The 1,103,468-nt window shown below is 32.7% G+C and overlaps 47 protein-coding genes, 1 long non-coding RNA gene and 8 other non-coding genes across 139 annotated transcripts; 30 read left to right on the plus strand and 26 right to left on the minus strand.

Annotated features, from left to right (window-relative positions):
- Positions 1-5,865: 5,865 nt before the first annotated feature.
- Trnac-gca (transfer RNA cysteine (anticodon GCA)) lies at positions 5,866-5,937 on the minus strand. The gene has a single exon. It is a non-coding gene; the product is annotated as a tRNA-Cys (tRNA).
- Positions 5,938-12,909: 6,972 nt separating this feature from the next.
- Positions 12,910-13,030, minus strand: LOC140673656 (U5 spliceosomal RNA). The gene has a single exon (XR_012048083.1). It is a non-coding gene; the product is annotated as a U5 spliceosomal RNA (small nuclear RNA).
- A 521-nt stretch (positions 13,031-13,551) lies between these two features.
- Trnaa-agc (transfer RNA alanine (anticodon AGC)) lies at positions 13,552-13,624 on the plus strand. The gene has a single exon. It is a non-coding gene; the product is annotated as a tRNA-Ala (tRNA).
- Positions 13,625-13,916: 292 nt separating this feature from the next.
- Positions 13,917-13,990, plus strand: Trnat-agu (transfer RNA threonine (anticodon AGU)). The gene has a single exon. It is a non-coding gene; the product is annotated as a tRNA-Thr (tRNA).
- A 4,330-nt stretch (positions 13,991-18,320) lies between these two features.
- On the minus strand, positions 18,321-18,392 carry Trnap-agg (transfer RNA proline (anticodon AGG)). The gene has a single exon. It is a non-coding gene; the product is annotated as a tRNA-Pro (tRNA).
- A 617-nt stretch (positions 18,393-19,009) lies between these two features.
- On the plus strand, positions 19,010-19,081 carry Trnap-cgg (transfer RNA proline (anticodon CGG)). The gene has a single exon. It is a non-coding gene; the product is annotated as a tRNA-Pro (tRNA).
- Positions 19,082-19,579: 498 nt separating this feature from the next.
- Positions 19,580-24,257, plus strand: LOC140673607 (aromatic-L-amino-acid decarboxylase). Of its 2 annotated transcripts, none has more exons than XM_072906667.1 (9): positions 19,580-19,780; positions 20,734-20,978; positions 21,445-21,678; positions 22,102-22,231; positions 22,380-22,640; positions 22,861-22,978; positions 23,336-23,426; positions 23,524-23,724; positions 23,918-24,257. In XM_072906667.1, the coding sequence occupies exons 2-9, from the start codon at positions 20,778-20,780 to the stop codon at positions 24,215-24,217; spliced, it is 1,536 nt and encodes a 511-aa protein (XP_072762768.1). In that variant the 5' UTR covers positions 19,580-19,780; positions 20,734-20,777; the 3' UTR covers positions 24,218-24,257. The 2 variants fall into 2 exon arrangements, with proteins under 2 accessions (XP_072762768.1, XP_072762767.1); XM_072906666.1 differs by having other exon boundaries at positions 20,741-20,978.
- A 783-nt stretch (positions 24,258-25,040) lies between these two features.
- On the plus strand, positions 25,041-28,276 carry LOC140673530 (spermine oxidase). The gene is made up of 7 exons (XM_072906501.1): positions 25,041-25,093; positions 25,332-25,553; positions 25,735-26,085; positions 26,694-26,885; positions 27,154-27,479; positions 27,601-27,879; positions 28,082-28,276. Exons 1-7 carry the CDS (start codon positions 25,041-25,043, stop codon positions 28,252-28,254), a joined length of 1,596 nt encoding a protein of 531 aa, XP_072762602.1. The 3' UTR covers positions 28,255-28,276.
- A 590-nt stretch (positions 28,277-28,866) lies between these two features.
- Positions 28,867-32,577, plus strand: Fsn (F-box synaptic protein). Its single transcript, XM_072906728.1, has 4 exons — positions 28,867-29,355; positions 29,854-30,127; positions 30,289-30,379; positions 30,613-32,577. The coding sequence occupies exons 1-4, from the start codon at positions 29,051-29,053 to the stop codon at positions 30,705-30,707; spliced, it is 765 nt and encodes a 254-aa protein (XP_072762829.1). The 5' UTR covers positions 28,867-29,050; the 3' UTR covers positions 30,708-32,577.
- Positions 32,578-32,730: 153 nt separating this feature from the next.
- LOC140673639 (transmembrane protein 164) lies at positions 32,731-39,499 on the minus strand. Of its 3 annotated transcripts, none has more exons than XM_072906726.1 (7): positions 39,341-39,499; positions 38,341-38,685; positions 38,117-38,233; positions 37,907-37,985; positions 37,660-37,760; positions 37,260-37,588; positions 32,731-37,000 (listed from the first exon to the last, which is right to left on the minus strand). In XM_072906726.1, the coding sequence occupies exons 2-6, from the start codon at positions 38,656-38,658 to the stop codon at positions 37,304-37,306; spliced, it is 900 nt and encodes a 299-aa protein (XP_072762827.1). In that variant the 5' UTR covers positions 38,659-38,685; positions 39,341-39,499; the 3' UTR covers positions 32,731-37,000; positions 37,260-37,303. The 3 variants fall into 3 exon arrangements, with proteins under 3 accessions (XP_072762827.1, XP_072762826.1, XP_072762828.1); XM_072906725.1 differs by lacking the exon at positions 39,341-39,499 and adding an exon at positions 39,120-39,278; XM_072906727.1 differs by lacking the exon at positions 39,341-39,499 and adding an exon at positions 38,840-39,072.
- A 615-nt stretch (positions 39,500-40,114) lies between these two features.
- On the plus strand, positions 40,115-240,494 carry Ss (aryl hydrocarbon receptor spineless). Of its 7 annotated transcripts, XM_072906722.1 has the most exons (14): positions 40,115-40,508; positions 40,587-40,629; positions 41,342-41,570; positions 95,521-95,596; positions 133,864-134,054; positions 194,360-194,478; positions 211,334-211,423; positions 229,644-229,853; positions 232,296-232,590; positions 232,808-232,949; positions 233,015-233,482; positions 233,652-234,599; positions 235,521-235,813; positions 236,295-240,494. In XM_072906722.1, exons 6-13 carry the CDS (start codon positions 194,365-194,367, stop codon positions 235,747-235,749), a joined length of 2,496 nt encoding a protein of 831 aa, XP_072762823.1. In that variant the 5' UTR covers positions 40,115-40,508; positions 40,587-40,629; positions 41,342-41,570; positions 95,521-95,596; positions 133,864-134,054; positions 194,360-194,364; the 3' UTR covers positions 235,750-235,813; positions 236,295-240,494. The 7 variants fall into 7 exon arrangements, with proteins under 7 accessions (XP_072762823.1, XP_072762820.1, XP_072762818.1 ...); XM_072906723.1 differs by lacking the exons at positions 40,115-40,508; positions 40,587-40,629; positions 41,342-41,570 and adding an exon at positions 70,363-70,660; XM_072906719.1 differs by lacking the exons at positions 40,115-40,508; positions 40,587-40,629; positions 41,342-41,570; positions 95,521-95,596 and adding an exon at positions 70,360-70,660 and having other exon boundaries at positions 233,652-234,516.
- Trnad-guc (transfer RNA aspartic acid (anticodon GUC)) lies at positions 97,345-97,416 on the plus strand. Its single transcript has one exon. It is a non-coding gene; the product is annotated as a tRNA-Asp (tRNA).
- Trnam-cau (transfer RNA methionine (anticodon CAU)) lies at positions 228,480-228,551 on the minus strand. The gene has a single exon. It is a non-coding gene; the product is annotated as a tRNA-Met (tRNA).
- A 3,565-nt stretch (positions 240,495-244,059) lies between the features above and the next one.
- Rpi12 (RNA polymerase I subunit RpI12) lies at positions 244,060-247,744 on the plus strand. The gene is made up of 4 exons (XM_072906265.1): positions 244,060-244,362; positions 244,617-244,833; positions 245,025-245,050; positions 246,513-247,744. Exons 1-3 carry the CDS (start codon positions 244,227-244,229, stop codon positions 245,047-245,049), a joined length of 378 nt encoding a protein of 125 aa, XP_072762366.1. The 5' UTR covers positions 244,060-244,226; the 3' UTR covers position 245,050; positions 246,513-247,744.
- LOC140673344 (venom dipeptidyl peptidase 4) lies at positions 245,339-574,396 on the minus strand. 16 transcript variants are annotated; one of them, XM_072906243.1, is made up of 17 exons: positions 574,101-574,396; positions 571,749-572,051; positions 384,172-384,216; positions 358,402-358,621; positions 330,861-330,955; positions 325,600-325,674; positions 297,360-297,412; positions 290,214-290,413; positions 280,086-280,255; positions 276,706-276,945; positions 275,764-275,999; positions 265,690-265,912; positions 258,753-258,940; positions 254,852-255,046; positions 250,021-250,181; positions 248,751-248,962; positions 245,339-248,616 (listed from the first exon to the last, which is right to left on the minus strand). In XM_072906243.1, exons 2-17 carry the CDS (start codon positions 571,923-571,925, stop codon positions 248,518-248,520), a joined length of 2,589 nt encoding a protein of 862 aa, XP_072762344.1. In that variant the 5' UTR covers positions 571,926-572,051; positions 574,101-574,396; the 3' UTR covers positions 245,339-248,517. The 16 variants fall into 16 exon arrangements, with proteins under 16 accessions (XP_072762344.1, XP_072762348.1, XP_072762347.1 ...); XM_072906247.1 differs by lacking the exons at positions 571,749-572,051; positions 574,101-574,396 and adding exons at positions 535,846-536,034; positions 547,264-547,490; XM_072906246.1 differs by lacking the exons at positions 571,749-572,051; positions 574,101-574,396 and adding exons at positions 535,846-536,064; positions 547,264-547,490.
- Positions 556,067-578,018, plus strand: LOC140673345 (transcription termination factor, mitochondrial-like). Of its 5 annotated transcripts, none has more exons than XM_072906264.1 (6): positions 556,067-556,070; positions 575,640-576,228; positions 576,470-576,566; positions 576,649-576,802; positions 577,081-577,410; positions 577,566-578,015. In XM_072906264.1, the coding sequence occupies exons 2-6, from the start codon at positions 575,644-575,646 to the stop codon at positions 577,927-577,929; spliced, it is 1,530 nt and encodes a 509-aa protein (XP_072762365.1). In that variant the 5' UTR covers positions 556,067-556,070; positions 575,640-575,643; the 3' UTR covers positions 577,930-578,015. The 5 variants fall into 5 exon arrangements, with proteins under 5 accessions (XP_072762365.1, XP_072762364.1, XP_072762361.1 ...); XM_072906263.1 differs by lacking the exon at positions 556,067-556,070 and adding an exon at positions 575,259-575,349; XM_072906260.1 differs by lacking the exon at positions 556,067-556,070 and adding an exon at positions 575,267-575,319 and having other exon boundaries at positions 577,566-578,018.
- Positions 578,019-578,205: 187 nt separating this feature from the next.
- LOC140673343 (putative ATP-dependent RNA helicase TDRD12) lies at positions 578,206-584,300 on the minus strand. 4 transcript variants are annotated; one of them, XM_072906240.1, is made up of 21 exons: positions 584,100-584,299; positions 583,810-583,843; positions 583,664-583,738; positions 583,466-583,550; positions 583,182-583,369; positions 582,769-583,052; positions 582,476-582,681; positions 582,177-582,336; positions 582,018-582,102; positions 581,737-581,901; positions 581,407-581,565; positions 581,158-581,310; positions 580,849-581,092; positions 580,557-580,700; positions 580,225-580,406; positions 579,925-580,050; positions 579,702-579,850; positions 579,459-579,632; positions 579,156-579,330; positions 578,735-578,914; positions 578,206-578,660 (listed from the first exon to the last, which is right to left on the minus strand). In XM_072906240.1, exons 3-21 carry the CDS (start codon positions 583,736-583,738, stop codon positions 578,436-578,438), a joined length of 3,159 nt encoding a protein of 1,052 aa, XP_072762341.1. In that variant the 5' UTR covers positions 583,810-583,843; positions 584,100-584,299; the 3' UTR covers positions 578,206-578,435. The 4 variants fall into 4 exon arrangements, with proteins under 4 accessions (XP_072762341.1, XP_072762342.1, XP_072762340.1 ...); XM_072906241.1 differs by lacking the exon at positions 583,810-583,843 and having other exon boundaries at positions 584,100-584,300; XM_072906239.1 differs by lacking the exon at positions 583,810-583,843 and having other exon boundaries at positions 583,664-583,809.
- A 579-nt stretch (positions 584,301-584,879) lies between these two features.
- Positions 584,880-603,977, minus strand: LOC140673051 (C-type lectin 5). Its single transcript, XM_072905641.1, has 5 exons — positions 603,756-603,977; positions 590,253-590,353; positions 589,539-589,733; positions 586,242-586,447; positions 584,880-585,389 (listed from the first exon to the last, which is right to left on the minus strand). Exons 2-5 carry the CDS (start codon positions 590,341-590,343, stop codon positions 585,231-585,233), a joined length of 651 nt encoding a protein of 216 aa, XP_072761742.1. The 5' UTR covers positions 590,344-590,353; positions 603,756-603,977; the 3' UTR covers positions 584,880-585,230.
- A 3,069-nt stretch (positions 603,978-607,046) lies between these two features.
- Positions 607,047-613,759, plus strand: LOC140673045 (uncharacterized). The gene is made up of 4 exons (XM_072905621.1): positions 607,047-607,825; positions 608,448-608,617; positions 608,983-609,123; positions 611,432-613,759. Exons 1-4 carry the CDS (start codon positions 607,588-607,590, stop codon positions 612,407-612,409), a joined length of 1,527 nt encoding a protein of 508 aa, XP_072761722.1. The 5' UTR covers positions 607,047-607,587; the 3' UTR covers positions 612,410-613,759.
- LOC140673049 (TAR DNA-binding protein 43-like) lies at positions 612,298-619,925 on the plus strand. Of its 2 annotated transcripts, none has more exons than XM_072905638.1 (2): positions 612,298-612,430; positions 614,433-619,925. In XM_072905638.1, the coding sequence occupies exon 2, from the start codon at positions 614,439-614,441 to the stop codon at positions 615,291-615,293; it is 855 nt and encodes a 284-aa protein (XP_072761739.1). In that variant the 5' UTR covers positions 612,298-612,430; positions 614,433-614,438; the 3' UTR covers positions 615,294-619,925. The 2 variants fall into 2 exon arrangements, with proteins under 2 accessions (XP_072761739.1, XP_072761738.1); XM_072905637.1 differs by lacking the exon at positions 612,298-612,430 and adding an exon at positions 614,295-614,362.
- Positions 619,926-623,152: 3,227 nt separating this feature from the next.
- Positions 623,153-636,449, plus strand: Pcx (pecanex). 2 transcript variants are annotated; one of them, XM_072905618.1, is made up of 16 exons: positions 623,153-623,886; positions 624,221-624,467; positions 624,857-625,135; positions 625,219-625,571; positions 625,720-625,863; positions 626,000-626,247; positions 626,399-626,658; positions 626,798-626,866; positions 627,111-630,412; positions 630,490-630,951; positions 631,348-631,492; positions 631,714-631,972; positions 632,049-632,402; positions 632,513-632,625; positions 633,135-633,409; positions 633,698-636,449. In XM_072905618.1, exons 1-16 carry the CDS (start codon positions 623,734-623,736, stop codon positions 633,977-633,979), a joined length of 6,945 nt encoding a protein of 2,314 aa, XP_072761719.1. In that variant the 5' UTR covers positions 623,153-623,733; the 3' UTR covers positions 633,980-636,449. The 2 variants fall into 2 exon arrangements, with proteins under 2 accessions (XP_072761719.1, XP_072761720.1); XM_072905619.1 differs by lacking the exon at positions 626,798-626,866 and having other exon boundaries at positions 623,154-623,886.
- Positions 636,450-639,075: 2,626 nt separating this feature from the next.
- On the plus strand, positions 639,076-646,373 carry Syngr (synaptogyrin). Its single transcript, XM_072905645.1, is given in 8 exon segments — positions 639,076-639,467; positions 639,836-639,917; positions 639,983-640,211; positions 641,362-641,490; positions 642,367-642,593; positions 642,751-642,898; positions 643,037-643,365; positions 643,666-646,373. Coding segments are annotated over 7 exon segments (1,167 nt in total). The 5' UTR covers positions 639,076-639,316; the 3' UTR covers positions 643,238-643,365; positions 643,666-646,373.
- Positions 646,374-646,686: 313 nt separating this feature from the next.
- LOC140673046 (CCA tRNA nucleotidyltransferase 1, mitochondrial) lies at positions 646,687-648,817 on the minus strand. 3 transcript variants are annotated; one of them, XM_072905624.1, is made up of 4 exons: positions 648,733-648,749; positions 648,565-648,630; positions 647,693-648,303; positions 646,687-647,530 (listed from the first exon to the last, which is right to left on the minus strand). In XM_072905624.1, the coding sequence occupies exons 2-4, from the start codon at positions 648,580-648,582 to the stop codon at positions 646,774-646,776; spliced, it is 1,386 nt and encodes a 461-aa protein (XP_072761725.1). In that variant the 5' UTR covers positions 648,583-648,630; positions 648,733-648,749; the 3' UTR covers positions 646,687-646,773. The 3 variants fall into 3 exon arrangements, with proteins under 3 accessions (XP_072761725.1, XP_072761726.1, XP_072761723.1); XM_072905625.1 differs by lacking the exon at positions 648,565-648,630 and having other exon boundaries at positions 648,733-648,817; XM_072905622.1 differs by lacking the exon at positions 648,733-648,749 and having other exon boundaries at positions 648,486-648,664.
- Positions 648,818-649,090: 273 nt separating this feature from the next.
- Positions 649,091-663,404, minus strand: Phrf1 (PHD and ring finger domains 1). Its single transcript, XM_072905617.1, has 14 exons — positions 662,519-663,404; positions 662,024-662,201; positions 661,724-661,798; positions 661,563-661,629; positions 661,111-661,472; positions 660,654-660,881; positions 659,890-660,420; positions 658,551-658,795; positions 652,571-658,184; positions 652,005-652,458; positions 651,770-651,867; positions 651,553-651,681; positions 651,315-651,436; positions 649,091-651,138 (listed from the first exon to the last, which is right to left on the minus strand). The coding sequence occupies exons 2-14, from the start codon at positions 662,153-662,155 to the stop codon at positions 651,120-651,122; spliced, it is 8,076 nt and encodes a 2,691-aa protein (XP_072761718.1). The 5' UTR covers positions 662,156-662,201; positions 662,519-663,404; the 3' UTR covers positions 649,091-651,119.
- A 589-nt stretch (positions 663,405-663,993) lies between these two features.
- Rps13 (ribosomal protein S13) lies at positions 663,994-665,676 on the plus strand. Its single transcript, XM_072905643.1, has 3 exons — positions 663,994-664,134; positions 664,890-665,017; positions 665,294-665,676. Exons 1-3 carry the CDS (start codon positions 664,112-664,114, stop codon positions 665,596-665,598), a joined length of 456 nt encoding a protein of 151 aa, XP_072761744.1. The 5' UTR covers positions 663,994-664,111; the 3' UTR covers positions 665,599-665,676.
- A 656-nt stretch (positions 665,677-666,332) lies between these two features.
- On the plus strand, positions 666,333-678,462 carry Exp (expansion). Of its 8 annotated transcripts, XM_072905629.1 has the most exons (11): positions 666,333-666,713; positions 667,022-667,781; positions 669,746-670,111; positions 674,916-675,046; positions 675,169-675,326; positions 675,595-675,826; positions 676,407-676,605; positions 676,947-677,185; positions 677,275-677,371; positions 677,682-677,915; positions 678,259-678,462. In XM_072905629.1, the coding sequence occupies exons 4-11, from the start codon at positions 674,936-674,938 to the stop codon at positions 678,372-678,374; spliced, it is 1,386 nt and encodes a 461-aa protein (XP_072761730.1). In that variant the 5' UTR covers positions 666,333-666,713; positions 667,022-667,781; positions 669,746-670,111; positions 674,916-674,935; the 3' UTR covers positions 678,375-678,462. The 8 variants fall into 8 exon arrangements, with proteins under 8 accessions (XP_072761730.1, XP_072761729.1, XP_072761737.1 ...); XM_072905628.1 differs by lacking the exon at positions 669,746-670,111; XM_072905636.1 differs by lacking the exon at positions 669,746-670,111 and having other exon boundaries at positions 678,272-678,462.
- A 571-nt stretch (positions 678,463-679,033) lies between these two features.
- LOC140673047 (probable peptidoglycan muropeptide transporter SLC46) lies at positions 679,034-681,942 on the plus strand. Of its 2 annotated transcripts, XM_072905627.1 has the most exons (7): positions 679,034-679,450; positions 679,518-679,583; positions 679,640-679,900; positions 680,216-680,562; positions 680,697-680,973; positions 681,050-681,232; positions 681,412-681,942. In XM_072905627.1, the coding sequence occupies exons 2-7, from the start codon at positions 679,553-679,555 to the stop codon at positions 681,654-681,656; spliced, it is 1,344 nt and encodes a 447-aa protein (XP_072761728.1). In that variant the 5' UTR covers positions 679,034-679,450; positions 679,518-679,552; the 3' UTR covers positions 681,657-681,942. The 2 variants fall into 2 exon arrangements, with proteins under 2 accessions (XP_072761728.1, XP_072761727.1); XM_072905626.1 differs by having other exon boundaries at positions 679,035-679,583.
- On the minus strand, positions 681,086-683,204 carry Sptr (Sepiapterin reductase). 2 transcript variants are annotated; one of them, XM_072905640.1, is made up of 4 exons: positions 682,970-683,204; positions 682,577-682,890; positions 682,219-682,468; positions 681,086-681,217 (listed from the first exon to the last, which is right to left on the minus strand). In XM_072905640.1, the coding sequence occupies exons 1-3, from the start codon at positions 683,202-683,204 to the stop codon at positions 682,226-682,228; spliced, it is 792 nt and encodes a 263-aa protein (XP_072761741.1). In that variant the 3' UTR covers positions 681,086-681,217; positions 682,219-682,225. The 2 variants fall into 2 exon arrangements, with proteins under 2 accessions (XP_072761741.1, XP_072761740.1); XM_072905639.1 differs by lacking the exon at positions 681,086-681,217 and having other exon boundaries at positions 681,996-682,468.
- Positions 683,205-683,248: 44 nt separating this feature from the next.
- On the minus strand, positions 683,249-685,146 carry LOC140673053 (uncharacterized). The gene is made up of 3 exons (XM_072905644.1): positions 684,796-685,146; positions 684,041-684,219; positions 683,249-683,382 (listed from the first exon to the last, which is right to left on the minus strand). The coding sequence occupies exons 1-3, from the start codon at positions 684,938-684,940 to the stop codon at positions 683,284-683,286; spliced, it is 423 nt and encodes a 140-aa protein (XP_072761745.1). The 5' UTR covers positions 684,941-685,146; the 3' UTR covers positions 683,249-683,283.
- Positions 685,147-685,660: 514 nt separating this feature from the next.
- Positions 685,661-692,810, minus strand: LOC140673044 (vesicle-fusing ATPase 1). The gene is made up of 10 exons (XM_072905620.1): positions 692,533-692,810; positions 692,215-692,303; positions 691,718-691,942; positions 690,941-691,568; positions 690,348-690,572; positions 689,771-690,070; positions 689,121-689,411; positions 688,810-688,994; positions 688,564-688,722; positions 685,661-688,379 (listed from the first exon to the last, which is right to left on the minus strand). Exons 1-10 carry the CDS (start codon positions 692,542-692,544, stop codon positions 688,262-688,264), a joined length of 2,232 nt encoding a protein of 743 aa, XP_072761721.1. The 5' UTR covers positions 692,545-692,810; the 3' UTR covers positions 685,661-688,261.
- A 632-nt stretch (positions 692,811-693,442) lies between these two features.
- Positions 693,443-701,532, plus strand: Ints1 (integrator complex subunit 1). The gene is made up of 14 exons (XM_072905773.1): positions 693,443-693,648; positions 693,816-694,004; positions 694,100-694,581; positions 694,656-695,945; positions 696,025-696,200; positions 696,273-696,425; positions 696,523-697,200; positions 697,263-699,059; positions 699,160-699,474; positions 699,569-700,034; positions 700,280-700,404; positions 700,499-700,689; positions 700,966-701,238; positions 701,332-701,532. Exons 2-14 carry the CDS (start codon positions 693,836-693,838, stop codon positions 701,445-701,447), a joined length of 6,231 nt encoding a protein of 2,076 aa, XP_072761874.1. The 5' UTR covers positions 693,443-693,648; positions 693,816-693,835; the 3' UTR covers positions 701,448-701,532.
- Positions 701,533-701,598: 66 nt separating this feature from the next.
- Positions 701,599-703,560, minus strand: LOC140673116 (nuclear RNA export factor 1). Its single transcript, XM_072905774.1, has 2 exons — positions 703,404-703,560; positions 701,599-703,240 (listed from the first exon to the last, which is right to left on the minus strand). The coding sequence occupies exon 2, from the start codon at positions 703,232-703,234 to the stop codon at positions 701,621-701,623; it is 1,614 nt and encodes a 537-aa protein (XP_072761875.1). The 5' UTR covers positions 703,235-703,240; positions 703,404-703,560; the 3' UTR covers positions 701,599-701,620.
- Positions 703,561-703,823: 263 nt separating this feature from the next.
- On the plus strand, positions 703,824-704,825 carry Pfdn1 (prefoldin subunit 1). Its single transcript, XM_072905699.1, has 2 exons — positions 703,824-703,927; positions 704,197-704,825. Exon 2 carries the CDS (start codon positions 704,215-704,217, stop codon positions 704,593-704,595), a length of 381 nt encoding a protein of 126 aa, XP_072761800.1. The 5' UTR covers positions 703,824-703,927; positions 704,197-704,214; the 3' UTR covers positions 704,596-704,825.
- Positions 704,826-705,269: 444 nt separating this feature from the next.
- Positions 705,270-707,061, plus strand: Scox (Synthesis of cytochrome c oxidase). The gene is made up of 4 exons (XM_072905688.1): positions 705,270-705,424; positions 705,822-706,188; positions 706,324-706,529; positions 706,600-707,061. The coding sequence occupies exons 1-4, from the start codon at positions 705,359-705,361 to the stop codon at positions 706,780-706,782; spliced, it is 822 nt and encodes a 273-aa protein (XP_072761789.1). The 5' UTR covers positions 705,270-705,358; the 3' UTR covers positions 706,783-707,061.
- An 841-nt stretch (positions 707,062-707,902) lies between these two features.
- On the minus strand, positions 707,903-747,189 carry LOC140673064 (secretin receptor). Of its 6 annotated transcripts, none has more exons than XM_072905667.1 (13): positions 747,046-747,189; positions 729,975-730,061; positions 721,741-721,834; positions 718,651-718,757; positions 714,109-714,264; positions 712,677-712,777; positions 711,916-712,265; positions 710,964-711,094; positions 710,789-710,874; positions 710,476-710,620; positions 709,517-709,796; positions 708,658-708,821; positions 707,903-708,307 (listed from the first exon to the last, which is right to left on the minus strand). In XM_072905667.1, exons 2-13 carry the CDS (start codon positions 729,984-729,986, stop codon positions 708,185-708,187), a joined length of 1,749 nt encoding a protein of 582 aa, XP_072761768.1. In that variant the 5' UTR covers positions 729,987-730,061; positions 747,046-747,189; the 3' UTR covers positions 707,903-708,184. The 6 variants fall into 6 exon arrangements, with proteins under 6 accessions (XP_072761768.1, XP_072761766.1, XP_072761767.1 ...); XM_072905665.1 differs by having other exon boundaries at positions 747,032-747,186; XM_072905666.1 differs by lacking the exon at positions 747,046-747,189 and adding an exon at positions 736,965-737,167.
- Positions 715,805-725,979, plus strand: LOC140673073 (uncharacterized). Its single transcript, XR_012047995.1, has 4 exons — positions 715,805-716,245; positions 716,737-717,396; positions 721,488-721,592; positions 722,834-725,979. It is a non-coding gene; the product is annotated as an uncharacterized lncRNA (long non-coding RNA).
- Positions 747,190-751,822: 4,633 nt separating the features above from the next.
- Positions 751,823-761,332, minus strand: LOC140673159 (uncharacterized). 2 transcript variants are annotated; one of them, XM_072905863.1, is made up of 6 exons: positions 761,039-761,332; positions 757,318-757,383; positions 755,136-755,201; positions 754,910-755,072; positions 754,091-754,442; positions 751,823-752,644 (listed from the first exon to the last, which is right to left on the minus strand). In XM_072905863.1, exons 1-6 carry the CDS (start codon positions 761,208-761,210, stop codon positions 752,462-752,464), a joined length of 1,002 nt encoding a protein of 333 aa, XP_072761964.1. In that variant the 5' UTR covers positions 761,211-761,332; the 3' UTR covers positions 751,823-752,461. The 2 variants fall into 2 exon arrangements, with proteins under 2 accessions (XP_072761964.1, XP_072761965.1); XM_072905864.1 differs by lacking the exon at positions 757,318-757,383 and having other exon boundaries at positions 751,829-752,644; positions 761,039-761,330.
- Positions 761,333-768,695: 7,363 nt separating this feature from the next.
- LOC140673065 (probable peptidoglycan muropeptide transporter SLC46) lies at positions 768,696-777,701 on the minus strand. Of its 13 annotated transcripts, none has more exons than XM_072905681.1 (9): positions 777,432-777,700; positions 775,260-775,489; positions 773,459-773,698; positions 771,699-772,050; positions 770,595-770,990; positions 770,063-770,200; positions 769,824-769,907; positions 769,386-769,542; positions 768,697-769,239 (listed from the first exon to the last, which is right to left on the minus strand). In XM_072905681.1, exons 2-9 carry the CDS (start codon positions 775,302-775,304, stop codon positions 769,113-769,115), a joined length of 1,539 nt encoding a protein of 512 aa, XP_072761782.1. In that variant the 5' UTR covers positions 775,305-775,489; positions 777,432-777,700; the 3' UTR covers positions 768,697-769,112. The 13 variants fall into 13 exon arrangements, with proteins under 13 accessions (XP_072761783.1, XP_072761782.1, XP_072761781.1 ...); XM_072905680.1 differs by having other exon boundaries at positions 777,422-777,700; XM_072905676.1 differs by having other exon boundaries at positions 775,260-775,511; positions 777,422-777,700.
- A 2,448-nt stretch (positions 777,702-780,149) lies between these two features.
- LOC140673062 (adenylate cyclase type 5) lies at positions 780,150-876,629 on the minus strand. Of its 3 annotated transcripts, none has more exons than XM_072905660.1 (23): positions 874,599-876,629; positions 856,021-856,181; positions 844,577-844,843; positions 841,504-841,662; positions 833,743-833,953; positions 832,363-832,718; positions 807,155-807,304; positions 801,667-801,788; positions 800,922-801,014; positions 796,465-796,611; positions 795,226-795,384; positions 794,649-794,897; positions 794,053-794,212; positions 793,272-793,369; positions 791,918-792,002; positions 791,418-791,534; positions 790,694-790,831; positions 789,892-790,130; positions 789,288-789,426; positions 787,907-788,126; positions 787,239-787,387; positions 786,285-786,617; positions 780,152-784,464 (listed from the first exon to the last, which is right to left on the minus strand). In XM_072905660.1, exons 2-22 carry the CDS (start codon positions 856,084-856,086, stop codon positions 786,288-786,290), a joined length of 3,654 nt encoding a protein of 1,217 aa, XP_072761761.1. In that variant the 5' UTR covers positions 856,087-856,181; positions 874,599-876,629; the 3' UTR covers positions 780,152-784,464; positions 786,285-786,287. The 3 variants fall into 3 exon arrangements, with proteins under 3 accessions (XP_072761762.1, XP_072761761.1, XP_072761760.1); XM_072905659.1 differs by having other exon boundaries at positions 794,053-794,215; XM_072905661.1 differs by lacking the exons at positions 832,363-832,718; positions 833,743-833,953 and having other exon boundaries at positions 780,150-784,464; positions 794,053-794,215.
- LOC140673067 (uncharacterized) lies at positions 798,373-888,469 on the plus strand. 4 transcript variants are annotated; one of them, XM_072905685.1, is made up of 8 exons: positions 809,183-809,542; positions 810,281-810,381; positions 883,825-884,134; positions 884,724-884,999; positions 885,377-885,612; positions 886,045-886,311; positions 886,684-886,939; positions 887,400-888,469. In XM_072905685.1, the coding sequence occupies exons 3-8, from the start codon at positions 883,876-883,878 to the stop codon at positions 887,573-887,575; spliced, it is 1,470 nt and encodes a 489-aa protein (XP_072761786.1). In that variant the 5' UTR covers positions 809,183-809,542; positions 810,281-810,381; positions 883,825-883,875; the 3' UTR covers positions 887,576-888,469. The 4 variants fall into 4 exon arrangements, with proteins under 4 accessions (XP_072761785.1, XP_072761786.1, XP_072761788.1 ...); XM_072905686.1 differs by lacking the exons at positions 809,183-809,542; positions 810,281-810,381 and adding an exon at positions 882,049-882,180 and having other exon boundaries at positions 887,400-887,612; positions 887,776-888,469; XM_072905684.1 differs by lacking the exons at positions 809,183-809,542; positions 810,281-810,381 and adding an exon at positions 798,373-798,480.
- Positions 888,470-892,636: 4,167 nt separating this feature from the next.
- On the minus strand, positions 892,637-895,653 carry LOC140673070 (arylalkylamine N-acetyltransferase 1). Of its 6 annotated transcripts, none has more exons than XM_072905697.1 (4): positions 895,317-895,653; positions 894,267-894,557; positions 893,793-893,891; positions 892,637-893,230 (listed from the first exon to the last, which is right to left on the minus strand). In XM_072905697.1, the coding sequence occupies exons 2-4, from the start codon at positions 894,525-894,527 to the stop codon at positions 892,850-892,852; spliced, it is 741 nt and encodes a 246-aa protein (XP_072761798.1). In that variant the 5' UTR covers positions 894,528-894,557; positions 895,317-895,653; the 3' UTR covers positions 892,637-892,849. The 6 variants fall into 6 exon arrangements, with proteins under 6 accessions (XP_072761798.1, XP_072761797.1, XP_072761794.1 ...); XM_072905696.1 differs by lacking the exon at positions 895,317-895,653 and adding an exon at positions 895,115-895,295; XM_072905693.1 differs by lacking the exon at positions 895,317-895,653 and adding an exon at positions 895,115-895,295 and having other exon boundaries at positions 894,267-894,752.
- A 385-nt stretch (positions 895,654-896,038) lies between these two features.
- On the minus strand, positions 896,039-906,026 carry LOC140673069 (uncharacterized). 2 transcript variants are annotated; one of them, XM_072905692.1, is made up of 3 exons: positions 905,714-906,026; positions 898,033-898,321; positions 896,039-897,895 (listed from the first exon to the last, which is right to left on the minus strand). In XM_072905692.1, the coding sequence occupies exons 2-3, from the start codon at positions 898,303-898,305 to the stop codon at positions 897,401-897,403; spliced, it is 768 nt and encodes a 255-aa protein (XP_072761793.1). In that variant the 5' UTR covers positions 898,306-898,321; positions 905,714-906,026; the 3' UTR covers positions 896,039-897,400. The 2 variants fall into 2 exon arrangements, with proteins under 2 accessions (XP_072761793.1, XP_072761792.1); XM_072905691.1 differs by lacking the exon at positions 905,714-906,026 and adding an exon at positions 899,199-899,352.
- Positions 906,027-906,317: 291 nt separating this feature from the next.
- On the plus strand, positions 906,318-920,230 carry Alh (coiled coil domain containing protein Alhambra). Its single transcript, XM_072905662.1, has 14 exons — positions 906,318-907,042; positions 907,121-907,200; positions 907,311-907,475; positions 907,597-907,794; positions 907,868-908,551; positions 909,877-910,211; positions 911,518-911,967; positions 912,064-912,247; positions 912,333-912,534; positions 912,825-912,977; positions 913,060-913,321; positions 913,392-913,514; positions 913,614-913,766; positions 914,481-920,230. Exons 1-13 carry the CDS (start codon positions 906,934-906,936, stop codon positions 913,762-913,764), a joined length of 3,096 nt encoding a protein of 1,031 aa, XP_072761763.1. The 5' UTR covers positions 906,318-906,933; the 3' UTR covers positions 913,765-913,766; positions 914,481-920,230.
- Positions 920,231-924,896: 4,666 nt separating this feature from the next.
- Positions 924,897-930,657, minus strand: Fer1 (48 related 1). 2 transcript variants are annotated; one of them, XM_072906234.1, is made up of 3 exons: positions 928,589-930,657; positions 927,812-928,131; positions 924,897-926,836 (listed from the first exon to the last, which is right to left on the minus strand). In XM_072906234.1, exons 1-3 carry the CDS (start codon positions 928,867-928,869, stop codon positions 926,697-926,699), a joined length of 741 nt encoding a protein of 246 aa, XP_072762335.1. In that variant the 5' UTR covers positions 928,870-930,657; the 3' UTR covers positions 924,897-926,696. The 2 variants fall into 2 exon arrangements, with proteins under 2 accessions (XP_072762335.1, XP_072762334.1); XM_072906233.1 differs by having other exon boundaries at positions 924,898-926,836; positions 927,809-928,131; positions 928,589-930,655.
- A 9,836-nt stretch (positions 930,658-940,493) lies between these two features.
- Rngo (DNA damage inducible 1 homolog rngo) lies at positions 940,494-944,436 on the plus strand. Its single transcript, XM_072906545.1, is given in 7 exon segments — positions 940,494-941,043; positions 941,433-941,508; positions 941,510-941,646; positions 941,727-941,981; positions 942,385-942,690; positions 942,829-942,948; positions 943,267-944,436. Coding segments are annotated over 7 exon segments (1,377 nt in total). The 5' UTR covers positions 940,494-940,778; the 3' UTR covers positions 943,485-944,436.
- A 495-nt stretch (positions 944,437-944,931) lies between these two features.
- On the minus strand, positions 944,932-947,141 carry LOC140673552 (inositol 2-dehydrogenase). Its single transcript, XM_072906547.1, has 4 exons — positions 946,982-947,141; positions 946,302-946,547; positions 945,722-946,103; positions 944,932-945,574 (listed from the first exon to the last, which is right to left on the minus strand). The coding sequence occupies exons 1-4, from the start codon at positions 947,062-947,064 to the stop codon at positions 945,116-945,118; spliced, it is 1,170 nt and encodes a 389-aa protein (XP_072762648.1). The 5' UTR covers positions 947,065-947,141; the 3' UTR covers positions 944,932-945,115.
- A 1,791-nt stretch (positions 947,142-948,932) lies between these two features.
- Positions 948,933-952,457, minus strand: LOC140673176 (uncharacterized). Of its 2 annotated transcripts, XM_072905897.1 has the most exons (5): positions 952,308-952,457; positions 951,334-951,581; positions 950,395-950,540; positions 949,577-949,695; positions 948,933-949,088 (listed from the first exon to the last, which is right to left on the minus strand). In XM_072905897.1, the coding sequence occupies exons 1-5, from the start codon at positions 952,363-952,365 to the stop codon at positions 949,084-949,086; spliced, it is 576 nt and encodes a 191-aa protein (XP_072761998.1). In that variant the 5' UTR covers positions 952,366-952,457; the 3' UTR covers positions 948,933-949,083. The 2 variants fall into 2 exon arrangements, with proteins under 2 accessions (XP_072761998.1, XP_072761997.1); XM_072905896.1 differs by lacking the exon at positions 948,933-949,088 and having other exon boundaries at positions 949,400-949,695.
- Positions 952,458-953,497: 1,040 nt separating this feature from the next.
- On the plus strand, positions 953,498-959,503 carry LOC140673286 (uncharacterized). Of its 6 annotated transcripts, XM_072906163.1 has the most exons (7): positions 953,498-954,003; positions 954,290-956,526; positions 956,669-956,887; positions 957,487-957,924; positions 958,398-958,603; positions 958,717-958,876; positions 959,279-959,496. In XM_072906163.1, exons 3-7 carry the CDS (start codon positions 956,677-956,679, stop codon positions 959,410-959,412), a joined length of 1,149 nt encoding a protein of 382 aa, XP_072762264.1. In that variant the 5' UTR covers positions 953,498-954,003; positions 954,290-956,526; positions 956,669-956,676; the 3' UTR covers positions 959,413-959,496. The 6 variants fall into 6 exon arrangements, with proteins under 6 accessions (XP_072762264.1, XP_072762263.1, XP_072762266.1 ...); XM_072906162.1 differs by lacking the exon at positions 954,290-956,526; XM_072906165.1 differs by lacking the exon at positions 954,290-956,526 and having other exon boundaries at positions 953,498-953,931.
- A 1,348-nt stretch (positions 959,504-960,851) lies between these two features.
- Echs1 (Enoyl-CoA hydratase, short chain 1) lies at positions 960,852-965,227 on the plus strand. Its single transcript, XM_072906551.1, has 7 exons — positions 960,852-961,017; positions 962,499-962,705; positions 962,856-962,980; positions 963,050-963,254; positions 963,527-963,646; positions 963,765-963,832; positions 963,939-965,227. Exons 1-7 carry the CDS (start codon positions 960,918-960,920, stop codon positions 964,002-964,004), a joined length of 891 nt encoding a protein of 296 aa, XP_072762652.1. The 5' UTR covers positions 960,852-960,917; the 3' UTR covers positions 964,005-965,227.
- Positions 965,228-966,890: 1,663 nt separating this feature from the next.
- On the minus strand, positions 966,891-1,001,380 carry LOC140673546 (uncharacterized). 2 transcript variants are annotated; one of them, XM_072906538.1, is made up of 9 exons: positions 1,001,098-1,001,380; positions 1,000,562-1,000,854; positions 999,148-1,000,184; positions 998,290-998,498; positions 997,310-997,794; positions 996,657-996,951; positions 995,964-996,136; positions 994,918-995,049; positions 966,891-967,030 (listed from the first exon to the last, which is right to left on the minus strand). In XM_072906538.1, the coding sequence occupies exons 2-8, from the start codon at positions 1,000,658-1,000,660 to the stop codon at positions 995,008-995,010; spliced, it is 2,340 nt and encodes a 779-aa protein (XP_072762639.1). In that variant the 5' UTR covers positions 1,000,661-1,000,854; positions 1,001,098-1,001,380; the 3' UTR covers positions 966,891-967,030; positions 994,918-995,007. The 2 variants fall into 2 exon arrangements, with proteins under 2 accessions (XP_072762639.1, XP_072762640.1); XM_072906539.1 differs by lacking the exon at positions 966,891-967,030 and having other exon boundaries at positions 994,928-995,049; positions 995,938-996,136.
- Positions 1,001,381-1,001,465: 85 nt separating this feature from the next.
- On the plus strand, positions 1,001,466-1,007,033 carry Calr (calreticulin). Its single transcript, XM_072906542.1, has 8 exons — positions 1,001,466-1,001,688; positions 1,003,426-1,003,530; positions 1,003,619-1,003,822; positions 1,004,549-1,004,700; positions 1,004,994-1,005,260; positions 1,005,338-1,005,574; positions 1,005,711-1,005,905; positions 1,006,102-1,007,033. The coding sequence occupies exons 1-8, from the start codon at positions 1,001,481-1,001,483 to the stop codon at positions 1,006,117-1,006,119; spliced, it is 1,386 nt and encodes a 461-aa protein (XP_072762643.1). The 5' UTR covers positions 1,001,466-1,001,480; the 3' UTR covers positions 1,006,120-1,007,033.
- A 63-nt stretch (positions 1,007,034-1,007,096) lies between these two features.
- Positions 1,007,097-1,011,029, minus strand: LOC140673548 (E3 ubiquitin-protein ligase TRIM23). Its single transcript, XM_072906541.1, has 6 exons — positions 1,010,457-1,011,029; positions 1,009,646-1,010,206; positions 1,009,466-1,009,574; positions 1,008,926-1,009,299; positions 1,008,143-1,008,511; positions 1,007,097-1,007,939 (listed from the first exon to the last, which is right to left on the minus strand). The coding sequence occupies exons 1-6, from the start codon at positions 1,010,523-1,010,525 to the stop codon at positions 1,007,781-1,007,783; spliced, it is 1,641 nt and encodes a 546-aa protein (XP_072762642.1). The 5' UTR covers positions 1,010,526-1,011,029; the 3' UTR covers positions 1,007,097-1,007,780.
- Positions 1,011,030-1,012,081: 1,052 nt separating this feature from the next.
- Gem2 (Gemin 2) lies at positions 1,012,082-1,014,625 on the plus strand. Its single transcript, XM_072906553.1, has 5 exons — positions 1,012,082-1,012,519; positions 1,012,825-1,012,909; positions 1,012,975-1,013,133; positions 1,013,243-1,013,521; positions 1,014,435-1,014,625. The coding sequence occupies exons 1-5, from the start codon at positions 1,012,413-1,012,415 to the stop codon at positions 1,014,543-1,014,545; spliced, it is 741 nt and encodes a 246-aa protein (XP_072762654.1). The 5' UTR covers positions 1,012,082-1,012,412; the 3' UTR covers positions 1,014,546-1,014,625.
- On the minus strand, positions 1,014,172-1,016,137 carry LOC140673556 (ubiquitin-like protein 4A). Its single transcript, XM_072906554.1, has 3 exons — positions 1,015,603-1,016,137; positions 1,015,185-1,015,290; positions 1,014,172-1,015,107 (listed from the first exon to the last, which is right to left on the minus strand). Exons 1-3 carry the CDS (start codon positions 1,015,648-1,015,650, stop codon positions 1,014,806-1,014,808), a joined length of 456 nt encoding a protein of 151 aa, XP_072762655.1. The 5' UTR covers positions 1,015,651-1,016,137; the 3' UTR covers positions 1,014,172-1,014,805.
- A 544-nt stretch (positions 1,016,138-1,016,681) lies between these two features.
- Dlt (codanin-1 like protein dlt) lies at positions 1,016,682-1,020,914 on the plus strand. The gene is made up of 11 exons (XM_072906537.1): positions 1,016,682-1,016,787; positions 1,016,876-1,017,271; positions 1,017,352-1,017,656; positions 1,017,739-1,018,015; positions 1,018,097-1,018,257; positions 1,018,348-1,018,938; positions 1,019,080-1,019,307; positions 1,019,386-1,019,748; positions 1,019,924-1,020,089; positions 1,020,154-1,020,422; positions 1,020,517-1,020,914. Exons 3-11 carry the CDS (start codon positions 1,017,366-1,017,368, stop codon positions 1,020,664-1,020,666), a joined length of 2,496 nt encoding a protein of 831 aa, XP_072762638.1. The 5' UTR covers positions 1,016,682-1,016,787; positions 1,016,876-1,017,271; positions 1,017,352-1,017,365; the 3' UTR covers positions 1,020,667-1,020,914.
- A 165-nt stretch (positions 1,020,915-1,021,079) lies between these two features.
- Positions 1,021,080-1,094,459, plus strand: LOC140673553 (latrophilin-like protein LAT-2). 3 transcript variants are annotated; one of them, XM_072906548.1, is made up of 11 exons: positions 1,021,080-1,021,097; positions 1,021,465-1,021,661; positions 1,021,864-1,022,094; positions 1,024,067-1,024,402; positions 1,029,130-1,029,330; positions 1,065,126-1,065,231; positions 1,086,555-1,086,814; positions 1,090,850-1,090,951; positions 1,091,283-1,091,469; positions 1,093,220-1,093,306; positions 1,094,253-1,094,459. In XM_072906548.1, the coding sequence occupies exons 5-11, from the start codon at positions 1,029,152-1,029,154 to the stop codon at positions 1,094,307-1,094,309; spliced, it is 978 nt and encodes a 325-aa protein (XP_072762649.1). In that variant the 5' UTR covers positions 1,021,080-1,021,097; positions 1,021,465-1,021,661; positions 1,021,864-1,022,094; positions 1,024,067-1,024,402; positions 1,029,130-1,029,151; the 3' UTR covers positions 1,094,310-1,094,459. The 3 variants fall into 3 exon arrangements, with proteins under 3 accessions (XP_072762649.1, XP_072762651.1, XP_072762650.1); XM_072906550.1 differs by having other exon boundaries at positions 1,021,081-1,021,097; positions 1,091,283-1,091,367; XM_072906549.1 differs by lacking the exons at positions 1,021,080-1,021,097; positions 1,021,465-1,021,661; positions 1,021,864-1,022,094 and adding an exon at positions 1,023,341-1,023,644.
- The last annotated feature ends 9,009 nt before the right edge of the window (positions 1,094,460-1,103,468 follow it).

The raw sequence follows: 1,103,468 nt of genomic DNA on the forward strand, positions 1-1,103,468 counted from the left end.
CTCTAACTGTCTAAATATATTGTTTCTTTAATATATCCTCTCATCGTTACTGTCGTGAAAAATATTATCCTTATACGCTAAACAAAATTTCGAGAACTATGTACAAGTCTTTCTTCCACTCGCTCACGCAATCATAAAATATTGGTAGTAGTTATATAATTGTACTACCATGTAATAGAACGCACCTTTTGATACATAATTCGTAACGTCTTCGAGATTTCTTGCTCGTGGTATCCGAGAAAGAGGCCTTTTGATTAACGCACTCAATCCGTCGGTGCGTTATTTGACTTTTTAACTGACGCGAGTCCTGTTTATGCGCGCCGAACTGCTCCGGGCGAACTTTCAGCGAAGATCAAAGGAAACTAGCGCGACTAAGGAACAGATTAAAGGTACAGCCGCGAGGGCTCCGTCTCTTCTCAACGCTTTAGCGAAAACTCTCTCTCTCTCTCTCTCTCTCTTACGATGCTTTCTTTATTAAAAGCTAATAACCGACTGCCGGAGTCTCCCGCGCGACCGCGATTTCATTAATTCCATCTTTAATATTACAGAGACCGAACGATTCGCCGCGCGCCAGGTTGGAGGTCGTTAGATCGGCGTCGAAATAATGTAATCGTTAATCAGACATTGTGTGTGCTCTGTAAAGTGACGCCATATTGTATTCCCTTTGACATTCATATCAAGCAATTCTCTCGTTGGCATCCGCGAATCTCCGCATTACGATTGCAGACAAATTTGGCAAGCTTTGATTGCTAGCCGCGTTAAGTTTTCAATTGTGACGTCTATCTCAAAGCGATGTGATATTCCCAGTTCTACGGTGTTTCGTCATTAGTACGTTTTAGATCAATTTAATATTAAAGAAGAGAGAGATGGCAATTATATAACAAAATAATGTTATAAAAATTATTGTAACATATATAAAGCTTAAAATTTATGCATTTTATCGATTTATAACGCAATGTTTTCTGCTTTAAAAAAAATAGATGCTGTTGACATAATCTGTTTTTTTCACGAACCAAGATTGAACGCAACTGTTCACCGTCTTGTTTCCGATATTATGCAATATATCTTATTTTCATCGATGGAAAATGTATACATGTAACTTAAATAGCAGTCACAGACACGTACAACAGCTTATAATTAATTAGAATGCTAGATGTCTAATAAACAGAAAACGAGATAAAATCGTGCCCTTTCGACGTCTTCTTATTCATTGCAATTGTAAATGAATAAAAGTTTACATATAATAATACTCGATATGGATTTTTATTACACTAGATATTTCAATAATAAAACAATCTCAATATTACTGTAATTGAGGAGGAACAACATTGTTTGAGATTACTAACTAATCAGCTCTTTCTTTTATTGCATTAACATTTAAGAGAGAATTTAATACATACGTTTTACTCTTTTCTATTTTCTGCCATTATTCTAAATTATGTAAAAAAATAAAATAGAGTTTTAAGAGCAACCATATCTAGCAAACGATAAATAAAACGAAAAGCATTGATAAAAATTACGAAATCTCTATTTTATATCTTTATTTCACGAAACGAATTACTTTCACTTTGCATCTATTTTCATAGATTACGCAAATATATCCGATATAAACACAGTGATATGCATGATAATTATTTACATTCCATTACATTCAACTGAAAAACGAGGACTGAGATTGTTGTTTCATAAAAATCTCAGTCTGTATTTCAACAAATCTAATATTTATTTGAATCAACCGAAAGAAATCAAGGCAATTTTTTCCTCTTTCTTATCTACATTTATGGATAAAAAAGTCCCTTATCAACCAGTCTTAAGAACTTTTTAATTGAGAGAACAATTTCGTTGAGCAAGTCTGCGTGTACTCTACTTCGACGAAACTTTCGGAAGTTTTATAAACCGTTATCTTTTATCACCGTGGTTCGGCAACTTTCTTAAACCTCTGCCGCGCACGCTGCAGGTCAGCATTTTTAACCCGCAAGACATAAAGTTAAATATTCACTTCTCATGAAAGCGTCGTAAAGGGCCACGGTTTCTCTCTTGCGGAAGACCAACGGGAAAAACGGAATTCATTTACCTTGCCGGCATTTCGCAGAAGCGGAGTTTTCTCGTGGACGGATGTAATCGCTCCGGCAAATACAGCTCTTTCACTCTCGGCACTCGGAAAACTACCACACTATTTCGTCGAATCTAACAAAAAAAGAAAAATCTTTACAAAGTCGGTTGGGAGAGAAATATTTATATAATTCAATTCTTCTGGGAAATTATTTTTTTTCGTCATTAATGAACGGCGTAACGCATAATTCCTTTATATTTGTCTTAATTTTACATTGAATGATGCATTAAATTACATTTTTAAGATCTTAATTTTGGAAATAAATTTTAATAGAGAAACAAGTTTAATTTTTTTGTTCTTTTTTTTTTTTTTTTACTTAAATATGAAAATTTTGCGTGACAAATAATGAATTAAGTTCTGTCAAATTTTTGCCCTAAGAAATAATTATTATATAATTTTTGAAGTATCGAATACAAATAGTAGAAACAAAATGATCAAGCATGGCGCCAAGGCGAGAAAAGTTATACACTTTGAGTAACATGAACAAACCAATTAACTGGTTAAGCGACCAAACCCCCATGAAATTCAATTGTCTTCGCCCCATGCGTCTCGCCCCGGCTAACCGCCCTTATATTTTCATCCCTCGACACGAAGACCGTGCCCCGAAGAGTCTAACGGCCGTACAGGCTCGCTATTATGGTGTCAATTAAATTAGATCACTAGCTAGCTAGGGGTAGCTTAACTGATACGATGTCAGCTCTGCACGGGGTTGTACCCGCACAAAGTATGTCGTTAAAAATGAAATGTAAATACTCGCACAGTTAAATACCATATTAATATGATATATAAAACATTAATTTTTGTATATTTTAAAAGGAGGGCACACTCGCACAAAATGCACAATATAAATTCATTTATATAATAATTTATGTTATAAATAAAAATAAACTCAATCTATGTATCGCGCGCTTAATATAATTTATTATTAATATTGACTCTTATTTATTTTCGATTATTGCGATGTTTGTAAACTGACGTTATTTAATTTTTAACTGTATTTATTTAATATTATATAATGCGTAAAATCATAAATATGTGTGTAATGAAAAAAGCAATATATAATTAATTAAACTAAAGGTGTATATATTTATTCAGATAATATAATATTATTATATTAATTCATGCTGTATCAGTAAATCTTCAAACAAATATATCGTTGCATATGTTTTGTACCAGCGATAAATAAAAAGTACATCCAATATAACGTGATATACACTATTAGTATAATGTTCAATAAATTAAAAATTTTATCTTATGTCATTTATATGTAAAATGTAATTAAGTCTCAAATTAAGGAAATTAATAAAAAAAACTTTATTTGTTTAATTTTTTAATTATTTATATAACTTGTGCAAATTGTAACCTATTTAATAAAAAGTAAATTTTCTCCAAAATATTATTTGATATTCTGTTTCTATGTTTTTCTCATGTTTTTTTTTTTATATATGTACATATGAAATATTAAACTCAAGTCTAAAGAATGTGTCATATAGAGATCCGGGCGAGAACGAGATCGAATTAAGAGCGAGAAACTTGTCGAGCGCAATAGTAAGTCATATTTTACAAATCACTTGACTATGTTTATGAATAATTTAAACGTTCAACCCCCCTGGATAACGGACGAGGGTAAAACTGACGATCCTCCGAGGACAAAACGCAGAAGCCCCTCAGGGACATGGACCCTTTGTTACTGCCAGGTCGCTAGCTACAGCAAGGATGCCAGTGTTTGATCCTACACTACGTGGTAAGCCACGGAGGATCATCGTCCGTATTGATCTCTATTCTACAATTCTCACTCCACTGCTTCTCGAGCAGGAAATTTAGAAACGAACTACGTAATAAAGTAAATATATCCCTCACTAAAAAGATCTAATTCTTCTGATTCTGATTTATATAACTGGAAAATTAAATATGTTATAAGACAAAATATAAATTAATTAGATGCATTAAAAAATAAATAAATAAATAAATGACAATGCAGAATAATTAAACTAATTAGAAGAGATAATTTTAACTTTGTTGACACATTTGAGGTTTTATATCTAAGTAAATATTCTAATACGAACTATATAATATTTAGTATAAAATGTTCACGTAACCAATTATGACATTAGTAATTATGTTGAAAAAAGCTTTTGAGGAAAGTTTTAACATTTTGCAATATTAACTCTGCAATGTTATATTCATTTAATTTTTCAAAAAAACCGTTTTAGATGTATAAATGCTTTACGCTCGAATTTTTCGAGACAATGAAATAAAATAATTGCACGTCTTTAAATTGAAAGCTATCTAAATCAATAGCTTTTTATTTTATTCATAATAAGATCGCGCTGCACGAGAGTCGATCCTGTGACTCATGCAATTGCTGGAAAAGCATTGAACCCGATTACGGTGTTGATCCCTAAACCTCGCGAATACAAAAGGGCCGTATTCAGGATCGAACTGACTATCATTGCTAACGATAATGGTGGATTAGCACGATCCCATCTGTCATTTGACTTATGCAATCCCGAGTTTCTTCGGGATCCGTTACCGCTGCATTGTCAACATTGTGAATTAAACCAGATCCGATCATGCATGATCGAAAGATTGTTACTACATTGTTACGTACCGCGTTAATATTTGTAGATTTCGATACATAACTGTAAAAATATTTTTTCTAATCTAAACTAATTTTTAGAGTGTTAGCCCTGTGAAAAGAAGCGAGAAGAGAATGTAACCCCTCTCTCGTAAACATGTTTAAAATTAAAATAAATATACGTTCAAATGATTCAGCGCATGGATTTTACGCATTATAATATTCCTTAAATAAGGGACGTAGGTATTCCGGAAACTCGTACGGTGTCAAGATAGAGGAGATTTATCTCGGATATACATTTCATTTGGCGGCTTGCCAATTGGCCTGATCGCCCCAAGCGAGCACTGCGGGCATTTCACGGATTCGGAGAATATTTAGTGGGGTTTTACGGATTTAACACTCGCCGTCAAAGCAGGTGGTTCGTACATCGAACATTCATCTTCCGCGGTCGGCAGTCTTGCGGATTAACCGATGGCTCTCTATTCTCTTGTCAGATCTTTATGGTGGTATATGCCATGTTATCGCGCTTTTCCTCCATGGCTCTTTCAACATTTTCCTGTATTACTTCTTTCAGAAATTAGGGGAATTCGTGAACTTTATATTTAACTATTTTAATGATATATATCTGTATTTTTCGAACACGATCGCATCTTGTCGTCTTTTGACGAATATTATATCGATCGATTGGATAAATATTTAAAAAATTTGCTGAATCATCAGCTACAAAAGAACATGAATATATGTTACATAATCTTATACATCATAATTATTATTCCTCCTGATTCTAATAAACCTTCAATGCAATCGATTGATTGATAATTTCGGTTAAAAAAATAAGATGCAAATATTCTTCAAAAAAGTCACTAAATTCATTATCCAAACCACTCACTTTCTAAAGATTTAGATTTAAATTGATAATCTACTGTCAAACAGCTTTTCTTTAGTTTGTTCAATAAAATTCAGATTAGAGCTTCTCTACTATCTTAAAATATATTGTAATATCGCCTGAGAAGCGATTCATTATAATTTTCTTAGGCAACACTTGTGATAAAGTTTTAGATAAAGTTAACTAGATTCTCTGTCTGTTAATAGAATGCATTCGGATATATCATTGCGGTCTAGAAAAATACAATAAATCTAAAAAAAATTTCAAAGTAGCCAAAAATAGATCTTGAGGGGGCACCCGGGTTTGAACCGGGGACCTCTCGATCTGCAGTCGAATGCTCTACCACTGAGCTATACCCCCAATTGAGAATACGTGCTTTGCTTGCATACTTCTACTTCTACTGTATTTTCAAGAAATCACTTTTAATTTTACTGGTTATATTTGACAAACATGATACAAGAGTCCTATTTTTTCGAGAAAACGATAATTATAATAAAAATATTGGAAACAATGGTAAATATTCAAATAAATCACCCGATCAATTTTTTATTATATATACTCATATTGTTTTTATATTTCGATTGCTTATTATTGCACGATTTGACGTACTATGTGTGCACGAAATTCGGTGAAAAATACGAAGTAAACTAAGACATTGTACTAACATTGTGCTAACACACTAATATTGAAATATGTACATTCAAATATGTATTTATATAACAATTTAATTTTTTTACATATAATACAATATGTATTTCGTAACACTTTCAATTATATAAATAAAAAAAAAGGAGAAATAATTCCGATACACTAAACACTGATCGAGATAATAACATTTTTGTTATAAGTGCATAAATCTTAAAGTATATATATCCTTAAAGATAAATGCATCTTGAAATATTCGTATCTCTAGATTCTCTGCACTGAATAATATCCCCTAAAATAATAGGTACTCTTCTAGTATAGTGCAAAAACGGTCTTTGTTGTCATACAAATAGTTATGAGAGCTACCTCCCCTCTACCCCGCGAGCATGGATGGCGACAGGTAGAGTAATATACTGCGGACCACCTAGTGGCTTCATGACTTTGCCATATGTCAGCGTGACTAAGGCACACATGGTCGAGATCATTGCATGTCAGGCTTCCCGAGTGTGCCGATAAAATTGTCCCATTTTCCAATAGAACGCGATATCTCAAAGTATAAATCTTCAAATTAGTTTATGCATATTTAAAAAAAAAAGTTAAAGATATGCAACTAGATTTAATTTATATTAATTTATATATTTTTATCAATAATTTTTTGATCAATATTTTTTATTTCTGCGATTATTTATAACTCAAAATATATTTGTCATGATATTTTCAGTTAAAAAAATATCGACTCTAAGTTTGTCAGAATCTATTATTAAAATTAAGATCACACAATGCGTTTTGTTGTTAAATAGAATTATTAAAATATATTTTTCTTTAAATTTGTGCGTATTTGTATTTTTGGTAAATTATATTGTAAATATATATTTAAAAATTGACGAAATTTTAATTACTTCTTTGAGATTTGTTTGTACATATAGTTATACAAATAACGGCAAAAAGTTACATTATAAATGACGAACATTCTTGAGAATACATTATTTTGGATAATAGATTTGCTGATAAGTTATTAATTCAAGTAGATTGTCGCTGTGCAAAATTTTCATTAGTTTCCTTGCATAATGTATATTAGATTTCGACAAAACTTTGACGGCTAGTCAATAATTCGAAAGCTTTCTATTATGAATAACATACAGTAGAAAATGATGTTTTACAATATCTTATCAATTAGTAGAAATTACAGTGATTATATGGAAAAAAAATAAAAATCTATATCAAACATATTGAAAGTATGCTTTTTCTGATATATCAATAAATTAACGTTTATATTTCAATGTAAATTATTTCTATTTTTCAGAAAAAAAGCTAAAATTATTTCACATTTATATATATAAAAGCGGATGCAGTTTTTTCTTATTATCTGTTTTACGTAATATCTGTCAATCATATGACTATTATTATGTCACTGCATCTTATTATCTTACAATAAACAAACTCGCGTCTGATATATTTTACGGTGTTTTTAAATCGAAAAACAGCTTAGTTAGCAGCACATTTTTCAATGCTTGCTGGCTTAACGAGAAAAATAAAACGGGTAACGTCGAAGTCGGTCTATGCAACCTTCCGTTCAGTTTGCGAATTAATCCATCAAAACGGTCACGATATATAACTCATCCCTGCCTTGTTTTGTTCCGCGCCTGCCCGCCTCTAAAGTCCGAGAGTGAAGTCGATTGCACATTACGTATAAATACACCGACGAGAGCGGTGTTACGAAAATTTTATTCATTCTTACGCATCTATATAGACAGACAAGATAATACTTACACGTAGTTCCTAGAAGCAGGCAAGCTTTCTTCTACACAACGTTATAATAATTGATTATTTTTTCTGCTGTTACTTTAATAATTGATATAGATAAAGAAATTATTAAACGATTGAAAAATTGTTTTCTATTTATGATGAGATCGGAAAGATATAAACTTCAAAACAAAATTTGTAGAAAAATTACTATTTTTCTACGACAGGCAAAAGAGAAGAGAAACGTAAAAATTCGATTATGAAAGAAAGTTTGTTGTGTCAAAGATAATACATATCTACAATTATCAACGTATCGCGTAATTCACGATTGCAATTCTGTTATAGATAAACTTACTCATAATAATAACTTTTTTAATTCTAATTATCATGTCGCTAGAGGACGAAATATCGTGATTCTTTTAACGATTTTTTTACATGTTATTGTAAAATAAAAATTATTGATCTTGAATTATTACACAGATACTAATATTCTTAAATTTTTTTCAATAGCATTTGAATGAATAAATAAACGATCAAATTTTATTTTAACATCTTTAACATTTCATTTGTTAGTTAATGAATCAACCATTGGAAAAGATATTTAAATCATATTTTCGTTTTCAATAGAAATAGAACAAATGTCATCAAAGCATCTTTTGCTATTAAAAGCGTCGAAATTAGGTTGTCGTCGATCAAATTATTTATAAATGTAGACGTGTACATATCCACATATGTACATAAAACAAACTAAAAATTTTATATCTATATTTGACTGAAAAATCGTGTATATATTTAATTTAAAAAGTATATTTTGTAATAAATTTCTTTAATATATTAATACATGTATTAATACATGTATTTATTAGTAAAATTTTTAATTAATTAAATATGAAATGTATGCATAAAAATGACGATATGTGTAATGTATATAGAATTACATTTCTTATTAATTTATTGGAATGTTAGATTCTGAGATTATAAATAAACAAATACAATCAATCTATATTTTTTTATTTGAATTATTTTCGGAACTGTTAACAAGAGAACTAACAAAAATCATAATCGCTAATAATATCAATTTATTAAATCAATCAAGGAAAAGCCAATGATTGCTGTATTCGTCACATTATATATATTCGAAACTATTTAAAATAACCAGAGAACTCTTTCCCTCGCGTAATTCTTACGATATATCTATCTGGCATCAAACCAACTGGCACCATTAACCTAAATGTATATGTCGTCCATTATGACGCGAGTATCTAGATAAATTAATCACGAATTTCTCTTGCACAGCCCCTTCGGTTCTATCGACCTCGAAATTCCGCAATTCGATAATTCAGAATTCAATCAAAGATTTATGCATCACTAGAAGGTCTCTTTTTAGTGTATTATTAGCGTACCTTTTCATTAGTGTCACATGTTTTTAGAATTTTGTCTGATTAATTTACCTCATTGTGTACAAAAAATACTGTATACTTGTCATACTGTACAAAAAATATACTATTGTGATGAAAACATTAATCGCGATAGTAATCACTTAATTAATAAAAAATAACAGAAACTTTTTTTTTCGAAAAAGTAAAAGATTTTTTCCAAATTATTATTGTTGTTTCTAATTATTACATATATAATTATATAAAGAATAATTAGGGTAAACTAGAGTATGATGGTCTTTTTTAGTCATTAATCGATATTTATAATATCGATCATCTTTGATAATGACTAAAAAAGCGCACTATGTAGCGATTATTAGAAAATATGCAGCCTATGGCCATCATACCCTAGTTTACCCTAATTTGTTAAGAATCTAAACATATATGAATTTTATAAAAAAAAAAAAATATTTTTTTGCGTAAATTAAGAAAACATTTTCATAAATATATGTAAATGCAGACAATGTTGTATTCGCCAGTTGTATTTAAGAATTTATTGCAAATGCATTTGGATCACGAAGAAATACGCGCGAAATTCGCATAAAGAATTTTTTTCCTGGGACGAATTAAATTAGCACAATTTCTTTTTTTTTTTTTTTTTTTTTTTTTTCATGAAGCTTCCACTAGGCATTTTAACGCGCGACACATGCTCACATGTCCATTATGCAAACATGCGAATGTTACTTTATATGTATTCGCAATTACTTTACACGTAACTGCAATGTATGTTTAAGTGCATACCACACAGGGATCGTGCCATATACTTGGTGGTTTAAAAAAAGATGAGAATCAGTGTAATGAGATTTAATAAAACAAAACTTGAAGTTTTTTAGCGCAAAATGCCGCTACTTAAAAATTTTTATTTTATGTTACTTTTTTATCTTTTAAATTTTAATTTCATTTATTGTTGAATTACTGGTAATTGAAAAAAGACTCGACTTACATGCATGCATATTATCCATATTAAAACTGTGTTAAATATTATACAATTTCAATGAGTTCAATTTTTTATACTGTAGAGAAAATATTACATATAAATTATTACATTTTTTAATAAAAGGCCGATTAAAATATTTACTAGAAATCGAGATTAAATCTTTTTAGGCAATAAAAATCTGACATTTAACATGAACATGTGAAGTCATCAAGATTATATCGGATGAAATGATTCCCATCTTTTTCAGACCACCCTGTGTACATCTTGCGCACATAATGCACACGCTGCAGGTGCCGCGATATGCACCGTCCACGATCGCGCCTGCGGACGCATCGCGGCCCACGTATGTACATACGCATCGCGAGGTTCTCGCGCAGCCGTGTGTTTTTCGTGTGGGTGCAGTGTCGGTGAGAGAGTACTGCGTACATACACACCAAGTAGTATAGGATCAATATAAGCGATGACACAGCGAGAGCTCATCTTTAAGCCACGCCCATGAACGCGCCGTGGACGAATGTTGGCACAATCCCGGCGGTGTGTGGCCAATCGACGTCACGCATCGATTTTTCGCGCCTTTTTCCCTTTTTTTTCGCGAAAGTGAACTTCTTCGCGAGGCTGACGAAGGCAAAGGCGAGAGCGTAAAGGAAAGAATATATGGAGAGGGATAGGAAGGAGCGCGTAGACGAAGGCTTAAAGGGCGAACGTTAGGGAATAGAGAGGGTGCGATGAGAGAGAAGCGACGGAGGGAGATGAAAGGGATGGAGCAGCGATGGTAGTTGAGGGAAAGGATGAGGGAATATTGGGGAAAGGAGAGAGAGGAGAGAAGGCGGAGGATCGATGAGGACAGGGTGACTCTTCCATGCCAGGGGTAAACGAACCTCCATTTCATCTACCCTTCGCGCCGTTATCGGCTGTCCCTTTTTTTCAATAGAGGGAGACCCCTGCTGTTAAGAACATCGAGCACATCCTCGTGCGTATCTTTCTAACCAAACATTCGCGCGATTTTCGTTCAGAGTTGTATGTACTTGTATATCAACGATGAATCGTGTGTCTCAACTTTTTAGGAAAACAAAAGCTCTGCCCTTTACGTATTCATCAATTAATTCGCTTATGATTGCATTATTATTGCAGTATCATCTTTCAAGACGTTGAACTACGTTTCAAAATGGAGAAAAAAACGTTATCTCGCACGCGCAATTCTACTTTATACATTTTTGGCCGTTTCTATATCTCGAGGCAATAAAGATTAATGAAATGATAAATGTGGAAATAAATAACTAAAAATACCTTCAAGCAAAGAAGACATAGCTCCTACAAAATACATATTTCTGACAAAAACAACCGCGTGCCTCGCTACTGTGGACCAACTAATTTGATACTGTGAACTGTGAACGGTGAACTGCGCTTTTTGAAAGAGTAACCGAAATTTGTATGAAAAAATTGATACACTACTGCCATCTAGTAGTACGCAAAATAACTACATCACACTGGTATACCGATCGGTTGGGCAGAGAATAATACTACTGACGAGATATCTCGTCGGTTAATTAATATTCATATATATATATTACAATCCTCTGTCTTACGTTATATTTCGTTTAATCCAATATTAAATCATAATAAAACATATGCAAGTTACGATTAATCCTTTAGCTGCTATATACATATAGAAGGCTATATATGGCTGAAAATATTAATCTCATTCATTAAAAATGTGTGTATGCAATCAGTAATATTGGCTCGAGACATTTATATTTTTACTAAACTATGCAATATTTTTACTGTTTACATTTCACCCATCAATAATTATTACCGAATATAATATATAAAAAAATAATTTTTATATACGAATACGATACATCCCATGCATCTCAGCAACTGTGACTTGCGATATAATAATAATCTCTTGTTCCACATGTAGAGAACGATTATTTGAAAAGCGTGAGCTAAAGGGTTAGGAAAGAATCTGTCATTAACTATTAATTTTATATCTATACATAGCAAAAAATATCTTATCTCTACAGTACTCTGTAAATATTTATAAGTTTTAATAAAAATTTAGTTTTCCCACAGGAGTTCTGCATATATATTTACTAAACTTTTCATTTCAATATAATGTTTAGTTATCATGAACAATTCAAGATTGCTATTAATGTGTGTTAATAAAAATAATAATTATACTTTTTTATATATAAAATCAAAATTTATAAAAGTATTTGCACATTCTCTTTGTCACTTTATCCGCCTCACTATGGTACTACGAACTAATAAAGTACAGAGAATTTGCTATATAAACAGCTTAGAAATTTATGAAATAAAAATATTATTCGTACAAATTTCGGTTACTCTTTCAAGAAGCAATCAAACTATCAAATTGATACACAGTAGCGAGACACAGTTGTTTCCATCAGAAATATATATTTCGTAGCAGCTATGTCTTTATTTAGAGATATTTTCAATTATTTATTTGAAAAGTGAGGGGAACCAGCATAGATGAATTTCTTTCTTCAGACTTTTTAGTACTTTTAGAAGGAAATCCATGGGAATTTCTTATGTTTGAAATTATCTTACGACCCAACTTGCGTTGGGCACACAAAAAATTAGTCTATAGACTCATCAATTGTTCCCCTCCACGGAAATCTTTAGTAAAAGGCGAAAGATTTATGCGTGAATTGAAGGGAAACCAGAGTACCGACTTACTCTCTGGATCAATTCTTTATACAACGTTTAGGAGATTCTACTCACGAGAAACGTAGCCATCTAGTGATCAACGTGAACATTACTGATGACGTAACATAGAAGCACATGGCGTTTGACCGTTTGCCTCCCCGTTTAGCGCGTATCCAAGTACTTTCTGTCTTTCTCTTACTAATAGTCTCCACAATTATTTTAAAAATATATGTATCTAATATATATATGAATAAATACTTTCCTTTCGTGTGTATGATTTTTTTTTAATAAATATAAAATTAAATAAAAATTTTTATTTCCTTCTCATTATGCTCTGCGTAAACTTGCCGCAATTTCTTGATTTTAAATCACTTTTTTGAGCTATTTACTAATATGATTTTTAGATATTCAAATATTTATGTAAATATATTGTTATGTATATATAGTTTAATCTTTATTATCTTTATATTTGACAAAAGTATCATGTATTGAATGTCTATGCTAATGTATCTTTATACATAAGATTCAGGAGATATCGTCGAAGGGGGCGTAGCTCAGATGGTAGAGCGCTCGCTTAGCATGCGAGAGGTACCGGGATCGATACCCGGCGCCTCCAAACCTTTATTTTATTTTTGCTTCCGTCACGCATAATAAATTACTACACAAGAGAAAAAAACAAGAACGATAAAAAAAATATTTCTTGAATTTAATTTTAATAATACATTTATAACGATATTTTTAAAAATAATTATATCAATTATTTTTACTAGAAAGTAATGCAATAGAAAGTTCAAGATATTTTGATACTTAAATATATATATAATCAGTTACAGATTTAAAAGTACAAATTATGTAAATATTCTGTTGTACACCTTATCTACTTATTAGTATTACCCTATTACCACGTAGGCGCCGTGGCTTAGTTGGTTAAAGCGCCTGTCTAGTAAACAGGAGATCGAGGGTTCGAATCCCTCCGGGGCCTCATCCGCACTGTATGGTTGCGGAGTTTATTTTTTATTTTTGAAAAAACATTAGTTTATATAACTTTTTAAAATAATTTGGTTTAACACAATAAAGAAAATATTAAATTAAATATTAAATGTAATAGGAATTAAATATTAAATATAAAGAATAAGAAAGAAAGATATATCTCTCTCTCTCTCTCTCTCTCTTTCTTTTTCTCATATAATTTATTATAATTAATTTGCATTGTATATTTGTTATAATTAGCTTTAATATAAGAAGGATTTTTTACTATAATTTTTATAGCAGCATAATATTTAGATGCATAATGCTCTATAATGTATAATATTAATACATATATTGTATACTGAATTATATAGAATATAACATAATTACAAATCATTATTATTATTATTAACAGGTTTTAGACAACTGCAAACTGTCGTCTCATTCTTAATTAGAATCCATATGTTCAATGTATTTTTCCTTTTGAGTTCTTAAATTATTATGGATTTTTTTCTGGAAGAAAATGCTTTACGCACCCCCCTGACTGACGAAAGAGTGTGAGACTCCTTGTTCATAAAAAGAGCGATATACCTAATTAAAAATCCCCGTTTCTCAAAGTTCATTTTTTTAGGAGAAGCCTTATATTTTGCAATACATTTATATATGCAAATATATATTATATGTGATACATAGAATTTATTATATTACAAATATATATTACAAAATATAATACAAAATATATGATAAAATACTTTACAAAAGAGTACGTTACAAAACATATTGCAAAATAAATATTGTATAATTAATTCTATGTCACATAGAAATTAATATGTTACACATAGAATTAATTATATTTAAATATGTATATATTACAGTGTATATGATACAAAATTTAATATGAAATTGTATCTTATTGTTAGAATATAATACTAATAAAGAGAAATTATTCTATGATTTAAAATTGTCTATGATTTATAAAAATGAATCTATAATTTAAATCAGAGTCCATCATGCGACTATCTTACCGTTCGAGGATTAAAGCAACGAATTTATCTATAATTTACATCTAGAAAAATATCAACACAAATCCGTTACTTTAAAATAAAAGCTTTTTGTTACTCATCGACACTGATATGCAACAGCGAAGTTATCGACATTGCAGCTACATTGTCTGTAACATACAAATATAAAATCCAAATTATAGCAACCTTTAAAGTAATTAATATTCAAGAAATTATTATTATTGTACTCATCAAATTTTATTATATCGATGAGTACAAAAATAAACAGATATATATGTAAGTATAAAATAATTTTATAAATTAAAAAAAATATATTTTTTAAATAAAAACTTTTATAAAATTTATATAAAAGTTTTGCTCTTCGAATCATTCTTGTTAATATCACTAAAATAAATAAACCGAAATAATTTGTATACGCGATTTGTAATAATTAATAAACAAATAATAAGACTTACCCGGGGGGTGCTCCGCCGATGCAGGATGCCTCTTCTAGGCCTCCGCCTCCTCCCCCTCTCAGATTGTCAAGGTCGTCAGGATTTATTGTTTTACACGCGCGATATATTTTTTTTAAATTTGTTTAAACCGAACAAAAGTAAAAACGCACGATAGTTTGGACGGCACTCCCGCATTTTTACGCGCGATACTTTGACGGCACTCCCAGTTTTCGGAACGATCGAAAATCCCATTTCATTCCGCACGAGAATCATACTTGGAGTCGACAGATCGAGTACGATTAAACTCCGAACAAGAGTTAAATCCAAAGCGGAAGAAGACGAAAGATCAAAGGAATCGATCGTGAATGGGGTTCGCTCGATTCTCGTTCGTGCAGATCCGCATCTCAGACCAACTCAAACTCATTAGGTACGATTTCGGATGAGCATATGTGTCTATCATACAGACAGTCCACATGATACATCATAGGGCTGGTAGACGGATTAATAGGAAACAATTTGAACATTTATCAAATGGATCGGACATCTTTACCGAACGTAAATCATGAGCCTAAATCCTCCAGTCGACGTCCTCAATGCGATACGTATTGCTGGTAGATGGTGCAAGAAAAGGGACTCATTCACCTCAGCCGGGATACTGAGACGTGTAAACGTTGTTGCCGAAATAGTAAGAAATAGTGATTGAAAAAACGCCGACAACTGACATCGATTTGACGCCTTTTTTTCAATCAATCATTTTTCACTGGAAAGCAACGCTGAGAAAATTCCATTTAGTCGGCATTCAAATATGATTCTCGACAACAATTTCGTGATCGAATATAGAATATTATATGAACCTAACGCGAAAATGCGTCCGCGATCGCGATTGCGAGATGAAGCCGATACAATAGAACGCTATAAGGCCATCAAGATCGAATGTTATATCATTATTTTATTTAAGTATTTCGAAATCGCTTTAGACATATTTAAACATTAAGATTTATCGCGTAGTATAATATGTATGTATTTATTATGACGAGAAAGAGAGCGTGTCGATTAAAATATTTTATGTGCTTTTTTTATATACGTGTATTTTATAACTGCGATTCATACGCTTTAATGTTACCGCTCGGAATCGATTTTTCATGTACTTTAGCGCATTTTTGCGCGTACTAAAATGCGTATGTATTATTGTTGCAAGAAATGTTTACGGGGTGCTTTAATTCGAGATGACCGACCGTGAGTCTGCGACGCACGTGTCAGAGTCGGAGTGCCGCGTGCCACGTGCGTACGCTACGCTACGCCCGCCGGAGCTAGAATGAATGGACGTCAGACGTCACGCGTCACGTCGCGCTAATCTCTCCCCTCTCTTACCACGCAACGCAGCAACGTCAAGGTCAAGCAGAAGAGGGAATGTGCTCTTTTATCTCGCAAAAACAATGACAAATACGGACTATACTACGTGACAAAATTTGACACATTAAAATATGTACATCAAATGATTCTAAAATATGTAAAATTCTTAGCTTAAATAATATTCGATACATTTAAGGTGTTTTAAATACCTGAAACGCGATTACAAAATATAATGCATAAAGTATTTTAATCAAAACAATATTATGATTTACTATACATATATTAATATTATAATTTACTATAACTGTACAACGATTTTCTTTTTTTGTTGCATTCCTTATAATGAATACATCATAATGAAAATTGTATCAGTAATGTAAATGATTATTTGTGAAAAATAAATATTTCTATTAGGGGCAGCTGTATATATATTTATTAGACGTAACTAAATGTAAATTAATAGTGAAAAATTTCACCATTTTTCTTTTTACTATATTAATTATTTATAATATATATTCTGTATGATTGAATTTTTATTATAATTTCTACATATATAAATTATTTATTTAAAATGTATACAAAAATTTAAAAATAAAGAACATATAAATAATTGGAAAAGAAGATAAAAGATAAAAATCTTTTTTTCTTATTCTTTAACAAAAATATCATATTCTCACTCTGTATTTTTATATCTTTATTATAGCCCAAGATATAATTCCAAATAAATCAAGGTACACAATTATTATTTTCTTATTGATAGTTATTTAACAGAAAATTTTAAATAGTCACATAAGCAAGTTCTTAAACAGAAAATTTGAAAGTATCACAAGATACAACATCTTCCTCTGCTTTCTATTTGTATTTGTAGTGCTCTCTTACTTTCCATTTGTGTCAGACTAATATAAATTAATATTTTAGCTCTTAAATATTATGTAATTTATAATTGATCACAATGTAAATATTTAACTTTAAAATTGTTATTAAGAAAAATATAAATATATTCAATTAAATATAATAAATATACAAAATTAAATATAATAATAAGTTATATATAATAAGCTTTTCTATTATTAAAATAATAAAAGGCAAATATAAAGTGCTAAAGAGCCATATCCTAGAGATTTATACTAAATTCATATATTAATACGTTAAATACATATAAAATGAAAACATATGTTTTGGCACATTGATTTTAGAATTTATATATTAATATATTAAATGCATAAATAAAAACACACGTTTTAACTATCGGGACATTTACAATTATTTTGTCATTTTGCGTTTTAAAGGTATATTAGTTTCCTCAAATAGTTGACAGCATACAAATACGATATATATATAAATATTTTATATTTATTATTTTAATTTTGCTTGATCGTTATATAAAAGAGTAAACAGTTACATAATATGATACTATTACATATTTTAGAAGCTAAAAATAATTTATAAACTTTAATCATAAAATATTATATCTTTAATCGCAAAATTAAAAGCCACGATAGTTATGAGAAATCGTGTGGATTAGCAAAAATTTGGGCTCGTCCGGGATTTGAACCCGGGACCTCTCGCACCCTAAGCGAGAATCATACCCCTAGACCAACGAGCCATTGATGATTTTTGTTACTTTCATAACGATGGTCATCCTGGAGTTTCAAAAGTGACTTGTTTATTCATTACTCATGTAGTATAAAAAAAATATAAAAAGATTAAAATATTCTAGATTTATTTGTAAACTTATGAAAACTTGTTAAAAGTCTCTTGTTTATTATTAAGTAAAAAACAAAAAATGCATTATCATATATTTAATACAACATAAAATCTTATTATTTTTATAAAATGTGTGCTTCTCTTTCAAGAGTTTTAAAATAAAAATATCAAATAGCTACATACGAGCATAAGAGAGAACAGAAAATCTTTATAATAAAAAAGAAGAGGACTTAGCCAAAAGAAAAAAAATTATGCAGATTCATGAACGTTTATAACGAACAGTTAAAGGACAGAATATAAATAATGAAAATGTTGCACAATGGCAGACCGAGTATAAAATATTCGACAAAGTAAATCAAATACAAATTAAGAAGCCAACGTCATAATGCGTAATTTTAAATGCAGTTAAATATCTCGGTACTAGATTCAAGATTTCTTTATATATTAATTTTTTTATAAGTAAATATTGTGATATAGCGACCATGTCGAGGATCAAAAAGAAAAAAATTTTCACGAGGCTCGTTGGTCTAGGGGTATGATTCTCGCTTCGGGTGCGAGAGGTCCCGGGTTCAAATCCCGGACGAGCCCAAAGTCCTTATTTTTTGCACTATTCGATGTTTTTTTTTGATTTTTATTAAAAATCGATACCTACGCCAGATTACTTTGGCTATCATAGTTTCGAAAACAAAATGTATCTTGCTTACATTATTCAATAAATTTTGATAAAACAAGTCTATATAATTATGCGCAATAAATAATCGCTGACTACAATTATATAGACATCATATATAAATAGCATTATTAAAAAAAAACAACAAATCAAATATTATCATCAAATATATGATAATTAGTTAACTAATAATAATTAAATTACAATACTGCTATTTGCATATGTATATAAAAGAACGGTTCAATTAGAGGAATATATTAATTGGCAAGAGATTATTTTCAGAGCACTAGAAAAGAATTGCTTTCGCGGTTAGCACAGATCAATATTTCGTGATTATGGAGAAAGCAAGTGAAAGTTTTCTCAGTGGCGGTATTTAACGTGAGGGGACAGTATCTGACTGAAAAAGCTTCTGAATCATCGATCGGTTCGCACATCTGTATGAAATATCGTACGGATTCATCAATTATATTTGAAGCATCGCGTGTCAATCGTGTTCAATTCAACAATGAAATACGAATTTGAGTGACAAATTATTGCTTAAACGACAATGTTTATGAAAGTGTTACTCATATACAAGAAATTTTTATTGTGCCGTGCGACATACTTGTAAATCATAGGTACGAGTATAACATAAATTATATAAAATTATATAAAGGTGAACGTGTCTCAACAAACATTAAAGCGAAAATATTTGCCTTAAAATAATAAAAAGAACGAAGCAAAGTTTTAACAAAAGATTTTCACGTTCTTTGAAAAAAAAATATTTTTCTTAGGAAATCTTTCTATAAAAAATTTTGTATACTTATACATTAAATTTTATATAAAAAAAACCTATAAAAGTAATTGTGCATTTATTTGTCGATATCTCCTGTAATTATCTATTTACAAAACTAGGGACAATTTAAATTGAAAAGAGAGATGTTTATATCTAATGTGACAATATATTGAAAATTTTAAAACTATTTGCGTACATCGTAATAAATGTAAAGTTTAAGCCAAAGTGAAGTAATATTAATTATAAATTGATAAAATTATTCGTCACCAGTGACGAAATGATTAGGTGTTATCATTGATCGATCAAACTGGTTTAATTAAGCTTTATACTTCATTAGAAATTTGATAAGCTTAACAATTGACGACGTTTCGACCTTTGGTTTAGGTTTTTATCAAGTTTTTAACGACACGTGTCGTTCAAGACTTGATAAGAACTTAAACCAAAGGTCGAAACGTCGTCGATTGTTAAGCTTATCAAACTTCTAATAAAGTATAATTAAAGCTTAATTAAACCAGTTTGGTCGGTCAATAATAACACCCAATTGATTATAAAGCAACAGTGATAATATTTATTTGTCCTACTTTAACTATAATTGATATCTTAATATAGTGTTAAGTAAATCGTTTACGCTCTGCCTATATCACATTCTGTGATTACATTTTACATATAAATTTATTTATTATTTACTTAAAATTTTAATGACAAGAAATAAATAAAAAGCTAAAACTCAGTTATTTTACTCAATTGTTTTCATGTTAAAATTAAATTGAAATAAAAATTTTTTCAACTCTCGAGCTTACAGAGAATTTTATATTACGTGATTCTGCAATTTATAAAATATGGACATATCAGAATTTGTGGAGTTTGCTAAGGCAACAATCGACTTTGTTGCCGATTACAATGAGACTTTGAGAAATAGAAACGTACTGCCCAATGTGGAACCGGGTTATCTCAGTAAATTATTACCAGAACAAGCACCTGAAAAATCTGAAAAATGGCAAGAAGTCCTTGAAGATGTGGAACAATATATTATGCCAGGAGTAAGTCTATAATATTTTTTTATAATATAAACGCACAATGGTACATTTAAATACATATAAAACTGTATTAGTAAAAACATTTTTCTTTAGTTGTAATACTTATAATTAATTAGAAAGAATTAGCTTCTTTTAATATATTTGTATAAATAAAAATAAGAGTCAATATAAAATTTAATAAATTTAAGACAACTACTGTTATCTTTTATTCACTTTCGTGCTTTTTTCAAATTAAATACCATATATTAAATTTGTTCTTTCTTTTTATCTTTTTACAGTTATAATCAGTCATAATCTAATTTTTCTAAGTCTAATCAATAAATTTTATATATTTTACTAAATTTATCTATATATTTTACTAAATAATAATTTTTTATCAAAATAATATATGAAATTTATTTCTTTTGATATTTTGCATTGTAATGAGAAACAAAAGAACAAACTTTATTATTTCTATCAATATGTGCAGATAACACATTGGAATTCACCGTATTTTCATGCATATTTTCCAACGGGTAATTCTTATCCGGCTATCGTGGCCGAGATTTTGAGCAGCGCGATTGGTTGTATCGGCTTCAGCTGGATAGCATCACCAGCCTGTACCGAACTCGAAGTTATAACGTGTAATTGGCTTGGTAAATTGTTAGGATTACCTAATGAATTTTTGAACCACAGCAATGAAACAGGAGGAGGAGTCATACAGGTAATTAACATACAGAGTGCATATAGATTAATTCTTAGTGCATATTGAGATTAAGAAAATAAAAAATGTACCAGAATCTAAAACGGAAACTTGTTGTTTTATAATTTCTAAATCAATAAGTTATATATTCAGATTGAAGTAGATTAAATTCAAATTAATTTAATAATTTTTTAATAACTATAACATAATTTATCTAATTTTCTTAAAAATATTTGCCATGTTTTAATAGTTAAATATTTTAATAGAAAACATTATAACATAAAAATATAACATAAAAATTATAAAATGTTTTTGGATGACTTATAATATTTTTTACTAACTTTTGATATATACTGTAACAAAAATATTACAATAGTTGATTGAACATGTATATTTGATACACATTTGTGAATAATTATTTTATTAAGTTTATTAATTTTACAGGGATCTGCAAGTGAATGTACGTTTATATGTCTATTGGCTGCGAAAGAGTACACAACGCGACAAATGAAAACTCTTCATCCAGAAATGAGCGAGGATCTCATTAAATCTAAATTAGTGGCATATACTTCTAGTAAATATTCTTCCATTTATTTTTTATTTTTGCAATTTAATTGAATTATTTTTTGTTGAGCATTTATATTTTAATCTTATCAATTTATTATTAAGTAATTGTAATTTAATTTCAATTTATTCAAATGTATTACTTTGCAAAATTATAGATCAGTCGAATTCTTCAGTAGAGAAGGCAGGACTTTTAGGCTCAATGCTAATAAGGCTCTTGCCAGTGGATAATAAGTGCTCTCTACGTGGTGAAACTTTGAAGAAAGCGATTCAGGAGGATTCGGAGAAAGGCCTTATTCCGTGTTACGTCGTCGCTACTTTAGGAACTACTAGCACTTGTGCCTTTGATAATCTTGATGAGATAGGACCTATATGCAAAGAACATAACATCTGGTTGCATGTTGATGCTGCTTACGCAGGCGAGTGTCAATGTTTCAATTTTTTTCTTATTAACTTTATATCTCTATTTCATATTCGATACAATACATTACAATTATTTTAAATTATTGTCAAAATATTATTAATAAAAAAAATTAAGTTTGGTTTTTTCAGTTAATTATTAATTATGATTAGTTGTTTTTACTGATTACAAAAAAATGATATTTTCACAATAGTCTCTCATTAATTATATTGATACAGGTGCAGCATTTATTTGTCCGGAATTTCGTTATTTAATGTCCGGCGTTGAGTATGCAGATTCTTTCAACGTAAATGCACATAAGTGGTTACTTGTCAATTTTGATGCTTCGGTAATGTGGTATGTATTACATTATATTGTTAATTAATTATTTATATAACTTAATATGTACATATCTAAAAAAGTCTTTTTAAATTTTTATATTAAGTGTCTTTTATACTTTTTCCTTAATAAATAAATTATTAATCTTTAATCTTCAGTTAAATGTACATAGACTTTAATAGAAATTTAATTCAAGAAATTGTTTATGTATGTAATATTTATAATTGAGACTTATAAACAACATCATTTGTACAAATTTTTAAATTGTGAAAAAAGCAGATTTAAATTAAAATACAAAAATTTAGATTAAGTATTTTAATTAGATATCCTACGTCATAAAGTAATATTTATTATTCTATTTTTTATTGCTTTTAGGGTAAAAGACTCGAGACGACTTGTAGAAGCATTCAGTGTTAACAGAATATATCTTGCTCATGATAAAGAAGGACTCGCACCTGATTATCGAGTAAGATTTACATATGTATTGATTATAATATTCTTTATTCGATCATTTTTTACAGTGTAATATAAATATCTTTCATTTTTATAATTTTCGAATATAGAATTGGCAGATACCTTTGGGTCGGCGATTTCGTTCGTTGAAATTATGGTTTGTCATGCGCATTTATGGAGTGGAAGGACTTCAGAAGCACATTAGAAACACCATAAGATTAACGCAGCTTTTTGAGAAATATATTAGATCGGATGATAGATTCGAAATTGTTACCGAAGTAGTTATGGGTCTCGTTTGTTTCCGTATTAAGGTATGTTATTGTATTTTAATCATTTATTTTTTTTTAATTTATGAATAAAAATTATTTTAAAATTGATCCATTTTTTGAAAATTAATTATACATGATAGTTAAATATCGTTCTTAATTAACTTATAATTTTTATAGTAAACTTCTGAATTATTACCAAAATTTATGATAAAAAGACAGATTACTCTTCTTTTAGGGTGACGACAGTTTGACAATGAAACTCTTAGATCGTCTACAGGCTAGAAGACAAGTTTATCTCATCGCCAGCACGTATCAAGATAAGCTTATTGCCAGATTTGTTGTATGCAGTCGATTATGTAAAGAAGAAGACATCGCTTTCTCATGGCACGAAATAAAAAGTCAGACAAGCGAAATTTTACGAGGCGAATTTTATAAAGAATCGGTCGAGAGCATCGCGAAATCGTCGGATGATATTGCAACAAGAATAGAAAATCTAAACTTGACGACAAAGAAAATTTCGCAAAAAATATCATAATTAATTTCAAGAATTTTGCTTAAAAATTTCAGCTCAGAAACTTGCATATTTTTATTTCAGATCTATTATAACGCTTTGTAATGTTATTCTATGTGTCTGTAGATTTTATCAATTCTAAAATAGTATTTTAAAAGTAATGATTGTAATATTTTAATAAAGTATAATATATATATAAAAATATATGGACATCTTGCAAAAATCTAACATATACACCTCTTACTAAGTAATCATATAAACATAAAAATTAATTAACACTACTATGAATAAAACTTTAGAAATTGAAAAAATACGGTCGAAAATATTGAAAAATTATAAAAATTAATAATAGACTAGATCTCTGTTTCGAGAATCGATTTTTCGTATGTCAAAGATATATCTAGATCTCGAGATTCCGGCTTTTTGATAAAGATGGTGATAGCATCTCACAAAATATAAAAAATACTATTAATATTTTTGCGCAAACATCAATATTGCAAAAAACATCGCAATTTTTCGTATTTTTTACGAAAACCTAATAAAAATTGTACTCAACTGTTAAAATGTAACTGAATATTCTGATTTACTAAAACTTATATAATTACTACAAATAATATTATTATATGATACTCATTAAAACTATTTTATATCTCGATTTTATTATTTCGATTATCGAATCATGGAAAATGATAACAACAGTAGACGGTCAGAGTGACCGAAGTTCTTTGTTTGTAAATGACATGTCTTTTTTATAGCAGTCCGCCTTTACATTTTAGTGTAAATTTAAAAATTAAATATCAGTTTATTTGGATAAATCCATTGATTTTAATAATTTACAATCAATGAAATGCTTTCGCGATCCAGGGTATCATCCTGGAAGTTGCAACGATTTCTCACAAGGTATGCAAAATGATATTGATATAATATCAAACGAAACAGACCTTTCTCTGCAAATCGTACTCATATCTTATTAAAATGTATTGCTAATTTTGTGTTTTCGAAAATCTGTGGCGTTAATTAAATAAAATTGAATTTTATTATTTTCATTATTTAAAAAGTACTATTAATTAAACTAAGTAATACTTATAAAATATTTGCAAATTAATTATTAATATTATAAGAAAACCTCACGTTGCAGATTATTCTCATCGGACAAAGGCGAAGGAGGTAAAAAGGATATTTTAAAATGTACAAGACCTGCAAAATTGGAAACATGTCAGCTGGATCCCTGTATGATAGATCCATGCAAACCAGAGCCAAGTATAGTTATCATAGGCGCTGGTATGGCCGGATTATCAGCAGCGCATCGATTGGCTCAATGTGGCTTTCACAATTTTACAGTTGTAGAAGCGACAGATAGGTAGAAACTAAAAATTAATATTAGACATTAAATTAAAAATATATACACATAGTGTGCGTGTAACCGTTTTAATACATTCTGTTAATTTATTTTAATGTTAAAATATAATGAACTTATCGTGAGATCATGTTTTTGTTGTTTTGCTTTTACGAGAATTGGTTGAATTTATTTTTAATTTCAGACCAGGTGGTCGAATTCATTCTTGCTGGTTGGGTGACGTGGTAGCGGAAATGGGTGCCACATGGATCGAGGGTGGTTGCGTGGCAAACCCGGTGTTTACTTTGGCGGCGCAAGAAGGTCTTTTGAAGTCACCGCTTTCCAGACCGGATCCTAGCCGCGGACTCTTTTGCACAAGTGATGGCAGAGCTATCGATCTTCCGGTCAGCATCACAGCATATCACACTTTCCGACAAATCGAGCAGCAAGCGGCGGCTCTTTTCGCCCTCGGCTGCGGTCGTGCCCACGGTACGTTGCTGAATTTTATGGGCATGAGAATTCAACAGGAGCTGAACAACTTCCCGGAGGAGCAACGGTACAGTTGTCCAGGTCACTCGCAAGCTTTTTAAGCAGCGATGTAAAGATTTTAATAGGGTAATCAGACGAGAAAAGTTTTTTTTTTTTTTTATTAATTGATTAGAAAGTATTCGATGTTATAGAATGTTAATTTAGATTTTATAAACTTTTCAAACTTTTTTTTAATAAAAATATTAATAAAATTATATAGCTGTAATTTATTTTAAATATCTTCATGCAACTAAAAAATATAATCAAGTATAGAAATTATATATTATTATTTACTCGTACAATAATTGCTGATTACTTAATATGTAATATAATAATAATATCTAAATTAAGTGTCTAAAATTAATAGATTTTATTGTTTTAGAAACATATAAATAAAATTAAAATCATGTATCTATTTATATTTTTTTATCATATGTAAACCTTTATTTTTTATGAAATTGTTTGCATTTTTGTGTTTTAATGACGAAAATGAATTTAATACAATCTTGCAAACCTTGTATATATATATATATATATATATATATATATATATATGTTACACATCGCTGCATAATTGATTATGATTCGATTACGTTTTCTTCTAAAATTACAATGTAGACGACTTTTGACTTGCAGATATGATGCTGCAAGGGTGATGTACGGTTTGACAAATTGCGTGAGGTGTCGATGCGGAGATGACCTTTCACTCGTTTCAGCCGATCAATTCGGCAGCTATATCGAGATTCCTGGTGGCAATATTAGAGTGCCTTTAGGATACGTGGGAGTGCTAGCTCCCCTGCTTCGAGATTTACCTAGTTGTTGCATCAAGTTCGTATAAAATATTTGCACTTGCATGTCTGATCCTTTGTTTCACCAAAGTGCGTCTATATATTTTACGAAGAGAAACATATCATAAAATTTAAAAGATTCGATAAAAAGCTTGACTATTCGAATACACAATATTTTAAAATGTCACGCTTTAATATATATCCTACAAAAAAAAAAAAACAAACAGATAAACTTTTATGTAAAAACAATAGCTTTGCAGAGATGTAAGTTTCTAAAGTTTTTTTCTTAAAGAAAGATGTTTTTTAAGGTATTGCAAACCGGTTAGTTGCATTCGATGGGGTACAGTGAATGAAGCATGTCCCCGGGCCATTGTAAAATGCCGCGACGGCGAGGAATTAGCCGCTGATTATGTCATTGTGACCATTTCGCTCGGTGTTCTGAAGCATCAGCACGCGAAATTGTTTTTACCCGGATTACCCGCTGAGAAGGTCGAAGCGATTAACAAGCTCGGCTATGGGCACGTTAACAAAATTTTCCTCGAATACGCGAGGCCCTTCTGGGTTTGGCGCGAGGGTAGCATCAATTTAGCTTGGTCCGCTGAAGAGTTGGCAGATAGATGCGATTGGGCGAAAGGTTGCTTCTTGTTGAATATTTGATTACAGTCATACCTGGAGAGCTTAAAGAGAAATATAAATCAGTAAATGATTAGAATCATTAACGAATCAGTAATTTATATATTCCACGATGAGTTTAGGTGTGGTGAATGTAGAAGAATTGCCGAATTCTCAGCATGTGTTATGTGCCTGGGTGTGTGGACGCGAAGCGATGGACATGGAATTATGTTCCGACGAAGAAGTGGTGGAGTCGATGACGACGCTTCTTCGTCAATTCACCGGTGATCCCACGTTACCTTATCCAGCCAATATCCTTAGGACCAAGTGGTGCATGGATCAATACTTTGCTGGAGCTTACAGTTACATGGCGATGGACAGCACCATTGGTCATCAATGTGATCTGGCTAGTCCATTACCAGGTAAATTTCAAAGCTTCACTCGCAAACATCTAGCTAAACAATTTTGCTGTATACGGTCTTAATATTTTGATCGCGATATATTAATATATATAATTTTTAATTTAATTTTTTATTTAATTTTGAACTGAACAATCATCAAATATTATTAATAATTTCAATTGTGACAGTTTTCTTCAACATCTCGTCATACCATGATTTCTAGACTCGTGCGAATCGGTACCTCCCATACTCTTATTCGCGGGCGAGGCTACTATACCAGGACATTATAGTACCGTGCATGGTGCAAGACTCAGCGGTATTCGCGAAGCGGAAAGGATTATTCAATTGACAAAACGGCTTGGTGGTCCACCAAAAAAAGTACCCATTAAGTCGTGATTTCGACCAGAAAAAATATATATGTGAAGGCTATTTTTGTTATACAAACACGTTACAAATAACCGAATATATACATTTTGTGAATCATGTTTATTTTGTATAGATATCCTCTTATAAATTGTGAAATATATTTAATTCGAATATTCGTGGATTATTTTTTTATTTGCTGGAATAAAACTGCTGTTAATTTTGGGTATATCAGCATAAATTCAAATTTTTTTTTTTTTTTTTTTTCGTTATCAAGAATAAATTTCTGTGGATTTATTCTTATGTCAAAGATAAGAAAGTTTTTTTTTAATATAATATTAACAGCGTTTAAATTTTTGGAAATAAAAAATACATAATTTTGAAAAAAAAAAAAAAAATAAAATAATGACTAAACAAGAAGACACAATTATTATTATTTTCGAGTCACAAATTAAAATTACTGCTAAAATAAAAAAAATTTAAATAACTTTTTATTAATCTTTTAATTTTAATTTGTATATTATTCGATATAATACGATTTCGATATATTTTCTAGAATCGAAGTATCGGGCATGCGTGTGTAGTAGGATGTAGTACGGAAATCTTATCCGTAGGGTAAAGCAACGTGGTAAAGTAATTAAATTGATCAATCAGGATAAAGGGAGCAAAGATTTCTTTATCCTGATTGGTCAGTTAGAATTGCTATTCCACCTCAGGGGTAGCATTTCCGAACGCATTCTTACATGCGCGCATAGTTTGTGACGTAAGAGCAGTGTTTTCTGTGTGCATGTATATGTTTATGCTTCTCTCCTAAAACAGACCCGGCAAAATGGACGATATAGCACTGCGAGCACCTGATCATGTTTTAGAAGTGATATTCTCATATCTGGATCTGCACACGTTAAGAAATTGCTCGCTAGTGTGCAAACGATGGTACCAGTTTCTCAATGACGAGAACAACGACGTGTGGCGGATGCACTGTATAAGAAAATTGGCGCAAGAGGCACTCAGTTCCGATTTGTTATCGTCGGTACCTACGTACAAATCGAAGCTCCGTGCGTTTTATCACGCGTGGAATCCGAACGATTGTTCGCGAAATATTTATATCAAATCCAACGGATTCACCCTGCACAGGTTGGTCCAGCGACGTTCTTATCGTATCTTATCGTGCCGTTAATCGTCAAAAACGCGACGAGTCCGCATCTCCAATGTTTTTTATATTTGCATTTTTGGCAAATATATTGAAAACAATCTTGAATCGACTGTAATTTAATATTATCTTATATATAAATATAAATTGCGTGTTAATTACAGTACTAGATATATAAAAAAAATTGTTAATCTGTGAACTTTCTTTTGTGTAAAATGTAGTTAGATTTTACTCAAGAAAAGGAGTTGGAAATATTTTTACAATATCTCTTATTTGTAACTGATTTTTGCAAGTATATAATATAAATTGCTAGTATATATATATATATATATATATATATATATATATATATATATATACATAATACAATTTCTTGTAAAAACTGTAGTAAAAATTATAATAATATATATAATAGAAGCTTCAAAGTAATCTGAGAAATATGATACCCAAAATGTCTCGCACCAGTTGCTATATCATTACAGAAACCCTGTGGCGCAAAGTACAGATGCTTGTAGAGGCAAAATAGGTTTTCGACATGGACGTCATGCTTGGGAAGTTATCTGGGAAGGACCTTTAGGAACGGTAGCGGTAATAGGAATAGCCACTAAAGAAGCACCTTTATTATGCCACGGATATGTAGCATTACTTGGTTCTGACGAACATTCCTGGGGTTGGAATCTTGTTGATAATCACTTATTACATAATGGAGATCCGCAGGGAAATTATCCTTTACTCAACAATGCTCCAAAATATCAGGTATTTTTATTTACACATATATGCAAATTTATATAAGTAAATTTTATTTTATTTTAATTCTAATCTTATTGTATTTTTACATTTTACATTATTATATACATCAATCTTTTTCACAATATAAAAGCAAATCTCTTTTAAAAATATTTCTAATTAATTTACAGGTTGGAGAGAGGATTAGAGTAATTTTAGATTGTGATGATAATACATTGTCTTTCGAGAAGAATTATGAATTTCTGGGTGTAGCGTTTAGAGGTATGGGTTTTTAATTAGATGTGTGATTTTCAACCTATTTATTTTTTACACATTTATTTTTCAATATTTTTCTGCAGATTGATTATATATAATTTATTACTACTATTATTATTCTATTACTGTTCACAGTTTGAGATAATTATTTTCTCTCTTTTTACTTTTTTTCACCAATATTTAATTTTTATCCTTAAAATAGAAATATATGCATTTTTATAAATTATTTTAATAAACAGGGTTACCAGATAAGAGATTATATCCATCAGTGTCGGCAGTTTATGGAAATACAGAAGTGTCCATGGTATACTTAGGACCACCATTAGATGGCTAACACATTATATTTGAGAAAAACATATCCTCAAAAAGCTCACAATTGAGGCTGTACAATGCATTCTTAATGCCAAGTTTTCTGCACTATATCGACATTGTCTACGTTTAAGTAGAACAGAGCACACGACTATAAACTGTACAATATTCTTTACAGAGAATGTGTGCCTGCTAGATTACTTGGTCAATAATTGTAAATAATAGGCATTTTATTTTATTTTGATTGCAAAGTTTATCATCTAGTACATACAATGGCTTAGCTTGTTAAACAGTCAAACTAAGTGATTTTTATTACTATATGTATGTCCACACATGGAGGCTTTAAGTGATATTAGTTCTTAAATAATTTTTTGTATGAAAATACTTATAATTCTTAAATAATTGTTTGAGAGTAATACTTACTAAACGGTAATATTTACTGAAACTTTTTATTAAATGATGCCATTGTATGAATATCGCTATAACTAAAATTTGGGAGTTATCAATTATCTTTGATATACATGTGTGTATATATGAGTAATATATTTATTCTATTTAATACCTCCATGCAAAGTATTATTTATTATTATTTATATTTAATTATGTAGAAAGATGCAAGGTACAATATTTTAATAATTTTTTATTTTTAAAAACATTTTGTTTTTAATGTTATTGCCATGAAAATTTATAGACATTCCAATTTTTTTTTTTTTTTTTTGCATATCTCTATTAATCTCAGGACACTCGTTATAACTTTGCAACCTTTCATTTTTTATTGCTAGACAGTAAGAACAAATAAACTCATTGTATTCTTCCAGAATGCTCATATTCTTTTTGATATACTTGTATAACAGTGTATTAGTATATTGTGAATGGGATATCATTAGCAACAAAAAAATAAAATTTTTCTATTTTTCTGTAAAAATTAACGTATATTTTGTTTGATTTAATTATGATTGATTGTCTACATATTTATATAAAGCTAATAGGAAGAATTTTTACTATTAATTCTGTATTTTCTTTATATTATAATATAACCAAATCAGAAAAGATTATCAAGAGCAATTCACATAATAGTATACAGGGTGTCCCACTTAAAGTGTTCATTGAGTATAGCTATATTATTTTTTGTACAAGAACAAATTGCGAAAAATAGTTATGTAACGTATTAAAATTAAATAGAGAACGGATTCTCAGGCAAGGCCTCATAATAAGCACACTAAAAATTATTCGTCCTAAGTAGAAAATTAGATTTTTTTTTTGGAACAAAATGAATGTGAATCTCCAAACCTTCATATAACAATACATACTACTTTAATGATTTCTCTTGAAGAGAAATACGAAAAATGAAAAAGAAAACATTCAATAATTATATAGCATTGTTTAATATGCAATGCATTTTTCCTCGTATTTTAAACTTTTAACTTGCATATTGCATTAATGCGATTTTATTTAGACTTTAAATCATATTAGGCTCTATGTTGCCAGTGAACCTCATTTTAATACCTCATGTATATGCTGTATAAATTTTTATGCCACTATTGTGGATAAATGAATGCACAAGAGAAATATTTATTGCAAAATTTTAAAAGCTGTCCTTTTCATTCGTCGTCTAGAAAATGTTTATAGATATAAATATGAAAGATTGTATATTACAATCTGTGTTAAGTCTGTATTTATAAATAATGTGCTGTTTTTAATATAAAAGATTGAATACCAATGAGATTAGAATGAGCTAGGTATGATCAGTAAGAATTATTTATAATGTACATATTTATTATGGTGATTGCGTTTGCTGTATGTAGTGTTCGTGAATTAGTTTTTCTAAACTTTTGTACAGAATCGTGTACATAGCGATTATAAATATTTGGGAAATAAACTTTATTTCATATGTACTTATAAGGTTTTATTTATTAAGTTCATCAAAAGCTTTACTTCTTCCATTCTTATCTCCTAAATGTTCTATTGTATTTTGATAACTAATCTGTTATTATAAAGATTATATATTCTAAATCTTAATGTATATAGAAAAAAGTTACGCAGCTAAATCCAGGCAATTCCTTTATTCATTTTATCCAAAATTTTACAATATGTTCACAACTCGAACGCAAATGACAATATTACATATTACTTATCTCTTTGTCAGATATCTCTCCGAACAGTACCTGGCTATTAACTAGTGAATTCGAGAATTCACAATGGCACTACATCAAGAGAGAGAGAGAGAGAGTTTGCCTTTTTATAAATATCGAAATAAAAGCTTTCCTCCACCTGTTACATATCTCAGCAATTACGAATTTTTTCAGATTTTTTTTTTTTTAAATACGCATGTATATATGGAATAATCGTTATTTTTATTACATTTTTATTACGAACTCGGCTAAACGTCCTATTGAAACAGAATAGCGATAATAGTTTTGTTTGGGCTTTCGAAATTTGCATTGCGCCGTAAAAGTTCCGCTTTATTCGAATATAATTAAATAATCGTGAAACATAAAATACATTATTCCACAAATAGTATTCGACTTTACCGATATTATTTACAAGTTGTATGTTCTATGATAAGAGTAAGAAGTATAATTGCGTATTTTTTTTTTTGTACAGCATATATAAAGGCAACACGCGCGCGAAGTATATACGATATATAAAATCGTGAACAATTTACATACTGGCGACGCATTTTGCACAAGTCAGACACATTCGTACAATACTGTCAGTACAATACAAATGAGGCTGAAACTGACGGGAACTTTATTCTCGATTATAATTGCAAGAAATACAATCTAAATTACTGTATCAATAAATAGATGTACTTGCAAACATTCTAAAATTTAGTAAATAACATATACATATATATACATACACAGAGTATTCCACCGTCTTCTAATTTCTGCATTAGTACATAATATAACATACAGTCATTTAATCACAAAATTAATGTATAGGAATTGAAAGTAGATTATATTGCAAAAATAAAAGACATAAAAATTAGCTGCCAATTTTCAAATCGATAAAACTTTTATAATTTATAAAATAATTTTACCAAATTATACATTGTTATATTCATTTAATCTGTATTTAACATGATCTATAGCTTTTAATTTACAAGATAAAAGGAGATAACTGCTTATGTGGGATATCCTGTGAATGTGTGTGTGTGTGTGTGCGTGCGTGCGTGTATTTGTGTGTGTGTTGCATATTACAGATTATTATACATGTGAAATTATTCTTAAAACAATACAAACTGTACAAACAACGAAACTGCAAACCTATTTTATCGTATACGTGTTAAGAAAATATTGCTTGGTTCTTAAAAGAATATTGCCATTATATCAAATGCACTAAAAACTCATTAAGTAAAAGAATACACAATCACATTTTTGTCTTCTAAGTAGTAATAGTAATATCTAATAGAATTTTTATTGGCGGCATTATATCTATGTAATTTATTTTATTCAAGGAATTAAACTTTGGATACGAAATACCTGAATCTACTATACATATTTTACATTATATAACTTTTTCTTAATTTAATTTCCTATTATATTTGTTTGATGTACAATAATTATATTAAAAGAAGCTGTACACAAATGAGGTATATTCTAATGAGGTATTCTAATAAGCATGTGCAAAAAGAATTTTTTTCACACAATTTATTTTAATATAGTCTATAGTTAGACAAACACATTGGAGAAACAGATAAATTAAATAAAAAATTAAGTTAAAATATATATCAATTAAATAACAAAAATTTCGTAAAAAATTAGGAATGTTAACAAAACATATTTACTTATGTAAATATATATTAGTTATGGTTAATTATATCTTCATTCCAACTTTATATATTATTTTTCATGTATGCAAATTTTTTTCTACCATTATATTGAATTTTAAGCAATAAGTAATATTATATTTTGCAATATAAAGTTTTTGAATCTTTTTCGTATGTCCATATATATATATATTATCCATGTATCTTCACATTGTTATATAGTTTAGTATTGTGTAAAAAATACTCGACTAATTAACTTCTGATTAATAAATAAAAATAGTATTAAATTCAAATATTATATTATATTGCTTTTTGGAAATTTGATATAATTTACATGCAAAAATTCTTCCATTTAAAAGATTTGCAATTCATTAACAATCGTATTAATTTAAATACTAATCCGTTTACAATGACATCTTTTTTCAAAACAACAATTTACATGTACGAACAATTTTAATACAAAATAAAAATAACATAATATGAAAAAATATTCTTTGTTCTATATACTATATCTAAAAAATAATCTTACTATGTAATAATTTGCGAAATATTAATATACATATCTAATGCAAGAATTGGAACATTCTCGTGCAAGAATTATCATCCTATTTTTAGTTTAAAGATTAATGCCATTTGTGATATATTATACTGTGTGGTAAATGTAGTAATATCCTAAAAAGACTTTTACATAATTAAACTCATATTCAGATTATAAAATGTCATGTTGTTTTTACGTTGCTTATTTAAGTCAATATTATATTTTATTCTCTATTGTTCTCTAACATTATTATTATTATTAATATCATTTTTAATATTATAACATAAACTCTGTGCTATATCAAGCTATACTTGTCAAAAAATAACATTATTTCTTTAATGGCAGCTTACTGAAATTATGGAACTTTGCATTTTTATCTAATCCTATGAGATTCTATATAACATAGGCCGTTTCTATATCTGCGGCAATGTTCTCAAAACTGACTGTTATACAAACATCATTTCATATATGAAAGATGTTTTATTTGAAAGCATATAAAATATAGATGATATATTTCACATTTTTATGCGTGTAAAAGCATTATTCAAAATAGTTTTTAATTTCTGTCTAGCTTAAAAGATTAATTTATAATTTGCATATTAACTATATATCTTTATTTTATATCTGTACTTTATTCCTACTTTCTTTATTGCATTATGTGTACCATACATTCTGCAAAAAGCACATTCTAAAATTTTCTCACTATGTTACATTAGTGCAAATCTATTTCTACATATGAGAACGCGTATAGTAAAAGATCAAATCGTAGGAACTGTTATATAAAAATATTTTTATATACATGATCAGTTTAGCAAATAGAGAGTTATGGATTTATTAAAATAAAAGCATTGTATATGCGCCACACAAATTGTTTTGCCAACTCTTTATAAGACCTTTGGATTATTATTATTATTATTATCATCATTATTATTATTATTGTTATATGTATGTATATATAATCAAACCTAAAAACGATTTCTGTTGCAAAATACTTATGCTACATTATATATTTTTAAACTGTAAAAGTTTAGGAGATTTCACTATTTGCCTTCCTCAGTATAGGCAGTATTAGTTATAAACCTTCATGATCAATAATAATCATTCAAAGTTTTGATAGTTTAGAGACAATGTTTAAACAACACTGTTTGTCTTAAAACGTGAAATACAAATAATTATGATAACTTTTAAAAATACTTGCAAAACCATAACAAGATTGAAAGAAAAAAGCAAAAATAAAAATTAATGTATTACATTATTTATATATTTTAATAATACAACATTAATAATGTTGATTATTTTATTTTTAAATAAAATTTATATAAAATTTCTTCTGTTTATTTATTATGTGTGTGTTGTCAGGGCAAATGTTAAGCTATCTTAACGCATCTCGGATCATGTTACTAAGAAGGTTCACCATGAAATCCCAAACTTTTGCCTACCTGTTATATATAATATATAAATATAATATTGCAGTTTCGTTATTTGTTTTTTCTTGATTTCACACAACAAAACTGAATATAAAAATGCAAGATTTATGATGCATTTTTACCTAATAAAAGATAGAATAATTATATTTTTATGATTGCCTATTTATGATTAGCTACATATGATTAGCATTTTGTTACTGAACGTCAGCTTAAGCCTCATACTATCTCTGAGAATCTTAATCTATGCACAGCACTAGGCATGATATAAGCATTTGGACAGAAATTTATATTTCAAATTGACTATTTATCGATCGGTATCTGGTGGACTAGTTAAATTAATATAATCAACGTTTGTACCAAGATCAAGTTGTCTCTTTGGTATTTTTCCTATATTGAGATTTCTCAAGTTTGTTCAATGAAAAAAAATCTAGAGTGAGAATATATTAATTATTGTTTATGTGTTTACCGTATAATGAAAAGATAAACTTATAAAAGTTAATTTTCCCCTTCCTTTGTTAGTAACTTTTGTATAGACGTTGCTTAAAGATGTCACTAACAGATATAATTATAAATGCGTTTGCCTGCAAAGAAGAAAAATAATATTTCTATCTAATATTTCTATGTATCTCTATATTTAATATCCCTATGTAATATCCCTCTACATAAAAACTAATATCGATTAATAATGCAATGTATATTGTAATATGAGAATATATCACAAAATTATAAATATTATTGTATCACATTTAAAATATTATAATAAATATATATATATATATATATATATATATATATATATATATATATATATATATATATGTACTTATAAGTAATACTTACTCAACCAAGATGAAGTCACCTTTTATATAATTCCCACTATCAAACTAATCAAAATGTGTATGGCCATTTCCTGAAGTATTGGAATCTTCGTGTAACTTCTCGTTCTGTTCATTTGTACAATTCTTCTTTGGAATTGTGCATTCTAACGTTGGCTTAACTCTAGTTAGTGGAAATTTTGTTAAGAAAAAGTTGGATCCATAACTAAACAGTTTACAGAGTGTAGGGCATAATATTGATTGATGGGTTATTGCCCATAATCGATAATTTTGACCTTCAAATGGATCCAAAACAGCTGCGCACAACATGTGACTAAGATTTACTTGTACAGGCTACAAAAGGGAAAAAAATTATAAAAAGAGTTAAGTCTATAATATTCAACTAATAAGTCTGATAAACAAACCAAGGCAACACTTTGAAGGATCCAAAAGTGATATCCTGCATTAAGGCCAAAACTGAGGATTGACCAACTCATATCAGAGAAAGGCTCAATGTTATATACACCTATTATATAATCAGAATAATAAAATTTGATGTTTAAAATTCTTGCTCTTATAAAATAGGAGGAAAATGAAATGTGATTTAGATAGATGACTATAAATGAATAGACTCTACTGTTATGTTGTTTGTATTTAAATATAGACAATTACCTCCAATCCTCAACAAGTAATATGGTATTACTAGCATCAAACCATGTTGAATATAATACATTGATTTGTCTGCAAATATCTAAAAAAAAAAAAAAAAAGAAAAATTTTTTGATTATTTAAAATTTAATGTTGCATAATGTTAATATATATATATATATATATATTTAAAATTTAATGTTTAATGCCTAATGTTAATATATTACAGCTTACAATTCTAGATTCTGTTTCTGGGAACAGATATGCCAGTACTGGTCCATTCAATAGATTCAAATGTATCCTGAAGATAGCAGTGACTGTTGGGCTAGGATCGGCAGCCAGTAGATACAACTATATCGCAACAGAAGAAATGTATTGATATAAAAATTTAATTTAACATTCAGTAAGGAGCATCAAATTATTTTAACGCTTAAATTGAAACAGTAAATCAATCTTACCTGTAGCGCCGTTGTAATATGACATGGATTTAACAAATATATAACGGTCCTGCTAGTAAACTTAAAACCAATCTCCATTCCCAGAACTAATGACATTATAATTAGCAAAACTCGCCTGCCCACACGATCTTCACCAACATAGGCCAATTTCTTTGGCAATGTTATATGTTTTAGGCCCCATACGATGCAGGATATAATAAATACTGATATAAACAGTGTTTCTATTATTCTTCGCTTCAGAGTCAAATAATTTGCGCATTCTGGACCAACGTTGCGTGGTATAGAGCCGTTTATACCATCATATGCCCACTCAAACATTGTCTTAAATTAATTTCTTCTTTGGAACTGAAACAACACAAGCTATTCTGTAGCTCAATATTTTCTGATGATCAAATGTGATGATCAACAATGATAAGCATAACAAGCGTGACAAACGTAATAAAAGTGACATGACAGGAAGAGATACAAAAATATCCCCGACGAAGTTTGTTAACAATACCTGGTATTATCATTGCATCATAAATATTTATTCATTGTTACTTATTTTTCTATATTTACATCTTTCTTACTCATATATTATATAACGTAAAAAAAAAAAAAAAAAAAAAAAAGAGAACACACGAGTGTTACGAGATCATTTAATCGAACGACAATTAATATTAATAAGATCGGCTAAGGTTAAATGTGTTAACGAAAGCTTTCTCTCCAAGTATCACGCTTTATTATTGATTTCGCTGCTAAATTGTTAATCATTTGACACATGTATAATCGTGATATACCTAAAATAAAAAAGTTCAGAAAAAAGATCGTCCGCCGAGACGCGACCCGTACTTGCGACGTGTCCACACAATATATCAAAAACAATGACAACTACAACGGACTTTAGTCGCGGGTCGCGGGTCGCGGTATTCGAAACCTCCCCCTCTGAACTAATTTAAACCGATCAATTGGCCGATACCGTCGGTAAATAGTAAAATATTCCGCGAGTAAACTGACTAACCTAAGAAATTCGTCGTCAGTCCTACAGATAACAGCACGTGCATTAAATCGCGGCAAAAATGCAGCCAAACTATATGGCTAGGATTACGTTTCACTTGGCGAACTCAACACTAGCGAACATCTGTCTTTGTTCAACTGTCAACGAACGACGAGGATGAAATGATCCCGCGAGCATCGCGATCGTCAAGTGGAACGTAGGAGGTAGTCGCGCATGCCTGCCATCTTGATTACGTCACGTTACGTCACGTCACGTGATATTCGAAAAGTGATATCGTCGCGAGTCCCGCGCTCGTAGAGTGCTTTTGTACGCATTTTCCATGCCGATATCGCGTCAATCGTGACAATATCGGGCATATCGGGAGCAACGAGTGGAGTGTTAATGACAGTAGTGACATTTCGTATCGTATATTGTTGTCATAGTTCGTATCGATGCCAAAATCAGTCAAGTCCGGTTCAATAACCTTAAACGCAATTAGCCGGTACGAAGTGCATGTACGCATCTTACGTCATACTACTCATTCCGAGTGGCCATTGCCGCGAATATGTCGACGTGCAGTGCTTTTTCTTTCGTCGATCTGTGTTTGCCGCACATTTCGTCGATCGACATCGCGTCTCCTGTATTTGCGACCATATACCGGGAGCGACGAATAAATTACGCGGAATCGTCATGTTGCTTGTATGTATGTACATTACATCGGTTTTATCGGTTCGTATTGATATTAAAATTACTGAAAAATCTAGTTGGATTATTCCTAAGTGCAACGGTACGAGATGGTACAAAATATGTATGTATGTACGTACATACATGGCGTACATACAATGCGCCACCCTCAAGTAATCACGCACATATCACGTGATGCTGAAAAAGTGACGTAGCCGTGACGTAATTTTTCAAATCGCCAATTTCTCTAACGTTCGCGCCCGTTTACTCTCGTCGCGTCGGTCCTTTTTCTTCCGGGTATTTTATCCATCGCGATCGTACGTATTTCGCGTATATATGATGAAGTATCGGAAGTCGCGAGTGTATCAATTGCGGGAGTGTCGTGTTTCGTATTATTTGTCGTCGTCGCTTGTCGATTAACGTTGAAATTAGTATAATTTAGTTCGATTAACCTTCAGTGCAGTGAATACCATGGACCGCCATTATCGCTATTCATCCAATATATAAAGTATGTAATATTCACATCAATTTATAGTATTCTCGATATCAATTTCTTTATATTAATTTATTTTATTATGTTTTACAGGTGCAATGACCTACAATTAAACCAAATTTCTACCAAATTATTGGTAAGTTACCATTAAAAAATTTATCAATATATATATATATATGTATATTGATAAATTTTATTTATTTTATTTATGATATATATATATTTTTTTTTGTTGCATATATACTTAATGTGCTCCCTCTCTCACCTATACACACACACAATTAGAAAACAATTTATATATATAAAATGTAATAAATAATAATAAAATTTAAAAGAATGTTATCATCGCAAACATAAAATATAATAGAAAAATAAAATAGAAAAGTTTGAAATGTAAACTATTGTAAACTAAAGCTTTCACACACACACACAGTTACAAACAAGTGATATAATATAAAAATTAAAGATAAATAGTAAGCTAAATACCTTATCACTAATATATACTCAAATTTTATCATCAGAATAAAATACCAGATTTTTAACGCTTCTTCCAATTTGTATTTACAATTTTATTTTTGTTTATTTTGCAATTATTATTTAATCGATTATTATTATTTAGTTATTATTTACAAGCATGCACAGATTAATTATTTAATTAATCTTTTCATGCTTGTAATAGCTATGTAATAGATTATAAATATTAAATTGTATATGTTATAATAATACATTCACAATAATCATATTAAACTGAAAAAATATAATTGATTATTTAAATAAAAAGAAATAAAAGAAAAAACATAATAAACAGAAAATGCAATATTTTAATTATATTTTGTCCTTTTTTATAGTAATTGCAGCAAGAATCTGAAAAAATAAGACATCATGGTGAAATGGAGTGATGATGATGAAATGAAGAAACAAAAGGTTTAAATAACTGCATAAGACATCATGGTGAAATGGAGTGATGATGATGAAATGAAGAAACAAAAGGTTTAAATAACTGCATAAGACATCATGGTGAAATGGAGTGATGATGATGAAATGAAGAAACAAAAGGTTTAAATAACTGCATAAATCGTAAGTTTTTGTTAAAAATTAATATTATATAAACCAAACTAGACAAACTAAACGATTTTGTGTACTATATCTTGCAGTTCTACTCCAATTTTTAATACAGATACTACATTTTGGCAGTGTAATTTTAAATATCAGTTACTGCAACTGACTACTACCATTGATGTAATAAAAATAAGATAATACATTATATAATACATCAATTTTGTAAGGAGAACTTTTATGGTAATATCCTTTTTATTTAATTTAATATTTATGTGTGCTGTGAAAGAGCATATATATAACACTATCAAATAATACAAACTATTTATATGAAATTGGAACAAAAGATATCGTATAACAATCGTTTTGTTTAAAAATGATTTAAATAAATAATATCCTGTAACTGTGATGACTTTAAAATCTAATTTATCAACATGTTATCATAATGTGTAACATTTACACAACTATATAATATTTCTTGTTTATTCCATATACATATATGTTTAATATCATTAATATTGTATATTTCATACACATAATATTTATATAAATTTGAACATTTTGCCATTTCGCTTATATGCTATTTCTTGCATAAAATTTTACATAGCTATTACAATCGTGAGTCGCTATAATAACTCAATAAATTATATTTTAAAATATGAGCTCCGACGGTATAATTTCTTTATTATAATTAATTTCTATAGTTGATATTTTTCTTATGAAGATAAAAAATGCATGTATATACTTCTCGTAATGGAGAAGAATGCGCTAAATTTATATCCCGGTACGCCTCCGATTCTTATTCCTAGAATTTCACGACTTTAGTCTTGAAGACTCTTATCTCGTTAAAGAATATACTTCAATTATGAAAACAATTATAGAAAAAAAACTGTTTTTGCAAGCAACAGTGTACATTTTTTATAACAATATTCTTTATTTATTGCCTTAGAGATAAAATTCTCTTCCCACTTTCAAATAAAATTATATTTTAATATTATTGGAAAAAATTAAATAAAAATAGTAAATTTAGTAAAGCATGCTTTATACTTGAAACATTCTTTACACAAATAGAGATTGTAAGTTATTTTTTATCTAAAATAGTGCATGAATGGCATTTTAAAGTATTTTGATTATTATGTTCGATTATTAAATGTTATATTTTTCAAATACCTTTAACTCTTTGTTATTATTATATAAATGATTTCTTTATATTTAAGATTCACTCGTTACAGATATTATTTTTACATAGATTATTTTCCTATTACATAGATCTTGAGATTTTCTTTATATGTTTATGTAGCTTTAGAAAAATGTTAATATTATTAATATCGTCAATATTTATTCGCACGAATTTAATATTAATTATGGTCATGTGATTTCTCTAAAAATTTATTAAACGCATTTATTATAATATGAAACAAGCTTTTAATAAACAGCAGACATAAAATTTCATATTGTCACGTTCGTTATGTGAGTCTATTTCTCAATTGTGATCAATTCACCGATCAATCCATTTTTGCACAACGTCATCCGTTATACATCAAACATCATTTGCGCGGAGGACAGTACAAAATTAAAGAGGGCGAAAGAGGTCACAAGATTATTTATTTCTTTTGTCTCACAATTTTTCCCTCGAAATACCAAAGTCCGTCGAATATAGAAAAAGAGAAAAAAAGCGGATCGATAGACGTACGCAACGAGCGTCGTCGAATGAGTCAGATTTCCAGGGAGAGAGTCCTGGCCATCGTTGAGTACAAATACACACACACACACACACACACAAGTATATATTTGCACATACGAACATCCGTATATACATATACACATAATAAACGTATTCACACAAGAGAGTAAGCGGTAAGCGCAAAGGCGGAGCGCGCGGCATCAGCGCTGCGGGATGCGCGTCGCGAGCGGTCGAACGTGTCATGTGTGCGCACCGCAAAGTGAGCAGCTTGGCACTTGCAGTTGCAGGCTTTAGGCCTGAATAAGGGGAGGAGCCTCGTGCATTGCCTCGCGCGCAATTATCCCCATTCTCCTTTTGCGGCTTCCATTCCTGCCTCCGCGCGCTCTCGCGTCTCCCCCGTATCCTGTCTCTACATATCGTATATATACATATATCGCGGAACGGCCGCGCGACGCCATCTTGGTCGCGTGTGTGCGCTCGCGTTCGTGTTTTCTCGATTTTTTCTCTTTTTTCTTTTTTTTTTCTTAAGTTTTTTCCATCGAACCCGCACTTTCGCAGCCTGTCGGGGGTCGCCAGGGTCGCCTTGGATCGCCGCTACCAACGATTCGCGTTAACCATCCTTCGGAACGGAGAACATCGAAGGGGTGTTGCTCGAGATGGCTTCTGTGATGTTAGGATAGCATCAGTTTTTCACAATTATTCTCGAAGCTTGATATTGATTGATATTAGAATCGATCTTTTCGGATTTTTAGAGCATTTTTTTTTTTTTTTTTTTTTAAGTATCTTCAGACTACTCTCATTATTGAATCCATTTCGAATAATATACGAGATCTATTGAATCTTCTCTGTATACAATTTAATCGAAATCGATTATTGTATTTTTAGAAAGATGTCAAGTACAAATAAATTAACAAAGCGTTGTAACTAGCAACTGAATATTTTATACTATTGATTTCATTTGCGTTATATATATATATATATATATATATATATTAGGTATAATGTTGGACGCCAATTTGGCAAATACTATTTGTCGCGTTTATGAAAACTTTTGGAAGATGATCCCCTCATTGACGCGTAAAGCGCGAACGAAGTATTTTTACACCGATATCGTCTCGCGAATTGTTATTTCAACACAGAGATAAAGGACCGAGATACTAACACGCGAGGAAAGAAAATATTGTAATTTCACCGCGAGTCCCCGTAATTGCCGGTATTTATTGCGCCTGCGATGGATTATCGTCGACGCGTTATTCAGTCGATGGGTCGTTACAGCACCGAATCGATAGCCGTGGACGCGTGATTAACAGGCTGGCGGATTTACTGTTACGACACTGTCGTTTTAACAGGAGGGAACGAGAAAAGCCGGTAATAAAGTCCGCGGCACGCGGTTTAGCATAATAAAAACGTGTTGCGCGTCCGGCGTTGCGACGAACGAATGCCGATATTTCGTGCGCGTGATACTTGTATCGTGCGACCGATAAAAATTTTTCAACATCGCGCGACACATACATACGTGGGAATATGCAGTTGTTACGTTTTCCACCCCCGTTATCGATATTCGAAAGTGCTATTAAACGGGCTGACAGTTATCGATACCGCGGATCGGCCCGACCGGCCGTGCATTATTAAGCATTGTTAACTTTATACACTTGTGACATATACACCGCGGATATTATCACGATTTAAGCACACGCGGAATATACCGCCGCCAACTATACACGTATATATATACATACATACATCGCGCACGTGTACTTAAATTGCCGAGTGTAAAGTAGGCGAGTGCGGGTTTGTGGAGCTTTGCGCTTTAGACACCAGCTATCTTGATTCGCGATATGAAAAAAAATGAACCTTTTTTATGCATTGGCGGTGAAGCTAAATAAAAAAAAAAGAGCGTACGTCGCGACACAAAGTTTCCCAGATGCTAATCCGTTCTCGCGCGCAACCTTCCAACTCGTAAATTGCGGTCGCCAGATACATATATACATACGTATATACATATATATATATATATATATATATATATATATGTTCTCGTTCGGTAATCGGAGAAACATGAAAAACGCGTCCACACACACACACACACACACACACACACACACGGTGATATCGGTCGCGTATAGGTTCGTTGATAACGATAACGAATCGTCGGAAAAATAAGTGTTGACATACTATATAGCTGCCGCTTCACTCTCATGGCAAAATGTGCGAGATATATATGCAAAAGAAAATTTAGTTACATTTCTTAACAATAATTATTTATAGGTAACCTGTAGCTTATAATAATTAATTTCCTGAAAATTTTGTTATAATAGAATATCTTCTAATCTAAACAATTGGAAATAGCTTGATCTTTCTACTCCATAAATGTTCTATAAAACAAATTTAAATATCAATAGTACAACATAAATAGTATTTTGAGCCGTACGTTTTCTTTATTGAGAAATTTTTAATTTGCACACTATCAAACATAAATGTAGAAATTAATTGTAGACTTTTTCGATTAAAAAAAATACGAATATACTGATATCTGCGGCACAGAAAATAGTGATTTGTGTTATAAAAAATTGTTAATTATATACACATGTAATTTTCTCTACTGGCTTTGAAAGTCTTCTTTTCACGATCAACTTTATACGCGCTTAGTATTATTACAAGTAATTGTCATTTCAACATGGCGGACTATAATTGGCCATCTCTTAATGCCGGTTTATGAGATAAAGTAACGACTTGCCGACAAAATGTAGTAATAGGATAAATTACATTAACTTTCCATCCCGCGCGCGTATATCTCCGTGCTATTGTTTCGGAATACTGCGTTATTTTTCTAATATAATTTTTAAATTGTTATATTTCTCTTTTTATTGCTCGTACAACATTTATTTTTCATGACACATAATAGATTATTAAGCGAAACAAAATTGCGTATAATTATCACAGAACCAAAGTTTTGATAATCGATAGAGTTAAATTTTTTTCTTTTTGCGTGTTTTTATTGCATTATTTATAATAGTGTACACTTGGATTAATTTTTGGTAAATTTAAAATAATTAAAAAAATTATTCAAAGAATACATGAAATAATTAAAAATTTTTTTATAATAAAAATTTATTGTTAGTAATACATACTGTTTTTCTCGGTTACAATAAGGATATGTATTTTGCTAGATGGCTCTTCACTTCTAGCTGCAAAAGCGGAAATAAACGATTTTAACGCAGCCATATCTTCATCAGAAGGCTACGTTAAAATTTTTCACATGATGCTTTTTTTATGAACCGACACTTAATAACTAATTATCTCGTGGTACGTGCGTGATTATAGTATGCCTTCGTAAATTACAGGATGTTGTGGAAGTGATCCGTACAAATTCTTCTAGTTTTCAATAAAAATTAAAAGGATTAATAAAAAACGAAGGAATTTCAAAATTATGCCAACCTATATATTTTTCTCGTTATTATGTTAACAATGCAAAAAGAAATTCGCGATTGTTGTTTACCGATATTCGCGATAGTGAAATCGCAATGAAAAGTACAGTGAGGCAAATTTCTCAGACAATTATGGCCTCCTTATGAAATGTTTCATATATGAAAGAAGCCGGATGACCACGCATTTCGAGGCGTCATGCTTACGTGATCAACATTTTCTTTTACTTTATGTAATGTAAATCTCGCAGTCATTTCAAGCGATTGTTAATATCATCAGACACCGTGTAATTATGGGTTTAAAAACATATGAAACTACACAACACAATAAATTTCTTAACGATTTTATATGACCTATTTTTGATTTGCAAACAAATTTATACGTATAATAGCAGCAAAATTTTTTAAATTAAAAAAAGTAGAATATAGTAAAATTATAAAAATACCAATAAACAGTAAATTTTTTCAGAACACTTTGAATTGATTTTTCAACTAATATGAAATTATTAAATTTATTAATATTATTAAACTGTTTAAAAAATGTTTGACGTTTTGTTATTGTTTAATTTTAAAACTTAACTTTCCACGTTACGTTTTTAATAGTGAAATAGTGACATCAGGCTTTGAGCATTCTTCAAGAAATAATTTTGACATTAACGAATGATAGAATAAACATCTCTGAAAGATTTCGTGTAAGTTGTGTGATTGATGCATATTCAGTAGAGAGAAATTGATCAGTACACGGTACCTGTTGGCTTTTGACGTTAATTCCCGTTGCCAACTTGTCATCGCACAGGTAGTTGAACTCCTTGACGACGGAGGCTGTCTGGTCACGCAGAGGTTACGTTTTGTTGTACAACGACAGTTCTGCACGGATCTCGCACCATAAAGCGTGAACTTGCCTAACACCAGTAATTGTTTTAATACAATTTATAAAATATAAATATTGAAGACACGAATTACTCGTTTTCACATGCGCGTACATACATATAAATATGTCTGATATTAATAATCATAAGCTTAATTAATCGTAATGATAGATATAATTAGATTATACTATGCTAGCTTTGTTTTTCTTACAAAATTTTAATAATTGAAATACGTATTTTAGCATGAAACATATTTCAATAGAAGTAAATTATAAAATAAGTACAGCCATTATTTATCACTTGCAAACAAGAATTTTTTGCTGTGTAAATACGATGCCGCGCTATTCTCGGAAATTGTTGCATAAATGCATTATTTATCATTGGCAGAGTACAAGAAATAACGTTAAAAACAGCTATAGCCAGTTACATAATTTTCGTAGCTTTTCTTCCACACAACATTCAATTTTAATAATTGACGCAGCAAATATCAAAACATTTAACTCTTCTAGTGTGAAATCTCTATACGCTAAAAAATTAATTTAAGTTTAATATAATTAATAAACTTTATTACATGCAGAATATTTATTGTATGAAAGACTCAATGAAACAGAGAGTGTTAAATCTGTTTTATTCAGCGCTATGTCTCGTATTTAATTTTCTGTCTTTCTTTTTCATTTGCGTAGTGTGCAAAAAATAAACAGATGCAATTAAAGAGAAAAAAATGGTTATTTCTGTAATAGAGATTCATGCAATTTTTATATAACAGTCGTCTCTGCCGCGGATACAATTGTCGTTATTTTCCATTATTCGGTGCTCCGGTGAAGAGTAAAATGGCGAACGCGGTCGGACAGGCGTAGCCTGTGAGACTTTCCTCGAATAAGTGGCTAACCTAATTATCGGCGGGTAATTTGACGTTGGGCGATGATGGCGATCGCGTGTAGGGATATTTACGCCCCGAAACAAAACCCAAAAAAGCGAGTAGATGCGAGTAATTTCAGAGTAATTGCTCGTCCATCGGGCCTAGGAGCGGCGATCCTTCGGCGATCTATCGACCATTTCTCTCCACATTGAGGGAGAATAAGCGTGTTCCTTCTGGCTAGCGTGAGGCCCATCCCAGCTACCGGCATCCACGGATTGGAATAATTTTCGACGGCGGTGGCGGCTGCCTGATTCTAAACGTCAGGACGAGAAGAGCGCGTCTCGATCCCGGTCGTCGTCGCCATGTTTTATTCATCGAAAAATCATGGAAAATAACGGCATTACCGAGGTAAAGACGATTCGAATGAGCGGCCGCTGATGCAATTTAAATATGTTCTTGTCGGACGGTCACTGTTATTTTCTCAGGCTGCAAATCACTTTTAATATTCTGAAAATCGTCGGGTAGTCAGAGCGATTACATGCGCAATTTTGTATTCCTACGAAGTAACCCGCGAAGTGACTCGAGATACTCATAATAAGAACTCGACTCGAGCCTCATGATACTCATAATAAGAAGAACAATCTTTCATCTCTCTAAGTTTGAAAAAATTTTTATCTAAAAGTTATGTCATCTGCCTGTACTGATCAATTCTATAAGCGACAGATTATTTGACATATAAATGAATAATATGTCTTTTTTCAGTAAAATGTTATACAGGATGGAAGCATCTCGTATTAATTCAGATTCTTTACAGACACTCTCTCTGTAATATATTCTAATCATAAAATAAATTATTATATTGCCAGGCGTAAGATCATAACGATGAAGAAACATACAGATGTCATGTGTTTATGGATTATGCGCTTGCGCGTGTTTTAAGTGTTTAATTGCGATAAGAATAGGTGCACATCACGCAATAGTTCGTTTCGAACGTGGCTTTAATCGTATCACACACTAATTACTTATATATTCGCCCTACATTTGAAAAATTATCCGTCATCTTGCATATTGTAACATATATTTAACTACTCTCTGTGTATTTGAAATAATAATTGTTCATAGATTTGCACAGCAAGTTACTGTATTTAATAGGTAAAAAAGTATCTCAAAAAATTTGATGAAATTGTCAGATACACATTTCATAGTTATTATCTTTGCAATTTTTGACAATATTTTCTAAACGTCTTTACATTCCTTTTTGATCTTTTAAACATAGTAGAAAAAAATGAAATAGAAAATAATATGACAGTTTTTTACAAATATAAAATAATTATTTTAAAGTGAATGCGCATACAAATCTTTTTAAATCGATCTTACATCACTTATAATAACAAACGCACAATATACGTAACTCCGAAGACTGAATCTCTTTGAGAACTAGGGCAGCATGATATCCGTGACATCAGTTATTAAACGTTAAAGCCTTTTCCAGCTATTAAAAGAACTCGGTTAATAATTAGTGAATTAATGATAATTATTAGCGCGTGCAAGAGTGGATACGGACAGTTCCATGTGAGTTTTCCCAGACAATGAATCGAAGACTTTCTTGTTATGTCACATATGTGCGACAAAAATGCGGTGCAATTCACAATATCTCAAGCATTCGTACCAACTAAATAAAAGGGACATGACTTTGTGTGAGCATAGCATTTATTTCTTTTATAATATAATACTGTTTTTTTATTTTTTATTTAAAAACATTTTAAATACATTATATATGCGTATGACGCGTCTTGGAAACCGACGGCAACCTGCTAGCCGTCGGATTCTCGGAGGGTTAAAAATATAATAAAGATTACTTACATGTACATTATAAATTATATGACATGTATGGCATGCATATTGACAGCTCTAGCGAAAACAGCAAACTTTTGTAATTATTTTTTATTAAATTGTATTGTCATTATTATCAAATCTAACGATATACATATATTATATATTGTAATTTTTTTATATATTCTATAGATTACATCAGAATTGTAAAAAAAATCTTTCAAAATCGTAATATAATCAGTAAAACTCTGGAATTAGATATAACATAAAAAATCATAAAAAAATTTCATAAATGTTCCTGCAAAACGTTATAGATGCCATTAAATCCTTTTATGGAAAGATATGCTTTAAGACATAAAAAGCGAAAGATGTTAGAATTACGTATCTCTTAGAATTTTAAAATAAAAATATTTTATTGCTTAACAGAGCAATAATATGTAAAACCTCGATGTTACTATGTCATATAAATTTTACATTTACTGCTCTGCACGAGAAATTTTCTGCATCTTTTTTTCACAACCCTTCTCATCGATAAGTCATCAGGGTAGCGTGTACCATCTGTACAATGCACAATGTTTGCTTTACACTTGAGTTTACACAGTCAGTATACTGTAATTAAGTGCCAGTATACATGTCAGATACGCGCTGAAATCGATAGGACATGTTTAAGAGATTAATGTTAGCGCAAAATACATTTTTTCAGTAACTTTTTAATAATTCTATCATATATTGTTTAATTTTATCGTTAATTACGAAAAAATAAGAAAATACATTAATATCAAATAATTTCTTCGGTATTATATAATTGCTACCATAAACTAGTAACAAAAAATGATAACAAATTATATTTTTGTTGTGCGATAGATAATATCTAAAAAAGATGTTAAATATCTAGTTAAAAATCTAGTTATTTGTGCTTATTTTCACATGTAAACATTAAGATCTTACAATAGGAAATAATTAAATTTAAAAAAATTATATTGATTTCTATGCAGTTTGAATTTAGCTTCTAAATTCATGAAGCCTATTAATAGACTATTATGTGTATTTGTAATTTTCTATTATATTTATAGCAATTTATAATTTTTATTTACCGATATAACAACCAAACATTTTTGTACTCTTTGATGTAAAAAAGTAAACCTTAACTTTTCTTTTGCAAACTATTTGCAAAATAATCTTATTTTATAAGAAAAAAGATACAGTGATTCAAAGAATCACTGTAATGCTTATTCAACGCAAATGTACATCACTTTATAAATTTCAAGATGGAAGAATACGTTTTAAAAGTTATTTATATTGATAAGTTTTTGATCTTTCCTTTTGTCTCTTAGTTTTTAATATGACATGATACACACACACACACACACACACACACACACACAATTTGTCTCCTCAATTTATTGTCTTTTTATATAAGAGTGAGCGCAATTTAGCTGACGTAAATTCCAGTATGATTCTTTTGCCCATGTTCGCTTTAGAGCTAATATCGCGTGCTTCATGTGCATGCGCTTCGAGATAACGCTATCAATGAGGTACATTGCGGTACTGCCATTGATATCATAGAAATTAATAGGTGCCACGAAGAAATCTTTTGAAGGAGATTGCGTTCCAGAAATTTTTAACATTGTGAAAAGCAATCCTTATGCAAATTTATGGAAATTTAACAACTAAATATATTAAATCATGTATTTATATCACTTTCTCTTGAAATTTTCAATGTCATTAAAATACATTGAATAACTTTCATCTCTGTCGAGAGAAAACCCAGCTGGATAAATATAGTATATAGTAACTAATAAAAAATGCGCGTCAACTCTTAATTATTAATGCACGACTTCTAATTGGTTTATTAATTTTCAAATAACTGGGCATTTAATGCTGTTGGTATTATTTATCAAAATCTTGACTTATTTGTGTCTGTCTCATTATTGCGTTAAATTGAAAAAATAATAAAATCTTGTATTTCCTCCTATCTTCTGTTCGATAAAGCGATAACAGCTAGACATCCCGTGTAATAATATACTTTATTTATATTTTGAACATAATATGAATTAAAGTCGATGTAAAGGGTGTCTGATCGAAGCGCTCTGGTGATTTTTACGTTAGTGCATCTCCTTTTTTTCTCAACACAATGTCGGCAAGCTAAATTAAATATTTAAATGGACGAGCGGGAGGATTGCGTATCGTGCTTCGCAAGATGGCCTTCATATTGCCGCGCTTGCAAAGATCCTTTCATCCCGGGTATAACTCATTATACTTGCCGTCAATTTATTCATTATCGCACCTCCGCTCTGCAATTCCTTTACTTCGCCGTCTTGGTCATTCGGCTCGAAAACGACGCTATTCTCGGCAGATTTTTCTTACGTGCATGCATATATATATATGGAGGTTCCATGGTCGTTTAACACAATTCCACACACGGGAAACTGACAATAGACGCGTAAAGTGGCTGTGTACATATGTTACATGCTTTCGTAATCGCACAGCGATGAAGTTACCCTCTATATTCTACACAACAAAGTTAATAAATATTTTTAAATTGAACATATTGAAATACTCTGGAATATCGAAATTTACTTCTAATATTATTAATTTACATATACAATGTTTTTACAAGCTTTTATATCCAATTAATATCATAAAAATAGAATTTTAATTCCACTTTAAAATTTAATAAGATAATAGAAACATTTTATAAAATTATTATCTTTACAGTATTTATCTGATCTTTTTATATAAAACAAATGTAAAAACGTGCGCAAGCAATGTGCTATGTATATCTAAAATTGATATAAATCATAAATTTATACAAAACATTTCAACATTTTCGTATGTAATATTACAATGTGTATTAGATGAGTTTTTTTAAATTAATACAAGTAGAATTTTCTCTATTAGTGCCAGGTGTCAATTAAGCATATAACGTAGCTTTCTATTAAATATATCTTAACAAAAAAAAATCGCTTTTAACAGAAGAATACAGAAAAATATACGTAGAATGCAAATCTACGTATGTTTGTTGTATCTGTGTGTGTAATCATAAATTACATAGAAAGTACTTTCGATAGCAATTAATATTTTTTATTTGATCTAACATAAATGCATACGTGAAAGCAAATGCAATCTATAATCATACAAAACTATGAATACATATAATTTTTCACGAAATAATAAAAATATACAACTACTAAAAAGTGTAAGACTTTGAATCTTTATAGTGCATAAATAAAAATAACCCAAATAATGCTATAAAAAATGTGAAATTTAATTAGCTAACATTTGCTTAATATAAATTACAACTACTCTTTTTACGACGATTTACAATTCAATTCTAAAAATAATGATATAATTAAGACTCTACTACACAGACTCTAATATATATTTATCAGTAAATTTGTAGTACAATATCACACGCTCACCATCGTGAAAATTTGCTTGAATAATTTGCCGTAGCGACATCCAAGAATTACACATCAATCAATCAAATGTCTTGTAGAATGAATATTTATTTTAATAGGCAAAAATTCAATGGTATCTCTAGTTTTCGCGAGGAGGAAATTTCTACGTTTAAAGATTAACGCACTTTCTACGCGTAAATTTCGGACAAAATTTTCATTCGCTTTGCGCGTACGTACGTTTGTGGCCGTCACGTTGAAAGCGATTTCCTTGTCAAGACGAAGCGACGGGTCGAACGAAAATCCGAAGCCTTAATAAGCGCCGTGGGCGCACTGTGTTCTCTTATACATCAGGACACCGTCCGTCGTTGGCGCTGCGCTTTATTGGGCCTCCCCGAAATACAAAACAGTCCGACCACGACGGACAGACTTCCCTGGAAGGAAACATAGGAGGCATTATATAGCGCGTCCCGACTCCTTTATATGCTGAAATTGGGTTGTTAAAGAATTACGCCGAATTCCGTGGTCCCATTCCGCGCAATCATTCCGTAGAAGCGCTTCTTTCAGGTCAGTTTCGCGGCCCCCGCTTCCATTCCTCTTCTCTTCGCCTTTTCGATCAATGGTCTCTAAGCTATCGTAGTGTGCCTTTTGTGATATTATTTCAAGGAGAAGAATTAATTGATATGGTGGGAAGACCATCATTTTGAATATAGCAATATAAAGTATTTCATAACAATAGTTTGATAACATATTCTGAAGGTTAAAATTAAAGTTTACATTATAACGTTACTTTAATATAACACGCAAAAATGCCGAGATTACTTTCAAATTACAAATGATCCAAACTGATCAATGATAGACTCGTACTCTCTGAGACCTGCGTAATTTCTTTTATCGCGTATCAATCTGTCATTTGATATTAAAATTTATTTTTTTTAAATTATTAAAATCAATTTTAGCTTATATAATTTTTATAGCTCTATTAAATATAAACTTTCTTTAGAATTTTCGTTCTGAAGAAAATTAAGAATTTAATCTAAACAAATGTTTAATAATAAGTATAAATGCGCAGAAATTGGAACGTAAATTATTGATTTTCCTTTATGCTATTTCAACTGTCGATGCTTTTCACGCTTTTGATATGCGTTGTTGCACACTTTGGATATCAGCGAAAAAGTAAAAACCCAGAAGCGTAATTTATAATGCAAATATTTTTAATATTATTCCATCCTTGACATTTATGAATCGGATCCGCTTGCGATTATGTTCTTCGATAATCATCGGTATACCGGAGTAATTTACTGTAAATAGCGAGTCGCGAAGTTTGAAAAATGCTGGTATCGATCAGAGGGACGCGAAACGTGCATTACACGTTTGACGTATCGTGTCTCGTGTTGTCCCGGCACTGCACAACTTTCATCGCGATATCGTAAATTCGTTGGAACACAACGGCTTTTATTAAACTTTAGAACATGATTTACGCGGGACGACTGATTGCAGACTTAAATTACAATTACAAGTATAACGTCTACCTCTTGCGTCCTTTAATAGGTTGTTGAAAAATCAAAATATTATCATTCTTCAAAAGAAAGAATGATAATAATATTTTGATTTTTTAACGACCTATTAAAGAACGCAAGAGGTAGATGTTATATAATACTTGTAATCCAGCAAAGATTCTGGATACACGAATTAAATTATATATACTGACATTTTTTTTCTTAACACTAGTATTGTAACTAAATTAATACGTGTATGTACATTTATTTTATTTAAGTTTATTATATCTAATTTAAAAAAAGGCTTATTTTTCCGATTCTTATTTTAATTTATATTTACACATTTTATTTTATTATCATGAAATATTTTACGTAAAAAAATAATGTCACTCTAGCTCTCGTTTTACTTTCAATATGTGAAACACGTACATTTCAAAAGAAAAACATGAACATGAAAATATATGTTTGCTTTTACTAAGAAAAAGGTCTCGTGTGGTGAGGGCAGCGAGATTTCATCAGCTGGAAAGGAAGCCACACTAAATACTTTAATTATTGCAGCCAGGTTGCAGACGCAGCCATCTTGAGCATGTGTCGGCACTGTGATGGATACTTCCGATCATTATACGAGCGTATTCTTTAACGTACAATATTCTCGACATCTTGTTAAGAACATCAAAAATTTCAGCAAGATTGCAACATTCTTTAATGAATCTTAGACATTGTAAGAATCACACATGCGCCTACATGTGCTCTATTATTTTATTATCGCAAAACTTTATCTTATCCGGTCTCACAACGAGTTCTTACCGTCTACAGTCTTCGAATTGCAGCTCTATTTTATTTTAATTTGAAAACCGAATATATATATATTTATTTTAAATTTAAACAATATTATAATTTTTATATAACAATTATTATTATTATTATAAATCAAACAATTATATACCTGAAATAGGAAAGTTGAAAAATCGACATTTACCGACACAATGCATGTCAGATCGAATAAAATGTTCGTCACATGTTACGTTCTTCTTTCCGGGCGTATCAAACTTTCGCAATCGCGAATCCTTTCCACGAGAGCAACGCGCTACACTTTAATTCTCTGTCTCAAGGACGACGATCCTGTTACCATCTTCCCGCATTCAAAGCGTTTGTCTAACAATTATTAAATTATTCCCGCGCCATCCTTCCGGGAATGTGGTCGGTTCTCGGTTAAGCAAGTAGTAACAGTCAGTCCCCGCCATCGTGCGCGACTGACGACAATTTCCAGGGACCCCTTTGTTTCTTCCGACATGCGTTGTCGACTTCGAGAGTCATTTCTTCAGGTCTGATAATACTTTCCAATCATAGGATAATCTCTCCGTCTTAAAAAAAAAACAATGTGAGGAGGGATAAAGGAAGAAGAAGACGCGCGGTCTTTCGCGGTGCACGGAGCGATGGAAAGAGGGGGAGGAAATCGGGAGAAAGAACGCGGTTGAAAAAACGAGGGTAGGAGTTGGGTCGAGATGCCCGAGTAGATCGGGACAGAACCCGGCTGATATCGGGGTGGCAAGGGGGATGGAAAGGGAGAGGAAGAACGTTGTCCTGGCAGACCTGGCTGTCAATCAACCGCGGGCTAGACTACCAATTTCTTCGCTCATAATTTCTGATAATTTCTCCGGACCGAGCGAACTGGCGCGACCAGCCTCGTTCCTCTCTCTTTCTTTCTCTCTCTTCCTTTCTTTTCTCCGCGCGCTCCACGTCTCCTCGGCCACGAAAATCATCATAAGAAGGTAATTGCACCGATCACGTACCAGCGGCTTGTATTTATCCTTGTTTCATTATAATAACAATGTAACGCGCGCCGCGCGGCCCGCTGGAAGCCGGGGATAATCATCGGTTCGACACACACACACACACACACACACACACACACACATGCACACGTACACATATACCGTCGCGATACCAAGCCTGGTATGCCTGTACTTTTGCAGCTCTGCTACGTACGTTCCAGACTAATTAGACAAACGTAACACGGGTAGGTAGGTAGGTAGGTAGAAACTGTGGGGCTGCGTCTCATTCGCCATCTCAGCTCTCTTTTCTATTCGCTTCGCTAGTCATGAGTAAGAACGACTGTTTTCTCGATAGTGAAAAGATAACGTTCCACGTAGATCAAGTATTGCGCAAGGCATTTACGAAAACGCATTTTCGATATCTGTAAACTTAAATATTGTAAATATTGGAATTTACATGATTGAAATTAGAATAATTTTATTTAATAAAGCAAGATCTCGCTTATGAAAAATATATCTGAAAAAGAGAAGAAACTCGGTTAATATCCCTATTTTTTATAAAAATTTTTATTACGTGTACACTGCATAAGATTGCATGTTTCGAAAGAAGTAAAATAATATCTGTGACTATGTTTAATGTTCAGTCATTAGTAGACGCATTAATTGCGTATATTTCTTAGTTACTTTGAAAGAATCGCGTTGCTTTTTATCACTCTGCCACTTGCGCGAAGTTCAATATACCCTGACTATTCAATATTGGCCTCAATAATAGCAGAAGAACGACGAAACCTGTCGGCGATCATTGTCGTTAATTTGAAAGACTTTGTGGTGGCAAAGTTCAATGCTCCGTGTGACATAACGCTTGTCTTTGACTTTGGCTTGTCAAGCGGTACGTTAGATCTTTGGAGATTGAGATTATGATCGTTCTATTTCGTATTGCTATTGGCAGTTTATTCACGCATTTAATTACACACAGTAGGAAGGTCTCTCACATTGCACATCAAGAATTTTGAATTGTATAAGATATATATAATTGTAATATGTAATTGTAAATTACTATATATATATATTTTTTTGTACTTGTAATATGATTAAACTGCACAAAAAAATATCTAAAAGTTTATGTCGATTCAATATAAAAAATAGCATGAGATATTCTTTCTAAATATGAGATATATTTCTTTCAATCGCATGTAGAATTAGAAAATAATATATTATTTTTATTCTAAATCGATGAAAGAATTTTGACTAAAATTAATTTCTTATCTTTAATCGTGTGATTAATAAAAAAGTAAATTATTAAAATAATAAATGCAATAGTGATGATAATTAATTAACTATACGTGAACCATTGTAATAAAAATGCAAATTATTTTCGTCGCGTTTTATTATTTATAATTTATATTTATAACATAATGGTCTAACACTTACTTTGTTTCTTCTACATTTGCATAATATAAAAATGTGGTCGTTTTCTAGCGAGATCGTTCATTTATTATTCGTATTTAATTAGGCATGAAAATTATCACACGCTATTATTTACAATGTAAAATGAAAAATTGTTCGACCTATGCAATCTCTTGCAAAATATTATATTTTTTATATATTAATATCTAGTATGTTTATTAGTTCATCTCTATTAAAATCAATGTAAAGATTTATAATAGCAGTTTTCTCAGGGTGTCAACTTTCTGGAAAAACATAGAAAAGTTAGGATTATATTTAGAGGAATATTCAGGAATTTCTTTTGTATGTGGAAAAATTCAGGAAGTCTTTTAATTTTATTGAGATTAGAGAATTTTTGCGAAAATTCTTTTTTTTTCTTTTGTAATTTTGCTTTTCATCTTGTAACAGTCAACCGCGTGTGTGAAGCTGGCATCTCACTTCGTGAAAACTCATTAATTGAGTTAAGAGTTGAGTTTTGGCTTTATTTTCAATAATTCTAGAAATTATAATTGATTAAATATTTCTTGATATGTAGATTAAACAAATAACGCTGGCCATTAAAGGAATAAGCCGGGACAAACTGAAACGCCAGGGTCCACGCTGCATCTCATTTTTATCCTTCGACAATTTTTTTAGCATTCTTGCCCAGTTTTAAGCACTTGAGAGTGTTGCAATTAATTTTACAAAACGTTTTACGCGTAAAAATTATTAGAATATTATATTAGATAATTTATATAAATTAGATCGCCCGAGACACTGGACGTAAGTGAGATTCATGTTATACTGGCGTTTCGATATGTAATTTGTTTAATAAATATTCTAACAAGTGATTGTAGGACGACACAAAAAAATAACAAAATCTCATCTCGATATTTATACGTATTCTTTTTATTTGGAATTTTCAACAAAAATACCTGGAAAATCAGAGAATTTTCAGGGAATTTTTTTACAAAATTTGAGCAGCCACCCTGTGTTCTGAAACATTCTACTATAGTTAACAATGCTTTAATAATAATATTTTAATGATTTTAAAATAATTAAGGAAAGCACCTCGAAATTCATTTTAACTTTAATAGAATAATTACAAAATATTATGTCCTTTATCTCTTTATATTATATAACAAAATACATAAATATATAAAATACACAATATGGAAATAAAATACACAATTTTAAGAGTATATAATTTTATCTGATGATTGCTTTAAAGGCATATCTGTAAAAGCATTTCATCAAAAAATTATTTTAGAATGACATTTACGACATATTTACGATACTATTATAATAAAATAATTTAAAATTTATTTTTTTAAATAAATATTCTTTTAGAAATCAATTTTACTCTACTTCTATTCTCAAGCAAAGAATTTTGTCTCTGTTAGGAGATAGTAATTTTGTGCGACGATATATTGATATCGATAGAGTTAGAGTTAACAATTTTGTCACAACGTGCTCGGTAGCAGTTCGTTGTCAATTCAGTGGGACGTCGCGTTTCTTTCGACGCTTCGGGAGTGCGGGGGCTGTCTGATCGCAGCGGAAAAAGCGTTTTCATGGCGCATCGCGCATTACACGGCAGCGCCGTTTGTAAATGACACGCGCACGCGATGCATGTCGTGGAACTGCGAGTCCGAAGCCACGTAGTCGGGATGGCAATCTTGTAATATTCTCTGCGCGACGGGACCAAATAAAAGTAAGGGCGAATTCATATACACGCAGGCCGCGGCGTTGTTTGCATTAATTTGTACGCGGGTCGCGGAAAGAACGCGAAGAGGACCGAGGTTCTTCCATCCGAAAGAGAACGAGGAGCCGGCTTTTGCGGTGGAGTAACTAGTCGTTACTTTGAGACTTAACGGACAGGTTGTTTATGCATGTTCAAAAATTGACGGTCGAGAAACGATGCGTCACGAAGGTTCCGAACCATCGAATTTTCGTCAAGATATCCTTTTCGTTTTTAGACGCGTTCTGCGAGACTGGTTTGGGGCGAGAGGTCGAGAAGACTTGATTTCTTTAATGCTTTCTTGAGAAAAAAATGTAGTTTTACGCGTCTCTGAAACGGAAGAATCTTTTACACATCGCACATCGTGCAAATAATCGCATTATTAAAATAGTTCAATTCTATTGAAAGTTTTTTTGAATTTATAGAAAAAGAAAAGAAAAAAAAAAAGTATATATATAATTTTACTTTATTTTTTACTTATATCCAGGAATTATTTATATTTTTAATAAAAGAAACGTAATTAATCTAATAATTAAAGCTAAAATTAGATTAGGTATAAATTCTCAAATTCACAGATTATATTATTTTGTATTTAACACACATCTGGAATAAATTATCAACCATTTTAGCTCCGAATGTGACTAGTTGAAAAATACTGTGTAACATCTACGAACTTTTTTATCTATAGACACTTTAAAACTAATAACTTTAGCGATAAGCGAACAAGTTGACAGTCAAGTCAAGCAAGTCAATATTATTGAGATTATTTCGCACTTTTTCCATGCAAAAAAAAAAAAAATAAATGACAATTTTCATTGTTTATAAGAATATAGATATTGATGCTATTATCCTTATCTTTGAAGCTCTAAGTGGTTGCTCGCTTCGGTTATCTAAAGCTGGCCCCGCTGATAATATTATGTAAAAAAAAGCCGTGGTGCGCGCGATCGCGTACCGCCTCCCAGTTGGGGTTACCCCTGGGCAGGTAGTGTAGAAGTAATTATTCATAGCACGCAATTACGAGCAGTGCGCGGCCGTGTCGCGCGGGTGCAGCGACGGTATCGCTGCATCAATTGCGGGCGTTAGTCGCGACCCTGATTGCGGGCTCACGTTTCAAAACAATGATTTATCTAATTAAGCCTCACTTTTGCATTGTTAGCCGCGCTTTCGTTATTGTACGCTCGCCCATTATCCCAGCGCGCCCATTACTTCCGAGACACGAAATAGCGATAGACGACCGCAACTTTTCCCCTACGATCGCGATTTTCTCTTCTCTCTTTTTACTTTTCTTTTTCGTAAATCGCGCGTGATCGTACCTTTGCCACGATGACGCGAGGAAAAAGTTTCGCGGAAAACCACGTACGGAAATCACCCGTTTCTATCCACATCTGCGGAAACCGTGTGCAATCATGGCATCCACCTCTTGATTTCGTGGAATTTCAAAGCGATTTCTTTGATCGCTGCGATTACGAGAGCTAATGACAAGCGCGACATAAAAATTACTGATATATATATATATATATATATAAAACAGCGAATTTTTATTTTCATGATAAATTCATTGACTTAATTTATAATTAGTTTCTCTTGAATCAAACTATCAATATTTTGACGGTTTTTAAATTATTCATATATTAAGTATCTGAGACACAAAATCTTTTTTTCGATTAAATAATTTTTAATTACCGAGACGTTTAATGTGAAAATAGTTTGTGATAATTTTTCCTGAATTTATAAATATATTCGCAAAAGAACTCCACATTATAAAATATTTTTGTTTTTGAAAATATTATTAAAAAGAAAAAAAATTAAATAATCAAGGAGAAAATTTGCAATAAGAAATTTTTATCACTTCTTTTTGGACACTTTCATATATAAGAATGATAAGAATGATAAGAAAAGTTATACGTATTAAATTGTGACAGGTGTAAGGCCTACCGGCAGATATTCTTTCTCATTATATACTGAAGGGATAGTCGAAGGACTCGCCGATAGATGGCGAATGTATCACAAAAGAGATGTTTTGTTATGCAACAATTCCTAGGAACTATATTTTATATTTTAAAATTTGAAAATATTTAAATATTGTGACGGATAATTTTTATTTTCTACGTTAACATAGGTTGAATATATATGTATATACAGATTGAATACCCTATAATAAAATTTACGATTTTTTAATTTTATTAAATTTTATTTTTATGAGATTTTAATGTATGTATATGTAATGTAGTATGTTAGCGTGTTTCTTCGTTTTTCCACAAAATTCCTTTGCGCAAGTAAGATGTAAATAACATTATGCTATACGGCTTGTATAATAAGTACTGCGCGATGTGTGCAAATGACTCTCGACTCATGTAATCCTCACGATAGATTAATTTTTGCATCGATAAATGTCGAACAGCTATCTATCAGATCCAATGTCCAAAGGAACATCAACATAAAGATCACGTGTCGTAAATGTCGTGCATAAATGTTATTCTCGCGAAAAAATGCATGTTCAACATGTGACGCAATATATTAGCGAGACGGAAAATTTCTATTATAATATTTATAAGAGATGAATTTAGCAAAAATATAGCATAAATAGGCAATTAACAAATTCTGCGAATGTTTTTGAATTCTATTCTTTTATACTATTAAGCGAATTTTTTAAGTCAATCATAAATTGTTATTCTTGAAAGCAAGATTTATATTATTCTGCAAATATTACTAGTTCTATTTTGAGAAATCTACAATGCATTAAAATTAGTGCTTAATGAAATCTGCTTCTCATTATATTTGCATATAATGATGGTATCTAATATTTCACAGCAAGGGCAAATGTGAATTATACGTACGTTACAAGTAAATTTCCACTGTGTGTGCTGTCATAATTCTTATAACAATGAAATAATACGTAAGCTAGCTTCTCACAGTTTTTCCGTGGCAAAGAAAATCTGGAAAAGTTCTTACTTCATGTGCTAATTTCTAGAGATATAATAATTCTGTGGATTTGAATGTGTATGTGAAAATTAACATTTTGTTTATGCTAGAATCAAAAAGGAAATATTTTGGTGATTTATAGTCTCGTACAATACTTGCTACATAAAACTTAAAAAAAAAGATATATATATATATATATATATATATACATATATTATAATAATTATGAATTTTAATATATCTCTCTAAAAAAAAAGAAAAATTCAAAACAGTTGATATTTTTTATAATTAAATTCGATAATTTTTTCCATCTAAATCTTTTTTAATTATTGGAAATAATTTTTTTTAGCAAATAAGGAATGATCTTTCTTTGGTAAAATCGATAATTTTTATATTTTATTAACACGAAACAAATTCAATTTTTTTAGCAGTTTAGATGGTGATAATGATTTAATGAATTTTTTTTAAATAATTTCAAGTCAACATACTTTTTTTGTTGTTGCAAAATCATCTATAATTATAACTAGGAGAGAGGTGACAATGACAACACGCATTGCGTATGTTTAATTTCTCACGCAATTTTCTTTTTTTTGCTTGAAATCTTGCTGGAAAAATCTCTATAACCTCTTATTGCTTTTTATGACATACCTTGACTTCTTTGAATGCAATTTTATCAACGTAATATATGAAACAGACTTGAAAAATACTTTTCCATTAGTGACGAATAAACAGTACAATTTATTTTATGAAGACACGAATTTCTTCGATGAATAGACTAAAATATACTAAATGTGTATTAAAATATTGTTTAAAAAATTATTTTTTAAAAATATCCTTTACATTTTTTATGCTTGACACTAATTATACATACAAAACATAATAATTAAGTTTTTTATTTGCTCTAGAATGACATGATGTTATTTAGTATATTTACAATATCTATATCTTATTTTAACGTAACTCTTGAATTAAAATTATAATTTATTATAATTTTTAATTTATTAAACTATATATTATTAACAATATATTAACAGTATATATCTCTTCTTGCGATTAAAAATTCAAGCTTTAATAAGATTAAAACATATTCTTTTTTCTCATTTTATATTTTTCATATATTTTTTTAGCATAATTAAATTCATAGCTTATCTTCCTCTTTTTTATTTTAACGACACTTGTAAATAATCATTAAGAAATTATTAGGGAATAAAAATTAAGATTGGTTTTAATGATAAATCTGTTGAAATTCTTTAGATGATGTACGTGATGAAAAGTTAGTTGTCAAAAAATAATACACACACACACACACACACACACACACACACACACACACACACACACACACACACATTACAAGTATGATAAAGATAGATATGAGATCTGAAACAAGTATTGAAGCTAAAAACAGAAATGCGATAAAAATATCCCTCTTTAATTCTCCAGTAATCATGTGTCTTTTCAGTCGCGTCGTCGACTTGCTTAGTACCAAGTAACACTTTTATAAAATATAAAATTGTTCGATAAAGTCACAAATATTATTCAATATTTTAGAAATTTTTAATAGCTTTTAATTATTTAATATCTTATAAATAATTAATTATTTTTATCGGAGTTTTTTTATTCATTCAAAACTATTTCAAACTCATAAGAGTAAATAAAAATGCATCGCTTGGATTATTTCAAAGCTTACCGAATTTTTATGCACATATCTATATCAAAAAAATAACGCGTTAGTTTCACAATTAAGGGATATCGGTGTGTATATAAGCGTACTCCGAGAGACGAAAGTAAAAGTTGTCAGATCTCTCGTATCTTCGGTGAAAAAAAGTAAACAAGCTACGTGTGCCCGAATTCGCGTGACGCGAACGAAAGAGAGGAGAGAGACAGGACATGACGGGACGCGCGTGGACGGGAAAAGGACGCGAGACGAAGGGCACCTAGGAGAGGAGGCGAGTAGTCAGCTGTACGGAGGAAAAAGAGTGCTGCTGTCGGCTTCTCGCGTGTGTAAGAAAGACCTGGTGACGCGGTAGCGTCCGCATAGCGTTCTGGGGCCGCATGCGTGAAATGAGTTCTTAACGCGAAAGAGATTTTTCGCGTAAAAAAAGGTGTGTAATATGTTATTAAAACAGTACACTGGGTATTTGTTACTCGGTAATAGGCAAGTTGAAGACGCGACTCTGAAAAGGCAGATTGCTACCGGAAGATCCGAGGAGGATATTCTTATTGGGTATCTTTCATTAGCGTTAAACATAATCTGTAATTCTAAATTTTATTTATTTAATATATAAAAATCTCATGTACACATATACCCAAGCGGCAATATAAATTAGGAATTAAATTAACTGCATTATGTGCATTAAGAATTCAATCTGTTAAATACAAAATGTTATAAATATTTAAAAATATTGATTAAATTAAATAAGTTAGAAATTGTCATGGTATATTGCAGATAATTATTGATATGAATGGTGAACAATTTAATAATAATAAAATTAATATTCTAACTCACACTATTATAGGATTAGTGGTTGAGATTTACTTTGCTATACATTATATAACATTTTTTATTTATTTAATGCAGCATAGCTGTTCAAATATAGAATACATTGTGTTATAATTATGTAAAATAACATTGTTATTAACTATCTGAAGATTTCAAATCTTAACAGGAAAAAAATTCAAATATTATAAGTTAAAAAAAGTCATCTCTTTCTCTTCTTCTAACTCAAAGAATAATTTGCACGTACTGTAATTACATACGTGATGCAAGCGGCAACTCGTGCCTCCTTAACTCGCACCATCCGCCGGTCGGAGAACGACGCAAATACAAAATACGGATTTTATAAAGGAACTAAAGATGCGAAGGAATAAAATTATTCGTTTTTCGATAAAATATTATCGTCATTTCTCGTATCGATAAACTAAAATTTTATTTAGTGATTTGTCAATACTTTTCGTCGATACTTTCCCTCTCTCTCTTTCTTTTCTTTCCTTCTGGAAAAAACTTTTGAAAAATAAATCTTTCTATAACATCGCAACAATAACTATTCGTGTATCATCGCCTGATAACATAGAATATCGCCAGCAACCGCAATGTGTGTTGCGTGTCACCCAAGCGTTTCGATCACCGACAAACTCGTTTTCGGGCATATAACCGGCTTGTCGATATCAGTTTACGATGTACGCCGAAGTGCATGAGAAATCGCCTTCGTCGCGGCCTCCGTGAGACACCGTTGATCTTCCTTTGATCGCGTAATGTTGCTATACAATCGATATCGCGCTGTCGTTTCGTAGCCACGGTGATATCGCGATCATGTCTCGCGATCAGATAACGTTCACGAAGAGCCCGGCTCTTCAGATAAGAGGAAACATGACGCTGGACGAGTGTGTATGTATATGGTACATATATGCGTTTCGCCCATCATGACAGAACAAGCGGAATCGGCAACGATCGCGGAACATTATTGTTCCGGTTCGACTTATCGTGCGCGGCCAGCAATTTGTTGTATTTTGTGGTCTGCAATTGGATTACAAAACGCGTGCAATCGATTCGCGCTCGTGTCATGCTGCGACTGTTTAAAGAAAACGCGTTATTATATTACGTGCTTACGGATGCGATTTTGAAAAGAGTTAAATAGAGTGAATTTTCGATTAAAATGTTCGTTCTAATTTCACACAATACCAGTGTATTCGAAACAGAGTTTCTTAACATTTGTAATCAATGTTTTGCGAATATAACTAAGATAAGATGTTTTCTAAACATCCTCTCTTAAATGGAATCAATAATAGTGGCTTCAGTTTTAAATGTAGCATTGAAAGTAGTAAAATGTCATCGACAAATAAGAAGAATCAATTAAAGATAGTGCGACGGATTTTTTATTGAAATCTTATTGTCATAATCATCAGTGAAGCATAAGATGAAAAATAAAGCGTGAATATTTTTACTGATTCAATTTAAGAAAATAGGTTTATCAATGCTTTATATCAAAATTATAAAATATATAAGAAATAATAATTGTAGAGGGATGGTAAAAATATATTGTGGACATTTATTTAATCTGTTGATGCGAGTGTATGTCAGTTTTTAATCGATATTAATTTTGAAATAATAACGACATTGTGAAGTAGCATAATAATAGTAAATAATCACACAATAAACGTTTTATTAATTACGTTGAATAATTTTCTTGAATAGTAACCCACATGAGAAAAAAAAAAGAGAAAAAACTGGATAAAAATTATATTTATTCTCATACATTGTAGTGCACTACAATAAGAGCAGACTCGTTATTACTTCTTTTACATTTGACATTTTTGTTATAATAACAGCATTTTATTAATCATTTATATTTATATAACATTATTTTTATTTCTATTAATAAAAGATGGTCGCGTTTGTATATGACAAAAGTTAGAATTAAAATTTCATATCTTTTATCATTGATTTTTACTATTATCAAAAACTTGCAAGTTATAAAAATGAGAACAAAGAGTTATTACGGAGCAAATAAAAAAAATTAAGATTATAGCATATTTGAATTTATATTGCTCACTGATATTAATTTAGATTATCAAATTGAATTTCTAATAAAATCACAACTGACATTTAGTTTTATTCCATTAAGATTTAAATTTCAGTTATGCGAAGCAGTCTGTAAATATTTTTTTTTTTTCGTGAGAGAGATTTTAAATAATTTTTAAACGGATATAAAAAATAGAGAATAGAAAAAATATGAGAAGTATATATACATGTATATATTTATTTATTTAGAAAGAATTATATTTTGCACATCATGTTGATTCTACATGTATATATGTGGTGTATAGTCTTTTATGAGTTCTATACATCTTAAATTAAGAAGATTGCTTCTAGAAATATGTATAATATTTTAAAATATTATTGCTATTTTATAACCGATTGTACTAAACCATTTTATCGTTGTTATTACTTCAAACGTATTATTTTTGTGCTGTTTTTGTTTTTCTGTATTCACGCGTACTAGTTTGTAAATATGATTAATATTCAATTAGATTTTAATAATCAATTCGACAATGCACGTGTTCTCTTGCACACGCATATGTACACGAATTTACGTCTTCTCTGAATTTCTTAATGGTTATTATTTTATCTTTATTACTTCGTGTAAAGCGCAAGTTTCTTTATTGCTCTTCATTCTCTAATATGAGATAATACTGAATTTTATTTCGTACAAAGAATAAATGACAACGTGTAACCTTGACCTTGTCTCGTACGGAAAACGCGCGCGTGTTAGACGCAATGAATGAGTGTTTTTACATTAAGTAAAATTATTACAACGTTAAAATGTCGCATCTCCAAAGTCGAAAAAGATATCATACATATAATTCAAAATACATGTACAAGTACATATAATTCAGAAATTTATATTGTAAGTAAAAATGTGATCCATGCGATATATATATATATATACATAAGTTTTTGTAAATTATTATCACTTATCATTTTCTATTTTATAAAAAAATATTTGCCTGTTTCGAGAAAATGTCTCAACGTTGTTTTTATTCTCGGCGAACATATCGTATCATTTGTAGCTGAAACATAAAGAAATATAAATTATTTTAATATCCGGTACAGTGGAATGCGATTGCGTCTCCGAGAGGAGATAGGCTGACGTCCGAGTTCGCGAACTCGGCACAAGGTAGAGGACGCGCGGTCGCGGAGGAAGAAGGAAGAGTAGGTGGAATCTCGAGAGGCGCGCGCGATGGTATCGTTCACTTTGTGTTTCTACGGTATGGTTAGACTGGTAGCGCCATGCTGGCGGCGCGATTGGTCCCCTCGTCTCTCTCGTGGGCGTGGCATGTGGGGGTGGGGGATTAGAGAGGTGATCTTGCGTCACAGTGCGTAGAAGCCCGACGGTCGGTCGACCTACGGTTACTCCTTTGTGCCGAACCCACCACCACTTGGCCCGTTCGCCTCCACTCTCTCTCCGATCTATGCCACACTCTCCTGACTTATGCTACGCCCGACAGACCCGCCAGTACACGACACGCTTCTATGAGGCGAGCACCGCATCGTCCGCGCTCGATCCACTACCTACCTATTCGAATCTGTCAACGCACGAGGATTCCGCCACCTACCTGCCAAGTGCATCGCGTTCGATTCGGGTTCTCCAACCTCGTCGTCGAGCAATAGCATGATAGAATAGATCGACAGATCTGGGATGATCTTCGTGTGTCAATCGACTCTGACGAACCGTGAGGGTGAAGAACGCGATCAGGGTAGGGGAACAGGCTTTCTCTCTCCCGTTCGCGACAAATAGACAGGAAGGGAGGGATTGACTCCGATCGCATTGGAGGGAGGGAAAGACGCGCGGATTAGTTTCGCGCACACGTGACGTGACCGCATCGGGAGGTTTGATGTGATAAGCGTCTCGGTTCTCAACGCTGGATGCCTCAAGTGTCTTAGGCAGATATATCGCGAGATACTGCGTACGCAACGACGCAAGTGACATTAATCTCGAGTGGTATCGGATATCGAGAGGATTACCGTTGGTGATCGTCGGGACAATAAGAGTGAAATTTATTTGGATCTGCAGTGAGGATAACACAACGCGTGAACCATCCGGGATTATCGGAGCGAGTTTCCATCTTCCGATAATTATACGTCATTATTGCTCAAGTATTTTGAAACTGTGTAATTGTTGCTACTTCTCAAACGTTATGACGTGCATTGTGTTAATATCATTGACTCCGATTACCATAAACCGAGGAAGTGAATGACTTGCGATTGCGATCTTGTCAATGGCGCGCCGCGATTCTTCAGTGACAGTGAACACGTGGATAATAACGACGTGAAAAGATGGATTTATTCGATGTACAGTGTATCGCGAATCTCACGTTAATGTCGAGAATTATATCAACGAGTCGACCGCCAAGTCGGACCGACCATGAGGCTCTTCCGACGACGCTAGGTGACGTCTCATGAAATTTAGAAGAAAGGGGCACGTTATACCGAAGGTGAATTTTGCAATAGTGTTTCTCATATAATCTATTTCATTCGCGATTTTACGGCAGTACGCTAATGTCGCTGATAACGTTCTGATTCGTCAAAACGACCTTCACATAGGACATTGCATCAGTGATCGCTCGACGTCGCTTGACAGGGTGAATTCGCGGACAGCTGTCGCAGCTGCCGCGTAGTAATCGGCGTACGGCGGTGTCATCAGGAGCAAGTGCCTCGCCGACGCGCCAACAGCTGGTTGGTAGTGGCACCGACAGTGACAGAGGATGACGTAGCGTCGTCGCTAGAGGCAAGGGGCGTCACGGTCTGCACGGTGTACGCGCTGGACAGAGCCGCCTCGGCGGGGCTGGGGGTGGTCGGGGGTGGTGGTAGTGGTGGTGTCGCCGGTATCGGTGGCGGCGGTGGAGGCGGGGGCGGTGGTACACCAGGGATCACGGGGATCTGTGGACCGCCGACCGCGTCCCACGCACCGACGGATTACGTGACGGCGGCATGTTATCCCCCGGGAACGCAGCTCACCCTGACCGCCACTCACCCTCAGCCCCACGTCGTTGATCCCGCGATGACGCCCACCTCGGCGCCGGTGCCGACTCCGACGTCGGCGTCGGGCCCCAACAACCCCGTCGCCATGAGCCAGCTGGGGACCGTCTACGCCACCAAGAGACGGCGTCGGAACGGAAAAAGGTACGAATCCGTTAAATCAATATATGACAGTCGGAACGAAAACGATCGATGTTATTTTGCGACTCGAAAGGATAGCCATTTGCAGGATTCTCTCGATCTTTTCATTCCTGAGTTCCTTGCGGAACGATACAAGCTATTCTCATTTTTCCAAGTATTAAGATGCAGTGAAAATATAATAAATGTGTGTGTATGTATATATATATACAGGATTAAGAATGCATTTAAAAACTAATTGGTATATTTAAATTTAAATTTGTAATATAACACAAGAAGGAATTTTTGATAACGAAAAAAATACCTATCTTATAAATATAAAATATAGAAATTAATATAGATGTACGGTGATTTTTTTTGACACTGCATTTTGTATAATAGAAACGTATAAGTTTAATCAAATAAAATTGAATCAGATACAATATGTTGCATATTTGTAACGTAACAATTATAAACATAGTTGAAAATAACTATTAGCCAAGTAAATACGGAAACACACGATATAATTAAAAATAGATAATATATTTCTTTTAATAGAAATATAAAAATAATCTTTTACGCACAGTATTGAAACGTTCTATTCTTTATCACAAATTGATATAATGATTTTACCGTGATATGTAACATCATAGCTTGCAAAATTTTCAAAGTTGATTTTGTTAACATGATTCTCATGATTTAATCGATGAGCATTCTTTACGCACTTATCAAATGCAGAAATAAAAAGCAGAGGATTAGCTGAAAGGTTTCAAAGTGTCACAGTTTGAAACGCACATACGAGTAATACCTATGTCTAATTCATGCGTCTGAAGCTCGCATTAATGGGAATGAAGTCGAGTGTTCGCACATAAAGTTGCACGTTTGTTCGTAATATTGACAACTGATTTACAAATATATTTTCGGTTCATTCAGCTAGATATTCTTGCGCGAACTGCTTGAATGCACTTTCACGTGCACACGTATAATGCATTTTTAGATTTGTATTATTAACCAATTATATATATCTGATCTATTATCACAAATTTTTATTCAATTACATGGTCTCAATTTACTGTCTTTTGCTACATGAAATGTCTTACAACATATTCCCTTACTTTGGTGATTGATGATGGTTGATCCATTATTATCGTATCCTATTTGAATTATAATTATATTTAAATTAGCATTAAAGCTTATTTCTTTTTTTATTTTATGTTGGTAAAAATGAAAAAGTAATAAAATTTTAATTTTAATCTTATCATTTATTTGACTAGCATGTGCCAAATTTTAGATGTATATTTAAAATTATATTATATCTTAAAATTTTAAATAATGGATCTATTTAAGTAGATTAAGATTTTAAATAGTTTTTTAATTTTACCCAATCTTTCTTTCTTAAGTTTTCTTTAATTTTTTAATTATTTTTAAAAATGTTTTAAGATATATATTTTGAAATAAAAATAAAAATGAGATTATGTACTGCGTATAAAATAACATTTTAATTGAAAAAGAAATAATATTGAATATCGCGATGAAAGAGAGAGAGAGAGAGAGAGAGAGAGAGAGAGAGAGAGAGAGAGAGAGAGAGAGAAAGAAGGCAGGTTTTGAGAGTACAGTAATAGATGCGCAAATCACAAAAGATCGTCGTTAGGTTCACAATGTTACGACTGATGACCGACAAAATTGCAGGTGCATGGGTCGCACAAAATGTTTCCTATGCATATATAGCGAATTAGATAGAAGCCCGCACATCATTTGTGATTTGTCAGAGAGATACGGTTATTTATTAACAATGATAGCCGGAATAAAACGGTCGCGTGTTTGTTTGTTCTGAAGAGCACGTGTATCGAATTATTTTTCTAACATCAACCAAACACATGATGCTTCTTCTTTGTGTCGTCTGTCTCACGCCAATTTAGTTTTTCTAGATGTGGTTGCATCATGATTATCCAAATATAACTTTTTAATCCAATGAAAACTCTTATATCTGCGCGTCTAGATACATGCATTCATGATTGATCGTGAAATCATATGAATCGACAATTATTTGTTTTGCAGTATTATTATACAATATTTTTATGTACAATTTAATTTAAAGGTAATTTTTTTCGGTTGAAAACGCATCAAGTTACAGATGTTAAAAGTCATAATTATAATATTAGAACAATAATGGAACGCGTCGTTAAAAATATTCTATAATGAAAGAATATATCAAAATTTGTAATTTATTTAAAAATTTTTTTTTATATTATGCTGATAGTAGTCGGAGTGGTTGAATTAGATTGATGGCCTAAAAGTTTCGTTACTTTTAATCAAGCTCGCGTGCGTTAATGGAATTAAGATTGGTAGTACTTACATAGGAATCCAGTTCTGCTGTTGTTCCGTAATTCGGTAGCTTGATCCCTTTGAAAAGTAATGCATGTTAGTAAATTTGCATAAGATGAGACAAATACTTAATCTTACATGGAACTCTATTTTTAAAATACTTATACGTTTATTATTATTGAATATTAAGGAATTTAAAAATGCATAATTTTCTAATGACAAACGTTTTCTATTTTTTTTTTACGTATCAAATTTAATTTTTTGCAAACGCCGACTAATTAATGAGATTTTTTTTTAAGTATGATTTTTTTATATTTTAATAATTCTTAATATCTCGATTTTCATGAGCTTTTCTAAAGAATCGCGTCATCAGTTTATATTAAAAAGCAGCAAGCATATTGCATCCGTATTTTATTGCGTTAGTCGAGCGTCGGGGAATTTTTTCATCGCGGCTGCGCGTCTTACTCGGGCGCTGTTTGAGAAATTAAAGCAATCTGCAGCAATCTGGTAAGCTCTTAATCCTCTCGCGACGATCCCGTATGCTCCAGGTGCTTCTTCCTTTTCGCTCGCAAGCACGCGACCCGATATGTACGTAAGTGCGTGTGGGTGTGGATGAGTGTGTGCGTGCGTGTGTGCGTGCGTGCAAATCGCGAAAGGGGTTGCTGAGTCGTATACACGGCGTGTTCAATGCATCACGAAAGGAAGATGCACCCAGAGTAGTCGGCCGCTAAGCTGACAGAGACGAAGCGGCTTCGGCTGATTGCGCAGAAGCGGAAGACTAGAATCTGCCGGAGTCAAAATCTCTCTTCGAATCGTCGCATCTTCCGCAACCTTGTTAATTTCTCTCCCTGAAATGTGATGGATCGCGATTGTACAAAACGGCGACGCGTTGCGTCGTGCTGCGCTTCCAAGTGCAGAGTAACTTCGCGACTCGCCGAGATTCAAGGCAAACGTGTGCGAAGGCTAGCCACTGATACGTATACAGGGTAGCCCATTAACTTCAACCGCTTCATACGCATCTGTATTATGGGTCCATTTGAATGTCTTCATAAAGTATCGCGAGGCAGAAGGCGTGATTTATCTATTGAATTAATTTTCGAAGGTCGTTTCTCTCTCGGAACTGTTCGGAATTTTTATTGACTTTGCATTCCTTTTCACTCGCGGAAAATATAATTTATATCGCAAACGTTGAAAAAAATAGCGATTACTATTTTATAAACTTTTGCGAATTTAGAAAAAATCATAGATATTTGGGCAGTTTTTTTTTTATTTAGAAAATCGAATATTTAATAAGTGTAATACTTTTTAAGAAGAACGCGGGTATTATATAATAGTATGTGATAATAAAATATGTGTTTTATTTTGAAGTATAACGAATGCTACGTCTTGAAATTACATAAATATCAGTGATTAATTTTATTTTAACAGTGTAGCTCTATTGACATATAGTTTAATTAAACAGTTACATTTTGCGAAAATATATTTGACGCATTTTTAATCGTAAACACATTCTTATCATAAATTTGTGTCAATTGTGCTGCGGTTTCTATAATTGACGATGTACTAAACGATCCCTCGTTATTACAACTCTAATGTATCCGAGATGTAGAGCATTAGTAACCATTATAAAGTTTAATAATCACGTTAGTATACGTTTACTTTAAAAACCGCTATAGGCATTAAGAGTCTGTTTGGACATTTATTCAAGCGGGGCATACAATCGCGACGATCGCGATCGCAGACGTCTCGTAAGCTCGACAGGCGTCAGTTACCTCGACGAATTGAAGGCGGCCTCTTCCTCCCCCATAGCTTCGGGACCAACGTGTCACGTTGAGTAATCGGTTGAACCCTTTTCCAGTTCACGTAAGGTATCTTCCACGGTGAAGAGCGTACCCCGTGATCGCGCGAAGGATCACGAACGACCGTAATGGAGTTTTAAACGGTCGTTCGAGGCATACGGGCAACGATCGGTGATCTTCCTCTCATTCCTTCCCCTCGAGAAAGTCGCCTTTGATACGATACGAGAGGAGAGTATGGGAAGGACGGAACAGGAGGAGAGGGGGAGCGTCTATGCCAGAAAATACCCGCAGGCTGGTTCGTTCCCCGGGTTCTTGCTTTCTTCTTCTTGCTTTAGCTCCTTAGGATCCCCTCGCTCGAAAAAGTCCTTCCCTCGGGCACCGTCGGTCCTAGGCGAATGCACTTTAGAAATACAAGCGCGCGTGTCTAGGGCGTCATTCCGCAATTTCGTTTCGACCGAACCATCAGCTCTCGCCGCGCAAGCAATAATAAAGCTTTGTTTAAAATGAATAAATTATGGAAGACCAGGTATTTTTTATCGTGTATTATTGTGTATTATGCATATCGAAATTTCTATGAGTTAATAACATTGTGGAGAGAATACTAGGCGTGTTGATTATATACAATTTTAATATTGTTACAGTTTATGCGGGATATGATTATTCAAACAGTTATATTAATTTGAAATTTAGGGAGTATTGATTTCTTTATAAAAATATTTTTAATATATCCAGTCATCACGCATGAATTACATACGTTTATTACGCGTTAACTTGCATAAAGTATTATTTAGTTGTGATAAATTATAAATTTGTAATTTAATATGTAATATATTAATGATATGTCATTATAAAATATCATAGTACATAATTTTTCTCGTTTTTGGCTCTTTTCCGTTTCTTTTTCCAATTATCTTTTACCTCGAAAATTGCATCACAGATCTCTTTGACAGCTACTTAACTCCAACAAGAAGTACCCGCGCGGCGAACGTGAAACCGAAATTCGAAGTCTCGTAGAATGTTGAGGCCGCGGGGTTTGTCAACGTCAAGGGAACTTTATCGCTAACGATCGGACGTGAACCCGCAGTCGGGAGTTTCCCCAAAATTCTGTCGGGTTCGAGGAAGCGGGCGGGTTCACGGAGCGCGATGCTGCGCGCACGTTGCTCGCCGCGGCCTAATGACAGCAGCTTCTATAATTTGGAGTTTTTGAGCGAACGGCCAAATTACCGGCGCAGGGAGGGATTACTGTTATTACATCGCGGCCGCGGACTCAGTCGAAACCTGATTATACTTCAGTCAGTCTCTCTCTCCCGATCTTGACCCGTTCGTTCGACTGTCAGCTTTACGCTCTCGTTCGCCTCTCCTCTCCTCCGCCGCCTTTCCTCCTCTCGCGCGATCCACCAAACGATCTTTTAACCACGCAAATCGCGCTTTGCCGCTGACTCGCTCTCGCGATCTAGTATCTCGCCCATTAGCGACTTCGAGATCCTCTCGCGCGACATTGGTAATCGTGTATAGAGATGGATATGTCACGAGAGAGATTACACTTTCTCATAGGTGCGCACTTTTTGTCGAATTAAGCTAACGGATCTTGGCAAAGATGAAAGCTCGAATGTGCATGCACGAGACCGTCTTTATAAGATGTCTTTTAATCGTGACTTTCTGAGATATTTTTCAGTGCATTTTACAAAATGTGTATAAGAGACGTATAAAATAAAAAGTAGTACTTTAATGAAAATTTTAATAATTTAATTTCCATACAATAAATAAATAACACTGCAAATTTTTTTTAATAATATTGAATAGAAATATAAATTTAGATAATAGTTTTAATCTTTTTATTTAAATATATCGACAGAAGAAAAAAAAGAACACTACATAATTAATTTTCTCTACAACAAGTTGATTTCGTGTAAAAATTAAAAGAACGCTTTTCTTTAAAATATTTGTATGAGGGATTTACTATATGTAGACTTGATGTTTTTCAATTATAACGAAGAAAAAAAAAAAAGAAACAAAAGTTCTCACAAGTATCGTAACTTAATCGAGGACACAACAAGAGACCATTCGAAATTGATGATTTTTTTGATGGACAATTGCCGTTGTCTGTTGTCGGGTTTCGGCTAATTAGTTCTTAAGTAATTGCCACGCATCTTTACGGTTTTATAACGTGTGTTTATAGCCTTGTAATGAACCCGCTTCTGAAACTTTTACTCCATTTAACCAACTGAGAACTGTGGTGAGGCCTCCGAGGCGTGCAAAAATTTTCGTTGTCCATTAAGAATCACCGGTGCTCGCGAGAAGTTACGGATTACTGCATATTATCATACCTAAACAAATCTGCAAATCGATTTTACCATTAACGATTAATGGCATAGAGATATTTAGCCCGCGTTGAAGTAGACACCAAAAGTTTCGAATAAATGACAGTTTTATTAATGAAGGTGTGAATAAATTAGAAATTATGCTCTTTTTTTCGTTCTATTCATATCGAAAGCTGACTAATATTAAATTCTTCTTAAAGTTTGTTTCTTTGCACTTTCGGTGTAATTTATGTAAAATAATTTATATACTTTGTAATCATATATCTTAAAATACACATCCGCGAATATAAACATAATGTATATACATAATTGATAAAATTAAATATATAATTTTATCGGAAGAAAATGCATCTCATGTACTCACGTTCCGTTCTGTTATAAATTTCATTAATCATTTCGTAAAAATAGATTCAGTTCGTAAAGATAGATTCAGTTTTCCACATGCGTTCGTGATATCACTTTGCACTAAAAGAATGATATTAATACTTACCTATTGTCTTCATAGCGTGCGTATGTTCTTTAATAGAACTCCTTATGTTAGTCAAACCTGTGATGCGATACGCTCGCGTGTGTAATATGTATAGCCCGTTCACGACAAGAGGATTATTGGTAGCTGGCATAACTCCCGTGACCAGCCACACCCAACAGATTAACACCTTGCATCCAATTATAACGATGCTCCCTGTCATGTGTATGATCGGTGTTGTATTACACATCGGTGCCATCGCTCCCGAAATTCCGGACCCGCGTATGGTAGTATGAGTTATCACTAGGAATTCCAACGAAAACAGAATCAAATCTCAAAGTACGCTTTCGCACCGATATTAATATACTATATACTCAATAGCTCAGTAATCGTTTAATATTTTAATTAGCGTCGAAATAATATTGATGCTATTGAGAAATTATTTGATTCAATTTTCCTTTTCTCCTCGGGAATTAAACAATCGACCAATGCACATTCTTCGCTCGCGATCGGCGCTCTGCGAGTCCTTTCGGTGTTTCAAGAGAGCTGAATGGGCTGCACAGCAAGGAATATCCGTCCTCGCGGTTACCGTGAATAGAGCCATAACGAAGTGAAACGCGCAGGTGAATTTATGCCGCAGGAACGGAGGCGCCCGACGAGAGGAGCGTCTAATAAGCGCCGAAACGTCTTCGAGAGAAAGAAAGGGAGAGAATCTTTGCCTTCGAGGCAAAGGAGCAAGAGGGATAAAAAGAGTCAGTGAGAGACGAAAAAACAGATAGAAAGAGAACGACAGAAAAAAAAGAGGGACATCGAGACTTGTCGTGGCTTTCGAACTTTATAATCTTGAGTAACCAATTTCGGCGCCCGATAAAAAATTATACAGCTAGGTCCACAGCGATAATTTTTTATTTACACCCGTGTTTTAATAAGAAGTTTTTTAACATATATATCGAGCAGGACAATTTTAATGAAAAACGAGCTACCGTGCGTATCTTCGAAGATGCATTCTATCTGTCAGGACCGATATCAACACTTGCCGTTTAATAAAATTAAAAGTTAATTAATAATTAAGTTTTTTTGCATAAGAAGTAATATGTCATTTACAATTAATTATTGCGAAAGAAGAAGATGTAGATGTAATAATACTACAAGTAAGATTACATTACATTTTTTAGTTAATTTATAATTATAAAAATTTTGAATCTTTTTTTTTTTTCCATATAGTATACAGGGCGGAAAATCACGTAAAGCTGTTATAGTGAGGCCGTTTGTGTTGTACGACAGCATAGTTAAGAGACTGAATATGGAACATCGTTATCGCGTATTGTTGTTACTCATTGTGCGTTGCGCCACTAGCACGTGTACTTCAATCTCGGTGTCGACTTCCCCCAGCGAAGTTGTACGAATTTTGTTACACTTTCTCGAGCGGAATTTAAATTTGTTATCCGGCGCGGCGATCTGCCGGGGAAGAATTTAAATATAAATAGTCGCGGGATATACGTGTCGCCTTTGGTCTTGTTGATATTTCTCGGAGTACTCCTCTCTTTCTCTCCGTCGCGCCATTACATTTTTAAATGTAACATTGGTAAGGCGTTTCGCGATGAAGGCGATTACGCGCTTTCCCAGCCATTAAAACCGTAGAATCGCCCGCCTCAGAAAGCAAAAGTAACGATAGTATCGTCGCATAATTCATCATCTTACTTACTTGTTACTTATCATACGTCACATTCGTCAAATGCCTTTATTTTGTTTTACAATGCAATCCCTTTTTTTTTCTTCCCGTTATCTCGCATATAATCCATTTATTTGCTACGAGTTCGTGATCTCATGAAATATTACTGACATATTAAAATGATCTCTATACATATTCATTCGTCGAATACGTGACACTTGTCGCAAGATCCATTTTTCCATATGACATAAAAAAATGAAGTGTCCGAAATCATATCGAGGCTCTAGAATCAGTTGTTTGACACAATTGAGTTGTTAAGTTACGTCGCGACACCATATTGTATGGATTCGATCCAGCATTTCGATCTACTAGAATTCGAAACTTTATTTCGCGAGAGGCGCGGCCCTGGATCCGGTCGGTAAACGACGTATCTTATCCGGGCTTCGGGCCCGGGCTCGGGATCCGACTGGGTCCGGTAAGGTGCTGTGTGTTTAACTATTCAATAATTCATCCCGCCATTCATCACCAACCAAGTGTAAAATTTATCTTATTTTTATGTATTGGCCCCCTCCAGCTCGCGGTACCATACATCAACCTCTTATTAGCCGCGATTTGTTTGGCGCGCGCGGCATCCAATCCCATTGTGCTGATTTGTCGAGGCGCGCGCGAGAGCACATTTTCTAACCGTTGACACCGGCCCGGGTCTCTCTCGAGTATACCCTTTTTTTCTCGCAAACTTACGCGCTGGAATAAAAAAAAAAAAAACAGAAACGATCGTGGGCCCCACGAACTCGAATATGTTGACTTCTCGCCTGTTGAGTATTTGCTAATTTTAGTGACATAGCACGATCAATAAATCCGAATTAATCCGAACGGTAACCCGGGATTTTGATACATAGATTGTTATTATTAGTAGGAGTTTATCAAATGAGTATTGTGAGTATCTCCATAATTTTTTTCTAAATAATTTTTTAATGTTTGTATAAAATAAGGAGACGTTTAATTTTTTTATTTGCATACAATTTAAATATCTATTTTGATCTAAATTTTGATTTGATTTAAATAATATGAATGCAAATTTTATTCACAATTTTATTAGAGTTAAAAAATAATTATGAAAGAAAAGATTTTTAAAAATGTAAATAATATATAATGTGTAAGAGATAAATAATTTATATTAGAAAAATTAGGAAATATATAACTTAAATAAAAAGAATATATCAAAGATCGTGAGAATGTGCTCCGGAAATTCAAATATTTAGTACATAAGTATACTAGAACTCCCGAGTTTAGATTGCAAATTCCCAAGACGGTATCATTATGCGTAATTTATGTTGCGTCCTTCTCACAGACAACGAGAAAGACAGGATAGCGTTGTTGTACAGTTTTCGCTAATAATCATACTAGCTATTACCAAATGCCTAATTCGTTATGGAAGAGTAACAATAATGTGATTTAAATTGCTAATGATTTGAACGAGCTTCGATATTCATTCTAACAAAAACTTAGCTTCTATCTTCTTAAAGCCAGGAAAAAATATTACCTTTATGTAAATCTTGTTCTTCAAATATTAACTGTATTTTAAAAATTCATCTAGCACTTTTCCTGTAAATTTAATTATCTTATCTTGATAACTTTGAAAACTAAAAATTTGTAATCGAAAGAAATCAATTTTAAATATCGTAGTTTTTTTCGCCGGGAAAGTATATCTGATAATTTTTCTCTATTTATTCAAGTAATTTAAATACCCGTTTTGTTACTTCGAACATTAATTATTGCCTCAGAAATTTCACGCGGAGATTTTGAATGGTTAGTTTGGGACCGTTCTTGCGGACCATTTTACGGAACGAAGCTTTCTGTCATTTGCCGAAGGCAAATCGATAATTAGCCTGGTTCAGCGGCAATTTAGTCATTTATTCGTTATATACACGGGAAGACGTCGGCGTATGACACCGGCGGGTCGGCGCGGCCGTTCGGTTCTCGGCGTAGCGGGCACTTCCGGTGCCAGGCAGAGGCGGGTATCTCATTGTCATTACGTCACCAGAGGCTGTCATTTGGTTTTTCAAACGTCCGTTTTTCTCACTGCAGGGATAGAGGGCTTGATGATCGTAATTATACACGGCCAGCCTGAAGAAGGACGGATGACTTAGCGTGTGTGTGAGAGTGTCTGTGTTTGAGCCAAAAAACGTTGTCGATCAAATATTCTGAGTTCAACCAAGGAGTCATTTCGCGAATTAACGTTACACTCAATTCTCTCATCGTTAAGTATGAGAATGTTGCGAAAGTTATAATAGAACTTCAAAGAGTTAGCTATCACATACACACACATTTTACGCTTTATTTAGAAATTTATCGTATAACGTAATTAGAACGCAGTTGATATATTGAAGTTTAAATCAGTAGAATAAAAGATAAATATAATATAAAAGCATTATATAATATAATATAAAATTATTACATTATGAAACGTTCCAATTATAAAATGACATTTTTTTTAGCGTATAAATATATCATAACAATTGCAAATCAAACATAAAGATACGAAAGTTTATACAAAATAGTGCTGAAATTATTAAAAACGAAATGTAATTATTTTTTAGATTACTTTTTATTTCTCATTGTTCACTCGTATAAATTCGTGGCTTGACTCCTCACGAATGACTCTTCTTTCTAATTAGGTAGTCCTGTCATTAGTTCAAGTACCATCACTGCCCTTCTTTCGTGACAGCATTCACTCCCGTGTCGCACTTTGTATGCCCGATGGTTGGCGTATCCTGAATTCGCCTTCCTATTAGGGTGTGGCTTACTCCCCGGACAACGAAAATTGGCGCTCTGGTCTCAGTGCTTGCAATGCTTAATGAAATTAACGTACGAAAGATCTTTGTTCTCTTATCGACATAATATCTTTTTGTAAATACGAGTATAAGTTAAACAAAAATTGATTTCCCATAATTTAAACATCAAGTATTAGGTTAAATCTTTATGCAATCTATTTTTATAATTGTTTTTTTAATATTATAAAAAATAATTGAAATAAACGAGATAGTAGGAAAATAATTGAAGTAGGAAAAATAATAACTAATGGTAATCGAAATTAATATTATTTTAAAATAAAGATCCGTTTATCGAGAGATATTTATACTTCTTATTATTTCGATTTATTATATTTCTTCTAATTGTGCTATATCTGATTGTTTTTTATGTACTTTGAAATGACGATTGCTTTCATTAATATAATAATTAGAATCTATTACATTCTACATAAGTTTTCTGAAAATTATGTATACAGAGTGTTCCCGGGTTAAATGGTCAAACTTAAAATATGAATTTGGGACCTCAAAACAAACAAAAATTTCCTCTGGAAGTTTGCTCGTAAAAGCTTCGTTCAAGAGACATCGACTTGTTAAGTTACAGAACTATAAGAATGAACAATGTTGAAATACTGTTTTGTCTTTGTTTTGAAGATTGAAGGTCATTCATAGGCTTTTTTGTTTTATAATACTTGAATTGGACCCCGTTTTCTACCAGTTCGTTTGAATGCAAACAATTTTCTCGAATTTTTGAATACGCAAATGGATGACCTTTTGGAAAATATTCCTTTGAATTTGAGAAGAAACTTCGACCTCTACCATAATGAGCAGGACATCTATCCAATTGAAACCAGAAGTATGATATGGTAGAAAATGGGATTCAATTAAGGGGTTATAGGCAGTCATAAATTTTGAAAAAATTTTATCTAAAAGTACAGCTGGAGCTGAGGACTCACTTTATGGGCCTGGAATAGATGATTCTATGTAGGTTGAAAAAAAAAAAGTTTATTTTAATTTTATTTGTATTTGAAACTTTAAACGCGTTTTTCTCAGAACTGCATTTTTTAAGTCGGTGAATACGATATCTCAAAAACTATTGCACCGATCTTAACGAAATTTTGCATAATTATTTTAGATATAAAAAGCTAGTGCTTGAACGAAGGATTTTGAAAAATATGGAATTTTTAAAAAAGGCGGCAATTTAAAGTCAAAGTTATGATTTTCGCTAAAAAAAATCGACCATTTTTATATAAAATAAGCTCCAGCTGTACTTTTAGATAAAAATTTTTCAAAATTTATGACTGCCTATAACTCCTTAAAGTATTATAAAATAGAAGCCTATGAATGACCTTCAATCTTCCAAACAAGACAAAAGAGAAATATTTCGATGTTATTCATTCTTATGGTTGGATACCTTAACAAGTCGATATCTCTTGAACGAAGTTTTTACGAGCAAACTTCCAGAAGAAATTTTGTCTTTGTTTTGAGGTCCTAAATTCATATTTTAAGTTTGGCCATTTAACCCGGGAACACTTTGTATATCAAGAAAACGAACGTTTTGAACAACAAGGTGTTTTCATAAACTCAACAATGCGACGACTCTATTATTTCATTCCTTGAAAGAGAAAATCATTATTAATAGTATAAATTTTTGATTATAATACATAGTAAATTAAAGTTTTTAGTATGACGTAGTAATTTTATATATTATAGTAACCATTTAAGATAAAAAAATTCTACGGCGAAATAATTTATAAATTATTGTATGAAAATAAGTTAATGGAAAATTATATTTTGATATGATACACGTAAGAGAGATGATAATACTCGTAATAGTTGCAAAATAATCTAGTTAGAATGCCTACAGTGATATAGCTTACATATTGTGAGATATTTTCAATATATATAATTTTCTTTCGTGAAATATGATTAAATATATAGAGGTATTTATCTCTAATCGATATTGTACGATCAACTATTTCCCGATATTGCGATCGGATTATTGGAATGCCCTTCGTTCCTTTCCAACGCGACGAATGCAACGCGTTCCGGGACAAGTCGCGGGAACCGACAGTTAGACCGTCGTCGCCGCGCCGCATCCCTTCATTTCGCCATCCGCTCGTTTCGGTAGAATTTGCATTTCAGGAACGTGAGATTGGGCGGTACAAAGATAGAGCTAATGCTCACGGGGCGGCGCGCCGCGCCGTGTAAACACAGGGTAGCCCGGATCCCCTTTCTGGCTTCTTTCTCATCTTCCGTTGTGCTACGGCTTTACGTCGAGCTTTCCGTTTTCGGTTTAAAGGCGAGGTTATCAGAGGGTACCGGAACGTGGGCTCTCGCACCGATGCGAGTAGCGATTGCTATGTAGGCGAATAAAGCCTTTTGTCTTAGGAAAATTAAAGAGGTAAAAGCAACTTGGATAAGTCTTATTTAATCTTTCGCTATTTTCAATATATAACGTGGTTTTTTTTTTTTTTTTTGGTCGAAAAATATTAATTCTTTTTCTGTGATTATTTATATATAGAATAAATATAATCGCGTTAATACAGTCAGAAATGTTGAAAATTGTAAAAGTTACCGTGGTTTCGTATACTTATATTTTGGAATTCTTTTTTATTTATAAAAACAAGTTCGATGATTCCTTCCGAATTTTAATCATAGGATAGTTTGATGATAAGTTAAGCTCGAAACTTTGACATTGAAACAAATTAAAATGAGATAGCAGACAAATTTTCCATTTTAATCCACCTTCCATTACTATTCAAATCTCTTTTTTCAATCGTTTATTTCTTTAACGTTTGATTCTCCGTCATATGATTTATAGTAATTGCAAAGTAATTTATTGTTTTTTGTCATAGTATTAATTTTTAATGAATTTATTATACAGCTTATTGATCACGTTATAAATTTTCCTTGCTTAGAAACTCGATATATGATTTATAGTAATTGCAAAGTAATTTATTGTTTTTTGTCATAGTATTAATTTTTAATGAATTTATTATACAGCTTATTGATCACGTTATAAATTTTCCTTGTTTGGAAACTCGGTTGTTCTCACACACACATATATATATATATATATATATATATATATATATATATATATATATGATAAATTAATATCGAAGGTAGCAAATGATTGACCTACGTATTTCATGTATCGATACATCATGAATATACAATATCGCGTGTCTATAAAAAATTCTTTGGCTGCGATATCCGTAGCTGTTGCGAAGGAAACATAACATATGAATTTAACTAGTAGTCGCAAAGATTCCGACTGACGTAATGTTTTCCGTACAATATACACCTAATGATGTAAATTGTGCATATTATAATCAATTTACGTTGATATTCCGTAATCAATGATACGATGCGTTAGTAATATATAATAATTTATACGATCACCCTTTTTTTCCCGCATTGCGAAATTTAATCTTGAATTACGTCGAATTTTATAATTAGATCTTGTAATTTTTATCAAGGATTGTAAAGCAATTTTTAATGTGTCAAATTGCCACTATAAATTTATATGGATATTATAATAATGAATTTGTAACGATTATATGTATTAGAGAATATCATACATATAGACATTTGTCAAAAAGATAAGAAATTAATTCTATCAAATTATCGAACGAGAGCGACATCCTCGTGCAAAGGTTTAATTACTATTGCCACGGTAGTTGCGTGTACGATATCTCTTCCATACACACATACGCACGCACACACATACATGATGTAAAAAAGACGCGCATTGTACCTCTATTATCCGCAACTGGTATTATTACTGGACTAACTTACGATTAGCGAATAACTTTCGATTCACGTAAAAAAAATTATCTCAGAAAAAATTATCTACGCTATGTCGAATTCTCATCCGTACAATTAACTTTCAAGATCATACTCGGAATCACGTTACATCGCAAGCGGATAGTAATTAAAAAAACTGTCGGGACGCGCCCAGATTTAAAGACACTTCAATTGAAGGAATAATAACAGTAATCGCGTACAGATAATTTTCGCCTCGTATTTAGCAAACACGTATCAATGTTTTGTTAAGTAAAACTCGCATAATAAAGGCACGTTCTCACTACACGACGCAGAAAGATGAAACGTTGTATTTCACAAATACATGACTTGAACACGTTGAATATGGAAATCTCATTTGAAATTTTTATTCCACGATGATTGCAATGATATTTAATTGATAAAATTGATTGGTTTTTGTTGAACATTAAATCTATTAATGTCATTGTAAGAAAGTTATAATTTCAATAATAAATGTTTTGAATATATAATTTTATTAATTTTATATCTGATTTAATTTTGAAAACGTAAATTCGATAATTAGCGAAATAGCTGCAACTCGTGGTGCATCGCATATGGAAACGCATACAAGGGGCGTAGCTGCAAAGAATTTTATGCGAGTTATGTTTGAAACGTGTTTAGAAGCAAATAGCGTTAAATAATTCCTCCCAGCGTAACGCAGCATCCTCTCTGATTTATACGGGATACTCATTTCGCACCACTTATGGATAATTAGAGTTTCGCGCAGTTGCAGATAAAGTTCGTCTGACGTTTAATTAGATACGTCTCGCAAGAGGCTGCGGAAGTATTCATGCTTTCGCAAAATACGAAAAGGAGGAGAAGCGCGAGCATTTGAAGTCAGTAGATTTATTAAAGTCCGTGATGACTGTTCGAGAATAGCGTACTGATACTTTGTTTGAACTTTTACTTAAATAACTAGATTATTTTAATGCAAAGAGTATATTAAAAATTCATCAATCTTATTTTTAATAACAAAATTATTGACGATATAAAATATTTTTTTTTTTTTTATTTATTAAAAGATAATATAAATTTTTTTTGCAAGTATATAAAATGATAAAATTTGCTGATGTATTTCTCGAATGTCGATTCGATCTCGGCGAATCGTATTATTCAATGACATATTTACGGGTATTCCGTTTTGCTCGCAAATGATAGTGGAATACAATACGGTGGATCGGTCCGCTCGCGCGGGGTGACTTACACATCTAGATGAAGCGTTCTCGCGTCAGGTACCCATAAATATAGATCGCCCCGTCTTGAAGAGCTCCGACTTGTCTCACCAAGTACTCACCGCGTTCGATCGTACCACCTCTCTATAGCGATATTCTAGTGGCCACCACTATCTTGATACCCCCCCACGCTGAGATCGCGAGCGTATCATTACCCCGCCTAGTGGCTAGCTCGGCAGATTACACGTCTGCGAGCCGAGTTTGGCTCAAGCTGACCCGACCTAACTCGAATTTGTAAGAATGATTGCGCCGGGATTTGCATGTTAGTGAGCGGCATGTCCCAGAGAGAGAAAAAAATCCCGTACGGTATACACTGTTTTTGATGCGGCGCGCGAAGGCACACAATAACATTAATCCGAACCGTTGAACATCAAGATTCAAAATCTATATGTGAAAATTTTGTAATTTGCAATATGAAAATAGGAGGAGAGAAAGTTTGAAATGCCATTTTTGCACACGCATACGTGGGAATATTTTTATTAGATTATTTACTGCATTTTTTAATATTTAATTTAATAATTAAGATTAATAAATCTTATTTTGTGATAAACAGTCCTTCAACATGTTTGGCTTGTATTTTTCTCGGATGGAGAAAACTTGGTAAACATTCATTTTGTTTTTTACATTTTACCAACTTATTCCGCAATTTTGTGCGTTGGCCGTTAGGGTTTCATTTTTTTACGTAATTGAGTTAAATAAATCGCATTGAAGTGGCAGTGACTCTCCTCGAATGCCTGCCGGAAGCGAGGCCGTTCGCTTGTGTCCCACCTGCCAGTACTGGCGGGCATGAAATTATGCTAATTAAACATATCGAGTAAAAAAAAGCAGCACTGCGCTCCCGTATATTTATATGGGCGTCGCTGTTGTAATGTCGTTAAATATTTTTCGGCGAAAATACACGACGATAGAAAAATTCGTGGAATGAAATTAAGTATGAATAAAATTAAATAAAAATTTGTATTTTTTTTTTTTAAGAATTGCTCATTAGAAATGCATACGTTATATACGAAGGACACATTTGAACGAAACAGTGACGCTCGAGCGAGGAGTTTCAGTGAACAAATTATACGTTTATTACGTCACGAAATGTTAAAATGTTCAATCCTAATGCTGCGATAATCGAGTAACAATGTGCGTCGAAGAAGCGAGCTAACGAGCGATCTACTAATTAACGAGATACGGTTATATCGCACATGCGAGCAAAATCATCGACATAATTATCTAATAAAGCTTGGTAGGCGCACATCACTTGTAAAACGTGTCGTTTTGACAGATTATGATGTAGAAACGAGGTAATTTTGATTCGCATATTAATTTTTCTCAAGTGTTATTTTACTTGATTGACAAATGTGCGATTAAGATTATTTTGTCATTTTTTTAATATACAGTTAAGACAAATGTCTTTGTAAATTTAATTGAATTGTTAGCATTAGTATATAATTGAGATTAACTGCGTCATTTTTTAAGTACACTTTAAATATACGCTTTGATCTAATTGTAAGATCACCCACTCGTGGACCGCTCGATGTGCCTCTTTTGCTACCATAATTAACTTGTAGATATTACGCACATACGCTTCAGGGACGATTGACAAATCGATTTATTCATCAGTCCATGGTCTACAAATATATATATATATATATATATATATATATATATATATATATATATATATATATATATGTATATGTCATAGGCAAATGGTTATTTTAGGAAAATAGTTTTTGACTAGGCAAATGTTATCTGGCTGGTCAAATGGCTTTCATTCGTTTATTTGTATTTAAATGTTATTTTCCTAGGCAAATAGCATTTGACTAAACCGCTGTTAGGCAAATGGCTCAACCTTGGTAGTTTCTATGCTCTCAAGTCTTGTTATATTTTTTTATGGAGACGGAGCAAAGCCCCGTCTAGTATGTACATGCTAGAGGCTGACAGTACTGTGTGAAAGTTTCAATGTCAAAATCTTAATTCAACCTATGTCCGAACTTACACTACATTTATAATTTTTCATTCATAATCTTACAAAACAAATACTGAATGCATCAATGCACGCTTCGTTGAGCCATTTGCCTAACAGCGCTTCAGTCAAATAGCATTTGACTAAGAAAATAGCATTGAAACATAAAAATAAACGGGCGAAAGCCATGTGGTCAGCCAGATAGCATTTGCCTAGTTAAAAGTTATTTTCCTAAAATAACCATTTGCCTACAACATATATATGTATAATACTGTGCTGATTTAAGATAATAAATATTATAAAATTTGCAAAGTTTATATTTGCGACATGGCAATAAATAATGTAAGAGTTAGTACCCGTATTTTTCAATTTTTTATAAATTGAAGTCTACTATAAAATTAATCAAGTAATTCGTTCTTAATAAAACACACACACACACACACACACATATATATATTTGTTTATATTACGTCAACTTTTTTCGATGGAAAATGTTTTATTTGAAAAATTTGGAAAACATTAATATGACACTGAACTATTTTTTCTTAAAAATTTTGTTATCAAAGGGAAAATGTAAGCAATATATTTTAATGCAGAAATAAGGAATTAAATGAGAAACAAGGAAATATGCAAATTTTTATTGATAACTTTTTTGTGCCGTTATCGATAAGGATTTATCACGATATATAACGTAATATAATAGCGTTGTATATACTATGCAAACTTAATCTAGGAGCCACATTTTTGACTCCTCTCCGATTAAGATCTGAGAATAAACATAATTCAAAGATACATTGTGTGGCAGTGATTACAGGTAACAAAGCTTAGATTATAATCATCATGGGCCACCAAGTTATGGCACATTCTCGACACGAACGTAACTTGCTGCGTAGTACGTTGTTGATTGCCGGGACGCGATATAAATAATAAATGCCCGTTTCATTAGCAAAAGTTCTACGCTCGTCCATTTTAATATTCACACGAACTTTTAACGCACATTTTAAACGATCATTTGTATAGTGCGTGAATGTATAACGGTCGAAATAACATAACATCGTTAAATAATTTACAAGAAACACAATAATTGCTAGAACAGTAACACTTTCACTTCAAAAATATATCATATTAAAATATTAAATGTAAACCATAAGGTAACGGTTCATATTATATACATGTATATGTTGCATTAAGACATTATGTGTACTTGGTTGATAACGGATAGAGATGAAATCATGTTATTCTCGATGTAGTATTTTACAACAATGAATCATAGCGGCTAAGAACGAGAAGAAAGAAAATCTTACCGAGATTATATATATCGGCGATTGGTTTCTGCTCTCAAGTTAGCTCCTTGCGATCGAGTGGTTGCCAGAAAAATCGATCACTTTTAAGAATGATCTGTGGACGCGCGGTTGTAACATGATAATCGCGTTGTGGTATACGTATAGCAAAAGTAATTCAGTAATCTTATTTTAAAGATCTTCCTGAGAGTGTACTTGCAAAACATCCTGTTTGTAATTGTGTTATTAATTTTCCTTTTTTATAGTTAAGTGTAAAATCGATGCTTTTTTTAATTATAATATTTTATTAATTATAAATCAAAGAAATGAAAAACTTATTATTTATATTAATTATTAAATATTATTATTATAACCACATACATTTATATTATTATATAGTAAATAAAGAAACTACATTTTCTCTCTCTCTCTCTCTTTCTCTCTCGATATGCTGTATATAAAAATATATTTAACTTATAAACAATTGTTTCAAAGATTTAATAATTTTGAATACAATGAATAAAAGGAGAAAAATTATTCTAATTTCTGCATAAATTGAAAGCACTAAATTGAAATATTAATAACAAAAGATTTCTCCATTTGTATGCATGTGTGGGTGGGTGTGTGTGTGCAAATCGAATAGAAAAATTTTAAGGAACAAAATACAATAAAATTGCCCGCCACATACGTAACACGAACATGGAATATCTTATTTTATTCATATTAGAAAGTACTGCAATAAATTTTGCTTACCGTGCCATGAAAATGTATTCCAGAGAACGACGGAATTTTTCCAACAGTTCGTGTCACATATCTTCTACCTTCTGAAAAAAAAAAAAAAAAATAGTCTGGAAAGTTTGCCGCGCGTCCTCGCTAATAACTCGGAGGCATTCATCCGGTATTATTTACCCCTTTCAACCGGCTAGACGCGCGCTGCGGCAAGTGCCCGGTAAATTGTCCTGGATATAACTGCTCGAAATTACATCCTCGATTATGAAGTCTAGAGACGCGTAGGACGTCGAAATTTTCTGTCGCTCTTTTGCCGTCGTGTTCGTCGTGCACGACGAAGCACGAACTCGCTTCTGAAAGTTCCGCGGAATTTTCTACGATCGCTCGAGTATCGAAGCGCGCTTTGAAGTAAAATAGCGATGTATCACGCGGATAACCTATAGAAGCTTTACACGTGCCGCACGTCAATTACCGAGAAGGGAGGATATATAGAATCATCATCGTGGTGATTGTTGTTGTACCGTAGAAAGTAAGCGTCGCCGCCGGCGAAGAATCGCCCTGAGAATTTGTAAAACTGTGCGCGCGATAAATATCACGACTCATTGAACTTTACGGACGCGCCGCCTTTGTGTGCAATGTTCCGCAATTACGAAGTATAACCACCGTAAAACGTAATACCGTAAATTATATAACGGACGCAGTGTTAGTATCTACTCGTGCTTCTTAATGGAACGGTGGAATTTTCCTTGTAGACTACTGGACAACTTTGAAAGTAAAAGTTTCTGGATTAAAAATGTTGTTGTCTTTTTTTATTTGTTTTTAATGTAAATAACTTCTTTTAAATTTCGAATTCAACTAATTTTTTCCTCGTGCGTGTGTTTTGCTGCATTTTGTCTCATCGCGTTGCAATGAAGTTTCAGAATTAATCCATTGGCGCTAATGAGAGAATCTGAAGTCAATTAAATACGCCGTTGATGATATGGTCTCGATAAGCCAGAAAACCAATGAATATGCAAACTATTATACGACCACCTGCCATACGCCTTTTCATAGCCCGTTATGTGTGCGAAGCAGTATCGGCATATATCTGTACATATATGTGTTTTGTTTGACGGTATTAGAGCCGGCAGGCATATATGTATATTGGGATATGTGTTGAACGAGTGTTCGCTATTCTTTTATTTATACTCGCAAACCGTCGGACGCCATGAATGAGCGATACGTCATGCGAAAATTACTTTTTTTTTTTTTTTTTTTTTTTTAAGGCAAGATAAGAATCTTCCCTTTTGCGGTCATATTTACGCGTGATATTTTTCTATGCGATTTGCGTGATCTATTTCTAACGTATTTCAGAAACATGTTACACACAATCCATATGTATCATAATCATGTAAAAGTCGTATGACGTGTACAGCTTCATAATTAATACTTTATAATATTGTGTCAATCTGTTATAGCAAACGTAGGTATTTGAATTTTATAATTGAAAATATGGATTAATTACAAAATTACATATTTTATTTTTAACATAAATTTCAAGAAGAATTTTGGTTCTTTAAAGTTAATGGAATTTTATCATCAAACAAAGCATCGCAATATCTTTGTCAATATACATTACAGGAGAGTAGGAAGGAAATCGTAGGAGTTTCAACAAATCTTAATTTACGCTAGATGAAACTAGTATAAGAAAGCTACTTTGTGTATATAAATCATAGAGTTGTTTTCTTGGCGGAATCACGATGAGTGCTCTTTCACACCTCGCGGCGTTGATTCTAATCGTTGTCGGCGTAAGTTGGTCTTTTCATTCTCACATCGAGTACTTTAACGTATTCCATCGATGGGTGATTTGATTCGCTCGAAAAAAAGGGATTGCTCGTCGAATCGGCCATTGACATCGCGCGCGATATATATTTGTATGCGCGTATTCATCTTTGCACGATGTAACGCTAATGGTCGAACAATTTGCAGAGGCGTGCCGAGTTAAAGTCAGACTCCCCTGCGAAGTTCCGCCAGACTCGAAAGTAATGGCCTAATGTTACTTAATATCCACCGTAGAAACGCGCTTATCTCAGATATGCCCTAAAGGGCTGACGTATTTCCATATTTTACCATGCCACAGTCGCATCCTATGCCAACTTCTACGGCAAAATCATAAATGCGCATGAATAGAATGTAGCTTGATCTAGGTAAACTGCACGAGAAGGAAAGAAGCATAAAGAGAGAGAGAGAGAGAGAGAGAGAGAGAGAGAGAAAGATTTTTGGTACTTACAATAACAAGACTATGTACACATGTACAGCCGTAAATAGTTGTGTATCTTTGCATTTACAAATTTAAAATTATTTTATTCTTATTCTCTTCAATATTTAGAATTATGTTAAATTTTTTAATAATAAAAAATTGAGAGAGAGATATATAGAATTACATAGGCAATCAAAATTTATGTAACAAATTAATCAAGTTAAGTGTTTGTGTATAAAAAAAAAAAAAATAGGTTATACATTAAGACAGTCTTTAAATTTATATTTGCTCGGACTTTGGCCTTCCCAAACTCGTTACATAAACGTCTGAACAATGATAAATCGCGTTCACGAAAAAATTGCACATACCTTCCACAGTGGTTTTCGTCGATAGCCGCGCGCGGCCGCGGCTTCATTTTTTCCCGGCTAATTTCCGGTCAAGATGTGGGTTACGATGGTGAAGCTCGAGCACATAAGTCTCTTCGGTATCAGTATAGGTTCATTACTCTCTCTCTCTCTCTCTCTCTCTTTTTCTTTCTATCTTTCCCTCTTTTTTACCTCCTCGATCATCATCCCTTTCTGTCTTGTCTCATGTTATAAACGGAAATGACCAACCTTTAAAATAAACCAACACATGTCGAGCGAAAGAGTTATAAAAGTTTAATTAATAATAATAAGTTAATAAAACTTTAATTGTGATTTTATAGATTAGAGAGAAAATATTTACTTAATTAATTTATTATAAGAATATAAAATCTTAAAAAATATTTTTTTCTCCAATATTGATTTTTAAAAACAATTAGAATAAACGATAAAAGTAATTTTTATTAATTTATATAAATAGCAAAATAATTTATATAATTTTCTCAGATTAAAATTTTTTTTTTTTTTTTTTTTTTTTTTTTGTGAAAAAATAAATATTTAAAAATCTAAGAAATATCTATGTGCACATTCTCTTAAGGGAGATTAGCAATTAATTTTGTTAATTATAGTGCGATAGCTATTGAAGAATTTATTATACGATTTTTAAAGCTATGATATCAGCTGTCGCGATAAGTCACTAACTTATTTCTTATCCTCCGTCAACCCTCTCCCCGTGACGTTTAACGTTATCGGCAACGTAAGGATTGAGTTAGTTAATTAAATGCATAAATTTCGTGCGCTGTGACACGGAGGCCGAGAAGCTGAATATTCGAATCGTTCTTTAATTGCATATTAACACGCAAAAATTTGCAAATTAAGTAAAATAATATCTCTCTCTTGATTTTCTTAAACAACTAAAACACGTTACATATCGTTTGCATATAATATTGCTTTAAACTACAACGTGCTTTTAAATATTACAAAGTGAGATTATTTCAATGTAGTTTTAGATATAAATATTTAATTTATTAAACAAATAAAAAAATTACTCGATATGTTAAATTTGGAGAGCCACACATTTATATTTGATTTTTTAGCAACAGTTTGATTTTCTGTAAATTTTCACATTAATATACACACGTACACATGAATTGACGGCTAATATTTGTGTGTCACACATCACTAATTAAAATTTTATTGTAAAAGGTATTCAAATCTATATGAGAAGTAAAGATAAATGTTCTTGTTTCCTTACTGAAAATGTATTTCGTCATGTTAGCGATCGATAAAACTTTGGACGTCGCTGAGAGATGATGTATTATTTACTTCAGAAAACGCATTCGAATGACGCCACGCGCGATGCCTTCGGCCGATTAAATGACTTATTAACGGACTTATACAGTCTTTCTGGTATCAGCAGTCACTCGCGACAACATGCGCGATCAGCAACTAGCCGGCGGCGTCTTTCATCAATCGTGTTTCATTGCGGGGACGTGCTCAAGTTAAATGAATAAGGATAAGATCGATGCATTACAGTGCAGAATTTTCGATCACGAGGTTCCGTGACATTAAACACATCTGTATTATTTTATCGATACGTTTCATGATAAGATTATCATTAGCACACCATAATTTTGATTTTACGAGAAAATTTTAATCATTGATATTAATTAAGATATATACACAAAAAAAAACTTATTTGCTCATAATAAATAATAAATAATAAATAACAAATTTTTTCTGCTCGCGCATTTTATGTCGAGAAGTTAAACACAAGGCCGTTTTTTAATGAATTGTATAAAAAGATTGATATATTATTCACCCTTATGATAAAATAATCTTGTTCTTTTCTTTTGGGTTTCAGGTAAATCATCTCACATAATTTTTCTCTGTGAATCGTAAATGTTCGGCGAGGCTAAAATTCACCAATAATAAATCAGGTAATTTAGTTGATAAGTTGCAGAAAATCCTTATCAAATCGAATAGAAATCTGTCTATTTTTGCATGTTTTTTATCCTGCACGATAACAGATTATTTTATATCAAAGTGTACGAGAAAAATAAAAACAAAGCTATTACTTTTTTATTTACGTTTAATCAACTTTTACTTAATTTTATTAAGGAAAAACTTAATAGAAGTTAAATTTAAAAATTAACTTGTAATAAAAATGTCGGTTAAGGATATTAAATTATTTAAAAAAGAATAATGTATATATATATATATGTATACCAGTAATATATCTATATTTTCAAAAAACATCGTCGAAGATAATAGAACATTATTCTGACGTCAATGAAAGAAAGAGTATAATAAACGAGAGAAAAAGAAAAGCGAAAAAAAGCCAACGATATTCGGCCTGTTTACATACATTACTTTAAACTACTGTTCACGCACACGAATCACCGCGATAGCCAGTACGACGGACGGATGAGTCCTACAGAGTATAGTGTATTATATCTACACCCATTCGCATACACACGGTATAAATCTACATATACACACAGTCGCACACAAATCTACATACGTATGTACATAGTACATGTACGCGCGTATGCACTTGCATACGTAAGGATCCACGATTACATTTACAAACAGTTAAGGCCATTAGCGAGCACGCGAAACCTCGGGGTACTAATTTAATCCAGCTCGGTAATTGCGAAAGATTCTAATGGCCTTCGCCTCCTCGCCGCATTTACTTCGCCGTCGACTTCGTCCTCGTCCATCTTGGCGCGTTTGCGACGCCGAAATTTTCATAATTTTCGTTATACCGAGATTAATCACTCTCTCTCTCTCTCTCTCTCTCTCTCTCTCTCTCTCTCTCTCTCTCTCTCTCTCTTTCTCTGTCTCTCTCTGTCTCTCTCCTTTGGAATTTTTTTTATCTTATTCTTTTTATTTTTCTTCGCTTTCTATCCCTCTCTTCTTTTTTTCTTCCTTTCTCTTTTCGCGCAGGTAGTCTTCTTTTTATTACTCCGAAACGGCAGATATTTTTCGCGCGGTAACGAGCAGAGATATGGAAATCGTGCCTCGTTCTGGGTAAAAAGGATTTATTTCCGAGCCGGCGCATATTAATACACGGTTCGCGCTCCTTGTCTCGACGCGTGTCTGTCACGTCGACGTGCGAGAAATTTACACCACGCGAGTTGCACGTCTCTGGCGGAAATCGCATCGGCACCTACACCCACAAAAGTAGCATTGCGGTTCTTCAACTTTTCACTTAGCATTTATCTCTGTAATGTCAAGATATTATTTGGATGTAAATATGTATTTATGTTTTACATTCCTAGATATAGATTTGTATATTTTATACAATTGCTTTTTTTTGGCGCGTAGACTTGTTTTAATTTAATAATAAATTCTGAAGATAATTGATGCGTTCAATTACACACAATTGTCACTAATAAAATATCGACTTCAAATTTGTCAAAAAATTCATAATTGAAATAAAAGTGCGCGACTTTGATATAATATATATATATATACATAACTTGTATTATTTCTTATCAAAAAGTTAAATTAATAAAAAACCGTGCAGATTTATAATTATACCACAAATTTATAAAATGAATTATTGTGTAATATATGTATAAATGTATTTTTGTGTGCGTGTGTATAAACATATTTATTTATATGCACGACTATATATTTGTTATAAGTGTATTCCACAAATCTTCCTTCGTTCATCGTGAAATCCTCGGTAGTATAGTGGTCAGTATCCCCGCCTGTCACGCGGGAGACCGGGGTTCGATTCCCCGCCGGGGAGATGATATTTTTTATTTTTTTATTAAAGATGCAATTTTCTCACTTATTTAATGTTATATCAAATGGCATAATAAATTTTTGATATTGCGAATGTCTTCCAATTTTTCATGTGACAGATGTAGATACTACCAAGTGACTATACTATTGAAAATTTTACAATGAATGGAGAAAGATTTATTGACGTAACAAAGATTTACAAAAATACATTTATATTACATAATAACAAATTTTGTAAATATTTGCATCTACAATGTCTGTTTGACAAATCATCTAAAAGTTAATGTAAAATCTTTGATAACATATTAAATAATAATGCATATATAATAATAAATATGACTTTATATTTAACCAATATTTTATTAAACATTTAACTAATTACGATGCAAAATATTTATATAAGAATGATAAACAAAAATTAATATTCAGCCAAGCCTCTCTGAAAAAAAATGCATTTTAAACACCAACATTATTTGCTTGCTTTACACACATACCAAGTTCCATCATTTTAGAATCATAAGAGATCCACTCGCGAGCGTTCCTCATCAGCTGACAACGCGCGCCTTTCGTGACGCGGTTGCTCGCGAATTAATCACGTTTATAGGACGCTTTGTAACCGTTCCCTATGGTCCCTCGCTCTGCCCGAGTACGCGACAATTCCACGCGAAAAGACGACATGAGGCGGCGGCAGTAGCAGGCAGGTTGCATTCCCGTGGGATGGGAAAGCCTAGAAAAAGGGAAGCGCAGCGAATTACTCAGCGCGTAGCCGCGCCCATTTGCGGAAAAGAAGCGGATATAATGGTGAATTGGATTACCCGGGGCTAGGGCTGAAGAAAGCGAGCGAGTGATACAAGAACGCGAGAAATTGCCGGTTCTCTTACCGCGATCCAGTTGCGCTATGATACGAATACGTTTCTGAGAAAGAGAGAAAAAGAGAGAGAGAGAGAGAGAGGGAGGGAGAGAAATATTTACGATAACGATTTGTGACGAATTAACCGAACGCTTGTCCTTGTAAACACTGCGCGACTATAAGGAATGTGATGTAACGAGATGTAAGAATAAGATACGCAAGATTTGTCTCTAGAGAATATCTTGGGAAGAAAGTTTGAGGGGGGCTATTTTTTTATCAATTAAGAGACGAAATGCCGTTGGATTATTTTTACCTTTTGAAATATCCAATATCAGCATCCAATCGTAAGATTCTTGCGATAAATGGTTTTACTAATTACAAGTATTAACAATATAAATATTAAAGAACTCTTCTAATTAATGTTCTTAAAAAAGTGAATAATAATCATTTATGCAAATTAACAACATTTTAAATAATGCATTGAGATGCTAGCTTATTTAATACAAAATTAGATATGTTGATTTCTCATTCATACTTCAAGCATAGATTCTTGGACGAAATTATCTCCTCTTTCTCTTAGAAAAAAATTTTATAATTCGAGCTTAAAAATTACAATGCAAAATTTAAAACAAAATTTAAACGCGAAGCGTTGTTGTTTTTTGAACATTTTATGTGACATAATAATATTGTTCACATATAACATACATTGCACTTGCAATCATTCGTTTCAATTTGTCACCTTGAAACTATTGTAATCTTATTTGTCATTTGCTTCTCCTCCACCTTTCTTACTACATGCGCTTCTTTGCCTTCTCCTTAAATTATCATCGCTTATACGCGTCAAAGAAAATGGAGTATATACCCTATTAATCGTCGAGATACTTATCGGTCGTTAACGAGGGGAATGTTAATTAACGAACGTTTGCAACGTGTTAGCTCCTTGCACCTGCACGCTTCCAGTTTTGCGTAAAACGTCGCGACCTATATTGACAGATTAATAAACAGATATGTTATCTTTGTCTCTTAACGGCGGCTGTTTGACGATATCGATGTTTCTGTAAGATCAGTTTAAGTTGATGTATACCGACTATATAATGAACATTAACAAACCAAGAAGATGATGATAGTAGATAGAAATATATGAGGTTTGTTGCACAACACTATTGCATTTTTTTTTTTAATTTCTCGTTATTTAAAAAATATTGTTTATAAAATATATACGTAGATTTTACCGGATTAGAATTGAAAAAAAAAACATAGAATACTTTTTTACTCTTTTTTATTTTAAAAATATAAATTATTTTTATAAATATATCAAGTATCAATTATTTCGATTGCAAGATATTTAATGAGAAGATATGTGTATCCGATTTTCTAATCAGATAACTCTCGGGAGAAACGGTGGCGATAGGTTTCGATTTACTGTTAAATTTTTTTTTTTTTTTTTACCTTGAGTGGCCGCACGTGGGAGATGAACACACTTCTCTTCATGTGTTTACTCACACAACGTCTGTATTCAGACGCACATATATAATTAGGTTTCACGTTGTTTGATACGCAATGCACGCAGCCGGAAAAAAACCGGAAAATCGTTAATGAACACAAAGTGGTAGACATTTCGTTCCTCTAGGCGATACAAAAACCACTTCCGGCATAAATTAAGTGTACGCGCGTAAGAATTAATTGTTTTCACGTGCGTAATCAACTCGCGGCCGATTCCTGTTGAAATGATACGATTAGTCAATGTGTGAAGTACATTTTATAATACGTTGTTTTAATTATTGTAATGTCGAGATACACGCATTTGACGTTTTTCTTTATACGTGTATCGTATTAAATGTTAGATATTTTGTTAATATTAGTTAATATAGTAATTGTTGTAACAAGTTTAATCCTTTTGATTCTTTCAATATTTTACAATTTGTTATCATGTTTATTATTAAATAACATTGAAAAATGTATATATATATATTAATTATTTGTCCATTAATATTTTATCATTATGATCATATAATATTTATTACATACTCTAAAGAAATTACATCATATGCAAGCATTGTCCAACGATATTATATATATAACATTAATAGTATAGTTGGTTTTTTATTTAGGGAGAAGATGGTTATAATTATTAAAAAGATAAAATTGAGTTTTATCTTCATAAAATTGTTAATAATCGACAACATACATTTTTAAATTTGATAAAAATTCTTAACACAATAATTATTTTTTTTTTTTTACGGAATACTTGTCGACTTTCTCTCGCAGTACTTGAAATATTCGCTGAACCTAATCGTGTCTGGAAATGCGCATCGTGACGAGTGACACGAGCCGGCTTCCTCCCTACGGGGAACGAAAAAAAAAAAAAAAAAAAAAAAAAAAGATGACGACCAGACGCAGGATGCCGGCGTGTAGGGTGCGTTTTCATACAAAATAACGAAAGTTCCTTCCGGTATCGGATCACGTAATACGCTGGTCGTACGGTGTGCGAAAGTTCTCTCCGCCTGGTAGGCGGGTCTGACTGCCAAGTCTAACCCTTATAACGCACATTCACCGACTGTTTACGTACCTGACGTGAAAGCATCACGAAATGCAAGTCCCGCCTATAGAACGGGTGCTCGTCCGTTTGTTCGCTCGGCAAAACGTGTAATGAAATTTTTTTTATTTTTCGTAAAAATAACGTTTGACACTTTTGAATCAGTGTTCAGATGAAATTGAATGATGTTATCAAAGCCTGTTATACAATCTATATTGGTAATTTACAATAGATTTTTTTGTATCTTCTCTCTCTGTCTTTCTTTATACAATATTATTAATTGAATACTAATGTAAATGTTAAAAACGTAAGTTTTAAAAAATATTAAAGAATATTTGGACAGGTTTTAACTGATTTCTAATTTATGTGATGTGGATAACATCGTATTCTTAATTAAAATCGTAGATTGAAGCGGAACACATACGTGCCGTTAAATCCAGGATAATGGTGCGTGTGCATTATTAATATATTCTGGGAAAAAAATAACATCGATAATATTGCCCCTTTCGGAATAAAAGGAGGAAGGGGCAAGCGATCGTTGAGAACAGGGAATGTATATAAAACGAGTATTCAATTATATTGTTAATTGCACTAATAAGGAATGTGTGATTATTTAACGAACGGTGTACGTCGATATAATGGCAGAACGTTATTTGTATGCGTGTACGATTCTGTGGTTTATACCTGTCGATATAAGAGGTGTCCGTGTTATTATTTTCTATTTACGGTCACACATACATACGTAGATGTTGGTGTAGGTAGCACGAGACAATCTATCGTACGGTATGTTACGTGAGTTAAAATGTGCCGCGCGTTGATAAAGCGTTTTAAATGCAATCGTTAATTTCGCGTTCCTATTACCGCAATTAGAATTTGCATTTTATAAATATGCAATTTCGTGGCGGCACTAATCCACTTCTCGGTCGCGTATCCCTCTTCCCACTCCAGTTCTTTGCAACTTTTCGCTCTGTTCACGATGCCCCCTCTAGCTTTCGATGGATATAAACTTGTCAAAATAGCTCGAAAAGCTCTTTCTGTCTTTGAAGCGTCGAGAATGATATAGTTTTATAGCACATCTCTGAGAAAACTGATTGGTGCAACGATGATTTTATCAGAGATTTAATTTATAACTGAAAAGGCATTTTAATTCATCTAGGATTATTGATTTATCATTTGATGATAGCATTTAATTCTTGATTTAAAATATTGTATTATGGTATATTACAATTACAGACTTTATTTCTTATCATCTAAAATGGTTAGAGAAAATTGTTAAATACAAATATTAATTATTTAAAATGTTTTTGACAGGTCTTCTGTCTTTTTTTTATATCTAGAATTTTTGATAAATTTTTTCAATTGATTCTTTCTTAACAAAAAGTCATAACTACATTATGTGCGTTGAACCAAGGGTCTTCATTTCGCTCTATCTACACAAATAAAAATTTCCATGCTCTGTTACGTGGTATTTTAGAGACACCCGGTTGACCACACGAGCACTAACTGGCAGTCTCAACCAAGAAGGCACAAATTAGCGATTCTGAGTATTTCAAGACGCGGGACGTCAAGTATATGACAAGTACTCGTTGTCCAATTTCGTTAAATCTTTGATCTCACCGCACAGATCGAGCGGATCTTATGACAACTCTTGTATTCCACGTCTTACATTTTTATTGTACGCCTTAAAAATAATTGACACAATACAAATGTTAATTTATATTTCAAAAAATTTAATATATTTTAATACACGACGTAAACATTTAATCATAGTGATAATAATAATGCTTTAATTCCAAATAACTTTAACGTGAATGATAGTTCACGATTCGTTAAAGAACTTGTTGCGGCAGTTAATTCATAGATCATAATTAATGAAAGGGATTTAGAGAATCGTTTGCCTTTTTTTGTAATGCTTTTAATTGCTACACATGTGCTGCAAATCGTGAAATTTCTGCCCTTTCCCAGCCTATCCGATTACGAAATTCCGACTTATAATATAATATTGATAAAATAATTAAGAAATATTTATTTTGGAAATTCTATGATCGTTGATTCTCTTAACAGAAATTAATGGTTCTAATTATCGTTTCTATCACACTTATTATAACAGCGTACGACCACATCTGCCAGATGACTGCAGTGAAAGACCGTTTTCATTATTCAAACGCGCCATCATGACAGTAAACCGTGCACGATGCGCGGAAATCGATGCCGGCCGTTCTGACTCTACTATGTAATCGTGAGAAACTGAAATTGTTCAATCACACGCGCCGGGAGCCGCGAGATCGATGCAATTGCATAGTCGTTGACGTCCCGGGCCTGCATTCGTATCCCGCATTTAGCGTTAAATGCGCCGACGCGATTCTCATCTAATAATGTTGCATGCGATCTCCCTGGTAAACTTCGAATTCAACATTTAATGACACAAAGTAGCATGCAAATATACATTTAATTCGTCATCAATTCAATCATTCAATCGATGCATAATGTCGTATATTCCGCATTACAAATTATAGTTATTATTTAACGAAATTTTAAGAATAAAAGATATAAATATCAATGTCGACAACTTTTTTAAACAACTTTTGCTTAAAAATTTATTACGCAAATAATTACAAAATTATTTATTTATCGAGAAAGGCAACTTCAAATATTAGTAATATTATTAATAAATAACAAAATAATTAAAGCTACCTTTCTCATTAAGCTAATTGATAACTAATAATATTATTATTACTATAATATGCGCAAGGTTTATATAAAAAATTCAGGCAAAATAAAAAGATACACATAGCTCGTTAAAATTAACATTAAGAGATTGATTTGCTTTAATTTTTATCGAAATGTGGTCCAAATTAATTTTATTCTTACGATCACGTGATATTAACATTTCCGCCCGAGGATGCAGCCGGTTAGCACAGCCGAAACTAAAGGAGCAGGAACGACCGTGGGATCCGCGTGCTAAGGATCCTCTCGTTCTCGCCTTCCTCCATTCTTCTCCTGCCCCCCTTCTCTTCGATCTTTGCTTAATAATTGTTTTTTGCACTCGTATTTACGAGGACCGGCCAATGATACGCATTACGTGTGGCGTTAATTGTACCAAAACGCGCGCATCTGCCTTTTCAACGCTAAAATTTTACGTATCCTATTACTATTTACGTGTTTAGCAAATGAAATGCGCGTCGCGTTTCGCAATTTATTTTGCATAAGTGTTCGATATTCAATACTTGAAAATATCGTTTGTTTGTACTTTAATTTAAAATAGCGGAATGACAATATGTCAATGTAAGTAACGTCAGCAAAGTAGATATATGTTAAGTGAAAAGTTAATGCGAAAAACTTGTATTCCGGTTTATTGGAAAATTGATTTTTCTCTGTTTCAATAAACGCAATAAATTATAATTTTTTTATCAATTCTATATAAAATTTTAACATTTTGCTATATTTTACCTGATTTCATGAAAATTCGGAATAATGGACTTTAAAGAATATTGCAGAGTTTAAAACGTTCCGTCTCAAGTTTCCCTCAAGTTTCTCTTATCTAAAATGTTAAATTATTTGATAGGTAAAAGCATCAAATCTTTATTTTGCGAAGCAGTGGTCACGAAATACTTGCATACCATGAAAAGGTACTGTTCCTGCCAAATTAAAGTACAAGATGCTACCAAGCTCGAAGACGATGACGTAAAATCCCCAAATCAATAATATCGATTCGTCCCGGATCATTTTCTGTTTTTAATTATACTTTAGGTTAGCCGAGGTTAACCCCATTAAGTTTGCGATGCCGTAAGAAGGCTACCATGATCTTTATTTCGTTTCGTTTCTCCGAGATCCAATTACATCCGTTTACGTTAAACATTTTTAGGTTTATTGCTTGACGTTGCAAAACATGAAGAATTGGACTGACTTATTGTGGTGCTATTTTTAACTCACTCTGAAAGTTTTCAACTCTCAAAATTGTATAATCATAATTTTATATCGATACATTATAATTAAAAATTATTTCTGATGAAAGAAGAATTGAAAGAGAGAGAGAGAGAGAGAGAGAGAGAGAGAGAGAGAGAGAGAGAGAGAGAGAGAGAAAGAGAAGCTTCCTTTTTTCAAAGAAATTAGAATTAATCTATTTTTATATTTGTGTGTGAGCAATAAAATATGTAATAATTGAAAATTAAGAACATTGAAATGTGTTGAATGAAAGAATAAGAGATGGTAAACGAACCGCAGTTAATTAATTTACGAGAGTTAATGTGGATGTAATGAAATGTTCCTGTTTATAAAATTGCATTTTTGCCGATAATCTACAGTTTTGTGTTTATCTTGTCAATTTTTCGACAGCTCATTTTGATCTCTACGTTTCACCAATTATCATCGACCGGGTTAACGGCAAAATTTCGAGGAAACCTCGGCAACGCCATGTCCTTAATTATTGGTTCGCAATAATCTCGTTGCCGAACGAGACTTTTCGAGCGTCCAGCACATGACTCCGATCACCAATTGTTCGCCTTTTTTTCTGTGATCGTTAAAGATCACGATAAGTTCAATAGGTTCATGGATTGAAAAATTAACGCGAAACTGGTTTGATGGGAAAAGATGAGATATTGACGCAGACCGTAAAATCGATCGTTTCGGATCGCGTGATGGAATGGTGTTTTTCAAGCTCTTTTAAACAGCGAAATATCTTTGAACGATACAATATTTGTCACGACATATATAAAAATAAATGAATTATGTTTATTTTATTCACACCTATTAATTAAGAAGGAAATTAAAAATCGCTTTTGATTTAAATTACTAAAGATAAAAAAAGTATCTCTCTATATTTTTTATGGAAATTTCTAGAAAATTTTAATGAAAACATGAAAAAATTAACTTTAAATTAATTTGAATTCACTCCTTCATTACGAATAATATTGCTTTACATTTGCAAAATACTGAAGGGTTATTAAGGCAATAAATGGATTCTGACGAATTCGTGTCCGAATGGGAAAGCGCGGCGAATAGAAAGCGGTTTAACTTATCGACGTTTTAATTACCCCGAGTTTATTGCCGGTTTAATGACTGTAATTATGCGAGCGTCTCAAGACTTCGGAAAGCGAGAGAGAAAAGAAAGGGAGGAGAAATGAGGGGAGGAAATGTGCGCGGCGTTTCTCCCAGAGAATCGGAGGCAGCGGAGCTACCGCTCAGATAATATGCTAATTTCTTGACAGGTAAGTAAAGCACGTAAGGGAGATCGGACCACGCTAACCTCACAATTCTGTCGAATCAGTAATGGTTATGGCCGTTAATGGCCACGTATTTCATGGTCGGTCGATCATCGCTTTACTGCACACGACTGATTGTCCCTTTCTTCCTTCCTTTTTCTACCCTCCGCGCTTTATTATTCGCCTCGTGATACGGCAGCAATTAGAAGCGCTCATTTTTTCCCCCCTTTATGCAGCTTCCGTTGTTCTCAGACAAGAGATTAACTGATGAGAGTCGAGATTTTCTTCGTGAACGAAGTAAAAAAATTTAATTCGTGTTTTTGATTGAAAGTAGAAAGTAGTCGTGCAATTGTTATTTCGAGAAAAATTTTACCAAGGATTTTACATACTTTTTATTTCATATAAAGGAACATTTTTAAATTATATATTTAATACTAGAGAATAATATAGAATAATAATATTTCCAATAATATTAATAAATATATCTATTTAGCAGAAAATATTATATATGTATTAACAATGAAAAGGTTATCAAATTACTTTTAATAATTTTTATAATAATATATTTTTATAATTATAATACATCGGTTTTAAAAACTAGAAATAATAACAAATACTGTCATACGATTAGTTACTGAAAAGAAACGGTAAAAAAATTGAGAAACCTAATGAGTTTTATTATAATAAAAGTCTAACTGCGTCAGGTACTTTTAATTATCTCACCAGCCTCGATACCTCGAAACGTAACTCTTTGATTTCGGCCTTGCAAAGAGGTCGACTCGCGCAGCCCCCTCGGCCTTAATAACTTTTTCTCGCGAAGGCAGTATCTCTTTCTCTTGAGTGAGAAGCGCGAGTTAAGCGTGCTCCACCCTGTGTGTATATCGGGGCCACCCTGGGTAGTATCTGGGTCCTTCGTTTTCTCGCGCGAGAGCGCGGTTACCGATATGCAACAATTATTATTATATCATCCCGAGGTGTCAGGAGGTCAAGCGTGCCACGACTACGTATAGACATAATATCGGTGCCTATTGAACGCGCGCCACGTTCTTCCCCGCCCCACGTATACGGCCGCGATACGTAATTATCCGGCCGGACTGCCTCGCCCCGATATTTATGGGATCGAGAGATCGAAATCGAATCATGCTCGGGCAGTCCCATCTGCCGTCCGATCTGTCTCTCGAAACGTATGGCATATCTACGAAATCGGCATCGATTCGCGATCGTGGAATTAAAACTGTCTTTAGAAAAAAATTAACGTATTTTATATTAACATTGAGTATGTATAATATATTCATATCTTAAGAATTAAGACAGAATTAAATTATTTTGCACCTATACATTTGCAACATTATTCAAAAAATCCATGAGACCACCGCTACTTGTATCGTCATTAAAGAATTATAAATGAAAGATTTAAGTTTTGCATTCTTGCTTAATGTCTCGATATGTTTCGACAATAATGTGATAATAATATAAAAGCGATTTAAATCGAATACAGTTTCTCATAATTGAACTGATCCGTTTCTTCATTTATTTTTATTTTCGAGATTGCAATTATTATTGCTCGCAGTATTCAAAAGATTCAACGGGAGAAAATAATAAGGAATTGAATACTCGGAAGATGCGCCATAATCGTCCACCCCCGGGATAAATACATTATCGCCTTCTTTCTCTTGATTCTAGATCGCGATCTCGATCCAGCCCGATTAGCCGAGGTTGGTCCAGTCGAATCTCACTTTCATTCCCACACGGACTTCTTTCGACCCACGGCCGACCAGTGTCGGCTAATAAAATCTATTTTTATTAATATCGTATTATATCAGGACCGACCAGAGATATTTAACGTTTACGGCGGTTCCGGGAAGAGCGCGGAGTCGTAACGACAACCCGCCGCTTGGCACCGGTTGGCGGCTTCATTCTCAACCAAGACAGTTTAGTTAGCAACGTCGATTCATTTATACCACCAATTAAAACTCTATCTCGAATATCGCTCGCCATACGAACGATGATACCTTCTATCCCGAATTCACACAGGATAATTGCACGCGAAAAGAGACCGCCTAGTTCAACGATAAACCGCCTGCGTTAGGTTTCGCAGATTTATATCGGTGTCTCTCTTGATTTCTCGAATAAATTCTAGTGGCAAAAAAATTTATAGCGGATTTTCTTCGCACAAGCAGACGTTCGTTAATCACTCATCTAATTCTTACGTGATACAAAAATATCAAACGCTCGTCGAGAAAAAAATCTGGAAAATGATAAATCGCCTGCGTCGATTTCACAGATTTATATCGGTATCTCTCTTGATTTCTCGAATAAATTCTAGTGGCAAAAAAATTTATAGCGGATTTTCTTCGCACAAGCAGACGTTCGTTAATCACTCATCTAATTCTTACGTGATACAAAAATATCAAACGCTCGTCGAGAAAAAAATCTGGAAAATGATAAATCGCCTGCGTCGATTTCACAGATTTATATCGGTATCTCTCTTGATTTCTCGAATAAATTCTAGTGGCAAAAAAATTTATAGCGGATTTTCTTCGCACAAGCAGACGTTAATCACTCATCTAATTCTTACGTGATAAAAAAATATTAAACGCTCGTCGAAAAAAAAATCTGGAAAATGATAAATCGCCTGCGTCGATTTCACAGATTTATATCGGTGTCTCTCTTGATTTCTCGAATAAATTCTAGTGGCAAAAAAATTTATAGCGGATTTTCTTCGCACAAGCAGACGTTAATCACTCATCTAATTCTTACGTGATAAAAAAATATCAAACGCTCGTCAATGAAAAAAAATCTGAAAAAAATTACGTGGAAAGTACCTTATTGTTATAATTATACACACGTGACGTTCAATGACAGCAGTGAATCACCCGCGTATATTGTAAAAGTCGTCGCGGCGATGCTAACCTATTGACCGAAGACCGAATACCGATGCATCACGCGATGTACGGCGCGTTCGTGGTCGTGTAAGGCCTTGAACCGATCGGCCAAAGAAACGCGCACGCACTCCTGATGGGAAGGACAACGGTTCATTGGATCGCATGTGCGTTCGTCGTGGAAACAAAACGCACGCGGGTGTTACTCTCCGTTCATTCACTCGCGGAGTGCGTTGGTTACATGGCACAATGACGTTCTCTCGTTGTGCTCCGAGTCCTATTACGAGAGGACATGGCGCGATATTGTTGCCATCGTATTAACGGACCGTCGATGAGAGAGAGAGGGGGCTTCCCTTAAGAAGCTACAGTTGCACCGCGAACGTATATATGTGGGATGATCCCCACATACTTTTGCGGTTTGTTCGTCACGCGTCGCGAAAGAAAACGCGCGGCAAACATATATATGTGTATTGAAGCGTGAACGCCATTTGGAAAATTACGGTTTGCAACACGCTAACGTGATAAATGTAGGAAATAATAGCGTAACGAGAACATACGCGCGCACGCACATACGGATCTTTAATTTTGCCCCATGTTTATCCATATCTTTCGCGATGAATACGAATAATTAGAATTTATGTCGTAATCTACCGGTTGCTGTGTAATCATAGCTCGCTATCTGAGAAATTACTTTTTAGAAAGGAATGATTCTCTTTTTACTCTATGAATGACACAGGAAAATTCTTATAAATTATCTCAATATATATATATATATATATATATATATATATATATATATATATTAATAATTAATAATATATATGTAAAATATTAAATTCCTTTTTTATTAAATTATGCATGACTTAATAATTCTTTTTTTTTAAGATTAATATGATTATTATAAATACTCAAAACTACCTTGCCCCAAAAATTTTATTTCCATCGTCAATACCAAATTTACTGCTTCGATAATAAATAGATGTCATCGAAAGGTCTAAATCATCGCACATATAGATCTTTAATTTTGCCCCATGTTTATCCATATCTTTCGCGGTGAATACGAATACTTAATTAGAATTTATGTCGTAATCCACCGGTTGCTGTATAATCATAGCTCGCTATCTGAGAAATTACTTTTCAGAAAGGAGTGATTCTCTTCTTACTCTATGAATGACACAGAAAAATTCTTATAAATTATCTCAATATATATATATTTATATCTATTAATATTAAATAATATATACATAAAATATTAAATCCCTTTTTTATTAAATTATGCATGACTTAATAATTCTTTTTTTTTTAAGATTAATATAATTATTATAAATACTCAAAACTATCTTGCCCCAAAAATTTTATTTCCATCGTCAGTACCAAATTTACTGCTTCGACAATCAATAGATGTCATCGAAAAGTCAAAATCGTCTCATCCACGTACCACGTACCTCTTACACGTGGAAACCTTGACCGCCGTGACGGGACGCGATCGCACGGGACGGAAAAGGCACGCACGTACGTACGCACGCACTTTCGTTCGCTCCCGACGGACGGAGAAGAACGGTTCATCAGCTCTCGCATGTCTCCTGGCCGCGAGGAGGAACGGATAGATTTACACGAGGTCGCCGCGCCGAGGTTACACATTTACTTAGACACACCTCGTGGTTCATTCACCAGCGGCGGCACGACGGCACGGATGATAGCGTGCCGTTGCAGGCGTTGCTATCCGTGTGTCGGTTAGGTCAGGTTTTTAACGGTCACGTGATCACGTCATCGTGCGTGCACCATCCCGCGCGGAATGGTCCACGCGAAGCTACACCGTCGAATGTCACGAAGACGTCGCGCCATTCGTTCCATTCGCTTCCGTTTAGATCTATTTTTTGTCTTCGTCTTTTGCGTCCTTCGCTCTGCCTCCGCGATGCCGTCTGTATCAGAGCGTTAGTCAAGTGCGGACGTCCTTTTCCTGGGAAAAAAAAAAAAACCATTCGATTATTACAATCGCTGGATGATGCAATCGCGTGTTAAAGTTGGATTGAAATCGGCGAGATCAGAAACGCGTCGAATTTTTTTGTCTGTTTGAGTTTGATTCAATCGGAACTTCCACTTTTAATTAGGCGTAATATGTATTATATAACGGGAAAGAAACGTAGCTTATAATATGAATGGCAGCGTTTAAGTATATAACCGATATCTTCCTTTCTCTCTGTGACACATTACGCTCTGTTGGAAATCACTCAAGGTGAGCAGGTGCTCTCACTTTCGACTGCAAATGCAGGAAGGGCATCGTTTTAACGATCGATCATTAATTTCAGTCTTAAAAGTGGTAACGATCGAGTGCCGATAATAACAATGGATTAAAAGCATCCAGTTGCTGGGCTTAATTACAGAAATGTTTTTTGGCTATCTCTGTTGACTGAATTGTATTATTCGCTAATTTTAATTCAATCTGATCACAATATGAAGCATATCGTTAAATGAAATTTGAGACGCAAAATAATGCTAGATTATCGCTTAAAATTAAATAATTACTATGATAATTAGTTAGAAAGAAGACTAAAATTATTGTATTATTTAAAAGTGATGTAAATTATTTTTAATCGTCTATTTTATGTGTGATTTAAGTTATCTTGATTAAATATTTTTTGTTAAAAAGAATAAAAAAATTTAATTAAAGAAGAAATATCACAAAGTTTTTATTCAAATTAGAAAAAACCTTGTTTTTTGTGTGGCAGTACTACAGTGTTTTTACATGAGATGTCAGAAATATCAAATCTTCTTAACATAATTTATCACTTTTATTTAGCAATTTACCTATGAGATGCAACATTAATTTAAATAGAAATTTAATTGTATTGGAAAAAGAATCGGCATTTTTCTAAAGGCCAATTCTGTGATACCGTCCTATCCGATTACTTCGCGCACGGCTCGAGATTGCCGGACCAAAAACTCGACATAAAAACGGGATCTCATTACCGGTGTATTCGTTTAACATCCGGCATTAAGTAAATTAAACAAATAAAGAATATTCTCCATACCGTACCTCGGGTATTCGAGAATTCGTTCGGAGATGAGTGCACACTCATTCCGAGTCGTCCTTCGTAATCGGCCGGCTCAACGATTTCGCGCGGATGTCAAATATTATAAATAATCTCGTTGAAATACGAAACGGCCGGTATTACCGTTAAGGTAGCAGCCGCGTGTCCCGATAATCGAGAAATTAGTCGTCGCACCTGCTCGATGCTACTCGGTATAGTGGGGCAGATACGCGAAGGAGCCAGTAAGATGAAATTACGATGTGAGCCTGCACCTTCGACTTTTGGGAGAGTAATTTAGATATGAGAGAGAAAGAGAGCGAACGGAGAAAGTACGGGAAGGTGCCGTATGGTCCCACCAACGAAGGGGGAAGAAGACGTGCGAGCAAACGACTCTTGTTCTCGATAATCAAACATGCAATTATTCGACCACCATGCGATCGAAATATGGCTCGACACGAGTATTTTTAAACTCGCCGATGTTTATGCTGTCACGTCGGCTTGATCGTCGCGATTGCCTTTGAAATAACAACGTTTTTTATTGTTAGCACAGGATAAAAAAAGAATATGTACTATATATCGGAGCTTATCCACTCTAAATTCTACATAAAAATGAGATGTAAAAGATTAATTGTTAGAATTTTACAATTAGAAAAAAACCTATCATGAATAATACGAAGATTATTAATTTTTATTAATTGGAGACTGTCTTTTGAATTATTATTAAAAATATAAAAAAAATATTTAAAAAAATGTTATATGAGTTTATAAAATGAAGCTTATGTAATATTTTATAAACGACTTAATTTTGACGTTTTAGATTCTCCAAAAGTTGTTGAAACAATTGTCACAGAATATTCCATTGAATTTTCGCCATCATATGAACACTTAAATACTTTTAAACCTAAGTCCAATTTTGTGTTTAAATTTAAAGGAACCTATTAGAGCTAAGTGCAATAAAGAACGTTTACTTTTTAATATTTAATTTAAGAAGATATCAAAATATAATTCTTGACAAGGAAATAATTTTAAACTTAAATCTCTCTTATCTAACTTATTATATTTTATATGAATTTAAATTTTCATTTTGAATAAGAGCTTCCAAAGTTTTTTCAATTGAAATGTTAAAAGAGAGATACGTAGGATTTAGTTTACATTTATTGCGCGCATCAAAGTTTTCCTTATCATTACCTCTTTCAATCTTGCGAAATAACCCTTTTAATCGGCAACATTTCTCGGTCTTCTATTAAACCAATCCAAGTTAGATACAAGTTACGTTAGCGGATCTTAATCCTAATGTGACGTCCGGTACATCCCACAAACGTAAAATACGGAATATATCAATCGTATAACAGCAGTCTTGCGCGATGCCAGTGAACTATTGGATTATTCGAAGCATATGAGTGTGGAAGAGCCGCGGTTAGCAGGCATCAGTCTGAGTTTGTTGGATTCAGGATCAGAATAATCTCGTTTGCCATCCCCCCAATCTGCTCTATTCACGCTCTAACCAGGAATGGGTAAACCACACCCAAACAAAGTCGCGAATACTTTGATATGAAATACTTTGATTACTGATTGAGACATACTCTGATATGTAAAAGTATATATTTTCAAAAAAATTACGATAAATTATTGTTAATAAGGAACGGAGCGACTCTGCGATCTCATTTATAACGTATATTAGATATGGAAAAGAATAGAACTTTGCGTGATAAAAATAAAATTATGATCTAGATGATATATAGATATTTCTGCATACTTTGCACTTTATGTGGAAAACATTTAAGATATCAATTAAAATACTTTGCTTATTTAATTCAGTATTTTATTTGATTAAAAATTGTATTACGTTTTTGGTGAATATTTTAGCTGAATATTGAGCATCCCTGGTATCATTTGAAGCGTATGATCTAATTAGTTTGCTCTAGGGTGACTCTAAGTTGCCCCCAGCGAGCCACAATCCTCTCGTTTTTCGAGTAGGGATGAACTTAACCGTGAGAGTAATGATATTTTAAAGTTTGACAAATCGTCAAAGAAAGCCTAAAAAAATCTCGTTCAAAGTAATGTATTTCGATAATAGATACTAATGTTATATATAAAACATGCTCTATATATATTAATCATAATATTTAATGCTTAATAATTAAATATTCTAAAATATATTCAAGGATTAATTAAATTATAAATTAATTATTTTCAAATATTTAAACAGACAAAAATAAAATAGCAATCTTAATAAATAATTAATATGCAATTTATAGGTAAATTCATAAAAAGAAAGATCTCTTTTATACGTTTTATACTTGAAGACAATACTTCATATATTTAGTTTGTGTCCATTACACGTAATGTACAATATATATAAAATAATTATTTATAATTATTAATATATCGATAAATGACGTGACGTTTACTTTGAGATAAATCAATAATTTAAAAGGAAAGATTATCGCGCCACCATTTAGCTTCTTTTTTTCAGAAATATTTTAAGCTGCTCGATTGCTCGCCACCGCATTGCTTGCTCGAATTCACATTAATCGGATCTTTTTATGTCTCGTAAACGGACGAAAAACGATACCGTTCACGAATCCGAATCCCGACTTGGCGAGAGTAAAACGGGGAATCAGAAGCTATTGTGAAAACTCATGCAGCCGTATACGTTTGAAGGAGTTCTTATCTCTCTAGGGAGATTATGTTACACCCTTAACTGGTTCACGTTTCAATCAATGCACCTGCCGCGTACAAAAGCTCCTGAAGCGCGCACTTTTTCTGCAGTTTATTCGTGTCCTTGCTCTGACGAGGAGGACTCTTGTTTCTTGTATCGCAAAGTCGCTAAGTTGCTCGAGCATGTCGACGTGCGCTAGCTTGTTTTTTCTTTTTTCATACGGTGCCGAAATTTGCCCCATACCATTGTATAGTATATCGTCTGTCATCATCTCATCCATCCTCAGGAAAGATCAGGTAACATTCATCTCAGTACTTTTGGAATTTTTAAATTTTAAAATTCTTTGTTTGAAAAAGTTAGTATTTGGTATTTAAATGAATATTAACACATATATACATATATCTTATTGGTAGTAGTAAATGTTCATAATGCGACAAAAAAATTTATTAATCATGGAATGATTAAGTCTGATTAAAAAATATAAAAAAAATAATTTAACAACAAACGTGCAATTTATATGGAACATGTATTCATAATTAAAAATCAGCTCATTCTTCAATGATACTACTTTGAGAACTCCATGAATCGTGAGCGAGTTCAGCGGTTAGAAATAGTTGGCGATTATCGGTGATACATATAGGATCAAATGTCATGATGTCTCCGATTGCTCTGCCAGACATTTTCTAAGAATGGATCAGAAAATTCTACCTTACTGTGTCAAGCGACAAGTGCGAGGCTATTCCAAATATTTGACTGATTAATCGACTAATCATAAATCTTGTTAAAAAGTATAAAATTATTTGAAAAATTTTTAATAATTATAAAAAATTGATCTAATAATAAATATACAATTTACGGAGCACGTATTCATAATTGAAAATGAGTTTATTTTTTCATTTGATTTATTCTTTTCAAACTCATCACCGTTGCTAACGATCTGAGTTACCGTCACGTAATGTATTCTTTTTTTTTTTTTTATATATATATAAATTTGGAAGTTTGAGTATATTTCAAAATCGTAAAAGAAAATACATAAATAATTATTATTTTGTAATAATATTTGTAATTTAAAAGAATACACCAAATATTTTTTCCTTTCTGTATTGCTACTTGATGTGACTATTAGATGAAGTCATAAGAATGACGCAATTTTTTTTCTAAAAAATATATATTATTGGCACAGATATTTTTTAAATAAAAAAAAAAAAAAAAAAGAAAGAAAAGTATGCGAAAGCTAGATAGAAATATTTATTTCGAATTTTATTACGAAGCACGTTCCAACACCGCGGCTCTTTAAAAGAACAAAGACACGTTTCTCCATGTGTGAATGAACTCGGACAGCAGAAAAACAACGGTAGGGACACAATTAGAGGTGGCAATAACAGCGAAGTAGCTAGACGTCTCTCCTACGTTATCTGTTCCCGTGTCCCGAACGAAAGTGTGAACACGGTGGCGCGTTTAAGGCGTGAACTGCGGACTGCAAATTTTGTGTCCGATTGGTTTCTGGAGAGGGTAAAAGCGAGAGAAAGGCTTGGAGGCCACGATACGAAGAGAGATAGACAGGAGAAGAAAAAAGGAATCGGCGAGAAGATGCGTTCTTCCTCGGTGTCTTTCTCTGGCGAACGCTCGCTCGCTCCGGGATCGAATCGAGGAGGAGGATACAAGGTCCTGGTATGCGGTGATATCGGCTCATTACCATGCCCGCGTGCAGAGAGCAGGGCGCGCGACTTGCATCCATTAGGATAATTGCACCTCTAAGTCTCTCCGAAACGTTTTCTTACCTCCTTTCGCTGATTGCTTTACGCGCACGTAGCAGTTAGCGCGATGATAATTCATCGATTGGCGCCGGTTCGGTTAGCTCCCTTCTCGCTTATCACTGCCGATTGCGTCTCCTCGTTTTCCTCGATCGCACAGACACGATATAAGGACACGTCGAGGATCCGCAGGTGGAACGTCGGGTAAATATTTTTCTTTCATGTGTGCTACACACGTTTAATATGAAAATAATTATAAGAAAAATTTTAGGCAAGAAATCTTTTCAAAGAACATGCTTTAAGTTTATGGTACATACATATATTCTTGGAAAAAGAAAAAAGCTGTCATCACTTATTGTTAGGTAACATATTAATAAACATTAATAAATGAAAAATAAAAAAATAAAATAGAAAAAAACTATATATTTCATAGATTCTTTCATTTATATAATTTTAAAGAGATTTGATATATATATATCGATGTATATATTTTTATTTATCTCCTTTTTCCGGTAACTAAATATTTTTAAATTATCGGGAAATGTCATTGATATTATAGTCATCGTTCAGTAACGTTGACCGAGATATCGAAATATTGCATGCGCAGCGTATCCCTTAAAATACATTTTTGGTGCAGTCGACTCTGGTACAACATCCGGCATCGGACGATAAATTTCGATATATATATATATATATATTTTATTTATCTTCTCTTTCCGGTAACTATATATTTTTAAATTATCGGGAAATGTCATTGACATTATAGTCATCGTTCAGTAACGTTGACCAAGGTATCGAAATATTGCGTGCGCAGCGTATCTCTTAAAATGCATTTTTGGTGCAGCCGACTCTGGTACGACATCCGGCATCGGACGATAAATTTCGCAGTGAGGCCGGCCAACTTTTCCGTATCGGGATAAAGGAAGACCGGGGAAGAGGGGGGGGGGGAGAAGACGTACGGGGGAACATGACATGGCGCAGAAACGATTCCATTAGATAATTAATTTCGACCTTAATGAGCCCGCGGGGACACGTATGTTAATGCGGCGCGTAGGATATTTACATCTGCGGTAGAGAGTCCACGAACGCACCACTTTCGATCGTTGTTTACGTATACCTACGCATCGCGGACAAAAAGAGCCAACCAACGTGATCCGAAATGTATCTCACTCGCGCCTTGACACCTGCGAATTCCAGTCGGCGCGAGACAAGCGTCTTTCTTATTTATTCGAGTTTTTCTGCCGGCAAAGGATGTACGTTGTGTCGTCGATCGGTCGGAAATTAATTAAATGTAATTACGCGTCCTATACTTTTTTTTTTTTTTTTTTTTTTGCAAACTGCACGTTTTGCTTAGCATTCATTAAAGCAGGTTTACTATTGCAATAAATCTATAAATATTATTTAATTATTTTTTTATATATTGCATCAATAATAAGTGTCACTTAATTAAGACGTTTAAGAAAAATAAAAAACAAAAAAATTTATACGACTCATATAACAAAATAAAAAAAGAATCTGATTATATTAATGTAGGTCTAGAAATTGTTGAAAAAACAAAATTAAAGGAGGAACAAGAGAGGAAGTTAGATGAGAGACGAGAGAAGGCTTGGAGCCACTAATCTTTTGGCGGTGAAAGGCCATCAAAAAAAGGGGCCAACATTCGATAAATGGATTTGAGATTGTTCTTTTTTCGTTTCTCTGCGGATCAGCAGCGATTTGCTTTTTGTTCTTTACGTCGGAATCTGCGTTCGGCTGTGCTTGTATGATGTCACACGAATTCAGTAGCCAAATCATACTATATGTATTAAAGAATCACCGAATTGATTAAGAACGTTTCGACGATCTTTTCATTATCTTATATAGCAGGGACAGAAAAACACGAAATACAGAATCGCATGTATAAAAAATAATATATTTTGATAAGTGAATTTAATCTTTAGTCCATTTTATTTATTGTCTTTTCATAACATGAATTTTAATCTAATTCTTATAAAAATATAATTGAATTTAAAATTATAAATCTTGTAAATGCAAACAATTTCTGCATCTTCCAATACTTTATATAAATTTTATATAAAAACGTACAATAAAAAGTACAATTTTCTAAATCAACAATGTTTTTAAATCTAATTCTAACAATAAATATATAATTTTTTGCTTAACAAATGTAACTTTTTTTAAGTATAAAATTCGATGCTTTTAGACTATCAAAGGTATTAAATTAAAAACTTTTTATGAATTATTAAATTAAATTAAAAATCTGCAAACTTTGAGTCTTCGTTGGAGATATATACACGTGTTTTGTAACCTAATTAACTCCATGCGATGATGAATTACTTAATTAATAGAAAGTAACGTTTATTTGTGCAATATGATAATACTATTACTGGCTAACCAGATCAGATCGGCTGATAATTAATTAAACGAATGTCATATTTACATTTGCCATTGCTCGGCTATCATTAATGGTACTTAGCGAGAGCACGGTTAGTAATTACGTCGATATAGAGTCACTATTTGTAATTCAATAAGCAAAAGGTGGGTAATGCGCGCTCAGTAGTGACATGAACCGGTTTGCGTGGATTCACCCAATTCTACTTCTCTCATATGTACGAGTAAATGAGTCCCGTGCTAATCGCTACGTGTGATTTAATGTATAACCATATCTCATCCAATGCATAAATCGCACAGATTCAAACATACCAAGAAACAAACAAACTGGTCAATGGTCACTTGTTTGATTACATTTCCTGTTTATAAAGTATGTAATTATGCATGATTAATCCTTTATTAATGAATTTAATATATTTCGCAAAAAAGCAATACATTGCGAAAATAAATTATTCGAGTAATCTCTCACAAACGCTTTTCCCTGTCAAAAAAAAAAAACTTGATCAAAAAATTATATAATTAAAATTGTAAAGAATATAGGTAGAGATTGAGCATCAGATAAATCTCATTTAATAAAAAATTAATATTTATGGGAACGATCCTTAAGACAGAGTCCATGACACGCGCAAATTTCTCAGCCCTCGCGCGCGTCGCTCTATATGTAAGTGATTTAATAATTATCGAGCGCGCGCCGGTGCACGAATTAATGCCGCGTCCGCGACCGGCCGATACATTATTTTAATGAAACATGAACACGTGTATATAAATCACACCTTGCCATTCCTTTTTTCTACGGCGTCCTTAATGGCGGCGCGCGCGTCCCGCCTGGTTCACGGTGGCCGACCGCGGGCCGAGGACTAAATTAAATGAACATCTAAATCGTCTCGAACGTGGCCTCTACAAATCTTTCGACTGCCGAAAAACCCGACGGGTGCAGAGCTCTGCTCCTTCTTTCTCTTTCTCTCTCTCTCTCTCTCTCTAGACAGAACTCACGGACAGCTACTAGCGGTTCGCGCGCAAACGCGCTGCCATAAATTCTCCTCTGGCCGGATTCGAAATTCGGTATATCGTCGTGCGATCACGCGAAAGAAAGAGAAAGAAAGATATTGCAGAAGGAGAGGAGAGAAACCTATCAGAACGGAATCACCTATGCAATGCTGCAACTCGGCAACTGTGCCGTTTATTTTCAATTGAATTGCTAAAAGAACATAAATCATACAGTCTTTCTTTCAGTTATTCAATAATATATCACGAATTATTATAAAAAATATATTTTTAAATTTTTAGTTGCTGATTTCTATTAATTTTTTTCGCGTAAACGACTTTTTTAATATCAATTTTGGCGTTTATTTAAATTATTTAAATTTGTAAACATATCCTTTTAAAAATATCTTTTTCTCTTTAAAAAGAATAAATTATTTTTCAATAATTATAATAGAAAAAAAGTTAAATTTGAATTTCTGTTTGAGATAAAAAGTATGAGTTTGTGTATGTGTCATTTTCTTCAAAATTAGAGACTATAAAGACCGCTTTTTTGCTAGTTGTATATTAAAAACAAAAAAAACTAATATAGTTAATCTAGATTGTTATGTGATTAAGTAGATTCAGGCGCCAGTTTTGTATTCGTCGAATTTCGGACGATTCGATTTGTGGACCCAAAGTAATTTAGCTGTCTTTGATAGTTGATCACCTCGAGGTTCGACCGCGGAGCAAAAAATCTTACCGGCGACAGGAAATCCGAAGAAAAGGCAATTCATTAACTGCCCACTCCGAACACGGAGGATACCTCTCTAAGAAGTAACGAAGTCGAATCGGAAGTGCTCAATAATCGTTCGGTATTGGAGATTTGCGCGGCAGATTTATCGATTTCGACAAGTCCAATTTTTATTGTTCGCCTTCTTTTTTTTTTCTCATATAGCAACATCTTTGTTTTTCGCTTTTTCAATTACCATACAATTTTCTTTAAATGTGACTGTAAACTTGTCTGATTTTTAATGCACACAAATAACATAAAAAATAGGCTTAACAATTGTACTTAATGTATGAATATTTACAGGAAATTGACTGTTTAACAACAGATTTTTTAACTTTTTTTTTAATCTAGATATATTTTATATTGATATCATATTTCTGTAAATTAACTGCAAATATAGTAATATTACATAATATTATTGGATAAAGAAACTTTCTAACAATATGTACTGGGAAAGAAAAGTTTAGCGAATATATTGAATTAATAATTTCTAGATAATGAATATCAAAAGTTATTAGAACGTGCAATTATTTTAAAAATTAATTAAAGTTTTAATTTTAAATATTCTGTCTATAAATATATGAATTTTATATTTCATGCACTAATACTTTGACTATAAACATACACGATACGAATTATAATATTTAGAAAATCTAAGTTTTTTTTAACGCAATGTTAATAGGAATTAGAGTCGATTAAAATTATGATTTAAAAATAAACTTATTAAAAAGAATATCGCGCATCTTTTAAGTTTTTAAATGATAAAATAATTTTAAAATTGTCAGGCTCATTGTATATGTATATGCGATTCTTTTACAACAACGGACATTGTAAACAAAGATAATTATTCTTTGTGATGTAAAATTTATTAAATTGCAATTTATACATTTTATATTATGTTACCGTACTTTTTTACGGAAGGTATCACATATTAGTGAAAATCTGTGCACGGTAGTGTTGTAGCGAGAAATAGCCGATAGGGATCAGAGAAAGAGAATCGTAAACAAAGCCAGGAGGCGTAGGATGTGCAGTAGAAAGGTCTCACGAAACTAACTTCGTTAATTGTGCGGATTGAACTTCGATCTTCTCGCCGCGATATCTTCGATTTCTGCAATAATCAACTGTCGTCCGTTATATAAATTGGCTTACCACAATTCGCACATGATAGTAGATTTACCGATAAAAGCGATTTCTGAGAACGATTATTTGAAACATTGATTAATAAAAAGTTTTTAAAACGATCCATTCGAATTTACAATTACTTGTGTCTTGAAAATCAAGAATAATTTATATATAAATTATAGATTATATTTTAAATATATTTTAATGATTTTAAGAAAAATTTCGAAATTTCTAGCGCGTAGAATTCTTGTTTAATTTGCAAATATGGGACAAAAAAATTTACGCACAATCGGGGATCCAAATTAACGTAATAAATGCTTTGTAATTAGCATTCCATCGAGTAATGTATTCAGAGGTATTCGGGATGCTCTTCAGTAGGTACCAAGCCCTTCTCGGGATTACTCGTTTTTTCGATAGCTGCCATCGCGGAATTTAAATCAGTGGTATCTAACGAACGACTCGTGAATTGCATCCAAATGTAAGAGCCTTCTTCTCAGCGATCGTCAACCTCTTCTGCTTCAGTTTGCTGCGTAAAAGCAGGCAGCTTAATTAAATTTTTATTATTGTATTTTACACGTAATTTAATTTTTGCTCTCTCGTTTTCTTATATATTTTAATTGTTTCGTTTAAAAAAAAAAAAAAAGACTGATGAAAATATTAAAATAACTTAAAATTCAAATTAGTATTTTTATTATTTTTATCGAGAGAAATAAATATTAGAATTTTATATTAATAAGCAGAAGAGGATTTCAAGAGATTCAAGTAAAAATAAACAAATTATACTTTGTTGTCGCGATTTTTTTTTTTTTCTTGAAATTAATTTCTAATTTTGATGAGAAGGGAAGCGCCGTGCACAAGGGGGATTTTTACGAACCTTGTCGTTTCGCCGTGTTCTGAATCTGTGTGTGGGAGAAATGAGAACAGCCCAATATCCGCTAATGACTTTTTAAGTGTGCTCCAGGTAGAGAGACGCACGGCCATGTTCAAAAGCTGCCCTAATCTGACTTTAATTTATCCTACCGTTATACTATCAAGAGTATCCAGTAGCCTTTCCCATTTTTTCTCTCACCTATCGCTCTCGTCTACTACGTCCTTTTTTCTTACGAAAGCGACGTAACTCGAATGTGATTGATCACGAGAATTGCGGAGGAGAAGATACCGGAAATCATCTTTTTTATTTCTCCACATCCGACCGTGATTATCCCGCAACTTTTCTTCTTTCGAGTTTTTATTTCATAAGCTTACGCAAATCTGAGAAAGATGAAATAACGATAGAGATCTTCACGCATTTTTATCTTTTATTCTCTTATATACAATCTTTTTCGCCAATTTATTTTATTTTATCTTGTATTTTCACACACAATCGAGATTTTTGTGTGTGACTTAACAATTCGGGGATCTTTTTTTCATTCAAAAACATTTTTTTCGCGCGTAAAATAATAACGCCAAAGTATAAAGCGGCGATCCGTCTATTCTTCCGACACACATCGGCGAGAAAAAAAAAAAAAAAAAAAAAAAAACGCAACGGAAACGCATCGGACTTCCGACGTAGAATTTTGTAAGTGTCGGTCAGAAGGGAAAGAAAGTGACTTTGGCAGCGGAACAACTTTCGACATCCTGTGCCAAACAATCGGCCATATGCCGTGCCGAATGCCGGCCGAATGCTGACACCCGAATTAGTGGTTTTCAGCCGCGACGTCAAACAATGCTCTGTCCAGCGTCGAAAGTGCAATTGCAACCAGCGCGGTGGTCGGACACGAAACTTTCCTACGCGTCAGGTTGTATTTTGTTCCCCGCGTGTTGCGCACGCACGTAACATTGTGAATGGGGAATGTCTATTAAATCTAATAATTATGAGAATTCGCAAATATATATGATTCTCGGTTCAATAACGTTTGTTTCGATTCATGATACTTGTTTTGTAAAATTATAATATGCACAATTATTGAATTTGCCTTTTCTTTCATATATTGCATGCCATTAACAAGTTTATTCTAATAATAAATTATTTTCTAATCTATTTTAATAATAAATGGAAATTTCAAACGGTTTTACTTAAAGTAAATACACGTTACTCTAATTTCGATATTTTTAATTGAAAGTAAAATTAAAATTTATATTTATTAATTGACTTTCTTAGTGTTAAATATTTCTCTTGAAAAAAATCTCTGAAATATTTCCTTATCTAGCGAGAGTGAGCGAATTACGCTCGAAAAATGCGCGAGAGCGATGCGAAGCTTTTTACTGCCTGTCGTGAATTGATGCGGTGCAATTTAATGCCAAATGCGGCGGATAACGAGAAGCAGATAACACTAGTTGATGCATGAGCGGTTCGTTCTCCGGAAATCATGTTCAGACCGGAATAATTTCTCAAGTAACTTTGCATCGATAACGTATAATGGATGATCATTGATTTCGTAATTTGCAAATAAGACAAAACAGCCGTTGAGTTTCCATCGTTAAATCGTTCACGTTTTTTCAATTACAAAATATATATAATACATTTTTTTATTTGATATCAATTATTCATAATAATAATAATAATAATAATACATTTGAATATTTCTCGGACAAAAATTGATTGATGAAAGTAAGCAGGGTTTTCTGCCAAATCTTGCGTGTATTATTATTTCAACAAAATATCTAAAAATGCGTACGAGACAAATCTCGATTATTAATATAATTACCCGTGAAAATTATTTGATGAAACTCTCGAATATAGTAGGTTCGCGACCGATTCGCGGTTATATCGCGTCGCTCTAAATCAGGATGTCGATCGCCCCAAGTGCGATGCCCCGCGATAGAATGTCGCAGCACCTACACTCAATTAGTTCCGGCACCGACGGCTCGCATCATCCCAATAACGCGCTTGTGCTGGCATAATAATTCCGTTTGTCACGCTAAGTTACGCGCTCTATATAGCGCCGTGCGAGAGATCGCGCGCGCATCGGAGGCGCGCAACTACGCTGCCGCATAAGACTGCCGCATTATAGCCGAAGGGAGGCTCTCGTCGTCGCGACGCAACGCGTCTTTTTCTCCGCAATGGAGATCTTGGGACATTGGGAACGGCCAGCAGAGTATAATGTCTCGCGCAACTCAAAATTCAGGCTGTAGCCAGCAGCTTTCACGCATACATATATATGTATAATTATATAATTTTCTAATATTATAAATACATTTTTCTTTTCTCGCTTAAAAAGCTTTATTTATTTATTTTTCTTATAAAAATAAAAACATATAATTAATATGAGAATTATAATTAATTATTCTTGTTTTCGCGCTAAATTATTTTTTGACACTCTGAATTCATTGTTGCGTTACTGCAATATAATAATAATACGATACAATCAAATACAATATAAAAATATCGTGTCTAGATAATTTTTTTTTTATTTATGAATTTTTTATTTAAATAGATATTAACATGAGTCTTAAAATTAACGCATGACTAAGCTGTGAGAAATTAAAGCTGAACTTTAGTAAGGAGGAAGCAACTTTATTAAAAAAAATAATAAGTATTAACAGCAAAATACTTTAGGCATAGCGTATAAATGATAATTCGACTCGAGCAGATCGATCTAATTCTACCTCGCGAATTCTATATCCTGTTATGACTTAATCAGCGAGATCCTCTTCAGCGCGTCCAACGGGCCGCGCTACAGATAATAGCGGACGATCCGTGTCGTAATCGACGTATTATACATGATATTCGCGTTAACGGGAGCGTAAAGCATCTCATTCTCTCGTTACACGCGCGCCACATTAGACACGTTAGCACGTAGACGGAAAACGTACGTGAGGCGCGCGTAGCTATTATATCAAGCGTCGCCGGAAGAATCTCCCGAACCAGAGCATCGCGGGGCTCTTTTCTCTCTCCTTCTTTCTCTCTCTTTCCGCTCTTCCTAAAAGTTAATTATTATAATCGCTTCTCGGTTGTGTGTGTAATTAATTCCGATGCAAGACGGTGATCTCCTGATACGCAACCTGTGAAATACCTACCGATATCGACTGTGCCAAACGCTATTTTTAAAGAATGCACCGCGATAGAAATTAAAAATTGAAATATGAATTTGATTTTTTTAATATATAATTATTTCAAATGTGTGATAATGAGCTACATCATTTATTCACTGAAACATACGTAAGATTTAATACATATATATATTTATATGCAGTGAAAAGGTACTTTTGTGTATCATAGAAAATATCAGACACATTATTATGACGTAAGAGGGAATGGATTGAGTTTTCAAATCTACATTATGTCACCATTATCACACACGCTGTTACAATACACGTAACACTTTGCAACGAGTAATTTTGTCATTGATTGTGTAATAGCAAATTGATGTTTGCAGCGTACCAGTTTCAGAGACCGAGAGTTTTTCTCATTGAAATATGCTTAAAAGTAAGTCTCTGTGGAATAAAATTTATTTCGCGTGAATATGTGGGCTGGAAACGGGATCTGCACCGCTAACGATACGTGGAATGCGTTTTCACGCTCCACGCATGGTTGACCTGCGAGAAATGATTTTGTAGAGCTAGGTAAATAGCCATTTTCGCAATTTATTAAGACTGCTTATTACTCATTAACAGATCTATCCTTACGGAGTTAGCTACGTATCTTTTTATTCACAAAGAAATTCTTAAGATTTTACTTGTGTAAATACTGCTTTCCTCATGGAAAAACGACACGAGTTTTCAGAATATTATATTACTTTCTGGTCTTTTTGTAAAATTTTAAAATTAATTTAATAAATCAACACAATAATAGGTGATTTAAAGATTTAAACATGCAAAAGTGTACAATGTTTTACTTTCAATATTTACATAAACAATTTTTATTTAATTTTTTAATCACATTAGAAATATATTTTTCTAAGAAAGCAAAATTATATAAATAATCTGTATATACTCACATGTAACAATAAGCTTAATTTGATTTGCATATAATTGATTTTTAATACAAGATTAACGTTAATTTTACTATCATAGATAGCGTATTGTGATATGAAAACGAGCATGGTTTTTTTTTTTTTTTTTTTTTTTTTTCAAACATTCACTTACCCTCGTGGCGTGATGAAGAATACTTACATTATAGCAGCTGTAATTTATCGTCGTTGCTCGTGTAATTTTTATTTTCCATCGGGGTTAAGCGTTTTACAATGTTCAATGTTTTTTCATGGGTTCAATGGGTATAATGAACGCTAGAAGAAAAATCTTTTCGAGCCGGATAAACGGATGCAGCGGTGAATTCATTGTATTGTTACCGTTTCCAGATCGCGCTGAAGATAAACGCTTATTAGATACTTCGTCTCGCGTTAAGATCTTCCAGTTACGGATCGTTAAATAGCTTTCGTAAAACCCGCGATAATTGTGTTACGGTGACATTCATTCGCACGTGCGATGTTAATTTTTTAGACAAGAAATAAGCGCACGACTTGTCTGCAATGATGCATGAATATCATAAAATAATTTTATACATTAATAATCAAATAATTTTCTATGCATTAGTATTTTAGATTGTCCAGAGGTAAACTTTCTTACCGAAAAGATAAAAGGAAAGAAATGTTTGACGGAGGAATTATTTAACATATTTATTTTTATCAGTGTTAATAACATAATAATAATTATAATAATAATAATAATTTTGTCTTTAATTTATTTATCTATTAAGAGGATATAATTAATATCAAAGTGTACGATAAAAAATGGAATCTAAAGTTGTGCACGTTAATATATGTGAACACTATATTTATTATTAGACGAATATGTAATCAGGTATATTGTGTGAGACGACAGCCGGCTGCGCATGTTACTTCCGGTGAATGTGAAACGAAATTTTCACTTTTCCATTAGAATATAATTATCGTGGACGGTACCCCTGAAAAACACCTGAGCCATTATCTACAATAAAGCAAGTCATAATTTTTCGGCCACGTGACCGATACCTGCGTATCGTCCCCTAGGATCTGATTCGATAAAATCGGTTCTTTGTCTCTCTCTCTCTCTCTCTTTCACGCGGAATATGAAAATATTCCAATGACGAAAAACGTAATTAATTACGTGAAAAAATTTCGGCATGCATAATTTATTTTTAGATTAATCAATAAATAAAACTTCTTGTGCATTAATTTGAGATTATGTTACTAATATGATTAATTATGATTTATTTTTATTACGCTATCGATTTTCAAAATGTTATACATATAAAAATGAACAACTGTTAGCTTAAGTGTGATTTATTTTTCACTTACAATCTATGACTTTATGACTTTTATTAAAAACGATTAGTATTTACATTTATATTTCTGAAAGAGTATAATTACATGATTGCTTCTTTCAATGCCACACCTATGTTAGTTACATGTACTCGTTTATTCATTAAATTGATTACTTCAACGATGAAGTACCTTGTTTTTCTCGTCTAAATCTGGCATTCAGCAGCACTGACAGCTTGCCAACTAGTCGCGGACGCGCGATTCCGTTTACAATCCATCTTTCGGTAGTGACAGAGACAACGTGCTCCATTTTATCTGCCATCGCCTCTCTCGCGTGAGAAGGGATCGGTCCAAGGTCGAGCACTCCCAGGTAGCTTTCCTTTTTCTCACCCTCTCTCTACGAAGGGTATATATCACCCCTCGTACGCGGGCGGCTATCAGGGTGACCATCCCTACCGCGGTGGGAGCTTCCATTGCTACCCCATGCTGTCTGCCACCCCGGAACTCGCGGCCGCTGGTGTATCTACCCTCGAAAATCCATAGTGGACCCACCCTCGGCGGCGCCTGCGCATCTTCGAGCTCCATTCCAACAACCAATCCCCCCGGTTCTTGCCATTGCCGCGGAATAGCGTCAGCGAACACCTAATCGGTGTTCAGAGAAAGGATATCAATAAATATTACATCGTGAGTCTCTGATATATAAATACAATTGATAAATTATATACATGTATAAAAGCATATAATTAGATAACACATAGTGAGAAAATGAAAATAAATCAATGAAGAATTAGAGAATAGAGAAATAACATGAGAGAAATACATAATGTAATAATTTTTTTTATTTTAAAGTTGTTTAAATAATTTCTGATTTCACATTAAACTTTATTGCAAAAAGATTTTGAATCTCAATCGAATTTTTTAAATAAAAGGCCCAAGTTAGGAAAATATCGTTTGGTTCTTTCTCCACTTGTGCTGTCATTTTTTTCTTTCCCTATTGTTGGCGCGATTTTGTATATTCGGTGCTCTTAAAATATCGACCGATCATACTCCCGAGTCATCGGCCATTCTTTGTTCACTTATCTTCCTCTTTTCACGCGCGCGCTCCGAGGATGGCAGTGCACAAAACAAGCTTTAATGCGAGCACCGAGGCAACCTTGACTGGGATTTACTCGTCTGATGGATTCGAGGATGGCGTGCGGTGAGAGCTTCCGACCGTCTGAACGCGCCACCTTGTAACTCATGTTATTTAATTCTAATCAGTCAGTCGCTTACGAAATTAGTCGGCGAGAGAGCGCAACCAATTTATATCTCCTAATCGAATGATCGGTTATTAATTACGTCTTTCGGCAATTGCGCCGATAGTCGAGAATTTTTATCTAACATTAGCTTGCATGCACATGTGCACTTCTCAATATTTGGAGTAGGTCAATAACTTGAAAAAAATTACAGTCATATTACAATGCGATATAAAATGCGCTATCTTTCATAAAATTCGCTCTTTTCCTTTGCTTGCAAAAAATAGTTTGTTCGAATTTAAGACTGGAGTATGTTTTTGTGGAAGCTTCGCGAATAATTTTCTTCGAAAAGTCAGTGAACCTGTCTCTCCAGGAAAACATTGAAAATTACCATGTTGGTTCAAGATGAAAATTGCCGGAAGACCTTTCCTTAACGATTGCAGCAATATTGTCGACTATTGTATGGAGTTTGAAATACATATATATATATATATGTATATACCTATGCATGTACTTGTATATTTTTCGAGTATGTCACGGTTCGCGGAGTCGATACGCATCTACGCGACTGGTCTAATGCTACGAATGATAATGTGTCATGCGTATAGATTATGTACGGGAGGGGCACAAGAACTTGACACGTTATCACCTGCCAACCTACTGGCAGACGTAAAATCATGCATTACTTTTAACTTGAAATCAAAATGATCGATAAACGCTCAAGAGAAAAATGACGTAATTTCTGTTTTTACTTATATTTAATATCGAGTTTATTGCTAAATATTGATCTCCCAATAACTCTGAGTTTTGTTTTTTCATTTAATCGAAAAACATTCACTTACATTAAATATGTATTAAAATAAAATAATATTAAATTACTCAAAAAATTTTCCCCTCAAAATACGAATTTACAAAGTACGATATAAACGTTTAAGTTAAGTAACATCTGTTAAACGAATTTCTATCTGACAGCAAATAAATGTAGAAGACATTACATGTATATTCTTAGGGAGACTCTGCGGTCGCATTTTGTTACTTCGTATTTATAATTTTTTTTATCTATCTGTCGTCAAGGTACTACAGTAGTTCTACGAATAATGGCATAGCATCGAGCCTCGTTTATATTTCTGAGGTAGTTATATAATCGTGCAAGGTCTGTCTAAGTATAGTTACATTATACAGTTATATTTATATTATGTACGATATTTAGTTTTTATAGACGCTTTTGGTGTGTATAAGTTATGTAGCTTTTGATATTGTTTGAAATAATAATTTCAATAATGCTAATGATGAAATAAAACGCTCGGTTAAATACAAAATAACTATTATAAATTTGGACATATATATATATATATATATATATATGTATAAATAAATGGATAAAGACGTAATATAACAATTTCTATTTTGTATTATTGCTAACATTTTAGGTAATAGAATTTGAAAACTAATTATAAGATATAGCAAAAGATTTATACTTTATTTAATAAAAGAGTTATAATATACAATATTTATGATGCATATTAAAATATTTCATCTCTCAAATGTTCTTTAACTGATTGTGAGTTTAATCCGTAAAGATCCTATCAAAATTATCTGAAGATCAAGATACCGTTGTCCTCAGAAACCGCGATTCTTCGAAAAAAGTAAATGCGTTAAAGAAGCGATGCTTTTAATTAAAATGCTTAGGGGTTAGAAAGCGTGATTAATAGGATTGTCGATTGTATACCGCCCGGCGCAGCTGCGTCAAGAAGAACTCTATTAATTATTAGACGACACCGAATCCATTATTCAGGACGAGGAACGACCAAAGTCCTCGAGAAATAGTTCTATGTATATTCGGATATCATTAGTAAATCGTCCGACATTCGTTTCCCTTTCTCCTCTTCTCAGTAGCGTAAAACAAAGCTAATTATTAGAAGCAAAACACGTAGGTTGTGTGGGTTTGATATTAACCTCAACGTTCCCTTAAGCGAGTTCATTAAACCTCTATGTTTTTTTGAAAATGTGCATATATAAAGAATATTTCCTCTCCAAGATCGCTTGGGTGCCTTTCACGTTAGTATTAAAAAAACAAACAATAGAAGAAATAATAAAACACCAATAGTTACAAAAAAATATTGAAAATTAAAAGTATTTTGATGAAGAAATAAATATATTAGAACCTCTTAATTCTCTTGTAATATTGCAGAATTTACAAATATTAATAATATTTATTTGATAATTAATGTGCTATAATAAAACTGCATCCTTTTTTCAAGCTCTAATTAAAACGCTCAATAAATAGAATTCAGTCCTAATTAAGAATTCATCTTGATATAAAAATATGGGTGGAAATAAAAATAAAATATCAAGAATTTCCAACAGTGTTAGGCTATAAAATAATAATCTACTGAATAATCGCAGGCAATTTACTACCGTACACGCTGATGATATATCTCACATATCGTTATATTGTCAATTTGAATATCATTATTCTTTATTACTCAATATTCTTTTGCATTATAATATATTTTTTTATAACGAAATTTATACTGTTAATATATTGAAATTACACGTTGCAATGTTTTAGAATCTTATTTAAGATCTGAAACGCTAATTAAAATAATAATTTTTCCTCATAATATTATTCCTTTTAGTTTTACATTTTTTTCATAACTGATGTTTACTTACATATCGATCATCCTGCGAGAAAAATGTCATAGTATAAGATACATCGCGACGCAAAAGACAAGAGAGGCGTTGTGTCGGCTCTCTAGCAGCGAGCGGCACGCACTCACAGTGACATCTCATTAACACTATTTTCTTAATAACTCGCGATAAGAACTGGTCCTGCCCGCGAACCATTCCGACGCTGTTTCATCCGACGCTTTCTTGCTCAGCCTTGGCAAGTCCTTCGGGGACAGAGCGCGAGAAAGGCCGCGCAAAGGCCGTTAAATATATGTATACATATACCGCGTAAGAATAATAATTATTCCTAAGTATAGGTCTGCGCGAGAATGGCTGCCGCGGTGTCTTTGACGGGCCCAAGAGTATTCCGCGTTCGTTCCGTGTCGCATGGGTACTGTTTCTGCCTCGCCAGCGCTTCAATTAAACAAACAGTCCGTTGCTGGATGCGTATAAAATTTGATTTTGCATATTAATTCCATGAGCAGCCACTGGCGTCGAAAAATCTGCGGAAGTCGTTAACGATGCAACTTATAGTGCATCAAGCGCAGCGAGAATCACTGGACGACACTTCGGGTCGTGTGAGCAAAAAGGGGAGGAGATATTTGTGGCAAAAGATAAAAAAAAAAAAAAAAAATAGAAATGCTCGTTTTCAAGCAAGGAAACAAAATTAAAAAAAGAATTCTACGTTTTTTTACAATTTAGGAATTTCATAAGTATAAGTTTATGATAAATATTTATAGTAGAAAAGATTTTTTTCAAAGAAATAAATATAAATATTTAGTAGCAGAAAAAAGACCTTTTCACTGTAATGGATTGACGTAACTTTTGATAATGCATTTAATTCCCACATGACTTCGGTCCTGTTATTTGCGATATTTTATTTTATATAATAAAGTCGTATATTCTCTGACTCTGGAACATTTTGTAGGGTCCGTACACTCTTTAAATTGCGATTTTAATTTCGTAAGCGTTCCATTGTAATGGGATTACACGTCATATTGTCTGTTACGATGCGTGTCAATGGCTTCCACACCCGTGGTGAGCATTTAATTAAGCGGACAGCGCGTTATTTAAAAACGAGGTTTTACATGTTAATTTTGCAAGTTGCCAATGGCGCGGCATTGCCTCCTCCATATTTGCTTTTAGAGTCATTGAAGAATCTGTTGAAGAAAATATTTCTATATATTCTATATATATTATATATACACCGAATAAAAAATTAATATTAATTTTAAGATTCAATGACGAGTCATTTCTCGAATACGACGACGGACATTTCCAACGCATTTATTTCCGCAAAAGTACTTACGCCAATGCTACCTAGTCGGACCACCATGTATAATAGCTATATAGTAATTGTCATTTACCACTGTCGTAACACACTACAAAATAACTCGCGCACTTTACGCCAGTCGGACGGTCCGCTCTCGTTGGCGTAAATACTTCAAGTTACGACCTTCGATGCGCATCCTGCGTCTAAGGACATCTCTGGACCGGCAGGGTGTCAATCAGACCAGCTGGTGCGCACTGGCAACTTTTAATTATCCAAGCTCTGCGGACGCGGGCCGCCTGTTGTTAACGATTCGAGAAGTGCACGCTGATTTCGGTAATGAAGAGTAAAATGTAAATCCCGCGTGCGCATAACGGTCGGCGTGCCGCGAATTGATTATCGAAGTTTATTCTCTCTAGAATCGCGTGAAACAAAAGCCCGTTGGTTATTGAACCCTCATCGCCATGGATCAGTAAGATGGTTAATTGCTGCGCCGTTTCCTAACATATTTATTTCTAGTAGGCTTCACGACGCGATTTTATCCTACGATGTTAGACGGTATTTCTTACGAAACAAACTGTATATAGTGTCTCAGAAAATTAGAAATTAAATTTGTGTTTTGAAAGATTGTTCTTTTTTTTTCCCTTTCATAAAAATAATTCTTATAGGTTTTCAATTCTTAAAATTTTTTTTTTTTTTTTTTTTTTTTTTTTTGTCGAAAAAATTCTTTAAATAAAATTGATTTCCTTAAAATACCTTTCGTTTTTAACATATAAAATATGTCAAAAATAATTTATTTTTAAAACGAATTATTTTTATGTATTAAAATTAACGTTTAAATTTATATATGTGTAATATTTATTTTGTTGTAGCTTAAAACCACCACAGAAAGACGGAGTGACAAAGTCAAATCCCAGCAAGCGACATCGAGAGCGATTAAACGCCGAGCTGGATACGCTAGCATCATTACTTCCTTTCGAACAAAATATCCTTAGCAAGCTGGATCGGCTCAGCATTCTGAGACTTAGCGTAAGCTATCTCCGCACCAAGAGCTACTTTCAAGGTAAGGCAAGCTTTTAAAGTTATTTCATAAACACACCATTGCAATTTTATCGAATATATTCAAATTATATGTCTAATTATTGTCAGTGTTTGATAATTTCTTTTTATTTGTGCTACTCATTCTTTAATCACTTTATTTATTTTAATATCACTTTAAATCATTTACGGCACAGTCTACGTTTAAAATGTGTATTATGTGCGCATTATTTATCTCTATTGGTATCTCCGTCATGTCAGTCGAATTTAACTAAAGCAGACAATAGGATTATTTTAGTTCATTAATTTATTCTCGCCGTTTGCGTAATGATAGCCAAGATGCGGGAAGTATCAAGCTGTGGTTATGAATTCCATCGTAACACAACTATCTACTTTTGTCAGCACGCGAGATACTCATTATATCTTCAGGACAATAAGCTCTGGAACAATACGTGGTCCATAGACTCGCCCATCATTCTTCTACTATCCACCGACTGATAGCTTAATATCAAAATTATGTTGCACGGGAATACTATAACTATAGGAACTAAAGGATAAGATTTTATTCGTGCACAAAACGAAACAATGAGAAGCACTCTTTGAATTGTTGTCAAATACAAACCGTGTAACAAAAATATGTGAAAAACGGATATAAATAACGGATGTGTAAAAGAGGATTTAAGGATCAATTAAAGAAGAGAAATTTTATTAATATTACGAATGAATGTGAAAATTTTATTTAGTGATGATATTAATAAACAACGTAAAATTACATGATTAAGCTTCATTTAAAAAAAATTCTTGTACCTTAACAAGCAGATTTTTTTCGAGCCGAAAAAATCTTTTGGAGATACTTTACTGTCAAAACAAAATAAAAAGAGACAAATTTACGCTCCTGCGAAATAATACGTTTGATCGGAAGTGTAGAAATTATACAACTATAGCGGGAGCACGTTTTTCTGCACCACCGATGTGTAATCTCATCTATGCGATCGCAATAAGGGTCAATCGAAAAATCGTTCCGGAATAATAGGTAGAAGCTTTCATCTTCCTCGCTTTATCATTATTCGCTGTCGTACTTTCGTTTCTTGTTTCTAATCTGACGACGAGCAAAGTGACTCTTACGCAAAATTGAGCTTATTGATTTTATGCCGAGGATTTACCGAAAATGGCAAAAGAAAAACAAGATTGTCTTTCATATGTCGTTTCTTACATTATTTTCTCTTTATTATAAAGAAGAATCATATTAATATCATTTAAAACATAATGGAAAGAATTTATTTCATGAGATGTTTTTAACTAACATATAAACAATATGTGATACGCAAGATTGTAATATATTTGCATGTATGCTATAAAAATTATTCGTAAAAATATGATATTCGTTCATTAAATATATAGAGTCATATCCGAAGCAAATTTTAAATTATAGATTTATAATTTTAATTTTACCTTTTATCTGTCACAAGTTTGAAATTTTGTTATTTTTCTAATCTGTGTTGGTTTATATTTGTCTCTTGGTCACTTTTAAAAGTATTTAAAATTTTCAATACGATTTTAATAACTTTCAACATTAATTATACGTATATATGTATGTCGGAATTTTAAAAATAGGCTTCTAATTTGATCGAGAGATTGAAACTTGACTGTCGCGCTAAACGTACACGTACGGCGTTTCCTCTGAAAGAGAGCGACAAGCGGAGGAAGAACGGGTGGGAAAGAATCCATTAACGGAAGAGGTGTGGGCATCACGGTCGGGAACGGCCGATCTTTGCGCTTCGTGAACGAGAGGAAGCGAGATGGCTGATATACCGGGGCGCAATAGCGTATGCAAGGTAATGCACAGCCACGAATCCGGATTGAACGTGCGGAGGAGGACCTCCTCCGTGCTACCGGTCTGTCCGTCCATCTATCTGCGCGTATGTATGTGTACATGTGTGTGTGTATGTGTGTTACCGCTACTGCCGTTGGCTACGTCCGCGCGATATCGCGAATCTCGCAGTATATCACCGAGGACTGAGCGCGAGGTTGCGGTTCGGGCTTATACTTAGCGCTCTTGTTGCTGCTGCGTCGCTATGTTGGATGCTGCTGTTGCTGCTGCTGTTGCTGCGATACTCCGAGAGGGCGAGATTCACGCGCGCGCGCGCGCGCGCGCGTGCGCGACCCGTAGCGCATTGTTCACGCCGTTTTAATAGGTATTCATTGTCGGGTCTCGGATCTCCGTCGAAGACTCCCAACGCAGTGTCGCCCCGATCTGTCCCGATATCTGGGAGTTGCCGCGTTCACTTACCCCCCTTCGTGAGACCTCTGCCTCCCTTCTCGAGTCGATCATTTTTTATTTTCGCGAGTTTTTTCAAATTATTGACGCGCTAGTAAAACCTTATCTGAGATATAAGCGTCTGTAAAACATTATAACTGTGAATAAAAATCGAATTAAAGGGGAAAAATTGGGTAAAATAATATAATTTTTAAATCGCTTAGCAATAGTTTATTTTCTAATCAAAATCAATATAGAAAATAATTATAAAAAAATGTTATACGTTCTATACTATTTTAGAAATAAATTGAACATACAAATATTATAATAATACGATGAGAAATAATATAGAGGAAAATTGTTAATAAAATCGTATTGCGCCATCGTTTTAATTCTCAATAACCGTTCGCTTTCCCGCTCAATTATTATTGATTGGAGATTTAATTTGCGGGGAAATTCAATGACGCCAATGACTTCCGTTCCGTAGTCTTCTCTCGTGATTAAAAATCTGTCAGTTCGCGCCTCGGCGAACGTTGCAGCCGTTAATAAGATTAACAGCTCTGCATTCGATCGGCAACATTAATCGGAGTAACACGGGTAGGAACCCGCAGAGGAATCCTATTCCTCCCTCTTTTCCTCGCTCTTCGCGCTATGTAAATTAATTAGGGCCCTCGGTAACGGCGCTGATTTTTCAAGTAGGCACGTGGTTCGCGCCTCCCTCGCCTCGAGGTAGAACGAAGAAGAAGAAGAAGAAGGGCATGAGAAGGAAGAAGTGAAAGGGAAAAAAGAAAAGGAGGAAGCAGAAGGTGGCGAAGTCCGGGGCCCGAGGTGAATTAACCGGGCGTTGAAGAAGCGCGGTGCGCAAAGAGATGGTCCCCGGTGCTCTCTTCTTTCTGGACCTCAGATAGCAGATCTTCCCCGGAGGCTGCGCCTCCTTCGCCTTTCTCACACGTCTCTTCGAAATCCTACCGGTCGCAGAGATCTCCCGCTTCGAGCTCGCTCGAATCTCGGCAATTAACCTTATGTTACTTGATCTTATTATTGACAAACATGCGCCGATCTAGATTCTTCCTAAACTCTTTAAACAGAATATCAAAATTTATTTAACAAAAAGTGCTAGCTCAGAGCTCATTTACTTCATTTATTCGGCTCACACTTGATGTAAGCCCGATTAAATGTCGACGAGAAGAGAGGTTTTTATACGGATCGACATTTTTCGCGTACGTGATTTTGGAGAACTTAATGGCTGCGCGGACAGGCGTTAAAAAGATAGTACGCGTAAAGTAGGATCGCTCGCGGAATGCGTGACCAATTATTTCGATGATTTACGACGTCCTTATCGTCTAATTGCTGGCAAAAAAAAAAAAGATTTATGCCTGAGGCGCGTCACGTATATATATATATATATATATATATATATATATATATATATATATATATATATATATATATATGCATCTCGCACGTTATTTCCACTTATGTGAATTTGAAGCATCTGAGAGTATGTCTGGAATGTACTCGAGTGAGACACAAGCGTGTAATGCTGCGGCAATTACACCAGTGGCGAGACTCGAGAAATTTTAACATTGCAGTTTTAATTAATTGAGCGATCGCTCGTTATATATATCGTTAGTTAAGGCGCATGCGAATGAGGCCATCGTATCTGCGGAAAGAAACTGCACGGTATAGTGCTTGCTTCCACGTAAACACGTAAAAGGCAAAGCGTGTAAGTGTTCTATCGCTCGGAAGTAACACAATCGGCAATGTTCTTATAATATCATATCTCTCGATTCTTAATTAAGATGCTTCATGCATTCATAAATAGATACGATTCCTATCTCTTCATATATAATTCCCTGATATATTACATACGTTTATATATTATTTTTTTTTTTTTTTTTTTTTTTTTTTTTTTTTTTTTTAAGAAACTCAAATATGAAATAAAAAATGTGCAAATATAAAATTACGAATTTTTTATGTGGTTATCATAATTATAAATCTAAGCGATAACCTCTGAAAATTGCTCTTTTATTCATTTATTTTTTAAAAACATTTTATGTTAATATCATACAGGAAAAATATAACTGCACGATGTTATTATAAATATAACAAAAAAAAGAAAATAAATATATACATAATATATAAAAGTTTTTGTCAAATATAGTAACTAAATTTTGTTTGCCGAAAAGAAATATATAATTATACACTGAAAATGAAAAGAAAAGATTTGATTTTAATTGAATAAAGAAAAAATAACGTTGAATAAAACAGTAACAATTTTAAATAGCGAATAAATGCGTGATTTGATTGTATTATTTGCAAAGCTTATGTGTTTAACGAATTATATACTTAACTACGATTAATGTGATGGAAATTAAAGTTGAAAATCTCATAAAATCCTGAGTTATACGTGCGTATAATGTGTGTATATACAACGTTATTGAGCGACGTCAAATGTAAACATTGACTTGTACGAGTGACCAAAACAAGGTCTCACCGAGGTCGCATATGTATTTCAGAATTTCAGTCGAGTGTGAGTCGCACGACGAGTCCGGTAGTGAATGTATAAATTGCCCTGTTAATTAATGCGCGTAATTAATAAACCTTGTCGATTAATATTTTCGATAACCGACAAATATCGCTTCGCGTCGCGTCGCGTTGACGTCACACTCACGTCACATTCGTCGGAACCATTTGATCGTGAGACGCGTCCTTCGCACACGAATTCATGACGCACTTTGCGCCGAGTCAGAAATGTGCGGACTTTCGGATTAATTGAAAGATAGGTGACAGTAATTAGCCGCTCGAATCTATCGAATATCGCGCACTTAATCGACATTTTATCTTATTTACTCGTAAAAGGATCGCGCGAATGGAAGAAACGTCGCGAAAATACACCACGGACGGGATGTCAAATTAGGGTTGTGTCAGATCGAGCTATCGCGCGGATCGTAGCAACGTGTGCGTGTGTGCGTGTTTTTCTTCGATTAACTTGCATCCGCGTCAGCGAATATCCAGGGCAATGGAGAGAGCAACGGCGACACATCGACCGGTGAGTGAATTTATTCACGATTCTGACAAATTGTCCGTCTGTTTGAAATGACGTCATTGGAATGACACGTGTCTCGTATATATATGTTACATATTTACATTCAAATTGCACGATAGGATAAGTATGAAATTTGTCTTAATTCATAATTGTATTGCATTTTGCGTATGATAAATAATTTAGCATACGTCACGTTAAAAGTGAGTTATAGAAAAGCTTTTATTTCCGAAAAATCGTATAAAATGCTAACGTCATGTATAAGATTTTTTAAATATTTTTTTCTTAATAGATAAATAATGAACCACAAGTTTCGAAAGAATTCATTTCCATCGTGCTCTTCCGGTTTTCGGCCAACGCAGATCCGTCTCGTTGATTTCTCTTTCCTCTTTTCTTCTCCCTTTTCCTTCTCGTTCTTTATCGTTATTTCTCTTCGTCTTTCTTGTTCTCTCTTTATTTCTCTTCTTTTCTCTCGTGTTGTTCTTCTCGTTCTTTGCCAGGTGCGGGGACGAAATGGAAAATGCAAATAAGGCGTAATAACGAGATGTAGTAACCGTATCGCTCGGCTGTATCTCTCCATCGCGGACTTACGCATCTTTCGGACGTTTATGATATACATTTACACGTGTGTATGATATATTAGCATAGGCGCGCCTACTTATGAGCACGCTCGTTCGCGCTCGAATATCGATCGGTCGATCGGATCGTTTAAGGCCGAGACGTGCGCGCGTGCCTCTTTTTCGACGGTGGCTTCGTGTGTTCACGGCTTGTACACGCCGGCGGCGGGTTGGTAGATCAACGATTTTGCGATAGAATCTATTCACGATTAATGTCGACAAAAAGAAATTTTCGCTTCATTGAGATAATCGTGTCTCATAATATATTCTTGATGCTTTCCTTGTTGAGGGAGCTCTTGAGTGAGCATTAAAATATATTTTAGATCAATATAGAAATGCAATATATATTTCAATCGGAAAATATTATATAAATTTTTATATAATATGTATTATATAAAAATATTATATAAATAAAGAAAGCGGATTTTTGCGAAATCTTTTTTCATTAATAAAACGAAAATATAAAATACTTTATAATATATAATATATAATATATATAAATTTTTTATAATATATAAATAAACAACAAAGCTTTTAATATAATATTTTACGAGTCAGTTTTTTGCGCCGCTCCCATATCATTTAATGACGAAACGATTTATTCTGTAATTCAATTATTAATTGTGTTTTACACCGTTATATATGTATATATATATAAGGTGACAGAAACGTCTTGCTTAATTGTCAGAATAATTCTATAAACTCGTTAATGACAAATACAGAAGATATTTCGTGTGAAACTAGCGGAGGAAAATTGACGAATTTTAACGATAGATTCATGTTGAGTTAATGAAAGAAAAAATAGCAGTTTTTATTTTAGAAGAGATTTAATAAATTTAACAGTTTTTATTAGATCAAAGTGTATACTTTCTATAATTATACGCTATACCTATTTAGCACACTTAAAAGTACACGGACTAATATGTAATTTATTAATACATTTGTAGTTAATATATATTGTATATGATTTGATTTATTTAATTTTTTATAAAATTATTTATAAATGTTTTTTTTAAATTAAAAGCTTTTTATATTTGGTAAGTCGTATTACACGTATTAGAATTTTAATGACTTTTTTTGAAAATAATATATACAGTTGAAATACATTAATAATTATTCTAGGATATTTAAATTTATAACAAAAATCTAAGATTAATTGATTTATCTAATTCAAAGTAATGAAGATATGAATAATTCAGTCAAGTATGTTTGTTTTTGAATGATTTTACTGGCGACTTGACTTGAGATATTCTTATGTGTCACAAACTGATATATCGTGCACATATTGCCACCACGTCATGTGTGGTTTTGATTAAGGCGTCTGAGGGTAACGAATTGTGTAATGAGTATTTGATGCGCTCGCCCAGTGCGTAATTAGTCGTACGATATTATTAATGTTTCAGGCTAACATTTTCATCTTTATTCCGACGACGAGTATATGACTGTAGTATGTTCTATACTGCATTCCTTTTGTCCATTTTTCTAATATCTTTTCGCAAATATCCAGTCATTTTCTTGCAAATATGTATATAATTATGCAATGAAAAGATAATTAAAAAAAATAAAACCGATGCATTCAAACTTTTACAATTACAAATTCACAAAAATTAAATACAAAAAAAATTATTACAAATTCTCATGGTATATAAAATCTTTAGACATTTGTAAACATCTGAATTAATTATAAGTTATAATAAACTACTGGAAATTTTAATCGATTAGTTAGATTCGAAATATTGTTTATCATAAATAAAATATTCTCAAAGAATAAAAAGTTGATGGGAATGAAGGGGTTAAAAAAAAGATGGATCGATTAAAACGGCGATCGCCTTCTAATACGATTATTTAATTTCGTCAATTATCTGCGGCAAAGATCATTTTTCACGTCATTATCGCGATACAGCGGTGACGGCGAATCTTCATGATTTTACGGGACAATGCTGCGAGGGCCGCATTTTATAAAGTCGTCAGCAGTTCTCACTTTGCTTGTCTTGTCTCAGCCTTTTATTTTCTTTTTCTTTGTAGCTTGCCGTGTTCGTCCGTCCGTCCGTGCACGCTGTCGTCTGTTTGAAAAATGATTCCATTCTAGATCGGAGTCGCGCCTCTCGTTTGCATCTCGATAGCCATCGGCAATCGCGGACGCGAATCCACATCGTATCTCTTGCGTTATCCTTCGGCGCAAGTTTGTTAACTCGACGAGTAATGGCGTCCATTTTACAGAATCTATCTGCTGCCCAATCTCTCTTTGAAAGATTTACATTGATTTTCTCTTCTCGGGATGTCCCGTTTCGATTTAAGTTACGAGAATGAGCAGTAACAGATAAACGATATTACTTTATCACGGTGTTAATTCGCTAGCGAACGGGACCCTCAAGTATAAAAGCATCTTTTTTCTTCGATAACTGTTACACAAATTATCTTCTTGTAAATAAATTTGGCATCGACTATTCTTGAAATCGTTGTACAGTTAAAGGACGACCAATCGTAAGGGAGCATTGATATGCATTGCATATTATTTCAATACGAATTTATTAGCATCGATATCACATCAATAACGAAAAATTGAGACGATGACGAAAATCAATTCGAGGATTAATTGGTATTCGCGATCTTGTTAGCACAAATTTATCAAAGTGTATAATTAATTTCGCTATCTTAACTTTGCCACATCTAGAAAATTAAAAATTATTCCATCTTGATTTCAAGCCGTTTAGTTGATAGTTATTGCAATCGGCGAACAGAGTTCCAGTTCAAATGTAAATTTCTTACATTCGTATTATATCGATTGAGCTTAATTAAATATTACATTTATTCTACAGTTTATCAGGTTTATTCGTTGTATAATTTAAAGTTAATAATTACATTTGTTATCTTTCGTCGGAGTATGAAAAATATTAACTTTTCAAACGTCACACAAGACGGTTAAAAATGCTAACGATGATAATTTGCATTATATCTCAAAGATCAATATATAATTATTCAACTTTCAGAATCATTTTTTTTTATTTAAGGTTTGTGTGTGTTTGTTGCATGATAAATAAGATTAATAATTTTGTTTCTTTAGTTACTTAGCAACAGGAATTAAAAACTTTGATTTCTATAAATTATTGTTTTGTAACAGTTTTGCGATTTAGATCTGCAAAGTTTTGAATAATTTTAGGTGTTTTTTTTTTATATATAAAAGCGAATGAGTTTCCACAGATTGAGTGCAAAAATAAATAGATTAGAAATATGTAAAAAAATATTCGTTAACATGTGCGAATATTACACGCAAGTATGGAATCTGGCCAGATGGATACTAGATTTTAAATCGAGAGATAAATTCGATTACAGATATCGGCGTCGATCAATTCTACCCTAGAGGTTTCTCATTCGTTGATTAACGAATGTCGTCGTCGATTCCGTTATCGCCGATTTCAGTAAGAGACGCTAAAAAAAGTACGTTGAGACATCTGCCGGGTTCAGTAGCCGGCGAAAAACGTCGCGGAGAAGGCATCACGCCTTTTCGATAAAGTGAGGAGACACGCGAAGAGAGGGACCGCGTTTCTTTCAGTCCTTTCTCTCGCAGGCGAGAACACGGTACGCGTGCGCGACGATCGGTATCAGTCGGGGACAAGTCCGTTTTGGCAGAGGTTGACAAAAAGAAAGAGAGAAAGAGAGAGAGAGAGAAAGAAAGAAAAAGAGCGAGGCTGCTGAGGGAAAAATCCGATTTGTTTTTAATCGGATCGGCAACGCGTCAAGTTGGGCCGATTCCCGGGCTCGTTGAATCGAGTCGAGACGAAACAGGGCCTCGTGTGCCATCGGTCAGGCCCACCGGACACGCGATAAGCATCGCTCATTAACGTCATTATTAAAAATGCGGCAATTAGACCGCGGTCGAATATCGAGATACGCCGCGGCGAGCAACAGAGAAGACTCGATGCCAAACAAAGATCGGCGACGACCGAACCAGTCGTTTTTTAAGCTCGACACCTTTCCTGCGTGACGAGAAAGACGCCGGTCGAGACCGCACGGTGCATTTATCGGCTGGTAATCGCGGCGATAATAACGTTTGGCGATTGTCGATATGCAGATGACCGAGGCAGACACAAAGGTGGAGGACTACTTGTATTAATTATGTTATTAAGCCTGTCTTGTGTCTCTCTCGCACCCTTTGTGTCGTTAAACTGTGTTGTCATTTCTAGTGAAGTGACCGACCGGCCAGGTAAACTTATTCTTCGCCCTTGAAATCGGATAATATTGTAACAAAATGACAAATGAGAGTTTAAATTGAAGAAGGAATTGGTTTATTTTCTGGTTTATTATTTCATTTTCTTTTATTTATAAATAAATTTAAAATCTTATTTATCTGTTAACGCTATACACATATTTTTCGACAATAATTACAAGCAGACATAAATTATTATTAAAAATCAAATAACTTTGATTTTTTTCATAATATTATTCATTTATTATTTAGAAATTTCTTTATTTTGATATTGCACGGGATTTAAAAATTATCAGTTACATGAATAAAAAGAAGCATTTTTAATATAAAAAAATCAAGTTGCTAAAAGGAACTATTATTATTCTCTGCTAAAGTTTTGTTTCATTAAACTTTATTTGTCATTTTCGCTTAAATCAGAAAATCTTTGCTATTTTTGCCGCGACATTTTAAATAAGGAAAAATAATTGCCGATATTATTCCTCGCCAATTTTACATTAAATAATAGGCACAATTAAATCTTAAGCATCAGGATATTATTATGCGTCGCAATTTACATTACCACAGGTACCTGCATCCGCTGTAATTTTATCTCGCGCGATGCAGTCGGGAAAACGTTTGGCGGAAGGGAAGCGAGAAATTTCCATGCGGGATAAAACTGAAGAAAATGATTTCCGATATTTTGTCTTTTCACCTGTCCTCGTCGATCGCCGATCGTGTTCCCAGTACCTGTTTGTATAGCGGCGTTTGTAAAGCCGTCACAGATGGCCGCGGGGCCTTGTCTCTTTTGCGCGTGGCTCCCGTCACGTGGCTCTGGTATATGTAAATATATATGTATATGAATACAAAACGCGGCCTGCGCGGACAGGTTATGGACTTAAACCCCATATATAGTACATCAATGAGACTGTCAGCCGCGCAATCGGATGGAATTATCGAAAGCTGATAGGAAAATCAATTGCCATGTCAACCTGCACCGTCACTTTTCGCGACGGTGATGCTAGTAACATCTGTCACTGAATCTCTGTCTTTAGTTAAGAGTTGGAGTCAAACGATTAAACGAGCCTTGAAAGTTGACAGAATGATTTAACCGGCATGTTATATTTCTCCCTCCACCGTGTGCTATTGATATCGCGTCGCGAGGCCGCGGTATTTATCGAACAACAATTATCTTGAAAAGAACGCGAATCATGAGACATACATAACAACGATGTAAACAATATTAAACATTATGTAGTAGGTATTACAATTTCAGGATATATTACGTGATGTGAATTATCGAGTTTGGATTTGAAAAATAAATTGACTTACAATTAGAATGTTAAGAAAAGACAATGTCTGTAATGTAATATTGCATTTCATATCAAATTTATATTAATTTTTATCCTATATTATATATATTTCAATCGCACAAAATTAATTCAAGAATATTTTATTATCTTCTTTATAAACTTAATAGCGTAAAATCTTGAATTTTAGTAAAAATTTTGATATACTTATACAGATCATTGAAAGAGTAGTTTGACTTAGTAAGAACTTTAATTTTTTTTAATCGAGAGGTCAATGTCGTCGCAACAATCACGAAATAATGGCTCATTAAGAAATGAGATCGAGGCTAAGTTTGAACTTTCGTTCAAGAGACGTCCATCCTAATTTATTGAAGTGTTCTTTGAAGAGTCAAAGGGGGAAAGGGGACGGGAAGCTTTGCGCGTTTTCGACGTGTCATTAGATCGCGCCGAGGCTAAAAGTTCATCAAAATTAACCGCCGATGCTCGTTACACCGTCTTGCCGTTGCGGAATGATGAACTCCGATAAGAATAACGCGGGGCATAAGACTGTTATTAGCTGAAAATACGACGAACACCAGCGGGCATCAAGCAGCATTTTTATGGGAGAAGGGGAATCATAATTGCAAGAGTTTAGCCGTAATGTCGGCAATCATTTTAATTAAGAATAGTCCCCTTCCTCCTTTCCTTTTTCTTCTTCCTCTGCCCTCAGTTTCTCCTCTCTCCCTACCTCCCCTCGTTTTCCTACCTTATTTCCCTCGTGTCGCAGCTCGCACACACGCTTTCATGTAATTAGTGTATTTTGTATTTTACGGCGCCCTTTACTACTTACGTGTAATCGGTCGATCAATCTAATGTATCTCATTCAAAGTATTAAGGAGCAATTTGATGGATTTGATTTCTCTCGATAAATCGTAAAAATCTGAAATTTTCATCAAAAAACGAAATTATTTTTACTCGAAATATAATAATAACATATAATGATCCAGGTATTACTTTAAAAATATCTAGTTAATGATACACATAACATTTTTATTGTTATTGTTATATTTAGAATAATTTTTTATTCATTTTGAAATTTCCATTGAAATGTGGATGATTTATAAATACAATTATAATTACAATATTTAATTGAAAAAAAAAAAATTAATGAACTAGTAAAGTGAGTATTATAGCAAAGAGAAATACGAGATTTATTGGGACTAATAAGATACAGCATAAATTAGCAGTACAACGTAATAAAATAATTTGTCCGAACGCGTAGTAGTATATCTGTAATAAATTGTAAATCAGACATCGTTTTACATACATATTTTTCATCGCAAACCAATTGGATGCGTTTCTAAGATTTAATTCACAAGCGCTGTTTACAAAAAAAATTACAGGTCTCGTATATTTGATTATACTGTTGAAAAATTAGATTATGTTACTGTTTAATAATTTATTACTCGACTTCGATGGATTATTTTTCATTTAAAGTACACTCTATACACGAAGAAGCGAGGGAAAAAATTAGCGATTTCCTAAGAAAGATATCCCCGTTACTCGTTAGCATGAGCCGCGAACCAGTAGCAGTCAGGATAGCAATCTTCTCGGCCGCGAGCTCAGCGACCATGAGTGGACTGAATATTTTTCATATGAAAATCCAGGTGGAATCTCTCTATTCAGAACGCTAGTAAAGGCAAAATTTTTTCTTCTCACGCATATCGTGTACGCATCTATATAGTATATGTGCCGGACGAAATTACGAGCTCATGAAAAGCAATCTTCATAAATGTTCTATTTTTTTTCCCACTCGGTAACTTAATTTAATTCCCTTGATATAAAAATGTAGCTTAGGCAAATTATTATATTTTCACAAAAATATATTTTTCTCTGCAAAAAATTGTCTTTTCATCTAATCAAAATCTAATACTCAAATCTTATAACATTCTCTATTTGTAATAATATAATGTAAACAAATTTTTTTTAAATATTTTTTTTATTTTTTAGAAATAATATTTTCAAAGAAGGAAATTTTGTGAAATTTTTATTTTCGATACTTAGAACTTTTCTTGCATCAAGCTTCAATTTTCAATAAGATATATATATAACACACGGAAATGATATAATAATTGCTATAAACACATGGTTGTGTGATTATGATGTAAAATACATTAAATATTCTGCTTTTTTACACATTTGAAAGAAAAGTGTTCCGGCACTTTCTTGTTGACTTAGTAATTAAAATGTTGTCTTAGTCTTCAGATGAAACGATTAATGATCGGTTAAGTTAATTAGTGTACATAGTCTACAATATACAAAAAGCATAAACCTACATGTTGACAGTATTTCCTATAGAATATCAAGTAGTTATCTAATTAAAATTCCAGAGCAAAATTTTTCTCTAAACATTTTATCAGAAAAAGAAAATGTTCTAGTGTATTACAAATAATTTTCAAACTAAAAATTCTAATTCTACTAAAGATTTTTGCAAATCTTTAAGACAAATAAAATAATTCTCATTTTTTTTATATTGATATATATTTTTTTGCACACATTATATTATTAGCTATTAAATAAAGTATAAATAATAAAAGCCAATTCCTCACTGTCTCTATTTACATTTTATTCAACATTCTCGCTTTTTTAACGCGAGAAACTATCGTTCTATCAAGTCGCCATCTGGTCATTGTGTCACGTGAAAGATCGAACTAAACATGATATTCCGGAAGAAAAAATCCACCAAAGCTTTGCACCGTACATAGCATGACATAAAATGAGTGCGTTATGATTCCGTGGTCGCTAAAGGAAAGCCGCATAAGCCACTCTACTTTCGCGACGCACACGCGAAAGCCGCGATCCGTCGATGCGAGCCAGATCACGCGGCAGGATAAGTCAGACACGACGTAATTTACTTCTGATGGCTCGGCGTATCGAGACTTGCGATAGCTCGATCGCTCTCGCTCCGCGTTACGTCGTGATTACGTTCCTGCCAACGTGACTACGTCGATATGAAACGAGCACGCGGGCGCTGAATAACTCGTCATTAAAAAGCCGGCGAGATAACTCCTCGATCAGCTGTCAAGCTAGCGCTTGAAAAATCGCGAGAAGTTTGACAAACGGTATTAGCTAGTAAAAAGTACCATCGTAATCACGATACTTTCACTTGCGTTTATTGCACGAAATTTTTATCTATTTTACTAATTCAATTATATAGTAATATTTTAATTATATGTTTTTATTTTATCTGAATTATTGTGAACCATAAGAAGTGATAATTGTTTTAATTATAAACATTACAAAATCATATTTGCAGTCAATTAAGAATGTTTGATTGAAAAAGAGATTTTTATTTCTGGAACTTATGCTCTTTTTTTTTTTTTTTTTTTTTTTTTATTATCTGATTTCTTACAGATAATTTTAATATGTACATTTTTATCAAAGAACTATAATTATCTACCCACTGCTGTAATTATTACCTTTCCTATCTCTTTTATCCTGCTTCATCGATATATAAATTTAATACGGAAACCTTGAGATAATTACCCATCGTTAGCCTTATTAAAAACTAAATCTCGTCCCTTCTGCCCGACGCGATATAGCGATCAAGAGCATACAATCCGCTCGAGTCCGCATAGACCCGCGATTCGATGCATCTGACTGACAGATGCGGCGCAATGAGTGCAACGAATTCTCCATTCACCTGTCGAACATGCCTGTGGAATTGCGAACGAGAGCTCAGCCGATGGCGAGAAAGAGAGAGAACTTACGGGGAAATGTATGAGGTGCGTCGAAAAACAGGATATACGTCTTAATTAACGTTAGGCAGATTGCAATCGCGTTCGTGCAATTTAAACAACCGCGACGTATTTCTTTCTGTTCTACGAGCGCGACATAGGAATACATCTCGGGGGATATACTTTGCCAGTTTGAAAGATAAAACGTTTCTCTCAAATGCTTATGTTTACGTTCATGGTGAAATGCACCTGTAAGGAAGCATGCCACGGATCGTAGAATCTTCTCTTATTAAGAGGATTCTTGCTTTCCCGGGCGAATCTGCTCGTTTTTCATCTATTGCTCCGTATAATTGCTCTCGGTCAGGCTTCTTTTCCCGTGTAAATTAATGGAAATACGGGTGGAATTTCTTATACGCCAGTATTCAGAGTGTTGTCCAGGTTTTATAAATAAATATATACGTATAATATGTATAGTTATACATATTAAATATAATTATAAATTTTTACATTTTATAAATATTGATAAAGTGTATAATAAATTAAAAAAAAATTAAATATTCTTGTTTAATTAATTATCAAAATATAAACCGGACAAAGGCAAATTGATTAATTAATTGTTAATAAATAATTAATTGAAAATATCTAACCAGAATAATAAAAAATAATTTTAGAAATATTACAAATATAGAAAAGTGCAGATATATGTTTGTATATAAAATAGAATTAAATGACAGAATGTGATGTAATTAATTTTTCAGAAAATTACATTTCTTGCTATAAAAATAAATTTACGTGGAAAAATGGCGCGAAAGGAATATCGAAAAGTCGCACTATATATAATGCTGGCGCTATCGCGCAAATGGAGAGGGATAATTCTTGACGGGAAGTCTACGCGTACTAGCGCCGCTAATAAAGTATTAGCATCGACATCAGCGGCGCGCATAAAAAATTCTACGTACATGAATATGAATCGGGCGTAATCCCGGTGATTACGATCGAGGCGTATCCGCGTAACCGAATGGGCAGACGAATTGGAGTGTAATAACAACTAGTAATTATTATCGGTAGCGTCTTGATCACGGTGGCGTCTTGAGATCATAACGATCTTCTCTCCCGCGCTTTTCATCGCGCTACAGGAATCGAGTCTCGTTTTATTGCAACGAGAGGCCCGCGCACGAGCTCCTTCTCTCCTCTTTTTCCCATCTAAGACTTCGAGACTTCTCTTCATTAGCACGTAGAACCTCGCGCGCGTTGATGCGGCTCGTGTGCACTTTTTCATTTGTGTAACGCATCGATAACGTAAATGTCTTATTACTGAACTTTCACGCATATGGCTGTGAATTATTCTCGCTAAGGAGCTGCCTGCTATTATTAATATTAATTGCGTAAAATAGCATAGAATGCGCATAAAACATGAAGAAAATTAATGTATGCGCGAAAGATCGTTAAAACGATAGCGCCACGTATTTAGATTTGCAGTCGTTGAATTATCGTGAAAACGACGAAGACGTGTTTCAGCTTCTCCATATTTGGATGATGATAATTTTGTAAGCTTAAATTTTTCCTACATAATACAACTGATAAAAATATTGATATAAATTTTTTATTTGAATTTGGAGATACATGGAAAATTTACAATTATTTGAATAGAGGAATATTCTGTTGTTGAGAAAACAAGAATTGGAATCAACATATCTAAATACTTTGATCTCATTTCGTGGAAACTCACTAAGTGTTGAGAATTTTAGCTTTCTATAGTTGTTAATAAATTTAACAAATAGTTCTGACCCAAGTCATTAGCACAAGTCAGCGTAAAATTGCTGGCAAGTTCGATGTGTCGGGACTCGGGGAACTCGGGGACGACGAAGGTTTATGAGCGTAAAATCGCGACTTTTTCTCTCGTGATTATGACCGCGCGGAACTGTTATTGTCCACGGGACTTTCACGTTCGCAAAATCGAAATCGCACACGGCGACAGAGCGCAACGGCAGCTGTAACTCCTGCTGTAGTAACCCGAGACAGTATCATCCTGATATAAATATGCCCCGCGAGATGGTATCGTAACATACTTTACGAACGACCTTCTAATTCCTCACCGTATATTTATACGCAACGTGTATGTGTGTATCGAGACTGTTACCGTGGTATATTAGCCAGGAATTAACGACCGTGGTAATCAGCACTCGCTTCATAGCGTTCGCTGTGTTTTACACGGCCAAGGTTATTAACACTCGCCCACCCGTCAGAACGCGTTATTGATATCTACCGCGATACACAAATCATTCTGTGCTACTATCATCTCTTTTGCATCTACAAGGACTATGATACACTTTGAATGACTATGCTCCTGTGGCTTATTGTTAGTTGGGAAATTTTTAACTTCAGTCGCAGCCTTCAGTGTCTCTTTTTCATCTATCGCATTTTAAATCATCGTAAGAATGGTATTTTAAAATTGCAGGTATCTTAAAAAAAATTAGAATAATTTGAAGAATTTTTTTTTTTTTTTATCAAACTTGGTTCAAATAAAATTCTATATAATTTGCAGTGAAAAAAAATATTTGATCAAAAGTTTATCGAGTTTAGTTCGATTTTGCGTTTTACGACTTCGATGGTCTCTTTAATACTTATCCGCTTTTCGTACGAATTATCTTTCCAACTGTCGAATTCCGCCCAAGTTAATTGCTTAGTGTGCACTTAGAGGCGAGTCTAGACGCTCGAACGCAAGTGCAATAACGTGCAATTTGGCGGCGGGGCCGGGTGATAGTAAATAACTTGAGCTTTTTACGCGATAAAGGCCAAGCCAGGAGGAAACGAAGAACGACGTACCGTCGTGCGTCTCGACCGAATCAGGATTTACGTTTTTCCTACCGGCGAACATCCATCGACCCGAATGGATTGTAGACTATACCATTGCGCCGCGTTCACGGCCGTCCCGCCGTCGGGCAATTACGTGCTTTATGCATCGCGAAATAAGGCCGTCTTAATTTCATCGCGATTTATAATTCAAATTGTGCACGCTACCGGGGATAACGATCGTCCGATTCGTTCGCAATCAGAATCGGGAAGAAAAGAGAAATCGAGAAATCGCACAAACAAACAGACGTACACAGGATGTAATCGCGTGGGTACAAATATATAAAGGAAAAGAGAAGAATTGCAGTAGATCAATAAGAAATTTTACTAAAGCTCATTACGCGAATCTATTTCCTTTCTGTTTTATTGAATTGACTCTTATCTAGATGAGTAGAGATTACAGATATGTCGTTAGATTTATAATAGATTTATGTAGATTAAACGAAGAATATAATAGATGGAGAAAGTTTGGATGTACATCGATGAAATGATTTTAAGATTTTAGTCTCAAGTTATAGTATATCTTTCATTACATGACGAGGAAACATTTTTCTCCTTAAAAATTTTCATTATTAAAGGATCGAAATTGTTATTATTTATTACAATAAAAAATTACAACAATCTATTTCAATCAGAATTTTTTTATCAAGAAACAGGGATTCGTTTTTTGTTGTTAATTTTAACATATTTTTTCTCTCATAATTGGAAAGTGTGTTTACACTGAACAAAAATCTTAAATAACATTTAAAGCTTGGACAAAATCAACTATAAAATTCCTTTTACTTTATTTATAAATCAAAAATTTAAATTTATTCTCTTAATAATATTTTCTATTGTCATTATTAATGTCTTTAAAAAAGGAGGGAAAATGCTTGGCACACATTTTTTTTTTTTTTTTTATTTTTGCTGAAATATAGTAATGAAAAAATAATTTTATTACTGCGTGAACAATTGGACAATACTATTGTGATTCAGTAAAAATTATTCATTGATCATTTTAATATTACACGCACGTCACGTTACAGCACACTCTATTGCTTTATTCGTACGACGCCTCCGTCTCCGCTTGTCATCCGTCTTCGACGGTTCGTGATGCTTCCGCGAGCGTCGCCGGATATAACTAACGTTCGTACTTGCAAGTCGAGCACGCGAGCGGCGCGAGCGGCCTGCGCGCGCGAGCGAGCGAGCGAGTTAAAATCCATTGTAACGTATATCTACGGTGCGTGCGAGGATGCAACGTGCGAGCTGCACGCACGGCACCTCGAGGTGCCGAGGAATACAACACGCGGGGCGTACGACTCGCGTAAAGGCACGATTCACCGCCGATATATCCGAGCTGGCCTGTGTGTTCGCCGACAGTGCTGAACTAAGTTGCCCAAGTCGGGGGCCGGGGGAGGAGGGCACAACCTCCGTCTCGTCCCTCCTCCCCCTCTCCGCGTGTGCGGGGGTACCGCACACGCATCACGCCACCCAACACGCCACGCCATGCTATGCCCGTGCCGCGATCAGCTGGAAACCCGGAAGGTTTCTTGGCACTCCTGACCCAGTGAACAAGACACCTTTGCATGTGCTCGCTCGTTTAGCTTTAGCCCGCTCCCCCCCCTTCTCCCCCCTTCCTTCTCCTGCCCCCTCTCGCCCGATGGTATCTGAAACTTTGGTTGTAAGCGCCGACGTGAGCGCCTCAAAAAGCTGACCGATAATGTTGATGATTCTGGCGCGTTCGGATAATCTAAAAGCGAACCCATAGAGAGAGTTTGATAAAGCGATGAAGTGTGATGTGCGAAGGTGTTATCGCGGTAGTTTTGATTAATGGTGCGAAAAATTATCGAAAAAATTTACCTGGATAAAAGGAAGAGAGAAATTAATTTAATTGTATGATACGATTCCGAGATCCTAATCACTCTTCTATCTGTTGTTTCTTTTCGTCTCGAGTAATCTAGAAATACGTGAGCTCGCGACGAATACGCAATCGTGATTGCTTATGCATCACCAAGGATTCTCAGATTCGTTGGTCCGATAGCGATTCATCGATTTGTCCATTAGTAGCCGCGCTGTCGTGTTTGTTTTGTCTCTTTTTTTTTTTTTTTTTTTTTTTTTTTTCTTAATTCTAACGACTTATTGCACACTTCGGGACACAATGCCGCGATATCCTTCGATAACATGAAAGCACTACGGCACGTTTCTTTGCACCGACTGACCGACTGAACGAGATATCGTTGCGTGTTGCGTCTTTACGTCTCGCACACGTTCACTTTTCGCGTTCGTAGCCGAGGAATGCCTTGGGCACGAATCTCGGAGATGAATCGCAGTCATCGTGATGCCTCAGTTTACTTTGATCGCTGATTCGAGGATTTGCGCGAGGACGTACGGTGGAATCGAGTTTGATTCGCATTAATACGCATGCGTGAAAAAGAATTTTGCGCGTTAATTACTAATGAACATAATTTTTTTCAACAATATTTACGCCTTGACGTTAATTACTTCAATTTAAGATTTCTCTGTATTATTAATATAAACTTAATTATTAAAAAATTATTTTCTTTTTTCTATGCAAACGTGAAATGTAATTTAAAATTGCAAAATGTAATAAATATAATTTCTGTGTACCATTTACTCAAAACTATATACTATTAGTATGGTACTATATAATTATTTCAAGAGAATATGTAATTTTATGTAATATTGTAATATATTAAATAATTATTTAATCTAATACGAATATTTGCTGTTAAAATGGGAAGAACAAAGTATCTTTTAAAATATATATTTCGCTAATTAACTTTTTATTCTTTGAAAATAAATGTGTTCTTTCCGCTAATAAAATTCGATTACTCGTACCTCGTTCGTAATTAACAACACTTGCGGTACAACGTAAGAGCAAGTTTCAATAAATAAAACCGCATTAGCTCTCTACGTGTATCTAAATATAGGCCAAGCGTACATACACACAATTTACGGTTTTCGCACTGCCTACAATAGTTCGGTTAATTACTGGTTGATGTAACCGAACTTTTTAATAACTGGGCATGAGGATGCCCCACCGCATGTCATAATAGCAATGCCTAGTGAAAGCGCATTGTATTGCGCGCAATATCCGAGATACTGAACGTTCAGAAAAATGCACATATGTACTGTAGCTACCGGTATATGCGTATGAGAAAAAAATTATAATTCACGACGATGCGTATGAAATTATTACTGTACTGACAGTCGGTTTTCTTTTCGTTGCTATTATAAGCAGAGAATAGCAATTTCGCTATTGTTATTATGCATTGCCTGCAATTTTATATTTTCTTGTATAGGAACTTGTACAGGAAGAAAATATGCCAACAGTATAAGCGAAAAGAATACACTGCCTCTTGGATTATTTTTTTAAGAACTTGTAATAATATAAACTTTTTTTCTTTATCTAAGATTTTTCATGAAATTTCCGTAATTTCCGAGAAAGACGATAATAATATTATTTAACAATACTGTCAAAAAGAAAAATAATAAATACAGCTAAATGCATTCTGGGGTAGTAGATGGGAGAGAAGGAGGGTTGAATAGTGACATTTTGACGTTGCATTCATGTCTCAGGAGGTATAATGGTAAATGACTGCAACATCTTTTTTGTCGGAATGTTGGACAGTCAATACTACTTAAGGACATGATTTCTCGCTTGATTTCGACTCGGCGTCGTGGAACTGATCTGAACAAATTCCGCGAACGTTTATCGACGCGCGTGCGACGTCTGGCCCAATTACGTTCAGTTGGAGCCGACACAGAGAAAGAGAGAGAGAGAGAGAGAGAGAGAGAGAGCAAGGATCAGATCTCGAAAAGATCGCGTAGGAACAAAACCGCGCGCGTCCGTGACCTCTGATCGTGGAACTAATTCAAAGTACGCGTATCATGACGGCATCACGGCGCATTAAATGCGCCGTGTGAAGTCACCGGTTGATCGATGGCGTTATTAGTCAGTGGGACCGTCGGGCGTCACAAAAGGGGCCCTCTCTTTAAATAATCGGACGGGCTCTCTTGACGAGCGATTAAAAAGTTCCGTCCCGCCGGACATCCCGAGATTGATGTCGGCATGTTGCGCGAAGAATCAAGAATATTGTCTTTTTCCCCCCCTCTCGAAAAACCGTAACGTCTTCGACGGAAGAGACACGACGCGCGTCTTTGATTATAATGAGGTATTAATCGAGGAATTTTTCTATGACTCTTTGGAGTTGATGTCAATTAATAATAACAGCATTATATGTTGGGAGATTAAAAAAAGATATAATTTTAAAATCGCATTTAAACTCTAGTTACTATTTTACGATTAATTAAATATTAAATTGTCTTCATGTATCAGTGTAGAAAAAATTGCTAACTGAATATTACTTATACGTTACTTGTTATCTTGATGTCTACAAGACGCGAAAGTAAAATGAATTATCTCGACTCTATTGTTATCTCGGCGTTGTAACATTATGGCACAGCGGGTGAATGTCGTTCCAATTATTCCTACATCGTCCGGAATCACGTTCTCGAATACAATATTGCAGGGAACGGTGCACAAAGACACACGAAATTATTCGCCGACGTTAGATCTTGATCATGGAATTTTGAGTTAGACGATTTGAAATTATTAGCATACAAGTGCAACTGCTGAATGCAACTTGCAGTATGCGTAGAATAAAAATAGTATTGAATTTTTACAATTGATCGATCTACAATATTTAATCAGCATTTTGCACACAAATGTAAAAACTGAGACTACGAGCTGAATTATTGTTTATTCACTTAATTGAAAATAAATTCATCAAATATTTATTAAATCATCGAAATATTTATGAAGATATTTAAAACGTTATATTTTTTTTTTTTTTTTTTTTTTTTTTTATTAATTTGATATTTCTAGTATGTTGTAATTTCTCACACTAAATTTTTTGAAACTCTATTTAAAATAGTCTTCATATTCTAATTTATTTTTTTTTTTCTTATTTATTTTTCAAAACTTTTTGTTAAAAATTTTTAAATACGAAATACTCCTAATACTGTCTTTATATTTTTTGCTGGAAAAATTGAATAACTTTGATCTAAAAACAAACTTTTTTGAATTATATAGATATTTATTTTAGAGATGCTTTATATAATGTTACTATATTCTATCGTGTTCTATTTCTTCCAACACACGATTTTCCCTAGGTCAATCATACGTGAGCGGATTAACGCACCCTCTCGGCGTGATCGCGTGGATAATCTTATCGGTTCTCACGGATAGGTACAATTATCCGACGATCGGAATTAAATGTAGGAATAGGAAACGCAAACATATCGTTTTCAGTTCTCGCGGCGATTCCGTAGGACGAACGATGACGGGCGGAAGGGAGACAGAAGGAGAGACAGAGTAGAACACGACATCGGCAGGGGAGTTTGAGGGGCGACAGAGTGTAGCAGGGGGCACAAGTGGCACAACATGGTGGTGAAATGGGGGAGGCGAATGACTGGTGTCGGTTACACGGGCTGGCACTGCAGCTCTCCGTACTCCCTAGCTTGAGTTCACCCCATGCGGTTACCTGCCTGCGGACGCAGGACCCCTCTCTTGCCCCCTTATCGACTTACGCCGCGGAGCAGCGTATTTATATTTCTATACGTTCGTCGTTTGACGACTGTCGTTAGAGACGCCACTAATTACCAGCCTAAATGGAGAGAAAATCCGCCGTTATTATTCTGCGCCGCAACTGGTAACGCGTCCAAGTTTTAGTCGGTAATTTTCGTCGGCGGTGTCGCGTGGTCGATTTATTTAATTGTCATGTCGTGTACGACGTGTTATTATCATGCGGATAATTATGCAGATTTGTGTTTATGTATGTAGGACTTGACAGATGCGCTTTGGTTTCTCTTAGACGTTTCTCGCGTTCGAATATATATATATATATATATATTTATTTATATATACTCGATCTAAGAAATCTCGATTATCGCTCGTGAAGCAACCCTACAAGTCATAAAGCGTCTTAAGTAGGCAGACAGTTGTGTCAAGTGAGTAAAGACGAGTTGGAAATAATCTCGGTTAGTTAGAAGCCTCAAAAATAATGTTGAAGTAAATAACGAGGAGATTACGTCTGTCGCATTGTCATCTGTTTTTCTCGTGAATTTATAAAGAATTTTTAGTATCATATTGTTAGACACAGATGGATATTTAAATTTTCTATTTAGATTATATTGATACACGAGTCATTAATAATCGATTCAGAGTGTCTCGCCCGTACTTTACGTTTACACATGTCTTTTCCGTCACGGGCCAACGAAGATTACGCATTCCTGTCCGATTCCTGGCGCCGCGCAAGAGCAAAGGTACCGGGGGTAATTTCAGCGATAGTGTCTGTTAGAACAAAGGCCTGGGAATTAATTAGTAGGCGCGTATATGGTCGAGCCCCCTAGAGGGCGCAGCATATGGCGCGATCACATCATCGCATCAGCGGCCGCACCACCTGGCCCTCCCTTTTACCTATCTACCTACCTTTGCCTCTGTCTTTCGCCTGTATCTGCGTAGGGTCGAAACATGTCTAGATGGACAAACCAACGGTCAGACAAAAAGACTACAGGCGAATCGACAGGGGTTGCCCCGCTCTCTCCCGCCCCCCCCTCCCTCCTTCTCTCCCGTCCATCGCCCCTCTGAGCCGTCTTTCCATCGTTTACGAGCCGTGGAAAAACGTATTAGTCGCATAGCAGGATAAATTCCTGGATTTTTTCGATTGCCCGTAATTACGCTCGTCTGGATTGTATTTCGCAAGCAATTAAATTCTCTGTTTTATCCGCGCGTTTATTTATATTTTTCAAAAATGATAAAATATTAATAAAATTCTACGTACCTTATATAATTTTTATTTATATAGCTATATAAAATGTAGACTTAATAACAGATTTTTAATAATCAAAGAAATAAATTTTATAACAATTTGTAAATAATTGACGAATAATGTTGTTACACAATAAATTACATAGTTTTATTATTATATCTACAATGCTAAATATATATTTGGAAAAGATTTTTTGTTTTTCTTTAAAAAATAATTCAGTATTATATAGAAGAATATATAAGAGAAATACACACTAGAATTTTTTAAAAACTGAAAAAGTACGTATAATTTAATACAATTAAAATTTAAATAAAAATAATAAAATATTTTACAATGTGTTAATTTGATAAATATAAAATTTGGAAATTTATATTTTAACGTCTAATACAGTATATGCGGATATATATATGCAGAAAAAAAACTGCAAACGAAAAAATAGTACGTATGTGAAGAGGATTACGAGCGGATTATGTTTCCATGTATATGTACATGAACGTAAGTATGAGCTGGCAGAGTTCTTGATACGAGAACTTTTAATTACACCTTCCGATGTTCTTTCTCGTTGATCAAGTCGCATGTGGCAGGTGCGATTCAAGCGGATCGTACCGATTTCAAACTACTCGTTTATGTCTAGTTAAAACTGACGTTGCTAATCCAGTCTTAGTGAATATATTAGTATAATCCACTCTATATCGTTTCATACCTGAATCACATGCTGTAATTACATTAATATTTTAACGTACACATATATTTATATTTTAATTAACATCTGTTAATTTATGCATTTTTTTCTATTTTTATCTATATTTTATAAATAACTATTATATAATTTTAATAATTATCAACAAAGAAATTTTTCCATTTTTTTGAAACGAGTATATAAAATGTGGCGTAGAATTTCAAATGCAATCAAATTTAACTCGGAAAGTATTATTACCTTGATCCAAAAAGATCTTTCATTTAAAAAAAAGAATCTCTATTTTGGATTGATAAAAAGTTTAAATTTGTTATTAACGTTAGATGACACTGTTACATTTCAATAATATATTCATACTTTATTAGACAGTTAGAAGTTTCCTTGCTTTAAAAAAATTAATGAAAGGAAGTAAGGTAGTTCAAAAGACGTTTAAAAAATTGAAAACATTTTTTTAAAGGATCCAAACTCTCGTTCCAAGTATTATGTTCCCCTCCATTAAATGTGTTAAATCTTTCGTATTACTTCGACTGGATGGATCATCCTTGAGCTTCTAACGATGCCGTGGATACCGCGAATAAATGGATGCGCGAGGATACATCAAGAGGATACAGCAAGAGCGAGTCGAGAAAACGCGTTGGTATCGATTACCATTCCCCGGCGTGATGTCGCGGCAAATCACCGGATATAAAGCTAAAGTATGATGATTGTTGATACCGGCAAAACGCAACGCAAGCTCGCTAATATTCCCCATCGCCGCCACCGCCGCCTTTCACCTCGCCGGATTCGCTCTCCGTGGCAATGGGCTCGTCGTTGAAACGATCCGCGACAAGAAAACCCGCGACGAATGCCGCAGTAAATCCGTAAGCGTGGCTCGGTGTCAGCGACAAAAAAACTCGTGTTCGCATCTTGTCGTTGTCCCCTCCAAGAAGTAGACATATTACTCCGCGACTTACTGGCGCTTCCAAGTCAGTATACGGTTTCTTACGAGTGTGGCACTACAGGTGGTTTTATATTATATTGCTTGACAGTATAAGTCGCTGGAATTAAATTACCTTGGAATTCTATTGCAAAAGAATTTGTATCAAAAATTAAAACAATAACATGTATTTATTTATGTCAATTAAAAGAGATTTTGAGACGAGCCTTTCTTTCGACAAAAACAATCAAGCTCGTTAATTGAGATGTGCAACATGTAAGAATTTTGCGCATAATCGGCATTTTATTGCAAAAACGATGATTCTATAGAACTATGCATTTTGATTTAATTTTTTTATTCGACGCGAATTTTTTGCCCGGTGTGAAATTCTGAATCCTAGCTATTTCTGTCTTGACGGATAAACCGTGTCAAATATAAGCTTTTTCAATCGATCGTGTGACGATCGTGCATCGCGTATGTTATTCGATCAATCGATTGATCGCTTTCTTACGGAATTGAGAAAAATGAACGCGACGCGTAGCACGCATAATATGCACAACGTTGAAGAAGGCTCAGGGAAGAGTCAGGCCTTTTTGCGGACTCAACCTGATGGTTCCAGACAAATTCCAGAAAAATCTGCTTCTTCGAGCGCGAAGAGAAAAATAAAACGAAACGCGTGTCTCGAGTGTCGGGTGCGGCAAATGTGACGTGATGTAGCGTGCGTTTGTGCACGCGCGTCGATGCGTCTTTTCTGTCGAAAGAAAGGGAGAGCCTACACTTTCTCTCTCTCTATCGCGCATACTTGTCGAGTTATTTGAGGATTTTGGGCGGCGAGCTAAGAGCGTAACCCGGCAGTCGCGTAAACAGTAGCTCATCTTTCATGCCTCGATCACGAGGTTCGAAGCAAAAATCGAAACGTCTCTTCGCCCGTGCCATTTTTCTTGTTGCAATCGTTACCGAGTGAACACCAGTGAACATTCCTGCCAATGCTTAAAGAATCAGAGTAAAAACTTGAGAAAAGAGATGCGAAATTCGTTTATATCCGCATTGGATCTCAGTTATTCGACTCGGCGTATTTGTTTTTAAGGCAATGATAATGCTAGACAATATGATATTATTTTAATATTATTTAATTATTATTTTAAATATAGTGGATATAAGAGAGAGAGATTAAATATTTCTAATATATAAATTGTTTAATTATTGAAAATTTATATTGGGAAATTTTTCACCATAAGCTATTGTATTATTTGATGGGAAATTGAGCGTAAGATATAGACTGCTGTATTAAATGGAAAACTAAGCGATATTCTCACCGTGGTCTTCATCGTGAGTAATTTCCTTTCGTATTTTCTCATCGTTAATCGAGTCGCGAGACATTACGGATAGATTGTAACAACACGGGATTGCAAATGGCATACATGTACGATACGTGCATACTACGCTGCTTCGAGCTCCGAGCAATTTGGGAAAGCGCAATGTGTATAATTTAATTCCGTGCAAACCATAGCCTTGTTATGTACATTATGTCGTACCACGTACGCGCGTATACATGCCATATATGCTGATGAGTCAGAGTGAATCATATTGGCGATCAATTTTATAGCCATACACTCGCTGTATATAAACGAATGTATACATAAAGCGCGATGCATTATTGCATTTAAGGTACGTCTCGGATTAGTTAGATCATCTGTACTTAATTGTTTATCGCAAATATATATCTTGGAATGGCCAAGAAATCGATAAAGTAAATTTTTCCATATGTCATTTTTTTTATATCTAAATATTCTATCTCTTGAATAGCAAAATATATTACTTGGGATGCTGTTTCTTATAAATTTCAATGAATATATTAAAAAAAATGAAAGGAGCAATATTATTTAGACATTTTTATTTACTTTTAATTTTTATTCGACATCTCGATCATCAATTCTTTAAATGAGCTTGAAACATTATATGCCTTAATTATATTATTTGCTCAAGTATCGTCTTAAACACAAATTCACAAAGATATTAAAACGGGTTAGGTACGATCGTCGCTCTCTCCCTTCTTCGCCTGCTGGCATCACTTTTCGAGAGTTAATGTCAGCGATATTTCACGCGCTGGATCCCCGCAATAGGCGTGTAAAATGATTTGCTGTAAATCTATCGTCTACCCGACCGAGCCACCACCTCCGCGAGACGCGCACCTGGCGCTATCTCACAGTATCTTCCAGTTTTGTACATCTAAGGGAAAAGAGGGAGGGAGGGGGGTGAAATTATATTCTCTCTTTTATATTTGAAAAGGCACAGCTGTGTGAACACCATACTTCTTCACGTGGCGCCTGCTTCCCACTCTAGCGTGCCAAAAATGTATACGACTTCTAACTTTGTCGAATAGAGAAAGAGAAGAACGTGAAAAAGAAACGGACAAAAGAAGGAGAAAGAGAGATGTCGTTTCTGAAACTTAACGCGAGAAACGGAAAGAATGGAAATTGCGAAGTAGAAAACTGGAGCGGGTGCGCCCAGTTTTTATGCGTGATTGTTATTCTGTGAATGACGGACTTACTCACGGCGTTACGGGATAATTTCACTAGATAATGAGTTTACGTCAGAGAGAAGTCCTTGTCACAAGTATAGTTACAGAAATGCTGAAATATACACAATCGTACACTTTATTATTGCACGCTAAATTAATGAATGTAATATGGAATATTTAAAAAAAAAAGAATGTGTCCTCGCAAATTTCGAAATAGAAATTGTAGGAACCTAATATCTTAATTTTTATAAATATCTTATTGCAGATTTATGCAATATTATACTTTTACATAATTTAAATTATGATAAAATATACAAATATATGTATTACTTACTGATATAATTAGCTCATTACTTATTATCGGTATCTCTTTAATCATAGATATTATCAAGATATATCTACTCAGCAATCGCGAGCTTCTTTTTATTAACTAAAATAGGTTCCGAGAATTACATTTTCCTGTTTACGGTGTCTAACCATGATCATCGTCGCGATCGCAATAAAGCGATTATTCGCGTCACCGGCACAGCCGCAGGTAGACGAACCGTCCTGCGATCGCTACAGGTCGTTTCACGGTGATTTCCGAGTACAAGCCGGTCGAGAGAGGACCATTGGCGAGCTGAAAGACGATCACCGTCATCGGTGCCCCGCTGAGAGGAGCGCGGACCCCTCGCGTTACCTAGAGGCCTTCATTAAACTGACACTGATGGCGAATCGGTGGTACGAATCACGTAATCCTCGCTGGATTTCTCTTCTCCATTTGGCAGATCGAGGACCCCGGTCTCTTTCGCATTTCTCTTCATCTCGATTCCTCGCTTCGCGCTCGGCAACGGCGCGGCGCTTCGCTGTCATTTTCACTCGAGACGCAACCTTTAATAAAAGGGTTCTTCCCAGCGTAGTCTTTCCCTTTCTTTCTCTCTTTCCATAGCTCTATTTCCTCCTCCGTTAGCTCTTCGGAATCGTCTAACTCCTGTATCTCCTTGAAGAAGCGATCTCCGTCAACATCCGCTCGTTTTCTCGGCGCCACGAACATATACCGACCAACAGTGCGTTGTTCCTCCGTTGAAAATCTAATGACGGAAATAATGGATAAGTGGATAGACGGATGGATGATTAAACGGTTAGATGGGCGGCTGGATGCGGGTCAATCGACGAGTGTGTATTTTTCGTGAATCGTGTGCGTGCATATGTGTGAATGATTGTTCGAAAGCAATCACGTAGTCTCACATTCACCTAATATAAGCGTATAGATATCACCTGACTTGACTCGGCAATCCGACTGGCCGATACCAATTCATAGCGAAGAATAACCACACGATGCCAGCTGCGTGAATTGGTAAAAGTCGGCGGCCGCGTGATTCGTTAGTCATTCAACAGTGATGATGACGATGATGATAAAGAAACTCCTACTTAACGTAATTCTTTATGGGATCTAGAGATGTTTTGATGCCGACCTTTGATATTCGCCGGCATATTGAAATAGAACTTGCGGCAGCTGATATATACCGTCATCGTAAAACGATCGCGTTGAAACTCGCAATAAAAGTATAAATTTGAGAAAAGTACTTATATTTTCAATATAATAGAGAAATAATCTTTTTAAGAATTTATTGTCGAAATAAATATTGCATGAAATGCACTCTGTACCGCTGTAATTGTTTTTAATCGTTACTACTATATAGCGTGCTTTAATTGTCCTGAATGATATATAAATGAGCAAGAAAATATTATTCCAACTGCCAAGTTTCACGACACGAATATACATCGGCATGCATAAAATTCGCAACGTCTGAAGTCTAGAAAAATGTCGGGGAATGAACTGTGAAAAACGGTGGTCTAAAATTCGCGGTGTTCTATAAATGTTTCGATGCACGAAATATACTGCGCATTTAGAAATATTTAAGAATACTCTTTTTTGGAAGAATATATGTATATTTAAATACACACAGGAATTAAAAGAGGAGAGAGAGAGAGAGAGAGAGAGAGAGAGAGAGAGAGAGAGAGAGAGAGAGAGAGAGAGAGAAATTGATATACAACATTAATATGATTATTTTATTACTATTAATTTGATTATCATTATTGCAGAGAGCTTTACATTTATACACTCGTAAAATAAAAATAAGATTTATAAGAAAATCACAATATTTGAAAGAAAGTTTAATTAAATTCGAGATGCACTTATTTTGATATAAAATTGCATGGAATTAATAAGCCTTAAAACGAATATTGTTATTTATTTTTTGTTATAAAATTTCTTCTACTACAATGTATCATATCTTGTATATTTTATTATTGCAATTATGCCATTCTTAAATTTTTATTAAAATTATTTGATTATTTTAAATTTTACTTTTATAGGTTAAGTATGCATAATTTATGATTTTAGTGAGGCTTTTAAGCGCGTGAGTTTCAAGATACGGCCATAAAACTATGAAAAGAGTTATGATAAAATAATTTTATACGACTGTAAAACTTTATCAATCAACCTCGAAAAGGATTTTTTATGGAAATACCATCGATGCTTGCGCGATCATGACGAGGATAAATTCTGTGCTAGTCCGAAAAACTAGGGTAAAAAGTCTTAGGAAAAAAAAAGGAAAGAGAAATGCTTTGATAAAGATAAGGGAGGAGCGCGTGATTTGAATATATGTTGTATTTACACAACATTTAGTAGGTTTTTATGTCTGGGTTTAGTTTATTTTTTTATATCTGGGAAGGAAAAAATAATACCAGCAGAGCATAAATATTACATTGCTTTAACTCGTAAATGTTTAGTCAACGAATTCTGAAATATTGCCAGAGTTGAAATATGTATTTCGTAAAGAAAAATATAGCGATATATTTCTGTTCAATAAAAATTGATCATACTATATTTCATTCTCACTACTTTTAGTAGTAGTAATTCATATATCTGCATATGTGTTTTATATGTAATAATTAAACTCGAATCGTCGAGTCGGGAAATGAAGAAAATAATAAATTATTATACATTATATTTCCCAGTAATTTGTCGATAAAAATAATTTTTACGATTATTATAAAAGCACCGAATTTTTGATCGAAACGACATTAAGGGTGATTCGAGTTTGATCGGTAAGCCTGACGGGAAAAAGACAAAGGGAGGAAACATGGCGGTGAAGGAAAGCGAACGAAGGGTGGATCAATGGTAGATATAAAAAAGGGTCGAGAAACTCATGCTTTGCGTATATGCTAATATCGGGCGCTCTGATTGGGGACGATAAACAAAGCAATTATAGCGAAAAAGGGCGGGATCTCATAGGTGCGGCGACCGGTGGTACCCTGCTCCTGCGACAAAGACAAAGTATCCCGAATAAAAACATTTTAAATTAATTGGGCCAAATGACTTCTCTCGCTAATAATGGCAGTGATAACCAACCGTCATGGCGAGTAGCACGGACCCGCTGAGAGAGTGATGTACGACTTAATGTGTTAGTACGTAAAATGGCTGTTTGCCTCGCAAGTTGACCGCGCATTGTATACGGCGACAGAGCGGAGAAAAGGCAGCCACGCGATACACGGAGAATTAAATCCTCGCGATATAATTTAAATCGCTTAGAATAAAAGTTGCTCCAGTTATTGCGAAGAAAACGTTAGAGGATGTTAGATATTATTCTTGTATATAAATAAAAATTGAAGATTAATAAATTGACAATATAAAAATAAACGTATATATTTTATATTTTTTGTACTAAAAAAATATTAGATTTTTAACACACATATATATATATATATATAGACACGCATTTGTTAATATTATGATTAACAAAAATTCGGGATGTACTCGCTTATTGAATTTCTATGGAATTATAATAATTTTCAAAACGACATATAAAGAATTAAATTTTCGTTCTTTATTTCTAGATATAATTTGCTATATTTATTTTTTGTTGTATAACTTTTCTTGTTCTACATATCATATATTCATTATGATTATCATAATTTTTTTAATATTAAAAAATTCATGTCTTGGAGTTATATCTCTAATGTTTTCTCTTCCGGATTATATTTTACTGTAGAGAATTCTCTCAAGATACAATTTTATACATAATATAAAAAATAAATAGTGTAATAATTGTTGTAATATTGTATAATATTATTAGAATTCGCGATAAAGAAGAAATTCAATTGCAGCATATAAGAGTCAATTAAAAAGTATATGTAATATGAAAATACGAAAAAATAATATAGAGAAATAAATGAAATTAATAGGGCAATTGTGCGCGCGCTCTGTTTTAACGATGCGTTATTACATGTTTCATTTTAAACCTGCTCTATGATCTATAATTCTATAATATAAGTCGTTGCCGTTTGCGCTATGTGTCTTCTGATCTGATAATCTTTTTGCAAACATCCTGATATCATCGAATTCTACATAATTCAGGGTGCTCTGTTTTTCGCAAATCATGTTGTTTCATCATATCTGCGTGGCTGGTGCACTTTTTGCGGCTTCTACTTCCATGCATCGTAATTATATCCCTTAATTAATTGAAGACGGCACTCTTTTTATATGTTAATAATTTATCGTCTCGTCAGATAATGCTGCCCACAATTAACGTAGTGTGCATCGTACTTTTTATTTAAACGTAATTAACAGATCTTTAAATCGTATAAAAGAAAAATCGAATTTAACTTCCGACAGATTCTCACCGATAATTATAGATTTGACATGTTGATAAAATATAAGATGCAATTATTATATATCTATATAAATGTTAATAAATCTGTGTGTTGGTATATAATATACATACATATATATATAATTTTCTTTTAATTCTATACCTTTAAACGCGACATCAAGAAGCTTTAAAATTAGGTTTCTCTGTAGATATATCTGAAAAGAATAGTCTGGAAGATGATTGTACGTTTCGATGCTTAATGTGCTAGAATCTATTATCTTTACTTATATCTTAAAAAGATAGAATGTATATATTTTTAAGCTAAATAGATAGGGTTTAATCCAGTAGTGTTCCGGCTCGAAAGCAGCGTTACGCGGAGGAGCGCGTTTAAATTAAGGGGCGATAAAGGTGACGGTGAAGGTACGAGGGGTAGGGGGGAACGGCTAGATTTTATCGCAGCGTTTCATCGAACTCGCGACGCGCGCGGAAACAAGCTCCGCGGTGGCGCGGCGGCAACGGCACGCCAATCAGCATTAGCAGAAATGTATTCATGCCACGAAATCATTTAATGCCCCTAATGAAATGCGCTGGTAATTACGGAGTGCGCCGGGAGTCATTCATATTGCATGAGTGCTCCGGAGCGACGACGACCACCACGAGGAGGTGATGCATGCCGCTCGCGCGCTCTGTCCTTACATCGAAACACATGTTGCGAATTTCTAATGACGCCGACGGTGAGAGATGTCACGAATCATTCTTCGCTGCGCTTGATCGAAATCATGGCGATTAGATGAGAGGAGCGGCGGGGCGGGGCGGGGGAGGGGGAGGGGCTTTGATTATGCGTTGAGAAAACATGCGTGGTGTTTAAGCCGCCCGAGAGTCGCGCTCGATTAGCGATCTCGTCGATCTCGTCGCAGCAGGTCCGGTTGGTATCGCATGCGACTAAACTACGTTAAACGCGTAAGTGGCAACGACATTAAACGGCATTAGACTGTAATGATATATCGTTATCGATCGATAAGATACGGGGGATCGATGTCTCCTGTATTTTCAAGAAATTTATCTCGTTATCAGCGTTTTTAATTACTTTATTTATTTAATCTTGTGGCAATTTAATGAGTAATTAATTTACTGAAATTTATTTAATTATTTAATTATTATTATACTATAAACGCGCAATTTTGTTTTTTTAAAGATACTTTTTATATAATCTAAGTGAGATCAAATAAGGATTAAACAATGACGTCTAATAAACTACTTAACGCGGCTTTGAGGGATTACGCGACTCTAACACTTTAAGCTGGTAGTCGGTCAAAGGGTTAAAGACTGTCATTAATATCAATCGGGGCTTTCTCGATTGATCCCGAGCTAAGCCGCGAATGTGTGCGATAGGTATCTCGCCTCGACCATCCAGGGGAACGATTTATAGATCTCACCGCAGCTCGTCTAGCGGTGGAACCACCGGTTAAAAATGGTTTCGACCCCTGTCATTGGGACTATATTTCTTGGGAATTCCCCTTTCCATATTCGACCGACACGTGGCACCGCGTGGCTCAGCTGACTTCACCGCAGTCCCGTAATTTACCGCTTGCTGGAAACTTGTAAGACTCACACACCCGAGGTTTAGTTTGTCGGAACTGGTCTATTCGTTCACCACAAAGAAAAAGAGAGAGAGAGAGAGAGAGAGAGAGAGAGAGAGAGAGAGAGAAAAAGATAGTCTTTCGTTGTCTTTAGAATTTCACTGAAAGGATTTATATAGCTTGATTAAGCAAGAAAAAAAAAGATTGAAACAAGTAGATATATTTTAGCTTCAATTAATTCGTTGGTTTAATTTGATTTTATATATACATGTATGAAGTCTTCATTATTATTCGAATACTGTATTTTAATCGAAGATTGTTGGATAACGCAATTTTTTTTATTTTATTACATAAATTAATAAATGTGTCTTAAAATAAAAAAACATAAATTTAGTTAAATTCTTTGGATTAATATTTATTATAAATTTAATTTAACAAGAAGTTTTCAATGAGTAATTTTCAACGCAATCAGAACGAAAAAATGCCACATAACTGACGTACGAAATAAATGCAACCAAGGAACCGAGCAGCCGTATTGCAAATTTATCGGACCAATTGTAATTACATCTAAGAAACATAGGCTGATATGTTTATTTGCTGACGCAGATCGATTTTCAGAACGAAACCTATTCCAGAAGTTTACGATTAGAGAGCAATTGACTGGTAGAGTTAACCTGGGACGAGGGCCGGGGGTGAACTTTCTCGGTGGCAGACTTTATCGATCTCCTGTGGCCTCAAACGACCACCCTGGTACCTTCTTCTTCCTTCTACGCCTACGATAAACCTAGTGGCGTGTTCGCTGTACTTTCCTTCTTACCTTCGATTCTTCTTAGATGTACGATCGGAATCTTCTTCGTTTCTTTCTCGCCGTTTTTTCAATTCTCGTTATTTATCAGAAATAAATATTGATATTAAGCACATATGTTTAAAATATAATTATTCATTTACTTTACATATTTTTTGGAGCTTACACTTTTTATTTGAATTTTAATATCATATAAAATTGTTATTATTGAATTACATAGAAAACATCAGAGAAATAAAATATAAGCATATCAAAATGAATAAATTTTTAAAAATTTTTGTTAATTTTTTTTCTATATAAGATTAATTTTATAATTATCTACATAATTTTCCGCTTTCTTTTTCTTCTATTCTATTATAATCGACAACGTCGACAGCATGTAATAAGACACTATTCATCTTATTACACGATAAAAGTCTCACATACGATATTTTTCAAACACCCGCTATTATATCATCTAGGAATATAATACCTCGAAATTATATGACACGCTTATTTGACATAAATGGCACGACCGAGATTCCACGAAAAAGCTTGCGGTGACTTTCTCCGACTTTTATAGCGACGCACATAAATGAGCAATTAATCGAACGGTGCTCCAAACAGGCTGGTACAGTTTGAATAATTTCCAGGAACCGTATGATTAAATAGATTTGATTAAAATCAAAGTAATAACTCAATTTTAACTCGCGGAATTATATATTTATGGTTTTTGTTAAATTTTCTTATGATCAATATAAAGTCATATACAAAGTGAATGTATTTTAGATATTAGAATATATCATCTATGTTGTATTTTCTTTGATTGTAGATTCTTTATTGATTTTTTATATTCTTTGTACATAAAATTTTTTATAATTTAAATTTTTAAAAATATGATTTCTCTTCTCAAGGCACATTTTGAAATTTTTATTGCGCTAAAAAAATGTAATATAATATTTTCCTAATTTACTTACTACGTTACTTTTAATTTATTTACTTACATTATATATGCGTTATTTCTTGCCTTTATACAATGAAAAATCTAACCATGTGTAATTATACATAGCTTAAACATATATATTTGTTGCTTTATCAAAAGTTTATTCTCATTAAACGAGAGCATGGTTAAATGGATGACTCATTTCAGTTAAATTAACACAAGCTAACATCCAATTTATGTTGCCGAATACGAAGCGGTTCTTCAAAGGATGATTTAAATCGCTTTCGGTAATTTTTCAAAAAGATGAAGAAATCTTTTAGCATCATTCTAACAATCCCCCAAAAAAGTTTATTTTTTCACATACTATAAAATATATGGTATATTGTAATACACACGTATAACACAGATGAGATATAATTTGTAACGGTAATAATTTACCTTTAGCAATCGATATATATAACATACATTGAGAGCATGTTCTGCATGCTTGCTGCTTTTGCGAAGGACGACCCTCCAGCCGCCCCCGTTGAGAACAGGTCATAAACGCGCAGCGATACTAAGATAAGTCGAAGAGAGTAGTCGGGCCGAGCCGCTCGGAGAAGCGCCCAAGGAAAATCGATACATCGGGAGGAGGTACGATTACGCGAGTGACTCAGGCGGTTTCCGGTGGACGCCATGATGGATTTAAGTACTTCCGCTCGGAGGCGCGTGCGCCGCTCTGTCGTGTCCTGTGCAGAATTGTCGAGATTGCTCTCCCTTTCTCTCGCTTTTCTCTCTCTCTCTCTCTCTCTCTCTCTCTCTCTCTCTCGCCGTCTGTACGCGCCCAGATCAGACCTATGTCGATGTAAGTGCGATATTAGAGAGTAAATGTACCTCCGCTGAGGTGGGAGAGCGAAGATGGACGAGTGAGGGTAAGGAGACGGGGCAGACGCAGGATGCGGTAAAGAGAGGTCATCTGCATAATGACGAGGCCGAGGTTTGTGGATGCCGTTCATTTATTCCGAAGCATCGTTATGCATCTATTTCGGGCTCTACTGCGAATCTATGGAAAGTGATTTTCACCCGATGATCGCCCCGGGGCACTTTTGCCTCTTTGCATTTAAAGCCGCTTAAATCAAAGTCTCGCGATAAGCCTCGATAAGTTTAATTGAAGTAAAACTGAAGTGAAACTTTAAAGTATAAAAAATACGCGTTAACAAATAACTAATAATAATCAAATTTGCGTTAGCAATTTAAAACTCTCTTAGGTGAACATTTTAAGTTATTTCTTTTTTTTATGCTGTTTTATTAAACTCTGGCGGAAAATTAAAGAATTTTAGAAAATTTTCAGAATATGTCTTTGATGAAAATTAACAAATCAGTGAATTTTTCGGAAAGTCGTAACATTTGGCGTGTAACATTTCGCCTAAAATTCCCCCGTCGAAATATTGGTTTTAACGCGCTGATGAACGCTCACACGAGCAAAAGGAAACGAGGCGGCCTCAAATTGTAAATCGATGCTCATCCTAAACCCCGAAAAATGCGCCAGAATCGTCTCGAATTTCCAAATCTCGATAAGACAGTACCACGAATTGCAAAAAATTTCGCGGGCATCTGTACGCAGCTAGGAGGGAAGGAAGGGGAAGGACAGAGCAGGATCAGTTGTTTTATTCTCATCTCTCGGCGCGAATCTAACACCGATAATCTGCCGGTACAATGGGCAACGAGATATCCCGCAACATCGTTAACTAAAAACTTTGTGATCGAAATACGTTATATGGATGTGTTATAAATCTCGTCGGAAAATATTGAAAGCTAATTTTAATATGCTTCGATTAAACTAAAAAACAAAAACAAAATAAGAAATATTATTTAAAAACCGTTTATGCATTTAATGGTAGGATATGCGTGATATAGAAATAAGCAATTCATCTATTCTGAAAAATTCTAGCAAAAGAGTTTATTTATTAACATGTCTTAATAGAGCGTTTATAAAGCTCTGTAATAATTAGGTTACATTTAAAGTTCAATTACGACACTTGTGATACTTGTAATCCGGTGGTTATCTTACGATGTTTCGTGAGAAGTTTAGTAACATTTCAACATAATTATAGCTTTGTAGAGAAAAGGAGCAAGTGTGTTTCCCGCTTCTTTCGTAATAACTGGTGACGATGAATACTGTTGCCTATGGCGCCTACGATGGCTTCAGGGTGGTCCACGCGATATTATTTTACATCTCTTTCGAGAGGAGGGGGAGGATTGTTTCACCATGTTAACGATGGTAAATCAATCCCCGATTTTGCTTGCAATATTTGTGTATTATTTACTGTACGATTTATTATTACATTATAGATTTATATTATATATTTATATGATATATTTAAATAAAAGACGATTTTCATATAAAATAATTAATCTGAATTATTAATGTAATAATATTTCAAAATTAAAGAAGGCAAGAAACACATAAATTTTCAGAAAATTTATTTTCTTTTTTTTTTTTTGGAAGAAAACTAATTAAAAGATTTTGAATCTGATTTGATTCTTGTTGAAGATTTGAGACTTTTAATGAATCTGAAAAAAAATCTTATTCACACAGATGAGAGTTTATACATTACATGACACGCGTGCGAAGAGTACGACAGTTTCGTTCATTAATCTTAGTGTTAAATAAAAGCCGCGAGAGATGCAATCGTTTTTAATAGCGGAGAGCTCACCGGAACGAAATACGATGTTGATTCTAACGCGGTGAAATCGCCGGGGATGAAAATACTGGCTGGCTCCGCGGACACCGGAAAGTTAGATCTCGTTGAAATACATTATGCAGAATTCCATCCCTCCTTTCTCCTGTAACGGGGAGAAGAGCGTTAAACGGGGGGATTCGCGATCGCGCTGGGCCCCGTCTACGACGGGGTGGTCCAGAGAGATGCTGAGGAGCGCGATGTTACCTTACACCTTCTTCAGATATATACGCGCCGACCAATACGCATCAACTGCACGGCACGCCGTCGTAAATACGTGCCCAAAGACATAGGGGCTCGTTATTATGATGCTAATGAGTGGTCCAGGCGCGGAATCCATCGCTTGGCGCCGACGATGGAGAGATTCGCGCGAGTCACGAAATAGAACGTACAGGCATCTGTATGTTCACTGAATTTATAATAGCTAATGAATTTGGATATTTTGAATTGATCAATTTTTACGAGACGTAATTAAATTACAATGGACAAAAAAATTGCAGGCGTATTTTGATCTTATTTTCTTCGCCAAAGAATTCATTAAAATTCATATTTTTTCAAAAATTATCGTTTTTCATTACTAAATATCTTATTAACTTTACTCTTCAATTTTAGAAATATTATTAATTAAAATCTATATAAAATAAGATTTTGTGTGTTTTTTTAAATTATAATATAAAAGTAAGATATATTTTATGAATTTTATAATTTTTAATAATCTTTTGCTCTCTCTCGCACGATGAAGAAAAGATTGTTGCTAAAGAATTATTCTAAATTTAACCAATACAATTTATAATCAAATTACGATACAGCTGAAAAATCTATATAATGGTTTAATTCTCGAGTGTTAAATGATTATTAAATTCATTATTTTTTTTACTTCTCTTTTGAGATACATACACGATATCAATCACGATTAGAATCAGTAATACAAGATAGAACATCTGTTACGCTTATTTTATGATTACACTTGAGTATTGCATCTTCCTTCCTGAAGCGATAAGTGTAAATACTAGTTTAGCTACGAATTTAACATCTTAATTGGGGTAGTTCTCGGAATGTGTGTGCAAACATATAACACAACCGAATCGAGCACAATGGTAATTGCACGGAACGTGAGCCTCGCTTAATTATTACATTGCGCTACATCCGATGAGATCTCACATTACTTTTAACCTAACCGTTACAAATAATAAGTTAATTTTTCATTAATTTTAAACCACACATTTTGTTATTAATTTTACAATTAGATTATTCATTGAACGCATCATAAATGCATAGCGTTATCAATGAGACGTTCTCTTTTATCGCGACATCAGCAGGATCCATATCCTTTACACCAGATTTTACGCTTTTGACAAGATTTACGAATTAACCGCCTCTCGCCTTGTTATTTATTTACGAAACCCAACACCATGCGCATACTCGACATCGGATACCATAAGTGGATTAGTCGTGCGCGTTCATACCGAGAAGATTTCAAGCGAGAACAGCTCACCGATGCCGAGGAAATACTGTTTACGAACGGCAAATTAGCCGATTTTCTTGCGGCTCTTACTCTCTTGGAAATCTTGATAAATGAAATATTTACATTAAAGTAACGGGGAAATGCATGAGGCGCAATCCGTTGTAACGAATATCTCTTCAAAGTATCTATAGAATTATATTATAAAGAATAATTTTCTCTCTCCCTCTCTTATTTTAATTGCACACACATATAATAAAAATATAATATAAACTTTACTCAGACATCTCTAATTATTATATGCAATATTAAGAAAATTATTAAATTAATAGAATTCTCTAACTACCACTATTATTAAAGCAAGTATTATTTTTTCTTACTATTATTGTCCATTTTTTTTATGACCAAAGAAACAAGCCGATTAATCTCGCTGTAAAGTTATCGTAATCTTAAACGAGCGCCATGTCAGGTTGACGGGAAGGAGAAAAGCAAACTTTTGCCGAGGTCGGGGCACGCCTTCTTGCGCGATTCAACCAAGTTACAAGATCTCGTATCGTCGATATTCTGCCGACATACTCGAAGCTCACTCGCTCGCTCGCTCGCTCATTAAACGCAGAGCATCTCCTCGCGGCAGCTGCCGATGCCGATGCCGATGCCGATGCCGGCTTCCTCTCGCATCGGGTGCTTTCAGCTGTTGAATTCGGCGCAAACTCCGCGGTATCCATTACCCGTTATTAACCTCGTATAGATATACGCAAACCGCGTCTCGGTAGTCGAAGGTAATTACAATCCGTCGCGATAATTATGGTTTTTCAATGAGACAGCCGGACGCCTTAATCTGCACCGAAGAATCTGGGACGGTATTATTATTGCCGTATCGAATCTTAACGCTCCGATAGTCGTTGATGAAATTCATACGCCTGTGCTCTCTTCTTAACGAGACGCGCGCGCGTGGACGATACGCTGATTATATTCTTACGAAAGGTGACGCGATAATGCGGCTTTCGCTCCCGCTGTTTACTGTTGCAGCTTATAATGAACGCCGCTTCCCTTTCGTACAACATCAAGACAGTCGAGGCTGAAGCAAATCTAACAAGGTAGATAGATACGTCAAGTAATACACATCAGAAATGCATTTTTTGTAATTTTCAACATTCTCCTTGCATTATCATTACGTGTTTCTTATCGCAGCTCACATGCAAACGTTTCCTGTTTATTTCAATATTGCGTTTTTATATTGTGAAGTCCGATGGAAAATTAATTCCTTTCTATATCAAATATATGGGCATATATTGAAATAACTACAGCACTTTAATTAACGACGTTGTGTGATACTCGAAAAAAATTTCGAAAAAACATAATATATTATTTAACATGTCTTATCTTTTAGATCGTTATTATTTCCTATATTATATCTCGAATAATAAGTGATCAGATCTTTTCTCTACCATGGATGACGCGATACGTCGTTCTGTCGCCATTACGCGAGATTACATCGGCGAGCATTAGGAAGCAGCGCGACAATGAAAAGGAAGGAAAAATTCCGGCTGGGAGAGCCGCATTAATTAATGAAATTTTAAGTTTGAGTGATACCGCGGGTCTCCGGGCTTCCGCCTCTGTTGGCTAATTACGGCTCGATTTAGTCTCGCGATAAGTCGCAACCCCTGGCCGCGCACGAATAACCACGGACGCGACCGTAAGCCTAAGGGCAACGCGAGGGATAACGATTACCCTGCGCGAATCTGGTTCTTTCGAGACTGCCATAATGCCAGTGCACAAAGTCTGTCCTACTCTTCCCTGCCTTCATCACGCAAGGTTTTATTTTCAAATTTCTATTTTTAATCTTAATTAAAAAAAAAAATTTTATATTTGTAGACAATATTTGTCGAATATTGCTATTTAAATATAAATAGGAAATACAGGAAATGGAAACGACGATTTGACTGAATCCTCAGTGTTAAAGAAAAATCAGGAACTTGTGATAAATCATAGCTTTTTAATTCAATTCGTAATAAAAGATCACGCTAATTTAATAGAAGCAATCTCTGGAAATAGACGCGAGCTACGGGAGAAAAATGCGAGGACGTTTAAATGTTTATTATACACCACTCGGAGCGCTTTCTCTATTTAAAACATCTGCTCTGGAATTGCAGATGGTTGTAAAGTACTTAAGCATTCGCCATTTCGAGCCATTTCGGACTGAGGGCGTTTCGGTTTCTCTGCGCCGTGCCACGGACGCTTTGCTTAATAAAGCCATGATATAATTTTACACCCTGTCGTAAATAACAATTAGCGCGTACGCTGTTAAAATGATCTACGGTTTTTCTCTATCTCAGCGCATAATTATATATATAAATTATTCGTCGAGATTAATTTCTCGCGTCGCTCATTGACCATACTTAACAAGAAATAATAATCGCTTGCGAAATGCGGGATACGGTTTAATTTAATGATTTAATTTAATGTCACGAGTTAAGCCTGCCTGATTTAATTCGCTTTTAATCATGATAAATCATTGAGATCTAATTTTATTGTGATATAAATATGGAACTTATCATAAATTAAGAAATCCGCTTTCCCGCGTATATAAAAGAGAATATGTATAAGAATTAATTTACGATACACACAATAAACATTTTCATTAATGATTTATTGAATGTGCACTCAAAAAAATGATCTTGCAACTTCAACAATAATTTTCTAGGGGTAAAAAATTAACTGAAACAGATAAATTATTAGCAAATACTGTGCTGCTGCATATATTTTGCATTTAATCAATTTAAATGACACAGAAACAGAATTTATATCTGTACTATTAGTGTAATTTAGTCAGCAAAATTTTTCTACGATGCCTATCTTTAAGGTCTATTGTCAAGGACAATTATATTTGTGATTAATATTTGACAATGAGATCTAAATTTTCTAGAGATATTGCTAGAATGTTGCTGCTATAAATTCTATACGTGACAAAAAATATTCTAACAAATACAAAAAAAAGTAGCAATAAATTTTAATTGAGACATCTAGAAATCCATCTACGTGTAGAATGCATTAGCAAAATATTGTTTTAAGTGTGGCATTCCTCTAAAAGTACCTATATATAGTATATGAATAAATTTTTAAGTAGAAAAGTTTGCAGTATTTATAATACGCTATTGTTATATAACATTATGATACTTAAAAACATAATATTGACTGTTAATTAAATTAAGCATTATAATTAAGGATTATAATCTAACGAGATTCTCTGTTTTAGCAGATACATATAAAAGATTTATTATTTTATATTACAAAATATTTCTCGCAATTTAATGAATTTTATAAATATGATCTCTCTCGCGATTAATTGCGAATTTAACATCTTCGTTAAATCGACGGTGTTAAACTAGTGACGTCAGAAAAGAGACGATATTAATTGGTATAAGCGAGACATATTTACGAGAACGCGGCGGTGATTCGCAATCGCGTAATTAACTACAAAGTCATACCAGTCAGCTGACCCGTTGAATTATCGGCACTACTTGTTAATGTCAGTGGGTGGTTCGGTGCGATGGTTTTTACGTTTATTTGCATTTCCATACGACGTTGCGAGTCGGGAGAGCGCCTTCGTTTATGCCCGAACCGCGAACCGCGGGTTATCGCGAATGACAGAATAGAAAAAAGGAAATTACGGTTATATACATATACATATATGCCGGTCCCGAAGCTAATTTGAATTCGGAGGTCTCCCAACCTCTCGTTCTCTCTTTTGCTCACCGTGTATGGGTGAACACGCAAGCTTCCAGTGGCGGCCCGGGGCGAAGTAAAAAGTACGAAACTAATTAAATTACAAATTTAATTTGCGGCATTTAATTAAATAAAACTTCAACCGCGCGTCGAATCGATCCTCAAGATTCACGCTTTTCGCTGGGCATTTCGCGTCGAGACACGACACATGCCGCGCCGCGCCGCGCCGCGCCGGTGCAATCATTCGCGAAATATACGAACATGAAACCGCGATATCAAAGTGAGCTATCGACGAAAGGACGAGACAAATTGCGCCGATAACGCTATTTAATTTCATATCTTTTTTAATATGATGTAAGATAATATCTTGAATTTCTTTCGCCTCTTTACGTGATTTATGCCTAATTGAGGTGTAATATTGCAAAGTGAAATTTATAAATCGTGAAAGAAAAAAAACTACACTTCCTGGATATTTGTTTTTTAAACTTTTTGCTTGCATCAGAAGCCATAATTACGTGAAACATTTCCGTTGAGCGGCGAGAGTGATCCATGGCGATGCGACCGCGTGCCATGGATGCACAAGAACATGAAAACACGGGACAAACGAGCCATGCTAACGTATGGTATATCCACCTTCCGTATTTTGTCAGGCTCGTTTGCGGCCTGAGCCGGAGATCGGGGATACTTGATTTAGCTGAAAAATTATGGCGATCCATTCTAGTTAGATGCACCAAGTAAGAGAACCGGACGGTAGGAGAGAGAGGAAAGGAGGGGAAAAGATCGAGAAGCGGCAGATTCCCGCAGACTCGTCCGGGTATCAATGATCCATGACTCCCCTCGCCGGTCGGGGGCTAAATGATTTTACACAGCGAGGATCGTATCACTGCGTCATGGCTAACTCATTGCATTCCGCTTGCAAACCCCAGTGGGAAAATTTAGACTTGGACAAAAGCGGCAACATTATAGTATCATTGCAATCTGTTGACGATCTGAGGCCATTAATTTAATCTGGGAAATTTAATTCGTGACAAATCAATTTAAAGACTTAATGATCATGTTTAATGGAAAATCTAATTATTATTTATACAAAGTTTCCTTAAATTTAATATAACTATCGTGCTGAAAGTAAAATATAAACTAACGAAATTTTTTTTATTGATAACAAATGATTATGGTAACTTTATTGGATAATCTCTGCAAACAAAGAGTTACGTTCTTTATATATCTTCTAATGTAACCTCATTGACTAGCTTTATAGAAAATGAGTAAGGGATATACTGCAATTTTCCTATAGCCAATTGGATATCTCTTTGCAACCCTCCTTCGAGACCACTCTCTGTGCCGCAATATGTTCGTGTGCGATTCAATTGGAATTGGACTCGATTCGATTTTAATTAACGGATGAATAACGGGGAATGACCGTAATTTTCAAGTGCAATGGCAGTGTACTTGACCAAACTGCATAACGACATAGTCGATTTGGATTGATTGATTCATAAAAGAGATTCCGGTCCGATGGTGGAACCGGTCCGATGATTTTCGTTAATGACGCGTTCCATTAGCGAGCACATTAATTGAGACAATTTTTTTTTATTGACACGATCTACGCTATAATTATTACGCGCAACGAACGAGTAAATTAAATAATAAAATATATTGTTTTATTATACGAATAATATTAGATTAATATTATAATGATATGCATTAATGTATAAATTTGATAACTTGATCTTTTTTGGTAATTTTTTTTGGATGACAATTTTTCTGAAACAATTGACTAATTAGCAATATTTATATAATAATTTTGTAATCATGTAAAAGAAATCTGGCTGCTCTGTCTTCTAATTTATATTATTATTAGTGATTTATGTAACAAGAGAATTTTTATCTTTTATTGAAAATATATAATTAGTTATCCATCTATTACATACACACAAGTTTGAGATAATTGATTTATATATTTCAATGCACGCAATATATTTTCAAGTTTGAGATATTAACTTTCGCACTCTTATCTCGCGTTGCTAGTCATATAATATATCATTAAATGATACAGCGTGCATGGCAATCATCTCGAACAGAAAACGAAAAACTTGACTTGCTCTAATCGTGCGATTAGTGGTGATTCTCGACGGTGCGCAATTACACATTTTATCGATGTTAGATCGATACACTGTGATTTAATCATGCGTATATATGTACGGTTAAACACTCTGCACCGAATCATTTAATATTCTCCTACTATTAACAAAAAGAAACCAAAATTTTATATAGATATAATTTTAGACGATATTGTGATTGATATTATATCGAACGGTTATTAACACGATACTAATTTATAAGGTATGATAATATTTTGTACATGTATACATATATGATACCGAATTTTATTAAAAATTTTGCAATTGAAACAAAGTATTTGTTTTCTCATTTAATTTTTTTTTGACATAATTATTTTTTATCTAAAATTATATTATAATTTAAGAATACCTTTTTTTGTGAAATTTGTTTTACACTATACATAAAAAGTCACATTTGTGACTTGTCTCATTTTTCTCATTTATAGAAATATAATAATTACTGAAAATTTCTTCGCGATAAAGAATCGCGATTTCAATCTATCCGCTCCGCATTGTCGCGGCGATCGTAAAAATAAGAGACACCCGAGAGCTCGCGTATCTCCGTCAGCGGGACACACCTGCTCTGGCCGGTTTAGAGCGACGGCTACGACAGGAACGCCCGGGCTAATGGCGGCACAGATTAATCTTGCAAATTTAATGCCATAGCGCGCGGTCTCTAACGATGTTTGTCGCCGTCTCTCTTTTTCCTTCTCTCTCGCTCTTACTCGCCTCGTGTCGCCTATATTCGCGGAGCTGAGATCCGCCCCGCCCGCTTCGGGCCAGCTCGACGTGCGCGGGCCGAAAATTTAATTCGGTTATGAAACTCATTAGGTAATGCAGAAAACCCACACGAGGCACGCCGGTGATAAATGACGGTGTCGTGTCGCCGGGCAGTATATGCCGCGCGCGCTTAGAACGGCCGACAGCTGGGTCTCCTCGTGTAGTCGTACGATATACACCGTGTACAGAGCTTAGATAGATAGGGAGGAAGAGAGAGAGAGAGAGAGAGAGAGAGAGAGAGAAAGCCCCACGGCGGAATGCATTAATACAATTTGCCGTGCTATATCTACAGCTGTACGCGCTAATTATAATGTGATTTGCCCTTCAGAGGAACGTCGCTGCTTGAAAAATGCATCGCGCTACTGACACACGGTGATCTCGCACTCGGGAATGCAAGATGGAGACATTTCAACTTTAACTCATTGTCAGACAGATGAGCGAAGATGGTTCATTTTTTCACGGAATATAAGAAATTAATATTCTTTTTCTCTTTATAATAGAATAAAATATTTTTATAAAAAAAAAAAGTGTTCTTATAATCTATATACTTTTTAATATTATATATATATATATATATATTTGGCTTTTTTATGCTCAAAATATCTCTTTATATTTTTAAAGTAGAGTTAAACTTTTTTCATTTCATACGAAAGAGACTTTTTTTTATTACTATTATAAATTATTTCCAATTTATTAATTTGTCATTCTCATTCGGTATTCATTGTCGAAATAAATTAATGCATGCGAATGCGGAATCATCGACAGGCAGTCGTCTGTGCCGATAGGACCGTGTCAAGGTGATACGCGAGAGTCGTAATCTGGGACCGGAAATGCGACGCATAATAATGCAGGCGTACATCGCCGTCGCGTCATCGTCATCCTCGTCAATGTTATAGCGATACTTGGCGTTGCATTATAACGAAGAGGTTCGCGGATTTCTCATGAGTTCAGGGTCAGATACATCTCATGATGATTAGATAATATCCGTAATTATCGTCGTAGAGAACGCTTCGTATGTTATCATTGGCTTCCATTATCTTAAAGATAAATATATGTATAATAATATTAGAAAAATATTAATAATGAATTAAAAAGTATTCGAGATATATATATATATATATACACAAAATAAAATGCAATTTTTGAAACAAAGTTAACGAAAAGTCTTATACGAAGTAATCGCAGAAGGTTAAACGAAATATTCTTAACAGGTGTGTGTGTGTGTGTGTCTGTGTGTGATGATTATTTTTCATAATAAGATGTATCGAATAAAGTTCTGCAGTTTGTTATAAAAAAAATAAGAAAAGAAATCGCAAATAATTTAGCTTTAGAATTAATTTTCGGGCTTGTTAGCTAATAGCCGGTTACTAAATAACATCGTTAAAAATGTACTTGATGGAGAACTGCATTTTACGAATGTTTACCAATTATATTGAAACTGTTCTCGGTCACTTGCAGCACGGCAAGTGAAAAGCTTGTTAAAGTCGACGGGAGGCATCAAGTGTAATTGCAGATGTATGCGCGTACTTTTGAACGACGCCCGGGTTGATTTGCGTCGCAGGAAAGACTGGTACAAGTTTCATTAGCGATAGAGCAAATCATGTTGCGCGTAACGCGTGACCGAGATAATTAACTCAACGACATATATCTGTCGTCGCGAAATTCCGAGAAGAAAATACTATTAGATTTATAATCCGCGGGTTTTGTCGCGGTAAAATTTGCTTTTTTTTTTTTTCTAATAAAGTAGATTTACGCACGTTAGATCTTTAGCGATTATAAACTCGAGTATGAAATACTGAAAAAAAAAAAGAGATTTTCTTCGCAATGATATTTTCCGACTGAAATCGCGATAGGAACAAACGTTTTACGTGACTCACAAGATTTCTTCGAGACGCTCCTGTCATTAAACAACAGATTGGCACTCATAATAAAACGGAATAATCAGCGCGGACCCGAAGAATGTCGCCGCATGATGTAACTTAATGGTTCGGCGATGACTCAGTATTAGCGAGTTAATTAGCGATAGGTATACAAATTGTGTTGCGTTCGCGTACACACTCTCACGTTGTACCTATACACGTGCATTCCGCAAATATGCTCTGTCGCATAACGTGTAATCTGCCGTAATTGCACTTGCTACGTACCCCCGCGTTCTACGTTACCATAATAACGAATACCAGGCCAAAGTGTCATCAAGGTGAATTTTATTTTCCGTTCCCGAACGCCTATCGACGGTACATCTTGCTGGATATTGTGAGAATTTTTTTCAAAGAAACGCGAACGTTAAAGAGAAAGATTTTACCCGAGGAACGTAGGGGGTAGCCTTCTTAAAAAACAATTATCGTGTTGACAAATATTTTTGTCTTAGATGTATAATGTTTAAGGCAATCTTCTCTCTTCTTTTTTCGCGAGTTTTATACCTTCGAGCTCCGATATTTTTAATTAAGTCGCGACTGTCTCGACGTGCACTTTGGTTGAACGACACCGTTCGTCGATTCCTCGGAAAGATTGACCGGTGTGCATGTGCTCTCTCTCTCTCTCTCTCTCTCTCTCTCTCTCTCTTTTTCTCGCGGGGTGAAAACAAAAATAAATTTTCACATACGTATGCTTTATTGGAGTCTAAGGATAACAGTCTAGCGGGCAGAGGGTCCGTTTCGTTGCGTAATGAGAGATTTTATCGCGGTTACAGGGATAGGGCGGGGCCACCGCGCTCATGCATTATCACCCCGCTTCTGTCTGACGGATTACTTTATATACGGTCACCGTATGTGTATATATATACCGGGCATCGTCATGGTTGTGTGCGCGGCGCCGAGCACCAAAGAGTGCGCCTGCAAAACTACTCTCCTGCCCGCCGTTCGGGCTCGATAAAAACTCCCGGTGTGCGTCTGCCGAACCGCCGTTCATCGAGGTATCAGATCATACACACTGGAATTTGTATGGAAAAAAAAAAAAAAAAAAAAAAAAAAAAAAAAGGAAACGTAGAAGCGCGCCGATGACGTTTTTAACTCGCGACTGAATTCGCGCGCGCGTTATACTCTAAAAGATTATTCTTTAATTATACGCTGCAATTAAAAATTCATTATTGTTCACTATGGTTGGAAATCTCTCAAGTACAAGTTATTTCGGAATCGTCGATCTTGATTACGATAATGTAAGATCGAGATGTTAATTAAAACACGAAAGATAGAAGGCGAAAATGAAGTTATAATTGTTTGCTTTCATAGATCATAAATAAGAAGGTAAACTATTGCGCGCTTAACGAGAAGACTGACAGGAATCATACGTCATGCTTAAAACAAAACTATAATAAGTATGCGAAAATAATTTTGTACATCTCTCATTGTTTTATAATTTGTGAATCTCGAGATTCTTTACGTAACTCGTTACAAGCACCAATTAAAAAGGAAGGATCGTATATTATCTAGAGATATTTATAAAACTTTCTAATAATCCGCGGACTCTCGCGAAATGGTCTATTTAACAAGCATACATGAAGATATAAATTAAATTACGAAATATATATATATATATATAACTGATTAAAAAACACATGTATTTTTCTTTATTGTAATCCAAACATTTTTTTTAATTCAGTGACGTGTGAAAAATTTCTTCACTTTTATTCTACTTGTATAATCGAACGAAAAAGAATTTGGAAATCGGGAGTTTGAACGTGCCGACCTTAATCGAGAGCTCTTAATACCGCGTTTCACATTATCGCAGATCTGTATCTCGGCTTCCGAATTCTGTGTGGCACGTCCAACACACGTCCACATCGACAAGTGGCTGCGGTGCGCGGTGTATATCGCAGCTCGAGTAATACCTGTAATCATCCCTGTATGGCTACATCGTGCGGTAGGCAAAGATACAGAGAGAGAGAGAGAGAGAGAGAGAGAGAGAGAGAGAGAGAGAGAGAGAGAGAGAGAGAGAGGAGAAGGGACAGGGAGAGAGAGGAGAGAGCACACACATCAGGTATATATATGCGACCTTGCACGGTGCGCGGTGCGTGGTGCACTATAAAAGATCCCTGGCGATACATGTTCATCCACATGCAACGGCCGCCGCCGTCGCCGCCGACATTGTGACGTTTTCCCGACGCGAGCACGGCGCCGCACAACCGGTATGCAGAAAAACGGGGACGGTAATTGGGGTACGTTACCGTAAATTCGCAATCGGCGATACGCGCCCGCGATCATTCATTAACCGGACGGAGGCCTAATAATCTTCTCTTTCTCTCTCCCTTTCTCCTGTCGCATCGCGTACCAAACCGCGAATTAACTTCATGTCGGACACAATCGACGTTTCCTTCGATTTACCGAAGCGAAAGTTGCCCAGCCGATATGCCTTTACAAACGAGCGTGGTTTGTTGGTTTGCAGAAAAGCCTAGTAGCTCTCTTTCAAAATTATTAAATTAAAGAGAAGAAACTTTTATTGAAATTGTTTATCACAATGAAAGTTTTCTGTAACGCATTAAATTGCAATTTATAATAATCTGTAAACGTGAAAAAAAAATTATCATAAATATAGGAGTCTCTTAAGAAACATAGAATGCAGTGAGAACAAAAGAAATATTTATACAGCGGAGTGATTATGTAAATACGATTTCCTAGTCGTCTACATATCTCGATTAAAATAGGTAAAAGGTACATAAATTAATGTGTCTGTTGTGCATTTGCTCACAAGTGGAAGAACTTATTACAAGTATGTTCTAATAACATGCTTTTAAATTGCCTTGTTAAACTAATTAGCTACTTAGTATACACAATCATGTAGAAGAAGAATATTGTGAGATAAATCTCTCTTGAACAAAAGGAAAATTATGCAAATCAAAAAGATATATACACATTTCTTATTTTATTTCTTTTACTATATAATAATTTGTTAACAAAATATGCAGATATCGCAAATAAAAAATGCTAAATATAAATATTCAATAATTTGATTTAAATCTTTCACGCGAACAAGACATTTCAAAGTAAATGCTCATCAAAAGTATCTTGAGGAATGAATAGACGCGAAAGTACGGCTGAAAATATTCTCGAAGTAACCTCGTTGATTTTAGCAGTGTATCCTCCTGACAGGACACAGTTCTAAAAACTTGCGAGACTGACCTGACGAAAAGCACTTCGTCTCCCTTATCGTGGGGGCCATTCGTTTCTGCGACACAATCGGCCCTACCGGTCGACCGGTCGCAAAGAACAAGTGTATTAGCACGCTAATCTGCGTGCCTCGTGCTTAATCTTTAATATTCGCCCCGGCTCGCCCTCCTCGAAAGCTCGCTCCTCCTGTTGGCACTCTCCTGACTCAGCAGAAACCTAAGACCAGCACCTGACGTGCAATGTCTTTGCGCATATCCCCACATTTGCATGTGCCCCATGAAAGATCTGCCAGCCATGTCACTTCCCCATAATCCCGCGGGACTAAAGAGTTCCGCTCGATATCGCGTAGATTTTCCGACAAGAGAAAACCGGTCGAAGACGTATAATTCGTTCTCGAGAAAATTCGCCATTATTCCGAGAAGGGAACCGTTGTCGTGGTTTATATTACACGTGTTAAAAAAATAGAAAATAAGAGAGAAAGTAATAATCGCGATTTTTATCAATTATATGTGTTAAGGGAAGAATTCGGTCTAGAGGCCTGATTTTTAGGCTTTTTTTTGCAAGTTTTTTATAAGGAAAGGATAAGATCAATTAAAATAAAAGTCTTTCCTATTTGTTAAGCAACTTTTCAAGTATCTTTTAAAATTTTTTTTATTAAAAAATTTCAAGAATTAAGCTGCATATAGCAGTTCTTCTCAACCCATAAAAAAAAAGTAGTTGCATGGTGCACACGATTGGGGCCGTTCTTATCAGAAACAAAAAATTCAAAAAGATTCTTAGAATACATCATGAGTTTGGGTATCGTCCGAAGTAGGATTTTTAATAAATATGCAAAAATAACAAAACGGCGTCACTTTGAAAATAAATCTTAATTTTTCGGCTATTTTTTTCGTCTTTAAAGGGCTGTAGAATTTCAAAAAATTAATATTTTTTGATAATTCTACTTCGGGCGATACCCAAACTCATATATTCTAAGAATCTTTTTAAACTTTTTGTTTCTGATAAGCAGAACGGCCTCAATCGTGTGCACCGTGCAACTACTTTTTTTTTATGGGTTGAGAAGAACTGCTATAATATGCAGCTTAATTCTTGGAATTTTTCAATAAAAAAAATTTTAAAAGATACTTGAAAAGTTGCTTAACAAATAGGAAAGACTTTTATTTTAATTGATCTTATATGTTCTTTATAAAAAATTTGCAAAAAAAAGCCTAAAAATCAGGCCTGTAGACCGAATTTCCCCCTTAAAATATGTGAAATATTTTTTAGGCCTAAAGAGAAAAATGTAAAATTTACGAATATCTATATTTTATATTATTAGCATTTCATAATCTATATTGTAAATATTTGATACCAACATGTATTTCCTTTAATTTTTACTAATTTTTCTATTGAATTTTAAATATCTGATTTTTTTCTAAAATACGTTGACGTGTAACATGGTCTTATCATTTTTATACCGTATTTTTCTTTCGTGTTACAATACCGAATTTTATGCAAACTGATTCGTTCGCGCATTATTTGTGACACACCTCGTAATCTTTAGAATCACACAAGAGAGCAAACTTAGCACTCCCAAATCATATCGGTGGACGTGCGCGTGACATCGGAAACCGTCTAACAATCTAACGGGTGGTCGGGCGCGTCCAGTTAATGTTGAGAGCGCGCTTGTTAATAGACGTCGCGACTCCATCAATCACCGATCGATTATGTGATCGGAAGATAATCACTTATTTAACCGTTCACTTAGCCCGGGTTCGCGCGACCGCCGGCCGCGGTCGACGCCGGTGGCTGGCAGGGTGCGTAAAACGCAAGTCACACCGGGGAGGCAGATAGGTAGAGGAAAAAGGTGCCCCTAAGCAGCAGCGTCATTATTTGCACTTCAAAGACGTCTATATAAATGAGGGCGGCGGTGCTTAATGAAGCGACCGAGCGATCGCAGGGACGATCTAATAAAAACGGTCGTTGACGCAGCTCTGACGGCCGAGAGCGTGGAATTCCGACCCTGGGGTTCGTGATTATAAAACGGAGGTCCTCGAATCACAGGATTTGTCGATGAAACGAAGATAAACGGATGATTGATTTTCTGTTTTGTTTGCTTAATTTATGTATTACAACGAGAATGAATATCGCAGAGAACTTATATATACATGTTCTATAGAGGATTTAGACTTTGTATATAAATTTCTATATAAATTATTTCTATATAAAATATAAATTTTATATAAATTATATCTACATAAATTTTTTTGTTTCTTTTGATGAATATCGCAGAGAATTCAATTAATCAATTGAATCATAAACTTTTTACGCACGCGTTTCTTGATTTAATTGGCAGATATTCAAGTATATAAAAATCAAAACTTTTTATATCTAATAAAAATATAATTAATTTAAAAAAAAAATCGATTTTTATACTCGACGGGTTTTAGAATATTTTGTAGATTTTAATCTCGATTTTGATCATTAAAGAATCTTGCAATAATAAACATGTCATCGAATGGCACTTTGTGACTTAAGCCCTATGCGAGAATTTCATCATCTCGATGTAACCGAAGATTCTCGCATCTTACACGACGACAATAATTTCTAAAAATAACACGCTACACATTCAATTACGCCAATTTCCAGTGAGAGGCTAGCAACGTCAGGGAAGCTCGTTGACGTATATATGTATCAGGCGTGGGCGATAAGGTTCGGTTAGATCAAACCGAGGCTGACTGTGTGGTGTAAAAAGAGAGAAGCATATATACGTAGGGCATCCCGCCATTCTTGCTCGCTGAAAGTTTGCGCGGTGTTTCTGATTGGCCTTCACCTCCGCTTTTAGATCCCGCCACTTCCTGCGTTCCTCTTCGACACGTGTATGTGCATATATATATATATATATATATATATATATATATATATATATATATATAGGTATATAGATATATGTTCATAAACACTGACCTTGCCGGAGGAAGTGTAATTATTATCGCTGATTGCACCGGCGTGGCGCATCGCGATGGCGCGACCTTTCCACCAGAATTCCACGTTCTCCGTTCTCGCCGCGACGAGATTGCATCTCTGTATCCGCGTTGCACCGCGTTATTTTGTGTTCATTTTTTTCCTTTTTTTTTTTTTTTCTTTTTTTGTCACGTTATCTCGTCAACGATTGCGCCTGTCGCTCGCGTCCACGAGCATTTTTTCCGGCGGGGTTCGCGTATCTTTTTTTTATTTTTACTCCACCGGTGGCTATTGTTGGTTCCGCGTTATCGATATGTAATCGCGTTTTAAGTGTGATTATATATGTGACAAGACACAGGGGAATTAAGTTAACATCTCGGTGTGTATGTATGTAATTAAAACTTTACGCGATAATGATTGCAAAGTCGGTCTTTAAATAACGCTTTTTCTTCTTCACGAGCACGTGCAGTCTTTGTCTATTTGAGATATCAAATCTCTGAGAGACTAGAAATTAGAATATCGAATAAATAATCGCTTTTTTTCGAGTGGCTATAATTTTGCGCTAATGTAACCTTGCCATTTTATTTCTTAAAAAGGTTCAGTAACCTTCTGCACCATTCGGCACATATCCTGCAAGGACATTTCCGATTTCTCCTGCCGTTCCTTGTCGTTGTAACTACAAACATCCTTCCGCGGATGAATTCGTGAATTGCGCGAAGAAGCCGTTGTTTCAGCAAACATTAGACATGGTCATTAGTCCCGAATGCAGGGCCCCATTCGAATTTACGACAATCGAAAATCGAATTGATCGACGGCGGATACGCACGTGCGACCCCAAGATACCCGCGGATCCGTCGTTCGCGTATCCTGCGGTCATTCTGACAGTCGTCCTAATGGATCCTGTCACAGAGGGTCGCGTGGCACGACGCGACACGACGAGTCGCTTCACGACATTGCGTGCGGCTATTTACGAGTAACCATCGCTTTACTCTCGTACAACTCCCTTGTACACTACACCGCGATACTAAACGTCGTTTAAGCCCAAAATTTATTAACGCATTTTAGTTTAATGTTAAGACAAGAAGAAAAAGAACGTGGTTGCGTGAAGGTAAAATTCGAAAACTCCTTGCTTTCTTGTCGCAGTGTTCTTTTTTTCGTTGTCATTTGCAAAATAATATTTGCGAATTTAGTTATTATAATATTGTAAATAATAATAGTAAATAAGATGCACATGAAAGAGAGAAAATAATTTTTTTGATTATTTTTATTCTTATGTAATTTCTGATATAATACATTTAACAATTAATATATATGATAATCCATAATTAGATAATGATACAACTGTTGACATTTTTTTAACAAATTTTATTGAATTTTATTTACACATCTTTGAATATACTATTTAATTTGCATGATACGTGCAAATTACACTGCATTTCTCTTGTCAGTTTTCACCGAACGGTGAATTATTTCGTAATGTAAAATTATTTTTCTTCTTCAAGACACATGCAAATCTCTTTTCAATATCATTGCGTCATTCTCCACGAGCCGCTACGTGATAATAGTAATTAATATGATTTTCACGATTATGCAACGGCACAAGTGTAAAATAAGATATCTCTGTGACCTAAAATCTTTGAAATTGATGCCATTATTCTGTTGTTCATTCGGATCAGTCGCGGCCCAAAAGGTCGCGTGGCATACATGTGCATCGCGTGCATCACTCTTTATGCCGTCGGCGCATCTTTCGTGCATGCATTGGTATTCTTTGATATTAAACGCTTTGCGAGAGATTATTAGCTCGTGAAACGCATCGATAATCCCAATCGCTCTCGCATCTTGAAGCTGTAGAATGCTCTCATTACATCTATCGAGAAATAAAGTCGGATTTTCGAGATGAAGTCGCTTATCAATGGATTTCTGAAGAAGGGATGAATAATTAAACGAAGCTTCGATTTATATCGCGATATAGCAATTGAAAGGCAAAAATGTCTCGTCATCTGTCATCGCGATGCGTTTCGGTAACAAATATTGTCATGGAATTCAAGGTACGAGAGCATAGATGCGAACAAATATCGTTATTTATTCATAAATAAATGAAAGAATTTAATTAAGCCAAACTTCTACACGATAATTATAAGATTTACTTTAAGTTGAACGCAATATTTGATATTATTTCGATAATTAAAACAAGTAATTGAATAGAAAAAAAAGGATTTTAGACATACATCTAGGTTTAATAAATAGTTACATCTTAAGATAAACATATTTATTCCTAAGAGTTAAAACTTTTCAAATGTCTACGCGATTTCTTTCTCTTCAAGATGGTCGATGTCCGAACAATTTAAGCGCGCAAACGGATTAACGACGGACGCAAAGAACGACAGCGGCGTTACATACGTGACAGGATGTGAACGACACTTCCTCTTAAACCCTATAATACACCGTCGATCTGTTACAGTTCCATACACCTGCTTGCCTTCTGCTTAATATGCGCGCCGTAATTAGAATACACGAGACCAACGTCGTATTAAATAATAAACCGGTCGCGTTGAAGTCACCGACGGCGCTTCGACTCTGAAACAAAACTTTCATTCTAGATTTATAACTATCTACCACGATAGTATAATTTATAGCATTGACAAATTAACAAATAATATAACAAATCTTTAATGTATTTAAATGCAAAGATTTAGAATAAAAAAGAATAAGAAATAAATATACGTATTTTTTTTTTTTTTTTCTTTATATAAAATTCAGGATCTTAAATGGAAATTTGTATATAAAATAATATATATGTACACACATATTGGAATACTTTCCGCGCTTCTCAAGTATAGAAATTCGTAGTAATATATCTGACATTGCATTGTAATGTACGTTTATCAAACTGGAATAAGGATGCTTATCGATTTTTAAATATGACGAGCAATGCTGATATCGATCATCGAATCTAGATAAAAGCGACGGACAAATTTATATCTTTGACAGTAATTGCCTTAATTATCGTTACAGCCGAGAAATATAAATTTGCACGACGGCAAAAAAATGTCCGTCGCCCTTTCAGTTGCCCTACGCCGACGTTATCTCGTCAGTTTAATCTTTTATAAAAATCTGCAAACTATAACCGACATTACAGCGTATAATATGATAAATCTGATAACGACTTGATGTGTTACATGGCTGATTTTAATGACTTTTAATCCAGTTAGTCAATGTAACACATCGCGTAGCGACAAAGCGAATCGAATTTATGTGCTTCGATATACCGATTATCGACCAGACAAAGGATCGAAAATACATCTTTGTTCTTATCAAGACATTTTCCATAGGATATAAATTCCCTCGTTGTCATTTTTTGCCGGCTGTAATCTCCAATCAGGATCTGAAATCATCTATGCAAATCGCCAATGAATATTTTTCATGCGACGTCGCGCGTAAATCGACTGTCCATCGTATATTTTTAATCTCTCTCTTCTTTATATAAGATATTTTCAATTATGTTGAATTTTTTTATTAAATAATTTAAAAATGCAAGTCGAGATGTCATCGTAATCACGTTCAAATATCTTGGTTTTATTTTCAATATTTTTCAAAAAATAATCTAAATAATCTAAATATATATATTTATATAATATGTAGTCATTATATAGCAAAAGAAAAGAAATATTATTTTATTTATATATATAAAATAATAAAAAAATCATTACTTGTGAATTTTTTGCAGACAAGAAACTTTACCTAACGTCGCGAAATAAGAAATATCAAAACTAACTGCACGTGGTTGCCGCTGGTTGCAGCGCAGATTCTCATTTTCGCATTTGTATGTCGAAGAACGACAGATCGTACATGCTCAACTCTCTAATCATTCCTGTGATTTGTAGTCGACGTGATAAAAAAGGCGGGAAGAAGATACGGGGGTGAGGATCTTATTAAGATTTGCGGACAAGACTGCTTGATTGAAATTTAATTGCATCGTCGAAATTATCCTCTCTCTTTCTCGACATTTTTTGTTATACTCAATATTGTGTATACTACCTCCTTAATACGGTTTTTCTTTTTTTTTTTTTTTTTTTTTCATAATGTGGGAGTGGCCATTTTTTGTGCACTTTCATTATTTCGAGACGATGGGACTGTAAAAGAACATTAGAAATTAGCTGGACCAACATAAAGATGGTTGTCTTATTGTTAGTGTAAAATCGTCAAAAATCATACAACACGTAAATCATTTATTATCAAAATTTATTTGAATAATAAGAAGTTATATTAAAATGTTATAGGAAAATATATTTAATACATTTTATTGATTATAAAGCAGCTAAAAGCAGAAATACATTTATAGAATATCAATTATTGTTAAGAGAAAAGGAAAACGGATCAATTTAATTATAACATAAATCTCTCAAGGAAAAATAAAAGGATAAAAAAAATTGTTCAATGTATCGAAGAAATAAAAGTGTCAATTTAAAGAACGAGTTTACAGATCATAAGCACAACGCTTCGACAACTTGTTTATAAATTTACTGACTCGCTCACGTTACTGCAAATTCATATCTTTATAATTTACTTTATTCTCTGTTACAGTGGTCATGCACAAGGATAAGGAGGAGAATTCACACCACGACTCGCACTACAGGGCGAGAGAGCTGGCGGCGCTCGCTGCTTACGACCATCATCACCTCGACGGCGAAATGTTCCTACAGGTGAGTACTTGGAACGCTCATTACGTAGAACAGCCCGTATTTACGATCTCATTTGGACGCAGCAGAATTTTAAAAATGCATATCGACTCGGCGCGCGCTCGTATTTATCGTTCCGTGGCAAGGAAAGACACCTGCTTCCTCTTCGCTCTTTCGATCGATCGTCTCAATTCACCAACCGCGGCGGAGAAATCCATCGTCGCGTATGAGATCTCTCGCAGCTGATCCGTAGACTTGAAAAATAAACGACACGGTGACGAGTCGTGTGAAATATTTAACCGATTTGCAATATATTAGTCCTTGGTAACAGGAGCGTGTGCATCAGGAATTATGGCTATCTGACTGGTTGGCAATTTATGCGTCCTGCATACGCATATTTATAGGGTGTTTATTCCTTAGGAAAACATAAAAAGGACTTTCAGGAATGCGTTCTTTTATACCTGGAAAAAATCAGGAAAATATAATTTTTATAAAATTATATTAGACTTCAGGGAATTTTTTAGAAAACTTTTTTTTTTTTTTTTTTTTTTTTTTTTATAATTTTACTCTGATATTGTAAACAGTCAGCCGTGTATGTGACTGGCGTCTCACTTTGTGGAAACTCACTAATTGTTGAGAGTTCTGACTTTATTTTTAATTGTTTTAGAATTCTTAATAAATTAAACATAATTCTGACTAAACAAAAAAAGATGGCTCGGAAGAAACTGAAGTGTCAGGTTGTGCACGCTGTGTCTTACTTTGTCCGCTGACGATTTTTTTTACTATTTCTTACTAGATTTTAAGTGCTTGAAAATTCTACTCTAATAAGTTCTGCAAAAGGTCCTGTACGTAAAAATTATTAAAATATTAATTAAACAAATTAAATCGTCCGAGATGTCGGAAATATAAGTATCGAGATCTCCGCTTGTCTTAATAATAAATTAATTACATGCATATATCAATACATTTATATATTTTATATATAATGTGGAGAGAATGTATATATTTCGAGATATGGAAAATATGGAGTATATATACATCAAAACTTATATTAACTCTCTGATTTAATCTATATTATATTATATTATTTTTTTACTTATATTTTTTTATTCAGACTTAATAGATAAGACTCTGGTTTTTTAAATTTATTTATATTAAATTTTAACAACTACAACCCTCTATATTTGTACGCGATACTTATCTCGTAAACGGCTCTTATACAGAGAGTCATTATGTCAATCGGCGTAAATGGAGAAAAAAAGGATGAAGTTATTGATTCTAATCTCTAGTCTAAGGACCAATCAACTGCGATAAGTCAGCGATTATAAACGATCGACTCCATTTCGAGCAGCGATATTATCTCCGCGATACATTCACCTGCCATAAGCGCACCACGTACGATTCACGATTGATCGACGGTTAGTGGTGTGAGTGCACGACAGATGGAGAGATGAATGAGGAGGCAGAGAAGAGAAACGGGCGTGCTACCGAATGACGATCCGTGATTGGAACTGTCTATCAGGAAAACGATACGATTGGACGTCATGTTTGACGGGAAGAACTGCAGATGGTTTCGTATATTATTTCGATGAAATATAGCAAAGCGGACGAAAATAGAAATGTTCGGCTCACAATTCAGCGATTCCAAATAAAAAGTCAATTATATCAAATCGGATATTTCTTGTTATAGTAAAAGGAAAAATTTATGAAACAAATTTTCTTAAAATTGTTATACAACGATAATAAAAAAAATTATATAACAAATAGATATAATAAAATAATAATATCGAAAATAGTTAAATAATTCAAGTGTGTAGATTTTATAATACTTTAAAGAAAGAGAGGGAATTAGCTTCGCTTAATATATAGAATAGAAAATATATCTAAGGAAACTAAAAAAATATATAAATAATTACAGATTATAAATTAAAAAAAAATAAATAAATTTAAATGCACTATAAAATTTATTTATTTTTTTTTATTTATAATTTATAATTATATATACACTTTTTAGATAAAATCAATTAATTCGTATAGAAGTCTCTAGTCGCGTCGTAGCGAAGAGAGTGCGCGCCGAAATTAAATCATCGGTAGTGAGAGGAAGAGACAGGAAGGAGCGAGAGGAAGGTACACGGAGCGAGAAAGAAAGCAGAAAGATATCCGGCTGATGAACCGGCTATGAAACCGAGGCGTACGAGGTGTCTATTCCTCCAAAGTATGGAAGGGTATATACACGGATTAATGGCGGTGTATCATGCAAGGCTATTACGTTCCCTTTCCTGCGTTTTAGGTGCGCGCACGAGGGAAAGGGAAGCGAGTCTGCGGATACGAGAGTGAAAGAGGGAGAAGGGGACAAAGAGAGAGGGAAAGTAAAGAGGAGGCTGATAGAGCGAGATACGTGCAGAGTTAGGGGACGGAGTGCGTTACACTTACACGTACGAAGGGTACGCGGCGATTTCATGCGAGACTCGGAACGTGCGCGCTACGCGATCGAACGATCCCGCCGGCATCTATAACGGCGGGTTATTAATTGTCGGCTCGTTAATTGCGTTACGTACGCCCTTGTACGCCCGAAGCTAATTCCCGAACGGGCCTCCGACAACGACACGCGCCTCTCGGACCGCCCTCGAATCGCGAAACGTCAAAACGTGAGCGACATTGATATGTATTAAACGGTAAGAAAATCAAAAAAATTTATCTTAATTTCTATTTTTTTTGCCCCGCCAACATTAAATTTAATCAAAATAATTGTCAGAAGCTTAAGGCAATATACAATGTTGAATTAAAATATAAAAAATTGCAATTATAAGTTATAATAAATCATATAAAAATAAATGATAATAATATAAAACTAGTATGTACGTAATTTCATGTATTAGTTTAATGCATGTTGGATCGACATTCTGTGTTATTTCTTACGTCGAAAGATTGATTGCAATTTGACGCGTATATTTGTTCGAATATATCACGAGATATAAATCAACAACGTTCATAAACGCGTATGTCTTCCAGACATGGTATATCGATTTATGAAAAAGGCAATGTAGTCAGGTCGTGTTTGATTTTCCTCAAATCCCGCTTCTTCGTGTTCCTTGAACCTGGATACCAGTTTCCGGGTAATTCACCTTAAGCCAATATATCCTCCCCTCGACTCGTACATCAATAACATATTTATACAATTCGCGTGGTTCCATGAAACCGACTTTCCAGGACCTTTCTTTCTCCTATGCTTTTTCATCCTCAACTCCCTCTTGACCTCTTCGTCCTCTCCCCCCTTCCCCCCTCCCTCCCCCTCCCCGTTCCCTCCCGCGGTACCATCTCTTCTTTCCATCCGCCATATACCGTTTCGCCGATCCTCATAAACTTTACGAACCCCGACGGTAAATCCGGTTTATGACAAGCTGGCTGCCACCACGAGGCATCTACGAAATTACGGCTGAGCGCGATCGGATTTTTATACCTCTTCCCCCAATTATACGCCGCGTGTCGCGGCCGGACTGACCGAGGGGGGTGCGAGCGATTGAGGGAACGACTCGTTTAGACACGACACGACGTCTCCCTTGTCTTGTCTTGTCTTACGAGAAGGAATTCGCGTCTATCGAGTTACACGGTATCAAATCAACGCCTGCCGGATCGTGGGCTTCTCCGCGCATATACATCACGCCCTCGCATCTTTTTTCTTTCAAATCCTCCCCCTCCCTTCATAGGTGCAAGCAAAATTTGTCTCGGACAATATATGGATGCTGGTAGAAATTTAGCATCTACGAAAAAAAAAAAAAAAATAACTTTTTGGAATCAGAATTTAATAACTTTTGATTTTCATCAAAACGCGTCTTTCTCTCTTCCCAGATCTTTAATTTATATCTGCAATTCCATTGCAAATATATATGCACGATAAATTAGGCATGTGATGAATTAAAACAATGTTTGAAAAATTGTTTTAAATTGGCATTAAATTATTTAATATTAACAGAATAGATTTTTATTTAGAAAAATTTTATTATAATTAGCATTGAAATTTATATTATTTAATATTAACTTAAATATAAGAGATGTTAAAAAAAAAAAAATTAAGGTTTCTTTTAAATGTTCTCTTATGCTGCTCGAAAGAAACTGGATGATAAATGTGTCTCTCGATCGAAAAAATTTAATTTGTTCACTTTAATATGTCAAGATGAAAATGTGTGCAGTGTATATGCTTATTAAATACTTCCAGGCTTGGAAGCTAATGATTTCAAGTAACGTTCATTACCAAGTTTTTCATATCTAAGTTTTTAATTTGAAGTCATTGCTATTATGCATCGTTACAGCGTCAAAAGCAAACGCGCGCGAAGAGTGAATATAATGAGATCTTCTCCGTGAAGAAACACACGTTCTCGTAGAGTTACATCACAATTAAAAATCATCGTTAATCTCAAATATAAGCTTGATATCTTTTTTAATTCGACGAACACGTGGTAACGACTTGTATTTCATAAATAATTTCCTAATATCTTATTGTAAATTGGTACTACAATTTAAAAGATTTTTAATTTTATTTTAATTTTATTGCAAGGATATTGTTTTTATAGCAATTAGTATTTCAACAATCTTATTTGGCGATTTATCGACAATTGTCAATGTCAGATGTCGAAAACACGGTTTCGACCGTGACAACTACTTTGTGCAACGACATGCAAATGCAAAACAAGTTCTTCGTGCTAAATACCGAATATTTAAGAAACAACTGAAATCAAATACACAGACTTTTAACCGCGTTAAAGTATCGTTTTTCGTGAGTAGCGTGCAAGGAAGGTACCTTCCTACTTAATACTTACTATTCTCTAAACGGAGAGGGGAGTATGCGGATACATTACTTCTACGAAAGTTTCCTCGCGTAAAACGTTTACTGCCCTTTTTCGTCACTTCTGCCACGACGGCGGGGGCAAGGAAGAGAGAGAGAGAGAGAGAGAGAGAGAGAGAGAGAGAGAGAGAAATCGTTTCTCCTGAATATCCGACGTTAAAAGCTCTACGCAGAGTGAAAGCATTCTTCGATCAACTCGACACGAAACCATCGCGCCGGTAATTCGCCACAATAAACACCGCCATTTTCGCGAATCCGCTTACAATTCGGAAGAAAGCTCATCAAGAAAATACCAACGAATATCATGTTAGAAATTCTATAAATATATTCGTACACAGATTCTTATGTAATAATTATAAAAGTAACACTATTTTAATTTTTGTATCAATATTGTACAAATATTTACATAATTTTTACGTAAAAAAAAAAAAAAAAGAATACTCTTGATAAATTATTAGAGTGAACTTTACGTCAATAATTTAATTACTGACTTTATTCTCATTAACACTTTACTGTCTCGTTAATTTACGCAATGCGTAATTTCTTAGGTGAATTGATACGAACGGTGCTTCGAAGTAACTATTTTCCTCTAATACAAGCGACTAAAATTTGCTGATTATGCTGATTATGGTCGGTCGGATTTTTCGATCGTTGAACGAAACATACTTCGCCAATCCATTTCTGTCGTGTCTCTCGGAAATTATCACCCGGCGCGAACGCACGATACACGGCGGGGGGCCCCCCGTCGAGCGCGCACGGCTCTCAGCTTTCGTTCCTTTATGGAACTCGAATAAACTTTTCTGAGATTGCTATGAGAAAAATATGCGATCAGCTGCATTTTTTGCGTCAAGATACCGTTATTACGCGGCAGAGGATCGACCGGTGAAAAGTGGAAAAACTGTTGTCGGGTTTGCTAATAACGAACCAGGCCATCCACAAACGACAGAATCGATTTATGAGCGGGCTGTAGTAATACACGATACTCTTGTAAAATGTATTTTATTATGCATATGCATATATGTATGTATATGCATCAGTTACAGGTAATCCCTTGGCTTGCAAACTAGATTGTCACATTTTACGTGCTAGCACCAAAAAATTATTCCGCTACTCTCTCGCAAGAATGCATTTATTTATAAACGAAAATTTGAATATGCTAAACATTTATAAATATGATAAACATTTGAAACTATTTTTTATTTAAAAATTTAGTAAGTCAACAATCACCAGATACATATAGTTTCTTTATTTGCATATTTGTGGAAATTTTCAGCAGATGCTAAAATACCTGAAAATTTTTCTTTTATTATATTTTGGTGTTTCTATAAAAGATAAAACTTTCGCGAATAAAGCTTTATGCGAATGCAAAATGATTTCATAAGAATTTTAATTGAAAATTTAATATTTACGACTTTGATTGAATATTATTTCAAGTTGTACGAGAAAACAGAGCCTAATGAAATTTTTGTTGTACGAAAGTTGATTCTTCGAATCGGTTAAGAAATTCGCGAGGTCCATATTGACTTAAACATCTCGCGGAACGTGAAATTTCGGAAGATGCATCAAAGACGACGAAGGTGCCTATAAAGCCGACTGTACGAAATGGAGCGTATTGCCGCGAAATTGCTCGTTAAAGCCGATCAAAATGCAACGAACCTGTGCATTATGTTGTTGATACAGCACTGCGGGCGAAATTCAACGACTCGCTCTAGCGGGGGCCCTCGTCTGTGTCCCCCTTTCGGTAGTCGTGGATCGACCAATTTTTACCCCGACGCGCAACTCGGGCTTCGGGTACAAATCACGCCTCTCAGTGACGTATCGCCGCGCGAAAGCGGCCATTTTGCTCTCATATTTTTTATTTAATAGCCACCAGGCTATCGTGTATCGCATTAATACGCGGCAGCTACGCCGCGCGGTAGCGTCGGTAAAAGGGGGTCGTGGTCGGGGCGACCCCCGCTACCCGGTAACCCGTAATCATAACCGAGCTATTTTTCTCCCCGCGCCTTCTCTCCAACCCCTTTCTCCCTTTTTTTTCCGGTCCCCGCTACTAGGTCTACGCTTCCAATTTAATAGCCACATCTCAAAGATACCAATAATACTCTTCGATACTAATAGGATATGTTTTTGGTACAATTAGAACAGTAGTGAGAAAACTGAAACATTTATAAACCATTCTCGGTACTCACCAGACATAATGTTTAGTTTGAATTCCATATACAATATTATTATTTTATTTTTTATATTATTTACATATACTGAATCATATATCTTGTACATGTGTACATATATCTCTATTTGGGATCTATCCAAAGCTTAGTTATGCAGGCACAATTACCTCCGTGACTTTGATTACTTTCGAGTCACGAACACTACCGTTCTGAAACGGATTTTCATGTTATTCGATGCTTTGAACACAAAATGCTACTTAAGCGTTATAAACCCGAAATGACATACTTTTCAGTTGAATGAATTAACACAAACGGTAGTTTTCACGTATAATTTACGCGCACGAGTACCACTGTATACGTTTATACCTAACGCTGACGTTAATTTATTCCACGATTCTTAATATTACGATTTATTTTTTCTCCATTTTTAAAAACCGCACGACACAATGTGTGACAGTATATTTATTATACTATTAATTATTGGATTTTTTATTGCAATTCGCCGTTTGCTCGCGGTTTAAATCAATTTACGAAATATTATCTACAAATAATACGCAACTATCAAGCCTGGAATGAGCGCCGTTTCTTGCATCAATCACGACACGCGGCGGGACTTTGCTCCACCGGCGAACACGCGTGTTACGCTCGCACGGTGCAATTTAGATCACGTCGCCGCGTGAAGGAGCGAGCGGTGCGGCTAAGTCGACTTAAGTGAATTCCGTGTATACGCGGCAAATTGGTAAAGTAGCGAAGAGTCGGTCGGTCTGGATGGAACGAGAAGGCACAACGTACAACCAAGTTGATCATCGTGTTATAAGGTCTTACTTGTTGCTGATGGTTGCATGTCTGCCACTGTTCTACGCGAGCGTCGGTGCCTTCTGCCTTCTGCCTTCTGCTTTTCCCGGCTGATTGCTCCGTATGCGAGAAGCGATAGGGAACTTCGTCCCGGATGGACGGTCGGCAGTTTCCTAGTCGTTGAACCGGACGAAAGTTCGCGATTTCTGCAGAACCTGAATCTTAACGGTGAATCACTCGAGCTTGCGGAGGAACGACAGAGCTCGTAATCTCCGTGTCTAGATTGTATCGTAAAGTGATTTTCAGAATGCTATGCCTTTATGCTTATTCATGAGAATGAAAACGCGATACGCAAGTTCTTGTTTTGCCGAAGATTACATAAATTTGTGAAAATTAAATCGATTTCGATCGACCGCACCAAGATTGACATTGGAATTATCATTATTGTGAATGGAATAATAGAAAAAGTTTGCAATTTTTTGAATGACAAAATTTTTCTTATCAAATTTATTTACAATATATTTTACATATTTTATACATTTATTTTGCATACACTCTGTTTTTGTCTCTAGAGTTGATCTCTCATAAAAATCTGTCAATATAATTTAGTGTTTTTCTAAGAAACCTTTATATAATATCAAAAAAATTATGTCTTCGCAATTAAATTTCACTAATGGCAAAGTAAAGTTTCATCCATCATTTAATTTTGTCTCGAATCAGAAATTAACAAAACTCTTTTATTAGAAGAAACTAGTTTTTTCTAAGTCATTTTTTTAAATGAATGTAAAGACAACATACGAAGATAATAAGTTATCAGACGTAATTATCAGATGATCTTTGTATTTTTTTCTTCGGATATCGCTTGCATACACATTTATATGTATAAATACTAGAAAAAGTTTGCTCCTTGCACTTGAAATATCTGCAAAGCGGCAAAGCTAATTTCTCGAAGTAATTGCACTCGAACTTTTACGGACACGCTGTATATCACACAGCGTATCCGTATATGCGCAGCCATTCAACTTTTGAACTTTCTTAACCGTGACTTTTGGCGAATTCTCTTAACTTTATATATCGGAAAAGAGAAAGGGACTAACAAGTTTGTTTGGCGAACGTCCAATATTGAATTGAAGAAAAAACCGTTAACAAATAGAATTTTATGTGCATTATAAAACTAACAAAATTCTGCGTTTTTATTTTTTTTAATTATTATAAAATTGTGCGGAAAGATAGAATAGCAAACAATAGTTTTTCTATTATTTAAATAAGTTACAATTATTTCGAAGAAAAGGATATAATTTATATGAAAAATATTATAGCAAAATTAACTCTAAAAAATCGTAGATTATGCTTATTTTATTATTAATATCAAATAATATCTTTAAAAATTCACACGTTTAAATTATATGATATATTGATTTTTTATTAGTGTAATTAAATTAGTTGCATGAAATTTGTAATCCTCCCCCCCACGTTAAAAGTTTCTCTTTTTCTTTAGCACTAAATGTGAAAATAGATAACAATAATTAAAAAGTAGAAGTGGTAACATATATTTATGAAGAAACAATATTCCGTTGATCGAATAATTGTAATAATTGCGATTAATGACAAGTGTCAAATGTGGAAAGTCGAGAGAAAAGGAAACACGTTTACATACGCTGGCAATTAATGCTGCTGTCATGCTAAGTTAGGTGAAAGGGTTAAAAAGGAGATCATAAACTAAACGGTAACGAGCATTAAAAAGTCATCACGCAAAAGGGAAAAAAATATCAGTCGGAATAAACAGACCAGTCTCTCTCTTTCTCTCTCTCTCTCTCTTTCATCGTTAAATCGATCAAATTCAGCACGAAAGTCGAACCGCATCGAAACGTCTCGCGGAAGTTAATTTAACAACCTTAATTTCTGCGAAACTATTTTTTTTTCTTGAATAATTTTTTCGTATCGCGTTACCAGGAAAATTGGCAAATCCGCAAATATAATAAGTGCATTCACATCGCTTTACCGACATTTTGTAGGAAACTCGGTTTTAATAAAATTGGGTATAATCGTTTTCTTTTGCGCGCGTCAATTACTTTTTTTGTAAATCTAATTGTAAATTTATCGCGTACATGGATATATATAAAAAGACTTATTTAATAAAAATTTTCTCAACATTTTAATGACTAGCTCGACAAATTTTATTAATATAATTTGTCGAATAATATTAAAAAATAAATAATATTTATGTATTTAGCATTAATTATAATTTTTTTGATAGCTTCACAATTATAGCTACCAATTATATACGTTTTGATTTTGATATTTGGTGCTTTGATATCCGATTAAGGAAACACCGGTAAAAATGAAAACGTCAGTCATGTAGTTATACATATGTACGGAATGTGCATCCCTAGGTATAACAATAACGTTTAAGAGACATTAAATGCAATACGAAGAAGGTGAGTTAGTAGAGAACCTCGATTGTCCACTCCAATTACGTTTTATGGAACGGCGGATACTCAAGCTCGGTATATAATTGCGGCGTAATCATCAATGCAATGCGCGGCTTACTAATCCTAAAATTAGTAGAGACCAGATGGCGGCAGCTGGCAATTACAGAGCACCGGGTCAGTGATATCACAAATGTATCCCCCGTGTATATCTACCGCGTAAGGTAATATTCGATCTTCGATGTATTTGTAGTTGGATATTTTTTTTTCATCATCAAGACTAATCGCCGTTTAACCATATTTATTGCCATTAAATAAATTCGTACATACATTTGATCGGGTATCTTCATGATCACGATTTGACTCGTATATTAATTTTACTACCAGATGTAATCTCAATGACGAATTTAAATTGTTTAAGACTAAGAAACTCATTCGCGAAATATTCATCGAGTGGACGCGTCGTGTTTCTTTTTTTTTTTTTTTTTTTTTTTTTTGATGTGGTAAACTTTAAGATATCTATCTTGAAGTGTTTTTGGAACGATCAGATCGAGAATCAAGGACATTGCTAGCAATGTGAGCGGAAATCAAGCAGAGAGGGCGAACGCGATTCTCGTAGACAGTGAGTCAGTATGTGAGAGAGGGAAAGAGAGAGAGAGAGAGAGAGAGAGAGAGAGACGTGGACTGAGTCAAAGGTAAAGTCTGTAGGTTGGGTGGGTGCATGGGATGGGATGATATGAGGTTAGGTTGGTGGTCGACGGGGCTCGCCTTGGTCTGGCACCGCTAGTCCTTCCCGTATTGATCGCGTGCTCCTTTCCTCCCTTAGATACCGCGTCGACCCTCTCTTCAGCCTTACGTATGGCCCGGGTTCGCTTCTACCTTAGGCTCGACCTTAAGCCGAGACGTTCATGGCGGATCCTCTGGATTAAAATCAAGGGTTGAAATTTATATAAGTTTGGCGAGCTTATCTCTCGATCTATGTTTCTTGCACACATGATTATTCGTGATAATAAAAACCGATTGATGTAAAGCACATCTTTTCATATTTATGTGAAACTCGATTTTTAAACTCGATGGAATTTTGTTAATAATATTTTTCATAGTTAGAAAAAATGGATTTATTTTATTTTAATCTATAATAATTTTTTGATAATTATATCACATTTTTAATTATTATCGGAAGAAATTCGAAAACTTTTTTTTTGTAGCTAAATAGATCTTTAGAAAATTTCAAGTTTTTTTTTTTTATTTTATTGATTATGATTCAGTAACAACAAATGAAGCAATGACAATTTAAGTTTTTAATCTTTCACATCACACACATATAAAATAATATTTATCATTCTTATTTTACAGATAAAAACAGATAAAAATTATCCAACCAAATAACAAAGTAATAATTCAATTTGGATAAATAATTCAATATATTATATAACAATTGTCATGTTTTTAAATCTATCACATGCGATGCAATTACTTTTCGCACATGGATATTTTGTGAAAGAAATGTTTGTGCGAAGCATGTGGACTCACTCGCCATCTGATAACATGTTTTTTTTTTTTTTTCACGGCAAAGTTGTAAGATGGTTGCCGGTGCGCTACATGCATATGCGTAATTTGAGGAAAGGGATGTATTTACCGCGTCGTTGAACGATCTTAACGAGATACGATGCCGAAGAGCTTAATTAACGGAGGGTCTGAAAGGCGTCCGTCACGCGCGCTCGATATGCGAGAGTGACCAATGAATTAAAAGATATTGCCCGGTCTCAGAGTGCCATGACGAGCAAACCCTTCTCAACGAAGCTACAGCAGGTGAAGCTGCCGCGGTCGCATAATTTTCTCAAAACAAACACTCGTACGTGTCCAGGATGTTTATAAGAATTATGTCGATAGTGCGATATCATTTTATATGAGCGTCAATCAAGAGATCTGAATTATCTAACAAGAAGATCAGAGTTTAATAAGAGTCAAAAAATTCGTCGAGCTTTTGCAATCTACTAGGATGTCAATTTCGTTTGTTTATTATTAATTTTTCTAAATCGGAATAGCTACGTTTTTAATTGACGTAATCTATGTTTCTTATCAAAATTATTCCTAAGCGCGATTCACCACGATAATAAAATTCCACGACGAATCGCGTTGATCCAATTTTTGTCATTGTCACCAGGCTTGGTCGCGTGCTCGTTTGCAACGCAATTAGTTGTCTGATAAACGAGAGTAAGACGGTCGAATTTAGAGATAAATTGTCGCGAGAGGAGGGTGAGAGGGAGAAAAGAACCAGGCCGAAAACCAGGGCCAATTTGGATGCGGTTTTAATCGGCCATACCACAAGATGAAGAATGGTGTAATATACGGGATCGTTAATGATAATAATGCATGCAACGTAAATAACGCGACGAGCCGTTGCGTATGGAAATGAAAATTGCTACGAAAATCTGCACACAAACGCGTTAACGCACAGCTTAAAAATTCTTTGTGCTTTACATCTTTTTTTTTATTGATCTCTAAATGCCAACGACTTCTCTTTTCGTATCTATCTCTCTCTCTCTCTCTCTCTCTTTGAGGCTTGCGAGGTCGGGCGTTGATATAACACTCACGTAAATTTTATTCTACTTTGGAATTATGCATCAACGACTGATTAGAAACACGCATTCGATTTTACCGCGGTATTAAATTAAAATGCACAACTCTGTGAATATTGCACTTCCACGATGTCGTGTGTGTTTATTTATATGTATATAAAGTGGCATTGCTATCTCTCTTGAGATTTGCAAGGAAATATTAATATAATACGTGTAGCTAATAAAAAGCAAACTCTATTTTAGATATACAAATTAATTATTAATTTGAGTATTTTAATATGATTTGCATACAATATATTGAACAAATTCATAACGAATTATGTTCACTTTAGTTTAATATTTTATAATTACGATAATTTTATTATTACGATTTAGTACGCGTTGTTGGATTACTATATCGAGTTGTGGATGTGATCGTGTGATGAAAAATTTCATAAAGCGTTCTCGTAAAATAACACGATTCATTAAGAAAAATTGCCCTCTTTTCGATATTTAAATCCGATATTAAATCGGCCACGCACGGTTACGCATCGCGGAAGCGCGGGTGTTTCTTTTCCGCGAAGAAAGGGGGAAAAACAAAGAGGGAGGAAGGAAGAGGAGGAAAAAAAAAGATGCACACGCGGTTTTTTATTTCTCGCGTGAGCCGCTCGGCGAATCCAGTCGCGTGCCACTCGCGGGCGCACTCGCGTGTTCCGTCCAAGCGTGAACTTCTAATACCCCTTCATCCTCACCTTGACTCTCCCGCATTAGCGGGTCGCCAATAATACTTCACGCACGAAATCTTTCCATTTTCTTCGTTCACATGCGAGCGGGAGTCACGGGCACGGACGGCAATGCCCGGCACGATCGGCACGCCGGTATGCAGATTTCGAGTTCAAGAAACCAAACAGTATTCTTCGCGGACATTCATCACGAACATACGTAAGACTCACCCGCGAACATACAGGTCTGATTGATCGAAGAAGCTATGATTAAAACATTAATTCGAAACAATTGTTTGTACATGTCGATTGTACGTTAATTTTGGAAATATTTTAAGATAATTCGAATAATATGTAACTCATCTTAAATGATTTCTGGAAATAGTACAAAAGCGTTTATTTATGAAAAAAAAAAAAAAAAAAAAAAATAACTTAGTTCGTAGTAGTTGAAATATAATTTTAGAATTTCCATTTAGAATTTCAAAATGTATTGCTGTAGGACATAAAGTCCGCCCAGATTGCGATTTATTTCCATTTCGCTTCGTTTTATACGCGAGATCTCTGACAAAATAATAGTCATGATCGTGAAGACCCCGCAAACTGGTCGATCGAGAGAAAACCCCCCCCGATTACTTCCCCAAACAATTGCAATTATAGTAGTAAGGGCGAACGAGTCTCGCGGGATGTCTACCACGGAATGGCTATGTCGGCCATTTCGAAGGGATGGAAAAGGAAGGGGGAAGCGCACGGAGAAAATCCTATTATAGCTCCGTATCCTACGCGACGTGGTACACAGCGTGCGGGGTGAAACGAGACGAGGTCGTAGGAGACTCACCCCTCGCGCGCACATCCGTATTGACGCAACCGCCAGGAGCCCACCCTGCGGATTAACCAATCAAAACGCAGCATCCGCGCATGCGATCGCTCGGAAGTGTGCCATTTTGTACACCGTGCTATCGCGAGACATAATCGAGGCTCCTACCCGAAGCGACCGGAAAATGAGACCGAGAGTTTGACACAGTGACATATTTAATCATAACGAAAGGGTGCGAAAAGTGCGACGCATTCGATACTCAACTATGAAACAAAATGCACGATTAGATCATAGTCTATCTGTTTTTTTTTTTTACATTTTAAAGAAGATATGTCAGATTTAAAAAGAAAATATATGCCTGCGAATTTCTGATAAACCACCGTAATTATTATTAAACGCGCCGCTTCTAAGAAATACGGCTCTCATTTTATCCCGGAAGTAATGAGATAGTACGAAATCCGCGATCGCATTGCTTGCGAGAATGTCGGAAGCCAGGATTAGGAAGCCTCGAGATATCCGCAATTATCGTAACTTTACGAGCGTACATCGCGTCGGTGCCATAAAGCGGGAGAATCTTGAGATACCATGGAAAATTTAACTCTTTGCAGGTCGTGAAAATGAAGATAAGAAAAGTATAAGAAAATAAATATTGTATAATTTCTAAGATGTCCTAAGATATATTTTTGAACCGCAATTTTTTTAAAGTAATTTTAAATTGAATTATTCCTTGGTGAAAAATGGGAGATTACTCGCGTATAAATTTTTAATTTTTAACCTAAGTTTTCGTAATTATGTCTCTCGTAAGCAAGATTCTGTTGTAAAAAGTCCATCAGAGAGATTAAATAAAAATCAATTCGCAACATTTATTCACATTGATATGTAATTCATATTTTCTTTTTTACAATCCGATTTCAGCGAACTCGCCATATTTCAAAACAATAAGTTGCCGGTTCCCGATTTAGCGTGCCTGGCACTGCCACTGCGAAATAAAACAAAACAATACACATTTAGCTCGCAGAGAAAGCGGTGGAGCGGACGGAGGCTTTAAATGGTTTCCACCCTGCTTCCCCGACCGATATATAGCGCGTGGGCTGAAGACTGGTTAAAACTGGGACGGATATTTTCGGCTCTTCGATGCGCGGTGCGCATTCGTCTGTTGCGAGAGAGGCCGGGAGAGGTAGAGAGAGAGAGAGAGAGAGAGAGAGAGAGAGAGAGAGAGAGAGAATTCGTTTGGTATTTGTCGGTATCGGAACCGCCGATAAATGGGAAAACTTTCCCGGGGCAGTTTTCAGAGCGCGTTCCCGGCAGAAGGGAAACAACGCTCTCGCCGCCCTCACCGCCCTCGCCGCCCTCGCTGCTTTCCAAAAGGCAACGCACCCTTCCGTTTTCGTGCCGGCGCGCTATTCTCGCGTGGCGGCTCGAAATTGCCTGTGTATTTCGGAAAGCTTAATCGTGTGCGCCACGTCGGATTATGTCCTTGAATTATTCTTATCGGCATACTCTGTATATGTACCCTTTATTCTCAAGATTCATTTGCTCTTCAAAGTTTGCTTTTTTTTATTTTTTTTCATAAAATTCCGCTATCACTACTGTAAAGGATCACGTGTTTTTGATGGAGATTACATATCAATCAGGTTTCTTTTTTTTTTTTTTTTTTTTTTTTTTTTACAAAATATTTCTCTATTAATCACGACTTGCATATTTTATAATTTAAAGATTTATATTTTGTAGAGTGAAAATGTATAAAGTGATATAAAAATATATAAAGATAGACATATTTTTTATTTCCAAACTTTGCAATAAACGCAAATAAATTTGGCATATTTATTTTTAGCATTATCACCTCTGTTTCTTCACATTGTAAACTTCATATATTTTTGTTATCGATTAAGTAATCTCTCGATTTTATAATATTTATCAATTGAATAATAACATGTGCGGGTAAAAGGATATTTTCTGTTTTTCGAGGAAGATCTAACTCGCTGATAATCGGATAACGGTTATTTTCGGCATCGAAGTAAACACTCGAGTTGCAAGCTCGTTTGGTATTTACCGGTATCGAGTCCGCAGACAAATGAGAAAACTTTTCAGGGAACGTTTTCGTATGATGCCGCCGCAAAACGCTAGGCCTTTGCTTTCGAAAAGGCAACGTACCCTTTCGTTCTCGTGCCGCCGCTCTATTCTCGCAGGGTATACTCACATGTACGTCTAACTACGTCTAAACCTATATTTTGCGGTGCTCTTAACTTAACACGCTACGAATTAGCCTCTTGAACTTTGCCCCGATGCAAAAACGGAGCAGTCTTTCGGTTTCCGATTATGATCAATTCCGGATATTTTACGCACGTGTTTTATTTAACTGACGATTAACAGATGATTCAAAACATTCATTATTAATATAGCTTATATTAACGCAGCTATCACAATTAACCTATAATATAATTGTGCGGATATGTTACATTAATATTTTATTCAATTATAATATTTATTAATACAGGTACAAGTAACTATTTAATTTCATCATCAATATATTTCATTTCATTTCAGGCACTGAACGGGTTCCTGCTAATATTGACTTGCGACGGGGAAGTGTTTTTCGCTACCCACAGCATAGAGAGTTACCTAGGCTTCCATCAGGTATGTTTAAATTTATAATTGAACCAATTATACAATGTTATCATTATGATAGAAAAAAATATATGTGTATAAAATATTCTATACTGTATAGAATATTACAAAGTTTTTAGATTTTTATATTCAAAAAATAGTAGATGCATTATTTCTGTAGTATAGATACAATATGAAAATGTTATATACAGTGTGTAAAATTTATAGCTGTATTCTCGCGAACTATATAATATTTATTATTAAAATTAGATTGTTAATAATCTAAAGATCTCTCTTGAAAAATATCTCGCTGTTAGAATATATCAGAATTTTACGCACGTGAGACAAATCTTTGTCAATAAATCTGATGACGTTTTAAAGAGAATCATTTGTCACTTGTCGCTTAAAAGCACAGTCGATGCACTAAGTAGATCCATAATAATACTTATAGATACAGAACACGTTTGCTCTTAAGCTGCCTTTTATTACGAGGTAATTCTAAACGTAGTTCACCCTTGTTAGTTTATCTTCAGTCACCGTGTATCCACACCTGACACGCGGCAGTCACGCCAACGCCGTCAAGTTCACCGTACGTGTCACGTTTGTCCAAGCGTCATCCCTTTCACGAGACAATGTACCCTTTCGCTAGAACTGACAGCCGACATACATTTTTCAGTAGTAACAGTAGGTCATCGACGCAATCGTGTAACATGCATCGCCGTTACTTAGCACATCTTGGACAAATCTGTCCGAGATGCTTGAATAGAAGGATCTCAGTTTATTCTCGTCAAACTTATTTCTGATAATTTATAAATATTTATCGATTTTTTTTTTTTTTTTATTATAACTCTCGGCAACAGTTTGCGTACAAAATATTATGAATGCGGAGAATTTTAAGAATCGTGCTTCATTTTGAAACGTTTTTTTCTTCAAATTCGATGTTATTTAAACATGATTTTGCGCAGGTCTCTCGATTATCGCGATTTCTATTAGCCCAATCATCAGATTTGCATGTACACGACTATCCTAATGTGTGAATTGGATAAGAAACGGCGTCGGGAGCGAGATGTACGAATTTCGATTTTAATTAATTATGACATGGAAAAATGCTAAACTGGACTCATTAAGGACGACGTAATGTCGGCGATTTTATTCTCTATGTCGGCGCGTCTGCGACGATCGTGCAGGGATCGTTTCACGTGTGGGAACTACGGAATACCGATCCTGATCCGCCAGGCAGACCGAATCTAATTGCGATCCACACCGTTGCACATTCGATTGCTACCGACGGTGTTCCCGCGCACGATCATTTGGATACTTGGACGATACCTCCGTTCTCTTCGGGGTTTCCCCCTTAATGATAAAGCGGCCTGTAACCACAGTGCCGGTGCAGGCTATTGGTTCCACGCGAGAGCATTGTGTACACAATGTGGAAACCGATTTCGCGCTATATTTCCGATACATGTCGGCGAGGAACACGTTGGCGAATGTCCGTCGCGTTCGATCAGCCCATTCGAGTCCCGCTCGATTTGATAATGCATCGGAAGAGGTGTCGGCAGATTCTCCAAATTTCTCGAGATCACGGAATCTTGAGTACCGAATTGGTCACGAGAGTTGCCGTGTTGCTCAAGAGTCGACGACGAAGAGTAATAAACAATTTACATATAAATATACATTGAGAAGCTTGAGAAATTAATTGGCATCGATTTATACACGTAATAAAAGGCGTAATATTTATATGATTTTGAAAAATAATTCAACTTACGTAGAACTAATCATTTTTTCTTCTATAAATATTTTTTTTTTTTTTTTTTTATAAAAGCTATTTATTTTTTAATTTTAATTCCAAAGTTGAAAGATACACACGACGTATATTAGATTATTTCCGTGTTTCGGGGGAAAATCAACAATCTCTGATCGCGTTATATCGCTGGTCGTCCACGCGAGAGCGCATTAAAGAATCATCCATCTATCTATGTACGGGGGATAGGTGCTCGACTACCCGGCATAATACCGTCACTCGAGCCCCCTCGGTAGGTAGGTAGGTAGATAGGTATACACTCGGGCACGCACGCAAACGCAATGTGCATACATTGTAAAAAATGACGGATGATGATTTCCCGAGCCGATGACTCTCTATACGGGGCGCACGCGAACGCGTTGGGTATGAATTGCAGAAAATAGCGGACGATGATTTTCTGACTCGATGACCGCATATCCGAGACAACAAAAAAAAGGAACGAAGAAAAGTGGTTTGTTATATACGAGCGTTCTAGATTTCCTCCTAAATATCCCTCGCGATACACGCGCGCGTTATATATGTGTGCGTTTGAAATCACCGCGACGGAAATCATTCGCCCCGGTTTCGCTGGGAATGACGGAAGTCGAATTGGCTTCTTGCACAAGTGATTTGGGAGGAATGTGATTGTGGGAAAAAAATACGCAATGCGAATTTTATCGTCATTTTCCACGTGTAAATCAAAGACCCGATCAATTATACATTTTGTCGTATTAATATTTATACAAATTATTTATATTTATATGTATAAATTAATTTTTTTATTTTGCCATTTTATTTTTGATATATGGTTCAATTTTTATAACAAACTTGATGATGTAAAATACGTGCAAAAACACATTAAATATTTATTAGAATACAAACGTATCACATGAATAATTGCTAAGAATTAATTAAACAGAATTAAAATTTAAAACTAAAAGGATTAATTTACCGAATATCTTACTTTATATCAATTTATATATAATATCTTTTATATATTTAATTTTTTATTTATATTTAAATCTTTAGCTTGGAAATTATATCAATGAACTCACTTTATATTTAAAATCAACGCTATACTTTGACTTGAAAAAACAAAAAGAGAGAAAGAAACATCGCATGATAAGATACATTTATCTTTCTACTTTCACAGAATGACATTGGTTGTTCAAGTCTCGTGATGAAATATTGATTTATTCACGCGCACTCGTGTGTTTTACGCGTTTCTTACTTTGTGACGCAGATTTTCCGATAGCATCTCGCGATAGTATCTCTCAATGTTCTTTACACGTAAACGGACCTTACGGAATACGTGTTATAAATTGTATTGAAGGACCCTTGATTCGTATTCTTTAACAAGCTCGAATTATTACGCCAACTTCGTGCAAGTATCCATTGAGACGTAACAATGCACGCAACGGTACCGTATATGTTGTATACGATATATATGTATTGAGAAAAACAGGGACGATGACTTTGCACGAGCTGCATTCGAGGTAGATAGGCGTCTTGTTAGGATTTTTTTTTTTTTTTTTTCTTCTTTGTTTTTTTCGAATCTAGTATCCTCTTTTTCTCTTTCACTCGAATCATGATTTTATTTTGTGTCGCATTATTTTACTTTTGTAGAGTCATATTCATGGATTGATCTTGCCTGTTATCTTTTGTGGAAAGAATTGCTTAGAATGACAGAGAATGACATTACAAAATTTCTCCATGATTAATAGTATCCATTTTCTTCTCCCCTTTTTTTCATATATTTACTAATACATATTTACATACTTTTCTTGCGACATCAATTTGATTTACTCTGATGCATCTCTTGTTCCTTCCTAAAATTACATTTTTCAAATATAATATATTACTTAAAAATTGATTCATATTATTATATCTTTGGATAACGTCTGTTCTAAATCCGAGAAATATTTTCTATTTATTATTCGCGATGCGAATAATAAGAATGCATCTCATCCCGTTACGAAAATCATTCATCTGCATCCGTAATGAAAATAATTCACCGCAGACCTCGTGCGGATGCTCGAGATGTTAGGAACGCGAGCAAATGCACGCGAACTTAAGAGCGCATTTATTAGATGCGTTATAAGAAGGTATTTTTAGGAAAACCATCTCCTCGAAAGCGACATAATCATCTTTGAGATGGAAATTATTGATTTGTTCACTCCATCTTCAAACTATTCTGTCTATTTTTAAAGATTCATCGAAATAAATATCGCGAAATTAACTTTAGCAAAAATCTGTTCGTGGAACACTCAATAAACAATTTTTAATAACGATTTTTGTTAACAATCATAAAAAGAAAAGGAAATTAAATTGCAATTAATTAGTTTTAAATTCCAGAAAAAAACCGGCGTGATTTAAAATATTTCAAATATAGGTCGAAAATATTAATATCTCTTTCTTTTACACGGAATTCCTCAGTTCTCGTCTTATATTCGAGTTCGTGCACTCATCCATCCGCGATCTTTCGACGAGGAAAAACCCCGGTCGCAACCCTTGTCCGCTCAAGCGTAACGCACGCGACGCGCAACGGCCGCGATGATTTTGCATGACTCGATGACCGCATCTAAGTCGACGTAATCGCGGACGGTACGTTTCGGACTACGCGATTGCACGGCCCCGTAAACTCGCGTTTGCGAAAACTCGGTTCAAGACCCTCGGAGGGCGAGGGGGGGCGAGCCACGTATCGCCCCGGTGACGAGGGAAAAAGCGCGTAATGACAGCGTCGACCCACAATGTAATTCACGAGCGGTCTTTTGCGCTCGCGCCGACTCTTTTAGTTCCATATCTCACGCGAGAAATATAAAAAAGCTCTCGCGGACACACACAAACCGTCTGCGTTATAGAAGGGAGCTCTTTAGAAGCATCGAGGCGCGGTTTCGCGATTGTCGGCGGCGGCCGGCACGCCGTTTAATTGGGCTGATAAAGTCGATTCGATGCTCAACGAGCCTTTATGCCCCGTGACCCGCGTCTGGATAAAAGTAATAACTTAACTGAAAGGTCACAGGGTGCTTATCGCCCCGCGAGAGCCAAGAAGGGAGAAACAGGCGGAGGGAAAGCAGACCTTGAATCGATGGAGGTAAGGCTCCCTCTCGAGAGGGTAAATGGCTTCTCCGTACGGCATGTTATTTCATATTTACTTTGAGATCTCCATCCTAATTATTTCTGCGCGATAGAGGCTCGCTGAATAACGTAATTCAAGATAGCCAACAGTTTTTGAAAAATTTGATATTAAAGTGTACAATACTATAGTTATCTCTCTCTCTCTCTCTCTCTTTCTTTTTTTTATTCATTTCAAAAAGGATACAATTTGTTTTCTCCTGAGAAAAAATTATTACGATGATTTCAATATTCACAAAATACAAATGTCAATTATATCTGGTGTAAAGTGCAGTTTAGCGCGATGAAGATTAATCTCGCCGAGATGACAGACTTAATTACAGCGCGTCATAAGCATATTAAATATAAATAATAATGATAGTAATAAAGTAATAACGGATTGCTCCGTTCACGCCCGATGGCAATATGTATAATTTGCGTAAGCAGAATGCGATCATTTCATGTACGAGATGAAATCTATCGGAAAGTCTAATACCGCTGCGCCCTGTTAGAGGCTCGGTAAAGATGCAATTTAAAAAGAAATAATAACTAAGTAGTACTCCGGATGCTACTAAATTTCCTTCATGATTTTTCCGTTCGTCGCAGGTGCTGCGAACAATTCTTTTTTTTTTTTTTTTTTTTTTTTTTTTAGTGATAACGCGTCTTACAATTAGCCTTTATTACAATAGCCACGTAGGTTATATGAAAAATTCTTTTTCTTTAGTAATAACCTCGTCTTACAAAGATAGTCGTCAGGGAACGACAGTGAATTATATCTCGCCATTACCTCGTTTACGTATCTGTAACAACGATCGCGTATTAATTGTCGTTAGACGCGTGAAATGTCGTCCGCGTGATTTAGGATCCGAAAGGAGTTGAAACGTATAATACACGTGTCACGCGTAATGATGAATTATTTCGCATACTATCCGGATTATACGTAGCACAAAAGCACACGCGTAATCGTAGTTCATATAATTGGACAACATTGATGTGAATAATTAAAGTAAGCAAATAGTATTATTGGATCAGCTATTATAAGATCAATATTTCGCTTAATATAAAAATGTGCAGTTTAAAATGGTCTACTATTCAATAACAATTTACTATTCAACAGTGAAGTCGGTTTATTACAATAGAAATGTTCTTTTTATTAATAAAACTTGAAAGAGTGATAAAAGATTATTTAATTAATTCATTTATATGCATATAAACTTTAAAATGTGAAAATCAGTATAGAAAAACGACGTAAAAGTCAGTTTTGATTTATTCAATAAAAAGAGATATAAGACTAAGGCTGAATGTTCTGAAAAACATAAAAATAAAAATAAGTCTTGCGATGAGAGCAAATTTTAATTTTATATACATATATATTTCGTATAAATGTTAAGATAAAAGTTCACAAGAAGGTGGCAAAAATATAAATCATATAGACTATATATCCGCGAAAGAATGGCTGATAATTAAATAAAGGTATCCGTGTACGGAACACGGGAAATCGTGCGTCCGCAAATTCTCGTTAGCGTTTGAGGTATTAAAAGATCGCGACTTACGTGACTCCGAAAGGGAACATGCTCGTACTTTTGCGCGTAATCTCTCGGTGGATCACAGGCGACGCTTCCGTGATGATATGAGGATGAAGGAGACGGTAGAAAGGCAACGAGCGCCGACAAAAAATTGCACATGGGTACGTCGACGGCAATATGTTACCTTCTGTCATGTGACGCGTGTGTTCCGCAGGTACTCGAACAGTCATTTTCTCGTAAATCTCGCTTGACCGTGGACACGAATAAATCTTGTCGTCATTTACATTATCGTGCGTAATATTTTGGCGTAGCGGGTAGATGTAATAAAGCTGCCGCGCGTCAAACCGGCGTCTCAAGAAAGCAAATTACTATCGATCATATGAAACTGCTTAAAAAAAAAAAAAAAAAAATAAAAAAAAAAAAAGATAATTACCACAACAAGCACGAGGAGATTATATGCATAATTGATCGGTATCATTTATAACGCGTAAAAAAGAAATTTTTGGAAGCGTATTGAAATAGAAAAAGACTTTCTTTTTCTGATGCATCAATATTCCAATCGTACGTAATAGAATGCAATCTAATCAGTTCTATTGTTATAATATCTTCAATTTTTTGCGAATAAAAAAAATTGCAAAAATTGGGACTCTGCGTCAAAAAAAAAAGTATATTGAAGAGTGTAAAATTTTTTAAATCGTATCCCTTTACCGATTTATTTATTGCGAATTATTTAATCTCTTCTTTCGCCTCACTTTTACATCTTGCGCCATCGCTCTTAACAGATTATCCGCTGTAAAGCACACCAGATATCTTTCCTCCGTTGTTTCCTTCGTAACCGTCGTTTCCAAGCCAGCCTTCCGCTGGCGTCTCCCGTGAGAATCGTGGCGTACCTGCGTCGAAGGGTCAAGAGCCGAGTCGCCCCGTCTTTATCCCGGAATTAATTACCCATTAGCAATTACTCGCGTCCGACGAGCCTCGGAACGAGCGTCGGTGTCTCGGCGCCGCGCCGGGCGCAACTACGCCTGTAGATATCGCGAATGATTCACCGAGGGGTTAGGGGGCCCCGGGGCCCCGGGAACCCTGTTTCCTCCTTCTCCGTTCGTTCCGCAAGAATCAATTGAGCGCGTTAGCTTTAAATATATATGGTGGGCGCGCGAACCGATCGAGAAAGCCAACTGAATTATGTGGCACATTTTGACAATTAATAGTCGCTAATGAAGACACAATCGGGCTGCCCCGAAGCACTCTCGCCTTTCACCCTTCTCTCGACTCGTGTATGTGCGCGAGCAAGCGGGGCCCGAGAGGAATAATATTGAGGGATTACAAAGAATCGTGGAGGGCGCGGAGGGAACCCGAGAGGGGGGGCCGAGTTGGCCAAACCGATGCGCCGCGCCGCAGCTTCATAATTCTCCGGGTGTAATTGAGAACTCAACTTCGAGGCCGCGATATTCCATGCCGCGGATCTATAATATGTTATGGCCCGTTTGTATAAGTGAAAATGCGAGTGCGATGAGATGCGAATACACCGAAACAATTGCCGTAAAATGTATATAGGGGTTTTCAATTCAGTTTACACATTCGGTATATTATTTATTCAGGCATAAAAAGAAAGCTCTTGGAGTCTGAAATAATTTTCATTATTCTATGTAAAAATTCATAAAAATAAATGCATAATTATTTCCAATATATTATTGCGTTTCAATTCGAAATTATCTTTTCAAACTAAAACTTCTCTTCGTGATAAATAGCTAACCTTTGAACTCGTGGCATCACGTGTCATATATTTTACCTTTAAATTCTTTTAGTTGAATGTTATTTATATCTTAACTTTAAATTAATTAAGACCCTGTCTTTTCATTTTGATAATATTGCCAAGATTTCTTTATGAAAAATATCAAGGAAAGCCGTTAAAGCGATTAAAGTCACGAATTAAAGTCTGATTAATCTCAGGATACGCAAACTACTGTGTTCGTTTTTTGTATACATATATCGGTTTTCACGCGGATGTCAACGTCGGGGTGCGATACGATTATAGTCGCGACGGGGACTGGGGGAGGGGAGGGGAGGGGGAAGAGAAGGGGAGAGAGTTATTAATGCACGGCGGCGGATTAATTAATATTATCCGGCTGATTTGTTTCAATTTGTAGCGGGTCCTTTGATCGCACGGACCGAATCGTGTTTCCATCTCTGGGGTCCCCGGTCCGGTGTGTCCGGTCGGATTTATTCGCGCGCGTGCGCGGTGCCCGGATGTACCACCACCGGGGGTACGGTGCCCTCGGTACCTGCCTCCGCTGACACTGAAATATCGCGAGAACGATTTTCAAGTTCGACGAGAGCGCGATGCCCTCCTCGTGACGCGGCGGGCCACCCCCCACTCCCCCCCCCTCCCCCGCTCGTTTATCACGACTCGTACGATCGATAACTCGAGGTCTCCGCGCGCGACGTCCTCTTTCTCTCTCCCTCTCATTTTCACAAAGTCAAAATCTGTTCATAAATTCGAGCCTTAATCAGGCAAGGGATGACGAATTTTTTCATCCCTTTTTTTAGCGTCTCAATCGTTAATTTATTCTTCTTTTGCCTCCTATATATATAAAAATAAGTGAATACAATTCACTTATTTTTATATTTCTTTATATGACGGTTATATCACATTTAAGCAGGTTAATGTATTTATTTTAAAATGTATTATATCTCGTCGAATGTTTCGGAGATGCATAAATCTTCATCGTTTATTATTATTATTATTATACAAATCTCTCTCGTCTGCTATCTATAATTATTTCATTTCTAACATTTCCATGCAATTGCTCAATTATATCAAATGTAAAGACTGATAGTCAACAGAGTTAATTGCATCGAGTATCACGTTTGACACGCGAGTTTCTGAATTCATCTTACTATTTTTTCGAATTGCGTCTTACATCAGATACATAAGAGTATACGTATACATTTCACACTACATTGCCGGAAATACGCGGTTACGCAGAACCTCACGAGAAATCATTAAATAAGATACCTTTCTATCCGGTTGAGGTTTTTTTACAGCTCTGTATATATATATATATATATATATATATATATATATATATACATATATATATATATATATATATACATACGTATATATTACAGGCGAGAGAACATCTGCTAATTTTGTCATTACGTCGGAATTTTATCTCTGAAGCAATTTCAAAAATAAAAGTAGAAATACACGTTTAATTTACGCTTGTTATAATTTTGCAGAAATATGTGAAACGAACAACAGCAAAGAAGTTTCCGTCGCGAAACATGTACAAAAACTGCACATTTACATACTGTTTATTGCAAAATGCAAATGATTCATAATTACAAATATGGAATGTATCACAATTGATACTGTGTTTTTAACTCGATATCACGCCATGCTCCATTAACGTTTAAATAACTAATCTAACATTCAGTTGAATCGATAATTAAATTTCACGGAAATATTTTTATTATTTTTGAGTAATATACATACATGTTATAATTAAATATCAAATAGAAAAATTATCTCGTAAAAAGTGTCAAAACTACGACGTTGATGTTAAATCAGAACGCCAACAAGTTTACACATAAAATACACTGGATATTTATTCTCGAAAACTTTTAATTTAATTTTTTTGTTAAAATGATTTATATATAATTGTCTGTGTCTAAAGATCAATTGATAGAGTATAACGTACACACACACACACGTACACACAATAATAATAAACATCATGTTCTTAATCGATATATAATATTCTTCGGAAAAATATGGAAACCTTGAACACGATAGTAAATCGATTGGTACACGCATCTCAAGAGGTTCATACATCATCTGTCACGTGTTGGTACCCGTTGGTACCCGATGTTCGTATTTTTTGCATTTATTATCGAACAAAAATTTTCATGTAAATTTCAAAAAATCTTGAATCCAGCTAAAGAAAAATATGATATTTAATTAAATAAATCACTCGTAAATCTTCTCCGTAAGATAATTGAACGATAAATATATTACAAGAAATTATTTTACATAAATAAAAGATTTCTAGTGACGAATTCTTTGAAAGTATAAATCAACTCTTTCATTCATGCTTTAACTGACGTAAAGCACTTTTCATTGATAACGCTTTCGTTCAAAGTTTCGTTGACTCCGCTCGAATCATGTCACCGACGCGATACGACGGTCAGATCTCTCATGTTTGCGAAATAAGAGCCGACGAGAGGGTTCAAGGGACGAAATGAAAAACGAGAAGAGATCCGAGAGAGCGCGGCCCGTAGAAAGAAATAAGGAGCGACGAAGAGGGATAAGAACGAGGGGGGCACGCGGGGGTGTTTTGTGAGTAGAAAAAGAAAATAGAGCGAAGGAAGGCGAGGCCGACGCACATTCTTCGCAGGAATGTAAATCAAGTCTCTCTCTCTCTCTCTCTCTCTCTCTCTAGAAGGGGGAGGGGGGGACCGGGCCGCGCCGATGCCGGCGGGGGTGCGCTAACGTCCACCACTAAATAATTACAAGCTCTTAATTAACGACGAGGGCCGATCGTAAAGCCATCCGTGGCTGCGCGCGAGCGCGAGCGTTGCTCTCTCTCTCTCTCCTTCTCTCTCTTTTTCTCGCCCGCGTCCCGCAACCCCGCGGATACATGTTTCGAGATTATTTAAACGAGCAATGGTAACAAACGTTATACGGACGGGCCTTACCGGACCGTGGCCGCCGCCCGTCGGTGACTGGCCTTTCTCGGGCCTGGTGAGCACGGAAAGAAGGCGGGAAAAAGAGATAAACGATACCTGGATGTAGTGAAGGAGAGATGGAGAGGAAAAGAGTGAGAGACGATGGAACAGCGGAGAAGCTGTCTCGTGCGCGGATGACATCAAACTGGTATTGTAATTAATTGATTAAAAATGCGAGATGAGTTTTTGCATAAATGTTTGAAAAGACGATCGCTTCATTTGTATTCATGAACAAAAAAAAAAAAAAAGGTATAGTTATTTGATCAATACAATTCGATGCAAATTTCGTTGCAATTTGAACCCAAAGTTGCGTATTTGCATTGAATCGTAGATTTTATATAAACAAGGGAGAAAAATCTTTTTTAACGTTGAATAATTGCAGTTAAGGAGTTACGAGTGCAATTCAGAAAAATGCAGCCTCTTAAAATTATTCGCGCATGTTTTGCGCATGTTTGTATTAAGGCTATTAAGATATACGAATAATAATTTGCAGTACAAAAAAGTAGTTTATTTCATATTCAAAATATAGTGCTAGATTTCCATAGATTTCAACTGCTACAGGTCGAGGTCTTAATTAGAGCAATTTTGAAAGTTAATTATACAATAAAATTACATATGTGAATTAAAAAGTATATGCATGTTAAGTTATTATAGTTCTTTTATCTTGCATAATATCATAAATTCAGAGAAATTTGCATAATTTCCAATGCTGAATAAATTTAAAATTTTCTTTTGAAGATACGTTTTTTATTTCTTTTAGTAATGAAAGTTATTTATTTTATCACAGATAAAACGATATTCAATAATATTTTACATTAGTTAATTTCTGTGATTTCCCAAACTTTCAAACTATTTTGCATATAAATCGCGCGTAAAATAATTGAATAAAAAATTAGATACCGACAGTATTGTACGCACAATGATATAATTATATAAAAATCACAGATCTTGGTATATTTTTCTAGATAATTAAATTCTGAATGAAAAAAAGCCCGACACCTGCTATAATTTTTTAAAACTCTCACGAAAAAAGTATTAAATTTTCTCTAGCGCCATCGAGGAGGTTCAATTTAAAATGTAGACAATAATTTTAATCAGTAACTGCACTATATAATTTATACGCTCAATAACTATATTTTGCAACTCAGCATGAACTTCATAATACTGAATTTGCAAGTTGTATGATTAACTCAAGTTTATTAGAAGAATATCTGTAATTCATCAGTAGTATTTCGCGAAATTAATATTGTATATCCGCTGCTGAATTGATTAACTTTTCATGCTGTACAACTCGTGCAAATCTGATAAAATAATGAAAAAAGGGTTATCGATTAATCATATGAAATGCGATACCTATTCATAATCATAAAATTTTTTTAATTTTAATAATTCACGCTATTTTGATGTTTGTCTATGAACAAATAAAATATATTTCTAAAAAAGAGAGAAAAAAGGAAATTATTACAAATTAATATGAATGATAAAGTACTATTAGCGATATGATAATATCAATTGAAATTGTCACAATTCATAAACACAAAATATAAATGTCACATACAAAATGTTAAACGTCTCGTAATTATTAATATATGTATATTCTCGATGTCTCGAACGGGAAGCGCTGTAAATTTCGTTGAAAGGCATTCGAACGGACGAGCAATTACATTAGCACGTGAAAATTATGTTTATCTTTACCATAATATGTCGCGAAACAAGAGCGAAGAAGAGTAGTTGATCATTATGTTGGAGAATAATTTAATATGCGTATTACTAACGGGGAGACTTTTGCAATTCGTTGAAACGCGCTTCCAAGAAAACATAATGGCATTAAAAGGAGAAGAGGGAAAAGTGGGAATTATATTGATTATTCTTTCGATACGAATCTCAGAGTTCCTTGGGGCCTTCATCGGAGACGTTTGACACACACGGTCCGATTATAATTTGCGTAAGAAGCACAAGCACGTGAGCGTGCAATTATATCCTCGTCAAGTCGCGATCCAGGCCGCTTCGCTATCGACCTGCGATTAAAATATAATTTGTGATTAGGCCACTTAACGGGAGCGATCGTCCAGATTGGAGGCCTATTATGCGTAGGTACGTGACGACAAACTATTACAGCGTAAGATGTAATTGCGGACCGTTTATAAGTCCCGCGGTGGCGTTAAGAGCAATTTACACTTTGGCTCGCCTCTATCGATCGACGATTTTAAGAGGGACATTATTCTGTTATTGTGCGTTTTCCAGATACGTCGGCAAATGCTACGTATTTGCCCGGTTTTACTACCAGTTGTATAAGGAGATCAGGAGGATTGTAAGATCATTAAAGTATCTCTAGTGAGACGTTCTGTTGAATCGAAATGTAACAGCGCGCAACCGACGAAGTGCACTGTATAGTTAGGGGTTAAAAATACACCGACTGACCTCGACCACGTTATGCAAAACAACCTGTGTATCCTAGAAAACTTTACTATACTCTCCACTAAATAGCGGATCGGACAGGGTAATAACGGCAATCAATGAACAATAGCGCAATAAAAAACAACGAATTGGTTATTCGTTCCGATTATAATATATAGCGTACGGAGGTAAACACGGAGGATTTACACGATACAATCACAAAACACGAGATTACTTCTATTACAGTTGCGTGACGAGAATGCATTGCTACGTACGACTTTGAAATAAATTGTTTGTATATAGTAAAGTTTTTATATATTTATTATCATTATATTTTATATAAAATAATTTGCTATCTCTAAATCTCAAATCAAAGATTTGCAAAATTACCATAAACGAGGAATATTATGTCGTTATCCATTTTTTTCATTATTTAATTTTCAGATATTATAACTAAAAAATATATACTATTAAATCTATTGAAAAATTAGAGTAATTAATTATATTTTACACAGCAACAATTCCTTTTACTTTTATTTTCAACTGTAGAATTATTGATACGTGTCTCAAATTATTATAATATTATTAATTTTATTTATTTTTAAAAAATCTGACAGTATCTCTATAATAGTATTTTAAATTTATAATTAATTTAAATATTTTTTTAAATTCTCAAATTAACTTTAAGATCAAAAAGTGAAAATTAGAAATAAAAAATTTAGATCTTTCAATAAATAAACCATTCGAAAAATTAAATTCTATTTGTGCTAAGAAACGATGGTATAATAAATAGATCGTTTTAACAGATTGCAAGAATAATACACCGCGTCGTGCATCAATACCATAAGAATTACAAGAGGGTTTATTCTCGTCGTTGTCCCGATATATATACTAGTGTGTCGTAGCGGGAACGAAGGGAGAATGTGGCCGAGCAATTACACGTCCACTGTACGTCCAGGGTGAGGTACGGACGGTGATTATCACGAAAATCGTATATAATTCTTAATTAAAATTAGAGCGGCTCTCGCGATCGCAGCGGGGATATTGCGGCTAGAGAAAGAAGAAGAGGACGAAGAAAAAGAAGGGAAACAGTTCGCGTTCGAATTCATCGGGTCTCACGGCGAGTAAGGGACTTTTATCTCTCCCGCTTACCTGCGGGGGTTTCATCGGAACCTCCCTCGTTCTCCCTCGCTGTATTTATTGAGATTCGTAGTTTTACGATTGGCGGGGAAACGACCCACGATAAAATTACGCGATCGCCATCGTATCAAATATTTCTAAACTTTTGTATCTCAGCAATTATATTTAATTGATATTTTGAATCCGCGTATGAAAGGCGCATTAAATAATATGCGTGAAGCTTAATTAACTGTAACGTAACTTGTTGTATTTAAAAATAATTAATTATGAATTAAAGAATAATTTATTATACTCTTTAGACTTAAAACAATTTAATTAAACTTTTACATAAATTGATCATAAATTGATCATAATAGTGTCGTCATGTCAATGATATATTTTAATCTTAATTATTATATTATTGCGGTAATCTTGTAATAAGTATTATATAGAAATACAAATAATATTGCATAGAAATATATTTTTTTCATTGAGTGAATATATTGTTTGTTACGAGAACGAGATAATAGATTATTTCCGACCGAAGAAAATGCATATACTAGATGCAATAAGCATTGAGAATGACACGAAAGAATAATTTATTATATTCTTTATTTAGACTTAAAACAATTTAATTAAACTTTTACATAAATTGATCATAATAGTGTCGTCATGTCAATGATATATTTTAATCTTAATTATTATATTATTGCGGTAATCTTGTAATAAGTATTATATAGAAATACAAATAATATTTCATAGAAATATATTTTTTTCATTGAGTGAATATATTGTTTGTTACGAGAACGAGATAATAGATTATTTCCGACCGAAGAAAATGCATATACTAGATGCAATAAGCATTGAGAATGACACGAAAGCAGAAACAGGAAGAAACATTCATTGTCGAATGTGGGATGTACGACGGAGTGGCATTACTTTAGAAAATATCTGATCGGCCGTGACGTCGACGTAAGCTCGCGTACGGCACATGTACCTACACGTGTTCGACGCACTTTATCGCGCATAATTAATCCGGACTAGTCCACGAAGAGCCGAGAGTGCGATGAATCCGCGCACGAGAGAAATACAATTTTTATACGCTGGTTAAATTTAATTCCCGTCGCGCACGTGAAAAAATTGTATAAATCTGATGCATCTTAAAGTAACTGTTGCCACATTGATTTAATGATCACAATATTAGTCTCAATAATTTCGGAGCGAGAAGAAAAATAATACAACTAAACATATAAATAATTACAAAGAATTAGTTAAAAATTGGTTTGTCATTTTTTAAGAGAAAAATTCATTGAAAAAAGAAACTATATTTATAAATACATATTAATATTCAAAGAGTTCCAATACTTTGTATTTCGCACCATCTAAAATTAAAATAGGACCGTGTTGATGACCGGTCTTTCGAACTAAGAGCAGTAGTAGGTGTAACGGTGACTTTTAATCCGATAATCGACGTGGGCACGCATCCGCCCCCGCTTTCGGTGCTCGTGTTTGAACCCTCGGCACGCGGGGGAACTCTTTCTCTCGGAAACAGATCGAATTGACTCGCTCTCTCTCGCTCTCCTCAGTCATTACCTGGTCATGGCTATCAGTCCGAGCGAGCGCTCGACGAATAATATAATAAATCACGTCGGGCCAGAGAAAACGATACGACTTCCGAGCTACCGAGCTACGTTTTCAACCCGCGAGTAAGCTCGCCCACGTGTATCTCTCGCGTACAACGAGTGTGTATGTTATGTTTGTTCGTGCCTAGGTATATATCAGCGACGTCGCGATCTCACGACTTCCATGTTTAGCCGCGCGTTCTCCGCTGTTGCTGGTTGCGAACGAGAAATTGCGCGACGGTACGTCCGTACCGGACGACAACGATGAAGACGACGAGAGAGAGAGAGAGAGAGAGCATCGATCGTGTGCCCGCCGTTCCTCATGTTTTCCCACTCGAAATTGTTATGTAATTCCGTTGCGGCATCGATCGCCACGCGGTGCGAACCGCCCGGCCACGACCGGGCGTCCTGACGATATAATTTTGGTTTTGAAACTCAGGACCTTTTACGATACTCTAACGATCTTTAATACCTAGACTTTGTCGATACGGCAAAGCGTTTATTAATTAAACCATCATTATTGCTAAGTTAATAAATTTTCTTTTTAATAATACGAGTCGAGAGTGATTTTAAATATTACAATATTGATAGGAACTCATGCGGGAATTTTATAAAAATTATGGAATTGAAAGACTTATGACAGGGTATAACTGGAAGTGCATGGAATGATAACTAATATTTTTCTTACGCTTGCAACGATTTATTTAGAAAAAATATATTTATGATTAGTCCAACAAAAATATATATCTTTAAGGATACAAACACTAACAATAAGAAGAGAAAAAAAAAATATGCCTTAGCAGAGCGTGGTTTCGATCCACGGACCTCTGGGTTATGGGCCCAGCACGCTTCCACTGCGCCACTCTGCTGTTGTAGTGGAGGATGGTTAAAGTTACTTTTCAATAACACGATGTTTTAGTTAGTAAAAAAAAAATTATTAAAGATAGAATTTAACTCTTTTCCTAAGCAGAGCGTGATTTCAATTTACGAATCTCTAGATTATGCGCCTACTGGCTACTTCTATTTTTAATTATAAAAAATTTTTTAAATTTTAATCCATATTACGAAGGTATTAAAATTAGGATAATTTTTATTATTTACGTATTGACAGATATACTTTATTTTAAATATTAAGAAAGATGAAAAAGAAAATTTTTAAAACATTTTATTAATAATTTCATAAAGTCAATATTTTAAAGAGAACAAACTTAGAAAAATATTATGAGTTTCGGAAACCTTCGAGCTTTCGAATTTGTTTTATACTGCAATATATTTCTAGGTGATTATAAAATCCACAAAAGTTATTTCTTCGGCTCTAAATCATTTTGACATGGGATGACTCCAATATATTTTGCAAATACAAATATTACCGATATATTGATTTGAAATTTAGACAACTTGAGTATCGTTCATTGCAATCCTTGTACATACGCATTGTGGTCCTCATAAAGTTACCATAAATAAGATTGCGCGACCGGGGCTGACGCGAAGAAAACGGTAGTCGAAGAGCTAATCGTAAATAATGGCTCGGTTCGCGCACGTTCGTGACACACGACAGAATGTATGCACGAATTCTTAGATTGGATAAACGCGAATGCCAGGTGCTCGCGAGGTAAAGAACATGAGCACTGTTATTAACTCGTTTTATAACCAGAATCTAAACTGCGAATAAACGAGCGTTAATTATGTATGGACAAAATAAAATTCGTATGGTGCATATCACGAAGAAGTGAATCCCAGGTATTTTTCTTGATATCATCGGTAAAATGTATCATCTATTAAATTTTAAAGAAACGTTTTCTTGATAATAAAAATAATACAATTCAACGAAATGGCACTGAGAGTACATAATCATACAGTACGAATCTATTTTACATTTCGATTTAAATTTTTTTCAGAGAAAGAAAAAGAGAGAGAAAAGTATAATATTAACAGAACGTATTCATTTTTGTTTTTTTCAGTCTGACATTGTCCATCAAAGTGTCTACGAACTGGTGCATAGCGAGGACCGGGAGGAATTGCAGCGGCAATTAATGTGGAATTCTTTCCTGCCTGCCGAAAGTGCAAGTCTACCGTTGCACGATGCACTCTCGCCCCAGCATTGTCACCTGCTCGAGCGCAGCTTCACGGTTCGCTTCCGTTGTCTTCTGGACAATACATCCGGTTTTCTGGTACGTATATATTCCTTTATATTGTATTGCTCGCATATTTTAGTTTATATATTTTAATTCTTAAATATATCACTAAATCACACATCTGATAAAAACGGTTTTTTATGTATCTGTATTTTTAGACCTATATTATCGATATATTTTATATAAATATCTCAAAAGTTTATTCTCGTTTTGTTTAAAGAATTTTTCGATTAATTTAAAATAAACTTTATGTTAATCAAATAAATTATCATTTTCTTTAATTTATGCCATTTAAATAGAGCTTTTCTACTTGAAATCAAAGTCGATATTTGAATGGTCTTAGCTTTCCAAATTAGTCCTAATCAAAAGATTAATAGTTACTATCAATATTAATATACAAATTATTATAATTAAACTAATTTGTAATTTTTACTTATTTATAAAGTATATTCACATTTACTCTGGAAACCGAAAGTAATTACAAAATAATCAAAATTAAGTCTACCTCGGTACTCCGGTTTCCTTCGTGAAAGCACGTAAACGAGATTTTTGCAGCGAGTACGCCAAGTAATTACAATAAATGACGTGTGTGCCAGGAGGAAAAGAGCCTTGAGTAAGGACCAAGCCACGTCCTTACGTCTCTTCACGGTTACAAAAGAGATGTGCCGGCATACAAAACAGTAATTAATAATTTCACTGTCGTAAAGGAAAGAGGAACGAACTCTCCTCCGCCGTCACTGTGTTTCCTCCGCTCTCGTGTAATTGCTTTTCTTTCTGTCCATCTTGCCGTTCACCTCTCTCCCTCCGACCCTTTCTACCGGGTAGTCTCCTACTTACCCTCTCGACCTGCCACCGAGACTAACAATACGTCGCGAAAGTATACATCAGATTGTTGTCGACTTTACGTGAACGATTTTTTTTAATTTTACGAAAAATTAAGGAGATAATAGACACAATAAAATACAATTAAAAATTATTTTTTCGCAATAATAACAAAGTGAACTGATTTTTAATTATAATTTTATTGGATGTAATTTTATTAGATGATAATAACTTGTCATTTCATTTGTATGGTAAAATGTGTCATATGTGAAATAGGAGTTTTAATCGCAATAAAATATCCTCACAAATTTCTTGAATATTCCCAGAAGAATTTCGAATAGCGCTTACGTAAAAACTACCTTAAATCTGGGCCGTAGGGCCGACATTATTCTCCGCGCAAAAGCTGAACGTGTATAATAATAGGCCCAGCCAATGAACCGTGACAGCGCGGCGAAGATTGAAACGATAATTCGTCCGGACGGCCGAGCTGTCCATCGTCGGTACCGTTGTCCCGATGGCGTTCAAGAAAAGGTATAAATCAAGGACCCGAACAAAACCAGGTTCTCCATCCCTCCGGGAAGGAGGAGGAGGAGGAGGAAAAAATCGGGCAAAGAGAAGAGAGGGAGGTGGAGGGTACGAAGAGACGCGGCAAAACACTAATTATCTTACGGCAAACACACCGCGGATGCGCGCACAGGTATATGCGCGATGTCGAGCGCGACGTGGTCAAAGCGAAAGAGAGAAAGAGAGAGAAAGTACGATGGTATTATCTTGGCAAGGAGGACAAGGACGAGAGCGAGAGAGAGAGGAGAGTCTGAGTTCTGAACACCGCGCCCGAGCTCGAGAGTTTGGCAAAAACGGCACCGCTTTGACGTTTATGAAAATGAAACTGTAATCGTAAAAGAGGCTTTACGGCGCAAGAGATTCATCCGCCGCCACCTTCTTCAAGATCTGTCTCTAGAACCTTGGCGGCATTCTTCGCGACGAGACATACCGTGGATCTAGCCAACGAGCGCTTCCTTTTATTTTTTTTTCCTCTTCACCGGATAGATCTACGTCCAACACCACGAGCACGATCTATTATCACCCGCATCCATCAACGGATGCTGTGCAGGAGTTTTTTCGATAAGTCCCATGAGAGAAACATTTCAAAGAGAACATATAATGTGCAATAATATTTATAATACCTACTAAGCACGAATACAATTTATACAATAAACATTTATAATTATATAATAATTGTTTATAATAATACATTAATAAGCTCCACGTTAATTGATTACTAAGTTAATAAATCACTAAATATATAATTATTTATTATTAAAAAATAGAGTGTTTTATTCATATATTTGTTTATAATGTAACATAGCAAATATTATTCAGATTTGCTACAAATTTGGAAATTAACTCAATAATACGCAAAATAATATTTTTAAATTTTATATATTTCTAAAAAAATCAAACATTTAAAATTCATATTTATTCAGTCCATTAATATTTGCAACATTTTTTTATATTAATCATAATTTTACCTATGACATTTATATGTATAAATTAATACATATGTGTGTATGTGATGTTTGACTATTAATTCTCTAAAATATTTATTTTAGATTTAAATAAATTTTTTTCTAATTCCTGAATTATTTATTATAGCGTCTCGACATCAGGGGCCGAGTTAAAGTACTTCATGGTCAGAACCGGAAGACGGAAGAACCGCCGTTGGCCTTGTTCGCCCTGTGCACACCATTCGGGCCTCCTTCGCTCCTAGAAGTGCCGCAGAAAGAAGTAATGTTTAAAAGCAAGCACAAATTGGATCTCGCACTCGTGACGATGGATCAAAGAGGAAAGATGCTCTTAGGCTATTCTGACGCGGAACTAACGAATCTCGGTGGCTACGATCTAGTCCATTACGACGACTTGGCCTACGTTGCTAGCGCGCATCAAGAATGTAAGTACTTAATAAAACATTATAGTTTTTAAAATATGTGAAAGCAAGTTTGTTTTATAAAAACTTGCTTATTATTTTACCTAAGCTTGATAGGATTAATACTTTATTTTTATTCTTGCAAAGTTGATTTAGCTAAAGCACATTGTCGTACTATCTTACAGAATTAAATATTAAATAAATATTGAGAGGATTCTAATTTAGTTTTCGTTTTTTTCAGTATTAAAAACTGGTGCATCAGGTATGATAGCCTACAGATTTCAAACGAAGGACGGCGGATGGCAATGGCTGCAAACTAGCTCTAGATTGGTCTACAAAAACTCGAAACCAGACTTTGTACTCAGTACTCATCGACCTCTTATGTAAGTTTCAGCGAATGATGAAAGAATTATAAACGACGTTACAATTGACGTATTTTATATTTCAGGGAAGAAGAAGGTCGAGATTTACTCGGCAAACGTACGATGGATTTCAAAGTGAGCTATTTGGACGCCGGACTGACTAACAGCTACTTCTCGGATAGTGACAGCTTGACGGGATCAGTTATGACGCCAACACTACCGGCGCAACCGGCACCTCAGAGGGGGAACAGACGCTACAAGACACACCTGCGAGACTTTCTTTCGACATGCCGAAGCAAACGTAGCAAGCTCTCCGCTCAGTCATCGGTCTCGCCACCGGTGACTCCCACAGTCGCGTCCGTGGATTATCTTGCGGCGGACACCAGTGCAGCAGCCGCGGTTGCGGCAGCCTACAGTAATTTAAATACCATGTATCCGACACCGTACGCGCCCACTGCAGTGGCGGCTAGTACTGATCCTTCCTTGACAACTTACATCGGCCACACGGGCAATTATCATCAGACTCTTTATCCAGCGACTGCCTTAGATAACAGGTAAGTTGATTTAAAACGATTCTGATACAATTTTTCGAATTTGACGACCACTAGAAATTTAATTAATTTAGATAATTTATTTTACAACGCTTAATTTGTTAAATCGCGATATAAAATAGCGAGTATAATGTAGAAACAAAGAAATGTATATTATTGTTTTCTTACATAGGTATCTCACGGCTGCAACAGAGAATCTATTTCAATATAGGCCGCTGGGCTCATATTATCCAGAGTATCACACCGGCACTGCGTACAACGGCTTCATTGACGTATCGCTGCCCACATACGAAACTCATCAGCTGACTAGTAAGACAGAAGAGAAGCTCTACTGCCAGCAATTAGGCAGTAATGAATCGCCCAAATATAGCTACGTGGAAACGAGACACCCCGGTAGTGTCAGTGGTTCGCCGTACGCTGCCAGTCCGGTGGCAAGCGCATCTACGATGCATCCAGCAACGACCGACATGAACGTTGTGCGCGCCGGAAGCAGGCATTCATTGGAAGGTGGCGCGTCCTCCAGCAATTCCGCCGGTAGCTCACCAGTGACTGGCGCGGCCAACGGTATGCTGACACCGAAGATAGAGGACGTGAAGCCAGAGGTATATGGCAACGAGGCGCCACGGCAGACTGTGCTGATGTGGGGCGCGCCGCCGTCGCGCACACCGCCCAGAAACAACGGCAGCTATAGCCCGCCGACGCCACACTCGACTCATTCTTCCACGCATTCGACCAACGCCACTGGCGATCCGCTCAAATCGCTGGCAGAGATGAATTCCATGAATGGAGATTGTAAATGGCGGCAAACTTCTCCTACGGATCAACAAGTGGCCGCGTCGAGCCCGCCAAGAAATAACAAAACGCAACAATCTCAGCAACAGCAACAGCATCATCATCAGCAACAACAACATCAACAATACCCGGTGACCACGTCTCAGTATCAAGCGGCCGCAGCCGCCGCCGCGGCAGCTGCCAGCAGCATTGGTTACACGCATTCTCATCCAGGTCATGGCGGGCACGGAGAAGCGGGCTCCGAGGTATGGCAAGGAGTGCAACACCATCACTACCAGTACTATCCCTACCACCATCACCACCCCGCACCACCAAGGCACACGCCCCAGTGAGTGTCACTGCTGCCTCACAGATTTTATTATAATTTTCCATCGACGCATTTAGGATAAGATGACCAAATCTTTGAAAAAGGATAATGTAATCGAACCTACTTATAATCGATTTTATTTTTATTATTCATTTGCAGGAAACAAGTTTTGCTTTAATTTTTAAAATTGTATTCCCCTCCTCTTTAGTCAAGTATTATATATATAAACCTTATATAATGTTAACATTAAAATTACTTTTTTGCACAATGTTAATCGTATTTACGTTTTAAATATGAAAAGTTAAAAATGTAGGAAAAATTCAATAATACAGCAAAATTTTGAATGCTTTTAGAAGGATTGGTCAACTTAAGTTTAGCGTGAATGGAACATGCCATAGTTACGAATGGATCATGACTAATCAAAAATATGTTTCTGCATCATTTTATAATTTTATTAATTATTTAGAAGGTTCTTCATTGCCATCATTGCTATCATATGAATCATTAAATTATATCGAAGTATTCCATCCATATGCATAATTTTAAAATTATTTAACAATGTTATCAAAATTAAAAAATAAGTTAAATATGTTACATAAGAAATAATCGTAAGACAATAATCTTTGATTGATTATGAAATCACATTTTGATTTTAATTTTTTAAGAAAAGCATGTCTCAAAAATATAAGAGAAAGCATAATTTAATGCATTTTAGCACATATTATTTTATTTATGAGCTACTACTACTTGATTTTTTTTACATCAAGCTTTACAATTACCTAATATATTAAATTTATCTAAACAAGTGTTACTAAGAAAGTTTTCAGACTTTCTCAGTAATATTAAAATGTCAATTTTTAGTGGCCCTATGTCACTATTTGAAATAAGAGAAGTGTACTTAGTACACGCAAGATAACGGCGAGACCGTCCATTTGGTTGCAGCACGCCACCGTCAGTTGCGGGAACGGGGACGGGGGTGGGAACAGGCATGGGCATGGGCACCGCGGCGGACAACACCACCAACAACAGCAACAACGTCTTATACCACCCTCCGCACCACCACCACGTGGTGGGATCATCAACAGCGGCGGCGGCAGCGGGAATGGGCCCGCCTGTTCCACAGATTCCAAACCGGACGCCGGGAGTCCTCTGTTGTCCATCTCTGAGGTGACTAACACCCTGCTCAACCAATAGTCCCTTTGTAACCTCGGCGTCGCTTTATATCAGTGATGAAGGTACGTTCACGGCTGTTCAACCGATGTTAAATACGCAGCATCACCGAAGCGAATTGAGCGATTTAGTGAAAGAATGAGCTGTCCCGCAAATATAGAGAAAATAAAGAGTTTGACTACGTTCTCTCTGCCTTTTGATTATGTAAAAATCAATTTTTTCTAATAAAAACTTCCTTAGTGGATAGCTCATTTGTACAGTAAAAAAACACTCAATTGTAATATAATATAGAAATTTAATTTTAATTAGAAGGCAATTAGAAGCATTAATAAAATAATAATAATGTACAAATAAAAATATATAAAGATATACAAAAAGTTCCCATTAAATTTTTATTAAAATAGAATAAATTATTTTGTTAATTACAATTAAATTTACGTAAAAATAATGATTTTTATTTTAATCTATTTTTACAAATATAAAATTATTTTTATATATAAATTATATGATTTAAAAAAATAATGCATGCATTGTATTTCTCTACAGGTATCTCTGAAAAGATATCTTCACCGAAGCGGATTTCAAAATGCATCACTGTACCATACAGATAATGTCGATTTAAAAGAAGAATTAAGAGTATTCTTACTAACAATAAGAGTATTCTATTAGTACTGTAACATACTCATTACAGAAGTAATAACCAGTCTACTATTACATAACTTTCATTGCATTGATTTATCCGATATCGATACGTTAAGTGGATATTCTTCAGGATTCATAGTTTGAGTCTGCATGTACAATGATCGTGATCTTGTGTACGTAAGGGGCAGCGATCACATAAAAAAGCGCATGTTTTACAATTTCGTTTATTCGCAATTATAGAATAAAGCGGTTGTTCGACGAGTAACAATAGCATATTTCATTGCGGAATAGATAAAGATAAGGAAATCGATGAATTTCAAAATAACTTGTATTTTTTCGAAGATTAGTTATCGAAAATAAATGTCAGTTGTTTGTCATAATTCATAGCTTTTCTTTTTAATATGAATATATATACAAATGAAATTTTTAATTCATTTATTGTATATTATTCTACTATATTAAAATAAAAAACAATTTTTATTGTATTATAGAATATAAGAAAAATAACACAAAAGTACAAAAGCAAAACTTATTCGCTCTAAATAAAAAGAGCAAATTTTATGACAAATACTGTTCCGCAATCAAAATTCATTTTTATGTTTTTTAATTAGTGTAAAAAATATATTATTTATATTCTAACATATAATAAATAAATACATATGTCTATTTCTGTTCTGCAATGGACTGAAGATAATGTAGTGTAAGATAGTGATCACTGCCCGGACACTGAAGCGAAATAAGATTAATGAACGACATTCCTTTGAACCAAAAATTTTCAAGCGTTATTTTTATATTTGAAAGCACAAAATTCGTCATTTTGATCGGACTAGGACAAGCGCAACATACGTGACTTTAGTTTATATTAATAATGCGTCTACGTATTTGTATAATTCTACCTGTACCCGTATTGCGCGCTTTTGTATCCCGTGCTATTGCGTTTGTATAATTTTTTTTTTTTTTTCTAAAAGAGGATATATGAATTCTGTGATATGTGTTAGGTAATTTAAAACAATGTTCTTCAGAGAGAAGGCATACTTGAGTGTAATATTTATTGACATAGAATGACGATATAAAGAAAACTCGTCGAGTAATTGTGAAAGATGCGAGCGACATATCGTGTGATACGAATTATATAAATATAGAAATACACGAGAGCAAATCCTTTTAAATAAAAGTTGGAAATATATTCCGATTGATGAGAAGTTGATTCTCGACGAGGACATATATTAAGAATGCAATGTAAGAAGCGATGGTTTAAAAAATCTCAAGCAAATTGTTATTAGCAAGCGATATTCTTGTTTTAAACGAAACGATACACACAAGTAACATTCCATGTATACGTATCAGCGATCTCTCTCTCTTAGTTACATACATTGAAGTGAAATTCCTGCTGCCGGGATAAAGGCGTAAATGTAAAGTTCTCTTCCTTTTACACTGAAACTACTTTCCACTTTACATGATAGTTTTTTTTATAAAAATCGAAACTTTAGTATCACACCGCGAACGTTTAAATGAATTCACCTATATCTGCGCGACTCTTGGCTTCCTACATATTTATTTTGTATAATTCGCGACAATTAATAGGCAAAATTAAAAAAAGAGAAAGTTCCTGTTTACATTTTCGATTAATCTTGCTACAAGATAAAAATTTGTCTATGGCAAATCAACTTTACATAATTGGTATTATAAAATATAAAAAAATTGTTATAAATTCTTTCTGAAAGTATTTTATAGCATTTGTTATTATACTGAAATAGAAAATTATGAATATTTATACAGCGCTTACATTTATATAGTGATAAATATCACATTAAAAATATAAATAGATATTTACGAAATACAAAATTGCGATTAAATTACTATTTGATGAATCATTTTAAATTGAAGATTTTGACAGATGATAATTTTATGAACGTAATTTCACGCTTGATTAATCAATTATTGTAAAAGGAATGAAAAAAAACTTTGTGATCTTTAAATTATTCAGGTTGTCTTTCGAGCACAAGAATTTCGTTATGTAAAATCGAAAATGTTTGACACAATGTTTGTAGCCTGTTAATTCGGCTAAAACCACTCAGTCTTGCCAATATTTTGTTAATAAGTTTGTAAAATTTTTGTACTTAATTAATTTATACATATTATTTATATGTATACGTGTAATTCGTGTTTAGCAATGCTAGATGGGCCTTCCAATAATTTTAAGTGCATTCTCACTTGCAAAGTCAAGGAAATTTCCGAGAATTCTCATGAAATCATATCGAAAAAAGAGAAAAACCGCGCGAAAAAGAAGAATATTATATGAGCAAGAAAAAGAAAACTATTTTAGAATAACATTGAAAAAACTATTGTTTCCACTACTTTTAAACAAGCATAACATTGCATATCCATTGCAATCACATATCAAAGTGGTAAAAAAAAAAAAAAACGTTAAAGAGAGCGATATATATTTAGATATTCTCTTCCATACTTTTCAAAAAAAAATCATCACATTATTTATTAACTATAATATGTAAGACGTATATCAGGTGCGTTGTACAAAAATGACGCATTAAGGATAATAAGCGAATTCCATTTCCTACACGTTTCATTCTTAATAACGCGTAGTACTTTTTATATGTTCACATACTTACGAGATATGTCTATATTTTAGAATAATCAAAGTACTGGATGCAAAAATTAAGTAAGCGCTTATTTTATGCGAGCAAGTTGTATGATTTTTATTTATCAGTTAATACAGACTCCATGAATTCCTAGATGATACTAACTAATGAATGTAAAAATATATTGAAAATATAAAAGAATATAGAAGCTATAGTATTTCTATAATTGAAATAAAGCAAGATTTTAAAATGTTTGACCGGTTTTTTTTGCAACATCCGCGAAACATAGTCTTTTGCATCCCGATATTTGATTATCTAAATATCCCACTCTACTTTGATTGACTTTGTAATTAAATACCGCTCAAGATGATATTGAAACTTGCTACTATCAAACATGTTCTTATTTTACGAATATAACTTAGTAATTATAGAAATTATAGAATTTACATAAAAAATTTATAAAAAGAATACTGTCAAAGATTAGATTGTGCATCTAAAAATATTTGATTGACTTTGGATTTCTGATTTTACTTTATCTTATTAAAGTCTTCCTGATATCTTTGAGATATGTTACATTTTTCAAAATATTTTACAAATATTTTCACATTTTTTTGTAAAAGGAACAAAGCGCAAACAAAGATATGAAAAAAAAATAGATAAAATTATAAAAATAAGGACATACTGATAGTAGATTTGTTTCGAACTGAAATCTTGTATATCTATATTTCTGACTTATTGTTATAGCTTGCGAAAGATATCCTCGTTTCTCTGCAATATCCTTATAAACGTTAAGAAGCTACTACTATTATTATTATTATTATTATTATTATTATTATTATTATTATTATTATTAATATTATTATTATTATTATTATTATTATTATAATAAGTAATCGAGTCTAGTCCATTCATAAAAAAGCGAATTAGTAATGATATGCTTAAATTGTGATAATATTCTCGCTGTAAAGCTAATTTAACTGACAATCTTATCAATTAACACTGTAAGTTTTTTCGGCGCGTTAATATGTAAATGTATAACTCTAAGAAAGAATAATAAATATGATATCTCGCAAGATATTCATCGACAGTCTTCTCTATACATAATATATGTTGAATTGCGATCGCGAGGATATTTTGACGATCTAAGCATAAATGTATATTCATTGTATATTTGAAATAAGGTATCTTAATATTATATAATAACGAGCATATAATTAAGATTATAGCCAGTACAGATTTTCAAGCAGCTATTCGTATAGGTAAAAAATATGTACCTTATTTTTTTCTGACAATTGCCGCGGAAGATAAACGCGATTAAAGAGCTCGAGCTTTCTGAGCTGTATGGTGAATAAGTCTGCACTTTGGAATCGAATAATTTTGCTGAGAAAACTCGCTTCTTCGAGATATCCTGGAGATGATCAATTAGCTGTTTCAATTATAAGATTCGAAAAACTTGACTTTTCCATAATAAAGCAATTTCGAAGGTATTAAAAATATTATTAAACCCTTTTTTTTTGCTTAATATCTTTCATTAAAAAGTAAAGCTCCGTAAAATATGGACAAATTAAAATTAAATTTTTTTTAACAATTTTTATGTATCTATATAATCTTAACACTTTTCTCGCGCGCATATGGCGGATACTCTCCAGTTATCGAAAAACGAAAAAGACGAAACAAATACGTGTTTATTTATGAAAATCTTTAGAATAGTCAATGCGCGGTAGTGCGTGAGCGCTTGACTATCAATGATCATATCGAAACGGAATGATGGGAGTTGTATATTCCGTTCTTCTCTCTCTGCAAGCAATTTTATTTCATATTTCTGAACGTATCGAAATCGACACAGTATCATGCCAAACCGAATTTTGAATCTTGATCACTACTCCATCCATTTTTCTCTGATATATTATATCCGATAGGATATAAATCTAGCTATTATTATATAACACCATTGCTAAAAAAATAAGTTCTACAAATAAAATTTTAAAACTGTATCAAAAATGTTTATATATATGAAATAAATTATAATAATGCAATAAAAAAAAGTGTTTAATAAATTCTATTTTCCTATTATACAATAGACTTTTTTCGAGATGCTTGGTGCTAGTTAATATCGTCTAAATCACAAAAAACATATTAAAAGAAAGATTATTATATCAGTTTATTATATTCTTCTCATCTTTTTTTAAGGTATTTTTTTTTAATTTTCTTGTAAAATGCAAAAATTTTTAATTTAGCTAAATTATAATGTCCATAAAGAATTGAATTTTTCTTATTATCTCCAGATCATCTGGATGGCGGATAAATACAGCAGGTATAAAGATAAGTTAGACTTTAAAAAAAAAAAAAAATCGTCAGTGACATAGCAACTGGTCCTGCCAGTTGCTTGACAGAGGTAGTATTGACTATATATTTTTTAGTAGTTCAAGCCAGTTGGACCTACCTTTCGTTGCTCCTGGCTATTTATTCTGACTCGATTTCTATGAGCCAAAAATTTAGGCAGAAGAATAACTTCTTTTATTGCCGATTAATTATGATCGGCAGATAAGACGATTTATATATATATATAAGTTATATGTTAAATTAACAAGTAAATGTGTTAAATTTTAACATAAAACATTTAACTAGCAAACGTTTTAACAAGAAAACACAAATTTTTCCAACTGTGTATATATATATATTTTTTGTATACGTATATATATATAAAATTTAACACATTTAGCTATTAATTTAACATATTGCTGTTCTGTTAATTCAAATCAACTGTTAAATTATCAAAATAACTGGAAAAGAATGTAAAAATAACACAATGTGTACGTATTTTTTATTTTATATTATAAATATATTTTGAATTATTAATGACAGAATTTATCTGTTAAAATTTACAGAAAAACCGTTAAATTTAATTTATAATATAAGAGTGACTATTATATTAATATGTTACATTAACATTATAATGTTAAAGTAATATATACAACATATTACTTTAACATTATTTTCTCATTAAATTTTCACACAAAAATTATGTCAAACTATGAAATTTACATTTATTTTTGTTAAAATATAATACAATATTAATGTTACTATTTAATATGTGCTTAATAATGTGTTAAATTAACAGACAAATTTCTGTGGACCATATGGGACATGCGATTTGTGTTAAATTTAACACAAATTTTTCACTGTGTATATAAAATAATATTAGCATGCATAACCCTCTGTTGGCGGATCATTAAAGATCTGTATCTTCAAAAATGTTTTATAAAACTCATCTATATAATTAAAATAAATATTTCATGTATGTCTTGCCAAAAATTAAAATAAATATATTTTTATTTTAGAAATATTTTTTTTTTTCATCAATTTTTATATATAAATATAGTATATCTATTTTAACAAAACTTTTTTTTAAATAATAAATTAAAAATTTAATATTTTTTTCTTAGAATATAATACGTATAAAAAGAAATTTTCCTACAATTTAAAATTGATTCAAAATCCGCCATGTACGCGGATTATCCCGCCGTCCGAGAGGTAAAGCAACGGATTTATCTACAATCTACATCTCAATCTACAAAAATCTCTACACAAATCCGTTGCTTTAAAATAAAATCTTTTTATCACTCACCAATATTAATGCGCAACAGTGGAGTTGTCGACAGTTGAAGATATACGTAGTCTGTAACAAATAAACATAAAATTCAAATTATAGCAGCGTTTAAAATTAACTAATATTCAAGATATTATTATTGTATTCGCCAAATTTTATATTCAATATGTACAATAGGCAGATAAATATAAAATATTTTTATAAATTCTAAAAAAAGCTATTTTTTAAATAAATACTTTGATAAAATTTATTTAAATTTTTTCTCTCTGAATCTCTCTTGTAAAAATCATTTAAATAAATAAATCAAATTAATTCATGTACACGATTTATAATTAATATACAAATAATAATAGTTACCCTAGAGATGCTCCACTGGTGCAGGATGCCTTTCCTAGGCCTCCTCCTCCTCTCAGATGTCAAGGTGGTCAAGAATTATTGTTTTATACGCGCGATATGCTTTTTTAATTTGTTTAAATTGCACAAAAGTAAAATCGCGCAATATTTTAAACCGTACAAAAATAAAAACGCACGATAGTTTGACGGCACTCCCGAATTTTGGAACGATCGAATATCCCATTTCATCACGCGCGAGAATCATACTTGAGAAGAATGTGAAAAATGATAGCGCGCTATATATCACCAAGGTCGAATGTTATTATTTTATTTCGGAATTATTTTAGACGTATTTTAATACGTTAAGATTTATCGTAATATTATTACCAATTATTTGTATTATTATTACGTATTATCGTCGCGAGAAACGTGTATGACGCGCTCGACCTCGAGGTAACCGAACGCGAGACGTACGTGTCGACGCCGGCGCTGGAGTAAAAACACGTGCGCACATTACGCCTGCCGGAGTCGGTATGAATGACGCATGGCTGTCACGAATCACGTACGCCGTACGCCGCGTCTCCCCACTCTTACTACGGAATGCGTGACGTCAAGAAGAAGGTCGAGTATGCTCTTTCTCTCCTCGCGCTAAAATAATAATAAATACGCACTATACCAGGTGACGAAATTTAACGCGTTAAAATATGTATATTAAATGATACTATAAATACATACAATTTCTTCTAAGTAAAATGATATTAATATTCGATCATTCATTATGATCGAATATTAATGAAATACATTGGCCTGTAATCTGCGAGCTCACATTTATCATAAAATGTGCGCTCTAAATATGAATGAAAATTATTATGTCAATACATAAATATTCTCTCTCTTGTAACTATTTAATTATTTAATTATTCCTATACTATATTATTAATTTTTTCTATTATTACATATTATTATTTCTATATGATACATGTGTTTGTCTTTTTCTATTTAGAGAAAGAAAGAGAGAAAACAGAACAGGTATTGGTTTTTCTCAATTACACAGTCTAGTGATTTTTGTATGTCTAAGTTTTCGACTTGACTTCACCATAGAGATATTTCTCTATGGACTTGACGTATGTATGTATGTACGTATTTGGAAACGTGTTTTCTTTATAGGTTATATCACAGAGAAGCCGGAGAAAAGCCACGGTGCCACAACGATAGTACAACGTGCAAAAAGTTGAATGAAAAATGTCATATTGTTCATAATAATTATATGTGCCAATAAATAAACACTGGACAATGGAAAGTAACAGCAACAGTTGTTTTATTACGGTACCTGGATTCTGTCCGGATTGTGGTTCAATTTTACCATTGCTCGACGAAAGGAAGGCTACCGTTACGTGTTATGCATGCAAAAGAAACTGGGATTCCAAAAGTACGTTCCAAACAAATTATTCAAATCTTAATTAGTTAAAAAAATATAACTTAAGTTTTATTGAGTTGTTATTTAAGTATGTTATACTCCAATAATCTTTTCAAGTATGTTATACTAATGATCTTTCAAGATGAATAATATATAGAAAGAATTAATTATATTATAATTAATTATAATTAATTAATTATAGTTTTATTATAATTGCAAAATTTATATATATTTATTTGGAGGGTTTTTAATTTTATCTTTTTCAGCTTTCGGAGATATGGAAATGACACATACGATTCATTTTAATTCCAAAGACACTTATACGTCTACCAAAGAAGCAGACGACAGTGACGATGATGCAGATGGACCAATTGTAGAACGACCATGTCCTCAGTGTAAAAATGATAAAATGTCATATGCTACATTACAATTGAGATCTGCTGATGAAGGACAAACTATATTTTATACATGTACTAAATGCAAGTACGTTTCAATATCATCCTTGACGTAGTCTATCTATATTTGTCTACATTAATCCCTTGCAGTCTAATGAGAGCTGAAGTTACCAAAGTTTTTTCAGCACTCAGTATACTCCGCAGAAGGATTAAAGTAAAATATCAATATTTTTATTCGCGCACTACTTTATTAATAAATAATTCATCTTATATTTGCAGATACAAAGAAACGGAGAATTCTTAAGGTAACATTTTCTATTACACATGTTATTTTGCATAAAGTATTATAACAATATATAATTTTGTTTCTCTTATTTTTCTTTTTGTAATTTTTTGCAATATAAAGTTAACATATTGAAGAAATAGAAAATTCTTGATGATATAATTGTGTACTTTTTTTATACAATATTTTATATTCTGCATACATATTTTTACTAGAATGTGTGATATTAATTTAGTAAAATTTTATTATTAAATATTTACAATCTGTGGATATAAATTTTTATAACAGGATAGCTTTTAGATATAAAGACTTTGTCTCTTAATAAAACATAGAGCTTTATTTATAATACACTCAACAAATAGTGGTGAAAGAGAGTACATCTGTCATAATTTTATAACTCTACTGGGTCATTGTTACAATATCTTCTTTCTAACAATGTTTTGTTACCTTATTTAAGTGTTCAATTAAGTAATTTTCTATGTACAACACGTGTCAGGATAAGAGTTAACAATTATTTTAATAAATTCATCTTGATCCACTCTTGAAATTGTTACAGTGGTCCTTGTCTTAAAAAACTTTAATAGTCAGAGAATTTGTCGATAGTTTCTTATTTATATGTGCATTTACACATTGGCTAATATTTGCCCGTAATCTAATAATAATAAGAAATAGATATGATATATCATTTTTTAAGGAAAAGATATCTCGATAAACTAACTGCCTAAAATTTATATTTAGTTCTTATATAAACTATAGAAATACAAATATGATATATAAAGTGATGTAATTGCACTTTCTTAATACTCTGGTATACCCACAGCACACAACATTAAAATATAGGAAATAAAATTTATATAACTATTTATAAAGGATCTAATTTGATATATAATATGGAATGCGTAAATTCTTGTTCCTTCAAATAAATTTTAAAATACATCAACAATTTTTAAAAAACTTGCTCTCTTAAAATCTACTTATTTTTGAAGAAGGTTTGAATTTATCTTGAATTTAATAGATTATAGTACATTTTTTGCAAGTATACAGAATTAAAGCAGAGAGAGAATAGCAAAATATTTTAAATTTACTTCAAATTATTTAACTTTATGATTTTATCAGCGTTCAACACATATTTAAGATATTAACAGCACTCAATATCCATAATTTTGACAAGAAATTTATGCTGTGGCAAGATAGATTCCAAAAGATCTCGAAAGATAGGTTTTTATTTATTATTTGTATTTATATGTATCCCGCGTGAAAGCACGTGTTCCTAATCTATGTATTAAAATAATATATTAAGATTAATATTTTTACAACGCTGTTTTCGTTGACGTGATACTCACGCTTCTCAGTATTGTATGCTCAACAGCATGTAATATATATGTCTTAATATTATATGCTCAACAGCATATAATACATATGTCTTATAAAAAACATATATATTTTAATAATCTATATATATTATTATATACTTTTTTTTATAGGTTCTCTTCTGGAAATATCTCTTTGTACATATTTTTATAATGGAAATAGGAAGAGAGGAAGAGCTCTTTCTTTAAAATGTGCAACAATTTAGCGAGAACACTAAAAATAAAATCTATAGTTGTTTAACTATAGATCGTTATAAAATATTCCTTTTAAGTATTTTCGATTCTGAAAACATAACTTGGTTCGTATTTTACATAAATTTTCATTGGTTACTGTATCGCATTTTGTGTTGTCACACTTTCCTCAAAATTACGTCATACATTAATAACGTTACAATAATTGATTGTGAAACAGTGCTGTGAAAATATACAACGCTTCAAGAATCTCTCTAAATACATTTTAAAAATTAAGTGGCGCAATTTCATTTTTTATGTATGCAAAAATTTGATTTTTATATTATACATTTATTGGTTACATTGTCGGCGAATGTTGTTAGAGTTTATTGGCAAATTTATGCTTGTACAATATTTATTCTTATTTTATCTTTCGAATTAGCAAACGGTATAATTCTGTAGCACTAGCTAGCCCAATCATTAATATCATACTTATATCAAAGTAAATGATATTAATTTATTTTCTTTTATGAGAAACTTTACTTAAACTTAACTTTTTGCTGAGTATTCCAGAGCCTTAAGATAACATATATGAGTTCAGAAAATTCAGTTTTGCATAAAAATTAATATTGCTTACAGCGCGTTTAAATATTAATTATAAATTTATTATCAAAGTTTAAGTACTGCATTGTAAATATTTGACATATGAATATTTTACATGTCGCGTTGAATAGGCCGTAATAATTGTTTCAGAACATTGTCGGTAATATTATTGTCGGACATTATACGCAATATATTGTACAATAATGCGTACTTAGGTTTTTTATTTTTATCGACGAAAAATATATCAAGGCCTAAATTATTTATTTAAAAAAAAAAATTAATTTAAATATTATCAGAAATATATTTAAGATATCGCATCTCAATATTTTGTAAAATAATTTATATTCCTTTAAATATTAAAACACAAAAATATTTTACAAAGTCTTAGTTTTTTTGTTGCAACATTTCACTGTAGAAGATATCTTTTTTTATAATTTTTTCTATATTACTATCAACTTATCAGTTCTTGAAAATATTTTTTTCTATTTTATTTCAAATATGATATTAAATCTGGTTTCACAAAATCAGATTTTTCAAAAATGTTAAAAAGTTTCGTCTCAAGATGTAGTAACTGAACTCATATATGTGAATATTCTAATGTGATAATTTAATGTCAAAGAGATAACGATTATAATAAAAAAAATTGAACGAATTTAAATGCGGAACACGATATTCCAGATGGTCAAATGTAGTCAATTAAACTAATTTAAAAAAAATACAAAATTTTTTTTAAGAAATTACATCTTTCATCAAATTGAAAAAATTAAATAATATTGGCAGATGTTATGAAATGAGATTCTGTCAGACTCGAATCGCGAAATTATGAACTTATAATTTAAACTATTGCGTCAAAATCGATAGGTTTATTTGACCATCGGGCAAGTAACAGTTCACGCACGTTAATACGACAAGAACGACAAGAACGAATACGCTGAGATAAAATAAGCCGCGAATTTAAGTACGAACTGGAACGATCTAGTACTTTGTGGGGTGTGTGAATAGCTAGGCGACGGGGCCCGCCTTATTAGGCCTTCGTTTTTGCACCGTTTAACTGGGTATCTTAAAAAACGTATCAAACATGTTTCTCACAGACCTGCCCTGCGTAGTTTTCTTGATTCTGATTTCTAATTATTCTACTTCTCTCCTGTCCCATTTTTTTCGCTCTTTCTCTTTCTCTCATCTTCCCACTTTCCCTCGACAATTTCACCGCTATGTACATTTTCTAAAAACGCTCATATTACATATCGTACATAAACTCTGTACACATGATAGATTATTTACAATTGGTAAGTGTGAGGCAGGTGGTGTACAGCATCTAGATTGTCATCACTATTCCATGCTCCGATCATGACGACGTCTGAAAGCATTCGTCGAGAAAGTTTTCTAACGAATGGTACAAGTGTGCTCGCGACTGGGCGATACCATGGTCCTCGTCTGTATAAGTCTGCAAAACAAAATTATATTTATTCATCATTTTTTGTACATTAGCTTATATATTTATTGTCAGATTATATTAAGTCGTCACATCTCCATGTTCATTGAGAATCGAATAGAATTAATTGTTTTGTTTCATTATACCTGTTGTCTGAAAAGGATATCTTTCTGTTCCAACACTTTCGCAAGCATAAGCGATTGTTGATAATGCACGTTGTCGTCTAGAGTTCCGTGAATTAAATAGTACATCTTATTTTTAATATTTTCGACCTTGTTAAGTAACTGGCCTTGCTCGTAACCCTGTAGATTATCAGCAATAGTTGGTAAACCCATAAACCGCTCGGTATAAATCGAATCTGTAAATTGAATAATTATGATTGTATTAATAAAAAAGGAACATAAGTATTCTTGGAAAAAAAGAAGAAAAGAAGAATCGGTTTAGATATTTATACACGACGTTGTTATGTGGCGCGAGATATTTTATGCAAAAATTGCACAACTGACGCCGCATAAGTCTTTCTAACATCATCCTGTAAATCACGTGTATTTTTCTCGCGTGCTCTAATGAGGGAAGGTAATGCTGACACGAATTTAAAGTAGTTGAAAAAGTAACATTAAAGCTGCAGCAGCACGCCTTTTCCACGGAGCATACTTTTCTTCGTTAAAATGTCACCGCGTAAAAAATTCTTAGACAAATCCGAGGACTAAAAAAACTTAACATTCTCCACAAGTTTCTTGACAACACTCCCTTATAATAAAAACTGTCAAGCGTATAATGCTCTGGGAGAATTTTTCTTCATGGTAGCGATATTACAGTTACATCATAGTAAGATAGAATATTGCTATTTTAATTATTTGGTTGATTTTTCTATTTCTATCTCTATTGTTTTTTTCAACATTTTAAACATTGAAAATGAGATATACATATGCTTACATCTAGAACGAAATCTCAAAATTACTTGGCTCAATCTGAGATTAGATTTTCTACCGATTGATTTGTTTGTAAATATAAAAAGTGTTTTTTTTTTTTACTCTAAATTCAGACTTAAGCTATTTTAGACTAGCTTTAATGTTAAAAATCCAACCACTTGTTGATAGAAAAGTTTTCTGGCTTTTATGTTATCATAAATCTCGGGATTGCTTTATGAAAAGAGTAACTTTACGACACGGCACAGCTTTTGTTTTAGTTGTTTATTAAGAATCTCTTCTTTCTTTATTGGTCCTCGTTAAAATAAACTACGCGTTAAGTAAGTTTTAATAAATAACGGCGTTATAGCCACAAAATAATCGCGATTAATGATATCAAATCATTTTCTTTTTTTGTGAAGAAATTTTTAATTAAACATTATACTGTAAAGCAAATCGCCATCGTGTGTTGTGTCATTAGTTGGAATTTAATTACTCTATTACGTACCATAGAGAGCCCAATCTGTAACGGGCGCGACAGACATGCCGCACTTGAAAACGCCCTTTAAATCCATGGCAAGTGTCATGCCGGTCGCGTATCCACCATAACTCCAACCCCATATCGCCGTTCTAGTACGGTCGATGAAGGATAACTTGTCCTGCAGGTGTCTGTAAGAAGCGAAAAAAAAAAAAGACGTTACATTTTATAAATATTATTCGTAGGATAAAATATTGTGAAAATACCATGTTGAGGTAGATAAAGGATTGTTAATAATATATAATTGGAAATCGCAAAAAATGCAAGTAAGAATCTTTAGTAATTCCATTATATCGCAAATTATCCTACCATAAGAAAAATGATAATACGGAACAGAAAGGAGAATGTTCGGGAAAATGAGTATTTTCTTTACTTATAAATTTTAGCACGATATTTAAAGGAATTTTTCTATGATAAAATCTTTTATCTCCATCTAAGCAAGCGGATGGCACAGAAAGGCGCTATGAAATTGCTTTCTTTCACCGGAGATGCCATAACGCTCGTAAAAAAAAGGCAATCGCCATTCTCGCTAAAAAGCACGCACACGGAATAATCGAGCACTTTGTGATAAGAATCAGTGACTACTTTGTAATTTCTGCTTCCCTTACTCCATTATTTTGCGTGCATTCTGCGCAATTATACATGCGACCGATGTGCTTCGTATTAAAGAACATGGGGCGCACAATTACCTTTTGTTTATAATTATTAAAAATTTGCGAGAAATCTAATTATCAATTATTGTAATTGTATATATTTTTAAATCAAATTCCTTTGTTTAAAGCATACATCGTAAATAATAATTTTTCTTCAAATTTAAAAATCTTTTCTATTCAAATATTATCTACCTACTAAATTTTCTTGCATTCACAAATATAAATTTCAAGATGTTCTTAAATACTGTTAATGTAAAAATATTCAGAGATATATAATAATATAAAACTTGCGAATGAGGATATTTAAGCAAATTTGACACGGCTTATTTGACAAAATTTAATTTATAATTAATTTTGCTCTCTGATAGCACCTTCGATTTTCTTCGATTATTCAATACTGTAAATTAAAGACAAAATTTTGAGAAAGGAAATTCAATCACAATATCCTTAGAGAAAGATGCACAGCAATTCGGTCGACGAATCCACAGGCGAAAGGTGTGCGCGGTGACGATACCTCCGGGACCGTCCTATATATTTTTTAGATCTCTGCCAGATCGAGTGCCACGTCCTGCCTCATGATTTCCGGAAACCCGGAGAGGGTTTCCGCGCGCGAAGCGCCGCGCATTGCTCTCCCTTCACCCTTCTGGATAGAGTAGAAAAGAGAGAGAGAGAGAGAGAGAGAGAGAGAGAGAGAGAGAGAGAGAGAAAAAAAAAGGAGAGAATTCGTATTTCTTCCTTCCAATCTCTTCGGACTATTGTCTCTGGCATCTCGTGTGTTCGATAATAATGGCCCCGCCGGGATCACGGTGCCCATAGCTATGCCCGGTCGAGCGCCCGTAGAAATAGTAACGGCTCTCCTCGTGCGGCGACGCGCGGCAGATTTCGTTTGCCCCCCTCGTGCTCGACCGGTGAAATTTATTTACCTCGTAAATCGGCCGGCGGTACGTTGAATTCTATTTCTTCTCATAAAGAGAAAAAAAACGAGAGAGAGACCTCGGACCGAAACTGCGCTTCCCTCTTTCGTTTGGCAATTCGCACACACGTTTACGTATCCTAGAATACGTATTTTGGTCCTACGACAGAGCGTTCAGGATGACCCTTTGTTTCGCCTTTTGCTCGCCCATTGCTCGCTTGTTGCTTATCGAATACTCGGCGACTACGGTCACTGCGTGAATTTAAATCAGGATTTTTCCAGGCGAATAAAGTCGCCAATATGTCACATCCAGGCTTAAATCATTGGAAAGGATTAAATGCAATCGGGAAGGAGCGCTATAAAAAACGAATATTGACGAGTAAAGAGATAAATGTTTAAATTGCCATAATGGAATGACGTATTTTAAAATATGATCTTTCTCAAATACTCTTAATAATAATTTTTTTTTTTTTTCACTATAATTGCGAAGCATATGTATCTATTTGTTACATAATGCTGCTTATAGATATATTTTTTTCTAAAGTATCGTGTTTTGTATTAATTATTTTTCTTATTTAGAAAATTTTTTTTCTCCACTCCTTTTATATAATTGTTATCTCTAATCCTGCAACGTCCAGTCTCAATTAACTTGAAAGGTTTGCATGGAACTTGCGATTCTCTCTCTCGGAGAAAACAATTGCTAATCACTCCCTTTCAAAGGGAGTTCATTACGCTTATGAGGGGTGCGTCGTGTCGTCCCCAAGATTTTCGCGTTTCAACACCGATTGCAGCATTCGTTATTCATCAGTTAAACGATCGTAGAAACAAATGAGTAGGACAACTGGTTAGTTCGGTTGGTCGATTCGATGACGGAACAAAGGCCGACAAAAAAAGGGAACAAAACGCAGGGGTTTCACGAAGGGTCGCCGAGCAGCGGGTGGGTGGCAGGAGGGTAAAACCGAACGCGAGAAACGGAGAGGGAAAGACCGCCGCAATGGTGTGCAGGTTGAAAAGAGCCGGACGATTCCGCAATCGTTTGGACCGCTTCCAACTTTGTGGCTCGCTTTTTACGAGCCGGACGCCATGCGATGCACCGGCAAAACACCGTGATGTACATACATACCGGAGAAATGCGCGGATGGTGAATACGGTACTTGCGTTTTCGCCTATCTTTACATTGTAGTATCTGTGCTTACAGTCGTGGAATGCGATGGAGATAGGGAGAGAGAGAGAGGAAAAAAGAACGGCAGGGCGACGGTGATTTCAAACATTGTCTGCCGTTTCTGTTTGTTTGTAAAAGAAGCGACTTTTTGATTTCTCGAAGGATTTAGAAGCCTCGCCGTGTCATCCCATAAATAATGCGAAAGTTCCCAAAGTTTGCGCATTAAGATTTTACTTGATCCTCTCTAAAAGTTTTACAGAGAATGTCAACTCCAAATGAAAACTCCATCAAATAATTCAATATGTAATATTCTTTTTTCACTTTCCTTTTTTTTTTCAAGGTAATAATGCAAGTTTAAGATATTCTGTTATTCGACGTAAATTTTACTACAGGATGATTTTCTCTAGTATCTCTCGTATAAGTGCTCATCACAGTAAAAGCATCGTACAGGATATGTCGATGACCTCGCTTGGTCTACCTTCAATATTTGAAAGCTTAAAATACATGCACGTGGGAACACCTCTCAGGTGTTCCTCTCAGCTTCCTTTTATCTATGAATATTTCGGTCCAAAAAAGAACAGACTAATATTATGAAAAGTTTCGTGATTTTCCTTTTAAAGCAAGTCGTTATATAATTATTTATATGACAAACTAAATTATCATTTTTGAAGAAGTAACTCAATTTTTTATCCGTCTATTGATTTCTATTACGATAGAAGGGAAGACGAACTATTCGTCCTCTCTTACATCATGCCATAACACAAATAAAATCGCTCGTCAATGAAATAATAAAGCTTTCGGAAAGAAGTCCAAGGAAAACAAAGTGAAAAGATGACAGATTCTTACACAAGATGGGAAGATATCTCACTGTTATTCGATCAAAATTTATTATATGTCATCACGTTTTATTTGCCTCCAGTATATTTCTCTCGCACATCTTAATTCAACATTTATTTCAAATATTGCCACGAATCTCGACACTTTGCAAATTTCTTGTTGCAATTAGTTAAGTTACTTCCGTGATTCGGAAACACAGAGATTGCTGGCAGAGAAACTGGCAGTCTACGCACGATGTCGAGTTTGCGGCTTCGCGGTTGCGGCGCGTTGTCGTTTAAACAGTAAAATATGGCTTTCCCGTGGCAGTGGAATAAGCATTATTCATCACAGCCGGAAGTTTGATGTTTCGGTTTAAAGATGGACGAGCGTATAAGTGGCGAAATTTTCGCTACCGGCCTGCCCATTCTCTCTCTCTCTTTCTCTCTCCCGGCAACGAGATAAATTACTCTCGCGGCAGCCGGTGAAAATACGAGAGGAGAGCCCGAACTCTTTTCCCGACAGCGGGACGAAAGGGAAGAGGGTCAGCCGATAAATTCAGATGAAAGTACGAGCAATTTTCTTCTTGTTAACACACGCTGCGGTTCACGGGTGTCCGTGCCGTGAAAAGAACTTCGTTAAAGCCGCGCGCTCTATTCGTTCCGAACACTAGCGGAGTTAGATTAGTTAACTTAGGGGTTTAGCGGATTACCTCGATCGCAGGACGATAAGTCACTTGGTAAAGTAGAGGCCGCGACGTGGCCACCCCTATAATTAGGTTTGTCCTAAAGCGAAACTTTGCTCGCTACGTTTTCAGGGAACGATGAACACCTCCAGCTGTTTCAGCCACAGATTCCGGCCGATGGCTCGTTTGTTATTCTTAACGCTATCGAACGGTCGGCTAAGAAATACGCGTTGGAGGCAATCTCTGGTTAATGAGTCTTCTACATGTAAACGAATATGCGCTATGAGCGCAATTCGTAACTATGAGCACCGGTTATATTACGCTGCGCTCATTTAAAGCTACACCATTGAGTAATTTACCGGGGATGTATTAAAAAAGCGAGTTTAGAATAACAGAATGATCGCATTCGGTCCGAGAGAGATTAAACGAAATTTAATGACTTTTAGATTCGAGATGTTATTATATATATATAGACATAAATTTTGTTCCGACAGTTCTTGGTAGCAATATTTTTCAACAAAATTAAAAAAAATTTGTTTAGTTGAAATTATATTTGTACAAGGGTAAACTCTCACCTGGTAACGTTAATCTGATCGATAATTTCGACGGTACCGAGCTGTCGGTATCCAGCGAACAGCATGTCGTTGCCCATTAATCCAGAGCCGCGGCCGTCGATGACAGTATGTATAATGCTTTTGTTTGTCACAAGATACATGCCCCAGTCTATGTTAAATTTCTCCGTCACCTGATACGAGTCTGGTCCACCGTACCTGGAAAGACGAGAATTATGAGAATAGATTGTCACAGGCGTTACATCAATGTCGCGGCATCTTCTTCGTTGACAAATGTTGCGCATACATTTTTTTTGTATTATATATTTTATAAATTTAATTTCTTTAATATTTTGAATTAAAATACAAAAAAAAAGAATTACTGGTAATCCTGAATGTTTATTACTGTGTATTGCTAGGAGAGGGGGGAGTATCATGCTGGGTCGTTTAATTTTTTTGAATAATTGTATAATTTTTTTTTCTTAAAAAAACTAAAATATATTACTATTTTCCTAAAAAAATAGTAATACATGTGACCTTCTTATATAATAATTACAAAAATTTTATATGAAAATTTAAAATATATTAAAGAGCTGTGGTAGTACACTCGTGACATTTACTTATTGTTAGCTAAACAAATCGGCCTTTCTCTTAATTAAAAATCCAACCATTGCAGCAGATTTGACGATAGCCAACTACTTTCTCGATTGTTTAGCGCGCAATTCCCTCGGCTTTCACGCTCATTATGGCTCTCGACGGTCATTTGCGGGAAATCTCGAGTGCCACTTGAGGGATTCCTTGGGAAAAGGCTTGAGAGAACGAGAGGAAATGCACAGAGAAAGAAATGAGAAAGGAGTCGAAGACGATAGCGAGAATTAGGAAATGGAAGTTCGCGGACGAAGATGGCTTTTCTGATACGACATCTTTCGAATAGGGTAGCCGACAGTAACGCGGAAATAGAGACGGATAGTAACGATCCCGTGGATGGTGTGATATAAGCGCGAATGTGTGCCTGAGTATCACGCGATACGAGGACGCGGTAGTATCATGAAACGTCATGGCACGTTCGAAGCGAAATGGACTATACGATGACAACCGATGATCTAGTCTATCGGATACTGACTCATAGAGGAGAGCAATAAAACAGAAAAATAAGGCTGTTGAAGAAAAAAAAATAGATGTTGAAAAAATCATCTGTCTTATTCGTTGAAAGAAGTATGCGTGTATTTTTCTAATTAATTTCCATGATATATTTTCTTCTTTTATTTTCTGTTTTTTTTTTCTTTTTTTTTTTTTAACAAATCATGATAGAAAATTTTCCATGAACATTTATAATATTCCAGCTGATTAATACAATCAAAATGTATAATAAATCGCGATACTGTATTACATAATAGCTTCTCTAATTCAAGATAGAATCATTATATTTTGTTTGCACACAAATAAAAAAATTATATATTATTCTATTATCCGTGTAAATAAGTAAAACAAAGATTGTTGGTTTGAAAAAAATATTGTATCAATTTAAATAAATGTTTAAGAGAGAGTCAATACAATACGTGTATCGATCTGAATTTATACAATTGACGTTATACTGATCGGCAGTAACTATATATGCATGTAAATGATGCCATGTATAAAATTTTGTGCTATTTCCGTAGAGAGATAGCGACTCTTATAATCATGTATACTTTAGGTCATTACAATAAAGCGAATTGCATACAAAGGAGGATGTGATCGAGACTGCATTGCAGATAGAACGTCGAGTAATGCTTTTTATCGTGCTGATGTTATTTTATCGCAAGGATAGAGACTGATATTGCAAGCTTGTATAGAAAACTCATCAAACTATGCATTCAACTTTTAATACGTTCGCTATTGTCGTATATTTAAAAAATAAAAAAAGCAGAAAAGCAGAAAGAAATTTTTCGCAATTTAATACAAGAAATTATTCTTTGATTATATACACTATGATTATGTGTGTCTTTAATTATTATACTTTTAAAATAAGATGACAAGTTTTGACTTTAACACACATCGCTCTTCGCGCGTCAACCGTTCATTTTTCTGACATCGCAACTTTAATATTTCGAGGAATTATACACATACTCCAAATTATGCAATATTCTTTGTTAATGCAGGGAGGGATTTAATCTAATTAAAATTTTTACAATGGGTTTGATAGTTTATTCCGGCAACATCGATTCGTATAGTGCGAACAACATTGGGCATCGCGATCGATAATCTAGACGTAAAAAATTTCATCAGACTTGAGAAAACTAGAGAGAAAACAAGCGATCATCCGAATACCTGATATGTGAAAAGTCGATGCGATCCAATATACTCGCTTCGAACACGAAGACAGTACAGTGTTACTCGACTATAAAGCGCACGGCAGCTCAAACTTCTCTTTATTCGCCATTGCCAAGCGAACGAGACGCGTTCGCTATGGCAATAGTTCCTTTATGAGAGTCTAGTTTTTAATTACATTGCTTTCCTTCGCACTATTCTGCATTTTCGTAGTCGGTAAAAAGTCTATGACTACTACGGACATAGCACATTTGTAACATGTTTAAATTATCCATTAATGTATACAAAGAATTGAATAAACACAATAAAAAGAAATTTAAGAATAATCTTTAAAAATTAAGCAACGGTATCTCTAAAACTCCCCTTTTCCTTTTAATAAGAAACGGATGACAGTTATTAATATCAGTCAGACATTTGATAAATTTTCCTAAAATAAATTACAGTCGTCTAGAAAATATTATACTGTGAAATAATATAGTATAGGAACTTTTAAGATTTCTCGATGTTGATTGTATTTTTTGCTGCTCATCTATCGAAATAAATTTTGATTATTTTAAGCAAAGAAGAGTTTGACATATTTTTCTTTGCCATCTTTCTTCTAATTAATGTGTAACACGAAATTTGTGAAGATTCGTAATCTATAAGATCGTTTATTTTAGAGACGCACACACAACTTCTACCATAAACTCTTCGTACTTTCAAAAGTTCGAACTCGACTAGGACCTGCTTACAAATTAGGTGTTATTATAGGATTTATACCGGAAAGTTAGATCGGCCTCTCTAGAGTGTGTCGTCCTTTTTCTATAGACGACAAACGCATAAAGTTCACACGATAATGACTAATCAATTTCGAATTATTTTTCTCGATGCAAAAAAATGTATTACTTTGACACTTTTTATTAATATGATTATAGATAAATACGGGAGTTAATATCGATAACGTTCCGCTTTTATCGGGGAAGCCACTCAAGTTTTCGTTCGTGAGACTGAATACCGAATGACTCATCGCTTCGTGGTTTTACATCCCGTCCTAATTCAGGCCACGTAAAGGAGAGCTTCGTTTTCACGTCACGGTGCAGATTGCATTCCGTTGCTGCACGTTCGTCACTGCTCTCCATTACGCTTATCTCGCGGGTACATTATGACGGAACCGATTGATGATGCTCGCGGAGTGCGTTGTCACATTTCTTGTCGCTCCGCGAAAAATATGGATGCTTTTAAGTGAACGCCGAGAGACGCGCGACACCAAAAAGCGACGTAATGTAAGAACTTGGTTGCTTGTTAAAAAGTACCATTGTGCCGAGAATGACAATTTGCCGGAATACACGGTGTCTTTCATGTATAATCGAATTGAATTTTATCGGTCTAACAATTAAGAGTATCTATATCTTAAAAAATTTAATCTTGCGAAATTACAAAGTAAACACAATACAAATAATCTTACAATTTATCTTAATTTCAGCAAAGATTAAAAGGATAATTTACATAAAATTATATAGTTCAAAATTTATATAACAAATATTTTTATTAATTAATATTTAAATAAGTACCTTAATATTATTTGCAAACTTTATGAGAGAGAGATTTTGTTTATTGGGAAAACTAAAGAACTTACACGTAAACCAGCATAGGATACTTGGTTGCACCACTCAAATCAGCCCCGGGTGGTATCTGGAGCCTCACCTGGGCATTAAAGCCACCAGGAACTGGGATTTTATATTTCTGGACGATCGGTTGAGATTTCTCGGCTATTATCTCTGTTACTGCATCGTTGTCCTCCCACGCGAAGAGCAACGTGGAATTCTGAAAACGAGAAAGTGCTTTTTCAATATACGCACAGAGTAGCTTCAAATAACAACAATAATGCAAGATTTATAAAGATTATTTTATACTTGTGAATAAATAAATAAATAAATAAATATATATATATATATATATATATATATATATATATATATGCAATTTTTTAATAATCAAACTGAAAAAAATCGCAAGTTTAATCCACATTTTTTAAATGTTTAATAAATAAATAAATACATACATATATATTTTATATTACGAATTAATCATATATAACAAGACGTTTATCTTAATAATAGCACTCTATCTTCACGCTTGATTTTCATTTCTCCCCATCTTTATCCTCGGACCATCAATTGCCGGTTGCTTCCTAATTCTGACGCCGCCATAACCATAATAGATTACACCGAAGGCGGGGAATAACACACCGTCAACACACAGGGACATCGCAAACTTACGGGAAAGTTGTAAGACCAGAAGAACGTTTAGTGGTTTGCCTTCCCTAAAGTGCTTCGCAACTTCAGTCAGTATCCCCCTTCCCCGAAGGTTTGCTCTGATCGGAATCGATTTGGTTCAAAGGGCAACCACTTTTGTAAGTAGTTGTCCGAAGTTCCTTTTTTTACAGCGGATCGCGAGAGGGAAAGAAGGTTCGCGGTATATTCTGGTAAAAAAAAAAATTGCATTCGAAGACTGAGCCAACGTTCGGCGAAGGGCGTCGCTCGAAGTTCTCGGTTTCCGTTTTTGCGCCAAGTTTACTCGCGCGAATTCTATGGCCATCTCTCTCTCTCTCTCTCTCTCGGGAAAGGGGGATAAATCGGGGGCAAATGTAGCGCGCAATCTGCGCGCTTTTGTGCGTCGAGCACTCGACAGGAGAGTTCGCCGGCGTCACCGCCCGCTCGATTCGGTAGTGAATCTCGATTTTGCATCGCGGCGAACTTTTTCTCACGCGAATCCGCATTTGCCGAAGTTTCTTCACTGAATGACAGGCGATCCACAAGATTTCCGGCTTTTGTAGGAGAGGGAATCTCGTTTCGATCGCGATATGACGCGACGATATCGATTTTCGATTGAGATGGGAATATATTTCTCTTTTTTTTTTCTTTCTTCTAAATTTTTTTCCGCTCGAATAGGATGGCTGTAAGTGTATTTGCGCGCATGTTTCGCGTGCAATGTAAATTGATAAAATTTTGAAGTAAAGCCAAGAAATAATAAAACATCTCTGCTTTTACGTGCATTTTCACGTTTATTTTAACTCTCTGGAAGATATAAAAAGCAAGAGACATTTTTCTTAAATATTATAAAATTGAAAAATATTTTTAGTTACTTTTTAAAAAATTATTTTACTCTACTAGTTAAAGTTTAATTGAACCGATATTTAATTTAACTCTTAAGATGTTTAATAATTGAACAGTAGAAGCTTACATTTCTTCATTGAAGAATGAAACGAAAGTCAAACAAATTTTCCTTTGATCTCTTGATTGTATTAAATTAATTTCTTTATTTTTGATTAATTTCTCTTTATTTCTTCATTTTTCCGAAAGAACGCTTATTTTATAGATATTTTTTCTTTTTTGTAGAGGAAATACGGGATGAAAGTTTAAATAATAATATATAATTTCTATTACCAATCATGGAAACTCACTGCCACGATTTAAAGTAATATTGGAAATGATCACGACTGCGAGTTGTTGTTGTTGTTAATATATATGAGATTAAAAAAATTGACTTTAAATTATCTCGCTACGTCCAATAAATATTCACGAATTTGTAGCCATGCAATGACGGGAGGATCACTTTGATACAACGGGGAATAACGAAGTAGAATATCGGAAAGTTAAACACGATCAATTGGTATCACTTTGAGCCTTTTGTAAATTTCGATAATACCGATATCATAATATCGACATAATTGGATCGGCATGCAAAAGTACACCATAAATCATATCAGAGTGCGGCGAAGATGAGCAAAGGGATTCCACAGAGAATTTTGCACGTGTTTTGCGAGCTTCGTGCCTGCACGTGTAATATATATATCTACGTGAAACAAATTACTCTATTAATTTCAGCACAAATTGGATTAAAAATGTACACCGTCATATAGTCTTATCGCGCTCTTTTATAGAAAATATTCTACAATGAGGTATTTATAATTCAATAACAAATGCTTTGACTTAAATGCACATGGGTGGCAACATTTTGCAGCTTATTACAATATTACAGTAAATACAATATTACAGTAAATAAAATAGAGACAAATCTAACACGATAAAACATATATCCTTTAAAATAACATAAAAATTGTAAATGCAAAATTAAAAATGTTAAAAAAAAGTTTTACCGTTATATTTTTAAGAATATAATTAATAAGACTTAAATACTTAAAGATTTAAATACTATCAGTTGAGCATTATATAAAATTGAAGAAAACGCGGTTCTCTTTTGCCCGCAATCTTTTTAAATGCATTTATAGATTCTTTATAATTAGTCGACGTAAACGTTACACGAAGCAAGAAAGAGAAATGCAGGAATTTATCCGCGTTAATTGAAAATGGTCAAAGTCGAACGAAAGCGTCGGCAGATCGATCGGCGCGGTATAAAAGCGCGAATTTCATCAGCAAGGTCGCTTTTTAACGTAATTGGATTAATGTTCATTGTCAACGGTTTCCCGGACGAGAAGACCAATTATCAGAGCATTAAGCGGTCGCGCGAAAATAAGGGATAAAGACGCCGGATAGTCAGATTTTCGCCAAGTTCACTCTCTCCGCTTCGTCGATCGCGATAAAGCACGTAGATTCGTACCCGACATCTTACGTTATAGCCGTCCTCCGAAGTTCAACGACTTGCACTTCTCCTTTGCGTCCGCGTCTGTCGCTACGATAATCAGATTACAAGGAAATCACCTCCGATGCATATCGAACGTATCTTATTTCTTCTTCGGTGAACCTAGAGATTTCAAAAACATTTCCACCAGCAATGTAATTTAAAGGTCCGATGTAGCTCTCTCCCTCTGTTTCTATATCTTCATATACAATTTACATTTGATTAAAAAATAAATAAAAAGAAAAGAAAAATATTTTTTTCAACATAGAGTCGAATTCTTATCTATATTTTATAGAAGAAAATCAAATACATGATTTTAGTATGTATTGTTATTTTGAAAGATTCATGAATCATCTTCATGAATATTTTAAAGTTATTAACACATTTACAATTATATATTAATTTACAGTTGTTAATATATTTTTAAGCTTACAACTTTGCACTCTTTTTTAATATATGAATAATCTGCCACCGTTGTTGTCCGTACTTCTTCTCGCACAATTTGTGATGCTTCGACTTGTCTGTCATCATATAAAGTCGACGAAGGAGTTTGATTATCGAAAGTAATGAAACTTTCATCCGATCGCAAACTTTTTCTCGAAGAACGGCGGGCGCGCGGTTAGATTGGCGAATAAGCAAATGGACGGGTAGATTATAGATAGACTGTGGGAAGAGGAAAAAGAGAAGTCGGTTCGAGAAAAGAGAGGAGTTTCCTCTTGAGTATATTCAAATCCTTAAGTCATTTTGGATCAATTCATGAAAAAGATATGAGAGCATTATATCCACCAAAGATGCGGTTGTTCATCTTTGAGACGTGGACTTAAAATTATATTTTATAATTGTAATTTTGTTTTAGCTTAATTTAAGTATATGTTAAGTGTTCTCTTTGAAAACGTTTTGCAATTTAAAAGAAAGATTTTTCGATAAAAGTGCATTTTTTTATTTATTACTATATGCATAATTCTAATTAATAGATGTTTACTAAACTCATGTTCCTAGTCATTATTTTAAAATAATATCAAATGTCTACATAAAAAAAGAAAAAAAATTGTTTGCAAATACTTCAAACAAACAAAAAATAGTAATAAAAAATATGTAGTATTTTTGACATATGATATCGAAAATGGTGAAAAAGAAAATGAGATGCGCGTAATGTTTTATCTATAAAATAACTCAAATTCAAAACATTACTGTAATACATACGCTAATATACTCTGCTGAACATGTTCTTGTCGGAATTCATATTCAGAGGCTACTAATTTGGAGCTTGTAATAAGGGAATGAGGAACGAACGTGCGTTTGCATCAATACGAGATAATGAAGTTTTATGTTTATGTATTTGAATAACGATAGGTTTCAATGTCGACTGTCGTTAATAGCTGAATTAAACTTGCTAATTATAATTTATTAAAATTAACCTACACTTCATTTATTAACATTATGACAAGTGTTATGATTCGGATTCGAAATGGAGAAGCGATTAAATAATGCAATTAAAGTCACGTGTAATCACGAAATCATTAAAATTATACGCGAAAAACTATAAATTATTTAATGTCACAACTATGAATGGGAATAACTTTTAATTAACTTTAATAACTTAATTTTCTGCAATTTATTTATTTTTTCTTCTTCTTGAATCTTCTTTATTAATGCTTTCATAAATACTTCTTAATCCGCGTTGAATTATTTCGTTGTGAGAAATATATATCTCTCAGCGCATGTTAGAACTTATTAGTTTTGAATAGGAATACTGTGTGTCTGGCATAAAAACATGCATAATTATTGATTTTTCTCTGCGCGATATCATTATCATAGTGCTTTCAATAAGAGCTCGATGTCGATGAAATCGCTGCAAGAACGATAATATCGCGATGTACATATGTAAATGCATTCTGAGTGGATGGAAAATGAAATTGTTACAACAGTGCTTCTCTCATATGAATATAACATTTACGGACCTAGTGATAAGATAATAAAGATATATATTTTTTTATCTGGATATTTATGTTCGCATCAAAAAGAATTTCCCACCATTGCGATACCTCGTATTCCTATACAAAGTATATGTGTGTGTTCAAAAATTATCTGTCATAATCTTAATAGATTGTTCAACCAACATAAAATAAATAGTTTTTTCTTAAAAAAAATTAAAAAAAAAAACCCATTGCTTATTAATCCTTCCAAATATTTAATATTGAATAATTCGTTAAATTTTTGTAGTTGTAATTCTGATAAAGTCGAGTTTATTTAGAGATTTAATACTTTAAAGTAAACGATGAACGACTATTTATTATTCTCATAAACTTTAAAATAATGAAAAAAATATTTTTTTAATATGACACGTGTGACGCATTCGATATATTTCACACTCTACATTTTGTTTATTCTATAAGTTATTAAATTTATACGCACAATGAATTCTGAATCGTCGATGACTGTTATATCGTTTGCTGCTGATTGCATTTCTCTCAACGTGTTTTATTTACACAGCGAAATTAGAAATTGATCCAAAATGTAATCAATTCGAGAAAGAAACGATCCATATAGCAAAGACAAAATTTTGCAACACTATCTCCTCAGGCAATACCAATATCGATAATAATAATTTAACTTTCTATATATAAAAGTAAACTCTCTATATTTAAAAAAAAATGTTATTGCTACGTAATTAAAAATTACATAGCAATAACATTTTTTTTTTTTTTTTTAACTACACTATTAATTTTTAATTGCACTATCGAATACGCCTAACAACCAGTGCACATTCGCGCCGAGATAAATGGCTTTTTAGTTTCTGGGCTTAATCCCTTCTTTCTACGCGGTGGAAATGAATTCAAAAACAATACGAGGGGAAAATATTTATACCGAGAGAATGCTCGCAGCTTAATGTATCGTTATTACGGTACCATTGTACGTAGCGCTCCGTGCATTGTCGTGCTTTTTACGGAGCTGCTAACAATGTCGCGATAATCTGTCTCGACGTGATTCCGATCCGATTAGGCTGAACGAATCGTATCGCGAACGTAATATGTTTTGCGCGCAGAATTTCGAGGTTGAGCTTTATATACATGACTCGGTAAGAGAGAGGGAGACAGAGAGAAAGAGAGAGAGAGAGAGAGAGAGAGAGAATGTACTATGCAAGCCGCTCGTATATTACTCGCAGTATAGTACGTGCGTATTCTATTGCTGTAACAGAATTTATTCGATTCGGCGGTCTGATAGGTGACCGGGACTTCGTGTACCTCTCACTAGCAGAATTACGCGGCTGTCATCCATACGTCTATATCGCATACAAATACACGAGAGCACGCGATACGAAAAGATCATTGTGTTCCCGGATATAATGTAACGATTTGTGCAACTGAATTGGAGAACAAAAGGAATTTCGCAGAATCTACACACGGATATTATGTCTCTCTCTCTCTCTCTCTCTCTCTCTTTCTCTACTTGGATAGAATCAAATTTGTACAAGCTGTATACATTGTGATTAATGAAACATATCAAATGTGCTGCAGAGCAATAATTTGAATTCGAAGCTGAATAATACAAAAGAAGATATAGGAATAGAAATATCTGTTACCTTCTCTTATGACTTGTAAAATTAAAGGTTTAATCTGTTATATTATGTTTATTATCTTGAATAGAATATTAATTAATTTGAAATTACTTTTGGGTTATAGACATGTTTCTATGCATATTCTAAACTTTTTATGGATACTATCTCCGTATCGAAATACAAGAGTCTTTTTATATTTTTTAACCAAACGTGTTATTTGATCATTTTTTTATCAACAGCATCGCTATCAAAGTTAAACGATTAAAAAATTTTATCTCTGTAAAAACGTTTTATTTCGGTAGAAAATTTTTCAATGGTTTAAGCTTTTAAAGATACCGCACAAAGTGCATAGAAACATATAAATACAACATACCTTATTGTAGATGGTTATGTCGGGTACTCCGGGGCCAGCACAAGTGAGCACGTAGTGCGAATTGTCAGTGGAGAATATAGCGCTGTTGTACAAACAGCGGCTGCCGTCCTTCTCTCTGACAATGTTACAAGTTAAACACACTGACTTGTAGTCCGTATCTAACAGTGACACTCTATACAGATGTTGAACCGCCGAATCGCCTTTCGAAGTTGCCAAGTAATATCTGTAAAATAAAAAAGAGAAATATTTTTTTCAACAAATATTCATAAATATGACAGATCTACTCCCTAGATATTGATTGACTTCTTCGAGAATAATCGTAATATTTTTAAAACATCTTTTTTTTTTTTTTTTTTTTTCATTTTAGAGAACCGACTTGGTTTTTACACAATAATTCGATAAAAAATGGTCGTTTTATACGACACATGTGCGCGCAAGCGAGGTAAATAATTTCGTGCATTAGAATAACGTCGCCGCTAAGAAATTAGTTCTTTGGTATCTGCATTGTGAGACATGGAGAACACCTGTTGCGAGTCTAAGATACCCGCGATAAAGGGGCTGGCGAAGACAAATTGTCCACCAAGCCTCGATGCCGCCGCGCACCAAGACGATATCCCTGAGTGAGCGTATATATTTAGTCGACTATTATTATCCCTCGCGTTTCTCCCGCTAATTCTCCTCTCCGTCAATCCCCCAAGTGACAAAGATATTTCGCGAAACGGCGGTACCATTAATACCCAACAACGCTGCTAAACAGAAGCGCATAATTTCCATATGGACCGCGTGCCGGTCCATCAGGATGCCAATTTATCGAGTTGTTCCCGTTCTGAGCTATCAAGCGGCTACCGTTGACAGAATGCTACCATTAGATACAATCAGAAAGCTGATGGTGTAAATTGCGACTATTGACTGACCGCTGCTTGCTAGTAGCGTTCTGATGCGATTACGCATTAATCAAATCTATTGTTCTCCGTTGGTTCTCAATGCTCCCTCGACAAGCAACGTGTTACATAAAATAATTATCTTTATCGAGAGATCGATACTCGAAAGTCTTATCTGACTAATATAATTTATAGAGGCAAAAATATATGTGTCAACAAATTATATTACATATAAAAACACAATGTTTGGTTCATGCGTTTAGTTTATAATAGCTTTCAAGATAAGAGAGACACACGCATATATATATATATATATATATATATATATATATATATATATTTCTAAACAAATTAAGTATGTTACGTATAAGGGATGATAAAGTAATGTATTTTCACGTCAGCACTACCTTGATAATTTCCCGCTCACTTTATAGTTTATGAAAATGTATATCTTATATGAGAATATTACATATTTAACAAGATAAGGACCCCTCAAAGTTTCGTAGCCCAAAGACTAAAAGCATGTTCATGAATCCTCTATTGCTGACGGAAACCGAGGGGAATCTAGCAAACACGTTAAATCGCCAGGAGTTCCGGGCTGGTAAGATAGATGACTCGGGGTTATTTAGAATGGATTAATTCGAGCATCCTGTTAATTTAGCCTATCGCATCAATCTTGAACGACCTCGAGCCGCACGCTGCCGTCATTCACGGAGCGCGTATCCGCGAATCGCAACTTCTGCGGGCTCTCCGCCTCGCGCCTTTCCGGGAAAATGAAGATCGATCGATTTCAAGCAAGTCAACGCGACGGCGACGGGTCGTTTCCGGGACCCCCGGGATTCCGTCCGGTAGCTGATACTTCATTGTCATAATCAGAGATGACAGTATTATGGCAGGATTAAATTCTGCGGTTAGGTATGTATATGCGTTAGTCAAAGATACGCTGTCTCTTTACAGCAAATTAGAGATGCGTAATCGCGTCAAAGGAACTCCGGAAGCAATTTGCGAAAAGCGGATATTCCTTAATTTCGAATTATGTATAGATGAGTAACCTAAAGTAACCTTAAATTGAGATGGTTATAATTTTCACATCGTTTAAAATTATTCATGAGCAAACAATATAATTTGAAATTTTAGATCTTAGAGATACTTTACGTGGTAAAAATGATTATAGCAAATTCCAACAAAAATGAATTATGAGGAACGATGTCTTTTGCATTTGATATTTACAATTGATGGTTGCGTAATTTCCGTCAAATTTCAAAAATCCTTCCTAAGTAGATAAAGAAGTACATCACAATAAAATGAAGAATTTTCTGATGATTTAATTGAGCGGAATTCTTTTGTCCTGCCTGGTCGATTCGGATAATCGATAGAGCAATTTTTCTTCTCTTCGTGGTCTCTCTCTCTCTCTCTCTCTCTCTCTCTCTCTTTCTCGCTCCGTTCCCTTTCTTTTCCATCCCTACCCGGCGCATTACTACAATTGATCCCGGTACATTAGTTACGGAAAGTAATATATCTGCTGTGCCATTTAATTACGAACACGCAGCTTCGAGCGGATGAAAGTAGCGCTTGGTCTTTTGGGCGCGGCAAGTATTTCCTAAATGAAATTAGTTAAGAAATCTATCGTCCGAGGATTACAGATAAATGTAAATTCGAGTGCGTGCCAATTTTATCTCGCTCATAAAGTATTAACCGGCGTCGACGTCATTCTATTCGCGCTACTTTGGCAGTTGTCGATTCGCCAAGTTATCAAGTTGCAAAGTTAACTTACAGTTACAGCGATATTAAAAGCTAATACCTGAAAGCTGCAAACTTCGGAAATCCGGAGTTAAGCCTGGAATTACATTGCATACATACCGGATATGTGTACCTCCCCCTCCCTCAAGTAAAGGCAGATTAAAATGTATTTGTTATACAACTTTTATATCTGCATATTGATGCAGCTTGATTTTCCAATAAACATCCTCGATGTCGAAGCATAAAATCAAAATAATACTAATAAGTGATCCATCAATTATTGGCTTTATTTTTATTTAATTTTTTTATTTTTAATTTCTATTTTTACATGAAAAATAAAAGATTAGATTTTCAACTTTTCTTTATCGTGAAAATATATATTGCTTGAGTTTTTTAATTTTTATTCGCGATTAGAGAATGATTTTTCTTTACTTCGAAGCACGTTGAAGACGCAAATAAATCAAATACATACACATTTGCGGAAAAATGATTACCGTAATCTCCTAGATATTGTTCTATTCGTTTTTATTTATTTTTTTTTTTTTTGTTTCTGGAAATTCTATTCTAAATAATTCCACGATAAATTCTGCCGTTTACCTACTGCACATCGTGCATCGGAGGTTGAATAACCGTTCAGTCCTTCCAGCAACCTGTTTATCGATAATGGAGTTTATTGTTTCATCGGAAGACGCTTCTAAGCGCAATATTACACGTTTCAACGATGCTTGTGTATATATTGCGTAATGCAGCGATTCACGTGCGCGCCTCGTAATTTCGCCGGAACTTCTTTGCATAAAGGCGTAGAGGCCACGAGGCGACATTTTACACGGCAATTTTCACCAAGCACACGCGTGCACACGAATCCTCGCTACGAAACACCGTTCCAAGTTATCTGTCTTACGAAACGCGATGAAAGTTTCAATGACGCAATTTAAAGTTGGCCTATCGCGACAAGCTGCGCTCTTCGCGCAAGGAACCCTTTCTCCCCTAAGCAAACTCAAAGTATATCTATTTCAGGTTGTTTACTCATTTGTGACGCCTAACTTCTTTAACAGCACGCTGTTATTGTTCATATTACATGCCGCTTATTGATCGTGTGGTAAATTCTCGTGTAATTCTCATGTAATAAAGGAAGAAAAGAATAAAATTAAAACGGCGATTTTCTCCCTCTTTAGTCTCTGGCATTTATATTGAGGATTTTTTATGTTCATGCAGGCTACGTTAATAGAAAAAGATTACAAGCGCTTTTAATTTCGATAGAAATGTAATTGAAGAATTTTAGAATTTTATGAGCGTAAAATTTAGTTAAAAAGATGTAAAACGATATGATGATTCGCGCTTTTTGTCATTACGTCTTGCGGCGAAGAGTATTAAGCTTTAACTTTCACGTCCTGTCAACTGTCATTACAATGGTACAACGTGATAACCGTGTTTTTAATGCTTCGATCACGAGTTTCATTATACAAGTTTAATTACGTATGAACGACAGAATGAGTCTCCAGTCCGAATAAAAAGCGTCGGGCAAATGAGAGATTATGGACCGTCCAGATGAGGATTATGAAAATTTAGTACAAGCGCTCGCACGAGAGTAGTTTCATATACTCGGACAGCCTGCAAACTATTGCCGGACTCGAATCGAAACTAATGTTTGTGAAAAATTAAAAAATCCGGCGATTTCGAGAATACATTTGATTCATCATTCTCTGTTCGCGAATATCATAAATTCAAACAACTCAAACGTGTAAAAGCCAAGCATATGTATTTTTTACGATACAAAAAATTAAAAATATAATCCTTTATTAGCGTATAAAAGTAAAAATAAAAATGAAAAAAATTAAATAAATCGTAGTTATAATAGAATAAAAATAAAATAAAATTTTTATTGTTCAAATGAAAAAAAAAAAAAAAATAAAATAAAATATATTTAACACACATAACATTTTAGATAATTATAATATCAGATAAAGTTACGTCGGTTAGATTTATTAAATGCATGTTGAGCCGCGTGTTAAAGTTTCTGTAACGTATGCACAGCGGAAATTCCGCGGAAGCCTCTGGGAGTCACTTTTCTAATACTCTTGCTAACATTGAATATTTGAACAATGTGGTTTGAGAAACATTCGGCCTGAAAAGGCTTAAAGTAATTACCACGTCACAATGATCGATGCGATCCATTTCGCACTTTTTCTTCCATACATCACGAGTTTACTTCAAATTATCCTCCCCATTAATTTCTAAGATTGGACCTCTTTATCCTCCCTAAGACTTTAACGAAAGGTTGCCTCGCGGCCAATACTCGTTTCCGCGGTATTGTCAGAACAGTCTACGTTATATAAACGGATAACACACAGCAGAAATTCTTCCGAAGAGGTAGCGAGTATCGTTATTGCTTTCAATGGTAGCGGGGAGAGTCCGATTACTTCCCTCCTTCCTCTCTCCGCGCGTTCCACCGCAAGCTGATGGACGTTTCGCGGATTCTTTCGCGAAGCTGTTATCCAACAGCGGTGGTCCCACGTGTAACGATCGCTCGTTTACGTTATATACAGCTGCAAGTGAACGGCCGAGAAAGGCGAAATAACGGAAAGGAAGGGAGGAGAGTTTTCTCGGAAAACCTCGATATAATATTTGTTCGACAGTCTCGTTGGCGAGAATACGAACGGCACCGTCTTTTGTGCTCCGTCACGTGTGTGATTTGTTGCACCGTCCGCCGTACGGTCGAGCGGCGACATTTCGTCGATAATAGCTTAAATTGGCTGAAAAACGTTTTCATAATCGAATATCGTCGTGCGCATGAAAAGCGCTGATCTATCGCGCTGCTGGAAAGCCGGCGTCGAACGCAAACTCACATTTCGCCGATTCACCACTACGCCGTCATTATTCTCATTCATTTGGTGCGTCATTAACGAACGCTTTGATGACACGCTACATTTCATTTTTAAGTTTAAATCTTATCAATTGTCGACGATGAACATCTTGAGTCTCAAGCCTCAAACTACACTCTGTTCAAATAAAACTCTCTTGGAATTAAATGAAGAATAAAGTTTCCTTATCTTTTTGCTTCCCGAAGTTAAATTCTGGAAAAAAAAAAAAAAAAAATAACTCTAGTCTTAAGCTGCTTAGGAACTTTGAAACTTTCGGTACTTTGATATTTTTTATCAAGAGAAAATTTTTATACCTTACATCGTATTATGTGAGATTCTGTTTGAACGAAAAGAAATTAGTTTACGACGTAATATTGTTTAGAACGATATGCTCTCATTGGTGGCGTTCATTTTGCCTTTATTATTTTCGCAATCAGGAAGCGTATAACGGACGGTAATCATGTGCCTATAGTTTACTCAAGCTAGGCTTTTCTGTTCCTTAATTGATTTGCTCAATGGATCGAAAAGTTAATCAGACTCTATCGATTTTCCTCGTACTTAACTTTAGAAGCTGAACGAGATTAAGATGTGACAGCTGTGTGACATAATTCCTTTCGAACGATAACACCAAAAACTTTTATCAGAGGGAAGAGGCTTTTGCGCGATGATTAGCATTTGAAGATTAAGCCAAAAAATTCTTCCTCCGTGGTAGAATCGTGAAAAGGCGTCCATCCATCGGGAGAGAAATAATGCACCCAACTTCTGAGCGGTTTATTCTAAATCTTAAACAATGTAAGAGGGAAAGAAAGAGAGAGAGAGAGAAAATAGAGCGGCCAGATGATAGTGGCCCTGCCTCTGAATAGTGAAGGTGTTGAGAACTTTTATAAAAGTTGAAATTGAAATAGCGAGAGTGAAAGCCTTTCTTTCTTTCTCTCTCTCTCTCTCTCTCTCTTTTTTTCTGTATTCTCGGAAACATGAGAATATCATCGTACGAGCTTTTCCCGCTCGGCCTTACTCTATTAGGATTCTAGCTGCGGCGGAATAAATTAAATATACCGAATGCAAAAATATCCCGAAGCGCTTGTTTATATAAATACGCTTCTGCCGATATACACACGGGTAATTTCGAAATGGACGTTAAGTATCGCAATTCTTATTCCAATAGTTAAATTAAAGTAAAATGTGTGCTTCATCGATATGCAGCAAATTAAAAGGAGAATAAACTATATAAGCGCGTATTCGTAATCGAATGTATTGTACATACGTTAAACTATTCATTTAATTATCCAAATTAAGCCTGCAATTTTGTGTGATTTTTTTCGTCATTTAAAGCGCAAACAAATATAATTAAATTGATCGTTATCGAAAAATTTAGATCTTTTATCTCCATTTCCTGTACCTACATATAATTTCCTTAAAATATATTATTTATTAAACAAAAAAGTTATTATGTTATAATAAATTGGCCAAAGATACAAGATGTAATTTACAGGAAAACGTTAAGAAGAGGAAAAGTCGTTTCAATCGCGATGTAGGGAGAAGTTAGAGATCCCGGAATCGTAGTACACCCTGCCAGGTTCAGGGTTAACGAGTGCGCGCGACGCGACGACTAGAATAATAAGGGCGGTTAATAGAACGGGCGTAACCGCGCTCTCACCCGGTGTTTATCTCCGGATTGCAGCGACGTTTCCATTTGGCCTCGCCATTGGCGGAGTTTTCGAAAACAGCTCACGAACATTTGCCGATGCATGAGAGGAGATCTTGCGGTAGCAGAGAGCAGAGAGGAGATCTGTCCGCCGAGCGGCCGGTCTTTCGCGGAGGCTGCGGTAGACGAGTACGAGTTAATTCGGCCTTTCATAAACAACGGGGAAACAACGGGGTAGATTTTGGGGATGTTTTAACGTGCTTAGTATCTCACGTTAGGTGTCTCGTCTCGGCATTTTTCACGCCACAGCAATTAACGCAATTACATATTTAATCGTCCGAATCACGCGTCATCTTCCCGATATGACGAATTAATTGTGCGAATTTGGGATTTACGGGTAAAATTTGTATAAAAAGTTTACGTTTAATTAATTTTAATTTGGAACGTGATATCTCGTGAAATTTAATCACGATTAAATGATCGATCCCTCTACCTCCCTAAACAACTGAGAGCTACGTTATAGACAGACAGATTTTACTTCCATTAAATTTAGATGCCTAATGGGGATTCGAATGGTTACGGGATGATATTGATTGCTGGAGATACTAATACAACGATACGAGCGTAGTAATATCGACGAATTCCGGCGCACGCGAATGTGATCGTATTGCGGATTCCGCGCATTGATTACGCGTTACGCCGTTCACAAGCCGCAAACGCAACGCGCCACTGAATAACTCCTGAACTCTCGCCGCCGTCCTCTGTGTTTACACCGTCCTAATGATTAATTCATGCGCGTTATCCGAATGCGGCCCGCGTTCGTTGATGCCCGGTTTTCTTGCGCGCGCACCACGAACGACGTGCAACGAAATGACTTCGTTAAATTCATCGAGCACGTGCGCGTAATGGCGGAAACTGGGAGCGAGAGCGTATCTCTTGTCGTTAATCAGGACCGCTCTCTACGCATCGGATGTTGTTTCAAAATTCTGTACCGCAATTTACCGTAATGTGCTGGAATTTTGCGTATTAAATTAATTCCTTTCGACGCAATTATTTAACCTTACGTAGCCGTAAATCGAATTATTTTTATTTTTATTTTATGTAGTTTTAATATAAAAAAAAAAAAAAAATAAATAAAACGACGGAAAGTAAATTTAAATGGCTCCAACAAGAGAAATCATCGAATTAAAGACTTTTATATTACCGCAACAACTGGTGCGCTTGTTTTCTTTCCATCACGAGCTGTTTTAAATTTCAGCCACTTTTCTGCGCAACAAAATTGCAACGAAACTTTAAGCGATCATTAATACTCGATGGAAACGGAATTTTTCCGTGAGATGTAAGCCGATGGTCTGTTCGCGAGAGAAAGAGGGAGGGAAGGGAAGCTATCTTGAGGGAACGTTCGACAGGAAGTCGTCGTCGTCGTCGTCGCCGCTGCCGACAACGACATTTCAACTTTCTGATCGTGCGATCCGCCGGTAATTCGATTCCCGTCAACTACTTCCATCGAACGTTAATCGACCGACGCGGATTTCGAGACGCGAAAAAAAGTGGAATTTGCGCGACGACGACGACGACGACGACGACGACGACGCCAATGATGACAACCGGCGCGGCGAGTCGCCTTCCCCGTTCTCTCGACGGAGATGTCGTTTAATTTATGAACGTGTAATTAAGTCAGCCGCTTCTTGCGAGGCGAGGTCAACCTACCGAGAGGATCCATTTACCCTGTCCTCCTTCCCATCTCTCTCTTCCCGAAGCCGCGACGATATTACGCAACTTCCCCGATCCGCCCCATCGTCACGGAATTTTGCTTTCACTTCGTAAATTACTTCCGAGTCATTTCGCGTGTCCGCTATCTTTCCAAACGTCATCAGTCGCGATAAGCACCCGCGAAGAAAGCTAGTGTCTCGTACTCTCGAAAGCTCTTCATGATATAGACCTAGCATATGCGCGCAATAGCTTTCTATCTGACGAAAGTCAGAGAAAAAATGTGAGATCAAGAAATCTTTTTTAAAAGAAGCTTACAAAAATCCAGAGTCTATAAATAAAATTCAATTAGACAAATATGTGTAATAATTGCAGATTGCAAATGTGAATAGTAAAACACGAATGAAGCGTATCATATTTTGCATAGTTAATACTTGAAAAAACTCTAATTATTATTATAGGTTTAGCTATAATCTTCTCTATGATTTCTATAATTGATTTCTAATCCAGTTTGATGCAATGTATAATTTTCAAACTAATGATTGCTTCGTTATTAAATTTAATAAAATTTTAATTACAAAAAAATGATACGTTTTTTTAATATATTTTTATCTTAATGCAAAAATATGATTAACATCTTGTGATTAAAGTCTTGAGCGATAAATAAGCTATATTGACGATACTAATTCTCAATTATCTATGTTCCATTAAATTATGCATCAGTAATAAATCGATTGAACTTCGACAATCCCATTTCGCAGCAAGAAGCTGAAATTGTCGGAAAGTTTCCAAAGAAGTGAAAACGTGATCTATTTGGTTCAATCGCTAATAGTAGATTATCGATGTAGAAGTTTTAAGTAATTGAACTGATCTGGCTTTTCTCACAAGAACTTTCTTGTCGAAGCTTCGAATAATTATGTCGCTTATAAAGATATTTTATTCACAAAAGACTTATGTCACTAACACCTTTCTGCTTCCATCCAAGTATATCATTTTCTAAAATGTTCTCGAATCATAACAAGTTCACAATTCAATTTTAATCTTTGCCAACTTAACACACACAACTTTCAACAAGGAATCAAGTTTACGATAAATAGCTTAAACAAGTTCTTCAATTTTAGCGAAATTGCTACCAATCAAAATTTCAAAAATGCCAAAGAAACTAACAAGCTTTTAAAATATCATTTAATTAGCAACGCACGAATTGCGAAAGAATTTTTGTTTATATTATACTTACAGATACGAGTCCTCTTGATCCCACGATACTATCTCCGTCACGACAAAATAACCGGATGTGACGGCAATGGTAGTCGGTTTGCCGCTGGTTGCATTCGTAACGAGCGCAATGTGTCGCCAATTGCTACCGTTCTTCTGTTTCTGTGGCAATATCAAAAGGAAGGACGTACCGTTCTCGTTGAACTTTGGCGCCTCGAACTGTTCCACCCAACCCTTTTTTTCGCTATACGAAAGCGCCTAGAAGCAATCAAACATTTAATCAATTTGTACTCTGTCAACTTGTTTAAATCCAATCTTTGTGCGTAAAAGACTAATATTATGTATTCGTTCATATTTATATTCTCGAAAAATTAAATCAGCTTTGTATTTCTCGCAAACATCTATAAGCCAAGTTTCAATATGTAAATTATGAAATGGAATTAATAAAATGATCTAAAAAGGAACCTATTTGTTTTTTTTTTTTCTCTAATGATGTAAAAAGAGTATACATAAAGTCAAAGATAGTAATTACAGTTTCTTAATGGCTTTGAATTCGATATCTTATAGATATTTTTCGATATAACAGTTAACTTGCATTGTCAACATAAAAAATGTTTCATGGGGAAAATATCTTTTTAACATGAAATTAATATCATTTTAAATCATTTTTATTATAAAACTTTGTCGCGCGAAATCTTTGTCGATTTATTTAAAGTTTGTAAAGTTCGTAAGACAGTCGGGAAGGGCTCAAGACAGTGAAACTGCAAATTAGACGAGCCGCGGGCGCACTAATTAAAATATTATTATTCGATTAAAGGAAAGGCACTTGCCTAAATTAAAGCCTACGAGGTTCAGATAGAAAGAGAGAGAAAGAGCGAAAGGCTCTTTCTGCAAGGTGGACTATCAAATGAGTCTGTAGCCGAAACCGCAAGATCACTCTCGATGAGGATGAGGAGGTACTTACTATCGTGCAATTTGGCAGCAGGCTGTCGACGTCGCAGAGCTGGAAATACGCCCTGTTCTGCACGCGGTTCATCCAAGTCGCGTACACGAGGTTGTCCGTGGGGAAGTCCACCGCCGACAGAATTCTCTCGGTGGTAGACAGCTCTGCCGGATGTTCGATCTCCACCAAGGTCACGTTACCTTGCACCACCATCTCGAGATCGACGCAAAATAATTTGATCGTTGGATTCGTCGTGCCACTCTGAAAAGAAAAAAAAAAAAAAACATTTTTGTAAGATACATTGATGTTGGTACCAATAATGATAAAATAACCCAAAAAAGTAAGTGGAAAAAAGTACATTTATCAATAAAAAAAAAAATCCAATCAATGCGTTTTAATAAAATGAAATAAATTTAAGAAAAAATATTTTTCATGTTGAATATATATTACTTTTTTTTATATTAATTATTCTATATAATTTAAAAACAAAATGAAAAAAATTAATTTTGCATAGAGTAAGATGTAAAGATGTTCGTTTATATATTTACAAGAAAATGCAATTTTCTTATAAAGTGCGTGAAGTTGTTGTTTACAAGGTTGTTTACGCGCGAAAGTGTTTTAATGAAATTGGAAACATAAATCTTCGATTCTCTATTTGCCGTAGCTATTCCTTTACTGATTACTTTAAGTGCATCTGAAATCCTAAATCTTAATACTGAAAGTTTTAATGACAATCCTGTTTAATACGGAAAGACACGAGGCATTGTAATTGCTGTTCGCAGTGTTTATTCGTTTATTCGACTTTGCGATATTTCACTAATATTTATTTATCGACGAGTAAAATTAGCTACTGTGCTTCATTAAAAAGTAACACGGTGCCAGTCAAGTCGTGGTTGTCTTAGATGTTTGTGCACAACTTAAGTGAGATTCTTGATTACGCTTCAGTAAATTATAAAAGTTTTCACACACACATATATACATACACAAACTTGACTTTCAGTAAAACAGCAACTTATGCCAGTGGTCTAAAGAAACATTTCATTTTTTGATAAACTTTATAGAGTAAAAATTAATTTAATATAATTAAATTTGCGATATAAAGTTTTATAAAAATTCTGTCATTATTGTTATGAAAATCTCTCATATTGTACACACTTGATTTATATTCTATGTTTCATACCATTATTTACATATAAAATAATGCATTTAAATTGTCTCATTTAACAATTTTTCTAGTTAAAATAATTCTAGTTAATTTTTAGCTGCGCTTAAAAAAAGCCATGTTATATTAACGTTTTATAAATCGTATATATAAATCAATATGAAATTATGTTATAGTATATATAAATGAAACGAGAAAATATATATTATAATATATATCGCTGTATTATTTTATTATTATGTGTGTGTACTAATTAAGAAGGAAAGCACAGAATGCCATATTTTTCAATAAAATGCAGAAATTTTTGAACTCGATGCAAATTTCGTATATTCGTATTTAATGCCTTTGTCGATAATATTGGCATTTTCCAAATTATGTAAATTTACGTTACGAGCTATTTCGTTGCATAATGTCCTATTTGCGAGTCGTAAAATCAAATTATTCGAGTCTCTCGAACATATTTGCATTTTATTATAATTTAGAAATATTCAGAAGTGTAAAATGAATATTTACAAAACAAGCTAATTTTTTTTCATAAAATACACTTTGTCTTTTACTGAAATAAACGTTTACGCGATTCCATTTACGCGACAGTTATCACGATCAGAACCAAGAAAATGAATAAAGCTAAGAAATAAATAAAGCTTATTTTTATTAAGGTATTTCCTAAAGTATAAACTCTTTTAAAGAAGAATAAAGTTTCAAACGCGCGGAAGAAATCCAAGTAAATGTGCATTAGTGCTTTTCTTCGCGGAAATGACAGAATGACGGTTTGTACGTCGAGCGAAATGAATCACTCGGGACTGACGAGATTGTGACTTTAATCCATCCAAGAGGCCTGCAAAGTTTGTATACTTATAGAATCGCTTCTCTAAAGGACGGCAGTGGCACTCGGAATAAAACCGTACGTCAAACTTTGAATTCTATTGCGCTCCGTAAGAGAAATCGATTTCGCCGAGAACTTTATTCGAATATATCGCGAGGGCAAAAAATATCGGAAGTGTATTTGTCATAATCCTACGGTTTCCATCTCGCCGTTCGAATCAATTGCACGAACAATATATCACAGAAATAATAATTCCTATAGCAATTATCTTACACAGATAACAACTTCTCTTCCCCTTCATTGTTTTCATTATATCTGATAAAAAAAATATTTTTTTGCTTATAGTTTGATTTTGTAGATTTTGATTTCACCGAATACCATTATCATTTTTATGGTTTTATGGAAAAATTATTTAATTGTATTGAAAATAATGTAATATAGCTCCGTAAGCTAATTTTTATTATTTAATCTTTCATCACCGTCGAAATCAAATTAAAAAAAATTTTTAAATGTTTATGATGCTATCAACAAACGTGATTATTGATTCGTAATGTGTAATGATTCGATATTTTTTATAACATTAAACTCTATATAATACTTTTACAAAAAAATTAAATGTATATAACTTTATTAATGAATGAAAACATTAATGCATGTAAATAGAAATGTTTTCACTCAATATTAGACATAATTTTTCCAACTCTACTTCCGTATGTGAGCAATTTTCCATCTCGCGGTTCGTCGTTCGAAGACAAAGATGTCACGCAAAAGGTTGAATCAACGGCAGATATTTTTCACGTCATGCCAAGACTTTTTGCGGTGACGTCAATCGCGAGTTATGAAAAGACATTGAAAAATGCAGAGGTGCCACGTTCACGTTCCTCTCATCTTTTCAGGATGTAAACTTCGGTTAGAGGGCTTTTCATATCTCGGACGACGGCAGCGCGACGCGAAGATTCGCGAGAAGACAAAGTAAAGGAGACATTTCTGAGAGCGTCTAACATAGGAATCGCTGCTTTTTAAAGTGACATTACGTTTGCTCCACGAAAAATTTTCTTTTATTCTTCCAGAATGCTTTTCACACGGCAAGATAATCAATTAAAATAGCGAATATTAATGATACAAAATATGTAAGGGATATATAAAATAATCTATTTGTAGTAAAAAATTATATCAAACATAAAACTTTTAAACTTCCACGCATGTGTTTTTAATCTAAATTAGCTTACGGAGCTATTGCATCATTTAAATTACAACGAACAATTTCTCAATAAAACCATAAATATAATAATGATATTCGATCAATTCAAAATTTATGAAATAAAACTATAAGTGGAAAAATATTTTTTTATCATATATAATGAAAACATTGGAGAACAGTGATATAAGATTAATATTTACTTTAATACTTACCTTAGGATAGTGGATTGGTATCGAAGAGGTGTATTGGAAAGTTAAGCTTCCGGGATATCCGTAAAACGGTATGGTCATAATGGGAGTATTCGAGTCATCGAAATAGCCGAAGGCTAATTTGTTGCCGCTCGGAGAAAACCAAAGCGCTTTGTTTGAGCTGAATACTTCCTCTGTAACAACAAACAAATAAATAGGAAATTAGATAAGAGATTATTAAATTTGTTTGGCTTTATATACATATTTATACAAGCATGATTTAAATGCATATATAATTTAATCCTTTTTTTTTTTTTGTAAATATTTGAAATTGTTGCGACAATATTGATGCAAATATATATGTAAATTATCTGATAAAAGAGAGTTTATATCATTATTATTCCATGGATTTAACGCGAATTTGCACGAGAAAAAATATTTCTCATTTAATTACAAACCGGTATACTCTCCTTTTTGTCAAAGTGGATCCTCGTGCACATTAACATGTACAAATTACATAAAGCTTAAAAAGTCTCGCAACAAAAATTCTCTTATTTTCTTCATTCTGTCGCTTTAACAAAAACAACTAATTGACAATAAAAACTCTGACGAACAAAATTATCATAGATGTATTGCGCATATCCATCTCTTTGTCGACTTTACCACTACATATACATATTTTTTTTTTTCCATAAGGTATCGTTGGATCCTGCGATGTTATACGAAGCGAGAAATTACGAGGACCGTTTCGTCCTCCTTTAAAGCCAAGTTCACAAGCAAAGTTCATCGGGGGCATTCCTCTCGGTATATAATTATAGAGCGTACCGACAAGCACATGGGATATGTATCTCGAGACACGAAGGGAGAATCTCGTCCCTTTTCTCTTTTATTTTGATAAATAAAGCGTGAACGGTGAAGAAAGAAGAGCTTTATGTTTGATATTGGCACTCTCTTGCTCTGCTCTCTGCCATAATAACGATTTTGATCAAAGACTCGTGTGTATATATATATATATATTGACTTCAAAATTGAAGCAAAATATTATTTCCTAAAACTTCATTATTTTATAGTAATACCTCGTTATTCGTTGTAATATCTTGCTATTCTGTAATTAATACCTCGTTATTTTATAATACCTTATTCTGTAGTCTCTCGCTATAAGACAGACGACAAGATGATTAACATCTTGTCGTTTTTGATTTGGTAACGAGCCAGTAAGAAGCAGCTGTGAATTTCCTTTCGCCAGTCAATTCGGGTCTCGATAAACAAAGCATAAACGCTCGAAAAGGATCTTTAATCAGCGCTAATGCCACTTTTTCCCACACATTGCAAATAAGGAGCCTGACAAAGGGAAACCGTCCCTCCCTTTTTTGTCACGTCGGTTCGTAGGAAAATCGCTGATGTAATAAACGCTTGGGTTCATAGAGCATGTAGAAAAGGAGCCGAACGAGTTACAGGAGAACCGAGCGGAAACTCTTTATTTCATTTCCTCTCAAAAGAGGGGAAACCACGGCTTGCGAGCGCACTAGGACGTAAATATCCAGTTTTCAAGCCGCGAAGAGCATCGTAGGAAAGGAGAAGAGAGCAAAAAAGAATGAATAGGCAAAGAGAAAGAAGAGAGGAAGAAAGAGAAAGAGAAAGAGACAGTGGCAGATTAACCCTATAATGCATGTTCTCTGAAATGAAAATTTGTAAAAGAAAAAAAGGAACGGAGAAAAATTATTGTAGGATATTTAATTTAGATATATTGTAGAAAGATAGTTTGAACAAAAGTCTGAAAATTGCGAGGAGAAGATGACATTTGGTAAAAAAAAATATAAAGATTATCGTGCATAAAGAAAAAAAAAAAAAAAAAAAGATAGTTATACCGAATACGAAAAACCCTTCCCTAGAGATCTACACATACAATATAAGATTACGAAAGATTATAAAAGCTCCTATATCTTGAAAATGCTACCAGACATTAAAAGTAAAAAAAAAAAAAAAAAAAAATAGGTTTGTGTTAAAGAACATTTTATAATATTTTTAGAATTTTGAATTATAAAAATAGTAGAGCGATTTTTGCGATTTCTCTAATTTCTCATTTCTATTATTTTTTTTTGAGCTTTTCAGTTAATGTTACACATGCTTATATGTATATAAATCCGCTCTTGAGAGATGTGGAGCCAGAAAAATGAGAAAAGTTAGCATATTTCGAGAATGTCGGCGAGACCTTTGAGACTCCGGTTGGATCCGGTTCGCGACGTTGCGAGACGGGAAGAAACGTGAGAGAAAAGCGCGGGCAAAAAGCTCCGTCGCTGGCAAACTCGAAGAAGCAGAAGGTAACAAAGGGAAGAGAGAAGTGGAGAAGAGAATGGCAAGAGATCGCAGCAAAAGAGGAAGGGAAAATGCACAAAGACGCTGCGTTGCGCAGCTCGCTGGACGTGACGAGGGAGAAAAATATCCCGAGGGTGAAATTCCGGGTGGACGTGGTCTCTGTATGCGTGTGTGTGTGTGCGTGTGTACGTGTGTGTGTGTGTGTGTGTGTGTATTGAGACTGCAACGACGGGATAAGGAAGCTACCGGATCTGAATGGCACGCAAGGAAAAACGGCGTTCGACCAACGAACAAGTCCTGTCGAGCGACCGATAAATCCGGTTTGGCAGGCCCGCCGGCCAATTACTTACGTCCAGTAGTGTCTATCCCGGAATAAACTTTTTTTACAACTCCCCGCGTGGTTTCATTTTGAGCTACGTAAGTCGGAGTAATTTTCTCGATGGGTGGTGGGTGGTTGTCCGCCATTTTAGATGTACAGGATAAGATTGCTTTAATACGTAAGATAAAAATGTTCAGGCATTATTTATAAACTCTTCAATCTTCATAAACTTCTCTAAAGATGATTATAGTAGATGAGGTAATACATTTGCTGAAAGATCTGTAGTTTATATTTTTTTGAGAATTATTCCGATACAATATCTCATTCAGAACCTCTATATAATATGAAATTCTATAGATTTTGAAAGAAAATTTAGAAAAAAAAAGGACAAAATTTCAAATGCAATTATTAAATTTGGATTTTTATTGGATTAATATATAAAGTTTTATTATTAGAAAGACATATACGTATTTAGTTACGCGCCTCGCGCGTAAACCAATATTATAAAAACAAATTGCTTTTAGTTATTATTTAGATGCGACTAAAAGTTTTCTGTTGTGATATCTGACGCAGCTGTATAGATGCATCGCGCATGGACGCGACTGGACTGGAGCATATAGTGCTCAAAGGTTAAATAAACTCTGTGAAAAATAGCGAGACCAATCCAAACCTTTTTCCGAGAGATATTCCCATCGAGATTGTCCAACATATCGCGAGGGAAAGGGATGCACACGCGCATACACGAAGGGAAATGTAAAATATCCTCTGCATTTCGTGTTTACGATTCGCAACAGAGAGGATAACGCATATTCCGTGCATAGAATATATAAATCTTGCGCGAGGACGTTTCTATCGAGGAGCATCGCACGCGCGCCACTGTCGTGCAAGGAAAAACATTTCGGAATCCGATCAGAAATCGGAATCCCGTAAAGGGAGGAAGAAGGGGAAGGGAGCCATTAGCCATCCGGGATTTGGAGAAAAGGATTCTCTCTAAATCCCCGCCGCTCTATTAATGTCACATTCGCCATTGTTGAAAGAAGTAGAAAGCGCGGATTTCCATTTTACACGGGATGTATTAATGTCAGAACGATCTCTCTCGCGCCAGATCTTACTGCTAAGTGATGATTCTGCAGATATCTGATACGTGTTTCATTTATTCACTTCCTTCTCAATCGTAGATAAGCATTACATTTTCTCATCCGCAGAATAAATGTGAGAAAATTTAAAATAAAAATACAAATGCCAAGATAAATATATTTTAGTGTCTGATAATATCGCAACATCATTTTTTTTTTCTTTTAACGAAAAGAGAATTATTTATTATTAAACCGGAATAGGTTCAATTGATTGCGTCAAGCAATTGAACCTACTCGCGTCGATTGCAACGTGAGATGTATATAAAATATTTTTCATTGAAAAAAAAAAAAACTCCTATTTTCCTCGTGAATTGTTAGATTATAAAGTTTATAAATTTTTAAATAATTATATAAACAAGTTTTAATAATTATAAATAATTATATAAATATGTTTGAGAAACATCGTAATATACTGTGACTACGAAAATTACGTCAATTAGATGTATTTATAACGATATCTCGCGAAGGTAAACAAGGTAACAAACAATTATAATTAATCAAGTGACGTGGCGGTAATGCTAGACCGAATTATTGTGCGCCAGCAAAAAGCCTTTAATAAATAATTAATCCAACACGGAATGCACTTGACATATGGTTTACCTTCCACAAATTTCCAGTATAGTCCCCGGGTTTTACTCCTTTACCGCGTAATTTACCGTAATATCACCATAACTGTAAGATATGACATCTTCATCAGTATCTACCTCGTAACATGAATATTTCTACATTATTACAGTACATTGAATCACTTATAATTTACGATAATCTCAAAATATGTGTCATTATTGTAAATTTACGTGTATATTATGTATATTATATCTATACAGAAAGTATGATATTAATACTATTATTAATTATGAAATTAATATTAATATATAATGTTATAATCATGTAATATTGTATGATAGTTAATATTCAATTTAATTAATGTATTATGTAGAATGTAATCTCTCGAATTAATTTAATTTTTAAGATAAGAAAAGAATTTTTCCTCCAAGTTAAAAAAGATTAAATCAAATTAATTAAATCAATTAAAGATTCTTCATGATTATAAGTATTAATGTCATTATTGAAAAGTTATTAAATTGTTTCATTAATAAAATAATGATTGATATTAGATAAAAGACATCGTTTTTCAACAAACTATTTTATTCACTGTGTGACACATCGCTGAATTCTATCGTCTGGTCGGGTCGAATAAAAATTTTCAGCGCACGTAAGTCAGTCTATACGCCAAACACTAGCTACGAAAATCTCAAAGCTACAATAGATACTGGATATACGTATGTCATCAGCGAAACTCTCGGCTGACGGGAACAAAATATAGACTGTTGAAAAGTTCATTCTTGTGGCATACTTGTAGAGCAGCGGTTTGACACTTTTTGACGACTCTTTCGTGGCTGTTCGACTGTGTAAAATCGCGAGCCTGCGCCATACACGAGATGAAACGTTTTTCGCATCGCCTGCGGTTATTGCGAATCGATTTCTCATGACGTAATAACTGCGAATCTTTTCGATGAACGATTATATGTATGTATGTTGCGGATCTTTTATAAAGTCAGCTCTTTTCAAAGTGTTTGCTAAGACTGGTTTTTTTTTTTTTTTTTTTTTTTTTTTTTTTTTCGTAAAAAGCCTAGACCTTTTTTATTTAATGTAATTTAATTTACTTAATAATATATCATTTTTTTATTAATTATTTTTATAATTTTTTTTATATCATTTAATTCGTAGAAAATATTCACGTATATTTCTTTGACGCAGTTCACATTCCTCTCATTCGAATCAAAATCCTGTTTTTGTTACTTTTAATATACGCCACGTGTGGACGACTCACCAATTAATTGTCATCGTCATATTAATTAATCATCGCTATTCGTAATGGATTTAACGACCGATAACGTAGTCGGCAGTTTGTCATTAGCTCGCGCTACGACCATGTACGATATGCATTCAAACGGCATTCACAAACACGAACGTCCGATAGCATTTCCATTACGACATTCACAAATACTCGGAGATATCGGCGAGATATTTAAACGTGTCAATGACACTCGCGAATTAGCCATATTAAAATATGATTATGAAAGATGATATTTTTAAATATTCCTTTGTAAAGCGAAGAAATATTTATTCTTAAAGTGTGACTCTAATTTTTTAAATGCATTCTTTATACACACGATGTAAAAAGTTCTCGCTAGTTTCTTCTAATATAGTAATAGAAAATAATATTTTTATAATCTTATCAGTAATACAAGTATTATTAATATATTATAGATTAATATATTATTAATATGTAAATTTATTATTAATGTATTATTATTTATTAATATAATAATGTATTATTAATATTACAATACATAGTATTTATAAAACATATACGTCATACATTTGACACATTTAAAATAAAAATATGAATAAATAAAATGTCATTAATAAGTAATAAAAATGTAAATTATATATAACTTTTGAAATAGGTCTGATATCAAAAAGTTTATAAAATTGAAAACGAGGCCATCTGTGTTTTTCCTGGCTTGCTGTATAAAATAAAAAAAAGATAAAAAATTTGGACGTCAGCCAACTATTCATTGCGCTTTTTCACGACTCAATGAGAACATCAAATCGTGCAGTCGAACTTGTGAATAGTGAAATTTTCGATTTGAGGCTTTCGCTGATGCAATTTGAATACCCCTTTGAACATAGAGCATAGAACATAGATCTGTAAAGTTATGTTAAAGGAGAGAAGGAAAAATGTGCGATAATGCGAAACTTTTAAATTGCTCGCGTTACTGCACGATGAAACTAACAATCACAAGTGTGAATTTTCCAAAACAAGTCTCATTCTAGGTACATTTTCTTTCCGATTTATTTTTTACAAACGAGAAACATATATTGAGAATACGAATAAACGCACTAAAAGATATTGCGTTGCAATTAATAATTTTAACTAACCGATAACATACATATATTGTTAATTAATAATATTGGATTCAGTCAACTAATGTAAATATTATTATAGTGTTCAATTAATTAATCTTTAATTACTTAATATAATACGTTGAACCTTTTACTTAATTATTAAATAACACTCATTTTACTTTGTTTTATTAAATGTAATAATAATAGCTTAGGACACATATATTAAGTTTATTAAAATTACTACTTAACAAATTATGACAGAGTTATGTTGGCATAATATTAAAATCTGCATTGTGTTAAGTAATGTTCTGAAAATCTCAAATAACGTTGACTACCTTCATTAAAATTCGCGCGTGATTCGTGTGATTATATTTTCATTCGACACGCACACATCCTTATTCGCGTGCTGTTTTCAAAATGTACCTAATTTAAAATACATAATTTGACACGCCATATAGGAGGTAGTGCTCTTGCAGCACCCTCATTATTGACCGCTACGTTTATGACAGTCGCGAAATTCCTGTCCTATTCTGAAAATCAACGACCACAGCGTTGTTTTGGTTCCCTTGATAGCATATCTGCGTATAGATATATCACGAAGTTATCAGTTCCCTGTAGAATCCACCTCAATCTCACACATTTGCAACGCCATTTCCGGCAGCGAAAACAAAATGCGTCGCGTCGTGCTCGACCAAACGACGCGATTCGCTCGCAACTTTCGCGATAAATCAACAACAGAGATGCGTAAACAATTTCTATCATTTATCCGTGTGGAGAGATCAATCATGGAGTGATGGCGGCGCCATTTAATTATTTGGCACTGACCGATCGAAAGATTACAAGAGCGAGATGTCCCTAAATGCATAACTTTTTTACAACGCGATATTATAATAATCTTCTCACGAGTAGCTATAATTGTTCAATTTAAATTTTTCAAATTACTCTTATTTTTATTTATTGTACAAAATATAAAAGTTGTTGTTTTATGCGATTACGAAATTTGAGTATTTTTATATATATGTATATATTTTACTTTTTACTACATTCTTTTTTTACACACATATTATATATTTTATCTTTTTTTAAAAAAAAAGAAAAAAATTTAAAATTATTTTAAAAATTGTATTAAAAATTGTATTAAAAATATAAAACAATCGCAGAAGAAGAAAACTTGTTAGGTTTCCGATGCGCAAAAAATTCATAGATGATTAAGATATACTCAACAGCTGACAAAATTCAAGGCAATAATTTTGTTCGCGAAAATGCACAAATAAATATGACGAGATATGAATCTTTCGCATCGGTCAACGCGCAAAATTTGTTGGCCTTGCGAGGCAATCGTTTGGGATATACATATAAAAGCGTGGCGTGATTCTGCATTTTAAATTATGCCCTAGCTTTTTCCGTTGCTTTTCAACAGCGGCAGCTGCTATGATCCAGCTGCCAATAGCACAAACGTTATGAATCCGGACAATTTGCCGTGCTGCTTATCCCTTTAAATATGAACACACACCCCGTTGATCCACTTGTCGTCCATGATACTATAAGCGCGTTTTTTTTTATAGCCGCGGGTATTTTTATACAGATTTGTCGAAAAAAAGAAAACAATATAACAATCGCACAAATATTAATCTCTGATCATCGCCGCTAATTGTCGTTGACATTCGATATCAAAATCAATTTATTCTTTTGTTATGCGATGTACATATAACTTCCACAAATTTTTAATTAATAAAATTCTTTAGCTATTTAATAAAACAATTAATGTTCAAAGTTTCCTGTTTATGTGAATTTCTTTTGTAGTAAAAATATTGTACAAATGATATATAATATTATTTTAATATATATATATATATATATATATATAATAATTTTTAAAACTTTAGTTGAATTAAAAATAAAATATCTCACATGATTGAAGTCGAGATGAGTCGTTCTCTCTCTCTCTCTCTCTCCTTACGTTTTCTTCTATTCTGTACGAAATGCTTTTATGCGTGAAATCGAATGCGTAACTTTACTAGCCCCGCGACATACGATATTCATAGTGATGAACGTCATTCAGGATATAGGAACTAAATCTAGTGGAAGTGACCGTAACCCGTCAGAGAGTTCCCTCTCACATTGTTCGCGGACTTGTCTTCTTGATTGATGAATTTTTATGCGCCTCATCCGTTGATTCTTCCCGTTATCACCACACGTGGTAAAACGAGGTATGACATTCAAAGGGATAAACTAAGAGTGGACAAAAGAGTATGACTGATGAAGGGTTGGGAATAAGCAAACGCGGAAGTTTGCGAATTTGATTGACGAATCTCTAAATATTTTGAAAATTCCAATTTTAAATGTAATTTTGATAAAAATTTTATTAAAGAGATAAAGCTGCAATAATTTTATAAAATATATTATTATTTGCTGAGAAACGTGCAATTTCGTAGAAAAATATTTAACTAATTTACTTTCTAATCCAACTGAAAGAATTGGGTTTAAAAGAATTGACAAAAAAAAACAGGGCATGTCTAGAGATCAACTGCAATAGTTTTTCTCTCCAAAGAAAATTTCGTATTAATTTACATTTCTAATGCGCCATTACCTTAGAGTTAATTTTTTATTGCAGTACAAGAAAAGAGCAGAATAATCACAACAAAACGTTTTCCGCTAATTTCACGCAAATTTGAATTAAACGAAATTATACAAAGAATTGGATTTAAAAGAATTGACACAAGAAACGACAGAACATGCATATCTAAAGATCAACTGCAATAGTTTTTCTTTTCGAAGAAAATTTTCCGTATTTGCATTTCTAATGAGCCATTATTCCCTAGAGTATTAATCTCTTATTAGTACGAGAAAAGAGCAAAATAATCAATAAAAAAGCAAAAGTTTTTTACTAATTTTAGACAAATTTAAATTAAATAAAATTGTAAAAAAGGCAATCTCTGTCGAGTTATTTTACAAACTGTGTATGTGTATCATATTCCAAAAATTTTATTTTCACGTACGAACTTCGCTCCTTTCTTTTTAATCGGATGTTCTCATAGAAATAAATAAAATGTTTTTGAACAGGGGGGGGGGGGGGGAGAAGAGTGTTAGTTTTGTAAAAACAAATTCTTCAAAGGGACAAATAACAAATATTGCGTGATTCGCTGAACCGTTAGTAAAGGTACACAAGCACGATAAATCGAAATAGTCCCCGGTTTCAGCAACACAAACAGCGGATTACGATATATCGACATTCCGCGAAATTTTCACGAAAGGTAAAAGGATTAGATATTAATCCATTTTAATCTTGTCGTCTTTTTCATCCGATTATTATTAACACGCTCTTTTATTTTTAAATTAAAAAAAAAAAAAAAAACTTCAAAGCTTTTAACAACAAAACATTATGATAATTGTATGCTTAAATATTTGTTACATAATTTCCGATCAACATACTGTTTTCAGACTTTATTAGACGAAAGCACTCACCCTCGTACACCCAATCCGGAACTCCATTATAAATAGTGCCAAACTCTCCCGTGCTAGTTATCTGATAATCATTAGCCACTTCTGCTTCCGGTCTGTAGTAGATATTATTCTGATGCACGTAGATCAGGGCGTTGCCACGTGGCCCCCACGTAGCGAGCTGCAACGGCGTAGATTCGTTCGCCGCCAGTATCGTCTCCGTCCTGCAAATATAATTATAATTAATGTTGCTTCGGTTAGTACAGTAAAAATAATTGCGCCTTTCATTCACTGCGATTATTTTTTTCGCGCGTTTGCGTTTTCCAAGACGGTATCTACTACTCGTGTTTTCGCATCTCGCGGAAAAAGTCGCATCATCACACCTGTCACCCGCTTTTTCGCGTGTTTCGTATTTCACGTTTCCCGCAAGAAATAAAAAGATCATCAGTTGGCATCTTTCTCCTCCGAAGAATGTGCTCTCAAAGATGAATGGTTATAGCGAAAATATTACGACTCTACATAAACATGTCTATTTTATTATTTTAGCGACAAAAGTGCAAAAGAAAAAAAAAAAAAAAAAAAGAGAGAAAGACATTACAAAGACATTATACAATGTAGCATATTACTATTTTTAATTCATGAAAGGAAATATGAAATAATATCAAGGAGGTTACGAAATAAACTTCTTATTCATTTTGTATCGCTTGATTTCGCTAATGTATACCGCTGTGACACACTTTTTTGCTCAGGGAACTTTTTTTCTCAGAAAAATAATGTTGGTCGCGAAATATAAAGAGAAATTGTAAAACAAAAACGCGGGGGGCATGTAATTATTTTCAAATTGATTTGAATCGGTTAAATCCGTTATATTATATATTACAAACGCAATTATTGAAATTTGGGTTTATAAAATCGAGACAGACAAAGAGGAGGAGGAGAAGAAGGAAGATATCAGCGCGTTCAGCTTGATATTATTTAGCTTTCGTTAACCAATCGCCTCAAACAATGACGTCACTATGTCCCGGTTGAACAATGCCGTAACTCTTGGTATGATTTTAGGCACGGTCGTAGTTTGAAACTACCGGACAACCAAGAGATGTAGTCTCGCATAACTACGGCTCCGTATTGTTCCTGTTGATTTCGGAACGTAATACACAGGCCGCAAATTCTTCGTCAAAGGAAGGTTCGGAACTTAAACAATGGCCGGGATTATTACCGGTCAGGGAATGATCAAATAAAACAGCGAATAAATTATTATTCTGGGAATAATTACGACTGTAATTCAGAAATGCAATTAATCGCCAAACCGGTGTGTGTGTGTGTGTGTGTGTGTGCGCGCAGCTGGCTATTTCCGCGTTCCTGGTTAACAAGTACGTTTAGGCAACCATGTTATATTGATGCTTTCAAACAGAGCAAAAACTATTGCAGAATTATACATTATTATCGCCGGCAATACATTATCTCTTAATGCGTGTATTAATCATTCATGCGACGTAAACAAAATTATAATTGCATATAATTTTACTGATGATTTTGTTTCAAAACTTTCGTACGTTCAAAATGAATTGAAATATATTTAAAAGAGATAATTATCTTCATTTGCAATGCCTATATTTTTTAAATTCCTTTTTGTAAATCAGGCGATTAACCTTAATCCGGCAACTTTTATTGGAAGAATTCTGATGCTTGTTCGCGATTAGATAAAAGCTGTTTACAAAGAGTTTGAGAAAAGCCGATTAAGGAAAGTTAATTTTTGCCTTTGTATCTGATAAAAATATCATCGTAGATCCCGACAATTGACGAGAAACATTGAAGCCATTGTTTATTCGAGAATCAAAGAGAATTTCCTAATTATACAGTTTTGATTGCTCTTTATTTTATATAATTTTATATATGTCGTAAGTTTTTATTTTTTTAAATTCGAATTAAGACGAAATTTATAATATTATGCATTATACATATGTATACACTAAATTTTCTAAATCACGAGAATTTATCTTAAATTTTTAATTTTTTCTAAATCATTTTTTTAAATTTTTATGTGAGAAATTATATTTTGTATCATACGACGGTTTATCTAAGATACACTACAAAAAGTATGACAATGTGTCATTTTTACACGCTTGTGAGCATTATTTTCTTCCACTATCATTTAGAGTAAAAGTTTTATTCATTTAGAATAAAAGTTTTAAAGTTTCGATCAGATTTTCTCTCTCTCTCTCTCTCTAGATGGAAAATTGCCAACTATCGCAGTCCACTTCCGTATACGGAAAACTAGGGTCCATTTTCACTGCAGTAAGAACTTTTAGCAAATACGTATCGAGAAATAAACGAATAAATCGATACTCTCAACTGTTGAAGCCACTGAACCTCGTCACGCTAATAGATCAATAAAATAATTGCGCAAAATATCTCGATAAAATAACAAATGTATTTTTGTATATGTATTATATCGTATTTTTTCAAATCATTCGATTGTTACAAAGTCGAAATGTTTTATGTATTTTTATCCTAGTGATTGATAAGCTTATTGTTAGTCTCTCTTCTAAATTCTTTATAAATCTCTTCGACAATTTAAAGTTTAAATACAAATTTATTCTGTAAAAAAACTGTTTGAATTTTCATTATGTTTCATACTTTTTATGAAAACTTGTTTTGATGGAAACTCCAATCAACATCGATAAAAGAGCTTTGAACACTGTAAAAATGCAACTTTCATTTTATGTCGCGTAATATTTATTTTATGTCCCAAAAAAGTACATATTTTCAGATATGTTTTTTAAATGCATATGTATACATATTCGCTTATGTATGTTTAAAAGAGAAAAAACCGAAAGAAAGAGCTTCCTTTCTATAGACAATAAAGGCAAAAACCAGGGATGTAAACTAAAAATATGTTATACATTTTGAAATTGATTTTAGAATTTTAGACGAAATAAGCAAACATTTACTATTATGCAATCTTATTTTGTTCTACCTAGCTCCGGAATTAAATTTTGAAAAATTATGAAGCTTTTAATGTTTTTATTGAGAAAATGATTTCACATATTAAATTTTAAATTAATAAAAAAAGTCTTACAGAGATGAAAAGCGCATTCTGCATTTTTCAATACATACAAATATTCCGGACTTTTTAATACACAAAATTGGCTCAGTTCACTTTTCTAAGAAAAAATTAAATAATTAACGTAAATTAAATTTTCTCAAAGCATTTCAAAAATTTTATAATACACGCCAGAAATATTGTAAGAAAATTATAAGAATTGTAAGACGTGTCGTATTTATTAAATGCTAAGGTACAGGTAAGTATAATCTATGTGTACATACGTGTATATATAAACTTTAATATGCTGTTCTAAGGTAATTAAGATAAATATGTACTTGCGAGGTTTTAAAAAAAATCAACCAGACCACATTGTTGCACTGATCCGTTCAATTGCTTCTACCTTGCTGTCGGATAGAAAAACGGACTTTTTCCAGCTGGATTCGCGCAATGACCCTCCCCCTCTTTTATCCACTGGCGTTTCATCCGCGCCAGCCGGCCATGGAAAATCGATGAAAAGCGTACGCGCGACTTCACTGTCGTCGTGTCGTCGCTGGATAACGTTTGTCGTCCCACAGCAAACTTCTTCCCGAAAAGCCATAAATAAAGACACCGGTATTCATGCGGCGTACAAACCGGGTTTATAGCGGGACAAGGTTCGCTCGGCCTCGCCTAGCGTGGAATATACAGCGAGGAAACTCACGGCTTATTTACTCTCTTTCTCTCTCTCTCTCTCTCTCTCTCTCTCCATCTCATTCCCCGTTTTCGCCTCTATCCTAATATATATATATATATATATAACACATATACAAACATACATGTCGGTGTACATCGTCGTCCCGGCTTTTATCGCGACACCGAAAGCCAAAAACGACGGGGGATTTACTGGCCCCCCCAACTGTTTTCCGCGCCATGATTGCCGCCACGCGTGAACAAACTATTGCGGCAATGGCAAAATTTACAAGAGAACGTTCGCACAGTTGATCCGCTTTGATTCGGTGGATAATTCAAATTGAGACTTTTGACAACGTCCTATAGCGCTCCTGCAATATTACAGTAACATCGCACCGTGCTGGAAAATCAGGTCAGAGAAGCTTTCAACTTTTACGAAAATATTGACTGTGGAATATTAAAAGGGACAGAGAAAGAATATAATTAAAGTGCAATCCAATTATTTTCGTAAACTGATGAATTAACTGGATTTGAAGAAGCTTATGATGTTATTGTACGTGAAATTTACAATGGAAACATAAAAATGTTGAACATTTATATTATATATTAAAAGATATATATTTTTTAAACAATAACGTGCATTTTCTATCATCGAATATATTTTCTTTGTATTTAGTTCAACTTTCATAGTCAAAAGATATTGGTGATGAAAATAACCGTTCTGTATGTAAATTTTAATCATGCTTTATTCGACGAAACTAGGAACTGGGATTCGAAATACATGTACAGAAATATGACACGACGTAAATGCAATATTATAATCGTGGAAACGATAGCGAAATGTTTTATCTAATTGTAAGTATAAAATAATGTTTTGGCACGAGTTTACTTTCCCGCGTCGAATAAAAGCGAATGTACATATAACAGCAAATATATGTAAATGAGTGTAAATTTCGTAATGAATTTAGTTTTGGCGCGTTTACATCGCGAAAAATGTCTTTCATTTTGGCGGCATTCGCTCGGCGAAGAAAATCACTTTTTCACATTCAAAATGCAAAGCATAATATACGAAACAACGAATAACGTAAGATTATGACGTTGACAATCACGTGCGATATAACACGTGTATATCGTGTATCGGAGGCCAACATATTTCTCATTTTCCTAAGAACATATATTACGCCGTGTCGTTTCATTTTCGCGTGAAACTTTCGTCGAAAATGGACGAGTTGTCGCAATGCAGTAGTTCTACAATAGAGTTTATTTACCTGTAAAATTCGTCATGAAACGCGCAATTTAACATTTTATTCGAGATATTATATATTTTTCTCCTCATATATATTTTTATATTTAAAGATTATAAAATTTTTTAATTAATATGTAAGATTTATTTAATCGCAATCATAATCATTATTTTTCTCTTCGTTGCATGTGTTTCTTTAATATCTAAAGATTTAAAAAAAAATGTAAAGATGATATAATTGTTTAATTAAATTTTTTAATTAATAGATAAGATAAATAATATACACCGCTAATTATTATTATACTTTTATCCTCCATTATTTTTAATTGCTTCGCGCAAGTGCTTTTCAAAGATTTAACGTTCAGAAACTTCGAAACCTATATCCATACTTTCTTGTTTAAAATAATCTCAAAGCTGAAATTCTCGGTTCACAGTACATATTCCCGAAATACTCTGCACGTCAAGACTACTTCGTTTGCGCTCTTTATCTAGAAATTTAGCTCTCTCTCCGAAAACCAACGACGTAACTCAAACTCGACAGCGAATTATGTATATATGTACATACGTTTGTTACAGTCACGAGGTTAAACCTCGAAACGACGCAACTGTAGGTACATACAAAGATGACGAGCGGCCTTTGCCTGCGAGACACGCTTGGAAACGGAGTGTGATTTGATCTGTATGACTATTTGAGAGCGATGATCTCAAGCGCAACGGTAAAGCCCGGGAGGAGATTCACCTGCCGTAGAAGCCGCGGGCATCCGCACAGAACGGCGAAATCTGGCGGAATTGCCGCAACCTCGGCTCTAGAACTAGGATGTCTAGTCGTGGTTTCGCGTGAATGAATTTCAGGATCCTACGGGTTTCTCTTGGAGGAGTGCGAACGACGGGACTTCACGAACGAGGACGACGTTATTCCCGCGAATCTCGAGAAAGTACTCGTGGTTTCGCGATCGTGAGAAATTGATCCTTATAATTTTGCCAGTTTCACAGGTGACCTAGTTCTTCGGTTGACTTAAATTCCGCAGGGAGTTTGAATAATATATCAAGAGGGAGGAAACGAGATTGTTCTATCAAAATATTATATTAATTCCACAACTACTGTCGGCAGAAAGGTAACTTTCAGTTATGACGATTAATTTAAATCTTCAATTAAGATAACAATTAGATTTTACACCTAAAAGGACTTGTATACAAATACTTATTTATGCATCTTTTCACACGCTAAATATAGAATTTAGAACGTATTTATTTCTTATACATAAATACAATATTATTGCTATAAATCTATAATTTGCTATAAATAAACAGCGCATGGAAAACAATAATATTTAGTATGCATATACATGATATACGTAACAATCATACTAATGAGTAAACAAATATTCAAATAGTGGGACATGGATAAATATATAAATAATGAAACACACACACACGCATATATGTAAATATACAAATAAATTGAACAAAAACATGATAAATCGCGATTGTAAAAATTGATTCTCTAACAAATTTAATTAATATTAAATTCAAATTAATAATATTAACCATTCATCTAAATAACTGACAATGAGAGTTTAATCAAACCCTAACCCCAGAATTTAACACACAAGTGAGAGACTATATAATCTCATTGTCGGTCAAATCTAATCAAGTCGAGTCTAAGAAAAAGTATGATTTAAAAAATTAAGGAAGAAAATAGGGACTTTCTCTTTAATAAAATACAAGGAAAAATTTGCGTTGCCTTTGCAAGACCAGCAAACGTCGCGGACGCGAAAAACGCAAAACCGTACGGATAAGTTTAGACTTTAAAAGATAGCTTTAACTTTTTCCGCTGAAAAAGACGAGTGAGAAAGGGAGAGCGAAAGGGGATTGCGGCGGTCGGGTATGGCGATAATCGTGATATAACCGCTCCTAAATGCTGAGTTAATGATCAAATCCGCGAAGGAAAGTTCTCAGACGTAGAACGCTAAGGGCAGAGCGGTAAGGTAAGGTAAAGCGGTGACGGTAAGACGAGCCGGGATTAAATTCGTGCACAGTTTGTAATTTGCACGCGCGGCGCTACGACCCCAGCTTTCCCAACTTTCCCTTCCCTCCCTTCGCCGGATGGCTTACGAGGCCGAGATTAAAATGCAAATCTGAACTTGATCACAGAATAAATTTGAGATATGATTGTCGCAAAATATCGTCGAGACGCGGCTCGTTTACTTACAGTGTCTCCAGATTCACAATCCTGTAATGGGCCAGGTATGTGTGACGATACAGCTGAAACAGAGAAGAGGGAGGACACGTTAGTAAAGCCGTAATTGAGGTGATCGAAACATGTATGGAATCCAACAGGCAAAGTAATATCTTTTGCAAAAATTCAATTAAATAATCTTTTTTGCGATTAATTAATTATACTTTTCCACATTTTCCTCCTGCCTTCCAGTTTATTCTTAAGAAACTATTTCTTATATTAAACTTTAAACAAGATTTCAACAATCTTTTGTATATAAAAAGAAACTCTCCAATTATTTTTTTTTCATAAATTGCCACTGTAATCGACGTTATACACTTTCGATAAATTTATATACTTTCGTCAATAAAAAGTCGATCAAATGCTGCGAGAGCAATGGTATTCAAATGATGGAAATTTCTGCTTCGGAACTTGTAACGTTAAAAAGATTCGCTTCCGTGCAAACCATCTGAGCGTGACGGAGGATACCGAGGATACCGAGGATACCGAGGATACCGAGAGGTAACGTAAAATACGATAACATGCCAGCCCATGCACGGATTCTATTTCGTTACCGCATTTTGCCGTGGGTTACCCCGACAGTTTCCAGTTCTACCGTGTGGTACTAGCTATAAAAACCTCTCGCTCGCGTTACTCCCGTCATTCACGTAACACAGATAGAGCGCAAAAATATAATAAAGTTGGCGCTGATAAAAATACCGTACGTCCCAAGCCCTGCTCGTACTTTTCGCATGCGTACGCCTGAGATTAGCATGTATAAAAGTAATAAGAAAGCTTGTCGTTCAATACAATAGAACCGTTAATAAACTGGCAAAGTGACTTTATTAGATGACTAGAGAGACAAACTGACAATAAGGATCTGCTAATAAGGAGAAATTAGTGATTTATAAAAGTAAAATAAACAAAAAAAAAAAAAATAGAAATCTATCCCAGATTAAATTATAAATAACTATAACTACGCAATTTTGTGTGCGTATATACGTGTGTACGTAAAAATAATATATTTTTCGCGGTTCACTGACTTTTAATAGTGTAATATACGTGTATTATATGTTTAAATTCTAGATTATATAATTTCCAAACATTTCATTGAGATCGAATCGATGAATTCAAATCCGATTACAACGCAAACTAAAAGTCTAGTAAATATCAACTGTGAACTTTTATCGAATATACTATTCCATTAAAAATCAAGTCCACAAACTTTAAGCTGTGTACACTGGCAAGAGGTGGCTCGGCTCTTAGAAAGTCGTTTAATCCGAGCGTACGTTACGTCCCTTATAGCTTTCCTCCCATGTACGCTACTAATAATCATAGTAATAAAAGCAATAAACGGCTAAAAGCAATAAACGTGCGTCCAAAGTTTAAACAACAAGCAGTGCAAACCAACATAAACGCACGTGCGAATTTACCGGTAGTGACGTAAAACATGCTTACAAGTTTATTAATGATCAAACTTTCCGATCGTGCGGTGAATCGCAAATTATTAGATATTCCGAGGACGAGTCTTAATTTAAAATATTAATTATCAACAGATAATTTTTAATACTATATTATACGCACATACAAACTTTCAGGGAAATACATAAAAATTATTTTTCTTGTCTTTCTCAATGATTCAATCTAGTCATATTCATATCTATTTAAACAATCGCATATTGAATTAGAAAGAGACAACTTTGCAACAATAACCTTAACATTAAATATATCATCTATAATTACAAATATTTAAATTTATTATAGTTAAAATAAAAGAATGTTGAGAAAAAAAATACAATTTTTTATTTAATAATAAATACATGATTTGATTTTTCTATCTATTTCCAAATATATAATTATATAAACATTTGCAGTTAGATAATCAACGAAACTGATATAACACAAACAACAATCGTTTTAGATAATATATCCGCAATGATTAGAGGAACCATCGGCGTGTTAATTGGCACAGGTAGGTAGGTAGGTATAGCAGCGAATGTGCGCTTGCGGCTGGGAACGGTCCAGCTATTCTCATGGGAACATTTCGGAAGCGGGTATATCCGGGCGAGAGAAATTCGATAGAGGGAAAGAGAAGAGAGAGAGAGAGAGAGAGAGAGAGAGAGAGAAAGAGAGAGAGAAAGAGAAAGAGAAAGAGAGAGAACCGGCCGTCGAACGAACCATCGACAGCGCGATACGGAAGGATTCATGGTGTGCGCTGCGCGCTATTTTGCCTCCATTAACTCTCTTTCGGAGCAGACCTATAAATCATGGGCCGCCTGATAAGGTCGAGCAACGCCATTTTCACGTGTTGCGGCTGCGTTCGCTATCGGGCGCGGGCTGGTTTCTATCGTATTATTCCCGCCTTCAACACTCTGCCCCAAGTACACTGCCCTCCATTAACCCTTTCGGTCTTCCAGTCTTCCTAAGAGTACGGACACGTTCTTTCGTTGCAATATGCAACACGCTAGCATGTAGTTTCAAGATCATCCGGTGCCGAGTTGTATTTATGAATACTTTCCGAGTCAGATGCTTTAACATCATCATGTATATGATGTCTGAGTGAAGTCTTGGATTTTTTTCCTGAAGATTATTGATTAAACTATTTTCTTTCTAATTTTTCTTATGCATGTAAATATAATTAAAGTGCGATTTATCTAAAATAACATTTATAAACGGAGTATATAATAAGATATAAATGTAATAATGCGAGCGTAATTTATGCAAAGTTCATATAGCTTTTTAACAAGATTCGCGATTATTTTAGATAGAAAGTCTATCTTTAGCAGAATTGAATAAACTAAACAATTTCGTGAGATATTCAGAAAGTGACGACAAATTGGGATTTGTCTAAAATTTACTACCAACTTGTTGATTAAACTATTTTCTTTCTAATTTTTTTTATGCATGTAAATATAATTAAAGTGCGATTTATCTAAATCAAACATTTATAAACGGAGTATATAATAAGATATAAATGTAATAATGCGAGCGTAATTTATGCAAAGTTCATATAGCTTTTTAACAAGATTCGCGATTATTTTAGATAGAAAGTCTATCTTTAGCAGAATTGAATAAGTTAAACAATTTCGTGAGATATTCAGAAAGTGACGACAAATTGGGATTTGTCTAAAATTTACTACCAACTTGTTGCTACACCTCGTAAAGATTACGATCGAATAAAGACTTCGTTTCCTAAACTGTGACCCTTGTGAGCACTCGTCTAAGTGACAAATGAGATATTGTGGATAAGAAAGTCTTTATGTATAGAATTAAAAAAAAAGAGATTCTTACATCTTTCGCACAAAAATATTTATATATTATTCGAGGAATATTACAGTAAAACGTGACTGAAATTTCAAGATTCCGTTCAATAAGTATTACGATCGTATCATAAAGTTTATCGTAACACCGGAAGTATGGTTTCCGAAAGATTTCACATCTATATAAACTCTTCCCGTGTTATCTGAGTTATATTCTACCACACTGTAGAATCGTTGTATGCTGTGTCAGTATTTTTTATCACGCATTGTATTCATATTTCGCCACAAATTTAAACCGTGCGGAAGGAAAATGAAAAATGGATTCCAAAATGAAAATCGCGTTAGGGATTAATCAAAGCTCACGTTATGTGAATCGAAAAATGACAACCACAGTATATTGTTGAGGCGATTGAAATGGTACGAACAAGTGGCCAATATATTTTTTCAAATATTTTTGCAGCAAAGTTTTGAAAAATTTCAATCCGTTATGTAAACTGAAGATTAAAAATAGCATGATGACATATTATTTTAAATTTTAAACATTTATCAAGAGTAATATTGTTTCAAACAGTAGAGATATATTTATAACATGTTAAATATATTTATTCATGTATCAAGTTAGTTATATATACCCTAAAAAATCATTTTTATTATATACAAGTTAACTTAAAAAATAATATACTTTTACAGTAGTTCAATACTTTATTGATCTACAGCTTCTCTCACAAATATAAAAAGAAATATAATTATTGAACAGTCGAATTTATAAATTTTTATTTCAATTTCTCGATTATTATTTATTATCTTGTTAATTGACCATAATTTTAACTGATAAATTCTTCTTCAATCCAAACAGCTAAGTTTATCCCAAAATGAAATGACAGTTATTGGCAACAAAATGTTTTCCAGACGGTAAACAATTACAATCTATGAGATTAAAGTCTGTGAATTTCGCTACTCGAGCAGTAGGAAGATTAAAGATATTCGGCGAATGATTGTTTCTCATTTTCAGCGGTCGGCTGGCACAAGCCGTTATACAAAATTGAGAGCGCCCGTATTCCTCGGCAATATACGACACCGGCGGGAATACGGGGTGGAAAAGAGTTTAAAGCAGGATTTAATGTTTCTTGGGCGCGGGTTACAGGAGTTTTGTTGGATCCGCGTGCGCAGGAGCACAATTCCTAACGCGGAATTAATTCCCGCAGCGCCGCGGGACACGCGTTTCGTTCTACCGGAAGCATGGCGCTTCCCTCGCTTCGATTCGCGCGATTTAAGCATGGATGGGCAAGAATAGCTGCGAGAAGAGGGGTGCATTGTTTGCGCGAATAAGCGCGTACAAACACGTACGAGCGAGTGGACAGACGATCGTATAATCTCCACATGAGCGTTTATCTTCCACGCTAGCGGGCAAGGAAAGTCCCACTCGTATCTTCGTTTCGTCCTTTCACGAGAAAAAAGAACTTGGCGTATAATTTCTCACGCAAAAAAATCCAACAATTCACGCAGAGCTATTCTAACGCTTCTCCGATTCGTTTCAATTACCTTTTCAACTCCATAGCTTGTTCGTTAAGCGAATGAGCGGTTTACGCGTTGCAAATTGTTCAAATTTTATCTTCGTACTTTAATTTACAAACTTTCTAATTGACAATAAAAATAATATATTACAATAGAAATATACGCTGCATTCTATGTACTGTCAACAATAGTGATATATGTGTCCTATGTATCTCGAACGCAACAAACGTTTCATTTAATAGTCAAAGTTGAACAACTTTGATTGTGATGAATATATATAATAAAATAAGTTAAGAGAGAGAGAGAGAGAGAGAGAGAGAGAGAGAAACATTTTTCATTTTGCTATTAATTGCGCTTTTCAATATACTATACAATTTCATATAATAATGATCAAATAATATATATCATCGATAGATAATTGCTTAAGCATTTTATTAAAATAATTAATGAATTTCCATTAATTAGACAGAATAAAATTACCAATTGATATTATTGACAAGTCTATATAATATATAACAATAAATAGTATTGTATACAATAATAAAAAAAGATGACATAAAAAATTCATCAGGGGTATATTTTCTTCTCTTTCTCTCTTTCCTTCCGAATTTTTCGAAACATATCATTACATATATGGCGGATTATTTGATAGATAAAATGCACAGACAAGACACGAGAATAAGTGATGCTGGTTAAAAGTATCTATAAACAATAACAGCGAGCGCGAAAATATTGCGTAAATTCTTGCCGCGAATGCGTCTGCCACGGTGCTCGAGTTTCGGTAATGCAGCCTGCGGTTGCTGTTGTTGGTTTCGCGCGTTTTTCCATCGGTGCACTTAATTTCCCAGAGGCGAACCACCCATTTGGTTTTCGGTTAGCTGGCCGCGCTCCAATACAAGTGGCCGACTGTCAGCCGTACAAATCGCTAATGTCGCTAAAAACTAAAAGCGTCTCCCACGTAGGGTCGATTAAACGGATAGACGCTAATTAAGAAACTTTCGTACGAAAACCGTGTATACGATTTTATGCCCAGTACAGTTTCGCCGCAATTAATTCTTAGCACATAACTCACTCGATTTAATTTCCCAGAAGAATGAAAATGCGCATGCACTCTTTTCTTGATTTTATATCGCTTAAATATATAAGCACGGATAAAATGCGCGTGAAACGATGAGAGATGAGATTTAAAATTTAATGATGCTTTAAATAAACTTTTGACGTTATAATGTTTCTTAAGTTGTTTTTTTTTAACGTGCAATTTCGTCGGGCGGTGAATGCATATGCGCTTGAATTACCTCAGAATAAATATTACGCGTAAAATGTAGCGCAAAATTTCTGCGGATCATGCATTACACGAATATTAATATGGCTCACAAATTACGCAAACCGTTAATACTAACAAAATTGTGTGTTCAAAATTAAAATTCTGCATTCAAACATTTTTTTGTTTATACTACATTAGAATTTTTTTTCTTTCGTAGTAAGAATTTAACTTTCTATAGGCAAAGTACAAATAAAAGTGAGTTCAAGGGAATGCTTAGTTAACGTAACAGTAATTAAGATGCATTGATCAATAATAATTAAAAAAGAAGAGAACTTTTCTATGCTAATTATAAAGTTCTAAATATTCCTTTTTAAATTGGATAAAAATTTATTAGAATAAAGTATTAAAAGTAGGACGTTAGCATCTCAAGTCGCATTATATCATAATAAAAAAATAACAAATAACAACGATAAAGAGTGGCGTTTTGTATATCTTGTAATTTTCGTCATAGAATAGAAGAAAAATTTTCGTCCAAAATTGTCGAAAAATTTCGCGAGATGATTTTAGATTTGAATCTTACTGCAGGAGCTCGAATCGCAAACATTTATACTCGCCGTTTCTCGCCGAATAACCGTCCGTCGTGGAGAGCAAATGAAGCACTTTCACGATACTGGGTCACGTTTCGATTTTCGCCCCGGTTGATTCGCCTTATTCCGAAAACGAGCGATTTATTCCGAAGGGTCTCTCTCACACACCGTATCTCCGGTATGTGAATCGACTGCGGAATCAAACTTGTCCGTACGAAATGTACCCAGTTTCAGGATGCGAGCGAGAGTATTAAGGCCAGTCACGCACCGAATCAGATCAGTCCCGTTTGAAATCAGACCCTCGCGGTCTATATTGGGCCGGTAATAATTGATAGATCATCGATGGCGAATGTTTACAAGAATTTCGTTGAATATCGACAACATAGTGAGTTAAATATTGATCCCCTAAACGAATTGCGCGATATAGAGTTTAATCGACAATATCGAAAAGTTTAAAGATATAATTCTTACAATATTAAGAAAATTGCTATCAAATAAATGTATAAAAATGTATAAAAATTGTATCGCAAGAATTTGAAGATTAATTTGCGTGAAAGGAATAATGAACTTTCTATATTTGTTTTTTCTCCTGACATATTAAAATTACCGAGATTTTCAATCCCTTATTTCCTACTAATCCGAATAAGATTTGAAGAAATCAAATCTTGAAAAGTGCAATAAGATTAACGGATTTTCTGCTATTCATTTGGCGTAACTAGGATTAAGCAATCTGGATTATCCGCTAGAAACGAAATAATTAATTTGTCAACTGAAAGCGGGTTTCAGCACGAATTAATTATTTACGAGCGACGCGCGGTCATTAAGGAATAAAAGTCATTGCACAATGTTGCTTTATGCTTTAGAGAAGATAACACGATTGAACTTTAAATTAAACATCAATTGCGGTTTAAAATCTAAAATGTTTCAAATGATATATATCGAAAATATATCAACCATTTCACATGATGTATAAAATTTTTTAAATTGATTGAATTTTATTTACTGTATTCTGCACGTTAATGTTATTGTGCAATTAAAATATAAAAATTATAAAAATATAATTAATTAAATTAAATGATGTAAAAAATTTGTTTTTCTTTTAAAAATTTATATAAAAATTTATATAAGCGTGCAGTTGTTTGGAATAATTACGTATACATCTATAAATACGTTAATACAGTACGCAATACAGATTCCGATACGTGTTCGAGTTCTCGAGCTTTAAAACAAAGATTGCAGCATTCAACTAAAGATCGTTAATGTCTTCTTAACGGTACGTTTGCTCGCTTCTTAATAGCATCGCCGATGTTTATCCCGCTTCTCATCGTCGTCTCGGCATTACGTTAATGTGTTAAATGGCGCGTCGCATCGCAAAAGGAATGCGAAATGTAGATTGCGCGGACGATGAGTATTTATACGCAAGCAATGTTGATTTAGCTTCGAGATCGAATAAACGCGCGTTGCACAATAGATGCGAACGGGACGCTTGTGGCCTCGCGGTCTGATCAGGATCGATTTTATCCACTGCAGCAGAGTTTCGCTCGATATACAGGGTGTCCGGCAAGATTGAATTAATAATTATTGAGAAATTAATTAAAACATATCGACCAATATATTAGCGCTTTGCAAAAAGACAGTCCGCTGTTACACGGTTACTACAATATATGCGTGCGACTAGCAACCGCATGACAGCGGACTGACTTTTCTCGCCACGTGCTAATACTCACACGAATTGGTCGATATTTTGAAATTAATTTCTCAATAATTATTGCGAAAATCGCAAAATGGTAAAGGACTTTTCTGTTCAGTTTAATGCGCTCTACCTATACTCACGAACGTTGATTCAATCTTTATCGGACACCCTGTATATATATATATATATATATATATATATATATACAATCGAATCCGCGTAGTAAAATCTCAACGTTCATTTTTATTAGCAAGCTTTAAAAAAAAAACGGCTCCTTCTCACGGACGAGAGCACATATGAGCGTTTGTCTCGATTCCGCTACACGAGATGCACATTAAGATTAGTGCACCGGCACGTTCCGAGTACTTGAGGATAAGTATACCGAGCAGTTTTTCAATTTATTACTTCCTGCGAATCTTTTCATCTTTCATCTTTGTCGATCGCGCGAAAGGTAGTGAGTAGAAAATCGGTTTTAACTGCAAAATGTAAAACAATTTAATATCTAAAAAATATAATTAAAATGTAATTAACGAAATGTACCGAATATGCTTTTGTACCATGTAAATAGCTACAACAAAGTTTGTGATGTATTTTAGTAAAAGCAACTACACGGCAATGTACGTTCCAATGTGCAGCGATCTGTGGTTTTGTGCGAGAGAGCGGAAGATTTTAGGAAACATAGCCGAAATTATCATTTAATCGGTTTGATACGCAGTTATTAAAGTAGTTGAGATCTTTGCGCGAGATTTACATACAAAACCACGCGTTATTTAAGTAATTATAATTGATTCAAAATTGAAGTAAAATTTTTTTTATTATATTCGCTCTTTGCTTGCATTCCTTTGCTATCATTGGAAACGCAAACGGTTAGTCAGTTTAAAAAGAACACAGAACACTCTGCCTTTCATTCGAGATTTTAATTAAGGAAAATTATTATAGAGTAACATTTTTTCATATTGCTTATTAAAATGCACCGTAAAAAGCAACGGCATCCCAAATGGAAAATATAACAAAATATTTTACATTCATTATTAAGTTCTATCATTATGCGCTTGATGAGAAGTTTGATGAAATAAATGAATGCTGGCGGTTTCACGAGCGGTGCATTAATTACACTACTAGTACAAAACGTCAAAGTTGAAAACGAAAAGTAGGTCAGAGAGATTTATCATGTGTTTACAAATAATAATTGAAAATTTTTCGACGTGTTTCGCATAAACCAATATTTTAGACCCATTATTTTCCCTATTTAAATTACAAATGTGCGATATTAAAAATAAAAAACCCCTCCCCTTGATGATAATTTATTTTTATATCCCTACTTTAAAATCTCCTCACGTTTTCTAATCTAGAAACCAATATTTTATGTACCAGACGTATCGGAATAATGTTTTCTCGTCTGAATTAGCGAAAAATATCACCCTTCGTTTTTTTATTTATATCGAGAGAGCAATAATCGCGCGCGGCTGTTTCTCACGTCGAAAAAAATTGTGTCCCATTTCAATAGATGGGCAATTCGCGCGAGTGAACTGCCGACCCCCGATATCCTCAGAGTGGTGCATTAAAAATTGATTCTAATGCACTACTTGTGGTTTGCACTGTGCAGGTGACGCATGAGAAATCATGGACTTCAAGCACAGTGGATACTTATATTGTCCGACGCGACCATCGGAAATTTCGACTGCGGACATGCAACCGTGCGCTGCGGAGTTACATAATGTAAATCAAGAAGCGCGCGATGCACATGCACCGATTGCGCTCCATTCGATGCATATACGTAAGCCCTTTATTGCTTAATATCCTCGAACGTTATCGGTCAAACGAGTTTCACCGCATAATCGCAATTTTTTTTTTTTGGTTTCATCGACGCCGTATAATTCGCCGATAAATTCGGGCAGTGATCCGAGTGTGGCTAGTTAGCGAGCGATTTTAACGAGGAAAAATCCCTTGGAAAATAAAAATCATCAATCCCGTAACGATCGTTAAATTTTTAACCATCCAAAAACATAACGTAAGAAATAAACTTTTTTGATATTTTTTAATTTACGTGTAATCTATCTCTTACCTTATTAAAAGCAAATATGTATATGTGATGTTAAAATTTTTACAATTGCTGCGAAACAACCATATCATTGAAAAAGACAACACTATCGTCAGAACCTTGTTTATTTCTTTTCATATTCTATCATTAAAGCAACAATTTACGTATTTTCTAAATTAATCGATGGCTCAATTTACAAAATTGGCGTTCAATAATCGTATCTACCCTTTTTTATTACAGCGTCGGTATCAGATGCAACGATATTTTCGACGAGAAGCCAATCTTCGTCAACGTATAATGTCATTGAGGTAAAGAGGAGCGTAAACTTACGAGAGATAATAAATTACTAGCGATTCATAAACAAGTTCGCTAAAAGTGGAATCCATTGAAGAATTGAGACTCGTAAAAAGACCGATGGCGCGTCTTTCTTTTTCGCGAGAATAAACTTCGCACAGTAATAATAAAAAAATATGCAGATGCCCTTTACATTTAATTATAAATAATTTTATATATATATATATTTCTAAAGAGTTGTATACATATATACATGTACATATATAATTCTTTAAAAATATATAAAATAGATTGGAATTATAACTGAATGCATAAATAAAAGTATAATAAGCCGAAAATGTCCTTCTTTCTCTTTTTCTTTTTAATATGCTAATATTTAGTATCTTACTTATTGTCTCCAAGACATATAACGGTGCTTTGTTTCTCTATTCTTCAAAAAGGTATTGTAAAGGGCATTTTTACACTCGCTTTCTTCAACGTGGCCATAAAGGATTTTTTTTTAAATACCTGCCTGGGTTGTTTTCTGTGAGAACATTGTGGCATAAACTGAACATAAACGAATATTACGTTCTAGAAAATAACTTTTTACCATTTCTTACCGAAATGAGAAAATTTATGATTAATAATCGTGAACAACAATTTTTTTGTTTGTTCGAAATTGTTACACTTCAATTGTCATGTGGGAAATATTGAAAATTTTTCGTGAGAAATCTCAGAGTTATATAGATGCTTCCCGCTGCTACTCCAAAGAGTTTATCTCGATCAAAGTACTCGCCTGTCCAGCGAGGCGTTGGTCCAAAAAACGTTCACGAAAAAAAAGTGGAAGCAACCTTATATATATATATATATATATATATATACATATAAATATATATAGCACAAGCATGCTGCTGGAATCGGCGGGACGCCTCTCTGAATTACCAATGTGTCCCTTTCAGGAAAACTGGTAATATGTCATCCGTATGAAGCCCAGCAGGCCATTTCCCATGGGCATGAACGGAGATGGGCTGAATATAGCGACGAAGTAGATCGGTGCATCAAAGGGTTACAGATTGCACAACAGCTATCAAACCGCTCGGGATATATCTACTCTATTTATCTGATAAAATCGTTAATACATGACCGCTCATCTTTAACGCTACTTAATGCTTTCAAGATTAATAAATTTCAAGATATTTATGTGTGTATAAAAAGATTCACATTTTGTAATAAATAATTTAGGAACGAAAAGCTTCTACTAATTAAATAGATAAATTAAAAATGCGATGTACATGTTACAATTTTTGCTTTCAAATTGTTTCGGTTGTTTTTAATTAATTTTAATTTTTTTCCCTTAAATTATATAATTGAATTCTAATTGAAATAACTTAATAGAAAAAAGAATATTGTGTATGAATTACTCTCACTCGCGAGATAAAATACAAATGCAAGTGAAACAGAAATTTTATACACAAAATTATTCAAAATATGAATTTTGAAAAGCTTCTTTTTTAAATACAAGAGAGTTTAAAATTTTATAATTGATAAATATTATATAATGTATATTTATATATATATATATATATATATCGAATATTGTCTACCTGACAATGAGTTAGAGAATTATGCAACTGCAATTTCAATTCTTGTTGTCGTTCCTTTTTATAACTAGCAAAGCCTCAACTTGTTCAATGATATCAAACGTGAAAATATTGTTATGTATATTATTTCGAATCAACTAGATAATTAATTATTATAATCAGCTTTGGTCGCTCTCCTATGTTCGATTTCCTCTCTATTGCACACAATAATAAACATGTTATAATAAATGTATAACAAATCGTGAGATAAGTCTAAATACATTAGTATTAAGTAACAATATAAAAATAAATTTTATTTATATATTTGTTTCATCAAATAATTTATATCGACACGATACTTCGAGAACGTTTCAAACTATAAAAATATTGAAACAAAAAACGTGCATCTCTCAATTAAAGTATGTAATTTTATTATCTCTCTCAACATAATTTTATTCATAGTTATAATATAGAAAATATTGTCACAGTAAAATTTATTACGATAAAATAGAAAATCTCATAGGTGTAATACATGTGCGGCGAATAAATGTTTCATTTCTCATTATTTATATTTAGAATTATTAAGCTTTAATACCTGTTCGTTACACCGACAACTTATTAATAATAACACTTTGTGAAATATTTAATTTAATGCGCGATGTAACTTGCGCATTCCACGTAGTAGCATACCAACTTCAAGACCTCATTTTCGCGAAACAGTATTTCCAGCTTGGTTAACGTTATCTCAAAGTGTCTGTTCCCTTTCTTGTTACAAGGTAATATTTGTCCGAATAACCGTCTGAGAATATCTTCTCTGAGTGCCCTATGGGACTTTTACGTTGAAAAGGACAGTTGTGTCATTCTATTTTGAGAGGTGAATCCCCCCTTCCTCACTGATACATATATATTTCTATTAATATTATATGTACGCTATACGCATACATTCTATTGTTGAATTTAATTATTGTTCGTTTAATTACTTAAATATCCTTTAACAAAAAAATATACTTTTTAAAAAAATAATAATACCTAAGTCAGTCAGAAAAATGTCTAATTAGTTAGTGTAACAATTTTTTAACTGTTAATTTAAAATAAGAGACATAAAATTATTTTATTTAAAAAATATTCATTCTTTCCCATTATTATTCACAAAAACATTTTCTCGTTATAAAATTATTTGCAGTACATAATTAAAACAATTTTATTATTTTAAACACAATAGAAAGAAGTACAATTTTGCAGTAATTAATTTATAATTGCAACTTATTGTTTACGCTATCATTATTAACTTTGTGTAGCTAATTTCTTACCATAAACCGCAAAAATTTCAAGTTTCTTTCTCTCTCTTTTCTCAAGTTTATTCATACGTGATATTTTCGTCAAAATGAGTCTACTTAAATTAAGGTAATGAGTGGACAAATATAGATACATTTAAAAAAATGCGTACCACCTTAATTATTATAAGAAAATGTAAAAAAAATTATATAATAAAAACTCTATTGATTTTTTCACTTTCAACAAAAATACACGGTCGGGCAATGTTTAAATAAGGATTATATCCGAGTTACAAAGCTGACGAGTTTATGATGCGACGATGAAAAATGCAGCTCGGTGCAAGCATCGCGCTACCGAATATATATCCCCGGAATTCGTCACAGTGCGTGATGAAATATATCAAGTAGATTGAACTTTCGTACATGACGGAAATGTATCTACGCTACAGCCCTAATCCTTTAACGTGCGTTAAGCCGTGAATTAATTTTTCGCAACGCTATGCTGCTGTCCAGCTTCGTTGAACTTTAAAGGCTGATGACTGGCAATTTTTCAAATGCATGTCACACCTGGCGACGCCAGGCTGATGGCTACGTGTCCTGATGGCAATCTAAAATTACACGGTATTCTCGTCTCTGTTTTTAGTTTCGATAGCCGAGAGTTTTTGGCAACTGATACACATGGATATTTTTTGCCAATATAATTTATCTTTGTTTTTCTCTTTTATATTTTTCTATGAAAAAGCTTGTAAAAATAATGTAAAAATCCCAGAAAAAGAAAGAGAAAACTGCTCATATAATGTTAAAAATATCGTAAAAATTTTGTAGTAATTTCATAAAAAACTTTATTCTAAATTTAAATAAAATTCCACATTTTAAAAAAGTAATCTTGTAAACTTTATAAGCTAATAAATTCAAATAATAAAAAGACAAATATAGCTGTTTTGTTAACAGTGAAACTGAAAATCTGTCCTCAAAGGTAAAATGCAATATGCGCACTAAATGGTTGCTCTCTACGTGCTCTCTCTCTCTCTCTCTCTCTCTCTCTCTCTCTCTCTCTCTGCGTCAACGAAACTTTAATCCTATTTATGGGGAACGAAGATCTGAACAAATCCGACGTACTAACTGAAGACACGACCATCGAATATCCGATAGAGTGAGCGCGTTTGCGTTTCTGTCGACCGGTAGAAATCTAGCTACGAATAGGTACAAACGGGCAACAAGAGCATTTAGTGTGAGAATGTTGTCACCAAATCCACCTCTTTATGAGTCTCGCTTTATCTTATCCTTTTCCACAATCGCATTCTCTCGGTACACATACAAGAGTCCGAAACTCTTGAAAGTTTGCGAATATAGACTGGGTTAGTAGAGAGAAATAGTCTTTTTAACTTGAAATTTTAACAAACTACACTCTGGCAGAGCCAATAGCATTGCGAAAGACTGTAGGTGCTGTTTGTGAAAAGAAGAATACCATCTCTCTCACGTTAAATAAATAAAATATTTCGGAGAAAGGAACATAAAAGTGAAAAATTTTCGATTAATATTATACATATGTGTGCATGTGTGTACATACATATATATATATATATATATATATGTGATTTATTTAATTTTCATAAATAATAATATAAAATTACGTTACAAATTATAATATATAAAATATAATTTCTCTAATTATTTTTAAATCATCAAATGTGTGATTAATCTGCAAGAATAAATATATCTGTATGCTAGTGCAATTTATGCAATTCTGAATAAAAGCAATCTCTGATATTCGGATACACCGCTGTCATTAGCATGTTGAAAAGTTGATTATGAACAACAAGATCAGGAAGCACGGCAGACAGCGGAATTTCTATCCCGATGCCCATTATTGCATCCGCTTTATACGCGTCCACTTGCGCGACTCTCTACAAGGACAGTGCCGACCGCCCCTAGCCTTCCTACGCGCGTACACGTAATTGTACAAGAACAAAGCAACGCGGTCAGCGACAATGGTGACACACCGAATGTGCCGGAATTTAGATACGTTAATGACATTGTTCGAATCCTGCGGCGAACAATTCGACTGCGGCTGAGCGCCGCTCTTGCCGTGTTAGATTTGTTATTGCAGAGCTAGATGTATCGGATCGTCCAATAGTCGAAAGATGACATAGGAATCATTGAAGCATTCATTGGAACGTTCGTTACTAGGATTGATTGCATTGATCGCCAAGTTATCGTTCCAGCATAACTATTAGTAGAGTATATGTGGTTTTCACAGGGGAAAATTTTAAATTAAAGATAAATCTCGTGTAATAAACTCTCTCTCTCTCTCTCTCTCTCTCTCTCTCTCTCTCTCCCTCTTTCTTTTTATTTCTCTCTCCTTTTTTCTCTTTTGCTAATATTTTAAATTTTAAATTTCATTCCAGTTGTCCTTAAGAGTGTAAATAGCTTTGCAACGCGGTAAATATAAACGCATAAATTTTCTCTCAGAAATTAAAATTGGCTAATTTATTTGCTAATTTAATTGAGACGGCAAATATTGAACTTATGAGAAAGTTAATACAATTCTTCTTAGAAATAAAGATTACAATCGCGAAAAAAATATACAACACAGTTTATTTTGATTCCTTGCGTAAATATTCCTCGCCAGGTTCAGATTTTATCGTTATCGGAATTTTGTTTTTCGAAAAAAATCGCTGCGTATGGCATGTTTATTTTCATAGAATGAATTTTGTCAGATTGCGTTTGTCGCGTTTCACGCATCAAATCAATGTCAATATTGAGCAATCGATGTCTATCGCATGAATAGACATAATGGCTGTACAGTAGTGAAGGGATAATGAATTATGAGCTCATTGAGAAGCATAGGAATAATCGTTACGTCATCGAATATCAATTCACGCGATGCGATTGCCGTCAAAATTTTTGCATTTTATCACATTGTTCTCTTTTATTCAGCCAGTTTTATCGTAAAATATTATAGCTTTATGAATCACGTATCATTTAAAAATAAGAATAAAAATATTCATTAAAAACTAATTTACAAAGAAATTTAATCTTTCGGCATCTGTAATCTAATTTTTTATTATATTAGAATGTATCATGTATTTTTCAACAAAAAATTATTTTTTTCCAATTAACTAAGTAGCCACATAAGTACATGAAGTTTTTGTTGCTATGAAACAGTAGAAAAGAGCTATGGTAAAATATCTGGGTTTTGCATTAAGCGCTTTTATAATTTTTGTTTCTTTCAATAAACGAGGTACGTTATCGCTTATATTACCCCTCCGATAAATGGTTCAACTATAAACCGAGAAATATAAATTTTCACGATACGTTCTCGTTTTATCGCATTGCTTTTATTCCGCGTTTCTAAAAATACGATAGGATAGGTACTCGTAAACGCGCTCGAACAAATTCCAATCAAACACCAAGCGCAATGATAAGTCTTCCCAACGTCAATTCAACAATTTTTCCACGTCTTATCACGAGACAACTATTCCGGTCAAGCGAGTAGAAGGGAGAGAAAATAAGTCATAGCGAGGAAAAGGAAAGCGGAAAACGGGATGGCAGTTCCAGCTGCGGTTTCAACGACGGCACTTATTGCTTACGTTATGCGAACGGGACGTGAATTCGAGATCGCGAGGAAATCGATATCACCGCCACCGGAATCTCGTTGACGTTTTAACGGGCCACTTTGACCTGGAATTTTGTACGAAGCTCCTCTCCTCGACCGATTCCGAAAGGATACCCAACGGAACGCGGTTACGTGATACTCCTCGTTCTTCCTGCTGCGTTCTTCATCGAAAATGCAACGGAAAGGGTTCTTATCATAATTGATCGACCATTTATTTTCCTGTGAGAGTCATTATACTTCGACGTTCCGAGACTTCAAAGACCAGCCAATTTCCATTAGCGACTTTAATTAATTAACGACCGACAAGTATAGTAAATTAATGCGCTTTTACTTATGAATAGCGGTGAAAAATTGATCTTACTCTTGATTCTGATCGTTGGCAGATTTAACGATCGAGCGGCGAGAAAATTTGAATCGCAAAAATTTGAATATTGAGCTCTGGCCTCGTTCGGTGAAACGAATAAATGTGGTGCGCATTACAGTTATGTATGCAACGGAATTTTTGCCGGAAACTGTTTAGAGTTTGTCGTTTTGGACTGTACGAAACAATATGTTTAAATGGTCTTTGAAATAATTTCACCGCATTTCATATTGAATTAAAAAAGAATTTTCATAAGCGTGTTATCAATTAATAAATAAAATGTCGTAAAAAGCGTAAATTTTTCTTCCATCGAATAAAAATACTGAATGAAATAAATAAATGTACATATCAATTATCAATCTTTAAAATAAAAATGCATACAAATTAAAAAGCAATTAAAATTTGCCCTTCTTTTATCACTATGTCACAAACGAATAAAATAATTTCTAACAGATAACGTATATTAAGTAATATATATTTATGTATATTAATGTATATTAAAAAAGCCGATCAATTTAATTGGAAAAAACATTTCGTTTTGCGTTCAATGATTATAAAAATGAGCATCTGAAAATGCACTGCAACAATCGTACGATTTTCGAATGTGCGTCAAATTTCCCAACGCAATGGTCGACCCGACAAGTTCATCGAGCCATCAAAGCTTTTATCGCTATCAAATATCAAAATAAAATGTAACGATCGGGATGACCGTCACAGGTATCGATGTCAATCGTCGGGCATTAAATCTTCGCAACGGGCGCCGCCGTTCGCGAAAATGACGATAACGGATATGACGAAGTATCCTATTCGAGAGAGAGAGAGAGAGAGAGAGAGAGATGCGATTCCGCGATCGCATAAATGCGCAAACGTCTCGTTAAAATCATCGATGAACCGGTCTCTCCCCTTTTGCTCTTCCCACTACGTAGAAACCCTATGACACCCGATTCGTTCACCGTGGGTGCACGGATTGATGTTGGTCTCGCGGAACACGTGTACGTAACTACTTGTACACAGTCCCATCATTTACCAAAATCACAAACACATGGCGCTGTCGCGTCAGAATTCTTTATGGGCTCCACATCCTTTTATTTCCCCGTGAGACTTTGACTGTTTACGAACACGATCCATCGATTGTCCATCGAATAAAGCTCGATCAATTCTCGCGTTTCTTCAAAAAGATACTATCTTTTCCAAATAAAGCTGTAAACTTCTTTAAAGCAACCTCAAATCAAAATGTAAAATTAATATCTTTTTATTACATTAAATTATGTTTTAAAAAATTAAAATTTTTAACAGAATTTTTAGTAGAATAAATAAAAATGAGACTTATAGTCCGTAACATTTCTAGTTTTTAAAGTTAATAAGATATGTTACGAAAACTTTACATTTTAACACAAGCTTTCTCCGGTACTATACTGAGTATTCTAAATGTATTTTCAATATTTTCAATTGAAAGGAAGAAAACAAAAGCACATCTCTGCATTTGCATCAATATCAAGCAACAATGTCCACAATTTTTTATAGAAAATAATGTTTGCTAGAATAAAATAGAAATAAATATCAAAATTGCAGTGAAATTTCGTAATAAACATATCGACTAAATAAACATAATAATAATGGATACTGACACACTTGGATATGTAGGTATACATTTCATACAATAAATATACGTGTAATGTTGCGAAATGCATAGCATAGGTAATTCAAGTAAATGGCTGATGGGTGACGGCTACAGCCACTATGGCAGCTTTCTCGCGTCATTTAGCGGCTTATCGACAAACCAATTTGAACATATCAGTAGCCAGCGGGGCTATGCGTAAGTGTGTGCGTATGTGTGTGTGTGTGCACGGGCGAAGGAGTGATATGAATTAGTCGTAAAACTCTCGATAGAGCGCTATCTGATACATCCACCTCTGCTTACACTGACATCGCGTACGTCTGATCCATCTGACTGTGCTACTACTAACAACGCGCGTGTCTAGTCCGTCCGCCTGTACTACTACTGGCAGTAGTAACTGTCATGCGCGCCTGCTGATCCGTCCGTTTTCACTACTGACAGCAGTAGCTTCCGGCAGCGTGGGTCAGCCATGTCGCCAGTAGCGCGAGCGTTATCGGTCACCCGACGGCCAGCAATAGACCACATATGCGACCGAAAGAGCTCCCGATCGTGATTGAGGTATCAACGGAGGCGATTACGTCGGGATTACGCCTAATACCGTCTCGTTCAGTATCTATTTTGCCTCGTAGCATTTTCGCGCATTATCCTCGCTTAGGTATAACTCGCACCGCTTAATCCGCGATCGTGCTGGCGAAATATGGATCGCACGGAACTAGTTGCAATTCCTCTTACGCATTTATTCGACGGATTTATACAGGCTTCCAAATAATTTTCTAAGTAATCTCCATTCGCCGAGTTTGCTATAGATGTATCAAGTATCTTGCATTTCCTACATTTTCTTCCATTCGTGAATTTTTGTCTATAATATATACCTAATATATACCTGTTTATCGGTATATGAAAATTCATGCTGTACTCGCTGAATACGGTTTCGCGATATTACATACAGAGCGCGCATCCCAACAGATAAGCTGCCTAGACAATATATATATGTATCTATTTTATGATAAATGCTTCAATTGCTTCTATAGATCAAATTCTTTTAGAAGCAGTTGCATTTTCATGGTTCAAATAAAACAGTCTTAATAAGCATGTCTGAGCCCTTGAATTTTTCGCTCAAACAATTTCACGAAAAAGTCTTCCTTTTTGTGTCACGAGAAATGGCCATTAATTATATAATTATTTCTTTGAAGGTTGAATTTTCTTCTAAAAGAAGATTTTCATTATCAAATCATCTACGGGGAAAATTTTATATTAAAAATTACTGTGGTATATAACTGTACAGTAACTGTGGACCATTAGGGATCGCTCTAAGTTAAAATGCTATGTAAAACTGTAAAAAGTGCGTAAATTGATATAATTTTTATATAATTTTATATAATTTTACATAGCACTTTACTTTAGAATGAGACCTAATGGTCCACAGTTATTACATACCACAGTAATTTTTATTTAATATAAAATTTTCTCCGTGTAGATATATACATTTTTAAATCGTGTCAACAAAGGGTACATCTCGATGTAGTTTATAAAATTAATTCATTTCTTCTATTTTCCTCTTTAAAAATTAAAATTACAAACCACACAAATTTGATAGCAACTCAGACTAGCAACAAGCTAATTGACTTGAATATTGTATTTCGTTGCTTTTTGTGCAGCACCCAATTGTCGGATAAACAACAATGTATTTAATAAATGCATCTGCAGAATAATAATACAAAAACTTCTATTTACACGTAAAACTATTACAAATCGGACAATAGCGTCTCGTTATACGTATATTGAAAAGCGTTGTACCAGTAGAAAAGTACACAACGAGGAAATGAATCGTGAGATTCCAAGGGGATGGCAGTCTACCTTAATTAGTCGCAATAAGGTTAAAACAACCTAAGGGGTTAAGATGCAAGAGCACCGAATATACGGGGTCGAGATGCCATTGAAGGGGGACTTAATGCTGCCGGAATGCAACGTCATTCGGTCGGACGCACTGCGCCGGAATTACAGCACGCCAACGTCATCGGTAACTATGTCTAAGTATCGCCGGCATAAATTCCGAATTAGCGAGAGAGCGAGGTATAAATCCTGGATTAGAACCGAGCAAGTAGTCCGAGGAACTTGGGAGACTTCGCCGAGGCGAACGAGAGTTAGCGAAAGAAAAATTCCATCGCGAACGCGTTCCCTGGATGTGGGCCAACATAGTCACGACGGCAAGAAACGATTCGAGTAATTCATAATTCTAATCGTCAGATTGTGTGAGGCAGTAGATGAGATATTCTCCTTAATATCGGACCGCGAAGAATGCGAGGTTATCGATCATTATCGTTTAGAAAGAAATATGGGGAAAGATATTTTGAAAGTTATTAAATTATCTCTTCGCCAATCATATCTTTACTGCTCAAAAGGAATGCTATTAAAATAGTACGATAGGTATTTATCACACATTAACTGATAAAACCTTAGTAATTTATAATAGATAATTGTAAGCAATTAATTTTTAGTAATTTAAATTTTGATTTGTTTGTTGAAAATTATGTTGAACTATAACATTATCACGATTAATGTAATAATTAGTAAACTAATTAAATCGATTTAATTAAACAACATCTACAGCTGGTATAATATAAATACCGCAATTGGGATTTCGAAAGTAATGAAATAAACCATTATTCTCGGTCTAAAAGGATGCAATTAAGCCGTGTAATATATTTATAATTAATGCGAATAAACATTGAAGTTTACAGTTTCATTCATCTTATATCTGTATTATATACATAAAATACTCAACACATTTAACTGTGATTATTTCATGATTTAATTATTGTCATAACAAATACTATTAAAAATTACTTTAGCTGAATAGTTATTAGCTAATTAGATAAATACGAATAAGTTTATATTTAATGCAGCTTTTATCGTCTTTAATGAATGTTACCATGTTCTTTTTACTCCCGACTATTTTATTTATTGACTTGGAAAATATTGCAAGAAATAAAAAAAAATGTCATTTATTTCTATCTTAGTTGATTTGTAACTTTCCTATATATTTTTCAGAATATGCATACGGAGAGCATAAAGGAGTTGCGCAACATAAAATGAAGAAAATCGAGATAAAAAGAAAATTCTTGGAGTGAATTTTCATCGAGTATTCTCGGAAATGCAAACAGAGAATTTTGTTTTGCATTCTATGTTATAAACTTAATTATATCGTTATCCTCTAGAACTTGTACTAATTAGAGAGAGAGAAAAATAATAAAATATAAAAATTATACAAGTACTACTACAATACGGTCTTACTATAATTAAGTCTGGATTATCAAATAAGTTTATGACAAATTCACAAAAATCTACTTTAAAACCATAGAGGCGATCTAAAATATATCAAATATATTAAATAAATATAATTTTTAAATTACAAGCTATTACGTACTTCTTGAAAAATTATAATCTATGCTTTTAATTCCATTAAAAAAAATATCATTCAGTTTCTCATTTTTTTATATGATAAAATAATACCAATAACAAAATATAATTAGCTACATCAAAGGCCATCATTTCAATTAAAGATAATTTAAAATTTTTTTGCGAATATAGTTCTATCAGAAAAAACACGGAACAAAAAAAATGTTCTTTTTGTCATAACGATTATTATCTGCCGTCTCCCCCTTGGAACACTAATGACGCAAAAAGCGCGCGTATAACATATACTGTAGCATGCTGGTACTCAACTAAAGGTTTCCCTAATGGTACAAGAAACAGCAAACGCTGTGTTTTCGTATTCTTTTTGTGTCATCGACGGTCGGAGACTCTGTAGTCTATATGAAGTCCTTTATGCGGTCATATATGAGGCTCGCAGATGCACCTGGTATCGTTATCTTAAAGATAGAGCGTCGTAAAATATTCTGTCGCGTCGCGAGCGTCTCTTGCAGAATATTTTTCGTGCAATAAAGAAGATAATAAGAAAAAAGATATCGCGATTTTCTTGCACAATCTTTTTATTAAGAAAAATACATAGAAAATCAATATTCTTATTATTTTTGAAATTTATATATTTACTGAACGTATACACATCAGAAATAAAAATGGAAAGCTTTATAGTTTTAGAATAAAACTCGTTTTGTATTTTCATAATTCTCTTCAAAATCAGTTAAAGAAACTTTGATCGATAATTTTGATTAATAACCTCTAGTTTATTTAAAAGTCACCGAGTACAAAATATTAATAAATCATTTAAAAATTATTACACTTGTTCGTAGCGTGTTACAAAAATTCCTATCATTGATGTAATATAATCTCATTTCTATCTCCCTTATCTCTATATATTCTCTTTTATATTTCTCCTCTTTCCCTCTTTCCCTCTTTTCCCCTTTACCTATCTAAATAAAATCGAAACGCACGTGACACGCAATACAGCATAGTGGAATCAAGAAAAATCATCCATCACCGATAATCCCCTCGACTATGGGTAGTATAAATTTAACAGAAACGCCGTTTAATTAATGGTCAATACACCGTGGATCGTGGCGGGATTACGCTGCTGGCGTTTGACGTTATAAAGTTGACACAGAGAGATCGGCGAGAAACAGGCGCGACGGTATTAGTACGATGGCGTATATGTGCAAGTTAAAAAAAGAAAATTAATTGAATATGCCGCGCGAAGCATAAAATGTGAACTGACACAGTGGATTGCGGATATAATTCTGTCCCTTTTAATTGAAAAAGATGCACATTTAATTTTGCACTAATCAACTGTATTACTCCTTTAGCAGATTCTCCGATTGAGCAGAAAGAAACGACGCATAAAAGAGAGAGAGAGAGAGAGAGAGAGAGAGAGAGAGAGAGAGAGAGAGAGAGAGAGAGAGAGAGAGAGAGAGAGAGAGAGAGAGAGAGAAATTCACGGTTGATCAATGTTGAAAATGAATTATACCCGATATCGGTTTTATGATCAAATTGATCATTTCTATATAAATGTCTTTTATTTAAAATTTAAAAGTAAAATGTGTAAGTATTCTTTTTTTTAATTAAATGTATCAATTCTATTATATATAAATATTATTGATTTATTGACAATAAAAATTCAAAATCCAATGATTATTAATTAAGTGAACAAAGACTGCTATGCTGCAAATTAATCCTTTGATGCAAAATGCTAGTACATTTTTCTTAAGAGAAAAATTGAATATGCCTCAATTTCAGTAAATAGTTTTACATTTGATATAATATCCAAATTACTTTCAAGTTGACAATTTTATGAATGAAAAAAAATTCACGGACATTAATACAATTATACACTTTCGTTGTTTTATACAAGTATAATAGAAGAGATCAAAGAAAGCAAAACGATGTAATATTATGTCTGCGTCATGCTTTGAGCACATAACGTCATTATTCTCAAAATAATACGAAATCCACTCGCACGTAAGGCGTAATGCACTTAATTTATAAAAATGGAGTAAGTACTGGAAAACTCCGCAACATTAATAGCGCATAATTTCACAAGGTATTAGAGAAATGCTTTGCGCCAGATGCTGCTTCTAATATCGCAGCACGGTGCAGAGAAAAATTAATAAAACGAAATTTTTAACGAAGAAAAATATCAGTAGATGAAAACTTTTAATTACTTCTAATGAGAAAAACCTCCACTGTGTCCAGTTTTCGTCCTCTGTTTGGATATCGCGGTAAGTTTAATCGATACGTGCAGAAAGAGAGGAAGAGAGAAGAACATAAATGCTTTTATATATCCTACATATTTCGGATTTCATGGGAAATTTATACGACAGTTTACATAATTACATGCGGTAGAGAGAATTTAATTAGGTATATGCCAATTTAATTAGTTAAATTTAACATTATCATAACATTGTAAGTGCAACAAATATATTTTGATAAATCAAGATTATTCTATATTATTATAGAACAGCTGTTCAATTGTCATAAATTGTTAAGTTAAAGTGTGATAAGCGATTATATATCATTCTGTCATTTTTAAATTCACATCAAGATTATTAATGCATATCGTATACCCCAAAATTATATAACTAACAAAGATAATCACTTTAAAAATAATCGCTACGATAGTACAAAGTAAACGTAACTAAACTACTAAACTTAACTGTATCTCAAAGATCAAAGATCTTCTATGTTTCTATTGGCTTTTCACAACATAATAGAGAAATATAGTGTATCTTTTCAATTCTATTACATTTCTTTATCGCGGCACTAAATATTCTGCAATCATCTCAACCCAATCCACCCATTTTTCCAATCTCACAAAATGCTCTCGAGTAGGCATTGGCAGATTGGTAACAGGAGCTAACCTCGGCGATTTCTCCGAGAGCGATTACGCGCTAGCAGATAGCGGCCTGGTCCCTCTTGGAAAATCCAGATGGTCCGTCCAGAACATAACTCAGGATTTCACGTGTGCCCGCGCCGGTAACAGCGCGGCTACACGCTGGATCGTCGGCATAGAGCGGCGTACAGAGAGACACGCACACGTATATACGCGAGCGACGCATACGAAGGAGCGATGAAAGGGCGTGACGAGGAAGGGGAAGCAAGAAGGGAGAGATATGGTAGTGGTAATGTATGCAATTGGACCGACCGGCGTGCACGACGGACGGTTGTTGGTCGGTTATGGGTGGTGACGCCAGGGTACGATGGTGGTTCCGTGGTCCACCAGGGACAGAGAGGAGAGGGAGGGACGGACGGAGGCAAAGGGAGACAAGGGTCGTCGCATACAATCGTAGAATCCCCGCGTGGCGCGACCGTGCCGGTATTATATGGTGTTTAGTTTGCCATGGTGTACTCGTGGTTTAACCTACCTCTCTCTCTCTCTCTCTCTCTTTGTCCGTTTGTTTCTCTCTCTCTCTCTCTCTCTCTCTCTCTCTCTTTCTCTCTTTACTCATGATTGCGTCGAATTAACTTGCTCTCACCGCGTCAAGGGCAGTCGGAGTAACATTAATCCGCCCATATGACGTATGGGGTTGGAAACGAATGAACAAAAATTAAAATCGCACACAAACGTGCATTTTGTCCTCGAGAGCGTTATTTGAGGTTCGAATTTGAATTTCAGTATGTATTCTTTTTTTTTATACTGTAGCATTGTTGCGATAATAGAATTATATTTGACGTATGATTTAAAGTAACGCCTTAAGAAGAAAATTGCCAATAAAAAATTTCGTACTATTCAATGACGAGAAACGCAAAGATGAAAAAAATGTATATTATATTTTCATATAATTTTTCATGTATTTCTTCTTTTTTTGGAGAAGATACAAAATTTACATACAATCTCAGGATATTAAAATAAATTTAATAAATTAAATAAAACTATAAAACTGTAGATTTTAAGACAAATATCTAAAAAATGCGTAAATAAATCTTATGTATTTTTAACAGTTTGCTGGCAAGAAATTAGCAGCTTAATTTTGAAATTGCAACACAGATACATGTAAACTTTTTTACCATCTAAAATTAAAGTATATAAAACCTTTATTAAATTTACGCCGAAAATTTATAAAAAATTTATTTATAAATCTAATTATAGCCGATACTAGTTACTTTATGATAATCTTTACTTTGCAATAAGCAAAAGTTTTTCCTTTCTCTCGCTTGACGTTACTCAAAATAAGTATGTATATTTGAATTTAAAAAATACTTAGAAAAAGGCTGGTTCCTTTTCAGTAAAAAAAAGAAAAAAATATGTACCGAAATTCAAAACTTAAACTCGCAAACAGCATGTAAATATGTTAAAAGTCGAATATTAAACGTTACGAATGGAAAATATATCAGGTTTTCATCTTTATACTTAAAACGTGTTGTTTTAAACGAATCTTTGTATCGCTAGATTAAACAAACTTTGCATCACTTTGATTACTGTGCAGCTTTAATCTACTCGCGCGGTTTATCCGAATGCATCCGCTCGGAATGTGAATGTATAGAGTTTCGTAAATGGTCTCGGTTCCTTATATAATTACTAGTCTTTGGAAGTTTAAGCGGTTTCCTACGCCGACGTACAGCCGGATCACTTGACGAACGATACTTTGAGAAGAGAAACAGAAGAAAAGGAGCAAGACGTTTATTACATTCATTCAGTTCGCCAATATGAATTACTTTCAAGTAATCTATTTTTGTTTTCGTGATTGTTACGCTATTTACACGCTCTTCTCTCAAGATTTCAAGATTGTTTACGTACTTCACCGAAAAGCTGAACTTCTATTAATGCGTCAGCATCAATAAAAAATTTTCCAGAAAAAGAATCTAATTTTTGATTTTTTTTTGTAATTCATATGAAAAGATATCTTACAAAACAATATCATATAAAATATATTCTAATTATATATATATTTTAAAGAATAATAGAGCAAACAGGGTGCACGTATATATATAGTTTAGATTCAATGTTCTTTTTTACATAGATTTATTTTACGCAATATAAATTAAAAAGTTAAATTATTCTTGCATGATATTTTCAGATTTAAATTTTACACGAAAATATATTTTCTATCTTAAAATTAGTACGATGCTACTCAGATTATAAATGCAATAAGAGCGTTATTTCGAATTACACAATTTCGGCCAAACTTTTAGAGTATTAGTGACTGATATCGATTACAAATATATGCAGCTCTCAATATTTCTCGTGAAATTGGCGTTTAAATTGAATGACTTATTTCATACGGAGAAATAAAATTTTAACGTTACTAAAAAAATAAAAAGCTACAGCAATATAAATATGAAATACCGATGAAAATTCAAATAATTAATTTGCATTTTGTTTGAAAATCTAGAGAATTATTATTACGAGGAAGCACTCCTTCATTAACATTAATATTAAAGTTCGCAGTCTATCGTTGAGTTTATTACAAGAGCATCAGACATGCAAAGTCAGAAATTACCTGCTCGCCTAAAGCTGAGCCAGGAACAATTATATCGCACTGCTGTAATCTTCATTTGCATATGTTTGCAAGCAGAGTTATGCCGCGAGCGTAATAATAATTATTACACCATCGAATTCAAAGTCGTGATTTTAATTAAATAATAAAATGTAGCTCACTCCAATCAATGTTTCTTTTATCACACGATCATATTTCTTTAACGCAATATATTGAATATTACTTTAATTTCAAGCGTCAAAAATTTAAAGCGCTTACCTTTTGATAGTTGAGGGCGAGCAACAGATACTTCTTGTCGGCGGATAATTGATGATCAAAGCTCGACAACAAACCCTGTAAAAAATAAAAAGTAACAAATTGTTAATCACTACGTTACAATATAATTATATAGCTCGGCTTAATAAATTTTCACATCCTCAGTAAATATATCTTTCGAACAAATGAAACGCTAAAAATACAATAGACGTAGGATTAGCGCTAGCAGGAATAATGTTACTGGTAATTTTATAGATACAACGAACTCATTATATAGTTGCTTTGTTGGTTTGGTACTGTTTGAAAGCACATACAACGATTATCCCGCGAATTATACAATCTGCATTTAATGCTTAATTAATTCACCGCACAAATTAATGTTATTCCATCGTAAAGGATTAAAATGCAAACACGGCCACTGCCCGCTAATTATGTTGTTAGTTGTTATCTGTATACAAACCGATGTTGCGTACAGACGTATAGAAACGAGGAGATGTGTTAACTATAGTTAGAAAAAAAGAAAAAGAAAAAAAATCATGGAGAGAAGCCGGAAAACCTCGTACTCGCGTTTCGAGTCATAATTGACGCCGAAAACGAAATCGTGCTCGCCCGACATCGGTGTGCGAATCGCATAGATAGAGCTTATCGCTTATTACGCTTATAAAGCGAGTCGTTAGCGGGACGAGCATGGAACGTACTGCGAATGCAGGACGACCGCATCAAAAGAGGCATTATGGCCGCGACGAGCCGGCCGGAACGGTCTGTCGAAATCACGACGAGTAAATTATGATTACGCGCGCGACACGGGCCGCCCGTTGTTGAATGAGCTACGACAACGACCCTCCTCTCTAATGGGACGACTATCGTTAAGCGGAGGTCGCGAGAACCGAACGGGACTGACTGTCGTTCTCCAACAGTTGGCCAGTGGACAAGCGGACCGACCGACCGACCGACCGACCGGCTGGATGATAGTTCCAGTTTAACCGTACCATCGCGATCATAATACTGTAATAACTGTGGCGGGGCCGACGAATGCCATTATTACTTTAATAGGACAAGTTTATTCACGTGATAAACGCGGTTAACGGGTCACGTTCCTGCGCGCATCGATTCCCGTTGTTGGGTCGCGATAGCAAGTGCTAGTTTTCTATTGACCTGAGAACGCAAGGGCGCATTTATATGCAAATTAATAAAATTTAAGCTTTACATCTTCGAAAAGCACTCTGATTTTTCAAACTTGTATATTTCACGTGGAATAGGAAAGTTTTTTTTTTTTTTCTTTAAATATACAGTACCGGCCAAAAATATATCACCTTTAGGATTTTTGAGCATATATTTAATTTAATCTACTTACTTATAAAATTAATTTTTTATATTATTTTGTGAAAAATATTTTATTCGCTAAGTTGTATTTACTATCAAAACATATATTATGATATTATAAATATCCATGCACTTTGAATAAAATTATACTCAAAAATACTAAAAGGTGATATATTTTTGGCCGGTACCGTAGCTTTAAGAATATATATCCGGGTCAATATTTTTCGCAAATTATTAATTTCTCATGTTAATAAATAAAAAAAGAAATTGTTAGGAAATCTATTTTTATCAAAATTTTACGATAAAATTTTTGTAGTAGATTGCGTTGAAATGTGGTAAAATAAATGTAATTGTAAAAAAGAAATATTTTTAGCTGCATATTTACTATACCATTGTTACATACACATGTGTCTTTGGTTCAATGAATTACTCTGGAGAAAAAGAAAAGATTAGATACGATATTGGCATAAAAACAAAGTGGCACTGACAGTTTTATTATGTTACGTGGTAAAGTTATGATTCTATTAGCAACTTTCCGAACTCATTTTAAAGTGTTCCGCTGGGACAGCTTGACACGTACTAATAAACTTGTTACTTCTCAACATGCGAAATTTTTATACGGAACGTTCAGAAATAAAATGCAAATTTAAGCTGTCAAGCAGTTGGAAATCAATTTTTTTCATATAGAAAAATATGTATATGCACGCAGATAAAATTTACTATAATATCTTAGGTAATCACAAAGGTAAAAAGCTTCATTTTAAAGAAATAAACATATGTTTACATATGAAATCTTTCTCCGCTTCGATGTAAAAAGCTCACTTCTAACATTTATCTAACCGGTTCAGTAACGTCCTATATATCGTTAATGATAGAGAACGTAAATTCTCGAGAGCAGTCTTGGAAAATGTATATTTGGACAATAGTATTCGACAAGCCTATTCACTCTCGGTGCAAGTGCATTTCAAGCGAATACTATATATGTATATACGCGAGCAAAGCTGTACGGGTCATAAACTCCCTAATAGCTTTCAGACTAATAGCGAGAATGCCCCGATAAGGCCGTCCGTCTAAACTGCAAGAAGGAGTCAGACTGTGCGCTTAAAGCACTTCTAAAGATTTCGAGCAATGTAGGGAACAGAAGACTTCATTGTGTGTAAGAGAGAGAAAAAGAGAAAGGCGATGAAAAAATAAAGTTTTAGAGCGTCACATGTCGGTCAAGCTTTTACAGTTTTATTTTAGTGTCTCTCTCTCTCTCTCTCTTTTTCTCTCTCCCGATCGATCTTAATTGAAAGAATCAGCTTATTGATTACAGTGTGAGGAAAGAGATTTTAAACCAAGCAGAAGAAATGTTCTTTTCATTTTGACGTTTAAAACTTGATTTAAAGTATCATTATCTTATTATGAAAATACAAAAAATAACAAAATCTTATATATAATTATCCAAAAATTTTTCGCGATAAACAAATTACAATAAATCTCATATATCACGTATAAATTATTCCCATATATAACATAGTAAATAAATTCCGAATTTAATAAAAACATTTTGTGTGTTTCTTTGATAAACAACATATTTTGAATTTTATATAACTCATAAATATTGTATAATATTGCATCAATATCAAATAAGCATAACGCGAACATATTCACCGAGTATACGAATACCTATTATTTATCTATACATATATGTATGAACTATTGCATATGTATGAACTATTGCTAATGCGGAACTATATTATCGTAAATCGCGAAATATTAAAAAAATTGCGAATGTACGTAGTAACGAAAACGTTCAATGACAGGAAGAATTAAAAGAAACAAAAATACTTGCTATCAAAAAAATATTTTGCTAATGTATTGTAGATAGATTTCTAGATGTCTCAATTAAAATGTATCAATGATACTTTTTGTATCTGTTAGAATATTGTTTGTCACGTATAAAATTTCTAGTAGCAATATTCTAGCAATATCTCTAGAAAATTTAGATCCCAATGCCAAATATTAATCACAAATATAATTGTCCTTGACAATAGGCCTTAAAGATAGGCATCGCAGAAAAATTTTCCGTCTAAATTTACATTAATAATACGAATATAAATTCTGTCTCTGTCATTCAAATTGATAAAGTGTAAAATATATGCAGTATCACAGTATTTGCTAATAATTTATCAATTGCAGCTTTTACATCTAGAAAATGTTTATTAAAGTTGCAAGATAATTTTTTGAGTGCATGTAGTTGCAATATATCAAAAAAGTGTGCGACAAATAATTTCATTTTACACTCAAAAAAATGATCTTGCAACTTCAACAAAAATTTTCTAGGTGTAAAAAATTGACTGCAACAGACAAATTATTAGCAAATACTGTGATACTGCATATATTTTGAACTTAATCAATTTAAATGACAGAGACAGAATTTATATCTGTACTACTATTAGTATCTCTTATTAGTGTAATTTAGACGGAAAATTTTTCTGCGATGCCTATCTTTACGGCCTATTGTCAAGGACAATTATATTTGTGATTAATATTTGACAATGGGATCTAAATTTCTAAAGGTATTGCTAGAATATTGCTACTAGAAATTCTATACGTGACAAACAATATTCTAACCGATACAAAAAGTAGCGATAAATTTTAATTGACACATCTAGAAATCAATCTACATTAGCAAAATATTTTTTTTGAGTGTACGATACGTAAATTGCGCGAATAAATCATTGGAAGCTTATGTCCCGAAGAATGTCACCTCGTAATGTTAAATCTCGAGGAGATGGGTATCGTAGTACACAAATGTCGTAATGAATCATTTTACAAGCTGGTACGTACCTATGCGCGTGTATGTGAACGAGGATCGTCGACGATAGATTGCGCGCGTCGGAACGTGAAAGATAACGAGCAATTACCGTCACCGGCCGCGATCTCTTCGGCGGGAATAACGATGGGCGTTGCCGATGCATGCAGCTAGTGTGCATTACACTCCCCTCGTTCGCATCGGGAAATAATTTCGACATTCCCTCTTTCTCCGATTTCACATCGCCGCTGATTTCGCATTCGATCCGCACGCGCGGCTTCCGTTTTCATACATGCGTATAATGGGAAGAGCCGGGGTGGCTTTAATTGATCGCGAGCGCGGGTATGAATTAAAAAGGGAAAGAAAATCAGGGGAGTGAGAAAGGGGGAGAGAAAGAGACGGATGACACGGGAGAGACGTACGAGAGAGATGCGTACTATGTTTTCGTTGGTATATTTCGGTCGTTATCTGTGATTTCGGAAGTGAAGCGCGCCGTTGCGACGGCGGGCTCGAACGATTAATTCGGTGGCTACCGGCTATTCGTTCCGCACGGTTACTATTTAATCACACGCATGTTAATGCAGCAATAATTGTTGCGCATACATTAGCGCGCGCACGTGCAAAAATATTCCCTCACGAAATACAATACAACGTATATTAATTCTAATAACATAGTGACATGTTTTATAAATTTATATATATATATATATATATATATATATATATATATATATATATATATATATATATGTATGTATGTAGGTATGTATATTATTAATATAATATATATAATTGATACACATATCGTTAATATTGCATATTGTTTAATTATTATCTAATTACTATCAATTTTGCTTGTACACTTTAGTGTAAATTTAGTACTTAAGTCTGATTTAATTATTATTTCGTATCTGACTCATATTAAAAATAATATATTACTGTATTTATACTATATTCACATATGTTATTATATTAATATTATTAGTAGCTTCTAATAATATAAAATGATGACTCCAAGTTTCCTTACGAGCGAAAAATTCCTCGATGCGAACGCGCTTCTGAATATCATGCAAACTTCAAAGAGTCTTTTCTTACGAGAACTTTTATGCACTTATATAACGTGCAGATATCTGAGAAAACTTACGGGATTATTGGAGTCCAACAGGATCTCGGATGAGGCCGAGCTGACGTTATAGATCAGCAAATTACCTATCTCGTCCCGGTAGAGGATCTCGTCTCCTGTAACAAGAGAATACGTATGTGGAAATTAAATTTTAAATTAATACATTCGCAAGACGAGATACATATGTGATATTCTTATCGTACGTTTTGCTGCACCGTGATTCCCAGTTCCACGTTTATGTATTCGCGCATGTTTAAAATTTCTTTTATTCGCACAAAATCTCATTTCCTTCGCACGCAAAGATTAGAAATAAATTTACCGTGCAATTTTGCATTTATGCATTAGAAATAACAATCAATTTTATTCCAGACTGTTTTACAAGATTTGTCTGCTCTAATGAGAATAACACATTTTAAAGAGTAAAATATCGTAATTGTAAAAACGTCATATATGGGTTAGAAATGTGTTAAAAATATAGATATTTTATTATAGAAACATAGAAAATAAAATTAATATATTATTCTAAACATTTCTCTTTCTTCACTTAATTTCGCATATCTAACTAAAAATCCTTTATTTGTTACAGATTCTTTAAAAATGTCCTTTTTTTCCCTTTCATCGCAATTTCCGGAAAAAGGTAACTGTACTCGCTCTTTTTTCCATTAGAGACTATTAAAAAAAAAAAATGAAACTTCTCCGGTAATGATGATTGATTAATTGTCTTCACATCATCCGGTCGCTTTTATGTACTTTCCTGCGAAGAAAGCCGAGCATGTAGTTTCCTTCGTGTGTAGTGGAAGTGGAAAGAAAATAGAAGGGAAGAGAGAACAAGAAAGGAGGAAAGAAGGGAGAAAAAAAGGTACGAGGAAATTTCCAGATAGGCCCAAAAATCGATTTCTACGAGTCGACAGTTTGTCGTTTCATCAATCTTGGCGAGATCGGTGCTGTAAAAATCCTCGGGATAACAAGCGTTGAGTTAGGTGGCGATAGACCGTGAGTAAGAAATATTTTTATCGTTATCGAAGAGAATAAAGCACGAGAGGGGAACGAACGGCTACGCGAACTCCCGTAGCGCGAACACACGCCGGAAAAACGTTCGTTCGACAGATTTTTTTATTGGCAACGTGAAACGCGGAAATGGATGGTAAATGTATGATGGTGAGAATAGAGGGAGAATAATACCACATGCGAAAAATTTCTTTTAATTGTGCACTCGCGATCAATAACGCAGCAAAAATCATATACAAGATCAATAACGCTTATTTGACAGTACTTTAGTACAAGAGTATGTCTATTTAAATTAAAGATGCCTTTTCACAAAAAAAGATGCTAGCAAACCAGAAAATGTTAAAATACTATATCTAATCTTCCACATGTATTTGTATCTAATAGAACTTGTTAAAAATAATAATAATCGTTCAAAAAAATATTTTGCTAATGTAGATAGATTTCTAGATGTCACAATTAAAATTTATCGCTACTTTTTGTATCTGCTAGAATATTGTTTGTCACATATAGAATTTGTAGCAGCAATATTCTAGCGATACCTTTAGAAAATTTACATCCCATTGCCAAATAATAATAATAAATATAATCCTTAACAAGATGGACACTACAGAAAAATTTTCCGTCTAAATTACATTAATAGTACACAGATATAAATTCCGTCTCTGTCATTTAAATTAATTAAGTACAAAACGTATGCGGTATCACAGTATTTGATAATCATTTATCTACCTCGGTTAATTTATCGCACCCAGAACATTTTTACTATAATTGCAAGGCTATTTGTTTGAATAATATAAAAAATAATAATAAAGAACGTCTCGTGTATTAAAAATACACTTATCAATTCAAGCATAATAAATACATAAATAATAATATAGAATGTTCTCTTCTTTCCCCTTTTTCTCGCAATCTTTCTTTTAAACATTACAAATATATCTGCAATTATCCATAGCATTGTTCCATTTATCCAGAAATAAAGTACAATTAAAAATATAATATGTATAAATTAAACTCAAAATGTGTATATTGTATGTATATAATTATTCTATGTTTTTTCTTGAAGTAGGTACATGTAAAAGAATGAAATCCTACGTGAAAACCAGAGGATTTGTTGAAATATCAAACAGACGTACCCCTTTAATGTAAGAGGTCTGCGTGTTTGCGGTATAAACCTCGTTCCGCACGGCTGCTGGTTGTTCGCCCGACCGACAAACAAGGGGTGGCATTGTATTGCAGAACGAATCGCACCGTCCGACGCGACACGGTGAGCTATTTCAACGTACGGATCGTTAGATCGCGGAAGATTCGCTTTTTCGACGGTAGAAATTTTTCGGCCGCAAACTTTGATTCTTCGAAAAAGCGATTGGTTTACGTCTCGCAAACGTTTTTACTGACCTTGCTTCGTTTCGATAGAGAATTTGCATTCTCGTACAATAAACAAACGGGAGCGGACAAAAAGATTGCACGTTATTTTTTTTATCCAAGTCCGAAATATATTGTCAGAGCGCGATTCAATCCTCGAAAAACTTGAAATGAAAAACTTTTCTTCACTTCTCACGTAATTTATTCATTTTAATGTCTTATTTAATCCTTCATCGTTTTATGCTAAAACGATGAAGGATTGATTTAAAAGCGCCTTAGAGCAAGCACATGTTCGGCAATATGACGCCATAAAAGTTAAAATACGATCATGTATCGGAGAGAGATTAATTAACAAAGTTTCCCAAAACGATACGGATGCGCGTTTGAAGCTCGTTGCCTCTTTCACGTCAGTAGAAGTTTCCATTACTTTCCTAATTAGAATTATGAGACATATTATAATTATAGCTTTACATTTATATTTAACTTCCCAGTTGATGTCTAATATGTATTATCTTAAAGCATCACATTATCGTTAAAAATTACGTTTCATCAGTGTATATAATGCGTAATGATAAGTTATACAAATGTAAATACATGAATTTTTTAAAGTTTTAATTACAAAATATTCTCCGTTTGTATGAATACGTTTCAAACAGTGTTTCCTTATGTTTGCTTTTATGTCACTCGCAAAGATGTAAGAATCGACGTTCAGAGAAACAAAGTCATTACACTATAATTATACGATATAGGTGAGAGAATATTTATGTAACAGAAATAATTAGGTAATGTACATAATTATAATATAGAATAAATTAATTTTATAATGTAACTAGAATAGTTTTCATATAAATAACGTATTTAAAAAATTAATATTCTTTTTCATTTATCTATTTAATCATTCTGAATTAATTAATTATAAAGAAAGAGAATAATAAATCATTTTAAAATTAAATTAAACTCATTTTAATCAATTTAACTCATTTAATTAATTAATTAATTAAAGTAAAAAAATTAACGCAATTTTACAGTTATATATAAATTGGAAATTTTTAGTAAATTAAAATATGTAATTCTCAGTTTATACATTAGAATCTTTTTAGAATATTGAAAAAGTGATATAATTCTAACTTTAACAATTTATATTATAGACAGTGTTTCTCACACATAGAGATGTGCACATTCTGATTAGAGAAATCTCAATAATTATTATATAGATACATATATATAAAATCATGAATTTTTTTTACATTTACTTTGATTTTATAATTAATGGTTTTTTTTTGTATTAATTATAATATACTTGAAAGATTAATGAATTTTATACGTAATTAAACTCGACTGTTTGAGATGACTATGCAGTTAAATATTTTACAGTGCTATTTCCAATTTCTTGTGCATGCTTGATTAAATAGAACTGTTTTGTTGCTCAAACAATTGAATTATAATGCGAATTAATAAGCGTTAAACATGTAAATCTACATGTAATCTACTGAAAAAATTATAAAACCATATTAAAATTATAATTCTACTTTGTCGCATTTAAAATACACAGCAAATTTTCATAAATAATTTCGCGCGAGTAAGATTGTGTTGAAAATTTTTGCACATAATTGCAGCATATCGATATTTTCCAGTTTAGTAAACGAAATAATAGTAACTTTGTAATTTAGTCTATGTGTATTTACAAACCAGGTATATTTAATTGCACGATTTGCATTGTGCAATTCCTATAATTTACAATATCAAATTATTGGCAACAAAAAGGAAATTAAAAACAATACATTTAAAAATAATTATAAATGCATATTATTAGAAAAATATTCTCAACATATATACGTTAAAGAAAGAAATATTATTTTTATTAATATTTCATAGGTAATAGATAAATGCATAAATATAAATTCCTTGTAAATTATATATTAATCATAATACTTAGTAATAATTTGTTTTAATTAAAATTAAAAAGAATTAGATTTTTAAATTATTAAAACTGTTATTCCTAATAATTCAAATCAAATTATCTTTAAGAAATTATGAAAAATAAAAATAATAATTGTATAGAGCTATTCTTCACAAATGCGATAAATTATTTTCGCGATATTATACTCTTCTCGTTATTTGTCTCTTAAATGAGACAGCGGCGGAGGGAATGATTTACATTGACGTGAACATTATACCGAGGGGTTTGACCGATTTCTGGTGGCGGATAAACGCGTTAACGAGACACACCATCGTATCTTACACGTGGGACACAACAAGAAGACATCCGCCGTTACGGGGCGATGTAGTTCGGATGGCTGCAACAAACCCGACGTCTTCTGGGATTTCATGGTGACGGAACAACGAACGGAGGGGTGGCAAAGAGCAGCGACGTTTACGATTTACCGCTACCGACTGCGTATATCTCGCAAGAAATAGGCCGAAACGAAAAATGCAAACGAAGCGTGAATTTTATAGGTTGGCTTCCGCGGCCCGCAGGAAGCACTATCAGGCGAAAATATCGCGCGTCAGGGTGGTTTAAGCTCCCACATTTTTTTAATGGATCCACATCTGTACCGGTTGTAAACGACGCCACTTGAAATTCACGCGCGATGAGCTTTTAACGAGATTTATATTTGACGTAAATAATTTACTGAGACTTAATTTGTCATCGATTTATCCTCATTTGAATGACAAATTTACACGTGTTATCAACGAGACAAGATATAATAATTGATTATTACCTGCAAGAATTTAAATGAGAAATTCAGAATTTATTATTATTTATTATATAAGTTAATATATCAATTAAATTATTAATTCATCAATATATACATTATTTAAATCGACAATGAAAAGTATTTATTTGAACATTTATTTGTCGGTGTAAATAGTACCTGAGATAATTAATATTTATAATGTAAAATTGTGTTACACGTCTAAACGACGTTTAAGTATTTTATCTATATAAAGTTAAGACATTGCGAAAGATAAAATATATTTTTAACTTAATCAAATATATTCATCAACAGTTTCTACAAATGTAAATTAATGTTCGTAGAGGTTCAGGACTCATCGTCGAGTAGACGGTGAATCATCATTAAAATCGGGTATAAATAAATTTGTGCAAAACAATGCTCATTTAATTAATATCCGGGGGCGAATTATTTCTTTTAATGTCGCATCATTACGCGATGATTAATGACGCGTATTACTCCCGCGTACCGATTAAACCAACAACAGTAGGGAATAAATTTTGCAGTTAGTTTGCCGATGCGTCGGCGGCCTATTTCCCGCGTCTATACGTATATGTATTTCGCATATTGTTGAAATATGTTTTGTAATGACATACACGCGCACGCGCTCACGCACGTCCGGCCGGTTGGTGCGTGAAATCTGGCACGGCTGGCATGAAAATGTATATTCACGAAAATATGCGACACGTTGCCGCACAAGTGGACTTGCCATACGTGTCATTTACATAACCATTTCAGAGGCGGTCATTAAAGAGCCACATCGCATTTACGATACAAGAATGTTATCGTCGATGACTGAAATTTAAAATCCCATCTAATTGTGTGTATAGTAAAATTATTAAAAATCACTTTATTTAAATAAGCTTTCTTATTAAAGTGTCTAATTAAAAATTTATAGAACGTTGAAAAATGCTTTTCGCACACAGATCTACTCGTATCGAAAATATAAGAAAATTCGCGTTAATATAGTCCGCACTGTCGACTAAAGTTGCACTCGGAGACTCATATTGTAACTTTATCTGTAAACAGTCGTCGGCCGCAGTTACTGCAACTACTTCGCTGCCGCAGAAAGAATATCGCGTTTACTTCCGTCGCACAAAAGTATTATTCCGCCTGTAACGTTTGTAACAGTCGCGCATTATGCTTCCGTACAATGAAGGGGAAATACGCAAAGTGGAACTACCAAGTTTTCTTAGGCGCGTTAGAACGTTATGCGCAACGTGAAAGGGAGTTGCATTTTGGCGTAAATTTCGCGGTGATGCAAATGCGGTTTACGCGCACCTATTTTCTTTCGTAAACACGTGCAACAGGAAACATATTTTACTCCAAGCAGAATGAAAATGAAAGATATGGGAAAGAAATAAATCGTCAAAACGTATGTTACACAATAAATATAACGATAAATTAATATTGCCGATTGAAATTTTATATTATAACAATATAACAAGATAACTAAATTAAAATAATAACATAATTAATTTTTACTATAATTATTTTTCTAAACATTATTGTATATCTTGTGCTTTAATAATTTATCTTATATCAGGCATTAATAAAAATACCATTTTAAACATTTTTAATTGTTTAATTATTTATTAATTAATCAATAATATATTATACAATATAATTAAGATTAATCAATATTATATATTAAATCTATAAAAAAGAGAGATAGAGAATAATGATATAAATTTTAACAGGGGTTAAAATAAATCTGTTATCTTGCTCGAAAAAAATAGTCCAAAATATATACTCGTATTTATGTAGTCAGTACAATGTGATTCTCAACAGAGAACAATTAAATTGAAGGAATGAAGGAATTGAATCCTGAAACCTGAACTTAAAGCGTACGCGAAATTGAATCTTGATTAAGATTTTAAGGCGTCTTAACTTATTACCAAAGTTTTTGATTAGTTTTTCTTGCAATTATCTCTATTATATTGTATCGTATCCAAATTTTCCACCGTATTCTTATCGAAAGAGCAAAAACTAAACACAATAAAAATATTACACGATAAACTACGTAAACATCACTGCGCAACACAGTCATCGATAAGATGTCATTTTAAGATTACAATATATTCAATTCTCAACCGAGTAGTTATCGAAATCGTTGTTATTTTAATATATTTAATTTCAAACGTGTCCAATTTATAAATATTTTACCCAATTGAAATCAGATAATTATATAATATATGTATTAAAAATTTAAGCACAAGGAATTTTAATTAAAAAATACTTATAAAAAAGATAACCAAACACGGATATGTTGACTTACACATGCAAAGTTAAAAATTCCAGACGCTCGACACAATTATTTTAAATTAAATTAAAGCTAACTAATTAATGTAATAATACAACGAGCTACACAAGACAAATACACAATTTTTAATTTAAAACATACAAATATTTTAAAATTTTTTATTCTAACTCTGATTTCTAATTCATATCATAATTGCGTCCTCTGTATACTATGGGTGCGTTCCGTTTCACGCATTGAACGCATAGATCACACTCAATGCGCTTGATGCGCGCTTAGAAACGGAACGATTTACCATGCGTTTGATGCGAATCAAAAGTAGATGCTACCATGAATGATCAGAAATTATGAGCTAAGGTATTATTATTAATATATAATTATTTTAATAACGAAATTAGGAGCAGTAGTGAATCTAGTGATAGTGTAAACGAAGATGAAGATATAATTTTAAATTCAGAATTAGAAATACTATATATAATATTATTTGTTAATGAAACGCAGTTTCTTTATTAAGAAATAGAGTATAAAAACTTCGTTAGTATCGTCAATGATGACGGGAAATTCGCATTGATTGAAACGGAACGATTCTCTATGTTATCTATGCGCATTATGAGTGAAACGAAACGCACCCTATGATGATCTTAATGGTCAGTACCATTGCTATCATAATATTTGACGAGCTCGCGCGAAGAAATGACAATCTGACACAGAATAATCTAGCAGCGAATGGTAAGAAGAGAAGAGGAAAAGATATTGAAGCAATATATGAGAGCCTGACATATGCCGGCCTCGCCCAACGGGACCTGTTAACGAAAGATAACAATGATCCAGTCCGCGCGCTTGGTTGGTAGTTTCGCGAGAAACGATGATACCTTTCTCGGTGGTTATGGTTGTCTAGACGAATCGCGCGCGCGTCCGGTACGAAAAACTCGTCCCACGGGTGCTGTGGACAGCATGACACCAAACAACCTCGAAACACCGAAAAAAATCATGGACAAATTCCAGTCACCGCATCCAAGCGCGACATTCAATAACTATTTATTTGTTTTCGGCGAATAGCATGCGACGAGTTACATGGGACATTTACGAAAAACATGATGTATATACATATATGTACATGTATGTATCTCTATGTGTTGATACATCGTATCTCTAAAGCAGGAACATACCTGTGCAATGTGCAAAAAATCTAAATAAAAGCTAACAAGCTATAAATAAAAATCTTTTTTTTCGAGCGCAGAGAAAAATCAAAAATAATTTTAAACTAACGATATATAAGTTAATACCTCGTAAAGAAAAAACCTATTAAATTAATCTACTCGTTTTCCGACACATTTCACAGATGGAAGAAATTTATTGCTTTGTATAAATAATACGTATTTTAAAAATAAAAGATTGTGTAAAAATCATGATATTTAAAATGTTTAGAGCTATATCCACGTAGTTACTTTTAACGTGAAACTTTATCATAAAATTATAATATAAATCTAAACAAACCAACGAGATTATTTTTAACATCAGACTGTTATATTATACATGGTAATAATAATGCAGATTTAAAACTGCAGTGATATATGTAAATATAAAATTAATCTCAACATACGTATTTAAAACGCGAAGAAGAGCACTATACTATATTTTAAAAAATCCGATTTCAAGCTCTTTTTAAAGAATTTAAAGAATTCCTAGCAAAAGAACTGAAAAAGCTAAAATTAGTACACATAAAATAAAATGTCATTAATTGTGTTTTTAATATTTAATCTCTTTTCTATTTAAACATGTTTCTGTGACAGTTAAAGAATTGGATTAAAAAAAAAAAAATCAATTATGAATGCACACCGAGTTTTTTTGAACAAGATTCCGATTCGTGAGTGATATAATTCGGGAGTCTGGAATGTCTACCTGATCGATCAATACTTCGGAACTTTAACTTTGGAATGCAGAATCCATTCTACATACATTTGTCTGTGCACCCTTTGTCCTCTCTTTCCAGCGCTCCTATTTGCTACACATTTCCCCGTTACACGCGAGAATTTCACGCCAAGAATACGCTGATACTATCGTATTCATCCAAGTAAAATGGATATGGAATTTACATTTAAATTTAAAATAGTAACGGATAGTAGTAACACACGGATTCACCATATGTACCCTCGGGACAAGTTTCATGACTTTATTTTACTTTTCCGTTCGTTTGTTCGAACTTATTCGTATTTGATTCTCAAATAACTTAATTGTTGCGCTGCAAATAATTATTACGGCAATTTAAATTAATAAATAAATTTTTTCAATCCTGTGTGTATGTATATAGAAACTAGATAAGAGATAAAAAGATATTAATGAAAAGATGGAGCTTTTTAGAGAATAACGAGAAGAAAAATCGAATAAGAGTAAAGGCGGATATTGAAATAATATTAAACGTGCAATTTGCACAATCTAGTAAACGAAATAAAGTTCAAAATCATATTCCAGCGCCGTCACGTGATAAGAATATCAGAAAAAGTGTGAGGAAGCAACTGAAGTGAAAAGTGTTGCTCGTTAATAAGCATCTCACACGACACGATTTTGCTTTTCTACTCTTGTAGCGTTATTACAACATAATCTACATTTGCTTTCATCGGGAATAAAACTCGGCCCTTTTGAGATTAATGCAACTATAAAATTTTTGAAAAATACACGGAGAAAATATTACAATTAAAATTATAATATAATTTTTTTGTAATCATGAAATATATAAGAAAAATCACGCGCGATGTATTTATTTTATTCAATAATATTATATACATATTTTACAAAAAGGTATTGATTATTCAAGTATTTCGATGCACAAACAATAAAGCACAAATGTACAATTTATAATTTTTCTAGTAATAAATATTCTAATGTCGTTTTATTCCAGTTTTACAATAAATGTAAAAGATAATGTATTTTTTATGTAATTTTGTATTGTAGAATTTTCTTCGTGTAAACTTGTGGAAAAAACTAGATAAAAAAATTAATCTTTTAAGTATCTCTGCAAAAATCAAGGTTTTCCAATTGCTAGAGTATATTAAAAATTACGGTTTTTGTTGATAATTGCATAAACTCATTTTATATCTAGGAAATACACAATTTTTGATATTTCTCTCCCAAGTTTCCGAGACTTCCAAATTTCAGGAAATTCTGAATTCTCCGGTAAAGTGGGACGCGTACGGTATCTTTTACGTCCACGTTAATATGATTTTGTGGAAGTTACGATGTATTTGACCGAAAGCAGTCGCTATTCCAAAAGGGCACTCCGAAGAGTAGAGTTACAAGTTTGTGCCAGTTTTATAGTTCGTGCTTCGTATTTGCTATGAGAAGAGTATTCCGCGTTCATATTCAGGAAGACTCGAGTAAAGCAAAGAGGCAAAATGAAACAAAAATGACACGATAATGTTTTTACAAAAGTTTAGTATGTTAATAAAAGTATACTTTCAATTTGAAATTCGTCTCTTACATTTTTCTACACAGCGCATTATTAAAATTTAATATCCTCCACGTATAATGGGCTTTTCCTAAAAATATTAACATGCAGTAAGAGAGACAATTATTTTAACAAAATAAACAAAACAGTGTTTTAATATGATATCACATCGCGAGGGAGATATTCGCAGATGATTTGCAATAAGTACCCATTAACGAGGCTTGATTGTCGTTAAATAATACATTTAATAGTCGCAATATGTGTACAATTCGATGCTAATAAACGCGTCACGTTTTGCCGCGACTGATTGTCATGCGTCGCGCAATTAATAATTACTTACACATATCTATGCAAATTATGTAATATCCGTTTATGCCATACTCTGTGCACATCGACATAATCGGTGTAACAATATATAATGTATAATACATTCTGATTGAACTTTACTGAGAGGGACGTGTGTTTTCGCAATTCATATTATTTATATAAACGTGTCAGTTTCGCCCAAGCCACACAATGTTTCCCCGCTCCCGTCGGCGCGAATTAATAATTCGCGATTCCTCTCGAGGGATGCGCGGGGGCCATTTTATGCAAAATGCGATAAACAGTTAGCTGTCGATGTAATAATGCACGGACCGCAAACGATCCGCCAATTATTTCAATCGAATTACCAGACGAGGTAGCGTTGCGCTTTTATTTCCCGCCGGTTAACGATATCGCGTTTAATTGCACAACATTCGTCCCGTCATTCGTCTTGCATGCTCTTTTTCTGGCAGCTTTTGTCGGAACCTTCTGGCGCGTCTATCCGATCCAAATGATACGCTCTCTGTTTTTCGCGCTCGCACGCGAGAACCGCGGCTGGCTTTTAATTACTTTTAATTTACTTTATCGATTCTCCTTCGCCGTTCGCCGCACCCGTTAAGTTCTTTCTATCGGTCGCGCCTGTGGTTCTTCGCATATCGAATTTCTATTACATCCGTACCTTTTTCCACTCCTTTGCCCGGTGTCTCGCTGTCCTCGTTCGTTGCTCTAGCGGAATTCCATTCCGATATTTATTCGGATACGCGCGCGCGTCCTACCAGAATAGCCAAGCTACCTATTCTTCATTTGCGCCAAATGGATATAAACATAGCGATGTATGAATAAACTAATTAAAATTTCAGCGTCGTAAAAATATTTAACAAATGAATGCAAAAATCGTATATGGAAAAGATTTAATTATCATTAATTAAAATTCCTAACATTCCGTGTAATTATGATGTAAGTAACATTATCTTTTATATCTCGCATGTATGTTCTGATATATATTTTTCAGCAGTTTTATTCTAAGACTAACGTTTCGTCTGCCTTACTAATGTATTATACAATCGGCCTTATATTAGTTGAAAAATGTAATAACAATTCTCTCCGTAACGCGGGTCATTTTTCCCGGCGCTGTAATAACAATCTGCGAAAAAATGCATTCTCTCGAGAAAGTCTCTACTCACAGCGCACAACGGTAATAATAATCATTGTAAAAAAGCGGCGAGAATCCGCTCGACGCAACGTCCTGTCTGAAATTCGCCTTCGACATTTGCGAGAAAATGGTGCAGCCCCTTTGCAGAAACCTTCCCTCCTGTTCAACGACCACACAACATTTTCCTACGAACTTTAACCGCGTAGCGTATAAATCCGTGTTGCAACGAATCGATCTATTCATAATTCGAGACCTTTCCGCGATCCAAGGCACATCCTTTATTCCGCTCAAATTTCTCCAAACGATTCAGCCAATTAATATTTATGTAGAAATTAGAGTGAGAATTTCGGCAAGCTAACACAATGCAACGATTGGAGGATGTATGAATGAATATGCGCTGCATATATGAATATACACCGATTTCAATTTCATGCCTCGCAAATGAATATTGCAATCCCATATACCTACGTATATTATCAAAAAATAGTTTTCCTAATTGTATCACATCCGCTTTTTTACAATTAATTTTTACATTTTATTAGAAACTTAACACAAGTAATGCTTTTGAAAATAATTTTAAAAAATTTTTAATGACACATATTCTTTTTTAGACGATAAATAATAAAAATACTTTGATAAAACTTAATCGTACAAAAGCCGAATAAATTTAATAATTGAAATTAAATAATAAACGTGTAACAATTTAAATAAAATATATATATAATTGCGTAAATTCTACTTTTAGTCTATATTTTTAAACTGAGTTTCAAGAGTGGAAATACACTTTAAAAATCAGTGCGTGTGTGTGTGTGTGTGAAGTTGCTGGTATCTCATTTCGTGGAAATTAATTGTTGCAAGTTCTGACTATAATTTTTAATAATTCTAGTGGCCTTAGATAAATTTATTAAATATCATAAATAGTTTTGACCATTAAATCAAAAAAATTGCTCAGGACAAATTGAGATGCCAAGTTGCACACTATATCTCACTTTGTCCGCCGACGATTTTTTGAGCACAATTTTATTCTTGCCACATTTTAAACGTGAGACTTTTACAATAATTCTACAAAAAGTTTTATGCGTAAAAATTATTTAATATATTAATTAAATTAAAGATTGATCGTAATTCGATAATTTTCGATTTTAAATGAGATTTCGTGTAATTTCGCAATCACTTTTTATTTCCAGAGAAAGGTCTGTAAAAATTATAAGAATATTAATTAATAAATAAATTAAATTGCTAAATTAAAAACTGGTAATTACTTCAATAATTTTATTGATTTTAAATCATTTTATATTATTCTACAATCACTTTGAATTTTTAGCAAGAATTTTATTATATTTCATAATTTAGAAAAATTATTAGAATATATTTATTAAACAAATTAAATCGTCCGAAACGTATACGTCCAGACGTATAAGTACGTATTTTCATAGTTCTATCGTCTTTAAATAATATTGCATGTTATCACCGCAATCACTTTTAATTTCTGACGAGAGTTTTATGTGTAAAAATTATTAGAATATATTTATCAAACAAATCATATCATTCGAGACGTCATATTTTTATCGACTTTAAATAGGATTTCACATTAACCTGCAATCAATCTTAATTTCTAACGAGAGTTCTATGCGTATCAATTATGAGAATTCTTTGTTATCATTCTTTTGTTAGAATGCTGTTCCTTGCATTTTGCACCGTACAAGAATCCACTCGTATCGGAAAAATAGGGGCGATAGATGTGTGAGCATTTAACTGTGGATTGTAATCTCACTGAAGAAGGCTCGGAAAGAGTCCAAAATGTTTGAGTTAATAAACCATGGACCACATTTGGTGTTGAAATCATAAATCTTCACGTCTTACATCTGCGTCGGCTCTAGATTGCCTTTTATTTTTATTTTATAGTATTTAATATTCAGAGCCTTAAACCCATTTATTCTTAATTTTAATAATATTATTATTATTATTATTATTATATATGAATATTATATACGAGTATTATGTTTTCCAATTATTCAAATCTTACGCACAAACAAATACATATTCATTAACAAACAGTAAAACAAGTATATATTTTATTATCTTTCTAGTATATACATATATAAAAAAGGTAATTAACATATAAATTCATGCACATATCAAAATACATACATTTTCCATATATGTATATGTATACAAAATATATAAATTAATATGTGTATAAATTCCTTGGTAAAGGCATTAATAATGTTTTTTGCGATTTAAAATTTTTTTCTGCAACTCAAATATACAAAAAATAATTAACAATATACAATTAAATATACACAATTAATTTATTACAAACGAGCAGATATACGAGCATCTCATCTCGGTACTTATACTTATGCGGAATCTCAGACGATCTAATAATTTATTTAATTAATATTCTAATATGTTTTACGTATAAAACTTTTTATAGAAATGTTAAAAAATTGTTGGCGAACAAAGTGAGACGCAGCGTAAACTTGACATAAATTTATTCGTCGAACTATTTTTAATAGCCAGAACTATTTGTTTGATTTATTAAAAACTTTAAAACTATAATATTAAAAATAAAGCCAAAACTCTCAACAATTATTAATGAATTTCCACAAAGTGAGACGCGAGTTTCACACATAGGTACATACATGAACGTTAGGCAAATATTGATCTACGTTAGTAATGAATCTGATTTAATCACTTTAATTTTTTGCAACAATATGGGAATAACCGAGAATCTCTTGGGAGAAGAACGATTAAATGCGTAAATCAAGTTTCCGATAATTAAATAAAACGAAAAACTGTTTCTACATTAGAGATATAATATTCATTATCACGAAAATAATATAGTCTTATAAGACAGTTTCAAGTAGTAACAAATAGATAATATTGAAGAAACGTCATGAAATTCTGCCGTATATTTTTTTTTCGTGTCAAAGTGTCGATCTTTGTTACACATTTTATTAGTATATTCTGTGAATAAAGATAAGAAACAATAATAATAATATAAATGTAGTTTTAAAATAACAGTATTGTCAAAATTGCAAGAACAAAAGTACAAAGATATTTAGATTAAAGAAAGCTTTGTTTAATTAATACAGCCGTAGCCAAAATTAATAAGATGATAGATTCAATATTATATTAGAATATTGTTCTTAATTTGTTTTCCATTTTAGTTAAATAAAGTGTAAAAAAAATATCAGCTGTGTGTAAATTCTATGCTTTTAATTTTTATTCATATATAATCCGTCGTTACGTTGCTACATTACGTCATTAATTATATTAAAATATTATTACTTATAATTAATGACTTCTTACTTTATAAACTTTTAGGATGATTAATATGAAATAGTCTAAAATGTATTAAGATTCAGTGCTTTCTGAAAAGAAACATATGTAGTCTGAAATATCGAGAATGAATTCTTGCTTTTCCTCAAGAAATATAGTTTTGTTTTTGACTTTTGCGCCATCCGTCTGATGACTGACATCACGCATGGCTGTGTCGCAGCCGGACACTTTTGATTTGTTCGCCGCTTTAGCGAGTCTCGTTAAAGTTTCTATGGGAATGGCTCGATTCCAAGAGCAGGTCGATCCTCGCCTGTTGCGGTGAAAGAGTTTCGCGCCACCAACGCTTCGCAGCTTTATCCATTGAAACGGAAATTTGCTGACAAAAATGGTGATAAAAATTTCAGATTATTACTCTGCGCAACCGCGTCAGTTATTTCGCCGCTTAATACTAAAATAACTAACAAATCCGATTTTGCAATATTTATAAGAAATATTTTATGCATCTTACTGACAATGAAATATAATCATTTAAAATATAAATATATACATATTGTATATATATATATATATATATATATATATATATATATATATATATATATATATATAATTTAATTATATTTTAATTATTTTTTTGTATATTTGAGTTGCAGAAAAAAATTTTAAATCGCAATTTTTTAAAATATTTTTAAAGAGTTATGTAATCAAATATTATCAAAGAGAGGCATTGTAAGGCACACACACACACACACACACACACACATAATACTCTTTTACTTTTTTCGTACATTTAATTATAGGAAGCATCAATTTGTATTTATTACGAAATCCATGTAAATCAAATTATTAAAAATATGAATCTTTATTTCTCAATAAAAACGTTTAATGGACGAAATTAGAAAATTGAGCTAAAGCTAATTGCTTCACCGTTCTAATTGCTTTGTATTACTTTTATACGATAGCGTTTCAGTAATTACTATCAACGATCAAAGGAATTAATTTCGATGGTTAATGCAATTTTCAGTTAACCATTTGATCGATCGTAAATAATCACGCACAATGTGCAATTATCTTTCGATTATAGTGCATAAATTGCACCGACGTAATTGGAAGAAAGCCCGGAAGGAGAATCAAATCTGAATTTTCGTTTTTTTCGCTTCATAACATCATCAAATTCAATTTTTTTTTTTATTATATTCGAAACTTCACTTTTAAATTTGGCAATCAAATATTAATTCGAAAAGAAGCTTGTGATTGTTTATTTTCCATCGCTTCTAATTCAAAAAATTATTAACGCGTAATTAATACAAAATGAATAAGGATACTTTTTGACTTCTAGTCGCGATTTCCGGTAGACGCGCTAATTCAAGGATATACTCTATATGCGGAGAAGAAACTTTCGACCAGCCGGCTGACTGTTTTAATCCGCGAGTTTTATCTCGGGAATAGAGACGGATTTAATCAGCGGCCATTATGCACGCTCTCGCGCCGCGAATGGTACAACGAAGTTTCTCCGGCACTCTCGCTGTTGCGCTACAGCAACGAGAGCAAAAGAGCCGGTCTGGTTACCAATTACCACCTTCGAAACTCATCCTTCGTTTCTTCGTATTGTATCTTAATTAATGGCACTTTTTAAAGGATATTGCTAATATAATAGCTGTCGCTTCCGGCGGCGAACCCGGAATTATTCTCCCCTCCTTTTTCTTTCTCTTTCTTTTTTTCGCCCACAGAATCTCGGTACGCTTCTTTGTGTGTTTGTGGTTTTTGAATTGACTATATTAGGGCTCGAAAGTTTTCAAAGAAGCAAGTTTCTCATTGATTTATAACAGCTGATAACCTCATTTTGTCTGCCCAACTTTTAATAAAGATTAGACTAATTAATAACATGCGGCTTTATTTTCCAGTGTTTTTTTTTTCCATTTTATAATTTTATAAATCTTGAATTATCTTTATAGAGATAAAGATACATTTTTCCTCCTTTTCGCTCGTTTTTGAAACATAATATTGTTATAACGTGCAAATAATTTAATTCAAACAATAATTCAGTTATATATATATATATATTCTCTTCAAAATTTTGGACAAGAATTAGTTGAGACACGGTAACAGATGATGGCAAAATGCCATTTGTCAAACTATGACTGTTGCGGTTTGACAAAAATTTCGCTCATCTTCCCGCAATCAATCGAAGAAAGCTCTCGATCCATCATCGCCACGTGCGTCGGATCTTAATCGCCATTCACTGACGACGAGACGTTCTGTCTACGAAGATGGCAAGCCCGTCGCAATCAAGAGAATTTCATATAGGCGTTAATTAGCGAACGTGGGTCGCACACGTGAGATTCAAGCTACTGTCGCAAATTGTGGGCCTATCCCGCTATGCCATACAGTGTATATATATGTATATGTGTGTCGAGTTTCCTCGCTCGTGTACATGGACCATTGATTACCAGCGTTACGTGCGTCAAACACGATTTTAACCCCTTCACGCTCGTAGAGTGATACACTTCGCCGCTAACTTTCTCGCGAGTTGAGTAGCGTACATGATACTGTTTAACAAAGATAATTATTATGCAAGAGATACGCAATTTATTCTTTTATTTTCTGTGATTTTATTTCGCTATGCGTTATTTCCAGCATGGCTAAATTAACATTTAATATTTATAATTAAATTATAAAACAAAAAATTTAAACCATTTATTTGAAGCTTTTTGTACGATATTGTGTGACTGTAAAGTTTTATCGAAAATTTTCGAAAATTGAGAATATAATAATTTTGTTTCTGTGTCCTGCAATTTGCGATGCACATGACTAATGATAAATATTAATTAATAATTAAATGCCTTTATATATATGTGTTTTACAGTACTCGGCGCACAAAGTTATTTAATTCATGATGCATGTGTAACAATAATATAAAATTGTTCACAGTTAAAAAATTTTAACAAAGATTACGAAATAAATTTTATCTTGTAAAAATATATTAATGAAAAATAATTAAATATTTCTTGTAGATAAACAAATTCTAAATTAAGGGCAAAATGAACAACTAAGACAATCTTATCAAAAATATCTCAGCGTTAATCTTAAATTTTGTTTACTTCTAGCTTTATCAATGTATAATATAACATAAAAGAATTAAGACAATCGCAAAGATGTGGCACTTGTTTTAAGCTTTCGGTAACTTTGCTCATTTGCTACTAAACTTTGCGTTTTCCCGAACTTTAACTTCATTTCACATTCTATTCCATATCCCCGAGTCAAGAATCCAGATAGATTTTGAGCATATAGTCACAGCGTAGTTCGAAAATTCAAATTCGAAGTAAGTAAAGTATAGTATTAGATATGCAAAGTCACGTGTTTCTGTTAGGTGATGATCTCTTACCGTCACGTACTACTCATACTGTTCGGAAGAATTAAGTAGTTTAACAATTTATACTTGTAGAGAACAATTTTTACGAACGTTCCTCGTCTTTCTGCTACGTAATAAGCAATAAATTAAACTTTATTACATCTATAATGCTTTCTTTGTAATTTCATGTTTTGATCATAATACTTTTTGCATATTATAATTAACCATGAGTAATAAATATTAATGTTTTTAATTAAAATTATAAAGTTACATAATTATATAAAGCATGTAATGTATTTGATAGGACACCTAGTACATAATAATGTAAAATAATGTAATAAAATCATGTGATAGAAAATATGCAGAACTTCCCTGATTATTTTTAATCGTCAATCTGTGACGCAACATGTTCCAATAAATACCGTTTCCATTTTTTTGGTACAATAATTTGATAAAAAATGCACGACGTGCGAAGCAAGAAATATTTACTTTGTCCACATTTCATCTATTCAATTTCAGCGAGCACATGAAAAATATATTTCACAATTTTTCATATAAAATAAAAAATATATAACAGAAAAGCATTAAATTTATTTCGAGTAATCTGAATCGGAAAACACAACAAAAATAGGTCCCTTATTATTTTTGTATTTATGTTCGTTCAAATTAAACACGAATATCTCACGCCAAAGTTGTGTATCGCTCGGAATCATGTCAAGCGAATGTTTGTTTGTTCCAATTGTAGCAAAGACAGGTACTGAAACCTTTCGACTAGCCATTTCAGTAGAAACTTCTACGCGAAAATCCCCCTTTGTAACACGTTTACGCCCTGTCTCCCATAATATCGAAAATGACAGTACAAAACCCAGCAACGCTCTACCCACTTTGTTTTCTCGGAATTATTCGGCGACGTCGTTTTGATATTTCAGTAAATGTATTTTTTAAAAAATATAAAATTACAAATATTGATAATAAATATTCCATAAATGTTACGTTTCTCTGAAATAAAATTATATATGATAGAAATTTCTAATTCCAAATTTAATTAAATTAAAGATTTAAAGAATCCAATTATCCTCGTTAAAATATTGAATGTATTTTAATATAATTAATATAAAAAAGTCAAATATGTTATTTATGCTTGTATGCTAAAGATGAACCGAATGACCGAAATGTTATTATTAAAAAGGTTTTTTATGCGATATAAGTACATTTCTTTATTATACTCGGCTTTTATTAGTTATCCTATTCCTTTCTGACATTTTATATTCAATATATCAGAGACTTTTTTGCCTTTATTTCATTAACTAGAATTACTCAAAATACAAAACCATGATTAAAGAATCAATCGACTGATTGAAAAAAAATGGTTAATTAATAGAGAATAAATAAACAAAAGATGGAACATAATTCGATAAAATGTCTTCTGAAAAAATCATGTAAGATGCGTAGCACACCAAAATTTGAAACGAGTATACAAAATCGAAATGTGCAAAAAACGTAACAATTGTAGTCTCCAAAGGGAAACCGGATGAAATTTTTATTTCAAAATATAAAACAAAGATTCACGAATAAAACTCTGAGATATGAATCAACGAGAATGATTCGGATATTCGACACTGCGACGAGTTATCGATCAAATAACGTCAACCATTATTTTTGAGCGCCGAAGCGATAAAATATGTCTGCCCACATATTTCTCACTCTTGTGTCCACATCTTCGTTAATTTATAGTGATAGAATTCAATTGTTCTTGCCGCAAAATCAAAACGCCGCGTTCTGAAAGTAATTATCGAGATTCCTAATAGAGTAAATGTACAAGTGAGTGCGCGATTAAGAAATGGTATTACATTATTTTATTTCCTTGTTAAATAAAGATAATACATTCGTCGTATATATCTCTTTTTTAAATAATATCACATAAATTCAAATTTTCTAAAATTTGTTGATTAGCGTGTCATGTGAATTTAATAAAAGAAGAAATAATAAAAAATATGACACAATAAATATTTGCGAAAATAATATACTATTAGTTTGTAAATATTGTCCAATTACAAACTAAAGAGAATTTGCAATTCTAAAAATTAACAGTATCATATTTTTAGTTCGATAAAATACTTTATTCCATGTTCCATGCATAGAAATTAGAGCAAACACAACAATTATTTATTTATTGCTTTTTGATACAATTATAATAACTTTCTACTTTCAAATATAATCGGATGCAATTCGTTAATATCGTATATAAAAAATTAATAACGCGCATTTGACGCAATTTCTGTAACAGATCGAGATTACACTACAAGATTGCAATTTTGTTATAATCGGAGAATCTCGTTACAGATACAATTGTACAACCGATGTATTATATTATTATCGTCATGTTCAGTAACTAGCCCTGGATATTGTAACGTGATATGCGCGCGAATTGCAAAGAGATCATTTTAACATCCCACATGTAATTGGTGCTGTTCGGATTTGATTTAATTTAATGTCCCATCATGGTAAACACACGTGGATGATTATCAATTATACTGCAACTGTATGTACTTGTTAACAATTCTAATTAAAATTAAACAATCGCGTACTCTCTTGTTGCTTAACGCTTATGGCTGACGCCATATCGTCCGAAATTAAACATAAAAACGCAATAAAATATTCTGTATACTTGATTAAATTATTAATTAAACTGACGATTAAAATGAATATGGAAATGTGTGCAACAGATAGTTAATAACATAAAACTGTGAAATAATTGCACCAAAATTTCCAATACAACTGATAAAAGAAAATATGAAAAAGTTTAACAAAAAAGAAAAAACATTTCTAATTTAAAGATTAAGTTAAAAAATAGTGGTCATGTAAATATTAATATCATTAGTATTATATATTTCATTAAATTGTACAATTTTATCTAGTCAATTTTCAAATTATATGATAAAATAATGGCTAATTACATTTAATAAATTGTAACAAAATTAATTCGTATTAGCTAATCAAACTTTTATAACGCCTAATTAATGTCTAATTACTAGTAGATGCATATGTACATATATGCACATATATGCATTTCAAAATTGCATAATTAAATCATGCTTCGATTATAATTCTAATAATGCTTAATTAATTATTAATTTTGCTATTTGATTATTGCTTACTATCTTATCAATATAATATTAAAGATCAATAATATTTCACATTTAACAACTAATCAGGAATGAAACGTGATGGATTTGGAAATTATTGTACAATACATAATAATATTAATAAAGGCAAAAATCTCCATGTAAGGGAAATGAGTTTAAATTAGAGAACAAATTAAATCAACTTTTTCTTTCACCAGAAAAATCCAGTTTATATCGTGGTATCGTAATTATAAAAGAAAATAATTGTTAAAATTAAAAGAGCATTATCGAATCGCGTTACATTTATGTATTTCGATACAATTTGCACATAATTCGTGAAAAACGTTAAATGCCTTCGCCGAGAGATTACGTGTAATCGTATAATTTGAAAAAGATCGAAGAATGTGCGTTAATCTAATTAGAGGATGCACCGCCTGAAAACCGACGGACAGGTTTACGGGCGAATGCACGTGTGGTAATTAACCGCGCCTCCCCCCTCCTCCCGCCTCCCTTCTGAGTTACCTCAATTTGGCGTGAAGTAGATGGTGGGCTGCGGTTCCATGTAACGTGAAACTCTCATCAACCACCATGATTACCACTATAGAGCATGCTTTCTCGTTCTCTTCCAGCTTTGCAAATCGCCATCCAAACGCACTTAACAGCCTTTTTGAAATTCTGATTTTTCGCTCTCGTTTAAATGTATGCCGAAATGTGCTAATAGCTCTAATACCATGTTTTCACTGTGCCTTTAAATTGATCTATAAGCTTCTAAAAGATTAAACTGTTTAAAAGATTTTTTCAAAACCAATTTAGAGCATTTTGATCTTTTCATAATAAAAATATTGAAATATATTGATAATTTGTTAATTAAAAGCTTAACACAAAGAATTTTGTACAAGTTGAGTTTTGTAAGTATAGATAGATTTCAAATTAATATTTTAATTATATTGAAAATAGTTTAATAAAATCTATTTTATTCGAATTTTTCATTTCTATTTCCTCTGTCCCTACCATTCTTTTTTGACATAACGATATCCGAACGTAGAAAAATGTATTATAAAAACGTATTTTAGCTCATTTTTTGCTTAATATGGATATACATGTGATCCAAAGCGTTTTGTCTTTGTCAAAAAATACATCTATCAAATACGATTTTATTATATTATATTACATGCTCGCCGTAACATGAATCTGCACTTTGACGTTAGTATAAAATTTTATCAACTCTATTTAGTAGGTACGACATGATATGACAAACGCGACAGAATATTTTATTTATTTCACAAATATTGTGAAAATTAATAATTTTATATTACGTTCCCCATCAATAAATTCTCAAAAAATTTTAATTTAACACATTCGAATATACGTAGAGTGATTCAACAGATAAACTGTGTAAATTTTCCATCGGCGCAAAAAATGGCTTTCTGTACGTCAAACTAATGTAATTAAATTTATTCATTAAATACATCAGTTTGACATGTACCCACGTGCTTAATTCTTATTATCGAACAAAAAAAAAGAACTAAGCTGTTAAGAGAAGAGGATATAAAATAATGCTACAGCAGGGAAGATTTTAGATGGTAAGAGAATTTCCGACAGACGCCATTAATACACTTTACGTGCGTTTCTCTGATTCCTTGGCCCGAATGGACTCGACCTCGTTACTTTTTAAGAGGCGCTCTATCCTGTCGGGAGTCTCACCCCGTTCTGTGGCGAGCTACAAAAGGAAAGAGATGCGAATCACAGAGAGAGAGAGAGAGAGAGAGAGAACATGAACTTCTAAATCGAGCGTTGTTCCCACGCGTTGCAGTAATTATATTGATCGACGCACTGATGTGTTTGAGTATCGGCGGAAATATATTTTACTGTTTTCCCTACGATCACTACGAATGTGCAAAACTTTATCATCGTTAAGAGAACTGTTGAGAGAGTGCGGCGTAACACTGATCTCCATTTAGATACAACAATAAGCCTATTGTGTTACTAGTTCCTCCAGTTATTTCTATATTTAGATAAAACACGTGTATTTCAACATGAAAAAAAGAGAGAGAGAGATGATTTCTTTTCCACAATATTTTCTCGTATATATTTAAAATTATTTAAGCTATTTGAGTTATTTAATTTAAATATTGTTATAATTTTTAAATTATTTAACAGAATATGATGCACGTAATACTATAATCATTTTCAGATATTTTTCAAAAAATATCTCTCAAGGCAAGATCTGGAATATATTTCTCGAGTCTATTTTCTGACGGTAAATTCTTCTTGTTTCTCTTTTTCAGTATGTCACTACTTTGGACAGTGCTTCCGATAGCAACCACCGCCACCACCTCAACGTAACATCAAAATAAGTGACAGTTCACAGTGTCAGCACTCTTACCGCAGATGTCTGTGTGTGTGTGTGTGTGTGTATGCAGTAATTTTATATCTCCAATCGCGGAAAAGCTTGATTGTCAAACGATATGTCACATGTTATAATATGCAAATAAGCGAGATGATAAAAAAATACAAAAACAAAGCGGTTATTCCCCATTTTACGATATTCAATTAGCAATGACAGTCTTATTCTGTTTACTGCACAAGTTTACTGTAATTTTTGATTAGATACATCACAACGAACGTTGATTTATATAAAATACATATCTAATTCGTTATGTAGAAATTTTAAAAACGCGTATGAAATGAAAATATTTTGATCAGTATAAAACAATGAGCATAAATTCTGCCGAATAGAACGATGATTTATGCTGTTTTTCATTGGTAAACCGCTTATATGCTTCATATCAATTTACATACAATGGCCTTTAAAGTCCAGTAATTAAAATACACGTTATTACTACGTTTCACTTCCAAATAAAAATAAATAGCATTTAGGATTAGTAAATTATTTATAAAAAAAATTAAACAATGTATCCAAAGTAAAAAAGAGAAAAAGAAAAAAAAAGGAATGCGTATGAAATTTTTGTAAATATTATAATTCATAATTTAAAAAAAAAAAAACAGGTAACACAGGTATATTTCTTCTTGTTTACTGTGTTACACAAAACCAAAATAATACGTGTAACTATTGGTTTAATATTATATTTGATCCTTGTTACAGTACGATTCTTAAATATTTCATTAAAAAGTTCGAATGCGTGTATAATTATAAATGCAACAAGGTTTGCATATATTTCTCTCATACGTTCGTTAAACGGATTTATAAATCAGGTTAATGTTTTGTTTTGCGGCGAACCAACTCGATAAAAACCACGAATTATAAAACAAATGTATGATATACAATCTACAATACACGCCATGTAGAAAAAATATTGGACACAAATGATAAAAATAAAATAGTCCGAGATATTTCTGCAAGTTACCTCCACACACAAGTTTACCTTTACAGATATAAAATTATTCAGGACATTGTTATTCATGGAATATTCGATCTCATAAAATGCAGCTAACAAAGTTCGTTAAACAGTTTGTCATATGATATCAGAAATACTCTCCTGTTTTTATTTTTTGTGGAAAAATCTGTTAACGAAAAATAGTCGTTTTTTGTGGAAAATAATTGTGTATATTAATGAGAGACTTTGCGAAACCGATAAAAATCGGTCGATATCAAATATTGAAACACAATACATGTATGTGTAAGAAACGAATACAGTTCTAATCGAATTTCATATTATTTTGTTTTAAGGCTCATAAAATCATAATACATTCCTCTAAAATATTTTTCATAAGGCTTATAAAGAATAGGAAGATATTGCAATAAAATCGGCGCAATTAATGAATTTTGGAACATCGTCTGTAACACATAAATCAAAAGCGTAAATTTGCACGCACTAAGTCCGGTTAGCTTTTTACGAGAAAAACGTGGTTATTCTTTATTGAATAGCTCGTTATTCACGCAATGCTTTCACCGATAGACGAATCTAAAAAACGCGTGTGCGGGACAATTTTGGTTGGTGGACGTTTAATTTCGATCTCCTCGCCGAAATATCCACGCGGATTTCCGCGCGCTCCGAATTACTCCTGTGTGTGCTCGCGAAGGGATGGGCCTGTATTACGCGTTTTCGCGAGCAAAAAGAATTAAACGATAACGGCAAGATACTGGTGGCCGCGCTCGCGCGTAAATCCATTAAAACCCGTCTTTTGTTCCCGACCTGACGAAAGGATTTATAGGCCGACAGCGGTGTCAGCGGTCGTGCCGTAACAAAGACAAATGGATCCGCGAATGAAGTAGAATGGCCAACGCGCCGCCTCAAATATAAAATTAGTTTGAACTTCACGCGCTTCACGGAGGCCAGCCGCGAGCGGCGAGACCGCCATTCACCCGGCAGAGAGAGAAAAAAAAATATGATATAAATATTCGCCGACGCGGGGCCGTATCCGCTTTTGTGCGATCCTCTCGCGTCGCGTGAATCATTTATTATTCTCTTTTGATGTTATATAATACGGTACGCGAAGAGAGGACGCTGAGGGAGAACGCGCAGAGAGTAGGCGAGAGAGAAAGAACGAAAGAGAGAGAGAGAGAGAGAGGAGAGAGAGAACCCGACAAACTCTGACATACGTTTGTGATATAATTTGGCGTTCCATTCTCGCGGAAAGATCCGAGCGACTTTTGTCTCACGCGTGAGATTTATGGTATATGATAATTTTATTACAAGAGCAAAACTAGGGAACATCGCGCGCATGCCGAAACTGGCAAAAACAACTCGCCGGGTGCGAAGCTCGAAAAAGATTCGTGTGTGGCGCGAACGCGAAACACAATAACCGACGTTAACGTATCGACAAACGAGTTTTTTTACCTTCGAAACTCATTTAACCGGTGTTTTCGCGACGAGAAGCCACCGTTCATGAATTGTAAATTCTTATCATTACTGATTTAAAAAAGGTGTTTAAAAATCTTAAAAAATTCAGACCATCTATAAAATTTAAAGTACTTAGAAAAAATATTTTTAACAAATTAAACGTCTTGCTCTTTTTTTGCTTTGGTCATTCAGCACTATGAAAAAATTTAATCACAGAAACATTAATTATATTCGTAATAATAAAATTGTCAATTTGATATTAAAAAGTATTACGTATTAAAAATAATCCTAAAGTAGATTGAATCGTCAAAAATATTTTCGCAAATTAAAAGACATACACAGTACACCGATATTTCAATACTTTGTGTATTTTTAGTTTTATACAATTCATAACTCAGCATTTAATCCGCGGACTTTTCAATATATACGTATATATTTTATTCTATAGAAAATAAATTCATTAAAAAGAAAAGAACAACGTCCATTAAAAAAAAAAGTTTTTTCTTGTCTATCCAATTAATCCGCGATTAATCCGCACATTATTTACGCAACGCGTTTCAATCTTTTTAAATAATAAATTGCCATTAAATTTCGGAAGAGCGTTGCCACGACTAAAGGGAAAATCTCTTTTCACAAATTAAATCGATAAAATAAAAATCGGCGGCACATATGTTTTCGTAGTATTTTTTTTCGCACCGCGTATCGAGAGAACGCAAGTGCAGTACTTACCGCTGATCCACGTGCCATTGAAGCTCTTGGGAGACAACGAACCGGAAAGCCATTCCTCCAGGGATATGCCGGGTGCACCATTCGTTCTCGACGCAGTAGAACCCGGGCTGCCGGTCAAGAGGATCGCTGCGGCGATCACCAGGGCCAGTACGATTATGATGACAATGCCGCAAACCAACAAACGCCATCGATATCGTTGTTTATTTTTCGTCATGAGATCCTGCAAGGATAAAAATATTAGTAAAATTATAATAGTATAGTAATTATACATACGATATCAGAATATAATTGAGATCATTTTTTACAGTTAAATACTATAACACATTGAGAAGAAAAATATTGTAATTATCATATATTATTTTTGTGGCAATTATATATTTAAAGTTATTATTACTACGCATAAGATTATTACATTATCAATATTATAGTAATAATAACTATAAAAATAGAAATCTCAATTATAATTTTTTCACTATACAATTATTGTTTTAATTAATTTTAATTAAATATAATAATTAAAATATATTTGATCCTTTTTCTCAGTGTATAGACTTATTCGTACATGAGTTTAATTAAAATTATTATTAAGATAAAACTTGAAATAAAATTTTTATCATCTCCATTTATACCTATTTAATTTTATTATTTTTAATTCAAGAAAATTGTTTATTATACAAGCATAAAAAATATTAAAATTTCTAAAACTTAGATTTTGATTATAAAATTATATTAATAAATTTATATTATAAAAAATATATTAGATAAAAATATATATTAATAAATTCAATAAAAGCATTATAATGGATTTATGATAATACGGTTAATGAACATATACGCTTACGCAATTAGCATTCCAAAAATTATTATTAAAATAAAACTTAAAAGAAAAACAATGTATTTTGTAAAAATAAATATAATATAGAAATTTGAAATTAAAAATAATGTTAGAATCATTATTTCGCAGTCTACTAAAAATTGCAGAATTTAGATTTATAGATTTTATGAAGTTATCATAATCAATTCACGATTATTACAAACTTAGAAAATGCTGAAATATATGTCACTTATTGTTGGTTACTAACTATACGATTGTTTTGTTTAATATAATCAATGTTTGTTTATCCAACGTTTTAATTAAAATGTTACATATGTATTGTATCATCAGAGAATGAAGTGCATTTTCTCTGGAAAAGTTTTGTAATATCGTTATATTTTATAATTTTCTCGTGTGCTCGCAATATATGTATAATCGATATAATTGATACGTCTCAACATCGAGTTTACCATTCATATCCATTTACACAAGTTTCATATGACTTGTATATATTTTTATGCATTCGTTTATACAAAAATAAAATGTTTTTCTAAATAATCTGTTACTGTAATAAAATTAAAAATCACACTTTTTGCAAACAATTTCAAATCTACATACATGTAATAAAATCTATTCTGTCGAAATCACATAAAGACAATTTTTTTGTGGATGTAAACAAATTGCGGATTATTTAAAGTTTTATTGATATCTCAAAATTACAGATTCAAAATTGAATTAATCCCAGCTTTACTAATAATAAAATTCACTTACGCGATTTCACAATCTCGTAACGAAGGCTTAGATGACAGTGTCGATAACAATTTCACACATCCAGCAAAAAGCCAGTTTCTCGCTCTAAAATAATGTTCTCGAACGCACATCCAGCGAGGGATGCCGCGCGATCGCGATATGAGAAATGGGTTGGGAAGGGAATGCGAAAAAGAGTAGAGCGGGCAGTCTCTGTGTAATCTGGTCTTATCGAAAATTGGATTTCATATTTCCGGAAAAATAAAAGCCAGTACTGTGTGTCGCGACGGTGGTGCATGCGATCCTATATTTATAAATCTTCTTTATCAAAATTAAATTTGATCGGCGCGGACTGCTGGACGTTATCGAACGAAGGCACCGACGTCGCGACCTAACTTCATTTATCAACCCGTCGATGACCGAAACGGTCACGGTTCTAACCGAGAGGATTGACCGCAAGATGATCAAGAGAGAGAGAGAGAGAGAGAGAGAGAGAGAGAGAGAGAGAGAGAGAGAGAGAGAGAGCAAGAAAGATAGAGATATATATAGTATACATATATCAAGTATAAAATTGTAAAGGTAATATAAGAAAGAATTGTAACAATTCGATATGTCTGAAAATTTTTTCTATAAAAATGTCAACTTTAAATTATAATTATTATACAATACGAGACAAATATATATTTAAAATTGCATTAACGATTATATTTATAATACACAACAATGCATTGAAGATAGAATTTTAATCGATTGAAAAATAATCCACTAATAATTTGAACGAATGTATGTGTCTCCTAAATGTCATCTTTCATATGGTCGATATCGGTCTAATAATGGACCACTTTTTCGAACATTTTTCCTTCATATATATCGTCCGATATATATTTTTTTCTTCCGATTTCAATTCACAAGTGTGCACACCGTGATTTACGAGTAAACGTCTTGATGGCACCAGATACGTTTTTCCTATATAAAGTGGGAAACGATTTACGATTCAACGTTTAGCTCACTGTCGCGTTAAAGAACGCGGCCTTTCCATTTATTATGCGATGAAATGTGACCCCATCGATGAGAACTTATCGGAAGCGACGTGACGGAACCTTAATGAAAACGAGTCATCTAAAGCGTACGTTGAATTTTAACGACGTGTATATGTGTGTGTTGAAAATTAATGGAAATTAAATTTTCCAATTATTAAGCTAAATATTGGTTGATCTTTAATTACTAAATTAATACAGATTTTCCTCAATTTTCAAGTTAAAATACTGTACAATTTTTAAACTAATTAATTCATCCTTATTAATCGCATTGTGATTAAAATTTAATTCTCTAAATTAAATACGTATCTCGAGAAGTGAAATGTCAAATAAAAATTTCTACTATACATTAAATTTTATTTATATAATTAATAAAATATAAATTGCCAAATATAAATTTTATATTATTATATAATTTTAATTATTTAGAAATCGCGCGCGCGTGAGATAATCGGAATCGACATAAATGATGAATATTTTCTTGTGAATGTAGAGAGAGAGAGAGAGAGAGAGAGAGAGAGAGAGAGATTCAACATTACAACATTACAGATATGATAAAGCGTTTATCTCCACGTAGAATGACGTTTAGTTAAACGGTATGAAAAATGCACTTGGAAGACACTTTGGCTCTTCGTTCTGCAGAGTATATAACTCGACAACTCTGCTACATATACCAGCGTGGGCGAGAGCAGCAATAATAGAACACAATAAATATCGCCGTCTATAGAGCGACGCGGCATTTCCTGGTCTCGCTCATTTCGCAAAATTTCTAATATATCTCCGTACAACGCAACCAGCGATTTTTCGATACGTATTGCCATTAATGTACACGCGTATATGTAAAGTTGCGGCTGAACACTCACGACTGCGCTATTCTATGAAAGAAGCAGTACTCGATTTTCCAATAACGTTCTTACAATGCAACGCTTTGTTGGCATTGCACAGCAAATTCCGCGGTTTATCTTCACTATTGAATCACATGAGAATAATTAATCGATATTCGTTATGTATATATGATTTATGATATCGTATTCTGTACGATTACAACGGCTTGTCGAGGTTTAAGATATTCCTATTACTAACAATTACTGCTCGCTATTCGTTAATGAAAGGAATGATGAAAAAATTGAAACAGAGTATACATATAAAAAAATAATCTAGAAATTTTGATGTTGATGGTTTTTTCACAAAAAATATCTGATTATTATCCTTTGCGTCTCTCATCTTTTTTTAAATTTAATTTTTTTTAATCTCAAGATAAATGCAAATAATTTTAAACTTACGTCTATATATTTTGGACACTATATGTTCCTCAATCAAAAGCTTTTCGAAATTAATCTACAATGTTATTGTACAAACAATATCTGTACGAAACTCTTTTTGTAATATAATAAAAATGTTAAAAATGTCTTTTGCTTTTTTTCATAATGAACCTTTTCCCCCTCGCTTGCATGTATCGGAATGCTAGTTTTACGCTTCCTTTTCGAAAAACGTTATTTCTTGTCAAGAGAAATTTCATGATTCATTAGGTAATAGGAACGGCCACATTAATAAATCTGTGCTTCTTTTCGATTGGCATTCGACGCGTTCTCATGTCATTCATACTAGTATAATGAATCCGTCACAAACGTCGGGTTCTAATTAGCTCAGTTTTTACAATTTGTGCACCGTCGTTACTTTTGTTATCGCTCAGTTCAACATTCTCGGTCCAATCAAAAAGTAACCGTACAGAGTCGATTGTCCTTCCTCTTGTATCCGTTGTCACCATTCCGTAGTATCCTGAATGCAGTTCGAATGTCGTATACCGCCTGTAATGATGTTACGTGCAAAGTGCCGCAATATCGAACGCATTCGCTTTTACTTGCACAAGCGTGATCTCTAGAGAGGACCTCGTTCACCGCCCTATCTTCCTCGTGCGTTTCCCTATATATATATATATATATACATATATATACATATATATTGCACTCCTTCGAGAAACTCGAATCACCAATTAAGAGACTCAGACTTCTCCTTTGCGTATTCCTTGTGAATTCTCATTAGCTATCTCGTGTGTTCGTTGCGAAAATTAGTTAGAATTTTGCAAGCTTCAAAAGATAAGTACACAAATCATATTCGCAAATAATTGTGAAAATAATTGTAAGAGAGAATAATTGGTCAGATTTAATCTATATAAGCTCCATCTTATGATATTTCACAATATATAATATATTTAATTGTTGCATATTTATTTTCACGCTTATTATAATGGGGTAGATACGAGCAAGATTTAAAAAATTATTACAACTTTATGTGATTTTAAGGTGATCTTAGATGATTTATAAATAAAAAATAAATTTTGATATCGAGATTTTTGCACGAGAATAATGTTATTATATAAAATCGATCTTGAAATTCTATGGATTTTCAATATCCGCTTTAGTTAACATTTCGTCCCTATTACTTTTGGCACAATCTTGCCGCAATATCAGCAATGGAAGTCGTAAACTAGTTTGAGTGGAGTGAATTTTTCGTTTTGCCAAGTCGGCGCACATTCCGTAGAACAGTGTTTCTCAAATTAGAGAGAGCCACAAATTCGTTCTTGATATTATTCTGTATAATTTTTCTCTTTTCATCAGATTCGAAAGGAATATTCACTTTAGAAATTTTAGATATATTCCAAGTGTAAAAGACAGAAGTTTTAAATGTCAGCATTTTAATCTACCCGTAAAACTACTGATAAGATAAAAAATGTGAATAATACAATTTGTGCATCACAACAACATTAAAAACCATATATTCTCTTAATTTACAAGATATAAAAATAACATACAATAACTGAAAAAGTTAACAACTAGTACTTCTGTCACACTTTTAAATTATTTTCTAGAATGTTTTTCTTCGTTCAGAAACAAATAAATTATTCTTATATAAAATTCTTTTATTATTTATTAAATATATTATTCTTATATAAAATCTCAGAAAAAATTACTTTTTATACACAAATTATTGTACAATTTTACCGCTAATATAATAATAATATAATTATGCATAAATATCTCCTTCCATTCATGGCAGTGAAAGTGAGCACTACTGTAAAATTTACTGTCTTCGGACGTGTATGACGGAGCACGTGGCGCTGCGGAATCACGCTCATACTTTATCTCGAGAATATTGATTTCCGCGGTGGTGTTGCGTGGGCCACATCGATGGTTAGTGGCCAGCAAAAGGAGCTAAAAAATTTAGCGGATGTGATGGAAGCTGGCTTGGCGAGACGCCAAGTATAGCATCTCGCTCTTTGAGGATCCATAATTTGTGACTGAGCCGTCAACGTGGCGTATTGTTATCGAGACTACCCCCCATTCGCATCACGCTCGAAACCGATTGTAAGTACCGGCTACCATATCGAAATTCTGCCAGCTGTAAAAAGAAACGCACATATCGGAAGCTGACACATTTCGCTGACATATGTATAATGACTCTGTCTCTATCTTTGCGACCAGAGAGACGATTCGAGGGCAAATTGAGATGTACGGTTGCATTGATATATCGAGTCTGCTCGCAGACACGTTAGAGCCGTGACATAAAATTTGAGAAATACTCTATTTTAGATAATATATAATTTAACCTTTTCTTGAATGCCAATCTTTTCTTCTATAATTTACAATTACAAAAAATATTGAAAAAATTCATGGAGAGTTAACTCATGTTGTTCGATTTAAACATAAATCATCTTTTGTCAAAAAAAAAAAAAAAAAAAATTTAATTTTTGAAACTATTTCAAGTAATTCAAATAAAAATATAAATTTTAAAAAATCGAGAATCGAGACAGAAATTAAATAGATAAAAATATATTTTTTTGTAAACTTTTTGTCAATTTTTGTCACAAATACCGCAACTATATAGGATGTAAAATTTACTCAAAATCATGTTACAGACAGCTTAATTGCATAAAAGGCAAGTCTCGATATTGAGCGATTTTGTGGGTTACACACTCTGCGTAAATATACAATGTAATTCCAAATACATATTCGGTGATGATTTGCTCGCATATAGTTCTGTACCTCGGAAATTAAGGTATTTGCTGCAATCGCACGTCGCCCGTCAACGATATCCGTCAAATGACAGTAAATCTCATTGAATCCTATTCAACGGAATAAGCTATGCCGTGTACAAAATTTAGGAGATATGACGTTAATGTCTCGTGCATTGATTACGTTTCACAAACTACGCATTTCAGCATGATTGCTATCTCTGACATATTATATGCACTGCCTGGGAACAATAATTTTCGGTAAACATCCAATATTTTTACTATAAAATTATTTTATTTATATCTCTTCGTGTGTTTTCTCTTCGTATTTTATCAACATTTTTCGTCAATATTTTTTACACAAATATTTTTTATAATATAATAAAATGTTCCTTTCATATTTTTAAATAAAAATACGTAAAATTGTCTTCATTAAAATTTTCTTCAAAAATTCTTTAGAAAAATCTAAGAATCTGACGGGAAATATATTCATTGATTCGTATTTCTGTAGTATATTTTATGTTAACGATGACATCTCGATTTTTATCTCATCTCCAAATCAAATAATAAATGTATACTAAATAAATAAATCATAATTGAAGAATATTTATTCAAGAGTTAGTAAATTGTAATTTATAATTAAAAAAAAAATTACGCGTGTACACACACACACATAGAGTTTTGTCTACTAAAATAGCGCTGCATATGTTCAACATCTGCGACTTAATTTTCGCAACGTACCGTCCGCTAGCTGTTCAATTAACATTAACTGAGTTCTCGCAACATAACCACTTCTCTCTTTCTCTCTCTTTCTCTCCCTTTTCCCGTGATCTGTAAATATTCTAGAAAAGTCTTCCCTCTGGATATGCACTAACTAGATCGCTTCTATGTACCCATTTTATCCGGAGCTCGTCTCATCTCATGACTACAGGATGTGCAGCGAATTTTGAGCGACAAAAAGGATTTTCCGATAACCGTCTTCTCCGAGAGCCCGGTCGAGAACAAGTGTCACATAGTTACATTTCTCAAAGCAGATATATCGTCGCGGAGAGAACACAGTCGAACCGCAAGGGTGTTACGGAATTGAGTTACCTCGTCGCTTTACGCTTGTTGAAGGATCATTCTCTCCGGCTGCTACCGCTGCCACCAACATTAAAAGCCAAAAGAGAGACCAACGCGGAATAATTCGTCGTGTTTTCCGATCTTGCAAACGACGATACCGTTTCGCAGTGACGGAAATCTACGGAAGTTAGACTCACATTTTTGCACTTCTCTTACGTCACAGTTTCTCACGAGTGATACCCATCTCTTCGCTACCTTTCATGGCATCTTTTTTCTCTTCGTCTTATTCTGTGCTTCTTTTTTTGCTCTTTTCCTTTTACATTTATAATTCAAAAGATACTTCCATGTCTTCATATTTCCACGCTTATATACTTATTCTAACTTGATTTACTGCAAATATTTTTCTGACTTAAATTTTAATTATTTACTATTTTATTGTAATTATTTACTTTCCTCTTCGTGATTGTACTTGTTAAATAATTCGACAGAAAATATTAAATTTTATAATATAAAGAAACTAATCTATTTTATTCCATTTTTCTCCACTCTTTTTCCCTATTTCCTTTTCTATCGTAATTTTCTTTCATGATTTTCTCTTCCATTTTCTTACATCCCTTTCTCAGAACTCATCTTTTAAGTGCCTTGCCAGAAACTTGCAACTTCTTTATGATGCTGAACTCGCTCATTTACCTCGCGAGAAGTTTAATGAGACTTACAAACCGAAATGGCACTTGGGCATTTTATAAGTCGCCGGAAAAGGCGGTTCTATTAAAAAAAAAAAAAGAAAAAAAAACATGAAATTCGCGCCAATTATGTAGCAGATGTACTTACGATGTGCTTGCGCGACGCGAAATTGTTACACAAATTTCAAGGTGGATATCGACAGCAGAGTTCTTTAAATTTCGCGTGCACGCAGCTACTTTTATATTAAAAAATGAAAACAAAGTAATTAACCACGCGCAAATCATTTAAATCATTTGTGAATGTTAACTTGTTTTAAGAAGAACGATTTTCACACCATTCATGTAGACAAATTGCAGGTGAAAAATTTATTGTAGAGATTCGAGAAATGTTTTGACGTGCATATTTGATAAAAAAAGAAATTTTTAAAAATATCTTTTTTAATATTTATCCGCGGACTGAAAACTTGATGGCTATGTTAAACATTTAATAGGAGTGTTGAAGCACTTCTGCATAAAAGTTTAAGTATAACATTGCAGCAACATCTGCTGCCTTTTATATCTCTCTTCAAAAATAAAAGTTTTTAAACTTTTAATATTTAAACTTTTTTTTCCTGAGTAATTGAATAATAAATTAATTTCGCAAAATTAAAGTACTGTACCTACTTGTTAATCCAAGAGTCTCATCAGGTCTGTAAATGAGAAAAATAAATACTGTTATCTCTGAATGGTCTTTAACCCTTAATGATCCTCCCAAGAGCTATGAAACAAAATATAAGATTTAAGCGCACTGGCAAATATTTCTATAAAATTTACTCCACGTTAAGAAGCTTTAAGACAGGAGCAAACGTAATTTTATCCTTTTCAAGAGATTTGCCGGTTGCACGAAACGAGTCAATAACTTCTCTATGTAAGCTTCTATCGTAGAAATCTCGCATTTCTGTTCTCGGACAAACTCTTTACTTCCGTGAAATAAAAAGAGAAAAAAACTGTACACATAAGATGTATTTGTCTGATTGTGAAGTTCTCGAAGCATTGATCCGAGAAAAACGAAAATTTTGATGACTTATAACGTAGAAGCCAAAAACTTGTAGTTTGCTCTTTAAATTTGTTATTTTTGATATGTTTCACGGAAGCTAAATACGCGTTTTATAAAAAGATATATAAAATGCTGTTACAAAAGAGAACACAGCAGAGAGTAAAATATTGCGAAAAATATATGATGAAATTGAAGATAACATTTACTAAAGAATAATCAATTTCTTTATTTTTAATACAATAGGAATAACCTAATCTAATTTAATAATGCAAATATATAATTTTGATAAAACAAATAATATTGCAATTATTTTTATAATAATCTAAGCCAATATTTCCCATAAAAATTAAAATTTTAAGAAAATTTGTGGAATGTACATTTAAAAAAAAATAGAAACAATCTTATTTTATGATAAAAATAATTTTATAACAAAGTTTAATAAATAACAAGGACAGCAAACTCAAAGTTCTTTTTTTGTCTCTGACAAATTATTAATATATGTATTAAGAAAAAAGATGACATTATAAAAATCCCTACGCTTTTACAAAGAATTATAAATCTTTTCTCTCACTTTTTCTTTCTCTATTTCTGTCATTTAATTAAATATTGAAAGTTAAAGGCACAGTTTTTTTTTTCTTAAATGTACAATGTTTCGTTGACAAATTTGGCTTACTTTTGCAACGAAATTGATTAGTAAATCAAAGTCTTACATTGTGAAAATATTCGCACTGATAAAAGAGCTGGGCGATCCAAAAGAGAATTGGACTGTCTTTGACAATTATTACTATTCTCTGTCATTTTGTGACAATGCATTAAGAACCAAATTCTCGACAGCGATTTTCAGCGGAAGTGTCATCGCGGTGCGACAGGATAATTTGTCGTTGCATCCGGAGCGAATAAAAGGAAAGACCAAATAGAAAGTTACAGATGGAGGAATTCGGCTTTAGACCTGCAAATTTTCGCCAATATTTCACGATCGTCGTATTTTGATAAACGGCACAACGCATTAAAAAGAAGAGCGTGTAATCCGAGTTAATTAGACCGTCATTACTGTAAATAAACGCGCGTTAAATCTCGCGCACACCATTCGGTCCTTCGCCGCAATAAGTCGACCGAACGACGATATTCCCCCGCGGACACTATAGTCCCGCTAAATCCCGATAAATCCGACCGGTTCTCCATCGGTACGTTTCTCCGCCCTCTCCCCCGGAAATCGATGAGAGCGACGAGATATACGAGCTGATTTACATAGTCGTCCGATGTAACTCGCCTTTTTGCTGAAGCGGATTACGCGCTCAATTAATGTTTAATAGGGTCTGAGTTTATGGCGAGAAAAGCAGTGCTTTCTAAATGCTGATTTGTTTCTCGCATTTCAATATATTGATTCGTATCCCAGATGATAATTCGTCAAATATTCCACATGTTATTTATTTCGTCAGGTTTTTTTTTTACTTACTATCAACGCAAAACATCGGCGAAAAAAAGTTTTAATGATGTCGAGTATCGATATTGGTATTTTAAGTAAGAAAGGAGTAAAGCGATTTAACGTCAAATTAAATGCTCAAAATAGTATGTTTATGATCAAAAAATTTCAATTAATTAATATTCTTTGTTGTTCAACGTTATTATTGAGAATATTTTCCAAATTTTCTGTACAAATCATCTACTTTTTTTCGTATCAGAAATACATTTTTCGAAATATATGTATATTTAAAACTTTATATGTTTACTGAAGTACTATACTTGAGCCAAAATGATATTTTATTTCTGTTTCAAGATAAAACATGCAGAACTGGAAACGGGCCAGGGCAAACCACGCAGATTTTCTGTTGCCTTAGGCCAAAGAAAAACTAAATATAATAGTGTATGCATACAATGCGCTTTCTACAAGATAAGGATTTTATAACGCCGCAATACATTCAATGTATTCTTTCAAATAAAATGCAAATGCATTTAAAACAACTCTTACAATACAATAATTCTGTTTTAGTGTACAAAATTGATGAATATAAATTCTCTCATAAAATCTTCATATTATCCTGTAATTTGAAGAATCAAAACGTTATAAATATTACGCTTTAAAAATATTTTTAAATTTCTTTAAATATATTTTCCAAAATATTTTTCAATTAATAAAATCTAAAACAGTATCTAATTATTGTTTTTAATGAATTTATAGTTATTAATTATTTATACATTTAATACTACAAATTTGTAGTATTAAAATTGAATAATGTACCTTTATTTTTTAATCTCATATCTTGATTTCATTAAATATCGTCGATAAAGACAGTGTGATAAAAAATGGTAAAAATATTAATGAAACAATAAAAAAGCGTCATAAAACATCGATATAAATGTCCGCAAAAGTGATTTATAGACAGATGTTCGTGACTTTGTATTTCTCTTACCTTCTCATAACCTTCGACGACATTCAATTACCGATTGAACTGCCCAGATCGTGTCGAGGGAGTCACGAGCGAAATAAGCTTATATACTTTAGGGGATTCACGTCGCGGAGAAGTAATTTAGTGTACCTGACAGACTAAAATCCCGTAACGAAATACACAAGGAAAACAGAGGGGAATCCTCGAAATGCGAATCGCCGAAACACACGATCGGCATAAAATGTGCGATTCTGGGCTACGTATGTCGGGATATACACACGCGCGCGTACGTGATGTTGAGTACTGACAGGAAACTGATTGTGGCCTAGAAAGCACCGAATTGGACGAGTCACCAAACGATTCTGGCGACAAGAGTAATTTCTCGCGTATGCGTAGTAACGTTATTTCACGCACGGATAACGCAACGAGAGAAAGTAAATCCAAAGTAAATTTGTTTCGAGCAGTAAACGTTTGCTCTCTTGACATCTTGTCTTGACATTTTCGCGTCACTTAAAATCAACTCTAAATTTCGTTACAATAAACGCTACGTGCGTTAGTCTTCCCTCAAATCTGAAATATGTGATATAAAGTGAGACGCAACAAATAATAGAGCAAGCATACAATCATACATCAGGCATAAAATCAAGGTAGGAAAAACAAATATATAAAATGATTGATCTCTCTAGAAATAAATGATGAGTTTGCGTTAACGCGTCTGCAGAAGATATAATCTCCGATTGGATGCGAGTGAAACAAAGTTGGTCCATCATCCGAACTATCATTATCGCTAATGACCTTAATCAGCGGCGGTCGTTACGTGATTGTGCAAACTACACAGGAACTTAAAGCATACAGGGCATCGAACTGGCGCGTTCCTGAAAGTATACAACAGAGCGTCGAAAAGAAAGAGAGAAAATCTCATTCATAGTCGGAGCTTATCTCAAACGAATCACGGATAAACCGACTTTCGTATGCAGCTTCGCTTTCTTGTGTCGTGAATCGCGAATAGCAAAATTGAGTCGACCCTGCAGAAGGCTGAAGATATTTTTTATCCCGTTCTCGATACACACGTCCTCGAAATATTATATTCGCCGACGGGATCTGGTACATTCTTCCAATTACACCATTGCCGATTGCAATCTTTCAAGATATGCTTAAAAAATAACCGCTTTTTTTTCTTGTGAAAAAAATAAATAAGAAAAAATAAAACCGACTAAAATATGACGAAAAAATCAATTTAAAATACATAATAATACAATGTAACATTACCAAGGATGCGTTCGTGCACATTGCAAAAATATATATCTCGATTAAATAAATATATAATACGGTACAATATAAAACAACACACTGTCGTCAATGTATTATAAATGCAAATAATTAATTAGCAAAGTTTACCGCATTGCGAGTCGTTTAATCCCGTTAATAAAGTCGGCGATATGTAGGTATACGTGAGAATTATAATCAGCATAATTAGTCGTATTAGTTATCGACTTAACGTTTTCGCTAAAAGTCACCGAGAACGAAAAGAAATCATCGTGAATAAGGGGGTAGGTTTTGGGAGAGGGTTTGCGGGAAAACGAAGCTGCACACCGGAGGAAAATAACCAGGTCGTCATTTGTATCCGCCGTTATCGTAGCTGCAGGTACTTCCGACAAAATACGCCAACATTAAACACGTCCAGGTGCATACCGAGTTCATCAGTGATGGATAATGAACTTTAGGTGCCCAGAGTTAATTTATTTTTCAGTACCGGTAAGTACTTTTCGGAATAAAGCGAAGATATAATGAATCTATAACACACTTTCCAACATAGAGTTATGGTCATTCTCCGATATTCCTCCAATTTAGCATAAATTTCTTTCTGATAAAATAAAAAAATTTCGAAATTTCCAACGTTTTAATTTTTCATTACATCGATCGAGAGAAAATAAAATTTTCAAAAATCTCTTGAAATAAAATTATATCGTACAGCTTAGATATAAAACGATATTATTTTTTTCCAATAAATAAATAATACAGATACACACTAACTAAGCTTTTAAAAAGTGAAGAGTTTAAACCAATAAGAAAGAACCAATCACCTGTTACACAAGAGAAAGTATCGAATACATAGTTTCGTCAAGTTAACATTTAATTTTCCGTGATATGTCTTCTAGTTTCGAACGCACGGAAAAGTCAATCTAGTTCCGTTCCTGAGATGCTTGCAGCTCTGTTAGTGTTGGCCGCTAAATACGTGACATCCAATTTGGATCCGCCCCAAAATTCAATAGAATCATGGTGTATATGCGCCTTCCCTGTTACACGAGACCGACGTCTCGGTGGTATCCAATTTCTGAGCTGCCGTGAAAGAGTATCGTGCACTTTCGCGATATTATCCACGGAACGTCTCTTTCTCCCTTTTCTCTTCGCTTCACGGAAGGATCACGGGCAATCCAGTAAATCCGCTATCGTATTCTCGAGCTACTCCGACAAATTAAAAGCCATTGCGCGGAGCGTAAGATGGCGAATCGGATAAGATATTATCTAATTGCGCCGCTCGTTGGCCCGCTAAAGACGCCGCCGATGTAATTGATGATCAATAAAGATAACGTATCTACCGCGATATTAACCCGCGTTGCAGGTTGCAGTAGCGTGCAATTGCTGCGTAAGGTGCCTTATCGCTTCCAAGTAATACTCCATTCGGACCGGGCAATAAGCAAGATAAATGAATTGAAACGTCGAGAATGATATAGATTTAAATCCAAAGAGAGGCTATTTGATAGAAGAGACAAACAAATTTTTAATATTTTCTAGAGTTCCAGTAAATAAGTAGATGAATCAATAACAAAAAATACAATAAAATTTTATGATTCATGATAATATCTAATTAACTAGCTCGTTAATTTTTATTAAAGAAATATAATTATAAGCGAAGTAAAAACTGCGAGACGTCTTTTTTTTACTATAACTAATTTTTAAATTTTACGCACATAAAATTTCCCTTTTTTAACCTTTATAAAAACCTTTTTTTTAAATATTGTACAAAATTGCATTGTGATATGTATAAGTAAGAATATTTTCTAAACTGTCGTTAAAATTCTTTAAAAAAATTTGTATGAAGCTTAAAGCATTTTCACATACCAGATGTTCTCACGTAATTTAGCGTATATCAAATTATCTGGCTTCTCAGATTTATTTCGAATTCGACTCTCAATCTGGATTCGAATTGGATTCCACGCTTCCTAAAGGAGATCCGAATGCAATCTTCCTTTCCGCGATATTATCCCACGTGGAAGCAACCAACTGCGAAAGGCGGTCAATAAGAATAAATCGACTGCTTTATTCTTGCGGCACTAAACAAATTAGGAGAAATATCCGTGCCATAAGAGAATTACTTTTTCAAAAAAAGATTCGTTAATCTTTTCACCGTGAAATGAGTTTTGCGATATGTGCGCTGTGAGATTTTCGATAAATTTTTTGCTACTCTTATTCTTTTCGAATTTTACTTTTGTACATCTGTTCTCTTGCTTTTTCAATTCCGCCGAAACACTTTTCTCCATCGTCAAAGTGCACTCATTTACCTTTTTCCGATCAAATTTTATCGGTGAGCTTTGCACCCGAAAGGTTTTCTTCACAAATCTAAAAGCACAATGTCGATATCTTTTCGTTTTTATCAGAGAAAACATTTCCAAATTCTCAGTTCTTTCTCTATCAAAATTTCTTACTGGACAAAGATAACAAATGCAACAGACAAAATTGATATCGTGATACGTGTAACTTTATTTTACAATTGCTAGAATATCCGTATTAAATTTTTGCATTAAACATATAATTTTACATCTTCTTCTAAAATGTAGGGAAAAAAATGACAAAAGAATTCTACAAAGTCGTTATATATACTTTATCTTTTATTATTTCTTTCTTTCGCTTTTATAACCGAATTATAACATACTTAAACATTTAATAAAAATTTAAAGTATGTTTTAATATAGTTTATCAATTTATCGTATACGCGGTTAACTCTACGCAGTAAATATTCTCCTTATTAGTCTTTCATTAAATATATCAGATATTCCAAGAGGCAAGTGCGCGAACTTCTAATCTCTTCGGTAAGTTGTGTTGCTATGACAGAATGAAAATTCAACAGTGTGGCATGTGACGCCAGCAATATCAAATGTTGCAAGTTTACGTTACTCGCGCTGTATGCAACGCATACATATTCGTCTCATTGAGTTAAAGGTATAATTCCAAACTTATGTATCATGTTAAAAAAAAAATCTTTTTTTTTTTTTTTTTTTTTTTTTTTTTTTTTTTTTTACAAAATCACATATCAGTTGTACAGATTAATTTTTGATTAAATTACACTACAAGTTACAATAACTTTTAAGTAATTATAAGAATTTAAAAATAAATAATAAAAAATATAATTATACGTATGTGTATAAGTCTTTTAATGTCTTCTAAAAAAGATTTGCTTTTTAATTGAACATGTTTGCCTATAATCTGTAATATTTTTTTTTTTTTTCAAAAGAAATTTATAACGCATAGAAATATTTTTTTATACAATTACATATATAGCATATATGTATGTGTATTTGATAAAGCTAGAAACTTATTTCAAAGAAAAAGAGTTGTAGTTTAAATTAATTATTCAAAAGTTGCTTTAGCATCACATTCATATATATATCACGTGTTTCAAATTCTAAAATAAACGTAATCCAAATAAATCTAAAATGTATTTACATAATTTTATTTTTTCACAATTCTTGTCATTCGCGTTAAAAATTTGACATTGAGAATCGTATGTCGTAAAAATTATGTAAGCGATCGCTAAAACACCGATAATCTGCTCCTCGAAATCTCGTAATCTCGCTCGTGATTGTCAGAACATTATGTATCGTACCTCAACTTGTTCGCTGGTAAATAGTACGCTTCGATTTGTCGTAACAAATCCCACAGGGCATAAATCCTTATTAGAGTGGCACTCGGCTAATTGTGCGCCTACTCTACCATGCAGGAAGGTGTGTGTGGTGCATACAGAAAGCAGTATCGAGATTTCATTACAGGCACGCTAACGAGTGGCCGTAAAGGCTGATCCGCAATGGGAATTCATGGCAGCTGAATCACGCGTAATCTTATTTCCTTCGTCTTTCTTTAGACGAAAAGAAATTTATAGGTAGCGCAACCTATTGCCTAATTAACCTAAATTTTTCATCTATATTTTCTCGCTACAACGTTTTTATATTTTATCACCTATATATTATTGAATTCAATTAATTAAACACGGATTTTGCGTGATAAAATAAAATGTTGGCATTCAATAAAGTTGCATTTAAATTACATGTAAAAGTTACACGCTAAAATATAAACTTCTAATTTTCTTTTTGAATATATAAAATATAATTTAAAAAAAAATCTGTATTTTAGGCATTTTTTATCATCAAAGCTTTTTAATTATTATCCGAATTGAATTTCTACTTTTATGAGGAAGACGAAATAAATTCATTTGTTGCGTATATTTCGAGATATTTTTCAAACATAGAGACTCAAAAATTTCTCGTGAAGTTTTAATTCTCGCGAATTTCATGACACGAAACGAAAGTACATGCTGTTTAAACCGAGTGTTCAAAGGTACAAAGGGGTGGCACGAACGATCTCTCCGTCGTAAATTTGATTTACGGCCAAGAGGCTCAACCTTCCGTCTCGTCGTATAATAAGCGGCAGGATGAAAGTATACGAGGACAATCCCCTCGAGAAGATATACGCGACATAGCATCGAACCTCTCCTTTCCACTTTAGCGCGTGCCATTGCGAAAGGCCATATATGGGATGATATAGTAGATTAAAAGCGTCCTATCGAACATTATAACGCATCGAGAAAGCTTTGAGACGGGAAAACGCGAATGTGATAGCTGCTTTGTAAGATTAAGCGCATTATAAAGTGTGTTGTAAAGTTTATACTACTTCTAAAATGAATAGCTCGTGATGCAAGAACCATGTAGTTTAAAACATAATTAATGAACTTTTAGAAAGAGTTTATAATTATGAAATAAGTATACATCTGCACACAAACTATCCCTGTCTCGTGTTTTGCACATCATGGTATATTTTATATAAATAATAAAAAACTATACATGATTAAACATCATATATATCTTTTTAATTATTATGCATAAAAATATATTTATTTATTATATATATATATATTATATATTAGTCAGCTCCAATTTTTTTAAATTTAACATATTCGTTATAGAGCAAGGAATTTAATATAAAATAATCTAAGACTTTTCTAACAATAAGCTTATGCAAATTAATAGTAAATACTTGAGCTTGCAGTTTCGTAGCTTATGAAAAAATATTTCGGTAAAGCGATATCCATTACACAGCAAATTAAGGCATCAATCACGTTTAATTTACGATGGAAAAGCCCAATTTCCTGTGCTCCGTAAAAAAAGGTATATGACGTTCATAATAAACGACGAAAATGTGGTGGTAATCTTTCCTTTCTGAGAGAGTATGGCTTCACATACGCTACCACGGAGCTTCGTATACGAGGAATATTGGATTAAAAGCTTCATATTGAAAATCTTATCGCGCGATACAAAATGCCAGGAGTATTCATAAGTTCCAAAAAAGAAACACCTTATACGACCATCGCGCGTACATGTCTGAAGATCGAATTTGTGATATTAGATGTTGGCATATGAAAGATAAAGTCTGACATTGTGATTCGTATGTCCACCGCATCACGATACAATCGTAACTAAATTGAAAATGTATTCAGAAATATGAAATAATTATGGTCAAATTTTAATAAGCGCAAATTTTTTTATCGCTTGTATTCAAATCTTTCGCGCATTGCTAGTGTGTATATAATATGCCTTTTTGCTTATTTTTATTATAATTATTATTATCTTAGCAAAGTTGTGAAAATATTAATTGTGTTACTTGATCATTCAAAAAAATGTGTCAAATGAAATTATTATATTACATAATATAAAAATCGTATAAAAATAAATTCTCACAATTTAAAACAAATTATTTCATGTAAATATAAATAAAATGCAGAATTATATCGAAAACATATCTCCGAAAATCTGCATATTTATATATTCATAGAAACATTCTAAATATATGATTTCAATAAATAAAAAAAAATTTTAAATAAAATTATTTCACAATTGAATATCTTTTCAATCCGCATTTTATTCATTTTTCTATGCAAGTATAAATATATATTTATACATAAAATTATGTGTCAAAGTTACGTATATCTCTTGAGACGAAGAACTTGAAAGTATGTTAAAATATGTAAAATGTTAAGTGTTGAGATTTGCACGAGAGAACTTTTCAAGAATCATTAAACGAAAAGTTAAATCTATCGTCGAGCGTAACTTGGTCGAATATAAAAACGAGAAGAAGCCAAAAAATACATGTAAAATTTCTAAAAAATGATACACTTAACTGTAACATAATCAATGCAGATTCCTCAATGCAAGGTTCATTAAAGATTAATTAAACTCTAAACGTACTTGAAAATCTTCTAATATTCGTCGTATAATCAACATGTAATAATAATACCAAGCATACGGAGCGATTCACGACATTGCCTGTCCTGTTCGAGCGTCGTCACACGAATGACAAGGTCGTTGTCACGCACAAGGTCCTTGTCATTGAGCACGACTACACGTATTTACATTCTACACCGCAAAATACGAGCGCCGAGCTACCAGTTTGTTTTTCATCCTACTTCCCCCTACTTCCTCTTTCCGCAACAAAATATTTAACGTATTACAAAATAAATATATGTCAAATTTACACATATTTTGTGTCCATTATTTTTCAAATAAATTTCAATCAATAGATTATTATCGCTTTAATGCAAGTAAAATAATGTTCTTTATAATTTTACGTAGATTACATTTTTTTATATATATAACATTACATATATGTATATGTAATATTAAAATTATTAAAAATTCGTTACTTAATAAACGATTAGACGGATATAATTATTACAAAAGAGCAGTTCTAATTTCATCTAGGAAAATTGTACGTAATTATTTAGCAAAAGTCTGACGATTTATAAATTCTTGCGATACAAATTTTTTGGTGAATTTTTCTCGATTTCTGAACTCTCTCTCTCTCTCTCTCTCTCTCTCTCTCATGCGAATCGATCACAAAATGTTGACCCAACTCACAACAAGGTTTATGCATCTTATTACAAGCAAAAGTCTTTTACCTGATACGCGAACAGAAAATTGGATTCAACGGTAGAAGCGGCAAGAAGAATAGAATGTCTCGTACAAGAAGAGTAATTGCCGAAGCAATTTAACTAGCGACGACGTTGAGCTACCCTCGCAATATACCATGCTGCCGATACAAAGGTAAAACATCCCTCGAATGTCTAAAGCTTTTCATTCTGCATCATTAATCCAACGACGTGAACATCACAAAATATTATAGCGGAAATTAATAACAAAAGTTAATTATTTCTTATATTTAAAATCTTTTAAAATCATCCTTCCGACAGTAAGAACAAAATTTCAGAAAAAATCAAAAAACCAACTTTTTCTATTTACAATTAATCTATCTTTTTTTATCGTTATCTAATCTAGTAATTTGTGAACGGATAGCTAATTACGAGTTGTAGAGTTGGCAAGTGATGAGGCAAAGAAAGAGAGAAAGAGAGAGAGCTATAGAAAAACTACTTTTTTTATACAGGCGAGTTAACAAAAGCTTCTAGTCTATGTAGTTGAAGTAAACGCGGTCACAAAGTGGTCTTCTTCATTAAAGTGAATACGTGAAACAGTAAGCTTTTAATTCTGTCCCTGCCGTGTACACATCGTTAATTTTTTGTCCAGCCGTGCTGTTTTAATAGTGAAATCTATTTTAAAAGTAAAAAAAAAAATTGCCTATTGAAGCTTATTATCTACTAATTTATTCTACAATATTTATATTAATAAAAATGAATTAATAAAATGATAACATTAGATAAGTCGTTTCACAAATATTTGTTCTAATAATGAGAAACTATTATGTCGTTTTAATGCAATTATCACCTGGAAGAGAAAACGCTTAATTAAAATTTTAACAATTATACGGGAAAAAAACCATGTCTTTTACATTTATGGCTGTTTATACAGGGTGTCCCAGAATTCGCGGACACGGAATGCACAGCGTGATTGTTCGTGCCGAAAGAGGCAACTTCTGGGACACCCTGTATAACATATATTCATTAAAAAGATACGAAAGAATTATCACTTATCTCATATCGATTATAGTAATTATCTCATAATTCATATAATGGCACATGTATTAATTTTATTCTTAATATTCAATTTATCAAATCTTTCATCTCTTTTATTTTTTTTTTTTTTTCCTTAAACAGACAAACAAGCGATACTTTCTTGTACGGATTAGAGTGCATGAAAGAGAGAAAGAGACAGAGCACGATCTCTCGGGAAAAGTTGCTAAACTTTCGCGCATCCGTCGCAAATCAATCACCAGTACGCGTACCTCGGCAAATATCCCTTTCTAAAGTAAATGCCATTTGAACTAACAGCGTCTGCTTAACATGCGAAGGTCTTCTTTCAGTTTCATCAAACTTTCAGGCCGCTCTTTGAACTTTGAACTTCACTACCTAGGAAACACTATCCTATGAATGTTCGGAAGTGTTTATGCAGCCGAGTATGAAGAAAGTTACTGGCGGCGCATTGGAAAATCAGACCGCGACTTTTCCCAATGCGACTTCAACTTCCGACAAGCTGACCTACGCGATTTGCGTGTATACCATCGTGTTATTGGAAAATCCTACTACGCATCTTTAAATATTTGAAAAATAAAAAGAAATTTATAATAGAGAGAAGATACAGAATAATAAAACTTAACGTAAAGAGATATGACAGATTTCTATACAAAATAATCAACATCAGCAAACGTGGTCCATGTACGTGTGTGGTACACACACACACACATACGCAATTATTTTTGTTTTGGATAAAACTTTAACTCAAATAAAAAAATAAATTTTTTTATAACTCACTTTTAATTTAAATTATTCTAATAAAAAATAGGTTATACAGAAAATATCACAATTCTCTCTCTCTCTCTCTCTCTCTCTCTCTCTCTCTCTCTCTCTCTCTCTCTCTCTCTCTCTCTCCCTCTTTTTCTTTCACTCATTGTCAACATATTAAAAATAAAATTTTTTTATGTATTGCGGCTCAACAAAATCATGTAATATACTTTAAATATTTATGTATAAATAAATTTTATCTTAATATACTTAATATACTTAAATGTTTCTGTATATATAAATAGATTTTATCACGTTGTAAATTTGTATTTAAAATATTATTTGTCATGTTCTGCATATGTAATTCCTATTTTATTAATAATATATAGAGCTACGAAATCGTAAAAATTGTTGTAAAATGAAAAGAAATAAATTTTTATAATCCACTCTAATATTCTACCAGTAAATTCTTTTATTTCTTTCATTCACACTTCATTTCATTCTACTTCCGATTTATCTGTAATAGAAAAGAAATAAAAAGTAAAGATACTGAAATAGTTTTAATTTTCCAAAGAAATTTTAATTTTTTGTCTATATAATTATTACGTATATATTTTATACGCCCAATTATTGTTAAAGTGACAATAAATAAAACAAGATTTTTCACGGTTTCTCTCTTTATTCATTGCACATAAATTTGACGCTGCATTTCAAAAGACAAAACCTAGCAATATTCTTGATTACTAGTGCGATAGCGGTTTTTTGTCAAACGAGAATTGGTGCCATCTATTCATCCCGCACAAAAATTAGAATTTCAATGAATTAAGGACACCGCACACATAACTTGATGCAATTCTAAATAAATAACTGCGAAGCATTATTGTGACACGCAGTAGCGGTTTTCGTTATTGCAGTCGAGTTACATCAAATCGTCACCATTAATTCAAATGTAGAGCAATCAGTCTGTAATTGGCGAAGAAACAACGAACGCGACGTGTGTTTTTATCGGTGTGTGAAGAACTTTACACAGAAAAGTCGCTCGTTTCATTGCGACCGAGTTGGACAACGAAATCTGCAATGGCGAATTTCGAAGAGCGCAACCCCGGCGGGGCCATAAAGAGAGATTTTATAACCGCGCGGGAGCCTATTAAAATACACCCGTTCCGACGAATACCACGGGGCGCATGTTTAAGAGGTTTGTAATTCCTCGCTTAAACCGTCGCACCACCAGAAATGTGTCTCGAAATATTTCGATGCCTCGAGCCAACAAAATTTAATTTATACAATAAAGCAGTGATACAAATGTAATGAAACGAAAAGTAACATATTTTATTTCCAGTGTAATCGAAAAAAAATCTCATCTTAAATCTTTTGCTTTAAAAAGAAAAATGTTAAATTTCGAAAAAGTGCATATTATAAAATTGTACTTTATATACAAAAGTAGTGTGTGATAAGGAAAAATATAAAAAGGAAAATACATTCCGCAAGAATATTAACAAAACCTAAATATAAAGTCTTTTCAAATTTAATTACATACAATCTTTTTTCATATCTCAGTTAAGATCGCCCTCGCGTTTTGACTTTGACAATTCTTGCGCATAGCTTACTTTTCTTATCTGTTAAGACAATCTTAAATTAAGACTAGGTCCCTAAGTGCCACTGTCAAACTCACTGAAGTTACCCTCTCGAAAAGTTTCTCTCCGGTAAGTTGCGACCAGAGTGGCAACAACGAGCAGCAATAAAGCGGCCGGCGCGTCACGCACTTTTACTACTCGTCGGCGGCGTCCGTCGCGACCGCGGAAAACTACACCATACAAAATCGTTTGCATCGCTTTGCATAATATCGCCGCTTACGCGCGCGCAAATCCAAGGTTGATTCTTGACTCTCGGAGCAGATAGCGCGACGACAGCCTCGTTTAATATCGATTTAATTAAATCATTTTCAACGTGCCTCCCTACCTCTGACTGGCTCCCAGATCTCCGAGATCCAGCCTCTCTCCTATCTTCTTCCTATTTTCCCCTCTTCTCTCTCTCTCTCTCTCTATCTCTCTCTCTCATTATCTCTCGTCTCCTCTCTCGATTTTACCACCTGTCTGCCATCTTCCCGTCGAGAGCTCTCTTCCCAGAGAAATGCCGCTATCCTCGCGCGTGATTTAATTCTCTCGAGGGAATTTAATTGAGGAGCGCCGCTTCTCAGGACGATACGACGAGGGGCGACCGCCTGCGGCGGTTAGCCCCGTAATATGTTAACCGCTTAACGTCATTCACTGGCTATTTTTCACGGATGAAAGCCGCGGTCAGGATCGAGTAATGGAAAGTCAAGGTCAGGAGGGGGACGACAAATCGATGAATCGACGAAACATGACCATCAAATACTACCTGGGAGGATAATTATATCGTGATATCGCCCGTCATCAGCAAATCTTATCGATATCGACGTGTATCATTACTTATAATTTGATTAATAAAGTTTTTCAATATATGTAGAACAATTTTAATATGAGAGATTATTTTATATCAAAGATGTGCATTGCGAATATTCAAAGCATGAAATTCAATTTTTCACGGACTATTTCTAATTGCCAAGTGATTAAAATAAATCCTTTAATATTAGATAATAATATGTATATATGTACCTCTCTATAGAAATATCATTTCTTTATCGCTTTATTATTCATTTAAAATCTTGTCCATATAAATATATATTATAATACCGATAGATCCATTTTTTACTGTTTATGGTTGTAAAAAAAGTAATCATTTTTTTCGTAATTTTTTCTTTCTTAAAACATTCAGAACCATTTTCACCAGTCTCGATTAACTTCAACCATAATTTAATTGATACCTCTTTCTGCCCCTTTCAGTTTTAATTTTAGAAAATTTATTTTAATGAAAAACAGTTTTTAAATTAAAATCATATCACAAATGATTTTAGAATGTCTCTAGAAAGATTTTATCCGATGAGAAAAATTAATTCAGTATCAACAATCGTAGCATTTATAGAGCAACATGATTACTCAATATGCTTACTTTTCACGGTACAAGATTCTGGAATTCCGGTTCATTTTCTTCTCATCACCTTTGTGCAACATTATTAAAAGAAGCACGAGCGACTTTGATAAATGACATTTCCGCCTACGTGAAAAATTGAAATAACTTTTCACGCGGTCTGGAAATACAATATTTCCCCGCCGAATTTCCGACGCGCTCGTATATCTCACCTCGCACAGAACGGGCGGGTTACCTAAATTCGTGAGAAGGAGACTCGATCTCGATCTCGATTCTCGGAAAATAAAATCTACCTTTCGACGAGATAATTCAGCAAACACCGCCCATCGACCTTTCATCCCCTTCGATATATAAAAGAATATCATTCGCAAACGATACTGATCAGGAAAATTTTTATTCCGCAGTCGCGTAACGGCCCGCATAATTTAATACCTTGGTTAACGTCTTCATTACCGTCAGCCATCGTTACGTATGAATATCGGATACCAGAATGTGAAATAATATCGATCCAATCAGGAAGGAAAGGCGAAGGATCCAACGCTTTGGTTCTGCGGAATTTCATTCATACCGCATGCGGAATTCAAAGGAATTCTTATTTAAATTCCATTGAACGCTAATTATATCGTATGCGATTTCGCTGCGATATTTTTCCCTCATACTTGGCCTGAAAATCCATGTTTTTTGGCAAGAATTTCATTTATTAATATTAATTTCAATAATATGATAAAAATTAGGATCTATTAAAAATCTTTTCAAAATCTTTCAATATACTTTTTATTATTAAATTTTGAAGAAAAACAATATATTTAAATTTTGAATAACATCGGATAATATTCCAGTAAAATCAATCAATTGAATATTAGATGAATAAATTTATATTACATAGAATAATATTAAAATATATCGAGTTTGTTTTTATCGTTGTGCATTAGGCAATTTTCAGTGGAAATTACTAAAATTTATAATTGAAAGCAATAACTCACCGAATGTGTGATGAGTGATATAATCCTAACACGATGAACACTTACCTATAACAAAAAAAAAAGAATACAATTAATACAAACAATTAACAATTATAAATTTCTAATAAACTACAACATATTGACATATAAAAAGTAATTAAAGTCAATTGTATAATAAATAATTATATAAGAAAAACGTGGTAAAATAATAATTGCAGTGTAGCAACATAATAAAGTACTTGTGCCGCGAATATGTCAACTATGAATGATTCTCGAGCGATCCTTCTGACCAGGGTTATGGTCCTGCCATAGTGTAGACAAATGGGATAGAATTGAAAATGATTGATAACCCAAGTGTACCAAGTATAAACTTGATTTAACTGACATTTCGTCTTCTCGCTCTTTCAATATCTAACATCTCAACTTTATATATCAAAATTTTGTACTTCAAAATTTATGTTTTCTCTCTCTCTCTCTCTCTCTCTATATATATATATAAAATATATAATGAAGAGAGGCAAAGAAATTTGTAATATTATTATTAAGAATAATCTTTTTCCAATAATAAAAGAACAATTGCAATTCTTCAACTGACTTTTTATTTCGATTAAAAATGAGTACTTATATATATATATATATTGCTATCATTCTTCATTCCATTTATTCTATCAACAAAATTCATGACTACAATTTTTTTTTCTTTTTTCCATATTGAATGTAGATTTATTTTGCTGTATATCATGTCGTCGAAGTAATCTCTGCATGCGTGTTTTACAACAGTGTATGTAGAACGGAAAAATGTTTAGCATTTAAATTTTGAATAAAAGAAAATTCAAAACCATGCATTTTTTGTTATTTAAACCAAAATTTTGAAAAATAAAACTCGCGACTTTTGCTTCTAAATCATTCGTGTTTCAATTAGCATACATCATCACTTTTTTCAATTATCGGTCGGAGTTTCCTTTGAGTTCTCGTTCCGGCATGTTTTAATGAACAAGACGAGAATTACAAAACGAGATGTTGCATCCGCAAAACAGTTCATACCGGATTCATCTTAGCCGAGAAGTGACGTAACCCATTTTGGCGCGCGGTAATGGGATCATTTCCGACCCAATAAATTTCACTCCGGCAAACTAAACTCGTCTCTCACTGTCGCCTTCTCTCTCCTCCCCCGCATATTGTATACCTGTATACTTGCACCTGCATGCGCGACCGGAGAAGAGCGTCTTCGCTGCGGGAAGGCAACACAAGTGTGCTCAATGTAGCGTATTGCTGAAATGACAATCACTGTCTGAAGCTCGCGAGAAAACCGCGATGCTCATCCGCAATGGCTTTCGCTATATCTTCGAGAGGCACCGGACATCAAGTTAATTTCGTAAGATTTAATGAAGGTTTAATGAAAGAGAAAGAGAACGGTAGGTTAATTTTCCGCGGTGAAATTAATAGTTATCATAATATTATGTAAGAGCGATAAGAGTACTCATTTTTAATCGAAATAAAAAGTCAGTTGAAGAATTGCAATTGTTCTTTTATTATTGGAAAAAGACTACTCTTAATAATAATATTACAAATTTCTTTGCCTCTCTTCACTATATATTTTGCAATATTATATTCCATAAACTCAAAATTTCTATCTGACTCATCAAACTTTAGATAAATTAAAATATAAGTTTAAATATACATATATATATATATATATATATATATATATATATATATATATATATATAAATCGCGATATTTTAAAAATTATATAAAAATTATTCATGCAAGTAACAGAACTTAATGTCGAAACTATGGAAAAATACTTGTTAAGCTCTGCTATGGTGGTAGAAATACGTTTTCATGCATAAACGTTTGTTTTTATATGTCTCCACGGATAGTTGTCGTTATCATTGTCGTTGAGATCTCAATTTCGTAAAATGCTCAACGCCTTAATGGCTTTTCGACAGTTAAGATCTTACCAAGACGAGTATTCCCGAAGAGAGCCTCGTTTTTTTTCGCGGTGGCAACGACGTCGTAACCTTCGTTTTTCTTAAACGCATTCTCGGGTTTATCGCGCGGAACGCGTTCGAAAAAGCTACAAAGTGTATCTTACGTACCGTTCTCCAATTTTACGTATATTCACAATCGAGAAAACGATAACGATTGCCGAAATGAATTGACAGTCAACGATATCGTAACACTTTCGAGAAACTGCTAGAATACTTGTAAATTTTTTTCTTGGATATATTTATATAAGAAACTTAATTAAATAACACGTAACTATCGACTTGGCACTTCAAATTATTAATTAAATAATTTTACGTCGCGTAAAATATCACATTAATAAAAATCACATATACAGTACCGGCCAAAAATATATCACCTTTAAGATTTTTCAGCATAAATTTAATTTAATTTACTTACTTATAAAATTAATTTTTTATATTATTTTATGAAAAATATTTTATTTGGTAAGTTGTATTTACTATCAAAACATATATTATGATATTATAAATATCCATGTGCACTTTGAATAAAATTATACTCAAAAATACTAAAGGTGATAGATTTTTGGCCGGTAATGTATATATATATATATATATATATATATATATATATATATATATATATATATATATATATATATATATATATATGAACAAAAAGTAATTAAACTGATAATTATACATATAAAAAAATCTTTATATTTGATAAACATAGACAAAAGAAAATTTTTCACGCATTATTTTACGCTTTTAAACCGTAGGTTCAACAAAAGAATCTTATTATGTATTTATTAAGAGAGCACTACGTTTCGGAGAGAGATCTTGGAATTATTACGAGCTTGCATGAGTACATTACACGAAACCAATAACTTTGCGTTGCCATTGCGAAATTACTCAGGACGGAAATCCGGTACTCCGAGCGGTGCTTAAGACGAATCCCTCAGCTAACCTACGCGCACCCCCGAGATCTAGATCCCCAAATCTGGTGTGGAGTCTATCCCGTAGCTAAGACTAGACTGTTAGACGCAGGATTTCGCGGGACATAATCTGGAAAGCTCCGTATCTCATAACCTATGCTCTATGAAGTCGAGGAAGAGCGGCGCGCTGCCACCGGGTTGCCACCGCGATGCTAACGTGAGCGTGTCACGTACGACAGTCATTCCAAAACGTTATTGGTATCTTTCGCACCACTTTACACTTCACATCACTGGCTGAACATTCCTTTTAAACAGTAGCAAAGTCACGTGTCTCGAAATTATTAATGAGATGTAGAATTGCGCTTATGCAGCGTGGTAATCAAATTTATTGAGAGAGAAAGAGAGAGGGAAGAATAAGTTTCTGTACCTGCAGAGTTAGTAAGTGAAGAGAAACTCTGGAATTTTTACTATAAATATAATTTAATGAAAACTGAATCTCTCTTGAGTATGTGTCATATTGTATTGACGCTAAGTATATTTATATATGACATGAAAATAAAATTTTATTAAATTACTGAAAAAATAAAGCTATCAAACGCAGCGATCTCTCTTTTAAATTATAGAAATTAACAAAGAAAAAATTCAATTTCTATATATTTTTTTATAATCTCTATTCAATCTAATTATGTAATATAATTCATAGAAATTCGTCCTCTTCTCTGTGTAATTTTAACATAATATCAAGTTTATTCATTAACTTTATTTTACTATTCCTGTGATAAAGATCCGTTATTGAGTAATTTTCCTATTTGTATTCACAAGTGAATAATGAGCAAAATTAAACGACATCTGTTTGGAAATTGAATTTCCAGCTTATCGAGCGTGAATTTCGATCATATTTACATGATTAATGTAAACGAAAACTAAGCTAAATGTTTAACAATTTAAGTGCCATATCTTTTAACGTACGATATCTCAAACATTGATCACGCAATTACAATATTTTAAAAAATTAATTTTAAAATCGGGTAAAACATCGATCTATTTTAGCGCTAAAGCTTGTATTTTCCAAAATATTGCAATACGAAGATATTGCGATATAGATAAACAAGTAGCGATAGATATGCGAGAAACAACCCACAATCCCAGCATAATTTATTATACAGCTCGCACTCTCTACCTTTGTGCAGCAAGTTGAGCGAGAGTTCAACCGAGTTTGCGAGTGTGAAATCAGCATACACTCTCATCAAGCAGGAACGTTAAAACCAGAAATGTTCGGACAGTGTATCCCCGGCTGGCTGACCACCGCGTGGTTTCCGGGTAATCGAATATTCGCGTGAGCAAGGAGGAACAACCTGTGCAACGCGATCGCGTGTCAACTTGGATTTCTCGAATAAGGCCGCAATTAACTAACCTACCTTGATTCAACGGTCCGAAAGAATGAAGCCGTCCAACTGCAATGTGACAGATGCGACGGTTACATCCATCATTCCAAGAGATCGCCCGAGGTTGCGGCTTTCCAATTTGCTTATTTGTCAATCGAAACGCCGTAATTAATTAATTTGCAGTTTCCGAGTAAGTCAATTTAACTCATCGAGTGTTTCGAGAAATACATGTATGTATTCATGTAAGGTGAGTCCAGAAGAGATGGACCACAAGGTGAGACAGTTGTTTCTTGACTGACCATTAGAATATATTAGCAGCAATTTGATAACAACGAACGTGAGTGTTAGACAATATTATTTATAGGTTTTCTTTTGTTAGACTTTACTTAATATAGTGCGAATTAAATTTTACTTTTTTAATACGCGCAAATTAAAATTTTTTTCAGATTTTATTTAGACAGTAAAATAATATATACATGTTATTTAATATTTTTGAACCAGTGTTTAACACAAAATAAAAATAATGTCAATCAATCGTTGTAATGTGTCGTAGTACTAATGCCAATGAAGGCATAATAACAGCTTGGTCCATCTCTCTCCGACATTTTGGACCATTTTTATATATAGATAAAAAGTTACTTTTTTTGATGAATCATTATTAATTTTATATTTGTAAGAATTTGTTTTTATACATCTGTATTATGTGGCTTTCTGTATATTCAATACTGAGAAAACAATACTACTGCTCACATAAAATATATAGAAAAATTATTTTTAATAAATACGCAATTATTAATCATTTGTTATGAAATAATTTAAGTTTGTTAGTTTTAAATTTTTTTCTTAGAAGTTAATTTTTAATTATTTAATTATTTAATTTTTTTCTACAAAGTATTTTTTCTAATATTAAACTCTCTTGTAAATTTTTTCTAATATTTAATTAATTTTGTTACCTAAAATATATTTAAAAAAACGGGCAATAAATTTTTATCACTAATATTTATGTAGCTTTATCTTTCTCTATAGTCTCTAGCGTTCATCTAAATCTAACTCAAAGTGGTACGAGATGAATAGACTGCTTGAATATTTTGTTTATATGTCTTTCACATTTACAAAATTATTTATTGTTAGTATATAGCATTCAAATAAAGTTCCATCCTTTTGCCTTTAAAGTATTGCTTTAAATGAGAAAATATACTAATTTAAGTGAAAATTAAATGAATTTAAATAAAATTTAAATAAAAAAGTAGACTAATTCTTAAAAAGGTAGTTCGTGTCTTTCATTTTTTATCCTACATCTTTCGACTGAGAAAATATCAATCTTATTTCACCGTCAAAATCTCGATACGTACTTTCGATGTGGTGAATTACGTTAGACGCTTGCTTTCGCTCGATGGTTTCTATTTCTAATAATAAAGATTGATTTAAAGCTTCGAGTGTACTAATACCATCATTTTTGAAGGGAACACCGACCTGCAGGGTCGCAAACAAACGTCAAGAGAGAGCTTGCTTGACCACACCGTGACGTTCGTAGGAAATTACAAGAGCGTACCTGTCAGTGGCTAACGCGATTACAGTCGTCTCTGTAAAGACGAATGTTCCTTTTACGCTGGGCTCCGCCACCTGGTCTTAAGTGCATCCGCGCGTTAACGTCCGGATGACTTTATCCTACGGAACAGAAGTATCACCCCCTAGCTGACGGATATTGCCTTCTCGGAATGGTACCTCATTCTAAGTCGAAATGTTTTTACGATATTTCAACTATATGAGAAAGAATACGTACTAATTAACGCTATTGTGTACTTATACAATTATAGAGACAAATTATTCCTTATCTTGCGAAACACAAAGTGATGTAAAAACATAAATAGATTTACTTTTATTTTTTTTTATAATTGCGTGTATATTATAATTTACATATAAATGCATTCAAAAGAGAGAGGAAAGATCTTGAAAAGACGTATCTTACTTTAGAGTTCAATGGACATGAATTATTTTTTCAACGCATTAATATATAACTATACTTTATTAAAAATTAAAATTTTTTTTTCTTATTGCAAAAAATCAACCGTCGGTTATATACATTTTATTAAATTCTAGATACAGTAAGAAATAAAAGATAATTTTACATTAAATATTCATTTAATAATTTCCTCTTTATTTGTTTAAACTTTTTCCGCAGACTTTACACATCAGGAAAAAAAGGTTGTATATATATATGTGTGTGTGTATATAAAAGGAGAGAGATTTCACATTTAGGAATTCTATTCACAATATATTCACTAAAATCAAGGTATATTCTTATTTCAAAAATATAATACGCACAGGAAGAAAAAGATATAAATTAGAAAAATTATGAATTTTGTATTTTAACAAGAAGAAAAGATACTAATATATAATTTCATATTTTTCTAGTTGCAATGATAATCGCATTACTTTCAAAAAAAAAAAAAAATAAAAGAAAAAAATCATTTATATAGAAATCTCTTCTATCTGCTACTTTTCGTGACTCGGCTGTCATAACAGAAAACAGCCTGTGCAATGTTTTCGAATCTATCTCTGGTGTCATGCGAGAAAAATATGGAAAGCAAGAAGACACTTGCATCTGCGACTTAAAAGACGCAGCTCGCATTTTATTTCATTTCGCGAAGAATTATGAGCGACGAACCGACGCGATGACGCCGTTTCGGCGGCGTCGCGACGCTTTTCGTACGAAAGATTTGAACGAAAACGCATCGTACCACAACCATGTCTATCTGAGTGCTTCGTTTTGGCTTGGACGTGCGACACGTGTAAATGCGAATTTAAAGGCCGTTACGCGGCCGGCCATGATGAAGCACACGGTGAAACCTACGTCCACGGTCGGTTAGCTAGTGAAACTTTGTTCAGAAATTCGGTCAGCGACTAGTAACGAAAGCACGAAAGCGAGAACTTTAGAGAGAGCAGTCGACTTAGGATAAATTGTTACGAAACACGATTACGATTCATGCGATGAAAAATACAAGAAATATGGCTAAAATATCTCACAACAGTTGATATACATTATAAATTTCACATTAAAGTTTCCAAGATTTGTGGTAACTTGAAATATATATGTCAATTCGTTGTATGTGTATACTAATTTAAAAAGAAGGTTAAAGAAAGAGAAATAAATCCTAAATATCTTCTTATTACAAATTAAATCGTTAAATATTATTTTGTTAGCTATTTTTATCTACATTAAAGTATGATATTAAATGCTAAATACAATTGCATCTTTTAATGTCGTCAAAATGAAGATTAACTTTCAACTGATTCGAAAATAAATCCTCCTTACATATATGTATATATATATATATATATATATATATATATATATATATATATATATAAAAACATGGTATATTATTCTTTATTATTTTGATTAAAAATATTTTGCTTTGCTATGTTTCCAAAATTAATCAGCTGTTAAATACTCCGAAAAGTTCAAAAATAGATTGCAAACGATTTGAATGATTAAAACAGCTGGTTTTCAAAGTAGAGTAAAATTGAAATGTACATTGTTGATAGCGTACATTTATCCGTCTTTCTCCTCGTGAGTGATTCCGAAATGTCAATAAATTACATATTCTATACTCCAATGAAATCACGTAGGCTTTATAGCAAATCGGTCGCCGATGTCGAATGATCGCGTCTGCACTTTCCACAAGCCTGTCGTTTTCGTTCGTATGCTACATTGAACATCAAGAACGACAAGAAAGATGAGCGATCAACTGGAGTAGACTTACGGTAAAAAGTAGTCTAAAGTAGTCGTATGTTACAATCCGCACAGCTTTGAAATTATGCAGCGCGTTTGACAAATTTTTCGATTTTTTCCCCCTCAACTTTTCCTACTCTGTCTTTTCTTTTCAAATGTAATACGTGGCCAGATTTTAGTTTAATATTTCCTATATCGCATTAATCATAATTCAAACAAGTACAATTTTATAATACTTGTATTTATATTGTCCTGATAGAAATATGCGTAATATTTAGGGAATGCTAAAAGATTGGTTAATTAAAGATTATCGCAATTTTCAACATTGAGTACAAATGAGTATGGCAAGCAATAACTGTATTAATGTTCCCCTCATTATTAATGATCTTTACAGTTCCAATGCGTCACGGTAAAGTTATCAATTATAAACCTTCATTAACTACGAAATAATCCTGTAACAAAGCGCGCATGGTAGAGGAGGAGAGAGAACGGAAGGGCAGCAGCTGCTGTCATTAAATCTATCGCGACCTGAGCAGCATTTGCTGAGGGACCAAGCGAGCGCGCCATACACGATGCATAGCGCAAATTCGGTGCATTAATCAAGCCTTCGATATATCGAACATCGATACCGCGACGCATATCGTACGGGTTCTACGCGGCGGCGAATAGAGGATTCGTTCGAGCCACACACCGATCGATCTTTTATAAATTATTATATATGCTTGAGAACATGTTCGGGAACGCGCGCGTTTATAAAGTAATGTAAAACGTTCTCTTTTTTTTCTCGCTCTTTTTCTCTATTTTTCTGCTGTCAAATTTACGATAGCAAAGTAAAGATCGCTCATATAAGCTCCAGCCGTACTACGCACTATGTATCAGCTACGTGAGAGGCTTTCCAGACAAGAATCTCCGCCATTGCCACGCTAATAACTCTCCCGAAGCTATCGAAGAGACGACGAGAGCAACGAGAGACCTGCGGCCCTTCTTTGCCTTCGCCGGCAGGGCGGACACGGTGCGGCTCTTCATCGTCCATCGTAAATTTCTGGCCGCGAACAGCACTTTTCGCTGCCGCGCGAGCGAGGAAAAGCCGGTAGTCAGCACCGAAAATACTGGCCGCGCGAGCGCGTGCAAAAATTTATGACCGCGGACCTCGTGATCGTCGGGGCGGGAACGTCGAGAGGCGCTCTCGAGAAACTCGTGTCTGCGTCTTCGCCCGATCCGAGAGAGAGTGCCGTTTAAAACCTCTTAAATTATAATATGTCAGCTTTTTACATGCTTTCTCCACGAGTTCTCTGACTAACCTGTATATAGATTTTTTATTTTAACCAAAGTGTTGGCACATTAATAATTTCACAAGTATAAATAAAAATAACAATTTCGCAAAGAATTTTTCAACATATTAGAATAATTAAAATTGATAAAAAATATCATTAATATCGTATAAAATGAATATTATATTATATATGCTTTCTACCACATTATATATATATATATATGAATAAACGTCTTGAAAAGTGGACATAATAATTACTTGATTGTCTCATAAATAATGTTGATTGCTTTTATTATTCTAGCGACAGGTAATACTTTTATCAAGTGAAGAAGAAAGCTTATGTTTCTCCGAGTTGCTGTTTCGTAACTGTCCTAGTTTTCCGCTACGCTGACAACATTTGAAAGAGGTTTCATTAAAAAAAAATTTATAAAAAAAAAGAATAGGAAAATAACAGAAAAAAAAAGAAAAAGAAAAATCGCGCACACACAACTGTAATTCTCTTCAGAAACCTCTCTCGCGAAAATCGGAGATATAATATTTTCTCAAACGCGTTTTCTGATTATATATTACCGAGTGCATTAAACTGTGAAACCAATCTGAGCTCGAGTTTCGATTCAATCAACGCTACGTGGCTTACGTAAAAGTTGCATAAGTGCACCGTTCTAATTTAATTACAAGCGAAAACCGTATGCGGTAAATATAAATGTCAATTCGTAAAGTTAATTATTACAACTGTTGACGCCCGACATTAGTCGTAATGTGCAAGCGATGTTATGTCGTGTGGATAGGTATGCATAAATAGATTCGTATAATTAAATTAACAAAGAAAGATTTATCAAATTATTGATATTTAATTATGAGTAATCATAACAAAATCTTTTTTACATTTCCATATTTCTTTAATTAAAAAATTTGCGAAGTTGATCAAGCTTCGAAATAGGATATTATACATATAAAAATTATCCAAATATATCTTTAAAGATAAAATCTAGATATTAATATTATATTAGATGATTACGAAAACTGATTGTATAATAATTTTGATTAAAAGTATATTTTCAATTATTATAAAAACCATTAATAAATAAGAAATACTTATGCTAAATAAATATGCGTTCATTGAAACTGATCATGAATAAATTAAACTAAGTATCTATGGTAAAATCTTTCCGTATGAAAATATGTACTTTATTTTGGCTTGATTAATCAGGTATTTGCCCGATTACTTGAGATCAATCAAATTAATGAACATAAATATAAACGTGATAAAATTTCACTTTGAAAAACATATAATGCTGAAATAAACGTATCGAAATTACGCAAATGCATCGCGATAGTATAGGCTTCTTGTTTGATTAAGCCGCGAATTACTAAACGCACGAGCGACAAAACTTGAAACTTGTCGTGGCAAATGTAAACTTGAGCATTAACCTTCTGACAAAGTTGTTTAACTGCTCGGCCTCTTGGACGATCAACGTGGTTGCCCGCTATCTCATTAAACTTCCGCGCTCGCGATTTAACTAATTAAAACCGCGTAACTGTTCGCTTGACTCTCCGCTCGACTGAAGTCAAGTTAATTGATTAAATTCGCTCATCCGATATTTTTCTTGCTTCCGGTATTACTATATATTCGATTATTACACATTGTATCAAGATATATAGATGCCTTCGATACTTTTCACTTAAAACTTTGGACTGTGTGTTGTAATATTTTTTTTCTTATATCTATATATACATATTTTACATTTAACTTTTCTCATTTCTTTTTATAAGATAAGATTTTTTATTTACTCGTTTTATAATACAGTCATTCTTCTATAATAATAAATTTAATATAAAATTTAAGAAAAACATTTTTAAAATAAAAAATAAGAAATTATAAAAATTTTTTTTAATAACATATTGTTCTAGTGCATTGTTGAACTGATTACATGACTGGATTAACATATAGTTACAATAAATAGATTGTTAAACTAGAAAAGTTTTATATGCTTACATATAATATCATTTCGATTTTTCAAAATACAAGATAAATTCGTTTTTATATCTTTTCATAAAAATGGAAAATACAATTTATCTTTTTCTTTTTTCGCTCCAAGATTCTCGATTGCATATGACAGAATGAGAGATGTGACAACTTGACAAATCACGATTCATCGTAGATATATAGACATTCCAATGTATAAGATTTTCCTGCTATATATTTTTTATTTATTTTTCTTTTTTTCACAAAATTTTATCCACTGCAAATGCATGAAAAAGTGCATCGTTGAAATGTTACACGAACGTATACTGACGCACATCGCAATGGATCGGAGATGTGATACGCATGCGATGCAAACAAAACAAACGATTTTGATGTCGTGCCGTAAATTATATTTTTACGTAACTGTTATAAAAAAAAAATTGCAAGATAATTGATGCAATCATGTAGTAATCGTTAAAACGACGTTCACAATCGTTATAGGAAAAATTCACACCATTCTAATATAAAACTGTATATAAGTTACAATCATAATATTATACGAATATTATTCCTGATAATTCGAACAAAGGATCTATCGTTATAATAAAGAATTCTCCGAACACTCTGCAGACTTTTGATTTATGGACCACTTGAATCTTGGTCTTTGTCGTTTCGTTTTCGCACCAAGCCAAACTGATAACCGGACTTGAATCACTCCGATTTCCTTCGCTTCGATTTCACGTTTTTTACACGAAAAACATTACGTCGCCGTCAGTGCGACGACAAAGAGAAAAGAGAGTGTCGAATGAGATACGACGACGACGTGAATGGATCCTGCGCGTAGAGAGTTATTCCTCAGTAACAATGTGAACGAGACATGGATTATGCATGCGATTGTCATCGCTGATAGTAACGCCTTGCAAACATAGTCGTGTTATTTGTTAGTAGACGTAATAAATGCACGTGTTGCAACCTCATATCGAGATTCTGGAATTTAAAAAAAATGATAATTATTCAAGTAATTATAACGCAACATATGATAATATTTCTTATCAATCACTCGAACAATTTTGCGTCAATAGTACTGTTGAGATACAAATATTTTTCCAAGCAAGACTAATTAAAAAATACATCAAATTTTGCAACAAATTATATCCTTGATCTTTTTACTTTATATATTAAATTTCCAATAATATATTTTATGAAATTATATTACAATTAAATTATATTACGTTTACAAATTGAGGATGAAAATGCGTCGAGCTGTTACTACTCGTGATTGTGAGTCGCGATAGGATCTTCTGCTGCTGTGTCAGGCAGAATCCCCTACGATCTCTCAAATGCATGTCGAAGGAATATGCCTCTCAATGTGTCTATTGCGTGGCTTCCAACGTGTATATAGCTCCGCGAGTTTTGCTACGAACTGATTAACTCCAACGCATCTCATCACACCTAAAACCACCCGGAATCACATCGCACCTTGTGTGACATCACGTAATTTAATAATGAATTATTCACTGCTCTGCACATCGACGCTTCCCACGTTACAGTTAGAATTTCAAAGTACATTATCGAGAAATTTTGAGTTAAAATGTCTCTTTGAAAATTCAGAATGACTTCTTTCGACTGAATTGATCGTCTCATCGTGATCATTTTTACAATTATTATAAGCATATTAATCATTAAAATTGTTCATTATTGCAACATTAATTTATGTTCAACTATATATTAATGTGTTTGTAATTTTTAACAGTGTCGTATTCAAGATCGATTTATTACGAAAATTTATCCTCAAGTTTATAATCCTCATTTTATAATCGTCCATATTTAATACACTGCTTTCTAGTATATATTCTGTAGTTCCAATCATATATTCGATTTATAATTTTGATCGATAATATTAAGATAACATATTTCTGAATAAATCTTTGATTCGTCATTTTATCATTACAGATTGAAATTATTTATACGTGTGTATGATTGCAAAGTAAACTTTCCTCTCATAAAATTTATATTCACATCTTATCGGTCACATGACATCGTATCGATCCACAATCTCTCTCACCGCAACATCTCCTTATATCGCATAACTATCAAGTGCTGAGAACTAATAATAAGAAAGTATGCACGTTACAAAGCAAAACGCGAAACGAGAATTTTCACTTGTCAGTTAAATATATGTATATAACATATATAACATAGATGACAACTAATATAATAATTACAACAGCATTGTAATTTCATATAATTATTATTTCATATATAATTAAGATATAAAATTTTCGGTAAACATATAATTTAAACTATCTATCATTAAAATTTATCATTAAAATTTTATTATACGTATGTAACTTGAAAAAAGAGAGTTGCATTTTTTCATTTTATAAGATAAATATCGCTATGTCGATTATTTGTTCACCATCTGTTGTTTCAAAGTGTAACAATTTTAACGTGCGAAACGTGATGTTGATATTTCTCTTCGTGCGATTACTTTCACTGTGATTTGCAAACAGAACAGAAGCATTTTTATTACAATTTCAATGCTTTTAGAAGAGTTGGATTAATACATATTTATATGTGTATTAATATTGATGCAACTTCTAAATTGAACCTTACAATCCATATAAAATTTTACGAGAATGTATATAAATAAACAGAACCAAGCAAGAATTCTTCACTTACTGAAGGAAATTACACTGGATTTGGATTACGTGCATTTGCGACCGGATGCAACAGAATTTGCGACACAATACGCGTCTAGAATCGCACGTAAATAAATGATTACAAAAGGAAATCTTTGAAACGTGAAGCGTGATCAAGTTTTCAAAACCGGTATACAGTTATGCGCAACGTGTATAAATGAAACAACCGGTAAAAACATAGCGATAAAAAGAAACATTAGCTTAAAAATTAAACGTTTAATTTCTCTCTGCTTTTATATTACGTACTGTCATATAATATGACACAGAATATGTCATATAAATATAACACAGAATTAGAATTATAATTATACTTCAAAAATATAAAATTTATCAATTTTATAATATTTACATTACATTAACGTCTTACACTAGTATCAACCATTCTTGAGTTACTGTACTTTTAATTTTTGAATATATTAAAAAAATAATGTAATCTACATATTATATATTTTAGAAAAACATACTTTTCCATAAGATATGTACAATTAAAAAAAAATGTGTTTAGTAATTGAATGAGAGTAATTAAAATGACAGAGGATAATATTTAGTCTCTATAAAATACATGTATAGATAATTTTTTTACATTAATTATATATTATATTAATATAATTAGAAATACAATTTTAAAGAGAGAAATAAGTGTAGAAGCTCTTTTACGCAAGCAATATACTTTTAAAGAGATTTATGCGAAAAGAGGAAAGAGGAAGAAGAGATGAGCGTTTTGAACGTAAAGGGAACAAAGAGATTGTAAAATGAGGCCACGCGAAATAAAAGATTCAAGGGGAAAGAGGATGGAAGCAAAATGCAAGTGGCAAGGATGAGTGGAGACAATATGCGATTAACCCTTTACAGCGGTGGTTTCGTTATTTTTCGCGAAAGATCGGTACAATTTTCGCAACAAACAGGCTACCATAAAGTATCACTACAAGAGTAAAAGCGGCACTTCTAAAGCGCAAAATGTTGCATTTATTAGACCGCGTGATAAACGACTCGCAGGTGCAACGAAAGGGCGACTTGAGCAACAACGAAAACTTGAAAATTCTATTGTCCGAAGGATAACGCGATAAAGTCGAGAATCGAGGCTGCATCTTTTGTTAAAATATTTAAATTGTAATCTTCATTTAAAAAAAAAATATATATATATATATATATATTTGTTGGATCGTCAAGAACGAAAAGTCACTTGAAAAAATGTTTGCTAAAGAACTTACATATACGAAAAATATTTTATAAAGAACTTACAAATAAAAATAACTTACATGAAATACACACACATGTAAATATCTGAAAAATTGAAATGGATAAGTCAATGTTTATTATTTTATTATTCAAATTTATATAATTTCTAAAAAGTATACGTTTCGATCGGACTTTAATTAAATATCTTTCACTCAAATAAATTATATCTTAATACACACCTCTCATATATGATAAAGGGGTATCAAGATAATAGCTTCAAGACAGAGATGTGTGTTTCGGTGATTCTAACTTGTGCTATATTTCATGTAAATATGATCCCCTCCCCAATTAATAGAGCATTATATAGCACAGAGTTGAGAAAGTGGAAGCGAGTTTCGTGTCTATTAGGGTGAAACGAAACAGACAGACGGTGACAAATTACGTGTACACAGCAATCACTTACACTCCCTAGACGAATTTATTCCTCGATCTCTCGTGCTGCTAATATCGCGGCAAGATATACCCTTAAAACAGGCATAATATAAGTTTCATTTTCCCTTTTTATAACTAATTTATCCTGACTTTATTCTTTTAACCAAATGTCTGTTTTTTTTTTTTTACACATATTTCATGTAGTTTTGCATGACATTTTATAACAACAATTTTTTAATTTTTTTGTTACTCGTTGTCGACTGCATTGTATTATGAAATATTAAATTAATCGACATTGTGAAATAAATTATCATTCTTATAAACTTATTTAACTTATAGAAAGCGGTTCTTAAGTAATGGAAGTGTTAATCAATTTTTTAATGCATCTGTTTTAAGTCTTATAAAAAAAAGCAATTAAAAATTGATTGAGTTTTGTGATTACTCTGCTTCAAAGAATTTTAAAATTACGCAGTTTTACCAACTAGAATTCTTCAGAACTTTATTCGCACAAATTCTTTCGCATGTTATTATTTAGAATCATATCGAATCAACTTCAAAGAGCAGAAAGACCTTCGTGTTAATATTTATCGGAAACCTGTCTGATATTTTCCCCTCGGGAGAAACGCAATCGCCCGCGGTGTAATACAAATGTCTTTGACGACGGGAGTCAGATACATATCGATACTCGAAGAGAAACACAAGAAGCCAACGGAGAGGCGGGCCACAAGAGCAAACTCAACGTAAGGATTCCACAGACGACAGTTGAGAAAGTAGCTCGAGAAATTCGCCGAAGAGATGTGTTGTTACAAAGTTACCCAAGTTACCGCCCCTTTAGATGTTATCTTTTCTTGTTCAAAAATTATTTATGATCATACTTAACATATCAATCACTGAAATAATACCTTATAGCGATCTACTTATTTATATCGAAGTTTATTTATATTTTGCTTATATATATTTGATGTCCTATAGAAATATATGTATATATCTAATATTCAAATCCTACATCTCAAATTTGATCTTCAGAATTTGAAAAATATTTATAATATAATAAATTCTGAAAAAGGGAAGAGAGCATTTGTAATATTTCATTGTTGTATATCACTAATGTATTTGTAAAAAAATAATGACTTTTAACTCGTGAAATTATATCTGCGTATAATTAGAAAATTTTATTTATTTTAACTAAAAAAAATTCTTACAAATCCATAATAAAAAAAGTGATAAAAACCCGTGAACAATGACGTTGAAAAGTGAATATTAATTCAATTTGTTGACAGTTTGGTGAAGCATGTGCTATATGTTACTTCCAAATGATAAAAATGATAAAAATGCATGGTTAAAGAAATATATATTAATATTTTACTATATTAATTATTAATAATTCCATAAATAATATTTTTAATAAACTTGTATAATATTTATTTATTATAAATAATTTTTATTATACTGTCATCTTTGTATCTATCATTGCATGCAAAACTTAATAAAGTTTATTAGACATCAACCAATCGATAATATATAGTTTAACAATTTAATAAATTTAATATTAAATTAATACACTTCTCTTAATATCAATACATTTCATGTACTAACTCCACTTACAAAATATGACACTTCATAAACATTCACTTTACATCATCGATCGTCGATCAGAAACACGGAAAAAGTGCAACGATATAAATCTCGAAATTTGATAATTTATACGAATTTAATTTTTTCAATTTATTAAGAAACAGAATCAAGAATAGAAACAAAAATAATGGATAATGAGATTAATCACATTTAGCTCCATCTTTGTGAAGCTTTTTCGATGTTTCTTGAGATTCTAAATACTCCTCGTTAGATCGATCCTGGTCGGTTGCACAATATACAAGATACGTGAAATAAACAGAAAATGGATCCTTTTAGAACGATCCATTGAAACGCACAAAAAAGACACGACAATTATTAAAAAGACTACTAATTACGGTCACGCGGATCACTTAATAAAATAATTGCCCGTTGCTAAATTCGGTCCTTTCGACACTCTTCTACGCACAATTCGTCGAAACGCGTAAAATGACACCGAAAACTGCGCAGCTCATTTACGTATCGCGCACCGCGCATCGCGCACTGTAATGACAGACACTGATCTCGGTAACGCATGGAAGATAAAAGGAATGACTGTCCAGTGACCTACTTTTCCATGCGCCTGCGCGGAACTGACCGACGGTTTAAAGGGAAGCTTCTCTTATGTAACACGACGTGATGTAATACATACAAAAAACGTTATTTCATGCAGGAAAATTAAGTAGGAAAATTTCTTATCAACGCGGGGACTTATTAAAATGTTAATGGAAGAATAAACATCATTAAAATATTAAGAGATATATTATTAAAGTGCATTCTCGAATTGCATGCATTTGATGCATTGACATTCCCTTTTATCAAAAATTCTTATTGTTAAGTGTTTAAAAATTCATTATTGTTCTTTTTATGCGTTTTATGAAAATATATTTGTTAAAGATTTTTATTTTGCATTTATCAAGAGTATTTAGTTACTTGCGTACTTGATTTACGAATAAAGTTGTAAATCTTTTTTTTTTTTTTTCTTTTTTTTGTTAATGTTCGACAACCACTTACATATTTTATGTATCTTGAGGAACAGAAATATGTGTTCTGTATTCTTAGTTCAATATTAAAGTTAACAGATTACCTTTGAAAAGAGTATATTTTTTGCGCAAATACTTTGTAAATGAGTGATAGTACAAAGATGAATATCAAAATTAAAATCAATTAGAAACCGCGACAATAATATATCTCGAAAACTATTAGTTCTTTTATCAATTTTCTTTATTTTAATATACAATACATTTTTTTTAAAAGTGTAAAAATAACTTATTTTTTATTACCATATAAAAGAAAAAGAAAAAATATATGAAATTACATGTAGAAATTTTAATATCGTGTATATTGTAGGAATGGTACTGCTCGAAAGAACTCTCAAGTGACATATGAATGCCTGGTTAAACTGTTAGAAAAACCGGAAGATGAAACGGAAAATGTCTTTAGACAAATTTTTCCTTTATGAGTAAAAATAAAAAAGGGGTGAGAGAGAACTAATGGCTATTCATGAAATAATTTCTAGTTATTATAAATTTTCAATAGTTTAGAGGTAAAAAAATAATTAGTCTTTCAGTGATAGAGACAGAATAAACTTTTCTGATTTTTTTGCAAAAATCAATATGCGATTAAAAAACCGGAAAGAGATTTTCTACAATTAGACACTGCGGCTCATCCATCTTAATATAGAAATATGTCAGATTGCTCGCAGATGAGATTATCCTTCGTTCTAGAATTTGAACTCGAGATTAGAATGTGACTGTATGTGAAATCTACTTTTATTTACTGTTTCCCATATATCATACGGTGACCATGAGATCCGCTATTGCATTAATACGATGTAAAGCTACATTTCTACTAATTCGTGGGATAACGTGAATGAATGATATGGGACTTGCGAATATATGCGAATATATTGGATTAATTTATATTCATTTAATTTATATTGTCTAACTTTATTATATCGTTCCCATATTGTTCTATTAACAAACATATACAATTAAAATTGAAATTGTTCATATTATGAATTAAAAAATAAAGATTTCTAAATTTTTAATATGTTATAAAATTTTTTAAATTTATTTATATAAAAAATTTTCAAATAAAAACATGTAAAATATTTTATCATTAAATACAAATTATTATAAGTTAAGTATCGAAATATACAATATAATTATAGATTTTTATATAATATTATTTTAATTATCATATATTTTTACGTATTTTATTTCATTTCCATACAGAATTATATTATGTTTTTGTGTTGTATTATATATATTAAACAATTTGATATTATATGAATAAAAGAATATATAATTTTGAATATATTATTTAAAAAATGTTAATGTTTTAAAATTTAATCTCTTTTAATGCTGAAAACTGGATAATGATACATTTTTCATCGATCTAATTTTACAATTTTACAAAAGCTGTATATTGAATATTTCAAGTGTGTTCTTCTTATGTATAGCATACCAAAATGTAGGCAATATGTGTTTTCCTTATTTCGTGCAGAAAAGGAACGACTGTGAAAAATTTAGTTTTATTCTTTGGTCAATATTATGCAACCACATCAAACGAAAATTTCCATTTGGGATGCTATAACTATGCAGAGAAAATATAAAATATTCAATGTGAAATAGTCCCAGATAAAACCTCAAACCAACAGAAACAAGAGAGAGAAATTGCTTAAGGGATTGGTCATGTGCAACTCTTTCCCGTGTTATAATAAATTAAAAATTAAAAATCTTATTTTTTTTTCATCTATGATGCAGTCCGTTCTAATAACCAATGCAAAATTGTCATCTAAAATCTAACAAACAATTTACAATAAAGAACTCACTAGACTTTAATATTATGAAAAACATTGCAATCAAAAGATTTCTTTTAACGGAGAATTTGTCTTATTATTTCCGCAATTCAATATTCGATTATTTAACATACGTGGTTAGCTTTCTCTCTCTTTATAAACTTTGCAAACGATTCAATATAAATGAATTCTAAATAACAGTATAACAGAAAATAAAATCATAATTATAAATATTTGTGTCGTGTGTGATAAATATGGCAAGTTATTTTTCATGTAATTCTGTCAGAATTACAATTTTTTGTAGACGAAAAGACAAATTTTGCTAATTAATTAGAGAGAAAAGCAGTATATATCGATAATTTAGATGAATAAACTCGTTGGCGTTCTCTTATAAATGATCGATAATTTTACATGCGACGAGAAGTTGACCTACCGATTATGTACGCAGTGTGTGATGATTGTATTGGTGATTGTTAACAGCATCGACGCGCTTAAAATACGAATATGTTCGATTTTACACGACGCACATTCGACTAATCCATACACCTAACCGTCAACATGCTTGTCCGACACAACCTCTGTTGCACAAATTGCAGAGGATGAAATATAAATCGCTTTAAGCGGAACCACTTGCTGAACAACGCTCAGCACTCTACACTCATTCGGATCGGCCGTACGAAAGCTATTTGCACGATGTCATTATCTCCCATTAAATTCATCGCTTTCTGGGTTATATATCCAGATCAACCATATATCTTTTATATATATCTTTTATCTCTTCAATTATTAAAAGTTATTCACTCTAATTTTGTACGACCAATTCCACGCTACGAGTTGTAACAATACGACGTTCACCGTACGCTCGGCAAGAGAATCGAGAAACAAAAGTAAATTTTCAATTTCCCAATGTTAATGAGCAAACTTTTATTAACGGCGGGCAAAATGGATTATCTGACGGAAGAACGAAACTGTGAAGTGTTATTACTGTTCAACTAATTATTCTAATTATTACGCATTGCTCGTTTTCTCATTTTCCGTTCTAATAATAATCGACCGACAATCAGACTATTGATTCGATGTTTTTAAACGTAAAATATGTTCCGTCGAAATACACATACATTTGAATTTAAAACGTAGAATTGAAATTAAAAATCGAAATCTTTCTAGTAACTAGTTAAAAGATACAGGATTTTTTATTCGTAAATCAATTAAGCTTTATTATTTTTTAATTGTTTAATATGAGAAAGATTTAACCATTTGTTAAATATCTGTATCTCATCAGAATTAAAAAAAAAAAAAAAAAAAAAAAAAAAGTGCCAGATTCATAGTTGACGAATAATCATTTCGGAGATGCTTCGCAGGGTCAGAAAAAAGATTTAAAAATTTTTTCGCAATCCGACTTGCAAAACACGCGGACACAGGTGCAATTTTTTTCGTATAGCCGCGAATTATTATTCCCGCGTGTACGTCCCATGTCAGTCTCGGTAATTCCATCGTCCAGTTGCGTCGACTGTCCTGTGTGTGTGTAGTGTGTATCCGCGTGTTGCTGCCTATGCAGCTGTGCACCTCCACCTAATAGTCCATGCCGGCGCGAAATTGTCGCTGCGTCAGCAAGAATTTTGATTCGTTGTGAAATGCCGCCGTATTTCGTTGTCTGCCTATTACAGAATTGCTTGGAAGCGCGAATGTCGATGAGACATTCATTCTGTTTCTTTTGACGCCGATTTACTTCCCACGCGATCTTACAATAGACGAAATATTAGCTTTTCGAGTAAACATGACAATTGTGATGTCATGTTCTGATTAATGAGAAGAATTAATCCGGAAGTGTCACACTTAATCGATCAATCGGATAATCAGAGTTATGTAGCACGTAAAACGAATTCACGTGTATGTAATTTCGTGTGTCAACTCGGATTATACGCGTTGCTATTTTCATGCGCGGATTGTAAATATCAAGCGCGTTGCAATATCCGATGATTTCAAAAAAATACATTGTAAAAGTTGTGTTGTTTTGTAATATAATATTGTCTATCAAATCACGTAAAGCAAATTGAAGTTTGATATGCACGTTTCACGAATGAACAGGTACGAAGATAATTGAAATCAATTAGAAATAATTGCGATATAAAAGTATTATATATAATATGTAATATAATATTATATAAATGTGTGTGACATTGGAATATATCTCAATGATAATCTTTTTTAGAAGCAAATTTATAAAATTATTAAAAATAATAACTGTATTTTTTTTTTTTTTTTTTTTAATAGATATAAAAAGTTTTAAAGAAACAACATTTATTATTTGAAAATATTCATAACCTTTTTATAATAATATAATATAGTAATAATAAGCATATATATTATTTAATTATGGGCAGAAATTAAAAGGCAAGAGTTATACATATAAAAAAAAAAAGTATACATAGAGAAAAAATTATATACGTGTATATATTTTCTTCGTTTTTATTATATTATTTAATATTTTATTTTATCCTTTGATAAATTATTATTGCATGAATCCATTTTTGTATCAATTCGAGAATAGAAATTCGATGAAAAGAAATCTGTACGAAAGTTGATTTATATGACAATTTATGTAACGATTAATCTCTCTCTGTTCGCAACGAACAAGCCAGAAACGACGGCTTGCCGCGCTAGCTTTTCTGTTGCAGAAGAGATGAATACCTCATGTCAAACGTGTTATATGCTTTGTCTTTCACGGGCAGCCGATTATTCGAGGTGAACAGAAGAGCAATTTTCAGGGCAACGAATTGGCCCCGAAAAATATATTGTTTCAATAACGTTACCACACTGCTACAGTAACTGTTGCATTGCGCGACGGGTGACAGCACAAATTATGGTTTTTCATGTTTGTTCGTAATTGAACGTTTAGTTGAGAAAACTACTTCAATTTTTCAATCAAACCATGAAATCTGATATAACGTAACCCTTTGAAATATATGAACACATTGCGAATGTCATTCTCACATAGGAAAAAATATTTGAAAATTTACAGAGGTAATTAATCCTTTGTGCTCTGCAAATATTTCTGCTTCCAATAATGTTACATAATTCAAAAATTATCTCTTGTAGAAAAGCTAATTTTAATTTAGTTAAATGTATTTTTATATATTCTCCTTTATTAAATAGTTTATAAAGAGGTTTTATTAAAATTCATATAAAGCTGCATTATTTCAAGATCGTAGATCTCGATAGTTATTATAAAATAAATGAAAACCTATTTCTATCTTAAAATTAATTCTGAATTATTTTTTTTACAGCTTTTTTTTTATATAATAAAAATTTCTACTACAGTTTTACAGGTATGTTTTAATCAGAAATAATTTACGGCTTTTTATTTAATCAGAAGTAACTCACAGTTTTTTATTCAGCTAAATTTAGATAACAAACTTCAAATTACGTATCTTTATATTTTCTTTATTGTTCCCTTGTGACTTCATTATACGCTTCGTTTAATTAATACCGCTGCACAGTTTTGTATTATTTTTCATAATATTATACAATTATTTTCAGAATTGTCTCTTAATTAGAAAAGATATTTTTTATAATAAAAAGTGTACCAGTCAATTACACACGTACACAAGTAGTAAAATATTAAAAAATTTTATCCAATTAGAAATAAATAATAAATCTCTCAAATGTCTGCTCTTATAAAGTGCAACAAGTTACAAGTATTTTCACGAGAATGCAAATTTTTAATAAATCAAATTTGGCAATAAATTATAAGAAAATAACTTTATCTAAATAAAACTTCAAAATTTAAATTTTAAAATGTTCGCTTTGTGTGCGCGCTTAAAATACAACATAAATTCAAATACTCTCAAAAGAGATGTATAAAAATGTTATATTTCTAAGGGCAAATTTATTTTTAAATTTTACGTGGCTAAGGGTAGGTACTTGGCACGATGAAAAATTAAAACGATTTCAAAATTCGCTACAATGCTGCGACAGTTCCTTTATTAGCCGGTATTTGAGTGAAGCTCAAGTTGACTCTTAAAATACAGGTTGAAAAGTGCTGAGTTAGCACTGCGTTGAAGAGCAGAGGGGCTTAGTGGATCGTTGGAAGCCGCGCTACTGTCTAGATTGGCAAAGCTTCGACCACAATCAGGATTTCTTCGACATAGCCGAATTAACCATATCTCTTGGCGGTTATAATAAGCTGCATTTTAATAGACTGTACTTTTATTTAAAGATTCGGTTAGGAATTTATCCACTTAACTCGAGTCGAAAGCTACCATCTTTATAAAACTAATTATATCTTGTTTCTGTATATTTCCTTTGTCTATGATTCTGTTGAAAGAGATTGCTGTCTAATCTTGCAATATTCTGTTGCGTACATTTTTTTGTAAATGATCTTTAGCGTTAAATTTCGTGATTCGATCGTATAAATATAATAAATTAATAGTATATGAAGTATAACAATTCCTCATTTAATCTCTGTGTATAACTGTGTATCGAAATAATAAGAGGCAACTACGTTTCGCAGCAAAAGTTTACGATATAGATAACAGCAGTGACATACATTTCGGAACTGGAAGGTGGCAAAGCTGATAACGCGTTGATCATTTTCCAATTTCCGTCCATTACATAGTTCCATGGATTCGTATTATATAAATATAAATATAATATATATATATATATATATATATACATATATTATAATTATCATATAAATATATACGATTCGTCGCCATCTTTTTGATGTACTTCATTACTCTAAGTGTTCTCTCTCAAAGTTATTATCATCTAGATAGTCGAGTAAAATATTCTGAATTTCAATGGTCACAAGTATCATCTTATTAGAGGAATCGGCGAATCTATTATAATACTGGTACCACTTGTGTTATTGATGGATAAGAGAAATGCAAAATAAAATTGCTTTTATTCGGTTAAATTCTAACAAGTACTTTAATTAAACTTAATGCACCAATTTAATAATTATTTGGACTTAATTAATAAGTTTGCAGTAATTGCTTTAAAAGAGTTTATTAACTATATTATTAATTATACACAATAGTAAAACGCGCGAATCGTCTAATTGACCGACAGTTCCCTTCCGAGTAGAATAACTCTAATGATATACTAACGCGGGATTCGCGTTAAATTACTCGTTTCTCTTTCTTAGATGAAAATTCTGTTTCCTCTCTATTTCCTCCTATTTCTATTTCCTAGACAACATCATACAGTCGACTGACCGATGGCAAGACATGCCGTGATTTGCGTTGTAGCGATCGTAATAAATAACCGCTGCAAACAAGGTTTGCCTGATGTCTTGCCTGATAAATTATTCGCTTCCAACTTAACTTTTGCCGTGAGCTTAGTTTGCACGAAATCGACCATTAGTCAGTGTCCCACCGGCGCTATTCTCGCGCATCGGGTAGGCGCGTAAAACGAGACAAACTAAAATCGACCATTTATTATGCGGCAGCTGGACTCTGAGCTTTACAGCGAATGGGAAGCTCGGCGGATTTTTCTTTTTCCCCGCTGTGCAAATGGCAGGATTGGGTTTCATTATAGCACGACGAGCGAAGCCGCAGTTCTTATTACTCGTTTGTACATTTGCAATATCCTTTCTTCGAGATCTATTGCAATTAAATGTAGCGAACGAAGTAACAATGATAAAAAGTGAGGCATGAGTGAAAAATAAATTTGTATGATAACCTTTAACGCAAATATTGTAATATTTGCCAAGTGAAATTAGTTCTCGCTCTTTACAGAATATTTTGAAGAGAATGTTATACATATAGATCGGAGTTAAAGTGTTGTTAGAATGAAACGTTGCATGCATACCAGTGTTAAACATATCTCACCCTCGGAATATACCGTATAATTAATGCAAACACACCTTGTGTGCGATACATCACATATATGTTTAATCTTCTCTTGTATATCGCACTAAAATAGCTTTGTTAAAATATGATATCAGATTTTAATATGTATTTATTTAAATATACTTGACAAATGTTTTTTTTTTTTTTTTTTTTTTTTTTTTTGCAGCGATATGAAATAATGTAATTTAAATTTGTATTAGCTATTTTGTTCGTTAGCTATTCATAGCTCGCGCAAATTCAAAGTACATTCTTTGCATTATTTAATATTTTGTATAAAAAATAATAGATGATTCTATCTAGAAGTTTATTCTTCATGAAAAAAAAAACAATTTTTAGGTATTTATTGTACAATTTTAGTTACATTTCGACTACAACAGAAACCAAATTCTGTTAAAGCAAATCATGTAGAATATTCGAAAAATGAGAGATCTTATTATTTCTTTGCGTCTCAAATGTAAATATAACATGTTAAAATACTAGAAGATTATTTATGTATCTCTTGTTTTTATATTGTGAAGGAAAAATCAGTTTCAATTCCAAATAAGAAATATCTCCCTGTTGCATTTACGAGTGAACCGCACGTATATCTGCAATGAGGAAGAGATATCTATAACGAACGATATACAATGAAATTTGCACGCAAAATATTTAAAAAAAAGACGTTTTGCTTGGCAAACATTGTTACACAAGTAACGCGAAATAGTTTATTACGTCCCTTTAAGTAGAGTTTTAGCGATAGTACGCTCTTTAACACCAAGCCAACCCAGATTCATAACGAGTCGAACTCACTGTAGCATCGTGCAACTTTGGACCGAGCCCACTTTGAGCCATTATCCTCGGCGAACAATCTACAGGCGGATAAGTTTGCGGAGGGCTTTTGCGCGTCACGACCGGGTGCAAAGCCAAAGAGCAGAAACCTAGGCGTTCGAGTGAAACTTTCGACAATTAATGCTGGCGATCCCTCGCCAGAATAGCAGGATTTCAATAAGACTGGTCAAACATTTAATCCGCGAAATACTTCGATAAAATACGATCGGTATAACACTGATTGATCGGAATTCCATACATAATAAAAAAGAAAACTTGTTGCAAATTTTTTTTTTTTTTTTAATATAAAATGTTTAGAATTTTTATTATTACACATTATAAAGAAAATATTATTAAAATTTGAGTGAAAAATTCTCTTGTGCTTTTTACGGATTACACATTTTTGTATCGTGATTTTCAACAAATGAAAAATTTCATAGTAAAATTTTAAGACAATATTCCTTTTTCTCCTTTATGATATTTTTTTTAATCCAATTGTTTAATTATCATCTCTGTTGAACATAAATTCACATTTATAAATTAAAAATCTGTCCCCTTTGTTTATTTATTAGCGAAAACACGTGAGAAAGATCAACCTTAAAATTAATGTTAATTGCGTTACAGTACTCACACATATCTTATATACAATAGAAATGTACGCTCTATATATTTTGTACAAACGCTTACGTGGGCAACGCCGAGATAGGCTACTTTTCCGGCACGGAAGAGATCAAAGACTGCTGACGGATACTCATTATCCACGTACATATTCATAATGTGCTACGAACGTATATACATCGTAACTAATTATAATAAAGTGCCGCTCGATTAAATGTACACGTCAGCACGGGTTCTACCTTTGTAGGCATTAGGTAGAAAAGATGCTTGTATCATGCAAATCCTAAAACTATTTTCATGTCTATAGAGCTATACATAATATTGATTTATTATTATTCTACTAATGAGATGCAAGAGATTCTATCAATAGCGTAGTTAAACATCAAAGTTTTTTTTTTACTCTTTGATTTTTAATGTTATATAATGTTTTTTTATGTTATATAATCTCTCGAGTTCTAGCCTTTCTTGGCATATTTTTCTACATTGAAAAGAAATCTTTTTTACTCTTGCGAAATATATCGTGCTCGGATAAATGTCGACGTGGCTTATTGATAGTACGGCGCTTCGAAGTTTCTCAAGTGAAAATTTCAGCGTATCGCGAAATATTTTATACGCGTGTGGAAAAAAGTCTTGTTTGCGCGTGTCAAAAACAATATGCGAGAAGAATATTTCCTGGAGCATGCCATCATATGAATATTCATGATAAATTGGCATAATCATTTGTTAATCGGACTGTATTATTTTGCTTCATCGTTTCGCAATCGAAATGCCACTTCATTTCTCTCGTTGAATACAAACGATATTTATTTTACAACTATTCAATGCGCATGATAATTTTTATTAATTTTCAAGTAGCATCCCGTAACGCATGTCGATCGTTTCGCGTTTCAATCGGAAATTTTGGGCCGTAGCATTTTTTATGACAAAACTTGTGTGTACAATTTCGATCTTAAAATATGCAAACTGTTTGTTCAATTCAATTTTTCAAAATAAAATGTTCTTAATCTTTATTAGAGAGAATATCTTAACAAATTGTAAACAAGATACATTCATTAAAAGAGAAACATTATACATCTCTCTCTCTCTCTCTCTCTCTCTCTCTCTCTCTCTTGTATTTAAAATATTTTCAATATTTTCAAATTGTATCGAGATTAATGGATATCTTTTCAATATATTAAATTACGTTCTGAAGAATTGTTTTCTTGATATCTCAAGATAAATGTAAAACTTATCCAGCTGTCTGATTGTATTTAAAAAGATTAAGTATGTAAAATGAATTTAATATTAATCGTGGATTAAGGCAAAGTGTGCTTTCGGTGAAACGCAAATTTATTCGCCACTCTGCGCGCCGTTTTATCGGTCGTTCCGAAACGCCTGATAGATAGCAAGAATTTCCGAGCGGTTCGTGGGATGTGCGGCACGTGTGCGTTCTTCCCTGAGGGAAGTACAACTGAAAAGAAATACGAGCACACATGCACACACAACATACACAACACACACATTGGACTCTTGAGTTTACGACTAGAAGTGCCCTTAAAATTCAAATTCCATCGGCGAGTCCCACCAAGCCGAGATGAAAGTTGCTGTTCTGATCGCGGGTTCGGCACGTCTGAATAAATGATGAACAAATTTCGTTGTGATAGAACTGATAAAATTTAAATAAATGTAGTAGAATTGTGCCGCGGAATATTTTCCTATCTTTTACAGATTTTACAAATATACAGATGATTCCAATGTTAATTTCGCGTGCAAAAGCTTTTGATGAAATTCTTCCATATTTTCATAAAATGCGAGATTCGTAATATTGAAAGAAATTTTGTAACAAGTATAAATTAACATAATTTTCTTAAGGAGTAGTAATATTATAGAAATATAGTAGGGCCATAATAATGAGAAGTAGAATATTGTAAAACATATATTAACATAATGTTTTTCAATTAAACACAATATGTTGCATTTATAATATCAGCAAAATAAATTTTTCTATATAAATATTATTATTTATAATTACATTTGTTTATAATCGATAAATTCCTCGTTTTAATTGTGCCAATTCGTGTAACGAAAAAATCGTGAGATTTTTGCATGTCAATAATTATTTACTCATTTGTATTACAAAAGGAGATTAAAAACACGAAGAAACTTTTTCTTCTTATGTGTTCGTGTATTATTCCCTTTATTCGCGTTCACACGATACTGGGATTAAAGTAGACCGTTCAAGATAGAGAATTTTCCTGTGCAACTTCTACTCCTTCGCTACGTATTTTTGCCGATATCCAGTACGATACGAGCTTATCGTCGTTAGTTCAGCTATGTCTGTTGTATAAGTGTTCGCGAATATCATTTGCAAACGCTCTTTACGCTCTGCAGGCTGTACAAGTGTGCTTGGTCAGTACACTTCTTTTTATCTATCCAGCTTTTTATTTATTTGAATTTCTTATTTTCATAATAAACACACACGTTGCATCTACAGTCTTTGGATTAAACGACTAAGAAAGAGTACAAATTTTTTTGCTTGTAAATATATAATAAAATATATTACTACATAAAAATCTTTTGTGTAAAATTCGCTTCTTTTTAAAGAGAAATCGATTTTTAATTGTCCGAAAAATGCGCACATTTTGACCCACAAATCCAGTTACATTTGTATACTCACGTACGGTACGTGAGTTGCACTTACCGTAGGTACGTGCGAGAAGTCTGTCGACAGACGAGGAGATGGAAGGACGAAAAAGGGAAAAGCGGATGATTGAGAGGTTGAAAATACAAGAAAGTCGAATACGTCACGCAACGGCTTTTAATGCCCTCGGAGACGCGATATTCCGCGCACAGCCCGGCGTCTGCAGCGGAATTCACTGAAAGCACCATGCAGTTTATTTAATTGTTCCGCAATTCTGCATGACATGAATTGCCCTGCCAAATGGCTGTCGCTTTGGTAACCACTCTACCAGTGCCAAAATGTAAGAGAGTGCGCAATAAAAACGTGAGAATAATCGAAGACATTTTTCACACTATAATTTCAATTCAATAAAAAGAAGTACGGAAAACTTAGTGTCCTTTGATATGAAATATTTTATATAAAAATCACACACAGTTATTTTTTTTAATAATTTTTATTCGTTTTTTCGCGAAACTTGAAATTATCTTGTATGTATCTAATACCTAAATTTCCTGATTTTAAATTCGTTTTATATTATGTCCTAAAAAATTTGAAAATATAACATTATTCGATGTCGAATTATTTTATAAGATAAACCGAATAAGCTAATAAATCTCTATCGATTATCAATAATAATGTAATTAAAAGTATTATAAGCACCATAAATTATTACTCTTAGTTAATATACATAATTTAATCGTATTATACACAACATTGAGAAGCTTCAAAATTTCTTAATATAAAAATATAAAAATAAAATAAGCAACATTGTTTACCTGATTTTTGAATTGACAAATTAAAAAATTCGTTGATACTCGTTTATATATATAATGCAGCGGCAAAAAAAAAAAAAGAAAAAATTATTCTGATAAACAGCGGCGCAATTTATTTAATCATCGCGCTCTTCGCTGAAAATCCCCATTACGAGCGGTTATTGCGTTTCCCGGTTATTCCATCGGATGCGTTTTCTTTTTCCTCTTTTTTTTTTTTCGTCGTCAAAGTGATCCATGTAATTGCGCTCTTTTGCATCGACACCGCGACGACAAGGCCGTTTTATCCCGAATATCGAAAAGTGCGCGTCGATCCACGAAAGTGTCGCAGAGGGAATACAGTGCTAGAGACGATGTCCTTAAAAGCTTTCACAAAATTGATGCTCATACACATACAAACACACGTACGCACAGCAAGCAAAACACACGTACATGTTACCTGACTTTTTTCTTGGTCAAGCTGATAGTCACAATTTTCTAGATTCTCGCTAAAGTTTTCGTATCGATAAATATCGCCTCGATATTCAACGCGAGATATTGCCGAACAAAATTTTTCCGGGGACACATAACTATTTCATGCTCCTCTATACTACGTTGATACAACTTACTTGCCTTCTGGCAGCAGTATGCGCTTCTATGTCGATGATGAGATCGTAAATTTCATGAAATTGCCAGTGTTATTAAGACTATGATTAATATATTCTATGCATGAACGCAGAGAGAAGCTTACAAGCCAAAAATTCAATGACACTATCTTAAATCATATGTGAACGTAGGTTTTATGTTAGCAAAAGCATAAATAAATAAAACTGAATAAAATCTCTCATTCAGTTAGTGATAAATAATATCTAAATGAGGTAAAAACAAGGTACTAATAAATTCTTGAATAAAATACTTTAAATGTTTAAAATAAAAAATGAACATAGCTATATACAATATGTATTTAATTCTTATTTTCATTGTGTATAATAGAAAACGTATTACGTGATAAAAAAAAAAAAATAAACACAGAAATATTAAAAAAAAGAATTCTAAAATATTAATTTAATTAATTTAATTTTTAATCAAGAGAGATAATATTAAAACGATATTTTAATGTATTAAAATATATGAAAAAGTATCAAGATTTAATTAAATAAACTTGATATAATTAATAAACATTATTAAATTTTTAATCCATAATCCATAATTCCATAATTTTGTTACGATTAATGCAAATATTTTAAAATACAAATTTATTCCCAAATAGATAATAGCATGTGCTTTCAAAATAAGACAAATAAAAAATATATATTCTCTCGTTGTGTAGCAAACTGGATTTTAAAAAATCCCATCCACTTTCCAGAAATACTTGCTTTCATAACTAAGATTTTTCCAGGCTGCTCATAAAGCTCATAATTTCGCACGTTACGTTAGAAAATTAATAAAATTGCGGAAAATTGTCAAACGCGTAAAAGGTTTCAAAGTAGAGAATTTTATTTCGACAAAAATTGCATTTTTTAAAATCGTCAACAATGTAAAAAAAATCGATGAAAACCGACAAACTATATTGTAATATGTGAAACAATGCATTTCCAGAATACATGTCCCACATATTACGATATATTTGATACATACGTCGGAAATCAGCACGCCCGACCGATATATAGATGTATAATGACGATATATGCATACGGAGGTGAGCAGGAAAACTTATTTACCGAGCGCGTGTATATCGTGAATTATTTGTTGAATTTTTGCCGAGCGCGGCGGAACGCTGGGAATTTTCCCTTGCGCAGATGGAATTTTTCCGCCGGGCACAAAAAGCGGATGCCGACCTTAAGAAATCCCATTCACGTTTAAAAATTCACCGAGGCCGACGAGCTTGTTGAACAAGTGAAAAAGTCTTCAACGAAGAGGATATTTACCGCCGAATAGTACGTGTCGACAGGTTTTTCTATCGCGGAAACCCGACTAGGATTCTAGCGAAATGCGTAAATAGCGATAACGTTATCAACGTTGCATTTTGCCTGTCGGTGATAAATTCCCCTCGTAAAAAAGTATCAACCTGCTTGACGGAAGATAAAGTATGTTTTTTGTTCAAACGGAACATGCGATCAATTATCTCGTAACATTAAACAAGTCTGAAAAATATCATATTTGTAGCACATATATTATTTATTATTATTAAATTCTTTTTTTTTCGCGTTAATTTAAAATATCTTTGTAATAGAAAATATTAATTGATGTTAATATTTTGTAAATAAATAAAAAAAATAATAAAATAAAATACAGCTTTGTTTATACAAGAATTTGTAATAACTTAAAAAATGACATTGACAAAGATATTTAATTTGATCCAAAAATAGGTAATAAGTTTTCTTCTTCTTTCTCACTCTGTTGAAAGATATCGAAGTTTACTATCCTTGAAAATAGTAGCTCGCTACCAAACTATACGCGTTGGCAACGTAACAAATGCGCCGACTGTAAAACGTAAGTGTTGCAGCTTCCAGAATCTTCGCACAGACGCATCTGCAGCAGTATTTCATCAAATATGCAGAAACGGATGAAACATGATGCCTATCTGCGTTCCGGTAATCTCGCTTATATCGCATAAAATAAATTACGACTAAAGCCAACTTAAATGATTCTGCAAGCTTAATAGGTTTTCAAATAAACCTTGCACATTCTCTGCGATTTATTACGATACGAAAATGAAGTGCGTGCAATATAATGACGATAGATAAAAAAATATCTAGATAAATAAAAACAATAAGAAATTTTTCTTTACCGACTTTCATTCACGATTGGAATTACGACGAATTAAATTCCTTATGTAATCGTGAGATGTAAAACTTCAACCTTTTTTCTTCATTCATTTGATATGCATTAATGCAAATAATATATGACTTTTCATATATTATTTGCATATTATTTTCATAATATTTGATATCTTTTTCACAAACCAATTTGCATTATAAAAAATACAAGATATTGTATTCGTGTTAGAAAAAGCGATCGAACGAAGCAGTTTCCTTTCCAGTTCTCTTCGACAAACTCTTTTTCATGGAATAGAATAGAAAAGCATGAGTAGTAGCGTGCAGTTATTTCCATAGCTCGTGATAAAAAATCATGCCGCTTCGAACAGCGAGAAAACCGAGAAAGGAAAAAGAAACCCTTCGCACCACGTGTTGCCTTTCGAGAGTGCTACTCGGCAGTAAAAATCTATGGTTACAATCCACCGTTCACGGTAAACAAATACTTTTCATATCGCGCATGTTTTTCCAGAAAAATCTTTATTTTTTCGAAAGCTGCTTTGTAATCATGTCTACAACTTCACGAAAAACTTCATGATTAATCAAAACCACCTTTCATTGTTCGCACAGAATTTTTTGCCATCGATTTTTTTTTTTAAACACTATTATATACTTTTTAAACGTCACCGCTCGTCAAGAAATCAAAGTTTCGTAAAGTAAAAGTAACTATAAATCAATATAATTTTTATTCTCAATTTTGAATAGAATAGATATTAAAATCTTACTCTGATACAATAAAATGAAAAATATCATCGCGTATTCCTCGTCCGTCTATATTAATTACAACACATACAAATAAATTACTTCAGATAAGATGCGAGTATTTTCAAGCGACTTTTCCGTTCGTGAAAATTTACAGAGTCGATTAGAGTTTCTTTTCAGAAGATTGTAGAAATTTGTATTAAACAGCTGATTTGTGACATAAGACGATTTACGAGCAATCGTGTTGCAATAATATAATTAAATAATACAATCCATATAAAGATTATTTTAACACTGGTCTCGAATAATAATCTTGTGTAATAATATAGCGATAAGTAAACGTTTTAAAAAGCTTAAAAAATGCTGCCTCATTTTCGTTCTCGAGCCCATTTCTGTCCACAATCTTTTTCACTCTCGTAGCTCGGAAAGTAAGTGCCACGAACGTCGAAGTTCCTTCTCTGCCTCTAAAAGATTACCCTCTTGACCTCCGCAACGACCTAGATGTTACTCGTAACATCACGGATTATCATACATATCGTCCTCGAAGGGACGATGTAAGGCACCGGGTGTCCAACTTTCTTGGGCAAAAGGGCGATCGTATGTAAATTTTACAACAAAATGTGCCGTATAGAATTTGCACATATTTCCGTGTAAACACATGTGGTGGAAAAAAAAAAAAGTTCGGTATATGCAGTTTCTCGAAATTGCGTAATTGTTGAAACGGAAAGAGGATTTTCGTTATTTCCGCAGCAGATGGAATTCATTACTCGAAGCAGACAGCGCGAAAGGAAAAAAAGCCGCGCGAGTTTTGCAACGAATGGACAGCGTAATGTAGTTTTGTATCTGGCGATACATGGGACAGTTCGCAATCAAAAGCAAACGCGCATTATACGAGCGAGAGCTACGAAGACGTAGACAAAAACGAGAAATTGTTGCTTTCCGTAATAAAAACTAACTAAAAAAAAATTTCAAAAGTAAATTTTACCTCAAGTTTACTTTGTATTCTCGCATTTGAATTAATCGTATTATAAATATAAATTACTCTCATTAATTTAATTATACATTGAAATAGAATAGCTTCGTAACTGTGAAAAGAAAAAAAAAAAGTATTTTTCTGAATTTTGTATGGAAAAATAATATAAATAAGAATGGATGACACAATGCGTGATATTGCGCGACGAATATTGTACCGAAAATCGTTCTAAATAAAGCCATTGGAGTAATTTCCTTTACATTCGATTTTCAACGACCATTTTCAACCCACAAAACTATATCGCGCAATGTTTGATATGAAATTGTGAATCGAGACTGGACGCTGACCGAATAAACCACGTTTGCTCCGCACTTCGTATAACGGAACTGGTCAAAGCGAAAGCTTTGTTCTGACAGAGCCCTTCATTCTCGCACGCACAAGAGTCATGGAGCAATAAAAGTTCCTATTGACCGTGTCGCTCCATCTCGCATGTACATACCGAGATATGTAAGAGACTTAACGTAACGTTAACAAGTGCTTTGTCTGCGTTTCATCGAAAGAAATATTATTTGAACGGCAAGTAGCTATAAGAATTTAATAGAGCCCTTTATAAATTCCCTCTTTAAAAACTCTCCCGTTTTATAACGTTACTCTATCATTTTCACGTGACAAAATTGATGAATTTATTGTTACTATTATTCCTCGCGTAAAGAAAATAATTTTACTGTAAAACGTAAATAGTATATATTTATTAAAGCACGATAAAACAAAATTAACAAAACGACTTAGTCTTCTTTGAAGTATTGCGTTGCTAAACAACAACCGTATAATTAGCATGCACAAGAGAAATACGTCCTGTTGCTTTTTATGTTACTTTCTTGTTTTTAATTTAAACGACAGAAGACAGACGCGAAATACGCTGTCTGCATTATATTATTTATAATTAGTTAAGAGGATAGATAAGAAATAACATAACAAAATAAATAATTAAATCCACCAAAGATTAAAACATGTATATGAAGTATATGAAGAAAAAAGAAATGTATTATATATTAATATTACACAATAAAAAAAAAATTATAATTTTCTATTTGTCATTTATATTATATTTCTTTAGATATTTGATTTTAATAAAAGATTTTCTATTGAATCCAATAAAAATCAATGCAACTTACAACAATTACGAAAAATTCCATTGATATCGGTTCCATTCATACTGACGAAAAATTTAATTGATTTATTTCTGATTTAAATTATGTGCAATCGCATATCAAAAATATTTGAAGCATATAGCAAAAAAGTTCTGTGATTTATTATAAATTCCATCAGATATACGATTAATTAAAAGATTTGCATTCGTCAAAATAATAGAGTTTTAAAATACAACAATTAAAAAGGCATTTCTTTTAAATAGATTCCTGCCTAAAAGAATAAAAAGTTTATAATCCTATTTTAAGATCTAAGTTCAAAAATACTTCAACTTTTAAAAGTAACTAAAGTATAAGTAGATAAAATTCTCAAATCGGTCTTAAAGAATTTAACTATCCGCTGTCATTGCAAATTGAAGCTGCTATGACTTAACGACAGATGCCGCAAGACTTATTGTTAGTCGCACGTTAGAACCTCAAGCTGACTTGTCCTATAATCCGAAAGCTGCGAAAACTACCATTCGTGTTATTTCGCACACATCCTATATAAACTACATAAATCGCTTCCTAACTTAACCGAATACGACCGAGTTTATATCCTCCATAACGAATAACATCGTTTCTTTCGTCTACTAGCCCGAAAAGATCAATGTATAAATATTGACTCTCGCATCGAAATATCCGTTAAAAATAAATTCACATATCCACAAAAAGATATAGAAAAATTTTCGAAAAATACGATCCACCATGTGCGATGTAAACGTGTTATTATTACGGGGAGCGGGCGGGAGGAGGAGGGGGAAGGGAAAAATCACAAAAATTGCAATCAAATTCATTGCATTTTCTTAGCGTAGCTCAAATATTATGTGTGCCCCTCGCAAGTTTCATCGGTCGGAATCTGCTCGCAGTCAAGAGCGCTTAATTGATAACTCTGCGCAATAAGTATAAATTTGCAATTCCGCCATAGTATGCAAATAAAGTCAGTGTTTGGCGCGCGGAGCGTCAGCCGACTCCAGTCGACTAATTGATTCCTCGGGGCGCTTCGCAGAGCGCTTACTACAAACCTCGTCGCGACGACACAGCTTTCGATGTCACAGCTTCCGTGTGACGATCTTAACCGGTTAGCTTCTAGCACGTTCGACAGTTGTTAAATTCTCTCCCATCCCATTCACGTGTCGTCGTCGCCGCAGGTTTACCATCGTTTCTCTCTCTCTCTCTCCCTCGTGTCGATAAATGCAATATTGTTCCTCGTGAAGTTCCGTCGCGTTACATTATTGGCGATAAACGTGTAATCAGCCACACTTGCCTTGTCGAAAGTGCAGACTCGAGCGAAGCTTCGATAAAATCGTACAGTCTACTCGCGTGTCGCGCCTTCGCAAAGATTTTGTCTCAAATCATTATCACGTCGAGTCGAATGCCGTTGATGCAAAACGTGTCACTTAAACATGTGTTAGCTTACAAAATATATAGGAAAAAAGTAAATTTTTTAGAAATAAAGTAAAGTCTCAAGAAATATAAAAAATCTAGTTATTACTCCAACCAATAAACGCATCGGTAATTAATAATACAGACTAAAAATGTACATGAACTATTATTAATTGTCAATCATTTTACCTTTACATTTCATTAATCTCCATCTCTTCAAATTCAAAAATAACTTCATGAATAATTCTTAATAAATTCTATCTAACATTTAATTAATAAATCATAGAAAAGTGCATTATTTTTTTTAATTAACATTATACTAACTATTAATCCGTCATATACTGATGCATATTATATACGCACTTGACTTTTAATAAAAATAAAAAAAATTCTCGTTTTTCGAGAAGAAAGTTTCATATGCCCTTATAAATATTCAATAATTCTAAAGAGGCCAAAGAATAATGCTTGTTAGCGAAAATAACCTAGCAGTAAATGAATTCAGCCTCTTCGTAAGGTCGGCGGTAATAAATAGTCCATAACCACTTTTAGTGACGATTGAATTCTGTGGAGAATCGATGCCTGGCTTTCTCATCGCGTCAGGTTTTCGTCCATAACCGTCATTCTTTCCAAGATATCGACCCTTCCTGCCTTCTACAATTCCATTTTACCGCTTCCTTATTCCGTCGCTGACCTTTTCCGTCGTATCTTTTTCCCCAGCAAGTTTTTTTCACCTTGCCATTTATATAGCAAACTTTCAATCGAATTCGCTGAGGCAAAACAATAAAGTCTCAATTAAAGTCCCGAGTTTTAATACAATTCTTTTTCTTAAAATCTCCAAATTTATCTTGCGCTTCGACTAATTCTCTGTTTATAGTTGCCCATTAAAAAATTTATTTTTAAAACTGTTTTTGTTTTTCCTGTCCGCACAAACTCAAGCAATTTGATTTTTTTTTTTTACTATGTAAATTGAGCATATTTGTATTTAACGAATCATTATTATGTGACGTGGTATGTTTCTCGTAAAACAATAAATATTCAATATTAATCCAACATTGCGCTCAAATATATCCAAATAAATAACTAAAAAGTGCATTATTAAATATGATATTATTTCCCAAATTAATAACGCGAAACGAACAGAATTATATTTATATAGTTTTCAGAATAACTCATTGATGTATATGATTGCAATCATTTATACTTTAAGAAGCCCCATTATGTTTTTGATTATTATACGTAATATTTAAAAGGAAATTAATTAAAAGAGAAAATTAAAAAAGAGAAGTAAATATGTTTTAAACGTTAAGAGAACGTAAAAGAGTTTTAAACATTAAAATGTATATACAAACAAAAAAATTATATAAGACTATGCTTCCCATAAAAATAATACTTAAAAAATAATGATAAAAATAAACTCAATAAGCCTTTTAGCTAATATTATTCATGCATTTTTATGTTATATGTTTAATGTTGTAACTTTAGCATTCTTTATATTTTATGTACGCCATTTCCCGCTGTGCGTAGACGTTATGGAAAATATCGAAACATGATAAAATTTACATGAAAATTATATCAATTTCATTTGTAAGGCAAATGCACATCGCTGTACAATTTTACGAAATGAACGAATGTTAACAGCCTTTGTAGCAAACCTGCGGTAGATCTTGTGCTTTGGCAGACGCGACCAGATACTCTGTTCATGAATATTTTAACACATAACGGAACATTTCTACACAATTGTGTACACTTTTGCAACTCATGGGAAATGCGATGTTTTCATCGTTAGCAACAAACAGCACGATATTCACAATTGTATCGATTAACTATAATTTTCCTCTCTCGAAATAATTTTTTATTTTTAACATTTTGATATTAAGAAGATCTTGTTAGACAACACAATAATATAATTTATTCCAAATAAACCTTACGTGTGCAAAATTAAATATTGTAGATTTTTTATAAAACGTAGATTTGTTAATTAAACTGCGCTATTGTTGTTCAATTTATATTGCAAACGATATTCTACTATTTCCAAGTATGAATATTTCATAGAATACACATTTACATATCCGTGTATTATGTACATGTGTATTATATGTTATATAGAGATGTCAGTGTGCAACTCTCAAACACATGGCTTTGTGGAGTTTGCGTCCGCTTTAGTAATCGATTGCTCATCTAATGCAAAGTAGCCATCAGATTGTAATGTGCATTATGTTAATCGATTGATTGCTTCATATCGATATCATATATCGCCATCGAGAGTTTTAATATATCGCAATAAAACATAATTAAGAATAAATAAATCGAACCGATCCGATGTAAGTAAATAAATGATGTCAAATTAAATAAAATGTGATTCTCGATAGCGTTAGTGCAGCCAATATATGCATTTAACGTTTAAATAAACATTTAAATAAATAAATTCAACATATTGCAATTTTAATTGTGTGAAACGCATCATTTTCTTCTAATAGAGAAAAATTTCTCTTATAAAAATGTTAGCGTTTAATTAAACACAAATAAGCAATATTGGATGCATCTATTTAGACAATTATTACATTTAAATGAATTATATTACTATGATGATTTCACAAATTATTAAAAATTATAGATATAATGCAACAAAATGATTTGTGTAAATCATATTTGCCAATCAGAAATTTATTATGGCAAATTTTACGCAATTTTACATCCATCTTTCTTTAGCAATGATAGGTAGAATCCAGTGAATGTTTATTTATATCTAATCTATTAATTTATATAGAAAAGAAAATGTAAAAAAAATTCTAGAAACCATATAAGTCGACATTTTAACTCGAAATGCCACCAAGTATTCAATTATAGTTAAGGTATCTTAACGCAACTTCCGAATTGTAGTACTGATTTTCACGTAACTTTCAAACGAGGGAAGAAGACCAGAACTTCCTGTACAACTTTGCTAAGACCTGTAGCTTAGTTGACCGTATAGCTTACTTGAGCTTCGCCCTATATATTACCTGTTTTCATCCACAGTTGTTTCACAGAATAGCTGCACTTCGTCTGTAAAGACGTATCGGAAATCAGCTTTTGCGAAATGAAAGAAACAACTGCTTCGAAAAGTTTGCGGAAACCCCTCGAGATGTTGCCCACTGGTTAAGCTTTCTATAGCAACTTGTTACGGTTTACGGTTCGACCGATAAAGCAATACATTCGCACAACATACGCGATATATACGCAGCGATGTAAAAAGTGTCGTGGAAATAATAAGATATAAAGAATATGAGCAATCGAAATAAAGGATTGAATCAGTCTGCAAGTTCATACGCTTATTTTTTAATCGATATATTGTTTCATTTTTGACAATTGATTGCCATCTTGTTGGCGACTTTCTTATTTTATCTGTAACTAAAATTAATCACGATTAACAAATTCTGCCGAAAAACATGAGAATTTATGTGCGTATAAGGCGAGAGGCAATTTAATATACTTTAAAAAGAAGCTATAAAAATCAATCCTTTGTTACCAAAAAAAAAAAAAAAAAAAAAAGAAGAAAAATGTAATATTGAGATAAAATATGAGCACGATAAATAACTGATTTTTTCCAGTTTTCATTGGTGTTTTCAGTTTGTGATAATCCATTCGTAACCGAATTTTCTGCTATTTGCAGTACGAGTTATCCTCTACATTTCATATGTGTGTGCAAGCATGCGAATAATACATGTAATCGAAGTTATTCCTCTTTGACCTAAATCTTGTAACGCACGACTCGAAAAGCGAGATAGAAACGTGAGGTGGAAAGCATTTACGTAACACGGTAAATCTTACTAGTACGGCGGTTGTGTGTTTAACAATCGCCAAACATAAATATCGCGGTTATTTTGCTGTAAAATATGCTGCATTCGCGATTTGATCGATTTAACACGCTTCGCGATATTCAACATTTAGAATCGTTCATAAATACGAAATGAATATCTCAACCGATTAAATGTATTTAAGGTAAAAGAGAATATCAATGTGCCATGTAATTAATATATGCATATATGTATATTACATATCTTGCGTGCAATACCACAACAAAATATCGAAAGCTTTAATAAAGCCAGCTGTAACGTTATTATATGAATATCGATTTATCGGAGATAGTTGTTACGCTTTTATTAATTACCGCAATATTCGCGAAAAGAAGATTTTTGGACGCTATTAATATCGACTATCAAAGCTTTGTTCAAGATTTCGATTTTACGGAGTATCCGAATTTATGAAAATAAATGTAATAAATGGATTAATAATGTATTAGCTTTAGCGCAAGGTTACTTACTAAATATATAATTTCCTAGGTTTTATGATTTTGCAATTATGTATGAAAATAACTGCTAACAATAATTCCCTTAAAAATATATTTGTGTTATGCGTGTTTAAACAATTAAAAATATAAGATTATATCAAAATAACAGAGAGCTTATCAAATTGTTATAAAAATAAGAAACAAAATTTCTATTGTACAATGAGGAATATCAATTTGTATAGCTTGCGGTCATAACTCTTTTGCAAAGGACTTGTAGATTACTTTATTTCGGACGTTAAAAATGATTGGAATTCGATAAGCGAATTAATTCATTAAATTAAATCTTTCGAGTAGTATGTATTCGTTTTCAATGGACGGTTGAAGTTACGAGAATTACAGTATACACCATTTACACGCAGTAAATTTGCATAGAAGTTGGTTTTCGATGGAAAACAATGTAAAAGAGGAGTTTCTGAAGTTTAAATATACGCAGTGATTTGTTATTAGTGGCTACAGCAAGTACGTTAAAATGCATTTGTTTGTTTGAATTTCACTGCAAGTGAGATTTGTCACAAATTATGTGACTTTTCAAATATAAAAATGAAAATATTATATTATTGTTAACTAACCAAACAGATATTATTCGTATTTATTTTATTCAGTAAACAATATCTTTGAAAATCTATATACGCAATATTTTTTAATACGCTTTATCAAAATTATTTCCATCAAGTTTAACAATAATTACATTATGCAGTTTTATAAAATAATTATTAAAAAAATATGTATATCATGTGTGTGTGTGTGTGTGTGTGTGTGTGTGTGTGTGTGTGTGTATACAATACATAAATAAATATATAATTAAATTATTTGAAAATTTATATATACATAAGGCGATAACATTCTCTATTAATAATTCCAACAGTATTAATTAAATTATAAATAATTATGCAATTTTAAACACACATGCAATTTGATTCAATTTTTGCATAATCAATATAATTAATAAGTAGAAAAAACTTATTAAATGCCAATGACTCAGTCTTCAATTCGTTGAATAAAAAAACTATACTAACAATAAGTACAAGCAATAATAATTACATATATTTATCTCCATATTTACTTTAACTACACTATTGCAACAATTTACAATAAGCACGAAAATATAGCAGTGTTATTTATTACTAACATCATACGTAAAGCAACATAAGTATATCGCAGGGAAAATCTCCTGGACATATTTTACTCGTGTATCCAGAATATTTTGCTATATGTTCTCCATGTTGTTTAGTTCTCTCTAGAATGCAATAGTATTTCCCTCCAAGCAGAAATGTATATGTCGTCATGGTTATTTCGTTCTCTCATTCTCGTACATATGTACGCTTACCCCTTACAGCCCATTTATGCATACCTGTTCTCGAAGATAGATTTGTCGTAGAATAATAAAACTTAACTATCTATCGATCGTGCATCCAGCCACCTGCGCCTTCAGATTTCAAGGGAATCTACATAATCGCATGAATGTTTCGAGTAATGTAGCACTATATAGTCGAGAAATGTAATAAATAACTATTAAATGTTTATTCTTTTTGTTTATGTAGTACAATATAATTACAACCTTTTTAAAGGAAAGATATAAAAGACATTAAATAAAATAACTCGTAAAAAACTGTAAAATAAAAGTAGTTGCTAGTTTAACTTTTTTTTTCGTGAAAATATCAAGGATCATAATTTATTTTAATTATTTTAATGTCATTAAATATGTATTTTGTAATATTCTCAAATTATTAATCGATATTTATATTTGAAAAAATTGCATAGCTTTTTTAAATCGTATACATAGCGAAATTCAAACAAGACATTTTCAATGTATTAATTTAAGATTAAGATTAAACAAAAATACCGATTTCATCAATTATAACATTCTATTTTTTTATTAACATCATGTAAATAAATTTTTCATGTGAAGTAAATAAGACAAAAATAACATTTTTTTTCTAGCACCAAAAAACTATTAAATTATGTAGAAATATTTTTCAAATGATCATTATAACAATACGAAACTTTTTCCCTATTTTAATATCAATTTTCTGGCCTGCTCTTATGTAATAATGCATAATATTATAAACATAGAATAATGTTTTGTTGCGAACAACACGTATACGGTTCACTTTATACGCATATGATTAATTTTTGGTATTAATTACTATTTGTTATGATGTACCTTCCTTATTTTAAATGAAGCGGAAAATAATTTCCCGCAAATCCGCATCGTCATTTGCGGCCTCAATTCCTCGCGCGCGCATGCAAATTACATGTTAATTAATCACATCTGTAAATCACATGTTACATGTGACATGTATTACGCTGCTGATGAAAAGGTTAACTCTTAATGACACGAGAATTGTATCCTGTGTCATTTTCAGCAGAAAATGAAGAATGTCAAGTATTGAATTTTTAATGCGTAAGCTTTATAAATATTACCACAATTAGTTATCTTCTCAATTTTATATTTAGGATCAATTGTGAAAACAAGAAAAAAAAAGCATAAAAGATTAATCAGAGAATAATTTTTCTTTTATTTAAAATAATAGTTGATAAACTATAAGCAACTCGACAAAGCATCATAATACGAACTCAACATTTACGTACAGAACTCAACAATTTTCTTCTACAAAATCCACGTAGATCTCGGTTGAAGTTCTTCCTTTCGTTTAATAATCTCGCGATATTTTCAACCAAACCTCTGCAAAATAACTTTAGTTCACTCGCGCAAATATCGTTCTTGCCACTATTGAAATGGATCGAAGATTGGATCGCAGAAACTCGACCACGTGGGAAATCATGATTATCGTTAAGTCATAATTGGCGTTTCCTGCAAGTGGTCGAAATTCAGAGGGGACAAATATTTGCCGCGAGGCTCAATTAACTTGCATCCGTTTGATTACAAGTTGTCTCCACCCACCGCCGTTACGCGTTGTCGCGATGGAACGGAAATGATCAGAAAAAGGCCATAAAAATCGAGCGAATCCGTTTCCACATTCTTTCCTAGCCTCTTAAAACTGAAACGACGGAATTCATCGCCGTGACCCTCGATATATTCTACAAAATGCGTATTAAAGACTTTATTCAACTAACAATAAATAAATTTATAATACCCCGTGATTTGCCCGATAAAACAATTTCGCGTCAAAGACACATTTAATAATATGTAATTACAGTCGATGTGCAGAGCATTCTAAAATTGACAAAAAGTGAACATGTAACGTTATTTCTCCGTCAATTTGTATTGATAAAAAGAATCGCGATAAAAAATATTCTGAATATATGTATATCGCTGACATCTCAATTCATTTCTCATTTTCTTTAGTTGTATATGAAATAAAAATTTCTTTGATATGCAAAAGTTGATAAAAATTTGTCTTGACGCGATTTAATAAAATATCCTCTATGTTTGTCAATATTCCTCTACATGGAAAATAAGAATAAATTTAATCAAAAGTGCGCGTACGAGCAAGCAGAAATTGTCTTGTAGAAATTGCAAAGATTTTTTTGCGCAACGTGTGTTACATGTTTGTATATAACTCTTCTGAACGGGGTTAAAAGAGTTATAAGAGATTGCGCAAATTTCTCCTCCTTTTCTTATACTCGCATTTAAAGTGCCGACCACGAAAGCGAAGTAACTTTTAAGTGCCTAGCAAAAGGGGGAGTTTACGGACATCTGTTTCTTCAAGTTCTCACCGCTCTTCTTATTTTCGATGCTAACAGCCCTGAAAGAGTCGTAGGTAACGCTTTTACACGACGTAAAAGAGTAATGGTTAATTAACAGTAAACCATCTGTTAATTGCAAACTTTTAATTGTATTTTATATAATAATTAAATGTTTGTTCAATACAAAATTGCCGATTTTTATCTTTTGTATTAAGATAATATTTTAATCTCAGAGATTAATTAAATTTTTGTGCGTGTATATATTATACTACATATAAATTTATTTTAAAGTTAGTTCTCTCTCGAAAAAAATTGTTTTTATCATTTACCCTGTAAATTAATTGTAAGTAACGATTATTTAAACGTGATATAAACTTTAAGCAATGATGTAACTAACAATAAAATACATATAAAACTCAATATCTGAAAACATATTTTATTGCTGATACGAGATTCATAAATAATAAATGGAGAAAAAAATTATCTTAAAATCTAAAATCAGAAAAAAATCAAAAGTCTTATGATTATTATTTAAAAACACAGAGTTTTAAATTCTGTATTTAATAATACAAAATTATCGAATCTATCAGATAAACATCGAATATGATTCAACAAAGTCTAATATGTAATTATGTGTAAATTCACAGCTTGTCGAAAGCGTGAATCCGCAATTTTCCGTGATATTTCAGTGCGTAAGAGCAAGCGAAACTACATCACTGCATTTATTTATCTCGACACTGGAAATGCACAGCCGGTGACTTTAATAATTTTTCTCTCACGCGCGACCGTTTCTCGGATATATACAGAAAATATTAAGATATTTTATGCCCGATTTTATTAAAATTTTATGTGCTTCCGACTCGGCGGAACGTTTTACTGCAGCTGCATCGCGCGCGACTGACATTCCAGAAATCATCTATGTTCTGCGTATGTCGACCAGAAAATATAGTATGCCACAAACTCAAATCAATGACGTTTATGAAAATTTATTTTCTTGTTCCGCTACGCTTGTTCTCTTTTTCTAATTTATCAGGATATTTATACACTGTACTATTCGATTTTTATTATCCAACGATTTCGTAGCAAACTTTGTTTATGATAAAATGATAAAATTTATAACTATAAAAGTATTATATATATATATATATATTCGATATTTTCTGTTATCACGTATAATTGAATCGAAAACATAATTATTCCCTTTATTTTTATTTGTCGATAAAAATAATTATTCTACGGTTCTCTGTAGCTTTGTATAAGTTACTCTTTATACAAAAGTCCGACATGCTTCATCTCACGCTTGCATTAAATCAGACTTGGATTTCTCCAGTAGAGCATCCGTGCAAGAACTAGTGGACGTGCCGGCGAGTGATTTCGCCAACAAATTTCCCGCGTCTGAAGCTCTCGGATGCAGAAATATGCAGATTTCCCTTCTGGGGGTTAATTCCGTTTGTGGGAACAAAACGGGGTCAGCTGTGCTCCATGAGCATTCAAGGCGTAATTTTTGTATTACAATACTTTCTCGACTCGACCAAAAACGTCACGCGTAATTACAAGGTCACACTTTTACAGATTGTTAATGACATCGCGATGCGTCGCGTCGCTGCAAGAATTCGTTTTCGTTCTCGTTCAGTCGCAAAGTGTTTTTTTTTTTTTAATCGAAATCTTTCAAATATTAAAATTGTGACTTTAATTTGATTGTATATTTGTTTTAAAGATGCTCTGTGAATATATAAACTATGAATATATAAATATAAAGTTTAATATCTTAGAAGTGATGATAAAAGTAAAATAGTCACGAGATATCCAATTAATGTGCTGTATATTTATTCTAGATGTCTATTACGAAAAATAAAATTTAAAAGCCAATTTATTCGTAAAAACTTTTTAATTATCAATCTTTAATGTTTAACTAACATATTGCAATTAAATTTCTATCAACTTTTGTTGCAAAACCAGTTTTCAAAATATCCATAATTGGATACAATACGTATATCTGCTTGTTTATTTATTGAGTATATAATATAAATATAATATATATATACATATATATATACATATATATATCTCTCTCTCTCTCTCTCTCTCTCTCTCTCTCTCTCTCTCTCTCTCTTCCCTTCTCTTTCTCTCTTTCATATTCCACCATATGTGATGGCTACGCACAAACGTGACTTGTTTTATATTTTATAGAGAATTCTGACGCATACACGTAACTAAAACCGCAATATGCATAACTCTGTGTAAAACCACATTCGATTCAAAATGTGCTGAAAATATTTCTACATCCCGCTGACCGCCAATAACTGAGCATTTTATGTAATAATGTATACATATATTCGCAGTTTTAATGCACAAATACTATTTGTAAATACAAAAGCTGGTTTCAAAGAAAAGCATGTTTTAACTCATAATTAACAATGGCAGGAAATCGTATATACAAAAGAATAATATTCAATTATAAATTGTTGTTAAAAAAAATGAATTCCCAAGTTGCGGAAATACCGGAATATCAGCTGCAAAAAATCGATTTTACAGCAGAAAGTTAGCAGAATTTTAATATAACATTTTTTTTTAATTGCCAAAATACTTAAGTAATATAAAAAGTAAGAAGAAATGTAAGAACAAAAAGATAGTTTGAAAATAAATGTGATTTCAATTCAAAGAATTAAAATAAACTCACTGTAAATACGGTGTAAATAATTATGTGTGCTGAAAAGATGATTATATAAAAATAAGATCTTAAAAAATAAAATCATTATCTCGGTTAATCGAGAAATTAATTGCGGACAATAATCCGATCTAAATCAGCTCTCCGCTTACGGTATCTTTGTGATGGTTTAGCCCGCAACGTTGCGCAATTAAAGTTTAATTACATTTGTTGTGACGTAACGACAGCAATTACGCAACATAACAATAACTCGACGTCGTGTAAAGCATAGCATTACTATATCGATACATCACTAAAGTTAAGTAATGGATTAATTTTCACCCCGCTGTGACGCAATTGTTAACTCTGTCAATAGAAACTTATCGGATACGTTGATTTTATATATGTATATCGTTCAAACTCACATCAATCAAGCATCGTATTTCAAGGTTGGCTGCAAATAGATAGATTGAACTACATAGAGAGCGATAAGACTATAGAAAGCGAAAAGTTGATGAAGCTGTTCGCTTCAATGCAAGTACTGCCATATACATATATACTATTGTTCAATAAAATTAGATCTTTCTAAACCAATTCAAATATTTATACTTGGACAATTTACGAAATTCTTTTTATTCTCAACATTTATTCTCGTTTATTTGGTTTACCAACAATTTCAAAACTCGAAAATCTTTGTTAAATACCTTATGTAAAGTCTAATAAATCGTTAATACGCAAAGTAAAAAATTTATAAGAAATTAAACAGATATAATAATAAAATCAATTTTTTAGCAAAAATAAAAATTTATTATTTTTCAAAAGTTAGAACATTCACTAAAAAATACTTTTGATAATTATTAATCAAATGAATGAATAGAAAGTGAACGTAGAATGTACGATTTCAATCTACCGCTATATACTTTCGTTATCTATTCAACCGCACATTCTAATGATTTCTAATCAAATCATAATGTATTGCATTACGTCTCTCCCCCGTCTATTTATTTTTTAATTAGCCTATTTTTTATTTTGATTTTTTAATTAGTCCATTTATTTTTTAATAATCTTGGTTAAAATTAAAATTCTCTTTTAAATAAATATTGTTAAAAAATTATAACTTTTCTATGTTATATTATAAATAAAATAAAATAAAATCTTAAAATAAACCATTAAAATGAAAAAATTATTTAAAATAAAGAATATTTCGGAACATACTCTCTAAATTTGATTAGTAAAGATTTTTCAAAATTGTTCATGTTATACGTATTGTGTTTTCTATTGTGTATTGTATGTAAATTTCATAGGCATTGAAATTTTTAAAACACAATCCCATGTGCATTATATTTTGAATCATAACTCCTGCAATTGAATGCACATCGCTGATCCAGTTCAGCGGATCCACATCAGTTACAACGGTGAACATCCCTCACGACACTCCCGCACCGCGTCAACATACATAAGCTATGCATGCGTGTTTATGCAAGTTGATTACCCGTCGCGCACAGCTGTCGGGAATTGTCCGATAGACAAAGGCACGAGGATTCGCTTCGTGGAAGATTTGTGTGAGTGATTGCGCGGCATTATGGCATATCCTGTACAGCGAAGGATACTCTTCCGCTGGATCAATATTTCGAATTGATCGCAGTTAGTAATAATCGTAATATTAAGGCAAACAATTAAGCGATATCGAGCGATAGATCAACTATATTTTCCAATAAATAACATTTTTTCTCGAGATTTTAAATTTATTTTTGGAAGAAAAAAAAAAACTTAACAGCTACTTATCGATTTTAACAGAGAGAAGCTTCTGCAGGAAAAAGAGATTCAATATACTATTAATCATTATCAATACGAAAATTAAATTGACATTAGAATCCCACGTTACTATTATAAACTTGCTAATTTACAGTAGCATTATCGATTTCTGTTATGCTTCGACGCTCGCATGTAAAATGCACAGTGCTTTATATTCCCGACAACGAGCACAAGATTCGCATCTCCAGCACCGAAGTAATTTAAACTCTGTTGTTGTTGACTTTGCGGAAGAAGTTTATATCTTAATCGTTAAGACATTAAAGTTAAGACATTCTGACATGACACAGATTTATGTTTTGAGTGTAACTAGAACATATTAGTAGCAAGTTCTAATTAACTATATATTATATTACGCAACTTTGTACTAATAGATAGTATACGTGCATAGTATTTAATTACTTTAATTACATTAATACTTTATATATTTCATGTTAATAAATATGTTCTTAATAGTCTCCGTCATTTCTCCTTTCATATGGAATAATGCATACAAATATAGTTTTTAAAAATTCAATATTTATCGTAATTTTGCGAAAGAATATAAAAGAAGTTAATTGCCTCTTAGCTTTGCCATGTGTTTTGTTTAAAAGTAAAGATAAATACAAATACGGCAAAATACATGTTGCGACTTTCGCCAATTATTACCGTAATTCATCGCAAAAAGCCGCATTACTCGGCGAACGAAACGCTCGCGAGGTGTGAACGATAAAGTCTTTTAATTTATTGGGAACACAAGAGCCGGGTGCTTTAAGAAAGACGAAGTGCGAGATAAATCTCGCGAGTAACGCGCGCCGCGCCAATTCGAGAAGAAACGAGAAGAATCGCGAGAGTAAAGGAATTTTTTTTCGCTTCGAGATTATACCGCAAGCAATTTTATATCAACCGGCAGCTCTAAATCATGAAATGGAAAAACAAGTCGGATGTTCTTGAGAGCGTTGTCATCCACTCGCTCTCAGGCCCGATCAAACTTATTGGAATCTTTTTTCTACTTCATCGATTTCATGTTATACGATACCGACTGGTTAGACGGATATAAACGTCAGGCGAACGATGTGTTTCATATTGTATATAGGGTATATTAGAATAAAAAAAGTGGATTATGTTATCAAAAAATAAACGTTCTGTCTAATATTGGTGGATTAAAAAAAAATTGTCTTGTGTGAGTTGTGATTAAGAGAGATGTGAATAAATAATCTTATACTTTATTTTATTTTGAGTTTTAGAAAATTTATATTCTCCACAATTAAACAATTTACCAACCCTATGGAGACAAATCAATATGCAATGAAATTTTATAGATACAACTAATTTTAATATTTCTCTCAATTAATTTGTTAATATAAATTTATTTTACGAGGCTTTACTTAAAATGAGATAAAAAAATTTCTGAATAAAATTTTCTGAAAAAAGCAAAGTTTATTTGAAATCTAAGGAATTTATTTCATCATTTTGTTATATATTTACATTGACATTTATCTTTTTGTAGAAGACTCAATTTTTATACTCTTCAGAATTCAAAACTTACTACTTATTTCCGATAATATATTTTATCTTTTGGCATTTTTTGGTAAGGAAAAATTATTTCAGTTTTCGCGGAATACTGCTGTAGTACGTCAATAAGTAAACACCCCGTATAATGCATTTAACTGCGGTACACATGAATCGCCTTTCTCGTTGTACCTCCTACGAGTTTCTCAACATCACTGGGGTCGATCTCGAGCAGTTGCCGCTCCAGGCGAACAACATCGATGCAGTATTTGCGTAACGATACGCGACCTCGTCGATGTATTCGCGTTTTCGAAGATATAATATACGCCATCGGCGTAAAACACCGTACCATGACGCAGATGCGAACATCGAATTCTGGCTTTGCTTTCGATAAGAAATGGCGGTGAAGAAACCGCATTTATGAGGAGATTTCACATGATACATCGATATATTCTTGAGTGCTTCGTAATAATAAATAAACGATGATTGATGAATATCTCACTCTCAATCCGATAAAATGTACACCATCATTCTTTTTCAAACAGAATATAAGTGTGAAAAAACAAATTATTAAATTATACCGAAGGAGCTTTATACCAATTCTGATTTGATTTCTCTTTATCAAAATTTCCTTGTGAGAATTTTGAACTCGTTCATTACAATATTTAACTCTTTTTTTTTTTTTTTTTAAATATCTTTTTTTAATATGATATTCAATAAAAATTCTTTCCTACACGAATATATCATTAATAAAACAAAAAGTGTGTTTGTAAAAAATAAACAATATTGAACAAACTACAACAACAATGCATTTTCGAGTTCACCATATTCTCTCTCTTTCTCTCTCCCTCCTATCTTCAGCCATATATTACATCGTGACGCATATCGCGACTTTCACTGTGCAAGAAATATCGGGGGTTTATATCTCTCGTAGCTACACACCATCGAAGCTATCCCGTAGATCAAACAACGCGCGCTTGTCCCGAGTTAAGCTCGATAGGAGATGATGTAAATACAATATGTGCGAAACTCGCTAGCTTTTGCTTCTCGTGATTACTTGAAGATAGTTTGCCACCGTGCAAGTGCCTTCGGATACCAGCAATAACAACCTGCGCGACTTCTTACCGTCACCGAGTCGTAAGATGAATGATCGCGCGTTTCACCGTGAACTTTGTGAACGTTGTCCAAAAGTTCTCTAGGCGCATCATAAACCTTTCGGATGACGATTCTGACCGAGAAGAAAACTTTGACACGAGCGAATATTTTATTTCTTAAATCCAAGCGACAGTTCGGCTTTCAACTTTCATTATTTCTTGTCTCATTGACAGATCCGGTTTAATATTCATAATTCATAGCTACTTGCAACAGTCACGTCCTTTCCATGAAATTAATATAATTTATAATCATTAATATATAATATATTAGAATTTTATCTACAACTTGATACAAATTAATCATATTTTCTATTTAATTTAAATTTTGATTTTAATTTCTCGAAAAAATAGATGTCAAAGTTGGATTTTCCCTCCCTCTCTCTTTTCAAAAGAGTTTTTAACAAGACTTTAGCAAGACGCATATAAAGCATCGGAAAACAAACAATGCCTCAACGGATGGCGTTAAATAGTCCGAGGTCCGATCAAAATTACGGTAGTAATTCTCTGGTCGGAGAGCAAAGAGCTGGAGGCAGATGTACAAACAACCGTCGGTCTTTCTCATTTCTCCTCCTCCCGGAGGAACAATTCGCTTGTCCGCTTCCTTCCGACCGACTGTAAATCTCGGAGCCGCGACGTGACATTACGAGAAGTATCAACTTCATATCTCGTCGTAGTCACCATTTAAATCAAGCTACTAAAACTGCACATTCACGCCTCTTCAATATATTTCCAAGTAAACTGGCAATCAAAGTTTTATCGCATATGTAAATTTTATGTAAAATATTTTGCACGATTTCAAATAAGCATAACTCTGTCAACATGGTCGAATTTGAAAAATTTTATATAATTTTTTGGAAACGAAACACGTCCTCACTTTTGAAAGGGCGGCAGAAAAGGGAAAGGAGAAATTCAAAATCTAAATGCTTTTTAAAATAAAGACTTTAAGCTTTAAAATAAAATTAAAAAATTTCTAATACGACCATTTTTGACGGAGTTATGCTTATTTGTAACCATGCAAAATTTTGCATAAATTTACAATATATATATGCGACAATTTTAATCGCTAGTGTATATATATTAAAGTTTTTTATAAATTTACGCAAAGTAATTTATCTCTATTATAGTGAGCAATATTATTTTTCAATTTACTCAATTCGTCAAATATACGTAAATAAATGTGAAACAAAACGATTATATAAATTTTCAACCAATAAATCCTGCAATTTCAATAGAACGCGCGGGACGTAAACATATTGCGTAATAAGATGTCAAGGGACGTAAATAGCATAAATATTTATGTTCAAAGTATCGTATCACAAATGTATTCAGATCCATTACAGCGCAAAGAATACGAAATCGTCGATTTAGTAAAATGCATATCGAAAAAATCGATTACTTCCACATTTCTCAATTATTTATTATAAATGTATGAAGTTTTACACGTTAAATAATTTATATAGCTTGGTAAATTGCTCATTACAACACAAACTGACGTGTAGTTTCACGAACAACGTATGAAAAGCCAGTTTAAGCGTTGCAATCAAGCAAGGTAAATATATAAACTGACATGCGTTCGTACAAAATATCGTTATCGATGCAAAGAGGCGGCACAAAGTGATTTTTTTCAAGTGATGATCCTTTTTACGACGCTGGCGATGAAAAGGCACGTTCGTGAACTAAACGAGCTCGACTCGTGTAATTAATCGATAAAATCGTCAAGCGCCGAGTTGTGATAAGGTAAATAATTACAGTGCATGTACAAATTTTTACGCAATTCGCTTAAATAACGGCTATAAAAACGTATGACATTTTTAGTTCAGTGTACACATCAAGTTGATGGCGTTAAATTACGCAATCGGTGATTAAAAACTACGATTTATTAAGAATACAAACATCGTGGTTGCTGCGAAAATATATTTGCTATCACCGTGTCCGACAGAGTCACTCGTTTCACATCAACCAGCCACGAAAATTATACGTAAGTGTGATGTACATATATGTGTGTGTGTGTGTGTGTGTGTATAGTTGAGAGAACTCGGGAGTTTGTAAATTTATTATGCTCAAATATCAGACTATTAGACATCAAGATACTTCTCACTAAATTATTACAACTAAAATTATCAATACAATATTAAAAAATATAAAAAATAATAATAAAATATAATTTTAAATTATCTTTTATATTCGTTACAAAATTTCCAATAATAAAATTTTTATTTTAATTAGCAGCGTATGTAAAAGTTATAAATATTAGTATAATATATTATATTGTAATATTACATTATATATATATTGTAAATTTGGACTGAATATTTAAATATTATTTCCCTCACTATGCAATTTTACTTTAATTGCAAGAATAATACAAAAAATAATAAAAATTTATTTAAATTAGTTTTATATATTTTTTTAGATGTAAGGCCCAACGCACAATAGAGAAAATATTAGAAATAGGAATTAAATATTAGAAACAGGAGAAAAAGAAAAAAACGTTCTTCCTAAAATTTAATAATTAATTTATATTCCTAATATCTTTTCTATTGTGCGTTGGGCCTTACATCTGAAAAATATATAAAACTGATTTAAATAAAATTTTTTATTACTATTATTTTTGCAACTAAATTAAAATAAAATTACATAGTAAGAAAAATAATATTTAAATATTCAGTGTTAAATTTACAATAGCATTGGATCTTAATGACAGTAGTAAAAGTTTTTCTTCCATTTTTCAAGATAATATTGCTTATTCTTCCATTATGCTGTAAAAAATCCTACAATTTTTTAATTAATCATATTTTTTTTATTTGCTAGCGTATTATTTATTATTACTTCATATATGTAAAGAATATTCATTAAACATGTTTAATTATAATATATTTAAGTATTTTTTTTTTCTTTAGTACAATCATATTTAATTTGTTACATTAATCTTTTTTATATTTTAAGTTTTTACGTATAAATGCATATAAACTGTCTATAGTATTATCGATTTATTTAATCCAAAAAAAATAAAAATGCAAAATCTTTCATATGCGGAAATAAATGACAGTAAAATTGCGCGATTGCGTAATTAAGCCGGTGAACGTGCATCGTATGGCCGCGGTTCCGACGGGACGAGTTATTAGTCGTGACATTAGTTTACGGCATGAATACGCTGGCTTAATTAATTGGCAGCTATTCCCCGGACAGCGTGTAACTACAGATTACCAATTATAGCGACACCCTTCGAAATTTCCGAGAGATGATCGCCTCCCCAGCTTTTCGATCAGTCGCATGATACGAAGCGGGAGAAGCTGATTTGATAATATTTACGCGAATCAAAAATATTGAAAATTCTGAAGCCATTCGACATGTTCATGAAACGCTTTTACTAATGTACATTCGTTTCTATTTAATGTACATTGCGCCCCAATTACGCCTGCAATTATTTCATCGTCGAAAACTCATGTGTGTATATATCACGTTATTTATTTATCTAAATAAAATTTTATAAAATAAAATTTGCGAAACTTTTCGCACTGTTTAAAACATGTTTAAATTATTCTTCATTAAACGTTGCTTCGTATAAATTCCTATTAATTACAATTGGATTCGTTCACATCCAAAAAACGAAATAACAGAAAATGAGAAATTTGATACATTTATATCAGAATTATCACGTAAAGAAGTATAGAGAAATAAAAATAAATAATAGTTAGTAAATTTATTTACCGGTTGATTCTTCGTAGTCGTAGGTTCCTCGATTAGTTCTTCGGCTACTTCAAACGTGATTGTATCCATCGCTAATTGTAAGGGCTGCCGATATATGTTTGTACGCAAAATTTGGTTAAACAAAAAAGACGTGAACTGATTTCGTTTTCGAACTGATAAGTTGTGACAAAGATATAAGAGACGATCGTATGAAAATCAAACAAATTCAAAGCACACGATGATTAAAATCCAGACACTAATTAAAAATTTCGATTTTTCGTACTAATAATTTAAATGCCTTCGCAACACAAAATATTCTTTGCGATCACGAATATAAAAGAAACATTCAATTAATTGGAAAAACAACTTTCGGTAGACGATCGGCGTATGATTCGAGACTTCTTTGCACGCGAGATTTAAAAATAGATGTTTTATTATTTTGTCGAGAGCTTTCAAGGTAACTGTTTCTGCGTCGCACTGTGAGACGTGACTAATCAAAACAAAATACCAATCTTCTTCCTCTCTTTCATCTCTACTGCGATCTGATATTATACGAAAGATGGTTAATAATAGTTTCTCAAGCTGTCTCATAATGTTTTAAGTTTGTATGAAAATTTCATATTAGCCTTTCGTGAAAAATAATAAAATTTTATAGATAATTTCATTCCATCCGCGACACGACATATTCCTTTAAAATCGCGAACTCGCGTATGGATAAAAAATAACTAATCATCATCGCATACCTTAATTATGTCCAGAAATTCATTGCACAATCGGTTGTCGTATAATTCGGCACTTCCGGCACTACTCGTTTGTGCAGAAAATCACGAAGCTATTTAACCGAGATTATTCCGATCGACGCGACACGCGAAGACTGAAACTGTGTCCCTAACTAAGCTTAAAAAAAATATATATTATAATAGTATATTAAAAAGATGTACCTTCTCTCTTCTTCTCCTTGCACGAATGTTTTCGCGAACGAATATTTCGACGAAGAAGTACGCGGTGATAGTTCTCAAAATCCTAAGATATCTTTTCAATTTTCAATTGCGTTTCGTACTAAAAGCACGTTTCTCTTGTGTGTTTGAAAAATATCTTTGATAAATTCAACGTACGCGACAGCAACTTTACTTTATCCGACTCGATATTCTTTTCGATCGCGAACCCGCGTATACCGGCAAAAGCTAATTATTATCGCGTATTTCGATTAATATGAAAATCAATTTGATAGTTTCCATGTACACAGTCACTTGTCGCACGATTCAACACTCCCGACATTCGTCCGTGCACGAAATACGACGAAAATCACGGAGCTATTTCGCCGAGATCCTTCCGCCCGACGCGACGCACTTGGAATGTCACCTTGTGACGTCACGAGCCACGACCGCGCGAGTCAAAATAAAAAGCTAGTCTCTCACCTTTCTTTCGCGATCGAGATTCCGATGAAAAAGTGAGCGATATGTATTCAATCTTCAAATGCTTTTCGTACTAAAAAAATATACGCGGTAGCAACTTTATCCCATTTACGATCCAACATGTTCTTTCGATCGCGATCCCGTGTGTGAAAAATATCTAATTACAATATTATCGCATACTTTGATTAATACGAAATTCACTGGATAATTTCGATACAAGAATCACGCGATTCAATATTTGAATTCAATATTTCGACGAAAGATCACTACTAATTTTTCAAGATTACAATACTATGTAATTTATGTATTAAAATTATATTTCTCTCTGAAAAAAAAATATTCCATTTACGTGGCATCATTATTGCATTCGCGACGCGATATGTACGTTCTTTTCGATCGTAAATTCATGTAGCGATAAGAAATAGTTAATCATTATCACGTATTTCAATTAATTCTCAAACTTTCGATATTTTCCAGGCATGATCGACACTCGCGATACGCGTATAGTATACACGAGATTCGACCAAAAACACGGAGCACGTCAAAACTTTTCCGGCCAACGCGACGCGCCAGGACAAAACATATCCGTTCACCCTTTTCTCCTTTCCTTTCGTTTCTTCTGTTTGGACGAAAGTGTGCGATAACAGTTTCTCAAAATTCTAATCTCTTAAATTTTCGACTGTTTTTTACACTAAAGACATATTCTTCTTGCGCGTTTGAAAAATAATACAATAAATTCAACTTGTACGATAGCAAATTCACTCTATGCACGACGTGACATTCTTTTGTAATCGTAACGCGTACTGATAAGAAATAGTTCATGGTTATCGCATATGTTAATTAATTTAAAAATACACTAAATATTTTCAATGCACAATTACTTATCGCAGGACTTAACACACTCGACACATATTTGCACGTGAGATTCAGAGAAAAATATGAAATTATTTCGATAATACAATGTGAGACGCGATTAATTAAAACAAGAACAATAGTCAACTTTCCCTGATCTTGATATTTCGATGAAAAGATTATTACTAATTTTCTATATTTTATAATATTTTAAACTCCATATTAAAATCATATTCTCGCTTGAAAAACAATATGATTAATTCGATATACGCAGTAACAATTGCATCCGTGACGTGACATATCCTTTCCAATCGCAAAAAAAACAACTAATTATTATCGTGTATTTCAATTATAAAAAAGTCTACTCGAATATTTTTGATATACGATAATCGCTTGATACATTGCTGTAGCACTTTCGACATACGTTTGCATGCTAAATCCCACAAAAAATACCGAGCTATTTTGTCGAAATCTTTCTGACCCAACGCTATGACTAACAATAAGACATATACTACGTTAGTGAAAACAAATAGTACCAATCTTTGCTTTTATTGTTCCTCTGTTATCACGAACTAATATTTCAGCGATAGTATGTTATGTAAGTTTTTTCTTCAGAGTCATAATATATTTTAAATTCTATATTTTTTAAAAATATTGAAGCCAATAATTTCAAATGTACAATTCCGAATTTCAGAATTAAAGGCAAATAAATATTTTTAAACAAAATTTTTATAAATACTAATAATTTCAGATAATTATTTTATCCAATTAAAAACTGAATCAATATCCATTAAATCAATTTACACTCCAATTATCAATTCTCGATGCATTTATGAATTGTTTAACAGTGATCTCGACGTTTTCTGTTTCACAGCAAATGATTATCAATGTTTCGAAAAATACAATTTTTATCAAGTGTTAATGTACTATTTTATATTTATTATTATTAAAAATAATGACTAGAAACAATGCAGCTTGACAATAATTCACGGATGACAATAGTTCATAAAGTAATTTAAATAATATTTTAATTAACTACAAATTTTTTGCTGTGAAATAAACTATATATAATTATTATATATTGTTATTATATATAGTTTATATACAGTTATTATATAAACTAACAATAAAATTATATGATAACTAAATTATTATAAAAATCACTCGAGATCAGTTAATTTCTATGCCGACATACCTTCAAATTAATAAATAAATTTATTAAAAATATTTCTTCTTTTTATTCGACTTCTCCGATATATTCAAGCATATATTATATATGATTTTACATAAAATAATAATCCAATAATACACAATTTATTAACAGATAATAAAGAAAATTATATATCCTAAAAATATGGTATTTTTATAAATAATTAAAGTTTCAAGTCTAATGAATATATTTACAATTCACATTCCTCCATCTTCATTTATCATAAGAATATGTCAGAAACATTCAAATAACATTCATAAAATTGTTAGCGCTGTTTAAACAAAATGTCTACTATATTATGTGAAAATAATTCAGCGAAAATATATGCTGGATTTAATTTATCGGATAAATTTCACAAAATAATTGACATTTCCTGAGAAAATCATCCCTTTAATTTACATTGACATTGACAAGTACAACAGACAAGCGAAAATTCACGATTAAATTCATTTATCTTTCGAAGGTATAAAAATTTACGTTTCGAGTGTAACGCGAATATATCGGTTTTTTAAGCTGAATAATATAATGTAGCAAAGTTTCTCATTTTATTAGAATTATTAAAATTTAAGATTTTTTATATAAATTAAATTACTCTCAATGGGCACTCTCGATATACCTTCATATACAAATCTTTCTTAATAGTAACGGTTCTTTATTACGATAAATTTTGTGCAGCTATTTTTCTGCAGGATTAAAATAGCCGTTTAATTACAAGCAGTTTTATCATATAAATAGCATTTTTTTGTGCTGATACTATAAACGAATTTTAGTAATTTACGCTGTTTGCAATAAATTTTGAAAAATATTACTTAATTTCTCTCTTAAATAGTTTAATTATTACCTTTAATATATATTTTCCCCTTATATCTCCCCTTATTTAAAATGTAAAATAAAATTTAATATTTTCTCTTTTAATTGCATTATTCGAATGGCTATAAAATCTTAAAACGTATATTACGCGCGATTTTCGTAATCTTCAGCAATTTCTCTTGCAAATTGCATCGTTGAAAGCCATTCTAGCGAGACGTGCGAAACTCGTATGCATAAACTCGCTTAGTTAGCTAAGTGACCTATAGTTGTTACTAAAACGAGAAGGAGTTTTCCTTTTGTTTAAGCGAACTCTACCTTAAGTTAGTGCGTGCTGACGAACAAAGAGCGAATGCGAATCTCATCAAGATCGTATTTTCTGAAACCCGAATTTATTGCGAAACCTGTAAATAACAGTACAATGACCGTTTCAATGACCATCCCACATATTTCTTTTATTTATTATTTATTGTAAAGTGCCATAGAAACAGAAAAAGTATATTTATATCTTTCAAATATATTTTTAATGTCTTCAATATTTTCATTTATAGAAAAAGATTAATACGGAATGCATGAATACGGAAATCCATAAAGCTACTTGTTCCCGGGCTTTCAGACTTGCTGTTGAACATGGCTGCGAGATACAGTTTACGTAAATTTGACTACAAAATCTGACACTACAACATCCGCTAACGTCGGCGTTGACGCAAGTTACAAACAGGAACGCAATCAACTTTCGCTGCAAAACCTTATTATCATAAACTTTCCTTGTAAATGGAAACTGTCTCCCGTGTTACACACATATTCGCGTATACGTATTTATGACGATGTTACGACAATTCATGTAATTTGTACCTAATCTGATGTAACAACAATCATTATTTACATAAATTAGCAAAACAGTGTTTAAATTTCCTAAGTATTTTTTCAAATAATGTCCTATTAAAAAAAAAAAGTAAAAAACTTACAGAGAGGAAGCTTTTTTTAAATAAATTATATCACACGTAATATTTTCGTCAAAATATTTGTCACAAAATTAATAAAAATAAAAAATTCTATTTTATCTTCATAATTAAGGTATTTTTAATGTATGTACATAATGTTCTAAGTCTCTTTTAAACGCAAACAATGAAGCAAGATCAATATTATATTCACACTACTGTTAAAATTTGTTTAATATATATATATGTATTTAGTATATATTAAATTAATGTCTGTTTCTCTTTCCATACAGATGTCCTTTCCACAAAATTATTTTATACAATTTTTACACACGTTATTCACACAACGACAGAAAAAATACTACCAGCATTCGCCTCTTCAAAACTTCATTTACTGTTTTTATTTGACATTTCATCTAAAAAAAAAACGTCACAATCAAGCAGCATTTCGATTTGCCATTTCGATTTTATTTATTGTGTCCGATATTACCTCTGCGGTGAACTCTAACGATATTTTTTTCTTTATATTTCGAATAAGAGAATATTGTATGCTAAAGTTATTTAAAAGCTATTAAAAACCTTCAATGCAAATAATTTTTCCAAAAATACCAATATACATTCCGGATGTTATACCATATTTACTGTAATTAATATTTTAGTATTATAGACATTCTACATATGTTTTGTTGTTTTTCCGCATAATTCTCAATTTAATAAATTCTGAATTATTTCATTATCGAGAGTAAACATGACATATTTCTATATGTACAAAAATTGAATTCGATACACAATACTGAAATAAATACAATAAATGTTGAGAATTTATTATATCAAATTCAATGATTACCTTATTAAATTATTAAATATTATTATTTCTCTTTTGTCATTTAACATAATATTCGTCTGACTAACAATAAGATGTTACTTAATAACATCAATAAAATATTATATTATCGTTATCAATAATAAAAGTAAAAAGTGTAACAAAAAAATGCTTCTCATACTCGTATTGATATATAGGAAAAAGATTCTTGTTCATACTTATGTCTTTTTATCAGAATCGCGATAAAATGCAAATTGCTTTTTCATCATGTCAATCATGTCGTTCGAAGAATGACTTCATTTCGTCTGCAGAATGTGAAATGACGAGACGTCGTCGACGCACGCTACTTCACATTCCATGATGTAATGCATAATGTATACATGTATATATACATTATGCAGTTCATAGTAAATCATAAGCCCAACTGCGAAAGGGTATGCTAATACTGAGAGGCAAAAAATGCTGACTGGAGCCGCGGGCCAAAAGAATATTACGAAATAACGGCGAAAAGTTAGGAAGTTTTCAACGAAGCCGGCGCATTCTTTCTTCCTGACGTGTTTCATCTTAACGTAACTGTATTTGTAACGCCAGTCTTTCGCATAGAACATTGTCATCTACCAGCGTGGAGCTTGTGTAAACTGTCCGATAGTAAAAACTTTCTTTTATCCGGACATATAAAACGCGCAGTCGATTCTTTTCAATTATTTAAAACTCGATAAAAAAAATATTGACAGTATCATGTTATTTCGTTATATCGTTGAAAAAAACTTCTATGTAAAAAAAAAAGTCAGTAATATTGTGAAAACCAATATAAATATTATTTGTAAAATATAAAATATAATAAATATCTTTATTATGTTTATTCTCGGAATAAATAATTTATTATTTACGAGAGTAGAGAGAGACTTTTAATCCCTCTAATTTCCCTTACATAAAATGTTAACTTTTAATTTAATTATGCTGCATTTATAATTTTCCGATCAAAATATTTCTTCTTGTTTACGTTCTCTATTATGTATCGCTACAAAGTACACTTCGATATGTTGAGTTCCTGTTCCCATCTTCCGGCGAGAGGGACGGTGAGTCGATGGTTGGATAAACGGCGGAGAGCCGTCGAGACCGCACGCCGCTTAAAATTACGGACGGCGGAAGTTGGGCGAAAGTTGGGCAAAGTTGGCTCATTCCGCGCATGACTAACTGCCCGCTCGTGTATCCGAGCTTCCGTAAACTCCAGGAATACCTGGCATGGATACCTCCCCTCCTCGGAAACAGTCGCACGGCTCACCTTTCGAGGGTGGCCACATGTCCGTCCACTTCGCGTCGTTTCCATTTCAATTCACTCTTCGCTTCATATTTTTGTGCGTCTGAGTTCTCTTATCCTCCTATAAAAGAGGACAAGCTCTCTCACGGAAGAAGCGAATGTTTACTAGAAATGTTTGATCGTTGGACTTTTTCCTTCCTTCGAAATTCAATTTCTTTCATACTTTTTAAGTTGATCAATTCATATATCGATATTTTTCATTCGATAGAATAATTTAAACAAATTCCGTAACAAAATGTCTATCTATTCACTTTACTAGCAACCATATTTCCATTGTTTAATATTTATCAACGTCCATATATACATAAACACTCGTAAAGTTTTTATAATGGCTTTAGTTTCAATCGCATATGTGAAATTGCATCACCATCGATTCCGACGTCACCCCGCGGCAGATCTTCCTTCTCGATATTTATTATTTTTATCATAGATTCCGCGTTCGATATTTCGTGCAAGCATAATGAATACACTGCATACATTGTCGGAGAGAATCTAGATAAAAATGACAAATACATGAAATGATATGCAAATCCTAGTAAGAAAGACGGATCTCGCAGCAGCCGCCGTCGTCGTCGTCGTCGTCGTCGTCGTCGTCGTCGTCGTCGTGGTTGTCACAGTTTTCACATTTCTCAAGCGAGTCACGAAAGGACGTCCCTACCTATGGCTTTTCCATTAAAGCTGCATCATCAACACCGGCATGATGAAGTCTACGTTTTCATTGTTCGCACGGCATTTCGTTCGGAATGAGAAAATCAACTTATTCAATTTCACCCGGCGGACGCGATGGAAACGTGTGAGAGAAAAATCTTGTAATCGCGTCGCGCACCATATACAAGTATACATCCGACGGAGTGTTTCGTTTCCGGTAGAAGTCCGCGCGACATACGTATCACTCATGTTGAAAGCGCGCAAAGTGCGCGCGCGATACCAGTATAAGCGTGAAAGTAACGCTCTTCCTGCCGGGACCTCTTTTTAATGGAGTCTAACCAATTCCACTAAGACGTCCACAAACGCAGATGGTGCCCGCATAAGGACGAAATTGGTTTAATATCCTTATAGCGTATCCTGGTAGAAAACGCTCTTTATGTATATACATATATATATATATATATATATATATATATATATATATATATATGTAACATGAAAAATAAATGAAAAGCAGAACGAAATGTAACTTTGCTTTCAACGTATTTACTTTTTCATTTCAAAGACATACATCTTTTTAACGTATTCGTAAAAAGATAGTAAAAAGAGAGAGGAACACTAGGAGATTTTATTATATATTAACATAATATAGCAAAGCACGATTTTTTTCAAGTACTTAAATAATGATTCTGAAATAAAATCTTTGCACTATATTTTAAAATATGTGCGCGTTAAGTACTTAATGTATATAATTTCTCGCATATATTTGTCGCAAAATCAAGTTACAGTATTAATTCTTTAATTAAGTGTGGCGAATATCTCGTAACGAGTAAATCTTACACGCAGTGGGATTAGACTTTGTTATTAAAGTACAAACGCGAGATATGCTCCACGACACACAATGAGTGGACAACACTGGAAAGTATGCAAACATTTACGTACGTGGATTAATTAAAATAAAGTTATGATATGCTCTTCTTAAAACAACCACTGTCGGAGAAGCTGTTTCTACAACTAAATCTTGATGAATGTTAATGTGTAGCGTCCAACTTTCCGTGCATATGTATCCTGTCATCGCAAGACGAAAAATGTGCTGTAACTCTTTCAGGTTTGCGGTTCTTGTAATAAATATATATATATATATATATATATATATATATATATATATATTTCTCATTTTTTAAGTAAAAAAATTTTTTTTTTTTTATTCAAAGTATCGTTATCTCTCTCTCTTAATTTATGGACATATCTTATGCTGTAATTTAAATGCAACATTTTATTTTGGATTAATAAATAAAAAGAGGTGTGTGTGTCAACCTATCATGTTGCAAATGGAGTTACTCTTAAATCTCTAAATTTTTCATTTTCAAATATACTTAAATATCGTCGCTCTCATATAATCATTCTTACAATATGCTCGACAATATACAAATTATCCGCGACTATCGATATTAAGGTGCGATTTATCTTGGTCCTGTCTAGAGTTGGGCACAATTAATCCGCGACTAGCTCAGAGCCCTAGAATGACCCTTTGTGTTCTCCAGTAATTAAAGTGCCATCGGCTTTATTATATAGTAATGTGTGGCGCAATTAAGTCACGCGGTACCGGAGCGCGATGATTCGTCGGGACACAATAGCAGCGATGTGACCCGATTTCGCGAAAATGTCCCTCTCGAAAATATGATAGATCAAGTCGAATAAGAGGGAAAATGTGTGTCGCACTTTGTCACGAGGATTACGTTACGTGCGTTCGACTGAGTTGACTATTATAAAACCAAATATATTATACAAAATATAACGCGTGTATTATATAGTAATTCTAAGCATGTGCGTGCATACAAGATTACATAGAATAAGTTTTTATACATAACTATATATTTTCTTAAATCGATTTGTGCTCTATTATTTAAGATTGAAAAGGGACATGTCAGAGACTGCTGCAACACAAATATGATAATATATTTGTGTATATGTGTGTGCGGAAAGATATATTACCCTATAAAATATGATTATGATGAGCATGTAAACGCTACAAAAAGTTGCACAAAATTCGAAGATCGATGAGCTTTAATCCAATGCAAGTACAGATAATGCCACGTTAATGCGCAACCGCAAAAAAGTCTTGTAAAGTCTGGAAATGTGAAAGCCCGTGATCTTCGCGGGCTACCGCGAAATTGATAGCACCGGTCGCTACTGAGCGTGCGACCAGCAATTGTTATTAAAAAAAGGAAAAGAAAGAAAAAAAAAAAAGGGAAAAAAGACCCGGACGTTTACGTAATCACGTACATCATGTCGTTGCACCATAAAAGCGCGCGGTTGCTCGCGATCCTCGGCAGTGATTAAGGCCCGATTTATATCTGTCGCCGACGTAGCCGCGCAATTAATAGCGAAAAACAGAAACGGAGGTGCCGGATGAGAATTGCTCGTTCATCACGTGAGACTCGTTCCACCAAAACGCAATAATTAGTAGAACGTACGTCACGAGTCCTTTGCGGTCACGGTGATACATCTCTCGTCATATTCTTCGTTAGTGTCCGACATAGATTTAATTAATTTCCGCCTTTCCCTCTAGAGACAGAAAAGAAGAGACCACTCGAAAAAGTAAGTATATAAATAAAAAATTTAGTGATGCTCGAGCTTATGAATTATTTAGCTCTAAAAAATTAGAATATATATTTATAAAAGCTAGAATATATATTTATCGCTACATTTCTTAAATAGAATACATTTGTTTTGTAAGTTAATGCATAATAATTTTTTAATCTTGAAATACAAATTTGAAAATCCATACGTATGATATATAAGTAAAAACATCATTTATCTATATGTATACATATATATATTAATGGCAAAAAGTTGTGTAAGCACAAATACATACTGTCTAATAGCTCATTATTAGTTTGCTCTATGTTAAAGAGAATTCTGCACGTACTAGGGAGTTAATTGTGATCATGGAAGAACCTTAAACGTGATAAGACACACATGTGTCTCCCTGTGGACAGAACAAGGGAACCGAAGGACTCGAGCTAAAAAGACACGATAGGTCAGCAAAGAAATCACCCTGTTACACGTCGCCGGATCGAAAGATCAGGAACCAATCAGGCGCGATTGGTTGCACGGTTGGCCGCGGGCGGTATTCCCCGGCGATCGGAACCACGTGCCAAATTGCAAATCGATATCTCAATTTACCTCGGCGTCAGACGCAGGTAGACAAATACCCTCCTAGGAACTTTTCTTCGGGGAACATCTTCGCATATGCAACTTGCACCGTTGTCAAAGTTTCATAGAAATATTTGTGTTTCGGTGAGTGCGTAATGTAAATATTTATTAATATTTTAGAATCAAACACTCGTGTTGATTACGATTTATTTTAAATAAAGAAAGTTGAGACCACAGAAATATAATACTTTCATTATATTTTTATGTATCTTTGTATCTACTCTCATGCGTCTAATCTTATTAGCAAATACACATACCAAGGGAAATTACTATTTTTGATTTTTTTCCATAAAATACTTTTATATATAATTTCAAAATATTATTGAAATTAAACCAAACTTTTTTTAAAATTTAATTTCTCCCTCTTGTCTGTAACATGAAAAGTATTAGTTTTCCTCTATGTTTTAAACGAAAATCGATTTGAAATTAATAAAAGATGAATAGTTACATTATTAGTTTATAAAAGTAAAAATTACTAAAAATTGTTAAAAATAAAAAATGATTATGAAAAAACCTGGCCACGTAAAATATTTTACCCTGATACTCAATTTCCCATACGTCTACTGGAAATAAAATTTTAATCGACCAATCGAGTAATCCCTTTATTAGTCACGTTTCAAGAGTTGATTTCGAGAGAATACGAAATATGTAGCGACGCGCGGAAAGCCGATATCCTCGTCGACGACGATGCTACGAGGACGCTTGACGGCCTCGCGGGCGCGCGGGGTGGATCGCGACGCGCGCAAATGCAAAACCATCTCTGCGAATTCTATTCAATGCATCTGAGACGAAGAGACGAGCGCGGCAGGTGTGCGATTCCAGATCGCTCTCTTTCCTCGAATATGGATCTTCCCAACGAATTGGTTCACCGCATCGGCAACCGCCACGGTATCGTTGTAGCTCGCGAGCTAGAACGTCTGGAAGCGTTCCATGGCGACCGATCTGGATGATTGCATCTCTGGCCCGACTTTAATGAGATGTTCGAATAAAATACAAAAGGATATATATATATATATATATATATATATATATATATATATATATATATAGAGAGAGAGAGAGAGAGAGAAATACGAGCACGTCGCAATGATAATCGCAATAGCTTGGCAATGTGAATGAATTTTTCCAAAAAATATTTCGCACACACATATACTTGTGTCATTATCAATTTTACATATTCCTTGTTAACATATTAAATTTTGCTTTGAACCAAGAAATCTAATTTCTCGTACAAATGCGACTTGCTTTTGCTTTTCAATGGTAACTTAACTCACCCATGGTGTACCGCTTTGATGACTTAATACAGTGTGGATACTTACCTGTAACAAATAAAAAATCATTATTAATAAAAACACTCAATTCATTTAAGAACGATTAAAATAGTTATCATCAAGAATATAATCATTAATGCTAATGTATTCTTTTAAGAACATTTACATAAACATTTTATTTCATGCAATTTCGTAGAATATGTATTAAACATCAAGTAAAAATTACAGTTAATTAAGAAAAAAATATAAACTTTCTCTGTAATTTAGACTTTAGCAATAGATAAAAAATATAATAAAAATCAAAATAAAAATTTTAATATCAATATATACTTATAAACTAAATATAAATATATACTCATGAGAGAGAGTTTTTTAAATAAAAAAGTATTGCCATTTCTGCTGTTTAGTAATCTTTTTTAAATAAATTAATAAATGTGAAAAATTGATTGATATTGCACAAAATAATTATATCGATAACGCAAGAAAAACGCTTTAAATAAAAGCAAATAAAAATAAATAATATTAATATAAATCTCTCTTGTTTTGACGAAAGTTTCTCCAGAGGAAAACTTTCAATAATTATGTTAATTATGAGATCTAATTTTGATATTCAACCAATTCCTCAGTTAGGTAAGATAATCTTGTGAATTAAATTTGCAAGACTTTGGAAATGACAATAGACGGCGGGAATCGTTTCTGAAGTCACTGTCACGTGAAATTAATCGAATCTGGACGGCGAATCGACCACGTGGAATTAACTACTCTCTTCGCAAAGCTGCGGTAATTATCATCTTACTTTTGGTTTTCTGACTTACTTTCTTTATAGTTGCTGATTAAATTTATCTATTGTAATTTTATTTAAAAAAAAATTTTTTTTCTACTTTTATAGACTAGAAGAATAAATGTAAAATATAAGTATTTTAAATTTATTTTTCCAACTAACAATAAGTATGTATAAATATAAGCATTAATTAAATATAATTCGATACAGCAATAATATTCCGAGCAAGATCTGCATACATTTATATTAACATTATATTAACGTTAATTAATATAAATTCTACTTTCTAACTCTTTAACTAATAGAAAGGTAAAAATCACGTAAAAAAATGAGATTATGCAGAACGCAAACATAAAGATGTTTTACATAAAAATATCGTACAGTTGACGTACGATATGAAGACTATTCCGACATAAATCATCTGCTCAATTCCATTCCTCAACGAACGTCTGCAGCAAACTTTATAAAGATCTTACTTGTGGTACGCGACATCATCCCGAATCGAGGCAAAAAGTAAAAGACAATTTTCTCTTTCGAATCCTTTGAACGGTGCTCTTAAACAAAGGGAATGCTCATCCCCTCTCCCCTATTGTTCCGCATTGAGAATACCGTTCTATTTCCACTACGACGTCTTGCTGGGTCCAAATTACTTCGACAGTCATCTCTATGTTCCGTACAAACGGGAATCTAATTTGTGATCCGGTGATAAACAGCTCGGTACACCAGTTTCCGGCAGCCAGTGACGCAGAGACACAAAGAAAGAAAGCAAGAAGAATTAAAGTATTCGTCCGAAAGACACGACACAGAGAGGACCAGACAATCACCCGTTTTACACCACATTAATTATGATCGAAGCCATCTTTACTTTTTGTCTCTTCTGTCATTCGAATCCCATGTGCCGAGACTCCGCCTCATTATTTCTCGTCTTTCAAACGGGACTTTATCCTGTCTCTATGAACTAATTTCAACAGCATTATGCTGTAGAATTTGTAGATTAATAATTGCTTTAAAAGGTATGGACGAATAATAAATTACAGCGAGAATTAGCAAACATTTCATAATATTTAAAACAGAAGAGAAAAAAAAAACGAAAGAGAGATATAAATTTACTCTACGATAAATATTTATTCTACGATGTTTTCCTAAGACCAAGTAATAAATAACTGTAAAAATATTACTGCAACATAAAAGTATTGGAAAAAAGAAAAATCATATTGAAAAGGCGAATAAAATTAAGTTGGTCATAAAAATCCGTATACATGAGCTGTTTAATAGAAATACTACATGATAAAGGTTTCAATTTTCTTGTAACATAAGACAAAAAAAAAGGTAAAAAAACAGAATCAATGATAAAGGATCGAATCGTGTGAAAGATTAAGCAAGTAAGTCGGGTGATTGTGTAGTTTGACAATTGAAAAAAGTAAATTAAAATCTGTGATGCACAGTGAAACATAGCTTTATTAGAGGAAAGGAAGAAATTCTGTGAGAAAAAGATGAATTGAGAATGGCACTCCGATTCTATCTGGGGCAATAGATAAAGAAGACTGACTGGATAGATTTACTACTTCAGATTGCGTTTGCTGTAAAGCAGGCGATAGAAACGTGTAAATCGCGAGATGAGACTCAATGTAAAAAATTAACAGAGAGAACGATCTCGGAAAGCAAAATTTTGAACCAAAACAAAATTAGGTCGATATATATGCATGAAAAAAGAAAAGTTTATATATATATATATTAATTTAAACATTGTACACATATCTCTTTCCTTAGCAAAAAAAGTTACGTGATAAAGCATTATTTTTCGTGAATTCTTTGTAATTATTACATCTTTCATTATCGTATTTATCTCATATCTTTGTAATCAATTTTTACATAATTTTCCGTTAAAATAATGCCACAAATAATATTATAATTAAATTTAAATAATATGTAATTTCATATTTGCATTTATGCAGATATACAAATACATAAAACTTTCTGGATTTTCTATATATTTATATTTAAAATATTATCTCAATTTTTTTCTTTAAATCAATTTGGATTAGCCAGAAAATTCCTAAATAATAAATGGTAATAACAACAGTACTGAAACAAATCGTACACGAGATTGTTTTTTTCCATATCTTTTATCATCCATTTTTATCTTTTTGAAGTGCAGTTTTCCACAATCAAATCCAGCTAAAATTGAAACAATAAAAATCGGTATACCGCGTGAAAATTAGAAAACGCACAACGCCGTTTTGTCCTCATGGACAATAAAACGTGTTTTTGAAGATTGTTAAATCCATTTTACTGAGCGAATCACTGATAAACGAATATCCCGCGACATACCTTCTATCGACGTGTCATTAAACGCACGAACAACTTATACTCATCAATTGTGCGGTCCTCGAACATCGTGCGTGCACGAGTCGTGTTGACTATAAATAAAAGTGTATCCATATTGGACAATCCAATTTCTACGTTAACCATTTAAATGTTTGTGTATTCCTCTTGGAAAGCGCACTGCGTCCCATACGTATAACTCACACGTACGTATATATCTATGCAATATGCACGTTGACACGCAATATACGTCCGTTATATACCGTGAAAATCTATTTAATGACATTTTTTCGCAATATCCATCTAGCATGATTGCGCATTTATTCGTAAACAAATAACTAATATACTTGTTGTCAGCGATAGTAATTTATCAATCCTCTCAAATTTCCGGGATGGTTTGCACGTTAATATAATTTGACATGTCATATTATCCTAATTTTTTTTTCTCAACACGTATGCTAATTTTCACTTAATTTATATTTTTAATATCACTTGATGAAATCTCTCTATAAAAATTTGGAAAAGAACAAATTAAAAGAGAATAATTAAATTAAAAGCGTATTGCTTGAACTTTGCTGGTGCTTCAAACACGCGAATATTTCAAACGGTAAAATATTCATACTGACGTACAGCGGATTTCGCCGGAAAAGACGGTTTAGAAGATGAAAAATTTATAATGCACCGTATATTCGGTAATGCGAAATCGATGATGCACGATACATCGCGATCGCGAGGGGCGTCGCGTCTGAAAAATGGAAAGTATGTAAGAACGCACGCCCAGTGTCGCTCTTGCGGAAGATTGCCGGGCATTCTTTAAGAGACATTACGGTCATGGAAATGGACGGTATAATGCAAGGCTATCACGCTTCGACGCTTTGCGAACAAGGTAAAGGATGCGGCCGGGAAATCGGCCGTGCAGGAGAGACTCCAACGTGAAACTTATCGACTTGCATTTTCCGACGCAGGATCTCGTTGTTGAAGAATCTCGCGAGAATTTCCAACATTCTTCTATTCAACTATTTATTTCTAAGCCGAAATCTTGATAGAATATCTGACCTAACTATTAAAATTCATCAAATTAATGTAAAAACTTTCTACACACACACACACACACACAAAATAGCACGTCAATGTGTGAGTCTTATTTTCATTTGTATTATAATTTTTCGAATCTTCTGTTTTTACTAGTTTCTATAAAATTTATTTCTTTTTTTTTTGCCTGCTTAAATTTATAATAAGTTTTCAAAGGTTAATTTTCTTCTTTTATGTTTAAATTTTGTGATATAACACATTTTTTGTAAAAATATGATAATGAAAGATAATCTCAAAAGCTGAAAAAAATAATTTCATTAATTTATGTAATGACCTTTTAATTTTGTATAATTTAGTATGTTATTTCACCAAGTTTTTTTAATTATAAGTTTTGCGAAAACTGTGGAAAAAATAAAGTTAAATATGAATAAAAATGTAATTACGAATATAAAAAAGATCAAAATCGCTTGATAACCATTGTAAATCACTGTAATATTCGTTAAACATAGATGTAACAGATAGCATGTTCTGATGCTTTTTCGCTCCAAATATTTCTCGTAAAACTTCAAAGATGCACTCACATGTCGAATAGTATTCCACTTTTCATAATTTATTATTTAGAACTGAAACGACAAGTATTTGATGCATCCCAAGAAGATTTACACTAAAAAATAGCTTTATAATTTTAAATTTAGATGAAAGAAGGAAAGAACAACAACGGATACTTAAGAATATTTTTTATAATTAACAAACTAGATTAATAAACAATGTTCTACAGCAAATATGTATTACATAAATAAGTGAATCAGTAGACAGTAAAATTAAACATCCGAAAATATTTCAGAAATAACAAAAATCTGAAACATAACCAAGATCATCGCGCTTAATAAGTATGTATGAATTTATATATTAATTCCTATAATACAGTAGTACTAACAATAATAACCAAATAACACACATTTAAATAATAAATTATATCACAGTTAAAATATGTTAAAATATATTACAGTGTTTTCTCGCGTCCTTTGTATATAAACCAGCGCTCCAACTTTTTCTTTTACATTTGCAAAATGACCAAGATAACATCCCGACCTCTGCAAGTGGTCTAGCTAAGCTAGACTGGGTGCGAAAGGATTAAGAAGTAAGCTATATGCTGCGAAATGTTAAGCATGCGACATCGCGGGATCTACGACGGCGTCTGTTACACAACAAATGGCGCACGACACGTTCCATCGAGCGAGTTTTTCTCAGCAAGCTTCTTACGCAAGAGCGACCTGGTAACAAAGTTTCGTCGACGAGAACTTGGACTAGGGTTTCGTACATAAATGCAGGATTCTGAAAAAGCACATGAACGAACGCACGAACGGATGACGACGAGTCTCTCCGCTGGGAAGGATTCGCAGAGCAGCTTTGCAGAAAGGCTTTGCTCCTCTCTTCAGTTTCACTCTTCCTCGTGTCCCTTAGGGTCACTTGGTTTATTAAACGGTTCGGAGAATATCGTACGCAAATGTCTCCTAAACTTTAAACCACCATATAATATAGCATATGTAAATGTCGAACATACATTTTAATTGTATTAGCAGAATATATCGCCAATTGAGATAATGTTCTTAAAATTATTCTCAAACCAAATCTGCATTAGTCTCATGTCATTTCAGTGATACGACTTTTTAAAATTATACATCACACAATAAATATTATATATTTTTAATTTCTATATAATAGTTTTAACAGAGAGAGAGAGAGAGAGAGAGAGAAGAGAGAAAGTTATGTGCTAATTATAGAAATTATAATAGTAATAAATAGATAATTTAATGTCAATATTATAGCAAGCAGATCCATGGGAATTTGCATGCAATCATCAAGATTGCATATTCGTATTCGGAAGCTAGCGATGCGCAACGACGAATTACACGCCGCTTTGATATATCCTGGAAAAGCGCGAGATATGAGACTGTATGAGATAAAATCACAAGAGCGTAAAGGTCGGCGCGGCTGCTCGCTATGCTTAAGTCATCGCACCGGGGAATTACTGCGGCACATAACTCTCGCATCTCAAACCTATCGATTCTCCACGGGATACTCTCGCGACAGAGGCGGGGTAGCAGGAAGGCTACACTTGGCTTGGCTCGCGACGGCTCTTTCCTCGGGGAAAGCGGCAGCACGAGAAAATGGATACGAGGAAGAGGAGGCCGGTGGACCCGGGGGAGATAAAAATAATACTCTCGGCGCAACTAACCCCTTCCTCTTCTTCTTGCTCCTCTCCCCCCCCCCTTCCCCCCCCCTCCCGCCTCCTACCCTTTCTTTCTCCTCCTGCTTTTCCAACCGTGTCGTCTTTCGATACCCAGGAGTCTGGATCTTCTCATCGCGCTTTCCTTTCCTCGAAATTCCACTCTCTCTCTCTCTCTCTCCGGTTTCCTCCTCGGTTGCGCGATCCCTCTTTATCCTCTTATCTCTGGACCGGCACCAACTTTTAACTAGCGCAAAACAAAGGAGTTTTGGCACGTACTTGCCCCAGGCTGCATATTTCACGTTTCCGAGGGAGAGAAACTTGGAGGTCCGATCGTGAAAATCGGCGAAAGCTCCGGGCAAGGAAATTAATGGTGAACGGAGACGAGAAGCTGTCCGAGCGAGAACAATGCAAGCTTATACACACAATGTCCAGTAATGGTAGATTTAAAACTTGCAATCCCAGCAACATATATATTATGTATTTCGGACCCTTTGGAACCCCATGAAAGCGAATAAAATTGAGAATTTTACAACTATTCAATTTTGAAGAGTCCTCAGAAATCATATTGTCCATAATCATATAAAAATATATTATAAAGAATTTAGATATGTTTATATTTTTATAAAAATTTAGGTTTAAAGTAATTAACTAAAAAATACTTTAAAAATAAAATATGTATAATATTATTACATATTATATTTTGTCATTCATAGATTATGAGCATTGCGTCTGTTACAGCTATTCAGACTATGAAATTATATGTACACGTATCCTTTTTGCAGATCTAGCGTGACATTTCAATTTAGAGATTGCACTCGCGATCGTGTCGATAACGCGATACGTTACAAGGTGCATCATTGCTTATTACGCGACATGAAAACATGCTCGTACAGTGTCTCCTCCAATAATTCTTCGTTACTAGAACGTATATTTTCGGGAAATATTTTTATGTCGCCGATAACGCAAGAGATATGAGAAGAATCCTCCACAGGGAAGCCGATATTTCATCAGATGTTAATCGACTTATTGCCGCTGTAAATACTGGTATACTCTCGTTTCTGTCATCTACTTATAAAATTTATGTATTTTTTATCTAATTTTAAATTTATGAATTTCTTGTGCGATTTTTTAATTCTAAAATATTACATATGGCATTGTAATTGTACGATAATTATGTAAACGAAAATTATTATTATAAGTCAAATTATTACACTGTTGTCTATTATCATTTTTAAATATAAATGATAAGATTATAATAAAGTTATAGCGGTAAAAGCAGTAAATTACATACGTTTGCAATAGTCTAGTTGGTTAAAAAAATCAATAAATACATTATGTAGAAAAAAAAAAAAACATTAATAAAGTGAATTACATTAAGTAAAATTAAAATATAATCTAAAATAATGTGTACAATAAATGATAAGAAAGTAATTATTTTAATTTTGTTTATTATTGTTGCTACCATTAGATAAAATATAATTTTATTCTGTTTTTATTACAATTTTTCTTCCCCCGTTTCTCTTATTGTTAGTAAAATATTACACGTGGAAATTTAAAGTTGTGATTGTAAATTTTTATTACATTTATTCTTTTTTTATATAATACTAGGTAAAACTGTTTATTTAATCTACCTAGAACTATTAAATTTAATATTAATAATTAATTAATAAGAATTTTCACAAAATGAAATCCAGCTTACACCCAAATGGAATTGCGTGAAATATGCTATGCGATCATCGTGAAAAAAAAAATTAATTCCACGAAAACGTAGTAAATTACCTTATTATTAAAAACTTGATGTCATCCCAAGTTTCATCCTAATCCTCTGTCGATGTATTTTCGAAAGCACAAAACACTCACAAAACACTTGCACTTAAATGACCATGAGTACACTAATTAATCACTTATGACGATCGCGCGACATTTTGCACGACACTCCCGATAATAATCGCACTCCTCCGCCGGAACTCTGTTTTATTTACGACATAGAATAATGCGGAAAGAATAATTTTAATAATGCATAGAATAATTTTAATAATTTTCCTACTCTCAGCACTCCCGACACTCGTTCGTCTTTCAAAACTCCGGCAGTCTCGGCGATCGAAATCCGCCGTTTGCAATAAAGCGATAAATTATCTCGGAGTCGTCTATCGTGATCGCGGGGACTATATAAACGTGCTGAGATAATGGCCCGTTATTCGATTCGGCACTCCCGACACTCGTTCACCCGCGAAATTCTCCCTTTCGACCGATTTAAGACGCGCGAAACAGAGGATCAACGTCGTCGCCAGTGGTCTCTCTGATACTGACCTCCCCTCTACGGGATATTGAACTTGGTACTACTGTGCGCATTAAGCCTTGTCGAAATAATATGATAAAAATTTCTACATGGAGAAAATATTATAGTAAAAATTAGAATATATAATATATTGTAATCATAAAATATACTGCTTAATGTATAAATATATATTATATACAAAATATACGCGCTTAATATTTTTATTCAATAATATATATGAATATTACATACGAGTATTATGAGTTTTATGAAGAACTATTGCAATTTCAAATTTTAATGCAAACAACTCGACAAATAAATATACATATAATATCATGGGAAAATTTTATACATAGGTTTATCATATGTACATATACAATACATGCATATATAATATATGTACCTTTCTTTTGTCCCTCTTTTTCTCTTCTTCGTTTTCTTTAACTTTTCTTTAATTTAAATTTTCTACAAATTGTCACAAACTGTCAAAATTTGACAGCTGCAAACAACACGCGCGAAGCAAGTTACAAAACGCACTTGACAACGAGACTGCGAGACAGCCAATCAGTATTGCGGAAAAGCGGCAACAATAAAATCGGTAACACGCCTTTTTCATATAAGAATATAAGGATATTGTTTATAATCAACTGTAATATATTGTAATATATTGATCCATCAAAAAATGCGAAAACAAGAAAATAATTGACATCATTTTTCGCATTATGTATAGCATAAAATACGATTTCGATTAACGATATAAAAATATTCCACCGCACAAAAACAAATGACAAAACAAATTATTTGTTATTTAGATAGAAACATTTTAAAAATATATTATGTTTGTTATAATATTCTATAAAATAAAATTCAATTTTTTTACATACACGAAAAGAATATTCTAATTTTCTAAGAAGATATATAAATGTATTTTGAAAAAATTAGATAATTATATTATTATTATAATATATTTATGTATAATAATACGCGACTTTTTATATATAATGTTGTATATGAGTGTAATTATTATATAATCTAAAAATATGTACTTCTTTTTTATAAAAGAATTTCTCATTACTTTACAAAGATTAGATTGTAAGTCATTAGAATGCAATAAATAAAAGTCATTATTCACATACTTTCTGTTAAAAATTCCAGCTCGTCTCGTACATTTTTTGATAAATTTTAGTTAATAAAAGTCCCGAGACCTTATCATGCATCGCCACGTGCCACGCAGAGCAACGTATCAGCGGATGCAGATACTCGTGTACCGAGATATTGGAAGATACTTTATTGGCCAACCACCAAGCGTTGACAGATGCTGATGCATGCACCTGCACCGCTTGCAACATCGAGCTTTGATGGCGGTCAGCGGATGTACACAAGGTATACTCTTGAGATGTTCGGGTAGAGTCGACGCTGCAATACGTTCCTTACCCTTATCAGAAATCGATAAATTTACCAGCAGTTCAGAATATTACACTCGCCAGCTGATTGTCAATTTTATAAGTATTTTACATATTTATTCTAGAATGATGTAATATATAGTTTGAGAATTATGCCAATTAAAATTTTTCTATAATAATATCGTTATAGATTATTCTCATGATGATACCATCTAGAATATATTTATTATTACAAAATTAAATCACTTCTTTATCTGATATATCATCTGCGTGTAATCATCAGAATACTTTCTTAATTAATTTCCATCAAGCGTATATTTTCTTTTAAGATAATGTTATCCCGCAAATATATATATTCCTCTTAAACATTTTTATTTTCATCTTATTTTCACTACTTTTTCTCCCGGATTTATTTCAGGATCTTTTCGCAATGTCCAAAATATGGATTAGCGCCACGTCAAGAAATTGAAAATTAAGCGATTAGTTTAGATATTTATTGTACGATTATTTCGACGCTTTTTACGCGATCATAAAATACTCTTTTATTTTAACACGTAAATCTATGAAGATTATGGCCGCGTCCATTCAAATTAACTGAGAAGCTAATTTGTTGCTTTAGAAATTAGCACAGAGTAAATTTGCAATTTTGCGAAATTATCATAAATTTGGCATATCCTGATATTTTTTTTATATAAATATACAGCTGCAGATTATTCACAAAAAAAATTTAAAACTAAAATGCTGATTTTTCGATCACTATAATAATGTACATGTATACTAGCTTAATTTATGATAAGCTGATTTTATATCTCTTTCAAGCCATTACAATAATAATGAGAATATTTAAATTCATAATATCGTGGATTATTTTCGACATTTTCGCATAACATGCAAATAAGGATAAAATATAGCTCTATTCCATCATTTACTACATTATAGCTAGCAATAAGGATTTAAAGAATTTAAATCAGACGTTTACCATAGCTATTTTATATTTCTATTTGTTTTAATTTAACACACGCATATATATTACATATAAATACTGAATATTAACTGAAATTCGTGACAATAGAATTTTTCTTGAAGAAAAAATTGATAAAAGGTTAAGATAAACTTTTCAACATGATAGAGTAAATCGTATAGATATATTTAGCTTCATTATACTTTATATATATCCAGCATTATTTCTATTTTCTATATAATATTTTCTTTTTAATATAGTACATAATATTAATATATATATATATATATATTTCAAATAAAAATTAAAAAAATAAAATTCATGTAATAATTTTTATCTTTTAGCGTGTCATTCCCTAAAATCAATGGTACAATCATGTTTTGCGCGGCTAACAAGTTGCTTCGTCATAAATTGTCCACAGGTCACCAACAAAAACTATATAAATCATACTGAAAAAGGATATTTTTGTTACACGACATGAAAAGGACGAATGCCAGCTCATTCGTATCGAAGTATCGACGAGATCACGCAAGGTGTAATATGCACGACCAACGAAACGACATATTCCATTTATGATTCTACATACGCGAGAATGAGAAAGACAGATAGAGCTATTCATACATATCCCGGCGATAGTATCAGCTGGTGTAGTCCGTGAAATAAAAGCTTCGCTTTTCGCCAAGTTGCAACCGTGTCGTGAATATGAAATCTGCCGCAGTCAATCTATGCAACCGGAAGCGCATTCAAAGATACAAAACACAGTTGCTGATAAACGCATTTTCCATCACCGGCGAAATCGGGATATTGTATTTGACAAGCGTTGCTTTCACAAATATGACCAATCTCCACCATGTTTTGCATGGTCTATATATATTTCATATTTTACAGCAGAATATACGTGGCTTCCGCCTACAATCTAAAACCATTAAATTATTGCACCTGGCAAAAGTAATTTCAGATCAATAATTTTCATTTCATATTTATTCTCTCTTTAACTAAAAATCGTATCAAATTTTATATAAAAATATTTTTAAATTCTCTCTTTCTCTCTTTCCTTATTTTACATGATTCGTTAAGAGCAATAAATATTTATATATTATTAAATAATATTATTAAATATTATATATATTCGTGATATAGTACAGAATGTCAAAAAGTAATTTTTGAAAAATCTTTAAAAATAATGGCAAATCTACAGTATTTTTTTTTTTCAATCGCAATTACTAAAATATCAATGAATAGTTTTGTTCGTTTAATTAATAAGGCAAAAAATTAAAGCTACTTTTATCGGTTATAAAAAAAAAAACATACAAAATTTCAAAGTTTAGTTTTAAAGCAAATTTCTCTCAGACAGCGAAAAATTTACAATACAAAAACATTGTATTTATATATTATCATATTTTAATTAAATAACATTCTACTTTCATACAATATGTAATAAGTAAATTATATAATAAAATAATAATATAAGAAACTAAAAAAAATTATTATTAAAATAATTTAAATCTTTTAGGGCTTATTTATAATTGTAGCGATTGCAAGCTTTAAATGCACATAGATTACATTGCGTCGTATTGACATCCAAAGCGAATTGCAGTTCACCGTAAAGATAAGTACTGGATAGAGAAAGACAGACAGAGACCGGCAAAGATTTCTTCGGACAAGAATTTCATCGCGTGATTCACGAGATTAGGGATTTTCGAGAAAGACCAATGGTATGCACCGATATACGGCCAATAGTTTAGCTCACGGTAACAGCACGTACACGCTCTCGCACGTGTCCCCGTTACCGACTAAAGTGGTAGGAAGGACGCCCGGATTTCGGGATTCCGGCCGATGACTCTCATAGTCGGGCAACTTCGAAGAGAGGAGCGAGTTTTCCAGTGCGACGGTCCTACATGACTGGAGCCGAGCAAGCCAGCCACCTTCCAAGGGTTCTCCATTGGTCCGTAGATTTCCGCGCCGATTCTCCTTGATTCGCCGGCCGGTATAAGTTCTCCCATCGCTCACTGATGTGAGACGCGTCCCAGATAGGTAGATAGTTATTTATCAGCTTTTGACTCTAGTGAAGAACTTTTCCGAGCAAACCTAATTTATTATGTGCATTTAAAGCCTTCAACGTTGACTTATTAATTATTATAATTAATATGTCAACGTTGAAGGCTTTAAATGCACATAAGTTACGTTGAAAGATCATGTATTTTTTTGCCTCAATAATTATTTTAAAAAATACATTTTTTTTATATATTACTATGTAACATTTTATATACCTAATGTGCTTTATGTAATTTATTATAATGTATTAAAATGCAGATGTAGATATATTAAAATATGAAAAAAATTACGTTTGAACAAGTTGTCAAATGAATCATTGTCAAGACATCGCTATTGAAGTAAACAACATACTTTCGAATCTTTTACAAAAGGAGGAATACGAGATTTCTAGATTTATTTAAAATTATGTATTTGAAATTTTAAAAAATATTTTTGATATCTTTGTATCTTCCATACGAGATGGGTGATTTCCTTCTTGGCAATCGAAAAATACGAAATTTCCTCCAAGCATTTTATCACATGTGCTATAAATTTTAAAGCATGCACTAGCTATAAAATCAGAGATATAAATTCAAATTCTGATACATTACCAGATAATGCACCGCATCCTTTAAGATAAAAGATAGAAAGAAAGGAATAAGAAAAGCTGATATAAGCAAAAATGTATAATAAGAATTCTCCGACAATAACATACTGATTGCATCACAGTAAAATATCTATACCGTAGAATTTATGATAAAATAATATCCTATTTTTATTCGTTTATCCGGGGATTGTATTTCTGCCATCATTATAATAGGGAAAAGAAATATTATGTAGAAAAATACAATTATTCATTTTGCTACGAATAACTGCAATTTACGAAAATATCAATAATGCAAACAAAATAAACGTAATTCATTTTAAAAATAAATTGATTTAATAAGAAGAATTGATCTAATATAAAAATAGAAATTCGCTCGGAAGCAATGACAGTAAAACACGCACGCATATATTCCGAAATTTGCTTTTTGTAACGAGTTATATCAAAGTTGGATTTATGCTGAAAGTGCACGTTAAGCGAAAAATCATTATGGCATTCGACGCGGCCGGTCTCATATACATCGTTGGATCTACGGTTTCAAAACAGTATTAACTTACTATCAACGGGGGAAATTAGAGGACAGTTTGACCAATAAAAAAAAAAACAGCCGGGAGATAAAGAGCTCGAATGGGAAGAGAATTCGAGCCTACTCTGTAAATAGAGCTCGTTAAAGCCCGAAAGGCAAATTGGAAGCTCAATTCAGAATCCTCGGACATTCGAGGGCTTCGCATAACGTACATGTTCATGGTATGAAATTACCAAAACAGCCGATCGCTTTGAGGCAATACACGCGAAATTGCGGAAAACTAGGGAAACTTGCCTGGAATATAGGGTATGATGTTTCGTCACTATTTGAGCGGGAATTTAGCAGAGACTGATTCACAGAATAGTTTTAGAAAGAAAAAATCAGTTTCAAGCAAATGTTGATAGTTTAATTTGAACGGATTTATCTCCGATCACTGAAAATTCTGATCGTATGAAGTAGAAGAAAAAAATGTCAGACGATATTATCTCATAATAAACATCGATTGCACTTTTATTATTCTGATATAAAATTTAAAAAAAATAAAGCAATTTTATTTTGGAAAACAATTATCAAAAATTAAATACGTATCTTATTGTTTCATTAAGTTTTAAACAAGTAATAGTTTGATTATTGTTAAGGAAATATGTTTTTATAAATATATATTTCTGAATAGTTCAAATAGTAAAAATCTAAAAATATATTATATTTATTATATTACTTAGTCTGTGATATAATTACAACATTATTATACCTATAAAAATTCTCCATGCGGAGTTTAAAATAACAAAAATTTAGATTTTTTTTTTTATAAAATTGAAAAAGAGCAAAATCAAGAGAAAATACTGTTACAAAGTAATATATATATCGGATTTTATACCAAGTAATAGAATAAGTTGGCCCTCCAAACTTTTTTGCTTTGTTAAAGTAGAGCACTATTTGCCATCGATTGTATATTATTTTATTTTCAATTCAGATCATTTGTACCAAACTTGCATCGTTTTGCATTTCAACATTTTCGTCAAATTGAGTAAATCAAATGACAAACAAAATATTACACGTATCTAAACACAATCACGTTCAATTTCCATCAAGTGACTATACATGACGCGCGATTGTTTTGTGTGCAGTTAGAGATTTTTTTTTCCTTTTGTTACAATTTTTTTGCGTAATTTATCAAACGTCAGCGAGGTGGAGATTGTTAAATCCATCTGTACAGACAAATGATATTTTCATTTCTTTCTTTCAACAATCAGTTATTCGTTATTCAAGTTTAACGCTGCATTTAGTGAAAAAAAAAAAACCCGGGCCAAAAAAATAGATTAATATATAGAAAGTATTTATAATAATTATTGTTATTTTTTTGTACCAGTAAATACAGCTTAAAGATAAGTTGCCTATGTGTCAAATATACAAGAAAGTAAAAGATAAGATGTGTGAAGTGCACAATAGAAAATAATAAGATCTTGAAAGATTGTGCATAACTGAAAATTATCTAAAGTGTCGCAAATCTTCATTTTTTATCGTACTTTTTATTAATTATTTCTTCTTTTTATTTCTTATACTTTCTCTCTCTTTCCTATAGTTCTCAAATAAAAAAGATTATAAAAATATTAAGTCCTTTCTTCATATGATATATATTTGAAGCAGCAAGTAAGAAGCGACCGAAGCGACTCTCGAATACGAAGACGTTGAAAGCTGTGATCACGATACGCCAAGTTAGGCGAGCATAGAAACCGGATATGCGATTCCTCCTCGTTCCCAGACAATGCAACATGACGATATCGCAATGCCTATATTTCCAACATTACTAGATAGGCGGATTTACATGACCAAAGGATACCGGAGAGAGACTGTTATTGCGCACTGCAATTCTCTGTCGCAGTTTAGCAATTGCGATGTTCGCCGAGCGTGCAATACTGAGCGACGCACCTCGATTTCCTTCCGTTATTACATCGTTCATGTAATGAACATTGTTACATTGTATTACGAGTCATGGATCTCCTCAGACGAGCACTTTTTCTCAATGACAATTCTAAGTCTCGGAGGAGGTCAATTATTATCTATCGGTGCGAGATACGAGTTGATGCAAAATACATTATAATCTTAACCTTTTCAAATATCCTTTCCGATATCTATTTTAATGAATATTTCTTCCGTTTATTTGTAACGTGTAAACGTATTGTTATCCCTATTTCTAAATAAGTTCTAATATATAATTTGTCTTTATATACATTCTTGTCTCTAATTAATTAATTAGAGTGTATGCATACAAATACTTTTACGTATATATTATAAAATATTATGAATCTTTATAAGAGACGTACATTTATAAGTAAAGAAAAAAGAAACAAGTAAATTTAAATAATATAAAAACAAGGAAAAAATTTTTGTAGATATAACAATATAAATAAGGAGAAAAAATTATCGCAAGAAAAAAATTGTAAAGATTTAAAAATGTATATTTTTACATAAATAAAATACTTCATATATATATATATATATATATATATATATATATAAAATATATAAAATAAATAATACGCCAAACTTTTCACATCATATACAATTTTTAAGAAAAAGAGATCGCATAGATCTGGGAGAAATTAAAAATTTCCTCAATATAAATAAAACACTAATAGCGAATGCGGATACGCTAATACGCACTGGTGGATATTAAAGGCTATCGTACACAAATCTACAATGAAATAAACAATTAAAACAATAAAATAATTAACATTGAGATATTATTATATTATATTCAATACAAATAATAACAACTTATAATAATGATTATTTAATGTAATAGTTTAGTACAATTAAATTCGCTATAAGAATTTCCACGAATAATTTTTTCACGGTCAGCAATCGAGTTTTACGGCTATAAAAGCGCAGTTAAAATCATAAGTGGTGGCGAACCAGCGGCGTAGCACTGTGTCATCGTATTTTTTCAGTATTTTTAAACACGCACAATGCTATAAGCTTCCCATTTTCCAATTTATGGAAATGTGATGCTGGCAAAATTTTATACTTCTGTGGCCATTTATTGTACGCAATTGCTACTGACTATAGTGCAATTTTTTGTATCATTTCTTTGTATACACAGTAAAAAGATGGCTGTTCGTATAAAAGCGCAAAAGATAAATCATATTTGGTGCATCGTATGTGTTCTTTTATATCTTTCTATGTATAATGTATAGAGTTTTATAATTTAATATACTCTTTTCTATAAATACGTTTTAGCAGAAAATTAATATTGATAGATTACCTTCATTTAGATATAATATTTGCATATATTATCAGCGTGCAAGTTAAATTCAGAATGCACGTACATATATAAATAAAGTATGTACATTCCAAATAATCTATTAAATTAAATAATTATAATTTTATCGCACTAAATTTTAACCGGCATTTCTTCTTACAGTTAGCAGGAAACAATGTCTTGTAAAAACTTTTTCAAAGCTTGTAGAATTAAAAACAACCTTCTGATGAAAAGTACCGAATATTATTTCATCGTTAATTCGATTACTTTTTAAATTAGTGGGATTGTATACTTAAAAATTCAAAAGCTCATAAAAACTGCTCGTTCAGAAAAAAAAACATGCAACTGTTCAATCATATATAACGCTGATTTTTAATATCTTCCTCTTCTACAACAAAATTAATTATTTCAAACTGTTATTCCTGCAAAATTTTATATTTTATGTGTGGCTGTACCTATTACAAATATAAAATATTAAATACAAGCCGGGAATGTGTTTTCGGTTTAAACAAATTTGAAGCCGAATAAACCAGATTGCAACATCATTCGAATCGGCGACGTTTGTACGCAAACGTCATGAATTCAATAATATACATATATATTTAAAATATTAAATTAACCAAATAAATTATCACATTTTTCTCACATAATTTTTTGCAATTCATATCTCGTTTTTCAGTTTGATAAATTGACATTAATTAACGTAGGTTAATTAATTAAAACAAAAGAGTGTATATTCACTCATTTACGATGTTAAATTATCCAAAATCGAAACAATTGTTTTCAATTAATTATTATTATCGCATAATTGCGTTAGGTAGTCACGAATACAATGACATAAAGAGAGTTTACGCATAAAGTGCGACACATTCACGCGTAATGACTTCCCATTAAAAGCTTTACTCAAATAATTCATCCATCGCGCTTAAACGAGTCTAATACAGACGCATCAAAAACTCTTGCTACTCCACCAATGTAAATTTGTTCAATTTGAAATTTTCAGTGTAGACAGTGCTCTGTGTATTTTCATTTCATCAATTTCATTCGTGTCTAGTGGAAATAACAATAGTTAATATGAAAAACTATTATTTAAAAAAATGCGGCAATAGCTAATAAAAACTGTTATTGATTTCAAAAACAACTTGGGGATTAATATAAATCTTTGATGTTTATATACATCCTTGATGTTTGTATATATGTATGTGAATAAAATATATTATTACACTACATAGAACATGATAGGATATTTAATATTTTACATCATCGTAAAATCGTAGGACGTCAAACATTAAATATATATAATAATCTTTTTTTTTTTTATCGTCTTCCTAACGTGGATTTGCAAAATCTTGCTTCAAATTTAAAATCCAACATTAATTCTGTAAACGAAATGTTATCTCATATAAATTTAAACATTTAAGAATTTTGAGATCGACGTAAGCTTGACCCACATCCTCTAAAGCGCTTACGTCACGTAAGCATGGTCGTAATGCGATACACATGATTGTAAGATTACGCAGTCAGACATCCGTACGCGCAAGGAATATATAAGCAATTTACCTTACTATGCGCCGAGACGCATGTTGTAATACCGTCTGCATGTATTATTCTCAAAATGATAGATCGATGAATAGGCTTCGTAATAGTAAAGTAAATTTCGGGATGGTAACGTTTCACGACACATCGGCTGTTTTATTCGCCGCTATAATCGCGAGAAAATTCGTAGTAAAAATTAACCAAATGGCTTTTACGTGTAACAAAATAACACAATTACCTTTAACGACTTGTACTTCACTGCAGTCGTATCGATTGTAATTATAAACGAAAACAAAGGAGCACAAAATGCATTAGGCAAAAATATCTCGCGAGTTATGCAAATCTATTTAAAATTGCATTTGCAATCATTATTCACGGTAAAAATATTAAAAATAATCATAGTTAAATATTAAAAATAATCACGGATAATTTGCAAAAAACTTAAAATTTTCATTATTCTTAATATTATATCTCAAAATTTCCTTTCTACTTTCAAATGTATCTAGTATTTAATACAGCATGCGAAATCCAAATGTAATGAGGCGGCGACTCTTTCAACTGAGAGACCCATTTGTTTTTAATTAAAGTGAAAGACATTAAACGCAACGCGTATGCAAGACGGTGAAACGAAAGTCTTTCGAGCTTTAATTCCCGCACTCGTGTAAGCGCAAAGAAAACTGCCGGAAAAATAAAGCGCGGGTGGGAAAAGGGATACCTTAGCTGTTCTTGTTTTACCTTCATCGCGTATGCACTAGAAACTAGGATAGTTCGTTACGCATAATACACACTCCGTGTTGCGGCGCGTTGTTTCTTACGCGTTATAAAAAGAGATATAAACAGCCAAGAGAGACTGTTTTACTCTTTTAGGAGTTGGCATATATGGTACATTGTATAACAATACTTCAGGAAAGCGTCCGAGCGAAGAAAATTATATCACTTTTTAATTACACTCGTTTCAAGTGCGAATAAAATGCTCATTTTTAAATATTAATTATATTTAATAATTTATTTGTCAGTATTTAATTATTAAATTTTATTTGTCAAACTTCAATAATCGACTTGTCATTTTTAGAACGTGCATAATAAAATTAAATACTTTAAATATTTTGATTACATTAAAAATATGGGTTACATCATTGACATCATTGTACACTTTCAATACATATATATATATATATATATATATATATATCACGCGATATAAATTTGCTGAAATTACTGCGAAAATTAAGAATATAATTGAAAAAACTCATTGATCTATTTACAAGCTAAAGAAACTTTATTTTACAAAATTCGAATATATCTCTTTTATCTTTTTTAGCGACGTAACTTTATAAACAAATGAATTTTAGCTAGATAATTTTGCCAATCCTTGTGTCTGTATTCGAATCGAGTTCTAGTGCAACATTAACTTCGGGGGAGTATCGCAATTGACAAAAAGTAGAAACTACTTCGCAGCGTGTCGAACCCCTTCCCCTCCCATAAATCTCGTATTTATTCCTCGGAAGTTTGCACGCAGCAACGTCATTTCCCTTCTCCCGTTCTCGTCCCGAAATCCTTTTTACGCTTAAAGTTTTTCTTGCTTGCCACGATACGATGCGATACGATCGGAATAAGAAGGAGATCGATAAAAACCGTCGAGCGTTTTATAACACGCTGCAAGACAAACGGTATAGTCACGGTGTACACCGACGCAGTTATCGACACGGGAAGAAATATGGAAAATTGCTTTAGAAAAACGTATTGATCCCCTATATAATAAAGGCTAGTCAAGATTTTATATTTCAAAATAAATCGATTGAAATGTCCATCACGTAGTGAATTTACGTCTCACCATATTTTAAAATAAAATCCTTTAATTAGATAAAATAAAGTGCGCAAATTTTAGAATGACATATTATTACATTCCACTGAAATTTCCCTCCTATATTATCTTATCTTTTCATACGCGAGTCAGAGATTTATTAACATTTACTTATATTGTTGTTAACATTATCGAAGAAAAAAGAAGCTAAAACATTGTAAAAGATTTAAAACTTAAGATAACTATCATGCTTCTTACATCGTAGGATTATATTCTAGGCTGATCGCGTATGTACTTGTTAAAATTGTATCTGTATAAGTCGTTCCTCGACGTAAATAACGATGAGTAGACAACTATAAAAGTGCATAAATATAAAAGTAAACTAAACTGGATTCCACATACATTCGCATTTTCCTTTCCCTCGCATTCAAAAATGCATCGCGAAAAAAGTTAAGTATTCGTACTTTACGGTGGACTGCTAAATATTTACGATACATCGGAATATGTGCTTGTAGAAAAGAAACAGAGTTACTGAACAGAGAGATAGAAATATTACGAGATATAATTTCGTCAAGCGGCTTATATGCTAATACCTTGAGGTTCAACGGCGAGAGAAAAACATTCCAATTATATAATTTTTAATCGTGTACACACTCAGTCTCTCCGTAAACTTTTATTAATTGGTAGTAGTCTAATTTGCAAAATATAAATTTCAGAAAAGAGATAAATTTGCTGCTAACTAAAATATTTTAGTTGAAAAAATTGTGTAGTGTAAGTTGAAAATTTATTTTCTGAATATCTAAATATTTAATATTTCAACTGTTTCCATAAGAAAAAAAGTGATGAAAACCCGTGAAGCGTATTTCAAGTCAAATTTCGAGATTTATATTGTTGCACTTTTTCCGTGCTTTTGATTGGCGATCAATGACGTTGAAAAGTGAATGTTAATTCAATTTGTTGACAGTTTCTTGATAGTTTGATGAAGCAGGTACTATATGCTACTTCCAAATAATAAAAATGATATGTATGTGTGTGAAATTACACGTAGAAATTATAATATCCTGTATATTGTAGGTATGATATTGCTGTCGAAAGAACTCTCTCCAGTGACATATGAATGCCTGGTTAAACTGTTAGAAGAGCCGGAAGAGGATAAAACGGAAAATGTCTTAGACACATTTTTCTTTTATGAAAAAGTAAAAGGGGCGAGAAGGAACCAAATGGCTATACGTGAAAATGTCTATGAAATAATTCCTAGTTTATATTAAAAATAAGAGTTTTTTTTTGAAAGCCAATACAGAAATCTGTATCAAGTGCGAAACACCTGTTCAAATATTTTGACAAGCTAGTGTTTCAATTAAAATATCACGAATATACATTCGTGATTTTTCATTAAGCGGCCGAGAATGGAATCAGCGTAACGTTCGCGATGCATTTCGATGCCAATTTTCTTTCCACAAAAGTACAGTATATTTTCAAGCAATCGTTTGTTTCCTACAAAGTACTGCTGAAGCTGCTGCTCTTTGTATTTCGTTCGCACAGACGCGAAGGCAAAACGATACTGCGCGACGGGAAGGAGCTGTCTATTATTTTTATCGTCAGCATGCCAGGAATCCGGGAGGACTAAACAAGTACGCAAGTGATACACCCACTGGCTACGGCCCAGTGGACATGTGTGCCAATTTCGTAATGTGTATTATCCCTACAACCCCGTACTATAGTATGTACCACGAATTTTCAAAGCAATACGAATGAATAGCCGAATCCTAAAAAAGAAGCTTTAAATCTCACGAGATAGCGACATATACGGTGACCTTATAATTTCTCCTGTTATTCACAAAACTACTTTCACGATATGCTGATAAATTGATGTATGTCACAAATGATTACAATTTTTTTCATAATTAAAACTTTTCTAATTTTTTCATCGCGAGTAGGTACTTGAGCTTGAATCTTAAAAATGTCCCAAGATTTTTATACGATTTTCATAAAGCATGATACAAGAAAAAAAAGAAGAGATAATCATTGTAAAAAGTGAGTCCCATGGATGTTCCTCGTAGTGACTATCGTTTGCCTCCAGTGTCGTCCGAGCAATACACTTCGAGAAAGGCCTTTCAGAGAGAGAAAGGTATCATGGCTTTTATCTCCTCTTCAAGGTACAGGTAAATAACCGACATGGCGTGTATCTACATCGCCGGTATTATGTATCGCATATACAAATAGCTACATGTTTACATTGTATACGCGCCTCAAGCAACACACTATTATAGCAAGTATGCGAATATGGTGGCGGTCGAGTTGGATCAACACAGAAATCTGAACGTTTCCAGTATATATATATATATATATGATATTAATATTTCACGCGATCGTCTCTCAGTGTTAATGTTCACTGTTATGTAAGTCAGATCAATTACGATTCTTAAACAATAGCTAATGCTAACTACAGTTAACTGTTTTGCAAATTAATATTGCATCTCGGATAATAATTATATATAGTTAAAATACACCAGAGAATTTTAATTTCAATGTATCGTTATTTAAATTAATAAATATAATATATTGTACAATACTAAACAATTTCAGGGGAGAGAGAGAGAGAAATTTCCTCCCCTTTCAAAATTCACAAATATTCTTAACATACATTGCATTATGTTTTTTTTTTTTTTTTTTTTTTTTTTAAATACAAGATTAGAGTTTGTGCAGGTGTTTAACTAATCGCCTTAAACCGCAGAAAAATCAAGAACGAACGAATGTATAATGTCAGTTATTTTCTACAGTTCAGTGTGGAGTTAATAGCAGGAATTTTAATCAAGCCATAACACGCGACGATGCTCCGCACAATTACATAACTACGGAATGAAATGAAAGCGCATTCGTTACAGGTATATTCAGTCTTTGCATTTCGCGCGACAGCTAAATTTCCGTCCCGCAATTTCGGCACACGTGATCGCCGGCCCTCGTGTATTTCGCGAATAATCGACGATAAACGCTTTTCGTTCGTTTGACGAAACCTGGTGTACGCCAGTTCCGACGCAACGTGGCCTCCAACAAATTGCCCTTGCGGCATAATGCGCTTATCATCGCCGAGAAATTGATCGAATCAAAATGCAAATTCAATGAATTATTCAGTAACGCATATACGACAATGATTCGCCATATATATTTATATATGTAGCGAATCGTTACAGGCGAAACGATATATTCACAGAAACTAATTACGTTCGCGCAACATCAAACGTAATAATTGGTTTTTTGTTCGTGTAATACTTGCAAATGATAAAACGCAAACATTCGTTTTTGTACAAGCAAGGTACGATTATTATTTCACTTAATTCTAATGTAATTATAAAAGCATTTTATTTTATATAACAGTTTCATTACAGTTTAGAAGAAAACAGAATATTTCTGCGTCTGTTCTGTGCCGATTAATTAAAGTATATCAAGAGTTTACTAAACAGTGATAACAATAATATTTCTGTCCAACCATAAAAATTTACAATTATCAAATTAAGAAGAAAGAAATTAAGGAGGAAATAATAAATCAACCATACATTTTCTTATTTGTTAAATATATAATATAATTGCAATATATTGCGTAATATTGTGTAATTTGAATTGAGAGAAATTATAGCTTCAAGAAACTTCAATTATATATAATTTATGATTTCTTTCAGTCTCAAAAAAGTAAGTATTATTAAAAGTAGTATAGTTGTAAAACAAAGTTATGCTTTCACGTATATTTCTACGTCTCTTTATGTCATTGTACGCGCAAACAAGCTTTAAATCACCAAATATCCCCAAGAAAAATGCTTAACTTGTCTTTTCGCCGCTATTGTGTCCGCCCCGAATGTCCATTTAGCAGGGAGGCTTTCATATGTCCTTTTACGGTTATTTCAACTCGTCGCCGCGCTAACCCATGATTTACAGCGTACATTTCGCCTATATAATCCTGCATAATCTAAGCAGATACGTGCGAGCGCCACCCAGCAAACTCGCTCTTTCCCTCTTTCTCTCTCTGACGACACGCTCGAATTATTACTATCTTCGCGCCTCGCAGTCGAAATTAATTAAGCATATAATGTACGCCGCGTATAGCAGACGAATACGAGAACCGCGCGTCTGCCCGCGACGAACGACAAAGTCGCAAATTACTCAGAATTACAACGAGACATCTCGTGGGTATCGTAGTATGATATAGTGTCACGAGTAATCAAGAATACTCCCTAATATCACGGTCATCAAAAATATCTGTCGTTTAAATTGCTTCGTAAAATTTAATAAGTAGATCGATACTTACCCGAATAATACATAAGTGTAATAAAAAGATATCGTGAAAAAAAAAGTTAGAGCGCGAATCCAGAATCTAAAATTGTATGACTTTGTTACATTGATGATGATCTGATAGAATCGATCAATTTGCTGTTGGAGACATGTTTCTTTATGATTATTAATGTTTTTCCTAAGAAAATTTCTTAACTCAATGTGAGAAAATCTTATTGTTTGAATTTTGCATCGAAATTTGAATTAAAATCCAAACCTGTTGATGGTTAAAGTTTAATGCACGGTAAAAAAAATATGATTTTTTATTACTTTCTCTTTTTTCTCTCAGTGTACTTTTTGCTTACGTAATGATGTATAATAATATATTAATAAAATTTTTTGTGTATGTGTGTCTCGGATCTCGTGTGAATCATGATTCTTCTTGCAACAATGATATTCGCTTTTAATTACTACAAAATGTAGCATGACGCATCATATAAACTTTAGCGCGTTATAAATTAATACCTTAGATCCAAGTTAAATTGATTACAGCAATTAATCTTTAATACTAAGAGATCAATATCGATCAAAAAACAAGTACATTATTAAACTATATCGGACTTTTGGAAGCCGTTGTTTGTCTTTTCATATACAGAGTGTCCCAGAAGCAACTTTTTCCTCAGCAAAAATGTCGAGGCATCAATAATTTTCCAGTTATAAGCAATTGAAAAAAACGGGTTTTCCGCAAACTAAACTTTGTAGAATTAAAAGATTAACACAATTATATTCTTCAGTTAATTTTAAGTGGAGTTTACTTTACTAAAATTTTTATTTAACACTTAGTTATACAGATATATAATAACAAAATTTGGAAACTAGCAAAAATGATAACTTTTCTCGACATTTTCGCTGATGAAAAAATTACTTCTTTTGGCACCGACAATCACGCTGTGCATTCCGTGTGCGCGATATCTGGGACACCCTGTATATATGTTGACACATTAATTTATTGCAGATATATGTACGTCGTTTAATAAAAAGATAACACGTCTGAAAATATGTGATATATATGTAACAAACACTATAGCTTCGTGACGATATTGTTTTAATAAAAATCGACAGACAGTCGACAAATAAATTTTCAAGTTCTTTATCATCAAAGCTAAAAAATTCCACTAAATTTCTCTCGTAGCGATTCAATATTTGTTTTCATTACCATTCGTTTGAATTTATATAGATTCGAAACTATTTGCTCGTCTCTAACGATAGACGAGAGGTAAAAACGATTCATAAAGTGGTACAGTTCTCAAATTTTTTGTGCGTTCTCACAGTTGTTGGCCTCATTGATTAAATTCCGAGAATTTATCGGAGCGCTCACATGCGCTCGAGGCAAAAGAGCTCACGGAAACCAAACGGATGCTCGCGATTTAAACGGCGAAAATCATGTTTGAATTTTGGAAGATTGTTCGTAAGATTCTATGTACACAAAGAATTCACTTCTTTTATAAATTGCGTCAAACATAAGCTTCAAAGTGAAATGCAGCTACCTGGAGAAATATGTAATAACAGATAGTAACAACAAGTATCATCATTTCCTCTTGTGTAAGCATGCAATTATTTTATATTATTTGAAATCGCTTTGATTTGACGTCTCGTTCGAGAAAGAAACGCCAACATATTGATTGTATTTATTTCGATAAAGAGAGCTTGTCTCGGAACAATAGAGACGAGACTTTTATTATATATCACGCAATTTAAACGTGTATTGCCCGCCAATAAGGTATCGGCAAATTAAATTCTACAAATTTGTCTTCAGGTGATTGGTCTTGTTTTTTATAACACGGATGTAATTACTGAAAAAAAAAAAAGTATATAAATATCTGGAATTTTTTTTTTCTAGCGAAAAAAAGTTCTCATGGTAGAGGAAAAAGACTATAAGATTGACGAAGAGCCAAGCAAGGACAGAGAATTCGGCACAAATCCGATATCTGATACTTGGACCGAGCGAGCTACTGGATCATTGACGGAGGGCAAACGATATCCTCTCGCAATAACTTATTCACCTTCCTCGCTGATCTAGTGATTTGGTCTTGCGCGTCGCGATTTATTGATTTGATGTTCGGTTCTGACAGAAAAGAATTTACTCGGGAAAAGTAACTTGGCAATCTATCTTTATATTGTATTTTTATCTTAAGTTATACTATTATTAACTATTATTATAAATATGTACATTATTTACTATTATTATTAATTATATGCATTAATAATTAATTATAGATTACCAACTACTATTATTAATTATTGTTATTTTAATTATATTATTACTATGCAGTTTACAATCGTCTTCTTAAATCATCACTCGATCCTCTCTGTCTGAATTTACACACTTTTGCCACACTTTGATTTATTTACACTATTACATCGTCAAACATTGATTAAAGTCAAATATATTTTTCGTCTAGAAATTCCTTTTAACATTTGATTATTTTTAATTCTAAAATTTAACCGCATAAAATAAAAATGCCATTTACTTTTGGATTCTTGCTACTCTTCGACAATAAAAAATAGTATATCCTCTTATACCGTTTGCCTCTTGGCAAAACTAAATATATTTTTCTTATAATACGCAATTATTTCATATAATCCTTGAAAAAAAGAAGCATTAATTCCGCTAAACTTGTCGGCGCCGATTTCACGCGCCGGCGAGTATGAATGAGCTTCTACCATGCGATCTGAGTGACTAATTAACACTGAAAACGAGCTTTTTTTCTTTCATACGTAGCGCGTACTTAACACTTGCTGATTTTGGCACTGCGTAAAATCGCTCGGAAAATTAACGAAACAATACGTCGCGCAAATTATCGTCAAAACCAACGCTAAAGTATCGCGCTACACATTTTCCGCGACAAAACTTGCGAGAACAACGGTGATAAAATCGCGCTTCTACGCTAAAACTCTCATAAATTTATCCTTCATTTTATCACCCCGAGATGCTAACGTATGCGCTTCGCCATCATTTTCTTCGAACCCCATTCGGAAGTTCTCGAGCCCACTTTAGCGGCTTCTTTTCCCGAGACCGCGATCCTCATCCATCAAGTCAAGATTAGAACGACGACAGTGTTTGCGAGCATGGAGGTCTGATTTCTTCACGCTCGTTGATTGCTTCGGTATCGACGATTAGTATCGAACAGGGGGAAAGAGCTTTTACACTGACAAAACAGCTGGAGAAAGTTTTTAACGTAGAGAAAATTTGGGATTCCATGGGAAAATCAGATCTGGACTCTTACGAATCGTTCATTTTCAAAGTGCCGCATAGCCAAAGTTTAAAAAATGTCAAACACATAAAAGCAGATATATCGTACATGAATTTGTATCAGTATCGCATTTTACTGGGCATTATGTTCTATAATTAAAAATATATTACACTTTATTTATAATACCGTATAATGTTGAACATATTTCATTTATTTTTTATTGCTTCATTTCTCTCTATCTCTCTCTCTCTATCTCTCGCTCTCTCTCTCTCTTTCTTTCTCTGTCTTTCTACATAATAAAAATGAATTATATAGATGACATTCATCGAATTCGTCATAAAATTGCGTGAAAAATGAAGATGAAGGGGAGGCAAGAAAGAAGAGCAGCTGTGATACACAATGCCGGTTTTACCACGTCGGCCTAAAAAATATATGAATACACTAACTTCGCGCTTAGGGTAACGTGGACAATATTCCAGAAAGCCAGCCAAAAGCGGGTGTATCATACATTAAGGTTTACTGAAACGCGACACCTGGGACCCCAGGGCGGTCCGCAAGACACGGCCCTGAGCATTACGAATGTTTTGTATGCAAAGTACACACTTCACAAGTGCACACTCTACAAGTATAATGAGCTAGTAAGGATGCGCATCGCACGATGATAAGGCTTGTCATGGTGCGAGCTTTTTTCATTCTTTTTCCCCTGAGAAACCTTCCTCCGCGTGTCTAACCATCAGCGATTATGCAATTTCAATGCACATCAAGAAAAATCTCACACCGTGACCTCGAATAAATAAAATTTCCAAACAGATCTTAAGAGATTCATGCCAAAAATGCATTCAAAAATTCATTAAATCATCTAAAAGTATTTTAAGAATAAGAAAAATTTTATTTCTTGAAAATAAAAATTATACAAATTATTTTTAATAAAAGTCTTATGCGTCGAAACTAAAATTCGAAATATTACATTCAGATTGAATCATAATTAATAATAAGTTTTCATAGCAAAATTATTATTTCCGAAATATATTATCAGATTATAATATAATTACTATCAACACTAATCAATAAAAGATGCACGGAATAATTAAAAAGGTATAATATTACATTTCCCCATCGGATCTAAAGTTCAACATGTAATTAAATGTTTATAAGGTGTATAAATGTATGCATATCGGGTATGTATTCCACTCAAACAAGCAAGATATAATTATATTAGAACCCAGATACAGTATATATTTAATATATAAAATATTTTACCGTGAAAAAATGAAAACTGATTTAAATATTTTCAAAATTGTGTGATTATAAATTATTGCGTTTGAATGTGATTTATGGTACGATAAATTATATTTACAGCATACATACACACACCTAACCATATTATTGATATTTACTTATTAATATTTATTTTATAGAATGAAACAAAATACAAGTATACAATCTCCTTCTTTCTCTTTGATAAAGATTTCAATTAAATGTAAAAATATACGTCAGTAGTATAAGCAATCTTAAGTACATCCCCTTGAATTGGATACTTGGACGAAGCAGCGGCGATATGCTGCTTGACGGGCAGCATGATCGATCAATGGATAATAGTGGTTCAACACTTGTTTGCGGACTGAGTTACCAATTCCCGGTCAGGCCTGCTACGGACGTTTGCACGCCAAGTTCGCTTCAACAGGCTTCAGTAATTCAAGCGCGAAGCTCTGCAAGTTAACAGCCCCGCCGCTTGCACGAACGACTAAATTATGATACGGGAATCAAATAATCAGTTTGCTACATATGTCAGTCCGCGTGACGTTAACCGTTCTCGCGGTAGATTTATCTATTCACTCCCTAATCTGTTCTAGCTGCTCACTCACGTCCAGCATAATCCTGCGTGTTGTACATTTTCATATAAAAATATCAATAACATGGATATTATATAAATAATAGAGACTAATAAAGATTTTATTTAATCAAGCAAAATGCATTATCAGAGCGAATGCATTTGCAATATTACGATCAATTGGTGAACGCTTATGATAAAATATATACGTACAGTAAAATTTAGGATCGTGACATTTAAATTTATAACACACACAATTTCTCCGCGATAAAAGAGTATAATTTATGAAAGCATAACTTAAACCAAAACGATAGAACAAAGCTTTGCTCGCCAAATGTTCTGCAACTATGTAATAAAATATATCATTATAATTATCATGCTACATAATATACTAAAATTTGTAAAATTTGAAGCGTTGCATATAATCTGTTAAATCCTCACGTATAAATTTCGTATAAATGTAACTACAATAAATTACACGCAATTATTATGTTATTTCTGGACAATATATAATGTACGAAAAAAGTTTTAATAAAAATTTAAATTTACAACACGCGATAGGTATTTCTTTCGCATTATTATTAACAACAACAACTTGTGATGAAAAATATAAAAACGAAAAGGAATATTATAATAAATCATATGTAATATCGCCGAGTTTTCTTAAAATTTTCAGATGGATAAATTTTTAAAAGAATTTTTTATACGACATATTCTAGTCACAAATTATTTGTCTAAAGTTTCACGAAAATAGATCGAAGACCAAGCTCTGCACTCATTATTAATACTATATGTTGGTGTAATGTTTAATAACATTAGTTAATGGCTAAGTAAAAGAATAAAATTCCTCACACACATGAGAAACTAAAAAAAAAAAGTTTACTGTACTCTACAATAAAAATCTTCGAGAGAAAAAACGGTAAGCTTGGCGTAATATAAAAAGGTAAAAATAAGAATAAAATATTTTTATTTTTAATTAAAGTTTAATTTAATTTGAAATTATACACAATTACGTGAAAATATTACATTTTTTTTTTCCAATGCACATACCAACGTAGATTTGCATGTTGCAAATTGTTCCATCTTTAAGTTAACGTGCTTCACAAACAAATATATACCTCTCCAGCGATTATCGCTTTCGACAGTTGCTGCAGAACTCAGAAACAATCGGATTTGGCATCTCACGTTATAATAACACAGACGTAAACCCATCCACAGAACTCTCCAACGACCACTATATCTGTTTCCTTATCGCTCTTAGCGTTCACGCTCCGATTTACATTTTGTAGTAGATATGCATTTCCATAATTTTACTAACTCTGTCATTACCATTTGTGTACACTGTCTAATAATTCTCATGTAAATCTTGACACACATCTTGTATCTACGTGCAAGAATTATCAATCTCATAAACTGTCAAATTAAAAAAAAAAAAAAACTGTTGTATACTTAATATTTTTTAGAAATATCTTCATCTCTTTTGAATGCTTTAATTGAAAAAAATGGTTTCTGGATTTTCCTACTTTCTGACTTACTAAGCTCTCAGACTATCCGCAGAATTTTTACGATCTTCAATTCAATAATTTTCAATCTTTCTCATTAAAAATGCCGAGAATCTCGTAAAATCTTCATAAAATGAGACTCATTTTCTCGGTTTCTCCCGCAATTAAAGAGCTGCGCGTTCGCTCGACACGGTGAACAAAACGTCGGTTCTAAACGTCGCGCGTACCTTCGCGAAGACGCGTTGGTATGCAAAGAAGTCGACCGAAATCCGATTACGCTTGACAAAATCTCCCGTCGCACCCGCAGAGAGGTAGAAACGATCCCCTAAGCCGCTCGAGAGGGAAAAACAGCTTTCCGGAACAAACTACTGCAAAATTCGTTCGACCTGCGCCACGTACGGTCGGTTTTGCGGCTCGCAGGCGAACCGCTTCGGCGAGACCGCAAGGACCGGTGGCACCAGCAGAGATATTCGCCTGGCTCTGCAACATGCACAGTCTGCTGGGGACGGTTCGCCAACTAAGAACAGCGGATTTCAAACAAGTACGACCGCGGCCTCGGACGCTCCGAGCTCCGAGCTCCGAGCGCAACGCGCCGGCTTAAACCGCTCAAAGCCACATCGGACGTATCATAAGAAGCGCATCCAAGCAAATTCGGTACACCCGCGTCCCCCCGTCCACCCAACTTTTCCGCGTCCACCCTTTTGTCCCGCTTTCGACCGCTGTCGGCAAGCTGTCCGGCGAATCGATTGTTAAACTCCGAGTAAAACGTCACGGTGCACTATCCTCGGATTAATACCACTCTGATTTACTACAGCGATCCACCGTGTGATTGAAAATAAAAGCTTTAAGAATATATATATGACATATATAAATAGAGAAAAATTCATAGAAAGTGAAAATTGTACCTATATATAATATATATCTATAGTAGATATTTTTCAATGTACGTTTGACGTTATTCTTTTTGACATTTGTCTCTTTGGTATTGCCGAGAGATGCATCTTTTAATTTTTTTAATCATATTTTTAGTCTACTCTTACTCCCTCAGATTCAACAAATTTAGTAATGATTTTATAGCAATTTAAAATTATCTATTATTCTATGCATTAATAACAAAACATATATATTCCTTTATTATATCCTAAATATCACCAGACTCAGATGAAATGTTAATTAGATTCTGCTTTCAGCACGCACGATTAATCATATTATCATGATGAACACTAATTACCATAGCTTTCTGTGTTTATTAATTATTTCAATATAGAATCTGCTCATTGTATCGTGATCTTTAAAACATGCATAATAGAAGAAGTGTGACATACATGCAAATTAATGATGCGAAGAGCCGAATGTAATCTCGTTATTTTTAAGAAACATTTATAATCTTTTAGCGTTATAAAAAAACATTTTTACATTTTTTGATCGTTCATGTATTTGTTATTTCTTTATGCTACTATCATATTAAATTTTATACACCTCAATTTACTGTTATGAAAGATTATGTAATGCAAGATATACATGATCTGGCGATTGTTGCTGCGTTTTCGTAAGCAACAATCGCCAGATCACGTATCTTGCATTACATAATCTTTCTTACATTACTGTCAAGACTTTTTATACTTTCGATATTGCGAGATGGAATCACTTTGTCGGTTAAACTTACATTGTCGTACATTGAATGCCAGATACAACTGTGTCTCGGCTTCAATTTCAACGTGTAGAAAATACGAAACGAAGCAACAATAGGATTCACAGAAGGTGGAATATAAAGATCGAAGAAGTTACAAACGCGAATGAAAAGCTACTCCAATTTCCAATTTCAAAGAGAGACAAGAGAAGGAAATTACTGCAAAGTCACTATTACGAAGGGATATCTATGTAAAAGGGCTTAACTCCGAACTAATACAGTAATACAGTTTTCGTATTTGTCTTTTAACATTTTGCACTTTAGAATCCTACGTTACTGCACTCTCCGATAAGCGAAAATTATTTTCTTAATATACAAAGAAATCGAAGAACCTAACATAAGCTTTTACGTTTAAAATTATTTATTCCAAGTCTCCATTAAAATGCGTCAGATTTAAAATCGTCATCATTACTCTGAATAAATTAATTAATCTTAAATTTTGTAATATAGATATTATATTGAAAGATGCGATGCTTATGTGGGTAATACGATTTGCGGTAGAACATAATAAAATCATAATTTGATGATCCTCGGAGAAATCTTGAATGTGTGTCGTTATACATATAATAAATGATATATAGCTTCTCGGAGAAAAGAAATCTCCCCAACTCGTTAAAGAATTTTTACGCGGGTAATTAAACGTTTTAGGATCTCATCAGACGATCGCGCGCATTAGAACTTTGTAATGTAAAAGTTATTAAATGACAGCGAAGTATATCACACTTCACACACTTAAGTATCCATAAAAGCTGACATTGAATCGCGAAACTCGATAACCCCCGTTTAACCCTAAAAGTAGTCGGATACGATCTCCGACAAGTTCTTACACTCGTGTTCCATCCCAGGGGTAAGTTCGAGATTTATATTTTTCTGGCAGTTCTCTATGTATCAGAAATAACTAAGATTACGAGCGCGAACCTTACTCTTCTTCTCAATACTTGTTATATTATATTTACTTTATCTACGTGCCATAAATTCCACAAAACTTTGGTGGCAAACTCTTTTCTTTATATATAACCGCAAAGAGAGGGAGAGAAGAAAAAGAAGGATACTGAAACTAATAAATATTTTTGTTACACAATAAAGCCATTATTCAAATAATTAAATATTAAAAAAGTAACCCAATTAAGTCATATTCGTGGTCAGAGAAAAATAATATAACACTTACGTATATGTTTGTGTGTTATTTTATAATCTTGAGTAATTCTAAACATTATATACATTATATTTTAATATATGTACATATATTAGCCAAATTCGTGAATTTACGCTGTCGCATGGACACCTCGCATGGACGAGGATGCGATAATACACAGATTATATTAATTACAACTGTTGACTATTAAATTTCCCGACAAGATCAAACACCGCGGGCTGCTTATTAAACGGGGAAACAAAACGCCGCCGGCGGGCGAATGTTTACCGCCCGCGGTCGACCGACCCCTGATTGCATCGAATGTGCAAAGCCCGCGCTCTCCCGGAGAACGCACGCGTGCGAGATGTCAGATATATGTACGCACATGCCATTCTTCCTCGGCGCGCATCTCTCGGACGAAGAGACCGGCCGGAAATTAATAGAAACCGGGCAATGGCCCGGTAACTCGATACCCATTTATTCAGGGCAGTAGAATGGATTGGCCTAACGCGATGTGGATCAGCCACCAATAGCGACGGTTATCGAAATAGCCGGGCGGCTCCAACACGCATACACATCAATCCTTCCCTTCACGTCCTCTTCAAATAAGAGGATCACGTTTGATTATCGTGCGACCGTCACATAAAATCCTAAGACGATCCTAAGACGATCTGCTACGATTTTATGTGCCAATACAAGGGGCGAATAATTTTCTTCATTTAATTTCAACTAGACTTTCATATAACATCAATTTCTTTTATTATTATATAATAATATATTTTAGTTTCAATATTCTTCTTTTTTAAAAATAAAAAAATTGTAACATACGATGAATTTTCTCATCGTTATATTCAACTTCGCCAAAGATTCTGTCAATAATCATTGAATATCTTGTACAAAAAACCGCAGATTTCCGATCGCATTCCGTCAAAGAGCATTAAACTATCGAGTTATTAGAGTTAACAATACTCCCGTCGAAATGTTAAATTCAACTATATTACAAAGCGATCTTTGGTGACCGGACAAAGAGTGATTATCCATAGAAAAGCTGTTTAACATTGTAAAATTGATCCCAAGATAATTCGATACCAAACAGCCGAGTGCTCGCGAGCAATGGAATAATTAATAGAATAATTGGCGGAGTAATTAACGAAGTAATTACTGGAGCGTATTATAATAGCGGCCTAATGCGGTCGCGAGAACAAGCTTGTGGATGCATTATGATATTGCATGGACGATAAGAGAGATGGAGACGATCTTGTACGATCTCGTGAACGATGAGAGGAACTTTCGACGACAGGAAGCGATATAAAGGCAGCTCTCCAGATGAAAATTAATGAATCGGGTCCGAGACGAGAGGAGAGGCGGAAATTTTATGGGACACGAGGACGTAAGTAAAACCGCTAATTGCTCGTAAAAATGTCGTTTAATAATGCGGAAGAAAAACGGATAACGGGTACCTATCATTATTTGCTGACAGGAAGGTCTTAGAGGAAAAAAGAGACAGAAAGAGAGAGCTCTAGAAGAAGATTGAAGTCGACGATAAGTCGGCGATAAAAATTTATTTTTTAGTTGCTTCGAGGGTGCAACTAAACGTATGAAAAAATAATAATAGAGTACTTGTTGCCACACATTGATAAGCTACTATGACAAAAGATGAACAAATATATATCGAAAAATTACAGTCAGAACTTATATATCTCTTCTTTATTTATAATTACTGTTTTTCGAATAATTCTAGTAAAATTTCGTTATAAAATAAATAATCGTGTGCTACTTTGAAACTACTGTTAAAAGATTAATATGTAAATGTGGATGAATCTCTATACATGTAAATCGAATTTCTCGTATGCAAATTTTTCTATATACTGCAGTATGCAGTCCCCATTTTAATAAAAATTGACATACCGATCTCTCTCTCTAAAAATCTTGTGCGTTCCAATATTTTTGAAAATTACCTACGCATACAAGGCTGTCGCGCACTATAACTGTATAGTTATACATAGAGAGGAATAATACTGCCATCGCATTTTACAAAATGTTATAAAGTTCCTATCTTTTATTCAATAAATATTATAACAATTGTCGCATCATTTAGAATAGGCAAATTTTTCTTCGCGCTATATGATAAAAATTAAAAAATAATTACAATAATGCTGCAATTATATAATTGCGGAGAAAGCAATGTCTTTTTTTGAAGTGTTTGTAACTTGTCGGGAAAAATTAAAAATTTACTTTCGGTAGATAATTTACAACACTTATTTTCTATATCCATGCATAAAATACGAGTTTGTTACTATTACAACTTTCACAAAATGCATGGTAGTAGTGTAAAATCGACGATATCGGAATACAGTGACCACGCTATGCATAATTCGGTCACGGCTACCTGTAATCGCCGATATCGTACATCGCGAGCTATACACACGTATCCGTTGTGCAGGTGGACGATGGGGATCTTGCATTATGCTAATAATCCGGCCGTACATTACCGGTAAAGTGCCCATTATGTTCCAACCATATAATATTCCATGATTTAATTTCGCAAATTTATCGCCTGGGAGATTAAACGGGCCGAACTTTGGGCTCATACCCCTCTCGTCTCCTCTCGCCAACATTCAACCCTGCAAAACGGAGGAGGGAAGGAAATATATATACGTGTTCTCTTCAGAGAAGCGACTTTCTTATATGCGGTCCGACGTGAGCACGTAGGCGTGGTCGGAATTTTCGCGAAGAAAGGCTCTACCGTTAGGAGAAACCCCCTGAGATATTTTGCTACAACAAATTGCGAAAATTAGACAGGCTTAATATCCGAGGAACGCATTTGCGACTAGAAACCGTCTCATATTTTTTTTGTCGCGTCGTATTCTGTTCTCAAGAATAGATGCAAGAGTTTGATCAATGGCGACTCTTTTTCTCCTTATTTTTTTTTTTTTTTTTTTTACAAAATTTACAGACCAGACAACTATTTTATTTTATATCCCATCTTTCGCTCGAGACTTTAATTCTTCGGCGAGAAATATTATCGCGAGCCAACTTTTGGCGAGCCAACGAACGCCTCATCCGGTTTAAATTGGCTGTAAAGATTATCGTACATATTTCCGGCGGCTGCGCGATCTCGGAGGAAAATGCAACGCTCGCTCACCCGTTTGTTAGATTGTTGTTTACAACATTTCACGTTGCCACCGCCGTTCTTGCTGTATCGTCGAAAGTTTCTTAAAACTTTCGAGAAAATGTTTATTGTCTAAGTCTTAAACAGAAGTAGTCGGAAAAAACGTGGAAATTATAGCGAGCGGTCAATTCGCCCAATACATTCACAGTAAACTTTATAAATACGTTATTTCGAATGTTATTGCAAGAGCTTATAGAAACTCAAATCGTTGATTATTATTGTTTAATGTAACGCAAAATGATATACATTGTACCTTATATCGATTGATGTAATGAGCATATAAATAAACAATAGGAGATAACGTAAACAATTTCAGAAAATTTTTATTTCATCTAATGTACCATTTATAATTAAATTTTTAAATAATTAAAAACTATACATCTTAATTAACTTCATAGTAGTAAAAGAACAACTAACACATGTATAATAATTAAAAACATTTTATAAATTAGTTCTGTACATATGGAAAAAGAATACCTCTACGATTTAAAAACAATTTTATATATTTTTTAAAAAAACTCAAAGTTTCTAAATTTTAAATAATCCGGAAATTTTATTCGAAAATTAATACGACTTTTAATTAAAATATTATATATTTGCAATCACCAAACTAAATTAAACTTAATGTATATAAATATATAAAATATTCAACAGCGCGCAATCGAAAGCAGACTACAACCTGGATGTGTCAAGACCATTCGACCAACTTGTTAACTTTTATACTGAAACAGTGACAAACTTAATGAGTTCTGCAACCTTCTCTTGCAATTTCCTATTCAGTTTTTGCACGTTCAACATTCAACTGCCATCAATTTCGTTAACTTATTGTTTTCAAAATTGAATTTAGTTTTTAACTACACACCATACAAATAAAAATGTTCAATTTTGATAAAGCAGAATTAATTTAAATGTCTTCAAGATATATCGTGCGTGTGTGTGTGTGTGATTTCTTGAATGGATGTTAAACTTCTCTTGCATAAGAGACATTCGAAGGGCAAGCGGAAGATTTAGTATCCGTGTAAGCTTCGTAGGATTAATTTTTACACAAAACCAGATTTCAGGTATTTTTCCGGAAAGAAAACCAGTATATGAACCGGTTTCTCGCCGGTTCTATGCCACGACTAAAGTTATCTCCTATCTAGCAGCATAGACATTCGGAAGATATGCTGTAGGTTGAAACATATTCAAACCAGAAAGCGGTAATTTCATATAAAAAAAATTTCGTATTACCAAACAGTTAAAACAGAATTAGAATTTAAATGTTATATCGAACTTATTTTTCTTCATCTTTTATATAAAATCAATTTTTTAGTATAATAGTATGAGCTAGCATCGTTATTAGATATTAATCTATCTACAGAATTTAAGGAAGAACAATACAAAGATAAATTTTACAATTTACATAAATAAATATAAATAGTAACTATATAATAATATAGAAATATTTAACTAGAAAATATGAATATAATAATTGTGTGTTGAGTACTTATAAATATTTAATTATTATTCCACGTATCGCGCACTTGATAAAATTGTCTACGCGACTCTCGCATTTATCCTTAATTTCCGCCATGAGAGTCCACCATGAAAACGATTTCGCGTCCGGTAATTGTCTCGTTCGTAAAGCCCGGCTGAAGATAAAAGGGCGATGTAGCTGTTATCGTGATCGAGGTCGTGCCGAGCGGATCGATCGCGAGAAATACTTTTTATCCGGCAAACTAGCGGCGAAACGTCTTTGGACATTCCCGTCCAGCACACTAACTATCGATTGTCTTGCATCGATCTTCGGCAGGAGAGGGAGAGGAGGAGGAGACGACGGGGTATTGTAACGGACACATCGTGTGACCCGAGCACCGCAAACACACCCTAAATACGCAACTAGGGTACATCGTCGCAGCAAACCGGGCCGGATATTGTACGAGCAATACCGCAACAGCCGTCGGAACACCATTCGTATTCCGGTACCTTGAACCATCGGTCCTTTCCTCTTCCTCTTCCCTGCCCACCCAATAGACGATTATCCGCTACGATTAACCACGATGCACCGAGTATACTTCGCTCAAGATGATGCACCAACTCGCTTTCGTCCGTCATCCTCTTAGATAGATCGAGACTTAAGACTTAATTAAATCAAGTTGGTCGATAGTTGAAAATGGGAATCATGATTGTGCAACATGCATATTTCACGGACATGGAAGGAAAATCAAGACCACTTTGCGGACGAATAAGAGTCTCTGATATTAATGAATCTATGAATATGCTGATCTGCAGGATCAGCATCCATTATATGTTTTCATTCATATATGTGCATAATTTGAATTTAAGAAATCATAAAACTGAGATTGTAAATCTAATATATTAATTTGTATTTTTTCAGAACTAAATAAATTAAAAAGATTTTATTCCCACGTATTATGCCAAATATTCAATCTGTCATTAATAGAAAAATAAATATATCTATGAATGTTTATATAATTCCAAAAAAGTTTCATCGTTTGATTCCGCATTAAGATCATAAAAAATATTTATTTGCTTTTTCCTATACATTTTTAAAAGATGTTATGTAAATATATATGATACATAAATATATTACATTTAATATTATCAAAGCAAAAAGTGACTAGAATTTCTAAACACATCTATCATCATTAAATTATAACTTTTTATGTATACTTAGTGTTTTTTATGTTAGGTTCTTTTTCTACTAGCACATTTAATACTTCAATCTACTCCTATTACCCGCCACAGTTACTGAAATCCCATTCCTACGGTGATACTTTTTCCTTTCGATTTCCGTTACTGGCTTCCAACTTCCTTTAGTGAAATTCATTTCATAGGATCTATCATCTCAAATGGCGACCTATTGATTTTTGATAGCTGATATTTTTCATGAAAATAAATTTTTAAAATTTTAATCAAATAAACTTTAATTAAATAATAATAATACAATGCAAACTATATAAAATTAATTTTCAAAGATCAACAAAATTTTTTTTATTTAATAAGAAAATGAATCTTTTACATTAAAATACGTAGATCCTTCACATTAGAATATAGAAAATAATTAAACAATTTATTTCGTTTAAAGTTTAAAGGATAGAATCCTCTGTAATTTATTAAGAGTATCGAAATATAGTAGTAATAAATAATTTGTAAAATTATGCAAATATATCAACAATATAGTAGTATTAATATTTTACTTTCCCTCATCAACGCATCAACGCGTACCCACGCACATTAAACTGAACTGAAATTGCACTAGCAATTTAAGGCTCAAGGTAGTATATGCAGGTATAATAATACAGAATGTTTTAGGAGAAGTAATGAAATTTCTGTTAACGTTTGAAGCAAATTCTGCGCATCTGCACCATCCAATTTGTTTGAGTATCGTTGTTTTGTTAGGCATCATAGATAAAATTACTTGTACATTTTAATGTAAATATATTCCTCTGTGTGTGGCGCAGTTCGAGTTGCTGTTTCCGTTACAGCTTCTCTTCCGCTCCAAGTATGTCGGAATACAATACAAAATTCTCGTGCAAAATAATATTCGTGGAAAAACTCCGCTTTCAGAATATATCTAACACTCATTTTTGCGGTTCGTGTTTTCACCAAAAAAATATCCTTTAGATAAATTACGTTTATAAAAGTGACGTATAATAGAGAGCATTTACATTTCGGACTTTCATTTGACTTCATAAATCATAATTAAATAGAAATGTCAGAAAGTATATAATTAAACATATATATATATATATATATATATATATATATATATATATATATATATATATATATATATGTGTGTGAACAACTATATATAAATATTATATATAAATACACATACATGTATAAGGATTAATAGTAAATCTATTGATATTAATAATTTTTTAATTTACATATTTCTCATTAATACTTCATTTATTTCAGATTATAATAGTATATATTTTAGTGTTACTTTAGGCTACATTTTTTGCACAATTATGCAATTATAAATTAATAAAATTTGACATATAAATTACAGATGTCATCACGAATTGTAAGTTGGAAAACTCTTCTATTCGCATATAACATATGTAGGTACATACATTCTTTCTACAAAATATATCGAATATCCGCGTTTCGCTCACCGATTTTATTTCATTACCGTGAGAATACGTGAGTTCGCATAACTTAGAGCTATCTAGCGCGCCCATGGAAGAGACGATAAACTGTCTGAGTAGAGGACACCGTTTTCTCCGCCCGTTACGTTGTTCTGTAACGAAACGCGGAATCCCAGCCGCCGCGCCACCATGTCGCGCGTCTCCGCCTCGTTTATCAGAAAGTTACGTTGTCTGCAAGTCGGCGTCGCATTTGGTGCAACGCGAGACGACCTCGTACGAACAATTCCAGTATACAGTTTGCTCGCGACTTAGTTTTGTTGCGGTACAGGCATTGCACCATAACTGCGAATCTCATTTTACCATGTAGGTATTTTCGATTATGAGTGCGACGCAACGGAACTTTCTCCAACCTTGAGTATGAATTTTACAAAATGCCGTCGCTGAACCAGCAACCATATAAATGTGACTTTTGAAGAATCGAATTGTGTTAAACTCGAGTTGGTTAAACTCAATTGGTCGAGAGGTCTATAAGCGGATCGAGTCTTGCCTGCGAGATTAGTGTTATCTTTACTACTAGACGCGCAAATCGATCTGAACTGCTGCCAGAGTTAGGGTTTCAAAGGAACATATAGATGGACACGATATGTATTCTATTGCAACAATAGTATTAGACAAATAGATGTTAGACTAACAACACTAGTCAAATTACAAGAAAAATAATTATTAAACTTTGATTACGAAAATTCAACTATATTGATATCATAGAAAAAAAAGTTGTTGATACGTTTAATTAAAAAAAAACAAAAAAAAAAAAAAAAAAGCGCGTAGAATAAAGTGTAAATATTCTTTCGTCGTGGAAAAGCTTGGAAGAGTTCAAGTTGCAACACGCGAAAAATAAATAGTATCTTCTTATCTGGAAGACTGCTTGTTCTCTTTTTCTTAACCAAAATTTACGCTAATCGCTATGCGCTGCGATAAGAGCGTACCCGATAATGGTGAATATCATCCGAAAAGGTGGTCGCAGCAATGGAAGACGGTAAATCTCAAGCGAAAAGAAGAAAGGGACGGGAATAAAGAAAAAGAGCAAACCATACGAGAAAATCACGAACGGAGAAAAACAAATAGTCGAGGGCAAAAAATGGAGAAGAATAGGGAGGAAAAAGAAAAAGAATGCGCATGGACGAGGACGAAAAAAACACAAAGCCAGACCAAGAGACAGCAGGAAGGAATGGGGCGAGGGGGTGAGTTCACGAAAGTGAATAAAAAAGGAACACGAAACGAGGAGTGAGTGGAGAGCTACGAATGCTTGACTGCATAGAGAGTAGTTACTAGAGACGCACGATATCGCTCCATTAATGGTCACCTCCCTCTCCCTCTTCTCCCTTGACATAAGAATTTATTACTCGAATAGTTTCACCGTAGTTCTTAAAATGACAATAATTGTCGAATAATAAACGCGAGAGTCTTTATGACTAGTTGAAATAAAAGGACTCATTTATGGTGTTGTGCCTGTTTTGCATATCAAAATGTCACTACAAAGAGACAAGTCTGTATTACAATAATAATTCATATATGTAAAGAATTTATAACAAAAACAATAATTTAATTTGTCACAATTTATCAAAAATATTCTGCTTAGCAAATGACAAAAACTTGGCGTTAAATCAAATTGTTTATAAAATTCCGTACATTTTGTCGAACAAATTATAGCGAAAGATAACACTCGTATACAATCCTTTCATTAACAGTTTATAATTGAGTATCAATTATTATGAATTAATAATTATTATTAATAATTAAACCACTCTGCTTACATGGCCGTTTTATAATAATTATTCTTTTATAACTCTAACATTTACATCAGCAAGTTATTGACATTTGTCCTTTCATTTCATTCGTTTCGAAATATATTATTGTTAATAATATAGACAGTAAATACTGTAAACAAAGCATGTATTATGCATTCAAGCTTATTATTGAATAAAGCCATCCAAATTGCACATTCATGATCACGTATGTATCCAAATACATACAGTATCAATAACCTTTATTCGACAGCGATGATTACAATATCAAGCTATCTATGACAAGTCAATCTTTTCAGACGTGTAGAGAAACGGACTGTTATAATCGTCAACAAAATAAGCACAATCTGTATCCGCGATTACACGTATATAACGCGTCATGGATCACGCTTTCCAAATCAACAATCGAGAGCTATTTGGTTGTCAATACGCAAGAGAGTGGGAGAGACGCATTTAATTGCAACAGGGATATTGTTGTCGACATAATTAGCATCTCGTTATTACGCAACGAAAACTTATTCTGACACGTGACAGGTACCACGCGTTTCAATTTTCCGCCTGGCCGTGCAAGTCGACGCGCGTTACACATTAACGAGCAAAGCGACTTCTTACACGAATGAGTTTAACGCTAAAGTGTTACAGACACTTAAAGAAGTACGTATTTCCGTCCAAATAGACGAACGAGAGAATATCCTTTGGAAACTTCAATTTGAACTTTGCATTGAAACGTAACAATAGTGATATAATTATCGCGTTTACGAACGATAAATAATTAACGATACATAATTAATGATACTTGTGTAAAGTTGGGCGTTTACGAAATGCAAGTTAACTTGCGCATTGTCAATATGTCGATAGTAGATGATTTAAAGCTATAAATTTTATTAGATTTATGTTTACGCCATTAACACTTTACAACAAGTACGAAATACGAACATCGTTTCTGCAAGCGTTTTATTGATGAAAAACATATTCTTGACTGTCAAATAAATTCCTCTTCATTTTATAAAGTAAAATATTTTGTGTGCGAAAATTTTATCTCTGAAAGAGCATCAAAGATACAAGTCAATCTTTTCAGACGTGTAGAGAAACGGACTGTTATAATCGTCAACAAAATAAGCACAATCTGTATCCGCGATTACACGTATATAACGCGTCATGGTGTACAAAGATAGAGCCTATTAAGAGGCATCATAAAAAAAAAATCCAGAATTGTTCGCGGATCAATTTACAAGCCGCTTTATCAACGATTAAGTCTACAAAAAAAAATAAAACATTTTATCAAAATATTTCACATAATTTTACATTTAAATGCTTGAAATATCCGTATATTAAAAATCTGAAATTACCAATTCCAATGTACATTATATTAACAACGATCGTAAATAAAAAAATGACGATATGAGCATCATCAATTCTTAATATTCTTGATGTCGAATTTATTTTTTAAATTTTCTCAATAATTTTAAAAATATAAATAAGAGAGAGAAAGAGAGAACCTTCTTCTCTAAAAACAAAATATTGTAATTAATTACATTAATTAACTGAATAAACTGAACATTAAAATAAATTTAACTAGAAAAGAAATGTAGTAAATCTTTCTGTTGCAGTTTATATGCGGACTCTTTTCAAAACGTTAAAAGTTATTAAATTAATTATATATTCAATTCATTAATTATTAATCGTTAGAATATAACAAAAGATTAGAATAAAATGAATCTCTCTTTCGTTTCATTTTCTATCTTCGCTTAAATTAATTCAAATATATTCCATAAGCAGCTTGCATATTCTGTCTTAGCTTATATCACATAATTAACTTAGAAATGCAAGTCTTATCCTAACTCTCGAAATGCCTCTAATCCGTTATAAAACCCAACTAGAACGTTTAATTATATAACTGGCTTACGGTAGAAGTATATACATTTTACATGTAGCTTATGTTATGTCGGATGTATGTACCTGTATTGTAATTAAATTACGCTACTCAAGGTAATGGAGGGCGACCTATATTTCTGGTTTCAAGAATATCCTGACAGCTCTTACTTTCTCAAAATGTAATCCCGCCGTGAAACATTATATTTCGATTATACTATCTTACAGCATGTGGTGTCTTATATCGCACCCGTAAAAGTAATATCGGGCGGAACAAAAGATAGATTTGATTCTGAAACGAAATGTTTTTTGTCTCAAAAGATATTGCAACTGATACAATTTCAATGAATTCAATTTTCGATATTACAAACATGAAAAATCTATTGCACTTTACGCCAAAAAAATATCAAACTGAAATACTTGAAATATAATACGTCTTTTTCATTTTTTTTTTTTCAACAAAATATATATACCTACGTATATAAATATATTTATTCACGAATTTCATTGGGATTTTCGTGTGCCCAGGGAAATCCGAAGAATTGATCAAATTTTTTTTGTCAGTTTTAATTTCCACGGAAAACAAGAAAAATCGACCATTGCGCGAAAACGCGGAGAATCAACGTCGGTCAACCGCATCAATCCGACCAATAAACACGATGGGACGAAAAGTCCCTTCACGAGCTTTCCGGGAAAGAACGAATGATATGTCAGAGAGACAGAGAGAGGGCAGAAGAGAAAGAGAAAACCAAGTGGCTATTGGTTTCCGAGCGAAACGCGAACGCAACCTTGTAACGATGCGCGCACTCGCATCCAGGACGACTGACTATATCTATATATGCGGCAACTATATCGCACTCGTGCAACTATAACCCCGGTATATGTATACCTGCTACACGGCACCATAAAGGTTATCGACAGCCCGATTTTGGGGGATATCATCCTACCTGCGCGCTTCATCTGGCCACGATCCAGCGTAATTCGGTGGCTGGCTCTGATAGTTCGATGCTCTCTTCGATTTCAGGCAGATAATGAAGGACACACCCGATGACGACCATGTTATCCCATGATTTTTATTGGACGCGAGTAATCGCACGATCGATTTTATATTTAAACGCGATTGTCCGTTTGCGGATAAATAAAAAGAAAATATCGCTGCCCGGGTTTTTTATTTGCGGCGAAAATTCGCATAAACTCGAATTCAGAACCTTTCATCATAAATTGAGGGATGCAAATAAATCTAAATCTAGTACATGGCACTAAATAAAATCTCGTGTTTCATTAAAATTTATCACTCTCATTGTATATTACATTAGTTGATATACATTATCCTTTAATAGAAAATTATAATTATTAATATCACTTGTAAAGCTACATTAATATATAAAGATTTTAATCAAACATTGATTAAAAGCTGTGCTGTTAATGAGAAAAACAAATTTGTGATATGCAAAATATATATCAGCGCGTAATAAAAAATATTACTATATAAAATTACTACCATAAAATTATTATCATATCACTATTCTTCCTATAAAATCATTATTTAAAATAAAGATAACAAACGTTATGCAAAAAATATCTGTTGTAAAACATGCATATACATCTTCTACATATAAATGCAATAAAGAATAACATTACTATTATAAAATAGAGATAATAAACAGTATGCAAAAGACTATAAAAAATAATCATTGTTGTAAAATAAAATACAAAAAAAAAAGAATTATAAAACGATAGTTTTTTATTTGCAAAATTCCAACATTGCACTATCATAAAGTCAATTGCAAATTAATCTAATTGTAAGACATTTGACTATTTTACCATTGTATTCGATAAAACAAAATAAAATAAAAATGTTTCTCTGATCAACTCCATTAAATTTTCACCATATAATTAACAATAAAAATTCCATATAATAATAATATTGAAAGTAGAATGTCTAAATATATTATTTAGACGACAAAGTTTAAACACCAAAGCGCATTGCAAGCACTGTTGGCATACTAGAATACAGAATACTGTCTATCTTGAACATCCTAACATGCTCAAGATCATTATGATGAGAATACAGATAGACCATCAGACAGGTCGACGGATGGATACCTCGATAGACAGAGAGATAGGTAGGATAATGGGTTTAGACCAGATTCTTGGCATAAACTATAAAATTATTTGTACATAAATACATATACTTTGAATTAAAATTGCATTCCTACATGAATAACTCAAAACGTATTTATTGCTTTTTAGTCAAACAGTTTCAAAATAAACTGTAGCAGAAAGTATCATAAAAAGATTTTATTAAAATGATAAGGAATTTTCTATTTCCAATGATGTATGCTATAAGAACTTTTATAAAATTCAATTTTTGTTTTTAATTTTCCCGAAAAAAAAACTAAAAAAAATTTCATTTTGAAGGATATTCTTTACAATTTCTATATTTAATAATATTCTTTTAATTTTCATTATTCATTTTTATACATTTTATTTTATACATAATACGTATTGTATTATCGTGAAACACGGCCTACATCGATGTTAGTTTTCAACACTGCGAATAAATAACAATTATGTGTACTGGCTTATCGACCGCCATAATTACGGCGGACAGAACTTCACGAAGCGTAATGACCACTTTTCTTATCGCTCTTAGCGTTTCTTACCGCTTACGAGAGTGTCGTCCCAGCAAACGTCCAGAAGGGCAGTTCTTAACTTCGAAATGATTTATACCCGCTGGCAACATAAGAAAGAATTACGAGCATTCCTTCGGTAATCTCCAGCGAGAATGTATGTACCTGTACGTAAAGACAATTAAGAGAAACCATCGTCGTAAAAAAATTGACAATTGAAAACCAAAGCAAAATAATGAAATTCATTAATTTATTAATTAAAAAATTGTGAATTTTATCTATAAGTACAGTTTATTTTATGATATGATTCTATGACGTAATCTAAATTATGAAGTAAATGCGCAATGATGGGAAATCGTCTACATTTTTATGTAGTATTTACTGAAAATTTCAAAGAATTTTTAATCAATTAAATAAATTCTAGAACTGTACTAATTAAATAAAGACTTTCCTCTTTTTAAATTCAAGACAATTTTATTTTTCCAGAAAATTTTTATTTAATATTTTTTTTAATAATTTAACTATTCTGTATTAAATATTAAAAAGCTGCAATATGTAATAACCTCGCTTGTGAAATTTCTCTTAAACAAAAGTAGAGCCAGAGATTGTTAATTTATTATAAATAAAATCTTTTTTTTTTATAAAATTGTATATTTTATAAAAAATTTCTAGAGAAAAAGGTTTCTAGTTTATTGCGCACATGGTTTGAAAAAATAACTATTTTTTAATAATGATTTATTTTGAAGAATATCAATGCGATTGAATTCGTAATTCAAATTAACGAACGAATTAATCACCTTCCTTTGATTGCAACGATGATTTTCGCTTTACCCCATGCAATCTAATATTTTCGCGAGTAATCGATACGCAACGATTTATATTACAACAGTCCTTTTTTCTCGCGACGACTATATTAGCCTCACAAATTCATCATCAACTGACGCTAATTATTTCGTCGGGTGTTGTTTCTAGTTGTATTAATGTATATATGTATAATTCTTAATGTTAATATAATTTTTGTTCTTAAAACATATGCTATCTCTTTGTTAAATACATTTAATATATTTTTCTTAAAATAAGATTATCGAGCTGTTTAGTTTTATTTCTTGCGAGCAATGCTGTCATTAAGTAAAATTCATCGTAGCTTCGAGTGTAATTATTTTATCACAACACGCGTTAACAATTCAATTTTTTTCTACGTCGAGTTTCTAATAAATCCTGACATGAATGAATTCGGATATAAGAGTGAATTTATTCAACGTAAAACAGTATGCACTGATTGCAATATGTGTAAATGTGCGTGCGTATATGGACATCAATATGACTGCAATCACCGATAACGAGTTTTATTTGTTTATAAAATAATTTATCTTAAAAATAATTGAATGAATAATAAATATTTTAAATAATATATTTATATACAGATATATATATATATATATATATATACTAAAATATTTATCAGTTACGCCAAATTTTATTTCTTCAACGATTATCTAAATGTAAATATTAACATTTAAATAAATGAAATAATATAAAACAGAAAATATTTACTTTTTTGCATTTTCTCACGATACATTGCAAATAAAAGAAATAAAATAATATTGTGTCTTAAAAAAAAAATAAAATAAAAAATGTAATAATGTTACAAATATAATTTATTTCATTATAATTTTTTCTATCCAATTCCGAAATTTATGCAACTCAAGTGAAAGTATTGTCGATCTTTATATTGTGCTCCAATTTAATTTTTGCTTGTCAAAAATATATATATATATATATATATATATATATATATATGTATGTATTTATATATCCTTTAATTGATTATTCAATAATAAAATTTACTTTATCTGTCCGCATTCGCAGCATCCATAATTCATCAAAATTTAAAGCTAGCAGTTTCCAACATTGCCATAGAATGCTGTCGGAACGCTTATAACTATTACAATGTCGAGATATGAAGAGAATTTTAACATTCTGATCTAGATTATATTCAGAACATTGTTTTGTTGTGATAGTACATAATCTGTACAATTTTAGAACAATAAAAAAATAAAATTTGATTAAGTGTTTTTTAAGTTATTATTTTTTCTACCTATATTTTCTCTACATATATTGTATCTATATGTAGAAAAAGTACCAATACGAAAAATTTTAATTAAGGACATAATAAAAATATTAATTTAAAACTTAAAAACTGCTAAAATATATAAATAATCCAATATTATACGAATAATAATGAAAATGTTTATAAGAAAACAAACTAAATTGTCAAATAAAATAAAAAATTCATTGCACATTAATATCTCTGATAAATATTCTGACACACTTCACTGCTAATGCTATTATCTTTTTGAAATATTGAAAACCTTAAAATATATTTATATATATATAATGTATGTAGCATATAAAATAATTTTTGAAAAATATCTAATCATTTAAAATATATTCCTTATTTATACACATTTCTTTCTACTTACAACTACTTCATCTTTTAATTTTTTATTCAAAATCGAAATTCAGACAACGCTTCGAAATATATGCGAAGAAAAGCTTGAGAAAGTCCGGACGAGCTTACCGCGTAGAAAATTTTAAAAGTGATTAATACGCTCAAAAAAGAAAGAGAGAAAGAGAGAGAGAGAGAGAGAGAGAGAGAGAGAGAGAGAGAGAGAGAGAGCTCAGTAAAAAAACTCAACAAAGGTTCATGAATAACTGCATAGAAATTTCAGAAATATAGGTGTCAGAACTTCGTAAACTCTCTACTTTCTTGAAAAAAATATTAAAATACATAATACATAATAAATTACATAATAAAAAATATAAATTTTTGTATAATAATTTTATCGAACTATTGCATATAGACTACTGCATATATAGCATATTTTAAAAAACCGCAGGATAATTGCGATTATTAGTGTCTCAAATTAAAGGAATAATTTTTTTAGTGATTATCATGTCTCGATTGACAAATCATAATTATATATAATATAACGTACATCAAGTTTTCATTTTCTTAAGCCAAAGTATCGCAATAATTAATTATTAATTTAAAACTTGGAATTTTTTCGATCAATTAATCACTTGCCGTTCATTTTCAAATACGATCCTTCATTTGCTCATTTTAATTAGTTCCCTCTAACTACCGATGAAATTCAAGAACAAGTAGCCATGCTGCGACGAAATAAACTCCCGATACCGATGGCTTAATTAAATGAATCAATTTGCATTGTTCGACGTGATTCGTTATCGGCAGATAGAAAAAAAAAAGTGACTCTTTGCTACAAATCCATGACTTTTAATTCGGTACGTCGTGCATTCAAGAATCTAATATGAATAAAGCTAGTATAAACCGCTGCTGGAATTTCAAGTTTAAGCGAATAGTTTGCTGTCTACTTCGGGCAATTATTTACATGCGCATTGTTGCAGAAACTCCGGGTTATTATAGTTCTGAAACTAAAACTTGAAACACAAGTGCAAAGTAACTTTACCTTTAAAACGCGAGCCAATTAAGAAAAAAAGAGAGAAAGAAAGAGAAAGCACATCGTTGCAAATAAATACAAGTTATTTCGATTATTTGATTCATAAAAAATGTAATGATTCTCAATTTGGATAACAAAATGTATTCCATACTAAGTTTTGCGTAAATGATACTTTTTTTTTCATATTCAATTAATCGTGTAAACATCAGGATTTATTAAGATTCTGACAAACATAAGTTTTCCTTTTTAAAAAGATAATTACAAATAGAGTAATTGTTTATACAAAGAACTTCCGACAAGCTGAAATCGGTTTTTACAAAAGAGCATGAAGTACAATGAACAGATGAGTATAAAGAAGAATAAAAGAATGTTCTGCGGAAAACAGTTCCACCTTTGTATAAGGCGATGAAAAACTCAATTTCGAAGATTAGTCTTGCGCGCTTGTGGATCCTTTAATGTAAAATTGCATTCGAAGAATTACACGTCAAGAATCGCAAACAAAGAAAAATCATAAATTAACAAAACAAAGAGAATGCTATTCTTACAACATTAAAATAACATTGCATTTACGTGCATGTACTTATAATTTAAAAGAAAATAAATATTTTTTTAATGCAAATATATTAATTACAATGCAAAGAAAAATTGCAAAACATTGTTATTTTATAATTTTGTAATTTTAAAATCTTGACTGATGTAAAACATGAAAATAGACTCGAGAGATATTTAACAGGTTTTAGGTCGAGCTTTTATATTCTACAATATAATATATTTAGTCAACTATAAGATTATCATTTAGCAACAATTTTTATTCAAGATAAATCATTAATTATTATGCTTAGAAATTAATTTTATTCCTTTATATAAATGCTTAAATTATTTAAGAATTAAATATTTCATAAGATTAACATTTACACAAAAACATTTGTGTAAAACATAAATTACATTGCATTCGAATTAATATTTCCAGAAAATATTATAATTGTAAAATATATAATAGTTTCGAGTACTTTCTGTTGAATATATTTCCAAGTTCTTTTATTATTTATTTATGTATTATTATTCTATCACATCTTATTTATTATTATGTATCTACTGTAAGAGTTCATCGATTGTATATTTTACACCTTAAATTAGAACAGTGGTTCTAGTAAATACAAGTAACATATTCTTGAAAAGTGTTGCGTTATTTAAATACGAGTTTTTAAATAAATTCGTTGATAGTATTTTGTGAAAAAAGCAAATAAATTCTTACGTTACATTTGTAAACTTTCAGCATTTTTCTAAAACTAATTTAAAAATAAAACAGTTAGTGTAAAATTAATTTTGTTTAAAAAGATATCATTAAAAATAAAGCATCGAACTTTTAATATTACAAGACTTGACAACGTCGTTTTCATTATTCCGTTGATACAACTGCAGCTTTTTGCAACAATAGTATGATAAATTATTTTTGTAATGGGACAACAACTCAACTCCAAAACAGCTGCTTATTATTAGTATCAATATTGTACAACTGTTAAAGAAAACTCGTTGCACAAGTTCCTATTGAAGGGATTGCACGAAGCCTGAATACTAAAATTTCACTATTCTTGAGCACATACAATGTGCTCGACTATTTTTTTCTACTACTTTGACCAAATTCCATGTAATTAAACTCAAGCAAACTAATGCCAAGTTTTTATATTAATGTAATATTTTTGTGAAATTTTATTCAAAAATAATATAAATTTATATTTAAAAAGTTTGAAGACATTAAAACGTCTATTCTGTACCTTTTATAAAGAGAAATTTATTTCCGAATCTTGTTGAAAAACTTGTAATTAATAAAATAATATACCCTGAGAGTAATTATTCAATATTAGGAAATTGTTAAACTAGGGATCACCGATGTAACTATCGTTGCTTGTCGGCTATGTAAGCTAATTAAATCATATGCAATGAACCCATACTGGTGATTATCTGGATTAATTCATTAATGCCATGAACGGCACAGCTATGTCATCCATAACGATGCAAACACTTAGGTGCTGTGTGCATGACACGTACACTATCAGTGTACATTACAAATACCATCTATTTTATTATTGTTTATACCATTTCTTGCAAATCAAAATTAAAATTATGGTAACATTAATTAATCTTGTAATTTTGTATTTCGTAATACATACGTACATATGTCAATAATTTAACTGCTTATCATTTTAATCTTCTCCCGAAATATAACATAAAATTATATATTAAAGTTTAGTAGAATTTGAAAAATATTTAATATCTTTTTCTATTCGCAACTATATTATCTTTTTTTCAGATATTGTTGATCATAAAGTTAGCCAAATATTTGGCGAAGATTTTCCACACGACAAATATATCATACGTCAGAGTATCCAATCCACTCTCTATTCTAAAGATTGGCCAAGTCTTTTATTTTGTCCGACCTATTTCGAAACAATTTCTCTCTGCGCCTTCTGTATATTTTCAAATCTGCCTTTGGCTAACCAAAATAACCGAAATAACCGAAATAAATACTACAGAAATTTTGTACAGGCACATGCAGCTTTCTAGGACACAATTATAAAATTTCCATATCAAATACTTTGCAGCTGACCTGTATTTTACTCCGATCAAAGAAAAGATTTGATTGTTGCCAATACAAAAAAATTCTACAATTTGTACGCAAAATTGATATAGAAATAAAAGTAAAAGTTTATTTTAAACGCGTAATTTAATAAATAACCATTTTTTATAAATAGATATAGACTTTTTAAAATAAATTATATCAAAATATATATTCAAAATAATATAACTATACCTCAATTCTATTTTAATAACTTTATTATCTATTTGATAGTAGATGAGATAATCCCTGCTTTATTTGAACGAATAGAATAAAATAAGATAATTTTTCCTTTATCATTTTATTCTTTCAATTGCAAACTGTAAATCACGTTTGTAACGTGGCGTGTATCTGTTCGAATGTGTATGTATTTGCTGTAAACGAACTCAACTCGCAAATTACAGATAAAAAGTAACTTCGGAGCTCATAAAGATCGGTCATTTCCACTTCTTAATCCGAGTAAGGTAAATGACGCAGTAGCGTAAATGGGAATTAAAAAGAAATCTTGCTTGATCGAGCGTGTAGATAAATAGCCGATTGGAAGCCGTGGGAGAATCGAGGAAAAGGTAGAAAACATAAGGTGCGATGGGTGTAAGTACCAAGGCAGGCGAGCGCGAGCGATAGGATTTGTTATAAGCTCCTGACGGAGAAGAGGTAATCTGACCGTCGTCGTCAGTTTATAAAGGACCACATCGAGAGAGAGAGAGAGAGAGAGAGAGAGAGAGAGAGAGACAGCGCGTTCTTTCTTCTCGCTCTCGTTTCCTGAGACCGATTCTTTGTCCGCCTTTCTCTCTTCCGCCACACCTACCCCTGGAGCACGTGCAAAGCGAGCATTTTCACCGTCCGGAAAATCGACGGTGATAAATACTCGCGGCAGCGTTCGTTGCCATTGTTGCCTGGATCCTCATCAAACAATGGAGCGGATAGATAGGTAGAGCCGCGACTTGAATGCGATGGGAGAGAAAATCGGTGCACCGTAAGTGTGCGTTTTACTCGTCCAAGACGACGTTGTCTTTCCCGAGGAAGCGGTTTGGTCTTGTTCTCTCAAGGAGGCATCGATCGTGGCAGAAATCGTGTGGCTACGAAAGTGCCACATTGAAGTGTAAAGATACATTTCAAGCCATTCGCAATTCACTTCCATGATAGTTTGTTTCATCAATAATTTCAATAAAGTTTCATTAGTTCATAGAAAGCTTTTTTAAATTTAATATTAATATTTTACGAGAAAGATTTGGCTTGAATATTTCGGGCGAGGCTTATATTAAATATGTATCTATATTGAAATTTAATGTAAAATAAAATATATATTTAATTTCTAATTAACATCATATTTTAAATATTATATTTAAAATAATATTATTAATTTAATTATAAATAGCGCTTTAAAATATCTAGATAAAATATATTGAAAATAATCTTGTCGCTTATAAATTAAATAACAAGTAATATTTTATTTTTTTTTCCGATTTTTTGAATTTTATAATATCATAATATATGTTTTGATAGTAAATACAACTTACTAAATAAAATATTTTTCATAAAATAATATAAAAATTTAATTTTAATAATATAAAAAATTAATTTTATAAGTAAGTAAATTAAATTAAATTTATGCTCAAAAATCCTAAAGGTGATATATTTTTGGCCGGTACTATATATTACGCATATTTACAATACACAAAGTTATGTTAAAGGCGGTCTGAAAAGTAGCTTATCAGTACTATAGCAAATCCGTCACTGATACAAAGATCCGCAAAAAGCCGAAACACGTCCTTTACAAACCGACAACATCCGTATCTTCGCTTCCACCCTTCGGAACTCTCCTGCCTCTCTTCACGAGCTTACACAAATCCTATCACTTAGCTAAATCTCATGGCCAGATTCACCGAAACTTTTTTTTTTTTTTCACCGCGATGGGAAAAATCTGCCTTCTTCTCCTTCCCTCTCTCGTTATCACATCGTCCCAATTTTTCTCGCGGTTCATCCACCTCGTCTTTATTCACACGTAACTCGGTAACGAACCGCTTTTTGGCATTTCTATAGAAGATCGAAGACGACGAGAGAGTTGCGCATCCGTTCGTCGCCCTCATGTTACGAGCAAACTCGTCAATAACACGGATTATATCGCTGCATCGGGCGAACGAGATACCCATGGTTGGTTGGGAAACCGGGTATTTTCTTCCGTTAACCCTTGGGCGGTACGAGAAAATTGGCGCCGCGGGAAAATTGTAGCACGTCATTACTCCTAGCAGCAACTTCCTTCGCGATATAACCCATTGTTGTCTAAAAGCAAACGCGCTTGCTCACGAGATCGGTGTTCCAAGAGCTTTTTCTTTGATGTTTACTTTCACGCTGTATATAAAAATCAGGTTAGAATTACAATGTAACAACTGTAATAATGGAGTAAAAATTCATGACATTAATTTAATGTAAAATTCACAAGTAATTTTTACTTTTATATCATGCTTTAATACATTTTGTAATATTTTCTTATAATTTTTTTCAATGTACACTGTTATCGTGCCAGACGTTTTAATTACTAAAAGAATTACAATACAACAACTGTAATAATGGAGTAAAAATTCATGACATTAATTTAATATAAAATTCACAAGTAATTTTTACTTTTATATCATGCTTTAATACATTTTGTAATATTTTCTTATAATTTTTTTCAATGTACACTGTTATCGTGCCAAACGTTTTAATTACTAAAATTACGCCTAAAATGCATCGAATTTGTATTTTTAATTATGCTTGTATTTATCTCTCCATCTTTTTAGAAAAAAAATAGATAACAATATAAATTATTTTTGATCTCAATGCCATGCTTGTAAATAAAAATGTACAATAAAAAAGGCGTACATATTATAACCAATCAATCACGCTGACGTCGCAATCCATGCACGTATGGAAGTATCCGCATAAGTCTACTCGATACTTTGAATTCTAAAACGTACGTTGCGAGATGCTTTAGTCGACTGTCCTGATCGAATCGAAGCAAGCTTTTTATACAATTTTCCCGTATGTACTTCGTCCGAAAGCGGGGCACGTCGCGGAATCCTCCAGGAACGTGTCCTCCTTGCAATCCCATTGATGCCCATAATGTGCTGAATGTGAGATATTCCGCAATCCATAAAGATGCGATTTTCGTGGAAGCTCACCGCGATTTTCCGCGCGCGGCAATAAAAGCAATAGTTACAACGATACGGGTCCGTTCGAATGCCATTGAACGTTTAATCGAGAATAAGAAGACCATTATTTTCTCTATGAATCCTATATCGTTCCCCGTCGAGCTTGCTTCAACTTGACCCATATGTATTTTTTTTTTTTTTATTTCGAGAGACCAAATAGTATCGCGACGGTCATCGTTGACCTCAGAAGAAGGTTCTATAATAGTAACGCGATCTTATTCGTTGTGCTCGCGATGGAATTTAAATAGCGAATTTAATGTTATAATATGGCGATAAACGCTTATCTTTTTATCAGATTTTGATTATATTTCAATGATTCTTCGCTATATTTCGCGAAAGGGTTAACGATATCATTTGATGACTAATTTCTTGATAAATGACATTTTCCAGTTTAACATTCCGACAAAAATTACGTTGTAAGGCGTGCATTGAATAAATCTTAATTACCTTTGACTAAAATCTTTCAATTGTTTCATGAAAAACTTATTTTTCTTGTTTTAATTTATCATCTTTGTGTCCTACGCTATCGAGAAAACCACTCAAATAAATTTCATTTTAAAAAACAATTTACGTGATTTCAGCTATTCACGAAACACGATCTCTTTGACAAAAGAACCAATTGCATGTCTGACTCCGTCATCCTCTCGATCCATCAGGACAAGATAAAAGAAACTAGAACAGGAATCGCTAGAACGGGCTATACATATAAATATAAAAATAAAAGTGCACTAGAGTAAAATCTACGAACGCTATGTACTTTATAGTAAATCATCGCAAAGTCAAGTTTTACAAGCGAAATATTTTTCGTCCTGTAAATTCCCAAGCATCAACGCACAAACAACAATATTTTTAACGAAGCCAAATATTCGTAAATCCGCCATAGCTCGAATAGTATAAAAGATGCTAAATACGCTTTATCAAAAATATAAAACATATGAATGATAGGAAGTAATACAGAGTTACTTTTTCTCTATAATATTTTTGCCATATTTCTTCAAATTTAGTATTTTTAAAAATATAATAACGCACAAAATGGATCCTAGGATTAAAAAACAAAGTCATCATCCATTTATAAAAGTTTGGAAAGTAAAGTTGGTAAATTTTTGTCAATATAAATAAAAAAAAAGAAAAGTCAATGAGCATTCGCTCAACAATATTCTTATCGTAACATTTCCATAATCCGATTTATCAAAAATATAAAACATATGAATGGTAGGAAGTAATACAGAGTTACTTTTTCTCTATAATATTTTTGCCATATTTCTTCAAATTTAGTATTTTTAAAAATATAATAACGCACAAAATGGATCCTAGGATTAAAAAACAAAGTCATCATCCATTTATAAAAGTTTGGAAAGTAAAGTTGGTAAATTTTTGTCAATATAAATAAAAAAAAAGAAAAGTCAATGAGCATTCGCTCAACAATATTCTTATCGTAACATTTTCATAATCCGATTTATCAAAAATATAAAACATATGAATGGTAGGAAGTAATACAGAGTTACTTTTTCTCTATAATATTTTTGCCATATTTCTTCAAATTTAGTATTTTTAAAAATATAATAACGCACAAAATGGATCCTAGGATTAAAAAACAAAGTCATCATCCATTTATAAAAGTTTGGAAAGTAAAGTTGGTAAATTTTTGTCAATATAAATAAAAAAAAAGAAAAGTCAATGAGCATTCGCTCGACAATATTCTTATCGTAACATTTCCATAATCCGATTTATCAAAAATATAAAACATATGAATGGTAGGAAGTAATACAGAGTTACTTTTTCTCTATAATATTTTTGCCATATTTCTTCAAATTTAGTATTTTTAAAAATATAATAACGCACAAAATGGATCCTAGGATTAAAAAACAAAGTCATCATCCATTTATAAAAGTTTGGAAAGTAAAGTTGGTAAATTTTTGTCAATATAAATAAAAAAAAAGAAAAGTCAATGAGCATTCGCTCAACAATATTCTTATCGTAACATTTTCATAATCCGATTTATCAAAAATATAAAACATATGAATGGTAGGAAGTAATACAGAGTTACTTTTTCTCTATAATATTTTTGCCATATTTCTTCAAATTTAGTATTTTTAAAAATATAATAACGCACAAAATGGATCCTAGGATTAAAAAACAAAGTCATCATCCATTTATAAAAGTTTGGAAAGTAAAGTTGGTAAATTTTTGTCAATATAAATAAAAAAAAAGAAAAGTCAATGAGCATTCGCTCGACAATATTCTTATCGTAACATTTCCATAATCCGATGGAAAGCGGATCACTCGAATCGCGAGCTTTACCTAGATCGATGTCTCAACGCCATATCAATTCGATTCATGCGAATATTTCGCCCGGGAATTCCGTCGCAAAGGAAAGAAGCCGCATCGAGCGGAAGGGAGGAGAAATAATCTTGAAAATTCGATCCACTTATATTCTAGAACTGCTAATATATACTTCGTCGCATCTTTGACGTGTTCGCCATTCGATACGAAAGTATTTCTTCCAGCTTATCTTATCTGCGAAGAGCAGTAGCGGAACTAGAAAAATTTTATAGGGCGACACGAATCGCATCACGAATGCATTTTATTTACGCACGTATAAAGTCTATTAATTAATTTATCACATTTATCCCTTGAAATTAAAATATTAAACACTATTATTAAAAAAAGTAAATTTGAAAAGATTTAAAATAGTAAAAATAAAATATATAATAACTGTACGTTGTATTTATAAAATTATCGTTATCGTATTTAAAACGAAATCATATTTATCACGGTTATCATATTTAAAGAATTAAATTTTTATATAAAAGTTAAAAATAAAAAAAAAAAGTCAAAGAAATAGAACATCACTTTTTGCTCGCTCTTTAATGTTCTGATTCTTTTTAAGAGACAAGAGAAAAGAATTAAATTTTTATATAAAATCTTAATTCTTTTCTGAAAAAAATGAAAATCTGTTGTCTTCTAAAAAGAATCAGAACAATAAAAAGAGAGCAAAAGGTGATGTTCTATTTCTTTGACTTTTTTTTCACTTTTAACTTTTTTTGTCCTAGCGTGCAACACTGTGGTCCTGACAGAAAACCCGCAAATTCAAAGAGACAAGAGCAGAATTTATATTAGGTATCTTTATTATATATATATATATATATATATATATATATATATATATATATATACTTGTTCATTTTGCGATAATTACGCACAGCGAGTGAGCAAACAAACAGAAGAAACTACGGGAGACACGTGCCCCACTGTTCCGCCGCTGTTATATCCACCACTGGTGGATAGAAAGCAACCGCGAGTCCAATCCGCCCACCCCTATCCCTCTCTCAACGAAGCACCCTTTTGCGACTCTTCTCGTGACTCCATCCTTTCCCCGTGAGCACCCCGCAGCGAGTGAGAATTGAATTGGCAGCGACTCAAAATGCAGCAGAAGCATCCAAATAGAGGTTCATAGAGAGAGGGTTGAAATGAGACATAGCGGATATATACATAATATTAGATATAGATAGACAAAGCATACTATTAGTCAATACTAATTCTCCACGCATGGTTTTGTTTTTAAATAACATGTTTATGAAAATAATGATATTGATATTATTAGGAAAATATCTCTCGTAGAATAAACAATTTCTTTCTGTTTGATAATTTAATCTGTCTTATAAAAGGTAAAATTCACCTTATGCAGCTGAAAGCTTAGTCAATAAATATTCAAATAATTCAAAATCATTTGATACTATCACATTTCAAAACAATAAAATATAAAAATACAAATCTTTTCTTTTTAAGAACCGCCCGAGTACAACTGTGTAAAGTAAACAACAATCGAATGTACGCATTGCATATAAAATATTTCTGTTTGCATTTTATACGAAAAGATGTCCACTGCTACACAGTAAGTGCTTTATCATTCAAAGAGAAACATGTAAAAAGAATTGCCTATTATAATAGAAACACAGCATAAATAAAATTTCATCTGCACTTAATAATAAAAAAATGTATAACATTTCTATTAGTTATTATTTCTATTAGTAATTTAACATTTTTATTGCTCATGCAATTTGACATATATTTTTACAGTGCAAGAATTTACATTTCGGTGAGATATAAATGAATTTAATTCTTTGAAATTTAAAACCGTTGAAGGAAAATAACTTGAAAGAGGAACAATAATTGATGATGTTATATTACCGGAGAAATACAAAATGTTTTATCGAAAAAATATTTTTTATTTTATTTTTACTTAAGTGCAAGTCTGTAAATTTTTTTAGTACAAACATTAGTTATAAATACTAATAAAAGATCATTTCTTTTGTTATCTATCACATCGGATTAGTAATTCAGATTAAGACTTTATCTATGCTGTGTCTATTATAATAGCCAATTCTCAAGATTTATAGACTGCCAAGAAAAGATAAAAATCTTCCGCTAGATGTCTATTATAGGGCTTTACGTTACATGTTCGATTGCGGCTTATATGTTTGATTGAGGATATTCGAGAAATGGCACATTGAAAGGCTGCGATTATTTAAGTTCACGATGATGGGAGAACTAAGAAATATTCTTGATATCTTTTTCCGAGAGAAATATTACAATAGTCACGTTATTGATTGCGAATTATATTCGTGTCCATTTACAAAGTCTGGTCAGGAAATGATACCAAAGCAATGATACTTAATGAATTGTGCCAAAACTGTAATTATTTAAATATTTAGATAATCTGTTGATTGAAGATAAATATTGATACAATAACGGAGACTATACATAATACAACAGCAGTAATATGCCAATAACGGAAGACACATGATATAGAAATAATGTATATGCTTGTAATTATAATATTTGCATTTGGGTGATTTTACTTTAGTTTCAATTCATCTTCATATTTGATATTTATAGAGAGAAATGAATACAACGTGAACTAAGCGAAAAAATTTTAACCAAAAAAGACATAATTTATAGTTTAATGATGTAATAATTTACATATAACCGTGGTGTTAATCAACGTTATTAAATGTTTTTAATTTTTCAATATTTAACTTAGTAAAGTTAATATTTTTAAATTAGAAAAGTATATAATTATCACCTAATATAAATAGTAAAACCTTATAAAAAAATACACATTAGTAGTAAATGTGATATGTAAAAATCTATTATTTTTTCTGCTGTATTATTATCTTTAAAAAGTACACAAATTACTGATTCATTCATAATTCATTTAATTCTTCAACAAGATAAATTATGTATAATCGGATTAATAGGCAATTCAGGATCGTTAATATTTCCGTCATTATCAAAATCGATTATTGCGGCGACGAAGTGGTCAACAGTTAAACGATAATTTGACATGCCATATCGAGTGAATTTCACCTATCCACGTGTATAAATTAGTAACAAAAACGTTCTATCACGAACATTTGCCATAACACCGATCAATGTTTGATTAATCGATAGACACGCATTCGATACGCGTGTAAAAGAACGAGACATTACGTCGACGAGAGACAGGAAATGAGGCATTTATCGATCGTCATACATGCATATAAGGCACATATGTACTGCTAATATTACGCAATTATTCTGGGCGTGATTGCAAAGGATTAATCGCGAACGAGAAATTAGAAATTTATATCTGATCGTGCTCATGGCTCGCGTGTGAAAAAACTGTACGTTATTTTAAAATAAATTCTGTCTTTATAATATTTCTATTATGGTCAATAATTTTTTCAAATAAATTCGCTTCCCTCTTGCAAATAATTTCCGAAATCCATAATGATATGCAGATTATATTCCAGAATAGAATATGCATATTAATATTAAATAACTTACCGCTACCACCATCATTTCTCTTTGACGTAATCGATTTGGAACAAACACTTACCTGTAACAAAAAGAAACATATAACGTTTAATAAGAGGCATTTTATTTCACAATTGTGTGTGTGGTATTTTTTATTGCGATAGATAATCGGCACCAACACGCAGCACCAACACTATAAATTCGGAAATAATAAAATCCAAGGCGCAACAAATATCACGAGGAACTCAAGTGTAAAACGCCACACGGATTTTCGAAGAAAAATAAATGGCAGGCATTGTCTCAAGAAGAAAATCCTCGGGAGAGAACGTTATCCACTATCGCGAAAATAAAGCTCGCGCGATCGTTGCCAAACCGGTAGTCGAATTTCATGGATAGCCAGAACGATGAATCTGCATTCCTGACTGAATTTGCATTTCGCTGCAACACTCTTAGTTGCATAAAATAAAATTGATATTTTTTATTTAATTTCAAATACGTGTTGAACTGCATCATTTTGAAAACAAAATTGACTTGATTTTTCACTAGCTCGAATATTAATCGATTTTGTTAATTATTTATAAAAACTATCGTAATAGTTATATAACTCTATATTATATTAATAGGAAATTCATTTATATTGATAATTTCTGTTCAAACATTTCGTTGTGTAGAAATATATTATGCAACATTCTATATGTATGCGTCACGACTTCTAATATGTAATATAGATAAAATTGTAAATCTTCCTTGGAAATTACTTTTCTATACGTATTTTTATTAATTTAATAAAAAAAAAACTCTGATGAAAACTGCGTATAATTCAAATATTATTGTTAGTATAACCAATAGCAATGCTTTGCGCGTTTCCGGAAATATGAACGCATCTTTCGCGTGCACTCTGTGCTTCATTCCGTTTCATTTGCTATTCATAAGAGCATCGCACCCACGCCCGGGGCTTTTGCAAATATAAACGCCGAACACTAGGTACTAGGCCTCTCTCTCTTCTCCCCCCCCCCTCTCTCTCTCTCTCTCTCTATTTCGACCGTAACTCTATAGCTCTATCTCTATTCTCTATTATTGTTCCTTGTTTCTTTTTCATTCTAAATCTACGCCCAAAGTTCTGTACAGTCTTTCTATTTCTATTAATAATTGAAAAAGTGCATGGAAACAAATCTTTTTTATCAGTGAAAATATATATAATGAGAAACAATATTTTTATTACATATTTTATATCATGTAAAGTTTAATTATTATATATAATATTATTATATTGATATTTAATGTAAATAAACGCGCGAGATAATTGAAAATGAAAAAAATATATTATAAACGCAAACATTTAAAATCAAAAGTAATATATAACTAACTTGATGTCACAAAACAGATATTTTTAAAAAATATATCATCGAAATTTATCGTTCCAAGAATATATGTAGCTATCGTTCACGTTATAGTGAAATATTGAGAGTCAAGCACTTAAAAAATGAGCAAGGATAAATATATAAAGTAGAAAGTAGTTTCTTTAGCAAAACGTGTATTTGCATCAATTTTTAAGAGCATATTCTATATGTAATTTAAAGTCAATTTTTCCTCGACAAATCTATTCCTAGCAATGGAAATTTTTGAATAATTAACAATTAAGAAATAAGATGCCCCTTCTAAGTCTAAAATAGTGCAAATATAACCAAATTATTGTCTATTCTTTATTTAATTTTGTATACAAGTAGACTTTAACAGTATTTTAATTTAAAATTTTAACGCAACATATAAGATATTCAAAAGTTGAATTAAATTCTCCTTTTTAATATTTTCGTTGAGATAAAAATCGATTCTAAGTTAAAAAAAAAAATCCTACTATCGTTGATATGATAATAATGAGACACTCTCTATAATCTCGAACAAAATTGCTTTACGAGGATTTAGATGAACGTTTCGTTCAAAGTACAATCGAGTTCCTAAGCGCTATTCTAGACGAGCGACGAAGCTTCCAGGTAGTGACTTAATTGACGGCTAATTAGGCGGAACTTTCATGGACCATTAACCGAGCGACATGTATTTCCACGTGCGATTCCCATGGACATTTAATAGTAATATATTAGATTGGTCCATGTTTTGCGAATAATCATGGGCGTGCTGGCAGCTCCCATCGTAAGATACATCTTGTCCTAATGACGAAGGGGTTAACATCGCTGTAACTATCTAAACTAATTGACTATCAAATCTACATATTGCCACACATAGAGAATCTCGCTATTTTATGCAGCTTCAGAAAGCCGCAAACTGTGAGAGTTATCCTTGCGCATGACCGCAGAGTATGAATATAGTCAAAGCAAATAATTATGCCATACATAATTATGATAATAAGCAATTACATAATGATAGTAACTCTGACATGTGCATAATTAGAAAAAAATTTAAATTTAATAAAAAAGAAAGTGCATCTTTTTGCATAGATGTAATTAAAGAACTAATTAAAATAAATGTATGTGAGAATAATCTTTATATAACGGAACATTAATTCTGTATTGTTGCTGCATTAATCTTTAATTATATGTATGATCAATCTTTAATTTTTTAATTATATATACATATATATAACAAACAATAAATAAATAATTGCATATATAAATGTTACATGTATATTTTCTCATTACATTTTTTAACAAGATTTTACCATCGATATAAAATGATCAAATTAATAAGAAAACTTTATAAATCATTTTGTAGTGTATTTTCCCAATATTGTTACTTCGCTATATTAATAACTGTAAATATACACTGGGAAAAATATAACGTGTATAGTGATTAAATATCTCTGACAAATTTTATATAAATCACGTACGAGTCTAATCTTGGCAATAAAATCTTGACAGGGCACACATTTAAAGAAAAAAAAAAGCATTAATAAAAGATTATATATACCTTTCCGGAGCGAGACTGCGTTTTCTTTGCTTTCAACGCAAACTCTAAGGTATCCCTTCGCGCGATCAGGATTATCCGGTCGTCCGGGCGATCCGGATACGCGAGATAACCTGCTTTTCATCGGTTTTCATAGACGAGACCCTCCCTCGCGAATGCTTGCGCAACGAGAACCAGCCGGGCTCCCTCCGTTTATTAGAACTTTGTAAAGCTGCCGTCTCATCAACGTGTGACGTGATAAACGAGCGCAGCCGCCACTGTGAAAGATGCCCCCGCCGGTCCTTCGTCGTCGTCGTCGTCGCTCGAAGCTCCTTGCATCACCAACAAGTAAAGGAGGTCCCGTGAAACTTGAGGAACATAAAGAGCTCGCGAACCGCAGGAACAGTACAATTTCCGCCCACGTCTCACTCGCGCGCTTTTCATGGAGGAAACGACGACGGCCACGCGAAGGAGCATTCGGTAAAAAGAAAAGTCGGGACGCTTCCGCCTTGCGTTACGGTAATCATAACTGCAATGCGCGACACAGCGTGTCGCAAAAGTGCATGTCATATCCTAAGTTGAGGTTGAGAAGCCGGCAAATGCAAGCTTGCAAACTCAGTAGCTTTACGATGTTTATTTAAACAATTTTATCGCGAAAATTATAATGGTATACAAAATATTTAAGAATTGCCCCTAATATATGGCATTTTTGTTCTTAAAGAGAATTAAAGGAAATTTCAAAAATGTAAAATATACTAGATATATACTAGTGCTACAATAAATTAATCAGAATATTCTATTACGTTTGTTAACGTAAACATTTATTTTAATACAATTATTTATTAAATCAAATTTTTTATTCGTTATGCATCTGGCGATGTAAGTCGCGAAATATTTTCAATTAAAATATTTCGTCTCGATATAAGAACATGTTATAACGATCAATAGAAACGATTCGAAGAAATTAAAAATGATATTGATTATCGACAAAACATCTTATCTCTTTGTCCTTCTCTTTGTTCGTTCTGCAATAATTCATAAATAGCCCAGCTGTTTGCCTGCTGCGAACTTAGTGGCAATGGTATCAATTTTATTATATGCGATAATTCTATTATATGCGATCAATAACTTACCACCAACAGAAATGACCTATTAATAAATATTTCTCCTTAATTATGTATTAGCTCGTACATTATGTATTATTAAAACGTTACAAATAAACAGAGAAATTATTACTCGGTAAATTGTCCACAATTAAATAATTAAAATTGCTTTGTTCAACTACAAAAAATACCGTTCATATGTCTAAAACAATAATGCACGGATATAAATCAATATGGTGCGCTCAAAAGCAAAATTGATTTTTACTTTTATCTGTAAACAATAAATTAAAATTATATTAAAAAAAAATAAATTAAATTGTACATTAAAAAACAAAATATTTATAATTTATAATTTTTACTAGTTTCGTATAAAATTTTCTGTAATATGATTAGGCTATATTATATGTGTATAATCTTGTCGAATAGCCTTGATAAAAAAAAGTAGATTGTTATAAACATACTGTCTGTATGAAATCATGTAAAATACAAAAAGGAGACGAGCACTCTAAGGCATTTCGTACAAAGTGCCTCAAGGGTCGCGTACTTTCTTTTGTCAGCAGATGCCTCGGCGAATTTCGAGTAAATTTTTCCTTAATATAAATTTCTTTAGACATCAGTTCTTTTTCCATTTTTTGATATTAACTATCTAGCTGATGTTTGACCTATCATTTTATTAAGCAAAGCCCACTTGAGATTGAATTTAAACAAATTTGATTTCTAAATCTTCTTCTCAAATCTATAAGTTGTTCCAAAATTGTCTAACTTTTTTAATCTAAACTGGCTGTTAATCAAAAAGAATATTAATGCCTCAAAACAGGAACTAAAAACGATATTTCTAAAAATATGAACGACCATTAACCTTGTCGTGAGAAGAAACTGATGATCTTAGTCCTACTTTCTCTAAGACTTTACGAATAATAAAGGTGAATCCACATAAATGTTAAAACGCAAAAATGTTGTTAAAATACATCGCAGCTTTTAAACATTATAAAATTTTAATTTTAACGCTATAATATAGTGATATAAATAAAATTTTTACCTCATTTTGCATTATAAATTTTATCCGCGTCTATATAATTCTCTCTCTCTCTCTTTTTCTTAAACAAAAAAAATATATATTATTACAGTAATAGAGTAAAAAAATATTTTAGAAGAGAGAGAGAGGGAGAGAGAACATTTCCAAGATATGTATCAAGAAAAGGAGATTTGTATATTTTTTCTATAAAAGTACAATACAGTCGGACCTCTTATCCTCCGACCCTCATGCTACGACCGCGAAAGGGGAATTATACCCCCACTCTCAAATTTTTGCCGTAGGATCAGAGGTTTAAGGGGAAGATTCCGGACCGAAAATGTCGTAGGATAAGAGGTCCGACTGTAATCATTACGTAAAAGAATAATAATTTTCTAGTCACTCGCACATTAACAGCGCGCAAGTGTGAATGCATCTTAATATTTCCGACGATGAGTCTGGTTCACGGTGGGATTCGCGGAGAAAGTGCAGCTCGAGGTAACATCGAAGCGCAAAGTTCACCGGGTCCATCGTTAACCATGTTCGCGGAACGGTGAAACTTCGTAACTTACCGGTAGCAAAGTTCCATCGAGGGCGAACTTTTCGCATCCGAGAATCACTTTGTGTGCACGCGCTCGCGTCTCCCTTTGAAAACGCGCGCAAGAGAGAGAGCATACTATCGGTTTGTTCAACGTAACTGTTACTCGCCAAACGCATTTGCCATTTCGTCGGCTGAATTTTCATTGTTTGCATAGCCACGTTCGTTACTTTGGTCGTGCGCGAAGTTAACGAATCGAACTTCCATCTCTTATTTTTGCAAGACACGTCGCACTTCAAAGAAGAAAACACTTGCTGTGCCAAACGATTCTGCTGTGCCCACGTTTATTTTGTTCTTTCTTTTCCATGACATATGTCGAAGAAAAGAATAAAGCAAAAATAAATATATTTATTGGAAACATTTATATAGAACAGTAAAATATATCTTTTTTCTAATACATGTAAATTTTTGAATTAATGTAAGTGTTATATAGAAAAACATCATTACAAATAAGAAATGTATTATTCGAAATGGAATGTTTTCAAAATTACGTAATAAAATATTGCAATTTGCTTGTTAAGCAAGTTCAATCTGCGATACCTTTATTAATAATTATAAATAATTATGCTTGTATTGTTAAACAAGAGAAAACATTAATGTTCATACGGTCACAATATTCTTTCTTCCAAATAACTGACGATTGACGAATCGTATATCAAGTTCAATTTCAAAAACAAATCAGTAAATTTACATCTGCTTCCTCGAGATTGCATTTTTATTTTCAATCACGGACAAAATCGGGAGAACTGCCAACAAATCGCCATAACTTACGATTTCGAGTGTTGACATACAATCGTATGCTGTCGGTTTCATCTCTTCTTATACGTACATATTTATGCGTAACACGCGTGCAAGCATGTAATATACTTATATTAAATAGTAATTTATTTTTTTTTTTTATTAAAAACTAAAGTAAGCATCTTTTACATATTGAATTATGCTAAGGAAGGAGCGACAATTGTATTTAAAATACTTTCTGTCTGTTACTTTTGGATACTCTATTTCAAAAAATCTTTAATTAAATTTATATCTCTGCTATTTATTAATTTACATCATAGTTTCATATATTTTGAATAACGCTGAATAATTCGCCCTTGGTAAAGTTTGCGCAAATTTCGAGAGCAATTTCCACGATAAAATAATCCTCTCGTTTAGCACTCTCGGCGTAGATTTATCCTAAAATTAGTGCGGTTAAAACGCGTAGCACCGCCGTAACGATTACAGAAGCGATTACGCAGATCTCTCGCTATGCAATTGGTACCACTCATTTCCTGCAGGATGACGATATCCGGTGTGTGAATTTACCGTGTACACGTAACGGAAGATAAATACGGCAGTATAACTTCGCCGTACAAGCCAATTTGGCAACGAAATGTCATTAGAGAGCGACGTATGTAACGGCGTTAATTGTAATGCCGGTGCGAAAGCGGACGGTGATTCGTTATCACACGTTGTATGTGTAAGTTAACGTAAGACACATCGATCGTCACGGTCGGCGTATCCACATTTATGGAAGATCAATGTTGTACCGAAAACTAAACGTCTAACTGGAATCTTTTTTGCTACTGACATGCCGGCTCGTATCGATATCTTAACATTTCTTCGATTAATGTCTATGTAAATATTTTTATATTGAACTGGTATATTAATATAACATCATAATTTATGAACTAATTGAAAATCGACCTTAATATCAATAAATAAAAATACAATTATATCTATTAGTATCATATACATCTTTACTTGCAATAGAAGTACTGTAAATAAAATTAAATTTATACAATTAATTATTATTATATATATATATATATATATATATATATATAATAATAGCGAATAAAATTACAAATTTTTAATGAAAATTTACATTTTTTTCTGCATATATATTTTTTCGTGACTATAGTGGTTGTTTTCAATAACGGTGAAAAAATTTGATTTCAATTTTCAACTTGATATTTCAATTCTTCTACGCTCCATATTAATGCATTGATATATATACATTTTGTGTGTTAACATAATTTCCAATCAGAACATCTAAGAGGAATAATTTTCCATCTCAATGAAAAGAAAACATCGAAAAGAAGGAAGTTGTTATGCGTTTGCTACAGCTACACCGCATTTCATTATAATTTACTGAGAGAAATTTGATAAGACAAATGTATATTCAATTCATTTCTCATTCGTGTAATACGAGGCATGATATTAATATTAATGCAACTGATGAGTAATTCAAATCGTGCAGATAACTCTCAGAAACTAATAGAGTCAGAATTGTAAAATATGTTGTACAAAATAAAGCACTCACGTCAGCATGATTTAAAATCAATGAAATTAAAATAACAATCATACATGTTAACACGATTTTATTATTTAATCTAAACTTAACGATATTTAAAATAATGATTATGAAAATTAAAGTCACAAGTACATATGAAATAAAATTTATAATTTTATATTTTAATTAATTTCATATATCTATAAAATATATTGTTGTAAAGAATAACATGATAAAAGAGAGAATAAGATATTTTTTTAAATAGTTTAAATTATAAAAAAAATTATTAATAATAAAAATAGCTTGGGTGTGTATCTATAATTCTATTCTTATTACCCAATAATTAGACTATAGGTAGACGTGTTATAGCTATTGATAATTATCCACATTAGCATTATGATTATCCAACACACGATTTATTGATACAATAATTCGAGGCAAACGCATCCGCATCATCTGCTATTATGGCAACTCGATGCACAATTGTATCCTAAACTTAATCTTAATTAATCGTAGGTATTAGAGGGTATACGTGAGATTAGGTCGTGGGATTGTTGCGCAGTTTATCAATGGAATGTGCCATTCGAAACCGTTTGTTCTCGAGACAGAACTTTGGATCTGTATTCGGTCTTTCCTCGCCGAATGCACGGAGCACTTTGCTAGATTAGAATAAACCGATGCCATCGATGTCTTTATTCGCAGTCACCTAAAACTGTCGACCCTTTTTCGCGCCAAGATATATCTTTATGACCGCGACGTTGCAGACTTATTCTATATAGAAAATGGCATTACTTGAACTTTGATCGTGATATATGGCGAATATTGCATCGCTTTGATATATCAGCACACAACGAATTGAGACGTGACTGAATAATGTCGCTTGTGATTGAATAATATCGACATTCAAGACAAAAACATACTTAGAACATATTCGGAAAAAAATTATTTGTAGCAAAGTAATAGAAAAAAAAAACATTAATCAATTACGTAATAATTATTATGAAAATTTCAATAATACGTAAGCAAAAACTTCAAATTAATTGCCTGACTTGAGATTTCAAGATTAAAATAAAATATTTTGCATGTATCAAATAAGTAATTTCGTTTTTTCATATTCCATATTTTTTGCGTGAGATATAAATACAGCATCCACAGAATTCATAAGGCTTTCAAAGAACGACCCGATTATCGTCGCAATAATCGAAAATATTCACACCTGACTGCGTATCTCGTGCGTTCCTGTATCTATATTGCTTATGGATTAGGCGAAATATATGGGTGGCGAAACACACGCTATTGCAGGCGCGTAGGGTGGCGTGATAATTCTCATGGTTGAATTGCTCGGATGCTTCGAGTTCCTGGAAGGCAGTCCGATACGTGGAATTCGGTTTAGGCGATGCCTTAATGGCGGTCTTATCCCGAATATATATTCTAATATGCACATATAAGCGGTTAACACATTGCCGAACCGCAGGTGAATTTGATTGCAGGAGGCTGTGCGTGAATCGATTCGCGGTAATTGATTATCGCGGCGTTTCCTCTCGCGCTCGCTCTCTCGCATAATAGAGATTTTCCATACCATCGAGATATTTCCCGCCGACAAGATTTACCTTGCTCAGCTCTTACTATGTTATAGAAAAAAGTGCTACGGAAAGACGGGAGATTAATTCGTTTTTCCGATACGTACGCGCGTCGTGAGGGAAAGTAGCGACGTTAAAAAAATGCATCGAAAAATATCTCGAAAGAACGACGCTACATCAGCGATGTTCTTTCGAAAAACAACTGGCTCCACCTTTAATTGAATTCATTTGTACAAGTATTCCGATTCGCTCGTGTGTGAAATATCAGATAATATTAATTTTTAAATTTATTCAACATTTCATAAAAAAAAAAAATACAAATCAAAAATTGAGAAAAAAATAATTTAGATTGTCGGAATTATATGATGTAAATTAATAAATAGCAGAGATATAAATTTATTTGTATAGATATGTTTCGAAATACGATATTTCAATTTGCAAAAAGTTATTGTTATTGAACCAACTGAAATTGTTGCTGAATTGTTGCAACATTATATCGTTATAATATAAAATCAATTCTACATTCTAATTATAATTACTAGATATATTTTATATTTACCCATTGTCAGACTGAGAAAACTAATAGAAAATAAATTAAATAATTATAATAAAAGAGAATAGATTATAAATAAATGTCATGAAAAAGTGAATAAATAAAATATCTTCATCATATATTCTATATATCAATTACTTGTTTTAATTATATCTATTTGAATTTCTCTCAATTTTAAATTAAAAAGCAGAAATCTACATTATTCCTTTTTCAATATTATACTAATGATCATTATACGATTTTGTATTGTTCTATGAATTTTTATTTCTCTATATTAATACCTTATATTCTCTATATTAATAAAAAATTAAAATAATAATAAATTGTTATGTTATTAAATATGACTCTCTCTCTCTCTCTCTCTCTCTCTCTCTCTCTCTCTCTCTCTCTCTCTCTCTCTCTCTCTCTCTCTCCCTCTCTTTCTCTCTTAGAAACTCTACTATTGTATTCTTTTGAAAAGCAATCTATACTTTTGCAATTACTTTTTCTAAACACTCATATTTAATATCACATAACTATAGTATATATGCAACTTAAATAGATTTATAATTATTTTGAATATTATAACGCCTAACACTGCAAGAAAACACAAAATAAATATATGGACTCATCAGAAATAATGACTGTTTATATAATAATAGCAAAACAATATGTCATCGCATCGCGAAAAAAATGCTTTTAAGTAAGACTATTTGTTAACGAGCTCATTAACGTGACGAAACAGTCTAAACAAAGAGATAGGCGAGCAGTTGAGTGCATTGATAACGATATCTCGAATGCGAAAGAAGAGAACTTGCAATATAAAACTGCTGCCATTCTGTGGCAATCGGCAAAAGTCGTGTATATGTACACAATGAGAAGTTACAGCAAATACATTAGTTTAATTAGTCAAATCAATGTATTTTGTAATATAGAAGGTTTCTAATTTATGTATATTTTTTTTATTTTTTATAAATTTATCAATTTTTATTTATACATGAATTTCGAAGTAGTAATTTTGTTTAAAATTATAAATAATTGAGAATAAAAACTTGTGCTTAGTGAAGTTTCTAAAATATAATTAAGCAAACAAAGCCTTATTTTTCACTCAAATTTACGTAAACTTTGCAAACTTGCAAAATTTTAATAGGATTTTGTACATATAAAAATATTAAAGATCCCTTTGATGTGGTTTCTTTCAAAAGTTGTACACCATGTATTTCATTTTTGTATGCAATTTGTACATACGGAAAGAAAGAATATATGTATATATATTTATATAAATAAGAGTATATTATGTTAAGTTACATGTTCATTTACTTTAGTTAGATTACTGTAAATATTTGATTTTAATCACACGATCCTAATCGAATCAAAGTTCAAAAAAATTATTTTATTTCTTATTTCATTCGAAACATATTCGCATTCGGATGATTTCATAAATTCAAGCTTAAAATTTAAATTAAAATAAGAAATAAAAAAATATACAATTTTAATAAATGTATCTAATAACAAGCGTCTAATTAAAAGCGAGCTAATAAAAATTGATATTAATTTAGATTAGGATCGTGCGAACCGAGAAAATGATAAATCGCGTCAAATATATTATCGGACAAATAATAAATAATAAATAATAAATTTATTTACCATGTATCGTTGCAACGCGACGTGATGCTCGCCAACTGATCCAAACGCCGTTGTATTCATAGACACTAAACATTAACACGAGAGAATAACGCGGCGAAAATCCGGCTTCTGGCTACTACTGCCGATATCACTTCCGTTCGCGCGCGGAATTCGGAAAAAGGTAGACCGACTTCGCCGAACCTTTTTTTGTCATGTCCAAAATGTATATTATACAGCTAAAGTCAATACAAATTCTACAGGTCGATAACACGATAATCAAAACCCGATGGACATAAAATTTCGATTTTCACGACAATAACTTCACTGCAAAGTTCACCCTTTACTTCCGACCACGAATCTGCGTTTCGGTAAAAAATTATGCGAATTAAAGTAACAATATACTTTGATTTATATAAAAATCGAATTAATATCTTTATTACACGATCGCTCGTCACATAATTCACTGCTTTCGACACTTGTTTGTACGAGATTTCGACGAAAAAGTGAGCGACATAACATTTCTCGAGAGCTCTGTCTTCAATTTTCAACCGCTTTTCACATACTAAAGGAATATCCTCTCATGCGCTTGAAAAATAATACAGTAAAATTCTACGTGCGCGATAGAAACTTCATTTCTTTGCGATTGAATATATTCTTTTTGATCACGAACCTGAATATAAAAAAAAAAAAATAGCTGTATAATTATTATCGCGTACTTTGATTAATAATTCACTGGATATTTTCGACGCACGATCGCTTCTCACGCGATTCAACACTCTCGACACCCGTCCGTACACGTGAAATTCAAGAAAGAATACGAAATAATTTCGTCGAGATTTCTCGATGCTTTACTGCGAGACGTAGTTAATTAACAGGAACAGTAATACCAATTTTTTTCTCCCTTTCTCTCCTCTCATACTGTCACCGTGATCCATTATTTGGACGAAAGATTTTACTGATAATTTTTTAGTAATCCTGTAATTTTTAATCATCTTGTAATTTTTTCGACGAAAGGTTACTAGTATTTTTTTTTTCTCATTTCCTATAATCTCCGCATTAAAATTATATTTCTCTCATGAAAAATAATACGATTAATTTTATTTACGTGACATTATTATTCACGACGCGATATATTTTTCTCGATCGCAAATTCGTGTAAAAAATTAGTTGAAAATTATTACTTGTGTAAGTAATTAATTAATTATTATTATTACGCATCGCAATTAAATCAAAAATATATTTGATATTTTCAATTTACTATTGCTTATTACAAGATTCTGCAGTCTCGATAATCGTACAAATATGCCCGAAATTCGACGAAAAGCACCGAGTTAAAATTTATTTCGTCAAAACTTTTCCGTCCAACGCGATGCGCTAGGACTCGACGTCTCGATCACGCTAGCCAGGACAAAATATATCCGTTCTCTCTTTTCCCTTCATCTATTCCGAACAAGTATTTCGACGAAAGTACGCGATAACAGTTTCTCAAAATTTTAATGTCTTAAATTTTCAACTGTTTTTTGTACTAAAGACATATATTTCTCTTGCACGTTTGAAAAATAATACGATAAATTCAATTCATGCGGTAAAGTAAGTTTACTCTATCCACGACGCGATATATTCTTTTCGTGAACACACATACGTAACAAAGAGTTAATCATTATCGCGTATTCTAATTAATTTAAAAATACTCTTGATAAATTTTCCATGTACAATTGCACGTCACAATTTAGTACTTCCGACATACATTGCACTCGGATTCAGGGAAAAATATGAAATAATTTCGACGAGATTTTTCGAGATAATGCATTGTGTGAGACGTCACTAATTAAATAAGAACAGTAATACCGATCACACACACATTTTTCTGCCCTTCTTCCTGCGCTATCGCGCTTTAATATTTCGTCAAAATAAATAAATATTAATTTTTTAAGCTTATAATATTTTAAACTTCATATTTCTATCACGAAAAACAATACGATTAATGCGACAACAATATTATTGCATTTGCGACGTGATATATATTCTTTCTGGTCGTGAACGCATATGCTAATAAGGAACAATTAATCATTATCGCAATACCTCGATTGATCCAATAATATTTTCGATTTTCGAATGGTTTATTGTGCTACTTATCACTTCTGAGTTCACATGCGAAAAATAAAATTATAAAAAATTATAAAAAATAAAATAATTATAAAAATATATATATATATATACATATTCAAACTCAAATCATTTATTACTTTCTAAGTAATTCAACAATTAATTTTTTAATCTTCTATTTTATATATGTGTAGGTAGATTTGTAACTAATATCTCAAGTAATGCAAATTTAATCTTTATATATAATAAACGATAGTATTTTAATGTAAAATTTGTGTTATAGACATTTAAGACATACAAAATCTAAAGTAACGTTAACAAGTCTACAAAATGAAGCATAAAATAATCGCGACGATAGTTCATTAATCGGAAATAATATAAGATAAGAGAGAGTACGTATTTTCGGCGTGTATGTTTCGGCGTTCACAATACAACTATTTTGTAACATGCTCGCTTAGGAATGTATGACGTATTATTGTTCGACGCGCGACGACCTTGTGACGTAGGCGCCGCGAGACTCGGGCCTCGGGCAATGACGTCGAGCGCTGTGTATTATGTCGCATTAGCTGTCGAGACACGGTGGCGAAAAGTACTGCGCGCAGCACCATCATTCCCTATAAGCGAGTATTTGACCCCAATTACTTATCTCTTATGATAAAATGACTCACGTAAGTGTATCGCAATGACGACTCGATACTTGTCGGAGGGAATATTTCTGCTTTTACATTGAAATATATATCTCGCGTATTTTAAACATTCTTTTCATCGATTAAAATATATTTGCGTACGAAAAAGCGTGATATATCGAACATTAATCAATAATGCGCGTATCTCGGATAATTTACATATGCGATATTAATGTTACTTTTATATTTCCGGACTTTATGTTGGTCTTGAACAGTAATTAATTTGACTAACGTCGTATGAACGTGAAGTTGTTCGGATAATTATCTTTCGTAACAATATAGTGTTATAGACGAACGTATCGATCTTGAGTCGTTGATCTACATCGTCGTATGTAATTAGTGACACGTGACGTAATTAGCGAGTCGTTAAAATCATATTTTAATAAGTCTCAATCGTATAATATATAAATATGCATTTATGCGGTAATCTAAACCCCCGCGTTTGAAGTTAGTTTTTTGCATTAATTTACGGAATATTTTTGCAAATGTCAAATGAATTGTACCCTCGGGCGGCCAAGTTTTTGCGCCATTTTTCCAACGCGATGTAATCGAATGTGCGTTCTTCTGTAATTAATGTCGCGTCGGCAGTGTCGTGTAAAGTACCGTAAAATACCGCACGATCGTCGTATTCGGGTAATTAGTGCGCATGTAATCGTAATTAACTGTGTTTTCGCGAGTGCCACGAAGAAGGAGCAAGTGCGAGAGGAGGAGGAGACCTGGGAGGGTATCAGACAACGGTGGAGCAACCACGAGGTAAATATAACATAAATTATTATTAGTATACATTGAAAATTCAGTGAAACGGAAAATTTAATTTGTACGTGAACACTTTTCGAAATATTAATTATATTTTGGACATTGCTTTACTTAGGCATATTTGTGTGTGTGTTACAGATCAGTGTAGTACAACTCCGCTGCTGCGCATCGTGTGTCAGTGAGTCTAAATTATGTTCTATTTCAATTTTGAAAGATAATGGATTTGTGAAAAATATATATAGTATAAAATGTATCTATAAGACAAGAAATATTAGAAGATAATTTAAGAAAAAATGAAAATTCTTTCTGGATAATTATTAATATATCAAAATTTGCAATTATAACGATAACAAATGCAGTAATAAATATCTGTTCTTGTCAACTGTTTGACAAGTGAAATCGTTATTTATTCTGTTGTTATCGTATTTAACAAAGAAAGTAAAAATTTAAATTAAAAATATGTTATAAGAATATCCTAGAAAGAGATGAATATCATATTCACAACTCTATTATCTTAAAATGGGTAGGATAAAAGAGATTAGTATGGATATTTAATCCTAGAAATATACATATAAAAAATTATTTTTTTATTGTACAAACGCACATACCAATCGGAAGAAATAAAGATACGATTTTACATCTTTTACACTTTTTGCCAAACACAGACAAGATTTTCAGGGAACATAATTAAAAGTACTATAAATAAAAGATATAATATATTAATATATATATATATTATACTATAATTTGAACAATTTTAGTTTCAAGTATGCATATTATAATAAAGAACAAATTTATAAATTTATCTCTTAAATAAACAGTGAGAAACGATGAGAAAAAGAAAAAAGTAAAATTAAACGTTTAATAAATAAAATATATTTATATTAATACTTTAATATTTTTAGAATATAAAACTTTTATTTAAATATTTTCATGATTTCCATGATAAGCTTTGTAAGTGATGAAGACCAAAATAGATATTTGTCTGTATTTACGTAGAATAAAAATAAATTAATATTTATAACACAATTAATATTAAAACACAAAGTTGGGAAAAAATTTTACTACATTACAGTATGCATTGCTTCTTTTTTTTATAGAATTAAAAATCTGCATTTTGCTTGCCCTCCTATATTTATCCAGGATTAAATATTATATAAATTGGTGCACACGAGAAAATAGTACTATTATGTCAATGTATATCTTTTATGAACATAAATAAAAGAATAAAAAATAATTTAATAATATTCCAACGAGATATTTAATAAAAAGCATGCCAATGAATATTTAAGTCGTCTGTCTGAAGTATTTTTGTAATGCACTAGATTTAGTCTAATCTTTTATTAACCTGTCCATTTATTGATTTGATTATTGAAGATGAGATTGTTAGAAATAATATATGAAAACCACTTTTGACGATTATACTCGGTCTAACAATCGGTAAAATGCAACAGCATTTGTTTTGCAACTAACGCAGTTGCCTCTCAATATTATCATCGCACAGTACGTTGTAATAACGAGCGTCCGTCTTTTTTTTTTTTTTTTTTTTTTCGCTGAAAGAGAATCTCGCGCGATGGAGTGAGTTCCGGAAATTAGACGACACACGAATCTCAGCTCCCTTCGATATCGACATTCGTAATCTAATAATAAGCAGAGAGAAATTCGTTAAAATCATTATTTCACGATCCGTCGATCGTCCGAATTACAACATCGTGCATGCAATCAAGTAACAGGGCATTTTTGGATTAAGATACATTGAGATAGTAATTGACTCTTCTCCAATTCTTTATATCATACATATACAGATATCAGATCTATACGCTCTTAAATATAAGAGATCGATATTAGAAAGAGAGAGGAAGGTAGAGATGCTTTCCTTGTCTGATTCTTCCCAACTGCCACCTGCGCAATCAGACAAGGAAGGCATCTGTACTAATATCCTCTCTTACTAATACACGCGGTCTATCTATACTATATATGTCCACTACTTAAAGAGAATGTACTACTTCAACCCGCGTCGCTGCGGTTCGGCGCAAACTTGTGCCGCTCAAAGTTTCCGTTTATTTCATCGAGTATGTATATTGTACGTCGTACGAGAGAGTGCAGTTGCGTTTCACGTATTTATTTATTTATTTAAAATGCATATAATAATCGTCGCGAGTGGCTTGCAAGTGACAGCGTCGTGTTGACGTAGTACACGTGATCGATTAGTGTCGGTGCGAATGTCGCGAGTAACTTACGCAAAGTAATGAACAATTGTGGTGCGAGATTAGTGTTTATGACTGTGCTTTGCGATTTGAACGATTTCAATGGTTCATATCCGTGTGCATAAATATCTCTACAAAAAGGCAGAGGAGCGGAAGAAATGCGGTAACTCGAAGAGACAGTGCAGCGGTACTGGCGAGTGCAATTAATAATTGTCATAGATTAGCATGCATATATACATTGGTACAAAGCATTGTTAAATTTTTCTATTTTTTGATAACTTGATATTGGTATTATACTGATCTCGTCTGTTTTGCACCGTTCTTGATGCGTTGCTGCAAAATTAGTTATTAACAAAAATAATTATTAAAATAAAATTGATTATTGAAAATTAAAGTTAGATAATAAGAGGAATAAAATAAGATTAATTGATATTGGGAAAAGATTTATCGAAATACTGTTCTCTCTGTTTTTGTATCGTCAAAGTAATTAACTTTTTATTTTATTATTAAAATTATACAAATAATATAATACAATTCTAACTTTTTAATTAAAAAATATATTTGATATAAATATTACAACGTAATATAAAATATTAAATTTTACATTACTTTTTCTTAGTAAATATTAAAATATTAATTGCTTTTAATATACTTATTATATTTATTATATCTTAATATATAATTAGATAAATTTAATTATTTTACTTACGACAAGAGAAGATGAGAAAGCTTGATATCCTGTAAATCGATAGAATTATTTCGCCAATATCATGAATCGATGAATAAAAATTTTCCTAGAAAAATCTTGGTACTCTGACGAGTAAGAATTGTACGGCCATCTACTGTGCTCGATGTAATTCTTCTTCTTTTATTTGATAGATCTGTTTTGCAATGTAGTTCAATTGATTGTATTTGACAGATTCTGGTACATATTTACGGACTCGGGTTCATCGATCGTGTTAATTTTGCGCGCCGTCAATTTCGCGAAATATCATTTCCATCATTCGAGAAACTACGTACGTTTTCATATATACATAGTATTCGTTAAAAATCACCACATCGCAATTATTTGTCATGTTATTTTTGAATCGTAACTATAGAACACAGTTGAAACCCGAAATATCAAACATTGTTGAAGTTTCTACTTGTGTTTGGAAAATATTAAAACTGCGAATAATTAAAATTCGAGCAATACAATATTGACGTTGCAATTATGAATATAAAATATTTTTACTATTACATAAATATAAAAAGATAGGATTTTATCAAATATTTATCACACTGCATAAATTAGGGTTTAAAATTGTGCAGAAATGATATGGTTACATATTGGATGGAGATATCTCATTTTATTTTATTTCAATTTCTACTCCATTTTATCTTAATTTTATTTTAATATCTGCTTTTTTATTATGTGTGTATCACATAGTTATTTCCACAAAGAAAACTGTTATGGAAATGTTGTTGAAACTTTATGACACTTTTTATAAGAGATTTTTTCTATCTTTTAAATGAAAACTATATTATTAACCTATGTGAGAAATATTTTTAAAGTCTTTTTACATAAAAATCAGCATTATTTTCTATATAAAATATGTTGTTTGTAATTTCTAATTACATTCAACAAGTTTCATTTATCAGCACTAGGTTTTCATTATAATTAAATAATAATGCTTTCTATGATGAAAAAATACAATTTTAGTAATATTTTAGTATACAATACTATGAAAAATACTATATTAAAAAACACAATAATGCAGAATAATTTTTTATGAATAATTTTGCCAGAGTTAATTTTGAAATGTAATGAGTGTAGGTGGAAAATGAACAAAAGAAATTGACCTGTATTTCTTGTTGCTACTTCAATAGACATCTTTTATCACGTTTTTTTTCGCGTATTTAAAGTATGGAAAATTAAATTCGCCGAAATATATAATTAAAAATTTTTTAAATATATTTTAACTTTTATATAAAAGGCGTGAGAAGTTTTGTATTATCTTAAAAGATTCGCCTAAACCTTGCTATAATATATATTATACATATATATATTATGTACAACTATAATATTAATTTCCTAAATGTTATTTTACGATAACTGATGAGCTGAAATTTTTTGAGTCAAAAAAAGGAGACAACAAAACAGGAAAACTATGACTTACACTCACGTTGGGTTCGCCCTCCGTCATGGTCCTCGAGTTTTCGTTACGAATGGGCGTCCTGTACTCACAGGAATAAAATCACTTTTCTCTTTCTCACCTTTTCTTCCCTTCTTTGTGCAGTCTCAATTTTCACTATCGGCCGATTTTCCGTCAATCGGCTCGAATTCAATAGATCCAGTCCATTAATCACTGTTTAGCGGTCGACACGAAAAACGAAACCTGTATTTAATTTTTCACGCAATGTCGCTTTGTATTCCAATGGGAATCGGATACAAAGTCGGATGTAGGGAAGAGGAAAAATCGCAGGAATAAAGAGAGATAGAGGGTGCAAAAATTGTCAGCGACCGGAGCTGTGTTAAAATATTATATGTCACATATATACTGTGAGGGTGAGATTAAGAATAGAATGTATACATTCATATATATTGAGATGAAATCTGTCAGTCTGATGAAAAAACAAGATAACAATATCCGGGATTTTTCCTTCCTTTTACTTTGTGGTCTTTATTAAATAGCGAAAGATTTAAAAGATCATATGTCCATATACATATATATCGATTGCGGGAAAATTTGTGTGTACTCCATTCTTAATAAACATAATTCGTTAAATGTACAATATATTAATCGACTGCTGAGACTATTAATTGTGAATAAAAACTTTTTAAAAACAATTTTTTTGTCGATAAATATTTTTCGTATTAAGAATTTTTAGCTTACATAAATCAGCCTTTGCTCTTTAGATTGAAATGATTGTATATTATTGTTAGAAAAGTACTATTTACGTCGAAAATCTTTCTAACAATTTTTCAAAAACTAATGATTAAAATTAGAAAAGCAAACGCGAGTATTTTAAGATATGCTTCCTGATAAAGTTCTCGTGATTATTTTAAAATTGGAATTTTTGCTTGCGGATTATTTTTAAATTCTCGTGAAAATTTCAGTTGCATTAGCGCGAAATTAGCTTAAAAGTGCCTAAAAGTATTCTAATACATGGAAATCGCGTTTTATATGTAATGCTCTTTGATTCGTGAATCAAAAAGGATAAGCACGATAGGGCCACATTAAATTGGACACATTTTGATTCAGTTTTCAGTTCAATTCAAAATTTTATAGACATTTAATTCACGATTTGTAAAAAAGGAGAGAAAAAAAGAAATAAAAACTGAAACGTATTAAAAAATGGAATGTCATTTTGCGTAATAAATGCTTCTATAGCGTTTTATTTCTATATCGCATTTAAAGTCTTCATTTTCGTATATGCATTATTATATATACCGGTGCCTCTCAATAATTCGATCGGAATAATGAATTAATTCGATATCCGCGCCATCGCCGGTGATGAAAGCCACGAGGTGATAGGAAAGTCCTGACATCGCGTTGCTCTTTGAACTCGTTTTTTGATCGCGACTTTGACGAAGATATATTCCGCTTACGAACGCGCGCTTGTGCGTTCGATATTGACGTGACGAACTGTTTTGAAACTAAAAAAGAGGAGAAGAGAAAGGTGAAAAACATCCTATACAACCGCGCTATTCAAATCACCGCGATGTGGTACGATGTTCCGACGTGCGCCTTTCCACATCCTGAAAATTGTATTTCGCATACATGCCGACGTTTTTGATCAGTGACGACACAGTTGAAAAAATATTATTCTCAGTATATTTATTATGTAATGTTTCATTCTCTAGAATCTCAATTATAAACTCAATGAAAAAAGCGCGATTCTTTATGCAGATTTTAATATGTTTTTCGACGAAAGATAAGATCGAGATTATTACATGAGCTCGCTTTGAGTAAGTTTTTTTCTTACGCAACAAATTACACGAGAATTGATATGACCTTACAAACGTTAATTATTTTAACGGAGAAAATAAAAATTTATCATTAATTTGTAATTTATTACGCACATTGTGATATGTCAACAAAATTATCCTTAAACTTGCATAAATATTAAAATTATACTAACAATAAATGTGAATTATCAACGATTAAAATCGACATCCATTAAGAAGCATGTTATAAAAAAATTGTATTAAAATAATGTTACTGTAACGCTTTAATAAGTTGGCGAAAAAAAGAATTTTGTTTTATCGCGCAAAGATGATTGTTATTCGTAATTCGATGAGAAGTCGCCGGGATGTCACAGAGATGTAATTTTCCAACAAAGGTGTATTTCAGTCACCGATGATCGGCGGCGTAACATATATTCGTTACACCTGCAGCGTGCGCAACAAAAAAGTTGAGCAAAAAGCGTAGCGAACTATTCAAATTGAAATCCTGCTCCAGTTCCACCTATACCATATCCAGCCTTCCGTGGGTGTAAGCATGACAGTCCTAGTGATTAATTCCATCTCCAGATCAATTCGCGGACTCAATGCTCGTTTGTCACGCGACGTTTTCTCATTGTACGCCAGTAGCGAAATATCTATCAATCGAGAAATAAGATAACGAGAGAGCTTTTTTTTAAATTAAACCAATAGAATATCCGATAATTGATGAAATAATTCTAAAAGGTAAAGGAATGATCAAACTATACAACGGCGGAAATTGTGTGCGCGTTGCAATAATACATATCGCTTGATATTTTTTTACGTGACAGAATTATTAGCCATTATATCTAGAATATAAAAAAGGGTAACGTTTTATTTTTATTTGACATTATTATAATAATAATTACACATACGCAAAATTATACGCGTATATTTACCGGCTGTTCGCGACATATATACATAATATATATGATCATGCTTTAATCTCCGTGACAACGTTATTATGATACGCGACCAATAATACGTGTACGTAAGAACGTAAATCACATCCGAAGGAATTTGACCCTTCGTGCCGCCCTTGCGACCGGCCATTCTTCTCTCGCTTTCTTATCCCTTCCTTCTCTTTTCGACTCGTTTCTCTGCGGTGGTTCCACGATATTTCATTCTCGGTTCGCTACAACGTCTCTGCCCCTCGTCCACTCGAAAGTGAGGTGTTGTCTAAAGATAAGGTCGACAGGGCGCGTGTTCACAGGGCTCTCTCGGGTTAACTCGAGCATATTGTTCTGATGGAAGTAAATCGTCAACGCACCTGGTCATTTATTATTACGATCAAATGACAAATATACAAGGTCCCGTATTTTCACTGTAACATGTATATACCGAGATAGGATATGGTCCGAGTGTATGTAAGGTTTCGCTTGTATAGAGCGCGTGTACACGTCGTAAACACGCCGTCGTAATGTTATATGTGCAAATACATTATAGATTAGGTAGCCGTGTTTAACGCTAAATCGATAGCAAATGGACGAATAAAAGTTTTATTGGTCAAAAATATCTTTTTTACTTTTGATATCGTGTGGCAAAATGTACATACGTATCCGTGATAACATGTTTTCGACACGATCTTTCCATTAAAATGTTCATGAAAATGCATTACAGAATATGCTTTTGATTATAGAATTTTTATGTTAATTGTGTTTAAAATATACAGGCTTTTCATACATTTCCGTGCAATTTGTAACGAAATATATGTGAAAATAAAAACGTGGATTCGAAATTGAAAAGAAACATCGGTCAGTAAATTTGTGACGCAATTTACATTGCGATCGAAAAGAAGAGAAGAACACTTCAATCGGTTTCGGTTAAAACTCACACAAATACCCCGATTGGCCCGGCCGAATATTTAACGTGCAAACTTAATTTCGTAATAAAAATTTACGATTTTACATCTATAGCCCGCTCTTCGTCATTCCGGCTTTGATAATAGCTTACTGTATTATTCGCGTGTAATTATCAGTGTTTAACTTTGAATGCATACTTCGAATTTAATACTTTGGCAACGAAAGTGGAAACTATTTGCTCGGACCGTTATTATGGCATTGATCACTCTGACCGGCTAGATTCGCTCGCCGCGAGAATAGCTTTCGAAGCACAGAATCGCCACGATTTTATCGAACGTAATAATGCAATTTGCCCAGCGACGTGCCTGTATTAATCGACGATACATGCTACCATGATTGGGTGAAAATAATTTCGTTAGCCCCCGGGAAATCCTAGCGCGTGTTTACAGTAAACTCCCTTCGGTATTACTTTTAAATCGCCCATAGAAATCGCAATTGACGCTCGATTTATCTGTCTTGGGAAATTTAAATGTCACATTTATCACATTTTAAATTTTAATTTTACTGGATATATTGTAAAAACAATATTAAATATAAATAATATTGAATACATTATATATATTCAGAAAATACACTCTCACACACATACACACACACACAGATTTATTACATTCAAATTTATAATAATTAAAATTAAAAGTTTAATAACAAGTCTAGTACATTTGATGTTGCTTAGTAAAAATTGATTTCAATTTTATCATGATGCAGGTAAATTAATTCCTAATTTTTTATTGTGATTAAATATTCGTAGCAATTAAATATCAAATTATAAATCTTTGTTAATAAACTCAACTTCAAATATCAAACAAAGAAAAATTAAGATAAAGAACTAATATATATATATTTTGACATTCTTATATCGTATAATTAATTTACGTATATAATTTAGACTTTACATTTAATTTCATTAAATTTTAATTGTAAAAATTATATTCAATTATATTTTGAAAGCACAAATTTAAATATACGAATATTTCATAATGGTTTACAATATTAGATTAGGAGATGTGCAGCCTAATTTATTATTAATAAATAATTATTCAAAATTTATCAGAAAAGCCTTTTTCTTTATTGAAAGTTATTATCATTATCGTTATCTATAATGTAAGCCATATGTATATAGAATTTATTTTAATTACACATATGCAAACGTCGGGAGGATTGAGTGCATAATTGGAATTGTGATATCAGATTAAATGTCATATGCTATTTGAATGATACGAAATAAGCAAATAATTTGCTGATAAATAGCGCGTCGTCACAAAGCGCGATTGTCTTCTGATATCATCTACAATATTAATAAAATGATACAATTCAATATGTAGTACACAAAACAACTGTTTGCATAAATAGATTCGTAATCTGTCATGATTAAGTAAGTATAGTAGATTGTTATTTCTATTTTTAACGAATAACAAATTTTGCCTATATTAAATCGCTTATAATTACAATAAATAAATAATAAAATAATTACAAACTAATTTTATATACATTTAATAATATGCATACAACTTTAATAATATGCATATAACTTTAATTATGATTCTAATTAAAATATAATCGCAATTATTTTCTTTTAAAATGCAAGTATGAAAAGACGAAAAATGATAGTATAATTTTATTCCAATTTCCATCCTTTTTACGGTTGTTCTTATTGTTCTTGAGATTTTTAATAATTTATCTTGTACACTTTTTTGTTACTGTTATTTTTTTAATCTAAGTTAAAAGAAACAGATTAAATTCTACTTTGTGTCTGTAAACTTATTATAATGTCTTACTCATCTTGTCTATCTCTATGTCAGCTATAAATGTACATCCAGACAGTACGATAACAACCAAAATAAACTTGTGGTAAATATAACTCTCCCGAAATGTGCCAAGAAACATCGTATCGAGGTCTATTCAGTTATGTAGATGGTGTTTAATAAATAATCCAACGACTATGGTGGGCTATTCAGTTATATAGATCATGTTTAATAAATAATCTAATCACAGTCATAATTGTAACAAAGAGATGAGTTGTAACATCACGTTTCACGCCTGTTATAAAAATATTTATACGTAAAATTATTATTTTAATGTAAAATACATAAAAAAAATTCATAAACAGAACTGTAACAAAAAAGTTTGCATAGTAATTTATTTGTATATTTATTAATTAAATAATAATGAAAAGAGAAATTAATTTACTATTTAAATGTATATACATTTATATACATATATATGCATATATAAATATATGTAACTGAAAGATAAAAATTATTTTTAAAATATGTATATACTTTTTGACTTTTCAACTTTTTTAATTCCGTAATATCTTGTCTCACAATCATTGTAATATCTCGTCTGGTATAATATCTGAAATTCTGCTCTCGTATGTATTTTGCTATTGTGGCACAGCTCCAACTGTACTTTCGCAATCGCAATCGGCAATGCTGTTAAAAAGTATGTGCAATTAAAATGGAGCAGGGATTTTTGCAATTTGCAAAGTGTCGAGTTTTCACGATGTTACCTTGGTTGCTTACTTTATCTGTCGTGACCTCGATTTTCAAGAACGCATAATACCGCGGTATTAACGTATTGACCGTGAACGAGAAAAAGAAATTATCCGTACAAAAAGGTGCAAACGAGTCAAGACACACGGATGTATCGAAAGTCCGACCTTTCCTCGAGTACGGTAACTCTCTCACCTTCATATCATTCTATCGTATTGGCCTGTATAAAAATCCTTTCACGGCAATTCTACAATCGGAACCGGTTGGCCTTCTCGTATAATGCTTATAAATAAATTATTAGTCGCCATAAGACGAGACTTTTTCCTCTTTCAGATAAAGAAATGCGATCGGATCCATCGACTTATTAATCATTACGTACATTTGACAAAATATTAAGAAAAGAATAAAAGAATGCGGTACGACTTTAGAGACTCTTTAATAAATATATAAATTAAAATAAATGTTATTTAGAAGAATAGTATTCATTTTGATTTTTTATTATGTTTCTATTAATAATAATCAATTCCATATTGAGACAATGATCCGAATAGAAGCTAGATCTTTAGTAATTTTTCTTTTATTTTAATTATTTTTTTCACCTGAGCTTTCTTAATTTTTTCTGAGATTAATATTATTTCATTTACAATTATAAATTTATTTCACTGACAATAAAATACATTAGTAAACGCGATAAAAATAATTCTAATTTTAAATCTAACATTATATTACTAACGTAAATATTAAATATACACACATACGCATATAAGTATAGTATAATATAACAAATATAATGCAATTTTTTAAATATATTTTAATAATAGTATCTCAAATTACCAAGTATAGACAGAGAAAGCAATAAATCATTCGCATTACGCATATTAAATTATTATATTTCATTCATGTTCATGTATGTGTGTCGAAAAACTTGTATATTAATATGATAATTCTAAATCTAATATACTGATACGATTATAACTTACATTGTTGCAAATAAACTAAGTAACAATTTGACTTGCGAAATTCAGACTCAAAAAGAGAAAGGACCATAACAAAGCAATGATCGATTTCACCGCGCTTAATTATTTCGAGCCACGTGCAATCACATACGTGACCTACTTCCATATCGCCACTAAGCGTTGATATATGTCCAAGAGTCTTATTAAAACTATGAACTGCATAAAGTTTATTGCGTGGAAGGAAAACATATGGATTTGTCCAGATTTTTTCTTTTTTAAACAGAGATAAACAATGAAATAGACAATGCTACAAGCTGAAATAATTTGAATTCAAACTGTGTTAGCAGAAATATTTTAATTAATTTTATTATATGAAATAAAAATACAAGAAAAATATAAAAAAAGTCTTCTTGCGTGAATAATAATATAAATACATATAAATAGATTAAAATAATAATAATCTCACGAATAATGCATGCGTTTTGTACGTGGACGGAAAAATAGATATTGAATAATGATAAATTTCTCAAAATTTGCACTTTTTTGTAGAGAATGTATTGTGACATTAGTTGAATTAATATTTATTAATTAACTGATTAAAATTGATAATTTTAATTTTTTTAGAGATATATGATATATAAATCAAATAATTACTTTGTCTTTCTAGTTTTTATGCACTTCCATAATACAGATATTTTTATTTCATTATAATATTTGCTTTTAATATAGAAAGATTATAAATTTATTTTGTTTCTTTTTCTTTTTGCTTCTAATTAAAACATTACAATATAATGTAAAATATAATATAAAATAATTCGATAAAATAATAAATTACGAAGAAATTACTATCTAAAATAGATTGCACTATAATAATTATTTAGTCTCTTAATACTGTTATCCGATAATATGTCTCATTATTTCTTGTATTATAATTTCAACACAGAGACATTTTATATAATAAAAAACTTTGTCGCGTTGCAATGTGCGCGCTGTAAAATGCACCTTATACGTTATAATTTTATGTGTACCGACTGTGATTGCTGCAAAAATTGTTGTTATATTTACAGTCTTCTTTTAGAAATATGATTTATTTACTTGCGTAAAATACTTGCAACAATTTCTTACTTTTAGACGAATGCAGAAGGGTAAATTTACGTAATATCGATAAAGAAGATAGAAAAGGTAAATTCATAGATAATATAATAGTATCAAATATAAAATTCATGTTTCATAAACATTTTGCATTCATACTTGCATTTAAAGATCGGGATGCAGATTTATAATTATCGTTTCGCAAACAGAATCACGATGCAAATTATGACGCTTACTCGCGAAGAGCGTACGCTCCCTTTAATTCGATATGTAACACTGGTTCAATGAGTTTAACTTAATTGGCGACTATTTCTCGATACCGTATCAAAACCATTAATCTGATATTCAGTTTGCATATTTAATGCACTTTTGCAATTCTCTCGTTGCTCTATTACGCTCGTAATTCGAAACGTAAATTGAAAGTGGCTTGACAAAGCTCGACGAAATTTTGTAAATTGCTACGGTCAACTAGGATTCCCGTGACAATTGTATGTAGTAGCGATAGTGTTTTCGTGATCCAATCGAAATAACATATCCCCCTTCACCTGCGTGTTTAACTTTAAACGCGAATTAAAATGAATTCTCACCAACGCAGATTTATCTCTCGTTTGGCGATGCGACTCTTTATTTATTTATGTCTCGACGATTTTAAACGTGATACTCTCACGTGCGATGACGACGCTAAATTTACGCAAACATTTCGCGAAACGTGATCTCGAGCGAAATTTTGTTGCGACTCCTCTTAACCCGTTTATCGACGAGCGAACAGCGAGCGCGCGTTACATTTTGTATATAACTCGTATATTACAAAGTTAAATTTACTCGTAGCGAATGTGATGGAGAACGGTTATGTTAATATCGCTGAATTCAGTAGTGTCCGATTTCCGTGTACCTACGCTTGCAAACGCTCTAAACTCTCGTTGGAATGTCAACATGCATTCCTAAAATAATATGAGAAAAAATTTTAATTACTTAAATTGCTCTGTGACAAAGATTTCATTTAAGAACCTTATCTCTGCCTTGGAATGTCTATCATTAAACAACTCAATAACGATAAGACGTGTTATAACGTGGAAGAAAAGAAAAACAAATCTTCATTTAGTAAACAGATATACATTTCCGCGATAAGCGACAGTATTTCGTTGTAGAAAAAGATTTTAAGTAAATCGCTTTAACAACAATTTAATTCGAATAGGTATCTCATCGTAAACTTTTGCTGTTAAATAACTCGGTAACGAAGTTTGAAATGAAAAGTGTCTATGTGTGGAAAAGGAAATTATTATTCAACACATAATTGCAGAGTTTGTGCATAAAACACTTATAAATGCGCTTTAAAAAATATTATAGAAAAAAATTTGAGATAAAATTGTCACACATTACCCTAATAAACGTTTAATTCGAGAATCTTAAATATTCTTAAATTTCCGTTGTTGTATGACTTGACAACGCTTGATGTAAATAATAAAAAATGTCTTTGTACGAAGGAAGGAAATCTCTGTTTAAAAGATAAGTACCAATTTTTTGCTCGAAAAATAGCGCAAATGCGCTTCAAAAACATTTCACGAAGAGCTTTGTGATAATCGCTTTAATGAAATTTTTGTTTAAGAGTCTTATCTGTTAAGCTGAGTTTTCCATTGTCAGATAATTCAGAGTAACAGAGCTTGAGATAATTAAAAATCGTTGTGTATAAAGAAAGAGTTTCTCTTGAAGAGATGTCTTTAAACACAGAGATATTGTACAGACACACATTTTACGCTCGTGCTAATATATTTTCTCGTTATCATTGTAGTTTATAATCGCGTTACAGGGATGGCTACCTTTAAACCAAAACTGCGATGCTGTGTTATGAAAACGTTCTGTCATGCGATGTAAACTATAACCTTGCGTTTTGCCATTTACCACAATTAGATTGTAGAAATACTCATAAGCAGCCAATTTTTGATATAACATAATACTCTATATCCGTGTTTACACAAGTATTTAATGAAAAATTTATAATTCTACTAAAAAATCGTCGCGCAAATCTTTATTTAATCAAAGTTGTTACATCTTTCAAAAAGAATCTCAGAACTTAGGGAATTTCAAAAATAATGAAACTCGATCAGAAATAGCTACATTAATGTTTAATTGTTAAAGTTTCGGTCATTATTTGTAAAATCATATTTACAACAAATAGAATTCAAGCAGTTAATAATATAAAAAGTCCTAAATACAAATATATCGAATTATAAATAATGGATTATATTGTATATAGATATATACATATATATATATGTGTGTGTGTGTGTGTGTGTGTGTACAATCAAGATTTATGTTTAATTGTTCTCATTTATGCAGACGTGGGAAATGGTTAGAATTTTTATATAACAGCGGTAAATCCCTTCTTGGCAGAAACTGAAGAAATAAAGAGATTATATATAACAGCGGTAAATATATTCGCAATTTAAAATTTTGTTCAATAAAGATATAATTATAATATTTAAAATAAACACTTGTAAATCGTAAGTTTTTCACATGACATTATCGCTAATCAATATAGCTAATTAAATGATAGAAGCAATATAAAAATTGTTATCTTCTGATGCACATTATGCTATGATAAAAAAAAAAAAAAAAAAAAAAAAAAAAAGTACAATCTATCGCAACTGTTAAACCAAGTAATCGGCTCTCTATATCACCTGTCATTTTTCAATAGAATATTTAATAAAAGACATTACCGCGTCGGCGTATGCCACGTTGAAGACCGCCTTGCGCATCTTGATCACAAACTCCGAAAATGCTCGAGCACACAGATGATTTTTAAGACGTCGAGAAACAAATCAGCAATCGCACAAGTCATCCAAGATGAACATCAATCGATTCACAATTCTTCCCTTCGTTAGCTCTATAATGAATCAGTTTGACTCCTTGATTGTATCTGAATACCAAGGCAAACCGACCAAATTCTTGGCACCTTGAATACTTGTCGGTTACACCCACTCTCTTCGCAATCTTTATAGAGAAATGGAAAAAAAAAAAAAAGAAGGAAAACCAGTTACAGACGAATAATTGATTGAAAGGACATTCCCGAGCTGAAGAAGCGAACGAAATTATTTTTCGCCAATCGACACACAAATTTCCCCACTGTCGTAAAAATAGAAAGGTAACATCTAGGAGAGGTTCCTACTATAGTGACGGGAATTTAAAGCACCCTGACTACTACTACCGAATCGCAGTCTTGTCAGACAGAGACCAGCCGTTGTGCCTGCACAAAGGAACACCTCACCGATCGCGAGCAAAGATTTAGCGCGATTCCGATCACTTGGCACTCTTTCCTGTCATACCGAAATCCGAGTGACAATCGGGCGGATTTCCGCGTTCGGTGACGACGAGCCGAAGGCAGTACCGGAGCAGAGACCAGCAACCTTCGACGGTCGACGGCGCACTGGCGAGAAGCAGCCGGCCGCTTCAGGTTCGGAGCAAGTCTACCTTATCGACGCAGGCGTCCTTGACGCAGACGCGCGGAGGGTAGTGGGATTTGTGTGTGTGTGTGTGTGTGTGTGTGTGTGCTGGAGCAGAGTATCCCCGAAGAGGAGCAAGAGGTGAGAGGCGCAGGGCAGCATAGCACAAACTCATCGGTTGTGTAGATACCTGTTGAATGCACTTGGTTGGGAGAAAGGTGGGGAGGAAGTGGCACTACTGCGACGAGCTGGGGAAGCACTCGGCGCCGTCGCCGTCGCCGTCGCCGTCGCCAATGCGTCGAGCCAGCGAAAGGATCCTCGAAACAAACGGTCACGGTCGATCGGAGATTCGAAAACCCATCTCGGCATCTGTGCCTCTCTCTCGCGACGCTTCTCAGCCTCCCAAGTTCTCTATCCATGCACCTTCTATTCGCCGCGAATAGAATAAATGACGGGTGAATGGAGAACTTGTGGCTGATGCGCCACAAATATTGCTTTCCCTTTCCATTTATAGAGCTAACGAATCGAGAAGAATTGTAAATCGATTCGTGCTCATCTTTACTTTCTTACTGATGGATTACGCTGTACGTTTGTATTATTCACGTTGGTCGAAAAATGTGAAAGAACAGAAATACTTGAAAGATGTAAGATTATAATTTATATATTTGCAATTTTTCATATTTTAATGCACTAGTTGATAAATGATGCTGTCGAAAACATCAAATCTTTTATTTGTTATTTCAATTAAAAACAATTAAAAGTTTATAAATCATATATAATGTCCGTAGAGAATAATCATATAGATTAGCAAAGATCTACATTGAAAAAAATCATTTATATGCTCACTTAAATGTGAAATGAAGAGGAATCTTTTTAATTCTATTATGGCGCAGGTGCGACAAATCGCTTATCGAGTCCACGTTACGCTTTTATATCTGCTACAGAAGCCTTGATATAAGACGGTAAAAGTTTTATAAGTCAATTTCAATCCGAAGGTTCGATGCCAATGTCACGGCTGTCATCGACAAGATTCGAAAGTTCTTCGATGAAAGGTCGTACTCGCTCTCAAGGAGAAACGGGGAAAACAGCCTCCGGAAACAGTTAAAAGCTTCAAAATTACGTTAAGCAAGGATAGGAAGTTACGAACGAATCGAATTGAGACTCGTGATTACACGATGGCGGTTCTTTCACGAAATATAACGAGTAGCGTTAGAAAGAGAGAATTGATGGAGCAGGATGTCTCGGGGATTCGGGACGTGAATTCACTCTCGCGTCACGAATATTCTCTCTCGTGCCCAAAAGAAATCAAATTGCATTGCCGCGATTCATCGAGATGGAATCACGAAATTTCCCATCTGTGAATAATCAAGGCTGACGGACATATCTGAGAATCGGATCGAAAATCTGGATCTGGCGAATTTCTCGCGCAGATCTAACAATGTAATTTTGGTGTAATCTCATTACGCACTTGTTATACTAGATGCGATTTCGACAGAGAGGCGACTGTATTTCAGTATCGCATATCCCGAATGAGACTCGGATTCGGTAGAAGATAGGAGATTTGAAACTCATACATAGAGACACATTTAAATCTCTTCTGCAGCTGTGGTTTGTGCGAATTGTTCTTATGTTAAAATATATCAAACTGTTTCTATTAGATAAGAGAATTAATAAGAAACAAAGGCTATACAATTAGCACAACGGTATTCTTACAATTTCAAAGTATTTAAAAAAATTAATTTTATTAATTAATCAGGTGATATCTGCTGCAAAATGAGAGAATCGATTGATCTCTTTATTTCTTCTTAAAAAAAGCTTTGCTCTTTTTATATAACAGAGATTTTTGTTAAATCGAATTTTCCTTGCTGCAAGATTTATTCTATTATATCAAATATTATATAAAATAAAAAAATCATAAAAAAACTTTTTTTTTTTTTTTTTTTTTTTAGATATAAATATACATAAATTTGGCGTAATAAGAGAAATAAATAAACTCTCGAGTACTCTGTGGAATTCACAATGTACTGCATAGTTAGAATTTCGGGCGCACTTGTAATGCTCGCCGAGAAAATTACTGCGTCCTTTCGTCTTGCAAAATCGTTGGGACGGCGGCAAAATTATACGGTAAGATCGGCGGAAGTGCAAAGTAAGGACACGGTAGGAAGTTCCGCTGAAATTTTCAAAATTACGTCTCGCGTTGGCTACTTTCCTGGCGTACGCGACGTCTGCAATAATTATAATAACGGAGGGCGCAGGGCATTAATTTGATAAGAGTCAGGCATTGTTAAATGCGGCGATTTGCACAGCTGAGTACATTCATTATCTCACTCGCTGGTTTGCGTATTTAACCGATAATCCAAATCGCAGCAGAACCAACGGTACTTCTTCTAATTTATACATATTCCAAATTGAATTATAGTCTCTGAAACGTTTTAGATAATTAAACACGATTTAAAATCTATTTTTGCATTAGATATTTGCCAACACGTATGTTATATTCATTTGCTAACTTTATTGAGTAAATTAAAGCAATATTTATAATGTATATATGCTTATAATATTGACTGATATCAATAATTAATGTTAAATAATTCACGCTTTACTATTAATTATTAAGAAATTAGTATTATTATAAAAAAAACAAAGTACACAAAAAAGTGATCTAATAGCAAGTAAGGAAAAAATAATATTGCTTTGCACTGAAAATTAATTAATTATTTAAATTAAAATTTAAAAAAGTAGGCGAATTATTCAATTAAAGAAATAACTACCTCTTAGATGAATCATAACTGTTTCTCTAAAATGTAAGTAATAAATAATTCTACGAATTTAAAAACAAAATTGATCCACGCATGTATCTTGTATATAAAAAATTTTAAATATAATATCATATAAAGAAATTGCAAAACATAGACAACCGGTGATCTTACGTTAACTTTAAAAGACAATTTTGTTATATAGTAGGTCTTACAAGAGCAATGATATTTGAAAAATCCTTAATTTAAAATAAAAATATCAATTCGTATATATCGTCAATATTCCTAATTCCTACGGTATTTCTCGTGTCGTAATAGAGTTCAGTGTAAAATGATGTAAAACTTAATAATATTTCCATAGTGTGTGTTCACGAAATGAATATAATTTCTTTTACTCTCACGTTTCGTGAAAATGACTCCCAGTTGGTTAACTATTTTGGTTTGCAATAGCGTGGTCGCCGAGTGGAAATAAACAGCTTACGTGCAATCGATATTATCTCGCGATACGTGCGAAAAAAGAGCGAAAATCAAAAATAAGATTAACATGACTACGATAAGGCATTTCTGTAAATAAATGTCCATATACGTATCCATATATATATATATATATATATATATATATATACGATGAATTTCTCCCTGAAGGATTGCAGTTATGTATGTGTTTAACTAAATGAGTTTCAAGCTTAACGCTCTGTTTCCTGGGTGAAAATTATAATATATGAGATATATACATATTATACATATACATATAGCAATATTCTAGATCTTGACGGCCGAGATATCTTTTAAATATGAAGTTTTTGGCTAGTATGGAATTGTCTTTTCTTAACAAGAATGTCGAAGAAAAAATATTTTATTTATTAATTTAGCAATTCAATATAAAGCAAATTTTTAAAAATTAAATTTCAGCAACGTAAAAAACAGAATCTTATTTTTCGTTGACTTTTATTTAATTTAATTTTCTGTTATTTCAATACACATATACATAGAGATTCGGATTATAATTTATTCGAAAAAAATCATAAAAAATGATATTTCTCATTTTCTGAAAACAAAAACCAAATCGAAATGAACCAAAATGATGAAAAAAAGATAATTTGCTAGATATGAGATATAATGTCTTTCACAAACGTAGAATGCATTATTATAAGATATATTTAATGGGAAATAGATTATTTAATAGAAGATAAAAATAATTATTCCTTGGCGATGGAAATATGTATATGTACATTATTCTTGTGAAAATTGCTTGCACTTATTGCACTTCGTAGTAATGAATATACTTCAAAAGGCTCATTAGCATATATTAATAGCCGATTACCATATCTATAAGGTCATAACGAGTTATTTGACAACGCGCAATAATATTATTATCCATTTAATAATGTTACTATCAAAAATAGCAATTCTATTCTATACATATTGATAGACTTTTTACGCAAAAATTGCAGAGAACAGGCGCTTTCAAGAGCTTTTAAAATATTTGATTAAAATTTCGCTTTGCGCAAACTTTATTGATAGCACAGCAAATACGAATTTTAATAACGATATTCCTCCGAACGTCCTCACAATTCATAGAAAATATTATGAAATGTATATAATATTGTGGAATGTAAAGTCTCGCTTCTCGTCCGTGATAATGTCAAGATATTAAAAGATAATACTTTAATAACTCTCTGTAGGACGTCGAAATAACGTGCTTTTCGCGAATTAAACTTTAAAAACGTAAAAAAATAATGAAATTATTTTTTGTCTCTATTTCAGACAATGGATCGTACTTTAACAAAATTTTGCGACTAAGATATATATCAAGAATTAAAGTATTTTTATTAAAAAATTGAATTTTGCAAGAAATAATGTTATACTTCTTGGCAATTTACTTTCTAAGATACTTTATTACTTGTAGAATTTGTTTCTCCCTTCTGATTATACAATAGAAAAATGTCAAAATTTAACTTTGGATCTATCATACTTCTTTACATTGTTAAGAGAAGATACAGGAGGTACAGAATTACGTATCTAGTATATATATGAAAAAACGAAATATGATAGCGAGCTTTAAATGCGTTTTGACACACCGGAAGAGTCAATAAACGCTGGGCAAGAGCAAAAGTACCGTGAAACGCCAAGGATACGTCAAAAGATTTTCACGCGTAAGTCGGGCGGTAAATGAGCTAAACGGCCTCGGGCCAAAGGCCTGGCGTCAAAGAGAATTCAGCAGCGGCGCGCTAGGTGAAATTCTTGACTCTGCCCTCAGGACAGTGAATTACCACCTCCTAGCACGCCATCTAGATTGCTATTCGCGCGGCCTGACTGTGTGCAAGAGAGGGTGTTCTCCCTTGCTACGTTTGAGAAAGGACACCGTCGCGAAATATACCCTTCCCGGAGATACCTCATTTACTTCTTATTAATGTCTTCGCTTGTCCGCTATTTTTACCAATGCAAAAAACACTGCAGATAATCTTCATAATATTACAAACCACAAGTTTATCATCCCGGAAATCTGTTTATTGGATTATTCGATTAAAAATCTTAGGGTATTTTGATTTCATATATCAATAATTTAATTATTTTTAAATCGTAAACTCTCTTGATTTTTCAAGAAAAAAATATTTACTTAACATCAAAGTACCCTTTTTTTGTTGTATTACTTTCCCATTTTTATCTACTTCAGATCTAACATGTGTATTATAATTATTTTTAAATTATACAAACTTTTAATAAGAAACAGATTTTTGAAAATCAGTGCTATCGAGTTAAGTAAAAATTGATCACTTAATTATACTTAATGTAGTAAAGAATTTATTTTATCAAAATATATAAAGTTTTTTAAAATTAAAACATTGTATTTTGTAACGTATATGCAATCTCTTGGTGAACGATTAAATGTCTGGTTAGGTAAAACGTTTTCACACTGTTGTTAATACTTCTGGTAAATTCGGTCGCTTTCACGCTTTTATTAAAAAATAATTGAATGTCAACTACTGTGTGTTATTTCTCTCCCGTAGCTCGTATGTGAGTGGACCTGGCATCAGAAATGCTTGATGGATAAACATATCGGATCGCGAGAATATAAAATTAAAAAGGCGCCCTGATAGAGTGGCCACTTGTCGTCGCCGATAGTCTAATTGTAAGTATTGTTGAGTATAACATCATATCGCGTTTTCAGTAATAGTATATTATTTGGAAAAAATCGTTGAATGAAAAAGTAAGAAATGACATATTAAATTCGTGATTTTACATATAAAAATACGCGACAAAAATTACATGTTTCTGGTTAAAAAAAAAAAAAAAAAGATTTCTTGTAAATAAACTGTCTGATAAAATTAATTTATTTCTACTGTATTAATAGTTTCATCCATATAACATGCGATATAAATTTACATATTACAGTCAATAAGATATTTTTTTGATCATAAGAAGGAAAAAAATAACTTTTTGCATTTTGCATAAAGTTTTTCTCTTTTTTATAAAACTCAGATTTCATCATTTACGCAGCAATATTTCTGTTACGCGGGAGAGAAAACATAAGTTTTTATATATATTTGAACACAAAAAATATATCTGCTGCTTAAATATTATTGAAATATATTCTAGCACAACGTAAATTTTGAAAGGGAGTAGTACGAAATCCAGATAATCCATTAACATAGTTCCATTAATCGTATTGATCTACTGAGTTTGCCTCTCTCTTTTCGAGCTCGCAAGTAAATTTTGACGGACACTGATATCATCAATTTTCTGTGAGCGCAAAATGGACTCTCACATTGCGCCGATAACAGCCCGATCAAACTCCTGGTCTTATTTTCTCTTCGGTCGCTGATTGTCAATATACTATCGGATGAATGCAACCACATGGAACAAAGTGTGGTCGATTTAAATCTATCAAATACTATCGCAGATAATTGAAACCACTGTGGCTTAAACTATTTTTGAAAAAGAGCGGCGCAACACTGGCGACTTGCTTCGAATCACATTTAGATGTGTATGTAGGGCAATGTTTTAGCAAGATTTGCGGATACAGTTGATCTAATATTTTTTTATATGAAAAAAAGGATATCCGTATATTTGAAATATAGAGAAATATAGAGAAAAAAATTCTTTTCATTTTACATTAAGTTTAGGGTATAAAAAAAAATGATTTGTGAAAATATTCGTCAGATTTAACATTAATTTTAAAATATTGATAAACGAACCAATCTGCACTTTCACGTAGTAATGTGCTCGTGTAGTCTCGCTGCATGTTCATGTCACCATACACGAAACGTGCATATACGCCGATATGCGAATATATATATCTGTATTCTATCACACTTTCACGAGTATAGCCGCACAACTAAATCTCGATATTCGAAGCACGAGCGAACGGCTTATTGCAAGCAATTTTATATTGAGACGTAGGACACGTGGGAATCAGACTGTATGGAAAATCCCATAGTACGAAAAGATCGTGTTAACTATTGAAAGTACGGATTTATATCTTACATCATTTTACGAATACAATTGATATAATGCTATAGATAAATTCTTATTTGGCTAAAAAATTATTATCTTATATTATATACTATATTATTAGTCATTTATATTATTCACGATATATATTGTAGAAATATCTTACGCAGAATAATCTTACACAGAAGTTTGTTAACAATTCTTAATATTATTATTCGTTTTGAAAAATATTTTGAAACGCTGTTGTATTTACGATCAAATAGTTATCGTAACAAGATTCTTTTATAATATATCTTTTTCCAAAAAGTATTTGATAGAATGTAAATCTCAAGATTTACCTTTTTCCCTTCAAAAGCATACAAAAGAATTATATAATAAATGCACATTTTTCAATCAAATAAATATGGATGAATTTTTGTCTGAGATTGAGACTTGTATAAAATTGGTGTTTATAAGTATTGAGTAAATTTTGTCTAAAAAAGATAGAAATTGCTTATAAAAAATTGCAGAGCTTTTGTTTATAATTTAAAGTTTTATTGCGTTTTTATCTTTAAATTATAATTAAATTTTTAAATTAAAATATTTTTTTATTATTATAATTATAATCATATTTTAAAGCTGCCGTTTTCATAATTTATTTTTTCTGTGATTTATTCAGAACTTTCTCTCAGTAATAATTACATATACATATATGTAAAATCTATCAAATATATCAATAATAATAACTATATAAATATATCAAATCTATAAATAATTTTAGATTTACTAGTTTCTCTCTTTCTCAGACATTAATAATTAGAAGGTTTAATTAAGATAACATGAGACAAATATTTTTTTCTTTACATAAATCTTTATTATATTACTTTCCGAATCAACGTGCGCGTATTGTTGAAAAATATTTGAGATAAAAGAAGTTTTTAATTAGAAAGAATAGTATAGGAGAAAAAATCGTATCTCTATTTTAGACGGGGAAAGAAGAGAGTGCTTCTTTTCCGTTATCTACCTTTCATTGATCCGATTACGTCGTTACATCCTCGCTTCTTGTCACTTCCGAGTTAATTGTTTGCCAGCACAGACCCGTGGTCGGCGTGAGATAGGAGTATCGATTCGGAACATGGATAACTTGCACTATTAAGGCATAATTCCGCGGTCTAGCTTCGGTTAATCGCTGGAAAATCGCGCACCTGTTTCTAAAAGCTGGTGCGAAAGTACCGGCCGTTGAGGCGACGAGCATTTTCTAGGCGAGTTATTGTCGAGCACAATATTATTTATCACCGTAGTACGCGTTTTCACGGCTATTCCGACTCAGTGACTTAATGGCGGCAACGTTATCCTACACGAGTGGTACTCTCAAACACAGAGTCTGGAAGAACTCGATAAAAGCTGAGGATATATAAAAGCGCGCTTTAACGAGACTTCTGGACGCACTTCTAACTCTGCCGCGAATACAGTCGTGAATAAAACCATACTTGCCTTCAAATATTGCATAATTAAATACATTATGTAAGTCGGAAATAATTATCGTGGTAGAAATTAATAGCTTATAAATCATAAAAATATGTGTATGGGTGATTTGTAACTTTATAAGCTATATAAATGTAAAGTTATGTAAATGCCGCAAGAAAATGAATGAATGAATGAATTAATTAATTAATTAATTAATTAATATCTTTTATATAATGTAAAATAATTTTTGCACAGCTTCAAGTAATTATATTATGAATTATATATACATATACAAACAATCTCTAAAATTATGCAATGTCTATTTAAAATGATCTGCAAGTTCTACGAAGAAAATATATAATTTATTTTATCATAAAGTTATATAGGTGACATTTCCCTTGTAGACAGGAAAACGAAGTTATATGTAACTTTAAGAGAACTTATAATAATACTTATGATTTAATCGAAAATAATGAAAATAGCCTTATACATAATCTTTTCATATTTATTGCATTATTATGAAGATTATTATCTTATTTTCTTGCAACAGAGTGTTTATCACTCTGTTGCAAGAAAATAAGATAATAATCTTCATAATAATGCAATAAATATGAAAAGATTATGTATAAGGCTGTTGATAAACACTCGATGCCATTCATAGCTGTCATAGAAAACCGACTGCAGACTGCAGCGTTGTATTGCCTCGTATCACGTAATTATCTCAGACTGTAATCTCGCGTTTTACGAGACGTGAGATCTCGGACTGAACGTAATTAACCAGCAGCCATAACATGCACACCTCTCGCTTAACACTCGTCACGTTACGAAGAGCCGCTCGCGAGAACCCACTCGCACCCTATTATTTTTTAACGGCTCAATTTATGTAACTGCGCCGTAAACCTTAACAAGAACGCCCGGTTATTAAAAGCCCTTGCAAAACGACGAGCAGCACGGTACGGCGCCTCCGTGCCGGTCTGAAAAAAAGACCGGAAGCGAAGGTCAGAGCAGAGGCGAAAGACTTCACCGACAGCCGGATCTTCACGTGCTCTCGTCGCTGCATCGTAATGCACAGGGTTGAGTTTAATGCATTTGGTGCATCTACTATAATAGCGGGAATTGTTATTGAGCCTGCTCTTATCTCTCTTATTTAGAAACATCAATTCCGAATATAAACATGCGTTTAAAAAATATCTTCTTTGTATTACATTAAAACAAACATTAATTAACTTATAATTAAATTGAAACTGTTGAAGTTAAATGTTGTTTATCAGTTAAACATAACGAGTGAAGTGTTTTATAAAGTAACTTATGAAATGAAAAAGAATAGAATCTTATAACTTTAAGAATAGTTTATATTTATATGCATTACAAAACTCGCAATTTTAATTTGAATAACAAATTATGTAACTTTGGAGCTGAATTTTTCTCAAAACTAATTTTATCGTAAGCTGTAATATTAGCCAGTATCAACAAGGCGCGAATTGAAAGAAACATCCAATAAAAATAATTTCCTTTTAAATATCAATAGGAATAAGATTTTTTTATTCTCTTGTAAAAATTTGAATCACAAAAAATTTCTTCATTTTTGATCGTTTAAAACATAAAAAATTTTGATAGAAATTTAATTAAAGAAAAAAAAAAAAACATTTTGAATATCAAATATTTAAATATTCTAAAAGAATATTCAAGAGAATATATTTTTTCACACTATACTTTATAGATTTTTAGCTTACATTAAACTCGTTCTCAAATCAGATCCAAGATCTTAAAGCGATACCATCAATGTACTCTCGAGCGCATCGAGATTCAGCGATTTTACGTGATTCGACTAGATTGGCGCGATGCGAGGCGAATGGGCACCTACAATGTCTTTTCGTGCGATATACTCTTCGTATTTTAAAGAGAGCATAAAACAGTAAAAGCCACAAAAATCGCAACATAGTTCTCGTTATTACTAGAAATTTCCGCGTTTCTGAAATTGATTTTGCACGAGAAATATAATCGATTACGTAATGACATCGAGCTTTCACAAATAAAATTTTAATATAATAATAAAAATTGAATAAAAATTAGATTTATATAAAATATCTTCAAAATTATATAAACTTATATAAAATTAATTTTTTTGAAAATAAACGCAAATATTAATTTGTATTGTTTATGTACTAATTGTAAATAAATAATCTAATCAAGTACAAACAATTTTTGTGGAAATATGTGCGGAATATGCACGTGTAAATTAATCGAAACATCATAAAATCTTCAATATACTGCGCTTGCACGTTATTCTCTTCGCTGTTAGGATGACGACGTATATGACGCTGTAATATCGATCATAAAACTGTGATGTTCCCTGTCGGGTGTAATGGAGAAATAGGAGACTATTATATTTCATATTCGATATACGAGAATCGCATCAATGACGAGATGTCTTATACATAGACAGACAAAATTTGTCAACAACTACGTTAAACAAGGAAAAGAGAAATCAAAATTTCAATTATAATTACGTTAATAGATTTTATACAAAAGAAATTTTGCATCTGAATAAAAAAAATTATATAAAGAGTGCTTTATTTAAAGAATAAAATTTTCACAGAATGTTTAATTAATGTCTATCTTTAGTAAAAATATTTATGGAGTTTATCATTTATTACTTTCAAATTTTTGGCATTCAATGTCTTTAAAAAGTAAACAATCCTCCCCTTTTCTAATTATAACTTCGTTGAAATAAAATCCATCTAAAATTATATCAGAAATATAAATATAATTTTTATATTTATTTCGTGAAGCTTTTTTCTCGAGAAGCTTATATATGTATATATTACATATAATTTGTTAAAAGCTTTCCATTTTCAAAGGCTTATAAGTCAGACACTCTTCTTATGCATTAGTCTTTTTCCTTTCCCTACTTAATTAAGGAATCTTAAATCTTAACTACTATTACTATAGAAATGAGAATCTTGTATATATATAAAAGCACAACAAGACAATTCAGCAAAATATATTAACATAATCCATAAGAAAGAAATTTTGCTTTATATTTTATATTATTATAATACTAGATTTACACGTTTTGACAGTCGCGTGCGCGTGGGAAAAAAAACAGTCACGAGTCGAGGTCAAAGAGAAGAGTTTAAAGGGTCGTCCAACTCGACAGAAATTTGCAACTGCGAAAGTATCCGCGGCATGCGAGCTCACCGAGCGCAGTATTCAAACGCCAATCATTTTTAAACTTTTGCGCAAAAAGTATTTCCGCGTAACAATGCCGAGCAATCTTTCAGGAATACAGAAGGAAAAAGGACAGGTTCGCGTGTCCGCATTTGCGACCGCTCTTGCACAAGTGCCTTCTATAAACGCTGAAGAGTTTTCACAGAGATCTCTTTATTCCCCTTTCAATTTTCGGCCAACGGAATTCGATCGGTCGTGCGGTGTAAATGTTTTGCCGAAACTTGCCGCGCGCGGATTTAAATCACGACGTGCAATTTCTCGCGATACGTTATCCCGCGGGAGAATCGAGCCGGGAATGAAGCATGGCCATCGCGTATATACATATAATGGGAGAAACGACTAAACCCCAATATTTCCCGGCGCGCCGATCGCGAGCCGGAGCGTCATGCCGCGAGGAAATACAAAAACGACTGACCGACTTGATTTTTCTATCATCGTAAATCACAACGAGGATAGCCGGCACATGTTATAATTTATCGCACCGGTCGGAAAAAGAAAAAAAAAAAAAAAAAAAAAAAAAAAAAACACCACTGCCACACCGTCGAACTTGTGACAATCAGAATATCGAACGCATTATTTTTCAGAGGACAATGTGCACAAAAATTACATTTTATATAGACGCAAAAGGCACTATTTAAAATAATATAGAAATTTTGTTTGGAGTACAGAGTTACAAAGTACGCTATTGATGCACGTGCAACTTTTGGAATATTTTATATTCTTCTGTACGAGCAGAAGAAACTTGTTTTTATGTAGTGAAAGATGTTATCTTTTCTCATGTCCAAAAGCCGTGGATTCAACAATGATTGTTAGTTTTTTCAGAAAGATATTTTTACACACAAAAATATAGCGCTATCTTTCAATGAGGAAACTAAAATATTCATGTTTCGAGTCAAAAGAACGCGCAAGAGATTTAAAAGAGAAGAATAGTAGACATTTCAAGCATTATAAGATGTTGTTCTTTGATTTTTATCGAGTTTTTTTTTCCTGTTAATAAATCAGAACGAATCGTTTCAAATAACTATGATTCAATGTGAAGTATCGTAATGTCGATACCGCGTACTGCGTACGTACAGGTATGTGTTTACATGGACGTGTATTTCAACGAGATAAAAGAAGGGCGACGTCAGACCAGTGTCTCGCAGGAGGGTGAACAGATTCTTTGAAACCAATGTTATTCTGTAAACGTGCCTCATTAAAAATAACGAGGTATGGTAGATATGTCAAAGCAAATGCGCTGAATGAAGGGTGGAAACTGTTCAACGCTCGACATCGCTCCTTGAGATATATTACATCGATGTCTGTCGGTCGTCGAGTAACTTATTTAAAAGATACTAAGGAAGCAGGTCTATTAGTTAAGCGGTTGGACAGAAAATCGAATCTATCTATATTAATAATCAATCAATTAGTTTGCAAACCTTTGTTTCACTAAAATAGAAATCGTTACAATGTGCAAAATTTGATTTTAAATTAGATTTTCCGAGATATTGATAGATTATGTAGAAACGTACAAATTTACAAATTTACATAATTTACATAATTAAAATTATAGCGATTCTTCTCATTCTTCTTATAGTATGTATTCTTGATTTTTCTTCTGGTACATTTAAAGTATATTCAAGGAGTTCGACAATTATTTTAACAACGTAGTTTAGTTAAGAATTAAATTTGTCGAAGAAATAAAAAGACTGTATTTCTCTCAGGAAATGATTATATTTCTCAAGAAAAGTTATTAATCATATATTATTATTATTAACATTAGTAACACGTGAGTAATGTGAGTACTGCCAGAAGTGATGTATTATACTAATCGTGTGATATTATCTTTTTATGTTTGATGAATAATTCATATAAATATTAAATTCACATCTTACAAAGATTGTTGAAACGAAAGCATCAATCATCTGCGAGATTATATCTGATCTTATTCGAGAATTTTTCTCTCATACCGATTTTTCTCTCATATTGATTAAACAATTTAATCTAGAAATTATCTTGCGATAAAATATTTGTAATACATAATTGAAAATATAATTACGAACATAGCTATGGATAATTTGAAAACTGATTTAAATTGAGTAACATTTATTTATATATTGCAAAAAATGTCTTCATTACGCTATGATTTATCGAACATTCGAGAAGAAGAATTTATCTTTACCATCGAGAAAGAATGAACGAAAACAAACGACGGAATAGACGACGAAGAGATTCCGTACGAGAAATTTTTCACAGATATCGCGAATATTCCTTCCGAGCGACAATTCTATCAGTATCGAATAGATAAAATATCCCATAGCTCTACCACATTGTAATCCGCATGTCACGAAGAATAACCGACATAGAGACCTTAAGGGGACCGTCCCTAAGGAATTCGTCGTCTGTCCAATCACTGAGAATGAATTTATATTCGGACTATATTATATCCGTAGTCTTATTTTATTTGATCCATGCGGATTTTGATTGAAACTGCTATATCTTTTTCTTGGCTTAAAATGTTTTCTAGACATCGCCAATGAATCTATAAAAATAATACTTTTATACGATTAAACATATATATTGCGATTTAATATCATAAAATTCGTCAAGAGTTGCCAATTAATTAAAAGAGAATCGGAGAGCTATTCTTTTTTTTAACAATAGAAATCAAGTCCAGTTTTAATTTATTCGCATAAAAATTCTATGAGAGATAAAAGATGATGCAATTTATTGTTTTAATATATACATATATGTATAACTCTTAATAAATATCTGATTTTTAAGAATTTCATGAAACAACTATCACAGTGTAACATTTTCTTGTTTTATACAATGCGTTGAAATTTATACGATAGTATCATAGAAGAGTAATCGATCACTCAATGTAAAGCTAACAATAAGTACAAGTCACATGACTACTTCTTTCTTTTGATGGAGTTGTCGGAAAACAAAGTTATACTTTAAAAGGCAGTTTTACATTTTTCTTCATTTTATTTTCACCAAATAATATTTTAAAAAAGATTTTCAATACGTCTAAAATTCGTACAATACTTGTCGAGAATTAAAATTATTTCCAATAAATTATTGGAATTATTTAATTCCAATTAATTATTAGCTTCCATAATTTTCCTGCTTTATTATAGTAAGAGTAATTTGTTGACAGATGAATCCGCATGTCACGGTATTTCTCATGGTATGAAGAACATGAATAAATAAAGTAAAAAATATATATATAATGAAATGAGATGTCTAAAAGTTAAAATCTGTCATTTCTTTTGCTTTCTGACAGTATAAATATCATATAAATTACTGGTGCTATTAAATTGCTTGTCTAGATATTTAACAAATTTATCATAAATTGTTTATTTAAATTGAATAAATAATTTCCAAATGTTTAATCGCAAACACACATTATTGGTATTATATATGTTTTCTATCTCATTCCGATATATGTGACGATAAAATTACGTGTGATAATGTAAGTCGGAAGTATGATGAAATAAACGATTATCGATTCGAAATTGGCACGTTCGTTATAAAACTGAGCAAAATTCCGCCGGGAAAACGGGATAATCGCATTTGAATCATTTCATGTGAAAATCGCAACGCCGAACACTAGAACGGTATACGCGGCTGGAACACTTCCAAAGGTCCTGGGCCAGGTATAAGTACACCGACGACGTCGACGGATGACCTCGGCCGACATTGGCTTCGCCATTGCCATGGACACTGAACTCGGAGTCTGCGAATAATTTATGCCCAGAATTATAGGACATCGGAGAGAGTGCGGGCAACAATAGCGAGTACCTGGCCATGTATGCATGTCGTGGGAATTGGCGAGGTGTCAAGTGCGAAAGAGAGAAATAAACTGTCCGATCGATAATTCTCGTTGTCATATATGCACACTTTACAGTTACGTATCATCGATTCGCCATAACGACGCCAAAGTAACGACCAAGGATGAGGCAGAGTGTAAATAAATAATCAAAGAATATCAATGTGTGTGAGTGAGGTGCATACTTTATTTAATATGAATATTTTTGTATTCTTCATTGGAACGAATATATATATATATATATATATATATATATATATATATATATATATATATATTCAAAACACTAATGAGAAAACTAAATTTATAATAAATACAATATAAATGTATACATGTATGCCAATAATTATAAAAATATATATATATATGAAAAAGAATTGCAGGACTTTTGCAAATAAATGTAACAGCAGGGCAAAGAATGCATATATATTTCGTTTAATCACTCACAACCAGTTGATCGAAAAGGCTGAAAGTACAGTCTTTTATTTGTCTACTAGACAAGGATTTGCCGTAGGCATTTCAGAATCTCATACTGAAAAAGTGTCTTTTGAAGTCTTGAGTCTGAACATCTCATAATGTGTCGGGGCAGCAAAGGTAAAAATATTACACCGCACAGGACTTGCTTTCCTATTCTCTTTTATATTTTTAATATGTTATGATATATTTATCCTAACACAAGAATTTTCTTTAAAAAATGGTAAATTGATTTGATTAATATTTCAATTATTAAGAAAAATGAAAAGAATTGTCTCACATTTTTATAAAATCTCTAGATTACTTAATTTCGAAAAATAATATATATATATATAACATTAAATCAATGATCCCGTGTAGTTACAAAGTAACAACAAGCGAAACGACAAACTAGCATAATAACTATATTAACGAGCAAATAAGAAGTACAACAACGACATTACTTTTAACTTTGACTTTTTTATTGCAATTTAATATTTAAAATTAAATTTTTTGTAATGACATAAAACACGTTAATCGTAATATACATACGATTAAATGAAAAGGTCAACTTGCGGCAATAAGTTTACAATGAAAACTCAGGACAATTTTGCATGAAAGATTTTTTTTTTTTTTTTAATATAAAAGTATATGTAATGAGATTTGTTATTTTACGTGCAAGTTTCAAACTGTGACTTGAAAGAAAAGGAGATAATTTATATCCGTTTATACACATATATCTGTCTTGAACAATGTAAAGTTCGGGATTTTTGCTTCTCTAGTTTCAGCGGAAGAAAAATTCGTCCTTGAACGTATTCGAAAAATGTCACAAAAAAATGAGCTTTTTAGACGTGCATTTTTTTTTTAACACCGAAAAGATATTACGTGGCAACGGGGGCGTGAAAATAACTGTAATTTATGCTAACGGAGAGCGAAGCTCTGTTTACAACTCGCGTCCGCAAAACAGCATTGCCGCGCCACTTCTGCGAGTGATTCTCGGAAGTACGTCGGCGTAAATTGGGGACATGCTTAATTCCGCGCCGCGACACATAAAAAGCGGTTGTTAAGCTTGCGCCTGTCGCACAGCCCTGAAACAATGGCCGGGGTGGCTAATAATAATAAGGAAGCCGAACGGTTCTTGACGACGAGGGGTGGGTACGTAACGTAGGCGCGCGCGATAAATCGCATCCGGATGTTTATAGGGCCGTCAAAGTTACGCTCGCGCCTCGACATTCTCTCTCCGTTACTTTGGGGTCGTGCTTGTGCATCTCGGTGTTGTACACGGTTTGCTGCAGTGTCGGGTAATAATTCAGCGACACCACATTATTGGCGCGCTACCATAAATTCGCGTTACCCGACGCTGTTCATATTAATAATTCCGTGCGTAAAGACGCGTCGCGCCGTTTCGTCGACGACGATGTCGCTTATCTTCGCTTATCTTATAAAATCAGCATGCTTTAGGTTTCTTTTAAGAAACGTCAAATGTTTAAAAGATGTGGAATACATGTGTGTGCGTTAATTGTACTTTATGTTAGAGATATGCTATTAGTTTGTGTATTGTTAACAATGTGAAATGATTTACATGTAACTAAACCTAACCGAAAGAATTATATTCATTTTAAAAATATTTTAAAAATATTTCACTTATCTTTATAATATCTTTCTCTAAAATAAACGCCAAAGGATCTTTTTAATTTAAGAGAGAAATTCTCTAAAGAGTACAGTAGTATCAGATATTTTTCTTAATATGTAAGAATATACTGAATAGTGTGTAAGAATATACTGAATATATTTAATATATTAAATATTTTCTTACCCTATTATATTATTTAATATTTGTCATTATGAATTTTAATGATATCAATTTTAAGTGGATATTTATTAAAACTCTGACAAGTTAAATATATAATTTTTACTTAATTTATAAACATATGTACATAAATAAGGTTTTTTTTAAAATATCACTCAGTAGAAAAGAAAACATTTTTATTTATTATATAGATACTATATATTTCTGTTAAAATAAAATATTTTTTTTATATATAAATTACTAAATTTAATAACTAAATAAATAAGTAGTTTACGAACATTTTTACCACAAAGATGTAATATATCTTAATTATACTGCTATTGATTAAAGTCTAAAAATGTTAAATAATGTAAAATCTTTCGAGTTGTCAATTCAAGACTTTTATTTTACAAAATTCTTAATATGCACCTACTTATCGTGATTAATCTGCAAACCTTTCCGGGCAAATTGTCACCTTTCTATTGTTTTAAAATTGTTTAACCGTCCAATAGAAAACTGACAGATTTGTTTTAATATCAGAAATCTATTTTATAAAATAGAAAATGTTTACTTCGAACTTTTAATGCATTCATTAATTTATTGATATAAACTTGTAAGATCATCCTATTTGGTTCTTGTTATAGAAGAATTTTTGTTATATCAGAACATACTTTTGCCATTATCGCAACAAGGCAACGAAAAGGCAGGAATTCTTATAAATAGAAATATATTAACGAAATAAATATATTCGACACAAAGGGAAAAAGAAATATATATTTTCTTTGTGTCAAGTATATTTATTTCGTTAATATTTTATTTATAATATATATATATAAAAAGCTTGGTGTCTGGAAGCAGAGTGCGCATGTAATATTCCATTGTAGAAAGTAACTTACGTTACGACCACCAAGGGAAACGACGCAGTGATAATGAAGTTTTGGACACTAGAATCATATTAAAAGTTTACATCATGTTTATAAAGTATCGCGTGTAATGAGATTATAGAATCAGGATACCAATATCACTATCTCATACGTATTTAAAGAGAACCAAATGTTACGTTTATAAAAATGTAGTAATATTGAAAATAAATCGATACGATATGTATATTGAATAATTATATTCAATTATATTAAAGATACTTCAAGTGATGAATGTTTTAAATATCTTGACCGTGATAAAATAAATATGATATTGTGAATAATAATGAATTTAAAAACAAATCAGAGAGGAGAGAGACAATTATTTCAACAAATATAAAGAAATGAAAAGTGAATATAATTGTATGGATATAAATATAATGTTTTGATAGTTATAATTTACTGCATAATTTTAAGCATGTAAATTATCTTTGCGTTCTAAATTAAACGCCACTAAACTAGTACGGCATTATTATCCTTACGTAACAACAACAAGCTCATGCTGCAAAACGCATGTAACAGGTTCACGTTCTACAAATGTGACAGGTACATCTTACGTAAATTATGTTAGGGCAGCTACATTTGTAGTCGCTGTGAATTAACGGTCTCAAGACTGTGTGGAACAGATACATGTATAAATGCGACATAAATAAAATAGATGTTCGCACGATGGAGATATCGCAATTAATACGCGAGATATTAAACTAACTCAGAAAACATTTCTATATGTATACTCGTTTTGTGTATAATTATAATTGTCGCGTATAAAGATAAAACTATACACATTTATAACGAATTATTTTATAAAGATTCAACTCAATATTACGATTGACGAATTATCGAAAAAAAAAAAAAAAAATCAATAAAAGAATTTATAATCTGTAATCTTTTTAAATATGTTTCTTGATTTTTATTTTCATATACATATTACAATAGTATTTTATTAGATCATACAGAATACATCTCTTGCTACGTAGATCTTTCTCAGATGCAAAGGCACTATATACAGCCAATATAAAGGGTAACGTAATTCTTATCCATATCGAGGTTGGATATGTCGTAAAGAAAGAGAGCAAAGAAGCAAGATTGCATATAAACTGCAGATACAACGATCGCCGCAACGCAACAAGTCCAAAGAAAAATCGACGGCACGAGTGTTTGAGCTACGCACGGTGACGATCGACGATGGTAAACGAAAAAGAAAAGAGAGAGGGTACAAGGGGGTGGTAAAACGAGGGGCGGGAATGCAACTCTCTGCGGTACGTGACTGGGACGTCGACGACGATGAAGTTAGATTTATAGTTCCCTTAGGCGTACTGCATCTCTCTCTCTTAGCCGGAAAGCTCACAGTTTATGTGACACCGACGTCGGATTGACGTACCACAATGTCTGCATACGTGCTTTTATCGATTATCTCCGAGTTCGATACTAGGCATTGTGTCGCGTGATTTTCTGCAAATTCCAGCACAGTATCTGTCTAGAAAGAAATCTGTCTGCGGGATTTGTGATAGTATTTGTAAAGAATAAATTGAAATGGGAATGGGATTATACTAATGGTTTCTTAATGCTCTTGGAAATCAACTAAAAATAATTTAAAAATATCAGCTATTGGTTTTATGACTCAAGAGTGGAAGTTAAATACCTGCTAAGTCAAAAATAATATTCTGAATTGTAAGAAGTGAAGAATACATTAAACATTTTGTAAATATTTATTGATTTTATGCAACAGAGTTTAAGTTATTTAATAAAATTTATTATTAAAAAAAAGATTTTTTTTTTAATCGATCTCTAATATTAAAGTTTAAAATCGTATTGTTTCTTTTATAATTCAATCCAGCTTTATTAAGTCTACCAATAAAAAATAGTGCCATATCTTTTATTAGAATAAGGAAAAAAACAGGCTAAGTAATTAAAAATGTATACTTCTTTTGAGATTCGATTTGATAATGACAACAATAATAAAGCTGAAAGATATTAAAGGAAATACATATTCTTTTTCAGTTTATCTAATACATATTTTTTTATAACTTAATTAATTAATATTTAACTAGGAAATCAGAACATAAAAATATTTTTAATTTAGAATACCGCAGAGTCTCTTGACAGTTTGGGAGCTGAGAGATTTAGGTTTTATTAGTTTGCATATAAAAACATCTCTGGAAGAAAGAAAGAAATCACTCTGTCTCTCTTCCTTTCATGCTGTACAGGAAATATTCATTCTACGCAGTTTCTATGGCACGTGTTAGTTGACGTATTATGCGAATGTTCCAATATTCCCCATAGATCTTCCAGAGCTAACGAGGTTGCCGGGGTTATCCGCGTTCGCTCCAGACTACCAATATCAAATTCCAGATACCGTGGATCTCATTTAGTAAAGATGATGAACGCAGTCCGCTAACTTTATATCATTTCGACACAGAATAATGCCACGAACGAATTGGGTTATTTGAATATAAAGTATAACGCGACGTCTTTTGATTTCTACAAGAGAGAGAGAGAGAGAGAATCGAGCATTATAGACGATAGAATTATCAAATTGTTCTTTCAATTACGAATATTGGAAAATAAAATAAGAGAAATGAAAATTCTTTTTAATAACGACAAAAATTAATAAAATTACATAATTACTTATTGGTAGACATTTTAATAAATATTTAATGGAAATATTATATATGCTGACTATAAATCTGATGTAAAAATATAAAACGCGCGCTTATCTTACAATTAATCTAAAAAAATATCTTAATATTTTATATAGAATTATAAAAATATATTTAGCTAATAATTAAAAAAGTAAATAATTGTTGAAAACAATTTGTGATAATATAACAATGCATTATGATTATCGTGGCGCCATCTATTAGCTTTTGAAAGGAATATTCTGATAACTGACAAAGTCTATGATAACACTACAAGCCTACATCTTTCTAGTTTTGCAATTCATAAAATGCAAAACAATTTAGCTCGACAGTCACTGTAACCTCGTTTTGCTTGCATTCTCGTATATATTTTCAGAGAAGAAAAATTAATATTTTTTCAAGCGAGATTTATTTTTTTCGGTAATCCTATACAGAATATACAGAGTAAAATTGAACTGTCAAATACGCTATTCTCGCGGTATATGTGAAATACATTTTTGTACATCCAGTATACAAAAATATAGAAAATTTAACTTTCTCTCTCGTCTTGTTTGAGACAAGTTTGACGGTTAGTGTTCTGTTTATCAGCAACTCCATAACATCGTTTAAGTGGATTTTGATGTAAATTTCAACTAGCACTCTGTATTAATTAATCAGGTATAAAGTCAACAGTACCAAATTGCACGATAGTGTTATTAATTTATTTATTCTCTTTGTCTCGTATGTTTTGCGTGATCAAACAAGCGGATAATGGCTATTAGAAGATAAAAATCGTTTAAACGATATTGCGAATTATTTATTCAGTATTTTACAATCAACATTCGAGAATTCAAATCTTTGTATGTAACTGTGTGTATTTCAATCAGTCGGATTAATATTGACGAAAAATTAAGAAAGATAATTTAGTGCATAACAGTTATTTACTAGGTCGTTTAAAAAATAAGCACAATTTTAAATATCCTTCTTAATAAAAGATTCAATTAAATAATAAGTTTTTCTACTTGTATTTAATTTTATAAAATTCTGCATTAAATTTTAATTTAAAAGTTTTGAAATACTTTTTTAAATTAGCTTTTCTTTCTGAAATGAAATATTGAAATCTATATATAAAGTTTTCTTGAAAACATTATATTTTTTTTTATATTATGTCGCAAAAAGACTATATACTATAAACTAATATTTTCTTTTAAATAAAAGACATAAACGACATATTTTTAAATCTTTAATTTTTGAATTTCAAAATTGAATGCAAACTTGCAGAATCACATCTCGAAACATGCAACATCTGATATATTTTATTTGATGGATATTTTGTTAAGCAATTTTCCAAATGCTCTTACATTAAATATCAGGAAAAGGGACACATATAGGTTTTTTTTTTATTGCTCTCTACCAACGCATTAAACTACATATTAATAAATAATTACCACAAATTATTTATTATGGAAAAGTAATTTTAATATTTTTTATAATTATGGAAAATAGCTGATTATTATTTTAATCGATTATTTCTGTATACAGAAATTTAACGACTATACGTGCTACTTATGCGATAATTATGCAAATAAGTTACAACGACCCTCACAGTCGTAATATTTATACAGATGCGTTTCTGTTCAGGTTTTTAATCGATAAAATATAAATAATAAATGTATACATGTCGAAATATGTATGGCAAATATTTAAAATGACATCATAATTTATTTTAAATGTCAAACTCGAAATGTTTTTTTTTTTTTTTTTTTTTTGCATTCTTTGTCTACGTAAGAAAAACAAAGTTGATAACAATAATACGATAAGCACGCATTTATGCAAATATTACGTAGTACTAATTTACGAGAGAATCCGCGTCGTGATTATGAGAATACACGTTATTTATCTTCTTAATGAAATCCGCAATGAAAGATTCTGTCGAACGACATGATTCGACGCATTTAATGAGATCTGAAATCACCTGCGATGTTTTAATCCACTAATAATGTGTGAACGTATAATCTTTTAATACCTGGCTTTAATCAGCCGTACGCAAATGTAAGCTTCTAAGCAGATTTCACAAACAACATCATTTGTTCTCTCGCATGCTACAAACTACAATAAACCATATAAAACGGATTCATGAGAATTACAACATTTTACGTAATATTACATATGATATTGAATTTCTGTAAATTTATCACATTATGAATCATACTGAAATGTGAGGATTAGATCTTTTTATTTAACAATTATTCTTATTGTTAATGAAACATTTCCCATCTCTAATTTTTGCGATAACGTGAAGTGTTATATTTCAGAGAGAACTGTAAATATCAGTTGCAGCATTTTAAAGGATACAGTTCAAGTGTCCGACAGGTCAAGTTGCGGGATTAAGCGTCAGTTAACTTCTAATTACATATATTACATTTAAATAGAAAACATGTTATATCGATCAAGGTCACAATTATTTCCTAACATTCATATTGGCATTTATTATTGCGATATAATTTTAGCTCTTTTGCCAAGTTTATACACAAGATTATATTATAATCTTCATTCTTCACGAACTAAGAGGTTTATCGCAGTATCAAACTATGATAAAAAATTACACGAGAAATAAATATTAAATATTGACATATGACAAATTATCACGTGTAACACTTCGAAAGCAAAAGCAGAAAGAAATGTTTAAAAAGTAATTCTATTATTATAAAAGCGTGGATTTTCACAAGATAATATAAAGGAGAAAGAGAGAAAGTAATATCTCTTACCATTTCGTTCCAGCTAGTTTCTTTCCCTCGCCTACATCTATTCTTGTTGTTTATGGTATGGCGTATTAACGGATAATAATCTTCCACGTCACTATTCTCACTACTGACATTTCCATCGATAATTTTCTCGTCTGTTAATCGCATCGTGTACTGATGCGCATAATGTCTCACTGCCATTCTTCTCGTGGAGATTTTCACTTTCGTTAATAACAATCACTAATATTTGAGCGCGCGCACATTTACATTGCGAAATACGACGTTGTTATTCTTTCGCATCTGCTACGGAAGCAGTTCTACCAAACACTGTCAACAGATGATAAATGATATAGAGAGATAGGTAGGTAGAGAGACATAAGTAGAATATGGTCAAGCTCATGAAAATAAATACAGTTTTTATATATTATATATTTCGCACTTTCGATTATATCAACTTTAATCAAGATATTATAATATATAGTAATTTATTTTATAATTAATAACATAAAATATACACGGCATAGCAATGCTATTAGTAATGCTAATAATAACGTGACATGATAAAATAATAATATTGATTATTAATATATTACTAAATTTTTATTGCATTTAATTAATGAATTTACGTGATGATCGTTATCTAAGAAAGTGTTATTTTTAACGTTACATTCTTTTATTAGATGCAACCTAAGATTGATTTATTTGAAAAACCATTTAGAATATTTAAACAATATGACTTTACATTATGTTTTATACAATCACTTTGCACATTGCGCATGACAAGTGAACGAATAACCCGTCAAACGAGATTCTAATAGAGTCAACGTCGCCGGAAACTCGATGTAATCCCAGACATACAAATACATTCATTACGATTAAATTGCACTTGGAGAACATCCGGATACATATTCTAGCTTAGTGACACAGATTTCTGATTAAATAACTATTTATAATTTATGATGATTACGCTCTAATTTTCTACTATAACGCTATATGTATATAATCTATGTGTATAAATCCAGTTTTAGAGTTCTAGGATATAATTTTAAACTTGTTACACGATTATTTCTTATTTTCCTTGGAGCGAGTAAGAGAATAAAAAATATTTATCTGAAAAATATATGAAAAATGACATTAAAATGAACTTATCCTATGTATGTGTAATGCATATCTTTACGTTAAAATATTCATACATACATAAAATATCTGAAAGTATGAAGATAACGAATTATCAACAGAAACAGTGTTAAGCATTATAAAATATCGTACATCTACAATTTACATGCATTTAAATAAGATATTCTATTTTTTTTATTTTTGAGAAGATTTTCATAGTCGCCAACAATCTTATCTGACAACTATTTTATCTGTCACTACGCGTAAATAACATCTAGTATTTTTGTGAAGAGCTTATTTTTAACTAAAACTTTTTCAATGCGGTCAAAAAACATACAAAACGAAATATTGATTCACTACATGTATATTAATATCATCACCAGATATTAATTAGTCTGTATTTTTTTCGTATAATTTTATGGATCCTCGCATTTTTTATTTATTCTGAAAAACATGCTTTGAAATCGTGTATCTCAACTTTTTATCTTTATTTCATACTATAAAATAAAGATAAAAATGTTATTATATAGTTTTCAGCGAAAAAATTACTAGAAAATCCGCAAAAACAACTGTATACTATGCAATAGATTCAAAGGTGTAAAGTCTTTTTAATTCTCATTCTTATGCGAAATTCCGCGGAATCGAGTTGAAAACTTTCACGAAGAAGACACAACCGCGCGTGTCTGGCTGCAGACGGTGCGAACTGATTCGTAGGATGTATCACGTGGCAACTCTCGCGATTCTTAGTGAAAGCATAATCTTTCTATTCACAATCTACTGTTCGTAGACTAGCCTACATTACAGTAACAACGGAATAAAATTCACAGTCTCTGCATCGAAAAGAACATTTTGCCTTGAAACTATATATTGTGTTAATGTAGATTTTTGATACTTTATCTTTAAATGAATTTAATGAAAAAAAAACCTATTTTATACTTGTGACACAAACTGTCAAAATTTTCATCATTTATTACATGGCTTTATTTAAAATCTCTATTTTTTTTTATGGATTAATTTAAAATTTCTTAAATCTATGTGGTGTGTGATAAATAATATTATTTTAAAAATAATTTTATAAAATTATATGAATAAGCTAATACAAAATAGGGCATGTCGACACGATAGTACAACAACAATAGTGTATATTGTCTGCACGCAGACAACTGCACTTTTGCAAGGTAATATATGACTGCGATAATTATACAAATTGCGAGTGGTTTCATAACACTGACTAATTTGTAAATTCGCATGGTAACGTACATAGGATGTAGCAAAACTTCCGGTCAATTTCAATGATACAATCCTCGATGAATTTTAAATCAGTTTTTAAAAATAATGTCGTTTTTTACTTTTCCTGAGTATTTCGATTATATCCTTTTTAAATAAATAGTAGCTGAGAGAGACTGCAATTTTTGTTGCTTTGCAATTTATGATTGGCAATGTCGCAATCTGAAAGATGATACATCGATTCCTTGATACTTCGTCGAAAGTAACAAGTTTTTACAGTAAATTTCCCGCATTTCCGTATATTCTCCGACCGCGAAACTTTTGAAGCGACACGCGACGCCGCAGTTTTCCAACTGACAGGCGCAGGAGAAAGGCTCCACGTTGAAACGCTCGTGCACACATGGCCGTGACACGCTGTTTGACATCGGCTTATCGGCATTACGGTCGCTCAGCTGACAATATGAGCCGGTACCCAGTCAGCGAGCACGTAACATAATTTGTATAAGATTTGTGGCTAACGGTTTATCAATCCTTATGTAAAAAAAAAAATTAAAACAGGAGTTTATAAATAAAATTAGAGAAAAGGCGATGTCTACTAATTATCGAGAATTATTTAAAGAACATAGATTATTCAACATTTAATTTGCGAGAACTGTTTATTCTTTATGATATAAAGTTGTTTTGATATAAAGATAACAATGTATTTATCAATATTTTATTCTACAGATAAAGTATATTAATAATATTTTGTTAAATTAACTTTGGTGTTGAAATGGAGAGTTTCAATTTAATAATTTTTCTTTCTCTCTCTCTCTCTCTCTCTCTCTCTAGCTCTCTCTTTATGTATGTGATAAATATTAAAATACTATATAAAATATTTTAAAATTAGGAGACTAAAAATAGAGTAATTAAAAAAATTTATAATAATATTTACATTTATATTTATAATAATTTATATTTATATTTATAATAATAATTCAAAACTTTTTAAAAAATTTTATGATTTTACAAAACATATAAGAGAGAATTATATAAAATTTTATAAAAATTTTTTTTTTTTTTTTTGCAAATTTTATTTTCTCTAGTTTATTTATTTGACATATTCATATCAAAATTGATTATATAGAAAAAATATTCATCTCTATATAATATACTGTCGGTAATGAAATATGTTGATCTACTTGTTATCTACTTGTTACATGACAGTTCCACAGATGGAGAAATATAAACTAATGTTTTCATCGACTTTCAAGTAAATTTAAAGATTAAATTTACCCATATAGTACGCACTAATTAAATTGTTTTTAAATTATAAACTATTACAGTTTAATTCAAGTAGCAAAGATATATACTACAAACAGAGAGTATTGTGCTGTTAAACACGTGATACTTCGCAGTTTAAATGCGTATAGGTTATAATAAGAACAATGATCGAATATGAACAATAATCGTGCGAAAGAACGATTCTATCATATTTTCTGTGTGTGGAAATATATTAGAAATTATTTTTTTATCAAACAAGAAATTTAAAAATTGCATAAAATTTTATATTATAAAATTTTTTATCATTAGGAGTATGGCTAGAAAAATTGTGCAGCGAATGATGATAAATCTGCTGAAACCTCAGCCTCAATTGCAGCTTTTGAAGTTTTCTTTGCCATTATATTTAAAGCAACACTCATCCATTAGGTTTATTTCACAAAACAGATTACTATACAAAGATGTGAATATATTGGATCATACTTGTGAAGTATCAGATTACAATACATATTTGACAAATTACAAGCCTGTCGTACGAATTATGGTGCAAACTCTCAAAGAAATATTGGATACAACACCGAGTGAAACTAATAAAATCATCGCAGAGAATCCTCAACTTAAAAAGAGAACCAGAGCGAATGTTTTGAACAATTATTACAATCTCATAGATGCTGGTGTGCAAAAAAATACCATTGTGAAGAACATCTGGTTATTGGCACATGAAAACAATAAACTCATGGATAAGCTTAATTGTATTAAAGTACTTAATATGAACAATGATCAACTTGTACCATGGTTACGTTTGACTCAAGAGGAATTAGCAACTTTTGTATTTTATACGCAAAATGATATAAGTTCTTATACATATAATAAGATTGAGCATCTTGCTCATAGATTAGAGGTATAAATTTAATGTAATAAATATGAATTACTAGGTATATTGGTATAAATTGTACTATTAGTAATTTACTATATTATGAAATAAGACATTTTATAAAAAATAATTTTTTCTTATGAGAACATTTATATTCAAAATATGAAAAATAAAGTTTAGTTATTTATCATATAAAAATATTGATTCAATAAAATATTAAGTTATATATGATTCTATGCACACGCTCTAAAATATTATTTCTTTCCAGTGTAGCATAGAAAAATTATGCGAATTAACAGTACGGTATACTTTCTTACTAAAAATTCCAATTTCTTGCATAGACAAAAAGTTGAACATATTACATGGTAAGGGAGTCATATAAATTAAATCATAATAGAAAAAATACATATAAAGATTTGAGAGAACTAAATAAAATTTCTTTTACAGAATATGATATAAGTAACAAGCATATATTGAAAGATTTATGGGTATTACGATACAGTGAAAATCATATACGTCACAGATGTGAATTGTATAAAGATACAGGAAATTTAGAAATAAAAACGTGGGCTATAAGATGTCCACTTAGAGTTGTAGCAAGGTAGGTTGCTTTGATATAACATCTTTTTATTCTTCTATTGATATTATTTTGTTATTATTTTGTGTTCTTCAAATCAATCCTCCATGATTTCATTGCTGCCCCACTTTATCAAAATTAAACTTGAGATATTATCTTTGCTATTTCTATTGTTTTTACAGTTTTTTAACTTATATTACTTTTAAACTTTTAAATTGTAAAAAGATATATGCATGAACTTTATCATGCACATAAAATGAATAGGTTGATGTAAAATATCATTGATTTCTTTATGTGTACAGAGCCATTCAAAAAAATAATGTAAAACGTTGTTTATTGAATCGTCATTCAAGTATTAGCGAATTTTTGATAAATAAATTAGAGATCGATGAAGAATCGCTCAACCGCGCGATCACGAAATCGCCGGGTATTTTACGGGTGAACGTATTGAAATTAAATCGTCTAATTAACATATTACACCAAAATAAAATTACTAGCAATGAGATATTACAATATATACGAATATTTTATTTCAACACTGATACTGTACAAAAACGAATTGAGACTTTGAATAAAGAACGTATTATTGTGAGACTGTCCAGCCTGGTATTATCTGAACAATCCTTTGAACGGTACGTAACACTGGCATGAAGCTATAAAAATAACAAAACACCTAGAAGATAATTATAAAACATATTAGCTATATATATATATATATATATATATATATATATATATATATATATATACATATATTGACTATATATATTTTTAATTTATTTCTTAGATATGTAAAGAAAAATCATCAAGAACGAGAAGTATTGCAAGAGTATCAAGATGTTCAAGAATATTTAATCAATAAATTAAATGTCGATGAAAAACTTCTTGAAAAAGCGGTTGCAAAGTCGCCGACTATTTTACGAGTAAATATACGAAAGATAAATCAAGTGATTGATTTACTGCAACAAAATGGCATAATGGGTGATGAAATATTACGTCATGCACGAGTTTTCTTTTTCAATACAAAAACTCTACACAAACGGATTGAAATGTTAAAAGAAGCTGGTCTGCTACCAAAAGTCACTGTAATAACACTCTCTCAAAAAGACCTGGATGAATATATAAACAGATATAAACAGATACAAATATAAATTTGAAAAATATTTGTACAAAAAGCAACATTATAATAAATTTATTCTTTTAATATTAACAATTATTTAATAATATTTAATAATTTATAAATTATCTATAATTAATAATTTATAAATTATGAATAATAAAATAATATCGATTAAGAAATGAATAAAAAGATTAGAAAAAATCGGAAAGCTTACTGTCATTTAAATCGCAATGTTTGTCATTAATAATGTTAATTTAAATTAAAGTAAGTTCTATATTTATCTTCTATTAAGAAGTTAATGCTTCAATTTTATTCATATTCATTTATTTATTCATTAAGTACAATAGTCCCAAAAAAGTTAACAAGAGTAACAAAAGTATAAAATAAGAAAATGAAAATTGTATAGTATGAAATTTATACATTATGAAATTTATACATTAATTTTTTCTTACAAATATATATCAAAAAAGGATTAGCTTTTTTCACCCGTTGCTACGTGATTTTGTAAAAATACAAATAATAAAAAAAAGCCGTACTTTATTTGCGCATTGCATCATTGTCATGTCCAGTGGTTTCTATTACCAAACCACTATTATCGCAAAGTTTAACTAGATCTGGTATATGATTTTTATTCAAAACCGCAAAATTTTTATTAAGAAGTTCTTTTTTCAAAGAAGATCCTATCATATCAGAGTAGCCAAGTAATTTTGTTCCAACTTGGAGATCATCTAACCATATTGTATTTCCGATATGAAGATGAACCTGCGAATAATTTATTGACATATTTTATTCTTTCCATTGAATATTTTTTACTTGCAATAAATGTAAAAACTTACTTTCCCAATAATATAAGATCTTTGATCGAAATTTGCTGACAACCATTTATGAACTGCTTCGTTAGTAAAGTAATTCCATGTGTATTCTTCATCATGTGGTGCTAAACCAGCTAAAAATATTTCTACAGTATGTGTTCGAAGATTTGATAATTCTTCTGGCATATGCATTAACTTGCATACCTAAAATATAAAAAATGGTTTATAAAAGTTGTTTATAACAAAAAGAATTATAAGAACATGCTTATAAAATATGCTTACAAATCCACATAATTAAATCCTATATTTAACTTTAAATATGATTATTGTAAATTATATCTAGGCCTATTACATATAATATATAGACTATAATTTTTATGAAATATTATTCACTTAAATATTTAATACGCGATTCGAATATAAGTTTATAAAATAATGATCTTACATTAATGCTTTCATGTATAATCCCGCTATCAATGCATTTCACATCTACAAACTTTACTTCAACTTCAGAAATATCTTTATTTTGTCTGATGCACGTAATTCGTACACGTTTAAATGTATCAATGGATTCCTCTAGACCGCAGATATCGCCTACGTTTGTTGAAATACACATTTTCCTGTAATTTATTTTTATTATATTAATAATTTACTTAAAAAATAAATCATAAATAAGGACTCAAAGAATGTACGGAAACGGACAACGTGATAGTTAAAAAAAAATTGAATTATTTAATATCATATATACCTGTTTTCGACATTTTTATAATATTTTTGTATTTTAAATGCAGTTTCCATATACTCTGCGTCAGAAAATTTTATTTTCTTTGATTCATTCGATTGTGGTATGTATTCGATTATTCTTGCAGAGAAATGCGTCGTATTGTGAACATACATCACATTTAATATTACCTTATCATTTCTGTGAGAATGAGATTTTATAAAACATTAAATATATATAAACATAATAAGATAATAAAGAATTATTTACTTCTGTATGTTTGTCATTGGTGCATCGATTTCAGGAAGCGTATAATGCCTGAATATACAACTATTTTTCTCATGGCAGAAGCCAAATGCTTTCACATTATCACATATAGCATATTCCTTTTTATCCTTCTCTAACGTAACTGCTATTCGCTATAATTATATTATGAGAAACTAAGTGACGAATATTAATATTTTGACAATTAACACGCATTTTGTTAACTTACCTCACTATTTTCCAGCAAGTTCGGGGATATCACAACTTTCATCCGTTGCATCATTCTTATTAAACTTATAAATTGTAGATCATTATTTTCATCAATAAGTATAGTAAATTTACAATTTGTAGCATCCTTGAATTTACATAAAAACCATTAATTTTAATAATATATATGCATACATATCCATATATATATATGTGTGTGTGTGTATGTGTGTGCGTGTGTGTGTTTAAATATAAATATTAAATAATATATTAGTATTCAGTAAATTTAAAACAGAAAAAATTTTAGATATTTAATAATTACCTGTGTTAAATTATCTAAAAGTACGGAGAATCTATAATTGAATATATTTTTTAATTTTAATTGTACAGAATGGTGTATCAGCCATTGAATATTAGTTAAATTAAGATCAGATAAAACTGTATCAGTACATATGAGTACTGGATACAAGCCATGTACACATGCTTTCCAACTTTCTTTTAAAGCTACAAAGTACACACAAATTTTTAATTAAAATTTTTATAAGAACTTACTAAAATTATTTTATAAAAATATACTAATTAAATTAATTATTAGTAAACATAATAATAGAATAACATATAACATTCTGAATGTAATAAATATTACTCTTGTACCTCTTATATCAGATGATTTCATCTTTTCATGAATTAGCAAAGTTTTCTTTGTAGAAAGTAAAAAGGCATTTAACTCTTCTGCTTCTTTGGCATTTATACATACTATCATTGTTTTCAACCTAGTATAATCATCCTTTATTATATCTAATAATTAAAAAAAGAAAGAGATTATATTAATAGTTAGAGATATTTTATTTTATATTATAGTTCATCTCACACACACACACACACACAAAACATTAATATAGCCAAACGTTCATACAAGTATCAATCTTACATATAGTTTTCTTACCCAATATTTTTTTGTTTTTATATGTAGACTTTAAAATACACAGTTGTGGACGTACAGATTTAAAAATAACAGCTTCTAGAAATGATGTGATACATATATATGGATTATACATTGCTAGAGATATAAATTTTTTTATCTCAGATGTCCAGATTGTTGCTGATATAATTATCTGTAGTATTGGTCTATTGTCACCTTGTGATTCACGATTTTCGATAATTTTATGTTTTCTGAATAGTTCTCCTATCTATTAAAATGTCTTATTAGTTTTTTCAAAGCAAATAATATAATTCAACTTAATATCTCTCTTACCGTGTCATAATATTTATCCAAAATTACATCAGCATTGTCGAGAACTAAACAAGAAAGTCTATCGAATGATAGTAAATTTCTATTTTCATTTAAAAATCGAGCTAGATATCGCGGTGTGGCTACTAAAATTTGACAACCTCTATATATAGATGCCTAAAAGAAGCAAAAGTGATTAGTTTTCATGCATAATTTTTTTTATAATGAAATGTTTACAATTGTATTTTTGTGAAAACATAAAAATATACTTACTGCTACTGATATAAACGTCTTGCCATTAAATGCTGCTACACATTTTATATTATCAAAAGAACGAAGAAATGACGTGCACAACGAGTGAACATTGATTACTTCAAAAGATGAGGAACACAAAATTAGTGCTAGTGGCCGAGTTGCGCTATGTGATATTTCCTAAAACATATGATATTAATCAAATTTATGAAAAAAGTAACGTGGATGTTATTAATAATATAAACTTAACATATATATATTTGATTCATGTTACGACTTGGTAATACAATTCAGAAAGGCTAAACTCTAACATTCTCAATTATTCTCATATCAAACAAAAGAAATTATTACATTTTGACGTAAAGCTACTAAACCGCAAACAGCCATTACACATCCAATAGTTTTACCACATTGTGATGATCCAATAGCAACAACGTTTAAACCATTATTTATAGCTGGCCATATATAAGACTGAAGCTTTCTTGGTCTTGAAGAGTTGATATGTTTCTTCCAACCCTAAGATAGAGATATTAGAAGATATTTTATATATTATTATGTATTCTGTCTTAGTACACATGATCTTAATTAATTAACTAAAAATACTATTCTACTATTATATACTTATATATTACCTCATGTATTCCTTTAGGATATCTAAGATCTGTAACATCACTCAAAATACCACAGTTCATTGTACTCTGTACGAAAATCTTCTCACTGATAATAAGTAAGAAAAAATATGAAATATAAGAAATATAAATCTCTATAAATTTTATAAAAAGTATTCTTACCTTAGACAGAATTGTTCAGGGGAATAATTAACTCGTGCATGATTAACAACTTGTATTGCATTACTTCTATTTTTTCTGTTATGTAAAAACTTTATATTTATAACATGCTCTTCTATATTTTCCTTAGATTGAGTATGGTTCTCAATGAATTGTAACAAATCTAGATAATAATTATATTATGAGACATTGCATGTTACTTGAATCTTATTAAATATATTTTAATGAATAAATTTTTAATACAAGAATATTAAAAATTAAATATATTTTTAATATAAAAATATTGTAATCCATGCATGTACCTCCTTTCAAATGAACTGCATAATAATTAATAATTAAAGCTTCACTTAAAGATATGATATTAATGTTTTCAATGGTAAGATAAAATTCCCCATATTCTCTACCATTCTTTTCATCCGTGATTAAATGGTCAAAATATATGATTTTAGATTCATACAACAAATCTTTCGCAAATTGAATTGCTTCTTCACTCCAGTTTTGTACAACACTTTAAATAATAAATACTATTTTTGACTAACATTTTACTAAAGAAACATTTTACTAAAGAAACAATATTAAAAATGATAAATCTTACATTGCTGTAGAGCTTGAACCATTGACGTCATTTGAGTCGTTCTTTTTCATGCGAATTGGCAAAATACTGTATACACTGATGGTTTTTGTTAAATATTTTTCAGAGATAAAGTTCTTTGGCACCACATAAAATTTATCTCTAGTTAATTCTATGCTAATACCATGATCTACCAATAGAATATTGTATATCTCATTTTCTTTTTTAATATATGTTATTAAACCTCGGCAGACAAATGATGGTAACTCTATCTCACTTGTACATTTACTACTTTGTATAAGAACTGTCTGTAAATAAATATAATAGAAAAGATAATTTTTCTTATATTAAGTATATAATTCATTTAATTTATGAGATATTAATCATTCAATTAATTATAATTTAAATACAATAAAAAAGTATACATAAAAACTTACATCATCAACTTTAGGATTTTCTGAATTATATTCTGCTTTCAAATAGTCTTCAGTTTTCATGAAACTCAACAATTTTCTTTGGATTCTATCAAGCTTTTCTGCATATTGCTTAATTTCATAAGCTCTTATAATGTATGGATTTCGTATATTCGTTACTTTAATTTCTGTGACTGTAGGAGGAATAACATCTGAAACGAAATATAATATATAGATTTAACATATAGATGGATGATTTTATCCATTGATGATATTTCTTTAAATTGTTAGATATGTATGAATATTACCTTGACAATTGGAAGATTCAACCATTTGTTCTACTCGATGAAGGCCATTATTTTGAAGTAAGGAAGTTGGTGAAGTTTCATAATCCTGTTTGAAAAATTCAAGCATCCTTTTATATTTAGATAATTTTACTGATATGTAATGTTTACTTTTTTTTGTTCTGTTATTTTCTATTATTGATTACATGTCTATCGCTTTACCTTTTGATTATACTCATAGTCAGTTTCTGATTTCTCCACAACGACTGGCATTTTTTTATCAATAATCACTGGCATCTAAAAGATTAGAATTACAAACATCCTTCTTGAGTGTTTCAAGCTTTATTTAAGCTTTCAAGTCTACTAACCTATAAAAGTTAACCTAGAGATAAAGAAGATAACCTATAAAAGTTTATCGTGCAAAGGAACAATGATTCAATCTTTAAAAAAAATATATAATATTTTCTTTTTTTTTCGGAGAAATAACGTTATTGTAAGAAGAACTTAATTTAATATTAAAACAACAATTTGTAAAACTTGAGATTAAGACAGCATGATTTATATGACGCTCTTTGCTATAAGCATGCTACAGACAATACACAATGAGACACGATGATGTAATAGTTTTTATTTCAATGTATGACTTAAATCCGCATACTTCCTTCTCGTACTCAAAATAAAAGCTATTTTGAGAAACAGAAAAAATAGATCTCGACGTAGAATGGCGTGTCCAAAAATAGACTCTTTCAACGGTAGGAAGATGGTGAATGATTGATGAATGAGTTTTCTGATTACGCTCTATCTTCTTCTCTCTTTTGGCCTGTTTACTCCATGCTGCCAGGTTTTACGATCTAGTCTAGAGTCCCCTACTACAAACTTTAGCAAGTACACTCTCCTATTCACAATCAATCAGTCAATAAAATCGCGAGAGACTCCATAATTAATATTTACGATTAATCAATATTTAATACTTTATGTATCAGAAATCAGATGATATCTTTTGATATTCTTATTTTGAGTACATGGATAATATATTAATTAATTTTTGTCTCACACGGTGCGAAACGAAACAATAATCAAATCAAAATAATATATATTACTTGAAAATTACTGTATATTATATATAAATCGTATAAGAACGAATAATTTGCATATTCAGTAAATTATAATAATAATAATAATAATGAAATATTACTAATATGTGTATTCTTTTGTGAATTTAGTAATATATTTTATTGTATATATAAATTCAGTAAATTATAATATAATATAATGAACTATTACTATTATGTATTCTTTTGTGAATTTATTAATATATTCTGTTGTATATATAAAAACGATGATTTGAGCAAACTCTGACTTTTATAAAAAGTATTATTATAAAAAAAAAACAAAAGAAATACCTACAGGATACAGGAGAGAAACAGTGAATCTTAAATACAAATGAAAATGCATTTATTCTCGTACGAAATGAATACAAAAAAAATTACAAGAATTACATGTATATAATACTAAATGCATTCGTCGCCTACTTCGATCTACCAATCGTTCCGCTTACGGTGAATTATTCCGAAAAAATACCGCTTACGCGGTATACTACTACAATCGCGATTTTTATTAAAGAGAATATTGGTTAGTGTAATTATAAATAAAGGTACGACGGAAGAGAGAAAGAGAAAGAATACACGGTACGCCTAAAATATCGTCGCCTTTATCCTGGCCGGTTTGTTTTCGCAATTCTTCAATGTACGACGATAGCTTTCTTGCCAGGGTTCGTTGCGGTCGCCTTTCACAAACGGATACCTGGGTTCCGGGACGCGACGAAGTTGAGGAGCTCGTCGCTGTCTTCACACACGAAAGGCTTGATGTGGTGACACGCCACGTCGTGCCACTTGATGCCGTCGTTGTAAAAGTTGTTCAAGATAGACAGACAAGACTCGTCGTTACCCTGTAAATAAGCGAGGTAATTACAATAAATTTTAGACTGTCTTTGGACAAAGCACAAAGTTAAATTGAAGCGCGAGTAAGTTTTTATTCTTGAAAAGTTGAATATATATAATTTAATTAAAAGAAATAAAAACTAAGTTAACTCAAAAATACATTGTTCAATTTTCTATCTTTTTACCAGAGCGTAATATTTCTAACTTTCGAATCACGAAATAGAGATTCTTATTTAATTAAAAAAAATATATTTATTTTGCACGTCTTAATTGATTATTTATATAAATAAAATAAAGTTTATATAAAATATACCGATTTATTTAAAAAAAATAATATATTTTCTTCTTTTACACAGTATTGTTAAAATAGCAGAAAAGTTTATAAAATAACGTAAATATTAAAAAAAGATATATGGATTTCAATTTTTTTTTAATTCTCTATAAAATATGGAAAAATTAGGTACATACAGTTTCTACGTCTAATTTACAGCGAAGTTGAGAGAGCGAGACGCTGATAAAAATAATTAAAGGTCACATACACATATGAGAGCATAAATCCGAAGATGCCAAAGCACTTTCACTCTCTCCATCTTACAAGAATATAAATCAGAGTTTCACGAGGTCAGCGTCAAACGTGCGCTGCGAAAGCTTGTTAGAGCCGATTGCTCTGTTTGCTCTTAATTATAATTCCTTTTTTTATATTTAAATTTGGAATTTATTTAAATAATCTACTTTCAAAATATATATGCTGAAATATACAAGTCCTCGTTTACGTGAATAAATTACTTGGAATTATATGTGTTACTGTCCAAAAAATTTATTAAAAACATAAAAACTTTGAAAATAAAAAAATATCGCACCTGTGCAGCTTCGCGGTTGTCTGGTTGCGGTTGACCGTATCCTCCGGTGTTGCTCCAGTCTCCAGAGTTACGCTGAGTCGTCGGTCCAATCTTGGCACCAGATCCAGACCAGAACCATCCGTTAATATTTTGGGGCTGAAGGTCTGGTCGGTCACAGCCGTTGAAGTTGCACTTGCGGCCCGACGTCCAAATATATCTCACGTTTCCTAATTAAACGACAGTATCGATGTAACACAAATTGAAGAGTTTATAATTTCATGTAATTAATGTGACTAAAGCGACAAAATATTTGGTAGGAAAAGTTTGAACAAAACGCGAGTTTTTTTATATAAACCCGTGGGAGAAAATAATTAAATTTCTCATTGTCTGAATCAGCAACACGATGTAAACTATAAATTATAACGTTGACGACTTTTTAATCTCTGTAACTTTTAATGTATTGATTATTTCCACCCGGTCATCCACATCAGAAACCTGCGACCGCAACAGAAACTTCTTTTCCTAGATATAAAATTATCCAAAATATAATGAAGGTATCCTCATAAATCTTAAATAAGGATGAAGGAAGCGGATAAATAATCATCATCATTTTCTTAATAATACGGTATATCTTAATCAAATAGCATCCTATTATACGAACAATAACTCAAACAACCTCGTATAAAATATCATATATTTGAATTGCAACTCGATTTATGATTAAAAGAAATTACTAACTGGTATAGCTCTATCGTATAATAATACGTGCTATACAATTTATCTTACAATGAAGGCCGTACTTTATCATTTAATTTTATAAGAAATATTTTTTAAGTAATTCTGTTGAATTTCTGCGAATCTGTGTACGCACCGGATCTGCCTTGGACTGGAGATGAACATCTCCATTCTGAGAATAAATTATTTATATAAAAAAGATTTATATAAATTTGAAAAACCTAGCTTTTTGAAGTCTGTACTTTTAATTTAGCAATATTTCACAAAAAATTAATTAAAATAAATCGCAGCGCACTCTTCGGAAGCATCAATCCACCAGCAGTTCATCGACCTATCAGACCCCTCAAATTAAGTTTCGCCCGACATTTCCTTATTTTATCTTCCTCATTATATTTTCAATCTGTGGTTTTCCGCAACACGCGGAATTGTATTCTCTGTCTAATAATTAAGTAACTCGACAATCTAAGTTTATTGCACGATACTTGTTCATTATTAATTATGACTTAATTAATAATCTGTATTAATTTTCTAGAAATTATTAATATAACTTTCTTTTCTAGATAATTTTATTATTTATAATATAGATAAAGAAAGAAAATTTATTGTGTGTTGTACAATTAAAATTTTTTGTGGGAGTCTGTACTTATGTAAATAATTTGATTGATCACTATCCTGATTGATGAACATTGACAATGAAGATACTCGGAGAAGAAATCAAAATTAATATGGATATATATATAAAGTATAATAATTATTATTGTTTAAAGGGGAACTTAATTAGAATTTGTTACTTGAAAGTTCAAAAGAAAAGAAAGTGTGTAAGATGATATATTAAGTGAAAACATGCGTGTGAAACCTTGGCGAAAACTTCTATTATTATAAAGTTATTACACGAGACTATAGACATATACATAAATTATCATACAAAAAAAATTAGCATAAAATTTTTTAAGCGATAAATGTAAAGAATATTATATTACAAAAGAATCAGCATGGATGGAATTTATCACGCAAAATACTGTATATCTCTTAAAAATGATACAAATTTTTCTTAAAAATATTCAATTACGTTATATTATTTATTAGACCGACTTGTGTGAAATTTCTTTCTCGTCATTAAAGTCCGTAGTTTCTATATTTCAACATTAATCGCGCGAATCAAAATTAACCAATGTTTATAAAGACGATAAGCATTTCGTTATCATCGACGACTAATGAGAATCCAAGCTCGCAAGACAAATCTCGTTGAATTACAAGTATCTATATAAAATCCCTTTCACGTCGGCTCCTTTTTCTTCACACGGGGGCATCAACGGTCAAGTGAAAGTGACCCGCTTAGCCGAGTATATAGGGGTACATGCGCGAGCATCTGTATAGTCACCCGCGAGTCTAAATTGCGACTGAAATTCCTTGCCGAACAGGTTCAAACGGGGTCGTAGAGAAATGACGAAGAGAAATGACGAGCCAAGGCACGAAGCACCTTGGCGTTGCGCCACCGAATCTGCGGACGCGCCACCTAATCTGGCTCGCCTTCGCTACCCCTTCACGAAATCTAATCGCGCAGCAATATTGTGCAACCATTTTTGCCTGCAAATTGACCGAAGAAGATTCCGCTTTTACTTCTCACGCGTTCGAGAGCCTACTTTATTGTATTCGTGGGCTCGACGAAATTGCAGCGAAAATTTCCCCGCGGACAAAGAAGCGCGAAATGAACGTTAATGAGAGTCTATAACGTTCTTGCCTTTCGAATTTTTAATACGGATGCTGAAAAAGTTATAAATGTCGCAGCTAGCGGACTTTGAAAATTTCCAACAAATTATATGATAATTATATTTCACTATGCACACACATTTTGCAAACTGATTAACTCTACATAAATTATACATGGTAATTTTCGTTTTGCAAACAAGAAGTTGAACCATTAAAAAAAAATTACGTAATCAATAGTGTACATACTTTCACACGGAAATTGCGAGAACGTTTCATTAATGTGACATTGACATAGTTTGTATTACGAAATCATCGATCAGATCAGATTATGGTTGATTAATTACTTCCAGAGCTTTATAACTTATCGATCGATTATGAGATTCATCATCTTTACAAATGTATATGTAAAAGAATTAATCAGACAATCACTTTTTTACACTAATAAAAATTTGTCCAGTGACCTTAATGGATTAAAATATGTGCATTAATAGCGATTTATTATTCATTTTCACGAAAGTCTAATTTGCGAAAGGTCATATACTTTCATTTAAGATTCGATAGTTGTTTGTGGTTCGACATTTTGATTAAGAAAGTTTCAAAAGTCATCAGAGAAAATCTGTCACTAAAGCTTGATGCGCAGATAATTGGCTACCGGTTACGTTGCGTCACTCGAATAATCGGTGATTAAATCTACATACCATTTATCAATTTCTTCGATTGTCGAAATCAACGATCAACCATTCACACGAATTAGCCTCTCTTGAATTATTCCCAAGAGATTATATAAGATTATGAATTTTCATAAGACATGTATATACTTATATACACGTATAAACTGGCAAAAAGTAATAAAAATCTCGAGCTTGTCATTACCTCTCGCTATTCTCTGCTTGATGAATTCGTTTTCCTGAGGAGTCTCCAGGGATACGGCATCCATGCAATGACGACGGCAGATGTTGCGAGCATCGAGCCAGTCCACCTCGAGACTTCTGGTCGGCTGATGTTCCCAGCTGAAGAAGTACGAGTGAGAGACCCCTCTGCCATCTCTATACGACGAATGACGGACACCTAAAGAATAGGCACGTTAATGCAATAATATTGTTTATCGCATCTTGTCATCGATTAATGACAGCTTAGTTTGACATATATATATATATATATATATATATATATATATATATATATATATATATTCATCATGTTACTCGTAAAAATTTCTTACATCTCATTGTCAGAGAAATATATACAGGCTTGTTATAAAAATACTGCATGCAAATATTTCAAAGAATTTAAAACTATTGCTAGATAATCTTGTATTATAAAATTGTACGTTTTACAAAAGTTAAATGGAACACATCCCATGTATTGCAATCGTTGGATGGCTAACGTGAATTAATTTACACGAAGCTGCCGTGAGTTACGACACAACGAACGCATTCTAATGAATGAAGCGCACACTTCTCTTCTCGTCTCTCTCCCTTTCTCTCGCTTTTCTAACTCAGGCTTCCCGTTATTTTCAACCTAATTAGCCATGCAACTATTAACTAAGGAGGGAAAAGATTACGAAATGTCACTGGAGATACTTACGATTCGCGCAGCTTCGCGGATCGGGCAAGGCTAAACGGCGCTGGGCATTCACGGCGACGATGCCGACGAGGAGCAAGCAGATGGCCCTCATACTCCCGGACCTTGCAAAGAGAAGGAGACCGGTCGTTTATAAGTCAATTTCGCAATACATCTCATGAAATCTTTACACAATATATTGACAAACTTATGTATGTATAAATATATCCAAAATCATTTAGAGTTCTGAAAGTGAGTGCCAAAAAAAAAATTCCCAAATTATATTCAGTGAATATATATACATAAGTATTTGTTTTGTAAAATATTGCACTTGTTAAGCCTTGTGAAATATTTGCATTAATGCAAATATGTTGTCGCAATTTGACTAAATTATAACGCACTATATAGGATCTCTAAATATAAGTATTTCAAACCTGAATTTTGTGATTTTTAGATAAGCGTTAAAGCACGATATTGCAATTTTGTGTAATATATGTCGCGAAAAAATCGCGATACAACATACACACGTGTATGTATGTATATGTATAATTAACTCAACGCGAACGAGAACCATCGCGATTACTATTGCAATCGTTCTGGAAAATAAGAAAATTACGCACTTTTGACGTATCATGAAAATTACACGTTTTTACACTCTCTATTTCCTATTATAATTTAGTTCCATTTATTAGAAAATGTGATGAAAGTTGAATTGATAATATTGAGAAAAATGCAAATGCTCGATAATTAACATAATAATGAACTGTTTATTTATATTTGATTTATTATATTCTATATTATTCTGTATTGATTAATGCGTGAAGTATTACCTAGGATTTAAATAATCTTGCTGTACATGCCCTTGGCTATTTCAAGTAATTTATTTATTTAATTTATTTATTTATTTAATTTTGTTTATTTAAAAATATTATGAAAGTATAGCAGTATATATATGCAAACCTATTAGAAAGTTCCGACAATGGTAGTTTTACCGCGTATTCATGTCTTTATGCAAATAGTTATTACGTAAATTCAGAGCACTCGACAGAGACAAACAATGTGTCATAGATTAGAATAAAATAGTATCATGGAATTTGTAAGAAAGTCGGTAATTCTTTCGGGAAATGGGAACGCTGAACATTTGCCAACGCTATTGAATATGTGTCCAGCAGTTCGAGGTTACGGGGTTACAAGGCTTTTATGATGCCCGTATGTGTGCTAAATTTGCGCAACGCAATCCTATAATCATTAAAATTTTTGACACAATTCCTGCAAATTTAATATAACGTTTTGTAGTTTTTTCTTAATCATATTTAATATATATATATATATATATATATATAATATCTCATGATTTATTTTAAAAGATAAAACTTATAATTAGATGGCATTAAAATTAAAAATTTTAAATTAAAATACATTTTTCAAAATATTTTTAGAAAAAGATCTATTCTTGATGAAATTCATTAAGAACAGTTCTCGTTGTCATTTTATTCAAAATTAATACAATAATTAATAAACTGTTATTAAAATAAAAGTTTTTCTTATACATCATTGTTAAAGTAATGTCCAATTTTTTTGCATAATACTATTTCACAAACAATATGAGGAGAAAATTATTATATGATATATTTAGAATATCTTTTTTTCGCAAATTGCATTTAATTTGTATTATTACTAAAGTGTTTTCCAGCCGCTTTTTACGTTAATCAATTATTAGAAAAAAAATTTTATATTATAACTATTAGAAATTCTGTTTTCTCTTGTAAAACAATCGCCTTATAATTGTCGTCTACGTCACGATTAATCAATGTTCTAGCTCGATTCGATTAAAGTAAACGGCGAATCGAATTATAACTTCCGGATTGATTTCGCACGACACGTAAACGTTGGCGCTTCGTGATGGTTTTACTAATGACTGTCATTCGTCGTCAGGACAAATACGAAGCGAACCACTTTCTAGAAAATCAAATGACACGACAAACTCATTGCAAAACGCATCTATAAGGCAACCAAGTAAAAGCGATTCTATTATCTCTTAAATCATCGTTCCAATTAATTGCCACTATACCTTTAGCTCAGAAAGCAATACTTTGCACTATTGTAAAAGCCATCAAAGAAAGATAAATTGTTTTCTTACCATCTTTCAATATAATTGCAACCCGAATTCACACAAGCTGATAAATACTTTCAAGAAATTATTCAAAGAACAAAACTTTCACATCAACGTTCAAATTAAATAAAATTAGAAGACATGATTAATATTTAACCGCGGTATAAAACTAAATTATTGTAATGAACGATTCTTGTAAGAGATAGTTGCAGGTGATATTTGTTTTATTCACAATGAAAACGGCTTAGCTACAAGGGAAAATAAATTTTCAAATAATCATGGATAGAAAGTAATTAAAAATTTAACACATAACAATTTATATGAAGAGAATAGATTATTTATCGTTGAATTATTTATTACCTATTATCTAGTTTGACAAACTTGTAGATCTAAATACACGATACACGACGAGTAGAATTATGAATTTGCTAATATCTGATGTAGTCATTGCAGCATTCATATTCATCAGTCATCGTACATAAAAGACTCGCGACTATAATACACTCCTCTTTTTTTAGAAACAATGATCTATGATGGTTCGACTCGAAGGTCTATATGTATATACATGTGTATGTGTGTGTGTAGTGTTTTTGCATGATAATAATCATTAATATTTATACCACTGAGTTCTTTCTTGACTCTGACAACGAGCATGAGAATATCTGGTTTTAGCCGTGAAAAATTAAGAACGTAAGAATTTTGACGTATTGAAACAATACAACCAAATCCCAGAGTTTATGATTTGGTGTAAGAAAAAAGTTGGCTCAACAAGAACATTGTGTCGCTATATCTGATTTATTCTTCCACAGTAGAACAGTTGTTTGACCATTATTTCACGCGTGCCCGCCAATTAGAATGGAAGTGTAAGTGTTAATACAATGTTAATAACGTACCATGAGATATGATAGCGCGATGTGATACCTGTTAAATGTGTACCGCGTGAAATGGAGTGTTCAGATCGAAAGTTGATAGCTCGTTGCTAGAATAGAGGTTGATGGGTTATGAGAGCGGTAATATGTATTAGCGAGATAAAACATCGTGTGTTTAATCGTCGATTCTAATGAATGAGACCAGAGAAAGGGTATAAAATGAATAAATTCATGCGTCGAATAAATTTAAGATTGTTGACGTCTCTGTGTGTTTCACGTAACTGTGTGTTTTACAATAGAGATTTTGTTATATTATTTTAACTCCATTTCACTTTCAAAACGTTCACATTGGAACAGTTTTCTCTTTTATAGAGAATTAAATTAATATTGAAAAAAAAAAACTTATATCAATACTTGAGAAAATATATATTTAATATTTAATGTAGGATATCATAATTTAAAAAATATCTGCTACTTACATATTAATTTAGTCCTTTCTTTCTTTCGTTTTTAGCAGATTATAATCGTATTTATTTTTTTAGATATTTTTTTAAATACATGCTTTCAACTAGAGGAACAAAAAATATGAACACTCGTCAATGTATAATGCTTTTGCTATAAGATATGAAACGTAATAGAAAAAAGGGTTAACGATGAGTTAATAATATATTATTAGATTCCTCTTTTCTAGATGTCAATTCAATTTTCTCAGTACGAGAAGTGCTATGCGGACATACATGTACATTAACATACTCAACAATCATCGAGTGAGCTCAACTAGTATTCCCATTTTTTTGTCGGTGTTACAAAACTTGTCGCCGACAAATTACATCATTCTCGAACTCTTCACCTGGTGATCTTACATCAACGTTTCATTCTTGAGATTGTTTCGGTACTTCAACCGAGACGACATATTTAGAGAAGATCATAGATGAAAGATAAAAGAGGAAGAAAGAGAGAAAGAGAAAGAGGAGCATTCCACGTCTTGAGCTTATTCAAATATGATCGCAGTAAACGGATGTCACGGATTTGGTTATTATCGAGTCTATAGTTGTGTAAAATCCCTTGCGAAAGAACATGCACAAGATCTTAGTAATATGTCTTCACCTACGTAATTTTCCTCTTTGAAACGCGTCTTCTTTCGTACGCAATGCGGTTATTTTTTTTATTCGTATAATAGAGCTTTAATGCACTTATAATATTCCGGTCAAACAGTATAATATATTCATTTACAAAGTAATTTATTTTACATCGCGCAATACTAGAATCACAATAATAGAATCAGTTGAAATTAAAATCAGATATAAAAATGAGAGATAATTGCTGGTAAACAATTATTAGGCAATTATGTTTAAATATGTTGAGCATGTTAATATTATATATATTCTTTATAGCACTTCTCGTATTGAGAAAATTTAATTGATATCTAGAAAAAATAGAGACTTAATAATATATCATTAAAACATCATTAATCCTTTCACCTGATGTATTATATAATATAATAAAATAATACAATGCTTGGCAAGAAAATAATAAAAATTATATTAAATAGCAGCGAAGATGGTGAGATTAGTGCGTATTATTAAAAAACATTACCCTCCCGATAAAATAAATTATACTCAAATATTGATTTAAAACTAGTAGATATAGAGAAGAAGAATATTATTTATAATTCATTGTATGTTGTTTATAAATATAAACATATGAGAATGGAAGATGAATCGCGTAATTCGTACGTTTAAATAATAATCCATGGGTGTGCGTGAAGTACGGTTGGAAAAGAAAAGATCAGTCAATAGGATTCAGAGTCGGAGTCCAGTGACCTCGTAACCACTGGATTCTTTACGGTTCGCGTCGATCGTTGGGAAAATGCCAACGTTATTTTTTTTTTTTTTTTTTCCGCGTAAGGAATAATTCCTGATAAGCAAAGATTTTTATCTCCCCCCTCTGAAAATTGTATGTAATGCAATGTAGAATAATAGAAAGAGAATAATAATTCGCGAGCTCTTCTTTTTTATAGAGTTAATAATGCTACCGTCAATAGCTTCTAACTGCAATTTCTCTCACGTACTTTATCGTTTCTCATCCTATTCAGACGCGGAAGCGCTAACGTTACAATGTATCGCTATTATAATATATGATGCAATGGCAGTAATTAATGTAATGCAAACGTAGACGCTAATTCGTTATAGCGCACCATTATATTGCTTTTCACAAATTAAGAGAGAGATATGATATTTCACTGTTTCTTAAAAGGCAGGACATTACATAATGATACATAATTATACATAATTAAGAAGGAACTAGACGGATAATCTATAATAATGCATTTCAAGATGTATGAATTTGACATTGCGCAAAGCATTTTTAGTCTTTTAATTCAAAATTAATTATTTATTAAGTAGCTGATCCATCCAGTTCCTTCTTAAATCATCATCACATCTTTACATGGAATATAACCACGTTGACAGACTACAATTAACTCTCATTGAAAGTTGCTTAATATTACTCTTTTGGAAATTTTGAGGAACAAATTACATCTTTTCATTCAAATTAAATCTTTTCTCGAGAATCTTTTCACTTTTTTTTTTCGAGAAACAGAGAAATCCGTTTCAAAATTTTAAGTAAAGCCTATTTTAAATTATGAATCTAAAAATTTCTTATCAATATAATAGTATAGTAATAATATTAAGAAATTAATTTTTTCCCAACTTTTTATTTGTAGCTAAAAACTGAAACTAGTAGAAATTAAAAATACTACAATATTCATTCTAGGCATATATATGTATAATAAAGATAAATATAATAAATAATTATATAAAATTATAAATTTAATAAATCTTAATAAACAATAAATAAAATAGATATAATTATGACTTTTTCTTGGATGCGAACAAATAGAGTTAGTAGTTGGTAGACGACATCGGTATGCGTTATTCACGATCTGTGAGAAGATAATAAGATGTTCGCGGTATCTTTAGAAACGAGACATTCACAACCAGTGAAACTTGATGTGATGATTTTGCAATGTGTCTTTTTTATCTAATTTTTATCAGGCAACTGACTTTCCTCGAATCACGGTTGCCAGTCTCAGCGAGGGGCTGCGACTTTCTAAACCATTCGTGACACTCGCGTCACGAAGTGGCGGTCTCGAATGAGCATCACCATCGAAGATATATTTCATTAGACCTCTTAGATTTTTGCTTAGAGTGTTGCCGCGTGATAATTGGGAAAACATTTTAAAATAGCACAATTCTTCGTTATTTCTTTTTAAAAATCAAATAGATAGAATATGTCACCTGAAATGTACGGGAGCAATATAATATACAAATTCATTATAGAATAGCTATATGCTATCATTATATAAATGTTGTTCAATTCGGAAATAATATTTATCATTCTAGATATCAGGCAATTTTTATTGTTGTAAGAGTATTTGTATCATTGAATTTGCTTGTTTTATATTCAAAATTATTACATCTACTTATATTATTTTATCATATTTAAATAAACGAATAATCTTTATTTGTTTGGAAACATGAAATTGTATGTTCGCGAATTATATATTTTGTAAATACTTTCACGAATTGCAGCCATTTTTTTACAATACTATTGCTTTTGAAGTAGATGTAAAACTTCAACGAAAAAAAATTTTCTAAAAATCTGCAATCTATTTCAGATCTTTAATTCTTTTAAAATTGAATAGCAACTTAAAATGATTACTTTAAGCTTTTTTACACGTTGCATTTTTTATTATATGTCGCAGTGTGATAATCGATGTCTAGTCTGAAGATAAAAGCAGCAAGTATTTACATGCCAAAAAGTTGTATTAAACATTCAAGATGTTATTTCATATTATGATTATTTTCCGTGAAACAGAATTATGTGAAGCGCAAAGATTAAAAGTCCCGGAACATGATGACATTTTAATGACAACCAAAAAAATCGAGCCTTTTCGATGCAAATTTTCGGGATAAAGTGCAGGATAAAATTTATAGTTTTTATTAATAAGTTCGAGGAACGCTGAATTAATGGGAATTTTTTTCAACGAATGCAAACGAGTGATGTCAAAGTCCGTCGAAATCGAATCGGAACTCCGGAATTAAGATGGTTATCGGTTACTCTTTCACCCGATGCATATTAATGCTAAATTTAAACATGCACGTAAATTACCCAATATAAAATTAAGACATTACATAATCGATGATGTAGTATAAAATTATATCTGAAGGATATATAATATAGGAAATTCTGAAATGACGAATATATTACGACCTGTAATTAAATTTGCATATCATATATTACACGTGATATGGAGGAAGCTAAAAATATCAAGATAACTGATAAAACTGATAAAATTACTGAAGATAACAATATCAATATTCTGTCAGTAAAGTTATAGCTTTTAAAGAAAATATGATAAGAGATATAAAAAGCCACATGGTTATCTCGAGGAGCAAAAGCCGCGCTTTGTTCTCATCGGTCAGTTCGATATGGCACAGTAATAGAAAGGAAAGTTGTTCCAGAATCGACTCATTAGTCCGGTTATCTCCTTTCGTCGCGAGGACACGTGCATCGCCCGAGGGTTTTCGCGGTGAAAAAGAAGAACATCGTCGCCCAGAGTATGATCTTGAAGTTTGGTACCGTTATGAACCACCGGATACATGCTCCCTAGCGGCTTTTCGTTTCTCTCGGGGAGAAATTGCTATTTTACTAATTAAGACACGTGCTCTTTTTGCGAGTTTCACGATGGAATCTGTATATCTTTCGATATCCTTTTGTATCGTATCATTATTTTATATGCTATCCTATTTGATTATTTTATTCTATAATATTTTATCATTTTTGTCGCTTTACAAAAGGTGAATTAAAGACAATTTTTAGACTATTTTAATATATTTATATCTTTTAAAACAGTTTATTTGTCAAAGTTTTTAACTCAACTCAAGTCTCAACCTCAAGGAATCTTTATGCATATTGATGCGTTATTTAAATATATTCTACATATATTTACCGTTTAATTAGATGTTTCGGATTATCTAATTTTATCTGTTATGGAACTACCTGCTTCTTGCATCACAGTCTTTAATTATAACACTCAAGTATACCATAATGTCTTGCATTTTGCAGGTATGCGTTAGACCTGTGTGATGCACACTTTCTAGTATAAAAAGTATCAAGTATACCACATGGCAACTATTTTTCGGTGTTGTCTCGATATGATTTACATAAATGTAAAACGATCTCTTATTATGAGAATAATAAAATTGCATAATATATAATATTATGAGAATAGAATTTTATTAATACATAATATACTGGAACTTATTAATAATTAATGCCACACGTGTTGCTTTAGGAGATATTTTTCATTCGTCAATTTTATATCGTTATTAAAAAAAAATTTTTGTGTCATCTTTCAAAATATCTTTTACTTTTGCCTTATCATAGAAATTTTTTTATCATATCATATTAATGACTACTTACATTTTTGCGTAGGACACGCTTGTAAGCGATAACCTGGGAAAGTGTGCTTTTATTATTTTTATTATTTTTATAATCGTTATATTAGAAAAACAATGCAAGTTATTCGACATGTTTGGTTAACATTTGTGGTTTGCGGTAAACTGGAAGTACGTCGCGGTCAAAGTGACGGAGATTAATAATACTCGGCGTTGAAAGCAGATGCTTTGACCGTTTACTTTATTCATTGTCAGTGCTTCTCTTACAGAGGTATCGATATCTTAACGGACCGTACCCTTGTAATTTAAACGTGAGCAGTAACCGCGCTCAATTTGCTTTATACATACTAGTTACGTTATAACAAGCCGCAATGTAATAATCTATCTGCTACTTACATGGCAGTTGTTAAAATAATCATAATGATTATTCAATTATGGAGAAACATTTTGTGATCCAAGCAGCACAGCATATATGAATTTGCAGTAGGGCACAGAATTTTCCACTGACAAAGTGGAAAATAATTATAGAGGAAAGACAAAAATATTATTTTCCTTTTCTCTATATCAATCATGTTAGAATCTTAGAACGTAAAATCTTGCTAACATAAACTAACAAAAAGATTTAAAATTTCGAATTGTTGATGATAATAAAATTTTATTATCATATCCTACTTTTCACGATAAAATTATATATAATTTCCACTTGGGACGGATTAAAAACATTATGGATGATTGAATTTCTTATTGAAATCCCGGATGGGAGGTTCGTACGCTAATTCGCTACCTAAAAATATACATCGCGTAGAGTTTCAAGTTTACAATGATTTCTTCTACTTTGACAAGTAGTCGACAAGTACGACAATCGCGGTAAAGTCAAAATTGTCGTGCCGTCGTGACACCTGTCCGACCTGGGCTTTCCAGGTATTTGTGAGACGCGGCCGTCGTCGCGCCATTCACGCAAACAGGAACGAGAATGAGAATGAGTATGAGAATGAGAACCGTAGGTGTAGGATAACGACATTCGCTAAATAGTGAATGTGTGCATGCCTCTACACATACATGTGCGTACGTGGATGTGTGTGTGCGTGCGTGTGCGGACCACATCGCGTCGTAACCGTTAGCTGGCCGGCTTTACGTCCAGCCGGCTCTCTTCCAGGAGTCTCTTACAGTTTGTCCGAGGTGGACTTTTGTTAACGGCAATGTTGGTACCGTCGACGTATCCCGCGTCTACTACGAACCGTGTCTGGATTCTGGGGAATCCAGACACGGCAAAAACGAGACGAATCAAGTCTATAAAAAAAAAGAATCTACTTAGTGTTAATGACTCCCTGTCGTCTGAGCGCTATCTGGCATTTGCTACTTGATGCTTAAATAAAAATGCGCTCGTGAGTCATATCGGGAATCTAAAGGCAAGAGATAGCAATCTCGAGTTTCGATTCTTAATTATGCCGAATCAATTGGCTAATGTTAATCTTTCTCAATTTTCACCTTTCTTCCTCTTGATGAAAGGTATAACGCAAAAAAAAAAAAAAAAAAAAAAAAAAAAAAAAATTACTTCCACTACAATTGCGTAGAATAACTTTTGGCATATTTCTATTTGATATAACTTATTCTTTTTAATCCTCGAGTTCACCGTTATCTTTAACTTTCTATAATATTTCAATTTTATTTCAAATTATTATTATTATTCAAATAATACAAAAAAGCGTTTACAAATGCGCGAGAGTCTTTGATGATAATTACTTTGTGCTACCTACTTCACACAGAAAGGATATTAATCTCTTTTCCTTTGCTTTGTTTTGGACGATGCAGATCTTTTTAAAAGGAGATTGTCAACCTTTTATTTTTACCCACATAGTGTTGAAATCCCGCGATAACGTAAAGTGTACAATCGTGTACGTTTTCTACATATCGCTTACAATTAGTACAAGAAGGTAAATCGCAATTATTTGAAAAGCGCGAAATTTCACTAAAAAAAACACGACGATATATTTTTCCATTCACTCGTCATATGTTAGAACTTGCTACAAAAGACAAACATATTTCTTTTAACTACTTTACAACACATTAAATGCTTATACAAATCAGGGGAAATCTCTTTCATACATCTAGGCGAAAAGAAAAACATAGGGAAGAGCGACAAATGACGCGAGTGAAAGGAAGTTTCAAAGGTGATGGATCATTAGGGAAATACTTAAAAAATTACATAAATAACGTATTTAACATTTTGTGCGTACAATGAAACAAATTAAGAGTATAAAAGTATCTGTACGTACATGCAGACGCGTGTAATCCGCATGTTTACGTAATAGCGCAATTTTATTTGAGGATACCACGCGAGTAAAAAAAAAGATAAAATCAGGAAACTCTCTTAATACAAAATGAAATATGTTTCGAAATAATTATTAAGAGCCTAGTGAGAGGTAATGTACACGTTTTTTCATAAGTTGACCTAAACATAAACGACCGTTCTGGCATTTCTCTCGATTTCGCAAAATAATTTTAATTAGTCAAAGAATTTAAATATTCAGCTATTGGTTCGTAAAATAAAAACTAGTTAATGTCAACAAATTAATTTGAAGCTGAGAGATAGTAAAAATAGTTTTATAGCGTAATTGGTATAATTAAGGTATGTAAAGATATAAAGAGAGAAACTTTACGATGCTATGGTTTGTTATTAGTATTTCATTGATAATTGAAATAGATCATTGGGTCCCGTGAAATTTCGAGAAAGTTTTTCATCAATTTTATTGCATAAAAAATTCAATTTTTATTTTAAGATTTTTATTATAATAGCAATTATTTTCCTCTATCAAGTTTATTTCTTTTCTACTTATTAATTTATTTTTATTAATATTAAAATTAATTGATATTTCAATTAATCTGCAATGTTATTAAAATAAACATTTTATTGTACAGATATATTTAGATGCTCTCTCTTTTTAACGTCCAAAGATAATCCATCGTTTGTAAAAAATTGATAAATATCGTTTTACTCGAATGGCTCTTTGACGTTTGAAATTAGCGAGAAAGCATATGGAACAGAACAAAGCTAATCGAAATAAGGACACGCTACTGAAGATGAGGGACTGGCAGATTCGAAGGTACATACTTTCGAAACGCGGCCACATCAAGATGATGAAAAGATCGTTCAATCAATAATGCATTGACGTGATTCGAATGACGTGATACGAATCATTCATTTCGTACAATTAACTTGCGAAAGTTTGGCAAATCATTTTTACAACAACATTAATTATAAAATAAATATAAAACGGTTGTGTAGATACGCATATTTAGAAGTATCTGATATTAATTTTAACGACAAGTATCTTGCTCGATATATATTTTTAATTAAAAAGTCAAAGTATCAATAGCTCTTTGCTATATTATAAGCAATTGAGAAATAAGTTTTTATTAAAAATTTAGCTTATTCATGTGTGAATCCAATATTAAATATGAAATACTTATCGTTATCGATGCATCAGATTTTGGATTTATAGCGACATTGTTATTATTTCAAATGTATCCATCTAACATATGTAAATTGACATGTTTCTGCAATAATCTTAGTGTTACAAAAATTGTCCACGTGCTATCAGACGGTAAATGGGGTAGATCCGTTACTTACAACTCTAGATGCGGTACCTTGCATATAAACTTTCACGAACGACCGTTTACTTATCTCGTTACTAAATCGAAGACCTCGTATAAGATAGACTTATGTGAGAATATTAATCTTGAATCTCGATACACGCTGCTATTTGTTTAGAGCTGACACGGATTATAAACAGTAAGAGGAGGATTAAAAAAATTCTGCAAATAATTTCGAAGAGTTCAAGCAAAAAATAGGAGACATTCTACACTTTTCTAAAGAGAATTTATACTTAAAATCATGTTTAAAAATCTAGCGTGAAATAAACTTTTTTGTTAAATTAGGTTAAAGAGTAACTGGGACAGATTTGTCTAATTTACTCTTTTTTATGTGAATATCACATTTCTAATTGCATACTTTCTTCGTTAAAAAGACCTTGTCATCTCTGTCGATATGAAAATTAATATCGTCCATCTTTCTACCTATTATTAACATAATTACGAGATACACTAGACATGTTTTCACTACATAAAAGTTAATAACAAACGACATACTAATTACAACTTTTAGTTCTGAGAAAATAGCACTTTTTCGAGAATTTTATTTTAAAATAGTTACATAATGATTTAATATTAAGTGTCAAAAAAAATAACAAAATCTTAAAGTTTTTTGCAAAAAAGGTATATCAAACATTAAAAAATCGGTCAGTCAAATCAATGTCAACGATTTTGATACATCCTGCATCAGAATAAATCAAGCATTTTCACGCGAGTTTCTTGTACAGTTTTAGTGTAAAAATTGAAAAGTTTGCTGATTTTAATCAATAATTTGTCGGATACAGCGAGCATGACTTTGAAATTGAAATGCAACATCCTGTCATCACCTCGTATGAAACGAGAATTGAGTAACACGCGTGTTAGAGCTAAGATGTAACTTTCAACGCGTTAACTAAACAAAAGCTCGTAAATCGTTGGCGCAACATTATTACATTACATTCTCATGCAACATACTATTTCTCTTAACGTATTGTACCTCCGTCCGAAATGAAGAAAACTCTAAGACAGAAATTTCCCGAACTTATATAAACGATTATGTCATATCTTTGGCAAGTTAGAGTTTGCATCAGTATCATACAGATCGTTTCCTAATCTATACAATGCTTGTCATTTTCCGAATATTTATAGATAAATGTCAAAATTTTCGATAGAGATATATAAATTTTTTTTTAATTAAAAATGTTTCATCAATTAGAAATTAAACATTGAGAAAAAGGAGGAAACTATTTAACTAGATATTTTTAAATATCTAGTTAAATTTTTTATTTCAAGATTATATTTATAGACTTATTTCATTCTTGCTCTGAAATCTTGAAATAAAAATTATTTAAAAATCTCTAGTTAAAAAATTACTTCTCCTCTTAAGACATCTATATCATCAAGCAGCATTGAAAATTAAATTTATAATCCTCGAATAAGATATTTTACTTACTGAAAAAGCAGCGGTCCTTGAGGATGCTGTGAAATTTGGAAGATAGTCCTCTTCTTTCTAACTGCTGCTTTTTCCTTGCTCGGATTTAGCTAGGGACGAGAGCTACTTCAGTACCAAATGAATAGTTGGACGACGATAAGAGGAATCAAGGGCCGAGAGTGCGTAGCGCAAGATCCGATGAATCGGAAATACGGGAAAGGAATGAACTGGCGGACGGTCGTGATGAGCCGGTATATAGTCGGCCCACATTCCCTAGTGGTACGAGTAACCTAAATTCCTCCCACCAGAACGGGGCATCATCCTCATCAGGTAGACGCTGGGTCCTCCACAGGTGGGGTACGAACCCCACCTGTTCGTCAACGTCGCAGTTGTACTTGTACATACCGGTTCATAAAGCGATAGCATTATCGTCCACCTTTTCGTCCTCTTCGTCTTTGCCCCACCAAGCGAGATTGATCGACGGTCATCGTCGTTTCGAAAATCTCCCGGTGGTATGATCTTCGAGAGCGCAATCCGTTGTATCCTGCAGTGAGAGAAAGAAACCTCATTGAATGAGCGTAACTGGTAGTCGCCCTGATTCGAGTAAATGTCAAGTTACGCAACCATATTTTATCAATGCAATCGCGTTAATAATCGTAATCAAATGGATTAATTATTTTTTTTTTTTTTTTGCATTAATTATGTAATGACGTTGAATCGGCTCATTTAAATAAGAGCAGCCGCCAGTTTTGTTTATTAGAACGAATTTCATCAATCTTTCATCTAAATGGCAACATTAACATTTTGAAATCTGGACATCATGAGAAATTTAGACATCCGTTTCTCGAGTATCTGTTATGCAATTATCGGACCGAAAAATCTTGAAAACATAGTATCGAGCGTGAAAAAGTGTAGTCGCTAGTTTATATTACAATAATATTTAAAAAAGAAGTGTGTGTAAATATAATTTCCTCGAATATCTTTTTATTTACGGAAAAAATCACGGTTAATTTGTTTGTTTGTTATGTTATAAAATTTATACTTTATGAATACTTATTAATATTTAAATTATTTAATAATTTATTTATTTCATTCAGAATAAACAGTTGTTTAAAAAAAAAATTTTTAAAAAGAAGATTTCAACAAAAGGAATCTGTCTTGTTTTAAACATATTTGATCTTTTATTTTGTTACAGTATATTTTTATTGTAGCGAATGATGATTATTAACTTGCTAATGAATAATTTGAAAGGCCATGCCTCGTGACACCAAAACTACTTACGGCCGGGACTATAAAACGGCGTAATGACTATGCAAGCATTTAGTATAGTCAAGATGACAATTCCTCAGGAAATATCTTTCCGATCATAACATACGACTGTTTTGAAAGAGCGGCTGCGAGATATCTTCTCGCTTCTTCTTCTTTTTTTTACGATCATAGAGTAGCATCGACTTCTAAAGTGATACTTGCCATATTTGATGTGACATTTGCCACAGCTGTATCTGTGTAACAAAATTATCGTCTAATGAGACTTATAACATTTAAAAATATGAAAAGTAAAATGTAAGTAACGTGCAACAAATATTATCTCAAAATGTATTTAATTTTTGTTCTAAATAAAAATATAACAAACAATAGATAAATTTGTCAGCAATATTAATGAAAATAATAATAAATAATAACATCTTTGAACGATTTATTTGGCAAGTATCGACCATTTAATTCTAATTGAAACAACAAAGTTTATCAAGATCCGATTGCACGGATAATAGAAATAAATTTCATCATCTATTAACTTTGAGTTTAGTTAATTAATTATCGATGTTAGACTACCTTTTATACAAAGACTATTGGATGAATATAATTTCCTCGAACATCTTTTTATTTACGGAAAAAATCACGGTTAATTTGTTTGTTTGTTATGTTAAAAAATTTTATACTTTATGAATACTTATTAATATTTAAATTATTTAATAATTTATTTATTTCATTCAAAGCTCGAAGATATTAATTCAATATTTCTTTATGTTAGAAAGGTATAGAGTGCGACTTCTTCACAATTCTTGTGAAGATTACTTTCAAAACACATATTTCACGTCGCAATTAGTTGTAATGCATGATAAGGCGTAACAATTTGAAAACTTTAATACTATTTGCTTTGTTGCTTTACCGTAGAGAGATGTATGCCATCTTATGCATGTTTAATTGCACAAGTAGCAAAGGTCTTTCGATAGAAATTAACACACCGCAAAGTATAATTGATTGATGAGCATCTATACATATTCAAGGATTACTTGGTTACTTGAGATATCTATGATTATATTTCATTAAAATTGCGACGTCATATATAGTTTGATATATAGTTATGTTAATAGAATTTTAATTAAAATTCCATTGTATGTGTTTCCGCCTTGATATGATACATTAATTAATTTAATCATTAAATTAATAATCAATGATATAATAATATAGTAGTACCTGTATATCTTAAAGATGAGGCATGTTCTCAAGTTTTTTTTTTTTTTTTTTTTTCATTTTAATAGATTTTTCACAGTTGTCTTCTCTATAAAATATCTCCCACATGATCAGTAAAAAGTCCAGAGATTCTCTTACGCGCGTTAGAAATAAATGATCCCTCTCGCGGATAAATATCTGGACACGTGGCGTCATCGCAATATTATATCCGGAACCATTTACTGATGCTGTTATGGTAATTCAGACAGTGCTGTTCGTATATGAAAATTTACATGTTCTACGTCGATAATATATTCCTACGAAATGTCAATTATTTTATTTATTATTTTCAAGATTTTTACATATCGATAACACAATCAATATTTACATATATATCAATAAAAACTCATTTACGTTATCTTTTTCAACAGATCCATATCTGACGATAGATAAACGCGTAAAATTTACATAAAATACATATAATCACCAAGATATAACTCTCATCCATACGTGGGCTACGATTGTGATAAAAAAAAAAAATAATTCGACATGACCTCGAGTGTCACGTTACGTTATCATTGGCTCTTTCGTCGTCGAAAAAAAAAAAAAAAAGATATATTTTGTAAAAACGAACCGGCTCGAAGGGCTCGCCGGAAAATCGATGACACTCGGCCGGCCGTCGCCATTTACGCGCAGCGCTACTTTCGGCGAGGGTGTGTGTATTCCTACGCGCCACCGACCGCGGCACGCAATTGCGCGACGCCAAATCCGCGGCGATCATCTGGTGCCGCGCGCGACCCGAAGGGCTGGTCCAGGTGGCAAGATTGTCAGCGGATTTTCTCGTCGCGGTACGCGTTCCCTCCCTTCCAACGTCTTGGGCGTCTCTTTGTCTTTCCCTCGAATCGCCAAGCGAGCGATTTTTTTTTTCGAAAAATCCTTCCCGTGGCGTGGACACGGGGTTCCGGTGGCGCTGGCAGCGCCACCGTATCGTGGAAGAAGAGCGGCGAGAGGAGAGACAGAGGTGCGGTGTTGCGTGACTGGGTGCGAGCGACCGTAGCGCGTGTGTGTTTGTTGTGTTGCGAGAGTATTTTAAGCGAGTTTTCAATTCTTCGTATTCTCCTTTTCGTGCGCGGAAACTGGCGAGCGAAATTCGAGGAAAAACCATCGGAAGCCGAAAACGTACCGCGAGAAACGGAGAAAAGAGAGTGACCAAGAGAGAAAAGGAACGAACGAGAGAGAGTGTGAGAGAGAGAGAGAGAGAGAGAGACAGACAGACAGACCAAGAGGGAGTGAGAAGAGGAGCACGCGTCGGTAGAAGCGAGAGACAAGAGAAACAGTATCGTCGCCTGAGCCGTTTGACAGGAGATCATCCACGATCGAAACCACGGACGGAGACAACATGTCGTCGTACATTCAGGTCGCCGAGGACGAGGGCGAAGAGCCTATCGAGCTGCCCACCGAGGACGACACCACGCTCCTCCTCACTACTCTGTCCGCCCAGTTCCCCGGCACCTGCGGCCTCAAGTATCGCAATCCGGAATCGCGGACGATGCGCGGCGTCCGGCTGGTCGACGGCCGTCTGCATCCGCCCGAGAACGGCTGGGGCAAGGCGATTTACTTCTGCGTGTTCCCTAAAGGTATAATTATATATACCTACATACGTATATATTCTCTCATTCTCTATATTTATAACGTGGTGGCGCTGCTCGCACTCGCGGCGTCAATGGATGAGCAGGGTGAGCAGAGTCGCCGCGAATACAGAGAGGATGTGACGATTATTTGTCGTGACGCGGATATTCGAGAAACGCTAAACTAAATATGCTTGTGAAAATTTTTTCGTACTCTATCCGCGATCAGATTATCGTAGCACCGCGAATCCACGACTTGGAGAAGCAACGAGCTCGTTTGAAAGAATGGTGTTTTTTTTTTTTTTTTTTTTTTTTTTTTTTTTCCTTTTTCGTCAAAAGTAATTGCATTTTTCTTAATCATGTATTTGGAATATTTGTTATAATTTAATAATATGTTTATTGTCACAGAAATACTCCTCTGTATTTGCTCACTTTTATAACGAATAGAGATGGAACTGTAGCTTCGCAGCTTGTAACAATTTGTACTATAATAATATGTTGAAGAGTGTTAAAGAATAATGTGCAAAGATAAAAAAAAAAAATATATTTTTCTCCATTTCTTTCTCTTTTCTTTTATTTTTTTTTCTGAACAACAAATTGTTAGACATGAACATTTATTATGTCTTTTCAGAGAACAAACGTAAATCTGATGACAATTTGGAAAATTCCACAGCTAAGACTAAAAGAATGGAAACGAAGTTGCGTTGCACTGACTTGATTGTACTTGGTTTACCATGGAAAACTACCGAACAGAACTTGCGCGAGTATTTCGAAACGTTTGGTGAAGTTTTAATGGCTCAGGTGAGTTTTAGCATTTGTATTTACATTTGCTGAAATATATGCTTGGGCTTGAAGAATAACATGAGAGAAGCTTGCATTTTGGCGCTATTAACATTTATCTGGAACTTACTAATCTGTTAGATAAAATGTGATAACATTATAGCCTTATGTATGATAAAAATAATTTATATAATTAGTATTTTTAAAACAAGTTTTTAATGATGATTTTTTACTAATAAATAATTTAAATAAATAATTTGTCTATAACATATTTTTAATAGATAAGTTAATTATCACAAAAAAAGTAAAATGCATTTTCTTATATATATATATACTCACAAATGTAATATTTAGTTACAAAAGATTGTATTAAAATCTTATTATAGGTAAAGAAAGATGCAAAATCCGGACAAAGCAAAGGATTTGGCTTTATTAGATTTGGAAGTTATGAATCGCAGTTGAGATGCCTCGCTCAACGTCATATGATAGATGGCAGATGGTGTGATGTCAAGGTTCCCAACAGTAAGGTAAGAATATAACTTAATTGCAGATTCTTTATTTTTTTCTGCTATTTTACATCGCTTTTTCTCGAATATATAAAGAAAATGTTAAATCAATGTGAGATGCATAATTAAATCAGGAGTGAATAAATCATTTTAAAGGCAATAGAAAATATATTTGAAGGATATTGTGCACTTTTGTCAGAAATAATAACAATGTTGCAATTTCTTTTATTTAATCATTCAAAAATGCTGCTTTTATTTTATGATAAAATCATTGTTGCCATTGGATAATAAAAATAATGTAATGCAACTTTAATGTTATGTCCTGTCATTAATATATTATTCTTTTACGCGTAGTAACTATTACAACAATAATTAATATGAAAAAATTTAGATTATGCATACACTGCTAAACAACCGATCTTTTGCTTTGTTTTTGAAATGATATATTTTCTCCCCCAATTCATGATATATATGGCTTCAATCTGTACATATTTTCTAAGAGAGATCTGCAGTGAAACTTATAATGAAATTATCAAAGGCATTTATCATGCTTACATCTTTAGTAAAAATAGTTTATGTCTTTGGTCCCAAATTATCTCAGTCTGTTGAAATAGAGTGAATCATTTCTGTAGCATTACTAGTTATATTATATTGCATGTAATATTGAATTACTATATAAAAACAAAGTTAAAGTTCTTTATTTTATGACGCCCATTCTTCCTCAACGATTTAATGTTCAAAAAAAAGGATTACACGTAAAAGAGATACTTTATTTTACAAAATAAAGATACATTTTTAAGGCAATATAAAGCAGTCTAATTTTTCAATTAGACAAATCTTTTTAAAGTTTTGCCTGCATTAATTTGTAAATATCTTTACATTCGAAGGTATGTACAGATATAAGCAGACGTGTAATATTTTAAATAGATAATGGAATGTTGTGTGAGAGACAACAAGTTAAAATTGATAAGTTTACGATCACGTGGATAATATCTTATCTTGTAGACTTCTCGTCTATCCCAATTTATCATAAAATGTAAATGTCCATGTTTTTTTCACACACTTTTTGACTATTACATTTATATATATATAAATCTATATATAATATATATATACGGGGCGCATTCGCTGTGGTATAAATAGGTGAATGTGTGAGAGAGACGAGTGGTGAAATTATACAGGAAGAATGCAAATTGTCTGTACGTATGAATGTTTATACGAGTGTGTTGTATGAGCGCGCCGAGGAGGAGAGAGCAATGTTAATAATGTGTTTTTGCATGAATACGTAAATAGCATATAGTATGTTTGTGTCTCTCTAAACGGTATGAAATGAGATCTCTTTAGGAAGAGGAATGATTAATAGTCTCATCAGAATAGAAATGAATCGATAAAACATACCCAACTTACAGCAGGCTCTAAATAAAGTCGTGTGTTATCTTTCTCAAGATTTCTTAATAGCGGCGAAGCTCCTGCAAGCTTCGACCACAGTAATGAAGAAAAAAAAAAAGTCACCGGGCGATCTAATCTTTATGTTGAAAAAAAAAAAAAAAAAATATGAAAATACTTGATAAATTGCGTAATATTCTGAATTACGTGAATGAGAATATCATGAGAAGGAATGTATCGTATACTGAGAGAGCGTAATCGTGTTAAAAAAAATAAATAAATAATATTTTCGCATTTTTGAGCGCGTATCCTCTTGTGAATACATCAAATATTGTAATGGGTATGACTTGGTGTGCTGGAGTATGCAAATGCAAGAAATGTCGCATTCACGTATGAAGCGGTCGTAATCAAATTCCTTAGTTCTTGCAAAATCACGCGAGTTCCGGGAAATATTAGGAACAATATTTTTAATACTCTTGTGAGATCCATATATCGCGTTACGATTATCCCAATAGAGTCCAACAAGTATGAGTCACGTGGAAAGATTTTGTGAAGCGACGCTGACAATGAGTATGAGTGCATAATGAGAAAAAACTCGCGAATGAATAGCGCAAATCTTATGCGTGTATGTATGTGTGCGTGTGTGTATGTGTGCGTGCGTGCGTGCGTGTGTGCGTGCGTGCGTGCGTGTGTGTGTATGTATGTATGTATGTATGTATGTATGTATGGGTGCGTGTGCATGTGTGTTACATGAATTTCGCGACTAGATTTTGCACTTTGCGAATCGATTTGATCGGCGGGAGATGGAATTAATTTCCGATTGCATATAGTTTGACTACTTGCATTGAGCTGCGATGAACGGAGCGAATGCGTATGTGTGTTTGAAAACATATCGATTTAAGTCTGTATGTGATTGTCGAGGGCTGGTGTAATCTGGTTGCAGAATATTGATGGCTTAATGATGGCACGTCATTATGATACGGGTAAGCACGGTAACGAGTGCTACCGACCTATACCGGTGCACACGCCGAGTAATCGCCGAGTGCCGGCGTCGAAGCCGTACGTAGCCAGCGTAAACTCGTCATCGTCATCGTCCGAGGCTGCTCCACCTCCGAGCGCGCCTCTCCCTCGATACGACTCGGAATACGATTACAAAACCACTCACTATCCGTCGTATCCCCCGAATTATCCCTACGAAGATAACAAGTACAAGTACGAGGGTGGCGGTGGCGGTGGCGGCGGCGGTGGCGGTGGCGGTCAACAGCAGGCAGCGTATAACGCCTACAACGAGAAGCCCAACTATGCCGTCTATGAGGAGTCCCCCGCCTACGACTCGCGCGGTTACATGGCACCCCCGCACGCGACTGCCGTCGCCGCGACACCCGCTGCCAATCCCGCATATCCGCCGTCCGACGCGGACTACGGACCGAGATATTACGGCGTCGAGGGACGTGCGGCTGCTTATCCAGTCGCCGACAATTGTCCGGAGCAGCAGTACGCCGACAAGGGAAGGTACAACAGTTACGGGTACGAGCAACGGTGCTACTACGATCAGGCCGACGGTCGTTACGCGGCGCCCGAATGCAGGTACATGGAAGTGCGTTACGCGGACGCGAGGCATCCGGATAGCCGGCATCCACCGGTCGATCCAGGTCGAGAGGCGGATTGCAGATACATGGCGGACAGTCGTGAGATGGATAGGCGCTACGTCGTCGACGGTAGAGAACACGTGGACGGCAGGTATGCGATGGACAACCGTGAGATCGACAGCCGTTACGCCGCGCCAGACAACCGCGACGCTGCGGTCGATGGTAGATACGCCGATCCGACAAGATACCCGGCAAAGGAGAATTATTACGATCGTTATTACAAGCACCGGCCGTCGAGGGATCACCACCACGTCGCGGACACGAGATACTAACTCGGGAGAGGAAACTTTATCGTAAATACAATCGACCATGTTTCAATGGGAATATTAGATCGATATATATATGCCACGAAAGTCGCATTTGATTTTTTTCTACCAGCATTCAATACATTCCTCAACGGATCGTACCACGTATCTATGAACACACTGCTAAGGTGTTTATATTATTATTATTATTATTATTATTATTATTATTATTATTATTACATGTTTAATTTTTGACAGATATATGTTTATAGTATTGCAAAAATCGTTAGAAAATGCGTAATTTTTATTTGAATGAATGTTTGAAGCGAGACAAGTATTCTCAGATATGTGATGTGTGAAACAGTTTATCAGAAATATATAAATTGGGACATATTTATGGGGACATATATATGGGATATATTTATTTCTGATAAGATAAATAAAGTAATAGAACATTAATAATCGAGATATGATTACATCTCTTGTCTCTTTATATGAAAAATATTCTTTTGTTGAACATGGTAGTAAAAGTAAAAAAGTGTTGTATTAATGAGCTACGCATTAAATTGCCAAGCAATAGGATTATTAATATAACACTTTGTTAATGAAAGTTATTGATGAAAGTTTAATTATTTTTATCTAGATTTTATTAATTTACCAGGAAAAATTAGAAAGTAAGAAAGTATCCCTAATTCATTTACTTTTTCAATATTTTATTTTTGATGAAATACTTATATCCTTATATCTATATATACATCTTTATAATATTTTTCAACATTTTTTATAGAGCCATCTCTCTAGATAATAGATCTAAATCAATCTTATCGATAGGATCCTGTTGACACAGCCATTTTACTTTATGCTTGACATCATTTAATTAGAATCATTTTTATGTGTCATCACATTGAAAAGGTATCTTTGTGTCAAGCAAAAAATAGCAAGAGGAAAACTATTATGTTGAGATAAATAGTGTAAGGATATATATATATATATATATATATATATATATATATATATATATATATGATTGTGAGAGATATTTAAATACTTTTTAATACTTTACTAAAAATAAAGTATTAAAAAAAGTAAATGAGTTGAACTTAAATGAGAGAACCTTATTTTCTGACTTTCCTCTCGTAATATTAATGGAAACATTAATAGTTTTATTACAGATTATCTCTTAGAACATAACGAAATAGATACGTGGTATGTCGTTTGTAAAATGTGTAGATATTTATTCTTTTATAGCAGATGATAAAGCAATTGTAAAGATATCTAATTTTACACTACTTGTTTATTTTGTGTATTATTGTCGAAATAATATGTATATATGATGCAGAGCTGATTAATCAGTATAAGAAAAAAAACAAATAAAAATATATATTCCCATTAATTCATGGAGTTTGTTAAAAGTAACAAATATATTGTTTTTAATGGTAGCAATAATTAGTCTGAAATAACTGTTCACATTTTATCAGACATGTGCTTATTATTCATATTAAGACATGTAATGTAGCATGAGATTCTCTACATCGAAAGTATATAAAAAAAAAGAAAACATTGTACAGATTGATGCATGGTTTTCAAGTGGTCATATAGTGCTTAAGTGTTCGTTTTTTATAATACACGAAAAATTTATATGTATAAATCGAGTCAGCCGATATATATAAATATATACATATATTATATCCTTTCTTGAGTCGATAAATAAAATATGTGTTAAGAATTTTTTTTTTTTCTATAAAACTTGACGTTAGTGCAGATTGGTTGCAATCGACGGTACGTTAGAATCTTAAGTCGAAAGCGAGAGATTGCGTGTCTATGGAACTTGATTGTAATACGCTGGTGGATGATATATACTTTCTGATGTAAACTCTATACTGTAATGTACTTATATTACTTATTTTGCCAGTCTCTTGACGAACGGTATATGTCTCGCAGCGATTCTACCGGCGCTGGTGATTGTGAGTAATGTGCACTGTACGCAAGTTTTACTTGGATAACTGTGAACCTGTCGTACATGATTGACTGATTGTGCGTTTGTGTGTAGGAGGGAATGATTCAGCAAGTACCCTGCAAGGTATTCGTCGGCCGCTGTACAGAAGACCTAACCGCTGATGATCTGCGAGACTATTTCTCCAAATTTGGCGAAGTCACGGACGTGTTCATCCCGAAACCCTTCCGCGCGTTCTCGTTTGTCACTTTCCTAGATCCCGAGGTGGCTCAGTCGCTGTGTGGGGAGGATCACATTATCAAGGGCGTGTCGGTACATGTGTCGAATGCCGCACCCAAGTCTGAGGGCAATAATAAGAACTTCAACAATCAAGTGAATTCGAACATGAGGGGTGGTAGAGGCGCGCCGGGACCCGTTGATAATAACGTGCAAGGAAATTATCAGGGTAATCGTTACATGGGTCACTCGGGCAATAATATGGGCCCAAACGGGTGGAACAATCCGGGCAATCGTGGCAATCTTGACATGCCAAATTTGCAGGCCCTGGGTATCACAGGACAGAACAATGGCGGTGGCGGAGGCGGCGGTATGTCTAATCCGCTGGCCATGGGCGGTCTGAATCTGTCCGCGTTGCCGGTCAATCCAGCATTGGTGGCCGCTGCCCTGAACCAGGCGTCCTGGGGCCTGATCGGTAATTTGCAGAATCAGGGAAACGACCAGGGTTATTCGAACCAGCCGGGTCCGCCGGGCCAGCCACCCTCCGGTAATAACAGCATCGGTAACAGCGGTAACTCCGGCTTTCTTAGCTGGATGAATCAAGGTGGTGGCGATGGCAATACCGGCAATCCCGGCACCGGCGGCCCCGGGCCGAATAACCCGAATGCGTCCCAGGGTGCCTGGCAAAATCATCCGGGTCAACGCGATCAAAAGTCGAATACCTTTCTCAAGTACGAGTAAATTCAGCCGGGGCCGTGGGTCTACTCGTAAAACCAAACGGATCCTCTATCCACGGGTCCCGACGCAAGAACCTTGACAAATCTGATGAAGGCAAATGAGGGGCAGGTCAGCGGGTCGAGAGAGTACAAAAAAACGCGCATCGACCCCATCAACAGGATAAAGAGCCAGAGCCTATAGTATGTTGACATTTTTTCTAATGTTTTGCACTAATCTGCCACTGCGTGTATTATAATATTTCGAGACTCTCCCCACTCTCTTACTGGTTTGACGAATTAGCACAATTCCAATTCGTTGAAAGAGTTTAGGCTTACGCGTAATGCGTGGATAGCTCCGATCATCATGCGTGCTTTTGTATGACCTCTCTGGTGTGAAGAGTACGATCTAATGGCTAATGAAAAAATTGATATGTATGATGTTGTTGTAATAATGTATGTGAACGATATGGTGTTGCAAGGATGTAATTATATAAAACGTACATGTATGTGCTTTTAATGTAACGTTTGATACATTAAATGAATGGTTTACATTGTTTAGAGTGTCTAGGAGATTTTTGTGTTTGAACGAGACTTGCGCTATTTTGGCATTTAATTATTACGATCAAAAAGCACAGTAAAATATATAGAAAAATATAGTCACGTTTAAAATAAATTACTACTGCCATCATATAGAAATTATAAATTGATAATTAGAGGACTACATTTGCATTATTTCTTCGTTTTCATAATTAAGCGTTCAATATCGAGTTATTAAATTCTCAGAAAATTGGAAATAGATCAAGTCTTTTTTGTCGCACAAATCTCTCCAATAAAGAAGATTTTAGAAATGTAAATACTTTCTAACTAATGAATTAAATTTGGGACTTAATCTTTGGTTCAATTGTTAGCCACGGTTAATTAGTTCAGTTCTCTTTTCCGTTATATATACAGTTACGACATAAAAGAGGAGACTGAAAAATGATCTGCGATATTAGTTAACCATGGCTATCGATGTAACAAGCGCAATATGGCAATAGACGCGAAATTAATTAATTGATTTATCATGTTGAGTTGAATGCCGGATTGCTGGACTTTTGTAAAAAACATTTATTCGTAAATAATATATAATATATATCAATCGCGCCATCGCATTTTGATAATTAGAAATCACATAAGGTGTTTCTTTTAAACAAAAAGCTTTTGGTCAAATTATAAAATCAATTTGTCCTTCAATTTATATTCATATATATATATTCAATAGATCTTTTAATTTAGGGAACGTAACGTAAATGCAAATTTCTCTATCTGTGAAGATTTTTCTTCCGAAATGAAATACTTCGTTTGAAATATTGCATTCGTATGTTTCTGAAATATTTTTCCTTTTAGTTATAAAAATTTCCAGCAAAACTTTATCTAAATGTGCATAATATTTTCCTATCTCAATTTTCTTTATAACGTATTAAATTCTTTGAAGAAATTTAATTTTAAAAAGAATAAAGAATATTTTAATAATTTAGGCGATGGTTGAGTTGAATATCATAAAATGGACTGATATAACAAGAAACATTTTATAATGTTAGAAAAAATATACATTTTTAAAGTTTAAAAAAATAACTGACATTGAGACAGTTTAATGATTATCTTTTTAGGGATTCTTAACAGATTGAAAATTTTCTTTGATTGTGGTGCAAAGTTACCTCCGTTGGCGCAATCTTATTATGTCTTACAGTAGTTTCTCTCCTATTTTGTGGAAGGTTGCCAAAACATTGATAAGATTCTTTGACAGAACGTATAAAGCGATCAGTATGATTGAAAGTATGAATGTATTGGAATAACTCGCAAGACACCTAGAGATTGATCGCAGCTATCCGTATTGTATATTATTATATCGATTTTTGAACTTCTGTTTCAAATATCTTAAATGTAACACATAAGTAGTCTATTATATGAGAATTTTACACCGATGTGTGCAAGTGTGTCAAAATTATTGATTGGTTGCGTGTGAAAGAAGGTATTTGAATTTATCAGATTTTTCTATTTTAATTGAGCGATTTCTCAAGGAAACCAGAGAAAGAAAACGATTTAGATGTCTTATATGTATGTGTATAATGTGCCGCAAATTTTGAGTGAATATCTTTGATAGGAAAGACTTTCAAACTGTTTCTCCTATTATAATAAAAATAATGAAAGAAGTAGCTTTACACACAGGTCGAAGGAGAATATTTATTTTTCAAAAAAAAACGAAAGAAAGAAAAAGAAAGAGTCAAGTTAGCAACATACGATGAGGAAGTATGCAATTCACATTTCACAATTATAGTCAATAACTTTAACGTACGGAATAGTTACGTCGTAATTAAATTTAAAAGCCGCATTCATCACCGCGATATCACTGTGTACGCTATCATTAAAAGAATTATTTAGATTGAAACTATCTCAAAGAGAATACACTAATTATCTTATTATATTAATTGAAAGAATAAAAATAATCCTTGTAAGAGGGTGTATGTGCTGTTGTGCTTTTCATTTATCGTACAGTGATTTCTCATAAACTTCCTATACTTGACGCAAGATATTACTTAATAATAGAATTTTCTAAGAATAATACTCTCTCGCACTCTTTCTCTCTCATTATAGCGTGAGTTCTCGATATGCGTGTATAGGTGGAAAAATCTCTATGAAAACGTCGATTGGATTGTTCGACGCACGTGTATGTGTGTATGACGGTCAAATGTATTTGTTAACGGTCGTCTCAGAACTACAGGCGTGACAGAGTTTTTACTATTAGCAAAAAGTGATGATAATTCCGCTTGTTTAATGAACGCGTGTACTTGGCAGCGCGAGATGAAGCAATGAGATGACTGAATAATAATATATAAAGCGTGCTCGGAAAAATTATATACGGTGTAAGTCTTAGATGAGAATGAGCAAAAAAAAAGTCGTCCAATGTGTGTCTGATATATACTATACTAGAGATCGTGCGAGAAGAGATTGTTTATATACGTAGTATATGTAAAAAGAGAAAAGCTAAACCAGATTCCGGTCAAGAGATGAACGGTATGGATTTCATTGATCGCGCAGTCTTACGTCTATAAATTGTTAAATCGAGCTACACGAAAGAGCTGTAGTTTAAGACAACTTTTAACAGACACTAGAACCATACCTAGCTTGCCGTTGAATTGGCACGAATGTTCGCGCTTTAATTATTTAACGTCTGGAAATGTTTTCAGGGAATATGCACAGTTCCTTACGATACAAAAAGTAAAATAGAGTAAAATAAAGTGACTCATACAAGAAGTAAGTAATGTATCGTTGACCGTATGATGGACAATAGTTGATTGATCAGTTCGAACATTCGTGCGTGAGTTGTGATTATGGGTCTACGTGATCTGACAATCAAATTCGTAGATATTGGTTTTTTTTTTTTTTTTTTTTCTTACTGCAAGATACGCAGTTAATCTTTTATCTCTCCGCTGTTTTCTGTACTCTACATTTCGTTACATAGCGTTATGTGAATAATATGCTCAGATAATTGTTTAGAAAAGAGCAGAGAATCAACATTATAAATATTATTTAATTTGAAAAAAAAAAGTGAAGAAGAAATTATGTATAAATATATGTTGTAAGATAATTCTATAATCTTTAAAAGGATAATATATAAAATTCATTTAAACTTTAATACATTTTATTCTTATAAAAAAAAAAAAAAAAAATAATAATTGTATTGGAGTTTAAGTAAATTTTGCCTATGACTCTAATTGTCAGATCATGTATTTTTTTCAAATCGTTTAAAAAATAACGATGCCTACGATGTTGGCATCTTCGTGATCCCTCGATTAGTTTCGTGAGGTTTCACGCGCGGTGTGAGTGCTCGATGCTCAAAGGATGCCTTGCAAAACGATTTGGAAGTGATCTACGAAGCATGTAAATACGGATTGATATAAAGCAATTTTAATATCGCTCAGAAAATGTAACGAATTTTACTGTAGAGTTAGTTGCGCTCTGTAAATCGCTCGGTATTGTTGTGTCTCGAGAGAGGGAGAGAGAGGAAATGAAAAACTGTGCATGACAAGTCCGAGACGTGTGTCGTGTGAGAATGTTGATTTTAATCCGTCGATCTCTCTCGGCTGTTGGGCGGGAGGGGGGAGGGAAGGGGGAAAGGGAGGAAACTGAGATTTGGAGTCTCGTCAAAGAAAGGACACGGTGAGAAACTGCAAATCCGACACATCTTTTACACTTTAAAGATATCCACAAATAAGCTGAATAAGAGTCGATGTCGAGGATTTTTTTTTTTTTTTATGTGTATGCGAGGATGATCTCATGACTTTTGTGCGTATCGAAATTCATTGAAAAAAAAAAAAAAAAAAGAAAAAAAAGAAAAAAAGTGTCGCAATCCTTTTGTCCACGACGCGAATTACCATGTGTTTGCGCGAAACTTTGTAGGTGTGAATATTAATCCGACGATATGGCAATCGCGGCATTCGTACGTATGTTTCCCAATTCGTACTGACAGTTTTACATGAAATTGTAAAATATTTCAACAAGTGTTTGCCGTGATGCGAAAAATACTCAATGCTCTCCGTAACGTTCTTCATTGATTGTAGTGTATGTTAAACTATGCCGAGAATAAAAGACCCAAGCACCGTGGGCTATCACAGAATCCTTCGCGTGTGCCTTTTGACTGCGAATCAATAATAATAACGTATCTGTTGTCTGTCCCAGAATTGGGATATATTCTGTTATCTCTTGTGAAATTTGAAGTTGATCTTTGTTTTGCATTAGTCGCGATTTCAAACTATAATTCGATGAAAATATATACGAATTAAACTTTAAAGATGAAAATAAAATATAATTTGTCATTCTCGATTTAAAGTAAGCTTTAAACAGAGAAGATTTGAAATTTACATCAGCTATTGAGATCTCGAAGTTTGCAAAATTATAAAAAATGATAATTTTATTTATCATATTTTTTCGCATTTATTTTGGGATCGTTAGTATACTTTTAATCAGTCAAAAATTATCACATCTAACAAAATAATTTAAAGCAATACAATCTGAAACAAATTTTTAATTCATCCTATTAACATCTAATAATAGGAAATTATTTAAAAAAAAGCTATTCTCGATATTATACTTATTATATTTGCATGTATAGTACAAAGTTTTAATTTTATTTTGACGAATTATCAATTTTGTTGAAAACCAGAGTTTCGCGTTTCGTTAAAAGCAATCATCGCGATAATGTGAGATAACAGTTTTGGGGCGATATTTATAACTGTAGAACTGTAAAAGAGAGAGCGAATGGAAGAGTTTGGTTGGAAAAGTAATGTAACAGTTTGCACAGCCAGCCTTTCGATTGATGACTGAATGAAGATGATGACTGAAGTAAACGTAAGGCTATGGAAACATCCGCAGATCCTCGAAGCAACAGGTGATTACGATCTGACATTTATTTCTCCTTCATAACATCTTACACCATGAAGTAGAATAATCATTCGTCATCGATACTCCGGCTTCCCGGCAATTTACGGAAAATTTATTTTTGCATATCCTGTCGTCACCTTTTTTCTTTTTTTACTATTTTTTTTTTCACTCACCACCATATTTCGCCGTATTCGCAATATTTTCTTCTCGATAAAGCAGGAGAACGATCCCCTCCCCCGCTAGTTGTACATTTCTTGGAACGTAGCTCTTCTTTCGAATGCTTCGCGTGTTTTTTATGATAAAAATTTTCATTCACTATAGACTAGTTCTTTTCATAGAGAAGGATAATGTGACAAATGCCAAACGATTGTAAAATAATATGCAGCCATATGTTTTGCAACTGGTATTTATCAGATTATTTTTCTCATGAAAAAAAAAACGCAGTCTATCTTCCTCGTGTTATCAATTTTTCATTATATTTAACAGGCTTTGTGAGAAAACTCTTTAATATGACAAGGCTTTTTGATTTTAACGTTTTCATCATCCTCGATCTTTCCCGTTCCCCATTCTCAGGGAACGAAGAACGAGGAATTCCTCGCAATGAATTAATCCAGTATTATTGCTTCGCTGCAATAATGTTTTGTCTTACATGCAAGAATTACGCAAATTCGTGTTCCATGCTTTTTTGACGTTTGAGAACACATGTAACAGATCTACGTGCTGGGCGCGGCCGGTTAACAATTCTCTTAGATATCATCGGCAGGAGAGATGAGATTTCAGGCATACTTTTCGCGCGCACTCGCTACCTTCATTCAAAAACGAGCCACGCTGGAGTCGAACCGTCAACGTTTTTGAGGAATGCGTGTGTTTTGTACGAAAGAAAAAAAAAAAAGAGAGAGAGAGAGAAAAGAGGATCACATACACATACACACTGCGGCAGTTGTACCTTCTTCTTGTTCACATCACGTCCTGGAGTAAGACAGACCACCCACATCGAAACACCAAAGTTGTAAATTGGAATGTTAGTATTCTAAAGTTAGCTCTCGGCTATCGAAGATCCGATCAACGCCAGACACTAATCCTGTACGATTCTGTTCAACAGCCTGGGTGAATTATATGTGATGATTGATGTCCGTGAACGTTACCTCTTGGATGGACACGAACGAACAAATGTTGACAAATTGATGCAAGTGGAAAGAGCGAGCGAGCGAGAGAGAAAGAGAGGAAGGTGAAAGATGAGAGAGTAAAAGGAGGGAGAGAGAGAGAGAGAGAGGAGTATATTTTTACAGGAGAATATATAGAGAAAATTTGATGGGATATATGATGGTGATGATGCACTGCGCCGAGAGAAGTTGCTAGACAAGTGTGGAACGAGTGCTTTTTTGAAAGCGTGGGAAATTTTTTCGTAAGCGTGACCGCGAAAAAATAATAAAAAAAAAAAAAAAAAAAAAAACACATAAATGAATGCCCGGGCGATGTCCGCTGAACGGTTTAATGTCTTACCGCGGTTTTGCTTTCAGATTGCGAGAGCGATCGACAGAGGTTGATCCGCGATTAATCCGTGCTTGCTCTCGCTGAAAAAGAGATAATTCCTGAGCCGGCGCGGACGCGGTTATATTTGGAAAACAGGGTCTCTACGAGTCCGGAAATGTTAATCGATGACAAGCGACGAGGGGTGTGATGCGATTAAAGTAATTATTAGCATATTATCATACAGTTTAATTTTTTCAGGAAGCCTTATCCTTCCCGAAAGTTAACTTTACGTTGGATTAAAGTATACTTAACTGTCAGATTTGTATTTAACTTGATTTATTAGCAGCAATTTTGATTGAAACTAAACGCTGTCGCTTTATTAAAAAGATGAAAAAAAAATATATATTATGTATAATTCTCCATTTATTGTCACTTAATTTATATGTAAATTATATCTGTAATAAAAAATATATCTGTGTTATATTATTATTATTATTAAATAGAAATTATGATACTCCATAAAAGTCTCGATCCCTAAAAAAATTAACACGTGAATATCTTTCATTCGTGTAATAACAAAATTTATTTACTTGTTTCAGATTCGGTATGCATCGCACATGTATCCTATTGGGCATCGTATGTGAGGACTTTGAGCAGAATGCGGAGTGCGTAAGGGACATTAAAACAATCGCAAGAAAGTCGGCTACTAAATAAAATTACATATTATAAATATTATATCGGAAACGCGTTTCATTTGCATATGTTTTATATAATGTTTTATATATAAGAAAAGAGAAAGAGAGAGAGAGAGAAAAAAATATTATATGAATAGTATTTAATAAATATTTCTATCGTAATATTTTACGTCACGTGTTCTTGCTGAGAAAAATAAACTGTCTTATTTATTTATATTACATAAAGATTCAGGAAAAATATTTTAAAAGTAAACCATTTAAATTTTGTGTTATCAAGTAGACGAATTTAATTTTGATATCAAGAAGTTTATTTTTCTATGCTCTAGCTATAAGATGTTATCAATAACACAATCGAAAAAATTTATACAATTATATAAATTCATTTTTTGCTCGGGATTTGCGCGAGTCTGCCCGGTAAAACAGATTACTTCCTTACTTTCAAAGTCTTGTCAAAAGCACGTGCTCGTCGGTAGTCGGTACCAACGAGTTCGGTGTCAAAAGTTATTATCGGCAATACTGGAAATTATTTTATCGACGGCGATAATGGTCCTGGGTTTCGAGAACGAATGTAAAAGCGCCACCGTCGCGACGAGCCTCCCTGTCATCTCTCCGTTTCTCTTTCCCTCGGGTTTTTACGGGCCGAGGGCCGAGGTGCATCTGTGGTGGTGCGTGGTCTGACCGTGAGCCGTGTGTGCGCCAAATCCATCGATTAACGGGAACACAAAATAAGATGCAACGTCGTCTCGCTGTTCGCCGTGCGTCTGGCCGTGTCGAGGAGCTGACGATACCGAGCGTTATCGGGAGCAGAATCGTCGGACGTTAAGAGACGTTATGGGAAGATGGTGAGGCAGCTCGGTTTCCTCGGCCACTGGGAACATGGGTTCGCAAACACTGGAGATCCTGAGACAAGGCGTCTGGGCGAGCCTGACGGGCGGTTGGTTTTACGATCCGCATCTCGATGTTTTCTCCAACACCTTCCATCTATACATCTGGCTGTTCCTGCTCTGTCTGCCGTTCACGATCTATTTGGTAAAAAGAAAGACGACATTCTCCTATCTGCTCGTATACAGTTGTTTATTTTATTGAGAGTTGCATAAGAAAGTCTTTAACTTTCTCGCAAGATTTCGAACTTGTCGAATTCTTTCAAATTATATCGCGTCTATTTTCAGTTTGGACTTGAAAATTTGATTTAAGCCACTGTTTGAAAGAAACACGGCTATAATATCGACAATTATATATTTAAAATTCTCTTAAAATATGTTTATTTATATTTCTTATTCTATGTAACGAGAAGTGGTTTCTTTTTTTTTATAACACTTGCTATATGACAAGTTTATTAAAGATGGTGTTTTTTATGTTTTAGTATTTTCCTCCAACATTATATGTTTGGTTGGCGTATTGTTCATCGTTTGTCGCTGTCTTTGGAACAATAAAGTTTATGAATCATGCTTTACACTGTGTATATGATACGACAGAGTGTTTAGAAGAATCAAATCAAACCATCAGTCAGCAAAAGTCTGAAAGCGAGAAGAAACGAGCGGGTCATAATAAATCCAGGGAACAGTCACAAGATCAGATGGGTCATGCCATAGAGCTCCAAGTTTTGAATGGTACGTACTTTGTATAACAATTAATACAATTCAAAGAATTGAAATAGTATTATATTAGGTTTCTTTTATGAAAGAAAAATAGTGTAGAATAGATAAACATCAGGTTTTTAGAGGAATAAACAAAGTTTGTTTTACCATCATAATGGCTAAGTTAAATAATTATTTTTATGTAAGAAGATTTATAAATTATTTTATTATTTATTATCATTTTATAATTTTATATAAAAACTTAAATCATCTATGTTTTCTATCATAATTGAATCAATAATAAAATATATAATTTTTAAATATTTTAATTTTCTTATATAATACTCATTATTTATACTTTTCTATTGCTGTTCAAAAAAGAGATTACATGTGTAACATATTTTTTTATAATCTGTTTTTAGGTAAAACGGATACACCACCTGTAGAATGTTCATCACGTAATTCATTTATAGAACCAAATATACAGAATGCTGATGCAGATAGTATAACATCTGAATATAATCGAGATAAACCTAGTTCGACCATAGATTTAAAGGTAGAAATACATAGGAAAAACAGTTCAGAAAGTTCGGAAGAGGCACAGCAACTTAATAAACCAATGGTGACCAGCATTAACGTGCATGAAGCTGAATTAGTTTCTGCACAATATCATGAGCCACGTTTTAAGAATATTATAAACGGTAATCGAATATATAATTGCATCTAATTCCTAAATGAACAGATAAAAGAGATAATTAATCTTAATGAATATATTTATTTATAGAATGGAAATTCTTGCGACAAAAGTGCGTGGTAATAGCGGAGGAGGATCGACCAGGACCGCGTAAATTATGTCGGCATGCACCTGAGGATTCCAGAAATCGACATTCGAAGCAAAGCAGCCTTGGAAAAACTGGATCGGAGAGCCAAATAAAGCAGACCAGTTCGTTGGAATTGGAACATCCTGGCGACGATTATCCATACTGGAAATCCAACCAAAGCGTCCGTAGACTCAACTCTAATTCCATACCGATGGAACCACACCTGATGAATGATCATCCGCAGAGTTTAGAAATCATATCGAAAAAAGGAGATACGGACAACAATAAAATCTCGTCTCATCCGCAATCGTTAGAGGTAAAAATTTCCGACTTATTTCTATTTATTTTATTGGTATTTTTCATTAGTATTTCATTAGTATTTCTATTTATTTTAAATATAAATGTAAATAAATCTTTGAAATTTTTATTTCTTAATTAAATAAAATCCTATTTTTAATTTTAAGGTCATTAGCAAAAAGCCCCATCAACAACTGGTACATCCACAAAGTCTTGAAACAATTGGTGCTACTAGTAAAAATATAAATAATACAGACGATAATAACCTGCCTCTTCATCCCCAAAGTCTTGAAACAATTAATACCAAGAAGGTATATAAACAAATTGTTTTATAAAACATCTCTTTATAAGTATTTTATTTAAAGATGTACATTTATTATATATATATATATATACATATACACATAAAGATATACATTATAATAAAAATAAAAATAAATGTTGAAGGTTTTGCCACAAAACACATTGAAGAGAAACCAACTACAGCTCTTACCGTATCTTAGTTATGGATCCGAAATAGTACATCCAATAGCTGAACAGAGCGATGAACAATTTGCCAATGAAAGTTCAGGAGGATTTAGTTTACGAGACTCTTACAGTCCATTACTTACGCGGAAAAACATGAACGATGCAAACGCTACATCTAATAGAGACAGAAGTCTTAGTGCTGGCAGATTCGAAGATAGATTCTCGAGGTATCTTGTGTATTCTTGAATGATATATTCCGATCTATTCTGTGTATTCTTGAATGATATATTGTTAAGAATAATTTTAATGGCTTTATATTAAACATATTTTAAAACGAGCTTATATATTGGTATTATTCTCTTTTATATTATCTTGTAGATTTAATGACGACAATGGAATAGACAACAATTCGGCAAATTCCCGAGACGCTTTGCTCGAGGAATCAAAGTCTGGCGTGAAAAGAAGATACAGCAATGCCAGCCAAAGTAGTCATGAATTTTCAGACGGTGAAAAAAATAAGGAAAAGCGGTTGGATAAATCAAAGAACGCGGAAGATCCGCTGAATTCAGGAAGCGTAGTCGGGATAGATTGGTTGTTCGAAAGCGGAGATTGTCCGGTGGAGCCGTGGACAAGCAAGAGTAAGTTTACGTAAACAAAAAGTGCTTTGTAGGTAAAAAAAAAAGATCTAGTCCAATTATTTTTTGCTGTATGCAAAAAATGCTTTATGCTGTATGCTTTTGCTTTATACTGTTACGTTTTTCTAATTCGTGCTGCCAGTATTTTGGACTTTCACTCGGTCTGATGATACGGATACATCAGAAAGCTTACAGACGGCTAGTACAGATTGTAAGTTGGACGTACTATATAGAGCTAGGATGTCGGGAAGATTATTGAGTTTAAAACTTGATAACACATTCGACAAATTGATAAGCATATATTTAGTACTTCGCGTATAATTCTTAACTCGTGATAAGATTTAATATGATGTTCACGATACAATAAAATTTTGAAGCGCTCAAGCTTTTAGCACTAATCATAAATTATAGAATTGACAAGAACTAAGTGCATTTGTGTATGCTGATTTGCGTAGATCTTCACACTAAAGAGCCTGATTCGGGATCGTCCAGTACAACGACTCTCAGCATCGAGAACGAGGTGAAGCGAAAGTTGCTGCCGCAACTGGAAGTGGACAATACCGTCAAGCGTCATCAGGGAGCGATCCCCAAGCAAAGCCGTCCAAAGCCCGCCGCGTCAGACGCTACAGATGACAGTATCGTGACGAGCGTCGAGCAACCGCGGGAAAACCTTAAACGTTATCTTGAAGTACGACGGGAGAAAGCCAGAAGGCGAGGTGGTAAATTCGAGCAGACCAGCGGTTCAAACAACGAGTTGAGCACGTTATTACCGAATCCAGCGCCACCGTTGCTAGCCGCGTTGTTGAACAATTCCGGCCGGGATCTACCCGGCCAATCGAACGTCGCATCGTCTGACCTGCGATTGAGTCGCAGCTCCGAGAATCGTAATTCTCGCAGCAGATACGGACGATTAAAACATCCTAATCGTGCTCATCGTGGACCACGGAGCATCGCCAATCGCGACGACAACGTTGTACCATTGACCGCGTTGTTTGGTCTGATCTCGAGCGGCGAGTATCATTTGGCCACCAATCAAAACGACACCTCGGAGGGAGCTGTGCATTACTTTCGCGACGATAACGGTCGCTGGTTAGCCTATACATTCGACGAAAAGGGTTGTTCGGATGTGGCTGCTGCGGCGGCGATGACACAGATGCCCACCAATCCGCACAATGAGAAACTGCTAAATACTTTATTGCGTCAACAACTCAATCAGAATATACACTACGATGCTGCAAACTGGGAGCTCGCTGATTCGCTTAGCAACAGTTACAGCAGCTTGTCGCTCAACTCTGCTGGTCTAACGGTGATAATCGACACGCCGCCGGTACTGTCGAGTCCGGCGAGCAATCAGACCAAGACGCAAAGCTCACCGCCGTCGAATCTGATTTCTTCGAACACCGGCAGCTCGAATCAATGCACGCTCGGCGAGAACTCGGAGCGCGAACACTTTCATCATACGTTAATTGCGCGCTCGGACTCAATGGCTGATAGAAATCGAAGATTACAAAATCTTCTGGGCAATATGACTCTGAACCAGTATCAATCGGATCCCAACAGCCGCATGCCCGTACTGACATTGCCACATCAGGAACCTGACATAAACACGAGTTTGTCGTGGAATCGCTTCGTCGATGGCCTAGACGGTTCCGACGGCTCCAAGCCCAAGCAAACCAGACACTACTATAAGTGGAAAATTGGCAGACTGCCACATGTCAAGGTGCGCTTCGATCGTCTCGCCCTATTAGCTCTACTCGATCGTAACTTGACTGTGTTCGAGACCATCGTGTCCACATTCCTGGCGGGCGCAGTCGCGGGATTGGGCCTTCTGTTGCTTCAACAGGGGTTCTATCGGGACATCTTTGCATTTATATTCTGCTTCGTGACAGCTGGCTGCCAGTACTCGCTACTAAAGTCGGTCCAGCCCGACGCTGCGTCGCCCACGCACGGCTTCAATCGTATTATAGTGTTTTCCAGGTCTGCGTATTACATCTTGTGCTCGAGTCTGATTCTGATCTTCAACGAGATACTGAGGAACTTTAAATCGTCCGACTTTCGCGTGTACGGACTGCGTGTCGCCGATTATGATCTTATACTGCAAGTGCGAAATGTTCTGCTAATATTTTTGCTGTGCTTTCCGATCGTATTCTCTTTAGGATTATTTCCACAGATCAATACGTTTCTCATGTACGTTTGCGAACATTTGGACATTCATTTATTCGGAGGCAACGCAACCACTAGTCTAGTATCGTCGTTGTACTGTCTGTGCCGCAGCGTGGTCGCCGTCCTTATCCTTTATGGATTTGCTTATGGCGCCCTACTCGAGCCCAAGTCCTCGCAGCATATTCTATTCTCCATATTCGTCGGTCTGCTCGTCGCGATATCTTATCATCTAAGCCGATCGTCCTCCGATCCAACCGTAATATGGGATATCCTCAAGGCGAATCTATGGCCGTTGGAGATAGGAGACCGATACGTGGAGGAGAAAGAAGCAAAGATTATCGAGAATACATCGTCACAACGCGACAATGTAGCCGCGAGCTACAAGGAGGCCAAAAGTAAGGTATCTGGCAGGAAGAAGGATGTGAAGATTAAGGTGGGTGAACAAATGTCGGACACCGAACTGGTAGATCCATTACCGGAGAAGCTTCGTTCGACCGTGAACGCTAGACTGAAGAACGACGTAATCGTATGCGCGGTAGTCGGCACTCTCTCATTCGGTATTCATCGTACGACGGTGTTTACCGCTCTACAACCGGAACTCAATCCGGTGCTATGTAGTATCGTCAGCTGCCTGGGTTTTCTTCTGCATTATATCGTGCCGCAACTGCGTAAACAGCTACCGTGGTTGTGCTTGTCAAGGCCGGTGTTGCGCAGCCATGAGCACGCGCAATTCGAGGTGCGCGAGCCAGTGAGAATTATGTGGTTCGAGAAGGCCTACGTATGCCTGTGCTTTCTCGAACGGAACGTTCTTTATCCGGTCGTCTTCCTTGGCGCGCTTACCGAGTGTTCATCGAAGATTGCGGACAAGTTTGGCGAGAGTATAGGCGCGCTCATTGTCGTCGTGTGCGGTCTCAAGTCCCTCAGATCGGCATACTCGGACCCGTCCAGTCGTTACCTCGTCCTAGTCTTCGCGGTACTCTTCTTCCAGCTAGACTTTAGTAATTTGAGCGAAACGTTCCTGATGGACTACTTTGTTACGGGGATTGCATTCGCCAAGATCTACGAATTGCTGCTCAAGATACGCTTCGTCGTCACGTACATCGCGCCCTGGCAAATTACCTGGGGCAGTGCGTTCCACGCGTTCGCCCAGCCCTTCTCCGTACCGCATTCGGCGATGCTCTTTCTCCAGGCCGGCATCTCGGCGATGCTGAGCACGCCTCTGAATCCGTTGTTAGGCAGCGCGATCTTCATCTCATCGTACGTACGACCCGTCAAGTTTTGGGAAAGAGACTACAAGACAAGGAGGGTGGATCATTCTAACACACGAATGTCTTCGCATTTGGAACGCAATCTGGGCGCCGACGACAACAATTTGAACTCGATATTTTATGAACAACTCACGCGCTCTCTCCAGCACAGCCTCTGCGGCGACCTCGCGCTTGGTCGATGGGGAAAAGTGGAACAAGGCGACTGCTTTCTGCTTGCGTCAGATTATTTGAACTGCTTGGTGCACATAATTCAATTGGGTAATGGACTGGTGACATTTCAGCTCAGGGGTCTCGAGTTCCGAGGAACATATTGCCAGCAAAGAGAGGTACATACGATATTACTGGTTTGTTTTATGTATGTTTACATATATAACTTTGTGACTTTTTATGTATCTATTTTTAGGTGGAAGCGATCTCGGAAGGTATCGAGGATAATGATAACTGCTGCTGCTGCGAAATGGGTCATCTGTCGAATGTACTTAGCGTAAACGCAGCCTTCAGTCAACGTTGGCTCGCTTGGGAAGTCGCAAGCGCCAAATATGTGCTCGAGGGATACTCTATCTCCGACAATTCGGCGGGTTCTATGTTGCAGGTGTTTGAATTTCGCAAGGTGTTGGTTACTTACTACGTCAAGAGTATCGTCTTCTACGCCGTGAAGTCGCCCAAGTTGAAACAGTGGCTGGAAAATCCCGACATTGTCGATGCGCTCAAGCCGACGCTCGACAAAAACTTTGTTGATCTCGATCCCGTTTTTAATGTAAACATCGACGAAGATTTTGACTTCCGAGCAAGTGGTATCACACGGAATAGTTTCTGCAATGTTTATCTTGACTGGATACAATATTGCGCTGGTAAACAAGATAAGGTGATACATTAGTAATATTCACATTATTTCGTCACTTAAATACTAGAATGGTATAACTTGGAAAATTTTGACGTTATACTATTCGCACACATTAACGCGTTAAATCAATGGGAAAAAGTACGATTACATATTTCGATACTGTCAATAATAGATAAATAGAAAGATTGAATTATATACAATCAGTATAGCAGTCTGAAATTACGAGATATATTTATTTGTTATTTAATTAAAAAAAAAATAATTTATGTAAAAAATCGTTTAAAAAATATCAAATTTATAAAAAATTATAAATTTTCAAATATTAAGGTGACGACTGTAGACATTAAAAAGATGATTTATTTATAAAAAAAATTCACATTTCTTGGACATATATTTTACTATTATTATGTTTTTTAGACGCTGGATAGAACACGCGATTCATATCTTGTGTCTCTGTGCCTCTCATTAAGTCTGTTGGGAAGACGTGTGTTAGGCGCTGCATCTCACAATACATTATCGGGTGTTGAGTTTTTTCTTTATGGACTACATGCGTTATTTAAAGGTATAATATCTTGTTTCTGCGATGTATATTGATGCATCGTAATAATTATGTTTAATTCTTGATATATTTGCATATGTATTGTTTACTAAAAGAATATTCAAATCTCCAAATTGTTTTTTGATAAAATATCAATAGCTATATTTCCCTGTTTGAAAAGAGCTTTTGTTTAAATTACAACTTGTAATACACTTCGTATATACAATATCTATATTTAATGACAGGAGATTTTCGGATAACGTCAGTTCGCGACGAATGGGTGCTGCACGATGTCGATCTATTGCGCAGTGTAGTCGCTAAGGGAATAAGAATGGCCTTGAAACTACATCAAGATCATTTTATGAGTCCGGAACAGTACATTGAATCGTCAGCGCTCTTCGAGGCTATCGACAATCATGATCAAAACCTCGTCATAAGTCACGAGGCAGATCCGCTTTGGAGGAACGCAGTCTTGAGTGGCGCGCCTAGCCTTCTGGCACTCAGGTTTGCATTATATATTTGATCACCAAAGCATATGCAGTGCAGCACATTGATTAACATAAACATTCGAAATTTTTAGACATGTACTCGATGACGGTATAGACGAGTACAAAGTGATAATGCTTAATAAACGTTACTTGAGCTTTCGAGTGATCAAGATGAATCGCGAGTGTGTCCGCGGACTCTGGGCCGGCCAGCAGCAGGAATTGGTATACCTGAGGAACAGAAATCCGGAGCGCGGCTCTATACAGAATGCCAAGCAAGCACTAAGAAATATAATCAACAGTTCCTGCGATCAGCCGATTGGATATCCGATTTATGTCTCCCCGTTGACAACTAGCTACGCCGAGACCAATGAACAATTGTGTTCGATAATCGGAGGACCATTGACCTTTGGTACAATAAAAAGTACTGTATTGAAATTGTGGAGAAGGTACGTTCAACTCAAGCAAAGATCATTTTTCATCTCTAATCGATACCTCAATTCGATTTAACTTTTAATTTAATTCGGGATCTGATAATTCAACATGCACGTTTTTTTAGAATAAGAAGAAGATGTGGTCAAGGTTGTTCATCAGGCGGCACTGGCTCCCAAGACGATGGAGGTTTCGGGAATGACGGAGTGTACGCGATGACTACTTACAACATACATTCTGGTATTTACAGATATTATACCAATCGTAATAATAAATTTTGTTAATTTTTTATGTATTGTTAAAAAATTATCTCATTGAACTTAATGTAAGAAAAAAATTACAATTATATTTAAAATTAAGAATTAAGACATAATTAGAATAGACTGTAATCTCTGTCTGTTTTCTAAAATATTTTTCTTGATTCTTTTTTGATATGACATAAATATTTGATTTTATAACGATTTTCAACATTGATGCAATAGATACAGTGGCGTGTAAAAGTTGAGCCAAATAATTTTTAGTATAATTAAAAATCTCATATATGGCGCGATACTTTTGCACTATTCATACTAAAATATTATGAAAAATAGTATTAAAAGTTTATAAAGCTTATATGATTAAAGTACAAATCAATTTTGTTTATATATATGAGTTTTCTTTAGCGATTATATAATGAATATGTACTGTTTGATTCAAAATGCACTCTACTGTATATACCTTTGTACTTATTATACACACTTTATGAATAGGCTATGCTCAATCGGGTCACAACACTTCTGGTTCGCAATCGATGGAATCTGGCTGTCAAATCGGTGGTTCGACCGGTCGAGGATCTCTCGGTCGTGCGAATACAGGTTCTCTTAGTGGTAACAGAGGCTCGCTCGCTTCCGTCGGGAAACCAACCAGTTCAACACTCGCCAGTCTGGCCGGATTGCTCAGTAATAGCGATATTAAAACGGAAACAAAGAGCGAGACAAGTTTTTCTAGCAAACTCGAGAAAGAAGAAGTTTTTCAAAGAGTTCGCGTAAGTATTGTGATAGCAGTGAGAAATATTTTATATCAATTCTTTCGATGAATTAAATATAGAATTTCTACAAGTTTTATATATTAATCGTTTACAAAAAAAGATTAATTTCTGACATGTTTTAAATTATGATTGAATTTGTGCTTTATTGATATTTAAGTGTTTTATTTAATACCATCGATTGCTACAATATGTTTGAATTAACATTGCATTCAAGATGAGAATGCGATAAAAATTGAAGTTCTTTTTATACGCACGAGACGTAACATGACAAATTTTCACAAACAGATTATGGATCCTAATCAAGTATACGACGCGATTAATTTGGGTCGGCGTATAGACGTGATTTGGCCGGACGAGAGGATGCGACAGCAAGGCGGTCGTTCTGGCTGGCAACACTGGGTACCAGAGAGAGGTATGGAAGGCTGTGTGGTTCATCGCTGGTCACCGAATCATCGCGATCCTAATCGACGATCGCATGTCGACAAAGTCATCCTACTTGTAAAGATCGAGGACAAATACGTGCCGATAGCTGAACAAGGCGTACGGGATTTAGGGGCAGAGGTTTAGTAAAATATTTTCGAAACTAGTGCAATAACGTGCGATCATGGCTTTTGTACACATTGGCACGATCGCTCTTAGACCTGTAAATGCGCGATAGCGCATGTTTATTCAATCACAGGAATCTTTGAATAAGACTCTGTAAACGATATTGAATTTTAAACTCTAATATGATGGCAATACTTGGCATTATTAAAGAGTTTATTAGTATTTCGATTTGTTCTTTAAGAAAACAGCTAGTTATTGATTTATCATGGTTACACTAATTTAATCAAAAAATTTTCAATAAGGCATTTTTGCAAACTAACTGAAGAGCAAATTGCTATTGTAAATTAATTAGAACATAAGAAAAATAATCGTTCATATATATAAATATAAAATATGAATTATTTTTAGAAAAATATTTTGAATAATTTTTATTACTTTTATGAAGACATATTTTTCTTTGGAAATATGTGACCAAGACTCTTATTTGAAGGTTTCTAGTATCAATGTGACGAAAGTGCAAAATAATGCGAACAAATGTATCATATTGACGATGTTGAATACTAGTTTCGTACTTCCATAAAGTCAATACTCGCCATTAGGACATAATTTGAAGAACTCGGATCAACGATATACTTAATTATATAAAATGTTTAACTTATCTCCATTGACAGGTTTCATTGCAATTCTAATATTGCAACATCGAATATTTTTTCAGGATATTGAGAAACTTACATCTTTTTTATTTGCTTCTGTAGGATTGTCCATAAAATTTTTTCCATATCTTAGCATGCTGTTTCGTCCCAAATTCTTGTCATTTTTGTTGATCTTGTACTTAGAATATTCAGATATGATTCAATAGAATTTATCAGACTTATAAGACAGATTTATAATTCTTTTCATTTTGATCATCGTTAAAGTTTTACTTTTCAAACGTTTCTACAGGAAACACCGATGTGTTAAAAGAATCGAAAATTGTAGAGACCTGTATAGAGACAAGGAAATGAAAAGAGAGAAATATGAGTATTTTGTCACCTTGTAAGTATCGCAAATGTAATACATATGTATATTGTTACTTCTCGTGAATCGCATGAGAAGCCAGAATCGCTAATCGCCAAGTTATTCAATACAAAACCAAATTGTATCATGTTGTACTATATACTGTATATTATATGACTATATTATGTTCTCACACACGGAAACGGAGCAGACGTTACTTGTTGCCCAATGTATATTTAGATTACTTAATTATCAGTTAAGAGAAAAGGTAGCGTTCGAACACGTTCTCTTCCACTAATAATATAAATGCAGTATATATATTTTTGGCGGTTGATATGAAAAAAAAAGAACATGAATCGCTCTGAGTAGTGGAACTGTACTTTATGAATATGTAATGATGTATCATATAAGAGCCAGGAGGAAGGGAATCTCTCTTAAGTACACTGTTGCTATATAGGTCGTACGCAGCGGGTTACACATAACAAATGGTATCAATAGACTATTTGTACATAAAATATCATTCGTGTTTTTCTACGAAAGGTTTTGTTATACGATTCTCTTTTTTAAAGTAGATAATGTAGATAAGTTGTAAATATCTTACATTGCGCATACCATCGCAGACCTCGAAGCGTCCAGAATATTATTCTATTCGAGCGTGTGTTATTTTACGGGGCCACACACGACAGGACATATCCGCGTGCACTGAAATAGCGGTTATTATATCCCTCGCTTCACTTCCATATGCCCATGTACAAAAGTTCGTTCAAAGTCACATGGCATTACTTAATTGTATATGAGCTGGTAAAGTTGTTAGTCTCGCGACGGTGCATTTACATCCGAGGCATAGCTTGTTAGAGCGAGAACAGGGATGTCATATGTAAATGCATTGGCGTAATGCTCCATCGGACAATGAAACGTCGCTGTTACTCTCGAAAGAAAGTTAGCAAATTGGTTTTTTTTATTTTTATTTTTTTTTTAATTTTGTATATAATGTTTGTAAATTAGTTTAATTTTGCTTTAATTATTTCTCACATTATAAATGTTATAAACAAATTCGAAAACATCTATATACTGGTTATTTAAGTAATAAGGAACGGTTGCTTGCAAAAATTCTGTAAATCCATATATATATAGTTCGTTCGATGCCGTGTAGAAAAAAAAATTATATATATATATATTTCGCAGATAGAGAGGGAAAAAATAGTTTTTTGCAAGTGACCACACAGAATCACAGCATTGCCTTATCGTGGTGTCTTAAGAAACACCTGACTGATGACGAAAAAGATTATATAGCTAGTCTTTTAATTGTTGGTATAACACACATTATGTATCGCTTGCTGCCGAAAGACGCGGGAGAGAGAAGTTATGTGAAGTGTAATAATCTTTATTATATCTCTGGCCTACTATATCTTTAATGGACAGTACTTTCATACACTGATTGTACACACAATGGTCTTACAATCAAGAATAAACGAGAAACTGAAATCTGATTAAATGATTTATCTCGGTTGCACTGCCACAGAAGACACACATCACGACTTACGTCCAATAACCACTGTTAAAGTAATTATTCTCTTAGCTTCTCTTTATTCAATGGCTGAAATTAATATATACACTTTGTACAATTTAAATTATTCGCATAAATTAGATACTGAAAATACTTTTTTTTAATCTATCAAGAAAAAAGTATATAGATATGTGTATATATACATATAAAGCGTATTTTAAAAATATTTGTCATAAATATTTGTCTTCATAATAACACAATTCAAATCACATTGCAAATTTATTATCATCGCACATAATTTGTTATTGAATTGACTCGTAAAGTGATTTTTTTTTATTACATATATAAATATTAAGTGAAGACATGAATAACTATTTCAAGAATATATTGAAAAGTCGTGTCTAAAAAGATGTATATCACAAGTGCTTGGACAAGTTTACAATTTCTACAATACCTCTAATTAATACTCTTTTTATAATATTATGATATTATTTATATAATATAGGATAATTCTGTTGCATTTTTCCCTATCTCTCAAGAACAAACCGTTATTTTCTAATATCCTTTTGGTCGATTCAAGAATATAGGCTGCCGAGTAAGCTCTGCATTAGAGTATATGTTACTATATAGAAGAATACAAATATTTCAATACAACCTGGACATCAGATATATATATTAATATATATGTATATATATATATTAGTTTTGTTATGTATTGTGTAATGAGAATTATCACTATATATCATTTTACAACATAAATATATATCTAAAATCTTCAAGTTATGTAATGCACGCTTATCTGAGAATGATTAGATTAGAAAAGGCCGTAAGTCTCGGACGAAGTAGCTTGAAATATTAGATATTTTCTCTATGAAAATAGATTCACAAGTGATAGAGAAAATGGAAGCATAGAATATGTATTATATAGTTTACAATGCTGTCATGATTAGGACTTGTTTTCTGTAGTATTTATTGGTCCTTCGTTTATTAGCTTTTGTATTAAATTCTCTATCATTTCATTATTGACTAAACCAATAAATTTATCTACGACTAAGCCATTCGAGATAGCTATTACTGCTGGTACAGCTTTCACTTCAAAGACATGCACCAATTCAGGATTTTCTTCTACGTCGATTATAGCCAAATCTAACTTTTCCATAGGTTCTATACGTTCTATTAATTTGGGTGTCAATATTTTACACGGGTCACACCAATCTGCATGAAAATTGACTATAACTGGCACTGTGCCATTCATTACCTTATTTACAAATTCGTTGTTATTGCTTATCTCGTAACGCTTATTATTTTGGCGAAATAATGAAATACGTCTAACTACAGACGGCATGCAATTTCTTATGCACAACATTGTGTCTTTCTTTTAAACGTGTTACTTGTAAATAAAAGATTAATAGTTATGTAAACAGATGAACATTACATTTATGTATTATGTCTTGGATATATTGAAGATCATCATATTTGTCAGCAAGCGAGAATATCTATAAAAAAAGAAGATTGTTACTATTATCAATTATATACAATAGTGCACTGTCTATATCTAGATAAACTTTTTTTTATCATCATATATAATCATTATAAGTTTCTATCATAGTAATAACATATATTTCATTACATTATTCATTTAAAACATACCAAAGAGGAAATGCCTAAAAGACCCAGCTGGATATCCTAACTGATCTAACAGTTTCCACCAATCCAAATTTGATATAGCCAATAAGGGAAATTATAGATGAGATAATTAATAAAATCAGAAGCGTTATACGCCAAATGAAGAGTCGATCGTACACCTACAAAACAAAAATGTATTTAGTCTTTCCTTCTGATTTAGTTTAATTATATAATTTTCACAATATTAATAACTGTTGTATTATTTTTACATATCTGTATATATGTACATGTAACTGTCTAATTTTATATATATAATTAGAAAATATATATATATATGTATATATAATCGATTCTTTCAATAATGCAAATGTAAAAATAATTTAAAAGGTCTTGCAAGACATTTTTCTGTTATGAAATAGATATCGCCAATTAATTTCCAGTAGAATAAACACAGAGTAATTAATGCGGGACGAGATGCTCTCTATCGCGTCCTTTCTCGCACTTTGATATATTAATAAAGAACTAGGTTAGCTTTCTTCGAGCACTAATGTCACTCGTCTACGCAGGTAGATTTTTAAACACACGCACACACAATCAATATTATATAAATATATTTTCGCGATTATACCTTGCTCTCCGTGGGCGCGGGTTTCTCTGACGCGCGCGGCACGCTTATCAAAATAATCGTAAACGCGCTCACGAGCAGTATAGCGATCGCGCCGACCTTCTTCTCGACGCGCAATGATATGACGAATATTAACGCGGCCACCACCCACAGACTGAGGATGATGAATAATCCTACTCCGACGCCGAGTATCAAGGTGGTCATATCCTTCGAAGAGGGAAAATAATACAATAGAACTGTCAGAAGACGGAGAAGTACGCTTGACAGATAGCGCGCGTTTCACATATCGATTTCCTCTATTCTGAGAATCCCTATACTAAATGATCTCTTCTATTTCGAATCAGCTGTTTTTCCCCTTAAATTGATCGATTCTCCTCTCGTGCTTTTCGGTCGCTCGAGATTCCCTTTCCCTTTCTATATACGACAACGATTATACCAAAATTGATCGTAGGATTGTTTCTTTTTTTTAGCTAACGGTTACAGCTACCGAGAGATTTTGTCACTAATGTAATATCTGTTTAATCTATCTGTAGTGAAGAGCTAAGGAACTTTCTGTTGACAATTTTTTGGGATAAATACTTTGCCACTTTTCAACATAGACAAGATGAGATATAATAATCCTCTTGGATTTAGTAAACAAACCGAGGTATTAATACAAGGTGTAGGAGGACATAATTTAATCAAAGAATTCAAAAAGAGAGATATATCGACTGATGTCTTGCATAAATTAATCAAGGAAGATTTCATACAACTGGGTAATTTATTTATTTTGACAATAATATCGATGGTGTTATGATTTTAGACTACTGTACGTTACAGTATTTATAGAGATCTAAATTCTTGTGATTAATATACATCGTACATGATTATATATATTTCGATAAAAACTCAGTATAAGGAAAAATTAGATAAAATTTACAATTTATAATATTACAAAATTTAATAAAGCAAAATAGATGATTTTTCTTTTACGATATAATTTTTATAATACAATTCTATACTTTTTTTAGTTAGATATGGAAGAATTATTATCTCCTTTAATATAAATAGTAATTAAAATTTAAAAAACTAATTTTAGATAAAATGTAAAAGTTATTGTACTAGTAATAATTTGTTTTTCTAGGTGCTGATGAAGAGCTTGCAAATAAAATGGTCTATGCTCTATATATTCCAAAGAAGGACCTAAGTATGAAACCTTACCAAAGGTACTGATTATGCGAGCTTGTGTTCTACATGTAATATCAAATCTAAACTCTTAATTTTTTGACAGGATATTCGATAAAATAAAAATATTGGATATAGGAAACAAACAACTTAATATAATTCAAGCTTGTATAATATACTACAGATATAAGTTAACAAAAAAAAGAATCAATTCTTTTATTGAACCTGATGAAGCTTTAAGTGCTTCCAAGGTTCTGTGCCTTGCCGCTGACTCTATTCTTAAGGAAGTTAATGAGGCTGAATTAAAATTGAAAGAACTAGAAGCTGTGATAATTGTGGTATGTATGCATCAATATAAATGTCTATTATATGCATCTCTTATTAAATTAATGTAATATTAATTAAACATTTTTAATAATATATTTATTATTAAATTAAATTTTTTACAGCCTAGAAGTAGAAAGTTTTATGTATCATATTGCATTCCAATTGGTGGATTATGCATTGCATCATATATATTATTCAACAGATTTTGGAAATAAAAGTTTTGTAGAATGCCTAAGATATTTATATTATTATGTATATTATGTAGATTGTAAGTTGCTATTTTTGAGAAAATAATTTTCTGAAAATATATGAATATTTTTAATAACAAGCATTAGGTTAATATTATTAGGTCAAAATAATTTGATCTAATATTCTATAATATATCCATATTCCCTACAAGTTTAATATTATTCAGAGAAAACATATTTTAAACATTAACTGAAATAATTAAACAGAGTAAAAAAATTGTTTATCTTGTTCTCAAAGTTCTATAATTAACATTTATTAGTCCACTTTTTTAAGGTGTATAAACTTAATTGAAAAGAATAGAATAATCAAAAGGTGTGCATACATAATGTAATGAGGAAAATTGAAGAAAGCAGGAGATAATACAAGAATTATATGTTAAAATCGATATTATAAACTTTATATATATATATATATATATATATATATATATTTATTTATTTATTTTAAATTGTATTTCATGTAAATATATATTTATAAATTCTATGTAAATTTGTGGTGCATTTTAACCACAAAAGACATATTTTTTCTTTTCTCTTATCCGTATTACAGTTTATCAGAAGAGGAGGAATCATCAGGATAAGGAAGATCGCAAGGGAAGGGCGCGTAGGGTAAATCTCAAGGGTTGTTATAGAATTTAGAGACTATACGATGGCTGCGTTTCAGGAAACGCTATTAACGTGCCTCTATCCTCGTTCAACTTTCAATAAGGAACAAAGATAGAACGACGTTTTTAACGTGAACAGCGTTTCCCGGAACGCACCCGATATCAATCCACCTGCGCCTCTTTCTCTCTCTCTCTCTCTCTCTCTCTTTCTAATTTTATCGTCTCGTACCTCGTACGTGCTTATCTACCCCGGCCCCCGAGCGCCGCCGAGGCGACTGCGCATGCGCGCGCGACCGCTGCGTTAGCTTTGAAATCTCCGCTTCAGTCGCGCTAAGATGGACGGTGGAGCGTACGGCGGCGGAAAGGCTGGGGCCCCTTTCGATCCGATCGCGTTCGTTCAGAGGCCGCAGGTCATTCTGAGAGCGGTATGCCTGGTAAGTCGCCCCGACAACGAGACCCATCGTCAAGCGTGGCCGCGACGACGATCGCGATACCGAGGGAGCTGGACACCCCGATACGCGGATGTTCATTGATTTTAAAAGAGAGTCCTCGGTCCTCCTACTCTCCCTTCCCCCTTCCCCCCCCCCGCCCCACTCCCGCAACCGCGATGGGGTTCTATTGATTTTTCGCGAATTCCAACGGTACGCCCCCCCGTACGTCCATGGGTCTCTATGGCGTTCGGCTTTTAATTGAGATTTATTACTAGTCGATTTGGCGGATCGAATTTTTCGCGCGTCTTTTACCTCATCCCCGCTGGCCGGATATATCTTTGATGAAATTCACGGGTCGCTCCTTCCGTTTTGTCCTTTTGACAGCCTTATTTGTTAATCCTCCCCGACCTTGCCTTTCTGTCTTTCTTTTTCTCTCTCTTCCTCAATGAAAATATTCACTCCACTAATGCATAATAGATGACTTGATATATAGAGGAATTGTGATTAAATATGCAAAGAATCTAGAAAGTCGGATTATATCAAGCCTGATATGTGAGATATTTCAAGAGTTATACTTAAAATAAATCCTCCAAACTATATTGTACAATTGTGGATATATTTATCTTATTTTATATTTTTTTTTTAATAAATCTTCTTAATAGATTTTAGACATTTCAGTCAAAATTTATATACATATGTATTATTTGCTTTTCTCTTTTCTATTGCAGTTTGTGCTATCATTTGTTCAATTATTTATATTCTTAATTTACATACAAAAATAGCTGATACATGCGTTATATATTGCAATATATCTTTGTTTTTCCAAACTTTCACTTTGATTTTTTCATATAAGTAAAAGTATTTTTATCATGCTTCCAGCTTTTTGCAATAATTGTCTTTGGATGTATAAGCAGCAAGGGATACCTTCCAAAAGAAGATGGGAAGGAAGTTTGTCTTTACAATGACGACAATAACGCATGCAATTATGGGATTGGTATTGGAGTACTGGCATTTTTGGCCAGTATCGGATTTCTCGCGGGTGAATACCTGTTCGAACAAATGTCATCTGTCAAGACTAGGAAACATTTTGTCCTTATAGATTTGGGGTAAGCTGTGTGCATCTTTACAGTCTGAGTGTTGTAGAATTATTATAATTGTATATTAAAAAAAGATTATGGCAAAAAAGTGCTTCTTCTCTTTTAAAACATTTGGATCAATATAATTTTCTACTATATTAATGTTATTAATATCCTCATTTTATAGTTTTTCAGGCTTCTGGTCTTTCCTGTATTTTGTGGGATTCTGTTATTTGACGAATGCATGGAACAAGTCTCCAAGACCAAAGGATGGATATGGTGTGAATAATTTACAAGCAGCTATTGCATTCTCATTTTTCTCCATCTTCACTTGGGTATGTTGAATCAAGTTTACTCGGCGAGAATGTGCGACAATTTTCTGCTGAATTAATAATATCTACATATAAAGTTACAGAGTCACATATAGGCAAACCAAACTTCTACAAAATTGTATCTACAACTTGTTATTACAGGCTGCTTGTGCTTGGTTCGCGTTTCAAAGATTTAAACAAGGCACCGATGCAGCATTCGCTCCGAGTTACGAAGCAGATCCTGTTGGTGGTACAGGATATACAAGTTATCCCGACGCTACTGATACTGCTTACCAAGAACCGCCGTTTGGTCAACAACAACAACAACGGGGTATGGGTGACTTTCAAGCCCCAGCTTACTAAAAGTCATCCATAGTCAATACCAAAATGTATTTCCATTGGATGCACAGCGAACTACTTACGAAAGAAGATGATTTAGGATAATTTTTCACAACAAGATATATTATTTTCATCACCTGTTTTACTTAAAGGTAACTTGCAATCTTATAACAAAATAATCATTTTTCTATTTTATTCCATAAAATCATCTTTTATAAATTTTCTGTACGTATAATTTTTCGTTTATTATTACGTTACTAACCAACTCAGAAATATAAGAAAGACATTTTATATAAATATATTTCTGATTCCGATGAATAATGTATCAAGGTATGTAAAATATAATCTTTGATCAAGATTTAAATATATATTGTTTCTAATGTAAATAAATTTTATTTCTTTTAATAATTTGTATCATAATATAATGTAACATTAGACTATGTCTTTTACAGACTAAAGAAGAACTTCATTCGTTGATAGGTCGCTGGGCAGCGCGTTGGTCATAGAGTAAGTTTTCATGGCAAGATGTAGAAGGAAGTTATTTGTTAAACTGTGCTTCTTATTGTTGACCACTTGTAAGTTACACTTATATCCATATGCCCAATGTCACACAAAGCGTTAAGCATGTTTGAGGTATGTCATATACGCTTGAACATGCATTACGATGGTGGCTACTCTCTCTCTGACCATCTTATGGAAGTAAATATATCTTATAATGAATAACTATAGCAACTCCATAATAAGTAAGAACTAGTACATGCACAGGCTATGTATATTTTAACGTTGTAACGTGTATGAACACGTGAAGTAAACGCGACTTAAATATAACAGTAATACAATGCATTGCTATGCAATTAGTAATAAACGAGATACGCGAAATTTAGGATTGAAATGAATAAGTCAAAATACATGTTTTGTATTAGTGAGACAATACCTAAGTTAGTTAAGTTATTTACTCGTATCAGTTGCGTGAACATAATGGAATATTATAATATTGTTTACATAATAGTATTAGCAAATTGTATTTGCACTAAAATATGATGAAATAGTAAACCAAAGTTTCTATTAACATAAGTTCATGCGAACAAATTATATCTATAACATGCATAAATTATCTGCAATCTTGATTATTGCTATATATTAAATTTTTGTATTTGTATTTCTCATTGCAAGATTTTTGCCCATTAAATGCTTTAATATACGTATATGTCAACAACTCATTAACATAAAGAGAAAAAATTATACATTTTTTAATAAGCAAACACGTCCCAAAGAAAGTTGATCTTTGTTGAGTTTTTATATTTTGACTCTGTTCTAATAATATTCGTTTGATATGCAATCTCAGGAATATATTTAATTAATCAGATTATTTATTTATATATGTAATTATTTATATATTTCATTATTTATATATACTTACTGCATTCTTAAAAGATGTGTCACGTAAGATTATGGAATGGAACAATTTTCTGAACAGGCTGTAGAAATAATTTTCTGTTTGAAGCAGTAAAAGTATTATATATGTACTTATGATATAATTTTATCCAATTTATATCATGGAAAATCGAACATGTATATTTACTTAAACATTTTTTTGTTGTACACTGTATCAGGCAAATATAAACATTATTAGAAATTTATCTAGTAATTTAGTAGCTTAATAATTAATTCGAGAGAATTATACATTTTCTAGATATATGGCATATGAATTATACAATTAATTGAAAGAGATTCTTTGTCCGTTTGTTTAACGAGTCACCATTTTTATGAATATTTATAGTTTATCATCAATATTTTAATATATCTCTAGTTTGCATAATTCTCTTGAAGAAAATATATTATACGATAAGATATTCTTATACATAATTTGAAAAGCATAGTTTATGTAAAATATTATGTGAAGTGCAATAATAATTATATTATATATATTCCTGATAGTTCCAAAGATATCCCTTTTTGGGTATGCAGGATTAATTACAATAAAGAGAAATATTTTTTTGAGGTTTAATCACATTATTCTCTATATTTTATTTCCTTAATAATTTATTTATCTACCTGCATATTCAAAGGGTTGGATTTTTAGACGTTCACTCTTTTCGAAATTGATCTCTCACTTTTTCGAGATCTTAACCCTTCCAAGATATAATATAGCTGATAATATTGTTAACTAGCAGATGGAATGACGATGCACAGATCACACACACTCATGTGTCACCACCAAGAAGGGTTAAGACAATGCAATCTAAATCTTTCAAATTTTTGTCATATGATAGGAATAAAATAACAATGCTATCACATGCTTTTAAATTCACCTGTGAGATCAGAAAGAGCGAAACAGAGAATGTAACGCTATGAAAAAGTGTCTATTACAAACGTGTATCAAGATGTGGGTATTGATAACTAAATAGCTGTTGTATTATTGTACTCTTATACATATATATATCATTGCATTTAATGCAGTAGCAATGTGTATGCGTCTGTAAAGATCTGAGTGTTTAGGGACGATCTAAAAATGTAATTTAAAAGATAGCCAAAATACATATAAGTGATTATTTTTATGCAAGTCAAAATGATTGTATATGACAGCTGAGCGATAGATTATGTTTATCTTATGTGATCCTGCTGCGACTGCATTTTACTGATTGTTCCAGATTTATTCGTTTCTGATGCGAACGTGTATCGTTATTGTTTCTTTTTCTTATTTGCTTCATTTTTTTTATGCCGTATGCATATATTATTCCCTCAAAGATATGATACACATTTTCACAGGTTTTGCTGGCAGGCGTAAGTCATAACAAAGAACTCTTTTTCTAAAAACGCAAAAAAAGGCATACATTTATTTCGTATATGCGATCGTTATTCCTAACAGTGATGTGTTTCTCTCCGATATACAAAATGTATAGCAATGTTAATCTACATAATGTTTATCATGCAGTCTTTTACATCTGTTATTACAGTTATATAATGATTTTTGCGCGAATATATATACAAAATCTATTGTCGTATCGTTTAATATTAAAAATATGTTTCATAGCGGCTTTACAATTTTCGTTTTGTACATCTATTACACCTGCTACAATGTTGTATAGCACATCTGTAGAATTTATCTATTCACAAAATGCAGGATTTTATCCCCAAATAAATATTTGAGTGCCTAATATAGTTTCTTTTTATGCTTTTCAGGATATATATTCAAATTGAATATATTAATATAATAAGTATTTTAATGCAATTAAATTTAATATACTGACAGTTTTCAACTTTATTCAGTATTTTATATATATATATATATATATATATATATATATATATATATATTTTATCTATTTTATTTGAGATCATTTCTACCAAAAAAAAGTTCAGTGTTTAAAAACTGTGTGATCTTTTTTTCGTAAAATATTTTTAAGCAGTAAAATAATTATTATAATTATACATTTAAAATCTAATTGAGGACTGATTTACAAAGTAACAAATTAATTTAAATATTTCTATTTGTAGTATGACAATAGTTTCTTGTAGATACATAAAAAATTCTTTCAATATTTGGGAAACAATTTACTTCACATCTTTTTGTAATACTTTTGACTTTCCATTTTTTCTTCCAAGTCATTGAGTATACTTGGTACATGTTCCAGAAGTTGTTCGCCAGTGAGTTTAAAGTCCTCGTCAACCCATAACTTTTGCAATTTTGCTATAACTGGGCCAGTTAATTTTGGGGTCGGCACGTGTTCCTTTAACATAACACCATTGATCGGAAATTTAGGTATTTTCCATTGTTCGAGTTCATTCAGAAGATCTATCGCGCCACGATATCTCAACACTTCCTTTACGTATTCTCGATATAAATCATGTCTATTTGTTGGCTGAATGAAGATCAAGTGCTGATAAGGTTTTATTGGTTTTTCACAGGGCTTGGACTCTCTATGCAGCATCAGAAATAATGCCAAATCTCTTTCAAATTTCGACAGTTTTAATCTATTATGCAGCGTCATCACCTCATCTTCATCCTTCAACATTGACACGATCAAGGATATAGGGTTCAAAGTTATGTTATTGGACAAGGCGCGTTGATAAACTGTTCGAAAATTTTCTATGACAGGTTCCTCGGGTAGACCGATGTGTTTGCTGCTGCCGCACTCGAGTAGTTTCAGAGTCAACTCTAAAGCGAAATTTCCCATCAGAATCTTCTTCCATTCACTCCAGATTCTTTCGCCAGATATTTGTGACAGACCGTCAATATTTTCTGTCAATGCCTTTATTGTAGCCTCATCATGTTTATCAGGACTGTCCATTATTCTTCCATAGAAACGAAAGTACCTAGCAATTAAATGATGCACAACCTTAATAAATCTCAAATATTCAATATGCAATAATCAATGCATTTGATGAAAGATATAAGAGAGTGTTGTTATATTATATAATCATATAGATAAGATCTGATAAATAAGTATATTGTTGGTATACAAGTACAACATGTACCTGAGAATTCGAAGATAATCTTCACGTATTCTTTGACTAGCTTCGCCCACAAAAACCACTCTTTTCTTTTGCAAATCCTCGTAACCGTGGAAATAATCGTACAATTTGCCATCGAGGTCGAGAAACATGGAATTTATGGTCAAATCTCGCCTATTTGCGTCCAGTTTCCAATCCTTTGTAAATTCCACCTGCGCGTGCCGTCCATTAGTCACAACGTCGATTCGCAAAGTAGTAATTTCAAAGTTCTCGCTATTGTTTATTCTCGCAGTTATCGTTCCATGCTTCTCCCCTTTTTCATTTATCATTCTGATCCCCTGACTGTGGAACATCTCCCTCATCTGCTGCGGTGTAGCGTCGGTGGCGAAATCAAGATCCTTGGGCTGTTGACCCATAAGAATATCACGAACGGCGCCGCCGGCGATTCGTAATTCGTAATTATACATCTTGAATATATTGGCGAGAAGCTGCAATTCCGACGTGAAAATGCAATGAAATTCCGGGGTGTCCAGCTTCATGATGACGGGATTAATCCTCGAGGGCAGGCCGGTTTCTCTAACCTTCGTCCAAGTGTTTTTCACAATTTCACTCGTTGGAAATCTATATCCCCCTGTCTGAAACAATAATGACAGTAATCGTTACATTTGTCACGTTTCTTTTGTCGCATCTTGCCTCTCTGTAGAATTATTCGAAAAAAATCTATCAGCTTTCAAATTGCCACTAAACATAACCTAACCTAACTTTGACGGTTTTTATGTTTTTAATTTATCTACGAAAGAATAATTTTCTTGCTTACGATTTCGCGATAAAGCAGATTTGTTGTTCGCCGCGCTAGTACATTTAACATAATGCATACGTGTGTATTAGGTTATTACTTTTATACGTGTTGCCATACACGTGTCTCCTATGACAGCTGTGACATCTGCGAACTCAATTTTCTTCTGGTATGCATCACGCCATATGCGTATGCGTACTAGTATTTTTACAATTTATTAATTTTTGAATATACTAGGCATATAATTAATAATTAATGCGCTACTTACTTTTATATTTATTTTATATCGTTAAATACATGAGAAAAAAAAAGGATGAAATTTTTGGAAAACTGTAACGAAACATAAGTACAGTGCACATCTTTTATTTCTCTCGACGTAAAATCAAATTCCCTTTAATTTCAAATCATTGAACGCGGACTTTTAAATTTCCTACAATATTCATTCATGGTGTGGGAGACAGTGTAAGAGAAAAGAATAAAATTGAGAAAATTTTAATTGTTTGAGAAGACAGGAGTTTAGTTGAGAAATATTAGACTGTAATAATAATACATATAGTAAATGACGAATTTAATCTCGCACAATCTCCGACATTTATATTCTATAATATGAAAATAAATAAGCAAAATTTGATAATATTAAACTCTTTATTCTCCTTTCATTTATGTACATTATTATTTTAGTACAAAAGAGAGTTCATACACACACAAGAATTAACGAACTTTTCTCGAACGTACCGAAGGACATGTGGATTTAACATCATTTTAATGAATATTCTATGATAAAGATCGTCACATATTTCGCTCAGATTCATCAGCCACTCAGTCACAATGTCATATGCACACATACACACATATATAATTTTATATATATATATATATATATATATATATATGTTCCAAAGAGGATGCAATTTCCGCTATTACGCATAAAAAGTATAAAACTTATCCACTTAGAGTGTTTTGTACGACATGAGCATACAATCTGGTTGTAAAATGTACAACAAAATTTTACATGTAGCTAACGTTAAATGTATGTGTATATTTATATAACATAATAATATTCTCAAATATTAAGATTTATACAGAGAATGCCCGTTCTTGGTATTAATATACATTATTTCTTTAAAACTGTTAAAAACATAAAATAAATGATCAGATCTTTTTCCTTTTTTTTCTTATATTATGTTTCAGAATTTTATATTCTCAGTTAAAGAAATACACCATGTATTAATCTTTTAAACGGGCATACGCTGTATTTATTCTGTTAGGACTTTTATATGCAAAAAAGTTATAATCTCATAGCATATACACTGTTTATGATATTTCACTACGGCGTAAAAACTCACGATTGACAATTTCATTTCTATTTCAACGCATTACATATTTTGTATTTTGAAACATCAAGTGTCTTTTCATGCAAAAAGTGAAGATTTTACGGTGATCGCATCCTATCTTTTTAGAAATAACATGCACAGGTTCATCTCTCACGTGCTCCTTTTAACAGGTTTGAATTTCATTAGTATCGTATTATCGTATATGTACGTGTGTGTGTAATGTAATAATATATAAATCATGAATTATACAAGTTGGCGCTAAACAGGAGACGTAAATATGGTTTATGGTATCCACAGTGCATTTATGTTTCTTCAAAATATGTAATAATTAGAATGACTTATAAAGAAAGATTTCGATGTTCTCTACAATTCTTACGCGGCGGTGTTGAAATGTAACATAAAAATATCTCTTTGGAATAACAGCACACAAAAATGAATCAAAGACAAACTCAAGATTTAAATGAGATACATACGACGTTGATGGGGCACAATTTTATATATGATTGATATTTACATTAAATTTGCTGATCAATGAAAACATGTGCATTATGTGTATGTGTGTTTTATGTGAAATCATTCGTTTACAGTATAAATAGTAACCAAGTTACCGCATATCTTGCTTATCGAAATAAACTCGTATGAAAAAGACTTCCACAGGCCATATTTACTTATATGTAATAAGTAAGTTTAAAAATCTATTCATTTTACAGCGCAGATGTTGCTGGGAAAATACACAGCTGGCTATTTTTTTCCCGCAAATAGTGATTCGAATTGCTCTTGAGCATTCTCTGTTATTCTCTGGATTACAATCTCACATTATCTAAATAAGACCTTATCGTACACTATTATATTTCCTAGTTTAAGGATCGTTGATCGAGAGATCTCCAAATCCGAATTTGGGAGGCACTACAATAATGTACGACCAGATATTTTCGGACAAAGGTCGTACATCGTCGAGCGCCTTCGCAAATATACGCGTGAACGTCATGTCTAAACGTTAATATTTGTGAATATTAATAATATTAATCACTCAAACAAATTTTTACTTATGCTCGATCGTCCATTCGTTCTTTCTTTCTCTCTCTCTCTCTTGCTCTCATATGTGTAAACAGATAAATAAAAATATTACGCTTATACAATTATAATGAATTATGTATGTACACACAATACAATGTTGCGCTCGTCATTATATATGTATATCTATATGTATATACGTTGCTGATTCACCTTACCACTCAGAAGATAGAATATGTTTTAAGGTTTAAAAAGAGGCGCCTAACGATGAAGGAATTTCTAATGCGCTAAGATTGCCAATACGTGATCAACTCCATAGAGTCTTCCTGCAAGTTTTATTAAGTGCAATTTTAAAAAAAGGTTGGTTCCATTGACGAAATCGAACAAATATATACGTCAATAATATTAGTACTTGAGTGAGATTATTTTCAATTTATTATGTAAACAATTCACATAATGTCATATTATTATATTTATATAATTGCTTTCATACTTTACTTACGTAGGTTTTGTTATTTTGGTAGAAGAAGTCTTCTTCTTGTTGTTTCGACACTTTCTTACATATGCTTCTATTAAGTGCGCTATCTTTTTAGGATTGATTTCGCCTGTTTTATTATGGCATATCTGTAACATAATTGAGATCTTTCTCATTATCTGCGTTGTACGACTATAGTATTTTTACATACTTAATTTTGTAATATTATTTTTAATTGTCACAAGTTAGGATAACATGTTCATACCTTAGGTACAGCTTTGCGCATGATATCTTTGTATTCTTCTTTTGTCACATGTTTTTTGGTGTAATGGGGTTTGAGAACTAATTTCACTTCCTCTACCACTCTCTCCTGTCGATTTAGTTTCTTGAGAAACTATAACAAAATCATAGGTTTCATACACTTTCGCATATTTAACAATTTATTCATAAGATTTATGCAAAGTTACATATTAATAACATACCTTGTCCTTAACTTGCATTTCTACAGCAGAACTAGGTAGATCGTCCAGAATTTGGAGCTGATTTTCATCCATACGTACGCCAACTTTGGGATTAGTAGCTGCAAAATATGCGATTTACATTCATAAATCTCTTGTAAAGAAAACTAAAATCAAATCTTGAACTCGTAACATTCGCTATACAAATTTTATATATATAATATAAAAGTTGATATATCGTTTTAAGAGAAATACATACACTTTTTCGTCTTTTCCTTGGCGACTTTTTTACTTCTATTCTTGGTTGCAGTTTTGACAGGCGGCAATATTCCACTGAACAGTGCATCGAAAGCGTCCTTCTTCTCCGCGCTTTTGTTAACCTTGGGCGCGGCAGTCTTAGTGGCGGCTGGTAGTGGTGGTGGGTTTGCAACAGGCGAGTTATTAAAGTTGGCAGGACTAGGTGGATCGAAGAGACCGTCGCTCAAGGTCGAGCCTGGTGAATACGGCGACGACATATCGACGACATTGTCATTCGTCATATCTATGGGCGCGTCGCTGCCATTCTGACCTATCGTCGAGCTATTTTTACTCTGAGTGGATTTGGAAGCTCGCGCCATGGTGGACGACTTTGCAGAATTCGCGAATACATTAGGAAGCTGCGGCCTATCATTTGTACGTTGTTTTATCTGATTGCTTGGCGAGATACGATTAGACTGCAAAAGAAAAATCAGATTTAAAAAACCATCAATATAATAGTACATATTTTATTTACAATTTATTTCACTGAATTTTAAACTGAACTTTAAATCATTTTAGATACAGTACCTGTAACAACGTTCTCTGCGTGGCGTTGGTTGTGCTGGTGTTGAAGCTTCTTTGCACTGCGGCTGCCACGGTTGCTAGCACAGGGTTAATGGTAGCGAATGGATTGGCAGTCGATTGCACGTTCGATTGCGGATTCTGTTGAGTCTTGGGAGGAGGGCTGTTGCACGATTGAGCTATGTCAGTTTGGTTCTCCGGCGCAGGGGAAGATGCAGATACATCCCTTTGCGGCGATGGTCTCTTGATTGTCACCATTGATATTATCTTTGGTTTCTCCATCGGTTTCTCCTGACTGGGCTGTTCCTGTTGCTGAGTTGGTTCGTCCAACGGCAATGGAGCGTCCACCGTTCCGTCATGTTTTCTCGGTGAATTGCGCTGCGCCCGATCGCGTTCGTCGTTCGGCGTAGCTTCTTGACTCGCATCCGGTGTCGGAGAACGAGACTTAGTAGGATCAAAAGGATCATATGCATCTGGCGAAGTCGGTGGAGACGTGGGCGGTTCCGGGGGTGTGTTGGGCCCAATCTTTAGACGTAGCTCCAGCTCCTCCTGTGCTCGCATCTCTAGCTCTTCCTCGACGCGCTCATCTATCATCTCTTCTTCCTCCTCCTCTTCCTCCTCCTCCTCCTCTTCTTCTTCTTCCTCTTCTAGCAGTGGATTTATTAAGGATGGTCTGAGATTACTGGGTTGCTTGTTTATAGAGAACTTAATCTGCGGTTCCGGCGGCGTCTTCGGGCCCTGCGAAACAAACTGTTCACGCGGCGGCGACGCCTGTGACGGTGGGCACTGCTCCGGCGATGCAGCGAGTGCCTCCTGCGCTTGTTTGTCATCGTCGTCGCTCAGCACAATAACATCACGCGGTGATGGCGTCTGTTCACGGAACGGCGATTGATCCAGATCGATGACAGCCACAGGCTTCTTCGTTGCCGCTATTTCCGCCGCTTTGGATTTCTTCTTCTTGTCCTTTTTCACCTTAGGCGACTTGGATCGTTTGTCCTTCGTTTTCTCCTTCTTCGATCGCTTCGCAGAAGGCACGGAGGACTCCGTCTGAACTGATTCTCTTCGTCGACGTTTTATCGGTGGTACCAAAGGAATCGTCTGAGGCAGTTCTGGCGTAGTCGCCGGATTCGTCTCGTTATCCTTGTTAAAGCATACGCTTACCAATATGTTATCACCGCTGGCGAATACTTCCTTGGATGGCGGCGGAGTTCTATTGCGTTTGCTCTTCCGTCGCTTTTCCATCTCCTTAGATTTTCGGCTCTCTTTCCTGCGCTCTTTCTTCTTCTTCTTTATCGCTTCCTTGTTTGTCAGTATAACGGTCAAGTTCTTCGGTGATACGCTATTTAACACGGGCGGTGGCGACCAGTTGCGCGACCCAATTGGCTCTTGTTGGATGTGCGGTGGCGTTTTAGATCTCGATCGCGACCAAGATGGTGTCCATTGCGCGCTCCATGAACGTTCATGCTCCTCTCGCTCACGCGGAAATTGCTGTTCGTGGTCCACGCTCTTCTCATTTAGCTGATCCCAATTTCTATTACGATCGCGATCTCGCGAAATCGATCTACCCTTCGATCGGGATCGGCTGTGAACCTTCCTCTTACTGTGTTTCTTCTCACGCGATTTGGACGACATCCTCTTTGGAGACTTGCTACGCGATCTCTTACGATTCCTCGAGCGACTACGTGACTTGTATTTCTTTGTCTTATCCTTCCGTTTGTCGCGTGACCTCGACAACGACCGCCTCGATCGTCGTCTAGGTGACAGCGATCGTTGTCGCTTACGCGACAGTGACCGCGATCGTCTTCGAGAAATCGAGTGTCGTCTCGAGAGAGATCGTCTACGCGAAACAGATCGTCTTCGCGAAGTCTTGCGTTTGGTACGGGATGACGACCTCTTGCGTGAGATTGAACGGCACGATCTAGAATAGGATCGACCGCGATCTCTCGACCAGGACAATCGAAGACGGGATCTGCTCCTGGACCGTCCCTTTGAATACGACCGACTCCGTCGATCTCTCGAGCCCGATCGAATCTTGTCCGACGATCGACTTCTTGATCTGCTTCGCGACTTTTCCCTGATATCCCTACCGTACTCATCCTTTCTCGGTCGCGACGGTTTCTCGGCCACAATCTTCCTCACGTCATATCGCGGAAGCTCCTTTCTCTTCTCCTTCTTCTTACCTACCTCTTTCGTCTTTTTCTTGGAAGACTTATCCTTATCTTTGTCCTTCTCTTTCTCCTTCGACTTGGATCGTTTGTCCTTGTCGCGGTATGGTCTTTCTTTCGTGCTTTTCGAGAGCTTTTTCCACGCGACTAGATTATCCGACGAAATGTTTTCCTTGTTCTTCTCCGTACTTTCTTTACTCTTTTCCTTCTTGTCCTTCTTCTTTTTTCTTTTATTATCCTCTTCTTCTTTCTCTTCTTTAGATTTTTCGCGTTCCTTTGTATTCAATTTGCTATCATCCGGTATTTCACCGTCCTCCATCTCCTTTTCCTTGCGTAATGCCAAGGCGTTTAATTCTTCCTCGAAATTTATCGCCTCGTCGGTCTCGGATATAGCTTCGGTACCTAATTCGGCGTAACCCGCCGGTGGTGTCCTACAATCGTCGAGGTCATCATTCGTCTTATCTTTCGTTGGAGTGATTGGCTCCAAGCCGACCTCAAACGACGCCGCGCGTCGTTCCGATGCTTGCGAACCCTCGTCCCTCACAGGTAATTCGTCTTTGCAAGGTGTGTAAGCGCCATCCGAATCCCAGTTGCTGTCGGTCGGCGCAGGCGGATCGTCCTCTAACTTATCCTTTTCTATTGGGAATTGCTCGATGTCGTCATCTACCACCGTCTCCGTCGAGAAGCTCGCTTTTTCCTGCAACTGCTGCAACGGATCCTCGTTAAGTTCGCTCGATGCGTCATTTTCCTTATCTTCGCAATTCATAGCAGGCTTGTCCCTACGGCTGCTGGGCGAACGATCATAGTCTTCGCTGCTCGACTCTCGTTCCTGTGAATCGTCGTCGCACGCGCTCGCTTCGCCTTGTAATACATCGTTAGAATAGCTCAATCCGGCTTTGCTCGTTGTTGCATCGTTACCTTCCTGCGAGTCCTCCTTGCACTCTATATTCAATTCACCGTCATCCAACTTTCTTGGAGATAACCGAAAAGCGGACGATACCATACTCTCCGTGACCGCAATGTTCTCATCTTCCGTCGCTGTCGGTTGCGGTGAAGTTTCCTGTTCGCCTTCTTCTTCTTCTTCTTCCTCTCTGCTGGGCGACGCGACGTCACTATGTCTCGATTTCGTCTCATCCAACTTGGCAGCTTCCTCATCTGACAAGCTTTCCGAACCGAGTTCTTCGCTTTCGCGTCGACTAGGAAATTGGAGTGATGTATTCTTTTTAAGCGAGCTCGGTGTAGCAATTTCTGTCGACATATTCTTTTCATCCTCTTCAAGTCGCGGTCCTATCAACTGGTTCAATGCTATCGGCGATTTTATTGCCGTGGATTCCATTGTTGACTTGGACGAACTGACATTCTTGTCACCATCTCGCTCTTGCTGCTGCTGCTGCTGCTGTTGCTGTTGCTCGTCGATCGGCGGTGCCATCGCTGCTTTTTTCTGATGAAAACTCGCATTCTGCGAGTTTACACTGTGATCGTCGGAATGCAGCCCGCTCAGCCGGTTGTTTAGTCTTAGTTTGTAGCCGATCTTGAAGGTAATCTTGCCGCGGTGCGAATCGTGCGAGATCTTTTTCGGTGGTATCTTACTCAAAGTTTGTCGCTCTTTTTGCAGGGCCTCGAGATAAGGGTCGGCAGGTTCGGGAGGCACATCCGGTAGATCGCACGCTTGGATGTCTCCCACGATGATATCATCATCGTCGGGAATATTAGGCGGTAATGGCGGTGGTTGAAGTGGTCCGAGCTGCTGCGATAGTTCCTGTTCCGTGTGCCTAGCCACATCCATAGTCTGCGAAGAGTAAATGGAGAAATTCGGACAGTCTGACTGGGAGTCATTGTCGTCGTCGTCGTCATATGCGGTCAGTCGAATAGGTTCTTGTCGAATAGATCGTTCTCTACTTTCAGCTGCTGTTGCAACTGCTGGCATCGGAGGATAACTTGTAGTAGAAATCAACAACGGTGTAACCGGCATTGGTATATTACAATTATCTAGACTGTTTCGCGATACTTGCACCTTCTCGAGCACCATCTTCTCATCTATCAAAGCAGCAGCGTCGTCGTTACTATCACTGTCAGCAGCGAATGGATCGTACTTGTCACCGCTCGTCGGTAAGTCTTTCGGCGTGTCCTCCTTATGACTGTCATCAATCACCAACTCCTGCTCGCTGTCATTGTCCTTGTCACTTCTAGAGTTTTCTTCAAAATCCAACAAACCAGACGGCGGTTCCGGTGGTGGCAACAGAATCATCGAACCGTTGCTATGAAGTTCTTCCTGTACGTCACAATCAGGTTTGGATGGCGGCTCGATGTCGCAGTAGATATCGCAGTCATCGTTATCCTGGCGCGTAGTAGCTGGCGCGGCTACAGGTTCAGGCACTACGATGCGATCATTCTGTTCGGGAGATGCCCGGTAATTTCGCATCGCGTCCTCAGGTAGATTAACTGAAGGTAGGCTATTATGTAGGCGCGCCGGTGACTGCACGTTCAGGGTATCTGGCGCCGCATTTGGTGATGCGATGGGTAAACTATTGGCAGGTGGTATACCTAACTGAGGTGGTCTAGTTCTGGGAAATCGGTCCGTCGTGTGAGGAAACGGCGGTCTCGGCTCAAAGCCGCCGCTACTGCCGTCCGTGTAATTAAACGGTCGTTCGACGGGCGGCGGTGGCGGCGGAGGAAAACGCAACCGCTCATTTCGGAAATGTTGCGGATTACGGCTGCGGAACGGCGGCGGCGGTGCGTGGGCGCCAAACATGGGAGGTCCGCCGCAGTGCTCAAAATTGGGATTGTAGAACGGCGGCGGACCAAAGTCGCGGTTCCCGAAGTTGTCCCGCGGACCACCACCGCCGGTTCCGCCGCTGTAGTTGTGTCTGCCACCGCCTGGCGGCAGCGAATCGCGACCGCCACCGTAGCTCTGTCCCCCGTGGCCACTATGTCGACCACTGTTGTCGCGACCATAGCCACCCCGGAAGTTGCCTCGATTACCGCCACCACCACCTCCACCACCGCCGCCACTGCTGCCGCAGGGATTATTGTACATTGGCGCTTGGGTGATATCATTGGGATTGACGTTAGACAGATTTAGCGGCGTATCTACCACCTTCAAATGGTTCACCTCTTTTCGCCGCATAATTTCCTCTTCATTCTGTTTTTCTTTCTTTGGACTTTCATTGTTATTGATGCTATGTTTATTCTCTTTATCAGGATTGTTCACCACCAATGTACCATCGGCCTTTAGGATCACGTCGTCCTTCTTCTTGGTCGAATGCCACAGCTCTTGATTGTTCATTATACTACTCAGCAAATCCATCGCGCTCGTATTCTCCATTTCATCAATCGGATTAACGATAGTTTTTAGAATAGCGCGACGTCTGATTGATGGTACTGCGGATCGTCGTTGTCGTATATTTATCAGCGGACCATTTCCAATGGAATATTCATTGTCGTCGTCGTCCGATCTAATTGAACAGAAATTGATTGAAATTTACTAAGGTATTTAACTGAAACATTACATTATTTATTTTTGTAATATCCTTTTTCCAAAATTTATGAATAATAGAAAGTATACAATATTCAACATTATGTATTATACTTTCATATAAATATAGTTTGCATGAAATAAAAAAATAATTTACACCATGCAAAATATTAGTATTAGCTTTTTGATATGTAAATGATTGTTGCAAAATTTCCTGTTTAAGTATAATATTAAATAAACAAGAGATTTATATAAAAAAAAAAATATTTATATATATATATGTTTAATATTTACAGAATATCAATATAAGTAAATAATATTAAAATAAGTAGAATCAATTGCTTACCCAGGTGGGCTGAAATCTATTCCCAGATTATTCCCAAAAAGACTGACTTGGGGTATACCGGCATTGTATCTGGCGTTGATGAGAGCGCTTTTCTCAGGAATAGAAATATTATTTTTCACGGTAGGTAGGAGCTGCGGCACTGTTGGCTTCTTCATGCCAAGTGTGGAGGCTAATCTTCTTCTTACTGCATTTTTACTAGTCAGCATGGATGCTACAGTACGGGCTCGTCGTTTGTGTTTTCTCCTCTGGTGAAATAGTAATCTTATGTTCTTTTACAAAGATCACATGAAATATAACACAAGCAAAGTTTCTATTTAATATAAAATTATATATGTATTTAGAAAGCTTCATATCAAGCGAAAAGAAAAAAAAAATATTGCAAAAAATATCCTTTTCAACAATTTTTAATTTGATGAGAAGTTATTATAAGATATTTAAGTTAATAAGTTAGTAAAAAAGTAAGCATTTAATAAATTTTATCAAAGTATACCATATGTGTTATAATTTTCATAGAAAGTATATAAGCTTCTATATGCAAGTTATTTATTTTAAAAGCAAGAGAATGAAAAGGTCTATAGCTTTCTGAAATAGATATCAAATAAGTTTGTAAATTCATTGTTCTTCAAAATAGTGTCTTGCATAAATCAGTTTAATGTGCATTAATATATATTTCAAGACTTTATATGTAATGATATATTCTTATTTAATGTATTTATATTTTATTTATAAGATTATAGTATATTAAAATATATCACATAATTAAATAAAAAACTGATATTAAAAAAAAAATTATTAACTGTCAATTTTAATTTTAAAGTATAATTAACATTCTATTGAATTTTCTTAAGATTTTGGCATATCAATATGATAAAGTTATTTAAGCAAAATTAAGAAAAAAAACCAAGTGCATCTAGTGGGAAAATCGTTTTATTTATATAAATTAAGAACAATGAGTTACAATCGAAAAATCTAATTCAATTGGGTCATGTTACGAAGATGGCATAAAATATAGTCAGGAAATACAGTAATAATGGGGTAGTATGGATCGGAAGTCCAAGATGATGAACATTTAATAATGAGATATGGTGGCGTTGCCAGATGACTTATATATATTCCAATCTGAGTATTTCCAGTCTAATAAGTTGCGTAAAAAACATATTTATTAATCTATAATCAGAATACCATAACAGACCCTAACATTTTGTTACGAGGTAAAATAATAATTATAATATAATTTGCAAAAATTTTAAATTATATATATATCTGGCAATCCCCATGAGCATGAATGTGTTATATGTTAAGCTATAATTCTACATTTGAGGAGAAATTAGCGATATACCTTGCGCGTTTTTTTTGTTCTTTTCTTACACTTCCTTCTTGACGTGGATGATGCGACTTTGACATATGTCACTATTTCTTCCTCTTCACCATCATCGTTCAATTCTGTGATTCGCACCTCTCGAACTACACTACTGCTGCTTCTCTTGGAGGTTTTCTTGTGCTTCCTCTTTTTTCTTTTCGTTGTTTTAGTCTTGGATTGTTTGTTCGAACGCGTAGACGAAGAAGCATTACCCTCTAAACTAGTGTTTGGAGAACGACTTCGACTATTATCACCAATCGAATCGAGGCCGGATGAAGTAGATGGCAAATTCGGATCGTTAAATTGCTCGGGAATGTCTGCTGGAGCGTGATCGCGCACTTCGCGAGCGCGATTGCGAAGGCTAGCAGGTACGAACGTACGATCGTCAACATTGCGAATATGAGGAAATATTCTACGAAATATGCCTAAGCCACCGTCGTTTCCGAATTGAAGAATACGCCGATTAGGACGTCGTGACATCATAAGAGTTGGCAAAAAGTTCGTTACAAACTGCAAACATAAATAAAAAAAATTAATACGCTTTTGTTGATTATACACACACTTGATTTTTAAAATAAATTCTTTTAAGTATCATTCATCAGAGCATTTACATTGCAATCTGTGAATTATTTTTGCTTTGTAGAAAGTATAATTTATATAACATAGTAATATTTAAACATAGTAAAAATATAAATTGTAATTATAGATATTCTTCAAGTATGGATAGAAAAGTTCTTTCTTACCGCTCTCTCATTTGTGCGATTCGTACAATCTGGGCAAAACCATTCCTCTATGGGAACTGCAGTCATTGGAGGTGTTAAACACTCCAAATGATAGCCATGATCACAACTGTCGCAAAGTAACATTCGATCTTCTCTGTCACTTTGATGACAAACTTCGCAAAATGTTGGATCATCTTGCACTTGATTTTCAATGCGTGGCACAATTTCTACTGGTACATGTTTTATGATCTGGAAGAGATAGGAGAAAATGTTTATATTACAATTGCAATGCATATAGTAATTTGCTAACAACTTATTTATTCTATTTTTCTATAGACAATAAAATATCCCTGTAAAGTTCTTTACATTACTCACACTAATGTTTTTGAAATTTGCAGTACTGAATAACAAACTTTTCATAAATAAAAAAAAAAAGATATATATATATATTTATATGTATAAACAACGAGCGTATTACCTTGCCTCCGAGATTATTTCTAACATGGATGACGGTGAAAGATTGACGATCCACAGGACAAGTATTAATGTTTTTACTCCATTCCAATAAACAATCTAAACAAAAGCAGTGATCACAAGCAGATGGTGTACCAACTTGCTGTTTTCTAAATGGCAGTAGACATATAGGACATTTCTCTGACTGTTCATCACTGCTATCAGAGTGGACATCGGCATTGGGTGATGAGGAAGGACCGGGATTGCCAGCTTTCCCCCTCTTTGTTTTAGATAAAATCTTATGCTTAGCATTGTATTTCTTACAGTCTTCTGTCAATTCATCGGTACTACTCCAATCGGTTTGCCATTCAGATGTGCTACTACTATCTGTAATGTACGTAAAATTAGATATTTTGTAATAGATAGCTAGATATAATGAGCTTAATATACATTTTAAGATATCAATGACATACTAACCACTCTGAGTGGATTTGCTTGCCTCTGATGTGCTATCATAATTAGATTCATCCTCACTAATAACTCTCTGTAATAGAATAATTTCAATAAAAATACATGATATTATTATAATAAATTTAATTAAATGTTTGCATAAAATGTAATCGAATTATAATACTCACATGGTTTTGTCGTCTAATCACAGGTTTAGGTACATCACTATCGTCGCTGCTATTTTCCCCTTCGCTAACAACTCTCTGAAATAACACAGTTATGAGTTTAGAAAATTATGCAAAATTATTTTATATATAATTTTACATGTTGATACATCTATTATCATTATAACTTTTCATTATAATGTATTTGTATTTCATAAAATATATAATGTATTTATTTATATAAAATATCTATTTAAAAAGATTAGATAAGTTAAAGTTCTCAATGTTCAATATATCAAGATTAATTGAGACTTCCATACATACATATATTTTTTTTTTTCTTCGAGTTTGTACAATAATAGAGTCATCGCTGCTATCACTGTCACTGATGACAATTTTCTTCCGTTTATGAGTATGACGACGTACCAGACAAGTATAATCACTGTCACTTGACATCTTAACTTTTCCTAAAATTCATACCCACTGCATTTCTCCTATAAATCTGCAAACAGACAAATTTCATAACATAAATATCATTTTTAAAATTTCTTTCAATTTACATCCCTATTATTTTTCTTAACCCACACGAAGTTGTCATATTCTATTGACCATAGTTTACGACACTTATTCTTAATTAGATTGAAAGTACAAATAAAATTGTGTCCTTATTTCTCAATTATTACACAATTTTTTCAGACGATATGTCATCCCAAGCCAGATAGAAGAATCTACATGTAAAAATTATTCCCTAGTCCCTCATTTACTTCGCTCGCGGGAGCGAATCCCCAATCTCTACGAAATAATCGAATGATGAATTACTTGCTATCGCGCGGTGCGGCTCGTCCGTCTTCCGGAGTTTCTAAGTCGTCCCTTACGATGACAAGATTGTCATCGAGAGCGTCCTCGATGTGGATTCTGGCTCCGCCGTCAAGACAGCGATGGACAGGAAGCGTGTAGAAATTGCTCCGCGATTCCGCGCCGCTCTCGGCGATCGTTGACGATAAGAGCCCCACGATTTCTAATGATTGCTAATGATGATTCGGCTAATCTGACGGGATCGTTTTACGTCGCGACACAATAAGCTAACAAACGACACGGAACAGAATCTTGACGCTTGTCGATTCCCGTCCCGTTCTGCCTTTCTCGCTCTTTCTCTCTTTCTCTCTCTCCCTCTCCCTCCCCTTTTCTCGATATCGTTCCCCGAAAAAAGTCGCGCACTCTCGCGTACCGCGACACCCCGGTGAATCACGGTGAAACGCGGCGTCGATCTCACGATCTCCTCCGAGAACGAGCAAGCGACTCGGGCCGTTCGCGTCTAGGAAGCTGCCCCGCGACGTCTCCCTTGACAGCACCCCCAAAAAGGTACGCGTTCTATCGCGAGACTGCGGACATCTTGGATCGCGGACGCCGTGTGTATGTATAGGCGATTACTGCGTCACTTCCTGTTTGGCGACGGTCGCGCGGCCGAGATGGTGAAATTCGCCGCTTATTGCGGTGCTCGCGTTGGCAAAACTTGGATTTCGCAATTGGTTATATGTCGGCGCGATTGGATGCCCGGCTGCCCGGGATCCGATGGTCGATGATCGGTGTCCGCGAGGAGACGAGAACGGATTCGGCAAGTGTCACACGTAGTAAACGGCCGGAAGCGGGCGAACCGTTGACCTGAGAAGCCGCAAATTCGATCGCCCGTGCAATTTCCACGGTACGTACGCGCGTATCAATCTCTGGGAAACGTGTCTTTATTCGCGCGCGCAAATCTGCTCCCTTACGGGCGATTTAAATGTCTCAAAGCGATGAAAAATAAATGTGTAAAAGGGCCGAGAATAAGGACCGAAAATTCGGGCCTCCTATTTTCCCGCGCGAAAGTTGTATCATTTTCGTGAACGAGAAATTATTTGACAGCTTCCTTAAATATCTTCTTAAAAATTAACTTAATGTATAATATATTTTATATTCATTTAGAGTCGATATTTAACAAGAAAATATATATTTTCTAAAATCTATTCGCTAGAATAGCGTTTAATTAAGATAGAAAGTTTTATCATTAATCAAATGCTACTCTATTTAAATTCCGAAATTTTTTATTTGATAGTGAATCGTATGAAATTGCATTTTTATCATTTATTTACATATGTATTTCTTTTCTTTCTGGAAAGCTCTCATAGTAATATATTTTTTTTCCCTATGAAACAACATCTGCTATTGGATATCGGGTATAGACTGATATATTATTTTAGGAACTGTGATTGGCTGGCTTTCCTTACATATATTTCGTGTACATGACTATGCCATCTACATAAATAGGTTGTCTATGGCGAAGCCTTTAGTCGCAGAGGCCGCTACTGTTTCTTGCTGGTCCTCTTCGTTTTCATTCCTTACGGATATCGTTGCTGTTGCAGAAAATTCGTCAAGATGGGTCGTATGCACTCACATGGGTAACGATATGTTTATTTTGTCGCTAAAATTGTTTACTCGCGACGTTGTTCCCTTGAATTTTGTTGCGTTGCAAAGATTTTAAAGGCATCATCGCGCCGAAACGAGGTACAAGTTTCGGCGACCATGTGTTTGTAACTTCATTTTCCACCTTTCGCGCTTAAGTAAATTTTTCGTTTTATCAACTCCACTAATGTAATAATCGTCGAGTATTATAGTCATTTGAATTTTTCAAGACAATGTAACTTCATTCGAATCAAGTCAGTTTTTAAAGTAGCTTTCATATGTGTGTGTAGTACGATGTATGTATATGTTGATATGCTATGAATCTATCCAACAGCATGAGACTTGAAAAATTGCATTTTCCTGATTAATATAAGCACATATATTAATCATAGATTAAATTGGATTAATACATCATGTTGTGTGTGTGTATATATAAATATATATATATACATACATACACACGACATACAAATTTGTTTATAAACTATATTTTATTACAAGTCAAGAGAGAGAGAGAGAGAGAAAGAAAGAAGGAAAATGATGAATATTCTCATTCTATTTTTTTTTTTTACAATTTTCTAAAATAGATTCTTTTAAATTAAGTATCTTTAATATTGATATAATATATAAAAAATATTAGACATGCGATTTTTCTAATTTGTTTAAAAAAAAAGATTTGTATAACACAATTAATATTAAAAATATCTGCAAAAATAAATTAAAGATAATACACCTATTTTTTCTTTTTTAGAAAGGGTATATCCCAGTCTGCGCTTCCTTACCGACGAAGTGTACCAACCTGGTTGAAATTAACGCCAGAAGACTGCAAGGAACTTATCTATAAACTAGCAAAAAAAGGACATACACCATCTCAAATTGGTAATAATAATATATTCATATTACTTAATAAAAGAGATGTGTCAATTATCAATTGGGCGGATATTAATACATCTGAAAGCAAACTATTCAAGAGATCTTGGATTCTACAGAATCTGATCTCTTTAATAAGACAAGTTTGCAAAATTAACATTTAGTGGTGTTTGATATGAATATGATAACTTGTCAATTCATAATAGGTCCCACAAACATTTATAGATTATTGAAATGAAATCATTAAAAGAGAAAAATAAGAAAATTTATATTGCGTGTTTTCAGGTGTCATACTTCGTGACTCGCATGGCGTGGCCCAAGTGCGATTCCGTACAGGAAACAAGATTCTGCGCATTGTAAAAAGCATTGGCTTGGCCCCAGATCTGCCAGAAGATTTATATTATTTGATCAAAAAAGCAGTCGCTGTTCGTAAACACTTGGAGCGAAATCGTAAAGATAAGGACAGCAAATTCCGTTTAATTCTCGTTGAATCGAGAATTCACAGGCTAGCACGTTATTACAAAGCGAAAGGATCTCTGCCACCGAATTGGAAATATGAAAGTTCAACGGCCAGTGCTCTCGTAGCCTAAATTTTATTGTATTTACTATATGCTTAAATAAAACTTTGGAAACACTGATCTGTGTGCTTTCCCATAAGTAAGTGTTAATCTTGAGTTACTATTTTATCTATATATAAGAATATAACACGAAAAGTATCAAATAAAGTTGATGCAATTAAACTATAAAAAAAATTCCAATTTCTTAGCAAGGATAATTGATTATATAAAACGCTATATTTAAAAAAATTGCTAATTTACTTTATATAATCCTTACTTTAATTAAGTAGGAATTGTCTAAAAAATATATTTGCGAATATTTCTTTGTGTTAAATGTGTCATGATCCTTTATTTCTTTATTAATGAAAAAATCTACAATTAACAATACATTTTAATGCATATTTTGCTACAACAATAATAGAGAAAAACTTGCGAAAAAATATCAATTTTATCTATATTGTTAGGATAATATTGCAAAGTAAATTCTTGAGTATTTCATATTTAAAAAATTAAATATATATATTCGCGTTATTGATTTTCGTATCAAATGCGAGAAGATAAATTCTAAAAAAATAAAACATTTCATTAACATGGTCAATTACAAAGTAATAATCTTGCTAAAAAATAGAGGCAACCTAAAAAATTAATAAATATTTTCTCTTGAAATTCAGAATTTGGCTTTATATTAAGTCAATTTATATATATATATATACAAACAAATTTAAAATTTTTTTTTATCTCAATTTATTGATTTTTTAAAGGTTACAACAGCGACAAATTTCAAATTAATATTTATTTGATGCGACTATTACCGGATCTATTCTTAGCGAAGCAATAAAAGTAGATGCATTTTTTAATTGACGAAATGGACATGGACGTATACTCCTGCATTCCTGTGATATCAAACAAAGAGAGCGAGAGCGATTCCTCAGATTCGTCTTGATGACCTTACATTTTTTGCGAGTTCAACTTTGAGCAAGAATTAAATTTATCTTATTATTACGCCCTTGTATGATACCACAAATTCATAGCGCGGTCAAAGATGAAGAAAGAGAGCAAGGAAGTGAGAATGGCGAAGAGGTGATAGTGTGTCTGCGGGAATCAATATTGAGACCCCTCGCGGAGTACAAGTCCGTTGTCCAGGTCATGTATGTAAAATGCGTAATATAATTGATTTATTATTCAAATATAATTTACGAAAATTTTCAAAGATTTTTCAAAATAAAACTATTACAATTACGTAATTCCTATTATTATTTTTTATTTCTTTATTTTCATTTATTTATTAAGGATTATTTTACTATGATATATTTCAAGATATATATCTATATAATATATATAAATAATTAAATGCTTAAAATGTTGCTCTTTGTTAAATTTTTGCGTGCGTATAAGTTTTTTATCATTTATAACTATTTATGTATTTCAAACATTTATACATATTATTTCCTTGCAGTTTTACTCTCCACGCGTATCCATTCCCTTCCTCATCTCTAAACCGCTTGCCGCCTCCGGCCCTGCCAGGAGTTTGCTAAGGATGGAGGCGGCGGGAAAAAGACGAGGATAGAGATAAGGAGAGGCGAGGTCCGGACAGAAGACATCGAGGGACAGTTCAGTGGCCCCTCCTCCTCCTCCTCCCTTCTACGCGCCGCGCCTTATAGCAAAGGCCACCAGCTCCTTGTCCTATTTTTGACGTCATCAGCGGTGAAGGTAGACAGCAGGGGGTGGCACGCGCGCATGCGCTCGCGCGAGCGGTTCGCGAAGATGGTGAACGTCCTGCCTGACTCTCACTCGCGGCGGTGCGAGGCAAGGTCTGCTGCGGCGGTCCACCACGTCCACCACGGTGGCGGCGGAGCAGTGAACGGCGATACGTCGCGCGGAAAGGAGGTTCCCGGATTCTACGGCCGATTAAAGGCGCGCACCGCGTTTAATTGCGATCGCGCGAACAGTCAGCTGGTGCGCGAGGATCATCCGGAGGAGCTGTCGTTTGCCGTTGCCGATGATAGTGTCCGCCGAGTGTCGACGTGCATTTCGGACGACGGATTGCCACATACGGCCGCGTCAACGCGACTTTCGCCGATTATGGATAGGAGAGAGCGCGGTGACGAGCAGCGCGAGTGCCTATCTCGAGTTTATTTGTGAACCATATTGAAGACAACGGAAGAGGAGACAGTCGCGGCTCCGTGCCGTGTTTACCAGGTGCTGTCACGAGAAAGGTACGTAGAGGAATCTGCGGAATCGCGCGCAATTCGGGAAACGTGTGCAACATATGGGGACTGACAACAGAGAGAAAGGGAGTTCTGACGGGGACGCGGCGACCTCGCTGCAGCGCGGGGGTGGTGTCCCCCTCTTCAAGCGGAATGCGATTGCGATTTCCGTGAAGATTTAAAATATATAATAAATATGGAAATACGCGTAGAGATATTAAGGACGTAAGATGTACATAAGTAAAACTATAAATATTTGTAAATGATATATGCCGCGCGATGATACGTGAATAAAACTCTGACGACAGTGGTCATCATCGAACTCGCTGCAAGCGAGCGCGACATTTGCTTACGTGCAAATACATTCTTGCTAAAAGACGCGAAGAAGGAGAACGATCAGGAGGCGAGCGAGCGAGCGAGCGAGCGAGCGACGTGAAAGTGAGTTTTGTTCGCGCACTACTTGAACGGCGATACAGTTCGCAAAGTCATCTACGAGCTAGTCGCAAACACGAGTTTTCAACTTGTATTAATTGTAGCTCGTACGTAAACTTTAACAGTGCATTGTACTTTTCTCATTTCTTTTTACATGTAAGAATACTTAACATGACGCTGCATTTGCGATACCGGAGGTATCTCTTTTCTCTTTCTCTCTCTCTCTCTCTCTCTCTCTCTCTCTCTCTCTCTCTCTCTCTCTCTCTCTCTCTCTCTTTCTCCTTTTTCGCAATTTGTTACGAGCACCGAGCTTGTCGGGAAAGCGGCCTCGCTGACTTTTCGCGAGCGCGAGCCGCGAAATTTCTGCCGTTGGTGGTATCGTTTTCGTGCGAGAGCGTAGCGTTTCGCGGGCCGCGACCGCGATGCGATGTCGTAACATTTTCCCCCTCGCCTTTTCTCTTTCGGTAATCGTGCTGCGCGAGGCGACGCTCGAGGGAGAACCCTGGGTGACGAGCGTCATTGGTCTTAAATTCTAATACACAAATTTTTTCGAGACATTAAAGTTGCTTAATATTTCAGACTTAATAGCTTATAGGCTCATAAACATTAGCTAAAGTTAACGACTGTCTAATTAACGTCCTAATATCTAATTTCGTCATTATAGAAACAGAAAGCAGAAACAGTTAAACTTAAATGTATGTTTTAATGTTTTCGAGAAGCGGAAGATCCGGTCCTGGGGGAATCCCGCGGCGAGTGGAATCGCGAAAACGGGTATCAGCAGGGAAGGAAACCGGTATAGTTTTGCTTTTGCTGAGGTCACGCATTTGGATAGACCAATAATCCTATCTCCCGACAAGTGAGCAAAATGCGAAAAAATATGCTTCAAATCTTTTTTTTTTTTTTTCACGCGCTTACACCTCCGTAGAAATTAATTAAAAGCGAAAGTAGCTGTATAACTCGCCGAAATTAATCCCACCGATTTTATATAGCAGTTTCGAATTTCGCGTCGCGCCACGTCGATGATTGCGAGATTGACTTTCGCGCAAGCTGCGCTCGCTCGCTTCCGCGGCACAACAGATTCCTTGCTTTCTATCGAACGCCAAGAAACACCAACACCAGCTCTAAACGCGCTGGAACCCGCCTTCACGCTCGACGTATCCCTCGGTCGCTGGATGTTTACCCTGTCGACAGTAGTACCATGTCTACAATTTCTTTTCTCGTTCGGCCCCGGCTGACTATATAGGCCAAGGAAACAGCGCGGCGAACGCACGTTCGGAGCGACCGTTCGTTTTTATTGGATCATCGAATTTATTGTCAATAATGAAGGATAATAATTTGCGACCGAACCGCTTGGAGACCCGATAATGACGTAATGGATCCTCGATAATTTTCATGCATATAAAAGTATATCTAAAAATATATTTCCAGTCGAAAATGTTATAATTTTAATTTAATTGCATCTATATTAAAAAACAGAAATTTTTTTTTTCTTTTTATGTAATATTATTAGAAATGCTCAAATATTTCCAATGCTTTTGTAGACACGTATCAAAAAGAAGATTGGACAAAAGGATTATGTGTGTTTGTCTCGTATGTGACACCGAAAATTGAGACATAGAGGATTTAAGAAATTCGTGGCCGACCATGTCGAACATTAGAGACCGTTCGTGTCATCATTCATCAACGGATTATTAAAACACCAAGAGGCTTCATTATACGAATGAATGGTTCATGGGTTTTCCCCAACGTCTCGCAAGAAAGTAGTATAGTCACGGATGGTCGAGCGCTGCTTTTCACTGTACGACGGCGAAAAGAGGAAGCGAATCTCTTTCAGCGACAATTTCTATAAGTTTATCGCTATGCAAATAATGAAACAATGATATCGGATCTTATCGGACGTTATCAACGTAAGTTTCGCAGATTTACGGCGCGCGATAATCGTAAAGAGGAATAATCGTCACGTTTTAGCGTCACGGCGTGCGCATCCTGATAATTGCGATTTACCGTCTTCGCATCCTCGCTTTCGCTTAATTGTAGTTTTGTTGTGTTTTAAATGCGTAAGAGAGTATTCCGCGATGGCCCCGCCGCGGGGTTATCTCCGCAAAGGGTGTGTGCGTAAATGCTTGACCGCTGCGCCGCGGCCGAGTATAACCAGTTCCCTTCCACTGCTTGAAATCTCGCTGTTGCACTCATCGAAGTCACTTGGCGAGTTGACTGAGACTTTGCGAAAGAGTGAGGAGGGAGAGAGAAAGAGAAAGGAGCGCGAAAGCGATACGGGCATGAGCGAGAGAGAGAGAATGAGCGAATGTGCGAACGAGTAGGTAGTGCGTGGTAGAATGGCGAATGAAAGAAAGAAGGAGAGACGGGCGGGTGTAAAAAGAAATTATCGAAGGAAATGATAGATGAATTAGTGACAAAGACTCCATTTTATTAATGCTATTATTATTTCTTTTTGTTTTGAATTGGAGAAGGGATTATAGAGAAAAGATAAGACGTGTTAGACAAAGCGTCAAAGAAACTATTAAGAAAACTAGTCTTTAAATAGATAAATTAAATAGCCTCCGATATTTAAATAGCAAAGGCAGAGAAAGCGTGTCGCCCATGGATGACAGAAAATTAGTAGATACATAAAGATTAAAATTATAAATGAACGTAGCACGTAGAAAAATGAAAGAGAAGCGTATGATATATGACTGATAAAATAGGTGTGTAATAGAGATAAAGAGATATATAAAGACAGTATCGAAAGGAATCGTAATACAAAGCAAAGAGGTGATGAAAATTCATAAAGAGAGTAAATTCGCAATAGAGGTGAAGAGACGCATGAAAACAACAGTTAAAAACCGAAGGATACTGAAAAAAAACAGGAGACTCGATTGATAGAAGAAAAAATCTCTCAAGAAAAGACATGCTCATGATACCTGTAACAAAGACAGAGAAGCTCGTGAAGACAGAAGTGAAGAGAATTGCGAAGAAACGAAAGAGAGAAACACGATAAAATATTCATCGGAAAAAGAGGAGAGAGAGAGAGAGAGAGAGAGGCAAAAAGGAGAGAAAGAGCGTGCGAATGTTATGTATATATATGTGTATGTCCGCGAGTATACAACAAACACCACACCGAACGAGAGAGTGAGCCACACCGCCGATCTCTCGTATAAAAGGTGGGGGTCTTTCTCGGTGTACACTCCAGCCAGGCCATGCTAGACGCCGCCGCTGGTCGTATACAACAGCCTTCGCATTCTTCGAAGAAGTGAAAGCAGTTTCAGGGAAATTCTGATGGCGGCCGGGCGTTCATTCGCCACAGGCAAGAATCGGTCGTGTGACGTTTCTTTCGCCTGCGCCGCATTCGTAGTTCTCGCGACGCAGCCTGACCTGGAGACCCGATCACCCGATCTCCCGATCGGGGAGGACCCCCGCTTTTTTTATTTTTTTTTTTTTTTTTTTCTTTTCGTCGATCACACATGATCGCATGAAGTCTCATTATGAAATCTCGCCCTAAGGAGACGTATGCGTACGTGTGTGCATAAGCGCGAAAGAAACAGATGGCGAGCTCGGACGCAACTCTGTGCCCCGCGGTGAGATAATGGACAAGCGTCATGAGGCACCTACTACGTGGAGAACGTTGTGAAATCATCGTCGAAGGAGAATAGAAAAGCGCTACTTGTGAGTCAGAGATTTCGTGGGTTCTATTCTCTCTCCGAGGAATATATCTCCAATTCTTTCCCCGAGTACGTAAGGAGAAGAACATCTTTTGCTCTCTTTCATAAATGAGGGGGGAATATCGCCGTCACCGTCGCCGCGAAGAATGTTCGGTTGTTACGTAAATGTTGCATCATTACGCCACAATTTTTCTTCTTATCTTCGATATTACTGCAGGAAATGTCTTTCTCTCTCTCTCTCTCTCTCTCTCTCTCTCTCTCGCGAGAAACGATTGTCCGAGTATTTGATAATTAAAATCCATTCGTCTGGAATACACAGAATGAGATGGAATATGTAAATAACACTCTCTAAATTTTAAGATGCGACAAAACATTATGAAGATAATTTGTACAATTTTAAGAGGATAATTTTTTATTGATATTTATACATATTTGTTAGAAATCTTGCTAGGCAACGTCAATATATGAAAATTATCTTTCTTTTAGTTTTTAGATTATTGTTAAAACTCTGTATTCAATTAGTTTATTAACAAAACCGAATTAATTAGCTTGATTTTTAAAATTAGAATCGGCAGGGAACAATAAGAATTATTTTATACCGTTAAGATATGCAATTTAGACGAGTGCTTAGCTTTCGACTAACGCTTCTCTCTAGCGATATTCGCCACTTTATCTCGCTGCGAGTTGAGTATTCGCGTTGGTGTTTTTTTTTGTCTTTTTCTGCTGGTTTTTTCTCACGTCCTTTCTCGATGAGACATCGACCGATTGTCGCCTTGGCGCGCGAAATTCCACAAGTTTGTGAGCCAGGTGATCGGAATTCGATCTCGCGACATCATGACGGCGACGGTGCTTTCGGGGATTTAACACGGAGGCATCGATGCGTGCCTCAACTGCTTAAACGATATTACGGTACCCGCGGACGTTCCTCGCACCATACGAGGCTCTGTTTCGGTGCGTGTTGAATACTTCGAAGTGACGATTAAATAGCGGTACAAGGTATTGACTTACATCGAGGAATAACGTCGGGCAGTGCGAGACAAGTCTCAATCGTACACGTTTTATCGGCGTGAATATCGGGAATAATCTAGATGTGCGCGTGAAATATAGTTAAGTTACTCTTCATTATCATTATTTATTGTGAAAAAAAGCAAACGGAAATTTAAATAGAACGAGTTAAAATCAAAGAGCTCATTTTCAAGGCATTCCATTTTTTATTTTTAAGTACTAGATATTATTAGAGAAAGTTACCAAGCTTTCCTCGAAATGAGCTCTTTAATTTAGTTCATATTTTAATATATGTAATAAGAATAGCATAAAATAGTATAAAAGATAGGTATGTATATCCTTAAAAAAAGGTAGAGAAATGACTCGCGCGTGTTTATACTAACAAATGTCTTTCGAGAGATTGCCATTTATTTTTTTCTCATCGATAAATAGCTATAAATAAGATATCCTTCGTGAAAGAGTAGTCGTGTGAAAGCCAATTCGGATGCCAGTGGTACCCTGCCGATACCGATGCGTTTAATAACAACACTTTCACGAAGCTCGTGGTAAATCAAGCGTACTATTCCACCTGTGCTATCGCTCCGTTGAATCTGTTTTGTCCGCTTTCGCATAATTTTGTTTTTCATATACGAGGGAGTGGCAAGCTCGTTTCCTGATTTTTCCGAGCAACAGGCCTACGGCGATATAGTTTCCGATATTAATTAGGACGAAGAAAACACACGTAGTGTTTCGTAAATCGGACACGTTCTCTTGAGTGCTCGAAATCAAGAATCACTTATGTCAAAACCGTCGATTTTGCAATGTCTTACAAAATAAAAAATGTCGATACTTAATGAGAATGCTTTTCACGCGAGCAATTTGCTGTCAATCAAGATTCGAAAAAAACGAACAATTATTGACACCGTCTATAGACACTGTTTACAGCGAGACTAGCATGAATGCTTAACTTTTTATATTTTTATTGAAAATAGAAAAGTATTTATCTTATATACTTAGTTAATATATTTTATATATTCAAATACATTTACATACAAATACAAAGATAAATTATACACAGATGATGGGTAATTTTTGTAATAATGTAAGAATTGATGTTAATGTATAAGAATAATCCACCATACGTATGCGTGACTTAAGAATATTATCTTCCTCTTTTTGAAATATATTGTAAACACTATTGTAAAAATATATGAAAGTTACGGAAAGATGAACGCTGGAGAAAATAGTGAAATGGCGTGTATTCTGAGATTCTCCGAAGATCAGTTGAAATGACATCACGTCGCGAAGCCGGATTTAAGTTTCCGCCCACCACGTGCGTGCTGTGGATTACGTTATGAGCAAGCCGCACAAATATGTGCCGTAAATCGCGCCGGCTATTTTTTTTTTTTTTTCACCCTCGCCACTCGAAGAGCGTCTCGCACTATCTGCGGTGAGAATGAGTTGGCAGAATAGCAGAATAGCCTGATATCCCATGTTGAATTTTCAAGCGTTTTAACTTGCACAGGACACCGAGTCCTTTTTGGTTTACGCCGCTATCTTGCGCTGTGTTAAACGTCTATCCTGTGGAATGCGCCGGGACATTCGTTATGCAGATATAGTCGCGCTTTCGCATAAAGCCTATCCTGTTTGTTTGCGAGAAAAATGAGAAAATTATAAGAGACGCGATGTCACGAATAATACAACGATGAGAGAAAGAAGTATACTTGTCGAATAGTAATGTCCCTCTTTTTTTTTTTTCTTCAAGGTATTCAAAATTCCTTGGTAATTTTTTTAATTTTTAAACGCGTGTAAATGAATGATATGACGAAAAACAAGATGCGATTAAAATAATAATACTTCTGTGAGTGAGAGCAAGAGATTTATTTATGTGCGTTCAAGTATAACAATGACGATTTTGATAGATAATTATGTACGGTGATTTTCATTTTCATCCATCGGTTGAGAACTTTTCTTCCTAAATTCTTAATTTAGAATAGAAATTTTCTTCAACGTGAATGTTTTGAAGAAATTATGATAAACATTGTTTTCTCTTTATATCTGCTTTCAGATTGAATACCAGGTCACAAAATGGTATCGAGGCGGAAGATACTTTCGCGTTCGCGAGATAATCTCGTGGAATCTCAATATGAGGAACAAGACGAAGAGGATGTGTGGTATAATCTGGATAAATTGTACAAGGTAAATTTTTAATCAATATAATAAACCTGCAGATTTTTATTTAAAAATATATAAAATTATATTTATTAACGTGTTAATCAATAATTCGTCGATCTACAGTAGATGATCTTTTATATTTGTAGGACCATATACAAGAAGTCTTAGATAAATGGAATCAAATAGATGACGAAATTTGGGCGAAAGTCATCGTCTTTGAGAGAAACAGACGGGTTGCGAAAGCGTACGCCAGAGCACCTGTTCTCACGATAAATGGCTCGAATGACGGATTCGATGGCTTCAGGTATATAATGCGAATTTAAAACACAAAATTATTTATTTTACATTCCGTATGATTCATGATTTTGTAAAATTAATATGCATTTTTTTTAATTGTTTTTCGAAAGTCAGAAATTTTACTAGCCTATTTCCAATTATGGAATTCGAAAAGTTCATGAATAGTTGATGTAAATACTTTCTACTATTAAATTTTGCATAAAGATAAAGCAACACAGAAAAAATTTATAATTTTAAAATCGTACTGATTAAAATTCTGACTTATTAATTTACAGGATAGGACTTTGCGGATTTGACAATCCCATGCGAGATCCGAAAACGGAAGAGGCCAAACGTCACATAAATCAAGGAGTTAAAATAAAAATGGACGAGCAGGGCAACATACTCATCAAAAGATTATGTAAGAATAACGTATACGTCAAGTCGACGAATCAAGAGGACAACGCAATTGGTCCGGAGATTATACGTAATTCGCAAGGCGCGCTCGAACACGAAAAACCCGGAAAGGTGAGAGACTAATGAATTTCACGGTTTTTGAACCGTCCGTGTGTAATGGATTTCCTTCGTGAAATATTTATCGGCGAAAGCATCGAAATGGGTCAATCGCGCGCGAGGTGGGGTTTTAACTACCTACCTACCTACTTCTCTCAATTAAAAGAGAAAGAAAAAAAAAAGAAAAACAAAAAAAAAGTACTGCGTTTTCCTACACACATTCTCGTGTTGGTTTTATCACATTTGTGAGAATACTTGTTGATAGAGAAACTATCGCCTTTCTAATTAAAATTGCAAACTTCGAACAACCGAACCGTATAATAAGAGGCATTTAAATCTCTTTATCGTCAGGAAATCATATACCACACTCGGTACGAAAGGAGAGCGAAAAGTTCCGCCACTTAACACGATCCAAAGCAAACAATCATTCTTCCTTATATAGATTAAGAATACCTATTCGCATTTTTTATCGATAATATGCTTTCATATCTTTCTCTCTCGAAAAGTATTGATGCCATATAGGTGATGCAACTGCACTTTCCCTTTAATATCGTAGAACGCTACATGACACGTACATTGTCGTTTCTCGTTTCAGTTGTTCGACATGAATAAATTCCAAACGAATCTGTCGCGAGAAACACGAAGGGCTTATCCGGACAGACGGCGATTGGAGATGCAATGTCTGAGCGCCATCATATTTGTAAGAACGGAGGCCGACTTACTTCAATGCCCCGTATGGGTACTCATTGTCAATGTAGTCGGACTGGACATGCTCAAGTCAAAGCTGCCTCCAGGTAAGAAAACGTACAAGGCGTACATTAAATGCTATATATAATTTTTGTAAGCAGAGAGCATTTACGAATAACATTCAATCTTTTTATAACCGAGTATTATAATTTAAATTAAAGTTAATTAAAAAATAATTGTCATACTTTTTCAACTTTTTAAATATTTTAAAAGTATTTTGTTTCAAAGTAAATGTGTTGATCAGGCTATAATGTTTTCTTTACTTTAAATTTTCAATATATAATTCAATATTGATATGTAATGCAAATAAATAAAATTTTTGAAAATAATGAGAAAAAGGAGAATTAAATATACTTATAATATACATTATTACATTGTTATATTTTAGTTTTAGCATTACAAAGGCCGGTAGATATAAAGAATAGACCTAGAATACCAATCCCCGACGAGGATCCTTATAGCGTGGCCGGCGTGTCATCGCCTGTAGGTCCTAGCGAATTAATACCGGCGGACAGAGATTCACGAGAGCAAATCTATATGCAATCAACGAGTTATCAACATCGACGCGCAGAGAGACCACCGAAATTGCCCCCTCGAGAAAATCTCTATGGTCACGGTATCCCAAAGGTAAATATTAAAAATGAATTTTATAGAAATGTTAAAGTTGTTATATATTGAAAAACAATAAAATATCATTTTTGCGATTACTATTTCAGCCTGATTATGACGATATAGAAGATGATTATAGAGCAATAAAGCATCCCATAATGAATGAGGAGAAGCGGAGTAAACACGACGACAGGAAAAAATACGGTGAGGAATAACGTTTCGTATATGTCTACAAGAGATTTGATAGATTGTTACGTTAAAAAAGTATATTTAAAATTTACATAAAATTTAAATTTTTCTCTGGAAATATTGTTCTATTTACAAAAAAAAGACTAATTACAGTATATGGTTTCTATTTGGCGATATAAGCGTCATTCTGTCTTTTTTCAACATTGAGTGACAACAAAGATAGAATGATGCTTGTGTAGACTTGTGTTGCTGATCTCTTGTGTGTGCATTTAGTAGTTTGTTAAGTTACATACAATTAATTGTAATCATTTATCATGTGTTTTAGACGACCCATACTATTGCGGTTTACGAGCGCGTGTGCCTAATTTCGTTAAAATGGCAAGAAACGGTCACAGTAAGATGGGTCCTCTGCCTCCTCGAGGACATTCCAGGACTCAGCCGGCGCCGTCTTACGCGGGTGCCGCATACGCTAGTAGTCAATCCTCTCAGATATACGGGCATCTACCTGCCCATCGACCACCCATCATGTATCACGCTAGAAGTTTCGAAAGCGGACTTGGTAAGGAATAATTAATTAATAATCAAATTGTTGTGTTACGTTTAAATCCTAGAAATTAAGGATTAATCTAGTAAACTTTACTGGATACAACTGAGACTATTTATTTATTATCGTAATTTAATATATCTTTTTCTGACAGGTGTGTAAAAATATTAATCTATATTAAAATTGTATATATTATATTCTAAAATAATATATAAAATATATATAAACGACTTTATTTTTTGTAACTAATGTTCTTTTAAATTAATAGAAAATAATTCTCCATAGAGAGCTAATTCCACTTTATATTAAGCAGTTTTACAATCACGTTTATTAGAAATAATTGTTACTACACTTCCAGATTCGGACAATAGGAACGAGTCACCGTATAATCACATATACGGAAGGTTACCGATCCCGACGAGAGGCGTAATACCTCCGACACCGCGTGCTATGTATATTGGAGAGTGGGATTAGATATAAGAAATATCTCGGCGTTTGTACTTATAAACTCTCTGTATATTGTTAATACACCATATAAATACTCATATTTTTATGCTAGCAACTATATGTGTTTGTTTTACTCCTGCAAATAAAAATGTCAAGTTTGGCATATGAAGGAAACAAACTAAAAAATTATTAGAATTGGAAATTGTAAGCGCAAATTCTTTATTATTTACAAAATAATGCCACTAAAATAGAAACCAATCCGTAAGTTATTAATAAAATTTGTAAAATTTAATATACAATCTTCTAAATATCACAGTTCAGAACTGTGGGTGATATTTAATTTAAATCATCGATTTATCCTTCTTCACGCTTTTATGAGAATAAAATATAGCGCGGTTTGATCGCAGTCTTAATCTCTCTTACCGACTTATGTCAATATACATCGAGATCGAAAATAAATAACTGTGTCAAAGTCAAACTATATATATTAGATCAGCTGTTTTGTGATATTATTGTTTTCTTGTGTATTCTCAAACAATAAAGTCATGATTATTAAAAAATATTCAAATAAAATCTTTAAAAGATAAATTTCCGAAAGAAAAAAATATATTTTATACGCATTTGAATCTTCATAAATTAAGGTTTGAGTCTTCACTAAGCGGGTTCGAATCTTTGCTGAGATAACACGTTGTAAATGCAAATCAGCGCTCAGTTCTGTCACGTGCACAGTCGTCTCGTACAAAAATACACAAAGATACATGAGTGTGTGTGTATCAACGATTTAAGAAAATTATGATATGAATCATGTTATGTCGACTACACACAAACACAAAGAACCTTTGTGTATGTCGCGATTATTTTAATCACAATCAATCGTGTTTACATCTCATAAGAAGGATATTTTAAATATATTCGTTTTTTGCACGTATACGTATGTGCATTATACATATACCGCACAAAGTCTTGTACAAAGAAACGAGTGATACGGATGATTTTAAGCTAAAATATATATAGAGCATTCTTCTTATCGAAAGTTCTTAAATACGCCAAATAAAGCGACTGTAAAGCATATCAATGAGCATATTCATCGACGATTTCAACAAGTAATCTGCACAGAAGAAATATTTTTCCAATAAATATTATTATAAAGAATGGATTATGCTGTTACAGGATGGAAACGTTATATATTGGTGCAACCACCTACGATGCTACTGGTGCTCGCTATGGCAATGACAGGTAATAAATCAATCTTTTACATTGACACAATAGCTGATGTACATCATTTTCCACAGGTACTATCTTCACAGATCTAATAATATACCGTACATGCCTTATAACATTGGGAATAAACGAGACAGAGTGCCTGATACTTCACAATAATAGCAGCAGCGAGGAAGCACTTAAAATAAATACAAAAGTGCAACCACACGCCAGTTTAATTCTGATGAGTAAATCTTTCATCGAAAGTATTTTTCCTTCGCTCCTATCTTTGTTTCTGGGACCATGGAGTGATAAGTATGGAAGAAAACCTGTTATACTTTCAGGATATATAGGTAATCATATGTTATAAGTATTGTAAAATTCTAAAAAAAAACTATGTTGATTTTAAAAGTGTTACAGATTAATTTATAATAATTAATAATGTGATAACTGATTATTTATAAAATAAATGTATATAAACATAAATATGTAAAGATAAATAAAAGATATCACAAAGAGAATAATATAGATAGATAATAAAAGATGAATTGCATATTATTGTCACACTCAATTCTTATAGAATTTCATTTTTGACAATTTTACTATATATATATATGTATACATGAGGAAAATAATTTACATATATTTAACATTTAATTCTCTTCTAGGTATATCTTTAACTTATATTCTTCTTTCTATGATGACTAATTGGGAGGTTGGGCCTTGGTATTTTTTGTTAACTTATATTCCTATGGCTCTTCTGGGTGGTATAAGTGTATTAATGTTAGCTTCAATTTGTTATATTACTGATATAACTGATAATAATGAACGGGCATGGCATTTGGCCTGGTTAGATGCGTTAATTTCTCTTGGTTTGCTAGTCGGATTGTTTTCTGGTCCAGCAATATATCAAGCATATGGATACACTGCTGTGTTCAGTGTTGCAAGTGTGCTGTGCACTGTGGCTACATTGTACACATTTTTTATTCCGGAAACTATACAGAGTCGTACTTCCGTGAGTGTTTCAAAATAATTATTAAGTCAAATTACAAATGCAAATACTCTCGATGTACTTAAAAATTGGCGTGAATTAATATCATTTCTCCATAAATAATAAAGAAATTAATCACTGTTTATTTTCTTTTATAGGGTATCTGCGACATATTTGCTTTTATGCTTGTAAAAGATATTATTGACACATGCATAAAAAAGAGAGATGGATTTAATAGACCATTAGTCTGGAGCTGTATAGCTTGTATTACGTTGTTATTAATTGATTATCAAGGTAATCTTGCTATCGGATATCTATTTGCAAGTGCGCGACTCGGTTGGACTGTAGACCAGTTCTCTATTTATATAGCTACAAGTGTTGTGATAGGAATTTTCGGCACGATATTTGGTATTAAATTGATACGAAGATGCACAGGTATAATTTTAACGTATGTGAACTTGTATTCACTCATTCAATGCATAATTTATAAAAATATTTGAATTATACCTAGGATTTGCAGAGGCGACAATTGCCATAATATCAGTTACATCATCTCTTTGTGCTGCCTTAGTGCAAGCTTTTACATGGCAATCTTGGCATATGTATCTGTCAATAGGTGTAGGTGTGTTTGGTAATTTATCTCGACCAATGATACGTGCTATATTATCCAAAGCGGTACCTGAGAAGGATACAGGTATAAATTTTGTCTCTTAATCTTAATAATTAAATCAACATTAAAGTGAGAATATTCATAGATATATATTCAAATGATGATTATTAATTTTTCTAATAAATTTACTATATTAACACTTATATATTAACACTTTGTGATATATCTTGCAAGAAATATAGTTTTATATTCTATTTCAACAGGGAAGGTTTTCTCTCTAGCAACATTTGTAGAGACACTGTTACCATTCACTGCAGCTTCTTTATACACTTTTCTTTATTCCCAATACATGCCACCATTGTACCCTCTGCCAGTGTGGTTTTTCTCAGTAGCATTTTATGCCACAACTATTATAATATTGATATATATTCAAATACATATGAAACGCAATATTATATCTTTCACTCCATTGAGAGAAGATAATGATTCAATTATTGATATTTATTAAGTAAAATCAAATATGAAAAATGTTTATTTCAAGATAAAGTAATCAGCTGATAATGAAGAAAGATGATATTTTTTAACAATATATGATATATTCTTTATATATAGATTGTACTTAGAATTGTGTAGGTATGTATTTAGAATTTTTGTATATGTTCTGTATTCTATATCTCCAGTATATTAGTACAATATATTAATATAATTATTTATAAGAGTGTACAAATCGGAATTTATATACACTTGAAGCAAGCAATATCATATTAAATAAGAAAATATTTCATGTCTGTGATATTTAGGAAATTATATATATTTTGGCCTTAATTATCGATTTTTATATTATAGATTGTTATTAAATGTAAAAAAATGTTAAAAGTTTATAAATTAATAATATAGAGATTATTTATACTTATATTATTTTGTAAAAGTTAACATCATCTTTAAAAGCATGGTAACATTGTTTTAATTAAAAAAGAATAAACTTATTAACAAAAAAAAATTTGTTAAATAACTACCCCTCTTCTGTATGTTTTTCTCTTTAAAGATTAAGATATATTTATTACTATCACCATTGGTTTAGATGTTGTCGAAATAATCCACATGATCGCCCGCGTTGTATTTATGTTCTTTCAAGACTTCGACAAGACGATTAACAGTCTGTTCTGTAGTCAATGCAGTTTTGGTTTCACGCAAGCGTTTCAAATCGTTTTTAGTTTTGGGATCGGCGAGTGTCGTAACTACCGTTTGATACATGTCTGTTTCGACCGGTCCTGGTGAATAACTTAAAACGTTAACATCAGGATTTTCCAATGCAAAGACCTATATGAAATAAAAAAAACCATAACTCATTAGAATAATATCTGTAACACTCTGATCTGATTGTGTAATACGTTCAAATGCATTAATAAATCATAACATATACAATACCTTAAAATACATTTCTTTTGCTGCTTTTACTGAACAATAGTAACCACAAGCCGCATTTGCGTCAATACCAAATCGAGATGTAATATTGATAACAACTTTCTTAGTGTTTGTGCTATCATCAAACAAATTCATAATCACTGCATTCAAAACAGCAGGCAGGAAGAAGTTTAGTGTGTAATATTGTTTCCATTCATCTACGTCTACCAATTCATTTACAAATTTTGAGATATCGCCTATAGTACCTACATTATGTATTACAACTACACGGTCAAATGCATCGCGAGTAGTTTTCTTTAGACATTCCAATATGGTCTCTAAAATAGTATAGAAACAAAATATTCTTATAAAATTATCTATAATTCATTTTAAGAAAAAAAAAGAACTCTGACTCACTTTCAAAATCGGTTTTTGTCACTGCACCAAGATCCATACCAACAGTGTGAACTGTCACTTTGGAAGGTATATTTTTCGCGACTTCTTGTAAACCACTTAGATTTCTTGCTAACAAAAGGATATGCGAGCCTTCCTGCAGTAGCGAACCAAATGTTATCGCGATTTGACGGCCTATACCACGGCTCGCGCCGGTTATCACCAAGAAAACTTTATCAGATAGTGCTTCAATCGACATGATGTTTTATATTGCAAGTTTATAAAGTGCAATTATTGTCTTTCGACTTATAGGTATGCTCTGTCAACAGCTGATTTGTTTATAATTCTTCCGTTATATTTTTTTGTTGCTCGGCTTCTGTGGTTGCTTGCAATACATCTGCCTTCAACAGATGAACTAACTCGCTGGCTGTTAAAGCCTGTATATGGACAGAATATAAAGAGTTGTTATAAGGCAATCAGTATATTTTACAAGTAGAAATAAGAAAAAAAGGTTTTATAAACATAAAATTACAAATGCTGTATTAAAAAATTATAACAAAAATGAAATGAAATGATAATGGACTTGTTCTTATTATTAATGCTATTCACATATGAGTAGTAAACACAAGTCATGTAAATACATTGGATAAATCTTTTACTATTAGTATTTATACATGTCAAAGAGTTTTATAACTTTGTATCAAAGTGCAACGATTTTTTTCAATTCTTTTGTACAAAGAATATGCAGATATGATTTTCATAATATAAACAGATTAGGTAAATAGGTCATTGATCTATTTTTACTTTTATATTAATTATATTAATAATAAGAACAAGTCCATTATCATCTTCTTTCATTATTGTTATAACTTTTTATTAATATAGTATTTGTAAGCTTGCGGTATATAACGTTTTTTCTTATTTTTACTTGTAAAATATACTGACACAGTTTGACAAAAAAAAAAAAAAAAAAAAAAAACCTGAAATACTCTGTATAGTTTGCAGATAAAATTCTCGTTGTGAAATAATTTTATAATTTATTTTGAAAGATTTAATTGAAAATAGACAACTTAATTTATTATTCAATTTGCTCGCCTGCAAATGTGGGGCTATATGTCTTATCAGAGGGTTTGATGCTAACTCAGCTTCTTCCTCAGACTGGGGATTATTTCCGGAAGTGATCAAACGTGCAATGCAATCCTCCTTTGCTACTGACAACGATGTTACAAGATCCTTTTTTGTTGTACCTCCTTGAAGAATTCTTAATCTAGAATCTATTAACATTTACAATAACTGTGAATAAATATTAATTTTCTTTGAATGGATTATATCTTACTTATATCTGACATTACTCTCATTTATTTTTTTGATTTATTTTTCTCCATATCATGTGTACAAAAGATATTTAAAAAAAATTAAAATCACTGTGTAAATTCTTTTCTATGATGTTTCAAATTAAAAATTGTATATTTAAGTTAAATTCAAATAAATCATCTTGTTTAATTTTTTTTCTTTCTCTTCTATCTAAATATTAAGCATTTTAATTCTCTCTCTCTCTAAAAGTATATTATGTTATCAAATACCGTATGTACGATTTTTTTATCTACATCTTAGACATATAATGACAATTTTGTTTCAGTATAAAACTTGATATCTCTATTAGAGGAATAAACTTTTCTTATAAACTTTGTTTCGCAGTGAGAACACATTATAAAACGCATTATCCATATGTCGACCTTTTCCTCAAAAATCATACATTTTTCTGAGATAGAGATTTATCTCGATAAAGAAAAAAGGCGAATAAAACAAGCGTGTAAATATATTCGTAAGACAGATGAAGAATATCTTACAGAGTTTCTGCAGATACTGCTCGGAATCGGATAATCGCCGATGATCCTTATCCAGGAAAGAGTCCTCGAAACGATCGTTCGGAGTGTCGTCGTCGATCGCTTGCACTGTTGTTCCGCACCAAGGATCGTTGGTATCCGTCTTCATTTTATACCACGTGCTTTCTTATATACGCCCCTCTATATTTCTGATAAAGTAGGTACCGTATGCACCTCTCCCTTCTTATTTTCCTGGAAATCTCGCGAATGAGACTGTATCGATGGATAAAAGCGAATTATAAAGGAACGCGTAAGCATTTTACATCTTACATTATTACATTAAACTTACACAACCTGACGCAATCTTATCAACTAATACAAACATAGACTTATCGATATCAAGAGTGAACGGCCAATGTTGAACCAATAATATTCTCTCAATTGTAAATTTATAATGAACATTCAATTTCTGTATTATTAAAGTGCATATGCAATTATAATTTTTATTCTAAAATATTCTACATTATTTTAGAGTAGAGGAATTCTTGTAAGAACAATATGTCAAATAATTATATAAGCGTATGCATGTCATGTTAGATTTACAAAAACTGTACGATGTTCAAAGATAAAATACATTTTTTATAAACAGAATACAAGTCAAATTGTTTAAAATTTATATTTATAAATTATAGAAATTATTTTTCATAGAGGAAATTACTACAGCACCCAAAATTTTCAATATATATTACCCAAGGATATATACAGACTACTATATCATAATAATTTCTATAAAACAAAAAGTATCTCTGATAAATAATTTTAAAAGTTTTTTTTACATTCAAAATCTTTTTCTAAAGTGTCATGCAAATAAAATATAAGAATACATGTGTTATTTGAAGGGCTTTTTTACACACATTTGTAGGACTTTATTTCTGTCTTGCATTGATAACAGATCACATTGACAAATACAGACAAGTAGTCGATTATATTACAGTAAAGGAGAAATATTGCACAAGCGACATTTTCTTATTTGCACGCGTTTGCAATACACATGATTCATTTCTTTCTCTCGATACACATATATAATGTATATAATTAGCTTGAGGGATTCTTCAAGTTATAACATACAGCTCTTGTATACAAAAAATAAATAAACTTATATATTTTATTCAACAACTCACACAGAATAATACTTATTCATTCTACTAATAAATTATATAATTATATTGGCTTATTTTAATTCCAGTATTAAAAATAAAAATTACATAAATGAATATAATACACATTTTTGTCGTTGTAATTATTTAATAACAGAATTAATATATTGAGTGATAATTGGAATGTTCTTTTATTGGTACATGCCAAGGATAGTAGAGATTATTGACAGATATTGACTAATTCTTGGCTATCCTTATATTCTATTATAATCAATTTCTATGAGATATAGTGGCAAATATTGAGTCAACATGTGCACCATCATATAATATATATAATATACATGTGCACTTGTACAGATATACTCAACAATATACAGCATATGAGAATATAACAGATATATTTCTTTGTATATATAGTTATGTTATTGCTATATTCAATAATTAAAAATGGGGTACCACAACATTTCTATTCATCTTCTTATGGACAAAAGTCAATCTATCATAACTTTTATAAACAATTCTTTCTCACAACTGCAAACTAGAACAGTATTTCCCAATGTTTTTTTTTTAAATATACAATACTTTTTTAACAAATACAAGAAAATCGAAAATATTAACACAACTCCTCTAGTGAGAAGTCTTGCTTTTATAAATGTTATTTTCTAACAATATTTAATATTTTTTTCTTTATTTTCTAGTATTATTTGTGAAACAAAATATTTTTTTATTTTATGTGTGTATGTATGTGTGTGTATATATATATATATATATATATATATATATATATATATATATAAAATAGTAAAAAATAATAAAAAAAGTTTACTTAACATGATAAATAAATTTTTATAACACAATAAAAAGTATAAAAATAATTTTATGAAAATTCAGAAGGAATTATTAATTAATTTCTAATTAATAAATTAATTATATCTATATGTTAAAGCATTTACATATATACAAAAGAAGATTATATATAAATGAAAAAAAAAAACAATTAAATTAACTTTAATTGTATAAAATTATACGTGTGTATACTAAATGTATATGTATATTACATATGTTACTTATATGTATATGTATTTCATATACTTAGTATGAAAATAATTATTGCATTAATAAACTATTGCTTGAATAAATGTTCTTTCGTGTAAATATTACATTTTTCTTATTTCTCTAACAAAGTTACAAATTTGTCACAATACCCTGAGCGGGAAGCACTGTTCTAGAATCACAATCAGTATACATTCAAGATATTGTTCTCTCTCTGAAAAATATATATATGTATAATGTAATATACAAGCTATATAGGAATGCATTTAGCTCACTATTTACTTATAGCTGCTTTTATCGCAATCCTGCACAAATATTGGTTAGAAATTTTTTTTTTGAAGATATAATTAAGATTATAAGTTTAGAAAGCTGAAGAATCATTTCTAAACTTTGAATATTGACAATAAACGGCATTGGTGCAATCATCTTTATAGTAGCTTTTATACACATATACATGTGTGTATATACGAAAAAAATTGTACGAGTAATACTTTTGTGTGTGTATATATATATATAAGTACTATTTGTACAATTTCTTTTACTCTTGATATTTTACCGATTTAATTATATTGAAGATACATAATAAGTCATAAAAAAAAATGCACCTGATATTAAATGTAACAGACAATCCTTATATTAAAATCAGGTATTGTGTTATTTCAAATATTTCCATCTTTTTTACATATTTTCATAGTAACTATACAATTGTACATTATTATGTATCAATCAAATATTCGTTCAAGTTATGACAAATTTTTACTTCAAGCTTGATAAATTAATTTTCATCAAGTCTTTAAAAGATATAAGGTAAAGAAACTCATCCCTTTGCAAATTTTCTAGGATTAGTCAAAATTTAAGTTACATTGAGATTAAAACAGTTATAACATTGAAAATATTACATATATGAATTGCTGTGATAATCATTTCTACAACTAATGTTAAGTATCATTTATATATGCATTTGTGTTTAAAAATATAAAGTTAATTCGCGTTTTCAGGTATATATCATAATGCAAGCTGGCATCATCTATTTTCTATCTGTTATGAGAACTTATTATGACACAGAGAATTTAAATGTGTCATCGCCTATATATATAAATATTTCTTTCACTCTAAATCATTTCTACATAAATTACTACAATCTGAAGATACGTTTATTTGGGATAATCAAAATCGCTTTGACTCAAGCGCACTAGACTTAAAACAAATGGGCACTCAGAAGCGCTTGCACTTTATCTATATTTCTAAAGCTAACGTATCCCAAAATGAAATAAGGTTTCTTACTCTAGGCCGCCTTCTTCCTCTAATTTCGATAAGAATTTCGGAACTCTGTAATTTGGTTCTACTTGACGTGCCATATCTATCAGGCAGAGTAATTTCTTAATACCAATGAATACACTGAAATAAAAGTAAATTGAATATTAGATAAAAATTTTGTGCTTAATGATGAGATATCTGTGACAAAACATTTGTATCTATAACATGTATATACATGTTATATGTATATCTTTATATTTTTATATATTAACTAATATGACATATGTCGTCAGTTATTTAAAATATAAAATAATTAATATTTTACCGTTTTCCTTGAAGCTTTGCATGTAAGGAAGCCATTTCATGTTTTGAAAAGAGATCAACTTCTTCCAATACATTTAACAGATGATCAGGGGTTGACAAATTAGGCACATGAAGAACGGTATTAAATGCTGAGAGTATTTCGAAATCGTCTAATACTTGTCTGCAAGAAAAAATATATTGTTCAGAAAATAATGTTTTATAATACTATCATCTTGTTAGCTGCAGAAAAACAAAATTCTTATTTTACCTGCGACTAGAGGTGCATAGAATTAATAGTTTACGGCCAGGCGGTGGTGGTTTCTTTAATAGTACCAAAAGTGCTTGCAACGTCAGATTAGAATATCTTGGACCGATTGGGCCGTAATCTAGTAAACGTTCTATATTATCAACTAAAATACAGCTGAGCTGCGAACGATATGCATCATCGAATACCTAAAATATATAAATGTGTGATAAATGATTATTTCAAATCCTGTCAAATACAATAAAATAAAAGTATTGACTTTAAGATAAATTTGAAATATTTGTAAGTAATATAAAAGACAAGTTATATATTACCTTTCTTATAGAAAGACATTTTGCAGATTCAACAAAACCGACCATATCATCAGGTGTACAAACTTTAATAAATGGAAAGTCCGAATTCTTCGCAATTTGCGCGGCAAGTGCTGTTTTTCCGCTATTTGGTGGTCCTTCCAAGAGAACAGACACAAGACCAGATCCCTCAGTCGCTCGAGCTTGTTGAATGCATAAAGTGCCATCGGCAAGGATTTCAGCCACTGGCCTTCCCCAATTGATAATTCCACGTATTAATAACTGATTCAGTATTTCCGCGCTTGTACCAAATGCCTAAAAGATATAAAAATGTACCTTCAGTAATTATCATATAGAGATACATATTATATTGTATAATATATATATATATTTTTTAGATATACATATTTAATTATATATATTTTTCAAATTAACTAATATAATGATCATGTGTAAAGTAAAAGAGAGAGAACAAATTTTATTTTCTTAAAATATTAGAAAAATATTATAATAAAATAAGAGTAATGAAATCTCTATAAATGATCAAAATATAATAGTGTTCAGCTATTAGAAACATATAAATGAGTTTAGTGTCTGGTAGATGAAAGATTTCAGGATTTCATTTATCTATATGTGTGTGTGTGTGTGTACAAATACCTTTGCATGTCACTTACCGGTTTAACGTCATGTTCTAGTGCATGGAAAAAGTCTCCTTTAGTGACCATAAGCTTTTCCATCGCGGCTGGGTCAACTTCTACCTTGCTAGCAGCTTTTATTAATCGATTCATAGCAGTGCTCTGTGCGGCTCGGACTAGACCCTCTAATTCCGCTCCGCTAAAATTCTTAGTATGAACCGCCAATTCTTTTAGATCAACATCAGGCGCTATCTTTTTGTAATCTCTCATTCGGGATGTGTGAATATTAAGAATCTGGTATCGCCCATGTTCGTCTGGCAAGCTGATTTCCATTTGCAACTTTAAACATAGAAAATCAAGATATCTATTTAGAGTGTGAAATAATGGTAAATATTATTATATTAAAATAATTATATAAGCAAACGAACGAAAAATAAGGTAGAATGCAAAATTTTGTTTGAAACATTCCATAACATCTTGCCTTATAAGCAAATCAAATTGAACATTCTATTCATATGATGTACTATACATTTCCTTCAAATATTAATAGTAAAAATTTGCAGTCATTCAATATGTATGCAGTTTTAACAATTTATTATTAACAAATTTAGTTTACCTCCAATCGACCAGGTCTTAACAAGGCTTCGTCGATCATGTCCCTTCTATTAGTCATACCGATAACAAGAATATTATTTAATTGTTCAACACCATCAATTTTTGCTAGTAGTTGATTAACTACTGTGTCATGAACTCCTGTATTTCCAGCAACACTACCACGAGATTTACAGATGGCGTCTATTTCATCAAATATGATTATGTGAAGCCCACTGTTTGGACCAAGCTAAAATATATAAATATATATATGTATAAAATTTCTTAAATAAAATATAAAATTAATTCATTTTTTTTCTAAAAGATGAAAGTATTAAATCACTATCTTTAAGTTTTAATCTTTTTGATATTTGTGTACTAAAATACTTAAAATACTATTCTCTGTGCAATTCTTTGTCAGTAATAACTAATAAAAACTAGTTTAATTTTTATTCAGGTCTTCCACAGCTATGTAAGTATTTTATCACATAAATACATCAATGCTTAAAGATTTTATATTGTCTTGAATTTTTTCATTTAGATACAATTTTTTCCAAGTTACATATAAAAATTTTAATTTAAATATATATGATCAACAAGATTTTTTAAACTATTTACCCTCTTTTCTTCCTCTTCTGCATCAGCAAACAATCTTCTGATATTAGCTTCACTTTCTCCAACATATTTATCCAAAATTTGTGGGCCGTTTACAATCTTTGGTTCTCTTGCATTTAACATTGTTCCTATTTGTCGAGCCATTAACGTTTTTCCCGTACCAGGTGGTCCATACAGTAAAATTCCTTTTACATGTTTGCAACCCAATTGAGTGACAATCTCCGTTGGAAAGACGCGAGAGGCAAATGCTCTTCTGAAAATGGCACTAAACTCCTTATCTAAACCACCAATACCCATTTTTTGGAAATCCCAATCTGGATTAATAATGGTTTGGCGAATAGCTTTTCCTTTAGCTTGTCCAATAAGATTTAGGCTTGAGTTTTCTGCTTTTTCAAATTGTATTATGCTGTCGCCTAAGCAGCGACCCATTTTGGTCTTTTTAGGCATTGTACTTTGGCCTGAACTGATAGCCGATAAATCAGCAGCTTCCAAACTTTTGACAACTAATCCAAGCATTTTCTTGTCTTTAAACTGAAATGCCAGCTGCTGACCCACGGTGAATGCCTGGCCCGAAAATTGTAGCAGAAATTCTTTGGCCATTTCATCTGTATTATATGGCTCCAAAGTAACGCTAAAAATAACACAAAAGATATATAAATATAGCAATAATGAGTAAAGGAAGCTTTTATATATCTAAAGTGCCTAGATATAAATTTTTGAATAAAAAATATTCAATATTATTTAAAAAATATTTTATAAATAATAAAAAGAATAACATACGTTTTTTTCTGCAAAAAGTCAGCTTCCAAAACAATATTGCATAAACATTCTGTATTAGAAGTAGGATCAAAATGATATGGTCGAACCTCAATCTCTTGATTGAGGGACAATGTTGCCCATTTTCGCTGAGGCAAACTAAAACCGATTGTACCACGTGGAATCTCATGATGTGTTCTCACGGTAAATACAAAATGATAATTTGGTGCTGTAGTTACTTCAATATGCCTGCAACAAACAATAAAATGTATATTTCAATAAAGACAAAGAGAAAAAAAAGAGAATACTAAGTCAAAGTCTAAGTTTATATAAATTTGAAGAATTTAAAATATAAATAAAATTATTAAATTACTGTTTCTTTTTTTTTATGTAAGGCATAAACAGAGATGTAATATATTATAAATATGCATTAAAAAATATATAAATTAAATTAATACAAATACATAATTGTATATTATGTATTAGGCTGTGTAAAGACGATTATTGCAATAAATTCTTACCTGACATCATCTGGAAAATCATCAGCATTGATAATTGCACAATTAGAAAGACTGAGTTCATCTGTAGGACATCTCACTGCTTTCATCCGCTGAAGAAGGGAGGCAATTTTATTTTCTTAGATTTTATAAAGAAAAAAAAAATTATAGAAAAATGCGAGGCGTGAAAAAGCTTTAAGAAGAGAAGTATTGATGATTTTGACATGACGGGGGAGGGAGCAAAGCAGAAGAGAAGAATAATTCGAGAGAACGATCTACTTGCGCGGCGAGACATGTACGAAACGAAATCACAGTCGATTCGTTTTCGCGATTCGCACTTACCATCATGGACATTTCTCGATGGAAATCAACAGAAAGACTCTAATCATACACCACTATAATAGAATCCGTCTCTGCGCCTCTGATATTGACGTGGTAAAGCTGTCTACGGTCATGCGCGAGAGAAGACAAGTGGTCGTCCTCGACATGACATATACTGCGTTTCTAATTTTCTCTTCGGAAATTATTAATCATATTACGTTTAACGAAAGTTATATATATATATATATATTTTGCATGTAAATAATGCATTATAGGAATTTAAATTCTGACAGAAATACGTATTTATTTTTTGATATCGAAGCAACAAGATTCATAGTTTCGATGTATGTATTTAGCAATGCGATAAAGTAAATATACATATGTATATATATATATATATATATATATATATATATGTGTGTGTGTGTGTGTGTCAATACATGTATTTTATATGGTGAGTAGAGATGCACGATGCTGAAAGGCCGATATTACATTCGTCGTACGACAAATCTTTCGAGCGTGTTGATTGGCTGCAGGATAGAAAATTTTTAAAGATTCGAACTTCTCTATTTCCTATAGCCAATCAGCATGCTTGAAAAATTTGTCGTAATGTCGGCCCAAAAGTGACAAGAGTGCGTTTGAAAATTCTATTTGTGGAGTAGAGTAGAATTTAATTGACCAATCAGGGCAAAGAATCTTTGCTTCCTTTGTTCTGATTAGTCAATTAAATGATACGTTAAGGTGCCTCTTCATGCTGACTCTCGACACTCATTTTCAGCGTCAAAAGACATCACGTGACCAAAAATAAAAATACCAATTCATCAATTTTGATCACGTGATCTGTTTTGACGTCAAAAATGAGCGTCGAGCGTCAGCATGAAAAGGCACCTTAAGAATAGGATTCGGAGGGTGGAGGGTGCAAGTCTGTCAGTTCAAATTGTAAAGAAGAGAGAAGGAAGAAGAATGATGTTTTTACATATGAGATCATTTATTCGATTGAAATGACAGTTATTTTATTGTAGACGCTTGAGATATGTCATCATCCTAGTCACTACAGTTTCGTTTTCGATTATGTATTAATTACAATACGAGATCTGTTTCAAGAAGACAGCTTTTTATATACATTGAAAAGATTAGGTTAGAATTTACAGCTTTATTTACATTTTCATTATATTGAGTATAAATGTATAAACATATTTTTTTAAATATTTATAATAAAATTATAACATTTAAAAGAAACGTTTAAAACGTTCTTGTAAAAATTTTCTGTAAAAAAATTAATCTTTTATACTTTATTCTTATAGCTAGAGGAAATATATTAATCATGGAGCGTGGAAAAACTGGTCTTGGCAGAGCGGTAAAAAGTAAGATTGCTCAACATCCTTCCGATCTATTTGCGCTAGGATCAAAGAGTTCGCGAAATGAAAATTCTGACTCTAAAACCAGACCAGGTGTTATTCATTCGAAACCAAGTGGCAGTTCCTCAACTTCTGGTATACAGTTTATTTTTTTTTCAAGTAGATAATTTTTTATTATTGTTTGTGATAATGTTATAATAAATTATTTATTGTTGTAAATAATTATATAGGTAACGATCGAAAGAAGGAAGCATCTTCTGGATCACTCCAATCATTTTCTTATGTTCCTCAAAAGAAGCCCAAGTTAAGCCATGTTAGTTCCCATCAACGGCAACCTTCTTCTAGTGCAGAAGCTTGGGAAGTTTTAGCTATAGATACTGATTCCGCAGATTTTGTACCTATGGCACTTGAAGCTAATGACAATGACGAGGCTGATAAAGTTATCGGAATAATATGTGGTGCTGTTAAGACACTGAAGAATCAAAAATGGAAACCTGATACATTAATTTACATGGGTTTATTATATCTAGCAAAAATTCGCCCATCCATTTTCTCAAATGATTGTATATTACATGCATTATCATCTCTTTTAAAGAGAGATCAGACTTACAACTTCAAGAGTAAAGGAAATCCACTGGTTCCAGTACTTGCTGCAAATCTCTTGATGAAAGGATTTCACGACAAAAAGAATTGGCCGGAAGTGTTTGTGAAGGTTTATATGCTATCTGTTGTATTGTTTACTGTACGATTTTATCATTATCACTAACTTGATTTATTTTTTTGTAGTTATACATCGACGACGCTCTCGGTGAACGCGTATGGGTCGATCATGAGGAATGTAAAGGCTTTGTCGATAACATACTGACTGGCTTTAACACAAGGCACCCACCAAAGTCTGTGTTACAGCCAGAATTCCCTGTATTGATGCAGCGAGATTGTCACAGCCCGTCTACAGTGGACGACGAAGACCCAGCAGCGTCAACGATGCTATTGTCTGGGGATAAAGAAAAAATAGAGTTTCCGGTGGGTCCACGGTACGCGCATTGCGTGGAAAATATAGAATCGATAGTGTTGGAAGCTGTAAAAGAGCAATTGAACAGACGTCAGGCTGAAACTATAACGAGAAATTTTTTGAAGTTGCTCTCCTCGGCGTGCGGTTTTGTTGAGATCAGAAACATCGCCGTTCCCAGATTGGAAGTATGGCTACATAATCCTAAACTAATGAGACCGGCACAAGAGTTACTTATTTATATTTGTTATAATTGCACGTCTCACACTCAAAGAGACGTCGAAGTCATAAGTCAACTGGTGAAGATGAGATTGAAAACGAAAGCTGTAATTAATTTGTATTTGAATGGTGTCAAGGAACTTATTGGGTTACATCCAGAAAATCTAGCTACTATATTGAAGCATACGATTTATAACGAGTTGTCAAACGCACGCAATCCAAACAACATGCCTATGTTGGCTATTATGTTCCAGACTTTACCCGAACAAGCGGCGAAACTGCTCGCGGAGATTTTCCAGGATTTACTAATGAATCGCGAGGATTATTTAAGACCATTACGTGCGTTACTTAGGGAAATCGTACGTGTATGTCGACATGATATCAGTCTAATCACTTTTGCTCGAACGTTAATGAGCGAGAGACCAGATATAGCTCAACAATTGCTGAATTTCGAGTTTAAAGATCGCATGTTTATGTCAATAGCTGATTTACTTTGCCTATGTATGCTCCTGGCTATAAGTCCACAGGTGAAAGAAGCGGCGACGCTGTTGCAGCGCGCGGATAAGAAAGACGTAGCTCTGTTGCATCAGTTCCAAAATCTTGTAGCCATGATACAATACGAGGCTATACTGTGGCTGCAGAATTTAGCGCAGCAGATGTACGCCACAGGACGAAACGAGCTGCTACACGCGATGCATAAAATCTTACTCCTAGAATCTCCCGAACAGTACTATAAACTGGACAATTGGCCACCAGAGTCAGACCGAGTGTTCTACATAAGATTAGTATCTGACGTTCCTCTGTTGCAAAATACATTGTTGAGGTTACTACTTATTGGTTTTTCAAAGGTGCGTGCTTAAATTCTTATTTGTGAAATAAGTCTTTGTTTAGGGAAAGTTTTTACTTTTATTTTACTTTTGTTTATAGGACAATGGTATTACTCATTCGGAGACACTGGATTTGACTGATCAATTGATACGACGAGCGGCAGCTAATTCGACTGAAAATTTTCCAATGTTACAAACTGAGAAAATGGACATAATCGAACTTATTTTTAATCTCAGCATTTATCAACCACCAGGGACAATAAATATACCTGCTGGGTAAGTGTGCTACGCATAAAGCTTATCTTATATGTTGCAATAGTATGCTACATGATGTACGTTGTTTTGTAGATATGTACCACCAACGTTGGCGATAGCTAATCTCTACTGGAAAGGATGGATAATGTTATTAATTTTGGCTGCTCATAATCCATCCACAATTGGTGCACTAGCGTGGAAACGATATCCTATATTGAGAACATTAATGGAAATGTGTATCACAAAGTGAGTTTAACAATTTTTCAAGATATCTGAAACTAATTATTTTTATCAAAACAAGTAACTCTTAAATACATTTCCAATAAAATATGTGCTTTTGTAGTCATTTTTCGTATCCACCACCGACCATGGCCTTGCCGGAGATCATGGAGCAGGAGCGTACAAAGGAAATGCAAGTCGAAGCTATTGAGAAACAAGAGATATTGGAGTACGAGTCACATTTGGCCGCGGCATCGAGTAGAATTCAGTTATCCGAACAAAATAGTTTCCTGTTATCACAATTGATCACCATGGATCCGACAGGAATAGCTAGAAGACCACCGCCGGCCGTTCTCGAGCAGATACAGTCATTAAATACGTCACACAGATTGGGTCACCTGCTTTGTCGATCACGTAAACCGGATTTTCTGCTGGATATCATTCAGAGGCAACAACAGAGTACGTCACAGAGTATGCCATGGTTAGCAGACCTGGTACAAAACAGTGAAGGTTCTCTGAGTCAATTGCCGGTACAATGCCTCTGCGAATATCTGCTATCGACTAGCTCGCAAACAGTCGAGAAGCAGCCTAGACAGCAACAATTGTTAGCGCATCTTCAGACACTGCTGACTGATCCGAATCAGGATCAGCAACATGCTTACGAAGTTTTGGAATATTTTTTAAGAAGATTGAGTAGCCAACAAAGTAGTAGCCGCGTCCAAGCGATCGCCGGATTAAAGATGGTTCTCGACTCGATACCCTTTGAGGACGAGAGCATGGAAATAGATGGGGAAAACGAAAAGTAAGTATCTAAATATATATTCTAGAAAAAAGAAATCGATTTTAACACTTTATCTTTTCCAGGGAGATGTGGCTTCTACGAAAATTACCATCCATACCTCATTTTCTGTCGGTACGTTCATTGGTTTCTACGGCACTGCGTGGTGCTTGTCAAGTCGAAAATAGCCCCGATCTTGTGCACACATATATATCATATCTTGCCGCGCATACCATCGATGATGATTTGCCTGATTTGACCGACTTGGCGAACGAAATCTCCCAATTGGTCGTTGAGCGTAGTACCATCATCGCGGCAATACTGCCTCAACCCGAAAGCGACAATCGACAAGCCAAACAAACGTTACACGCTTTTATGGCAATCTTTTGCAATTACCTTGAAAAAGCACGATCGCCTAGAGGAGAGGATTACCAGTGGTCCGAGAGTCAGGATCAGATTCTAGTGCAATGGAATAATGGCGAAGAGTGCACCATGCATATTCTAGTGGTGCACGCCATGATCATACTATTGACATATGACACGTCCGAAGACGATCCGTTATTCAACAACTTATTGGAAACGTGGTTTCCGTTGGCGGAGCCACCAAAGGCTTTCCTTGTTGATACTAGCGAAGAAGCGTTACTCATACCTGATTGGCTCAAGTTACGAATGATCAGGAGCAACGTGCCACGCCTAGTCGATGCGGCGCTGAAAGATCTTGAGCCGCAGCAGCTAGTACTTTTCATTCAAAGCTTCGGAATACCTGTATCGTCAATGAGCAAATTGCTCCACACTCTCGATTCTGGTGTTCAGATAGATCCGAGCTCGGTGGGTGAGGCGGTGTTGGATAAAACGTATATGGCACAGTTAGTCGAGGTGCAACATCGAAGAGGTGCTACGGGTGGGTTGGTATTTGTACAGGTGTTACAGTTGCTGGAACCGCAATTACCGGATGAGAATGTCGCACCCATCAACATGCTGCAGCAGTCATTGCCGGCTAACGCCATGGTGCAGAAGCAATCCGTTATACAATGCTCTGTAAAAACCGATGTGCCCCACTTGATAAATCGACTATTCATCGAGAATATTCCGATAAATCAGAAAATGGACGCGTATCGACGTTTGCATAAAACTCTAGCGAAGGATCTGCAAAAATCAAACGTGAAGGAAAGCGGCGCCGTGGTACTGGCGATACAACACATATGCAGCGTTTTAAGTTCTATGCAGGTCAAACAATTCCTGGCCTCGCTCGTGCACATGCCGCAGTATTCGTGCACATTGATGCGCGTGATCCTGCTACCATTGAAAAGATCGTCGACATCGAAGCACGTGGTCGAATTAGCGCGCAACATGTGTCTGAATCTGATATCGTTGATAGGTGACGTGAAGGCACCGGTTCTGTCGATCCTGCGAGACTTTGCTAACGTGCAGTCAACAAAGACCCCGCAACGCGCGGAACTGTCGATGCTAATGCAGAGCCACGGCGAAGGTCCCGGCACGATACTAGAGAACACAGATCCCGTAAATTTGGAGAGCGTCGGCCGTAAATTGTTGGATTTGTGTCTGAAACAACAAAAGAATGACGCCCTGGTCGAAGCTATGGCGAAATTATTGCTCAGCGATAGTAATGAAGGTGCATTAAAACCTCGCACGGGGTTGTTGATCGATTGGTTGGCCTCCGTGGAGCCCGAGTTGATCGGTATTTGTCCTAATCTCCAAATGAAACTTCTATTTGGCAAAGCGAAAGTGCATATTAACATCGATAAGAATGTCATGAGCTCGCATTCCTGTAGACCTTATCTACTGACATTGTTGACGCACAGAGCAAGCTGGGCCACTTTATATAAATGTGTCGGACACTTGTTGGACAAATATGACGACGGGTGAGTAGAGCGTAGATGAACAATCTCTTTTTGTCGATGTTGTTCTCAGTCATTGTTTTATCAATTTTCTTCATATATTGCGAATATATTGTGTTTATAGATATGATCCAACCGCTGTTCTGGACTTTTTATGGGCACTGACATGCAATCCCAAGCTATGGCAAGGTCGAGACAAATTTACGCCGAAGCATTATGTTCCTGAGAATATTCTATTACTTCAAAAACGTCAGTTACTTAATCTTGTGGCATATCTAGTGTCTGAAGCTGTTATCATCTGTAGCATGCAAAACAGAAACGCTGCTCTCGCGAGGATGGATATCAGACTCGATCTACTTTTACATTGTATATCTACTGAAGATGACTTGATTTCCAGTGTAGTTAATTACCTAGCGGAACGCATAATGGACAACATAGAGTACGAATTTTACTATCTTACATATCTTACAATACGCGATTTAGTTAACCGATTTAATGTATCTGAATTATGCGATTGTTTTCTTAATTTTCAGCTTAGATTCGGCGGATATGGCGCATCAGTTTCTATTACACATGTACATGAAAATTCCGAAAGTCATTTGCTACCTCGACACTTTTCAAGCGAACAAATTCGTCAAAGGGGCAAAGATAACCGATTGGACAGGCTCAGTGCTCGATTGTATGAGTCACTGTTTATTGACTGCATTGGCGGCGACTCCGAGACAAAAATCTTGGAACGCCAAGTCACAAGAATTTGAACTTTGCGCGAGAAAAATGGCCGCGGTACATCCTATACTAGTACTACGACAGTTACCCATGTTGGCATCGTCTTTGATGGGAAGATGTTACCTCGATTTTAGTCAATTTAGATCCGGCCACCATTTGAATCTTTTCACTCAAGTAATGGGACTACTGGAACTGTTGCAGCCACATTTGTTTAATGAACAGCATAAAATTCCTTTGGAGAATACCTTGGAGAATTACTTCCAATGCTTTCAGGTAATACAATTTGTGTAATTCTAAATTAATAAAAGAGAAGAAATCGCGTTTAATTGTAATTTACAAAAACTATAAAAAATGAAAAGAATAAATGCTTACCATGATTTGAGATTAAATATCAGGGATCATTTTATTAGTTGCTATAAAATTTGCTCGAAAATGCAGCTTGCTTTCTTGATTATTGAACCAAATCCTTCAAATATATTATTCTAATACTATAAATTTTAATACAATATTGTTTTCAGAATTACGGCCATGTGAAAGATCTCAGTTCCTTGTTGAATAGATTCGTATCATTATTACAGTCATATATCTCACATGATCCTCAACGAGCATTAAAATATTTACACAAGCACGCACAAGTTCTGCAGTAAGTTGCTTTTTGTTAAAATGCATATATTATACGTGACATTACGTGACTTACACATTATTTACATACATAATTTACACGTACGCATGTACAGTGAATTGCAGGTAAATTATCCTAATTTAGATGCTTTGAGAATACTTGTATCGGGAATACCAATGCCAAGGGAGGGAGAAGATGCAGATGACATTCTGATTACCATAGCTCCCGCGCCGCATCGTTCGGAGCCTGTTATTCCGGAACACTGGCAATCATTAATGGGTACACTCAGCAAATTGTATGGTGAAGGTACAAAATAATAATTATATTGGATATTTTCATTTTTTTAATTTTTGAGATGTAAAGAAAAAAGAAATTTTATATATATATTTAGGTATAATAGAGTAATAGAAAAGCGGATAAATTCATATCTGATCCAAATGTTACTTCTGTAAAAAATTAATTCTCTATTTTCACTTATCAATTCTTGTTATAAAAGGTTTATATTTTCATTTAGTTTCCTTCTTTAAGCTTGTGTTAATATGAGAAATATATTCTAACGAATCGATTTTCTACTTTACACAGATGTGTTCAATGCCCTTCAAGAGGTCGAGCACGTGTCTTCGCGAAAACCTTCGGTTTTGGAACCAATAACGGATAATATAGCAGAACTACTCGTATCACCTCAAAGCAATATTAGAACGCTCGCTCACACCCTACTTGCTAGAACATTAAAGCATCGTCCTACACCGAATGCGACTATATTATCCGCATTTCAAAGATGCTTAGACAGTGATAGAGCGGATGTTCTTATGTCAGCTTTGGAAAAATTACCAGATATCGTATTGTGCATGCAAGGTAAAGTTGCAACAAGTTGGATTCACATATCTCGATATTGATTTATGTCAATAATTATAAATATAAAATTTTTAATTTTCTCTTATATTGCAGAACATGCTTTACCATTGATGCAAAGGGTGTTTGAGTTGGGAGTAAATTCCAATGTCAATGCGATGCCTTATATCACTAAAACTATTGCTCTGTTAAATACACAACAAGGTTGTTAATATCAAAGAATGTTAGTTTATTAGCTTTGTGTAAATATTAAGTATAAAATCTTTTTTACAATTGAAACAATGACTTGTTACCTCTCTCTCTCTCTTTCTCTCTCTCTCTCCTTAAAAATGTATATTACACATATATTTACACAAAATTACATTCTTTTAGATTACATTAAAATTTATTGAAAAGCTTCTGGAGGAACATCATTAACAGAATAATTTTTCATAAATGTAGTGATTGCATTTCTAATATCCCAGCCTGCATCTTGAAGATAATTATAACAATATCGAATATTCATTGTAGTAAGCTCACGTAAAAATCTAAGCAGTTGTTCCTTTTCTGACACACTGAGTACTGTTGGAGTAAATTTAGGCGGAGATTTTTGTTCAAACTTTGTTTCGTTAAATGCACTGGCTGGTGTACCATCAATATAATATTGATCATTAACAATACAGTATTCATTATCTTCCTTTTTTATAATAATAAAAGTTCTGTTGAACAACATAGGTGGGCAAAGTAATACTCGATATGAAAATAATCCTTGCACCGAAATAATTATGTAATTATCTCCTTCATGCAATAAGTCAATATGAAATGTTTTAAAGTTGTGTATCGTTGGCGGCTGTCGTTGTAAAGCATTAATTATTTTTTCGGGTCCACAAAATAGGAATTCGTTACATTTAGCATAATCGACAAATTTTAATAAATTTCTGTTTGTGGAGAATGTCTTGACAATCTCTTTATGTAAGTGATTTGTTACAGTACCTAATGTCATGGAATAGAACGCGTTTCTGTCATATAGACCATTCATAATTATTCTATCTTCCTGGTCGTACAGAGTAAAAAAATGCTTGACAAACTGTTTGATCAAAGATATTTTTGTTCCATTACCGAGATAATTACTCTGCATACTTGGCACAAATTTCTTCTCCATTCCTATCACAATTCCATCTAATTTCTGTAAATATGGGAAAACGTTTTTCACCGCCTGTATATAATCCTGAGAGTTAGTGTACCTAGTGCACAATGGATTTCCGTCCAACCAAAGTTCGCTTATTTTGAATTCGCAGAAGTAACGTAGATATTCTACGTCTAAAATCTGATTGTGCCTCAAGTCTAGTTTGGTCAGATGGTAATTGAAAAACTTGTCAAATAGAATTATAGCTGTGAGCTTATTGCACTTCATACTCAATTCGCGAACGGGCAATCGCGATTGCTGGGACTCGCGGCTATTGCCCATAATTCCCATTTTGCTACAACGCAGGACCATATCTAGTATTTTTGGTATTGAAATAGGACAGAATATCGAACCCAGTGCCTTCTCATTTTCAAAATCATCCAGATTAAATACCTTCCTCACAGGTTCGTATCTAGTGTATAAGGCTTGCGCTATGACTCTGTTTGTATTTACTTGCAACTCCTGTGTACCAAGATATCCTAATACAATGTCCATGTACAGATCTTGTCCACCAGGCAATGTTATGCATAATCCTTGCTTCACTAGATTTTCTATGGTATTGCCATTGCATTTCGCCAGAAAATTACTTTTTCTTTTATCCTCGATAGTGTACATAATCGGTACTAAAATTGCTGGTTCACAGGCATTTATCACAGCACGCAGGATATCGGTTTGTCCATACTTGGCACCGTCAAAAATGATGAACTTGTGCCATAGGTCCTTGCGACTTGCAAGGGCCATCTCGTGACTGTCAAAGGATGGCTTGATATGTGTGAGCCGATGTGGTTCCCAGGAGGTAGTTTGGCCTTCTAATGATGTTGTTGACGATGCCATTGTTTACTATAATAAAAAATAGCGGTTTTTTTCCTCTAAGCTTTTTGCATCATCATCGTACTTGAATCATCTAATATATATTATAATATAATGATATTAGTTGACAAGTATATAGCAAATATTTTATTACACACTTTAAAAATATTCACTAACTTTTTCTCTTACTTACAATTTTTTGAGGATATTTAATATATATGTGTTATAACATAATAATATTAGTTGACAGATAATAAATATTTAACTACACACTTTATTTATATTTTTAAAATTATAACCTTTTCTCCTGCTTATAATGTTTTGAGGTTATGTGATGTTTATTTTAATATCGAACTACACTCTGAACATTAGATGCGTTCCATTTGACGCTATTTTCGCTTCGAAGCGTTTGATGGACCAGTCACAGCTGCACTTGATTAAACTATTTTTACTTCGAAGCCTTTGATGGACCAATCAGAACTGCGCTTTGTTACACTATTTTCGCTTCGAAGTGTTTGATGGACCAATCAGAGCTGCGCTTCGTTACACTATTTTCGCTTCGAAGCGTTTGATGGACCAATCAGAGCAAAAGGTTCTTGCGCTTTGAAACGAAAGTAGCGTCTAGCGGATCGCATCTCATGTATGGTTAGGAACATCATACATTGTTATAAATACATTTAATAGAAAGTTTGTATATTACCATAGAAAGAAACTAAAGTAAGAATCTCAAAATAATTCCTTAATTGATTTATATCTTGAATTAGAGATAATTTTTTTGTGTGTTAGGCACGCGTATAAATATGTAAGAAATGTATCAGATGTATACATTAAAAGGTTGTATCTTTTATAAGGATGCAATATTTTATACTGTTAGCACACAAAAAAATTTTTAAATTAATAAATTACAAAATAATTAGTAGAACACAAATGTTCTCTGTTATTATTATAGAAATATATTTATTATTTTTATAACTTTCTCCTTACAGCAAAGACAATAATCGAACATGTCAAAAGTATTGGATGAAGAATTAAAGCAAGCTTTTTCAAAGCTGCATGAAAAGATGGTGGATACTAAGCAGAAGCTAAAGTTGGCTGATATACAAATTGATAAATTGCGACGTACAAAACAACAAGCAGAACTTACTACAAAAGAGATTAGTTGCTTTCCTGAAGACACAAGAATATATGAGTCTGTTGGTCGAATGTTTCTCTTAGATGATGTAAACAACATTAAAAGCAATCTGGAAAATAGAATGAAAACATCTGACGAGAAGATTAAGACATTAGAAAATAATAAAGTATACTTGCAACAAAATTTAAAGGAAAGCGAAAATGAAATCAGAGAAATGATTCAACAAAAACAGAGTAAAGAGCCTTCTGGTTAAAATATTTTTTTATAAATTATACGAATGTTATTTTAGCTTTTCTTGGATACTCTTCAAATTATTATTTGAAATATGTGCACATAATTATACAATTACAAAAATCTGTTAATTTAATTTCTTAGCATTTCCATACCATATCGTTGTAACATTTTAATATTTTTTTGTGTAATACATTTGGAATAAAACTTATTAACTCAAGAGAAAAAGAGAGAGAACTCAGCAACTTATGTATGAATTAAATCTAACATCAGTTATAAAATTATACACAATTTGTAGAACTTACTTTTATAAGAAATAACATTATATATGCATGTCATAATAGCAATTTTAATCAAATAAATGTTCTGATTTTATAACTTAAAGGATGTATATTGGATTCATTATTATCATGATCTAAAATATGTTAAGAAAATAATATATTTTTTACTAGTAATTTTAAAAACTTATGATACATTTTTGATTAAACAGAAGGATAAGAAGAAATAAGATATTTATTTTAAATAGTAGGAATTAAAAGAATTATTAAATATTAATTAAAATAATTATTAAATATTAGTGCAATAATATATATATCATTTTTATTTTAAAAAATTTATGTCAATTTTCGTACTCAAATTGAATTTAACTCCTCCAAATGTCAATACAGAAAAAGCACAATATTCTTTGAATATTTTTTATCTGTATACTGTGAAAGACGCGGCCGGTGATATAACCTAACCTATTTGATAGTGAAATATTGGGTTAAATTTCTATCGGTATAACAATGTCGACGTTAATATTAAGATCTCTTGTGTCATTAAATAAGAATTCCAGTAATGTTTTAACAAAGGTAATCTTCTTTAAAAAACGTACTAATGTACATTGACACTAAAACAACGATAATATTTTGTATTACATACAAACTAGTAACCTATAAATATTTGTCTCCTTTATTTTTGTACCAGCAATGAAAGTTTTATTATTTTTTATTTTAAAAATGAATGCAAGTTTATTTCATCTTATAAATATCATGAACAAATTAGAATTTTATATGACAGGTTATATTTAATTGCAAATAAGATATATGATTGTTCAATTAATATATTAAGTATAGATCTTGGTGCTCGTATCCAATTTTATTATTTTTTTCAATTTAATGGTTTTAGTTAGATTAATGTATTTAATATATAGTCTTTTAGTGAAAGGAATGTTTTGCAGATTTAATTAATGATTTTCTTTTTATATAGTTTAGGTATATAAATACATCGAAAGCATTGTATGAACAATCTATTCTACCAAAGGATCAAAAAATCAAAAAGAAATCACCAATTACATGGAAAAGTTTGGTAATTTCTGGTGTCATTGGTGGTGGTCTTCTATTATATACGAATTACTTGAGAAAAGAAAAAGATAAAAGTATAGCACGAGAAAGAAGACGACAATTGGGCAAAGCTAAAATTGGTGGTAAATTTGAGTTGATAAATACAGAAGGGAAAACAGTGAAGTCTGATGATTTCTTAGGACAATGGATGTTGATATATTTTGGATTTACACATTGTCCTGATGTTTGCCCTGATGAAATTGAAAAAATGACAAATGTAATAAATAGACTTGGTAAGCAATTATTAAAAAAAAATTGTAGTTATGTTAATTAGAGAAAATATTTACTCTTGTATCGTTGTATCTTTATTATTTGCAGAATATATTATTTATATTATTTTTATTAGAGTATATTATTTCTGTTTACAGAAAAAGAACACAATTTCAAAATACAACCAATTTTTATATCAGTTGATCCAGACAGAGATACTCCCACTGTTGTTGACAAATACCTCAAAGAATTCTCTGATAAGATTATTGGTCTTACTGGCAATAGTGAACAAGTTGGAAAAGTTTGCAAAGCATATAGGGTTTATTATAGTAATGGTCCTAAAGACCAAGATGACGACTACATTGTTAGTACATAATAAGTAATAAACAATTTTGTAATTTTATAGACTGCGACATTCTATTTTCTTTTTTTAGGTGGATCATACAATTATTATATACTTGATAGATCCAGAAGGCTTGTTTGTCGATTATTATGGACAAACACATGATGTGGACAAGATTATGACTAGTATTCTTGTTAACAAATTGAAGTATGATCAATTACAAGATAAATCTACTTCTTGGATACCATCATTGCCGATCAAGGGAGTGTTATAAATGTTGCACCATTCCTGTGTATAAATAGTTTTATGTCGATGGCACCACAAAAAACTTTTGCATATATTAATATTGCAAGTATAAATGCATAAAATATACATTTTGTATATACAGTATAATTTATATTTCAATTTATTAAAATTAAATGATTACAAGGAAATATAAAAGAAATTAATTCTTTTGATAAAAACTTGGCTACAAAAATATATATATATGTATATATAAGTAGTAGATAAACATATGTATCGCCAATTTTAATATAAATGTGTATGTTTAATTGTATATATATATAATACATTTACATATTTATATTAAAATCGGTGATATATACATTTACATATCTGTAGCGAGAGTGCTTATGAGATAAAACGTTTAACTAAATGTTCATCTTCGAAACGTAATATCTTATCTTAAAATTATTAACATTTCACGACACATGTTATCAATTTCTTACTTAATGTAGAATTTTCAAATACATTTATTTTTATATGCATCTAAGAACTAGAATTTGTTGAGGAAAATTTTTTATTCATATCTTAATCGTCGGGTTAAAAAAGTAATAATATTGATACTGTTTACAAACCTTATAAAAAATAACGAATGAAAGAAATGAGATCCTGAGTATTGTTAGGTGTGAAAACTAGAGATTTCTTTCAACAAAGAGTATTAAATAAAGAGTATGTTCTTTAAAAGTGTTCTAATCAAAGTTAGTATTTTATTGCATATAAGTAATGTGAATAATTGATAACAGATATTTACGACACGTGACAATACAGTATTCACAAATTTAATAAGCTGCTTTTATTTATTTATATCATGTGTGCATAGAAATCGTTGTGAATAATGGACGTTTAACATTTTCGTCAATTGAGCTCGTGCAATAATAGTAGGTGGTGTATTGAATTTCAAAACGTGGAGGTATCAATGAGATACTTTATCGGAATATTCCAGTACAGTATTTCAACGAATTCCTAAAATAGTAAAATATCGAACATTGATTTTCTGTACACATTATACATATACATTTATGTCCTTACACGAATTATAATTTATGACATGGATTATATAAACAACACGAGGTTTTCCTATAAAAGAAAAATTAACACGATTCAATCTCCATTTATGATATATAAAAAACTACTGTAAAAAATAAAAAAAGAATACAAATTTTTTTTCTATTTCCATCTCTCTCTCTCTCTCTCTCTCTCTCTCTCTCTCTCTCTCTTTTTCTCTATTTCAAGAAAATATAAATAATTCTCTTTCTCTCTCTCTCTTTCTCCTTTTTGTATGAAAATTTATATCAGATTTAAATCTTTTTTATTTTTTTTTCAAGGATAATATACGCATTTAGATGCGTGTTGTACATTTACAGGACATGCATTTTCCGATATAAATTCAAACATCACTGGTGTTCGTGATGTTGCTGTAGTTTCTGTAATTCATATGAGAGATGACAGCATTCTGAATCGCTCCATCGATACTGATTGCGGATTTTGTCGATATTCAACCCTGATGCATCCGACATCTAAAAGGAAAAAAAAACGTTTGCTAACAGAACTGTTTGTAGCAGAAATTCATTTTCTTGGGACATTTTCGTTTAAAAAAAGTAGACATCTATTCATAGTACAATAAATTTTATATAAAAAACGATAAATAAATAAATATATATATATATATATTGTTTTAGTTTTTCGTTCAATTTTGTGACAATATTGAATGACACTCTGAAGAATATGATTTAAATAAAACTTATAAGACTAGATATTATAGTACGATAAAAAAGAGCAACAAAAAAAAAGATTTACCAGCAATTGTATTAACTGTATTAATTACTTAAGAGATTTGGCAGATATTCGCGTAATAAAAGATATTTACGTTCGAGCAGAAGGAGAGTAGCGATTGATCCGTATACTTGCTGCACATAGGCGATGTATGATGAACATGTTGATCTTGCGTTGTCGGTTGCAGTATCTGGCCATTACCGGCAATTTCCACGTAGTCTTTACTGCTTGCTAAACTACATCCTCTCGTTCTAGCATCTGTAAAATTTTATTACGTAAATTGCGTCATGTATGTACATTGTACTGCATAGAGAAATTGCATAAGCCTTTCACTGCCTCGTTTAATAACGATCGACTTTACTACAACTTTTAATCTCGGACTTTAAACTCAAACACCACTGTTTTCAATGTTTTATTTTCCTCGTGATGTATTATACTATATTACTTTATAGTTTAACTGAGATAATTTTGTCTTCTGTTTTATTTATAGATCGATAGAAAAATAAAAAATTGTATATTTTAATACAGATGCAGAGAAAGTTTTGAAATAAATTTCCTAATATGCTTGTTTATTCTTGTTTATATCTCATATGTTTAGTTAAAATATATTAAACATTTAATTTACATCTCTCTAATTGATTTGTCTATGTGATTTTATTTGAACAATTATCAAAAGCGACGTGTATAAATACACAAAATTTTTAAATACTTGACTCCTTAAACAGAAAGATTTATATCTAAAATATTTTGATAGTTTTCAGAAGTTTTTAAATAATCATTTAATCGTCAACGCAGTCTTTTGTTTGACTTATTAATTACCTAATTAAAGGATTCAAGATAAAGAAGGATCAAAGTTGAATCAAGCAATGAAACATGAAACATTAAACAGGACTTGACAAGGACAAGACACACGAGACGAGGGACACGACGTTTCGTAGGTTTTAAGGGGACACCTTGTGTACTCGCCATCGAGTGGGTGGATTGACGGACACGATCTTCAAACAGGCAGGGGTTTGCCTTCCAGCGCGACTTCCACCACTTGGACTTCCTTGAGTGTCGACCGCCAGACTTTGAGACATTGTTACAGCTGCATGTGCTGACCGAGTGCGTTGATGGTCGCGGACCCCATCGTATCCCGCGAAGACGCATCCACTTAATGTTACGAAGCGTCCTGGACACTTCAGCCCTCACTTCGCCGTTCAGGAAGCAATATAATACCGCCACGAAGAAGCCCTTCCGGAAACGTAGAAATAGAAAAACTTGTTCACCAATTTTAATAATCTTTGTTCAGCGTAGTCTGGGTTTTTTCTTCTAACGCGAATCTTTATAAAATATTAGTATTCTTTGTATAAATTATGAAAAATGTAATGTTTATTTATATCCTAAAAATATTCATTTTGTCTTCTATTTTTTTTTTTTTTTACTTAATAATCTCATGTGTTCATATATATCTTTATTTTTTATTAACTTTGTAAAGAAACAATTTTAAGAACGCATTGAAAAATTGAAATTTAATAAAAAAATTATTTTTTTTATAATAAATATTATAACAGAATTTTTTTTTATTATGGATCTAAAAAAACTCAAGCTTCGCTGTTTACCTATGCAGTTTCATTTAAGACTGAATCCCATAAAGTTGCGGAAATTCAATAAACAGTGCTTTTAAGGAAATTAAGTTTAAAATATAAAATTTTCTATTGCCAGTTCAGTGTATAATTCAATTTTAAAATTTTGTAGATACTTACTATAGGTATTTATTTAGTAGATTAATTTTTGCATAACATCTTTCAATTAGTTGCGATGCGGTAACTATTAAAAGATTCGCTAAGAGCTCTTGCGGTTTTAAGACAGTTTGGTATTTGATATAAAGTAGATCAGTGCTATTAATAATTATTAATAGCGTATTAGATACCTGGAAAGAAGCAAACAGCTGGTCGCAGAAAAGCCATACGATCTCTACGGTCTCGTTTACACCGATGCTGTACGACATCCCTATAAAAAATGCGTAGTGAACTCCAAAAAGCGGCACCAGGACTAACGTACTTCTAGCCCACCGTCTAAATATTGGGACATATTAGATATATGATGTACATAGCCAATTATACTAAAATTATATATAAAATAATTATAGTGCCATTTTTTATTAAAAATTCTATCAGAAAAAATAAAACTATGATAGATTATATAATATACATCAAACATATAACTTTTCATATGAATCTTACTTGTATCTTTGCGTTTCCTCCGACATGGTAGATTTGAGTTTTACTAGCAGCACTCTCACGATGTTAATGAAGAGCACGAAATTTATCTGGCGTGAACGGAGAGAAACGACGAATTTATTTGCGACTGAATTAATTATAACTCAATGAACCTCAGTAGCATACGCAAGATGCTTACCAAAATAGAGAGCATCGTAGGTACTCGTATGAAGAGAAACAAGAGGGGCTTATCGTTGGTCGTCCAGCAATAAGTATCCTCGTATATGATCCTCGTGACTACCCAGGGTAAGATAAATACAGCTGGCAGACCTGAAAGACGACGTTGTGACAATTGTACGGGTAGAGAAATTTATTAGAGTAATCCATTGTATACTTATTAATAACAGGTTCTTCCAAACAAATATGAATAAATAATCTGATGAAAAGTAAATAAATGGATTTCATGCTTATAAGAAACAAATATATATTTCACAAATACTAACTTGAGAATTAAAAATTAATGACTTTAAAATATATCTCTAAAGCAGATTTATACTTTGCCTTTCATTGTATTTGCGATTCAACAGGACTTTCATCAGTAAAAGTCCTGTTGTCCTTCGTATTTTAATTTTTTAATATAAGACGTAATAATGTTGTTAAATATAATAGTATTGCAATAAAAAGTTAAATTAAAAGTTTATTAAGAAAACACAGACAGATTTATTAAATAATAAGCAAAGCATACAAATTGATGTTAATAAAAATAAAAAATATCTTAATTATGAGAATTAAATTTTAGATTAATTAAAAATGTATTATTATTAGATTATCAGATTATTAGATTAATTATAAAAAACTAATGTTAAATTAATTAAAAATTTAGATTACTTTTCACTTAGTAAAGAAAAATCTATTAAATTTCTTTAAGACATAACAATATGTAGATATGTATATACAATACTTTATATAAATTCTATTAAAATAATATGTAAAATATTTTAAATTTAAATATATCTCAATTTATTAGTTGATAAGGTAGTTAATAATAAAAACAAAAGAATTTATAATCAATCTAAAAATGTGTAAGATCAATTGAAATTTTAGAAATTCTTCTACAATAACGATGATTTCTTGAGATTAATTTTACTTACCCCATCCGAAAGCGACGTAACCCGCGACGCTGGAGTTGGCATCAGTGAAGAGGGCTAAAAAGATCAGATTGTGAAGATATACACCCTCCATCAGAATCCAGGAATAATTGGCCAGGATAAAGTACTGCCACAGACTGGTGAACATCTTGCAATGCCAATTACTATCCTTCTCGTTGATTAGCCAGTAACCTTCGTCATCCTTAATGACTGCATCCGAGAGTCCGATGCCGGACACGAAGAGCAGGTCCTTGAGTAGCGCCATGAACGCTCGCATCACGAACGAGACGAACAGATGCATGTGCAATATGTTCCGCGAGCATCGCAATTTCCTACGTCCGATGGGAGACAAACTTGAACGTGGCAACGCGAATTGCGTTTCAATTAAAATGTGCGATCTCATGTGGCGCCGTGAGACACACGATTTAATTTCGAAATTGAATTAATTAAATCTCGATGGGGAGTCTTCCTTGTGTAATTATATCAATTTAAATAAGACGATTTTAAATAAGAAGATTTAAATAAAGTTATTTTTTTCTACTCCTTTAATTCCGATATTAAAAATTATCTATTTTATAACACGATAAATTTAAGAAATAAAGAAATAGAAGAAATGTATTCTCTTTAAAACATTCAACAAAATGTTAGACAATTGTTTTTTTAATTATAACTTGAAAGGTGCATGGACCGTTAAAAATACATAAAGCGTGGCGCCTCGTTACGTATCATATGCGATAAGATTATATTTGCGTAATTATACTTACTTGATAGCCGCTAAAATGCAAAACGCGATGATGAGAGTGAATAGTGAAATTGTGTAGCCGAGTTTTGAGATGGTCTTCACGATTGGGAAGAACTTCTGCAACTATATTTGAAAAAAAATAATTAATTACTAACTTGATATTTAATTATAATTTTAATTAATAAAATAAAATAATTAAATATATCTCTCAAGCGGTTAATTATAATATTATTATATATTAATAATTAAAGCGTGATTTCTGAAATTTTATTATTAGTTATTATTAATTATAAATATTGATAATTTTCAAAGATTATTAATAGTAAGTTAAATAGTAGAATAAATCGACTTATACTTGAGAATAAGTTGCTTTGAAGTAATTCTATCTAACGGTCGATGCGCTCTTAAATAATACTTTGTAAAACAATGCCATCATATGATCTCTATTGAGGATACGTTAGAAAGTTTTAAATTACGTTTAATTAATGGCCCATAAACTCTTCTAGTTTTCTCTATTACACTCTTTTCTCCATTATTGACATTCTTTATTTCATTTTGTATTCGTTTTTATGTCCACAGTACTTAAGAAGATGCTTATAGAGATTACTTCCTGTTATATTACACGTCATCACTCTACGAAAGTTCTTCGTTATGCAATTTTTAAAGTCGTTTTACACACAGTATATGATACTTGAATTGTGTTTGTTCGTATTTAAATTACGATAAATACGTCAACGGTTGCCAACTTTTATTTAACAAATTTTACGTAAGATTAACTTAGATTTTAAATGTCATACACACGTCAAGTGTACGTGATATATGACGTTTAATTTTAATCAACGCGCCTAAAATTTTGAAAAGAAATCATTTTCTCTACTGTGTTTTTAAATACTTTAGATATTAAATTAACTATCGTAGAGTTCGAAAAGTTGATAGAAAGAAAAATTAATAATTACTGAAAAAAATAATAACCCGTAAATTTGAATTTCGAAATTACCAACGTGTTACATGACGAAGCAAGCCCTGACTATCAGCTTTAAAATTCAACGCAAAAGGTCTTGAAGAACAATTATTTTTAACATTTTCCATCCATTTTTCTTGATAATACTATTATGACGTAGCTATTGATTCATTCGTCTGCTTGCTCACTTTATTATCGTGTAAGACTGGAAACTAATTTTACGACAATGTCTTGGATGCCCGTAAAGCGTCATGAAGACGCCCACCTAGGTGGACAAGAACATCATTTACAGCACTCATTTCTTCGCAAGTAGAGTAACTGACGTCAAATCACCGTGTAATTCCAATTGATCTCTTCATCTCCGCCGTTTTCTGCATACCAAATTTATTCCTCCGCTCGATGAATTACATACATGATTAGCTAAAGTTCTAACAAGAGAGTTCATCTAAATTTTTAATCACTCATCAATGTCGTTATTTTCACATTTGTTTACCTTAATGAGGGTGACATTATTCGCTTGTACATCCGATATATTCACCAGGACAGTGAAAAGCCGGTCTTGATAACACTGGCTGTAATTACTCCACGTGCGAGTGTCGGCATTCATGTACCACTGGCCATTCGGCATGCATTGCTTCGACGCGGATGCCTGAAGAAAAAAAATGCTTTTGTTATCTAACTTTTAGCTTAAGAAAAGTATCAAGATATCTATATCTTTCGAGAGTTACAAGCGTTTTTTGCTGCAACAGAGATTTATTTCAATTTATTTTCGATCGAGTTTATTTCAATAAAATCTTACAATTCGCGGATTTCAATTGTAAAAATATCTAAAGCTGAGGAAAGTTATAAAACGAACGAAATGTCTGCTAAAGTTCTGCTTAAGAAGAAATAGAATTTCGAATTCGTTGAAGAAGTATTTGGATCAGTTTGGATATACGTTGGAAAAGTTTGACGCTGGACTTCGCCGGAGGCATTTCAATCAGTTGTCTGAAAAATGGATTTCACCGATCGATCAGCAAAGATCTTACGTCAGACGGATGTTATTTAGACCGAGAAACTAATCTAATTAAGTTATTTCTCATAGTTTTAAACGTATCTCGATAATAATCTCGTCGTTTAAATATATGTACTTATCCGTTCAATATATGTAGTCGGCCGATTTTTTTTTAGCACTTCTTGCCAGATTTTAAGTGCTTGCAAGTTCTGTAATAATTGTACAAAAAGTTATGTGCGTAAAATTATTAGAATATTAATTAAACAAATTAAATCGCTGGACGTATAACACGAAATCTCATTTAAAATTAATACAACTATAAAAAAATAATTGGCATCTAATATTTATTTAATAAATATTTAAATTATGTTTTCACGCAATAGAATTCTCTCTATAAAATTAAAAGTAATTACGCGATTGCGTTTAAACCGGCAAAGAGTCGGTTTTCCTAGTGTTCGATTACCTACCTTTTTCTTTTTCAGAATTTATCTGAAAAAAAGACGAAGATATTTTTACCATGCATGTCTTCATCATATAGAAAGAAATTACATTGTTATTTCGTCGTGAAAGAATAACTGCAGAGAAGTAAGTGTACAAATAAGCGTATCAAGTACGTAGGAAAAAAACATGGAGAGAAAAAAAACAGCGCGAACGATTACCGGAATTATTCGACGAGCCACGGGCTACGTGCAACACAGTCACGCCTACCGCGCACGCACCGACGCGCTGATGACGTAACCATCCCTCTACGCGCGACAGGAGTCAGTTCCTAACGTTGGGAGCTTTCCACGCTATTAGTGCGACGAGCATCGTTCTATCTTTATTTATTCCAAGTTGAATAAGGATAGAACAAGTTTGCCGCGTCTCCTCGAACGAACCACAGTGTAGCACAGTGCCCACTAGTGTGAGTGAGACGCACCGATACGTTCTCCCTCACACTAATGGACACTGTGTCACCTGTGGTGCTTGCTGAAAAATTCCTATTGTCGCTACTGCGCCTTTAGTCTACGTTGGACGGTTGAACTAGATAGTTTGCTTGTCTATAATAAATTAATTGCGTATATACATGGCCGAATTAAAAAATGTAATGCGGAGTAGTGTAATATTTGTGACATACCGTATATTATGTCATTGAATATAAAATGACAAGAAACTTCGATAAACAATTGGATTATGGGCGACACGCATGTGAGTTTTTGCAGCCTCATGCGCGTTTTTTTGCATGTTAAATTGTATTATTTATTTTATATTAATAACCGCCGCACGCTTGTGTATGCGAGACGGAAGTAAAATTTTATTATTAAAATAGGACGTTGATTTCGATTACGATAATAGTGGAAATATTCGAGAAACATATCGGACGATCAGGGTGAACGCGCGCGAGATAGAGACGCTTCGTCTTGAACTTGACGAGACTCGTGACGATTGGTATCCTTGAATAATACGTCACGAGTCGCCGAAGGGCATCCGTGGCGAGTAGTTGAGTTTTGTAAGTGTCGAGAAAACGTCGAGTGATTTTCTCACGATTTTACGTTGATATTAAATAAAAGTGATCGATATTTGCTCGGTGCATGAATCGCGTTTAACAGAAATCTTGTCGAGTTTCCTCGGTTCCCCTTCGTCGAACGTCATCTTGGTGAGTAACGTGGTGAACCTCGTAGCATAATCGCATTTTCCTTAGTCGCCGAATAACCGCCATTAGATTGATTTCGAGAATACCGGGTGAGAAAAATATCGGGCGTTGTAATACGTCATATTACATGGAGAAATAATATTTTAGGATGGGGAATCAATCGGCTATACTTTATTCCTGGAATTGAATCGACGCGAAGCGAGGATATACGCAACGTAAACTTTCTCAATAGACACGTGTATCGCGAAGCGTTTTATTGCACAAAAACACGGAACTCGGATAATTCGCGGAGTTGAGGGGAAGGGCTGGGAAGGATGGAAACAAGCTCGTGTTATTTACAATAAACAAATCGCATCTACTGTGCTAAACCGAGTACACGTGCTTCGAGATATATTCCGTCGAAACTTCGCCGAGTGTTTTTGTCTCTATTTCTCGTAAGGCCCGTTTTTCCAACGTCGGTTAACTGTAACCTTGTTTAAACTATTCTCTTTCAGAATAAATTCAAGAGAAAAAACAAACATATAAATTATATAATTTAATTATTAATCATTCAAATTAAATAATAAAATAATTTAATAATATTTATTATTATATTTTTAATATTTTAATTTTCAATATTACAGTAATAATAATTATTATTTTTGATTATTAATTATTTAATTTATCATATAATTTGAATTGAGATTAAAGCTAGTCGATGTTTGAAAAACCGGCTCTTTGCTATTGACGTATAATAAATTTGTCGTATCTGCAAGATATCAAATGGCAATCGTCGAAATGTCACGCCAGCGTCACGAATATAAGTACATTTTTACCTTTGTTCGCTAGTTATTATGTATTCGTGAATTACGGGAATGACAAGAATAAATATCGGACCAAAGTATATGTATATCGCAGATGTGTGTGTCTTATGTGTCGCGAGTGAGAGTAAATAATATGACAAATGTATTGAATCGATCGCATCAGCATAAATATCGTCGGGAGTGCCGAATAAAAAGTGTCGGGCGATTGTCGAATTTTAAGTGCCGCGATTTTCGTGAGTAGTGATAATTGACTGATTCAGTTGCATGTGTGATGGATCATCATTACGATAATCAAAGGACAAAAAGACGAATAAGTTAGAGACGAAAAGAAACAGCAGAATTGCAGAACAGGTGAGTCTCTAATTAATTATAGATATATCATATTAATTAATATATGACGAGTTAATTTACGATTATGTAATAGTAAATATTGTTATTTTGAATATCAATATTATTTTGATTATCAATGAATATATTGATTGAAAAATATTTAATAATAATATGATAAAAATTATTTCTAAAATATAAATAAAAATTAAATGTATTTAATGTCACATATATTTATCAATTTTTATATTTATATATTGCGTTAGCAGATTAATAATTAATATATATATCGCGCATTAAATGTTACATCATAAAAAATGTATAGAATTTATTTTTAAGTTTTATAAAATGCAGATTAAAAAGTAAACAATTTGAGTACTGCATATCAAATACTATATATAAATGATGTTTATGAAACTGGTGTTTTACTTCGTAGAAAATCATTAATCATTGTTGAGAGTTCTAATTTTATTTTTAATATTTTTACAGTTACTATTTTTTTGTAACTTTTCTTGTCAGATTTTAAATGTTTGAAAGTTCTACAATAGCTCTATAAAAAGTTTTACATGTAAAAATTATTACAATTATTAATTAAACAAATTATGTATAATAGATCGCCCGAAACGCTGGTGTCGTAACACGAAATCTTGTTTAAAGTTGATAGAACAATCGAAGTACGACCATCGTTTCACCTCGGTACTTAAACATCCGGCATCTCCAGCGATCTAATTTATTTAATTAATATTCTAATAATTCTTACGCATATCGAATTTTCTCTAGAAATTAAAAGTGATCGTAGAATAATACAAAATCTCATTTAAAATCGAAATAGAACTACCGAAATACAATCAGTATTTAACTTCGATAGCTCGGTATTTATACGTCCGGCATCTCGAGTAATCTAATTTGTTTAATTAATATTCTAGTACTTTTTACGCATAGAATTTATTGTACAACTATTGTGAAACTCTCAAGCGCTTTACAGCTGAGAAGAAATGCTAAAAAAAAAATTCCTCGGAGGACAAAGTGAGACGCAGCATAAACTTGGTGTTAATTTGCTCCGAGCCATTTGTTTAATTTAATGGCCGAAACTTTGTTTAATTTATCAACTTTAGAACTATTAAAAATAAAGCCAGAACTCTCAACAGTTAATGAGTGAATATACTTTGATAAATGAAAATACTTTGCGGTATAGAACTCAAAAAGCTTAGACGAAATTCAATTCAGTTATATATAATATTTAATATAATTGTGAAACATAACTATATATATACATACACGAGGCTCGAAACCCATGATGTAAGAGGGACAGTGTTGAGTCGCCAACTGTCCTGGTGCCGTTGAATTCCAACATAGTATCTCGTCCCAAATTTCAGGACACCAACCTGAATAAAAAATCGCATTTAAATATTAGCGCATAAATAAATAAACGAAGGCATTTAAAGTAGCATATCTCGAGATTTTTATTTTTAGAATTTACAGATTCTATTTAGACTAAAGTTTTAATTAATTCACTTGGAGGAGAGAACGTTCGTAAATATCTCATATATATATATATATATATATATATATATATATATATATATATATATACACATATACAATACCTATTATTTTATTTTATCATTAATTTTGAATATCGCGCTTCGATAACTATGGAAAAATAATGCTTTTGTTCTTTGATGCATGATGATGCAATACATCTAGATCCGATTATATATATATATATATATATATATATGTATTTTCCTTTATATTATTGTGCTATGTCGAGCGAATCTATTGCCATGAGCGATCGGCAAGCGTAATTTGCTTATGGAAATTGTTCGCTAATCTCAAAGCTAAGTGAGAAATTTGCTTTTCCGGTTGAATCGTGCGGGAACAGGTTCAACGGCTTAGATCTATTAGGTAGACATGTGCGAATGAAATTGCATTTAGTCGTTTTCATATGTATATTGCGCGTTCGCATGCTCGTGTGTGCGAATGGCTACGCGGTGCAGCAGGATTACCGCATTTGCACGAAACAATGCCATATACTCTGTATTATCGAGGTTCATTATACGTGTACGCGACGTATTACAAACCCAGATGTACTGCATTCACCGATGCACTATTACGATATACAGGCTGCATCCTAAGTCGTGCGCAGCTTTCCGATAGGTGTCGGATATTCTAATAAGATTTGCACGCTGTTCGAAACTCCGAACCCGTAAAAGCCGAATTTCAATGAAACGTATGATGATAGCATAGAAATAAGAAGATAATTCGAGATGCAAACAGCGGTATTACTTTATTTATGTAGCTCTTTAATCGAGCTTTAAATGTTGATTACGTTTGTAGAAGAACGCTCTTGCTAAATTAAATAAATTATAAAGCATAAAATTCTACACGAAATTATATAAGTGGTTTAAAAAAATGTTTAAAAAAATGCATGACACTTTTGATACATTTTTGTAGAAAAATATTTGAGTAATAAAAAAGTTTGTTGGTTTGTCAAGTGCTACCTGCTTCAAAATCCTGGTAATAAATTATGCATAATGATAAAACTGAATTGTGTAAGAACGACAGATTATTAAGAGTTTAAAGTACTTTTAACTCTGGACATGACTGCGTAGACTACAATTTATTATATTGCGATGCTTTTTTCTTCGATCCTTTATTCTTTCAAGCTGCATTTAAATACTTTACTAATTATCCTTATTTCAACTTCAGTTATTCTAGAGTTAAATCGTTTCTGTCGGATGAATAGATAACTATGTTAAAATGCAAGGCTTTTAAAAAAAGGCTTTTACATTAAATATACTTGATTATCCTGTGTTATTTATTGAAAAGGATTTATATTGAAATCTGAAGTCATAAAATAATAAGATAATTAACATTAAATTAATAAAATTGTGTAACATAAGCGACAAAGCTATATGGTATATGTAACTTTCTATTGTACGAAGGCGTCAATAAACAAAATCCGTGAAACTCGTTTGGCTTCGCAATCGAATGTCGCTTGTGTAATTAGTGGCGGTGTATTGGCTTCACGTCTGATTTCGCTCGAATTGCTTAAACAAGCCGGCGTCGTGATGCGGGATTAATTGTGACATTAATTGCTCCGGAGACATTCTATAAGCGTTGTTTGTACACGCCTGTGTGTACACACGCGGAAACGCAAAATGTCAGCCGCGACACGTGTGAGCGCTTGATATTAGACCATATGCGTTGCACATATGCATCTCATCTCGGTCTTTCCTCTTTGCATTATGCAAATTTATCGCTTGAGTGAGTATTCGCTTTCAATTGTTTACTGCAAATTAATCAATCATTGCTTGCGAGGATAACATGAATTATTATTTTGTTTTTTGAAAACAAGAGCCAAAATGCATCTTGAACTTGCGATAAAAATAGAAAGAAAAATTTTGGACGTCTCACAATTTCTGACTCGTCATTGCAAAAATATTACCGGAAAATTTTTATAAATCGATACATATTTTAATTATTTATATGTATATATGTATATATGATTAAAATATTACAAAGCACACGCGCGCCATTTTCTTTCATTATATATTATTTAATAAACTGCAATATTAACAAATTCCAAATTAAAAAAAAAAATCTTCTGAAAATATGAAATTTTTGTCTAAAATGATAATATTAAATTAATTTACATAAATAGAGTTGATCAAACTACGATCAATTATATTTTTTATATTTTTTGAATGTGTTAAACTTTATGTGCAATGTTGGTCCAATCATGGAAATTAATTTACAGTCCAAAAAGACACAGTATAGATTTAATGTTTTTTTTTTAAAGAATGGATGTAAACATGATATAATTATTTAATTAAATGTTAACACTATAACATTTAATTTAAATAAATACAAATATCGTAGAAATATCGTTAATTGAGTGTACCTTGCTACTAAATAATTGAAAAATTAATATAATTATTTACAATTTTATTACTAATGGTGATTATATATTTGTATATTTGATTGTGTCATATTGTATTTCTATTATAATTACAATAATTTGCTTATTGTGTACTCATCTATAACTAATAGTAAAATTAATTAGAACACCCTATCCTTTGATAACGATCATAATTTATATTATTTTATAGGAACGATACGAGAGATCGGAACACATGCGAATGGAACGATTATAAATGATCTAACATGAAGCAGGCGCCTAATACGATAATTTAGGATCATTCGTGCATAGAATGGTAAGTTTTACTAAATGGATGCTTAATTGTGCTAACCGCGATACACAAAATCGTTTTCTCTCTTGAAATATTAATAGTATTTAACACGTGGCATTCGTTTCGCGCATCGTTTTCCCGAAATATATGATTTAAATATTATTCTGCTTACCTGCTCCCAATATATTTCCATGATTACAACGTTCGGATTCCGATTGCAATATTTTTATCATCAAGCTCTGGATCCGTTCGATCTCACCATTGCTCTGAAACGAATTCAATGCAAATATGAATTAATATTCATAATTATTATAAATCCTGATTGCACAGTTAGATTTTATAAAATGTCATTTTAAAGCTCGTATTTTAGTCAATAATCTCTGACTTTGCTCGTATTATCTTTTCGGAATTTATATATCTTAAATCTTCAGTTTGACAGTAACAAATATATGATCGTCCGGGGAGGAATACTTCAAGAAAATTTATCGATTAAGAGCTTGTAGAATGACAGAAAGCGCATATTATGTAATCTTTTACGATGTCTTTGGTAAATTTATACAAACTATAGTATAAAATACAGATAAAAATATTTGACTTTCATATGAAATAATGAATATACGGATAATGATAAAAATGACTTTAACAGACTCAAAAAATTTTACGGTATAACAAAACGCATAGATGATACATATTCGCACATTATTTCCAGTTTTACAAACAATTTAGATATCAAAATAATGAAGCAGGAAAAACGTAAAAATAATTGGTGTTGAAATGTATCCCAAATTTTTTTCCCGTTCTTTTTTAATTACACAATTTATATTCTTTTGCTTTTCTTTTAAAGTTTGAGTTTTTTTTTAATTACAAAAAGAGTAAAAAAAGCATGTATGTACATTTAGAAATAAAGTAAAAGAATAGAATGTAAGGGGAAGTTTCATTAGCTTTACTTACATTTACCGCAATTTAATTAATCCTTTGGCTCTATTTATATCATGGTTAAGAGAAAATTTTTAGTTAACCACTATTGGAGTTAAATGATTTTGCATAAAAGAAATAAGCTACGATGTTATTATGTTAATGAAAATAGGACGGTAAATGAAAAAAAAATTTGAAAGTTTTATTTTGAGATAAAAACTTACTGAAAGGACATTTACTGATAGAATTTTTGGATATATTGCTTAAATAAATAAGTATAGTATATAGATTGTAAAAAAATATGGCAACATTCAATAAACATTTAATCATATTTTTTTTCTTTGTTGTAGAAAAATAAATTGTGGACTTCCTCGAAAATACTATAACAGAAGATTACAATAAAAAAATAGAAAGACAAATACAATCGAAGGTATAACTTTGGCAAATTAAAAATCACAAAAGTTCATCAAACACTAAGCTTTCGTTTTTACATGAAAATAGGCTCGAGTTAACTTTCCGTACATTTTCACATTTTCACGATTTAATATAAAACAGTTTCGATATACAAATTAAATACAGAGATTTGAAATATTTGCGCGATAAACGGTATCTCCATTTAGAGCATGAAATTGTTTTATTTAACTTAACTTTTTTATTTCATATAAATTTTTTGTCTGAAATATGAAAAAAGTTGGTCACGTATCGAACATTGGCGAATTAATTTCCAGAATCAATGCATCTATTATTAACGTGAAGCTAATTGTAAGAGAGAGAGAGAGAGAGAGAGAGAGAGAGAAAGAGAAAAAATGTTTTAAATATTCTTCGATTCAGTATACGTATGTGTAAGTAGATACGGAAATTATAAACGAATAAAATAAATTCACGCTACACATTATATAATATAAATATTGGGAAATATCTTTGGATCGAAGTGAAATTGCTATAACAATATTACTTAACTGTAATGTCCCCTTTAGGATTAATTCATGTTCCTGTTGTAATAAATTCTCCCTCAGTCTTATCGTTATCGTTACTGTTAGCTTATACTTGTATGAACATTAGTTATTCGTTTTGTCAGGCCGTGGACATTTTGACTCTGCTTAAACTAGTTTCATGCTCATTGTAATATTAATTTATACCCAAGTCAAACATTTGTGTGTATTTTATGTTGCGATCTATATAAATTATATAAGTTATCGAAAAAGATTATATGACACGTGTGTGTATTTCGCTGCAAATGTCGGAATTAAAAATTTAAAGAAACTCCAATAAATTGCGTTAGTACTAATATATTGGCTAAAGAAAGATTATATTACTACTATATTAATACTATATTTCTTTATTTTGATAAAAAAAATTTTAATTTGGACTCAAATAATATTTGATATTATTTTACGTTACATTTACACTTTACACGCTACATCGGTACGCTTTTACTTTTTTTTTGTTGCAAGTTTTAAATTACCGAGTTGCGCATTACTCTACATTTGTAATAAAATGACTAAGCCATAAATGCGCATAGAAAGCTCTTCTTCGATTTTACTTTGCTCTTTCTCTTGTTGCATTTATTTTCTTTCTTCCGTCGTCACTTAGGCGATGCAACAACAGATTGTTCTATCAAAATTGATATTTTTTTTCACAAATTTTTATTATTTTCGTAATATTTTTATCAAGCAGCTTTAGCAAAAATTGTTGTCAACGATCAATAATCGAATCTGTTTTTGCAACGTGACTACCAATCATTAAAACTGCAAATTAATATGCAAAACAGCATCGTTAAATACATATATTATTAGACTATACGATGTTTCCTATAGAAATTAAATATCAATATCATATTCATGAATAATTTATATATTATATCAGAGCTTTATTTGAGTTGAAGAGTTTATCGTAATATAACATAACATATTATTAATTATTAACCATATTAATATTATTATTAATTTTTATAGATGATAATAACAGTTTATTTAAAAAGTTAGAAGAATTCTATTTGTTTTTTATATTAAATTGATATTATAAATATTCGTATTTACAAGTAATCTTAAGAAAGATAATTTGTTATCATTTATGATTATTTGTTTCGCGCGCTCGATTCGTGGAAATAAATTGGGAAACTTTCCAAACGGTTTCATAGTTCGCAACACATTTTTCCTCTCGTGTTCACCCTCCACGATACAGTGACGAGGCAATAAAATTGTTTATTTTCCTTCTGACTTTTCTACGTTACCGTAGCGCTCGATCTCGTAAAACGCAGCCTGCGCGGAAGATTATTCTAGGTCGCTTACTCAAAATAAATATATACTTTGCGAATAACATGTTACGACAATTTTTGCCGCATTTCTTTTTATCTTGCATCATGGCTCCTAAATTTGTGTTAATTCACTCCCATAACGATGGGGTGTAATTTCGGAATGCTAAAATCCCGTATAAAAGTTTCACTTTTCCGCCGATGAACCGGTGTAATTAATTCTTATAAAGGGATAATTGCATGTGGCGAGAATTATCGACAACAGATTCTTTTCTCGCTGAAATAATTGTACGATTCAACAATAAAAACTATTTTTTAACGTAGTATATATATATAGTGACTTACCACATGTTTTGAGAATTTAGAAAAAACATTATTTATAAATATATATATATATTATTTTTAAAAACATTAATTCTCTTTATATCTATTTAATAATAGAACACAAGCTATAAAAATCCTTCCTGATACATATTAGTTTTTTTTTAGTTTTTATTGTATATATTAAAAAATTGTATGCGCTCAACGAACCTTAACAAATTAAAAGAGAATTTTGCTGTTTTTTTTTTATGATTTGCAAGAAAGCAGCTTTGAGAAACATTTTATGTAAATCTAAATATCTTTCAGAATATGTTTTTTCCCGTCGTTTCATACAATATAAAAAGGACCTTTTCTCCGCAGTAATGATTTCATGGCAAAATTGTAATCTCAAGCTACATTTCTCTGCTTTATATCTCTTTTAGTATCTAAATACGCATATTTTATTGCAAGGAAATTTATTTATGTACTGACTTTCTGCGTATAATTTTATATTTGAACAAGTTATGCGTTTAAGTGCGAAATGCCAAACGCAATGCACTGGAAAAGTTGCACTTATATACTTTACTTGACGAGAGGGATATTTTTATACTTCCGTATAACTTACAAACGAGTTCTCATATCTCGCTACACATATTCGTAAACGAGCATTCGTAAATCGTGGGAAAACTGCTCTAGCAAATGTACGGTCATTTCGCACGGAAAGTTTCCTTATTGGACTCTGGATTTCGCTAAAGCTCGAACTCGAGCTCTTTCTGCTGAGAGGACGCTTATTGTCGCATTGTCGAGAAGATTTGAAACACGACGGCCATCAATAATGGCGATTATTGATATTTCGTGTCAGAGATTCCTCGTGTATGAAATATTGTTTTTTCCGATGTTCAAATTAGCTCTCTCTCTCTCTCTCTCTCTCTCTCTCTCTCTCTCTCTTTTTGTGGATATTCAATGCGGATATCCACAAAAAGAGTATTATTTTTTTGTATTATTCGTGAAATATATTATTGTAGCTTCATTTTTATTTAATGTAAGCAAGTTATAAAAATTTTAACTAAAAATACAGATTACTCTTGGAAAAGGAAAGAAAAACATATCCTGAAAATGTTTTCAAAAAGGTTTTTTTTCTCCAACATATGTTATATTGTAAAATATTTTTATAATAAACCGCATAAAGATATTTTTAATATATTCCACAGCAACAGTATAAAAGTACAGGGAATCGTACATGCTGTCGGGCTGTACAATATAATGCATCCCTCAAACCCTTGGGAAGAGCAAATGTATCGAGTGATACAGAGTTTTCCACGACTCATTCTCTTTAATTTTATTGCACATACAAATAAATAACGGCTATCAAATGTATTATGACATAAAATATAATTAACGATAGTATCTGTCCTAAGTGTATAAAAGTTTTCCGAGAAAAGAGGCGGTAGCCAGATTATTTATTTGTACGGGTTAAGAAGTTAGAAGGGATGAGTCACTCAATAACTCTTAATCTGAACTATTTTCCGAATACACGTAGGGATGATTCATATAATACGAAATCAGTGTGCACGGTTCTTTCAGAGATAAGTTTCTCCGGAAGTTTCAGAAAAATCTTCGTTGTTACGAAATTGACAATTTCTTGCGGGCAAGATTCGCTTTAATTTCGTTGAAAAGCACAGATTTTTGTGAATGCAACGGGTTGTTGTTTAAAGCGTGTTTGTCTTCACGCGGACAATCCGCATGCGAGAAATTGCAGAACACGTGTTGTCTTTTGCTGTTACTGTCTTAATAAGATAGCAATTTGTGATCTATGTAAAGCTTTCTCGTTAAACTCTCGTTAACGAGGGAAAAAATCTCTATTACGTATGCGCGTGCAAAAAATATGTTACATGAGCTCGGAAAAAGCTCGTTCGGGATTTACGTCTGCGTCGAAAGCACGCGGATATTATTAAAAGCGGACATCATAATAAATTGTCGATAATAAAGTATTATTATAATCAATAGCATTATGTTTCAAAATGTTTTTCAACAAATTTTTTTATTTCAACGTAATATTTGCGAAATGAAAATTCAAGGATAAAAAAATTTTTCAGGATTTGAATATTTTCTGAACAAGCGAGAATAAAGATGAGAGATTATTACTTATTAATTTTATTAATTTAAATACTTGAAACAATGTGATTACTGTTTTTAGTTTTATGCAAATAATTAAAACATTAAATAATTAAATTTGTATAAATGTTAAAGCTGAAATTTCTTTGACCTTTAATAATGTGTAATATATTACAATTATTGTTAAAGCAACATTAACTCTAACGTGACGTTAATAAAATGTCACTACAAATAATATCGTATTAAAACAATTTTGACATTGCATTAATGCAACTTTGATTTCGTCGAACAAAAGAGTGTGAGTTACCACGAGATGTAATAAAGTTGAAAATAGCATAATTATTACGATACAAACTGCTTCAAGCTTTCTTTGCATGAGATTTTCACGATAAATTGCATAATGACGTTTTATTCGTAGAGTAATTGCAATTGTCTCGATGATTAAACCAATTTCGTCAGACTACAAGCAAGCAAAGCCGTTTTTTTACAAGAAAATTTATAAATAAAAATTTCTTCTAGGAAATTATTTGCAAATTGTTTACGAATCATTACGTACAAGTGAAATAATTTATTATTGTGGAAGACTTTATTATTTGTTAGAAGAAAAAGCAATTTCAAAGATGTATTGAGATTTTTCAATATATATTTAACAATATATTTTAGGTATTATATATATATAAATTTTTCAAGCAAATTTAAAATTTGCAAAAAATTACTTAAAAAAATAAATTTAAATTAAAGTCATATTTTTTATTCTTATTATTAATCGGCATTATAAAACTTTGGTTTTTTTTTTTTGTAAATTTTGAATTTGCTTGAAAAACTTAGAAAGAAATCGAACAGAGATTTGAAGTAAATAAATTATATAGAATTATTTATTGAAACATTATTCAATAAAAAAATTATATAAATTATTCTCAAACTAAATTCAAAAGAAAATGACATAAAAGAGAAAATTGCTATAATTAGTCTTCAGTAGCTGCGCGCATTTCTTTCAAGCATCTCTACCTCAGGTTGTATTCAAAAGTTTTCAGAATTTCTGCTGCGGCAAAGAAATTCCAGAAAATAAAATTACGTAGGTGCATCGCGTGAAAGGCCATCTAAGAACTCGCGTCTGCAAATGTCGGCCTGGCTGGGCCCTTTCGGTATTTTTTACTGTACATGCCAAGAAAAACGTCGGCCAGTTTGCTGATAGCCTGCGATTAAGCTTTCAGTTTATTTAGAGAATATTATCTTTCCGCGAAGATTTATAGATATACTGGCAGAAGTATCTTTTCAGTAAATATTCCGGTGGTACAGATGCATGCAAATCGTAAGATCTCTAGATTCTCTTTCGTTGACATTGACAAACTGAAAGGTCAACTGGCGTTGAACACATGTCTGGCTTATGTTTGCATATTGACATATTATTATGACAATCAACGTTATAATTTTTATTAGAGAAGCAAATTAAATAAAATTCGTTACGAGTTAAAATCAATTGCTGCCCGTTTTATATTATGGCTATGCTAGTTTTTATTTATTTGTTTTTTTACCATTTCATAAGAATTCTCAAGATTGTTGTATCTGAAAAATTATCGAAAATGTGCACGACTTTTGTTATAACCAAAAGAGCCAAGAACGTTACGAAACCATAATTGAATCAACTATTATTTGTTTTGAAATCTAGTCATCAATTTCGAAATACGCGATCAAATTTCCTCTAAGTGACGCAAAACAGAATGGTATCGTAATTTAATTATTAGCATTTGATTCATCATTAGTACTACTGAAATACAGCGAAATTTATACCGATGTAAACTTAGCGTCCAGCTTTATGAAAAATAAAAATTAATTATGTAGTTAATAATATAGTCCATTGTACTTTGTTTATATTACACTTTATTTTATTTGTATACCAATTGGTCATTTTGCCATATTTTAAAAAATAGTAGATTTATCGTTTTAGTTTTAACGCAAAAAATTGCCATATTTTCAAATCCTTTGAGATACAAATAAAATGAAGAGATATAAACGGATGCAAAGGATTTTCTATCAAATTCCATTTGATGTTTTGCACTATCTTAAAAAATAGTAGATGTATCATTTTAGTCGAGTTACTATTTCAACGTTAAGTATGTTTTAAAAATTAAAAAATGCCGTACTTCTGAACTCTTTGAAGTACAAAATGCAACAGAATAAAAAGAAACTAAAAGGTACAAACGAGTAAAAATAAATAATCTTTCGAATAGTGTTAATGAAATTAAATATCTTAAAGTTGGATGTCGACTATTTTTTAATCACTTTGTGCATTTTTATTCTTAGCTAAAAATGAAATTAACTACAGTATAAACAGGTAAATACTAACAATAATGATAAACGGATTATATTATTAATTTTTGTTTTTTATAAAGTTGGATGCCAAGTTCACATCGGTGAAATTTATGACATGTTTATTTTTTTATTTACAGTTTAGTGACCAATATGAGAATATTAGAATAAAAATGAAAAAAAGAAGAATGTATAAAAAAATTTTAAAATAAAAAGAAAAGAAATATATTTAATATTGTAGTTTTATTTACTTTTTGTATTTTGTTAAAATAGATTCATACAATTATATTAAAACTAGAAAAGTAATCAAAATTAAATTATATAATTTGATTCAAATTGCAATAAAATAATTTATTCTGTTTTCTTGCTTCCAACTTAAAAAAATAAATTTGCTTTAGAGACAGAAGACAAAATCAATAAATGTCAAAATTATTTTATATTATATTTAAAGTGTGAATTACCATTAGTATGCAATTATTACACAAGTATTTAATATAATTAGTATTACTTACGTGCGTTGCCATGGTGGCTTCTTGGATTATTGTTCGTGTGTTCTCCTCTCGTAGCTGCGTTTCTTTCGACTCTCAGAATGATCCGTTCTAAAACATATCGCGCATTTATTAATTAATCATTGATATCGCCCGGTATTCCCAGTATAGTGGGGGAACACGTTGTTTTTGTTTTCATAATCACTTTATAATTATTCCGCCATGTTAACGCAAAGTCAGTCATTTTAATCATTTCGGAGAATTTTTGTTATTAAATTTTTTTATTATTAATTGTATCATGTCCACATTAATTATTTTATCATGTTGTCAACTTGTTATGAGCTTACGCGATAGAAAATATATCGATTATTTTTCCGACATATGAAGAGAACATTTTGATTTTGCTTTCACCTTTTGTGCAGTATAACCGAAAAAAATTGGTTATTATTAGTTACATAATTCGATATATTGCACTGCGTCATTGAACGGTATTTTGATGAAAAAATCACGCATCGTCAGATTGATGATAAATATTGACTCGATGCAAAAGCGATCTTTCACATCGATGTTTTTACAAATAAACGTTAATGCAACTGTACAGCATCAATAATATTTGTTATGACGCGCGCATGTTTTCCAATAATATAGATAGACATTGTTAACTTTCTTTTTCTGCTTGTTACCAAAATGGATTAATATTGTAAAAACTTATTGCAAAAATACGAAAATTATTTAAATCGCTTGATATAATAGAAATTAATTACGCTATTAATTATTGTTTATTATAATTATTAGTACATAAGCTGTACGAAAGGATTTATTACGAAAATAATCGTTCAAAGGTTGGGCCGATGAAATATCGGACGAAGAACTAATCAACGAAATCTCGAATTGGTGATGATAGCCAGAATAGCCTGACGCGCCTTTATTTGTTCGCTTAATTAGCTGTGTACCGTGTATTAGTAGGTCAGACAATACTTCTTCTTCTTTCACGATATTGCGCCCTGCAGTCTATTATCCGGATACGATAATCATTAGTGACGATCGATCAGCAACTTAAGACAACAGGAATTTCGCGAAATTTGTTCGAAGAACCGATAAAGATATCGAAAGATCCATTATAAGATTATACTATCCCTACTACTAATTTGATATAAGTAATGGATATGATATCGCTCGAAAATAAATAAATGAACAAATTGGAATAAGGATCGCGATTAAATCAAGAAAAAATACTCATTTGGAAGTGATTTCTATTTAAGCTCAATTTTATTTAAAAAGCTTGAATATTAATATACGATTGTTTTTTTATTCAACAAAATAAAAGGCTATAATACACACTGCAGTCTTTGAAAATTTGACATTAAATGCGAATAATTGATCATTTACCACCATTCAATCGTAATTGTTACATTCGCGAATTTATGAGCAATATCGATTTAGAACATTGCTGATACATTGATGTTTTCAGCAAATTAATATGCATATGAATGCATAGTAACTTCACATAGTACATTAATACGAGGCTATCAAGGGTCATCAGCGGTCGATTAAAAGCAGCATACCGTAGTAAATGATCATGTGCAAGGGAGATTCGTCGATTATGTCTTTATTCCGTATTGTGAGCGAATTTAAATGGCAAGGATACGCTAGACAAACGTCACATTATCTGTTACATATGTCCCCAAATGGTTATCTTTGTGACACACTGTTAAACATTGTATCGAATTTGACAGGTTTGATAGAATCGATTGGCATTGACTCAACCAGCACGTTAGCTCGAATAGTAGATCACAAATTGTACGTATATGTATATGTATGTACATACGTCAAGGTTGATCGGAAAAATCCAGTGAGTAGAGAAACCCATGATAAACGTTCCGGTTTTTATTGTTCCGGATTTTATCCAATGGAATAAACTGACAAAAACTATATAAAAATAACTAACATGTAACACTATAATATATTTATATAATTTTATGTAAAAAAGATATTTTTGGTTTAATTAATAAATCATATTAATTACTATAGTTTAAAAAATGCAATTAATATAATAAAATCTTTTTAATTCAAAAGTAATATATGAAATTTTTAAAACGAAAACTTTGTAGATATAAATATTACTGAATTTTATATTAATTTTAGTTTAATAAAAAATGTGATAATATATAAATTAAAAATATGATAGTATAATAAATTAAAAATTTATATCACTATCAAATATGATTTGCTTATCTTTCAACATCTTCATAAAAAATTAATTTATTTACTACCTTGATTCCTCATCTATTACGAATTTTATGTTAATAAGGATAAAGTTTAAATTAGAAAACATACAATTGACGAATATAGATAAAAAGATTTTCTATTTATTTTAATATTTTTTTTATAGAAATGATCAATTTTTGCCGATTTTTTCCGCAAAATACCAGTTTTTATTTTAGCCAAAAAATATGAAACTTTGAATGTATATATGTACATACATACATCTCAAATCATGTTAAATTAAATTTTTTGTGTGACAACTGTTGCTTTGTAATATAATAAGCATAGTATAATTTAAATTTTTGTTTAAAAATATTTGTAAGGTGATATATATATATATATGAAATATCTTTTATTTATTTTTATTAATCTTCTTCTTCTGTTAATCTTCTTAAAAATGTTATACTTTCTTTGTTATCTATGATAAGAGTTTTTTATTTCTATTAATCTTCTCCTATTAATCTTCTTAAAAATAATCAACTTTCTCTGTTATCTACGATAACATGATCAAAGTTTAGCAGGAATCGTATTTACGAAAAAATCCATATAACTACTCGCGCGTTTCGCGCGTGAGCTTTTTTTGCGTCTTATCGGTCCATAGTCACGTGTTTTTCGACGCACGATCACGATTGAAATAGATCAGCGCTTATTGCGAGTGTGAGAATCTCGAGAGGCGTTCGAGTGCCGCAAACACTCGAGGGATGTTCCGCAAAACTTCCGGCTACCGGCAACGAAAACATTCCACGTGTTAGTTAACGGCACACGTGTTCATATTAAATTAACATAGGCGCAATTTGCTGAGCTAGAATGATGATAAAGTTAACAGCGTGAACGGTCAAATAATTAAAGAGAAATCCTTATCATGCCAAGACGGCGTTTAGAAAATCAATTACATATACCGTCGCCAGGGATTATTCATGATTTCTTAATAAGTTCTAAGTGAAATCATGCGAAATTATTAAGACTAATTCTAGCGAAAAATCAATCCAGGATTTTCAGTATGTTTTGATACGACAGAATACGCTTCTTTTTTTATTTTTAATTTTTATATATGATTTATATGCAATAAAAAGGACAAATTATATATATTGTGAAATTTTTGCATTTTAGAATTAATTTGTCGTTCTTCATTATTACGAATGTTTGAATTTGTCGATTTTAATTTTAACATCCAATTTTTTGTCCAATTTTTCTTTACAAACAATTTTTTTAAATATAAAATCCAGAGACATTTTTTATCGTGAATATTATAATTAATTATAAAATAATTTTGTGATGTAATATACGGAAATAGAGTATACACTAGAGTACCAATTGCATTTAATTAAATGTTACAGTGTCCGTGGAAGATATTGCAGAATATATGAACTGCATGGAATGTTCATGTACTTTCCAGTATTACATCTTTGAAAACGGTTATGCACTTCTAAGAACAATATAAAGAGAAATTATCTTTACAGTGTTATAATACTTGTCGCTCTGTATCAGATTGCAATTAAAGTTCCTGGCCAAAATTGAATTTTCTTCAGATATATTTTCAAGCGGTTCAACTCTATCGCGTATTTTTTATGCTCTACTTTGTATCGTTAAATATGCGGTATTTCGTTCGCTTTACGCTTCATTTAATTTACGCGAAAATATTGGCTTCTCCTTTGATGTTAAGGACAAAGACGCTCGACAGTTCAGTACATAATCCCTTTAGCTTTTAAGTACTCACATTCGATGTTCTCTAATGAATATTCACACATGTTGCCGATATTTTCATGGTGGAAAAATACTTTGTTACAAAGTAAGGCAATGTTCTAATTGCATTACATACAATAACAGACATTCTGAATAATCTATCTTTGTGTATGAGATGAAACTTTGTGTACATTTTATCGAAGACTCTCGCCGAGTAAGTTCATTAGTATAATCCGAAATAGTAGGAAAACGAGCTGTCGATCGATCTCGTGAAACAAAAGCAAACCTTGGCCTTAACATCACGCCATCGATCATTGCTAATTGGTTTATTTCATCAAGTTTAGTCTCACAATTAATACATGCTGACGTTAATAAAGGTGTGTCGTTGTTTTAATGAGATGACGTATACAGTACTTCAGAAAATTATACCTGGGATTAGTTATTTGTTTTTTTATGAAGATAATAATAAATATGTAATTCTTTTCTAAAAAAATTTTTTACACACACACACACATATATATATATATATATATATATATATATATAATATAATTAAAAAAAGTAAATACCTTTTATCAGAAAAAACACGTGACGATCAATGATACATTTCGCGCGAATTTTACTTTAACGTGACAAACACAATATTACACATGATCGCGACTAAGGCAAACGGCTGACTGTGCTTACGCGATACATTTTCTTACAGATCAGCTAAAATCTCTCAAAGAGAAATACGCAACGAACTCGCGTGCGAATTAACTTTGATATAACGAACACAATTTCCCGCGCAATCGGCCGACTTTGCCCTCGGCGATGCATTTTCGTATATAGCTTTGCTAGAAATATCATAGAGACATGCGGCGATAATTAATATAGCTTTTAATTATAGTCAGATTCGCGCGGTTAGGTCGCATATTCTGCTTCGAGCTTTTAAGTGAACAAGCTCTTCTGCGGAGCAGACTGGAAGGCGAAGTCGAGTGTTTCTACTAATTTGTTAGTAAATTAGTTAAATATCTAAATTTTGGTAGCAAATTATATATAATATATATATATATATATATATATATATATATATATATATTGTATATTATGTATTTTGTATGTTCTTGGTATTTTTCTATATTATTCATATTTTTGTATAATCTTGATATTATTTTGTATTCGTGATATTTTTTTGGCATACAATAAGATATTTTGCTACCAGAATGTAACATTTTTAATAGCAATAATTATTAAAATTTATCATTATTATTGTTAGTATTTTAAATATTAAAAATAAAAATTTCTGTTTGAGGATCTGGTACACGATTCAACATTTTAAAACAGGTGGTTTATTGAAAGTTTGTCATTTGAGTTGTATGCACTCGCGTCCACGTGACTTTGTTTCATTTGTATTTACTGGTTGGTTCGTGAAAGCTTTGTATTATTTTTGGTATTTCCAAATAAATTAAAATTGAAATAAACCTTGTGACATAAAATAACATATAAAGAGAATAAGATGGCATAAATATTAAAAATAAAGGTAAAACTAATATCAAAATAAACATAAAAATAAAATTAACATTAAATATTAAAAAACCCGAAATTTAAAATAAAAAATTAAAATTAAAATCGAGATATATTTGGTTGTAGCTCACAATAAACTTTAATTATATTTAATGAATTCCACTTTACTTCATTTCTACTTTATGATTCAAATTGTAATCCGATAAACTTTTAAACATCTCGGTAATCCAACAGATAATTGTATTAACTAGTACGTAGTAATTAGTTAAAAGCTTGTCTCTTTGATATCTTTCTTCTCTCTTTTTGCATTATTTCTTTTCTTTCTGATCTTATCTTTTCCTCTTTTTTTTCTTTTCTTCTCGTATTCTATAATTTCCATTAAACTGCAATCTTTTCCATCTTTATTCTTCTATATTAATATTTTATTTTTTATCGCTTCATATACTCTTTAGACGTGTATCGTATTTTTTCCTTTTTTTCATATTTACATATTTTTCTTGTCCCTTCAGATTGCCTTCTCCTCATTTTAATCCCACATCTATTTTTGGCTATCAAACTTATGTCTTTCTTTTTCTGTTTTCTCGTAGATATATGGAGGCCTCTTCTGATATTATCTTTATGAAGGCTATGGTGTATTTAGATTCTTTTATTTTCTTTCTTCTTTTTATTTTTTCTTTTCTTCCTATTCTTTTAATTATCCCCTGCATTATTTTCTTTCTTCTTTTTATTTCCTCTTTCCAACTCCGCCTTGCTTATATCCGCCTTTTCCATTTACTCTCCTCAGATTAACCTTCATTGAAAATTTCTTCATATTTGTTTCCATTCCATATATATCTCGTATTACGTGTCTAACATTGCGGCGAACTTGTGGCATGCCAGATTGTTCGAAACTATTTGTACATTGTTTAAATGTCCGACATAGAGCACCGTTTTAACAATAATAGTTGATTGAAAGCCAAGCAATTAGTGCCAACTTCTCTTGATTAATTCTCTTTAGGTATTACGACTTACTAGTGATAGGACTTATCAGTTTTTAAATTCCTCATGTTTCTGGCGTAGAGTTTACTCCTTGTAATATTCTAAGATGACCCCTTTTCCTAGTCATCCTTTGGTTGTTTTCGACTGAATATATGTTGACGAATCATTAGTTTTTACTTCAGGAAATTAATTAGCGTAATATGATGAATGTGTGTTTGCATTAAAATTTAAAACTGTATATAAGTATAGCATGATTTATGTTACAATGTTTTAAGACATTTTTTAAAATAGTAGACATAATACAATAAACAAAATATTTATTATAGTAAAAAAAAATATTTTAATAAGATAGACATTTTATTGCACGTAATAGATGAGCAAAATTATTCGTAAATGCTTTTTAAATTCTGGTGAGATATAATATTACATTAGATACGATTTAATTGAAATATAAAGTGACGCTGAGACTTTTATAGGACAATGACTTTAGTGTTTCATGTTTCAAATTTAACTGTATCTAATATATAATATTACACATCTCCATACAAAAGTTAAAATAGTAACAAGTTTTGAATCGCGTACCAAAAAAAATTTTGGATTAACTCTCACGTTGAAATGTTTTTCATACTTATTTCCACTTTATATATATATATATATATATATGTCGCGTTACTTGTCTAACATCGCCGCACGTCAGACTGTTTGAAACTATTCGTATATATTATTCGTGATCCGACATCGGGCGCCGTTTAAACGCGACTGCCTTCCTGAGACATATCATCTCTACATTGTCGGATCTTACGCATGTCCGTCCGATTTCTGACTCCCTCTTCCTCTCTTTTGCGCAACCCCATCATCGGTGCTCGCTCCGTTCGAGGGTTTTCCTCGTTGCACTCGTATATGCACCTCTTGTGCGCCTGTCGACTCGCGTGAATCCCCACCAACTGTTGCTTTCGAAGATATATAAGGTAGCTTCGAAATAACAGTGCGAAACAAAATTTCGTCAATCTAATTACTAGTTCGTTGATTCTCCTTGAATTATTAATTATTTTTCTACATTTTTATTGATATAGTTTGTATTTGTATTTTTCTTTTTCAAGTGAAAAATTTAATATTTTCCCTCTCGAGTGTCTGTATATTTCGTTATTGATTGTTAGTTAAAGTGGCAATTGACTGTAAATTGACAATTAATAGATGAAAACTGATTCCTAGTTTTTTTTACATATGATATTTATTATATAATCTAAATATAGAAAATTTATCATATAATCTAGAAAAATTAAAATATAAATGAAATTAAATATAAATGAAATTAACTCAATTAACCCAATTAATGAATATAAATTAAATTAAAGTTTATACAACTATACTTTCAAAGAATTTTATATGCGAGACGTAGTAAATAATAATTTACTATCATAGAAAGTTTAAAATACTGTTTACAATAAAGTCACGCGATGAGTTAGACACGCACAGACATCAACTTATGCTTTACTCGGTAATATATATCCCCAGTGGTCTATTTTGAATGATATGATATATAATCCAGAAAAATAAAAATAATAAATAAAATTACACAAAGTTTATACACTTATATTTTCAAAGAATTTTCTAGACGAGATAAATAATAATTTATTTTTAATAATTTAATTTAATTGATTATATGTTGAATTGATACCTATGTTTTTATAAAGATATTATTATTAATCCTTCAGTCATCATGCTATTTATCCTAACAAGAATCGTTGCATGTGTAGGTTTTAAGAAACTTCAATATAAAAAAATCAATTTATCTTTTTCGCAAACTGAACGATGCATCACTTCGAGAACTTCAAACTTTGCCGGAAAGGTATTGAAAAGGTCAAACAGTTTGTACTTTGACCAGAAGTTTGTACTTTGTTAGGAAGGATCCCATCCGTGATAACTGAAGAGTTAATGATTAATAGCCTTATCATTGGCTCTTTATTTCAATTTTTATCTGCATGATTACAACAAATATATATATATATATATATATATATATATCATGTATTAATTTGTACTTATATAGGATTAATGCATTTTTAAATGTACATTTTTTACATTTTAATAATATATTTTGGATATGTTGTTTATATATATTTTTGATATTTTTTAAATATATATTTACTGTTATGAAATAGTATCACCCCTTCATGTTACGAAGCAAACTTGAGCTTTCATATTCTTGTCATACTATAATAATGGTATATTTTTGATATATATTAGTACATTTTTGGTATATCGTTTGGCATATTTTTTCTTAACTGTTCAAAGTTTTTTGTATTTAGTTACACTAAATAATACGTCAGTCTTCGAATAATAAGCAAAATTTTTTTCTTAAAAATATTGGCGGAATAACTTTTTAATCATAAATTAATAAAAATCTTTGTTTTTTATAAATTAAATATTATTGATACAAGAAATAATGTAAAAATAAAGTATTTTAATTTTATTATATTAATATAGTTTTTAGTTGCATATAAATTTCTCTTTTTGCATTGTCCACGTAAAATTTTTTTTTTTTTTTTTTTTTTTTTAGCTGAAATAATTATTAACTTTCCAAATATATTATAAAAAATTTTTTCTTGTGCTATATAGTTAGAAAATAATATACATAGATACAAGCGCAGACAAAATATTATTTATATATAAAAAATTAAAATAACAATTTAATTATTTACGTATTATTATCATATTATTATCATATTACACATTGTGGTTCATTCTTGTCGTGAACATTATTAGTTTCATGTCAGATGGATCGAATGTTTCATTTGAGACGAAGAATAGTGTCACTCCTTCATGTTACATGTAACACGAAGCAGAGCTTAGCTTTCATATTCTTGCCATACACAACAGTAATTTTTCTTATACAAATATTGACATCGCATCTGTGAAACAACGATGCAAAATAAGAGTTTACATTTAATGAATTTTAAATAATTTGACGCAAATGTTTTATATACGAATAGCATAACATTATACACACACATATATATATATATATATATATATATGTGTGTGTGTATGTAGAATGTTACACATATCTGTAATATTACACGTCCACGTATCAAATAAGTGAATTATTGAGAGAGTCAATGAGATCGACAATTAAATCGCAAACTCGCCGATAAATCTCGTGTAAAACACTATTTTTTTTATTTTCTCTAGTTTCCTTGCTTATTGATTTTTACTTCCGTTCCACGTGATTTGCATTACGGAGCGTTCCGCGTGATATCGTTTGTTAAATGAATTTTCCGTTCTAATTTCTTGTTTTCTTAAAATACTTTACGACGCAAATGAAAAGTTCTTGGCCAATTACGAGTATATTGATTTGTCGACGAGAAGAAATACTATAGAAAGTTTAAAATACTGTTTACAATGACGTTTACATGAAATAGTCACGCGATGAGTTAAAGACACCCCCGGGATCGTTTCAGCTTATGCTTTACTCGATACGATATATATATATATATATATATATACATGTATATATACACACATACATGTATATGTACACACACACACGCACACGCACACACACACACACACACCACGCGCGCGCGCACACACATATACATATACATATATATATATATATATATATATATATATATATCCAGTGGCCTATTTTGAAATATGTCACGCAACGAAAGCCCAGAAGTGTGGCCTGTTCGTGGCTTCCACTCGTCGCAAATCCACCGGATAAATGGATATTTATTTATTTGCGATTCCACGCTTTGATCACGCGCCGTTTGTTTCATTCTGATCGACCGATCGATATCGAATGGGCTCGTTGTGATACATGATCGAGCTTTGCAGTGTTCAACAAGTTGTCCTTTTCAGTGCCTGCCATTTGGCGTATTATTAAAATATTACTTTTACATTTGTAATATGCAAACGTATAGTTCTGCTCAACCGGTATAATTGTTACCACACGTGAACATATTTAAATAATAATTGAAAAAATTTAATACAGATATTTTTAAAAAGAATAATAAATAGAGAATAGATATACGTTGCCTGGTATTTTATAATAACAATGATATTTTGTTGTATTGATAAATTTGCTTTTTTGAATAAAGTCACTCTTGTTTCCGATATCATAAAAAATTTCTTTTTGTTAAATTAATAATTAATTTTTTAATACTTTTATTAAAATGCTAATGCTTTTATTAAAAAGTTGATGTAATTCTTATTTATAATATGCAAGGTTTATTTAAAATTTATATTAAAAAAATGAGACATTTTTTCGAGCAGTTTTGACGTTTTAAAATATGTAAAACATATTTTTGTTTCAAAAACGTTCGTGAGAATTATCTCTTAAAGGACATGTTTTCCTTTACATTTTATTAGATAATTCTTTATTTTCAATTAAACAGCAGTAACAAAAACAATGCGAAAATGTTAGGAATAAATTAATACCGTTATTGCAATTCTACAACCAATCATCACATTTGATTTTCCAGAATTCTCTCGTTATAAATGGTCTATATACTGTACAAAATCTCTTTTATTACATTTGCATAAGTTGATGAATTACACATGCTATATTATTATGTAATTAGCTAAAATTAATTTTTTTTATATTTTAATTTTTTATATTTGTTTTTATTATTAGAAACTCTACCCTGCAGTATGATTGAATGTCTTTGTCCTAGTTGTCGATATTTTCCTCGCAGCAATGTTGGTTGGTGACAGTCTCTTCGTTTATATTTGTAAGGAGAAAGAAAAAATATTAGATAAGTTTTGTTCGAAGGCGCGAACAAACAGATTTGTTCTTCTATAATGTTTTTATTACATCTTCAAGATAGCTTATACATGTCAAAATATTTTTGAAAAATCTTTAATGTTTGCTCTAAAAGGTCTTTGCTTCTCATTTACTTTATTTAAACAAATTAAAAGCAATAATTTTGCTCAATTTATTATCATATCTTTTTAAGACAATTTTATTTTATAAACCGTACACATTTACACGTATCAATGTTTATACATAATTTTTTTTTCTCTTTTGCATTAGAAATAATTGTAGCATATATGATAAGAGTGCAAAATTTATAAATTTTGAAAACTTTATTAAAAATCGCGAATATATATATCTAAGAAAAATAATGAAAAATAAAATAATTATGTATATAAAGACACTTTAATGTTTTAATATCATTCATTAATATTTTATTGTATTATTATGTTAGTTAGTATTATAGCTGCAATCATTTCTTTAGACAAAGAATGTGTATCTGATATTTCCAATCTTCGAACATTTGTTTGCATTTTTGTATCGTATATTGTTTTTTTTTTCTGAATATTTTGCAGATTTTGTTTAAAACTTTAGGACGCTTGTAAAGTATTTTTGATATTTTTCAAAAGCTTATATCACATGTGTTTATTCATGAAGAAATTCTAAAATCGATGCATGCAGACAGTTTACACGTGGCAGAGGATTTGCTGACAATTTATCTTCTCTAATCGCTATATAACTGGTTCAACTTTCGTCTGCCCTTGCTTTGTTAACGAAACAAGAGCAATTAAGAGTAATTAACTCTATTGACTATGTACAAAGCTGAGCACTCAATTATTTAAACAATACCTAAAATCACTTGCAAAATGAAAGTGATTATTATGATCCTCGCTGAATTAAATCGTAGCTTTACGCTTCGAGTTTACGAGCTCTCATCTTTCTTTTATATCAACATTATTCGATTCGTAAAATATCGTCTTTTATCTCTTGTCCGGAAGTTTGTTTTACTTTAGATGTTTGTTGTGAAACTTTCTTTTAGTACTTTCGCTAAATCAGACGAATTAATTATTTCACTAATCCCTTAAGACACTAGCGATATTCTGCTATGAATTAGTTTAGTGTAACATGTTATTCTTTTTACAAATACAACAATAATTAAATGATTGCATAACAATTATATGTATAATTTTTATCATACAGGCTGCAATTATTTTTTTTATTGATATTGAGACGTTATACAAATATAGTGATATAAATTAAACTAAATTCCTCGTTGGTAGAATTCAGGATTCCGAGTTCCGTAAATATCCATCTTTGACAGGTTGTTGTATGATTACAGTTTGATTATAGCAGGATGATATACTTATCTAACGGTTTTGAAGCTAATTGGATAAAACGAAAGTTTACTTCGAAAATTTTAAAAGGATATTAATAAATCTAGCTAGTCCCAGGAGGATCGAAATTGATGAAGATTTGAAAGTTGAATGAAGTTTAAATTAAGGCATGTCTCAAAACTAGATTAACTCCTCACTATTACGAAACGAGTGCTGACAACTATTATTACATTTGTCTCCGCTTGTCGTTGACAAATAGGATGATATAAAATTATAGTACGACGTGCATCAACATGTTCTTAAGAAAAGACAGTTTTATAACTTATTGTTAGAACACGTAATATAATTATGAAACGTCCCATAATTATTGGTCTGCCTTTTATTATGCTCGGAATTCTCATCAAATTAAAATGGCAAGTAATTTATTCAATATTAATAAATCAAATTCAATTTTATTAATTTTATGAAAAACCATTGTGATAACTTATAAAAAAGTTAAGAAAAATTATATTAAAATAAACGTAAAATAAGTACAGTAAAATATTAAAATTCTTTGAATTTTTTCTAAGGTTATCAATGCTACATTAAAAATATTAATTTTCTTTACTAAAAGTTTCTTGAGCCCCTTTATCTATCGTAAAAATTATTTTAATATTAAAATTATAAAAAAAAGATATACGATATTTTCCTTGTATATATTTACGGTATATCCTTCAGGAACTTTGAGACATCCGCAGTTTTCAGTTTCGAGCGGAATTGAAATTCCACACTCCCGAGAAATCGAGGAAACGGAAGAAACGAATCGCATTATCTTGGACAAGTTTCATGATGTGGTCAGCCACAGCTTCCTCCGAATTGATCTTTCAGCATTCCCGTTTCCGGAACGATCTATACCCTATATAATTCTCTTATTCTTGCATGAGTCGGCGCACTTCCAGCGTTCTATTGAATTAAGTGTAAGCTTATTGACACTAAGCCTGAAGGCAACTTCTACAATTTACGTAATACTTTATCCGCAAAATCACGGCATTCTGAAATTTTAATCCGATTGTTCCGTGCGATTTTTGTCACGAAACGACGCGAATTTCTTTCGCAAGTGAGACCGCACATCTGTCATTCAATATTCATTAACTCTCGGCATATAATGTCGTAGTTTACCAAAGGAACCTTATATTATAGGGTTTATAGGGGACACGTACGTGCCTTTTTTCAAATGTGCAATCCTGCTGAAAGCTCCTCATAGGTCACGTCGAGCGATCCTTCGGGATAAGGTCGGGAAGAGAGAGATATATCATTTTCTGTCTGAATATATTTCAATGTGCAATATGCGGGATAGTGTGCTACATGTATTACATATGAATATAAGTCTGATTGTAATAATAGTGTAAAACGTTGAGAAAAGATTTCTAAAATTCATTGGTTTTATATTTTGATTTTTATTAATAATAATAAAATATGTAGTAGTATATTTTTTGAAATAATATGTAGAACAATTAAAAAAAAAAATTTAGCCGAAAGATTTGAACATGAGTTAAGTGGAAATGTATGATATTTCATTCAAGTTATACTCGTTAATTCTTACTAATACTTGAAACCTTAGTATGCTCTTGAAACCTGAATAGCTTTAAAGTATGTAATACAGTTTGATTGTAATATTACTGTTTAACTTTATGCGCTTCATCTCTTCTCGTTGAACTATAATATTCGTTTGTTCGTGTTACGTTAGATTTAAAATATAATTGCATCTAATAATCCGAATAATAGCAGTCAAGCATACGTGGAATCCTACAAATTAGAGGATTTACCTTAAGAGCTTCGAGTGGTATATTGAATGATTTATTGAATAAAAATATTAGACAATTCACTGAATAAAATAAAGAGTGAAAAGCGGATAATAATCCTTTAAATATTATTCCTACTATTTTTTATACGATAATATATTATCTATGTAATGTTCAATACAACACATCATTTAACTAATTAATACACACATATGTATGTATAGAAAAAAACATTGAAGTTTCGCTCACAAACTGAACTGTCGAAGCAGGGATAGGGCGAATACTATCGTATGTAATTCTAGAGAATTAATGATACAGATGATGCAAATAACTCAGCGATAGTCCATTCGAAATGGCATGAATTAGTAATTAACGCGAATTCTTCTAACTACACGACATCTGTTAATTAACAATGAACCAGCCAAATACCATCCACCGGGTTGTAATGGAAATTATACAACTTCTTGTCAGTCACCATGTTCTTTCGATAGAATTGCTTTGTAATTAATTTTTGCGACACTTGTTTTCTCGTGTATTTACTATATTAAATCATAATTGATGACGTGTAGGAAGACGACACAATTAATAATGTAGAGCATTTCAATTATACACAAATACATACATAAACTTCTTCGATTCTTTTAATAGTTTTAATAGTCGATCTTTAAATTAAGTTTTTAGATAGAGTTTTAGTTATTTTTACACATATGTATATAATATGCAGTTTTTCATATATATATATATATATATATATATATATTTATATTTATAAAAAACCTAGTTTTCAATTGTATCATTTCCCATCATCAATTAAGACTTAATATTATATTGGCGAATACGAGAAAATAAGTATTGCGAAAATTAATTAAAAAACAATTTCATCGATAGGGTGGTGACTAACAAGAAGTCATACGACTAACAAGAAGTCTATATATAGAATCGAGATGTTATTATTTCGTCGCATAATTATACTGACGCACTTTATCGAAATAACGTTGTATATTTTAATTATTTTGTTTAGTCTTGATACATATTTTTGATATATTATTATAATTAGTATATTGGTATATTGATATATTGGTGGTTCTGTTGATATATTGTTTTTTGTACATTCACATAATCAATCTCTCTCATTTTTCGTAAATTTTTTCAATGTATATATATATATATATATTCTAGATCTTTTTTATATTCAACTATATTACTGTTTCGTTATTAGTGAATTGTAAATTGCAGTTTGTTATATTTTATTGTCTAATGAATAATGTATCCTACTATGATGATACTTTCTTTCCTAGTATATTTTTTATGTACGTGTGTAAATTTTTAGAGCAAACATTCTCAAGCTGTAAATTGTTCATGTTATTTTTTCACACTCTCGTGTTAAAATTTTACATTATACTCGCTTCTACTCTTATATATATATATATACACATATCACGTTTTGCGTCTAACATCGCGGAAAGCTTAACGCGTCAGAGTGTTCGAAACTATTTATAAACTATTCACACGTCTGACATGAGTACCGTTTCAATAATAATAGTTTAATGAAAGCCAAGTAATTACTTGTCCAATTACTTCTTTTGATTAATTCTCTTTAGGTATTGCGGTTTACTAGTGACAGACTTATCGGTTTTCAAATTCCTCACGTTTTCAAGTGACAGTGAAACGAATTTTTTCGCTAAAAGTCTACAAATGAGTTTGCTTAATTCAAGAAAATCGACATATTCTCACCTATCGCTTTGATGTTATTTTATGCAAAGAAGCGACGTTAACGCATGTTTCATCATAGTAAATATATGATTGAATTTGCATCGTTTATTTGAGACATTATTCTTTACGATATTTTTTAACTGGAGATTTATCGAATAATTAATAGATGTTCAAAATGTCCTTCACATTTAAAATTTATTCTAATGTAAGCGATCATTATTTTGTAGCTAAAACCATTCTTAAATCCTTCTTTTATTCCACAACGCGTCATTAAATTCTGTTTTTGTTCATAACCTGCGAGGAACGTTCAAACAGCAAATTCCCAGGACGTCTGTAATAATACGTCTTCAACCGCGTTGCACGATAATTAATATCGATTTTCGAGTGCACATTGGGCTACGTATTTAATGAAAGCAATGTAGTATAAATTGGGAAAGAAAAATGCAATTCTTTCTTCAATGGCACATACGAGAAGTAGAACGACAATTGTAGAAAATGTGTAATAAAAGAAAAACCTCTCTTATTGAGTAAGAAAACGCTCTCGTCATGCGTTACATTGTATATATATATATATATATATATGTATATTATTAGATTTTTCCTTCCACAAAAATTATTCTACGTAAACTGATATATAATATGTGTTAAATATTATCTTTTAATATTATTATAAATTAATTAAATGTCTGATAAAAAATATATATACATATATATAATTAACAATAACAAAATAGTTTTGGCAGCTTCAAATTTTCCCCTTTTCTAGAAAAAAAAAATAATTTTTCTAGTACATGTAAAAAGATTGCCACGTGTTTTTTTTTCTTTTTACAAGACTTGATTTGCTAAATCGCAAAGAATATTCTCTGATGGCGATTATTCGCTAAAGAATGTACATACGCTGCGTTGTAAATTACGTACAAGGATGAATTCATTATCTCGTGTGTTTTTGTATTAATAGTCACTTCCGCGCGAAAATGTGTAGTTAGAGAAAACATATCTTTTAAGACCAGAGAAAAATATTAGAACTAGATTATTTAAATATAATAAATGTAATCTCACATAATATCGCGCACCAAAGATTTTTGGATTAACTCTCACGTTGACATTTTCTTCATATTTGTTTCCATTTTTACTTATGTCGCGTTACAACATTACGATGAGCTTGTGGTATGCCAAACTATTTGGAACTATTCGTACACTGTTCACACGTCCGACATCGGGCATCGTTTCAACGCAACTGCTTTCCTGAGACATATCTCTATATTGTCTCTATATTGGATCTTACGCATGTCCGTCCAACTTCCGACTCCCTCCTCCTCTCTGTTCCTCTCTTTCGTGCAACCCTGTATCGCTGTTTGTTCCGTTTGATGTTTTCCTCGTTGCACTCGTATATGTATGTCCTGTGCGCCTGTCGCCTTGTGTAAATCCCCACCAACTGTTGCTTTAAAAATGCACCAATATATATACACTATATATATATATCAATATATTCTTGGTATATATTGTTATATTTGATATATTGATATAAGTTGTTTGGTATATTTTGATATATTCTTGACATATTTTTTGATGTATTCTTTCTGTTCAAGATTTATTGTAATTTTAAATAACGATTTATTCTAATTTTAAATAAGTTGGTCTTTAAATAACAAGCAAAATTCATTTCTTCTTATTAAAAATATAAAAGCATCAATAATTTTTTAATCAAATTAACGAAAATCTTTTTAAAGCTTTTAACAAGTTAAATTTTATTGATGGAAAAATTATGAAAAAAGATTTTATATATTTTTTTCAAATTAATACAAGGTTTTTATTCATATTATAAATTTCTCTTTTTGCATTGTTTGCATACAATTTGTTTTTTTTTTTTTTTTATTATTAAAATCATTCTCAACGTTTCGGTAATCTTTCTTACACAAATATTGACATCCTGTTTAACACCACAGCGAGCTTGCGGCATGCAAGATTGTCGAAACTATTCGTGCACTGTTCGTATCCGACATTGGACGTTATTTCAACAATAATTAATTAAATAACAAAATACAAACCTTTAGTTTATCTTCTAAATTATTATATAATTGATTTTATTATATTAAATTAAGTGATTTTAATTATTATTTAATTAAAAATAGGGTAAAATATGGTTTAATTTGTATACTAAATTATTATATAATTGGTTTCGATTATTATATTAAATTTGCAATTGGCTACCGGCTAATTTATATACCTTCGAAACCGCGATGCAAAATAAGATTTGGCCAATCTGATTGATCTAATTCTTTGAATATTTTAAAAATATTATTTTTTTGTTGGTATTTTTTGTATTTTATTTTTTTTACTAAATTTATTATACTAAACTTTTTACTAAATTTATTACAAGTGAGAAATGTAATTTTTTCCGTCACATATGAGGTGCATAAATTTGCACTTCTATGTGTGAATTAGTAGATTTCTAAGATATTTCACTTTTTGTATATTCTTGATACGTTGTTTCGTATATTCTTGATATATTTTTGCTAACTTATTATATTTGATATTAGTTATTTATATCGATATATTATTGGTATATTGGTTTATTAATATATGTTGGTATATTGTTTTGTACATTTATGGTCAATTCTCATTCTTTGTACATTTTTTTCAATTACGTATATTCTAGATCTTTCCTAGCTTTAGTTATTATTTGATTATCAGTAAATTATAAACTGTAGATTAATTGTATTTAATTGTCTAATGATATTCTTATAACAAGACTGCTATATTTATCTAACTCTATTTTTTTAAGAACTTTTTCTTATATTTTGAACAAAAATATTATGTAATAAGTTTTTATAATAAATGGTTTGGATAGCTTGTTGCTTTCTATGTTGATTTTTAATGTTTTCTCTTTTTTGCTTTTTTCGGTATTTAACCCTGACAAGTTTAATTGACATTTATTGACCATTCTTGATGTCTCGTTATTATAAAGATTCTTAAAAATCTTTATGATAAAATATATATTTGCTTAGGCTTCCTAGTTTTATTTCTCATTTTTATTTTCAACCAATATTATGGGAAATCATTAAAGCATCGATATGTTTTAAAGATCTCACTCTAGAGAGCTTTCGTCACATATATAATATTATATAAAGCTATAAATATTTTTAACGCGACGTCCTCTGAAAATTTGCTGATTTTCAGTTACTTAAAGATGTTATTTATATTCACCTCTTCATTAAATAAATCAATAATCGATAGTTTCAAATAAATCATTATCGATAAATAATGAGTATCTCAATAACAAGGAATTCTAAGAACAAATTCTTATCTGATATCTATGATGAAATATAGCGTATTTGTAGTACGATAATTATCAATTCCTTACACAGAATTTATTGAAATATAATGATAAAATTAAATCAATCTTCTCTCTATTTTCTTCTTATATTCATAACATGAACGTAAGATTTAAATTAATATTTTAATTAGTATAAGATTTCTTCATTGGCAATTAACACAGATTAAATTTATGTTATAAGTTAATACATTTTATATATCTCACTTGATATAGAATATATAGTTGTATGTCTGTATATAAATATTACTAATAAATGTAATTGAAATACTTAGAAGAGTTGATATGTAATTGTCAATATGCAAAGTTAAAAAGTTTTTAATTAGAAATCATTAAATACAATTTATCTCTAACCAGTAAACAATTTATATTGCTGAACAGTTACGCTGTATAAGTACGATGTTAAAATTATTGTTATTACAATGATACTCAACATTCAGAAAGGAAAACAAGTAATAAATAATTTCGTTAAAAATATCAAGTGTGGAAAAAATTTACTACTTTAATTTTAATTACATTAATATAAATATAATGTTTATTTCCTAAAGTTTGACAAATTAAAAAAAAGAAAAATAAAACAAAGGGTTTTTGAAATATATGAAATTAGTCGACATATGTTCAACTTTGCATAAACGCTGTTGACAGTCCAATTTAGTTTTACGGCTGTTAAACATCAGACAATATCAAACAAACAATATCAAAGAATTTCCGATATGTGACTCGTCGTTAGCTTTGTACTTTTACTATCGAGGACAGGCGTGATAGTTTAACCGGACACTTTTGTACGTCCCAAGGCAAGCCACTCTACCACATCGTAAAAATTAATTACTGACGAAATAGCGATTCCGTGTCTTAGTAAATATTGTGTCTCATATGGCTCACGTGTAATGAGAAATTTTCGTATATTCCGAAACTTGTATACCTATCTTGCGTCAAAATGAAAATAAATGCAAGAAAAACAATGGTGAGACGACCACAATAGCTTTGCAGTTTCATTAAACGGTCAGTATCATAAACAGAAATAGTTAACCAACTTACATGATATTACGTAGCAATGGTTAATGACGCTTAAATTCCGAGTTTGCAGGATAATACTGTCGCGAACCCACATCATATGTACATATGACGTTGAAACTTTGATCGTGAAGTATCATTTGAATGATGACTTGCAAATTATTATCAAATATTCGCTGTTTGTACATTTCCCACGATGTCAATTTTCCCTACCTACACATTAAATACAATTGATTGATACTCGCAAATATTCAATAGCTTCCCACGTTTTATCTTGTACAACATTTCATATTATCAATGAATCAAATTATTGTTTATCATATAGAATCGCGCGATTTTTCGAAATTATTCGATCGTGCTCGATAAAATTTCATGAAATGTAAACATCTTAATAAATCGTCTCGCTATCACGATCTTGTTATACAAAAAAATTTTAGTAAGGATTGCAATAAAACCAGATAATTATATATCAATTCTTATCATTTCAACACGTGTATGCTTACTAGTAAAACTTATATGTAGACATACAGCTGTATGTTCTATGCACAAGTATGAAATATGCAATGCATTAAAATGTATAAGATAAATTTAATTTGCGTTGACTGCTAAGGAAATCTTATGCTAATTAAAATCTTATATTCTGCAAATAATAAAAACTCATCTATTTATCAAATTTATCATAAATTTTTCATTAATTTCATTACATTCCAATTGGAAAAATACAACTATTTTGAGAACAATATATTGCTAAGTATATAAATACATGTTTGTACAAATTATTTTGTATTTTGCATTAAATATATTTATACAAAAATATTTACTCTGACAATGAGAGAAACTTTGATTATATGTAGTAAACAGTACTAGTATATAAAAAAGATATAAGACTAATGTTCAAAAAATTTGCTTTTAATTAATTCTTACTTGTTGATACACGTAATTTAAACGATAATTTATTGAAAATATTGAATAAAAGCAAGTAGGATCGTGACACGAAAGTTTACAAGTTAAATCATCTCAATAGAACTCTTGAACTAAAAAGCTTCTTTAATCTATTCAAAAGCTTCTGATAAAATGATGGAATATGATTGATTATAAATGGTCTTATTGTAACAATGAACGGTCAGAGGTCATTCTTGAACGCATTGAAATATTATCTAAAGATTTGCAAAAAGATAAATTAACTGAGTGAGATTTATTCAACGGGTAAATTTATTATCTTTTTTTATCTTTTATTATCTTTTTTTAAAAAATAAAATGTTCAACAAGATCAATAATCTCGATGAGACATAATGGATCAATATAATAGCATTCTGTCATTTTACATTTTGAACTTTAAAATATTAAATTATTTTAGAAGATTAATTATTATTTTGTCTTTTTTCATAAAATTTATTTTATAAACTTGTTTTATAGCAATTTAATGAAATGCAGTTTAACGAAAAGAAGATAGTCACACACATCAGGAAAAAAAGATTTTTTAATTTCACGCAGAATCTATTATAATCTTTAAATTATTATTATTATAATATTACATTATTATATATTATTATATATTACTATATTAAAATTTCGCGAATAATTTGATACATGTAGATGACATGTAAATCTATAATATTATAAATAACAATAAATTTTATGTAATTACTATGTACATTGCAACGATCTTATTCGATAAAATTGCGGTGCCATTTACAACATGTACATTGTCACTTAATTATTTTACAACAGTTAACAAAACATCAACATTAATTCTATCACATACTGCTTTCCAATAATAGTAATCTTAACTGACATTCATGGCGCATATTGCGTTTAGCGTAACTATGTGGTATATAACAATTAACTCTTAACGACATATGTATGTATAATGTACTGGCAAGGTAGTCAAAGACCTTCGATGTTATCGTTACGTAATACGTATTACGTAATACAAGTTGATTTGAAAGTCAATCCGACTCTGTCCTATTTTACGAAGATCGTCCATTCATTTTCAGCTTTGACATATTCGATTGCGATTATTCGGCCCCTTATACCTTGAACGAGCACAGTCTTCGGGCATCCAACGCGTTAAGCTCGTATTATTGCGCGATCCGATAATTCAGCAATGTGTTTGCACGATTTTTTACCAATATTTTTTGTCAGGGTATCAATAAGTGCGTGATGTCGCCGAATTCGTACTCGCCGAGGAGAATGCGAAACAAATCTCTCATAGTAAGATGATGAATCGTTTCGTTCACGTGGCTCGCTACATAATCCTGAATAGGTGGCAATATGTCTGGTTTAATAATGTCCATTGCTTCTGGTGTTAATTCCTCAAAGACCTGCGAACAGATCGATTTAACAAATTCCACGCGCATTTAATCCAACATTGTATGCATCTCTTCGTCGGAATTTTATTCCACTTAATATGATTGCGGAAAGTGTACGGAAAATTGTTAAGTGTACAGAAAATTAAACGTAACTCAACCATGCATTCTAATTAATGTACTGTAACTTTTCGTTGCCGGTCAGTTATCTATAATTCACTGCATTCACTTGGAAGTAATCAATTTCTGGCAACGCGTGGCCAGAATGACAGTTGCATAGTTGAAATTTGGAATTTGCGTTGTCACCGAGGTAAGAGATACGAATTGAGTGATTAATATTCTGAAATTTTGTTCATTGTCTACAATGAATGTACAATGAATGTAAATATTTTTTGATTTGTTTTTTTTTTTTTTTTTTTTAACTTTTAAACATCACACGAAGTTTTTAAATTACGGGATATTATTTTTAAAGAGAACATTATTTAAAACTTATAATAAAATCAAATGGGATTAATTTTAATAAATTATAAATATTGTCTGAAATTTTAATCACATAATAATTATATAAAAATATTATATTCTTCATTTTAGGAAAATATATCGGCTTTATGTATAATAATTACAATAAAATAATAAAAAATATAATTATTTATTAACCAACGGCTATTCATTATGAGATATTCTCTAATTATTAAAATTAAGTTCCATCAAAAATTTTCGAGAGAAACATAATTTTTCTAAACACAAATGCTGTATAATAAAAATGCATAATAAATAATATATTTATCTTGATATTTAAATAATATAAAAAAAGTGTTCAAGGAAATTCATAAAATTTATTTTTCATATAAAAAAAGACAACTAAAATTTATTTCATAAATAAAATACACTAACAGCGGCAGGAAACCATATCTCGAGAATTAAAAAAAATAAAGCTTTATTTTATGACAATTTTTTATCATGTCAGTATCATAAAGACAATTCTGTACGCAATCCCGACAACATTCGAAGATTCATACGAGCGTATTGTATTTTTATACAGGCTGTGTACAGTTCGTTTTACGACTGATAGTCTTTTTTTTTGCGATCGGTATAATATTTATCGGTAAGAAATACTTTTACGACCGTTCCCCGATATCCATTGGGATTTTATTCGCGATGCACGAGAACGTCAGTGGAGCGAGGTCACAATTGTCCGGTCATTGAAACCGAAAAATTCCAAGTCGTCCACCGAATATTAAAAATTCAATTCATTCGTGTCTCTCACCTCGGGCAATGTAAATTTCAACAACATTATACAACTATATGTCAATCTGACCACGTGTCGCCAATCGATTACTTCCAAGTGAATGCAATGAATTATGGATAGCTTACCGGCAATGAAAAGTTACAGTACATTTAATTACAACGTATAGTTGAGTTACATACGCACATACCATACTTAATTATGTATTATCTTACTTTGCTCATAATTTGTCCGATCTTCTCGCCGCCCATGAAGTTGGCCAGGTATATTTTGATGGCTCGCAATGAAAAGTCGAGGTCGAACCTCTTCATGTACATTCCTCTAGCATAACCCAGCACGGTGTTTACATACACGCGGAAGCCGCGCACGGTCGTCTCGAAGGGACCCGCGCCGCGTAGAGGATACATGTCACCCAATATGCCAGATATATTGTAATAGCCCGTCGCGAAGATCTCAGGAATGGAAATGTTGACGGCAATGGTAGGGCCAATCAGTGATAACTTAGCTCGGTCAATCAGGAAAGTCGATAATTTTCTCAATTCCAGGTTTTCGATCACTAGATTCACTCTGGCGAACAGATTTATGACGATGTACATGTATTAGATATACGTCTTCTTTTACGGAGCTATTAACATATTTTATTAATCGCAAAAGCGCGGTATTTTTTAATTTGTGATTAGAGAGAAAAATGAATCTCAGATGAATATCAAGTAGAAAAATCGTGTCTTAGTCAGAGACGGTAAAATCATTTAAATTATTAAAATATGTAGATAAGAGAAGGTACGAATAGTATAACCTTTGAACCTTTAACGCTGCCGAAAGTAAAGTAGATAAACAAGTGTTTATATACAAAGAAAAAATTTTAATGATTTGCAAACTTGGCGAAATTATGAAGAGCTTAATTCTGAGAATCTTTAGAAAACGTTCTTTTAAGATCGTATACCAAGGTAGGCAATCATCGTTTATTCAGCGGGATTCTCGTAATTTCTGGAATCTGATGTAAAACCCAACTAAATAGCGATTCATCGACTTACTTTCCTATTTCCGGATTATCTGTGTCGATGTCAATTTCGTCGAGCGTGAACGGCTCGAGCGGAGGGATACCTAGCTCCGGAATGCCATTGCGCATTCGGGCGCGGAATTTCTCCAAGAATCTTCTCAATTTGAACTCTAGACCCTTCGACGCAGCGCTGTCGACTGTCCGTGATTCGACCAATTAGCATGAATGTGAATAACTGCGTACGAAGTACTGATACTTACTCACTCCGGTCGTCATTCGGGTGGCGTTGATTATTAAATTTCTCGGCCTCTCCACTGCGTTGGTTACTACAATCAGAAGACGAAACACTCTCTCTTTCTCTCTCTCTCATCTTACTTACTTACATCCTCATTTACCTTATTTATCTTATTGCGCCTGCTTGTTATTGCCGCTGCTCAGGCATTAACTCTTTCGAGAGCCGAGCTTCCTGTGTGTTGTATGCCAATCTTTGCTTTATTCTTTATATACGCAAAATTGCGGACTCGTGAAAAGAATTTTATTTTATTTTGCGTCAAGAATAGTAGCATTAGATATATTACTCTTTATGAAGTGTGGTGTCTTTGTGTGTGTGTGTGTGTGTGTGTGTGTGTGTGTGTGTATAGAAAATAAATGTGGGACTCTATATACAATATTTGTGTACCTAATGACATAAGTAGTATGTAAGTAAATATACATAGAACTTGTTAAACTTAATTGATTTTATTCATCAAAGATGAGTCATTATATTTTTAGAATAGGAATTAAGAGATATACTTGATTCTTTTTCCAAGAAAAAATGTATTTTTTATATTGATGCTTTAAAAAAATATATTTATTGTAAAATATACATTAAATGCAATTAAAATTTATATAAAATTTAATAAAAATCTAGTTATAAACTTTGAAGGGATTAATAAAATATAATTTCTAAGTTATTATGAAAGAAAATAGACTTTTACTTTGTTATATATATATATATATATATATAACTTTTAATTTAATCTATACAATTATTAATTTAATTTGTGTGATATAATATATACATAGAAAGTTGTGTGAAAATGTCTCTTGATAAGAATACACAGGCGTCTCAGCGTTGAAAGATTAAAGATAAAAGCGCGAAAGTAGTCTCATGCATAACATAGCGGAATCGTTAACTAAAATCAGCATTTTGATCATTTTTTATATAATATTGTCGGTCTCTGATATTATCATATTTATATTTGAATAGATTGTCGCAATGCGTCGGTAGACGTCTATTCTACGAGTTTTTTTTTTAATATTGATTATATTATTGATAGTCTTTAATACTCAATTTTTCGCTGATATATTATTGAAAAGAACTGAAAAAAAAAAAAATATATATATATATATATATATATATTATGAGTTATTAATTATTTCAACGTATATAATTTATTCTGATTATAATTATATAAATGGAAGTATTTATTGAGAATGATTCAAAATTCTTACGTTCTTTTTTCTCTCTAAAAATTTATTAGCAGTTCTACCGATATGAACAAATAGAACGCGTGGCGTTCAGTTCGATCGGTCATTATTCGATGGCGATGTAAATGCAACGATTCGATGCTATTCATTTAAAAAAGAATTAAAAAGCAATTTAGGTCGCGAACTGCTATAATACAATTACAAGTGTATCGTTCCGCGATATTGAGAAATGCAATCTCTTCTCAATCAAATGCCCCTTACCATGCCGCGTTATTTCAGATCGAATTACGCGGTATTACTGTATTTCTCCGCCAGAGATGTCTGTATATTTGCATCTCTCGAGAGAGCTCGTCTACGTCCACGCGCACGTTCGGAATTTACGTTAACGCAAATTACATTCCCCAACGTTCTGTGAAAGTGCAATTGCTAATCTTTTGACATGCTCCGCGTGCTCTTCTACATTGCGTTCAATAATATATATATACAGATTTTACACACAAGGTAACGCAAAACTGACATTTCCGATTGTTTCAGCATGGGACATAATAGCCGAAAAAGTATGCACAAAAACATATGTGCGTAATATTTTAGTTCTAAAATATGTTACATCATTCGAAAAATAAAACTAGAAAATAAATCTCTCTCTAATTAAATCTATGTAATTTATAAAAATAATAAGAAAATAAATTAATAATTTTCATCAGTTATAGAGATTATTATAAAGATAAAAAAACATTTCGCAAGATCTGTTGAGATTTTCTAATAAAAGCTACTATATTTCAATATTGTTATTAATAACGTTATCAAACGCGCAGGTATTTGCAAAGTTAATGTAAGCTGTTTCTTTTTCTTTTCTTTTTTTTTTCTTTTTTTTTTAGGGGTGAGGGGAAGCTGATGCGCTGAAGCCGCATTTAAGCGTGAAATAGGAGCGTAAGCCTTTGAATTATTATTGCATTTTCTGCGAAAACATACTGTATTCCGCGGCAGTGTCCGTAACGCGATGCAATAGTTCTTTTTGCCATTGCACGACTCCCGTTACTGTAACAAACGATTACAAGTCAACGAGGCATTCTTGCAAACCAAAACCGATTAACCAGAAGTTCACGTTAAACGTTGATGTTAAAAATTTGTGCAGTTATTATTACTCATACAAATAATTTTCAACGTAATATAATAATTAATTGTTTATTAATACGACATTAATCTTTTTTTTTTAATAAATATGGAAAATGATACAAAACTGACAGCTGTTTCTATAGTATCTATCACCGACATTTAAAAATAAAAAAAGGAAGAGTTTAAAAATATATGAACAAAGAAAAATTATATGTATGCATATAAGTGTATCATCCCTCCATGGCATTTATAAAATAATGTAATCACTGGTCCGACTTAGAAAGGTAATTACTTTAAATAAAATTTTATGATTATTTTTAAAATTAAACAAACAAAAACTAAGTAACAATTCTGTCGAATACGACATGAAGTGTATTTGTGTGAATAAAATATTCTTTTTATTTTTCTTACGATTATGCTTTTATCTTGCTGTTCTTTCTAAATCGTTCCAGAGATAAAATGCATTACACAAACGCTTTACTTTGATATTTATATCTATTATACCAGAAGATATTCATTAAATTCATGATGCACGTTGCGTTTAGCAATCAACTCTCAAAGCACCTTTATTCCCATACGTTAATTAAAGTTGTTTATCAGCGCACTGATCGCGAACATCGACTGTCATGAATTCGAAAATCGGCTTTTTGCCCATGAACATTTGAATGTATCAAACAGTTCGGTTATAGTAATTAAATGATTAATCAAATTCGAACATGGGTTTGGTTTGTTGTTTCAAACAAAGGAACTTTAACACGAGAATCGACTTCCTGATCGAGAAATGTTAAATGCATTTAGCGGTTCTGGCGCAGTAATTAAATGATTAATTGAACTTCAAGCACAAGGACATTGTTCTATTATAACAGGTTGTAAGAAACTTTAAACGCTTGCGTTTACTCCAACTTATAATAGCATATTAGTGTGCGAAAGATTAATAAAATAATAATTGAAAATGGTATTACTTTCGCCGAGCTTATATCGCGATCTAATAGAATGTAAAGCAGTTTATGCTATCGTTTGATTTGTTACGCTTAAATATGCTTCGATCTATAAATTAGCGATATGAAAATCGCACGGTGAATTTTATCTTCATCGCACATATAACAATGTATAAATAGAAAATTATGATACTAAAAATAATTGTTGTTTTTTATCGTTATGTAAGCAATGTATGGTGACGATAAAAAATTAAACATTTATTATCATATATTTAAACTTTTAATCTGGATTAAGAGAAAATCACGGAAGAGACTGCAAATTATATTTTATTATCAACTTTGGACTTTTAACGGACCTTGAATAATGTATCGCTCGCTATATTAATTATTACAAACGGAAAAGTACTTTCAAATCACATAATTTTAAACATTGAGTTTAATAGTTACGTGCTGCTATTTTTTTTTTCAGATCTTTTTTTGCGCAATGTTGCGCAAAATAATCATATTAATTCATGATTTTTATTAAGTGTTCAATACGCGTCAGTATGCAAAATAGTAAAATCTGCAAATGCAGATGTGACTAATGCCGACGTTGGCGAGGAAAAAGTGTCTTATGTCTATCTATTTCTTAGAGCAGATGGATTTTATAATTAAAAGATAATTATTATTCAGTACATTAAATTATCGATTTGCTGCTCAACAAATGTATCATTGCCTGAATCAGCATCGCTTCCGCGAACAAACGTGCGAATGCATCTTTTTCAATGCTAATTATAACGTATTTTCCGATAACAAAAAACTATTCTTCGAATTTATTGATAGTCTTTGTCCATTTATTCCAGTTCATATCAATTAATATTCATTTTATTGAAAGTCGTTTGTTCCTTGAAATATATTTTTAAGTTTTAATTAAATCGAGTTTAATATAAATTTTATTGAAATTAATTTTATTTTCGGAGATAACAGATTTTTTTCGTGAAAAAAATATTTACATACATTTTAAATATATTTATATTTTTAGAAATAAATGAAAAAAATACTTGGCAGATAATACATTTTTTGCACAAGAAAATGTTTAAATACATTAAATATATTTATATTTTTATAAATAAATGAAAATTTTATTAAAGAATGAAAAAAAAAAAAAATACTTAATATGGAAAAATATTTTAACGCTAAAACGTATATGTCTTATTTTATTTACATGTGTCTGAACTATTACAACTATTTCTAGATAATTGCATAATATATCGGAGTCTAGAATGTTTCTGTATGTCAGTATCGTTCTTATCGGGAACATCTCTTCTATATCTGAAGCGTTCAGTTTGCATTTTGCAAAAATACATTAGTGAGTAACATTTATCACTTTGCGTGAGACGTATGCATGAATTATTATCTAAGGTCAATCAAGTTGGAATAATGTATAGCTGTTTAATTTATTTTGCATTTGATTAAAAATTTAGGTCACTGGTAGGTGAGTACAATAAATTTCGTATTTATGCTAATTATTTATGCAAGCTACTGCCAGCAGTTAAATGCTGTGTTTGGGAAACTCTCGCGTGAATTACGTCATCTTGATTCACAAGTTATTTAAATGGGTTATAGTGACTTAAAGGCTAACTCTTTATCCTTTCATCAATCAAATATAATACTTTCTCGCTTCAAATCTCGCTGTTGCTCGGCGAGAAAAGGTCTTTTCAGAGCTCTCTATAACATCATTATCTAACATCTTCGCGTACTTATACTTTCCATCTATCGCCTCATCCTTAATTGATACTGTTGTATCGCTATATTTGTGTTTTCACTTTCATTGAATCGTCGACGGTACAGTGCTTTGATATTCAAGCATCGTGTTTATTATGTCGTGTTTAAACTTAAATACTAAAACAGCCCGTTTAAACTTAATTTATTTTAATTATTTGGAGATCGAATTATTGATTACGAAATAAATATACGCGTACGAAATAATATTAAAATTTATTTAAACAAAAATTCATGTTTTAATTAATTGGTTTTTTGATGGACAAGATTGAACTAGTTGAAATGATACATATTTTAAGAGTAATCACATCAATTTATCAAAGTAAATAAAAAGTCACGCATCTCCCTTATATCAACTCAAATTAAATTAATTAAAAATATTAAATTATTTATTTTCGAAATTTTAAGCTGTAAGCTACAATAATTTTTTAAATTATCATATTGTGCGTATTCATAATTGCAAGAATAATCTTGCAAAATTGCATTTTTAATCACTTTATAACTGCACATTCAATTTTACTATTCAATCACAATATTAATTTATTAAGTGTACAAACATTTACTAAGAAACATTTATTAAAAATATTTTCCTAATAAATATTTTATAAATTTAACAGTAAACATATATTATGCAGGAATAAGTTAATCAAGCGGTAGATCAAAATAAATCATACACCTAGCTTAGTCTCTTGTAATTTCGATGCAGTCCTATGTGTTTATTCACTATTTATAGCGTCAGCTCTACATTTCAATTTTGATTCCCACTTTTTTTTCTCGGTTCTAAATATTTGCTTATATCTTTAATTTAATTTAATATTTTTATAAATATCTGAATATTCAACTTCGCATATATCGAGGTTGACATCTGATTGACTCACGGAAATTGGTTGCGGTATTCGCGACGTTACCGATGCCACCTAGCAGGACGGAAGGCAAGGGTTCGGTGGGCGACGGGTTCGCCACCGCCATCCTAAGAACGACGACGACGACGACGAGAACGACGACGCACATCGTCGTCGGAAATCGGCTTGTTGCGAAGCGATGCTTCATCGTCCTCGCGTATGTGACAGCTCCGTAGACGAGATGATTCTTTACGGAAAACTTCGCGGAAAAGAGAGACCGACCGACCGACCCGCTCCCGTGGAAGCAGGAAGACTGACTGACAAGATGAAAAACCGTCGGTAGAATTTACTGCTGCTGTGCACGAGTCAACTCCTTCTGCTTGCCATGTGCGAGCGTGTCCAGCGAAAGTGAACGCTCGTGTACGCGCGCGCGCGCGCGCGCGTTATTCGTGTCGGCATTTACACGCTCGGCTCAGTTTCTCGCGCTTCAAAATTGCGCTCTGAGCAAAAAGTAGGTCTGCGTTGCAGATTTTTTTCCAAGTTCGCGCATCGCACATTTTTTTCGGCGCCTATCTAATTTTTAGCCGACTATTATCCGACAAACGTGGCATTAATTGAAAATAAACGCGCACTTATTTTTAGATTATTTAACTTTCAGATTATTACACGTAGAATGTATTTCAGGTGTGATTATTATACGTAGTCTATAAAAAGAGACGACTGGATACATTAATAATTACGTTACTAATCGAGAGATCATTGATTTCTCAATCCCAGTATTTACAGATACAAAGAACCATATGATTCAGTCTGTCGAATCAATCTGTCTTGTCACTTTTACATGCTTAAATACATGCTTAGAAACGTGACCGAGTTGTGGTACGGCTTTTATCTTTGTACATACATTATTACAAGATTCCGAGATGACCGGTTTCGAAGAAACTAGAATTAAAAGGAGATAGAAGATCAGTTTAAAGTAGGCCTAAAGTTGACCGGTTGGTGAAATCGACCACAGGTCATGTGTAAGTACTTTCTGCACGGTCGTCGTTTATCTAGAATCTAGATAAATAAAATGCTTCTTTGTACGCGCTCTTCGAAAGTACTTGTTATATGCTTCCACGCGATATGAATTGTCATCACGTGACCATACGTGAACAGGAACCTATTATTTGCATGTTCACGTGTTACGAATTCCAAGGATCGTGTCAGTTCGACCCTCGTGTGTATGTAATGTGTCTGGAGAAAGTGAAGGTCTTACATACTCACCCGTGGCTTTACGATGCATTATGGTGACTGCTGTGATTTATCATGCAAAATAGTTCGAATTAATACGATAAAATTATTACAAGTAGTTTGATAAACTATTAATGCGAACAATTTATTTCTCACATCACACATGAGTTTAATTGGTAGATTGTTATTAGAATATCGAGATCGTTTTATGTATATAATAATAGAGAGATGTAACTTTAATTTTTTTAAAACTAAGATATTAATATATTAAGATATATATATATATATATTTTTTTTTAATGAGATATTAATATTTAATCTTGCTTATCTCAAATGTATGAAAATTGCATCTATATATGCGTAAAATTCGAATTTTAAGACGTTCCTCTCGTTTCTATATAAAATTTCAATTTTGTACTTACGTTCCTATGTGATGAAATGTGAAATGATGAATTCTCCATATGTTATTGGAAAGATATAAAATACATAAAAATAGACTTCTACCTACATTTTAAATTTAATCCTTGAATATTACGTATTTACGTCAACCTTGCACTTGCGTGAATATTGACATTACGCTGCAATTTTATCGTAAAAATATTTGCACAAAAGAATCATCGACCGTCACGCTGTGAGCTCAAACTATGATTATATTTTCCTTTTTTTTTCTCTTTTTTTTTTTTACTCGGGATTGAGTAACGTTTTTGTTCTCGCTACTTCCGCGTGCGCTATTACGACATGTAACTGGATTAACGAGCTGTAGCGAGCATTAAATTCGTTCCTGCGTGAATGCAAGCAATTGTCACTCTCGGATTCTCAAAAATATGTCGAGGCAAAAAGCATAGCGCAACCGTATAACACGTGGTCTAAACAGATAGAAACGATATAACACGTTTAATTCTTTACATTTTTCCAAACTTATATACACTTTACAATTAGTTGATTTAAAAAGAACACAATTTATATATTATTTAATTGAAAAATTTAATTATTTATTTTATTTATTAATTACCTAATAATTGATATAAAAGAACATTGCGAGAGATAATAGTGTCTACCCTCTGCGTTAATTACATATGTACGGCGTGAAAAAGTCATATCAATTTTATTAGAAAATAATATACGGAATAGGCAAAACAAGAAATGTTAGACCTCTATTTTACGTAATAATAGTACACTTGGGATATCGACGTTGACATTCTGAATAAGTGAATTATACTTGACATAATACAGAAATTAAATTAAAAGATTAGAGAATTTCTACGATCGGGTTTCGTGATATAATCGTTCTTTCGATCGCGAGCTTGTCAGATTAACATTGTATAACCGGGTCATTACATACATATTGCGGACGCGGAAACGCGTGGAAATGGCTACATATACTCGGGCGACGGTGCAAGGTAAATTGTCGCAATAGACGTCACATTGGCGACATCGTGAATAAAGGGAGCACACGCGGCGGTGTAAAAGTACTTTAACTTGTTGCGCGAAACTACGTGACGTGCATTGCTATCGTCGAATCTTCCTGTGAGGTTCTCCGTCTTGAACAAGCATCTCCGTGGCATCCTAATCGAGTAATTACAGTTCGAGCCAAAAGTAGTTACCTCGAGACAAGAAAAATACGCGCATGATAATATCAATGTGTAAAACAATTCTTTCGACATTTGTTTTCGTTGCGAAATAATATATCAAAATTGTCGACAATTTCCGCAGAGTTTTATTCAACTGTGGGACTGAAATTGTGGGTATGAAATTAATTACGATTTTTTTTTAATTAAAGAAATAATAAATTTGTATCTCTATAACTTTAGAGAAATTTAAAGAATGTATTTATTGGTACATGAAAGATTACACTGATTACATTGATCTGTACATAATCAAAATATATATTTTCAATTTAATATACAATAATATATATATAATATTATTTCGTTATTTTTTTTCTATTTTATATATTATTTTTACAGTATTTATCTTTTTATTTGCATGCAGCAATGAATAAATAACTAGATACAATTCAGTAATGCATTTGCAAATGCATATATTAATGCATAATAGGTCTTTCTAACTTTGTAACATCGTTATAACCTACTTATTCATATCGATGATATTAATCGAAAGAAAACGTTCGTACAATCTTGTCTCGAGAGAATATTCACTATCAGCGAACAATTGCAACGACAATTAATCAATTTTAATTATAGGTTTTTAACGGGCAGTTTTTTAATAAATTAAAGAAAAGAAATGTTCATTAGACAGGCCATTTGCTATGTCATTGCGCAATTAAAGCTATAAACTAATATATTTAAGAGTCGAAGAAAAAATGTTTCGCACTACGAAACATGCAACGGACAGTTCCAAATGATGCGTGTGCGTGTGCGTGTGCGTGCGCGATGAGTCCAGGTTTCTTTATTTATCGTCCCGTAGGTTGCTCCGTGGTTGGCTTGGGATAGACCCATGGGTTCGGTGCGTACGCTGGCCTTTGAGGTATCGGGTAAACGGTAATGGCTCCGGATGCGGCTGGTCGGGGAGTTGGTATCGCATCCGCGAATGCCGCGAGAGCCATTAGAACTGCCGCAACAAGGGTAACGACTTTTTTCAGCGAAACCTGAAAACGAGGATACAACGTTCGCGAAATATGATACGTGACTTCCACTGGCAATTTGAAACTTTCGCGGAAAGGAAGAAGGAAGTCAAAAACACTTAACAGTCGTTTATAATAGACGCAATATCGATCGTTTCTTATTTATAGCATCTTTTACCTATCAAGACGCTAAAAATAATATTTCCTTTCTTATATTTATGATTATATAATACCCGTTTGGACATTTTGTAACTTTGTGATCATTTAGTCTAAAGTGCGATCCAGTCCGACTAGTTTTGCCTGTTTTCTACTCTAAGTACGATTAAGAGAGTATTTTTTTTCAACGCGGTTATCTCGTGCCATTGCGTGCAAACGTTGACAGAAAAATTTGTTTTTCACCAGACAGCTTAATGTGGTGAACTTTTACCGGTCTTGCGGATTGTCTAAATTGCCACTCACATCGAATGTAAAAAGTGCACGCTGTAGATTACGTTACTTTCTCTAGGATTATTCAAACTAGCAAACTGACAGTTGGAAAAAATAAATAAGTTATATATAATATAAATGCAATATGCATTCTGCGCTTCCAATTAAAGTAAATTATAGTGCAATTGTGATTGAGTGAAGATTTATTGGGAATTTATGAACTGTCACTGCAAACCCACGATCATTAATTATACTCATTGCTAGAAAATTCTTTTAGTCAGAATGATAGATCTGTTTTCCTCAAAATCTTTCATCTGCAGCATAAATATATACATATATGTGTGTATGTATAATATTTGGATTGTAAAGCAAAGTATATCGATCATATATAATGTCACATTTAATGATGGATCTGTTTTCGTCAAAACATTTTGTGTACAGTATAAATATAAATGTGTGTGTGTGTGTGTGTGTGTGTGAGACACTTCTTAAACTGTAAAGCAAAGGAAATTAATCACATATAATTTTACTTTGTATTGGTTTTCTAGTTTTATTATGTTAGTCACTTTCCATTTAAACAGACGTCATTAAAGAGCCGTCGATAGTTATTTTATTTTCTTGCTGAGATAAAAAGATAAATTACATTTGAGAAAAACTAATACATACTACGTCAATCATAAATCGCGATCATTATGCAATAATATTATTAAAGAGGCTACATTTTCGCGTGAGAATGCGGAATAATTCGATTAAAAATAACAAGACGTACAATTGAGTTTGTTTTTGCGTAGCTCGATCATTGATAAGTCTTCGCGGTAAGAATGTACAGTCAGCTGCACGTTTTCGAATGCAGAAATCGTCGGTGTGTAATTTATTGTAAGTCGAAATCAACCGCGTACCCGGAAATAAGAGAAAACCGAGAGATCTTATTTAATCTTCGCAAGTTAGTTCAACGGAAGCGAATAATCGACAATTGAGCTAGCAATTTGAATAATGTATCGTTCGACTTTATCATTCTTGCTGTTACGATCGCCACTGTGATTTTCCGCGTTCGCGCGGATTATCCCCACGATTAATAAAATCAATAGATTCGGGAATCGAGAAGGAAACTATCAATCATAATTTAAAAGTTGTACTAGACTTATATATAATACGTATTATATAAACATATGTTTTTTTCTTTCTATGAAAATTTTAAAAAATTTTAACATATTTAATACATTACATTTTGCGTATATTATTCTCTATTAATTTAAATTTATTCATAATTAATAAAACTTTATATATTAATAATATATTTTGCACACAAGATATATACAATATATGTATACGTAATAAGTTTATATATTTATACGTGATAAAATTGAGTGTTTTTTTTTTTATACATATTTTAAATATTTTAATATGACTAAAAAAATGCTTCGATTTTCAATGAAGAGTTGGAGTCTTGTATCAATCATTTATATCTTTTTTTCTGTCTATTTTTATCAATAAGACGTAGCTTTATCGTAACAAATTGCTAATATTCTCCGTATATATTGTTACCATGATATCGGAGATCTCGGATGTTCTTTGACGAGGCGATGCTCGAGGCAAACAGTACGCATCTTCAAACGTTGGCAGACTTTTTATACCGGTGGGTTATGAGAGGTGGATATTTGGGTCAGGATACGTGGAAAGTGATATCGCTCGTATATCGTACATAGAGGAAGTTTCTGTTCAAGGAGTCAGGTGTTCGTTTTCGTTCATGAGGGTTTTATATACAGTATATTCAGCATTCGTTACATGGATATACATTGATGCACGTCAGTAAATAGATCGTATAACAAAGACTGTGTATCAGTCTACATGCACGATGGCTAGATTACGTAATTGTATAATTAAATATATATGTATATATTTCTCTATATTATGATTTATTATATGTTGAAATAAAATTTGATTAATGACATGATAAATAATTTCACCTAATGACCTGAAAAAACTGGAATCGACTTTATATCGTTTATAGTTGTGAAACTTGAGAAAGCTGAGGTTGATGTTACTGCGTATATAAATATACATATTTTTTTTTTTTTGCTGATTTTTCGTGTTGTGACATGTAAGATGAACGTAGCTAAGATATTAATAGAGAAGAGCGTGAAAAAAGTCTAATGATTATTCGTCAATGGATATTTTTTTATATTCATAATTAGTGATTTTTAGAAAACATCAGTTTCTGGAGGATAATACTTTATACCGAAATTGCTGAGCAACAATTACTCAACAGTCCTTGACATGCTTGCTATTTGCGCATGATGAATGCTAATGAATATCAGGTTTCTTAGAATCATCTTAAGCATTGTGTAAATGTAAATCGCAATTTTGAAAACTAATCCCGTTATATTGTTTCCATTTGTATTAAGAATAAATTTCTTGACCAAGTCAATTTTATTTTGGTGAACATTTTATGAGAGTTTTAAGGAAAGAGGAATACAACAATATGTGAAAATTGAGCTGTAGCTTAAAGATTGCTTTCAAATAATTCTAAATAAATCTGATCTTGGTAAAAATTTAATATAATTTATTTAATTGACAAGATATTCGATATCAAGAAATTACGAAAAATCAATAATAATTCAGATTATTGATTGGAGAAAATTGCTTTCGAATTTATTGCAATATTTGGGAAAATACAATTGGGAATACAAAATTTGAGAATAATAATTGGGATGTTTTACATTATAAGAGAAACATTACGGTTAAAAAATCTTAGTAATGCTTTTTTGAATTACATCGACTTTGACTTTTAAGCGACAAGATTAAATCTTGCTAATGCTTTTAATTTGCCCCGTTGCATCATCGCGATGTTTATGAATTTTTGTCCGTGACTTTTAATCGCGATCTTTTACATGATTCATTTAATTATGAGTAAAACGTGCATTTAAGGAAAAAAGGAAATTGCCGTAATGATTAATCATATTAAATAATAAAGTCTGCATACAATTTGTTTTTTTTATTTTTGATAAGTGAAGGATCAACAAGAAAAAATATAATTTCTCATTATTTATTCAGTAGTTGTAGTAACAGAAGTTTGCCTTATAAGTGCAGAAAATGTAGCCAAAATTTAATAATATATTACATAATAAAATTAAATTTTAGAAAATTTAATAATATAATACATAATAAAATTAAATTTTAGAAAATTTAATAATATAATACTATTGAGCAGCGATTCGGATTCCTATAAATTACATTTATGTAATTATGTAACTTAAAAAATATCAGTTTGCAGATTCTTAGTTTAATATAAACATAACATAGTAATAATCAAATTGTTACAGTTAAAATCATTCTCAAATATAGCGTTATTGTACATGCAAAGTTATTTTATAATTTGATTATAAAATATAAATTTTTCTCTCTCGTAAAAAAATAATATAGATATTTTTATTTCGCGCGTTACTTTTATATATATATATATATATATATATATATATATATATATATTTATATGTTTATAATTTTAATATTTTATCAAAATATCAATTTTATATGTTTAAAATATTACACTTATAATAACATTTTACCGCATATTAGCGGATTAATTAAACTATTCTAATATCCTTTTTTATTACAAGACTTATAAAATCTACAATTATTTTCCCTGAAATATAACGATACGTAGAGAAATACATTGTTGAGCATATTTGAGCATATTAAAAACACGAATCCTGAGTCTTGTAAATGCATATTGTGCATATTTCTTAAGAGGAAACGTCAATGCTGACGAGTTATGATCATTAATGTGTATATGGCAGTTTCTAATACATATATATCTTATTGATTGAAGATGTGTTCTCTGAGCAACCTTAGATTAGATTATTGTTACGCGGTTACATTACTGGAAGAGTTAGCTTCTGAAATATTCTGTAACGATGGAGCCACAGCCTCGTCGTCAATGTAATCGTGTTGTTCGGTCGCATGTTTAGACCAGGATGTAAATTGTATCAGTCTGAAAAAAATAATGGTTCGTTAAAATTAGATTATTTGGCAGCGACGACCAACACAATGCGGTTTTCTATTTTTAATTTGGAAATGATATACAAAAAAAATGTTTAGAAAAGCAAGCTTTTAGAAAAAAAAATAGAATTTACTTACAAGATAAGCAGAAGCACGGCAATTTGCGTGGCAAACGTCAACCAATAAAAGGAGTTCGGTGCAGTCTTTATCGTAGCGTTGTACAATTGAGAATACAAAGTGCCGCTGAAGAGCGGGACCGCATTATCGCATACGGAGAGCATCGCGAATACTTTTCCTAAAAATTAGCGTGACACGATTATTTTTTTTTTTTTTTTTTTTTTTTTCTGTCACGACAACACAGCAAAGAGAAATGAAAATCATCAGAAATGGCGACGTGAAATTGAAACCGATATTTCGAGGCTAATAGTCTTTATTCGTGACAAAGTCACCACAAAGCTTTAGATTTTTTCACAGTTATAATATCAAAATTGTGAAATTATATAACTGTGTATTATTTTTTGAGTGAGAAATCAGTTTCAAACTACGTGTAAAATTAAGTGTGATAAATATTTTTACCTCGCTCTTCTATGGATACAAGTTTGGAAGTCATAGATCTAAGTACAGGTGCTACCACGGGACCTAATGCAGCAACAGATGCACCTGCAGAACAAATATTATCATAAATAAATAAATTTCTTTAATAAATTATTTCAAAAAATATGCATACCGATTATAAGTGCAATAATCGTATAATATTTTATAATTGGAGATGATTTGAGATTTTGATTTTTTAAAAGAGAAAAATTATTGCTTACCAACGTAAAATAATTTTGGTTGGTTCGCTAACGCAAATAGTATTCTTCCACCTGCATGCGCCATTGCTCCAATTGCTACGATGAACGTATCCCTCATTCCTATCAATTTGCTCATTATAGGCACCCCAATGAGCATTGCTATTGAAACAAAATTATTTTTAATAAATTGTTGCATTTTATCTCTTCGTATTTTTAATAATATTTATAACATTAAAGTTTAGATATGTAAAACATGAAAAAAGTGATGAATTTTTATATTTATTGACATAACGACAAAAAGTCTTACGGTAGCCGCGAAAAATCGAGTATTTTACTAAATTAAAGCTTCAATTTTTTACACAACAAGATTGTAACTTTTTTACTACCATTAATCAAGATTATAAATTGACCTTTAATTACTATGTTATCGATCTTAGTAAGAAATTTTACCTTACGCATAAAATACATCGCGAATTATATATATATATAAAATAACGCGATGAGGATTTGCAGAATCTCAAAGATTTAATTCAATAGATCACGCTCAACTAACCTAACACGAAGAGAGACGATTGGAATGTTTTGAAGTTACTAAAGTCTGTCACGTCCCATTTAAAGATCAGTGAGGTATACATCTGACTCTTGGGTTTTTCATCTCTCTGGAATGTGTAGAGGCACATTGCGAGCATGAGAAACCACAAATGAAGTTTTCCGTGATTGAGTCTTGGTTTCAACAATGTTTGCATTGTTGTGACGACATGTCTCGTGTCGAAGAAGTCCACAAACCAATTGGTGCCAGATAATGGTTGCTGTCGTGGTGATGTTTGCCACTTGAGCCACACCAACGAATAAACTATCGCTAGCGCAAGCAACGAGGCGTTTATGATGAACATAATTGTGTAAGATGAGTTGACCAAGTGACTGAATACATAAGATCCAAGCGCGACTCCTGTAAAAGATAAATATCATTTACCAAATGATGCAATCATTAAATTTATATATTTGTTCGTACAACGAATAAATGATCAGCATTAATAAACTAAATGGAATGAGGCAAATTTTATAGTAAATATGCAGCCCTTTTAAACAAGAATCCAGAAGACGTCTTAAAATATATCTTTCGCAAAGTTTTTTTTTTTTTAAGGAAACAGACATAATTATACTTTCTCCGAGCGGATAATTTTTTTCAAGAACAAACTGGACTTCGTCCGACAAAATTGTGTTGAGACGAACGATATCCAGAATCATAATCTTCAGGATTCTCTGTTACACGGAAAATACGTCTGATACCTCTAATAAGTATCGAGATAAAGGGAGAAAAATTTTATAAGTAAATGTGTATAGCAAATCTTATCCAAGGAGTGCAAAAATACAGAAAATATTTTGCATTATTTGTAAAGTTTTTTAAGAAGACATAGTACTTTCTGTCAGTATAATTTTTTCTCTATTCTACACACGGAGATACGTCCGATAGTATTAATAAACGTCGAGTTAAAGCGAGGAAAATTTTATAATAATAAATGTGTAACTGTGTTATCCAAACAATACAAAAATAAAATCTTAAAAAGTTGCATTGTTTGCAAAATTTTTTTAAGGAGAGACATGGACACACTTATAATTCTTTCGAATGGATAATTGTTTCAAGAACGAATTGGACCTGTTGGCATCGTGCTGAGATAAATGACATCCAGAATTGTGATTCTCAGAGTTCTCTGTTCCACGGAGGATATGTCCGATATATACGCGAAGCAACTGCCGAAGATTGCAACATCGCCAGCCAGCAAACTCATCGGCAGGGTGGCCGTATACACCACCGTGTTAAGATTCCAAGTATCCATCATGGAATTGATCACGACCATGAAAGAGTAGATAAATTTGCCTATCAAGCCGAGGACGAGCGGTAATTTACGTCCGCGCCGGTCGCTCCAGTTGCCGAAGAACATCGCCAAGATAATAGGTATTACATGTCCAGCAATGTCGTTCCATTGATGGAATTCCGAGACGGTTATCTGCAAGATGATTTTTTTTTAATGAATCATAATTGACGGAGTCTGTTTCTCTAATTTGATCTTCTATTATCAATTCTACATTGAAAGTGTTAACTTATCAAAGATATATGAGTCTTAGTATACGACGTAGGAGAGATTTCGAAAAATGTGAGTGTAAGCAAAAATACGCAGAAAGATTGCTTACTCATTCAGTTTCGTAAGCAATTTGAGATATTAAGAAGTCTTTTAATATCTTAAATTGCTTATGAAACTGAATGAGTAAGCAATCTTTTATTGCTTACTTAAAATTAATTTCATTGCTATTAGATTGCGTTTTATATAATTTTCTGTTTCTAATGATTAAATTTTAGTATAAAAATTAAGGACATTATTCAAAATAAAGGACTTCAAAAAATAACCGAAAAGATATATGATTTTTCGAAAATACATTAGATTTATTAAAATTTCATACTATATACGATGTACTAGTTTGTATTATCTAGAAAAATAATTAACTTGATTTAATTATCTCGAATAAATATTGAGATAATAATTTCAATTTTTCGTTTTAATCTGTTTCTTATCTTCAATCAATAAGCAGATAAGATAATAGGTTTGTTCTTTATTGTTACACTGAATTCATAATGCACTGCACTGAACAGAACTAGTGCAAGCAAGGACAAGTTATTTGTGTGAGCAATAAAGAACATTTCAATGCAATAATCAACATGGCGATGATATTGCATGATTTATTCGATTCTTAATAAAAAAAAATAAAAATAAAAAAAAAATAAAATAAAATAAATATATAAATAAAATAATAATAACATTAATAATAAAATAAAATAAATATATAAATAAAATAAAAATAAAATAGAAGAATATATAAAAATATAATAACGAAGGAAATAAAAATAAATAAATAATAAAATATAAACAAAATTTTAATTGCAATAACTACAATAGTTTAACAGGTTATTTTATATTTACAAACAATAAGTTAACTACTTAAATAGATTACTCTCTTTTTTTTTAAATATTTAACAAGTTACTTTAATATTTAATAAGTTAATTTAATATTTATAACAGATTATGAATACTTTTTATATATTATTATTTAACTTTTCCGCCATTTTTACTTATCGGTCCTTGCACTGCACTGCCTGACTCTGCCTCAGACCTAGTGCAGCGAGTACAATGAACTATTACACTGAATTTGGTTACACTACAATAAAGAACAAACCTAATTATACATGTAAAAGTATCGCAAATTATCAAGACAATTGCCAACTTGAATATTTGCATGCGATGGTCGAATTTGACAATCTCATGAGTCGTTATTGTTCTAATACTTTAACAATGAAATTTTTCTCTGTTTTCCTCTTTCTTTTCCTTTTTTAGATACAATATAATAATTTTTATTGTGTACCTGTATTTCGGTCTTTATCGCCTTATTTACATCATCATTTAACTTTGAGCAAATTTCTTCCGAATATCCGTGATCCACTCGACATGCTTTATGCCTAAAAAAATCTTGCTCAACGACCGATGTGAACATGAACGCCATCATATAGAGCCACATTGTCGGCTCTACCGATGTATGTTTTATCCATCCAAAGAATTTTCTGCATACTTCGTTTCTGTAAGAAGATTCCACCTGTGGTATCGTCTGAAAGTTATAAAATCAATATTAAAATGTAATCGGACAGTTAAAAAAATCGTTGATTTATTTTTTCAGCATTTTACATAACAAATGTAAAATTATAAAGAATCTACATAGAAAACTGTGTGCATGCAAAAACTGTTGTTGCTAAAATTAAAACGGTGAATGTAAGTAAAAAAATATGATTGACGGTTTAAAATTTAAGCGATAATATATATTTAATCTACAGAAAACTAAGGTCATTCAAACAAATGTTATCGTTAATTTTTTCGATAATTATATTTATAGTGTTGAAGAACTATAATTAATTAAGTCATGTAATTTTTTACATTATAAATTCCATCTTGAAACATTCTATAGCACGTGGATGAGAAATATCACGCAGAGTATATCAGAATATATCTTTTGTTTCCGCTTACATTTCTTTGCGTATCGCATTCTTTGCGATAACTGCCTGCTTTTAACCTTTTGACTTGTAGCTATCAAATCTTGTTTACATTTAGACAGAAACATAATATTCTGGTGTGAATGATTTTCTAAACTTATGACGGGCGAAATAAAAATAAATATTTTTGAGAGAAAATGCCTGCTGACTCTCTAGTTATTAAAGAAAATTATAATTTTTTTATGAATATTGCTTTATCTTTGTCTATTTAAATTAACTATTAAAAATAAATAAATAAGTAATATATATGCAAAATTATTGATAAAATAACTAATAATGTTCAGAACAATTACTAAAAGTTTTCAAAGTTTCAATTTTATGAAATTGTCATAAAACAATTATTAAATTATAGAATTCTTAGCAGGCCTGATTTTTAAGCACGACGTTATGCATGCTAAATACATATCATGGATCATTACTTGAAAGCAGCTGATTATTTTCTAATATAACTACCTTTCTCTTATTAGAATTCAGTAGTTGTTTAGTCTTTTTATCATATATATCATGTTTTCCTCGAGACTATTTAATTGAACGAACTTTCTAGCTCACCATTATATTACTTATATCGATTAAACTACGTTGTGTATCATATTGAGAGAAAATTATAGTACTACTGCTATAAGTGAATATATATAATTAAATATTGCACAGAGCATTAATGAAAGTTGTGCAGAATAATATTAAAAATTTACAAAATATATATAATTATTATTATAAATTATCGCACATATATTTACAACCGGTTTTATATACATACTTTACTCGTTAAAGATTGTTAAAAAAAATGATAAAAAATGATAATTTCAATATAATTATATAAAAGAAGAATATATTCTAATCTCTTAAAAGAGAGAGATGGTATAAAAACAATAACAAAGAATATTTTAATTATTACCTATATATTATATGAAATTATTAATTGATAAAATATAATCGTATTAAACAACATGCAGATGTCAAAGAAGATTTCGCCGAAATGTAGGCAGAGAGAAATGATTTTTTTTTCTTTCATTTTTTTCTCTCATAAAATATTTAGATCGAAAAAGTTTTTATATGGAATTTTAGCGGGATTGGATTAAACGTGTATTTTGTCAAAATTTAGTCAAAATATTATAAACTTACCTCATCGGCTTTAATATCACTATTAACCGCTATGGGTTTTGCCATTCTTCTTTTTATTAGAGATCTCTTTTTTATTTCTTTAATTATACAGGAGCACTTTTCCAATACTTTCAATCGATCGTTTGTATATTCATTATTCTTGCAAAGTCCGTTTCTTTACTGCGCGTTTCTCAAATGTGGTCATTAGCATATGCATCTTCGCGTGCTGGTATGTGCTGAGCTAATTTTTTCTATGATGAGCAAGCAGATTATCTACATAGGAATTGCTTTTTCGTATTAAATCAGCTCACTTGCAATTTTCGTTATCGGTTGTAGAACGCTAATGTTTGAAATTTGAAAATATAATTTTCTCTTTAATTATCTAATTGCTTCAATGGCTGACAGAATAATACATGCAGCAATCTGATTGAAAATAGATAAACGATATCGATTATACGTGATATATTCTGCCGGTACAAAATTGTTAATTAAGCAAAATGTGATTTACATTTTTGTATTTCAGTATGCGTTTACGACACGCTGCGTTCGAGTGTACTGATTAAGATCGGAAAGTGGTTTCGTTGAAGATTTCTAATATCGATACAAATATCGAAGGCGACGTGTCATAAAATAAAATTTATCTATTCTTATTTTAAGTTATTTTTATGAGTTTTTGTAATTATGTCGTTTCCGATCGTTGTAAATGCAGAAAAAATTTAAATAATCGAAGCTAATGGGTTTATGAAAATAAGATACATAATTAGAATGTTATGAAAATTAGATTGTTGTTTTACTTTATGAAATCATTACTAACAATAAAAAATCTTATTATGCGTGACACAAAAAATGATAACACACACAGATACGATTATTTATTTCATTAACAGAATAATTAATTATTTATTAATTCTGCGTCTAAAGAGGCATTAGATATTAGATTGATATTTGATTATTATATAATGAAAAATACGTAATCATTTAACGTCACTCAAAGCATTTTTTTTTTTGTTATTATATTGATTTGATAACAGTGTAGATATATAAATGTATAAGACAATTGTTTGTAATCTTTTAAATTTTTAATTTTATCTTATTGGATTAAAATCGATAAAATCAATATTATATAGATAAATCATTTCAAGATATTGATTTTTTTTGTTGAGCTTAGAAATACATATGATTGAATGGAAGTTATAATATAAATTAAATAATTAAATTTATAAGTAAAAGGAAAAACAGTTAAATATTTATGCATGTAATTTTCAATATCTAAAACAAAGATGATGAAAATTAATATCTGGTAACCAAGATATTAAGATTATTATACAAGGTGTTAGAAAAGTCTGGGACCGGTCAAATATCTTGAAAACGAAACGTTTCTGAGAAAATGAATATTTTACGAGATATCTTGTATTTTATGTCAAAATACTGCAAACTTTGAAGCCTTACAACTCAAAACGTATTTAATGAAAAAACATTTTATTATAGTCTTTTGGAAAGTACTCGAGATAAGCTACAAGAATATGCAATAATATATAGGGTGTTCCATTCAAAATAATCGATGTGACCTTCATATAACCTTCAAATGAAAATTCAAGGTCAAACCAATGGTACCATCTTATGGCTTCCTCAAAACCTTACAACTTTGCTTGGAAACATTTTTCTCAGAGACGTTTCGTTTTCGCGATATTTGACCGTTCCCAGACTTTTCTAACATCCCATATATAAGTTATATAAATTTGAATTCAATATTAAAAATATCGTATTTGATATTCACAAGTTTTTTTTTAATAGAATAAAAATCAAACTTTTATCGATTATATGATACATCGACACACTACTGTGTCAGTTAATATTGTGAGAAAAATTCGTATTTACACCTTTGGCTCACACATTCATAGGCTTTTTTAAATAAAACAAAATGAACTTTTTTAAATGAAAATAAATTTGCGCACGGTTTTAAGTGCATCAATAGTATTCTCTTTAAATTCTAAAACATTCTAATATTTCTTTTTCATTAATGTTTATCAATCAAACAATGCATGCTGTTTGATATCTCGACAGCTATGTTGCACAATCGGTGATATCACTCACCCACATTATTCGATATAATATTATACAAGACACGCATGTGAATAATACACATATAACTGGTAAAAAACAAGCAAACTGTACACATTCACACTCTTGTACTTGTACGACTGATATTCTCTGTTCGTTTGGGTCGCCTTATTAAGTCGAATTTATATAATTAGACTGTCGGGTCTTGACAATGTTACACAATCGCGCTAGATATTCGGTCAGTGACGTGTGTTATTGCATCACGTGTAAGATGCTGCGAACACGACGTATGTACTTTAGGCTGTTTGGAGTATTATCAGCTGACAAGTATATCCGTGAGCAAACACGTGTTTTTTTGAGTGTTTACGACAGTATCCTATGTCTGACTGCAGTCGGTGGCCTTCATCAGGTTGGCCATTCTCCCAGTTAAAATGAGCTCGGCGACATCTCGTGGTGCGGACAAGTCAAAGTAATTGATTTTGAAGAATGTTCTGTCAAATAGTGTTTTTAATTTTGATTATATTCTTTCTTAGTTAATCTCATTCCTCATTCGGATTTAGAACAGAGAGATAATTTTCCTAAAAACGCTATTTTGTATTGAATTTTGCGTGTGGTTGGTACTCGTAGACACTGATATAAAGTATCGATTTAGTGACCTCAGTTTCCGTGGGAAATTTGAAAGAGCTAAACATACTGCTGCTTGAATTTACCACAATATTATCTTCATTGAACGTTATAGATTATTATATTTGATCTATTTTTTTCATACATCTTTTGATAATTTTTTCTTTAATACCTTAATTGTTTTTTTTTTCTGAGAAATTAAATATAATAAGCGCAATTAAAAACATACAAAAATTGTGAAGGATTGAATGGTTATTAATTTTTGAATACTTCATTTTTCCTTTATTAAATAGCAGGTTATAAATAAATTTATAATAAACTTCAATAAAACTATATAGATTTTACATCAGATTTTTTTTATAAACGTTTGGTGCGTATGTGTCAAAATTGAGAGAGTAATATTTCGCAGTATTACTTACCGATAAGTTTATAAATTAATTACTATTTAAATTACTCGTTTGAATTATTCTATTACTCTAAACTATTTATCAAATAATAATGAAACCGTAAAAATGAATATACGTATAGGATTCATTAGGTTGGAGAAGAAACCGCTAAATTAACCGCTCGATTAACTGGAAGGAGCTACAAGAAGGTACTAAACTATTGTAGTTTGTGCGTAATATATAAGTGTAATATTCTGAAAATATTTCGCCAATATTTTATTATTTAGAAATTGCAATTTTTATGAAACAAAAAAGAGATTTACTCAAGTCATTTTTTGTTTTGTTTTCCTTCCGAGTTCTTTTTTTTCGATTGTGTTAAACAAATTGTAGGACTGAAATTATTGATATAATAAATCTTATGTAAGACAATGCAATAAATTTTGTGAAAGGTATATAAATTTGATCTTGATCGAATTTGAGATCAAATAATTTATGGATAAAACTGTAATATTATTATGTAAATTATTTTTTCTTTTTGAAGAAAGAGGGACTATAATAGGAAAAGTGTGCGAGGAAAAATTAAGCAATCCAGTTTTATTAAAAATTTATTTTATCAGTGCGTGTTAATCACGGCGCGCGACTGTAGCTATGATATAGATGTGTGTTTTCAGTAAAGACTGAACTTTAGGCCATCGAAGTTACATCAACATTTTGCTTGGATAATAAATAGTCTTCACTTCTCGTTCTATTTCTGGTGCACTTTCTAGCAGACACTCATAATCGATCTGTATCATTACATATTGACTTTAAGACCGACGCGACATTCTGCCGACGTCATTGATGAAGTTTCCGCGTTTCACTGTCGTAGGCAAGAAATGTTTTACGGAAATCTGCATGGGGGATACGCTCTCTGCTCAAGGAAACTTGTCCCTAATATATATCGATCAGTACATCCCAAAATTCTTACGACATACTTCTTATCGTACTAATTTTAACAGCTGTTAACATACTGTCGACGAGCCATTAACTTTGTCTTTTACATTACTTTAATTGTTTGTCTAGAAAAAAACTATAACGTTTAATAATTTTTTAACATTTGATATTTATTTAAAAAATTAATTATTTCCTTTGAAAAAGATAAATCAGTTCATCGAGGGCTTTAGACATTTTAAAATTAAATATTTGCGATATTGGAGTGTATCATAATTCTCGTCGACAGAATCAATGATTATCATTATTACATTTGGACAATTAACTTTTTGACGCTAATAGGCTGCTAGGCTGTAACATGTAATGTTATAATATAATAGTTTTATGTAAGAGCTTATTTCGATATAGTGCGGTGCACGACAAGTTCGAATTAACATGGATCATTTATGCTTCGATATTGCCTCGATGGTTTTGCATGTAGAATTTAATAGGAGAAATTATTTAACAAGAAAATGTAGCATATTTCTGTATATACATATATATATATATATATGTGTGTGTGTGTGTGTGTGTGTGTGTGTATTGATCGATATCGTAATGATTAATGATGAGAAATAGTACTTTACGGGAAATATTTGAAACAATTTTTTTGATTAATGAAAATAATCAATATTTTAAAATTGAATATTAATATAATTCATATATGTAATTTTATTATAAAATATAATTTTATTTGTTTAAAACTAAAATAAATTTTATATTTTATATATATATATATAAAATATCGAATTTATTTTAGTTTTAAACAAATAAAATTATTATATGTTATAATAAAATTACATATATACGAATTATTGACATTTAATTAAATTTAATATATATATATATATATATATATATTTTGCATCAATTTTGTAAAATTTTATTATATATATATTCAAGCAAAATGTTCAACGAAATTGTGATTTAAGCATTTAGCGTTTCGATAATCGAGATGCATAGAATAAAGATCTTAGCACAAATGATCCGCTGCGTATTATTAAATTAGTATTATTTGCGTATGTATCTTTGCTTTAACAATCGCACCGTTATATGATTAGCTTTGTCGCTTACGTCAATCAACATTCAATATTAGCTGGACCTGCCAGCGCGTCTGGAATTCTCATACAAGCGCAAACTTGATGCTTATTTTATCATGCATCGTCGATCGATCGATCGATCGATCGATCGATCGATCGGCGATTAACCTAGTCGAGTGTTTGCTGCAGCACACATAATTGTATCGCGAAAAGTAGAATTTAATTTCAATTTGACGTGATCTGACACGTCGCACTTTTTCCACACATTATATCTTATTTAACGAGATAAATTATGTGTACGTTAAATACGACACTTGTTCAATTATTTAATTAGACTTGTCAAAATATCTTTTACGTGCTCTACTGGTGTGTCTATAACAAATATAGTTCACTTTTTTTTTATTTATCTTTTGGAAAGGATTGCTTAGGCGCACAAAAGATCGATATGTATATTTTGATCAAGAAGATCGAGCTCATGCCGCGCCACGCCGATAAAATACACATCAACGTAATTAACATCTATGTATACATTTTGGCCGAGTTTGTACATATATACTCTCAAGCACCTCATATACATACATACATATTTACATGCCTATGAATGTATCTAATGTATTAGACATTAATAAATATTGCAGAATGCCGACATTCTTGTCGAATTCCCATTTCGATAGATCGTTTCTACACAAACATTTTCCTCAGAGATTACGATATTATAATGTTGTTATTGTTTTGATGAACTCAGTTTCAGACACTGTAAATAAGAAAAAAATAGAAAGGCTTTGCACGCCTTTCCATTTTAGATAAATTTAAAAATCATTTTTTGAACATCTGAAATGTTGATTCTATAAAAAATTGCATTTATTTTTATTTCATCGACAGATTTTATATAAAATACTTATTTTTTTATTTCTTGGCTTTTTATTTCACGGTGGCAATTACTTTGTTTACCACGTTTGATCAAACCGCATTAGTTTTTCTTTTCTGTCTATCGAGAAAAAGAGCTTGTTTTTTATATTTACTTGTGTTTTTTTCAGTTTTTCACTCTTGTGTTGAAAAATTATTTCTTATTTCTCTTTTACAATGTTGTACTTTTTCATTTATTCTCTACAATAATTTGCGATATCTTTATATAAAAGTCTTATCTTTTTTTTTTAACTAATTATACGTGGCAAATAAAACGTCTCTTCAATTAATTAACGCTTTTTAATATATATTTTTCTAGTTTTTCTTACAGAATAATAATAGAATTAAATAGCTCAACATTTTTTTATAGACCGTTGGGATCGATAAAAGAAAAAAGAATGTTATTCATCGGTTGGTCGACGCCACAATAACATTCTGCAATTTCATTAAATTTCTGTCGGAAAATTGATTAGTGTAGAAAATCGTTCGTCCGATATTTCTTCCTACATTCGCTCAGAGTTTACTCCTCTAATTATATGAATTTACTTTTACAAGCTAGAAGTCCTTTAAAATCTTGAAATCATAGTAGAGTTTTAGCTGCGGACGGGCAAAGGACTATTTAAAGCTCTTATTATGTAATAGAAAAAGATATCGCTTTATGACACATGTATACGCGCGATTTCAAATTTTACAAGTATAAGTAGATTTATAATAAACAAACTATCCAGAAATTTACACAACGAAAAATTATATATAGAACTACAAATATCTTTTTTTTTAGTACAATACATTTCCCAATCATAAAATAAATAAAACAAAATTACATTTTTTTTATCATTCCTTAATATTTTTTATATTATTAAATTTTTATATTTTTATCATACACAGACCTTTGACCTGATTGAATAATCTAACTTATAATTTTTATCTTGAATTTTACATTCTGCCTTATATATTTCAATAAAAATTTAATTATATTTTTTATTAAAATATAATTTTTTCCGTATATATTTTCGGTTATATTTAATATGAGAGTAAAATTTTTCGATAATTAAAATGCAAAAGATAATTATTTTTAGCGAGTTTTATAAATTAATTAACGTTTAGATTATATATTAATTTTTGTCGAGAATTTTCTTTAAGAATAATCTTTTAATGAATTTTAAATTGGGAAATGCTAGCTTTTTCTTAAAATATTGACTAGTAGTTAAAGAGTAAACACGAATATAAAATAAAAGTAATATTTTCACATTTTTAGAGACGGTTACAATTCAATTGTCATTCTATAATTACATTCAGTTATTAATTTGCCGTGGTCCCCTTCTTGTTAAAGCAAACTGTGTACATGTATGAGGTTGTTCATCCACGGTTTCGTTGTACTAGACTTAATCTTTTTCGATTTAGTTTTGTCTACACGTATATATATATTTATGGGACTCTTTTCATATTGACTAGAATACAAAACTTGTGTCAAAACGTCCAACTTGCCGAACACACATCACGAGAGAGATTAATATCGCAATTAATTTAGAAATTATTAAAAATAATCAAGCTATTATCTACAAATCACATATCATAAATAAAGTATTTGGGTCAATAACATGTCAAATGAAAAAAATGAGGTTTCGCTCTTAGAATAATATTTTATTCGAATTAATGCAAAAATTCACTATATATTGGTCATAAGTTATTTGTGGCAATTTTTAATTGCTGTGTAAGGTTTAACATATTATTGCCCCAAGTTTTCAACTAATGCTGCATTTTATATTAAATCCATAAGTATATATTATGCGTATTTATTTCTTCGAGGATGTTGGCGTTCTTATTGTTAATATTGGCGTTCTTATTGTTGTAAAGAGAATAAATCCTTTTTCATATGTAAAATTATTATTATTATAATAATTATTAAAAATTATTTCTTGTGTCTCTCTCTAGAAGAGCATATTGACAAGTTATGAAAAATATTTATCTGCTTGAAATATATATATATATATATGTATATATATATAGAACATAATTTTATTTATCTTGAAATATATATGAATATAATATATACATATATTATAAAATTGAAAAAATTTTGCTCAGTTTGTTTGAATTTTATAAGGAATTAAATGTAAAAATAATATGTGAAAATGTTTAAAAATATGATCAAACATGGATTTATGAGAAATTTTAGCTACGTTGTAATGTGAAGTAATTGTGCGCTATGTATGTATAAATTGTTGCTACATAATACTTTACTTAATTAGCATCATATATATGCTCATCCTCGAAAGAAATTTTCTAAAGAAGCGCACCGACGTTTCTGGCAACGTATCTTCTGTTCGAACAGCGATAAAAATTTTCGCGGTATCACTCGTTAATTAATTTTAGATTATCGTTCAAGGAGAGAACTGAAGACTTCTAACACACAATCACATACACTGTAGGCATTGTTTAAGTTTAAGTACGATGTAGCTAGAAGGATGACGACTTGTCGCTCCCAGCTTATCTCGATAACACCCGGCATTTCGGTACATTTAACGTAAGTTAACCAGACACTTGCAGCTGATGAACAGCTGTATTTAAAGTGGATATTCAGTGAAATTATGCAAGAACAAGATGAATCAAAAGGAAAACTGTCGATTATTTTTATAGCTTATAAAAAGCGGCAGTTGTGCTATTAAAGTATCGTTACATTTTTTTTTTGTTCCGTTTTCTCTATTGCTAATATTTTGTTAAGCGTACGAAAATTAAACGGCATTTTTTTTTCATGCAACGTATAAAAATAAGTGTTGCGTTCAATATTTTTTGGATAGACTTGTCATAAGTTGTCGCGAGTGTTTGTTAAAAGTATTTTATTTCTTACTTGAAATGTCTCGATCTTTATGCCGGTGCAAATAATTCTTTTAGTCTAGTTAATTAAAAAATGATTAAGCACATGTAGTTCGTTTTGCAATCCGCACCGAAATACCGGGATTACTTTTGCGAGCGTCCGTCACGCTTCCTTCGTTTGCCTTGAGACTTAAAGCTAGTGGCGCAATTATTCCGTTTGTGTGTCAGAGGTCGATTGACGTCGTTTGCGGACGGCATTCGACGACTCCAATTTGTGCACACGCGCTTCAAAGATTACGCGGCCGTTTTTTGGGCTTCAGTACATGGAAGAGGTCTTAAATAACGCAGGAATAAAATAATTGGTACTTTCTATCGTCGGTGTGACGCGTCGTTCGTCGCGAATTCTTGCTCAAGCATTCCCACCTGTCGACATTACCGATTCATTAACAATTGAACCACAGGCGACTTTATATAAGAATTATGTATAGACGTAAATAATTTATGCAAAATTATGTATAAATTAGAGGCTACGAAAAGCATATACAAAAGTCTCTTTCGTGCAAATTTTTAATTTCAAATATTTGCATAATGTGACGATGGTACTAATGTACTGCGTATGGAGGGGAAGAGAGGGTGAAAGTTTTAATTTTCCACAGCACACAGACTGTTAATTGAATCTTTGATGATGTTTAGAGTTGCGAATTACTTACAAAAATTAATTTGGCTACTTTCTCATCTTTATAATAACTACTTTTATATTTATTAAATTTATTTTTTAAATAACTAATATTTCGCAAAATTATTAAAATTTTAAACGCCTTGACTATATTACGTAATCCGCGCTTTAAATATTTAACTGTCAAAATTGTAATTATTTTATTCAATTTTTTGAACCGTCTAAAACGTGTTTTGTTAATCGTGTTTATTTTTATACACGTCATTACATGCGAACAAATCCTTTGCACGTTGGTGCGTAAAATATTTCGCAAAAAATTTCTGTGCCAACGAGGTTTTGCACAAAATATCCATTCGCGTACGTTATGTAACTGATTGTGCATGTGTCCTCACCAATACGCGCCGAATCGACGATGCGGTTGAGAGTATTACATAACGATCCTCTAGCTATAGAGGTATACTTCAATCTCGCGGTATCTATTCGTGTAGCTTGACATAGTAGCAACTTTACATTAACAAGATATTGCTGCGTAATATGTACGGCGACGGGTAAAATCTTTTACGCTGATGATGCACAGATGCTAATAATGAAATGATAATAATCAATGAAAAGGCATATATAGTGTCCAGAAAAAAACGTATGTCAGATTAATAATAGCAAAGCCGTTTCTGTAGAAACTTGTTTTTTTTTTTTACCATTTTTGTTGAATAAAATATATATTATTGAATTTTTTTGAAGAAAAAAATGTGTAGATAATATCGAATTAAACAAAAAGTACTTGTGCATTCTACTAATAATAAGTCACACAATTGAAGCTACTCAATTTAAATTTAAAAAATAAGCCAATAAAATAGTTTTATTTAGTTATTTTTAAATTAAAGTGCTTTATATTTTTGAAGCAGTTTCGACTTAAATAAAGCATCAAACAGTACGATATTTTTTTTCACACTTTTCTGCTAACTTTAAATTGCGCATACATTAATCGAAATAGATGATGGTATACTTTAAAAGTCATGATTGACGTATATTATAAAAGAGTGGAAAGTTTGGTTTAAAAAGTTGCGAGACAAACGCCATAAAATATGATATACTCTGACAGCAGTTTGTAAAATATTTCAAATAGATATTTGCGATCGTGTATTATTGTGAATTGTTATTATAATTTTGCCTGAAATAATAACTTCCTTTTGCGCGTTCTTTTTTTTGCGAATCCAAATTTATCGTGAGTTTATCCGATCGGTTATCATGTCATAATGTAATATCACGTAACATGCATCATAACAAATCTATCGCGAGGATAGAAGTGAACTTTCCTCAAATCAACGTCAAACAACAAAATATTATGATCTTTATTATCTTTACTTACTTTATCATGTTACTATTTTATTAATTTTTTATATATAAAAAAATATAAAATTAGAGCTAGATATTCCTGCTTTTGGTTGTCTTCTATCCCGAGATTTATGATAAACTTTGCTTTATATTTTAAAAGAAAAAGAAAAAGAAATAGATTTCAGGTTCAAAATAATTTAATATTAACTCTTAATTGTTGATGTTTAATTAATACCAATCAGACAGTCCCGTTGCTGTTGTTGTTGGCTGTTGTTTTGTCCATCGCGTCGTTGTTGTTGGAATTCGTCCTGGTGAGATTCACCTGATTTGGCTTCGGGATGTTTTTCGGTCCGTCCAGGAAGTAAGTTATCATACTACCTTTCCCTTTGACCTGGATCGTCCCGCGGCAGGTGAACGGATATCCTTTGGCCATCAGAATATCGCGCACCTCCTGGGTGACTTGAATCCCGTCCAACACGCCCGTCGAATCCATCCTGGAGGCCACATTCACGGCGTTGCCCCAGATATCATACTGCGGCTTTCTGGCGCCGATCACGCCGGCGACCACCTGCGTAATTTACGTATCGTGCATTAAGTCTCTTCTTAAGAATCCGTAGCGATTTTGCTTATATTTGTTTGCAGCTTTTTTTGAGTGCCATACAAAATAATAAAAATATAATATGTGAGTAATAAATCAAACTATCCTTAAAATAAAAAGAGTATCCCGCAGGAGATTATTAATGTGCAATAATTAGGGTTTAACGATCCTCCGATCCCGAGTTCAGTACATTGCACACATTCCGTTTACATTGACAAACATACAATTATAACACTTCGTAGAAGAAGAATATTTTCGAAAAGATAAAGTCTAGATGTAAATATGTGCGAGATAACTTAAAAAAAAAAAAAAAAATAAGAGGAGTAAAATTGATATAAAATTTATTTTCGTTAGAAAAATTGCTAAAATTTTCGTGAAATTAATATTTTAAACTATTAATATATTATTTTTCTTTTCTTTAATTTAAAATTAAAGTAAAATATAATTTTGTCTTCTTGCTATAAATTTTTACATGTCTTGGATTCTCAAGTGATGTATGTATTTTCGTTGTAATTTACGAATTATTTACAAAGAGAATAATGGTACAGCATGCGAGATCGAAAATTACACTTGACATTTTCCGACATTTACCGGTCCAATGTTGATGCCCACACGCATGCGGAAGTTATTAAAGCTGTGTTCATTGACATAGGCCAGCTGCTTGCGAATCCTCAGAGCGTAATCCGCCATAGCAACTACGTGCTTGAAGTCCCGCATGTCGCAGGTGCTTTTCGTTAAGCCTGATGCAACAGAGAGAGAAAGAGACAAAGGTTAATGTGGCGCGAGGGCATTTTGATCGCAGTGGCCTTCCTAATTTGATTAGAGAGTCGACGCTGTTGGGAAATTGTTAGGAAATTACGGGCGACGGTGGAAAATTAGATCTCTATTTTCGTGCAGTAAGTTAAATTTTATTAAAATAAAAGTGGCAATTTTTCAACGTAAACGTGCGTAATAAAAAATACGTTCGAGATATCAAATAAATAGTCATCCAAGATTAATTACACAAAATGTCTAATCAAGGTTATTTATGTTACTATTGCGAATTTATTGTACGAATCGCCAAACCAGTTACAGAATTATTGAATTTATAATTCGATTAATTTCGGCCGAGTTAGCGATTAAATAGCGCACGCTGTTTTTTTTTTTTTTTTTTTTTTTTTTTTAAATGAAAAGCCGATGGCTCGGAAACGGCCTTTGGAGGAGCAAATCAAAGGCTTGTCGAGTATATCGATGTCGTTAAGAATTCGCGAAAGACTTACCCGAAGCGGCCATATACGTAGCTCCCGTGCTCTTGATCTTCTCGATGTACTTGAATTGTTCCTCAGCCAGTAACTCGTCAAAGTCGGCGATGATCTCGTTGAGAAGCCTGAGGCATTCCACGCCCTCGTTATTCGCTTCGAGCTCAACGTAAAACTCCGAAAAGTTCGGGATCGAGGCGAACATAATGCACACAAAGTCGCATTGTTCGTGATACAACTCCTGCGAAACAATTAACAAATGTATTGCGTTTGTGTTTGTGGCTGCTTATTGTTAGGTAATCTTTTTTAATCACATGAGAGACTGAGAATTTTTTTTTACAGTAATTTATTAACTTTATTTACTCTATTAAAAGTATAATAATAATTTTTTAATAACAAGTTTAGAGTTTTAATAACAATTATTTTCTGATAATTTTAAATTTCCGGTAATAATTTTTTGTACATGGAGATAAGTCAAAATTCAATTTCAAACATATTAAAATGTACATCTTAAATCTAACTCGGTCGATTGAATTTAGGATCGCTTCTGAACGAAGCATGATAAATTAGGCAAATTGGTAAATACCGTTGAAATTTAGTTTTACGTTAGTTGCTGTACATAAATTAAAGCTTCTTAATTTATATGCACAGCTACGATTAAGTATTGTAATTCTGACAATTTATGATTCTTAATTGAATCATAAATTTATGTACAATATTGCTCGAGTAAATTCTTATGCGGTCCTTTTCATAGTTGACGACTATAACATGAATGAAATTATTTAGAATGCAATTAATATGTTTAATTAATTTAATTAAATTACTTTGTACAGGGAAAATAATAGCAGAGGAGCAAAGAAATAAATTGATACTTTTCTAAAATTGTCACGAGATTCTTACAAAGGGTTGAAGACTACTTCATTTTATTAAGATAAACTTCAAAATGTTATTTTGTAGGTAGTATCTTTAAGATGTTGTTTACAGCTATCTTTGAAATGTAAATTACTGTTTAATCTATAATCGCTTAACCTCGTTAGGAAATGTCAGAATGCATATTGCAAATGTTCTTTTTCTATATTTATTGTATTTCAAGTACGCTGCTTGTTGTTATACGGACTACAAAAGAATTTCTTAGCAATTACTTCGAATGTAAAGGGTGAAAATTACCAAACTATGTTTTTTAAAATCGGAAAATTTTAATAATATAATAACGTGCGTCTCTCTCTGTGTGTATATAAATGAGAAAATTGTGCGAATATTTATATATATATATATATATATATATATATATATATATATAAAACAAGACAAAAGCAATTTTATATCGTATTTTAAACGATTCATTTGAGAAACTCGACAATGTACATACATCAACATTTTCTTTAAAGTGCATGGAACTCACGTCTGAATTGACAGTAGACAGAAAGTGGGCGGCCACGTGTTCCGGAAGTATGTTCGCGAGCAGTTTCTGGTTGTAGGCTTTCAAGTGTTCCATTTCCTCCTTCTCCTCGGTCGCTTGCAACTTCCACAGGAAGTCTAATCTGTATTGATACAGTATATACGTTAATTTTCTTTTACACTACGAGTTGAAAATGTTCGTGATTCTTTCCTGTCAAATTCGATATTGGCATTTTTTTTAGAATTTTCGACTTATAACAAAACTTTGCATTTTCTTTTAATACGTCAATAATTCTTAATAGATTGTTCATTAATTACATAATTATGTTTTGTAAACATAAATTTATATTCACGAAATATTCCGCACAGAGATAATAAATTTATTATCTCTGTGTGGATGTAGCTTCTTGTCTCGACTATAAAATTATTCCGCGGGAATCAATGCACAGGAGAATTGTCGCGAACACGAAGCTTCTCGTCAGAAATTCCACAAAGGCCTTAAAAGCTAATAGCGTACAGCTACGAGATATATATCTACGAGCTGACTCTGCTTAAGTTTCGAGGCTATTGTTCTGTACTGATGAAGGAAGCGTGTACGAATGTCGGACCTGTAAGTCGCTTCTGTGTGTTGAGAATGTGCCACTAAGCAGGCCATGAAGAAAACCACCAAAACGCCCGCCAACCATCTTCCAGCCGGCTCGACGTCGACCTCATTTAGTGCCTGGTTAATGCTGACCCCGAGATAAAAAATCACGACGATACTCAATACGGTTACTTTAAAGACCAACGTTAGGATCTGGTACACTGCGCACGTCACCATCACAAGCATCACCAGAACCGGAAACATCTGTAATCATTTACGGTTGCGAGGTATATTAGTCGTGCGTTATCATTTTGTCAAGATTGCTCTTTAAAAGATATTTTTATTAATAACTCCTTTTTTTAAGTTACATTCTTTTAACCACTGGATACAAAAATTTAATATTAATTAAACGGGAATTAAAATTTTATTATTAAAAGATGATTATTTTTCGTTTCGCTTTTTTTTTTTTCATCAATTAATGGAAACAACGTTGATCTCTTTGGATATTATTTTCACAAAATAATAAAATAAATAAAATATTATTCGTATTCTCTTGTATGACTTCGGACAACAACTGCTTTTTTTTAAGTTACATTCTTTTAACCACTGGATACAAAAATTTAATATTAATTAAACGGGAATTAAAATTTTATTATTAAAAGATGATTATTTTTCGTTTTGCTTTTTTTTTCATCAATTAATGGGAACAACGTTAATCTCTTTGGATATTATTTTCAAAAAATAATAAAATAAAATATTATTCGTATTCTCTTGTATGACTTCGGAAAACAAATGTCGCGCCTTTCGTTGATTTACATTACACTTACGTCGCAGAAAAGGATATAGTAACATATGCTGACGCTCTTCGTCGGTATTCTCTGTACTGTAGAATTCTCGTCTAGCCATTCTGCTGCGAAATGCGAAGCGTTATTGCTGGTGCAAGCCTTACTTCCTTCTAGCGTGATCTGCGAGAGAAAACAGCACGAACCGCCGTTATTTACCGCTAGTTTATTGCGTGAATGCGGATCGTTCGATCGCTGAAAGGCGTATATCTAGCGTACGATTGACGTTTTTTCCGCCCATCCGTGATTTAAACGTTTGCGGCATTATTATTATTCTATGACATTTATGATTAATTTCTGTATCGACACTCGCAATTTATCGCCGAAAGTTTTAACGGCGGCGAACTCTAATTTATGTCGCGCTATAATTTCAACATAACGACTTTTCCGAAACGAGAGCGACTCGGGATCGATTGTCGGATTGAAAATACATACAGAAACACAGAAAAAGAGCATGCTGGAAACTACGCGAATCACTTGATAAATCCACCACAAATTTGTTCTCTTTATATATCTGTTATTATGATTTGTATATAGAGCCCTTGACATTATTATTAATTTATTTTACGTAATAAATCATTTTTCTAATACTATTGTATAATATTTCACACAAAAATAATGAAAAGAGACAGTTGGGAGAGGGATGGCAAAACGCAAACAATAGTCATGTATGGTAATTTATGTATATATACGCGCATCGATCACTTACCAACGGCGACAATACCGTGATGAACGTCAGAAAAACGACGATGGACGCGATGCTTTGCGCGATCGTACGATTCTCGAAGATCTGTATGGCTGCGCTTCTCACCCATTGCGGTACTCTCTGTAAAACGCGCACAGTTATCCTCTTCTATTGGATTAATTAAATCCAATAGATAGGAAATGATCTCCGGAATCATCGAGAGATCGCAGGGAGAAGGGGAGGTAGGAAAAGATAGGCTATTATTGGAATGGTTTTGACAGTGAAGCCGCTTCGTCAAGGTTAAGAGGAAGTGGCACTTTTCCAGAGTGTCTTGTCATCGACCCGAGGTGATACGTGATGTATCACGCGATTTAAATATCTCGCTTGTATATTAATAGAAGTATATATATATATATATTGTTCTGGTGTTATAATTGAGAGGAAAAATAATTTTTATGAAGCAAAGTTTTGCTACATCTGAAAGATATCGCGGAAAGTTTTTTACGTATCTTTAATAAACTTACCTCGTTTTTTTCCGCTAATAAGACGGCATTGACCAAGGCTATCACCAGTATGCTAATCGCGGTGCAGACGTAAAAGTATACGCTCCTACAAAGATAAAGCCAGTTTTATACATATATATTTATATATAGATATATAAAGCGCAATTTTTCTGAGCTTTTCTTTTTGCGAGAGACACTCTTCGATTGTCAAGTAGATTGCGTTATCAAATTTATATGAGTTACGTTAAATTACGCGTAATTTTTTTCAAAAATATTTAACAATATTTACGTATATTTGAAATAAAAAATAGGAGCTCAAATCTCTCTCAGTTTATATATGAAATCAATCTAAATCCTCTAAAATTCCACGTTGAAAATTATAAACGTAAGAAATATGAGGTTAAAAATGAGAATAAAATTTTAAAATGGCATTTTCAAATTTATATGAGTTACGTTAAATTACGCGTAATTTTTTTTCAAAAATATTTAACAATATTTACGTATAAAAAAATAGGAGCTCAAATCTCTCTCATTTTATGTATATGAAATCAATCTAAATCCTCTAAAATTCCACGTTGAAAATTAGAAACGTAAGAAATATGAGGCTAAAAATGAGAATAAAATTTTAAAATGGCATTTTCAAATTTATATGAGTTACGTTAAATTACGCGTAATTTTTTTTCAAAAATATTTAACAATATTTACGTATAAAAAATAGGAGCTCAAATCTCTCTCATTTTATGTATATGAAATCAATCTAAATCCTCTAAAATTTCACGTTGAAAATTAGAAACGTAAGAAATATGAGGCTAAAAATGAGAATAAAATTTTGCAATGACGTAATAGTATCGCAGCTGTTGAAACATGTATTTCGTGAATTAATATACGAATCGAATAAAATGATTAAAGTAATTTACCGTGATGCACATCAATGAAGTTTAAAGAATAACATGTTCATTCATTTTATATTACATTAAATTTTCGTAGCGGTTAAATATACATATGTATATTAGCTATCGTACGATAGTCGGCGTGTTTGTTTTCTGCGATGTGTAGCTATTGTTTACATTTTACATGTTGCCGCTTTGTTGTTATTCGCATGAGGCTTGAGTGGGAAGGCAGCAGCGTAAAACACAAGTCGCCCTATGTGTCATCGCAGTATTCTTTGAATCGCAACCGGGAAATCACGTCAATCACGATCATTCAATAATGGTTACTATAATTAATAAAACGGACAACTATTCTAGAATGGCATGAAAGCATGTGTGAGAAGACTTGATACAGATCCATTGTTGATCAGGAGCATAGTGAAGGTATCGCGCGGCACGCGTGATATAGTTATACAAGGTAGGATTTATTAACCACGTGTACTTACCCGGTGAGGGTGATGGCTATTGCGACCACAACGACCATGTAGACGAAACCGGAGCACACGAAATAAGCTGAGAGCATCCTGTCCCTCTCGCGCGAATACTGCAACAGGTAATTAAAGCAATTGCAATATCCCGCATTGTTTTCGTTTGTGTTGTCGAGAGTGTTTATCGTTAACGCATTGCATTTATTTTATTTAGCCGTTGTTTTTCCTATCGTAAACAATTGGTTTGAAATTTTTTTTTCAACGCGATAGAACGCAGCATGTCGTTGCAAATCGATTGCGAGACGCTATTAAATCATGCGGAAGCCGGATAATCCAAATACCCGGTTAGCGAATTAACCAAAATTTAATTAAATTTAAACGGACTTCTGTTAAGCACAGATTACTACGCCGATTGGTTAAATTTAATTGTGTACGCAGTATGAACATATAATTACAACTCGTATTTTGCGTGTTACTTAAATTAATTATACGAACTCTCGAAATAAAATGAATGAAATATTATAATTTTCTTCTAAGCATTTTTTTAAATTCTATAAAAATCATAATGCATACTATATATTTTATAAAGTTCTTTTTCCACTGATAATTCGATAATAATTCTAATAAATATTATTGCGTTAGTTATCTCAAAGTTTTACGATAAATCGATTTTATTATATAAGATGTGAGATTGTAAAAAATGTAATTAGACAAAGTGACAAAATTATATTTTTACAATTCGATGTATCCTTGAATAATTCGGAGATTATTTTTACATTTTCTCTTTAATTTTTATTACCTTCTCCTCGACATCCGGTCTTCGAAACTTTAATATAAAGGGCGTACAATGCTCCGCTCTTAATCGATCTATGCTTCTAGCATCGATTGCTCGCATTAGATATTCATTCACTTCATCTTCGGGATCCTTTTCGCCCTCGATGATTTCAGCAAACCCTAATCTACTAAAATAATGATAAACACGGTTATCCAGAATAACGAAAATAAGATAACGTGTTGTACTTATAATTTATTTGATGACTTATAGTTTATTCACGATGTTAATTATTCTATATTTGTAACATTTATTACAGATTAATTGCGTTATTTTTATCAATTTATTGGTATAATATTTTTTATTTGTTATATTATTTTTTTTAGAGAACGAATAACATATGAATAATTTATTTTACAGTTGTTATAAATTAAAAAAAAAATAATAAAATAGTTATATATGATTGTTTTTTTATTATCACAGAATTAAGAGCAATGTTTCGTCGTCTTACAATTTTGGCGAATTCTCGGAAATTATTTAGGTAATGGGACCGAAAATCGTCGTCTATGACGCTACACATAAAGGGCTAAGAGATTAGGCAGCAATAATTGAGAAGCTCTTACTTGGTTTGTTTTCCGTGTTGCGAACCGTGACCCATAACCCTCATCTCTTTGGACACATTACCATTCGCTGGAAAGTTCTTTCGCATCCCGGAACTAGTTATATTGTCCTTGAACGTATCTCCAGGGACAATTAAGTACGTTCTGATGTTGTGGTCCTTTAAATACGCGTTTCTCTCGCCCCCGCGGCCTTCCTCGACTTCGTAATATCCGCCCAAGCAATCTAAAGTCTCTTTCGTGATGTGCACACGTCTGCGAAACACCATACCTTCCATCTAATATATTAGCATCGTTGATATAACGACACTTGTTACCGATGTTAATGAGATTGTCTCTCCACAGGCATTTTATATATATATATATATATGTTTTTTTTTTTTTTTGCGAGCATACTTTTTTTTATTAGTTAAATAAACTTGACAAAAAGGGTGAAGTTTTATACAAAGTGTTTGATTTCATGAGTAAGACACGTAAAATTGTCCGCGGTAAGACCGACGTAATTTATGGTCGTCGCTGGAGCTTTGAAGAAAACGAGTCAGTTGAGGGCCGACGTATCTCGAAGAAAATTGCTTGTACTCACCCAGGTATCCCTCCGCTTTCCATGTAATTGGCTAGGGTCACGTCGTTGCTCCAAACATCGAACTGCCATTTTCTCAGACCGAGAACCCCGCAATGAACCCGGCCCGTGTGGATGCCAACTCTCATATTCACGTTTACGGCCATTACTTCGCGAACCAATCTACCAAGAGATATGAACGCGTGAATTTATATTGTTTCTTCCTTGTCGTCATTAGACGGAAAAAATGCTCGGATAACCGAGGCGGTCGTAGCATTGAAATAAAAACGAACTTTTATCATTAAAAGCGTAGCCCGGAGAATGTTCTTTCGATGCTCCAACTATCGGATAAGTTGAAGTATTTTCATTATTGACGAAACGAAAAGAGGAAATATACTTATATATATATATAGACGCGTAAATATCGATTCTCCTTCGAGACACAGTTGACCGACATTCAATTATAATGATTGTTCTTCATTATTGATCTCTTTTCATGTGTGATTTCTCATTTTTATCGCACATTTTTATTCGTACATTGATTCTCTGTCGCGGTTTCTCGCGCGAGAGAATAAGGCACCGTCAAGTTTGACGAAGGGTTAACGCAAGATTAAAATTGGAATTTAAACGCGTACGCTCGCCGGCAATTTATCCGCGATTCAGTGACCCGTGGAAAGAGCAGGAGGGCCTTTCATGGTGACTCGTATTTCAATGTAGCGGCCTCAATCGCGAATGCCATATACTATGCTCTCCAAGGAAATCTTCTCTTTGACGATGAATCGCGTTTTATGAAAACACGAATGAAACGAATGCGGGACATGTAGGATACAGCTGCGGTCGTTTTCGCGGATACAAACGAAAGCATCACTTATTGCTCGTATGTTCCTTTGATCCGTTTAGTTTCGCTTTCGGGCAGCTTTCGATATTCTATCTTCCACTATTTCTATCTTGCGTTTCTCCTTTTTATATAATACTAAGCGTACTAACATGTGGAATATTTTGCGAACCTTTGACGTTGCTGATGAGACTTCTGTGATATGTGTGTTATTTTGTTATTTTTATTTTTATCACTTCAAATGTAGGTACACATTTTGAACCTTGATAAAGCTATTATGCTTTAGTTATTTTTTTATATACGTCATATATGTCGTTTGCACAAACCGGATATAAATACAACATGTGTTTAGGCAAGAAATTATATATGATAAAGGTTTAATGAAGCCTACATATAAGAGTAACATAAAAGAAACATGAATGACTTACGTTATTGCATCGATCATGTCCAATCCCATCTCTACACAACAGTGAGCATGATCAGGTCGTGGTTCCGGAAGTCCGGAAACGCAATAATAGCAGTCTCCGAGAAGCTTTATCCTGAGGCAGTGGTGCTCAGCGGCTAGCCTGTCAAACCTACGGAATATTTTCGAATAATGTAACGTCATGATTTATTTAAATGTAATAATATCGAAGAAATTCTTAACTTGATCGAGCGAAAAATTCTCGAAGAAATCGAGGGAGAGAGAGAGAGAGAGAGAGAGAGAGAGAGAGAAAAATCTTTTTTGCAAAAATATTATGTAACAATGTAACTTTTGCGGTCAAACTCTTGCGAAAGCCACGTTCGTAACAACGCACTGTGTGTACAAAAATATCTACTATTTTTCCTCACGTACTCTTTATGTTTTATGTAACTATTGCAATATATTTTTCTAACGTAATTTTATATGAAAGCATAATATCTTGCAATTTTCATTAATATCAAAATTTTGTTTAAGTTTTCCTTTTAATTTATAATTAAATTTCCAACTGTTTATTTTCAGTTTCATTATTATTATATCTTTCTTAACATTGATTAACTCAATGTATAAAGGCGATTGAATAGAATACGATGAAATAAATACGGCTAAACTAAATTAATTCGAGACGATAGTTAAAAATAGCACATCAACAAAAGGAAAGGCCCTAACAGCCGGGAGATAATCGGTTTATTCAGATTAGATATTCAGTAACGTCGCACTCCGTGCGGCGCATATTATACGAAATTAATTCAGGGCGCCGGAAGGGTGATATTAATATTTCACGCGCGGCAAATCTGCGTAACACATAGGGTATGTATTATGTTAGACTAGTTTAATATGATATACATATACACAAAATAACAGTCTCGATAGAGCTATGTATGGAGTTGCGATGCGAATATGGCAATTAAATAATTTAATTATTAACCTATTATCGCATAAATCTTTGAAAATTAAATCGATAATAAGGTTTTTTACTTCAACATTAATACTGGAATATTATGCGCATTACTCGTGATTTATTCATGATACAAATTTATGAAAGATATATTAGCTACAGATTATTTGTAAGATATTATTACTAAAAGCATAAAAGGTGTATGCTTTTAGCAAATATGTTTTGCATAAAAAAAAATATTTACAAATAATTAGTTTGCCGATTTTTCACTATTTAATATAATCTATATACTATTACTGTTTAATATAATCCAAAAATCTATACACAATATGTATTGCAATTATTTTTTAATAATGCCAGAATGAGAAAAATTTTATTTCACATTCTTCATGGAAATTCGACATTATTTAGTGTGTGTGAAATTTGTGTTTTATTTCATGGAACTTATTCATTGTTGAGAGTTTTGGTTTTATTTTTAATAATTCTAAAGTTCTTGATATATAGATTAAACAAATCCTTCTGATAATTAAATAAAAAAAAAAAAAAATAGCTCCACAAACTGAGACGCCAAATTCATACTGCGTCTCACTTTGTTCGCTAATGATTTTTTTTATCATTTCTTACTAGATTTTAAGCCCTTGAGAGTTACAATAATTCTACAAGAAGTTTTATGTGTAAAAATTATTAAAATATTGAACAAAATAGCCCGAGATGTCAGACGTATAAGTAATTTAGATGAGACGCTCGTATCTCTCTTTGTTTATATTAAATTAATTATGCATATTATAAAGATGATAAATTATGTATTTGTTCTATTGTTTGTTGATGATTATATATTTACTACTCATCTGATGGATATTTACATATATTATTACATATTACATATATTATAATATTACATATATTAAGTCTTTTTTGCACTTTTACTTTCTCATAAAAAATAAATTTGTTTAACACATTTTCCCTTTTATCTTTTTCCAACTCTTCTAACAGTTTAACCAGGCATTTATATGTCACTGGAGAGTTCTTTCAACAGCAGTAGCATTCATCTCACCCACAATATACACGATATTATAACTTCTACATGTAAGTTTATATATATACATATATTTTTTTCTTTTTCTTTTATATAATATAAAATAGAAAAAAAAGCGGAAACTTTCTTTCTATGACTGCTGAGTCTATAATTAATTAGATATGTATGTCATATTAAATCTTTATGTTACGAGTTAATTTAGATTAAATATCAATCGGACGAGTTACGATTGAATAATAGTAAATATCATTATATTTAAATATCGTTACGAATGCATGATTGAAAAATATTTATTAATAATATGATAAAAATTATTTCCAAAATTACAATAACAGTTAAACAGTATTTTTTGCCTATATTTTTCGGTAATTTTTATTTTTGCTTTATTTTCATGATAAGCAATATAAATAACTGTTATATACCGATGCATTAACTGTTACATCCTAAAAAGTGTATAGAATTTATTTTTAAGTTTCATAAAATGCAGTTTAATAAAAAGTAGACAATTTTATTACTATCAAATACTAACAATAAGTGTAAATGGTATGTGCGAAACTAACGTCTCACTTTGTAGAAACTTATTAATTGTTGAGAGTTCTAGCTTTATTTTTTAATAGTTCTAGCTCTTTCTATTTTTCCGAGAAAAAATAACTTGGAACAAACTGACAATGAGACACCAAGTTTAGGCTGCGTCCTACTTTGTCTCTGACGATTTTTTGCCAGACTTGAGAGTTTTACAATGTTTGTGTGAAAAGTCCTATGCATAAAGATGATTAGAATATGAATAAAACAAATTAGATCGCCCGAGACACCGGACGTATAGTGAGGTGAGACGCTGGTCGTATTTTGATGGTACTATCGACTTTAAATGAGATTTCGTGTTATACATCTGTCCTTTCAGACCAGGTTTATTTTATTTAATAAATATTCTAATAATTGATACGCATAGAGTTCTTGCTAGAAATTAAAATTAATTGTGGAATAACATGAAATCTTATTTAAAATATAATTTTAATGCGTCATAAATCTTGAATTATACATCATTCTATAACAATTGCATATATTAAGATTTCTTCTGATTTCATAAATTTTCTTTTCAGCTCCAGTGACATTTAAAAGAAATATAGCGAGATAAATGAAACGTTAAATTAAACAATGATTTCTAACTTATTTAACTTGATATCAATTTATTTTTCTTTTCTCCCTTGGAATATTGATCTCTTGAGTTTTGTAAATATTCTTATTCTTCCGGTTCACAGAATCCTCTCTTTATATCCGCGGATATAAATCTCCTTTGCAATCTTACAGACAAATTGTATCTTTGTTGAATATCACTTTGACACGCGTTTGCGTTTCGCAAACTACATACAAGTCACGTTATTGTAATCTTCAAATCGAATTACGTAACGTCGCCATGAAAGTTCCTTTGACTCGACTATTTCCACCTACACCAGAGAAATCTGATATATGTCGAGCTCTATAAATTGTATATACATATAAAATAACATTTCTAAATTTGCGATTAACGTGTTATTCATAGAATAATATTTTACATATATTATGTTTTCAAGATTAGTTTTTAGATAAAAGATTTTAAGCACAACTTTTTTCCCCTCATTTCACTTGATAAATCTGTCTCATATTTGTATCAAGAATTTCTCGACATCCTTGATACTCCCCAAGTTTCCCTCATCGAATCATATTCCTCATGTCCGACGAGCCCTCGGAAAGGCTTCGACAGCTTTCGATTTCGCGTCCCTAGTGACTTTTCGGGTCAATAGGGTCTACTTATCCTAGTACCAAGAGGGATTTGCTAAAAGGTCATAAAGGCGGCTTTTATGTATCAGTATAGTCGAGATCACTTTGTGAGCTTCTGCGAATGCAACGTTTTCAGTCCCACAAGAAAAGACAAAATTACCTCTTAAAAAGAATGTTTGGAGGATAAAATGAACATAAAAGTACGAGTAAAAAACGGTGTGTGTGTGTGAAGCTGGCGTCTCACTTCGTGAAAACTCATTAATTGTTTAGATTTCTCGCCATACTTTTTAATAATTCTAGAATTGTTGACAGGTTGAACAAATATTTCTGGTCATTAAATAAACAAAATTGCCCGAAACAAACTGAGCCATATAAAATAAAAACAATTGTTGTAGCTGTAAAAATAAAATAAAAAAAAATTCTCGAAACATTAAACTTCACGTTGCGTCTCACTTTATCCGTCATTGATTTTTTTTAACATTTCTTGCTAAATTTTAAATGTTTTTCACAATAGTTTTACAAAAAGTTCTAGGCGTCAAAATTATTCGAATATTAAATTGCCAAATTAAACACTGGTTATATTTCGATAGTTCTCGATTTTAAATGAGATTTTGTGTTATTCCGCAATCATTTTTAATTTCTAGCGCGAGAATCTTATGTGTAAAAATTATTAGAAAATTATTATTTATTAAACAAATTAGATCGCCCTATTTTTTATAACAGTTTTTCTTACCGTGCGAAAAGTTCGTTGAGCAATCTGACAAGTTCTTCGGCAGTGCATTGATCGGAAAGCGAAGTAAATCCACAAATATCGGCGAATAAAATGCTGAAATATTTATGAAACTAAGTAAATATTTAAAGTCAGTTATTATTTTATGGTTAGATTTGTTTCTCTCGGAATAATTTCTGGGCGAACAAAAAATTTTTGATAATTAATTTCAACTCCAACAAGTTTTTTAAACAGAGTTATAGAAAAATATAAATTTGAAGAGAAAAGTAAGGACTAATAATGAAAAATTGTCGCAAGCACGGAAACTTATTAAAGTTAAATGAATGTGACGTTTACTCTTTACAAATTCGCTGGTTAAGTTAAATCGATCCGAGCTTGATCCGTGCCAGATATGAAAGTTTGGTGTTACATCTCGACCCGTTACAAATCGATCTAGAATTCTCTCTACGGCAACTGTGCACACTTAAATCGGATGTATCGATATAACGCATTAAATTTTCATTTTGCAGTTAATAGGTATAATTGCGTGATCAAATAATTATGCGTGTCATTTCTATTTTGACATAGGATTACGGTAATAATTGTATAATATGATGTTATAATATTGATATAAATTGTAATAAAAAATCTCTTTAAACTTTAAAGCAAAACTGAATCTCATTTGCGAAATATTAAAGTGTCATTTTTAAATGACATATAAATTTTTTAAAGCGCATATTTTAAGTGGTTATTATTTGATGTGACGTACCTGACGTTCTCGTGTCTTTGAATATAAATTTTGTGAAACATCGTATCCTTTGGTTTTCCGGCTATATCGGCTTTCATTTCCATGGCGACGTGTCTAGGTAATACGCTGAGCAGAAGCCTTTCCTGGAAAATAAATTAATGTTATAATGAAATATTTGATTTTGATATATAATTTAAAAACAAGATTATTACAAGTTTATAATGAGATATATAACAAAGTGGAATATATATAATAAAAATATGAATTAGGATATAAAAATTCAATTACAAAAGCGTGTTATATTGTATATTGAATACAATTATAATATAATTATAACAAGCACGAATTTTTAAATCTTAATACAAACTTGAAATATTAGAATAATTAAATTAGGTTTTTTATCTATCCTTACTTGCGATAGTTTTGTTAATTTAATTAAATAATAATTTTACGTTTTATTAGATTTCTTGGTATTATATTATAAATTACTTCACTTATGTGATAATGGATTGATTGTAACTATCATTAAGTTAGTCCTTGGGAAGGATTCTCTCGAGCAATCTGTAGCAAGGATTATAATGGATAGGCCAAGGTATGGGGGGGACATACGGGTTAATACAGTCTTAAGAGCTAAAGTGCATTACTCAGATAACCATCCAAGATATACATACACACTTATTGCGTGTATATATATATGTATAGATACATCTTATCTTAATAATATATATATATATATATATATATATATATATATATATAATGTATTAGAATATTTCTCCAATATAGTTGAGTATTCTTCAAACATTTAGATAATTTGTTTTCTAATAAAATTGTAAGAGGCATTTTTGGAAAATTACATGCGATTGTAAAAGGAAGCAAACTAAATTCTTACGTTGTGATTTAATAATAAAATTCTGGTATTTATTTAAATGCAATTCTACGTCTTCAGGTTTGAGATATAACGCTTAACATTTTGGGAATGTGCGGAATTATTTAATCACGTCTAAAGCTACGGAAATATTTATTCACGTGAAATTGTTTAGGTAGCAACATTTCGTTTTTCCATCAAATATCGTTGAAAAGGGTACGGCAACGCGAGTTAGTTGCGTGTGACTATGTGGGTGTTCCCACGATCGAAATAGAAATCGTATGGCGAAATGATATCGCGAATCGAAACGGAAGAACAAGCTTTACGATAGCCGGTAATCTTCGCTATTCCGCAGGGATCATGTATATTGAACTAACACGGGTATCACTGTATGGGTAAGCAATATTGCGCGGTGCTGTGTTCGACACGTGGAGCTCGTCAATATCGTGGGAACTTCTCAAGTGCGGGTGAAGTCGACGACAAGCGTTCGACAAGCTTCACGTTGATGGTCGATACGTGTCGGACATAGCTGATGTGCACTTTTACAATCGCGATGTGTACGCTCGCATGATGCAAAATACAAACGCGATTCCATGTCGATCTTACTGTATAAACCGTCCCGAGATTATCGCTTTCATCGAGACTACTGTTTATTTCAATGCTACTAACGATATGTCGACGAGTTATTAAAACAATTCGAAATTTAAAATATTTGACGATCAAATATTAAAAATAGAAAAAGATCTTATTTAGGAGTATTTTTTTTTTTTTTTTTTTTTTTAATTAAGTGGAGTAAATGGATTCTATAATAATTTAATAGAATTTTTATTTAAAAATTTTTCGTGGAAAACTTATTTTTAATTCTAGAAATGGGTTATTTTCTCGCGGGCTATTTCTTCTCTTCTAAAATTAATCTCACTAATATCATTGGACAAGAAATGATAGGAATATAGGAGCGCGTCTCGGTTCACATTGTCCGTCGTTAAATGAGCATACATGTTTGATGTTGTCGCATATATTGAGTGATTGTGAGCGATCGACGAGCAGACGCGAATAATAGCCGATGGATATCGCGACACCTCACAGATTTCTGATTAAAGCCGGCCCATCGTAATCATGAGCGATGTGCGATAAGACACTAGCTTTAATAGATTCTCACTGCTTTCTAATAATTATTCGGTTGTCAGTTATTCTTCTGTTCTTGCGTTGTTTGAAATAAATTGACATAATTCCGATTATCTATCTATCGTGATATTTTAAATAAGCGTAAATATACATCTTGAAAAATGAATTTTATTTAGTAACTCTTATATATATATATATATGTGTGTGTGCAAATTGCAAGATTTTTAATGTATACGTTATATCAGAATGCATTTCACGACAAAATAAATGAAAATATAATAAATATAAAACAGAAATTCAAATAATAAATATTAGCAGGATATATATATATATATATATATATATATATATATATATATGTAAATTGCAAGATTTTTAATGTATAAGTTATATCAGAATGCATTTCACGACAAAATAAATGAAAATATAATAAATATAAAACAGAAATTCAAATAATAAATATTAGCAGGATATATATATATGTAAATTGCAAGATTTTTAATGTATAAGTTATATCAGAATGCATTTCACGACAAAATAAATGAAAATATAATAAATATAAAACAGAAATTCAAATAATAAATATTAGCAGGATATATATATATATATATATATAAATAAATGGCGATCAAAAATAAATTGGTAATAAAGTTTATGTTCTCTGTTCATTATTTGGTTATCGATATGAAATATTATTACTTTGAAATGTGATTGATTGTTTTTTTTTAAATTTATTTAAATAAAAAAAAGAGAAACATGTATGCGCATTTTAATATACAACGCATTAAATATACATTGAAAAAAATAGTTAATGAATAGTCGGTCTGTTTTATTGAAGTCTTATGCAAATAACTCGTTCATTATTTTTCGATTGCTGGACAACACGTTCACGCAAAATAGATTTACCGGCTTTGTTGGCCAACCAACACGTGTCCGAAGCGGATTCACGTGCCTTTGAATACACACACGCAATATTGTTTTAATACGCGCGTGTACAAGCTTCTATTAGCAATAGTGAAGTACAGGGGACGCGCGCGATTACCGAGTTGGCGATATTGTAAAATAATTAACAATTACGCTGCAATATCGTTCAATGAGCTGTAGCAAAATGAAGTTTTCACAAAAATCAATAACAATAATACGCGCACTCGTTCAACCGAGGATCGAACAAAGTCCTATTCAGGGCTGCAGTTTGATTCAGTGCATTACTATTCTTGAAACCACCTCTTTTTGCGAAACAATAATAATTCTATAGAACGTTGCTTCTCGTCAATTTGCCGTTGATTGTTCGCACGAGAGAAACAATTCACGAAAAATATACTCGCGCAAATTATTTCTTTTCATTTCTTAAGCAGAAATACAGACATACATTGAACATTGTACGTTCAACTATAACGCATTGCCAAGATATATTTTTTTATATATTTAAAAATGATATAAAGTTCAATCGTCACATCCGCTTCGTGTTAAAAAAAAAATTCATATTTAATATCATATTATATATTATTAGTAATCTTAATATTCGAGAACAATATAAAACTTTACATGATGCAAGATTATTTGTAAAATAAAATTTCATGACATATAAAACTTGATTGCATACTTGATTACGTATACTTATTAAAAAATTTGCAGAGAGAATGATTATTATTGTCTGAGAGTAAATTCTGTACGTATACTCGCTAAGTCGTTTATGAAATGTTTTGTCAGCGAATTCTTTTAGATTTCCGAATAAAAGCCAAAATCGAACCGCTCGCTCGTTGCTTCTACATCCTTTGTGCGAGAGAGATTTTTAAACACATGTCCGACAACGAGATAGACGCCAATCACAAATTTGCATCACCGCGTTTTCATCTTCGAGTTGATTGAATTCGTGTCGTATATTGTGCCGTTGAATATCTGATGTATTTTAATCGATCTTCGTGTTCGTTCGTTGTAGATTTTCAGCTCATTCGCCGAAAGCGTTTAAAAAGTAATCCACCCGAAATCTCACTGTACTTTTTTTAAAGCCCTCTTTACTTAACATTTTTCAATATAGAAATTAAAAACATATTTTGCATCACTTCAAGAAGATTGTCACAATAAAAATAAATTTTCTTCTAGGTTTTTCGCTATCTATTAATGCTTTTTATTAATACAAATTAAATTTGACGAAAAACAATTTTAATAGAATTTGACAAGATACGGCATAATATTTTCATTTCTTATTTTTTAATTGTGTAAATTTTTTACAAATAAATTATATCAATGTAATGCAGAGAGTACTTAAGGTAATTAAATTTCATAATTTAATTTATTTTATAATTTTTACTAATAATTACTGACTTCATTTAATTAATATTTCTTTCAAAATGTGTGTCATGCATTTTTTTTACATTTATCAAAATAATTATAATAATAAAAAGATATATGTGACGGATTATTCTCGTGATTAAAATTTCTTCAAAATTTTTCTTATTTAAATTTATAAAAGAGTTATTATTATGCGTTAATTATTCTTGTAATTAAGGATTCTTGAGTATGCTTTCTAATTAAAATGCTCAGGCAGTTTCTAAATAGAACGTATGGATCTTCAGATAGTCGCTCACGTTGCGGTTTACATGAACATTTGATGGCATTATTAATAATTGATAAAGACATCAAATATTGGAGATTCCAGTAGGGATGACGTCCCAGAGGAATAAGATAATAATTGCTATTTGCGTGACACGGCTTTATCGATGTCAATTAAAAGGACCTGTCGTTTAAATAGATTTTACGGTTATTATTATTTATTATCACGATATTTCTGTAACATGTAATAATTTCTTTACCGTTAATAGAAAATTATGATATTTAAGTCAGCCGCAAGTATCTTTTCATAATTTATAAAACCTATTATAGGAACAGTTCATTGAAACGAATTTACAATTGAAGCCATATTGAAGTCTTTTATACTGAGAGATATCTTAATATAAATAACGTAATGTCTCTCGACAAGAGATACATTATTTTCTCCAGCTACATAGAAAATTAGATTTTCCAGGATCAATCTCTACGTGATTATGATTTTATTTGTTTTGTTCTTCGTATTGATAAATAAACTTTATTGTTGAGCTTTCGATAAACTTTTTCATTTTCTTCTTCAGAGATTCTTAGAAATTTTATGAAATTTTTTTTTGCTCTTATAGCTTTTAATTTTTCTCAGCTTCATTAATAATATATCATACTTTCCACAGAGTACTTAACTTTATTTTGAATTATGTTTATTACACATGGGCGCATTTATATTTTTTTTTTTGTAATGTAACTTTGATAACATTTCTGAATTTTTTCTTGAATAAAATTCTACATTACAAGGTTAATTGTTTCGAAAATTATAAACATTATAATTGATTTTTTTTTATCATCACATTTATATTATTGAAATTACATTTTTTTACTTTTATTTTTTAAATCTTTTTATATCTATACTGAACTGAAAATGTAAGTTGACATGTATTTATATATGAGTTTTTTGTAAATACAACAACATACCTGTTGCTGATTCTCCCGCTGTGTGGTCAGACGTGCTTCAACGCATTGTCGGGTTTCGAGGAATGCCTGTCTTTGCGCCAATTCCCGAGGGTGATGTGTTAGTGCGCCAGCCACATTTGTTCCACCTACTACCACGATTGAACTCAACAACTGAAATAGAAATAAAATTTTGCGATTAGATCGAATTCCATTTTTCTAGTGTCTCAGGATATTCTCGAAATGTATTTAATTTAATTAATTCCTTAGTGCAGTTTATAAAATTAGAATTTAATCTTTACACACACACACACACACGCCCGCACACATCCTAAATAAAAAGAGACATTGATATAATTCATTTTTAAAATAAATTATGTATATGTTTTAAAGCCTGTTATAGTTGTTAGATATTAATATTAGATGCCTAAACATTAAAAGCACTTAGCATTAGTATTTATTTCTGAAAAAACTTATTATTAAAATTAGCATTAGTATTTATTTTTGAAAAGATTTATTATTAACTTATTAATAAAAACAAATTATTCTTACAATTAGTGAAAATTTTAGAAGAGACATTGCTTTTAATTCGATAGAGAATTCGAATGAGAGTGCCTTGTGGAAACTATAACGAGGGTCACATATATATTTGACTGGAAAAGGCATGTTCCTCTACCTACCCCGTTCAATCGCGCGTATCTTATCCGATCCGTAATTGGGGTCGCAATCTGTGGCAGTATGATGGATTCCTTGCCAATTTCAACGGGTATCTTCGAAGACATCGTTATATACGGAGATAAATGCACTATTATAGCGAGGTATTACACACAATTATAGGAAATCAGATACTATTTCATGCCAATTAAATGCGAAGGAAACAATTTACAGCGCTGCTCTGTCAGATCAATTTACACACAATAATCATATAAAAACTATTGATATAATCTCTCTCTCTCGTGATAATTATTAAAATATAAATTACCTTAAGATTTTTGCGAGAGATACATACATGTATATATTTTATTATAATCTATTTTTAAAAGTCTAAAAAAACTTAAAGACTATGAAAAAAGCTCGGTAACGTAAAAAATTATATGCATTCTTTTCATATAAAAATAACTGTATTAGAAAGTAAAAATATTTTCTTTTATTTTTATAGGTTTTTTTATCATGAGTGGTACGTTTCAACCTTTTTTTTTTCAATTACTTGTTTATTTAATCAACAATATTATATGCGGCTTTGCTTTTTGTTAATTTTATCGAGTAACGTGCAATTTTCTTCTCTTAGACTTTGTTGTACGAGTTTCGTGAAAGCGTTCTGTAACTTGCAAAGTAACCAACCTGATTATATGTCATGAAAAACATCTCGCTTGTCAGACTTACTTTTTAGATCCTTCTATGAAATTCGATCTTTATTAGAATAAACAATATGTTGATGCGCATCTCTCTCTCTCTCTCTCTCTCTCTCATAGATTTACATGTATAAGGGTAACTTACATTAGCTCATCTTTCTGACATGCAATATTCAACAGAGCTTTGTAGAATTCTCCTTCAAATTCGCAACGATCCTATTTGCCGCGAATAACGTAAGAGAGCCGCGAATCTCCCGAGACCTATGTAATCCTCTAAATAATTAAGCCCTCTCACAAAGCCGATCTCCGTACGTACTCCCAGAATCTTAACTGACAGGAAGCAAAGTATCGTCTGTTATTAGCCAAAACTAGCTAGGTCGCGCATTTGCATACTATTGTACTAAAATATGAATTGTGCAAAAATAAATCGGAAGAAATAATATTTACATTAATTTCCAAAATTCTGAGTGCGAAATAAAATTAAAATCGGATAAGTAAGTTTTATGTTTTCTTATATAAATATGCATAATTTTTTTTCAGATGCACACCAGAAAAGTATAAATACTAATCAAAATTAAAATATTAATTGTTTTTGACAGATTAAAAACACAAATATAATAAAAAAGATTATTCCAGATTTTTAATCTTATAGTATACTTTTATATCACACGATATTATTACTCGAAATCTATATGTGTTTATGTATCTATATGGAAATGTCTATTAAAAATTTTTTTTTTTTTTTTCGGAAAACATGTCACAACGGTTTTATCGGATCGTGCAGAGAACTGCCATTCTAAAAATACCGCCGAAAAAAGTAGCTTATAAAAATAAATAACTTAAAGGTTCCGAGGTGACGATCCCACAGGTGGTTGCGAATAAATTTGTCCAAGATTACAAGTACAGTTATACAGCCACCTGAAGCAATTTCGTGCAGAATCCAGTGATCCCCTTTGAAAGTCCACGTAGAACTATCTATCTACGAGAGGTCGACCGACCCTTCGTAGATAGGTAGTTGTTCAACCTTCTACCTAAGATAGATCAAAGAGCCGCGCAAAAGGTACAAACCACCATACAAGGTGTCCCGATAATAACCCATCGATACTCGAGTTTCATTAGACGAGAAGTTTGTACATAACACGAGCCTGTGTGTGCATCGTTGTGCATCGCAACAACGTCTACGAAACTCCGTAAACTCAATGAGTAGTCCCTTTGACAGAACCGGACCCTTTGTCGCAAAATTTTCTTGTTCGTCCAAGGACACAATTTAGTGTTACATTGTTTTGCGATAGTTTAACTATTAACTATGTAATCACATCTTTCGATATGCCACAGTTAATGTATTAATGTCTTTAAAGGAAACTTAGAAATTTCTACATTACGCAAAATAAGATTATGTAATATGTTTAATATTTTATTCGGACGTTTAAAAATAAGAAATAAATTTACGAAAGAAATTTAAAAGATATCTATTTTTATTAGTATTAAATATTATATATATATATAAATATAATTTTTTGTTAAAGAGCGAAAAAAAATATTTAGACGTGCAGTTTTCAGTTTATTCACTTTTTAATATTAATCAAATTATATTATCATTATCTGTTTTAAATGCAATTAGCTCTTAATATTACTCCAGCTGTATTTTTATCATTTGTAAGATACACACTATAAATTAATTAGTATGTTCACAATGTCTAAATTAAAAAAAAATAAGTTTTTTGTGATTTTATCATTTACCGAACACCAGATCTTATGGCAAGCAAAGAGCAATCGACAGGGACTCAATATTTTTCAGATATCATTTGCTAAAGAGACGAAAGACGAGTTTGCTGGGCGTTTGTTAAAACATTCCGATAACAAGTTTCTTTGGAAGCCAAATATACGGAGAGGTTCCAGGTAATAAATATTGTCAAACTTATTTAAATATTGACCAATTTGATGGGCAAATAAGTTTCGACTTTTGCTAACCGGAAGCAGTCTTTTAACGTCGAGATATCTCTACTGATTCCGAGATACCGGTCATCGATTTTCGTTGTCGTAAAGCCACCGCCCTCTTAAATACTTGACTGGCATGGCGTGAAAAAGAAAGCGAGGGTCGTCGCTAATCCTCCTCCATTTCACATTGCTTATTGGATCGTGTAACATGAGCATGTTGGGGCTAGGGATCTAAAAATAAGGATGGTATCAATCGGCAGCTGAACCTTCGGTGGCTGACATATTTATCGGGAATGAAATACTTGTCCCTATCATTTCCTACAGGCGAAAACTTCCTGCACGTGTTGATAATTATATCATAAATGTAGATACGCTATATCATTACATACCGCCTCTTGTCGCTGATCGGAATTCATTTGTCACTATCACGGCTATTTGAAATAATTCGGTTTGAGGCTAAACTGATCGGCGTGGATGTTTCACATGCGTGGAGATTTTTATTTTATAATTTTTATACACAAGTCTGCCTTTTGTGTATCGGATTCAATTTAGCTTCAGCCCTTTGGCCTTTGTTCGATGCCGATGTAGAATACATATGCACACGAATCTCACAATCGACGAATGTTGTTTCCGCGATTCCATACGTGTATGTACGTGCGTTACTTTGTCAATCCATCGATGTTATTCACTATTCGCTTGCAATTGCGAATGCACCACACGTGTTGTATGCAGCCGCATATGTACGTGCAATATACACTCGGCGTGTTTGCGCCTCGTATCGTGTGTCCGTAAGTTTACAGACTTTGGTGAAATTATTGTATTTTTTATCGTTGCTTTAACTTATATCAATCAGATTAAATCGTATAATCGGAATTGAATGGCTTATATAATAAAAAGCAAAATGTATAACTGACTTTAATCTACTTATTATTCGTGGATAAACTTGATCTTATAATATTTTCCAGTTAATTTTTCGCATCTTTCTATCGTCAAGATTAATTTATTTTTTTATCTCTATTACAGTGTTTTTTTCTCCCGCCTTTTCTTTGTCTGTAATAGATCCTTTCCTCTTTTCTTTGGCTCTTTTCTTTCTTTAAGAGTGAAGATTAATAAAAATCCTTATCTATTATTCTAATTTTCTTTTCTTTTATACAAAACTGCGATTGTATAAAATATATATATATATATATATATATAAAAAAGCTAAAACTCGTGACGGATGGAATTCTTTTAATTTCATACATTTATGCGGATTTACAGAAACATACATATATGTCGCATCACTCGTCGAGTCTTCTTATTAGACAGTTAATCCTCATCTCTTTTGAGTTTGCTCTAATCCAGTATTAGACATTCTTTTTTATCACGTTCCTTCTTCCTTCTATCTTCAAATTCGTGGCTTATAGGTAATCCGATATCAAAGCTCTTCTTAGCGATTTCATTCTCCATCCTCGTTCTATGACATTCATAATCTACTCATTCCTCTTCGTCTTTGCTCATGCACACACACATCCAATTCTGTTGTTACAATGGGACAAATTTAATTTGCTTCAATGTGAATATTTTTCTTCTCAGGACAAAATTACAGATTCTTTTACAAATATGTTGAATTTGTGCTTAACTTTATAAAAAATAAAAGTTAATATTTTTTATATATGCGTGTGCATCGCCTTTTATATCGTTTGTAAACGCTGATGATCAACAGCCTCTTTTTTTTTTCTTTGAGCATGAATTTTTGTTGAACGATTTTAACGACAAAATCTGGATAAGAGAAACAACTTAGGATATAAATAGTACGCAATTTTCATGAGTGCTATTTTATTTGTCGACGGTGGAATAGCTTAATGGGAATCTAATTCGATCATATTTCCCGTTTCTGTTCGTGCGATAAAACTCTTTTGAACTTTAAACGCCAATTGAATTTTGAGATTTGCCCTTGCCGCACGATGACGGCTCCCGATTCTCTCGCCTTTTTCACTCCATCGTCTTTCCCATCTGTCGCATCGTGAGTTTGCAGCATTTTACAACATCGTGACCAGAAATTGTCGCATCGATAGTTAACGGCACTTTCGTCTCTGTCGTTTTCCATCGTGACGTGAGTGAAGAATCGCGAGTAAAAATCTGTGAATAGTGCGAATAGAGAATGAGTATTGATTTATATAAAAATAGAGATTAACATGTAAATCATATATTACGAATAAATATATTTAAAAATTTATATACGCAAGATTAGATTTTTTTTTTTTTATATTACATTTTTTGCACGTTAAATTTAGCAGAATAATTGACGTTTGTTCGGGTCAAAAAAATACTTCAATTTGATCCTGTCTAATTTATAATTTTATAAAATCGTAAAAATCCAAATGTCCAATGATGAAAATTTTACAAACCAATTCCACTATCGACCGTATATAGTCAAACGCAAACCGCGAGGAGCAAGTGAGAGAAGAACATACAAACTACTATATAACTAGTCGCTCCGTATTCAGGTTTCCACTTCTCGAGCCTGAGCGCAGCTCATATATTCATGCCGTATATATTCACGTCGTTACTACTGAGAGATATTCGCTTTTCCGCGTTGATGCGCTCTACGTTCGTTTTCACAGCTTTTTTTTTTTTTCTTCCGAGATGAAGGCTTTTCCACTTTTTAAAAATATAAATGATTAAAGGAAAAATATAATTGTATTGAAAAATATATATTTAAAACAAAGATTTTTATATTTTTATAAATATATCGTTTTTTAAACTACCCTATTTTATCACGGAAAAATCGCTGATTTTTAAATGTTACAGTTTACACGTTATTCTATATATTAACTTCACCAAAAAATCTGCTATTACATGCTCGGTTCGATACTCATACTTTGCACTCGACTTTATTTCGATCTGTTTTTGTTACGATGCGATAAAACGTGGCGCAGATATTTATGTTTGCTCGCAACAATGCGTTTATAAATGTTTTGCAATCTACTGTTTCCGGTGCACTTGAAACGTGTGTGCCTGCCGTTAAGCGTCTGCTGAAAGAATTACTTTGCGTGATTAAGCAACACGTGGTAATCAATTGAAATTGCGGGAAAACTCACGATGATGAAAAATGCTTTATCTGTCACTTTACGGACGGGAATTTTTTATAAGTCATACAATATTAATCTAACAAGATTCTATTAAGAGATTGAAAAACAAAAAACCCAGTTTTAAATAATTTCGTTGAAATTAATTTTATTAGAAATTAATTGAAAATTTTGTATTTACATTTTATCGTTGCAATAAGAAATTGGACATAACACTATATTAACCCTTATTCCGTACTGATGGATCATTTTTGTCTGTGATTTTTCTAACAACGTCAATTTCTCGAAAAAAAAAAATAATCATAAAATAATATATTTGAGTAAATTATTTTTCAAATTTATTATTTTAGCCTTTTATTTAGAATGTTCAAAGAAGGTATACACATTTTTTCAGATTTTTAAAAACACTTTTACATATTAATAAACTTATCGAAAATACGTTGACCCACCTGTACAGTTATAAGGTGCCAAAAATAAAAATACGGAGTAAGAGTTAAGAATAATTAAATAAAAATAATTTATATATACCTACAAATGTTTATTTTTCTGATTAATTAAATAAAGTGATAGTTTTGTAAAACGTTGGTCGATTCTTTTATAACGCTTAAATTTTCTTATCGTCACGATGCAGGTCTGTTTTGCAACAAAACACGCTTTCGACGCAGGCATTTTTATAGCGAGTGATCCATCAGGGTTATCGATGAATCTAATGCAAGCGGACATGTCGCCGTCTTCGTGGTAGAGCAGTCGATATATGTATGTCGACGGATAAAGCGCAGCTTTCGAGACGAAAAATCACATCTTTTTCACGTCATCGTGCATGACATTCTTTACGTTATACATGCAACTTTAATACACCATTCGTCATATTACGAAAGTCGGAAATAGAAAAATTTATGGAATCGTGATACGATTAGATTATATTTTCTGACGTAAGAAAAAAAAGTTGTTAACACACGTAACTTTTTTTACGCTTCATCGTCACTTTTTTAAACTTTTATTTATGCCTCGAGACAGAAATTTTAAATTCTTTGCAGGATTGGTTTATGTGATTATTATTCTTTTTTTTTTTTTTTTTTTTTTTCGTGAATAAGCCTCTGACTTATTTTTTCATCATCTTCATTATTTTTATATAAAAGATTTTTTTTTATTTCAAAAAGATTTCTCCCAAGTCCTGTTGAAATTTGAAAATGCATTTCCATCTTCTAGCTTTTTAATTGCGTAATTTTTTATTTCTATATGTTTGTATTAAAGTTTCAAATCTATTTTGTAGTTGTAAAATAATGTTACATTAAATCCATTAACTTGGAGAATTTTATTTCTTTCTTATACAATTTGCTTCATAGTTTTTAATTGCTTTTCTAACAATTTTATGTTTAATATCATTTAAGAGAATTTCTGTTGCCGCATTGTATTAAAAAAGTCATTCTTTTTTATTAGTTGATAGAAAGCTGATTTTATCTGAAGCTTTTACATCATCTTTACACGTGTAGGTGTGACAAATCTTTTGTTGTTCATCGATTTTTTTATGTTAACACGACTGTCGTCACATTATTACGCTTTTTCGCGTTATCAGTGGCGGTTTTTTCTTTGAAATTTGTGAGCTTCCAAAATACCTCTCTTAGTTGTGTGACTAAAAATTTTCATTTGCACGAGTTACTTTTCAGTAGCGCGTTTATATCTACGGCGTTATATTTTTACATGTGCAAAAATAAATGGGAGCTTTGGGCGACGAGGCGCCGCTAAAAGCGGCTTGCGTGAAAACACTCCATTTGTCAAACGCTCAACTCCGCTTGAAAAATGATAACTCATATAATTAAGTTCTTTCTCATTTTCGCCGCGTTTCGTCGACAGCGGCAATTAAGCGGTTGGTGTCGAGCTTTGCGATGTCTTCTGTTCGCATCATTAAAGTTTTGTCAGGGCTTTTGTCGCGAGATTAACATCGACAAGGCGGTCGAATAGAGAGCGGAAGTGTACTCTTGAATGCAAGAAATATCGATTTGTTATTTTTTCTGTCTCTTGCCTTGCCTTCCTCTATTCTTCGCTGCCAAATATCCACGTGACTTCCGTTTCCGATCCGTAAGAATTTACCCTCGAGAGAAATTCTACTTCGGCCGATTCGTCCCGCGCACGTGATCATCGCGAGACTCACGTTTAAACACGGAAATGAGAATATATGTTTGTCATAAAATGTATTACGCTAAAAATAAACAATTATTTTTGCTCTAAAGATATTGAACGATGAGATACGGAAAATGTAGGCGGTGGGTGGTTGTCTGTACATTGGGGTTTTGATGATTGGTGATTGTAAATTACAATTAATATGTAGTATAAGATTTATACAATATTTTTGTCATTCTTGATTTATATAATTTTGAAAGTATATATCTCATAATATGAATTCTTTACATTTATTATAACTTACTGTTAATGCTTATTTTTTTAATTTTCTTTTTTTTCTGCCTAAAATTAATTAATAATTTATATTATAAATTTTTTTTATATTAAACTTATATTATAAGTTTTGTATATCGCGTGAATTGATGATAAATTTTTCTTATATTTTAAAATTATAAAACTCTTTGTTTTGTGTTTTAAGAAGAGAAAAATTTCATATTGTTTCTTTTACAAAGAGAGCTGTTATCTAAACATCGACGGGTCGTTCCATTTCATCCGGCTTTTATCTCTTTCTTGACTGTCCTTGTTTCCTCGAAATTTGCGGACATAAAATTCTGATTTTACGGGAGGAAATCTGATTACGGGCTATGGCGATCGGATTTCCTGTTACGAGAGTGTGTCGTAATTACAGTACCTGTAACGTTTCATCTTGAACATTACTCTCCTCTTATCGAAATCTTTGAAACACGATCCTGTCCAATGAGTTAATTATCCATCTGATTAGTGATGTTATTTTTAGTAAATGTTAATTATTTTCATTATGTGATTAGACGCTACATTTCTATCTAAATTAATCAGATCTTAAAAATTCCTTATCGTTAATTAAACTTAATTATATTATATAAAATAAACTAGAGCGAACATTCTTGCAATCTCTTATCTATTCATTGTGTCATTAAAAGTTGCTAATAAGCTGTTGTTTCAAGCACGATAAAAAATTTTTACGCGAAATTTATGCTAATGAATATATGACTTCAAGTCTTCGACTTGAATCTGTTTAATCATTTATTATTATTATGACCATGAAATTCAGCCACGTGCTTTGACTCGATTGAGTACAATACCACGGCAAACTCTGACAAGTTTGTGATTAATTCGTAAGTAGATGGAGGGTCGCCTGGTGAGATTGCTTTTGTTCTGTTCGTAACTCTTAGCGAGTCGCATAACGTGCCAATTAATGTAACGCAAAATACATTTTTGCGCTATTAGAACGCAGAGATATTTTATGCGCATGTCGAGATTGTCCCTGAGCTTTAAGTTTTCAAGCGTCTCTCAAGAGCAACGTTGAATAATGCGCTCTTCTTGTTGAACGCGCGCTTGCGGTATCAAACTTTCAAATACCCATGCAATCGATTTTTTCAAGACTTGAAACCGCCATAATTTTAATATTACAATACTCGCAAATATATTTAAAATCTTAAAATAAGAGAAACCGTTGATAAAATGATCACATTTATCAAGATTGATGAGTGTAATAATGTTAATGTACATGAAATGTTATTTTAATTTTAGTTTAAAGGATATATTTGTATTAGATGGAAAAATATTCTTGGCGGGAGATACAACAAAAGCGGAAATTTCATTTCAATTTTCCTGTGATAAATGAAAGAGGCTATGTATTTTAGAATTATATACATTTAAAAATTAATTTGAAGTTATTCCAAGATTTTTACTGGTTCTTACTATAATTTTATTTACACAATTTTTTTTTTGGCATGTTTAAAATGCGACCTTAAAAAATTAGCAAACTGTATTTTTATATTTTTATTACCAAAAAATATATTTGATTTATCACATATATGTACTTGATGTGGATGTTAATGCAATTGCGATACTATTTAATAATTTAACATGATATCGTTGCGATATACGTATAATCATTTCTCATTACATTAATTGAAAATTGATTAAAATCCGCCGAAAGAAAGCAATAAGGTAAATACATGGAGAAGCAAAGAGAAAAAAGAAACATGTAATTTACGAAAATGAGAATTTAGTGCCGCATTCATTGCGGTTTGCAGACTGTACCTACACTATGTACCTATGTCCAGCGTTTGCATATTACTATAAAGCCATTTCACCTAGTACGTAATCAAAGCGTGATTTTGCTTTTTAAAGTAATTCGTTGAATTTTTTCTTTTTTACTTTGACAACAAACGTTGACAATTGCAAATTTTAAATAAAGAAAATTTATTTTGAATAAAAGAAAGAACGATATTTCGGTTATACATTCTCAATCAGTAAAATTCTTCATCACTTGATATCACTACAATATATATCTACTCATATTTTGTTTACATATACAATACAATAGAAATGCGTATTTATTTTAGCTAACGCTGCGAGCTGCAATCAAAATAAATATGATGAAATACGCAGTAAATTAATCATTTGTATTTTGACTGCGAAAAAGAAATACGAAAGGTATAAATAAATAAAAAAGGAACAGCGTGCACCGAAGAGAAAGTCATTTTATCTCTGGTCAATTTCTTTTTTTTTTTTTTTCTTTCTTCTTTTTATCAGAGTGAGTTTACCTCGTCACGTTTTATGACGAAACTTTCTATCCCTGTTTATTTGACTTTTGTGGATAGTAGGTAGATATAGGTGGTTTTCAATCTCATTGAAAACATAAATTAACGACCGCGTTGACGACGAGAAAGGACGATAACGTACTTTAGAGAGGACGTACATCGAAATTCCATCGAGTTTCTCGTGTATTCTAATTAATTAATTCGCGCGCGAATCATAGACGCGGTCGTTATGAAAGTTCACGTTTGTGGAGCAAAGAGTCAAAAGTAGAACGAACTCCAAAAATGCCTGCAAAAAACGCAAACTCACGGGATGTTTTATACAAGTTTAAGAGACGCCTAGGTAAAATCCACGCCGGTAAAGAAAAACACACGTGAGTTTTGTAATTATGTTGCGCTGTACAAGAGATGATCAACGTCGCGATAATCGCGCTTTAATTTATTTGTACTTGTCTCTTTTTAATTCGTGCTTTCAGAAAAGAACGAAAATTATGATTAAAACTGTTAGTGAGATAGACCATTGACGTTACATTAAACAGCTTTAATTTTTTTTTTTTTTTTTTTCGAAACAATTAATAATTTTGACCCGGAATTGACAAGTCACACGACAGACATTCTCTCTAAAATGAAATAAGATTTGCCTCTTCGTACAGTTGTGCATTGTAGTCCTTCAAGCTTGAAGTAGTAAAAGCGAATGGGACAAACGGCCAAACGAACATTTTCCCGTCGTCGAAATGGCACAAGTCCTTTCGCGAAAACCGTTTCATTCGGTCCTTTGTTCTTGCGTTTTCGTTCTACCGTGGTATGTACGTGTCTGCGCTTATTGCGGCGTCCATCGTGGATGCAGTATTCCGTGCACGCATTTTGCACACGTACGCGTGAACAAAATACATTTACATCGCTCCGGAAATGTGCGCAAGTATGCACGTGGCACATCAATTATCACCTAATTTACGTAATCAATTACCATGCTCAATTATAGCCCCTTGCAACTTCATTATTCCTGAAATTATAAAATTCTTGATGCTCGTTATATTGAATTTTGCGTCTCAAACCTGTCACTGATCAAAATTGACATATATCGTTTTATTATTATTCTAGATGTTATTATTCGGAATGATATTTTCATCGAAGTGAAGACCGATATGTTCCGTCAAAGTGTGAATTTTATATTTAAATATGTACACTCGTGTTATAAGGTTTAAAATGGAAAAAAATTAAATCTCTAGCACTCGGAGATGATAAACATTGAAATGATAATGAGCAAAGATAAAATGACAAAGAAAAGCTTTTTGTGAAACTCGTAAACTCTACTGAGTAATTCTTATTCTATGTTACACTTGACATGAACTATAAAAATGTTTACATTTGTGGAGAAAAAGAATGTAGAAAAAGCTAAAGTAAACTGAAATTAAAATTTGTAAAAAAGAGTCTTGTCTGTAAAATTAAAAAAAGATATATATATATATATATTTATATAAAGTCCAGGAGAGATAAATCACTTTTTTAAGAATTGCTGATATTTTGTCGTTTAAAGGAATACTAGTGAAAGGATGGCGCTAGTAATTTGAATTCTATACTAACAATAAATGATATATATAGTATAAATAGAAATAATGCATAAACAAATTTGTATCATTTTGGGTTACGTTATGGAGCAGACTGTACGGGAAAGATAAACTTGCATAAAATATTATTGATAAAAATTTATTATTTGTTTTGATTAAATACATTTTATAGATGATAAAATTAAATATTAGAAAACAATTACAATTTTAATTTTAGAAGAAATATTTGATAAAAAAAAGTTAAAAAGAATAATTTTTCTTTGTATGTTATGTTAGCAGTGCGTTTTCTAAGTATTGAATATACAGAAAGCTACATATACATGGACAAACATTGTTCTTATAAATATAAAATTAAAAAATAAATTTTTATTCATACACAAAATGATCCATTTCTCTCAAATGTCACGAAAAGATGGATCAGACACTGCCATTATACCTTTATTGGAACTAGAACTACTACGATACACTACAATGATTGACCGAGATATTATTTTTATTTTGCGATAAACGTTGGTTTAAAAATATTATTAAATAACATGTGTATTATTTTTTTATTTAATGATGATAATAAATAATGAAAAAAAATTTGATTTATCTGATTCATATTGCACAGTATATTAGCTAAATTCTAGCAAAAAAAAAAAAAAAGAAAAAAAGACGCATAAATAATATTGCCTAACATTTCACGTCCGTTATTACCAGACAAAATTACTGCCGAAATATTCTAACGGCCAGTTTGAGAAATAAACAATTAGTTCATCTTTCCCAGACTTACTCTATATATTATATAATAAAATATAAAAATATTATCTATATATTATATAATTAAAATATAATATATGTATATATTAAAAGTTACATATAATAAATTTAAAATTTCACATGATAACTCTCTAATTGTGTATTAATCTGGTTATTTTTGTATTACCTTAGGCGGATATGCGTACAGGAAACTCGATAAGCTCGTTCTTCATTTTTCTCCGCGATAGATGCAATTCTGCGTTCAATTTCCAGTGAGTTTGGTAATCGCACGATTACACAGCGGAAATGCACGGTGTTTTTTTTTTTTTTTTTTTTTTTTTCAGAAAAAAAAACGGATATTACCGTGGAATGCGAAAACAAGGCTACAATTTTTAATCGTGGAGGCTCGCGAAAAATTCTACGTAAAGTTTCGCTGATATTCGCGTAACTTTTACGTCGACGAAAACAAATCAAACAACGATTCCGAACCGCATGGATGGCGTTCTGCTGGAAAAAGCGATAAAGAGATTCTCGCAAAAGAAAAAGAACCGGCAGAAAAATAAAAGAGAAAATAAGCCCTAAATAAAAAGACCGTTCGATAACAAGTTCGAATAAATCGTTCTATTTAACAAACAGTCTTTCTGTACAAGCTCCACGTTTTTATGCACTCTCTCTCTCTCTCTCTCTCTCTCTTTCTCTTTCTTTATTATCTTCGATGTCATTTCGCAAATTGAACGCGCCTTTTCCGTAACAATTCGTCATCGTTGCCTTAATTTAATTTAACATTAAATTAACTCTTCGCTTAAATATCACGAGAAGAAACGATTCAGCAAACAAAATTCTCATCTCTTTACGTGCTGAATTCGAATATTTTCGCCGATGACCATGAAACTAGAACATCACTGGCGAGATGACGTATACGATCAATCACACTCGATCTTTAATATTGAAGTCACGAAAAACCGATTGAGATATATAAGCGATTAAGAAAACATTTTATATATTACGGCAATCCTTTCTCCGACAAGTATTTTTATGTTTTCTGTTATTATTATTATTTGTAACACTGTAGCTAAATTTTTGTTATAGAACTTTATAGTCAGAAATTCTTTTTTATAATTATATTATTATATTCTTAATAATAAATTGCGAAATCGCTTAATCTGACACAGATCAATGGCATCGTTTTTCACGTCGTGTCTACTTATGGGAATAATAAGAAAAGTAAAAAGGATTGCTCGCGAGAAACTACACTTATTAAATATTCTACTATCTCCCACGGGAGATGACGCTCCCTCCTTGTAATTTCTTTTTGCTTGGGTCTCGCAAGGAAAAAAGGGGAAAAGAAGGAGTTTGCGATGAGAAACGAAGGGACGATGTGGTATCGACCCTTATCTCAGCCACCCACTCGACAATCTTTTCCACTCGAAAAGTGTAACGCGATCTCGTCATCGTGGGCAGTTCTGTTGACGATCACGAGGCAGAGGATGTCGAGGATCATTCTGAAGGGTTGACCCGTGTGTGTATCTTAATAGCCGCAGTGACTATCGATTTTGTTACTAAAATAATTTAGCCCAAATATAGCCTACAGTGTAAACTACCCGCGTCGTGAGGCCACGTTAACGTAAATGGCTATCGCATTACTCCGATGTCGTTTACAAATAAAGATAAACAGTCTGTGCTCTGGTAAAGAAATTGCGAGAAGGATAATCGAACCATTATATCGAGTTAAAGAAATGAATTAATAAAAGAGTCTCTTTCTCTCTCGAATCGAAATAAAAATGCTATTGCCAATGATAGTAAAAACTGAATAAAATGAATTATTTATACTCAGCATTTTAACATATTTTCTGCAAAAACTATGATTGATATTTTTTAAAAGATATAATTTACACCTATTATTTTTTTAACAGAAAATCCAATATTTTTTTTTTCTTCTTTTTCTTTTAGGAACTTTTTGTGATTTTTCAACTTCACTATCCAATTTTTTTGCGAAGTTGACATTTATGAGTTTGTTTAGATGGTTTCTATGATTTTTCCGTCTTCTTTTTTAGTTTTTCATTATTTTCGCTAAAACGCTTCTCATTCATTTTATCCACCTGAATATTCTTTCTATTTACGTTTCCCTTTTTTACCTAGCGTATTATATTCTGAACTTTTGCCTAATTTCATTTCTCATTCTGTCATTTAGAATGACATTTGTAATCCACCTCGCGGTTCTTATTTCTGTTGCTCTTAATATTTGTTTAGTTGTGGATGGTTCAGCTCTTTCTGCTGTTCTGAGTTAGACGTACACAATTTCGACGTACGGTTGTCTTATAAATTTATAATTTATTTACTTTTTGTTGATATTAACTGCTTGCGAGATATAAAATAGTTCTGAGATATAAAATAATCCAATATCATATCTTTGAAAATATCCTCTCATAATTAATTTATACCCGAGACAGCCCTTTTGTAGACATTTAATTCTTATTGTTAGTGTAATTATCTAAAGAGAATAATTGTGAATTTTAGAATTAATAGCGTATCTCGGGACTAACATCGAATGACTTGTTCTAGTTATGCCCTCAAGGAACAATTTATCTTCCGCAGTGCAGTGTTATGACGTTTATACATGCAGACGTATTCCAAGTTAAGGTGCACATCTTCCAAACTTGATCCCTTCGCGTAATAGAGCAGGATAAAAATAATTAGATATCTCGAGCAATTTCTCCGCAAATGTACAAACGTCTGTCGAGTCAGACGCATACAAAATTCAGGCGCATTTTTACCTCTTCTTTCAAACCGATTTCCGCGATAATAATCAGAAAAAAAAAATATAATAATCATAAAAGAGCTTTATTCCGTGACGAGATTGGATTATAAACGCGAACGGTTATACGAGATGCACAAAATGCAATGCCGAGGTTGATCACGTCGAGAACACACGTGTATGCGTGTCTGTTTGAGGTGGAAAAAGCGGCAAAAGGCTTTGTCGACGCTGTCGTGGTTGCGCGTCAGGAATTTCGCTGGATAACACGCGACGAAGGCACCCCCCGAAGGGTGCTCCTTCGCTGAAATCACGGGGGTTGAAAGGGAGGGGGACACAATGAGGTTAATAGGAAGGAGAGCCCCAAGCGAAAACCTTGTCCCGCCGCATTTCCATCTCGCGGGATTACCATCGATTCTCGTACAATCGGCAACTCGTTCGTAAGGAGATAAAAAAAAAAAAAAATTACGATGGAGAAACCAATTCAGTCGATTTCACTGGCAGAAGAAATGGTATTAGAGAACTTGCCGCGACAGCGAACGGCATATTGTAGCTTCTAATCAATCACTCGGTCTTGCGCTCTATTCACTTGCTTCCAGAGAATATAAAGTTTTACAAAACTCATGATGTATTGTATGTTTTCACGCAATTAATTTCACGCATATGATTCGATTAGACGAGTGCTCTTGGTTTCACCCAACTGTATACAATATTTTGTTTTCCTTACTCTCAAACTCTACAAGAGTTTTCCCGAATATGCAGAATTTATGTACAAGTAATTTCTTATCACAAACAAAAAATAATTAGTATATTTTTTTTTTGCAAACTTTAAACAATTTTTTATTTCTTGCGACATGACTTTTGTTGGTAAATTGTTTGTATTTTTCCTTCATCTAAACTTTTGATATTTAATATTAAATAGTTTGGCTTTAGAAAATTATTGGAATACATTTTACGGGTACTGACTAAAAAATCAAGTAAATATATAAATTGTCATCAAACGGACAGAAAAAATTTAGCTTTAGTGAAAATAATAAAAAATCAATATACATGTAATTTTATTGATATTTAAAATATTATATTGTTTTTTCATTACGCGAGTCATATTTGAAAATTCTTGATTGCGTGATTATTATAAATTATCAAAACTGTCGTAAACTTCTCATAAAATTTAGAACAACTTAATAATCAATTAATTTATTATGATCAAAATCTAATCACTTTTCTCTTATATTTCAATAATATTCTGCAATCAAAAACGTCATTGAAGATGCATCTCGTGGTTGAAAGGAAAAAAAGTTAACGTCATTAATTCTCTTTTTTCTCGCGTTTTATTTTCTCTCTCTTGCTTTCGCTTCCGCACTTCGCGATGTTTGCCTGCAATATTCATTTTAAGAAAAGCTTTTCGACTCCGACAACGGAGATGTCCCTGCGTTGTCTTGTACTTCCGCTGTTTTCATTTCCGTACCGAGGTTTACTTCTACGTTCCGCAAATAAATGGCAGCTGTACGATATCAGAAATTGTTGGGGTTCTTTTTTCGCATTTCCGGTCGATTAGACGCGGTCCATCGATGTGCGCGAGTTGGCGAGTAAAGTGATTTTACAAAGAGGCACTTAGGACTGATGCTCTCGACAAACGGATGCGAGATAAACTGCGTCAAATTTTATACCTTGTATTATAATCGACGCGGAGAAACCGCGTGTTGTAGGTGTAAAATTTCTGTACAGATTATTTCGTTTTGACATATGAACGATCAGTTGTACTTATACATATAGATAGAAATTTAATTTTGTTCTACAATTTTGCACATCGATAAATGTGTCAAATAAATATTATTAAGGCATTCACAATAAAATGGAAACATTATTATATTACTTTTGGTTTGACATTTGGTGATAACGATTGTTCAATTTTTGTCCACGAGGCTTTTTCGTTATATTCATTGACTATATGTACATAACTTACATCAATAACGTACTGTTGCGCTACCGATACCGTACGTGTCAGCACAATTTTTTATTCTACTTTTTTTTTTTTTTTTTTTTTTTTTTTTGTGTCTGGCGTTTATGATTTATTTTTTTCGAATGGAGAACACATCTAAGCGCATTCATATATCACTTAATAAAGTCTTGTTTGTAATCCAAACTAGAAAAATGGAAATTTTATTAGTATATTTTGAGGATTTTATGAAAAAAACAAACAAAGAAAAATAATATATTTTTAGTATTTTTTTATAAAAATATGATAAATAAAACTCTATAAATAAAGTAATTGAAATAAATTTGCCTTACTTTTGCACAATACAACATTAACATTTTTACATCTGTTCTTGCACATTTGTACTATAAAATTCTAAGATTATTAATCGAAACTAAATACTTAATTGATTTTGAAAATATGCGCATTATTATTATTATAATTTTAATAAAAATAATTTTTATTTTTAAATTATTGTTACGTAAAACTGATGTGATGAGATGAAATTTTTTATCGTTGAAAATCTTGCAAAGATACGTATCATTCATGCGAATCGTACGATACACTTGTAAGCGTACTTTTTATCCATGCCGCTTTTTGCTGGCGTAATATTTCGCTTCCGGCGAATCCCTATCTCGATCGTTTGAGTCCTCCGACTGTCACGTATTGGTACTTTTTTTTTATTGTGATTCATAAAAACATTAATAACAATTTCACACGTACACACCTTGCATATGAAGCTGCAGTTTATGACGCAATGCGGTTCTGCGCGATAATGTTCACCTTTTTAAAATAGAAATATACACGATAAACGAAAAAATAGCAAATACGAATGTTTGTCATTAAAGTTTAGAAGATATATACGCCGTAATGATTGCGAAACTCTTGTTAGCATTTGAATTAATTCGATCCTGAGACAATATATCAAAGAATATTTATTATATGGATGAAACTATAACGCGAAAAGAAACGAGCAAACCAACTGTTCGTTCGTTCAGTGTGTAATCATTTTTACGGTATATAGGATATATGTATAATAGTAACAATCCCGTATATATATCGATCATATTACACGTGCGGATCAACGTTGAATTTTTTCTCCAATTTTTAAAAAGATAAAAAGACAAAGGATTATTTGGAATATATTCGACTAAAAGTTCGAAACAAACCGGAAAATACTATTTGTTTCAGCGATGCTCGCTCGCAGTAATTAGTACTTAATTAACTCGAGAATAACATGAAGTATCTTAATTTTTATCTCTATTTTACGGGAGAATTTATTCGCTAAATCATGGAAATAAGTAATTAGATCACAAATTGTCGATAATTAGTCTCTCTCTCTCTCTCTCTCTCTCTCTTGCAAATTAGATGCGATAAATAATATTTAAAGAAAGGAACAAAATTTTTGTTACAAAAATTATTTCTTCTCATGTCTTTATTAAATTGAATATTTTATGCATTCTCTTTATGTATATGCATGTTTCAAAATTCTAAATTAAAACATTTTCAATGAATCTTTTTTTGATTCGCTTTAACAAACGCTATTTATTTAAACATTTAATCACCTTACTAAAAGAGCAAAGAGATATAGCTATTTATTTTTTATTCCATATTTTGCACTTTATATATATATATGCAACACTGAAAGATTTAAAGTATTAAAACAATAAAGTTTATATTGATACGAGCAAAACCAATTACTCGGTGCACTCGCATCGATAATTATCCCAATTTGTAATATCCGAATTTTCTGTACGAGTCCGCGATTTTATGTAATCGATAACCATTTAGCTAATCCGAACAAACGCGTACTTGCGACGTTTCTACGCTTGCAATGGATACTTTAACATTTTGCAAACAATTTTCGTCAACAGTTTGAACCTGAGAAGAATTCTCCAATTTATATTAGTTTTTCTATTTTCGAGTATTTATCAGCACACATACACGTACACATATACACAAACAAAACGAGAAGTGTTACTTGAAAATGTTTATACGTACAATCGAGTGCACATTGAATTTTGATGTTTTTAAATATTGCAATAACAAACTGTTTTTAAAAAGCAAAAAAATTTGGAAAGAGAAAATTTGCTACTAAATAAAATGGAATAAGAAATAAAAAAAAAAGCGCAATAGAATCTTTCAAAATATAAAGGCAGATCTTACATCCGCGAACAATAAAATAAATAAATAATAATATATGTTGTTAGGTGCGCAATAATATCTCGAATTCGCGTTCTTATCGCCCATCTGTCACGTGAAAAAAGCACATTACGTCGTGTTACATCGCGCATCGTTAGGTATAATACGAGTTTGGTGTTGCGTATGTTTTTTCTCGAGCGTCGAAAACCCACCTAGAATGTCCCTTGGTAGACACAGACAGGTGGATTCTGGATCCTCGTAAATAACGGCTTTGTCTTCTCTCGTTCCCCGTAGCCGGGAAAAAGTAGTCGACGGATATTTTATTCAATGGGCTGTCTCCTCGTACAAGATTTTCATATTAATGACAAAGCACCGAATTACGTCGATAACAAGACTTCCTCAAATGATTTATGAACACGTCTGGATATGCTTTATTCGAGGAGAAAGAATCATAAATGGCAAATCGATGTGAAACTGACGTCTGATTTCATAAAAAAAAAAATAAAAATTAATAACATATATAATTTATATTTATATTTTGTACTGTCTTTTATTTCGTTCGTACCTCAGAAAAATCGAATCTACAGCGTTTTTTAATTTCTGATATATCGTTAAAATAGTAAATCGATCATTTTTAAGAGATCGTGAAACGAGTTTGATAGAGACTCGTATGATAGCTTGTATAATCCGTAGATAATTTGCATCAACAATATATGCAACCTACATTTTGAAACGTTTGTTAAAGTGATATTTGCATATTTATTCATATTTTGTTTCGTATATATTTGTACAAAGGGATGAGTAAAATAATATAAAATAAACTAATATTTCATTAATATGTAAAAGAAATTTTGAGAAAAAAGTATGTAAAAAAAAATTATTAATACTTTTTTAAATGAATATGACGCCTGGAATAATCATTAAATGGCTTACACAGTATATAAACCGATTAATGTAGAGAGTCAGGTAGCATCTTTCATTTTATCCAGGTTAAACGAAAAACGCGCAAAAGTTGTAGCTTGAAGGATTAAACGACGCGTAGTACACATGCAAAATATTATTTTTATCTTTTTACACAATTTATCTTTAGCATCATATAAAATGTTAACATGATTTATATTCTAACTTAAAAAATAATTAAAATAATCTAATAAAATATGTTTTGTATAATAAACGTAAATTATGCAAGCAATAATAAAGCTTACTGCATTATTAATTTAATTTTTATACTTACTTATTGTGCAACGTCATAGATTTTATAAGTAAAATCTTTGCAATCTTTTATAATATTTATGTTAACTATTTTAATAAATGAGTTTTCTGCGTTTTATAATTTATATTTTATATTGACAGATCTCTTTAGACTTGCAGCACACCTGTTTCTTGCGACGAAAGTAAGTTTAACAATCAAAGAAAGAGAGAGAAAGAGAAAGTAAATAATGTAACCGTAAGCGCGATCGTGTTTTATTATTGTCATTGATTTAAAATTTTTACGGTTTGTTGGTTGACTCCTGTGACTTGAGTGGTGTGAGAATTTCACGATTCCTCATTAAATTGCCGTAATAAGAGTTGGTTTACGAGCATTCTGAATCTTTAATAAAAAGCTGTAGCGTTATATTACTGTGTAGCTTTGTATCTCTGTGTAGTTGTTATGTTATTTTAACCCTCATTTATATACATATATATGTGTGGGTTTTTCTCATTTCCTTTCATTTTACAGTTCTTTTGCAAATTTCAAATTCCAATAACGTTCAAGTTTATTTTTCAAGAAAAAAATAACATGAAAATTATTCAAGATTTATAAAACAGTTTTATTATAATTTTTTTGCAACGTAAAAAATTTAAGCTGCAAAAATACGACGTAACTTTTTCCTGATTAATATTCAAAGATACTGTAATAGTAAGATAACAGAAAATTGTGAAATCACGGTATTTCTTTCAGTGGGTGGATAATCTTAAATTAATTTTTAATAGCTTGACAACTCTTTTCCCCTCTATGTCTAGCTAATTCGATTCTCTCCGCAATAATATCCGAATATCTCTCTTGCAAAGATGATTCGTATTCGATGCACTTTGTTAATTAACCGCACCCACGTTGCAAAAACACATGATTCTTTTTTACGCGCGTTACTTTGAATCGTTTTACAAAACGTTCTATAATAACTGAAACGTTATCTTTCATTGTGAGATTTATCTAAAAGCATAAGGCCTTTTATGATATCAGAACCGTCGTATATACTACGTACCCAGCGGCGTCAAAAATAATTACGGTCTATTTTGTAAAGCGTTATGTGTGTTCGGCCGATGAAATCGGCGTGACATTATTTTCTCGAATGTGCAGTTAAATAAATTATTAATATGCAGATGGTAACATAATGCGTGCATCGCGGATTTTAATTAGGTTTACGTTTAAACGAAATTGTGCGAGTAAAGAATCTATTACATAACTCTTTCGTTTAAATCAACAGCTTCCACTAATCCGTTTAAACGGTGTTTTTAATTCGGTATTATTTGTATCTTGAATCTATTATATCTATAATAAAATTGTATTTTTTAAATAATTATGTTTTGGTACTTTTAAAAGATATTGTGAAAAATTTATCTAAAATATTTATTTTTCTTTATTAATTTTTCTTTTAATAATACAAAAATTTTGAAGGTGAAAAACGCGATAATTAATTTAAATTTTCAGGATTACAATTATTGGTACCAGGTACTAATATCTTATAATATGTGACTTTTTTTTATTAATATTAGATTATTATTTTAGTAAGTAATAGATTTATTTGATTTATTTTATTCACTACAATGTCTTTAAAAAATAAATGGTCTCTTCGATGACGATAGAAATCGCAATTTTCTCGATATTTTTTAATTACATTCTTAATTATGTAGGATTCTTTATTTTATAATATAAAACCATGTAATATAAAACTAGAGAGCGAGAAGAGGGAAAAAAGAAACCAAGCAGCTTGATGGATGGAAACTTCTACCCAGACAGAGATCCAATAAGAATAAACCTTTTCCGCAAGATTTTGTAATAAATAGGGTTGACATTTCGCAACTCAGTTCTTTTAGCTTTTTGTTGATTTACTTTTCTATCTCTTATGAGACTGAGTAGTGGATGTTCTCAGTGATCGCGATGAGAAGGCTAATGAGACTTGTAATGAATACAATTGCGTAAAAATAGGCAAATGCCATTTCGATGATTAATTTATTTGTTTAGGCATGCGCGTTTGATTAATTGTAATTATCGTTAAACAGCTTCTCCAAAGTTTGCTAACGTTGTTCTTTCTTAGAAAGTTACTTATCACAAACATTTTAATACAGGTTTGTCGTTTTACTTTTTTATATATGTAAGTCTTAATTAAAAGTTTTGCAACCGATTCAGAGGAATGATTTTTAGCGATAGATAGTTCGACGTTATTAATATTGATGGTGATAATTTGTTTTTTTATTTGTTTATTTATTTTCTTTCTTTTTCTTCATATTAAACTTGCAAATACTTATGCGTTGAATTCGACGATAGAAATGCGATTCAATACCATACCAAAACGTGCTCTGACAAATATCAGAACAGACCGAGATCCGTTATAATTAGATTTCCAATTCAGTTGGAAAGCCAGCTATTTGCGAAGCACACACCTCGTTTTGGGTATTTGTGTCCACTTTGTGCGCCGTTAATAAATGGATACATGTACGTTTGCCGGATATTATGTCACGCACTTCGTGCAATCTATCCTGTTTCTGTGATGTGTATTTATTACAGTGGCAATTTAGCTAATAATTATTTTGTTATTCTGTTACGCTGTCATTTGTCGCGTCGATAATTAAAATGTATGGCGATTTAAGAAATATTTTATGTATTTGTTTCACTTGACAAGAAGTTTATCATTATCTATATCACACAGAACATTTTAGATACTAAAGTAAACTGAAAATTATAATGCGAATAAATTAAATAAGATAAAAGATGAAAAAAATAAAACTAGAGAAATAATTGCCTCTAACGATTTTTTAATTTTGTTTTTAATTAAATTTTTTAATTATATTTAATTATAAAATAAAAAATATGTATGTGACATGTGTGAAACACGTGGAATATAAAAAATGATTTTTCTAAATAATTCTTAATTTTTCTGAACAATTTTTAATCTGAAAAACATTTTAAGGAGTTGTTCAAGCTAACACTTGTTTATATTCAAAATAATACGTAGTAATATTTCGCTACAATTCTGCAATAAGTAATATCTTGATGACAAATACAAATCGAGATCTGCGTGGCAATATGCCGGAATTATATAGAAACGTACAATTTATTGTACAGTTCTGCGTAACATTGATTAATTAATATCATCGAGTAACCTACTTTTGCTAATTGCTGTACGATATAGTGATAGTAGTATATGTACAAACTCGATCGCTAATTAACGCGGATCTGCGGCTTATAATTGTCACATTGATAGCAACGAAGCGAGAAATACTTTCTGACGTTGAATCATCAGAAGTAATCAAGCGCATCTATTAATCAATTATATCAAATATCTTTGTACTTTAGAAGATTAATTCCCAAGTATAGTGAACTATACTTCTTCCAAGATTATTGCGATACAGAACATGAATCTTTGAGAATTCATTAAAAATTTCAATCTAGAGTGCTAAATCGAATATCAGATTGCATAAGAGTCGTCAAATCCGGAATTAATCATGCAAGATCCAATATTCATTATGATCAATGAAAACGACTATCTCTCAAACTTTATTACACATCGAGAAAAAGCATTGATGATTCTCCGGATTAAAAGCTTTTTTGAGAACGGACGGTTTATCTTCATTATTCAAATCTCGTATAATTAGATAATCGAGTTCTAATAATCGAGAAAATTGAAAAGCGACATTACGTTCTATCTTACGTTCACACATAAATACAGATATAATAAAGAAATGCTACTACAAGGCTACTACAAAGAGTGGCGAAACTCACGTGTGCTATCATGGATGGATAATCTGGGTAAAGCAGAAAGGCTCCGATGAGATGGGCGGCGGAGAAGACGATCCCGGCGATGCAGGCGTGTCTGAGTCTGATGGGCAGAAGAGCGTAGGCCATGTAAATGAAGAAGCAGACCGCCAAAGTGGCGGCGAGGGGTCCACCGGCTCGAAGATCCTCCGGCCTAGAGAAGGATGACGAGTCATCGGCATTGTCGCGGCTTGCCTCGTGCAGACGCGCCAGATGAATACTCAGGGTCACCTGCAGGGCCAGCAGAGTGACCAGCACTGCGCCGCTGACGCCCGCAAGCCATATCTCGTTCATGCCCGGTCTGGAGATGGCGGCCACCAAAACTAGAGGAGGGAAATTTCTTACTGCTTTGGAATATGTCAAGCTTTTACGCTTAAAGGTGTTTGAGGTGTTTGTTCAGTATCGAAACGCTGCTTGAACGAATTAATGCGAAATGAATGAGTGAAATTTGAATAGTAGATCCTTTAGCCAGTTTAAGATTGACCTTTTTTCAATTAAAATGTCCAGGAAATTTATTTTTGTTTTTTACGTTATATGACTTTGTAAATAAGCTTTCAAACAGCAGATAGAGACTTGATTAAAGTTTCTGGTGCAATATTGCTTGGTCAAAGTTCATCTTGGGAAGGAGAGACAAAAGAATGAGCTTTACGATACGATAAGCGAGCCCTGTCGTACTTTCTGATGCTTCCGGCAGAAAATAGCACTTGTTGGCAATATTCTCGTGCATTATTTATGTCGGAGTAACATGAAAACATAATATCATCGCTCACAGAAGAGACAACGAAAGACATTCTTTTGCGTGTCAGATAAAATTCATGTCCTTTAGTGCTTGTGATATTTAACAATGCTGTGTGCATTTAGCGCAATTTTTTAATAATATGTAAACTGCATGTTTTACGAGAATTTTAATTTTCATGTAAAGATGAATTTCACGCATTACATAAATGTGATGTAGTAAATATTCCGTTTATTTATGTACAAATACTGCGAGCAATTTCAATTTCAATTTGATATTTCGTTGATAAATATATATCAAAAGTTTACGAAAACTTCGTTATCAATTCTTTTATATTAAATTTTAGATGTATACGTACGCGTAACAAAATGTCAATATAGTTTAATTATGAAAAATAGATTCGAAAATAATTTTTTATGTACAATTCTGATACCTTTTTGTAAAATCTTTTTTAAAAAGCGTAGGATTTACAAGTAAATTTTAAAATTTTAAATTTAAATTCTATCCAAAACTTTTAAATATTAGCAAAGTTTTATTATCAAAGCACCCTGGATTTTCAAAGCGAATGCAAATTGATTCTGATATTTAAAATGAATTATAAATTTTCTTACCCACATAAACTGCGATACAAGTCACTAGGGTAACAGCAAGGGAGAAATTTTCAGGTCTCTGTAAAAGTGTTACGAGCGGCTTATCGGTCAGCATCAATTTCGCGACAAGTAGTAGGCCCAATGCGAGCGCCAAACCGACTAGTAGAATGAGCACATGTGTCATATTACTTTGATTCATACGTAGGAAGTAGCGCTGATACAGCATTTCAACCTGAAACATGACCACAGATTTGCCACATGTTTTATTAATTGAAAACTCTGATATTACGTTTTATAATATGGATGAAACGAATACTGAAGATTTCATCAAAAATAGGATTTTAGAAACATACATATGTATATATAATATACAAGATATGAATTTTAATCGCGTATCAAATATTATTAATATTAAAATCTAAAAAAACTTGTTAACGGTGTTCTAAAATAAAAGTTAGAAAAAAGGCAAATAAAAGCCAGGGCGGCAGATGGGGCGCATATTTTTCATTATAACTCACAGGTTTTTTAATCACATATATAAATGACGAACGTTTAAATTAAAACTGCGTTTAATTTTCCTTTCAATCTCCCGAGACTCTCTTTCTTTATGAAGCAAACGTTGAAATTACAGAGCACCGACAAATACAGTGCGAGACAACTTAAACAAAATTTATTCCAATCCGCTTTTTCTCTAACAACTCGATGTGCCTCCCCTGGCGATCAAATTAATCCACCCAATATTTTTCATCCCGTCGCGATTGTTCCCGGCTTGCAATCGCCGCAATGAAATCACAGAATGCGTCCCACGAATCGCGATAAGATTGCATCTAGACGGAAGTCAACGCTCGATTACTCGCAAGTCGCCACGGATACGGTCTGAGCGCGATAAAGCAGAAAAAGAGAGACGATGGAATGACGAGATTGAGGGAAGAAAAGAGATATAGCTTTTTATCGTTCTGGAGGGATAGACCCTCGTATTGTTTGATCCCAATATAGTTTGGCTTTTGACTCGCAATTTGCCCTACATTTTACAATAGCCTTCCTTATATCGTCATTAATAAACCTCTCTTAGCGGCTTCCAGGCTTTCTTTTTTCAACCATGAGAAAATCGAACTACACAATTTGAGCTAGTCTGCGCAAACGAGAGTTAAACGAGATGCATCGTTTATGTCTGTTTATGATTTACGTAAAATTTTCAAATTTTTATGAAACATTTTTTTTCTCTTTAAATGGAATCACAATAGACTATACATTACATTCGTACATGAAAGCATTTTTGAAAGTATGCAGCTCAACAATGTTTACCTCTCTCTTTCTTTCTGCTATTCTTAAATTATATTTTATTTTAATTTATGATAATAGATATTAAAGTTTGATAATGGAAATCATTATGTAATAACACCAAGGTTGAATTTATTTAAAAATCTATGACAAGGCAGAGAAGCAGAGTATCTTCGTGATTTATGAGTATATTATAATGTGTAAATAAAGTAGATTCATGATGAGCTGAAACGCCATTTATTCTAAAAATATATAAAATAGTTTTTGTTTTTGTCACAATATTAACAATTGTGTGTATTTTTTTTTAGAACCAGCTACAGTATTTACAATTCGCTCGTAATGCGTTTTATAATGAGTTTTTGTCCGTCTTTACTGTAGTAGAAATTTTGCAGAAAGTATACGCTTAAATACATAGCTTTGATGAAAAGAAAAATGTCCATTTAGACAAGATTTTATGATATTATATTTATGATATTCGCGATATGCTCTCCATAAAATACGCATTTTATGATATTTATGTATATAAATGCAATATTTTCCTATATATATATATATATATATATATATATATATATATATAATATAGGATTTCTACTATACATATTCCTTTTATATAATATAATTACAATATACACGTAGTGCTATTATATTTATGAATCATGTCTCGAATGTTAATAAGACAAAGGATGCGATAGCAAAAAGTCTATATAGGTATATAAAATAATGATGCGCATATATTTGATATGTCGATGATCATTATACGAATATAGGGGAAAAGCAGATATATCGATACACGGGATGTCTCAGAAGATCGCGGAAAGCGATTTGTAATTTATATCGTTACAACGGTATCCATTTGCAGAGACTTGCTCGCAGATATATTGCATTACTGTGGCGTTGAATTTTACACGGCGTATCGCCGTATCCAAGCGCTGACTGCTGCAATTTGTATGTAACGCGAATCGTGAGCCGTTCAGCGAAGAATCGCAGACGGTCTGTCGAAAATGGAACTTAATCAGATTCAAACATATGAGGTAGGAGTGAGAAAAACTCAAAACGATCAAATTTTATTTTTATGCGTTTTCCTACACTCCGAGCGGATTTTCATTTATGTATACGTCTGCAATGCAGCGCTTTGCATTTTACAGACATACACACATACATTATACATCCCTCTTGATTAATACTCGATTAATAGTGTAAACGCAAAAATTATTCTTACTATTATTATCCATTGTATCTGAATGAACGTTGGCTGCCCGAACAACTTGTCTTTATCCAGTATGATCTTGAGCGCTTCTCCTAATCTCCTTTTATCAATTTATTTGCAGGTCTCTTATAGGTCTCTTATAGGATATAGATCATTTTCCTATCGGTTGTTCTTCCTACGCGAGCTTTATCATTTTATCATTGTTATTCCATTCAACATGTCCTCTGCTCACCTCAAGTGGCTTGCTCTTCTTTCGTGAATTATCTTCGGCTTTCGAGACATTCTAATATATTTTTTTATTAGTTCTTTTCAGTATGTTCTAGTGTTTCTCGATGCATGGTCCAAATATCTTTCTCAGGATTTTCCCCTCGAATTAATAGTTAATCTTTACCTTGCACCAATGATCGTCTGTTTCACTAGCGTAAAATAGATTCATGACGATTTATTCTCGAAAACACATAAAATAGCTCGCTGTTCGTCTTATTATAGCGTAAAAATTGAGTTTGATTAAGTCCAATTCGATAGAGAGAGCATGTTACCGATGAAATAACAGACGTTGTTCGTATCTCAATCGATAGATTGCAGCTCAATTTTTCTTTCGCCGGTCTCTCTTCAAAATTGGCGAGAGATGAGACCTTATTGTGTTCCTCTTCGCCTCTTCTCTTGCCGCATGGAATTACTGTCGACAATACAGTAGGAATACTCAGTGGCTATCGGTGAGAGTTATCAGTAGTCATAGTTATCGATAAAGAATACCGATCCATTCATCATTTCGGTCTTGTTTAATATTTTAATCTTCCATTATAGGTATGAAACGAACGCGTGATCGAATAACTGAATGCACTTGGGAATTACGTCCACTCCTTTTCGACATAAGCGTAACATGTAATTCACTTATAATTTTCAATTTTATATAATAAATATTTCATCATATATTTTCATCCAATAATTAATATGGTTTTTATTTTTATTTTGATATCCCGTGAAATCTGCCATATTTCAGATAATTATTTTAGTTTGCAATATTGTTGTATAATACATGTATAATAGATAGATTTTATTCCTTATGGAAAGTTAAATGAAATAAATATTAAATATAATTATTTTTAATACTTAAATAAAAATAATATTAAAATATTGTTAGAAACTAAAATCTCTAATTGGAATGAAATAAAAATACATATCTTTTATCCTTCCATCTATTGTTATCATATATAAACATATATACACCTACACACATTGTGGAAAAAAATAACGAATTATTTTAGAATAATTAAAAAGTAAAGGCTCTTTAAAAATATAATTATAAAAATAAAATTAAAGAGAAGTTATATGAAAGTTTCGCGACCTTATACTTCAAATTATTCAATTCAAAATGTGTACAAATATACAATATAAATGGATGCAAAATGAATAAATCAAAGTATTATCAAATGTACTCAAGTGAAATTATATTTCTCACATTTTGCAGAAGCGAATAAATGATCACACATGTGACAGAAATGTTTCCAGGCGCGATGCATAATTTTGTTGAGAATTTTCCTTCATTTGCATGCATTTGTGTGCCATATATATAGTTACTCTTTGAAAAGAAATATCTTCTCTCCCGCCTGCGGACTTGTGTTACAAACATTCAGTATTTTACTGCTCACAATTGCGAATATTTTCTTTATCATAATTATTACTTATGTTACTTACATATATATTTTTCTTTCATTTATTAATTAAATATATTATATAATTTTAAATAAACTTTACTGAGATTTTAATTTATCACGCATAGTTAAAAGTAGAATAAGACTTTGTTATCTGTTTATACTTTTAGAAGATAATTAATTTTTGCGAAATAATTATTTTTTAAATACTATTATCGGTTAAAATCTCTTTTAATATTCCTACAATTAGATGAAAGCTCGAATTTAAATTAATCTCTCATTTATATGAAAATTCGAGTCCAAATTAATCGCATTATTTGCGAATGACTTTTGACATTATTTAAAACCATCTGATATTCTGTCATTTTATCTTTTTCTCGAAAACATGACATCCCATTATTATTATCGTAGTTTGACGTTCACTAACATGTCAATAAAAAGATCGATTTTATCTCGTCTATCGGCTATATAACGACATAACACGATAGCTTTAGAATGACGGAGAGATTTCCTTCAGATTCGTTCGTTCGAACGGAAAAGTGATGGTGAATCAGCCGGTCGGAGATATTGCGATGCATCGCCGGCGGGAATATTACTCAAGTGCAATCAAATCTACTCGCGTCCTCTTGGTCCTGGTTTCCGGTTTCTACGTGACCAGACAATGCGAGTCATTCCCGTAGGAATCGCTAGAAGGACGTAGGTGTAACTCGTGTTTTTTTTTTTTCTTTTTTTTTTTTTCCGTTATTGGATCACGTTTCTGTGACAATCGAGGGCCAATTTTCAAATTCACAGGTCGTCGCCTTCGAATTCTCACGTACGTGCACTTGTAAACGTGTGCCAATTTTTGAACAGGTATTAACGTGTATTTCTGTCAACTCTTTAAACGGATATGTTATAATACGCGTCCCGAAATCGTCATATTGATTTCATATTTTTAATCCCTTATCCATCGTTTATATTTTAACTTTTGATAATTATTGTTCTCAGGATTTATTAATCATTATTATCATTGTTATCGGGATTAATATTATTAATTAATATTATTAAGTCCTGCTTATTAAATTTGGCATTTTATTCAATATTCACATTTTATACTGGATAATAATATATACGTAAAATTTTTTAATATATTAATATAATATTTTTGAATATATTAAGGGAAGATATTGTAATATGTTATAAAAATATGTTAGTATATTATGAGATGATGTATAAAAAAATATCAAGTTTATATATTTACAATATATGCGCTAGAAAATCGACTACTGGAGGAGATTGCAATGTATGTACTGACGTAACGTATTGGTAGAAGGTAGTAAATAAAGTTCGCTTTTACATTTACTTGAGCTACTTGCAATATATATATATACGGCCCTTAATGGATAAGAATCTCGACTTGGAATCAACTTTAATGACCTGGTTACTTGAATTTCAGTCGAATAGTCGTCTAGGAAGTTATACAAAATACAGAATCCAGATTTTAGACTGATACGGGTGGAGAAAATAATTTATCAAGAAAATTAATAAAGAGTTGGACAAACTTATTTATAAAATTAAATAAGATATCTGTGTTTTATAAGAAAGCGAAACATGAAGCTGCTAAACGTGTGAAAAAATATTTGTTTCGATTTCTGTACTATACTAAACTTTGGTGAACATTGTAAAAGAAACAACTCTTTGGCAGATAAATGGTTGAGTCGTTTTTGCTAGAAAACCGTTCCTAAGTTTTAAAGATACTTCAGCATTTCGATACAATGTCGAAAATCCCGTCTATTGTTTTCCAAGAGTTGTGTAACTATGTGGCTTTACACATTCTAAGTTTGTTCCTTTTCTAGAAAGATCCTCTTAACAAGGAGTTTTATATAAACGCAACTTGTACGTGGAAAATATAAAATACTATAAATTGGAAGATGCATTTCTTTTGAAATCTTTTAAACATCAGTTCCACACAAATACGCGATTTCATAATATCAGAAAGACAACATTATTAACGAAGCTTCTGCACTTTGCAGTTCTTTTTTTTACGGTCCAGTTTTGAAGTTGCATTACTATCAGTTACAAAGTAAATACGACTCGGCACGTTTCTCGATATCGTATATCGAATATTCGCATATTCAGCATCCCAAAACAGCCCCGCGATATTTCCATATATTGGAACCTTTGTTAGGGCGTGCGCTGCATTTGACGGGTGAGACATTTCGATATGTTTCCGTACGAGCCCCACGGGCGATGAAGGGTTCGCTAACGCGTTAACCGCCAGTTCGTTGCCACAACCGGGTTTTGCATCCTCTCGTGCATCACCGGCGTAAATCTTTACATAGGTGTTTGTTGTATTTTCCATCTCGCAAAACCGATATATAACCGCGTAATATATACGGCATCGGCAGGCGCGATAAATACATCCGATATATAAATATATATATATATATATATATATATATTCGCGAGAAGCGAGACGATTGATTTCGCATTAAATTTGCGTTTACAAAGTGTCAGGATTTTTCACGCGGCCGAAACTTGTTGCGCGATTTAGTACTCTCGGTAAAATTGTCTCCTCCCTTTTCTCTCTTCTTTCCGTCTCTTCATCGGCATGTCTGACCTAATCACTGCTACTCCTATGCAAAGCACGGTGCATGTCAATCGACGCCGCCGACGCACTTCGCTTTACTCGTGCGTGCCTCCGCATGACGAGCTCAGATTAATCTCTGATAATGTCATTAATTTGCATGACAAGATAAGGAATGTCGCCGTCGGTTCAGATACCGCCAAGATGCTATTGCTAGGTTGTTTGTTGTTGAGTGACAGCTTCTTCCAAGAATCGTCATTTAACGAGATAAAAATTACTGAGGAAGAAGAATATATATATGTATATATATATATATATATATATATATATATATATATATAACGTTTTATAAAGTACCTATTTCTGTTTGATGATGAAGATAAAATCTTAGTTAAGTTATTTTTTATCGTAAATCGTTAAAAGTGTATTATTATAAGACTATTATCTATTATTTATTATTATATGACTATTAAAAGAATTATTATATATAGATAACTATAAAAAAAATTGTTTTGAAAATTTCAAAGTTATTTATATAATAATTAAAATGAATATATTTATATCGCGAATAACACCGAGGTATATTTACTATAACGCACGATAATTAATTTCACGAAATATAACTAGTTATTATTACGAGTTACATTGAGGAAAATGGTTTAATTTAGCTAATTACGATACACTTTTCTTTCAATGGGACGAGGCTGACTTTACGTTTAAGTTTTCAGATTTATTTTACTCTTTTTATTCCGATATTCATTCGTAAAGTCATTCGTGAGTCATGAATTATAGAAAGCAGATTTATTCGTGTCGATCAGATGCATGAACGCGGATGGAGAACGTTTAATCATTTCAACTTTGATTGAGTGAATCTACGCTTATGTCGAATTCAGCCGGTCGTATTTACCGGAGGCACTAACTGCAGTGGGTGTAATTACGCGTCCGGCGTTCTCATTAGAAGCGAGATATTCGAGTAATTACTCGGAAAGACGAGCAAAAGGAAAAGTATAGTATCTAAAGGAAGAGAGGCGAGCGCACGTGCCATGTGAAAAGCGTCTGTCACTTCCTACCTGCAAGTTTTTAAAATGATGAGAGCCGCATAATGAGCTCAGGAACCTGCTCAGGGCGCATTTTGGCGTACGCTGCGTGATCCCCGCGTTTGCCGCAGCTTCCGCCATGGATTCCCTTCCGGTCGTTGGAGCTATGCCAACCTCCGAGCCTCTGGCCATCTGGAAACAGGTCCGTCTTCATGCATCGTGAGATATACAGAGTGTCCCAAAAGTAATGAGAAAGGGACACGTGCGTTTTTATTTTATGTAAGAATAACGATTTTTTTTTCTTTTTTTTTTGTTTCGAAAAAACTAGATCTCGGAGATAAAAATAAATAATTAAACATTTCATTATTGTTTAGTTTAAAGTAGATAGCATGAACGTTAATTTTTGATCGCGAGCAAAACGTTTTATATCCACATTTCCGGATGCCTAATAGTGTTGCTGCGTAGCGATTCAATATGTAAACAGTACGATGAATGGACGACGTATTAACGTGATTTAACGAAAGGCACACGCGGTAGCCGGTGTTTATCAGTGTTTGTAATACGATAATCGTTACCTAGCTCGGCGCGATTATTTGTATATACGACGACCGCCTGTGTATGTACAGTTTCCGTAACGATTATTCCTCTCGTACTGAGAGAAACGTATGAAACGTATTGAATGAGCGCGAAATATATTGCACATATATGCGCAAAACGTAACGCTGTTGTTGGCAGGAAATTATTCTGATTTGTTTGTCCGCTTTGTTCTTCCCTTTCACGTGTCTCGATAATTTTTTTTTCTATTAAATTTCGTCACGTATTTACGTTTTTTTTTTTTTCCCCGCCGTTAAAAAATCGCGCGTATCAGACATTAAGGGTGAAAAATAATTATATGAAGGTAGTACGAAATTAATAATAATTTGTAAATTTTTGCGCGCGATAAATGTAACAAAAATAATAGCAAAGCAAGAATAAACTGCGTAAGATTGTAAAATGCGCGAACGAAAGTTTATATTGGTTTTACTGACGAAATCGGCCTCGTTTATTTGCAAACTTCAATATCGGGATATCGCGCGCAATGTGACGCACGATGTCTCGCACCTCTCTCTTGAAAATTGAGCAGACGCATCAAAGGGAAAAAGGATCTGACAAAGTGGTTTCGCCTTTCCGCACCGTTTCTTGTTTCCTTGTTTTGTTCAACGATTTGTACCTTTCTCGATGGCGACTCGGCCGCGGTAATGGAGAAACGTGATGCGCGTGCTGCAAAAATACAGAGCAGCTGTATCTATGTACAGTAACGTGTGTGCGGTTGTTAATGAAGTACTTTCTTTTCTAGAGGTACTCGAAATATTATCCGACCGTCCGATAACGAGGAAATATTCGTCCGCAACGTCAAAAGATTCCATATTTGCAGATAATGATAATTCGTCGGGCGGCTTTGAAGTTGATCAGGATTAATATAATAATAATTCCATTCAAGTCATGTAATCTGGTATCTAGTTAACGTTACAAAAGACTTTGCAAAATTGCGCAAATATCACGTTTGAAAAATTTGTTAAAATTAATGAATTGCTCTCTTCGGGAGACAATACAAAATAAATTATCTTAACCTGTCAGTCATCTTTTTGCACGGTTCTTTGATGAAATACAAACTTCGCCATTTGACCTTTTCGGTACCTTCCCGATAAAGTTCGAAGTTCTCGCGAAGCGATGCACCGTTCGGTTCGCGAAAAAGATAAATTGATTTTTTATATTGAGGTCTCTCAAGATCCCACGCGACTCGTGTTACGAAAAATAGTATATCGAATGAAGGGTTAAAGTAGAAAGCAATATTCACTTTTCTCGTGCATATTGATTTTCGAATACCTGTAAATAGAAGTTGATATTAATAACATATAAAATTTAGTAAGCGATACCTAATTAATACATAAACATTGTCTATATTAATTATTAATAATATATCAGTATATATGATGTATTTTATATGTATACATGTGTATATAATGCTGATATTATTACCAATTAATACAGATATGTATTAATTATGAGTGCGTATTTATATATATATATATATATATGTGTATAATTAACTATTATGTATAATTATATACATATATATATATATATATATATATATATATATATATATATATATACAAACATCAGTAATATGGTGGACATAAACATTATTTAACAGCTATGGTTGTTCTCCAATTATAAATATTCCTTTAATAGTTGCTCGGTCAAATTAAAAAAATTAATTAGCGCAATCAGGTATTCGCCGTGTAATTATAACTGAATAATACAAAGGATATACGAAGTTATAACTAAGTATAGTTCCATCTGATTATTTAATTTCTTTTTTACATTTTGGACAGTTTCTCTATATAAACTCAAGTTTTATGAAATAGAATATGAGCTTCTTAATAATAAATAAAGAGATTGATAAAAGGTAATAGGAGCGGGGAGCTTAGATTAGCGATATAGATTAAACTCTTCAATACCATTAATGTGTCAAAAAAGTATATTGCTAATTGATACACTAATAAATTAATTGACTGATACTGATACAAGATACGCGAACGTTTCGATCCTTATTCGGATCCTCTTCAGCGCAACACATGAAAAAACGCAAGTAATGTGCAATTAAATATTTAAAGTCGTACTCTTAAGATCAAATCGCTCAACAATAATAAATACGCCGTCAGATTATCATAAGAACTAAGCTCCCCGCTCCTATTGCCTTTTATCAATCTCTCAAGTTTTATAATTTTCACTGTAACACATATATCATAATTTAATATTTTTAGTATATAATTTTATTTTAATCCTATTATTTAATCAACAATTAAATCGACATATTTTATTTCCTTAGATTATAAGATATAAAATAATATATAATGACATAAATTCCAAAATATTTAACTGGTATTTCTTAGTCGTTTGAGTAGATCTACGATAAAAATTATATATTTTTAAAGCGCTGTATTAATTATATTAATTTCAAAAATGTAAAAAAAAATTGATTTACAATTTGATGGTCACTTTCGATGCGTTTATTTTTCACGACTTGTTAATACACTCGATAAAAAACTGGATAACTCACCGTAATGATGGAGGGTCGAGGCGCGCCGGTGAAATGTTCGATGACCTCCCAATTGGATTTCTTGATTGGTGGGGTGTGCGGTGTTCTTGGTGTATTAGGCGTGTGCGGTTGTGAGGATGGCGTAGAGGCTTTCGAACCCGGTTGATCGAACAGCAGTTCGACGCGGGGTTTACTGCCATCATTACCGCTGCTCACGTGTTGCCTGAGGCTGGCCCATCTTCTGGTGGTCCTGGGGGCACCAGCTATCGTTCTGGGGCCGATTTCGCCCTGTCGAGAACAAAGAGATTTATGCGGCTGACAAAATACGTCCTTCTCTCATCGAAATATATATATATATATATGTTCACGATTAGCGCTTTTGCTAAAAACACTGATAAATATTAGAAAGATTTTAAAGTATTTTAATTTTACTTTTTTTAACATGAAAATATATAATAAATATAAAATAAATTCTAAGATGCTAAATATAATTTTTTATGATTATGTACAATATATATAATTTAAATATAAATGTATATGTACAAATAAAAATTACATAAACATTTGTGCTGGTAAAACGAATAACTTTTATAACAACGTTTTGTTTAAATATTATGTAATAATTTATATAATATTTTTTTATTGTCCCTAGTATTTTATTTATCGAGTACCATGTTTATATATTTTTGGACAATAATTGAAATGCAAAAAATAATGAAAAAATAATATTATCTTATTCTGACAATATTTTCAATCTATTCCGTGTATGTTATATAAAAAATATTTCTATTTTATATTGGGAAAAAGATACTTTTAACATCGAATCAGAAGAAGACTGTGTCATGTCACAAGAGACACTATTATTTATGTCGCCTCAGGCACCGAAAGTATCTTCTTGGTTCTGTTCAAAATGAAGGCGAACGGCTCGAGCAACGTCAAAAGAAAGTCAACACCCGTTACGTAAATTTTCGCAACTTTGCGTAGGAATTGTAGAACACGGAGGGAAATGTGAAGCCATGTTTTTGTTCTACAATGCACAACGTCATGCATAAGTTGTACTTGTGTGTGTGTGTGTGTCAAAAGTGTCTCAAAATCTTCCTCTTTCTCCCTCATCTCGAACACGATCTTGTTTGGCTATCTTTTCGTGTAAGTGTGTACATATTTAAAATTATATATGAAAATACTTTTCTGCGATTCAGAGAGCAGATTAACAGTAAATATACATCATATTGATAAATATGACATTAATTACATGAATTCGTAGTAAAAGTACATTCTCGTTAAATTCTAAATAGTCGTAACAAGCTCTTTCGAAATTTCGCTTGAAAGAAAAATCGATTCTAAATTCACCGAGAAAACTTTGCATCATTGAAGTAAATATAAAGTATCGGAGAACATTTTGTACGCTTCCTGGATGAGAATAAACGCAAGTGCGTAGAACCGTGTCAGCTATCAGGAATTTCAACATAGTCATCAGCTGCATATACGACCAGGCCTGCCGTCGGTGGTGATAAACGCGACGCGAATCGTTGATGCGAAAAGCAGCAGGTGTAATAGCTTTCATGTAGCGGAGCCTCTCGTTTCTTCAGGATCGATGAGCAGCATCGGCCGCCTTCGAGCGGCGGACACGCAGGGATTGAAATCATGGCCCATAAATATGCCGCATCGTTCTGGCTTTCCGCCTTTTTCTCTCTTTTATTTTTTTCCTTTTTTTTTCCCCCCGGAACCTTTTATGTCGCTTTCAATGCCTCTCGATACCGCATTTCCCGCAGCAGCGCATACATCTATGTATATAACCGGAACAACGAATCTCCGTATGCCACGTGTAGGGCAAGTTTGCATAAATAAAGTTTGCGTCGGAGTTGTCTTATTACACAATTCGCAAATAATGGAGGGAGCTCGCGTTGAATTATTCGAAGCTGATTTGATTGTACCAGCGCGCAGAAAATTAGCAAACCCTGATTGTATACTTGGGTTAATTAGCATTCTGCGTACATTGAGCTTATAAATTGAAAACATCTTATAGGAACCTTTTTATTAAATTTCGAAAACCCAAGAATAATTAAAGAAGGTGATATATAATTTAAAGGATATATCCATATTTTATCGTTTCTACAATTTAGATTCTTATTAAATGTAGATTATTTATTGTATCTCATTTTATATTCGCGGTTTAATTTAATTTGGCATATTTATTGAATGTACTTGATATATTGAAAAAAATTAATATAAAAAATAATATATAACTGTCAATAAGAATTCAAAATTTAAAGAGGATGGAGTAAAAAAGAAATATGTATAATTTCTTTTTTTAATATTGTATATACTTAGATTGTTTATTTTTTCTTTAGTTTATTTTATATTCGCGATTTACTTTAATTTACATATTTATTGAATGTACTTATAATAGATTTATTTCAAAAAATTAATATTAAAAATAATATTTTAACTGTCAATAAGAATTCAAAGTTTAAAGAAGACGGAATAGAAAAAGAAATATGTATATTCTCTCTTAATAATAATATATATGCACAACATTGGATATTCTACTTTTTATCTGTGTCACATAATAATGTATTTCACCCTTATCAGTCAATTTTTTTTACATCGTATCGCACACTTTGAACAAAGAGTAACCCTGAAACGTTAAATCGAAAAAAAAGGGAAGAGAAAGAGGGAAAAGCGAGAGAAGAGAAGAAAAGAAGCAAAAATAAAGGGAAAGATCGAGCTTTCCTTTTCGTGAAAAATAGAAATTTAATACGACACAATTATCGTTTTTTTTTTTTTTTTTTTTTTTTTTTTTTTATATTGCGTAGAAAGGTAAGAGATTTTCATTGAAAGCATTTTCTCTTATTCCAATCTTTTTCATCGTTTATAATGCGTCCGTATCAAGTGTCGAGATTTTTTTGAGATATATGATGATTAATGAAATAATTGGGGATTGCTCGACGAAAATTCTCGGATATGTATATCTCGCATATGTAATTACGTCGTCCGCGTATTAAATCGCCGCTGCAAAACTTGCCGCAAATAAAACTTTTTTTTATCGGTTGGTCGTATTGTCAACGCGCAACAGCTGATGCGCGCGGGTCGCTGTTATTTTCTCCTTTCAAGGACAGAACACGCTGTCAACACCATTAGCGTCTCCCTGGACGTATCCCAAGTCGTTTCGTGTCGGAGGGACGATCAGTGTCAACGTGCGCGAGATTGAAACTTCGTACTCGATTGACTTGTGGTCTGTCCACTGCGTGAATTGTGCGGTACGAAATGACACATGATCGGTGTTAACGTGCGGAATCATAAGTTTTCGTATCTCTCAATTGACTTGTGTCCAGTGCATGGGAACGAATTATGCGAAAATAATGGAGGGATAGAGCAAAGGCAATAGCAGCGATCTCTGGGAAAAAAAAACCACGGTTACAACCCACTTTGAAGCCCACGATTAGCAATCAAATTATTTGGATTGTTCGTAACTAAATTTTGCAATTAGCTATTCTGTTTATTTCAAAGATTTTAAGTTATACTAGTCAATTCTCTCAATTAGTAAAATGTTAATTTGTTTAGTTACAAAAAACATGGTCAAAATTTCTCCCAAAGTAATTGCAATTTTTAGTTACGCGGGGTTAAAAGTAGATTATTTACGTAAAATTAGGGTTACGAGCAATCAAAATAACTGTGTTTTTTTTTCCCAGAGATTGGAATAGATTTTTCAGTACGAATTCAAACGATTTTTTTCATTCTTTTTGAAACTACAGTTGATAAGAATGATAATGTGATGCAGGATTTGTTGGATTACACATGCATATAAATGAGAAGTAAGTGATGAGTTTAACTAGGAAAATATTCCTCGTATTTTAGCCTCCGCTAATTTCGCATTATTAACAAACATGTTAATGATGGTATTAATGAATGACGCAATAATCTAACCTCAATACCAATGTTTGATTATGTCGGCATGTGATCGATATTAATCTTTCAAGTGCGCTAAAATTTAATACAATGATTTAACTTACATTTTTCACGTGTCGAATCGTTTCAAGATTAAGGACTCGTTCGTAATGTTTCTTCTATTCATGTGTTCTACAGATTTTCTTTGCAGAGTTTTTTCAAATATTGGTGTCTTTTGCTCTAGCGATGAAATTAAATCTCTATCTTTTGGTCAAACTAATTCAAACGAGCACAAGTTTTTCTTTTTTGCAAGGAATTAGAATTTAAATTTTTATAGAAAATAACTTTTCATTGGAAGGATGTGATATATCAAGTCTACGAAAAATCCAAGCTAAATACGATACATAAACTTTTTGATTAGTTATATAATAAAACTGCAAAAAAAATATTTATGAATTAATATATATGTAATATAAATAATAATAATAATAATGTATGATATAGATATAAATTAAATAAATATAATGCCAATTAATATAATATGAATAATAATAGATAATATAAATTGACAAATATAATGCATTCTTTCAATACGTAAATTATCGTTATTCTCGAAAATGCTATTTTGAAGCAAATAAATAATCCTCTCTTTCCAAACTGAAACGTGACACGCAAGATTTAATTCTTTATATACATATGTTTACGCGTTACGTCATCTGAGTATTATGTACACGTGTCGCGATAATCCTATCGCACGTGTTTCCAATTTTATTTCAGACATTTGCACGATAAAATCTTTACGTTCTTACCTGTTTTCGTCTTCCGATTTCACGCTCTTTTTCGCCTATCATCTCAATGTTTAGCAGTCAGTTTTCAGCTCGACGAAACTTCTAACGGCGGAGCTTTCATCGCTTCGCTGCGGGCTTATTCAGTTTTCGCGATAACGATATTATATAACGTTGTATAATGCGTTTCTTAACTCTGCACCACACAGAGCATTTCATGTGCGGATCAGATATTTCTTTTGCTCTGAATATGACGGAAAATAACGGTTTTCGTATCTAAGCGCCTCAGGATAAATTTCTTTTCAGAAAAAAAATCTTTTTTTAATAAAAAAAATGATATATATATATATCTCCGCAACATATCCTTATAATTTTGGCAAAAAAAAAAAAAAAAAATTACGCGGAAAGTACTATTTATTTTTTAGAATGTTAAAAAGTTTCTAAAAATATATTTAAGTTACATTGTTATCTGTATTTATTTCTCGCGAATACGCGGAGAAAGAAGTTGATAAAATGTCTATGATGTTTCTTTAAAATTTCAACGAATGAAAAGTATTTCAATAAAATACAAGACCGACGTTTCTCGCGCTATGTGCCTGCTCAGTATTTTGTACTGTATGATTTTTAATATCACGCTGTAAAGATTGTTCTATTATGACCGACGATTTCTCAGAAAGAGTCAGTCGTAAAGAGAGAGGAGAGTCTCGCCTTGCACTGCCTGGTATTATTCTACTTTCGTGTCGGTGCATTTGCTGACATGTTTCACTTAAGTACCGCCGAGTGCACTGCGAAGTATCATTTCGACACACATGAGTGTAGCCAGGATTTCATTCGAGGAAAAAGATTTATTAAATAATAAATTTTTTTATTGCAAATCCTATGTAATTGGTTTTTAATTTTTATATTATTATCTTTAATATTTAATATTTATGCTATTTTGCTACGCGAATTTTCGTTTAAACATATTCGTATAATTATTATATTTGTAATTGAATCTTACAAAATTACGGGTTTTTTTGTAAAGCTTGAAATATTAATACAATTATTTTGCAATAAAATTTTAAATTTATTTATATGAAAAAGAAACACACTGCGTCTAAATATATTATTCTTCAATTTATGTTTTCGTGAAATAAACGTGCCAATTGCACGGCGTGTTTAAATGAAAAAATGAAATAATGTTGTACATTTGTTGCCTCATTATTCATGAAATATTTTTTGTAATCGCGTCAAACGCATTTTTTCCTTTCTATTCTGCGGTGTGTGAAACTGGCGTCTCACTTCGTGGCACCTCATTAATTGTTGAGAGTTCTGGTTTTATGTTTAACGTTGTTTCTTGATAAATTAAACAAATAGTTCCAACTATTAAAAAAAAAATTGCTCCAGATAAATTGAAACGCCAAGTTTATTACGCTGCGTCTCACTTTGTCTACCGACAATTTTTTTAACATTTCTTATCAGACTTCAATTATGAATTCAACAATATTCAAGAAATCACGCGTGATATTTTTATTCAATAATATATATTATTGAATATTATATACGAATGTTATGCTTTACGAAGGAATATTGTTGACAATTTATTCAAATATTTCGATGCACAAACAAATACATAATCATTAGAACAATAGAACAAATACATAATTTATCTTTATAGTATATATATATATACAAAAAGGGTCATTTAATGTCTTTACACGTGAGTTTATACGCATATTGGAACAAATACATTTTCCACAGATTGCGATATATATACAAATTGTATTCATATGTATGTAAATTCATTTATAAAGGCATTAATGACGTCTTCTGTCTATATACATAATTAATTTATTATAAATGCGTCTTACCTCAGTACTTACACGTTCGACATCTTGGACAATCTAATTTAATTAATATTCTAATAATTTTTACGCATAGAATTTTTTATAAAACTATTATGAAAATTCTCAAGCACTTTTAAAATCTAACAAAAAATACTAAAAAAAATTATCGGCAGACAAAGTAAGACGCAACTTTAGCGTCTCAGTTTGTTCCGAGCAATTTTTTTTTTTTTATTTAATGGTCAGAACTATTTAATATATCAAGAATTCTTGAACTATTAAAAATATAGCCAGAACTCAACAATTAGTGAACTTCCACGAAATGAAACGTCATTCTCACACTGTTTTATTGATTAAGCGAAAATGTAATTTTTTGCATCAACACAATTGTTCTGAAACTACGTTTATTTCATATTTTTACATTGATAAACTTTAATTACTGAGTATATTGAGTAGAATATAATTAATTTCGTTTATCACAAAAAAAAAGATTACATTCGGTTGATCGAAAATAATATATTAATATTGTATTCGACAATATTATTTATCTGCCAAGAATTATCAATGTAAAACACAGGCATATAACAGCTTTATAATATAAAAACATTATAGTTCACACTATATCGAAATGAAATCTTGTTATCTAAAAGTATTCACATTTGTTGAACATTTTTTCATCTCGCGTTTCTCGATTCAATCAGTATTTTAATCAGCTGTTACTTAATTTAAATAAACTGTTACTTAATATGCAAATAATATCGGTTTGTAATTATTTATTACGAATGGGCAAAATAGCGTGCATCGGCGATGCATGTGGTGCGCCATGCACCGAAATTGCTCTTAAATTATTCAACTTTTTCGCGGACGTTCCGTTCGTGCTGATTAGGTGGAGAAACTTGCACGCCGCGCTCCGCAAAGACGGCTCGTTACAAATGCTATATTTCATCGCGTAGTATATTTCACCGAGCGAGCACTCTCCGTGTTTCTCGACACGTCCGATTCGAGACACTTTTTTATTCACTCTAACGACGTACGTGCGCTTTCCTACGTTGCTCGCCCAGACGAACGGCATTTGTAACGATCGAGTATCGGGGAAATATTTTAAGAAGCGTATATACTTTTTACGCAGTAAACGTCGCAGCAAACACAGAGAGATAACGACGCGAAATCTATCATCATTTTTGATGGAAAATATCTTTTATATTATATGTAATTATATTTAAATAATACAGAAACTATATATATTTAGTAGTATTTGTGTACGGGCCTGTATAAAAGTATGTTTCCTTTCAATTAAACTATATTTCGGAATATTTTAATTAACATACTTATTAAATTAAAATAGATGAGCACTAATTTTCTTAGGGCCTCAATTTCAATTTTGAATCAAGTTGCTTCGTTTGCATTATTATCGCGCGTTGCACTTTAAATGCAATAGACGAGAATATTCGTTGCAACGCGATACTGTCGGCAGCATGCATAATTATAGAGCCAGAATATATTTATAATTATTTATTACGAGACAAATATGCTTTTAAAGTTGATGGATAAAAGTGTTATATATTTATTTAAATTTTCGCCAAAATATATTTGCGTAAAATAAATAGATTAGCTAATAAAAGATATTTCTAGAAAAGAGTATGGGTTAGATAAATTTGAAGATATTCAAGAACTTTAAAACTTTCGAAGCAAGTAATATAAATCGATTTTTTTTACACTACACACAAGTTAGATGAAGGGGATAGAAGATGCATCAGTTAGAAGTATGCGTTTCGCGTCGATAAATGACTTGTACGTGATTGGACGACGAATGGGACGAATGAGAAATATACGAGCAAAGCGTTAAAATTTACTAAGAGCCATTTATGCAGAAATATGCGCTAATGAGAAATGTGCCGTGAAAAAAACATGGAAGAAATGGAAAAGTATTACGGCAACTGCAGTATTCATTATCGCAGCACGACAATGCGGTGATAAAGAGACAAGATATGAAAATTAATTGTTCGCACTTTCTACTGTGTGATAATCGAGCACGTTGCACCGTGGAAAATACACTGCTACAATATAAACGTATCTGACAGCATGCTTTTAATTATACGGCGTTACAGAGCACAATTAAAATCTAAGAACATATGTATTCATTTATTATCTTATATTCTAATATCTTCTTTATATAATTTCCAGTCACATACAACCAGATTAATTACGCTTTTATTATTCAAGCTGTTCTTATTAGACCGGTAAATTGCTTTTTAAACTGTCTTGCTTTTTCTATCATCTCTAAGACTTTAATTTTTTACATTTAATCGTATTTAACTTTTTTTTTTTTTTTTTTTTTTTTATTTCATTTTAAAAATCGTCAGGTTCCTTTGATTCAATCTATATTTTATTTAATATTTATTTTATTGATACTACTTTTTATACTTTGAATTAATTGTGTGGAATATTGTCCACTGAAATGGCTATTAATAACTCAAATGAATTATACGTAACGTGTGTGGTAATCAAGAATTTTTCCAGTATTTCTCTGTAAATCGGTAAATGAAATGTACGGCGTCAAAATGCATTTAAGGTTTTTATTTTTTCGAACGAACGTATGTCTCGAGAACGTTCCATTCCGCGTATATATATATATATATATATATGTTATACGAATACACATTGTACGACGAGTTAGTTGCGATAAATTATGTGCGCAACATCGAGATAAAATGCGTGTAGCGGATTTATTCTGCTTCCCCAGCTAGAAATTATTGTATTATACCAGGAGAAGGAGTATTGCAGCATAACGTGCATTCCTTGACCGACAAATAGCTGAACGTACGAGCATATATATTAAACTGCGATAAAATATAAACTAATATATTAAAATAGAACGTTAAATCGCGATAATGTCGTTTCATTACGAGAACGTTGTACGATTATCGCGAGAGTGATTCGCGCGTTCACAAATGCCCCATTAATGTCATTTAAACGAGCTGCTTAATGTTGATCGCGTCGAGTTAATCGCATTTGCGTTTACTAGCCTCTATTTTTAAAGAGCGTTACGTCTCTCTGGCCGCAAGATTGATTGTTGTCGTCTTTTTGTTCATCCTTTAAAGTCTCGTTGTTATTTAAATGTTTAATGGGATTCTTTATTAATTCGCGTGTTTTATTAGACGTATAAAAAACTTGCTGCAACTTATCTAATAGTGCATATTTAGTTGGATGCAATAAATCGCGCTATAGAGTGCAGATTAAATATCCATTAATTAATTTACTTGAATTGTGAAAATGTAACCCTAACTGAACAGATGTTCAATATATATTATATCCAAGCGAGTTGTGTCTTGCGAAGTAAACTGCTTACGTATGATAATACAAATTATCACGCATACGGCTTCACGTCAATTTGTGCATGACGTTCTTTAATGTGCACTAGTGCGCACTATTTCATCCCACTGAATTCGCAATAAGCAATATATTGTGTCGAGCTTCAACGTTCTCATTCGATCTGTCAAATCCGTGAATGTATAAGAGAACCGGATTATATAATAAATGATTTAATTTTTGTTTATCTCATTGTATTGAAATTTTGCAGAATTATTCATACGAGTAAAAATTATATTAATGTAGGGATTTGTTTGCAGATTTTGAAATGTCGGCAGACGAATCTTAACGAGAGATGTCGAAATTGACGTTTATTATGTGACGATAAAACGACTGAATGTTGCGTTAATGGACATTTGCTGTCTGTTAATGAAACTAGATAAAATTCTAAACACTCGGAAAATGTAACACGTAATGCCTTTTATCCTTCGTCGACGCGTTCTTAACATATGCGTGCAACGTGTGTTCCGCGAGGGGCTGATAACACGCCACCTGGCACATTGTTATACCGCCAAATATATCTCTGTAATGAGAGTGTTGTGTCAACGAATTTGTCTCCAAGTTCTCCTCCGTTGTTTTATATCACTAGAGAGAAGAAACGTTTTTTTCGGTTTTTATAAAATAATTCGCGACGCGCGTCTATAATAATCAAAAATATTTTCACAACGTACAGTAGGTACATGTGATAACACACTTAATCTCTCTCTCTCTCTTTCTCTACCCGATAAGGTATTAATCTTTTTTTAACCTGGATTCACATATCTTTTTTTATTGTATATATAAACAGAATATTGGATTTTGTAAATTTATTTCCACACGGAATTGTCGTCATACCTCATTTTAATATCGAGTGTATATTATAGCATGTCATAGCGTATAAAATAATTTTATGCTTTCGAATATATGATATTAATATCGATATTAATATTGATGAAAGTAATGACAATATAAATTTTATTACGAATGTGCACATGCAATTGAATTACGTTTATGTCAATCTGTAATTATCGGGAGATATGTAACATAAAGCAATTATACGCCCGTTCCGGAAATAATACAGGCGCATACGTTCGATCTCGTTGAAACGCTTTCATAACATGATATCTCGTGACCACATGTATGAAAGTATGCTTTAACGACGTATGATACGGCCAATGGATACGCGAAACGTTTAGAAAAAACCGTTTATGACTAATGCATGCAAGAGCATGCATCCCTCGCGTGTGTAAATTTGCACACAGTCTTTCTTTTTATCTGCAATCGTAAACGCAAGTGCGGCACGGAATTAGGAATAATTATAATCGGTGATCCAGAGAGCAAGATTAATTGCATTTCTCAAACATTCTTAACGATGATGTTCAGAATTAACGCGTATATAATCAAATAAAATGCTGTTAATAAATTTCACATTTTTTGTATTTAATCGGAACGCTGTAGAAATTTTATAATCGAATATTCGAATGAAATATTGAAGATAGTTTACTAAACGCCGTGTTTCCCCTCGTCCCCCCCCCCCTCCCTATTTAATGACAGCACATTTTACTCGCGCACAAGATTACTCAGTGTTCCAAATGAATGCGATTCTCGACGGAATATTTACCTCGTGAGCTCTTCGGCTACCGCGAAGACTGAGCCTGTGACTCCATTCTCGTTTCGGGAAATCCATGCCGTATTTTCTCCGTGTCACCGGTCTTCTGCTTCCAGACGCTGAAAAGCCCTCCGGGGCAATAATGGACCCGTATCTGTTACTTCATGTTTCTCCTGTGTAAAAAGAAAATTTGTTGTAGCAAGAGTTTTTCTTTCTCTCTCTCTCTCTCTCTCTCTCTCTCTCGTCGAGATATTTTTCGCGGTCGCTTCAGCTAATTACAGTAAGAGCTTCGATCATGTCTTAAATTAATACTGTATGCGAAACTTTACGTTCAACGTAACATCATTAATATATAATGATTCACCTACTATAGCAAAAGAGCTTTTAGACACTGCATCTTGTTAAGCTTTAAGTAGAGTACAAAGTTGCTGTGGTGTAATAAATTTGTATATACACATATATATATATATATATATATATATATATATATATATTTCTTCGTAAATCCTGTAGGTTGCAGTTAATTTGATAAAAAAAAATTACAAACGTATACCTAAAATATAATATATTTTCAAGCATGATTGCAGTACGAGATGCAATTTGCTAGATGCTAAGGTCACTTCCTCAAATCTTTAGTACTTGTAGAGCAACATATTTTATTATCACGAATCTTCTTTACATTTATTCATTGTAATATTTACTTTCAGCTTTTATTTCTGTTTGAAAATTACAAATGCTAATAATATTTTTAGAGATTTTCTTAAATATAATATTATCTGTATGTGTAACCTCTTTTTATATTTTTCAAATTTTAGTAGAAAACAGCTTTTTTTTTTTAACAGATTGTTCCATAAAAAATCTAGAAAAGAATAATAATTAAATATCTGGTACATTTGGAATAATTGGTAAAGTAAAATCTGCCAACAGTTAATTCGAGCTACATTTTGCGGTGATAATGTAATTTTCCGTGGACAATATAATTGCCATGTGTGGTCTCACAAGGACCATTTAATTTTCCAGACAACATAATCGTCAAATAGAGAAAAGACTGACCGCCCTGGGACACTGTCGTTTCTCGCACCATTAGGAGAACTTTACTCGCGTTTCATTCCTCGGCGAGAAATTTCATTCGTTGTAACTAGAGTTTACAGTGCCCATATCGCGTGTCTAGACAAATAATTTTCAAGCTTCTCTACCGCCTATGTTCGCGATCAAAGGAGAAATCTAAGCAGGTGCAACAAGAGAAAAAGAGAGAGATATTTCTTTGGAAATGTCACGCGATGTGTTTAATATACAAATCTATAAATGCAATTATTAAAGTTTTCTTAAATTTTTTATTTCCTCTTTTTCAATTTAACAGTAGATTTTCTGAAAAATTACAAATGTTTTGAAATAGCATATAAATTATTTCTCTTATCAAATAATAAATTTTTCGTATATGATTTTTTGTTTTCAAAATTACGGTAATTGGTAATAAATAAATCGAGAAATCGACACGTGGTAATCATAAACGATATGTAAAATCGTGCGTAGATAATAAAAAATTTTAGTTTTGATGATCATTTTACTCATCTATAAAATTTTTTTTACGCGTGACAATATAATAAAATCACTGCGTGTGTCATAAAATAACGTGTGTGATAATATTTGCTTTTATATTATTTCTAATAGTGAATTTATTTGCGCAATGGCATCTATCGACACGTGTTAATTCCCACAGCTTGAAATTCATAATATTACACTTTCGCCAATACATTAGCCACAACAAATATAATTATTATATTCCGATTGCACTGGCAACTTCGGGGGAGCATTAATTATGGGATGTGCATGATATTATCCATCGCAGCAAAAGCAATTATTAGCACTGGCGATAGTCTACATGTGTATTATATTATAGCGAGCTTGACAAAGTGCTAGAGCCACCCGAGATCGATAGGTGAAAGTAATTTGCCACGCGGCTTCCCGAAGTTACAAGCATTTTCTTTATTTTTACAATGAATATAATTTATCCTGATATAATTTATTACTTTATCATTTCTTTGCATTTTTCCCCTATTCTTTAAATGCTCTCTTCAAAAAATTAAAACGTAGGTTTGTTGTGTCAAAATCCGTTTACAGCAATTTGGACATTTAATGGATGTCGCGTTTTTTAATAATAATAAACGCTTTACAAAAAATATGTCACGTATATATAATCTCGGAGTAAACTTTATTCATCAAAGTTTTGTTTTTTATTGTCATTCTCTTTTTAAAAAATCAATTCATTTAAATAATCTCAATTTTATTCTACTAATATTACGTTGTATTTAATTTGAGTTAAAAATCGGGCAATTTGTTATTATGACAAAAAAATATTGTCCAATCTTTTATTGTAACGATAATTTTCAATTATTTTTGTTCGATGCGATTCTGAAGAAAGTTAACAGACGTTTGTCACTTTATCGGAGAGGTGTGCGAGAGTTCAGTGCTAAATTCCATTAAAGTTTTCATTACTTTAGAACTTACGATAGGGATGAAAAGTACTGTTATTCCGTGGGAATAACAGTAAATACGCATTATAAAGTATTTAATGACTCAATATACTCGTTCCCGCTTTATCTCGCTAAAAAACGGTATTTGATCGAAAGTGTCAAAGGCAATTGAAAAAAAATGTTGCAGAAAGAGCGGCATTCAATTAAAAAGCAATTAAAAGACTACATGAACAGTTCCATGGATCGATAATCGATTTGTATGAACCTGTAGATAATTCGATGTATTTGAATTTTTAATTTATTCGACTGTTTGAAAATTACGCTCATTCCAAATATATATTTATAATATCTACTTTTGTGTTCTCCAACCTAGATAAAATTTCTCAGATACTTTTCATTTTTTATGTATTGAAAAAAAAATGAACGAAATAATGACACACACGAATGACAAATGTGTCAAATACACGGCGAAGGTCGCGCGCATTTTATCGTCAATTAGTATGTACGAACTCGTTAATCTCATTCACGAAGATGTACGAAAACTACGAACACGCATTAGTAAAGTGCGATTTTGCTGATAGTCTTACAAAGAAATAATTTAAGCTCACGATAACTAGGGCCTGCTTATCATCCTATCTATAATAACAGTTGTTTGAAAGTTGTTTTTATCAATTCGAGAAAGCCTATAACGTAAAACTAACGTATAGGTATAACGTTTTACAACATGTAAGTTATTTTAAATAAGATGTAAATCGTGTTTTATAATAAGTTTTGCATTAATTCGATTCTATTGTATTATTCGAGTCTATTATGTGTATTTGTATTTGTGCAGCGCCATGTTAAATTGTACTTGGACTTGAAACACATGGAGACTTCTGTTCTTCACTAACACACATTTCATTAATATCAAATGAAATTAACATTACAGAGTTCAATTTGAAAAATTAAACTTGTTTCTTTTTTTTTTTGCTTAAAATAATTTGATATGATTTTTACAATGTTAATAACGGAGGAAATAATATCAGAGATAAAATGTACATCTCTTAATAGTCTCTGCAAAAATATACCTTTTAATGTCCTCTGTAAAATTCAACAAGCATTCAATTAATCTCCCTCTTGTCACGAGGTTAATTGTTACATTGTAATTTTCCGAGTACACGCGTCGCGGCTTAGGTTTCCCTTGGTAAAAATTTAATTTCCTGACGACAAGAAAATCAAATTTGGTACACACATATACATATAGAATGTACGACGTAGCCGGTTGTATAGAAGCAGAAAACGAAATACCGAACAATGTTAGCAATTGAAAGTTCTCGTCGAGCGGGACGCGAAATTCGATGCCGTGGAGACCAGTGTACGGTAGCCGTGTCGGAAACGGTTCGCGATGCGCGCCGCTTAACTTCCGCCTGTCGTGTGTATATTATGTCACTCCTGTTCTGTCGCCGAATCCTGTCACTTCTTCGGAACGGGATATCGAGCTAGGGGACTTGTCGCGCCGAATTGAAAATCTCCCGGGCCAATTGCGCCTCGACACGGCGCGCTGACGTGCACTTTGAAATGCGCTAAATTGCATTATGAATTCAGCGCATCTGTGTGTGTTTCCACTTTACTTGGCCATGTTTGCGAGTGCATTGATTTTTTGCAAATTATCCCATTATATTTTTATTTATTATATTTATGTATACATATTTTTTACACACACACACACACACACATATATATATATATATATATATTACATTTTAATTATATTTTACCTCGAGTCTCGTCTCATATCAAATCGAAGGGCAGAATGATATATTTACTTAATGCATCCAGCGTGTGGGTGTAATTATTAATTAATATTATAATATACACAGACGCTACTTCAATTATTCGAGTTTATTTTACTGCATCTATATACTTATTCACTTCATCCTTGTATCTTTGTTGCCAATTACATTACTGCTAACCAAATTCCGGCGTTACAGAAAGCACACAATTTGGGATAAAGCTCGGAATTGAGTGCGGAACTCCATCTTGGTCATTTTCGCTTTCTACAATCGCACTGCGTGCTTGCGCGAGCGAGTGATTTAGCGTCCTGTTACACTACTACCCTCTTGACTGGCTCTCAATCCGATATTTGTTTTCGTAACAATTCTCGTGTTGAATTCGCTCGAGTTTCAAACGGTAGGTATCCGACACGATGAATAAAATCTTTGTCACGATATAGTGTACCGGATGCCACGATCACATTGCTCGAGTACCACCGATAAGTGACTCTCGCGAATGCAGTTTTAATCACCGTCCCTAATTAAATCAATGCCGGTTTGCTATTACAGGCGGGCGCTGCAAGTTAAGATAAATAATTCCGGACAGGGCAGTTTCTTCCTTCTCCGATAATAATTTGAACGTCGATGTTTGCGCAACTATATTATTATTATTATTACACGTATTATACTTGTTGCTATTATTGCGTATATTATACGTATGTGCATTTTCGAAATTTATCACTAATTTTAAATCTTATACAAAATAATTGATGTAATTATTATAAATATCAGCAGTTGATTTTCCAAAAGTTTCGCCCTCTTAAACAGTTAAACTTTAATTGTAAAATATCATACAGAGATGATTATATGCGCGTCTGGAATCCTGAAATTAATTATTATCCTTTTGATAGACCATATAATTTCTTGGAATAATAACTTAATATGTACTCAGCAGCCTAATTGAGTTTTAATTGAAGAAAGTATAGATTAGTCATATAATGTCCCTAAATAATAAGTGTATTAGAAAGGTTATATACTATAATTATACATAGTAAGATAATTATACATTTATTATTGATATAGTCAATAGCAATTTGTCGTGAAGTACTTTATGTGTTCTACATCAATTTTTTTTATAATACTTAGCATAATTGAAAAATCTAAATGTTATAAATTTTTTAAAAATTACAAATGTGTATGACAACCAATAATCAATGAATAAAATGAAGAATATTCTATTCTTTTTTTTTTCTGATAATATCAACGTTGTCGTTGTCGATAAAATTCCCTTTCTTTTGTAAAATAACAATTTCTCATAAATTATACAATAATGTATCATATTTTATATCGACTTTCCAATCGGGTACGCTTCTGTAATTATTAACACAAGTGTCAATATCAACAATTTTTCCCACCCTCATGTGTTAATCAGTAGTATAGTCAGGCCTTGATCGGACGAGGCTACGCGCGGTGGCCATGAGGGTGCCTGCACTCATAATTATACGTGGTGGTGACTTAAATGCCATGCGAGAGAAAAGAAACATTATGCAAATTGATCGCGAAAAAAGCGATGTAAAAATTCTTTTTAAAGAAAAATAAAAATAAGTGTCACACCCGCGGTCGTTTAATAAGACACTACTGTGTCTCTCTTTTTCTCTTTCTATCTCTCTCTCTCTCTCTCTCTCTCTCTCTCTCTCTCTCTCTCTCTCTCTCTCTCTCTTTCTCTCTCTTTTGATTTATTAAATACTAAATAAAATGATGGCATATCAATACTATTGGTGCATTGTTATTATTGAATATTGAAATCCGCAAATCGACGAAACAAAATTTTATATTGCAAGCGATTGTCAAAATACCATTCTTTCTCTTTTTGGGGGTGAAAAAAATGCTTTAGTGTGTGTTTTGTTTCGAAAGAATGAAACGTGTATTTTTCAATTTTAAAGTGCGATTTTTCACTTGGTACATGAAATTCCAACGAGTGAGGCTTAGCTTTATAATAATATATTGAAAATATCATAAATATTATAATATTTCAGCTGAGAAAAAGAATCATGCAAGAAGAGTGTCGTACGATGGCGATATACAATGAATTAAAATGACGTAGACCGACAATCTGCTTTATAAAGTGATAAATTAATGTTTGGATATACTTTAACGTTTCAGTATACATTCCGTTCATATTTTAAACAAATATAGAGGACCGTTTAATTAAAAATGTCCAATTGGACAATGTAAATTGCTAATTATTTCGTCCCTTCCACGAAACAACGTGTGTCGGCGAAAGTTATAATAACATTCTATTGGCGAAGCGTAATTTTCTCGATTTCATCGTCCGCTGATATGTAAAAATAGCGCCAATTTTGTCGGGGTTACATGTCTCCAACGAGGGAAAGTCACGATTCGCCGCAAATATTAATTAATCGTTGTTTTGCCCATTCGATTGAATATCGAGGTATATCGAAATATAATTATGTAAACATCATTATCTCTGCCGAAGCCATGAAAAGAAAGAGCGAGAAGAATGTAAATGCATACTCCTTGTTTTTTTTTTTTTTTTTTTTTTTTTTACTTGTTAATTTCACGATGAGTTTTTGTTGGATTATATGTAACGCGGAATAAAGAATATTTTTGTGCACCGTCGACGATTTCTTCGGAAATTTCGTTCGATAAATTTACATAACGTGTTGTATACAGTACATTCCGCTGTTACTAAACGGGGCATAAAACGTTAGCATTAAGTAACCTCGCGATTGAAAACGCGATAACGGCTTAAAGCTGGCTCGTTAATCTTCCTTAGAGCGGACAACCTTATCGCATATCGACTTCCGCGTTTAAAGAATAGTCACGTCTACCTAAACGAGGGAGAGAAGTATGCACGAAGTAACATTCGCGCTATTTGACAGCCTTTCACATTCTAAATGTTAACCGCTTGCACTGATTTTGGGATCGAAAGTGGATCTGTCAAATACTTGTGCTTACTTTATCATGACATGATATTGTTTGTATCTTCAGTCAAATATATTTATTTTAAAAAATTTTTCTTAAAATTATTGCAATTAATGTATTTCCATAATTATGTAAATATATTGATAACTTTTTTATTTCTCTAGAATCTAGAATATCACGAGAGATGAGTTTTTCATTTTTTTTTTTTTTTACTTTTATGTTGATTTTTGTTTTTCTTTTATTGATATTAAGCATCCGGAGGTGAAATATTTTTCTGATAATTTCAGTTTCTTCCTCGTGGATAAAATTAATTTTCCACGCGTCCGGGGAGAAGAAAGAGAGAAAAGAATATTTTATGTTCTATCACCCTTTGAATTTGCTTTATAAAAACAGAATCAGACGCAAATATATGAATGGAGAAAGTTGCGCGTATTGTGTCGTATAAATTCCATCAGATAAAATGCTGGTCGAACCTCCGTATATGTCGGTAAACAAGAACAAGTAAACAGAACATGTAGCGGCGTAATAATTTTCTTATCGTCGATCGTCGTGTAATTGTTCTCGCGTGATTCATATGAATCGCTTAATCCAATTCCATCTGAGGTTTGTACGCACGAGCGAGCCTGACGGCTCTTCCCGTTCTTGGCGGATCTTTCTTCGTTGCAGTGCGATATAATGCATAATGCATGAGAAGCGAACGACTCGGCCGAAATTAGTGCTTGTTTGAGCTATAATAATAACGTAAGAACGGAGACATATGAGGTCTATTATTGGGAGTAAATCAAACTTAGTAGCTACGCAGCCAATTTTATTACGTTTAATTAATCTAAAATTTTTTATTAAACTGTAAAAAAAATATTTATTTTGTTAAAAAAAATGTAGGTAAATTTTATTCTGTTAGAATAAGTTATCGATGCAAATTTAATTTTCAAATAACTTGCATTGTATGCATTTTTATGCTGCATGAATAAAATTTGAAAAATTGTTGAATAGTTGAAATATTTTGAGACAAATATTATACGTAATATAATACTTATTATATATAGATATAATGCCAAGTTATAACAGATTCTTCTATTGATTGGCATTATATTCTGTGAAATTTGATAGTAACGATAGTAATTTGGGAGAATAAATTATACTTCTATCGCGTTAATGTAACAAACTAAATGGAAAATTATACGAATGTCATTGTTTCACGTATCAATCTCTAATTGTCTCATCACGCGACGCGATTGCAAATGGGATTGCGATTCGACCTTCCATGACGATTAATTAATTATTATGTAGAGATCGGACTTTAATTAGCACTACACAATGCCACAATCAAGTGTGCGTAAAACGCGACACATAAAACACGTAACGTAATACTGTCCAATAAATTAAAAGCGTCATAAAACTGATGACGTTCGATGCATCATAAAATGCAATCATGCATCTGTTGTATTTTCTCGTCAAATTTATTTACCGTAACAATATTTTTTTCCACGCATATATTTATAGTGCTCCCACCGTGTCAGGTTTACATTACAAAAGTGCGTCACGCAGGACAGTAAAAATTCGCGTTTATACAGATTTATTACATTTGATGTATTTATCCCTTCACTCTGCGAATGTTATTTTTATTCGACCGACTGCTGTTTTTTTTATATTTTGTTATTTAATTTAAAAATTCTCTGCATATTTCGTATAAAGTAAAAACTATGTGTTTACGTGCGCGTAGAATTTATATAAATTTAATTCTTATAAAAATTAGAATGTTTTTTTCTCGATTACGTAGCAGTTTTTAATCTTTTTTAAAGCCACATAATTTTTTTTTTTTTTTTTTATAAATGGAATTTTTTTTCGAATAAGACTCCACTAAAAAATCTTTGAATCTCAATATAGAAGTTTACGCTGTGACAAATATTTATGGCATTTAACAAGCCCTCAGGCATCGCTCTGGGTTATGTTATAACCCATATAAAAAATTTAAACTTATGTCATTGCTAAACGATTAGAAAATCACTTTTTGTTTTTTTTTTAAATATCTTGAATCGTAGAAGATTGGTGACATTTGTAGCGACATGTTCTTTTTCTTTACTGTCTGGCGTATCGATTAAAAAAAAAATACTTAAAAATAACTTTATTAAATGCCGAGATATAAACAATTTATCAATATAGATTATTTATCGTACAAACCTACTTTTCACATTCACGATGATGCCTTACATTTTCAGAATGACATCTTTGGAAATAAATTGATTGTGCTGCCATTTCGCATATATTTATTTATAATATATTTATATTTATATAATAATCTATATAATAATATTTATATAATAATTTTATAATATATTTATATTTTTTATTTCTTCCCATAAATTATTAAATTATCTATGCAACTCGCCCAGAAAACTTTTGACAAATTTACAAATACATATTTACAACAATAAATATATATAAAAAGTTTCTGTTTATTTTTTTGTACATTTAACTTGAGACACCGCGATCAAATAAAGGACACTCTATCTAAAAGACTAAAGAGCGAAAAAAAATTATTTTTCATGTAATATTTTAATATGTGAGATATCAAATGAAAGAATTGAAATTCGATAACGCGAATATACAATTCAAATAACTGTCATTTATGGGACATTTATAGAATTCTCTAATAAAAGCGAAACTTTATCCTCGGTCAACAACCTTGCCCGCATTAATCACTGCGTCTTAGCTTCTCGATTTCCTCATCGATCGCAAAAAACGAGCATTATCGAAGTATAGGTCGACGGCCCCATTAAAGCCTATTGCATAAAACGGCCTTCTTATCGTTCTGCTTTTTTTCTCTAAAATCGCCATATGGAACTGAATCGAGTGATATCCGAACGAGCAATCAGCCGGAACGAGAGCGATTTCTGAGCGGCGCGTGATTCTGATTTATCGGCAAACAAATCACACGTCGATGCACGCTGTAATTACAACGGCGGTTGAAATTTTTGCAAGTTGGTCGGTCGATTGGTCGAACTTGCAATAGCAAAAGCGGGATTAAAATAGCGTCGCGTGAGCAACTCGGCGTCGGAAAGACGGCGTGCCCGGGTTCAGTTTCAGTTAATTCTACTTAGATAATTCGTCTGTTGCATGTCTCGAGTAGCACCCGCGTGCTGCACCGTTATGTAAACTACAAATTTTGATTGTGACTTATTATTGTTATATATTTGAATTGCTATGTAGAAGAATATTTAGTTTATTTAACTACGAAATATAGAAAGCTTCGTGGAAAGGGATTTTTCGACAATTAATCCATTCTTTTTCCATGAATATTAAGTTTTATTTAATTTACTCAACTAAAAGAATAGAGACGTTTATAAATAATTTCATTTTAATCAATCGATAGATTCAACAACTCATTCAACAATTTGTACAATTTGTGAAAATGTATATAATATATGTTTGCATTCTTTCTTTTGTAACAATTGTTTACAAAACAAATTGAAAACAAATTTAATTATAACACAGAGAGAGAGAGAGAGAGAGAGAGAGAGAGAGAGAGAAAGAGAGAGAGAGAGACACAGATGTATATATATATATATATATATATATTATATATATGCACAGTATCCGATATCATGTAACGTATAATACAATCCACGCGGCGAGAACGATCATTTCGATTAATCAAGCCCCAATTATTAATAATGGTTCATCCGGTGCAGTTCTCGCGCCGGTTGATCTCTCGAATAAGGTCACGAGAACGGAATGTGAAATAAAGAGCCCTCTGTTCTCTCTTTATTATCTGATCGTGTATATACGCGATAAGCTTGCAAGCTCTCTCTCTCTCTCTCTCTCTCTCTCTCTCTCTCTCTCTCTCTCTCTCTCGATTGGCCGATTACCTCGTGGTCTCGCATGTGCAATGGGCCTTAAACCCGCGATCTTGTGTGCGACAAAAGCATTTTGCGAGTCCGACATCACTAAAACAGAAAACCGAGATATTCTCGGATATCTTTGGGTCGCGATATTAAGTACAATATTCTGCTCTGTGCTTCTAGAACTCTTCATATTTTCAATTCGAAAATCTATTGCATCGAGCTTTTATAGTCAACCAAGGCCTGACATTTTATTCTTTTCGAGACAATTTTACATCTCATTTTTGCTATAATTAGTGGAGAAAAATTAAATTTCTAATTTTATAATCTAACCCTTTATAATTATAAATTTAATTGTATATAATTAAACTTTTCGACCTAAAGTACAAGTTGGTCTTTAACGCTAAGGGAAATAGAATGTCCATTTTTTTTTTACTGGATTATTATTTTCAATGCCACATTTTATTTTCACTGATTCTTTTCTCTCTTTATTATTTATTCAAGAGCTCGTTGTTGAATATTTATTTAAAGCGGATCGAAAACCGCCTGTGGAACGATGCAAAACCAAAGGAATCCTGATCCCTCCAGCTTTTTATTTCGATATTGACTTTTAATGTCATTCTTGGCAGCTATTTACGGTATAAGATATCGCATCGACTCTCGCGTCTTTACGTGTGCGTCGGTTTTAAATCCGGAAACAGTAGGGAAACTCAGCATACGTCTGTCAAACTCCGTTAACGCTAACGTGATTTTCCGACTTAGCGAGTAGGAATCCGATTAGTCCTTAGTCACCGATTTTTAAATTGTTTGTCCTGCGCGCTACTGATTATGACGGAAGTGTCCTCGGTTTGGAATTTCCAACCAAGTCCGGCCGACTCGAAGCATCTGTCAGCATCAGATCAGCATCTGTCGATGGATCATCTTTGCACACATTAGCTTAAATGCAATATTTTACTGTAAAACCATCAATTCGAATCGAGAAGTGGAAATATAGAAGAAATGAAAAAGTTCGAATTTGTTGAAATTTTGCAGAATCTAAAAAAGACGTGATGTTAAATATAATTATAAAATTAAATTAAAATATACCATAATTTAATTTATTTGTATTGTATGTAGCTAAAATGTGAAAATTATGAATAAATTATTTAAATTTATATTTGTATAACCTCGAAAACTAGAAACTAAATTAAATCTTAGTTATTTAAATTCTAAATAATTACTATATGGTTATGAATATTTTTAATATTATTATATAATTCTCTCTTTTTTTATTTCATTTCTCGACGGAACAAAAATAATATTTACTGTAACTGCTTTGTAACATGTTAAAAATTCCACAATAGCTTGTTAAATATATTAAGACACAATGCGGTAGAAACCAAATATCGTATTAAAACTTTTAATAATGGAATCAGTAATAATGCAAATCGAATATCATTGATATATTATTTATCATTAATGTATTTTAGATATGAAACAAAAGCCAAATATTAAACAATAAAGTATTATATTCTTGTAGCATATTCTATAATAATTCTAATTGCAAATCAAACAATACAAGCATCAATTTATAACAAAATGTATATATATTCAGAATATTTTAAAAAAATATTTTAAAAAATATAATAAATAATTAAAAATAATAGTTAAAAAATAAATAATTAAATATAATAATAAGAATTTTGATTTCGGGAATGCGTAAAATTTTTTTCAGCCTGGAAAGATGATTTTTCTAATTCTGCGACTTTTGATTTATTTAAATAAATATCATTAACATAGACATTTAAATAAATAACAAAAAGAAAGACTCTGTCAAAATAATATCTGGCATGGAAAATGTAATTCGATAAAAATTAATATTCTATCTTTTTCTATTTTAAGGCTATATATATATATATATATATATATATCTTTTCTATTTTAAGGCTATATATATATATATATATATATATAATAGAAAAAGATAGAATATTAATTTTATATATATAGCCTTAAAATAGAATTAATCCATCGATTAATTTGCAAAATGATTAATTTCACTCACAATTTATCCAAGATACTTGCTATATATATAACAGAACAAACAATACGCTACAAGTATCTTGGATAAATTGTGAGTGAAATCAATCATTTTGCAAATTAATCGATGGATTCGAAATAGACTTACCCAAGAACAAAAATATCTTGCTGTTGCCATACAATTCGCATCGATAGTCGATTCCTATATGGGATTTTGATTAATAACGATAATGATTGGTTTCTGCAAAAAGCTCACAGTTGTACACGCATATGTCATAAAAAATGCACAAATGATAATGATTAAAGTACAGATAAAGGACAGATAACGATAATTTGTACGATTGTGAGAAGGGGAAAAAAGATTTGAATTTTGCAATACTTTTCATTATTCTGCGTAGAAATTTCTAAGGATTTGTTAACGACGTTGAAGTCATTTAACACAAAGATCGATTCCAGCTAGATACACACACACGCGCGATATTTATTTATAACTCGGACACTTGGTCTTCTCGACTGAGGGTCGTTCACTCATAAGTGTGTTATCGACTGTGGCGAAAGTTTGGATTGTTCATTTAAAGCGCGTGCAAACTTCTCTCTCGTATAATTGCCTCCCCCTCGTTAAGTTGCGAAACCCTAAGTGAAACTTAATCGAAGACATACATATATATACATATTAGGCTTCTTTAGTATAAATTCGAAAATTAATGATTCTCGTAACAAAGCTTGTGAAAACAGAACAAATCAATTATGTAATAATTAATAAAAAAAAGAATATCTATAATATGTAAGAAAATTTATTTTAATGATTTACACGACATGTATTCTTTCTTTGTATTGTTATTCAAATATATTATATATTTCATTAAATAAAAAAATTCTCTTATTGATCAGTAGCCATTTCTTGAAGAAGTTGGCAAAAATAAATGACATTAAAGGAAATTAAAGATATTAAAGAACAAACAAAAGTTTATATAGATAATCATAAAGTTGAAAAACAAGATAATTTCTCGAAGCGAAGAGAATTGACCTCGTACCAGATCGTAAAGAAATTGAAAGTTTTAATTGACTATAATAAAGACACTTTTATTAATTAATTGCGTCTTGTCGCGAAGAAATTATTCGCGTCACGTTCCATCTTTGTTCTTTATTTCATTCGCATGTATCGAACGCTGCAACGAATTGCACGCACGTAACAAGTGAAAAGTCCTTGGGTTTTAATCAAACAAATACGAATGGGTCGATGTAAATATATATAGTCGAGTTTCGCGAATTCTCCGCGCTATGCAAATTATTTTCGTTCCTTGCATTATGAATCAAAATGAATAAGATAATATAGTATTGCGCCACTTTCGTAATGTAAATGCTGGTAGAAATTCGTCGTTTTATATTTTGTCAAGCATTTTGAAAAAATATTCCTGACGTAAATGATTTTTACGAAACAGCATTGCGCATTTAAAACTTTCCCTCGCCTATAGAAAAACATTTCAACGATACACGCACATGCAAATGAATAAAATCAAATTTTACGCGAATAAAAAATGTATTATTTTTAGAAATAATTTGCAGATTTACGTGAATTTTTATCAAATAAAAATCAAACAGACACCGTTGAAAAAAAGTGCCAGCTCTAGGAATTTGAAGAAATATCATATATATTCAATTATGAGATGGCGTAGGATGCAATTCAATCGAACTATATCGTTCAAGTTTAATAAATTTATTAAATTATTTTCGTGCGTCACCGCTGGCAGGAATACCGTCAAATTTTGTTATACGATACGAGAAAGCTGCCAACGGAAGTTCCAATGGACAGAACTCATTTACGAACTGTCGAAGTCAAATCATTCCGAGTTTATAGATAATGATATCTGTTACTTAGCATTAATCTTGAAAACGCTATAAATAAAATTGAAAAAGTTTTTAACGATTTAAGAAATGGCCTAATGATGATCACAATAATTGCGTATAATACATCTGTCAAGTATAACAGTTTACATGCTTTCAAGTAAACACATTGGTAGGATAATACTCGGTAAATTATGCACCGATGCATAATTTGAGTACGCGCATTTTTTTTTTTTGCACCAATAACATTCTTTGATATTTGATCATTCTCTCGCTATTTCAAAAAGCTTTTCGTTTCAAATCCAATGATATTAAAAAGAGGCACGGAGAATCGATAAAAAATTCAAACAGCCTGTTCAAATATCACTGAATTCACGACGATATAAAATATGCAGTACTCTACTCTCTCTCTCTCTCTCTCTCTCTCTCCCTCCCTCCCTCTCTTTTCGAAGATATTTAAAATATATTTGAATATACATTACGGAAAAAATGGTCGAAACGTATATATTGCCATTATACAAGCAAAAACTGTAAACAGTGGTAATATCGCGCGCGTGTCAGACGCACTGTACACCGAGGTGCATTATCGCAAAATGTAATCACGGATAACGGCGCTATCGGCGATGTCGAGGGTCAACAACCGTTTCTGTTAAGACGATGTTAATCCTTAATCGAAACACGCGGGGCATTCGTGCTCGCAGGGCGTATCCGTCCAGGCACGTCAGGTCCATTCCACTTAACCCTAGACTCGCAGATAAAGGCGTCACGATTATGATAAATGCGAGTTCCGAGTTTAGGTAGAGCAGTTTAACCCCCTCGGCGAATGGCGCGGCGAATTTTATCTCGTCGTATCCGAAAGGCCCAACGTACGGCGATTTAAGCATTTCTCCCCCGCACTCGTATCCGCGTAATACGGTATCCCGCTAAATTACAAGTTACACGAAGCTCCCGCGAGCCGAGAGATGTTAAATACCGCGGCAAGTTCCTAATCTCCCGATACGCACGCGATCCGTATAATGTAACCGCGATCTTTGCGTTCCAATTTCATTTTCACCTTTTGAGATTTGAACATTAATCCGATTTTTATACAGGCTGTCCTGTAATTGGCGAAAAGCCTGTGCCAATGCTAGAATCTTGAGATCGTTTGGGGACGATTTTTCGAGGCATCAATAATTTTCGAATTCCAAGCGATCGAAAAAGAGCCGCTTTTCGCAAACTAAACTTTCTGGAGTAAAAAAATTACCAAAACTATATAAATGTATATATATATATATACATTTTTCAGTTAATTTCAGATAGAGTTTACTCTAATAGAATTTTAATTTAAGGTGTAATTATACAAAGATATATAATGATAAAAATTGGAAACTGGCAAAAAATGATGACGTCCCTCGATATTTTTTCATGAGAAAGGGGAGGAAAAATCGACTTCAAATGATCTCAAGAATCTACCATTAGCAGGTTTTTCTCCAATTACAGGACACCCTGTTATTTTTGATGGATACTCTCTCATCGGAAATTATGTATTTACATAAAAGAAAACCGCAAACGAGATGGATTCATCGATAGGAGAGAACATAAAATTCTCGCGCGCGCGCGCGTGTGTGTGTGTGTGTGTGGGTGTAATGTTATTAAGATTGGAATTTTGGAAGTTACATGATGCGAAATGTTTCATGTTTCCGCGCACGCTCGTTAGTCGTATTACTTGATTAAGAGTTAATTAGAACGCGCACACACGTGCCTGCACGTTTGAAGCGACGCGTCGTCCCGTAGCTCTTACAAGCGACCGCGCGTCCTCGTGCAAGTTTGTAATTACGCATGTAATGGAATGCCCTCGCGACCATAATTTGCTTTCTCGCGGAACGAACTGGTTACAACCGGACCCTTGCATCGCCCGTGATATTTCTTCCTCCCCGTTTGCTTCTCGCACCCTGTCGCACCCTCATCTCTCCGGGAACCGTGTCGTGATTTTTTCACGAAAAAATATCTAATAAATTCTTCACGAATCGCGTCTACAAATAATTCAAGAATTCAAGTATTATTATTGTTTGAAGTTTCGTAAAATCTGCGAGCTTCATTCGCAAAACGCAGCTCCCAACTAGCAACATTATTTTACTAAATAAATCATCACAGGGAATACTGAAAGTAGATAATTTGCTGCTTTGCGTGAGCAATTGTTTACATTAAATTCAGTTAGAATTTCGAAGGACAAAATACCGAATTATATATATCTATATACATTACAAATGCCAAATTATAATATGTCATTATACGAACGGTCAAATGCACGAGGAGCTAATTATCGCGAGATGGAATAATATCGTATCACCTAGATAAGCCATGCCATCGCGTCATCGGGCCATCAATTAGTAATCAAATGTAATGCATGTGAACGTAAACTGTGCGACAGCCACGGACGTAATATACGATAATTTATTCCGTGGAGATTTCGCGGTCTGGCGGATTAGATGGGACGATAAGACGTCTCGACATTTTGCGCACCATGATGATAACAACAGGACGCAACTCGAATTAACATATAGTGCGGCTCCATGATGCGAGCTGACACGTCTCCGCGTTACCAATCATAATTATTATTCACGAGCTCAATTAGTATGTCACGTCGTTAACGAGGTTGGCCGCCAACCGACCGTCCAGGTATAGCCTCGATTTAACAGTGTCGCGACGGCGACGGCGGCTTTGATAATTAATTAATTCGTCGTTAAGCCGTGATGTTCCCTTACAAATTGTCCGGCACTTTTATTGCTACTGCTGCGCAGCGAGGATGAAGTCTTAATCTCATCTCATTTATTATATCGTCCATTGTGCGCAGTTAATTCCGCGGTCAAGAATACGTGGTCTCACTTTATAATAATGAATAATAAACATGTTAGAATATAATAAGTAATAAGAATAGTATAATTCTCGCCAAGAAAATCGAAATCTATCGAGAAATAATAAATAGTGCACTATTATGGGGTGTCTATTTCCTGGAAAAACAGGAAAAATTCTCCCTGCAATTATCCGGGATTTCTTTTGTATCTGGAAAAATCAAGAAATCTCATGGAATTTTATTTTGGGATTTAGGAAATTTAAAAAAAAATTCTCTCTTTGATAAGCTCGTACATTGTAAACAGTCGACAAGCCAAGTGAATCAATTTTATAAAATATATATCTATGTTTGTTTTAATATTCAATATTTTAACAAAATATTATATATGCAATACATATTTTTTATTGTAATTTTTAATGATAAAACATTAAAAACACAGTGACTAATGCTTTTATCTTATGAAAGTTATTACTCAGGTTTTTTAGTACATTTATAAATCTAGCACTTAAAACTTAAAAGCCTGTATGTTTTTCCTTCGTATAAGAAAAACGTTAAAAAACCGCATATAATAAGAAAAAAAAAAAGTTATTTTAGAAAGTTGTATCTTTAAAATATTTTCTTTACCTGGAATTTTGAAAAAAAAAAAAAAAAAAACATCTGGAAAATCAGAGAATTTGTTTACAAGATTGTAAGTAGACATCCTAAGTATGATGTTGCCAAAATTGAAACGTAAATGTTGAAACTGAGAAAAATAAAATTCTAATATAAAATTACGTCGATATTATATGCAATATAATATCGACGTAATTTGGGAGAATTTTCTCGTAACATTTCGCTGTAATTTTAGCAATTTTAATGCGATAGGTGAAAATGTACTCACTTCGCGTCTCGCAGTATCTTGACGTGTCTTCCATCTCGTTATGGGCTTCTCTCTTTCCCTCTCTTTCCTTCTTTCTTTAAATTTTTCTCAGCAACATGCCACGATTATCGCGCCATGAATCGGCATTCATTCGCGAGATGCGTCGATCCTTTTCACAGCATAGCAACTGATAGCGAACTCGATTCTCTCAGAAACGTGAAACCGCGCGCAAAGTTCTTATCTTTCGATTATCGTGTGTTTGAGCGTTGCGACAATTGTCTCTCGATGTGAATGGAGACCCCGGGTGCAACGGAATGGCATCTAAGTTTATCGAACACCAGTCGAATTATTGAATCGCGAAGGGGCGTCGCAAATTCGACGCACGAACTCGTCGACCATCCCGTGACCGGAAGAGAAAGAGAAAAAAGATCGCGAACGCACAGATCGAGATTATCGAGCCCCAAGGAAGCACCTTCTCCGTTTCATCTCGCGCTGTCAGCAGATTCGGGCATTAATACGATATCGAAAAGGGAGATTATTTCTCTTTTTTTTTTTTTTTTTTTTACCGTGATTTCCTTCCGCTGGGATTAATCTCGTTGAGGATTAAGCGGCGTTTTTATCCTCTCTCCGTATTTATTATTCCTCTACTCTTATTATTTCTATTATCTCGCGAGCCTCGCGAGAGCGGATGTGTAGCCGGAAAGAAGAGATGTTCTTCGCGAATTTCCTTTCGCGAAGTTTGCGCTCCCTTATCCCGCGAGAATTGTTATTACAAGTTTCTCAAACGTGATAAAAGGATCTCTGCGAGAATTCCGCGGTGATATTATATGTATGGCTGATCTTCACGTTAGTGATTTTTGCGGATGATATTATCTCGTTAAAACGCTCGGAATTATTTGCTATATCCTCAGAATCTTTTACAGGTTTTTTTTTTTTTTTTACATGAAATTATCTGACTGATATTTCAATATTTTAATTCGTGTGGCACAGCCTCTCAAGATTGTTTCATCTTTTATGTTTTGGGTTGCCAAACTAAAATCTCGTTTGCGTGTATGTGTGATTTGAAATTTACTATCTCTATATTTGATATTGCATTTGCAGTCGGACTTTAAAACTGTGACGTGTATTTAATTCAGTTTGCATCAACTGGTGGAGAAGCGTCCTAGCATTGCTTCGTATTGTCGAGATTATTTATTTTTCTTCAATTTGTCTCTTCTATCATCACTTTATTCTCATTGCGTTTATCAGAATTATATCATGCGCAATTTAAATCTTGCGCGATTCGATGATGCAGCCACTTAGCTCCGCTTTCGAGCGTTTCCTTTGGTTCGATTTTGGATTTAATCGGCGCGTGATCGATCCCGATTATCTATGCTCGATTCCCCTCTTCTCGTCAAGTGTTCTCGATGCTCGCTCGTAATACTCGCAACGCGCGTTCCCTTAATGCCCTTAATGCATGCAGTCACGGAGGTGCGTGCCGTCGTATAACGATTATCGTCATAAGCGAGTGTAAGATTACGTCTGATCAAAAATGTCTTTCTCTACTTTGAGCGTTTTTTATTTTTTTCTTTTTTTTTTTTTTTTTCTTCCACTCTCTTCGATTCGTGGCCAATTAAAACCGACGTTGATTAATCGAGAACCTAGACGGTTTCCTTTGAACTAATTCCCGTATTCGAACAGGAATCCGGCGATCGATTCCTCGATCGATTCCCCGCGCGATGTATCAGAAGATTCGCGAAAATCGAAAGAAGATAAAGATTCACGCTTTCGGCGGTCAGTCACTCGTCGCGTTGTTCGAGGAAATCTTTGCGGTGCACTCAATTAGATGCACTTGGAGCCGAGAGAAGCGAAATTGTACTGTCGATCGATCGTGTCTATTCGTTGTTTTATTCGCTCTACGAATTTTGTTCGAGCAAACGTTGTCCCGAAATACGAAGGCGAGATTTCGCAGGGAGAGATGATTCGTGTCAAGAGTTCGTCGACCGGTTCGATCGACTTTCCGGCAACGGAACCAACGCCGATACGTACGCCACACACGGATGCCGCGCGCCGACTGAGGTTGACTGACGACGGCTCCGAGTTTCACGCCGATTTCAGTCGTCACGTGACGCGGCCGCCCCGTCGACGATGCGACGTCGCGTGGCGTCGCGACGCGCATAGGACGGCCCTCTCACCTGTATCATCCCCCAAGAAGCCAGTCCTAACACGATCGATACATTTTATTTGTCGATGTAAGCATCGATAAGCTTTCAAAATTCTCCAGCTATTTTATTGAAAAATATTATCAATATATGCAAAGACATGAAATACTTTGATTTGAATTTTTCACTTTTTCTTGCGAAATTATAGTTGTGAAAAATTCTTATTATTGTCGATATAAGCATCGATAGGCATTCGATTTTTCAGTTTATTAAAAAATATTATCAATATGAAATATTTTGATTTGTGTGCTCTTTTATTTACAAAGTTATAATTTCAAAATTAATCCCTCGTAAATTTCAATTTACGATATATACAATAATATACTTTGAATTTTATTAATAAACAAATTAATTTCATTGTACACACGTGAAGATTGAATTTCAAAGCTGAAAATGACACCCACGTCGTGCAAGTGATACATGGTGTTACGATATTAATTTACGTGTTATTCGCCTTTTCTACAGTTGGAAGGTAGTTGGGTCAGATCTGTCACATCAGCTGAAACAAGCACAGCATGTTATACACGTGCTACTTACGGACGATTGATGCGAATGCAAAATCAAACTTACCTAACTGTCGGATTAGCGCGCGAGCTTTACTGCGCTCTGAAAACTCGTTAGGAAATGTCCGTTAGAAAATCCGCGGTGAGATCAGAAGCAAGTATTCGTAGCAGCAATTGTTCAGTCATTCGACTCGGAAATGGAAAGGCAGGGAACCACACGCAATAGATGAATCGTTCCGCGTTGAATCACGTATCGCGTGCAAATCCTTGATTCTCAATTTTCCATCTCGACCGACGCTTGCGTTTAAGAAGCATCTCGTCCGACGGTAAAAGTAATTTTTATAAATTCAAATGGAAAAGAGAGAATGTTTTAAATTATCTTGCAATGATGTTTGAAAATTCTCAACTAAACATTTCGAAATTTTATGCAAGTAAAGGGACCGACTACTTTCTACAAATATTTTATACACTTTCTTCCATTAGTCAAATCTCTTCAAATTAATTAATCAAATTATTGCTGTATCGATCTTATTGGTACGCAGAATTTAATTTCCACGCGAGAGAAGATTGCACGACGCGGCTCCATCGGGTTGCGGTTATTAATGGAAATAATTAATAGCTGCTCTATCGCGTACGGATTATGCTGTTGCATCACGATGGTAAATTACACCGGAATGTGTTCTGTGTTCCAACAGGAGATTACTGCATCCACTTCAGGATGAAAATCGAACTTAATCAAATCTGTATTGTGCGGGGGATATTATTATGAACCAGAGCGATATCCTGTGGGTCAGGATTTCGGTTACAAATCCAGCAGCACGTTCGACTGAACAAAGTTTCTCAAGGGCTCGACTATCGTTTTTATATCTCGGTTGATCCCGTAACTTTTGTCGAATATTAACGAGAAGAACTAAAGCCCGAAGCAATTTCGTTTTCGTTTTGCGTCATGTATTTGATATATTGTGGAAAATTCGCGGAGAAACGATTCGGTGAAAAGCGCAAAGTTAGAAAAAGCCAAAGTTTATAAAAGCAGAAGTCAAACACTGCACGTTGCAATTATCAATTGTATTTTACAATATATTGTAATATTATAAATCTAGCTCTATTATATCTGATTATATCCCGCCGTTCCCATACGCGTACGCATATTTATTTCTCTCCGGATTTAGAAACTACTGTCTCTAATGACCTGTGTGTTGTTGACGTAAGTAAACTACGTAATAATTCTTCATCGAACAGTTTAACGTCGATATCGTAAGACTACTGATGCAGTTTCTACTTTAATAGAGACTTTTAATTTAACAAGTATTACGTGATTAAAAAATAACGGATAACTTGTGATAAAAAAATCAAACTGTAATAAAGAACAACTAAATTATAATTCTGATAATTATCTCGGACTTGTTAGAATTTTAATTTTACAGATTTTATGATTAACGTAAATGTTTTTCCAAATGAAGAAGTAAATTCTTAGCGTACATTTAAGAAAACTTACTTACTTTATTGGAATTTAATTAAATAAAATTTATGATAATTTTAAATCGCAGGCTTTATTTTTCATTCTCAAGATTGTCAAGTTTTAGGAAATAACTGTTCATTAAAGTCTTGAGATTCTCTCGAAATCTCAAGACTTTAATGAACAGTTATTTCCTAAACTTTAATGAAATAAACATATCCTTTATTAATAAAGCTTAAAATCAAGCTGAGATACTTGGGTCTTTGATTAATGTAGCATGAATACGGTCGTTAGGAATCACCAGGATGCGCAAAAGAATTCTCGTCGATCTCATTTAAAATTTTAAAGTCGTCCGGTTCTCACTTCTTATCATCATAGAAAGGTCGCACGAGATATCCTTCTTTTTTTTTTTTTTTTATTCCCCAATAAGATCAAGCTGGAAAAGAAGAAAGAACCTCGATATTGGAATCGTTGGCGAAAGGGATCCCTAATAAAGAGTTAGCGAGACACCTTGTAGATTAGCTTTATCCCAATTTACTAGTTGCTTTTTTTCTTAATTAAAGCGTAACTTTTCCTTTTGATTTTTATACAACATTATTTAATTGATCACGTCGATGATACATTTCTTTGTGATCCATTTCTGTACGACATTGATTTTCGTCGTCATTTAATAGAAATACAACGGATATATTATATTGAGATCGATTGATTGGCTTCCGTTTACTTGTCAGCCAGACTTCGATTATCCGAGTGTCAGTTTAATCAACCAATTCCGTTAGTCGCCAACAATAACAATTACCAGGCAATGGCGAGCTATAATTGTACTGTATACATGTATCTATCATCAGATTCTCTCTCATTAGATTCATACAATACAATGCTAAATATACTGATATAATGGATGTAATGGATATAGAACACGCACTATTTGCTTAATATCGACGCATATATATCACGACATTGCCGTTATATTTATAGCTGCATTGTTTTCGCTAGAGTGTACGATTCATATTCAGATTTTCAGACACAGTCGCCTCTTGAATTTATGGCACTATTATCCTAATTCGCGCGATTAAATTCTCCGCTGGAAATAGTAGCTCTTTTGGAATACTGATTCTTTCTTTTGTCGTCTTTTTCTCTCGCACATTTTTCTACTCTTTACCTCTTCTCTCTTCCGCTATTCTTTTAATACTACATTTCTTCTCCATTCAACATTGTCAAACCCGAGTCTCGTAAGATTCGAGTTTGACAATACGTCATTGAGAAACGCATAATGCGATTGTTGTGTGTGGACAGAATAAAAACCAGTCTTCCTTACAATTTTCTGCAACTTCCACTTTTCATGGCTACCACTTGGCCTGCTTTAAATCCATGTAAATTTTGATGGTATAATTTAACGTAAACTGAATAAAGAATTTGCGAAGGGTTCTTTTCTCAAAGTACAATTTTTTTTTCTTCTTTCATACTTTTTAAATGTATAATTTTTTTTTAACTTACAACATCTAGAAAACATATTTTCTCTTTTAGAAAAAAATATCTATCTTAAATATATTTAACATATATATATATATACAAATATCTATCTTCTTGAATAGAGGATAGATATATTTCTCAGTTTGTTTTCTCTCACAATTTACTTACATTTGATTATTTTTTTCACAAAGTTTTTTCTAATATCCATATTTATAAAATGTTCAATTAACTACATACTCTTAATGTGTCACAACTTCCATTTTTCAATTATCTCGATGCTTAATTATTATCGTGCTCGATGTACACTCTTGCGAATAATAATGATTAATGATAGCTTGCGGGATGTCCATTACGATGGGACTAAGGGAATGATATAACGTATTCGTGACGTTGCGTTACTCTCAATATTCCACGGCGTATAATTCAGAATTTTCAGAATTAATTTGGAGCGACATACACATAGCGTGGCGCATATATCTTCGCTCATGCGCAAAAACAAGATTGTACGTATTACAACAGGCGCACCATCATTTTAGAATCTTTTTCTTTTATCCCCCGATTCTTTGTTTTATATAATATATATATATATATATATTATTTTCATGTTTGATCTCCTGTTGCAAGAAAAAAATTTATACTTCTCATGAATAATTTTTTATAAAACTGTAGATGCTTTATGAATATTTACGTAATTTTTCGACGAATCAGTTTTTGAGATTTAAATGTGCAATTAAGCATAATTTGACGTAGACGTCACTTTGAGAGAAATTTAATTTCGAGCTTAATTATCCAGGTTAAGTATTTAATGCTGAAAAATGAATTTTGCGATAAATGATGGTGTGAAATTTACTTCGAATATTTGATAGGATCTGGAAAGACATTTATTCTCTCTTTTTATTCTATATATAACAATAGTTCAACATGGTATCTTCACCATTACTGCTAAGTTTGCACGTGGGCGAGTTTTATCTGCTTACGTAACTAAACAAGCGATTATTTACATATTTTTTTTTTTTTTTTGTTACACAATGTAAAATTACTCGAGCATATAAAGACTTGATAAGAGCAAAGAATATAGGCCACGTATTACATGTGTAAATGTGTTCATACATATTTAGTTAATGCAACGTATATATTGTATACATGTATATATATTGATATCTCGTGTCCGACTTCGACGTCCGTTACTACTGCATTTTTAGATTCAATTTATTTTTTACATTTAGTTCGAAATATGATTTTCTATTTATTATAAAATATTATAGTCGCCCGGAGATTACATTTATAGTCTTAAATATTTTAAATTATATAATAAAAATTACAGTTCTAATATTTGAATTTAGATTATGATAAATCTTAAATAATATCATTGAAATGTACCTACTGAATTATTCTAGGACTGAAAATACGTAAATTAATTCAATATTTCTTATAATATAAGGCTATTTCTTATAACTTTATTAATGCTAAACAACATTGCATTACGATGTTTAATTAACAAACGTTACACTTGAATTAATTTTTTGTATATTTTTAAAAATACATTTCTGACTTTGTGAGGAAATTATCCAAGCAAATAAAGGGTTAACAATGTTAACGATGACTTTTTTTCGAATATATATAAGTGACGCTTGTCGTCAGCGAGTACGGTCCTGGTTATAGACTGTCGGCAGAGGTCGCGACACAAAGAGGCGCTTTCCTCGTCTCCTCGTTCCTCGTCTCCTCGTCACCAACGATGGGATGAAGTCGTGGTTTCTGCTGGCTTGCCTTATCACGCGACGCAGTACTCGCGATCACTCGCGATCAACGCGGGCCGCGTGTCGTCATCATTATCGTCCGTCATCCTCGGTCGTCAGCGTGGTCGACGCGAGTATCTCGCGAAAGGGACGCGACAATCCGGGATAACAGCCGGGAAAACACGGGACGTTTTCTCCGACGGTGGGCGGTGTCAGGTTAGGTTCCCGTTAAGGGTGAGTCTGATAAATTTTATCTATAAATGTCGAGATTTTAACAACTTTAGGTTAATTCGCGCTCTGTTGTTCCATTGATTTTCCGTTTCTCTCGGAATGTGACAGTGGCGTTTGACATATCAGTCATTGATAGATAACTCGATTCATGTACTGATAAGCAATCTTGGTAGAAAAGATTTTACGTCTAGTCCGAAAGACCACTTTGTTTATATTATGCGCTTTTTTGGGGGACGGTGCATACTTCTATGCCTCCATTGTTTTCGTTTTTTTTTTTATTAGTGCGGTTCATAAGTACGAGGGGAATTTTTCCGAATGAGAATCTCTTTGGTCATCAATGAAAATCATTTCTATTTATTATCAAGTAAATGAAATATGAAAAAGATATGTGAATAAGAAAAAGTTGTTCATTATGCTGTTTATTATTAAATTATTTACTTAGCACAATATATTGAAATTAATTAAATTAATATTTTTGAAAACTTGTAACATTTTTGGAATTATTGTCATGGTATCTTACTATTAAATATTCAAATAATTACAAATTAATTATTATTACAAATATTATATTTTATTTATACTACTTAAAATACTTTCCGCTGATTATTCATTAGAAAGAATAAATCAAATAAAAATTTTGATTAGCTATATGATTTTTACAATATTTTGACAAATATATATATATATATATATATATATATATATATATTTTTTTTTTTCATATATTTTTATTTGCGTACATATATTTTTTGTCATATCACAAAATATGAAAACAATTATAACATTTAATATAAAAAGAGCATTTTTCCCTCTTAGTCGTTCATTGACATGTTGAGATTTATTAGTATCCGCGAAAAGGGCGAGGTTCGCGAAATTCTGTAATCCAGGATCGTATCTAGAAATTAATTTTAACAAGTTTGAAAAATATTTTAAAATAATATAAATTAATATAGAATATTATACAGCATTAAAAGGTATAATTAATAGCTGTTTATTATTGAAGATAATAATTGTATTTCAATATTGTGTTATTGTAACAACTAGGCAAGCAATTGTTTAAAATAAAGTAAATTATTAATTTTTTAAAATACATGATTTTTAAGTTAAACGTATTTAAGAAATTGTGTTTTTATTTTCTATCAAGCTTTTCGAAATCGTAAAAATTGATCCTTTTATTACACGTGTTCCCTATATCATACAACCATTTTCTGTGGTTGCCATATATCTCAAACTATTAGTCAAGCTGAATTCTCCTTATTCAAATGCTATGAATACAGTTGGACTTAAATACGACCATCTAATTTTCAACTCATATCAATCATTTCATAGAATGTGGCTGAAATTATTACATCTATTTTATATTCAGAGAAACATAATAAAAAGTCATTTGATTTATTTCAATATAAATCAGCATTCATAATATCTGCGAAATTTATTTTAATACTTATTAAAATAGTGCGTTTATATTACAGGAGAAAAGGCTATTATTTTAGGTTCGAATAATTCACAAAACAATAGAAACGTACAATTGCAGTTGAAAGTACATGTTATTTAGATTACACAAAGATAAAATCAACAAGGCAATCTGTCGATTTCAGACAATATGTTATCGTAATGCGAAATACTAAGCCGTTCTCGTTTCGATAGAATAACGAGAAAGCCGTCAAGCTGGCGAGTCTAACGAGCTGCGTGTCGACGATGATGGACGACGAGGAACAGGAGGAGCTTCGCTGCACCGGCAGCGACGTCGAGATCGAGGAGTACACCGACACCGAGGAGTCGCCATATGTCGCTTATCAGGCCGGCGGCGATAAGCTGTTCGATACAGATCGCGAGAACTGGCAGAAGCTCCGCTTCCTCACCACCCTCGTATCCGTCGCGATATCAGTTACCGTCCTCGTTATCACGTATCCGCTTTATCTCGAGAGCGTCACCGTTGTCTCCAGCGCTTACACAGGTAGACACACAAACATACACACGTACACGTGCTCGAAATAGATGCTGCGCGTACTGAATTGATGATGAGAATTGACCGATCGATTGCGGGATCTTGTAATTCTCGGATTAGAAATCTCGAGCAAATCGCGACGCAATCTCTCTCTCTGCGAAAACTAAAATATAATTGTCGCAAAATTACAGCTCACGCTGACCTGTATAACTTATCTCCACATGAAAAAAGGAACTGAATTATGCGAAACACTCGACTCTAATGGCCAATAATAATAGATGCCTGATCTTTGAGGCGGGCAATATACATCTATATTATAACAGCTGTTAAGTAAAATATTCAAACCGGTTACTTACTTACTTGGACTTTCAATTTTCCCTTCGTGTTTGACATTTGACTAAAACATGAGAATGAAAATATTCTATTTCGATAAACGAAATGGAGCCATTTATAAACGTCGTAAAATCAGACGTTTTTATTAATTTAATTAATTTTAATCAATTTGGTGAAAAAATTTCGAGATGATTTCGTCTCCATTTTTTCTCGTATAATCCCCGCAGCGATTTAGTTCCTCAACCATTTGTATGCCGTTTCGCAGGACTTCTTTTCACTGCTCTGTGCTCCGCCTGTATTTTGGGACTGGTGTACTTTGTCGTGGACAGACTGTCGCCGCCGCCGCCGCTAATACCCAACAGCATGCGAGTCAGGATACCCCGCTGCGGCCTGATCAAAATAAGCACTCTATACGCTCTCTCGGGCATCCTAGTCACCCTATCCCTCGATCGGAATAGAGTACTATGCCACTTACAGGATCCAATAAAGGGCATTACCCTTGTCTTTTCCCTCGTCTATTACTTCTTCTTTTGTCGGAAAAGTGAGTGTCTTAAACTTGTTAGCCTGTAATATAATTACTATAATGAAATAACTTTGTGAAAGAAATTAATTTTGCAGAAACTTAGTATTGTATTTAGAGGCGAAAAAGATTGAGAAGAAAATATTTCTAAATATATATAAAATTTCTTCTTGTTTTGTTTTTTTTGTTTTTTTTTTTTTTTTTAATTTATATAGAAAATCCTTATAGTATTCTAAGAAAGTTATAGAGAGATTAAAGAAATGCTAGCGCGTTTTATTCTTTGAAATTAAAATTTATATTCAATTTTAAAAAATAATTTTTAAAGACCTTATTTTTTTTTTCAATTTTGCACATTAAATTAATTTAACGAGAGAAACATTTTCTACGAATGTTTTCAGTGATGAGTTTGCAGCGAATATTCTCGAGCACAACTATAATAGTGGGTCTGTTCATAAGCGTCGATTATGGCCTCTGCGATGAGTTTCGTTGTCGTGGAAGGGAGGTTTCCTCGCATACGACGGCCACTACTAGGGGATCTTGGGGCGTCCGAGCAGTTTGGACGTTCGTTTACGTGGGTGCTCTCGCCTCCTTCGCCATGTTTTTCACCTTGCTCGAGCGGCATTACACCACCGGGGTAATTTAGCATCGACCTTTTCGCCAATTGAGATTTATTTATAGCATCTATGGGATTTTCAATGATATATACTGTGTGCCGTAACTTTTATCAAACTAATCTTGAGAGAATTTCTAAATTTTACGTAATTCTCATGTTTTTTTAGCGAAGATTAAAAAACAGAATTAATTAGACGAAATTTGATTAATTAAATTAATTAGACGAAGAGAGATTTTTATTCGCGAATTATGTTTTATAAAGAAGATGGTTATTTAATGCAATTTGGGAATTCTATCCTCTCTTTTTTTTTTTCTTTTTGTTGGAAGTTTTTTTAAACAGATTATTTTTTTCTTTTGACGGATTATTAGTTTTATTCGCGTGGTCGGCGGAATTTCGTTTTTCGAATAACTGGCCGCGGTGAAGCGAGTGACGTCTGCGATCTCTGGCTTCCAGCAACAAAACGTGTGTCAGATGTTGACGACGCAGCACAATTCGTTCTTGTACACGGTGTCCCGCTTGGTGTCCTCTCGCGATATTCGCCGTCGTGGCTCGGAGGAGGAGGGTGGGCGGCTGTTGCACGTGACCGATCCGGATCCGACGATAAAGCCAAAAAGTTACCCCAAGCCGCCGGTGATGCAAACTCTCTTTTACATACATGTCATCGCTTTCTTCGCTATCTTGACGTTCTGCTGGGTTGACACTTTACCTGGCATTGGCAGGGTGAGTGACAGCAAACATTTTTTAACGTAATTTATCGATGACAATTCAATCTTTGTGATTTTTCTCAGAGATTTCCACAGAAATCTTTTGTTTCTTATTACAAATATTTTTTAATTCATAAAAGAGATAAAAAATCATACTTATATCGTGAAGAAAAACCGACTTTCAAAGCTAATAGTTAGTGTGATTTTTTTATTGATTTATTAATACTGAATTAAAAATTTTGAATGTTAAATGTTGTAATTTTTTTTCATTTACTCGTATAGTAAAAAATACCTGCAACAAACAAAAGTGATTATATTTTCTTTTAGAGAAAATATATCGACATCTAAATATTCTCTAATTAAATAATTTTTTTAAATTTCATTTCAGGGTTTATCACCCGTAGAATTGTATCGTACCGTCGAACAGGGACTGATGTGCCATTTTAAAAGTGGCAAACTATGCTCGAACGTGTCCAGCCACGGATGGATTTTTCTATTCGCTTACATTGTCTTCTCGATCTCGATTCTCAACTTCCTATCTTTGTGCGAGAGCGCGGTGTTTAGCGTGGCCACTGCGACCGTATCGCTTCCGTTATCCGGTATTTGGTGGAGTATTTACAGGATGGACGTCGGTTTACACGGAGGTAAGTCAATAATGCATACAACGTTACCATAGTTTCCATTGCAGCCTCGAAACTTGTTTTACGGAATTTTAATTTTGACATGACGGATGAAAACTATTTTTGCACAAAGAATAAATAAAACTAAGATTAATAAGAATTAACTTTTTTACAGTTATGAATTTCAAATCTTTATATTTAGAAAATTTAATATTTATATAAATTATTTAAATTGATTTCACAAATTTTTTATCTTTGCACAGAAATATTTTACTTTATCGCCTGAATTTTAAATAATCTTGAAAAGACAATTTTAATGTGAAATGTATTTTCGCCTCTTTAATTTTTACGTTCTATGACACAAAGTCATGTTAATATATTCCCTTATAACACAGTGATTACATATCTCGAGCTTTGCTGTAATACTTGAACGTTAAGCGTACTTGAATTCGACAAGCCGTTTCTGAAGAGAACCTTGAAATAGGTTCCATCTCCTGGTCGCCAGGAGTGACGGGTGAGCTGATCTGCGCCTTGCTCGGTCTTCCCGTTGTGCTGCTGGGTCTCGGTTTGCTCGTCAGATCGCACTTCAGAGACACTCAGCTTCCTTACCAGACCATTCAGCCGCCCGATATTCAGCCGCACGAGCCTTGTCACAGATGAATTTCTCTGCAGCATTTGGTCTAGCCTCACCGACCAGGTCCGTACTAACGGTGATGCATACAAATGAATTCTGATTGAGTCGACGAAACGATAAAATAAATCATTGCTCTCGCAATCAAATCGATCAGAACGAATGATATAAACGCGGCTAAGCTCACCGAGTCGGAATAATAATGTTATTGTTGTTGTACACTTGACAGATATATTTTGTCGACTGTTTGCAGACTACACCAACGTTCTTTCTTCGATCGCGAGATCAAGAAGGTTAAATCTCGATTTGCATTTACATTTCGCCAATCTGCATACAAGATTACAAATTCCATCAATGTCAGTTATCTCTGATTATAATTTAACTATATAATTATTTTTTCAAACATAGGATTAATAAAATAAAATAAAATAAAATAAAAAAATATTATATTACTAAAAAGATACCTGTTAAATCGATGTATATTATATTGTTTATTTAATTAATTAAGAATCATTGTTCATACATGTGTTTGTGTATAAATTGATCGCCAGCATTATTCAATCGAGATTGAAAGCAATGTGGCAAGAATTATAACAAAATGACGTAACGAATTCACAATAAGAATTAATTAGGTTTAACTGACATTGATAGAAAATGGCCGAAGATTTTTGAACGGCTATATTGTGTTAAATGCAATTTATGCGCGCGCGCGTTCGCAAAATTCATTTTTCCAAATGTGAAAAAATGAGATTGCGGTGCGCGCGTGTTTTTGTGATAAGAAATAGCGCCCATATACTGGTAATTTCCCTTTTTGCGAAAATAATAAGGATAAAAGTGCGTGGAAAAAGAAAGAAGGAAAATGTTTCCTATGTGTTTGCCAAACGTGAACGCACGCGCACGCGATAACGTTAATAGCCGATTTATATTTTATTTTGATATAACGAGATGTTTTTATATATTTTCTTGAACAATTTCAAACTACACGTGTATTGAAAATTTGGATAGAAAGATAAGAAAGACAAAGTATAAGTAAACGGAAAGTACTTTTTTAGCTACGAACCTGCGTGCACAGGAGCTCTTTTAGCTAAGAATACTGCGCTCTCATTTAATTTTTTCAACTCGAACGTGTTCATTATTGGAAGAAAAAAGTTAAAAGTGAGAGAGATACACTTATATGATATATTTAGCGATATGTTTTAATCACTCGTCTAGTCATTACGAGCGTCTCTCCTTTATTATTTAAAAAAATACACATGTTTGTTCTTTTAGAAATTCAATTATAAGACGATGAATTGATATGATATTATTATGATTTTTCTGAATAGAGAAAAAGTTGTTTATATTCAGTTGAATTTTAAAAATTACACAAATCAGAGTTAGTTAATCTTTGTTAAATTATCTGCGAGAGTTTATTAAACGTAGTATCGAATAAACGTATTAAGATATGAATGTTACGAGAACGGCAAGTACAGATTTCCTCGATGAAATAGAATCAGTGAAAATTGAATCGTCGACAGCTTAAATCTTCTGACGATTCACGAGTGTGTGTTTGATACTCGAGCCAGCTTCCTGCAACATTCGCAATTCCTGTGCGCGCGGATTGTACGCGATAGCGTAGCGTATTTCGCCCAAACTTGTGAGGAGACAGTATTATACCTGCTGCACAAATTGCAGCCGCTACTTTAACATTTCTCTTATAACGGGAAATATTAAAGTGGTAAGCGCGAGTGTGAGTGAGATACGCCTGCGTATATGTGTGTGATATCTCTTCACGACGTTCCACTAACGCGATAGACATTACTCTATCACAAACTTTAGCGCACAAACTGTTATGAACTAGTTGTGTATCCTGGCCGTGTACAGTTAACAGCGTCCGCCCTGTAAAACTTCATCGCGGATGAAAGTTTTCAAATCGCGTTATCCGCCCGTTTACGCGCTGTTAGCAAAAATTCCCAGCAAGGCATGTCTTCCGTCTCGTCAATCAGAGTGCCAATTACACATAAATTTCTTCGTATATCCTTCAATTTTCCTCCCACTAAGACTTTCTTTTTCATGGATATTATATCGTTTGCTTATATATTTTATACATATAATATATACAATTAAAATTATGTATTTATGTTACGCTCGGGAATTTTTTTTCTACGGATTACTTTTATTTTTCTGAGAATCTTCAGTATTTTGTTTTGGATTTTCTGCCAGGATTTTATCTACAGCTTCATTTTTTATAAATTGCTATAAATGTGTGGAATTTTATGTTGATATTTTTTTTTTTTTTGCAAAAAGTTTATATAATACAAAAATATTTTATTTATATATTTTTCTATTATTTTTTCTATATTATTATTCATATATTATTTTTACTTTCGCAAGAACAAAAAGTAAACGATGAAAAATTCTTGTTATATAAATATACCTACAGACATAATTTTAATTGTATTTATTGTATGTGTACAAGCAAACAGTATATTTATGAAAAAAGATACTTTATGATTAAGTTTTTTTATATAATCTCTTGAAATTTTTCTTTTAATATGTAGTACATGTTTTTATTGTTCCTTGAAGACCGCAGAACATCTTGCAAACTGTGTTTTATTCTTTACTCTAACTTTGCACTCCTCCTTCTCCCCAGAATGAAATCATTAAGTAATCAAATTTCTCTGAAAGAACAAAAAGAAAAATCAAAAGTTCAAAAGCGGCCGAGAGTGCTATCAGAATGAAAAAAAAAAATGATTATTCGTGCCAAAACTTGAGAGTCTCGAATGACTCGACTTGAGCTAAATGTATTCAAGCGTTTGCATAGTAGTTGCGTTACTATTTCGAAAAAATAATAATGATAATAACAACAGTAATAATAAATACATAAGTGTCGTTACATATTTGTCGTGTGTCAGAAATGACACGCGGCGTAGTTCGTTGGCAGCGATTACTGAATTTCAGGCTGTAAGTTTATTAGACCGTAAGTCAGAGAGAGAAATATTAACTTTGTTGGAAGTGTGTCAATATATCGTATTCTATATATACATATATTATATATATATATATATATATATATATATATATATATATATATATATATATATATTGGAAAAAAAACAGTTATACGTCCACATTTTTTACAATAGCAGTAATAGCGAAGCGTTTTAAAGGAAAGTAACTAAGTAATGGTTGACTGAGTGCAACGATAATAAAATTAGGTGCGCCACTCTCTCCGTCTCTTGCAGTCTCAGTAGCTTCGCCTATTATAAATCGACAACCGCTGAATGTCGTAGTAGTAGTAGTCTTCTTAATAAAGTTGATTATACTCTTGCGCGTTGTTTAGCATAAAAATAACTATACTAATTGAAGGCTCTGGTGCCTTCGGGAAAAAGACCAACGCAAGTTCACTTTACCATTTTTTTTTTTCTTTTTTTTTTTCTTTCCCAAAGATTTCAACATTCTTTTATTTCAATATATTGTAATATCAGCTTAAATAAGTTTTTATTTATTATTTTTAAGTTTTAATATATACTACTTCTACTTGGTACTCTTTATATTATTTTTCGCTTTTTTTAATTGTAAGAATAAATTAAGATTAATTTAAAGAAGAGATGTTTTTCATGAAACTTGAATTAAATTCCTTTCCACATCGCGCCAGAGCTTTCAATTTCAAACGTGTACAAGAATAAATTTCTTCCGCATACACTTTCTACATGTATACATATATGTTATATAATATTCTACATATTTGTTAACTCTATTAAATACACAAATATGTGTGTGCGCCGAGTAGTGTAATAGAGATTCGATAATTTATTAATAGACGTCAATATACGTCATATACTTATATAGTATAAAGCCAAAAACTCCAGATGAAGGAATTGAAGTGCAATTTAAAGAATTGTTAAACTCATTGTCAGTGTTTTTCCTTCGTCCTTAACCGAGTGCATTCACGAAACTTTAGTGAAGTAATATTTAATGGCGCATTCCATCCACACGTCTAATCAAGTATCAAAATGCAATAATCGAGTTATATGTTAACTTCTTTCTTACGATTTCCCACTGAAATGTGCTCGATCACTTTTTGCAATAAATAGGCACTTTCAATTTTAAAATATTTTAACGCAGTGCAAATCTTCTATCGCGTTGGTTTTGCGTTTCTTTCAGATATTTCGACGCTTTACTGAATATTTATTATACACTGGGTGTCTTCCTAATAATGCATCACGCAGTTCCAATCGTCGCGCCTTTAGAGAGGACAAATATGCGCGATGGTCATTGATAGTAATTATTGAGAATTTCTCGAATACAGAGACAAATATCAATAAGCAATAGATTAATTATTTCCGTACAATAATTCCGTCATCGGCTATCAATATCCGTGAAATCACGGAAGCGCTATGTTACATTATTCGCGTACGATTGTTACTGTCTTCTGTGGCTTTGTCGAAGTATCTACATAATCGCGACAATTGCGATCCAGTCAAGATATTGTGTATTGTCGAGAATAATATACACATTATTTATTGTCCGATATTTCTCTTGCATTAGGTACAGATGTCAGATCGCATCGTATAATTTTGCGGAAAATGATTTAGGAATGAGAACACAGTTTTTCGCTCAAAATTATGATGCTGTCTCTATGCATCATAATCTTGAGCGTTTTTGGTCATAAATATGATACATTAAATGTATTAATATATATACATCTATACATATATATATATATATATACTTATATAAAAAGGTCATTGTTACATTTTTATCCTATCCGAAATATATCTCATTTATAATATAGTTTAAAACCAAACGGTAGCGTAATATTTAATTAACTAAATTTTGTATTTATATTACAACCGACACGATTTGCAAAAGAATAGATATTTTTAGAATTATGATAAAAGTTTATACTGACATTGATGAATTTTGTCCAATATTTTATTAATAATTTAAAGGGCAGTGTGAACAAGCAGTTAGTATTATTTTCATTGTTTTTTGTGTTTGCAGAAAAATATAATTATCTTATAAATTTAACATTTAATATTTCATTTATTACATATGTATATATATATATATATATATATATATATATAAAACTTATCACTATCAAGTTACATAAATTGGAACTCTTTATTGTTCTTACAATTAGTAACGAATTAATATATTACATTTTTTAGTATATTGTAAATTTATTTTACGATTACGCGATGCTTTTTAATTAAATTATTATTTTCCTTTCGAAGCAAAATTTCAAAAATCGAATTTTGACATAAAGACGAATCACTCCGTTTATTTAAAAGCAAACGAGCAAAAATTCGATACCGTCAAGGTTTGCGAGCAACAAATTCGACTATTCTGTGCACATCACCTATCCTGTCCGACATTTTTTTGCCACCACGTATATAATCTTCGTATCGCACCTCGGCGAGAGTCTCAAAGTTCAGCTTGTCCATGATTCGTTGACTGTATAAAGAAGCAGCGACAGCGAACACCACCTCTGGTCGCACGTGCTCGTTGACAATTGTATCGGCCACGCAGATTTGCTTCAGCTTCCTGGCGCGCAATTTGCGGGCGACTTCGAGACTCTTGTCCGTAATTTCTAAACCAATCCCGCGAGTCTGACATTCCGGATGTGTGCCTATATAAAAAATTTCCATGGCACCACGCGCGTTGTACTTTTCAAAGATATCTACTCGTGATTCCACCTGATAACACATTTCTTGATAAGTCCGTTGAAATTGATTATTATTTTGTAGATTAAGCAATTAAAAGCATAAATTATTTGATTAAAAAAACCTTTAAATTTTGTGTGTTTCAATATAATTCTCTAGGCTATTAATATATAGATGCACATATTTTGTTTAATTATATATTTTACAAAAACTTTGATTTTTTTTTCAAAATTTTATATTTAATGAAGAATTATCTAGAGTCTTTTTTTATATTTATCAGTGTTTTAAAACGATGAATATAGTTTAGACTTTTTAAACTTAAAAGGACCACAAATACAATTAATGATGTGACAAGATAAAATCACTTTGCATAGGACTTATTTTTATTTTACTTGAGACAAACGTAAAGTCCCTTTAAACGAGATGATGTATGCAAATAGCTTGTGAAGATTAATTATTATTATTCATAAAAAGTCACGATACTACGAAGCTCTTATCGTTATTTACAAAAGAATTTTAAGATATCAAGGAAAGAGTGCTCGTATTGACATTGTTGATTGCAGCGTGTATAAAATGATTTGAGTAATAAACTCACGTCGTCGAGAAACTCAATCAGATCCCGACACGAGCGATGTTTGATGTTATTTTCTATAAAAAGAGCGAGGGAATCCGTTTCTCCCGGCTTAGAAGGTACCTAAAAATATAAATACGACATTCGTACAAGCTATAATAATTCTCCTCAGCCTTATCTGCACTTTAATACATAGCAGCAGCATCTGCTGCATCAACAGAAACATGTAATACTAGTAAACAGACAATAGTTCATCTTAAAAATTTTTGGTATATTTTACAATATATGTTGCAATTATTTTTACAAATTAGAGATATTTCTAATCCACGATATTATTAATATTAATCAATCTTGATTAACGGAAGAATATGCAACGATATCGAGATAAGATTATTTGATTAATTATTTCAACGAAATCGAAATTTCGGCGACTCTAATCGAAACTGAAACTGATCTGACATTAATCATCCTCTAGATGTAAAAGTCTGCTATACTTGCGTGCAACTTGTTGAACGCGACGGCGACGACGCGGTCCGATCGATCGACCGCGATCACCGTGCATCCATCCTTAATGACCTCTCTGAAGACCAGTTGCATCTCTTCAGGTGCACCGGGATCCTCGTACATTCCCATACCGATTGCGATGCACTCCTGACGCATCGATTGCTGTTGCACAGTCATGGCGTCCTCGATCCGGTCCTTGCTGAGGATCCTGAATTCGATGGCGCCGGTGCGATCGGTGCCGAGACAGACGGACATCGTTGATCTGAGCTTTGCCTGGAAGAAACACTACAGCATCGCTATAATAGCTGAGATCGATACGAACGCCCGGGTTTACACTTGTCTTGCGCATCCCGTTCCGGTTTTTCTGACAAGATTTCGTGTCGTGTCGGATCCGATAACAACATGAACTCGTGGAGCGTAAATATGTGTACTATAAACGTCAATATTTACAATGTCGATTGGTAGAATACACAATGATTACTGTACAAAATTAATAAAAATATTAAAAACGGGTTTTGCGCGCTTCTTTTTATAAAAAAAATGCCTTTATATGCAAGGTGTTTCATCATTTTAAAAGATATTGTCAATTATCTTGAAAATAAAACATTTTTGTACAAAAGTTTTGTGATTTCAAAAGGGACATATAAGATGATATTATTGTTTGTCCTTGGATAAATTTGAAGGTCACATCACCTTCAATTTCTTAAATGAAACCCCCATTTTTCATATAGCATTCTCTTATCACAGAACTTTTGTCACAAAACTTTTTTTGTATGAAACATTTATCCTGAAAATGTTTTATTTTCAAGATAATTGATTGTATATCTTTTAAAATGAAACACCTGTAACACTGTATAATTTGAAGTCACGATGTGAAATTTGTAACTTTCGAAACAGGTATTTTATGTCACATAAATTATATAAATTATATTATTTCTATATTTATAATACATTATAATCAATTAACAAAGAGGAGCGAGTTTCACTTTGAAGCACCAAACAAGGTATGTGTATCTAGACTATTCATACCTCACATCGTCTTACCTAGTTAATTCGCGAACGAGTGTCTTCTGCCAACAGAGTGCAGGCGTGTTGCTTGTGTATAGAATAATTGGCATAAAAATTGCATCACAAACACTCCATTACGGTATTTGTTTGATTACAGATACTATATCGTAGCAACATTTGATAACCGGTCACATGATGACCGGTGCATGACTATCGAGTTACAGCATCGAGTTAAAGCATTACAGTTGATTTTCTTGTTAGCGTTGTCATTTTAATTTTATTATAGTGTTAATTTGTTTATTATAAGTTTTGCATTTTTTCTTACGAATTTAAGATCGGAAGCGAAATTTTGAGATTTATTAATTCTTTCCGTAGCTTATAATTTTTGTTACAATATTTTACTTAATAATTAATACAATATTATATGTATATTTATATACAACATATTTAGTACAATATAATTTTGTATATATAATATTTTAAGACATTGATTTATTTCTCGATAAAGCATTGAGAAATAAATAATTTGTCCATCTGCTATAATTTGATATAATATTATTGATATATTAATTACACACAAAACAAAACAAAAACAACAGAGAGAGAGAGAGAAAAAAATTATAGATTATATATAACTAATCCGTCCAATGTTTAGTAATTATGCAATTAAAGGAGGGACATGAGAAAAAAAAATTGCAGAATTATAAAAAGAGAAAGATTTTTTAAATTTATATTCAATGAATTTTCTAACATTTAAATAATATTTAAATCATGTTTTAATCTCTCGCAACATTGTACAGCTTTACAAAATATTGCATTTATATAACATGTCATGTAATCTAACAAAATGTACAATTAATTTACAATCATTATTGTCATTGCGTGCATAAAAGCTTCTAGTCTGACATATGTTTTCCTAATATAATCAAATGTCCTTACATTTCTGATTACATTTCTAGCGTGTGTGATGTCATAGAATATCTCTCTTTTGAACAATATCCTATTACATTATTCTATTCTGACATTATCGTTATTACCTAGTGACCTATTCAAGTAACATCAATGTACATCAATTTGTCCATCCGCTATGATGTATTATACAAATGTTTGCATGCAAATGTAACATTTTTCATAGCACGGTTTATTAAACATGTAGCAAATGTTATATAAAATGCAACATATTTTTCGCTCGCATAAAACATTTTTCTGGACTAATATACAATTTTTCTTATTTTTATTATATATATTATGGAACATTCTATTTTTAAAATATATTGTTTCTATTTTTAAATTTTAGTCTTGAAAACATTTCTTTTTAATCGGTTATAAAGTTGTTGTTTCCGAAATCGGACATAAAATATATGAATATCTTTTTAAAATAACAAGAGAAACTACAGATGAATTACTTTGCACTAGAATTGGGCATACAAATTTCTTCAAATTTAATAATTATGTTATTAATTCTTATTTTTATCTCTACATTAATTCTTTATTTGAAAGTTTTTAATTTAAAGATGGTTTTTTTGGCGCGCGAAAATATTAAAATTGATAAGAAAAATAAATGCTGTGCAAAAAATAAATGTGATGATTGCAACTTGTATTTTAATACTTTAAATAGATGATAAATGCCTTATTACGCATTTAATTAATTTTTTACCATTTAGAGAGTTAACTCTCGCTCGCGCACCGACATTATTCTTTTATCATGTTACTGCAAGATATCTCTTGGTCTCTTGGGCGGACAACATTTAAAATATAATCGTTCATTGACTCTTTTATTCTGAAGATGCAGAAATAAATGACCTGTATGTTTCTTTGAGTTTTCTATCACACGTATAACTTTGAGGTCTTGTACAAAAATTTAATCTTACTGTACATTCTTTTAGGAAATTTTTTTTTGCACATAAACATAATAAATGTATATGATTATTATATTTTTTTTATATATTATGTTTTATATAATTTATATATATATATTATATATAATTTTTTTTAGATGTGCGCGATTATAATCTGAGATGGTGAGAATTAAAGCTAGATACTAATCAGAAAGATATTAATACAAAGTTAACAAAATCACAATTTTTGTTTACAGCAACGCTAAAATTACACGATTTTGATTATGATGTGAGCCTCTTGGCCACTAAGACACTCTTTTCATGTATCGGGTCTACTTTCTCGCTGAACTTTTTACCATTAAATTCGAATTCATCCAAGGAAACTTCCATTAACTTGTCAAAATGGAGTTTTTCAGCGATTCGTTGCGAATACTTGGACGTCATGATCGCCGAAGCCAAGGTTGGTATCTTGTCAGCGTTTGTTACCTCGTCGTTGCCGTGTATCGTAACAGGTGTCCTCACGTTTTTGTCACGTTTCAGTTCCTTGCCCAGCTCTAATGACGAAACGATTAGTAGCTCACCTATTCGTCGTTTTCCATAGGCTGGATGAGTTGCCAGAAACATGAGCTCGAGGATGCAACTGGCATTGTAATGCTTGAAAAGATTTATCTTCGAGTCGACATTTATCATGAAGTTTATCAGAGCCTTGGATGATTTATATCGACAGTTGTCTCTAAAGTGCTCAAAATAGCTCTTCTCCGAACTGTTGTCGGATACCTGGAAAATCGAAAAATATATTAATCTAGGAACAGGTATTAAAGTTTTTATATTATACTATTAAAGTTAAATTATTATTAAATATTATAACACAATGTATTTAGGAAATTAAATTGTTTAAATTAATTTTATCTTACTTGAATTTTGTTGAAGCAGACACCGACAACCTCGTTACTGGTGATATCGATAGCCACTACACTGACACCGTCCTTAGCTGCGTTCAAACAAAGCTCTTCGAGTTCCTCGCATGCTCCTGGTTCAGAATTTAAGTCCACAGCTATAGATATGGACTCGTAAATGAAGAAGCTCTTTCTTAACACCTCAAGGGCACCCTCCAAGGTCTCGTCTGTTAAAGATTCGAATTCTATCCGACCATCCTCCGTCGAGCCCCAAGGCCGATAGGAAGGCATCCTTTTGCGTGTTTTACTGGAAAACAAGGACGATCTCATTCGTTCATATTGATTGTTTGGGGAAACGAAAGTCATCAAAAGTAAATATTATTAAATTAGTTCGAAAAAGTAAAAAAGTATATCGCTGTATTATTATAATGTTGAATTAAAAAATTTTGTATTTTATCTTCTTAATGCTGTTTTTAATTATACGTTGCATTTTTATAAGTTGAAAACTCCGATTACGAAATACCATTGCATATTTGTTATCCAAGTTGCTTTTAAAAGTGATTAAGTGTAATTAGCAACGTGGATAACAAATATATAAAGTTAATTTTTCGAGAACATATAAACTTAATTACTCATAACATATACACTTATAACTAAAATATTGTTGAAAATATTGTTCATGCAAATGGAAGAAATATAACTTGTCAGAAATAATGTCTATATTTTGAAATGGCAGGATGAAATGATATGTTCCTGTTGCAATTTAACAGATAATTGTGCATATTTATTATGACAATCAATGCTCGTAAATGGATGTAATAACAGTTACCTTGTCATAATAATAACTACATAAAAATGCGTGTTTTCGCGAAAAATGATAAAATTCCAAATAATATTCAAATTTTGATACAATTTTTATATATATTACTGTATTTAATTTTTATATATTATTTTCATACGCTATTACATAAGTATTATATAATAAATATTGTTTTATATAAGTATAAAAAATAAAATCATAATAATCATAATAGCATTAGAAAGTAATTATGATTAGAAAATATTTAAAATTTTGTTTTACAGTTGATTTTATTGGTATCATTTGATATTCAATACTAAAGAGATAATAGTCTAAATGTCAATTTGAAATTCTGAATAAATAAATTGAATTATAGAAATAATACCTCATGTTTGCGAAGAGACCTTAGCACGATGACTGTCCGCTATATACTGAGCAGTTATCATCGATAAACATACTCGCTTATATGCAATATACATATATAGTGTCGTTACGTTACACAATATACATATATAGTTACGTCCGATAGACTTCACGATTCTTTCTTTTCAAGAGGAATGTATAAACAATCAGAGATAATGATTCTAAGAACTCTCTACGGGAAATATCAAACCATGAGATAGTCGCACTCCACGAATATTACGTTACGTGGATAATAAAAATTTTAACAAACCTCCGTAAGGCGAGACCAACTATAAATAAGATAACTCAAGAAGTCTTAAAAATCAAATGAAGAATAAACATTCGAACGGCTCTCTAAATTTCAAAAGACGTTTAAATAAAACAGAGTCAGCGTAACTCGAGGCAGTTGTTTAGAACTGTAATCATAAATTTGAAACGGCGACGAAAACTTAAGAAGCATTTGATAAGAGAGCTCGCCTGACGGACCACCTAAAGTGACAGCTGTTTATTATAAATTTCTAAATAGCGATAAGCGACTCTGACGGTATCAAACTCCTCATTGGCCAAATGGAAAAATCTCTTGAACCAATAGAGAAAAAATTTTTGAGATTCAAAGTCGAAGGAAACACCCCTTAAGCATAAGGGGGCGTTAATTAAAATTCTAATTCGTCCAATTGCCCAATGGAGAGGAGGTACGAATCCTAGTATATAATGAGGAAGCAATACGCCGCGACATCAATTTTTTCAGTTTTTTCGGTATCAGAATTAGCATCAGTATAACTCGTACGGTACCAACTATTTTCTTTCACCTCGGCTTCGAGACGCGGAATCGATCCTCGATCCCAACGTTTAACCCTTCGGGTGTTAACAAGTTCGAATATTAATACTTCCGATTCCGCGACGTGTGGTTCACCTAATATTTAACACGGACTCTCTGTGTAGTACGGATTAAAAATTTAAACGATAAAAGACGTCAAACATTGGGCACCTGTGAAATTCAACCCGACGCCGCTAAACCCACTGCCGAGGTCCTTTTAAAACCAACAAGTCCTTTTACCGACCAAATAACCTATTCTGTTAATTTCACCTCCCCCATTTAAAATTCGGTTATAGTAATTATAGTGAGACAATTCTTAATTTTTGATGTTCTTCATTTTATTATTACTGTTTGACCAGATACTTCTCATTTTACCTTTGTCATTATAATTAACTCCCCTTTTCGTTGTTTATGTTTACTTCCCATCCTCTTCATTTTCACGTAGTCTTTCTATTTTCTCTGCAAGTACCTGTGTATTTCGCGGACCCGGTATCTCGAGTACTGGTACGAAATATAATTAGGTCGAACTTGCAAACTCTTTCTATTTTATCTGCGAGTTCCTGTGTATTTTGCGGAACCGGTATCTCTTGTACTGGTACAAAATATAACTAGGTTGAACTTGCAAGGTCTTTCTATTTCTCTGCGGGTATCTATGTATTTTGCGGAACCGGTATCTCGTGTACTGGTACAAAATATAATTAGGCAGAACCTCCAAATTCCTTCAATTTTCTCTACAAAAGCAAATTTCTCCTGAATTCCATTTTTCCTCTGGTCCTTTAATTATTTATTACAATTTATTCATTACCTCTTTCTTTTTGTGCTATTCCTTTTTTTTTATTTTTTATTTATTTCCTTTCTTTCCTTCTTTTCTCTCCACTTCTTTCTCCTTCTCCCTCCTCTCTCCTCTCTATATTATGCATTTTAAATAATATAATTTCCTGACTTAAATTATATTAAGAACATTATAAATTGTACTAATTAGAACTGTCTCGCCGAAAATAAACGATAAGTTTTCTGAAACATTTGCGTGGGTTCATAGTGGAGCCCGTTCATCCGAAACGTCTAAAGGCTAAAGCTAAACCGCAACCGTAAGAACCGACGCGCCCAAAGAGTTTTGACTCAGGCGACAGCAAATTATAATTTTAAGAACAATATTTCTAATCTTAAGATAGAATTAAAAGGTCAAATTTTCCGCGAACAGTCATCACACACACAGAGTCCCATCCCCCTCTTCCTCATTCAAGAGAACTGAAACCACCCCTCTCACCTGACCCTTCTCCTCGCACCCTCATCGACCTCCCTCCCCTTTCACATCCAGTAGTATCATCCTCGCACAAGCAACCCTCCCCATCGTCTCTCGATTTACCGGGGCCTTCTAACAAAGCTCCCTCTACTTCCGAACCCCCTCCGTGTCCACCCTCACCAGCCTCTACCATCCTGGGAGATTCACCCCCATCTTCCCCCCGCAATTCACCTGATTCTCAAGAGGAATCGGATGAAATTTGGGAGGCCCTTTGTGACATTGCCGAGGTCGTCGTAGATCTCGAGAAAGAAAACGCGAGTCACGCCGAAAATTCTAAACACCAACAACCTCCTCGTCCTCCGCCTCAAGATCCTATCCAATATTTAATAAATAATCTCCCAAGGACATCCCCTCTCAAAGGGCTCGTATACAATCGAGCCTGGTCCTGTTGATTTGACAACATTGCACTCCATCTTTGCAACCAACCCACCGGATCCGTTATCCCATGGTTCCTCCCCGGTCTTAGATATCCCCTCGCCGTTCCGATAGAGGCTCTCTGGAAGAAATTCCCTCCTTCCACGATTACCTTCAAGGAAGCATAATTCTTTTCCTGCCCCTTCCCTTAGAACTTAAATACTATTGTATAAATACCAGTCAGGTAACAAACCCTTTTTATTTTTCCATTTCCAATTTACCTGACTGACGTCCCTCCGAACTAATGTAACACCCGCGAACGCACACGCACACACACATACTTAAGTAATTAATAAGATTAATTAATTTAATTAAAATGCCAATTTTTTGAATCTTATATCATATATATATTTGATTTTTTTTCTTAATAAATGACTAAAAATTTAAAATATTAAAAATTCTAATCAAATTTATTAATCCTTTCTAACACATTCCCTGACTCCCAGATCGCACAAGGTCCCGTCCCGTATAACAGGGATTAACTTCCTTTACCAAAAAGGGACCACCGAACGAACGGCCTACTGACCTAGTAAAAGAGACCCTCGAGGTCTTTGACCAGATCCGGCCTTGTACAGTTCGTTCGAGTCGAGAGTGTTAAGGTTTTACGCGTTTCGACAAGGATAAGTTCTGTCCTTTCATTATCTCTTTCTTTTCTTTTTTTTTTTTCTCGAGTCTGGACGTAACAATAGAATACTGTTTATTACACTACTGTGCTTATCTGGGGTCCGCTGAACCGCCGTAATACTCTATTAAGTCCAATGAAAATACATGAATTTAGATACATGCACACAAATGAACATGTATAATAAATTATAAGGAAATTATTATTTAATATTAATATAAAAATATAATAATAATATAAAATCAATATAAAACAGTGCCCAAACATTCAAGTAGTTTTTCAGATTATGTATAAATGTAAATATTTATACATAACATCATATCTAAATATAACTTGCTTTGTTGTCTTTAATTTTATGAAATTATTAATTATATAATATATTATGACATAATTAATGACAAAATTTAAAAAAAAATTATTTTTTTATTCTTTCTTAATATATGTTTGTAATATATATTATATTTTTTTTTACTTTTTTTTTTACGATTTTTTTACTTTTTTTATTCATTTTTTGTATATATGTTTACACATTCAATATATGTTTTATTTAAAAGCTAAATTATGTAATAATACTATTAGTCTTCATGCGCTTATAGATAAGTACAGCCCTGATAATTGATACACTGTATTTTACACATACATCGATAGCGCACAAACACATGCGAATACAATGTACCGCACAGTAACATGCATTCTTGGAAAGGTCGCGGTCTCTCTTTCTGCGCACGTGCAGTTTTATAGCAATGCTAATTATTGCGCGAACATTGACTTCAATTTAATGAATATATATGTAATCGCTCATTATGATTGCAACAAGAACGCGTTTCATCCGTTTGTTTTTTACTTTCGATTAGTTGGTAGAACTATTTGTTCTTTTTCAATGACATGGTCAGTTCTTGAAAAATGATTAGACACGCAAGCAAAGTATCGTCCTTAAACTTAATTGAAATATTACGTACTTCATAACAATACAGTCAACATGTACGAACAAACTGCAATTAAGAAGAATGTGCAGAAAGAAAAAAAACTTTTATATCCATATAAATACATTAATAATAAATTTCTACAGAATGTATAAAAAATGTTTAATTTTAAATTTTATTAGTGTATTTTACATCTCATGTCGATAAAAAAATATAATATATACGTTCGCGAATCTAATTTTCCGTATTGACATTAAAAATGTTAAAAACTTTATCTTAACCGAAAAGATATGAATATTATTTATAATTAATCAGATATGAAAACAAATACTTTAATTTATCTTGTTAGCAATAAACTTGTTTATTCTACTTTTATTTTTGAACTTTTAAAAAATCTGCTTGTTCTACTTTTATTTCTACTTTAATTAACTTAATCTTGATAAACAATTTTCATTGAATTTTTGTTAAAATCGATATTTATATTTGAAAATATTATTATTCGAAAAGGAAATATTCACGAACTTATATTCGCATGACATTTTTTTATCAGTATACTTAAGTAGAATACCTTAATATAAAAAAATTTAGTTAGATATTTTAAGAATACTCTGCATATTTTATTTATTCGTAAAAAATAATATAGCGTTATACATTTTATATGTTTCTTTAACATTCCTTTTACTGTTTAATAAAATTTCGTCTGATTTTAGATAAGTGCGAGATAATCGTTATCGATACTACAATATTTAAATTATAAATGCACATAATATTACAAGATTAATGCGCAATGAACGTAACACGAAACGTCACACTGACAGCGTGATCATCTCATTCGCATCATGTATACGTCAGAGTAATTGTGCAAGGCCGCGAGAAGCAAAAATATGGTGGATATATTTAGAATTACACGTGCCGTGAAACGAATCTCGACGAGTTGTCTCAGTTATCATTCGACACAGTCACGATTCTTGCATCGTTTTTGAAAAAATCAATCGTTTGCAAACCAAATGAATTTTTTGTAGATCACGTTATTACATGCGTTAACCCTTGTTGTTCTTAATCTGGTAATTAACTTGCGAATGACAGAATCTTTTTCAGCGATTAAAGGCTTGACATATAAGACGATTCTGTAAGAGTGCGAAAAGTAATTACAATAAATTGTGAACATTGTGGAAAAATAAAAATTGCAAGAAATAATGTTTCGCGTATTTTGTTAAAAGGTTAAAAAGTATTTAAAAAAAAATATTTTTGAAATGTTTAATTTATGTGGCAATAACATCTATGGCCCGTATATTCTGAGGTCACATTTTTCGCTAAATGTGCCTCTAAACGTGTTTTTATACATGTGTTTGTATACATTTAGAGGATAATTGTGAGCTCAGAATACGGACCTATGATCTTGAAATGTAGAATATTTCTCGACGGAAATTCTCAATGTCAATTTTCTGGAAATATCACATGTACGATTTTTTTCAAGTCGAGTCTTTAATTGTTTGAATCGTTCAGTCTGAATTATACGAAGTAACTATCGCAGTTCTCGTCTTGCATGCGTTTATTCAGATATTTATTTCCCAAAACATATAAACAAAAGCGGAAAATTGTACTTTCATAACACTTAAAATAACACTATCTTTTTCCATTCACTCGTCATTGCTTCATAACTTGAAATACATTAAGCTCTCGCCCGTGGATAAGGAACTGATTCCATCCAAGTCGCATGGCGAGCGGGATTGTGAAATCAGGGTCCGGTTGAAGTTCTCGAGTTTCGGCTCGATGCAGAAAATATACGCTCGCGTTACGAAACGATAAGTGTTGCGCAAACGGTATATTGTCGATAAATTTCGCATATCGTATCGATACCTGAGCTAAAAACGAGACAAGAATAGATGTCATCATGTGACTTGACAGCGGGAGTAAAACAAATTTCTGTCCTACATTCCTGTATATCAACAATTTTTTAACATTTATAAATACTGGTTTTCTTTAAAAAGTTAATCTATAGATATAAAATATTCCATTTAGTTAGAAATCTCAAATGGATCATTTTTTAATACGAATGCTGATAAATGACAGTAATGTCGTTAATTTTATTAGTTGTTAAGAGATGTTAAATTTATAAAAATAGACAAAATACCTCAATAATTCTTCAACGGAATCTTTATAAAAGAGAGATATTAACTTTTTTTTTTTTTTCAATTATTAAAGTATATATTTACACATTTTATTTTTACTGTATAAGTTAATTGTCACTATATATAGAAATATATAAATGCAATGTTATAAAAAACAAAAACATCGTGGAAAATGATACGTGACGAATATGTATTAATATTTTATTTATTATTTACTTTTAATATAATATTATTTTATAATAATTACGATAATTTGTTATTGAACAAAGAATTTTCGGATTACTTACCCACGATAGTTAGCTGGAAAAAGTCAAAAACGCAAGAATCGTTTCGTCAGCTTCCTTTCAAACTGTCACTTTTTTTTTTTTTTTTATAACTATATAGAGATTTACAACAACGATCGCTTTTTTTCGTGACTTTTCTCGGCGAAAACAAACTCTCGTGTAACTAACTCTGCTGTAATATCTTTGCTTTAATAACCGCGTTTAATAACTCAGCGTTTATTTTTTAATTATTATCGGGGAATTCTTTATCTTGTTTAAATATTTGCGGGATTTTCAATTTCGTTATGTTCATAAAATATCCACTTGATCGCTTATTCTTTGGGCGCGTTCGAGGAGACACTATTAGCGCTAACAGCGTCATTCTATCTTTGTCGCTCGTTAAAAGTTAAACAAAGATAGAACGGCGCTGTTAGGTGCGCTAATAGCGTCTCCCCGAACGCGCCTTTTGTCCGTAGAAAAATCTCACCGCGATATATCCCTAGAAAAACGCGTCTTCCTATTCGACGTGAATCTAGGGTGAATCGTAGGGTGAATCTTTGCGCGACGACCGCTCGCCGATTGCGGACGCTCCTTGCGGTGGCGCTGTGCGCGTGCGCGGCTCGCGCGCGACAGGCAAAAAATAAGATGGTCGCCCAACGAAACAAATAGAGCGCCGTCGTAAATAACACAAACCGTCCCAACACGTTTCAACCGTATCCTTTCGTACGGAGATCGCACATCGCACGTGTGTAACCGCGTCATCGGCAATCCCATATACTCCTTCGCGATCGTTCGCGGACGACGCGCGTTTTCCCGCCCGCGCGAGAAAGCGAGACGTGCCCCGCGTGTTCGCTCGCGGTAGCGTGATCGCGGGGGCAGGTTTTCCTGCTCCTCATTCTCGTACCCGATCACCCGCATCGCGGCCCCCCATTAATCCGTGTCGTACCCGAGGTAGAGTGAGCTTGCGTGGTCCTGGTGGTTCGACCTGCTATCGAGGTAAAGAAAGAGAAGGAGAGAGAGAGAGAGAGAGAGGGAGGAAGAGAGAGAGTGTGATTGAAAGAGAGATAGATAGAGAGAGAAAGAGAGAGTAGTGTTGTCGCCGGGTTGACGCCACGCGTTCGTCGCCAACATGCGATCGTGCAACGCGTACGACACGGGTCTGTCTGTTCCACGTAGACAACATTCGCGGTCCCACGCCTAGCTCCTCATGCTAGTCTCGTCTTCCGAATTGCTTGGGGCACAGCATGAAGGAGATGCTGGGAGGCTGCTGCGTGTGTTCTGACGAGAGGGGTTGGACAGAGAATCCGCTGGTGTATTGCGATGGACAGGGTTGCACCGTTGCTGTACATCAAGGTATGAGGAAGTGCGAGAAGTTGGAGTATCTCCTCTGTCGATTTTATTTTTTTTTTTAATGAAATTATTGTCTTCCAGCATGCTATGGCATTGTCACTGTGCCAACGGGACCTTGGTATTGCAGGAAATGCGAGTCGCAAGAACGTAGTGCTCGAGTGGTGTGTATTTTTTTTGATGATAAACTATTGAATACTCAATATTTAATTATTACGATAGGATATAAATGTCTTTATATCAAGATGTATTATTTGGGATGTGATTTCTGCAGCGCTGTGAGTTATGTCCGAGTCGAGATGGAGCCCTTAAGAGAACAGACCAAGCTGGTTGGGCGCATGTTGTGTGCGCTCTTTATATCCCAGAAGTTCGATTTGGTAACGTGACTACAATGGAACCAATTATATTGCATCTTATTCCTTCGGAAAGATTTAGTAAGGTATATTTTATTTCTACATGTAGTATTTCATTTCTACAGGTTTGACAGAAATAGAAATCATTATTTCATTAAGTTTAATATCACTTTATATACAATAAATTATTTCATTCAATTATTTCAGACATGCTACATTTGCGAAGAACAAGGTAGAGGTAGCAGAGCAAATGTGGGAGCCTGCATGCAGTGTAACAAAACAGGCTGTAGACAACAATTTCATGTCACCTGTGCGCAAGCTCTGGGCTTGCTTTGCGAGGAAGCTGGCAATTATCTTGACAATGTCAAATATTGCGGATATTGCCAACATCATTATTCAAAATTGGTTAGTATTATTTGTAGAGTATTACGTTTTTTCCTGAGAGCTTGCCAGCTAATAATTAATGATTAATTTTCAGAAAAAAGGTGGCAACGTAAAGACGATACCGCCGTACAAGCCGATACCCGCCGACAACGGTTCATCTGACTCGTCGCCAGAGAAGGAGGCGGAAACACCGATAAAATCATCAAGTGGCAAGCGGAAGAGCTTGAGTTCCAAATCCACTGCAAATTCTAAAAGTAAATCCAATGCTAGTCCCAGTTTAGAGATAAATGGTGTCACGGACGATAAGAGCGGTGGTAGTGGTCGTAATACGCCCAAAGATAACTCCACGAGTTCCAGCAAGTTTACGACATCCAACTTTGTCGAGACTATTGTCACGCAGTCGGAGAGCGTGTTTGGACACGACGGCACTGCCACCGTTACCACCGTCACTACGACAGCAGTCACTTCTGCGATGAAAACGAGCGGTGGTAATTCGAATGCGGTGCACAAGAGCATCGGCGGTCAGGGAAAGTCTAACTCGTCGACTTCCAATAAGACATCGAGCCATACTAGCAAAAAGAGGAAGACCGGAGCGCGTACGCCCACCGTGATAGGAAATGAAAATTCGAATCAGTCTGTCAGCTCGGAGACCAGCGGATCGGTCGTGGTGGCTGTTAGCACTGTCGTGCAACAGACTGTCCCGAGCAACAACGTGCAGCCAACGATTACCGAAGCCACAAGTTTAAGTACAACGACGGAACCGGAAAAATCGAAAAAGGTATAAAACCCTTTCATTTTTTTAAATTGTTTGAATCTTTAAATTTGAAAGAGTTGGAGTTATTTAATTTTTATTTTAATCCTTTTGTATTAATCTCATAATAATAAATTATGTTTTAAAACTTGCCGATAACTCTGATGCGAATACTAGAGTTTCGACGTTCAAGAATCAGAACACATGACGTAAATAAAATTAATAAATTAAAGATACCAAATATAGTACGCTGTACTATATATCTTGTTAATTTCATTATTTGTCTTATACAGACATCCACGTGCGCGTTAATAATTGTGTGATTCTCAAAAACACTAATAACTCGTATCAATTTGATGTTCCGTAATATTTTCATGCAATATTAAAAATTTGTGGTTACCAGAGTTTCATTCTTAACTAAAACGTGAATAATTATCTAGAATAATTGTCTTTACAACAATAAGCTTAAAGAAATAGTCTAGTAAAAAAATATTTTTTTGTAATTTTCTTAAACTATTATATCTTCAGAATATTCATATACATATAGTTACATTAAAATTTCAGTGTTAATAATTATGAAATTTTGAAGTAACGGAAGAATGAGTAGAAAAACTCTTTACAAAATCAGATTTAGATATGTAAATAATAAAAAAAGTAGGTGAACATTTATTGCTATTGGTTCCTAATATCTAGGTCAGATCTCTGTTAAATATTTTTGGTGCTGTCAAATTTTTTTATAATAGTAATACATAAAGAAAACGTTCTGATCATACTGTTTCACGACACATCAGTGTTAGGCTTCTTAAATTTTTATTAGTTTTATTTATTTTAATCATGCATTTAATTTTTATGTCTACGTTTTTAATTAGTATATATAAAGTAACCGAGATATTCAAAAAACTCCTGGAAAATTTGGTAAGTACTGTAAAGAATGTTTTAATTTCAAACCTAGAAATGTAAAAATTTTTTCATTTATAATATTCGGCATTGGAAAGAATTATTTTAACAAAAAGATTGGAGCGTTCCATCAAGAAATATTTAGAGCTATTTAGATCAAATTTCAATTAACTTAATCGATGAGAAATTTATCAGTAATACTTTTAGTATATTTTAATGATAAGAATTATTAATTTTTGTTGTTTGACACATGAAAAGAAAGATAAATTAGAGCCAGTATTATATTTCAGTTTGAAATTTTATACCATAGTTCAATTAATCGTCGATTAAAAGTCAATGGAAAAATTTTATCGAACCTCTTGAATTTTAATTATCTATGAAAAATTTGAACTAATAAAAATATATAGAATATATATTTCGTAACGTATTATTTATTGCATTCTTCGATTTCGCAGATGAAAGTGGAGAGTCCGATTCAATCGTCGTCGAGTACACCGGTTGCTACAGAGGCAACCACCACACCTGTGATAATGACAGTGACACAGTCCCAGGCCTCCTCGGTCGTCACCCAGTCGCCGACGACTACGTCGAACAGCATCGTCGTCTCCGTACCGTTGACCGCCACCTCGCTCGCCAACACGGTCCAGAGCGTGGTGACGAGCGCGCCGACGATATATCAGCAGTTGCAGCAGAGTATAATCACCACGGCCGCTAATACGGAGCCGCGATCCAGCGCGATGGTGACCACCGAGAGGTTTACTGCCGAGGAAGTTCCAGTGAAACGATCTCGGTAAGTTTTCGCTATCGAAACACGATTTAAAAAATTAAGAAAATTATTTTACCATCGAAAATTCCTGACGGCTTTAAATTATGACAGGTACGTTTGAAATGTGACTAAAATGCATAATTGGCAATGTAAATACATGTGGTACTTTATTATGAAATTCAGTTATATAAGTGAAAACTTTCGGGGAAGAAATTATATTTATATCTAATTTTTTTTTAATTTACATTTAATTAAATTAGAATATATATGAGAAAAATAGCAAAAAAGACCTATCTTTATTACTCTATTAATAAATTATAATTATAATTTTAATTATAACTGTTATAATTATTGTTCCATTGAGATGTAAGATGTATTATTAAATTAATTTTTGACAATGTGTGCATCTGGTGATGTTTGCAAGAAAAATATATGTTACAATATAATGCCATGAAGTGCATCGAGTTGCAAGTGCAAGTTGGAGGCGCATTCAACTTCAGGCGAGTGTCGTGGATCGTTTTCAAAATGGCGGGTGCGACTGGTAAACAAGGTGGCTGGTTCTAACCTCTTCCCAAACGCCAGAGACTCGAGCGATTCGGGTTTTGCGAAAATTCCGTCTGGTCGGGTTAAAAAACGCGCGGGGAGGAAGCGCGTCTTGGGAATTGGAGTGCCGGAACGCAAGCTCGAACTTGATCGTTGATCGAGAGTGCTATGAAGAATGGAGTGTGTTTATAACAGTAGTCTACCTATGTATTGAGCACAATAGTTCACTCGAGGTCATTCGGCGCGCGCTGCATAATAATTGCATCGCTGGAACAGTTGCGTTACAATAATCGCGGGTCGTCTCGTAACTTTGGCCCGACCGAGGGGAGGAGAGACGCCGCGGGCTGTGTTGAACATTCTCGTGACTCTGTTAACGTGCAATCTCGAATTGTGGCGAATAAGATATATCAAGGTTATGTTTGTTTTCGCTTCGGCGAGGTGCCTCAAAGGCAACGAACGACGAAAAGGTGTAACGTGAAATTGTAAATGTCACTCCACCGTGGTATTCCACCTCAGTGTGCGTTTTTACTGTTTATTATTGTGTAATTGAACACGACAATTTGTTTAAGAATTTTATCATTTTACAATTTCTAATCGTACGTTAAAAATTATTAAAAACTTGATTATCGCGCGCTGTTAATATTAATCATTGATATTAATTGTGTAAAATGTGTGGGTATAAAGTGATTAACAGTTTCTATCTTAAAGGAAAACTTATATGAATCTAGCATTGTAACTCTTTGTAGCAATCTCGGGGTAATCGTTTGAAATGAATTTTACTTTTCAGTTCCCAATCATCAGATAAGCAAGAGAAATCTCGCAAACCAAAACGTGGTTCATCCAATAGTCAAGCATCACTGCCGCAATCTCAGACGGTCTCGTCAGTTGTAACTTCCGTATCCAGCACTGCAGTTGTGGCGACGTCCAAGAGAGGCGCGAGAAACAATCATCAAACCCCTCCACCGGCCGTCACAGTGGCTCCTGTAGTCACAGTGCCATCGATAATTCAGGGCCCCACAACCACCATTGGACACTTTAGCAGTGTAAGTGGCACAGGCCCTATAAACATTATGGGGCCGACAGTCAAGGAGTCACCGCCTAGCAGTCCCGGATCGGAAAGTATGAGCAGTAGTACCAGTAAACGAAAGAGGAAAGCTGCTGCATCCACACCTATTCCATCTGCATCAACTACACCGACCGCTCTTACTACAATAAAGGAAGAGAATAACGTAAAATTGTAAGATTTGCAAACATCTAAAGAAACCTATCAATCGAACAAATGTAGGATATAACTGAAATATTTTTTTTTTCCTTTTTTTTGTTTTTCTTTTAGATTTCAAAATGGAGTCAGTGCACCGCATATGCTGGGGAATCAGTTGAATCCTACTTCAACAATGGCGCAAAAGATGTCGGATACACTTTCGCAAGAACTCGAGGCCCATTCTATTTTTACAGAAGCGAGTAACTCCAGTACAAACTTGGTAGGACCGCAGCTGCACAGTCGAGTGATTGCATCTGTACGTGATCGAAAATTATTATCAAATTTAAGGCAACATATAAATTTATTACACGTACTATAGCATATTCGATGTTGCCGAGCAGATACGATCTAGCCAATCAATGGGTGGACAGCCCACTTCATTTAGCTCGGTTTTCTCCACGAGTGGCAATAGTGCGAATCCTACAACCAGTACTAGTGGGGCTCTGAGTGGAGGAAATATTCCGCAAACACTGGATCAGCTTCTAGAAAGACAATGGGAACAAGGAAGTCAATTTCTAATGGAGCAAGCTCAGCATTTTGACAGTGAGTGCATAACGAAGAAAAATTCGTTTACAATTGCATGGGGAGCAGATTTCGCGCTTTTTATTTTATACAAAAAAACTACAGAGAAACCTGCATGACATGCTTTTCATTATATTTTCGTCTTGTAACAAAATTCTTTTCTTTTTTTTATGTTCTAATTATTATTGTTTTTTTTTTTTTTTTTTTTTTTTTTTAATATTTTTGACGCGCGTGTTTTGGTCTTTTAACATAAAATAAACCCTACACTTAAGTAGAATAAAACCGCAACATATTATTGAAATCTGTTGCAGTTGCATCCCTGCTTTCCTGCCTACATCAATTGAGAGCTGAGAATCTTAGGCTAGAGGAACATGTAAATAATCTCCTGCAAAGGAGAGATCATTTATTGGCTGTGAATGCTAGACTCGCTATTCCGTTGACATCTCAGCCTAGTTCACATCCAGGTTAGTTAGATTAGTTATTTCATGATATCTTTTATATTTCATTTATATGAAACATTTATTATACATCTTAATTTATTTTCAGTGAATAATATACATCCTACGGTAAATCCATCTCATCCTGTCTCGCACTCGGAAGTGCCACCCGGCGCTCCAGCCCCAGTACCTAGATCCAGTCGTGAATCACGAGTAAACAATACGTACATGCCTCACTCCAGTTCCAGCGGTCATCCGACGACGATGGAAAACGGTTTGCCACCCAATTCCTCTCCTCCCGTGGCGGGTTCTCTCTCTCAGTATCAACATCGTGGATCACTGGTTGCGCCACAACCAAGTCCGACAATCAGGTAATGCGTTGGTTCTCTTCGCGCGATATCGTTTATAATTCAGATTCAAGTTTACTTCTCAATGAAACAGGCACAGTCCAGCCGGTGGATACCTTCAAAGTCAACCGAGTAATATAGTATCGCCAGCACCGGCGAATACTTCCGTGGTGCGTAATTCGTCTGTCACACCAGATCCATTACGCGGAATGCCGAGGTAATAAATAGTATTTTGATTTTCATTTTGGTTATCTTTGTTGTTACAAACTTATTTCTTTTTATATATAATGTTTATTATTAATCACATTTTTATTAGATCGGCGTCACAGCCATCGAGCAATTACATGCCGTCGATGTATCAGCCCACCATATCCAATCTCACCGGCAATCAAGTCGGCAGTGTTCACAATCTTCATCCACACGGACCTTCGCCGACCAGCCACGGGCCACCGGGTAAACCCAGCTGAAGGTAGATACAAACATAATGTGGCAGCCGTATATTTTAATTATTAAAACGAGATTCTCGTTGTACGCCATTGTTGAATGTCGAAGCGAATCTCATTGCAAGAGAGACCTAACTGCACTTCTTTGTGAGATATTGACTGATCTACATTTTTTATGCCACGCTTATCGGTAATCGTTTTCTTACTTGATAACGTCACTCTAGTGATGTTGATTGCAATTTACAATGTACAGACATACATTTCTTTATATCTTTCCACGAGATATCCTAAAATTTATATATCCAATGACACTCACATACGTGCACTGTACAAAGTCAATCTTTGCACATATTCGATAAAGATTTTATGGTGGATCTCATTAAAAAGTAATGTATGTTCACTGAATCAGATATCTGATATTATTCCTTAACTATTTTGTTTTAACTTGTACTTTTTATATGCACGATTTTATGCGAGTTATATGTACATTGCAACTGTCACAATATATTAAAGGCTCAATTAGAATTAATAGTAACGTAAAGAAATGAAACTTAAAACGAAGCAGCAGTTAGGAAGATTAGTCTCACAGATTTCTTTGAAACTAAAGACAAATTTCCCATAACATTAATTAAAATCCATTATTATTGAAACTTGATTACCATAGAAATTTTACTTAATTAAATTTTTTTTAATCATGGTTAGGCATACATTTGAGACATATTCTTTATCTCTCTTTGTAGGCATCATCATATGTGAACAGCAAATCCACAGATGTACAAATCTTAGACTGTAAGTTAACCTATCGCGTTAAATAGCAATAATACATTAAGTGTACATTCTTTAATGACGGTAAAACTGCGTATATTTCTGGTGGTGCGATAAAAGGGTACATGAATTTTTTTTTTTTTTTTAATTAATAGAAAAAAATGTTAAATGTGAGAAATGCGAATAAGTCTTGAAACGGAAAAGAAATCATTATCATGTTACGATCGATTTTTATGCATTTACTGGTTGCATCTGATAATTCAGATATTATACATCGGATATTATACATTCGAATATTATATTCTTCAACTTTAAAGCTGATGTGCTTTACTTTATGATACAGCTTTGCTATTTTTAGCGTACCACCGTTGAGATCTCACGCAGCGCGTGTATTATACAATGATGATATTGAGTGCAACCTATTTCAAAGCTAATATTTAATGTATATTTTAATCTTATGCGTAAAGAAAAATGAAGAATATTCAAATGTACAAGACGAGCACTGCCTTTCGCCAACAAGAGCTGTGAAGTAGGTTGATCGCAATTCGACATTCTCTAGCAAACGCATGATCGTTTTGTTTAACATTTCATTTGCCTTCCCATTCAATTTCCATTCAAACTCTTTTAATTTGATGGATTTAATTAATATAATTTCTCTTCAGCATCACGGCGTAAATCCTTGGAGAAATACAAACAGAAGTATTGTGCCATTGTTTGATCTTTTAGAAACACAATATTCCAATAATGATTATTGAGTTAATTATTTTATATTCTATTTTAATAGCAATAACTCTACGATCAATAGTATTATTATTGGTATTTTTCAACATATACATAAATACATTTTAAGTTTTCACAATTATTTATATAATAAAATTTATTTATTAAAGTCTGATTATTGCAAAATATTCAATGATTTGAATTAATTGTGTATTTTATTTTGTACATAAAAATAGAATAATTGCGATATTCGGAGATATATACATACAGCAGTAGCTTGGAATTTTATTTTATAATGAAAAAGTATGAAACTTATAATTTTTTCTTTAGCAAAATTGTAATTAAAATATTTGAGAATGTAATGAGTAACAAGATCGAACCACGGCACATGTCTTGATAACGCAAAATATTTGTGAATATTTGCGATACATTTTATATATGTATATGTATGTATTGGTCGCAATACGCGAGTACAGTCGAGTGTCTGTATTGTGAAATCGTCAGGACCAAACACTATTCTGATTATCATATATGAAGTCTTCCCTCGATTTGCATTTTTTTTTTTTTTTTTTCTTGTAGCAACATGTGCACGAAATTAGAATAAAAACCTTATACTCTGTTCTTCATTCACCCTTTCGCTCTAAGAATAAGTGAAAAAGCAGAAAGCTGCAGAAGAATATCATTTTACGAGTATATAATTGATTTATGAAACAAACAAGATCACAATACGGCGCATCGCTATACGGACATTCGGCTGTAATCCTGTAAAGTATGGGACAAATGATCGTATAAAAGCGGAATTAAGATTGCTTAAAAACAGTGTACATGCTTGTATATTGAAATTGAAGTTAATCCGTTTTGTGCTGCGTTTTGTGAAGATAGCGTTAAACTTTTCTATTTACGCCATCGTCTATAATTTCTGAGAGCGAGCAATGCCATGTGCGTGCAAATCGCAAAAATCAAAAGTACTGGACGGTACAGTAGAAAACATTTTAGAAAATAAGACTTTGTAAGAGAATATATAAGATATTCCGCTCAAAGGCTACGGTATATAACATAAAGTAGCATGTTTTGATAAATTGAAGAAATTTGTATATGACACATATGCAAAATCACAAAATGACAAGTAACGTAAAACGACGCGGTTGTAAAAAAAAAGGAAAAAAAAGATATTGAAGAATCGTCCGCTATGCGATTGGCTCGACAATTCCACTTCTACAGGAAAATTTCTCCTCGTGTCGTTGAAATTGTGTACAATTGGAACATGGCATAGTATTTGCAGACGTCAAACACAAAAGTGATGGAGGTTTACACACTTGCAGGATAATACGTTTTATGCTGTCATTTTATTTTTGCACCATGGTTACGACTATAGTACGAGATTTCTCAGCCTCGCAAAGAAACTAGTTTGAACGAACTATATTATAATATACACATACGTATATTCAAATTCATCGTACAAAACTAAAGTTTTCCCTAAACCACCTTTCAATGATCACGATGTATCATTTGCCGGTTGGACGGCATCAGAGAAACTGCCCGCAGGAGGAAATTTCGAAAAGTTAGGGATCGACTGACATTTTACCGCATTGTGTTCTTTATCGTTATACAAATGCGATGTGTTCTAAATAGAGAGACCATACGAGATATCATATGTTTTCCTTCTTCCTTTTACAGTAAAAAAAATGTGAAGTATAATGTATTTTACGTAAAAGTATTAGTTCAGCCCGAACGTGTTAAAGGGGTGGTTAAGGGATAATAAGATAAATAAGGGAATCGCGATTATACTCTCGACTAAATTTGTAAGTTCGATTAGAGATTAGAAACGCGGGATTTTTAAGCGAAAGAGAAAACTCTAATTAAGGAATCTAGGCTTAAACTGTACGATAAAAAAAAGTAATATTGTATAATATTCGAGACGATAAGAGGGAATATGGGAGGTAGACATGAAAACACCAAACCTACAGAATAGCTTATCACCACTCAGGGAGAATCAGTTTATTACGCAAAATTCTGCCGAGTTTTCCTTGTGAACGTCGATTGTGCTGCGGGAGTACGACATGATGTAATACAGTTGTCGAATTGCATGCATTCTTGACAGCTACATTTAATGCTGTGCCGTTTTTTAAATTTAAACGTATATCATATTTAAACACAAGCTTATGCGTAACATGATTACACGAGAAATAATTGAATTGAACAAAATTTATTTTCTAAATTTAGTGGATAACAAAACACTTTTATTACAATGTCCTTATTAATTATTTTTCTTCTTTATTACATACGTTTGAAATTCTTACTACAAGTTCGGTTGAACCGCACTAGTGCGCCATTTACATTGGTATAAATAATTGAAAAATTAAAGCTTGTTGTTTTATATTATTATTGTTCAATATGAATAATGATAATAATTTATACAATTATAATTATCTTATTGTTTTAATTAATTATGTTTATATTAGTATTATAAATTTATATATAATAACCTTCCAAGTGCGGGAATCATCTGAATTTGTTATTAATGAGTATTTGAACTAATTCATAATTTGAATGAAAATTTAATCTATCTTAAAAAGATGTTTATAGCTCTTCAAGAATGTATGATGAAAAGTATCGAATTCTAAACTGCTCGTACTGATTTGGTGAATTTCATGATTGACGACCTTGTCGAAAGTTCGCTAGGATTTCTAAAAAGAAAAAAAAAAAGATGAAAAAAAGAAACATAAGAGATATGCGTAATGTGACATCGCATTTATACTACTGAAAAGTATTTTATGCATTATCAGTATAGTAATATCGATTGTATTGTTAGGGGATATATATACGATACGCGCGAAGCGATATTACAGGAATTAAATGCAGCGTGGAATAACAGTTGTACGATATCCTAGCAGAGACAAAAGAAAAGAAAAGAAAAAAAAAAAAAAAAAGAGAAAACAGTACGATGATATTTTTTCACAGCTGATCGTGCCAAATTTTTTCAATCGAATCATTGAACTTCTCGATTTTTTAAGCAGCTTATGTCAAAGCGTACGCGTAGAACGTAGAAAAAAAACTGGGCGCGCGATATCGCGATGCAAGAAAAGGCTATTTGCACATCTATTTAGTCATTGACTCGGATAAGAGTCGTCATCGTCATCGTCATCGTCATCGTCGTCGTCGTCATGTGTGTGTGTGTGTATGTATGTATGAGAGAGAGAGTCGGTGAAGCTTCTTTTTCCCTCTTTGACTGTAATCGTCCGTTATTTACTTCTCGGTGGGTTACTTATCGTCATGTCGCGTCATTTCTACCAGGTGCAAGAGATAAAAAAAAAAAGTTTGATTGTCTGCGTTTCTGTGTTCAATCTCCAGTATCAGAGGTACAAAGAAAACAATTGTGTTCCTAATCATTCGAGAATCGGCTCTCGCGACCGAGAATGTTGAATAATTAATTAAGTAATTTTCATTTCGGATCCAAAGCCTTCTCCGACGACATGGAGAAAGATCGCGTTCTGTACACAGAATTCACATCATTGGGGATCAATCGATGTTAACGATCGTGCGTGTAGGTTTTACATTCGTAGATAAGATCTCTTTAAGAGCGATGCGATTAAATCTCATGTAATGGACACTTTTACCAAATAAATTGTCACACTTTCCTACGATACTTTCCTAAATTTTCTGTCTCGTGTTCTCGTAAAAGTCAAAAAAAAAAAGAAAGACAAGTTTTCTCGTTTCCTCGTAAAATTCAAAAAAAAAGAAAGACAAGTTTTCTCGTTTCCTCTTACGGATTTTTAGAGTTTTGTTTGTCCTCCTAATTTTCCATTAGACGTTAGATCGCTCGTAAAAATCCACCGTAAACGATTTACATATTTTGTATATATTTATGTATACACTCGCGTAAATTGATGTAGCAATTATCAATTATGCGTTTAGAGTAGCTTTATTGTCATTCGCATTTATAGGTACACAGATATCGGTGCTTATCGTGGAATCGATTTGTAATTGGAAAGAGAAGAAAAACACGAGAGACATATTTACATTTATTTTATCGCTATCGTTTTATCGACAAGATATATTAAAGATTAGTTAAACAATAGAAACAGCAATATAAGTAGCAGATACAAATTAGAATGCAGACGCAAATTATAATAGAATATTTGCATCAACTTTTAAACTTTTTGTAAATTTGTCGGATAAAATTGTGGGATTCGATATAGATGTTTCTCATTTAAATATCGAAAACTCATTTGGACCGAGAAAAAAAAATCTCGTTTTATCGTCAAATTTATATTCGGTTTTTTTTTTGTTGCAGTTAATCTACTGCAAGAATAAGTACTTTTGCAATTTTCATCATTTCATATGCGAAGGACGTGATCTCGAGCGATATTCTCGCATCGCTATCACATGCCATTGTACTTTTAATCGCTAGTGATTTTACTATGAAAAGAGAGTGTACCGCACTCTGAAGATTGTGAATCTTTTTAGAACTCTTTTTTTTTTTTTTCTCACGTTTTTCTTGCACGCGAGCAAATACGGATTTGCTATGCGCAGAACGAGAAATTGGAATCATGTCTTTTGAATCCTATGTACACGTGCGCGAATTGTAATTCATATTCTAAGACAGCGAGACAAGCGTATTCAATGAAAAAATGTCATAAATATTTCCGGACGAGAGATAAACGGAGAAATAGAATATATTCTAACGCGAGAAAAGGCTGATTGTTCTTTTTTATTGCGCTCGTGATGCAAAAGATGATGTAAATAATTTACAATGAGGACCACTTTTCTGACAGGTTAACGATATGGCGAAAAGATAACTTCATAATTTGTAAAAGTATCTCTATATAAAATGAATTTTACGAATTATGAACTTATATAATGAACATAAATAATTTAACTCATTTCAGAAATCTTGTTCCTCCCGTTGTATAGATAATTTGAGCGAGGAATGTAAACACTAAGCGGTACGATTTTGTAATGTAATTGTGCATACGATGCATATAATAAAAGAAGATTAAATGATTCCCTGTGATACAATCCGCCTAGACGCAGTCCTGTTTTGCTTTGACAATCTTCCTGCAAATTTCTATGTCTTATGCGCAATATAATCTTTTTTTTTTCCAGCATGGTTTTAGTATGCGGTCAATATAAAATATGTATATATTTACTGAATTACTGATATTCTTTATTATATATAATGTTTTTGCTTTTTTACATATATTTTTTTCTGCCGCATAAAACTAATATATATTTTTCAATCGTACATTAATAATTAATGATTCTTATTAATTAATAATTTAATCTAACAAATATGCTGTAATTTTTTTATATAAAATTGTTTAGAGTTTATAGAGAGACGCAAGAGTTGTATGGTATTGAAACTATTATTATTATTATTATTATTATTATTATTATTATTATATAAACTGTATTGTTATATAAACGTCATTTTGTGAGCGTGTATGTGTGTATTATGGATTTTACGGCATCATTAAAGTATCATAGTACAAACTTGTGAAATATCAAGCGAGAATATCTCAATGAAATACGGCCGATTCAAGTGCACAAAAAGATATACCGCAGAAAGTTAGTGATTATGTTTTAAAATGACCTCGGTTCACGGGGTTATTATTCTTCCGCCGAGGAAAACATGAGACTTTCATGACTTCCTCGTGCACACGAGCACAGCAATCCGAAGACCGCGCGGACAATTCCGCGGTGGCGTTTCTCTCTCTCTCTCTCTCTCTCTCTCTCTCTCTCTCGCTTGTTCGCTCTCTGTGCGGCCAACGATCGTGGGAAGTCTCACCTGCGACCTCGTCTCCGGCGAATCAATATTATACGAAAGCATGTGAGCAGTCTGTGTACCGCGGATAACGCCAAAGACGGGTGTCTTGTCGAAGAGCGAAGAGAGAAAGTTGGAATCGAAATTGTTATCATTTCCGATCGAATCGCGAGCAAAATTATACATCACGCAATCGCGAATTATACTAATCTGTATGTCGCAGATTCAGTTTATTATTCATTCATAAGAAGTCAAACCAGAGACTTCGAGCATTTTGAAACTTCTTCCTTTTAATAATCTTACATATATTTGAGAAATAATTTTTAATTTGATTGAAAAGATATTAGAAGAAATATTAAAACACATGGAATCTTCGAAATCTAATAGAATTTAATTAATCAGTGAATTACCTTTTCTCTCATTCAAATCTAAATTTTTTAACATACAAAAAATCATTAAAACAATTTTAATTCATTATTTTTAGATATTTTACATTTGTAACATTTAAATGGTAGCAAATTTTAATAATGAGATTTGATACATTTACGCACATGCCCGGTCTCCCCGTAATAAATCGATAGAGTATTCATTGTTACAGCATTAGATGCGTCCGCAATACTGTCCTATATAAAATATAAACTAATAGGATTTCTTTGAGAAGGTTACACACTCCGAGTTTTCACGCCGGATTTAACAGTAAATTTTAGATTCTTATCGAGATGAAGCTGGATTTGCACTCGGTGCGCGCGATTTTATCGGTTGCGAGGACCAAGAAGTTTTCTTTCACTCAGGATATCGAAAATCAGAGATGTTAAGTCAGTTCATTTTCTAATTATATTACGAATGCTAAATAATCGCGAAAATTATGATCGGAAACGTTATTTGATAAATTATAATAAAAATAAATTACCATATCGCAAACTATATGTAAAAGAAAAAAGAGTGAACGCTTAATATAATCTTTATTATAATTTGATATTAGTGCAATTTCTACACGATTATTAATATTTTCAAAGCATTTATAAATACTTGCATATTTTTTTATTTATTATATAGATGTGTCAAAATTTAAATTTTTCGAAAAGCATTTATATTCTCTCTTCTTTTTTAATATGTATATCTTGTGATTATAATTTTTTTTTTCTTCAAAGCACGTCACCGCACGGGGATATATTTATAATCGGGCTTAAATCGGAGGTGCGAGGAAATAATTGGAATATAATAAAGCTCGCAGAGTGGGGTGAAGGGGGCACATTGAAACCGATGCAAGCGCGAAAGCGAACTCGAGAGACTTCAGGGGTAGATATATTTCGGGATGGACATCTAGCAATCACTCGAAGGGTGCAGCTGCCTAGGTATTTGCGTGCCCCAATTTCAACCCCCCTCCCCAGAGGGTGAAACGAGCCGCAGGGTGGATGAATGCTCTCTTCGACTTAGCCCTGCATCACTCGAGTCTGCCGACTCTATCTCGATACTGTTCGCGAAAAAAGGATATATTTAACAAGTTCTGTTGTCATTGCTGCAGCAGACAGCGCGTAAATTATAAATAATGTACATAAATCAAAATTGTGTTTTATCGAAATTTGAAAGGAATGTAATATCGAATAATATAAATTGAATTTTTATTAGATTTATATTTAAATTATGTATTACTTTATAGTTAGTTTCAACTAAATATTTTTTGTATTTCTGTTATGCGTCGAAAATAGTTTTTTAATTATTCTACAATAATTTGAGAGATACAAATTATTATCTAAATATTTATTACAAATATTTATTATTTATATAGAGTTATTTATATAAATAATCATTTATATATTTTTTAATTCTGTAAAATATATTTTAATCAATTCATTTTTGTTACAATTATTCGACATCATGACATTTTAACAGGATATAGCTTTTTTTATAACTAAAATCGTGGAGGTATAAAATTCTATTTTTGACGTAATAAACTAATTTCTGAAAAAATAATATAATAACAGAATTATTTAAATTATTTAGTCAAAAAATTGCTCGGGATAAAAAGAACACGTGTAACGTAGACGAAATGTCGCGGGTAGAGGGGAGTTGAGTATTATGTCTTTATTTGGGCGCTATTACATCTTTGCGTTACGTTGTAACGCACGGATGTCGGGTACCATTATTGCGACACGAGAATCGAGAATTAATACTTTATTTGTGTGTCACTCCAGCTGCGAGGATCAACACAAGTGTCCCCCTTGCGACAAGAGGGTACACTTAATGCGTAGTCTCTCTATGAACGGGGGCCAAATTCTATGGTTTGCTAATTTTCACGGGATCATCGTACCGTGACGTTAGAGCAGATTAGATTCAATGCGGAGAACCGAACTTTCGCGCCTCCCGATAATCGTTTTTTTCAGACAGTTAAATTACCGATGTATTATTCGCTGTCAGGAATAAATTATATAAATTTATTTTTCAGATTTTTTTAATTTTTAACAAATAACTGTAAATATTAAAGGATAAAATGGAAAAATTATTGCAGAAAATTATATTTGCTGAGAAATTTTATTGGGATATTTCTTTTATGTACTCAAATTATATATTATAATTTATTAAGAACTAGATATTTTTTATTTACTTCGCTCGTGTATTAACCCAGGATAAATCATTTAAAAAATTGTGCGCCCCGATTGAGTATGCAAACGATAAGGGCAGGTGAGTATCAACACACCTGCGTCAACCTAGATAACTCTCGGTGATTTAAACACTGTATAAATCAACTTATATATTTTCTTCCGAGAATATATTTGATAAGAATAGCTTTGATACGTTATCTTTTTGTTATATATGTTTGTCATTATTATTGATTTCTCATCGTTATCAATTAAATATCCATCGTCAAAAAACAAGATATCTCATTGCAAGTTTTTTTATTTCGATTCAGATTCTATGAAAAAATTGTAGCCAATGTTCTGTCTTTGTTGAAAAAATTATTAATATCTACTTCTTAAATCACATCTATTTTTGAGTATTAAATTAATATTAAACCTTTTTCATGAAAGCTTAAAAATTTGACTAATATAAAATCAATTAGATATCACGATTATGTGATCAATAAATAAGATATTAAGTAGAAAAAATAAATGTAATAAAAAATTATTCAACTTTTATTAAATTCCTTAGAAATAAATAAAAGTAATTTGTGGATATTTCAGATTTTTTTAAATTCAGCGAATTTAATCGAAGATCATACATTCATCGAGTAGAAGACATGTCTTATCAGACGCGAGGGAGATTGCAAATCGATCGGGGTTACGCGACTCACGCTCCCTTCTCCCTTCGGACGCCCCCCTGTGCCACGAAATCGTCCCTAATTGTCCACAAATCGACAGCCACCCTCGATTTCCCGAACCGTTAAATACAGCTACCATGGAGGCAGCAATTGAACGGGAAAAAGGAGGGGGAGGACTGGTTTCGCTAGCCCCCTTGGACATGGGGAGGGTTCGGGTTCACCGGGCACACCCCGTAGAATATGGATTCAATTACACCTCATTGTGCCGTGGTGTCTATAAACAACGCTGTTTTCACAGCTGATAGTGGCCCACCGTGCTGCGGGTCGTGCACTCCAAGTGAATACGATTCACGTACTATATGTATTTTATCTGGATCTGATCGATTGATAACTGTGAATTTCCAGTTAAAACTGGGTTACGTTTCTTCATTTTTTAAATCTTTATTTATAAAAATTACATTATGCAATTAAAATATTGATTTATTCAATAATATATATAATTATTTAAATATGTAATAATATATGACGTATCTTGTAATTTTTTTTTAATCTATAAAATAATAATATAATAAATATATAAATTAATTAAATATAAAATCAAATAATATATAAATTTAATCTATAAAAAGTATCTAAAGTCTTTCTATAAAACGTCATCGTATCGTTAAAGGTTCGGCGCTTTACAAAAGAAACTTTATAAAATCGCTGAACCTACTTACAAAAAGTCTGCGACATACATGAGTATTTATACTCGATTTTATATAGACGTGAAACTGAAAAAATAATAAATCTCGCATTTTTATAGACATTTATTTCGACCGATATGACTGCAAATCGCGATAAACCCAACGATATTTCCCGATGCATGCGAGCGCGTAATAATATCGCAACGCACGAGAGGGATCCAAGTTTCTTATCTTCCGCACTGTGTCTGCGGCTTTCAAGTTGTTAATGACGATAATGACGTGCGATAATGACGAGCGTTTGAGTTGCGACGGCAACTAGAATGCGGTGAGAGCGAGAAGGAGGATTCGAGAGACGCGTTTCGGGCCCCCGTCGTCGCAAACGACGAGGAGGAAAAACGGAGGATCGTGAGAAGACTCGCAGCCGTCGACGCCATTATCCCTGCTGAGTTGCAGAGCGTCGCGACGCCGCAATATCGACGTTACCGCCTACCATATCTCCCTCCGTTTCCTGCTCTTTTTCTCTCCTCGCCATCTCTCTCTCTCTCTCTCTCCGGATCCACCCCCACACAGCGAACACAAGAAGCACTTTTAGGGTGTTTCAGTTATCAACCCTTCGACGGTTTCGGCCATCTTGCCACTACCCTCTTTTAACGCGAAATTGTTGTCGAGAACGTTCTCGAGATGGGACGAGCTTAAAAGATACCTGTAATCTTGTAAATGACCATTGATCTTGCGAATTTATCTTGCTCGGTTTTTAATTATCATATTTAGACGACTAGTAAAAATATAGATGATATAATATCTCGTTTAATAATAAAAGCCTTCGAAATTTTACGTTAATTTAACAAGTAAAATAATTTTTAAAGCTTGCAATGTTTTTACTGTCAGAAAATTATACCTGAAGGTTTAGCCACGCATCGATTTTCAATGTGTCATCAGAAAAACGTGTGTTTTAGTTCACATTAATTGTACATTTTAAGGGTTTGTGAAGGTAGATGATATAGGTATGACAAATTTTTGGAACTACCTTTATTTGGCTTTGTTATTCACAATGTGATGATGATGATGCTCGCCGCACATCATCTCTTACGTTGCGATAATGTATAAACGATGTACTTATCTCATTATGATAATTTCTATATACAAACCACGTTTTGAACTTCGTAAAAATATCTCACAGATATTCGGCTGTATAGATGGCAACAAAGATAAAAAAATATGGAAACTGAATTGTCTATTGCAAAATAAACACAATTTTTACTCCCTTTTTAGAAATAAAATATAAATCGGGAAGATCAATTACTATTTTTTTTTTTTTTAATTTATTCAACTTTAAAATTTGTTTTAATTAAAAATATATGTAGATTGCATTTATTTATAAAAATGCAATAGAATGTTGCTTTTATTTTCAAGTAAAGCATTTTTTTGACGTGTACATTTTGCAATTATTTGATTTGTTATATATAATGCAAAGTCGCCTGTTCGATAAAAACGTGAGAAATAAATAAATATTAATATAATTAATAGCAATTATATTTACTTAAAGAATTTTAAAGAATCGGAGATAATATTCGACGAAAAGGTACAAATTACATGACGAGGATCAGTGACTAGAAATGCTTCTCCTTAGACACTAAATAACACGCGAGATGAGGAAACGTCTTTGTTCACCACGAGTGACGCATCCGACTCTTTCTCTTCTTTTGTATAACTGGAGTCTTACACGACTCAAGTACAGTTTTCTTGAAAATTTTCTTTTCGTTTATTCGAAAGGCGTCCCGCTTTTGGATGCTCGCGGATCTTCCGGCGTCCAAACTTTCGCGTACATCGTGCCGTTCGGCGAGATATCCGATTTTCTCGACCACGAGAGAGAATGCGAGATAAATGGATTTCCACCGCACCCTGAAAATAAGTAGCAGTTCGCGACAAAAATTAACTTTATTAAAATTGTCAAAAAAAAAAGAGAGAGAGAGAGAGAGAGATTAGAACCGACATAAAAATTTTTATTGCAATTAATTAATGAAAGATATATAATTATTACTTTGGAAAAAGCATTAGCGCTTGCGAATAGATGAGAGTTTGAAAATTGTGTTACAAAATGTAAAAATATCAGAGGGTATCACGCTGTAACTTGTGAAAAAGCAGAACGCATAAATAATGAACAGTTTGTGCGGTTCCCAAAATTTTTGATAATCTCTCAATTTCTCTGGAAAATAATTTATCGCGAAGCACCCCGTATCTATCGGGGACACCTGTCTTGAATAAAGGGTAGATAGGTAATTATGATAAATCGACCTGTGTGATTCCGAAGCGGAAGTACTCAGTCTCACGTTAATAATGTCTGATGTAATATCGAAATTGCGTGAAGTGCGACACGTCGTGCATTAAACTAACAATAAATCTCACGCAGAAATATGTACAATCAAAATCGAATCACGGACGAAAAGTCAGCAAGGTCGATTACGCGTCGCGTTGTAAAATTTAAATTGTAAACATGACATGCTATATTGTAAACTTCAAAAAACGACTACAGTTTTATATAATACAAAAAATTCTCCTTTTTAAAATATTTTGATTATTTTATCGATTTCTTTTTAAACTGTCCAAAATATGAGTGAACTTTGAAATCTTGATATCAATTTTATCAAAGACTCGGACCAAACATTTTTCAATATATATATATATATAGATAAATATTAAGATAAAATATTATTAATTAATACACTTTTATATATTATTATTTAACAGTAACATTTTAAAATGTAAAGATTTTATATTTAATATCTGTGATGATGAGTAAAGCGACATAAATCAAATCTGTGGCATCGATTTTAATCGTGAGATGATTACAGATATAATCGAAATTGGCCTCACCACGAACTATGATCTTCTTAGAATCGTCCCGGCTAGAACATCTCGAGAGACCGCTACTGCCCGTCAGCGGATCGTTACCCTTGTCCGTCCGGACAAGCTCGTTGAGGAAGTTTATGTATCCGATCGCCAGCTTCAGCGTGTCTACCTTCGATAGTCTCTTTTCATACGGTAAAGTCGGTATATGGGCCCTCAGACCCTCAAAAGCGTCGTTTATATTTTGCATGCGCCTTCGCTCCCTCATATTCGCCGCTTGCCGTTGTTGCACCTGTACCTGTCTCGGGCATTTTCCCGATGCTCCGCTGCGTCGATTACCTCGACTTCGTCTACGAAAAACGGTACACGTGTTCTATTTCTAATCCTACGATTAACAGTTGTATTTTTTCAAAACAGGAAGATGGTGTTTTATATATAATTAGAAGAAAAATTCGAAAATTATGTTATACAATTTTTTAATCCAAAAATATCAGAAGAGAGTATGATTGTGCAAAAAGCAGGAGGCATTCCGAAAATTTCGAATAATCTCTCCATTTCTCTGAACAATAATTTACCCCGTATTTATTATTACACCCCGAAAACATCTATCTTGGAATATAAAGGGTAATGGTTTAAGTTTAAGCAAGACTCTCAAAGCGAATTTCGTAGAGCGATTTAAAATTTTAGTTTTAGACAGCAGAAACTTCGGAGAAAGAATTGCTTCTCTAAACCCGAAACCTCGAAAAACTCAAGAGGCTAACTCAGAGGAAACATCTTCCGCGAGGCACTTCCGGGATAGATACTCACTCCCTCGTGTGATTTTCCTGATCGCTGCTGTAGATGCTCTCGTTATCGCTGCTGTTCTCGTCGTACAGATAGTGCTCGCTACCACTGGTGCTACCAGTGCTACCGGAGGGATGATGAGACGATGGCAACTGCGACGGAATGACCGCCGGAAGCGTCGCCGTCGTAGGCACCCCGCAATGCGGCGGCAACGCCGGGATCGCCGGATTGCCCAGGAAGCTGTGCGCCTCGTATATATACTGCCGGTTCATCATGTCCCGCTCGAGATTGTCCATCGAATACATGATGATGATGATGATGATGATAGTGTTTGCCGATGATAATCACTCGAATTTAACGTTTATATCGCGAAACTTACAATTATATTAATTACAGTACGATTTTAATTTAGTATTGTATTCACAAAGTCTGGAACTTTGATTATTAATTAACGAAAGTAGATGTGACTAGATCTCGTTTGACTAGACGTTAATAAAACCGACGTATCTCACGTCATTCAATTCCTCGCGTTAAGCATTTTGGATTCGATTACCGAACGATTGTACTAACTGAATTTTAAATTCCCTTGATAATTACATATTGGCCGTATATATGGCGTCGCCGGAATTTCGAATCACATCTACAAGCACTCGATCACGTCTGGAGGATCGAGAGATAGGATCGGGACACGTGTCGAGCTTTAGGCGCGTGCAGGGTAATATTTCTAAACACAACGGCACGTGTCTTGGCGAACCGCTCGGGGCACGTGTCGAGATTTACCGCAACACTTGTTAATCGGTTGTTTGAAATGCCTTGGCTCGCATCCAGTGCGAGCTCACTTACGACGTCGAGATAAAAAATAAATACCGAGTTGCATCACTTTGCCAACTGTAGACCGCAGACATTTCTTCTCGCAGATAGATTCGATCGTTTTTTTAAGAATAATTTTTTTATTGCGCTCCTTTATATTTTTATATCTTTGTAAGATTTTTTTATATTTTATATTTTACCTTTGTAAGATTCTTATTTTATTTGCACCCTCGCACTTTATTAGCAATTATTGAATTAATCAATTGTATCGTTTTAGCGCGAGTTCAGCATTTCTTATGTCACTTTACTAATTATTTTATTATTTATTAGATTTATCGCAAACAGATTGCTCTATCTTTTTTTTTACACAATATTCTCCAGAAATTTTAATTGTGAATCATTTTATGATGTAAAAATGGATTTTCTCATTTATTAAATAAAAATGATGGAATTTTTAAATTATACCTTGTCTTTTTACGATCCTTTCCCTCTACTAAACTTTTTTCAATTAAATTTCAAAACGTCAGGCTTTAAATATCATCATTGCCCGTTTGACCATTCTTCTCACTATATATAAATTTGTTTAATCTTTGAAAAATTATTCTTCAGTTTTTAGATTGCACTTTACAATTGCACCGATCGTTATTCAGATCAGATTTAATTATAACGAGGATCGTTCAAATGGATTATGCATTGTTTAGAATTCTTTGAAAAGATATTAATTGAGAAAGTTTGTATGAGATTTTAAATATAATATTTTTTGAAACATCTGTATCTCACATTGTTCGATTTCACTTGAATTTCACTCTTTTAAATATTTATAGATTTAAAAACTGTCACAATGATTGTCTATAAATCTCCAACAAAAACACCACTGCGTGTGTGAAAATTTAAAGAATCCTGTATAAATATTCTGTAGAATTATCTTGTCGAGACTTTTTAATTACATTTTCACTGACGACTTGAATATTTCATTCGTTGCGTGAATTACTCAAGTGATCGCGACTCCGGTCGTCTACCGGAGAACACTATCGCGCAACTTTGGACAGTCTTTAAATACTCTTCAGGTTGTTGCGGGATTCCGTCGAGGAAGTCAAGACTTCTCGCAGCCTCTTGCCGACAGACCACCTATAGTGTTCCGGTCGCTCAGGTGGTCTCTCGTTGCACTAAAATCGAAAAGCGGCAAAGCGGAAGCCATGCCGGGGTTGAAAGCCCCAGCTACAACCCCATTCGTTGAACGCTTGGCTGGTAGAGCCTGCCTACCCCTTGGTTGCTGGGGTAGCGGCGCCGCCTCTTCATCGATCTGATAAGGAACTACCGTCGTTCTCGGTCCTAGATACCGTCATGGAACATGAAATCGCGGTCCGCGGCCAATCGAAGCGCATGTTTTCTCGAAAATAAAGAGACGCACGGAATTAAGAGCCTACTTGTGTCAAAAATATCGAAAAGCGGATTCAGCTTTGAAGAAAAATTATTCAGATCTCTATTCAAATAAAAGTAGTATTATTTTGAAGTAAATGTTCAAAGATCCGAAATCATGCAAAATTGATTATTTAATAAAGTTGTGAGATTATGCTAAAAGTATACTTCTCCCATTGATAATTAAAAAGTATTTATCTAAAAAAACGGTAGGTGTAAATAATGAAGCGTTTAGAAATTTAATTGAAAAATCTCTGAAAAATATGACCAGTATAATTTTTCTATGTATATATATATGTATATTCACATGTGCAAATGCTTATTCATTGAAAGTCAATAAAATCGGAAGTCATAAATATAGTACTTAAAAAGCCTTGAGGAACTTTATATTCTTTCGCGACAACTTTTCAGACAGTAAGTTAATCGAGCTAAGTAAATATAAATATTTCGAAAGCAAATTCATTAAGTCTCCTTTCATCATTTCAACATTCCTTTCAAACTCTTGTGAAAATTATTTAAAAGATATATTCGAGCAATAATAGTTTGTTCTAATGGTATTTCAAAGTTATTAATTATATATTGAAACTAGATTAAATTAATAACACAGTGCCTGGACCTTATATAGTCGTTTGGCATTTTCGCAAAAAGTTTTCATCGCCGTTGAATGTTGTTCGTTATTTGCGAACTTGGCAAATCATAGGTTTTGCACGCTCTCGCCGAACCTACAGAATTTTCAAGTACAGTCTATAGCTACTTCATGAATTCGTAATTGTTTGAAAGACGCGAGCGAAAGTCCATCGCAGTAAAGAAAACCGCCAAGAAAAAAAAAGAACTTACAATGTAAAGTAACGAAGCGTATTAATATTATTTTTTTTTTTTTCTTGTATGTAATCTTCCACATTTTTTATGTATTTTCTTCTTATTTTTAAATATATTTAAACATATATAATGTACATAATATATATGTACGTAGAAATATTATGTAAAAATAATTTTTCTGTGTAAAATATTACTATATAATTATACATACATATATATTATATGTAAATATATCGCAATCATGCGCTTATTCGATGCTTATCTTTCTTGAATTGTTACAAACAGCGCAGTGCACATCACCAAGAATCACAGGTAAGTCGTAATAAAAAAGAAATTGGTCGCACGTGACTCGCACGTGCGGTTGTAACATCACGTAAGGGTTGCGTTCTGGGGTTAACCGCTTCGGCGACATTTGGCCCTCTCGGGCAAACCTGTAATTATGCGAACCATAACAGGTACTGATCTGATTTCTCCACCGCGTTATTAAACGTAATAATAATATGTAATAATACCTGCGATATTTAATTACGCTAGCAATATGTTTGCCGGATACACGCGTCTAAACCAGATACTTTAGATTGGTTGCATAAAAACCACGTGTCGCACACGCAGAGAGAGAGAGAGAGAGAGAGAGAGAGAGAGAGAGAGAGTGCATTCGACTTATGCAAGATTTGCATCGAATATTTTTATTTACTCCATAAGGAATAAAAAAAAATTTTGAAAATATCGATTAAAAATATTCTCTTTTAATTATAAAATTTAACTATGTTTTAATAATGTAATGTTTGTAAAACGCAAAATTTCATAATAAACAATTGTGCTAGAGCCTTTCCCTAAAGCGCTCAAGAATTGATTCTTTTTTACAATTCTTCTTACGACAATAATTGATGCAAATAATATGTATAATTTTTTTTTAAAGAAAGAAAAAGGATAATGAATTCTATCATGTATACATATAAATACATACATTAAGTATATTACAATATATTATTACAATATATTAAGAAAATATCCAAAAAATGTGAAAGACACATGAAAATATTGGTTTAAATATTATTTTTGTACATTAATATTACGTTGTTTTATAAATATAATCATATTGTCACTTAAAATCCTTTTGGTATATTCGATATTCATGGCAAACGTGTGTTAATATTTAATTTATTTATCGAAATAAATTGACGAAAGGTTTTCTTTGATAATGCCGACTAATAAACTAAACTCTATTACAAATGTTCGTTTCCGGGTCTCGATCATTCCGAGTTTCGATAATTAGCGGCCCAAAATTATGAGGCGAGGGTACGTCGATGCCGGATGAATTATAGTTCCATCTGCGATGCTTCTCCGGAAAGAATCAGGAAAGCGGCGTTACGATTTCCCACGGTTGTAATTAAAACTCCCATCCAGTCAAATATTGCATCTTAAACGGTTACCATTTCACGCGTATTATTACGTTTATATTAGAATAATCGAGATATATTTATTAATGTATTTTGCAATTACATTGATAATTTCATAATCTTTTAAAAGATTTATTAATTTAGATTAAATTTAAATTACTCTTAAAAAAATGTATATATATATATATATATATATAATAAATATGATTATAAAATTATTAATCGGCATAAATCTTTCCATATCTGCGAGAAAAAATTCAACGATATTAATTTGTATTATTTTTAAATAAATATAAAACAAAACGCAAATTTTTCATTGTTTTACACGTATATCTTTCAATCGAATTTTCAACAGGCCGCAGCTTGTTTCGGTATAATCCGAAATGAAAATACTGCGTCGGCACAGACCCATTGTGCCGCAGTATTTTTGATCCTCGAGATCGAGAGATAACTAAAGGGGATCTCGGATTTAAATCGGTAAAGCCTATGGCCACGTGTACGCGCTTAAATGCGATTCCGGCGACGATTCGATGGGCGGGATTCGCTCGATCTCGCTTCGCATATCGACAATCGGATAAATATTATCTCTACCCTGCCCCTGAAGAAACTTGCCATTATTGATCGTAGTATAAAAAAAATGATAAAGCGTCTTAAAAATGGAGAATATAATTTTTAACTTAAATGATTTGGAAATTAGAAGGTTGAAAGTCGTAATTAAAAATTTGCATCTATTCTCTTTCTTTTTCTTCTTTCGTGGCCAATCATGGAAAACTCCGGATTAACCACTCCATGGATAAAGCGATTTTTCACGGTGCATCCTGACAGGAGAAAACCGTGGCTAACACCTGGTGTACGGAACGCATCGAAATATCCCGCTACGTCTATCGAAACGCAATCGTAAGTGTCTATTAATTTATACACTCAGCAGGAGTGTGAAATCGATTTATGTTTACGAATTGTGGCGAAGCATCCGCTTTGGATGATAATTTTCCGTGAGAACATTAATCTTATCGAATTATATTTTTTATATAAATATAATATTATATTAAAATAATATTAAATTATTACAATGTGAACTAATGCAACTTGAAAAAATTAAAGTTTTATGTATCTAAAGATAAATTTTACAACATTAAGATTTGTGAAAATGATAAAGTTTTTGTAAAACTCTAGATATAGGGATATATTAATAAATATTTTATTACGTTGGGATCTAAAATTATAACAGGTAAGACAAAGAGTAGATGTATAAGTATTTATATAAATAAAAGATGCGTTCTCAATTTTTCTCATTTATATTTTTAACACTAGTTAAAATGTATAACGAATACATAGCTCCTAAAATAGCAAAATAAGTCCTAAAATAGGAAGATAGCGACGATTAGAACTGTCAGAGTTCCCTATCACAATGACGAACCGCAATAACAAATCGATTGTGCGCATGTGGAAGACACATGCACATACATATGTACACTCACTACGGAGGGAAGCTTGTACCCCAGAAAAACTGGGAAAGGCGGTGCATTGGAGCGTGGAGTGTTTGGGGTCTCGTGCCCCTTTTACGCGGGGGTCGCGTGTGAGGACACCACAGGGGGTAACATCCAACCCTAGATACCGGAAACGGTTAGGCGGCACCGGATACGGGAGGCGCATTATTAGACAGGTGGCTCTGGGACTCTGTACTCGGACACGAAAGTTCGATGACTAGGACAAGTTTGGCCTTGTCAATGAAGTGCAACAAAATAGAATACATGAAAGAAAAATAGAGGGAATAAATAATTGTGTAATATTTTTAATTTTAACAATTAAAAATTATACAATAAAAAGGCTTGAAGGAGCTTAATTACAGGTTGTTGCTACTGACATCAATTTTCTAATGATAAGTTGTAATTTAATCAAATATAATACTTATAAAATTTGTCGAATTAATACAAACCATTAACATTGATAAATAATGACAGTGTAACCAAATCATTATAGGTAAATATAAATAGAAGCAAATAAATATGAAAAAAAAAAAAATACAAAAAAGAATAAAAAATTTAACAATTAAGAGGTATTAGAATAATGCATTCCTTCCCGATGAAAAATAATTCAATACGTGCGCTTTCGATTATTGCTGCCTGATTGTTATTTTATAATTATGCGGATGAAATTTATCAACGTTACATAGAAATAAAAGCATCTATTCGGTAACGTCTCGTGCAGATGTACATATTTAGATGACAATTGTATGTTCTATTCAGATATCTATCGAGATTATTATCAAATAGCTTTTTCAAATATGGGAAATATCTCGTCGTTAAATGCTATTCAAACCTGATATTCATGCAAGATGCAATCTACGCATTAATTTGTTTGTCAATGATTTCTATGACTGCGTTTCACGCTTAACTTAACGTGATTTGACGTTTTATACGTTTTCTCGGTGAAATTATAATGAGCGCGTTGTAAACGTTGTAATATCTTCAATCGACAGATGCACCGCGCACATGTACGATTAATTGTCTATTCACGTCATGTTCGTAATGATAAATTGTATTTAACCCTCGTTAAGATCACGTTAACTGTAGCGATAAATATGGAACAAAATATCGAGAAATTGTGCGTATAGCGATATGCGATCCAATTAGCAATCTTAGAATTATCTAACATTTTATTTATAAATTTTAAAAAATATTATATTTATATATGAAGAGAGTTTATATATTACAATAGTAAGTCTATTTGATTGTAATAAATGATTATTGTAAATGGATAAAGATCTAGAATCAAAATTCTTCATTATTATGTGTACATTTTTATTGTTACATATAATGTACGTATAATGTTACATACATGATTCTTTATAATTGCATATATTTTTATTCCCATCAGTTCAAATTTTACTTGAAATAATCGCAAGGAATACGCATTTCGATAAAAATCTACTATTGCCGTGATATAATTTCATATCGATTATCAAAATTTAATTAATTGTAACGTTATGTTGCCACAATATGCATTTCAAAAAAACAAAGTCAAAAGCATCTAAATATATATATATATATTTGCTTTATATAAATAAATAAATATATATATGTGTATTATAAAAAATTTAAAAGAGTGTATATCAAAATTTATTACAAAATATATATTATATAATTAATTCTATGTTACACATAGTATTAATTATATTACAAATATATTTTACAAAATAGGATACAAAATTTAATATAAAATAATTTACATAAAATAATTATTACACAAAAGTGTTTGAAATGTGTTCAATACAAAATTTATTAAAAACTTTTAAATCAAATGTAGCTGATAGTCTATCGCGATCGAAAGAGTTATTAAGAAAATTAGCGTCTTTCTCAATTAAAAGAATCTAGAATTTGAATGCATTTTGTTGACTTTCTAAAGAAAATATCCGGCACAAAAAGAGACGAAGTTTCGATGTTAATCTAATGATTAAATCAGAAGATAAATCGTGATTTAAATTTTGCAAATATACACGATGAATAAATAAAATAAATTGACAGTAGTTTTAATATTTAATTATAATTTCTACAATAATTCTATAATAGTTAGAATACAACATGCGCGCGCATAATATGTATGATTATTATCATGTTATGCGACAATAAAAATATTTCAACATTTGGAGCACATTTCATAATAAAATTATAATACCTACGTGTGAGGAATCGAACGTGGATGTAGAATCTAATGCCCGATTTATTTTCAAATGTACGATTTTGTACGATTTCCACTATCAAAAATAAGATGTGTGTATTGTTTCACAAAAAATTTTAACTTTATAATCCTTAAAATAATCGCGTTATCGTCACATTTAATAGATGATAACTTGTCCAATAATTAGCGATATTTGCGAAATTTTTAAATAAAAGTTTTTCAAATTTATTAATAATCTTTTATAACAAGTAAGTTGCTAAATTTTTGAATAATTTTACAATAGAAACGTTGCAATTGAATCCGTATTAAATCAAATATGTTAATTCAATAAATTTTGTGTTAATTTCCTTTTTCGTTCAATTTCGTGTAATTTACAATAGATTTTTTACAATAGATTTATATAATAAATATACATTATATATAATAGATTTTTACAATAAATATACATACAATAGATACAATATTATTATACGTACAACACTATGTAACTTTAATATATTTTATACAATTAACTCGTACATTTTTACATTTTTATAATTAAATTGAATTTCCAATTTTTAATATTTTATTTCTATATAATCTTTTTTCTCAATTTTTTATACGTAATTTATATTTGATTAATTTTTTATTTCTCTGAAAAAAATATTACATTTTTATATTTTTTCCCTAAAAATAAATTTAACTTTATAGCTTTAAATTTAATTAATTTTAATTTGAGCTTTTTTTTAATGTCCTAATAGCCCCTAGTTAACCTAACCCAGTTCCATTCTAATGACGCTATTTTCTATGCCAGTAAAAACTCGTCATAAAGTGAGATTTGAGTCCTAATTGGGATCATGTATATCTTTTATATATGTAGCCAGTATTGACTACGTACTTCTCAAGCCAGTTGAACCTACCTTTCGTTGCTCCTGGCTATTCATTCTGACTCGATTTCTATGAGCCAAGAATTTAGGAAGAAGATTAACTTCTTTCACTGCCGGTTAATTATCACCGGCAGATAAGACGACTTATAATCGTTAGGATCGTACGATATAACGATTGTTTTTTAGACGCGTATATCATTAAGTCGTCAAAAGTCGCAAAAGACAAATATAAAATATATTAGCATGCATAACCCTCTGTTGGCGGATCATTAAAGATTTCTATCTTTAAAAATATTTTATAAAACTCATATATATAATTGAAATAGATATTTCATGTAATTGCAAAACACTAGAATAAATGTTATATATTTTTAAAATATTTTTCTTTTTCCATCAATTTTTATGTACAAATATAGTATATCTGTTTTAACAAAAAAAAAAAAAAAAAAAAAAATTTTAAATAATAAATTAAAAATTTAATATAAAATTGTTGTCTTAGAATACACAAAAAGAAATTGTTCTACGATCTAATTGATCCAAAGTCTGCTATGCACGCGGTTATTCCGCCGTCTGAGGGGTAAAGCAACGAATTTATCTACAATCTATATCTCTATCTACAATAATCTCTACACAAATCCGTTGCTTTAAAATAGAATTTTTTTATCACTCACCGACACCGGTACACAACAGCGGAGTTGTCGACATTGAAGCTACGTCTGTAACAAACAAATATGAAATCCAAATTATAGCAGCATAATTTAAAATAATTAATATTCACAAGAAATGATTATTATACTCATTAAATTTTATATTCAATGCGTAAAATAAGCAGATATATATATATGGAGTAATTTTATAAGTTAAAAAAAAACTATTTTTTATATAAATAATATAATTTTTTTAATAGAAACTTTTATAAGATTTAAAAGTCTTTATCTTTAAGTTTCTTTGTTTAAATTATTCAAGTGAATAAACTAAATTAATTTATATAAGGGATTTATAATAATTAATATATAAATAATAATATACAAATAATATTTACCATAGGGTTGCTCCGCCGGTGCAAGATGCCTCTCCTAGGCCTGCTCCTCCTCTCAGATGTCAAGATTGTCAGAAACTATTGTTTTATTCGCGCGATATACTTTTTTTAACTTGTTTAAATTGCACCAAAGTAAAAACGCGCGATGGTTTGACGGCACTCCCGAATTTCGGAAAGATCGAGGGAATCGATCGCGAATGGGGTTCGCTCGATTCTCGTTCGTGCAGGACCGCATCTCAGGCCGACTCAAGCTCATTAGGCACGATTTCGGATGAGCATATGTGTCTATCATACAGACCGTCCACATGATACGTCATATAGGGCTGGTAGACGGATCAAGAGGAACACCCATTTCATGAATGTTCAACAATCTGAGCATTTATCAAATGGATCGGACATCTTTACCGAGCGAAAATCATGACCTAAATCCTCCAGTCGACGTCCTCAATGCGATACGTATTGCTGGTAGACGGTGCAAGAAAAAGGACTCGTTCACCTCAGCCGCGATACTGAGACTGACGTGTAAACGTTGTTGCCCAGTAAAAAAACGACGGTTGAAAAAACGCCAAATAAACGCCGATAAACGACATCCATTCGACATCTTCTTCAATCAATGATTTTTCACTGGAAAGGAAGAGCTGAGAGAATCCCAGTTAGTCGGCGTCAAATACGATTTGCGACAATAATTTTTCGTGATCGAAATCCGGATATTACATGAAGGAAAAACACGACCGCGATCGCGACGAAACTGAGAGGAATGCAAAAACAATAGCGTTATATGTAATCAAGGTCGTATGCGACGTTATTATTTTATTTACGTATTTCGCAAATATTCGACTTTAAACATATTTTAAGATTTATCGCGTAGTATAATGCGTATGTATATTATCGTGACGAGAAAGAGCGCGTGTAGATTAAACTATTAAAATATTTTACGCTTTTTTATAGATATATTTCATAACTGCGGTCCATACTTCAATGCGCTTGATATTATCATTCGAAAGTTCTACGTATTATAATGAGTTCAGTTATTTCGCAGACTATAATAACGCGTATTATCGAGGTGAGAAATGTTTACGGCGTGCTTGACTTTGAGATGACTGAGCGCGAGGTACTACGAGTCTACGACGCACGCGCCGGGGTGGGAGTCGGGAGTACGTGCGTACGCTAAGCCCGCCGGAGCCGGAGTCGAAGGTCGAAGTCGGAATGAATGGATGTCACGGCGCGGCGCGCCAATATCTCTCCCCTCTCTTCCTACGCACGCAGTGACGTCAGGAGAAGGGGGGAGAGCGTGCTCTTTCTTCCTCGTCGCGCAAAAACAACAAAACTTGACACGTTAAATACGTAAAATTCCTTAACCAAAATCATATTATTCAATATATTCAACGCGTTTTAAAATACGTAAAACTTGATTACAAAATATAATTGTTAGTAAAATATTTTAATCAAAGCAATCTTATGACTGTATATCAACTCTATTTATTTATTATATCCGTTATAATAAATATATCGTAATGAAAATTATATCAATAATGTAAACGTATGTATATTATATATATATATACAATAATTAGATTTACCTTGTTGCCAATTATAAATATAAATTGAAGAATATTACTGTGTTTCTTGATAAAAATATGAATTAAGAGGATAAAGTTATATTATAAATTAAATTCTGAAAATATGTACGCGCGCATCAAATTATTTTTACACTATCTGTCAGTTTTATGGTCATGAGAATTTTTGTACGGAATACGTTTATCATCGTCCTCGAACACGTTAACTTTTTTCAAGCAAATCGGACTTGAGCGCTCATCACGTATCGCCGTCGAACGATACCTCGCACCTCGATTCTCTCGCGAGTATCGACCACGTGGAGGGTCGAGAGTCGCGACTCGCGACGCGTCACGCGTCACCATCCGTCTCGTGTCGACACGCGAGTCCCGCCGCCGCCGTTGTCGGCGGACTATTTTTGCTGAGCTTTAGGTTCCCCTTGTTTACATCTGGAGGATCCGCGAATCGCGTGCCGCCCGTCCCGCGCCGTCCTCCCTTTCTCGCCTCTCCTGTGCACGTCGTGATTCCGCTTGATCTTGTTCATCGTGGATTTTCCCTGCTGAAACTTGCCTCCGTCAACCGCGCATTCGTTCTCAGGATTCGTCGTGATTGCTTCGCGCGCAGCAAGTATGAAGGTGACGGTGACAACGCTCAGCGACGATAGCGTCTTCGTCCTGGACGTGAGCGAGGAGCTGGAGCTGGAGAATTTCAAGGCGTTCTGCGAAATCGAGAGCGGAGTGCCGGCCCACGAGATCGTCATCGCGTTCAATGGGTTGCCGTTGATGGATGACAAGAAGTCCCTGCGCGATCACGGCATCCGTGACGGAGATGCCGTTATCCTGCAGCATATGCACCAGAGCGGCAGCGATCTGAATCTTCAGCCCTTCAACAGAGGTGGGCAATGATTTTTAGATAACGACGGTGATCCATAAATAATCGGAACGTTATTATAAATCTGGACGAAACAAGTCGAGGATATCTCTACCCTGTATTTATTTTCATCGTTGCAACAATTTATCTTGTTTTCGTCGACATGGAAGGCTGTAAAAGCCTGATGGTCTTTAATGTTGAAATCTTGGCCTTTGACTTAATTTAATTATGCATGCATTTATCATTTATAGCTCTTTCTCTCTCTCTCTCTCTCTCTCTTTCTGAACGTCACCATGAACCTTGTTTCATTGTCTTTTTCCATGTCTTATTCTTTGTATCACATAGTCCTTTGCGTAACGCATATCATGTCTTACAAAAATGAACATACTAAATTCCAAGAAACGTCACTCTAGCCATTCCATTACTGGACTTCAGTTCCATCAGAGTTCCCGACATCAGCAACATACAGGCGTCAGCAGCCAATCCCAAATAACAGAGTACAAAATCCTCGCAGCGAGGATGATCCAGCGTTGATAAGAAATATGTTCATGGCTAATCCAGATCAGCTGGCATTGTTGAAGCAGAATAATCCTAGATTAGCTGACGCTTTGCTGTCAGGAAATCTTGGTAAGCAGTAGTTCTAATTATATAACATTTTATAACATTGTATATCTTGCATCTCTGGTCTAAATATTTGTATATTATAGATAGATTTTCGACTGTACTCAGAGAGCAGATAGCCGCTCGAGAAGAACGGCAAGCGCAACGGCTGAGAATGATGAACGCGGATCCATTTGATACAGAAGCACAACGGCTGATCGCCGAAGAGATTAGGCAAAAGAATATCGAGGCGAATATGGAAGCTGCAATGGAGTACAATCCAGAAACCTTTGGCACTGTCGTTATGTTGTATATCAATTGTAAAGTCAATGGATTTCCAGTTAAAGCGTTTATTGATTCAGGTAAATCATCGGCCGTTGATTCGAGCTACTTACAATAGCAAGTAGAAATGCGTCATTATTCAATATTTTGCGTGTATCTTGAGACGCGCGTGAAAAATGTGGTGATTATTTTTAAACATCTTTGTTTCGCTGCATTTCGGCGTCCGTGTGAGTAGTATATTTATTTTTAAATATACACATTTAGGAGAAGCATTCTACATGACATGCAGAAAAACAGTTTAAATTTAGATCTGACAACTCGTGTGATCTTCATCTGCGAAAACAGCGCAAGAGAAAAAAAAGATTTTGTTCTCAATTTAAATATAATCCGATGGTTTCTAAAAATGTTTGCACGATGATTGCAAAAGATTTCGCAAAGTCGATCCTATGCATTATAATATTGAAAACGTTTTTGTGATGCAAGGTGCTCAAACCACTATTATGTCTGCCGCTTGTGCCGAGAGATGTCATATTATGCGTCTAGTAGACACAAGGTGGGCTGGAGTTGCCAAGGGCGTCGGAGTTCAACGCATAATCGGTCGTATACACATGGTGCAAATACAAATTGGCAACGATCATCTTACCACGTCGTTTAGCGTTCTCGAGGAGCAGCCTATGGACATGCTGCTGGGATTGGACATGCTTAAGAGACATCAGTGTTGCATAGACCTGAAGAAAAATGTCTTGAAGATTGGTACTACGGGCACTGAAACTCCTTTTTTGGCAGAAGGTTCGTTTCTTCTTACTGTCTGTAATTAATACAATTTATTCTTAATGTTATTGAGTTTTGATACGTGTTACTGATATTAAGATACCAAACAATGTCGAATTGAAAAATATTAACATTATTTTGTTAATTATTTTATAGGTGATTTACCCGAATGTGCAAGATTAAGTGGGAACAGCGACGAATCTTTAGATGACAGAGATCTCCAACGAGCACTCGAGGACAGTTCGAGAGACGCGAAAAAGCAGAGGCAACAACATGGTAAGAATAAAATCAGACTCGTTTAAAATTTTTGTGTTCTTTTTTGTTTCCAAAATTTAAAAAAAAAAGATATAAAGAAAATAACGCATTGGTTTCTTTTATCGTTTCTTGCAACTGGTCTATCTTTAAAATTTCATTTTTACTCTTAAGTAATTATGTAATTTTTTCTCATCTTTTTTTTTTGCAACTTATATAAAAAAAGAATATAACACTATGCAGGGTCATTATTGGAAATATACAAAATTTTACATACTTTAATTTTTTGAACAAAGAATCTATTTAGCAATCTATCAATGATGAATGATTTTCGTCGAAAAGTTTCAGACGGGCAAGGCAGTAGTAATCAAGCCTCGTCAAATCGACCAGCTGCCTTAGAAACTACAGTCTATCCACACGATCCGTTCACGGAAGCCACTGTCAAAGAACTAGAGGCTCTGGGTTTTACCAGAGCGCAAGTTATTGCGGAACTGCGTAGATTTAATGGTGATAAAACGCAGGCTACTGCCGCATTGTTTGCGAAATCCTTGAAATTCTGAATAACGAAAATTGTCGCACGCGATTCAAATATACAAATCGTTAGTTAAAGACAGACATGGCGAAATTATGAATATATTATACGCAATAAAAATGGAGGGGACCTACAATGTTCAAAGCAATTTTTAAATATCATCTAGCGTCGACAGAGAGTATCCGTTTGATATATAGCTAACTATATAGAAGAATTTTTATAACTCGATAACGAGTTGAAGAACTTTGCAAGCGAAAATGTGCGCTTTGAATCTAAAATCGTGTGAAATTACGTAAACTAAAATTATATAAACAATTCACAATCGCGAGAGCTGAAAAAAGTTATCTGAAACATACAACTTTGCACAGTTTCTTATACATGTATATGGCGCCTAAGAATTGCGCATTATTTCCAATTAGTATAGTAAAAATTGATTATATATATATATAATATATATATATAATATTATATATAAATATATAAAAGAGATATCAAATTGTTATGACCTAATACTTGATATTGGTATAATTAATTGCAATATACGTAGATTTGCAAGATATTGCGATTATACTTTGTATGTTAAGATTTAGTTCGGATGTTATGGTCTTACAAGTGCGACATGAGTATGGATAGATATAATAAGAAATAAGATTTTTCTACGCATCGCGATATATAAATATATATATATATATATATATATATATTTCACGAAATACTTTGTAATATTTCATTTAAATGGTAAATATGGACAAAATGTATATATCTAGTATTAATAGACTAGATAAAATCGAGCATGATATGTGGGACAGATAAAACCCTTGTATGAGATCTTTATGCTATTTGATAATGTTTCAAAGACTCGAATTGACGTTGGATGCGGCTCAAACTCAGTTCCTCATTATTTACTGAAGAAACGCCGACTGTACATACATAAAAAAAAATGATAATGACAGGCAAATATAGAACATTTTCCATTTTTTTACAAAATATTGTTACAATAGGAGTTACGAAAAAGTAAAAAGTCTACGCAGAAACGCGCGCATCAATCTTACAGACAATATCGATTTTATATTGCTATTTTTCTTTTGACATGGTATTTGGTATATTATTGTGTAATTTCTTTGCCATTTATATATAAAACGTGACGAATTATATGGCTTGATTTATTTGTTCGTTATCGACTAAACTAATTTAGCACATAAGCTCCAATTAAATCATAATATTACACAAACTTGCGAGATAATCTATTTTGAAAAATATACCATTTTTTTTCTCTATTATCCTAGTAAAACCAAAGGAAGCATTTGTTACTATAAGTTATTATAATTTAATAACAACTTTTCAACGGAAATAAATCTTTTTTCATCTATAATAAAATCGCATTTATATAGTAATTTTTATTATATATCCGCACTCTTATTTTTTCTAGTCTCGTACATATATTTAATTTTGCGTAAAACATAAAACTAAAAAAATTAATGAAAAGTTTCTATATTCTTTTATTATTTAATAACACTTGTTATATATCAATCCATCATTTATTATATGAAATCTCATCTTCATCCTTATATACATCATTTTTTTTTACTTGACATGCAAAAAATCAATGAGACTTCGACGGACTCGTTACACGTTGAAATGTAGTCTCTCATTGAAAGCTCATTGATTACTGGGCAATTCGTCTTTCGCCCAGGTCAGATTTACGATCTTTCCTGTGCGAGCAGATTCTTCACATGCCGTAGCGATCTTGGACACCGCCAGGATTTCCTTCGACTTGACCATCGACTCAGCCTTACCATGCACTATGTCGATGAAGTGATCCAATTCCCTTCGATAGGCGATCATGAATCGGCTGGCAAACGAATACCAGATCGGGGGGCCGACCATCCCCTGCACACCGTGTTCCCGATGAATGGCCGATAATGGCCGCTCGTTGTCAGCTTGTACGACACCCTTCGGACCGAATACTTCTAGCCGTTGATCGTATCCGTAAGTGCTATTACGCGACAGATCGATCATGCCGACGGTACCTGACGGAAAGTGTAACGTCGCCCCGACCGTGTCGAAGTCTCCGATCGCCTTGATCTCCGGGATGTTCGCGTCAGCCAAGACCGAAACCTGTAATCGCACATTATCAGTCTCGTCAATGGTATTGCAAGATTTATGAATTTAACTTTTTATTTTTTCTAGTGAGGAATTTGATCTTCTTTGAAATTAAATTAAATTAAATTAATAAGTTTAGACATGTATGTATGAAAAAAAAACCTTGTCAGGGAACTCTCCGACAACCCAGGTGAGCATGTCGATATCATGAACCATACAGTCGTGAAAGATACCGCCGGATATTTTCAAGTAGTCTATAGTAGGTAGGGGAGAATCGCGTGCGACGGTTTTGATCATGTGCACGTGTCCGATTTCCCCTCTTCGAACTCGGTCTCGCACTGCCGAGTAGCTGGGATCAAATCGCCGATTGAACGCACAAAACAACGGTGTACCAGTTTTCTCAGCTATCTCGTAACACTTGACAGTGTCCGCCTGATTTTCCGCTATGGGTTTTTCACAGAAGACCGCCTTTTTCGCCTTTAGAGCATTAATAACGATAGTCTCATGCGTGTAGGTCGGCGACGACACGACAATTGCATCGACACTGTACGAATAGTGAAATACGAGAATTATATATGCAATGTTTATTATACCATTAATATGATAAATCTATAATCTATTTTATATTGTAATTTCTATAATATTTTTTTAATGTACTATATAATATATAATTTTTTTATTAATATATTCTATACATAATTTTCATCGATAGTGCTTTTTCTTATTTAATGCAACTACTCACTTGGCATCTTTGAATACTTTATCGGATTGCTTGCTATTTAGGAAGGTAACATCCACTAAATTCCAGCGTTTACGTATTTTTTCCCAGTTGCTCTCGATATCGTCAACGATATATAAAAGTTTGACGCGCGTATTAAAAATTATAGAAACTAAATGTATCATGCCAGCACGACCAACACCGAATAGGGCCAGCTTGAGTATCGGGTCATTTCGAGAATCAGTTTTCAGGGCGAGGTCTTCTATGTATCTGCGAAAAGACATTTTAATTAGTAAACACACGCACGCACAAAGACAGTATTAACCCGTATTGCCGTACGATTTAGTTCGACGAAATCCGTGCCTGACTCTTGATGTTTACATTTATTTCCACGAGTGTGACTTGTGATATTCATGTTTGGTCCAAAACTGTTATCACGAGTCTGACTCGTCAATGTACGGCAAGGGGTTAAAAATATCTCGAATAATTTTAGAATAAATTACGTTAGCTGTGACATAATAGGATAAGAAGTGAACGTCAATTTTTGTTGCTAAACTAAATATCAATTTTTACAACGAAATTAATAAAATGGTAAACTCAATCTTTAGAGATAAATCATTTTCCTCGCTGAAAAGATTTTCAGTTGAGCATTTGCTCGAGATACCCGATGAGATGCAATGACACAAATCAAATTAATTTCTTACTTATTATAGAGATAATCCTCTTCGGGCGGTGAAGGTTTCGTCTTGACATAGGGAGATGTTTCCTTGAATTTCGCTGTTGCCATTTCTGCTACACTTTACGTCGAAATTTACTCCTAAAATCTTCTGTTATTGAGAGACCGATGATGACTGACTAACTTATATATGTATGTTGGAAGAGAAATAATAAAAGTGGGGGCTGGCTAATGTAATCTATATTGTTTGGAAATTTAACGCTGACAAGATATATTTTCATAATCCCTTGAAATAATCATCATAGAATCTCAACATAAATAACGTATAACATAAAAATTAGAAAATCTTTATTAGGCTGAATCATTGTTTTTTATTTTTACTGATCGATATTTTTTAATATAGATTTTGAACGATCCATTCAACAAATGCAAAAAGTAGTTAACATCGTTCAACAAATGTAAAAAAATAATAAACACGATAATAATTACACTCTACAACAACACAAATTATCGAATAATAATGGCGTAAATTTAACGTCGATTATTTCTAAATACACTTTGCACACGGTTCAGTCTATTCACTTTTTCTTTAAGATTTGATAAAAAGTTCTAAAGAGCTATTATTTTATTAATTTTTTCCTTAAAAAAAGAGTTTAACTGTCTAAAATAAAATATCCTTTGTAAAGTAAATTCCAAATTCTCATTCGTAAAGCATGATCCGCCTGATTCTTTTTTACAAGTAACTGACATACTTATTATTAAAGATAAACTAAAAACGAATTAAAAACCTCGTTAGAGCTGTAACAAAATTAGAATATATTTTAACTTTATTAGAGCCAAGCTGATTTACATCAGCTGATTTTTCCTATCGTTGATTAGCATTTTTAAAAATGCACTGATATTTTTTTATTAATCATTAACACGTTATTGAAGAGAAGCAGCGTATAATGAACTATTCTCGGCTGCGAGTAAAGTTTCCAGACGGTTCAACCCGTTCATTAAATTCATTCAAAAAGTACAATCGTCCAAGAGAAGTTCCGCACCCGACCAGAAAAAGGAAGAGAGACGCGAGAAGCGGGAGACGAGACGAGGCACTCGTTCCATAAAGAAGACTTTAAATTGTCCCGAGCATGTTCGCCTGGGTTCGACCATAAGGTTCCGCAGTCTCTCGACTATATTGGCTGTAATGCGGTTTATATATTTATGACGTATTATTATGAAATGAAATTGCGGTTTCACGTTTCTCTGCACAATCACCGATAGGTACCGCTTCATTTCTTGCATAATTATCATCGTGACCTATGACGCATCGAACGTATCAAATAGAATACTATTCTGATTCCGCTGACACAATAATCGTTTCAAAAGTTCAACGACGTTTTAGAACAATCGAAAATTATAAATCTAGCTGCTTATATTAAAACATTCTTGTAACAGTCGCTATAAGGCCAATTACCGTATCGATTGATGGACGCGAATTGCATAAATTAAACTTGACGTAAAACATTTCATGTACATTTCCATCTACCATTGCTATCTCTCCGCAAAGGTTAAAGATTAAATCATCATGGGTTACCCATTATATCTTTGGACTAAAAATAGAAAAAGTCACGTATATTTTACATCGCACACATTCCTGCACTGCACACAAATTAAGAATCAATACGCGATTGCATTACGATTATGAAATGAGACATCTACACTCTCGGACGGATTAAATAATTTTTTCAAACAAATAGTGATCAATAAATAACAACGATTAAATAATATGAATTGCATAAATTAAACTTGATAAAAACATTCCATGTGTATTACTCTCTCTGTGCAAAGACTAGATTAAATTATCACGGATTACGTATGTATTACATCTGTGGAGTAAACATAGATGTAAAGAATCACGTGTATATATATATATATATATGCATTGCACACAAAAAGAGAGAATCAATACGCGATTCGTGAAGTAAATACTACAATTATGAAATGAGACATCCACGCTCGAACGGATTAAATAATTTATTCAAACAAACAGCGTAATAAATAACAGCTACAATATCTATAATGTTGAATCATTTCATCGGAATCGATGACGTTTGCTGGCAAGATTTAGCAAGATATCCAAAGACTGTTTTACCCTGAAAATAATTCGAAAAAGTGTTTTTATTGTGCGACAACGATCACGTTCAGCAAACGCGAATTACGATCAATCTTTTAGGAAAAGGAAAACTTAATTTACTGGATTTCGAGGTACGGATATATCAAAAGGTAATTATTGTTTGTCATCTAACAACTGTTGCGTTCCCTGAACGTGCTCAGTGTCGAAGAACTATAGAATTTGCGGAGAGACCACCAGATTGTGCCAGTGGAAAATTTACGAACGATGAAATTACAGTCGGACCTCTTATCCTACGACCCTCTTATGCTACGACCGCGAAAGGGAAATTATACCCCTACTCTCAAATTTTTGTCGTAGGATCAGAGGTCCGACTGTATTAGTGAAATGTTTATGAACGGCGATTATCAGCCGAGAAAGTTTCGCAGCAAAAAAAAGGGCAAAATGTACATTTAGTCCTTTATTATAGCTAGCACATGCTGGTATCTCACAATTCGTCGTTTGTCTTACGATACGCTTTCGACGGTACGAAAAAAACTTCGTCATCGTAGCTTTCCACGTACGCAGCCCTTTTCTTCCTATCCCTTCCCGGATCGGCATCGACGAGAGCTATACTCGATCTGGTGTACCTGGAAATGGGGGAAGTATATTATTAGTACAGATAAAATATTTTAAAAAATTGTCATCTCAGAACAAAATTCTTTGATAAATAAAAAATTAATTTTTCTTTTTAGAAAAAATGACATTTATAATTTAATTATTAAATTATTGAATATTAAATATCAATAATTATAACAAAATAAATTTGAGAAATAAATAGCATAGCAGACAAAATTTTATCTTTTAACTAAATTTCAAATCTACTTTAATGTTCTACAATTTTTCTAAATTGAAATTTAACATTTTATACATACATATATATATATATATATATATATATTTAATGTTAAAGTCATAATAAAAAGTTGAAAAAAATGTAGACAAGATCGTAGTATCTCAATGATTTAAAAAAATATATTCTTTCGTTTAATTTAGTTTTTACCCGCTCTATATATAAAATTATAATAGAAATAATACCGTGTCCAAGAAAACTATACGTCATAAAGCACTTTTATTAAAATAAATTAATTAATAGGAATTTTTTCACGAATTAGAATAATTAGATGATAATTAGTGATATTTTTTATATAATTCATTCCGCGTACTGTAGAGAAAATCAATTATATCTCTATTAAGCTTATGAATAATTGAAAACGCGCGGTAATCACAACACTCTCATGTCGAAAGTAAGTTGAATTAATGACAAGATAACATCTCTGCAATTATACCTTCTCTTGTTTCCATTTAAATCTGCCATAACTGTGAGATCACGCGGTTTCGAAAAGTCACATTCTAACGTAAAAGCGGCATCACCCGGTGTCAATAGCTCATCATCGTGCTGGATGACCACGATGTTGGTGTATTTCTCTCCAGTCTGATATTAAAATTTAAAAAAAAGCAAAGAAATATTAGATAAAGATAAGCATCAACTAGATATTTATTTATTCTAAAACATTATATAAGTTATTAATAAATAAAGAATTTATTAATGAATAAATTTAAAACGAGAAATTTAAAATAAAGAGAGAGAGAGAGAGAGAGAGAGAGAGAGTGAGTTGAAATTTTGTTCATTTTAGCAAATATATAAATAATATTGTCGATTTATTCTAGTCACGATACTATTTAAAAAATGCTACATGCTAATATTTTCTAATTCCATTATTTATTAAAGGCAATGAATAAAAATGAGAGAGAAATCAGAGAGATTAATTACAAAAATACGAAAACGTGATGTACGAATTATTATTGTACTTACTTTTACTTTTTTATTATACATAGATTATAATACATTATAATACATATTTTATATATCATATATAAAAATGGATAGGCAAATGAGAGATCGTCAACTGCTAAAGAAGCTGTATATTAATATTAATTCCATTCCAAAGTAGATGTTACCTTCATTTTAAAAAATTTTTTATTAAAAAGTATTTTTCGTAAATTTTGAATGAATTTTCATGTTAATAAGATGAACGTCAACTGCTAAAGAAGCTGTATAAAATTAATTCTATTTCAAAATAGATATTACTTTCATTTTAAAAAACTTTTTATGAAAAAGTATTTTTCGTAAATTTTGAATAAATTTTCATGTTAATAAGATGAACGATAACTTTAAACGATAACTTTGCGAAAAGAAATTAACAGGATAACGCACATTTACTTACCCTTTCGGTATCGCATTTGTTCAAAGGAATGTTCATAGTGAAGCTTCTACCGCGAACTGGATCGAGGAAGCAGGACGGTTCTCTTGAATAAAAATTACCCTGAGTGTAAATTACTCCTGAAAAATCTTCTGTCATTTTGAGTTCCACGGTCATCTTTTCGGCGCCACATCGCAACCCTACGTGATTGTAGCCTTCGGTGGATGCACCTATCTGCATGTCTTTAGATAGATCCTGCTGCCAAATTTCTTCTACAATCACACAATCAGATCGGTGGTTAGAAAAATCTTTCAAAAATACACAATCAAGATTATATACTGTTATAGTGAGATATATTTATTTAAATGAAAAATGAAAATGTTATCAAAACTCACAAAAATTCTAATTACTATGAAATGTTACAATTAACAAACGATTTTAATGGACACAATTCATAATGATGTATTCAAAATAATAATCTTTTATACAAAATATCTTATATATATTTATTATATTTCAAAATATCTTTTTTGACATAAGTTAGTTGATAAGTTGTTAAATTAGATGTTAAATTAGTATGTAAGGTAATTATAAGATAGTTATAAGTTAAAATAGTTATAAATAGATTGTGTGTAAGAGATTTGCCTGAGAAGAAATTGTATTTGTTTTTGGAATATTGTAATTTTGAAGAAATCAATAAAGTTTGTATACATATATATATATTTTTAATATCTTTTATTTTAATTTAATTATGTATATGTTAATAATAACAAACGTACTAATTATTAATGAGTATTTTGTTGAAACAAAATTAATGAAACAATAGGCTTACACAAGCATACTTTAATTTATTACATTAATAAATTAAAAAACACCTAAAGTATACTCGTATAAGCCTACTGTCGCATTATTTAATGTATATTTTATTTTATTTTATTTTAATTATGTATCTCTCTTTTATACAAATTATTATTTTTTTCAAATAAATGTTTTCTCACCAGCATATCCCTTGAGCTTAGTATTCGCTAGGACAGTGAGCAACAGAATCGCACGCATGATGTTGATAGAAACGGTAAGCACGAACGAACGACCGTGAACTGACGGTAAATTCAAGTTCCTTCAATGCCAAGGTACCGTCTGCCGTTTTATTACCTGTTCGCAGGTAAACTCTCCCTTCCAAATCAAATACTTTCACCGTGTAAACGCGTGACAGAAAAGCGTCTATTCTCGCTTTTTTTCTTTTCTCTTTACGTTTCAATCATTTAGTCATCGTACGCATCATCGATCACGGTTGCGGATCGCTGATCCGGAACTGTAGTTTTTCACGCCGTTTCTTGTTAAATTTGTGCAAATTGGATTAAATCAATTCGATTAAATCAATTTACGAGAAGATAAAACCCTGTTTTTGACTTTAAAAAAAGGCCTCTCGAAATTATCTATTATTAGACCTTTTGTTTTACAATAATTGTTACGCACACTAAAATGTGAAATACACGTAATATGCACAATTAATTATAAAATATTTTAATTTATAAAAAATTCTTCTAAGAGAGAGAGAGAGAGAGAGAAATTAATTGTACAACCTTTATTATATGAAGTAAATGCTTATCATATAACATATAAATGTATAATTTTTTGTGATAAAACGCGTTATGAAATTTTCGATAACACTGTAAAATAAATGTATTTTATTTTTTAATTATATCAAAAAATGTCTGAATCAAAATTGGAAAACATCCCAGGTAGCACAGGTTCGTTTTATAAACGTTTTCTAAACGTATCCAATATTTTTTAACCGTCAAACACCAATAAGAAACGTTTCAACAGAAACATTTTTAAAACCATAGTTTAAGAAACGTATTTTTTACGTTTCTATAAGGCCTGATTGCATCAACATTATTTTGGCTTTAAACGAGACTTAAATATATATATATATATATATATATATATATATATATATATATCTGTTTTTATTAATTTAGAAAGAAAAATAAAGATAGATACATGTTTAAGTCGCACTTAAATCCAAAATAATGTTGGTACAATATCGGGCCTAAATAGAATAAAAATTAATGTTTTAATTCAAAATTATATATATATATATATATATATATATATATATATATATATATGTGTGTGTGTGTGTATATATATACATATAATTTTGAATTAAAAAAATTAATGTATTTTTAATTTTAGATATTCATATTCATAGTCCGATTTTATATTGAAGACCGTCTTAATAATAATGTGTTGTAATTCAATCACAGAATCGTAATAACATATCTTAAGATATTATACTTAAAACGATCTTGAAATAAAAATAATGGACTATGAATATCGGAATGAATAGCGGGGTGATTTTCTCTCTCTCTTTCTCTCTTTCTCTTCCTCTTTCCATTGTCTTACTAACAAAAAGTATTAAGGTTATATTCCATTTATTTGGAATGATCGCAGAGTTATTGCATATATTTGCTGTTCAAACAAGAAAACTTTTATTGTGAATATTATACAAACGACTTGTGAATATTGCAAAAGTGAAACTAGTAGTGAAAGGATAGAAAAATACTAGTAATGTGTACTATAAAGTTAATCAATTCTCGTGCATAGATCATAACAAAGGTTAGGTTGATCAAAACGCCGGTCCGGCGAAAATATTGATATAAAGAATATCTCTTTTTTACGACGAATAAGGTAAGTTGTATATTGGTTTAATAATTTTATAGTTTACTGTTCTGTATATATGTATATATATGTATATTTATAACACAATATTAATACTAAAAAAAGATATGAGATTAGACGTCAAATATCACATCTACAAATAATATTTTACAATTAATAAGAAGATATCAATTTGTGTGAAATCATAATCTGATTAATCTAACATTTTTTATTGTATCAGTATATATTAAGAATTTTTACTATCAAATTATATTGTGTTTTTCATTTCTTAATTAAATAGTTGTCATTTTTTCAGGAAAATATATATGTAAATATATCTTTGTCGCACATATAATACTTACATAAAATACTTGTTAAAAAACAAAAGAACAGAAAAAATATTCTTGTTTAAATATGGATAAAGAAAAAGAAGTTAAATTTCTTGGCAAAAAACAAACTAAAAGGAATATACAAAAACAAGTACATGAGTTATTAAATGAACTCAATTGGAATGAAACAAAATCGACAACACATTCAGTCATTGACTGACACTTAGAACTAAACTTAAATATAGATGAAGATTTGGGTTTTAGTTTAAATTTTATAAATAATGAGACAAAATCATCAATGTCACATTCAATCATTGATTCGCATTTAGAACTAGGTTCAGATCAAGATTTAGATTTTGAAATATTTCCAGAATTATATATCACTGAAAAACATGATTTTTCAGAAAACGAAACATTATCTGATGATTTTCTGAATAAATTGAGAAACTGGGCCCTAACACATAATATTACATTATCAGCATTAGATGAATTATTGTCATTACTAAGACAATTTCATTATGATATATCTGTACCATTATCTGGAAGGTCTTTGTTATACACTCCAAAAACTACAAATTCAATTGATTTGCAAAGTGGAAAATTTACTTATTTTGGTATGCGTAAGCAGTTATATCTCCTATTAAAGGAAGAATCATGCTCAAAAATTATTGATTTAGATTTTAATATTGATGGGTTACCCTTGTTTAAAAGTAACAACATAGTTGTCTGGCCAATTCTTTGTAGATCATTAAGTTTAACTTCATTAAATAAACCATTTATTGTAGGTTTATTCACTGGCAAAGGAAAGCCAGAACCTCTTGATTGTTATTTACAAGATCTAATACACGAGCTTAATGATGATATATTAAAGAATAGTATTGAAATAGATCATAAATTATTTCAAATTAGAATCAGGTCTCTGATATGTGATGCTCCTGCACGAGCTTTTCTAAAATGTTGTGTAGGTCATAATTCTAGGCATGGGTGTGAAAAATGCGATATTGAAGGGAAATACATTAATAAAATGATTTTTCCATGTAAAAGTGGACAACTTAGAACAAAAGAAACTTTTACTAAACAAGTACAAGAGGAACATCATAAAGGAAGGTCTCCATTATTGAATTTAAACTTAGATTTAGTGAATCAATTTCCATTAGATCCCATGCATTTGGTATATTTAGGTATAATGAAAAAGTTGTTAATATTATGGGTATCAAAGGGAAAACCTTCATTTAAATTATCTGGAAGAGCTATTAATAATTTATCAGATAGATTAATTTTGTTGTCTTCTTATATAGTACATGAATTTCCTAGAAAATGTAGAGCTATATCGGACTTAAATCGTTGGAAAGCAAATGAGTTTAGATTATTCTTGTTATACGTGGGTCCAGTTTCTTTAATAAATATTTTGCCTAAACAACTTTACAATCATTTTTTAATGTTTCATGTTGGTATTACAATTCTGTGTAACGATAATCATATTTTTGAACATATTGACTTTGCAGAAGAAGTTTTGTATAATTTTGTAAAGTATTTTGAAAAATCCTATGGGAAAGAAGAAGTGACATATAATCTTCACAGTTTAATTCATTTAGTAACAGATGTAAGGAATCTTGGTAATTTAAACACAATTAATTGTTTTCCCTTTGAAAATTATTTGGGAAAATTAAAAAAACTTGTAAGATCATCTGCAAATCCTCATGCACAACTTTGTAGACGTATATCTGAATTATTTAATTATTCAAAGACTGAATTACCAATAACTAAATTAGAACCTAAGCAAAAACATTTTGAAGGACCTACACTTAGAGATAAAACTGACTTGATTTTACAATACAAGAAATTGAAAACACCGACATGCGTTTTGACGATTTTTTCACCTGACAATTGTGTTTCAATACAAGGAGATATTATTGTTCAGATTGTAAATATTCTGTGTTTGAAAGATCAATTTTATTCTATAATTTGTCGTCGATTCTTGAAAGTTTCTGAATTTTATGATTATCCATGTTCGTCCAAATTATTGAATATTTTTAAGGTGTCTCACATATCACCTGATATAGAAGAATTCCCTTTTATATCAGTAAAATATAAAAACATATTATTACCCGCATATGAAAAAGGAACTTACATTGTGTTTCCTCTTCTTCATGAATTGTAGTTAATGTATTCCTTTTATTTTATTGTATATAATTTTATATACGTATATTATTTATAGGTTTATGTGAGTATATATTATTTTATTTTGTAAAATTTAAAGTTAATTTTAAATGTCTGCAATATTAATTTTATATTGAAGAAAAAATTGTTGATGAAATGCAATAAGCACTTTCTGCTTATTCTGTTTAATGTTTTGTTTATTTCAGATTATAAAATGTATTCATTAATAGAATTTGCGATGAATTATGGACAAAAACCTGAAGTTGAAGTAGTCCCTAATATTTGGTTAGAAAAAGAGGAAGAAATATGGTATTGTTTGTGGCCTCAAAAAATTTCCACAAAACAAATCCGTAAGGCTATCGAAAAATGCTCTTTACCGGAAAAAAACTGGAAAAAATATAAATGTAGAATCTTGCATACATATGGTAAATTTTTGGTTTATGTTTTATAAAAGTTGTTTTGTTTTATAAAAAAGTAAAAATATTTATACACTTGCTTTATTTACAGTTATTTCCAAGATTTAACATATATTAGAAACTTAATTTATTATTTATTAGAGTATTTCTTATCTTTATAGTTTTCTTTTTTCACAATATATACCACATATCATTTTATTTATTTTTATAGTATAATTTTGTTATATACTGTCAGAGATTATTATATATTTAGCAATTACATATATATATATATATATTGTTGCATCCGCGGAACGATTTTGAACGTTCCGTTCGTGCGCGACAACCGTTCCTCGTTCACATATCGTCAATCAATATATTTCTTCAAAAACGGATGTCACAACAATATACATATATTTATCTCAAATCTTTCTTAAAATATTTATAAATATAATTTTTATTTCAAATTAAGATAAATAATTTTTATTTGTTTTGTATTATAGACGCTTTCAATTTTTGAATTAATGATATTTAATTTTAAACTGTTTTAAAAATCTATAGTTGATTTTATTATTAGTTTCTTAATTTATTTTATTATTATTTTATAGTTTATTTTACTATTATTTTAGCTTCTTACAATGATGCGAGGAAAAGATTAATAGATGCTGAATTCACGTCTACTCTAGAAACTGATGTAGAATTGCATGAAGACCAACGGCCAAAAAGAAGATTAAAAAGACCTCGAATTTATTCAGATTCTTCAGAATCTGATAACAATGAAGAGGTATTATGCAATAAAATCCCATCTCTTCCTGCATTAAAAATAACATCAAAAAATAGTAATTTATCAAGATCTATGATCACTTCCTGCCAACCATCAACATCAACAGTTGACAGTTTTTCAAAACGTATATCTAATGGAATTAGTTTTTCAACGTCTTCAGTAAGAGCAATTAGTCCTCCGCAGAAAACATTGAGAACTACATTGACCAGTTCAGATGAAAGAGCAATTAGTCCGCAAAATACATTCAGAACTACATTGACCAGTTCAGAATTTCACAAATCAGGTAAAATGTTAATAAACTTTTCTGTGTACAAGACTATTACTCTAACATATTAATAATTTTTATAAGAAACGTATAACTTAATAATAATTTTGCTTTTGAAATATACTGCACAGAATATTCTGAATAATCTGCACTATCTATATAAAAATTACTTTTTAGAATAATTGTGCTTTAATTAATTATTATTTTGAACATTTGACTTATTATTTATTATGTTGCTTTCTATATATTGTTTAGTTCAGCATTTACTATTTACTATTTAACTTTTCTATATTCTATTACTTTTGTGTTTAAATCTTATTTTTTACATTTCTATAGTTAAGAGTTACTCTTGTGGAATAAAAAACTAATTCAAGATTACACTTTTTCGTAATTATTTTGATGATGATGTACATCAACATCAATATAATTAGATATATATATATATTTTTTTTAAAAGAAAAAATTTCTCTAACATAGCATGTTATTTTTAGATTTTTCTTACGTTGTTCTAACAAAATTAGTGAACTTAGAAACTTCTATGAACTTGCTTCTTCCAATGGTCAAACAACTTACAGCACATTTTCGACCATCGAGAATACCCCATGTGGAGGATGTTCCTGAAATACCAGTTGACACTGATGAAAGTTTGGAAAATATTGAAAGATTTTTAAAAACAAAACAAAATTTTGAATACATGGTAAATATAACTCATTAAATCTCTTTTTATATTTTTGCATTCTGTTTATTTTCCTTTCTTTTTTTTAATCCATATTTTTTTTATTATATTAATGTGTTATTATTCTTTTAAAGGTACAGATTTTAGCTATATCAGGTGGTACAACGATTGCACAGATAACAAGAAGAACATTGGAAAAAATAATAACAAATAATTACGCTAAAAACTTTAATTGGGCAGGAAGAGTACCTAAAAAAGCCTTCAAAGTTTTAAAAGCGAAAGATTTAATCATAGGTTTGTCTTTTGTCTTTGAAGCCAGCATTGATAACATTTAGCAAATATGTTTAATTATTACACACACACACACACACACGCACACACACGCGCACGCACGCACGCACGCACGCGCGCACACACACACACACACACACACACGCGCGCGCACACACACACACACACACACACACACACACACACACACGCGCGCGCGCGCGCGCGCGCACGCACGCACGCACGCACGCATGCACATAAATATATGTACATATATGTGTGTGTGTGTGTGTGTGTGTGTGTGTGTGTGTGTGTGTGTGTGTGTGTGTGTGTGTGTGTGTGATATTGTACAGTTATTATAAAACTATTATGTTTAATAATTATATATAAAATAATAATGTATAATAATTTATAAATTTTTTACAGCTACTGTCAGAAACGTTGAACCAAACGCTGCAGTCAACAAAATTGAAAATTGTATCAAAGATTGGTTGAAGCTATCCTCTATGCGTATTACTTTAGCCGAAATTAAAGCAAGAAGAACTTTTCAACAAGAATAAAAATTTTAAGTTAAGATTTATTAGATTTTAAGATAACACAGTTCTGTGATTGAAACATAAGTACAAGAAAATAATTATATTCTTGGAATAATTAAAAAAAGTTAATTTTTTTTAAATTTTAATTTTGTTGTAATTTTTTTTATTTTTTAAGTTAAAATTAGGTTAACATTTATTAAATTTTATAATAATTTTAAGATAAAATTGTTCTATGTTGAGATTTAAACATAATAAGTATACAAGACAAAAAAGTTATATTCCTGGAAAAATGTGTCAATTTTTTTTCATTTTATGTATGTGTTAATTTTTTTTTCATTCTTTGGTATAATTATTATATGTTTAAATGTTTTTTTTTTAAATAAGAACTTTATTTTAAAATACTTTATTATGATTTGTACTTTATATATTTTTGATTATAATCTTATTATAATATACAGGCAATATAAACTACTATATATGAACATATTGTATACATATATTTATTTTATAAAAGAAAAAAACAGTTTTTATGCGTGAAAAAGATTTGTTTTCTTATAAAATAATAATAAAATAATGCGTTCATACCCATACACACACACACACACACATATATATATATATATATATATATATACACATTATTTATATATATATATATATATATATATATATATATATATATATATTTTAATAAAATTGAACTAAATTTAATATATATATATATATATATATATATATAATAAATATGATTGTTTATTCACAGATTCAATAAAATAATGCATATATATATATATATATATATATATATATGCATTATTTTATTGAATCCGTGAATAAACAAATTTTTTACAAATAAAGGAAAGAAAACGGTATTTTGACCGTTTCTTAAACGTTTTTTTTTGTTAGAAAATAACGTTTCCCTTAACGTTTCTTAAGTGGACATTTATACCAATTAAAAACGTTTTCGAAAGCCGGTTTTAAAACGTTTCGCAGAAACATTTGTGAAACGTTTTTAAAACGAACCTGTGCTACCTGGGATTAGTTTTAATATCTTGGAAATTAAAAATTCTGTATCAATTTTGTATTTGTTCATATAACGTACGATATAAACAGATTATTAATTACAGAAATAGATAATATATACATATAGCAGTGAACAATTAAATACCAAATAAAAAGAAAAAATGTTAATAAAAAGTATATAATATTAAAATAATAATTCTATGTTATTCTTAATAAAATACGCAATGATTACACAATTGACTAACCAATAAACAGGATAATTTAATGGAATAGCTAATCAATAAATAAATTCTGTCATTGAAAAAGTTGCGTTTTGTACTTATAATAGCTTACAATTTAATAACATATAACGAGTTTGAATTTTTTTTTTAATGCGCGCGTTTGGAAGAGCATCGGTAATATTTCTGCAGCAAAAGTTGGCAAGACTGACCCATACTGTTATCCACATCCACGAAATACAGTCCAATGTCCGATGTCATTTATCTTCTAGTGCCTGAATTATCAACATGTATGCCAGTCGCCTGTCACAGATTCTCTTCTCGCGCGTGTCGCATGCAACCCAAAAGCCGCAGCATTTCATCACGCCTGTCATCAGATATTATTCCCGTAAGTACATAGTGAGTAAAGATTTTTTTCTCTCCCTAACTGTCGATTATTGCCAATTGACATCGAGACTTTATTGGACACCCGGTAACTTCTGCGTCATTCACTGTTGCCAGATCGAGAACTTGTTTTCGATGGCAATTTTTTTTCATTTTTTTTAATCGTTTATATCAATTGATCATATATTAATATAAATTACTTGCGATGACTTTATATTTTTAAATTACGCATTTAGATTATTTAATTTCTGCTCAGTATTTTATTGTTTTCAGGAAAAAATTTAACTATACATATATAAATATATATATATATATATATATATATATATATGTCATATGTATAGATTCTCATTAATCTCTTGTTACGTCACAAAATACATATGACTTTAAAGTGCAATGTAATGTCACTTTAAATTCATATTTATGTATGTGTAGTCTATATTTAAAAAAATTAGAAACTTGATTTAATTGAAATAAAATAACACATGATACAATATATATATATATATATATATATATATATATATATATATATATATATATATATATACGTACATATGTGTCACCGTGAACACTCGGATTAATTTAAATAATATGCTGTTTTGTTATTTTGTTTTGAATACAAAGTTTTTTTAAGCGTACAAAAAAGCTTGTAATATTTTTAAAGGCAATGTTATTGGGTATGACAATTTGTCATACAATTTATACAAATGATTAGATAAGAACGAATACATTTTATTTACTTATCTGCAAAATGATTGGTTATTCAAGCATTGACATATTGTAGTGTGCTCTCAAATACAATACGTATCGACCGCATTTTTTCATTCAGTAATATTTTGTTAAAAATATAATTAATTAAAATAATTTTTATGCACATTAATTATTTGTAGTAAATTTTAAACGAAGCAAGCTTATTATATTATATTAATAACATTAGACTCTATCATCTTTAATAACATTGCATACTTTTTGGCTAGAACTTGCAAATACATAAATAAATTTCCCATCGTGATAAGAATATTGTTATTTACTGTAACATTTCGAAACTTTATCAATTTACTAGGCTAAATCTACCGATGTGATATCGATAATTGATTTATATTTGCTTGTTTGCCCATGCCTTTCGAAAACAAATTATATTGAATGATCGAAACCTGAACAAAAACATATTTATATGAACAAACTTTACGTTAATTTAAACTAAGAAGAATTGATATACATCTATAAATAAATGTTTGTATATAGTCTATAAATATACTCTTCACAACAGAGATTAGTATTTTTATATAAAAAGATTTACAATATTGCGTACAAAAAAAATTTATCCTTTGTTTATTATCACACGGCTAAATAATTATGGAATTCCTTGTCGCAAAAATTGTTATAAAATATGTATATATTTTATACATATTTTATATACATAAACAGTTATATCTTTTTATTTCTTAAAATAAATAATCTATTTTAAAATCCCATTTATAGATAAAACTGGCAATTATGAATGCATTAAAACCGAGACTGTGGGTGGAAAGAAAAATGTGGGCCTTATCACCTTGCATAGACCAAAGGTTCTAAACGCTTTGTGCGCACAATTGATACACGAAATAAACCATGCATTGCAACATTTTAACGCAGACTCGTCAATCGGTGCCATCGTCATTACCGGAAGCGAAAAAGCATTCGCTGCTGGTAAGATCATACATAATTTTACTTTCTACAAATTTTTATAGTAATGTCTCTAATTAACATATCACCTATCATAATCACAACTATATGTACAACATTATTCCTATGGTATTATTATATAGATAAATATGAATATATTTTGTTTTTATATAGGCGCTGACATCAAAGAAATGGAAAATAAATCATACGCGGGGAATCTGAAAGAGGACTTTATAAGTCACTGGGATAATGTTACCAAAAGTAAAAAGCCCGTAATTGCTGCTGTAAATGGTTATGCTGTAAGTAGCTCAGCTTTCCTCCGCAAATCATTGTTAAACTCATTTGATGACATAATCTATTGATCTCAGTTGGGCGGCGGCAACGAGTTAGCGATGATGTGCGACATTATTTACGCCGGTGATAAGGCCAAGTTCGGTCAACCGGAAATCGCACTTGGTACGATTCCCGGATCGGGTGGTACTCAGAGATTACCCAGATACATTGGTAAAAGTAAAGCAATGGAAATGGTGCTTACCGGCAATACGATTACCGCGGAAGAAGCTCAGAGAAGCGGTAAGTTTATGCAGATTACAGAGATTCACTATAATAAATATTTTGCGTAAAATATATATATATATATATATATATATATATATATATATATATTAGCGAGAAATTTTTATATCTTTTCTTTTTTTAGATGATTTTATAAAGTTTTTGGTCATTCTATAAAATCATGCAGATGTGTAAAAAAAGCCTATTTTATATATAATTATTTTTTCACTATAACATATATTTTGATGGATTCAAGATTTTAAAAATCCTGTTTTATTTTATCTGTCTAGGTTTGGTCAGTAAGGTTTTCCCAGCTGACAAAGTGGTCGAAGAAGCGGTGAACTTAGGCGAAAAAATTGCATCCCACTCGCAATTAGTCGTTGGATTAGCCAAAGAGTCTGTTAATACCGGTAATTAAAATTATTTGAGACGTTATCTATAAAATTATTTAAGCAAGTCGATTCGTATAATTAAGTTTGCACAGAAGTTTGTATATATTTACTATATATTAGTTGTATTTAATTTTAGCATATGAAACAACGTTGCATCAAGGAATTCTATTTGAGAGGAGACTGTTTCACAGTACATTCTCTCTGGTAAGATTTCTGTTTGTACATATATTTATGTGATTGTTCTTTCCCTCTCCCCGTATACAGAAGAAATTTACAAATTTACTAACATATTAAAACATGAAATTTTCAGAATGACAGAAAAGAAGGAATGACGGCTTTTCTGAACAAACGTTCGCCGAAATTTACGAACGAATAATCCTTATGATTATATGCAAAAAAAAAAACATATATGAATATTTTAAAAAAATATTTTTGTATCGCAATTTTGTATAAAATAATCCTCTACCTAAATATCTTTTTTTCTATTTCTATTGCCTGACGTGGCGCAATTTATCATCAGATTACAATGTTTACCATTAAGAAATTTTAAGATATTTATACTGCTTGTCAGCTAAAGATTAAATAGAAAGTATTATCTATTACATTTGTTATGAGATATATGTTGTAATAAATTTTTTACAAGAAAAACGAGTGAAATATGTGTATATGTGTATATGTATGTCGTTAAGAGAACAAGCGTAATATTTATCAGATTTTTATTCGAGTATATTGCTGCTCTTATATGACGTGACTTTGAATATAATACATTTAAAGCTTATAATATATAATGTTGTAGTTAATATTAAAAGGAATAATAATTATTATTATTATCGTAATAAAAAAATGGGAGGGATACAACAGTTGATACAAGTGAGAGTGTATAAACTGTTTTATCGCAAATGACAATACCTATAATACTAGTGAGAGATATCTCGAAAAACAGTAGGAACAAATATTTCGATAAACATTAATATAGCTTAAAATTCAATTGTATAACGAAAAATGTAATGCGTCGTATTTAAATATAATTCACCAAGTTCCTTACATATATGTATTTCTCGAAAGAATCTTAATGTTGTAAATTTTCAAACTGGTAAAAAATAGCTAAAAATATTTTACTTTCGAGTTTTCTGTGTATTACAAAAAAGCAGATATCAAATCCGATTTAGTAAGAAAATTGACCGGGTCTCTCTATACGTCTTAACGATGTTGACTAGCTAATACCTAATCGACGCGTACGTACCTCTTTTTACGCTTAATACCGATCACCTACAATTGCCTTCTCCGCGTTCTTATGTTAAGAAAAAATAAAACTAACTAAACTCTTAAATACTAACACACGTGTCCGTGTTGCTGCCTTCATTTTTCTACTCTTATGTTTTCTTTAAGTACGTGTCAGAAGATGGGAGTTATATACGTTATCGAGCACATCGATCGTTACGCGTTTCAAGTCGGAGAGTTTTAAGAAGTTCCCCCGATATTTTTCGAGAAAGAGTACATATGTACAGCAGACAATCCCTACGTATAAATCCGTTCGTTCTGGTTGCATTTTTTTCTATGCTTTATTTCCTCCTTTCTCTCTTTCTCTTCGAAGCTTGGTATATAAATTTCGTTTTAAATATAAAAAAAAAAAACGTAATTAAAAAATTTGCAGAGTACTCTTCTCTCAGTACTTTCGCTAATTGTAAGATACTTAGATTGTCAGTTACGATGAATTGAGGAATTTAACAATAAAAGAATTTTTGTCTTTTTTTTTTTTTTACACATTAAAAATAAGTACATACTCCTTTTTGCACTTTATGCATTTTTTCAATTCTTAAATTACTTTTTCTTATTTTAGAATTTAAAAAGATATAAATTACCTGTGTTTCTCTTCTCTTCGACCTCGGGCATTATTATGATTACATCTCGTGATATGTCGTGATAGCATATGATAAAAATGCTGGTCCAAAAGGTATGCACGCTCTTTTGATGTATCGTATAAAAAATTTATGCGCTTAAAATCTGAAATTTGTACAGCATCGATTGGTCCTCGGTCTTGTTGTGCGATTGAATTTCGGGAACCTCTTAAAATTCGACGGAGAAGAATCGTCTCGGGAGAAACGGGGGACGAGGGAGAGATGGAGATGAATTGGTTTTTATGTATATCACAGTTGCAAGCTCTGCTTCGTTAACTACGCTGGTAAAAATTATCGAGATGACGGAGAATATAAAGTATCGGTACGCTCTCTCTTTGCGTCGATTGCTCTTATTGTTAGATAAATCCGCTGATTTATCGCTTATTGCGATTCTTCATGGTGAAGCGTCTCCAGAAGTTGCCGCTCTTTTTCGTGAGCGTCGCGGCCGGCGCCTCATACGCGTAGGACTCGTCGTCCGTGTCCTGAGCGCTGGGCGTCTCCCTAGTCGGTGATCCCCCATGTCCCGAATCCCGATCACCGTCCGTTCCATTTTTTTCCAAACCTGGAACACATTACAGTTTCATATGTATATATGTGTGTAAAAAAGATTTGTAAAAAAAATAAAATTTAATATAAGATTTCACTTTCTGTAAATTAACTTTTCTATCAAATTAATGAGCGAAAAAAATATATTTCAGAATATTAGATTTATGAAATGTTATAATATTTCATAAAAAAGAGAAAAATGTGAGTTTTTAAATAATATTTAAACTCTCAGTGTTTATATAACTTTATATCCCTTTAAGAAAACAAATTACATTATTTTCGAATTTATTACATTTCGGAAATTTTGAAACAACTGAAAGTTAATAGAACTGCTACGGTATTAAATTTTATCGTCAAAAATATATAAAAAATATATCATAAAATAAGAAACTGTCTAATGTATTTAATTCAGAAATAACAGACAAATTTTTTACCGCCACCGCGCAACATGTCGAGGAACGTGTTCTCGGCGTTGCCACGCGTGCGTCCCTGCTTCTGGGATGGCGTGCCGAAGCTCAGGCTTTGGATATTGATCTCCGCCTTGAGCTGCTCCGGCGGTATGTCGTCCACGCGAAACTCGTTCGGGTCCTCGACGAAAGCCTGCTGCAGATCGCGCATAATCTTTTTGCGTATAGTCTTCTTCATCGACAGGTGCCGCTCCAGGTGTTTAACGTCGCTCTCCGTCAGCGTCTTGCTGTTGTCGCGGCGACGCGACTTCTTCTTTTTGCTATTCTTCGGGCTCTCCTCCTCGCCCGATGTGGAGCCCACCGACACGGCGCTATCGTGGCCGGGTGCCTTCTCCTCGGCGTGGCCGCGTGTATCCCATTTGCTACCGAAGCCGAAGATGTCTCGCAGATGAGGAATGTTTCGGTCCACAGTCTGTTGTCTCGCCATGCCTCCTCGTTGGTCCTTCGGATGGCAAGAATCGCTCTCAAAATTCCCTTCCTTTACAGTTGTTCTGAAAAAATAAATTTTGAAGAATTAATTACAAAATGCAAAATATATTGTTACATATATAATTAGAAAGAATTGCGGTGCAATTTTGCCAGCGAGTTCATTTTCTGAATGGGAGAGAAATTTCCGCGCAAAATACCGCCTTTCGAAATAATAAAATTCACGTGACATCAAAAGCACGAGCGGGCAATATCCTTGCGATCGATATCGCGGAATCGCGCGCCCACGTTTTTTTTTTTTTTTTTGTTTTCTTTGCCGTACTTTCTGACGAGAAGCCTTTCGGTTTCATTTACACACGATCGTGCCTTCTGTCGCAAGTATATAGTATCGGCCCACGAACAATCGATCGCGAGATCATATTTTTATGTTTATCCTGCACACGTGTTTATCTAAGAATCTATTGCTTTTAGTTTTTTATGTTCTCTCTTTCTTTGTCTGTCTGCAGGGAAAAAATTTATATCAAAAATTACTATGGTATGTAGTAACTGTGGACCATTAGAATCATTCCAAGTTAAAATGCTATGTAAAATATAAATAAAATATAATTACAATGAAATAAAGAATAGACTTCTTTTGGAAATTTGAGACAATAAAAAATGCTCTAAAAGCGTAGATTTTATATATACGTGAAAATAAAAATTTTAGATGTATAACATTTTTTTATAATTATATATTTATTATTTTATTATATCATAAATAAATTATTCAAATATCTTGTAGAATGAAATACATGAGTAAAGAAAAGTTATTCGTATATTTGATCATATACATATATTTGATTAGAAGCTTTATTTCGAAAGAAATCAAGCTTACACGGAATAGACTATGTAATAGTTACAACTCGTTTCTCTTATCTCGCAATGAGATCTCCAAAATTGGCACAGATCAAAACGCGCAGCTTAATAATCTAACAAGCGAGCGTAGGTGCTCGAAAAAGATCCGATCACTTTTACCATATAGACCAATCTCAGCGCGGAGATTAAAGTCATGGCTGCTTGCATTGTATGACGTGGCTTGCATATATCAAATATTATTTCACGATATGGCGTATATACGAAGTGGTGACAGTGACAATTTATCTTCGACCGGCCATTCTCCGGTTTTCCGTCGCCGGCGACGCGCCAACGCGTTTCCTGATTCGACAGAGAACTCGTTTACGGAAAAAAAAAACTGTCAACTAGAATCGCATTGTGAGCCATCAGTCAACCGCGACCTACGATGCGTAAATCGAGCCTCGTATTCGTGTAATCAACTTTTCATTATTATGGGGTACTCGAAATGGAAATTCCGAACAATTCCTTTTTTTTCCCATTAATTTTATATGTTATAAAAGTTTGATTAAATAATACAAATATTTAATTTAATTTATGCAAATAGTTAGACGCAATATAAACATTTTCGGAATATTAGAAAATGACCTGATAAATCAAGTTAAAATATCAAATCAGAACATTGATTGGAAATTTAGATAATAAGAATTCATCCGCTTAATTATGAATAAACTCGATTCGACTCGACGATATCATATTAGTTGCGATATGGACCCCTTCGATATCTGAGCGTTATAAATTAGACCAATGTCACTGTCATAATTTTCAATGTTGCACATGAGTCATTTAATCAGAACTCGCTCTGTATCTTGGGAAATCATGTACCATGCACGCCAAGTATTTTAGTGTTTACGTAATGTTTATCTAATCACACACTCGCGTAATTTTCTTCGCCCGAGACAGATACACAAAACAGTTTTTATTTCATGGTATCTCATCGAGATATAATAGAAAAATAAATATATTAATTATATTTTTCACACAAATATTGAAAAAAATTTTATTAATTTCAAAGAATAGGAGAATTTAATTTCCAGTGACTATAAACGACCTACTTTACCTAAGATTACTGATTAACACAATAATTTTATAATAATATATAATAAATTAAGATAAAAAGAAATTAGATAAAAATTCTTAAATTAAGTTACTCGGGTTCAAAAAAAAATTAATTTGACAAAGAATGTTTCTTGCTTTTTAAATTGATCTCGTCTTTAAAATATTTCAACATTAGAACAAAGTAATATTAATTGCGAGAACAATTAGATTATACAATCGAGATAAGACAACGATTACAGAATATAATTATATAACCCAAGAGGCGATATAAATAATTCTCAATTTATTAAGTGATTTTAAAATCTATAAAGCGTATTCTTGCGCCTCAATTTCCAAGAGACGCTATAAGAGGCTCTCAAAAGTACCAACTGATTCGACTCTTATCATCTCAGCAAACGCCGCGTAATAAGTAACGATATGCGGGTGCGGATAAGACGTCGCGCGTGTATTACCGGGCGCTGTAATTACCGCACACGACCGCAATCGAGGTGGTTGAGCAACGAGGAAACGAGGAACGATCTCTCTCTCCACCTGGATTGCCGTCTCCGCTGCCGCTGCTTGGCAACCAGAACCAGAACCCACTCGCGGCGACGAAGCGATACCGGCGAGATACCGGTCGCCACGCCGTGAACCACAGACCTTTCACGTTCCCTTCGCGTCGGTTCTGTTATCTAACCATGTATCCGAGTGCTATGTGCGGTCAGTCTATAGCAGATTGGACGATTAATAAATAGGTACAATCAAAGGATTCGCCGCAACACTTGGTCCGATCCGCTGTAACTTTTCTATACAAAATTGCCCTAATTTATGAATTATATATTAAAACCGTGGGAAATAACAGTGAGAAGTCTTAATCTGTTATGAATTCTTCTTTTCATATGCCATCTTAGATTTATAAATTTTTTTATGTATATAGAGAAAAGAGAGAGAGAGAATTTATCGTAAATCCAAATTCAATTTTTTTAAAATTTTAATCTAAAAATAATTATATCTAATTTGATTTCGATAACAAAAAACACCCTGAAAATAACTCGATATAAAATATTATTCTTAAACTGCTCGATCCTTCAATCTATTCCGGATTAACGGGACATTGGGTAAAAAAAATACTGAAGCGTCCAAAGTAGAATAGCTGTGGAAGATTATTTCGCGAGACGATGAGGTTTTTCGGTACAATAATTTCTCGCACACCCACGGGGCTGGGCAATGGGGCCCATAACATAATTACAATGTACCGTAAGCCAGACGGCCAAAGCCTTCACGCGTGGTAGACCGAAGCGAGCCGAAGCGCATACAGGACGTGGAGAACGGGTCTCGTGTATGTATCGATTTGTGGTTCTCTACGAAGCGGTCTACCGAACGCGACGCGATGCATCAATATTTTCCCCCATCGCATATTCCATGAGCCTTAAAATCAGAATTTAGATATACATACATGGTTAAAGTTACAATTTAATATTACCAAGTACAGTCTAAAAATAACATTTATAATCAGGGTATTTTTTTCTCATCGAAACAAGATTAGATTTGATTACTTTTTTAGATTAAAATTTAAAAGCTACAATTTAATCATATTATAGAAAAAAAAAAAGACACATATAATATATTTTTAATTTAACCTTATTTGTTTTATATTCTTAATTCGTATTTATATCATTGTTTAATTAAGAATTACTTTGATTGGCATTTTAAGGACTTTTCAATAACATGAGCGGAACACAATAACAAGTCTGCTTTATCTTCATGAATCTAATTTTTGAACATTTTTTTCTCAATATCTTCATCTCGACCTATAGAACTTTATCCAACTAACATAACGAGATTCTTACTCTTTACAAAGATAATATCTCAATATTTTTTTTTTTTTTTTTTTTTTGTTTGCCTTAATCAGCTCAGCCGCTCAGAGAGGCCTAATTAATCATTTGTCCGACGTAACTTCGATAGATTCACACGAACACGACCACAAACTTGTGCGAGTACGTATTCAAGCTTAGCCGGGTAATATTTCCGTTATCGTGTGCACATGAGAGCCCGAGGTTAAGCCTTTCACGAGGGAGTAATATCCCAGAACGGTTTTTACAGATACAACTCGATCCAGCCGGTTAAGAATCTTTATTCATTTTTTACGCAGTCGTATTTTACATCCCTTCAACAATTTTACAATTAATTTCCATCATCGCGCACTAAATTATAACTTCACTACAAATCTCTAAAAGCATTAATTTATCTATCAATTTCCATTTAATTTTGAAAAGAGCAAAATTGTCAAAAAAACCCTGTCAAACGCAGGCCACGACCGATCATAATTAAATCGCGATAATGGAGGATAATTACTTGCCAGTATCCAATTCTACTCGCTGCTCGCTACTATTACTTGCGACTATGAAACCTTGCGTCACATACTCGCCGACAATCAAATAATTTCGAATTCGTAACGACGAACGACCGTCCGGCGCGATGAAATCAATGACCGGCATGCGGGATAACTGTTGTTCGAGCCGAGCGATTCATACTCCCTTCGCCATCGGCGACCATGTCCACGATCTATAATTTGCGGAAGAAAACCTTGGTCGCGAGTAATGCCCGATTTCTTCACTCCAAGTCTGATAAAGTGTTATTACATATAGGTAGAGATTACTGTTATAATTCTTTAGCGATTGACCGAACGTACTGGCGCTTGTACAAATCGTTATATAGTTATGTAGTTATGTTGTTATATACATGTAGTTTGAGGGAGATTACTATTGCAATTCTTATGGAGATTTTTATAGAGAGAAATATGTGCAATCCCCTTTGTGATATCGCCTCCTATTTTTAATATTGAAATTTAAAATTATTTTATAATAAATATAATTTTTGTGTTTTCAATTATTGAAATTTATAATCAAAATAAAATTAATGTTATTATATATAGTTAAGTATTTTATCATTATAATTCCTTATAGAAAATGATTAATGGCTATAAAAAAAAAAGTCGATGTTTTACCTTTATAATAATGAAATTTAAAATTATGTTATTAAAATTTAAAAATATAACTTTTTCTCTATCCATACATCCAATTAAAGCTTAAGTGACAAAAACAAATTTTCTTTTTCTTCAAATAATCTCGTCTCCTTGACTTAATCATCGATTAAATTTATAATTTAATGAACGTTTTGATATTTTCGTTAAATGAAAAATTTTAACAACCTAGCCCAAGAATATAGTTACAATTTAAAATTCTAATTCAGTGGCAATTTATTAAACCTGTTAATAATCCGTCGGTATTCAAGCTCGTACCTCTCGAACGTCCGATGCAGTCGGAACACTTTAAATCCCAAGGTATCACAAGCACGCCACACATCGCGCCGTTCCACACATTTTCCCGCAAAAAAAAAAAAAAAAAGTACACTGGCTGTCAAACGTTCAAGGCTGACCGCGAAATAAAAACATGAGATACAAAACGAAATGCTCGCTGTGGCGACCGCGGCGCGACTGAATGCCTCGCCGGGCCGATCTGCGACTTTCACTTCGATAATCGAGAGGCCCCTTCTTCCCGTCACGTTTATACGTGCGATGCACCCACGCTCTCGCATCTCGATCGCAACATAATGCTCACTCGCTCGATTTGCTTCCTCGTGTGAATTCGTCGTGGAATATGCTTCCATTTTCTAAACCGTTTATTTGTACGAAAATAAAGAAAGAAGTGCAATATAAACAATTATAATTGCTGCAAAAAATATAAATATTAAAAAGAATTTAATTTCGCACCTAATTAATTAATTATTTAATATTGCTATTATATTAATTTACAGTTTTACTTTTTACCATCAAGTGTCACTTGCAAACGATGTCAAATATAATAAATAACCAGCAATAATCGTGCATCGCATACTTTTTTTCTTTTTGTCAAAAATGTAACATTGGAAGAAAGATAAAAAAAAAAAAAAAAATAAGTAAAATCTTGACCTAATGAGTTATTAGTACATTGTAAAAGATTATATCTGTCGAAGCTACTTCTCGTAACACACATTGTATACGCATGCAAATCTCCCTTTCTATGTTAATCAGGTTAACAGGCTTTCATCTTGACGGCGTTCGATATGCCGCGATTAGCCGCGGGGGCGAAACGTGCGAGAGAGGCGCAGGTAATAAAGCGCACGTCATCCCCCGCGCGCGCACCGGACGCGCAAATTGCACCCGACGCACCCGATCTTATCCGACGGTTGCAGCAGTTTTCTACGACAGGGTCTGCGGGAATGCGTACCGGAGGCTAAATTGTGCGCCGCGTGTGAGAAAGGTCACGCATCACTGGGTTACCAAGTCCAAAAAAAGAAAAATAAACTTTACTCTCGATTGTTGTCGACACCGCAGTTGAATTTCCCACGCGAAATCATCCGCAAAATCTGTTATGCGAGCTGAATGAGCTGGAAAAAAAAAAAAAAAACGCGAAAAGCGTGCAAATCAGCATTATATTCGCATGCTAGATTTTGTTAAGAAATTTGAAAAGTTTCTCTCATCTTGAATTATTTAATATATGTAAAATGTATATTAATACATGAGAGTATATCATTTAATATATTTAATGTATGTAAAAATTATATATATTAATTAAAAGAAAATTAATTTTAAAAATAAAAAATAATAAATTAAAATTATAAATACACTAATTTTTTTCAAGTTCTAATAAGCGAATTGGATCATTCTTGCATTAAGTTCCGCGATAATAAGTGAATCTTTCAATTAATCTAAATGAGACTTGAAATACCGTCGTGTGAAGAAATCAGCACTTTACCGAGTGCATTTCTGTGCGAAAAAAAAAAGCGCGTAGATTGTGTGCGTGGATCTTTATCGACATTGCTCTCGTCTGTCGAGGCTTGTGCAAGACGCGTTTTTGTGTCGTTGGTGTTTTCTTGATTTAACCAAATGATCGAAATTAAACTTTCGCAGTGAATTAAGCGTTCGTGTTTAAGAATAAAAGAAAACGGCCGACCGATTTCTTATGTAAGCAATCCTTTCTTTCTCTTTCCGCACAACTTCTGTCATTCATTGCACGCACATCCGTCCAAAGGATATATTACATTGATCCCTGAATTTTGTACGCATCGATTTCATGTTCAAAACTAACGATCCGTTTGGTAGACAATAAGATTTCGCAAGAGGACGCGATGTGCGAAGGGAAAACAATATTGTAACTATAATCTTGTTCCCCTAATATGTAGAGTAATTGCAAGATTTTGCAATTGTCCTTTCTCTAATTTTGGAATCGATTTCGCTCGAACATTTGATTAAACTTCATCTTCTTTCACAACTTTACAATCATCAATATTAAATATTATGTCATTGCAAGTGGCACAAAATAAAAATTTCGTGAAAACCAGATTTAATTATAGTTTTAGATGAATAAAGAATAAAATTTTATTACTTATTTTTGAACTCAATATTCATAATTTACGAAAGACAAATGTTTCTCACTTTTATTTGCTTATAATGCAAAAGTTTTTAAACAAAATTTTTATTTTGTGTCTTAACGTCTATTTATTTTTGCTAAAAAAAAAGTCTTTAAATTATTTAGAAAATATCAAGTTTGATATTTTAAAGTCGCTCTGTATGTTATGGCTTAATGTATATTCAGTGTGCGAAAATCCTGCTTTCTAATCAAAAATAGATAAATCATTATTCCGCGCGATCAAAGATGTAGTCTCGTAATAATTAATAATTTATAATTCATAAACAACAATAATTGTTCACCGCACTGACAGTAATGATATTTTCCGCTGCGTTTTCGCTTTGGCAATTTCATTAGAACTCTCATCTTGTCTCCTCTATTGTATGCACCGCGATTTCTTTCTCACTGTTGCATCTATTTCTATATCGTCAACAAAACGGCCGTCGTGTTAATTAACAATGGCGTTTAAAAGTGAAAAGTTATCAGTTCTTCCAATGTGTCGATGTACTCAAAATAATATAGAATACAATATCTCTATGTATATTAGATCTTTTTTAATATAACAGCGCATTTAAATTAATAAGTAAATAATTCAAAGCTAAATTAATAATTTACACACACACACATATATATATATATATATATACATATCTTAGTAGCTTAGTAAAAAAATATTTCGTTAAAAATCATTTCAAAGAAATTTAATAAAAAAAAAAAAAAAAAAAATAAGATAGGCAGTGAAGAGATTGAATTTGCAAGAGACTCGTCTAAAAAATAAAGCAATATCGAAAGTGGATGAACATGATTGCGAAATCATTCGTTAATTCCGATGCATCGCCATGGCGCGCGATTAATTACGAAAGCGCAGCAACTTCTCTCTCTCTCTCTCTGTCAGTTACATGCTGCGTATTTATTAAGGTGCCGTTATTAGCGTTATCAGAGTTTATTCCCGTCACCGATACGTAATCGAACGACGGCAGCTGTTCGCTTCTCTCATTTCCTACACTTTCCACAGTTGTACAGTTACTTCGGGGTGAAAGGTGAGGGCCCTTCCCGTGTTCCCAAGAAGAGAAGAATTTACCGGTATGTTTCTCTAATTATCGATTATATATTTTAAGAATTTACTCGATTTTGCTCAACGTTCGCAGATAAGCTCTGAGAAAATACGTGTCGATGAATATATATTGCGGTTCGCACAATTGTAAATAACATCGTGTCATGTCATTTCAAAATTTATAGTTCTCAATATGGCAGGTGAGTGACTAGTGAACTCTAATTTGATGAAGATAATATAATATAAATTTCTGTAATATTTTTTATTGTAGTAATATATTTTATCATTAAATATTATATAATAAAAAATATTAAAATAGCGCTAATTTTACTTAAATTTAGAATTTACAATTGTTATTTTAAAATGCAAACAATAAACCTATGTTTATTTAATTTCGTAATAAGTAATAAATAAATTAATTAAATTTTAATCTAACAATAAAATTTTGAAACTTGTTTGCAAAAACATGTAATGTTAATAATCGGAAAATTGTGCTACATAAAATCTCCTGCTGAATATTCTTTTAAAGGAAGGATTGATTAAAAGAGAAGATATTATTCTTACTTTACCGAGTAACCAAACTTACATAGATTACTGCATCAGTCGCAAAACACATAATTTCCAAGTTACGTGATTAAAATGCTACCTTGTCATAACATAAATTAATTCCGTGAAGAACTGGTCCCGAATCTGTAAAACCGCTTCCAAGCCACGCGAGATCAGATTTTGCTTCGCGTTTTTGTGAATATAATTCATACCAATTACGAGACTAATTATGGAACCGCACGAATCTACATGCGGCGTTTTTCTACCAAATGTCTGGGAAAAACGGCGTGCGTTGCTTTGTTCGTCATCTAGAAAAAGAGAAGAGAGAAAAAAAGAGAAAGAAAGAGAGGACAAAAGAAAATTAGGCACGTGTGTATTATGTATCCGTTTTCTTAAGGTCATGCCCTACCCCGACGAATGTGTCAAACGAATCGACGAAGGTTCTCCAGCCAGCTCGAGGAAACCGGTATTAGAGTCAATGAGAACTGGCTCGTCCGAGGAATATGATGTCACTTTCGTTGCGCGAGCTTGACGATTCTCAATAGTCAGCATAAAAAGAAAAAAACAAGAAGCAACAATACGCGAGATGAATAACAAACGCGACAATTATGATGTTGGAAGGCAATTGTCTGGCTCCGATTTTTCCTGCATTCTCCCTTGACCCCTTCTTTTTTTAAACAAGGACAATATAATTCTGTTTTAAACATATCATAGTATTTGAACTTTGAAAATAATTTTTAAAAATTCTTTGAATATTTTATAATTTTTATAAAAATAAAGATCAAAGGTGAAAATTATAACTGTATAAAAATAAATAAAATAACACCTATATACATGAATAAACCTTGTGTACGGCGTTTTTAGAAAAAAAAAAAAAAAAGATAACACTAAGCTCCCTGCCGCTTATATTTAGCTGTGTTATGCTTGATGAAAATAGGTTGCTGGAAAGAAGATTAAATGTCACACATTTTTTTGCAGCGTTGCAGTTGCACTTTTGCATGGATCAACATTGTGTTTATCTCTGAATTCTTGTGCAAACTAAGCGAAGTAAATTAACGCAAATTTCACTTCACACGTTTGATACTTCTGCAAACTGGAACGTTATTAAGTATATAAGCTATATTAAACTGTAACTTTTCATATTTTTTTGTACAATATTTAGATAAAAATTTATATCAAAAAGAACTTTAACTAACAAAATTGAAAAATGTATATACTTATACATTTAAAGTCTTTAAACAACTGATGTTTAGACATTTTACTTAAAAATCTTTTACATATATATAAAATTTAGAAAATAAAAAAAACGAAATGTATTATATAATTTATTCGCACAAAATAATAAGAAAGAGAATTGCCCTCTTTGTAACGAGACCACGATTGTATACAACAATCGTCAGCGAAAGGTTAATGATCATTATCGAAGTTAGTAGAGTGTCACTTGCTTCAAAGAGAAAGAGATTCGGGGGATCGTCCCGGATTCCAGTCTTTCCTGGCTTTACGACGAACAAAGAGGATAAGTTTACCGAACGCGACCGAGAGACAATGCCTCCTCCGTCTGTCAGTTTTTCTCCCTGGAGGCGGCCTGTTGTGCGTGCACGCTACACCGAGCAGAAACTCCGGTCTACGTTACATAAGAGAAAAGTTGTATGCCGCTGTAAAGAGTTCTTCTCGCCTCGTGAAGCTGGATCGCTACGTATTAAGTCAGACAGATTTAATTATAAATGCCATTAAATTTTCCCCCTTCCTCTTCCGCCAAAAGATAAATTCAAGTATCTTTAAAATATTTTCGCCATACACCAGACACGTGAAATTATCGAAATGCAAGAAAAAAATATGAATGATTGCATCCTTAAAAAGTTTTATAGAATTTTTTTTTTCTTTTTTTTTGTTAAAAAAATAAAAAATATTACGTATTGCGAATTTGTGTTGCGGTGACGCGATCAATCGTTCGTTAATTTCGACGATTGTGGATTGAAATAATACGTTATTAAAAACATTTTACAATCATTAATATTTTAAACATGTTTCATAAACACGTGTGCATATAAAAATCTCGTACACGCACACGCACTTACGTCTCTTTTATTTGTCCTTTTCCTATCGATGTTATCCATTTAATCTTTATGTCCGGCCATATCGAGATGTGTATTTGAGCAGGTGTTTTCACTGCAACATTTTTTTCTAAAGCAGAATCTCGCATTGCATGACGATTGCACCAACGAAACAAACAAACGACCTACCGCGATCACAGGAACACGATCCTGCCGCAGCGGCAACTTTCCATCCTTTCTTTTCTGAATCCTCGTGATTTAATGCGGCCTCGATTTACGATACAACAATGGCGCGGTGCGCAATGAAAATGCATTTATAATTTTCCCCTTGCGGGAACAAGTCCGATAAGCTGGATGACGAATGGCGTTTCTCTAAGTGCTCGTCCGTCATCTCTCAGCTGCGTATTAATTCAGCTGCAGGTTTCCGGTGTAAGAATATCGGCGCGAGCGAGCAATAATAAATTATCTTCCGTCCACGAAATAGATATTTAGAAAATAAATGATGGTCTCTCTCTCTCTCTCTCTCTCTCTCTCTTTCTTTTTCTTTGATATTGATAAATGTTCCACGTGCATTGCTCGAAGTCATACATTGTCCATATATCGATTCTTATCAGCACATGTTAATTTTTTTTATAGACTAAAGAAATTAAATACGTATTCAATGATCAGACAAAATCGTAACGTTGGACAATTTCAAAACGAATCTTTTATTAAATAGATGTAACTATAATAAATTTCTATTATATATATATATATATATATGTATGAGTTACAAGTATAGCTATTTAATGTAATAAAATCACATAGGAGAAAACTTGATATAATAATAAGATATATTTTTATGTTATTGCACAACTGATGTTATAGATTTAAAAAAAATGTTAAGCAATACAACATTATTTTCATTACATCATCCTGATTCGTCATATTTTATCCTGTGGTATAAAATTTTTCACCGAAAGCAATTTCTGTGCCGATTTCGTTTTTTTTTTTTTTTTTTTTTTATGATTGAGGATGTTGAAAGAACACGACTTCCTTTTGATTTTTTTTTCTAACGCGATGATCGCACGTACCACACGAATTATCGAGATTTCGCGGCAACAGAGCGTTGATTGTTATATCATCAACCTGAAGCCAAGGACACAGATCGACGAGCGTTATCGAGGTCGCGAGTCGTCATCCTCGATTCGTTACGACATTTTTTTTTCCCTTCTTATCCTTCTACAAGTCGAGATCCTTTTACTCGCTTTTAAAGCCAATCATTAAATCGCATCAGGTAATTTATTAGTTACCGTTACATATAAGTGAATTTGGAAAGTCCAAGGTTTCGTAGAAGGGCTTCATAAAATGACAATTTTTGACATATTAAAGTGACATCATTCTTTTCTGAAATTATGTATTATATTTTCTAATTTTATGAAAGAAAAAAGTTACCAAAAAATAATATTACTATATATTTTAGCGCCGGATATAATAGAAATAATTATTACAGCTATAGAAATATAAATTTCACACATGAAAGGAAGTAAAAAAAAGCATTAGTAGAAAAATAAATATTAATAAACAAACTTTTTCAAGGTACTCAAATATATCAGTATAATCAGTATAATAAAAGCTCTATCTTTTCTTTAATTTAATCTCTGCGGCCTTCACAATTCTATAATTCCGGAAATAAAAATGTGAAGAATGTAATAACATGGTTTATATCTTATCGAAAATATCCGAAGAGCGCTAACTCCGACATTTCACGCGTGAATAATCAATGAAAAGTTTTACACGCTTCCTCATCCAGTTCTGCTTCGAGTAGCATTTACATTCTGCAAATGTCAGAGTTCCGTCTTCAACTGAAATTTCTAATACGCTTGCAACGATCGATCGCATTCTGCACAGACGAGAGAAGCTTTTGTAAACTGTATTCGATCAATTAACAAAGTATTTATTAACGAATGATGCGTATAACTATTTAATGTCCATCCTTCATGGTCGCGCCACAACAATTTTCCTCGTGTCCTTTCTCTTCGCCCCCCCCCTCCCTCCTCGTAAGTCCCTTCAGAGCGGAATGATACGAATTTAATTGCGTCTAATGAAAATTTAATGCCGGCAGAAATTCCTGTTACACGTTTCTAACGAACTCGGGATTCGTCCGTGACGGCAATAAGCGAAGGGACATCAATATTTATGTCAGTTAGGTGAAATGCAAGGCACGCGATGTTGATTGACACGTTTGTGCGCGTGTTGGACATACGTTTTTAAATCGATAAATTAATCCTGAAAATATGAACGTATAAACTATTTTTGCTGCCAATCGAAAAAAGTTCCGAAAGACTTTATCCGATTTGTCATGTAAATATTTTTCTAAAGAAGATATGTACAGTGAACATTTGATTATCGCGTACTAGTTGCGTAATGAAAAACGTGCTCAACATATACATGAGTTAATTGAAGAAATATATCTCGTCCTTGTGATATAATAATGAATAAGTGTACAAAAAAAAAAAAAAAAAAAAAAAAAAAAAAAAATGACGAGATCTTCGGTTTCAACAGAGATATACGAGATGATAAATCACGCGAGCGTAAAATGACTTCCACTTCCCAAAGGTGTCGTTAATCTCGTCGACGAATATTAGCCAGCCACAACTTACAACGTCTATCGCGACCAAGTACAAGCAGTATCTACTTCGCGGATGGTTCAACGTACCTCAAGGCGAGATTAATTGAAAGTAGAGACAAACACCTCGCATCGCTTCGCAACGACGTTGCTATGGGAGGAAGAAGAAGAAGAAGCAATGACACTTGCTTTCGTGAAGGAAGTACTTTGCGGTTGGACGAATCAAAACCTTGAAGAGAGCCACCTTAGAGAGTAAACACGGGAATTTTCTTAAAGAAGGCTCAAACAGTATAACACATGTGAGCAAGATTGAAAAAAGGAAAGAGAGAGAGAGAGAGAGAGAAAAGTCGCCGCGTGTCCTCTATGTGGTACCGTTCGATCGTTGAATCAAACTAGCTATCGCTTCAGGTAAAGTTCAACGATCATCGATATCTCTTACATCCAATTTTGATCGCTCGCGAAAAGATCTCTATCATACAAGCACTATTCTTATTTTTTATTTCGTTTTTATAAAGTAAAAATGATGCAAACGACGCGTTACTAATAATCTTAATTAACTCCGATATTCTCTGAAAAATTAATGTATATTTATATATGTGATTATAAGACTGTAGAATTTGGGAAACAAAAAACTGTTATTTTATTTTTTTTTTGAAAAAGATATCTTCTTTGTTTGGTGATGGTAGCAAGGTAACGTTTCTCACATAAACAAAGAGTCGTCCAAGTTCTGGTTGGCTGAGCTGGTGAATTATAATGAATTTATCAGGTTACTTCGTAGCGTGCAATTTCTTGGTTTAAGCAAATGACCAATATTAGCGACTATAGCGCGGTTGTTTGACAATATAATAAAAATTTTATAACATCACAAATAGAAGCCGTGATATTTTTAATTTTATAATAATTCATAAATATTTTAGATATAATTGATTACAAAATTAGAATATTTAAAAAATATATATATATCTTATTTTAATTAAATTAATTGTAATATTAAATTAAATAATAGTTCAGTCAAAAATAATACGAATGTGTCTTACCGATTGATACGTAACCTGGTCATCTGAATTCGCATTCGACAATGATCACGTATCATCACGGCCTCTGCCTAAATTAATATGCGCGCGAACATGATTTTGAGCTCATCAAGGTAAGCGAGTCTGCGGCGACAAACTGTTTACAACGCGCCTTGTCTGACAGTATGTACGAAAATTGCCAAACGGAGTGTACACGATGGCTGATCAGTTATCGCGCAAAGGAAACAACATACATGATTATTCACCGCAATTATTGGGTCAAGTCGAATATTAATAATGTATAGACACATTTTCTACTAAGGCTCCATGCGGACTTTCACCATTGCGCCTCGCGCAAAAGACGAAGCGTTCTATGATTAATTATTTTTCCACTCTCTCGCGGAAAGAATCAATAATAATCATAATTTTGCGGAGAGAATAGGAATTTCACGCGGTGAAATATCTGCATGAAAGACAAGTTGCAAGTTCTCTCGCAGATCGATAACCCTTCGCGCGATCGATGAGAATCGACAGGCTCAACGAAGCGTATACAAGGCGTCTCGTCTCTATCAGATCAACCGTTGATGGTAGGTTTTTTTTTTTTTTTTTTAACAAAATCCTTGAAAAACGTAGTCAGTAGTCTTCAAATTGTGAAAGATAAGAGTGAAGAGCTTGTCAAATTAAATATTTTCGAGAATCGCACAAATAACGTGTAGTTTTACGCCATTTTTTGATATAGAGTTTAGTGCTTTTATTTTTTCAACGTACGTTTATTAAACTTGAAATGCACGATGCACGTGGGACGATGAATTTTTCGATATCTTCGCTACGAAAGGTTCGACCGTTCGAATTCATCCAACATTCAATACACCATTAACGGTTAATGATGGGACACCCTGTGTGCATGCGAGTGTTGGTTCCGCTTTCCGCGCGTCCCTTTTTCTCCCGGCATCGAATGCTGCATACTGGATGCTGGATGCTGCGCGGACCGTTATGCAACCTGTAGCGAGCAAACAGCGAACGGGCAGTTCGTCGGTCTTTGCTCGCCGAGATTCCCGTTGGTCTGTCTCCGTGTCATCCTGCTTGCTGCAGTAGAAGCACCCCGGACATCGACAGCGGTGACGAAGCTATAAAGCTGAGTCGTCCGCGACTACTGACACTGATACGCACGTACGCATCGAATGCTGCCAATATGCCAACGACTAAACTATCGCGAATAGCAAGCGAGCTATCGACGCGTTTGCCATTTTTTAAATAGTCTTTTTTAATATTTAATAAGAAATTCAAATATACTTACAGTACCGGCCAAAAATATATCACCTTTAGTATTTTTGAGTATAATTTTATTCAAAGTGCGCGCGTGGATATTTATAATATCATAATATATGTTTTGATAGTAAATACAACTTACCAAATAAAATATTTTTCATAAAATAATATAAAAACTTAATTTTAATAATATAAAAAATTAATTTTGTAAGTAAGTAAATTAAATTAAATTTATGCTGAAAAATCCTAAAGGTGATATATATTTTTGGCCGGTACTGTATCTATATTTACTTTGAAAAAAGTAAATATATATAGATACAAATTTTATCAATTAATTGTTAACTTTGCTTACTTTTTGAATTGATCAATTAATTTAAATATCATACGGATTATTTAAGAATGAAAAATTATAAATCTGCGAATAAAATTTTCTATCTTTTATTCCTTTAATTTAAAAACTATTTATACGCTTAAATATTGTGACATAATAATCGTGACTTTTGAAAACGGACACGTCTGAAAGGATTAATTCCACAAACTTTTTATCCTTATGCGAATCGAATGTACCAATACACCGACACATTTAACGTAATATCGATCGTATAATTGCGCGTAATGCGCCCGTTAGGTTGCGCCGCAGGTTTTGCGCAACGTAATCAAAAGATAATAAGATCGCAGTCCGGTTATACGAATGAAATTTCATAATTTTATCATTCATCGCGCTTCTTTCCCTTTCCCAGATCTTATAATAGACAGTGCGAGAGAGATATGATGAGCTATAAAACTTGTAAACACCGACATCACACACACACACACACACGAAATCGTTAAAAGCATGCCGCGCTAGCACGAACGGGAAATAGTAATCGATTTTACATTACTAGTTTACTGTTACTGCGATGGAACACGTTTTGCAATCCAAAAAGTAAGGGCATTCTTTTCAAACATTTTGAACTGCAAAACAACCGTAACAATCATGTAAACAATCTATGTATAATAATGTGATACATAATTTGTATATAAATTTATGCCTATGTTTTTCTGAAAAAATATAATAATTAATATTTCTATAAAAATAAAATATAAAAATGACGCAGTACATTTTCCCAATTAATAATATGTCTTCATTATCAATAATTGATTGCTACAGCTTATTGCCATTAACTTTTTCCTTCTATCGTTGTCAGAGATTAAGCGAATGATAAATGCACCTGTATAGAAATTATATATAAATCTATACGTTTTATATAGTAACATCTTAAAATAACTGCCACGTATGTATGTACGTATCTTGCTTATTTTACATAACATGAACTTTATTCAAAAAATAAGAAAGCAAATAAAAATTTATAATTTTCGATTTACTGTAAATTTCTTAGAGACTTTTTGAATCCGTAACATTTCTTCCTTTCCAAAATGCAAAATAATTTATTCCTTTATTTCGCAAGTAATTTACATCCATTTTCAAAAACTCGGCTAAAATTTACATCAGTTTGTCTCCTTAAAACTCGTAACATCTAAAATATCTTGTACGCTATCGAAATTAACGACTTCTGTTACTTTAATAGCTCGATTTAATTAAACAGGCGATATTACACACGAACCGTTTCTAGCGTGCGCAATTTCGTGATACCTATTCCGTACGCCTACGATCTCACCAAGATCACAAGAGAGCCTAAATGCTAGATATATCGTTCTTGATATACCTCGTACATTCGGCTACATTCGAACGCGGCGCGAGTATTACGACACAACGCCGGGTTACTCAAGATGCACGTCGTGTCCGGTAGTTTCTCCCTGTTCCACTGGCTGAACAACCGCCGAAGAGAGGATCCGTGAATACATTCCCACAGGTATGTATACACCCATTTCAATGACCGACCGCTCGTCACGGACTCGCGCCCAAAGACTTTTTCGAGAAATCGCCGGTAAAAAAAAAAAAAAAAACGTAAAAACGCGTGCGAAAATTCAATACATCGATAAATGCATCAATTAAAACATTATTAAATTGCCATTATATATATGTACATACTATCTGTAAGTATTATCATAAATCATATATTAATATTTCTGTAAAATTTCTTTCTCAATCACAAAGAGATTTTTTTTTTTTTTTTCAAACCTTTAGAAACTATAGATCTTGAAAATTTAATCGAGTTAACTTAAGTGAATTAAAGTAATATCAAGTGAAAAATGACTCATCGAAGTTTTAGAGACACTCTGTACAGATATAAATTAACGAGTATTTGTCGAAACAAGTGGTAGTTCGTTAGCCGCTTGATAATTTTTTTTCTCATCCTTCGTCAAATCACGTCGCGACTCTTTCGAGCTATCAACTGCCGTTAATTATTATCATTCATCGCCATAGATTTCATCTTGTCCAACCGATCGTCGTGATATTCGTACATCGAGAGACAATGATCCACTTCGTTCGTGACGTGGAGCCTCAATCATCCGTCCGCGATCCTCCGGTTCCTTGCACCAGCACCGGTTCCTCCTTGTCTTTCTCTCTTTATCTGTCTCTCCTTTTCTGCCAATCCTTCCTCACCCGGTGCGTGTGCCTCTCGCTTTCGCACCGGATTACCTTGGTCCACGCGGGCCAACACACCAGCCTCCCCTCCTTACCCTAACTACTGCCTATACGATATCGAATCCCGCATAAAACTGGCAGTAAATGCAACCGCGAGATCCAAACCCTCAAACGGGATATCGAGTTGGATAAACCGTGTATACAAATTGTCATGAAAAATAATAATAAATTCATTATTTATGGAACAAAATATAAGATGATATTTTTAAGAAGATTTGCACTATCAAGATTTAAATATTTAGCCAAAGATATAAATAAATATATAATAATAATTAATAGATATATAATTTTTCTTTACGTTTCTTTTGCATTAAATTTTCAATTAAAATATTTAATTAATTTATTAATTAAATCAAAGTGAGTTCAACATTATTTCATGTAAAATAGAAAATTCTAGAGTTATTAAACAATAATTTAACAGAAATTTCCTTTAATTATAGTTGTTTGAAATAATATTTGCTTTGAATCGCCGTGAACTGAAACGTGAAATGATAAAATGTGCGAACTTCGATCAAGATAAGAAAAGAGCTGCGCGAATAAAAACCGTGATACGACGCAATAATATACGTAATTAGAGAAAAGCTAGTATACAATTTACATCAAAATGAAATTATCGAACGAAGAAATGCTCGTTTCTTCCGGAAACTTCATTCTACCATTCACGCTCGGTATTTTCATTCCCTTTCATCTCTCAAATCTTATTACGCGTAACAATTTATATCTTTTCGATATGGAGTTGTGGTCACGTGCCGCGAAATGCGGTCTTAATTTCAAGGCTCTTATCCGCAATTCGCTACTTACTTTCGTTCGTCATGAAAACCACCGATTCCATTAAGAAAGGTAAATGAGAGGCGCATGGAATGACGTTTCGATTTCTTTTACCGAAAATTTGATTAAAGCTCTCATTAATTCTTAACATATTAAATATATAATGATAATGAAATATCGAATAAGAACTTTATTGCAATGTATAAATTCAGACTATTTAAAAAATAATTTAAATTTTGAAAGTTTAAAATTTTTAAAATTTATCAAGATCATCCCTAATTTGCTTTCTCGAATAAGATGAAAAAATAATAGTTATAAATTTAAAAAGCCACATAATATATTTATATTATGTGGCAAAAGTTAAAAATTTTCAAGTTTCTTAATCCAACTATCTCTTCGCGCTCTTGCAGCTTGAAAATAAAATGCTATCTTTCTGATGCCACCAGAATCAAACAATAAACCATCAAAGAAAACAACAAAAAATCTTAATTAATTATCCACCTACCTAATTAACTTTGTAATTCTAAATTTCCAACTAATTAACCGCCTCTATAATTCTAATTTTATCGCTTCCGTAAAATTTCCAGCGAGGAAGGATCGGCTCGAAATTCATCGGAGAATCTATAATCGGGAGAAAGCGCGCGACTTCCGATGCGCTCCGCATTGCATCTCCGCGATGCACGAACGAAGAAGCAAGCGGTTAAAGAACGAAGAAACAAACGCTCCCACGAGTCGCGGAGCCGCGGTCTCGGTCTCGGCGTCATCGACCATCTCGTGATCCCTGTTTAGTCACTCTCGGTGTATATGGCCCTGTCGCTCCTTCCTCCTTTTCCTCCTTCTTTAGCCTCCATCCGCTCGCTACTTCTCTTTCTTTCTCGACGCTCTTTTCCTTCACGTTTCGCTCCAGCGACTACACGGCACACCGAGGTCTCGATAAATGTCGCCCTCGCGCAACTCGGCATCGTTTTGCGGAGAGCAAGAAAATTATAAATTACACTCGTGCGCATCAGATTTAAAGCGCGCGATTGAACATTTAAGAAATTGTAAACCAGCAAGAAATACAAGGATTTAAAATATGAATGAACCAAACGATGATATTACGTATAAGGTATATACTTATATTCTCCTACTTTTAATTATTTTAATTATAATTATTTTTATACTAGATAATTTCAAAATTATTTGAAATTGTTGTATGGAGTAAGTTTGGAGAAAACTCTCAATGATGAACAGGGGAAACGAGGAATGAAAGGAATTCTGTTCGCCTCGGCGAGACGCAGTCGTATTTTTAGGCAAACTCTTCGGCAAAGTAAAAAGGGTTGTACCGAGTCCGTCCGGAAAAACAAAACGATTTTGCCTTCTCCAGGGAACGTTTCAACTATCCCGTTCGTTCGCGTTTCAACCAAGACTAAAGCGTTTCAGTCGCGATTTTATTCGAGCTGCATTAGTAATAGCGTGACGAATTTGCACGATTAATCGATACTCGACAGAAATATTTAGTAGCTCAATTTTTAACAATTCTTCAAGCTAGTAGGAAATATAAATTTTAGAAATTAAATATAAAACAAAAAATAAAAACCACCTAGCAATTGCCACTTCCATAATTAATAATATCTATAAATATATAATTAGATATTTATTATTTGTTTCGAATTAAAAACAAGATTGTGAAAAGAGCTTCCGACTTATCGTGATCGAAAGTATTGATCGAGTTTCAAATGACCAGAGATCGCTTACCCTGTTATGAGATAGTCACGACTCCTGCCGGCTGATTAATTTTGTCGACACGCACCCCTACGGACGCACCCCATACAAAATACGAAGACGATGACTCACTGTCCCGATCGCGCCAATTTCCGGCCGACTTTGCTCGCCGAAAGAAAAATCACATCTGTGGTCGCATAGCAAACGATATTGCTATACAGTCGTAATAATATCCGGAAAGAACATGTTTGGATCATTGACAAATTAGATTAATAAAAAAATTCGTTATAAAATAAGATGTAATTAAATATGTTAAATAAAAATAATCATGAATAAAATACATTTAGCGTAAAATGCAGTATATAATTTCGTTATTTAAGTCATTTCATAATAATTAATTTAAATTAAACAATTATATAAGATGACTCAACTATAATTGAGCAAGAAATTTGAATAAAAATACAATTCTTCGCAGATAGAAATTTTGACACGATTTATCGAGAAAAATTGCCAATATTTTATTACATTATTATATTATATTATCTATATATATATATATATATATATATATATATATATATATATAATATAATATAATATAATATAATAATATAATAAAATATAGAGAAAAATATTGGCAATTTCTCTCGATAAATCGTGTCAAAATTTCTAAGCAAATCTAAGCTAGAATTTTCGATATACGATTCTATGATATTTTACACACATATATATATCATAGAATCGTATATCGAAAATTCTAGCTTAGATTGCAAAATTTCCTGTTCGCTTCTTTTTTCATAGGTGATATCTTTTTCCTCTTTCACGGTCGAGAATACGATGTTCTTTGTTTCCGCGGTCTCGATTCCGTGCAATGTACGTGAAAAAAGGAGAGTAGAAAGGAAACGAAAGGACAAACACGCGTAGGAGCGTAGGAAGACAATGGTTCTTCGAAACAACGCTTCTACTCAAGGCTTAGTTTTGCGACGCAAAGAAAACGCGAGGATGAGACTCCTGTCAGGATTCCTCTCTACAAACAAGATTTTTTATAATGACGAAATAAGAGGCGTGATATACCGTAACTCGTCGAATGTGAAAAAACGAGAGAAGTCACGTAAACGAGATGCAATCTTATTCTGAGAAGAATTACGCAAGTTTGCAATGACATATCATTATTGACGTATCACTTGTTTATTAATATCGATTTAAGCAGTATTTTAAAAATTTTTTTCCTCAATTTTTTATACTTTTGTAAAAAATTACTTGAAAAATAATGTGCAGATATTGTAGAAAGTATTTAAAATAAATAAATAAAATTAACACAAGCATTAAATTTAATAATGCATCTCTTATTTACTATGTAATATCTGGATATTATATACATACATAATCAATATACATTTACAAAATTATTTACAATCGATGTTTTACCTTTCAAAAGTTATGTAACGTTATTTTTTTCTCAATCAACTAATGTTAAAATGTTAATGAAAGTAATATATCCATACATAAAAATATAAATTGATATAAAAGCCAGTATATTTCTATAATAAAAATAAAAAAAAAAAAAAAACCAGAGATTCTAAAGAGACGCGTAGGTAGATGTATGACATTTACATTATAATCATCAAACGGCGTATTTCCTCAATTTTCATTGAGAAACGCATTTATAAATACGTTGCATGTATCGATCGAGTGTCGCGACAAAGGGTCGAGGATGCGCGATAAAAATGTCATTTCTACTGCGACAACCCTGTATAGAGGTTACCTCCGAGGTGAGTTCATTGAAGGTCAAGAGTTAGCGAACGATCGATCCTGATGGACAAAGGCAACGTCTCGATAATTAACGGCATTACGAGGTGGTTAATAATATTGTAACGCGGCTGAATTTTACCTCTGACCCAACTATATAATATACTCTCTCTCGAAAGGTTATTTATTATTACGGGGTCAATGAATCCGGCCAACTCCGCGAGAATCGATGAAAGCGACCGGCACTCGGCACATCGTTATGACTACGTCGCAATTCGCTTTTTTTAATGCCACGTGCTGCGGAGAGAGAAAGAGAGAGAGAGAGAGAGAGAAAAACTTTAAGAAAATAAAAATAATCTCGCGTCTGAGGCAAGTTTCCGTACAAATATCGGATAATGATACGTTCCTATATAATAGTATATCGGCATACAGTCGTTGCTTTTAAATCTGTCTCACATCAGATTGATTACAATTATAATTAAAACATTAAACAAAAATTTGTTCAATACGTAATTACTATAAAATATAATAAATAAATATAATAGTAAAACAATAATAATAACAAATATAATAATTTTATATTATAAAATATATTAATATAAAACTATACAATTATATAGAAGAAACTATTATAAAAATTGAAATATGAAATTAATTTCCGATTATTATCTTTTAATTTAAGTAAACGTTCGATTAAAACAGAAATATTGTTCTTTTATCAACGTCAAATTAATGTTGACGATGTGACTATCTCTAATTAGCTCTAAATTATTGCCACTTAATTGTGTTAGACACAAATGGAGTTAACGTTGATTAGCTTGATTAATGTTGCTCTTTTCCCAAAAGGTCGAACCATTCAGACAGAATTTTTTTTCGGCCCTTTCGTATCAAATCAATGCACAGCGGGACAATAATAGGGGTCAAGATCGGTTAAACATGTACTCTTTCAGGCTACAGGTCACGCGCGAGTTAACTTAAAGGCAACAGTTGGGAACTTCACCCTATCTTATATTTTCTTTAAGCTCCAAAGAAAAGTTATTTATAAAAAACAGAATTGATAAGATCATGAATTTTAAAGATCTTGAGAAAAAAGAGAAAGGGGAGATCGTGTTTTAAAAATGAAAATTGATCCAATATTAAATTATAACTGTGTAACGATTCGTATTCGAAATACTTGATTTTAATATTAGAAATATTCGAATATCAAGCTTTATTTTATATTATTTGCCGACGCAAGGAATATATGTGTTAAGCATATCGAACTTGGATTCACACTCGCAATCCATCGTTCGATTCAGACCTCGTGGAGAAAGGCCTCGCATTAGGGTCGTCTCCGTAGAAACGGATATTAGAAAACGACTCTGTGCACCATGATCTTAAACCTTTCTACGATCACGTCGGCCTCGGAACGGCGTGATGTCTGACAAATCGCGTGCATCGATAACGCACATATCCCGCGACCTCGATTCGCTCACCCAAGGATAGATATCTCGGTGTGTCAAAACCTCCACTGACAATAGAGACAATCTCGCGGTTCTAAACAAGCGTGTGTTCTATAAATCCATCAATCTATGCTTTCGCCTAAAATTATATGCCCACGCAAAAATCGCACAAATTATTAAATCGAGGATTGAAATTATTAGAATTTCAATACGTTCACAAACACGAAAATAATCTCTTTTTATAATCTTTTTATTTATACATTTATATATTTAATCCGTCGATAATTTAATTCAGTAAAATTTTGCAATAAAAATACTTGCTTAATTAAAAATTTTTAATTTAAATTATAAAAGAAAGTTTGGTTCGGAAATACATGATATGAGGCGTTCAAGTTTTATAAGTTAGTAGTATTTATCATGAATTTTATTGTAAAATTTAAATTAATTATAAATTTTAAATTATAAATTAATTTAAATTAATTTTAAATTATTACCAATTTAATTAAATAATAGACACTTTTAACAAATCGTCAATATTGTTAAAAATGTAAAATTATATTATGTTGCTTGCGAAAATAATTTCAGCAAAAACTCGAGTTATTTTTTTTCCTGGGTTATATTTAATATTTTCATACATATTTGTGAGCTATTCACACCCTCACGCCGTTTGCGACTCTCGTTGATTAAAACGAATCTTTTTCCCTGACTCTTTCCCTCCTTTTCCCTCTTCCTAATAATCGCAATTACACTCACTGACTACGATCGATAGAAAATTTCATCGGCCTGCAAACGTAGTGCTAATTGGAGCTTTGCTCTTTAACGTTCAATAGTCGCGCGAATTTTCACGGCGCTCTTTTTATTTAATTACACAATCAATGTTATAATTTTAGTAAAAAAAAAACCTTACAATACTTATGCAAAGAAAGTTGTCGGATCTCTCAGTTTGACTCTTCCTTTCAGCTCGATTTAATAAATATACATTTACGATGATGAATAAATGAAATTGGAAGGGCGTGTACGTGTGAATCAAATTGTAAATGAGAGATTCTCTTTAAAATATTTCGATTCATCTAAATCTCCATATAATCACTTTTACTCACAGTAATTATACATGTACGGTGCTCGACAATGATACCTAAGAGTCTTATGTTAACTCGCTAAGGGAACGGAACTATTATCGGGCAGCGTTCGCGCGCGCGGTAGATGCATTTGGTGCACGCAAAGATATTCTTCGAAAAATGTAATAGTTCCTCTTTAACAAGAAACAGTTAAATATAAATACTTGAATAGCTTTTCAACCATGAACGATTCAAAAGGCAATTCGACGAATTATTTTGCGTCGACGATACAAAGAGATACTTAACCTTCGTCCGTTGATACTTTATTATTCAGCCAATTTCTTAAATGAATAGAGAGAATCAAGCATATATTTCATGCCGAAATTCTAAAACCCGCGAAACAAATATGGCGTTCGAAATCAGATACTTTATTCCTCAGCCAATTTCAAGAGAAAGATTATTTCAACAAGATTTTAAAACTTGATGGTCCTCCGACATATTTAAAGCCGAAATTTTCAAAGGTGCGAAAAGATGTGGCGTTATTACGTATATACATGTACATATATATATATATCAAATTCGAGCAGAGAAAAAATCGTCTCGCTTTTCGACAGGATACAGCCTATCACCGAACATTTATTGTACATTTATTCGATTCGATTCGGTCTCCGCGCGCAATTTCACCCACCCATCATCCGCCGAATTCAATGTAAATCGATCGACTTACCGGAAGAGCAGGCGCTTTCCTAACTTCGTTCTATTCTCTCGTGCTGTGCCCTCTCCGCCGCCGGCCAGAAATCTCAGATCGCACCACCCGGTTGCGAGGTTAATATACGCGAAGATTCGAGGCTCCGAGACTGTCGTGATCTCACTCGAGTACGGACGGTCGCGAAATACGTCCTGCCAACCGCGAGGCTGTTCCGAGACTGCACGGCAGAAACGCCGCGTGCGCGCGCCGTCAATGAAAGCCTCCGCCCCTCCCCCTCCTCCTCCGCCGCTGCCGCCGCCACCGCCGCCGCCGGGGCTGCCGCGCAACTCCCACGCAAGCGACACGCGAGGTAGCGTGAAGTTTGCCAAATAACACAGGGGGGACACAACACGGACGAGAGTAATTTCGTCTCTGTTTGCATTTAAATTATTCCGCGTTTTCGTCCGTCTTGGACCAGGTTGCACTAAAATTATTTTAGATTTAAGCGAGACTTATTATTAGTTAAATGTGTTTTTATCTTTAGCTTTCTTTCTAAATAAATAAACAGACATATTTAAGTCTCGTTTAATACTAAAATAATATTGGTGCAATCGAGCCTTAAAATTATTTAGTTTGAGAACAATAATGTTTGAAAAGAATGAATAGGAAAGAAATATATAATAAAATATAATAATATATATGTATATATATATTTATATATTTTATTATATGATATCAGTAATATATTTATATAGAAAATGTTGAAAGAAAGAGCGTGAAAATTGAAATTAAAAGTAAATTAAATTTTTTTTTAAATATAAAATAGATAGAAATTTATCGCACGTTTTAAAATAATAAAATTTAATTTAAATAATATTTGTAACTCATATTAAGTTTATAAGAGTAACTCGTTTATTAACGCATATAACTCGCATTAAGTTTCTATAAGATTATGTTCCACAAATTAAAATCCTATCTTGAAAAAAAGAGAGAAAATAATTTATTAAATATTCAGGAAAGACAATTTTTGATCGTTTTAAATTTTTGCGTGCCTAAAAATAAAAATAAAGACTAACAATAAATATCAAACAAGTAAATCAACTTTTCACGAAATTTTCAAACAAATTTCTTCCAAAATATAAAATCGAGCTAAAATATTATCGGTTTCTTAATTATATCGATTAAAGTGACAGCTTTTTTTAAATATCTCTTTTTGTTTCTTGCGCTGCAATTTTTGTTTCAATCTGCAATTCGCGAAGAAATGAGCAATGATTTTCACAAAGTTTCACAATATTCACACACCGGAAGCACAAATATATTGCACAGCCAAGTTAGTAATTGCATAAAGGAGAAATCTCAGTTTCGATTTCATTAAAAAACCGCTATCTACTGATACGGATCCTATCGCGCCAAAAGGCGATAATTAAAAGAAAAAAAAAAAAGATTTCCATTCTCGAGGAAAATCACGTTAGAATTATCGTGTATTTTGTAAATTTTATGAATATTTTATGTATATTTATTTCCCGATTAATATAACGTGGAAAAGTTAATTACCACCTTCAATATCGGAAAAATGCAGCAATTATATAATTCGCGTTATATGATTTTTTACATTGTACGATATAATGTAGTTACGTACAAATTTAATACTTTATGCATACGTAGTCGAATATTAAATTTATGTTTAACATTCACGTTTTGAATTATCGATTATAAATGTAAAGTGAAATCATAGATAAACTCAAAAAATGTCTTTCAATTTCTAATGACTCACTTTACGAAATTTATTTTGTGTTTGTTAAATTAAACCTCAATTTTATATTAATTTTAATTAATGTTAATTAAGTTTAATATTAATTTTTTTAATGTTTTAGCTAAAATTTAGTTTAAATAGTCATAATTTCAAAATATCGAAATTTGACATTAAATAGAAGTGAATTTGAGTTCTTCAATGATAATAAAACTTGATATTTCGTAAAGGCTTTAATAATTTAATAAATAATTAAGATTTTTATTTTTTGAGTACTCACGTTTTTCCAGTATCCATGAATTCTAAATCGTAGATAATTTCAACGAAGAATTACTTGTGACGTAGTTACTCTCAGATGGGTGCGCCAACGTCATCTGCTTTTAACTGTCATTTTTCGTAGCTCACGTATTGTCTGCAAGCACAAAGATTTTATTTCAGTTTAAAAAAACTTTCGTAAGCTTATCTAAAATTTCCTCAATAGAACAAGCGAGTTTTATCCTTTCGTTTCCTTATTCGGTTCTTTATAGCAGTTCCATTGCCCTTGTCGTAACATGCTCGCTCGCCTACCTATCTGCGAGCAAACGCATACGCACATACACGTATATATTATAGCCTGGATGCTCTTTAGGCTCATAAAAGAATTTCTCCGACCCTTTTTCCTTTGACCGTATTACGCAAAAAACCATGAGCAAACATTGTGACGTAGCTTCCTCGTACACGTCATTATATTCTATTTTAAATATTATTACGTCAAAGAATGCGTAATACTTTTATTACGTTCATATATAGGCTACTTTTATTATGTTAATATATAGACTATTTTATATTTTAACATCAATGTAGGCGTAAGTCAATATAATGACCATTCAAGATTTATTCGAGATAGAGCGGACTTTTTTAATAAAATCCTACGATGTTGGTGTCTGTGACATAATATTGTTTTTAATAAAACTCGATAATGTGTGTCTTATCCTGTCATCCACTACCATCATCTTGTATATAAAAAAAATCGTTGCTATACTTATAAGAAGAAATATAATAGCAAAATTTTAATTCTAGTTTGCAAAAAATGCAGACACACAAGTCCTTAATACATATACATAATAACTTAATCTCTTGTAATATGTAATAATTGAATATATATCGTAATAATTGAATATATATATAATAAATCTCTATTCTTTACTCTTACACGATTAATAAAAACATTGAAAATTTGCCATTGTATTTTTCATAAAATATCTTTTGTTATGCAATTAATAGAATTGTTTTTACTAATATTCTAATTTAATATACATACAATGTATAATATCAAAAGGCATTAACCTTTTTGGCATCCTGCAACGTCGTGGGAACGTAGTGGGCATTGATCGCTTGCGCCATAGTACAGTAGTCACGATACAAGATATATTGATCCTTCAAACATTGCTTGATCGCCGAAACTCTTTCCCGAAGCACGACATGCTGATTGCTCAGTTTCGATTCCAAGTCGATTGCGTCTAAGAAGAAAATATTTCATTTTCTCGAAACATAAATAATGCATAAATAAACTAAAAATTCATTCATATCTAGAGAATATATTTAAATACATTTATGTACATTTTTGTAATCGCATCTATCTGAATGCGAATATATTTAATATATTCTTCTTGCGACTCTACATTGCTAGAGCCGCTATTGGTCTACGTGCTCATTGTTTCGATACAATGCAGATTCCTTCTATTCAATGCTAGAATCACAATTGTCAATGCATTCGCTGTAGCATAGCTAACTGCACTTTGAACATTCAATAAAATATGAATCGCGCAAAAAAAAAAAACAAATGTACGAAAGAGAGAATATGCAGAAGATTTTTAATTTAAAATAAAAGACGAAACAAAAAAAAAAAAGAATTCGCTCTACTTATCACAATAGAAAATATAAAAACTTAACTTGAATGTATAGATATAGCAACAAAATATAAAATTGTTTAAGAAAATTAATTCATATAAGTTTTTATTTTTATTTGTATGTATTTACCAGGTTGCGTAAATTCTGCGATCTTCGGAAATTCCAGGGGACTGAAATAGCTTTGGATAGAATCCGATTCCAGTCTTGAACTCTTCAGTTCCTGTAGATATTTTTGGAGATCTTCTCGTTCTTGTTGCAGTCGCAGTTCAACAAATCGTTTCCGAAGCCCATGCATTTGTTTCTCATCAAACCTCGAAGTCTCGTCTTCCTTACGACTTCCGGTATTGCGAGCTTGCGCTGACTTTGAATTCGTAATGCTTTTTTTCCTCTTCTGATTACTAGGTTTGCGATTATTATGATCACACTGACATAAGACAAAATACTGTTAGAGATAATAAAGTAGCAATTTTTCTTGTCAAAATATGTTACATAATTATTGCGTAATAATTTTTTCGCATCATAAAACTGCATTAACTTAATCATCTTGATTTTCGACATATTATTAAAAGTACGGAAATATTTTTTTGTATTATTATTTGTGTTATTATTGTAATATTATTATTTTTATATTAGATTAGACTTTGACGACTACAAAATGCATAATCTTGTACAAAAATTAGGATATAAAAATTAATGATTCTGAAAAATTTTAATTTAAAGAAATTTAACATTAATTTAACAATTATGGCAGAAGAAGAAAAATACACAGCACTAATATTTACCACTTTATTTTCCTCTGAAGAGCAATGACTTCCGCTTTCTTCTCTTGGGGTCTCTTTTTTCATTTTCATTATCTCGGATTCTGTTTTACTCTCGAAAGATTTTTCCGACGCTTTTTTTGAGTTTTTAGAGCTCGCGTGTCGCTTGACCAACGCATCATACGCATCTTTGTGCAATTTTCTCAACACATCTTCAGCCTCCCGGGAAATGCATTGATTCATTTCCTCGAAAACGTTTTCTTTTTCTGTTTCATTTTCCTTTGATGAACTTGATTTGATTATGCCCTCCTTCGCAGGCGGTCCAATGATGTTTATCATTGTGCGTTTTCTTATTTTGTTCAATGCTTTCCCACGCTCTTCCTGGTCATCTTCTTGCCGAACAGAAGTCATCCTGCTCTCCGCTGAGTTTTTCTTCTCATCTATGTTCGTCACACCGACTCTGGTCAACGACTTTGAAGAGTGAGATATGTTTTCATCAAAGTTTTTGGCTGAAAATTTGTTGAATTAACTGCATTAGAATCCTTGTAGAATATAACAAGAAAATATTTTTTGTCAAAAAAATTTTGAACATTACAAGAAATTTTAAAGATTTTGATAAATTTTGAACGCTGCCTTCTAAAGGAAAATTGTTATTGTTTCGCAATTCGACGTATTATTTTAAAATGAATTTCACAAGTACTTGAAAAATATTCTATCAGTAAGATAAAACAATTAATAATATTATGGATATTAATAAAAAGATAAATTACTGATTATAAAAAATAAATTTTAATTAAATATTACGTAGATTATATTATTATTAAATATTAATTAAAAAATAAATTATAAAATATATTGCTATTTCTGTTTATATCAATTTTCTCAGGAGTATACATATCTCAAAATAGATTTCCCCATATTGCAGCATTCTGTCAAATTGGATTAATTCTAATATTAAAACGTTGAAATCAATTTATTTAAAATATATTATTCATTTTTTTTACCACTTGTAATGTTTGCTTTAACCGATTTTGGTCGTTCTTGATAACATTTCTCTGCACGCGGACTGACGGATTTTGACGATTTTATCAAGCGCACGATTGCGTTGTCTGAATTCGCGTTGCTTTCAAAGTTATTGGCATAGTTAGACGGTTCCAAATTAACCTCGGTTGCATTTGGTTTTAAAGTCACGAGTTCGATGACGTGTCCGTTTCTGCAATCGAACAAAACATTGCACAGAAACTGCCCACATTAATGAAAGTTTGATGGTTTCGAGAATATTGACATTTTGTCACTTCGCATTTGTACTTATGTTTATAAATCATTGATAAAGATCGCGACACATGTCACAAGCTGTTTAATCTTTTCTGTTATAAATTACTGTTAGCACTGCTTTACATACTACAATGTATTTCAAAAAGCAGTAACTGTCAAATAACTAAACCAATTAAAGTTTCTAGTTTGTTCTTTAAAATTGAAATATAATTCTTAGTAATTAATGATTTCTAATAAATAATTAATATTAATTATTTTAGATTAAATTCAAAGTTAAATTCTTTTTCTTTTATTTCATATTTTACTTTTCATAAAAAGTATTTAATTTTGAAATTATAGTAATAAACAAATTATCTCTTAGTATTTTATTTTATATTATTAATATTACTATTATTATTAATTATTTAATAATAAGTATAGTCTCTTATTTATTTAAAATATTAATTTTCTACGTAAAATAACAATATATTTATGGAAAAATGTGTATTTTATTATAAAATATGTATGTGATATTGTTAAATAATATTAAAATTAAATATAAAAATAAAAAAATCTACTGTATTTATTAATTAAATATATAAAGTTACCTGTTATTCTGATCAGATTTATATTGTTCGAGTAACGCCGTGTCATTTTTCTTTGTTCTGGATCTTGCTGAATCTATTTTTTTCTCATCAATCATTTTTTCGCGTTGCGATTGTGATCGCAAGGTTGAACTCGAAACGTCCTCGAAGGTGTCGTTCGCGTATCCGCTTTCAGTAGCCAATTGTCTGGAACTGCTCGCGACCATTAGAGAAGCATTTTCAGCTGCCAAATATTTAGAACTTTTAATAGAATCGTCAGTTTTAGTAATACTTGTCTTGGCACGAGAAAGTTCCGAAATAATTTCACTGTCGTCGTCCACTGTGCTGATTGATTCCTCGATAACACTATCATCGCGCAAAGACCTCGAGCGATCTAAATTTTGATCTAAATTAGCCGCATTTGGAATTGTAATTACTTTTTCTTCACTCGAACGCTCTCTCGATTTTAAAGTAGAACGCACTTTGAAAGTCTTCCGATTCGATTTTTCAAGCAATGTTGATTGCTTTTTGATCGACGAACTACCAGATGATGCTTTTCTCCTCGAAATTTCCGACGATTTATCGGATTCTCTCCCTTTCTCGTGCTTTGCAGCCGCTTTTGTCTTTTCTTCGCGTCTGGAAGACTTATTGCTAGCCATGGAAAAGTTTCCTCGCGACGTTTTCGAGCGTGAGAGTGATTTCGACGAAATCATCGAGTCATCGAGCACGCTTTCAATCGAGCTATTCTCTTGAATACTCGTTACGTCCGAGATGAAACTTTCTTGCTTTCCTGTCGAACGCGGCGATTTATCTTTCGACGGCATGGTGACATCAAGGTCGGCATCATCGACGTCTTCGAGAGGTTCCGGACTCATCTTATTCGACGTTGATTTCTTATTTTCCGATAAAAGTTTTGTTTCTTCTGCACGTTCTTCGAATCGCATATCTGGTATCTTAATGTCAAGCTTGAGCTTCGAGACGTTTCTCGGTGATTTCTTTAGTTCCGGCAAGAGATTTTCCGAAGGAATTACCGAAATGCTGCTTATCGAGCTATCCAAGTCCTAAATAATGCAACATATATCATATAGATGTTAAAATCATACAACGTCCTTACTTTAATTATAAATTTTCATTCTCATTTATAGAGAAACAGTGAAACATATAACCTCTAAAACTTAATCTCCAGAAGATATTCATATAATTAAGCATTCAAATATTATATTTATTATTTTTTCCTCTATTTAATATATGAAATGTAATTAACATAAGAAAATAAATGAATAAAAATGAACAAAAATGTAAAATACATATCATAAAAGTATTATATATTTTATATTTTTTTGCAGGACTTAAATCTTTGAAACTTCTGTTTCACAAAAAACTTTATTTTCGGAACTCTTTTTAATTCTCTTTATCTTTTATTTTAGAGAATACTCACTTCTTTACGATTCCATTTTTGCGCCTCACGTTTTATTTTGTATTTCTCCTCGATTTCTTTCAAACGTGCCAGCGCCGCGTTTGCTTTCGAAGAGAGCATCTTTCTTATCTTTTTTTAGCTGTGAATGTTCAGTCGCTAAATTTAGCTAACAAAATCTTCGCTCGACTTTTGTGTATCACTTGTAAATTTCCATTATTCACGAATTAGAGGTTCTGTTTGAAATGAGTCACGATAGAGCTTTGCTCACAATCAGTCTCGTTACGAGTTTACCTTTTTGTTGTCAAGGAAACAGCCTGTAGATACATATAATACGTATGAATATTATTATTATACATTAGATTATAATACTATTCGTGTTTTTGGGACGATTACTATAACGACATTTTGATAACAATCGTCGTTAACTAAATTTTTATTAAAAAATGTTATGGAATGTTCAAAACTATACCTGGTTCTCTCTTAGATTAGATTAGATTACAATATACATGTCGGAAAGATGAAAAAAAAAAGTATAAATAAATCAAATTAAATATTACCTTCAGCTTCAATGGGATTTCAATCTACATTAAACTCGAAATATATGCAAATACTCGAGTTAGAAACTGAGAAATAGAAAACAGCAACTTTTGGGGAAAGAAACGGAAACGAGTTTGAAAATGACGCGACGCTGAGAGCCAATCAGCGACTTCTGTCGCATCGGACGCTCCCGTGTAAATTCGGCTATTGTCGGCTGCTGTTTCCTCAACAAACACTACCGTATCGACGACAGATAAGCTATCGCGCTAATCAGCATAAGGTTATGTGCGACGCGGCATGCGGCGCGGCATGGCCACGGTGAGGCGCGACGTCGGTAGAGCGTGGTCGGCGGTGATTGGCCGGCGCGCGTCCGCCAATCAGCGCGTTCCATCTGTCTACCCCGATGGCCACTAAATTCACCAACCACGTCTACCGAGCGAACATTGTCGGCCAGTTCGTCGTGGTGGCAGGTGCCTCTTTCGTTGTCGTCTCTTCGGAATCACGTCGTTCTATCGGCGTCCGAAAAATGCGGTCTCTTTGCGCGTTCGTCGTACTCCTAGTGCTCGCCACTGTCACGGCGGAGATCTATCTAGACGAGAAGTTCACCGATGGTGAGTAATAATTCATTCTTTCGATTCGCGAAAACGCCGACCCGGCCGCCCAAGAAGCGGCTCGCCGCGGCGGCTACTTCCTTTGCCACGAAGACCGTGGCGGATCGGAGTCTCGTCGGCGGTCTCTTCTCGCGGCGAACCACACCCTCGTTCGTTCATCTCGCGTCGCCCTTCGGCCCTTCCAATTGAAAAGATTACGACGCGTAGAACGCGAGGGACGAGAATATCCTTCGCACGCGATCATGTATCGCAGGACGGACGAGGACGAGGACGCGGACCTCTCCTTGGTAACCGCACGCCCTGTCGCGCTTCCGTGACTCCGTGTCGTCCTGTCGGCCGACGTCGATCGTACCGTACGTCTACGTCTGTCATTTCGTACGGTACGAAATCGCTTCGGGTCATAGGCGACCGGGGAGAATCATTCACCACGTACATACATCGTCGCGGTATATATATATATATATATCTCGTGTCTCTAACTTTTTCCAAGCGGTATCGGCCATATGCGCCACGACGCGCCAGGGGTGGGAGAGAGAAAGGGATATATAATAGAAGGAGAGAAGACACGCAGTCGGAAGTCTAGTCTCTCTCGTGGCAATCTGGTCGTCGTGGCTAGCGCGGTATCTCGTCTGTCGTCCAACACCGTCGACCACACGACGCCGCCAGATCGATCCGTTAAATCTGCATCCTCGTCTTTTTCACGACGGCGATCCCGAAGCCGATCTAATCTCGTCGAGATAAGATTTCAATGCCGGACGAAAATCACTCCTCTGTATATATACAGGTCCGTCCATTTGCCTTCAATTTTGCGCTCTCATCCTGCATTTCCTTCTCTCACTCCGAAACCCCATACCTAAGGCTATCTTCTTTTAGATGCATAAGAGTACCTAAGGTATAGAAAATTCTTCATGTCGTCGAACGGAGATCTTACCGAGATATATTGTCCCGTTAAATTCAGATGCTGCCGGCGAGCGAGAATTGTCTCCATAGTACTTATTCCATTCTTCGTTCCTTTTCCAACGGTTTCCCTCTGTTTCACCTTAAATGCATAAAGCGTAAAAAGCATACCTGACAGACCTTGAGTCTTTTTATCTACATTTTTTTCGTACATACATATAAAGCGGAATATGAAATGGATACTCGGAGAATAAGGCAAGAAGAGAATTGTGAAAATAATAAACTTCTTATGTTTATTCAATGACAATGGAACGCCGGCGACGATTAGCTTTATTTTTCCATTTCTTTGCATAGAAAATTAAACTTGCCGAAACTGCCGCCGACGAGAGATAGTATTACCTCTCTCCCTCTCTCGACGAAGTCGGTACTGTTATATACCGTCGCCTTTTTAATTTTTAACCGGTTCTTGCCCCCTCTTATACCCTCTTACTCGGGGACGCGATAAGAACTGCGACAAAATTTGTCGCCTTATATGTTTGTTGCTTCTTACATGAATTAGAATTTTTGCAAAATAATTGCGATTTTTCATAAACAGAAATTGCATTTATTATATAATCAGAATAATTTATTTAATTATTGCACATTATTATATTAACAAAATAAAATTTTTCTAATAAATTTCTATTTTGTTAATTGATAAAACATCTTTTTATTTCATTTAAGATTTAATATCTTAAATTTAATGAACAACATAATGTTAATAAATATATTACTTTATATAATGTTGCATTTTTTTCAGTGTATGTACATTATTTCATAGAGAAATTATTGACATTTCAGATTCATGGGAAAAAAATTGGGTCTACTCCGAACATCCAGATAAAGAATTTGGAAAGTTTGTTTTAAGTCATGGAAAGTTCTGGAATGATCTAGAAAATGATAAAGGTACTTGAAAGAATACATGGACACTTTATGGAATATAAAATTTCGTTCGTTAACGAGTATTTTTTATTTTTTTGTTCCAAATTTTTAGGTATTCAGACGTCGCAAGATGCAAGGTTTTATGCTCTCAGTAAAAAGTTCACTCCATTTAGCAATAAGGATAAGACACTCGTCATTCAATTCACCGTCAAGCATGAACAAAATATTGACTGTGGTGGTGGATATCTCAAAGTGTTTGATTGCTCACTCGACCAGAAAGATATGCACGGAGAAAGTCCATACCAAATTATGTTCGGTAAGTCTTTTTATTTCAACCTATCCTTATCGTTATTGATAACAAATTCCCGATAACGATCCCGAGCCTAAGAGTCACTGGTCATACCGGTGTATGGCAAGTGCTACAGGACCTCGGAGAACAATATTCTTTCATATGCCCTGTGTATAGCGATTATGCATATTGCAGGCACCGGAAAAGATACATTTATTATCTTAGTTAATTAGCTTAAATAAAATTCAAACTGTGGTTTATATTGTATATGTATAAAAAAATAACGATTTTAGGAATTTATAAAACATGCATGTAAAAATTTAAACATATGTATTTAATACATAATTAATATATATGTTTATATATATTTATATTTATGTTAATTTAAACATATATTAATATAGATATGTATTACATAGAAACGTACATAAATAAAACAGATATTAATACATATATATATTAATTTATATGTTTATATGTTTGTATTTAATATATATGTATGTTTGTATAGCAGTGTCTTTCTTGGATTTTATAAAACATTTTCTCTTATCGAGATTAAGCATTAATTATATTATATAATTTCTATATTAATTATATTTCTCAAATAATAAAATATATGTTTAAAATAATCCTGTATTATATCAATTAAATAATTTGAAATACATATATATTACTAATAATATATATTAATCATTTAAATTTAGATATATGAAAAATATAAATTTTGACCATACAATACCTGTTTCTGTACAGGACCTGACATTTGTGGACCAGGAATTAAGAAAGTGCATGTCATCTTTAGCTATAAAGGCAAGAACCTTTTGATTAATAAGGATATTCGCTGCAAGGACGATATCTACACACATTTGTACACATTGATTGTTAAACCTGATAATACGTACAAGGTAAATATTTACTACTAAAATTCATATAACATTATAATGTAAGCCCATGAAATATCATGTCGAGCCTAGAGTCACATGTCTTCACTGACTGCCGTGGAAGACAAGTGCTAAAGGACCTCGTAGAGCAAAGATTATCTTGTTTGTTAATTGTACACGAGCTATATGACTCACTGTGCGTACGACAAAGACCAATATGTCGATATTATCGTCATTCTAGCATTCGTTTAAAAACGATTGCTAGAAAGATTTGTTTGGTTCGATGATTTCTTAATAAAATATTTATAATTCTGTAGGTACTCATCGATAACGAGGAAGTAGAATCCGGTGAATTAGAGGCAGACTGGGGCTTCCTGCCTCCGAAGAAGATCAAGGATCCATCTCAAAGCAAACCTGCAGATTGGGATGATAAGGTGACCATCGATGATCCTGAGGATAAGAAGCCCGAGGACTGGGAAAAACCCGAGCACATTCCCGATCCCGAAGCTACTAAGCCTGAAGACTGGGATGACGAGATGGATGGCGAATGGGAAGCACCCATGATCGATAATCCCGAATACAAAGTCCGTATATTGAAAATGACGCATATTCAGAACTTTGTTACTTTGTTGTTATTTCTAAAATTATGTAATTCCTTCAGGGCGAATGGAAGCCGAAACAAATCGATAATCCTAATTATAAAGGACCATGGATTCATCCAGAGATTGATAACCCTGAATACACCCCTGATCCACAGCTTTATAAACGTGACGAAATCTGTGCTGTCGGTTTTGATCTTTGGCAGGTTAAATCTGGTACCATTTTCGATAATGTTCTAATTACTGATGATGTGGAAGTCGCGCGCAAATTCGGAGAAGAAGTCTGGAAACCTACTTTTGTAAGCATTCAATTTTTTATTTATCTCATTATAAATGTGTAACTGATGTTATTGGTTAGGTTCATTGCACAAAAATATTTAATTTTTATATAGAATAAGGTAAATAATTGGAAAATATTCATTCTAAAAATTGTAGGAAGGTGAAAAGAAAATGAAGGAAGCGCAAGATGAAGAGGAAAGAAAACAGAGGGACAAGGAGGTAAAAGAAAGCGAAGGCAGCAAGGATGATGATGATGATGAAGATGAAGATAACACTATACCAGATGCGGAAGATGAAGATAATAATGCACCAGATGCTGAAGATGAAGATAATAATACACCAGATGCTGAAGTAAGTCATATATTAACTTACATCTTATTTTAATAAGATTTTCTTGAAGTTTATGTGTACATGATGTTTATATTTTTTCCGACGTCTACTGACGATAAAAATTGGAATTCCTCGTTTCTGACTGTATATATTTTAACAAATCTATTAATTGTGATATTATCAATTATACTAATGGCTTTGTTTTTTCTCTTTATAGGAGCATGATGAATTGTAAATATAATTAAATATGTCGCGCGTGGACAAAAACACACACACACACAGACTGTATTCCAGGAGCTACGTGGCCGCGACACGTTACTAATCCTCCCAAAGGCACAAAATTGTAATCTAAAGCAATGCAATAGCGAAAGAACAGGATAATAGCCTCATCGATTATGTCGTCCGCCATATTTTCTACGAGGGCGTCATGTTGAGTTCGGTTTTAAATTTTAAAATAAAGTCTCGCCCAATTTTTCCAATGTTTTAGTAATTATTTTGGCCTTGATCACAGCGCCTAAATGGTTTTAGTCATCCAATATAACTTTTTCGAGTGTAAATTATCCTGAAATATTAACATATAAGGATGGGTCGTGTAAGCATAGTGATTTCCACGAGACACTAAGTATGTGTGTGTGTCGAATACGAAAGAAACAAAAAGATATTTAAAAATTAGAGAAAGAGAAATAAGAGTCATCTAGCCCGTGTCCACCATCGGCGCAGCTCCGTAAAAGACTCTAAGTTGTTCCGTTTTTGTTTGTCAAGTGTTTTATATACATTAAAAAATAATTCAGATGTAATTTAAATAATATGATTCTATAGTGTAATATATGTATTATTAATTTATATATTATTAATTAACTATTAATATATATACATACTATTTATATATATTAATAAGTTAATAATATATATATCAATAATATATATATTATTAATTAATTATTAATATATATATATATATATAAATATATATTATTTCAATTTCTTCGTACAATGTACGCATAATTAAAAAAAAGCTCCAACTATAAAAAAGAAAAATGTAAGGATGAATGTATGCAAATATGACTGAATGATAATTGGTACGATGTATCAGAAGCAACACAACACAACACAATAATCATGTAATAAAATAAATAAGACTTTTCTAGATGTTTTGGCATTTACTTTCTTGGGCCTTAAATGCTCATATCAATTAAATACAACCTAATCCTGTCACTAATCTATCTTCATTATTTATGATGTTTGAATTGATTGTGCAAATTGCTTTTAATTTTAAGTATATATCCATGCGTATATGTGGCATTATGTTTAAATACGATTAAATCTTATAGTTTTATTTTTGTTGGGAAATAAACTGATATTATTTGTGTTTGAAATTATCTTGAGACTTATGTATTATTTATTTTTGGTATAATGCAGATAAATTTGATAGAGTAAAGATTAGCATTACTTCGTGCATATATAACGAGCTAATAGAGATCTATAGCAATATATTAGATATATTAAACTTATATTGGTTATCTACACTCATAGAGTGTATAAAAAAATATATTTTTATATGAATATTAATAATAAATTTAAAAAATTAACGCATACGAAAGTATGATCGAGTGTCGACATCAAATGATTAAAAAAACACTTTTTTTGTAATAATTCTCCAGACACTAATATTCAATAAAATCTATTTTGTGAAGAAATAATTTCTAGAAAATAAATCATTTTTTTGTATCGACTACACGAATATCTTTCTTACACGATTTTTATTTACCTAATTTCAGTCTCTCCTTCGACCTGTCCCTAAATGGAAGTCATTATTGTAAACGTAAAATATGTCTCTTTGACTTCTTATTCACATAAATAAAAATCTTTTGTATAACAAAAAGAAAAAAAAACACTCTATACACATTGTGACAACAGCCAGTCAAGACCTTGTAGGGTACCGTTGGTATTAGTAACTAAAGATGAACCCTGAATATGCCATACTCTTGCACAACAAAGTTTATGCAAACCAAATATGTCGACCACCTCTTCAACGCTCGCACAACCTGCGATATCCTGTAAAAATATATTTACTTGAAATTTACACATTATACAATCTAAATTAATTACAAAATCATATTTAAAATTGAGGTTACAAATTACAAATTTAATATAATCCAATCATCGCAAATATTAATATGAAAAAGATATTTCATCTAGAAATTTACTGTATATATCTACAATATAAACGAGTGAATGTTATATTTTATTATATTTACCTGTTTATTAGCATAGATTAAAAGTAAAGCATCCTTTAATTCTCGTTCATAAAGTATCTTTGATAATTCATTCTGCGCTTCTTCAAAACGAGATCTATCACTGGCATCAACTACAAAAATGACAGCTTGTGTGTTATGGTAATAATGCTTCCACAGTGGTCTAAATTTCTGATGACCGCTGACATCCCAGAGAGTAAAAACAAGATTCATATATTCTAAGCTCTCGACATTGAAGCCAATAGTAGGAATCGGTGGACTCGACAACGTAACACCACGCATGGCGGATAAAATACTTGTTTTTCCTGCACCATCCAGTCCCAAGATCACTACACGCATATCAATCTTTGTTCCAATATGTATTCTATTGTCCTACAACAAAAGAAACTAAGTTATTAGGAAGAAATTATTAAAATAAAGATAAAACAATAGACAAAGCAAATCATATAATTTAATCATTGAAATTATTTTCATTTAAAAATTGAAAGTGATTGATTCGAAATAGTTTAGAAAAGTTTGGAAAAAAGAGAGAAAGAGAGAGAGAGAGAGAATCAATATAAGATAGAAATCAACATAAAAATTTACAATTATTTTGTATAAGCCACTATAATTGTGAACCAAATTATTTGATATTAAAGAATTTATATTTTAATACTCCAGAAACAACTGGAATAATTAAGGTAATTTTATATATATATATATGTATAATTTTTTCAACGTCACAAAACTATTTTGTTTTATTAATTATATAAATATTATTATATATCATAAAAAACTTCAACAAACCCTGCTGAATATAATTGGTATAGAGGACTCGGGACTGAGAAAATCCGGTCCCAATTGCGCGTAATGCTGTTGCTGTTGCTCCAATGTTGCCAAAACCTCCTTGACTTTTTCTGAACTACTCAATAATTTCCAATCTTCGGAATCAAGTATGCTCTCACACTGAATACAAACACCGGCTACATGTGACCTTGTGGTTGTAAGATCTTTTTGTTGTTGTCTCAATGCGCACAATCTACCGCGAGTCTCCGTCTCGATATATGCCATCGCCGTTTTCTCCTGTTCGGCCAGAACAGCGCGTAATTCTTCAAAGTGATATCGCACTCTCCTTCTCGCATCTTCGATCGCCCAGCCTTCCAATTCTTCAATTACTATTTCTAAAAATATGAAATATAAATTGACAGAAGTTATATAAAATATATAAAATAAATATATATGATAAAGATTTAGATTCACAATACATGCATGTAAAGATTTATATTCATTTTTTCAATTTTAGATTTGTTTCTTTTTTTGTAGAGAAAAAATGCAACAAAAAAGTACCTATTTTGTGCGCAGTGTCTCTCATGCTTTCCATAAACTGCGTCATCTTTTGCAACGCCGCGATAATGGACTTTCTGATGTTCTCGGCCTCTTCCTCCACCAATGCTGGCTATTATTTAAAGAAGAGGCACAATTGTACCAACATATATAAACTGAAAGATGGGTTATAAATAAAGTTACCTTGTGTGTGCTGTGTTTGCCATATTCTTTACACAGATAACACATCAAGGAATTATGACAGCCTTCTTGGGTACACGTAAACTCGGCCACGTGCTCTATATGTATTGAACAGCGAGGCTTCTCACGTGGCTTCTCCGACAGTGGTACTCGTCTATGCTTGCCTAATGTTTTAGACGAATGTGTGACGGTGTCGCACGTCTCGCACAAATGTGTGGCGCAAACAGTGCAATAAAGAACAGCAGTGTGAGCTTCGTCCTCGTCGCACGACTGATTTGACTGATGTCTCTCGCGCTCCAACACCACCGTCTTCTCGCTACTGGATTGCTCTAGTCGTTCAAGCAGCTCGATGAGGGCAAAGTTTTTTTTCAGGCTGTAGACACTGTTCTCGTGCACAGCAGTGGGTTGCCGGTCGAAGGGACACAGCAGAAACTGCTGGTCCTGCATGCAAGTTCTCAATCGCAACAGGCAAGCGTGGCACACTGTATGTCCACAGTGCAGCAAACGTGGTACCTTCACACCATCCACGGTAAAGACTTCTTCGCAAACGCGACATTCCAACACCTGTAAGCATTCAAATCTCTTAGACATCTTAGAAATAAAAAATAGGATAACATTTAATATATCTAGCTTGACAATTAAATATTTAATTGAAGAATCTTTAGCAAATTAATATTTAATTTTACGTGTGCTATTAGCACTAATATATCTAACAAATCTGTTCAATTTTCTAACTAATTTAATGTAATGTATTGACATTGACATTGTATTGGCATGCATTAACATTGTCTCAAAATATATAAATATCTCTTACATTCGATTTCGGCGCCGTTTTCAGCGAATGTTTTAGATATTTACTCAGTCGATTGGCGTTCTCGCTCATTATGACGATTTAAGGGTTTTCCTGCCTTTCACGTAGAAATCCAGTTACAGTTTCTACAATTGGAGCACAGGTGATGAAGGTTAACTTTAAATAGCGAAATCAGCTCTGCGTGAAAGGAGCTTTTTAATCATTAAATCATGATGAAACCGCAGAATGGCGCAGCAAAACTACACATGACACTGCACTTATCTTGTATCCTTGTATTGTATTCTCGGATGTTTTTCTCCGAGCGTTCATGCCTTTTTTATCCTTTCCTTGATTGTAATTTTTGTGAATACATCATCAATTTTTATACATTTTGTTTTCATTCTAATTGGTTATCTTATCTTCGAATTTCAGCAACCCTCCTTGTTTGACTACCTTTATCGATCTGGTTTATTCACTGGCGAAAAAGAGATACCTTTCTCAGCTGGGATACAGCCAATCAGGATAATCGACATCGCGAAAAGAAAGCTTTTGATTGGCGTCAATTGCACGTCTCATTTGATATATTTTTATTTATATCTAAGAAAAGAAAAAAATAATACGCTAGTTTAGTTTTATTTTACAATATTTATATTGTTATAAAAAATATGCAAAATTAAATTGCGAAAGGAAATACAATTATTCTTCTTTGCACTTTTATAAAATATGTATATAATTTAGTATCTTTGAAAATAATCATAATTGTGAATTGTAGAATCGAGAATTCTTCTTATGTAATTATATTCATTATTGTAATAAAAATTAAATCACACCGGAATATTCTCATATATTTTTCTATGAAATCTGATTGTTAAAAATATGTATATGTATTGGCACAATATTAAAAACATACATTTTAACAATTTAGATTTCATATATTGTAGAAAAATACAAGTGTCATTTGATTTTTATTACAATAATGAATAATAATTGCAAAAGAAGAATTTTCGATTGTCTCAAAATATATAAGTATCTCCGTATCTTTATTCATTATGATAATTTAAAGGTTTTTCTGTCTTCATTTAGAAATTCAGTTGCAGTTTCCACAATTAGATGATGAAGATTAATTTGATAACAATATATATAGATATATATACATACTTATTGAAAAACATGTGTTCATCTGTCACACTTGTACCGACTTAAAAGAAATATATGTATTATCGGCCGCGATTTCAAATAGAAATTACAAATATAAATATTATTGGAGAGTATTATTATGTACAAAGAGAGATATTTTTCAAAGTTATATTCTCTCAAATGGACCGAGCTTTATAGGCGAATACATGAGATGAATCATTGCGCGTATCATGGGCGGAGGCTAAAGGTAAATTTTCACGAGCCGCTGAAACCGATTAATTTTATACATATATTTCCATTTCCCTTGATTTAATCTATTAAAAAATAAATTTAATTATATTGATTCAATAATAATTCTAAAATTTAATGAAATAAATTTTCAAAATATTATTAATCTTTATGAATATCCATTTAATAATTTAACTATTCGTTCAATATTTTATCTATTAATTTCATTATTTACTATTATATCAAAATTTGTTTTGACCAAAAATAAATATATCAATTCGTCATTTTTCGTCACGTGTTCCTTTTTGTCGCTCCAAACAATCGGTTTCAGCGGCTCGTGAAAATTTACCTTAAAACATATAAAATTATACTTTGGAATACTCCTTGATTGCTCCCCTCTACTTTTTACGCGACTGCACATCTTCATTCATCATCCATCGGAATGCTGCACCTCATGGTGGAAAGAATTCTTTCCACTTTCCACTGATTTACTTCTTTCCGCCATGTGATCGCTGATCACCAGTGTGATCAAACCTTAATGAGCTATGCGAAGCTAACCTTTAAATGAAATTTTTAACTCATCAAAATTCTTTTAAAAAGTGAAAATACTAAATCATGATGGATTATCTGAAACAACCGGTATTTGAAGTAGGAAATATCAATGAAGATATTAATTTTTCATTACCACCTACTTCTGGACAGGAATACATTAAACGAGTGGTGTAAGTTACAATAATGCTTTTCTATCAGAGTTGTACTTTTCCTCCTTTTTTAATTATATATCTATATTTTTATTTTATTTTATTACAAAAAATCGTGTAGGAAAGTGCAATTAAAACGATTCATCTAATTGTATTGCAGCTCTGTTCTTTTTAAAAGTGTATCTTTCATATTTTATCAAACACTTTCTCTTGCCAAAATATGAATATATATTGCATTAAAAGGATATAGCTAATAAAGAACAGAGCTCTTGCAATCAAGTGCATAACTATTCAACAAATTTAACAAAAAATTGTTGGCCCTATAGAATAGAAGCCCGACAATGCGCAGATGTAGTGGTGGCTGACATAGATCCATCATGTATGAAACCTTCAAGAGGCTACATTAAACCTGTAAGTCGATTTCTACTCGTAATGTTACATATTAACAACAAATCTAACATGTGTGACTATAAAAGTTAGCAGGATGTGTGCAAGCACCACCGAGCCTCAGTCCAACCTTGGAGTGGCAACAGTATCAAGTCTCTGACTTTTCTAATGTAAGGCTGTATGTAAGTCAACTAAGGAATGAGATACACTTGAGTAAACGTAAATGGAGATCACCCGATATTCATTTGGTATTTAAATTTTTTTTTAGTATTATACATATAAAACTTGCATGAAACCTGAAAAAATTTTGAATTACTTTTGATTAATCATTTATTTCTTTTGTCTTTGACATTACAGCCAGACATAAACGATCAAAACGCTTGGGTCAGCTTTTGTTTAGGAAACAAAGAGAAAATTGAACCCACATTGAATACTCTGTTTTGCTTCAATCAACCAACGGTAGAGCAGGTACTTGAATACCTGGTGCACTTTGTGGAAACTGAAAGGAAAATCGAATACAAAATAGGCCAGTGGATCTATACGTTACTCGTAATCTTGGAGCAACCATTGCAGCCTGATACCTGTTCCTGTCTGCGTTCGTTGGCACGAGCGTGTTCTGTCATCCGTGCAGATTCTGTAAAACTTGTTAAATTGAATCATACTAGTTGACGTGATCAGTGAATTAATCAATGTTATTCTATGTTTTGAAAAGAGAAAATATTACAAATCTTTATTTAATCTTATTTATATTAATAATTCTAATAATTGCAAAGTATCTTATTAAAATTTCAAAATCGAATAATATATATTTTGTAATAACATGAAAAGAAGAAAAATGACAAAGAAAAAAAATTTTTTAAATCAAATAGCTACTGTTAATCATAAAGATATAAATATTTTAATTTTTCACTTCACAAGCGAGTGAAAATATTATTTCCCATTAGTTCTTTGATATCTAGTTGATTTGTTCAATATAACAAAAAAAGTCCAAGGAAGAACATAAAATAAATTTCAGACAGCCACACTACTAAATGCACAGTGAAAAAGTATGATTTAATATATTCTCTCTTTTCCACATGCACACATATAAGAGTTGAATCTTATATATATACCATCTGTAAAGTGTAGAATAACATTCTCTTTTATAATTTCAAAAAATACCAATTTAAAGCAAAGAAAAGTTCAGTTAGATGGATTAATATATTTTGTTTTTTTTTATTAACTACTCTAATCTATTATTGATTTTGCTAATTTAAAATAATATAGGGAAAAGAAAAACAGGAGGGAAATGTTTAATTTCTATTAACAAAACATTTTTATTGCATAACTTCCTGTTTACTCTATTTATGCTATTGCAATGTCATTTCCAGTGTTAGAAAAAGGTTCAGGCGATAATAAAAACATGTGTTCATCAGATTACAAAAGGTTGAGAAAATAAGAGACTGAACTTTTCTTCTATATCTAAACTAGCTTGTCGTCTCGTTAATATCTACAAAAGTTTATATTATAAATTTACTAACGACGTTCTCGTCCTGTTGCTTTTTTTCAGAGAGAACTGAACGCGCAGGAGCTGGGAGCGCTGAATTTATTCATCTGTTTGGTAGCAAGATACTTCCGTCAATTAGACCTGGCAGATCCGTCAAAATTTCCCAATATATAATTAACCTAATTATTTATGATGCAATGCAACACATGTATACATACAGCAATTTTAATAAAGTGACTACGTTTAAATTTTAATTTCAAACGTAAAGTGGTATGTTTTAAATCTCATACTTGCACGATTTAAATACATTTAATTACAAAGTACCAATTATGAGAGGCGCAATATATATATATATAAGACAATGCTTCAATTAAATAAACTCGTATTACAATGATCAATCAGTAAGCAGAATTGAAAAATCTTTTGAATTATTCTTAAGCTACGTTCTCTTGGTCCTGAAGTAACGCAATGGCTAGTCTCTCTAGATCATCGTAACTAAGGCTATTCACTTTGTTTTTCAAGTCCTTTATCAGCTCATTGACTATGGACTCTGTCTCAGACACCGTGTAGTAATGCCTGAGCACTCGAGAAACTTCATCTCTCAACAAATGAATGCCCGACTTTTGTTGTGGTGAAGATTTTGCCTCGCTGGACCCCTCCTCCGCTTTTTTAATTACCAAAAGATTTAATTTACTGCCATCTTTGATTCCCGGATAGAAACTTAGTGGATTCTCGTCTAAGATATAGTAAATAAATAATCTCTATAATAAAAATTATAACGACACATGATACTAGATAACTGAGTACACTTACCCGCTAAAGTCTTGCCGGTGAGCAATAATCTTTGTTGCGGTACATCAATGCCTAAGAGATCGCTCACTTTGTGTTTCAACTCCAACACTGTCTCCGATGGTAATATCTAAAAATACATATAATGTCAATAACAATATACAAAAATAAAGATGCTTATAATTGATATGAAAATCAGCTAAATATTATGAAAAAGATTCTCGAACATTCTTAACATTTCGATTGGACATGGAAAACTAACCTTCTATTTAGCAAATATTCAAGCACGCTCTCTAATTCGTTTAAGATAAACCCTAACTTAACTTTACGACTGTAAATATTATCCCAAAAAAAAAGAGCGAAATTCAGGTCGCAAAATAAAATCGTCGATACGCGAGAAAAAACGAAAAGGACAACGGGGACAACTCAGTTATATACTCACATCAACGACGCATTCTTTTCCCTGCAATTTCTTCACGATCACTTTCATGATGAGCGGCTCCGATAATGATTGCGAAAACAACGTTGGACGTGCGACACACGCGTACCGTACACCCACCCACACACACACACACACACGCGAGGACGAGGACAAGCGTGTGGCGATCAGCTTTCTCGAAACAGCGGTGCCTCCGGATGAACCGAGGAAAGCTGGAGCATCTTACGCACTGGTGAGGTTATATTTTGCGTTCGCACAGCGTCATCGGCGTCATCGACTGCTATTTCTCCTACCTCAGGAGCAGCGGTGCGTAAGAGCGGATATCGACGCGATCGCCTGCGCGAATATCGATGGCAACAGCGGTGTCTCGTGACAATTCTCCCGATTGACAACGCACTTCACTGGCATGTTCCGTTCCGTCTCTGAATCGCCGTCGACCTCCACGCGTGCGAATTTATTTCTCCTCTACGGAGTATACGGCACGTTTTACACGTTACACTCTCTCTCTCTCTCTCTCTCTCTCTCTCTCTCTCTCTCTCTTTCTCTCTCGACACTTGCTCCTCTCTTTTCCTTCCTTTTCTCTCTTCTTGTCGTGACTGACGAGTCCCTTGTCCCTCCGCGTTTCGGGCGGCGACTCGCGAACGAATCTGGCGCCATCTCTCGGGGTAACTGTAAATCAATCGAGGTGTGAAGGTGCGTTCGAAAGCTTTGACTTTGCGCGCGAAATACAAATCATCATCAGCTATATTTTTTCAAATTCTTTTTATTCTTTTTCAAATTCTTTAATTCAAAGCTATATATGTACACATTACATAATGTAAATAATAATTATATAAACTTGCATGTTACAACAATATTTTATTTTATGCACTTTTTATTCAAACAATATTGTTTTCTATTCAATTAATAATAAATAAATAAATATATATTGCTTTTTTTTATTTTCTCTCTATGCATTTGCGCGGTCAATGACCACGATTCAAATTTTGTTCGATATTGCAATTGATTGCAATTCCTCGAAATATCGAAACTGTCAACTGTAATGAAATTTTTTTTATCCTGTTACTTTTTTACATCTTTGTAAGTGTTTATGTGATTATTCAAGTGTATATTATTTGTACAAATATTTTTATAAAAATAACATTTATCTCTCTCTCTTGCATTATCTCTCGAGAGATTGTGAAAAATGTAAGCGATAAATAATTAATTCATATTATTAAATGAATATTATTTCTCTAAACAATATTAAATGCTTTAAAAGAATAATGTTTTACAGAAATCTTCCAAGGTCTATTATACAAGTTTGGAAAGGTTCATTGTTGCAATTCGACATACATGTTATTTAAAACAATCTAACCTAATCTGACTTCCCGATCCAGAATGTAAAGCGAGGAGAAAAAAATAGATTGTAGTGACATGTACTCATATATTTGAAAGTACAATTTTCACGTCGAGGAACGCAATTGAGGATTATATAAGAATACGTTTTATATCCTTCTTTTGATGAAAATCCCGCCACTCGACAATATCCTTCGATTTCTTCATGTTTAGGAAATCTAACCTTGAAACTGTATACGGAGGAAAAAGGTTTTTTCACAAAAGAAATGTTGAAATTTTTAACTAGAAGAAGAAGAACAAGATATTTTTTAATCAGCAAACAGATTGGCACAAAGTAAAACAAATGATTTACAAGAGCCTTTTGATTCTAAAGCGATTTTATCTATGTGCTGAAATATTTGTTGTTGTTCGCAGTCTGCCAAAAGTTGATGTGCACAATGGGGGAAGCGAATGTGTGCTTTCAAATTGATACTGACAATCGTGAGAATTTCTCATCCGGCCTTGCATTTCATGCCTTCAGAAAACAGAGGGATGCCTTTTACGATATATTGAGAATTTGGGAGGAAAATCACTTGGTATCGGGATGGGTGTTTCAAATTGCGCTAGGTGGGAGGATACGAAGTATGTTGACAATGCACAATGACTCCACTAATTATTATCACATTGCTAGATTATTTAAATCACAACTACTTATATCGTGCATACAGAATGGACATCAAGTAAGTCTAAAGTTATTAGTATTCTTTGTTGCGTAACACATAACATGATATTTAGATAATGAAGTAATTGCACAAATTTCAGGATGATGTAGTGGATGACGAGAGCTTGAATTTTCTGAAATCTTTGAAGCACGTTAATCCTGAAAAATTGACACAACTTAGTAAAAGATTTGTAACTCCTTTGCCATCGCAAAGTCAGATTCTTGGCCCTTCATTTCCCAACATGCAAGAATTTTTTAAAGATTTTATATTACATGCATTTCATCCTATATTTTACACACATCTGGAAAATTGCTTAATACACGAGATAATTGAACTAAATGACACTCAGTTTGCTAATAGTGAGATAGAAGACTCAGGTACATTTTTTTATTATTTTAACAATTGTCGTTTGTGTAATATTTCAAGAATACAATGTTTTTATATTGCTTTCTTTGCAGAAACAATGGTTGATGAACAAACCCAAGAAAATTTTATTACTTGTTTAGCTAGTTTGAGGCTTCTCGCAAAAGTATTAGGACTTTTAGTTTCATTACCATACAGATCTGAATCTAATACTACTAAAGAAATTATAGCGACACAAATAGAAATAAGAAGCAAGGTATGTGATGAAAATTATGAACAAATGGTAAAAATTGTGTGTTTTGTCTTACATATTCTCAATAATATTTGCAATTATTTTATTATCCAGGTTTTACCATCGTTAAACTTACAAGCATATCTTCAAAACGCCATCGTTGAAGGTAAACTTTCGCTGACGATACCTTGGATGGTCAAATATCTAGCCATGATGGATCCAGTGTCGCTTCGACTGCCGTATTATAAGCAGATTTTAGAATTATTGTACTATATTTATCATGCTATCAATCAGACCAATCTTACTGCTCCTGATAGCCTCATTTCCCAACAAGCTGCTGTATTGCTCAAATCAAGTTTGTGTTGGTTATTTGAGCTACCAAACTATCCCAAGGATTTCCATATCATTTGGCAGAATACTTGTAAAATTAAAGAATTGAAGAGCCTCAAACAAATGGAAAAGTTCTCTGAAAAGAGAAAAAACTCACATTCCACGGATTGCGCAGTTCCCACTAAATGCAATCTCGATAAATTAGATATAATTACTGATCGAACGATGCGTTCCTGCTGTTCGCGAGTAGAATCGACTCTTTCCGTGTTTCATGGGAATAGCACGAATTTGAGTATCAACTCCAATAAACATATTACACCCGTCACCAGTCAGTTGCGTAAATTAGGAGGTACTACTCGAGCCAAACATTTAGAAGTATGTATATTATTATTATATTTATTTTTCTAACACCCACGTATTGCTTTATTATATTATTATATATATTTGACAATAATTGTATATTACATGTATAAACGTTATTTTTATATTGCAATTTTTTTATGTTTTATATGTTAGTTGCAACTGGAAGAAGCTTTTTTTCATGGTCAACCAGCTTCCACTCGGAAAACTGTTGATTTTGTTTCTGAAAGAGTTGCATCCACTTGTGTGAAGTATATATGCAATACCATGTTAGCGTCCTCCCGAGAAACAAATTTAATTTTCTTTAGAAAACTTTTGATACATAAACAAAAAGATTCCAACGAGCAAGGTGAATTACCGATGAGTTACTATAATGAATTTAAGGTAACATGTTTCGTATGTTTACAAGTAAAATTTTATGTTACGTCATAACAAAGTATTAAATTGCGTTTTGATATTCAGGCTTCACTCTTGAGTGACATAAATATGTTAGCGAATAAAGTGTCGAGAGATCTGAAAGATCAGTGTGAGCAAACGATTCCGTCAATTTGTGAGACACGAATCATGACGTCAATAGAATCTTTACTGGCGGAAGACTCTCTGACAGCGGTTAAAGAAATGTGCATAAAGATTGCAACTAGAATGGCAATGGAACGAATAAATCAGTGGATTCAATCGCATATTGTTGGTGGTTCCTTATTTATAAAAGATATGGAACTTGAGATTAATAGATTTTTCCGCAACAATAGTCCTGTGCACTCCAAGCAAGAAAAACGTCACAATATAGATGCTCCTAGTCCTACTGCCGTGATAGATGAGCTTCGGGTAAGGATCTGTTATTTGAATTTAAATAAAAAATTTGTATGTGATATGATAATTAAGCTCTGGATATATAAACTGATACAATGTGCATACTTTTACAAAAATATTGGCTTATATCATTCTTAAAATTTCAAGTTATTAATATCTAAATACTTTTTTTTTTTATTCCTGTTTATAGGGATTAATATGGCACATACTGGATAATCATGGCGTAGAGTTATCTATGTCATCCATATCGGATATTTTAAATAAACTGTATCAAGTTTTTAATCAAAGAGGTGATCTATTACCAGGGCCGCAGAAAGTTTTGTCTTATCTCAGTACCGACTTCGCGTTATTTTTAGGTATGTTTATAATAATATTGAAATGCTGAGAGCAAGGAAATTTAACAATCGTAATATTTTACAGTTGCCTACAGAACGGATCTCTTCACGCAAGAAGTTCAGGACAAATTTATTAAAATATGGTCATTGAATAGTTTGACAGATGATGAAGCTGATTCGCCCATGAACAGACTCTTGTGTTCCAGAAATATCATGTTGCTGGCGCAACCGCAAAATGATACGATATGGCCGATCTTTGGCAAATTTCTGAAAAGATTGTTAGAAACTAAGATACTCAACGGGGACAGTCTGAGTGATCAGTGCGTATCTTTATTCAGACAAGAGTGGCCCATAGTGAGTATACTGTAGTATTACGCATTACATATAATGTAATATTACTTATTAATGACTTGTAACGACTCATTAATATCAATTCTTTTGTTCGCAGTCGTTGATGCAACTTTTATCAAAGTGCCTGAACGAAGCTATCGAGGGTTATAAAGTTACCGACGAGGCGACGGAGAAAGTCAAGTATCTTCTTGGCTGGATAGCGGAGACATATCATGATATTGAATTTTGCAACGATTACAGTTTATAGACTGACACATAATAGCAAGTTTACGATGCTGCGATAATTGGAAAGTACGACTGTTTAAATAATTTTCTGTAAATATAATTACCGTGTCTTCTTTTTTCTCTGTATATGTATATTGTCATAATTTGTCAAATTTTTAAATGATACGAGGCATCCTTGTTCTGTATATGTTCAAAGATGCGTACGTACAATCTGCGGGCGTGTATCGACGAGTATTTTATGAAAAAGAAAATAAATTCTCATTTTTTTTGTATATGTGACAGTAATATCAAATATACGAACAATATATTTTATAGTATAATAACGAATATCACAATGTCCTTCTGTGTTATTCTTGTTGTTTGTGCGTGTACGCATTGAGATAATTCGTCAAGATCAGTGCGAGACACGACCTTGTCAAAATCATGCTGCGTTGGATATACTTGTTACATTGAGTGTGCAACTCCTTTTGTTTTTAACAAATTAGATTTTGCTTCATTCCATTCCTGTGACTCCGAAACCTGTCTATTACTTTTCCGTAATCTTTATCAAATCACACGATTATCAATTCATTGAAAAATTAAATGAAATATTAATAAATAGTTAATATTAATCGCTCGAGACAGTTAAAATTTTGTTTAACAACCTGTTCATAAGATAATAAATTTGTTGGAAGGTTTTATCGAAACAGGATTGGTCTCCTAACTTGTTAATAAACAAATTAGCTCACAACTGTAACGAGTTACGTTCCATCTCAATTAACATATATTCGACCCATATACATTTGCTAGAATTAATATTTAAAAAAAAATCATACTTTAGCATGTGTCATAGTTCAGAATACTACGCCTCCGCAATTCCTTGTCCCGAGGGTGCCTTTCCATCTCTCCGAAGTAATATAACGTGCATCGTTATCACTGCCAAGCACACAGGGTGCTACAGCTAGTATCAAGATTGGCTGTATAAATCTCGCGGGAACAGAGCATATAAGTAACTTAATGAAATTTCATGGAACCAAGGTTTGCAAACAATTCATTATATATTACATTATATTTAATATTATAAAAAATAATTATTTTGTAAAATATAGAATATAGTTTATTGGTGCACCCTGTTATATATATATATATATATATATATAAAATTTCTAGAATTTCATAAAAAATAAAATATGATTCTAACTTCAACTTCTTAATTTATAATTTTTATTTTTTTGCGTAGAGTCTCTCGAAAAAAGTATGCTGGTAATCTACAGAGATTTATTTTTTGAACGGTCCTGTTACGTTCTCTCCGTCGGCATATTGTTACGATGAAATGGGGATGGGCCTTTTGTCCTTTTGAAATTGGGTCATCCACCTCCGTTCCATTACCATAACTCTCAATGGTCGTCCACCCTCTCATCCAGTATCTAATCTCGGCTCATTGCTCATGAATGACCGCAAATTTTGCCTCGTAAGTAGCAGATAGACATTTCTTTCATAATTTCGTAATCATCTATTGATGTTAAACAAGGACATTGATGCCGCATTCACAAGAGAGAATAATAATAATCGTATTAATAAAAGAATGTTTAATTTAATTTATACTATGTGCAATGTTATCAATTCTAAAACGATGATATTATCCAATAGAATCAATAAATCATTACTTTTTATTTATTTTTATAATTATGATTTATTGAAAAATGGCAATATATATATTTTTTTAATAATTCAAAAATATAAGTATTAATTGATTTAAATTTGTATGAATTGTAAAATTAATTTAATTTAATTTAAAATTTTGCAGAGAATGATACATATATTGTTCAACAGTTTTTATTTGCAAAATATGCTATACTGGTGACTTCAATTGTTTGCATGAAATATTTTTATTGCCAAATTGAACTATACATGTTTTTTGTTTAAAAATTTTACGCTTAATTTAACTCGCACAATATAATTTTATATGATTTTTCATTCCAAATTTCCAAACGCATATTAAATAACAGAATTAATCCCGCAGGAAAAATAACGTTTAGTAATACAATATTATTTTGATAATAATTTGACAAGGAAGCATTTTTGAACATATATTTATTGATTTTTTGAATCTCAAATTAAACTAAGTCATGTATATGCAAATTTCAAATCAATAATCTTATCTTAATCTGACTTTAACTGAATTATGTAACGCGGGAAAAGTATCTATATTTATCCAGCATGCAATGTTCGTCAAATGAGTCGAAACTCAACGTTTTCCGCAATTTTATAAAACATTTCTTAATGTTTCTTAATGTAAAAATAATCAAGTTAGAATTATCAACCTCTTTAAGAATATATTTGACACATGTGTGTGTGCACTTTTAGTTTTAGCTAATGAAATGTTTTCACGAATAATTAATTTTAACGCACAATAGCCATACATGCGCATATTATTTTTCTCGGAAATTCAAAATATTTTTCATTTTATTTAATTATATTTAATGATATTTAATTATATATAAATATTTTGAATAAAAATATAATTGGAAGAAAGGAGCGAAAATAGCTTTTTTCCGATTTTAATAAATTCTCAGGAGGTAAAATAATTTGGAAAATACAATAAAAAAAGCTTGCATGAAAAACCGAATAGGGCTTCCGTTCCCTCCTTTGAGGGAGATTGGGGGAACTTCACGCTGTACAGTGACAGTGTCATGCGCGGCGCAGTTCTTCGCGCGCGTTCGCGGAACGTAAACGTGTCGTAGTCGCAGTCGCGGTCCGCGGGCCGTCGCGTTCGTGCTCGTGCTCGTGATTTCCGCGTATACTTTTCTTCGTTCGCGAGTACACCTCCACGATCGGATCAATTATCTGAGGAATCGATTCGCGGTTCTTGTTGCCCGCGCGATCGCGTCGCGACACTTACAATTAGCTCGTTTCTTCGGAGGATCGAGAAAGGAAGACGGGCTAACCACGACCGATCGAGAATGGCAAGCGCCGATTCCGAGAAGATTTTCTGACGGACACGTAATAACGGAAAGCACGGTAAAAGAATTTCATTACGTCCAATGATTTTCGTTGCCGCGAGAATGGAGTCTCTCGGTGTGGGAAAATATTTATTGCTTGCAAAGCGGGCATTCTTTACTTTTTCTTTATCAGCGGACATTCGATTTCATTGAACGGAAAGTATACGCGAATCCTATTTAGGGCGTGAGAATCCCACTAGACATTTCGATGGAATTTTTCATAAAAATCGCAGCCGCCATATTTGCTAATTTGCCCGCCAATTTTATTGTCGCTAAGCGAAGTGAATTTCGCGTCTATGTGAGTGACTCGAATTTCATGATGACGCAATCAGATTCGATGTTGCCGGCAACTTTCAAGTCTCAACCGATTGACGTCATATTTGCCGATTAGAATATTCCCATAACAATCGTTACTTTCATTGTTGTGTAAACACTTTTCAGACAAGTGTCATCGAGGCTCGCGGCAGCGGAATTTTCCCGTGTAAGGGAAAAGCTGTGGTCTTTTGTTGAGGCCGAAGGATGCGATCAAGTTGGACGTCGTCGATACCTAGCCCTAACCGTATCGCGATTGCAAAGTGATAACGGTCGGAGCCGAATCTCCTTTGATCTGACGCGCGCCAGGTGCCGGCCGGTACCGGCCTTTCATCGGAGCACGCGAGACGTCCGTTTCACGTGGCTCGTGCTGCGGATCATCGCGTCGAGAAATGTGATCGACCGACCTGCAGCCGCTAATTGATCCATCAAATTCTGTAACTTTGACGACGTATCTCCATCAAGGTAAATTTTATTTTTAAACTAAGAGATAAAGAGAGAGAGAGAGAGAGAGAGAGAGAGAAAGAAAGGAACAAAAATGCATTAAATTTTTTTCGACTCATTAAATGCTGTAATAATTTGGATAGTAAACATTTTTATATAGCAAAATATAAAAATAAATTATATATATTATATATAAAATTTGATAATATATAATATATATTGATTGATAAATGGAGAAAGTTATACACGTGCTGAAATTTGCTTAATAAAGAGAAATAAAGTGGTTTTTATAAAGTATATGGAAAATCATATATTTATTATGTTGAAAATATATAATTTAGAATTTTGCAATAATTGTTTATCGATATTTAACCTATTAATGCAGAAAGCTAAAAGTATTTTTATATTTCAATATTTATTTTAAAATAACATTATAACGACGGATATGTCAATCTGTAAAAATTTTAATTCGATATTATTTTCTTCTCTATATTCTTGATAATTTTTTCTAAAAGTTAAAAAATATATTTATAAGAGTATTTTAAAAAATTTTTGTAAGATTATAACAGTATTAAGATAAAGATACTTAACTTTACATAATTCATTTAATGTACAGATTTTAAATTAAATTCTTTATATTAAATCTTTAAATTCATTTTAGATAATCTAAAGTGAGTCATGATAGAACTTGGAAAAGTATTTATAATTTTTTTGCAATGTGTAATATCAAAAACAAGAGAGACATATCTCAGAATGTACACATAAAATTATAAATAAAATTTTATTTGTCGTACTTTATATAGATCGACTACAGTGTCAGATAAAATTTCTTTTAATATAAATAAATTGTACCGATATTCAATCGATGACACACTAAATAAATATGATAATTTTGTTTCTGTAGGCAAAGTCTCGAAAATTCGAGATCTATGTATTTTGCTCCCTTCTATTAAAAAATTTGTTGCATTTTGTCGTACGTTTGTTGCAAGGCGGAATTATGCAGTCCGATAAACCGATGCATCCGTTGTTTATCCATTGGCCGCGATTCGCTATAAATACACTGTGATCCGGAAATACCGCGGGAAGTTCTGAGGCTTGAAACAAAGTGAAACGACGAACGGATATCGACTGATGCAAACGTTTATCGAATGCGACACAGAAATATAAATGTTTGATATTATTTGCCATGTACTTTTAATATACATACATTTCAGCAATAGCCGACAACCGATTCTTGACATGTCACAAAATGCCATTTAAGCGTTACTACGTAGTCAGCAACTGGTGTTAATTGGTATAGTTAACGCGACATGCCCTAATTCGTACTTGCGATCGATTGCTCGAGTGGATCACGTTCGCAATGCATCAGAAATGTCCACGTCTCGTGTCTCGAAATTATATTATCTCACAGAATAGAACAATCTCTGCTGTAAAGCTGTTAACAATTAAACGCAGTGATAGAATGATATGTTTATGAATCTTTTTTTTTCTGATAATCAAGTTTAATCAGTTTTAATTCTTTGCGATCTAAGAAGATTAAAAGAAAATTGATTGATATTAATTTATGCTGTTTTTATTCCGATATTAACAATGTACAACATTTTCAGAAAATTCTGAAGACTGTATGACTTTATATAAAAATTTTAAATTTTGTTATTAATTTCAATATGTATATTTTCGCGGAATTCCATCTCCAAGCGTTCATGTGTTAGTTAATATTGAAAATTAAAAACAATAATTAAAAGAAAATTTGATATTTAGTTAGGAATAAACTAGCGTTATATTTTTTCGAGAAATATTTACTGTAATAAAAAAAGTAGAGAATCCCGGGAAAGGGGAAAGACAGTATGCATAATTTATATCATAATAATTACCGAAATATAAAGAGAAGGTAGGGGGTGGAGAGAGAAAGAAGAAAAATATTATGCAAATATTAATTATGCACATGTGTTATTTTTGTAACGTGCGACAGAAATGAGTTTTACACCAACGAGAGAGAAGTACAATTTTCGCGCGCTTTTACATCGTGAATACCGAATAAGGGCCGGAAGTCTGTTAACATTTCGCAGCAGTTTTAGCGTTGTACACTTTGTCCTATCCCAAGAGAAGGCATCCTGAACTTCTCAAGATGTGGGCGATGAAGCCTTCTTCTCTTAAAGTACATTATCGTAGAGAAAGGAAAATCGCGTTACATATAAAACTTATCAACTATCACGTTCAATTAGCGTGTGAGATAAAAATTTTAAAGTACGGAATATAATTTTAACAAAATAAATGAACAATAAACTTAACACAGTTTTGTTAATTTAATATAATTAATAATTACTTTGTATCAATTTCGCTCGCTTTCTCTTTCTTTTTAAAATTATGTTTTCTCTATTTTAGTTACATTTATATTTCAAATATTTGTATTAATCAATTGTATTGATTGGTGACAGTATAGCGTTAATGTTAATTTAATAATACATTTGATAATGTATTATTAATCCGATATTATACATAACTTATAAAAATATTTAAAATGGACGTAGACGATGAGTGAATAATGAATAGATAATGTAAGAAATACTTACATAAAGGAACGTTTGCGTTGCTCACGCGAAGTTTAGATTATTACCTGAGAACTTTAAAATGGTTGCTTCAATTAAAACTTGATGGTTGAACAAACAGCCTTAAAATTAGCACAGCACGTGCGGTATATTATTATTAATTTTTAAAAAATCTCATTTTTTGCTAGCCACGGTTTGTGAAAAAGATCGATTCACCGTAGAATCTCTTTTTACTTGTACATCGTTGCTCAAAGTTGACAATGCAAATATTGTGCTCACAATTAACAAGTTAATTACGTTTCATCGGTCAACATCGTCGTCGAATATAAGCACATTTTGTATACACTTTCGTCTACGTTCATGTTTTCGTAGCAAAAATTTGCATATATAAATTATAAAGTCATACACAATGAATTCAAGCGATAGAACCAATTGTATTCAGGCAAATAAATATTAAATGTAATATAAATATATATATATATATATATATATATATAACACGCAGTCATTTGCCTTTTATTAATTACATTATTGAGAATATGTCACATTGATTAATACATTGTTTGAAAAATAAAATAATTTGATATTTCTCTCGTTCAGATTTTCAATTCATGATAATAATTTTTTCACGGAAAGTAAAATAAAAGTATCTGAATATATGTAAATGTTGTATGAAAATTTTAAAGAAAAGATTTTTTGTTTTGTTTTATAAACATCCAAAACTGTTATGTTTTGTTTTATAAGTATACAAAATTCTTATTAAAAAATAAAATGATAATCACTTTAAATCTGATGTAAAAAAAAAATACTTTTAATGATTAAAATATATGACTTGATTATATTTATAAATTGAACTTAATCCTATTTTTGGGATATAAGTGGATTAGTCTTATCACGTAGATTTTTAATTACAACGGGCAATCTTTTTTTTTTTTTTATTGTAATGCTCGCATTTTTTTCTCTTCGCAACGTTCAATCGTATGTCTGCGGGATCAGTAATATGGACAACCCTTTGAACTGACATGCGCTAGATAGTGGAGCGAATTGAAACAAGTCCGGCACTCCTAAACTCGAGTCGGATGAGTCGAGATCGCGGTTTGCATTGCTCCGACAAGCAATTTGCGGAGAACCTTTCGCGGAGAAACGACAAGCAATACGCTTCGCAGCTAATTGCTTTTACCACTGATTGAAATTTACGAGCGTCACAAGCGTTGTAAGCTTGATGTCGTGACTTTCATCTTGCACGTGTCCGACTGTTAATACTTTGTCAAGGATATTTCGCTGCTCACAAATTGTTCTTATTTGCGATCATTTACTCGTAGAATTGCGTTTTTGTAGTTAATTTTTTGTAGAGATATTAATACACGAAGTTTTCATCGGGAAATTTATATAATGCGGAATATAAGGAAAAAAATGCTACTTTTTTCATAAATATAATTAATAAAATCCTCATTTTTTATAATTAACCTTTTCTTTCATAATCAAAATGTTCTAAATACTTTCTATATTTTATGATTTTCTTTAATTTATTTTCTACAAAATATTAAATGTTACAATTTCGAAGAAAAATATCATATGTTATATTTTTATATGTAATTTTTTTCAAGCAAGTAAGATATTTTTATAACGAGGAAATAAAATTGTAATATTTTATATACAATATTCTCTGTTGCCTTGGTAACGTTAGAACTAAGGTTTAACTGAGGATTATCCTGATATTATCTAACACGATGTAACAGTAACATGAGCGGCGGCCCGAATGTATTACAGAGGGCTGTTGCCTCCGGTGCAATAACTCTCTGATATCTACGGTATTTCGAGTTGTCAAAATCCGTCCGCGAGAGTTAATGGTCTTCGTTGCTAATTAAAATTTGCGACGGTGGAAGCTGAGGTTATCGCGGTTTCCCCAGATTGCGGTAAATGTTTATTCCCTTCCTTTAGTTTAACGTAACTAGATAAATGGCAAAAGTATTTACATTGCTGCTCGCATTAATTTAATTCGAATTAATTAAATTCGCTTTCTGTCTCTCAGTTATTCCCTTCTTCTTTTAATTGAGCGTGCGGTAATTAAAATTTTGAAAGCAAACGGTTCTCCGCGCTCTTTTATATGTAAATTATCTTTTCCTTTCTAATTGTATTTTCTTTATATTTGCCCTTTTATTGTATTCTGAGTTTATAATTGGATTTATCTTGTCGCAGATGTTGGCATAACGGTGACATAATGGAGACGCTATACACTGGAGCGATTCATGGCTTTCCGCAGCCCAGCGGTGGAATAGCTAATGGCGTTTCCACGGGAATCGCCAGTTCCTTCGACCAGGATGGCGTGCTGAGTCTCATCGTTGTCCTTGGAGGAAGCTTGTCCCTAGTCGCTCTAGTATTCGCATTCATCACGTATAGGTAAGTCCAGCTTGAAACAGACGAAGCGTCCATCTAATATTCTGATATTATGGAACTTCTTTATCAAATGGATTTGTATGCTGAGACATACGTAAAACATATATATATATACTATATTATAAAATAAAATAATTGGAATTTATATATATATATATATATATAATGTATGAAAGAATAAAATAAAAAGGCTTTATAATTTGTTTTATTCTTTTGTATTACAGCTATTCATAAAATATTCATAATATCAGTAATATTAAAATTGCATCTTTGTTCTTTTCATTTCTCTCGCGACAAATTCATTGCGCGAGAGATGTTTGCTTTTATATTCCGGTTGTTTAATTATTACTAGAGAAAGAAGAACTTAATTAAACACGCAGATTAATCCTGTCGAGCAATCCTGTGCTCGATACGCCATTCTTGTTTTCATTACGTTTGGTTTAATCGCTAATTTGTTATTTATTTATTTTGCGTTGTTTTGTTCATATCTCGGATCAAAGAATTTAATGCAATTGCAGAATTAATAATATCGTATTCCTCTCCCCTTTCATTTTTTTTTTTTTTTTTAAAGTAAGATGTAAAAATAACTAAATTCCGCAAAAATTAAAAATGTCTCATGATTAATCACGTTCGAGGTCTGCCAATAGTACATTCAAACGCGTTTCGTAAAGTCTTACAGCTCCTATATTGCTTTATATTTCGTAAAAATGTGCAGCAATTTATTTCGGAAATTGGTCAGGAAATTCGATCTTACGTCGGTCACGTCTCCTTCTATTTTATCCGCTATTTTCACCACGTTGGCGATTCCGCTCGCGATTCTTATAGATTGTCGATTCGCGCACCACGGGGTGCTAATCGGTGTACTCTTACATCGAAAGACGATACTGCTGGAATACCAAACAATATTGTGGTCTTCTTCTCTGACCTCGCTCTCGTTGTTTTGAAAGAAGTATCTTCTTTCCTTTAATACATTTTCTCAATATTGTACTTATGGCGCGGTTTCAGAATTTTTATCTTGTCAATAATCAAAAAATCAATGACACGCGTCTCCCTTTATCTCCGTCATAATAACGTTTCGATCTTTATCTTCGAATTTGAAATTGTCGGCGAAGGAATGAAAATGCTGCACAGCACGCGGGGAAAAATCAGAAAGAAAGAGAGAGAAAGAGAAAGGGGGAAAATGAAAAGAAAGAGAGAGAAAGTTTCATGATCGATCACGGTTCATCGCGGAAATTGCCGGGAAATGGGAAAGCGCAGCCACGATGTTCGGTTCGAAAAGAGCCGACCGTCCGGCGATCTTCGATGTGGAAAAAAAGACTGGACAAAAAGCTATTGCCGCAAATGGCGTCGATAAAATGCACCGAACTTCGACCCTTTATCCCATTTTCCTATCAAATGTAAATTCCATATTTCCATATATTTACACGTTTTCGTTGAATTTCGATACATCATAAAAATCGACGGAAAACTCTGTATAACCAGAATAATCACTGCTATTAGAAAATATCTTTTTTCCAGATATCTCGACAAAAATATTCATGTAAATGTAAAACATTGTAATAATAGCTAAAATGACTAATAATAGATCTTTTGATTTTTTTGAGTTGTTAGATTAGTGAAGAAGTAAACATCGTGAAAATATTAAATATTAAATATTATATTTTATACGTCATATCACAGAAAATTGAAAATTTTTCGCCGAATTTTCTGCCAATAGATTTCCACGCAGAGAGTTTTGAATTTATAAAGCAGTTTTTTCGCAGGTCATGAGCTTGACCAATATCTTGACTTGCACATCTACAGCGAGCTGTATAATATCCTCACAATTTGAATAAATTATTATCTTTTTAGAATAGATAGACGATTACAATATTTTGCTAATATTATCACTGATAGTTTTATTTTGCTATTAATCATTTATTGTTTTATTTAGCATATTAATTTATCATTAAATTCGAATTTTTTTAAACGAGTCAATTTCAAGAGCTCGCTCCTTTTTTATCGCTGATAAAATATACCGGAAATTATCAAGGAAATAAAGCTACCTTGAAACCGCGATTTTTATTTTTATTTTTCTTTAATAAAATTTCATATCTTCAAAGACCTTCCTCACTGTGGCTAATTAGATTCGTGGAAGGAATAATTCTACCTGCGAAATATTATATTTTCTTAGGTAAGTACTCACGCGGAGAAGAGTCGTTTAGTTAGTCGGCAGGATAAACTTATCAAACAATTCTCGTCTGTAATAATAATAAAATTGCTTCTCTCTCTCTCTCTCTCTCTCTCTCTCTCTTCCTCTTTATTTTCTATATGAATTTTGTTTTCCTTTATTTTCTCTCTACATTTCCCTAGAAGAAAACAGGGATCGCTCACGTTCGTTTATTTGCGCTACTATATCGAATGATATTTCAATGTTCCACGAACGAATTGTTATTTTTCCATTACAATATCGCGTGTCACTATTTTCCTTTCCTCTTTATTATTTTTTCTAGTTATTACTATTTTTTCTATTTTATTACTATTTTACTTAATTTTTTCTCTAGTCGAGAAAAAAGATACGTCTTTTACGCTGCTCTCGATATATCACGCATTTTGATTACATTATTTTATGATTATCCTTATGCATTTTAATGTTACGGAAATAACGATTCTCGCACGCTGTGACGTTACATTACGCGGTTTTTATATCTTTTACGATAAACCCGATAGTATAACCGGAATGCTCGACCTCGTTACAGCGATTCCAGCGGTTTGATGACATTTTCGCGCGAATTATTTGCGGTCGCTGCAAAATTCATACTGATATTTAATCAGTGCTCAATGATGATATTCAGCACGTATTCAATATCGCTCATTGATACCACTCGTTTATCTGGTTCATCGCAATCGGCGTTTGACAGCTCTCAGAATTGACCTTCTATTATGATGTGATTCAACGCATTTTGCATAATTTATATATATATATATATATATATATATATATATATAAAACTTTATTTTTATTTTATTGCATACAATTATAGAGTTATAAGTGCTATAGACTCCCTAATCAAAGTTAAAATTTAAATAATTAATTTTTTTTAAACACAAAAAGAGAAGGAAGGAGAAAGGCTATTTTATATTTTCGTGCTTTTTATCATTTTGCAGAGAATAATAATTACATTTCCAAGAATAAAATAGGGATCATTAAATTATTATTTGTAGGATTAAATTAGCATAGAATTAATTGACGCCAAATATTGAAATGATTTAATTTACTTTTAATTATAAAATAAAATAATTATTAGACTTTAGGATTAAATGGCGAATGGTAGAAATTAAATTATGTTTAATTACGGTTATAAAACGTTACATTACTCCGAATTGGAGTAAGGGAATATTTGAGAACGAAATAAAACTAAAATACCGTAATATTTGAAACGTAATATTCCATGGAGATTTTCAAATGGACAGTGTTTTACTTTCCGTTATTCCGTTACGCGAGTGCGTGAAAGCTCAGCGAATATGTACGTACACACGTGCGCATATATACGTACACATGCATATAAGCTTTAAATAGGGGCTTTTTGCGGGACACTATTGTGGAGAACGAGATTACGATGTACATTCAGTAAGCTGCCCGTACATTATGATAGTTACAAATTTAATGCTTCCATTTCGAGCGCGTTAATAGGTTAAGCTCACCGCACAATACCGTGTGAAAATTTTTAATTAAAAGCATCCCATCTCATACACTCATCCACACATACATACAGTACGCACGTACTCACACACACGGATTTTTTGCTATTATTTTACACACATACACCCACAGTAACGATGATATATGTATAGTGTAATAGACGTCTCATCCGCTGACATCTATGAATGAAAGTAATTAAATGCGCAATCTAATCCCACTAGCATGCATTAATGGGATAAAATTCTATTAAGTGGACATTTAGAGACTCGCCAATTTCATTTTAATACGACAGGGCAAGTATGAAAATTTTAACTAAAAGCTGAAGACTAAAATCTATTCTCCTACATATACACAGTATATCGAGATATAATTTTATTAATATCTAAAATTAACCGAAGTTACCTGGTTTTAATAGAGAGTATTAACGAATTAAATTTAATTAACTGTGCATTTACCTTCTCACTCTATACGTGAAAGCATTCTGGTTTATTCAATATCAAAATATATTAATTCACTGAGATTCTATAGGAAGATATGAAAAATTACACGCAAAATTAAGTCTCGATAATGAAAATGTTAATTGTGTTTGAAATTATATTAAATTTATCGTTAATTTACTGATTAAATTTTAATTAAAAGGAATCGATCATGAAAGGACTGATATTCGACGAAACAATCGATATAAATTATAGAAAGACATATGATATCTTTGTCAGCGTTATCTGCGATTAGCGACGATTAAACGCTGTTATTGCAATATCCCGGGATGCAATTTCGCGCCCATTATTCATACGCGTCGCAAGAGCCACGGTTCGGCAGTCCGGCCACGATTATTCTCCAAATTTCCAAACGAGGGACTGATAATTCATACCGTCGCTCGGCTTGTGCGCCGCATTATTCCACATGGCTCGTTACAATCCCCAATATTCTCACGGGATGTGCAAATTCATTTTACGATGTGTCCTCATTGTTATCGAAAAGCGTAGATCGCAATTGGTTGGTCGTTCGACTAATGATGTTAATTGTTACCCGCGTTTATTATTTATTAATCGATTGTCTTGCGATTGTAGGCTAAAATCTTTCCATCAAAATTAATTGCGAGTTGCTAAGAAAATTTTCAGCAACACAGAATTTGCATTTTATACATCATTATTTAATATAAAAGTTGCATTTATTTTTCTGTAATAAAATATTATGTTTGTTATAAATAAATAATTTTATGGGTCGTCTACTCTTTAAAATAAATGTGAATTTAACTTACAAGTAAAAAATACATGTAATACTTTTATGTCAAAATAATAAGATTAAACTCGATTTCTTCTTGATGTCAAAATTGCACGTTAAAGCGAGGTTCGATCGTTAATTGGCTCCATCATAATTGTATAATTATGCCATTAGGCGAGGCCACGTCGCTTTATCGTAGGTCCCCTTATTAGACACCACTGGTTAATTAAATGTTCGTACTCGGAAAGTCGAGCGGTATTGTGTTACACAGTACGGAAATTATGTTAAGCGGAGGTTCATGTTCCAGGAAGGTGGGCGACTGCAATTAAGCGCATCTTGCGCCGCATCGCATCGAGCCGGAGCGAGAGGGCGATAGCCGAGTATCGTGTCGTAGGCGGGAGACGGCGACGAGAGGGATGGAGAGCGTTTAACTTCGTTTTCACGTTACCCTTGACGAGGTTAAAATCGCTGTGACAATCTATCGCCGGGGCAATATCGTTAAGCCACCTATCGTTACACCCGATAGATTTCAGCTGGTCGAGCGCCGCGAAATTCATCTTTGTTAATGGACTGTCCCTTCACTAACACAATACGGGGGGAAATATTCGGCTGATACGCGTGCCATACATGATCACGAGCTCATGTGCTCCAGAGGATTCGGCACGACGTGGTGCACGGTATATATATATATATATATATATATATATATATACATGAAGAAGATTAACTTAGGACCGTGTCACGTTAAATCAATTTCATCGTGATTCTAAATCTACTGTTTTATTAGATTAGCGTAATTATATTTTGATTATTTAATTTATATTACTCCCTTTATATTGTAGGAAGAATAAAAGATTTAAAAAAAGTGCTATAAAATATAAAGCATATTTTTAGAACGAAATTCATTTTTCATTACACAATACTTTGATTATTTAATAAATATTTATTATATTCAATAATTCAATTTGAAATACTCTCTGTGACTTTATAATTTGCGACATCTAAATCTAAAATTTGGGATATAATTTATAATTCTATATGTAAAATATAAAAGAAACACATTTGCAGAAATAAAATATACGAAACATAGATACACAAATACGTTAGGATATATAAAATTGATCGTAAGATTAACAGATCTCTATCTTGAATTTCGCAAATTGCATCTAAATTGGGCTTATTTGTATAGGTATTATTCAAATAGTACAGATTTTGTTTGATGTTTTATGTATTATAAATCAAATAGTTGCAAAACTTCGTCGAAGTTTGAAGCGTTCTTGGAACCAAAATTTAAAATTTATTCAAACTAAACAACAACCTCAAATTATCATATTTAGGTATGTTAGAAAAAAACTTTAACCGTTTAATCTTATATAATTTTCGCAAAATTTGTGACTTTGAAATTATATATAAAATGAAATGAATAATTCATTTTTATGATAGTATGCACAGTAACATGCGCTGTAATATAACAATGTTAAGAAATTTGTAAAATACAAATATATTTATATTATAAAGTAATGTCCAAAACAAATCTAAAAATAATTACTTAATTGAAATTTTATTTTTCATTTTTTAAATGTTTAAAAGTTACATAATTTCTGAGAAAGAGAGAGAGAGAGAGAGAGAGAGAGAGAAAGAAAACAAACTTTTAAAATATAAATTTTTACGAAATCTGATAAAGATCTAGTTTTTATGTAAACAAGTTAAATAATCAGAAATTTTTAAGGAAATATTGAAATATTTTACATCTATCAACATAAAAATAAATATTTTACAAGACTATTTTTTAAATATTTTAAAAATTATTAAATTATATTTTATATATTTATTATATTACACAATAATATAAAGTAAATTACAACACTGCGAAGATAGAATATTTATTATAAAGGAGTAATAAATATTAAATAAGTTATATAAGTTGCTTAGCTATAAAGTTGCTCAGCCGTCGCTCCATGTCTCTTGAGAAATCTTTTCTTCTTTTGCTGTTATTCCAGTGATGCACGCACTCGTGAAAACATAAGTTTTTACGATCAGCTGATCGCGCGACTCTTTATACGACACTTCCAATATTAATCATGACGCGCACTTTATTATTATTTATTACGAGTAGGGAGCAATGCAAACAAAACCATAATTTGCGCGATATTAAAAAATCATGAGACCAAATTTACACCCTACTTACTACGGTAATAAAATTTTTGTTATTAAAGAATAGAACGCGCTCGCATTTTATGGCAATTTTACTGTCTCGTGTTACAACACGAGTGAATAACTCAAAGTTAAAACTGAAGATAAATATTCGCAGGAATATTTTCTTGTCGATTACTCGCGCAATCAAATAAGTCGATCATACAAAGCACGTATTTATGCGCGATTGACAATTATTAAAATACACGTCGTTAAATATAATTGTATTTGTAAAGAAAGTTTTACAACAGGATTAAGTAGAATCATCAAAGATTGTTAAGATAGAAGTTTATCGACGGAAAACGACATGTGAAGTATCTTTCTAAACGTAGTACAAACGTCGACAAAATAATTATCATACTTTCGTGACTCTGCGCATCTCGCTCTTTGTCCTTTTCTCCTTCCCGATGCCTGTCACGTAGTGCGTATCCCCACTTCGCCGCGTGGACATGCTGCCAAATACATACTGTCGTACGTAGTAACCTCGATTCCTGTTACTTACACAGTGAAGCGTACTCCATTACATCGCATTGACATACTGCCAACTGTGCGTAGTAAGCTATTACGTATCATGGGTATTTGATATGGCAGTATGCCAATGTGTCGTAATGAAAGGTAGGTCTATTACATGACAGGCATCGAGAAGGAGAAGAGGACAGACGTCGCACGACGCGCAGAGTGACAAAAAAATTATAATTATTCCGTCAATCTGAACCCTTACTCCGTATTGTTATTTTTGGCACCTACTAACTGTACAGATGGGTCAGCGTATTTTCGATAAGTTTATTAATATGTAAAAGTGTTTTAAAAAAATCTGAAAAAATGTATATACCTTCTTTGAACATTCTAAATAAAGATTAAAATAATAAATTTGAAAAATAATTTACTTCAATATATTATTTTATTTGTGATTATTTGTTTTCGAGAAAAATTGACGTTGTTAGAAAAATCACAGACAAAAATGACCCATCAGTACGGAGTAAGGGTTAATTAATAATATGTAACAAAAAATACGTGTTACATATTCTTATTCATTGATAAATTCTATCTCGGCAGTCTGATAATAATCGAAAAATATGCATAAACGACGTTGGTATTTGATTACTTTTACTTTAACAATCGCGCAATATGGTGCTCCCGGATCAATGACTTATTAAGACGTAATAATAGGTATTGTAGTAATCGTAGCAAATTGAAGCGCTTGAGGTTTCTTGTCATTAAAATTTGACACGAGAAATATGTAACACGCGGTACGTGGCCTTCGCTCGAGCCGCGCAAAATAACAAAGTCACCCAGACAAACAATGACGCGTGTATAGTAATAGTACGTAGTACTTGACCTTCTCATCATTCGCGCGACGAACTTCTTACGAGCAGGTCGTGAATCGGTTCGTGTACGTCGTGTTATCTCTCGAGATACGATAACCACTGGCGTTAAGAAATGTCGCGTGCGACGAATTGCTACGATTATTATTAATAATCATTAATCCGCATGATTAATTTGAGCGATTATTGTTAATCATAAATACTGCGAGTATAAAAAGAATGGTTGAATCTGATTCCAAGTCAGAGTGCGATGTGTTTAATTAATAAATATATTAAATGTAATACGGATATTTAATAATCGCATATCAAAACATTGTATGATTATGTGTTAAATGTGATATCTCTTGAAACGCGTAAAATTCTGTGTGCATGATATGCACTTTGATTGAAATTCATTGAATGGTCCAAAATGTGACGAAATATTTCCAGATTACATTCTGCGGATATATTTATCTTCTATTTTAACTAAGTTTAAATTTATTCAATTGTGTTGTAAAATACGAGAGTAATACTATTCATTAGCATAATAATTTCTAATGCCGAGTGAATTGTAGCTTTTTTATACAGTAATTTTTGTATTCTTTCATTATCGTGATATGTATAATGTGCGTTGTACGCGATTAATATCAGGAGTGTCGCGCGATCAAACATGTTTTCACGAGTGAATGCTACGAAGGAGTAGGAAAAGAGAAGGAACAGCAAGGAAGTTAGAAGAGAGACATTGAATGACGACTGGTCAATTAAAAGGTAAGTGAATTGTGATTTTTCATCATTGTATAATCTGATGAAAATATGAAATATTTCAAAAAGTTTTTTGAACAAATATATACACATATACTTTGTTTATATTAATTTTCGGAAAAGTTTAAACTACTTTTTTTATTAAAGGAACCTTTTTATTTAAAAAGGTGAAAAATGTGAAGAATTCTCTATTACGCTACAATAACTATCTTTGAAATATTAATTGCTTTTAGATGTTGTTTTTTAATTTGTATATATATTCGTGTTTTATATATTAACGTGATACATTAGAACTCTAGCATCTCCGCGAAAAAATATGTTATAAATTATTTTTTATAAAACCTCCAAGTAACAGATTTTCGCAAAAATTATCAATTAAATTAGATAAATTAATATGTTTTAAAAGGTATTTTCCTGATAATCATATATAAACATTTGAGTTTGTTGCTTATTATTATTATTAGCAATAATATTAGCAAATTAATTTTTTTTTGTTTTAAGAAAGCAAGCTAATTTTAAAAATTATGTTACGAATCGTGTTTGTTTGAGAAAATTTGAGATAGCTTCTCAAATTTCCTTTACTTAAATTTACTATAATATGTACATTTTTACTGTAATATTATCTTTCGCTGGAACAAAAGAAGTATTTATTCAGTAAAATTAGATAAATAATTTAACAATCTCCCTTTGTACATCATTATCGTGCACCTCTTATATTTACATATTAAAGCAATTTACGGCACATGAAAGGTATGGCGATGGCTTCCTATATATCCGCGTTAAAATGATTAACATATACATACTAGGTAACGGTGCAAGCCCTTCGCGAATGTCTCGGGAGAGTAATATCTTCTCTCCAATGTATCCCCGGATAATTCAACGCGCGTCTCCTTAATACGCTCTTCCTGATAACAGGTTATCAAGTTGCCGCCTATTGTTAGGTTACGTAATTTGAGTTTAATCTCCGCGTAATTAGCAACATATATCTCCAGTAGTTTGCCGCATTGAAGGAGCGGGCGGTGAAGATAGATCATGTAGCATTTAAATCACTCGCGTATTTTGGATACTACAATTTAGATATTGCAGTTTAATTTTTATCGGAGAATATAAGTGATTGAGTAATTATTTATTTATTAATAATAAATTTTTCAGTGCCTTTAAAAGAAAACAACATTAAAGCGTGATTAATTATGAGTGATTGCTATTCAATTATTTTCATCATCTATTAATTTATAATAAATTGAAAATATAATAAATATAATTATGTAATATATGTTTAATTAAAAAGGGGAAAAGTAGCCATAAGGATCAAATGTATAAAATTAAATTCGTATATATAGTTTATATTCTAATAATATTACGGACTATTGCGGTAAATAATATAATATAGGTATTATTTAGTATAAGAAATAATATATATATTATTATTTAGTACATAGTACTAAAATATTACAAATATAAATATATTAATATTTTATATATTTAAGAATATATTATTTAGAAATACTTGTGTGAATAATATTATTATAAATACTATTATTTAGAATATTTCTAAACATTTCTACATGATTTATTCGGCAATTTCAAGATTGTCAAATATTTATCGGAAAGATTAATGAGTTAGTTTAATTGTCTCGTTACAATGCAAATGTCTCGTTCCGTGACACTTGTGTGGTTGTTCTTGCTTTCCAACATCTGGTCGGTTAAATCGCCTTGAAGCCGCGCTTCCAAGTGAGAGCATTTGAACTCGCAAACTCCGAATGCGTGATTCTCGAACTCTAACGAGCAGCAATTGTGGCGACGCGCGATATCCGGATTAGTGTAACTTTTCGAATTTACAATCGTAGTCCCCGTTTAGATCCGTGGAGATGGATTGGACTAGCTGCTCTATGCTTGGTAGAATGAAATCGATATTCGTGTACGTAATTATGCGAAACACGATGCATCGTTACTGTGCGTAATTGCATCACTGCAATTTGTGATTTAAGACGGGAATAATATTTTATTATGCCTAACTCTGAATTACTTTTTCTACTAACTTGCACCCGTGATTTCATTGTAATATTCTGTTTTTCAAATAACTGCATTTAATATTAAAGTGCATACAATGTTTTCAAAATTTTTGAAACATTTAAAAATGTATTAACAATATAATTGAACTTTATTAAAGTTAAATTACATTTTTTGACAAAATCACATTATTTTCATTTTGTATATCTATGTATATATATAAAAAAAAATAGTTAATAATTCCGAATATTCTATTGTTCTCTTTTTTTTTTTTTTTTTTTTTTTTTTATTTCACTCGTGTATCGTGAATTAATTAAAAGCCAGATGATGCGCGCCGAATAATTAATTTCTATTGAATGTCGGGATTAATCCAAGAGAATTGTCAATTGTTAATTAGTTAAACGTCAGTCGTTTTAATCGGAATAGTCTTCGCCTTCGCAGTTTCGCAACTTCGGAAGACGGTGGGGGCAGCTCTCGTTATTCTCATCAGGGTGATTTAGGTGATTCGGTTGCCGACGCGAAGTTGAACCACAACATCGCGTCGGATGTGGTCGTGTTCTCCTCACAACCGAGTATCTCGAACAATGCGAAAATTGGCGAACCGTACACAACGCGAATCTCGAAATCCGTAATTTATCAGTAGAATAAGGTTTCTATTTTAAACCGCGCACAGAGAAGTTTAATTCCAATGGAAGAAATTTTTTTATTGTCCAAGATTTCTTTAAATTATTAGTAATAATAATATTGTCGCATCGTCATAATCTAAATTTTCTCTTACATTTTTTTTATATATTTTATTAATTTTTTGATAGATTATATTTACACTTTATTAATCTAAAAAAAAATTTTTTCAACTATAAAGAGAAATTACGTCAGCCGAATGGTACTGTTATTTTCTAAAATACTCATGTATCTGTGTATTTAAAGTTATACACTGTGTATTCAAGGTTTTCATTATACGCTTGACACAATTGTATGTATATATCGAACTTGAGTGTTGCCTATACATTACATGTATGTAACAAGCAGTGAATTACATAACACTAGTTTGAAATAGATAATTAGTTAGATACCTACTTATCTGTTTGAAGTTCGAAATTTCGAGTTTGTTCGGGAACGTGAGAAACGAGACCGACTTGAAACATTTGACACAAACATATGCTTTTTCAATTTGAATTTCTTCTTTAAAGAGTTAAATTAAAGGCCAGATTATAAAATACTTTTCACATAATGTTGTATTAATACAACAAATAAGAGACTGGCAACGTGATTATGTTACATTAATTATTATGCACCTACTATTGTACATCACACGAAAAAGAGAGAAAGAGAGAGCATTTTAAAATTTGGCTGGTATTAGATGGCTTTATTCTAATTAGTCGAATTGAAACGCGTGACGGATATTGTACCAATCATGGTGTACGTGTCGTATTCGTGAAGCGTTAGGGTGTTGGTTGGTTCATTATGCTCGAAGCGTAATCATTTATTTAAATGCGATGCTCATGTCAATCCCGTCAGCCGTTTAATTAAATGCTATGAAGCATGAAAATTATTTTAGCGAGAGCTTGTGATAATACTACCACGTATTTTGCGCAATATATCCTAGATATATTTATGTGCTCTGTAAACATTCACGATTAATTTTGTTTAATGTTCAGGTTGCAAACAAACGATGTATGAGTAGCAAATATTCCGGCAAAATTCTTAATGACAAAGGTATACACGATAGATGTATTGTTCATTAGAAAAAAAATATACAAAAAAAAAAAATATCAGAAAATCAAGATTTTATATCGTAAAATATATTTTTACAAGAATAAAAATATAGATTTATTCCTGTAAAAATAGATTTCGCGATATTTTTATTCCAAATAACGAAGCACGTACAGAAAAAGGTAAAAAAAAGAAAATCTTTATTTTGTATACGTTGCACTGTTATTTTTTTAAAAGACTTTATCTTTGAAAAAATCGAAATATCAATTAACTTTCATAAATTTATCGCTTTCGGAGCTATTAAATTATTCGATCAAATATTAATATCTTTATAATAATGCGCGAAACGGGATTTTCATTTACTGTAATTAATTACGTAACCACGTGTGTAAACCACTTGCGTCATTTTATTGCACGATTAAATTCACGCGCGATCTTCCGCATTTAGCGACTGAAAAAGGCTAAACTGCCCGACTGCAAAGGTCTCGATCGGTCGTTTATGCACTTCATGAATAAATGAATAATACGTTGTTCCCAAGGGTTCCGAAGACGAAGTAGTTTATATCAATGTTCGCGTAGAGTCGGCCGATTTACGAACATGTTCATCCACTTTCTCATCTTGAAGTAAAGTTTTCACATCCCATAATAGTTAATTCATTAATTATTTACGAGGCATTTAAGTACTCTAGAAAATAAAACTTTATTCTGGTGTCTTTCATAAATTTCCTTTCTGGAAATTTTCCAGAAACTTGCGAATCGAAATGAACGTAAAGTGTATGACAAATTTTAAGAGTTACATTACGAATGTGTGCAAATACATAATATATGTATATATTTTTTCTATTTTAGTTTATCTTACTCTTCTTACACATCTTGAGAATTATTAATAATAAAAATATCTTCTACATTTTATATATAAAGCTCATATTTATAATTTGACATCGCGAAAAGATATAAAATTTGAACCCTGTCTTTTGCTTGCTTTTATTCTTACTGCGAGGCCTTAATTCTCTTTCTGCTGAGAATCTCTTCGTGCACTTAATTCGCCTCGCTCACTTGCGAAGCCACGATAGGAGCAAAGAGACAGTGTAATGGGCTTTAAAAAGCCCATGGGAAAAGGATGGGAAGGTTCTTGCCTGGCGAGGCAGAGAAGTAGAGTAGAGTGAAGATTTTTGCCCTGCTAAGCGGCTTATAAGGACTGTGTCATCACCGCTGAGACGCGATATATGAAAAGTTGGTGATCTGTAAGAAAGATGCGTTTCGAATACATTTCTGCAAGAAACTCTTTTTCGTTTCCAAGGAAATAGAAAAGACATAATTGTCATTTTTCATTCGAGACATATATATTAATTAATATTAAAATGCTCTTTCGTGAAAGACTGCAAAACAAAATGCTTTCTTAACTGTAATACTTTTTCATTAATATTTAATTAATATTCTCTCTCTCTCTCTCTCTCTCATATACAAAAAAAATCCAATTTTTAGCTATTATTTTTATTTAACGTTATTTAGAAATTTTATATGAAAGATATTTATATAAATGTGAAAGTTTTTGATGCATCTCATGTTTTGGATGATTAAATGCAACAGACGTGCATTAAAATACAATTGACATGCTTGATTAAAATGTTTTGGCCTAAAAGTAACCACTACGGTCGAGCTAGCGTTAAGCGATTGGACATTGTGGTTAAACTCATTTCAGGTGACTCACGTATGTACAACAATGTTGTCTGTGGTCATGTTCGACCGTTGTCCTACCAAAACGACGGTGAAACATCCCGGTGAGTCCTCCCTCGACATCCTCGATTATCGCAAATCGCTTTATTCCGCCACGATTTTTCTCCTTCTTTCTCTCTCACTTCTTTCTCTCTCGTTAGAAAGCAATTTCACGAGTCTTTAAAAGCTTAGGTACATAATGGAGATTTAAAATCTTCGATCCACGTGTGTCTATGGAGAAAGATTTAAATTTCAGATCAGCCGCGCGTGTACGCTTTTATTCGCGCGTTGAACTTTTGCAAAAAAAAAAAAAAAAAAAAAAAAAAAAGAAACTGGTAAAACAAACCGAAAAAAGAGACTGAAAGAAAGGAAGGAAAGCTCGGAGGCGTGGACCAGAAGGCAGATCCCGCGGTGACGCGTCGATTTTTTTGTTGCCAGTGAAATATCAATTTCACGAAGGCGGGCGGAAAAATTTTAATTAAACGCGCCGTAGCAAGCGCGCACGATTGAAAAGTTAACCGGATCGTTTTGTTGCCGCCGTTCTCTGTTCGATGCCTTCTAAACTTTGAGGCAATTTTTTCCCTCGACAGATTTAAATGCTCGTTTTTCACGACGAAATGTAGTTTTCCTCTTGTTTCTCACGTTGCAGCAAATGTTTTTGGTGTCGCGAAAAAATTCGAGAGATATTACATTGATATTTCAAGGAAAAGCAGAGTATTTCATATAATATATTATATAAAATATTTTCATACATATTTATTCACATTATAAAAGTACAATAATATTATAATAGCCTTTTTTGAAAAGATAATTAATACGAGAGGATGAATTTAATTTCTAGTAATATATTCTTTTATCTGCATTGTCTTTATTTTCGTAGGATATACTACGGCATATTTTATAATTGATACTTTTGATAATATGTTAAAAATACGAAATTGAAATCAAACACGCATTTATTTATACGCGTGTTTGGAATCGTACGTCGCAGTCGAAGAAGCGAAAATTTTACTAGTCTAAAATAACTGTGTGTAATATTTGAAAAGAATTAATATTATAATTCTCTCGATTCTCATGTGAATAATTAAGTACTGCAAGCAATCAATAATTATCGATAACAATTATTGGACTTTAACTCGCGGCTAAAATCGTCGGATTGTTAGAGATCGCGAATTCGAAGTACGCGAGGTTGCGCTCTCAATTTACTCTCGCCTAAGTTAGTTCTTATTCTTATGCGGTGCCTCGCGCGCAAACGCTTCTAATCCGTACATCAGATGAGGCTTACGCCCACCGGGGAGCAATTTCGAGAGACTTTGGGCCAATCCACCGCGCGTACGCAGCATAAGCAAATGCTTAAAACGGTAAACTCGGAGCCGCTGGCAAAGTTGTACTGATTTAGTTACGCGGCAGCCGTACACATCGCCCTCGTAATCTCTCGTGACCTATCGCCGTTATGTTTTCTCACGTACTCGGAATAATGTTTCGCTTCCCGCCGTCCCGACGATCGATTGTCCCAAATTTCGCGTTGTAAATTTCGTCACTTGCGTGACTTATTTATGCCGAAGAATTAATTTAATTTATTTTTTATTTGCGGTTTTTTTTTTCTTTTTCTGAGACATCATTGTAGAATCAGTTTCGTCATGTTTATAAATTTTATACTCGATTATAAAATTCTTTTTTCGATGACATATATTCGGATATGATTGAAATGCAAACGTGATTTGATTATAGAATATGATATATTAATCTGAAATCATATTTTATCATTTATATAATGTATGGCGTTAATGTTTCGATTATTCGTTGTATACATTATTTTATGACATGTGTGTATATAGTATATGTTCTGCATTGCGAATTATTACGATAAATATTTTTATTTTGTGTATTTAACAAAATTAAAAAAGATATATAGTAAATCATACTTAATTTATTACGCGTTTATATAAATTATGTTAATTATAGAAAATTCGACACAAATATATTTAATGATAATAGTCTTTGTATAAAAAATCAATGTAGCAAAAAATTATTGTCTTCCGTGGCACTGTATTAATAACAATTGTTTAGTATTGAGCTTTGCGGAGTGGAACTGTCATTGCCAAATCAGAGATCTCATATCGTGAAAAAAAATCATATTTCGACAAGGATGATAGATATTGTGTTTGACCCAGTTGCGTAAAATTTGATATGTAAAGTCCGATTTTACGCGCGTTTAAAGATGACCGATTTGAATATAATTTCATTAGAAACAAATCATGGAAAAATTATTTCCTCCCTTGAAAAATAACATATGCAAATAAAATTAAAAAGATGTTTTTAAAGATGTATTAAGAATTGCACGAAAGAAATGCGCACACGTTTACACGTTTTATTTCGTCGTATATTCGTAGTTATTTTGCGTGTATTATATTATAAATATATATATATATATATATTATATTTTCAAAAATTTTCAATTAATTCAAATGTCATTTCGAGCACCCGTCGTATACACGGTGTTTGCGCGATGGCATGCTTTATTGTCGCCAATATCGCATATTGAATTGCACGGATCGTAATATAGATGTAAATTACTTTCTTTGACGCTGCCAATCGTTCCACGTGCGTATCACTATTAGTAACCGCGTAAGGTCTGGAATGGACAATTAGGTATTACAAATTTGCTGAGAGTGCTTTTCAGCAAGTGCAATTTATCTATTAACAAGAGAAATTGATAGTAATTTATGGGGATGGTTAAATTTACATCGAATAATTAATTTCGTTAATATTGTAGAAATATTTAAAAATTAAATTTAAAAAAATTAAAACACAGGCGCGCGCTTTAAATATTTTATCAGCGATTTTATTATTAAATTTTTACAAAAATTGTTGGATTAATTGTTGGAAAAATATGTCTCTATACACTTTAGAGAGTTTGTCTAATCAGCTTTAAGTATTATCATGTAATTAACGCGAGCACAACTTTTAGTTAACAATTCAATTTGAAAATAACACTTAATTTTAAATCTTATTGAAAGTTTTAATTATTTAACATTACTCTTATATATACGTAATTAGTACGATTAGTTGTCAATGCACATTTAATCGACAATCTATCTCAAAATAATTCTATCTTAAGATAACCTTTCCTAGCATAGAATTTCATTAAAAGTTCATACAACTACTTCAAGACTACTGATATATATCTATACCGTCTAAAGTCGGCAAGACGTTCATCGAAAGAGAGATTGGATCGTTCGCCAAGGAGTTAATTCGATCGAAAGAGTCTTTATATCCCATAAATGCACTCGGACTGCATCGACGACATACATGACGACGTATACACACGACGATAACGACGTTGCTGCACTACGAGCTATTCATGTTACATCTCTCTGAAAAGCTATTAATTAGGTAAATTAATGTCGGTCGGTTTCTAGCGAGCTATCTCCGTAAGATGTCGTAAAAATTACGTTTCGAATCCTAGCTTAACGGTTGTTAAAGTGCAAGATCTTATGAAACGGACACTGTTAAAGTGAATGAAAACGTCGACTCCTCCTCTGTCGCAATTTTAAGCGAATTAAAAGTATTATTCTTGCTTTGTTAAATTAATTACATTTACCGATTTGTTTTTTTTACAGTGACAAAAGATTTCTCAAATAACGACTATACAGTTTCCTTTGGTCGGGCACATTAAACGAATTTTTACGTACGTATATGTATATCTCAAAAGGCATCTGATCTTAATATTATTAATCTTTTATCTTTGAAAACATTTTTAATCGATTTATATTGCACTGAATCTGCTATTAGTGATATCAAAGCAATTATTATAATGACTATTATCTCTGATAATTTTTTAACTATTTTCTGATTATTTTACAAAAAGTCGGAATCATATTTAGTCGAGTTCAAACGATGCGATATCGGGATCGAAATGGCCAAAATTACATCAGTAAGCACTTGGAATATTCTGCGAGATGTTCTTAGGGAGAGATAGAGAGAGAGAGAGAGAGAGACAGAGAGACAGAGAAAGGAAAATATATCTCTTAGAGCATTTCCAACCAGTTAATTCAATCGGGAGAGACTTAGAGACTTGCCGAGACTTTGAGAACATCTCCGTCATAGCGCATCATCGTCGAAGAACCATCGATCGAGTAGATCGGATCTATGCATCTCGGTTCTCTTAGAAAATCAAAGGCGTGACACGTGCGAGGTTCTGAAAGGTCGTCTAAGTGTCTTTCGAGGATACGACGTGTTGATATCGCGTTTCCTCTTCTCGACGAGCAACGTAAATTATACTTTATCGATAATGATGGCGTGATTTATTAGATCATTATTCCTTTGAATATTTGCCTTGGAGTTTAGTTGATATCTTAATGTGCTTTACTGCGCATTGAAACATGCTTATACGGCAGACTGACAGTTTATGAATCAACTGATTTAACGAGCTGTGCGTCTTCCTTTTTAATATTCAATAAACTGTTTACTGAGGCATTGAAATAGATAAATCGAGGTAACTTTCTTTATTAAATTTGAAATTGATCTTTTATTAACGATTGATTTAACATGAAAAGTTGAATTTAAAGAATAAGTTAAAGTTTGGTATATTATATTCAATTCGAAATTAATTTTAACTTTTGACTTTTAAGATGTAATTTAAAAGTTTAAAAAGAATATTTTAAATACTTGGTTGACTCTTGTTCGTATCAATTTTAGCAACATTTAATATTAATGGAAAATTATGTGAAATTAAACTGTCTTACAAATAGAATTGTTCATTACATACAAATGTAATTTAAATTTTAATTTTAAATTATTGGTTTTTACATCCTTAGGTTTACCATGTAATTATGTATTATGATCTAAGGGAGATACGATATTTCCGATATGTAGTTAATTAAGCAAGCTTACCATCGATGTAACCGGTTCAATTAAGATAATCAACCGACGCGACGGATCAATTTCAATTATCGGAGACAATCTATTCAGAACCGAAGAAAGTTTGGCGAGATCTCGTCTCGAGGCCGTCATACATAAATTTATGAGTAAGGAAATAGAACATGAATAATAATGGCTTTATAAACCGTCCGAAAGACAAGAGTAATGCAAGAAGACCTTGATAAGGGTTTTCCTGCAAAAGCCCGTCGACGTGCCTGACTTTAGCATTTCGCCGCGAAAATTGGCCGTATCCTGCAAGCAAAACGTGTCGCACTACGTCACGTATACAACGTGTCGTAGAAGGTTGAACTTGCGCTATATATAAAATGAAAATCCAAAAAGCACACGTTCCGCGATACAACCCGCCATCCTTGCAATATTTCAAAAGCACACTTTTTAAAAACATAAATTCAGAATTATATGAATTATATGACATTTTCAGTAATTAATTTAAAGTAGAAAAAATACACAAATAATATTTTATACAATATATATATATATATATATATATATATATATTATATAATAAATTATTTGTTTTTAATGAGATATAAATAAAAGAGTATTATATAGTATACACACACACACACACACACTTTCTCTCTTTTGCCTTATTTACATTCTTTCTTTTATTCTCCGTATTTTATCTTATTATTTTTTTTTGTTAACAACGATAAAAATTAGAGTAATTATAAATTTATGATTAACGAGATAAGCAATAATTAGCAATGTTTGTGTCGAATTATCGTTGCCACGAAACTTATCATTCGCGTTCGAAGCGTTTTGCGGATTGGTGGAATAAGCGACACGTGCGTAAAATTGCTTGCGAGGAGGCAAAGTTATCATAATTGTATTGTTAACGTGCTTCAGGCGCGACAGCATTCTCCCGCCTAATTAAAGGGAAACTTAGTTTCGAAGCTGAAAGCCCACTGTACGCGCCCAGCATCGGGGAGGGTGCGCAGGGGGCTGCTAATTTTAGCGCGGTTCGTACGATGATTTACTATGAGAGTTACCGCGGCATAAGTGCACCGCATCATAAATTATCGCACGCGCCGATAACTAGGCAGAATTGTTCAACTCGTAATGCATTGCGCATGCGATTCGTTATAAAAGTCACCGGATTTCCTTCAACTTTCCTTCAACTTTGATCCACGAGACAAAATTTCAATTTTTCGTTTAACGTTTATACTTTTCTTTTTTTTTTTTTTATCATACAATTACTGTACTCGACAAAATGTGATAAGTAAAGAGCTTTCATATAACTGAAAGAATTAAAATACTTTAATTTTCTTTCAAGATAATTTTTTAAATGATTTTTAAGGATGAATTATTCACGACAGAGAACGGATTTAATTTCTTTATCAATTTATCTTCTTCGCGAAATATAGAAAGTTATATACGAGAGAACGATAATACTGGAAGCGCGTTGCATGCACATTGTCATATATCCTTTTCGCACAAATAAAGGAGCGGCGAGATACAGTTGACCTTAATTAATTGAAATGCACCGGCAAACGATATCCAAGGAAGATTAAAGCGACTCTTGTATAATAGACTTTGCGTCTTTTTATTTTGTCAGTCATGACAATTGCATCACGACATAGTTTACAATTTATGTAAAATTACAATATAATGCGCAACGCACATTGATTTGAACATTTTATGATACAATTTTCCTCAAAAAATTGCTATTAGTTGTCGGTTATATTTTATCGTTTTAATGTTCAATCGTCGTGTTTCTCGAATTATACTTGTGTATTATTTACAGTTTTAATTAACGTACGGATTTAATAAATCACGGTAAATCAGTATCCATGATTGACACATTAAAATTAAGAGCTGAATTTTCTCGATGATATTTTGTGGCCTCCACATTCGGTTTTTTTTTTTTTACAATGGATCGTTATCGCTGTCATCGCGGATCGATGACATGCTCGTTCTGCCGTATTAATTATCTCGCTGTCGGGCTATAATTATTTATAATGCAATACCGATCTGCGGCTCGCCATTAGAATTCACGCCGCATGGCCGCAACGCGAGGATCGATAAAATCCTTTTATCCCCGTGGCGTATTTTCGCCTGCCACGGAAGAAGGAATGGAATGTACGAGCCCCGTATGCTTATCTCGTTATCATCTATGTATATATTCAGATCGATGAAGGGTCAAGGTCGCATTGTTTTTCCCCTGACCGCTTTCCTTCCTTGCTCTTTCTGCGAGGCTAAAACGATTAGTAGACCGAATTCCTGGCAAAGACCAGGATTGCATTGTAATTAATTGCGTTTGTCAGGCCACGTTATTAAATCTCGCAATATCGCATTCGTATTTCGATGAAAAGGAGATTACATATTAAAGAGAACATATATAACTTACGAAAACAAAGAGCTCGAATATCTCAATTTGATTTATTTTAATTGTACTTTTAGAAGACTGTGGAAAATGGAGAAAAAAAACTTTGCTTTCGCACATCTTTATAATATATAAAAAATATTATGTTATATATAATATATAATATATATTTATTACAGTTATATTTTTTATATTATATAACATTATAAATATATAAAAAAAAGAAACTATGTAATCGAGGAGATTGAAATTGGAAATGAAGGAATTATCTCTTTTCTTGGATATCGAGAGTGTTTCTAACAACATTTGTTTACCGCGAGATGCTGAATTATCTCTTTTATTCCGATCTAACCTTGTGTTACGAAATGTTATCAGTGTAGGTTAATGCATCTTGCACGCTACGTGTTTTTGCAAAGGGCGGTTCTTACAAGTTAGCTTACAGTAAATCACTGCTCGCGATCAGTCTACTTTTCGGGAAGTAAGCTGCTCGCTTCTCGGTAATTTCTTTACGAGTTTCGCCTTTCAGAGCGGATTCGAACTTTAATGAAGACGAACGTTGAAGAAGAAAGTTACCTTTGGACGCTCGAGCTTTTATGCAAAATGTAAGTTTCTCGGTTCGCGCGCGAATCGATCCACGGTATTTTATAATCACTGTATATATGTATCCCGCGAAAAAAGACGTAATTTTCGACAATAAAAAGAAATCATTACAATTGCAAGCATTATTATTAGACTAACATAATTGATAAACTAATTAATTGAAATTAAAAAATTAATAAAACGATGAAATTATCTTTTTATAGAGATCTTAATTTTTTTTTTCAATATTTTCAGTATTATGTTTTATGTATTTCATACTTTTATATATTTTCAAGCAATGCTAGGTATTTCCTTTCTCCCTCATAAATCGATTAATTATCTATTTTACTCTACATTAATGCAGTACAATTTATGCATAAAGAGATAAATAGTTTATCATTTTATTTACGTCACAGTTATGCTGTCTCGTAAATCTTACCAAGCTTATTGTTAGACAATGTCGCTTAGTTAACTCGGAGGGATTTTAAAGTTTGTTTTAAGGTTGCCCGAAGATAAGATAGATATATCGCGATTTAAAATGACTGTCTCTGATCGATCCTAACTTCCGCCTAAGATTTTAGTAGAGCATTTCTCTCTCTCTCTCTCTCTCTCTCTCTCATGCATTCAATATTTGCCATAATCCGCTGAATTGTTAAGCCGACTGGCTCCTGACCTAATTAATCCCAGATCCACCAATCCATCGTAGACGTCTTATAGATAATTTGATTGTCTGATGATGGTTATATTCGAAGTTCGATAGACTAGAATGACATTTTTGAACTTCGCCAACAATCATGTTGAATAATATAAATGTCTTTTGAACTTCTGGATCTTTATTAAAAGAAAAATTTGTTTTAATCCATTAGTTAAGATTTATTAATGATACTGATTAATGCGAGTGACGATTGAACGAACTCTTGTGTAATTTTATACGCATTTTTAATTAAAAGTAAAATTAACCATTTGGTAAATAAACTCATCGCGCGTATGTGGTCGAGTATAGTTGATGACATAATTAACGCAATACCATTTGGTTAGATCCGATAAGCCCTCTTTACGAGCAAAATAAATATTTAACGTCGCAAATGCGTCGCACATCGGTAAAGTAAATATTTGATGGGTGACTTTATTGGGAATTTTTGTTTGTATCGCGTTATTAATTTTGGATTATATTGCGGTAACGGTGAGTTTTATCCCAATTTCATATGTATTTTGTCATACATTTCATATTTTGAATAACGTATAAAATTTAACAAGATGGGAAAAATATTTTTCTTCGAAAGTTGAATTAGATGCGATTAATAAATTATTATTAATAAATTGCGCTAAATTAAAATTATATTTTATTTATCCGATTTTAATAAAATATTACAACAACATTTACGTGAAACACATTTAATCGCAACAGTCAAAAGTTAAGCGATCAATAAGATATAAAACCTCGAATAAATGAACGCAAACATTTGACAGCAACATTTCGACGTAGATAGAAAATCCACCTTAGTTCCAAGATTCTTTGAGCCCGCCGAACGGACTTTTGTGCAATGACAGTGATAAAGATCACCCTGATAGTCGTAGATTGCGTTCTGGAATTCCGTAAATCGAGCAAGAGCCGGGAACGACAAACTGCTAGAAGTTCGCCGCCAGGCTCTTCTCAAACTCGCAACGTTGAGCTGCGGATTTCCTCGGAATGTGGCTATGATCTTAAAAGGGATTTTTCGCTGAGGTGGTAAAATAAGCTTGAGTGTTGCTGCAGAATGCCGACACAGTAAACAGTAGGTTAGAAGTTTGTAGCTCAACGTTTTAACGTGACAACTTTATAATTGTATTATTTTGTGAATAATGCAATGCGCAAGTATTTTTAATTCCTGCAAAAACTTTGAAAAGATGTTTGTTTGTTGAGTAATGTTGCGTAATTTATTGCGAGAATATATCTAACATCGAGTTAGGTCATCAATTAAGTCATCTTTTAAATAATTTCGAAAAATACATATCTGTATATATAATTTTGTTAAATGCAGTTACATTTTTTTTTTTGCGGATATAGAAGTCTGATCAGGCGTTGGTCTTTTCTACTGAGATTTTTTAAAGTGCAAACAAACTTCTATAATTTGAGAAGAGAAAAATTTTCCGGAGATATAATTATACAAAACTTTTTTTTAATTGTTTAAATAAAGAAAGTAATTTTTCCAGGTATTTAGAGTAAATTTTTTCTAAAAGAATGACTTGCATAAAATATCTCATTTAAAGTAAAAGAATTATAGGATGCGTTAAATAAGGCCGCGCATTCCGAGTAAACGGAGTAGATTCTGCAAAGATGCAACAAGGATGCAGCGGCAATATAGCGCTACGAGCGATAACACGGGCCACGTGGGAATTATATTACGAATTTAATAGTAGCCGGCAAAAATTAAACCGTGAAATGCTACTGTCCATTAACGGAAGTCTTGAAATTCCGCCTGGTATCCCGCCGGGAAAACGTCGTGACGTAATTGAATTATACTATAAGAAGTTCGACCGAGATTATCATCACGAGGCAAATTTTACATTCGAATTCTAGAGACACAAGAACGCAATGTTATTCCATTTTCTTTCAGCGAATCTTTCAGCAATTTATACTATCGAATTTCGCTCCTGTCACAAACGAAAAATCCTATTACAAATGAAATACTTGCTATGTTGTAACGTCGGATAAAATTGCTTTGATTTTTGTCGAATAATTCTAAAATTGTTAAAAAAAAATCTTTAATTTGCAAAGTTGTCAAATATATCTCGTGTATTATTTTTTAACTATAGATAAATGAAATATTGCTATTGAGTCGCATTTACCCAGCGCAATTAAATAACAATTACAAAGTTTTCAATCGGCTTGAGATTCGAAATTTTTTCTGTCTTCGCGTCTCGAAATAACGTTCGCGCCATTGTTTCTGCGAAACCATTTGTAGCTTCGTAGATTTATTTCGCAAAGCTTTATCCTTTTATACTTTTTCCACTCATTAATTAAGAGATTAAAAATAAACTTGGCGCAAAAAAAATTGCGACAGTGTACAAAAGCTGCGGTCTTTCTAAATGCATCTCATGCGCTGCAACATGCATTGTTCGTCATATCACTGTAATTTTATCCGTACACTGTTTTACGTTTTTTCATCGGTTAGTTGGTTTTTAATTACGACACCGCTCTATGTATATCTGATTTTTCATTGTAATTTTATTCTACAAGACTTGTGTTTACATCCGCGTACTCCGCGTACTCTTTCCCATTATAAATTATTTTCTTCAAATTCCTGAAAAATTGTAAGCAAAATATTTTCTTTCGCTAGATATACATACATATATTTGATGATTCTATATTAATGATATTACATTTTTTATATAATTAAAATTTAATTCTTTTATTACAGTCATTTATATTACATTTGCAATAAAATGACATTGAAAATGTTAAATAATTAGTTTAATTAATTAATAGCAAATTACAAAAAATCTTTGAAATCTTATTATTATATAATAATATTTAATTATTATATTATTAATTATTAAGTGATATTGAAAGTGTTAAATAATTAGTTTAATTAATTAATAGCAAATTACAAAAAAATCTTTGAAATATTATTAATATATAATAAGAGTTGAACATAATCATTTATTTACGGGATTACAATCATTCCATAAAAAACTTGTTAAAAATTTACAAAGAAATCCAAGTTTTAATAATAAAGAATGGTATGTGAATAACATGTTAACAGCTTTATTCGATATTATGTGTGACTATATTCATTTAATTTTGTGCGCGATGCTTAACGGACAGAAATGTAATTTCTTGAATATCCCTCGACTCTTTTATCATATTTTCTGACGCGACGTCCACATAATAGACAATGCGATTCCCGAGATATTTGAATAACTATTTGGCGTGATAGAACTTGAGGACGCAGTTGAATTTCTTATAGTCTTATCGTTCACGAGAATAATAATACCTGTGGGAGAAATCGAGATTTCATCTTTAATATAATGTCGACTCAATCGCTACATCAGAATTTTTTGAAATGTTGAAAGAGATTCTCCTCGAAGGTTAATCATTATCGTAGTTTTTTCCGACACCGAGATTTCCATTCGAATCTCGATATCATAAATTCCAATCAGATTACAGTTTTTTTTTTTTTTTTTTTTTTTTTTTTTTTTTTTATTAATATACGCAATCATTTCGTAAAGATTTTTAAAAAGATCGAATAAGAAAAATAAATATATTCGGCCGAGCTTTTAGTTTACGTAAAAAAAATATTCTTTCTCAACAATATTATGTAATTCTACGCGAAAAATTGTACGGAATAAGAATATTTAATGAAATATCTGCTAACGCGATGCATATCATATTATTATTATTATTATTATTGCAAGCTTTCTTTGTTACATTTTCTTTTTTATTTTTCCTTTTAAACTTTTGTAATATAATTGGGATATGATCTCGGAGAAAGAGAAAACATGGATAATTGTTTTTTGTGTCGATACATGATTCTATCGGACAGTAATCCCATCTATAAACTACAAAATGCATGTTGATCCATATGAGTTTTTCTTTGTTGCAAGTATCACAGCGAACATTACGCACGCCGTATGAAAGGGCGAAGAGCATACGCGATACTGAAAATAAAATATTTATCTTTCGGATCACACGGTTCGCGCACATACTCGTAACATTTCCGAGTTGCGCTCTTTGTGCTTCCGATATTGGATATCCTTTCAAGCGCTCCACATAAGTTTCTGACAAAAGATGCAACGAGCTTCGATAGAAATAAAAATAACTGAATTCTCCCTTTTTTACGATAATAATAATGTTAATATCAGTTTCATTTATACACACGCTGTATATATATATATATTTTTTTTTTTTGGCATATCACGTCATAATTTTATAACTGGCTGACTTTGCATCTCGGTTGTGGAACAAAATTTCTTTCTCTTTTTTTCCTTCATCTTATGCTACTTTACGCTTGTACGTGTCAATCATATTTAAATTTTTACAGGTTGTATATACTTAAACTCTCATTCAACGACATATTTTTTTAATGAAATATGACCATCTCCACGGAACTTTTAGCACTGAAATGACATTACGATCTTCGCACAAAGTGCTTTAGCGAAACTTTACTCTGTGTGAATACAAAGTCATTTTTAAATTTAGCAAAACTTTAATCTGTGTGAATAATAAAGTCATTTAACGTTAAATGTAACAAGTAGGTAGAATAAATATGACGTCTAATTAATGAGGACATACGAGAAAGAAAACCTTTGAACAGTCTATACTTAAAGATTATTAAGGCTGTGTATGTAAGTTCAAAGGTTTTTCTTTCGCAAATGTGCTTCTTAATTAGACATCCTATTTATTCTACCTCTTGTTACATTTAAATTTAAATGACTTTGTAATTACATAGATTAAAGTTTTGTTAAATTAAAACGCCCTATACGAAGATATATCGCAACGTAATTTTAGTATTAAAATTCCACGGAGAGGGTCACATATTTCGTTAAATATGTCGTTAAATGACAGTTTAAGTTTATATATGGCCTGTAAGAATTTAGACGTGATTGACACGTGCGAGCGTAAAACAGTCAAGATGAAGGAGAGAGAGAGAAAGAGAGAGAAAAAGAAAGAAGAGAGAGAAAGAGACCTGGCATCATAACCAAGATGAAAAGTCAGCTGGTTATAAAGCGACAACGTGAGATGCGAGCGAAAGAGACGAGGACACGAAAGCGACGGCTTGAGTTTCAAAAGCTCTCTCTCTCTTTTTCTCTCTCCGCGGTTCCCCTCTCGTATTTTACGGACCGGAAACGATGAGACGTTCGTGCCGAGCGCAATTTATATTTCTTAACTCGACAAGCGAAATAATGTGCAGTGGCAATACATATGTACTTTAAAAGCTTCTATTGATTTCGTGGTCGCGAAATCGCGAAACAATCCAACTGCGAAAATGTATTACGAGAGGGATGTTTGCGTTTATTTTATCTAGTAATCTCGCTTTCAAGCAAAACTATTATTTTCTTTTATATTCTGTAGAGGTTCTTTGTGTTTTACTATTAGCATTGCTGCAAAGATCTCCTAACATTCTTTTCTTAATTAAAAAAGGATACTGTAAATAAAAATAGCATACAAAGAATTAAAATATGATTATATCCTAGACACAAATGTATTTTATATTTAATCATAACATATGTGTAAGAAAGTTGTAATACAATATTTTTTAAATTTGATTTTACTAAACGAAGGATTAAATTAACTAATATTTTGTTCCACACAAAGAATTATTACATGAAATATATAATTTACACAACTAGAAAAAACTGATTGAATCGAGAAATCACGGTTGGAAAAAAAAAATATATTAAATGGTAGTTTTTTATTCACGCCATTAAAATCTAGATTTCATCATTAGATAAGTCGAAACGCAACGCATTGTTATTTACGAAATCTTTTGGAAAGATTTGAAATTCACGCTATTCGCGTGCGCATTTTCGAGTAACTTTGCGCGACCGTAAATTTTCAATAACCCAACGGGGAAATAAAGTTTAACTGCTGCAACGACTGCCCTGCGTTCTTTTCGACTCGATGGCACTCACAGAGCCGTTGGAAAAATAATGTAGCTTTCAGCGCATTTTATTCTTTCTATGCAAGTCGGAAAGTTTAAATTATAATTTAAATTTATAGTTATGGAAAGAATTCAATTCGCTATATAATTCAAAATTTTTTCTTGTCTCACATTTTACATTATCGTTGAAACTTATGTCACTGTTTTCGTATATTATTTCTCTTAATGCTACGTTAATTTTTTTCTAGTATTGTTTGCTTTATAATATTTGATTCTCGTGGAGAAAAATAAATAATATGTTTACATGTTAAAAATTTTTCTCGTTCAGTTATAGGTAATAGGTTCAATATTTACGGCACGTTTATTTGAGAATGCAGTTGTCATTGTTACTCGAATTTTCGCGCGAAATCACGTCATTATTCACGATTTCGTGCTGCTCTTATTGTTAGTTGCGTGCAAAGAAGACCACATTTCGCGCATCCGCGCGTTTCGATAAAAAAGCGTACTCCGATGGCGCCGGATTGAAAGTAGATTTCTGACGATCGCGCCATTTCAAACATCGGAAACCCTCGAGATTTCCATTGCAAATCTGTCTCGCGTAATAAAAAACAAACGTTCTGCAAAATTCGATTCGTCCGACGTGCGTTGGTGGTGACGCGAAATAACAGGACGCGCGAGATCCGTGCACGAGCGACAGCTGTGTGCATTATTGTTGTTTGTTAAAAATTGTTTGTTGAAAAACGTGGATGTGAAGAGATATTAAAAACTGATGATACAAATATCGCGATTTTCTTGATCGACGAAAATCAATTATTAATTAAATATCACCAATTGGAATTAAAATTATAAACTATAATTAAAAATAAAAAGGGAAACTTTTTAATTAAAATTTGATTTTAAAATAGATTTAATATGAAAAAATTAATTAAATAGAATTTATACAACGCTTGTAATAATTATGAAATTAAATAATAATTTAACTCTATTTTTGAAATATAATCTTTAGAGATGTATAAATCCATTGATATCGAAATGAAATATTGTTTGCATAGTACCTGTGTTCTTATCATCAGGGGTTCGTAGGTTTTTGTTACGGCAAGTTGCGAAAGGATTCGGGCTAACAAGCTCGAAAGTTTCGCGTCGACAAACTTCAAAGAGGCGTAACGGATTTCCCGTGAGTGTGATTTAGATCAAAAAAGGGAGCGTTGAATCGAAGAGGATCTCATCGGCTTAAAAGACTCTCCCCGTTCATTTAACGCCGGTTTTTTTTTTCTCCCATTTTTGAAATTTCTTTTCCCTTTGGCGATAAGTGTAAGGATTTCGCCCACGACTTGTATCTTTACGATCTTTGCCGGCGATAAAAACGTCGCGACGCGATGCTATTAACAGCGACTGTGAGACGTCAAAACAAAATCATTGTCGCACGGGAGCTTCAGACACGTGAATTTGATAGAGGAATCAAAATGAAAAGCAGGAACGGAAATAATATATTTAATAAAAATATTAAATATTTCAGTGAATTAATCACACTGGTGCGTGATTAAAAAGCTTTATAAAACGCCAAAAAGAAAATCTTTATATAACATTATATATGAATTTATTTTATATTTTATTTGTTTCGTTTCTCTCTCTTTCTCTGTTACATAATTTTCTATAAATATATAAATATTAATATATAAAATATATAATATTAATTATATTGAGAGAAAATATAGATAATAGATATAATTTAAGAAGCGAGGATGTAAAGAACTGTTTGTGATGTTAAAATTATGTCAAAATTATTGAGCAAAGTTTCGAGGCTTCTCTTGAGCCTATATCACTCTCGTTTAATTTACTGTCTAGTTTGACGTGCAGACAATTTCTATCGACAAGCTGGCATTTCGATTGAACACAGCCTCGTGAAGACGAGGTAATTGAAGCTGACGATCTCTCGAATTCCGCTGGCGGTACTTTATCGAAAATCTGATTGAACTGTCTTGAATATATGATTACAGTGGCTCTTGCTATCGATATCCGATAGCTGCCTCGTTAGATTTCCCCGCTATTTGAAAGAGTTGTTGACAAGTTGGAATTCACAGCAAGTATTCCTGTGTAGTTTTGAAAAATGCTTCTTGATTTCAAAATTATTCTATGACAAATTATAAGCGAGCGAAGAGATCAATGGCGCGATAAAGATGGTTAATAAATTTGTCGAAATTATATCGCGAGCAAATATTTGTTGCACACAACATTTTTATCGAATTAGTAACTTAGGTACTTTACTTAGATACAAGCTTATATATCAAGTTCGAGGCGAGTAGATGTTATATATAATTAGCCGCGAGAAAAACGTCAGACAGGGAGAAGAAAGTTTCACGCAAGTCGATATCCGCGATATAACCTTCGAGAGATCGCTCTCTCTCTCTCTCTCTCTCTCTCTCTCTCTTCGAGGGAAGGCGAACACGAGAAATTTCGGACGCAAAGTTGTAGGGTAACTCTGGTATAAGTCCGGTTTAGTTTCTGGAAGCTGATGTTGCCACTGTGATGAAAACTGGTATCCGCATCATTGCGCAAGTTCAAATTAAATTCGCAAGTAATAATAAGAGATAAATATAATATTCTGAAGGAAAAATTAAATTGTATACAGGCTAATCGAGTTTCATGGGTAAACAACGATATAAATGAGATGGGATAATTGAAAGAAGATTTTGTCATAACAGGAATTCAACTCGAGTAAAGTTCGAAATTCGATTTAGTTGTCGAGGCATTTAACTGCGAGTTATAATTATATCGTGGTATATGGGATTAAAAGTTGAGAGTTGAACGCGATTAAGACTTATGATTAAGATTAAAAGCTTGCGCGTACACGATGTCACTAGATTTAACGAAAGACGCGAAATTTCCGTAGGATCCGATCGTGGCTGTCAGAGCCTTGATAAATCGCGACGTGACGTCATTGCTTATCAGTGACTACGCCCTTAATAGTACCGTCCTTCAAGATATCAGTCGTTAGAGGAGAGTCTGGACCGTTTATTGCGCAACTTTCAAAATATAGTCGGATAGATATCTCGAAATACTTTTTAAATCATCATATTTTATTCGCATATGATTTAAGACTGAAAATACTAATGTAATTTACACCTTTTTAAATTTACACAAACAAGAAATTGAAAAATACGCGCAATAAAAAATAGATATTAAATTATACATTAATTTTTATATTTTGTACGCTATTTATAGAATTATTTGAACGTTATTAAAAGCAAAAAATAAAAGTTACATTATGTAACGCACACACACTCACACGCGTATTTTAAAATAAATTTTCCTTGGAGATTGATGTCGTTACCTCACGAATGTTTGATAATTCAAATAACATTTTGTTTCGGAACGCAATTTCTTCTAAACTTTGGAATTAAATTTGCTATTGATTGGAGATAAGATGAACGGACGACGAAGCCCGTTAGATAATTATATAGGGTGGTCCATTTAATCGATCATCTTTATGTAATATCTCGCTTGATTTAGACGATATATAAGAAAATATTTCAGACAAAAGTTGTGTGGCTAAAAAGAGGAAAAAAAGATAGATGTATTAGCTTGATCTTGGGTGCACGTGTCAAGGTCAAACTAATATGCCTATTTTTTTCCCCCTTTAAATCAAACAACTTTTTGTCTGAAACATTTTCTCACATCTAAAACAAGATATTAAAGATGATAAAAGAGATATTGAAAATAATCGATTTAAGTGGACCACTCTGTATATAAAGAAGCTCGCTATGAAATAATCGAATTTAGCAAGATGATTCTCGTTAAAGGATAAGAAAAAGAGAAACGGTTATAAGATCTGGGCAAATCCACTGGGTTTTGACTTCTCTATAAAGAATTCTACGCGCAATTTCTCGTTTTGCGTCCAACCCTTGTGAATAATTCATAAAACGATAAAACTTTCATTGCCGGACGCAGAGTAAAAAAGCGACGACATTCATAAGGGTTGGCGAAACGAAAATCATTATTATTTTCATTACCGTTTTAGTCAAAACCATCTCCAGTTCCATACATTTGATACCTGATATTGATATTGTATCCACATGTTATTAAACTCACTCAATCATGTATAATTATAACATTAAACATGGTGATAATACTAGATGTAATATGTACAATGATTAGTAATTACTAATTACGTATGATGGTCGTTAAAATATGCTCGTGTCTTTAATTTGGTTTCAACAAATACATTGCGAAGAGAGGGCGAATTTTGCCGTCATTTGAATATCAAATAAATCAAGTAAATTATATTATTTTTCTCAGACATTTTTCTCCCTTAATTTAATTTATTTTTCATCAATTAAATCTGCAATAGCTCCATTATTCCTAATAAATTTGTTTTTACTCATTTATTAATTGTTAATTATTCTCATTGTTCTTACCATTCCATGTTTTTTTTTTTTACTTATTGTCGCTGGTTTGTATAAATATCACGTGCAAAAAAAATACGAGAAAGCATTTGCAATGAAAAATCGCAAATACGACAGATCGCAGACCACGATTTCAATATGAATTCCGCGGATGTCTCTTAGTTAAAGAATTTTAATAAAGAAAGACCGGATCTCTCGAGCAGATTATTCTTTCATTGTGATGTACCACAGGTACATACATACATGTACACATGTATATATACGTATATATGTATGTGTATACGTACACAATGTGGTTTTATGCCTCTCACTTCCATAGAATGACCTAGAAAATGGCATACTGATATTTCCTCTGCATAAGCGGAATATCGATTCCATGCAAATGGCGAATAAATCAAACAAATGCGCGAAATCTATACATTTCTCATCATTTTAATGTGAATTTATATGTTTATCGTTGTATTTCAACAAAATGCTAATGGAATCATACATTTTAGTAGCATCTCTTTTTTTGTAACAAACACTACATGTATTATACATAAATTACGTATATTATGTACGTATAATGTATATTACATAATGTTATACATACAAATACACAATACTAGAATTGATTAATTCTTGTTAGCTGATAATTTATTAATAAACAAATTTATCCTCGGCAAAAATATTAATCAAGCGTTTGTTATAGAACCAATTAATATTAATTCATTGAACTTGCTCTCGATTAAATTTATGATTAAAAATTCCATAGGATATATATGATAATAACGCAGCCATTCGTGTAATTGCACAATTTTCGTTATATCGTTGCAATTTATGTTTAATGAAGCTTTCAAATCGAAGTACCTATAATAATTGTACAAAGTTCTAAACGCATTTATAACAAAACCTGGATCAATATCGTAATATCGCGAAATGATTCTTTTCAAATGTTTCTTTAAGAACTTTTTCTCTTGAAATGTACGTTTCTTTTTTCTTTTTCTTTTTTTTTTTCTTTTTTATTTTCCGAGATATTGAATTGTCACGATTCAGGTAAAAATTGATTGCGTGCATTTGACCGATGATTCTTACGATGATTTTTCAAGTACCTCTCAAACTCTCCGCAAGCTAATCCCTGTTATTCTAGCCTTTGTTCATTATTAATCACATTTTTCCGTAGCTGCTCTTTGACCAGGATGTTTCGCCTTTGCTTCATCTTTGAGATGGAAATGAAATAACGTTATAACTTTTCTGTATCGCGGTCGTCCCTTCATCTTCGCCAACGGTGCGAAGAGCGACCCATCCTACGCTGAGAGAAGCTGTTCGGTGACTTATGAATTATTCACGGACCGGGCGAATTTATATATTCACGAGGACGATTGCACAAACGGTCCGCGATGCTTAATTGTAGGTAACCGGAAAGCGGGGCAAATTCATAATTTAAGAGCATTCATGGTTTTCGTCGTTTGCGCTCCGATTTCAATAAATAACGGAGCGACATGGCTTTAACTTCTGTATTAATTAGAACAGCATTCTAGGCGTACTGAGAAAGATGAAAACATAAATTTGGCATCATGCAATTCATGTAACTACAGAAAATATACAAATCATGGAACGACATCGCGTTATATGATGATACTTTTCTTTCGCAATTGTTTCTAGATCCGATTTTTCTCATTTTTTCGACACTTCGTCTTTTGACGTGAATACTTAATTTAATTATTATTATTTTATTTGATTTGAAAAGAGTGAAAGTACGTAAATTTAAAATATAAATTTTTTATATTTTTGTGATTTTACCAGAAATGCCGCCAAATTTTTCAAGAGATTAAATTGGAAGTTTCTTGGGATTAATATACGGGGGACGTAATCTTCTGGTATTAATAGCGGTATCTTTTCGCTGGTAAAATGTACTATTTCCGATTATTAAATTTATTTCTTTGCGCAAACTCTCTATTATGAAGTTTATTTCTGAACATTTAGCTCGTGCGATATCGCGATATTTCTTCCATGAACGAGCGTTATCGCGCGAACATAATGTATTATGTTCGCCCTTACATCCCGACCACTCTTTATATTACGTTATCATTCTAGCGAGAATAATGTAGCGCGCTCTCGGGCAACCGTTCGATTATATACGATCCTTTATTATTGAACTCCCACAAAAAAATTCGGCATAACATATTCTACATAAGCGAGAGGTTTTCTTCAGTTATTCTCATCCGTAATTTTACTATAGTAATTTTTCAAAAGTGATAAGCCATTTTGTAATCTAAGTTGAAATATGAATTATCTTTTAATTGAAAACCTTGTATAAAAATCATTTTTGCGTTTTCTATCTTTTTAACTAATCAATTTGTTAAATTTATGTTGCAGTCTCTTCTCCGACTTGAGAAGTCTGGCAGGTACAACTCTGATGAATCTTTTGGCAGCTCTCTTTATGGTTCAGCTTTTGTTCATCGTGGGAGCTGGAGGAGTACAGGTATCTTTTTATGTTTGTTTTTTATATTTATGTATAATATTTATTACATAAAAATTCCGAATATACGAGAGAGATATACATACATTATTATTATTATTATATTTACTATACAATTTTTCAAATTATACTTAAATAACTTAAATTATTATTTATAAATATTATATTAAATATAAAGCAATAACACAATAACACACGATTTACGAACGCATTATAAATATTGGATGATTGAAAAAAGAAAATTCTAAACGAAAAATATCAGATCTGATAGTTTTCGACTTATGACTAGAAGAGAAGTTAGACTTATTATATTTTTTTTACTTAAAGTATTCTCTAAAGTTTACCGTCAAAATATTTGTATTTCGTCTTGTGTCCTTTGGTATAAGCACGAAGGAAAATTCGGGATGGATCTTTCGAGGTGTGAATTTCGATATGCTTGCTTTTCGCTTGCGGGAAAAGAAGTTCCCGCAAGCGAGGAATGGAGAAAAGCTTTTCCTTCGTTTCATGTTTCGCTCTTAAATCCTCTTTAATTAAGCTCTGGGATCGTCGCGAAGACGCGAAAGAATCCAAGATCCATTTCCTCTCGTCCTTTGTCTCGTTTCGCCGGGAGATTCGGGATGTCGTCGGGCTTTCTTGTACCCTACGAAGATGCCTAACGTTGCCACTCGAATTCTTCCGGTGAACCGCGACGTCGGTTATCGACAAACGGAGGAGAAAGCATTCCACGGATCCTTTGAAGAGATTATATTGCTGAGGAAACAAGCCGCAAGGAAGGCAAATGTCGCGCGAAAACTCAAAGTTGAAATTAGCGACATTCCTGTTCCCAAGTTTTAATTGTGTGTCAGTAACGGTGGACTTTTCGTGAAACGTCACGGCGATAGAATTCGCGCTAAAAGTGTTTCTCGTTTATTCTCCGGGGTTTGAACGTAGCACGCGATACTCCTTGGTATTATTTTATTGCAACGCACTGTGTCATTCAATTAGCGATAAATTGCGTTTAATGGCTTTGATTAGATTAACGGAATATCAATGATCATTCTATCTCTGTGCTATACTGTATCATAATCGTTCGTATTATTGAGACAGATTAATTAAAATTTGTAATTAATTTCAGTTAAAAATACGAAATACATATCTATAAATTTTGTTAATTACATATATTTATTGGCGAATTTAATCGTTGTAATTTCATTGTTTGCCTTTAATAACAGTAGCAAAATGAATTTCGCTATTTACATATGTATAAAATCGTACCAGATGTTTAAGAAAATTAATACAATATTTAATTTTAAATGTTAACATTATAAAACCCTTTTTATAATTGGTTCTTTTTTTTGAAATAGAAATTTTTTTTTAATTTTAAATAAAAAATGAGATATTATTATATAATATAATTGTTTTATATTGTATGATGTAAGGTTTCTAGAACATATTTCGCATAATAGTTTCTCCTCAAAGACTCTTAGAAAATATTCTTTGTAACTTTTATCAAGCATATCGCAAGGTTGGAGATTAATTGCTGGTCATACAAATCACAATGAATAAAAAAATGTTAGGGAATATCACACATACGAATCATTAGTCGCAAAAAGACCAAGGATATTACTCACTGAGAAAAATAAATTTCGTTGCATTCTTTCAGCTGATAAGAAAAACATGTATAAATTGGATCTTTGTTTTTGAAAGAAGCGAACGTGAAAAATCAAGATTCATTCAATGACGAAGAAATAAGCGTGTTTTCATTTCTTCATCTCTGGAAAGGATTTGCTGTACCACAAATATGAATCGTTTTTTTTTTTTTTTTTTTTTTTTTTGTCATCGTCGAAATCAGAGAGAGAAAATATTTTTTTGCATCGAAAAAATCCAGTGAAAATCGAGAATCTCTTTAGGTCAAATGTTATTCGTCGTGATAGTTGCGGTTATCATTGCAAAATCTTGGCCTTTGATCCTTTGAGATTTTTACGGAATGCATTTCGTTCTAAAAACGTATAGTAGAAACGTGGGAATATTTTCAAATGTTATTCATCGCGAGATGGTTCGAATCAATACTTGGCTTCGCATTTGAATTCGATGAGTAGTGGAATATTATGATAGGATATTCATCTCTCTATCTCGTGCCTGATCTTTTTATCAAAGTAGAGAAAATTACAATTTTGAATACACGTGATATGAAAAACCTTTTCTTAAAATATCTTTACTTTCTAGTGTAAATAATTAATTTAAATATATAATTAAAACAAGTACTTTCGCGAGACATTCTCTTTGCTTTTGATAAAAAGAAAATCTGCATATCTAAACTTATTTATTTGGTTTTTTTTTTTTGTTGTCTCTTTAATTAATATAATCTATAAAAAAATAATACCCGAGCGCAATATTTATAAAATATGAAAAACATACTTTTTATTCGATAGATTTTATAAAATTTGAACTAGTTGGCATTTAAACTTTAAACTAATATTTTATCGACCAAGTACAGCAACCACAAATCGAGTAAAAAAAGGGCTAAAAAGCTGGAAATATATTGATGACAATGATTTCACGTATGAACGAGAAAGGGAGAAATTGTTGGAGCCGAGTCAGTGGTTTTTCTACGAGGTGCTAAATTTTGCGACCGCGACCGCGAACAGGATAAGACTCGTTTAATGCCGGGAACGACCCTAGTAGCGCGAGTAGTATATTAGCGTATACATGCAAAAGGCGGAGGGAAAAAGAGAAGTTACCACACTCCGAAAAAGCGTGTACGAGCAGACGCGTTACATGTCCCGAGATCCGGGGTGCCATCCCTCCAACACGAGCACAACCCCGTAATTGCGGCCTTGTTTCCCCTGTCAGCACATAAAGACAGATTTACGTGAGATTTACTCACAAGACTATAGCCCAAATTTCTATTTATTTTTAAACTTGAAATAAACTTCAAATTGTGTTACAACGAAAAAGTGAATTAAAACTAAACTTATGCATTACAATAAAAATATATAGTGGAAATAAATGAAATTACATAACCGAAACAAAAATAAATAAAAATGAATTATTTATTAGTAGAACAAGGAATTTTTCTTTCAGTATTGATTTAATCATTAAATACGTGTTTATCTAACATCTATCAATATATTGTGAGTAATATACGATTCGATGATCGTAGAAAAATCGGCAACGACATTTGTCGAATATCAAGTATCAAAATAACTCCATTTCTCATTATTTTCACTCGGTTTGATAAGATAAATTATTAATAATACAATATCATTGTCCATCGAGACACATGCGATATAACTAAGGATGAAAAGAGTTTATTAGAGACGAAGAAACCCTGTTCGGTCATAACACGTGACAGTGATAAATCTCTGTCAGTCGTAATCTCGCCGCCTTATTGTTACTCGTCGATTCTGATTCAAGAGGGGAGAAAAATAAATTCACCCCGCGAAAGCCTTCTCTTGGTCGCTTTCCTCAATTTCGAACAACATCAACACACGGTGCTCGTTTCCACGAAAATCGAAGAGGATAAAAGGGAACGGGGGCAATAGAGGAAAAAGGGAAGGGAAAAAATCGCTTTATTATTCTGAGGCTGGCACTAGAAATAAGGAATATATATTGCGTGGAGCAAAGTTGAGAGAGACAACAATTGTATATAAATCAGTAAAAATAAAATTAATTTATAGAGGAGAATATGATAAATTTCGTACATCTCTCACTTTTTTATTTTTCTTTTTCTTTCATTTAAAAATTGTCATATCTTTAAATATATCAGGTGATTTTACAACGCGAAATTCTGTAGCAACCTTTAGACAATATATTGTGCTTGTGTACATTTTCGCGCATTTCCACAGCGCGCTTCCGGTTCCGACCACCAGTAGAGCCAGTAGTGCATTTCGCGTGCGTTTCGCAATCTCGAGATATATCGCACTCCCGCATTAAGTCAGACGCGTTTACGGGTTCTATTACCACAGTGGGGAATGCTGGCAGACGAGATAAGGTCCAGCAAGCGAGATAACGTTTCGGTCGGAATTAAAAGATATGAAAATGGAAGGATATTAATTCGCCTTAATGTTCACTTGAATTTATTCGAAGTTTTTGCAATGTCATTAATATATCATGGAGGGATATAATCGTAAATTACGAAATACATGTAATTATAAGTAAGCATTATCGTCATTATAAAATAAAGAAAAATACAATTCTATTTACAAATACAAATGTAAAATTTAGATCACGAGCATTAATTCGAGATCTACCATATGTCATATTATGAAAAATGAAAAAGAATATAAATATTTGTATAAAGGTTTGTCAATTAAATATTATTTAAATGCATTTTGTGTTGATATGCGTTTAATACATCAAAATACACGATGTCATAAATTATCTGAGATTAAAAATTTAAAAAAACATACGGTATACGCAGATATATAGATTGTAGATTTAAAAATATGACTGAAAATTGGAAATATTCATCGTGAAGGCAATTTTTGTGCAGGCATATTTCGCGTTAGAAGAAGATTGATAGCGAATTCAGAGGATTCAGGCTTGTCAGTGATGCACAGCATCCCATCGCCCTTAATATTAAGGGCCGTTTCTTGAACGGGCGAGTTTAATAACGTGCGCGTTAAATCATTATAATTAGTATGATTATGCGTGTCGCAAGAGCGATATTCCTCCTATATCTGGAAATATGATATATCGTTCACATTAAGTCGAGAGCGCGTCCGTGTTTCCGTATTGGTCGAGGATAAAACGAGGATTAAGTAAATTTTTCGAAAAGTAAAATTGACAAATTTTAATATCTGCTTACGCGGATCGTCTATATTGATATATCTAATTAATACATCAGAAAAAAATGTGAGAGTTATCTTCAAACCTAACACTAAATAAATAGGAAAAAAATCGAAATTTTTGTGAAACAATATTTGAATTATCTACGGTGTGTATGTATTGATAAGTATCGTAAAATATCTCGTACATAGATATTAATTTAATTATTAAAATAATCTGATTACTTGCTGCAGTACGATATAATATGCTTTAGCAAAATGGATAATTCTCGATGAAATTTTTGCAGGAAGCTCAAGCATTAAGCTTTTAAATATGGAAAATTAAGGAATTCCAGGGTAATTTGATTACTACTAATTTGATTATCATAGGATAAGTTTGGATTTTATGATCAACTCGATCAGATAATTAAAACCTTATTTAGCGTAAAAAATTATTCAATTATTAAAAAAAAATAATAAAAATGAATTTTTATTTGGGAATAAAATTTCTCCTCTGATGAACAGGATATTTTTATCAATTTTTAAATTTAATTACATTAAAAAAAAAAAAAAAAAAAAAATGAAATTTGATTGCCACTTGTTTTAATAAATTTTGAGTCGTTTGATAAAGTATCCTCTATGTTTATTTACCATGATATAATGAGACACGAAAATGTAATTTTATGCAGCAAGAACTTTGCGATGTTTCAACGGAGAAAAGGGCGTTATTTACGGAGCGCGAATATATACATATATATATATATATATGTACAATATAATAATCTGGCTGTAATTGTAGACACCGTAAGTTCTTTCGCATTAGAGGGCGTGCCAAGTTCTTTTTACGTCGTAATTACAAAAAATGCGGAAAGTCGTAGATATGAAAATGTTTTCCGTCATGCGAGTTAAGCCCGAAATTTCGTCGGGACATGAAATTCCACTCTGGCAAAGAATGCAGATTTATACGGAGTGACGTAAATCACATGGTCAGGACGCGCCGTCACGGTCCTGACTCTTCCTGCCGTTGCTGCTGTGCGAAGTAAAGTGATTTCCACCGACGAGTCTTACAGCTATAGGGACAATTCCGCGGAGATTTGTTTCGAGATAACTATGGAATAGAGAAAATCTCGTGGGAGATATTTGACCGACACTCGAATCAAGAAGAGAAGTGTTGCGAGAACCGAAAACGCACACAACATCTTCGCGTGCGCGACACATGGAAATGGAAATGCAACTGCTGTTACTGCGAGGAAATTCGCATCCCGTTGAGAAACCTAGATTGCGATCTCCCGGGAGATGGCCCGCTCGAATACTTCGATAAATTCCGGCGATCGTGTATCTAGGACTTTCCCGATTTGTCGATTACGGAGCGACGGTAAAACTTTTCGATAAGGAGTCAAATAAAGTATATATGCGAGTAAGATTTTACATAATTATTATACAGCGGAGTAAAATAGGCTTATGTTTATTACCACTATTTGTCATAATTTAAAGAAAGAGCAAAATTGTAATTTTAATTAGTTTAAAAAAAATAAAACGCAATGCTAAAAAATATCTGAATATCTTAAAACTTTATTGTAAATGATGGATAAATATTGTGAAAATCTGTATCAAATTATTGAAAAATTTTTAGTTCGATGACTTTATCTGTCAATTAGAACACTTCTTAAAGAGTGAATTTTTTTCTCCTCTTTCTTCGCCGCGATGGGATAAAGTTTTGATAAAATTTCTTTTTCTTCCACACAATATAACAGAATCTGGTCGTTTCGAGACCGTGTGTACAAAGTCTAACGGAGATTCTCCGACGAATTTCGCCGAGTGGTTTTTAATTAAGCGCGAAAATGTCCGGAAGACAAAGCGGCGGTAATCCGCGAACCGTAATGGAGCTCTTAGATCGATTCATTCTCTTTTCGGTACTGAACAAAACAAAATTGCCGATTGGAACGGGAAATCAATCACGAATCCTCCCACTTGCCGCTTCCTCTAGACTCTAGGATATACGAATTTAAAGTCGCAATCTAAACGAAACTCACCTGTCCCTGCACGCAGAATATTCTCGATTCTAGATAATACTTCGAGGTCTCGTTGCATAATTTATAGGAATGTAAGTTTCATCTCGATGTCTTTTCTATGTATGTGACTACGATTCTTTTAACCCCATTAGATAACACTATTCCATTATTTCGGAGCTGGATTCGGGGATTTAAAGTTTCTCACAAAATTTTATACATTCTGAGGAAAGAAAAGAAGACAGGGGATTCAATATTATTTTATATTAAAAAAATCTAATCCCTCTGTATTTTAATTCAAAATATTTATTTTAATAAACACGCATTTTGCTATTTTTATAGCTTTTTAACAATTATATATATATAATTGAGAATCTAATTAAATTTTTATTTGATTTATACCTTGAAGCGTAATTGAAAAATATTTCCGTGTGTTATTGTTTACTGTTGTTATCGTTAGATGTTGGAGGGCAAAGCGCGTTGCATTGTTACGTCGATGCATTTTCTCGCACCGATGTCGGGGAGAAACGGAAAACACGAGTCTCGTTATCCGCACCAGTTATCGATTACACTGAAGGCTTTGTTGCCAGGGATTTTTAACAATGAGAGCCCGTCGGCGCGCCTGCGATTTAACGATTCGTCGACCGACATCATCTCCACGTGTATCTCGCAGTACGCGTGGGAAAAATCACGAGAGAATCGCGTCGTGAAACGCGGTTATGCGGGCGATTTGAAGGCGCGCCCGTATATTTTCATCCCGCGATAAAATATGTGGGGCTCCTTTATCAGAAATATGTCAAGTGAATGTATCCGTTCGATTTTGCGGGATGGAAAATTATTCAAGCTGAGAAGATCGCGCACCAAATTTTCCCGATAAATAAATCGCACGATAAACTCACAAATTTATATATATATATATATATCGAATTTTTAAGGCCTATATAAATCGTTTGTAATTTTTCCATTTAAATCTAGCATCTTAAGATAATTTTTGATCTTAGAATGCATTTTTATTTCGAGGATCGACTGAACCGAATTGCCGAAAGTGATCCTTTGATAAGCAGCAGAAAAATTTTTATCGCGAATAAATAGTCGAAGAGACAGAGAGATGCATGTCCGTGCCGGGATAATTGACCGCGAATTCGTGGCCGCGCGATTCCGCGTAGTGTAAATAAAATAAAATTCACCTCTTCTCTATTGCGGTGAAATCGAAATTTCGAAACTCGGCGATTTTCCAACAGGGGAGGCATTTCGGTGCATCGGGCTCGCGTTTAATGCACCGTTTTTTTCCCGCGTTTCTCTCCATCGTTTTCATGAAATTGCACGTCGCATCCGAAAATCCGCATTGCAGTACAATCTACAAGATTCTAAGCCGCTGGCGGATTATTCTATAATGTTAAGCTTTTTTTTTTTTATATATCACTAAGCATGTACCGTTAAAGTGGACGTTTATACAACGCACATTTAATCCGTTGACGAATTTTTTTAAGTCTTTCTATTTATCTTGTTAAAATTGTTTGATGAGCTAAATGAAAAATAATATTATACTTTAGATTTAACGATCTTTTATCTTTTAGATAATTTTCAATGTCGCTAAAGCGATATTGAGAAATTTTATTTCATCGACTTATAGAAGACTCATTGAATTATATGGCTTTTAAATATTGATAAATTTTATACAGCATGTGTTTATAAATAGAGTATGTAATTGAATTATAATCGGGCACTCTGTATTATTACGAGAATTAAAATAACAAGAAAGCAGTCATTTATTTAAATAATTTCTTTTCAGAAGAGTCACATAAACAGAGTGTATCAGAATATATCTCTTCTTTAAGGATTTTTTTTTAATTCGAAAATCTCAATTATACACATATATCTATATATATAACTATATTATATATTATACCTACAGATGCGCACATATTTCGTACACTTTGACGTGTGTGCAAGCGTTTACTTACCAAAATACCGAAATATCTAATAAAATTAAAGAGAAGATAATCGTAGTAATATTACCAAAACTAATTAATTAAAATTAAAAATTGATAAAAGTAGGAAGAAAAATTATACAAAAAAGACGATGTCCAATTAAATCTTTGCAAGAAAGAAACATTAAATCTATTTCTAAAGCGAGTTTACGGTACAATATGTTACAATGGTACACCCTGTATATATATTCGCAAGTGCACACCCTTCTTGCATGTACAAGCACCTCGTGCATTACCTCGATGGCGCGCGTGGGTTTCTTGCTTCGTTTCATCGTAACGACCGCTTTTACGGCGACTTACGTTCTTGCGCGGTCACGTCTTGCCTGTAAGAACTCTGGCGACTCTCGTGGCACTCTTCTTCATCGAAACTTTCCCATCTTTTTTTTTTTTTTCCATCGTACTTTCCAGTGGTCGCGATCGAGTGCACTCGCTAGTCAACCCAACGACCGTGTGCCGTTCATCATCATTCATCTTTATTGCCACTTTTCTATATATCTCAAGTTTTTTTTTCTAATTTTGAATGTCTTGTAAAATATATAAATATATATATTTATTATCCTTTATCTTATATAGATCATTATATTTATATGCATATGTGTTTTGTAGCTTTTATATATATATATGTGATAAAAGATGGGAGTATCGAAAAGAGACAAGTGGTGCTTAGGAAAAATATTTTAAAACAATTGTCAATACACATACATACATATGTATGCACACATTTCATCAAAATCTATTCACTATTGATTGAAACATCAGCTCATTCTAGTTTCCGACTAGTTTTGTTATTTTTTTTTTTTTTTTTTTTTTTTTTTTTCATTGCGTCGTGATAAATATTCACTTGCAAACATAGAGATTATCGACGCAGCGATGGCATGTACGTTTACAAACGATCTCACGTACGTCAAAAAGTTTGTTTCCATCGAAATCTCGTTCCAACATATTTTGTAGTCGTCAACAACGGCGTAAAAAATTCATTCACGCGAAATTGTCGCGAAAATTCACGCGCGGCGCTTGCGAGAGGTGATACAACATTGTGAAAGGATAGCTTTTAACAGATTGTATGTCATGGAATTCTCGTCAATTTGATGTAAGAATATCAAGAAAAGAAAAAAAGCTAAGCTGTGGTTTGACGTCACATTTAAAAGTCGAGGAAAAATATCCTGAACTAAAAATAACGTAGCATTTAATTTGCATTGTTTTTAAATCTTTAATCTAAAATAATATAGTAAATGAAATTATATTTCTGCGTAAACTTTATTTTAACAGAATTTTAATTTGAGGCTTATTATTATAATTAGAAAGAGCTTTTCATATAATATTGAAAGTAAAAGAAATTGGCGATAAATAAATTAATCCTTCATGAATTATTTCGATAAGAAAAATGGAGTAAAAATTTATTAAATTGAAATTAAAATTTCTTAACACCTTGTTTATTTACTTTTTATATAAACTAGTAACAAAGAAGCGATGCGTGCATCTTTACCGTTTCTTGAGAAATGCCCTACATCAATAGAGAAAGAGAGCGCACCCTACGACTCACGTAAGTCGATGGCCTTTATCGAGGACATTTACGTTTTTTAACCACACCGTCGTCGATGATTCAACTCGTGCGGAAACACATGCTCGACGGTAATTAATCGATGAGATGATGAGGGCTTATTAGCTCTTGCACACTCGCCGCTTCGTTTAGGTCTTGATCGTAGCAGACAAGACGAGACGAGACGAGACGAGACGAAACGAGACGAGACGAGACGATGACGAGGATGATGATGATGTTGATGATAATGATAACAACGACGGCCCTTTAATTAGCAAGTGACTTCATCGGGAGGAGGATATTTTTAAGTCCGCACAAATCAATTTATCCCCGTACGAAGATATATCGGTAACTGTGCCACGCCATAAATCGCTCGGCTTCTTCTATCCTAGGTGAGAAAGATTTAGAGCGTTTCAAGATTCAACTTTCCACTCATCCTTGAATTATGTTGATTGCCGGTTTTCTTATTTTTTTTTTTTTTTTTCCAATATAAAGTAATAATTATCGTGATTTGTATTAACATTTAATTTTTAATACACACGTCTCGGTGTCATTTTCATCAATATTTAATTTATCTTTAATTATTACCTAACCGAAGAATGACAGATAAGTTTCTGGAGCCTTCTCTGAAAGCCTCTTCACGAATCATAGTTCAGAAATTATTCACTATCCGGTAAGCTGCCGACGTGTCGATGCGGGTTTTAGGAGCAAAGCCGGATCTTTGTTCCTAAAGCTGCGCGGATATAATGACGGTCGGAGCTGATAATACGAATTAATTGATATGCCGTGGTGGATCAGTTGATGCTCTCCACGAGTTAATTCCTTTATTTGAAAGAGTATCCTCTCTCTTTCTTTCTCTCTCTCTCTCTCTCTTTCTCTTTTTTCTGCACGATTTTAGGCTGCAACGGTTTCATTTTTCCAATGTTTATCTATACCGTCCGATTGATTACAACAACCGATGAATCAACGGTTAATTCATCATCACGTTTCACACTATTTTGCCTTTAGGGGTTCGTCTCTCAAATTACACTGTAGATCATATAACATAGTCTAGTTGCTGCGATCAGTACTTGATAAAATAACAGAGAGTTTTTAATGTTTTATTTGCAATTGTATATTTGATTTGGCAAATTCGAGAGATTGACAGACACACGATTTAAAAAATAACATATCTCGTATTACAATAGATGTTACAGAGATTTTAATAATCTTAATGAGTAAATGGAATTGAAATGATTAAAACTGTAGTCGATAAATTAACAATTTTCAAAATGTATTTAATATATGCTAAGCTGCGCCAAAAACACATCACAGACTTTTATCTTTAAAAATATCTGAGAATTTTTAAATAAATTTACATTAAAAGTTGCTCAAAGCACGCGAGTTATTATAGTAGGAATATAAATTTACTCACTACATAGAAAGAACTCTCTGTTCTCTTGCATACATTATTTACGAGATGCGCTATAAAAACTGTTTTTAATTCCAAGCTATTGAAGAATTCTTTTTTTTCGAATAAAAAAGTAATGAACAATTTTTCAACCATTTTGTACTGAAAAATTCTCTCTCTCTCTCTCTCATATACAATAAATAATTAAATAAATTTTAATATTAAAAATAATTAATATTAAAATAATTAATATTTAACGAAATTACAGAAAACTTAACTTTTTAATAAGGAAGCTATATATTTCGCTTCGAGGAAAGTGAGTCTACAATATAATCAAACTTTCCATATTGCTTCAACAATGTAGACATGAAAGGAAGTAACCAAGTTAGAAATCTAATTAAATCAAGATCTTGAATAATTTCAAAAGGCTAGTTATAATTTTAAGAAACTTGAATATAATCTGTAGATATATAATGTCTCAGAAGTTTATTCAGCGCGATCAATTCCTCTTGTGTGGACAGAAGGACAAGTACGGCGCGATAACGATGTTCGTTAAACACGCGCGAGGGCTTTCGAGAATAATTGATTTCGAGATAAGCCGCAACCGCTCTTGAATCGCGTATCGACGATACCATTCTTCTCTTCCATCTTTTTTTTTTTTTTTTTTTTTTTTTTATCCCCTTTCTTTACGACGTGACAACGAGAGTTCGAGTTGCGCGTGTGTGACACGCTTTATTGACTTTGTTATCCGCTAATACGAGCACGTCGTGACAGACTCGTGGGTGGCGTCTTTTTTTTTTCGCGAAATGGGTCATACGTTCTCTACGTTTTCCGCAGCTTTTATTATCCCCACGGAATATTCATATTTTTCGCGCGCTTCCGTTTTATTCTCTCCATATTTATTTCGGTCAATTTTTTGTTTGCGAATGTCCGCAAATACACTCGCCCGCAGGGAACCATTTTTCGTGATTTGATATTTCTATTTTGCCCTTTTGGTATTTTCCCAATTGATTGTCCAACCAATATTTTAACAACTTTAAAAATTTTTTAACTATAACTGGTCGACAGTTTAGGACAATTTACAAGTTGACAAATATTACGCTTTTGTATACAATTTTAATTATTCATTGAAGTATAAACAAAATATTTTTCATGCGTAAAAATATTTATATATGTGGTAACATTAAAAAAAGGAATATTCTGTTGTTCCATAATTTGACAAAGTTTCCCTCTACACAAGAATTTTTAACGAAATTTTTTCACTTTAACATATTCTAAAATAGTTGAAGAATTTTCATTCGAAATAGAAAAATTCTTTCCCCGCGGAAGACGATTCTGTAAGAAATTTCTCGTTACGCAGATAAAATGTTTTCATTCTGAAGATAGTTTTCCGGAAGGGAATGAAATTGTACTTTTGTAAAAAAAAAAAAAAAAAGACTTCTCATACTTAGTAGAGTTAAGTAATGTGAATCTCTTGTGTTTTTCAATTTCCGGAAAAGCATCGTCGGCGCCGTAAGTTTCGATTTTTTAGTCGCAAGTTTGTCGGACAAGTTTGTTTATAGGTGTAAAAGCAAAATTAAAGACAGGATGATAATCCTGCTAGGCGGAAACCGCTCTTTTTTGTCCGAGTTGGTTTTTTCTTGTCGTTCGTTACAAACTTTTCGTCCCTCTGAGCAACTACGGTCAAGTAAATTCCCGGTCACCGGTAGCATAATGAATCACGACGTGGATCTACGACGTAATGCTGGGGTTCGAAAAATTATTTATGACCGCGCGAACGAACTTAATAATCGATGACGGCACAACGTCGATGTAGAAAAATCGTCTGACTCATGGATCTCATTAATCTTTCGCTGTCGTTGATGCGCGGCGATTTTTATTCGCGCATAAATCACAGGTATACGTCGCGTTATGCGATTTCTCTCTCTCTCTCTCTCTTTTCTTTCTTTTTTTTTGTATATTGATGAATAATATGTTGCTGCTACAATATTTCTAAATTTAATATCAGACACGTTTGACTTTTGTGAATTTAAAAACATAGAAGATATTAGCAAAAAGTATCTTTTCTGTTTAATTAAAAAAGAAACAGAAATTTATTTTTCTCTTTTATCCGAGAGCTAATAATGCACGTTAATTTCAATGAGGCTTGTTAAATTATTTAATTTCGTTCAGAATTTCTTCACAAAAAATCTAATGTAGAATATTGCGTTTTTAGTTGCTTTTATTTGAGAATATAATTATATGAAATCTTTTCCGATTTATACCTGAAACATTTTTTTCTTCAATATCATAGATATTCTTCATTTTAAATGAAAACATTAATTTTTATTAAACTTGCACATACACAAACACTGCCGAGGAGTAACGCAGTAAAGGAAAACCAATTTGTTTCGAGCAAGTCCTGAGCGCGTTATAATACGGTAATTTGCAATCTTCTGAGAATAAACGAAGAATTTCTTGACGAAAAGAACAGCGCGTGATAAAAGTCGCTAACAACAGAATTAACTATTTGTCGGAAATATTACACACTTATTATGAAGCAAACAATAACTTAATATTAATTTATCATAACAATTGATAATTTTTTGTTTTGTACATTAATTTTTTTTCTCCAATAATAAATTATATATTATTAAAATATATATAAAATATGCATTTTTAATCTTTTTTGTATAATTTTTAATCTTTTGTATAAAGAACTTGTGTACTTTTTTAAATTGGGTCTCGGTTTTTATTGGTATATAAACTTTTTAAAGAGAAATGCGCTTCTCACGAAAATCCTCTTTAGTTATAACAAGATAACGATAATATTGCGAAGACACGATACATGATAAAGAAAACAGCCAGTTTCCTTTAGTTTGCATGCGTCGAAGTATCTTGTGCGAGCAAGGAAGAAAGAAAAAGAAAGAAGAAGGGCGAAACGACATTTTGCGCTTTTTGCTATAGTAAGGAAGATATATCTTCACAAAAACCCTCCCGCATATTCTCCTAATGGCTCTTAGATGGTAGTACACATGTACACAATGGATGAGAGCTTATTTTAGTAGCACAGGATTTTGTCGTGACTCAAAGACTTATTGTTAGTCGACGTAATATAGAACTGTTGGAACAGCCGAGAAAAGTGATGATTGTATATAAAATAATAATTAATAATCGAAATTTATGATAAAATGTTTTCTCGTTGGATAATAGTTTTGTGCTCGAGAAAATCGATTTTGTAAATTAGAATATTAATGATATTCTAACATTTTTAATTATATAATTAAAGATATTAAATTAAACATAATTTATAGAGGGTGTCTACTCCCTAGAAAACATGGAAAGATTAAATAAAATTCTTAGGGATTTAGGGAAAAATGAAAGAAGTCTCGTGGAATTTTATTGGGATTTAGGAAATTTTGTCGAAAAAGTTTTTTTTTTTTTTTTTTTTTTTTATAATCTTACTGTTATATGATAAAAATAAATTCTCTTATATGATAAAAATAAAAAATCGGGATAAACTGAAACATCAGATTCACGCTGGGTTCAACAATTTTTTAAAATATTCTTGCCAGATTTTAAACGCTTGAGAGTGCTGCAATATTTCTACAAAAAGTTCTATGCGTAAAATTATTAGAATAAATTATACAAGTTAGATTGCCTGAGATGCTGGATGTAAATGAGATTTCGTGTTATACCAGCGTCTCGATCTAATTTATTTAGTAAAATATTCTAATATTCTAATAATTTTCACGTATATCTAGAATTCTGTTCAGAAAATATATAATTTATTGCAGAACGACGTAGAAAAATAATACGAAATCTCATTTAGAGTTGATAGAACAATCAAAATGTAAAATAAAAAAAATAATATATAATATAATATGAAAAGAAAAATTAATTTTAGAAAAAGTTGTAAAGTTGTATTAAAAAATCTTGAAGGTATCCTCTTCACTTGGAATTTTGAACAAAAATACCTGGAAAATCAGGGAGCTTTCAGAGAATTTTTTACAAGAATTGAGTAGACACTCTGTTATAATATAAATTATAATATATAATAACTTATAAATTATAATTATCTCTTTGCTTTTCTTTTTTTTTTGCAGACATATAAGATGAACGAAAATTAAATTTTTTTGATCAACGATAGAATCATAACATGTTTTATACTAAGTTAAAAGTGAAAAGTTTGAGCGGAGCTGAGAAACGACGTAGATAAACGACGCTTGTTTCCCTCGTCAAAATATATCTCGATTCTTGCAAGCGTGATACTCGGCTGGGATGGCGCGGCTTACATATTTCCGATATTAACTTGGCTATAATCTCTCAGCGGAAGAGACGCAGCTTAAATCGATCGCGCATATCCGTTCGTGTTCCGCTCGAGATTGATATCGCCGCGCGGTGAAAAGTTTTCGCGCGGAAAAGACACTCTGCCCTTTATCCGTATTGCATCTGCGAACACGCGAAATTGAAGTGGATAGTAATTTATTTCCTTACCACGTTGCCTGATCTCGGCAACGTAGTAAGTCTTCTCGTCTTTCTTCTTTTCTTTTTTATTCGAGCGACGGTAATCGCGAGAGAAAGCAATGGATCCGGGGTAGGCAACGCACATTTTTCAAATCCCACTTTTCAAACTCTCCTCTTCCTGTGGCCTTTATCAATTTCTCATCTTTCGTAATATTTATCCTACCATACAGCTTTTTATCACTTACAGATAAAAATGAATAAGTAGAGTATTATATGAATTATATCAAGCGAAGGAGATTTATTCATTCGTTATTGCTTAGCTGGATTTTATTATAGCTATTATTTAGCGTTTAAAATAGATGGTTAATCATCTTTTATATAAGTTTGCGAAAATTACTGAAAAGAATCATTTCCAATATTTCATGTCGGTGAGAAATATTGTAAAAACTAAGTGATATCGCGTTTGTGCTCGGTTTTAAAATCGAGGAATTAATAGAAGATTTAAAAACGCAATTTAAAAACGAGTAACGTAATATCGTTTCCTAGCTTTTAAAAAACGAATGTAGCGATATAAAAACTTTGCCAATTATTGTTGCAGCGGGAAACGATACTCGCGAGAATGTACCCGTTAAAATCTCACGGTAATCCCTTGCGCGAACATAACATCCACCGAAACTATCGCCATTTTTTATATTTCTACGTATTATTTGGCTGATTTATTGTGGATTTTTTCGGAATAAAAATATCAAAGAATCGACACTTTTTAATTTATAAATTATTATAGATGGAAATTTTTATTTTTCAGACACAAAAATAGATAAGAAAGTTTAAGCTATTATTTAATTTTAAGTAAGCTTTAATATTTGGAGTTGTATTATATATTCAAATATGTGAATGTTTTATATGGGTTAATTATAGGATAATAATTAGAATAAAAAATACTCTATAATTATAATAAATACCTAGTTATATTATTATATATAATTATTAGCAAAATATGAGAGTAATATTCATAGTGAATACTATGCGTTTTGTAATATTACAGTTGAGGGATTCTTCCTAAAGTCTGCTCGCGAAGAAATCGATTTTCGTTGACACCGAGATCAAATCTCTCGATATCCTACGTGGCTGTTAGACATGAGGATAATCTAGGATTTACTCGTGCATGAAAGACGTCGAACACTGAGCTTTCGATGCTTTCCAACCTTGTGTTTTTTTTTCTTTCCAACCGTTATGTGCGAAATGGCTGAGAATAATTCAGGACTCTTTAAAGGACTTCTTTCGCGCGGCTCGATGTTCTTTTAATTTTATCTGAAATACCTTGTCCGATCAATCCGAAACTTTCAGCAGCCAGAGATTGACCAGAGTCTGTCTCAATTTTAATAAATACGCGAGTACTGTTTGAAAGTGGTGGAGAAAAAGAGAATAAAAAGTATTTTATATATATATATATATATATGTTTTAATCAATTCTTGTGTAAATTGTTTAAAATAATTTGAATTAAATTTAATGATGATATAAATTTGAGTTTAATTGTGAATTAAATTTAATTGAATTGAGATACTTTCCAATATCAAGAGAGTTCTGGATAAATAATTTTCTGATTAATCTATTTATCGTGAATTTAATTTGAGAAATTTTAACGACAGAAAATGTTTAAAACAGATAGTTAAAATGTTAAATAAATATGATATAAGATATTTGCTGAAAAAATTTGGCGCAAAGAAAAGAAAATATTTTGCTACCACATGTACGCTAGAGTGTAATACATGCTCGAGTGACACACCGCATTATGACAGCTGACTTAATCCAATATTACTATCGGTTGGAAACTAGTCTCATCGTTAACTTTATAAACCCGATCTCTACAAAAACATTTTTTCCATGAATTCACAATCTAATAAGAGAATCGGATATATCTATATATATATATATTTTTTTTTTTTTTTTTTTTTTTGCTTGTTTGATTAAAAGCGGGTTTTTCTTCAATTTGCGGCGACTGCGAGCGGAGAATCGCGCCGATCGAGGGGATGATTTTCGAAAATTCACAATCTAACGAAAGAGTCGCGGATATATATATATATATATATATATTTTTTTTTTTCGCCTGTTTGATTAAAAACGAGTTTTTTTCACTTTGCGGCGACTGCGAGCGGAGAATCGAGGGGATGATTTTCGAAAATTATTTCGAGTATCTGAAAATTCCCGTATATATAATAAATACAATTCTCTTGGCACTGGCGACACGAATGTTATTTCATTATACGCGAGGATTCATGCATTGTACCGCAAGAATGATTGATGAAAATATCTCACGCCACAACTTGACAATATTATTGAATCGAATCAAATTAAACAACAACAATAGTGGCAGTTGCTTGCGTATAAAGCGCGACGACTATCCTTACAATTGTATCCTTCGTAGAATAAGGGACGAAGGTTTATTGAATTCCGAGGCGAAAATTCGATCGAGTAAGAATGTTTGGCCCGCAATACGGAGGAATAACTTGAAACTTTACGTAGGTGAGTTTAGTGTGCCCGCAAACGCGCGTATTTTCATGTTATAACGAAATTCCCGAAGTTCTCGTGTATCGAAAGCGAAGATAAACCGAGTTATATATAATTTCACCGCAGTATGTATCTATGTATACGTGTATACGACGTGGAATATTTCCGCATCGAAAATACTAATTTCGTAGCGCGATATTTGTCTGCGGAATATGCAAAGAATTAAATTTCAACTAGACTTTCTTTTTAACTAAATATTCTATACAGAGGAATTTTTGTTCATCGAGCGCTCGAGATTGGAATCTTCGAATAAAATAATAATCGAATCACGCGAAGCAACGAATTTACTCAAAAATTGCATGCGAGAGAGGAATCGTTTCAATAATGTAAACTAATCTGTCTCGAATTGGCGTGATTCAATTATATCTTAATTATTTCGCTTTATATTTATCGGCATTGTATTACAAACAAATTGAGTTGTCATGTTCGAAATTCTATTCACCGATGCACATTGGAATGAGATGAAAATGCAAGGGAAATGGATGGTTTAATGGCGCGCAAGAATTGCACGTAAAGGTGGCTCGTGCTCGAAGACGTGTAAGTATGTCCATGTAAAATTTGTCCATGTAAAATTCCCTCGCTCGATGCAATTTTGCCTCGTAGGCCAATCCTTTGTACCCCGGCGTGAACCGCGAATTCCAGAAAGGCGCCCTTCGCGCCCTTCGCGCCCTTCGCGCCGTCCAATTTATTTTCCGCTTCCGTTTCGATACGCAAGCACGTTCCCCTTTCTCTCCCCCTTTTCGCTCCCCTTATCCGTCGCACGATCGCATCATTGCGACGGTTGCATCGACGAGAGGAGTATCGTATGCAACTGAGTATCGGTTACGAGAGACAGAGAGCCGACAACAGTTTCTCTTTTAGCGTCACGTTACATGTGCTGCAGCAAATCGCTCACGTAGTTTTATTTGTCAAAGGCAGACACACATTTCGATGCATACACATTTACACAGCGAAAGAAACTTGTCAGTTCATTAAAATTGTAAGAGAGAATGTATATGGATATTACATACCATATGTAATTGTCTGTCGTGTACGATTCTTTTATTCTGGAATATCTTATACATATAGATGGCGTTAGGAAAAAAACTTGACGCTCCTTTATATTTTGCTAGAAATAAAAAAAACCAAGCCCTTGTTGTTTCTTATTTTAATAATTAGTAAGAGTTTTTTACTTTTGTAATAGGTACTTTAATTAAGTTAATTCCTCTACATGTGTTGACGTGACACAAATGAGAATTGAATTTTGATCTGAATTAATGATTGTAATTATGGAGCCTTCGAATTGGTTGCAATAACACGCTGGCTATTATTTCATGTCCAATGATGTTAAACTGATTACGCGTTTATCGATGAAAGCTTATTGTTCCGAATTTCACGGTGCACAGCTGTTGCGGCGAATTATAGGTACCTATTTCGGTCACGAAGGTACAATAGAGGAATTAAGGGCTTTTATATACGTTTCATTATTACATAATAATAATAATAATATTAATCTCATGCTGTTTAATCAATATATACGAGTTATATTACATAGATGGTCGAATTAACAAGGCGTTTGCTAGCGACGGTTGATTGATTATTTCGTGATATTACACGAGGTATATCGATCAGAATTGATCAGATTTTTCGACGTGAATAATTCGTCAGCTATATATATATATATACATATATGTATATCCATATCATTCACGACCCACAGGTTAGGTTACTGTTGCGAATTACTCGTATTCGCCGTTTATCATGAATCAAATTGACGGTGACGTTTATTCCCGCTGGAAAATACCGCTGGACCGTTCCGTTTGCGAACACAAAATTCATAGTCTACCGTAATCCATAAATTGAAGGAGAAATAGCGAATATCTTGAGCCGTTCGCTGCTCGATACGCATAATTTTTCTTATATATATTGTTATCCATTATAAGAAAGTGCTTCAATAATATATTTTAAAAATCCCCGCATTCTTTTGCAACATGATATATGTTGATGTAATTTTATTAAAATTTTTCCTCGAGACAAGAAAGACAATAAAAATTATCAAAAGAAAGAATTTTTTATCTTCCTTGTCTTTGTATGCAAAAATACGTAATACAATGTACGCAAATACTATTAATTTTTTTATTAAAAATTTCTAAATTATGTCGGTTTTAAATCGTACCTTTTAATTCTTTATTTCACAGTTTAAATTACAATTACAATTTCAATTCCAGATTCTATTTTTAATTTGTTACGACCAAAAGATTCTGATTACATATGTGAAAAGCTAATTATTATCTCTCCAAGATTTTGTTGGACTGATGTTTAAACGCTGTGCATTTTTTAATTTGCAGGACTCGGAGAGTTCCGAGCTTGCAGTATTTGCGTGTAAAAAAGAAGTAACGCAATGTACACAAATACCGATACTTTTTTTTAGTTTAAAATGTTTAAATTATATTGTTTTTAAATCGTTTTTAATTTTTTTATTTCACGGTTCAAATTGCAGTTAAATTCCAGATTCTACTTTTAATTCGTTTACATAATTCGACCGGAAGATTTCCGTTTACATCACATTCGCAGAAAGCTAATTGTTATTTTTCAAATATATCCAAGATTAAGTGGGGCAGATTTTTGAACGCTCTGTATTTTTGAATTTGCAGGACTCGGAGCTCTGCATCTCGCTCGGTCTGAGTTTACAGTATTTGCGGGTGTCGGTGGTCTGCTGGCTGGCGTCGATGTGCCACCATCTGTACGCCACCGTGGCGTCGCTACCACGTCGCGACGATCCTCCGACATATCTGAAATACAGCCTCTTCGCCTGGGGCGCGCCGTTGATCAGCCTCGCGTTAGCGATCCTGCTGCAAAGCCGCGAGAGCAACGATTTCTGGAACGTCGTTGACCTCACTCCCTTCAATTGCTGGTAAGACTTTGATAGCAACCAATAATTAGATGTTAATTGACGTTTCTGAGAATTTTAAATCAGTTATAGGAATTACTTTATGTAACACAAGAAAAAAAAAATAACGATTAAATATGAAAACTTATTTATTTATGATTATAATATGAAAAATAAAATTAAATGCTTTTTATCATTCTTATCATTAATAATTAGATGTTGACTGACGTTTCTGAGAATTTTAAATCAATTATAGGAATTACTTCATGTAATACGAGAAAAAAAAAATAATGATTAAATATTAATTTTAATTTAGTTGTAATTTTTTATTTTAATCTTAGTTTTAATTTTGATTTTTAATTTTAAAATTCTGAATAAAAATTAATTGACAGATTTTGTTTCAAGCAGTTATGGATTATATGTGTATACGTTTGTATATACATACATATAGATATTTATATATACATTTAGATGATAATATATTTATATTTATTACATTTTCTATATTTTTATGAAGTTTATTTAGTTTATTTTATTTTATGCGTTATATTTTATACATCATACTTGGTAGATTTAGTAAGCGTACTTATATGGTTTATAGAATTCAAGATATGAAATGTAAATAGGTATTACGTGTAAGCTGGAAGCCATCCTAAGCCGAAAAGCAAGGATTAAGAATAAATAATAATAATAATAATAATAATAATAATAATAAAATAATAATGATTAAATAAGAAAACATTTATTTATGATTATAATATGAAAAATAAAATTGAATACTTTTTATAATTTTTATCATCAATAATCAGATATTAATTGAATTTTTTTCTTGAAACATTTCTAAGAAAAATTTTAAATCAATTATATATGAATTACTTTATATAGTACAAGAAAAATAACAAATATGAAAATTCTAATTTATGATTATATATAATGTAATTGATTAATTATATTTATAATCTTATAAGATGAAAAAATAATTAATTCTCGTGATTAATCGAAGTAATTAGTTTTCAACGTTGAATGTTGAGTATTTTGTGTCAATTTCTTTTGGTTCAAACTATCTATTGGCTTGAACTTGCTCGTTATCTCTCCGTTCTCGTCTCTCGTTTCCGCGTCTGCATTTATCCTCCGGCTTCAAACTTCTTCTCGATACATCTCATTTGTTCTTTTTCTGCTATCGAAGCCAGAAAGGTAGAATCCTTTACATCATCCTATGCTTTATCCTATGCTTACGCTCACATCTTACATATATCAAGCTTTCAAGATTTCTATTTTCAAGTCGCATGATTTAAACTGATATAGTAATATCTCTCATGAAAAAATATAATTTAAAGTATGTGGAAAATAACTTATCAACCTGATAAAAGCAAATAAATATTAAAAGTAACACAGTTTCTTATCATAGCACTCTGTTTTATTTTATAGAATATATTTAATTTAATTTATAGAAACAATATATGTTACAATTCAACTATATATTTATTATTTCAACTGTAATTTTTATTTCTTTTTATTGTAAACTGGATAGAATCAACAAAACATGTTTATAGCTTGAAGTGATATTATCTTGATTCAAGGCAACTATTAAGTTGCGTCGATCCATTCCATCGTTTTCCTCGGGCGAGGGAAAATCCTTCTCCCTTCGTTTCGGGGAGTTACAGTTATTGCGCCGAGAAAATTACCAGCATCTACGTCTCTCTTTGCGAGAGAGCGTAAGTTAACTGAGTGATGCAACTCTCTGTTCTAATATGCGCATTCCAGCGTGCTCGCGTTCCGCTGATGCAACCCGCTTTATTCACCAGGGGTTGATTGTTGACGAGAGATAGGGAAGGGGAGCGACACGATAACGATAATGGTGCTCGGTTCTCCCCAAATGGCAAAGAGTCTTTGGAGGAGAGCGCAAAGTCCTTTTTCCACGCTCGGATTCTTCTCTGGGCAGACGGGATATTGGAAAGGAGCGGAAACGTTCTTCGCTTTGCCGGAAACCTTCTGCGAAAGGAATGCCGTATATTGTATATACAGCACAGATCATTTATTTATTTCTTCCCGATTCTCCCGCCCACACCGTGTTTTCTCTCTTTCTCTTTCGTTTCCCACGATATATGTACTACCCCGAACGACCAATTTTCGTTAAATCAGATTCGTCGTCGACGGTGAACCGGAATACCGAACTGGAACGAGATTCTTATCATTTTTCAAAGAAAAGTATTCGATAAGAGCATGTATATCATGTATCATTGTACGGTGCCTGGCGATATTTTTCTTTGCCAGTCTGTGATAAGATGGTTTTCAATTTATTATTTGCTTTACGATATTAATATATAATATTAATATTATACTAAATTATGTATCATACTCTTTTGCGACTACAACTTTTTTTTCACAAATTTAGCATTTCTCTATTTATTAAAAATATTTAGAATGTTTTCACTTGTTTTTACATATATATATTTTTACATATATATGCAGATTTTATAAACTAATTTTTCTTTATAAATGTAAGGATTTTCTAAAGAAGATTTTAAAAAAGAGATTATTTTTTAATGAAAAAAATCTCGTCACGTAAAAACATTATTAAACATTTAATTAAATTGATTTAATTTAAATATCTAAAAAAAGAGGAGAAATCAAACCCTTAGATTTACATTTCTTTAATTAAAATTCTCTTAAAATATTAAACGATGTATATCATTAATGTATATCACGTACCACAGAATATTTATTACACTGTGCATATTTGAATGATTAAAAGAGCAATTTTCTTCTACGAAAATTTATTTGCATAGGCATTCAATTTTCAAGAATTATTCACGTTACTTTCCTCTCTTTTGCCATCATAATTTAAAATCATCGACGTAGATATTAAGGATTTAATCTACTTTTTAAACTATCCGCGGTTTTTTAAGAAAAAAAACGCGAGCTTAATGTAATATTATAATAACGAGAAATTATATTTATATGATAATTTCAATTCTTACCTGTCAGATGCATAAGAAAAGATAAAAGTTTAAAGAATGAAAAGAAATGAATATAAAATTGAAATATATATCTTATGAAATGAATCCATACGAAAACTATCAGAATTTCAATACTCAGATTTTACGCTACACAATTTCGAATTTATTTAAAAGTTGAAATTGTTAGAAATGTATCTTTTTTTTTTTTTTTTTTTTTTTTTTTTTTTTTTTTTACATACACAAATTTCAACCTTGGAATTATTTTTTGTAATTTTTTTACCTTTCCTGTATATCATTACTACATATAATTCTTTATTATATTATATTTATATTTTAATTATCAATTACAAGGCGGTCTTACCAAGACTGTGCATTTTCGACGATGGTTTACGATCCGGAGAAGTTCCCGAGAGACGCGGGATTTTCTTTCGCATTGCTTCCGCTTCTGGTTGAAAATATATATGCGAGATGCGATCGAAGGAAATAAACGGCAGGAATATTTCTTGTGTGAGCGTGTATTAAAATCGCTCTGCCGACATGTGCAAAGTAGGCGAGTACCGAAAATAGGTATTCAATATCGCCCGAGTGTTCCTCGATAAAATCGCGCATTTTGTAGACATTCGCTCTTCGATCCAAACTGCTTTCATTGAAAAGAGCGCGGGGATTTTAGTTATTCCCTGCGCGTATTCGCGATTGATAGAGAGGCGAAACCTCTTATATAGATACATAAGCGACGGCTAATAAATATTTCTGACACATTTTTTCTTCCATTTCATGAAAATTATAACGTCGACTTGAATTTTCATTATAATAAGCGATATTTTTCCACAATAACCACGTGACATTTTTTTTTTAACAATTTTATATCAATGGATATTTGATATATTAATAATATCACGAAAACCTATATATTTTAACAAAGAAGATCAATTTTAATCTAGTTTCATCTATCGGAAAATAAAATAAAAATAAAATTTCGAAGACGACATGTAAATTGACATTTGTACAAATGATAAACAATTTTATATTATATATTTTTTGGTTCAATAATTTTATTTAACGTAATTAATAATATACATGCTTTTCTCGTTAATTTTAGGTTTCTGGGAGCTACGGCGACGATTTACGCGTATGGTTTGCCAATCATCCTACTACTACTAACATCCGGCTACTATCTCGTCAAGGCTGCAATCGTGTCGAGGTATGATTATTTTTCAATTAAAGCTTAATATTAATTTAATGATTCGGAATAGACTGCATAAAAATACGTAGGATGAAGAAAATTTTCCAACATCGAGACAATTTGTCAGCTCACTTGACCCTAAATATATTTCAATCACACAATTTTGCTCATTAAATGCTTTTGATATTAATGGTGAATGTTAAGTAAGCTTGTGACAAGTTTACATATAAGAATTCGTAAATTTTCACCCTCCTAAAACTTTGCTTTTCCGAGTCACGGTGCAAAAGTCTCCTGTGTATCTCGCTTTCTCGGTCACGAATTACGTCACACGTAACTCGCATACGCGCAGGTACACGTGTAGTATGCAGCTCGAGATAAAGCAGCGCGAGAAGATGAAGAGGAGGCGGGCGTTGCAGCTGATGCTCTTCCTGAAGGTCAGTCTGATCGTCGGTTTGGTGGCGGGCTGCGGGGTGGCGTCCAGGGTCTGGAAGATTCCCTTCCTGTGGGCGGTTTTCTGCACGGGTCATTCTCTTCAGGTACCTTGGGGGGGGGGGGGGAGCGGTAAAGATAACGCCGGGGGTTGTAAAAAGTCCGCGCTCACGGTTCATTTCGTCTCAAATATGTAGGAAAGATGATACTCGATGTAAAGGGAGTCTCGGAAGATGTGCCCAAGAGCGCCATTTCTTCCTGTCGTTTTCCTTCCCTAACGGCATATATACCTTACGACCGCGAAATTTCCATCGCAATTTCGGTAGATTATGGCACGGATATACGAGCGCGCGCGCGCGTTACAGACCGTGACGTTGAAAGGTGAGGAATTATTAACTTTTCGCGAATAACGTCGTATTCTCCTCACGTTCAATCTGTTTTGGACCAAAGAAATTTATCAAATTATATATACGAAAAGATGTGAAATTTATGATTTACATATATATATGTGGAATATTACATATTCATGTTGAATCAGATTATTGGAGTCATTATACGGACCGTTATTTAGGTCGTTATTGGACCTCATTATTCGAACCAACGCACACGCGGACCATCATGTGGACCATTATTCGGACCACTATTTGGACCATTACTCGGACCATTATTCGGACTGCATTCTTCTCATTGTCTGATCGTAATTTATCTCCACCTAAGTTTGAAATTTAATGAAATTTCTCCCGTAAATTTTCAAATATATTCCGATTGTACGGTCATACGGTTCACGAATTTTGTCCCCGATATTACACCGATTTCATTTTCAACATAGAGAGGTCTCGGTCGGCGTCGCGCATAAAGGGACGAGAGGGCAAACGCAGGAATGCGCGGAATCTCTTACCCTTTTACGGCAAGTTTCTTGGCGAACTTCGCGCTCCCAACGTGTTCGAGTTTGCGTCAAGCGTAAGCGGCTTTTCAGAGCGTATATCTCTCTTTTTCTTTATATATATATATATATATATATATATATATATACTATATATATATATAGTATCCACTCTTCCATATTTCTTCCCAAGTTTGCCGAATCGAATCGAGTGTTCTTCAATAGCGAGAGCTTTTTGCGATCGACGAATCTCGAAGTGGCGTAAGACGTGTGAACTCCTTTTATCGACTGTCGTATGCCCTTGCACGTTTTATTGTATCCTCTTCTTTCCTTTTATTACTCCCGACTGCCTGCCAACCCCCCCCCCCCCAGGTTATTCATCTTACTTACATTTATACTTTTGATAACAATAATAGAGAATGTAGGATATTTAGAATTTTTAAAACGCTTAAAAAACTTGATTTTCTCTTTTTAAATCATCATATTATTGAAATTAAAACTTTTATTTACACATTTTATATATTATAGAAAAATATAATATTTATCATTATATATAAATATAATAAAAATACTTATTATGTATATAATATTTAAAATTTGTATATATATATATATTTTTTTTTTTTTTCTCTCTTTTATCCTTTTGACTTTTTTTTATCTTTTATCCTTCGTTTGGTGTCCAAGAATTTAAAACATTTGTAACTTGTCAAAACGCAAGAGTCTCTCGTTTATATAAATGTTATATGATTTATAATAGTATTACATGTGTGTGTGTATGTGTTGTTTTGTGATGTCAGGAATTTATGAAGAAAATTAGACTTTTATTTTCTTTGAACGTAGACGTCTCAAACTTTTTTAATATTTCCTTTTTGACGTAACGTAAGCTAGACTATGGCTCGTGTTTCTTTGGTATGTAATTCGATGATATAGCTTTATCTAACTCGTCGTTCTATTACAACAATTCTACTATACAGGGATCAGCAGTGGCGCTTTCCGTTGCGTGTAACTGCAGGGTCTTGAAGGTTTACGCCAGGAAATCGCACAAGCAACCGGAACACCAGGTAATTTTCTTTGTCGTGAAGAAGTTTCATCAAGTTTATTTCAAACCACAATCCTTCGATTAAATTCTTTTCTTGTGTCGTTAATGGTGCTTGCTTGGTCTTTTATGTCTTCGCGCTTACAGATTGTTTTCGAATTATTTCTTTTTGACGAGCGAGAATTGATTGAAGCTTCCTATATTGTGATTTTTATTATCATTTCCTTTTTTTCTTTATAATTCTTCTCAGATGATATATTATTGCAGATAATTGTTATATTTCAGAGAAACCTTTGATTTTTTTTCCTAATATCTTAAAAGCGCTTTCGGAGAGATTTCTCCCGCAGACACTTCTTGAAAAAAAAAAAAAAAAAAAAAAAAAAAAAAAAACAACGTGTCGATTTGAAATACTTTACTGTTCCTTCACTGAATTCCCGTACAGAACTTTAATGAATTAAACGTCTCGAGACATTTGTCGAAAATACGCCCGTCTGACCTTCCAGTTTGTCTCTCTCTATGTCGTCAGAAATCCTCGTGCGCAAATTATTTAATCCGATTGATTGCGACGCGTCCCCGTTTTCCAGGTCAGACTGAATTAAACTGTCGCGCCCTTCGCTCCTTATATTTTCGGTTATCCGATGCTATATTTCTCGATTTGTCGACATATCTGGATTTATTTCTAGCACTAACCCGTGTGATATCCAAGACTGATATATAGTTGTATACGTATCTTATTCGTGTAATGCTTCGGGTCTAGACAATTCGTCTGCTCGATTTTCTTTATATCTTGAAAATTATATTAAATTAATTTTTTATTTAGAAGACGGGGCAATATTATATAATTTAAGATTATACGTGTCGTCTCATTGTCTCTCTTTATCCTCGTCATTTTTTGATGTTTGTCGTTTTTGTGGGCTTTTCGTTTGACACTTAAACATTATAGCGCGCGATCTCTGACGTTGACGTTGCAGATCGCTAAATCGAGCAGTAGCATGCAGCTGCTCGCACCCGCGCCGGATCCGGTTTAGGCGATCTTTGGGACTATCTTCGGAAAGGAACGGACCGGAAACGAAGAAGAGAACCGGCGACTGGCAACGGTTGCTGCCATTCTTTCCTCCGCGAGGCGTAATTTTTACATCGAGATTTATTGTGCTGATATTTCTCTCCTTTGCGTTTCTCTCCGTGACCGTGATTTTCCCTCCGTCACGTGCGATTTCAGTTTCGAAATTTTAATAACATGATAGATTATCTTTTCAATGTTTTCAAGTGGACGGAGAGTTTTTGAAAAACTTGTAATTTGTAAAGAAAAGATAGGAGATGAAGAAGAAAACGAAGGGTTCTTAAAATGTTTTTTTTCGATCAAGGTGCGAATTATTATAATTTAATATCAATTGTGACGTTATTGTTTCTCGAAATCGCTGGAATTGAAGCGATTGACGATAATTAATCGACGTTATTAATCATTGCTTCTATATAAACATTTCAAATGATTTTAATTTTAGGTTGATTGTATATAAGCGAATTATTATATATATAAATTTTGATCAAGTTCTCCAATAATATCGCAATGCTTTACTTAATATATAAAAATGAATAAAATGAACACGAAATTAAACTTGTTCAGCGAAATGACTAACTGAAAACTTAATCTTTTCAAACTTTTCAAAGTAACGTTAAGAACTCGAGGGACTGGTAGTTTATTAAACTCAATTTCCAGACACAAAAAAGAAAAAAGTAAATTATTAATTATCTCCGCTATATTTAATTATTTTTATTAGCAAGAAAATAACCATGAATTTCAAAATAAATTTAAATGATTGGCTCTACCCGTGAATTGAAAATCTATTGGATCGGATGCTGAATATCTTTCACCGAAAATTAATTACGATTAATTTCTCGTCAGCTGGTCTTCGAGATTAGAATCGCATGTCACTGTAATCCTGATTGCGTTTTACAACATAATTACGACGTATGTGACGTTGCAATGTTGCAACAATGTAACACGACGTCAATTTGATATACGGTTTTCGATACGATGGGAGAATTTCGCGCTTGAGCGGGGAACGCGAGCAACGAGGAATACGCAATATGTATCGCAGCTACCTTATGTGATATGCATATCATGTTAAATATGCTATAACTGCATATGCAATTCCGTGCGTGATGAATGTTTCGATAATGGAATCGTTCTAATTATTTCCAGTGTACTCTTGGAAAGCTTTGGCTTGTAATCCGCAGGAATGTAATTTATAATTAATGTGCAATCATATAATCATATTATCGTCACATAACTCTTTTGATATTTGATTAGTGAAAATATCGCTGTGGTTAATATTTCGAGACGTACATAAATTTGATCCGGCTTGTTAAACGTCGGTAACTAAAGGCTAACAATAAGATAAACATCCATATTTGACATATTATACAAGACATTCCCGAGGAAATTTGAACGCAACAACTTTGTACTTGACATTAATTATTTCGAATTTATTTCAACGCGGGCACACAGAAGCGTGTAAAAAAAATTATTTCTCTTTTTAAACGCGCGACCCAGATTCCCCGGATTTGTCCTACGAGAGATTAATCCGGTATCTCGATAAAATTTTAATGCGCGAGAACCAGAAAAAAGAAGTTATATGGTTTCACATTAATTCTCCGATAGACGAATTCCAAAACTGGAGCGACCTTATATACGATGGCTCGCAATCGCGATCGCCGTTAGCGTCGTCTCCGCGCGATGATGGATATCGTAGAGTAAAGCGACGTTGTACACCGTAATTCAATTTGTAGAGGTCACTTAAGGAATGAAGTGCCGGAGGAAGAGTGAATCGAGAGAGAGAGAGAGAATCTTAATAGAAGGCGTCGCTTGCGCGATTTACCTTGGATTATCCCTTGCGTTTAACGTTATATCCTTTGACCGGATAAAAAAGGAAGGGAGAGATGGAAGGTCGGTGATCGATCGATCGAAAAATCGGCTCTCTCTCTCTCTCTCTCTCTCTCTCTCTCTCTCTCTCCTCCCCTTTCCTCCACTTTTCTCTAACGAATGTACAGGGCGAGCTGAAACCACCGCGACAGCGGTGATGTATCGATTCCTATCGCTTCTATTTGGCGGACAAGGACGGCTTTCGCGCGTTTCTTCTCTCTGAATAGTGTCTAATCAAGGACGAGAACGCTGTATAAATTGGGCGCACTGCGAGTTGATTAAACGTATAAATGAGAGGAGGATGTTTGTGTATGTGTGTACAAAGTCACCGAAGAGATGTACAAGTTTTTCTTTAATCTTTGCTGACAATGAGAGAGCAACATGAGTCAAAAAAGTGTAAGGATTAAGGTAAACAAACATTTAATTAAGCACTCTTATATATCGGAAATAAGGAATTTTTTAAATATATATTGACTATCGAGTTGTGTGATAAGTATATATATATTTAGTGACAATGATAGTTGCTGTGTTTTAAAAGTCATTGAATTATCCTAAATCGCAGGGGAAAATGATGGCGTACGTTTATTTAGCGACTGTATATCGAAACGTCGTACAAATGTATTCAAGGTGAATCAAGAATGAGACACACGATCGATCGAGCCGGCTGTGTTTAGTCCTTTCGATCCTGGCTTACGTTGTTGGCTAAGGACGTTCGAAGGACTCGAGGCGAGCGAAACGCAATGCGATATCTAACGTAGGCCGACATATCAATGTTGAATAATATCCTTGAATTTTCTAAGCGTTCCAACGGACTTGAATGCCGGACGCGTGAAATTGTTTGTCCGAGAAGTCGTTTGTATTCGTGGTACCCTTGATCGATACATGTCCGCGAATCTCGACCGTTCTGTACACAAACGTCGAAGGAGAAGTGGGTGCTTGTCGAGTCTAACTTGGAGGCTCTCGCTATCAATTGACGTCTATCTCACAGCTGACAGGTCTCTGTCAATTGACGAATAATCAGGAGCAATCTCGCGACAGTAATTGCGACAGTGAGATAATTATGGCTCTATATATATATATGTTTCTATAATTGAATTAATGATCACTTTAACTCATTAAGAATGATCAATAGATTATTGATCGTTAAAACTTTCTTTTACAACAATACGGTTTTTTGAAATGCTCTTGATTTTAATTTGACTTTTTTAATTGGAAAAATGTTACCTTTCTTATAATTATTCTTGAGATAAACAGATTCATTCAAAAATATAACCGCAAAAATTCTCCATTTCAAAGATACCTTTGTTTCTCATTAAATATATCTATAATGATTTAACAATATTAATAATTAAATAAGAATATGATTATGATTGCTGTTTGAATTTATCAAAAGAGTTGTATTCTTTTCATTACATTAATAAAAAAAAATCATATTTTAATCCACCTATGCGGCAAAAATATTCGTTTTACGTAATACATTTCCGAATTCACACACACCCTAATTCAATTCTTTTCACGTTTCTTTCTCTCTTTGTAATCGATTCGACGTCATAAAAAAAAAAAAAAAAAAAATTGAAAATGTAACATAAACAATATCTACGGATATAACTGCTGGAGAGAAAAAAAATGTGCTTTGTTATAAATAGAACTCTCTGTCGCGGAGACACACATACATGTGTCGTACAGAGTGTCGAGACGACACGTAATATCGTGGATACTCCATCGATCGCTGAATCGTGTGGTGTTGCGCGTTCACGCAAACAACCTCAATCGGGATTCCATCTATACGCAGACTCGTCGTATAGTATATATATCCTGAGTTAAGGTCGCGATATCAAGTGTACTCTGCGAGCGTTATCGATCGATAGGATTCGACGCGTGAATATCGATTTCTCATGCTGAGGAATCCGCAGCTCCGTATGCGTACGCATATATGCGTGTGTTTTCCGTATATACTGTGTATATTTGCGTGATGGCGCGTAGAATGCGGTGGGGATTTCGCGGTGGCCGGCATTCCCGCACGACACGCGATTAACACTTGGTAATGACCTATGTGCAACCTCTGCGTTAGTACTTGTGTAATCGCAGCACGCATACGCATAAAACGTGTAAACGATGCGCATGTATAGTCACGGCGAAATAATAAAATATTTTGAAATCTTGAAGGAGAAGGCGGAGGGGATTCGCAGCGCTTTCCATCGCCCCCGTCGACTCTTTCCACGTCTTCTTCCTTAATCTTCCACTCAAAACAATATTTTGTCTCAATTAAAATTTATCGCTACTTTTTGTTCCATCTCTTAGAATATTGTTCGTCGCGCGTAGAATTTGTAGCAGCAATATTCTAGCGATATCTCTTTACAAGAAAAACTTTACATCCCATTGCCAAATATTAATCCAAAAATATAATTGCCTAAAATATACTGAAACAAGTGTTTTTTTTTTTTTTAAATTAAGCAAAAATATATTTGAATCAATAAAATATATTGTCTATTTTACTATTCAGCAATATATTTTATTGATTCAAATATGCTTTTTGCTTAATTTAAATAAATACTTATTTGAATAATATAGTATTGAGCTAAATATTTTTTTAGATTAAATACATTTTTTTTTTTTTTTTTTTTTTTTTTCAGTGCACAGATATAAATTCTGTCTCGGTCATTTAAATTGATCAAGTGCAAAAAATATATGCAGTATCATAGTATTTGCTAATAATTTGTCTGTTGCAGTGAATTTTTTTACACCTAGAAAATTTTTCTTCAAGTTGCAACATCATTTTTTTTCGACTGTCCCTTTATGAACTACGACCTTTCGAACCTCTGTAGCGATTAGTCGATGTGTTTCATCGCGTTAGAAGCAAAAGTGTCCTCGCGCAGTATGTTTATCCGGCGATTATTCTTTCTTTATTACCCCTCGCGATTTATAGGAGGTAATGTTATTACCCCCGTAAGGATTTGTATTTCTTGCGAAATATATCTGCTCGTTCTTCCATGGGGTATCTTAGGTCATCTCTCGCTTTTTTTTTATTTTTTTTTTTTTTTTTTTTTTTTTTTTTTTTTTTTCAGAACACGTATGCTAAATCTTTCGATGACATACAAAAATACATCGACGTTGACTGCAGAGAGGAGAAAAAAATATTGAGGTAATACCGCACGGTAGTACAATGCGCGTTATATAGAAGGATTAATGCTTATACCGGGTGCTCTTGAGCTATCGATTGCCAAAGTATAGTACGGATGACTCGTTTAATGTCTTTCGGAGCGAGTGAAAGAGCGGCTCGTCCGTGTCATTTTTCTCGATCGTTCTCTCCGAATGACCTGACATTTAATTATCGGGAATGATCGCCGGCCGACGCGACGATCCAAGTGCATTCGTTTTTAGCCCGCCCTTTGGCCGCGATGCACGATCGTAGGATCTGACGACGCGCGTCGTTTTTCACTCTGAAAAATGTGTTTCGGGTGATAAGTCTTTTTTTCACCTTGTTTTCTTAGCGCACACTTTTTTAAAAATTGCATTTTCCAACAGGCGTATTCGAAATATAGCACCATACTTGTTGCATACTTATGTTTGAAAATGTTCGCAGATAAGTAGAAATGCAATCAAATGTTTGTTACAAAAAATTTAATTCTGTTGGGAACAAATTTTCGATGGTCCCGTGAACGATTTTCTTCTTTTAATTTGTTTTTTAGAATGATATTATTGCAGTTAAAAATATACTAGGAAATGGAATTTCTTTCCCTTTCCTCGTACGTCTTTATATAAAATATAAAATTTCGAATTTATTATATTGTCGTACAATATAAATTTTGAATTTTATATTACATAAAATTGAAAATTATTTTAACTAAAATTAGTATATAAAATTTATATTTCTCGCGCGTAAAAAACATTTATATAAGATGATGTACATGACGCGTGTCAATGTCGGGTCATAATAAAAGACAAAATAATTACGTCATATTGGCTCTAGCGAGAACGCGCTTTGTTCTCGAGATTAATCTTAATCTTAAAGGGGGAAAAAGCTTGATAACGCGCCTTTCCTTTTCTGCGCTAATTTTCCCGTTATTAACTCCATGTAATTACATGAAGATTGAACCGGACGACTTATCTCACGAATTCGTAATTTTGCGCGAGAAGACATTCTCGAGGCAAGTTAATTAGAGAATTTTGAGCACATTGCCCTTCTCTCGTCCTTTTCACGCGAGAAACTGCTCCGGACCAGTCGCAATTGTTGCTCCGAGAATGCTTAGGTCGACAGTAGGATTCGTTAACGGGACGGTTGGACTCTTAAACCTTGAAGAAGAATTGTGTCAAAATTAATACATCTAATACATTTCGAAATTCATTGCTCAAAGCACTTTGAACCTTTTAAAATATAATAAAATCATTAATTTTTTTAGTTAAAGTTAAGATTTGCTTTGTACAATTAAAATTGTCATTTTTATAACCTTTTTTTATATAATTACTATAAAATTTTTCTACAATTATTATAAAAAATTAGATAGAAGATAACATTTACGGTTTGAGATTAAATTCTCTTCTGCGGAGCAAATCTTTACTTTAATTCGCAAATTAATTATTAATTTTACATTTTGAAAGAGTGTAGAAACGTGCTTTGCACAATATCAATTTCGCGAATCTCAAAATATATTAGATGTATTAACGTTTGACTGAGCCGTATTCTTCCTTCTCAATGCAAGATCATTAAAGAGAGTGTGCTTGATATCGATGTCGTATATATATAAGTAATCGCGATCTCAACACAATGGTCCAGCTTTCCCTCGTCTTTCCTCGTACACTATTTAAGCGAGTAAGACGCTATTGAAACGAACCTGTAATCATTTCAACAAGGTTTCCCTTGAACAGAAGAACGCTGACGTAAATTTTTTTAAACTTTTGTTGGAACTGGGAAGCTTCGTTTTGGCTTTCATTAGTTTACCACGAGTTACAAATGGTAAGAATTATTCCAAGAGCACTGGACGTATTTTCAGTCGTGCAAAAAAAAAGAAGATAAAAGAGAATTGTATCAATAAATTATTTGACTAATAAAATCTTGATAGCAAACAAAAAATTGATGACTAAGTATAGAATTATTTAATATAATACTTAAAATAATTACGAAAAAAATTCCATAACATTTTATTAAATTTTTACTAAAAAGAAAAATGACATATAAAAAGAACGAGAGAGACAGAGAGAAAACAGGAATACAAAAATAAATGTTTATAATTTATTTACTATCGCGGGAGATGCAATAATAATCTGTTTTTGAAATAATAACTTTGCCGTAGGGTTATTATTATTTAACAATATATTATTCAGTTTTTTAACAATTTTTTGCGAATGACATCTTAGTACCTCGTGATTCGTTATAATTTTATTTGACAATTAGCATCGAAACTTTTCGTGAACTATATAAAATATAAAAGCGAAAAAAAAAAATAGAATAATTGCGAATTAGAAGAGAAACAACGTTTTTTCCTCTAGTTTTTTTTTTTTTACAATTCTATTCGAAAAGAATATTATTGTGGAGTGAAATATAACCGGAACACAAATTTTCACTGTTTTACATTTAATCCATGAAAAGGTATTCTTTTCTGTTTGAATAGAACGAGTTACTAACCAATAGATTAATGGATTTCTTTCTCGTACTGTGCCGTGGAAATTGGATTACTTCAGTAGTCAAGGAAGAAAGCTTGGGAAATACTGACTTAAAGACACGTTCACCATGTGAACAACATGAAAGCATCGTAACTCTTAGTTTTTCAAAGGATTGAAAGAAGTTCAAATGTGGTTTGAAGTAAATTTAATTATAAGATAATTTACTATTTATGCGCGGAATAAATATTTTAAATCTATTCTTATATATCAAACTTTTATATATAAAATGTAGATTTTATATTATAGAATTTTTTATGTACGTATTTTTAATTTTATAATATATAAAATTTATGATATATAATGTAAAATCCATGCATCAATGTTGCAAATTTATTAATTTTTTATATATTCTAAAAGTAAATTTCAAAATAATTAAAAGAAAGAAATTTTTGTTTTTAATTCTAATATATACTTAATATGCATATAAATTATATTATATAAATAAATTATAATATACTTGAAAAAAAAAAATTGATTATTAAAATAATTACGAAAAAAATTCCATAACATTTTATTAAATATACTAAAAAGAGAAATGACATGTAAAAAGAACGAGAGAGACAGAGAGAAAACAGGAATACAAAAATAAATGTTTATAATTTATTTACTATCGCGGGAGATGCAATAATAATCTGTTTTTGAAATAATAACTTTGCCGTAGGGTTATTATTATTTAACAATATATTATTCAATTTTTTAACAATTTTTTGCGAATGACATCTTAGTACCTCGTGATTCGTTATAATTTTATTTGACAATTTATAAAATTTAAAAGCTACGGAACTAGTGCACTTGTGTGTTGTTGAATAAAACACGCACGCTAACATGTGTTTTCCCCAGATCCTTACACGTGTCTCATTCACGTTTGATGCCGGATATGCGGACATGTTGTCGTGACGCAGGGCATCATTCGTCTTCTACATTTCGGAATGTCCCAAAACGAGTAAGGAGATTCTCCTTGACGGTGCCAGAACGTCTGGAGCCGTTCAACATCGACCCGCTCTTTCTCTCTTTCTCTTCAGCGAAAAGCCAAGGTCTACCGCATCGAACTGACCTATAATCCAGTAATCCAGTTTCGACTCGCACACGATCATCACAATTGATTGATTAAGTCCGTTATCATTGCGCGTTTACTTTATCTTATTCGCAGCATTTGTTCTTCAATAGATTCAATAGATTCAAGTGAAAAAATAAACTCGGCACTTTTAGCCTTTAAAGGATCTGAAAAGTCATAAGGTATCTATCTAAAGGAAATCGAGATATGATTGTGAGAAGAGAGTCAACTTATAAAGAAAAATGAAATGATAGAAGATAAAATAATAAGACGTAGAGTAAAGTTTACAGAAATATTGTAGTAAATGCGAAAAGAATTGCTCGAGATAAATTTAATGTAACTGAATGTTGTGAAATTTTTAAAATATTTCTGATCAATTTTCGTAGACATTAAAAATTATGGAATTATTAGAAATAACGAGAAAAGGTTTCTTCTAAATTGTTTTGAATCATTAAATTTATTTTATACTGCTCGATACGCTAGGATGTTGTCTATTACTTTTAGAATATTACATTGTTCTATTATTTGCGGGGAATAAAAATTTGATTA

This window comes from Anoplolepis gracilipes, chromosome 14 (genome assembly GCF_047496725.1).
Source record: "Anoplolepis gracilipes chromosome 14, ASM4749672v1, whole genome shotgun sequence".
Taxonomy (NCBI): domain Eukaryota; kingdom Metazoa; phylum Arthropoda; class Insecta; order Hymenoptera; family Formicidae; genus Anoplolepis; species Anoplolepis gracilipes.

Excerpts from the sequence above, each read along its gene's own strand:
- LOC140673051 (XM_072905641.1), bottom strand. The coding sequence starts at position 590,343 with ATGAGGGCCATCTGCTTGCTCCTCGTCGGCATCGTCGCCGTGAATGCC. Across the intron at positions 589,734-590,252 it reads TCCGCGAAGCTGCGCGAATC|GTGTCCGTCATTCGTCGTAT; the intron begins GTAAGTATCTCC and ends CCTATTCTTTAG. Across the intron at positions 585,390-586,241 it reads ACAACCGCGAAGCTGCACAG|GGTAACGACGAGTCTTGTCT; the intron begins GTGCGATATTTT and ends GCTTATTTACAG.
- Ss (XM_072906717.1), top strand. The coding sequence starts at position 70,539 with ATGACGCCCACCTCGGCGCCGGTGCCGACTCCGACGTCGGCGTCGGGC. Across the intron at positions 134,055-194,359 it reads CACCAAGAGCTACTTTCAAG|TGGTCATGCACAAGGATAAG; the intron begins GTAAGGCAAGCT and ends TCTCTGTTACAG. Across the intron at positions 233,483-233,651 it reads GCGACTGCCTTAGATAACAG|GTATCTCACGGCTGCAACAG; the intron begins GTAAGTTGATTT and ends TTTCTTACATAG.
- LOC140673343 (XM_072906241.1), bottom strand. The coding sequence starts at position 583,738 with ATGCCAGTGATTATTGATAAAAAAATGCCAGTCGTTGTGGAGAAATCA. Across the intron at positions 579,633-579,701 it reads CCAATGACAAACATACAGAA|AAATGATAAGGTAATATTAA; the intron begins GTAAATAATTCT and ends TCATTCTCACAG. Across the intron at positions 578,915-579,155 it reads TTATACATGAAAGCATTAAT|GTATGCAAGTTAATGCATAT; the intron begins GTAAGATCATTA and ends TTTATATTTTAG.
- LOC140673639 (XM_072906726.1), bottom strand. The coding sequence starts at position 38,658 with ATGTTTGAGTGGGCATATGATGGTATAAACGGCTCTATACCACGCAAC. Across the intron at positions 37,761-37,906 it reads TTACTTGTTGAGGATTGGAG|GTGTATATAACATTGAGCCT; the intron begins GTAATTGTCTAT and ends ATTATATAATAG. Across the intron at positions 37,589-37,659 it reads TCCTTCAAAGTGTTGCCTTG|CCTGTACAAGTAAATCTTAG; the intron begins GTTTGTTTATCA and ends TCCCTTTTGTAG.
- LOC140673344 (XM_072906243.1), bottom strand. The coding sequence starts at position 571,925 with ATGGCAGTGAGACATTATGCGCATCAGTACACGATGCGATTAACAGAC. Across the intron at positions 384,217-571,748 it reads AAACTAGCTGGAACGAAATG|GTAAGTGTTCATCGTGTTAG; the intron begins GTAAGAGATATT and ends TTTTTGTTATAG. Across the intron at positions 250,182-254,851 it reads GATCAGATTAACGTTACCAG|ACACCTGCAGGACAAGTTAT; the intron begins GTGAGAGTTTAC and ends CGCTTCTTACAG.
- LOC140673553 (XM_072906548.1), top strand. The coding sequence starts at position 1,029,152 with ATGGAGACGCTATACACTGGAGCGATTCATGGCTTTCCGCAGCCCAGC. Across the intron at positions 1,029,331-1,065,125 it reads TTCGCATTCATCACGTATAG|TCTCTTCTCCGACTTGAGAA; the intron begins GTAAGTCCAGCT and ends TTTATGTTGCAG. Across the intron at positions 1,090,952-1,091,282 it reads AAGGCTGCAATCGTGTCGAG|GTACACGTGTAGTATGCAGC; the intron begins GTATGATTATTT and ends GCATACGCGCAG.
- Fsn (XM_072906728.1), top strand. The coding sequence starts at position 29,051 with ATGGACGATATAGCACTGCGAGCACCTGATCATGTTTTAGAAGTGATA. Across the intron at positions 29,356-29,853 it reads AACGGATTCACCCTGCACAG|AAACCCTGTGGCGCAAAGTA; the intron begins GTTGGTCCAGCG and ends ATATCATTACAG. Across the intron at positions 30,128-30,288 it reads ACAATGCTCCAAAATATCAG|GTTGGAGAGAGGATTAGAGT; the intron begins GTATTTTTATTT and ends ATTAATTTACAG.
- LOC140673047 (XM_072905626.1), top strand. The coding sequence starts at position 679,499 with ATGGATTATGCTGTTACAGGATGGAAACGTTATATATTGGTGCAACCA. Across the intron at positions 679,584-679,639 it reads GCTCGCTATGGCAATGACAG|GTACTATCTTCACAGATCTA; the intron begins GTAATAAATCAA and ends CATTTTCCACAG. Across the intron at positions 680,563-680,696 it reads CTATACAGAGTCGTACTTCC|GGTATCTGCGACATATTTGC; the intron begins GTGAGTGTTTCA and ends TTTCTTTTATAG.
- LOC140673046 (XM_072905622.1), bottom strand. The coding sequence starts at position 648,536 with ATGTTAAATGTACTAGCGCGGCGAACAACAAATCTGCTTTATCGCGAA. Across the intron at positions 648,304-648,485 it reads ATCTGCTTTATCGCGAAATC|ACAGGGGGATATAGATTTCC; the intron begins GTAAGCAAGAAA and ends TTATTGTTTCAG. Across the intron at positions 647,531-647,692 it reads GATTATCTTCGAATTCTCAG|GTACTTTCGTTTCTATGGAA; the intron begins GTACATGTTGTA and ends TTTAATTGCTAG.
- LOC140673176 (XM_072905896.1), bottom strand. The coding sequence starts at position 952,365 with ATGCGTGCGATTCTGTTGCTCACTGTCCTAGCGAATACTAAGCTCAAG. Across the intron at positions 951,582-952,307 it reads TAAGCTCAAGGGATATGCTG|AAGAAATTTGGCAGCAGGAT; the intron begins GTGAGAAAACAT and ends GTGTGATTGTAG. Across the intron at positions 949,696-950,394 it reads TTAAATGGAAACAAGAGAAG|GTACACCAGATCGAGTATAG; the intron begins GTATAATTGCAG and ends CCCCATTTCCAG.
- Ints1 (XM_072905773.1), top strand. The coding sequence starts at position 693,836 with ATGGAGCGTGGAAAAACTGGTCTTGGCAGAGCGGTAAAAAGTAAGATT. Across the intron at positions 696,201-696,272 it reads ACAATAAATATACCTGCTGG|ATATGTACCACCAACGTTGG; the intron begins GTAAGTGTGCTA and ends GTTGTTTTGTAG. Across the intron at positions 699,060-699,159 it reads TTGGACAAATATGACGACGG|ATATGATCCAACCGCTGTTC; the intron begins GTGAGTAGAGCG and ends TTGTGTTTATAG.
- Pfdn1 (XM_072905699.1), top strand. The coding sequence starts at position 704,215 with ATGTCAAAAGTATTGGATGAAGAATTAAAGCAAGCTTTTTCAAAGCTG.
- LOC140673070 (XM_072905697.1), bottom strand. The coding sequence starts at position 894,527 with ATGTCCGTCTGTCTCGGCACCGATCGCACCGGCGCCATCGAATTCAGG. Across the intron at positions 893,892-894,266 it reads TCGCGTTCAACAAGTTGCAC|GTACCTTCTAAGCCGGGAGA; the intron begins GCAAGTATAGCA and ends TTATATTTTTAG. Across the intron at positions 893,231-893,792 it reads TGATTGAGTTTCTCGACGAC|GTGGAATCACGAGTAGATAT; the intron begins GTGAGTTTATTA and ends ATGTGTTATCAG.
- LOC140673607 (XM_072906667.1), top strand. The coding sequence starts at position 20,778 with ATGGACATATCAGAATTTGTGGAGTTTGCTAAGGCAACAATCGACTTT. Across the intron at positions 22,641-22,860 it reads TGTTGATGCTGCTTACGCAG|GTGCAGCATTTATTTGTCCG; the intron begins GCGAGTGTCAAT and ends ATATTGATACAG. Across the intron at positions 22,979-23,335 it reads TTTGATGCTTCGGTAATGTG|GGTAAAAGACTCGAGACGAC; the intron begins GTATGTATTACA and ends TATTGCTTTTAG.
- LOC140673556 (XM_072906554.1), bottom strand. The coding sequence starts at position 1,015,650 with ATGAAAGTGATCGTGAAGAAATTGCAGGGAAAAGAATGCGTCGTTGAT. Across the intron at positions 1,015,291-1,015,602 it reads GAAAAGAATGCGTCGTTGAT|ATATTACCATCGGAGACAGT; the intron begins GTGAGTATATAA and ends ATGTATTTTTAG. Across the intron at positions 1,015,108-1,015,184 it reads CACCGGCAAGACTTTAGCGG|ACGAGAATCCACTAAGTTTC; the intron begins GTAAGTGTACTC and ends ACTATATCTTAG.
- Fer1 (XM_072906233.1), bottom strand. The coding sequence starts at position 928,869 with ATGTATTCGATGGACAATCTCGAGCGGGACATGATGAACCGGCAGTAT. Across the intron at positions 928,132-928,588 it reads CAGGAAAATCACACGAGGGA|ACGAAGTCGAGGTAATCGAC; the intron begins GTGAGTATCTAT and ends CGTTTTTCGTAG. Across the intron at positions 926,837-927,808 it reads TAAGAAGATCATAGTTCGTG|GGTGCGGTGGAAATCCATTT; the intron begins GTGAGGCCAATT and ends ACTTATTTTCAG.
- Scox (XM_072905688.1), top strand. The coding sequence starts at position 705,359 with ATGTCGACGTTAATATTAAGATCTCTTGTGTCATTAAATAAGAATTCC. Across the intron at positions 705,425-705,821 it reads CCAGTAATGTTTTAACAAAG|TTTAGGTATATAAATACATC; the intron begins GTAATCTTCTTT and ends CTTTTTATATAG. Across the intron at positions 706,530-706,599 it reads ACCAAGATGACGACTACATT|GTGGATCATACAATTATTAT; the intron begins GTTAGTACATAA and ends TTCTTTTTTTAG.
- Exp (XM_072905629.1), top strand. The coding sequence starts at position 674,936 with ATGGTATCGAGGCGGAAGATACTTTCGCGTTCGCGAGATAATCTCGTG. Across the intron at positions 675,327-675,594 it reads GACGGATTCGATGGCTTCAG|GATAGGACTTTGCGGATTTG; the intron begins GTATATAATGCG and ends ATTAATTTACAG. Across the intron at positions 676,606-676,946 it reads CAAGTCAAAGCTGCCTCCAG|TTTTAGCATTACAAAGGCCG; the intron begins GTAAGAAAACGT and ends GTTATATTTTAG.
- Rps13 (XM_072905643.1), top strand. The coding sequence starts at position 664,112 with ATGGGTCGTATGCACTCACATGG. Across the intron at positions 664,135-664,889 it reads GGTCGTATGCACTCACATGG|AAAGGGTATATCCCAGTCTG; the intron begins GTAACGATATGT and ends TTTCTTTTTTAG. Across the intron at positions 665,018-665,293 it reads ACATACACCATCTCAAATTG|GTGTCATACTTCGTGACTCG; the intron begins GTAATAATAATA and ends GCGTGTTTTCAG.
- LOC140673530 (XM_072906501.1), top strand. The coding sequence starts at position 25,041 with ATGCTTTCGCGATCCAGGGTATCATCCTGGAAGTTGCAACGATTTCTC. Across the intron at positions 25,094-25,331 it reads TTGCAACGATTTCTCACAAG|ATTATTCTCATCGGACAAAG; the intron begins GTATGCAAAATG and ends CTCACGTTGCAG. Across the intron at positions 26,886-27,153 it reads TTACCTAGTTGTTGCATCAA|GTATTGCAAACCGGTTAGTT; the intron begins GTTCGTATAAAA and ends ATGTTTTTTAAG.
- LOC140673069 (XM_072905691.1), bottom strand. Across the intron at positions 897,896-898,032 it reads TCTGCTTCAACAAAATTCAA|GTATCCGACAACAGTTCGGA; the intron begins GTAAGATAAAAT and ends TCGATTTTCCAG.
- LOC140673116 (XM_072905774.1), bottom strand. The coding sequence starts at position 703,234 with ATGGCATCGTCAACAACATCATTAGAAGGCCAAACTACCTCCTGGGAA.
- Dlt (XM_072906537.1), top strand. The coding sequence starts at position 1,017,366 with ATGTGCACAATGGGGGAAGCGAATGTGTGCTTTCAAATTGATACTGAC. Across the intron at positions 1,017,657-1,017,738 it reads GCATACAGAATGGACATCAA|GATGATGTAGTGGATGACGA; the intron begins GTAAGTCTAAAG and ends CACAAATTTCAG. Across the intron at positions 1,020,090-1,020,153 it reads CGACTTCGCGTTATTTTTAG|TTGCCTACAGAACGGATCTC; the intron begins GTATGTTTATAA and ends AATATTTTACAG.
- LOC140673044 (XM_072905620.1), bottom strand. Across the intron at positions 691,943-692,214 it reads GATTTTCCAGATGATGTCAG|GCATATTGAAGTAACTACAG; the intron begins GTAAGAATTTAT and ends TGTTTGTTGCAG. Across the intron at positions 688,380-688,563 it reads GCAAAGCTTCAAGGAAAACG|TGTATTCATTGGTATTAAGA; the intron begins GTAAAATATTAA and ends CTTTTATTTCAG.
- Rpi12 (XM_072906265.1), top strand. The coding sequence starts at position 244,227 with ATGGAAAGTAACAGCAACAGTTGTTTTATTACGGTACCTGGATTCTGT. Across the intron at positions 244,363-244,616 it reads AAGAAACTGGGATTCCAAAA|CTTTCGGAGATATGGAAATG; the intron begins GTACGTTCCAAA and ends TATCTTTTTCAG. Across the intron at positions 244,834-245,024 it reads TATACATGTACTAAATGCAA|ATACAAAGAAACGGAGAATT; the intron begins GTACGTTTCAAT and ends TTATATTTGCAG.
- Phrf1 (XM_072905617.1), bottom strand. The coding sequence starts at position 662,155 with ATGTCAAGTGACAGTGATTATACTTGTCTGGTACGTCGTCATACTCAT. Across the intron at positions 658,796-659,889 it reads GAACAAAAAAAACGCGCAAG|AGGAGAAAACACAAACGACG; the intron begins GTATATCGCTAA and ends CTATTTCACCAG. Across the intron at positions 651,437-651,552 it reads TGCGCAAAGCTGTACCTAAG|ATATGCCATAATAAAACAGG; the intron begins GTATGAACATGT and ends ATTATGTTACAG.
- LOC140673548 (XM_072906541.1), bottom strand. The coding sequence starts at position 1,010,525 with ATGAGCGAGAACGCCAATCGACTGAGTAAATATCTAAAACATTCGCTG. Across the intron at positions 1,008,512-1,008,925 it reads TACCAATTATATTCAGCAGG|GACAATAGAATACATATTGG; the intron begins GTTTGTTGAAGT and ends CTTTTGTTGTAG. Across the intron at positions 1,007,940-1,008,142 it reads TAATCTATGCTAATAAACAG|GATATCGCAGGTTGTGCGAG; the intron begins GTAAATATAATA and ends ATATTTTTACAG.
- LOC140673067 (XM_072905684.1), top strand. The coding sequence starts at position 883,876 with ATGATGGACGACGAGGAACAGGAGGAGCTTCGCTGCACCGGCAGCGAC. Across the intron at positions 884,135-884,723 it reads TGTCTCCAGCGCTTACACAG|GACTTCTTTTCACTGCTCTG; the intron begins GTAGACACACAA and ends GCCGTTTCGCAG. Across the intron at positions 886,940-887,399 it reads GGACGTCGGTTTACACGGAG|GTTCCATCTCCTGGTCGCCA; the intron begins GTAAGTCAATAA and ends ACCTTGAAATAG.
- Calr (XM_072906542.1), top strand. The coding sequence starts at position 1,001,481 with ATGGCCACTAAATTCACCAACCACGTCTACCGAGCGAACATTGTCGGC. Across the intron at positions 1,001,689-1,003,425 it reads AGACGAGAAGTTCACCGATG|ATTCATGGGAAAAAAATTGG; the intron begins GTGAGTAATAAT and ends TTGACATTTCAG. Across the intron at positions 1,003,823-1,004,548 it reads TCCATACCAAATTATGTTCG|GACCTGACATTTGTGGACCA; the intron begins GTAAGTCTTTTT and ends GTTTCTGTACAG.
- Gem2 (XM_072906553.1), top strand. The coding sequence starts at position 1,012,413 with ATGATGGATTATCTGAAACAACCGGTATTTGAAGTAGGAAATATCAAT. Across the intron at positions 1,012,910-1,012,974 it reads CAAGAGGCTACATTAAACCT|TTAGCAGGATGTGTGCAAGC; the intron begins GTAAGTCGATTT and ends TGACTATAAAAG. Across the intron at positions 1,013,134-1,013,242 it reads GATCACCCGATATTCATTTG|CCAGACATAAACGATCAAAA; the intron begins GTATTTAAATTT and ends TTGACATTACAG.
- Echs1 (XM_072906551.1), top strand. The coding sequence starts at position 960,918 with ATGTATGCCAGTCGCCTGTCACAGATTCTCTTCTCGCGCGTGTCGCAT. Across the intron at positions 961,018-962,498 it reads TGTCATCAGATATTATTCCC|ATAAAACTGGCAATTATGAA; the intron begins GTAAGTACATAG and ends TCCCATTTATAG. Across the intron at positions 962,981-963,049 it reads CTGCTGTAAATGGTTATGCT|TTGGGCGGCGGCAACGAGTT; the intron begins GTAAGTAGCTCA and ends TATTGATCTCAG.
- LOC140673062 (XM_072905659.1), bottom strand. The coding sequence starts at position 856,086 with ATGGATTTCCCGAAACGAGAATGGAGTCACAGGCTCAGTCTTCGCGGT. Across the intron at positions 794,216-794,648 it reads CAACACGGAAAACAAACCAA|TAGATTAGGGTTTGCTGAAA; the intron begins GTAAGAGCTTCT and ends TCATTATTTTAG. Across the intron at positions 790,832-791,417 it reads TCACGGTATTGTCGCCGTTG|ATCACGCTAGAAGGAAGTAA; the intron begins GTAAGTGATCGA and ends TTTCTCTCGCAG.
- LOC140673064 (XM_072905667.1), bottom strand. Across the intron at positions 712,778-714,108 it reads ATAATGTCACCCTCATTAAG|TTGCAGAAGTTCTTCCCAAT; the intron begins GTAAACAAATGT and ends TTTCAAATATAG. Across the intron at positions 710,621-710,788 it reads GAGGAAACGCAAAGATACAA|ACGGTGGGCTAGAAGTACGT; the intron begins GTAAGATTCATA and ends CCCAATATTTAG.
- Pcx (XM_072905618.1), top strand. The coding sequence starts at position 623,734 with ATGGGTTCGCAAACACTGGAGATCCTGAGACAAGGCGTCTGGGCGAGC. Across the intron at positions 623,887-624,220 it reads TGCCGTTCACGATCTATTTG|TATTTTCCTCCAACATTATA; the intron begins GTAAAAAGAAAG and ends TTTATGTTTTAG. Across the intron at positions 630,952-631,347 it reads GCGCTGGTAAACAAGATAAG|ACGCTGGATAGAACACGCGA; the intron begins GTGATACATTAG and ends TATGTTTTTTAG.
- Alh (XM_072905662.1), top strand. The coding sequence starts at position 906,934 with ATGAAGGAGATGCTGGGAGGCTGCTGCGTGTGTTCTGACGAGAGGGGT. Across the intron at positions 907,201-907,310 it reads AAGAACGTAGTGCTCGAGTG|CGCTGTGAGTTATGTCCGAG; the intron begins GTGTGTATTTTT and ends TGATTTCTGCAG. Across the intron at positions 911,968-912,063 it reads GAAGAGAATAACGTAAAATT|ATTTCAAAATGGAGTCAGTG; the intron begins GTAAGATTTGCA and ends TTTTTCTTTTAG.
- LOC140673065 (XM_072905681.1), bottom strand. The coding sequence starts at position 775,304 with ATGGCAAAACCCATAGCGGTTAATAGTGATATTAAAGCCGATGAG. Across the intron at positions 773,699-775,259 it reads GTGATATTAAAGCCGATGAG|ACGATACCACAGGTGGAATC; the intron begins GTAAGTTTATAA and ends TATAACTTTCAG. Across the intron at positions 770,991-771,698 it reads TCTCAGCACGATGCCAACAG|GAGTCGCGCTTGGATCTTAT; the intron begins GTCCAATTCGTT and ends TATCTTTTACAG.
- LOC140673159 (XM_072905863.1), bottom strand. The coding sequence starts at position 761,210 with ATGAAGCATCGCTTCGCAACAAGCCGATTTCCGACGACGATGTGCGTC. Across the intron at positions 757,384-761,038 it reads GAATACCGCAACCAATTTCC|TAACGGGAGTCGTGCAATGG; the intron begins GTGAGTCAATCA and ends CGTTTGTTACAG. Across the intron at positions 755,202-757,317 it reads GGACACTGCCGCGGAATACA|TAACCAACGCAGTGGAGAGG; the intron begins GTATGTTTTCGC and ends TTCTGATTGTAG.
- LOC140673546 (XM_072906538.1), bottom strand. The coding sequence starts at position 1,000,660 with ATGCTCTCTTCGAAAGCAAACGCGGCGCTGGCACGTTTGAAAGAAATC. Across the intron at positions 998,499-999,147 it reads AAATCTGATCAGAATAACAG|AAACGGACACGTCATCGAAC; the intron begins GTAACTTTATAT and ends GTTCGATTGCAG. Across the intron at positions 997,795-998,289 it reads TAAAGCAAACATTACAAGTG|CCAAAAACTTTGATGAAAAC; the intron begins GTAAAAAAAATG and ends ACAAATTTTCAG.
- Sptr (XM_072905640.1), bottom strand. The coding sequence starts at position 683,204 with ATGTCGATTGAAGCACTATCTGATAAAGTTTTCTTGGTGATAACCGGC. Across the intron at positions 682,891-682,969 it reads GACAAAAACCGATTTTGAAA|AGACCATATTGGAATGTCTA; the intron begins GTGAGTCAGAGT and ends ATACTATTTTAG. Across the intron at positions 682,469-682,576 it reads CAAAAGAAATGTATTTTAAG|GTCTTTGCATTGGAAAATCC; the intron begins GTATTGTATATG and ends TATTTCATATAG.
- LOC140673045 (XM_072905621.1), top strand. The coding sequence starts at position 607,588 with ATGTCGTCGTACATTCAGGTCGCCGAGGACGAGGGCGAAGAGCCTATC. Across the intron at positions 607,826-608,447 it reads CTTCTGCGTGTTCCCTAAAG|AGAACAAACGTAAATCTGAT; the intron begins GTATAATTATAT and ends ATGTCTTTTCAG. Across the intron at positions 608,618-608,982 it reads GTGAAGTTTTAATGGCTCAG|GTAAAGAAAGATGCAAAATC; the intron begins GTGAGTTTTAGC and ends ATCTTATTATAG.
- LOC140673286 (XM_072906160.1), top strand. The coding sequence starts at position 956,614 with ATGAAATGCAATAAGCACTTTCTGCTTATTCTGTTTAATGTTTTGTTT. Across the intron at positions 958,604-958,716 it reads AACAAAATTTTGAATACATG|GTACAGATTTTAGCTATATC; the intron begins GTAAATATAACT and ends ATTCTTTTAAAG. Across the intron at positions 958,877-959,278 it reads AGCGAAAGATTTAATCATAG|CTACTGTCAGAAACGTTGAA; the intron begins GTTTGTCTTTTG and ends AATTTTTTACAG.
- LOC140673345 (XM_072906260.1), top strand. The coding sequence starts at position 575,267 with ATGACAGTTCCACAGATGGAGAAATATAAACTAATGTTTTCATCGACT. Across the intron at positions 575,320-575,639 it reads ATGTTTTCATCGACTTTCAA|GAGTATGGCTAGAAAAATTG; the intron begins GTAAATTTAAAG and ends TTTTATCATTAG. Across the intron at positions 577,411-577,565 it reads TCTGAACAATCCTTTGAACG|ATATGTAAAGAAAAATCATC; the intron begins GTACGTAACACT and ends TTTATTTCTTAG.
- LOC140673053 (XM_072905644.1), bottom strand. The coding sequence starts at position 684,940 with ATGAAGACGGATACCAACGATCCTTGGTGCGGAACAACAGTGCAAGCG. Across the intron at positions 684,220-684,795 it reads GCAGTATCTGCAGAAACTCT|ATTCTAGATTAAGAATTCTT; the intron begins GTAAGATATTCT and ends AAATGTTAATAG. Across the intron at positions 683,383-684,040 it reads ATATAGCCCCACATTTGCAG|GCTTTAACAGCCAGCGAGTT; the intron begins GCGAGCAAATTG and ends GTCCATATACAG.
- LOC140673552 (XM_072906547.1), bottom strand. The coding sequence starts at position 947,064 with ATGGCAACAGCGAAATTCAAGGAAACATCTCCCTATGTCAAGACGAAA. Across the intron at positions 946,548-946,981 it reads GAGGATTATCTCTATAATAA|ATACATAGAAGACCTCGCCC; the intron begins GTAAGAAATTAA and ends GTCTTTTCGCAG. Across the intron at positions 946,104-946,301 it reads AAAGTATTCAAAGATGCCAA|TGTCGATGCAATTGTCGTGT; the intron begins GTGAGTAGTTGC and ends CTATTCGTACAG.